We start from the raw sequence: 994137 nt of genomic DNA on the forward strand, positions 1-994137 counted from the left end.
CTTCCTGATCCGTAGTAAAAAGTTCAAGGGGTGGAGCACAGTTGCCAGTTTTGGTAGGAGCCTGCTATAGCAATGATCAAATCTGAAAAAAGGACGCAACTATGATACATTCTTTGGCCTTGGGGCATCTATCACTAACGAATTTTCTCAACACACTTGTATTATTCTTGTGCGTCCATGGTGTGACTGCAGTAAGCGATGCTGGTTTCAAGAATTCACACTGCTTGCATTGTGCTCTAAGTACATAATCTTCCAATTTTAACAATATTTTGAGATTTTGGATATGTTGTTTGTCATCCTTACCAGTAATAATGATGTCATCCAGGTAATACTGATTGCCTCGACAGCCTTGCAACACCTAGTCAATAGTTTTCTGCAGAGTGTAGGTGCAGTTGCTACTCCAAGTATAAGCCTTATTTAGTGATAAAGCATTTTGTGAGTATTCATGGTGAGAAATACTTTGGACTCTTCTTCCATTTCTGTCTGTAGGTAAGCTTCAGCTTCGTGCACTTTGCTGAAGTGTTAACCTCCAGAAAGGTTTGCAAGGATATCCCCCATTCTGGAAAAGGGTATTGATCTACTTTCTGTACTGGGTTGATAATAACCTTAAAATCACCCAAGATCCTGACAGGCCCATTCTTCTTGATGACTGGGACCATTGGCATTGACCATGGGCTCCACTCAACTTTGGAAATGATTCCTTCAGACTCCATGCAATCTAGGTCACTGGCTACTTTATCGTGGATGGTATATGGAACCAGAAAGGCTTTACAAAACTTGCATATGTCATTTGCATTTAACACTATTTTACTCTGTATGATTGAGCTTTCCAATGCCATTCTTGAACACTGCTGTGGCATCATCCAGTATCTTTTTAAATTTGCTTTCAGTTGACCCTATTACAGGGGATGTGGCATGCAAATGGTGAATGGATCTCCAATCAAGTTGTAGTTGTCTCAGCCAATCATGACCCCACAATGCTGGTCATCCTGTTTTTACCACACACAAGCCCAATGTGGCTTGTTGGTTGTTATATTTCACTGTCATGAATGTAATTCCTATAAGAGTTATCTTTTCTCCACTACACGTTCTTGTTGGGTATTTACAGGCTTCAGTTTAGTATCTTTGAAATACCATTCAAACTCATTTTGCAGAATGACTGCCGAAGCAGCTGACCCAGTGTCCATTTCCATTTTAATTAATTTGCCATTCATTTCTGATGTAAGCCATATTGCATGTCTATTGGTAGTTTTCTCATTGTAAATCTCAAAGCTACCCAGTCTTGCGTCACTCTGAATCAGGTTTATTACCATCGGCATGTGACGTGAAATTTGGTAACTCTCATCATTACCAGACTTTTTTTTGTCAACAGCATGCAAATTAGTGTTCTTTTTGAAAATGCAACCTGATTTTTTTCTTTTTCTCTTCCCTATGCAGTCCATTTATTTTTGTTTTCCCAACATGCTCTGCATGTGCCCCACTTTGTTGAATTTTCCGCAAGTTTCAACTTTAAATCTGTGTTGTTCTAGTGTATGTGAGCCCCTGCTACAATGGTAACACAAATTGTATGGACAGGCTGGTTTCTGTTTAGACTTTGCAATTTGTACACACTTACCTTCTTTCCTGAGTACGTCTCAATTGTGTCTCTGTCTGCAGTTTCCATTGAAGCAGTGATTTCAATTGCTCTTTTAAATGTAAGTTGAACTTCAGTTAGGAGCTGTTTTTGAATGCTTTCCTGTAAGATTTCACAAATTAACTAATCTTTCAGTAGATCATTAAACCCATCGTTGAACTGACAATGCTCAGACAACCCTTTAAATTAAGCCACGTATGCTGAATTAGATTCACCTTCCTTTTGATTCCCCTTATGGAACCTAAAGTATTCTGCAATCAACAGTGGTTTTGGTTCTAAAGGTTCCTGCATTACTTCCACAATGTCAACAAAGCTCAGTTTGGATGGTTTGGTTGGAGCATTCAAACTTCAAAGCAAACTGTATGCTTTTCCACCAAATGCTCTCACCAAAACTGGTACTTGTTTCTCATTGGCTATTCCATTTGCTTTAAAATATTGCTCAATCAGCTCAGTACACATATTCCAATTATCTGCTGTGTAATAAATGTGTCAATCTTTCCAATGTAGCCAGTCATTTTTGTTTTTTTTTATGATTATTATCACCCAGTACTCGCTGCTAATGAAATAATTGAATTCTTCCATTTTCTTCCTTTTTTAAACTTAACAATCTCTTTCCCTTCCCAAAGAAGCAGATGCCGCAAAGTTTAAAAAAAAAATTCACCATTTCTCACGATGCTTTTTTTAAACTCAATCATTTTGCTACGCTTCAACAAGTAGGTAGCTGGCTCATGTTCATTTTAAAAATACCTCATCAACGCTCTTACTGTATGTTTTGTAACTTCAAACCATAAATCTAATTGCAAGAAAAAGACAGGAGCCCAGAATAATGAGTCTTAGTTTAGGTTTTTACTTTGAGCGAAGTGCACATGTATGACATGGTGGCATGATAACATATACCATTTGCGTACTTTTACTAATACCCTGCAATAGATTATGTAAACAAAAAGGAAAGCTTAATCAAACAATATACTTACAATAGTACTCAAATATTACTGAAATATGAAATACTCAACATTTTAGATTCTCCAAAATTATCAAGGAGGTTGGTAAAGCTCTTCATGAGTGAAATGTTACTCAATTTAGTTGACTGCTGACACTGATTGGAAATGTGAAGGCAAATAATTTGAGTGAGTAGGAAAAATATTCCTGGTATATTTGGTCCTCTAACTTTACTACATAATTTGCCCTTGGTTCAATTGTAATTTTGAAAGGTAATCTACGATGTTCTGGCGTAGGTCTAGTGATCTGAAGGTCGCTAGTTCGAGCCTCAGCTGAGGCAGCGTTTTGTGTACTTGAGCAAGGCACTTAACCACACATTGCTCTGCGATGACACTGGTGCCAAGCTGTATCGGCCCTAGTGCCCTTCCCTTGGACAACATCGGTGGTGTGGAGAGGGGAGACTTGCTGCATGGGCAACTGCCGGTCTTCCATACAACCTTGCCCAGGCCTGCGCCCTGGAAACCTTCCAAGGTGCAAATCCATGGTCTCACGAAACTAACGGATGCCTATTCCCCCCAGAATTAAATCTTCAGTGCTGGTAGAAAGTACTTTTGGATTTCTATTTGACAAAGGACCACCCCCAGCCCTCCTTCATCTTAACAGCTTGAGCAGTTACCCTCTATTCAATATTCTTGTTTGCTTATTTAGTGCCACATGCAACTATATTTATCTTAAAACCTAGTAAAGGTTTTGAGTAAACCAGGACAATGATGATAATTCTATTTTGTTGAGATAGTTCAACTCCATCATGTTGAAGAGAGTAATTAATGTGCCATGCAGCCAATATCTATTTCATTATCTGAAGAATTATCGGGCTGAATCGGAAAGGTTGGACACAAGCTGATTTGAGATGGTGTGATCCAGGCTCAAGCGCACATTGAAATGACTGACCCCACTATTTGGACGATGATTTAAACGCTGAGAAGGTCAGCACCTTGGGGCAGGCTGGTTCATCTCACTGTTCCGTTCTCCTCTGAATTAAGTGACTGTGGATGGGCTCTCTTTGTGGACTTCAGTTCAGAATGCTATTTGCTTGCGTTTATTGTTTGCACAGTTTGTTTTTTTCTCTCTCTGCACTTTGGGTGTTTGACAGTCTTCATTTTTTAATGTGTTCTTTTTGGGTTTCTTGGTTTTATGGCTGCCTGTAGTAGGCAAATCTCAAGGTTGTATAATGTATACTTTCATAATAAATGTACTTTGAACTTTGAATTATGAAGGAAGTGAATCGTTCTTTACGACTAAAAATAGAAATATTGAAAAGGAAGGGCCAGAGAGGGAATTTCCTGTTCAGCTGCTTCAGTGATTGTAAACTGGCTTCCTTTTTCTTCCATGAATTTCTTGTTGTTCCAAGGCCCATTTAAAATAAAGCACCTATGGTGATTGTTTGGGCATTGGTGCTGTGCAAGAAGTCATTACATAATACAAATCACCCCATACCTTTCAAAGAACTGCGGTGATTTCCATCACGCAATATCTTCCTAAAGCCATTAGAGGAATAAAAATCGACTGGAACTTCTCTTGTGAAACTCCGTGGGTTAATGGGTCATTTTGTAATAATCAAAGTTCAAAATAAATGGAGTGAGGTGTTACTTGAACACAACTTTCTTTCCATTGGACTTTGACAACATCACTGCTTAATATAGCTGCGGCTGATATTTTCATTGCAAAGCTTGTAAAACTTCATGGTTCACAGAAACCAATTGACAACTCCCTCCAAGGAGGCTAAGCAAATTAAAACATGCAAGGAGACCAATGATTAAGAATATAAAGGCTATGGGGTTTTCCATTAGTTGGCTTTTTATTTGCTTATGATTAGTTATACTTCAATGTTCAGAATTATTTGAAATTTACCTTCAAAATTTTCCTCCAAGACCTTGTCCATTGACCCATTGAGCTACACTGGCTGGAGTCAGGGCTTTATGCTTTGGCTCTTGGTAGGGTCATCCATGCTCAACAAGTCAAAGTGTAGAAGACAGACTAAGAGTGGTCTTGCAGGTACAGCAGGTGGTGAAAAAGGCGAATGGTATGCTGGGATTCATAGCAAGAGGATTTGAGTACAGGAGCAGGAAGGTACTGCTGCAGTTGTACAAGGCCTTGGTGAGACCACACCTGGAGTATTGTGTGCAGTTTTGGTCCCCTAATCTGAGGAAAGACATTCTTGCCATAGAGGGAGTACAAAGAAGGTTCAGCAGATTGATTCCTGGGATGGCAGGACTTTCATATGATGAAAGACTGGATCAACTAGGCTTATACTCTCTGGAATTTAGAAGATTGAGGGGGGATCTTATTGAAACGTATAAAATTCTAAAGGGATCGGACAGCCTAGATGTAGGAAGATTGTTCCCGATGTTGGAGAAGTCCAGAACGAGGGGTCACAGTTTGAGGATAAAGCGGAAGCCTTTTAGGACCAAGATGAGGAAAAACTTCTTCACACAGAGAGTGGTGAATCTGTGGAATTCTCTGCCACAGGAAACAGTTGAGGCCAGTTCATTGGCTATATTTAAGAGGGAGTTAGATATGGCCTTTGTGGGGTATGGAGAGAAGGCAGGTACAGGGCTCTGAGTTGGATGATCAGCCATGATCATACTGAATGGCAGTGTAGGCCTGAAGGGCCGAATGGCCTACTCCTGCACCTATTTTCTACGTTTCTATGGTCGGGAGTTCAGCTCAGTGATTACAACCCTGACTGATAAAACAAAATTGTTTTGGAAACAGCAATGAAGGATCATTCTACATCTGAGTGTGACAGAATTCCTGAGTCTCCACCCAGGACTTGCATGACTGACAGTGGTGAAAACTAAGAGAAAGCTACTGACATGATGAAGGAAGTCCTGAACACCATCTGATGGAGAACCTTCAATGCTGCCCTAAATGCCAGCAGAATAATATGTAGTAAGAAGAATTTGATTTTGGTTATGGGTCATATTTTTACATTTTTGCCACTGTATGCTGAATCTTCTGGGATGTGACCTGGAGCAATTGCCCACCATTTTATCCCACTGTCAGATTAATTATTGAGGCCACACAACTCCAAATGACCTTAAGTCCATGCCATAATATTCATTCCACGGGACTGAGAGCATTGACTAAGTCTCAGAAAGTGCAAATGAGGCTTAATGGAGACATAAGACCATGAAACACAGGAACAGAATTAGGCCATTCAGCCCATCGAGTCTGTCCCACCATTCCATCATGGCTGATCCCGGATCCACTCAACCCCATACACCTGCCTTCTTGCCATATCCTTTGCTGCCCTGACCGATCGGGAAACTATCCACTTGTGCCTTAAAAATACCCATGGACTTGGCCTCCACCACAGTCTGTGGCAGAGCATTCCACAGATTCACTACTCTCTGGCTAAAAAAAATTCCTCCTTACCTCTGTTCTAAAAGGTTGCCACTCAATTTTGAGGCTGTGCCCTCTAGTTCTGGACACCCCCACCATAGGAAACATCCTCTCCACATCTACCCTATCTAGTCCTTTCAACATTCAGTAGGTTTCAATGAGATCTCCACACTTTTTCTAAATTCCAAAGAGTACAGGCCCAAAGTTGCCAAACGCTCCTCAGATATAAACCCCTTCATTCCCAGATTTATCCCTATGAACCTCCAATCTGTTCCATGTTTCCAAAAGTCTAAACATGATAAGGCTAAAATCAAAATCCAAAGCATCTATCCTTATTATTTTAATGTAAGTTGTTAGATCACTTCAAACAAATGAGGTCAAACCATATACATCAGCTAAGGGTCAGAAATGAAGTTTATATAATCTCCAGTGCCCCTAGATTCAAGGTGAAATTGAATCACAGACCAGAAAGTCAGCTATGCATGGGTGTAAATTCCATTGACTTACGGACTTTCACACTTTAAAGTATATAAAGTGCTGATCTGGAGCAAACCATTGGAACCCTGTAGATCTGCTGTCTAACTATAATTGTAATCTGCCTAATATTCTCCCTAAGTATTCCCAAAAGCTTTCAAATTGCACCAAACAATGCTGAGTTTATGATTTTCCCTCGTCACTATTGCTGTAGGTGGCTAAAGATATTTGGCTGAGAGGCAGCACAGAACAAAGAAGTAACACACACAAAATAACACAGGAATTCGGCAGGTCAGTCAGCATCTATGGAGAGAAATAAAGAGTCGACATTTCAGGCCAAGGCACTTCATCTGTACTGAAAAGGAAGAGGGAAGAAGCTAGAGTGAGAACATGAGAGAAGAGAAGGGGTAAAAAACCGGAAGCTGACAGCTGAAGTCAGGTGAAGGGGAAGGTGGATGGGAGGAGGAGGTGGGATGAAGTGAGGAGCTGGTGGATGATAGGCGGAAAGAGTAAAGGGCTGAAGAAAAAGGAATCTGATAGGAAAGAAGAGTGAACCATGGGAGACCAAAGAGAAATGGCAGCAAAAGTGGGCGTCAGGTAGGGGAGGAGAAGAGAAGGGATAAATGGATCCAGAATGTGAACTGGATAAGCAGGGAACGGGGAGAAATTATGGAACCTGACAAAATCAATGTTCATCCTGTCAGGTTGGAGGCTACTCAAACGGAATATGAGGTTACTCCTCCAACCTGAGAGTTTTCTCATTGCGGTAGTAGAAGTTCATAATGCAATAAATAAGATGAAGAAAGGAAAAGCAGCAGCTCCTGATGAATTAGTAATAGAACAAATTATCGCCCTTGAAGATTATGGAATTGAAAAACTTACTGATTTAATCAATGACATTTATGAGACTGGAATAATACCAGAAGAGATGAAAAAATCAGTATTTATCACTCTTCCTAAGAAACCTGGAGCAATAGAATGTGAATTACATGGGACCATAAGTTTAATGAGTCATATCACTAAGATACTTCTAAGAATTTTGATGACAAGAGCTAAAAGTAAGATACAAGCTGAAATAGGTAAAGAACAATGTGGTTTTGTGAAAATCAAAGGTACAAGAAACGTAATATTAATGTTAAGGATACTATCAGATGAGCTATTCAAGTGCAAAAAGATTTGTTTGTTTGTTTTATCGACTACACAAAAGCATTTGATAAAGTGAAGCTCAATAAGTTACTCAAAATATTACAGGAAACTCTAGATCTAGATTCGAAAGACCTCCGCCTAATCAGAAATCTGTACTGGGAACAAACTGCCGCTGTAAGAATAGGTGGAGAAGTGAGTCAGTTTATGAAAGTCAAGAGAGGCGTTAGACAAGGGTGTGTTTTCTCCCCTGATTTGCTTAATGTGTACAGTGAAACAATATTACAAAAAATAAGAGACATCTTGGGAATCAAAGTTGGCAGTAAAAACATCAATAATTTTAGGTATGGGGATGACACTGTGTTAACTGCAAGTATGGAGGAAGAACTACAAAACTTAATTGATATAGTTGTTGAAGAAAGTGCAAAAATGGGTCTATCTATCAATTGAAAAAAGACAGAATGTATGGTGACATCCAAAAAGAAGGAGAATTTTACCTGCAGGCTGAGAATAAACGGGGAAGACATAAAACAAGTACAGAACTTTTGCTGTTTAGGAAGTTGGTGACATCAGATGGCAGGTGCGACATGGACATCAAAAGAAGAATAGAGATGGCAAAAGACACCTTTACAAGAATGAAGAGTATACTGACGAATACTAAACTAGGCATGACAACCCGCCTCAGAGCACTGAAATGTTACGTTTATCCAGTTATGTTATATGGCTCAGAATGTTGGACAATATCTAGTAACATGAGGAAACGAATTGAAGCATCAGAGATGTGGATTTTGAGGAGGATGTAAAGAATATCATGGACAAAACGAATATCTAATGAGGATGTCATGAATAGAGCAAACACAAATGAGAAATAACGTATGAGATCATGAAAAGGCAACTTCATTGGACATGTGATTAGGAAAGAGGAGTTAGAATGCACAGTAATTATGGGAAAGATTGAAGGGAAGAAAGTAAGAGGAAGGCAAAGACAAATGATGATGGAGACAGCAGCCAGAGAACTGGAAATGAATACCAATGAATTGATCCACTTGACCCGAACCAGGAGTGTGTGGGCCATGGCAGTCAAAGCTCAAATTGGGCACGGCACCTGATCATGATGATGATGATCAGTAGAGGAGGATAATAGATTTATTTCCATGAGACAAAATTGTGTATTTGCAATATAGATAAACTCTCAAAATTATAAAAATAATATGATTAACATTGCATCTTAAAATACATGGATAAACTAGATCGTAAACCTAAACAGACAATTTATTTTGGAGTTGTTTTCTATTAAATAAACTAACAATGAGTAATTAACATAACAAGCCCTCATCATAAATCAGTAAATAAATGTAACATATTGTTTATTACTTTCATCAATCTGATATAACCCAATGCTATGTTTTCAAATCTGTTGAAAACATTATGTCTTTGATCAGAAGGATTTATTGTCTACATAAAAACTTAAAACAGGAATAACTAAAAATTGTAAATTGTCAACCAGAAGAATAAAGTTTGCATTTCTGCTGGATGATGGACTAAGTACTTGCATGCTTAATGTTTGAAAATCCAACTTGTAGGGAACAGCTCAAAGATCTGGAAACGTTAAACGTGGGACTGAGCACTTCAGAATCAGAATCAGGTTTAACATCACCGGCAAATGTTGTGAAATTTGATGTTATGATGCAGCAGTACAATGCAATACATAATAATAAAACTGAATTAGTATTTTATATATATATAGAAAGAAAGAAACATAGAAAACCTACAGCACATTACAGGCCCCTTGGCCCAAAAAGCTGTGCTGAACATGTCCTCCCCTTTGAAATTACCTAGGGTTACCCATAGCCCTCTATTTTTCTAAGCTTCTTGTACCTATCCAGGAGTCTCTTAAAAGACCCTATTGTTTTCACCTCCACAACTGTCACCGGCAGCCCATTCCACACTCCCACTACTTTCTGCGTAAAAAAAAACGTACCCCTGATGTCCCCTCAGTACCTGCTTCCAAGCACCTTCAAACTGTGCCCTCCTGTGCTAGCCATTTCGGCCCTGGGGAAAAGCCTCTGACTATCCACATGATCAATGCCTCTCGTCATCTTGGACACCTCTATCAGGTCATCTCTCATCCTCCGTCGCTCCAAATAGTTAAATATATATAAATAAAATAGTTAAACTAAATTCTTGGAAATTCAAGGCAACACACACAAAATGCTGGAGTGGAGGAACTCAGCAGGTCAGGCAGCATCCATGGAAGAGAATGAACAGTCAATGTTTTGGGACGAGATACTTCTTCAGGACTCAAGAAGGGTGTCAGCCCAAACCTTTGTCTATTTATTCTTTCTCATGGATGCTGCCTGACCTGCTGAGTTCCTCCAGTGTTTTGTGTGTGCTGTGTTAAATTAAGTAAGTAGTGCAAAAAAGTAATGAGGTAGTGTTCGTGGGTTTGATGCCCATTCAGAAATCTGATGGCAGAGGGAAAGAAACTTAAGTATATTTGTTATAAAAGCTCACTGGGTTGGGCAGCAAAAGTAAAAGGCGATGATAGGTACAAAGCAGATCTAAATAGTGAAAGATTATTTACAGTGTGTGTGTATATATATATAGTCTAATTCAGGCACAGTAAATGCATTTGCATTAATAATGCTCCCTAATGTTTTTAAAGTCTTGAATCAAGACTGCACACAATGAAAGCAATTACAGTTCTCCATAAGGAGGTCAATTTCTAGAAGTAATGTCACAATGATATTTTTTAAAGAACTGTATATGAGAGAGAGAAGTATTGTAGACATTTTATTGCAAAAGCTATTCCATACTCTAACAATAAATGCACTCTTATGCAAACTGACTGGAATTATATTAATCATTTAACTTTTCACTTGAGAATACATTTATATCTCAAGGTTCAATTCTAATGCCTTTACAGATCATGCTAGCCTGAGTGCATTGATTCAATACTGCCTGCGGGGCGACCTTGCTATTAAAGAACTTGGACGCAGCATGATTGTGGTCTAATGGACAACAGGCTTCATCTGCTTGAAGGTGAGGTAACATCAGAACAGAAGCTCTGAGACAGTCTAACTAGAACATGAAAGTAACTCCTTGTAGATATGGAAAATTTGAAATAAAACAAATACTCAACACGTCAGACAGTACTTATGTAGAGACATACCATCACTGTCTGGTATGTGGAGGCTAGAGCACAGGATCAAAGTAAGCAGCAGAGAGTCGTAAAATTAATCAGCTCCATCATGGGCACTAGTCTCTATAGTATCCAAGAAATGAGACCAAAAGACCATAAGATATAGGAGCAGAATTAGGCCAGTTGGCCCATCAAGTCTGAGCCATCATTTCATCATAGCTGATCTAATTCTTCTCCCAGACCTAACCTCCTGCCTTCTCCCCATATCCCTTCATGCCCTGACCAATCAAGAATCTATTGCCCTCTGCCTTAAATATACATAGACATGGCCTCCACAAAGAATTCCACAGATTCAGCACTCTATAACTAACAAAATTCCTTCTCTACGTTCTAAAAGCTTGCCTCTCTATTCAGAAGCTCTATCCTCTGCTCTTAGACTCTCACACCATAGGAAACATCCTCTCCACATCCACTCTATCAAGGTCTTTCACCATTCAATAGGTTTCAATGAGGTCACCACTCACTCGTCTGAATTCTAGCGAATACAGGCTCAGAGCCATCAAATGTTCTTCATATGACAAGACGTTCAATCTTGGAATCATTTTTGTGAACCACCTTTGAGCCCGCTCCAATTTCAGCATATTCTTTCTCAGATAAGGGGCCCAAAACAGCACACAATACACCAGGTGAGGGCTTACCAGTGTTTTATGAAGTCTCAACATCACATCCCTGCTTTTATGTTCTAGTCTTTTTGAAATGAATGCTAACATTGCATTTGTGCTCCTCATCACTGACTCAACCAGCAAATTATCCTCAAGGAAATCCTGCATAGGGACTCACAAGTCCTTTTGCACCTCAGCTTTTTGTATTTTCTTTTCACTTAGAACTTTCATTTCTTCTCCTAAAGTGCGTGACCATACACTTCACCACACCATATTCCGTCTGCTATTTCGTTGCCATTCTCCTAATCTGTCAAGTCCTTCTATAGCTTCTCTACTTCCTCAAAATGACTGCCCCTCCACCTATCTTCATATCATTGACAAACTTTGCAACAAAGTCATCAATTCTATCATTCAAATTATTGACAGATAAAGTAAAAAGAATCGGTTCCAGTACAGACCCCGTGGAACACCACTAGTCACCGGCAGCCAACCAGAAAAAGCTCTCTTTATTCCAGCATTTTGCCTTCTGCCAATATCCACTGCTTTATCCATGCTAGAATCTTTCCAGTAAAACCATGGGCTGTAGCTAGTTAAGAAGCCTTATGTGTAGCACTTTGTCAATGGCCTTCTGAAAATCAAAGTGCACAGCATCAACCGATTCTCCTTTGTCTATCCTGCTTGTTATTTCTTCAAAGTACTTCAACATCTTCAAAGAGTGGTGCCTCAAAAAGGCCATGTCCATCATTAAGGACCCCATCACCCAGGACAAGCTCTGTTCTCATTGCTACCATCAGGGAGGAGATACAGAAGCCTGAAGGCACACACTCAGTGATTCAGGAACAGATTCTTCACCCCCGCGATCCGATTTCTGAATAGACATTGAACCCATGAACACTACCTCACTACTTTTTATTTCTACTTTTTTTGGCTTAACATATTTAATTTAACTACTATATATATATACTGTAATTCACAGTTGTTTCTTCTATATTATCATGTATTGCATTGTATTGCTGCCACATAGTTAACAAATTTTACAACATATGCCGATGGTATTAAACCTGTCTGATTTGAAAGTAATGTTTCAAGCTGATGATCCACTGAATAGTAAGAAAACAGAAAACATTTTAAATTCCAGAGATGGGGTAGAAATGGAGAGAGCAAAGAGAATATCTGCAAAAGGGTAGAGACCAAGGGAGATGAATGACAGAAGTGGCGTTAATTGAGAGAAGGTGGTGGTTTTAATAATGCCCAGAGTAAGCAACTTGTCTTCCAACATGGAGAACTCAATAATTTCAGATAACCAGTTCTTCTGGTTTATGTCATAACTTGCCAGCTCTGTTGAAAGATTATAAAGTTGAAAATTTAACTTAATTGTTATCTCTCCTCAGATATTGCTTGAATTATTGAATATTTCCAACATTTTCCTTTATTTAAAGTGTCAAGTAACTGAAGCATTTTGCAGTTCTGACTTCTGTTTTTATCTGTATCCTCTGTTCATATTTATTTATTACTTCTATTTATGCCTCCAGGCAAACATCTGATGATTGGGCAGCAAAGCAAAAATGAGGTCGATAATAGATCCAGCTATGATCTTACTCAATAGAAGAGAAGACCTCATGAGCTGATTGGTCTTGAACTGCTCCAGTTCCTTATTTCCTCATACCTATAGGTTAACACAAAATGAGGTATCTGATTACTTATTTTGGTCAAGTAGTGAATTGCTCAAAACTCCAAGCTACTGGTTGAAGCTATAAGAGAGAGTTCCTTCATTGATTGGGGTCCACCATTGACATTGCGTGCCAGCTGTCTACATGATATAAAAGCCAGTACATAAGCAAGCCTGGGCAGGACGATATGGAAAGCAAGGCATTGCCCATGTAGCAGGTTCCACCCTCCATGCAGCTGATGAATCCAAAGGAGTGGTAGACACCAATACAGCTTGGCACCAGCAACGTCACAGGAGTTGCCAATCATCGTTGAACTCAATATTGGATCGCCTTCAGGACTCCAGCTTCAGATTTTTCCATAGGGTTTACTACTGAAGCCTTCCCCGTGAGTGAGTATAGCTGCAAGGCAGCGGTGGTTTGAGATCAGAGTTTTCCTTCTCCTAGCTGAGCTGCCGCCCACAGCCAATGAGCCCCATCTGGCCAAAGTAACTGATTTTAAGGTGCCAGTGACCCACCATTGCCCCTTCTCCTGTCATTAGAAATGGTTCTGCCCGAATTAGTAGCTAAGCCACACATGAAGGCCAGGAGCTACACTTGGTTGACAGAGCTGATTTGAGGTACACGCTGTTGGGAGCACTTAATGGTAATGGGAGTTTGTCCCCATTATCACTCCCGGCTACAGCAACCTTCTTCCCTAAATAGTAGTAAAGGGGAAATTTTAGCATGCGTACCCCATACTTCCCAGTTATCACTTCCAGCTGGATCTATGATGCAATAGGAAGGATATTCATAAAATTAAGCATCCCTTTCTTTGTTTATTCTTTAGAAAAGATATATTGGTAGAGTGAACGCATCATTGGGAGCATTTAATGGATAGTGGAAGCTTATCCCCAGGCTATGACAACCTGTGGTTATGAAATGGAAGTGATACAGATACAGCAACATGCACAAAATGCTGGAGGAACTCAGAAGGCCAGGCAGTATCTGGGGAGAAGAGTAAAGAATCAATGTTTCAGGCTGAGACCCTTTAACAGGACTTCGTGTGTGCTTACGAAGGGTCTCAGCCTGAAACATCGACTCTTTACTCTTCTCCATAGATGCTGTCTGACCTGCTGAGTTCCTCCAGCATTTTGTGTGTGTTGCTTTGATTTCCAGAATCTGCAGATTTTCCCTTGTTTGTGATACAGATATAGTTCTATTTAAATGGGTTACTTCTTGAAGGCAAGTACAGAACGATATAAGGGCAGAGCTGACTGTTATTACAATGGCCATGCTTGTTAACAGCAGCTGTCATACCCTTACAACTGGCTGTTAACTCAGTGACTGTATTAAAATATCTACTTGAGGATCACTAGATCTATTGGATAGTGCTTCTTCTCCTGATATTCACAAATACATTCCTTCCTATTCCTTGAATAGGAGACTGAGGAGACTGAGGTCCTTTAACACCTGCCGGACGATGCTGAGCTGTGGTGGCCAGTGCTATCATGTTTGCTGTTGTGTGCTGGGGCAGCAGGCTGAGGGTAGCGGACACCAGCAGAATCAACAAACTCATTCGTAAGGCGAGTGATGTTGTGGGGATGGAACTGGACTCTCTGATGGTGGTGCCTGAAAAGAGGATGCTATCCAAGTTGCATGCCATCTTGGACAATGTCTCCCATCCACTACATAATGTTCTGGGTGGGCACAGGAGTACATTCAGCCAGAGACTCATTCCACCGAGATGCAACACAGAGCGTCATAGGAAGTCATTCCTGCCTGTGGCCATCAAACTTTACAAGTCCTCCCTTGGAGGGTCAGACATCCTGAGCCAATAGGTCCTGGACTTATTTCCTGGCATAATTTACATATTACTATTTAACTATTTATGGTTTTATTACTATTTATTATTTATGGTGCAACTTTAATGAAAACCAATTTCCCCTGGGATCAGTAAAGTATGACTATGACTATGAGCACAAAAAATCAGAACAATGAATGTCAAAGTTTATCTATAGTGCCTTGTATTTGAAGTGACACTCATTTACAAACACATACAATCAAAAACATAGAACATAGAAATCTACAGCACATCACAGGCCCTTCAGCCCACAATGTTGTGCTGACCATGTAACCTACTCTAGAAACTGCCTAGAATTACCCGACCAGATAGCCCTCTATTTTAGCTAGCTCCCTGTACCTTTCTAAGAGTCTCTTAAAAGACATTATTATATCCACCTCCACCACCATTCTCGCAGTGCATTCCACACAACATCCACTCTCTGTGTAAAAACTTCCTCCTGACATCTCCTCTGTACCTACTTCCAAGCACCTTAAAACTGTGCCCTCTCATGTTAGCCATTTCAGCCCTGGGAAAAAGCCTCTGGCTATCCACACAATCAATGCCTCGCATCATCTTATACACCTCTATCAGGTCATCTCTCATCCTCTGTCACTCCAAGGAGAAAAGGCCAAGTTCACTCAACCTATTCTCATAAGGCATGCTCCCCAATACAGGCAACATCCTTGTAAATTTCCTCTGCACTCTCTCTATAGTATCCACATCCTTCCTGTAATGAGATGACCAGAACTGAACACAGTACTCCAAGTAGGGTCTAACTAAGGTCTTACATATCTGTAACTTCATGGCTCTTGAACTCAGTCCCATGGTTGATGAAGGCCAACACACCATATGCCTTCTTAACAACACTGTCAACCTGCGCAGCAGCTTTGAGTGTCTTGTAGATACGGATCCCAAGATCTCGCTGATCCTCCACACTGCCAAGAGTCTTACCATTAATATTAATGTTAATATCTTCAAATTTGACCTACCAAAATGAACCATTTCACACTTATCTGGGTTGAACTCCATGTACCACCTCTCAGCCCAGTTTTGCATCCTATCGATGTCCTGCTATAACCTCTGACAACCCTCCAAGCTATCCACAACAGCCCAAACTTTTGAGTCATCAGCAAACTTACTTACCCACCCTTCTACTTCTTCATCCAGGTTATTTACAAAAATCACGAAGAGGAGGAGCCCCAGAGCAGATCCTTGCGGAACAACACTGGTCACCAACCTCCACGCAGAATACGAACCATCTGCAACCATCCTTTCCCTTCTGAGGGCAAGCCAATTCTGGATCCACAAAGCAAGGTCCCCTTGGATCCCATGCCTCCTTATTCTCTGAGCGAGCCTTGCATGATTTGCACATTGGAGGTAATTACAAAACTTTTAGTAGTTCAGAAAAGATCCTAGTTCCCAACATATAAATTAAATTATTTACAAGAGAATTTGCATTCCAAATGTAACTCTAATCTTCCATTTATCATTTAGAATGTTGCAACTTATATAAATATTCCAAATTATTATGACATCTTTAATAACTGCACTAAATATTACATCCTCCAAAATAGTTCAAATTTATGATCCTTGTGACAAATGGAAATAACCCAGAAATATTAATCAACAACATAAAAAGATCTAGAATTATAAATCTGCCTTGGTTTTTAAATCTTACATTTACTCCATTATATTATCAAAACATTGTTTAAAGCAAGTATTTAGTTTTGCACTACCTTCCATAAGATGTACTCATGTGTCCATTTGGGATTACGTGATGATTCTGCACCATTGCTGTCTCTTCGGATGAGAGTTAAGTGAGATTTTACCTGAGTTCCAGGGAAAGGTTGGATTTATTCCTCGGAGCGTAGGAGAATGAGGGGAGATTTGATAGAGGCATATCAAATTATGAGCAGTGTAGATAGAGTAAATGCAAGCAGTCTTTTTCCACCGATGTTGGGTGAGACTAGAACTAGAGGTCATGGGTTAATGGTGAAAGGTTAAATGTTTAAGAGCAAATTGAGGGGGAGCTTCTTCACTCAGAGGGGTTTGAGATTGTGGAAGTGGTAGATGCGGGTTTGATTTTAACAATTATGGGAGTTTTGGATAAGTACTATGGATGGGAAGGGTGTGGAGGGCTATATTTCAGGTGCATGTCAATATGACTAGGAAAAATAATAGTTTGGCACAGACTAGATGGACTGAAGGGCCTGTTTTTGTTCTGTAATGCTCTATGTTGCTGAAAATTAAGAGATATTTTCTGGGAATAAGATTGCCTGGAACTAGATTCGGGGGGGGTTCCCAACCTTGTTTATACCAAGGAGCCTTACCATTAGCCAAGCGATCGATGGACCCCAGGTTAGGACCCCCTGGAAGGTGGAGAAGAATAATGTAAAACACATTGAAGGACAATAGAGAATCGTGATTCCTGTAATTTAAAAGTCTATATCAGAAAGGCTGGATGAACTACATGTCACTTCTGAACATTATTATGGTTTATTGTGGAGTGCAAATGAACTGTAAGAAGAGAAATCATCACTGGACAGCTCAGCCATGCTTAACTGAATGCAATTTATTTAACTTACAAACCTTTTGCTACATTTAACACTTCCTCCATTAATTTATTAAAGCTTTATACAATGCTAATGCAATTTCCTTTAACTATTTACACAGTGCAACATTTTATTCTGCGGTTCCATTTGCTGCCCTGTCTAAAAACAAGAGATTCTGCAAAAGCTAGAAATCTTGAGCAACACACAAATTGCTGGAGGAACTCAGCAAGTCAGGCAGCATCTGTGGAGGGGAACACACAGCCAATGCAAAGCCCCTCCAACCACTGAGTGCATCTACATGAAATGCTATCGTGGAAAAGCAGTATCCATCATCAGAGATCCCCACCACCCAGGCCATGCTCTTTCCTCGCTGCTGCCATCAGGTAGAAGGTACAAGAGCCTCAGGATTTGCACTACCAGCTTTGAGAACAGTTACTACCCTCAGCCATCAGGCTCTTGAACAAAAGGGGATAACTCCACTCACTTGCCCATTATTGGGATGTTCCCACAACCAATAATCCTACTTTATCTTTTCCTTGTTATCTCATGTTCCCAATATTTATTCCTATTTATTTATATTTGCATTTGTACAGTTTGTTGTCTTCTGCACTTTAGCTGATCTTTCATTGATCCTGATATAGTTACTGAGTATTCCCACAGGAAAATGAATCTCAGGGTTGTATATGTTGACATATATACCCCTTGTTAATAAAATTACTTTGAACTTTGAACTTTTGGGCTGAGGCCCTTCATCAGGACTGAAAAGGAAGTGGGATAAAGCTTGAATGAGAAAGTAAGGAGAAAGGAGGTGTACAAGCTGACAGGTGATAGTGAGAAAAGGTGTGGGCAAGGTGGAAAGGTGGATGGGGAAGGGGGCACGGTGTAAGAAGCTTGGAGATCATGTGGCTGTGTTAGCAAGTCTGGGTGAGCACATGCTTGAATAGCAGCAGAGATTACAGAAGGGGAGCAGTGAGAAAGGGTCTCACACCCAGAATAGCTACCACAACCATGCGTCCTCCTATCTTCTGACGTTATCTGCTTTTCCCTACCCACCAACCTTCTCCGTAACCTGGTGTCACCGATCACCTGCCAGCTTACACTCCTCCTTCTCCCCCTGCTGTTTCTGCCTTCTGCCCCTTTCTTCACCTGTCCAAGTGAAGGCTCTTAGTCTGAAATGTTGACTATGTATTTACCTGCTTAGAAGGTGCCTGATTTGTTGAGTGCCTCCAGCACTTTTTGTGTTGTTTATGGTAATTGTCCTACCTAAGGTAACTACGGACAAGGAGAAAAGTTTCAAAACTAAACCAGTCAACCTAATAATATAAATAGCATTTTATTAAGCCATAGACTATTTTCCAAACAGGGAGCAAATTCTGAAAACAGATGTACAAGGCTCACTTCCAGGTTGTAAGAACATAAAAACATAGGAAATAGGAGCAAGAGAACACCACCTGGCTCATCGGACCTGCTCCACCACTCAATAAGATCATGCTGATCAGGCCATGGATCATCTCCACCTAGGTCAAGTCAATGGTAAGGAAGACAAATGCAATTATAGCATTCATTTTGAAAAGACTAGAATATAAAAGTAAGGATGTAAAGCTGAAGCTTTATAAGGCATAGGTTTGACTGCACTTGGAGTATTGTGAGCAGTTTTGGGCCTCTTATCTCAGAAAAGATGTACTGTCATTGGAGAGTGTCTAGAGCAGGTTCATGAAAATGATCCTAGGAATGGAAAGGTTAATGTTTGAGGAGCATTTTATGGCTCTGGCCTATATGCACTGGGGTATAGAAGAACGAGGGAGGAATCTTATTAAAGCTTGTCAAATATTGTAAGGTCTAGATAGAGTGGATGTGGAGAACATGTTTCTTATAGTGGAGGAGTCCAGAACCAAAGGGTACAGCCTCAGGACACAATTACCTCCCTTTAGGACAGAGATGAAGAGAAATTCCCTTAGCCAGAGAGTAGTGAATCTGTGGAATTCAGTGCTACGGACAGCTGTGGCGACCAAGTAATTGGGTATATTTAAAGCAAAGGTTAATAGGTTATTGATTAATAAGTTTGCCAAAGGTTACATGGAAAAGACAGGTGAATGGGGTTGAGAGGGATAATAAATCAGTCATGATGGAATAGTAAAGCAGACTCAATGGAGTGAATAGCCTAATTTTGTTCCTATGTCTTCTGGTCTAATGATCTTATTACTGTTTTTGATAAAAATGTAGGACAAAGAGGCTGAGTTGATGTGTGGGAATTATAATCTCCATTTGGGATTACTGCATGGCAACGTCCTCTTAATTATGCAGATGACTAATGCAAGATTAAAAATGGCCATTAATTAGAAAAAGCAAAGGATAGGATGACAAAAATAAAACTAAGTGAGAAAAAATGTAGTTTTTAAGGAAAATTCTCTCAACTGCATACAGTCTTCTTAAATCCACACCCCTGATAACAATTGTAAGACACTCATTTTTTTTTTCACTATGATCAAGGTATTTCCTTTCCTTCCATGAGTGACCTCACTCTAATATCACCCCACTTTGGGTGTTGTGGTGGAGATACCTCTCTACCAAAGGAGGTGTAATGCACTCCTTCCCTCCACTAGCCTGCAGGTCACCTTTGGACAAGGTGTAGTACTTGCTTAGCCCCTGATCAGGGTCACATGAAGCCATGGGAGCAGGTGGTGAATGGTCATATGATCAGCTGGTTCATATCACAATTCCTGGTTATGTGACCACTGACACCAGGCAGACAATCTCTGATAATGACTGGGGTTACCCATCTTGTAAAGACACTCTCCAGAAAAAGGCAATGGCAAACAACTTCTGCAGGAATATTTGCCAAGAAAAATCATGGTCATGGAAAAACCATGATCATTCACATCATCACGTACAATGATGATAATAGTGAAGATGATGATATGGACCAGCTTCTCCCCCCACTCACATTTCTCTACTTTTGCCCCTTATGCTCTCTTTAAAATCAGCATGAGACTCAGACTCTCTTCCCTTTGCCCTATCTGCAGTAAAATATGAACTTTGACCAAGTTCTTTCTTGTATGTGTTGTTGTCCCTGAGCATTATGCCATATCTACCCAGAATTCCTTGTACCGACAGCCTTGTCATTAGCAACAATAATACAGAGAAGGAAGCATAATGAGCTTCAAATTCCAACATTAGCACATTTGGTCTCATTCTGCTGAGATATTCCCTGTGCTTAACCCAGCCCTTCTTTACAGTCCCTGCTATTGAAAACTAAATTGTTTTCTGAAAGTTGAAAGTACATTTATTATCAAAGTATATATATATTATACAACCTTGAAATTTGTCTGCTTACAGATAGCCACAAAACAAGAAACCCAAAAAACCCCAATTTAAAAAAAACACACAATTTGCAGACAGAAAGAAAAAAACAGAGATCATGCAGACAATAAATGCAAGCAGCAGCATTCAGAGTGAACATGAGCCCATAGAGCGAAGCCCAGAGCAGCCTGAACAGGATTCAGACTCAGTCTCCGTGCTTTGATGAATGGTCTTAGTCATGAAGTGTTAACTGTTTCATAGTTTCCACAGATAATGCCCGACCTGCTCAGTGTTTCCAGCATTTTCTATATTTATCATAGAAGAATTGAAGTTACAAATAAAAATGGAATTCTTATTCAGTCAATGGAGTTTTATATGTTACTATTGGAACTGTTTATAGCTTAAAAGTTAATAGATATATAATTGGGAAGGTGGAGATCATTTAGAAAGTGCATGAGAACAAGTAATTTGTATTAAGAAGCATTTATTATCTTAAACTTAGCTAATTATTTATCTATTTATTTATTTACTGATTGATTGATAGATTGATTGAATGAGATACAGCGCAGAATAGGCTATGCAACCCAGCAATCCCCTGATTTAATTCTAGCCTAATTACAGGTCAATTTATAATGACTAATTAACCCCCCAACTGATATGTATTTGGACTATGGGAAGAAACCAAAGCACCCAGAGGAAACCCATGCGGTCACGAGTGAACATACCAACTCCTTACAGGCAGCGGTGGGAATTGATGCAGTCATCTGTACTGTAAAGTGTTGTACTAACCACTACCCTACCGTGCTGCCTGTATATTTTGTCAATATACTGTCGGAGCAATGATTATAATAAGAGATGACATTTACCCATTACTGACAGTTTCAGGCTGACAGGATGGTGTTTAAAATTTTAAAATTATTAAGCATTGGGCACTATTCTTTAAGCTGCCTGACACCTAAACTCTGGGAATGCTTCTCTACATCTCTTCACTTTTTCCACACTTTCCTTTACCACTCTCCTTAAATCCTACTGCCTTGTTTACATTTTTGATAATCACTCTTAATAGTTGTAAATACTGCTCAGCAGTCAGTTCTATTTCTGCTTATGTCCCTGTGAAGTGTCTCAGGATGTTTTGTTATGTGGATGGTTCTATATAAAATCAAGTTATTGTTTGTTGTTAGCCATATAAAAAATCTTTAGGGCAGGGATTCCCAGCCTGGGGTTCATGGTCTCCTTTCTTAATGGTTTTGGTCCATGGCATAAAGAGGTCAGGAACCCCTGCTTTAGGAGAAATCAGAGATGTGACGGTCAGACAATTATCCAGCTATTTGGTCTTCATCATCAGATATCACCATTTTCATGCTTTGTATATCCATTGGGCCATGTTATGGTTAGTTTCTTTAACATTTCCATAGATCATTGCCCTTGGTCTCAATACCCAGAGACAGCATTGCAGCTAACAGAACTCATACCTCACAGCAAATTGGGTTCATTCTTCCAATGCTGTCAGTGTAGAGTTTGCAGCTGCATGGATCTCCTCTGGCTACTCTGATTTCTACCCACACCCCAAGGATGTGTAACTTGTGTGAATTTATAAGTTAATTGGCTATCGTAAATTTTCCTTCAGTGTGTGCACGTGTAGTCTAATCGTGGTGGGTTGGGGAGTTGATAGGAATGTGGGGATTATAAAGTGAGTTAGTATAAAAATGGATGCTCGTTGGTCAACGTGGAAACAGTGAGGTGATGCATCTGTTTCTATACCACCCTATGATCCTCTCTACTGGTCCACAAGAACATATCTCAGAGGAAATTTCTCCTTTATTTCCCAAAGCCACTTTCAGTAGAGCTTGAAGCTTACTTAACAATTATACATCAACAAAAAAGAAATGAATTACTTCAAGTAATGAAACATCAGTAAGTCAGTGGACTGGATCTATTATTCAGCAATGAACATGCACTGATAAGTAACTCAGTGCTGAAAGAATTACATGAGCTCCAGTAATCATTAAGTTGTTAGATTTTACAACAGGAAGCCAAGTGTCAGAAATAAAAAGTAGAGGTTATGGACTTTAATAGTGGAATGAGGACAGTCAGGTTGAGTAATTTTTCCACCGGAAAAAAACTAACACTAACTGTTTTTCCCTTTTGGAGAAACCTTTGGAGCAGAGAAAGCCAAAAGCTTGAAGTGAATTTATTATCAAAGTACATACTATATGTCAACATATACGACCCTGAGATCTTGTTTTCTTACAGGCATCCTGAGTAAATCCAAGAAACATAATAGAGTCAATGAAAGACTGCATCCAACAGGAAGGACAAAAACCAGTGTGCAAAAGACAACAAACTGTGCAAATACAAAAAAAAAATACAAATAAATTAATAAATAGATTGATAGCTAGGTAGGTAGATACATACATAAATAGATAGATATAAAAGTCCTTGAAAGTGAGTCTACAGGTTGTGGGAATGGTTCAGTGTTGGAGCCAGTTAAGTGGGTGAAGTTATACCCATTGATGCAAGAGTCTGATGGTTGAGGGGTGATAACTGTTCCTGAACCTGGTGGCGTGGGACCTAAGGATATCTTCTTACTCATGGCAGCAGTGAGAAGAGAGCACAGCATGGGTGGTGGGGGTCCTTGATGATGGAATATGCTTTCCTGTGATAGCACTCCATATAGATGTGCTTAATGGTAGGGAGGGCATTATCTGTGATGGGCTGGGCCATATATACTACTTTTTGTAGGATTTTCTGTTCAAAAGCTTTGGTATTTCCATACCAGGCTATGATGCAACTGGTCAATATAGTCTCCACCACACATCTATAGAAGTTAGTCAAAGTTTTAGATGTCATGCTGAATCTATGCAAACTTCTAAGGAAGTAGAAGCTTTCTTCATAATTGTACTTTAGTACTAGGCCTAGGACAGATCCTCCAAAAGGATAACACCAAGAAACTTAAAGTTGCTGACCCTCTCCACTTCTGATCCCCTGATGAGAACTCTGGTTTCCGCCTCCTGAAGTCAATAATCAGCTCCTTGGTCTTGCTGAGGACAAGGAGCCTCAGCAAGACAAAGTGAGGTTATATAGTGGCACCACTCAGCCAGATTCTCAACCTCCCTCCGATAAAGGCAATGGGAAGAAGAGATATCATAAATACTTTTAGCTTACTCTTCAAGATGGGCTTTCTATCTTCCATAAGAATTTCCATAAAAATTCTCACCGGGTAATAGGGTCATTGTAGGACTGATTACATGTAAGTTCAAAGCCATCTTCTGTCCCATGTTTTGTATTCTTGTGTTTTGTATTCTTGTATTTTGTCTATTCAGATTGCATTTCCTCTTACACTGCTTCCTTTCGTATTGTGGCAAAGGGAGTAAAAATGAAACATAGTTAAAAATGACTGGTTTACATAAATAAAGAATACGATACGACAGGGTCTTTTAAGAGACTCCTGGATAGATACATGGAACTTAAAAAAAAAGAGGGTTATGTGTAACCCTAGGTAATTTCTACGGTAAGGGCATGTTCGGCACAGCTTTGTGGGCCGAAGGACCTGTATTGTGCTGTAGGTTTTCTATGTTTCTATGTTTCTTCTAAAGATAGTAAGTAGCTGTGTTGAATTTAGGACTCAAAATGTTCGAGAAAATTGACACATTTTTGTTACAAAAGGGAGATTTTAGAGATGATTAATCTCTGATCTATAAACAGGATTAAGTATGGCATCAAGGAACCCTTGTAAAACTGAAGATTATTAGGAATTGGATCACTGCATCAGAGTTGTATCTCACCCTAGGACATCTTAAATATCTCTGCTAGGGCCCCTGCAATTTCTGCACTTGTCTCCCACAGGGTCAAAGGGAACACCTTGTCAGGCCCCGGGAATTTATCCACCTTAATTTTCTTCAAGAGAGAAAACTCCTCCTCCTCTGAAATCTGTATACGGTCCATGACCTTACTGTTGCTTTGTTTCACTTCTACAGACTCTGTGCCCATCTCCCAAGTAAATACAATGCAAAAAAAAATGTTTATGATCTCCTCCTTCTCTTTCAACTCCATGGTAGATGGCCACTCTGATATTCCAGACGATGAATTGTGTCCCTTGCTATCCCCTTTCTTTAAACATATCTGTAGAAACCCTTGGGATTCTCTTTCACTTTGTCTGCTAGAGCCCTCCTGATTTCCTTCTTAAATATTCTCTTGCATTTTTTATACACCTCAAGTACCTCATTTGCTCCTACCTGCCTATATGTTCAGTTATATCATAATCCCTCCATAAATAGAGCAGTATGCAACGGGACCTGGCTATACCGATACTGGAAAAAAAAATAAAGAATCCACACGTCAGACAACAACAATGTCCAACAAAAGAGTGAGGATGAGAATATGTTAAACTTCCATGGATGTTGAATGGAGGTGAGGAGGAATTTCTTTAGCCAGAGAGCAGTGAATCTGTGAAATACATTGCCATAGGTGGCTGTGGAGGCCAAGTCACTGGGTATATTTAAGGCAGAGGTTGATAGATTTTTGATTAATCAGAGCATGAAGGGATACGGGAGAAAGGCAGCAGATTGGGGCTGAGAAGGAAATGGATCAGCCATGATGAAAAGTCTGTGCAGACTCGATAGGTCAGATGGCCTAATTCTGCTCCTATACTTTATGGTCTTACGTCTTGAGCTCCAACAATTCTACGTTTAGCACCAAAGTGCCATATTAGACATTCACTCCCTTAATTACCAGAATGCTGTAGCTATGAGAAGTACCCATAATGCTTCTTCAGCAGCCCCTCCCAACCTCTACTCCCGAACATACTAAAACAACTGGGGAATGTGGTATCCAATCCAAATGGAAACCACAGTGACTTAATCAGCTAAGAAGTCAAAGTTGAGTTTATTGTCATATGTTTGTATGTATTTGTATGCACAGGTTCAGTCAAAAAACTTACTTGCAGCAGCCCCATAAGCATAGAGCATCAGCTAATTCTTTGTTGGTTCTAGACCAAAATGCTGAACCTCCACTAAATTTCACCATGAATTGGGATGGGACGTGAATGCTGGATTTGCCAGCAACAATCCTGCCACTGTCCGTAAGGAGTTTGTACGTTCTTCCTGTGACTGCATGGGTTTTCTCCGGGTGCTCTGATTTCCTCTCACAGTCCAAAGACAGGTCTGGTAGGTTAATTGGTCACTGTAAATTGTCCCGTGATTAGGCTAGGGTTAAACTGGTGGGTCGCTGGGTGTCAAAGCTCGAAGGGCCTATTCTGTGCTGCATCTCAGTAAATAAATCACATTGAAGTCTCAAGTGCATAATTTTTTAGAAGATATTTGGTTAAAAAAACAAAATACTATTTTGTTTTCAAGAACAGCAGTGCTTCGTTCTTGAAATGGTCATCCTGATGATGTGGATTCTATGTTGAAAACTAATTTGTGGTTAGAATTGACAGAATTGGTAAGATAAGATTTTCATTTTCTAGGAAAGTCAAGCCAGGGCAGATTTTGCAGCAAAGGAGAGACAGCACTTTATTGAAACTTTATCAATGTATGAATAACCTACATTATTTATTTTAGTACTGCAATTCTATAGAAATGTAAGATTAACATTGAATTATAAAATAAATTTTACATCCTGATCACGTAATTGAGTTCATTTTTGTTTAGAATTGACACAGAAGTAGTAGAGTTTTATCTTCTGGGTAATAGCATTTTTGCCATAAATGACAATTTCAATACATGCTGAAAACAAATAAGGCTTATGCAAGAAAAAGAACTGCCTGTCCTGTTCTAAATTTGTAATTGGTTAGAATTTAATTCTGGCTGATTCTGGTGGAAGACAGAAGGAAGCAATGAGCTTCAGATCTTTATGATTGTAAAGGTCTTTGGCTGCAAGAGGAGACATTACAATATTATTTTAATGCATCCAGAGCAAGGATAATGTAATACATGGGACCATATGTTTGGAACTTGGAAAGGGCAAGTGAAGCCATTGCTGGGAGTAATATTAATTTTGATAGAGAACAGATTAGACATTAGAAAGGACACAATGATCACTGAGCAAATCATCTTAAAACCCAGAGAGTCTCTGAAGAGCAAATTCAGATGTATCAACACTATTCAAGACTTTCAGGAGGTATTATTGAAAATTATTGAAGTGGACAAAAGCAGAATTTGTTCACAACGTCTATGCAGCTCAGATATCAACACTTTTATTTCTACAATTACATTATTTCCATGAATCACACAATAGGTTAACTTTACGGTGAGTTAATAAACCAACTATTTGTCATGGCAGTCCTTATTTTAATTGAGTCGAAGTAACTTGCAGAGCCCGTGAACTAAGTGATCATATTAGGAGAATAAAACGAGAAATAAAGGAGAATAATCCATCAATATTTTGAGAAATTTAAAGGCATGGGTTATTATAAAACAGTCTTACACTTCAGCGCAGTCGCGTCCTTTCCCCTCAATTAAATTGCAGTAGAAATAGATGCTGGTTACTTAATATCAGAAATTTTACAAAATTTGTTTTCATACAAAGAAATGTAACTCAGCCCGTGCTCTGTGAATGAAAACCAGATTGTTTCTAAATCCCAGCCTCTCTGGGTACGTAATGGAAAAATCTCAGTCACTTTCACAGCAACTTGAACCTCTCCCGCAGACTCGTTGTTTAAAAAGTCTTCGGTGTTTTCCGTACTTAACGTGAAAGGATGAACATTAGCCAAATAGATTTATCGATCTAAATACATTAAAGACATTGACCACTGGAGGCAAAGAGGGAAAGGACACAGAGACTGAATGATAGCATTGCTATTTATATGTTTAGAACAGAAAGTTCTAAAAAAAACAGTTAAGTTTTCAAAGGTCAGTTTCCATGTTTGACGTTTTATAAGGCATTATAAGATAACGGATCGCGAGCTGCTCCCGACAATTCAGTTTCTTCTGGTAAGTGGTGATGATTTTGTGAGGTGTTGGATGGGCAGGAACTCGAGCCTCCCTGGAACGCGCGAGCCGGGAGCCCGGGATTCCCAGAGCTCGCGGCCGCCCGTGCCGCCCGGACACCAGCGGCCACCTCGCTAATTCCCAATAATTCAACTTTTTCACGTTGCCTTTCCTCCCGGTCGAGGAAGCGCCTGACAACCAGCCTCACCAATCGGCGCTGCCCTGGCTCCTCACGTGCCGCGGAGTGTGCATCTCCCTACCATTATTTCCAACTGTAATTAAACCTTCCGAATCATTCTAAGTAAATGATACCTCATTCTATACCCTCTATAATCAGATCAACTTTTATTAATGTATTAACTCTTCTGCTTACAACTTCAGTATTTTTCTGCTAAAAAAGCGTATTGCATATATAAATATACATACTGCTTGTGATATGGGTGGTTAGTTGAAGCGCCATTGTGGGTGAGAGTGTTTTTAAATGGTTTTTTTTGGTGCATTTTTCAGTCAGTCAGAGCTGGGGAGCTGTGGTGACAGCAGCTCTCAGTCACACACTCAAACACCCACTCACACACAGGAAGCAGCCGGCACCGTCTTAACGCACACACCAAACAGGTAGGAGCAAGAATGTTATTCTTTCTATTGGCACCTCATATTGAACGTGTTAATCTTGTACTATAGGAACGCTGCTGCTCTTTTTAAAAATCTTTTCAATCTTATTTTGTTGTCTGACCTTGAGGTGGTGATTATGTACTAGGTAGTATCTAACGCTAATGTTGATCCATTTCACCATGTACAGATTTGAGTTAGCGGGGAAGTGTATCCAGCTTGGGGGACTAGGAGGAAAAATGTTCACGGATAACAGATAGCGCTGTAGTGTCCTCTTTTTTTTGTTATTTTGACATTGAAGTAGAAGGCTGGTTATCCGTTCTGTTTATCCGCGGTGGAGAGCAGTTGCATTCAATTTCTTATTCTTTCTTAGCAATTTTGACTTGATTTTGGATGTTTTTTAAAAGTTATTTAAATACCACCTCATCGGTGTTGGGCAACATCATGTAGATTCTATTAAAGACAACTATGCTTACTGTCAGAAAACGTGTGTAATGTAAACGTGACAACCCAATATGATAATCTAAGTTTTGATGTAGTTTTAGGATCCTGATTCAGATCTTTTCAGAAATAAGTAAGACATTGTGTTGATAATAATCAGTTATAGAACTAGTACCATGCAGTTAAACAAAACTTTCCCTGTGGTCAGATTTACATGCAGACCATGTTTCCACATTGTCAACCTTTTAAATAAAAATCGGTTCTGTCTTCTATAAACAAAAATATTTTTTCTTTCAAATGAAGGGGACAGGCGGACTATAGCTTCCAGAATTTATCTGGAAGAATGCAGAGAATAGGTTAATATAATCTTTCTTTAATGTGAGTTGAGCTTCCAATATTCATCAACATTTCATTGTATTTCTCTACACTTGAGACATTCTGGGAAATGTACATATTTTAAAATAAATTGGAAATAATTAGGTCTCTGATAGGGATAGGTGTGAGTTAGACAAATGACCAAACTTATTAATATCTCTTATTTACTGGTAACAAGGGATAATATTAATTACTTGTCCCAGCTGCCCCAACTCCGTTATCAAGAAGCGGTTCTGCTGATCTGGTTTGCTTATTCAATTTACCTCTTGCCCTAAGTGCAAGTTTTACACTTTCTTCCTGCACTTGCAATTTGGAATAGATTCATTTCTTTATAGACTCTATTTCTGTGCATTTACTCACTTTTCTCTTCAGACTTTACTTGTTAACTTTAAATTATTTAACAGTTTTAATAAGCCATTTGGAAAACTGCAATTGCTTGATTCTTAAATGTTTCAAAGTAATATTTGCTTTTCCTTGTTCAATCAATTGATGTAAGATAATGTAACATCCTGCATATTCTACGAAGCAGTATATGGTCACATAATTGGGTATCTCCAACATTTATTGCCTCAGTGCTATAAGGTTGCACTTTTAAATACTAATGACATTGAGAAGTGTTTCTTTTGCCTTTTTATGAATTCAATATGTTAGATTGCAATGTGCCATGTATAAATTAGCAGTGGCTCGAGATATTTGTTTGAATATTTAATTAAATGGAAAAATATCCATGCACATTATGAATGCATCACAATAAAGGATGAATATTTAAATTTGGTCATTGTTTGTGCTGTGCCTCTGATTTTTAAAAACAACATATCAGATCACTAGATCTATGATGTATTCGCCCCACCCCAAGAGTAAAGTTTCACTTTGTAAATAACTAGATGTAACACCTGAGTTCAATGCACCATTTTCTTTTGTGAATAATACAAATCTAGCTTGTATCATACAAATACTAGGTAATGTTTCCAATTCTAAGGGCAAAGTATTTTTGCTAAAGCATAATGGAATTTTATTATGCGTAAAGTGATTGATATTCTGCTCAACCACATGTGCCATCGAGGAAGCGGAGGATTTGCAATCAGAGTTCTGATAATTTTTTTTAATATGCTTATGAAGAAAGAATAGTTTGCCATTTATGAAATTTAAAAATAGAAAATGCTGAAATACTCGACAAGTCAGTAGCATCTGTGTAGAGAGAAACAGAATTAGCATTAAGTCGATAAGCTTTCATCAGAAAGCTTTTATGAAACATTATACAGAGTGTTATCATTATGTAGATTTCCACATAAACTGCAGTGATATTAGTTTCACACTTTGCCACATGATGCTTAGCTTTTGCTGGCTTGCTGTCAAGTAGTAGCAAGTTAGTTGAAGAAATTTGACATCTGGATTAGACTGGACCAATGTCAAATTTTCTCCATTTGGTACTGATGTGACCTTTGATGACTCAGACTTTAAAAGAAAAATGACACAACTAAGTTTTTCTTGGACGTATTTTTGAATTTGGTGAATACAAACACTATGAACATTCAACAATTTATATAGCTTTGCACATCTCAGGTTTTAGGCTAGTTAGTAATTTTTAATTTATTAATATTAGAGCACAGGGGTTCTGAACCTGGGGTCCACGGACCCCTCTGTCAACGGTAAGGCTTCATGGAATAAAGAAGGTTGGGAGCCCCTACTCTGGAGAATTACTGCTAAGCATCATAGCTATATAAAAAAAATTGTATGTACTATGCAATAACCCCAATATTGGCTTCAATATTATTGCATTTCTTGTGAAGAAAAGGCCAAAATTCATCCCTTCTTTTGGCTTTGTCTCAGCTTTACGTGATAGAATAAAATCTCCATCCTCACCCAAATAAGGTCAGGCCAGGAGTAAATCATCTGAAATACTCCTAACCTCTGTAATTTCAACAAGACCTGTAATGAAAATAAATATATCAAGATCCCTGACCTCAAATGATCAAAAGAATCATTGGAAGTTTTGTGTAATTCTGCTTGAAGGGCTAGGTTACTTCAATGCCAAAGTTCCTTTATATGAAAGTTTTGTCTCCTTACGCTGTGTCAGGATGTTTTAATTTTATACACAAGATGAGTTTGAAGTCAAGGGACAGCGCTTGCTATCATTTACCGTTTGTGTTTTAGTGGAAAAATGCTAAGAATGATTACCTAAGCAAATGTGTAGGAAGGAAAGAGTAGTTGGCTATTTGATTATTACTATAATTGGTTCAGCGTAACATTGTGGGCTGAAAAGCCCATTCCTGTGCTGTACTATTCTATGTCCAAAACATTATCGATTTTAGTTATTTATGCTTAAATGATTCATTACAAAATTATATTCTAATGGATATTTTGGTAACCCTGCTGCGATGAGTGATTTGTTTTTGGATGCACAAATAGAATTTCTCACATGTTTGTCAAAGCAACATGGCTATCCCTTGAATTAGGAATTGCTTTTGAAGAATTGTAAAGTGTCCCCATTTCCCATTCAAGCATTCAGTAAGTTGCAGACAATTTTTTATTAAAAATTTAAACATTAAGCTATCCCTGCAATGTAATACCACAGTAATGAACAGAATAAATGATTATAATGTGTTTCAGCTGCCAACCTTTTTCAAATACCAAAATATTTTAAACATTTAATAAGTAGCATTCAATCCTATTACTCTCTACACAAATGAAGTGGCAGATATATTACCACTCCCAATATTAATGCAAATAACTTTGTTATGCACTTGAATGCAGAAGTGATGTCTGAACTTCTGCCTCTGGAATGTGCCAACCTGATCTCACTTGATTTCCATCCATAGTATGAAGACTCTCATAATGCACCAGGAAGAATACAACTTCAGTTTTAATTCTGTTTTAGTAGGTGAAGTTGATTTGATGAAAATGTTTAAAATCTTGTTAATGGTATGAGCAACCAGATGATGGATCAATACCAACTCTCCGAGTGTAAAATAGCATCTAGTAGAGCGAAGCTCTGAACGTAGCATGACAGCTGGAATTGAAATATACTGATCTATAGGTGTACTTAGTATTCTTCTCCATTTGTTTAATGTAATTGAGAATGATAGAGCATAGAACACTCAAGCACAGTTCAGGTCCTTCAGCCTATCATATATGCTGACCACTTCTCACTGAAACCCCTCGAATATTGAAAAGCCTAAATAGACTGGACATGGAGAGGATGTTTCCTATAGTGAGAGGGTCTAAGACTAGAGGGCACAGCCTCAGAATACAAGGATGTCCCTTTAGAACAGAGATGAGAGGAATTTCTTTAGCTAGTGATCGGTGAATCTGTGGAATCTGTTGCCACAGATGGCTGCAGAAGCCAAGTCATTGGGTATATTTAAAGCACAAGCTGATGGGTTCATGAGTAGTTAGGGGGAGAAGGCAGAAGAATAGGTTTGAGAGGAATAATAAATCAGCCACGATGGAAGGGTGGAGCAGACGCATTCAGCTGAATAGCCCAATTCTACTCCTATGTCTTATGGTCTTTTAACCTACTCTTAAGATGAATTTAACCATTTGGGCTATGTAGGAGGAAAGGGTTAGATTCCTACTCATGAATATGAGGATGTGTGTACAATTACCTCCCTGGGTTTGGAAAGTCCAACGTAAGCCAAGACAACAATTTAAAAGAAAATCTGTTTGTCGCTAGCTTGTGATTGAGATCCAAGCAGCTGTTGTGTTTTTAAAATCTAAATATATAATTGGAAGGTGCTTTCTTTTTGGAAGCAGAGCATTCGAGTTATCTTGATTGGAAAATACCAATGCTGACAGCAATAAATATTAATGCTGATTGGGCTGCTGGCAACTTTCGATGCAAAGTTCCTTGCCTTAGACACAAATTTCCCTTAATTGCTGGATCACTTGTAGAGCCATTTGAGGATGCAGTGGCTGGGAATGGAGTTTTTACAAGGCTGCTCAGAAGGCACAAACAATTTTTTTTTGAAAAGTGACACATTTTGACTCTTGCGTTACTGAGAAAAGAAAGTAAATTCATTAGAGTAAATTATCATTACTGTTAATCTCATTGTGATTTAAAAATTAGCACAAGTGATCCTTAAAGTTGTAATGCATAATCTTTTGGATGGCTAACTGTACTAATTTCTACTTGCTATTCATTACACCACTGGCATTTAGGCAGCAGTGAAAGTCCTCCATCTCTGGTGGTGTTCAAGACTTCCTTCATGGCAGTAGCTTTCTTTTTTTTTTCACTACTGTCAGTCATTCAAGTCCCAGGTGGAGGCTCAGGAATACCGTCATTTGACAGTAGAAGGATCCTCCATTGCTGTTTCCACAAGAATTTTGTTTTACCAGTCAGGGTAGTTAGTCCTGAGCTCAACCCCCATGCTTGGAGGACTGGTGGACCACTCTTAGTCTGGCCTCTACTCGTAGAGGTGACTCTACCAAGAGCCAACACATAAAGCTCTGACACCAATCAGCATAGCTCTCTGGCTCTTTGAGACACGTAAGCCTCCAAACCACAACAAGGTTGTGGTCTTCTTGGAGGAATCATGCACTTTTATCACTTGCCTACTTCACAGAATTTGGATATTGGATACAGGCTGACCTGCATTCCTTGTAACAGGACAAGAAAGCCACAATTTAATTAGCATTGGTGTCTTATGATCATCAATAACATGCAAGGTGTAGTCCTAAGCAATAGACCCAGCAATGAGAACACTGCAGTAGCATGCACTTGGGGTTCATATTGAGCAATGTCAATGTCAGTTCTGTAAAGTTAATTTTACAAGTGTGGAGTCTCATTCTGCACTTGGTTAAATGTCTTGATTTAACATTCTGATTTTAACATATTGTGGCTCAGTGCAAATTTTTCAATTATTGTTAGAATTCTGAAGACCATTCTTAGCTTTTGCACATTGCAATTAAGGTCTTTCTGTTGCCTGATGGTTCAGTTGCCAAATTTGTATTGTGTTATTTGGTTGCAGTTTTTGGTTTGATGAGGTATTGACACCACTCCAATTCAATGATAATGTTTAATTTAAGATAAACATTGGACCATTGAATGCAAATTGTAAGATGCAGTGCCAAATGAAGTAGTTCTTTTCATTCCACTTAACGTAATGACCTTGCTTTATTAGGGATAGTCAATATTGCTTTGCGAAGGGTTGGTCTTGCCTTTGAGTTTTTTTTTGAGAAGGTGACAAAACAACTCGATGAGGGTAGATGTATCAATGTAGTGTATATAGATTTTAGTTAGACATGTGGCAAGGCTGTCCACGGTAGGATCACTCAAAGTCAGTAGGCAGAGAAATATGGCTGCGTGGGTTGGAATTGGCTTGCTCAAAGAAGGCAGAGGAAAGAGATGGAAAGCATTCTGTCTGGAAGTCAGTGACTAGTAGTGTTTCACACTGCTCTGGGACCTCTGTTCTTTGTTGCTTTTATAAATGACTTGCATAAGGAAATGCAGGGGTGAGTTATTAAGTTTGCTGAGAACACCAAAGTTGGAAGTGTTGTAGATCACACAGAAGATTGTTGAAGGCTACAACAGGATATAGAGGATGCAAAGTTGAGCAGAGACGTGGTAGATGGAGATCAATCCAGGAGAATGTGAAATGATGGGCATTGGAAGACTGAACGTGAAGGCAGAGTACAAGGTTAATGTCAGGATATCTTAGTAATGTGGAGGCACAGTGAGCTCTTGGGGTCCAAGTCCCTAGGTCCCTCAAGGTTGCCATGGAAGTTAATGGTGTGGTTAAGAAGGGCGATAGTGTGTTGGTCTTCATCAGTGTGGGGCAGAGTTCAAGAGCTGAGAGGTAATATTGCAGCTCAACAAACGCTGGCGAGATCACATTTGGAATATTGTGTTCTGGTCTGATAACTTCATTATAAGAAGGATGAGGAAGTTTTACGGAGGGTGCAGAGGAAATTTACCACAGTGCTAGCTGAATTAGAAAGCATGTCTTATGAGGAAAGTCTGAGTGAGCTAGGGCTTTTCTCTAGGGAGTGATGGAGGATGAGGTGTGACTTGATAGAGTTGTATAAGATTAAGTTATTCATAGATAGTGGATAGTCAACACCTTCTTGCCAGGCAACAATGCCCAACACCAGAGGGCGTCCAGTTAAGATGAGAGGAAGAAAGTTTTGGGGAGATAGCGGAGTAAGGTTTTACATACAGTGATGCATGTTTGACATACACTCCTGGGGGTGGTGGTAGAGACTGGTATATTAGGGACATTTAGTAGACTCTTAGATGGAGACATGAATGTAGGAAAATGGAAGGTTGTGGCTGTGCAGGAGGGAAGGGTTAGATTGATAGTGGAGTAGTTTATACAGGTTGGCACAACATCCCGAGCCAAAGGGCCCATGCTGTGCTGTACTTTTTCAATGATCTTTGTTTTTGTGATATCACACTGGAGGAATATTGTATCATTTCTTAATACATGCATTACTAAATGATAATAAAAGAGGACTGCATGTCCTCATAATCTAATCTAATCTTTGTAATGACCTTTTCTATAAAAGCGATTTGTCATCTGGGGGAAGCCCAATGTATCAAATAACAAGAGAATTGTAAACACGAGAAAGACTGCGGGTGCTGGAGGAACTCGGATCAGGCAGCATCTATGGAAATGTTTTCTGAGACTGAGACCCTCCTTCAGGACCGAGGAAGAAGGGGGAAGACACCAGACTAAAAAGATGGGTGAATGGTAGGAGGTTAGCTAGAAGTTGATAGGTGAAATGAGGTGAGTTGGAAAGATCAAGGTCTGGAGAAGAAGGAATCTGATAAGTGAGGAGAGTGGACCTTAGAAGGAGGAGACACAGGGGGAGGTGATAGGTAGGTGAGAAGAGGTAAGATGCCAGAGTGGGGAATTATAATTTTTAATTTGAGAATGTGCTATTTTAACTTTCAAATGGAAGTTGATTTCTGATGGCTGATACTTTGACAAAATTAGTAGATTGACATAATCACTTGTGAGGCTCATGTTTAACACAGATAAGTAGTGCTACTGTGATGCTTGGGATAATTAGTGTTATGGTTCATCACACTGATGAATCAGTCATAACAATTAATGTGACATCTTTTTACACTGGATTCCGTACAATGGTACGCAAGGCTTATTTACCAAAAAGAAAACTTGATGTCACTACTTTGAAATTGGGGAATCGGACAATTTCTAAAGGAATCAAGGAAATAATGGGCCAATTAAATACATAAATTCTTTCTTCACAAAGGAGAGCAAATAACGTTCCAAAATACTTGGGGAACACAGGGTGCAGTGAGAACAATAGATATCTTCAAGGGGTGGTGCATCAGGAAGCGGGTGTCCATCATCAAGGATCATCACCACCCAGGACATGCCCTCTTCACACTGTTACCATCGGAAAGGAGGTACAGAAGCCTCAAGGCACACACTCAGTGATTCAGAAATAGCTTCTTCTCCTCCGCCATCCGATTTCCAAATGGACATTGAACCCTTGAAGCAACACACATCAAAGTTGCTGGGGAACGCAGCAGGCCAGGCAGCATTCAGGCTGAGACCCTTCGTCAGGACCAGCAACTTTGATGTGTGTTGCTTGAATTTCCAGCATCTGCAGAATTCCTGTTGTTTGCGTTTTTAAACTGAACCCTTGAACACTACCTCACCACTTTTTATTTCTATTATTTTGCACTATTTATATTAACTTAACTATTTAATTGACTTATATACTTAATATAGCTCAGTTTTTCTGTGTATTTATTTAGCACGTATTTCAATGTACTGCTGCAGTAAAGTTAACAAATTTCACAACATATGCTGGTGATACTAATTCTGATTCATCCGGAAATATTTATTTGGAAATTCGGTGACATTGAAAAACAAAAATAAAATCTACAGGGTCTAATAGTTTATGTACCCAGAATACTTTGGAAAGCGGTTTACAACAATAATGAAGGCATTGCTAGGAATTTTACAAAGTTCTATAGGCCCTGGAACTACTCCAGTTGATTGGAGGGTTGCTAATGTAACCATACCATTTAACAAAGAAGATGAAGAGGAAATTTGAATTAGCATGACGTTGGTAGTTGGAAATGATGGAGTCCACTTTCAAAGATGCAGTAGTATAGGATTTGGAAAGTAGCAAGTCGGCTTGGGTTTAAGAATGTGTGATAAATGTTTTGAGAATACAACCAGCATAGATTATGGGAAAGACGCGCAACACGCTGGAGGAACTCAGCAGGACGAAGTCCTGATGAAGGGTCTCGGCCCAAAATGTTGACTGTTAGTTTCCATGGATGCTGCCCAACCTGCTGAGTTCCTCCAGCGTGTTGTGCGTGTTGCTCTGACCCCAGCACCTGCAGAGTATTTTGCATTATAGATGATGGGGAACTAGAAGATGTACATTTGGACTTTGAGAAGGCATTCAGTAATGAATCTGTACTCTCGGACAAGATTTTAAATGCAGAGGTTCCCAACCTTCTTTATGCCATGGAGCCTTGCCATTAACCGAGGGGTCCTGAGACCCTAAGTTGGGAACCTCCGGTTTAATATAATTTCCAGTATACAAATATGAAGGAGAGCAAAATAATTGTTATGATGGATCTGATACAGCACAAAAAAACAATAAAGAGCACAATAATAAAAACACAAATATTAATATATGAGACAGTTTATGTACATTGTATGCCCATACTGTGCTGCTAGGTACAGGAGCATCTGTATGTAAGGCGACCCTGACAGTAAATGACAAAGTAGTTATGGCTGGGAATACGGTAGTGTTGATCGGACTTGCTGTTTGAGGAAATTAAATGTTTTTGAGTCTGGTGCCCTAGTATGAATGCTATGTAACCTCCTTCCTTGATGGGAGTTGGATAAACAGCCAATGAGCAGGATCCTCCTTGATGTTACTGGCCCTTTTCCAACACATTTCTGTATATATGTCCTTGATATCAGATAGGTTAGTGCCGGTGATGTGTTGGGCAGTTTTGACTATCCTTTGTAGAGTCTTCCTTTCTGTTGCAGGGCAGTTTCTGGACCATGCAGTGATGCAGCATGTTAGGATGCTCTCTACTGTACATCTGTAGAAGGACACAAGTACTTTGCATAGTCTAGCTCTCTTCAGCCTCCTCAGAAAGTAGAGGCATTGTTGAGTTTTTCCTGATTGTGTAGGATGTATTCTGGGACCATGAGAGGTTGTGTGAGATGTGCATTCCTAGGAGTTTGAAACTGTTCGCAGTTTCCACTGTTGTACTGCTGATGTAAAGAGGATGTAAAATCAAAACGTGGGATTGGGGGAAAGATGCTGCCTTCGTGAATGAACTGGTTTGAGGATGAGAAACTGAGTATGAATAAATTTGTTGTTTCTGCGTGGTAGGCAGTGATAAGTGAGTTACTACAGGAATCAGTCTCAGGACTCCATCTTCTGCAGGATTGTAGCCTGTGATGATTTTGCAAAGGAACTTCAGTCTGATTTGGACTTGATGAAAATGTATTACATCTGCTATGCATTTACACACAATGCAATAAGTATGAGTAATGCACCTTGGACACAAAACAGAAAGAAAAGAAAAGAGGGAGATGCAACAAAACCTGGGAGATCTTGTGCACTAGGTTGATGAAACTAAGCATGCAGGTGCACTGAAGTCTACTCCGAGAGCAGCAAGTCACCATGGATTTATGAAAGAGACATTATGTATGACAAATTATGCATGAGAAGTCAATGAGCCATGTCTCACCAGGGGATTGGAGGTGGAGAGGGCCCTTAGTATTATCATATCTGAGGATCAGTCCTGGGACCAGGACGTTTGTGCCATCACAAAGGAGGCATGATATTGCCTCCGCTTGTTGTGCAGTTAGAACATAAAACAGTATATGGACCAGCCCTTTGGCCTACAATGTTGTGCTGAACCAAATACATTAGTAATTAAATAGCCAAACTAATCTAATCTCTTCTGCCTGCACGATGTCCATATCCCTCCCATTTTACTCACAATGTAGTAGAGCAACTTTATCCATGGGCATTATAGTCTGGTACATTCTAGGACATTATGAACAGCTAAAAATATTTCATTCGGAGCTCCATCTGATATGCATTTTCAAGGTCACTGTGTTATTTCAAAACTTTTCACTGTTTAACACCCATAAATTATTAAAGTTAGAACAAAACAAATTATAAAGTTAGCCTTGGGATATGAATGGGGAAAAAATTCATACATCCAAAGCAGTCAAATATCTAACAGTCTCTTGTGGAGAACTACAGCTCAGCTTAGCTGTCAGTGTCTGTGTACCATTTTCTTGTGATTATAAACACGAGAGGTTGTGCAGGTGCTGGAAATCCAGGGTAACACACAAAATGCAGGAGGAACTTAGCAGGTCGGGTAGCATCTGTGGAGGTTAATAAACAGTCAGTGATTCGGGCCACACCGTTCAACAGGACTGGAAAGGAAGTGGGGGGGGGAGAGGGGGGGGAGAAGCCAGAATATGAAGGTAGGGTGGAGGGGTAGGAGTGCAAGCTGAAAGGAGATACGTGAAGTGTGAGGGGGCAGATAGGTAGGTGGGGAGAGGGGTTTGAAGCGACAAGCAGGAATGTGATGGGTGAAAAACTTAAAAGGCTGAAGAAGGAGGAATCTGAAAAGACTGGACCACAGGAGAAAAGGGGAGGAGGAGGGGCACCAGAGAGAGAGGTGATAGACAGGTGAAAATAAGAGAAAAGGAGCCAAAATAGGGCATGGAAAAAGAGAAAAATTACCAGAAGTTGGAAAAATCAGAGTTCATGCTGTCAGGTTGGAGGTTACCCAAACAGATTATGAGGTGTTGCTTCTCCAACCCGAGAGTAGCTTCATCATGGCAGTAGAGAACACCGTAGACTGACATGTCGGAAGGGAGATTAGAATGAAAATAGTTGGCCAGTGGGAAGTCCTCCCTATTCCCGATGGAGTGAAGGCACCTGACAAAGCGGTCCCCCAAGTACATCGAGTCTCACCAGTGTAGAGGAAACCACATGAGAAACACGGGATACAGTAGTTGACCCTTTCAGACTTGCAGATGAAGTGTTTTCTTTCCTGGAAGGATTGTTTGGGGACCTGAATGATGAGGGAGAGATCAATGGGTAGGTCTAGCAATGCAGGGATAAATGCAGGAAGGGAGGGACAGGTGAAAAAGGAAATCATGAAGAGAGCGATCGACGCGGGAAGTGGTGGGGAAGTAAAGATGTGTTTGGTGGTAGGATCCCATTGAAGATGGCAGAACTTGTGGTGAATGATGTGCTGGATGCAGAGGCTCATGAGGTGTAGGCAAGGACAAGAGAAACCCCTGTTAAGGCAACGGGAGGATGAGGTGAGGATGGATTTCTTTTATTAGCCCTGTTTTAACCAGTTCTAAGAATGATTCCTTAAATAAGCAATGCAATGTAGTAGAGCGACCATGATATTAAACCATGGAATGCCCCTTATTGAGTGACCATAAGATATAGGAGCAGAACTGGGCAACTCGGCCCAATTAGCCTGCTCTGCTATTCCATCATGACTAATTGATTATCCTTCTCAATCCCATTCACCTGCTTTCCCCCCCCCCCACAACCTTTGATACCCTGACTAACCAAGAACCTATCAACCTCTGCTTTAAATATACCCAATGACTTGTATCCACAGCCATCTGTGGCAAAGAATTCCACAGATTCACCCCCCTCTGGCTAAAGAAGTTCCATCTCATCTCTATGCTTAGCTGGATGTCCCTCTATTCTGAGGCTGTGCGTAGACTCATTCATTATAGGAAACAACCTCCCTACGTGCACCCTGTCTATGCCTTTCAATGTTCAAGAGGTTTCAATAAGATTTTCCCACCACCAATCTTCTAAACTCATGTGAGTACAGACCCAGAACTATCAAACTATTCTCATATGTAATCCATTCATTCTAGGAATCGTTCTTGTGAACCTCCTCTGGACCTCTCCTATGCTAGCATATCTTTTAGACAAGATGAGCAAAACTGCTCACAATACTTCATATGTAGTGCGGCCAATGCCTTATAACTTTTATATTCTAGTGCTATTGAAATGAATGCTAACATTGCACTTGCCTTCCTTACCACTGACTCAACTTGCAAATTAACCTTTAAGAAATCCTGCACAAGGGCTCCCAAGTCCCTTTGCATCTCTGATTTTTGAGTTTTCTCCCCATTTAGAAACTAGTCTATGCATTTATTCCATCTATAAAAGTGCATGACCACACACTTCCCTAGCTATATTCCATCTGCCACTACTTTACTCATTCTCCCAATCTGTCCAAATCCTTCTGCAGAGATCCCTGCTTCCTTAACACTACCAATCCAGCTATCTTTGTATCATTTGTAAACTTGGCCACAAAGCCATCAATCCTGAAATCTAAATTGTTGGTATAGTATGAAAAGAAGCAGTCACAATACTAACCACTGTAGAATATCACCAGTCACCAGCAGCCAACCAGAATTGACCCCATTTATTCTGACTCTTTGCCTCCTGCCAATCAGCCAATCTTCTATCCATGCCAGTATCTTTCCTGTAATACCGTGGGCTTATCTTGTTAAGCAGGCTCTTCTGTGGCACCTTATTAAATGTCTTCCGAAACTTCAAGTAAAGAAAACCACCAACTCTATGTCTATCCTACCTGTTATTTCCTCAAAGAATTCCAACAGATTTGTCGGGCAAGATTTCTCTTTGATAAAACCATGCTGACTTCGGCATACTTTATCATGTGCTTTTAAGTACCCCGAAAACTCATGCTTAATAAATGATTCCCGTCTTCCCAACCACTGAATTCAGGTTAACTGGCCTATAATTTCCTTTCTTCTGCTTCCTACCCTCATTAAAAAGTGGGGTGATGTGCAATTTTCCAGTCCTTGGCATCATTTCAGAATCTTGTGATCCTTGAATGAAGATTACTAATGTCTTCACAACCTCTCCAGCTATCTCTTTCAGAACCCTGGGGTGTAGTCCATCTGGTCCACGTGACTTAACTACCTTCAGACCTTTCAACTTCCCGAGCACCTTATCCTTAGTAATAGCAATTACACTTAAGTCTGCCCCCCCGATACCCTCAAATTTCTGGCATACAGCTAGTGTCTTCCAAAGTGAAAACTGATGCAAAATACTTTTTAAGTTTGTCTGTCATTTCTTTGTTCCCCCTTTCCTACCTCTCCAATGGTCTGATATCCACTCTCTTTTACTCTGAAAAAAACTTCTGAACTTCTCTTATTTTTTTGGCTAGCTTACCTTCATATTTTATCCTTTCTCTCCTTATGGTTTTTAGTTGCCTTCCACTGGTTTTTAGAAGCTTCCCAATTCTCTAACTTCCCATTAATTTTTGCTATATTACATGCCCACGCTTTTGGTTTTATGCTGTTTTTAATTTATCTTATAAGCCATGGTTGCCTTGTTCTTCCTTTAGAATACTTCATCTTTGGAATGTATCGATCCTGTGCCTTCCAAGTTGCCCCCAGAAACTCCAGCCATTGCTGTTCTGCTCTCATCCCTGCTAATACCCCTTCCTATCAGCTCCTCTCTCATGCCTCTGTAATTCCCTTTACTCTACTGAAATACTGATACATCTGACTTTATCTTCTCCCTCTCAATCTGCAGGGTGAATTCTAACGTATTCTGATCTGTCTCCAAAGGGTTCCTTTACCTTTCGCTCCCTAATCAAATCTAATTCAGTACCCAACACTCAATCCAGAATTTCCTTTCCCCCAGTGGGCCCAACCATGAGCTGCTCTGAAAGGGCATCTCACAAGCATTGTAGAAATTCCCTTATTGGGATCCAGCACCAATCTGTTTTTCTCATATTGAAATTCCCCCAAGACTATTGTGACATTGTCCTTATTACTTGCCTTTTCTGTTTCCAGCTCTCATCCTGACTACTGTTCAGGGGCTTGTATATAACTATAAACAGGGTCTTCTTATCCTCAGTTTCTTAACTTTATTCAGAGAGATTCAACATCTTCTAATTCTACGTCAACTTCTCCTAAGGATTTGATATCATTTTTTTTACCATGAGTCACACCACCCTCTCTGGCTACATGTCTGTCCTTACAATACAATGTGTATCCTTGGATGTTAAGCTGCCAACCGTGACCTTCTTTCAGCCATGCTCACAACATCATACCTACCAATTTCTAAGTGCGCTACAAAATCATCGACCTTATTCCATAAACTGAATGCATTCAAATATTAACAACTTCAGTCCTGTGTTCATAGTTATTGATTTTACCCCCATTTTACACTTCAACTGACTGAAATTTTGCCCTATTCTCTGCCTGTTCATCCTCAGTCTCGCGACATCCTGCATCAACTTGTATAGCATCTGCCCTATTCTCACCCCCCCCGTTCCCTTCACCTTGCCAATTTAGTTTAAACTTTTCCCAACAGCTCTTGCAAACTTGCCTTCCTCCTCTGGTTCAAGTGTAGTGCATCCTTTTTGTACAGGTCATTACCTTCCCCAAAAGAGATCCCAATGACCCATAAATCTGAAACCCTGTCCACTGCACCAGTACCCCAGCCACTTATTCATCAGTACCATCATCCTATTCCTGCTCTGAATGGTATATGATACTGGGAGTATTACAGAAATGACTACTTTGAAGGTCCTGTTCTTCATCCTCTTCCCTAACCGCCTATATTCACTGCACAGTACCTCTTTCCCCCTTTCTACCTATACCATTGGTGCCAATGTACACCATGACCTCTGGCTGCTCGCCCTCCCTCTCGAAAAATCTTCTGCAGCCACTCTGAGACATCCTGGACCCTCGTGCCTAGGAGCCAACGCACCATCCTAGCTTCTCTTTTGCAGCCTCAGAATCTTGCTATCCATCCCCCTAACCACTAACACTGCTTTATGGGCTGAGCCTCAAAGATTGCCTCCCAGTCACTGGTCTAGCCACTGCTGCTGTGCCTGATAGGTCATTTCATCTCTTTCCCCGCCACCCCCCCCCCTCCCCCCCCGGCCCTCAAGCAGTATCCAAGAGGTATACTTGTTGCTTAGGGGAATGACCACAGAGTATCCCTGCACTGACTGCTTACTCCCCTTGCTTCTCCTGGTGGTCACCCATCTACTGTCTGAAGCTTGCACTCTGGGTGTGATGAATTCAGTTACAGACTCATCTAAGAAGTTTACAGTCTTCTGATGGTTCTGAGTGCATCCAGCTCCGGCTCCAGTTCCTTGACCTTGTCAGTCAGGAGCTGAAGTTGGATGCACCTCCTGCAGATGTAGTCATTGGGGAGACTATAAGGTACATTGAAATCCCACATCTCACAGGAAGAGTATCCTGCTCTCTGAACTATCATCCTGCTTACACTTGTTATGCTTCTAACTTCTTAAATTTAATTTCTGGTCTCCACCTGTTCTCGCTGAAACCTCCTGAGCTGAAGCCTATCCACTCTAACACCGGCTGCTTGGCTTAAACCTCGCTTCTTTTTATTGGCCTTTGCTATTAACCCAAGTTAATGTAGTGGCATTTACATAATAACTAAATGAATGTGTGCTCTGAGTAATTGTTGTTTCGCCTGCATTTTGGAAAAGCTATTACTCATGTTCATTCGAAATTGTGTAGGAATAGCAGATAATGATACTGGTGCAGATTTAGCACCAGTGCTGTCAGTAAGGAGCCGACGGATAGATCATCATATAATGTTAACACCATCTTCCTAACTCCATCAATTTAGCTGAGCACATAGTCTGCACCATGAGTGCTTTGCAACAGCCAATTTAAAAGAACAATTCACTACTTGTATATTGGTTGCTGATTGATTTCTGCTAAATATTTATTTAGATTCAAAAGTGTGTTTTGGTTCTTGGTTTGTGTGAAGTTTTTAAAGTTTACATATGCAAAAAAAAAGTAGGAACGAGGGTGTAAGTAGGTCATGTGATCCTTTAAGTCACCTCTTGTATTCATCAAGATTTTTCTGGTAATTCCTTGATTCTCTTAATGCCTTCAAGTCTATTGACATTGGCTTTGAATGAACATAGGAACTGAGCCTCCATGGCCATCCATTGCAGAGAATTCCAGAGATTTACAGTATTCCTCTGAGTGAAGGAACCTATCCACATTGGAGTTTAAAAAGACCTTTCTCATTATGGAACTGTGCTCCCTGGTCTTGTACTCCTTTGTCAGGGAAACACTCTCCTTGCATGCCAACTGTTGAGCGCTTGAGAAATTTATTTCTGTGAAATCTTCTCTCGTGCATCTAAAGAATCCTAGTCTTCTCATTCACTTCTCATAGTGCAAACTACCCCCCCCCCCACCACCACCACAAGTTTAAGAAACTTTAATTTTACCGTACTCACTCTAGCAAGTATGTTATTTCTTGGTAAGGAAACCACAACTGTATGCAATACTCAAAGTGCACTTTCATCAAGACCGTGTACAACCACATTTAGACTTTCTTTCTCTGTTCCAATTACCTCATGTAATGACTTATACTTTATTCACACACTTAATTGCTTACTGCATCTGTGTGCTGGCCTTTGATGATTTGTGAACATTCACACTGAGGTACATTGAACATTTCATCATTTAAGAAATTCAGAAGTTATGTGTACCAGAGTGAATTATGTTGGATTTTGCCACGCGTCTGCCATACTCTCATCTATGAACTGAACTTGTCCATGTCCTCTTGAATTAATAGGTATCTAAGAAACAGATCTTCTGCCCAACTCATTGATGCTGATGATCTCTCCCTGAGCTGGTTCTGTTTTGCCTGCTTTTGGTTCCTATTCCTCTAAATCCTTCCTATCCATGTACTGTGTCTGTCAAAATATCTTGCAAATAATAATTCAGTGGGCTATCCTTTGCAATTGTTACCATCTCCAGTAGGATATTCCTTCTCTCCTCTAAGCATTTTGAAAGGACTGTTCACAACTCCCTGGTCTGCTCTTACATCCACACCAACCGCTCCCCCACAAAACTGCAAGCCAAGCAACATCTATCGTTCTTTCTTTCCCACAATCAAGGGCCCAATTTGTCTTTAGAAGTGAAGCAGCAATTTACTTCTACTTCAAATCCAATGTGCCCCATTCACTCTTCACCCTACGTTACAGAAACAAAATTTGTAATTGTTGAATGCTCTGTGGAGCACCCACATTTCGATTGCCTGAGTAACCGAGAACCTCTTGTTGCCTGCTACTTGTGCACCTCACCCCAATTTTAACCTTGCTATTGTCTCCTGCATTGTTAGAATGAGGCTCAGTGAAAGCTGAGGAACAACAGCCTGTCTTCCACCCAGACGTTTTGAAGTCTTCTCGATCCAACATCAAACTCCAACACTTGGCAACTGTCAACCCCCTCCCCCCCCACTTCTGCAAAAGGATAGGGAACTTCCCACCCCACACCACCCCTAATTTTTTTATTTTGCTGTGTGACATCTTTTTTTCTTGTGTTCTGTCTTTTCTTTCAGCCCTAATACATTGATTCAATTAAAAATACTAAGACCATATTAACTTGCACTCATTTGTTCTGAACTACTGTTTGAATGTGCTTTGACTCTGTCCATCAGTATACATTCTTCCAGTTGCCTTTCTGGGAAGGAGTGGCTGCACATCTTTCTATCATGCACCATACCTACAACCCCACTTAGTTTTGTATCATAAACAAACTTGGAAATGCGACATTTGGTTCCCTCGACCAAATTGTTGACCGGTGGTTAAAAAATTGTGTCCCAATCTCTATTCTCCGCTGTACTCCACCAGTCACAGCCTGCCATCTAAAAGAAACCTTTTTTATAATTTGACCTTGCTGCCTCAGCTCAAAGCCTTTCAGAATATTGCATCCAATCCTTTGTTCTCTGACCTTGTTGATGGATTCCTGGGAGGATCTTCTATCAAAGACAACCAAAAATCCAAATGCACTGCATTCCAGCTTAATTGTTCCACATGTCACATATTCAAAGGACTGCAGCAGATAAGTTGACTTGCTTTTCTTTTAATAAGTTGATGTCCAAGTGCTTCAAAATGGAACTTTTTCGATGAGCTTCAACCAGGGCATTATTCTGATTTCTGTACCCTGGTTATCCTTACAGAGAAAAGGTAGGAGAATGTGGTTGAGAAGAATATTAAATCAGTCATAATCAATAATCAGCCGAATAGCCTAATTCTGCTATTTCTTATGGTCTACATGGAATCAGAATCAGGTTTAATATTTTTGGCAAGAAATGGAGCAAAAAAATAGTAGTACTGGATATGGATTCATGGTCCATTCGTGTCTACCCCTCTGGTGGCAGAAGGGAAGACACTGTTCCTGAAGCGTTGAACGCGTATCTTCAGGCTCCTTTTGCCAAATCCTTGATGGTAAGAGCAAGAAGAGTGCATGTCCTTGGTTATAGGATCCTTAAAGATGGATGCAACCTTTTTGGGCATCTCCCTTTGAATATGTTTTCACTGCTGGAGAGGCTCGTGCCCATGATGGAGCTAACTGAGTTTGTAACTTTCTACAGCTTTTATTGATCTTGTGCAGTGGCTCATCGTACCATACAATGATGCAACCAGTTAGAATGCTCTGCACAGTACATCTGTAGAAATGTGCTGGAGTCTTCGAATGCCACCAGTTACCACCCTTGAACCTTCAGGCTTTTGAGACAAAGGAGGTAACTTCACTCAGCTTCACTTGCCCCATCACTGAATTTGTCCCACAACCTATAGACTCACTTTCAAAGACTTTTCATTTCATGTTCTCAATATTTATTACTTATTTGTTTTTTATTATTATTCCTTTTTGTATTTGCACTGTTTGTTGTCTTTTGCACACTGGTTGAATATGGTCTTTCATTGATTCTATTATGGTTATTATTCTATAATTTATTGAGCATGCCCACAAAAAATGAATCTCAGGGTTGTATGTGGCAATATACATGGACCTGGATAATAAATTTACTTTGAGATTCCAAGTCTCCTCAAACTTCTCATGAAATAAAGCCTCTTTCATGCCTTTTTATAATTGGATTAATATATAGCCAAGAATTGATCTTCAGGGATGTTGACACCCAGGAACATGAAACTGCTCACTCTTTCCACTACTGATCCCTTGATGAAGACTTTTCCTTCCTGAAGGCCACAATCAACCATATTGGTTTTGATCCATCCTATTTTTTTTTCCTCAAGGTCACCTGTCCTCTTGTGTATCAATGCAGAACCCAGAAAAGTCCCTATCCAGAAAGTTTTGTGACATCCTTGAAGACAAACAATAAGTAAACATTTGATTTTTCTGCTATCTCTTTATTCCCAAATATAAATTTTCTTGCTGCTGCCTGTACAGGGCCCTCATTTGCCCTTGCTGTTCTTTACTGTGCCTATAAAAGCTTTTCTAATCCATTTTTATGTTTATTTGCTAGTCTCTGCTGGCATTGTCTTGCCTTTCTTAGTTCTCTTTGGCTGAGGTTGTTTAAATCATTCTCAAACCTCACACCTGCTGCTATTTCTGGCAGCTTTAATAGCCCTTTACTTGAATATAACACTGTTTTTAATATTTCTTGTCAGCCCTGCATGAATCACCTGACCTGATGGGTTTTTATGCCTTCAAGAATTTTTGACTTGGAACTTGTGTATAATATCCTTAAATACTCATCATTGCCAATCCACTGTTAAACCTTTTGATGTATTCTTTGATCAACCTCAGCCAACTCCTCTTCTGCTCTCATTGTTTCCTTTCTTCAGCTGTGAGACCCCAGGTTTGTGACCCAACATGACGTATAAATTCAATGTCAATAGCTCTTAAGGTCGCTCTTCTCCAAGGGCCCCTTGATAACACGACTGTAAATTAACCTCTTTACAGCAAATGAGATTGAAAATTAGGCCTTTTATCCTCAACATATTAAACTGAAGGGCAATCCTCAGCACAGTTTTAAGGTGCTTGGAAGTAGGTATAGAGGGGATGACAGGGGTAAGTTGTTGCTGTTGTTTGTTCTTTTTCATGCAGAGAGTGATGAGTATGTAGATTGGGCTACCGGTGACTGTGGTGGAGGCGGATACAATAGGGTCTTCTAAGAGACTCCTGGATAGATACATGGAGCTTAGAAAAGTAGAGGGCTGTGGGTAAAAAAACCCTATGTAATTTCTAAAGTAAGTACATGTTCGGCACAACATTGTGGGCTGAAGGGCCTGTATTGTGCTGTAGGTTTTCTATGTTTCACATAAATGGCTCCTCTGTGAAGGGAGTTAGGAGAATCAAGTTTCTGGGAGCTCACATAATGGGCAACCTCACTTGGTCCCTCAACACCACCTCTTTGGTCAAGAAAGCACAGCACAGCAGCATCCCAAATTCCTGAGGAGACTGAGGCGAGTGAGGCTCCACAACGCCACCCCCCCACCCAAATTTTAAGCAATTTTTACATGATCACCATTGACAATGTCCTGACCAGCTACATTAGTGTCTGGTACGAGAATTGCAAGGTATCTGACCTTAAGACTCTACAACGGATTGGGAGGACTACTCAGAGGAATCACTGGGAACCCTCTTCCACCCACCCAAGAAATTTATCAGGAGCACTGCATACGCAGCCCCTTGGGTTTGTCAAGGACCTCTCCCATTCGTTCAACAATCTTTGGACCCCTACCATCAGGCAGAAAGTACCGTAACATTAGATCAGGGACTGTGAGATGGGAAGCAGCTTCTTTCTCCGGGTTGTGAGACTACTGAACTTCCTGTCACCACCAGGTCTCCATACTTCTGAAGTGCCAGTAGTATTGCTTTCTTTTTAACTTGTATCATAAATGCACCTTAAGCTAACTGTTAATCTTCTGTAATAATTTGTTAATTTATGTGATATTACTACTATATATTAGAGTGAAGTATATGTACTGTGTTGGTCTGGAGGAACATTGTTTCATTAAGTGGTTGAATGATAAACTTGAAAGCATTTCATGAATTCATCTTTGGACATTGGATTTGAGCAGTTTGTATAAAGGGTTAAAGCCTCTCATAATTCCTTGTCATACAGTTTTAATTTCTTCATTTATACCATGCTCAAAATTACAGATACTTTTGGGTGGTCTATAAATAAAATTCCTACAAATGTTTTCTGACTTTTGTTACAACTTAGCTTTATGCAAATTGATTCCAGTTCTACATTAAAATCTGTGAAGACAAGGCCATTTGTTGCCCTACACCGATCTCCTTCCACCCTCAGTGTTACACCACCCCATTTTCTTTCCTCAATGAGAAATGCCCCAGAGTATATCACTGATGCTTTGGACACCATACAGTCAGGTTTCTGTAATGGGACATACATCATCCTTGATTATTTCTATTTGTGTCATTAATTTATTTATCATCATCAAATGCCTGTTACACCACTGGTGTTTAGGCCAGGAATGAAGATCCTCCATCTCTGTCTATCGTTAGCCATCTTCTTTATTGTGTCCCAGATGTGGCTTGGGGTACTCACTTCTGCCTCTGTAGCACAATGCCGTGTTGCAGTAATTCATTTATTTCCCATGTTATTAATGTTCCAGACATTCAGATACAATGTCTTTAAATTTGTCTTTCTTAATTAGACCCTATTTGCTGTTTGACTTTGCTTTTGCATTCTCTTTATTTTGATTGGAAAATTTCTAATTTCCCTTTCCTGCTTTATTTCTCTTTCCAGTTTTCCCCTTTAATTTCCTTTCCTGAATTCGCTACCACCCCTCCTCATGAGCACTGACAAGCTTTTCTTTACTAAGTAACTGATAACATAGAATGGCCCTTCAAACTGTGACGTGCTGATATTTTAACCTGATTTTTTTTTTAAAAAGCTCATTCTCGCAAAGCCCTCTGCTTTTCTTTCATACATGTGCCTATGTAAGGGCATCTGAAATGTCCCTAATGTATCTACCTCTGCCATCACCCTTGGCAGTGCATTCCTTGCACCCAATACTTTTTTTTTATTTAAAAGTACTTCGGATGTCCTGCCTATAATTTCCTCCATTCGCCTTATAATTACTCCCTCTTGTATTCTCCATTTCCACCTGCCGAAAATGTTACTGGCCATCTGTTCTATCTATGCCTCTTGTCATCTTCTGTACCTCTATCAAGTCACCTGTCAACCTTGTCCTCTCCAAAGAAAAGAGTCCTAGCTTGCTAAACCTTTCCTTGTAGGACATGCTCTCCAGTCCTGGCAGCATCCTGGTAAATATTCTCCAAACCCTCCCTAAAGCTTCCACATCCTTCCTATAATGAGGTGACCAGAACTGAATACAATCCTCCAACTGTGGTCTAACTAGAGTTTTATAGAACTGCAATATTACCACACAGTTCTTAAACTCAATTCCCCAAATAATGGCATAACGTATACCTTAAACCCCCCTCCCCCACCCCAATCAGCTTGAGCTATCTATGGATGTGGACCCCAAAATCCCTCTGTTCCATACTGCTAAGAATTCTCTCATTGACCTTGTACTCTGCCTCCAAGTTTGACTTTCTAAGGTGTATCACTTCACACTTTTCCAGAGGGAACTCCATCTACCACCTCTCAGCCCAGAGCTGCATTCTTTACAACATATTCATTGACTTATGAGAGTAAAATCAGGCCTATGAGGTGTTATGTTGTTAAACCATTTTTCCCAGTATGAATCAAATTGTTCCAACTTATGATTAACAGATGCTGTTATCTTCTCCATTTTGTAAATGTCCATTGTAATTTCCATCCATACATTTAAAGATGGACTCTCCTGTGATAACCATTTCCTGGTAAGGGTCTTTTTACCAGCCACCAGCAGTATATTCATTAGATATTTATGTCTTTTCAACCATTCTTGAGGTATATACCCAAAACATACGGTCTTACTTTCTAAGGGTATTTCACATTTAAAGATGTAGAGCAGACATCCCACCCTGCAAAAACTCATTTCAGGGAGGTAGCACCATCAATTTGCGGGAGACTCCTGGAACTTCCAAGAGAGGTGGGATGTCTGCAATAGAGTAGCTCCTTAGCAGCTAGCCAGCTAGTTTAAATAACGTTAGCTACGCTAATGAATGAATGACATCTGTTAAACTCACCTAAACATGTCTTTTACAGTCTTAACACACCGTGGGCAATAGAAAAGTCACTGTTGCAAATAGTGCAGCGAGCAACACTGTCATTATTTTGACCCCTATGAGGCAGGGGTACACTTTAGTGTAGTCTGGGGTGACGTACGTTTTAAATTTTCTTTTTTTGGAAAACTCTGCTACTCTGACTTTTTTTGAAACACTCTCTTTCTCATGTGGCGCTCTCTCCCTTTCGTCGCTCTTGCGCTTCCTTTCTTGCTCTCGCTTACTCTGGTGCTTGCTTTCTTGCGCTCGCGCGCGCTCTCTCGCTCTTTCTCACGTGTTCTCTCACACTCACTCTCAAAAAAATCAATTTCCGGGACATTGTATATAATTTGTGGGCATCAGGGAGCCACTATTAATATGCGGGAGACTCCCAGAACTTCCGGGAGAGGTGGGATGTCTGTGTAAGGCATTCCCAGAAAATATGATAATTGTTTGCATTTTGATTTCCACAATTTCTGCAGCAAACAGGGAGGTTACTATCATAATGGGATTTCTGAGAGGGTGTAATAAAACACCTTATCAAGTTTTTCCACCCGAACTCCCTCCACTTCTGTGAACTGGTACACTTCCATTGATACCTCCATATTATTGTCCAGTCTTCCTCAGATATTATTATCCCTCATTCCTTCTCACATTTTGTTTTAATGTATGAAGTCGAATGTGTGTTAAGATTTGACAAACCCTTATACATGCTTGAAATGATTCTACTACCGTTGTCTGAATTATATGCTTTCCTAAATAGCTCTATCAGACATGTACTTGCCTTGGTTACATTTTTAACCATCCTAATAACATGCTGTCGCATCTGTAAATACTGGTAAAAGTTTTGTTTTTCTAATAAGTGTTTCTCTTTGAGCATTTCAAAACTGAACAGTGTTCCTTCTTTCATTATACAGTATTGCAAATAGCTGTTATTCCTTTAGCTGTTCAGCCCTTAAATCTAGCATCCAGTTTATTTGGCGTAAAATCCGAAGCATATACACACCATTTAAGAATTGCAATGTCTCTCTCTAGTTTATATTCTTTTATAATAGTTTTCCATATTTTAAGAGTCCATTTCACCCACGGGTTATCAATAGTATTTAAGTAACTTTGTAGGTTGTTATCAGCCACAATTGCCTGTATGGGAATGGAAATTGTCCTCTCCTCAATGTTTTTCCATTGAGCGTCATATGATGGGTTGCACCAGCATAGCACAGCTCTCACCTGTGCTGCAAAATAATAACCTCTAAGAGAAGGTAGGCCCCATCCCCCTTTTCCTTGGCTATTTGCAAAGTTTTGAGATGAACCCTGGGCCTTTTACCTCTGGCTTTTTTGACGCTGATCAACAGAAAAAGACTCTAATGCGTCAAAGTGAAAATAAATCACTATAAAGTGATCTAAATTAATTACAAATAGAAAACACTAAATAATTGATTGCATAATTACTCATGCCCTTCAAGTCAGTATTTAGTAGGTGCATGATTCGCAGCAATTACAGCCTTGGGTCTGTGTGGATAGGTCACTATTGCCTTTGCACATCTGGACACTGCAATTTTTCCCCATTCTTCTTTACAAAACTGCTCAAGCTCTGTAAGATCGCATGGGCATCATAAGCGAACAGGCCTTTTGAAATTCAGAAGTTCAGCCACAAATTCTCAGTTGGATTGAGGTCTGGACTCTGACTTAGCCACTCCAGGACATAACGTTGTTTTTAAGCTATTCCTGCATAGCTTTGGCTTTATGCTTGCGATCATTGTCTTACTGGAAAACAAATCTTCTCCAGTTGCCTTGCAGATTGCATCAGGATTTCCTCCAGGATTTCCCTGTATTCTTCTGCATTCATTATACCCTCTACCTTCACAAGCCTTCCAGGGCCTGCTGCGGTGAAGCATCCCCACAGCATGATGCAGCCACCGCCATGCTTCATGGTAGGGATGGTGTATTTTTGATGGGGAGTGTTTGGCTTGAACTAAACATAGCTCAAGTTTGGTTTCATCAGACCATAGAACCTTCTTCCAGCTGATTTCAGAGTCTCCCACATGCCTTCTGGTAAACTCTAGGCAAGATTTCATGTGATTTCTGTCTTTCAACAGTAGCTTTCTCTTTGCCACTCTCCCATAAAGCTGTGACTGCTGAAGCACCTGGGCAACAGTTGCTGTATGTGCAGCCTCTCCCATCTCAGCCTCTGAAGCTTGTAACTCCTCCAGAATTGTCATAAGTCTCTCAGTGGCCTTTTTTGCCAGTACCCTTCTTGCACGGTCACTCGGTTTTTGAGGATGGTTTGCTTTAGGCAGATTTACAGCTGTGCCATATTCTTTCCATTTCTCGATGATTGACTTAACTGTACTCCAAGGGATATTCAGTAACTTGGAAATTTTCTTGTATCCATCTCCTGACTTGTGCTTTTCAATAACCTTCACATGGAGTTGCTTGGAGTGTTCTTTTGTCTTCATGATGTAGTTTTTGCCAGGATACTGACTCACCAGCAGTTGGACTTTCCAGATCCAGTTACATTTTTACTACAATCAGTTGATACAGGTGATCACCATTTCACTAATTATGTGACTTCTGAAAGTAATTGGCTGCAACAGTGATGAATTGGTGTGTCATATTAAAGGGATGAATGCTTGTGCAATCAATTATTTTGTAGTTTATATTTGTAATTAATTTATATCATTTTGTAGAGATCTGATCTCACTTTGACACAAAGGAGTTCTTTCTGTTGATCAGTGTCAAAAAATGCCAAATGAAATCCACTGTGGTTCAATGTTGTAAAACAAAACATGAAAATTTCCAAAGGGGATGAATACTTTTTTTGTAGGCACCATCTACAACCCTAAGATTCATTATCTTGTGAGCATACTTAATAAATCTATAGAATCAATGAAAGACTGCACCAACTTGGGCATTCATCCAGAATGCAGAAGACAACAGACTATGCAAATATAACACCGGTCAGCAACCTCCGTGCAGCATATGCTCTGCGTGTATTATTCTGCAGTAGTCTACCACATTTGCATGACCATTACAAATGAAAGGATGAATGCTCGCCAACAAGAATTCTCCACAACCTTTTAGCTCATGATTCCATGACACATCTCATACCTCTCCATACATGATGGCAATGTGCACATAATGAGTGCTGTCTAATAATACTGACTTGGCATGGACGTGGCAATCACTAGATTCTGGAATGGTTCTGGAGGACAGGAAAATTGCAAATGTCATCCCACTTTATTAGAAGGTTGGGAGGCTGAAGAAAGGACACTACAGGCTGGTTAGCCTGACTTTAGTGGTTGGGAAGATGTTGGAATCCATTATTAAGGGTGAGATTTCCAGGGTACTTGGAGACATGTGGTAAAATAGGCAAAGGTAGCATAGTTTCTTTGGGGGAGATCTTGCCTGGCAAATCTCTTGGAATTCTTTGAGGAAAAAACAGGCAGAATATACAAAGTAGAGTCAGTGGATGTTAATTACTTGCCTTTTCAGAAGCCCTTTGACAAGGTGCCACAATCAAACTGCTTAACAACATGACAGTCCATTGTTTTACAGGAAAGATACTAGCATGGATCGAAGACTATCTTGGCTGACTGGCAGGAGTCAAAGAGTGGGAAAAAGGAGGCCTTTTCTGGTTGGCTGCTGGTGACTCAAAGTGTTCAGGGTGGTTTGGTGTTGGGGCCACATTTTTAATGTTACATGTCAATAATTTGGATGACGGAATTGATAGCTTAGTGGCCAAGTTTGCAGATGAAGATAGCTATAAGGGCAGGTAGTATTGGGGAAGCAGAGTGTCTGCAGTAGGACTTGGATAAATTAGGAGAATGGACAAAGAAGTGGCAGATGTAATGTAGTATAGGGAAGTGCATGGTTATGCACTTTGGTAGAAGGAATAAGGGCATAGCTTATTTTCTGAATGGGGAGAAAATTCAGAAATCAGAGATGCAAAGTGATTTGGGAGTACTTGTGCAGGATTCCCTGAAGGCTGACTTGCTGGCTGAGTCGGTGGTAAGGAAGGTAAATGCAATGTTAACATTCATTTCAAGAGGACTGGAATATAAATGTCTGGATGTAATGCTGAGGCTTTATAAGGTGTTGGTCAGATCACACTTGGAATATTGTGAGCTGTTTTGGGTCCTCTTATCTAAGAAATGATGTGCTGGCATTGTTCAGGGTCTAAAGGTGGTTGGTTCAAAGAATTATTCCAGGAATGAAAGTTTTAACATATGAGGAGCATTTGATTGCTCTGGGCCTGTACTTGCTGGAGCTTAGAAAAATAGGGTTGGGGGGAATCTCATTGAAATCTGTTGAATATTGAAAGGCCTAAATAGGGTGGATAGGAAGATGATGTTTCCTATAGTAGGGGAGTCTAGGACCAGAGGGCACAGCTCATCAGACCTACCGGTGTTGGGAGCTCAGATGTGAATATTTAGAGGGAAGTGTTCTGGGAGTTCCCAGTACGGGACTTCAAATTAGAAAGGGTAGAGTTGGGAGGAGGAGGCTTATGAATGTGAGGCTGAGTTGGTGTAGGGAGCTGGACTTGAACTATTTGGACCATGACGATCTTTCCTTGGGCAGAGGTGGCCTGTACAAGAAGGTTCTATTTTTGAACTGGGGGAGAACTAAGGTCTGTCTGGGAAGATTTTGTATGGCTGTTCAAGAAGGTTTAGACCAGTCTGGTAATGGATTGGTTCCTGAAGTAGTCATGTAACAGATGAGAAAGTTGAAACAAATGTGAAGCTAAAGGTAGCAGGCCTGGCAGGGGCAGGCCAGAGAGTGTGCAAGGTCTTGTAAATGAAACTGCACGTGCTTTGATGCCACAAGCCTTGGAGTTAAAGCATTACATCGATTGGTATATTATTCTTCTTCATCATGTGCCTTGCGCGTTACACGCTTGGGTGATCATGGCTTTCCACATCGAACGATCCCTTGCAGCGTCAGTGATATCTCGCACATTTAGATCTGCTAGCTCTTTCACAGTGTAGATATATTTTCTTCTTTGCCTTCCTCTTCCGCGTTTCCCAGGCATACGGCCTTGTAATGCATTCTATTTCTCCCTTTCTGATGACTTGGCTCAGTAATTTAAGTTTCCTCTCATTTAATGTTCTCATTAAAGATCTTTTTGTATGGGTATGTTGGAGTACTGTCTCTTTAATTACCCAATCTCTCTGTGATATTTTCAGCATTCTTCTAAGAAACCACATTTCTGTTGCTTCTAAGTTTCTTTAGAGTTCTGGCGTTATAGTCCATGTTTTGGATACATACAGCAAGATTGACCAGATGTAACATTTTAGTAGCCTAGGCTACTAAATATATCTAATGGTGCATTAGATTGTGATATTATAACCTTTTGGCAGGAGGCAGAGTGGGAATAAAGGGAACCTTTTCTGGTTGGCTGCCAGTGACTAGTGGTGCTCCACAGGGGTCTGCGTTATATGTCGATGACTTGGATGATGGAATTGATGGTTTTGTTGCCAAGTTTGTAGACAATATGGATATGCGGAGGGGCAGGTAGTTTTGAGGAAGTAGAGAGTCTACAGAAGGACTTGGATTAGGAGAATGGGCAAAAGTGGCTGATGAAATATTGTCAGTAAGTGTATGGCCATGCACTTTGGTAGAAGAAATGAAAGGGTTGACTATTGTGCAGAATTCCCTAAGGGTTAATTTGCAGGTTGAGTCTGGTAAGGAAGGCAAATGTGATGTTAGCATTCATTTCAAGAGGACGAGAATATAAAAGCAAGAATGTAATGCTAAGATTTTAAAACGCACTGGTGAGGCTTCACTTGGAGTATTATGAGCAGTTTTGGGCCCCATCTTGGAAAGAATATGCTAAAACTGGACAGGGTTCAAAGGCAATTCAGAAATGATTCCGGAATTGAAAGGCTTGTCATATAAAGAGCATTTGTTTGATAGCTCTGGGTCTGTACTCACCGGATTTCAGAAGAAATCATTGAAACCCATCAAATGTGGTTGAGGGAGGTGCAGCACTGGCAGCTCCACATTCTAGCATGAATTGCTTTCAGTGTAACAGAGGTGGAGGTAGAAAGGGAAATCAGGTTGCAATGTCCATATAGGTGAGCATCAAAGCAGCACTCAGAGATTATTCCTAGTGGGCGGAGGGTGGTGGGGAGGTAGATCATTCAGTTAGGCTGTAAGGGTAGAACTCAAAAATAAGAAAGGGTGATTATTTAGGGATTCTTACTCTCGGCCCTGAACACAGATGTGGAGATGTAACACAAGCAGATGTGGTGAGGAATGTTCATGGCGTGCTTGTTTTCATTGGCTGAAGCGCTGAGAATGAGTTGGGATGCCATGTTAAATAGGCACTTGGAGTATTGTATGCAACTCTGGTTGCCACATTATAGGTGACGAAGGTGGAGAAGATGCAGAAAAGATGCACAAGTATGTCTCCTCGAGTGGAAAGCTTGAGTTTGAAGGAGAGATTTGATAGGCTGGGTCTGTTTCCTTGAACATGGTGGCTGGGCTGTGACATGATAGAAATATGTAAAATAGAGCTACAGATGGCCAGTGTCTGTTTCCCATAGTAGGATTGTCTAATGCAACAGACCACTAGCAAGAGTTTAAGGTGTGCAAGAGTTTAAGGTGAGAAGGAGGATGTGTAATGAAAATCTGAGCAATACATATTTCACACAAAGAGTAGTTGGAATCAGGAATAAGATGCCAGAGAAAATTGTGAAGCCAGGCACAGGAACAGCATTTAAGAGGTTTTGGACAGTTGCTTGAGTGGCCAATACAGAGAGGGATATGGAACTGACACCTGCAGGTGGGATTAGTATAGACAGGCATGGAAGTCAGCATTGTTACACTGAACTGAAGGGCTCATTTCTTTGCGTCGCAAACTCTGACTCCCTAAACCTTTTGGGTATTGGGTTAAATGTTGGAACCATCTTGCTGATGAGCACTGTGTACTTTGCTTCAGCTGATCAGTCAGAAGTCCACCAGGCTCTGCAATGCTTGGAAGATGCAATAAAATAAGTAAAGGTACAGTATCCTTTGCTCAGGGTTTCAGTATCCTTTAATTTCATGGCTAATCCTAAATGCTTGCCAAATCCTGAAAGACAAAATGTCTAGACTGGGTCGGCAGCAGATGATAAGAGAATCAATACATTTGACCTTGATTCACAAATTGACCCATTGCAAATGTTCATGATAGTGTTGGTGCATGCCAGACATGTTCTTCCTGTGAATGTGTGGGCCTCTTCCCACTTCCCATAGATGTGAACGTTGACACATTAATTGACTCCTGGAAGAGATCCCAAGGGAGGAGAATTGTTAAAAATGAGGGGTGAATAAATCAGATTGGCATATGATTACTGGAGATGTGTAGTTGATGGTCAGCATGGACTCAGTGGGCCATCTCCATGTTGTGTGAAATATATGGGTAATTGAAGTCCTATTTATTAAAGGCAGGAACAAATTAACTCAACCAACCGCTGTTCCATTAGCTTAAAATCAGTCAACATCAAAATGCAGCAAAAGATTTTTGCAACACACATCAAAGTTGCTGGTGAACGCAGCAGGCCAGGCAGCACCTCTAGGAGGAGGAACAGTTGACGTTTCAGGCCGAGGCCCTTCGTCAGGACTAACTGAAAGAAGAGCTAGTAAGAGATTTGAAAGTGGGAGGGGGAGGGGGAGATCCAGAATGATAGGAGAAGACAGGAGGGGGAGGGATGGAGCCAAGAGCTGGACAGGCGATTGGCAAAAAGGATATGAGAGGATCATGGGACAGGTGGCCCAGGGAGAAGGAAAAGGGGGAGGGGGGGAAACCCAGAGGATGGGCAAAGGGGTATAGTGAGAGGGACAGAGGGAGAAAAAGGAGAGAGAGAGAGAGAGAGAAAGAATGTGTGTATATAAATAACAGATGGGGTACGAGGGGGAGGTGGAGCATTAGCGGAAGTTTGAGAAGTCAGTGTTCATGCCATCAGGTTGGAGGCTACCCAGACGGAATATAAGGTGTTGTTCCTCCAAACTGATTGTGGCTTCATCTTTACAGTAGAGGAGGCCATGGATAGACATGTCAGAATGGGAATGGGATGTGGAATTAAAATGTGTGGCCACTGGGAGATCCTGCTTTCTCTGGCGGTCAGAGCGTAGGTGTTCAGCAAAAGAATCTCCCAGTCTGCGTCGGGTCTCGCCAATATATAGAAGGCCACATCGGGAGCACCAGACACAGTATATCACCCCAGTCGACTCATAGGTGAAGTGTCGCCTCACCTGGAAGGACTGTCTGGGGCCCTGAATGTTGGTAAGGGAGGAAGTGTAAGGGCAGGTGTAGCACTTGTTCCGCTTACAAGGATAAGTGCCAGGAAGATTTTTGACAGTTTTGTTGAGTAGCACCTACCTAATATTTTGATTCTGATTTACTTTATTCACCTCATTAATGAACTGTTCCCACAACTGATGGATTCACTTTCAAGGACTCTTCATCTCATGTCTGATATTTATTGCTTATTTATTTATTATTATATTTTGTATTCCTCTTTGTGTGTGTTTTATGTGCCTCCTTCCTGACGGTAGCAATGTGAACAAGGCATGACCTGAATGATGGATGTTACATTTTTTTTTGAGACATCACTCTTTAAAGATGTCCTGGATACTATGGAGGCTGGTGCTCATGATAGATCTGACTAGATTTACAACTCTTTACAGTTTGCTTTGATCCTGTGCGGTATCCCTCCCCCTCCCCCCCCCCCACCCTCCATACCAGACGGTGATACAGCCACTTAGAAAGCTCTCCATGGTACATCTGTCGAAATTTTCGTGTGTTTTTGGTGACATCCCAGATTTTCTTAAGCTCCTAATGAAACATATTCACTGTTGTGCCTTCTTTGCAGCTGCATCAACATATTGGGTCCAGGTTAGATTCTCTGAAATATTTAACACCCAGGAACTTCAAATTGCTCACTCTCTCCATTTCTATGAGGATTGGTTTGTGTTCCCTTGTCTTACTTTTTATGAAGCCCACAATCGGTTCTTTGGTCTAACTGATGTTAAGTGCAAATTTGTTGCTGCAGCACCACTCAACAAGCTGATATTTCTTGCTTCTGTTCACCCTTCCATCACCATATGAAATTCTGCCAACAATCGTTGTATTGTCAGCAAATTCATAGATGATATTTGAGCTGATCCTAGCCACAGAGTCCTGGGAGTAGAGAGAGTAGAGCCATGGGCGAAGCACACATCCCTGTCGTGTGCCAGTGTTCATTGTCAATAAGCAGGAGATGTTGTTTCTGATCCATACACGTTGTGGAAGTCGAGGATCCAGTTGCGGAGGCCCACGTTCTGGAATTTTTCAATTAGAACTGTAGAAATGATTGTGTTAAATGCTGAGCTGTAGTCAATATACAGCATCCTGACATGGGTATTCGTATTGTCCATGTGATCCAAGGTCACACAAAGAGCCAATGAAATCAATGAGTGGTGTTCCTCAGGGGTTAGTGTTGGAACCACTTCTTTTTATGCTGTATATCAATGATTTAGTTGATGGAATAGATGGCTTTGCAGATGATACGAAGATTAGTGGAGGGGCAGGTAGTGTTGAGAAAACAGGTAGGATGCAGAAGGACTTCGACAGATCAGGAGAATAGGCAAGAAAGTAGCAAATGAAATACAGTGTTGGAAACTGCATGGTCATGCACTTTGGTAGAACAAATAAATGCGCAGACTATTTTCTAAGCAGGAAGAAAAATCCAGAAATCTGAGATGCAAAGGGACTTGGGAGTCATTATGTGGAACACCCTAAAAGCTAATTGGCAGGCAGGGTTGGTAGTGAGGAAGGTAAATACAATGTTAGCATTCATTTCAAGAGGTCTAGAATACAAGAGCAGGGATGCGATGCTGAGGCTTTATAAGGCACTGGTGAGGCCTCAGCTTGAGTATTGTGAACAGTTTTGGGCTCCTCATCTAAGATAAGATGTGCTGCCATTTGAGAGGGTTCAGAGAAGGTTCACAAGCATGATCTCAGGAATGAAAGTGTTAGCAGACGAGAAACATTTGATGGGTCTGTATTCACTTTCAAGTGGTGGGAGGGGTCTCATTGAAACCTTTCGAATGTTAAAAGGCCTAAACAGAGTAGATGTGAAAAGGATGTGTCCCATGGTGGGGGAGTCTAGGATAAGAGGGCACAGCCTCAGCATAGAGGGGTGTCCATTTAAAACAGAGATGTGGAGAAACTTCTTTAGCCGGAGGATGGTGAATTTGTGGGATTTAATACCACAGGCAGCTGTGGAGGCCAGGGCGTTGGGTATATTTAAGGCAGAGCTTGATAGGTTCTGGATTGGACATGGCGTTAAATGTTACGGGGAAAAGGCCAGAGAGTGGGGCTGAAGAGGAACAAAAGGATCAACTATGAATGGCAGAGCAGAATAGATGGTCCAAATGGTCTAATTTACTCCTGTCTTATGGTCTTATCACCTCTGCCATAGACCTATTGTGGTGATAGGCAAATTGCAGTGGATCCAGGCCCTTGCTGAGACAGTTAATAATATTAACTAATAATAAGTAATTGTTAATAATATTTCCTCCTTGCTGAGCACCAACACTGGTGCACCTCAGGGGTGTGTGCTTAGCCCATTGATCTACTCTGTCTATGCCCATGACTGTGTGGCTAGGCATAGCTCAAACACCATCTATAAATTTGCTGATGAGGCAACCATTGTTGGTAGAATCTCAAATGGAGATGAGAGGGCGTACAGGAGCAAGCTATGCCAACTAGTGGAGTGGTGTCACAACAACAATCTTCCACTCAACGTCAGTAAGTTAGAAGAGCTGATTATGGACTTCAGGAAGGGTAAGATGAAGAAACACATACCAATCCTCATAGAGGGATCAGAATTGGAAAGAGTGAGCAGTTTCAAGTTCCTGGGTGTCAAGATCTCTGAGGACCTAACCTGGTCCCAACCTATTGATGCAGTTATAAAGAAGGCAAGACAGCAACTATACCTCATTAGGAGTTTGAAGAGATTTGGCATGTCAACAAGTATCCTCAAAAAACCTCTATAGATGTACCGTGGCGAGCATTCTGACAGGCTGCATCACTGTCTGGTATAGAGGGGCTACTGCACAGGACTGAAAGAAGCTGCAGAGGGTTGTAAGTTTAGCTGGCTACATCTTGGGTACTAGCATACAAAGTACCCAGGACATCTTTAGGGAGAGGTGTCTCAGAAAGGCAGCATCCATTATTAAGGACCTCCAGCACCCAGGGCATGGCCTTTTCTCACTGTTACCATCAGGTTGGGGGTACAGAAGCCTGAAGGCACACACTCAGTGATTCAGGAACAGCTTCTTCCCCTCTGCCATCCGATTCCTTTCTTTCTTTTCCAATCTTTTTATTAATTTTAGAATATATAAACAAAACATAGCAATGATACAAATAATAGGAGATAAATTTTTACACTTACAAACAGTAATCGTAAAGTCCAATATTGAAATTTGACAAAGCTCCCAATCATATAAAACTAACAACGGATAATACAAATAAAAAAAACTAAAAAAAATCATGAAAAAGAAAAAAAAAACAAAACCAAAAAAAAAAATCCCATCCCAAAAGAAAGACAAAATTAATCAACTAAACTAAAAGACTTGGGCAAATCTAAGAACTTAAAAATGAAAAAGAAGAAAACCTTAGTGCCAATGACTCCATTCCCCTCCAACAGCAATACAGAGAAATAAAATAAGTTTGGAAATAAAGATATTACATTAAGTGAAAATGCTGAATGAATGGCCTCCAAGTTTTTTCAAACTTGATGGAAGGGTCATAAACTGCACTTCTAATTTTCTCCAAATTCAAACACAGCATAGTTTGTGAAAACCAATGAAATACCTTAGGAGGGTTAATCTCTTTCCAATTCAACAAAATAGACCTTCTAGCCATTAAAGTAAGAAATGCAATCATCCTTCGTGATGAAAAGGTTAAATTATTTAAATCTATCATTGGTAGTCCAAAAATAGCAGTAATTGGATGCAGTTGTAAGTCTATATTTAAAACCGTTGAAATAATATCAAAAATATCTTTCCAATATTTCTGCAACAGGGGACATGACCAAAACATGTGGGTTAGAGAAGCTATCTCGAAATGACATCTGTCACATATTGGATTAAAGTAAGAGTAATAGCAAGATAGTTTATCTTTGGACATATGAGCCCTGTGTACTACTTTGAACTGTATTAACCTATGCTTAGCACACACAGAGGATGAATTCACCAACTGAAGAATTTTTTTCCCATTTTTCAGTCGGTATATTAATCTCAAGTTCTCTTTCCCAGTCAGCTTTAATTTTATTAGAAGCATCAGGACATAAATTCAAAATTATATCATATATGATTGCTACAACGCTTTTCTGAGAGAGATTTAAATCTAAAATTTTTTCCAAAATATCCGTTGGATATGGATGTGGGAAATTAGGGGAAACAGTAATTAAAAAGTTCCTAATCTGTAAATATCTAAAAAAGTGAGATCTGGGTAAGTTATATTTATTAGAAAGTTGATCAAAAGACATAAAACAATTATCCATAAATAAATCGCGAAAAGATATTATACTTTTGATTTTCCAATCAGAGTAAGCTTGATCCATCGTGGAAGGTTGAAAAAGAAAGTTTGACAAGATGGGGCTTGCTAGGATAAATTGATTGAACCCAAAAAATTTTCGGAATTGAAACCATATACGTAAAGTATGCTTAACTATTGGGTTATTCATTTGTTTATATAATTTAAAAGAAGTAAAAGGAAGTGAAGTTCCTAAAACCGAACCCAAGGAAAACCCTTGTAATGAATTAGATTCAAGATTTACTCAATGAGGATTTAAAGATACGTCCAGATCTCGTAACCAAAATTTTAAGTATCGAATATTAATTGCCCAATAATAAAATCTAAAATTCGGGAGGGCAAGCCCCCCCTCCTTTTTAGACTTCTGTAAATACCTTTTACCTAACCTAGGATTTTTATTCTGCCAAATATATGAGGAAATTTTTGAATCTACATTATCAAAAAAAGATTTTGGGATGAAAATTGGAACTGATTGGAATATATACAAAAATTTAGGCAAAATGATCATCTTAATAGCATTAATCCGACCAATCAAAGACAAAGAGATTGGCGACCATTTGGTAAATAGCAGTTTAATCTGATCAATTAAAGGTAAAAAATTAGCTTTAAATAAATCTTTATATTTTTTCGTAATTGTTATCCCTAAATATATAAATGAATCAGTAACCAGCTTAAATGGTAAAAGTCGATAAATAGGTACATGCTTATTTAAAGGGAATAATTCACTCTTATTAAGATTCAATTTGTAACCAGAGAAGTTACTAAATTGAGCTAACAAATCTAAGATAGCAGGAATTGACTTCTCCGGGTTAGAGATGTATAACAGCAAATCATCTGCATATAACTATAACTTATGTATTTCGTTTCCACAGGTAATACCAACAATATTTGGCGAGTTACGAATAGCAATTGCTAAAGGTTCAAGAGCAATATTGAATAGCAAAGGACTAAGAGGGCAACCTTGCCTAGTGCCACGAAAAAGACGAAAAAAGGGAGATCTATAATTATTTGTACAAACCGAGGCTACCGGGGAGTAATATAACAATTTAATCCAAGATATAAATGTCAAATTAAAATTAAATTTCTCAAGAACATTAAATAAATAAGGCCATTTGACTCTGTCAAAAGCTTTCTCAGCATCTAAAGAGATAATACATTCCTGTGTGGTAAATGAGGGGGTATAAACAATATTCATTAACCTCCTAATATTAAAGGATGAATAGCGATTCTTAATAAATCCGGTTTGATCCATAGAAATAATTTGAGGTAACACCTTCTCCAATCTAGTTGCTAGAATTTTTGAAAAAATTTTAGAGTCTACATTCAAAAGAGATATCGGTCTGTATGATGCACAATCAGTAGGATTTTTGTTCTTTTTAAGAATTAAGGAAATATCATCCTGTATCATCGTTCTTTTTCCCAAATTGATTATTTTTTGATTGACTCCCGTTTGATTCCATATGTACTTGATTGTAATTATGACAGTATTGTTATTTCAGATCATGCTCCACTGAAACTTTCCATCAAGTTAATGGACACCTCCTGTACTAGCCGACAATGGCGATTTAACCCTGTTTTGCTTCAAGATCAAGATTTTGTCAAATTTATAAAGGAGCAGATCGATTTCTTTTTTTCAACTAATACTACGGACGAAGTTTCCAATGGAACTGTTTGGGATGCCTTTAAAGCTTATAACCGTGGTCAGATCATTTCCTATTCGGCTAGTTTGAAAAAAACTGTTAACAATGAAATACTTTTGTTGGTTGATAAAATTAAAGAAGTCGATAAAAAAATATGCTATTTCTCCCAGTAAGGAGCTGTACAAACATAGAGTTGAACTCCAATTGGAACATAGCTTATTATTAACATCCTCCATCGAAAATCAATTAATGAGAACTAGAAGTGATTTTTATATTCATAGCGATAAATCGGGTAAATTACTGGCTAACCATTTGAAATTTGATTCAGTTAAACGTCAAATTACTAAGATTCATCCAATTCCTAAATGGACATTGAACCTGTGAACACTGCCTCACTTTTTTAATATATTATTTGTTTTTGCATGATTTTTAATCTATTCAGTATATGTATACTGTAGTTGATTGACACATTTATTATTTTTTTTCTAGATTATGTATTGCATTGTACTGCTGCTGCTAACAAATCTCATGACACATGCGGGTGATAATAAACCTGATTCTGATTCTAATTCTAGGCATAACCATCCTCTCGAAGCACCTCATCTTAGATGCGAGTGCTACCAGGTGATAGTTATTAAGACAGCTCACTCTACTCTTCTTGGGTACTGGTATAATCATTGCCCTTTTTGAAGCAGGTGTGAACTTCTGACTGGAGCACTGGTTCAAGAGCTTGACTGGAGCACTGGGTGATGGGTAATAACTGTTCCTGAACCTGGTGTTGTGGGTCTTGAGGCTTCTATACTTCCTTCCACGATGATTTGTAAGCTTTTCTAATCAAGACATTGGTGTAACCATACCAAGCCATGATGTAACCAGTCAATGTACTCTCCACCTCACGTATATAGAAGTTTGTCAAAGTTTTAGATGGCGTGCTGAATCTTTTCAAACTTTTACAGACGTGGAGGTGCTGCTGTGCTTTGTTTGTAATGGCGCTTATGTAGTGGGCCCAGGACAGATTCTCTAAAATTATAACGCAGAAGAATTTAAAGTTTCTGACCCTCTCAGCCTCTGATACCCTGATGACGACTGGCTCATGGACCTCTAATTTCTTCCTCGTGTAGTAATAATCAGCTCCATGGTCTTGCTGACATTTAGTGAGAGGTCATTGTTGTGGCACCAATCAGCCAGATTTTCAATTTTCCTCCAATGTGCTGACTCATCACCAGCTTTGGTTCAGCCAACAATAGTGGTGTCATAAGCAAAGTTAAATATGGCATTGAAGCTGTGCTTAACCTCACAGTCGTAATTGTAATGTGAGTAGAACAGGGGGTTAAGCACACAACTTTGTGATGTAACCTATGCTGATGGAGATTGAGGAGATATCATAGCCAATCTGAAATGATTGGGGTCTGCATGAGATAGTTTTGAGGGGATGATAGTATTGAATGCTGAGCTATAGTCAATAAAGAACATCCTGATATATGCATTTCACTGTCCAGATGTTCCAAGGTTGAATGAAGAGCCAATGAGGTGGCATCTGTTGTTGACCTGTTGATCCAGTGGACAATTTGGAGTGGATCTAAGTTGCTTCGCCGGCAGGAGGTGATATGTTTCATCACCAACCTCTGAAAACACTTCTTGACTATGGATTTAAATGCTACTAGACGATAGTCATTGAGGCAGGTCACCGCGTTCTTCTTGGGCACCAGTATAATCGAAGACTGTTTGAAGCAGATGGGCGCCTCAGATTGCTGAAGCCAGAGGTCAAAGATCTCAGTAAACACTCTAGCCAGTTGATTAGCACAGGTCTTTAGTACTTGGCCAGGTACCCCATATGGGCAGGATGCTTTTTATGGGTTCACCGCCCCCCCCCCCCCGAAGGCTGCTCACCTGTCAGCCTCAGTGACTGAAATCATAGGATCTTCAGGGGCTGAGCGAGTTTGTGATGGTTCTTCCATGTTTTGATTATCAAAGCGAGCATAGAAGGCATTGAGCTCATCTGGAAGCTTCTGTCACTTGATTTGATTTCATAAAAGCTGATGGTATTGAAGCCCTGCCACAACTGTCAAGTGTCCTTCATTGATTCAAGTTCAGTTGGAATTGCTACTTGGCCCAAGACATGACTTTCCAGAGATGGAAGTCCTTGGCTTTCCTTGTAACATGTAACTTTCTTGGTCGCCAGACTCGACCAATCTTTTCCACGGATGCTGCCCGACCTGCTGAGTTCCTTCAGCATGTTGTGAGTGTTGCTTTGGCCCCAGCATCTGCAGATTATTTTGTGCTTGAATGTCTTTTATCTGGCTGTCACCGAAATATGGATCTCATGGTTCATCCAGGGCATCTCACTGGGGAGAGCTCTAAATGATTATTATCAATTAATCTTATTAACTTGACCAGAACTGTATACCTTGAGAAAAGTTAGTAATTACCTGCAGATTGGACATGGATTTTTTTTTCAATTAAAGGTCAGATATTTGAACCTTTAAGGTATTCAAATTATCTTTGAACAAATGCAATGCCTTGGTCAATGATTATTCCTCATTTAACACTTCTATAGGAATGGTGATTTTTTTTGTTATAATTTTGTATCTGGACGCTTGTGGTATGCAAATTAGTTGCTTTTCATATTGTGAGAGTGACTATCTTTCTTAACTATCAAGGTGCATGGCTGAAAGATCCTATGAGAATGAGAACATTTACCTCATTAATATGAAAAAAAATTCTAGTGCTTAATTCATCATGCTTTAGAAAATTTTTGACCTAGTTATATTAATGAATTGGAGCAGATGGTTTGAAATAAATTCTTGAAATAGTCAAAGTTAAAAGCTTTAGAACCTTGAGTGAATTAAGAATTCATCTTGTGCGGTGTAATATTTTCATGGAGTACAAAGCTATTGAATTATCAATTTATTTTTCTGTGAATTCACAGCTTTTTTTTATGCACACCCTAATCTTGTTTTTAAAGGCCCACACTGATCAATAACAATTTATTTTTAAGATTCTGTTCAAACTCTTGGGAATATACTGAGCTCTAATGTGAATGGTGCTCACTGAGCTGAGTAGTAATATTTAATCTAAATGCCATATTTTTGCAATTGGGTCATATTTTAGCTGAATCCTAATGATGCATTTGGAATGGCATAGGGAATGTTGATTTGTCTTTTGAGTGAGATTTCATGTGTGATCTTTCCAAATAGTGTTTCTCTGACTTTATTGCTGACTTCTCAATTGTCTACCAATGTCGATAGTTTAGAATATCACACTCGATCTAATTTGATATAAATTATTGAAAATAAAGCAAAATGCTGATTGCTGTTATCTTGACATATCAACACTTCAGAGTGCAATCCTTTAGGAAAACATACATAAAGGTCAACTGAAATGTGATTTTTTTTTTTTTTTTTTGGTTTAAGTATCTCCCACTAAAAAATAAATTGGCTTTTCTTGGTTGTCCAAGCTAAATTTCAATTAAATGTGCAGTTTTGAAATCCTTCTCCACCATTTTCTCTTGCCCTGGTATTAGAACTTTGAAACACTAACATGCAGCTTTTGACTTGGGTCCATTTTCTAATGCTAACATCACAAGGAATCTTTTATGAATTTGGGCCTATTTTCCAGTTCATTGGTAACTTGCAGAATGCTAGACAATCTGTAACTCAAGATTCTCTAGATCTGGTGCACTTCGCCTTCAGGGCCAACAGATCTGCAGATGATGCAGTTATCATCGATCCTGACTTCATACTACTGCACCGTGACTCCCCTGATACCTGTGTCAGGATTCTTCTTGTTGATTTCAGTTCAGTCTTCATTACCATCATCTCTGATCTCCTGTAAGAGGAACTCTCCAAACTTAACATAGCTGGTCCCATCTGCAGGTACTGAACATCAAAAACTTCCTGTCTGAGAGGAGGCAGGATGTGAATCTAGGCAAGCACATCTCCACATCCCACTCAGTCAGCACCAGTGTTCCACAAGAGCATGTTTGCTTCCCTCTCCTATTTTCTCAATACATCAATGACAGTGATCCAGCAATAAAACTTATGAACCATTGCGATGCACACCAACTTGAGGAGAAATGATTCTCCTCTCCACCCACTCATCATCAATAAATTTACAGTTAGCACAGTTTCAGCGTTCAGTTTCCTGGACGTCATTATTTCGTAGGACCTCATTGAGCACCATATCTCCTTCATTAACAAAAAGGCTTAGCAGAAGTTTTGCTGCCTGTTGCAGTTGGTAAAATTCCATCCTCTTCAGAAGAGAGTATCATCATATCAACTGTTACTGTTTGCTGCAGCATCTTCTCACAATATACAAAACCTATAGCGAACTATCAGGTCAGCAGAAAAGGTTATTGGCTGCAGTCTACCATTACTACAGTACTTTTATGTGTCCAGGACAAAGAAAAGCTCAGTGAAAAAATCATTATGTACTCTACCCATCCTGCAAAATACCTTTTCCAAAGCATCCTTCTTGAAAGCGCTATAAGGCTATTAAAACAAAAACTTCACACCATCTTAAAAGTTTGTTCCCTCAGGCAGTTAGTCTGATCAACCATTCCAGTTGACCCTCCCCTATTACCCCCATCACTGCACTGCACTGTGGACACTTTAAGTCACTTTTTATAATGCTGTTTGCGTTGCAAATACATGCTGGTATTTATTAATTTATGCATGTTTTATTCCATATCTGTCCTTTAACCACTGACTTTATTAGCTTCTTTTATTTTTAGGTAATTCCTAAATTTTTATATATTATTTATTCTTTGTAATTGTTGCATGTCACACCCTGACCAACACCCCACAGCAAATTGCTAATAAGTGCAAGTATATATGGCGAATAAATTTGATCTGTGGTCCCTGATAAGATCTGAAAGCTCAGTGAGCAATGTATGGGGAAATCTTGTCAGCTCAGTAAGAGAAGGTTGGCTGGAAGAAAGCTATAAAAGGCAAAGTGGAAGGACTCCAGGATCTGAATCACCGGCTACCAATGTATAAATTGTTAGTAGCTTACAGTTTTATTATTTACAACTGAGGATGATAAGAAATGTTTTTTCCTCTCTGTTGTGAAAACTACACAGTATTCGTCACTGCAGTGGTTAAAAGTAAACCAGTTAATAGTTTAAGGCTGTGGACTCAATACTTTTTCTCTTTCTGTAGTAGTATTTCAACAGCCAGTTTGAAAATTAGACCTTAAGACATAGGAGCAGAATTAGTCCACTCAGCTTGTTGTGTCTGCTCTGCCATTTTTATCATTGCTGATTTGTTATCCATCTCAACCCCATTCTCCTGCCTTCTCTCCATAACGTTTGATGCCCTGACTAACCAAAAATCTATCAACCTGTGCTTTAAATACACTCAATAACTTGGTTTCCACGGCTGTCCGTGGCAATAAATTCCACAAATTCACCACCCTCTAGCTAAAGTAATTCCTTCTCATCTCTGTTCTAAATTGATGCCCCTCTATTCTGAGGCTGTGCCTTCTGGTCCTAGGTTCACCCATCATAGGAAACATACTCTCGGTATCCACTCTTTCTAGACCTTTCAGCATTTTAACATGTTTCTGTGAGATTCTCCCCCCCCCCCGCCCCATTCTTCTAAACTTTGGAGAGTACAGGCCCAGAGCCATGAAATGCTTCTCATACAGTAGCCCTTTCATTCTCAGAATCATTCTTGTGAACCTCCTCTGGACCCTTTCCAATGTCAGCACATCTTTTCTTAGAAAACAGGCCCAAAACTGCTCAGTACTCCAAGTGCAGTCTGACCAATGCCTTATAAAGCCTCAGCATCACATCCCTACTCTTATATTCTTGTCTCCTTGAAATAAATCCCAAATTGCATTTGCCTTTCTTACCACCGACTCAACCTGCAAGTTAACCTTCAGGGAATCTTGCACATGGATTCCTTAGTTGCTTTGCAGCTCTGATTTTTGAATTTTCTTCTCATTTAGAAAATAGCTTATGCTTTTGTTCCTTCTACTAAAGTGCATGACCATACACTTCTCTACACTATATTCCCTCTGCCACTTCTTTACCCATTCTCCCAATCTTTCCATGTCCTTTTGCAGATACCCTGCTTCTTCAACACTACCTGCCTCTCCATCTATTCTTGTATCATCAAACTTGGCCACAAAGTAATCAATTCCATCATCAATTCATTGACATATAACTTGAAAAGAAGTGGTCCCAATACCATCTCCTGCAGAACACTATTTGTCACTGGCAGCCAACTAGAATAAACCCCTTTATTCCAACCCTGCCTAATCAAACCATCTTCTACCCAATTCTGCCCTGTAACACCCTTAATACCCTTAAGGAAACCATGCTTACTTTGGCTGCCTTTATCATGCACCCCTAAAGCTTCATTTAGTAATCTTTTCAACCACTGAAGTCAGGCTAATTGGCCTATACTTTTCTTTCTTTTGCCTTGCTCCCTTCTCAAGAATAGTGATTTTGCAATTTTCCGGTCTTCCGAAACCTTGCCAGAATCTGTTGATTTTTGAAAGATCAGTACTAATGCTTCCAGAATCTCTTCAGTGACATCTTCCAGAACTCTGAGGCATAGTTCATATGGTCCAAGTGACTTTGTTTCCCAAGCACCTTCTCCCTAGTAACAGCAACAACACCCAATTCTGCCCTGTAACACTCTCATTTCTGGTATACTGCTAGTGTCTTCCACAGTGAAGACTGACGCAAAATACTTTAAGTTCATTAGCCATTTCTTTGTCCTCCACTATTACCTCTCCAGTGTCATAGAACATAGAAAATCTACAGCACATTACAGGCCTTTCTGCCCACAATGTTGTGTTGACCATGTAACCTACTCTGGAAGCTGCCTAGAATTTCCCTTCCGCATAGCCCTCTATATTTATTGATTTATTTATTTTTGCCAGCAGTCCAATATCTACTCTCGCCTCTACATCTAATAATGTATACACACTGCAATTATGCATACATGTAATAATGAATTTATTATGTAGTATGTAGGCTATTAGCTTCATCAGCTCTTGAGATAGTAAAACATGCAACATGAATTTCGCAAGTTTCTGGTTCATGATAAACTCAAGCTAATGAATACAAAATTAGATTTCAAAATCTCCCATGGATTTCAGTGGGTTGTGTTGTAATTTTACAGATGAAAGAATTTGTACCATTTCTCTCTAACCATATACTTGGCTGGCCAGCGGTGTAGTGACGTTTGCACTAGACCTTGAGTTGAGTGATCACGGGTTCGAATCCAGCTGGCTCCTCGCATGCATTCCATCTGTGCTGGGTTGAGTGTTGAGCTAGCAACTTGGCCTCAGTTTTAAAAAAACAGACAAGTGCTAAAGAAACGGCAGGGTTACCACCCAGTGCGCCACAGGGCGTGGAGAGAAACAACAATCCAACCATATGCAGGAAATATGTGGGAACCTAATGGGCCAATGAAGCATCCAAATAATTTTTCCTTTCTTCAGTGATTTGCCAGGATGAAATAATTTAAAGCATTAACTACAATACAAGGAAACACGAGGACAACCACAAGGTAATTCATCTTGCTATTATAATGGAGGAACTGTTTGAGCAACAACTAGAATATACATGTGGGCAGTTAGATGTAGAAATCCTCACTCTGCTTTCAGTGATTTCCAGTTCCTTCATGGTATAGTGGTGCAGTCTTCACTGATCTCATTATGATGGAACCCATGAAATGAAAGAGCTTGATGTTATACAAAATATCTTTACAGCAAAAAATGAAGTTAATTTTCGAGTGATTGCTTTTTTTGGGGGTTTATTAAGCTGTAATTGCCTCTGGATCACTTCTCTGACTTTGTAAAACAAAGTTTAACGTGGATTGTGCATACGTGGAATAAATGTGTTTTTTTTAAAAAAAAAAGAAAATTGTGTTCTTGAATGTCTACTTTAGTATCTGTGTATGTTCCAAATTCTATTTCACTGAAAGTCTGTTCGTTATGTGCCATGTCGTACAATGTGGGCGATCATGGTCTTTCCATGACCATGATTGTTCTTGTCCATTTTTTTCTACAGAAGTAGTTTGCCATTGTTACCTTCTAGGCAGTGACTTTACAAGATGGGTGACTCCAGCCATTATCTATACTATTCAGAGATTGTCTGCCTAGTGTTAGTAGTTGCATAACCAGGACTTGTGATCACTGAAGGTAACATTTAAAAGTAAGAACTTATTTCCTGATTCGCGTTGAAAATTCTACAATATAATTGGCTGCTCTGCTGTCCTGAAATCATTGCTATTGCTGGAAACCACAAATCCTTGGAGCTGATGTATCAGATAGGAAAATCTTGACTTCATATCCTATTTTAATAATTTCCTTCCTGTTCAGCAGGGAGTACATAACTTTGGTGCTAATCTTAAAATATTTTGGGATAATGCTTGAAGTGGTTGTTAATGTGAAACTAAATATTAGTACTTGGCTAAACCTAAACAGTATATTTATGTTTCTTAAAGTTAATACACTATTTCATTTTCTATATTGGAAGACCTGTTTTAGCTCAAGTCATACAATATTTGTGCAAGATTACCCGTCTGTAATTGAGTGAATAGAACTTTACCTGCCGGACAGTGCACTCCTCAGGATACAGCTGCTGGATTATTAAAGAGGTATTTATTGTTCCCTCATGAGGAATAATAGACTCCTCCTGATTCTATGCTTATTCACTCTACAAATTAGATTTATTTATTTAATTATACAGTGCCCCCTCTGGCCTGTTGAACCACGTTGCACCAGCAGCCCCACACCCCGATTTACCCCTAACCTAATCATGGGGCAATTTTATCATGACTAATTAAGCTACTCGGTATATCTTTGGACTATGAGGAAAGCAGAGCACCTGGGGAGGATATTCCACAGGGAGGACGTACAGAGACTCCTTACAGAACGATGCCGGAATTGAACTCCAGACTCCAGAACTTCCCAAGCTGTAATAGTGTCATGCTAACTGCTATGTTACTCTGATAATGATGTAGCTTCAATTCAGTTTTAGTGCAGTATGCTTATGAAGTGTTAGTTTTATAGGAAAACAGCATTGTACTTGCATCCAAAGCAAGATGCCCTTTCTGAGTATCATGTGTTCACAGTGTACCCATAATCCTACATGCTTTCAAAGGAAATCTTAGAGTCATAGAACACAACACAAAAAGAGGTCCTTTGGCCCATTTAATCCTTGCTGAACTATTAATCTGCCTAGTTCCATCAACCTCTACCTGGACTATTGATTCCATATTCATCCCATCCATGTCCCTCTCCGTTTCTCTTAAATATTGAAATCAACCCCACATTCACCACTACTGCTGGCCACTCATTCTGCACTCTCGCTGGCCTCGGAGTGAAGTTTCCCTTAAACATTTCACCATTCCAATTATTCACTCCTTGGAATCATGCAGAGGGTTTGCTTTCTTTGAGCATACATGTTCAATGTGTGCTTTCTTCTAAAGATCTACAAAAGTTTTTGTGATCAATGGTTAGTAAGAGATGCTAGGAAGTGTTGAATTCTCCATTGTGAAACAATTGAGATTTTGAGTTCTAATAAATCAAGTGACACGCTTGCTCAAGGCAAGCAAAAAAAATGCAAGTGTTAATGACAAATATGTAATCAATTATTGCTCCTTTACATTTGTAGCTTTAAATATTTCTCTAGGTTTGCATGGCTCTGTTTAAATGCTTATACTTCTATTTTTAGTCAACCTTTTGTGGCATTTCAAAATCAACAGAAGAAAGCTGACTTGTTTTCAATTCCAGGTGGAATGTAGGATGGAGTACAATGGAGCTATTGTGGTGAAGCAGAAAGCAAATAATGAAAAGCAGTTTAACAATGGAACAGGGCACAGAGGAAGGGAGAAATAATGTGGGTGATGGATTTGGAAGCAGCACAACTAAATGGTGCTCATTGGCTTCCAAGTCATTTGTACAGGAAGGTTGGGTGGAGATGTTGGCTTCCATCATGGTATAAGAAAGGAAAATGGATAAGGAAATTGTAGGGTTGTAGTGAAAGTGTGTGGTAGTGAAGTTCACATCATAGATGAGTTCACCTGGTCCTCAACATCACAGTCTTATTCAAGGAAGCACAGCAGCATCTGAAGGGATTAAGGCAAGCGAGGCTCTTCCCTCCTCCCCCCACCCCATTCTAACCACCAGCGTACTGTTGAAAATGTCCTGACCAGCTGTATCACAGTCTGGTATGAGAATTGCAAGGCACCTGACCACAAGACCCTGCAATGGATTATGAGGACTACTGAGATAATCATCGAGGTCTCCCTCACCTCATCATCCAGGACATGTACGGAAAAGTGTGGCATTCGCAGAGCCCTCCGCATTGTCAAGGATCTCTTCCATCACTCCCACCCTCTCTTTGGCCTCCTGCCATCAGACAGAGGGTACCACAGTATAAGAATAAGGACTGTTAGTCTGGGTGACAGCTTCTTTCCCCAGGCTGTGAGACTTCTGAGCATCATGAAACCCCTTAGAACATAGCATTTATTACAGTGCCAGTAGCATAAATGTTGTATTTTTAACTAAGTTGGCACTTTATGTCAACTTGTACATATATATAATATTTTTATTACAGTATCTTAATATTGTGTTAATGTTATTTTATGTGATATGTGATTTTCTTTTGTACTGTGTTTTACATCTAGATCTCAGAGGAATATTGTTTTGTTTAGGTGTATACATGTGTGTGGTTGAATGACAATAACCTTGCAGTGGGTCAGTTGAATTGCACTTGCACACTGCTGGCGTAGATTTAATTGGCTGAATAGACGTTTTCTTTCGGCTGCAGAAGTCCATGATTTTGTTTTAAATAAGTGTCATTAATATCAATGTGACTGAATGCTTTAAGGAAAGAAAATGTCATTAGTGGTGCTTTGTCTAAGTGGATTCCCTTGCAGCCAATAACACATCTGCTTAGGTGCCATTCATGAAAATATCTATTATCTGGAAGATATTGCCATAGTTTTCTGAATGTAGCCTTTAACTGAAATCATATTCCAGCTGAGTCACTGGGAATTGGCAGTCGTTTTATAATTCAGATGGGGCTTAGGAACAAAAAATAGGAAATGTTAGATAATTGGAATTGGAGTGGGCCACTTAACCTTTGGTTTATTCTGACATTTAATTATGTTGTGGTTGATTTGCAGGCTGTAAGATTTAATCTGTTTTTTGTAATACTCCTTAAAATAATTGCCAGTTCTTTTAAAGATACTTATTGCTTTTTACACAGCTGGCATTTAGGGCATCAGTGAAGGTCCTCCGTCGCTGCTGATGTTTAGGGTTTCCTTCATCATGTCAGTAGCTTCCCCTCGGGACTTCCGCTACTGACAATCATGCAAGTGCCTGGTGGGGACTCAGGAATACCATCACACTCAGATGTCGAAGGATTCTCCAATGCTGTTTCTGTAACAATTTTGTTTTTACCGGTCAGGGTTGTTGGCCCTGAGCTGAACCCCTGAACCTGGAGGACAGGTAGACCACTCTAAGTCTGACCTCTACCCTTTGACCTGTTTGGCATGGGTGACCCAACCAGGAGCCAAAGCGTAAAGCCTTGACTCTGGGTCTCTGAGACACACAAGCCTCCAAACCATGACAAGGTTGTGGTCCTTTTGGAGGGTCTTTTTTATGATATTTATATTAAATTCAAATCCTGTGGGAGCAAGGAGTAATAATGAAGTATTTCCATACTTTCTTGAGATCCGAAAACTTCACTGTTTGCATTGCTACTTGTCTGTTGACTGAAAGTGAAGTGTCATAGATCGATCAAAAATGACTTTGAATATTTTTGTCTTTCTTTCTGAAGATTATAATTTTTTGATCGTTTGTTCTGCTTTTCTTCCTCCCTTTTTCAAAAGAGACATTACACGGACCAAAGAAAATTGATCGATTTTGCATGTGTAAAATAGGTTCACTCGCATGTTTACTAGCAGATGGAATCTTTTGGAGGAAGTTATTTGGGTTTTACTGGCATCCGGCATGCCTAACTAACATTGGTGGCGGTGTCAAGCTCAAAATTTATATTTGGCAAGATTTTGTACCACATATGACTTTGATAAGAGCTGCTGCAGTTTACTACCAGTAGAAACAGCTTTTGGTGATGCTGAAGGCTCCAAGTAAATGGTATTTAAAAGGTTAGATACAGTCAGACACAAGGTGCTGCGCAGAACAGCCTTTAGTAGAATCACCCAAAATAAGGATCCCATTTACCATGCCAGACAATGATATCAGCAGCATTCACCTTCAAGATTAAATGGGCCGAAATGCTAGGAGTCATTCAAGAGAAGATATTATTTTACATGTATTAGATGGACAATAAGCATTTTTTACAAATGCAGAAAAATATCTAACAAAAGAAGTGGCATTAAAAAAAACACTTCACCTCGGCCCCAGAGGGAGGCAACATCGAACCATCATTTTCTGCAGGAGCGTCAGTTCAGACTTCTTATTACTGATGTTGTAATATACTGCAGATGCTGGAACCTGGAGCAGCATACAAAATGCTGGAGGATCTCAGCAGGTCAGGCAACATCTATGGCAGGAGACAGGCAATGCTTCGGGTCAAGATCCTTCATCCGTGGAGTTTATTCATGAGGTTGTCTTCTCTTGAGCATGCACAACCTGAGAAAACAAGGAGTACTGATAAACATACATATTTGCACAGCTCTCAAAGTCAATGTCAGTGTTACCCTCACTTCCAGTCAGGATCTCGGTAGGCTGCTTCTGCTGAAGTGTCATACCTTTCTCTGCACTGTAGCATTGCTAAAATCAGCAAGGGATCTCAACTGGTGAACCTTTTTGTTTTTTTTTTGTTGATCTGAAACTGGAGTCTTTTTTTTTGAAGGCGCTCATACTTTCAGTCAGTTTTCTAGCTGCTTCCTGATCACACTGTTCTTCAGAAGCCTTTGTGTGCATTTCTGCTCCAGAGAGGACTCTGCCACTCTCTCCCATTTTGCTGGTATTACTAGCTAATAAAAAACAACAGTATAAAGGAAAGAGAGATGAAAGTATTGTGGTGGAATCCTTTCAGGAAGTACAGTATGTGTTGGAGAAGGTGTTGCAAGAAAACGTGCTGCTAGTGTGAGCCACTGACAGGAAGGGCTAGCCCCTAACTCAGCTTGGCTGTGTAGTATGGTGTCCGTGCTCGGCTGGTGGTTGCCCCCTCCCGTCAGTGCTACCATCTGGTGTTTGATCGGTGGAAGACCAGCTGAATTGCAGGCGGGCATTTGTACAATCACCTGCGGACTGCTGAGAACTGCTTGCTCTTGCCAATAACACCCGTGCACCATCAATTTTTATTGTTAGCACGATTTATTTTGTTTTTCTCTCTGCACACTGGGTTTTTGATTGTCTACTTTTGTTTTTAATGGGTTGTATTGGGGTTCTTTGTTTCGTGGCTGCCCGTAAGGAGAGGAATCTCAAGGTTGTATAAAGCGGGGGTCCCCAACCTTTTTTGTACCACGGACCGGTTTAATATTGACATTATTCTTGCGGACCGGCCGACTGGGGGGATGTGTTCAAGTAGGGTTAAACTCACCTCAACATGTCTTTTACAGTTAGGGTTGCCAACTTTCTCACTCTCAAATAAGGCACAAAAGTACCAGTCAAATCCCGGGACACTTTACCCCAGAAAGACTACCATGACCATGAAGCCTTGCGCAGGCATCTGTGTGCGCATGCGTGACTGAGCATGTGATGTGCGCATGTGCGTATGTACTGATTTCACCCCCCCCACAAATCACTTTTGCCTTCATCTTTCTGACTATACTGTACATACATTATTTCTACTTTATATAGGTTGTATATTTGTCATATCATTCCCGCTTTTACTATATGTTAGTGTTATTTTCGGTTTTATGTGTTATTTGGTATGATTTGTTAGGTTATTTTTTGGGTCTGGGAACGCTCAAAAATTTTTCCCATATAAATTAATGGTAATTGCTTCTTCGCTTCACGCCATTTCGGCACGAAAGGTTTCATAGGAACGCTCTACCTTAACAGGGGAAATACGGGACAAACCAATTTAGCCCAATATATGGGATGTCCCGCAAATACGGGACAGTTGGCAACCCTATGTTCAAGTTCAACAGTGCTGACAGGGAATGAGGAAAAGGTGCAGCTGACTCATATCATTTCCTCGCGGCCCGGTAGCACATGCTTTGCGGCCCGGTACCAGTCTGCGGCCCGGTGGTTGGGGACCGCTGGTATAAAGTATACATAATTTGATGATAACCTGAGAATTCAATGTACATTTTATGTCACTCAGGGACTTGGGCTATAATATATTTTTTTGTGTGGCTGTATGTTTACTACTATCTTATATGTGCTATAGGTGCCTTGTGCTGGTTATGGCTGTTGGTACTGTGTTTAGCACCTTGGCCCCAGAGGACCACTGTTTTATTTGGCTGTATTCATGTGTATTCACGTACGTTTGAGTGACAATTAAACTTGAAGGAACCATTAAGCAAGGCAGCATTATGTAAGGAAGTCTACTAGGCTTATGTTAGAACTGATACCAATAACTTGAGCAATCTTTTTTAGAGCTTTCAGAAGTTTGTTAGGGAGATTTTGACTATTTTATTGACCAACCCCCCCCCCCCTCCAAAAAAAAGGCTCAGGTAATTTTTAACATCAATCAGAAAATAGTGATTCTGGTACTATTGTTCAAACTAGAATTTCAATTATTTCATGATATTTTACAGACTTCATAAAAAGCAAATTGCCCAAACTATTTTGAATTACTATGCTAAATGACTATTGTGGGAACTTGTTGTGCAGAAATAGATTGCTTTATTTCCTGCAGTGTGAGAGTGACTGCACTTCAAAAGGACTTCATTATCTACAGTGCTTTGTGATATAGCAGTGAGGTTTTGAAAGTCTGCATATAGCCTTCTCTTCATTTTAAGTTACAATTATGCTGTCACATTAGTAACATTGATAATGTAAATCAGTAGTTGGATTATTTGGCTGAATGATATTTTTGACTCTTGGCAAATAATTATTCAAAGTGGGGGGAAAAGGATCTTTTTAAGATGTTCTTTGTTGAATCAGTTTTTTAACATAGTTGTATCAAATCACAATTCCAATTTCAATATGCACTTTAGTTAAGTCCCTGGAGGGTAGCAGCAGCAAGTCTGAAGTCATATTTGTAGACTTCTTGCATTGTTGCAAAATAATCATTTATAGAAAGCTGCTTATAATGACAATGCCTCAGTCAGACAGAGTGGAGATAATTGTGCAATTACCCTGTCAATCAAGTTTGGTGCCCACACTGTTGTCAGTGACAGATGAATTCTATGCACATAATTTAAATGTAACTGACCCTCGCTCATGCTTTTTTAACTGGAGAACTTGCCAGCTTTTACTGTGAGAAGTTGCTATAGTTTGCTGCTTCCACTCTTTAAACAAACTATTTAAAGATTAACTATTTAACCCTCACTGTAACTGGGGTGTATGATAATCATCTTCCTGCCTGTGTGTGACTGAGTGGGTTCTCTCTCCAGGTCATAGTGCTTGGTCTGTTTTGTGCTTGTCGCAATAAGGACATCAGTTGAGATAAATGAAGTTTTCTCGTCTGTCTTCATGGACCAAATGCTCATCATATTGATGTCAGGAGGGGATTAGTAATCGACGGTGAGACTGAAGAGCTACAACGTTGGATAGAGCGCCTTAAAACCCGGCGAATAAGTGGAGGGACCGAGCAGTGTACCTCCCCTGCACCCCTGGGCCAGGCTCCCAAAGATGGGACATCAACCCGAAGGGAGGACCTGGAAGCCGAGCATCGTGCCTTCCCAGAGAACCCCTGGGGGGACATGGCAGAGTACATAACCCATCTCCCTCATGGTCCGCACTGGGGAGCTCAAGATACCGCAGCCATAGGAGACATCACCGATATGCTGGAGCAAGAGGAAGACCAATAGGCCTCAGTAATTCATGCCACAAGGTCCATCCTGGAGCTCTCCAGGTACAACGGTCCCAGCCACCTGGAACTTTATCTGTCTTAAGTCAAACTTGCTGCGTGGCATAACGGGTGGAGCCCCACTGACATGGTGGTGCACCTGGCCCTAGCCCTGGCGGGTGATGTCCTGCGGGCCCTCATTGACCTAACACCATCTGAGTGGCATGACTGCAAGGCCCTTGTAGTGGCATTTTTGGCCGAGGCCACTGAAGGAAGCAATGAAGGAAGAACTGGACGGCAGGCGGCGCCATGTGGGGGAAAGCCTGGGGGTAATTCGCAGCAGACTTCCGCCACTGTGCACGGCATGGCTACCCCCCAGTTCCCTCTTGCACCCCGGGAAGAGCTTGCCTTTGTAAAGGCGCTAATATGGGAGCACCCTTGGCAGCATGTTCGCCTGACATCACCATCATCGCTGGCTGAGGCGGAGAGTGCAGAAGCAATTTTAGCCCCCACCTCCACCCAAAGGCATTCTAAAACCTCCAGCAGAACCCCTCTGTTGTTGCCTCTCCAGGTAGGCCACTTTGGTGAAGAGCAAGGCTCATACATGGACTGTGTGGTGGAGGGCATCGGTTGCCATGCGTTGGTGGACAAGGGGTTAGCCATCACCATCTTCTGTCCCCAACACGGACCAGCTTTTCCCGAGTGGGTGGACAACGACTGCAGTCCAGCTGGTTATGGTCACCGGTGACTGTGGGATGATGAGATGGAAGAGGTGGCTGTGCTTCAGTGGAGCACGAGATGTGGCTCGCTGGAATCAAGGGCAACCAGTGATGGTGGCGCTTTAGATGGTAGCCAGCGGTGAGGTAAACCTCCCTACCATTGACCAGCAGCTCTGCAGTGAGCAGGCGAGTGATCTGTGCTGGCCCAGGTGAGGGGATGGCTGAACGTGGATGGCGGCTGGTGAAGCAAAAGGTCTCTTCTGGATCCAGAGAACAAAGCCCTGTGCTCTGAGTGGGGCATGCTGGAGATGTGTGGTGGGTTGCTCTTTTGGTGGTGGCCGTTTTCCGACAATGACAGATATCTGCTGTAGCTGCTGGTCCCCTGGGGGAGTTCTGTGCCATTATGCTACGGTCGCTGCATGGATTGGTGGGTCTGGCCATTCCAGGATTGCAAAGACGTTGGGCAAGCTGTGCGATCGCTTCTATCGGCCTGGGTTACAGACAGGACATGGAGCTGTTTGTGCACTGCTGCGATGCTTGCTTATCCCACAAGGGGCAGGCTGCTAGTCTATAAAGCCAATACAGCTGTACCTGATGGGGGCTACAGTATGGGTCTACTGCTCCACCCAGAAGAAGGGTGATTCCCCCAAGCATGGAGGCTATTGGAAGGGGGCGGGAGTGGTGCTCGACCGCATCTCTGATGTGCATACCCAGTGCAGTTGCTTGAGTGGCGTAAGGCAGTTGTGCTGCATAGGGACTGGCTGGCACCATATGAGCCCTTGGTCACCTCCAACCCAGTGAGACTGAAGGAAGGGACATTCTGGGTGTTCTGCCTCTTGCCTCACCAAACAGTGCCTCCCATGGGGGTGGGGGAGGGGGCTACAGACACCCCACAGCATCCCAGGAAGCATCGGCATTGAACACCACTGGGACTTCTACCATTCTTGTCTTAAAATGCTTTTGTGGGATTGTGGTGGGACATTCAAGTTCATTTATGATTACATTTTAGCTTGGGTTATACAGTTATTCATGTGTGTTTGTGGTCACCTTGTCTGTAACCGGCGTGTGTAATGATCTCCTCCCTTGTCCGTGTGTGACTGAGTGGGTTCTCTCCCCGGTTCATAGCGCTCGGCCTGTTTGTTGAAATAAAGACATCAGTTGAGATAAATGAGGTTTTCTCATCTGTCATCGTGGACCGAATGCTTGCCACAACATTATTCCTATTTCCTTATGGCATTAAAGGAAACCTTTCTACCCATCAAGACTATGCTAGTCCCTATTTTGCCTCAACCTACTCTTTACATGGGTCCCGTAAATTCTTCTTTGATTTTCCTACAACCCACCTACACCTGGGGTAATTTATCTCAACAAATTGGTTTACCAACGGATATACTGCAGGTAGTTCTGCTATAATCATGAGACATATCGTACTGTGCAAAAGTCTTCGGTGTGTGTATTTATATACCCCCCCCCCCCCCCAATCCTTGGCACTTCTCCGCCACCGGTTCCACATCTCTACCACAGCACTCCACCCTCAGCATTCCCAACATCCTTTGTTCCAGCCTGATTTAAAATAAACCTGTCTGCTCTACATCCACAGATACAGGAGCTAATGGTATAACAACTAGAGGATGCATTTTTATGACTCTGGTTGAGGAAAAAGAGGGATGTGAGTTAGATGTTTTTACTCAGTTGTAAATGCTGCCTCCAAGAGTGGTAGAAATGCAATTGATAAATGACTTCAGAAAGAAATTGAATAAGGACTTGAGGAAAATAAACTGGTAGATTGAGGGGATGGAGCGGGGAATCAATTGACCTGTTTTACTTGACAGAAAGTAGGCATAGGTTTTGTCTCCTGTGATGTTATGATTCTATGAATCAATATCTGACCCAAAAAAAGATTATTTCCATTCATACAGCCGCCATCTAGAAAATAGTGTGGGTTCATCGTTCATGCCCATCGAAGAAAGAAAGCAGTTTAACGTTGCATCTGAAAGATGGCTCCTTTTCAGTGTGAATGTGCTGACTTGTAAATGATGCTGAGAATAATCACCAGGATGAAGTATAAGGATTTGGATAACACATCAACAGTTTGACCTTGCTTGTGGGCAGCGACTCTACAATACAATTGCATAAAGAATGTACACAGCAAATAGAACTGAATGATTTGCGAGAAGAAAACCATTGAGTGCAGGTTGACTACACTCCGATAATAAGAGAATATATAGGTCTAGAAAATCATTAGCCAGTAATATGATGCACAGAAATAATGGTGTTTGGGGCTCTGTGCCAATATGTCTCTGCCTTGCAGCGTTATTTCCTTCTGTCCCACCTCTTACAGGCACTCGTTTGTCTCAAATCTTTCTCCCATCAATACATGATAACTGCAAATATTTTTGAGTTTTGAATGCCTATAGAAAGTGACAGGTGCTAACTGTCATGATGCCTACAACCCTTAAAGAAGATGACTGCTGAGTCCAAACATCGTTAGAGGTTGTGATGTGGTCAGAGCAGTGCAGGTAGGAGAATGTGTGTACCATTTCACAATCACCAAGTTGCACAGAGACTGCTTGGGTTACACATGACCCAACTTAAGAAATCTGACTTTACATACATACTCCCATATTTTTAAAAGGTATTTTTCAAGGTAATAATAATTATTATACTTGGTATTTGTTGAAGTTCAAGGTAAATTTTATTATCAAAGAAAATATGTTACCATATACAACCCTGAGATTTATTTTCTTGTGGGGATACTTAATAAATCTATAGAATAATAACCATAATAGAATCAACAAAGACCACTGAACTAGTGTGTTCAACCAGAGTGCAGAAGACAACAAACTGTGTAGGAACCGTCACAAACTCCCACATCCATTAATGACTGGATTTTGTATATATTCTATTGCAGTTTAATTTTGGGTAGTGTCAGTGTCATTATTCAACCAAAAGAATTATAGCAAGTGTATATAGAATGATATGATATAGATAACTGTAGAAAACAAGTATTTTTGCACTCAGAGGAAAGATAATGGATAGTTTGTCCCATATAATAATAATAATGAGACCATGGATTTGCGCCTTGGAAGGTTTCCCGGGCGCAGGCCTACGCAAGGTTGTATGGAAGACTGGCAGTTGCCTATGCTGCAAGTCTCCCCTCTCCACGCTACTGATTATGTCCAAGGGAAGGACACTGGGGCCGATACAGCTTGGCACTGGTGTCATCGCAAAGCAATGTATGGTTAAGTGCCTTGCTCAAGGACACAACACGCTGCGTCAGCTGAGGCTGAAACTAGTGACCTTCAGATCACTAGACCGACGCCTTAACCACTTGGCCACGTGCCAACACTTGTCCCGTATATGGGTAAAATTAAGAAAGGCACAATCACTCTATAATTATACTACCAATACTCTAATAGCCACTGGGACATTGAGGAACAAATATAAAGGCAGCTTAAGGAATGACAAAGATAACAGGTTTGTTGTCGTCACTAACTTCAGCTTCCCTAATATAGACTGGGACCTACTTAGTGTAAAAGGTTTAGATGGGGCAGAATTAGTTCGGTGCATCCAGAATGGTTTCTCAAATCAATATGTAGATCATCCAACATGAGGAGGGACCATACTGGACCTGGCGTTGAGTAATGGTGACTGACTTTTTAATTGGAGAACAGTTAGAGAGAGCGATCACAACTCAAATTTTAATAATGCTATAGATAGGGAAAGTACGGACCCTGAGGGAGAGCATTAAATTGGAGGAGGGTAAATTAGGAGAGTATTAGGCAGGAACTAGGGAAAAATACTTGGGGACTGCAGGTTTTGGACACGTCCATAACTAGTATGCAGAGAGCATTGAAGATCAATTGCATAGAATACAGGACAGCTATGCTTCAGTCAGAAGGACACAGATGGCAAGGTAAGAGAACCATGTATGTCAAGAGAGGTGGCGAATGGTCAAGAAGAGTATTGATAATGGCTGGGGTCACCTGTCTTGTGAAGACACAGCCCAGAAGAAGGCAATGGCAAACTGCTTCTGTAGAATTTGCCAAGAACAATCATTGTCAGGGAAAGACTGTGATCACCCATGTAATGCAACACAGCACATATGATGATATTCACTCTCAAAGTACATCAAAAAAGGACATTGCTGTGTTTTATCTCTTTCCTCATTCATCCTGATGCTATTAGAATATTCAATTTGGGCAGGAATGATTGAGAAGATCACACTTGTTCCCAAGATGCAGCATTTTGTCTGTTGTGGCAGCTAAATTTCAGTGACCATTGTGGACTGTGAAGGGATGAATGAATCATGTTGGCTTTCTAGATGCTTAGTATTAACTTGACCAATGATATTTTGGTGGCATTAAAACCTTTGTATTAATGGAGTTATGGTCCCTCTCATTCATGAAGAGCTCTGGGTTTGCTTGTTGAGCATGGAGAACCAGGTGAGGGCTATCTATCACATATTGAACCTTTCTCTATTCAAGAAAAAGATTTTGTGCACAGACCCATCCTGTGCACTGAAAAGAATAACTGAAGTACTATTTACACCGTCTCTAAGTTCACTTCAAGCAACTTTGCACGAGAAAGTGATAGAGTTGTGGCATTTGAGGAATGTGCTTTGAGCAACTTAATTTATGGGGCTCTATCTTTATTCAAAACTGAAAATAAATAGTTATAATTGTAAGCAAACTTTTTTCTTTCTGTGGGATATATTATTTAGGCCTGTGCAAATTGAATGCAATTTTAATTTGAAACGATGGCCTTCACAGCATAAACAAACATCTTGTAATTTTCTTTCTGTGCTTTAGAACAGGTGGTGGTGTAACTGCTAGACTCTCATCGTCTTGGTACCTAGCCCAGTTTGCATGAGTACATTGTTCCAGAAGCTTTCCTATAGAAGTAGTCATCTATAGAATTTAGATATTTGTATATTTTTCTGCTATTTAGAGTGTACTGTAGAATATATAAACATGCCTTGCCTTCAGACGTAGATCATAGAACATTTATAACATGGCAGAAGGTCATTTGGCCTACTATATATGTTTTGGTGAAAAAGCTATCCAATTTAATTCTATTTTTGAGCACCAGTTCTTTATCTCCAAGTGCATATCAAAGCACTTTCAAATGAGAGGATGATTTCTGGCTCTTACAACCCCTCAACAGAAAATGAATATTTTAGTCTTGTCCCTCTACAACTCCCATTACCATTACCACTACCACTTCCACTCTGTGCCATGTAATGATATGGTCTATCCACAAGTATGATTATTCTCGGCAAATTTTTCTACAGAAGTGGCTTGCCGTTGCCTTCTGGGCAGTTTTACAAGACTGATGAGCACAGCCATTATCAATACTCTTCAGAGATTGTCTGCCTGATGTCAGTGGTCACATAACTAGGACTTGTGATTTGCACCAGCTGCTCATACGACCATCCACCACCTGCTCCCATGACTTCGCCTGACCTGAATCAGGGGCTAAACAGGTGCCACACCTTGCCCAAGGGTGACCTGCAGGCTAGCGGAGGGAGGGAGTGCCTGGTTAAGTAGAGACATATCTCCACACTGCCACCTAAGTCCCTCTATCACATGGATCAATTATTGTAAATAGATACTTCCTGGTTATTGACCTACTTGCTAAGGGAAACAAGTGCTTATTATTACTTTATTTTAAACCCTTCATCCTCCAATTAAATCTATCTTTGGCCACCTCTGTTCCCAAAAAAAAAAATCAACCACTCTGGCTCATAACTACAATTTTTTATTCCAGTGAATATTCTTGTAAATGTGGCCTCAATCCTTGCTATACCATCACAACATTAATGTGATGAGCAGAATTGCCTATCTTATGTTGTGTATAATTCAAGCATAATTTGTATGCTCTATTAGTCTATACCTCGTAAGAGGAAAATGTCCCTTTTTCTGTCATTTGTCATTTATCTGCCTGCAGATCCTTTCACTATCTGAATATTTATTGTATATTCCATTTTGTTGCTGCACCTCCCCAGATACATTATCTCACACATTCCACAGATTGAGTTCTACTTGTTAATTTTTTTTGTCTATCTGAATAGGTTGTGTATATTTCTGCCAGTCTGAATCTTTTATCCTCACATGAAACACATGGGCAATTTTAGTATCATCTGCAAAATCCCTTTATTGTTCCCCTGACGTTGTTTGGACGTGGGGTTCTGTCCCTCACTTTGTAATGTATCATTGACTAAGGCGATTGGAACTCCTTTTAGTCTCAAGCGTTTGTAAAAGGACTTCTTGCTGCATAAGCCTGAGTCAGTTTTCAATCCAAAGTGCTACTTGAATCACGTGTTTAGTTTTTGACCAGTGTGCCAGTAGAGTCCATATCAAGCCTTTTTTATGGCCTTGCAGATGTATCAAATGCACTGTCCCCATGATTACTACCTCATCAAAAAAATTCCTCTAGGTTAGTCAGGTGTCCATTTAAAATGGATATGAGGAGGAATTTCTTTAGCTGGAGAGTGGTGAATATGTGGAATTCATTGCCACAGGCAGCAGTGGAGGTCAAGTCATAGGTACAGTATATTTAAGACGGAGGTTGATAGATTCTTGATTAGTAAGGGCATGAAGGATATGTGGAGAAGGCAGGAGATTGGGGCTGAGGGGGAAGTGGATGTGCCATGAAGAAATGGCAGAGCAGACTCAGTGGGCCAAATGGCGTACTTCTCCTATATCTTATGGTAATCTTTTATAACCCAATCCATGCTGTCTGTTTCTGTTTAATCTGTGCTCTTCTAAGTGAAGGTTTATGCTGTGGCTTAACATGGATCCCAATAACTACCCCTCCAGTGAAGATGACCTTGTTGCAATATCTTGATTTATCTTGCCCTCCTTTTTAGACAAGGGTGTGATGCTAACAGTTCTCCAATTCTCTGGCACCACTCCCGTTGCCAAGGAAGTTTGGAAATCATTGACAGAGACTGCAGTTTTCTCCCTTTTAATAATCTGGGATGTTTCTGAAGGATCTCATAATGATATCCATTATCAGAGATGCTAAATCCCTTAATGCTTGCACTATTTTTCCCAAAGTCTTTCACTGATTTGCACTACCTGTAGCCAGTCTGGAATTATGCGGTTTCCTTTTAAATTCTATTTGCCTGTTCATTGAATGTAGTCACATGCTGGTGCAAGTTCCGGATATTCATTGTTTTTTCCTGTACAGTGCTGTGCCTTAGGCACCCTAGCTATAGTAATGTGCCTAAGACATTTGCACAGTACTGTATATGTCAATGTGGAGCGGAGAGCGAGTTTGTGAATCTGGCAGGAGCAAAGGATGTTGGGAATGGGGAGGGTGGAGTGCCATGGGATGAATGTGGGACAAGTGGCAGAGAAGGAGTGTCAGGGGTGGGAGGAAGGGGAAGGTGTTGGCACGGGTGCAGACACACCCAGCTCTGAGACACCAGGCAAGGTCATTCGATTACAAACAATTAGTTTGTTGACCAACACAGTTAACCTCTCTAGTGCTTCCCACTCCCTCTCCTCTCTCTTCCCCATGTCGCAACCATGATTCCCTTCCCCTTCCCCCATTCCCACTCTCCATCCACAATAGAGGCCCATATCAGAAACAGGTTTATCGTCACTCATGTATGTCATGAAATTTGTTTTTTTTTGTGTGTTGCAGCAGTACCATGCAATATATAAAGTTACTGCAGTACTGTTCAAAAGTCCTAGGCACTCTAGCTGTACGTATGTGCCTAAGACATTTACACAGTACTGTTTATGTAAGTGTATATATAATCAACCACTTTCATTGCAGTCTGATGAATGGTCTTGCAGGAAATGTAGCTACAGGGCAGAGCTTTAAAAATATGTTGGCTGTACCAGCACATTGATTCACTGATGTCCTTATCTAATTCCCATTCCCATAACCTAAAACCAGAAAGGAGGGATTGGAATTGATATGATCTTGTTTATTCCAAAGTACTTTGCAGTTAGTGAACTATTTTTGCACTGGCTGGTTTAGTGTGGAAAATGTGCAATAAGATCCCATCCACTATGATCATAGAACCCTGCATTTGTGATATCGATTGAGGAATGAACAGCAGGGAAAATTCTCTGCTCTGATTTGAATAGGTGCTGAGGGCAGACCTATCTCAGTCTAACAGCTCACTTGAAAGCCAGCAGCTTGAACAATGCAGATCCATCTTCATATTGCACTATAATTGTATCCACCTCCAAGTCCAAAAGTACCTTTGCACTGAAACACATAAATGTGCAATAGTATTAATCCCAATTTGTCATTACATGTGACTGCTGAATTGTAAAAATACTGGAATAGGTAGAGAAAATTTTGTGGAGATTGAGATTATTTAAAAAAAAAAGAGGTCCTTCAGACTCAGACTAAAGTAATATTTTGTATAAAATCAAGTGGAATTTCTCAATCTTTTGAGTTTATTAATTTACCTACCCCAGATAAATTCCCAGAAATAGATTTCTGCCCATACAACACATACATTAAATTCACCCATACAACACATTATTAGATTCACCCTTTTTCAACCCTGTATCTCTTTCACCAATCAACTTCCCAGTTCTGCTTCACTCCCTCCTCCCTCCCATTTTCACCTATCACCTTGTGTTTCTTCCTTCCCTCTGCCCACATTCTGACTCTGACGCCTCATTTTTTTTCCTTCCAGTCCTGCTGAAGGATCTCGGCCTGAAACGTTGACTGTACTCTTTTCTTTCCATACATGCTGCCTGGCCTACTGAGTTCCTCCAGCACTTTGTGTGTGTTGCTTGGATTTCCAGTGACCGCAGATTTTCTCTTGTTTGTGATTGGATTTCTACCCATACCTGTATTCTTCAATATGAAGAATAGGGTTCCAATACTCAAGCTCCTTTTAAAACAACTTATATTGTACATTTTTGTACCTTGTGTAATAAAAGCCATTGCAATGATGGATATTCACTTTATATGGCTTGAGAGACTTATTGCTAACCTCAGCCTTCTTGCACAGCAGCATGACTTTTCCAAGGGGTCAGAGCTGTTTGTGATGAAGTTAAAGTTCGAACCAACATTCTTTGCTCAGCTTCTTATTGTAAACAAGAACCAGCCCTCAGTTCTTGATGTAAATTACAAACAGCAATCAGTTTGAAGTTAAAAGCACAGCTTTGGAAGCAGCGTTGTTCACAAAGCACAGGCTGCTGGTGAACCACAGGCCCTAGTTAAGCAAGAGGGATGGTTTGCAAAGTGAAGTGTTTGGGCACAGGAGTACAGTCAGCCGGAGACTCATTCCACCGAGATGCAACATCATAGGAAGTCATTCCTGCCTGTGGCCATCAAACTTTACAACTCCTCCCTTGGAGGGTCAGACACCCTGAGCCAATAGACTGGTCCTGGACTTATTTCCAGGCATAATTTATATATTACTATTTAACTACTTGTGGTTTTATTACTATTTAATTATTGTGCAACTGTAACGAAAACCAATTTCCCCCAGGATCAATAAAGTATGACTATGACTATGAAATGACCAGTCTTGCCTGCATTAGCCAAACGTGAGACAATGGGATTATGCCACCTAGCACATCAAACACAGTCACAGGTATGATCAATTTGTGCATTCAGGGAGCCAACCCTCATAGTATTAACTTTAGGTGTCTGGGATCTCTGTCCCCAGAGGCTTTTAGACCATCTCTGTGAATTACTTTGTACCAGGAAAACTTTGTAAAGCATTGCATGCAAATAATGTCAACTATTAGCAAAGCAGTACAAATATTAGAAAGCATTGGAGATTGTTAGAAATTATGAGGAGAATGATGAAGATGGGGTGTCAGAAGAAAGAACTGCAATTCATTCTGCAACCTTAGATTCCTGCAATAAATGAATCGTTCATTGCAACTTGTTGGTAGATACTTTTAATTCATAAGAATTGTGCCTTTGTTTGGAAATCCTTTGTAGTTTAAATAAATTTTGTAATTCAGACACCTTTTATAAATCAGATATCCTCTAAGTGTTAAATGTGTGTTAAGAGCCATTTGTCTAAGTTTAAAGGACTATCATTAAAAATAAGATAAACTGTATTTAGACTACTTTGTTAGCAGGAAGTATCTCCTCTTTGGTGGGGAGGGTGGTCCCACCACTCAAGCAGTGAGTATTGGCAGCTCTACCTCACCACAGAGACTAGACAGGGAAGTAAGCTGGTCTTTGAAGAATATGTTGATTCAGCATAACCTCTCTCTATAGTGATACCTATAACAGATAGGGCTTAAAATTTAGGGTTTCGTGGATAGTGAATCCAATACCATCACATTGCAATATATAATATATTCTTGACTTTTGCAATTGTTCCTTTGAAAAAGGTGTATTAAGTTGATTGAAACATGATGAAGCTCTTGCTTTAAAAGGCAAACCAACAGAGAAATAAGACTTGAGGTTCACTGTGTTGCTGTTCCTGATGCGTTCTTCTTCCAGCCAGCAGCATCTAAGTTCTGCTTTGCTTTGAATCACACCCTTACAAATTCTGCTCTGAACTGCTGTTATAAGATCTGAGAGGTCAGATGCACCTCATTCTAACAGCTAAACTGAAGTACCACTCCGTCTTAATGTAGGACCCTTGTTGTACCTCACTGTCTGATACTATATCTATATATAATTTAATTAATACCTTAGTTGCATAAACATACTCAAAATGTGCACTAGCGTGGCCATTCCATATATTCTGAGATCCACTTTCTACAGGGAGGAAGAATGTTAGAAGAATGATTTCATGATTTTTGACTTTTTCTTTCCTCCTCCTAACTAGCTCAATAGACCTGTGCCGAGGAGAAACTTGGTCTAGTTTATATTGGAAAATGGTGCAAATGCACAGCCTTTTTTTTTTGTAAATTACAATAATACTTGAGTCTTGCTCAAGTTATGATGTGAGCTGAAAATACTGATTGAGCCTTCCATTCTCAATTTTATCTGAGATACAGTAGCATGGAAACCAAACATATATTTATTACAATTATATTTATTCTCATGTTTGTGTTATATTTATTTTATTTTTTCTTTGTTGTGCTCTTTATGCTTATTGTGTTTTTTTTAATGCTGCATTGGATCTGGAGTAACAATCACTTCATTCTCCTTTCCACTTGTATTTTGAAGAATGACGATGAACAGTCTTGAATCTTTATTTGCAATATATGTTTGCCTGCTCTGCCTGACCAGCGATATAGATGGGAGCCCTAACCCAAGCCTTTGTTTATTTTTCTTAAAAATTTGATCAGACACTCTTGACAATAAGTACTCCCAACAGGAAAATTTGACGATTGAGAAAATGTGGTGTTTAGAAGATGGCTAGCACTTGAACGTAGATTGTTTTTCTTGAAAGGGAAATACACTTTTTAATCCAATCGCTAAAAGTTTTAGTTATGTCTGTCCTTGCAAAATGTTTTTTTTGCAAGGTAGTCAGCATTATGAACAAACTTGTCAACATCAAGCTGAGAAGTAGCAGAGCAGGTTAATGCTTCTATGTCCATCACAGTTTTCAGAAAACCGTAAGTTGATAAAACCTCAAGACAATGGAGAGAAAGAATGACCAAGAAAACAGCTTAGTATATGTCAAGAGCTTAGCTGTATCTTAGGGGACGGATGCAGTCACAGGCCCTCTCTAGAAAGGAAGGGTGCATTCATTGAAACACTATTTGCACAGTTCATGGATCGCCAGAGAGTTTGCAGCACTTCATTAGTTTACGTGCTGCTTCTGTGATGACACTCTGTGTTCATCCAAGTCAGTGGCATTATACTTCCGTCCAACCGGAGTCTCTGGAACTAACTGTGTGGTATCTTCAAGGCTGGTTATTTAGAGTCCTGCTGGTTATGTGCTCCAATATCTCTTTCCCTTTTGGACAGACTTGGATAAGGGGGTTAATTGGGTTATCAATCTTTTGCAGTTTGCGTTTTCACAAATGAAGGGGATAATTATCTGCAATTCTACTGCCAAGGAAGTTTTACACTGAATAGTGAGCGCATACTGTTTCTCAAGTTGACAGCCTTTGTGGATCAGGGCCACCATCTCAGCCAGTGCTTGTCTAAATGCTGGAATGTCACAGTAATCCCTGAATTGTTTCAGTTTACAGTCACTGACCATGAATGTCAGGAGCTTTTAACTGAGCCCCTGCAGTCATCCAACTTCTGTAATACAGCCGCTGGGTAAATTCCTCAGTGAAGCATTAGGAGAAATAAGCGAGAATCAGAATCAGGTTTAATATGACCGGCAAATTTGTTAACTTAGTGGCAGCAGTAAAATGTAATACATGATATTATAGAAAAAAATAAGTGAATTACAGTAAGTATAGATATGTATATTAAATTAAAAATAATGCAAAAACAGAAATAATAAAGTCAGGTAGTATTCATGGGTTCAATATCCGTTTAGGAATTGGACGGCAGAGGGGAAGAAGCTGTTCCTGAATCATTGAGTGTGTGCCTTCAGGCCTCTGTACCTCAATCTTGATGGTTACAATGAGAAGAGGGCAAGTCCTGAGTGATGGGAGTCCTTAATAATGAATGATACCTTCCAGATGCACTGCTCCTTGAAGATGTCTTGGATACTATGGAGGATAGTACCCATAGCATAGATGTTGTGGATCTCCACAAGTTGACAATGAACACATCAGGAGTTTTGATTCATTTTATTTGTACATTTATTTAAAGATACAGCACAGTAAGAACATTTCTGACCCAACGAGCCTGCGACATCCAATTACACCTAATCGACCAATTAATCTACTAACCAGTACATCTTTGGGATGTGGGAGGAAGCCAGAGCACCTGAAGGAAACCCACACGGACAGGGGGAGAATGAACAAACTCCTTGCAGACAGTGGAGAGAAATGAACTTGGGTTGCTGCCGTTGAAAAACGTTACACTAACCGTTACACAAATGTGCCTCATGACCACTATAATTTGGAAATTGTTGAGTGCACTGTTCATCTGATATTTGATCCTGCAGAATTAATATGTATAATAATATTTGTATTTGACTGGATGCCATTACGTTGATGGGTGGATTAACTGGGAGAGATTTTCAAAGGTTCAAAGGTCCAATTTAATGTCAGAGAAATGTATACAATATACATCCTGAAATGCTTTTTCTTCGCAAACAATAAATCATCTTTCTGGAGAAGATTTATTGTAAAACAATCTTGTTCAACTGAAGTGCCGTTCATTGAATTCCTGCCAAAGAACTATGCTGCAGGCAACTGTCAGAGCTGTCCTGCTTCCTCCTCATTATGGGTCTCTCACTTACTGTTTCCATCTACTCCCATTAAAGATTAACTTTATCAGTTACATGTACATCAAAGCAACAAGTGAAATGTGTTGTTTGCCTCTGCGGTCAGCACATTTCAAGATGAGCTAGAGCAAGCTTGCAAGTATCACCATGCTTCTGGCACCAACATAGATTGGGAGGGAAGGGAGGGAGGGACGGAATGTTGACTCAGACCATGAGAGGCCTGTGTCGGGCATTTTCGTGCCTTACAAGGCGCAGATTGGAAGTCTGTGTGGGACGCCACTCCAACATAGATTGCCCTCAACTTAATAACCCTAACTTGTATATCTTGGGAATGTGGGATGACACTGGAACACCCAAGGAAACCCATATTGTCATGGGGAGAACATACAAACTCCTTACAGACAGTGGTGGGAGTTGAACCCCCAATCTTACAGCCAGGTGCTGTAGCAGCATTATGCTAACCACTACACTACAGGGCAGGCCATTATACAGTCAATGAAAATTAACCAGGGGACTGATGGGCAAGGGAAGTTGTACGGGATTCCTGGATGGTGCCTTATCTCCAAATGTGGAGAAATGTTCATCTTATTTAACCCACTAACATCTTATAGAAGCAAGGCAGGCAGGAAGGTTAAATCCTATCAGGAATTCCCTACCACCATTCCAGAACAGGGCTACTCTGTGTGTCATCTGGCCATTCCAGGCAAGTAAGACTCTGTTTACAAGGTCAGTTTTTTACTATGTTGACATTGCTGTCCCCTATTCCACTATCACAATGAGTCCACTCTCAGGTTGGAAGAGCAACATCTCCTATTCCTTCTGCATAACCTCCTCCCTGATGGCATGGATATTGATTTCTCTTAATTCAGTAAGTTTTTCCCCCTTCTCCTTTGTTTCCCAATTCCCGCTCTGGCTCCTCTCGTTTCTTCTCTTCTCCTTACCTGACTATCGCCTCCCCCTGGTGCCCTCCTCCTTCCCGTTCTCCCAAGGTCCACTCTCCTCTCCCATCAGACTCTTTCTTCTTTAGTCCTTTACCTTTTCACATATCACCTTCCAGCTTCTCACTTCAACTACCCTCCCCCATCCACCTGGCTTCACCTATCACCTACTACTAGCTTGTTCTATTTCCCCTTCTCTTCCACCCGCCCCCCACAGCTGCTTATTCTGGCTTCTTTTCCTCCCTTGCTTTCCAGTCCTGATGAAGGGTTTCAGCCCAAAATGTTGATTATTTATTCATTTCCATAGATGCTGCCTGATCTGCTGTGTTCCTCCAGCATTTTGTGTGTGTTGCTTTGGATTTCCAGCATTTGCAAATTCCCCTGTGTTTCTTGTTGTCCTCTTTTGTGTTCTGCCTCCAAGCTGGAAATAATTTTTTTTTTTTTTTTTTTTTGCATTCTTTCGTATTGCCATGAAGAACTATGGAAATTGGTTTATGGGCCCTGTTTATCATTTTTATTTTCAGGAGAGTGTTTTGGCATTCAGCCTACTACTTGTATACCCATGTTGCCTTCCAGCTGTTAAGTTAGTTACTTCTTATGGATAACGTTGGTGCATCTTTATCTGTAAAAGTAGAACTGGGAGTTCAAGTGCTCTTATGTTCCATAAAGGAATTCCATCTAACATTCCTCCCTTCATAGCCATGGCCAGGGAGAATCTTTGACTTTCTTCTGTTCAACACTGCCCCAGTATAATCTGTTACTGACATCACAAGAAGATGACCCTACTTTTATTTTAAACCTGACTTCATAATTTTCAAAACCAATTCTTAAGAAATAAATTACATCTTATTGATCATAGCTTTTTGTTCATAAGAATGGTCTGGAGCCTGAAGGGCCTCTTAAAAGCTTCACATGAAGTGTGAGAATGTAGCTATCTGTAAATAGAGGAGTGAATCTATGAATGTCAATGAATGACTTTCCAACTCTTAGATTCAATTAGCCCAGAAATAGTAAAAAACTGGATGAAAATAGGGAGTGAAATGTTCATCTCACAAGGGTCACATATTATGAAAGCTTTCTTTCATACTCTTTTTTAACTATATAACAATTACAGCACGGAAACAAGCCATCTCGGCCCTTCTAGTCCGTGCTGAACTCTTACCCTATCCTAGTCCCATCGACCTGCACAGCCCATCACCCTCCATTCCTTTCCTGTCCATACATCTATCCAATTTAAATTTAAACAACAATGTATGTTCCAAATAAATTTATTATCAATGTACATATGTATTCTACCTTGAGATTCACTTTGTTGCAGACATTTATGGGTGGAAAATAAGAAATATGATAGAATTGATGAAAAGCAGACAAAGACTGACAAACAACCAATGTGCAAAAGACAAATGGGGCAAAGGGATTGAAGGGCAAGGGAAATTGTACAGGATTCCTGGATGGTGTTTTATCTCCAAATGTTAAGAAATGTTCATCTTATTTAACATCCTATAGGAGCAAGGTAGGCAGGGAGGTTAAATTCTATCAGGAATTCCCTTCTGATAGGGAATAAAAATAATACAAGAGAATATTAGTTGTAACAAGTCCTTGAAAGGGCGTTTGTGGGCTGTGGATCAGTTCAGAGTAGCGGTGATTAAAATTATCCACATCGGTTCAGGCGCCTGATAGTTGTACAGTAATAACTGTTTCTAAACACGGTGGTGTAGGACCTAAGCTTCTATACCTCCTACTTGATGGTAGCAGTGAGTAGGAGGAATGATCTGGATGTCAGCTCATGAACCATACTCGGATTTGTCTCAGTACCGGCTTGGCAGAAGACAAGTGAGCTGGCAACTCCATTTGTGCACCTCAATGGCAGCTTGTCTGCCTGGGTAAACAGGAAATCAGAAGCAGCATTTCTAAAAGGAAGCTCGTATCTCTTGGAGGGGAAGTGCTCGGCAAGCACGACAATTTCCATTTTGAGCAAGGCTGTGAAGGTAGATGCAACAGAACAGCATCCATACTTTCCATCTGTGCTAATGAAACAAATCAATAAAGTAGGCTTATTTTCTACCCATCAGCAAGTAATGCCTCTTTGCTGTCTCGTCAATTCTTGCATTTCTTGGAGTGCCAGTTTGTCACTACTTTCCTCACCACTGCAGAATCGCCCATTTACAGCTTCAGTATGATTCTTTGCACCTGTTACTTTTTGCTTTATCATTTCATTTCCCTCCTAACACATCTAATATTTTTCACACTCCTGCAAAAATAGTCCACACTGACGTGCACCTCCTCAAAGCTTCTTGTTGCTTGAAAACTAATGCACCATCTTCTACTGTGTGGAAGTAGGTGACACATGTTAATTAAAAAGGGAGACCAAGGCTCCATATGCATACTACTCCCATTTAAATTAGACTATTAGACCTTGTGTCAAGAGTCCATCAGTTCAAATACTCAAAGAGATTCAACATACATTTATTATCAAAGTATGTATGCAGTTTATAACCCTGAGATTCGTCTTCCCACAGACAGCAATGAAACAAACACCATAAAACCCGTTCAAAGAAAAACATCAAACACCCAATGCACAAAAAATATATCATGCAAACAGAAACAAAGAGTGAAAAGAAAAAGAACACAGAATATAAAACATCAAGCTCCAGATTCCTTGAAACAGTCCAGGAATGTTCAGTTTAGTTACACTCACAACACGCTGGAGGAACTCAGCAGGTCGGGCAGCATCAGTGGAGAAGATCGGTCGACGTTTCGGGCTGGAACCCTTCATCAGGACTGTAGGGGGAAGGGGCAGAGGCCCTGTAAAGAAGGTGGGGGGGAGGGTGGGAAGGAGAAGGCTGGTAGGTTCCAGGTGAAAAACCAGTAAGGGGAAAGATAAAGGGGTGGGGGAAGGGAGGCAGGGAGGTGATAGGCAGGAAAGGTGAAGAAGGAATAGAGGAAAACACAATGGGTAGTAGAAGGAGGTAGGCAGCTGGAGGAGGGGGCAGAGTGACATAGGGATAGGGGAAGGGAGGGGGAGGGAATTACCAGAAGTTGGAGAATTCTATGTTCATACCCAGAGGCTGGAGACTACCTAGATGATATATGAGGTGTTACTCCTCCAACCTGAGTTTAGCCTCATCATGGCAGTAGAGGAGGCCATGTATGGACATATCTGAATGGGAGTGGGAAACAGAGTTGAAATGGGTGGCTACTGGGCGATCCTGTCTGTTTTGGCGGACGGAGTAACCGGAAGCACAAACTGCAGAGTCCAGTCCACAGACTGTATTGATTAAGCTTTGCACAAGATGCCAGGACTTTAGCGCCAGGAAGTGAGAGGGGGAGAGAGACCGGTCAAACGCAGACAGATGGTACTGAACACTATATTGTATTGCTTCTGAAGAGGCTGAAGTAGTTCTTGTCTGATTCAGTTCTATACTACTCACTTCAATATCAGGAATGACAAAGGGTACTCCTTTCAATAGGTTCAATAAGTACATTTATTGTCAGAGAAATGTATACAATATACATTCAGAAATTTTTTTTCTTCACAAGCGTCCACGAAAACAGAGGAGTGCCCCAAAGAATAAAAGACAGACGTTAGAACCCCAAAGCATCCCCCCCAAGCTCCCCCTCCCACGCACAAACAGCAGCAAGGCAGCGATCCCCACCTCCCCCACCAGCAAAAAAGCATTGGAGCCCTCCACCGAGCACTCAAGCGTGCAGCAAAGCATCAATAAAGACACAGACTTGCAGTACCCCAAAGACTATTTGTTCACCCAGTGATTTGACATACCACAGGCTCTCTCTCTCTCCCTAATAAAGAAAAAAAAGAGGTGTTCCTGTTTAACATTGAGAGGGGAGTCATAACAAACAACTCGCTGATTTATGAAAAAAGTCTGTTTCATCACTTTTTCTGAGCTCTGTGCCCTGAGAATCAGCCCCAGAAAGCCTCAGGTCTCTGAACACACAGCTCCCTAAATTCTGTGTTCTTCTGCAATGCCTCAGTCAGAGGTACTGGCCTTGAATCAGCCTGTCTCCAGAGCCTGAAAATCTGGCACCCTGAAGTCACACTAGTCTTCCAGGTCGCATCCTTGCCTATCAAAAAGTGGCCAGTTGTGAGGCCCTGAGAGCAGGTTCCATTCCCGCAAAGAACCAAAATCAGAGTTTAACTCCAGATCAGGGTCTTCAAAAGAACCTCGAAAAGGAAAAAAAAGAGATATCAAAGATAGAAATAGAGCTGTTTCTGAAGATGCAAGCGAAGGAGTCTCAGTTTAGCACCATCTTAACTTTGCTCCACTGATCAGCTTTTGATTAGTCCTGTCATTAAATGCTGTATCTTTTTCTCCAGATCCTCAAACATTTTAGGGAAGAGTGGGTTTAGAGAGGAAATTCAGGTAAGCTGATTAACCACACTTGGGGTCAAATACACTTTGATTACTTGAGAGGTGAGAAAAGAAGTCTGCACTGGATATTTGGATGAGCAAGGGATATGAATAGGACAAGAGAAAGCAGAAGCCGAGTTTGCATCTTTCTGCAGAAGTAGGAAGCAATGAACTCCAAGATGCAAATACTAGTAAGGTGTAAAATATTTGACAGTGCAAGGCCAACTTTTCAGTGTATTACTCTGTTTGCCAGTGAACTTCTGGGCACTGGCAGGGGATGTGGACAAGTATTGGCTAATGTACAGGACTCAGCAATTTAAGTCTTGGCTCTGATCACTCTGTTGCAAGCTTAGACTACCAACAGTTTCTATTGGGGTAAGTTCACTGTTTGAAAAACTTGATGGAAGCTTGTGAAGTCTGACATCATAACTGCAGATGCAAGAAGTTCTGAGCAGGTCTGGGAGCATCTGTGAAGAGAAGAAAAGATATCGTTAACTCTGTTTCTCTCTCCTCACATCATACCGGACCTGACCATAGCCATTCTATTTTCTAATGTCAGCACTTTGGAATTACACAGGGCAGTTTGAGAGTAATCTCATGACAGTGCCTTGAACTTTCTGGAAAGATAAAGGACAGTCCTCTTCTGCTTATGCTTGCTTAACCAGTGTTTTTTATCTCATGTTCTTGATATTTATTGCTTAAATATCATTATCATTCCTTTCTTTTTGTATTTGCACAGTTTGTCGTCTTCTGCACTCTGATTGAACACCCAAATTGGGCGGTCTTTCATTGATTTTGTTATGGTTGTTGTTCTACAGATTTATTGAGTATGCCCACAAGAAAATGACATATATGTACTTTTTGATGATATATTTACTTTGAACTTTGAAACTTGTTACCACCTTTCTTCTGTAGTCTGAGCAGCCTCTGCTTTCTTTCTTGATATCCCATTGCTGCCTCTGCTTTCCCTCAAGTTCCTTTCTCATGGAGAGTCCGAATAGGACACCTGTAGATAAACATGATGCAGAATCTCTGAAATGTTATAGTCCACACCGATTGGAAACATCACAGCTAATATTCCAAAGCACAATTAATCCCTAGCTAGAAGCCCAACAGTGGCTTAGCAAATGTGTGTGTTTGTTAGAGAAGACCTCACCAAAATGCTTATTGGCTGTTAAAGGGGAAAAAAAGTTCTCGAAGATTTTTCACAGCTTCCTCATGCAAACTTGCAATTTGGTCCTTTTTCAGTAAAAGAAACAAAATTTAGCAGTTGAATCAATGGTGCACTTTTTAATTTAGAATCCGATTTAATATCACCAGCATATGTCGTGAAATATGTTATTATGCAGCAGCACTACATTGTAATACATAATAAAAACTGAATGTATTTATACTGTATATAATATATTAAATAAGAAGTGTATGAAAAGTAGTGAGGTAGTGTTCTTGAGTTCAATGCCAATTCAGAAATCTGATGGCAAAGGGGAAGAAGCTGTTCCTGAATCATTGAGTGAGTGCCTTCACACACCTGCCCCTCCTCTCTGATGGTAGCAATGAGAAGAGGGCATGTTCTGGGTGAAGAGCATGCAGGCTAGTGTTGATGATGGAGCTGACTACATTTACAACTTTCTGCAGCTTATTTCAATCCTGTGCAGTACCACCCCCCCAACCCCACCCCCCCCCAGCAATGCAGCCAGTTAGAATGCTCTCTACAATACATTTATAGAAATTTGTGGGTGTCTTTGGTGATAAACCAAATCTCCTCAAACTCGTAACGAAATGATGATAATTTACTAAATGTTCATGATTCCATCCTTGTTTTGCATCAATTATTAGGAAATATGCAAAACTAGTCTTGACTGATTTTATTTTCCCTTCTTTGTATTTTTATATAATATATAATGGTTTAGATAGCTTCAGGATATGACAAATGGAAAATTATAACCTCTAATCAATATCAGAGTACTCTGTAATACACTGTAATAGTTATGTTTCAATATGCTTTTGAGTTGCATTTTCAATGGTAATTAACATCATGAGCATGAGCCTAAGATAAAGTGTTAATATTGTATGCTCGATGAATGCCAGGATAACTTTCAAACATGCAAAGATCTTGGCTGACATAATCCTTCCGTGACCTGAATAGCTATTCACTAGTAGGTTGTGATGAGTGACAAGATGGTAGTCATCTCTGGATAGTGAATGAAAGCAGTATGGAGAGCACAGCTACTTCATTTTCTGCTGATCTTTGGTGGAATCTTCCTTTGTAAACTGAACATTCTTAGACTGTTTCAAGGACTCTGGTTTGATATTTAATATTCTGTGTGTTTCTTTGCTGAATTTTTTTTCTGCCTTTTGATCGATTTGTTCTTTTGCACGTTGGGTGTTTGATGTTTTCTTGAACAGATTCCATGGTGTTTCTTTATTTTGTGGTTGTCTGCAGGGAGATGAATCTCAGGGTTGTATACTGCATATGTGCATACGTACTTAGATATGTATACTTTGAATCTTTTAAACTGGTTCTAACCTTGTCATGAAATGTATCCATGTCTTCCATATATTTGTAACTGCTTGATCTAGGTATCTAAATCATTGGCAGATGATATTCAAGTAACTTGAATTCCATTATTAATAATTGGTTAATTATTCACAGCAGTTACAAAGTTCTTTCTTAAATTTTAAACTGGTTCCTGTTAAGAAAGTTGTTGGATGTTCAGTTGTGAAGCCATGAATGGTCTGATGCATATGTCATATAAACAATTTTTGTGGAAAGGACAGGCACAAGTGTTTTGTTCCCTGAATTGAGAATTTATTGTTTTTTTTTTGTGTTGGGAATTACTAGGCTATCTTCTTGTTTTGTCTATTTGTGAGTTTAGCTAAAGTTTCATTTGCATTCCGTTCCTGTCAGTAACAGAAAAAAAAATCGCTCTAGATCTGGAGTTCCCAACGTGGGGTCCTCAGACCATATGCTTAATAGTGCTGGTAATGGCATTAAAAAAAATGTTGGGAACCCCTGCTGTAGATTAAAATACTATTCAGAGCAGCTATAAAGTCTTGGGAAATGCCTTTTGTTCACAGACTTTATTTTAATTGTCATTTTAACGATCTGTAACTTCTCCACCTTATTTGTGGAATCAACAGAACTGTGGGGAATACTGTAGAATCTCGGAGGGTTTTTACCAAATAAATGTCAAACTTACAAATTGAATACTTCAGCTGATTTTATTAAGATACGAAAATCTTTTGTTCACAATCTCAAAGAATTTTACCTTTCTCTCAGCTGTTATTTCCATCATAAAATGCAATATAGGCATCTGGGAACAAATATCCAAAATAAGCAGAAAAATGAACCAAAATACTGGCTTATCCATTCTTTTATATGGTATATCAAATGAAAATTTCTAAGCATTTTAAAAGCACTTTTTTTTTCGATGCTTTGAATGGCTTTCCTGTTTCTTAATGCAAATTGGCCAGAAAATGCACTTGAGTGTTTCAAATATCAATAAGTATTAACTTAATATGGATGTATGTGCACCTCCATCCTGTGAGTATATCTTGCTTTGAATAGTTAAAAGTGCCACTACAGAATTCTAATTTAAAAAATGAGTAGAGTATATCCCAATAATTGAAAATAATATTGACTGTAGTAAATTCATTTGAACATGAATATTGTATATAGTTTCTACTATTCCCGTAAAAGATTGTACCATGTTTACTCCAGAGGATTCAGCTTATTGTTCTGGTAAGTGAAGTATATATCAGCCTTACCATAAACACCCCATCTGTTCATGTTGCATTTCAGAGGAAATGAGAGGTGATCTTCCAACTGCTGTCACAGCTCTCTCTACTTTCCATACTGGGGCTTCATTTCACTTATTCAATATAAATAGTGTGTCAACATGAATAAAGCGGATTGATAAAATAGTAGAATGGATTAGTTTACTGCAAAATGTTTGACATGTGAGCGTGAGCTAGCAAGGGGACACAGATTTGTAGTTCATTTAGCTGAATTACTGGGCTTAGCTGCATAATTCCATAGAAAGTCAACATGAGACCATATATGTTCCGAATTGGAGTTGAAATTTGGTGAGCAGCAATAAATAACTTGCTGCAGCCTGGCAAGTCTAGGTTGCTTTTGGCAAACAGCTGTGACAATTTGGATAATTGTAAATTCTTCACTTTCAGATTGGACTAATGAACACCGAGTTGAACTGAATATGGACTCCTGCAGTTTTATTTTCCTTTCATTCGTTCTTACTGCCGTCTGTGAATTTTTTTTCACTTTGAGCGATTTGTATTTTTGCACATGCAGGGGTTTGATGTTCTTGTTGCAATTTGCTCAATTTTGTATTTTATGTGGGCGGGGTGGGTTGATGTCCTTTGTTGAATGGGTTTCATGGTTTTCTTTCTTGTCTGGCTGTCTGTGGGGAAGAGGAATCTCCGGGTTGTAGACTGCATACATATTTTGATAATGTACTTTGAATCCTTTGAGTGTTGATTTTGTGCTATGAAGCTCTGGGATCTGGAAGAGGACCATTTCAGTGCACAAAATCCTCCATGGTGCATTGGAAAAGATTGGTGAATAAGATGAGTTTTCATTGTTCAAGGTGTAGATGAATTATAGTTATCATTAAATAATTAACTATGAGGAATCATACTTTTAATAAGAGTTTTAAAATGGTGCTTGATCCAGTTAAGGAAATTGTGCTTTCTGGTGCTTTATCTAATGGAATAATGAATTTCTGTCTTCCACTTCCTGCACATATATCAAAGGATATAAGAGGAATATTGTGACAATCGTTAAATAAAGGAACTCTAGATGTACTGTGGAGAGCATTCTGACAGGCTGCATCACTGTCTGGTATGGGGGGTGGGGGGGTTCCTACTGCACAGGACCAAAAGAAGCTACAGAAATTTGTAAATTTAGAGAGCTCCATCTTGGGTACTAGCCTACAAAATACCCAGGGCATTTTCAGGGAGCGGTGTCTCAGAAAGGCAGCATCCATTATTAAGAACCTCCAGCATCCAGGGCATGCCCTTTTCTCACTGTTATCATCAGGGAGGAGGTACAAAAGCCTGAAGGCACACACACACTCAGCAATTCAGGAACAGCTTCTTCCCGTCTGCCTTCCGATTCCTAAATGGACATTGAACCTACTTTTCTTTTTTAATATATATTATTTCTGTTTTTTGCAGGATTTTTAGTCTATTCAATATACGCATATATACTGTAATTGATTTATTTATTATTATTATTTTTTTTCCTCCTCCTTCTATGTTACATATTGCATTGAACTGTTGCTGCTAAGTTAACAAATTTCACAACACATGCCGGTGATAATAAACCTGGTTCTGATTCTGTTGTAAATAATCACATGTAACTGAGACTTATTACTAGTTCTAAACTTCCTCCCAGAATTTGAGATTTATTATTTAGGTGACGAATGGTCGAGTTGTTAAAGGTTTCTGCCACAATTCGCTATTTGTGCTTTTCTAAATTTTCTGCATCTGGTTTCCTTGAGCCCTGTTAAAAATGATTACATAAGCTGCAGATGATATTTGAGATTTCTTTTATATGCAATGTATTTTTCCACACTCCAAAGAAAAGATTAGGAATTTAATGACCTTCTGATCCTATGCTCTCCTCTTCTCCTTGTCCAGAAACTTATTAAATTATTGCATTAAATGTTGGACTTTAATGACAAATTCTCAAAATTGGCAGCACAATGTGAATTGATAAAATAGTGGCAGTTTTGAATAATGATTTCAACTGCACTGGTAGGAATACTGTTAAACTTCATTAAATGTACAAATGGCACAAAAACATTTTTGGCATTAGTTTTATTAGATGTCATTAGATATAATTTTCTACTTGTAATGTATTATTAAGTTAACATTAAGCTAACAGTTGCTGTTTTATTTATTTACCGAGCTATTAAAGGATGCATGGATAATTTGAATTGTAGAAATCTGTGATTTCTCAAAACAAAATCTCTGCAAAATTTTGCTGTTTAAAGAGTGTTTTGGAAACTATTTGCAGCTGTTTACAATAGTTTGGGCTACAGCTTACTCTTGTTGTACAGATTATGAAAGGATAATTTTGAATATGGCAGTTTTATCCTCTTAATGAAGCACTATATTTCTTGCAGCTTTCTGCATAACTAGCATCATTGTTTTCCTTAAGTAATTTGCTGCATGAAGTACTTCCAGATATTCCAAAAATGCGATAAGGATTTCCAAGGACTATGTTGCAAAAGCCTCTAATCTTAAATTTCTTAGTTGGTCACAGTAGACTATTTTTAATGCTCTTAATAGGCTTTGTGTTCCTAACTCAACTGCTTCAAGTAATGTTTATTGACTTTTCCCTTCAATATGTTGTTGTTAAGCTCATCACCCCTACTGCAGCATAGGCTGTGACAGGAGCTTGCCAGAGTCCCCTGTCCTGGGCTGGGTCTTTCAGGCTGCCCTTGGGTGTTGCCCATTGAAGATCCTTCTTCCCCCAGGGTTGAGGCCTCTGGAGCCTTTATTGGTGTTTCTGTAGCACTGGGCATTCACAGCATGGGGTTGCTTCCCCTTTCACAGCTGGGCAGAGTTATTTTTCTCAATGTCCATGTTCTATCCCAAAGGCAAATGAGAGGGAGAGGAATAGATGTCCACACAGGCAAAAAAAAATGTAAAAACAACAAAGTTATTGCAATGAATGATTTTTTTTAAACTTCCCTAATTTAGGCTGGGAGTCCAATGGTACCAGGGCCTTAGATGGAGCAGAGTTTGTTAGGTGTATCCAGGAAGGTCATAGCTGCTTCAATCACTAAGACTACTAATGAAGGGTCTTGGCCTAAAACATTGAATATTCACTTCTCTCCATAGACTGACCTGCTGAATTCCTCTAGCATTTTATGTGCGTTTCTCAAGATTTCCAGCATCTACAGAATCTCTTTTTCTCTGAAAATAGTTGAGTTGCAGATGTCAAAGGAAACTAGTCAAATAATACAACAGGATTCAAATAACTTCTAAAATAGGGCAGAGAAGTGGCTGATTGATTTTAATTGAGACAATTATTTATTATGGCATATTGAGAGGACAAAAGCAAGAGAGAACTACTGTCAATGGAAGGCCCTTCTGAGCAGTTTCTTGTACAGAGGGACATTATATTTGGTAACATAAATGTATTTATAAATTTACTTTGAACTTTAAATCTGAATGTCACAACCTTGACTACATTTAATGACGTGGCCCCTTCTCCCTTGGTTAGAAAATGCCAAAAGTTCATTACTCCTGTGTGAGAAGCAATCTCTCCTCAAAAGGTTCAAAGATTCAAAGCTCTCATGGGATATTGATTCCTTTATCAGCTATGTGTTCATGTTATTCAGCAATGCACTGCTTTAAAATTTAGATTAGTTTAAAACAGGGATTCCCAACATGGAGTCCACAGGCTTCATGGTAACCCCTGCTCTAAAACAATGAAATTATGGTAATTACAATTCTGGTTAAAATTTTAACATATCAAATTCAGATCGCCTGTGTAAGATGCGTAAATATTGAAGCACAATCATACCAGTTAAAGCTAACTAAGGAGTTTACTTGCTGCCCATTACAGGCCTGCTGGTGTTTGGGACAGTCATGAAGCTCTTCCATCACTGTTTGTCATACTGTCGCACACAGATCACACAAGGCATCTTCACTGCTGTTTCTGTGACGGTTTGTTTAGCCATTCAGAGTTGTTAGCACTCAGCTGAAGCCCCGAAACTGGAGGACCAGTACACCACTCTTAGTCTAGCCGCTGCCCTTGATCTGTTTGGTATGGGTGACCCTACCAAGAGCCAAAGTAAACATCCCTGACATCAGCCAGCATAACTCTCTGGATCATTCAGGCACGCAAGCCTCAAATGTGACAAGGTTCCTCTTGAATCAACTAAAGAGTTTAGTCCAAGTTAAAGCAAGGTATTGCGTTAATTAATATGAAATAGCTGCTTCATTATACTGACTGGTAGTAGTCATCTAACTATTAGGTTATAACTATGAGGACACGCAGTCCTCTTTTATTGTCATTTGATAATGCATGCATTAGGAAATGATACAATGTTTTTCCAGAATGATATCACAGAAACACATGACAAACCGACTGGAAAAACTGACAAAAACCACATAATTGTAACATATAGTTACAACAGTGCAAAACAATACCGTAATTTGATAAGAACAGACCATGGGCACGGTAAAAAAATCTCAAAGTCTCTCGAAAGTCCCATCATCTCATGCAGACAGTGAACCTCCAGCGCCGCCAACTTGCCGATGCAGCATCCTGGAAGCATCGGACCACAGTCCGACTCCGAGTCCGTCCGAGAACTCCAAGCCTCCAACCAGCTCTCCGATACCGAGCACCGAGCACCATCTCTGCCGAGCACTTCGACCCCGGCCCCAGCAGCAGGCAGTAGGCAAAGCCGAGGATTTGGGGCCTTCCCCTCTGGAGATTCTCGATCGCACAGTAGCAGCGGCAGCGAAGCAGGCATTTCAGAAGTTTCTCCAGGTGTTCCTCCGTGCTTCTCACGTCTGTCTCCATCAAATCCGGATTGTGCACGGCCCCTAATTACACATACGATATTCATTCGGAATGGCTGCCCATCTTCTCCTCCCTCCCCCTCTTTCACCTTTTACACCTTTTAACTATAGTAAAGTCATTACAACTAACTGGCTCATGCAGAATAGAATTTCACACAATTGACCATGTGCAGTCCAGCCAGCCGGCCTCATTCACTCACTCTTCAGAGCTCTACAAATTATTGTCCCTCATTTGACTATTCACCTCTTTACAAACTCTAGTGAATCCCATTTATGTCATCTTTTAATACAGCAGGTTTTAGATCACAGCTATCTTTTTAAAAAATGATTTCCTCAAGTCTTCATCACCTTTTGCCAATCACTTTAAATCTCTTCTCCCTGTCTTTAAACCATACTGTTGAAGGGAACCGCTTCTCTTTATTTAAACCCACCCTGATTTTGTACACCTCCATTAAATGTAGCACAGTCCATAGATGATAGATATGATCTCCACCAGATTTGAAATAAGTACAATCTTTTTCGGAACTTGAATGCTAATGATACGCACAACAAATATTTAGTAGCACTGATGGAAAGGAATGTGACTATCTTACTAAGGCCATAAAATATAGGAGCAGGATTAGGTGATGTGGCCCATTGAGTCTGCTCTGCCATTTCATCATGGCTGATCCACTTTCCCTCTAAGTCACAATCTCCTGCCTTCTCCCTGGATAATTTTGTTAGCTGCCTGTTGAAGATATCTTCTGCTACATCTCAAAGGATGAATTGTGTAGCTGCAGAACATACAGAAACCTTGCTGGTGGGTGCAGGATTTCATCAGTGTGCAAGTGCAGAGAGAATGCCTCTGAACTGGTAAAGGAAGGTGCTGCTTGTAAAAATGGCAGAACAGTGAAGACAACAAATGCTTCATTTACCGGTTAATTCTCCAGTTGAACTTCTGTGAATTGTATGCTGTGTTACGTACCCCGTAACTGGGTTGCCAAACCAGCAGAAATGGATCATTCAGTTGGAGTCTGGATTACTAGAACTAAGAAAGTTTTATTAAAGAAACAAGCAACACAGTAATCGAAAGGATAATAAATGCAACAGTTCAGCAATGATAAACACACATGTGTACAGAATTAAGATAACAGGATCAACCAAGCTCTATCGTTGTCTAGGGGTAAATGACCAATTTCAAAGTGACACAAAGCCCAGTTCAATTTAGTTCAGTTTGCAGTAATCGTTGCCATGGCGTTGGACGATGTGGGGGGAAGGAGAGAGAGAACAAGAACGAATGATCATTCAAAACGGCTTCCACACACAGACCTGCGATATTGCTCACAAGCAGCTTTCGGGCGAGTCCTTTGTGATGTCACCTGAGGTCACCGACTGTGACCCCTCCTCCAGATGCGGTCGATCCTCTGCAGTGAACCTGGCACCCAAGCAAGGGCGGACACACACCGGATTCCCGCTGATCGTACCTTTCCACCCTGTGCGTCTAAGGCTGATCCCGCGATCAGCCGTCCAAGAGCTTCCCACCGACTTGTGAGAGGCGCACCGCTTCCAGGGTCGCGTTACCTCGGGGTGTCGTGTGTGTCTTGCCTTAGCGAACCTGTCCCTTTTTATCCCCCTGCTGGGGTATCTCCTGTCCATCACTTCAAACAGTTCAGGGTTCAAAGGGGGAGCCGCTCTAGACAGCTCTCTCTCCCATCCCTTCATTACACATCTCCAAATGCTGCTCCATTGTCTTCCTTATCTCTCTCTCTCTCCCGAAGACAGGTGGCAGACCAACTGCTGATCACACAGGACAGCTAACATCTATGTGTATTCTTGTCACACTTCCCCCCTTTAAGGATTTTTTACCGGGGGGTAAAAATTACAAACATGAATACATTATTTGATACACACACAAATATACATCTTTATCAGCTATTTGGCTAACACAGCGAGTTTGAAGTTGTCAACACCTTGACAGACAGTCAGCAATCACATTTTCCGTCCCTTTTATATGTGTTATTAATAATCCCTTAGACCAGGCTCCAACTTGGCAAACTTCATAGTGGCCAAAAACACTGATGAATTGCGATCAATGTAACCTCTCATTTGGTTTTGTCCCGGACCACAATAAAAAGGGTCGTCCCATTCCGACTTAGTTTTCTCTCGCAAGGGCTTAGTAGGACGGGGAGGGGTAGTGACCACAGAGTTATTGCAAAACTTCCTACAGTACCCCACCTTCTCCAAGAGGCTTCTGAGGGCCCTCTTGTCTGTCGGGGTTGGGAGGTCAGCGATAGCCTGCACTGTAGCTTGCATCACTGCCAGCTGCCCCTGTGTCACCACAATTCCCAGGTAAGTGACCTTCGTGTGGCTGAAATCATTTTTTTCAAGGTTCACTATCAAGCTGGCTTCAGACAACCGTATTAAATTGCCAATACACACCTCTGTGTTTGTCAGCCCTTTAGTCACTGAATTCATTCTATATGGGTGTTGCTTACTAGGCTGACCTATTGTAACAGACACCACCCAACATCCCAGTTCTTTGCATCGCCTCGGGACAATCAAACACACGGGTGCGAGTCATTTAATTACTTCTCCCAAAGAGTCGCTTTGTTCGGGGTTAAGGGAGAGACCATATCAGCAGACCTGGCCAAAACAATAGCCTTCTCCCATCTGGTCGATATCATACTAATCTTTTCAAAATGGTTTTTTTCTCTTATCAGGGGGCCCCTAGCTTCATTGATTTTCGCGCTAACACCAACTAGGTTTGTTAGCATATCAAAAGCCTGTGACCGTCCCAGTTCGCGTCGGCCATAATCAATAACATCCTTCCCCCTGGGCAGCCGGTAAACCTCTTTCATGGTTCCACCAACTGTTCCCTCCAGTACCACAAAATGTCCACCGGGGGGTACCTCGTGGGCCAGGTTAAAAACCTCATCCCCATAACTCTTTTGCACCACCCCCGCACTCCTCATCTGCGGGCACTGTACTTGATTTCCCTTTCTTCCTTAGCACTTCCTCCTCCGCACAATAGCCTACTAGTTCCCTCGTCAAGTCTGTGTCAGAGAGAGCTGTCTCTGCCAAAACCATCAGCCCCTCGTCTCGCTCCTGCGTCTGCACAAATTCTTTCTTGGCTACTGCAATGTCTGTCCCAGCTCCCTCAGTACCTCTTGTCTCACTACACTCCTTCTTTTCCCTTTCTACCCCCGTCTCGTACAAGACTGGCAGAAACGTCTCAGCTAAATTCACTACCGCGGTCCCGTAATGAACCTGTGAGTCCATGGGCGGGGTCTCAATGCTGGAAGGCTGACCTGTCAATCTCACGACTGGGAACACGATTCCCCTGGCGATGTCATTACCGAGTAAGACTTCCACGCCTTTCACGCCTTTCATCGGTAATTCGGACCTCACCCTGATCGTGACTATTCCCAAGACCAGGTTGCTTTGTAAGTGTACCTGGTGCAAAGGGACTGTCTCTGTCCCTCCCCCAATACTTTTGACCTTGACCTCCCCAGTCTGGGTCTCTGAGCTAAACTCTAATACACTCTTCAGTATTAGTGACTGACACGCTCCCGTGTCTCTCCAGATCCACGCTGGAACTGGTTTTAACCCCTCCTTCACTGACACCAATCCGGCCAAGATAAACCTCTCGCGCCCTTCCTGAACTTTGGCAGACCTGTCCTTCCCTAGCGGTTCGCGTACCAGCTCGATACAGCCAGTCAAAATCGCTGTCTTCCCTTTTCCCGTCTCCTTCTTTGGGGCAAAGCACCTGGATGCAAAGTGTCCGACTTTCCCGCAATTATAACAGACGACCCCAGGGGACTTCCTACCAGACTGCTCCCGGTCTACCTTATCCTTTTCACTAGTCCCCGGCTTACTTACTGACTTTTCTGGCGGACTCTCCCCGCCGTCCTGACGACCCTTCTGGTAGCCTTTACTCGGAGCAAACTTCATTTTATGCGTCAACGCATACTCATCCGCTAACTTAGCGGTTGCGGCTAACGTGGCTGCCTCCTTCTCATCTAGGTAGGGTCTCATACCCTCAGGGACACAACCTTTAAACTGCTCAATCAGGATCAGCTGTAGCAGCCTGTCATAATCCCCCTCTACCCCCTTTGAGGCGCACCAATGCTCACAATATGTCTGCATCTCACGGGCAAACTCCAAATACGTGCGGTCCCACTGCTTCCTCGCATTCCGGAACCTCTGCCGGTATGCCTCCGGGACCAACTCATAAATCCTGAGGATGGCCTCTTTCACCACCTCATACCTCTGGGCATCTTCCGCGGACAAAGCTGAGTAAGCTTCTTGGGCTTTCCCTTTCAGTACACTCTGAAGTAAAGCAGCCCACTTATCCCTTGGCCAGTCCTGACTTATAGCCACTTTTCCGAAATGGAGGAAGTACCAATCCACGTCGGTATTGTCAAATGGGGGAACCAGCCTAACCTCCTGGGTCGCCCGGAACCCTCCACCTTGGTACAGCACGAGCCCCTGCTCGGCCCTTATCTTTAACTTCTCCAGCTCAAATTCCCTTTCCCTCTGTTTTTCTCTCTCTCTTTTCGCTCCCATTGCCTCTCTTTCTCTTCTGTCTCCAACTGTCTCTCCCTCTTTCTCTCTTGCCTTTCTAACTCTTTCTCTTTCTCTTGCCTCTCTAACTCACTCTCCTGCTCTTCTCGCTGTAACTGTCTGTCCCTCTCTTTCTCTTCTCGCTCCAACTGCCGTACCCGGAACTTGTGCTCGAGTCTCAGTTTTTCGAGCTGCACCTGTACCGCGTCTCCAGCAGGTTTTTCAATAGACACCACCCCCAGCTCGCCTTGGGGAAACACACCTTTAGATACATAGTGATCTATGATAGCTCTGTGTATCTCCTCTCTCCTTATTGTCGACTTCCCCTTAGCAAGATTCAACCATTTGGCCACAGCTACCAATTCCGATTTCCTGGCATCCTCTAATGCCTCCAAGGTCGGCGCCTTTATAAATTCCTCAGCCTCCATTTCTGTTGTTTGTCTTTTCTTCCTTTCGGGAATTTTAACCCAATCAATTTACTCCACCCCAAATTTAGCGTTCAAAATCCCGGACAAGCCCCCACTTATGTTACGTACCCCGTAACTGGGTTGCCAAACCAGCAGAAATGGATCACTCCTTTGGAGTCTGGATTACTAGAACTAAGAAAGTTTTATTAAAGAAACAAGCAACACAGTAATCGAAAGGATAATAAATGCAACAGTTCAGCAATGATAAACACACATGTGCACAGAATTAAGATAACAGGATCAACCAAGCTCTATCGTTGTCTAGGGGTAAATGACCAATTTCAAAGTGACACAAAGTCCAGTTCGATTTAGTTCAGTTTGCAGTAATCGTTGCCATGGCGATGGACAATGTGGGGGGAAGGAGAGAGAGAACAAGAACAAATGATCATTCAAAACTGCTTCCACACACAGACCTGTGATATTGCTCACAAGCAGCTTTCGGGCGAGTCCTTTGTGATGTCACCTGAGGTCACTGACTGTGACCCCTCCTCCAGATGCGGTCAATCCTCTGCAGTGAACCTGGCACCCAAGCAAGGGCGGACACACACTGGGTTCCCGCTGATCGTACCTTTCCACCCTGTGCGTCTAAGGCTGATCCCGCGATCAGCCGTCCAAGAGCTTCCCACCGACTTGTGAGAGGCGCACCGCTTCCAGGGTCTCGTTACCTCGGGGTGTCGTGTGTGTCTTGCCTTAGCGAACCTGTCCCTTTTTATCCCCCTGCTGGGGTATCTCCTGTCCATCACTTCAAACAGTTCAGGGTTCAAAGGGGGAGCTGCTCTAGACAGCTCTCTCTCCCGTCCCTTCATTACACATCTCCAAATCGCCTGTCCATCACCTCAAACAGTTCGGGGTTCAAAGGGGGAGCCGCTCTAGACAGCTCTCTCTCCCGTCCCTTCATTACACACCTCCAAATCGCCTGTCCATCACCTCAAACAGTTCGGGGTTCAAAGGGGGAGCCGCTCTAGACAGCTCTCTCTCCCGTCCCTTCATTACACATCTCCAATTGCTGCTCCATTGTCTTCCTTATCTCTCTCTCTCTCCCGAAGACAGGTGGCAGACCAACTGCTGATCACACAGGACAGCTAACATCTATGTGTATTCTTGTCACAGCTGTTAAAATGGAATATTACACAATAACAATAATAAGATGACAGCAGGGCTTATTATGCAGTGCTGATGCTTAAGAATGGAATGTAAATTGTTAACATTAACTCATTTCTGGGACTACCCTGCTTTCTACCTGCAAACTCTGCCATTCAGGAACCATTCTCACAGTTACTCCGGAGTAGAGAGTGTATCAATTGAAAATACTTCAATTATGTATGTCATGAGGATGTTGCGATAAAGGACTTTTACATAGAGCAGACACTCTACCATTCAGACTGGAAGATCCATAATGGCTCTCTCCAAAAAGTAAAAGTGTACTCATTCAATGCTGTGCTTAGGATTGCAAATTCTGTAATTATCTGCTTGGACAGTACAAGACATTTACAGTTATAAATTTATGGAACATTAATTTATTAACTATAAATATTCTCCAAAATATCACATTATAAGGAGCAGTATATATGAACATGTTTATTTAATTTAAGTGCTGCTGTTACTGGATGCACAAATGTTTCACCTCCTCTTGCACTACAAAATATTTATAGATTTTTAACACTTCATCTGTATTGAGAAAGCTTTCCGGCACATAACTAAACACAATTAATCATTTTATTCCTTTCTGTGCCTCAGTTTATGTTCAATGGCAGCAGGTTTTAACTGCCATCTGTTTAGATCTCTGCTCTTCCATTTCGGGGTTCTGTCCCTTTGCAAAGGCCCACTGTGCAGAAAAAAATGTACAAATGCTCTATAAATGCTGAATATGAATATGCCATTGCATGAGTGTAAAAATATTTAATGATTAAATTTTCTTTAAGCTTCAATTTATTTGACTCTATCCACAATGAAGCTGTCATTTGATTTATTCCACACGATTTTGTTTACATTAAATTTTGTGGGATTGGTCTCTGTAGTTCATGTGAAGATGTGTTTCTGGTTTCTGGAGGCTCCTTCTTTTTGTTGCCATTTTGGGCAATTTTGATCGGGGAGGTGTGCAGATAATGAACACTCAGCTGAACTGAATATGCCTCGACTTTGTGTTTTGTATTCTGTGTTTTTTGCTAGTTTTTGTTGCTGTTTGCATTATTTATTTATTTTTGCGCATGATCAGGGTGGTTGATGGTTTTTCTCTGACCAAGTTCCATGTTTTTCTTTGGTTTTCTTTGTTTTGCGACCATCTATTTCTGTCAGGATTGTACATTGCATACATACTTTGATAAGAAATGTACATAGTGTATGTATGAGCCAAAGTAAGTTGCGATGTGTTTCTGATGTCTGGTCGCTCCTTTTTTAAAATTGCTATTTTGTGTGATTTTTTTTATTGGGATGGACTGCTTTCTGCAGCCTAAAGTTAATGAATGACACAGCACTAGATTAAACTGAGCTGAACTGAATATTCCTGGACTGTTGTGATGATTTGTGGTTTAGTGTTTTATATTCTGTTTTTTTTGTTCATTTTTTTTGTCATTTGCGCGGTTTGTTTTTTTTTGGTGCATTAGGTGTTTAATGCTTTTCTCTGAATGGGTTTCACAGTTTTCTTCCTTTGTTTAGTGTCTGTCTGTGGGAAGATGAATCTCGGGGTTGTGTACTGCATACATACTTTGTTAATAAATGCACTTTGAAGTTTGAATTTATTGCAAAGAATATTGGTCTTATTAGATGTTATGCATTCCCCTGAGTGCTGGTGAATTGTTCTTGTGGACATGTTCAATGGTTCCTTTTAATATCAGAGAATGTGTACAGTATACAACCTGAAATACTTACTCTTCACAGACATCTATGAAACAGAAGAAAGCCCTAATGAATTACTGGCAGAAAACTATTAGAACCCTGAAGCTCCCTGTCTCATGCACAAGCAGCAGCAAAGCATCAACCCTCACCCCTCCCTCTTACCCCTTTTATTTCAGTAGGAAGTATTAGCATCCACCACCTACCAAGCAAGCTCCCAAACAGACGATGATGTGCAATCTAAGGTGACATAGTTTATCTTCCAGTCCATGATACCAAAGTTTAATTTCAGCAACTTCTCTATTCATAAGCACAGTCTTACAAACAATGTTAGCTAATTTTATTTGGTGGTGACATGTGTGATCTGTGGTGATTTGCTCTCTGCATTTGAACACTTGCTTCCTTCCTGAGAAGAATAGCCTGTCACTTTTAAACCATTGAATAATCCATTCTATGTGATATGAAATGAGATCCATATCTAACTACTGCCTAGTGCACTTGTAGGGAATATCTGTACCATAACTTATCAAAAGGAAATCCCATGAAATGGCTGGTATGTGAGTTCTTATGCTTACTAAATGTAGCTCTCCTCTGAAACTTTAAGGGAAGTAAAACTGAAAATGGCATGAACTGAAATGGTGTCTGATCTTAGTATACTATTATTTATTATTGAGATGCAGTACTGAGTAGGCATCTAGTAGGTGTGTTGGGCACATGGCCAAGTGGTTAAGGCATTCGTCTAGTGATCTTAAGGTCGCTAGTTCAAGCCTCAGCTGTGGCAACGTGCTTGTGTCCTTGAGCAAGGCACTTAACCACACATTGCTCTAGTGTCTGTGTGAGGAGTGGCGCCCCACACAGACTTCCAACTTGCACCTTGTAAGGCATGAAAATGCCCGACGCAGGCCTCTCATGGTCTGAGTCGATGTTCCCTCCCACGGAGTAGGCCTTTCTGGTTATGCCATCCAGTGATCCCCTGATTTAACTCCTAGCCTCATCACGGTGCAATTTACAATGACCAATTAACCTACTAACCAGTACTCCGAAATCTGGGAGTAAAATGGAGCACCCGGAGGAAACCCACGGTCATGGGGAGAACATACAAACTCTTTACAGGCAGTGACGGAAATTGAACCCGTGTCACCTGTACTGTAACACATTGTGCTAACCACTAGGCTACTAAGCCAACCTAGAATTGATATTGAAATGATTTCTTCCCCCCCCCACTCCATTTTTAAAGCATGTTAAATCATTCCTTAAAATAGGATATATGAAACATTTCAGAAATAAGTCCTTCTCTTCCTAGTTCTCAGTGTGCTTATCACATTTATTGTCAGCCTTATAAATAATAACCTGGAATTTCTACTTCAGATTTTTTCAGTGCAATTTGATCAAAATTAGCTAACCAATACAAAAGTTTGTGGAATTTTGAAAGCGATTAGTAGTAATCTTGGAATGCTACCTTATAAGGATGGGATTTAGACTGTAAAGTTGTGGCTTTGATAATGTACAATGAAATATTTGATAACGGTGGAAAAATGCTAAACTTGAGTCAGTTAAAGTGTCATTGAGAAACTTGATATAATTCACAGCTGAAGAGTCACAAGGTTAATGGCTCTTTGTTTTATCAAGTCCATGCTGACCTCGGTGCAAGGATGTTGATCCCTCTCTGGTTCAAGTGCAACCCATGACTCCTATTTAGATTACCACTCCTCATTAGAGATCCTAACAGTACAAGACCTTGAATCCTTGCCCTATGAACCAGCTCTTTGGTCACAAATTCATCTGGCCTATCATTCTATTTCTGACCTTGCTAGCACAGGCCAGGAGAAATCCAGAGATCACTATCCACGAGATCCTGCTTCTTAACTTCTTAGCAACATCCCTATACTCATTCTGCAGGAGCTCATCCCTTGTTCTACCTTTGTTGTTCACCCTCCCCCTTTTGAGAATTTCCTGCAGCCACTCAGAGACATCCTTGAACGTGGCACTCAGGAAGCAACATACCATCTTAGTATTTCTTCTGCAGCCACAGGACCTCCTGTCTATCCCCCTCACAATTGAATCTCCTGTCACTGTTGTCCTACCTGAATGCACCCTTTTCCTCTGAGCCTCAGAGCCAGTCACAATGACCTAATTACTGCCATTGGCTCCTAGGGGAGCATCCCCTTCAACAATATCCAAAGATTTTTTCTATTAGTGAGGTGAATGACCACAGGGAAACCCTACACTGTGTACTCCCCTTACTTTTTCCTAGCGGACACCCGTCTACCTAAAACCTGAACATTAGGTGTGTCCATGTCAAAAGTCTCATGAGGCTCCCAGCCTCATTGATGGTCCTGAGTGTTTCCAAAACCAGCTCCATTTCCTTGACCCGGTTTATCAGGAGCTGCATCTGTGTGCACTGCCTGTAGATGTAGTCACCAGGGGATCTGTGAGGTTCCCTGACTTCTCACAACTCACAGGAGCTATCCTATAAGTTAACTATCTTGTAACTTTAGATAACTTTTAGTATATGGTAACATACTTTGATACTAAACTTGATTTGAAATATGAATTTTAACTTTAAAGTAAAAATTCCTGTATTGAATTGCAGCTCTTTAGTTGATTTAATATAAATTGATTCCTAGTTCTGGTGTTCATAGGAGAAAACATATCGACTTGGTTTTACTTTGGATCTGACCGTATGACAGGCTATATGCTGATTCATTGTATTTTCATTGAGACTTGGGTCTGTGTCCAATACAAGAGTACTGCTGTAAAGTCTGCGAGTTGGAGTCTGACACTAAATGTAGGATTAATTGACTTTGAAGTGGGCATACAGCCATGGAAATACATTGCTCACAAATTAACATCAAGACGGTAAGGTTGCTTGAGTGAAGAAGTAATCAACCTTCAGTGTTACAGTGTAAGTAATACTTAGGACAAAGGTAAATTAAATAGAGATTAAAAAAAGTAGTGAGATAGTGATTACGGGGTCAATCTCCATTTAGAAATTGGATGGCTGACAGGAAGAGGCTGTTCCTGAATAGGTGACTGAGTGCTGCTGTACCTCTTTCCTGATGGTAGGAATGAGAAGAGGGCATGTCCTGGGTGGTGGAGGTCCTTAAAGTTGGACACTACCTTTATGAGGCATTGCTCCTTGAAGATGATCTGGAAGTTGATGAATCTCAAGATTTTAGTTTGGTTTTGGAATTGGTTTGTTATTGCCACAAGTACCAAGATACAGCGGGAAAAACTTGTCTTGCATATTGTCCTTACAGATCAAATCATTGTGCAGTGCTTTGAGCTAGAAGGTAGTAAAATAATAATGTGGAATAAAGTGTGCAAGCTACTGAGAGAGTGCAGTGCAGGTAAACGATAAAGTGCAAGATCGTAAAGAGGTAGGTTGAGGCCAAGAGTATTTTATTGTATAAGAGGTCCATTCAAGTGTCCTCTAACAGCAGTATAGAAACTGTCCTTGAGCTTGGTGGTATGTGCTTTCAGGCGTTTGTATCTTGTGCCCAGTGGGAGCGAGGAGAACAGAGAACACCCAAGGTGGGTTGCAGTCTTTGATTATGGGCTGCTTTGCTGAAACGGCGAGAAGTATAGACTGAAACCGTAAAGGGGAGGCTGATTCCTGTGATGCGCTGAGCTGTGTCCATAGCTCAAAGATTCAAAATACATTTATTATCAAAGTATGAAGGCAATATACAACCCTGAGATTCGTCTTCCCCACAGACAACCACGAAACAAAGAAAACCATGGAATCGGTTCGAAGGAAAACACTAATTCCCCCATGTGCAAAAAAAAACGAATTGTGCGAACAGCTTAAAAAAAATGAGTGAAGAACACAATATAAAACACAAAATTGAAATATCCAGGTATATTCAGTTCAGCTCAGTGTCTGTTATCTGCAGTCTGTCCCAATTCAAAATCACCTAAAATATCAACAAAAAGACTGCGATCAGAAACACATCATAACATGAATTACAGGGTTCGATCCACAAGCCGTTTTGATTAAACCTTGTACAAGGCCCAGAACTCTGACACCATCCTCTGACAGCATTGAGGGAGAGAGAGAGACCATTCGAATGCAGGGACCTTTCTTTGAGTGCTGTGAGCGAGAAGCTGAGAGAGAGAGATACCATCACATGCACACGCCTTCCTCTGGCAGCAATGGAGAGTCTGGAAGACGACACTGAACCCCCTCTTGCCTTCGACTCTCATTCACATTGATTTTGGTGAGATTGGCGATTAATGGAGTCATTCATGGATTCATGCCTTGTCTGCCAACTTCTTGGCCTCGAGACCACACACTTCACTTGAAGTCTCACAGAGCATCCTTGGAGACAGCAAAAAAGACATAAAAGAAGTAGCTTTGCGAACCATCTGAAGGATATCGCCTTTAGTCGCATTGTTCACTGGTGCAATCTTCTTCTGGTCCTGTTTGGAGCAGTTCTCTTTCTCCCTCGATGCGTTTAGAGGATGATGCTGGAGTTCTTGATCTTGGGCAAGGTTTAATCGATGTGATTTGTGGATTGGACTCTGTAGTTCACATTATAATATGTTTCTGCTTTCTGGTCACTTTTTTTTTGTTACTTATTAAGTACGATTAAATAATTCTGGCTGCAAGTTACCCAGATTTGTGTGAACTGCCCGAGAAGTGTACAGAAGCAGAGGTAATAAAAAGTTTCAAAAGGGAATTGAAGTGGAGGGTTTGCATGGCTATAGGTTGATAACAGGTTTGTGAGGCATATTAGATAACTCTTTTTAAAGTGCTAGTAGAGGCATGTTGGAATAAGTGGCTTCCTTCTGTGCTGCTTCATCCTTCGATGATATAAAACATAATGCAAGATAAGAGCACAAGTAAATAATGAAGTCAGGTGTTACTCTGTTCTGCATAATATAGGTACAGTGTTTTTAAATCAGGGCAATTTCTCAGAGCACATAGGAGCATTTTACAAGAAATAAATACCTTTTTAAGTATTACATTTCCTTCTGGGATTCCCAGTGAACGGTTCTGGTCTAATTTTATATTTTGCTCATACACGTTGCATCCTGTCACTGCAGTGATCCTGAATATAACTCAGAAAGAATGCTGAACAGCCATCTGGCTTAAATCTGGGGTCTGAATCTACGATGAGAATTTCGCTAATTTGTTCAGTGGCAAATAAGTGAGGAGAAACAGAGCTTGTATTTATGAGGTGATTAGAAACGTTGTCCTTTTCCAGAAAGGAGTGAAATATTTCTCAGGAAATCAGGAATGAAATATTTCTTTAAAGCAGATTTTTCATTTTGATACTGATGAGATTGACTCTTAATTGTTAAAATCGTAAAAAGAAGTTCGGGCAGTGAGCATTGACCTGAAGATTGAATTTAGACTCAACAGTGATCTTTAATTTGGTCAGCCTTGAAAAATCTTATTCATAGAGTCCTAGTCGTAGAGCACTATAGTGCAGAAACATGCTTTTTGGCCCATCTAGTCAGTGCCGAACCATTATTCTGCCTAGTTCCATTGACCCGCACTTTATACTTCTCCCATCTGTGTACTTATACAAATTTCTCTAAGGTATTCTAATTGAACCCACATCCACCACTTCTGCTGCCAGCTCATTCCACACTTGCACCACCCTCTTTGTGAATAAGTTTTCCTTTAGGGTTCTCCTTAAATATTTCACCTTTCACCCTTATGACCTCTAGTTCTGGACTCATCCAGCCTCAGTGGGGGGGGGGGGGAGCTTACTTGCATTTACCACATCTATACCCCTCATAATTTTGCATAACTCTGTCAAATCTCCCCTCATTCTCCTGTGCTCCGGGGAATAAAGTACTAACTTAGTCAACCTTTCCCTATACCTCAGTTCCGCAAGTCCCAACAACATCCATGTACATTTTCTATGTACTTTTTTTCAACCTTTCCTGGTAGCCTCCTTGCAAAACTTAGTAAGAATAGTTAGACATGACCTACCACACACAAAGCCATGTCGACTATCCCAAAGCAGTCGCTGTCTATCCAAATACATGTATATCTAGTCCCTTAAAATACCTTTCAATACAGGCTCACTGTCCTATAATTTTCTGACTTATTTTTTGGAGTTTTTCTTGAACAGCTTTAGCTATCCTCCAGACCTCCTCCACCTCACCCATGGCTAAGAACTTTTTAAATACCTCTGTCAGGCACTTGCGATTTCTAAACTAGGCTTGTCAAGCCCTAGGGATTGCCTCAAAGAAAGCACTTCCTCCTCTAATCCATTTATGACTCATAGCCTTACTGCTGTATTGTCTCAGATAAGTAGACTGTCCTCTCCCAAGTAAAATACAGATGCAAAAATCCATTTAATATCTCTTCAATCTCTTTCAGCTCCAGGCATAGAGTAGGTGACCAATCTGATCTGCAAGAGGACTGATTTTTGTCTATTGCTATCTTTTTGCTTTTGATATATCTGTGGAAGCCCTTGGGATTTTTCTTCACCTTGTCTGTGAGAGCAACCTCATGGCTTCTTTAGCTCTCCTGATCTCCCTCTCAAGTGTCCTCTTGCATTTCTTAAACTCACCATGCCTCATTTGTCCCTTGCTGCCTATACCTGCAGTGCACCTCCTTTTTAGATAGATAGATATACTTTATTTATCCCGAGGGAAATTGGGTTTCGTTACAGCCTCACCAACCAAGAATAGAGCATAAATATAGCAATACAAAAACCACAAACAATCAAACAACAATATGCAAACTATGCCAGATGGAAATAAGTCCAGGACCAGCCTATTGGCTCAGGGTGTCTGACCCTGCACGGGAGGAGCTGCAAAGTTCGATGGCCACAGGCAGGAACAACCTCCCATGACGCCCAGTGTTGTATCTTGGTGGAATATGGCTGGAGTCCAACAGCAAAAAGTTCAATATCCGGTCTACAAACACGTTCCTCAATCGTAAAAAGAGGCTTAATATCTCCTAATCTTCTAGGGATGTGTCCAAATTGGAAGTGCTGTCCCATAGACAAGACTAGATGTGGTTGCGCTCAGGAATTTGTACAATACTGACAAAGTGCTTAATTCTTCCATTACAAAATCTGATGCATCCTTTTTCAATAGTGGGATAGACCTGGTATAGTGAAGCAAATAGAATATTGAAAAGGGGGAATATATTGTCATTCCTCCTTCAACACTTTGCTCTAAGTCTGGAACTCTCCACCCAAGAGCATTGTTGGAATGTCCTCGCCATAAGGGCTGCAGTGGTTCCAGACGGTAGCTTCCCATCATCTTCACTCACCTAATTCTGTTTGCACAGTAAAGTTTGGCCTGTTCACCAAAAACCCTCTTCTTGAAAGTTGAATAAATAAGTTGACATTATTTCAAATTATTTTCTCAATTTGCATTGTCTTGTTTTTGAATGCATCTTGACAGCAAAATGTGATACTTAGCTAAGATTTGTTGGAACATTCAATCCTGTTATTATCAGTCACCACACTAATGGCATAATGCAGGCTAGAGTCTCAGCTCTCTGTCTTTCCTTGTCCATCTCAAGATATTTGCAACTAAGTAAATAGTATACTTATTGAGATGTAAATCCTCAAGCAGATTGTTGTAATATCAGAAATGCATAATATATATTGAAATATCAGAAAATGTGTGTATATGATGTAGCTGGCACAGGTAGCATTATTAAATGTAATTGTCATGATTTAAAAAAAAATTTAGAGATGCAGCGTGAAACAGGCCCTTCTGGCCCTTAGAGCTATGCTGCCCATCAATCCCCCAATTTAAACCTAGCCTAATCATGGAGCAATTTATAATGACCAATTAACCCACCAACTGGTACACCATTGGACTATGGGAGGAAACCAGAGCACACAGAGGAAACTCGTGCGGTCGCAGTGAGAACGTTCAAACTCCTCACAGGCAGCAATGGGAATTGAAACCGGGTCATCTGTACTGTCTTCTCTTCTTCGGTTGTCCATCAAAATCCGATGATGACTGTCCACTCCTTTAACGGTGAGATCTTTGACTATATGGTCCTATCCTGGACCCGCAAGCTCTATTGCAGGTGGGACTTATATATATATATATATATATATATGGTGGTGGTTGCGGTGGCAACCATGGCTGCATTTCTCCCTGCTCTCTTCTGGTTGTTCTTTCCATCTCCAGAATATGAACCCCATCCCTACATAACTGTCGCCAAGTGGTACGGTCAGCAGCAACATCCTCCAGGTCCTTGGTTCTGCTCTTGTACTTCCTTAACATCTGATCCTTATAGCACTTTTTCGGCCCTCCAGCTGAGCATCGACCATGATGTAGCTGGCCGTATAACCCTCTGCGGGGTAGCCGACATGGGGCATCCTTATCACGTGCCCCAGCCACTGCAGCTGACGCTGGGTGATCATGGCCTCTGTACTGTAAAGTGTTGTGCTTATCACTACGCTACCATGATGCCCCAGTTCCTATTGATTAAAAATAACATTCAATGGATATAAACCAAGAATCATAATCTGTGCTAAGTAAGAATCAAAAAAATTTCCATAACTTTGTACCACTATTCATCTAATAATAATCCCAGTATCAGTGGAGGAGATTGAAAAATTATGAAAACTGGAATTATATTCATAATTGGAATTATATTGCAAAATAAAGTATAAATGATCAGTGGGATTGAGTCATGTATCAGAAAATGTCTTCCTTTAAGTCTGAAAGTTGAAATAAGTTGAAGGAAAAAAAAGTTCTCTTACGGTAGTTTGATCTTATGGTTTGTGTAACATTGAGAAATATCTGACATATTGCTCCCCTGACGTGGAAGAGTACTATTGTTTCTGCAAAAGTGGCAGAAACTTCTGGTCCTTATTGTTCAGTAATGATGTCATAACTGTGTTATTTGGTTTCTATGGTCTACCTATGTAATAGCTTTTGTTGTCATTATCTATGGTGGAGATTCCAATACTGGGTAGTGATGCACAGGTAATTGCAGAGATTTGCTGGCATGTGCTGAAGCAACAACGAGCTGGTACTTGGAAGAACAAAAATTTAGTTAAATGTACATTGCTTCATTTTATGTTACCAAACCTACTATGTTTTGTATATCATTTTGAAACTGAGTCAATGTGGATGTTGAAACCATGAATGTGACATCCTAAACTGTCATTTAATGATCTCATGGAATAAAAGAGAGCTTATTATGCATTACTCTGTGTAGAATAGAACCTGACTGTGCCAGGGATTGTATAGATCATAAAGATGATTATTCCTGGGTGAAATTTCATGTGTACCTAGTTGACTGAACTCAAATGCTAAAGCTTATGCCTCAACTTTGGAATTTTCTTTATTTTGGAAATTTATCCTTGATCTAGGTTTACTGTGTGGTTAAATGTTACGATTGTGCTAAATCTGGCAGTAAATATGTTAAAACTTCTGGCTATTAGAGTTGGAAAATATCTACAGGGATTTAGAACACTTTAGCGAATTTAAACTGTGCAGGGGCATTGCAATTTAAATGTGTGGTTTTCACTTTTGGTTAGGGGAACTGTTCCTTCAACCAGGAGCTAATACTGAGGTTAAACTTTTAAATACAAGGCCAAACACAGCTTCTATAGGAGTTGAAGCCTGTGATTAGTTGCTGAAGATTGGAGAATTAGAAATGCTGGAGGAAACATCTTGTTCAAGTCAAGTAGGACAACCTGTTAAAGTGGAAAAGGCATTGCATTGGGGCCGTTCAACTCTCTCAACCTTTGAAGTCTAGGCCAGTGATACAAACAAGTGTTACAAACTAGGGTCTTCCTTGGTTGCAGTGGATGATATTGGCGTCTTCTATCTATGCCTTGCCATGCCCTTTGCTCTCCATGGAGCGTTTCAGCACCGCCTCTCTAGCCGTTGGATCTCACTGTAGATTTTATTCTCCCAGTCCACTGGAACTGACTTCGCATGCTGGGACAGGCATATTCGTATCTCACTAGGCTACATGGCCACCAGCTACCCTTACTTGGTTTGGCCCGCCTGAAAAAGCGATGTACAAGGGTGTGGTTACATGCAAGCAGCTACTTGGAGCCACAGGTAGGAGCTGAGTATCCAGTGGGGACCAACGGTGAGTGAGCTGCCCTTCACCAGAGGTGGGACCAGTCTTATCTTATCAAACCAAGGAAACCTTCAGTTGTCTTATAACCATGGAATAGAAGCTATCTTTGAGCCGGGTACCGACGTACTTTCAGGCTTTTGCATCTGCTTGATGCAAAAGGGGAGAAGAGAGAATATCTGGGGTGTGAGGGGTTTTTGTGTTAGCTGCTGAGGTAGTGAGAGTCCGTGGAGGGGAGGCTGATTTCTGTGATGTGTTGTGCTGTGTGCACTACTCTGTGCAGATGTCTCAGGCAGAGCAGTTGCCATACCAAGCTGGGGTGTATCTGGATTGGATGCTTTTGGTAAAAATTGGTAATGATCAGAGGAGATATGCTAAATTTACTTAGCCTCCTGAGAAAGCAGAGGCACTAGTGAGATTTCTTGGCTATGGTAATGGCAATGTTCACTGCTAGGAACTTGAAGCTCTCAACTGTCTTGACCTCTTCACTTAAACTCAGCTGATAATTTCTTACCTCTACTTCATATGATTAGTAAAATCAAATTTTAAAAACGTGGCCAAAATACCTCCCAATTAATCTAGGGGTTTGAAGACTTGGCTGAGCATGAAGTAGAGCTTTTTTATAAAAATAATATTTAATACAGCAATCTGTTTCAATGTATTTTGCAGGAGTATTCTCAAATATAGTTTGATATCAAGTTACATAAGTAGTTAAAATTTCAAGTGCCAACTATTTGGTGCAGGAGATGGAAAGAATGGGTCTGCAGTGGCTTGGGAAGAGTCAGGGACTGAAGGACTTTGTAAGGAGAAAGAATCAAGTCACGGATTTGAAATGAATGAGGATTTTAAAGCTGAGGTGTTTTGTCAGGGTTCAGAGTGGATTGACAAACACAGCTGATGTGTAAGTAGGATTTGGCACATATGATGATAGGTAGCAGAGCTCTGTATGAACAAGTTCTTTTCTTCTTGGGCTCTTAGCTCCCAGTGAAGCTTAGGCCATTGATGACCTCCTGTCTCCATCGTCGACCTCCTGTCTCCATCGTCCTCACAAAGTTGATGGCACGGTGGGAGTTCATCAATGTTTCTGTAATCCATTGAATCCACTGTATAGGGGATTGGCTTATTCAGCTTCCCCTGAGCCCTGTTGGCTGGCCTTACCAGTTTCTGCTTCTTATGACGGAAAAATAGGGTCGGACTTTGAGAGGCCTGTGTGTGATCAAGTTAATAAAGAGCAAAATAAGTGAAACAAGTCGGGAAGTTATTGGAATATCCATGGATGGAGATTCTGATAGTAAATGGCATATTTGGGCAGTATCACGGAAGTGCAAATGGGGGCCTTCTTTCTAATATTGTTCAAAGGAAGAATTTAATATCTCAAGAAAGTAATCTTGTCAGCTTGGCTGAGAAATGGATTTATTAAAAGGAGAAATATTGTGAAGTTTCAAAATTAGTCAGAGAAAATGACTTTATGAGTTAACGTTTCTCTACGTATGCTATGCTTCTGCCAATTACACCACATATAAAATCAATGAACTTGCTAAAGTATTTAAGTAAGCACAGACTCATAGTAGCTTGGAGCTCGTTTATATTTTACTGCATGGTGAGATAGCAGTTGAATTTGTTCAATTAAGTTGTGCATTCTGACGGAAAGCCATGGGTAGAATATCAAGCATGGTCTGACTGATTTGATTATACACATTGAGAAGTGTATGTCTAACATGGCTTTTTTGGACTGCGTTGCACTAATGACCTTAACTATGGTTTAATAAACTTGCATTCTTCGTTACTTTTTCATGAGGTCCCATGATGCAAGTTTGTTCTGGGACAAGAATGATGGCCTGAAGTATTTTCCATTCATTTTTTTTTAAATTGGAAAATTAGTACAGTGCACCAGAATATAATTTTGTTTTGGTGTGATTAATAACCTAACTAAATGAAGAAGATAGCGATTTGAAGGTTGATTTCAAAAGAATGGTCAATGATAGAGAAGCAGACTTATTCCCCTGCTTCATTTTTATATAAAGACAAAATCTATAACAGGTTTAGGGGACCTTGGTTTTTGAGAGATATTGAGGTCCTGGTTAAGAAAATGAAGGAGGTGCATAGCGGGTATAGACAGCCAGGAACAAATGAAGTACTTGAATATAGAACTCTTAAGAGAACTCTATACTATAGTATAGAACTCTATACTATAGAGCAAGAGAACTCTTAAGAAGGAAATCAGGAGGTCTAAAGGAAGACATGAGGTTGCTCTAGCAGATAAGGTGAAGGAGAATCCTAAGGTCTTCTACAGGTATATTAAGAGCAAGAGGATAGCAAGGGACAAAATTGGTCCTTGAGAAGATCTGAGTGGCAGCCTATGTGTGGAGCCAAAAGAGATGGAGGAGAGCTTAAATGGATCTTCCTTTGTATTTACTCAGGAAATTGACACATACAGTAATCTATATATGTGAGGCTATGCAGCAGCGAGGTCATGGACCCTACACAGATTACAGAGGAGGAGATGTTTGCAGTTTTGAGGCGATTAAAATAGATAAATCCCCAGGGGCTAACAAGGTGTCCACTTGGACCCCGTGGGAGGCTACTACAGAAATTGCAGGTGCCCTAGTAGAGATATTTGAAACATCCTTAGCCATGGATGAAGTGTTGGAGGATAGCTAATGATGTTCCATGTTTAATAAAGGCTCTAAAAATAAGCCAGGAAATTACAGGCTGGTAAGTCTGACATCAGCAGTGGGAAAGTTATTGGAAGGTATTCCAAGTGAGTTGACTTATAGATATATTGATTTACAGGGATTGATTAGGGAGAGTCAACATGGCTTTGTGTGTGCTAAGTCTAATCTAACCAATCTTGTAGAATTTTTTTTGAGGAAGTTACTAAGAAAGCTGATGAAGGCAAGGCAGTGGATGTTGTCTATATTGACTTTAACAAGCCCTTTGACAAGGTCCCACAGTGGGAGGTTCAATCTCTTAGCATTCAAGATGAGGTAGCAAACTGGATGATATATTAGGTTTGTGGGAGAAGCCGGATTGATTGTAGGTGGTTGCCTGTCTGGAGGCTTGTGACTAGTGGTGTACAATCGAGATCAGTGGTGGGATGGGTCTGTGTTGTTTGTGAACTATATCAATGATCCAGATATAGGATGATAATGTGGGTAAGCTGTATCAGCAGATTTGCAGATGACACCAAGATGTAGGGTGGATAGTGAGGAAGACTATCAAAGCATGATCTGGACCAGCTGGAAAAATGGGCTGAAAAATGACAGATGGAATTTAATGCAGACAAGTATGAGGTGGTGCACTTTGGGAGGACCAATCAAGGTATGTCTTGCATGCTGAGTGATAGGGCACTGTGGAGTGCAGTAGAACAGAGATATCTTGGATTATAGATTTATAATTCCTTGAATGTGGTGTCATAGGTAGATGGAATCTTAAAAAGTTTTTAGCATACCGGTCTTCAGAAATCAATGTATTGAGTTCAGGAGTTGGGATGTCATGTTGAAATTGTACAAGACATTGGTGGAGTCTAATTTGGAGTATTGTGTGCAGTTATGGTTACCTACCAACAGAAAAGAGGTAACTACAATTGAAAGAGGGCAGAGAAAATTTACAAGGGCATTGTCATGTCTTGAGGGCCCAGGTTATCGAGAAAGGTTGAATAGGTTAGGACTTTATTCCTTAGAATGCAGAAGATTAAGGGGAGATGCAATTCAGGAAAATTAAATTATGAGGGGGATCGATAGGATAAATGCAAGCAGACTTTTTCCCCACTAAGGTTGGGTGAAACTACAACTAGAGGTTATGGGTTAAGAGTGAAATGTGAAATATTTGAAGGGATCATGAAGGTGGTAGGAATGTAGAATGAGCTAGTAGTGTAAGTGGTGGATGCAGGCTCAATTTCAATGTTTAGAGAAATTTGGATAGGTACATGGATGAGAGGGGTATGGAGGGCTATGGTCCAGATGCAGGGTAATGGTTCAGCACATTAGATGGGCTGTAGTATTACATGTGCTGTAGTATTCCATGACTGTTATGTTCTTGTTTTCTGGATTACCTTGAGTTTTGCTTCTAGTGTTTCAATAGTATTTTATAATCATAAGAATTGTTTATCTCACCAAGACCCTAAAAAAAAAAAATTGCATTTTGCCAATCTGGAAGCTTGAGTTTGAAATACATCACTGGGCTTTTATTTAGAGATACCACATTCCATAAATATATCGACCCACAATCTCTGACGGGTCCTGGTTTAAGTCATTTCCTTTTTTGAATATGCATATTCCTCAGAATTTATCTCTATTCCCAGAAAGACTTCTGATAAGTATCAGAGAGCATACTTGATCCAGAATAAACACACGTGATGCCAGAAATTCAGACTAACACATATAAAATGCTGGAGGAACTCAGCAGGTCAGGCAGCATCTATGGAGAGGAATAAACAGTTGACGCTTTGGGCTGAGACCCTTCATCAGAACCCAGAATTGTAGCTTTGTGCTCCAGATAGTGGCTGCATTGAGCTATCAGATCCATGAATGTTATTGTAAGTCAGGTTTCCATTGCTGAACGATATTAACCCACCAGTATAATTGACGTTCAGATGAATCCCATTCTGCCTTGTGCAGGATTGCTGGTAATTCTTTCTGGAGCGCTAACTGTTGAATATTAATGCAGTTGAGTAATAAAGTATCACTGGATCATTTGATGCCTTTAGCCTGTGGGAGTAGAGGGTGCTGGAATATTTACAGAATTTGAAAGAAATATGGGTAGTCAGTGCATTGCATAAATAAAATCTTAGTGTGCTCTTTTGGGAACGCGTCAATTTCCTGTCATCCCAGTTTCCCAAATATTTACCCATTCTTTAGTGTAAGGCAGGATTTGAATGCTGAAGTTTTCTCCTTGAAATGTGAGCTCCAGGCAAAATTTAAATTTGCAGTCCGTTCAATTGAATATTATTTGTTTCCTTGGTGTTTTTCAATCCTACTAAAGGAGACCAGGTTATCTTTTAAATGGATATTTAAATGTATAATTTAACCCACAAGTTGAAGTGAATTTACTTGAAAATAAGGTACAATGTTTTCCATATGACCCTTTAAAAATTAAATACTATCAAGGTAAAAGTTTTGCTTTTGGTTGCCATTTATGCAGTTGGTCAAATAGTTGAAAACTCTCAGAATTGAATTAAGGTTAGTGCGATTGTACCTCAGATCTCACCCATCTTTAGCCAGAGTGTGGTGAATTTGTGGAAATCATTGTCACAGATGGCTGTGAAGGCCACATCATTGGTTATATTTAAAGCAGAAGTTCATAGGTTCTTGATTAGTAAGGGTGTTAAAGATTTAGGCAGGAGAATGGGGTTGAGAGGGAAAATAAGTCAACTATGACCAAATGGTGGAGCAGACTTGATAGACGGAATGGTCTAATACTGCTCCTCTGTCTTATGATCTTTTATGCAAACTACTTGTGACACTTCACCATCAACATTCTTACAGTTTACAAACATGGGAAAGTCTGTTGCTGGAAATCCAAAGCAACACACACAAAATGCCAGAGGAACTCGGTAGGTCAGACAGCATCTATGGAAATGAACAAACAGTTGATGTTTCGTGCCAAGACCCTTCTTCAGGACTGAGAAGAAATGGGGCAGATTCCACAATAAAAAGGTGGGGGAGGGGGAAAGAGGATTGCAGGAAGGTGATAGGTGAATTCAGGTGCATGTGAAAGGTCAAGGGCTGGAGAAGAAGGAATCTGATAAAAGAGGAGAGTGGACCACAGAAGAAGGGGAAAGAGGAGGGGACCCAGGGGAAGTGGCAGGCCGGTGAGAAGAGGTGAAAGATTCAATTTACGGTTTGTTTCAGTTGTTTTTTTTCAGCTTCATTTAGATTTTATTGACTTTGACAGGTCATCATTTGTTTTAATTGTACGTTTGCCATTCTAATTCACACATTTTGTGGACTAGAGAGGGAGTGATGTAGAGAATCTGACCAATTGTCTACTTGTTAACCTTTGTTAGACTTTCACAGATTCAAGAAGCAATGCTTAAAATTTTCTGATTGTTTTTGTCCTGCTTCTTCCTTGTAATAACCATTGTTTTCAAAATGTAGACTGTTTAATTTTGAATGTAATCATTTTATGTTTTTAGAAAAATATATGCATTTTGAACTGACTAGTTTGACTTCTGCATTCCAACCACAACTGGAAATGAACATACTGTGATGCTGGGAATCTGAAATAGAAACACAAATTATTGGAAATAGTCCACAGGTCAGGCAGCACAAGTTAATGTTTCAGGTCAAAAACACTTGGTCAATCATTAGGTGTTGTTCCACGGACCAATTGCAATGCACCATGAGAAGAAAGCTAGAATTAATTTTCTTTGTCATGGCTTAAAAAAAAAATAGTGTAATGGAGAAATCACGGACAAAATTGTCTTCTCAAGCATAATATAATCATAGTACTGTAAAGTTGCAGCGCAAGTCATTGGGGGCGGGGGGGGGGGGTGCTGACCTAATGGTCAAGAGAACAGCTCAAATTCACCATGGAGGATTTGAAGTTTGGTTTATAATTTAGAGTTGGTAACAGCATGACATTTGTCATAATGACTACCAAAGCCATAAGATTATTATGAAAACCCCTCTGGTTTCCTGATTGAAAGGGGAGAGAATCTAGCTCTGATCTGGCCTATAATGTAATTTCCGAACCATACCCTGTGGTTGATTCTTGAATGTCCTAACAAGCTCAAGGTGCAGTTAGGGGTGGGCAATAAATGCCAGCTTTGCTGGTGATGCCCAGATCCTGAAATCAGATTTTCTTTAAAAATTATTGCCTTTTAAACAATTTAAATTTCAACTGCTTTTCATATGTTGAGCAATCATGATTGGGACCACTTATGTACTAAATGGGATACAAAGCTGAATCTATTAATAACTTTTCTGTTATGTATTTAATATTTCAATAATATTTGGATAATCGTGTGTGTATACTTTTATGTTGATTAAGCATTCTTTGTTTAATTATGAGTTGTATGTAAAATACATTAATTGCATAAGTCATCTTGTTACCATGTGATACGTGCGCACTTCGCTTAAAGTAAAGACAAAGTTACACCCATATTTTAGGCTCCTGTGTCTTTTGAATTAGTTTAATATTCTGAAGTTACTAAATGTAATGATTTCTGTAATCATTCACCAAGTACCTGGGTACTACTTGTACATATTAAAGTTATTAATTCTCATGGCGGGTATATTATCCTGATTTCTAACTGTTTCAGCAATGAAATCTGAATGGTGAAAAGTCTTCTATAAATACTGAGCCCCAGGTCAAAGTTAAATTTGTAAAATGCTCAAATAGTATCAGTAAACTGTTTCCCTGCTGTGTTTCAATCAGAATAAAAGAATACTTTAAAAAGGACATTTTCAATTTGATAAACACCTTCCAACCCACAACATGAACTACAGTCTTTTTCAACATTTTACCATGTTAAGTCTTTACAGAAATAGCTGTCTTCCAGCAATTATACCGCATATAAGACAATTTTCTATGACATTAAAAGTTGCATTTTGGTGACATTAAGTGGAATTTAATTACATGCTTTCTCCGAGCTGTTTTCGAAGAGTTCACGACAGTATAAAATTAACCATTAAAGTGTGAAGTTGTCACGCTTAGCTCCAAGCAAATCCGGATCCAGTTTAATGACTGTCAGGCAGTAAGAAGATCTAAATCTGATAAACTCAACCAACAATAGAACAATATTTTAAGTTTCAGTTCACAAACAGCTAAAGGGTAATGATGGTTGTTTCAAAAAAATGTTGCTCATGTTGCTGCTAGCTCCATAATTTTTGTAGAACATGTTCCTTTCAGAACACACATGCATTATTTGTTGTTTGCAAGTGGGGGAAAACAGCATTGATATGTTAATGTTATCTGACTGACTAATTAAAAAAAGAAGAAGCCATCATACATAATGTTTTAAAGGATATGAATCTTTAATAATGCGTGCATACAGTGGCCTGTTCACTCAGCGTCTCCCAATTATGCCCTATGGTGATGTTGTAATCAGTAAAATCAATTATAAGGGACCATGCGTATGAGCCTAAACATAAGAAAGTCTGCAGACTCTGGAAATCCAGAGCAACACCCACAAAGTGCTGAAGGAACTCAGCAGGTCAGATAGGATCTATAGAAAAGAATAAACTGTTAATGTTTTTGTCTGAGACCGTTCATCAGGACCAGGGAGTATCTGCATATGGGCATAACTTTCTTGTAAGTTTTCAATTTGTTGCAAAGATCACATCAAACACAAGTTCAAGTAAGATAGAAAATGCTGGAAATACTGAAGTCAAGAGTGAGAAAGAGGAAAATGAAAAAGAAAGATTTCAGGTGCTGCCTGACCTGAGTGTTTCTGACATTTTTATTTTTGCTTTGGAAAGTACTAGAAATAGCACCCACTCCCCCACCTTCCATAAATATGAAGCAAGTTAAAGAGTGGAGTTTATTTATTTACAGGTTAAGCAATGGTTCAGTTTTATAGCACCACCCACAAAATGCTGAGTGAACTCAGCAAGTCGGCCAGCATCTGTGGAGGGGAATAAACAGCAGACCCTTTCAGTTTTATAATTTTGGCCCTTTGTTTTAATTCTGTCATGGGTATATTTCCTCACTATTTCTGTAATCCCTCCATTCCTACAGTTCTGTAGGATACCTACACCCTTCTAGTTTATCCTGCCAAAAATAGAAATAAAATAAGTAGTGAGGTGGTTTCCATGGGTTCAATGGCCATTCAGAAATCAGGTGACAGAGGGGAAGAAGCTGTTCCTGAATTGTGTGAAGTGTGTGCTTTCAGGCTTCTGTACCTCCTCCCTGATGGCAGCAATGAGAACATGGCATGACTTGGGCAATGGGGCTCCTTAATGATGGATGCCGCTTTTTTGAGGCATTGCTCCTTGAAGATATCCTGGATAATACAGAGGCTAGTGTCCATGATGGAACTGGCTAATTCTATAACCCTTTGCAACTTATTTTGATCTTGTGCAGTAGCAACCCCACCCCCAATACCAGACAGTGATGCAGCCAGTTAGAACGCTGTCCACAATACGTTTGTAGAAATCTACAAGTGTCTTTGGTGACATAGCAAATCTCCTCAAACTCCTAATGGAATATAGCTGTTGTCATGCCCTTTGAAATCCTTTGAGATTTTCCAATTGTAATTCCTCCTCCACTCGCAGCCCTCTCTTCAGCCTCCAGAGCTTTAAATTCTGGAATTCCATTCATGAAATCTCTGCCTTTTATGTCCTTTCATTTTCTAATATTCTTGGCCACCTTCCTCAGTTCCTTCTTGTGCACTTCAGCGTCAAATTTGGCCTGCGTTGACGTGGCTTGGGATATTTTATTCAATTGAACAGTGATTTACAACTGACTAGACTAAACCCTGGCTGACAGCCTCTGGTTCCCAGGCTTTGACAGCCTCTAGTAATGTAGACTAGTATCACCATCTCTGAGATGGGGATGTTCAAGAACACACCCTTCTCTATGCCTATTTCCATTAAACTGCTGGGTAACAACAGGCTTCCAGGCAATTATGGATAAACAGGAGACTGTAGGTGATGGGATCTGAAACAAGCACAAAGTGATGGAAGAACTCAGCAGATTAGAAAGCACCTAAGGAGCGAAATGGGCAGTCGATTTGGTCCAGATGAAGGGTCTCAGTCTGAAACATCAACAGTCCATTTCTCAACATGGATGCAGCATGACCCGTTGAGTTTCTCCAGTGCTCTGTATCATTCAGTCATCTTGCTTCTGCTCTAGGTGACTCAGAATATGCGTATTGGCCACTTTATTAGGTAAACCTATACACCTATTTGTTAATGCAAAGATCTAATCAGCCAAACATGTGGCAGCAACTCAGAGTAGAAAAGGATAAAGACATGGTCCAGAGGTTCATTTGTTGTTCAGACCAAAATTCAAAATGGAGAAGAAATATGATCTAAGTGACTTTGACTGTGGAATGGTTGTTGGTGCTGATGGAGTGGTTTGAGTATCTCAGAAGCTGCTGATCTCCTGGGATTTTCACACACAACATCTCTAGAGTTTACAGAGAATGGTGTGAAAAACAAAAAAAAAACATCTAGTGAGCAGCAGTTCTGTGGGCAAAAATGCCTTTTTTAAAGCGAGAGGTCAGTGGAGAATGGCCAGACTGTTTCAAGCTGACAGGAAGGTGGCAGTAGCTCAACCACGTGTTACCACATTGGTATGCAGAAGAGCATCTCTGCATGCACAGTTTGTAAGAATTTGGCTTTCTCACATTGACTATTAACTACTTTTCTGGAGAAGGGAATAGAATTCAACCTGAAGCATGTGACCTCTCTGGATTGTGAGGGTGGATCAAAACACATTTTTCTTGGTTAAGTGCTGTGTGCTATAAAAATTGCAATATTAAAAAGTTATAGACAATAGGTGCAGGAGTGGGCCATTCGGCCCTTCGAGCCAGCACTGCCATTCACTGTGATCATGGCTGATCATCCACAATCAGTACCCCATTCCTGCCTTTTCCCCATATCCCTTGACTCCAATATCTTTAAGAGCTCTATCTAACTGTTTCTTGAAAGCATCCAGAGAATTGGCCTCCACTGCCTTCTGAGGCAGAGCATTCCACAGATCCACGACTCTCTGGGTGAAAAAGTTTTTCCTCAACTCCATTCTAAATGGCCTACCCCTTATTCTTAAACTGTGCCCTCTGGTTCTGGATTCCCCCAACATAGGGAACATGTTTCCTGCCTCTAGCATGTCGAATCCCTTAATAATCTTATATGTTTCAATCAGATCGTCTGTCATCCTTCTAAGTTCCAGTGTATACAAGAACTTAGACTGAGGCAAAGTTTTTTTTTCATAAAATGGAGGGCACTCAGTGGTGCAGTGAATCTCACCACTGAGACCCTGCGCCAGTGGCTAGGGTTGAATGGTGATTTCACTTGCTGTCTGTGTGGAATTTGCACATTTTCCCTGTCACCATGTGGTCTTCTCCAGTTGCTCCAGTATCCCGTCCACATTCCAATAAGGCCCAGGCTGGTAGGCTAATCAACTACCATAAATTGTCTCTGGTGTGTGAGTGGAAGGTGGTTGCCCAAAACATGGGGAGAATGGAATTTCGATGGAATTATAAAATCGGGTGGTTGGGTCAGTCTCTTGACTGAAGGGTGTGTTTCCAAGTTTTATTATGTGTCACTCCTTTAGTGAAAGGCAAAGGTTTACTAAGTCAACATGGAACCCATCACCATGTGTTTTTTCACACCTTATGGTCTCACTTTATGCAAGTGGCTGTACCTCCACAGGCAAATCTATTAAAGTCCTGAAGTTCACCGATGAGATGACTGGAATCGGTCTCATCTCTAGTAACCTGCTATCAAAGAGAGTTAGGTTGTCTATCTCCTTTTTGTTTTCCCTTCCTTCTCTCTTGGGAATAGGATGGGTGGCATCGTCCTTGGATTCTTTCAATTTGGGATCGGAAGTTTGATGTTTAACCAACAGAAGTTTTTACAACGGAAAACAATCCTGAAATGTGATTGTGATATAGTAGAATAGCTCTAGCATGGATCTTTCTTGTATTGACTGTGACCTTGCACTGGCTACATAAGAATCACTATTTTAGGTGTGTTTTCAAATTGTTAAGACATTGGGAATGAAGTACCATGCAATAAAATCGGTCAGCTTGCTGTATTTGCATTTTGGTATTTGCTGGTCATCAATCAAGTAAGCTTCAGTAAGTGGAATGAAAAACAAGATGATATTTATTGCTCTGACCATCTAGTACAACTTTCCTAAATTGTCATCGTAAACTACCCGTGTTCAGCTATACAAATTTATACAAAATTACAGAAATTGGTGGTGAACCTATGGAATTTGTTGCCACGGGCGGCAGTGGAGGCCAAGTCATTGGGTGTATTTAAGGCAGAGATCGATAGGTACCTGAGTAGCCAGGGCATCAAAGGTTATGGTGAGAAGGCGGGGGAGTGGGACTAAATGGGAGAATGGATCAGCTCATGATAAAATAGCGGAGCAGACTAGATGGGCCAAATGGCTGACTTCTGCTCCTTTGTCTCATGGTCTAAATTCTGATTGCTTCCTGTCTATTTTAAAAGTTTTTTTTTACAGAATTTGTATCGTGTACTATTTTCCTTTATATTACAGTATTTTGCAGTACAAATATTATGTTTTTTTTAATCATCTAAATTTATAATGGATAGCCTCTGACAACCAGCTCCTGGCCTTTACGTGTGGCTTAGCTACTAAGCCTGGTGGAACTGTTTACCAGTCGCTTTGGGCCAATAAGGCTCGTCCGTCATGGTTGCAGCTCATCTATGAGAAAGAAAACTCTGACCTCAAACTTCCACTGCCCTGTGGCTATACCCACTCATGGGGAAGGCTTCGAGAGTAAACCCAGAGGGGAAAAATCTGGAGCTAGAGTCCCTTAGACAGTCCTATGTTCAGTTCAATGCTGACTGGCAACTCTTCTGACCTGTGGTACCAAATTGCATTGGTCTCTTCGGTTCTTTTGGATTCACCAGCTGCATGGGGAAGGGGAGTCTGCTACACGGGTTACAGTTTGCGCTTCACATTGTACTGCCCAGGCTTGTGTATATAGACAGGATACAACATCCATGGTGGACCCAACCAATGAAGGCCAAACAGATTTATAATTTACATTTCTAAAATTTTCATATGCCTTTACAAAACCAAGTGTGATTTTTTTTTTAAAGAAAAGAAATGGTCATTGTAAATCACAAACAAAATGCTGGAGGAACTCAGCAGGCCAGGCAGCATCTATGGAAAATAGTACAGTTGATGTTTCGGGCCGAAACCCTTTGGCAGGACTGGAGTAAAAAAACTGAGGAGTAGATTTAAAAGGTGGGGAGAGGGGAGAGATTAATACCAGGAGATGGGTGAACTGGAGGGGGAGAAATGAAATAAAGAGCTGGGGTTGATTGGTGGAAGAGTCAGAAAGCCATGGAAGAAAGAAAAACAGGGAGTGTGTGGGAGGAGTACTAGAGGGAGGCAATGGGCGGGATAAGGTGAGGGAGGAAAAAGGGATGGGAAATGGTGAACAAGGGTCAGAGGTGGGAAGCATTACTTGAAGTTTGAGAAATCTATGTTCATGCCATCAGGTTGGAGGCTACCCAGACAGAATATAAGGTGTTCTTCCTCCAGCCTAAGTGTGCCCTCATAAAAATAGTGGAGGAGCTCATAGATGGACATATCAGAGTAGGAAAGGGAAGTGGAATTAAAATAGGAGGCAACTGGGATCTCTCAGTGGCAACCCATTTTCATTCCACTTTCCATAATTTTCATATGGTAAATTTATATGTTGCATAGTTTCCTATGGGGAAAAACAGTAATAACACTAAAAGCATTGGAGAGTCAGGTAAACCCTAAAATGTGAGGGGTGGGGTGGGGAAGGTGTTGAATGTAACCAAAGTAGGTTATAATGTGTTTCTGGTTTCTGGTCACTCCTTTTGTCCTGTTGTTGCTATTTTGTGTGGTTTTGATTGGGGCGGACGCTTTGTGTTGCTTCTCTCAGACACAGTGCTAGATTGAACTGAACATGCCTGGACTGTTTGGTGTCTTATATTGCTTGTTAGGGTATATTCTGGAGTTAGGGTATATAGTAAATATCCATTGCTACAACAACCAATCTTCAAATTTTAATGTGGATTGTAGATTGAATTTAAATCTCAGCTCAGAACAATAGTCTTCCCAGATCTACAGACTGTGGTTGATCATCTGAGATATCTGCAGTGTATGAATGCAGCGAGAGGAAGTCAGTGTGAACTAACATTAATTTTGGGTGTCTAGAGTGTGGTTGTGAAGAAGGAGGTGTTTGAAAATTATACGTAATTCAAAGGAAGCATTGTATATACACTGTAACCAAAGAATTGTCCTGCTGTTACCTTTTGATCTTTAGCATATAAAAATGTCATGTAATATTAGGTCAGGCAGGCCTCTTCTTCCAGGAACATCTCAAATATGATACCTGTACACTTGTTTTGCTAGGAATAAAGGCTTCTACATCCATTAGCTTCAGTGCCTCTCTGGTGACTTCATTCACAGTTACAACATGTTTCTGTTTTTGTTTTTGCTGTTTGCATGATTTGTGTTTTTTTTTTTGCACATGGGGGGGTGGGGTTGTGTTTCTCCGAATGGGATCCATGACTTTCTTTATTTTGTGGCTGGCTGTGGGAAGATGAATCTCAGGGCTGTATACTGTGTACATACTTTGACAATAAATGATCTTTGAGTCTTGGAAGTAAGTAGTTAGGAAACAACTTGACCTGATAAGTTTTATGGTCACAGTGAGGAATTACTTACCAGGATGTTTCAAAGCATAGAACTCTTCCTCATCAAATTTACAGAAATTTAATGTGAAGTGGTCAAACTTGTTAATTCTATAACTAAGTAATTATTGGGATTAGAAGGTTCAGTCCAGAAATGATAGGAGATTTTGTCCAAATGTGTGCATGAGCAGAACACTGAGAGAGGATATTCAATGCAAGTATTATGAAAATAACACTCCATCCATAGTGTTGAAATAGCTGAGGATGTGGTTGAGTCTTGGCAGATTTGAGGAATGTTCAACTTAAAAAGCAATTAAAGTCTTTAGAATGTCAAAATACATATTTAGAACAATGAAAAGCAGAAATAACCAACCAACAAAACTCATTTATTCATGTCGTAATCCCAAGGTTTGTTCTAATACTCCAGAGGCCTGATTCAAAACCCATCATGTCTGCAATGGAATTTAACATTGGTAAATAATTTTGAATTAATAGATAATGATTCATAATGTGACTGCAGAACTACTGGATTATTGATTTAAAATGATTCAGAAATGCCCTTCAGGGAAGCAAATCAGCCTATATTTATCTCTTTAGCCTGGGAGTGGTGAATCTGTGGTTGTCATTTCTACAGGCAGCTGTGGAGGTTAAGTTATTGGGTATATTTAAGACAGAGATTGATAGATTCTTGATTAGTCAAGGCATGAAGGAATACGGGGAGATGGCAGGAGATTGGGGCTGAGAGGGAACTCAATTAGCCATGATGAAATGGCCTTTATCTTATGGTCTTGTATTTGACTCCAAAAGCCCTCTGAAGTGTGCAGGAAGGTGGTTAGGTTAGGGCAATAAATTCTACCCTGCGCAGTGATGTCCATATCCCGAAAAATGAGTATCTCCAAAGTGAATATGTTGAAGTATCTCAGGGTATATGTCACTGTGCTCATTAAACCTGGCACCTCACTAGTTTCTGCTGTGTTATGGAGTTGACATTAGCTTCATGAAGAAAGATGCACAAAGGTCTATTAAGAACATAGAAAAAGTTAATTCATAATTTGACTTTTTTTATGAAACTGAAAGAACAACAAAGAAATGAAGGAAGGAATAAAAGTCCTACAAGTTTATACTTCGTGTGGGGGAAAAAAAACTGGATCAAAAAATTAGTTTTCACACATAAAATAAACTTACAGAAGGTTTTCTAAAAGCAAAGGTCTTTCATTAAGAAAAGATTGGATAGTAAAATAGAGCTTTAAAATATGCTCTGAGGATAGATAGGCCAAATGGTCTCATTCATCTTGTGGAATAGCGTACCAAAGGTAGTATCTTGACTGTAGCTTAGCTCATGATTTATGCACCTTTGCTTTTGTACTCTGCTCTGAAGGTGCAATCCTGCTTTCCTAGCAACTTGTCCTCCCACATTTTTTTCTTAAAATGATGAAGTACCAAACTAGTAATTCTTCCTTGCTCTTTTCCTTTTAACTGTTCACGTGGAAATCTTACTGCCTCTCTGTTTAATGAATGATGCATGTTTTCAGGAGGTTTAAACAGAGAAAACAACTTGAAATAGTGGGGGAAAAAAAGAGAAACTATTTTTTAACTTGCCAGACCCCTGCTCATTCTCTGTTGATCAATCTGTACAAGAATTATTTAGAACTAAATCACCTGTCTGATAAGCTGGCTGGTGGTGTAATAATATCAGCACCAAGGCAATGGACCCAGGTTTGAATCCTAGCAACTCAACCTAATTTAAAAAGAAGACCAAAAAAATGCAAAAAGAGCAACAAAGTTGCCACCTGATGCATCACAAAGTACAGAAAGTACAAACAACAACTTGCTTGATGCTATGGCTCTGATAGAGGACAATGTTGTCCAGTGCATGGAAAAGCAACTGTTTTAGTTTTTGGCTTCTAGTTGGTAAATCTGACCTGCTTTTAAAATTTAAAAACTATGTTAGAAAGCTGAAATTAAGAGACCCTCAGAGAAATCTAACTTTTTAGATTGGAGACACTTTATTGGAATGGAGAATGAGAGAAAACAAGTTAGGTTTAACTTGTAGAGGATGGAGAAAGGGTGAAAGGGACAGACGGACTATCTCCAGGAATAAGGGAAGACCTATATTGAAATAAGCTGTGAAGGAGGTTAATATATTTTTGACGGAAATTGGAGAAAACAAACAAAGCAACATATAAAAAGCACTAAAATTCAGGTTAGGGATTTGGGAAATGTCCAGCAGAAAAGGCGGGGTTAGTGGAAAGAGAAAAACTGAAGCAACATTTATAATGGTTAATTTACATTTGATCACTCTAGATAGGAAAAACTATTTATCTGAAATTATTGAATTCATTTTTGAGTATGGAAGGCTGCAGTGTGTCCAAATGGAAGATGGGTATTGTTTCTCAAACCATCTTGGAACTTTATTTGCACAGTTCAAAAAGCTATACACAGGTCAAGGTGGGATGGTCAATTAAATCCAACCTGATGGCATTAATATTATTTTCTCCTTCTGGTTTAGAAAAAAACCACCACCTTCTTTTCCTGTCTCTGACCTTTTTTCTCTTCTCACCCACATATCACTTCCCCCCTGGGTCGACGGCTCCCTCCCTTTCTCCTATAGTCGACTCTCCTCTCCTATCAGAATCCTTCTTCTCCGGCCCTTAACCTTTCCCACCCACCTGACCTCACCTAATCTGTGTTTTTTGTTGCTAGTACAGAGAAGACTACATTATGAATACTTGTTTTGAAGCCACGTGATTTTTTTAATATGTATGATGTCACTCTGGACTGATGTAAAATGTTGAGGCTGTTTTGGTTTGTTCTAAATGGTTTATGTGGCAAATGTCTTCAAAATGGTTAAATGTTGGTAAAATCTATAGTTTGTTCATTGCACTATTGAAATAATTGTTAAACATATTTGCTGTGATGTGCTTGGGCACTGTCATAGATCTCTGCCACACCTTGTGGTTCGCTGTTCCCCTACTTCGTTGGGAAAATCACTCAAGTTTTTGTTTATCCTTCAGCCCACAGCAGAATACAAAGGAACTTGCTAGAATTCCTCCAACAAAGTGCAGTTATTTAAAGACTGTAAGATGGTGGTATTCCAGTGCAGTGTTTTGATCCACAATGTCAACAATTCCTTCCTCCCACAAATGCTGAGTTCCTCCAGCAGATTATCTGTTGCTCTCAGAGACCTCCCTGTAAATTTTCTGCCAGAAACACCTGGTTTCAGTCCTGTGAGGCCTCCATTGCACCTTGGACACAAAATGTTACCACATAAAAGACACCATTTTTTTTCCACTAGCCTATCATGTCTTTCAGCTTCACCAGCCCCTCTCTCAAGGAAGCATGTTCCTCTCTCAGCATTCTCTAGCACAAGGAGTGCTGATCGAAATGTGCATATGTCCATCTCAAGGCTGTTTCCTGAGATTACAGTTGTGGGACTTGCAATGTGTCAATGCAATAATGCACCCTAAAGCTAACACAATATGTTATGACACAAGAAAATGGGGAAAACCTTGTTCTGAGGCATTTTTAAAAGGCACACTTATTCTCTTTTAATACATTTAAAAGCATGAAAACAATTTTTGGCCCAGTGTCCATTTTATTTTCTAATACATTTGTAACATGCCTGTTATTTTTTCATGATTGAATATTAAGATTAAGTTCTTTTAGAAAGTTGGCCGATGGTGCAGTGGCATCCGCACTGGACTCTGAGACTAGTGGTCCCGCGTTCGAATTTGGCTGGTGTGGTAAACCATAATATGTTGTAACTGGGTTAACTGTCTGGACACGCCCCTCTGCTGACTGCCCCTGTAGCTCCTCCCACAGACCCCTGAATAAAGTTGATTTCGCCTTGCCCCTCCCCCTCAGTCCGGGGGCAGACACGCAGCATGGAAGTCGTATTGTACAGCGAATAAAAGCTTTTCAGTATTTACTCTACTTCAGTCTTTTGGAGTTATTGAGGGTGCTTCAGCTGGCTCCTTATATACTTTCTTTCTATCCATGCTGGTTTGAGCATCAAGTTAGCAACTTAGCTATAAAAATAGACAAGGACGCTAAAGAAATGGCAAGGATAAATGCCGACCGATGAGCCACAAGGTGTGGAGAGGATCAGCACTCTAGTAGAAGTTGTTGCAATAATATTTTAATGTTTGAGCTGGTCACAATGTAAGTGTGAAGAGCTCTGGGCAAGCTTCTGTCTGATCCCTTATAGGGATGTGCAAGTAATTTCTTATGCTACTGAAGTTGGGGATTGCCATGCATGGAATACATCTGATTAGATTATTACATATCATGAGCTGAAGAAAATTTTACCGAAGGAAGTGTTGCTTTCAGAATTGAATAGAAGTATAAAAAAGCATTGCCTGGTTTCACAATGTCATCAGAGTCTTTTGTTGTCAAGCTACTTCCTAACTGAACAAAAAAAGTCACAGAAGCACTTATATTAACAAGGAGCACAAACATGAAAGCATTGCAGAGCATTTAAGCTGAATTATTTTTAGAGAGTGCACATGTAATGAGGTTAATCATTTCCATTGAACCCTGCACCCAGTACAGTTTTAATGAAAGCAAATCAATAAGTGACCCTGAGGGCAGTTGTATTCCATCTGTGGGTGACATTTCTTCTTGATTAGGTAATTAGGCTATATTAGTTCTTTGAAGGAAAATATTTTTTGTTTCTAAGAGAAAGCAAGAGTAAGCTTTATTTTCCTGGATACAACTCGAAATAATTTGTTTTTATCTTGACTTTGCCTGCTGCATTTTTATGAGTTCTGGCGAACATGACTGGCGTGAAATTAATAGCTCTGCTGTTTTTCATCCTGTGTCTTGTTTTGACATCTTTCCTTACAGTTTCGCATGTATCTGCCACAGTCACATTTTATTTAGTCAGTAAAAAGGTAAAGTTCCAGCTGTTTCCAGGCCTCTCTGTTTAGGCCCAGTGAGGATCACCTGCCAGCTTGTACTCCTTCCCCTTCCCCACCCCCACCTTCTTATTCTTTCACCTTTCCCACCCACTTGGCTTCACTTCTCACCTTCTCCTCTCCCACCTTTTTAATTTGGCGTTTTCCCCTTTCCTTTCCATCCTGATGAAGGGTCTCAGCCTAAAATGTTGAATGTTTATTCCCTCCACGGATGCTGTCCGACCTGCTGCATTGTGTGTTGCTCTGGATTTCCAGCGTCTGCAGGATCTCTTGTGTTTATGAAGTAGGACGTCCTGTTTATAAAAATATCTTTGTGGGATATGTTGAAGTAAGAATTCGCCTCAATTATTATCATGCTGTTCTGCGGCAAAATCAGAAAAAAGATTCAGAGCAGCCAACATCTGCTGTGATAGGATTTAAGCCAGAAGTATGAACCCTTATACTTCCTTTCATGGATATTTTGACTATCAAGTAAGTAAGTCCAGTGCCCCTGGGATGGGAAGAGACAAAGCATGCAAAAGTTGTATATTTTGGATAGACACTTCAATTACTCAGCTATTAGAATAAAACAGTTGTCAACATAGTGCTGGAAATACTGTAAACTGCCCTTTCAACTTTTTTTGAGTCTTTAAATATTTCCTTTGTCTTGGAAGAAATGAAATTGCAAAGCTTGAAAGGTCCCAGAAGAAATGGCATTTTCAAATTATTTGATATTTTCAGTATCAACTCAGATGAATCTTGGGTTTCAAACAGAGTCCAATCTAATCTGATATGCTCCATTATTCAGTTATATTGGACATTAATAGAAAATTACAATGCAGCTGCTCAGACATTGAGTGGTACGCATTAGCATCCCATCACAGTTGAGTCCAAGAAAAGCGAATAGATTTGTCCAAAACAGTAAAGCTGAGGTGACAGTAACAGTGCGCCATGAAATTGCACGGTAGTTTTATGAATTGTATGGTAGTTTTAAATAGTGAAACATTTGTCAAAAAGGATTAAGACAAGAAAGAACAATTTATCATAAATCTTATATAAATAAACTGAAGATTTATTATACAAGCACCAGGTTTTATAATTAAATATAAAACATGTTTTCAGTAGCACTGTAAAAAAAAATCTTTAATCCAAACCACCTTGAAGAAAAGCCGATTTGAAAATTAACAGTGAAAGAAAATAGCATTGTCACAGGAAAATGTCCAACAACTCAATTCTGTATGAAATTGATATTAAGATGTATTCCAATTTGCCATCCCAGGATATTGATCATTATTAAAGTAGGACACATATTTAAGGTAGGCATAATGAAAATCAACACACACAAAGTGCCGGAAGAACTCAGCAGATCAGGCAGCATCTATGGAAATAAATAAACAGTCCTGAAAAAAGGTCTCGGCCTGAAACATCGACTATTTACTCAATTCCATAGATGCTGCCTGACCTGCTGAGTTCCTCCAACATTTTGTATGTGTTGCTTTGGATTTCTAGCATCTGTAGAATTCGTCAAAATCTTATCTTTTGAGGTTTTTGAAAGGTTGCAATAAGTAGATTTACGAAGAGAACTTAGTAAATAGTTTACAGGGACTATAACTAATGTCCATAATATATAGGAGCAGAATTGGGCCATTTGACCCATCAAGTCTGCTCAGCCATTCAATCCAGGCTGACCCTTTATTTTCCCCCTACTCAGCCCCACTCCACAAATTCACCACTCTCTGGCTAAAGAAAATTCTCCACATCTGTTTTAATAGGTCACCCCTCTATCCTGAGGCTGTGCCCTTTTGTTCTAGACTCCCCCACTATAGGAAATATCCTTTCCACATCCACTCTGAAACCTTCCAAATGTTGAAAGGCCTAGTCAGTTAGATCTCCCCTCATCCTTCTAAATTCCAGAGAGTACAGACCCAGAGCTATAAAACGTTCCTTGTATGATAGCACTTTCATTCCCAGAATCATCCTTGTGAACCTTATCTGAATCCTCTTCAATTACAGCACATTTTTTTCTTAGATGAGGAGCCCAAAACTGTTCACAATATTCAAGGTGAGACGTCACCAGAGCCTTATAAAGCCTCAACATCACATCCCTGCTCTTGTGTTCTAGACCTCTTGAAATGAATGCTAACATTGCATTTGCCTTCCTCACCACTGACTGTACCTGCAAGTTAACCTTTAGGGTGTTCTGCACAAGGACTTTCAAGTCCCTTTGTATCTCAGATTTTTCTTTTATTTTCTCCCCATTTAGAAAATAGTCTGCACATTTATTTCTACTACCAAAGTGCATGACCATGGATTTTCCAACATTGTATTTCATTTGCCACTTTCTTGCCCATTCTCCTAATCTGTTTAAGTTCTTCTACAGCCTTTCTGTTTTGTCAACATTACCTGCCCCTCCACCAGTCTTCGTATCATCTGCAAACTTGGTAACAAAGCCATCTATTCCCTCATCTAAATCATTGACGTACAGCATAAAAAGAAATGGTACCATCACTGACCCCTGTCGAACACCATTAGTCACTGGTAGCCAACCAGAAAAGGATCCTATTATTCCCACTAGCTGCCTCCTAGCAATCAGCTCTCAGCATGCCAGTAACTTTCCTGTAATACTATGGGTTCTTAATTTGGTAGCTTGTCTAAGGCCTTCTGAAAGTCCATATATACAACATTCACTGCATCCCCTTTATCTAACTTACATGTAATCTCCTCAAAAAATTCCAACAGATTAATCAGGCAGGATTTTCCCTTGAGGAAACCATGCTGACTTTGTACTATCTTGTCCTGTGTCACCAAGTACTCCATCACCTCATTCTTAACAATTCATGCCATCATCTTCCCAACCACTGTGGTCAGGCTAACTGGTCTATAATTTCCATTCTGCTGCCTTCATCCTTTCGTAAAGAATGGGGTGACTTTTGCAATTTTCCGGACCTCTGGCACTATGCCAGAGTCCAATGATTTTTGAAAGATCATTGCTAATGCCTCCACAATCTCTACCACTACGTCTTTCAGAACCCTCGGGTGCAGTTCATCTGGTCAGGATGATTTTTGTACCCTTAGATCTTTCAGCTTTTTGAGCACCTTCTCCCTTGCAATAGTAACTGCACTCACTTCTCTTCCCATGCAGCCCCTAACACCTAACACACTGCTAGTGTCTTCCACAGTGAATGAAGACTGATGCAAAGTACTAAATTGGTTCAACTGCCATCTCCTTTTGCCCTATTACTATTTTTCTGACCTCATTTGCCAGCGGTCCTATATCCACTCTCACCTCTCTTTTTATTTTTTACATACTTGAAAAAGCTTTTACTATCCACTTAGATATTGTTTGTTTGCTAGCTTTTTTCATATTTCATCTTTTCCCTCCTAATGATTCTTTTACTTGCTCTCTGTAGGTTTTTAAAGGCTCCCCAATCATCCATCTTCCGGCTAATTTTTGCTTTATTGTATGTCCTCTCTTTTGCTTTTACATTAGGCTTAACTTCCATTGTCAGCCATGGTTGTACTGTTTTGCCATTAGGATACCTCTTCATTTTTGGAATACACCTATCCTGCACCTTCCTCATTTTTCCAAGAAACCCATGCCATTGCTGCTCTGCTGTCATCCCTGCCAGCATCTCCATCCAATTGTCATTGGTAGAGCATAGAACTGGGAGTTGAAACAGAATGGTGGAAGATGCAAGCTGTGAAATTCTGGGTATGTGGTGTAGATGGTAATTCTGAAGTTGAAGAGCAGGAGATTGGGGACCATTGGAGATGGGAATAATGAGACCAGTGGGACTTTGTGTAGTGTGAAATCTAGGCTGTGGTGTTCTGAAGAGTGACAGATGGTGCTGACTGAAACTGGGAGGCAAAACTAAAGGATTGTAGAGACAGATCTTAATCTGATAAAACTAGGGGATGAAGGTTTGATCTGCAGAATGTGAAGGGAATAAGAATAAAAAATATTATAGAACTATGCGTTTCAGAAACAGTTACACATGAAGTGAGAAATCCCTGGCACGAGCTGAACAAATTGTCCTTGACCTTGCTGATCCTGAGCTGAGAAGAGTTCATGGAGACAGTGATTGATGACCAGAAGACCATAAGATATAGGAGCAGAATTAGTCCATTTGGCCCATCAAGTCTGCTCCACTATTTAATCATGTCTGATTCATTTCCCTTTTAACCTTATTCTCCTGCGTTCTACCCATAACCTTTCATGCCCTGATTAATCAAAAACCTATCAAACTCTGCCTTAAATACATCCAGGCACCTGGCCTCCACAACCTTTGTGGTAATGAATTCCACTGATTTACCAGTCTCTGGCTAAAGAAATTCCTCCTCATCTCTGTTATAAGTGGTCGTACCTCTATTTTGAAGCTGTGACCTCTGGTCCTAGACTCCCCACCGAAGGAAACATCTTCCCCCCACTAGAGGAAAACCTCTTCTTCTTCATTCACCATTCCCATTTCCCTCTTTCACCTTATCTCCTTACCAGCCCATCATCTCCCTTGGTGTTCCTCTGTTGTCCCTTTCTTCTATGGCCTCTATCCTCTCCTATCAGATTCCCCCTTCTCCAGCCCTTTATCTCTTTCACCAATCAACTTCCCAGCTCTTTACTTCACCCCTCCCCCTTTCCCGGTTTCACCTAGTACCTACTTCTTCCTCTTCTCCCCCTACCTTCCTACTCTGACTTCTCATTTCTTTTTTCCAGTCTTGATAAAGGGTCTCGGCCCAAAGCATCGACCGTTTACTCTATTCCATAAATGCTGCCTGGCCTGCTGAGTTCCTGCAGCATTTTGTGTGCATTACTGTGATTTCCAGCATCTGCAGATTTTTTTCTTGTAAAGGAAACAACCTCTCCACACCCACTCAATCTAGGCTCTTCAACATATGATAGGTTTCAATGAGATCTCCATCTTTCTTCTAAATTCCAGCAAGCACAGGCCCAGAGGCTTCAATTGCTCCTCATGTGATGACCCTTTTATTCCTGGAATCGTGAACTTTCTCTGAACATTCTCCAATGTCAGCAAAACCTTTCTTAAATAAAGGGCCCAAGGCTACTCTGTACTCCAGCTGAGGCCTCACCAGTGCTTTATACGGGCTCAGCATTATATCCTGACTTTTAGTCTAGCCCTCTTGAAATGAATGCTGACATAGCATTCACCTTCCTCACTACTGATTCAACCTGCAAATTAACCTTTAGGGAATCCTACACGAGGACTCCCAAATCCCTATGCATGTCAGATTTTTCAATTCTCTCCCCGTTCAGAAAATAATCTATGCTGTTATTCCTTCTACCAAAGTGCATGACTATGCACCTTACTACACTATCCACCACCTCTTTGCCCATCCTCCTAGTCTATCCAAGTCCTTCTGCAGCCTTCTTACTTCCTCAAAACTACCTTCTCCTCCAACTGTGTTCATATTGTCCACAAAGCCATCAATTTCATCCAAATTGTTGACATACAATATAAAAAGAAGTGTTCTGAAAACAGACTCCTGTGGAATACCACTAGTCTCAACAGTCAATTCAAAAAATTCCTTTATTCCATCCTTCTGCCTCCTGCCAATCAGCCAGTGCTGTTTTCCATGCTAGTATCTTTCCTGTAATATTCTGGTCTCTTATTTAGCAGCTTCATGTGTGGCACCTTGTCAAAGGTCTTCTGAAAACCAAGAACATAACATCCACCGGTTCTCCTTTGTCTAACCTGCTTGTTATTTCTTCAAAGAATTCCAAAGGTTTACAGGCAAGATGTTCCCTCAAGGAAACCATTCTGACTTTTGCCTATTTTGTCATGTGCCTCCAAGTACTCTGAAACCACTTCCTTAACAATCAACTGCAAGATATTCCCAACCACTGAGGTCAAGCTAACTGGCCTATAATTTCCTTCCTTCTGTCTCCCTCACTAAGTAGTGGTAAAGGAGGAATGTTAGCGTGTGTGCTCCATATTTCCCAGTTATTAATTCCAGCAGGCTCTATGTTGCAATGGGAAGGATGGTCATAAATTAATCATTTCTTTCTTTGTTTATTCTTTCTTTGTGATGGTAGAGTGAGAAGATTTTCACCAGATTTTTATGGAATTGCTCACTCTTCCACACCATGGAATTAATTCACTTGCAATTGTGCTTTGTTCTCTTCATAAACATCATGAATCATCTGCCTTTTACAAAGTTTTTACCTGGTTTCTAATTTGTAACAAAAGGTTGTATTTAGATCATGGTGACTACATTAGAAGACTACACTTGGAGCGATGGAGGATGAGAGATGACCTGATAGAGGTGTATAAGATGATGAGAGGCATTGATCGTGTGGATAGTCAGAGGCTTTTGCCCAGGGCTGAAGTGGTTGCCACAAGAGGACACAGTTTTAAGGTGCTGGGGAGTAGGTACAGAGGAGACGTCTGGGGTAAGTTTTTCACTCAGAGAGTGGTGGGTGTGTGGAATGGGCTGCCGGCAACGGTGGTGGAGGTGGATATGATAGGGTCTTTTAAGAGACTTTTGGATAGGTACATGGAGCTTAGAAAAATAGAGGGCTATAGGTAAGCCTAGTAATTTCTAAGGTAAGGACATGTTCTGCTCAACTTTGTGGGCCGAAGGGCCTGTATTGTGCTGTAGCTTTTCTATGTTTCTAAGAATCACCTTTAGACATCTTGTATAAAAGCTGAAATAACTGTGTAGTGAACAAGTTCAGATACGAACAGTGATTATTCATGAATAGGCATTAAGTTGTGGAGTCGGGGCTAGAGTGAATTAGAGACTAGCTTTATTTGTCATATGTATATTGAAATATAGAATGAAATGTGTCATTTGTGTCAATGTAGTCCAAGAATTGTGCTGAGTTGACCCATAAGTGTCACCATGTATGCCCATAACTCACTGATATTAATTACCCACCATTGATACCTGTATCTTTAAGCATCAGTGTCACAAAAGTCTGAACTTATTCCCTTGACCTGTCCTGCTTTCTAACTCACTGAGAGCATCCTTATGATCCCTCTAATTCAAAGGTTTTGTTTATTTTTACTATGAAGTACATTTATTATCAAAGGATGCCTGCAGTATACAACCCTGAGATTCATCATCACACAGACAACCGTGAAACAAAGAAAACCATGCAACCCGTTCAAACAGAAACATTAACCCTCTCCCCCCAACATGCAAGCAAACGGCAACATGAACATCAAGCCCCAGTGCCAAAAAACAAATTGCACAAATGACAAACAGAAAGAACGAGCGAAAGCACAGAATATGGAAAACAAAATTGTCCATATTCAACTCGGCTCAGTGTTCATTATCTGCAGGCCATCCTAATTCAAAGTCAAATATGCCTAAAATAGCATAGAAAAGGAGCGACTGAAAACTAGTCAGGTGATGCTCATGGTGAACTGTACTTCGATGTTGCCTCTGAGCAATATCCTAATGCTTACTTATTCCTTGGTCATAAATAAGTTAATTAATAGTTAGATGATACTTGCTAATAGCACTGTCTTGTGATGCAACACACATCAAAGTTGCTGGTGAACGCAGCAGGCCAGGCAGCATCTCTAGGAAGAGGTACACTCGACGTTTCGGGCCGAGGTCCTGACGAAGGGTCTCGGCCCGAAATGTCGAGCGTACCTCTTCCTAGAGATGCTGCCTGGCCTGCTGCGTTCACCAGCAACTTTGATGTGTGTTGCTTGAATTTCCAGCATCTGCAGAGTTCCTCGTGTTTACTGTCTTGTGATGCCTCAGTTGTAGGATACTGAAGATATACCTATGGAAAATTATTTGTCAATCTGCATTTTGTTTGGTGAGATTGAAGTGCCTGTATTACGTGATGAAGTGATTACTATAATGTCAATTTCCGATTAATCAGAATCTGTCCAATCAGGACTAAACTCCTCTAGTAAAGTTGGCATCTTTTGGCATCCAGGGAACACATATTTTAGCACAATAATACCTTTCAGAAAATTGGACTGGGCTGTTGTGGACACATTTCACTGTGACAGCTGCTGATTTTTGGCCATCGATGTTTGCAAGGTTCATGTCAGCCGTCAGAGACAAATTTGGATTGTAACTTGCAGTTAACGATCTTTGCTTTCAATTCACACTTCAAAAAAAAACAAGACCTGCAGCAAGATGATATCAGTGTCTGAATTAAAGCATCTTTGCTGCCACACTGGTTTTGAATAGATAGTGCTGCAACTGCTTTTATGTGCTGTGCATTCATCCATCCTGGAAGTGTTGTGAGTATAAATGGTGGATTGATGAGGATGTCAAAGCCAGAGTAGTTTTCAACATCTTGAAGAAAGTGTGGATATCCAGAGTCATATCAAGGAAAACCAAAATCGGAATCTTCAACTCAAAATGCTAAAACAGTGCTCCTATATGACTCTGAAATCTGGAGAACAACGAAGAAGATGTGACAAAAACTGCAGGCTTTCATCATCCAGTGGCTGAGAAGGATCCTAAACATCAGATAGACTGACAAAGTAACCAACCAGACACTGTGGGAAAACACCAACCAAGAATCCATTGAAAGATAAGTGCGCAAGCTGAAACAGAGGTGGATTGGCCATACCTTGAGGAAGCCAACCCACAACATCCCCAGCCAGGCATGAAAATGGGGAAAAGGAAAGGGGGAAAAGCGAGTTATGGAGGTGAGATGTCGAGGCTGAAGTTAGACGATGGGGACACTTCTGGTCCAACTTAGAGAAACTGGCTCAGAACAAAGGACGATGGAGATGGGAGGTCAAGAATGGTCTATGCTCCACTGGAAGCTGAAGGCCCCAAGACAACACAGGCATTGATCAGTGGATCACTGCATGGTGTACCTCATTGCAAGATTTTGCCATCACTGGCTCCTTGGTGCTCCTATACCTTATAATAACTTGAAGGCATTGGTATAGACCGTTGGGCAGCCATGCACACTGCCTTGTGTCTCCAACATTCTCTTTATTTTTGTCTCCATGGCAGCTGTAATGCTTCTATTGTGGCTGCCCAGGTGGAAGCATGCTGGGCTGTGACCCTCCTTCTCGATTATTATGTCATGACACGAGCAAACTCTGCAGAGGGCTGCCACCGGCGTAGAGTGTAGACAGCTTTTAAGGTGAAAGCCTCCTGAAATTATTTCCTCCTTGTATCTTATTAATTTCCTGCTAACTTTGTGGCTTACTTGATGGGAACTACAAGCTACACTCTATTTGTTACGTCCCGTGTCATATGACGTGGGTGACCATGGTCTTTCCATGATTGTTCTTGGCAAATTTTTCAACTCCGAGGTGTTTTGCAATTGCCTCCTTCTGGGCAGTGTCTTTGTAATACGGGTGACACCAGCCATTATCAATACTCTTCAGAGACTGTCTGGCATCAGTGGTTGCATAACCAACACTTGTGATATGCACTGGCTGCTCATATGACTATCCAGCACCTGCTCCCATGGCTTCATGTGACCCTGATTCTGGGGCGGTGAGGGAAGGGATCTAAGCAGGTGCTACAGCTTGCCCAAGGGTGTCCTGCAGGCTAGCAGAGGAAAGGAGCGCCTCACACCTCCTTCGGTAGAGACGTATCTCCACCCCACCACCCAGCGCTCCATTCGCACAAGAAAATCCGTGAATTCCAATGTTAAAAGTGGAACCTGGTGGGACTCTGAAGAAGATTCACAAAGTGGCACTCATTCCAATGCAGTGCAAAGTTTCCAGTCATTTCTGCCGTTAACTCTGTTCCCAAAGATTGTTAGGGGGATGTTAAACTACATGGAGCAAGTATATGGTGACATGTACATACTCTGATAACAAATTTCCTTTGAACTTTGAAGTTTTATTTTAGTGTAAAAATATAATTGTCTATGGGTTTCTGGTAATTGGAGTGATACTAACCCTGGCGGCTGCCATGAGTGTAACATCTAAAATTCAGTGGAATGTAACTGTCTGTGCCTTAGGCTGCCTGTTGTACTGTCAGTGCCCTCTTACCAGTGTTTGGGAAATCTAATCTGACAGAGTAAATTGGGGCAGGCGGAAGTTTGCTTATTAAGTAGAGCTTAGGCTTATTTTCCACAGTGATGCAGCCTTCTAAATATTGTCCACAATGGGGCTTGATAGAACCTTCATCTCCCAGTGAAAGCTTGAGCAAGTTGTTGGTCTGTTGCTATTTCAGAAGGCAGTAGCAGCTGTAGTTATTAAATACAACCAAATAACTTAGCTGGTTAATCGTACTTCAGAACGGGACTTTCCCACTGTAACTTTGAAAAGTTGATCCTGTCATTAACTTATTCATTCTGTCATAATTTAATGAAACATTTTTTTCTTCCTTCCAATATTGAGGTTGATAGATTCTTAATTGGTCAGGGCATGAAGGGATACGGGAGGAAGACATGAAATTGGGGCTGAGAGGGAAAATTGGATCAGCCATGATGAAATAGTGAAACAGATTCAATAGGACAAATGGCCTAATTCTGCTGCTCTCTCTTATGGTCTTGTATTTATTTGATTAACTATTTCCAAACATAAAATATCACTGATTGTGCTCGTTGTATCTTGTATGTAATTGTGAAACCTGTGGAAATGTCTGTGATTTTTTTTTATAGACTAAGGTACTGTGCATTTGAGGAGGAGGGTCTGTGTTTGCTCAGGAATGTTTTCAAAGGAAGGTATTGGAGCAGTTTAAAGAGACATTTGATTTTTTTCCTTCTTACTTTAGAGATCACCATGGAAATTTAAATGTGCAGTTTACTTTATGCCTGATTACTGTGATAGTAATAATGGCCTTCAGATTAATAATACAACAAAGTGTGGGATTGTGCATATGATTGAAAGAAAGCTACGTAAGTGTTTGCCCAAACATAAAGAAGGGAAAGGATGTGAAGTAGTGGAGAGGACAATACAGCCTTTGACAGTGCTAATTACATGGAAAGAGAAAATCCTATACAACATTTTACAGAGAGGTCTTTTTAAGTCTGATTTGCAATACAAAATTAGGGTTCTGGGATGGTCCTGTGACTTTACCAAAGGAGGTGTAAGGTGCACCTTCACTCCGGTAGCCTGCAGGTTACCCTTGGGCAAGATGTAGCACCGCTTAGCCCCTCAGTCAGTGTCATGTGAAGCCATGGGAGCAGGTGGAGGATGGTCGTATGAGCAGCTGGTGCATATTACAAGTCTTGGTTATGTGGCCACTGATGCCAGGCAGTTAGTCTCTGAAGAGGATTGATAATGGTTAACATCATCTGTTTTTTGTAAAGACACTGCCCAGAAAAAGGCAATGGCAGACCACTTCTGTAGAAAAATTTGCCAAGAACAGTCAAAGACCAAGATCACCTATGTTATACAGCACAGCACGTAATGATGATTTGTAATAGAGAATGAATTCATACGTTATGGGCTGTGCCAGGTTTCAGATGCCCAAGACATGCCGCATGATGAGCACACCAAAAAGCTGGTGCAAAGCTTGTCACGACGGCTCCACCAGGAGTTAAGGGCACAAGAAGAAGAAGAAGAAGATACGCACTTACGATATTGTTAAGATTCATTTTGAAGCTTAGTAGAGAATGTGTCCATGAATTCCAGACACTTTTACTCGTGTATTCAGTCACAGACGGAGGCCATTTGGCTCGTAAGATCTGTGGCAGCTTCCGTCTGTTCCATCTCTCCTCTGCAATTTTCTAAATAGCCCTCCAGCTTATTTTCTTTCACATGCTCGTCAACTTCACTTGGCTGCCTTGCTATTTAGCTGCACTGAGGGGTAATTTCTAGCAGACTGTTATCCTACCAGTACATCTTTCGAATATGAATGGAAACCAGAGCATCAGGCAGATACGCACATTGGGTATATTTATGGCAGAGGCTGATAATTTCTTGATTATTCGGAGCATGAAGTGGTACAGGGAGAAGGCAGGAGTTTGGGTCTGAGAGGAAATATGGATCAGACATGATGAAATGGCGGAGAAGACTCGATGGGCCCAAATGGCCCAATTCTGCTCCTATACCTTGTGGTCTTATTATGACAGAGTGAACATGAACACCTCATGTGCAGACAGATTACTGCATTATTATTTTATACCCCTACAAAAGCACACTAGTAGATTTTGGAGCAGGGGTTCTCAACTATTTTTATGGCATGAAACCCTACATTAACCGAATGGTCAATGGACCCTAGTTTTGGAACCCCTGTATCTAGAGTAAATATGATTTTTGAACAAATGAGTAGTTCTGATGAATTTATGATTATACATTTTTATTGAGAAAATTGTACTATTGTTTGTGTTGTGCAGTGAACTTATTATTGTGCTTATGTAGTTTCATCCAAGTTGATGGATATTCTGAACGTATTTGAGTAACATTTGCATTTGGAAGTCACATTACAAGACCTCAAAATAGTTATTAAAACAGAAGAATGGTAATTTCCTAGTGAAATACAATATGCTTTAGGAGCACCCACCTAATGCAGGACATAGTTCAATATCTGGACAACATTAAGTTTGCAGGAGTTTCATGGATTTTTATTATTCACTGCAATTATTCTGAACATGCAGGAGCAAGGGTGGACCTTCTGGCCGTTTTGGCGTGCTGTACTGTTGAACAAGATCCTGATTGAACTTCTCACCTTATTCCCATATTCTTTGATGCCTAAATGATATCAATTTCAGTTTTGAAGATAAAACTGTTCACTAGCACAGGCCTCTGGCATAAACAATCTAGAAGGTTCAAGGCCTCGAATTGAAGAAATTTCACCACCTCAGTCTAAAACGTAAAATGATTCTTTAAGGATGTATCAAAGCACATTCATTCTCAGCCATTGGTGTAGTGGCATCCTCACCAGATTTTGAGGGGAGTGGTCCCACGTTTGAATCTGGCCAGCTCCTTGCACACTTCCCATTCGTGCTGGGCTGGATGTTGAGCTAGCAACTCGGTCTCATAAAAAAAAAACAGACAAAAATGCTGAAGAAATGGCAAGGTTGACACCCAGTGTGCCACAAGGTGTGGAGAGGAACAACAACAAAGCACATTGATGAAGTTAGAGCCATGGAGGTGGTGTTTATGGACTTTAGTTTGTTTATTCATTATTTGCACTCTCCTATGACATGGACGATCATGGTCTTTTCATAACCATGATTGTTCTTGGCAAATTTTTCTACAGACATAGCCTTCTTCTGGGCAGTGTCTTTACAAGATGGGTAACCCCAGCCATTATCAATACTCTTCAGAGATTGTCTGGATGATGTCAGTGGTAACATAACCAGCACGTGTGTTATGTACCAGCTGCTCATATGACCATCCACCATCTGCTCCCATGGCTTCACGTGACCCCGATCGGGGAGGGGGGACTAAGCAAGTGCTACATCTTGCCCAAGGGTGGCGTGCAGGCTAGTGGAGGGAAGGAGCATCTTACACCTCCTTTGTTAGAGGCCTATCTCCACCCTGCCATCCAAGGATTTTAGTAAGGTGTTGATAAGGTCCCCCATGGTGGGCTTATTTTGGAAGTCAAGAGGAGTGGGATCCAGGGAAACTTGGCTGTGTGGATGCAGAAGTGGCTTGCCCACAGAAGGCAAAAGGTGGTCAGTGTAGAGTGTTCTCTTGGAGATCAGTGATCTGGTGCTCCACCAGGATTTGTACTGGGGTCCCTGATCTTTGTGATATTTATAAATGGATCAGAAGGTGGAAGGGTGAGTTTGTAGGTTTGAATATAAAATGAAGGTTGGTGGAGTTGTGGAGAGTGTAGAAGGTTGTTGGGTTGCAGCGGGGCATTGACCGGACGGAGAGCTGTGCTGAGAAGTGGCAGATGGAGTTCAGCCTGGAAAAGTGTGAAATGATTCATTTTGAAAGGTCAAATTTGAAGGCAGAGTACAAAGTCAATGGCAGGATTCTTGGAAGAGGAATATTGGGGTCCACATCTGTATAACCCTCAAATTTGCTGCACAAATTAAGAGGGTTGTTAAGAAGGTGTATAGTGTGTTGGCCTTCATTAGTTGAACTATTAGGTTCAAGAGCCATGAAGTAATGTTGCAGCTCCTTAACACGCTGGTTAGACCTCTCTTGGAAATGACCTCTCATTTTTGGTTTCCTCATTATAGGAAGGATGTAGATGCTTTAGAGAGGGTGCAGAAGAGATGTTCCAGGATGGTGCCTGGACTAGAGAGCTTGTCTTATGAAGGTAGTTTAAAAGAACTAGAGCTTTTTTCTTTGGAATGAAGGAGGTTGAGAGGTGATTGATGAGGGTGCACAATATGGTAAGAGGCATAGATAGAGTGGCTTTTTTCCTGGGGCAGAAACGGCAAATACAAGGGGGGAGGGCATAATTTTAAGATGATTGAAGGTATAGGAGAGATGCCAGGGGTGAGTTCTTTACATAGAGACTGGTAGGTGCATGTTATACCCTGCTAGGGATGGTGGTAGAGGGGGATGCATTTGGGGCATTTAAGAAACTCTTAGATAGCCAAATGGATGATAGATCTCTGCAGAACACCACTGATCACTGGCCTTCAAGCAGAATACTCTCCATCTACTACTACCCTCTGCCTTTTACGTAGCATAGAAAGGTTAGATTGATTATAGAGTAACTTAAAAGGTCAGCACAACATTGTGGGCCAAAGGGCCTGTACTGTGCTGTGATGGCCTATGTTCTTAATTCCAAGTGAGTGATCCCCACTACTGGATTCTTCAGCTGAGGAACATAATCTCCAGTTCCTTATCACATTCTCCGAGAATTATATACGTTTCAGTGAAATTGCCTTTCATTCTGCTGAACAGAGATAAGTCCAATCCTACTCAATCCTTATTCATTGCACAACGCCTTTCAACCCAGAAATTAATTTGTTTCACCATCTGCAAGACTGAAACGAGGACTACATAGATAGACTGGCACTAAGACCACCCCCCCAACCCCCCCCCCCCAGCCATGGTAATTTCATCATGGATTCCCTACTCTTAAACATCAGTCTTATTGTATTAAAGTGTTACCTGCTATATGCGGCATGGTAGCCTAGTGGTTAGTGCAACACTTTACAATACAGGCAACCCAGGTTCAATTCCCACCACTGCCTGTAAGGAGATTAATTGTTCTCCTCATGTGGATTTCCTCCGGGTGCTCCAGTTTCCTCCCAGTTGGTAAATTAATTGATCATTGTACAGTGTCCCGTGATTAGGCTAGGGTTAAAATGGGGGATTGCTGTGCGACGTAGCTGGAAGGAACTGCTCTGTGCTATATCTCAATAAATAAATAAACAAATCCCCGATTTCTTACTGAATTTGCATTAGCTTTCTGTGATTTATATGAAAGACACACAAGACCCCTTAAATACTACACAGCTCACTTTAAAAAAAAAAATGTCTTTTTCAGTTCGCCTGCTGCGTTGGGTTCCTTCACACTCCATAATCTATTTGCCAAAGTCCATTCTACACATTTAATTTGTCTGTATTTACTTGTATCTTGGTGATGACATTTCTAACAGGGTGATTTCTGTCATTGGTATAGATTGCAAGTAAGTGGCACAATCATATAACCCTGACAATTGGTTAACTTGCACAAAATTAAAAATAATCTTTTTTTCCTCTATAGAGTACATTTCTTACACCCATTGCACAATGGGTTAGATTTATTTACTTAGAAGTACAGCCCAGAACTGGGCTCTCCGGCCCAATGAGCCATGCTACCAAGCAACTCACCTATTTAACACAAACCTAATCACAGAACGATTTACAATGACCAACTAACCTACTAACAGTTGCGTCTTTGGACTGTTGGAAGAAACCAGGGCGCCCAGAGGAAACCCACACGGTCAGGGGAAGAATGTACAAACTCTTTTAGGTACCAGTGGAAATTGAACCCAGGTTGTTGGTACTGTATAACATTGTACGCTACTGTGCCGTGCTTCTGAATCTTCCAAACCAAGATAAAACTTAGCTCTTTTAAAAATTAGGCAACAATATTAAGTTAACAATCATATTCCACCATTAGATTCCACCACCTTGATAATAAAATATTATAAAATGATAACATTATTTAGCTTTTCATTAAATATTTTTATGGCTTTACTGTTCCCCCATGTACCATTTATTGGAGTATAAACCGGAAGTATTTTCAGAATTTAGTGATCAACAATGAGTTTTTGCATCTAGAGTTTCAGCTGTTTACTTAAACTGTAGTCAACAAGGCCCTTGACAGCTCCTTTCAAATTTCAAAGTAAGTTTATTATCGAAGTACATATATGCCACCCTAACCAAACCTGAGATTCATTTTCTCATGGGAATTCACAATAAATACACAAAACACAATGAAGGACTGCACCCAATGGGATGGACAAACAACCTATATGCAAAAGACAACTGTCTAACAGCGCAAATACAGAAAGAAAAGAAACAATAAATAATGAAGCAATAAATATCAAAAACATGAGCTAAATCCTTGGAAGTGAGTTCATAGGTTGTGGGAACAGTTCAGTGATGGGGTGAGTGAAGTTGAGTGAAGGTATCCCCACTGCTTCAAGAGCCGGATGGTTGAGGGGTAATGACCATTCTTGAACCTGGTGGTGTGGATCTAATGCTCCTGTACCAACTCTATAATGGCTAAAATCAAAAGAGAGCATGGCGTAGATGGTGGGTGTCCTTGACGATTGATGGTACTTTCCTGCAATGGTGCTACGGGTAGATGTGTTTAATGTTGGGGAAGGCTTTACCTGTGATTGACTGGGCATAATCCACATTTTTTTTTTGTAAGGTTTTCCGTTAGGGCCACAGATGCTTCCATACCAGACTGTTCAAAGATTCAAAGGTCAAATTTAATGTCAGGGAAATGTGTATAATATACATCCTGAAATACTTTTTCTTTGCAAACATCCACGAAAACAGAGAAGTGCCCCAAAGAATGAACGACAATTAAACATGAGAACCCCAAAGTTCCCCCTCCCGCGTGTAAGCGGCAGCAAGCAATGATCCCCCCCTCCCCCCACCAGCAAAAAGAACGCGCATTGATACCATCACTGACCCCAAGCGTGTGCTAAGCAATAGCAAAGACACAGACCAAAAAGTTACCTCCAGAGGCTTTGCATTTCATCTGACATTCGACAAACCACAGGTTCTCTCTCTCCCCGGCAAGGGAGAGGGAGGTGTCCCCTATCTTCACAGCGAACGGGAGACATAGCAGCAACCCGCTGGCTTACAATCTTAAAAGTCTGTTTCATTGCTTTTATCAAGCTCTGTGTTCGAAGATCGCAAAGACCTCAGGTCTTCTGGCCCACAGTGACAGTGGAAGATTTCCCGGCCTCCCCGACAATACACGAGTCTCCTGCCATGACACTGAGCCTCGATCTGCCCGTCTCCAGAGACCTGAGGTCTTAGGCTTTCGAACACGCTTGAGATTCTCAGGCCAAACCCTTGGCATGTCAAATAGCGGCCACTTATGGAACCCCGAGAACGGGTCCCATTTCCGCAAAGAACCAAAGCCTGCGTGTAACTCCAGGTCAGGGTCTTTGAAGGAACTCTGAAAGGGAAAAAATAAAGTTATTAAAGATAGAAATAGGGCTGTTTCCGAAGATGCATGCAAAGGAGTCACCGTTAGGCGCCATCATCTCTATTGACTGGTTGCATTGTGGCACCCAGTCAATATACTCTCCACCATACATCTGTAGAAGTTTGTCAGAGTTTTAGATGAAATGCTGAATCTTTACAAATTTCTATGAAAGTAAAAGTGCTGCTGTGCTTTCTTCATAAAAGTGCTCATGTGCTGGAGCTAGAACAGGTATCCTGAAATGATAACACTGAGTTTCAAGTTGCTGACCCTTTGTGTATTTAATATCTCGATGACGGCTGGCTCATAGACCTCTGGTTTCCTATGCCTAAAGTCAATAATCAGGTCCTAGGTCTTGCTCTGGCATTGAATGAGAGGTGGCTGTTGTGAGACTATTCAGCCAGATTTTCAGACTTCCTCCAATAAAATGATTTGTTACCACCTTTGATTCAACCTTCAACGGTGGTGTCATCAGCAAACTTAAATATGGCATTGGAGTTGTGCTTAGCATCACAACCGTAGGTATAAAGTGAATCGAGGAGGGGGCTAAGCACAATGCCTTGTGGTGCACCCGTGCTGATGGAGATTGTGTAGATGTTGCCAATCTGAGCTGACAGGGTTCTGCAAGTCAGGAAATCCAAAGTTTCAGTTGCACAAGGAGGGATAGTGGCCAAGGTCTTGAAGCTTATTGATTAGTTTTGAGGGAATGATAGTATTGAATACCGAACTGCATTCAATAAAGACCAACCTGATGTATGCAGCTTTGCTGTCCAGATTTTCCAGGTTTGGAGCAGCAGTCTGCCAGGGGACTTCATCTCAGTGGATGTAAGTGCTACTGGATGGTTGTCACTGGTATAATGGAAGCTTGCTTGAAGTAGGTGGGTACCTCTAACTTATTGCTGAGCACTCCAGCCAGTTGATCAGCACAGGTCTTCAGTACTTGGCCAGGTGCACCATCTAGGCTGGATACTTTCCATGGGTTCACCCTCCTGAAGGATGTTCATGTTGGCCTTGGAGACTGAGATCACAGGGTCCTCGGGGGCTGTGGGAGTTTGTGAAAGTTCCTCCATGTTTTGGCAGTCAAAGCAAGCATAAAACACATTGAGCTCATCTGGGAGCGAAGCCACGTTGTTTCCTATGTCATTTTGTAGGAGGTGTTAGCATTTAAGCCCTGCCACAGCTGTTGAGTAATCCTTCAGTAATTCAAGTTTAGTCTGGAATTGCCATTTCGCTGGTGAGATGGCTTTCCAGAGATCGTACCTAGACCTCTTGTATTTTACTTGGTCACCAGATCTGAATGCCACTGATCTGGCCCTCAGCAGATTTCAGATCTCTTGGTTCATCCAGGGCTTCTGGTTGGGGAAGACTCTGAATGATTTTATGGGGACACACTCATCTACGACTGTTTTTATAAAGTCAGTGACAAATGTGGTGTATTCATTCAGATCCACAGATGAGTCCTTAAACTCAGCCTAGTCTACTGACTCCTGCAGCTGCTCCTCTTCCTCCAACAACCACCTCTTTTTTTTGTCCTTGTACCTGGAGCCTTGCTCTTTAGCCTCTGCCTTTGTTTAGGTAGGAGGACAGCCAAGTAGGCATGGAACGGTAGGCCTTCATGATTGCAGTATGGCAGTGGCCAAATGTTTTGGAACCCCTAGTGCTGGAGGTGGTATGTTGATAATTGGGCAGAACTAGTCTGATTGAAGACCCCAACAATGATTTGAAAGGCGTTGGGGTAGGCTGTTTTGCTGATGGCAACACTTAGAACCTCGAGTGCCTGTTTAACATAGGCATTTGTCAGAATGCAACGTGGAATCAGGATCACAGAGAACTCTCTTGATAAGTAGAACGGCTGCCACTTAAATCATTAGGTGTTCCAGGTTGAGGAAACAAGTGTGAGACAAGACCTCTGTGTGTGATCACCATTAAGAGCTTATCGTGAAACACAGAACCCCACCCTTTACCTTCCCCAAATCTGTAGTAGTCCGGTCCATCCTGTGGATCGAGAAGCCCTCGTATGCTCCGGATTCCTCTCACTTTCCAAAGATGTACGAGTTAGTAGGTTAGTTGGTCACATGGATATAATTATATGTGTGGGCTCGTTGGGCTGGAAGGCTCGGTTACTATGCTGCATGTCAAAATAAAAAAAAGAAATTCCCTGCGGCTAGCACCAGAGGTCTTACATAGAACCTGCTGATCACTGGAGCTCGAAAGTAGTGGCAATAACTACTTGGCCGCTCAATTGTCACACCTTGGGTTTTATGATACGTGACCGAATGTGGGAATATTAGCCAAGAGAGAAGTTATTTAACAAAATTCAGTGAAATCAGAACTGATCTGTGACCCTGCTCCAAGCACCTGTTAACAAATATCTTAGATGTAGAGTGGAGAATCAACTAAGCCACAATTGGCAATGATTGAACAGAGGTGAAATTTATTTAACGTAAGAGTTTTTACTCAATTTCACTGGGGAAATGCTTTGAAATATGTTTTAAGCACACTTGCATTTCTACTCATGTATGAAGACACAAGTGCTGGAATTGATTAACAGACTAGATTCTCATTGTAATATTAGCAAATAATGGCTTATTCTTCAGAATCAGAATCAGGTTTGATATCATCGACATATGTCATGACATTTGTTAACTTTGTGGCAGCAGTACAATGCAATAAATGATAAGTTTTTAAAAAGTAATTACATTAAGTATATTCTGTATATATGTATGTGTATATATAATATTATATAACTATGTATGTGTGTGTGTGTATGTATGTGTGTGTATATATATATATATGTGTGTGTGTATATATATGTTAAATTAAGATGAGTACTGCAAAAAAAACACATAATTTTTTTAAAAAGTAGTGAGGCAGTATTCATGGGTTTAACGTCCGTTCAGGAATCAGATGGCAGAGGGGATGAAGCTGTTCCTGAATTATTGAGTGTGTGCCTTCAGGCTCCTGAACCTCCGCCCTGATGGAGAGAATGAGAAGAGAGCATGTCCAGGGTGTTGAGGGTTGTTGATGATTGAAGCCACTTTTCTGAGGCATTGCTCTTTGAAGATGTTTTGGAAGCTATGGAGGATTGTCCAAGGATTTGTCAGCATAATCTATTGATTCTGTTAGTCGTTATCTGTCTGGGAGACTTTTGCACTTTTCCCATGAATCTCGACATATGCTGGGGCAACGGTAGTCTGTCACAGCCCTTAGCAACTCAGCGTTGAATTTAACAATTCCAGATAACCAGCCTTTAGTTTCAATTGGAACCAGCCAGTTTTGAAGAAAGATTATTCTGATGTGATGTTGTTCTTTCTGCCTGATAGGCTTTATTTTAGATTTCCAGCAACTGCTTTCTTTTATTTTACACAGAGTGAGCATTGATTTTTTTTTTCCTTCCATTTGCAGCTCTTCCAGGCAGATCAGTAACAATTAATAAGGATTTTCCATACTCTCCCAGCTTGCATTGCCAGCACTTGGGTCAGTTGGTCTCCCTCATCTTTCACAGACATTTCCATTCATCCTTCCATTCTCCCTCTTCCCTGCAGTTCAAAACATATTTGATTTATACAGTACTGTGCAAAAGTCTTGGGCACATATGCAGTGCTGGGGTAATTTATGTATTGCATTGTACTGCTGTCACAAAAAAAACAGACTTCATGATGTATGTGAGTGATGACTGGAGTTTCTTTGAGGATATAATGAGCACAGTGGATAGAGGGAAACAGATGGATGTTATTTACTTGGATTTCCAGAAGGTGTTCAATAAGGTGTCACGTAAAAGACCTATCGATAAGATAAGGATGCATGGAGTTGGGGGTGATTTATTAGCATGGATAGAGAATTGTTTAAGCAATAGAAAGCAGAGAGTTGGGATACATCAGTGTTTCTCTGGTTGGCAATCGGCGTGAGTTGTGTGCCACAGGGGCCGATGCTGGGCCCACAACTGTTCATGATGTACATTAATGATCTGGAAGAGAGCACCGAGTGTAGTGTATCTAAGTTTAATGATGACACTAAATTGCTTGGAAAAGCAGATTATGCAGAAGATACGGAGAGACTGCAGAGAAATATAGATAGGTTAACTGAGTGGGCAAGGGTCTGGCAGATGGAGTACAATGTTGGCAGATGTGAAGTCATCCACTTTGGAAGGGAAAATAGAAGACCAGATTATTATTTAAAGGGTTAAAGATTGCAGTATGCTGTTGTGTAGAAGGACTTGGGAGTGCTTCTGCATGAATCATAAAAGGGTGGTTGCAAGAAGGCAAATGGAATGTTGGCCTTCATTGCTGGGAGGATGTAATTTAAGAGCCGGGAGGTTATGTTGCAACTGCCCATGGTACTGATGAGGCTGCATCTGGAGTACTGCATGCAGTTCTGGTCCTCTTTCTTGAGGAAGGATATAGTGTCTTTGGAGGTAGTGCAGAGGAGGTTCAGCAGGTTGATTCCAGAGATGAGTGGATTAGTCTATGAGGAGAGTTTGAGTCGCTTGGGACTGTACTTGCTGGAATTCAGAAGGATGAGAGGAGATCGTATAGAAACATATAAGGTTATGAAAGGGATAGATAAGACAGAGGCAGGAAACTTGTTTCCACTGGTAGGTGAGATTAGAACTAGGGGACATAGTCTTAAGATTCGGGGGAGTAAATTTAGGACAGAGATGAGGAGGAACTGCTTTTCTCAGAGAGTGGTGAATCTGTGGAATTCTCTGCCCAATGAAGCAGTGGAGGCTACCTCAGTAAATATATTTAAGACAAGGTTGGATAGATTTTTGCATAGTAAGGGAATTAAAGGTTATGGGGAAAAGGCAGGTAGGTAGAGATGAGTCCATGGTCAGATCAGCCATGATCTTATTGAATGGTGGAGCAGGATCGATGGGCCAGATGGCCTACTCCTGCTCCTACTTCTTACATTCTTATGATAAGCCAGGCACTGATATGGGTCTCTATTGTGGACTGAGAATGGGCAGGGGACAGGGAGAGGGGAATCATGATTAGGAAAAGAGAAAGGGAGATGGGAGGCAGTGGGAAGCACCAGAAAGGCATTCTACAATGATCAATAAACCAGTTGTTCGGAATCAAATGACTTGCTCAGGTGTGTCTGAGCCCGCATCATCCTCCATTCTAGCACACCTCTGCCGTCTGTCCCTTACCACTCCTGTGGCACTCCACTCTCGCCATTCCCAACATGTTTTGCTCCCACCAAATTTATAAACTCACTCTCCTCTTCACATTGACAAACACAGTACTGTGGAAAAGTCTTGGGCACCCTAGCTCTATGTATACATGTGCTTAAGACTTTTGCGCAGAATGGTAACTTTTCCTACTTCTGAAGATTGACTTGATATGTCAACTCACAGATGATGCCTGACCTATTTGAGTATGTCTGGTATTTTATATTTTTATTTTTAAAGTTCTGTTTCTCTTTCAGCTTGGTCAAGGTGCTGAAATTCTGCTTGGTGGCAAGTGAGGGTTCATCATAATTAGTCTGTACTTGCTGAGTTCATTTGGGGATGAGGAAAGAAGGTGGAAGTATCATTCTGTAGCAGGGCAACTGAAAGATGCAGAGCTTACTGGACTGGAATTGTTTTAGTGCAACCAGCACTGCCAAAGCTGCAGTGATAAAATGGCTCCTGACAAGTTTAATTAAATGTCACATTGCAAATAAAAAGGGTGGTAGGGTGGAAACACGTCTCTATCAAAGGAGGTGTAAGGTACTTCTTCCCTCCGCTAACCTACGGATCACCCTTGGACAAGTTGTAGCAGGTGATTAACCCCATGATCAGGGTCACGTGAAGCCATGGGGGCAGGTGGTGGATGGTCGTATGAGCAGCTGGTGCATCCCACAAGTCCAGGTTAAGTGATCACTGACGCCAGGCAGACAATCTCTGAAGAGTACTGATAATGGCTGGGGTCACCATCTTGTAAAGACATTGTCCAGAAAAAGGCAATGGCAAACTACTACTGTAGAAAAATTTGCCAAGAACAATCAGGCTCATGGAAAGGCCATGATTATGCATGACACGCAACGATGATGGTTGCATGTAAGAGCAACCACCTGTTACTTTATTGAAGGGGTAAAAGTTTGGTCTTCATTGCAAGGGATATGGAATGACCAGTAGCATATGTTTTGTTTCCTAGGGTCCGTTTCCACAAAATTAATTTTGTTGATATTTAATGATGTGCTTAATTTTATTGATGTTCCCATGAAGTAAATGGGAAATGTTCAGGCCAAGAAAAATGCAGCTGTTTGCCAAACCAGCAAAAGGATCATAAAATGAAGATTCACCATTTGACTTTTTCAAAGAGCCTGATAGAACATAGAACATTGCACATCAGGAACAGGCCCTTCAGCCTGTTGGGACTGACTAAAACTGTGCCACGTGGAATCTGTACCTGGGAAATGTAAGGATCTTTGTTCACACATCAAACATCCAGGAGAGAAAGAATTAAAGGGATAGAAAGATCAGCTTTATATTTATCACATGTATATTAAAATATGGATGGTGGGGGTGGAGACACATCTCCACCAAAGGATGTGTAAGGCGCTCCTTCCCTCCGCTGGTGTGTAGGTCACCCTTGGGCAAGATGTAGCATCTACTGAGCCAACCCCCCCACCCCCAATCAGGGTCACGTGACACCATGTGAGTAGGTGGTGGATGGTCATTTGAGCCTGGTTATGTGGCCAATGACACCAGGCAGACAGTCTCTGAACAGTATTGATAATAGTTGAAGTCATCTGTTTTGTAAAGACACTACCTAGAAGAAGGCAATGGCAAGCCACTTCTGCAGAAAAAAATTGCCAGGAACAGTCATGGTCATGGAAAGACCATGATTGCCCACATCATATGACATAGCTCATAATGAACAAACTATGTTGAAACATCAGAACATTCGGTGAAATGTGTCATCTGCACCAATGACCAGAATCCCATATGACAGTGTGCTGGTGGCAACCTCCTTATGTCGCCATGCTTCTGCACTAACACACAATTTACTAACTCCGACCCATACTGTACATCATTGAAATGTGGGTGAAAACTGGAGCACTCGGAGGAAGCCCATATGGTCCGGGGGAGAATGTACAGACTCCTTGCGTATGGTGGCAGGAATTGAACCGCAAACAAAATGTTGTGTAAGGCACATGTAAAAGCAAGGGTGTAATGCTGGGGATTTATAAGGCACTGGTGAGGCCTCACTTGGAGTATTGTGAGCAGTTTTGGGCCCCTTATTTAAGAAAGGATGTGCTGATATTGGAGAGGGTTCAGAGGAGGCTCACCATAATGATTCCAGGAATGAAAGACTAATTGTACGAGGAGTGATTGAAGGCACTGGGCCTTTACTCACTGGAATTTAGAAGAATGAGTGGGGATCCTATTGAAATCTGTTAAATGTTGAAAGGCCAAGAAAGAGTGGATGTAGTGAGGATGCTTCCTATGGTGCGAGTGTCTAGGACCAGAGGGTGCTGTCTCAGAATAGAGAGACATCTACTGAGAATGGAGATGCAGAGGAATTTCAGAGGATGCTGAATATGAGGCGTATGTTGCCACAGGTGGCTGTGGAGGCCCTGTCATTGGATGTATTTAAGGCAGAGGTTGATAGGCTCTTGATTAGTCAGGGCATGAAAGATTACAGGGAGAAGGCAGGAGAATGGGGTTGAGACTGAAATGGATTAGCCATATTCAAATAGTGGAGCAGACTCGATGGACTGAATAGCCTAATTCTGCTCCTATGTTTAATGGTCTTTGAGATATGATCCCATTGTAACTAAGTAATTCTACATTTACTGTAAAATGTTTAACTACTCTGTATTTGTGACTATTGAAACCATGTTTAATCACTTGCTGTTATCTTTGTTTTTTAAGATCATAACATCTCAAAGTACTTTTGAGTTGAGAGATTCTCCTGAGTTTCTCCAGAGCCTCTCCAAGTGAGGGATTCTCCAGAACACCTGCTTGTGTGCTGAATAAATTATTTTTACATCTTTTCACAGATCCGTGTGACTCATTTATAGTTTCAACACTTATCAAGAAACCTCCTGTTGGTAATCAAATTTGTATATTAATTCAGCCAAAATATATTGTGGAAATAACATTGAGGATTTTGGCACTTACTAATTTATGCAGAAATCAGACAAAATAACTTCCAACAAGTTTAGCTTGTTAACAAATGAAATTACAGAGCCACTCTGAGATGCATCATTCCTCCATAACTTGTGCAAGTGGTAAGCCATCATCTCCTCGCATTAGAATGAGGGGTGTGTTCACCTCAGTCTGATTACTTCTGCTAATGGCACAATAAAACAAGAACTGAAATGATATTGCAGATTTCATGACCCAAACTTTTTTTTCAGGCAATGAAGTACTTTTGGAGTGCTGACTCTGTGGTAAGTTGGAAATGTGGCAGCTAAAGTGCACAGCAATCTTACACAAGGTATTTGATAGTCATCAGTTAATCATTATTGCAGCGATCCCGCGTGAGAAATAAATATTGGTAATTTCACCAGGATTAAATTATCTTATTTACTGATGAACAATTCTCTAGCACTAAGAATCAACTTTATTTATTGAGATACATCGTGGAGTAGGCCCTTCCAGTGCTTTGAACTGTGCTGCCGAGCAACCCACTGATATAACCCTAGCCTAATCACAGGACAATTTACAATAACTAATCAACCTTCCTACCAATATATTTTTGGACTGTGCGAGAAAACCAGAGCATCCAGAGTTAACTCACACGGCCACAGGCAGCGACGGGAATTGAACCTGGGTCACCAATACTTGCAAGCATTGTGCTAACTACTATGCTACCGTGCCGTCCCAGTGAGGAATCCCATTGCTTCACATTTGAATTTGTTGGGGATGTTGTATCTGAGTAAATAAATAAACTAGCAGGGCTGGGCATAGTTTTCTTGATGGATACTGATGGAGAATTTCAATATAAGATGTTGTAGATTAAAATTGTGCAAGGTATCTGGTGTTTCTTAATAGATCAAATGGTCTTGCAGTAGAGAAGTTGATCTTATAGTTGGTTTTAACATGTAGCTTAAAATATGTATTCAAATCAAAGCACATCAATAAAACTAGCAATTTTAATCAAAGTGAGCTTTGCACAGTTGACAGTGTTATGCACAGTGCAGTAATATAATACTTGCGGCTACTTAGTTAGCAGCTCCTGTCACAGGAACTGTAAGGTAGGCAGTTGTGTAAAATAGAATTTTTAAAAATGTTGTTTGAGCTTATTCCACCAAGAGGATCGCAAACTTGTTCTAGACTTTGGAGGCGTCAATGACCTGGAGAGCTATGTTGGCTGGAGTCGGGGCTTTATGCTAAACAGGTCAAAGTGTAGAGGTCAGACTGAAAGTGGTCCACCAGTCCTCCAGGTTCAGGGGTTCAGTCCAGGAATAACAACCCCCTACTGGTCAAACAAAACTGTTACGGGCACAGCAGTGGAGAATCCTTCTACACCTTAGTGTGATGATATTCCTGCTGGGACTGGCAGATTGACAGCAGTGAAAACAGAGAGGAAGTTACTGACATTATGAAGGAAACCCTGAATACCACCAGAGACAGAGGACCTACATTGATGCCCTAAACGCCAGCAGTGTAATGGGCAGTATGTAAGTTGAGCATAGTGCAGACAGAAGCTTCCCATCTGAATGACCATTGTTGTAACTGCCAATGAGAAACATTGCTGATATTAGAGAAAGGTAAACCTCTACCTTCCAGCTCTGGTATCCCTTAATTAGATAAATTAATTCACTTTGTTTTAAATGATGACCTGACTAAATTAGAGTGACCTATAAATTCACAGTTTATTTATAAGAAGTTAGAGAAGGAGAACTTGACCCATTTTTTTTTAGAATATATTCAGTATTGTGCAAAAGTCTTTGGCACATATATACAGTGGCATGTAAAAGTTTGGGCACCCCTGATCAAAATTTCTGTTACTGTGAATAGTTAAGTGAGTAGAAGATGAACTGATATCCAAAAGTCATAAAGTTAAAGATGAAACATTCTTTTCAATATTTTAAGCAAGATTAGTGCATTATTTTTGTTTTGTACAATTTTAGAGTGGGGTGAAAAAAGGAAAGGAGCACCATAGCACCATGCAAAAGTTTGGGTGCCCCATGAGATTTGAGCTCTCAGATAACTTTTACCAAGGTCTCAGACCTTAATTAGCTTGTTAGGGCTATGGAAAGGTCAGGTGATGCAAATTTCAAAGCTTTATAAATACCCTGACTCCTCAAACTTTGTCCCAACAATCAGCAGCCATGGGCTCCTCTAAGCAGCTGCATAGCATTCTGAAAATTAAAATAATTGTTGCCCACAAAGCAGGAGAAGGCTATAAGAAGATAGCAAAGCATTTTCAGGTAGCCGTTTCCTCAGTTCGTAATGTAATTAAAAAATGTCAATTAACAGGAACAGTGGAGGTCAAGTTGAGGTCTGGAAGACCAAGAAAACTTTCTGAGAGAACTGCTCGTAGGATTGCTAGAAAGGCAAATCAAAACTCCCATTTGACTGCAAAGGAACTTCAGGAAGATTTAGCAGACTCTGGAGTGGTAGTGCACTGTTCTACTGTGCAGCGACACCTGCACAAATATGACCTTCATGGAAGAGTCATCAGAAGAAAACATTTCCTGCATCCTCACCACAAAATTCAGTGTCAGGAGTTTGCAAAGGAACACCTAAACAAGCCTGATGCATTTTGGAAACAAGTCCTGTGGACTGATGAAGTTAAAATAGAACTTGTTGGCCTCAATGAGCAAAGGTATGCTTGGAGAAAAAAAGAGTGCAGAATTTCATGAAAAGAAAACCTCTCCAACTGTTAAGCATGGGGGTGGATCAATCATGCTTTGAGCTTGTGTTGCAGCCAGTGGCATGGGGAACATTTCACTGGTAGAGGGAAGAATGAATTCAACTTAATACCAGCAAATTCTGGAAGCAAACATCACACCATCTGTAAAAAAAAAGCTGAAGATAAAAAGAAGATGGCTCTACAACAGGATAATGATCCTAAACACCTCAAAATCCACAATGGTCTACCTCAAGAGGCGCAAACTGAAGGTTTTGCCATGGCCCTCACAGTCCCCTGACCTAAACATCATCAAAAATCTGTGGATAGACCTCAAAAGAGCAGTGCATGCAAGAGCGCCCAAGAATCTCACAGAACTAGAAGCCTCTTGCAAGGAAGAATGGGCGAAAATCCCCCAAAGAGGAATTGAAAGACTCTTAGCTGACTACAGAAAGCGTTTACATGCTGTGATACTTGCTAAAGGGGGTGTTACTAAGTACTAACCATGCAGGTTGCCCAAATTTTTGCTTTGGGCCCTTTTCCTTTTTTGTTATTTTGAAACTGTAAAAGATGGAAATAAAAAAGTAATCTTGCTTAAAATATTAAAGAAATGTGTCATCTTTAATTTTATGCTGTTACGTACCCCGTAACTGGGTTGCCAAACCAGCAGAAATGGAACACTTGTTGGAGTTTGGATTACTAGGAACTTAATAAAGTTTTATTAAAGAAACAAATAATCCAGTACTCTAATCGTAAGGGTATAAATATAACAGGTTAGCAATGATAATACACACCTATACACAGAACTAGGGTAATAGGAATCAACCAAGCTCTATCGCAGTCTAGGGGTAAAATGATCAGTCTTACAGTGACACAGAGTTCATTTCAGCTTGGTGCAGTTCGCAGTAATCGTTGGAGAGGCGGGGGGGGTGGGGGGGATGCAATTTGGTTCAGGCAGACCTTTGATGTCTTTGCAGTTGGTTTCGGGCAGACCCTTTCTGGTGTCTTCTATCCCGCTGTGGTCACCAGCTGTGACCCCTCCGTTCCGGATACGATTGTTCTTCCACGGTGATCCCGGCACTCAGGCAAGGGCGGACACACACACCAGGTTCCCGCTGATCGTACCTTTATACCCTGTGAGCCTATGGTCGGTTCCCGCAAACCGGACCTCCAAACTCTCACCACTTGTGGGGGCACACCGCTCTTTACAGGGTCTCGTGGTCTCGTGCCTTAGCGAACCTGCTGCTTTATCCCCCTGCTGGGGTATCGCCTGTCCATCAAACTTCAAACAGTTCAGGTTCAAAGCAACCGGTCTGTCAATATTCTGAATTGTGTTTCTTTTCTGTTAATCCCTCTCTCCTGTCTTATTAGCATTTTGAATGTTTCTCCATTGTCTCTCTTATCTCTCTCATTAGCATCAATCGTCCCATAGCTTGGTTTGGCGTCACAATGCCTTTTGGAAATCAGGTTACCTTTTACTCGCTTAGCTATTCACAGTAACAGAAATTTTGACTGGGGTGCCCAAACTTTTGCATGGCACTTGGATATAACTAGGGTGCTTAAGACATTTGCTCACTACTGTATTTGTCAACGTGAAGCAAGAGTGAATTCTAAATCTTGCAGGAGCGAAGGATGTTGGGAATGGTGAGGGTGGAGTGCTGCGGAAGGGGTGTGAGACAGGTGGCATTGAAGTAGTGCTGGGGTGGGGGGGGGGTAGTGAGGGAGGGGTTGTGGCACAGGTGTTGTCCCACCCAGCCCTGAAGCAGCAGGCAAGGCAATTTGATTCCAAACAGTTGGCTTACTGCTCATTTATAGAGTATCTCTCTGGTGCTTCCTGCTCCTTAACCTCTCCCTTGCCATTTTCCTAACCATGATTCTCCTCTCCTTGGCCCCTTCTCACTCTCAATCCACAAAATAGACCCTTTTCAGAATCAGTTTTATTATTACTCACATATGTGATGAAATTTGTTTATTTTTGCAGCAGCAATATAATGCAATACATAAAATTACTATAGTACTGTGCAAAAATCTTGGGTGCCTCGCTATATGTATATGCCTAAGACTTTTGCACGGTATAAATCCATAAACTCAGCTGTACATTAATCATATTGCAGGTGTTAATAATGTCATCAAACCCAAATGAGGTAGGAAGCAAGTACACATTTCTCCTTGTTGGAAGCATGCTACTTGCCAAACTGGCAGATTGCTAGTACCAGGGTGCATGCTGGCAATTATTAATGTGGAAATAATTAATTTGAATTAAGATGCTATGCTATTTATTTTCTGGGACCTGCTCTTAATTTTTGAATGGCCCATCCTGTCCTTGTTTACTCTAATTCAGAGGCAGGAGGAGCAGATATGCTACTTCTAACCTCATGTCAAAGGAAAACTTTGCCATTCACATTTTTAATATACATTTTCCCTCAACCCTGGGCAACTTATAGAACATAGAATAATACAGCACAGTACAGGCCCTTCGGCCCACAATGTTGTGCCGACCCTCAAACCCTGCCTCCCATATAACCCCCACCTTACATTCCTCCATATACCTGTCTAGTAGGCTCTTAAACTTCACTAGTGTATCTGCCTCCACCACTGACTCAGGCAGTGCACCAACCACTCTCTGAGTAAAAAACCTTCCTCTAATATCCCCCTTGAACTTCCCACCCCTTACCTTAAAGCCATGTCCTCTTATATTGAGCAGTGATGCTCTGGGGAAGAGGTGCTGGCTATCCACTCTATCTATTCCTCTTATTATCTTGTACACCTCTATCATGACTCCTCTCATCCATCTTCTCTCTAAAGAGTAAAGCCCTAGCTTCCTTAATCTCTGATCATAATGCATACTCTCTAAACCAGGCAGCATCCTGGTAAATCTCTGTACCCTTTCCAATGCTTCCCCATCCTTCCTATCGTGATGCGACCAGAACTGGACACAGTACTCCAAGTGTGGCCTAACCAGAGTTTTATAGAGCTGCATCAATACATTGCGACTCTTAAACTCTATCCCTCGACTTATGAAAGCTAACACCCCATAAGCTTTAACAACCCTATCCACCTGTGAGGCAACTTTCAGGGATCTGTGGACATGAACCCCGAGATCCCTCTGCTCCTCCACGATACCAAGTATCCTGCCATTTACTTTGTACTCTGCCTTGGAGTTTGTCCTTCCAAAGTGTACCACCTCACACTTCTCCGGGTTGAACTCCATCTGCCACTTCTCAGCCCACTTCTGCATCCTATCAATGTCTCTCTGCAATCTTCGACAATCCTCCACACTATCTACAACACCACCAACCTTTGTGTCGTCTGAAAACTTGCCAATCCACCCTTCTACCCCCACATCCAGGTCGTTAATAAAAATCACGAAAAGTAGAGGTCCCAGAACAGATCCTTGTGGGACACCACTAGTCACAATCCTCCAATCCAAATGTATTCCCTCCACCACGACCCTCTGCCTTCTGCAGGCAAGCCAATTCTGAATCCACCTGGATAAATTTCCCTGGATCCCATGCCTTCTGACTTTCTGAATAAGCCTACCGTGTGGAACCTTGTCAAATGCCTTACTAAAATCCATATAGATCACGTCCACTGCACTACCCTCATCTATATGCCTGGTCACCTCCTCAAAGAACTCTATCAGGCGTGTTAGACACGATCTGCCCTTCATAAAGCCATACTGACTGTCCCTGATCAGACCATGATTCTCTGAATGCCCATAGATCCTATCTCTAAGAATCTTTTCCTACAGCTTTCCCACCACAGACGTAAGGCTGACTGGTCTATAATTACCCAGACTATCCCTACTACCTTTTTTGAACAAGGGGACAACATTCGCCTCCCTCCAATCCTCCGGTACCATTCCCGTGGACAACGAGGACATAAAGATCCTAGCCAGAGGCTCAGCAATCTCTTCTCTCGCCTCGTGGAGCAGCCTGGGGAATATTCCGTCAGGCCCCAGGGACTTATCTGTCCTAATGTATTTTAACAACTCCAACACCTCCTCTCCCTTAATATCAGCATGCTCCAGAACATCAACCTCACTCATATTGTCCTCACCATCATCAAGTTCCCTCTCATTGGTGAATACTGAAGAGAAGTATTCATTGAGGACCTCGCTCACTTCCACAGCCTCCAGGCACATCTTCCACCTTTATCTCTAATCGGTCCTACCTTCACTCCTGTCATCCTTTTTTTCTTCACATAATTGAAGAATGACTTGTGGTTTTCCTTTACTCTACTTCTTCACTTGTACTTATATTAACTACGTCTTAATCTTGAATGGTGTTTAGTGACTCCATGAAACAGTGATTAAGGCCCATATCTATCAGTTTTTAATTATTAGGAAAAGTGCTGTCCTTTTCTGTCTTAACAGATATTAATTTCTAGGTCATGTGCTGTAGGGTGGCAGGGTGGAGATGCGTCTCTACCAAAGCGGGTGTAAGATGCTCCTTCCCTCCGCTAGTCTGCAGGTCACCTTTGGGCAAGGTGTGCCACCTGCTTACTTTCCCCGATCAGGGTCATGTGAAGCTACGGGAGCAGGTGGTGGATGGTCAGTGGAGCAGCTGGTGCATATCACAAGTCCTAGTGACGCCAGGCAGACAGTCTCTGAAGAGTATTGATAATGGCTTCTTGTAAAGGCACTGCTCAGAAGGCGGGAATGCCAAACCACTTCTGTAGAAAATCAGCCAAGAGCGATCATGGTGATGGAATGACCATGATCGCCTACGTCATACAACACGGCACATAATGATCAAACAAATGTGCTGTAGTTTAGTCAATTTAAAGCTGAGCGACTTTTATCATAAAATCAGAAATAAGGTGGCACACACATAAAAGGTAAAAATCCTTGTGTCGTCCATTGAAGGTGAAGAGCATTTTTTAAATTGAGATATGTACAAATTGAGCAAATGAAGGAGATGGTATTACCTTGGCAAATGCTGACTAGTGAGTAATGGCAACTTCTGGTTTTCTCTTTGGACTTTAGTCATGTTGGGTATGAGAAGGTTTGATGACAGAATGATTTATTAGAGAACTGTGTGATATAGGCCTTTTGGTAAAAGTACTCTGAGCACATGTAAACTCACTCACTCACTCTCTCTCTCTCTCTCTCTTGCCGTTGCACTGATTTCCCTAGATATATACATATAACAGATTGGCTTTATGGTACCTTTCGCACTATATATGGTGGAATATTGTATTTCTTGAATAATGGGGATGTGTAGATGTGCAGAACACACACAAAATGCTGGAGGAACTCAGCCGGCCACGGAGCATCAATGGAATAGAGAACAGTTGATGTTTCGGGCCGAGACCCTTCGGAAGGACTGGAGAGAAAAAGGCTGAGGAGTAGGTTTAAAAGGTGGGGGAGGGGAGAGAGGAACACCAGCTGATAGGTGAAACCTGGAGGGGGAGAGATGAAGTAAAGAGCTGGGGAGTTGCTTGGTGAAAGAGACGGAAAGCCATGGAAGAAAGAAAAAGGGGGGAGGGGCAGCAGAGGGAGATGATGGGCGGGCAAGGAGATAAGGTGAGGGAAGAGAAATGGTGAAGGAGGTGGGGAGGCATTACTAGAAGTTTGAGAAATTGATGTTCGTGCCATCAGGTTGGAGGCTATCCAAACGAAATGTGAAGTGTTGTTCCTCCAACCTAAGTGCGGCCTCGTCACAACAGTGGAGGAGGTCGTGGATAGACATATTGGAATCCAAAAGGGAAGTGAAATTAAAATGGGTGGCCACTGGGAGATCCCGCTTGTTCTGCCAGACGGAGCGTAGATGCTCGGCGAAGCGGTCTCAACCCAAAATGTTGACTGTACTTTTGTCCATAGATGCTGCCTGGCCTGCTGAGTTCCTCCAGCATTTTGTGCGTTTTGCTCGGATTTCTAGCATCTGCAGATTTTTCTTGTTTGTAAATGTGTACGTATTGATTGTATATTTTATTTGAGATAGTTACTTCTGTTTACTATGCAATATGATTGCAACTACCTTGTAAGGTGCATCATACCCTGATTCACACGTAGTCTTAAATTAACTTTGTGGGTATTTATGTCCTGGTTGGTCAGGGGGGTGGGGAGGGAAAGGCGAAAGTGGAGAGGAGAGGGAGAGAGATAATTCTTGTAAGTTTGATTTTTTGACACACTGAAAGAACACCCTTGCATAAAAGTGCTAAATGACTCCAGCATTTTTCCTTTGGGTCACAACCCATGTATTGTAACAATTAGAGAAACTGTGTTGGGGAGTGCGTGGCGGGGAAAAAAGTATGAAGAAGTGGGAACAATGGCCTTTGGGTTGTTTTCTCACTTTTCATTCAATGCTCTTCATACATTAGCCTTTCTAATGTGAGCAATTCTGCCTGAGGGACCAAATGCTTCAAATTTCTGTATGTGATACTGAAGGGAGGAGTGGGGCTGGCACTCAAGGTAGTTGGGAAAGCTATACTTTGGCAATATTTGACAGGATACATGAAGGATAGATGTGTTATTGCTTCAGTGTTTGCAGCATCAGTAGCTTCAGCATCAAAATTTACTTTGAAAACTGCAACAATGTATAAGCAGCATACATAGGGCAGCACGGTAGAATAGTGATTAGCACACGCTTTTAATAGTATAGGTGACCTGGGTTCAATTCCTGTGATTAGGCTAGGATTAAAATGGAGGATCGCTGGACAGCACTGTTCAGAAGACTGGAAGGGCCTATTCCGTGCTATAATCTCAATAAATAAATAAATACACTTTTTTTGATCCTCAGTATTGTTATACTCAGGCCAATTCATAATTGAAACTAGGTCACTGAGAATAAAACAATAAATAGTTCTTTATTAAATTACTTGCAGAATTGTTAAAATGGAAACTACATATCATTAAACAGTTATTATCATTCAGTGTATTAAAATAGTTTCAAAGATGGTGTGATTGAGGAATAATTGAATTACTGAATGCTATATTAATGGATGAAATGCAATCTTGCATTCCTTTTTTGACATTAAGGACTGATTTAATCTTGAAGAGCTTTAAAGTTATACAATACAAATTGTGGAAGCTATGTATCTATTTTCTGTCACATGGGTTGTGGCCTGGTAGAAGCAAGTGAGTAGTTACATACTTTCATTTCATTACTTGTTTAGTTTAGTCTAGTCGAAAAGGGGTAAGCAAAGCTATTCAATCGCTCTAAGTACACTTAAATAGGTATAGAACACTAATTTAGTTCAACTACTTAATTACGCTAATTGTGACCACTGACTGCATCATGGCCTGGTATGGAAACACCAATGCCTTTGAATGGAAAACCCTACAAATGGTAGTAGATTCAGTCCAGTACATCCCGGGTAAAGCCCTCCCAACCATTAAGTATATCTGTATGAAACGCTGTTGTAGGAAAGCAGCATCCTTATCGGAGATCCTCACCACCAAGGCCATGCTGATTTCTTGCTACTGCCATCAGATAGAAGGTACTAGAGCCTCAGGACTCTCACCACCAGGTTCAAGAACAGTTACTACCTCTCATTCATCAGGCTCTTGAACAAAGGGTATAACTACACTCAGTTGCCCATCCATTTGAGGTGTTTCCACAACCAATGATCTCACTTTAAGGGCTCTTTATCTTGTTATTTCATGGTCTTATTATTTTTTGCTGCTTATTTATATTTGTATTTGTACAGTTTGTTATCTTCTGCACTCTAATTGATCTTTCATTGATCCTGTTGTGGTTACGATTCTGTAGATTTGTATGCAACAGGAAAATGAATCTTGCAGGAGAATATATGTGGTGACATATATGCACTTCGGTAATAAAATCTACCTTGAACTTTTGAACCAGTTGGGACATTAGTGGAATGCTAACTAGAGAGCTAACTTCGCTTAAGTATGCTGGTTCGACTGCTAACTTTACTACTTTACTAATTTGAGAGTTATATCGCTACTTTAGTTTTCGTTTTTTTTCATTGCTACAAGATCACCTGCCTTTGCTGTTTTCATAATAAATGATCAAATGTTCCTCTTTCAACTTTGGAATTTGTTCTTCTGGAAGCGCATCATACAGTGTTAATCTCCTGGCTTAGTTTCTCAGCTGTTTTGGTTTGTTTTAAAGTTATACGATACAAATATTGGCAGACATTTGTATGTATATCCTTGTAGAGCTAAGTAAAAATGAACTTTTAAAAATAAGTAACCGGCGAATCTCATTGACCAGCATTTCATCTTCGGCCTACTATGTTTTGGAAATTCAACAACTTCACCAGAATCTTTTAAAATATTATGAGAGTACCTGCCACCTTCAGATAATATGTCCAGGATTGTAATCACTCTTTGGGTGAAAATCCTCACATCTGCTCTAAGGCTCTTACTCTTCACCTTAATCTGATCAAAGTGTGCCCAAATATCAGAACTGGCAGAAGTTTTGTCTGTTCAGATACTGTAGCCTACTTATTCACCAATCAATATCATGAACAAGTTCTGGAGGCTGGATTTGGCTTCAGAAAAGAAAATGTAGTGATTGCATAGTAGCAATATAAAGCCTCTTCTCAGTTATCTCTTGCTGGAAGATTAAGCATTTTCCTCATGTAAGCTGTCCCTAAAATAACTGCTGTAATAAATTTGGGAAAACAATTCTGAAATGATAAGAGTTGGTTAGCTCAGTGGAGTTGTGGCTTCCATTAAGTGCAATGTTGAAAATGAAGCATTGCTTGGGAGTCAGATAGACAAACAGATGGCTTAATCAATAGCAAGATACCAATAGGACGTGGCCTCCTTTTAGTTTCTTCTTTTTAAAATGCAGCCATAACCACATCGGAAAACAAATGTTCCAAACTTCAGTTTTTATATACAAGGTACTTTTTATTGTTCTGTTTTCTTGCTCCTTTTTACACTTTGTTTTTCACACCTGTGTGTACTTGTTTAACTCAATTTTCGATTATTGTTTGTGATTCTATGTTTGTTTGGGGCCCTTACATTTGATTGGATGACTGCATGTGTTCCTGAATTCTGGCTCCTCTTTCTTTTTTCCTGTTTGTGAGTGGTTTGAACAGAGCAATCGAAGTTGTCTGGGCCGCTTCGGCAAAGAATGACCCTGTGACCTGCATTGGCAAGTGGTGTGATACTGAAATGAACTAAGCTGAATACTACTGGTTTAATGGTTGATATTCTATGTGATGTTTGCTTGCTTTTTTGCCGTTTGTGCAATTATTCTTTTTTTCTCTGTGCTGGGTGTTTGATGTTTTCTTGAATGGGTTCCAGGGTGTTTCATTGTTTTGTGGCTGCCTGTGGAAGGACGAATCTGAGTTGTATTCTGTGTCAGCATACTTTGATGATAAATGTAGTTTGAATGTTTGAATCTTGAATCTTTAACAGAGGGCAGGCAGAATCCATGGGGAAAGAAAAATAGCTCCTGCTATTTCAACATACACTCATATGCTGTATAAAGTATACCTGTACACCTGCTCATTAATGCAGATATCTATAAACAGCCAATCATGTGGCAGAAAGCATCAGAATAGGGAAGAGGTGTGATCCAAGTAACTGGCTATGGAATGATTGTTGGTGCCAGATGGGGTTGTTTGAGTATCTCAGAAACTGCTGATCTCCTGGGATTTTCACACCAAACAGTCTCGATAGTTTCCAGAGAACATTGTGGAAAACAAAAACATCCAGTGAGCGGTAGTTCTGTGGGTGAAAACACTTTGTTAGAGAAAAGTCAGAGGAGAATGACCAGACTGGTTCAAGCTGACAGGAAGGTGACAGTAACCTAAGTAACCATGCGTTACAACCATGATATGCAGAAGACCATCTGTGAATGCACCACAAGTCGGAATTTGAAGTGGATGGGCTACAGAAGAAGCCCACAAGCGTAAAGAAATACGTATGAGGTACCATCTGTGCCTATTAAAATGGCCACAGAGTGTACAGTGTTAGGACTGATAAATGCAACAGAATCATAGCTGCTAATAACTGTGATATTATAAAACACAGAAATCATTTCCAAAAATCCAACTTGGTCAGTTAGTGAGGTGCAGTATCACAACATATATTGCAAAATGCAGGTGTCTCCGTTTTCTAAATGGAGCGAAAATTCAAGCATCAGAGGTGCAAGGGGACTTGGAAGTCCTCGTACAGGATTTCTTAAAGGTTAATTTGCAGGTTGAGTCAGTGGTGAGGAAGGCAAATGCGAGGTTAGTATTCATTTCAAGAGGATGAGAATATAAAATCAAGGATGTAATGTTGTGGTTTTATAAAGCACTGGTGAGGCTTCACTTGGAGTATTGTGAGCAGTTTTGGGCCCATTATCATAGAAAGGATGTGCTGACACCGGAGAGGGTTCAAAGGAGGTTCACAAAAATGATTCCAGGATTGAACAGCTTATCATATGAGGAGCACTTGATGGCTCTAGAATTCAGAAGAATGAGGGGTGACCCAGTTGGAACCTATTGAATCTTGAAAGGCCCTGGTAGAGTGGATGTGGAGAAGATGCTTCCTATGGTAGGAGAGTCTAGGACCAGAGGACACAGCCTCAGAATAGAGGGGTGTCCTTTTAGAATGGAGATGAGGAGAAATTTCTTTAACTAGAGAGTGGTGAATCTGTGGAATTTGTCACCACATGCGGCTGTGAAGGCCAAATCTTTATGTATATTTAAGGCAGAGGTTGATAGATTCTTCACTGGTCAAGGCAAGAAGGTTTACAGAAAGAAGGTAGGAGAGGGAAAATGGACCTGGGTGTTGGGGGTTCCTGATGATGGACATTGCTTTCCTTTGACAACTTTTCATGTTGATGTTCTCAGTGGTTGGGATGGCTTTACCTGTGATGTGCTGGGCCATATCCACTACTTTTTGTAGGATTTTCTTTCAAAGACAGTGGTTTTGATGTTGTCTATCTTGTTATCAGTATTGCATCAAATAATGTGAAATATTTAAGGTAATTTGGCAAAACTAGCGAACTTGAAATTTAAAAAAATACACCATTGGTGTGCATTTTAGTATACCTTGTTTTCTGTGGGGAATGCTAACAGGAGCATATTGGTTAGCGTAACGCTTTACAGTACCAGCGACCTGGGCTCAATTCCTGCTACTGCCTGTAGGGAACTTAAACGTTCTCCCCACGACTGAGTAGGTTTCTTCCAGGTTCTTTGGTTTCCTCCCACAGTACAAGACGCACTGGTTGGTTGGTTAATTGTGATTGTAAATTGTTCCATGATTAGGCTAGGGTTAAATTGAGGGATTTGTTGGGCGGTGTAGCTCCAGAGGCCGGAAGGGTCTATTCCATGCTGTAGCCTAATAAATAAATTAATTAAACAAGTATATGATCAGTGTATTTTTTTAATCAACAACTTAATTTGTTTTAATTTAATGCTTATCGCACGTCTTTCCAATTTGTTAAGTTTTTCTAAGTAACTAGTTAGGTCCTACTAACTATACTATTATAAAGTATCTACTGGTTTTGCAGTAATTCATATGCTTGAAAACAATCTAATTGCTTATGTTCTACTAACTGAAACTTTGCTGATAGTTTGATAAGAAAACAATTTTGGAAAAGCTGTCAAACCAATCAGCTTAATTCTGATTTGATAAAGTGATTGATTGATGGATTGAAATATAACTCGCCCATATGGTTCAATCAATCAATCAGATGGGATCGAATCAATGTTTAAATTGATTGGTTTGACAACTTCTTCGAAATAGAGCTGCTGAGCAGAAATCATCTCCTTGTCATTTAGGTATGCATTTATTCAGGACCTCGGATGAGATAATGATGTATTCCAGTAAGAATGTTCCATTAGAATACTAAATTTAGTTATAACACCTGTAACAAGACAGTTTCCAATTTCTGCTGACAAGCCACAAATCTACCTGCCATCTACCCAAGGAGTTCCTTTATAATGAGTGATGTGTGTTGCTTTCTGTCCATCAACTCCCATTCCCATCAGCCTGTTAAGCTCTTTAATGGTTCTTAGTGATTGCAAATTATATCTACACTTGTTTTTCCCCAACTTATCTTCTAAATTGAACAAACAGTTTTATTCTTTTGGTTGAATAATTAGCATTTTTAATTCTTGTGAAATCGTTGTTATTTCATTACCATGTGAACATGCCAAATGTACGATTTTCTAAGTATTTTCTAATTAAATCACAAGGGACGGTTGTCTATTCACTAACACAAAACCCATTTCCGCAGTGGAGAAAATGGTTTCCATTTTGCCTGCAGATTTGCTCCATTAACTAAACTATCACAAATGAATTTCTTGGTTTAAAAAAAACTTGCAAAACATATTAAATTTCATCAGTTTAATTTTAAAGAGCTTATTTCAAAATAGATGGGGGAAAGAGAGAAATGCAGTGCTTCTCTTTGCAGTACCAGAGATTAGGTTACTCCTGGGCATCTAGTAGCCCCAAGAAGCAAACTGTCCTAACACTGCTTTGTATAATAATAAGACAGGCCATCTACTTTTTCTTGTAATACGTTTTTTCTATGTTTCAGCAGTCACTTGTCTCATTGGCTGAATAAATGCCCAAGGCAGGAAGAGATGCTGCATAGAAGAGTCATTATATAAAGAATATTTAGATCTATTCACATGGCAGCCCTCTTTTTATTTAACGAGGTAGTGAGATTTCAAAATGAAGACAAAAAAGTCAAATCTTAATGCATTTAAAACATACAAATTATGCTCTTGCTATGTCCTTGCACTCATTGTAAACAATTTAAAACACTTTTTATAATGCTGTTTGCATTGTAAACACATGCTGGCATTTATGTATTTATGCAGATTTTATTCCATATCCATAGTTTAACATCTAACTTTATTACTTGTATAACACTGGACAACAAAGACTTTGCTTCATGAATACATTTGGGTGCATCTTATGGATTTTGGGCTGCTGATCATGAAAACCACCATGAAATTTCCCTATCGTGAATTTTTTTTTAAAATATCTATATTTGTTATTTCAATTCATAATTCAAGTCAGACGAACTGTTGCCAAGTTTAAGGAAGGCACTTTTGTTGGTCCACATAGCATACAGGTCATCAATGACAGGCAATTCGAAGAACTTGCAGTGGGACTGGAGAATATCACAAGGAAGGCATTCAAGGATGTTGTTGAAAATGTACTTGGCAACTACAGAACACCAAACTAAGTGCAGCAGGTTGACAACATGTTTCAAGCATACAGAACCATGAAGTGCAACTTGTCACTAAAGATTCATTTTCTGCAGTCCCATTTAGACTTCTTCCCTGCAAATCTTGGTGCACCTCCAAGATGTGTGCTTAGCCTACTGCTCTATACCAACTGTCTCTATACCCACAACTGTGTGGCTAGGCATAGCTCAAATGCCATCTATAAATTTGCTGATAATACAACCATTGTTGGCAAAATATGAGATGGTGATGACTGGCAAATGGGAGCTGGATGAGTGGTGTTACATCAATAACCTTGCACTCAACCAAAGAGCTGATTGTGGATTTCAGAAAGGGTAACACAAATCAATTCTCATGGAGGGATCAGAAGTGGAGAGAGTGAAAGATTTCAAGTTCCTGTGTATCAATATCTCTGAGGATCTAACCTGATCCCAACATATTGATGCGGTTATAAAGAAGGCAAGGCAGTGGCTATATTTCATCATCAGTTTGAGGAGATTTGTTTTGTCACCCAGAACACTCAAACTTCTACAGATGTACCACAGAGAGCATTCTGACTGGCTGCATCACTGTATGGTACTGGGCGGGGGGTGGGGGTGCTATTACACAGAATTGAAGTAAGCTGCAGAGAGTTGTAAAATGAACTCTATCATGGGTACTAGTCTCGGTAATATCCAAGACACCTTCAACGAGTGGAGCCTCAAAAAAAGCAGCTTCCATTATTAAGGACCCCTATTACTCAGGACATGGCCTCTTCTCATTGCTTCTATTAGGAAAGAGGTACAGAAACCTGAAGGCACATACTCAGTGATTCAGGAACAGCTTCTTTCCCTCTGCCATTTGATTTCTCAATAGACATTGAACCCATGAACACTACTACCTCACTACTTTTTTACATTTGTTTTTTATTACTTATCTTAATTAAACTATTTAATATACATATATACTGTAATTCAGTTTTATATATATTTATCATGTATTGCAGTGTACTGCTGCCTCAAAGTTAACAAATTTCACGACATATGCCGGTGATATTAAACCTGCTTCTGATTATTGTTGGTCACTTAAGCGAGAAGCCTCAGACACTGAGTACAAATGAAAGTCATCAACAAAACGTTTTCAGTTTAGTTGAACTTTCACAAAGTGTCAGCACCATTATGCAGTTAAATGCATCATATTCAATAAAAGTTAATTGCTTGTTTCTCCAAATTCCTACATGATGCAAGTAGTCTGAAATTATATTTGTGTTCAGCTTCAAGCGGTCTATCATAAACAAAATAATTCTGAAGAAGCGTCACTTTCATAAAAATTTGTTGTCTAGTGCAAATCTTTCTTCTTTATAATTGCTAAATCTGTTATTTTTTGTTGCATACCGCGCCAACACAGCACAGCAAATTTCTGATACATGTAAATGTATATGTCAAATAAAGTTGATCTCTGATGTCACTTATCAAAACTCAAGAATGTCTAGCTACTTCTAAGGCTAAGTCATAGTTTTTCACATGGATAGCATTGTATTCATAAGTGTGGACTGTTGTTATGCTGTTGTAGCTCTTGGATGGAGAGGAAGAATTCAGTTGCAGGGTTGAAACTCAGATTAAAATTCTGTAAATGGGAATGGACTGGAGAGAGCTTTTTTGCAATACTGGAGGAGCAGAGTTATAACTTTTACAGAGGAAAAAAAGAGGTTAAGATCTTGCAAACTTTCCTGTAATTTGCCTTTCATCAGTCACTGCTAATGGGAGAAATCAACAGTTGCTTACAAAGGGAAAAAGATAGAAACATGAATGGAGCAGCAGAGCAGATTGCATTTGCATGTCCCTGTATACTGGTACTTCATTCCTTAAGTATTATAAGTAAACAGTGACTCTCCTAAAGAAGAGCCTTGGCCCGAAGTGTTAACTGTCTGTGCACTTCCACCGATGCTGCCTGACCTGCTGAGTTTCTCCAACATTTTGTGTGTGTGTGTGTGTTGCTCTGGATTTCCAGCATCTGCAGATTTCTCGTGTTAGTGATCCTCCTGCCTGCTTTGGCTTGAGCCTTCACATTTCAGAAAGAATCCTCAAAATGGGTGAGCAGTGGGCACCAGTGTTGATACTGGGTGAAAAATTGGAAATTAAGTACAGCAAGTCTTACATACTTACTGCCCTTTATGCCACTGGTGTTCAGGGCAGCTATGAAGGTCCTCCATTTCTGGTGGTGTTCAGGGCTTCCTTCGCCATGTCAGTAGCTTCCTCTCAGTTTTCACTGCTGTCAGACATGCGAGTTCTCGGTGGAGACTCAGGGATACCATCGCACTCAGATGTAGAACGATTATTCATTGCTGTTTCTATAACAATTCTTTTTTGACCTGTTAAGGTTGTTGGTCCTGAGATGAATCCCTGGACCTGGAGGACTGATAGACCATACTTAGTCTGACCTCTACCTTTTGACCTGTTTGGCATGAGTGACCCTACCAAGAGCCAAAGCATAAAGCCCTGACTCCAGCAAGCATAGCTCTCCAGGTCATTGAGGCACACAAGCCTCCAAACCCAACGACACAGTTCTTGTCCTCTTGGAGAAAATACAGGAAGTAGACTTGAACAGTAGCTGACAACAGCCGGTATGAAAAATGAGCTTGATGAAATGTGAAATGTTTTTGCTGACACTGCAGTTAGGTGGAAGCTTTGTTATGTCTTGTTTTGAGATTCATTGCTTTTCTTTTGGTTGCGCTTCAGTGTGTGTCTCTTTACAGCAATTGCATTCTAGGTGACAAGGTACAGTAGGATGACAGCACAATTAACTTTGGTAAGATGGTAGTGTGTTTGATCGCAGTGGCCTCTTCGGGTCCAACCAATGAATGGTGTAATCGTTCATCTTTACGTCTTTCATATGATCGCAAGGGACTGCTGGATATTTTGAACTCCAAGTGCTGCAAGTCTACCTGACTAGCAAGTTGCTCCATAGCAGTGGAACTTCGCAGCATGGGCTTGCTTAGTACCGTGTTGTCCAGGGTTGAAGGCATTCGGTGCAGTGTGTAGTCCAACAAATGGTGAAAATGATTACCTTGGACATTTTTCTTGTGATTGCAAGACCCTGTTGGAAATTGGTAATGTAGGATACTGAAAGTCCAGTTCATTGGTTCACTGGCGAGATGGTAGGGGAGCTGTGTGGCCCTCATCTCAAAACATCGCCTGTGGCTCCCACTCAGCAAGGGAGGCACCAGAGGCGGTGCAGGAGAGAGCAGAGGCATAGCAGAGGTGCTGGAATCTGTGCTGGGTTGGGGTTCATCCCCTCCTGTCGGTGCTGCTCTCTGGTGTTCACTCAGTGGATGATATCAGACCATAAGATATTGGAGCAGAATTAAGCTATTTGACCCATTAAGTCTGCTGCACTATTTGATCAAGGCTGATCTATTTCCCTCCTAGCCCCATTCTCCTGCCTTCTCCCTGTAACCTTTCTCACCCTGATCTATCAAGAATCTGCCAACCTCTGTCTTAAATACTCTCAATGACCTGGCCTCCACAGCCAACTGTGGCAACATATTCCACAGATTCACCACATGGATTGCATTCATCTGGGCCGCTCTAGTGCAATATGAGAAACAGCTGTGTCCTTGTTCTTGCAGAAACATGGCTCTAGGACAAATTCCCATGCACCCTCAACCTTCAGGCCATGCCACTCAGGGACTTGTGCTCATATTATTTTTTTGTGACTATATGCTGTCATACTATATGTGCTGTGTGCTTCATGCTATGTGTGACTGTTCTGTGTTTTGCAGAGGAATGCTGCTTCATTTCGCTGTATACATATCTGTAGTTGAATGACGATTGAACTTGACCTTTGATACAATACTCTACCTATCACAAGTGGGAAATAAAGTTGATGTAAACTCAGAGAAAGGCAAACGTAATTTGTAATGTAAAACTCCTATCACATATATAGTAGACGCTGCTGTAAGGTCATTCCAGGCTAAAATAGTGGATTGGCTTAAATGGATTAAGTCTGAATTATTTTCTACAACCATCAAAGCTACTTGTAAAAATGTAAAGTTAAAGCTTCCGTGAACAGAGACTTACAAGGATGCAAGAATAATGTTCACTTTTTTTTCAAAAATCCTGCACAACTTGTAGCACACAGATTCTCCCAACACAGGTCTTTAATTTTCAGCTTGGACGGCTTCCAATTACTATTATGTTTTATTATAATTATCCTGAATGGCTCTGATCTCTGAGCCACTGGGTTTTATTCTTCTTTGTAAATACTTGAAGAAGATGCCAGGATCTTGCTTGTCTTCGGCCAACGGCTGACCTAGAAACTCATGGGGGTTGCAGGGATGGTGGTGGTGAGGGGGTGTGTAAGTGTGCCAACATCAAAATGGCACACTTTGCATAATATCTAACTTTATTTTGCTACGTCTACAGTAGTGTGCAAAAATCTTTGGCACATATGTATAGCTAGGGTGCCTGAGACTTTTTCACGGTACTGTATTTGTCTACGTGGAGCAGAGATTGAGTTTCTAAATCTGGCTGGAGCAAAGAATTTTGGGAATAGCAGGGGTGGAGTGGTGTAGGAGATGTGGCAGAGAAGGAATGCCAGATGCAGGGGGTGGTGAGGGTGCAGACCCACCCGGTCCTGGGTCACCAAGCAAGATCATTTGAATCCGAACAATTGATTGATTGATTATAACAGGTCCCATTCCCATTCTGATATGTCTATTCACGACCTCCTCTACTGTAAAGATGAAGCCACACTCAGGTTGGAGGAACAACACCTTGTATTCCGTCTGGGTAGCCTCCAACCTGATGGCATGAACATTGACTTCTCTAACTTCCGCTAATGCCCCACCTTCCCCTCGTACCCTATCTGTTACTTATTTATATACACACATTCTTTTTCCCTCTCTCCTTTTTCTCCCTCTGTTCCTCTCACTATACCCCTTGCCTATCCTCTGGGTTCCCCCCCCCTTTTCTTTCTCCCTAGGCCTCCTGCCCCATGATCCTCTCATATCCCTTTTGCCAATCAACTGTCCAGCTCTTGGCTCCATCCCTCCCCCTCCTGTCTTCTCCTATCATTTCGGATCTCCCCCTCCTCCTCCCACTTTCAAATCTCTTACTAGCTCTTTCAGTTAGTCCTGACGAAGGGTCTCAGCCCGAAACGTCGACTGTACCTCTTTCTAGAGATGCTGCCTGGCCTCCTGCATCCACCAGTAACTTTCATGTGTGTTGCTTGAAATTCCAGCATCTGCAGATTTCCTCGTGTTTGCGTTTCTCTGGTGCTTTCTGCTCCCTTCCCTCTCCCTTCCACTTTTTCCAACCATGATTCCCCTCTCTCTACTCCCTTCCCACATTCAACCCACAATAGAGACCCAAATCAGAATATGTGGCATCATGTTGCTCCTGCTCTTCTTACAGTACTGTGCAAAAGTCTTAGGCACGCATACTCCTGTAGTAATTTTATGCATTGCACTGTATCGCTGTTACAAAAAAAAACAAATTTCATGACATGTGAGTGATGATAAACCTGATTCTGATATGGGTCTCTGTTGTGGACTGAGAGTGGGAAGGGGGCAGGGAGAGGAGGATCATGGTTGGGAAAGGGGAGGGAGCAGGAACCACCAGAGAGACATTCTGTAATGATCAATAAACCAATTGTTTGGAATCAATTGCCCTTGCCTGGTGTCTCAGGGTTGAGTGTGTCTGCACCTGTGCCACCCTCCGCCTCTGACACTCCTTTTCCGCCACCTGCCCCACACCCCTCCCACAGCACTCCATCCTCGCCATTCCCAACCTCCTTTGCTCCTGCCAGATTTACAAATTCGCTCTCCACTCCACAGTGACAAATACAGTACTGTGCAAAAATATCAAGCACCCTAGCACTCGCTCTCGCTCTCGCTCTCTCCAACAGCAACACACAGTTCCAGACTGAGTAGCTTTTACACTGAAGTACACCTAACAATCCATGGGCTGCTTCTATGATACTGGGCTTTCCGTTCATACTTCTCCATGACTCATAGACCACTGCCTCATTTGCAGTGTAGGATGGCCCCTAATTACAATTTTTTCTTTGGGACATCCAATAATTCCTTACACCCCCACAAACAAATAACGTAGACAGTTACCTGCCCCCCTCACTTTAGTAATGATTGCAGGTTTTCCTGGTCTCCCATTTCCACAGCACTTGCTCATCATCAGGTCCAACTGCGGCACCTTACTTACCAGACCGTATTTGCAGATTTTTGCACTAGTGCAACAGGTGGTGGTTAGCATATTAAAATAGCAGTCTCTGGCGCTGTAATAGCTTTGCCAGTGACCTGGGTTCAATTCCCACCGTTGTTTGCAAGGAATTTGGATGTTCACCCCATGACTGTGTTCAAAGACTTGCAGGTTAGTAGGTTAATTGGTCACTTGGGTGTCATTGAGTGGAATGGGCTCATGGACCTTTTGCAATGCTATATCTTTAAACATTAATTAATTCAGCTTCCATGGCTGCAGACTCTGCTGAATTTCTAAGAAATGAGTCTCTAACCAAAATGGTTGTTGACTTTAACTATTTTTTTTGAAAAATATTTGACCACAAATTTTATGATTCACATTTCAAGTTCCTCCTTTTATTGAGCAAAGATTATGCGGGGAACTCTCAATGTGCATGCGCGAGATTACAGATCACGCAGTATTTATAGACTCTTGGTCATAAATTTTAGAGCAGTTTCTTTGCTAGTGAATAAATAACTGTAGTTAATGTGTTTATTTATCATTTGGAAAAATGGTGCTTTTTGAAGCATGCAATATCTTTAAAGTTTTTTTAATATGGACTATTGACTATATAGTAGCAAGTTTGAGTATACTGTCTGTCAAGTTAGAACATTCTCTTTTTTTTCTGCTGCTGTTGTGGACTCTCAACATTTCCAATTCCACTAAAATTATTGGATTTGTTTATTAGTCTTGGTTTCTCAGCTCTGTTACCACACTTAATTAGCAAACTCTACTCTGAAGTTCAGTTATATGGTTTTAGTACCACTCCAAGGTTCTGCACAAATCAGTCTTAGCAGTTACTGTTGGAGATGTTCATGTTAAACAGAAAGTGAACTTGTACAGGAGGATGATAATTCTCAACCAAAGTCCTCTGTTGTTTCAAACTAAGTTTGCAATTGACACTACCATAGTGGGCAATATCTCAAATACTGATGAGTACAGGAGGTATATAGAGTCTTGTGACATGGTGTCATGACAAATTTTCAATGTTAGCAAAGCAGAAGATCTTGGTCATTGACTTCAGGAAGGAGGTTGTGCACAAGCTCCTGTTTATATCGGTGGTGCTGTAGTTGAGAGGATAGAGGGTTTCAAGTTCCTAGGAGGACACCACTAATGTCCTGGTCCATCCACATGAACGCCATCGAAAAGAAAGCTCACCAACATCTCCACTTCCTCAGGAGGCTGAAGAAATTTGGCATGTCCTCTTTGACATAAACAATTTTTAGTTAATGTATCATCAGTTTTTGTGAACATAAAGAAACAGAATCTACTCTGCATGCATTGAGGAGGAGGGGCACCGGGGGAGGCATATTGATGTATGGTAACCGCACTGTCCACAACTGCAGAGAACTGTGGACACAACTTTGCACATCATGGAAACCAGCCCATCATAAGCACAAGAGACTCTGCAGATGCTGGAAATCCAGAGCAACACGCAATACGCAACACACACACACACACACACACACACACACACACACACACACACACGCACACAATGCTGGAGGAACTCAGCACGTCAGGCAGCATCTATGGAAATAAACAAATAGTCGATTTTTCGGGTCGAGATACTTTGTCAGGACTGAAAAAGAATTTGGAAGAAGCCAAAGTAAGGCAGGGGGAGGTGAAGCCAGCTGGGTGGTGGAGCAGGGATGAAGGAAGATGCTGGGAACTGATAGGTGGAAACAGTAAAGGGCTGGAGAAGAAGGAATTTGGTAGGACAGGAGAGTGGACCATGGGAGAAAGGGAAGGAGGAGGGGTATCAGGAGAAGTTGGTATTCCGTCCAGGTTGGGTTCATCACCTGGGGTCCATGGACCCCTCAGTTAATGGTCGGGATCCATGGCATAAGAAAGGTTGGGAGCCCTTCTAGGTAGCCTCCAACCAGATGGCATGAACTTCAATTTCTCCAACTTTCCATAATTTTTCCCCTTCTCCTTCTCTATTCTTCAGTTACCAACTCTGCCCCCCCGTAAATACCTCTCTTCTCCTCAACTGCCTATCACCTGATGCCCCTCCTCCTCCCCTTTCTCCCCTTGTCTACTCTCCTGTCCTATCAGATTCCTTCTTTTCCAGCCCTTCACCTTTTCCACCTATCACCTCCCAGCTTCTTACTTCATTGCCACCCGCTTGGCTTCACCTATCACCTTCGAGCTTAAACTACTTCCTCTCCACCCTTCTTTTTATTCTGGCTTCTTCCCCTTCATTTCCAGTCCTGATGAAGGGGCTCGACCCAAACAGTGACTGTTTATTATCTCCGTGGAAACCAGCCTCCTCTCTGTAGACTCTGTCTATACTTAAAGGAAAGCAGGCATCATAATTAAAGGTCCCATCCAACCCAGAATTCTTTTTCCCTATTCCAATGAGGCAGAAGACAGAAAAGCCAGCAAGCAGGTACCAACAGGCTCAAGTCAGCATCTATCACATTGTTCTAAGACTACTGAATGTTTACCTAATAGAATAAGGTGGAATCTTGACCTCACAATCTACCTTGTTGTGACATTGCATCTCCCTGTTCACTTGCATTGTACTTTCTATGTACCATAGCACAATAATTTGCACTCTGCTATTGTTTTACCTTGCACTACCTTAATGGTCTGTTGTAATTTATTGATCTATATGGATGGTATGTGTTATGTTGTGTAACTCCAGAGCATTAAGCTAATTAAACTTCCGAGATGCCGGAGCAAGGGCATCATCCCTAAGTTCGTAAGGTTGTGTTCCATGGTGGTTCCTCCAGAGGCTATACACATTCTATGATGAGCTAGCCAAGCATTAATTAGGGAGCGTATTCGTTACATTCTGGACATCAACACAAACAGACTATGGTCTCTTCACCTGGAATTGTCAGGCCTCTTCTCTCCTAATAATTGGGAGTACATCAACAGGTCCACCGCTGCCCAAGGGGAAGTAGTTTCATGAAGGAACACTGTGAGACAGGTCAGGAAATACAGCAAACTATCTAAACAAAGTGTGGCCATCCCACTGTTGAACCCAGAAAAGACTGACATCAATCAAACTGGGCAAAATGTCATCGATGAGGTGACTAGATTGATCCTTGCCAAACGGCTAAATTTTGCTTCAGTCCCCAAAACTATACATTATCGAGACTACATTGGCAGAGTAGAGCAAGCAATCTGAAAACTACCACCGGTAAGTATAGAGGTCTGCATGGCCCTAAAAGGAGCCATTTTGTTGAAACGAAACATTACAAATGGAGAGTGACGGCCCTCCAGGCATTTTGGTGAAACCCAGCCATAATGATTTTACCAGTGGACAAAGGAAATGCAGTGGTCCTGATGTCCTCTGAGGAATACCACAGGAAAATCCAACAGATTTTGGACAATCCTGCCTACAGAGTTCTATAGCAGGATCCCACAGATTCGATTGTCAGGATGACCTCCGCTTTACTGAAGAAATCCGGACAGCTAACAGACATACGAAAGACACTTCTGCCTTGAGTGCTGGTACCACCAAAACTTTACGGGCTCCCTTAGTTACAGAAGGAGGGATCCCGTCTGCAGCCCAATGTCAGTGGAATAGATTCTCTGACTTACTACCTTGATAAGCATTTAACTGCCATGCTGACTCCCTTTGTTGGGAGCTGTGAGCTTCATATCACAAAGTCGATCAACTTTGTGAAAATGATAACCAACTCCCAGCCGACCCCAGAGGGCAATGTTCAGTTTCGACGTGGTGTCCCTATTCACAAGAGTTCCCATTGAGGACTGCTTGGTCTTCCTGTGGTCAAGGTTTGATAAGGGTACAATTGACCTTTTCGAACACACCCTTACATCAATGTACTTCCTCTATAAGGGGAACTACTATGAACAAATGGACGGCGTGGCCTTGTTGCCAGCTAGTGCTAATTTCTACATGGAGGACTTTGAGGAGAAAGCTCTGAGTTCATCACCCTTGCGCCCCAAATGCTTCTTTAGATACATTGATGACACCTTCATAGTGTGGCCTCATGGACTCCAGGCACTCAAACATTTCCATGACCTTCTGAACAGTATACATCCATACGTTCAATTTTCAATGGAGATGGAGAAGAATGGTTGCCTCCCATTCCTGGTCATTCCAATATGACAGAAACTGGATGGTAGCCTTGGACATGGTGTCTATTAGGAAACCCACTTTCACGGACTTGCACCTCAACAATAGCAGCCACCATCATGCCTCAGACAGCAGAGCAGTTCTTTCTACTTTGATTAACGGTGTGAAAACTATTTTGAACCCAGAGAATCTCCCCAAGGAAATAAGACAGTTAGCACAATGTTCCTGCAGAATGGCTACAAGGTGAAGGAAATCAATCGGGACCTTAAAGGGACTGCAGAAAAACCTGGAAACCTAACAACGAGGAGAAACCCGTTGCAACCACCTGTCTTCCCTATATGTCCATGGTTTCCAGAAGGATTGCCAGGATCCTGAAGAAATACCAGATTAATACCATCTACAAACCTGTAAGGAAGTTCAAAATACAGTTTATGCGGGTCAAAGATGACCTGGAACTCAGGTCAGTAGGCACTTACAGGATTCCCTGTGAATACAGTGCAGTTTATATCAGCCAGATGGTACGCATAGTGCAAACCCACATCAAGGGGCACAGGAGGTGTCTCCATTTGGGTTACCTGGAGAAATTGGTGGTAGCAGAACACTGAATTTATAATGGCTGCAGGATTGATTTTGACAGCACAAAACTACTATGCCGTGTCAATGGCTTTTGGAACCACCTGGTAAAGGGATCCATTGAAATAGAATTGAATTAAATTGAATTGAATTGGTTTTATTACTTATACTTTATTGTCGCCAAACAATTGATACTAGAGTGTACAATCATCGCAGCGATATTTGATTCTGTGCTTTGCGCTCCCTGGAGTACAAATCGATAGTAAATATTAAAAATTTAAGTTATAAATCATAAATAGAAAACAGAAAAGGGAAAATAAGGTAGTGCAAAAAAACCGAGAGGCAGGTCTGGATATTTGGAGGGTACAGCCCAGATCCGGGTCAGGATCCGTTCAGCAGTCTTATCACAGTTGGAAAGAAGCTGTTCCCAAATCTGGCCGTACGAGTCTTCAAGCTCCTGAGCTTTCTCCCGGAGGGAAGAGGGACGAAAAGTGTGTTGGCTGGGTGGGTCGTGTCCTTGATTATCCTGGCAGCACTGCTCCGACAGCGTGCGGTGTAAAGTGAGTCCAAAGACAGAAGATTGGTTTGTGTGATGTGCTGCGCTGTGTTCACGATCTTCTGCAGCTTCTTTCAGTCTTGGACAGGACATATTCATGAGGAGTAAAAATCTTTTATGTTACGTCACTGTCTAAATGTACAATGTGCAATTCATAATAATTTATAATAAATAGTATGTACAACAGGACAATCAATACAACATAGAAATACAATTGTGTCAGCATGAATTAATCAGTCTGATGGCCTGGTAGAAAAGGCTGTTCTGGAGCCTTTTGGTCCTGGGTTTCATGCTGCGGTACCATTTCCCGGATGGTAGCAGCTGAAACAGTTTGTGGTTGGGGTGATTTGGGTCCCCAATGATCCTTTGGGCCCTTTTTACACACCTGTCTTTGTAATAGTGGGAAGCTCACATCTACAGATGCGCTGGGCTGTCTGCACCACTCCCTGCAGAGTCCTGCGATTGAAGGAAGTACTGTTCCCATTGCAGGCAGTGATGCAGCCAGTCAGGATGATCTCAATTGTGCCCCTGTAGTAAGTTCTTAGGATCTGGGGGCCCATACCAAACTTCATCAACCGTCTGAGGTGAAAGAGGTGCTGCTGGGACTTTTTCACCACACAGCCAGTATTTATAGACCATATGAGATCCTCGGTGAAGTTTTTGCTGAGGATCTTAAAGCTGTTCACCCTCTCAACCCCAGATCCATTGATGTCAATAGGGGTTAGCCCATCTTCATTCCTCCTGTAGTCCACAACCAGCTCCTTTGTTTTTGCAACATTAAGGGAGCTGTTGTTTTCTTGACACCACTGTGTCAGGGTGATGACTTCTTCTCTGTAGGCTGCCTGATTATTATTTGAGACTAGCCCAATCAGTGTAGTGTCGTCAGCAAATTTAATTAGCAGATTGGAGTTGTGGGTGGCAACACAGCCATGGGTATACAGAGAATGAAGGAGGGGGCTTAGGATACAGCCCTGAGGGGCACCTGTGTTGAGGGTCAGAGGGGCAGAGGTGAAGAAGCCCACTCTTATCACCTGCCTGTTATCTGATGGGAAGTCCAGGATTCCAGCTACACAAGGCAGGGTGAAGGCCGAGGTCCCTGAGCTTCTTGTCGAGCCTGAAGTGAATTATGGTGTTGAATGCTGAACTGTAGTCCAAGAACAGCATTCTCACATAAGCATCCTTCTTCTCCAGATGTGTCAGGACGGTGTGTAGATCTGCGGCTATTGTATCTTCTGTCGATTGATTGTGTTGGTAGGCAAATTGTAGGGGGTCCTGTGTGGGTAGTAGCATGCTGCAGATGTAGTCCTTGGCCAGCGTCTCAAAGCATTTGCTTATTATTGAGGTATATGCAACAGGACAACAGGCATTCAGACATGTTACCTTGGTCTTTTTATGTACAGGATCAATGGTGGATGTTTTGAAGTAGGAGGACACTCTACATTGGGAGAGGGAGAGGTTAGAAATGTCTGTAAACACTTCTGTCAGACTCTTGGGTACCTGCCCTGGGATGCCGTCCGGTCCTGCAGCCTTGCGACTGTCCACTCATTGGAAACACCTGTGTGCTTCAGCTTCAGAGATGCTTGAAACTTGAAAAGAATTTTAACAAAGTCACAGTACCACAACAGCAAATACAGGCATATTTTTGTCATTACGATTGCAAAATCTAGCATGCAGGTCAATATTGATTAGTCATTGGGAAAAATATGCTATTTGCATGTTATAATGTGCAGTTGTACACTTTGGTGACCTCTTCAATAAGAGCTATAAATAAGGCAGAAAACAAAAATCCAGAAAAGGAATATTTGGCAGCAATCATCTGGAAGTAGAAGTGAAAATATTGTCAATGCAACAACACCATCAAATGAAAAACTGGATCAGTGCATTTCTTTTGCTTTTCTGTTTGTGGAAATTAAAGATTTCATTGAAGTGAGGTGTGTGTCATTGGAGCAACTGCATTTACTTTTTAGTACATGTTTTTACTTAATAGCTGCCAGCTGTTTAAAACATTTAGGACGAATTTTATTTTTATAAAATTCACAATGATTGTCAAGGTGAAAAATATTTGACTGTATTTTCACTTTGTAATTTAATCCACCTCATGGTAAAATTGTTGGAGTGAAGTTCAGTTTGTGCAGTCACAGTTGATGAAGAGTAATCTATGAAATAAAACGTTTGACTGAAGCATTTACTGCGGACATTAATGTATTGTTCTCTCCTTTTATGCCAATCATTGCAATGCATGTCATGAATTAAACTGATTATACTTGGGGAAAATATAGGGATACGGAACTGTCAGTTATTAAAATTTAAGGAGTAGGAATTGAACTACATGCCTAAACTTGGTGAAGTTTATATTTGAAAGTTTCAGGCATGTGCAAGGTTATTAAACTGTTGTCTTAATTAGTTTCTGGTTAAAGATTTTTATGAAGAGATCTGAAACACTTCTGTTAAATCTGTTTCTCTTTCCATCATTGGGCCTTTTTAAAATCTCCAGTATCTTCAGATTTTAGATTTCCAGTATCTTCACTTTTTGACTTTGTTATTTCTGTTGCATAATTATAATAGTTTATTGTAAGAAAATTGTTAAATGAGTTCATTATAGCTCCTCCTTATTAACCTTCCAGAACTTTAGAATATCTAACGAAGTGAAAAATAACAGTCTAAAGCTTACAACATGTTGTGGTGTGGAATGGATTGAGCCACTGGAATTGAGTCGATAATACTCCTCTATTTTGTGAATCACAATCCCTGTAAAGCAAAAGGCTGAAAACCTTAAGGACGAACAATAAATGTGGTTATGTCAATGTTACTGCCATTCAACAATCAAACATTTCAGATGGAAAAATACCAAGCTTATCCATTTCACTCACCTTACAGTATGTCTGCACATAATTAAATCTAATGCAGCCAAACAATGTAACTATAACAGCACTCCACCTATAGCTGCAAATCGTAATTTTTTTAACATCTTATAATTCACCTATTTTCTGTTTAATGGCCAATTCACATCAGAACATAACCATCATATATTACGCAGCAACACACACAAAATACTGGAGGAATTCAGCAGGTTAGGCAGCATTTATGGAAATGAACAAACAGCCAATGTTTTGGGCCGAGATTCTTCATCAGGACTGGAAAGAAGGGGGAAAGATGCCAGAATGAGGTTGTGGGAGAAGGGAAAGGAGAACAAGCTAGGTGGTAGGTGAAGCCAGGTGGGTGGGAGTGGGTGGGCCACTCACAGCTTGGAGGAGCAACACATCATATTCCATCTGGGATGCCATGAACAAAGATTTCTCCAACTTCTGGTAATTGTTTCCCCTCCCCCTTCCCTCTTCTTCAATTCCTCACTCTGGCTGCTTACCTCTTCTCCCCCTGGTGCCCCTCCTCCTTCCCTTTCTCTCATAGTCCACTCTCCTCTCCTCTCAGATTCCTTCTTCACCAGCCCTTTGTCTTCCACCTATGATCTTATCGCGTACCCTTCCCCCTCCCCACAACACCTTATTCTGGCTTTTCCCCTCTTCCTTTCCAGTCCTTAAGAAGGGTCTTGACCGGAAATGTTGACTGTTTATTCTTTGGCGTAGATGCTGCCAAGCCTGCTGAGCTCCTCCAGCATTTTGTGACATTGCTTTGGAATTGCAGCATCTGCAGGATCTCTTGTGTTTAGCCAAGTCTCTTACACAAGATGTGAAACATCTTGTCGCTACACAAGATGTGGAACATCTTGTCGCTACACAAGATGTGGAACATCTTGTCGCTACACACGATGCAAGGCAGTTGTATCTAGTTCTACACTGTATGTCCAGAGACAGTTTTAATATATGTAATCCATGCTAAATATGTAATTTGCTTCAAACTACATTTAATGAAATTTCAATGGTAAAATATACAGCAATTTTTCATGGCCAGTCTTGTTCTGTGGAGTTTCGTCTGCCAAAAGATCAGGTAGTTTCTGAGTCATTCTATAGGTGATGTCATTGAAATAGCTGTCTGCGACATACAATTTTTAAACATGCTAGGTTATTGAAAAATGCATTGCCTCACTATATCAGTCATCACTCATTTTTCACTTTGGCTACTTATTAACATTTTGTTCGTTATGTGCCGTGCCGTATGATGTGGGTGATCATGGTCTTTCTATGAATATGATTGTTCTTGGCAATTTTTTGTGCAGAAGTAGTCTGCCATTGCCTTTTTCTGGGCAGTGTCTTTACAAGATTGGTGACCCCAACCATTATCAATACTCTTCAGAGATTGTCTGCCTGGTGTCAGTGGTCACATAAACAGGACTTGTGATTTGCACCAGCTGCTCATATGACCATCCACCACCTGCTCCCATGACTTCATGCGACCCTGATCAGGGGGAGGGGGTCCAAGCAGGTGTTACACCTTTCCCAAGTCAACCTGCAGGCTAGCGGAGGGAAGGAGTGCCTTGCACCTCCTTTGGTAGAGATATATCTCAGCCTGCTGCAATTAACATATAGCTGTAGTTAAAGCTAGATAAATAAAAAAATAGCCAATTAGTCAACTCTCATACATCTTGTCATGCAGCAAGTGGGTAATATTATTTAGCTCCCCACCCACCAAAAGTCTTGCATTCTCCTAGAAAACTGGTATAATAGAATATAAAGTATTTTGGCAATTTCTCTATGGAACTGCTCAAATCCAGGTTAAGAAGCATTACCAAGCATTTTTGTTCAGTTCAAAGTAAATTTATTATAAAAGTACATATATATCATTATAGATGGCCTTGAGATTCATTTTCTTGCCAGCGTACTCAATAAATCCAATAACCATAATAAAATCAAAGAAAGACCCCACCAACAGAGTGGACAGCCACTGTGCAAAAGACAAGAAACTGTGCAAATACAAAAAGGAAGAAACAAGTAAATAATAAATAAATTAACAAACAAATAAATAAAATGAAATAAAATAAAACAATATTAAGGGCATGAGATGAAGTGTCCTTGAAAGTGAGTTCATTGTGTGTGGGGACATTTCAATGATGTGGCAAGTGAAGTTGAGTGAAGTTATCTCCTCTGATTCAAGAGCCTCATAGTTCAGGTTGTTCTTGAAACTGGTGGTGTGAGCCCTGAGGCTCCTTTACCTTCTTCCGGATGGTAGTAACAAGATGAAAGCATGTCTTAGGTGGTGGGGGTCCCTGATGATGGATGCTACTTTCCTGCGACGAGGTTTCAAGTAGATGTGCTCAATGGTGGGGAGGGCTTTACATGTCATGCATCGGGCAGTATCCATCACTTTTTGTAGGATTTCACACCAGACTGTGATGTAGCCAGTCAATATACTCTCCATCACATATGTATAGAAGTTAGTCAAAGTTGTAGGTGTTATACTTCTGTATACAGCTACATTAATCCCCATTGGGAACTTATCCAGCATCCTTCTGAATGCTTGGAATGAATCTGCAACACGACACAAACCAACATCTTGGTCTAAATGCAAATAGTAACCTCTGAGAAAGCAGAGGGAGGTGTTGGAAATGGACCAAATAAACTTGAGGGCAATGTGGAAGTTGGAGGCAAAGTTGATGAAGTCGATGAGCACAGCACAAGTGCAGGAAGAAGCACAATGAAGTCGTCAGTGTAGCATAGGAAGAGTTTGGGAGCAGTACCGGTGTAGATTTGAAACATGGACTGTCCCAGGAAGCTGACAAAAAGACAGGCATAGCTGGGACCCATGTGAGAATCCATGACAACACCTTTGTTTTGAAGGAAATAGGAGTCCTGAAGGAGAGGTTATTGAAGGTGAGGGCCAGTTCCACCAGACTGGGGACAGTATATCTACTGATATCGTTTATAAACATTGCCTGAGTACTTTGATAATAAAATGACCTTTGAACCTTAAACCCATTGAATCTCACAGCTGCCTGGACTATACCTCTTCCCACCCCGTCACTTATAAAATATACCAGGCCCTCCTTTCAGTTCCTCCATCTCTGCCATATCTGCTCTCAAGAAGTGTCTTTTCATTCCAGAAATACTGAGATGTCCTCCTCCTTCAAAGAAAGGGGCTTCCCTTCCTCCAGATTCAATGCTGCCCTCACCTGCATCTCTTCCATTTCAGTCACATCTCTCCACACCCTATCCTCCTGCCACACCACCAGGGATAGGACTCCTCTTTTCCTCACCTACCACCCCACTAGCCTCCAGATCCGGCGCATAATACTCCATAATACTTCTGCCATCTCCAACAGGATCCTATCACCAAGCACATCATTCTTTCCCTTCTCCACCCCCATCACTTTCAGCTTTCCACAGGGATTCTCCCTATTCGACTCCATTGACCACACATCCTCGTTCCTCTTTCCATTCTGAGCCCCAAGCAGTCCTTCTAGGTGAGGTGACACTTCACCTGTGAGTCTGTTGGGACCATACACTGGTATCCCAGTGTGGGCTCTTATATATCGGTGAGACCCGACGTGGTTTGGGAGACTGCTTCCGTCCGCCAGAAAAAGCAGGATCTCGTGGTAGCCACCCATTTCAATTGTACTTCCCACTACATGTCAGATTTCCATTCCGACATGTGTCCACCTCTACTGCCACGATGAGGCCATGCTCAGGTTGGAGGAGCAACACCTTATATTCTGTCTAGGTAGCTTCCAACCTGATGGCATGAACATCAATTTCTTGAACTCCTAGAGCTTGTCCCCCCTCTCCTCTCCTTCACTATTTCCCATTTCTGTTTCCCTCTCTCACCTTGTCTCCTTACTACCCATCACCTCCCTCTGGTGCTCCTCCCCATTTTCTTTCTCCCATGGCCTTCTGTCCTCTCCTATCAGATTCCTCTTTCTCCAGCCCTGAACCTCTTCCACCAATCAACTTCTCAGCTCTTTACTTCACCTGTTCCCCCCCCCGCACAGTTCCACCTGCCACCTTGGGTTCTTCCTCCCCTCCCCTCACCTTCTAACTCTGACTCCTCATCTTTTTTTCTCCAGTACTGATGAAGGGTCTCACCCCCAAAATGTCTACTGTACTCTTTTTCATAGATGTTGCATGGTCTGTTGAGTTCCTCCAGCATTTTGCGTGTGTTGCAAAAAATAATTTATTGTGTTTATTTGGACATGTAGTATGAATAATCCTCTACAACAGAAGGACATTGACTGTATATAAATCACATGAAAACAGTTTCTGTATCAACTGAATTCTATTTGTAAAAATCAGATAATGTTTGTGTTGATCATTTGTCAAGTTCACAGAGCAGCACTGATAGATCATCTAATAATGCAATATGATGCTCTGTCAGATTCACCGCCAGGTTCATTATTAACATATTGAAAGTTTTCACAACTTCCAGGATACAACCAAGATTAATAGATAGCTCTTAAAGGATCACACCACAACACACACAACTCTTTTCCAGTTGTTGTGGACCATTGTTACTGAATAAGTAGACACGGTAATAATATGCAGGATGTGCACAGATCTCTTTTCTCTACCTCTCTATTCTTTCCTTAGGACCTTCCACCCGTTTACCTACCTATGTCATTGGTATCAATATGTACCACAACTTCCGGCTGTTCATCCTCTCCATTTAGCCCTGGACTCCATCCGAGACATCTCTAACCCTGGCACTTAGAAGGCAACATACCATCTGGCTGTCCCTTTCACAGCCACAGAATCTGTTTCCTGCTACTCTAATTATGGAATCCTCTGACACTACTGCACTTCTCTGAGCCACAGAACTGTTCTCAGTGCCAGAAACCCAGTCACGGTGGCTACGCCCTGGCAGGTTATCTCCCCACAACAGTATCTAAAGCAGTTTACTCTGCACTGGCCGCACTTTCCCTATCCTGACAGTCACCCAGGTACGTGCCTTCTACAACTTAGGCGTGACTGCCTCCCTGTAGTTCCAATCTATCACCTTCTCATTTTCCCATATGAGTTGAAGATATTCCAGCGTTAGCTCTGGTTCCTTAGCACAGTCCCTAACGAGCTCAATGCGCTCCATGCAAATCTAGTTAATGGGAGACTGGAGGTCTCCCAGAGTTCCCACATATCACACAAAAAACATATCACTATTTCCAACCTCATTCTCAGCACACTAGCCCTGTACTATCGAACAAAAGTCTTACTGGAAATCTTATTGTTTACTTACTTAGAACCTCTGCCTGTGCTTGCCCAAGCCTGTTGTGCCAAAGCTTGACCACTCTAACACTTGCCCACTCACACAATGACCACTCCACTTACACCTCACTTACTTTTATGGCCCCATGCTGTTTTCATGCACCAAAAAGAGCTGAAAACACTGAAACTCTTTTAAAATCGCTCACTGTGTCATGAGGAAATGACCTCTCATGATGATTTCAGCCTGCTAAAAATCAGAATTCAACAAAACTGAAAACGAATGTTACACAGAATTATTTGATTTCAGATAATTTTTCTGACAAAATTCTTCAGTGTTTTCATTATTGGTAGCATTACATTTTGCATGGCTCACACGCACTATAATGGTCTCCTTGGCCTCTTCCTCTTTTGTTTCAGTTCACCGATCTTTCATCAGAACTATAAAAAGTTGGAAACCCAGCAGATTTTAAGTTGGAGAGATGTGTGAAGGATGGGGGGGTTGAGAGAACATTGAATGTCTGTGATAGGGTGGAGGCGAAAGGAACTGAATGACACAAGTGGTGGTGGTGCCAAATGAGAGAATGCAAAGATGGCTTGTTAATTGCAGATGATCTGGATGCACAAGATATAAATAGAAGATGAATGAGAACAGAAAGAAAACAAATTTCTGGAACTGTGAGGTACAAAGCACTTCAATTGCAAATCGTGGAAAGAACAGTTATTACCCCTCAACCATAAGGCTCCTCGACCAGAGGGGATAACTTCAGTCACACCATCACTGAACTGGTTCCCACAACCTATTGACTCACTTTCAAGGACCCTTCATCTCATGTTCTTGATATTTATTGTTTGTTTGTTTATTTATTATTAATTATTTAGTTTTTTTCTCATTCTGTATTTCCACACTGGTTTTCTGTCCTTTTGGTGTAGCCTTTCATTGATTTTATTATGGTTCTATTTATTCAGTATGCCCTAAACAAGATGAATCTTAGGGTTGTATATGGTGACATACATGTACTTTGAAAATAAATTTACATTGAACTTTAAACTTGAAAGAAAAGACTTGGAAATACTCTGCAGTCTGGAAATACTCTTCTATCAGATTTCCCCCTCACCAGCCCTGTACCCTATTCACCAATCAACTTCCCAGCTCTTTACTTCACCTCTCTCCCACTCCTGGTTTCACCTATCACCTTTTGTTTTTACCTCCCCTCCCTTCCCCTCACCTTCTTGTGCTGACTCCTCATCTTTTTTCTCCAGTCCTAATGAAGGGTCTCGGCCCGAAACATCGACTGTACTTTTTTTTCCACAGGTGCTGCCTGACCTGCTGAGTTCCTCCAGCATTTTGTGGCTGTTTCTTGTATTTCCAGCATCTGCAGATTTTCTCCTGTTAATGACACATTCTGGCAAACTTTCACCTGAGCTGGCTGTTCCGATATAGAATTAGAAAGTCCGGTTTAAAGTCAACATTGAGACCTGAACAAGACACACAAAAAGTGAAAAGAGCTCAGCAGTTCAGGCTGCTATGGAAATAAATAAACAGTTGACGATTCGGGCTAAGACCCTTCTTCAGGATGGAGGAAGGGGAAAAACACCAGAATTAAAAAGGTGGCGGGGAGGGGAAGAAGGATATATGGAAGGTGACAGGTGAGGCCAGGTGGGTGGGAAAGGTCAAGGGCTCGAGAAGAAGGAAATTCATAGAAGAAGAGAGTAGACCATAGGAGAAAGAGAAGTAGGAGGGGACCAAGGAGGAAGTCCCAAGGTATATAACATGTCTGGACAGGAGATAACATGCTGTAAAAATAAAGATTAATACAGATGCTGGAGATCTGAAACTAAACCAGAAAACGCTGCAGAGACTCAGCAGGTCTTACAGCCTCTGGAAAGAGATACAACCAAAGTATTGGATTTGTGAACCAACTTACGTTGGGCTTGTTGGAATGTGTAAAGGGCAAAAAGCAGCGAGGTCAGGATAGAATTAGGTCATGTACTAAAGAGGCAGCTGGGAGCCCAGAGAGATGTGAACTGAACAGAGGATTTCTGCAATACAGTATAGAGAAGACCACTATAAGAATTAAATGTAATGCACTAAATTGGAAGAAGTTTAAGTGAAATGTTATTTCACAAATACCCCAGCTATTTATTCATCACATACACCTGTTACTATGTTTGATGTGTGATTTGATAAAGTAAGTCTGGTTTGTAGGCTTCCTTGAACTTGTTCACAATGTTGCAGACAACTCCACCAGCACTGTTTGTTTGCAAAGCTGCCTTTTTAACTTTAGACTGATTACTGCTTGTAATTTACATTAAAAACTGAAGACTGGTCTGTGTTTGCAATGAGAAGCTGAGCAAGGAATATTGCTTTAAAAGTTTAGCTTTGTCATAAACAGCTTTGACCCTTTGGAAAGGTCATGCTAATGTGATAGAAAGCTGAGGTCAGCAATAAGTATCCCAGGCCCTAGAAAGTGAATATCCTTCACACATCCTGGTACAATATGAAGACAGAGAGAGACTGAAGGTCAAGATGTGCCTGCTTTGTAAACCAGTGTGTGACCATTGCTACTAAGTCAGATAGTGGTCAGAATATTCAATACTTCTGTGCCAGTTTCACTAGACATGCTGCTGCACAGAAGTTTATGTCTGATAATGTTACTATCCATAAAGACAACCAGTTCAACAGCAAAGGGATATACAAGTCAACTGAATCGGAGAGAGTAGTCAAAACAAACAATTATCCTACCCAGTGTTCCAAAACATGAATTTATTTGCATATTATAATAGGGACAAATTATATAAAAATACTGGAGTATTACTCTTCTGTGTCAGCTGTACAAGTTGGTTGCTAAAGTCAAACCTTATGAGCTTTACAAGCACTCAGGGGCTTGCTAATCACAGAATGGTCACAATAGTGAAATCTTTCAGCCCCTCAAGTCCGCAACTGCTGCTTGCAAGTGCAGTCCACCTGAACCCATTACCCCATCCTCTCCTGCAAATTCTTCCCATTGAAATATTGCTCTAATTCCATCGTGATCGCTGCAATCACATTTTTTCTCCATACCTATCTCTGGTATACCGTGCAGTGGCTGCTCACCACAGAGTAAATGTTTTTGTCTCACCTTTAATTATTTTTTGCCAATTATCTTTACCCTGTTTTCTGGTTCTTGACCTGACTGCCAATGGGGAAGAGTTTATATCCATCTTCTGTTCATGCCAGGCGTTCCCAACTTTTATTTTGCCATGAAGCTTTATCTTTAACCAAGAGGTCTATCGACCTCAAGTTGGGAACCCCTGGGCTATACCCTACATGATTTCAAATGTCTCTTTCAGATCTCTGCACGACCTCTTCTGTTCCACAGAGAGCAACCGAGCTTCTCCAGTCCATTCCCACAGTTGTCTCCTCCCTGGAATGATTGCATTGATTCTCTTCTGCACCCTCTTTAAGGCTCTAACATATTTCTTAATCAGTGGCACCCAGAGTGGGAATGATACTCAACTTGTAGCTGAAACAATGTCTTGTTAAGGCTTAATCAGAAACCTGGATGCCTAATGCTTTTTTTTTAACCATGTTCTCATCCAGCCTGACCATTTGAATAAATTATGCTCTTTTTCCACCAGATCTCTGTGCTTTTACACCCCTTTTATAATTGTGCCCTCAGGGATTTATTGCATCTTCTCAATTTTCCTACCCAAAAGATTTTGCATTTTTCAGCATTAACTTATCAACATCTCTCCAAAATTCACTGTACCTCCAAGTTTTGTGTAAATTGCAAAACTGGAAATCACCTCCAGGCTCCCAAGTCCATAGAGGTCAAACCTCCAGCAATGATGATCACAACTTCTGAGAATGGGAAAGAAGCTCTTTCTTTGAGGATATTGCTTCTTTAGATTTCATTTTTTTTTTAGATTCAAAGTACATTTATTATCAAAGTATGTATGCAGTATATAACCCTGAGATTCATCTTCCCACAGACGGCCACGAAACAGAAAACCCTGAAACCTATTCAAAGAAAAATATCAACCCCCTCCAGTGTGCAAAAACAAAACAAATAGTGCAAACAGCAAAAAAAGAGGAAAAAAACTGAGCAAAATACAAGGAATATAAATCATATAAAATAGCAACAAAAAATGAGTGACAGGAAACTGGAAACACATCACATCAATGTGAACAACCAGAGTCAAGTACACAAACCGCATTGGTTAAACCTTGCTCAAGACCCAGGACTTCAACAAAATCCTCCTGATTTAATCAAATATGTGCTACATCCAGTTAGGGTACTTATTCAACAGAAGACTGTGCTTTTAAAAAAATATTAATGACACACATCTTTTTAGGTCCGAAGTACATTTCTCTCTGATGCCGGCAGTGTTAAATTCTCAATTAATCAGAGGCTTATGATATCATGATGATGTAATCCCCAGACAAGATCAGGATAATTGGGCAATTCATCTGTCAGGCAAGCCTTGTGACCCCATTGTTGTTAGCTGCCGAGGTTCATTTTGTGCACTTAATTCATGCATAAATTGATGAGGTCATCAGAAACAAGCCAAAATTCCTTAGACTTCTTCAGTGGTGCTGGTGTGCTTTCTTGCCTATACATCTATACATTTGGACCAGGACAAATTGTGGCTGATGTTTACACCAAGGAACTTAGACCCATAACCAGAAATCTTCTGCCCCAACTATCTAATAGTCCTGGAGAATCCTTATGATGCCTTTACACAAAAAATATCTCCTGTGCTCACTGCTCTCCATCAACCTGTCCAAGAACTTCTGAACACTTGGAATTAGCTAGAAAGCTGAAAAGCAGGATCTCCAGGGGAGTAATATCCAGATTGCTGCCTATGCCATGTGCCAATAAGGATAAGAATAGGATGATGTGGCAGATGAATATCTGGCTGAGGAATTGGAGCAGGGGACAAAGTATCAGTTTTCTGTATCATTGAGATCTCTTCTGGGAAAGGTGTGACCTGTACATCAAAGGATTGGTTACAGATGAACCGCATGAACATGAACCCAATATTTTTGCGTGCAGGTTTGCTAGTGCTATAGGGAAGGGTTTAACTAATTTGGCAGGGGGATAAGAGCTGGAATTATAGGGCTGAGGATGGGGCAATTGGTATACAACTGGATGTAGTGTGTAGTGAAACTCTGAGGAAGGAAAGGCAGATGATAGGGCAAAATTGAAGTCAGTGGGATGAGTTGAAGTTACTGAAAGAAGATCAGAGTTAGGAGCCTAACATCCAAGGATACAAACAGGAGGAAATCTGCAGATGCTGGAAATTCAAGCAACACACACAAAAAATGCTGGTGAATGCAGCAGGCGAGGCAGCATCTATAGGAAGAGGTACAGTGGACGTTTCAGGCCGAGACCCTTCGTCAGGACTAACTGAAAGAAGAGATAGTAAGAGATTTGAAAGTGGGAGGGTGAGGGGGAGATCGAAATGATAGGAGAAGACAGGAGGGGGAGGGATGGAGCCAAGAGCTGGACAGTTGATTGGCAAAAGGGATACGAGGCTGGAGAAGGGAGAGGATGATGGGATGGGAGGCCTAGGGAGAAGTGAGGGGGGGAGCCCAGAGGATGGGCAAGGAGTTATGGTGAGAGGGACAGAGGGAGAAAAAAAAGGGAAAAGAAAAATAAATAAATAACGGATGGGGTATGAGGGGGAGGTGGGGCATTAACAGAAGTTAGGGAAGTCAACGTTCATGCCATCAGGTTGGAGGCTACCCTGATGGAATATAAGGTGTTGTTCCTCCAACATGAGTGTGGCTTCATCTTGACAGTAGAGGAGGCCATGGATAGACATATCAGAATGAGAATGGGACGTGGAATTAAAATGTGTGGCTACTGGGAGATCCTGCTTTCTCTGGCAGACAGAGTGTAAGTGTTCAGTGAAACGGTCTCCCAGTCTGCGTTGGGTCGGGTCTCGCCAATATATAGACAGCCGCATCGGGAGCACTGAACGCAGTATATCACCCCAGCCGACTCTCGGGTGAAGTGTTGCCTCACATGGAAGGACTGTCTGGGGCCCTGATGGTGGTGAGGGAGGAAGTGTAAGGGTACGTGTAGCACTTGTTCCGCTTACATGAATAAGTGCCGGGAGGGAGATCGGTGGGAAGGGATGGGGAGGACGAATGGACAAGGGAGTCACGTAGGGAGTGATCCCTGCGGAAAGCAGAAACAGAGGGGAGGGAAAGATGTGCTCAGTGGTGGGATCCAGTTGGAGGTGGCGGAAGTTACAGAGAATTATATGTTGGTTATATGTTGGACCCGAAGGCTGGTGGGGTGGTAGGTGAGGACAAGGGGAACACTATTCCTAGTGGGGTGGTGGGGGGATGGGGTGAGAGCAGATGTGCGTGAAATGGGAGAGATGAGTTTGAGAGCAGAGTTGATGGTGGAGGAAGGGAAGCCCCTTTGTCTAAAAAAGGAGGACATCTCCTTCGTCCTGGAATGAAAAGCCTCATCCTGAGAGCAGATGCAGCGGAGATGGAGGAATTGCGAGAAGGGGATGGCATTTTTGCAAGAGACAGGGTGGGAAGAGGAATAGTCCAGGTAGCTGTGAGAGACTGTAGGCTTATAGTAGACGTCAGTAGATAAGCTGTCTTCAGAGATAGTGACAGAAAGATCAAGAAAGGGGATGGAGGTGTTGGAAATGGAGCAGGTAAACTTGAGGGCAGGGTGAAAGTTGGAGGCAAAGTTAATGAAGTCAACGAGCTCAGCATGCATGCAGGCAGCAGTGCCAATGCAGTCGTCGATGTAGCGAAGGAAAAGTGGGGGACAGATACCAGTATAGGCTTGGAACGTGGATTGTTCCGTATAAAGCCGACAAAAAGACAGGCATACACATTGGGTACACCTTGTATCCAAAGTACAGGCTGGTAGGCAGAGAGGGTGGGATTGCTCTGTTGGTGAAAAAAAATGAAATTAAATCCTTAGAGGTGACATAGGTTTGGAAGATGTAGAATCCTTGTGGGTTGAGTTAAGAAACTGCAAGGGTAAAATGACCCTGACACAGGCCTCTGAACAGTAGCCTGGATGTGTGCTGCAAATTACAATAGGCGATAGAAAGGGCATGTAAAAAGGAAATGTTACAATAGGAATGCAGGATTTCAATATACAGCTAGATTGGGAAAATTAGGTTGGTGCTGGATCTCAAGAGAAGGAATTTCTAAAATGCCTATGAGATGGCTGTACTCCAGAAATGGCAATACTGGATTGGGATATATCTTGGGGAACTTAAGGTAATGGAAACCTTAGGATATAGTGATCACAATATGATAGAATTCACCCTGCAGTTTGAGAAGGAGAAGCTAAAATCAGATGTATCAGTATTGGGAATTACGGGGGCATGAGAGAGGAGCTGGTCAAAGTTGATTTGAAGGGGATGCTGGCAGGGATGATGACAGACCAGCAATGGCTGGTGTTTCTTGGGGAAATTCAGAAGGTGCAAGAAAGATACATACCAAAGATGAAGAAGTATTCTAAAGGGAGGATGAAGCAACCGTGGCTGACAATTAAAGTCAAACATAGCATAAGATCAATAGAACATAGAACACAGTATAGTACAGCACATTACAGGCCCTTTGGCCCACAATGTTGTGCTGACCCTCAAACCCTGCCTCCCATATAACCCCCCCCCACCTTAAATTCCTCCATATACCTGTCTAGTAGTCTCTTAAATTTCACTAGTGTATCTGCCTCCACCACTGACTCAGGCAGTGCATTCCACACACCAACCACTCTCTGAGTAAAAAACCTTCCTCTAATATCCCCCTTGAACTTCCCACCCCTTACCTTAAAGCCATGTCCATGTCCTCTTGTATTGAGCAGTGGTGCCCTGGGGAAGAGGTGCTGGCTATCCACTCTATCTATTCCTCTTATTGTCTTGTACACCTCTATCATGTCTCCTCTCATCCTCCTCCTCTCCAAAGTGTAAAGCCCTAGCTCCCTTAATCTCTGATCATAATTCATACTCTCTAAACAGGCAGCATCCTGGTAAATCTTCTCTGTACCCTTTCCAATGCTTCCACATCCTTCCTATAGTGAGGCAACCAGAACTGGACACAGTACTCCAGGTGTGGCCTAACCAGAGTTTTATAGAGCTGCATCATTACCTCGCGACTCTTAAACTCTATCCCTCGACTTATGAAAGCTAACACCCTATCAGCTTTCTTAACTACCCTATCTACCTGTGAGGCAACTTTCAGGGATCTGTGGACATGTACCTGTGCTCCTCTACACTACCAAGTATCCTGCCATTTACTTTGTACTCTGCCTTGGAGTTTGTCCTTCCAAAGTGTACCTCCTCACACTTCTCCGGGTTGAACTCCATCTGCCACTTCTCAGCCCAATTCTGCATCCTATCAATGTCTCTCTGCAATCTTCAACAATCCTCTACGCCATCTACAACACCACCAACCTTTATGTCGTCTGCAAACTTGCCAACCCACCCTTCTACCCCCACAGAGAGTGCATATAATATAGCAAAAATTAGTGGGAAGTCCAAGGATTAGGAAGCTTTTAAAAACAAACAGAAGGGAACTAAAAAGAAGCCATAAAGAGAAAAAACATGAAACGTGCAGTTAAGCTTGCCAACAATATAAAAGAAGATATACAAAAAGTTTTTCTCAGATATACAGCTTAAAGAGTAAAGAGTAAAAAAGAGAAGAGAATGGATACTGGACCGCTGGAAAATGACTTTGGGGGATAGTAATGGGGGAATACAGAAATGGTGGATGAACATAATAAGTACTTTGCATCAGTCTTCACCCTGGAAGACACTAGCAGAATGTTAGAAATGCGAGAGTGTTGGGGTAAAAGTGAGCATCGTTGCTATTACTAGGAGAAGGTGCTTGTGAAGCTAAAATATCTAAGGATATATAAGTCACCTGGACCTGATGGACTACACCTCACATTTCTGAAAGAGGTAGGTGAAGAGATTGTGGAGGCATTAGTAATGATCTTTCAAGAATCATGGGATCCTGGAGGGATTTTGGAGTGATTCTGGAGCACTGGAAAATTGCAAATGTCACCCCACTCTTTAAGAACGGAGGGAGGCAGAAGAGAAGAAATTATAGGCCAGTTAGTCTGACTTCAGTTGTTGGAAAAACGTTGGAGTCAATTATTCAGGATGAGGTTTTGGGGTACTTGGAAGCACATGATCCCAATGCAGGTTGATGGGAGTAGACTGTTTAAATGGCTCCTCACAGACCAGATAGACCTAAGGGCCTGTATCTGTGCTGTATTTTTCAATGACTTTATGATAAAATAAGTCAAATCTTGCCTAAGAACTCTGTGGGATTTCTTTGAGGAAATAGCTGGCAGAACAGAGGAAGGAGAGTCCGTGGATGATGCTTATTTGGATTTTCAGAAGGCCTTTGACAAGGTGCTACACATGAGACTGCTTAACAAGGTAAAGGCCCATGCTCTTACAGGAAAGGTATTAGCATGGATAGAAGATTGGCTGACTGATAGGTGACAAAGAATGGGAATAAAGGGGTCTTTTCTCTTTGGCTGCCGGTGATTAGTGGTGATCTGCAGGGGTTGGTGTTGGGACCACTTCTTTTCACATTATTTGTCAATGATTTGGATGAAGGAATTCAACTCAAGACAAGTCATGTTTATTGTCATTTAACTACATACATGTATATAATGTATATAATCATATAATATATATAGAAACGAGACAATGTTTCTTTGAACCAGGGTGTAAAACACGTAACACTCAATAACTTATGAAGGTAAAGATAAAACCTACAGTTGAATCACACATAAATAATAAACTAAATTATATTAATATTAAAAATTGTAAGATATGGAACAGATTAACCAGGGACATTTTAAATATAATGTGGCCAGGAGTTCAGAAGCCTAATGGCCTGGGGGAAGAAACTGTTTCTTATTGTGACCCTTGTTGTTTTTATGCATTCTAGTCTCCTGCCTGATGGTTGAAAGTCAAAGAGGATGTTGGATGGATGGGTAGGATCCTGAATAATACTAAGGGCCCTGCGTATGCAGCGCTCCTATAAATGTTGCCGAGGAATGGTAGGGAGACCCCTATGATCTTCTCAGCTGTTCTCACAGTGCTTTGTAGGGACTTCAGGTCCGATGCTCGACTGCTCCCATACCAGGTGGAGATGCAACTTGTCAAGATGCTCTGCATGGTGCTCCTGTGAAAGTTAAGATGGGGGTGGAAGCCTTGCTTACTCCAATCTTCTTAAGAAGTGGAGTCTCTGCTGTGCCTTCTTGGTCAGGGGGGGTGATACTAAGGAAAGAGATGAAGTCATCTGTGGTGAGAACTCCCAGGAACTTGATGCACTTAACTCTCTTTGTGGATGAGCCATGTATTCGCAGAGGGGGATGGTTTGTTTGCACTTCCTGAAGTCCACAATGATTTCCTTTGTCTTCTCCATGTTCAGGCTTAGGCTATTCTTCTCACACCAGTCCACCAGCCGCTCCACTTCCTCTCTATACTCCGTCTCGTCATCGTTCTTGATGAGGCCAACCACTGTTGTGTCATCCGCAAACCTGGTGACACGGTTTGAGCTGGATCCTGCGACACAGTCATGCGTCAGCAGTGTGGACAGCGGCGGGCTGAGCACACAGCCCTGGGGAGCGCTATTGCTCAGTGTAATGGGACTAGAGACGTAGCTGCTTACATGGACTGACTATGGCCTTATTGTAAAGAAGTCCGGTATCCAGTTGCAGAGGGAGGTGTTGAGACCCAGCGAGGACAGTTTCCCCACTGAGATGGCTTTGTGGCCAAGTCTTTGGTTGATATGAGGATAGGCGAAGGGGGCAGGTAATACTGAGGAAGTAGGGTATCTACAGAAGGACTTAAACAGATTGGGGTAATGGGCCAAGAAATGGCAGATGGAATACAGTGTTGGGAAGTGCATAGTATTGCACTTTACTGGAAGGAATAAAGGCATGTACTATTTTCTAAATGGGGAGAAAGTTCAAACATTAGAGTGCAAAGGGACCTGGGAGTACTTGTGCAGATTTCTCTAAAAAGCTAACTTGCAGCTTGAGTCAGTGGTATGGAAGGCAAATGCAATATTAGCACTCATTTTGGGAGAACAAGAATACAAAAGTAAAGATGTAATGCTGAAGCTTTATCAGGCATTGGTCAGATCACATTTGTGATATTGTGAGCCGTTTTGGGCCTTTTGTCTAATAAAAGATGTGCTGGCATTTGAGAGGGTTCAGTGGAGATTCATGAGAACAATCTCAGAAATGAAAGGGTTAATATATGAGGAACGTTTGATGGCTCTGGGCCGGTAATCACCCGAGTTTAGAAGAATGAGGAGCTACCTCATTGAAACCTATCAAATATTGAAAGGCTTAGATAGAGCAGATATGGAAAGGATATTTCCTCTTGTAGGATAGTCTAGGACCAAAGAGCACAACCTCAGAAATGAAGAACGCTCATTTAGAAAAGAGATGAGGAAAAATTTCTTTAGCCAGAGGGTGGTGGATCTTCATTGCCACAGACAGCTGTGGAAGCCAGATCACTGAGTATTGTTAAGCAAAGGTTGATAGGTTACGAGGAGAAGGCTGGAGAATGGCATTGAGAGGCATAATATTTCAGCCATAATGGAATGGCAGAGCAGACTCGATGGGCAAGTGGCTTAATTCTGCTCCGATGTCCTATGGTCTTATGATCTTATGATTGTTAGAGTAACAAAATGTGAACTACTAGAGATAAACATTTGAAAGAATGGAGGTTTACAAAAATGTGGAGATATCATCCAATATTATAAATCATAATTCCAAATGGTTCAGCATCAAAGGTGCTTGTTAATTCAAATGTATCATATCATCAAATTCTTTCTAACAAGTGGTCTCATTACATCAAGGCCCTTGTCTGAATTTAAACACTCAAAAATAAAAAAAGTATTGAATAAGTTGATTGAAAATCAATTCTAAACACAGGAAGAGACACAATCTGCCAGTTCTTGGCCTCTTCTAAAGCCGTGGTGAGGCCACATTCAGGTTGGAGGAGCAACACCTTATATTCCATCTGGGTAGCTTTAACCTAATAGGACATCGAAAGGATGCAGAATAGGGCTGAGAAGTGGCAGATGGACTTCAACCCAGATAAGTGTGAAGTGGTTCATTTTGGTAGGTCCAACTTGAAGACAAAATTTAATATAAATGGTAAGACTCTTGGCAGTGTGGAGGATCTGAGAGATCTTGGGGTCCGCGCAGGTTGATAGTGTTGTTAAGAAGGCATATGGTGTGTTGGCATTCATCAACCGTGGGACTGAGTTCAAGAGTAGTTAGGCAATGTTACAGCTATGTAAGACCTTGGTCAGACCCCACTTGGAGTACTGTGTTCAGTTCTGGTCATCTCACTACAGGAAGGATTCTATAGAGAGAGTGCAGAGGAGACTTATAAGGATATTGCCTGGATTGGAAGGCGTACCTTATGAGAATAGGTTGAGTGTACTTGGCCTTTTCTCCTTGGAGCGACGGAGGATGAGAGGTGACCTGATAGATGTATATAAGATGATAAGGAGCATTGATCGTGTGGATAGCCAGAGACTTTTTCCCAGACTGAAATGGCTAACACGAGGGGGCATAATTTTAAGGTGCTTGGAAATAGGTACCGAGGGGATGTCAGGGTAAGTTTTTCACACAGAGAGTGGTGGGTGCATGAAATGCACTGCTGGTGGTAGTGGTGTATGTGGATACAATAGAGTCTTTTAAGAGCCTCTTAGATAGGTACATGGAGCTTAGAAAAATAGAGGGCTATGCGCTAGAGAAGTTCTAGGCAGTCTCTAGAGAAGGTTACATGGTTGGCACAACATTGTGGGCTGAAGGGCCTGTAATGTGCTATAAATTTCTATGTTCTACGTTCTAATAGCATGAATATTGATTTCTCAAACCTCCAGTAATTGCCCCCCTCTTCTTCACCATTCCCCATTCCTGTTCCCTCTCTCACCTTTTCTCCTCACCTGAGCATTATCTCACCCTTCCCTTTCTATGGTCTTTTATCATCTCCTATCAGATTTCTACTCCTCTAGCCCTTTATCTCTTTCACCTATCAATTTCCTAGCTCCTTACTTCACCACCCCCCTCTCAGCTTTATCTATCACCTGTCCCCTTGTACTACTTCCTCCCCTCCCTCCACCTTCTTCGTCTGACTTCTCCTCTTTCTTTCCAGTCCTGATAAAGGGTCTCAGCCCAAAATGTTGACTGTTTGCTCCTTTCCATAGATGCCTGTTGAGTTCCTACAGCATTTTGCGTGTCGTGCTTCGGAATGTATCTAAATTCATATTTGACTTTTGAAATCTGATTTAAAGATTTCCTAAGGTCAATGATTGTAAGAATCACAGTTTTATAAAACTAATTTCAACCAAACATTTTTTTCCTGAAATGATTTCTATCATCAAAAATTATTCAGTTTCAAACATGTTGTATGCTAAACTACCAAAGGTACACACTTGAAGTCAATGGGCTTTTACAAAAATGTGGAGAGCCAATTTTGTGTTGATGATATTCAATGATACTTCCACATTTTTTTAAGAATTATTATTTGAATGGCTGATCAGTTTTGACAAACTTCTTGCAAACTTTGACTTTAGGAAATCTTTAAATTAGCTTTTTAATTTTGAGTATTGTAGTTCAGACGAAGACCCTGATGTAATGAAATCACTTGTTAGTAAGAATTTGATTATATGAAACAGCTGAATTAATGATAATGTCTGATGTTGAATCATTTTTGGATTTATGATATTGGATAATCAGGGAGGCATTATAAGTCTATCACCACCAGGCCTACGCATCATCTCTGAAGCTTCTTTCCTGTAGCTATCCAGTTTTTCAACAAAACTCATTCAGTTGTTGTAAAATGCCGTAGGCCTGTTTCCCTTGTTTGATTGTGAGATAGGTGACAAGGCAGCAGCATGGCCTAGGTTGCAGCAAGGACCAGGCCTGAAGCTGCAGGTTTATCTGCTGCTGCAGTACAGGTGCGGAGACACCGAAGGCAGTGTAGCGTGGTGTCCATGCACATTTGGAGACTGGCCTCTCCCATTGGTGCTGCCCTCCAGTGTTCAACTGATGGAATAACAGGCTGGATTGCCAGGTGTCGTACCACCAATTTGCATGTAACTTAGAATCTTGGACTATACATGTGTTTTCCGAGTTACAATGTGTGTTTACTTTGTCTTGCTATTTTGAATGTATGTTATGCATGTTGGCCCCAGAGGAATGCTGTCTCATTCAACTGTATCCATGTAAGGTTTGAATCATAATTAAATATGATTTGATTTAAGGTGTAATACCCTAACTGTTCCTGCACAACATCTGTTCAATGGTCTTTCCTGCTCCCCTTGATTTGTTGATAATTATGGAGTCTGTTCATTTGTTGAAATTTATTTAAGTTTGATTATTGACATTTGCGCATGTGACCATTCTGCTAATTGTTGATTGCTCATGACAGAGCTGTTGTCTTGTAAACTTTTGGTTGCTATTGTGTTGTCTGTTATGTTATTGTCCTGTGTTTTATGCTTGGCACCGAACCACAATCAATTCTGGTTTGTTTCACACACTGGCAATAATTCTGATTCTGAAATCGCCACATTTTTTTAAAACCCAGATTTCTTCAAATGTTTATCTCTGGTAGTTCAGTATTTGCTGTTCTACCAATCATATTTCAATGAGACTGAAAACAAAGTTCCTCACAAATATTTGATTTTTTAAATAAATTTGATGTCAAAATTCTGAGTGATTTCATTTCTTGGAGCCACTGCATGTTGCCTGGTTGACACATGTTTAAATGATCAGGATTAAGTGGTACCTAATAAATAAGCATAGTTTGTGTGTGTCAGTTTAGCGTAAGTGGAGGCTTTTAATTTAGTAGGGTGCTAATATTCACAGCCTGGTACAATTATATATTTTACCTTTAGTTTTAACCAGCGTACTAAGCTACAGCAACAACAGAAATGGGCATGAACAATCTGAGAAATGAAAAACAATATTCCTATTTTGGCTTGCTTGAATAAAATTTTTATGCATTTATAGTGTGTAGCAATCACAAGTGTCCATTTCTTAGGAAAAGATAGATGATTCAATGTTTGGCACATAAAACCATCAATAAAGTACTTTTACTGGCTCTGTTGATGGGTCTTGGGACTGAAATGTCAGCTATATATTCCCTTCCACAGATGCTGCCTGACTTGATGAATTCCTGCAGCATTTTGTGTGTTGCTTGAAATTTCCATCATATATAGAATCTCTTTCTGTTGTGTATTTAATACTTAAGTAGTATTTGAGCAATCTTGTATATATAGGTTGAATAAGCATTCTTGTTCACTTCAATGATTCATTACATTCAAGATTCAAAGATTCAAAAAAAAACTTTATTGTCATTCTAACCGTACATCAGCTCTGCAGGGCAGAATGAGATAGCGTTCCTCAGGAGCAGTGCAATCATAACATAACAAATGCCACACTAAATAATAAACATAACAATAAATAGTAAAACACAACAGCCACATGTCAGTTAAAATCAGTTATAAGTGTCCAGTGCAAGTTAAAAGTGTCCAAAGCAGAGTCAGGTAGAGCAGCTATTTAGCAGTCTGACTGCCTGTGGGAGGAAGCTGTTTAGTAGCCTTGTGGTTTTAGTTTTGATGCTCTTGTAACATTTGCCTGATGGCAGAAGAACAAACAGTTCATGGAGAGGATGTGAGGGGTCTTTTATGATGTACCATGTCTTCTGGAGGCATCGACTCTGAAAGAGGTCTTGGACAGAAGGTAGGGAGACCCCAATAACCTTCTCTGCTCCCCTAACCACCCTCTGCAAGGCTTTTTTGCGGACAGCACTGCAGCTGGAGTACCAGGTTGTGATGCAAAAGGTCAGCACACTCTCAACCACGCCTCTGTAGAATGTAGTTAAGATGTTAGTGGGGAGTGATGCTTGTTTAAGCTTCCTCAGAAAGTGCAATCTCTGCTGGACCCGTTTCACAATCCCAGTGGTGTTCCTGGACCAGATGAGATTGACCGAGATCTGCACCCCAAGGAACTTGATATTTTCCACTCTTTCCACTGTGGAGCCGCTGATGCTGAGGGGTGTGTGCTCAGGCTGAGTGAGACCGTCTGAAATCAACGATCATCTCCTTGGTTTTGGTGACGTTAAGCATCAAGTTGTTATCCCTGCACCAGCTCTCTAGATGTTTGACCTCCTCCCTGTACATAGTTTCATCATTTTTGCTGTATAGATACATGAATTGATCAGTAATGCTCAATTGACCTAATCAAAAAGGTGAACTATTGAAGTAGTATGAAGTTTGAATTCTGACAGGAAACACAGAGTAGGAATTAATGGATCTTTTCTTTAAGGTACTAGGTGATAGCATCACTTCTGTAGAAAATTTTGCTAAGAACAGTCATGGTCAAGATCTCCTATGTTATACAACACGGCACATGATGATGCTGATGACGAGATGATAATTGGTGGGTTCCGCAGGAAGTGATGCTTGAGGCCCAATGATTTAGAATATTGGGGTGACAAAGTAGCATTGCGATTAGCATATCCCTACTGCAGTGCCAGCAACCTGGATTCAATTTTTGTTGTTGTCTGTAAGGAGTTTGTACATTCTCCCCATGGCTGCATGGCCTTCTCTTGGGTCCTCTAGTTTCCTCCCATATTCAAAGATGTACAGGTAAGTAATTGGTCACATGAGCATAATTGAGTGCTGCGGGTTCGTAGGCCGGAAGGGCCTCTTACCATTTTTCCTCCAAATAAAGGAAAAAAATATATGTTAATAATTTCAAGGAGGGCATTGAATAAAATATTAATATGTTTGCTGGAGTCAAGAAGTGACTTGTGAGGAATACAAAGAAGCCAACTGATAGAAGTTGAGTGGGTAGGGAAGTTGTGGTCAGATGCAGTGTAACATGGACAAATTTGAGTGATCCACTGGTGACAGATTGGGAAATGTTAATGTGTGACTGGATCCAGGGTGTTTGTGAAAACGTGAATGTACACTAAACAATTAATAAGACAAATGATACCGTATGTTGGACTGAGGATCAAGTTTCACAGCTCCCAGCAAACAGGGGAGGTGAGGAAAGATTTCCTTCATATAAAAGGTAGTGGAATTCTTTATACCACATAAAGACCCAGGTACAGTTCTGTGCAAAAGTCTTAGGCACATATATAGGTAGGATGCCTAAGAGTTTTGTAGAGTACTGTATTTGTCAACATGGAGCAGAGAGCAAGTTTGTAAATCCAGCGGGCGCGCAGTTCCATGGTTGGAGTGTGACAGGGAAGGAGTACTAGGGTGCGGGGGGTGGCGTATGTGCAGACACACCCAGCATTGAGACACCAGGCAAGGTTATTTGAGTCAAACAATTGGTGTATTGATCATTACAGAATGTCTCTGTGGTGCTTCTTGCTCTCTCCCATTTCCCTTCCCCTTTTCCCAAACATGATTCCTCCGTCCCTGCTCCCTTCGCACTGTCAGTCTACAGTAGAGACCCACATCAGAATCAGGTTAATCATCACTCACGTATGTCATGAAATTTGTTTATTTTTTTGTGATAGCTGTACAATGTAATGTATAAAATTACTGCAGTGTTGTGCAAAAGTCTGAGCTACATATTTGTGCCTATGACTTTTGCAGAGTACTGTAAGTGAATATGTTTAATAACATCATTATATTTCTCAGCACAAAAGGCAAAGGGGTGAGAGTAAATATATGGTATTGAGATCAGCAATCATTGTTCTGAATGATGGAACAAGTTTACTGAGCCTACTCTCCACTCCTGATTGTTCCTACATTTTTATGTTTTTTTAAAGGTTCAAGGTACGTTTGTTATCAAAGAATGCATAAATTATACAAACTTGTAATTTATTTTTAAGGACTCAGTCATAGAAATTTTCTATTAATGGGTACTGCAGAACATTTCCCATTTGATATACGTTTGGTTCAGAAATTTCATGAATTAATTTCCTCATGGTTACAGTCTGCATGTTACAGGAATTAATTGTCTTGAGTTTGATTTGATTTATGATTTAGCCCTCTGAGTTAGTTCTAAATTCCTGAATTTGGCCTGTATCCCTCCAAGCCTTGCTCCTTGATGTACCTATCCAAGTGCCTATTGAATGATATGATTATACCTGCCTCAACCTCTTCCTCTGCAGCTCATTCTATACATTCACTGCCTTCAGTGTGGAAAAATTTGCCTCCAAATGATATATCATTTTTCAGCATCGAATGCATTAAGTTACTCTATAACTCTCCGGTGTGGAGATCATCATCATCATTATGTGTCATGTTATATGCTGTGGGCGATCATGGTCTTATGACCATGATTGCTCTTGGTAAATTGTTCTACAGAAGTGGTTTGCCATTTCCTTCTGGGTAGTGTCTTTACAAAATGGGTGGTGGCCCCAACCATTTTCAATGCACTTCAGAGATTGCCTCTCTGGTGTCAGTCGTTTCATAACCAGGACATGTGTATGCACCAGTTGTTCATACGCCCATCCACCACCTTCTCCCATGGACTCACGTGGGGAACTAAGCAGGTTCTGCACCTTGTCCAAGGTTTGCTTCAGGCTAACGGAGACAAGGAGTGCCTTTGACAGAGAGGCATCTTCACCCGCCGTTTGGAAAATTCCAAAGATTCTGAATGTCTGAGACAAGAAATACTTCCTCATCTTATATGGTTGACCCCTTATCATGAGATTATGTTCCCTACTGTAGGCAGCTATCCAAGAGAAACGTTGTCACAGCAGAGTTTGTATACTATACTCCTGTAGATCCAATCTATTCATATTTTGTTTGTGGAATACCCCCTTATCCTTGGAATCCAACTGGGGAAAAAAAAACTTTTGTTTAGTGAAAGTTTATAGATTGTTTTCTATAAAGGTGTTTCCACAAGTATTTAGGAAAGGATCTACCTTTTGATGCAATCGTTACCAGGAATTCCTGTAGTTATTTACATTTGTAGCCAAGCTGCAAAGGGAAATATACTTCAAGCATGTATTATGCCTGTGGTGCAATGTTGACTTTTTGATGACCAGTTTTTAATTTTGCATCATATTGTGTATTGCAGATTGAGCACCCCTTATCAGAAATTCCGAACTCTGAATACTTCCAAACTGGTGACGTAATGTCACAAATGGAAAATTCCACAAGCTTCTCAGGTGATGCTCAGGTCTCTGCGTACTGCAGACAGTTATGTGAAGTGATGTCACATACAGAATAAAAAGGTGATAATGAATAATAGAAAAACACTGCATAAAGTGGAAACTGACGATGTCAGTCATGTACTGAAAGAGCGGATTCACCTGCTTCAGAGTGAACGTGCACTGCTGAATGGTATGTTGCTCATGAAACAATCAAAGATCTGATACAACAAAATGAAAAAAAATGACCAAGATGGAGCAAAGAAATTCATTTCGTTTGCCAAGATCAGCGGTGATGAAAATCTAACACACTGAACGGCTGTATCAGTACATATAGAAAAATAGAAAGCCTACAGCACAATACAGACCTCTCGGCCCACAAAGCTGTGCGGTGCACGTCCTTGCCTTAGAAATTACCAAGGGTTACCCATAGCCCTCTATTTTTCTAAGATCCATGTACCTATCCAGGAGTCTCTTAAAACAGTGGTCTCCAACCACCGGGCCGTGGACCGGTACTGGGCCGCAAAGCATGTGCTATCGGCCCGCGAGGAAACAATATGAGTCAACTGCACCTTTCCTCATTCCCTGTCATGCACTGTTGAACTTGAACATAGGATTGCCAACTGTCCCGTATTTGCCGGGACATCCCGTATATTGGGCTAAATTGGTTTGTCCCATACGGGACCGCCCTTCTCCCGTATTTCTCCCGCTAAGGTAGAGCGTTCCTATGAAACCTTTCGTGTCGAAATGGCATAAAGCGAAGAAGCAATTACCATTAATTTATATGGGAAAAATTTTTGAGCGTTCCCAGACCCAAAAAATAACCTACCAAATCATACCAAATAACACATAAAACCTAAAATAAAACTAACATATAGTAAAAGCACGAATGATATGATAAATACACAGCCTATATAAAGTAGAAATAATGTATGTACAGTATAGTTGGAAAGATTAAGCCAAAACCAATTTGTGGAAAAAAAAATCGGCACGTCATGCATGCGCACACAGGTGCCCGCGCAAGGCTTCATGGTCATGGTAGTCTTTCTCGGGGTAAACACAAATGTCCCGGGATTTGACTGCTACTTTTGTCCCTTATTTGGGAGTGAGAAAGTTGGCAACCCTAACTGTAAAAGACATGTTGAGGTGAGTTTAACCCTACTTGAACACCCCCCCCCCCCCCCCCCCACTGGTTGGCCAGTCCACAAGAATATTGTCAATATTAAACCGGTCCGCGGTGCAAAAAAGGTTGGGGACTCCTGTCTTAAAAGACCCTATCATATCCACCTCCACCACCGTCGCCGGCAGCCCATTTCACGCACTCACCACTCTCTGCATAAAAAACTTACCCCTGACACCTCCTCTGTACCTACTTCCAAGCACCTTAAAACTGTGCCCTCTTGTGCTAGCCATTTCAGCCCTGGTAAAAAGCCTCTGATTATCCACACAATCAATGCCTCTCATCATCTTATACACCTCTATCAGGTCACCTGTCATCCTCCACCACTCCAAGGAGAAAAAGCCAAGTTCACTCAACCTTTTCTCATAAGGCACGCTCCCCAATCCAGGCAACATCCTAGTAAATCTCCTCTACACCCTTTTTATGGTTTCCACATCCTTCTGTAGTGAGGCGACCAGAACTGAGCACAGTACTCCAAGTGGGGTCTGACCAGGGTCCTATATTGCTGCATATGTGTGATGAACAAATGAAAGACAAAGACTGCTTACCAGTCACACAGGATGGCTATGCCAAACAGCCACTGACTCTCCACCTGTTTGGCTAAGGTAGTGATAGATTAGTTTTCTGATGATTCAATGTATAGTGTTTATTGTTTTATAAAGTTATTAACATATTATATAAAACTACAGACGTTTGTACCTTCAGGGTATACATGTAAGCTGTATATGTAACGTAAATGGATTTCAGGTTTAGACTTGGGTAATATCCACAAGGTACCTCATTATATCGATGCAAATATTCCAAAATACCCCAAAAATCTGAAATATCTCTGGCTGCAAACATTTTAGATAAGGGGTCCTCAACCTGTACTGAAAAAATTGGTATTCCTCCTTTGACAATCTATGTATACAGATAAATGGTTTCCGTATTGGAGAAATCCAAATATTGAATGATCACAATAAGTTAGTCTTGGCTGATACATTAAGCACTTTCTCTACATCCCTTGATAGTTAAGCAATTAAAAAATTTCTTTCTCAGATTTATAGTTACAGGCATCCGTTAGTCTTGCGAGACCATGGATCTGCACCTGGAAAGTCTTCATTCTCCAGGGCGCAGGCCTGGGCAAGGTTGTATGGAAGACCAGCAATTGCCCATGCTGCAAGTCTCCCCTCTCCCTGACACCAATGTTGTCCAAGGGAAGGGCATTAGGACCCATACAGCTTGGCACCAGTGTCGTCGCAGAGCAATGTGTGATTAAGTGCCTTGCTCAAGGACACAACACATTCCCTCGGCTGGGGCTCGAACTCATGACCTTCAGGTAGCTAGTCCAATGCCTTAACCACTTGGCCACATGCCCAAGTGGTTAAGGCATTGGACTAGCTACCTGAATTATAGTTTTAAAATTATAAAATTATAGTTAATAATTTGCCAAATATTAATTGTTATTTTCAGATGAGAATTCAAAGTTTCTAACTATCTTTGTCTATAAAGTTCCTAACTTTCAAACAACTAACTTACTTACTGGCCGTTATGTTCTGGTGTTTAGGACAGCGATGAAGGTCCTCCTTCTCTGCCTGTCTTTGGCCAAAGGTTTACCGCTTCATCAAGCACCTCTGCTCCACCTGCCAAAACTGTCCATCCTTGGCCATCTTCTCTAATGTGCTCCAGGTGTAGTTCAGGGTCCTCATTTCTACCTCTACAGTACGGCACCAAGTTGTCTTTGGGCTTATGTGTTTCCTCCGCCCTTCAGGGGTCCAATGAAATGATGTCTTGATGATGGATTTGGGCTCTCTTCTCACCACATGCTCAATCCATCTCCAACATTTCTTCATGCAAGGGATGACTAGACTTTCCACTTGGTCATGGGCTCTCCAACCATCAAAATGGTGATTCAGGTATTAGGAAAAGTACATTATTAACTATTTTGATAATTCCTGTTTGTGGATCTTCAAGTCACATTGAACTTCCGTTGCTCCTTGCTATTTAAAAAGCAGTCTACTTTTTTCCTAAAATAGCTGACCTCAAATCTTGCATTGTAATTAAATAAATATGGCTTTACCCATCTCCTCAATCCATTCCTAATTCTTTCTAATTTAATGCCTCCCTCTAGGCAGTGTACAATGTTGCCAGCCTTCATGCTGTTGGTGAACTTGGTCACATGGTTTTCAATCCTATTCATTTATAGATGCAGCTTTGGCCTTAACACAGATCCTTGAAGGACACCGTTTGCACCGTTCTGTTGATTTGCGATCCCATTCAGCATCACCCTGCTTAGTCTTCTGGTCTCCACTCTGATGCTTGTTACACCACTGGATTTAGGGTACTAGTGAAGGCCCTCAATCTCTGGCAGTGTTCAGGGGTTCCTTCAGCGTTTCTGGTTCGTTTCACTGCTGTCAGTCATGCAGTTTCAGGATAGAGACTCAGGAGTACCATCACACTCTGATGTACTTCATGTAGAAGGATTCTTCATTGCTGTTTCCATAACAATTTGGTTTAACTAGTCAGGGTTTTTAGCCCAGAGTTGAACCCCTAGCCTGGAGGACAGGTGGACCACCATTAGTCTGGCCTCTACTCTATGTGTTTAGCATGGGTGACCTACCAAGAGTCAAAGAAAAAAGTCCTGACTCCAGCCAGCATGGCTCTCTGGGTCATTCAGGCATGTAAGCTTCCAAACCCTATGACAAGGTTGTGGTTCTCTTGGAGGTTAGTCTTCTGGAGCTCAGCTAATATTTTAATAAGGGTGGAAAAAATGATCAGCACCCCAAATTTTGAAGTTATCAAAAAGACTCATTGTTTGGGATAATTCTCAAAATCAATTTCTATTTTTGATAATTGGTTTAGTTGGATATATTATGGATCAAACTAATCAGGAGGTATTTGTGCAAAACTAGATTAAGAGAGGAAGATGAGTGTGTGCATGCCTATTTAAAATGGAGACAGAGAGAGCATAATCGTGTTGAAGGAGGTTTCTTCAACCCAATCTGAACTTGCTGAACACCAAAATTTTTGTGTTGTGTAGGATGAATGCAGCAGTAGAGTTTAAGAGTTCACGAAATAAGAAGCGTGTTCATAGGTTGATAAATTCTAAATAGATCACTTTTGTGGATTTGGGAAAATATTGACTTCAGCTTTTCGTCAGATTTGATGAAAACTTGTATTTAAAGCTGTTCTTGTTTTATTTGGACATGGAAGTAATAACGCTGTGAGAAAGTAGTTCTTAAAATCAAAATTCTTTCAAGTTATTCCTCTTTAAAATATCAATTGGTTGAGGGTGGGGCGATTATGTTATCAGGGATTAAGTGAAAGAAACATGTTAATCTGTACAGAAAATTGCTGTGCTGGTATACCATGTCTCAGTTCTAAATCTGTTGTAAAATCTAGATTAGTCTGGAAAACTAATAAACTTTAAAAAGGCTGACACATCTTCAAAAACCACAACCGCTAAAAATCCATCTGTATTAAACCCTATGATGCATGAAAACAGCAATTATGCTAAAAGTACCGTGGGATGAAGTCTTCTAATTTAATTGCATACCCAGCATACTTTCATAGGAAACAAAACATTGTTAAAACTGAGGAAGGAATATTATTATACAAAGTGCAAAGTTGAGTTTCTGGGAGATGAGAGGGGTCTTCTCAGAGGTCAGTGAGTTCCTTGATTTCCCAAAATGTTAGAATTATAATTAAGGTAACCATTACATTCTCCTTTATCTTAATTAGGAAAAATGTATGTCTACATAAGCACAGCAATATTCTCTTCATATTTTAGTAAATATATTTTGTTTTGCTTACCTAATATTTGTATTAGGATCTATTATACTAAAAAACCAAAGAACCTAATATTTTTTTTGATTTTGCTGTTGAGCCGTTTTGGTTTGGTGTAGCTGTGATATAAAGCTTGTTTATACACCCTCACATAAAGCAGTAACACACACAAAAGTTGCTGGTGAACACAGCAGACCAGGCAGCATCTCTACGAAGAGGTGCAGTCGACGTTTCAGGCCGAGACCCTTCGTCAGTTCTAACTGAAGGAAGAGTGAGTAAGGGATTTGAAAGTTAGAGGGGGAGGGGGAGATCCAAAATGATAGGAGAAGACAGGATGGGGGGATGGAGCCAAGAGCTGGACAGGTGATAGGCAAAAGGGATACGAGAGGATCATGGGACAGGAGGTCTGGGAAGAAAGACAAGGGGGGGGGACGACCCAGAGGATGGACAAGGGGTATATTCAGAGGGACAGAGGGAGAAAAAGGAGAGTGAGAGAAAGAATGTGTGCACAAAAATAAGTAACAGATGGGGTACGAGGGGGAGGTGGGGAACCAGCGGAAGTCAGAGAAGTCGATGTTCATGCCAATAGGTTGGAGGCTACCCAGACGGAATATAAGGTGTTGTTCCTCCAGCCTGAGTCATCAATGCACGTTATGTTTCATGATGGTCTTTCCTTCTGTACTTTTGTAAGATGATGACTATAAATCTTTTGAAGTTGAACCCATTTATAGTGGAAACCCTTGTCATAAGGAAAATATTATTCTAATTAATTGTTCATGGAAAGCAAATACCATGAACATTTAGATAATGAATACATGTTTCAAATCTTTTAATGCTTTCATCTGCAAGGGTTTTAATTATTTTTATGTCCTGTTATTTAAGGGAAGTTGTGAAATATTTAATGCTGGGAAACATTCTCACTGTGATCTTGCATTTTTTTAAGCCTTTAACGTAAATAATGCAGTTAAATTCATCTTTGCTTTCAAATCCCTCCATGATATGATGGCTGTCCATTATGTCCAGCTCTAAATTCTCATGGATACAGTATTTCCAATTCTAAACTTTTGACCATCTTCTATTTACATTACAACAAGTGAGGACAAAGGAAGTCAGTGAAAAGAAAGACCATCATCTGCAGAAGTTGTACTGCAAGTCATGTACTAGTTCCTTATTGCTGTGCTTATACTTCAGAGCTCCTTACATAATAGGGTGTCATGGTACATTACTGGTTCAATTCCTTTTGCCGTGTGTAAGGAGTTGGTACGTTCTCCCGATGACCATGTGGATTTCCTCCAGGTGCTCTGGTTTCCACCCACGGTCCAAAGATGAACTGGTTAGTTGGTCGTTGTAAATTGTCCCATGATCAGGCTCCAATTAAATTGGGAGTTGCTGAGTGACGTTGTTTGAAGTGCCGACTCTGCACCGTATCTCAATAAATAAATCATCATTGCAGGAATGCAATCAAATTATACTGGTTCAGGCAGTTCACCACAATCTTAAAAACACTTAGAGATGGCAAATAAATGCTGAAACCAGCACTCTGTGTCTAAAATATCCTTCATCATGCAGCTGCCCAGAGCTTCCCCACTTCTTAAAATTTGCCATCCTACCATGGATAATATTGTGTTGCATAGCTGAGCTTTTATATTGTGCTTATTTGATGGTTTTGTTAAATTCCTTCATGTTTTTTTCAATATTAAAAGAATAATATGAGCATAGTTTGTTATTGTTTGAAACTCATTTCAAAAGTAGGAGTTTGATTGTCCGTATAACTTCCTTATACTCTAATTCTTTTCTCATGTTACTCTGTTAATAGTTTCTGGTCTGCCTCATATTATTACCTGCTTTGCTTTTTTTTAAAAATTTTTTTTTGCTGAAAACAAATAGATTTCTTTTTGGATCTGTTTATTTTGTGGACTAAGTGACAGAGTATCCTGCCGCATGGATTTTGAATAAGTGAATGCTGTAGTTTCATATTCTATGTGTTTTCTGATGCTTTTTGCCGTTTGTACAGTTTGTTCTTTTATCGTGCGTTGGGTGTTAGATGATTTCCTGAATCGGGTTCCATGGTGTTTCTTTGTTTCATGGCTGCCTGGAAGAGGGCAATAAATCTCAGAGCTGTATTCTGTAAACATGCTTTGATAATAAATGTTCTTTGAAACTTTTGACTCTTTATATTTTTGTCTTGATGTCCAAGAATGGCCAATATATGACGAGCAGTCTGACAACCATTGTCATGAACCTTGCAGTGGGAAGTGCCCCTTTCATCTATTTCACCTTCCATCTTTCTGCTGTAAAAGTGTAAATTATGTAAGCCCAGTTTTATTACGTTTCAAGTTCTTGATGACCAAGTGAGCTCCTTCAAATTGGTTTTTATTCAAGCGCATACTAGTGCTGAAGGCACATTGCGTAATTAAATTAAAAGATGTCATCTTCACTTGCATGGCATGTGACAGTACAGTATTGATCTAGTATGTGTTCAGGGCCTAACTTGTGAACAAAATTGTTTCAAAATTTTTTTTATTTTCTTATTTTTTTTGGTGTGTGCATGCATGCGTGCGCGTCTGTGCATGTGCATCTGCGTCCATGTGTGTGCGATGTTGGCAGGATGATGTCTTGCCTTTTACAAGGCGCGGAGCGAGAGAGAGAGAGAGAGAGAGAGAGAGAGAGAGAGAGACCGTGTGGCACGCCACTCCTCACACAGACATTTTGCAGTATTTTTCCCTTTATTTTACAAGGTCGAGTTGCGATCTCGACACAACCCGGCACAGATGGAAAGCGTACCTGGGAGCGGATCCAACTAGGTTCGAACCCGGGAACCTCCGTTCCAGAGTCCAGTACTGATATCATTGCGCCACCAGCCGACCCCTCAAAATATTTTTCAAACTTCAGTTGGGGACTAAGGATAAACCTTTGCAAACAGGTCAGGCAGCATCTAAGGAAATGAATGACCAGTCGATGTTTTGGGCTGAGACCCTTCTTCAGGACTGGAAAGGAAGGGGGAAGATGCCAGAATAAAAAAGTGAGGGGGTGAAGGGGAAGGCTCCTAGCTGAAAGATGATAGGTGAAGCCAAGTGGGTGGGAAAGGTCAAGAGCTGAAGAAGAAGGAACATGATATGAGAGGAGTGTGGACCATAGGAGAAAGGGAAGGAGGAGGGGCACGAGGGGGAGGTGATAGGCAGATGAGAAGAGGTAAAAGGCCAGAGTGCGGAATAGAAGAGGGAAGAGGGAGGGAATTTTTTTAGCGAATGGAGAAATCAATATTCATGCCATCAAGTTCGAGGATACTCAGGCAGAATGTAAGGGGTTGCTCTTCTACCTGAGGGTGGCCTGATCTTGACACAAGAGGAGGCTATGGGCCGACATGTTGGAATGGGAATTGGAATTGGAATTAAAACGTTTGACAACCGGGAAGTTCCAGTTTTGGCGGAAGGAGCAGAGGTGCTCGATGAAGCGGTAAACCTATGACCTTCCTCAAAAATTGAAAGTACACTGGTACACTGGTGTCATCAGAATGAGTGTGGTCATAGTCAGTCACCAGAGAAAGATATCCATATTTAAAAAGTGTAGCTGTAATTTTTATTTAGCATCTCATAGCAAGATTCTGCAGTGGAGGCAATAATAAAAGCAGCGAATGCTGTGAACATGCATTGCCATTTTTAAATCCCATGTTGGTTTTCATTTGTTTTAGAATAAATATACCCCATACTGCTTTGTTTGCATTGATTCTGATGTTTGCAAATTGCACTGATATTGGTGCTCAACGTGAAGAAGATAGGACCTAAGATTAAGCCATGGTATTGACTCATTGTGCTTCAGAAGAGACATCAATTGATTTCTTTTAAATTGTTTAATGTTTTGCTTAAAAAAGTAGAGGATGTAGTTTCAGATAAAGATGTTGAGTATTTGCCCATTGTGAATGGTTTGATACGATTTCTGGTCATCTTGTCATTCACTGAAGCAAAAACAAAGGAGCTAGTTGTGGATTACAGGAGGAATGGAGACACGCTAACCCCTATTGACATCAATGGATCTGGGGTTGAGAGGGTGAACAGCTTTAAGTTCTTTGGTATCTACATCACCGAGGACCTCGCATGGTCTGTACACACCAACTATGTGGTGAAAAAGGCAAAACAGCACCTCCTTCACCCCAGACGGTTGAAGAAGTTTGGTATGGGCCCCAAATCCCAAGAACTTTCTACAGGGGCACAGTTGAGAGCATCTTGACTGACTGTATCATTGCCTGGTATGGGAACTGTACCTCCCTTAATCGCAGGATTCTGCAGAGAGTGGTGCAGACAGCCCAGCACATCTGTAGTTGTGAACTTCCCTTGATTCAGGACATTTACAAAGACAGGTGTGAAAAAAGAGCCTGAAGGATCATTGGGGACCTGAGACACCCCAACCACAAACTGTTCCAGCTGTTACCATTCGGGAAATGGTACCACATCATAAAAGCCTTTTTCCACCAGGCCATCAGACTGATTAAATCACACTGATTTGAGTGTATTTCTATGTTACATTGACTGTTCTATTTATTATAACTTATTATAAATTACTATGATTGCACATTGCACATTTGGATGGAGACATAACATTAAGATTTTTACTCCTCATGTATGTGAAGGATGTAAAAAATAAAGTCAATTCAATTCAATTTAATCAGAATTTGCAAATGTAATGAACATTTGCAATCAAAAAATAGGTGTCTACTTAGAAACAAGAGCCCTGCTGAAGGGTTTTGGCCCAAAACGTCGACTGTACTTTTTTCCACAGATGCTGCCTAGTCTGCTGAGTTCCTCCAGCATTTTGTATGTGTTAGCTGCTCAGTATCATTTTTTTTTATTGAGACACAGCACAGAATAGACCCTTCCAGCCCTTCAAGCCACACTGCCCAGCAATCCCCGATTTAATTCCAGCCTAATCACGGGACAATCTACAATGATCAATTAACCTACCAATCGGTACGTCTTTGGACTGTGGGAGGAAACCGGAACACCTGGAGGAAACTTATGTGGTTACGGGGAGAATGTACAAACACGTTACAGGCAGTGGCGGGAATTGAACAATGGTCACTGGAACTGTAAAGCATCGTGCTAACCATTACCCTATTGTACCATTATAAGATATAGAAGTAGAATATTTCAAACCAAACTATATATTTTTTTAAATGGAAAATGTAATGTAATTAAGATTAAGTGTTCTAACTTATAAAGAGTTAAAATGATTACTCTGTCCTCTTTGCACCTTAGTGTAGGCATTACTCTGACAATGCTATTTGAAATTACTTATATGTACACAATTGTTATTCAGGAATTTATGCGGGGCCAAATTTCTTGCCTTTTATGCTACAGTAATTTGCAAGACAAATCATCAGAGAAACTATGGAGCAGGGGTTCCCAAACTTTTTAATGTCGAGGACCCCTACCATTAACCGAGTGGTCCGTAGACACCAGGTTTGGAACTCCTGCAGTGGAGGAAAGTATTTGGGGTGTTTGAGCTAGGTAGCATATTTTCCTTTCACTGAATCTCTTGAATCTAAGTTAGAGTTGGATTGATAAAAATCTGTCTCTACCCAGAGTGCAGTAGCTTAAAACAGTTTGAAAGTATCCTTCTCAGTTGCCAAGTCTATTTTCACTCGATTTTGTTTTGAGGTTGATGGCGCACAGGTTGGCAAACAAAATTGTTGTTCAAGTACTTTAAGTACTTTACCCTAACCAGCACAATCTGGTTACCACCTTGTGCTGAACCAGATTCATGCATGTTGTGTGTTATACTATGTAGAGAATAACAAACTTTTTGAAGAATGCAATTGTAATATCCAGTTCAGAATATGGGCCTATTCCAGATGTTCCAACTTTGATTACAGGTTTGACTGGAAAACATTCAGTATTAAATGAATGTTGGTATTCAGTTTTTGAAAATCCAGGAATACCCATTAGTTCTTAATTTTTTACAACAGTTAATTTTAAATAACAACTTGAAATTTCTTGGTGTTATTATTTTGGATTTGGATCAAATTGAAGAGGTAGCAATATGTTCAATTACGGCTGTCATCTAGATGCTATTATTTGTGGAGGACCTGCCCTGAGTCCAGCACATAAGTGCAATTACAAAGAAAGCACAACAGCGCCTCCACTTCCTTAGGAGCTTTCAAAGATTCGACATGACGTCTAAAGCGTTGACAAACTTCTATAGACGTGTAGTGGAGAGTATATTGACTGGCTGCATCACAGCCTGATATGGAAACACGAATGCCCTTAAACAGAAAATTCTACAAAAAGTAGAATTAGCCCAGTCCATCATGGATAAAGCTCTCCCCACCATTAAGCACATGTTGTCCAAGGATCATCAGGGACTGCCACCACCCAGGCCATGCTGTCTTCTCCCTGCTGCTATCAGGAAGAAGATACAGAAGCCTCAGGACTCGTACCATCAGGTTCAGGAACAGTTATTACCCCTGAACCATCAGGCTCTTGAACCAAAGGGGTTAACTTCACTCAGTTTCACTCACACCAACACTGAATTGTTCCAACAACCTATGGATTCACTTTCAAGGACTCTTCACCTCATGTTCTCGATATTTATTGCTTGTTTGTTTGTTTATTTATTTATTATTTTTTTTTATTTCCAAAGTTTGTTGTCTTTTGCACATTGGTTGAATGCGCAAGTTGGTGCGGTCTTTGATTCATTCTATTATGGATGAATATGATGATGTAAATGAACTTTTATAATAAATTTACTTTGAACATGGTGGATAATGGGAGTTTTGACTATAGGTTAATAAATGGCATTGGTCACCATCAGGTCATCTAAGAGGGGGCAGTAGAATTGCAAACTTTCTTCTGTACATGGACACCCATTGATGGTTAAATAAACGTGTTGCCCACCCTTATTTATTGGTGCGAGCAAATACAGAATATCCTGCTGCATTCCCAGACCAAAGTCTAAGGCTGTATCTTTGCAAGTTTCACTTCATGTTCAACTCAGACTGAAGTGTTAAATTCGTTGGAATTGAAATTTGTACCAATAAAGAGTTCAAAGATGTGTTATCAATAATGTTGAATCTTACTTAATTGCCACTTACAGTTATCTGTTAAGTTGAAGAATCGCAGCCTTGATTTGTCAGTTACTCCTGTTGTTGCATATAATCAACAATTTCATTTGTTATTTCTTCTCATTTTAGGGATTTTGCCAACAAAGGTTTTGTTCCAATTCCACCTCAAGATTCTAATCTCAAGTTCTACACTTCGCTGGTAATATTTTCCACTCATGTTTTAATATCTTGGTCTTGATTAATTACATATATCTTTGTAGACTAATAGGTCTCAGTTCCTGCCCAAATAAGGTCAAGTGCTGCTTCAGTAATTTAATCGGCTTGGTAATATCTGCCCATGAAGTTTGGAAAAAACTGTTCTGGAAACGTGCCTAGGAGCCTTTTTCCATGATGACTTTAGACAGCTACAGCTGTATTTCTTGTAAATTTGGTATAAGTATCAACAAATACCATTACATGTAAAACAAAGCAAGTGCAGATTTAGCTTGGGCACATAAATAGCCGTGTTACAACAGAACTGGGTTAGTTCTAAGATTGTTATTAGTTTTTCTTTTGCTACTGCTTTGATCTTAAAATCCAAATTTATCCTAAGCCATCTTAAGGTCAGATTCTGATTTAACTCATTCAAGAAGCGTACTGATTTATTTTCTGTTTAAATATAATTTGGTGTATGCTAATTGTTCTGTCATTATTATATTTAATGGACATGAAGCAGCAGGCAAAATTAGTTAATTCACTTTAACCACTAATATCAAAGGTAGATAGGGTCATAAAGGAAGCTTTTGGCACATCGGCTTTCATAAATCAAAGTACTGAGTACAGGAGATAGGATGTCATGTTGAAGTTGTATAAGACATTGGTGAGGGCTAATTTGGAGTATTGTGTGCAGTTTTGGTCACCTTCCTACAGGAAAGATGTAAATAAAGCTGAAAGAGAAGAGGGGAAATTTACAAGGATGTTGCCAGATCTGAAGGACCTGAGTTATATGGAAAGATCGAATAGGGTCAGACTTTATTCCTTGGAATATAGAAGATTGAGGGGAGATTTGATAGAAGTATACAAAGTTATGAGGGGTATAGATTGAGTAAATGCAAGCAGGCTTTTTCTACTGAGGTTGGCTGGAGGTCAAGGGTTAAGGGTGAAAAGCGAAAAGTTTAAGAGGAACATGCGGGAAAACTTCTTCACTTAGAGGGTCGTGAGAGTGTGGAATGAGCTGCCAGTGTAAGTAGTGAATGCAAGCTTGATTTTAACATTTAAGAGAAGTTTGGATAAGTACATGGATGATAGGGGAATACGGGGCTATGGTTCTGGTACAGCTCGATGGGAGTAGGCAGTTGACATGGCTCAGCTTGGACGAGATGGGTCGAAGGGCTTGTGTCTATGACTCTGTGACTAAAAGCATGTTAGTCAGCTAACCTTTATCCTGAAGTCACATTATAGTTATGTAAGAGAATGCTTATTGACCTGGAAGCTAACACACTGGTTATAATATATATATATTATATATATAATTCACGTTTTAATTTAGTGCTAGGTTTGAATATTATAAAAATAGGAATACTATGAATGATTGAGACAATATATAGTTTCACATATCTTTTAACTATGAAATATGTTAACAGGGCCCTTTGATCCCTCAGAGTTTCTGCACAAATTGATAGGGTGGTTAAGAAAGAATTTGGTGTGTTGGCCTTATCAGTCTGCATTCAAGAGCTACAAGGTAATATTGCAGCTTATAAAACTCTGTTGTACCACATTTGGACTATTGTGTTCAGTTCTGGTCCTCTCATTGTAGGCAGAATGTGAAAGCTTCAAAGATGGTGTAGAGGAGATTTACCAGGATGCTTCCCAAGTCACAGAGCATGTCTTATGAAGATAGGTTGAGCGAGCTAGGGCTTTTCTCTTTGGAGTGAAGGAGTATGCGAAGTGACTTGATGGAGTTGTGCAATATGATGAGAGGCATAGATCAAATGGATGGTCAGAGACATTTCCCCCAGGTTGTAAGGACTAATACAAAGGGACATAATATTTAGGTGATTAGAGGAAAGTCAGGGGTAATTTTCACGCAAAGAGTAATGGGTGCTTGGAACACACTGCCAGGGATGGTGGTAGAGACACAAATATTAGGGACATTTAAGATAGATATATTGTTAAAAGAAAAATGGGGACACTATGTAGGAGGGAAGGGTTAGATTGACCTTAGAGTAGGTTACAACGTCAGCACAACATCGTGGGCCAAAGTTCCTGCACAGTGCTGTACTGTTTTATGTTCTGTATGATATCCATGAACCAACTTCCACCTTTGTGACAAAAATTATTTGAAAATTTGTTCTGTGTTTTTTGAAAGGAGACACTATACATATGTTAAACTACAAGAACACTCTTTCTGTGCATTTTCAAAGGAGACACTACACATGTTAAACCACAAGAAAACACAATAAAAACTAGCACAGATGCAATACAGAAAAAAAAACAACTGTCTACAGTAGTAGCAGTATAGAAATCAAAGTAATATTTATCATCCACAAAATAAGGCAATCTTTGCGATGTCAGAGGGGAGCCACAGATCCGAAGGTCTTCTCACAGCCTATTTTCTCTTTCTCTCTCTCTCTCTCCAACACACACACTCTTCCTCTCTCTAACTCACTCTCTCTAACTCTCTATCTCCCTCTAATTCTTTCTCTATCACTCCCTTTCTTTTTCTCTCTTTCTTGCTCTCTCTGATTCGACATACTTGACTCTATCTTCTCACTATCTTCTCAGCATTAGCACGGGCTGCTACCTAGCATAATATAAAACTCTCAACCTCCAGCCCAGATGAATCCATTTCACAACATGTTCCACTATTATGGCTAGACTTGCACTTCCTTGACTTTCTCAAAACATTGCTGGTTCTCTTGTACTTTCTCAAGACAGTCCCACTCCAAGCTAATTGCACTTTGTCTTACAGACTTCCATTTTATTTTAGCATATATTAAGGAAGAATCACATTTAACTCTTTCCTTACACCCCACCCCTTGATTCCTCATTGGTACATATACAAAAATTATACTAAATACAAGTTATCTGGAATTATTATAATATAATTTTTTGAGCAGTGGGATTATAATACAGATTACAAATAAGCAATAAACTAAAACAGACTGCGCTATAACCACAACTAATATTATAATTAGTTCATGTCCACTATTTATTCCTCAGTCCCATGCTTTATCTTGAATAATGCAAACCCAATCATAATTAATCACAGTTAAATCTCATAGATTTGTGTGTTGTATCAGAGGATGTCTTCTATAGTGGATCTTTGTGTGTTATTTCCGCCCATTCAGACAGTGACCTTTACTCAGGGGGAGGTCCACGGTGTTGACAAAATTAATTCCAGGGAGAAAATGGAGTATCTGTTATTATCAGTCTTACGAAGAGTTAAATCATTCTCATTTAGTCAATTTTTCTCTAAGTAAACTAGATGGTCTTTCCCCTGTATTGATGCCATCTCCGTTTGTTACAATCTTACCCCATTGCAAGCCGAAGAATTGGGAGTGTGCATTTATACTTTTCCTCCAACTGTGGGAGCCCTTTCTTTGGTGCCTGTTTCTTCTTTCGGTCCTGGGGTCCCCTTGATCATTGGTGATCCTTGGGTTAATGGTCTGTTGTTCAGATTGTACAAGGCTTAGAATAGCACATTAAGCTACCCGTACAGGGTGTGGGTTGGTGTAAATAACCAGATCAACTGTTTTAAAAGTCCATTCACTCTTTCAGTCAGCCCTGACGCTTGGGATAATAGGGTATATGATACACTTAACGAATGCCTTTTTGCAGCCCAGCCTTTCACAGCTTGTCCCAAGAAATGTGGCCCATTATCCGATTGTATCTCTTGAGTGTCCCCATAATAAATAAATAACTCTGCAATCCCTTCAGTGTCTGATCCTGGTTGGCTTTTGTACTATGGATTGCAATTTACAGACCTGAATAGGTGACAACTATGGTAAATAAATGCAGTGGATTTGGTTGATCGGGGCAGATATTTATTTGGGACAACTCTTAAAGAACAGAAACTAATCAAGAAAATAGCTGAGATTTGCTTCACTTATTTGGGGCACTATCTCACTTAATTGGGACAGGAGACTGTTGCCGAACACTTTTTAACTAGCGTCAGTCATGTGCACTTGTGTGGCCATTAGATATTAAACCATGCGTAGATTGAACACTTTAAATAATGTCAGTTGTGTGTGCTTGTGTTTAAAAGCAGTGAATTTTGTCACTGATTGTTGGCAAGAAATAAGCAGTAACTCTTTTGACTTGGACTTCCTTGACTTCCTCAAAGCTTTGCTGTGGACTAGTTCTCCTGTATTTTCTCAGAACAATCCCACTCCGAGCTAGCCTCATTTTGTCTTACAGAATTCGATTTTATTTTAACATATACCTCGGAGGAAACACATTTAACTCTTTCCTGACAATCTTCCAACATTTTCTTTGCAATTCTTAATGTAATGTATCACCATTTCTTCCTTATTGCTGTGATAAGTCAAATGATATGTTGGATAGAGCAGAATTTAGTTATGGATTACGGAACTGGCCATTAATCAATGGCTTCTTTAACCATCTTACACATTGAAAGGAAACAATCTATTTGTTGGTGCTCCTTGAGGTGGACCATTTAAACTAGGTGCTGGGCAGCTGTCCCTGTTGCTCATTACCTCCTGTCCTTATTGGGCATTAGAGCAAAATATTGCTTTTATCATGTTGGTAAGACTGAGAATTTGGATTGGATATGTCTAAGAGAGTCATCACATGATCACCTGCTCCAAGCTACCTTACCTACACGTTATAATTGAATCTATGCTTGGACCTTGGTTGTATTTTTACTGTTTCCTGCCTTTCTAAGGAGTTCAGAAATTGAACAGGTTCTTCATTAATTGATTAGGAAATGGTCACTCCTTTGCCCAGGGTGTCAGAGCCTTTCACTGTTCTGTTGTTTGGTCAATTTAAACGCCAGCCCAGATAGACTGAAAAGACAGGGTTTTGGGATCTGGGATGAGTGCTGATTTCGCTTGTTCTCTGCAGTGGTCATTCCTCTCTGCATGGCGCTGAGGTTATGAAGACTGCCCTGGCTACTGTGCTCCATGCCTGCTAATATGATGAACTGACAAACAAGGCTTTGGCTGACTTGGGGCTGCTCTGGTGTTCAGATCTGTTGTCTCAGTTTTTGGTTTGGATTGTTGTCATTTGCATGAATTTTTTTCCCCCTTTATCTTGCGTATCAGGTGTTGGTCTTCATTTTAATTTGTTTTTATTTGGGTTCTTTCGGGTTTCTTGCTTTGTAGCTACCTGTGAGCAAACAAATCTCAAAGTTGTACAATTTATACATTGTTTGAGAATAAATGTACTTTGAACTTTGATATTTCATTTTAAATCACCTTTTACTCATCTTACTAATTGAACAACAAATGCGTAAAAATTGTTCAGAGTACCGTTTGTAAATTCAAAATAAATTTGTGGATGCTATGATTTTTTTTCTCTTGGATGCTGCAAATTAATCATAATGCATGGCAATCCTATTTAGAAATTATCCTAGTATTTAAGAACACCAATATTCACAAATTGTGAGCACGTGGCCAAGTGGTTAAGGCATTCGACCAGCGATCAGAAGGTCGTGAGTTCGAGCCCCAGCCGAGGCAGCGTGTTGTGTCTTTCAGCAAGGCACTTAACCACACAGTGCTCTGTGACGACACTGGTGCCAAGCTGTATGGGTCCTAATGCCCTTCCCTTGGACAACATTGGTGTCGTGGAGAGGGGAGACTTGCGGCATGGGCAACTGCCGGTCTTCCACACAACCTTGCCCAGGCCTGTGCCCTGGAGACTTTCCAGGTGCAGATCCATGGTCTTGCAAGACTAACGGATGCCAATAATAATTCACAAATTATGCTCCTCCGGTCAATGAAAACCTCATTGATAGATTTCTCAACAAAACAACATATTCTTAAATGGTTATAGGTTTGTGATTTCTCACAATCTGTGAACGAAGATTACCAGTAGTGTATTTTTTACACTTATAGCTTTATGCATTTATTGACTTCTTGCTTTTACATACCCAATATTCAAAGGATTCAAAGTGCATTTATTATCAAAGTACGTGTGCAGTATACAACACTGGGATTGTCTGCCCCAAGACAACCACGAAAACAAAGAAAACCATGGAACCTATTCAACTCCCCCCCCCACCCATGTGCAAAAAAAAATGGTGCAAAATGTAATAAGAAAGAATGATTGAAAACATAGAATTTAAAACATAAAATCAAAAGATTCAGTTCAGCTTAGTGTTCATTATCTTCAGACCACTGATTTACATATAATACTTCAGTTTGAACTGAAACTGAATGCATCACATTAACTGAGCACGGATACCTTTACATCTCTCTCCAGTCACACAATGTACTGACTTGGAAATAGACAGACTTGTCTTCATCACTGAATGAGAATCCCGGTCACCCTGTCTCACAAGAGAGCCTTCATCATATGGACCGCAATGGTTCTCAAGGTGGCTCATCACCGACTTCACAAAGGCAACTCTGTCAGTAGTTGCATCCTTACAGTGGTGCCCACCACCCACGAATTAACCAAAACAAAAGAAAGGGATTAGAAGTCCAGAGCTCTTCTTTTAAATGGGTGATAAGTTAATGTGTATGCATCAGTCATATTAACACTAGCAAAATATAGTTCTCAGGAGTAGACTTGATATAATCAAGAATTGCAAACTTGAGATCAAGGCTTTTTTTATAGAGCAATAGTTGTTCAAGGCACTTTAAAGGTTGTGGAGGCAAGTGAATAAGGCAAATACTTTTCATGTAGTTATATATTTTATGATCTGATTTATAACTTCAGAGATGTTTAATGAGCTTCATCTCTAGAGCAAGGCAGGCACAGAGAGAAGCATAATGAATTAATTTGAAGAATTTGGTTGTTTCTTTATTGGTTGAAAGCTGTTAAATCATTTGTATTTCTTAGAATAGAAAACTCTAATAAACGATACAATAAAGGCCTCTGTATTAAACAAGGATTCTTGAACTGATCAATTTTTTTTTAGTGCTTCAGAGCGATAGATTCTGAGCTAAATGCACATTAAATATTTATTCAGATACAAGCATACTTGCTTACTTACCACCGTTATGTCATTTAGGGGTGCGATGAAGGTCCTCCATCTCTGTCTGTATAGGACGATTCTTCATTATTGTTTTGTTTTTAGACCAGTCAGGGTTGTTAGCCCTGAGCTGAATCCCCGAACCTGGAGGACCAGTGGACCATTCTTAGTCTGTCCTCTACCCGACCCTACCCAAGAACCAAAGTGCAAGCCTTTGACTGCAGCCTACATAGCTCTCTGGGTTATTGAGGCATGCAATGGGCCAAATGGACTAATTCAGCTTCTATATCTTATGGTCTTCTAGCGTTAGTGGTTGATGCTCAGGGTGGACTCAATGGACTGACGTTCTCTTTCAGTGCTGTAGAACTTCAGAACTGTAATTTACCACGCAGCAAAGAAAAGCCAAGAACTCCTGCACTATGTCACATTGCTCTAACCCATCTCAGCTCAGAAGATGCAAGGTTAAATTCATGATCTCTGACTGATTCCTGGTGATACAGTCTGAGTAACATACTGTACCTGGTCCCAGTGAAGTTCCTATTAGATGAGCAGCTGCCTTTTGTATGAATTGAATCAGACTGAATTGTGTTGGCCTGATGGTTGAAAAAAACAGCGACTGAGGCATTACTAAGAAGAATGGTCACTCGGGCAAAGTCCCAGACAACAGACTGTGCCTTCACCAATGCTTTAAAGGGCTAAAAGAATGGACAGAAAGTTTGTTTAAAAATTGATCAACGTTCAATGTTAAAGCTGTCTTAAATTCTGAACTAACTCAATTTAGGGGTGAGTCATAGAGCCTCTCAGCTTGGTGACTCATTTCTGCTGAAAATAAAGCAGAATTAAATGTTCAGATTTGCCATGAAATGTATAAAAGCCTGTTCTCTGCACATTGCAAATGCAGAAATGTAGCTTGGTACCCTGGCAATCATGTCAAAAGAGAGGAATTATGAAAAATAATTCCACATTTGAGAGTCCACTTGAGTTTATAAATAGAAAATATGGTTCTTGGATGATTTGCATGACAAATTTTGCCTGAACTCTGTACTTGAGACATTTAGGATGTGGTAATTTTAATAATTTTATTATATACAGTTCTTGAATAAACCATTAAATTAACCAATTATTAATCACTGTCTTGACCTGTTAAGTAATTATATATTCCCTGTATAAGTTATCATGGTTAGTACTTAGTTAAAATCATAAGATGATGTATTCAAATCTTGTTTCAAATCTTTTTTAATGTCACTGCTACCCATCTTTATAATATTAATTAGAAAAGAATTCTCATTAATGAATTTTTGTCTTTCTATTTTTTTTAATTCCAGCATTAGCAGTTATCTTAACCCAACAATTATGTGACACTTAACTCCTATCTTCATGAAAATTATGACAAAATTAATTTTACCTCCAATGCAAACAATATGTTAATGAATTCCTTTTAATGTACTGTACTAATTCCAATGTGGCCTTCTTGTCACTGAATGAAGTTGAAGTTTCACTCCAGCTACCTGAGCACATAATGTGTAAGCATTTCAGTACAGTGCTGCGGGAATGTGCCTCTGCAAAAGATGCCAGGTCTTGTATCTGATTTTCAAATTGGGTGAACATTCCTTCATTATGTGCCATGTGGTATGAAGTTGACACCAGAGTTCTTTGGAAAATTAAATTCAGTCCACACAATATCAAAAAAAAAGGGTCTAAAAATATAAAAACAATGCCAGCTTCATACCAAGGAGTCACGATCAAAAATTAGCCGTGTTGCTCATGAAGTTATTCTCTTACAACTTTAATGCTGGTGCGTTCATTTGTTCATTATCTTGGTTGATCATGGCCTATGACCATGATTGTTCTTGGCAAATTTTTCTGCAGAAGTGGTTTGCCATTGCCTTCTTCTGGGCAGCGTCTTTACAAGCCATTATCAATACTCCTTAGAGATTGTCCTGCTTGGCATCTGTGGTTGCATAATCAGGACTTGTGATATGCCCCAGCTGTTCATATGACCATCCATGGCTTCACATGAGCCTGACTGAGGAGCTACGCAGGTGCTACACCTTGCTGAAGGGTCACTTGCAGCATAGCAGAATGAAGGAGTGCCTTAAACCTCCTTTGGTAGAGACGTACTTCCACCCCACTACCTCTGAATGTACAAGATTCAATTATTGAGAAATGGTAGAGCTACCTTCCCTGATCATCATCCCTTCCTTGTAGCTGCATCGATATGTTGTGTCTAGGAAACTGATATACTGGAAAATATATGAGCACACAGGAACATCAGGAATATGAGCTGGAGTACCTGCTTCTTGTGCCTGTTCTAACACTGAATAAGTTCATGGCTGATCTTCTACATTTTAAGAAAAGTTATTCCCTGCTCTATCCTCTAATGACCACAATCCATTTGTCTTGTCTGTAAAGAAATCTGTGACCAAATTTGCAGATTCCCACAGAGTAGAGGATTTTATTTACTTGGATGCAAGTACTTTTTAAGAATGGAGTGTAACATCTGGTATGATTTCTGATATGATTTTTCTACCAGTCAGTGCTGTTAGTGGAGAGGTAAAGTTGCAGTCCTGAAGCATTCTGATTAGACCACACTTGGAATATTTTATATAGTTCTGGCGGTTGCATTATAAGAAGAATGTAGAAGCTTTAGGGTGGATGCAGAAGAGATTTACCAGGATGTTGCCTGGATTAGAAAGCATGTCTTGAGGAAAGGTTGAGTGAGATAGGGTTTTTCTGTTCGGAATGAAGGGGGGTAAGAGGTGACTTGATAGAGGTGTATAAGATGATAAGTGGGTTTGATAGCATGCACACCCAGCAACTTTTTCCTTTTTAATACAAGAAGGTATAACCTTAAGGTGATTGTAGGAAAATATGGGGATATCAGAGATAGTTTTTTATACACAAGGGAGTGATAAGTGCTTAGAAAACACTAGAGGCAGAAACATTAGTGACATTAAAGAGACTCATAGTAGAGCACATGGATGAAAGGAAATTGGAGGACTGTGTATATTGGAAGGGTTAGATTGATGTTGGAGTAGGTATATGCCTGTACTATGCTGTACTGTTCTATATTTGCTTTCCATAAACGACATTTAGCTAGCAGCAAAACTGAAGACTCTGGAACAGAGATTCCCAACCTGGGGTCCATGTCATAAAAAAAGTTGGAAGCGCCTGCTGTAGAGTCACGAAAACCTGCAACTTGTTTATTGTTGTCACCCCAACTCAAATCAAGGCTAATTGAAGGCAGCCACATTTGGGTTGATGTTAGTAATCCTCTGCTTAAGAGGAAAGTTCATCTAATTGACATTGGCTTTTCCCAATTTTTAAAGATTTCTCAAATGTAACGCTAGAGGCTTATAATTGTCGACTAATATGTGAGATTAGTAATTTGCTGCTCTGTTTGAGCTTTCAGGCAACATTGACTGAATGGAAGGGATCTATGGTTTCTGCTTGAGAACGTTTGGCTGAAGATCAAATATTATTTCTTTAAAACTGTTTTGAAGGCCGTTGTTGTATTCCTGTTCATTATATTATTGTGAATCAGCAGAAACAGATGTGAATCAGTTTCTGAATGTATGAAGTGACTAAAGGTTGTTGGAAGGGCAGACAGGCGGCATGTTGGGCTTGTCTGCAAGATTCAAGATTTCACACAGGAAATGACATCATACTACTAAATCAATGGCAGGTATTTTGTTGACTGAAAATTAGACTTGGCAATTGATCTGCACTCCTTGGGTTTGAAAATAAACTGGAATTGAAGAAAGTCTTGAACAAGAATTTTTGATGTCTGGAGAAACTTGAACTGCAATAAAATTAGTCATTAAGGTTAATGGCAATAATATGTCGATAAAAATCTTTTACTTATTTTTAGATGATAAAGGCTTTATTCAGTGAATGTTCAAAATAACAAAGACGTGGGAACTATTTAATTGAATGCAGCTTGTAAATCTATTTTATTTCTTAACAATATTGCTAATGGCTGTGCTATTACATATATTATGCAGTGGGCTTAATTCTGCGTCATCTTTAATTTTATGGAAAAGGGAAGGTCGGAGATGGTCCAGAGATGGTGATACCTGCAATGCAATTTAACATAACTATGTCAAAGACCATCAGCTGCCTCTTTTCAGTACAGTTGCCCCAGTTCTTTGCAGAAAGAAAGTTGTAAACTTTGTTGGATAAAAGCCTCTGTTCTTCCCATCGCTGGCACACTGGCATTGCCTTCTGCATTTCTTCCCGTAGTTGTGAGAGCCCACACTACTGATGCTTGAGCCAAGACGATGCAGGCCTAAGCTGTAGCTGAGCCTTCTCTGTTGAGAACTGCCAGTAATGTACTTTGTAGTACACCCATTGAAGGAGGGCAACTTCCCACCAACAAGTTGAAGTCAGAGGAGGGGTACAGAATTAAAACTACAGGCTTGGAAACCAAAATTGTTGTTAAACCATGAAGTTTTTGCTATTATGGTTGTATTTATAGCTTCCTAGTTATGAAAGGTTTATAATTTTGTATTCTCTTACACACCAATGAAATCTGTAATAGGGCTGATAAAGAAAGCTGTTACGGATGGTTCAGTTTCAAGCATTATTCACTGTAAATGTGTTACATTGAAATAAGCTTGCTTTACTAATGGGTGAAGTAGTAAGATTTCTATCTAAATGGTTTTTGTGCAGAAGGAAAGGGATCTTCAGGGGCACTATGCTTGTGTGAGAACAGTTATGCAGATTTGAAGGTACAAGGATCTGTTGGATTACTGAAAAAGCAATCTCTGCCCTCACATTTAAGGAAATAGCTGGTTAAAGTGTTAATGGTTTACCCCCTTCTGTGCTACTTGTGTTCTCAGCAGTGGAGAAATGTTGTTATGTTTAAGTCATTGAGAAACCTCACAAAATGCCTCCTAATGTGACATTATGAGTGAAGTGCAGTGCATGAAGATACCAGGTAGAATAGAACATCACTATAAAAGTTTCAAAGTATATTTAATATCAGAGTATGTATACAGTATACAACCTGAAATTCGTCCTCTTCACGGAAGTCCACAAAACAAAGAAATCCCAATGAAGGATAGAAAAATCAAAGTCCCAATGTTACCCCTCCCACTTTGCACAATTGTTGAATCTCATCCAGAAAGGTAGCTACTGTCATGATTAAGGAATCTTGACAGGCCCCTTTCCATCCTCGGGCCGCACCCGGAAAACCGGTAGGTTTGGCATCTGACTCTCCACCACATAGGGCTTGGCTGCCCGGCGATCAGCCAGCTTGTGTTTTCCCAGTAATCCCAGATTCCTGATGACGACTCGGTCTCCCGGCAGGAGTTGAGAGAACATTACTTTCCTCCTCTTATTTCCCCGATTCTGCCAGGTGGCCAACTTGTAAGCTCTTTTCATTTCTTTCCTCATATCAGACACATACTTCAAGTAAGGCTTTGGCGACACCTCACCCGCATCAGTCCGGAAGCAAAGGTCGATGGGCAACCTTGCCTCACGCCCAAACATAAGATAATAGAGCGAGTAACCAGTAGCTTTGTTGCGTGTACAGTTGTAACAGTGTACCAGATGCCCAGTATGTCGACTCCAATGATTCTTTTTGCTGATCTCCAGGGTCCCAAGCATGTCTAGTAGCGTGCATTTGAACCTTTCCGGCTGGGGATCGCCCTGTGGATGATAGGGTGTGGTCCTCGATTTCTCAACCCCCAGCATGCCCAGTAACTCATAGATGAGCTTCCTCTCAAAGTCCCGTCCCTGGTCACTATGTATCCACTGAGGAAGGCCATAGTGCACAAAATACTTCTCCCATAGCACTTTCGCCACGGTAGTCACCCTCTGATCCTTGGTAGGAAAAGCTTGAGCATACCTGGTACAGTGGTCCGTGATGACCAAGACATTTGCCGTGTTACTGGCATCGGGTTCTATGGACAGGAAATCCATACACACCAGGTCCAAAGTCCCCACACTCTGCAAGTGGGACAAAGGGGCAGCCTGCCCGGACAGCGTCTTCCGCCGTATGCAACGAATGCAGAACTTGCAGTACTCTTCAACCTCTGTCCTCATTCGGGGCCAGTAAAATGGATCCTTGAGCAATCCATAGGTCTTTTGCACCCCCAGGGTGTCCAGGGTCATCATGGAGGGACTTCAACACAACCTACTGATACTTCTCCGGTAGGACCAGCTGCCAACACCCAGGTCAGTCCGGGGGTGACATTACCCAGTAGAACATTTGGTTCTTCAATCTCAACCGACACCAGTCTCTCAGTAACGGGGACACGGAACCATGCTTAGCCTTCTCCGCCCGTGTCACATCCCCCTCTTCCACTGCATGCCAGACAGCGCCAATGTTTGGGTCATCTCGCTGAGCAGCGACCACTTCCCCAGGGCTTAACCCTGGCAGCTGCGTGGTCTTCAGAGCAGTCATGTCACAGTACACTATGGGCAGAGCATCATGGGATGTTCCCAGTAAGTCCACGGCTCGATCCGGCCTCTCCTTCTCCTCAGCCTGCACGGTGATAGCAAAATGGCACATTGCCTTCATCCCAGATGCAGGAACACTCTCCCACTCCTCGTCCCTCCCCAGCTCCTCATGCCCCCGTCGGGACAGAGCATCCACGTCGACATTCCGGCTCCCCGGCTGGTACTTCGGGCTGAAATCATATGCAAACAAAGCTGCCAGCCACCGATGGCCTGTGGCATCCAGTTTCGCCGAGTTCAAGATGTAAGTGAGCTGGTTGTTATCTGTCCTCACCTCAAACTTGGCCCCGTAGAGATAGTCACTCAGCTTATCCACCACTGCCCACTTCAATGCCAGGAACTCCAACTTGTGAGTGGGATAGTTTCTCTCCGAAGGTGACAAACTCCCAATGACAAACACTACAGGCCTCAGGCCAGCGCCCTGATCCTGATATAGAACGGCCCCTAACTCCTCATGACTGGCGTCAGTGTGTAGCACATAGGGCAATCGGGTGTCTGCAGAAGCCAGCACCAGTGCCTGAATCAGCAGCTCCTCCAGTGACTGGAAAGCCACTTCACATTTGTCATCCTATCTCTGTCCAAAGGGCTCTGACGGGTTCAAAAATTCTCTCACCTCCTGTCCTTTCCTCCCTTTCCCCCTCTGTCCAGGGGAGGGTAGCCACACAGAAGCTGGTTCAAGGGATGACTCACCTTGGCGTCGCCCTTCACGAATCTCCGATAGTACCCACAGAACCCTAGGAACGAGCGCAGAGCACTCACGGTCTGGGGCCTCGGCCAGGTGGTCACTGGTTCGATCTTAGCCGGGTCTGTAGCCACTCCATTCCGCGAGACAATGTGTCCAACATAGCTAACAGACGCCTGGCCGAACTGGAACTTGTCCAGGGAAAGTTTTAACCCTTCCTGCTTCAGCCGGTTGAGCACCTTCATTAGTCTCGCTTCGTGTTCTTCCAAGGTGGATCCAAATACTGAGATCATCCAAATATACTAGCACTTGGAGCAGGTTCATATCTCCCACTGTCTTCTCCATGACCATCTGGAAGGTGGCAGGGGCCCTCGATATGCCATGGGGCATCTGTTCGAACTGGTAAAATCCCAAAAGGCAAATGAAGGCCGCTTTCTCCTTATCAGCCTCACTCATCGGGATCTGGTAACACCCACTCCTCAAATCCAGCATGCTAAACTACTTCGCCCCACTCAGACAGGCCAGCGCATCTTCAACCCGGGGGACCGTGTACTGATCTGGGACCGTGCGCCTGTTCAGTGTTCTATAGTCCACACACATACGAACTTTCCCATTCTTCTTCCGGGCCACTACGATAGGAGACACATAAGGGCTTCGGGACTCCATGATGATCCCAGCCTCCTTCAACTTGCCCAAATGCTGCTGCATGTCTTCCACATCTGCAGGGGCCAGTCGCCATGATCATCCTCTAAACGGAGTACCCTCTATCACTCGTATGGTGTGGCGAGTGCTCCTGGAACAACCCACATCAAACTGGTCAAGGGAAAAAACATCTTTTATCATCAACATCTTCTCCCCCAGCCTCCGCTTCCAACCCTCTGGCACAGGCGATGCCCCAACGTTAAAAGCTTCAGCCGTCAACCTAGGCCTTTTTCCCGACAGCTGTCCTCCAACTGGCCTCGTGGGGGCGCTATGCATCACTGTCACTGGGAACAAATGGACCAGAGGCATTCCTCACTTAAATGTGACCTCCCGTGCCGTAGTGTTCCTGATGATCACCACTAGCCTGCGTGCCTGTACCACCGAGGGTTTCTGCAGCTCGGGTCTCACCAGCATCCCAGCAGGGAATCTCGACTCCCCCTCGAGATCTTACGGTATGGCCACTAAAAGGACTTCGCCCTCAGGTACCCCCGGGAATCTAGGGATCCCCATCACTCTCGCTACTTCATCCAGCCGCACCACCCTGGGCTTCGACTGGGCACACCACACAGTGCCTTGTTCACACGCCGCGTCCAGCCCAGGGCAACCTCACGCTTCCTCAAAAGCAGCTCGAAACACTGGGTGCGCTGACAGGGTCTCCAGAAAGTTTTCACCCACCTTCTCCTTGCAGGCTCCCAGGAGTCCCCGCACAATAGGGGTGTTGGTCCCCACTACAATTGACAAACACCCAGTCTCACCAGGGTCTGGGCACACCAGCACCAGGGCCTCAGACACCCCCACCTCAGCTTCCAGAAACTCCAGTTTCACAGACAAATAGCCATCGTACGGGTAATCATCATCACCGATGTCCCAAATCTCCAGTGTACTGAAAGGTGTCAGGAGTAAATGTGCCAGATACTGATCGTAGAACGACCGGTACAGTAATGTGATCTGCGACCCAGTGTTGAGTATGGCTTTTGCATTTATCCCCTCCAACCATATCGACACGCTGGATCGGGGCCCCACCAATCCGTATGGGATATGGTCTTTTCCTCTCGCGGGTCCCGTGGCACATTGTTGGAACGTATTTTCCCAGAGACTCCAGTCCGTTCCCTCACTGAGTCCCTTCTAAGTTTCCCGACCCCCCCTTCCCGCTGGGACACCCATAGACTCTCCCTCCGAGGGGCTTCCTGCCGTTCACATTCCCGCCTGAAGTGCCCCTCTTCCCCGCAGTTATAGCACACGCCTCGCCTCGCAGGACCCCGGCCTCCGCCTGGTCTCAGTGCCGTCCGTCCCTTCAGGGAGGGGCCTTCTTCGCTAGTCCCCTCCCGCAGAGGGACCCCACCTGCTGAGACCCCCTTATGTGTCTCCCGCGTGGAGCTGACCCCGGTCATTTCACCACAAGGGGCTACTACCGAGGACTGTACCTTGTTAATGGAGCCTTCTTCCGCTTCCAATTCCTTCATCCTTCTCCTCCTTTATCTCTGAGCAACTGAACAAAAGACGGGGGGTGGTGGTGGGGGAATGCGCTCTACAAGACTGCCGGAGGCTCGTGGCGATTGCATCATGTCTCTGCGCACCCCTGACTACCTGGTCGATCCTTATCCGATCCATCTCAGCTGTCGAAATGACCCCTGGCGCCTCAAGCAATTTAGCCTACGCTCTAGTCGGAGAAGGTACTTCCCCTTTCTCCTGACGCAGATTCTGAATCCCCCCTAAAAGCTCCACTGTGCTTCCTGTCAGCCCAAGCGCCTCCTCTAGGGCGAATAGACCTAGAAGCCAAGGGCTGGTTAACTCTCACCCCTTTTACCACCTCAGCTGCCGCCCCTCTCAAACTGTCCCCCAATCTTTGCCGCTTCTCCTCAGAACACTGCCACTCACCTAGCAACTGAGAGGTATGTTCCACCCAGGACTCATAATCCTCTTTCCCGTCGCGGATGGGGGTTCTCCCTGAGAAAATTCTTAACTTCTGTTGCGGTCCCACCGCCTGGTTCACCAAAGAGTTAATGGCTGAGGCCAACTCAGAGCCCTCCCCCTTCCGTGGGGCACGAGAACCAATTACATTCTCCAAAACCGACCACACCCTTCCTTCTTCCTTCAAAAACAATTGGACCCACTCTCTAAAATCTCCGCCTCTAGCTTCGGGCAACTCCTCTGGTGTCTCTTCAAACCCTTCCTCTGTGACAGTGTGCACGCCCCATGGCCCCGCCTCACCGACATCACCGATAGACGGGAGCAGTCCCAATTCCTTGACGTCAGCACCCGTCTGTATCAGCACAAAGGCTGAGTCCCCCGTTTTACCAATCTTTCTGATGACAATCTCAACCTTACCGATAGCTCTGACCATATTCAAACATTGAATTAACACATCGTCCGGGGTAAGTATATCCACCCTACTTAATACATAGGCATGATTAACCGGGACATCCTCGATCACACTTCAAGGTTCAATCTTATTCGCATCCATCTCTTCTAATTTAATCCGGGCGATTTACCCCGTATCTTGACAGAATTCAAATCCCGGACGAGCCCCCACAATGTAACGGACTTTACCCCAACTGACTCCCGTTGCCCAGGGTGAATAGCCGTCGACCCCGCCAAACAGTGCAAATGCTTTGGTGCGGCTACGGTGTGAGGCGCCCAATGATCAGCCGCGACACAAATATGAAACAATGTACCAAGTGCAAGTAAAGAATTATACCTTATAGCAAATTTTGATGATGGGTTAGTAGCAACAACTAAAAGAAAAGGCGCCACATAAGTAACTTATCAGTCTTGTGCACATAATATTTTAATATGTTGGAGCTCACGCCTCTGATTCCATCCACAACGTCCTTCCAGGACTCTGGCCACCCTCCGAACCCCTGAGGTCCGGTGTCCGCCGCCCGGGAACCGCCGTCCGTTCCCCGCACATCCGTCTTCTCTGCTCACCTCCCGAAAAAGCCCGTGCTCCTCAACTCAGCACACATATACAAGTTAACATAACATGACTTTCATTGGCTAGCAAATGAATATAACTTCCACTATCACATTGTATAACCCAGACATTGCAGTTACAGAGAACCCCTTGCTCAGCAGTTAACAGTACGAGAAGCCATTTTGGTAATAAGTGATTAACAGTTAACAGTCCAGCTAATATTACTGAGAACCCTACATGTGGAACAGTGACTTTTTGGTTTGTAATAGCTTTACTGGTTCATATTTCATTTATACATCAGTAATATATAACATTAACTGCAGGCTGTGATGTAATATGGTAATTGTTCAGCACAAATTTGATTAAGGAAAAAGACTTGTTGTTGAGGTTGAGGAATAAAGAAAATCTTGTGGAAATCCAAGCAGGAGTGGAATTTGGTATGTCTCTGCAGTGCATGCTGTAATTTGTCATACAGCATGATTAGTAAATGTTTTTCAGCATGCATGTGGTGATATGGAGGAAAGGAAAATGACTGGAGAATGCAATTAGCAGAAGTATTGAAGAGAGTATACGGTCAAATGTCTTTGAAATTTTGCTGACAATGTCACCTTGCAGGATATTCAGTCATATTGGCCAATGCATCCACATCACAACAGATTTTCTGAATACAATGATGTGCACTTTGGAGCTGGTCCTTTAGGGTTGCATTACCAGACCTGTGTTGCATTACACAGATTACTATGTGTGATGCAGCACAGTGGTGGAACACATGGACGTGGCACAGTCAGGTTAATTCCAATTGGAGCAAGCAGCCAACTCATGCTCAACTCATCAAGTCTGGTTTCTGAAGTCCTTTCTCAGTCTATACCTGGGGTCCACAGGCCCCTCAGTTAATGGTAGGAGTCCATGGCATAAAAAAGGTCGGGAACTCCGGGTGTAAACTGAGCGAATATGCCTTCCAAATAAATAAATAGATTAGATGATAGAGCTGTGTGATAGAGATGGACGATGAATATATACACTCTGAAGAATGTTTTTGGGATAGCCTATAGAGGATGTATTTTTCAGAAGCATTGGCAAATGATTATCACGAACACCCTACTTTCTAATCCCTTAAAATGTATCATTTTACAGTGTAGCAGAATTCAAAACCTTATGTCAAGACAGTGTTATTTTATGCTGCTCCATAAGCAGGCATCTGAAATCTTCATGAATCATTAATGGATAGTGGTTACGTCATAGTGACTGAGTCTGTTGTTATTGACCCCATAAGGGTCATTTCCAAATTGTTCATTTTAGAGATAAGCAGTGAGGGGAATCCCATGTCATGTTCCTTCGCATTAAAGTCAAAGCTGACTTTGTTGACATTTACACAAATACATTTGGGCCCAGGTGAATGGACAGTACTGTGCAATAGACTTTGGCACCCTAGTTAACCAGTATTGTATTTGCCAATGTGGAGTAGAGAGCGAGTTTGTAAACCTGGTGGGAACATAGTATGTTGGGAATGGAGAGGGTGGCGTACCACGGGAGGTGTGTGGGACAGGTGGCAAAGAAGGAGTGCCAGGGACGGTGGGAGGGGTGGTGGTGGCACGGGTTGAAAACACGCCCAGCCCCGAGGCACCAGGCAAGGTCATTTGATTCAAAACAATTAGTTTGTTGATCATTACAAGATGTCTCTCTGGTGATTCCTGCCCCCTCCCCGCTCCCTTCTCCTTTTCCCAACCATGACTGTCCTCTCCCTGCCCCCTTCCCACTCTCAGTCCACAATAGAGACCCATATCAGAATCAGGTTTATCATCACTCACATATGTCATTAAATTTGTTTGTTTTTCTTGCGGCAGCAGTAAAGTGCGATACATAAAATTACTACAGTACTGTGCCAAAAGTCGTAGGTACCCTAGCCATATATATCTGTACCTAAGACTTTTGCATAGTACTGTATGTACTGGATCATAATTATATGTGCTGTGTTTTGCACCTTGATGTGAGAAACAATGCTGTGTTTTCAGGGCTATGCCAGAGATGTTTTGGGCAGAGTCCATACTCTCTAAAACTCTTGCGTTCTTGTGCATTCCAATTGCTATACTAGACTATGATGCAGCCAGTCAGGATACTTTCCACTGCATATGTGTCCAACCCAATGGCATGGATATTGATTTTTCCTTCCAGAGAACAAGTTCCCCCCAATCCTCTATTCCCCACTCTGCCCATTCACATCTTCTCACCCAGTGCCCCTCCTCCTTCCCTTTCTCCTATGGTCCACACTTCTCTCCTATCATATTCTTCCTTCTCTAGCCCTTGACCTTTCCCACCCTCCTGTATTCACCTATCACCTTTTAGCTAACCTCTTTCTCCTCCCCCATTTTTTTAATTCTGCCATATTCCCCCTTCCTTCTCAGTCCTGTTGAAAGGTCTCGGCCCAGACGTTGACTGTTTATTCTTTTCCATAGATGCTGCCTGATCTGCTGAGCTCTTCCAGCATTTGTGTGTGTGTTGCTTTGGATTTCCAGCATCTGCAGACTTAATCATGTTTATTTTAAAAGCCAAGCATAAATAACATTCATGTTCAGCTGCATGATCCTACAGTTTAAAATTCAACTGTAAATACCATTTATATTGTTTCCCCACATAATTCAGATACTTCTGGTGTTTCTCTTCAAGGAATATATCACTTATTCAGAACCTGTGTGATTGGTCACATGATTAACTCCCCCTATCCTGTATTTGACATAGAATATCTAGAATACATATTTGGAATAGACTGCGTAGAGTAATATAAATGAAAAAAATATTCTTTTAAATTTTAGCTGCTAGATCATACAATCCTACTTTATCATAGCCTTGGCTTGATGTTTGAATTCTGTACTCAGCAATTACGGCTCCTGAGAAACTGCAGCACTGGTTCCACATTGGTGTTCAAAATTGGATTACTGATATCTGCTAGAGTTAAGCACCCTAGAGGTGGTTACATAAGTTAACAGACAAAATTAAAACTTGTGAAAAGAGTGATATTTTTGGATAATACTGTTGCAGAGCTAAATGAGACAGGAACATGTGATTGGAAAAAAAAAGTTAATGTAGTGGCAGAATTAATGCACCATTTCTGGACTTAATTTATGAAAATACTGGTTGTAGAGCCTTCTGTGTTCAAGATTCTTGTTGATTCGTATAATATTGAGGAGCATTGAACATAAGAGTACAGGCCTACCTTAGCCCACATTATTAACCAGAAATGTCACTCAGATACTTGCAAATAAGCAGAGTTAAGTGCGACCACAAGAATAGCTTGTGTCTGTAGTGAAAATGCAACTCCATGTGACAACCTTAATTAGTAGTAGAAAATATGTAACCCCTATAAATTACATACCATTGTTTTGCAAGAATATTTTGATTTGGAATTTATCACTATCTTTTTAACAGTGCAGCTTATTATTTTAAAGAAGGATGTAACAGAGGATTATAATATGATGGAGTCTGTTAGCCAGGCAGTGTGTGGCAGATGCTAAGTGGGAAGCAAGATGATCCCTCTTAAGAAGAGTTAGAGTTGAGGCTTGAGTGAAGCAATCTATTCATACTCCTCTCCAAATCACAGGCTCGGAAGAATCATTTGATAACAGCCTTAGTCTGTCCTTTAAGAAACAGCAGGAGGCAGAAAATAAAAGAACAGATTAAAGAAATAATTTGACAGTATATTGAGTGAAAGTCTTTCTCACCACGTCTTATCTGACAATTGTACATCACTCTCTCCTTTCGATGATGGGAGGAGAATTGTAAATGGATTAAAAAAAAACACAAACGTACTTGTCCTACATGTGCACATGCATGCCGTAGTGCTGGTGACATGCGAAAAAAGCTCAACAAAATGAATTCTGAACTTGAGACTGTTGACTTCATTGTTTAATTTACTGAATTAACATTAATTTTGAGGCTCTAGGCAAATACGTGGGTATTCATTAAAGTTATTTGGCAGGAATGGAATGGTGAGTTCTCGTGCACAGGATGTGCATAAGAAGAGAGAAAAATCTAGTGCCAATAGTTGTGGAAAAGTATAATGTTTGGGGGTGGGAACATGTAATTTAGCATGTCAAGGTCTCTGTAAAGTGTAGGATTGTACGATTGTTATGTTTGTTCTTAATAAAGACAAACTTGAGGTACATTTATGTTAGAACATTTTATTACTGAACTACTGCTCAACCCTGTGCAACCATGCAACAAAGATCACCATTGTGGCTTCCGGTTCTGGGTGAACCCCTCACATTTTCTATTGGAAACTGGAGTTCTTTATTATGCACGCATAATAATACATCTTCCCCCTTGAAGGAAAAATAAACACAATATTTGGTGTCCTCATAAACCTGCAAGGAACAATAATCCTTTCCAACAAAGATATCTACATTCTGTAGCTGGTCTCTTTGAATTTTCAAATGTTCAACATTTCAACTTCAATTATAATGAGCAACTGCAGTCCGTGATCCATTCAACAACTTTCAACCAGTCTCTGAGGTGGTTTAATGGTCCTTTATTGTATGCTATTTTTTTCCACAGAGTGTACTGCTTGTATCTGCTGCGTTGGTATTTGTGTCTCTCTGAGAACTCTGATTGACATGTGGCAGAATTTAGTTTTGAAAGTCAGCTTGCAGATGGGTAAATGAACAAAAGTTGTGGCATCTGGGTTTGTGTGCTACGCTTGGAAGGAACAGCACAGGTTGCTAACAAATGTTGATAATATGCAAATTAGATCAGTTCATCATACTCTATATTGCTCCATGGTATTTATTATGTTTATGCTATTCTTTCTTCACCCTAGTACAGAAATAGTAATTTAATAATTTAGTTGTGATGAAATCAGAAAATCCCTGCAGTGAATGCAGGGATACCATTTGGACTAAAATTACTTTAATGCTCATTCAGCATTTAATCCTCTACCTTGAGATGTATAGTTTTATAATGTTATTTTAAAAGATTCAGAATGATAAAGTCACCTTTCCAGGTTCTCTTCAGTGTGTCCTACAGACTATTTCTTGTTCAGGAATTAGGTTACTCAATACCAAAGATTTTACACTGCCAATTTGTTATCTGAATCCAAATAACCCTCAGTTAGTGAAAATAATTAAAATTTAATGAGGAATGAGTAAGGAAGTGGGATTTTCATAGATATTAGCCATGTTGATATTATTGATACTTTATTGCCTTCCTGCTGATTGCTATCACTAAACTTCTTGGAATGCCAAAAAGAAGAGTTCCCCATTGAATGAACCTCCATGAGATCTACCCAAGCATAGAATTTGTATGAACTGTTTAAAATTTGTGAATTCTAACTCATTAAACATAGCCAAGTTATACTTCCTGTTGTAGAATTTGGAAGTTTTATTGGACGTTTGTAGAGATGGGGATTTATCCTTGAATACAATTGTCTCCTGTTGATAAAATTAGACATACATATTTCAAATAAAGGGAGCTGGTATACTTGGTGTTAATTGGTATTAAGCCAGGCCATATCAGTTTTTTTTCAGTTTATAATCCACTGTATGCAAAAGTCTATTAAGATTGAATTTTTAATACATAACTCTTATTACATGGAGACTACTATTCATGCTCAAGCACCAAAGGACCAAGCAGAGTATATATTAATTGCTTTTGAAAAGTTTCTTCCAATGGTTTTCCCCAAGTCACAGACCAGAAACAACCATGATGAAGAATGGCTGGCCTGTTTTAAATTATAATTGATGGCTGGCATTGACTCATATACATTCTTTTTCTTCTTCTCTTTCATTATTTCTTTCTTTAAGATTTGAAAGTTCTGGAAGGGGAGACTCAGGTATACAAAAGCAGTAATGTGCCATTTTTGACACTATGCACTAGTATTACATTGCTGCATTATATAATTGGTATTGATCACATCTCGGTTGAGTAGCATTGCTCTTTGAGCTGGAAGGTTCTTCCGTGGGCAATTTCCACCTAAGAATGTAGGCTGATAATGAAAGTTCTCATTTTTGAGACTTTAAGCCAAGGCCCCATCGATTCTCTTTGGTCAATTATACTAAAACAGCATATGGTCTCAGTGACCAAACATTTTAATTCTCATTCTCACTCCCATTCTGACATATGAGTCCATGGCTGCCTCTTGCATAGTCATAGTCATAGTCATACTTTATTGATCCCGAGGGAAACTGGTTTTTGTTACAGTTGCACCAACCAAGAATAGGGTATAAATATAACAATATAAAACCATAAATAATTAAATAGTAATATGTAAATTATGCCAGGAAATAAGTCCGGGACCAGAAGAGGCCACCCTCAGGGAGGAGAAGCAACACCTTATATTCTGTCTGAGTAGCCATCAACCTGATGACATGAATATCAATTTCAGCTGGAAAACTTTTCCCTCCCCCTCCCCTCCCCTCCCCTTCTCTTCCCCACTCTGGCCTTTCACCTCTTCTCATCTGCCTATCACTTCTCCCTGGATCCCCTACTCCTTCCCTTTCTCTTATGGTCCACTCTTCTCTCCTATCAGGTTCCTTCTTCTTCAGCCCTTGACCTTTCTCACCCACCTGGCTTCATTTATCATCTTCCAACTAGCCGCCTTCCCCTCCCTCTACCTTTTTATTCCGGTGTCTTTCTCCTTTCTTTCCAGTCCTGAATAAGGGTCTGTGTCCAAAATGTTGACTGTTTGTTCCTTTCCATCGATTCTGCCTGACCTTATGAGTTCCTCTGTCATTTTGTGTATGTTGCTTTGAATTTCCAGCATCTGCAGACTTTCTCGTGTTTATGGTCCTGATTATCTTTTGTACAGAAATTGGCTCTTGTGTTTTCTACTTCACAGCTGTGACTTTGCTACTAAAATCCCGTGCTTTGTTGGCTGTAAAACTACTTGGTTCACTTTGGAATATTAGTGAAATGTATTCTTCTTATTTTTACTATCCACAAATTTAAGTTTCCTATAGATCTAAAATTGTATCTCGATCAAGTGAATCCGTACTTTAAGAAAACCACTCTATACTGATCGAAGCATCCACTGATCAGGGTCAACTACGGATGTTGCATCCTAGCTATCTGAATACATAAGCCTGGTCCGTACAATATGGAGAACAAGCTGCTGTCCATGTAGCAGGCTCCCCCTCTCCACACATCTGATGAATCCAAAGGAACGGCAGACACCGACACAGTTTGACACCAGCAATGTGGCAGGGGTTGCCAGTCAGCATTGAACTCAATCTAGCACTGCCTTAGGAACGTCAGCTCCAGATTCTTCCCTCAGTATTTACTCTGGAAGCCTTCCCCAGGAGTGGGTATAGCTGCAAGGCAGCAGAGGTTTGAGATCCGAATCTTTCTTCTCCGAGAGGAGCCGATGAGCCCCATTTGTTCAAAGCGATTGTTTTGAAGGCTCCAGTAACTCAACTTTGCCCCTTCTTCTGTCAGTAGAAACAGCTTCACCTGGCTTAGTAGCTAAGCCACACGTGAAGGCCAGGAGCTAGGCTAAAGTTGTCAAAGGCTATTTGAAAAGCATGCTATTGGGAGCATGTCCCCATTACCATTCCTGGCTATAATAACTTTAAAGAGCTTACTCTGCTCTAGGGCAGTATAACTATGCTTAATAGAAATTGTGCACATTTTCATTCCAATTCATTAATGTCATGTGGACATCAGTGGAAAACACTCACATTTACCACCTATTTTAACAGCCGTTGGGGAGATAATGGGGAATCATCCTTGTGTAATGAAGGTACTTGAAGATAAAATATGTTCCTGTAGTTAGAATCAAGGAATCAAGTTTCACTCAAGGAACAGCAAGTATTTCCGCATTAGTGTGCGACTTGAAAAGGAATTTGATACTGACTGCGTTCTATATTTCTGCAGCCTTTGTCCTTCTCACTGGCGGTTGTGACAAGTAGGAAGATGCTTCTGAAGAAGCTTTTGGTAGCCACAGTGATGATACACACCGTAAATGTTTTAACCCACTCCTGTAAATCTGACAAAAATAAAATTAACTCTGCTTGGTTGCCAGGTTCGTTGTTAAGCTGTTAGATCACTGGTACAAGTTGAGCGCCCCTTATCTGAAATACTTGGGGCTGGGAGTGTTTTGGATTTTAGATTTTTTTTCAATTTTGGAATATTTGCATCTATATAATGAGATAACTTGGGGATGGGAGCAATTCTAAATACAAAACCCATTTACATTAAATGTGCAGCTTACACATATGCCCTGAAGGTAGTTTGATATAATATTTTAATCATTTTGTGCATGAAGCACATTGAATCATCTGAAAGGTAAGCTGTCATACCTCGGCCACCCAGGTGGACAGTCAATGGCTGTTTGGCATAGCCATCATTCCCAACTCTGAATTTATGTGCTACCGGTAAGCAGTCCTTATCTAACACTTGTTCATCACGCATGTACAGTAAAAATTACGTACCATTAATATGAAAATGTAATGTGTTCAGGGTAACAGAAGCAACACAGCAGCATCGGGAGAATAGCTGAATCAGTTGGTGAACAACAATAAACAATGGCAGGCTTTCAGTCTCCACCTACGATGCCGTGATTTGATTAAAAGGTTACTGTACATTGTAATTGTATTTTACTTTTTTTAGGTTTATGTAAGGTATAAAAAACAAAAGATTGAATTTAATTACAGGCAAATGTATGAAAACTGTGAAAAATGTTAACATTTTATTGTTAACGCAGTAATGACATTAGTTATGTCACACTCAAACATGGGGTTATAGGTAGAGATGAAATTCAGATTTCATGCAAAAATACTATGTTTTGTAATTACCGAAAAAAACGTGATAATCTTCATTTACAAAAGAAGATAAATGCATCACTACATCAGGTCTGAGGAACCTGAGGGAGAGGATTCATCATCATTGACATCACTATGACGAGGAACATTAGAACCGGTTGAGGGGCCTGGAAGCGAGTGCTGTCAGGACGAGGAGGCACTGTGCTGGATGACTTTTTAAAACATTTCTTCCAGTGTTGTCTACCTCATTAACAAGTGCTTCTGTTGTAGCAATTTTCCTTTGATTTTATAAATTGACATAATTTCTGTTCTGTTATGAATGCATGCTGCTCTGGTCCTTCAGTTTCTCTGCTAGCTTCATGATCTGCAGATGTTTTTATCACCAAAAACCTTTAAAAAAAATTAATGCCATGCTTTTTCTTAAATTCCTGCAGCTAATCTGCTGAATATTCACAATTGCCTTAGGTTTTCAGTTCATGTGCTAGATCTTTGATTGTTTCATGATCAGCACACTGTTAAGCTGCATACATTCATTCCGGTGCTGATGAATCCACTCCTTCACTACACAACCAAACTCTTCATTTTTTGCTTTATGCAATGTTTTCCTGTTTTTCACTAACTTGTGGTCATTAATTTCAGCACAGAACTTCTATACCTTGTCCTTCTATTTTTTTTCATGTCATAGATGGTCATTCTGACATCATACTCCTCTGTCAGATGCTTCACACTTACACTGATGTCAATTTTTTCCAACAACTTGACCTTCTGTGTTAAAGATATACATAAATGCTTCCTCTTTTTCTTTTCACTATTACCCAAAGGGGTAACTGCAGGCCTTTTTGACATTTTTCAACAATATCTTCACAGCACAGAGCAGAGAAAACATATGGTAATCACTGTGAGTAACACACAAATATCTGGCAATGATGACTGCTGAAAAAAACTGGTGCCAACAGGGCCTTACGCAGGGTGTGTGAGATCACTTCTCAGAACTGTCTGTGGTGCACAGAGACTTGAGCATTGCCTGGGAACCTTCCTGGCGCCTTGTGGAATTTTCCATTTGTGGTGTCATGTAAGCGCTCAACAAGAATCTTGGATTTTGGAAGTTCTTTGGATTTTGGATTTTTAGATAAGAATGCTCAACCTGTATTATCAAAAATAGATTTACCCATCCACTACAATCAGTCTCCAACCTTCCTTCATCACTATCACCATTGTGTGCCGTGTCGTATGACATGGGCGATCATGGTCTTTCCATATCCATAATTTTTCTTGGCAAACTTATCAACAGAAGTGGTTTGCCATTGTGTTCTTCTGGGCAGTGTCTTTACAAGATGATTGAACCCAGCCATTATCAATACTCTTCAGAGGTTGTCTACCTGGTGTCAGTGGCCGCATAACCAGGGCTTGTGACATACACCAGCTGCTCATGCAACCATCCACCACCTGCTCCTATGGCTTCTTGTGACCCTGATTGTGGGGGGGGGGGGGCGCGAAGAAGCATCTGCACTTTGCCCAAGGGTGACCTGCAGGCTAGCAGAGGGAAGGAGTGCCTTACACTTCTTTTGGTAAACCCATACTGCTACTCGAATTTTCCTAAAGTCATCAGTTTTCAATTTTTTTTGAATAATCCTTTATATTTCTTGGCCTTATAACTTAGAATGCAAAACCTCATGTTGTATTTAAATTTTAGGTTTCTTTTAAAAGCTGAATGATATTCGGCCTCTCGCTACATTTGCTAATGCCCCTTCTGTATTTTCTCTGTTCTTGGTCATTATTCTTTTTTCTTGCTGTGTTGCCCATTTTACTGTGAAACTTTACTAGTCTGTGTCCTAAGAGATCATTGATGAAACAGTTTCACAAACTAAATGATCCTTAGGAAGAACATTTAATTTGTCTGGGTACTCTCCAACCTGGTGGTATGAATATCACGTTTTCCTTCCAGTACAAAAATTCCCTCCCACCATCCGTATTCCTCTGACCTTTTACTTCTTCTCATCTGCCTATTACTTCCCACGGATCACCTCCTCCTTCTCTTTCTTTTATGGTCCACTCTTCTTTCCAGACAGATTTCATCCTCTCCAACCCTTTATCTTTCCTACCCACCTGGCTTCACCTATCACCTTCTAGATATCCTTTTCTTCCTCCCCCCCCCCCCCACCTTTTTATCCTGGCCTCTCCCCCCTTCCTTCTCAGTCCTGAAGAGTAGTCTAGGCCTGTAACGTCAACTGTTTATTCCTTTCCATGGATGCTGCTTGACGTGCTGACTTCCTCCAGCATTTTGTGTGTGTGTGTGTGTTTTACTTCAGATTTGTTTGTTGTATTTTTCAACTTTAACTATCAAGACTCCTGACAGGATAGATCCTGTCAGGAAGGAATTTGGTGATAAAGCAGTTTAATACTGACGTTGTATCTACAACTAAATGACCTCATTGCATAAAATTGACCCCTGATTGCTAATAAACAGATATGTAAAGATCAGTATTTTTGTTCTATTCAGTGAGCTAAATGCTTTTCAACTTGATTATATTAATTTGTATTTTAATCCACAGCATATTAATTTCTTGGTGTATATATAAATGTTATTTGCATAATATAAATGATCCATTCTTTTTAAAAGTAATGTGCTCAGATTGACAGCTATATTGTAATTACTAATGTGTAGTTCCACAATGATATATTTGCCACTTAGTGCAGTAACTACAAGTCATGATGACCTGTATTATTTGATTGAACATTGAATGAAAAGAAAATAGATTATAATGAAAGCACGTGCATTCATAGCAAAATAACCTGTAACTAAGTTACATTTATATTAGCAGCGATATACTAATTTTATTTCAAATCATATTGAAATTGAATTTGTTATTTATTATGATTTTATTCAGTACTTTTTTTGCGGCAACAATGGAGTGTGCAGTCATTCGTTCACATGATGAATTACTAAAACCAGAGGAGAGACCTATTGCCTTGAAGGTTCAAGCTGCTTTCAACATTGCTTTCCCGTCAAGAATTCTTGAACTTGTTGAGTTCCAAATTGCTGTCAGCCTTTTTTTTTGGGGAATCTTTGTTTGAGCCTTCATTAGATTTTCATCTTTGCTGCCATATTGAAGTGGCTTGAATCATGACTACTTGTGGCATTGTGTGTTCATGACATTGCTAAGCTGCTCGCTCTCCTTGACCTCACAAACAAGAGAAGGTCTGCAGGTGCTGGAAATCCAAGCAGCACACACAAAATGTTGGAGGAACTCGGCTGGCCAGGCAGCATCTATGGAAAAGAGTACAGTCAATGTTTCTGACTGAAACCATAGATGCTGGCTGGCTTGCTGAGTTCCTTCAGCATTTTGTGTGTGTTGCTGTCTTTGACCTGTTTGGATCATTTCAACATCACCCTCATTTAAATCTTCTTCACCATTAATTATCTGGCCAGGACTGACAGTGTTTGCTTGGATATGCTTTATACTTCTATACGTTAATTTATACTTTATTGTCACCAATCAATTGATACTAGAGCATACAATCATCACAGCGACATTTGATTCTACTCTTCGTGCTGCAGTAAAAGAGAGAAATTTCTGGAATAGTTTCCCTTACCACACTTGCACTGTTACCTCTGTACAAAGAGACACATCTACTGTATTTTTATCTACATTTTGTGTTTACCTGCACTGCCCAAAAATACATTTTCTACTTTAGTGAATTCTGACCCCCAGATCTATTTCATAGCAATGTCTTAACATCTTCACCCTTGCCGAACTACTTGACTGATTTTTCAACAGGATGCAATGTTCTGGTAGAAAATTCAAAATATTTGGAATACTATTCTCATTGTTTTTGTTCCTCTTGGCATCTGCCTGTCATTCTTTGATTCTATCCCCCTCCTGAGGTTCAAGCAAAAACTAAATCAAGCTGTTCTTCTTTCATGGATTTTTTATGAAGCTGAGATGAATATTAAATCAAATATCTATATCATCACTTTTTTCCTTTACACCAAATACTTCTCTGCCTTAGCTTGCCCCATAAAGCTCACTTTCACAGACTTGCTAGTTTTGAACCTGACTATTCTGATGGATTTATGGTCCTCTTCGATTTCTTCTCCTTGGTCATTCATGACTTTGCTGGTCATTCCCTAACTCACTTGTTTAATTGCTAACATACTGCTTCAGCTTAGTTTAATTTTTTTCATGATATTTGAAGTTCTCACTGCATTACTACTGCTGTGTATTCAGTCTCTTCATAGCCTATGAAAAATCTACCCGCTTCACTTCTGCTACCTTGTCGCAAACCAACGGCTGATGCCTTTGTGGTCAGCTCTCAAGGATGAAGTGCTTGAATTTGTTCTTTTATCTTACTTTTGTCCTTTCAAAGTTGTTCCTAAATACAGTACCTTTCTTTCTTTTGGGTCAATTGCCGTAACCTCTTTGTGACTATGTGTCAAATTTTGTTTAATAACACATTTGTTAACTACCTTGGGGCAATTTGTGCTTGAAATAAACTGTCATAAGTGGAAGTTTTTTGTTGGATCAATGGCAGTAGAATTCTGTTTGCAGTAATACTCCTGACTAACTGCTGGATATTGTAAGTGGATTCTGGTTAATTGGGGCATTGTTTAATCAGGGCAGCCACTTATTTGGGTCAACTGCTAAAGAACAAAAACTAATTAAGAAAATGGCTGGGATTCCCTTTGTTTATTTGGGACTCTATGCTGCTTAATTGGGACAGGAGACTGTTGGCGAACAGCTTCTATCTGGCGTCAGTCACATGAACTTATGTAGCTGTTAGATACAACACTGTGTTTGGAGTGAACAGTTTTTAAGTAACATCAGTTGTGTGTACGTGTGTTATGTTCTCCATTTGGGCCAATGGACACAGATTCAAAAAGCACTGATATTTTTTAATGTTTTTTTTTAATTTCAACTTAAAATCAATACCCTGCCAAGATACCATGAAAAGATTTGACACTAACCCAAAAGAAATTAGCCTACTGGACCAAATTAAAAGCCATCCATCTAAAACCACTCATTGTCAGCTGGCAGAGGAAATTTATTGTTGGATTACAACAAGGCTTCATGCAGGAAGGCAATGAAGGAAGTTCATTATCTGCACTAGATGTCTGTGATGATTTTGTTCATTTACAGTCAATCAAAAGAACAAGGCTGTGTACACTGGATGAATTCCTCCATTGATAACTTTTAAGAAATAACAGTTTTCCAGCATGGCAGTACTATTGGTAATGTTCTAATTTGTTCTGTATTTCTTTTAAATGCATACTTTGTTGCTTAGTTAAAGAGTAGCTTGTCTTTTCATATCTCTTTAATTGTTTCCATGAAACTTCGGTTAATTGGGGTCAGACACTTAATTGGGCCAAGATGTACGTATCTGATGTTTCCCAATTAACTGGAATCCACTGTATATAATCTTCATAATGTTTTGTGCAAACCGGACCAGACAATGAATAGAATCAAAAAGTTTATATTTTTCAGTACTATTTTCCGTACGAGTTCCACTTTAGGGAGCGCTGCCAGTACCGATCTTTTCTGATGTGATTATTTTTGTACCGATTTATTCAAACCTAAATCCAGATGTGGAGTTGTACCACTTCAGCTTTTTGCGCGGCATAGATTTATCCAGAAGGTCAGTTTTTAAATTAAATTGTTTAGAAGCGTATTTTTTACAAGAACTAAGAACTGATTCAGAGATGTGGTTCTTATATGGAATTGCTCAGTGAAATGCAGAGGATATGGTTTGAAATGGAATACTGTGTATTTCATTTTTCTGCTTCATTGGACTAGGGTTAAACCTTACCCATTTCTTCAGGAGTTATGTGTTAATATTGCAATGTGAATCTGGAGCAAGACTGGTTAGTGCTGGAAAATGAGTGCCACTTGAACCATTGGAGACACATTCCAACTACATTTCAGATCCCATTAAGCTAGTATCTGCTGAGTTGTTTGCAAGTGGTTAGCAAAAATGGCTATAATGGGCAGTGACAGTAGCTGCAAATGGTGGTGGGGCTCATTGCATAGAGTGCACAGCACTGCAGACGGTGAGAGCACTTCCTAGTGGGAAAGGATTGTATCTGAGATGCTAGTGAATGAGTAGGAAGGGTTTCTATTACCCATAGTGAGGTTGAAAGCCATCTAGATGTGAGACACTGGTGAATGAGAAGAGAATCTACTGTTGGGGGAAATGCCAGGAGTGAAACCCTGGAAATAAGATTTAAGTTTTTTTAAAATGATCTCTGCATGGGAGCTAAGCCACGCTCATCTCCCTTTGCCATCACTCACCCAAACTGCAGTTACAGATGTGTGTGCTACTGAATATAATATGCCCATAATACTTACCTGACTGCAGTCTTTTATCAAGCAGATCTCTGGTATTAAATTCACACATTTCAGACAGCTGCTGCTAAACTGTCCATTGCCCCCTACTTCTTGTTGCTTTTTGGAAAATGCTGATTCTCAGACTATGGCAACCCTATCGATTAAACAACTGCTCTTGTTGAAAGTTTCCTCGCTATTCGTTGGTCATCTCTAATTTTCCTGGAGGATTCTCCAGCTGTGGTTACAGATCAGCAGCAGATGAAAGATGTAAAATAGCTTCCAGATGATAGAAACATAGAAAATAGGTGCAGGAGTAGGCCATTCGGCCCTTTGAGCCTGCACCGCCATTCTATACTGATACAGATTCTCAGGATGTTGCAAGTCCGGTCAATGGCTCCTGGCACTGTTGTTAATCTTTACAAGACCCCTCATGTACTGCCTGCTGTTCCGAACAGAGAGAGAGATACAAGAAGTATGCTCACTTGTTAACCACTGGGACTGCCTTTCCAATGCAGCAGAGCAAATTGGGAGAGGCTATCTATACATGCCCCTCTATGTAGCCTGGAAGGAGCTTGAGACAGACAAGCTCAGGATGACTGGGATCTCAGTAGCCACTGCTAAGGTGGCTGAGGTTCTGGCTGTGATATGTGGCAGATCTCTGTTTCCATCTATCAATCAGGATTGTGAGATACTGCTTTCCATTTGTTTGCACAAAGGAGAATGAACTGCAGAACATCCTTTGTAGAAAGGGTCATTCCAGCCCTGTGTCTGCACCAACCCAATTCCCCTAACAGATTGATATCCTTCACAGACCTTCCATAACTTTCCTTATCATGATTAACACTCAGTGAGATAACCAGTGAAATTTCCATGTCATTTGCCCATGGAATGCAGCAGAAAACTCCTACAAATTGCTAAATGATGCCTTATAACTTCCTGAATATCCCAACGAACTTTTCCAGTTTCAAAGATGATGGATGAAGGTTGAGCACAGAAGTATTTTCCACACAACCCAAACCTCATGACTTTAAACTTTAAGATACAGGAGCAGAGCTAGGCCATTCAGCCCATCAAGTCTGCTGTGCCATTCCATCATGACTAATTTCTCTCCCTCTCAACCCCATTCTCCTGCTTTTTCTCCATAGCCAATCATGCCCTATTAATCTCTGCTTTAAATATACTCAATGACTTGGCTTCCACACCAGTTCGTGGCAATGAATTCCACTGATTCACCACCCTCTGGCTAAAGAAATTCCTCATTACCTTTGTTCTAAAGAGGTGTCCCTCTATTCTGAGACTATGCCCTCTGGTCCCAAAACTTACCCACTATAGGAAACATCCACTTCACATCCACTTTTTTTTCAACATTCGGTAGGTTTCATTGAGATCCTCCCTCATTCTTCTAAGCTCCAGCAAGTACAGGCCCGGAGCCTTGAAAGGCTCCTCGTACATTTATCTGTTCTCATGCTTGTGAACATTCTCTGGACCTTCTCCAATGCCAGCACATCTTTTCTTAGATAAGAGGTCCAAAGCTGCTCACAATATTTCAAGTGCAGTCTGACCAATGCCTTATAAGGCAGCTGGTCCAGATGGAGTACCTGGCCGTGTGCTCAGAGTCTATGCAGGGCTGTTGGCCGGGGTCTTCACGGACATTTTTAATCTGTCCCTGGCCAGGCAGTTATCACCACAAGCTTCAAGAATGCCACCATCGTGCCAGTGCCGAAGCAGTCCACTGCCACGGGCCTGAATGACTTCCGCCCAGTTGCACTCACCCCCATCATTGCAAAGTGCTTTGAGAGACTGGTTCTATCATATCTGAAATCCTGTCTGCCCTCTACCCTGGACCCCCATCAATTTGCCTAACGCACCAACAGGTCAACAGAGGACGCCATCTCCACAGCACTTCACTCTGCCCTGACCCACCTGGACAGCCCCAACTCATACATCAGAATGCTGTTCATTGACTTTAGTTCGGCGTTCAATACTGTGATCCCCTCCAAGCTGATCGCCAAACTTCGCCAGCTTGGTATCAGCTCACTCCTCAGCAATTGGACCTTGGACTTTCTGACTAACAGACACCAATCAGTTAAGTTTGACAACTTCTCCTCCACTCTCACCCTGAACTCCGGCGTGCCTCAAGGCTGTGTGCTGAGCCCTTTTCTGTACTCTCTTTTCACCTATGACTACATTCCTGTACATGGTTCTACGTTTGTAACTCCATAATCAAGTTGGCAGACGACATCACGGTGGTTGGCCTGATCAGAGGGGGTGATGAGACGGCCTACAGGGATGAGGTCCAGCAGCTGGCCACGTGGTGTGCCGACAGCAATCTGGCCCTTAACACCCAAAAGACCAAGGAGATCATTGTGGAGTTCAGGCATGCTAGGAGCCACACTCACGTTCCCATCTATATCAACAGAGCTGTAGTGGAGCATGTATCAAGCTTCAAATTCCTTGGTGTCCACATTTCCAAGGATCTTACCTGGTCCCTGAACTCCTCCATCTTGATCAAAAAGGCGCAATGGTGCCTTTATTTCCTGCAGAGCATCAAGAAAGCTCACGTCTGTCCCAGGATACTGACGGACTTTTACTGCTGTACCATTGAGAGCATACTCACCAACTGCATCTCAGTGTGGTATGGCAGTTGTCCCGTATTGGACTGCAAAGCACTCCAGCATGTGGTGAAAACTGCCCAGTGGATTATCGGCACCCAATTGCCCACCATTGAGAACATCTACCATAAACGCTGCCTGGGCAGGGTGAAAAGCATTATCAAGGATGCATCTCACCCTAACCATGGACTTTTTACTCTCCTCCCACCCGCTAGGCACTACAGGAGCCTCTGCTCCCGCACCAGCAGGCACAGGAAGAGATTCTTCCCTGAGGCTGTGACCCTGCTGAACCTCACATCACAGCGCTAAGCAGTATTGCATCTGTATTGTACTGTCTCAGTACTTTTATATTTGTGTGCTGTAGCACTTACTTTTTATTCGCAGTTATTTTGTAAATAACACTATTCTTTGCATTTCTGGTCAGATGCTAACTGCAGTTCATTAGCTTTGTATCTGTACTCGGCACAATGACAATAAAGTTGAATCTAATCTAAAGCCCCAGCATTGCATCCGTGCTCTTATATTCTAGTGCTCTCGAAATGATGCTAATATTGCATTTGCATTCCTTACCACTAACTCAACCTACGTTAACCTTTAGCGAATCCTGACAAACACTCCCAAGTCCCTTTGTCCCTCAGATTTTTGATTTTTTTTCCCTTTTTAGAATATAGTCTATGCCTCTATTCCTTCTACCAAAGTGCTTGACCGTACACTTCCCTACACTATATTCTATCTACCACTTATTTGCCCATTCTCCCAATCCGTCAAAGTCCTTCTGCAGACTTCCTGCTTCCTCAACACTACCTGACCCTCTGCCTATCTTTGTATTATCCACAAACTTGCCCACAAAGCTATCAGTTCCTTCATCCAAGTCATTGACATAGAACGTAAAAAGAGGAGGTCCTGATACTGGCCCAAATGGAACACCGCTTGTCACCTGCAGCTAACCAGCTCTTTGCCTCCTGCCAGTCAGCCAATGTATCTTTCCTGTATTACCACGGGCTCTTACCTTGCTAAGCAGCCTTATGTTTCGGGATGAGCTTACCATGGGGAACCTGGTTGAACGCCTGACTAAAATCCATATACACTGCATCCACTGCTTTCAGCAATTTGTTTTGTCACATCCTCAAAAAACTCAATAAAACTTGTGAGATATGACCTGCTTCTCTCAAAGCTATCCTGTGTAACCTTATTAAGACCATGCTTCATTAAACGCTTATAAATCCTGTCCTAAAATTCCTCTCCAATAATTTCCACACCACTGCTCTATAATTCCCAGGATTATCCCCTTCATCTTTCTTGAACAACAGAACAATATTTGCCATCCTCCAATCCTCTGGTCATCATCATTATTGGCTGTGGCGTGAGATGTGGTTTGCCATTGCCTTCTTCTGGGCAGTGTCTTTACAAGACCCTAGCCAATATCAATACTCTTCAGAGATTATCTGCATGATGTCAGTAGTTGCAAAGCCAGGTGATATGCATGCACCAGTTGCTCATATGACCATCCACCACTTGCTGCCATGGTTTCACGTGACCCTGATAGGGTTGGGGGTGGGGGGGGAGCTAAGCAGGGTGACCTTCAGGCTAGCGGAGGGAAGGACCAACTTTAACCTCTTTTGGTCGGGACATATCTCCACCCCGCCATCCGCTGGTATCATTCCTATCACAATTAACAACGCCATTTTATTTATTTATTGAGATGCAGCACGGAATGGGACCCATCCAGTCCTTTGAGGTATACCGCCCAGCAACCCCTGATTTCATCTGAGCCTATCACAGGACAATTTACAATGACCAATGAACATACCAACCGGTATGCCTCTGGAATGTGGGAGGAAACCGGAGCACCTGGAGGAAACCCGTACGGCCACAGGGAGAACGTACAAATGCCTTACAAGCAGCGGTGGGAATCGAACCTGGGTCATCTGTATTGTATACACTGTATACACTAAAAAGGTGAAAGGGTAGAGGCCAGACTAAGAGTGGTATTCTAGTCCTCAAGTTTCGGGGGTTCAGCTCAGGGCTAATAGCCCTGACTTGTAAAAAAGAGTGTAAAGGGAACAGCAGTGAAGAAGTCTTTTATATCTGTGTGTGTCTGTATAGCAGACATCCCACCCTGCAAAAACTCATTTCAGGGAGGTAGCTCCATCAATTTGCGGGAGACTTCTGGGAGAGGTGGGATGTCTGCAATAGAGTAGCTCCTTAGCAGCTAGCCAGCTAGTTTAAATAACGTTAGCTATGCTAATGAACAAATGACACCTGTTAAACCTACCTCAACATGTCTTCTACATTTTAACCCACCATGGGCAATAGAAAAGTCACTGTTGCAAACAGTGCAGCGAGCAACACTGTGACTATTTTTGACCCCTATTAGGCAGGGGTACACTTTAGTGGAGTCTGGGGTGATGTACGTTTTATATTTTTTTGGAACACTCTGCCATGGCGCGTTCTCTCTTGCGCTCTCGCTTGCTTTCTCTCTTGCTCTCTCGCGCTCTGTCTCTCTCGCTTGCTTTCTCTCTCGCTTTCTTGCTCGTGCTCTTGCCTTCTCTTTCGTGCTCTCGCTCTCTCTCTCGTGGTCGCTCTCGCGCTCTCTCTTGCTTTCTCTAGCTCACTCTCAAAAAATTGATTTCCGTGATATTGTATATAATTTGTGGGCATCAGGGAGCCACTATTCATTTGCAGGAGACTCCCGGAACTTCCGGAAGAGGTGGGATGTCTGGTATAGACAAACAGAGATGGAGGGCCTACATTGCTGTCCTGAACAGCAGTGGTGTAATGGGCAGAAATTAAATATAATTTCAAATTTGGCCCCTTTGATTTACAAAATATTTTGTTTCTGACTTCAAGACCTTCCTTAAGCCTTGATTCTTTCCTTCAAATCAAGCCTGAGACTCAATAGTGTGCCTGGAGCAGAGCAAAACATCAGGCTGGGGCGCACCTTCCCTTCAGTCTGCTGTTGTCTCTGTGCTGCAGTGTACATGTGGAGAAGTCTGGAGCACAGTGCGGTTTGCTTTGGTTCTCTCAGGACCTGCCAGCTAGCTGTTAAAATAATTTAACAAATTGTTCATGCATTTGGCAGGAGCCACCAGTCACAGGAAGTAAAAAAGAATTATGAATTAAATTGGTATCATAATATCATTAGCATTAAATATGGCATCATCTGGAAGTTTTCCTGAAACTCTTTCTTTGGCTTTATTTATCTTGTTTAATTGCTAACTCTGGATTTACGTTCATGGTGGTATTTCCCATCCGATGACATGTCTTTTTTTGTAATTTATTTTTTTATTGAATTTCATCATCAGACAAACATTTCCATAAGATGTATTTCAGATACTGTACATATATAGCATATAATCATATTTGTCACAAATCTCCACATTATATTTATCTATAATACGTATAGAAATAAGAAGAAAGAAAGAACAATCAAAAGAAGAAAACTATGTACAGAGTAGGGAGTGATTTTTTTTACAACATATTCATTGACTTGTGAGAATAAAATCAGGCCTATGAGGTATAATGTAGTTAAACCATTTTTTTTTCCGGTATGAATAGAATTGTTCCAACTTATGATTAACAGATGCTGTTATCTTCTCCATTTTGTAAATGTCCATTGTAATTTCCATCCATGCATTTAAAGTTGTGCTCTCCTGAGTTAACCATTTCAACATCAGTCTTTTAATGTGGAAAGTTCATAGCAATAGTTTACTCACAAGACATATTAATAGAAGAATGTTTTCTTTTAATAAAATGACCTTGATAATGCAAGTATATGGAATTTTTAATTTGTCTTGCTTGTTAAGATATGGAGCTTGTGTGACTTTCATTTAGAAGTATTGTGTATGTTAATTCTATGTCCTGCTAACTCTACGGAACTAGAATTATACAGAATTGAAACAATCCCTCTGAGTCCTTGACAACTATCAAGCTTCCATTTGCCCTAAATCTACACTGATCCCATTTATATTGTCTCTTTATTGTCAGTTTTATTTTATCAGTTATGTTCACTTAATTTTGCTGACTACAGTTATTCATGTAAAGCCAGGGCATTAAAAAACTCCTAATTAATTGTTATTTCAGAATCTTTAAATAAAATCTGTCTGTTCATATGTTATCAAGTGATTTCTTGTCATTGTGAGCACTGGTAACGAATGAGCCCAGTGGATCATTCTGATATCGGGGATCTACTTTAAATAATCACAGAACATGGAAAACCTGTGGCAGTCACAATTAACTTGACAAGATTAAACAGAAAGCACAAGGGCTTAACAACTGTAGTTAAGAAAACAATTAGTAAATACAGGTCTCGATAAACTGAGAAGCCTAATGGTCTACGGCAAGCCACAGAGGCCCACAGGGGTGATGACATTTCTGTTGACTTTTGTCACATTGAATGCTAGGCACTGTGAATAAAATTGTGAATGTTAGAAGTATCATGGAACTACGTGGTCAGAAATCTGATCCAGATGTCTAAGTAATTCAGTCTTTGAAATTGGTTAGTAAATGCAGAACATTCAAAATCAAATTCAGTCTGGAAAATGCAAAAATTTCCATTATTAACTTTTGTAGATCTTGCACTTCTACCAGGTGAAAGCACATGAACCAAAGCCTTGAAGAAATTCCTGAGCCCAAAAGTACTGTGATCAGCATTTTACTACAAGGATTTCAAATGGTGTCTGAAAACCGCTCTCCAAAAATCATTACAACAGGCAGGCAAGATGTGTCTGAGTTTTGTTCTTATGTTCTTTGATTACGTTTTTTTTTCACCCTATCCCCACTGTAAGACATTGAGTGTTAAAAGTCTTGTAAAATAGTTTTCAATAATATCCACAAAAGGATAAGCTGTTCACACAGACTTCGGTTACACTGATTCTATAAATGGACAATCTTCCTTCAGGTACAATGTCTGTTGAGAGATAAAACAAAATATATGAGTTGTTAATCTTCTAACATTTAATTTCTGTAGTTGTGCCAGTCATTACATTATTTAGTGTTTTTTTTCAGAAATCCACCTAACTTCTGCAGTGATCACTTAAAGTAGTGGTGTCCACATTGTTCTGTGACAGTATGTAATACCAAATAAAACGTTTTAACACTAGATTTTGTTTGTTGAAATAATGGTTAGCTGGTTTGGATAGTTTTACATTGCACATTTATATTACTTGTCAACAATTACGTATAGTACTGTGCAAAAGTCTTAAGCACATATATAGAGTCCTATAGTCTATGACTGTAGAACTATATACATTACTGTGTAAAATTCTAAGGTACATATACTGTATATAGCTAAGGTGTTTAAAACTTTTGCACAGTACTGTATTTGTCAAAGTGGAATAGAGAATGAGTTGGTAAATCTGGTGGGAGCAAAGGATGTTGGGAATGGTGAGAGTGGAGCATGATGAAGGGTGTGAGTGAGGTGACAGAGAAGGAGTGCCAGGGGTGGGGGATGATGCGGGTGCAGACACACCCAGCCCTGAGACTCCAGGCAAGGTCATTTGATTCCAAATAATTGGTTTATCGATCATTACAGAATATTTCTCTGGCGGTTCCCGTCCCTCCCGTCTTCCTGCCTCCTTCCAGTCCACAATAGAGACCCATATCAAAATCAGGTTTATCATCACTCACATATGTAATGAAATTTGTTTTTTTTTTTTGCAGCAGTAGTATACTGCAGTACATAAAATTACTACAGTACTGTGCAAAAGTCTTAGGCACCCAGCTGTTTATATGTGCTGAAGACTTACACATGGTACTGTAACTCTAAACTTTCTGCATTCAATGGTTCTTGGGTATCCAAAAATATAATATACAATTGAAACATGACTTATTTTATTTATGGCTAAATCAAAGTTCATAGTGGATCAAAATTGACAAAAGTTCAAAAATGCTCCAGGTAAACTCAACACTTTTTTTTTTCCAAGTGGAAAAAAAATTTAGTTTTTGGGGTGTTTCCTCTGCCAGATTCTTGGAGTGTCTCCTCTGCCAGATTCAAGATCCAAAATTAAAATGAGGCACCAGTTTCATAACTGATCAGATGGTCTTTTAACTTCATGCCATGTGCCAAATGCACCCAAATTTGCACGTTAAATATTATGAGAATTTTTTCCAGGATCTCCACTTTCTATGTTCCACACAGAAGTATGAAAGAGATCTATAATCACAAAGCTCTTGTCTGCCAGCTCCCTGTCTAACAAATGGACATAAATACAACAAAGTGATGAGAAGAAAAGCGGAAGTGGTATGACTTTGGATCAAGTTACGCTGCACTTAATACTGCCGCAGGGTTGCTTTTCTTTACAAATGTGTAGTGAATTTCAGCTGTGAAGCTGACTCATTCTAATTAAGGTAAATCCCTATTAAATTATGCAGTCTGTTTTGATGACTATTTATTGACCTGAAATTGTGGAATAGTTACATCACAGAAGACAACCATTTGTTCTGTTAAGGCCAAAAGGGGCAGGATGTACAAACAATCTAGCTAAGCTTGCATCTCCACTCTCGGCTGACAGCACTGCAAGCACTTTCCATTAAAATGCTTATCTGGTCCCTATGGAATGTTGCAGTCTGATCTGCCTCTTGTTCATATCTTGAGCTACTCCAACTACTGAGTAAACAGCATTCTACTTGATCGTTTGTCAATTGACTTCATTTTATGTCCCCTTCTCACAATGGGGATAGTTTCTGTCCATCTCCTTTGTCAATATTCTTTTTTTGTCTTACATACTATTTTTCTGCTCTGTTTTGCTCTCTACCTTTTGGTCATCCAATAAAGGTTTAATTTTCTGGCTTTAATTTTCTTACCGTTCTCCCTCATGGGACTGTACCCAGACTGCAGCTGAAACATCTCCACCTTAAAGACCTCCCGTTGTTCAAGTGCAGTTTGCTTGCCAAGTTTGGATTCCAGTCAGATCTTTTCTCATACTATTGAATTGGCCCATCTTCAAATGACTTTTCTCCCCCCTTCGATTACTCTATATCATCTTCCATCATTCAAAATCTTGTGCTATTTTAGTCATTTTATCCTGCGAGGAGAACTGTAGAAAAAAGGAATCTGGGAATACAGGTCCATAATTCATTGAAAGTGGCATCATAGGTAGATAGGGTTGTACAGAAAGCTTTAGGCACGTTGGCCTTCATAAAGTACTGAGTACAGGAGATGGGATACTGAAGATGGTGAGACCTAGTTTGGAGTGTTGTGTGCAGTTTTGGTTATCTACCCACAGGAAAGATGTAAGCACGGTTGAAAGAATACAGAGAAAATTTACTAGGATGCTGCCTGGTCTGGAGGATCTGAGTTATAAGAAAGAATTGGATAAGTTAGGACTGTATTCCTTAGAATGTAGAAGATTGAGAGGAGATTTGATAGAGGTATACAAAATTATGAAGGGTATAGATAGGATAAATGCAAGCAGGCTTTTTCCACTGAGTTTGAGTGGGGCTACAACTAGATTTCATGGGTTAAGGGTGAAAGGTGAAAAGTTTAAGGGGAACATGAGGGGAAACTTCTTCATTCAGAGGGTTGTGAGAGTGTTGAATGAGCTGACAGCGCAAATAGTGTACTTCTCTTAAATTTCAACATTTAAGAGAAATTTGGGTAGATACATGGATGGTAGAAGTATGGAGGATTATGGTCCTGGTGCAGGATGATGGGAATAGGCAATTTAAATGGATTGACATGGATATATGGCCAAAGGGCTTGTTTCTGTGTTGTACTTTACTATGACTCTATATTCCCCTGATATTTGTGATCTGGCTTGGCCTGGGCTCGTTTCCTCATCAAATATGGCAATGCCACTTCCTTGTTGAAACAGAAAAATGATGACCAAGAAAGATTTTTTGAACGCATTCAGAATCTGATCTCCTTCTATGATCTTTATTGTTTTCCTGGTCTAAATTTGGAGAATTTAGTGGCTGGCTTTTGTACATCAATTTCTTTGCAAATTTGATCTATCGATATTGTTCCCATTAATTGGCAGCCCACAGAATAGTCCCAGTAGTGTAATCACAACTTTTGTCTACTTAGAGTTCAGAAATAATAGATTCTATTTTGATGGCTCTGGTGCATTGTCTCTCTCTAGCACTGCAAAATTCTGCTTTAGGCAAGATTACCAGTTCTGTTCCACCATCTTTCCTGAAAACCTTGGTATCAGGAATATTTAGAACCTATTTCTAGGCTCTTTAAAATAGGTCTCTATTATTGCCAAAACAGTGGAATCATAAAAAGGAAGGTCATGAACCTGAAGGGTTAATGTTACTTTGCTCTCTGTAGATGCACCCAGAGTACTTCTAGCATTTTACGAGTGTGTAGCAGATGAATCAGGTTTATTATCATTGACATATGTTGTGAAATTTAAGGATTTGAAAGGAGTCCTTAAATTATGACCTACTGGAAATGAATAAGACATATAGAAAACACAATTGTTGAATTGAACTGAATATAACACGGAATTAGCATCTACTGAGGATTTTAATGCCTACAGCTAATTGTGCAAGCAAAGAAAATTTAACGGCATTTCTTTTTTTCCCCCTCGATAAATGCCTTTGCTTCTGTTGTGTGCCTTTCGGTACCAGTTTATTTCTGGTACAGCAGCAGGCTGACAGCATATCTGTGCCCTTGGTATGACCGTGAGCCCTGGCTATTACACTGCAGAGAACTGAAAAAAATGCATGGCACAGTGCACGGGCAGGCTGATAGCACATCAGTGAGACACCAACAAGAACTTGTTAGTATGCATCATGCTGCTTCACCTGCTGGTATTTAATCATATGCCCCATTGTTGTTTAAGCTGCTCTGCAGCCTTTTGTGTCTGAACCGATTTAAACGTGAATCCATATTGATATCTAAATTTTAAATTGATTGCGTCCTACTTCTGGCTTAGCCAGCTTTTAACCTTACGATGGGCTTTTGAGTAAACCTTCAGAACGATTGTGACGAGCTCACAGCGGCGTATTCATTACCTTGGCATTGCTATTAACTATATTTCAGGGCAACAACAATGACAGCCTATGCTATCTCAATACGGTGTGAACCTGCGATGTTTTAGTGCTACCCGACAGAAATAAAACACATTTGAAAATGTTAGCTCAGCCAGCTGCATAATCCTTCTTGACAGCTGTAGTTTGCATAGAGCCCTGTAGGCAGCATTAACAGAGTGGCAGCCCTGCCAATACAGAAATAAACAGAAGGTAAAAACTGATCAGACAACGCACTGATCAAGGAGAAGCAAACTTCTGCACTGGAAGTGTAAGAGAATGCAGGAGCTTCTGAGATCCTCTGATTCATCACATCACATTAATTTTAGATGTGCTCTAAACATGTAAGGTGATGGATTTTACAGCATTATGCTGTTTTTACCATCACTATTCTTCGGGTCTTAAAGCATAATAAAAGCTGGTGGATAGCAACAATTTCTGCTTAAGTTTAATTTAAATGGGCTTACTTTTCTATTAAAATGGCTTGAAAAAGTTATGTAAAATGTTTATACTCAGTAATTCGAGATTTAAAATTTTTGGTTAAGGTTTGAGGTGAGGTGAGGCCTCTGTCAGTCTGAGCTGACCATGGGTATTGCATCCTAGCTGTCTAGACAACGCAAGCTAGGGCAGTACAATATGGAAGCAGGCTGTTGGCTATGTAGCAGGCTCCCCCCTCCATGAATCTGACAAACCCAAAGGAATGGCGAGACTGATACAGTCTGGCACTAGCAACATTGCAGGAATTGCAAGTAAGTGTTGAACTCTGGGGACTCCAGCTCCGGATTTTTCCCTCGGGGTTTACTCCTGAAGCTTTCTCCATGAGTGAGCATAGCTAAAAGGCATTGTAGGTTTGAGATCAGAGTTTTCCTTCTCCTTGATGAGTTGCCAACCATGGCTGACGAAGCCCGCCTGCCCGAAGCAATTGGTTTTAAGGCGCCACTAATCTGCCTTTTCCCCTTCTCATGTCAGTAGAGATGGCTCTGCCTGATGTAACAGCTAAGCTAAACATACAGGCTAAAAGCTTGATTTGGTTGTCAGAGGCTATTTGAGTCGCATGCCATTGGGAGCATTTAGTAGGTAGTGGGTGCTTGTTTCTATTACCACCCCTGCCGATAATACTCTTAAGGAACCGTAAGATGTGGAATGACACAATTAATATATTATCTGTATTTTACTTGGTGATCCAAAGCTGATAACTTTCTGACCTTTTAATTTATTGACATGAAGTTGGAGTCTGGTCTGTAAGGAGTAGTTGGAAATTGTGGCTTTCACTTGCTGATTCTTTTAGTTAGCTTTTCTGATGAGTAATAAATTCCTACATTGCAGTTTCAATTGCAAATCTGTGTATAGTTCAGTGGAGGAGTGGGAATTTAAATTAAGCTCTTTTTGTGGAGTATGCAAGAAGAATATATATCTTTCTTATACTTCATGGGTTATGTAGGTGGTCTGGTTCTCGTAGTCCACCACACCTCTTAGCTAACATACTTGCCGCAGTTTAGCCAACTTTTCAAATCTTCATATGTCAGGTTCGGGTAAGGAAAGATATTCTAATCTTTCACTCTGAATCAGTGATCAGTAACTCATGCTACGATGCCTGCTTGTGGACATGTTCGCGGATGTGACAGGTCTCTATTAAGATATTTCCTGCAGTCAAAGAGCCTGCTGGCACTCACTGTCTTGGCTTACACATGAGTAGTGATCACAGGCAAGGAGCCAAAAAAAAACACTATTGCTCATGGAATGTACCCCTGTGTTTTCAAGAGAGAGGAAGGCGATACAATTAATTATAGAAAAATAGTTTGAGTTAGAATTGCACTTTTACAGAGTAATTGACACTTAAGTGCTATATTGTACATATTCAGAATCAGGTTTATTATCACTGGTATATGTTGTGAAATCTGTTGTTTTGTGGCAGCAGTGAAACGCATAAAGATTCTATAAATTACAATAAGAATATTTTTAAAGAATTATGCGAAAACAGAGCAAAACAGTGAGGTAGTGTTCATGGGTTCATGGACCATTTAGAAATCTGATGGTGGAGGAGATTAAGCTGTTCCTAAAATGTTAAGTGTGTGTCTTCGATCCTGGGTTCATGTACCATTCAGAAATGTGATGCTAGGATTGGAAAATACTGCAGAAGGTTGCACATGAGTTCAGCCAGCTCCATCATGGAAACCAGCCAACCCAGCAGTGAGCACATCTTCAAAAGTTGATGCCTCAAAAAGGTGGCATCTGTCATTAAGGACCCCCATCACCCAGGACATGCTCTCTTCGTATTATTACTAATAGAGAGGATGGACAAGAGTTTGAAGACACACAGTTAGGAAAGGCTTCCTCCCCTCCACCATCGGATTTCTAAATGGACATTGGAGCAACCCATGAACACTACTTCACTATATTTGCTCCCTTTTTACACTACATTTTTAAACTGTTAACTTTATTATAACAATTTAACTTTATATTTAGCTTATAGTTTTTTTTATGTATTGTACAATATTGCTGCTGCAAAACAATAAATCTCATGACATATGCCAGAGATATTAAGCCTGATTTTGATTCTGATTTTGGCTCTTGTACCTACTGCCTGATGGTAGTAGTTAGAAGAGGGCTTGTCCTAGATAAACAGGGTCTTTAATGGTGAATGCTGCCTTCTTGAAGCATCACTTTTTGAAGATGTCCTCCATGGTGTGGAGGCTAGTGCCTGTGCTGGAGCTGGCTGAGTGTACAACCCTCTGCGGGTTTTCTGATCCTGTGTATTGGAGCCTCCATTTCAGAAGGTGATGCCCCCCCCGTCCAATGCTCTCCACAGTACGTCTGTAGAAATTTGCTAGTCTTTGGTGAGATACAAAATTTCCCCACACCGTGAATGAAATATTGTCACTGGCATGTCTTCTTCATAATTCCATCAATGTGTTGGTCAATAGCTTCTGGTAGCTCATCATTTTTAGTAAGGTCAGCAATTGTCCCAGTTTCAGGCATATCTGACATTTGTCTGAGATAGGATGTGCATCTCATGGAATTAGGTGGTAATAGCTAATAGCATGACCTTTGACTTAGGGGCTATTCATTTCTTTCATAGTAAAACAACGCTTATAGATTTATAGGATTATGGATTCCTTCCTTTTCCCATTGATGTATTGCACCTACTATCTCTCACCCTCTGGTTTTTATTGCTCTGTATTTCTGGATGCCTTTGGAATTAATTCTACATTTTCTGTCCGAGTGATAAGCCCATGCCTCGCAGTGATGGAGTCATTTGCAACATGGGACTCAGTTTAGTGCAGATCATTTTTGAGATTGTTTGGTGATGTTGTGTGGTTAGTATTTCAGCTATATTAGAGTAATCTTATGTTGATTAAGCATTCTTGTTTGTTTAAATAATTCATTACGGGCTATATGTATAAATGCGTTAGTTGCATACGTCATCATGCTAGCACAGGATATGTGCTCTCCTGGCTTAAAGTAAACTTGAAGTTAAACCTGCATTCCTTGACTTCGGTGTTTTCCTTTGAATTAGTTTAATGTTTTGAAGTTACCAAACATAACAAGTGAGAGAACAAACATCTGACTCCTGATGAAGGGTCTTGACCTGAAACGTTGACTGTTTACTCTTTTCCATAGGTGCCACCTGGCCTGCTGAGTTTCTCCAGCATTTTAGGTGAGAGAACAGGCTTGATGATGACATGTTCCCCCCCCCCCCACACCCACCTCACCTACCTGACAGCCTGTTCCATTGATCTTTAATTCTCTACCCAACTCATCTGTGTGTTTGGCCTGCTTCTTGGCACATTAAAGCCCTGAGGATCTAACAACAAAATCAACTATTTCAGATAACCAGCTTTTCCTGTTTGTATTGCAAGTGACCAGTAATATTAACCCTGTTTTCCTTTCACCACAGATGCTGCCTGAACATTATAGTATTCTTTCTTTATATTTCTGATTTCCAGTATTTTGCTTCTCAGAGTTTGCATCTTTCAAATCGAGGATTTTCTTTCCCTCTCCTACAATATTTTAAGTAATTTTTCTTCATTTATACTGCATCTCCAGATGGATGAGTTGCCGTTAACAAACTTTCAATGCTCAAAGTAGATTTATTATCAATGTATAAAACCTTGAGATTCGTCTCCTTTCCTGCAGCCACAAAACAAAGAAACCCAAAGGAATCCATTAAAAAAAGACCGACAAACTTCCAATGTACAGAGAGAGAAAAAAACAAATTGTGCAAACAATAAAGTAAGTAAATAGCATTTCGAATGAAAGTGAGTCCTTAGATACAAAGCCCGGAGCAGCTGGAGCAGGCCACACCCTCAGCTTCAGTTCAGCACATAGTGGAGAAAATGTCACGGAGCCCACACAGAGACAAGGCCGAGGGCAGGCCATAGCCTCAAGCTCAGCGCAGCGAAGAGCAGAGTAAACGTCGCAGAACAGCAACCAGAACTGGCCCGATCCTTAACTCTGGTCCTGGCACTCGGCCTTTTCAATCCACCTGGCCTGGTATTTAAATCGTCCAGACATCAGGATGTGCCTTGCTCTAAGACCTTCACTGTCTTGCAACCGGCCTCATTTTTTTTGTTACTGTCTCTCTTAGATCAATCATTTGTTTTTCTTTCCCACCCACTCACCTTCTTTACAACTTAAAACTTATTTAATATCTAACTTTTCAGTTCTGCTGAAAGGTCATCAACTTTGAACATTAAATTAGCTTCTCCCTCCAGAGATGTTACCAGACTTGACAAGTATTTCTATTATTTTCAGTTTTCATGGTGACTTTCAGGATCTAACTTGTCTCTCTTTGTTTCTGACACAGCTGTAATCTCTGCAAACAGCTGCCCAGGAAATCCATGTAAAAAGAGTTTATCATCCAAATAATTTTGTTTTGGCAGATTTTGTTGTTCCTGTAGGGATCATGGGCATTTTTTTTCGAAGACCATTTAACCACACCAAAAAAAGTAAAATTTAAAGTCTATATAACTGTCCTTTATCTGTGATGGACAATGGCATTTTCACTCCTTTAGACTGTTTGCAAAATAATGAGTCTTAAAAGAAGTTTAAAACTGAATTGAAGTGTAATTAAAATGTTAATGGTCTATTGATTAAGTATATTTCCCTGTAGTCCAAAAGCAATAAGCAAATTATTCATATGTCACATTAATTGATGAACAGCTCAGATCCATTGTATTTAAAATTTATTGGCACTGAGTAGTCAGCCAAGGATATCTGGCTGCAAAGCAACATAAAATTGGGACAGAAATATGAATATGGAAGTTTGAGCACAAGAGATTCTGCAGATGCTGGAAGTCCAGAGTAACACACACAAAATGCTGGGGGAGCTCATTGCCACTGGTGGCTGTAGAGGCCAAGTCATTGGTATATTTAAGGCAGAGGTTGATAATTTCTTGATTAATTAGGCCTTGAAGGGATACGGGAAGGAGGCTGGATATTGGGGCTGAGAGAGAAAATGAATCAGCCACAATGATATGGCAAAGCTGACTTGATGGGCCAAATGGCCTAATTCTGCTCTTTTATCCTATAGTCATTTGGTATTATGGACTGGTTCATGGTACATGGAATATGCCTAAACGTCAGCTAAGGTAAATAAGATGTACCACAGCAAATGTGAATTCATAATTACATGTATATGCATATAATAATTACGATAAAGAAGGAGGCCATTTGACTAACCAAGTCCGTGCTGCCATTCATCACCTCTTACTCCCCTGAGTACTGCAATGGTTTACAGAGATATAGACAGGTATATGGATAGGGAAGATTTAGAGAGATATGGACAAGTGCATAGACAGAAAAGATTAAGAGGGATATGGACAAGTACATGGATAGGGAAGATTCAGGGGGATATGGGCAGATATTTGGATAGGGAAGATTTAGGGAGATATGGAAAAGTACATGGATATGGAACTTTAAGGGGAAAATGGAAAAGTACAAGGATAGGGAAGATTTAGGGAGACATGGGCAAGTATATGCATAGGAAGGATTTATAGCAGGTGTTTCAAACCTGGAGTCCATGGATTCCTCAGTTAATGGTGTTGGTCCATGGTATAAAAAGGTTGGGAACTCATAATTTAGGGGGATAGGGACAAGTACATGGATAGGAAAGATTTATAGCATGAGTTCCCAATCTGGGGTCCATGGACCCCTTGGTTAATGGTAGGGATTCACAGCATTAAAAATGTTAGGAACCCCTGATTTAGAGGGATAAGGACTAATTATAGGCAAATGGTGCTATGGAGCTAGTTTAGATGGACATCATGGATGGCATATACAGGTTGAGCCTAAAGGCCTGTTTGACTCTATGACTCTGTTACTCTGTGACTCAAGTTTATTCTCTCACACCCCCACCAATTTGCTATAGGGGAACATTGTGCATGCCAGCAATGTCTATTGAAAGGTCAAAGTTACGCAGAAAAAGAGATGCGGAGTAGTAAAAATTAGCCGTGATCATATTGAATGGCTGAGTAGTTCTGAAGGACTGAAAGTTTTGTTATATTAATTGATAGAAACCAGATCATCCAGTGGGAGCCGACAAAGCTTGGGGATGAAAGTGCAAACTCCACATAGACAGCTCCGATATCTGGATGGAACCTAGATTTTGGAGATCTGGGGCAGCAGTGCAGACTTATGTACCATTGCATCTTTCCATAACTTTAGACCCATTGGATTTCCATCAGCCTTATTAATGGCATATCCATCTCCTTCAGATTTTAGCTCTTCCTCGAAAACAATGAATTGTGATAGTGAAACAATCAGGCAATTATTTCAATGTCGGAACTTAGTACAAACATTAACTTAAGCTTTAATTTAGCCAAGGATATTTAACTGTAGAGTAGGCACCTGTAGTATTTAATTATATGAACATTTGCACCAAAATCTTCAAGTGTAGACAGGATTGAATCTCCTCCTATCAAGCATTAAGTGCAGACAGGCTGAACTGGATAGGTTGAGAATGGGCGGAACTGAGATGGTGGAGCCTGGGCCTGAGAGTGTATCAAAGTAACAGGGTCCCACTCTGAGAGCAAAGAACAACCTGGGGGTTGAACAATTTAAACGCAGGGCCACATTGAAAAGGTCAGTGTGTCAGGGCCGGAGGCGAGGGACGGGACAGCTCAGCCTGCTGCTCTGCGAGGTTTACTTATCTCTGCGCAGAACTGAGCCTGTGGCCTGCAACTAACGGGTCCTGAATTGGCTGCTGCCTTCGTTTCATTGGACTCACTTTCATGAAATTCAGTTCTGAATGCTATTTGCTTACTTTTATTATTTGCAAGATTTGTCTTTATGTGTTTGATTATAATTTTTTTTAATGGGTTCTATTCAGTTTCGTTGTTTTGTGGCCGCCTGTAAGGAGTTGAATCTCGAAGTTGTATGTTGTATATACATACTTTGAGGATGAATGTACTTTGGACTTTTGGACTTTTGAACTTTGGATTCCAATTGGATTATAAACTCTAACATCCCAGCAGATGAGTATATAGTTACATCGTTTGGTGTTTTGACAAAAATATACAAGTCTGGCATAGAAGACAATTGAACTAAGGTATATTTGCAACCTTATAAAACTAAATGTAATTGAGTTTGAAATTATTCAGAATATACTTGGTTCAAAGGTTTGATACTGGGGTTTGTTGATGGTCCTGATAAACTAACGTTGGACATCCTGATGTCGCCTTTGTATTGGGAAATATCTCAAATACAGGACAAGATAATGGAGTGGACAATGGAATTCACAAAGCAATTCATGAGGTGGGGGTCTAGTGTAAGAATAATCCACAGAATGAAGCATAGTTACTGGTTTTGTTACAGACAAGTTGATAAAGAAGTACAGGCAGACAGTGTGGCTGGGTGTTCTTTCTGCTGTTGAGAATACAAGTTGGTGAAGAATATGGAGGAATGATGCAATTGCATTTTCTGACAAGGGAGGTAATGATAGCAGTTTTAAATAAGAAGGGGCAGTATCCGAGAAAATGGATTTGTTTACAATACAAGTTCTCATGTGAGCCAAAAAAGATAACAGCAGAGGGCTTGGACAGCTCTAAGTTGTTCCTCTCCACAAATTGTGGCACATCAGGCAGCAACCTTGCCGTTTCTTCAGCGTTTTTGTCTGTTTTTGATGAGGCCTAGTTGCTAGCTCGACGCTCAACCCAGCACGGATGGTAAGCATGCAAGGAGCCGGCCAGATTCGAACCTGAACCGTAGCCTCAAAGTGTGGTGCTGATGTCACTACACCATCAACCAGCTATACCAGCTCTAAGCCATGATGTTTACTTCCTTTTTGGATTTTTGCCCAGTTAGTATAAAGGTATTATTGAATCTACTTGAATTCTTTACAGGAATATATTTTTGGGCCATCATAACTTATTGATTGATCTGAGTGGATCAGCCCTCTCTATATGATTTTCAGTGGCAAAAATCAGCTCATGCTCTTGATTAATTTATTTGTGTGCTCCCCGTTTCTAGTGAGTCAATTATCCAGCTAAACCTGGCATTTGTGGAATTTTGCAGTAAAGCTTTCACTCTCTGGCGATTTAATGACCAACACTTCTGTCTCTATGTGGCAAGGTCTGTCTATCTTTCATTCTGGTTTTAACTGAGCTAATTGTTATGTGCCAAGTGGGCACTTGGTCTGAAAACTCCAGGGACCTTTCCGAGGAAGGTATATTTAGAAGACCCTGTGTGCCTAATTAACAGCTGCATGATTCTCTTGAATCATTATTTGTTTGCTTGTATTAGGAACTATGTCTCAATGTTGTTAAACAAATGAATTTTCAATATTTTAAGAAGGCCTTTTTCTAAGTTTATAATGGTTATTTTTTCAGTATGCAGACTTTATACCCTTTGTTTATCATGTTGATTTTAAGTATTGAATTGCTGAGTTGTGCAGTATGGAAGCAAGCTCTTTCTTCCTATGCTGCAACTTTGAGGGGAACTACAGCACTGTGCAAAAGTCTTTGACACGTGTGTGTGTATATATATATATATATATAGAGAGAGAGAGAGAGAGAGAGAGAGAGAGAGCGCAAGGGAGCCTAAGACTTTTGTACAGTACTGTATTTGTCAACATACAGTGGAGAGCGAGTTTGTAAATCTGGTGGGAGCAGAGAATGTTGGGAATGGTGAAGGTGGAGGGGTGTGGGACTGGTGAGAGAGAACGAGTGACAGTGGTGGGGGTGGCACAGGTGCAGCCACACCCACGCCTGAGACACCAGACAAGGTCATTCGATTCCAAGCAATTGGTTTATTGATAACTACAGAATGTCTCTCTGGTGCTTCCCACACCCTCTCCTCTCCCTGCCCCCTTCTCACTGTCAGTCCACAATAGAGACCCATATCAGAATCAGGTTTATCATCACTCACATATGCCATGAAATTTGTTTTTGTTTTGTGGCAGTCATACAGTGCAATACATAAGATTACTACTGTACTGTGCAAGACTCATAGGCTTCCAAATGCGCGCATGCGCGCGTTCTCTCTCTCTCTCTCTCTCTCTTTCTCCCTCCCCACCCCCTCCCCCTCCCCCTCTCCCTCTCTCTCCCCCTGAGACTTAGACTTTTGCATGGTACTGTACGTACTTGTATGCCTAGGTCCCTATATTCTACAACACTGTGTAAGTTCTCCTGCCCTGGAATGACTTTTCAAAGTACAGCTCTTTTCACCTGTCCAGTTAAATTCCAGCTGCCATTTCCCAGTTGCTCTACATTGTGTTTTAATCTGAGATAGCATTCTTTACTGTCACTATACCACCAATTATGGATTCATCCATACACTTTGTAATTATGCCACCAACATTTTCATTCAACTTCTTAATATAAATAACAAACTACAGAGGACCTAGCTTGGATCTCTGGCACTCTACTGACTAGTAGTGGTCATACTACTGACCACTACTTCCAATCTGAAAAACAACTCTTCACTACTGCTCTCTGACTTCCTCCACCAAGGCAATTTTGTATCTAACAGGTTGACTATACTCTGGATCCCATGAGATCAATCCTACCACGTGATCCCTCAAAAGACTTGCTAAAGTCCATGTAGACAGTATCTACTGCTCCGCCCTCATGAGTTCTCTTGGCCTGTTTTCCAAAAAAATTATTCAAATTTCTGAGACATGATTTCTCAACCCAAAGTGATGCTGCCTATCCATAATTAGTCTTTGTTTTTCCAAATACAAGTAAATCAAATCTCTCTGAATCCTAAATGACATTATGTTCATAGATCTTGCAGTCCTTCTTAAGTGGAGACAGAACGAGTATTTCCAGCAAGAAGCTGTGGCTAATGATGAGTTCAATATCCTTGTCAGAGCTCTAAGAATTTCTTCCTGGCATACCACAATGTCTATGGATATATATTTAGTCAGACCCCAGGTATTTATCTACCTTTATGGTCTTTAAGACTGCTAGAACCTCCTCTTTTTTAATGTGGATACTTTTCATGACATTAGTATTCTCTTCCCTGAATTCCTCAGCTTTCGTGACCTGCTCCATCGTAAATACAGATGAGATCTATTTATTTAAAATCTTGGCTGGTGATTACATTGATCCTTAAGGGGATCTGTTCTCTTATTGGTTTCTATTTTGCTCTTTATATGCTTAAATAATCTCTGAGGATTCTCCTTTACCTTGTCTGCCAGACCTTCTCGTGTCCTCTTTTGCCCTCTTCATTTCTCTTGTAACTGTACTCATACAACTCTTGTATTCCTCAAGGGACTGACTGGATCCCATCTGCCTATAACTGACATATGCCTCTCTTTTGCACTGGTCAGGGTTTTCGGTTTGGCTCTATTGTGCTTATAGTATTTTACATTTTATAATATTGTTGACCCTTTGGCATTGTTGGTTACAATGAGATACTAATATTCATGAAAAGGTAATTTACTTCAATTAAGTTGGGATCAGTTTGGGCAAAAGATAGCCAGTTCTAGAGTAATACGCAGAAATTTTCTGGCCAATTGTCAATACTCTTGTTGGGATCTCAGAAGAGAGCTCATTCCTATTATAATATCTCTGGATGAGGCAATTGCTTTAAAGCAGAACTGAGGTAGAATTTTGGACATAGTTTGAAGTGTATGAACGACTAAATCAATGATTGCCAGGAACTTCAGTACATGATATTTTACGGCATAATTTTCATCCACCATGCAGATGGAAAAGTATAAAATTAGCATGAAGTCTCATAACCCTTTTAGTTTACTTTCTAGTGTCACTGAAATTGAACTCTCCACTATGCCTTGCACTGCTAATTCCTGGAGTGAACTTTGGGTAGGAAAAGATTTGTCGGCATCATTTTGACAAATTTGCTTTGCAGTGGAAGTTGGAGGTGATTTTGTTGATGGTTTACTTTGAACAAGCAATGGGTTACTTTGCTTCAAAACTTGTGTTTCCAGCACATGCATTTGATGGCGTGTTATTCAAAAGCTTTTGATGTGATGTTGTAAAGTTTTCACTAAAATCTTGGGATTCATATTTTAGAAACTTATATTGTGCTGCATATTGTTTTGAATTTTTTACCTTACAAATGTGCCACCTTGTGGCTTGGATTTGTAATGATAAAGGTAAGTATTATTTTGGCAATGGGGTATCTAACCTATAAAGTACAGTTGCTGCAGGTTTCTTTTTGCAAAGAAAAAGGCATGTAACAGTTTTATTGTCTTTTAACACTCTACATTTCATGTAATCAAAATCTTTCTCCTTGTTTATGGCGTTTCCATCCCTCATACTTGGCTCTTTTCCAAAAAAAAAAGTATTGTAGGATGGGAGAGTGCCATTAATATGATGCCAAAGTCAACTTTCCCAAAGTATCCAGGATCACAAGGTTGTCTACCCACTTGATGTTATCTTGAGCAGACTTGCCCAGTACAGACTTGCACATGTGAGCCAGACCAAGCGAATTGCTGAGGCTGGGTACGCTGCCAATTCTGGTGAGCTGTTTGGAGAACCTGCTAAGTCATATTCAAACATTAAGCTACCTGTCAAAGTTGTCAGAATATTTAAATACAGTATACAAATAGGAATTAGGAGATAGAGTAGGCTACTCTGCCCCTAGAGCTTACTGAACTGTTTTAATAAAATCATTGGTGAATTGGCTGTAACCTCAACACTCTATATTACTATGGCAACCTTTCACCTCTTTATTTATCAAGAATCTATCTAACTCTGCCTTTAAAATATTAAACAGTCTGGCTTGTATTCTGCTTTGAGGAAGAGCGTTCTGAAGAGTGGCAACCCTCTGAAGGAAATAAAGAGCCACTTTCCTACTTTAACTAGAGGTATCTTTAATTTATAAACAATAATCCCTCATTGTAGATTATCCATAAGAGGAAATATTCTCTCCCCACTCACTCCTACAAAACGCAGTAATTATAAACCAAATAGAAAAACATACACATGTATAAATAATACTATATAGAGCTACACACATAAAAGTTGCTGGTGAACGCAGCAGGCCAGGCTGCACCTCTTCCTAGAGATGCTGCCTGGCCTGCTGCATTCACCAGCAACTTTTATGTGTGTTGCTTGAATTTCCAGCATATGCAGAATTCCTGTTGTTTGCTATATAGAGCTAGGATGCCTAAGACTTTTGCACAGTACTGTTGTAATTTTATGTGTTGCACTATATTGCTGCCCCAAAATGAAACAAATTTCATGACAGATGTGAGTGATGATAAATCTGATTCTGATATGGGGCTCTATTGTGAACTGAGAGTGGGAAGGGGGCAAGAAGAGGGGAAATATGGTTGAGAAAAGGGGTAAGGAGAGGGGAGGGAGCAGGAAGCACCAGAGTAACATTCTATTTCTATAACGATCAATAAACCAATTGTTTGGAATCAAATGACCTTGCCCAGTGACTCAGGACTGGGTGTGTCTGCATCCATGCCAACCCCCTCCCCCCACCCATCCCTGGCACTTCTTTTCTGCCACCTGTCCCAAGCCCCTCCTGCAATGCTCCACCTTTGCCATTCCCAATATCCTTTGCTCCTGCCAGACTTACAAACTTGCTGTCCGCTCCGTTGACAAATACAGTACTGTGCAAAGGTCTTAAGCACCCTAGCAATATATATGATTATTTCAAGCGTACTGTTTGTTTTTAGTTCGATGGAATTCATCAGTTCAATGTCCATTCAGAAATGGGATGGCAGAAGGGAAGAAGCTGTTCTGGAATCATTTAGTGTGTGCCTTCCGACTTCTGTACCTCCTCCCTGCTGGTAACAATGAAAACAGAGCATGGCCTGGGTAATGGGGGTCTTTGTGAGGCACCGCTCCTTGAAAATGTTTTAGATCCTATGGAGGATAGTGCCCGTGATGGAGCTGATTAAGTTTACAACACTCTGCAGCTTATTTCAATCCTGTGCAGTAGCACCCCCCGGCTTCCTCCCCCCGCCCCCAGACCAGATGGTGATGCAGCCAGTTAGAATACTGTCCACGGTACACCTGTAGAAAGTTATGAGCGTCTTTGTTGACGTACCAAATCTCCTCAAACTCCTAATGAAATACAGCCGCTGTCATTCTTTCTTTGTAGCTGCATCAGTATGTGGGTCTAGGATACAAATTCATCAATAATTTGCTTTAAATACTGTATTTCTATTCAAAGCCTCTGAATCCAATAAAGAAGGTTTACTAGAATGTTACCTGGGTTTCAGCACCGAAGTTACAGAGAAAGGTTGAACAAGTTAGGTCTTTATTCTTTGGAGTGTAGAAGGTTGAAGGGGGACTTAATAGAGGTATTTAAAACTATGAGGGGGATAGATAGAGTTGACGTGGATAGGCTTTTTCCATTGAGAGTGGGGGAGATTCAAACAAGAGGACATGAGTTGAGAGTTCGGGGGCAAAAGTTTAGGGGTAACATGAGGGGGAACTTCTTTACTCAGAGAGTGGTAGTTGTGTGGAACGAGCTTCCAGCAGAAGTGGTTGAGGCAGGTTCGATATTGTCATTTAAAGTAAAATTGGATAGCTAAATGGACAGGAAAGGAATGGAGGGTTATGGGCTGAGTGCAGGTCGGTGGGACTAGGTGAGAGTAAGTGTTTGGCACGGACTAGAAAGGCCGAGGTGGCCTGTTTCCATGCTGTAATTGTTATATGGTTATATGGTTAATCACCCTAACACTCTGAAGTAAACAAAATTTGTCCAGGTAAATTTTGAAAACATTAAAATGTAATGCATTTGTTTTAATTACTGTTTATTGGTCCTGGCCAATATTTATCCCTCAACCAATCTCACAAAATCAGTGACATGGTTATTATGTTTGTGGGAATTGCTGTGTCTTTTAGTTCATACATCATCAAAGTGTTTCATTGAACATAGGATGATGTGGGATGTCCTTAAAGGGACATGAAAGGTACCATATACAGTAAATCCAAGTATTTAATGTGGAAAATAGACTACTAAAGGTATCGCAAACATCTTGGCTCCTGATGCCTTTATTTCAGAAATAGCACTCCAGTTGTGAATGGTAAAAGTGACCTTCATTAATATGTTTTAACTTTGATCTTAGAAGCAGATTTATCATGTTGCATTCATGATCTTCTCACATCTCCTGAAATGAAGCTGCAAACAATGGTGGGCTCTGGGCAATTTTTCATTGTGGACTGCTAAGAGGAAGATGACATAGCTTAAGTTGGCTTGGCACATTCTGAGAGATGGCATCTGTCCTGACTGCATTGGTATTTGCTTTCCAGGTAAACTGCACTGCCCTGTCTGCCGAAAAGTTACATTTTTATTGTCTTTTTGGTGATGCTTAATCTTCTATTTGCGTCTTGTTTAACTATTGAAATTGTAGATTTAAGTTCTCAATATATCTCAGATGAGATTAACACTGAGTGAGGTCTGTTTGATCACAAAATCTGATCAAACAAAATATCAAACACGAGGAAATCTGCAGATGCTGGAATTTCAAGCAACACACATAAAATTTGCTGGTGAACGCAGCAGGCCAGGCAGCATCTCTAGGAAGAGATACAGTCAACGTTTCGGGCCGAATAATATCATGTGTTTTGTGCGAACAGATTTAAAATTGTCATCCTTTAGTCTTATTTTTTTCTCTCAAAACCTTCACGTTCTGAAGTTATACCCTGTTGAGGTTTAAACCCAAGGTGGAAGTAAATATTATTTGATAATGCTCCGGTATTGTTGCTAGCTAAGCTTGAATAATGAATGAGTCAGCTAGCTATTTTGGTTAATCAGGAGATGGTTGCAGGTACAATCAATGCCATCTTTGTATTTGTATGAAGAACTACAGTGTGATTTTCATTCTTTGAATACATTTATATTGTGATGCTAGTTACAAAGATATATATTTCAAAAGACAATATTGTTTAAGTGTTATTTTCTGGTTGACTAATTTAGTCTCCATAGCTTTCGATGCTTCGTATAGATCCAGATCTCTCAACCTTCTATTTTGATCTAAGGAAACAAATCATGAGAACCAGCTATTACTCAAAGAGGCTGTGATGCATAGTAGACTTTATCTTAAAAATAAACCAACAGATTAAGATTCAGGATAAATTGTATACTGAATCCTTTCCTCCAAGAGATTGAAAGCATACAAAGTACCAGATTTTCTAACAGGGAAAGCATTTATAAAATTGAATGTCATACAGAAAAGGAAAGCTTGCATTGTGTGGTAAATGCTTTATTTCTTTAAATAGACATAGGTCTTATATGACCTGTGAATCTGTCAATAAGAATGCCACAGCATTAGTAATTGAATCCAGATCGACAGTACAATCAACCAAGAAAATGGTGCTTTTGTAAATCACTCTCCCAGGCTAGAAATCCGAGCTTCCTACATTAATGACACAACTATGCACCTACGTTATTTAAGTGATATTTTACTGGTTGTAAAGAATTAATCTGGGTTCATTGTAAAAATCTGAGTACCATGCACATAAACAGTGGGAAAGAATATTGCGATGTTTATGATTATATAGCCCTCTAAACTGCAGGATTAGTGGCTATGACAGATGTGTATTTTAGCACTTGACAGCAGACTGCGTCAGCAATGAATTATGTAATAACCACGCTCTCAAATCCAGAGGAAAAAATGTAGTTGCATATACAGTGCCTTCAAGAAGTATTCGGCCCCCACAGCTATTTTCACATTTTACTGTCTAAATTTCTGAACTTATAATATATTAAAGTAGAATTTTGAGCTAATTTACAAAATATTGTGCATCATGTCAAATCAAAAGAAAAATTCCAAAACCTGTCAACAATTTATTAAAAATTAAAAACCAAAATTGTGAGGCTGATAAAGTATTAATAATTACTTTACCAACATTCCTCAGGTGAAATACTGTACATTATCGAACCAACCCACCTAATTTGCTGATGTAGAAAATTGAAGGACCACATGTTTTGAATGAATTCCTAAGAGTAAATACTCCCTGTCTCTGTAAGGTCCAACAGTATGGTAGATTTTCAATAGACCAAATCAAAACCAAGATAAAAGGGCATTCAAGTCTGTGAAGTGATCATAGAGAAGCACAAATCTGGGGAAAGATACAAGACCATCTCAAAGACACTGAACATACCTCAGAGCTCAGTGCAGTCTTTCATGAAACCACAGCCACACTGCCTTGGTCAGGCCATCCGTCTAAACTTGGTCGCTGGAGCAGAATAGCATCTGTAAGGGAAGCTGTGATGCCAACATTCACGCTGAGTGAGCTGCAGAAGTCAATGGCTGCAACTGGAGAAAAAATTCATGACTCTACATGCTCTAAGACCTTACACAAAAAGGATATTTATGGATGATTGGCAAGGAAATGGACGAAGGATCGTGTGGACAGTCAGAGGCTTTTTTCCAAGGCCGAAATGGCTAATACAAGAGGACACAGTTTTAAGGTGCTTGGAAGTAGGAGATGTCAGGGGTAAGTTTTTTATGCAGAGAGTGGTGAGTGCATGGAATGGGCTGCCGGTGACGGTGGTGGAGGTGGATACAATGGGTCTTTTAAAAGACTCCTGGATAGGTACATGGAGATTAGGAAAATAGAGGGCTTTGTGTAACTCGAGGTAATTTCTAAAGTAAGTACATGTTCGGCACAACATTATGGGCCAAAGGGTCTGTATTGTGCTGTAGGTTTTCTATGTTTCTATGAAAACGCTCAGGCTAAAAAATAAAGCATATTCTTGCCCGTAAAGACTTTGCAAGCATCAATAGAAGATACTGTAAAGATGTAGAAGAAGGTCTTGAGGTCAGACGAGAATAAAGTGGAAAATTTTAGCCTAAACATGAAGCACTATACTGTGCAGTATTAATAAGTAACAGCAGTAAAATATGGTGGAGGTGTGGGGATGCTTTTTAGTAGCAAGGACTGGAAATCTCATCAAGTCTGAGGGGAAGATGAATGCTGCTAAAAACAGAGAAGTCGTAGATAAAAACCTGCTAGCTTCTGCTAGAAAGCTTAAACTGGGGGTTAAGTTCATCTTTCAGCAGGACAACAATCAAAGCACACTGCCACAGCTACCGTGGAGTGGCTTCAGTTGAATAAAATTGATGTTTTTGAGTGGCCCAGTGACAGTCCTGACCTTTATCTTAAATGAACTTCTCTGGCAAGAACTCAAGATTGTTGTCCACCCCATACCCAACTAACCTGGCGTACTGTAGCCTGAGCAACTTTGCAAGGCAGAATGGGCATATCTTGCTCTATCACAGTATGGAAAGCTAATAGAGACTTATCCAAAAAGACTACTGGCTGTAACAGCTGCAAGAGGTAGTTCAACGAAGTACTGAGCAAAGGGGGATGAATACTTTTAAACTGCTGACATTGCAGTTTCTGAGTTTTTAGTTTTTCATGCTTTACAATTTTCCCTGTTGTTTGGGCTCTACTGTGAAAAAGGAGCATGTGATTCACAAATTAAATTTCTCAGTTAAGTTGATCAAAATCTCTGTTTGTAATACTGAACTTATGTGAATAAAAGGTTGGGGGCTGAATACTTTTACAGGTTACTATATGATGGCAATCTCTTTTAACAATAACATAATCTATTTTGTTCTAATTGTGAAATGCTCCAGTTAAATATGGGTGTATTGTTTCCTTGTAAAAATTATGCCTCCCTTTGGAACTGGGATTTATTATAGAAATTTGCATCTGGTGTTCTTCTTCATGCTTACCTGACAGAATTTGTATACATGGTGGTGAAAGAATTCTTGAAAATATCAGCTTGATTAATTAATAAGTTATACAATATATTAAAGGCATTGGACAAGAGATTTAGGAATGATATATACTAAACCCTTTATTCTAATACATTTCCATTAACAACATGTCTTTTTCTGCAGCAAGCAGAACTTTGCCATGGCCAAATATGTACAATCCCTGTTCCCATTCCCAGTCAGACGTGTCGATCTATGTCCTCCTCTTGGGTCAAGATGAGGCCACCCTTAGAGTAGAGGAGTGATGCGTTATATTCCGTCTAGGTACCCTCCAACCTGATGGCATGAATATCAATTTCTCCTTCCGGTAACAAATTCCCTCCTCCTTCTATTCCTCTATTCCCCACTCTGACCTTTCACTTCTTCTCACCTGCCTATCACCTGGGCCCCCTCCTCTTTCCCTTTCTCCTATCGTCCACTCTCCTCTCCTATCAGATTCTTTCTTCTCCAGCCCTTGAACTTTCTGACCCACCTGGCTTCACCTATCACCTTCCAGCTAGCCTCTTTCTCCACCCCCCACCTTTGTATTCTGGTGTGTTCCCCCTTCCTTCTCAGTCCTGAAGAAGGGTCTCGGCCCAAAACGTTAACTGTTTGCTCTTTTACATGAATGCTGCCTGACCTGCTGAGTTCTACCAGGGTTCCGTGTGTGTTGCTTTTTTTTCTGTTTGAGTTTTTGATTTTCACTGAGTGGCACAAATGGCCCAAATTTAAACACTTTGTCAATACCTCCAGTTGAACTTTGTCTTTTTGTGTGTTTTCCCCCTAGCCGTCAGTCTGTGGTTTTGTATTGCCATGTGCTGTCGTTTGTTTTCATGCCCCATGTGCTCCTGGCCCGCTCCTGCTCTATTACTGTATTACTAAGTCCTCTGCCTCTCACCTGTTTCTCATTATTACCTGTATTGCTGCCACCTGTGTCTCATTGTGCTCCACCTATCATCTGCCTCTCTGTTTATTGCCCAGCGTATTTCAGTCCTGTGCTTTTAGCTCTTTGATGCCGGATTTCTGAACCTTTCCAGCATTCATATATGTACTCTGTCCGTCTGAATATCGACTCTGCCTGTTTCCCGATTCTGGTTTTTGTATCTCTCTGGATGTTTTGATCTCTGCCTGAACTTTGACGCTGACTTTGTTTGCACCTCGGGATTTGTTACTCAATCAATATCACTGTGTGCACAGTACTGGGTCTGCGATTGGATCCACGCTGCAGTGGCCTGACACACTTTTATAGACAGTGAGCAAACAGGTCCTGTGATTCAGTCATGTGTTGTCTAACAGTAAGTTTTGAATACGGAGCTCTCAACTTCCTTATGAAACAAAAATTTACAAGTGGCTGAACACAAAGAGATGGATTTTCATTGGCATTTGTCTATCACATCACACACGTTAGATTCACTATTGTGAAAAACAGCCAGCAGTTCTAATGAATACTGTATTGACGACCTGAGCTGGTTTTAAACTCAAGTGACTGGTTGAAAATATGGTTGTAGGATGGCGAATTACTGCTAAACCAGACAAAGGAGGGAGGGATCACTAAGAAAGTGACATCAGATGGAAGACTTTGAGCCTGGTTTACTATTCCCTAACTCTATCATGCTCATTGTGATAACACCTTGATCAAACTCCGTATGATTGTAACCATTGAGCCCACCTATATGAAACCTTGTCATAGGAATACAGCATCCATCATCAGAGACCATCACCACCCAGGCCAAGCTCTCTTCTCACTGCTGCCGTCAAGTCAAAGGTACAAAAGCCTCACTACTCACAGTACCACGTTCAAGAACAGATACTACCCATCAACCTTCAGGCTCTTGAACAAAAGGGGATAATTACACTCACTTGCCCATCCACTGAAATGTTCCCACAACCAATGATCTCACTTTAAGGACTCTTTTTTAAATTATCTCATATTCTCATTATTTATTGCTATTTATTTATATTTGCATTTGTGCAGTGTGTTGTCTTCTGCATTCTGATATTTCATTGATCCTGTTATAGTTACTATTCTATATGATTTGCTGAGTATGCCTGCAGGAAAGTAAATCTCGGGGTTGTATATGGTGACATATACTGTATGTACTTTGATAATAAAATTTACCTTGAACCTTGAACTTCGATAACTTTGTCTACAATAGTTTTGTTAGTCCTGGATTCCAGCGATTCATGTTTGCAGCAGAATTTCAAGATTTCAAATCTCTTTAATTCTTTTATTCTTCAAACGTTTCTTAGTTTTGCTCCCACAAAAGGCACAACGGTTGAGACTGTGCCTTGAGTCTGTATCTAGACTTCCCAAACAGCAAAAATAGTTCTGTACTATCTTCTCAGTCAATTCCCTTTACTATCTTGGAAACATTTGAACTATTTTATTTCTGAATCTTCCAATTGCACAAAATACAATTATCCCTTAGAACTTAACACTAGAAAGTATAATATCAACAAATCTTCCTGCACTTTCTCTGAAGACCAATACACTCTTTCTGAGGATGTTGCCTTAAGCTGCTTGCAGTAAAACCATGGGCTATAAGACCATAAGATACCGGAGCAGAATTAGGCCATTTGGCCATGGAGTCTGCTCTGCCATAACATTATGGCTGATCCTTCTCCCCGTAATCCTTTATGTCCTGACTAATGAATGATATAGCAACCTCTGCCTTAAGTATACCTAATGACTTAGCCTCCACAGCCACCTGATTCCACAGATTAACCACTCTCTGGCTAAAGAAATTCCTTCTTATCTCCGTTTAAAAGGACATCCCTCTACTCTGAGGCTGTGTCTTCTGGTCTTAAACTTCCATGCCATAGGAAACATCCTCTCCACATCCACTCTATCAAGGCCTTACACCATTTGATAAGTTTCAGTGCGGTCAGACCTCATTCTTCTGAATCCCAGTGGGTAAAGGCCCAGAGCCATCAAACATGCTTCATATGACAAGCCTTTAATTCTTGCCAGTAAGTTCCTGCTATTCCCTTAACTCCAAGGTGACACAAGCTGTCACATAGCTCCAGTGATTTGTGTTCAAACCTGAACTCAGATGCTGTCTGTGTGCATTTCCCAGTGACTATGTGCATTTTCTCTATACGTTCTGCATTCAATGCAGTTCAATTTGAATTTAATTGTCATTCAACCATACATGAATGCTCATGAATACAGCCAAACAAGCCAGTGTTACTCTGGGGTCAAGCCGCAAAACACAGTACCAACAGTGTACACTGCTCAAAGTTGGAAGTAAAATTTAATATCAGTGTACATAGATGTCACCACAGACAACCCTGAGATTCTTTTTCTGCAGGCATACTTAGCAAATCTGTCTATAGAATAGTAACTGTAAACTGTAAACTTCTGGAGCTGTTAACTGTAAAACTGCGCAAATGCAGATATAAATAAATAGCAATAAATAATGAGCATGAAATAACAATATAACAGAGTCCTTAAATGAGTGTAGCTATCTCCTTTTGTTCAAGATTCTGATGGTGGAGGGGTAGTAATGATTCTTGAACCTGGTGGTGCAAGTCCTGAGGCACTTGTACCTTCTACCTGATGGCAGCAGTGAGGAAAGAGCATGGTTTGGGTGGTGAGGATCTTTGATGATGGATGCTGCTGTTCTACAGCAATGCTTCACGTTGATGTGCTCAATGGTTGGGAAAGCTTTACCCATGATGTCCTGGGCTGAATGCACTACCTTTTGTAGGATTTTCCACTCAAAGACATTGGTGTTCCTGTACCAGGCCATAATGCAGCCAGTCAGCGCACTTTCCAGCACACATCTATCGAAGTTTGCAAAGGTATCTGATGACATGCCGAGCCTCCACAGACACCAAAGGAAGTAGAGGTGCTGTCGTGCTTTCTTAGCAATAATATTTATATGATGGGTCGAGGACAGTCCTCTGAGGTAGTGACAACCAGGAATTGAAAGTTACTGACCCTCTCCATCTCTGATCCTCCATTGATTACTGGCTCATGGACCTCTGGTTTTCCACTCCTGAAGTCTACAATCTGGTCCTTGGTCTTATTGACATAGAGTGAGAAGTAATTGTTATCACACCACTCAGCCAAGTTTTCAGTTTCCCTCCTGTATGCTGATTCATCACCCCCTTTGATACAGCCCACAACAGTGATGTTGTCAGCAAACTTGTATCTGGTGTTGGTCCTGTACTTAGCCTCACAGTCATGGGTGTAAAGCAAGTAGAGCAGGGGGCTAACTACACATCTTTGCTGTGTTCCTATGAGGATTGTGAAGGAGATGTTTCACCAATCTGAACTGACTGGGGTCTACAAGTGATGAAATCCAGGTCCAATTGCACAAGGGGGTATTGAGGCCCAGGACCTTGAGTTTACTGATTAGTTTTGAAGGGATGATGGTGTTAAATACGATCCGTTTATCCTTCACTATTTCTTGGCAACAAAATAAGGCAAACTTGTTTAGAAATCTTGCTTCCCCTCTTTGGTTTTTTTCTTGAGTGGTAGTATAGCATGTGCAATTTTCCTATCTAAAAATGGTTGTGGAATTTTGTATTAGTGTATTTAAAATAACCATAATGATACCACATTTCCTTTAAAACCTTGGGATGGGAACCATCAATATTTACATTAGTTTTCATGAATACCTTCTCCTCATTCCACTTCTTTTAATTTTGTATAGTGATGTAAAGTAATTGTTTGATTTATTTTTCTTTAGCAGAATTGGCCCTTCTAGCCCTTCGAGCCACACCACCCTAGCAACCCCACAACCTCGATTAAACCTAACCTAATCACGGGACAATTTACAATCATGTATTAACCTACCCAATACAACTTTGGACTGTGGGAGGAAGCCAGAGCACTCGGGTAAAATCCCTTACATTCCACTGGGAGGGCTTACAGAGACTACTTACAGAACAATGACAGAATTGAACTCCAAACTCCAGAATGCCCTGAGATGTAATACTGTCACACCAACCGCCACCGTGATGCCCTTGTACCTGTTGTGTTTTTATCATTCGAAGTATTACCAGTGTTCTAGCCTCTGTATTTCCAAAAATATTTGTACATTTTTGTCTTGATTTTGATGTCTCTTGCAACCTGCTTTTCATATTCTCTTCATAGTAGCCCTTCCAGTCCGTTTTGTCATCCTTGTTATTCATTGTGTTCTACCTAACCATGAGGATCTGTGCTCTTTCTTCCCTTTTCTATGCTTTGCTTATCAGTAAAATGCAGCCCTTTCCATTTTTAGGTTGGCAGTGATGATGGCTTTGTACTTTAAAGGAAGGGTAAAAACCAGGTTCAGCATTGATAAAATGTTCTCTGACCTGACCAGAGTAGTTGCCAGGTAGTTGGAAGCAAACAACTTTTCCCAGAGGCTATCTCCTTGAAGTACTGTTAATCTTCTCTCTCACCAACTTTTTTCCCACCATAGGTCCTATTCTGTTTGCTGTTGGTCCACAGCCACAAAACCAACCTCTTCCACCATCAATGTTTTCCTCCTTGACTGACCACACCCTTCCCCCTCTAATCCTTTTTATAACCTGTCCATCACCTTGCCCATATTCACTCTGATCAATCAGAATTTTCTGATTCTTATCCTGGTAGATCTTCCACTTCCATATTATAATTCTGCTAATTTATGTAACACCTGCTGTCCTTTCATAAATTCCTATTGAACAGCTCTATGTCCCCCTCTGTTCTGGGACCGCTTTTTTATGTTATATGTCAATGATTTGGATAATAGAAATGATGGCTTTGTGGCCACATTTGCAGACAATACAAAGAAAGGTGCAGGAACAGGTACTGCTGAGGATGCAGAGAGACTGCACAAGGACTTGGACAGAGAGTGGGCAAAGAAGTGACAGATGGAATACAGTGTTGTGAAGTGTATGGTCGTACACTTTGGTAGAAAAAATGTAGACTATTTTTTAAATGGAGAGAAAATTCAAGAATCTGAGGTGCAAAGGGACTTGAGTTTCCTCATGCAGTAAGGTTAAGTTGTAGGTTGAGTCGGTGGTGAGGAAGGCAAATGCGATTTTAGTGTTCATTTTGAGAGGACTAAAATATAAAACCAAATATGTAATATTGAGTCTTTATTAGACACTAGTGAGGCTTCACTTAGAGTATTTCACTTGGATAAGGGATCGAAATAAGGAATTTGACTCCTTGGAACAATCATTTCATTGGAGCTGAGGGTGCGTCATGCGAGTATAACAACCCCATAGTGGTCATAGGCTAGCAGTAATCGTTTTGTTTTTTTGATTGGTATTTGCTGCTACAATATTGAAGGCTGAGGTTGATAGGTTCTTGGTTAGTCAGTGCATGAAGGGTTATGGGGAGATGGCAGGAGATTGGAGCTGAGAGGTAACTGAATCAGCCATGGTGAAATGGTGGAGTAGGCTCGATGGACCAAATGACCTAATTCTGCTCCTATATCTTGTAACCTTATAGTCCAATTCTCTCTACCTCATCCTCCTCTCACTGTCAGTGGCAACTTGCGCAATTAATCTGTACAACCATTCAAAGCTGGTGCTCATTCTTTCTTGAGTTTTATATTTAATCTTGTTGCCTGCTGCATGAGCTCCTTGCACAGAAGCCTTTCAGGGAAAGGACATTGTCTAGACAAAGACTGCAGGGCTTTTCATCATATGTCATTATTAAAATGGTCCATTATGTTGACTAGTTTTACTCATGAAGATTTTGGACGCAGAAAGCTAATCGCTTGAGTCAAGATATACAATATTCATGAATTATTGGAGTTGCAGGGCATTTGTGAGTACAGAAAGGCTTACTTTTGATCTTACGTTCCTAAAATGTCAACAATAGTTGATCTTACATCCTTATTACTTTGTTTACTTTTGATCATTTCTCAGTTATAAGCATAAATAATTCTTGGAGCTATGCTACATGGTGATAAAAATGCACACTTAGTGGCCACCATATGAGGTAAACCTGTACATCTACTCTTTAATGCAAATATCTAATCAGCTGATCAGGTGACTGCAACTCAATGCATAAAAGCATGCAGACAAGGTCAAGAGGTTTTGTTGTTCAGACCAAGCATCAGACTGAGGAAGAAATGTAATCTAAGCGACTTTGACTGTGGAATGAATTTTGGTGCCAGATAGGGTGGTTTGAGTATCTCGGAAACTGTTGATCTCCTGGGATTTTCACGCACAGCAGTCTCAAGAGTTTACAGAGAATAGTGCAATAAACAAAAGAAAAAATCCAGTGAGCAGCAGTTCCCAGGGTGAAAATGTCTTGTTAATGAGTGAGGTCAGAGAAGAATGGCCAGCCTGATTCAAGCTGACAGGAAGGTGACAGTAACTTAAATAACCACGCATTATGGCAGTGGTGTCCAGAAGAACATCTCTGTATGCACAGTACTTTGAACCTTGATGTGGATGGGCTACGACAGCAGAAGACCACATTGGGTTCCACTCCTGTACCTAATAAAGTGGCCACTGAGTGCACCTTTAAGAGGTGCAAGTAAACATAAATTGCAAAGACGTCAGCCAGTTTTGAGGAGTTTGAGTAACCAATTACACTTTACTTAAATTCCTGCCTTTATCTTTGAAATTTATCATTTCAGAATATAGTAAATTATCAGTAAGTTTTTGAAATTTTGTTTTCATCCTCTGATTTTAAAGGGTCTATTTCACCCTGTATGTTATTGGAGGTACATTTTCTTCAGGTAACTGGAAGAGATACAGTACTAATAGCCCCTTTTCTAAAAGTATTGTATCAGCTCAGTTAGGGTATTTCAGACAAGTTTTACTTACTAATTCTGACTTAAGTCTAGTCGAATATGATTACCAAAAGGATAAGCGATTCCTTTGAAAACAGCACAGTTGGCAAGATCTGTATCTGCTCAAGCAATATCTATGAACAACAGAAGAAATTCAAAGATGTCTTAAAAGCCAACATGAAGAAATGTAACATTGACATCAACAATTGGGAAACCAATGCCAAGGACAGGAAACTCTGGCAATTCATCATCCGAGAAGGAACAGCAACTTTCGAAGCCAACAGATGTGCAGAATTAGAAAAGAGAAGAAAATGGAAAGAGAGGCAGCAATAACCAAAGCCTGATCTGCCATCTGGAACTACCTGTCCTGAATGTGGAAGAACTTTCAAAGCCAAGATTGGACTCATAAGCCACTTGAGAGCCCACAAGTAGATCAACAGAACAAAGACCATCATCCTTGACCTCGAGGGGTAGCCACGACGACGACGATCTATGATTGCAGTTTTTATAATTAAAGGTGATAGTTGGGATCAATTTTATCAAAAAGCTGATACTTATAAATGGTGCTGATACAGCATTCTGGTTTTTCTTTGGAACATAGAACATAGAATAGTACAGCACAGTACAGGCCCTTCGGCCCACAATGTTGTGCTGACCCTTAAACTCTGCCTCCCATATAACCCCCCACCTTAAATTCCTCCATATGCCTGTCTAGTAGTCTCTTAAATTTCACTAGTGTATCTGCCTCCACCACTGACTCAGGCAGTGCACTCCACGCACCAATCACTCTCTGAGTAAAAATCCTTCCTCTAATACCCCCTTTGAACTTCCCACCCCTTACCTTAGAGACATGTCCTCTTGTATTGAGCAGTGGTGCCCTGGGGAAGAGGTGCTGGCTATCCACTCTATCTATTCCTCTTAATATCTTGTATACCTCTATCATGTCTCCTCTCATCCTCCTCCTCTCCAAAGAGTAAAGCCCTAGCTCCCTTAATCTCTGATCATAATGCATACTCTCTAAACCAGGCAGAATCTTGGTAAATCCCCTCTGTACCCTTTCCAATGCTTCCATGTCCTTCCTATAGTGAGACGACCAGAACTGGACACAGTACTCCAAATGTGGCCTAACCACAGTTTTATAGAGCTGCATCATTACCTCATGACTCTTAAACTCTATCCTTCGACTTATGAAATCTAACACTCCTTAAGATTTCTTAACTACCCTATCCACCTGTGAGGCAACTTTCAGGGATCTGTGGACATGTACCCCTCAGATCCCTCTGCTCCTCCACACTATCAAGTATCCTGCCATTTACTTTGTACTCTGCCTTGGAGTTTGTCCTTCCAAAATGTACCACCTCACACATCTCCGGGTTGAAGTCCATCTGCCATATAGCCTCCATGGCATCCAGGACATCTTCAAGGAGCAATGCCTCAAAAATGTGGCATCCTTCATTAAGGACCCCATCCACCCAGGTCATGCCCTCTTCTCATTGCTAACATTAGGGAGGAGGTACAGGAGCCTGAAGGCACTCACTCAACAATTCAGGAATAGCTTTTTCCCCTTTGCCGTATGATTTCTGAATGGATAATGAACTTATGAACACTACCTCACTAATATATATATATATATATATATATATATATATATATATATATATATATATAGCCAGCATTTTGTGTGTGTTGGATTTCTAGCATCTGCAGATTTTCTCATATATATTTACTGCAATTCATAGGTTTTATTGTTATGTATTGCATTGTACTGCAGCTACAAAAACAACGAATTCCACAACATATGGCAATGATATTAAATGTAATTCTGAGTTTGATTCTGAGTTGTTTTTCCCAGGCTGTGGATTATAAAACTAGAGGACATGGGTTTAAAGAAAGAGGGAAAACATTTAAAATTATACTGAGTCACAAGTTTTCCATACAGAGGAAGTGGTGCAGGAGCAATTACAAATGTTTAGAAACATTTGAATAGGTTCATTTATAGCAAAAGTTAGAAGGCTGTGAACTAAGTGAGATATGCTTAAGAACAGTCCTTGATTTGCATAGATGTGTTGGGTAGGTGGACCCGTTTCTATGCTGCATAGTTCCACTGCTTGAATCGGTTCTTTTCTAAATGAGTATTTCATGAGAATTTATATAATGTGGGAAAAACAGCAGATTGGGCAATATTTTTGAAGAGAAAAGCTCAGTGAAGGTGTCAAATCATTATCTGTGGACCCACATCTGGGTATTTTCTACATTCTGTTTTAATCTTAGATATCAAACATCAGCATTATATTGATCATTTTATCTTGCACAGGAAATGACTTGTTTATATCATGTTGTACCTTCATTAATGTTGATGTTTGACCATTGCAATGCAAAATAATCATGTTCATTAATAAATCTTCTTTTCCCCATACTTCTCTGAGTTCTGCATGGCACAGATGCTATGTCCAGGCTGAATCTCGAGGTTTTCAATAATATTGGTGTTTTGCTGTTCATTTGGAAAGCACCATCTGCTTAGCCTATTCAGCTACTTTTGTACTTCAGAAATGAACATTAGACGTGCAATTTATTTAGTTCTGTTGAAGGTACATTTATAGTTTTAAAACAGCATAAAACAAATTCTTTGACCTTTTAGTCATGAGGTAATTATATTTTTTTATTGTTCCTTCGCAGCAATTGATAATTGGGTCACAGAAAGATTTCTAATGTTTATTGGTGATTCTGCATGATCTTGGCCATTGAGTCAAGTCAAGTCAAGTTTATTGTTATTAAACTATATATGTGTAGACTGTCAAATGAGACGTTTCTCTGGACCAGGGTATAAAGCACCATAGTACACTAAACACACAAATAACACACAGTAACTTAGGAAAGTAAGGATAAAATCTACAGATGAATTATGCAAAACCAAGCAAACTAAAGTGCATAAATTAAATATTGTAAAGTACAGAGCAGATTAACCAGTGACATTTTGAATGTGATGTGGCAGGGAGTTCAGAAGTCTAATGGCCTGATGGAAGAAACTGCTTCCCATCTTAACCGTTCTTGTTTTTATGCATCAGAGTTTCCTGCCTGATGGTAGAAAGTCAAGGAGGATGCTGGATGGAAGGGTGCACCTTTTTCCCCTATGGAGTAATAAAAGCTGAAAATCAGTGAGCATTTCCTACAAAAATGTGTAGAGATGTGTGATTCTCATATCTGGCATGCAAAGAGTAAGTATGAAAAGAATACAAAAGGTGTAGGGAAGTACTGAGAGCCTGGAACAGTCTGAAGTGCAATAGAATATGAGAATAGTTGGTTATTTTGGAAACTCTAGCAAATGAACAGACAGACATGGGCTGTAGCTGTGAAGGAGCAGGAAAGGATTGGCTTTATGTGGTTGTACTAAGAATACAATCTAATAGACTGTAGCATCATATTGTGTGGTGAAGATATGCTGGATGAGATGGAGTTGTTGAGTTTGTTCTGGGCTAGGCTAGAAGATGTGTCCGTGCACTGCTGTGAATGACAGCTTGAGCCATTGTTACTCAAGGAAAGACAGTCCACTGTGTAGTGCTTCATACGTGAGCAATGAAGTTGATTCTTCTGAAGCTGTCAACACAGGCTGTCTGTCTCTGGAGCAGTTTGTGTTTTTGGATACTCTTCACAGTGTCTAGGAAGAGAGTTTCTCATCCTGCAAGGATCTCCTCCCTCAAGGCTGCTAGGGATAAAACTGGGACGTTGCCTGCAACTTTTATTATAATGAAACAGAATAGTTAATTTCCCTACAACACAAAGCCAATTTCTTCCTACAGAAGATACGGGAAAATGCAAGGAAAATGGGCTGGCTTGGGTAGTCTACCTGGTAAGAGTAGGGCCAAAGAGCTAGATTCCATGCCGTACAACTCTATGACTCCTAGATACGTTATCTTTAAATAAAGAGATGCAAGTTTCCTCTACATGGCTAGAAATTCATTCATAGAGTTGTTCAAAAGAGCCAATTGAAACTGTGCTACTGCAAATTAGGGCAATTTTACATACCTTTCTGGGTTTGTTATTAGTTTTGGTACTTGGGTGTTTAAGAGAGTGGAAGAGCGGACTGGAATAGGCCTTTGCTGCCCACACCCCAAATATCTGCTAAGGCATTCAATAAAATTACAGTCCATCTTTGCTAACCATCATTATGGTTCCAGCATGTAGCAAACTCAAGTAATGTCAATCGTACATTTAGCAAAATTTGTTATCTGCAAGCATTCCTATTAGAAAAATTTGAGTTATTATGACTTGAAGAATGACCAGATTTTACTGATGTCGATTGTTCAAAAGTGAAGCAATCTAAAGGATCAATCACAAATATGTTGCATTGTAGTTGGATAACAGCATATCAGCCTACATGCTGACAACTTACTCTAGACATTGCTCACATTGAAGACTGAGCTTTACTTGGATTGTCACGCTTTATTCTATAAGAAAAACTGACCTATACATGAAGTTTGAACCTACTGTTGGCCAAAAAGGACGACAGTCAGTGAGCAGGAATGGAGGCAGCCATTTTGTCAGACTGTCCTTGTAGCTGCCCTTTTGTGAACTGTTTGATGAACTGATTCATTCTGGAATAACTTAATCAGAGCAATTGAACGTGGACACAATGAGTCTCTGCTAATGATCTGCTAAACCTGAGACCATTCTAGGATAAGAAACTGTCCATTGTGTAAAATGGCAGGTTTGCAGAAGTAATCTTGTCATTTGAGCCCAGTGTCTAGGTGACTTGGTTTAACTGGCTTGAACCAGTCAGAGTTGAGTAGAACAAAAAAAGTTACCTAAGGCATGAAGTTGAATGTGAAGGCCATAGAACAGTACTGCTTGTAGTCCTGGGCTCTATTCGATCGGAATCTGACACATGTCAGTCAGGTGACCTTAAGCCAATGAAATTGAAGCAACAACTCTCCAAAAACCAACCATTGAAGATGTAGAGGACCTCACATTGGACACGTGGAGTTCACAATAGGACGACAAGGAATATCTGACCAGTGTAGACTTCTTTTCCCAGGTGTTACCTTTTCTTTGACTGTTCATGGAGGATCAGGGAAAATTGACCCTCCACGAAACTGTACATACAGGTTCAGTTATGTAAATACAAGTGCTTGTTGGCTGAGACAATAAAGGCACTTGGCAGTAAATATAGATTCTCTCTGTGCCTAACTGATCAGTATTGCTAAGGGGTAATCCCTGTAACACTACCAATGCTCTTGATGATTCAGGTGTACAGCAAAAATATTCAAGGAACCATAGGCTCCCATCGGGACTATGTCACAGGAATTAATGGAGGACTTTCCATCTTATCCATTTAGTGTTCACAGGGAGCTGCTGTCTTTCCTGGACTTGTCTAAAGAGCAATATATACACCAGCTGTGTTTCCACAAGATGGTCATCATTGAGTTCTGCTGCCCTGTGAAACCTCCTGAACAAGCTGACGCAAAGCTTTTGCAGTGAAAGTCAAGATCATTGTCACAATAGCTTCAGGATCAATAATTCTTGTTACAGTTTGCCTCCCACCATTAGGTAGACCCTTCTGAATTTGCCATGAAACAGGGTTTATTGGTGGAAAGATCCTTGAAAGTTCCATAACATCTGGCTGCATACTTTCAAATCACTCATGTACTTAAGCCACTGCAGAACGTCAAATTCAATTTCAAGATCAAGTTCAAGTTTAATTGTCAATCAGCCAGACATGAATACCCAAGAATACAGCCAAATGAAACAGAGTTACTCTGGGGTCAAGGTGCAACACACAGTGCCAACAGTCATACACAACACAAGGCGTATATAAGATGGCAAGCACATTAAGATATCAGTAAAATACAGTCACACAAAAATATTTAGTCAAAGACTCTAATCTCATGACTGTTGCAGCAGTCTGCAAACGGTATTGGGGGTAAGGTATTGATGTGGGTGGAGAATTGGTTAGCAGACAGGAAGCAAAGAGTGGGAATAAACGGGACCTTTTCAGAATGGCAGGCGGTGACTAGTGGGGTACCGCAAGGCTCAGTGCTGGGACCCCAGTTGTTTACAATATATATTAATGACTTGGATGAGGGAATTAAATGCAGCATCTCCAAGTTTGCGGATGACACGAAGCTGGGTGGCAGTGTTAGCTGTGAGGAGGATGCTAAGAGGATGCAGGGTGACTTGGATAGGTTGGGTGAGTGGGAAAATTCATGGCAGATGCAATTTAATGTGGATAAATGTGAAGTTATCCACTTTGGTGGCAAAAATAGGAAAACAGATTATTATCTGAATGGTGGCTGATTAGGAAAAGGGGAGGTGCAACGAGACCTGGGTGTCATTATACACCAGTCATTGAAAGTGGGCATGCAGGTACAGCAGGCGGTGAAAAAGGCGAATGGTATGCTGGCATTTATAGCGAGAGGATTTGAGTACAGGAGCAGGGAGGTACTACTGCGGTTGTACAAGGCCTTGGTGAGACCACACCTGGAGTATTGTGTGCAGTTTTGGTCCCCTAATCTGAGGAAAGACATCCTTGCCATAGAGGGAGTACAAAGAAGGGTCACCAGATTGATTCCTGGGATGGCAGGACTTTCATATGAAGAAAGACTGGATGAACTAGGCTTGTACTCGTTGGAATTTAGAAGATTGAGGGGGGATCTGATTGAAACATATAAAATCCTAAAGGGATTGGACAGGCTAGATGCAGGAAGATTGTTCCCGATGTTGGGGAAGTCCAGAATGAGGGGTCACAGTTTGAGGATAAAGGGGAAGCCTTTTAGGACTGAGATTAGGAAAAACTTCTTCACACAGAGAGTGGTGAATCGGTGGAATTCTCTGCCACAGGAAACAGTTGAGGCCAGTTCATTGGCTATATTTAAGAGGGAGTTAGATATGGCCCTTGTGGCTACGGGGATCAGGGGGTACGGAGGGAAGGCTGGTGCAGGGTTCTGAGTTGGATGATCAGCCATGATCATAATAAATGGCGTTGCAGGCTCGAAGGGCCGAAAGGCCTACTCCTGCACCTATTTTCTATGTTTCTATGTTTCTATGAACACAAATACAGCTTGTCTTTTGCCCAGGGAACAATGGGGGGAGGATGAGCGGCTCAACTCCAGCTTAGATGCCACACCACACTGCCCCTGGCAGAAAACAACGACTTGGACGCCTCTCTCCTGGATGGCTGTAAACAGGTGACACCGCAGCTTCGGGCCTAGTCTTTGCTATGAGCGAGGCCATGCAGCACCCCTGCCATCCGCCAATACATCAGTGAATCAGACTTGTAGTAGGTGGCTATCAGTATGATACATTCACTGACTGTAACAATCACAGGCTGTGCCCTAGACTGCAGGATAAAGTTCTCAATTCAGCTTTCCAGACACCCCACCCTGCAAAAACTCATTTCAGGGAGGTAGCAGCCCTGCCCCCCACGACCCCATATTCCACCCACCCCACCCCCGGTCGACCTCCAAGGGTGTACGTAACACTTTGTTTAGTGATTTTGTCTAATCTGTAAACCAAGTTGGGTATATGCAGAAAATGTGACATTAAAATATGAACATATTATTATATTATTTTATTACAACTTCAAGCAAGTCTACAGGGAGTTTGGCGTCATCACGTAGGACATCAATAGAGTAGCTCCTTAGCAGCTAGCCAGCTAGTTTAAATAACGTTAGCTATGCTAATGAACAAATGACACCTGTTAAACTCACCTCAACATGCCTTTTACATTTTAACCCACCATGGGCAATAGAAAGATCACTGTTGCAAACAGTGCAGCGAGCAACACTCATTATTTTTGAGGTCGACTGTAAAGCCCGCCCATAAAGAAAACTGATAGGTCTACTTAGCATGAAGAGAGACCAATCAGGATGCTCGCCCTCGCTGTCGCTCTCCCTCTCCCTCGCTCTCCCTCTCTCTCTCAAAAAAATCGATTTGTGGGATATTGTGTATAATTTCTGGGCACCAGGGAGCCACTATCAACATGCGGGAGACTCCTGGAACTTCCTGGAGAGGTGGGATGTCTGGCTTTCACTCTCAGAGCTTATGTAGAGCAAGGTATTTAATAAATCAGTATTGCTCTCAGAGTGAAGCCTGGTACAAATGTACTATTTACCACTATCCAGACAGTATTTTCATTGGTGATGCCAAACATCTGCTGTTTCTGGAATAAACCTTATCTGAGAGTGAACACGTTCACTGGATGGAGCCCTCTCCATTTATAAACAGGGCAGAGGATTGGGCACAGATTCATCTCCAGCTGATTGCTGAAGCACAAACAGCAAATGGTGATCATTTTACTTGAGCAAGTTGTGCGCAGAATAGCCACAGGGTCTCGTTTGAACTGGTGCCAAAATCTTTAACTACAGGACTTTTGACACAGTATCATACTTTGATGCGCATATTCATAGCTTCGTATGAACAAAAGCCTCTGCTTCAAACAGATATTACGAACTTTCCCCTGTAAGTCTTCTCTCTGAAATGACTTTTAAATTCCATTCATTTCTAAAACATCATGGCATGAAACATATTCTGCTCTTCTGAAGTATGGCACCTTACAGTGTAATCACAAGCCTGAAGCCGTCAACACATTTCCAAATGAGCCTCAAAGCCCCGGCTTACTGAATCTTCCAATGGAATTGGACACCTCTGTCATACTGTTAGTTTTCTACAAGTACCTTGTTTCTGCAGTAAATCATTGTTGTAAGCCTTCGAACTATCAGTCCACTTTTATTGCTAACATCAAATCATCAAGCAGTAAAGGAGTCTGACAACAGTAAGCTGCTGGTACAAGCATTGATTGCTCTCTGATGCCATACTCCATAAAGCGGTCTGCATCTAGATTGCTTTCATGCAGCTAGGTTCACTGTCTTCTCCCTTCAGTGAACACATCAAGCTTATCCAAAAAAGAGGACAAGTATCACTTGGAGTGCAATTTATATTCTTGCGACACATAATGATAGAGGGCAGGTTACGTCCATTCACACTGTGTGCTTTGCAGTGACGATTGCACAAATGCTCCAGTGCAGTTGTCAGACTAACCATGGTGAGGAAAAAGGAAGGAATTAACGAACAAAAGATATGAACGAAAGCCGAATTAAATGGCTACACTCAGCCTAAATAGAACGATTTTAATGAAACATATTATTTTGTTGCACAGGACAGTTAATAAAACTACCTATCAATATATATACTTGCCATTATTCATCAGAGCTTTGTGAACTTCTAGTTAGGCTTGGAACCCATGGTGCTTTCTCTTTGCCTATCACCTGATGGCTGGAAAACTCTTTATTCAGATGTCCATTCAGGATGCCTATGATAACGTGTGCCCTTACAGAACTGTGCAAAAGTCTGAGGCACATATATATAGCTAGGGTTTCCTAATATGATAGTCATAGTCATAGTCATACTTTATTGATCCCGGGGGAAATTGGTTTTCATTGGAAATGGGTCTCTCTTGTGGACTGAGAGTGGGAAGGGAGAAGGGAGAGGGGAATCATGGTTGGGTAAAGGAGAAGGGAGAGGGCAGAGAGCGGGACGTACCAGAGTGACGTTCTGTAGTGATCAATAATCTAGTTGTTTGGTATCAAATGACCTCACCTGGTTTCTCCGGGTTGGGTGTGCCTGCAGCCACGCCGTCTCCTTCTTTGCCACTTGTCCCAAAATCCTCCCGTGGAGCTCCATCCTCACCATTTCCCAATATTCTTTGCTCCTGCCAGATTTGCAGACTTGTTCACTGCTCCACGTTGACAAATACAGTACTTTACAAAAGCCTAACACCCTAGCTATATATATGTGTACAGCACTGTATATGCTAGATCCACTCTGTAAGATATACAGGGGCATGCAAAAGTTTGGGCACCCTTGGTCAAAATTTCTGTTACTGTGAATAGCTAAGTGAGTAAAAGATGACCTGATTTCCAAAAGGCATAAAGTTAAAGATGACACATTTCTTTAATATTTTAAGCAAGAAAACTTTTTATTTCCATCTCTTACAGTTTCAAAATAACAAAAAAGGAACAGGGTCTGAAGCAAAAGTTTGGGCACCCTGCATGGCAGTACTTAGTAACACCCCCCTTTGGCAAGTACTGTATCACAGCTTCTAAATGCTTTTTGTAGCCAGCTAAGAGTCTTTCAATTCTTGTTTGGGGGATTTTCGCCCATTCTTCCTTGCAAAAGGCTTCTAGTTCTGTGAGATTCTTGGGCCATCTTGCGTGCACTGCTCTTTTGAGGTCTATCCACAGATTCTCGATGATGTTTAGGTCGGGGGACTGTGAGGGTCATGGCAAATCCTTCAGCTTGCGCCTCTTGAGGTAGTCCATTGTGGATTTTGAGGTGTGTTTAGGATCATTATCCTGTTGTAGAAGCCATCCCCTTTTCATCTTCAGCTTTTTTACAGACGGTGTGATGTTTGCTTCCAGAATTTGCTGGTATTTAATTGAATTCATTCTTCTCTCTACCAGTAAATGTTCCCCATGCCGCCGGCTGCAACACAAGCCCAAAGCATGATCGATCCACCCCTGTGCTTAACAGTTGGAGAGGGGTTCTTTTCATGAAATTCTGCACCCCTTTTTCTCCAAACATACCTTTGCTCATTGCAGCCAAAAAGTTCCATTCAAAAGGTTCAAAACAACATCTAAATAAGCCTGATGCATTTTGGAAACAAGCCCTGTGGACTGATGAAGTTAAAATAGAACTTTTTGGCCATAATGAGCAAAGGTATGTTTGAATTCGGTCTCCGTGAAGCCAGGACAGTAGCTCTGTCTCTGCTCCCGCTTAACTGCAGCACACTGGTGCCTAGAATCATTTTCTGCAATCTAATCTTCCCCCTTTGCAATGGACAGAACAAGCCAGTGCTCTGCAGAACAGGAACACTCATACAATTTGGTACTTTTCTACTGTTGAAAGCATTTTCTGCAGCTGGTCTGCAGAGGACTCTTGGGCAGCAGAGTGAAGATCAAACCCTTTTCCCTAAGCATAAAAAAACCCTGAAAGACAAAGAAATAAACTTCAGGTGTCCTTGTGGAAATATGCTGCACCAGACATACTTAATAATTACCGGAAAACATTTGCACACTACTGCAGCCTGCATCTTTCTGTAAATATTTATTTCTGTATGCATTTGAAAGAACTGTTTGTTGCATCTGTCAGAGAAATTAATTTGAGAATAATCCAATGATGAAGGACTGGCTACCTCTACCAGACATGTTTGGATGAGATGGGAAGAGGAATTTCAATTCAGGCTGAAATCGCTCATGGCTATTTAATATTACAGCTTGCCTTAATGCAAGTGTTGAACAGTTATCTACATTACAACCTTGGTAAGAGTTTTAACAATGTAGAAACTATATGTTGCATGAATCCAATCGGGTATGCACACGCAGGTTTAGCTTTTGCTCATTTATAGTATTAACAAATTTACCAATAAACCAACTTATCAATATTTGTAGGACAATAGAATCTGAGTGCAAGTGCTGTAGCGGTGTCTGTTCTAAATATCTCGATTTTAAATTGTGTATATGTAAAAAGGATGGTACTATTATCATGGAAAAAGATGAGATTATGAACAGATGGACTGAGTATATTCAGGAATTGTTTGAAGATGATCGAGGCGAAAAACCAGAAATTAAGAAAAACATTGAAGGTCCAAGTATTTTAAAATCTGAAGTTCGTAATGCAATAAATAAGATGAAGAAAGGAAAGGCAGCAGGTCCTGATGAATTAGTAATAGAACACATTATCGCCCTTGAAGATTATGGAATTGAAAAACTTACTGATTTAATCAATGACATTTATGAGACTAGAATAATACCAGAAGAGATGAAAAAATCAGTATTTATCACTCTTCCTAAGAAACCTGGAGCAATAGAATGTGAATTACATAGAATCATAAGTTTAATGAGTCATAACACCAAGATACTATTAAGAATTTTGATGACAAGAGCTAAAAGTAAGATACAAGCTGAAATAGGTAAAGAACAATGTGGTTTTGTGAAAGACAAAGGAACAAGAAACACAATATTGATGTTAAGGACACTATCAGAACGAGCTATTCAAGTGCAAAAAGATTTGTTTGTTCATTTTATCGACTACACAAAAGCAATTGATAAAGGAAAGCACAATAAGTTATTTGAAATATTACAGAAAACTCTACATCTAGAGTTGAAAGACATCTGCCTAATCAGAAACCTGTACTGGGAACAAACTGCCACTGTAAGAATAGATGGCGAAGTGAGTCAGTTTACGAAAATCAAGAGAGGCGTTAGACGAGGGTGTGTTTTCTCCCCTGATTTGTTTAATGTGTACAATGAAACAATATTACAAAAAAATAAGAGACATCTTGAGAATCAATGTTGGCGGTGAAAACATCAATAATTTCAGATATGCAGATGACACTGTGTTAATTGCAAGTACCGAGGAAGAACTACAAAACTTAATTGATATAGTTGTTGAAGAAAGTGCAAAAATGGGTCTATCTGTCAGTTGCAAAAAGACAGAATGTATGGTGATATCCAAAAAGAAGGAGAATCCTATCTGCAGTCTGAGAATACATGGGAAAGACATAAAACAAGTACAGAACTTTTGCTATTTAGGAAGCTGGGTGACATCAGATGGCAGGCGCGACATAGACATCAAAAGAAGAATAGGGATGGCAAAAGACACCTTTACGAGAATGAAGAGTATACTGACCAATACTAAACTAGGCATGACAACCCGCTTCAGAGCACTGAAATGTTACATTTATCCACTTATGTTATATGGCTCAGAATGTTGAACAATATCTAGTAACATGAGGAAACGAATTGAAGCAGCAGAGATGTGGTTTTTGAGAAGGATGCAAAGAATATCATGGACTAAACAGATATCTAATGAGGATGTCATGAACAGAGCAAGCACAAAAAGAGAAATAATCTATGACATCATGAAAAGGCAATGTAACTTCATTGGACACGTGATTAGGAAAGAGGAGTTGGAATGCACGGTAATTATGGGAAAGATTGAAGGGAAGAAAGCAAGAGGAGGACAAAGACAAATGATGATGGAGACAGCAGCCAGAGAACTAGAAATGAATACCAATGAATCGATCCACTTGACCTGAAACAGGAGTGTGTGGGCCATGGCAGTCAACGCTCAAACTGGGCACGGCACTTGATCATGATGATGATGATGTATGTAAATATATGTGTTAGTATGAAATTCTGGAATGTGTTGGATTGAGAAGGATGTACTGCAAAGTGTAAACCTTGGATTCTGTTGAGGTGTTCCATCCATCAGGGACATTTATCTGGAGCGCTGCATACACAGGGCCCTTAGTATTTTGGAGGATCTCACCTATCCATCCAGCATCCTCTTTGACTTTCTACCATCAGACAGGACGTGCCAATGCATAAAATCAAGAACGGTCAGAATGGTAAACGGTTTCTTCCCTCAGGTCGGTAGGCTTCTGAACCCCATTTGAAATGTCACTGGCTAATCTGTATTGTATCTTACAATATTTAATTTATGCACTTTACATTGTTTGCTTATGTGTAATTCATCTGTAGATCTTAACCTTACTTTCCCAAGTTATTATGTGTTATACGTGTGTTATATGTACTACTGTGCTTTACATGCTTTACACCCTGGTCCGGGAAACATGACAGTATACATGTATATAATTAAATGACAATAAACTTGACTTGACTTGCATGGCCAAATGCTGCTCAGTGAGGTTCTTTTATATGATGGACCCCTACCATTAAATAAAAGGTCTGTGGACCCCAGGCTGGAAACCCCTACTCCAGATTGTTGCTTGCACCCAACCAATATCTGCATTCAATTTCCTGCATGGAAAATAGAGACAGGAATAGGGCATTGTGTCTTTCAGATGTGTCCCTTTGGTCAATATGATCATGACACACAAGCATCAGAATCCCTTTCTTGCTATCATCTCCCAATGTCCTTAATTCCTTTGGTTCACCTCATTTAAAGTGCCTAAATATAAGCTCTCTTGGATATGTAAAGTTACTGATGAGAAGATCCACTTGGGTACATTGAATTAATTTGTGATAAATCTTAGATGTTGTCCGCTTCTTGGGCCAGAGGCTCAATTGTCCTAACCACCCACAAGTCCAGCATTCTCCTTTCCAGAGGTGTCTAGATTCTCACCCAAGATGGGCCCCTCCAGTCTGCCGTACCTGCACAGGGTTTCAACCTGAAGCCTGTCTTCCTCCCACAGATGTGCTCAACCTGCTGAGTTCCTCCAGCAGGTTGTTTGTAGTACCAACGCGTATACCAGACAATCTTTGCCTGCACAGAAAAGCAGTAACGAGAAGTGAATAAGTAGAGTTGACTTTGCGACTAACTTGGATGATTGTATGGAGTGCAGATGGATATCAATATGTTGGTGAAATGACAGGTGGAGTTTAATCCAATAAGTGAGAGGTGATGCATTTTGGCTGCAGTAATGTGGCTGGGATATACGCCATGAATGATACATTCTTGGGGATGATTGAGGGACAGAAGGACCCTGGAATAAATAAAAATCCTTGAAGGTCACATCACTGGGAGCTAACATGGTTAGGAAGGTGCATTGGGGTGCTACATTTCATTTGTCAGAGCTCTGAATACAGAAGTAGGTAGGTTGTGCTCCAACTTTATATAAGTTCAGGCTGACTTTAGATGGTGTAGTTGTTCTGTTCGCTGTAACGCAGGAAAGATATGAAAATGCTGGAGAAGGTGCACAGGAGATTCACTGAGGATGAGGTTTGGGATTGATCAATTATGTTTTGAGGGGAGATTGAAGAAGATAGCTCTATTCTCCCTGGAGTGGGAAAGATTAAATGGGGATGCTATTTAGGTCTATAATATTATGTGAAGTATATATGAGGTAGTCTGTAGGAAACCTTACACCATAATCCGAGTGAGTAAAATGATAGGACATGGATTTAGAATAAGGAATATGGGATCTAGGGGGGAATCTAAGGGGGACCTCCTTCACCCAGAAAGTGATTATATAGGCATCCATTAGTCTCATGAGACCATGGATTTGCGCCTTGGAAGGTTTCCAGGGCGCAGGCCTGGGCAAGGTTGTATGGAAGACTAGAGGTTGCCCATGCTGCAAGTCTCCCCTCACCATGCCACTGATGTTGTCCAAGGGAGGGGCATTAGGACCCATACAGCTTGGGACCGGTGTCGTCACAGAGCATTATGTGGTTAAGTGCCTTGCTCAAGGACACACACGCTACCTCAGCTGAGGCTCGAACTAGCAACCTTCAAATCACTAGACGAACGCCTTAACCATTTGGCCACACGCCAACACCCAGATAGTGATAAGCACCTGGAATATACTGCTAGAGAGAATAGCTGAAGCTAGTGTCAAAATGAGCACTTGATTGGCCTGAGAATAGAAGGCTATGTGGGACAAGTGCTGGGAAATGTGGTTAACATAGGAGGGTGTTGTTTGATGATCATGGATGAGTTGGGCTGAATGGCCTCTTTCCATGCTGTAAGCTCAGTGGTTCTAATCCTGGGGTCCACTGACCCCTCAGTTAGCGGTAGTGGTCCATGGCATAAAAAAGGTTGGGGGCCCCTGCTGTCAGCTTCTAAGACTATTTGAGGAGTGAGCACAGAAGTTTGAATGTAAGGTGTCATCAAGTGTGGGACAAAGTATATCTTCGACTCAAAGTTGATGCCATCCCAGACTAATGACGAGTGTGCATGTTTGATACAGAACAGGAGTGGGAGCACAACAGAGGGCAGGAGCAGTTTGTATCTGTGAGTGAGAGATAACAAGACAACAAAAGCACCAGATAAAGAGTCAGAGGAAGAGATTGTCAGTCAAGGTTTGAGAACTGAAATTGCATTACAGAAACTGAACTTTGCTTCTTTTGTGTTATATAGCCTCCAGCAGCTACACCTTAAATAAAGTGCTTTCTGTTACATTCTATGGATTTCTCTCAAGCTCTGTTATTTCTGTGCAAGTCGTAAGCCTATACAGTGTGATCATCCTCCTCCTTGGCAGCATTTGGTACTCACAGTTCTTGGAAGTGTCCCTATTTCACTTGGATCTTCTATGTTTGTTTAAAAATATTCTGATATGAACACTCTGAACAGAGTATACAGACCCAGCATTCTTAACATTAAAAAAAATCAATTTGCATGCATTAATCTCCATATTCTTCATGTTAATTACTGTGATGTCATCATAAAATTTGGGCATAAGTTTCCAATCCAGCAGCATATGTAACCTAGCACGAAGTCTGTGACAACTTTAGAAGAACCTTTCTCCCAGATATTTTTTTTATTGATTGGTGTTCATTTTGCCCTGGTTGAGCTGCAGTGTTCTTGCCTGCAGCAGAAGATTGTGGTGCGTCCTCTGTTAGCTTGTCTTCACATTCATTTCCATACATCTTCGCTCAAGTGATGATTATTCCTGTCCTAGGAATACTTTTCTCTCAGCCTTCCTTTGTTTGTTCCATTGATTTTTTTTTCTTCAGCAACCTGGCAGTTGCTAGCAATAATATTCTGTGTCAATGATTTATCGGACTCTGGATTGGACTGCAAATAAACCCCCAGCCCTGGTGCATTTCTCTATGTCGAGAGACTCAGGCATGCATCTGTGTATGCTTCTTTTGTCTATTATGGAAGCAAGTTATCTTTTTCTGAATTAAATTGACTTTATTACTTACATCCTTCATATTCATGAGGAGTAAAGATCTTTGCATTACGTCCCTGTCTAAATGTGCAATGCACAATTGATAGTAATTTATAATAAATAGTATATACAACAGGACATTCAGTATAACATAGAAATACAGTTGTGTCAGCATGCATTAAGCAGACTGATGGCCTGGTGGAAAAAGCTGTCCCAGAGCCTGTTGGTCCTGGCTTTTATGCTGCGGTATCATTTCCCAGATGGTAGCAGCTGGAACAGTTTGCAGTAGGGGGTGACTCGGGTCCCCAGTGATCCTTTGGGCCCTTTTTATGCAGCTGTCTCTGTAAATGTCCTGACTAGTGGGAAGTTCACATCTACAAATGCGCTGGGCTGTCCGCACCACCCTCTGCAGAGTCCTGTGATTGAGGGAAGTACAGTTCCCATACCAGGCAGTGATGCAGCCAGTCAGGATGCTCTCAATTGTGCCCCTGTAGAAAGTTCTTAGGATTTGGGGATCCATACCAAACCTCTTCAACCATCTGAGGAGAAAGAGGCACTTTATGCCTTTTTCATCACATAGCCAGTGTGTACAGACCATGTGAGATCCTCGGTGATGTTTATGCCGAGGAATTTAAAGCTGTTCACCCTCTCAAACCCAGATCCATTGAAAGCAATAGGGGCTAGCCTGTCACCGTTCCTTCTATAATCCACAACAAGCTTCTTTGTTTTTGTGACATTGAGGGAGAGGTTGTTTTTTTGACACCACTGTGTCAGGGTGATGACTTCTTCTCTGTAGGCTTCTCTGCAGGCTGCCTGATTATTATTTAAGATTAGGCCAATCAGTGTAGTGTCGTCAGCAAATTTAATTAGCAGATTGGAGCTGTGGGTGGGGACACAGTCATGGGCATACAGAGAGTAAAGGAGAGGGCCTAGGACACAGCCCTGAGGGGCACCTGTGTTGAGGGGCAGAGGTGAGGGAGCCCACTCTTACCACCTGCTGGCAATCTGACAGGAAGTCCAGAATCCAGGTACACAAGGCAGGGTGAAGGCTGAGGTCTCTGAGCTTCTTGTCATTATGGTGTTGAATGCTGAACTGTAGTCCAAGAACAGCATTCTCACATAAGCATCCATCTTCTCCAGATGTGTAAGGATGGCGTGTAGAAGTGGCACTCTTTTTACAGCATTCTTTCCCCTTCTTTTTGTGTGTATATAGTGTGAAGCCAGTATTGTATGAGTGAATTCCCAGACTGTTACAAACTCTGCAAATGCATCTACAGCAAATCATAAACATGAAAAGGTTTGTAGATGCTGGATATCCAAAGCAACACACACAAAATGCTGAGGAACTCAGCAGGTAGGGAGGCATCTATGGAAGTAAATAAACAGTCGACGTTTTGAGCTGAGAGAATAAAAAGTTGGGGCGGAAGGGGATGGAGCATAGGTGAAGCCAGGTGAGTAGGCAAGGTAAAGGACTGGAGACTAAGGAATCTGATAGGAAAGGAGAGTGGACCATAGGAGAAGGGGAAGCAGGAGGAGAACCAGGGGAGGTGGTAGGTCGGTGGGAAGAGGTAAGCATCCAGAGTGGGGAATGGAAGAAGTGTGGAGGGGGAGAGAATTTGTTTTTTAACTGGAACAGGAAATCGATATTCACGCCATCAGGTTGGATGCTACCCAGACGGAATATAACGTGTTGCTCTTCCATCTTGTGGCACAAGAGGAGGCCATGAACCAACATATTGGAGTGGGAATTGGAATCAGAAATGAAATGTTTGGCCACCGGGAAGTTCCACTTTTGGCAGTTGGAGCAGAGGTGCTCGACGAAGTGGTCTCCCAATTTACGCCAGGTCTCACCAATTCGGAGGAGGCCGCATTGGGAGCACCGGATGCAATAGATGACCCCAGCAAATTGGCAGGTGAAGTGTTGCCACTGGAGCACTGAATGGAGGTGAGGGAGGAGCTGAATAGTCACGTGTAGCACCTTGGCTGCTTGCAGGGATAAGTGCTGGGAGGGAGATTAATGGTGAGGGATGAATAGACAAGGGAATCACAGAGGGAGTGATCCCTGTGGTAAGTGGAGAGAGGGAGGAGGTATATTTACTTTTGGTGGTAAGATCCCTTTGGAGATGGCAGAAGTTGTGGAGGATGACGTGTTGGATGTGGAAGCTCATGGGTTGGTAGGTAAGGACAAAAAGAACTCTACCACTGTTAAGGCAGTGAGAAGATGAGGTGAGCGCAGACGTTTGGGAAATGCAGGAGATGCGGGTAAGGGCAACACTAATGGTGAGAGATGGGAAACCCCATTCTTTGAAGAAGGTGGAGGTCCTGGAAGGGAAAGTCATATCCTGGGAAGATGTGTTGGAGATGAATGAACTGAGAAAAGGAAGATCAACATGGACCATCATCCGTTATGACCTAGTCTAAAATATCAAGTCTGACAAACTAGGCCATCAGCATGTAACTGACACTGAATATTTTTTTAATTTTTATTTAGAAATACAGTTCGGTTACAGGCCCTTTCAATGTGTCCGCATGGCCCAGATACACCCTTGTAACCACTTAACCTACTAACCTGTACGTCTTTGGAATGTGATTGAATTGTTGGAAAAAATGACCAAACATTGCCAAATATTTTTTGGCCTCAACGGTGAAGAAATCTGTTGCTATCATTACCCACAATTTATTCAGTAACTACGTATTTAAGAACAGGTTCCACCTGTTACTTTGCCTGCACAGCACACTTTCCTGTAATGTTTTTCATTTTCACATTCATTCCCAAAGATTCCCATGCTCTCTTCAAATGACCATTCTTTTCCAGATATAGCTGGTCCATTGTTTCTCTCCTCAGAGGGCGTGGTAACATTCACTACTCTGTCACCTCAGAGAGGTAGTCTCTCAGAACTGCTCAGCCTATTGAGAAGGTGGAAGAACAGGGCTGGAGTAAGAGGGCATGCTGCTGCTCGTTGTTTGGCTGTCCTCTCATAACAGCTGCAATCTTGCACTGTTGAACCAGCCTTGCCACAGTTTCTTTATCAATGATTTTAAATAAGCACATTCTTCAGTGTATTTACCTGCTCCAATTGAATGTGATCTATCCTGCTGGGAAAAAAATGCAGGACTTAATTGTCATTTATCACCGAAACAGTTCTAGGTTCTTTTGAGCTTGGTGGATTTTCTTCCTCAAAATCATTTGGTTTGCACATGCACAAATGTCTCATAAGTGTGTTGGACAATACTCCATGCCCAAATGACAGAATAAGTTGCATTCATTTCCCAAGAGTAGTAGTGCTATTACTTGAGTATGATGTTCTCCCAAGGGGTTATTCCCTTAATGGAGAATGCCTGAGTGTGGCTCTGTTTAACGTGTGGGGGCTAATGCACGGGCAGCCACAGCATAGTCCTTGAGAGATCAGGGTTAAAGTCCTGTGGCACGGAATATAAAATGACTAGGGACCCTTCAACTGCTGCCTTCTTCCACCATTGTAATGTGTCATGCTTGAGAGGCATGTCATATGAGGAGTGTTTGATGGCTCTGGGCCTCTACCCACTGGAATTCAAAAGAATGGGGGAGCATCTCATTGAAACCTATAGAATGTGGAAAGGCCTGATCGAGTGGATGTGGGGAGGATGTTTCCTGTGGTGGGGGGAGTCTAAGACCAAAGGACACTGCCTCAGAATAGAGGGGCTTCCTTTTAGAACAGAGATGAAGAGGAATTTCTTTAACCAGGGAGTGGTGAATCTGTGGTATTCATTGCCACAAAGGGCAGTGGAGGCCAAGTCATTTGTTATATTTAGGGCAGAGGTTGATTAGTCAGTACATGAAGGGATATGGGGAGAAGGCAGGAGATGGGACGGAAATGGATCAGCCATGATGAAATGGTGGAGCAGATGGGCCAAGTGGCCTAATTCTGCTCCTCTATCTTATGGTCTTTTTATCCTCCACCAACTCCACCTTTGAGGTCTTGGTATGTACTATGTACCTAGGTATTATCAGTTGTCTTTGTCTTTTCAGGTGTCTTTGACTCGGTTGCCTTTCCAAAACCCTTTTCTGGGGCACTTGCTTGTTGAGCCCAGCTTGTGTGGCGGCACCAAAGAGATGACCTGCTGGCTCTGCTGTGCCAGTCTTTTTTTTGATTGGATTCTTTGCTTAGGGATAACCTTTTGACATATGACTTACTTTCTGCATATTTATATTTGAAATCTCCCTACCAAATAAAGCACCTTATTGTGTGTTAAAGTGATCCCACTAAAAAATAATTAAATATTGATTTATTTGTTTGCAATGAAGTGATACATAAAATGATACAATGGCAGTGGAAATAGAGTCTTTCAATATGTTTAAAGCAGAGTTAGATTTATTCATGATAAGAAAGTGGGTTACAAGTTATCACCAGGTGGGAATGTGGTGTCGAGCTTGAAATCAGACCTTCCGTGATTTTGTTCACTGGCAGAGCAGACTGTTGTTTAAGCGACATTTTTCTTACTTCTAATTTGTACAATGCATGATATTAACTTCTGATGCAGAGCTGGCTATGAATAGTGTTGTGTGCAATAGTGTACCCGTATGTACAGTATTGTGCAAACATAAGTATAGCTAGGATACTTAAGACTTTTGCACAGTACTGTATTTGTCAATGTGGAGCAGAGTATGAGGTTGTAAATCTGACGGGAGCAAAGGATGCTGGGAGTGGCGAGGGTGGAGCACCGCAGGAGGGGTGTGGGACAGATGGCAAAGGAGGTGTGCCGGGGCAGGGCGGGGGGTGGCAATTGTCCAGACACACCCAGATCTGAGACACCAGGCAAGGTCATTTGATTCCAAACAGTTGGTTTATTGATCATTACAGAATGTCTTTCTGGTGTTTCCTGCTCCTTCTCCTCACCCTTCCCCTCTTCCCAACCACAATTCCCCTCTCCCTGCCCCACTTCCCACTCTCAGTCCACAATAGAGACCTATATCAGAATCAAGTTTATCATCACCCACAGTTGTCATGAAATTTGTTGTTTTTTGTAGCAGTGGTACCGTGCAATACATAAAATTACTACAGTATTATGTAAAGGTCTTAAGCCTAATTTATACTTCTGCGTTAACTGGACGCCGTAACCTACACAAGTGACTTGTGCGTGTTGTGAGCATTTACACTTGTGCATTGGTGTGTCTGCGTCGCTCTGCAATTCGCGCTGGTCACGTATGTGCACACACCTGCCCATGCAAGGCTTCATGGTCATGGTAGTCTTTCTCGCGGTAAACAAGACGTGAGCGTCTTATTTCGTAAAAGCAAAATGTGTCCTCCATAATTTCGGAGGTCTGTAAAGCTTTATGGAAAGCATTGCAGCCAGAGTTCCTTCCCTGCCCTTCAGTCGCCCAATGGGAAGCTATTGCAGCGTAGGATGACATGCGATGCTACCAAGCGGACCAATCACAGCTGTTGCGTTCTGCGTTGCCGTGACGCGCGGTTCATTTTGGGAGGGGTGCGCGTCACAGTAACGCAGGATCTTGCGTAGGGTTCCGCGTCAGCTTTGCGTAGGGTTTGCAGTGACGCAGTACTTACAGCGACATGTTGACGGAGAAGTATAAATCAGGCTTTAGACATCATATATATATAGGTAGATGTGTGTGTGTATACTTAAGACTTTTGCACAGTACCGTAGATCTTTTTAAAAGAACATAATCAGCATATTGCATATTTAAACATCATGCCTTTCAAGTGGATTATTAAAAATTGTCCTTCAATGATGAGCTTTAGTCCAAGATTTTATTTGTTTGAACAATTTGTTTAAGCCCTGACAAGAGTTCTTGGAAATCTCATTGTTTCTTTATTGTGCTTTACTAATTCTGATAATGAGCAAGTGTGGTATGCCACACTTGTTTTTACCTAAACATAGCAGGACACATAAGCTTTTAACTGAAACAATTTTACACTATAACAAGAATTTGACTGTTAGCAGATTATTATTCATGAAGAGAGTCACAAGAACAAATGCAGGTAGTTATTGCATTTGATGTGCATATGTTGCATGTAATATAAATTTCTGGACAAAATTTGCTCATGAAATCAAATCGTTAGAAAGAAATGACATAGGATCAGAAGATTTAGAATCCTTTGTGTAGAGTTAAGAGCCTGCAAGGGTAAAAAACAATGATTATTGACTCCAGGAGGAGGGAACTGGAAGTCCATGAGCCAGTCCTCTTTGGAGATAGAGGGGGTCAGCAACTATAGTTTCTTTAGTGTTATCATTTCAGAGAATTTATCCTAGGCCCAGCACGTAAGTGCAATTACAAAGAAAGTAGGATAACTCCTCTACTTCCCTAGAAGTTTGCAAAGATTTAGCATGACATCTAAAGCTTTGACAAACATCTATAGATACGCGGTGGCATGTATATTGATGGGTTGCATCACAGTCTGGTATGGAAGCACCAGTGTCCTTGAATGGAAAGTCTTAGACAAAGTAGTGGATACGGCCCAGTCCTTCAGGAGTAAAGCTGTTCCCACCGTTGAGCACATCGTCACAGAGCAGTGTTGCAGGAAAGCAGCATCCATCATCAGGGACCACCACCAGCCAGGCCATGTTCTCTTCTCACTGGTACCGTCAGGAAGAAGGTACAGGAGCCTTAGGATCCACACCACCTGAGTCAGGAACAGTTATTACCCTTCAACCATCAGGCTCTTGAAACAGAAGGAATAACTTCTGTCACCCCATCACTGACCTGTTCCCACAACCTATAGACTCACTTTCAATTACTCTTCATCTCATGTACTCAATATTCATTGCATATTTATTTATTATTTTTCTGTTTTTCTCTTTTGGATTTCCACAGTTTGTTGTTGTCTGCACATTGGTTGTTTGTCCAATGCTGTTGGATGCAGTTTTTCATTGATTTCATTGGATTCTTGGATTTACTGTATATGCCCGCAAGAAAATGAATTTCAGGATTGTATATGTTGACATATATATACTTTGATAATAGATTTACTTTGAATTTTGAACAAGGGAAATCAGAGACAGCATAAAAACAAAAGACAGAGCATATAATACAGCAAAAATTAGTGGAAATGTAGAGGAGTGGGAAGCTTTTAAAAGCCAACACAAGGCAATTAAAAAGGCATAAAGAGACAAAAGATGGAATATGAAGGTAAGCTGGCCAATAATATCAAAGAGGATACCAAAGGCTTTTTTCCTGATATATAAAGAGTAAAATAGAGGCTAGAGTGGATATTGAATCACTGAGAAATGATGCTGGAGAGGTAGTAATGGGAGACAAAGAAATAGCAAACTATCTTAATAAGTATCTTGCATCAGTCGTTACTGTGGAAGACACAAGCAATATGCCAGAAATTCAGGGGGCAGAAGTGATTGTAGTTGTTATCACTGAGGAGAAGGTGCTTGGGAAGCTGAAAGGTCTGAAATTAGATAAGTCACCTGGACCAGATGGACAACATCCACGGGTTCTGAAAGAAGTTGCTGAAGAGATTTGTAGACACTAGTAATAATCTTTCAAGAATCACTAGATTCTGGAATGGTTCCGAAAGACTGAAAATTGCACGTCACTCCACTCCACTCTTTAGGAAGGGAGGGAAGCAAAAGAAAGGAAATTACAGGCCAGTTTGTCTGATTTCAGTGGTTGGGAAGACATTGGAGTTCATTATTAAGGATGAGGTTTTTGGGGTACTTGAAGTGCATGATAAAGTAGGCAAAGTTAGCATGGTTTCCTTCAGAGAAATCTTGCCTAACCATTCTGTTGGGAATCCTTGAGGAAATTCCAGGCAGGATAGACAAAGGTGAGTCAGTGGATGCTGTTTTCTTGGGTTTTCAAAAGGCCTTTGACAAATTGCCGCACATGAGGGCAACATGCTTAACAAGATAAGAGCCCATGGTATGACAGGAAAGATACCTGCGTGTACAGAAGATTGTCCGACTGGCAGGAGGCAAAGTGTTGAAATAAAGGAGGGCTATTCTGGTCTCAGCAGTGGAAAGAGAAACAGAGTTACCTTTTAAGACTTTGCCTTTGTTTCTCTTTCAGAAAATTCTGCATGACCTGCTGAGCACTTGTCACATTCTCTGTTTTATTTTCCTAGTTTTTAGCATCTGCATTTTTAACGTGTAACATTCTGTTTGTACTTCCTGAAAGATAGGGTTCCTCTTGTCCTCACCTATCACCCCACCAGCCTCTGCTTGCAGCACATAATTCTTCGAAATTTCCGCCACCTCCAACGGGATCCCACTACCAAGCACATCTTTCCCTCCCCCCCAATTTCTGCTTTCCGCAGGGATTGCTCCCTATGCAACTCCCTTGTCCATTCTGCCCTCCCTAGTGGTGTCCCTCCTGGCACTTATCTTTGCAAGCAGAACAAGTGCTACACCTCCTCCTTCACTGCCATCCATGGCCCTAAACAGTCCTTCCAAGTGAGACGATGCTTCACTTATGAGTCTGTTGGGGTCATTTACTGTGTTTGGTGCTCCCAGTGTGGCCTCCTGTACATTGGTGAGACCTGACGTAGATTGGGAGACCGCTTTGCTGAGCATCTAAGCTCCATCCACCAGAACAAGCGGGATTTCCCAGTGACCATCCATTTTAATTCTACTTCCCATTCCTATTACAATATGTCCATCCATGGCCTCTTCCACTGTCATTATGAGGCCACACTTAGGTTGGAGGAACAACACCTTATATTCTGTTACTTCTGGTAATGCCCCCCAAACACCGCTCCCCTCCATTTTCCATTTCCCATCCCCTTTTCCCTCTCTCACCAAACAACTTCCCAGCTATTTACTTCAACCTTCCCCCTCCAGGTTTCACCTATCACCTGGTGGTTCTCTCTCCCTCCCCCACCCCCGCAATCAGCCTGGCCTGCTGAGTTCCTCCAGCATCTTGTGTGTGTTGCTTGAATTTCCAGCATCTGCAGATTTTCTCTTGTTTGAGGTTTATAAGATTTTGAGAGGCATAAGGTAAGTAAGCAGACATTATCTTTTTCCCACTAATACCAATGGACATGCATTTAAGGTGAGCGGGGTTAAGTTCAAAGGGGATGTGAGGGGTAAGTTTTTTTTACACAGAGATAGGAACTGATTCTTCAAACAGGTTCTATAAGCATGCCATGCAGTCACCTCACTGCAATGCTTTCATTTAAACAGTGAGCTGAGGCATTTGAATTTTTTTTATGTAAACAGAATGTCAATAAATCAGAATTCACTCTAAACAGTTTCCACTGTCTTGTGGAAAGATGTAATCATGAATTGTTTTCCCTTTTATGAGTAATAAATAGCTCTGTTGAAGCCTATTCTGTTCAAATGCATAATGTCTTTGAAGTACCATTAGTTTATGGATTTCATTTTAATTTAATATTTTTCTACATGTGCTGGGGTAAGTTTTGCAGGTCACCTGCAGTCTGCGGTCACCCAACAGCATTAACCATTCTTCATCAATCTGCCTAAAGGAAGCTAGCTTAATTGAAGATCTCATTGTTATCCATTGTCTGTTTCCAAAGGTTTCAGTCAGTGTTCCCTGGCCTATGATTCAGCATTGTAAACATGATAGTCATTTAGATTTTCTTCCTTCTCCAGTACAGATCCCAGTTGAAATACTTAAACCTTGTCCCTCAAATTGGGAATCAAATTTGTATCTCCATGATGAGTATGCCATAACTTATGAGGTCATCTGGGGATTGTTATAAATTACATAACTTCATGCTCAAAATGACTTGATGATTTCAAAATGACATCTAGTTTTATAAAATGATTATAAAATTATAAGACCATAATACCATTATAAAATTATGATAAAATGCTCAATTCCACTGACCAACATTAGTTCAAGTTTTACTGCTTTCAGAATGTTGAAAATTGTGAATAGCTTTGTTCACTCATTATAGGTTGTTTGGAACAACTGTAAGCTCCTATTCAGATGCTTTATATTGTACATGTCATTCTTTTGATAAAATTGTCATGTCAAGTAGTAGGATTGCAATGCTCAAAAACAATTAATGTAATAACATAATATGTCCATGGTGATAACAAAGGTATAAATAAGTTTGAAATTTCCTTTGTGTCTATTTTAGAACTTATTTGTTCACTGTCAGGTAGATTATAGTTTTAATTTTTTCATGTGAATTTAGGTTTTTCTAAATGGTTAGGAAATAATAGAAAATATTCTAAGAATGGCCATGTTATAGTTCCTGGTCATGATTCTTATTAAAGACTTGGCTCTACATAGATTGCCTGTTTTTGGTTGATGAAACCTCATAAGATTCAGAAAATTTAAAAGGAGGTTGCAAAACAGGGGAAGTAACTTCTTGCATTCTTTTTGAGCTGAGTATCTGTGAGATGAACGCATTTTCAACCTTTGTGAGTGGGCTAATCACTCTCCCTCTCCCTCCCCCCCTCCCCTCCCCTCCCTTCTCACCATTCCCAACATCCTTTTCTCCCTACAGATTTAAAAACTACATTTTTCACTTCTTTTGAGAGGCTGCCATTTCCTTTTGAAGTCCCTTCTGTCAAGAATTTGATTAGGTTCTTCTTTCACAGTTTCCCTAATGTAGTTTACTGTTGTGATTTTTACATGTAATCAAATATTCAGTGTTTGTGAATGTGCGCTAATTGCTTTAGGGCAACAATTGCTGATGGTTTATTATCGTCACATGTATCAAGGAACAGAAGAAAGCTTGTCTTGCATACTGTTTACATATAATGAAAAAGTGCAGTACAGGTAAGTGCAAGATCATAATGAGGTAGGTAGTGAGCCAAGAATCCATGTTATTGTTCAATTGCCTGATAACAGCCAGAGAGAAGCTGTCCTTGAGTCTGGTGGCATTTGATTTCAAGCTTTTATATCCTTTCCCAATGGGAGATGGAAGAAGAGAAAATGTTCGGGGTGGGTGGGATAACAGGTAACACCAATTTCTGTATTGTACATAAATATTTCTTGTAGCTGCATGTTCCTGACTTTATGAGCTCTCAGTGTATGAGTTTCTACTGTTTCGTTAAGCCATTCTGCTATAAATGAACTGTAGTCCTTTTGCGCTTCACACCCTTTGCTTCTTCAGAATTTGACATAGTGAATCAATAATTTCTTCAATAAAAACAGTACAAATAAGCTAGTGCTAAAGTCTCCAGACAAATAATTGCAAACTCCACCATCGGCGTCAGAAACCGGAAAAGGAAATGTGATTGTGTACAATTGTGAAATATACTTAGCATGCCAACGAGGTAGAGGGTGACAACCTTTTGTGCACTAGTAGCAAAAGTTGTGTGTGCAGGCACACCTTAGAGGAAATATCGGCTGACAATTCTCTATAAAGATCTGAAGGTCAGGGAATTTTTAACTGTAGTTTACGGACTCGATGGCCGATATTGATTACAGCATTCAGCACTACTATAGTCACAGGAATGGAAGAATGTCATCAAGTCCACGTCAGAGTTGCTGGTGATGAGGAGTTCTTATCCTGGAGATTCAAGCAGCAATTGTCCCCCAACACCTCCAAATCATTTCACTGCCAAATTGGCATTATTTCCTGTGATATACTTTTGTTTTGGTGGCCCATTTTCCTATGATTCCTGTGGAAAGATCTCTGAGTGTGCTGGCTATGACCAGCATATGGATCTGATCTGTGAGATATATATACAGTAGATTGGGGTTACCAACCTTTTTTATGCCATGGACCCCTACCATTGAGGGGTCTGTAGACCCCAGGTTGGGAACCTCTGCTGTAGATCGGGTTTCAATGCTTTAAAAGAGGAGCAAACCGGAATAACATTTTTTCGAAGCCAGCATATCACAATTTCACTATTGATTCTGTGACATCAGATTTGACATTATGACTTGAGATGCCAATTTAGTTCATTTTCATGTTGAAATATTTTAATATTGCTGTTGAAAAGCAATATTAAAAGTAATCTTTGAAGCTGAGAATGTGACAATCTGTATAATCATTTGATAATCATCTGATACACATTGCATATAGAGCAATTAACATAACTGGCAACAATTGCCCAGATCTTCCAGTAACATAAGGTATTCTGGAGTTGCTGTAGACCCTGAGCAGCTGGAAAGGAAGGCGGAAGACTGCCTGCTGAGTTCCTCCAGCATTTTGTGTATGTTGCACCTGCAGAATTCCTTGTATTTTTGATGCTGAATTGCTGTTTGTAGAATTCTCTCATGTAATTGAATAGTAACATTTTGTACATATCTCCTTAGTACTCTGCAGATTTATATTTGTGCTGGCGCTGTAGTGCAAAATATCCTGCACAAGTAGCAGAACGTTACACCCTCTTTTCCACAAGTGCTTTTCTCACTGGTTAATTGACCAGACCGGTATCTTTCCATTTATCGTTATCTTTGGAACAGCTCCTTTACCTTGATCGAAATTGTTAGGCATTGTCAGGGATACTGCTTTTCTTGCACTACAGTAATTCTGTGCATGTGTGCCTAGTATCATATTAACCCCCATTATGTCATGTACTCAAAAAACTGTTGATCAATATTACTATAGAGTCTAACATTATCTATCAATCAGTTAATGGATAGATATCTTTATTTGGTTGTGGAATATTTGCAGTGAAGACCAGCTAACCACTACACTACTGTGTCACGACAGTGCTAGTTGACTTAAGAACCAAATAGTTGAGGGAAGTACCTGTTCTTGAACCTGATGATGGGTCTTCAGCCTTCTGGACCACTTGCCTGTTTGTATCTGTGAAAAAGCAGCATGAGCTGGATGTTGGGGATCTTTAGAAAGATGCTGCCTTCTTGAGGCAGCGTTACCTGTAGATACCACTGTTTGAGGGGAGGAATGTTCTTCTGATGGATTGGGCAGAGCTCATGACTCTTTGCAGATTTTTTTACATTCCTGACCATTCAAATTGCTTCCTCTCAGGGTACTTTCAACAGTCCATTAGTAAAAGTTTGAGTGTTTGGTGACAATCCAAACCCCAGCTATGACACTATGTTAAGCTGACATGTCACCATAAGTGTTTATCCAGAATGACTCTTTAATTAAGTGGGCACTTTAAATTGTAGTGCAAATGTAGAAAGGCTGAATGCGGGCTGGTTTATTAGCAGCTGAGCCAGATGAGCAGGTTGGAAAATGGGTATTCTGAGCTGGGTTTCTCACAACCAGACAAATGAGCCTACTCGTCAAATAATTAGGTTTCTGAAGAGTATGATGGAATGTACAGCACTCACCAGTCTGCACACAGTCACAGTGGGAAATTCAACATGATCCAGAAGTAAGGAATTGGTATGATAGGTACCAGTGGTGGTATCTACCATCTACCACGAAAGGATTGTTGTTGAATGCACTGCCAACGAGATGTAATGCAGAAACACAGCAGTTGACATAGAATGCAGTCTTCAACTTTGATGACTTCTGTGATTGTGAAAGACTGAAGTAGCAATCAAATGAGAATGCCATCATCTCCAGTTTCTCATCCATGGCACGTCACAACTGGAGGGGAATAAGTTGTACAACAGGAGCTATCCAAGTCTGAGAGAAACGTCTCAGTAAGTTATGAAACAAAAAATTGATGTTTCCTTATTCAGAAATAGTTACCTTTTAATTATATTGTAGAAGTGCCTCAAGTATATTACAGTTAGTTCTTCTTCCTGCAGACTGGAGGATTTGCTGTGGATTCTTCACATTGTCTGTTATCCAGGATAATACTACAACAATCCAAAACCAACAACTGTGCTGGAAACTGGGATTAAAACTGCCAAAATACTCTAAGCATTCAGGAGGCCAGGCAGATCTGTGAAAAGAGACACATAACTAATAAATCGGGTTGATGAACCTTTTCTCCATCTTTGAGTAACTTAGAAATGAAACAATCTTGAAGTTGCAGAGAAGGTGGGGTAGAGGGAAGGGTACAACAAAAGAAGTCTGAAAACCAAAAAAGTTGTAAATACTGGAAGTCCAAAGCAACACACTAAAAAGCAGGAGGAACTCAGCTGGATGCTCAGGCAGCATCCATGGAAATGAATAAGCAGTCAGTGTTTCAGACCGAGACCCTACTTTAGAACTGAGAAGGAAGGGGGAAATTGTCAGAATGAAAAGGTGGGGGAACGTGAAGGAGGCTGGCTGAATGGTGATAGGTGAAGCCAGATGGGTAGGAAAGATAAAAGGCTGGAGAAGATGGAATCTGATAGGAGAGGAGAGTGGACTGTAGGAGGAAGAGAATGAGGAAGGGTACACAAGGGGAAGTGTGGGGAGAGGTAAAATATCAGAGTGAGGAATAGAGGAAGGCGTGAGGGTGATCTTTTTTATGGGAAGGAGAAATCGATGTTCATTCCATCAGTTTGGAGGGTAACCAGATGGAATATAAGGTGTTGCTCCTCCACTTTGAGACTTCATCTTGGAATTCTGTGTTGATGACAGAATGAGATATTGAGTGATACAGATATGGTGCTACTGGTTGTAAGAGGCTAGAAAAGTCATGCAAAGAACAATGGATATACTTGATTAAATATGAGGATATAAATGCAATCTGAATACTGGATGAGGAAAGTTGGGGGTGGGGGGTGGAGTGAGAGAGGTGTGACAGTGCTGAAAGCCATAAATGGCAAGTTTCAAGACTGGAGTGGCTAACGAATTGAATTGAATGTTGAATTCTGAAAGATGCAGTGTGCAAGCTAGAAAATGAGATGTTGATGATAAATTTTGCATTGAGCTGCTCTGAGATAGTGCAGGAGGAGAGAGAATGGGTGAAGAATTGAAGTGATGAGCACTGAAAGTTACACAGTGGTCATATGTTGAGTTTGGTTTCCGCAGTGTAGTGGAGACCACATCAATATGATGGGATAGGGTATGCAGTGTCTCTCACATTACAGCCACTCAGATTATGGAAATACACCAGAGCAGAATTCTCAAAGCACTTGCTAAAAATTGGACAAATTGAATGTAAATTGCTGTCACAGAATTTATGTGAAAATCAAATAAATAAGCATGAAATTACATTTCTTCATGCCTGTGCAGAATACATGGCTTCGGCTTTTTCAAAATCATGATGCATGTTATTTTCTACGAGCATAACCTTTCAAAAGTCCCTGTATTGCGGGAGTTCTCAATATTAAACTGGAAGAAGTGAGGAGCTACGGGTAAAAGGCTGCTTCACCTGACTGGCCGCATATCATCTACAAGGGTTCATCGAACTCTCGGTTGCTTGCCTCTTGAATTTTCCGCACTGCTCCCACTCCAACCAGTTCCAAAGAAGCTCAATGTACGGTCCTCCAAGAGAACCACAACCTTTTTGTAGGGTTTGGAGACATACCTGCATCAATGACCCAGAAAGCAATGTTAGCTGGAGTCAGGGCCTTATGCTTTGACTCTTGATTGGGTCACCCATGCCAAACAGGTCAAAGGGTAGAGGGCAGACTAAGCCCTCTCCACTATCCTATACCCGAGAAACCCTTCTAAACCTTCAGTTTAGCAAGATAAAGATCAACAACACCCTGGCGAAGCTACTGACCGGGCTGGAGACCACCGCGCCAGAACTGCTTCTTAAACTCTGGACCGGACCTGGACCCGACCAACGAGGTGCACCACATTCCCGGAGACCCACGGTCTGCTACCGTGCCGGAGCACCTGGAGAGACAGCCCATTCCGACCAGCACTTCTCCAGAGCAGACAACCACACAGGAGTGATGGCGGAGAACTCAAGGTGCCGCAGACACTTCCCCAGAGCGACCACTGTAAAGCCCTGTTGGTGGACATCCACAGCTGCTGGAAGCGAGGTCTCCGCCGCCGACCTCGGAAATCGAGCCCGAGGCTCAACTAGAGCGGAGGCTTCCGCAACTGTGACTCGGCTTAAGGGCTTGTTTCAGCCAGGAGCCTGGCCATCCGGGAGTAAGTGTCGGCTTCGGGGCCCAACCCAATCGACAGCCCAGGCCCCTGGCAGCTGGAAGGGGCAGCAGAGCCTCCCCTGTTACTCGGCCCCAACCGGAGCGCACGACAACGCGAACCGCCAACATCAAAGAGTTGACAACAACACACTGTATCGGTGGAAACCTGGAAAGATGCATTACTTACCGAGGAAGTGTGGGAAAAGAGCTGGGCTGCTGGTCAGATTGAAGCTGAGGGTGATCCCTATGCCCACCATCCTACTAGCTAATGTGAAAGCCATAGAGAACAAGGTGGATGATCTTAAAGGGAGACTCACCTACTGCAGGGAGATGCAGAACTGCTGTGTATTCTGTTTCACCGAGACCTGGCTCTCCCCTGCCACCCACGACTGTGCCATCCGACCAGAGGGATTTTCGATCCATCGGATGGACCGCACGGCATCTTCGGGCAAGACGAGGGGAGGTGGTGTCTGCCTACTGATCAACACTGGGTGGTGCTCGGACACAGTGGCACTGACAAGCTCCTGCAGCCCGGACCTGGAACACCTGTCGGTGAAGTGTCGTCCCTACCATCTGCCACGGGAATTCACTTTGGTCATACTGACAATGGTCTACATTCCCCCCAGGCAGAGGTAGAGTGTGCTCTGAACATACTGTATGCCAACATCAGTGAACTTGAGACCAGGTATCCGGAGACTTTGCTCATTACAGCTGGGGACTTTAACCAGGCCAACCTCAGAAAGGCGCTACCAAAGTTATACCAACATGTCTCCTGCCCCACTAGAGGCCCGAATATACTTGACCACTGCTACACAGCAGTCAAGGATGCCTACCGTTCCATCCCATGACCTCACCTCGGAAAATCGGACCATCAGGCCGTACTCCTCCTCCCGGCTTACAAACAGAAACTGAAGCGGGAGGTCACGGTGTCATAAGTAGTGTTCCGTTGGACGGAGGAAACAGGTGAGGTCCTTCGTGACTGCTTTGAGTTGGTGGACTGGTTAGTATTCAAGGACTCGGCAGCAAACCTCGATGAGCATGCCTCAGCTGTAACGGACTTTATTTGGAAATGCGCGGAGGACTATGTGTCTCGCAAGACGATCCGGGTATTCCCTAACCAGAAACCTTGGATGAATTATGAGGTCAAGTCCCTTTTAAAGGCTAGAGCTGTGGCTTTTAGGTCCGGGGATACCAGTCGCTACACGGAATCCAGGCATGAACTCCGGAAAGCCATTAAGGGCGCCAAGAGGCAATATCAAGCCAAGTTGGAAGCCCAGGCTAACCAAAGGGATGCCAGTAGACTATGGTAGGGTCTAAATGAGATCACTGGGCAAAAAGAAAAGGCTGGGAATATCAATAACTGTGGCGCTTCTCTTCCTGACGAACTTAACGTATTCTACGCAAGATTCGAACAGAGGAGGAATGTTCCGCTCCCTCTGGATGAACCGGACCTGGTGGCATCGAGATTCATCATCACCGAGAGGACGTTAGAAGGGCCTTCCTGGAGATAAATCCAAGGAAGGCGATGGGCCCAGATGGCGTCCCAGGACAGGTTCTCTGGGCCTGTGCAAGTGAGCTAGCTGGAGTGTTTGCTGACATCTTCAACTGCTCCTTGCTTCAGTCTAAGATCCCCTCGTGTCTTAAGAAGGCAATGATAATCCCAGTGCCAAAGAAGAGCAAGATGGCATGCCTGAATGACTATGGACCTGTGGCTCTGACATCAATTGCTATGAAGTGCTTCAAGAGATTGGTTTTGGCACACATCACCCACAGCCTACCGGTCAACCTCGATGCTTTGCAATTCGCCTATCAGAGCAACAGGTCAACGGCAGATGCCATCTCTCTGGCCCCACATTCCTCATTAGAACACCTGGAGAATAAAGATGCATACGTAAGGCTCCTTTTCATTGACTACAGCTCTGCCTTTAATACCATCGTTGCAAATAAACTGATTCCTAAGCTCCGGAACTTAGGTCTTAGCACTCAAATCTGCAGCTGGATCTTCAACTTCCTCACAGACAGGACCCAGGCTGTAAAAATAGGGAACAAGCTCTCCTCTATAATCACCCTGAGCACTGGTGCCCCACAAGGCTGTGTACTCAGCCCCCTGCTGTACTCACTGTACACCCATAATTGTGTAGCCAGGTTTCCATCAAACTCAATATATAAGTTTGCTGATGACACAACAGTTGTAGGCCGTATCTCGGGTAATGATGAGTTTGAGTACAGAGAGGAAGTTAAGAACCTGGTGGCATGGCGCAAAGAAAATAACCTATCCCTCAATGTTTGCAAGACGATAAAATTGGTTGTTGACTTCAGAAGGAGTAGCGGACCGCACGACCCAATTTACATCGGTGGTGCACAAGTGGAACAGGTCAAAAACTTTAAGTTCCTCAGGGTCAATATTGCAAATGACCTGACTTGGTCCAACCAAGCAGAGTTCACTGCCAAGAAGGCCCACCAGCGCCTTTACTTCCAGAGAAAACTCAAGAAATTTGGCCTGTCCCCTAAAACCCTACTAATTTTTATAGATGCACCGTAGAAAGCATTCTTCTAGGGTGCATCACAATCTGGTATGGAAGTTGTCCTGTCCAAGACCGAAAGAAACTGCAAAAGATCCTGAACACGGCGCAGCACATCACACAAACCAATTTTCCATCCGTGTACTCACTTTACACCGCACGCTGTTGGAGCAGTGCTGCCAGGATAATCAAGGACACGAACCACCCAGCCAACAGACTTTTCGTCCCTCTTCCCTCCAAGAGAAGGTTCAGGAGCTTGAAGACTCATACAGCCAGATTTGGGAACAGCTTCTTTCCAACTGTGATAAGAGTGCTGAACGGATCCTGACCCGGATCTGGGCCATACCCTCCAAATATCCGGACCTGCATCTCAGTTTTTTTTGCACTACCTTACTTCCCATTTTTCTATTTTCTATTTATGATTTTTTATTTAAATTTTTAATATTTACTGATTTTAACTATTTTTAATATCTTTAATATTTAATATTGGTAATCCAGGGAGTGTGAAGTGCAGAATCAAATATCGCTGTGATGGTTGTATGTTCTAGTACCAATTGTCTGGCGACAATAAAGTATAAGGTATAAAAGTATAAAGAGTGGTTCACCAGTCCTCCAGGATTGGGGGTTCAGAACAGGGCTAACAACCTTGACTGGTCAAAGAACAAGTCTTATGGAAACAGCAATGAAAAATCCTTCTATACAGACAGAGATGGAAGACTTTCATTGCTGCCCTAAACGCTAGTAGTGTAACGGGCCGTAAGTTCGAAGTATGGTCACCATATAGCTTAACATCTTCCCTTGTGGCATATTACTGAATTTAGGAGTCAACAATGAATGCAGCAAGCAAAAACCTGCAGATGTTGTAAATCTGAAATTGGAGACAAAATGCTGAGAGCTCTCAGCAGGTCAGGCGGCACTAATAGAGAAACATAAATGTTTTAGTTGATGCCCTGTCTTCAGATCTTGAACTGTTAACTGTTGTGTTTTTTCGTTCTACAGATGGCAGCAGACCTGCTGAGTATTTCCAGCTTTCTTTGTTTATATTGAATTTAACAGTTTCAAATAATCAGTCTTTCAAGTTTTCTATCTGACATTTACAATATTCACTTTTTTTTTCCCTTTCCCCTCCCGGCAATTTCTGAGCTCTTGCATCTTATTTGCATCCCCCACCTGCCCAGCAGACCTTCTGTTGTTCACTGGTCTTTATTCATTCTTTAACTAAACATTGTTTGTCCCACTCCTATCATGGAGGAGTCTACATAGCATCTACTCCAGGACCACCAGACTTAAAAACAGTTACTTTCCCCAAGCAGTAAGGCTGATCAACACCTCTCACCACTAACACACTCCTCCACTACATTATCACTTCTTGTAAGAGTCACCTTATGTAGAGACACTCATGTGCCTTGCATCACTTTGTGGACACACAATCAATGTATGAACGCTATTTATATTTATTGTGTTATTTTTTATTATTGTGTCCTTTACCTAACTGAGTTTTCATTTGTGCTGCATTGGATCTGGAGTGACAATTATATCATTCTCCTCCACACTTGTGCACTGAAAATGACATTAAAAAATCTTGATTCGTGAGTACTTGGGACTGACACACCCGTCACATGTAGTTCTCAATTCTTCCTCATCTCCACCCTAATTACATTTTTTTTCTCTCTGCCTCTCTGTCCTTTCTCTGCAAATTTAAAATTGTTGCATTTCTAACATTTCCCAATTCCAAAGAAAGGTCATGGACCTGAAATGTCAGTTTCTTTTCTTTCTCCATGGATTCTGATGAGCTGCTCAGCTTTTACAGCATTTTCCAGTTTTACTGCCAAGACAATCTTGTCTAGGTACAAAATGCAACATTTGTAAGCCAGAAAAAGAAGTGAGCGGGGGCAGTCGGAACATTCTGTGCGCCATAATTCCTGAAGAAATTTTGGATTATGCATAATTTGGCACTCGACAAGGGCCCATAAAATGAAGTTGGGCTTAAGCGAAGCGGCTGTTGTGGGAGTGGGCCAGTGTTAGAGTGGGGAGCTCAGGTTTTGACTCATAGAGGCTTAAGTGAGGAGAGACAAAGGCTGTGGGTAAGTGTTTTTTGTTCCTTTCTTTCTTATTGCTTCTTTCTTAGAGCAGTGGGGATGCCAGGCACAATAATGGAATTCTCCTTTTGTGGGATGTGGGAAGTCAGGGAGACCTCAAAAGCCCGTGAAGACTACATGTGAAAGAAGAGCATCCCTCTGCAGCTTCTTGCAGACTGTGTTGAGGAGTTGGAGTTCAGATCAGTTGGGAGACTGAGGGGTTGGTAGACAACAGAGTGGACATTCAGGTAAGTTGTTACACCCAAGGTGCAGGAGACAGATAACTGGATGACTATCAGGAAGGGGAAAGAGGATAGGCAGCTAGTGTAGAGTTGCCCTGTGGCTGTTCCACTCAACATCACGTATACCACTTTAGGTAGACAGTGAGGAAGGTTTTCAGAGCCTGCAGAGGGACTTGGACCAGCTGGGAAAATGGGCTGAAAAATGGCAGATGGAGTTTAATACAGACAAGTGTCTGAGGTATTGCACGTTGGAAGGACAAACCAAAGTAGAACATACAGGGTTAATGGTAAGGCACTGAGGAGTGCAGTAGAACAGAGGGATCTGGGAATACAGATACAAAATTCCCTAAAAGTGGCGTCACAGGTAGATAGGGTCGTAAAGAGAGCTTTTGGTACATTGGCCTTTATTAATCAAAGTATTGAGTATAAGAGCTGGAATGTTATGATGAGGTTGTATAAGGCATTGGTGAGGCTGAATCTGGAGTATTGTGTTCAGTTTTGGTCACCAAATTACAGGAAGGATATAATTAAGGTTGAAAGAGTGCAGAGAAGGATTACAAGGATGTTGCCGGGACTTGAGAAACTGAGTTACAGAGAAAGGTTGAATAGGTTAGGACTTTATTCCCTGGAGCGTAGAAGAATGAGGGGAGATTTGATAGAGGTATATAAAATTATGATGTGTATAGATAGAGTGAATGCAAGCAGGCTTTTTCCACTGAGGCAAGGGGATGAAAAAACCAGAGGACATGGGTTAAGGGTGAAGGGGAAAAGTTTAGAGGGAACATTAGTGGGGGCTTCTTCACACAGAGAGTGGTGGGAGTATGGAATGAGCTGCCAGACGAGGTGGTAAATGCGGGTTCTTTTTTAACATTTAAGAATAAATTGGACAGATACATGGATGGGAGGTGTATGGAGGGATATGGTCCGTGTGCAGGTCAGTGGGACTAGGCAGTAAATGGTTCGGCACAGCCAAGAAGGGCCAAAAGACCTGTTTCTGTGCTGTAGTTTTTCTATGGTTTCTACTGTTGGGAGGGATGAGCGAGTGCCACTGAGCCTGGTCCTCTGGCTCAGGAGGGGAGAGGGAAGAAGAGAAATGCAGTCGTGACAGGAGATTATATAGTTAGAGGAGATTCTGTGGACATGAAAGAGACATATCTATGGTATGTTGCCTCCCAGGTTCCAGTGTCAGCGATGTCTCGTATTGGATCCATAGCATTCTCAAGAGAGAGGCTGAGCAGCTGGAAGAGACGGTACATAATAGGTGCTGATGACATAGGTAGGAAAAGGAAGGAGGTCCTGAAGAGAGAATATAGGGAGCTAGGCAGAAAGCTGAAAAGCAGGACTGCCAGGATAGTAATCTCTGGATTGCTGCCTGTGCCATGCACCAGTGAGGATTTGGCAAGTAAATGTGTGGCTGAGGGATTGGTGCAGGCAGCAGTGTTTCAGATTTCTGAATCATTGGGATCTCTTCTGGGAATGGTGTGACCAGAACAAAAAGGACAGATTACAGCCGAACCTGAGCGGGACCAATATCCTTGCGGGCAGGTTTATTAGAGCTGTTGTGGAGAGCTTAAACTAATTTTGGCAGGGGAATGGGAACTGGAGTGATGGGACTTAATGATGGGTTAGCTGGTGTACAAGTAGATGCCGTGTGCAGTGAGGCTGAGGATGGACAGGCAGCAGAGAGGGTAAAATTGCCGTCAGTGGGGTGAGTTGAAGTATAATGTGGTAACAAAACTGAAAAGCATGATGAATACAGGATTTAATTTAAGGCATCCATTAGTCTTGCGAGACCATGGATCTGCGCCTGGAAAGTCTTCACGCTCCAGGGCACAGGCCTGGGCAAGGTTGTATGGAAGACCGGCATAAGGGATAAGACAAAGTCAGATGCAAAGTCAGTATTACAATGGAATAACAGCAATTACAGAGAGAGGAGCTGGTCAGAATTGATTGCAAGAGGGCCCCAGCAGGGACAACAGCAGACTAACAATGACTGGAGTATCTAGGGGCAGTTTGGAAGGTGCAGGATATATACGTCCCAAAGATGAAGAAGTATTCTAAAGGGAGGATGATTCAACCATGGTTGACAAGGGAAGTCAAAAACAGTATTAAAGTGAATAAGAGGGCACATAACAGCAAGGATCAGTTGGAAGTTAGAGGATGGGATTGCTGTTAAAAACCAACAGAAGGCAGCTAAAAAAACATAAGGGGAGAAAAGATGAAATATGAAGCCACACGAGCCAATAATATAAAAGAGGATGTGTATCACTAAAAATAAATGAATTCTGTGTAAGTTATTTTATAAGCTGTAAGTATCTCCTTGATAGGGACGGAGGACCCTCTGTGCAAAAAGTGGGTACTGCCATCTAAACCCGCCAGGGAGGACAAACAGAGAAGTGACCTAGCCTTTGAAGAGTAGATCGCTACAGTATAATCTCCCTTTAGTGAGGGTACCCTGTGGCTATTTATATTCGATCGGGCTTAAGATCATCGTTGGAGTTTAGAACCTTACAGTCGGTAAACCCAGTACCAATGCATTACAACTAAAGCTGCCTCCTTTTCTGAGTTGCCCTAAGTATCACATCAACCTGGATCAACGTCCATCACTTACAACCTCCATCTAAATTCATTTACGCTTCTTTGCAAATATGGATTGGATCGAAAGAGTGCCCTCACCAGTATCAACTTCTTTCTGAAAGCTTGCTGTAGTTTTTTTTAAATGTAAGAATAACAAACTCGCCAAGTGCTTTTGAAACTGTAACCATTGGTAGCTTCCATGGTTTCAAAATTTGTTAGTGAAAGGTAATGGAAGCACTTCTCCCTCCCCGAAAAATGTAATTAAACAAATTTCTTTTGATTTGTTGGAAAATGGAATTGAGAATTCTCATAGGAATTTCCTGCAATCCTAAAGCTTGTTGTGCTCTTAATTTGACTGTTCTCCTGGTCCATAGCCCTTTCCCAGTTATCTTAAATACTACCACTGAGGTTTCTCGAGAAGGAATTCTCAATAATTACTTGTTCAGATTCATTCAAAATCTAATTCAACTTAACATTTATATGACAGCCTTACCAGTTACTGTAAGACACAGTAAACTGATACCTGGTCAAATAACTCAATTATGACTCTAGTCAGAATAAAACAATGACCAGGCAGGACCATCACTTTTGTATTCAATTGAATTGAAAATCCTGACAATTTGATTCAAAAGTTTAAAGTAAATTTATTATCAAAGTACATATATGTCACCATATATAACCCTGAGATTCATTTTCTTTCGGCATACTCAATAAATCCATAATAGAATAATAACCACAATAAAATCAGTGAAAGACTGCACCAACTTGAATGGTCAACCAATGTGAAAAAAACAACAAACTACAAATAGTAGTAAATAAATAAGCCATAAATATGGTAACATGAGATGAAGAATCCTCGAATGTGAGTCCATAGGTTTTGGAAACATTTCACTGATGAGACAAGTGAAGTTGGGTGAAGTTATCCCCTTTGGTTCAGAACCGGATGGTTGAGGGGTAGTAACTATTTCTGAACATGGTTATGTGATTCCCGAGGCTCCTATACCTTCTTCCTGATGGCAGCAGCAAGATGAGAGCATGACCTGGGTGGTGGGGTTCCCTGATGATGGATGTTGCTTTCCTGCGACAATGTTTCAAGTAGATGTGCTCGATAGTGGGGAAGGCTTTACCTGTGATGGACTGTGCCAGGTTCACTATTTTTTGTAGGATTTTCCATTCAGGAGCATTGGAGTGTCCATACCAGGCTATGATGCAGTTAGGCAATATATTCTTCATCACACATCTATAGAAGTTTGTCAAAGTTTTAGGTGCCATGGCGAACCTTTGCAAATTCCTAAGGAAGTAGAGGTGCTGCCATGCTTTCTTCATAATTGCACTTAAGTTCTGGACCCAGAACAGGTGTTCCTAAATGATAACACCATGGAAATTAAATTTGTTGAACCTCTCCACCTCTGATCCTACGATGACTTCTGGATTCCTACTCCTGAAGTCCATAATCAACTCCTTTGTCTTGCTGACATTGAGTGAGAGGTTATTATTCTGGTACCAATCAGCTGGATTTTCCATCTCCTTCCTAAATGCTGATTTGTCACCACCTTTGATTCAGCCAGTGGCAGTGGTGTCATCAGCAAACCTAAATGTGGCACTGAAGTTGTGCTTAGTCACACAGTCATAAGTATAATGTGAGTAGAGTCAGAGGTTAAGCACACAACCTTGCGTTGCACGAGTGCTGAGGGAGATTGTGGAAGAGATGTCGTTGCCAATTCGAATTGACTGGGGTCTAAAGGTGAGGAAATCGAGGATACAATTGCACAAGGAGATATTGAGGCCAAGGTCTTGAGCTTATTGATAAGTTTTCAGGGGATGATGGTATTGAATGTTGAGCTGTAGTTGATAAAGAACAGCCTGATGTATGCATCTTAGCTTATGTTCCAGGGTTGAGTGAAGAGCCAGTGAGATGACACCTGCAATGGACCTGTGGCTCCAGTAGGCAAATTGGTGTGGATCCAAATCGCTTCTCGAACAGGCATTGATATGTTTCATCACCAACCTCTCAAAGCACCTCGTCACTGTGGATGTAAATGCTACTGGGTGATAGTCATTCAGGGAGGTTACTGCATTCTTTTTAGACACCAGTATTTGTGAAGTCTGCATGAATCCCACAGCACTCAGAATTTATGTTGAATGCTTTGGATTATAAAGCTAACTTGCTTTTGACAATGTGATAAATAGTTTAATTTTTCACTGACTTCTTGTTCTGGCATAATTTTTAATAACCTGCAGTTATGTATGTGCAATAATTTTAAATTATTACCAGGAATAATAATGCAAATAACCATCTATAATATCACCGGAAACATAAAATGCAGACGCTAGAATCTGAAACATGCGGAGTAGGCTCTTATGGTGCTTTGAACCACGCCATCCAGCATCCATCTGACAAACACCATTAACCCTAATCTAATCGCAGGTCAATTTATAATGACCAATTAACCTTCCCAGTCCCTCTTTGTACCGTGGGAGTAAAGCAGAGCACCCGGGAAAAACCAACAGATTACACAGGGAGGACATACAGAGACTCCTTACAGTGGCGCTGGGATTGCACTCTGAACAGTGACACCCCAAGCTGTAATAGTGTCACGCTACCTGCTATGCAACTGTGGCACCTTGAAATTGCTGGAAGAACTCAGTGAAGCAGCTTCTGTGGAAAACGAACCAGTTATTTATAATTGATTACTGGATCACTTGTCTTTACTCGGTATCATTAACATGTGTCTGATTTGTTGTTACTGCTAGTAGTAGCTTTATTCCAATTTGGTCAGTAGAACCCAATGTGTGGAGATGAGTCCAGTAAGCACCTGATAGTAGCAGATGCACTTACCATCGTGGCTATGCTAAATTTTCAACCCTCACTGTTTGTCTTGCTTCTTTCTTTTGTGCTTGATAACACTTTTAAATTTTGCCATATCTGTGTGCTCACTTCTCTGCCTGTCTCTCTGCCCCTCTATTTCACCACACCCCCTTCCCTCCCTCACCATCCTTTCCTTTTTTTTAAGCTACAGTACTGTGCAAAAGTCTTTTGCACGTATAAATAGCTAGGGTGCCTAAGACTTTTGCACAGTACTGTAGTAATTTTATGTATTCTACTGTACTCCTGTCACAAAAAAATCCACATATTTCATGACCTACGTGAGTGATGATAAACCTTATTCTGATATGTGTCTTTATTGTAGACTGTGAGTGGGAAGGGGTCAGGGAGAGCGGAATCATGGTTGGGAAAGGGGGAAGGAAGAGGGGAAGGAGCAGGGAGCACCAGAAACATCCTGTAATGAACAAGAAACCCATTGTTTGTTATCAAATGACCTTGCCTGGTGTCTCAGAGTTGGGTATGTCTGCACCTGTGCCATACCCCACTGCCTCTGGTAGTCCTTTTCTGTCACTGTCCCACACCCCTCCCGCAGCACTCCTTCGCCATTTCAAAATCCCTTGCTCCCGCCAGATTTAAAACATCGACAAATAGAGTACTTTTCAAAAGTCTTAGGCATCCTATCTATATATCTTTATATAAAGTATAAAATGTATGTGTGCCAAAGATTTTTGCATAGTATTGTACAACAGCCACATTATTGTCTCTCATGGTAACAATAGGGAAATTAGTTCTTGAGAAGCTGTTGACAGTCTTGTGGGATAGGAATCTCATGAAAAAAACCATTAGCAAGACAGGGGAAGAAATAGGCAGAAACAATGGAGTGGAAGGGAGGGATCAATTAAATGCAATAAAAAATTATGTGACATAGACATTCTGTCTACTGAACATAGAGATGATTAGAATGAAGCAGGAAGGTCACCAGAATTGGTTAAGATTATTTTTGTCTTCTTGAATCAGGAGGTATAATGATACTCTTTGAGGATTGTGAGAAAATTAAACAAAAGGCATTGAAATTTTATGGTGAGCCTTTAATATTATGAGCTAGTTCACTTCTGATTAAGACCTTATTTGTCTGCTATTTGGAATGGACCGGATTGATCAGGCCCAAGCTATTTGAGTGTCCAGGAGATGTGGTAATAAGTATACAAGCACAACAAAGTAACTTAAGCACAAATAAACCACCAACATGCTACATAGCAAGCCACAAAGTTTTTAGGGCTCACAATTCTTAATCACCACTTTACTGTTGCTTTTGTCTGGGGAACTCAGAATTCTGACTCACTCGTGAAACCGCTCCTCAATCTCAGGCGCCGATCGTGATTTTCTGTCTGGATGAAGTCCAAGGAACCAGGGAAAGCACACCAATAAATGCAAGTTTCACAAATGTACAGAGAGACAGACAAACTGTTTGATCTTTTATTCTCATGCCATGAACTCAGCCTGGTTTCTTTCATTCAAACAACACATGTTCATTAACACAGTGTTCACCATATCCTTTTAAATCAACTAGACACTTTAATGGTGTCTGCTCATCCATTAGCTCATAAATGTTTTGGACATGTCATTCTTTGGACTTACAGATTGGCATTAATTTTACATATAAGCAATAAGCCCAAATGCAAAAAAAAGAATCCATCAGGCCAACTTGATGGACACCAATAAAAAATCCATCAGTCTAGCTCTCTAAGTGACCAACAGACATTTAGTGATTAACAGGCATCGTCATGTTAATGGTGCCTGAGACTGAGAAATAATCCAGCTGCATACATTTACAAACCTGAAGTGTTTAACTTTTATGGCCACTCTACATGCTGCAGATTCAGAAAGCGTTAAGCTGTCATCTTGAACTGTTCCGGTGTTCATTCAATGTTTTGCAAATTTAAATACAACATTATGTTATCACAAGGCGGAGCAAGAGTAGAGATCATTTTGAATCTGTTAAGAACAGGAAATGTAAAAAAAAGCTTGGAATACCATTTTAGATCAATGAATGAATATCATGACAGATGGCAGATCAGAGGATAGGAATTAGGAGTCATGGATATTAGACAACAAAAGTGATCATACATTTATAGCGGGATTGAATTTCTCTATCATAGTTTCAAAGATTCAAAGTACATTTATTATCAAAGTATGAATGCAGCGTACAACACTGAAATTTGTCTTCCCACAGACAACCACAAAAGAAAGAAAAACTATGGAACCAGTTCAAAGGAAAATATCAATCCTCAATGCGCAAAAGAAAGCAACCCTGAAAGTCATCGAAAAGTCCTGGCATATTCAATTTAGCTCAGTTCAGTTCAACCTAGCGCTGTGTCTTCCATTAACTTATTATTTCTACTATTTTTTAATGCTTCTTAATTGTACATATGATTTTTTTGTGTTCTATCGCTGAGCAGCAGTGAACCATTTGACTGGCCTATCAGAGTTCTCTTTGGGAACTAGTTGACTTGATCAGCATTTCTGATCTGGCTATTGTTCATGATTGCACTTAATTTAAAAAAAAGTCCACAGATCCAGTCCACCCTGATTAAAATTGCACAAAATAGCAATAAAAATAGTGGATTCCCAGAAACCGGAAATACATTATAATATGAACTGCAGAGTCCAATCCGCAGAGCACATTGATTAAACCTTGCCCAAGATCCAGAGCTCCATCTGGAGTATCAGTATTGGTGAACAGGCTAATCAATATCTAAAAGAAACTTACCTTAGCAAGTATTACACATAAAACAATGGGAAACATCTGGATTATTTAGCTAGGGAGAACTTCTGTCAATATGACCATAGAAATTAATAATATAGAATTAGAAAATCACTGCAGGTAGAAATGGTTGCTCAACTATTTTCAGCAAGCCACTTCAGTATGCACACCCATTCAATTAATGATCTTTTCATGCCTGTGATCAGAGTACACAAAGCAAAAAGGTTAAAACCTCCTTTGATAATATTATGAATACAAGTTTTAGAAATTCACAAAATGCAGTCCCAAAGGGAGTTAAATTTGCTCATACAATATAAATAAGATTTGATAGCTTTCCAAATAGCTTTAGAGATTCTTTAGATGCCATTTTAAATTCCAATAATCTGTTACAAAGTGGAAAATGCTGAACATAGGGGCTGAGCTTTAATGGAAAATTAAAAGCAAAGGGTTAGGTAATAAATTGAACTTAAGTAGTTCTTGTGGAATATGTTGCTTAAATCATTCTAAATTTTAGTTCGTCTTGTTGAGAGGCACTGACCCTTAGTCATCTAAGCTATTACATTTTGTGACAGTTCTATTAAATTGAAAACTTTTTATAATCAAACCTCTGCAGTCCTTTCATTTGTATTCCATGGATCTAGATTAAAGTGTTTTCCCCCAGCATATGAAAGGATGAAGGTTTATAAATTTATGTTTAATGAAGGATTACTACACACTTTTTAAAGATGGTTTAAATTAAAGTTCTACTTGGTATTAAGGCTTTGTGCTGGATATATTTATGTACTTTATTTCCAAAAGTTTAAATTCCACTAATGACTGATTAAGTTTATTGAGTTTGATTTTCCATGTTTAATTTAGAATCAGGTGCCTGCTTATGCATCTTCTGCTTTAGAAGCAATGTCCTTACTTCTGCATAAGTGTTGCAGGGCGTTATTTTAGAATGGTAAAGAAATAAGGCATGCAATGTATTAGGAGTTATTTTGTTTTGTTTTTGGAAAATATGAGAAGAATTGGCTTTCCTTTCAAAAATTAAAATTCTAGCAAGCCAGTCTTTTGTTTTTGGGGAATTATTGTGCTGGTTGCATGGGGTTTGGTGAGTCATTATGTGAACTGCCACATTGAGTCAATATGTGGAGACTATTATAATACTGGAGTCCCCTACAATGGATATTCTCATTCACAAAGACAGAGAATAAAAAGCCGATTCTACAATGCATGCAAATTCAAGTAAAATACTCTCAAGTGGTCACTTAATTAGGTACCTCTGACATTTTTTTCCATTCAAAGATGCCCTTCTGTACATCATTGTTGTAACGCATGGTTATTTCAGTTACAGACACCTTTCTGTCAGCTTGAATCTGTCTGGCTAATATCCTCTGTCCTCTCTTATTAACAAGGCATTTTCACATACGGAACTGCTGCTCACTGGATGTTTTTTGTTTCTCACACCATTCTTTGTAAACGCTAGAGACTGTTGAACATGAAAATCCCAGGAGATCAGCAGTTTCTGAGATCCTTAAGCCACCCCATCTGGCACCAACAATCACTCCACGGTCACAGTCACTCAGATCACCTTCCTTTCCCATTCTGGTGTTCGGTCTGAACAACAACTGAACCTTTTACCATGCCTGCGTGCTTTTATGCATTGAGTTGCTGCCACATAATTGGCTGATTAGATATTTGCATTAACAAGCGGGTGTGCAGGTGCACCTAATGAAGTGACAACTAAGTGTATATTTTAAATGAAGGCCTCAGACTGAAGCATTGACTGTTTATTCCTCATTGTGCCTGACTTGCTGAATTTCTCCTGCATCTTGTGTGTGCTACTTTGGATTTCCAACATCTCCAGAATCCCATGCATTTATGAAATGTCTTTAAATAGGTTCCTTCTTCTTCTGCCACTATGGCCCACTCCTATCTGTGCCAAGATTTGTATTGATGAGAGCCAATGCAATTTGCTGAAGAGTTAACCACTAAATATTTGGGATGGGACACAGCAATGTGACTTCCATGTAATCACACTAAAATAACAAATATAATACAGTATGTCGGCCAATGTTTGTCATTATATTTGGCTGAGTGAAACAATTTTACCTGAAATTCCTACCTTCACTTGTACCACTTATCTAAGTGATTTTCAGGATAACGTCAGGCCTGAAACGTCGACTGTACCTCTTCTTAGAAATGCTGCCTGGCCTGCTGCGTTCACCAGCAACTTTGATGTGTGTTGCTTCAGGATGACGAGCCTGACTTGATCATCTGCCCATTTCTGCTTTACTCTTAAGTTTATTTTTAAGGCCACCTGTGTTTAGTAACTGTTTAACACAATGGAAACTTACCATTTGCTGAAATGCGCAAAGTAGTGGTTTGGTTAGGTGGTGGGATGGAGATACATCTCTACCAAAGGAGCTGTAGGGGTGCTTCTTCCCTCTGCTAGGTCACCTTTGGACAAGGTGTTGCACCTGCTTAGCCCCTGATCAGGGTCATGTGAAGCCATGGGAGCAGGTGTGAATGGCCATATGAGCAGCTGGTGCATATCCCAATCCTGGTTATGTGACCATTGGCACCAAGCAGACCATCTCTGAGGAATATTGATAATGTCTGGGGTCACCTGTCATGTAAAGACACTGCCCAGAAGTGCCCAAACCACTTCTGTTGAAAAAATTGCCAAGAAAAATGATGATCATTAGACCATGATTGCCTACGTCATACGACACAACAGATAATGATAATGATAATGAGTGGCTTGATGGTTCAGGTTTTGTGGTCAATGACAAACCATCTGTATTCAATCCTGAACCACAAACTAGGCATATTCTTATTTAATGTTGATCTGGCTGTTTGAATTGTCCTTGTTCTGAGCAGAAAAAGGCTCAACAAGTAAAATAAATCAATCATGGGATGTCCTAGAACACATCCTACTCATAAAACAATTATAATCTTGACAGCTGGCTAAGCTGTACCCATGGGTTTAAGAATTGAAACTTATTTTTAATGTTAATAAAATTCAATTTGTTAAGTTGTAAATTACCTAATATTTCCTCTCACTGCTTCTTCTTTCCAAATAAATGGAGACATTTTTGCAAATTTCCTAGATGCATTCCCAAGCAGTACTGAGAAATTGCTGCATCTTCATGCCCTATTACTGGTCCATCAAGAAATTGACAGCAGAGATTGAGGCTTAAGCATTTAAGAATGAATATGGAGGTATTCTGAATGTAATGGAAAATACCATTTGCTCTCATGGAACTGTTGGCTTTGTCCTATAAAAACTTGGTTATTATTCACAGACTTTGGAAAGCAATATCAAAGCATTGTTCATTGACATTTTACGCACCTTTTGCATAGTGACCTTATTTCAAGAAAATATTTTGGAACTATGTATTGATTTAAAGTCCTAACATTGAAAGGTCATTCTCTCCATAAACATTTCTGTGGACAATAATGCCAAATTCCTGAAATTTGCCAACAACTTTTGAGCTAAATTATTCACAGCAATGAAGACTGAAGCAACACATTTTTTGTTTGTGTATTAATACAATACCAGAGACAACCAATGTGTGCTCACTACTGTGTCAATGATTATCAGGCACGCCGCTGTAGTGGAGATCTGATGGTAAAATAGGTTCTGCTTCAATCAAAACAAAACCATGGGATGCAATATGTTTGCAGTTGCATGCTCAAGGGAGTTGACAATAAGGAATTGCTGTGGATATCAACAGGAAAAGATTCTAAATTTTTATTCCCTTTTTGCAAAAGTTATTTTTAATTTCAGGTGGTTGCAATAAAAAACTTGATAGATTATTCATACACATTGTATTTATATGTTTATTTATTTATTGAGGTACAGCACAGAATTGGCCCTTCCGGCCCTTCGAGCCACGCAGCCAAGCAATCCCCCGATTTGAATCTGAGCCTAATCATGAGACTATTTACAAAGCCCAATTTACAATACCCTACTAACCGGTACATTAACAATAACTAATTAACCTACCAACCGGTACACCTTTGTACTGTGGGAGGAAACCTGAGCACCCAGAGGAAAACAATGCGATCACGGGGAGAATGTACAATCTGTTTACAGGCAGTGCAAGAACTGAACCAGGGTCACCTGTAAAGCGTTTTGGACCATTTTGGTTTATTTGGACCATGACTTTATGTTGCATTTTATCTTAATTGTTGATATTACAAAGCAATTTTGGGATTGCTATGGGCTCTATCATATATAAGCATAGTAAATGCAAACTGACATTTGCAAATTAGCTGTTGAGAGCAAGTGCTAGAATTGATCAATGTTGATCAATGTTCACTGAGAAACCTCAGTTTCTACCTGAACGCTTTTAAGTATATGGCCCCTTACTTACACAGAGTATCCCTTCACATGAAGGGCATATTCATGAGGAACTTGCACACCAGGAAATACATATTTTTGAGATGAGGCTTGGTACAATCATGAAGAATTGAAGTTTTATTTTATAGCACTGTGTGATGGTGAGCATTCAATAAATGTACTCCTTGCACACTCACATTTACACACACACAAGCATTGTCCTGTCATTCTGCTGCTATTGCACTAAGTGTACAGACCTCAATGTCTTCACCGGTATATTTTCAAATGGGTTCTAAACTCCGGTTGACTTTATGGTGCCTTCCCCACCACACGCAGTGGAATATTTCATTTCTTTAGAAATGAAGATGTGTAAATGTGTATATGTTGTTTGTATTGTCACGATTTCGTAACGTACCAGCAGCAAGAGATGACAAATTGAATCGGGTTTTAATATTAAAACCACTATATTTATTTACATCTACTCAAAAATATAGAAAATTAAATAAACTACTTTCTTAAACAGAAGTTAACAGTGTTAGGCGTCTATAGCTCCCAAACAGTCAAACTTTAGAACCCGTTCTTAACAAATCTTACTCATGCACAGTCTTAAAGTGGCAGTTCGGAGAGTTCAGTAATTCACAAAATAGGTGAGAGCAGAGACTTGTGGATTCACAATGCAGCGACGAGGCAATCATGACGAATTCCAAAGATTCCACGGCTAGCGAACGAAGAAACGGTTACCGAAGATCCCAGCCGAGGAATACTGATACAGCCTCTATCCGTTAATGGAACACACCAATATCCTTTTAACGGATCAATGTTTGTAAGAAACATAGCTTGCAGAGGGTTTGTTTGTACAGGAAACAAAACAAGCACTTTATCTCCAGGCTTGAATGACCTCATTCTGGCTTGTTTATCATACCAACTTTTCATTCTTTCCTGGGCTGATTTGAAATTTTCCTTTGCTAGGTTGCAAACACTTTACAATTTGTCCTTGAACTTCAAAACATAATCTAGCAAATTAACATGCAGGTCATTGTTAACCCACTGTTCCTTTAACAATGCCAAAGGTCCTCGGACCTGGTGACCAAACACAAGTTCAAAGGGACTAAAGCCTAGGGACTCTTGTACTGACGCCCTTACTGCAAATAAAAGCAAATTAACTCCCTCATCCCAGTCCTTCTCATTTTCAATACAGAATGTCTTAATCATGGTTTTGAGGGTAGAATGGAATCTCTGTAAGGCCCCTTGGGATTCTGGATGATACGCAGACAACGTAATCTGTTTGGCTCCCAGTTTATAAACTACCTGCTGGAATAATGCTAACATAAAATTACTCCCTTGATCTGACTGATTTTCTTTAGGCAAACCAAATAAAGTAAAAAAAAAACTTTACGAGAGCCTTTGACACAGTTTTGGCTTTTATATTTCTGAGAGGTATTGCCTCTGCAAATCTAGATGCAAACCTAACTATCAAATACTGATGACCAGCTTTAGTCTTTGGCAATGGGCTAACACAATCTCCACTTCCTCAGTAGCACTCCATCTTTGAAATAAAACCCTACTGGCACTTTATAAATCTCCTCACCTGGGAGAGCTTTTTCTCTTAAAGCTTCAATCTCAGGGTCTCTGCTCTGTTCTGCTATAAACTCCTTCCTAGACAGAGATAAATCTTTATTATCAGATTTAATACCTGATCCTGGTGCAACAATGAAGGCAGAAAAGTCCCTGACAAGTCATTAAAATCTGATTCCCTGTTTGGGCTATGATGAGTAGCCAAATCAGGCTGCACAGTACCATCTGCATTGGCAAGTTTCTTGGCCCTAGCTTGAGTTACTGCACATGAGGGATAAATGTTAGGGTCTATCTTTGAATCATCATTGATTGGCTTAGTTGTCAGCTGCACCACAGGAACAACTTTACCACCTGCTAGGTCATTCCCTAACAACAAAGAAACACCTTCCACCTGTAAACTGGGTCATAGTGCTATTTTAACAAGTCCTGAAACTAACCCTGACTTCAAAATTACCTTATGCAGAGGTACAGGAACAATGCCGCACCCAATACCTTGAATAAGATTTACCTCACCAATGGCAGTCTCCTCACCAAACTTCAGAACATTGTCTAACATAAGTGACTGAGAAGCCACAGTATGTCGAAGAATTTTCACCGGTACCAGGTTTGACCCTTCCATTACTGAAACAAACCCATCTGACGTAAAATGAAGGAATTCTTTCCTAACCTGACCAGGCCTTTGACAGAGCTTCATCAGAATGTTCTGAACCCTGTGGGTTCACAGGTGTTTCAACGTTTTGAACACTGACATCTGGAACTCCCTCCTTTTCCGTCTTCTTTTTCAGAAGGAAACAGTTAGCCATAACATGACCAGGTTTCCTACAATAGTGACAAGTAGGACTAGAGGGCTTCTCCTTCAATTGTTTCCCTTCATCCGTACCTTTGTCACTAGACCCAGATTTGATATCTGGTTTACCCTGACTATCCATGCTACTCTTTTGGAAGATCTTACTTGGGGTAAACTTAAACTTGTGGATTAAGGCAAGCTCATCTGCTAATTTAGCAGACTCTTGCAAAGTGGCGGCATCCTTTTCATCTATATATGCATTTATATCACTATGGATGCACCTTTTAAATTCTTCAATTAAAATTAACTCCTTCAGTTTCTCAAAATTATTATCCACATTTTTAGATGTGTACCATCTTTCAAAACACACATTTCTCATAAGCAAATTCTACATGAGTCTGGTTCACAGATTTCTTCAAATTTCTAAATCTTTGCCTATAGGCTTCTGGAACCAATTCATAGGCTTTAAGTATAGCCCATTTCACGATCTCATAATTAGCTGCATCTTCAATTGATAGGACAGAATAAGCCTGCTGAGCCTTACCCTTAAATACACTCTGTAACAAGAGAGGCCAACTTTCTTTCGGCCACTTTAGGCTCTGAGCCACATTCTCAAAATGCTGAAAGTATTTATCAACCTCAGTTTCATCAAATGGAGGGACCAATTTAACTTCCCGACTGGCAACAAACTTATCACCAGAGTCAAATATTGGACCCCACTGCTGTAACTTCTCTATCCTCTCGAGCTCAAGCCTTTTTTTCTCTGCTTCTTCAGCTTCAAGCTGTTTTTGTCATAACTCAATCTCGAGCTGTTTTCCTCTTAACTCAGCCTCAAGCTGTTGTTGTTTTAACTCAGCCTCAAACTTTAGTTTTTCCAACTTGAACTGGAGCTCAAGATCACTGGATTTACCTTCGGGAAACCTTTCTAACACTACCTCTTCAAACTTCCTCGAAGAAATATAGTGCTCAGCTATTCTCCTCTGAATCTGTACCTTTCTCATATCCCGTTTTACCACAGCAATGGCCAAGAAGTGGTCCTTTCTGGCAACCCCTAATGCCTTTGGGTCTGGCGATGCCAGAAATGCTCCACTATTCATTGCTGCTAGTTTCCCCACACAAGTCAATCAAAAGCATAGTAGCCAATGAGATCGATAATCAATCAATCAATAAGCTCCAATTTTGTTCATATTCCAGACGAGCCCCTAATTTTCTCCTGATTTCATAACCTACCAGCAGCAAGAGATGACAAATTGAGTCGGGTTTTAATATTAAAAACACTATATTTATTTACATCTACACAAAAATATAGAAAATTAAATAAACTACTTTCGTAAACAGAAGTTAACAGTGTTATGTGTCTATAGCTCCTAGTCAAACTTAGAACCTGTTTTTAACAAATCTTACTCATGCACAGTCTTAACGTAGCAGTTCGGACAGTTCAGTAATTCACAAAATAGGTGAGAGGAGAGACTTGTGGATTCACAATGCAGCGACGAGGTTATCACAACAAATTCCAAAGGTTCCACAGCTAGCGAATGAAGGAACGGTTACCGAAGATCCCAGCCGAGGAATACTGTTTCGAAGTCCATGAAGAGCGATATCACAAAGTGACTGTCATGAAATCTATATCCATTGATCATACAAAGGACAGACACATCTCCACAATGCACAGTGTGCCACTGATTAACCCAATCCTTTGGGTATGGGTAAACATTAGATTTTACCCTTCTCGATCGTGAGCTGTTCCCGGATAGCTCGAAGCCTGCGATCTTCACTCTCTCTCTCTTTCCTTCGACTCCCTCTCAGCACTGTCCACATTTCTTTTATACCGTCGACATACGTCATAAGGTAACGCTCACAGAAACAAAATTGTGGACTCCCAGTAAAACAAAACTGGGGACACGTGACGCCCACAGTAAATGAAACTATGGACTCCCAGGAAAACGAAATTGTGGACATGTAACAGTATCCTGTATTTAAGGTGGACACTTCTGTTTATTTGGTAATATAGTTGTAACTACATTGTGGGGTGCATCATATTCTAATTCATACATAGTATTAGGTTAACTTTGTGGGTAATTAAAGATGGTATATCCTGATTTCTAATGAACAGGGGTTCATCACTCTCATAGGAGAGAGAGATAGGAGCTGCCAAGAGTTCACACTGGACAAAAATAGTATGGAGCTATTATTGTGTATTTTGTAAATATTGGCATCTTTCTTTTCACCATTTTTGCTAATTTTTGTAAGTTTGATTTTTGATGCACCTAATAAGCACCCTTGCACTAAAGTGTTAAACGACTCCAGCCATGTGTTTTCCTTTTGGTCATTACGCACTGTTACCTCACTACTCTTTGCAGCATTGGTTTAGTAATACTGTGCATATGATCTTCAGTGAAAATTTCTGGGATAATAGTCAACAAAAACTACCCAGTGACTTGGTAGAGGAGGATACCCGGCCATGAAATCTATGGTCACTGCCAGATTTCAATGTTGTAAAAATTGTCAAATCTCTCTTCAGTTTCTGAATCAAAATTTAGACATACAGGTGGTAATCATTGAGAAGCGGATTAATGTGTTGTGCAAATTTCAGAGTTGATTTTTCTGTATAAAATTGAATCTGAGCCTTAATTCCAGAGGATTCAATGACTTTCAATGAGGCCATCAAAAAGCTTTGTGAAATAATCCAATGTAAATTTGAAGTGCTCAAATGTTTTTTTTTAAATCACACATTTAATTATATATGGGATTTGTATTAGCTAAAGAAAGACTTCCATTTACACCTCTAATGAGTCTAGGACATATACATCTTTATGTGCCGTGTTGTTTGATGTAGGTGATCATGGTCCCATATCCATGGATGTTCTTGGCAAATTTTTCTACAGAAGTGGTTTGCCATTGCCTTCTTCTGGCAGTGTCTTTACAAGAGTGTCCGACTATTATCAATACACTTCAGAGACAGTCTGCCTGGCATCAGTGGTCACATACCCAGACTTGTGATTTGCACCAGCTGCTCATACAACCATCCAACCACCTGCTCCCATGGCTTCTCCTGACCCTGATTGGGAGGCTAAGCAGGTGCCCAAGGGTGATCTGCAGGAGTGTCTTACACCTCCTTTGCTAGAGACGTATCTCCACCCAGCTACCCAATACCATAAGTAGTACAGTCAAAGGGAGCATTGAAGAACAGAGGAACCTTGGTGTGGATTTCCAAAGGTTGAGGATATTAGATGTTGTTAACATGGTTAAGAAGGTATATGGGATACTGGCCTTAACTATTCAGGCATTAAATGCAAGAACAAGAAAATTTTGCCCCAATTTTATAAAAACAGTCAGATATTTATTGGAATACTGTGTCTAGTTCTGGTCACTAGACCGTAGAAATGATGTGATACCACTGGAGAAGATGCAGAGGAAATTCACCTGGGTGATGTAGGGATAGAGCATTTATTTATGAGGCAAGTCTGGGAAAGCTAGGTCTGTTTTCCCTGGATTGGAGGAGGTCAAGAGAGCACAGGACTAAGATATAAAAAATTATGAGGGGTTTTGATTGGAGTAATGTCTTCCCCCTTATTGGAGGTAAATAAAATGAAAAGACACAAATTTAGAATAAAGGGTAGGATTAGAGGGCATCTAAGAGGGGGAATTTTTTTACCCAGAGTGTTGAGCACCTGGAATACATTGCAGGAGAGAATGATGAAAGCAAAGATGCTAACAACATTCACAAGATAACACACACAAAATGTTGGTGGAACTCAGCAGGTCAGGCAGCATCTATGAAAATGAATGAACAGTTGACATTTCGGGCTAAGATGCTTCTTTGGGACTGAGAAGGAATGGGGAAGACACCAAAATAAAAAGGTGTAGGGGAGGTGAAGGAGGATAGCTCAGGGGTGATAGGTGAAGCCAGGTGGGCAGGAAAGGTAAAGGGCTTTAGGGGAAGTAATCGATTGGAGAGGAGAGTGGACTGTAGAAGAAAGGGAAGGAGGAGGGGACCCAAGGGGAGATGATAGGTAGGTGAGCAGAGGTAAGAGGCCAGAGTGGGGAATATAAGAAAAGGGGAGGGAGAGGGAATTTTTTTTTTATTACCAGAAGGAGAGCTTGATATTGATGCCATCAGATTGGAGGCTACACAGATGGAATATGAGGTATTTCTCCTCCACCCTGAGGGTGTCCTTATCATGCACAAAAGGAAGCCATCAACCGACATGTTGGAATGGGAATCGGAATTAAGATGTTTGGTCACCAGTAAGTTCCACTTTTGTTGGATGGAGCGGAGATGCTCGACGAAGTGGTCTTCCAAGTTACTTCGGGTCTCATCAATGTAGAAGAGGCCGCCTTGGGAGCACTGGACAGAATAGACGACGCCAGCAGGTTCGCAGATGAACTGGAAGGATTGTTTGGAACTCTCAATGGATGTGAGGGAGGAGGTGAACGGTCAGGTGTAGCACTTAAGGCCACTTGCAGGCCTGGAGGAAGTTTAGTGAGGAGGGATGAATGGACAAGGGAATCATAGAGGGAGCAATCTCTGCAGAAAGTGGGGGGGGAGAGGAGTTAAAGATGTGTTTGGTGATAGGGTCCCTTTGGAGTTGGCAGAAGTTGTGGAGAATGATATGTTTGATGTGGATGGTGTGGTAGGTAAAGACAAGAGGAAATCTATCACTGTTAAGGTGGTGAAAAGATAGGGTGACCACGGACGTTCGGGAATTGGAGGAGATGTGGGTGAGAGCAGAATCAGTGGTGGAGAAAGGGCAACCTCTTTCTTTGAAGAAGGAGGACATCTCTGATGTTCTGGAAAGGAAAGGCACATTCTGGGAGCAGATGAGTTTGAGACAAAGGAACTGAGAAAAGGGAATACCTTTTTTACAGGAGATGGAGTGGGAAGAGGTATAGTCAAGATAATCGCAGGAATCAATAGGTTCATAAAACACGTCAGCAGACAGTTTGTCTCCAGCGATGGCGACAGAGAGATCAAGAAAGGGAAGGGAGGTGTCAAAAATGGACCAAGTGAAATTAAGGGGAGGGGGTAAATTTGAGACAGAGTTGATGAAATTGATGAGCTCAGCATGGGTGTATGAAGCAGCACCAATGCACTTGTCAATGTAGTGTTGAAAGAGTTGGGGAGCATTACTGGGGAGACCTGGAACATGGACTGTTCGCCGTAGCTAATGAAAAAGCATGCATAGCTGGGACCCATGCAGGTGCCCATGGCTACCTCTTGAGTCTGGAGAAAGTGCAAGGAGGCAGAGGAAAAATTGTTGAGGGCATTCACAATATGTCGAGAGAAGCACTTAAAAATGCAAAGCTTTGAACTGAGTGCTGGAAGATGGGATCAATGTGGATGGGTGCCAACCGATTAGGGTGGACAAGCTGGGTTAAATGGCCTGTTTTCATGCTGTGGTTTTTACAACCCTTTGAAACCTTCAATGGTGCCTTAAAGGCGAGTGTGGAATAGGAGCGAGTGTTCAGCACCATCTACCAGCCTCTTGCTCGTCTGCTGCCATAGAAAAGTGTCTGCGTGTGACACTCTCTCTCTCCTCTCCCTCTCCCTCTCCCTCTTGCCTTCTCTCTCTCCCCCCTTTCTCTCTCCCCCCTTTCTCTCTCCCCCTTTCTCTCTCCCCCCTTTCTCTCTCTCCCCCCTCTCTCTCCCCCTTTCTCTCTCTCCCCCTTTCTCTCTCTCCCCCCTTTCTCTCTCTCACCCCCTTTCTCTCTCTTTCCCTCTCTCTCCGTCTCTCTCCCTCTCCCCCTCTCTCTCCCTCCCCTGTTGGAGTATGGTACCAAAATTCTGGGTCTGCAGTTTGTGGATTGGACTATAGTTCCTGGTCGCTTCTTTTTCGGATGCTATTTTGAGGGACTATGAATCGGGGCCGCCTGCAAATAATGAATGAGCACTGAACTGAATATGGACTCTTTCAATTTTGTGTTTTATGTTCAGTGTTTTCACTCGTTCTTTCTTGTTGTTGTTTGCACAATTTGTTTTTTGCATGTGGTGGTGTTTGATGTTCTTGTTGCTGTTTGCGCGTGGGGGTGGTTTGGTGTTTTTCTTTGAACGGATTCCATGGTTTTCTTTATTTCGTGGCTGTTGGTGGAGAAGATAAATCTCAGGCTTGTATACTGCGTACATACTTTGATAATAAATGTACAGTTGGCCCTCCTTATACGCGAGGGTTTGGTTCCGGGACTCCTGGCGGATACCAAAAAACGCGGATGCTCAAGTCCCTTATTCAAGTGCGGTTGACCTTAGGACCCACGGAACCCTGGACCTTATTTAACCTGTCTCAGTGTGGTGGGCGTTAGGACGTGGCGGCAGAGCTCTGAATCCGCAGTGTTTCTGTTCACAAAAATAATCACAATCGCGATTTAAAACAAAGTGGAAATAATAAAGCGATCAGAAAGAGGTGAAAAGCCATCGGTCATTGGAAAGCTGTTAGGCAACAGTCGGTCAACGATCGGCACAATTTTAAAGGATAAAATGAGAAAGGCCCTGCCTGATTAAAGCTACTATTATTTCTAAGCAACACAGTGGTTTAATTATTGGGTTTTGGGTTTTGGGGTTTGGGGTTTTTGATCCTCCACGTCAACCCAACAGCACGCTGGGGAGCGATCTGTCACTGGATCAAACTCGGGAGCGATCTATCACTGGATCAAACTCGGGAACTTCCATAACCGAGCCCGGTGCTGAAACATACATTTCTTAAGTATTTTATATGCATAGAAAGGTAAAATATATACTATATATACTAAGACAAACGTTTGACTTACTGACGCTAAATAATACCCGATGTACCTGTTCCGACTTACTTAGTAAGAGAACTTCTGTTTTTTTCTGATCCCCATCCACGATAACCTACGCGCATCCTCCCATATACTTTAAATCATCTCTAGATTACACATAATACCTAATACAATGTAAATGCTATGTAAAATAGTTGTTATACTGCATTGTTTAGGGAATAATGACAAGAAAAAAAAGTCTGTACATGTTCGAACAACAAGTGCTGGAAGAGCACTTCAGGGTTTTCTTGATTCGCGGCTGGTTGAATTCGCGCATGCAGAACTCACGGATAAGGAGGGCCGACTGTACTTCGAATCCTTTAGACCCTTAAAGGCAAAATGGAATGTTTGAGAATTGTGAAGTAGAAAATAATATATAATTAAAGTAAAAACATTTTGCTGTTTTATACATATCACAATGAAAACATTTTTACATTTCTAACATCAACTAATCCCTTGAAGTATTGTTTTACAAGTGAATACTGTGTATCAAACAAGGGGTAAAAATATAACATGACCTGCGCTTGTAGCTTGCATTTCAGAATTAGGTTTGTTATCACTGACATACAGTCTGTGGCCACTTTATTAGGTACAGCCGTACACCTTGTTAATACAAAGTAAGGTGACTGTAACTCATAACTACAGTGGTGTGCAGAAGATCATCTCTGAATGCACAACATGTCAAATCCAGAAATGGGTAGGCTACAGCAGCAGGAGACCATGAACAGGCACTTAGTGGCCATTTTATTAGGTACCGGAACCTATTGAAGTGGCTACTGAGTACATGTCATGAAATTGGTTGTTCTACGGCAGCATTACAGTGCATCATACATAAAAAATATTAAATTAATAATCAAATCAAATGGTTCACATTAATATCAGAGAATATGTACAAAAAACAACCTGAAATTCGTACTCTTCACAGATAACCATGAAACAGAGAAAACCCCGAAGAATGAATAACAGAAACATTAGAACCCCAAAGCCCCTCCTCCCCCTCCCATGCACAAGCAGCAGCAGTAGCGTTAACTCTCCCCCTTCCCCTCCTCCAACTTGCACCAGCAAAAGCAATATTAGAAATTAAGAAATATATTAAACAATAGTACAAAAAGGGAGCAAAATAGTGAGATAATGTTCATGGGGTCTATAAATACCATCCTTTTAAAAGAACTTAATCATAAAGAAACAATCTGAAAGGTTGAACAGTCCAAGAGGTTGAATGAACCTGCATTAAATGTTCTTGCTTGGTCATCGTCAGAGTGGTCCAGAAGTTATGGTTGCAATTTTGGCAGAAATAAGACTATCCTCTGCTGTCTTGTGCAGGATCTGGCAGTTCTTCTTAATTTTTCCAAAATTAGGGAGATAGAATTAATTTGAGAACTTCTGTGTGTGTTTTGCACAAGTGCAAACTGACTGAGTTAAGGAGATGGAAAAGGATTAGTTGGATGAAATGCTTTTTTCTTTACCATTTTGAAGAGTGAAAGGCATGGGAGTATTTTTAACACTGGGTGAGAAATGATCCATTTCTTGGTCACCAGTGGAATGTTAACTCAGATTGTGCCCATGATTCAGAGCAGTTTTTGTTGAATCTGAGCGCCACAGGTAGACCTGAAGGGAAGATTGAACTGGAGGAGTTTAGATGGCATTAACCTGCAGTTTTGTGGAAAACCTAGATATTTTCCCTCTCACTAAGATGCTCCATTTTAGCTATGGCCTGAATAGTGCTATGGTTTAAGTGTGGGTATCGACCCTGTTAAATTTGCCATTTTATGTGTGCACATTTTGTATCTGCAAGTGTGCAATTATTTTGAATGCAGACCCTCAACGGTTGCTATTGTCTTGGATGAAACTTTCTGTGACTTTTTTTTTCCCCTGGAATATCTGGGTCACAGACTAGCTGTGATTGAAGATTTGCAGTTGCTACTGTAGCTTCTAGTACTGTTGTAAGCCAGCTGCTTAGAAGTACGCAGGAGAACTTGGTTACACTCCCATCATCTGGGAAATGACTGGCCTACACTTCAATGTTTCCCATGGTAGCACAACAAAGATTGGCTAATGCAGTGATATGGAAAATACAGTTATAAAGTCATGTCCTACTATTCTGCCGTGCTGTAATTGCTCCCTGTTCACAGGCCTATTTTTAACTGGAAATTAGGTTACCTTTACAGCACTTTAACAATGTCGGAGAGGCACCTTTAGTACTGCACTATTAGATGCTTCCATCCAAAAACTGGGTCAATCTGGCCAATGCCTTCAGAATCCGAATCAGAATTGGGTTTAATAGCACCGTCATATGTCATGAAATTTGTTAACTTTGCGGAAGCAGTACAATGCAATACATAATTGCGCAATAGACTTTTTTCCTTAAAATGGATGCTTTTACTTTTTATTTTCTTTACTAACCCTCCATCCAGATTAAGATTTACAAAGTTCAATCATATGGCGTACTATCTGATATTTTGTGGTGCGGATTTGTAACCGGGCAACACATCACACAGCATCCACGCAAACAAGATTTCTCAGTTTGGCAGGGCCAGAAGTTGTTTTCCCCGAGACGAATAAAGAATTTGATAGGAGAGGGGAGTTGTCCATTGGAGGAAGTTCGTCCATCGGATTGTTTGTTGCCAATACAATTTAGAGTCTTTGAGCACTGCAGCACAAAAACAGGCCTTTCAGCCCTTCTAGTCCATGCCAACTGTTTTACTGTTGACTTGCACCTAGACCATAGGCCTTAAAACCCCTCCCATCCATATACTTATCCAAATTTCTCTTAAATATTGCAATTGAAACCGCATCCACCACTTCTGCTGGCAGCTCATTCCACACTTGCTCCACCCTCTGAGTGAAGATGTTACCCCTCAGGTTCCCATTAAATATTTTACCTTTCACATTTAACCTACGACCTCTAATCCTAGTGTAACCCTCAGGCTTGGCCAGCACATGTTTGTCTAGGGAAAACATCTTCTGGCCAGTTAGAATTCTCTCCATGGTACATCTGTAGAAATTTGTCTTATCAATAGATTTATATGTTCGACAGAATATATTTTCTTATTTTTACTGAATTGACCTTAATAAGTTTAAGCAATCAAGTTCACTTTTTATTTGTTTTTACTTACTGAGATACAGTGGGAAATAGGCCCTCCCAGACATTCGGACAATGGCGCCCAGCAATACTCCAATTTAATCCTAGCCTAATCACGGGACAATTTACAATGACCAATTAGTCTACCAACCGGTAGGTCTTTGGAGTATGGGAGGAACCATAGCATCCGGAGGCAACCCACACGATCAGGGGGAGAGAACTTACAAACACCTAGAGGCAGCAGCAGGAATTGAACCCAGGTGGCCTATACCATGAAGTGTTGTGCTAACCACTGCACTACCTGGCCACCCCAGAAGTAACTCAGAAACTAAGTACTTCCTTCCATTCAAACAGCCTGAAATAGGACTTGGAAAGATGTTAATGAGGGAGACCTATTTGGTCGCCGTATATTGCATGTTCAGCATGTTTACCAAAGACAGATCCAGATCTTTATCTATCTGTTTTATTGCTATCCGGGTCATGGGGTTTGGCAAGCTTACCAAAATGTCTCATTTGATGCTTATGTAGTAGTTTGTAGCTGTTAATGCATTTGTTATAAACTGATTTATACCTGAGTGACAAAAATGGAAGCAACAACATTGAATAAATACATTCATTGTGCATGAATTAATTTGATATTCTACCTTCTGCCCAAAATAAGTTGATTTTTTAAAGGGAAATGTAGCTTTAAATGTAATATTAGTAGAACTGCATTTCATTAAACTACTCTCTTCACATGTGAGTTGCAGAAATAATTAGGAGCCATTTAGATTATCTGGAACATTTGTCTCTTCGCCATTTTTTTCTCAAATGTGAAATATTTTTAGTTGACCTATTTTTTTTCCCTCCTCTTCCCATGCGATTGGTGTAAAGTATTACCTTCTGAAGTTGACACCTCATACCAGGAATTTTGCAGGATGTGTTAAAGGAACAAAAAATCTTCTCAACACAATTGGGAACGTTCAGGAAGTTATTTAAATACAAAGCATTTGAAAAACAGCGCACAATATATGTTTCTAATCAGTGAGTTATTTGAAATGAAATGACTTTTTCAGTTGCTGAGATAATGTACAATTATGAAGAATGAGGGTTGAGAGTAGCACTAATTCAAGACTTAACTATGTTTTCTACTACTGAGACTTTGGTATGGTGCCCCAACCTGATACTTGTGAATGGACCATCTGCAGAAACTAAGGGCCATGCAAGTTCCAGCTTTGGTGCCCTACATATAGTACTGTGCAAAGACTTAGGCACATATAGATAGCTAGGGTGCCTAAGACTTTTGCACAATACTGTAATAATTTTATGTATTGCACTGTACTGCTGCCGCAACAAAAACAAATTACATGACATATGTGAGTGATGATAAACCTGATTCTGATATGGGTCTCTATTGTAGACTGAGAGTGGGAAGGGGGCAGGGAGAGGGGAATCATGTTTGGGTAAAGAGCATGGGACATGGGAGGGGGTGGGAAGCACCAGAGAGACATTCTGATTAATATATCAATTGTTTGGAATCAAGTGATCTTACAAGGTGTCTCAGGACTCTGTGTGTCTGCACTATGCCACCCCCCTTCCTGATCCTGACACTCCTTTTCTGCCAGTTGTTCCACACACATGGTACTCCACCTTTGCCATTCCCAACACCCCTTGCTCCTGCCAGATTTGAAAACTTGCTCTCTACTCCGCATTGACAAATACAGTACTGTGCAAAAGTCTTATGCACCCTAGCAAACAGATGTGCCTAAGACTTTTGCACAGGACTGTACATTTTTAAAAATCATTTTGATATATGGTTTTGGCCTTGATTCAAGCTTTTTTCCTCTGGAGACTATTGCTCTGCACAAGAGAGGTTTCTGTAGATATCCCCATGGTGACAATGTTTAGTTAAACAAGTCCAACTTTAGAGGACTTGTACAAGCCTCCCAATAGGTCATGTAGTAAGAACAATTATTAATAACATGAGAGATTTAATCTCCCTTTGAAACATCTAACAAAAGGTCAAATTGTTGAACAATACATAAGAGCAAGAAGCAGAAACATGAGACAAAGACATGTAGTTGATAACAGAATGTAACTTGTAAGTGGTTCTATTTATTGATCTTCCTTAAACTGTTTGTATTGGCATCATCAGGAGGTAGAAGAGGAGAATATAACAGTTACATTTAATGTGGGTAGCATTGAACCCCATGTGATATCTTGCTGTGTATTCATGATGAGACCTGTCTTATCTTTGACCAGATCACTAATTAGCAGTGATTGCTTAAGTAAACAGATAAAATATGCTTTTTTCAAATTGAGATAAAACATGGGGGATGCTTTGCAAAAGAATATACTGGGCAGAAAAACTGTGGCAGTACTCAATAATTTATACAAATAACTTGTGACTGTGCTCCTGTAGCTGATCTGCTGGTAGCATTTTAAACAGGATACGTTGTCTTTGGAGACACATTTGGATAGATTATGGTGCCTGGGCATTCCCCCTTATATTACCTGGTCTCTCAGCCTAACAATAATTTAACATTTTAATTTTGTGCTCTTTGAGATCCCTCACAGTTAATGGCAGCAACTACTGCGCTGTGATTAATCATCCCACCTTCACCAACCTCAGAACCCCTAACAACCAACACCCTACTGATTGAGCTAACCAGCCAAATAATGTGCAGGCTTGCTGCTGGCAAAGTGTGGCAAGGCATCTATTTGCTGTTAGACAATGAGACTAATCCTTCAAATTGCACCAGGCTTCCTGCTAATTTAATGAATGATTAAAATCTACTGTATGTGTACTCAAATGTCAATTGGCAAATTTAGAATTCTATTTGGTAAATTCAATGAAGTGAGTTTGATAACTTTGAATCAATTTCTTCTTCATCCATTCATTGATATCTTTGTCTTTATTTCTCCTAGACTTTACTATTCCTTATACTCTGCAGTCTTAGACTGATACAATATGGCTGCATGTGTCCTAACTCAGACTCATGTTTCAAACTAGAGGGTGTAGGTTTAAGTTAATAAGGGAAATATTTAAATGACATTTGAAGGGAAAGTTTTTCATACAGTCTGGATGGCAGGTTTTTGAACTGAGCTGGTAGAGGAGGTGGCATAGGTGGGAACAATTGAAATATTTAAAAGACATTTGAACAGATTCCATGGATAGGAAAAAAATGAATATGGGCAAACATAAATTAGTGTAGATAAACATCTTGAACAGTGGAGGCAGATTGGGCCATGTGACCTGTTTCCATGTTACGTAAACCCATGAATCCGAAGCAAATACAAGTTAACATTATTTTAAGCACGCAAGTTATTTTCACAATGAAACGTTAGATAAGAGAATATTGCCACAATTTTGTGGGTCAGCAGTGAGTGGGAAGTAGCCTGTACTGTCTTTCATGATATTTGCACTCTCTTTATATGGATTTCCCCAGAGAGAACATCCTTTCTAAAGTTAACCCAACATCACTGCCTTACTCAGAGAAAAGGTGCTGGTGGGAGTATTTGGAAGTGTAAGTTAGTGAATCCAGATCAAATCTTTGGCAGACAGCAAAGCTGTACTGGACAGCTTAGCTGGCTGTCAAATTTCTCAAAAGGGTTACAAATGTTTCTGAATGTCAAAGACATTGAGAAAACAAATAAAAGCTATTAAAATAGATGAATCCCAAAAATAAGGAAAATACAAAATCTCTCATAAAATGAAATTAGTTTTATGAAATATGTATATTTTAACTACATGATTAAGTCATTAACTGATAATTTTGTTTAAATTGATTTGTAGCTCTAACAATTAATAATTCTGTTGGTTATTTGGAATTTGTGTGAAAGAAAATATGCATTTTCCCCCTTTCTTATCATGGTTTCTTTAAAGAGCTCAAACTGTTACTGATATGAAAATAAATTAGTTTGGAACTTCAAGCAATCATCAAAAGATTGCTTATGCATATCCTCAGCCAAATGCTATGTTTCATGATTTGGATCAGAACATCAGATCATTGTCATAAACAAGGTATATCAAATCCTAAAGATTCAACTGTTGCCTCAGTACATCTACTTTGAAAATATTATGTGCTGTATCCGTTATGATACCTTCAAAAGGATGAGGTTTATGGGTAATTCCTAAGCTCCAGAACCTGGGCCTTAGCACTCAGATCTGCAGCTGGATCTTCAACTTCCTCACAGACAGGACCCAGGCTGTAAAAATAGGGGACAAGCTCTCCTCTACAATCACTCTGAGCACCCATGCCCCACAAGGCTGTGTACTCAGCCCCCTGCTGTACTCACTGTACACCCATGATTGTGTAGCCAAGTTTCCATCAAACTCAATATATAAGTTTGCTGATGACACAACAATTGTAGGCCGTATCTTGGGTAATGATGAGTTTGAGTACAGAGGGGAAATTAAGAACCTGGTGGCATGGTGTGAAGACAATAACCTATCCCTCAACATCAGCAAGACGAAGGAATTGGTTGTTGACTTCAGAAGGAGTAGCGGACAGCACGACCCAATTTACATCGGTGGTGCGCAAATGGAACAGGTCAAAAGCTTTAAGTTCCTCGGAGTCAATATCACAAATGACCTGACTTGGTCCAACCAAGCAGAGTTCACTGCCAAGAAAGCCCACCAGCGCCTTTACTTCCTGAGAAAACAAAAGAAATTTGGCCTGACCCCTAAAACGCTCACTAAATTTTATAGATGCACCATAGAAAGCATTTTTCTAGGGTGCATCACAACCTAGTATGGAAGTTGTCCTGTCCAAGACCGAAAGAAGCTGCAGAAGATTGTGAACACGGCGCAGCACATCACACAAACCAATCTTCTGTCCTTGGACTCACTTTGCACCGCAGCTGTCGGAGCAGTACTGCCAGGATAATCAAGGACACGACCCACCCAGCCAACACACTCTTCGTCCCTCTTCCCTCCGGGAGAAGGCTCAGGAGCTTGAAGACTTGTACGGCCAGATTTGGGAACAGCTTCTTTCCAACTGTGATAAGACTGCTGAATGGATCCTGACCGGGATCTGGGCCGTACTCTCCAAATATCCGGACCTACCTCTCGTTTTTTTTTGCACTACCTTACTTTCCATTTTTCTATTTTCTATTTATGATTTATAATTTAAATTTTAATATTTACTAATTTTTACTATTTTTAATATTTAATATTTGTAATCCAGGGAGCGGGAAGCGTAGACTCAAATATCGCTGTGATGATTGTACGTTCTAGTATCAATTGTTTGGCAACAATAAAGTATAAAGTATTTAGAATACTTATTTATTTGCACAAGCCTTATTGAATTGAAGTCATACTTGGAAAGAGAACATAGTCAAGATCTTCACAGTTAAAAGGTGTGTGATAAATGCAGATGGAAACTGGTGATTTACCATGGTACTGTGACTGGGAATCTAAACGGTTGATATGGATAACTGGTTTCGTACTATGAAACAATAATTGACCCACCTGGAATCTTGATCTGTAAATCTGATATCCTGAATTTATGAAAGGAAGATAGTCTTGAGACAATCACTAACTGCCACTTAAGAGGTTCAAATTTTATTTTTGGTCAAGTTATCAGACACTATCCAGTTGTGAAACTCTTCTGAGAGTGAACCAGCATGAACTGTTGAGAAAATGCAGCTGAACATTGAGGAAACTTCATTAAAGACCATCATTTTAAAATTGGCATTTGAATCATTTGGTGTTAGCAATGTCTCAAAAACTGGGTATTTTCCATTATTAAGGTAAGCTGTAAGGAAATGAATCAACTCGTAGCTGAATGATCCATTTTGCCTTCACTGCCAAATTTTTAGTATTCTGAGAATTTTTCTTCTCTCTGTAGTTAGTGATGAGCAAAGTCAATTGCCCATCTCGGAATAAATATGATTGGTCAGCAGTCTATGCAAATTTTCAACATTTTGAAAACAACATTCTTAAAGCAGACTAACATTATAAAAGTGGTGTGTGAAGAAAGAAAGAAAAACATTATATTCCTGTGTTGATTTTCAACTATCAACAATGGAGGATGAAAAATCCAAGCTTACTTCTGATGAAGGAAAGATCTTTGGATTAAGTATGGAGTGATATTCTAATGACTAACGTTAGCTACCACAAGCATTTTATTTAAATTCAAAATAATTTTAACCACTGAGTTCTGTTGTGTTGATGCCATATTAGTCAAAGGACCCTTTGGTATAAAGGATAGTTGCTCACATTACTTTGGAGTTCAGTTTTGTCTCTGGACTAAGTTTGTACTGGAGTCTGAAGCATGGAAGTTCTTATGGAGTGAAAATTGAATATCCATGAGTAGATGGCTGGCAACTTGATACTATTTGGCCTCTTCAATCTCTTTAGCAAGTTGTGTCTGAGGAAAATCTGTCAGTGATTGTCCAAGTCAGCTTTATCTTCTTTTGCAGGTACAGGTTATATCAGGGAAACCTTGCATATTGCTGCATGGATGGCACTCATTGTTGTACTAGCACATCTCCATAAAAGCTGATTCTTATGCAACATTACCATGCTATTAGACTTCATAGCTTTTACTGAGCCTAGTCCACTTGACTGTCCATTGATATAAGGAATTTGGCCTGAAATGTTGACTTCTGTTCATTTCCATAGATGCTGCCTGACTTGCTGAGTTCCTCCAGCATTTTGTGTGTGTCGCTTGAAGTGATCTGGTAAGTACCCATAATAACGAGGACCTCAGTAAGAAAGACATCAGATCATTCACATGACAGTTTTCTTAATAATTGGCTTTGTCCCTTGGATTGAAAAATGGATAGACGGGTGTTTACTTAATGGAAAACCTCCATTCATTCTTCAAGTATACGCTGAAATAATATTCTCTAGTCACATTAATTCTCTGTCCACTTCTGACCTCTCTTGTCCTTAACCTCCTACGCTGTTTCTATGAAGCTCAACATAAGCCAAACAAATCACAATTCATTTTCTGACTAAGCCTCTGGACAATTGTTTTGTAATGATATTTTACAGTATTTTCCTTAAGTGCCTTCAGATACTGCTCCTCCTATCTTCACCTCTTCCAATCCAGCATTTTATTTTTATTTGGCCCATCACTTTCATCCTCTTGTGTCATTTAATCTCTTCTTGCCTTTCACTCCATCAAACACCTTTTATTCTGTTTCTTCCCCCCTCCCCCCAACCCCTGTTTGTGTTATTCAATTCCACCGTGAGTGGAAGTGGTATGGATGGCAGTGTCTGTGTTTGCGGTGATGTAGGTAATTATTAACAGAATTCCAAGTTCTGTTTTAATGTTAAGGTATAAGAATTCAAAGAATCAGGAATCATTCTTGGGATGGTTGTGAATTTATCTGCAATAATTGAACGTCTATGCTACTGGTGCCATGGTACACACTTGGCCGCGCCAGCCTCCGTGGTTTAGGTGCTGCAATTCTCTGGCGTATTAATAGTTGGCGCAGTCCCTTTAAGGATTCTGGCACGCTCCTCTAATTTGTGGCCATGATTTGGCACCAAGATTTGGATATTTAAAGAGCGCCTGAACTCTGGTTCGGTGCTCAATCATCAGCTCATCTTTGGCTTAGTCTGCGATTGCATTTAGGATTTCTGTCTCATTTGGATTCTCGTCCAGTCTCGCCCAGTTCTTGTCTAGCATCTAATTCAGAAACCTGTTCTCGCCTCAGTCTCAAAATCATGTCTCGATTCCAGTCTCGGATACTCCAGCACATGGGTCCTTACCATCCTCGCCTAGCCCTCTCGTCCCAACTGACTAGTCAGGATCAGCATAAGGCTTATTGTTACTGATACATGCCATGAAATATATTGCTTTGCAGCAGCGGCACAATGAAAATTAAAAAAGAAAGTTACAGAAATAAATTAACAGTGCAAAAGAGCAAACAATAAGGTAGTGTACATGGCTCACAGTGTTCTGTTCAGAAAGCTGACGGCAGAAGGGAAGAAGCTTTTTGTAAAATCTTGAATGTGGGTCTTCAGGCTCCTCTACTCCCTCCCTGATGGTCATAATGAGAAGAAGGCATGTCCCAGGTGGTGAGGGTCTTTAAGGATCGATGCTGCCTTCTCTCCTAGATTTGTTACCATTCCTTGAAAATTTTATCTAATTAAGTGGTTGAGACTGATATTTTATCTTGGTCATTGTCAATCTGTCATTCAATTCTCTTTTTACTCACTGTTAAAATAATATAGTTGCTGGCTTAGATGCTGCCTGACCTGCTAAGTTCCTTTAGCATTTTGTGTGTGTTACAGCATCTGCAGAATCTCTTCTGTCGGTGGGTTCCCAATCCAGTCCACAGGGTATTAAGAGTCCCCAATGATATTTTAGACTGAACCCACACATAAACCAGATGATAGAGATGACATGATTTCTGCCATGAAACTTTATGGATCATATTTCTGCTGCACAGTCACCAGCATTCAACAAGACCAATCTAGTTGAAGAATTATCAATGACGACCAAAATTTATCAACTCCTTTAAATTCATCAGATTATTGAAAGTAACTGAATGGAAATAGTTATGACTTGTCTATGGAAAACATTATGCCAATGATAACCTCATGCGGAGGTGAACACTTACCATTTGACAGTGAAAGTTAGCTACTTATGAGACCCCTCAGGGCCGTTCCAGCATAGTGGTTCACATATTTCTGGTATACGAAACAAAACAGAAGAATGAACTTAATACAACAAATCAGCCTTCCATTTGATTCTTCAGCAAAGTTATGGAAGAAATTATAAGTGGTACGGTGGCATAGTGGTTAGCACAATGCTTTACAGCATGGGCGACCCAGGTTCAGTTCCTACTCCTGCCCATGATTGCAAGGGTTTCCTCCAGGTGCTCCGGTTTCCTCCCACAGTCCAAGGACGTATCAGTTGATAGGTTAATTTCTCATTGTAAATTGTGCTGTGATTAGGCTAGGATTGAATTGGGGGATTGCTGGGCGGTGTGGCTTGAAGGGCCAGAGGGGTCTACTCTGCACGGTATGCCAATATATAAATAATTAAGTCTGTTAACAATAATGTTATTAAGTAGCACCTAACTCACCAATAATTTGATCACCAGTGCTCAGTTTTAGTTTCATTAGTAAGACATGGCTCCAGTCCTCATTATTGATTGGCTTACAACACAAATAGGAGGAAAGTGAATAGCCTTGACATCAATGCAGCTAACCAGGAAGGGTGGTACAGAGAAGTGCTGGAATAACTGAAAACCATGAAGAGAAAAGTCCTCACCAGCTGAAATCACCTTGCGTAAAGGAAGGTAGTTGTGATGGTTGGAGTATCTGCAGGACCTCTGTACGGGATTTGGAGACGACAGCATGGTAGGCCGAACAGTCTTCAGATGGTTCAACCTTGATCTTCTGACCCTATACAGTTGAAAGTAAGGTCATTCGTCATGTTCATTCTTGATGCTTCAAGCAACGAAATGGTCTGTGTGTACAAGCAGCAAGACCAGGATCTGGGTTTGGGCTGTCAATTGCCAAGTGATATCTAGGACACAAATGTCAGGCACTGGCCACTCACCCACCACTCTATAGTATTCATCATCATCATTATTAAGTGCCGTGTCATATGACGCAGGCGATCATGGTCTCACCTTCTACAGAACTGTGTGCCATTGCCTTCTTCTGGGCGGTGTCCTTACAAGACGGGTGACCCCAGCCGTTATCAATACTCTTCAGAGATTGTCTGCCTGGCATCACTGGTCGCATAACCAGGAACTGTGACATGCACTAGCTACTCATACAACCCTCCACAACCTGCTCCCATGGCTTCATGTGACTCTGATTCGGCGGGGTGGGGGGTGGGGGTCTAAGCAGGTGCTTGGCCTTGCCCAAGGGTGATCTGTAGGCTAGTGGAGGGAATGAGCACCTTATACCTCCTTTCTTAGAGACGTATCTCCCCCCTCCCAACCAGCTATAGGGTTACCAGTCTCAAAGCCAACATAAGATCCAGCACTAAAGTTACAGTTATAAATACACCAGCTCTAAGCACTATGATTGCAAAACCAGGCCAGATACAGGATAACCTGCAGTAATCCCATGATCCATTGAAACTGTTCCACCTTCCATAAAGTATAAAATAAGGGGTATGAAGGAAAACTCTCCTCCTGCTGGATAACTGCAGTATCAACAAATCTGATGAGATTGAATTCCACATGATCAGCATTCCTACCCCTAGTAAGCTGACCATGATCTTCTTTCCCTCTCTGTGAACTAAGGCTACAGTGTGTGCCATCCACGAGATATCCCTCGCAACTTGCTAAGGCTGTTTCTGTAGAAAGCTCCTTAACATTCATTTGAGGCCATACTAATATTCATTTAGGGACAAAAGCAGACAATAAATGGGGTTATCACTATCTCCAAGTCGCTGTCTAATTCTAAACTAGAAATATAGTATCATTCCTTCATCATAGAATAGGTGACTTGCAACTTTCTTTTCTGCTGAAGAGAATTCATACTGGCCTTATTAATGACACCCACGTTGAATAACTTACTCTTAAAATTAATTCAGTGATGCTAAATTTCTCTCTGGTTGAGAACATAAATAATTGAATCTGGAATAAGAAAATGTGAGATCTGGGATACATTGAAAATTCCGCCACCATAAAGCTACCTTGATCTTTAATCTTTCAGTGAGTCCAGTAGAAGTTGGGTTTAGAAACGAAAGTAAACTGAGTAACGTGTACTTAATTGAAGAGGAAATTAAGCTTAATGACATATTTATTATTTCCCTGGGCTATATTAACAATAAATAAATCAATTTAAATAACATGCAAATCTACCATGATGCCGCGATACAAATTACACTGTGACTAAGTCAAGAACCATAAATGTATTGAATGCCTATTTATTGTTTAAGATTAAACTTAGAGCAGCACATTTAGCGTAATGCTTTACAGTTACCAGTAAAATGGGTTCAACTCCCACAATTGCCTATAAGGAGTTGGTATGTTCTCCCTGTGACTTCATGGATTTCCTCCCATAGTCCAAAGACATACCGGTTGGTAGGTTAATTGGGCATTGTAAATTGTCCTGTGATTAGGGTAGGATTAAATCAGGGGATTGATGTGCAGCGTGGCTCAATGGGCTGGAAGGGCCTATTCTGTGCTGAATCTCGATAAATAAAACAGTTTTATTGAAGTAGGAGTATTGTATTCACCAGGCAAAATAAGCAATAAGTTTTTCAGAAAAAAGTGCATTGCCAACTAAATGATACTACTGTCAAGATCATGTTTCTTTATTCACAATTACCTTATATGTTGACAGGAAAGTTAAATGCCAGACTCAAAAAGTATGAAAATGGTCTTTATTAAAAAATTCTTCATAAAGCAGAGAATTTTACCCCTAGATACTAATAAGTATAATTCAACAGATTCATACTTCATTTTTGCTTTTAAGCTAAGTCTTGCAAGTGTAATTGAGATAACCATATTGCTAAAGCCAAAGGCAATAAAAAGGAGTCTTGCACATACTGCAGAAAATAAATCCAATTAATACAGTATATTAAATGTTTTTGGAAGATTAAGAACAGTGAAGGGTGCTAATAATATATTGAATAATACCCATTCTTGGAATGAGTTCTTTGGAAGCCTCGGGCAACTCAAATTTTCAGATTTTTAAAACTAATTGAATTAATAGTATCACTAAATCTTTAAAGAAAGATTGTGAACTCATTGAAAGATTATTAATCAATTGCAGTACAAGTCACTACTTTTAGGGTATTTGCAAATGAATACAGCTGTTGATTAGAAAACCTCAGAAATGTTCAGGAGCGTCAGTGCATTAAAGACGTTGACTTGCAGCCATGACCTACCGCAACCAATGTGGGAAGGCTAGATGTAGGCAGTTTCTGATTTGATACAGAACATTTTCCACTGGCATCTAAATGGAAGTTAAGTATTAATGCTAACAGAGTGTTTATGCATTGTATATATGATCTTGGTATTGCTGAGCTGCAGTCAACATTCACTGCATAGTTAAAATGTTGGGAGACTTTAGACAGCCATGCACTGTTTTGCCAAATTGAATTCATAAGACTTTATACTTCAATTTACCAGGCAAAGTTAAAGATGTTTAAAATAGTTGCAAATACTATTCTGCAATTGGTGCTTGAATGGATGTAATGATGTTGTAGGAATTATGATATAGCAGCTTTTCTCAATCTTTTCGCCCCAGAGGAACCCTTGAAGTAATTTTCAGGTCTCATCATAGCACAAAAGGAAGCCATCAACTGACATATGGGAATGGGAACTCCTGCTTAAAAATTATTATATCTACAGCTCATGGTACTGTAATAAATATAGAGTATAGGGCTTAGGAATATCTTACAGTGATGGGAAAATACTTTTTTTTTCCTTTTTTTATCTCTTTCTCATTCAAAGATTCAAAGTACATTTATTATCAAAGTATGTAGGTAGAATATAACCCTGAGATTCATCTTCCCGCGGTCAGCCACAAAACAAAGAAACACCAATGGAACCCGTTCAAAGAAAATATTAAACACCCAACGCGCAAGAAAAGAACAAATTGTGCAGAAAGTGAAAAAATGAGCCAAGTACACACAGCATGTTAAACATCAAACCACAGTGTCCTTGAAACAGTCTAGTAATATTCAGTTTAGTTCAGTTCAATTTTGTGTTGTGTCTTTCGTTGCTTGCAGGCTGCAGAGCCAATCCACCAGCTCAAAATCATAGAAACCATAGAAACTGCAGCACAGAAACAGGCTTTTTGGCCCTTCTTGGCTGTGCCGAACCATTTTCTGCCTAGTCCCATTGACCTGCACACGGACCATATCCCTCCATACACCTCCCATCTGTCCAATTTATTCTTAAATGTTAAAAAAAACCCGCATTTACCACCTCGTCTATAGAAACCTCAAGCCTTCCCTTGATTTCAATTTGATTGTGGGTGATTTGTCCTCGGCCACAACTCACCCTCCCATGCTAGATCTTCCTTCTTCTGATCTTATAAAAATATCATGTAAAATAAAACGTTCAAAGGTTTATTTTATTATCAAAGAATTTATGTATAATACAATTCTGCTATTCGCTTCTCCAGATAGACATGATAGCAATAAAAATAGAGTAACCAGAAACACATACATCATAAACTGCGGAGTCCTCTAAAAATGAAGCCAATTCACCAGTTTAATACCACTGCACTATTTTAATTTATTTCTGATTACAGATATTCAAGTATTAAAAATGTATAGGAAAGAAAGATGTTTTCCATGGCTCCTTGATCATATTTTATGTCCTCTTTGCTCTTTTTACATCCACATATAGATTCAGTCATAACATATTTTGCTTTTGCTTTTTCTTTTTTATGATGATCTATACAAGCTCATGTTCAAATGTACTGATCAAGGCACAAATACACAAGAAAACAAAAAATTAGGAGGAGTTATAGGCCTCAAGCCTTCCCTTGATTTCAATTTAATTGTGGGTGATTTGTCCTCGGCCACAACTCACCCTCCCATGCTAGATCTTCCTTCTTCTGATCTTATAAAAATATATTTACCTCTACTTCAGGGGCAGAGATTCACCATACATTCAGTAAAGTTAGAAATAAATCAGTTTTCAGGTATAGAGAGAAGGAGGGAACTAAAACTCAGGTCCATTACAGATTGAAAGGCAAGAAATTACCTTGCATAAGCACTAGTATATTGCAGTTGATTTGCTAGGCATATTGCAGCTCGTAAGTCTCTCTACGGTGCAATGATTTCAGAAAATGTGCATTTATTGAGATTTATTTCACTCTTATTCAGAATACCTTGGACTAACTATTTTTCTTTTCACAATGCACCATTTTCAACCTGTGTTCTATTCTCTGCATTGTTCCATAACACCCTTATCATTTCTTGTGTCACTTAACCTCTCCTGTTGAGCATTTTATAAAATCTTTCTTTTCTATTTCTTATTCCTCCTCCTCCCCCTCTTCCTCCTTTCTTTGTATCTCATGTTTATGTCTGCATTTTCCAATTCTGCTGAAAGCTCATTGACCTGAAGCATTAACTCTAATTCTTTGTCTGATGTGCTCAATATTTTGAAGATATTCTGCTTTGAGATTTTCAGCATCCTGTGTGTTTTGCTTTTCCCACAAAAAAAAGTTCCTAATTGACTAAACAGTGCAGTTATTTGGCTATGGGTGTACCAGAACTAAGTGTTTATTTGTTCATTTACAAGACCTGGTCATCACTGGCAAGTCTAATATTTCTTGTCCACTTCTAACTGCCTTTAAGGAGGTTGGGGACTAGTGACAACGAGTGACTGAAGAAACATTTGCAAGTAAGGATTCAAGTTGCAACATAAATTTCCGACTTTAAACCTAATGCTTCGACTGATATGTCATATGCTTTGTTAACCACTCTATCAACCTGCATAGCCACTAGTTAATAATCTGCAGATGGTGGTATTCCACGTGCAGTTGTTCATTTTGATGATAAGTGTCATGGCCTGGGGAAGAACTGTTGGAGTAGCTTGAGTGAGTAATAATATTGTAGTTTGTAGATTGGACATGCACGATAGCTGATATATACTTCTGAAGAAGAGATTGAGTGTTTAGTTTGGTTGACGGAACAGCAATTAAGCAGGCTGCCCTGTCCTAGTTTGGAGGTTCTTGAAAATAGTTGATGCTACACTCATCCAGGCAAGTGGAAGTTGTTCTCTCTCACTTCTGACATATGCCTTGAGATGGTAGTTAGTCCTAGTGTTATCAATAACTCAGCCACTTGCTACAGGATACCCTGATTCTGATCTGTTATTGTAGCCACAGTTGAGTTGAATTTCTGGTACTGGAACACACCCAATGATTCAGGAACAGCTTCTTCCCCTCTGCTATCAAATTTCTGAATGGACATTGAACTCATGAACACTGTCTCACTACCTTTTATTTTCTCTTTTTGCACTACCTATTTAATTTAACTATATACACCCTATCCTCATTATATGCGAGGGATACTTTCCTCAAAGTTGACGCATAATGTGAAATCACATAATGTGAAATCACATAATGTGAACAATTACTTAAATGGAGAAAATAGGGATGCCTTCCAGAGGGCTTCCTAAATATGTTTTATCTGTAACTTATTCACATTTTTATACCAATACAACATAAAAGCAGTACTACAAGACAACATTTGTATTATATTTGATCAATTTAAGATAATATTCAATGTAATAAATCATCCTCTGGTGTACAGTACTCACCAACAATGGCAGGTGTGTTCGCTCTGGGAGATGAGTGGTTGTTGTGGTGTTGGGCAGCTTTACACAGATAAGGTGGATGGTTGTGGTCGTCAGGATAATATCAAGCACAGCAAGGGGTGAAGGAAGACTCAAAGAACTCTTAGAACTGCCGGCAGCAGAAAGATTATAGTGATTTGCATAAAGTGGTTAGGGTTGTTTGCTTGGCAGCATTTTGTTTTTCAGCATAAATCTGCTTGTAGGGAAGAAGGGTTGACAGCAGGGAACGACTGAAATGCTGACACCGTTCTAAACGTGGGTCTATGTCCATCACCATTTGTGCCAAGTGTTCCGACTTCCACCATTCTCTCACCGTTGGTAAACTCCCGGGATTTTCACAATCGTCTGTTGCTTGCAACATCTGAGAGATAGTTCGCCGTAAAAACAAATACGTACGCCTTGAATGTGGATCACACCAATCGAGTGGTTGAATCAGCGATGTTGTGTTGAAGGGCAGGAAACGCACTGTTATGTTAGGATGAATGCTGTCCAAATGTTTAGGATGGACTGGCGCATTGTCAAGCAACAAAAGAACTTTAAAGGCAAGATTCTGTTCCCGGCAGTAGCATCCCAAAGCTGTGTTACCTTCAGCTGATGCTGCGCTGTTTATAATTTTCAACTTTTTTTCAAGTGTTGAAGCGGTTCTCTGCTGCTTGGCTGACGGCCCAACACATGACATCGGACGCTAAGGAGGCATAATTAAATATTTCAAGCACAAAATCACTGCACCATAGGTAAAACCAACAGAAGTTTAAGATCGCACATCCACACCTTGCTGAGACCAATGCGACAGTGGCAGGAGAGAGATTGTAAGGCGCGCGCACCTGACTTGTATTGGCGGGAAAGCGGTGCCTCTCGTCCCAACGGTGAGACTGTGAGGGGGACGCACCTGACTTGTATTGGCGGGAAAGCGGTGCCCCTCGTCCCAACGGTGAGACTGTGAGGGGCGCGCACCTGACTTGTATTGGCGGGAAAGCGGTGCCCCTCGTCCCAACGGTGAGACTGTGAGGGGCGCGCACCTGACTTGTATTGGCGGGAAAGCGGTGCCCCTCGTCCCAACGGTGAGACTGTGAGGGGCGCGCACCTGACTTGTATTGGCGGGAAAGCGGTGCCCCTCGTCCCAACGGTGAGACTCTGACGGGCGCGCACCTGACTTGTATTGGCGGGAAAGCGGTGCCCCTCGTCCCAACGGTGAGACTCTGACGGGCGCGCACCTGACTTGTATTGGCGGGAAAGCGGTGCCCCTCGTCCCAACGGTGAGACTGTGAGGGGCGCGCACCTGACTTGTACTGGCGGGAAAGCGGTGCCCCTCGTCCCAACGGTGAGACTGTGAGGGGCGCGCACGTGACTTGTACTGGCGGGAAAGCGGTGCCCCTCGTCCCAACAGTGAGACTCTGACGGGCGCGCACGTGACTTGTACTGGCGGGAAAGCGGTGCCTCTCGTCCCAACAGTGAGACTGTGAGGGGTGCGCAAGGCAGTGCTCCTCGCATAACTGTGAATTTTGGACACATATAACAAGACGTTGGTAGAAATAGGTGCCTCGCATAACTGTGAATCTGCATAGTCTGAAGACGCAGATAACGAGAATAGTGTGTGTGTGTGTGTGTGTGTGTGTATACTGTGATTTTCTGTTTTTATTATCACATGTTGCAATATACTGCTGCTACATAACAAGAACTTTCACAATGTAAATTAGTGATATAATTCTGATTATGATAGTAATGCTACTGAATATTAAGACTAAGTGGTTAAACTCTCTGTTGTTTGGCGTGTGCATTGCTTGGCACATTAGTGATTTTAATGTTATGTTGTCTTGGCCTTGCTGTATGCAGGCATAGATTGCTTCATTTGCCAAGGAGTTGTTCTAGCTGAAACAATGTTTAGAACATGTCATTGTATGAATTCTTCTTTGCAATTAGGTAAAATAGAAAGTAGCATTCAGAATAATGACCTAAATTTAATTATTCAGGAAACTAAAGTATTTAGGTGAAACCACTAAGTACTTTAAAGTTTTAGACTGTGATATTTGGTTTCAAAATGAATTTGGAGGGCTGACTTAAATACTGAGACTGAGACCTAACAATAATGAAGGACCAGTGGTTGTTTTCCTTATGGCTACTTGACTCTCCTGTAAAATTAAAATGAGGCGGTTTACTACCACTCTCCTGCACAGTACTCTATTCTACCCATGAGTCTCCTGTGACCTTTTACCCCAGCCTTCAATTTTACATATTTAGATCTTAATGTATCAATGCATCAGGACATTCTTTTCAGAGTATTACACAACGTCAGCTTAATATTTTCTAACATTGTATTTTGAAAAGCTTTTATTGTATTTTTTTTACCAAATTTGAGGTGAAATACAAAATTGAGGTGCAAAATATTAATTTTGAGAAACAAGTATTTTCCCTTTATGTATTGTGCAATGTTGGCATCCTCAATTTTCAGATCAAAAAGGGAATATCTTACTTAGTATCTTCTCAGTTCATAGTTTGCAGAGGAATCTTGCACCACTCTTTTATTACATCTCATCAATTTCTGTATCAGTTTCCATTTCGCACAGAACGCCTTTAAGTAATCTCATAGGTAGATGTTCACATTCTGTATCGATCTAAATATAACCTTCTGCTGGGAGATTCAGCTCTAAGATGGTGGACTGGGAATATCCAAAACAAGCTGTGGTGACTTGTTTATCAAATTGATTAATTTTGGTTTTTACATTTTATATGTTGGACATGGAAATTTTTGACTAAGCGAGCATTTATTTCCCACTGCTTGAACTAGGTGGCTCATGAGGGTATTCCTGAGACCTGTTAAGAGTCAAGCAAGTTACTTAGGTCTGGAAATATATTTGGATTTGTCCAGCAAAAGGATGGTTGATTACTTTCCTAGATGGATACTTAATCCTATCGTTCCTCAAATTTTGATGAATCGGGAAGGCTGGCAGGTATCGCATACAAAAATCAGTCAGCATTATTTAATATTTATGGTTACGTTTATCTTGTTGGCGGTAAAATGTGTAGGTATATATATAGGTGAACCTATAGCCTCATTTTCAAGGACTCTACAAGTCACATTCTCAGTATTATTTATTTACACAATTCATTTTCATTTGCACATTGGTTGTTTATCAATCTTTATTTAGGTATAGTTTTTCATAAATTCTATTTTATATCTTTAATTTTCCTGTAAATGCCTATGAAAACTGAATCTCAAGGTAGTTTACAGTGACATATCCATACTTTGATAATAAATTTACTTTGACTTAGAGGTAAACAGTTGGTGCATGTTCAGTATAATCTTGATAGGCTTTTAGAAGGCATTAGCCATCATCATTATCATTATGTGCTGCATTATATGACATGGCTGACCAAGGTCGCATGACTGTGATTGTTCTTGGCAAATTTTTCTACAGAAGTGGTTTGCCATTGCCTTCTCCTGGGCAGTGTCTTCACAGAACGAGTAACCCCATACTCTTCAGCGATTGTCTGCCTAGTTTCAATGGTTGCATAACGGAGCTTGTGATATGCAACAGCAGCTCATACGACCACCCACAATTGCTCCCATGGCTTCACATGACCCTGATTGGTGGGGGGTGGGGTGGGGTGCTGCACCTCACCCAAGGGTGACCTACGGGCTAGAGGAGGGAAGGAGTGCCTTACACCTCCTTTGGTAGAAATATATCTCCACCCTCCCACCTGAAATTTGCCAGATAATAATGATTTTAGTAAACTTGTTTTAATGAGTGATATTTCATTTATTTGTTACTTACAAATAAGGGAAGCAGAAAAATACAGTGAATGCAAAGCAAAACAAGTATCATTTTAAAAGATAAAAGCAATATGCAACCAAAGTGCATGAGGACTTCATGTTTTTTTCTCAATAATTGTGTAGAAAATATTTATTTTTTCCCTTTGAAGTCACTCGCAATCCCAGTATATATTGCCTATCCCTAATTATCCTTGAGATGGTTGTGGTAAAAAGGATTCTCAAGTCACGTCAGTCGGTGTTGACCAAAGTACTCCCATAGTGCTGTTAAGGAGGGAATTCTTGGTTTTTGACCCAGCAACTGTGAAAGAATGGCAAAATATTCCTAAATCAAAATAGTGTGTGGCTTCACAAAAATTACTGCATGGAAGAAAGTTGACCAGTTTAATAGGATTTGACTAGTTCTATACAAGAGCAGGCCAACTAATTCTGTTCTGGCTGTCTTTCACCTTAGTTCAGCAATGTTACTTTCCTTTCATATTTAGAGGAAAAAATGCACTTTTAGCTCTTGTCCAGTTCCTTTAAGAATGTAATAAATTAATCTTGCTGTCATCCATCAATAGAATATGCATTTCATTTGACAAACAAACTCTTCTCAGGCTTCCAGCCAAGTACAGGTATCAATTTTAACTGATGTTTCAGTGACAAACTCTGCCATCTTCATCACAGATGATGCCTGGGCATGTCTAGTCTTTTGGTATTTATATCCCTGTCTTCCATCCTTCCAGATTGGTTAGTCCTTATCCAGTCAGGTTTCCGCTGTCCCACCTTGTTTACAATCAAATTCCAGTTCTTACTTAGAGCGAGTCCTTTGTTAAAAAATTTTTCCTCCAGTTTTATTTCAATGGCTTCCTTCACCAGGCGGTATCAAAAGCTATTAGTGTGGCACAGTAGTTTTCTGCCGTCGCAGTCAATCCTATGGCCATTGCAAATTTCAGAGAACTACTGTGGATTCCAGGAACAAAAGCAGTGCGTGCGAATCTCATGGCGAGAAGGTTGCTAGTATTTGATTGCTTGTGAGATTGCTCTGCTACCAGAGAGGGGAGAGCCTGCCTCTGTGCTCAGAGAATGCTGCCCAGGGTTTTGCATTTTGTATATGAATATGAATATGAACTCAGTCTTTGGACTATGGACTTTCCATCAGTCTTATAATTTTTTATATTCTGTGTTTTTTGTCCAATCTTTCTTGATTTTTTTGTGTGGGAGAGGGGTATTTTGGGGGTCAATGTACCTGTTCCGTTTTCGCGTCCAAGAGTCTGGTATTTTATAACTGTAATAAAGGGCATGTTGTAGGTGCATTAGAAGTTCAGGAAATGGGAGAAAATTGACACAGTCTAGTGCAGAGGTTCCCAACATGGGTTCCTCAGAATGGTATGGGTCCTTCACATAAAAAGTTTGGGAGTCCATGGTCTAGAATGAAGCATTGGAGAAGAGGTAAGGTTAGGAATGAGGGGGAAAGGGAAGAAAGATCAAGTCAAGTCGCTTTTATTGTCATTTCAACCATAACTGCTGGTACAGTACACAGTAAAAACGAAACAACGTTCCTCCAGGACCATGGTGCTACATGAAACAACACAAAAATACACTAGACTACCTGAAACCACACAAAACTACACTAGACTTCAGGCCTACACGAGACTACATAAAGTGCACAAAACAGTTACAATAATTAATAAACAAGACAAAAGGCAAAGGACAAATTAAAATATAATAATAAATGATGTAAATGTAAACAATGTAAAGAATGTTTTAGCAGGAATTGAGAAAGAAATGAGCAAAAATTGCAAAGGGAGTGGAGTGGTGTTCAGTTGAGTGTGTGTGTTTGTGTGTGTGTGTGTGTGTGTAGTTTGGTGTCAGACGACTGGGAATTGAGGAGTCTAATGGCTTGGGGTAAGAAACTGTTACACAGTCTGGTCGTGAGAGCCCAAATGCTTCAGTACCTTTTGCCAGATGGCAGGAGGGAGAGGAGTTTGTATGAGGGGTGCGTGGGGTCCTTCACAATGCTGTTAGCTTTGCGGATGCAGCATGTGGTGTAAACGTCTGTAATGGCGGGAAGAGAGACACCGATGATCCCTTCAGCTGACCTCACTATCCGCTGAACTGAACATTGATGGCTCCTCCATAGAGATCGTTAAGAGCACCAAATTTCTTGGTGTTCACCTGGCGGAGAATCTCACCTGGTCCCTCAACACCAGCTCCATAGCCAAGAAAGCCCAGCAGCATCTCTACTTTCTGCGAAGGCTGAAAAATGTCCATTTTCCACCCCCCATCCTCACCACATTCTACAGAGGATGTATCAAGAGTATCCTGAGCAGCTGCATTACTGCCTGGTTTGGAAATTGCACCGTCTAGGATCGCAAGACCCCGACACTGGAATTCAAGAGTTATTGAAGTTCAAACAAAGGGGTTTGACTTTCCACAGATACTGCCTGACCTACTGAATGCTTCAGATTTAAAGCATTACAACTTTTGATTTTCTTCTATAAAATAGTCTTACACTTGTGCTCCTGGATGTGGCTATTAATATAACTCAGGGTCCCTTAAGAATTTTTTGCAGCTCTCTCAAGCTGACCTGTCCTCTTCAATGATTTATGCATTTTTACTTCGGATCTTTGTACTCCTGCATCCTTTTTTTCATAGTTGTGCCCTCTAATTTTTATTGCCTCTGTTTATTCATCCAAAATGAGGGACTTTGCATTGAATTTCATCAATCACCAGCTTGTCTATATCCATGTCACATATGGTGTTATCTTCCTCACAATCTTGGACAAATTCAGAAATTGTGCCCTGCTCACTTATTTATTGAGAAAAGCAGTGTCCTCAAAATGGCACCTGGGGAAAACCACTGTACACTTTCCTCCAGACCAAAAGTAAAACTGTTCTCGATTACATCCTGTCATTTAATCCATTTTACACCTGTACTGCTCTTACCCCATTTATTCCATCCTGTTGATGAAATTTTTATGTTTCTCTTTATCAGATGCCTCATATTCAGTATTGTGGGGATGAGGAAGAATTTCTTTAGCCAGAGAGTGGTGAATCTGTGGAATTTGTTGAAATAGGCAGCTGTGGAGGCCAAGTTATTGGGCATATTTAAGGCAGAAGTTGATAGGTTCTTGTTTAATCAGGGCATGAAAGGTTACCTGGAGAAGGCAGGAGAATCGAGCTAAGAGGGAAAATGGATCAGCAATGATAAAATGGTGGAGCAGACTCGATGGGCCAAATAGCCCAATTCTGCTCCTATATCTTAGGGTGTAATGGAGGGTCCATATTAGATTATTAGATTATGAAGACACGCAGTCCTCTTTTATTGTCATTTAGTAATGCATGCATTAAGAAATGATACAATATTTCCTCCGGTGTGATATCACAAAACACAGGACAGACCAAGACTGAAAAAACTAACAAAACCACATAATTATAACATATAGTTACGACAGTGCAACAATACCATAACTTGATGAAGAACAGTCCATGGCACAGTAAAAAGTTCGAAGTCTCTCGAAAGTCCCACATCTCACGCAGATGGGAGAAGGAAGAAAAACTCTCCCTGCCATGCCTGACCACAGTCCGACTCTGAGTCGTCCGAAAACTTTGAGCCTCCGATCAGCCCTCCGACACTGAGTGCCGAGCACCATCTCTATCCAGACGATCTGACCTCAATCTCAGTCGCCAGCAGCAGGCAAAGCAGGGGATTTTGGGGCCTTCCCTCGGAAGATTCTCGATTGCCCAGTAACAGCGGCAGCGAACCTGCGTTTCAGAAATTTCTCCAGACGTTCCTCTGTGCTTTCATGTCTGTCTCCATCAAATCAGAATTGTCCACGGCCCCTATTTAACGGATACGATATCATTTTCACCGGAGGGTTGTGCGCGCGCATGGCGCGCTGCTACCTTCTCCTCCAGCCTCATACCCCCAACAGCTTTGTGTTACATCTTAAAACTCTTTCAATCAAGTTAAACAAACAGAATTTACATTTTGCTTCCATTAATTAATTCATACTTGACTTGTCCAAATGATTGCTAACTCTGACCCTGATTATTTTTGGAATTTTCCTCAGGCTTTCAGTTACTTGCATAAGAACTTATACATGGCGATCTTCCCATGCATCTGATGCTCAATAGTCTTAGGTGATAGAAATTGTGAGTATGGAAGTTACCATAAATACAAAAATTGATCAGAACTGGATTTGCCACATCAAGTGATTTACCTACTGATTCCCGAGAGCCTTCACCCAGCATCAATTAGACACCACATAGGAGTGATTTCATTGGCTTCATTTTTATTCACTATCGTGGTCATTCTGTGCCATGGGTGGTCATGGTCTGATGCTGCCTGACGGGCTCAGTCCCTCCAGCATTTTGTGTGCTTGCTTTGGATTTCCAGCATCTGCAGACTTTATCCGTGACCATGATTTTTCTTGGCAAAGTTTTCTAGAAAAGTGTTTTGCCATTGCCTTCTTCTGGGCACTCTCTTTACAAAACATTATCAATACTCTTCAGACATTGTCTGCCTGGTGTCAGTAGCCATATAACTAGGAATCGTGATATGAACTAGCTGCTTACACAACCATTCACCACCACCTCACGTGACTCTGATTGCAGTTGGAAGGGGTGTTACGCCTTGCCCAAGGGTGCCCCTTAGGCTAGCACAGGGAAAGGATGCCTTACACCTCCTTTTGAAGAGGTGTATCTCCACTCTGCCACCTATCAATTTTGTAAGGCGATCTTATTGAGATCCTAGGAGAAATTCTGCTTTAATGTAGGCAGATTTACTGCCATCTCATTCCTGGAAATAAACTTGATTTCCATGTTTAAATCAATGGCATTATTAGGTCTAAGGTTGCATCAGCGAGCGTTAATTCCATTTACTGGCACTTGGTGAACTCATCATTCTGTTTACAAATGTCTGGTGGAATGGGAATTGACTGGAGTGGATGAGGTAATTTAATATTTTGTCTATCATTGTTACAGGATGGCAGGGTGGAGATAAGTCTCTAGCAAGGGAGGAATAAGGCAGGTTACCCTTGGATAAGGTGCAGCAACTGATTAGCCCCCTGATCAGGGTCACGTGAAGCCATAGGAGCAGGTGATGATAGTCGTATGAGCAGCCGGTGCATATCACAAGTCCTGGTTATGCAACCACTCATGCCAGGCAGACAATCTCTGAAGAAAATTGATAACGTCTAGAGTCACCTGTCTTGCAAAGACACTGCCCAGAAGAAAGCAATGACAAGCCACTTCTGTAGAAAAATTTGCCAAGAACAATATGGTCGTGGAAAGACTGTGATCATGACTGTGAAAGGTTGTATTCTACGCAAGATTCGAACAGAAGGGAAGCGTCCCGCTCCCTCCGGATGAACCGGACCTGGTGGCATCGAGATTCATCGTCACCGAGAAGGACGTTAGAAGGGCCTTCCTGAAGATAAATCCAACTAAGGTGACGGGCCCAGATGGCATCCCAGGACGGGTTCTCTGGGCCTGTGTAAACGAGCTAGCTGGAGTGTTTGCTGACATCTTCAACTGCTCCTTGCTTCAGTCTAAGATCCCCTCGTGTGTTAAGAACGCAACGATAATCCCAGTGCCGAAGAAGAGCAAGGTGGCATGCCTGAATGACTATCAACCTGTGGCTCTGACATCAATTGCTATGAAGTGCTTCAAGAGATTGGGCATGGCACACATCAACCACAGCCTACCGGTCAACCTCGATGCTTTGTAATTCGCCTACCGGAGCAACAGGTCAACGGCAGATGCCATCTCTCTGGCCCTACATTCCTCCTTAGAACACCTGGAGAATAAAGACGCATATGTAAGGCTCCTTTTCATTGACTACAGCTCTGCCTTTAATACCATCGTTGCAAGTAAACTGACTCCTAAGCTCTGGAACCTGGGCCTTAGCACTCAGATCTGCAGCTGGATCTTCAACTTCGTCAGAGACAGGACCCAGGCTGTAAAAATAGGGGACAAGCTCTCCTCTACAATTATTCTGACCACTGGAGCCCCACAAGGCTGTGTACTCAGCCCTCTGCTGTACTCACTGTACACCCATGATTGTGTAGCCAAGTTTCCATCAAACTCAATATATAAGTTTGCTGATGACACAACAATTGTAGGCCGTATCTCGAGTAATGATGAGTTTGAGTACAGAGAGGAAATTAAGAACCTGGTGGCATGATGCGAAGACAATAACCTATCCCTCAACGTCAGCAAGACGAAGGAATTGGTTGTTGACCTCAGAAGGAGTAGCGGACCGCACGACCCAATTTACATCGGTGGTGCGCAAGTGGAACAGGTCAAAAGCTTTAAGTTCCTCGGGGTCAATATGACAAATGACCTGACTTGGTCCAACCAAGCAGAGTTCACTGCCAAGAAGGCCCACCAGCGCCTTTACTTCCTGAGAAAACTCAAGAAATTTGGCCTGTCCCCTAAAACCCTCACTAATTTTTATAGGTGCACCGTAGAAAGCATTCTTCTAGGGTGCATCACAACCTGGTATGGAAGTTGTCCTGTCCAAGACCGAAAGAAGCTGGAGAAGATCGTGAACACGGTGCAGCACATCACACAAACCAAGCTTCCGTCCTTGGACTCACCTTACACCGCACACTGTCGGAGTAGTGCTGCCAGGCTAATCAAGGACACGACCCACCCAGCCAACACACTTTTCATCCCTGTTCCCTCCGAGAGAAGGCTCAGGAGCTTGAAGACTCGTATGGTCAGATTTGGGAACAGCTTCTTTCCAACTGTGATAAGACTGCTGAACGGATCCTGACCCGGATCTGGGCCGTACCCTCCAAATATCCGGACCTGTCTATCGGATTTTTTGCACTACCATACTTTCCATTTTTCTATTTTCTATTTATGATTTATAATTTAAATTTTAATATTTACTAATTTTTACTATTTTTAATATTTAATATTTGTAATCCAGGGAGCGGGAAGCGTAGACTCAAATATCGCTGTGATGATTGTACGTTCTAGTATCAATTGTTTGGCGACAATAAAGTATGAAGTATATCGTTCATATTATATGACACAGTACATAACAAGTGAATGTGCATACCAGTGCTAAAGATGTAAGAGAATATACTCATGAGCAATATGTTTAATTTTTGATTGTGATTTCCTCGTGTTATAGCTGTCATGTGTTTTCATATTCTTAGACCTTTTTTTGATATTTTGTGGAGTCAATTTAATTTTCTTAAGACTGCTAGTGTCAACATCAGGAAAAGGTTGCGATTAGCAATTTTGGCTAAAAATGGATGCAAGTGTTTTATTTGTTATAATTTATTTATTAGTGGTTGTCTCTGCTATCGCTGAGCATAAGAAAGTTAGCAGAGGTATCTCTTAGTGGTTGTTCAATGATCTTCCATGATACTTAACAGGATGTGGCAAATCCACAGAGCTTTATCTGACCTGGTGGTTGTGGGACTGCGCACTTCTCTTCACAGAATACAGCTTGTATTGTTCAAGTTCAAGTTTAATTGTCATTCAACCATGCACGAACACCCACGAAAGCAACCAAACGAAACAGCATTTCTCTGGGGCCAAGGTGCAAAATACAGTATCAACAGTCGCACACAGCACAAGGCACATTACGTAAAGTAAATTTATTATCAAAGTGCATATATGTAACCATATACAACCCGGAGATTCACTGTAAATAAATCAGTAGAATAACAACCATAAGGGAATCAATAACAGGTCGCACATGTAGAACATGTAAGGTAGTAAGCTCATATAAGATGTCAGTGAAACGCAGTCACACAAAAATATAGTCCAACAACCTGAGTCCATGAATGCTAGACCAATCTGCTATCAAACGTAATACAACTTGTCTTCGACTGTACGAACATTGGGAATAGCATTCTGCTCGGACGCTGCGCCACATTGCCTGCTGCGGAGCACACTGACTCCAATGCCTCTCTCCTGGACAGCTGTAAACTGATGGAGAATGGACATGAAAGCACAGAGGAGCATCTGTAGAAATTTCTGAAACGCCTGTCCGCTGCTGTCGTTACTGTGTGATCGGGAATCTTTCAGAGGGTAGGCCTCAAAATCCCCGGCTTTGCCTGCTTTTGGCGACCGAGAAGAAGGTCGAGTCGTTCGGACGGAGATGGCGCTCAGTACTTGGTGTCGGAGAGCTGATCAGTGCTCGAAGTTTTCGGATGTCTCAGAGTCAGATTGTGGTCGGCATGGCAGGGAGAGTTTTTCTTCCTTCTCCCGTCTGCGTGAGATGTGGGACATTTGAGAAACTTTGAACTTTACTGTGCTCACGGACTTCTTCATTAAATGATGGTATTGTTACACTGTTTGTAACTATATGTTATAATTACGTGGTTTTGTCAGTTTTTTCAGTCTTGGTTTGTCCTGTGTTTTGTGATATCACACCGGAGGAAATAATGTATCATTTCTTAATGCATGCATTACTAAATGACAATAAAAGAGGACTACGTGTCTTCATAATCATCATAAACAGGCGACACCAAGGCTTGAGGCCTAATCCTCACTAGGGCTGTGATACCTTAGCCAAGTTAGCAGCTCTTTCTATGGAAGCCTGTTCTGTCTCCTGACATTTGGTTGACACCCTTTCATTTGGTTGTCATGTATGGATGCACTTGTGACAGTGGTTGGTGAGGGGAAGTCCAATCACATTAGGTTGTCCCATCATGTTAGCTTTAACAGCAGATATATTTGTGCAGGACTTGAGTCAACTTAGCCAGTGATGGTGGTGGTGAAGGCCTTCGACGTGTAGCACCCCTGACTGAGATGGTGAATTAGAGAATGAAGTAGGTGGTCACAGACTACACTATGACTTCATTCTCCTTGCTAGCTCCACATCAATTTCAGTTCAAAACCTTTTGCTATTCTTTGATCTTTACTGATCCGCTTGACGACAAGTGGCTAAAATGTGAAAAGATAGAACATGGGTGCTCCACAAAAATTGTAGAAAGCTTCTGAGCCAGTTGCATTTTTCTAATCCAAATTATTGCTTTCAGACAAGGACACTTCAATACAGTGAGTTCCAATGTGGCAGAGATCAAGAGCAAAACATCATATTTTCATGGTGTCTCAATAAATAGTGAATGCATACACAAACCTATGGGGATTAATTTTTTTTAATAATTTGCTGTTATTAAATTTTAGTTAAACACTTATTGGAGAATATGAGAAGCTTCAATTGAGTTAAGATTAATTTATAAATTCAACAGGGGGACATAGATGATTTATAAAACAATTAGAGCAGTCTTCTTTTCAATACATTTTGTGTTCATGATTTTGGTTAAAGGCAACAGTGGGTTATTTAAGCTTCTGTTAATATTTTTGGACAAATTGCAATAGTCAAGTAGCGTTGTGGTCTGACCTCAATGATCATGTTTGATTGCTTGCAAAGATTCATTATAGGATTAGCTATAATAATCTAACATTTGAACATTCTGACTTCACCCGCTCCATCACTGAACTGTTCCCATAATGTACGGACTCACTTTCGAAGGCTCTTCATCTCATGTTCTCAATATTTATTGCTTACTTATTCAATATTATTATTATTATTTCCTTTCTTTTTGTATTTTCATAGTCTTTTGCACACTGATTGTCTGCCCTGTTGGTGCAGCCTTTCATTGATTCTTTTAATGGTTATTGGATTTATTGAGTATGCCCACAAGAAAATGAATCTCAGCGTTGTATATAGTGCCATATAGAGCAGGTACTTCGATAATAAATTTACTTTGAACTTTGAAGCAGCGGGATGAGGTAGGTAAAGCTATGTCGTAGATTTTGCCATGATATTCTATGGCAGTTAGCATGTATGTTATGACCTCTTTCCTTACAGTGGTTTCTTTCTAACTTTGTAGAGTTATTTAGAAAATTATTTATTTAATTAACTATTGACCTACAGCATGGAGTAGGCCCTTCCGCCCCTTCGAGCTATGCTACCCAGCAATCCCACAATTTAATCCTAGCCTAATCACGGGACATTTGGCAATGACTAATTAACCTACCAACTGGTACATCTTTGGACTGTGGGAGGAAACCCGTGCGGTCACGGTCAGAGTGTACAAGCTCCTTACAGGCATCGAGAGTAATTGATCCAGGGTCACTGGTACTGTAAAGCATTGTGCTAACCATGATGGCCATTTTTATTAGAAATAAATTGCTTCGAATTTTTTTTTTCATTATCAGACAAATAATTTATAAATTATCTTCTTAAGAATAAACTAAGGAGAAATGATTTAGAAATTGTATATAGTTACTTACATTCCCCTTGAGAAGAACTCAGGCCACATCAGATTGTAGCCTAAATGCTTTGGGGTGGAAGGGGAAAGAGTGATGCAGACTAATTAAACTTTTAATGAAAAAAATATTTAGAGGCATTAATTTGGTCATCAGGGCCAGAAGCACCGTAAGTACATAGATCATTGTAATGTTTCCTTGGTAGAATGTTTCAGAGATCAGTGGCTAACAGAATGCAATACATTTAAATTCAAAACGGAAGTAGTTTAATGTTGCAAACATGAGAAAATCTGCAGATGCTGGAAATTCAAGCAACACGCACAAAATGCTGGTGGAACACAGCAGGCCAGGCAGCATCTATAGGAAGAATTACAGTCGACATTTTGGGTCGAGACCCTTCGTCAGGACTAACGGAAAAAAGAGATAGTAAGAGATTTGAAAGTGGGAGGGGGAGGGGAGACCCGAAATGATAGGAGAAGACAGGAGGGGGAGGGATGAAGCCAAGAGCTGGGAAGTTGATTGGCAAAAGGGATACAAGGCTGGAGAAGGGAGAGTATCATGGGATGGAAGGCCTTGGAAGAAAGAAAGGGGGAGGGGAGCACTAGAGGAAGATGGAGAACAGGCAAGAAGTTATTGTGAGAGGGAAAGAGAGAATGAATGGATAAATGAATGAATAAATAAATAAATAGGGATGGGGCACGAAGGGGAGGAGGGGCATTAACGGAAGTTAGAGAAATCAATGTTCATGCCATCAGGTTGGAGGCTACCCAGTCGGAATATAAGGTGTTGCTCCTCCAACCTGAGTGTGGCTTCATCTCGACAATAGAGGAGGCCATGGATTGACATATCGGAATGGGAATGGGATGTGGAATTAAAATGTGTGGCCACTGGGAGATCCTGCTTCCTCTGGTGAACAGAGCGTAGGTGTTCAGCGAAGCGGTCTCCCAATCTGCGTCAGGTCTCATCAATAGAAACATAGAAAATAGGTGCAGGAGTAGGCCATTTGGCTCTTCGAGCCTGCACCGCCATTCAGTACGATCATGGCTGATCATCCAACTCAGAACCCTGTATCAACCTTCCCTCCATACCCCCTGATCCCTTTAGCCACAAGGGCCATATCTAACTCCCTCTTAAATATAGCCAATGAACTGGCCTCAACTGTTTCCTGTGGCAGAGAATTCCACAGATTCACCACTCTCTGTGTGAAGAAGTCTTTCCTAATCTTGGTCCTAAAAGGCTTCCCCTTTATCCTCAAACTGTGACCCCTCATTCTGGACTTCCCCAACATCGGGAACAATCTTCCTGCACCTAGCCTGTCCAATCCCTTTAGGATTTTATACGTTTCAATCAGATCCCCCCTCAATCTTCTAAATTCCAACGAGTATAAGCCTAGTTCATCCAGTCTTTCATCATATGAAAGTCCTGCCATCCCAGGAACACCAGACACAGTATATCACGCCAGCAGACTCACAGGTGAAGTGTCGCCTCCCTTGGAAGGACTGTCTGGGGCCCTGAATGGTGGTGAGGGAGGAAGTGTAAGGGCAGGTGTAGCACTTGTTCCGCTTACAAGTATAAGTACCAGGAGGGAGATCGGTGAGAAGGGATGGGGAGGGACGAATGGACAAGGGAGTCACGTAGGGAGTGATCCCTGAGGAAAATAGTTTAATGTTGTCACCTCTCTTGTCTCGTCTTCTAGAGAAAAATGCTGCCAGAGATTTGGGCAAGAGCAGAGTTTCCCGAACTGGGGTTCACGGACACCTTGGTTAATGGTTCGGGTCCATGGCATAAAAAAGGCTAGGAACCTCTGGGCTAGATTCTTGTTAGTCTGATTCTAAAGTTTTTTTCTTTATTGGTCTTACTACTTCAGTTGCCTGGGTGATGCACGAGTTTTCTTTGTCAGATTTTTTCTTCTAATTTTCTTCACCTGTTTCCTCTTTTAGATGAGAAAATAGCAAGGGGTGAGACTTATTAGATGAGTCTTTCTTCCCCTTCCTGTGGGATGCATTCAATATTCAGAATCATTGTAGCCAACAGACCCATCCAAACACTAGGGAGTTCTCCATGAAAGATACATAAAGATGTCAATTGAGATTGCTTATTAGCATGGGATTATGGTAATTTGTGCTAATACCCAGTGTACTGAAATAGTATGGCCAATTTTAACTTGGCCTGCTTGTTAGAACTAAGACAGAAACTAAGTTAAAATTGCTGTGCACCATTTACTGCCCAACTGAAGTTTTTTCCTGGCTCTCTGCTGGAAAGTCTAAGTGCCTGTCTGAGTCTGGTTAGAACTTCAGTTCTTAATATAAATCACAGTTCACGATTGTACACCAGATTTGGATGGGATATTCAAGTTCTGGGCAGTAAGGAGAAAGCCTCAAATATAAGTAAACATTTGTTTTTACACAATCAAGATGAGTTACTGCAGCTTCTGAAAGGACAACATGGGCATCACCATCAACCTCTGCCAACCACACCCTCCCCTCGTAGATTCATTTCACACTACCTCCTTGCCTGTCTACCTTCCCACTATCTAGCCAGACTGGTTTTGTGTTACCTAATGTTGATTGAGCTGAAATCCATTGGCAGTACTGAATTAAGTCAAGTCCTTTGCTACCAGGAGCAAGTGAGCCCATTGCTTACTTAAAATATTCATCAGTGGTTTCCAAGCACACTGAATATTAGAAGTTGGGTTTCTATAACCGGACTAAACTTGTTTCTCTGAGCTTGTTTGTTTCCACATGTGAACGATATTTTACAATATTAGGCCAAAGGAAAAAAATTTACTGCCTCAATTGAGGAAATCTAGGATGAGAAAAACCAATGAAACATGTAGTATAATATATAAGCATGAGAAAATCTGCTGGAAATTCAAAGCAACCCACTCAAAATTCTGGAGGAACTCAGCAGGTCGGTTAGCATCTATGGAAACAAATTGACTCAATGTTTGGGGCTGAGTCCCTTCTTCAGGACTAGAAAGGGCAACAATGCTGCACTTCAGGAAGTACTAATTGTTTTTTTCTACCAATATGTAGAGAAATGGAAGAAGTGTTCAACTTCTGTTGTGTTTGATGGATTAATTTAGTACATAGTGACAAAAGTAGTGAGATAACAATCCTCTCTTGGCCTCTTTGTTGCTATTTTGTATCTCACTTGTAGAAAGAAAGAAGAAATTGCATTTTAACAGTATCTTTCATGAGCTTGGGATGTCCCAAAGTATGGTACTGTAGAAAATATTGCCAGCATTGCTGCAAAGTTCTACAAACAACATAGATGAGGTAATTTGTTGTGGTAATGTTGGTAAAAGGCTAAGGAGACATTGGGAAAAAGCACTTACCTTTCAATCTGAAATTGCCGTGGGATTTTTAATGTACAACATTTGCATATGAGTTTAGTATTTCTTCTAAAAGGTGGCGCCACTGACAGTGCTGGCCTGGGTTAGCCAACCTTGATTTTGGGCTGCAGTCCCTCATGTGGAACTTAATTATAAAATTGGTAAGTAATCAGTAAAAGGAAAATGAATAAAATGATGAAAAAAGTTCAGCTGAACAAACGTAATGCTCTTTATGAAAGAAGTGATGGTTTTGCTTCTCATTACTTTCATCTAATAGGTTATAAAATTAATCTTTATACATTCTACAGATGTCTTTGATAGGTCAAGAGTAAACAGGAACCTTTGGAAAAAAGTTAGGTATGGAAACAGTTCAGTTTACATTATATAAAAATCTTTGATTTGCAAATATATATATTTAAATATAGAAAATTGTGGTAGAGCAGTTAGTAAGGATTTAGTCCTGATCTTGGGTTCTATTTGTGTGGTATTTCGATTTTCTTACCATGACCAGGTGGATTTCTGCTGTTTAACCATTTCCCCAAGGTCTTAAGGATGAGCATCTAGTTAGTTGGCAATTGCAGCATAATATAACCTTTAGCATAGGTGAGAGCCAAAAATATAAAGAGATTTGTTGAGAATAAATTGAAAAGCAACAGGGAAATAAGAAGACTGGTGATGGGATTGCTCAAACTGGTGAATCCGATATCCTGAATGGATGTCTTCTGTTGCTTAGCAAGGAAAATCAAGTTTAAGTTCACGATTATTGTCATCTGACTGTACACATAGACAACCAAACAAAAAAAAAGCTTTCCTGTGGATCACAGTGCACCCACAAAACATATATTACACACAGCATATAAAACAAATATTACCATAAATAAGTTCATAAAACATAATTCAAAATGCATGTAGTGCACAGCATAGGTGAACAGTAAACAGTAGAATAAACAGTAAACAGCTTGCTGTCCTAGTGATGAGATCTCAGTGGTTTCAGGGTATTCATTAGTCTCACAGTCTGAGGGAAGAAGCTGTTACCCAGTCTGGCAGTCCTAGATTTGATGCTCCTGTACCTCCATCCTGATGGCTGAAGAGGAGAATGAATAAAGAGATTGTGGGGTGGGTGGTAGGGATCCTCAACTATGCTTCAGGCCCCTTGTCTACAATGCTCCCACTAAATGTCACAAATAGCAGGGAGGAAGACCCTGGTGATCCTCTTGAGGGTCTTGTGGTTTGATACTTTACAGCTTCCTTATCACATAATGATGCAGCCAGGCAGGACATTTTTGATGGTGCTCCTATAGAAAGTTTTTAGAATGGGAGTAGGGAGCCTTGCATACCTCAGTCTCCTCAGAAAGTGTAGATGCTGCTGCGTCTTCTTGACTAGTGAGAAGATGTTGTGGATCCAGGTTAGATCATCCGTTACATGCGCACCAAGGAACTTTGTGCTCTTCACTCTTTCCATGGCCGAGCAATGGAGAGCGGCCAACCTGGGGCCACAATCATCTCTTTTGTCCTGTTCATATTGGTACTCGGGTTGTTGTTCTCACACCATTTGACAAGCATCTCTACCTCCTCTCTGTATGCTGACTCATCATTGTTGCTGACAAAGCCACTCACTGTCGTACTGTCAGCAAACTTGATGATGCAGTTTGAGCTGAATCTGACAGTGCAGTTGTTAGTCAGCAGCGTGAGCAGCAACAGACTGAGCACACAGCCCTGGGGGTTCACCCGTGCTCGGCGCGATGGAGCTTGAGGTGTTGCTGCCAACTCAAACGGACTGGGGTCTTTCTGTCAAGAAGGTGCTGCAAGTGGAAGCATCTCAATTAGGAGAAACAACTCAGGTGAATAAACTGAAAAATTACAAGAAAAATTTAATTAGCAAAGAGTTGGTGGTTCAAAGCAAGGGGGAATTGTGAAATAAAGGCAAAAGTGTTCTCCATGATCGGCAGGCCAGGCTGCATTTCCAGACAGTGAAGCAAAGATACTGTTACAAATTGCTGATCTTTCCATACCACTTCAAAATACATTGAGTTTTCAGCACTGGAAGAAAATGTAGCATTTCGGAGAAGGTTTACATGAGTAATAACTGGAATGGGTGTCGTGTCTTAAGAGAAAAATTTGGACATTCTAAGGGCTGAGCGGCTTATATCTGCTTCTGATTTATAGCTTTTTATATTGTTATTAATGTTGTTGAAATGTCTCTAATCTGACCTTTCTGACTATTCATCAGAAAGTTAACAATTTAAAATACTACCTCTGTCCCTCTCTGTCTGTCTTGCTCTCTGTCTCTGACTGTCTCTGTCTGTCTCTCTAGCTGTATCACTGTGTCTGTTTGTTTCTTTGTCACTCTTTGTCTCTGTCTCTTGTCTCTCTGTCTGTCTTTCTCTGTCTCTCTGTGTCTGCTTGTCTTTGTCTGCCTGTCTCTCTCTCTCTCCCTCTCCCTGTCTCTGTCTCTATATTGTTATTTTTTGTAAGTTCAAAATATTAAACTGATTCGAAGGAAGACACAGGAGTCCAAAATGAGAGCCCAATACATGTCTAACCTCATGTATTCTTGAAATGCGGGTATGCATGTATCACATGGTAGTGTGGTCATGTAATTCACGTATTTATGCATATAACACTCAATGAATTATCCAAATGAACAAGAATGCTTAATCAAGACTATATATATATATATATATATATGTGTGTGTGTGTGTGTGTGTGTATATACAAGATTACTCAAATATTACTGAAATATTAAATGCACAATAGTTATGTATTTGTTTTACTTTAATGTCGTGTTTCCAGCATGTGTAGTTTATTTCCTTTTGAAAAGGGGATGGGAATATGACAAGATTGAAAAGTAAACGCTGTGCAGGGAAAGTAGTTCCAACAGTGCAAGAAAATGGGAACAGGAAATAAGCTCTGAAATTGCTGAAGTATATGATCAGTCTAAAAGGCTAAGAAATTTCAAATTGAAATCGGAACCTATACTGAACTCCATCGGAACCATGTAGGAAGCAGGGCACAGTAGAATTGTGGTGGTGAATTTTAATGATAGGTCTCTTCTCTTTTGACACCATTTACCCCTGCAGATAAAAGGTGTTGCCAGAGTAATCCATGTCAGCCATGCTGTGGGATTTCTGCTTAATGCTTTGGTGCCATTCTGCACTTGTCCTCCCATCACCTGATGTGGTGATCACTGGATTAGGTGCTGTTTACTGCTTGGTCTTCAGAATCACAATCAGATTTCATATCACTGGCATATGTCATGAGATTTGTTGTTTTGCGGCAGCAGTACATTGCAATACATAATAACAAGAAACAATAAATGTTAGTGAGAGATATATACAAAAATTAAATTAAGTAAGCTGTGCAAGAATATGGATGGCGAGGTGGAGATGCGTTGCTAACAAAGGAGGTGTAAGGTGCTCCTTCCCTCCGCTAGCCCGTAGGTCACCTTTGGGCAAGGTGTAGCATCTGCTTAGCCCTCCCTCCACCAATCAGGGTCAGGTAAAGCCATGGGAGCAGGTGGTGGATGGCTATATGAGCAACTGGTACATATAACAAGTTCTGGTTATGCGACCACTGACGCCACGCAGACAATCTCTGAAGAGTATTGATAATGGCTTATGAAGACACTGCTCAGAACACAATGGTAAACCATTTCTGCAGAAAAATTTGTCAAGAATAATACGGCCCAGGTCAATACAACATAGTGCATAATGATAATGATGAGTGCAAACAGAGAACAATTAAAATAGTGAGGTAGTGTTCCTAGTTTCATTGTCCATTCAGAAATCTGATGGCACTCTACACATGACCCAATCTGGGCTCGTTCTACACCTTCCAATGTTTTTTTCTGAAATCCACAATGCTCAATAAGTGCCCTTGACAGTGTCCATTTCATTTCTCATACTGTTGCTTCCAGCCATGTCCAGAATCACATTGGATTTCCCTGGACCCTTCTCATTTGCTCTCATATGCAGATCGCCCACTCTCTTCATATAATCTTCTGTATCGTGCCACGATCAAAACCATCTATCTGTCCCCTCAGTCTTCAGCATTCTGAAGAAACCTGGTCTTCCAAGAAACTGATCTACTTTCTTGCTATTGTGACAACTTGCTGTGTCAGGGAAGGCAATGCTACAATGCATATTTACTCCCCTGATCACAGTGCTTCCCAGTGAAATAGTTTTGTATCTTTCGCCTCGTTAAGCAATATTTTGTGTTCAAAATGTAGCCTCTTCCATATCAGCTAGATCAAGCACAGAAAGATGACAGATTTGCAGAACACCCCATTCGTTACCATAGACTGGGCTCAAGCTTGAAATGACCAATCACTTTAACTCTCCACCTTGGCGTGTAGCGAATCACTTTACAATGGCAGCAGTCACTGATCTGGGTTCATTTCTGGGTTGCTGCCTATAAGGACTTTGTACATTTTCCCTGTGACCTTGCGGGTTTCCTTCAGCTACTTCAGTTGCCTCCCACGTTTTAGACACATATGGGTTAGGGTTAGTGAGTTGTGGACATGCTATGTAGGTACTGGAAGTGTGATCCTCATTGATCTGATTTGATACAACCGACGCATTACACTTTATGTTAAGACGTACTTATGATGAATAAAGCTAATCCTCTCTGTCCTCTGTTTTTGGAAGAACTTCACCCTAAACGTGAGTGTTTCAAATCAAATTTTGATGGACTGTCATTCAGAATGAACTCTGCCATAGACGGGCCAAGCCTGTTTGCGAAAGAAGGACGGTGAGGCATGCGGCTGGCAACCCTATCCATAAAAACCCAGAGCTGCAGAAGCTCCAGAGACCTCAGTGCAGGGTGAGGAAGGATCTTTGCTTAGAAGATGTATGAAGACGTGTGCTGAAAGAAGAAAATGGAGGGCAAACCAATCTTCAATCGGCCCAGTACAGATGAGTGGCTGTCCATGGTCGATACCTCAGAAGGGGTGATGAGCTTAGGCCAAGCATTCAGAATGAAAATTAAATTTAACATTTCAGATTAAGACCACTACTCCCAAGTAATTATAGACAACATTTTCTGGCAATGATTCTGTTTTGCACGTTTAAATCTTCTTCCACCAATTGAAGCTTCTTCAGAGATTGGAATATCAAGACAGCCAGTGTGGCTGCCGGAGGCCTCTGCACTCGACGTCTATCTATCTCTATCTCTCTCTCTCTTTCTCTCTCTTCCCCTCTCTTTCTCTCTCCCTCCCCCCTCCTCCCCTCTCCCTCCCCCTCCTCTGCTCTCTCCCTCCCTCTCTCTCTCTCAATCTTTCTCTCCCTATCACTCTCTCTTTCTCAATCTCTCGCTCTCTCTCTCTCTCTGGATGAGTCTATTGGTTCTCGAGTTGGGTGAGCTCATATAAACATCACTTCAGACTGTAACATCGAATCAGCGAGCTGTTGCTCTCCCCTCTCATTGTAGGAGGGGGTGACTCCTCTTTCTCCCTTGTTAGTGAGAGAGAAAGAGCCTGTGGCATGTCGAACTGTTGGGTGAACTATGATTTTTGTTGGACTGCAGATCATAGTCTCTCTTTGGGGCCTTTGCTATTGCTTGCTTGGTGGGTGGGGGGGCACTGATGCTTCCTGCTGGAACAAGTGGGTGGAGGGGGACTGGGAAGTGCTGATGCATTGCTGCTGCCTGTGCATGGGAGAGTGTTGGGGGTTCTAATGTTTTTCTGTCATTCATTCTTTGGGGTTTTCTTCTGTTTTTGTGGATGTTTGTGAAGAATAAGAATTGCAGGTTGTATACAGCACACATTCTCTGATATTAAATTGATCCATCGGACCATTTTTTCCCACTTCTACTATTCGGCTTAGCAGCCTTTGTAGTTTAACCTTTCCTGGTCACAGACACCCTCATTTTTCTCTCTGTTACTTTCTCAGTTTGGATGAAAGATTATCAACTAAAATTATTAACACTCATTCCTTACCCACAATTGTTCCTTAAACTGCTCAGTATTTCCAGTGCTCACTTTTTCTGTTTCAGCTTTGCGCTTCTCAGAATCTTTTCCTTACATGTTTCGGGTCTTCTGGAATAATTACTCATGTACTCCTAAGTGCCGCATGTTTAACTATGGAGCAACAGTTTGTTTTATATAAATTGAGTAGGAGTTGATCTTGGAGTGAAAAAGTAATGTGTTCTTTCGGTCAGGCTATGATACTTAATTCCCTTTTTAGAGTTATGCATTTTGTCTTTATTTTAAGAATATATACAATTATAATGGAAGCTGCTTGTGTAAGCACGTCCCATTATAATTATAACCTAGAACAAATATGAATGCAATGGTTCCTTCACTGGTAGGAGGGTATAATTGCATGCATTATCAGTTTATGTAGGTAGCTTCTATCATAAATACAGGTGTAGAAACTTGAAATGGTAAAAAGGCATAACGTGCATACCAAGCAACACACATAAAAGTTGCTGGTAAACGCAGCAGGCCAGGCAGCATCTCTAGGAAGAGGTACAGTCGACGTTTCGGGCCGAGATGGGGTACGAGGGGGAGGTGGGGCATTAGCGGAAGTTAGAGAAGTCAACGTTTATGCCATCAGGTTGGAGGCTACCCAGATGGAATATAAGGTGTTGTTCCTCCAACCTGAGTGTGGCTTCATCTTTACAGTAGAGGAGGCTGTGGATAGACATATCAGAATGGGAATGGGATCTGGAATTAAAATGTGTGTCTACTGGGAGATCCTGCTTTCTCTGGCGGACAGAGCGTAGGTGTTCAGCAAAACGATCTCCCAGTCTGCGTCGGGTCTCGCCAATATATAGAAGGCCACGTCGGGAGCTCCGGACGCAGTATATCACCCCAGCCGACACACAGGTGAAGTGTCGCCTCACCTGGAAGGACTGTCTGGTGCCCTGAATAGTGGTAAGGGAGGAAGTGTAAGGGCATGTGTAGCACTTGTTCCGCTTACAAGGATAAGTGCCAGGAGGGAGATGCATACCAGTCATAATGAGCATAGAGCTGCTCGACAAGACAGCTGCGGCGGGCTTGAATGCCATCGCCTCCAACAAAGTGAAATCAGCAGAGCTTTGCGCCCAGATGAGCTCAATGCCCTCTATACTTGCTTTGACGGTCAAAACATGGAGTAACCATCACGAACTCCCACAGCCCCCAATGATCCTTTGATCTCGGTCTCTGAGACTGACGTGAGAGTGCCCTTCAGCAGGGTAAACCCATGGAAAGCATCCCTCCCAGATGGGGTACCTGGCCGAGTACTAAAGACCTGTGCTGATCAACTGGCTGGAGTGTTCATTGACATTTTTAACCTCTCGCTTCCGCAGTCTGAGGTACCAACCTGCTTCAAGCAGGCTTCAATTATACCAATGCGTGAGAAGAACGGGGTAACCTGCCTCAATGATTATCATCCAAATGCACTTACATCCACAGTAATGAAGTGTTTTGAGAGGTCGGTGATGAAACATATCAGTTCCTGCCTGAGAACTGACTTGGATCTGCTCCAATTTGCCTACCGTCACAACAGGTTCACGGCAGGTGCCATTTCTTTGGCTCTTTACTTAACCTTCAAACATCTGTACAGCAAAGCTCCATACCTGAAGATGTTCGTTATTGACTACAGGTCAGCATTCAGTACCATTATCTAGTCGAAACTAACCGATAAGATTCAAGACCTTGGCCTCAATACCTCATTGTGCAATTGGATCCTTGATTTCTTCTGTTGCAGACCCCAGTCAGTTCAATTGGCAACATCTCCACCACAATCTTCATCAGCACAGGTGCACCACAAGACTGTATGCTTTGCCCCCTGCTTTACTCACTTCACCCCTACGACTGTGTGGCTAAGCACAGCTCCAACTCTTATTTAAGTTTGCTGATGACATCACTCCTGTTGGCTCAGTCAAAGGTGGCGACGAATCAGGATATTAGAGGGAGATTGAAAATCTGGCTAATGGTGCCACAACGACAGCACCTTACTCAGTCTCAGCAAGACCAAGGAGCTGATTATTTATTTCAGGAGGAGGAAACTGGAGGTCCATCGGGGATCAGAGGTGGAGAGAGTCAGCAACTTTAAATTCCTCTATGTGATCATTTCAGACAATTTGTCCTTGTACCAGCATGTAAGTGCAATTATGAAGAAAGTACGGCAACACCTCTACTTCCTTAGGAGTTCGCAAAGTTTCCACGTGACATCTATAACTTTGACAAACATCTACAGATATATGATGGAAGGCATATTGACTGGCTGCATCAAAGCTTGGTATGGAAACACCCATGCCAATTGAACAGAAATTCTGCAAAAAGTATTGGATACAGTCCAGTCCATCATGGGTAAAATCCTACCCACCACCGAGCACATCTACAAGGAGTGTTGTCGCGGGAAAGCAGCATCCCCAGGGATCCTCACCATCCAAGCCATGCTTTCTTCTCATTTTGCCATCAGGAAGAAGATACAGGAGCCACAGGACTCACACCATCAGGTTCAGGAAAGATTATTACTCCTCAACCATCAGACTCTTGAACCAAAGGAGATAACTTCAGCTAACTTCACTTGACCCAGCATTGAAATGTTCCCACAATCAATGGACTCACTTCCAAGAACTCTTCATCTCATGTTCTTGATATTTATTCTGATTTATTAATTATCATTGTTTTTTTGTATTTGCATATTGTTGCCTTGTTGAATGCCCTAGTTGGCGCAGTCTTACATTGATTCTGTTATGGTTATTATTCCATTATGGGTGTAATGAGTATGCTCGCAAGAAAATGAATGTCATGGTTGTATAAGGTGATATATTTGTACGTCGGTATAAGGTTCTACAAATATACTGAATAGATAGGGATCAGAATGGATATTCTGCCAAAGTTCTTCTGGATTATAGATGAGATAGGTCAAAAGAAATCACTTTTACAAAAATAATAAATCAGAGGACTGGGGATATCTGATCCACACAACACCAACACATTTCAAAGGAAAAATGGTGAAAGGCCGGGAGGGAGCCAGCATCTATTGGAACTGTCATGTGTTGCTTCTCTTATCTTTCTTGGTGACAGAGTTTTCGAGCAGTGTTGTTAGAGTGATTTGGGTGAGTAATTGCAGTGTATTTTGCAGTCGTAGAGAGAATGAGTGGGCAGGCTGTTGCATGGAGGGCCATTCAAGTGGGATCCTTTGTCCTGAATGGTAATAAGCTGCACTTATCCAAGCCAGTGGAGAGAATTCCACACCGTGACGATCGCAGCTGTGTGCAGCCATTCGGGAATGGGTATGAATCTTTCAAAACTCTTCAGAAACCATGCGATAGAAAAGGAGCATTAAAACTCAGAGCTTTAGGATGAGCAGCTGCATCCTCTGTAATGGCGAGTTTATTGTAATTTGGCAGAGCACAACATGATGGGATCTGCAGCTGCTTTGTGTCACCAGGTGACAGCAGGATGATTCAGTGCAGTAAGATGAGGTAAATGCAGTACTGCAGATAGCATTCAAAGTGCAGGCAGAATGGACTTGACACTGCATGGGATGGAGTTTAGATTAATATCTCATTTAAGGCAGAGAGTATATTAGGTCCAGTGAAGAAATTCCGGCAGCTTAGCAATCTGTATTTTTGTTCCTTGCTTCCTGTTCGTTCATTCGGTATGTGCCATGTTGTATGACGTGTGCAATCATGGTGCTTCGATAATCACGATGGTTCTTGACAGATTTTTCCTCAGAAGTGGAAGATGTATGACCCCAGCCATTATCAATACTCTTCAGAGATTGTCTGTCTGGCGTCAGTGGTCGCATAACCAAGTCTTGTGATATGCACCGGCTGCTTGTACAACCACCCACTACCTGTTCCCATGACTTCATGTGATCTTGATCAGGAGCTAAACAGATGCAGGCCAACAGAGGCAAGAAGCGCCTTACGCCTCCTTTGGTAGAGATGTATCTCCACCCCATTATCCTTTGCTTCTTGTTTGATCTCTAATATTAATCTCTCAGCCAAAAAACAATTACAACTTTTTCCAACGAATGCATAAAGTTGAGTCAATGTAAACTGCAGCACATTTTATGAAATATGTTTGAAAAGGAAGTTCTATATCAGTGTACTATGGAGTTACAGTACATCAGACATTGGGGCAAGGATTCTCAACACTGGTCCAAGAGCGGAGTGAAACCAATTGGCTGAAATCAGAGTGCCTGAGCAACACCATCATCAATAGCAGCATTGGTCGATGGAGAAAATAGGTGTAGAAATTGAACTGACTCTATTGCATTCAGCCATTTTGGGAAAATACAAAAGATTGCCTTTTATTTCATAATTATACTCAGATGAAGTACAAAACTGAGCCATGGAGTCATAGAAACAGGCCCATCTAGTCCATGCCAAACCATTTAAACTGTCTGCAAACAAGAGACAATCTGTAGATACTGGAAATCCAACACACACAAAATGCTGAAGGAACTCAGCCGGCCAGGCAGCACCTATAGAAAAAAAAGTACAGTAGAATGTTTTGGGCTGAGACCAGTCCTGTTGAACCCTAACCCTAATGCAAAGGGTCTCAGCCCGAGATGTTGACTGTACTTTTATCCATAGAGGCTGTCTGGCCTACTGAATTCCTCCAGCATTTTCTGTGTGTTTCATTTATTCTCCATACTCCCATTGACCTGCACCTGGACCATAGCCCTCCATATCTCTACCGAACATATACGTATCGCTGCCGCTGTTGCTGTGTGGTCTGGAATCTCCGAAGGAGAAGGCCCCGAATCTTCGGCTTTGCTTGTTTCGGCGGCTGGGACAAGGTCAAAGGTGCTCGCGAAACTGTATTGGAGGGGCTGGTCGGAGGCTTGAAGTTTTTGAACGGACAGACTCAGTGTCAACTGTTGTCGGGTGCTTCTAATGCATCGGCAGTTGTTGGTGCCTGGAGGTTTATGGCAGGGAGTTTCTCTCTTTGCCGCCTGCTATCGGGGACTCGGGAGTCAATCGACTCGGGACTTTGAGACTTTTTTTTATCGTGCCCATGGTCTGTTCTTTATCAAATTATGGTATTGCTTTGCACAGCTGTAACTATATGTTATAACTATGTGGTTCTGTCAGTGTTAGTCTTTGGTTTGTCCTGTTTTTCTGTGATATCACTCTGGAGAAACATTGTATCATTTCTTAATGCATGTATGCATTTCTAAATGACAATAAACAAGGACTGAGTGTTCTCATAATCTAATCTAATCCAAACTGCTCTTAAATGTTCAAATTGAGTTCACATGCACCACCTGTGCTGGCAGTTCATTCCACACTCTCACAACCATCTGAGAGAAGAAGTTTCCCCTCATGTTCCCCTTAAACTTTGCACCTTTCATCCTTAACTCATGACCTCTGGTTGTAGTTCTTGCATGTCTCCCATCTCAACTCCTACTAATTTTGTATACCTCTATTAAATCCCCTTATTTGCACGTAAGAACAACTATTTCTTGCTTTTGGGTTCAAAGTGAATCTGAAGAAGGGTCTCAGACCAAAACGTCGACTGTTTATTCATTTCTATAGATGCTGCCTGACTTGCTGAGTTTCACCAGCATTTTGTGTGTGTTGCTTTGGATTTCCAGCATCTGCAGACTTTTTTGTATTTATATTTCAAAGTAAATTTATTATCAAAGTGCGTGTCTATTACCATATACTACCTTGAGATTCATTTCCTTGGAAGCATTTATAGTGGAACAAATAAATACAGTAGAACAGAAATACAATGAAAATGAAAACACACAATGACTGACAAACAACCAATGTGCAAAAGAATACAAATTATGCACAAGTAATGAAAAATAAATAAGTAAATATATAATACTAAGAACATAAGTTGTGCACGCCTTGGAAGTTAGTCCATAGTTTGTGAAATCAGTTCAGATTTGAGGTGAGTGAACTTATCCATGCTGAATTAGTAGCCTGATGTTTGTAGGGTAATAACTGTCCCTGAACATGCTGGTATGGGACCTAAGGCTCTTGTACCTCCTTCTCAATGTTAGCAACAAGGAGAGAGCATGGGCTGGATGGCAGGGGTCCTTGATGATAGATGCTGCTTTCTTGTGGCAGCGCTCTTTGAGATGTGCTTTAGACCGAAATTTAATTTGCACATTTACAAGCTAGTCTGAAAGTTAATTCAGACATTCAAGAGGAAGCTGAGTTGATCCCTGAATTTATAATTCTGTTTACCCATTTTTTTCTGGTAAATGGGAAATGGAAGAGTGAAAGAAAGGGAATGTTGAAATTACCACAAAATTTCCCTGTAAACTTAATCTCTGCTGTTGCTAGTTGATGTTTTTAGGTTTAGACCTTACATTAGGACTTTATTTTTGACTTTCATTCCTAATTCCAGCATCTTCAGTCTCACTTCTGTCTCTACTTTGCTATTTCACTGTTAGAATCATTAAAAATGCATTATGGTATTTTTGATATGTACCATTATAGTCAAAAAAGAAAGCTGCTTGTGAGGGGGTTATATTTATGTATGTGTGAGGTTTAATTTTGCAATTGGAACTTAAATAGCCTTTTATGAATTTTGAAAATAATCACATTAAAAATAACCAACTTGTATAAACTTTGTGGATATTTAAAGTGTCAGTTTATGGCTTTTTTTTTTAGTTTAATATATTAAAAAACTTTGTGATTTTCCCATTCAGTAATGGTACATAGGATAAGGTCATAAAATATAGCAGCAAAGTTAGGCCATTTGGCCCGTTGAGCCTCTCTGCTATTTCATCGTGTCTGATCCATTTTACCTCTCAGTCCCAATCTTCAGGCTTCTCCCTGTATTCCTTCTTGCCTTGACCAATCAAGAATCTATCAACTTGTGCCTTAAATATTTGTAATGACTTGGCCTCCACAGCTGCCTGTGGCAATGAATTGCACAGATTCACTACTCTCTGGCTAAAGAAATTCTTCCTTATCTATGTTCTAAAATTATCTTGTCGTGACACACACATTGGATTTGATCTTGATATCCTAGTGCCTCAGCCTAGAGCTGCTGGCAATGATTCCCCACTCCCACCACCTCAGGATGTCATTTTCACTGACTGAAACATTTTGAAGCCCAGTGGCATGGTCTAAATAGTGACAGGACTCTGGCCAAGCAGTAAAGATATCTGATTTCCCTAAAAACCTTAGTCTATCAGTGTAGATAGATGATAGTTTTTGTTGGCTATCAATAATGTATTATAATTTATAATAGAATTTAAATCCAGAAACTCTAAAGAAGTAAATATTATAAATGATTTTTACAAAGTACAGGTAATAAAATAGAGATAGAACACCCCAAATCACAGAGTAATTATTGTAAAGATATTAAAACAAAATTATTGGGAGAAGAAGGTTTTAGTTTTACCTCCTCCTTTGCCTTTGCTTCCCATCCTTTACAAACCCTATGAGGCTCAGTGGAATTTTAGCCCCTGCACTGGTCTGACAAGGTGTAGTCTCTGAACAGTGTTAACCTCCTTGTAGGGATTCTAGCAATAGTTTAAACAAACAGACCTGGCCTTTCAAGCCCATTAGTATGTGACAGGATGTTCATTGACTGAGTTCAAGCTCAGTGTGATTCTATCGGCAAATTAAAGTGGTTTTCGTCCCATTAATCTGACATATTGACCTATACAAAACTGCAAATTAACATTTTTCCAAGATTTTACAAAGAAACAGAAACATTCTAATGTGGCTTTTTCCACAAGAAATGGAAAACTAATTAATTTTTTACATATAAACTATATGACAAACCATCTTCAATTCCATGGTGAACTGCTGGTATTCATTAGCTAGTTCTGGCCCATTATTTCTCTCTCTCTGCCATCCATCAAGCTTTATGCTTCTCCAGTTCAATACCCTTACATGTCCTTTTTCCTCTTTGCTCCATTATGTTAGGCTGCATCTTCATTTCTCAAGGCTCTGAGCTCCTGATCTTCTTTCCTTCCTCTTCTTTTTCCTATTTCTTACCAACCTTTCTCAGCAAACTTTTGGTTACCTGCTTGTGTGGCTTCTGTTACTGCTTAGTGACGTTTTGCTCGATAATCATTTAAATGAGATATAGAAGTACAAATTATTAATTTTATTTAAATGGCATCAACATGATATATTAACGCTTTGAAATGCAGCGTCATAGTGCCCATTGTGGATTTCAGGTTCGTATCGAAATGAAGAGTAGTGAACAACAGTGGCTTGATTGGGAAAATGCAGAGAATCAGAATCTGGTTTAAAGTTCAAAGTACATATAGAATATACAACCTTGAGACTCATCTCCTTACAGTCAGTCACAAAGCAAAGAAATCTCAAAAGAACCCATTAAAGAAACTAGTTTGAGACCACAGACGCGAAGCCAGGCATCACTGCAGCTGGGGCAGGCAACAACCACTGTTCATCGCAAAGCTGAGTAAATGGTTTGAGACCACAGGCACGAAGCCAGGCATCACTGCAGCTGGCACTGCAGTTCAGACGTCGTAGAGCAGCGTGCAGAACCAGCCCGTCTCTCACCTCTGGCCCCAGTACCCTGACCTTTTCAATTTGCCCCAGCGTTTAAATCATCCAAATTTCAGGCCATTTTTTGCTCTCAGACTACTCTGGGTTCTGAACCCTGCCGCCACACTTCAGCCAGTAATTTAATAATTTAATATCATGGACATATATCCTGAAATTTGCTGCTATGTGGCAGCAGTACATTGCATGGGAATTGCAGTAATAATTATATATATTCAGAGTTAGCTGAATGTGCTGTTAATCCTTGTGTAACACTGACGTGACAGCAACACTATCACAGCTGACCTGAACAATGCTTATATGGGACATGCAGCAAGGATCCATCAATTAGCAGCAGGAAGGGCCATCACCCACATGTTACAGGGATTACAAAGAATATGCAGACCCTTTGTGATTGAGTTACTGTACGATACATATGGTATGGTTTTATTTTTTTAATCAAACCTCAACAAATTTTTTGAAGTCTAAACAAATCAGTTTTGCAGAAGGAATAACTGTTCAATATGGATGTACATGATTTATTGACCATTCTCCCTGGAGTACAGCCTAAACCTACAACAAGGAGAAAGCACGCAGCCAAATCTACATGTCAGAAGAGTGTGGGAGGGACAGTAGGATGAGAAGTAAGAAGGTGACAATTAAGATGCTAATGATGCTTGTAGCGAGTCTACAAGGGATGTTTGCATACATTTTGAGAGGACAAGAATATAAAAGCAAGGATGTAATATTGAGGCTTTATAAAGCACTGGTGAGGCCTCACATGAAGTATTGTGAGCAGATTTGGGCCCCTCACCTGAGAAAGAATGTACTGACTTTGGAGAGAGTTCAAAGGAGGTTCACGAAAATGATTCCAGGATTAAAAGGCTTATCATATGAGGAGCATTTGATGCCTCTGGACCTGTGCTCATTGGAATTAGAAAAATGAGGTGTGACCTCATTGAAACCTATCGAATTTTGAAAGGCGTCAATAAAGTGAATGTGGAGGGGATGTGGAGGCAGACATCCTACCTCTCCCGGAAGTTCCGGGAGTCTCCCACATATTAATAGCGGCTCCCTGATGCCCGCAAATTATATACAATATCTCAGAAATCAATTTTTTTGAGAGCGAGCGAGAGAAAGCAAGAGAGAGGTCGAGAGTGACCACGAGAGAGAGTGAGAACAAGCAAGCGAGCAAGAGCGAAAGTAAGCGAGAGTGTGCGAGCGAGAGAGCAAGCAAGAGAGAAAGCAAGCGAGAGCACTTGAGAGCGCGCAAGCGACCAGGAGAGAGAGAGAGAGAGAGAGCGCGCAATGGTAGAGTGTTCCAAAGAAAATATAAAACGTACGTCACCCCAGACTACACTAAAGTGTACCCCTGCCTAATAGGGGTCAAAATAATGACAGTGTTGCTCGCTGCACTGTTTGCAACAGTGACTTTTCTATTGTCCATGGTGGGTTAAGACTGTAAAAGACATGTTGAGGTGAGTTTAACAGGTGTCATTCATTCATTAGCATAGCTAACGTTATTTAAACTAGCTGGCTGGCTGCTAAGGAGCTACTCTATTGCAGACATCCCACCTCTTCCGGAAGTCTCCTGCAAATTGATGGTGCTACCTCCCTGAAGTGAGTTTTTGCCGGGTGGGATGTCTGCTGTGGTAGAGGAGTCTAAGACCAGAGGACACAGCCTCAAAATAGAGGGTCATCCTTTTAGACCAGAGATGAGAAGGGATTTCTTTAGTCAGAGAGTGATGAATCTGTGGAATTCTTTACACAGGAAGCTGTGGAGGCCAACTCATTATGTATATTTAAGGCAGAGGTTGGTAGATTCTTCATTGGTCAGGGCATGAAGGGATACGGGGAGAGATCGGGACTGAGTGGGGAAATGGATCAGTTGTGATGAAATGGCAGAGCAGACTGGATGGATCAAATGGCCTAATTCTGCTCCTATATTTTATAGAGCCCATACATGGCAGGCAGGCAGGGAAGAAGCGACCAGACTACAGTCCAAATTCTCCATTCCACTATTATTTTCAGATTACCTTCACACTGTTGTCAGCCATCTCAGTATCTGCTTAGCTAAAATTTCATCATTGAAGTTTACAAAAACCACACTTACACATTTGTAACTTATCACACTTGCCTGTCCTGTTCTCCTTTCTCTTCGATAGACCTTTGCTCGTCCTTGTGCTCTTACGCAGTGCTCCTTAAGTGGCTGCAGAAAGTTTGCTGAAACACTCATGTTGATACCCTCTGCAGCTTGCAAATCAGAAAAGATTGTGTGGCATGAAAATGATGTAATGTGTGAAGAAGAATCAGGCCCGAGATGGTGTCTCCTACTGTGCCTCAGCTCTGCTGCTCAGCAGAGGACCTTGCAGTGGTCAAAAGAATTACGATCAGTCATTGCATGGATTACCACAGATATCATTTGTGTATTTGTGTATCGCTATGAAAAAATATCATGTAGGTATATCTATATATACAGTGTCTCTCAAAAGTATTCACCCCCCTCCCCTTGTAAGTTTTCATGTTTTATTGTTTTACAACATTGAATCACAGTAGAATTAATTTGGCATATTTGACTCTGATCAAAAGAATATTTCGTGTCAAAGTGAAAACAGATCTCTACAAAGTGATTTAAATTACAAATATAAAACACAAAATAATTGATTGGGTAAATATTCACCCCCTTCAAATCAGTATTTAGTAGATGCACCTCTAGCAACAATTGTAGCCTTGAGTCTGTGTGGATAGGTCTCTGTATCAGCTTTGCTCATCTGAACACTGCAACTTTTCCCATTCTTCTCTACAAAACTGTTCAAGCTCTGTCAGATTGCATGGGGATCGTGAGTGAACAGCCCTTTTGAAGTCCAGCCACAAATTTTCAATTGTATTGAGGTCTGGACTCTGACTTGGCCACTTCAGGATTGTTGTTTTTAAGCCATTCCTGTGTAGCTTTAGCTTTATGCTTGGGACCATTGTCTTGCTGGAAAATAAATCTTCTCCTAAGTCACAGTTCTCTTGCAGACTGCATCAGGTTTTCTTCCAGGATTTACCTGTATTTTGCTGCATTCATTTTACCCTCTACCTTCACAAGTCTTCCAGGGCCTGCTGCAGTGAAGCATCCCCACAGCATGATGCAGCCACCACCATGCTTCACGGTAGAGATTGTGTTTTTCTGATGAAATGCAGCGTTTGCCTTAGGCTAAACATAGCGTTTAGTCTGATGGCCATAAAGCTCAACTTTGGTTTCATCAGACATTCTTCCAGCTGACTTCAGAGTCTCACTCGTGTCTTCTGGCAAACTCTAGCTGAGATTTCATGTGAGTTTTTTTCAACAGTGGCTTTCTCTTTGCCACTCTCCCATAACGCTGCGACTTGTGAAGCACCTGGGCAACAGTTGTTGTATACACAGTCTCTCCCATCTCAGCCACTGAAGCTTGTAACTCCTCCAGAGTTGTCATAGGTCTCTTTCTGGCCTCCCTCACTGGTCCCCTTCTTGCATGGTCACTCAGTTTTTGAGGACAGAATGCACTAGGGCGATTTACAACTGTGCTATATTCTTTCCATTTCTTGATGATTGACTTCCGTGTACTCCAAGGGATATTCAGTGACTTGGAAATGTTCTTGGATCTATCTCCTGACTTGCGCTTTTTGAAGAGTTGCTTGGAATGTTCTTTTGTCTTCATGGTGTAGTTTTTGCCAGGATACTGATTCACCAGTGATTGGACCTTGCAGATACAGGTGAATTTTTACTACAATCAATTGAAACACCTTGACTGCACACAGGTCTCCAAAAACAGATCTCCATTTAACCAATTATGTCATTTCTAAAACCAATTGGCTGCAACAGTGATGATTTGGCATGTCTTATTAAAGGGGGTGAATACTTATGCAATCAATTATTTTGTATTTTATATTTGTAATTAATTTAGATCACTTTGTAGAGATCGGTTTTCATTTTGACATGGAAGAGTCTTTGTCTGTTGATCAGTGTCAAAAAAGCCAGCTTAGATCCACTGTGATTCAATGTTGTAAAACAGCTCAACATGAAAACTTCCAAGGGGGGGGGGAAGGTTGAATACTTTTTATTGCCTGTGTGTGTGTGGATAGATCGATAGATACACAATGTAAAATGTGTGTATAGGTTGCCCAAGTTATGATAAACAGCTCTGTTTGAAGCTTCTCTATCCCGTAACTGTAGTGGAATTAAACGTAGTAGCAATCCAGTGGTATCCAAGGCCCCAATTTACGACTCATTTTCAGAAACTGCATCAGTATCAGGATGATAATCACCGGCATATGTCGTAAAATTTGTTAACTTTGCGGTAGCAGTGCAATGCAATACATGATAAATATAGAAAAAATGTGAATTACTTTAAATATATACATGTATATTAAATATGAAGTGCAAAAACAGAAAAAAAGGAGTGGTGAGGTAGTGTTCATGGGCTCAGTGTGTTCTTATGGGCGTTCACAATAGGTGCAAAGGAATACAATAGAATCAGTGAAAAACTGCACACAATGATGGTAAAGCCACCAATGTTTGTAATCATTTGTGCAAATGGAGATTATTCTATAAAGCCCTGACTTGAATTACAGATATCAATAGATTCTAGAGAAGACAAACTGTGCAAATACAAAAAGGTTGCAAATAATGAAAAATAAATAATAATGAGAACACGAGTTGTAGAGACCTTGAAAGGTAAGTCCATAGGTTGTGGAATCAGTTCAGTGTACAAGTGAGTGAAGTTATCCACGCTGTGGCAATGTTTAACCCATATCCCTCTAAACCTTTCCTATCCATGTGCCTGTCCACGTGTCTATTAAATATTAAAGAGTTCCTGACAAGTTTACAATTCAGTATTCTTTCTTTCTGAACAGCAAAGAAAGACAGAAAGAATACCATGTCTGTTCAGTTGCCCAATGGTCGGCTGAATAACTGCAGGACCCACTTGTCAGATCAGATGGAGCCAGTGACTATTTGCAGACTTTGCTGCAGTGTTTGTGAGACAATAGCATTTTATTCTTAAAGCTCACGAACAAGTATTCAAAGCTAAATTAAAACAAGGAGGAAAGCTCAAAGTACATTTGCTATCGAAGTATGTATACATTATACAGCCTTGAGATTCGTCTCCTTACATGCAGCCACAAAACAAGAAACCCAAAAAGAACCCATTAAAAAAAGACCAACAAACACCCAGTCTGCAGAGAGAGAGAGAGAGAGAGAGAAAGAAACAAGTTATGGAAACAATAAAGGCAAGCGGCAGCATTCAGAATGAAAGTGGGTCCATAGACACGAAGCCCAGAGCAGTCCCACAGCTTCAGCCTCAGTTCATCACATTGTGGAACAAAACATCATGGAGCCCATAGACCCGAAGGCCAGAACAGGCCCACAGCCTCGGACTCAATGTAGCGAAGAGCGGACCAAATGTCGCGGAGCATCAAGTAGAACTGGCCCGACATTTGCCTCCAGTTCTGTGTGAAAGTGTGAAAGTGCAAACCCACAGGAGGACTGAGTCCTCTGATATTGATTTGGTTGGAAAAGAAAGAAAATGGCAGCTCAGGCTGAAGCAGAGTTCCCAGGCAACCTTTGTGTATGTAAAAAGGTGTGCAGGTCATTCACATCCTACCTCGGGAGGATTCATGGGCATTGTAGTAGTTTTGAACTGAAAATGATGCTGAAGGTATACCGAAGAAATATAACAAAGCAATATTGCTCTTTGAAATCTGTGTGTCAAGGTAGTTACCAAATGTTACATGTATTTCTTTCGTACTTGCCATTCAGAGATTGGTAGAACTCCTCAAATATGAAAGGGGTACCTGTGGTGTTACCTATAGCTAGTGTTAAGCTGTATATTCGGCACACACAGTCACAAGCTGCCAGAAACCTCTAATTATTATACTATAGAATGTTACAGCACTCTTGGTCACACCCCACTCCCCCTCTCCTCCCAATCGACCATCATTCCTAGCTGCATCCCCACCCTGGCAACCAGCTGCTCCAGCAATTTGCAAAACTTGATATAGAAGAATTTTGATTATATGCTCATCATTGCATCTCCCAAAATCAGAAAAGGAGTTCATGCTGGGGACCACCTAAATGCTTTTTTCGTGATCATCTTCAGAAAGAGGGCACACTGTATTAAGGTTATCCCAGAACAGCTTCCCTGCTGTCTGGTACCGAGAACCACATCTCCTCCTCCTGGCCTCGTGTGGATTTTGATTATCTGGAGGCATAATGGACATGATCTTCACTGCAGAACAACACCAAGAGACTTGCAATGGAGGTCTTATAGTGGAAAGTTGCTTCCACTGGTAGGTGAGACTAGAGCTTGGGGACATGGCCTCAATATTTGGGGGAGTAGCTTTAAGACAGAGATGAGGAGGAACTACTTTTCCCAAAGATTGTTGAATCTGTGGAATTCTCTGCCCAATGAAGCAGTGGAGGCTACCTCAGTAAATTTATTTAAGACAAGGTTGGATAGATTTTTGTATAGTAGGGGAATTACCGATTATGGGGAAAAGGCAGGTAGGTGGAGATGAGTTCATGGTCAGATCAGCCATGATCTTATTGAATGGCAGAGCAGGCTTGACGGGCCAGACAGCCTAATCCTGCTCCTATTTCTTATATGTTGCAGGGAGCACCATCAACTAGTATAAATGTCCATTTTTTTCATCTCCAATACTTTAACTCTACCAATGAGACCACTTGTGAAGCATCCTTCTCAAGTTGGTCTGGCTGCAGAAATTTTTTCTCCACCTTGGCATCTGCTTTGTGATGATGTGCAACCCACGATGCTACCCAGCCGGTCCACAGAAGGGCCCAGTGTGGTGTTAAGCAAGGCTGTGTTAGCATTGGGACACTTCCCTCAGTCTCTGTCACCAGGTGCAGCACCTCAGTCCGATATGTTTCCCACTGGCTTGGAATTAATCTAGATGACAAATAGGAAGGTGTTCAGCCTATGTCATCTCCATCTCCAGAATCAAAGTTACTCCAACCTCCATCATCAAACTGCAACTAGTGTATATATAGAAATACTGTTTCAAGTCTTTTGCAGATTTATAGAGTCATACAATGATGGAAATAGGCCCCTTGGCCCAACTAGTCCATGGTGACAAACATTCCCATCTAAGCTAATCCCATTTATCCACATATCCCTTTAAATCTTTCCCTATCCATGTACCTGTCCCAGCGCCTTTTAAATTTTGTTGCTGTACCTACTTCTAATACAATTTTTTTCTGACAGAATGCGCCTCACAATTAGCATTGGCAAAATCAGAGTCCTCAATCAACTTGACCTCACTGCAGAACACCACCTTCTAACACCCTGAAAATATGGCCATCTCCCCTATAACTTAGAATCTCCTTCTCTATCTGTGGTAAACCATGTATATATGTTGTAACTGGGTTAACTGTCTAGACACACCCCTGTGGCTCCTCCCACAGACCCCTGAATAAAGGTGATTTTGTCCTGCTCCTCCCCCTCAGTCCGGGGACAGACACGCAGTGTGCTGGAAGTCATGTTTTACTGCGAATAAAAGCCTTTCAGTATTTACCCTACTTCAGTCTTTTGGAATAATTGAAGGTGCTTCAACTTTATTCGCAGTAGAATATGACTTCCAGCATGCTGCAGGTCTGCCCCCGGACTGAGGGGAAGGAGCAGGGAAAAATCACCTTTATTCAGGGGTCTGTGGGAGGAGCCACAGGGGCAGTCAGCAGAGGGGCGTGTCTGGACAGTTAACCAGTTACAACATATATATACAAAGTATATGGTTTACCACACTATTATGAGAGACACCTAAGATAAAATTCACCATTGCCTTCATAGCTTTAAGCCACTTAAGGAATTTTTTTTTGGAAGATCAAAACCTCAAAACCAGCACAAAGCTCATGATCTTCATGGCACAGTGATTTCTGCTTCTGAGATATTGACTACTAGCAGCAGTCATCTGAGAGTGCAAGATTTATCACTGAGTCTATCTCTACAAAGTCAGCCAAATTCACTGGAAGAATAAATGAACTAGTTTCAGTAACTTCTCTCAGGCCAAAATCCACAGAACTGAGGCCTTAGTTATACTCATTTAGCTTTGTGGGGGAGACCGTGTTGTTTGTATACAGGTTCTCAAAGTGGGCTCTCTGTGTTGAGCCCATCAAGACGTATAGCATTTGAGTAGATGTAGGTTCCAATTGACTGCTTAAGTAGAAGAGAAACACCCAAAGCTCTTTGGAAATATTGTTTTTTCACTGCAGGCTCAGGGACAGTTTTGTACATAGTTTGAGAGGTGAATGATTTACTTATAGTTTGAGCATTAAATTGGACATAAAAACCTTACTTTAGTTTAGTGTGCAATGGAGACAGCAGGCAAGAAAACCAGGGAATTCTGTTCCATGCTAGTCTCAGAAAAGTTGGTAGCTGATAATCAAAGGACAACTCCCACTGTTTTGGTTCAGCAACAGGGACAACATTTTGAGTGGCCAATGTCCAACAGGGTCTTACGATCGCAAGAAAAACATCCAAGACAAATATTCGCTGTTAGACTGCACATGGCCTTCGTGCACTGACTTCAGTGTCTTTCTGTAGCAAGCAACAACACGGTTCACACCACATCCAACGCCTCCAGCTCTGCCACCAACAGGCAACTTGCTGATGGGGTAGACCTGCACTACTCGAAGTCCTCAATGTCCAGAATTGTCTTGCGATCGTAAAAAAAAATGTTTACAAAAGCCAAAAACAACTTTGGTTGGCCCTGCAGAGGCCGCTACATCCGAACACGCTGACATCTTAACGGGTCCAGTTCTCACGGCTCTCCATAAGGAGATTGTACATTCTGCTGTGATCACATGCGTTACCTATAGGTGCTCCAGTTTCCTCCCACTTTGTAAAGAAGTGTAGGTTAGCAGTTTAATGGTCGCATGGGTGTAAGAGGTGCAGATTCATTGGGCTGGAGGGACCTGTTACCATACTGTATCTCTCAATAAAAAAATAAAATCAGAACAAATTTCAAGTTAGAAATCATAAAATCAATCTCTATGTTATATTATAACAGCTTCAAATGATGCAGAATTTACCTTACGTGAAATCTATGTTACAGGGAACTGTAGGGTAAGATAAAGGTCTTTGACTGTGGTTAATATTTACTCTTGATATCATTTAAAATAGAAGATTATCTGGTTATTATTGCATTGGTGATCGTGGGGCTTCAATGTGTGCCTGTTGACGGCTATGTTCCTTCATTACAGCAGTTACAGTAATCAATTAGACTTTAAAAAGTAGTTCATAAACACAAGAGAGTCTGCAGGTGCTGGGAATTTTGAGGAACACAGAAAAAGTGCCATATGAACTCAGCATGTCAGTCAGCATCTATGGAGACGAATTAATAGTCAACATTTCAGGCCAAACACCTTCATCAGGACCGGAAAGAAAGGGGATAGAAGCCAGAATATAATGGTGGAGGAACGGAAAGAGTGCAAACTGGCAGGTGGTAGGTGAGACCAAGTGAGAGAGTAGGGAGGTGGGTGGGTGGGTGGGGAAGGTGTATAACGTGTGAAGCTGGGAGGGGATAAATGGAAGAAGTAAAGGGCCGAAAAAGTGGGAATCTGTTAGGAGAAGACAGTGAACTATGGGAAAAAAGCGGGGGAGGAGGAGGTGAGAAGGAGAGAAGGGGGAGAGGGGAGAGATTACTAGAAGTTAGAAAAATCAATATTCATGCTATCAGATTAGAGGCTACCCAGACAGAATATAAGGTGTTGCTCCTCCAACCCAAATGTGGCCTTATGAGGCAATATTGGAAGTAATGGATCAACATGTCAAAATGTTCAAAAAGTATTACACTGGAGGTAGGATGCTTTGCAGTATCCTGAGGTTTTAACTCTTCATTTCCTCTGGCCTTCTTTCCGTATGCCCACTTTTTTCTAGCCTGTTTCTAAACCCTCTTAGTAAACTAGTGAAAGAGTGCCATGAAGTAGACTACTTGCATCCACCACAAGAGGTGTAAAACCTTGAGAGTAGCATTCTCATCTTCAAGACCAGGAGACATTACAAGGAAGGAGAATAGTGAGTAATAATAGATATAATAGATAAACAAAATTATGAGGGATATAGATAGGGTAAATGCAAGGAAACTTTTTCCACTGAGGTTGGGTGGGACTTCAACCAGATGTCATGGGTTAAAGGTGAAAGGTACAGATATTAAGGGGGGCATGAGGAGAAACTTCTTCACTCAAAGGATCATGAGAGTGTGGAATGAGCTGCCAGCACAAGTGGTGCATACAAGCTCGATTTCAATGTTTAAGAGAAGTTTGGATAGGCACACAGATAGAAGATGTATGGAGGGTTATGGTCCTGGTGCAGGTTGATGGGAATAGGCAGTTTAAATGGCTTTGGCATGGACTAGATGGCCTAAATGGCCTATTTCTGTGTTGTATTTCTCTATCTGATCTGATGAGTAGTTGATGCATTTTCTCTTTTTATTCTATATGTTACCTTCTTTGCACATGCAACCGATGCAGCACAGGTGTTTTATTTTGTATAATGATGTTTTTGGGAAAGTTACAAACATTTAAAAGAGTCTTGGGAAACAGTTTCACTGCTTTATTGGAATCCAAAAATCTCTTAAAATAAATCAAAAAGGCACTCAAAGAGAAATATACTTTCAGTGGCCACTTTATAAGAGGCCATTGAGTGTAAGTTTGGTCTTCTGCTGTTGTAGCCTATCCACTTCAAGGTTCAACTTGTTGTTCATCCAGAGGTGTTCTTCTGCACACCACTACTATAATGTGTGGTTATATGCATTACTGTCGCCTCTTTGTCAGCTTGAACCAGTCTGGCCATTCTCCTCTGACCTCTCTCATTAACAAAGCAAAACTGAAGGTCGCTGGATGCTTTTTGAAGCAGTCCCTGTAAACTCTAGAGACTGTGGTGCATAGAAATCTAGGGAGATCAGCAGTTTCTGAGATCTCAATCCACCCCAATTGGCACCAAGCATTCACAGTCAACGTCACATGTTACCTTAATGTAAAGATTTTTACTCCTCATGTATATGAAAGATGTAAGTAATAAGGTTAATTTAATTCAGTTCAATGTCTTCTCCATCCTGTTGTTTGGTCTGCTCAACAACTGAACCTCTTGACCATATCTGCATACTTTTATATATGAGTTGCTGCCACATGATTGGTTGATTAGATATTTGCATTAATTAGCAGGTCTACAAGAGTACCTAATAAAGTAGTCGCTGGGTGTATGTTGATGGTCAAAAATGAAGATTTTGAGAATATCTCTAATGTTTCATAGTTATTAATGTTTCCACATGACTGAATGTTTTACCATTTCTTGCCCATCCTTATGAATACTTCTGATTTCTTCATGATGAGGCATTGCTGGCAAGGTAAGAATTTATCACTAGTGCCAAATTGCCTTAACAAGAGTGACTGTGGGCTGTCTGAGAGTCAACCACATATGGATTAGACCAGGTTGATGAAGTAAACAAGACAGATGTTTGCCACAGCCCAGTTGATTCAAATTCCACATTATTAACCCACAGCTGCAAGCTTGGGATTTGAATTTGTTCTTCTGGATCATTAGTCTCCCTGTTACCAGTACGTCCGTGTGTCTCTGGTTGTGCAATTTTGTAGCCAGTTTAAAGTTTTTGGGGGTGAACATCACCACGGAGCTTTCTTGGTCCATCTATAGTAGGGAAGGCACAACAGCGACTATACTACCCGAGGTGCCTAAGGAGAACTAATCTGCCTTCCAAAATTGCTGCCTAACTTCTATCAATGTGCGATAGAGAGCATACTGGCATACAGAATGACTGTGGTACTCTAGCTGCAGCAAGACACATCACAAAGCACTCCAATGGGTGACTAGGATGGCTCAGCACATCAATGGGACTCAACTACTGGACTTGGAGAAAATCCACAACTCTCGATTTTTGTAACATCATTGAAGACCCATTCCATCCCAGTCACTGTCTGTTCAATCTCCTGCCATCTAGTAGAAGATACAGAAACGTCTTTGCCAAGACAGTAAAACTGAAAAACAGCTTCTTCCCGAGGGCTGTTATGCAGCTGAATAATGCTACACCCCGGCTTGCCAAAGGTCTTTTGAGTGTTATGATTATGAAGACACGTAGTCCTCTTTTATTGTCATTTAGTAATGCATGCATTAAGAAATGATACATTATTTCCTCTGGTGTGATATCACAAAAGACAGGACAAACCAAGACTGAAAAAACTGACAAAACCACATAATTATAACATATAGTTACAAACAGTGTAACAATACCATACCTTGATGAAGAAGTCCGTGAGCATAGTAAAGTTCAAAGTTTCTCAAATGTCCCACATCTCACACAGACCACAGAAGGAATAAAAACTCTCCCTGCCATGCCGACAACAATCCGACTCTGAGTCATCCAAAAACTTCGAGTTCTGATCAGCTCTCCAACACCGAGTACTGAGCGCCATCTCTGTCCAAACGATTCGACTTCCTTCTCGGTCGCCAAAAGCAGGCAAGGCCGTAGATTTTGAGGCCTACCCTCTGAAAGATTCACGACCACACAGTAACGACAGCAGCGAATGGGCGTTTCAGAAATTTCTCCAGATGTTCCTCTGTGCTTTCACGTCCATCTCCATCAAATCAGAGATGTCCACGGCCCCTATTTAACAAATACGATATCATTTTTCACCGGAGGGCTGCGCACGTGTGGCACGCTGCCATCTTCTCCTCCCGCCGAACTATCAAAGTCACTTGTTACATGTAAATATTAGATTTCTTTTAAATAAGTTGTAAGGCATGCATTGTAAATATCTGACAGGAATAGCACTGCAATCTCATTGTCCTAACCAATGGCAATAAAGTTCTGTTTCATTCTATTCTGTTATGCTTGGGCTTTTAAGTCTCTGTTTATCAAATATTTTAAGTCCAATTGTATTTTATTGCTTATTATCAAGTGACTTGGAATGATTAATTGTATTTCTTCATGCATCACAATTATCTCTCTGTCTACATTGGTTTGTCCTACATTGTGCCAGAGTCTTTGATAGTGCATGATGAATTAGTTCCGGTAGTTGCATTGGCATTCTGAGGAGCAAGTGACAAGAGACAGAGATAACATCAGTCTGCTTTCTGTTAGCTATCTAAGGCATTGAGTTTTCCAGTTACCATCTACTAAGTTTAGACCAGCATACATTTCAGTGATGGTGGATATACGAGGGGTGATTAATAAGTTCGTGGCCTAAGGTAGAAGGAGCCAATTTTAGAAAACCTAGCACATTGATTTTTCAAGATGGTCCCCTCCTACATTTACACACCTAGTCCAGCGGTCGTGGAGCATACAGATCCCTTCTTTGTAGAAGTCGGCGTCTTGGACTTCCAGAAAGCGGTCCACAGCAGGGGTGATTGATAAGTTTGTGGCCTAGGGTAAAAGGAGAAAGAGTTGAACTGCACGTGCATGTAATGAGAGTTGTAACTCATCTCCCTCTACCTTAGACCACGAACTTATCAATCACCCCTGCTGTGGACCACTTTCTGGAGGTCCAAGAAACCAACTTCTACAAAGAAGGGATCCATATGCTCCACGACCACTGGACCAAGTGTGTAGATGTAGGAGGGGACTATGTTGAAAGATAAATTTGCTAGGTTTTCTAAAATTGACTCTTTCTACCTTAGGCCATGAACTTATCAATCACCCCTCGTATATTGCCACCCTCTATTACTGAGAACCAAATCCTACTCAGTGACATTGTGGATCATGCACCTTGGCTTCCTCTTGAGATTGGCATTGTCACAGAAATCAGACTTCGACCATTTTGATTCAAGAGGACTGGCAAGATAGCATGCAGGACCTTGGCTGTTGACTCACTCTCCAGAACTAGTCCAGCTGTTCTCAGTTGGAAGTTCAAAGTAAATTTCTTACTAAAGTACATATACAGCCCTGACATTCATTTCTTGTGGGCATACTCAATAAATGCATCATAGAATAACAACTATAATAGAATCAATGCAAGACCTCCAACTGGGCATTCAAACAAGTTGCAAAGGATGACAAACTGTAAAGATACAAAAATAAAGAAATAATAATAATAAATAAATTAGCAATAAATATTGACAACATGAGATGAAGAGTCCTTGAAAGTGAGTTGATAGGTTGTGGAAATATTTCAGTGATGGAGGCAAATGAGCTTGAGTGAATTTATTCCTTTTGGTTCAAGAGCCTCATGGCTGAGGGGTAATAGGGGTGGGAACGTCGACTCAGACCATGAGGGGCCTGTGTCAGACATTTTCATGAGGTAATAACTGTTCCTGAACCTGGTGGTATGATCTTGAGGCTTTAGGTACCTTCTTCCTAATGGCAGCAGCGAGAAGAGAGCATGAGCTGCACAGATGCAAAACTATAATATATATATGACTCAAAAAGAAAAATTGCCGAGATATGTTAAGTTCATAATAAAAATAGAAAGATCTAATCCTGTAACTACTATCCACGCTTTCTGTTCACAATCATCAACAGAGTTACGGAAGGTGTCTTCGTCAGCACTCTCAAACAACCTGTGTACAACAACCTGCTTACCCATGCTCTTGCAAAGACCACTGCAAACTTCATCACATCCTTAGTCTAAACTTGGACCAAGGAGATGAATTTTGGTTTTGAGACCAGAGTGACTGCCTTTGGTCATTCATGGAGCCAAAAGGTGAATTCCCTTTCTTCATAGATGTACAGTCTGAACGGTTGAGTATTCTGAGAATTTCCTGGGTTGGTCCAATTTCCAACATCTGCCTGTAGACTCTGTGCCCCTCTCTGCTGACCACATCAACAGTACTGAAATTGAGTGAATATCACCAACAGAGGAGATGTCAGGGTTAAGTTTTTTTACGCAGAGAGTGGTGAGTGTGTGGAATGGGCTGCCGGCAACAGTGGTGAAGGCGGATACAATAGGGTCTTTTAAGAGTCCCCTGGATAGGTACATGGAGCTTAGAAAAATAGAGGGCTATGGGTAACCCTAGGTAATTTCTAAAGCTTCGTGTTTACGTAAGTGAAGTGGAGTGAAGTTAACCTCTCTGCTTCAAGAGCCTGATGGTTGAGAGGTAATAACTGTTCCTAAACCTGGTGGTGGGGGTCCTGAGACTCTCGTATTTACTTCCTGATGGCAGCTGCGAGAAGAGAGCGCGTCCTGGGTGGTGGGGGTTCTTGATAATGGGTGCTTCTTTCCTGTGACAGCACTCCACATAGATGTGCTCATTGGTGTGGAGGGCTTTAATCAAAATGAACTGGGCTAGATCCATTACTTCTTGTAGGATGTTCCATTGAAGGACATTGGTGTCTCCATACACATCTACTTACTTCCTTTGTCACCTCTCTCTGTGACATGCCCGGAATTAGATTTGAGGGTTTCTAAACATCAATCAAGTCATTTATAAATATGGTTAGTATTTGCAGGCATGATACAGATCCATTCTGTACACTACCAGCAAAGCCCTGCCAATTAGAATCCACTATACTCTTTTCCCAGTCTCCCGTCACCTAACCTGTTTCTTAAGCATGTTTGCTTTCAGATCATAGATCTCCTACCAGCTATCAACTCTCAAATATCTTATAAAAGTTAATATAAATAATGTACATAGACTTTATGCAGTCCATTACTTTCTCAACTTCTTCAAGAATCCAGTCAGTCTTGTCAGGTATGATCTATCCTGTTCAGGGGATGTTCCCTCTGAAATTGTTCATTAATTCCAGCCTTAACCATGGATTCTAGTTGTTTCCCTGTAATAAATGATATTCTAATTGGTCAATGTTTGCTTGGTTTCTTTTTTCTTAAATAGCAGAATAACATAAATAAATTTTCATTTTAATGGAACAGTTGCCAAATCCAGAAAACTTTGGAAAAATTATAGTTAACCATCTAATGTTGCTTTCATCCACTTCTCCAAATGGAAGCCATCTGGTTCTGGGGATTTGCCTTTGTTTAGCAGCTTTCTTTTTTTTTCTGTTAGTAATTACAACTGTTTTATGAAAATATTGTTAAATTGACCAATAAATAGTAATATTTAACATTGTTTTTGCCTTAATGCTCTGCTCAAGCAAGGCCTTTATTAGCAGTAAGTTGGTACATGATTGCCGTTTTGGTGATGTTGATTGTGTTTTCATCTGCCATGGCTGCTCTATCAACACTACTCCGGAAAATGCAAATGGAAAGAAACTGAGCTCGCGCTTTTAACGGTAGACTATTTTTTCCTTGGAGCGTAGCAGTCTGACGAGTGACCTTATAAAGAGATATAATTTCCTGAGGTACATAGAGAAGTAAAAGAGTCACAGACTTTTTCCCAGGCAAGAGGAGGCCTAAAACTAGAGGGGATAAATTTAAGAAAAGTTTTAAGGAGAAGGGAAGGGCAGACTTTTCACAAAGATGGTGGTAGACATGTGGAATTGGCTTCCAAAAGTACTGGTAGAAGCAAATGTAATTACAACATATAAAAGATATTTGCACAAGTACATACATTGGAAAGATTGAAATATAGAACTTGTGGAGGTAAGCAACTTGGTCAGCATGGATAAGTTGTGCTAAAAGGCCCACTTCCATGCCTCATGACTCTATGGCAGTATGTTGAAAGGGTATATTACCTTTCAGAGTTGTTTTTTCCTTCAAGTACTGTTGCAGAAATATTGTGACTGAGTTAAGTATCCTTGGGTTGATAGATAAGGTATGATCATGATAGTCAGAATGGCAAATTTCAATTCTTTTGCCATTAAAAATAAATGAAGCAGATAAGATCTGTACCAAGTGGATCAGAATCAGATTTAAGAATACAAGACCATTGGGACGGCACGGTAGTGTAGTGGTTAGCACAACGCTTTACAGTACCAGTGACCCGGGTTCAATCTCCTCTGCTGTCTGTAAGGAGTTTGTACATTCTCACTGTGACCGCATGGATTTCCTCCAGGTGCTCCGATTTCCTCCCACAGTCCAACGATGTACTGGTTGATAGTTAATTGGTCATTGTAAATTGTCCTGTGATTAGGCTAGAAATAAATTTGGAGATTCAATAAATAAATAAATAACCACAAAGAGAGGTATAAGAGCAAAATATGGTCCTTTGATCATGCCTGACTTTATTTTTCAATATCATTCTCCCTATACTTCCCATAACCATCAATCCTCTTACTAATGAAAAACTCTGCCTTAAATACAGCCGGTGACTTGACCTCCACAGATCTCTGAGGCAGCAAAATCCACTGATTCACATCCCTCAGGCTGAAGAAATTTCTCATAATATACTTTATACTTTATTGTTGCCAAACAATTGATACTAGAACGTACAATCATCACAGCGATATTTGATTCTGCGCTTCCCGCTCCCTGGATTACAAATCGATAGTAAATATTAAAAATTTAAATTATAAATCATAAATAAAAAATAGAAAAATGGAAAGTAAGGTAGTGCAAAAAAAACGAGAGGTAGGTCCGTTATTTGGAGGGTATGGCCCAGATCCGGGTCAGGATCCGTTCAGCAGTCTTATCACAGTTGGAAAGAAGCTGTTCCCACATCTGGCCATACTAGTCTTCAAGCTCCTGAGCCTTCTCCCGGAGGGAAGAGGTATGAAAATTGTGTTGGCTGGGTGGATCGTGTCCTTGATTATCCTGGCAGCACTGCTCCGACAGTGTGCGGTGTAAATTGAGTCCAAGGACGGAAGATTGGTTTGTGTGATGTGCTGCGCCAAGTTCACGATTTTCTGCAGCTTCTTCCGGTCTTGGACAGGACAACTTCCATACAAGGTTGTGATGCACCCTAGAAGAATGCTTTCTGCGGTGCATCTATAAAAATTAGTGAGGGTTTTAGGGGACAGGCCAAATTTCTTTAGTGTTCTCAGGAAGTAAAGGCACTGGTGGGCCTTCTTGGCAGTGGACTCTGCTTGGTTGGACCAAGTCAGGTCATTTGTGATACTGACCCCGAGGAACTTAAAGCTTTTGACCTGTTCCACTTGTGCACCACCGATGTAAGTTGGGTGGTGTGGTCCGCTACTCCTTCTGAGGTCAACAACCAATTCCTTCGTCTTGCTGACGTTGAGGGATAGGTTATTGTCTTCGCACCATGCCACCAGGTTTGTAATATGGATTACAAAAATGAACTCTATAAGTGGTAATTTTTTTTACTGTTGATTCAAACTACTTTCCCTAGCCTTCACGCATCTCACATTTAGCAGGTTCAGTTTCCTGGCCTGTACTCTGTCCACAGACTGGCTATGAATACAATGTTGTACTGAGCTGAAGCTTATGGGTATCCTGTCATTGAGGGCTCTTGCCCCTTCCACTTTTTGTCAGAGGCATTGGTTAATAATTTTTGTGAATCTTCGCATGTAGTGCTATATTTCACCTCTGACAAACATCCCATGGGAATGAATCTAATTTTCAAAGCTAATAGCAGAATGTTTAATCTATGACTATTCTCCAGAACCAAGTTCACCCAAACCCCAGGAGTCAAGCTGCGGTATGCAGACAATGCTTATGCTTGTCCTTGGTTCGAATGTCAAGACATGGTTGAATTGTTCACTGAAGCATGTGAGGGACTGGGTTTTATTCTTAATAGCTGCAAGACCAAGGACTTCCACTGACCTACTCCCATTGCACCATACTGCCTGTTATAAGGTGAACAAAGTTACCAGAGGGACACTGAAGCTAGTGGATACAGAGCATCAGGCATCATACTGAGAGACTCTTGGAAGAAAAGGCCTCCCAACCCAACATTACATGACATGTTTATATGCTAAAGATCAAAGGTAACGGCAGGACAATTCTACAGTTACAATGTGTCTACAGTGCTTCCTTTGAATTACATATAGTTTTCACACACCTCCTCCTTTGCACCCACACTCCAGACACTGAAAATGAATGTAATCAGCATTGCCTAGTTTGCAATCAACTCCAATCCACCGCTCCAGGAAAACTATTGTTCAGAGCTCCATTTTAAATTCAATCAACATGCCATGTTCATATCTGAAGATTGGTTGCTTGTGAAGTTAATATTTGCTGTATACCCTAACTTCAGAATATGCCCTAACACTGCCTACTAACAATAAAAGTTTTCAGTCAGACACTGGGAAATATGCAAACAACAGGAATTCTGCAGATGCTGGAAATTCAAGCAACATACATCAAAGTTGCTGGTGAACACAGCAGGCCAGGCAGCATCTCTAGGAAGAGATACAGTCGACACTTCAGGCTGAGACCCTTTGTCAGGAGGAAGGGTCTCGGCCTGAAACGTCAACTGTACCTCTTCCTAGATTTGCTGCCTGGCCTGCTGCATTCACCAGCAACTCTGATGTGTGTTACTGGGAAATATGGACAACTTTCCTTGCATTCTATGTACATATTTTATGATTGATTGAAGGAAAGGTTGCCTGAATCTCAAGACTCTCTGAGCTTCCAAGCAACTTGTGGCCTCCTGGGTAGCAGTATTCCTTGTCCTTTCAAACGCTCCCGAGACAGACTGTCTACACTCTGCAAACATTGGAAACATTGCACAATGCTGTCCCTTTTTAATGCTCCAAATTCAAGAGAAGGATTAGTGAACCAAAACTAATGTCCTCTCCAAGCCAACATCTCCAACACTGAGACCCTAATCACTCTCACTTTGCCGAGGTGGTCATACCATGTCACTTCCGTGCTGACATCAGGCTCTCGAAACAACACACTGAGCTCTGTTTTTGAAGGAAGTTATCAGGTGGACAAAGGGAATGAAAAATAAAAGATGTAATCCAAACTCTGTTGAAGAACTGCAACATCTCTGTTAACTCCTTGAAGCCTTTGACTCAAAATGGAGAAAGGGCATTCAGAATGGAACTGAAACCTTAAGGTCATGTATAAGGAGCTCACTGTGTTTCTTTATGAGAGGCGGAAGAAGGCGCTACCTCATAAACTAGCCACCCACCTGCCTTGTCTGATACCTCCTGACCCATTTGTGGAAGAGTCAGTGGTCATGCCAAAAACATGAGAAAATCTGTGGATCCAAAGCAACACATACAAAATGCTGGAGGTATTCAGCAGGCCAGGCAGCATCGATGGAAAAGAATAAACAGTCGATGTTTTAGGTTGAGACCCTTCTTCGGGTCCCCATTCTGACTTCATTTTTCATCTCAGGAACCACAAATCCAGGTTCGAAATAAGTCACCATCAACCCTAAGGTTCAAGCTAGGAAGGGGACAAGGCAAATTAATGTATTACCTTTTGTATGGCATTGAACCGACTGTTGGAAGTTTGGCATTTGTGGCAAATTGCCTGGTTTTCCTGTGTTCCACTATGACTTTCTACTGGGAGACGACTAAAAATCCCTACGGAAATTTGGAGCCCATTTATTTACCTAATTAGGTGACAAATTAACACTTTCAATGCACAAATTTGCATGGAGGTGTCCCTCTTGTAATGCATGCTTTCAAAGCATTCTGTGATTTAAATGCCGTTAAGCATGAAATAATGTATGCTTTTGTCTGAATCCTGCAATTTATACGTTGCTTCATTTTGAAAGTAACTAAATTGGGACATAGTTTATGTGGGAGAAAAAGGTGCAAGGTTTGGAAATAGAGAGATTTTTATGCACAGTTTACCACAGATTCTAGAGATGCTCGATTTAGGAAGAAAGTAGGTGAGTGCAGAGGTGTGTAATTTGTGCAATGCTGCTGATGAAGGTTGATGGTCTGTCCTTGAAGGTTTCTCCCTATTCTGATTAAGTGGCATGTTCCTGGTCGTGTGCCATCTTCCATATTTGTCATTGCCCCACAGGGATAAACTGAAATTTGCTAAATGATGCTGCACAGTTTAAAATTAAAACCATTCTAGTGCACCTCTGCTTGGTGCAGTATCCTGTGCCTCCTGATTTAGCCTTGCTTAGAAGACTCCAGCATTACCAGCTTAAGTGGTTTCTTCACTCGTGGTTTATTAATAACATATTTTCCGAGAAATTCAATTTCCCCTGTTCCTCTGTTGAGATGGTGCAGTCTGCAGTAGGACTCCTGTAATGTAGTCCTACTTATCAACCCCATACAGATGCTGAACCGTGATTAGTCTGCTGTACAATTGAAATCATTTTGGATTTGTGATTATAACACAGCCAAGTAAGTAAGTAGAGCAGATGCATAAAAATCTGAGGCTTTTTAAACTGGCATATAATATCTGACTTGTTAGGATTTTTTGCTTTTCTCAGAGACTGGTGCCTGTGGAAAAAATGGTGTGGATACTATTGCTTGGGGAGAGTGATGCATTATGTTTCTGACTGTGTGCGTTGCTAGATGTAAATTTAATTACAGAAATATTAATTTTGTGTTATCAAAACTCAAATCATATTTTATGAGCTGTCTCTTGCATCCTGCTCATTGGCTGGGGCCAGTTAAAGATTTTCTTTTAATTTCAGTACATTTCTGGTGCAATATTATTATTAATGATTTTTCCATCTTTTAATTATATTCTGAAAGCTTGTGCCTTTTACATAACTGCTGAAAGCCAACTCGAAGAAATCACTGTTATAATGAAGGTTCTTTATCATCCATAGATTTGGTTATTCAGCCTGAAATACCCAGTGCTCACTTCAGGATTTCAGTGTGTTACAAGTGACCCTGATTGTTTGTAGGCAGAAAAACTGGAAGTGATCTATTTATATATTTTTGTAGATGGAATGATCTGATTCCTGGTTTAGCACCTTCAGTACATAAATTCTGATGGGCAGTGTGAATTCTTTCGGCATTGAGGGAGGCTGGCAGGAAAGCTGTCAATTTGTAGTCTGCAGTAGTTCAGTTTATCGTCTGTCCTTGGACTCCTGCTCCATTGGCAGCTAAGTGGTTCTGCACAAGCCTAACCAGTGGCTTTATAGTGCTCTAGATTATGAGATGCTCTGATGTCCTCAGGAAACATGGAGCTATCAGACACACGTGTCTAATGTGTTGCTTTTTATACAAAAGGTAAGCAAGAAAGTGAATAAAACATGTTTTATAGATGTTTCTATTAACAGAAAGCATTTGTTCCTGTGTATATTACTGTCACATTATGGGGGTGGGGGAGGGGTTGGAGAACGAAAACAATTGCTGTGTGGAAGACTTTGTGTTCCTTTTCCCTGTACCTACTTATAATCTATATTTAAGGATTATTGCATGCTTCATGCCTCTTGACTCTTAAAATTAATATGTATTTTTTGGCATCCTCTCATTTTTGTAACTGCAGTGTATGAATTACCACCTGCAGAGGATGAAGTGTACGCTCGTCCTGCAGTACAAGCAATGGCATATTTCTGCATGATGCTTTAAAGACAGCTAACTCAGAAGAGTATCGTACATTATTTTGTATGTTTTGCACTATAAAATTTTATTTTATCAGTTAAATATAAAACCAAGCATTTTTTAAACTGCCCCGACCATTCGTTATAGTTAAGCATCCTTATCCTCCCTTAATGAAATGTCTCCTGTGTACTTAGCTAAGGTGAAAAACAATTATTTTAATCCCAGTGGTGGGAAAGTTTCTGTGCTTCTTACCTTGTTTCGTTTGGAAATTTTCACTTAGTACGGTCTCCTGTGTAGCATGCATTCACTTAGTGTATGGCAATAGTGTGAGATACTGGGCAGGCTTCCATGTAACTAACCTTGTCAACTTTAATGTTGCTTATTAAATGCCACATTTTACGATAATGCATCGTGCATAAACAGATCCATAGTGGCTTGATAAGAGGAATCTTCTTATTGGAGCTGAGTTTAATGTGACAGGCTTCTGCCTTTTTTTGGGAATTTATTTTTCTCTGATATTACCATCAATTAGTGAAATTTTGTGGCTATTTAATAGCCTTTTAATGATCATGTTTTAACACTTTACCATAGAATTTTATTTCTGAAAACCCTTCTTTATTCTTGTTTCCTGAATTTTTCTTCCACCTTCACAGACTTATGCCAATAGTACATACCACTTTCTGAGAGATGAGCGGCTAACCTGGCTCTACACCTCCGTCACTGCCATTCATCAATGGACCACTAGGAGATGCACAAGAGTGGTGTGGCTTGGCTCACTTTCCATTTTTTCCCAACCTTCTGTGGGGAAAGGATTCTCAGAACCTTTCAAATGGTATTCCACTTTGAATAAAATTTACTGCAGGCCAGCATTAACTCATTCAGCGCCAAATACGCCATGTAATCATTCCTGACCAACGTCAAGTGCAACGGAGCACTTCCTAATTAAACACAAAAGATTACTTTTGCATTACTTCTGATGTTTACTTTCCAAGGATCAATGTAAACTTTATGTTTGAAGTTATATACTTAATACCATGTATATAAACTAAATAAGAAAGGACTGGTGGAGTTAATCTCTAAACCATTCCTATATTCTTCTTTATCATAAAACCAGTCAATTCTGGTGTTTCAGATCAGATGTCAACTACATTGTGATTTGCAGCTTATCAAATCTTTACTACACATGCATATTCTGCGGATTGTTTATTTCCTTGCTAGTGTGCATACTCAAGAAGACTCCAAAGTGCATGATAATCCCTGTGGTTTAACAAAGATTTCAAACTTGGCAATAGTAGACTCACTGACCCTTAGCCATATCCTAATGCTGTCTGGCCTACAGCTAATCAATATCATCACTTTTCACCTTCTTTTGAAGGTTATTTCAAAAGAAAATGCTGACATCTGATGAAAAACACATAACTTAATTCATTAACATGAGAAAATCTGCAGATGCTAGAAATGCAAAGCAACACACACAAAATGCTGGAGGAGCTCAGCAGGTCAGACAGCATCTATGGAAAAGAGTAAGCAGTAGAGGTTTCAAGCTGAGATCCTCTTTCAGGATTGAGAGGGCATGGGGAGATGCCTGAATTAAAAGGTGGTAGGAGGAGAAGTCGTCTAGCTGGAAGGTCAAAACCCAAACAAGAGAAAATCTGCAAATGCTGGAAATGCAAGCAACACATGTAAAGTGCTGGAGGAACTCTGCAGGTCAGGCAGCATCTATGGAAAAGAGTACAGTTGATGTTTTGGGTCTCTGCCTGAAACATATCAACTGTACTCCTTTCCATAGATGCTGCCTGGCCTGCTGAGTTCCTTCTGCATTTTGCGTGTTTTGCTAGTTGGAAGGTGATAGGTGAAGCCAAGTGGGTGGGAAAGTTCAAGGCCTGGAGAAGAAAGAATCATGATAGGAGAAGAGAGTGGACAATTGGAGAAAGGCAAGGAAGAAGAGACATAGGGGAAAGTAACAGGCAGATGAGAAGAGGTAAAAGGTCAGAGTAGGGAATGGGGAATGGGTGCGGTGGGGGAATTTGTTCACCAGGAGGAGAAATCGATATTCATACCATCAGGTTGGAGAATACCCAGGTGGAATATAAGGTGTTGTGTGTCCACTCTCAGGGTGGTCTTACCTTGGGACAAGATGAAAGGGAATTAAAATGTTTGACCATTGGGAAGTCCCACTTGTGGTAGTTGATGCGGAGATAACTAACGAAGCGGTCCCCTAATTTGTGATGGGTCGCAACAATATGGAGGAGGCTGCATTGGGAGTATCGGACACAATAGATGACCCCAGCAGATTTAATTCATTAGCATTGGAGAATTCAGTACTTTTTTTTTTCATAACTACCACCTTAGATGTTGGTTGGAAAAGCATTATAATTTCAAGTATCTGTGCAGTTTTGGAGCTAGAGGCACATATTAGGATTATAAACAGAAAGCTATCATCCAAGTTTCAGTGGCTGGGATAAAGCTCCAACAAAAATATCTTATTTGCAATAAGGAAAAGGTGATTTGCTTTGTGATAAAGGATATTAAGATTTGAGTAATGATTCCAGTTGTTAAGTTGAATGCAGATTTGGGCATCAAGTGAAATAATAATTAATTTGAATAGCCCTTGAACCTTTGACAAACTGATAGGCTTTGAAACCATGGAACTTGCATAGATAGTGAGCTATGAACATTGTCTGGTTCAGCTCCTCCATATATTAAGCCCCAGGTTAGTGAACTATGCCAGATGCTCAACATTTTCTGCTTGAGCTCTGAGTGAGATTGATTGGCTGTACAGCAATGTGTTAGTCTTGACCTAAAGTCAAATGACAGTGATAAGCAAGTAAAGGTAGATACGGTATGCAATTTGACTATGTACATTGTCACAAATGAGTGAAGTTTAAAAGATACCACTTTTCCAAATTCCACAACACTCTTCTTGCTCATTCAGTTTGTAAGCTCATTATGTATTTTATAACTCTAGATGTTGTAGGGCATAGATGAACTGTTTTTTCTCTGATCAGTGAAGGTCGATTGGTTGATGCATGGAAAACAGTCTAATCATGATTTGGAGTCTAATTTCACTGAGCTAAAGGAGTTGGTTCCAAGCCTATTCCCATTCCTATATCCATCTGAAATTGCCACAAATTCCTTAAAATAAAATCTTGTCATGGTTGGTTTGTTTCTTGCAGTCTACTGCATGATGATGCAACCAGGCTGCATGTTATGACTGTGGATGGGTCTCTGGAGGTCAAAGTAAAGTGTAATTATGCTTTACTGAAATGTGAACCGGCTTAAAAATATTTGTCAAATAATATGCTTAATCAAGCATTTGTGTCTAGGTTCTGTGTGTTATGGAGCATACAACTGATAGGTTTTAATAACTATTACTAATATACATGGTGTAGTTAACTTTTCATATCAATCCTGATCTTTTGAATTTTGAGGATACTCAGTTATAGATAAAGAATGCATTGTGATCAAGTTTAGAGTAGTCAAGCTCCACAATTGTGTTCTGTTTAACTTGATTTCAGTCCCAAAATCTGCTTGTGGGACTTATATTAGAGAAAAAAATCACTTTTTTACTATATGTTTTATTATGTTTTGTGATGGACAACCATTCTTTTAATATTGATGCAATTTTCAAACAGCCCCGAGATGTGGTTCAGTTGTTGCCATATTGTGGCACGTTTCCAGGTTTTCTTTATGGTACATGAAGAGAACATTTTTAGAAAGGACAACCAGATGTATTTATTGGCGCGTATCAGTTTTGAAATAAACCGAAGAATCTAGCAAGAATGCAATCACTAAATACACACTTGGACAAAACTAAATTTAAAATAAATGTGGGTGGTTTTGCACATAATGGTGGCCTTTTTACAAGCCCACTCATTGTCTACAATAAATATGAAAATTGTTTATAGCTTCTCCATTAGTGCAGAACACAGATTATAATGAATCTATTTATAATGCAGCATTTTATAGCACTTGAAGGCAGTATTACAAAGAGAAATAATGCATTTTAATTCAGATTTCAAACACTACTGTTAAAAATGTCCATTGCACCAAATTCTTGATTGGAAGTGCAACCAGGCATACAGTGTGTACTTAGGTATTCCACGTGACAGGCATCACTGACAAAGCTGCTGATAAACATACTCTCACTTAACGGTTTGAACTTTTATATGAACAGATATTTCAAACCTTTTCAAATCAAAGCAAAACAAGTTTAATTATCATTCAGCCATGCATGGATACAGCCCAATGAAACAGAATTCTTCTGGGGCCAAGGTGCAAAACATACACAGCACATTCAAAATAGAAGGTTAAAAAAAAAGTCACACAAAAAAAAAACATTTGAAAGCATTTGAAACCTAACCAAAATAATCATGAAATGTCGGGTCCAGGGTGAAGGTTCTTGGCCAGAAATGTTGTCTCTATTCCTTTACATAAATGATATGTGACCTGCTGATTTCCTCCCGCATTTTGTATGTTACTCTGGATTTGCAGCATGTGCAGAATCTATTGCGTTTATAAGTAGGGTCAGGTGATCTGATTTGCTTAATGCAGCCAATCTTATTGACTAACTAAATCCCAAACTTGGCTGCCAAAATAACATTGGGGTTACTGTGCAGATTTTCTTTCAGTCATGCAACAACATGTGGTGCGGAAGGGATACTCACAGATTCCAAATTTGTATATCTTGTGGGCTGCTTTACACATTTGTTGTTAACTTCATGAAAATGGCAGCCTGCCCTCAGTCAAGTTCCTGAATTAACACTTTACTTGGCAATTAAACTCTCTGCAGGCAGTTAGGGTTGCGACTTAACAACATAATAACCACTTTGATGATAGATTGATATTCCTCCAATACAGCCTAGCACAGAAAGGGAAAATTTGAAATCATGAAATCTAATTTTGACTGGTGTACATTGTTGTTGGAGATTAACAAAGTTTAAGAACTGCATTGTTCTTTACTTTTGGTTCCCTTTGCTTAATCAAATCTCCACTGCTCTATTTTGTACTTTGCACCTATTTGGACTCTAATTTGTTCTACGTCCTTCTTTTTTCATCCTCATCTATTTTGCTTTGTCCTTAAATTTCATTTTGTTCAGAAACTCCTGATGCTGTCTTTCAAAGAAGTTCAAGATGCCTATTTTCTTTGCGGTGGCATTGTTGGGATGCTCTTCCAGAAACAACAACATCTTGAACTTAGATGACATCTTTCACAGACTTCCCAAGGCAAACCATGTGAGGAAATGTCAGAGTAGGTGACGAGACTGAAAGATTTAAAGAACTAGTTAAGCAGAATGGCAGGAGGCTTAAAGGAGAGAGCTCCAAAACTTGCGGCTGGTGCTGAAGGCGTAACTGCTAAAAGTGGAGCTCATGGATTTAGGGATTCACCAGCAGAATTGGAGATGCACATGGGGACTCGAAGGACTAGTTTCAGAAAAAAATAGGACAATTTTAAAGTCAAAGCACTGGAATTGGTTTATTGTTCTCACAAGTGGTAAGGTACAGTATAAGTTTGTCTTGCATCCTCTTTGTACACGAACATGAGAAAACCTGCAGATGCTGAAAATTCAAAGTAACACTCAAAAAATGCTGGAGGAATTCATCAGGCCAGGCAGCATCTATGGAAAAAAGTAAACAGTCGACGTTTCAGGCCAAGACCCCACAGTATATATACTTCTCGCGCCCAAGGGTCTTGACCTGAAACATCAACTGTTTACTCTTTTTCATAGATGCTGCTTGGCCTGCTGAGTTCCTACAGCATTTTGTGTGTGATACTGTCCGTACTGGTCATTTTGTTACACAGTGCACTATGTAGTACAGGGCAAAACAATAATACAATGCAGAATAAGGTGTCATGGTTACAGAGAAAGTGCAGTGCAAGTAGACAATAAGGTGCAAGATGATAGTGAGGTAGACTATGAGGTCAAGATTCCATCTTGTTGTATTAATGAACTGTTCAATTGCCTTAGGAAAGCTTTCTTTCTGCCATATTACTTAATATGCCTCGGAAAGACTCAAAATACATTTACAATCAAAGTATGTATGCAGTATACAACCCTGAGATTCATCTTCCCCACTGACAGCCATGGAATTAAGAAATCCATGGAACCTGTTCAAAGAGAAAACATCAACCCCCTCCCCCCCCGCCACACACACAAAATACAAATTATTCAAATGGCAACAGAAAACAGAGCGATAAACAGAATATAAAGCACAAAATTGAAAGAGTCTGGGCATATTCAGTTCGGCTTGGTACTCATTATCTGCAGGCTGCCCCAAAATCAGAGAGGTTAGGGCAAGTTACAGATGGGGTGATAGAATCTGGGATGGGCAGGAGTTTGTAATTATGGACTGCAGGAAGAGTTAGGAGCACATTGGACTGGTCAAGTTGAAGGAAAAGGATACGTGAAGGTTTCAGCAGCAGATGAGCTGAGACAGGACTGAAGCCAGGTGAGTGGAAAATGGACATCCTTAATGTGACAGGGTATGCGGTATATAAGTTACAGTCTGATTTAACCTCATGCATTTGTTAGGATGTATAATGGAGCTGGTGATCATGGAATTTGCATCAGATTCTGCTCGTAATGGTATCAGGCTTTCCAATAAATAGCCAAAGGAATATTTCCCTCCTCCAGTATTGAACATGTGAAGCGCAAAGAGTTGACAATCAAGTGTGGCAAAGTCCATTTGATATAAAGCTGGAAGATAAGAAAGTGAAACCACTGGGCAACGGTGTGAGACTCCAGGAAAATCTGGGCCAGTGTTTGGAAACAAGCTGAACTGTTCCTTTGCAGCTTTTCTGACTGACAGATGAAACAACATAAATAGATGATTATGCCACTGTCCTATATAGGTTTTCCATTTTAAAAACTACAACTCTACAGCAGGCTTTAGGTACCCATTTCCTCTTATCATGAACTTGGCCTCATTTCTCCAGCAGTGTGTGGTTCATTTTCATCATAGAGACCTTATTACCATGTCAGTCCCTCTCCCCAAAATGGTTGACTACAAAGGTTAGTGGATCACCTACATAAAGGTGTACTGTGCTAAATATATGGATGCATTTATTTTAAGTGTCAAATGTTCTGCAAGGAATGAGGACACGAATAGAGAGCCTGCAAGTGTGTCTGAATATAATAGACTTTGGGCCTGCCATGTATATCTTTTACCTGCTTATTAAGTAGAATATATTTTTTTGGAATGAAGGCTCATATATATTACTGTAAATCTTTTTGCACCCATTTATTGTCAACATTTTAAGTTGTTTAGCAATCATAATATTTATCTTAGATATGCATTAGCCAAACTTCTTCTGGGAATAAATGACTAGGAATGAAGTGCATTTACAAAACAGAAAGTAATGCAGTAAAAAAAATAGATTCAAAGATTTAGATTACATTTATTTTTAAAGTATATATGCTGTATACAACCCTGAGAATCAACTTCCCCACAGACAGCCATGGGACAAAGAAAACCATGGAACTTGTTCAAAGAAAAGCCTCAAACCACCAGTGTGAAAAAAAACTGCACAAATGGCAAAAGGAACACCGAGCGAGAAACAGAATATAAAACACCAACCCACAAAGTCATCAAAAGAGTCCAAGCATATTCAGTTCAGCTCAGTTCAATTCAATCTCATGTTGTGTTGTTTGTTAATTTCAGGCCGCAAGTCTGTCCCAAACAAAATTGTTCAATATAGCAACAAAAAAAATGGTGGAAATAATTTCCCCGAAAGTATCATCTTGAAGTGAAGTTTTTACACGTCAGTTTGAAAGGCACAGCTTAAAGAAAAGGGATTTGCACACTAACAATATTCATGAAACAAATTACTTTTGAAGGAATTGGTGCATAAAACTGCACACCTCATGAATTGAACTTCTCAGGTGGCTTTGTTGAATGTCATTTGAGGGGGAAAATATCCTTAAATTTATTGACAGTCATGTTCAACTATAGAGTCAGGTTCAAGCCTACAGTAAGTATAAGTGGAAGGGTCACAGTGGTGGGGCAGTCAGGAACCTGTTTTGCAGAGTTTCAGAAAGGTGTCACTAAAAATTTATTGTTAACATCTCGGCTGTGCTGAAGTTGGGCTGGTAATAGAATGCAGTGTGGGCGTTTGGGTGGGAGAGCTATTGCTTAAACAGTTATATCAACAGCACTTTTCATTGCTGTAAAAGGTTTTTATTATCAGACACTTTACAGTATTCTAAATTCCATATTCCATTGGAAATAATTGAAGTGCTTTAAATATGACTTAAAAGCAGTTAACAAAAAGGAACATCCGGTATGTTTTTCACTTAAAATGGAAACAAACTGTTCTTGTTTAGCAATTGCCAATATGCAAAAAGAATTTGTTTTGACTTGTCAGAGAAAAAAATAATTGCAGTAAAACCATATGTAAATCTAGTCCAACACTAATGGGATTAAACAAGTACTGGCCAAAGTCACCAGTTGGTTAGAATTTCATTTACTTTACATGGGTTTTCAAATGGAAATTAGTTTCTTTTTGTTGTAATAATTCTGAAAGTAAAATTAATTCATGTTTCTTCCCACTGACGAATGGGCAAATTAAGAATTGATCAGTCTTGGACAGTTTATCATGATTGGTTTGTCCTCGTTATGAATAAATAGATTCTTTAAAATGTTGTTGACTATCAATGTCTTGAGGATTGAGAAGGTGTTCTACCTTTTATGTAGGCCAGACAATTATATTTTCTTGAATAATTCTAATTAAGTAATCTTCAGTTAATCAGTGTGGATCTTACAGCTGCCCCTCAGCATATTCAGTTTTATCCCATTACCTAGATAATGCTTACTCTTCCAAGTGTTAAAATGCAGGTATTACAAATTACAATATGCCAAGTTTTAAGCAAGAGAGATAACTCCATTTCATTAACTTAAGGCATAGCTTTCTTTGACTTTGCAGCCATATATTTAAAATGCACAGAGAATACTACATGGAAGTCCTAAATTGAGTTTTACTGAAATGGAGGCATCAAAGGACCTTTAGTGAAGTTTCAAATGCAAACATGTCCATTGGGTGTTATATTCATTGAATCACTGCATTATGCTTTAGAAAGCGAAATCACTCTGGTTTTTTACTTACTGCCCGTTAGACCACCGGCATTTAGGGCAGCAGTGAAGGTCCTATATCTGTGGTGGTGTTCAGAGCTTCCTTCATCATGTCAGTAGCTTCTTCTTGGCTTTCACTACTGTCAGTCATGCAAGTTCCAGGTGGAGCCTCGGGAATACTGTCACACTCAGATGTATAAGAATTCCTCATTGCTGTTTCCATTACAATTTTTTTGACCAGTCAGGGTTGTTAGTCCTGAGCTGAACCCCCAAACCTGGGCGACCGGTGGACCACTCAGTTTGTCCTCTACCCTTTGACCTATTTGGCCTGGGTGACCCTACCAAGAGCCAAAGCATAAAGCCCTGACTCCAGCCAGCTTAGCTCTCTGGATCATTGAGGCATGCAAGCCTCCAAACCACGACGGGGTTGTGGTCCTCTTGGAGGACTTTGCTCTTTTAGACTTTATAAAATGCTTTCCAATTATTCCAATTTCCCTAATCTTTTTCTCGATGCCTGTAATTCATTTTGCCTTTACCTTTTTATCTAATTCCTTTCTTTAAAGCAATTACTGGATCTATTTCTAACATCCTCTGGAATAAAGTCATGATTTTGTCAATAATTGAAGAATTTACCTGCAGCCAGCTTGCAGCGAAAAGATTTTCACCGAATATCAGGCAGCAAACGTGGAAGTAAATAGATCTGACCTTTTGAAAAACCAGACTGGATGATGAAGAAATTTTCAAAGTGTAGTTATACAATGAATATTAAGACTGGATTCCTGGTTAGTTCAGAAAAAGGAAACCTGGAATAATATTTTAATTGTTAGCTAACATATTTGAAAATGGTATTGGATATTGGTAACCTACTTTTAGTCTGTCATTAATTCTGATTATATCACCAAGGACATTCAGTAGAATTAGTATATAATCAGTCATTTGGATTTAATTATAACAACTTTCACCCTCTCTGATCCTACATTCATTCAAGTTATTCTCCAAAACTATGCTAAATTAGGATTTAAGATTACATTTCGTAAAGGTAAAAAAAAATCTATAAATAGACTCTGAATGTGGAATCAGGAACAGAACCCCAAAAACAACCAAAGAGGCTCAAAATTTTGTTCTATGGCAGTAATTTATTAAAATCAAATAAAAGTTAGACTTAAATGCAAGAGATTCTGCAGATGCTGGAAATTCAAAGCAACACACACAGAATTCTGGAGGAGCTCAGTAAGTCAGGCAGCATCTATGGAAAAGAGTGACCAGTCGATGGCTGGGGCCAGGAATCTTCTTCAGGACTAGAAAGGAAGGGACCCTACCAAGAGCCAAAGCATAAAGCCGAGGAAGAAGACTTCTTTCTAGTCTTCAGGACTAGGAAGAAAGGAAGACGCCAGAATAAAAAGATGGAGGTCAGAAAGGGGGCTAACTAGAAGGTGATAGGTGAAGCTAGCTGAGTAGAAAAGGTATAGGGCTGGAAATAAAGGAATCTGATAGGAGAGGAGAGTTAGCATTAGGAGAAAGGGAAGGAGGAGAGGACCCAAGGGGAAGTGATAGGTAAGTGAGAAGAGAGACATTTAATTGCACTGTTTGCAGATACAATGTTAAAAACCATTAAGTTTTACTGGAGGTTATATTTGCATTATGTTCCTGTGTATTTGGAGAAGTCAATGGAATTTTCTATTAGTTTAACATTATAATGTACATATTATGGAATTAAAAAGTATTTTAGGAGCTACACTGTTTCAGCCCAACCTACTCAAGAGGTTAAAGTTTAGTTTAATGTTTAATTTACCTGGAGATTCTTAAATGTTTAAAACAATTCAGAACCCAAATTCCTTTCTTTTGCCTCAATGATATTAGGGTAATGCTGGGGCTGTGTAATGAAGAAATTCATTTCAGGTGTGTTGCTGTATCTATCCGTCCTTCCGAGTGAATGTAGAAATGTCACCTTTAGGAATCAGTGGCTTGTAAACTGAGCAAAGCATAAATCATCTTCGCATCTTATCCTGTGGGCCTCTTAATCGACTGTCAAACTTGATTGTTTTTCTTGACTTTATCCTTTGTTTGCTCCTTCCTTCACCCTATGTACTGGTAATGCTCTTAACTGCATCAGTCTCTAATGTGGAAGATCTGCAGGCTTTTTCAGACAATGTATCTCTTCAGGCAGCAATACCGCTGGTAAATAGTGGAACATGAATGCAGCAGAGTTGGAGAAGCTGCCTGCATTCAATCCCAAAGGTAGCATTTTGATTTAGGTACGCCGCTGCAACCTCTGCTATACTGTAACAAAATTTGATTATACAACTCATAAAGCCTGGTCACCATTTTAGAGAAGCATTAATTAGCTAAGAAGATCAAGGATAGATCATAGAACACTACAGGAGAGAAACAGAATCAGAATCAGGTTTATTATCACTGGCATATGTCGTGAAATTTGTTAATTTAGCGGCAGCAGTACAATACAAAACATGATAGTATAGAAAGAAAAAAAATAAGTAAATCAATTACAGTAAATATATATATATATGTATGTATGTATGAGGCAGTGTTCATGGGTTCAATGTCCATTTAGGAATCATATGTCAAAGGGGAAGAAGCTGTTCCTGAATTGCTGAGTGTGTGCCTTCAGGCTTCTGTACCTCCTTCCTGACGGTAACAATGAGAAAAGGGCATACCCTGGGTGATGGGGGTCCTTAGTAATGGATGTCGTCTTTTTGAGGCCCTGCCGCACCGCTCCTTAAAGATGTCTTGGATGCTACGGAGTCTAGTACCCAAGATGGAGCTGATTAATTTTACAACTTTCTGTAGCTCCTTTCGATTCTGTGCCGTAGACTTCCACGCACTCCCCCCCCCATACCAGACAGTGATGTAACCTGCCAGAATGCCCTCCATGGTACATCTATAGAAGTGTTCAGGGTTTTTAAGTGACAAGCCAAATCTCTTCAAACTCCTAATGAAATATAGCTGTTGTCTTGCCTTCTTTATAGCTGCATCGATATGTTGGGACCAGGTTAGATCCTCAGAGATGTTGACACCTAGGAACTTGGAGTTGCTCACTCTCTCCATCTCTGATCCTTCTGAGAGGATTGGTTCATGTTCCGTCGTCTTACTTTTCCTGAAGTCCACAACTGGCTCTTTCGTTTTACTGATATTCAATGCCCTGCATGCCCTATGGCCCATCTAGTCTATGCCGAACCATTAACCTGCCTACTCCCATCAACCTGCAACCAGACCATAGCCCTCCATACCTCTCCCATCCATGTACCTATTCAATTTTCTCTTAAGAATTAAAATCGAACCCCGCATCTAGCACTTGTGCTAGCAGCTTGTTCCACACTCTCACCACCCTGTGAGTGAAGAAGTTCCCCCTCGTGTTCGCCGTCAACATTTCACCTTTCACCCTTACCCCATGACTTCTAGTTCTAGTTTCACCTAATCTCAGTGAAAAAAATGCCTGCTTGCATTGGCTATTTGTGAAGGGAAGTTTTGTAATTTGATTCAAATCTGTTGAGATAATCAAGAGGATTTGTTAAAATACCATCGAAGAGGCAGACTGCATAGATTTTAGCAAAGCTTTTGATAGGACCCCACATGACAGTTTGATCAGAAAAGTAAAAGCCTTTTGGAATTGGAAGTGACAACCTGGATCAAAGTTGGCTTAGTGGCAGGAAGCAAAAAGTACCAGTTGATATGATTTAGTGTAGCTTGCTATGGAGTTCTGCATTTCTCCATGTCCCCTGACTTTATTCTGATCTAATTAATTTGCTGATGGATAGAGCATCACTGGTAATGGCAGCATTTATTGTCTATTCTTTGTGAGGCTAATGTGTGACCAATGCAGTTAACTATCATCTTCCTCCCTAAACTGATAGTAAGTGTCCTTCCCTGTAGTCCATTAGTGAACCAGGGGAAATTTTAATGACAATCCATTTACTGGTGCAAGATTTATTGATGTAGTGGTTAGAGTCATAGATAAGTACAGTCTAGGAACAGGCTGCCCACCTAGTCCATGTTGAACTATTTAAACTGCCTACTCCCATCAACCTGCACCAGGACCATAGCCCTCCATCCCTCCACCATCCATGCATCTATACAAATATATCTTTAACTTTGATATCAGCTCATTCCACACTCTCATGACCCTCTGAATGAAGAAGTTACCCCTCATGTTCCCTTAAACTTTTCACCTTCCTCCCTTAACCCATGACCTGTAGTTGTAGTCCCACCCAACCTCAATGGAAAAAGCTTGCTTGCATTTTTCCTATCTATACCCTTCATAATTTTGTACACCTCTATCAAATTTCTCCTCAATCTTCTAACAACATGAAAACAAACCAAAACTGCTGAGAGACTGAGTACAAGAATTGACACTGTATAATCCACTTCCCTTATCCGCACGTCCATCCCCATGGATCTCCCACCCGGCACTTATCCCTGTAAGCGTAAGTGCTACACCTCCTCTCTTACCACCATTCAGGGCCCCAAGCAGTCCTTCCAGGTGAGGCAACACTTCACTTGCGAATCTGTTGGGGTCATCTATTGCATCCGGTGCTCCCGGTGCGGCCTCCTCTACATCGGTGAAACCCGACGCAGATTGGGGGACCACTTCGTCGAGAACCTCCACTCCGTCCGCCACAACGGACAGGATCTCCCGGTAGCCACCCACTTCAACTCTGCTTCCCATTCCCATTCAGATACGTCCATACATGGCCTCCTCTACTGCCATGATGAGGCTCTCAGGTTGGAGGAGCAACACCTCATATACCGTCTAGGTAGTCTCCAGCCCCTTGGTATGAACATAGAATTCTCCAACTTTCGGTAATTCCCTCCCCCTCCCTTCCTCTATCCCTATTTTACATCACCTCCCTCATAGTTCTGCCTCCTTCCACTACTTCGCATTGTTCTCCTGCCAATCACCTCCCTGCTTCCCCTCCCCCACCCCTTTGTCTTTAAAATTACTGTTTTTTTTCAACTACCAGCATTCTTCAAACCCTCCCCAAAGTTCTTCCTTCAGTTTTGATGAAGGGTTTCGGCCCGAAACGTCGACTAATCTTTTTAATTGATGCTGACTGACCTGCTGAGTTCCTCCAGCGCATTGTGAGTGTTCCTTTGAGTTGATCTCCGATCTTGGCAATTTACTTGCTAGCCTTTTGTCACCATATGAGGAAACATTGATGATGTCTGCTCCTATGCTGATGAAATATTGGCAAGTAAATTGGGAAGACTGTAGAACAACTCAATCCAAACCAGTCATGATTGAATAGTGGAGCAGATTCAATAGGCTGATGTTTTACTCCTATTTTTTTTATAATCTTACGGTTTAAGAGTTTTGCTGACAGCAAAAAAAGAGAATGCATTATAAATGGTGGAATGCTGAGAAGTATTGAGAATTATGCACAAGATTCACAGCTGAAATGGCTCATATAGCTAAGACTGAATTCTTTATTAGATCAGTCTTGTTATACAAAAGTGGGAAGGTTGTACTTGATAAAACAGAAGGAAAGTCACAGAATACCAGGCAGAGTTCCAGTCACCACAGTACTGATTGCACTACAAGGAAAACAGAGAAGGTGTGAGAATGTTGCCAAGATTGCAGAAAGTTAGCCAAAAGGAAATATTATTATATTGTTCTTTATTTTTAAGGATGGAGGTTGTTGAGGGGAAATATAATTGAGTCGTATAAAATAACAGGGAATCTATGTAAAGTGGTAAGGGTCTTGTTTCCCTTAGCAGGAAGGTCAACAACCAGAAAACACAATTTAAAGTAAATACTCTAAGGGTTAGGTTGGAAATTAGGAAAGTTTTTATACCGTGTAGTAGTAGTGGAAACAAGTATTCACTGCCAAAACTACTTTAGCTGCTTAAAATATTTAATTTTCCACTGAACATGTAAGGTACAATGCATAGGCATAGAATTGGAAGGTGGAATTTTGCAAGCATAGGTGAAGTGGACCAAGTAGACTTCGCTTTTTTTGGTGCCTATTTATTTAATTCTGCAGTCTAGTCCAAACTCCTCTATTATGGATTGATTTAAAATGGTACATGTAACTATAATACTTATTTACTGTCCATTATGTGGTTAGAGCAGCACTGCAGTTCTTCCATCTCTATCTATATGGAAGGATTCTTCATTGCTGTTTCTGTAACAATTATTTTTTTGACCAGTCAGGGTTGTTGGCCCTGAGCTGAAGCCTTGAACCTGGAGGAACAGTGGACCACTCTTGGTCTGGCCTCTACCATTTGACATGTTTGGCATGGGTGACCCTACCAAGAGCCAAAGCACAAGGATCTGACTCCAGCCAACATAACTTTCCAGCATGAAGTATGCAAGCCTCCAAACCCTAAGACCAAGTTGTGGTCCTCTTCGAGGAAATATAATATACATTTCAATTATTCCATGTGTATAGTCCTCTATCACAGTTTACAATGGAAACCAAAACCTGAGAATTAAATCAAGAATATATAACATTGAATTTAAAGAAAGTGTGCAATACTTCTTAATATCTGTTTTTTAGCTCATCTTAATTCAACATGTACCGAAAGGCAATGGCATGAGTTTTTCTGCTGGCAACATATCTTGAAAATATAAGCTTGGCAGATAACAACTAGGGACAAAATTACCTCATGAGAAAAGGACATTCTGGTAAAATGATATGATAGTTCCCCGAGAGACAAGTTCCCATTTCCAAGCTCTGAATAGGTAGAGGATCTGAGAAAAGGCAGAACCACCTGTACAAAATAGAAAAATTATTCTCTTGTAATCTCGCTTCTCTGTGGTAATGCTGTGATATCACAATGGAATTAAAATAGATATTCCAATCAGGGGTTCCCAACCTTTTTATGCCATGGACCCCTATCATTATATGAGGGGGTCTGTGGACCCCACGGGTTGGTAACCACAATTCTAACTGGTCTGAGAAGAGAAAACTCTTCATAAAGAAGACAGAAATGGATGAACTGGAACCTCTTTGACTTTCTGGACTTCCTGTTTGAATTTTTCTCACCTTTTCTCATTCCTCTCCCCACATCATTTTAGTGAGATTTTTGGCTCATGGATTTCTACCAGCTACTTTGGGATTCTGTGTAAAGATCTGGAAACTTAACAGAAATTATCCTGAGATATATCTGCAGTTCCATGTGGGCTGATTGACATTTACCAGCAGCAGCTAAGCAGTATATTGATTCTACACAGTTTTCAAAAATTGACAGAAACTTAAAATGCAATGAGTAAAGAAGCAAGGTAATCTTTTTTCATAATTTGTGTTTTGCCAGAAGCTGGTTAGAGTTAATTGTTCTGGAAATGTTTTGAAGGTTTGAGTTTGAGAGAGATAATAAATCAGCCATGATGGAATGGCAGAGAAGACTCAATGGGCCAAATGGCCTAATTCTTCTCTTATGTCTTAAATTCTTAAGAATTTTTTTCATGCACAAAAATTCAGTGCCAAAGCAAGTATGTTGTAGCATTAATTGAGTAGGAAAAATTTAAAAATCTGTTTGAGGACTTTAGGAGCACAAAAATACAGGCTGGGGCCATGTTCTCCTGAGTTGGAGCAGGATTATTAGCATGGGTGGGGTAATGACTTGATGCCCATTTCATTTGTATTTGTATGATGTTGAAGAAACTCTGATTATTCAAAATTAGATCAGTTTCAAAGAAATCCTCTCTGAACCCTAGAAGTATGAAGGGAGGGAGGACTCAAAAACACAGGCTGTTTAGATTTGTAATGAAGGATGTCTGGCCATAGTCATTGCTAAAGTGGCAGTGTCATCTGTTGGTATTGGCCATTTAAATAATCACAGGTTCAAGGAGCTGAATTTTGAAGGTCCAGTGCAATCCACATTGGTGCTAATCCACATTTAGTTCCCGTCAGTAAGAAGGGATTTTTATCTCTGAGGTCAGTTGTCTCCAAATGGAACGCCAGTTATCTGCTGCAATCAGAATAGACAAAGTCGTAGTACTGAAGTTCACCAGGAAGTACACCACCGTATCTTCTAAATTGCGCGCAACAGAGTATCCGATTAAAGACAAGGTGAGGGTAATAAAAATGATGAAGAAAGCCAAGTTAACATCCTCCTGCTTAGGCAAAGGAAAAATTGCAACTGAAACTGGTTTTCTTCAGGGAGACTAGAATGATGGCAACCAGAATATTGAAGGGTATTTTCAAAAAAGCTGTAGAAGTGTAAACATGAAGGAATTCTGCAGATACTGGAAATTCAAAGAAAAACATACAAAATGCTGCAAGACCTCAGCCGGTCAGGCAGCTTCCATGGGAATGAATAAACTATCAACGTTTTGGGCCGAGACCTTTTTCCGGAATGGAAAGGAAGGGAGAAGACATCAGGGTGAAAAGGTGAGGTGAAGGGGAAGAAGAATAACTAGAAAGTACTAGGTGAAGCCAGGTGGGTAGGAAAGGTAAAGGGCTGGAGAGGAAGGAACTCCTTCTTTTCTGCACTTTTCTATGACCCTTTGACTATGAGAGTGGACCATAGGAGAAAGGGAAAGAGGATGAGACCCGGGGGAGGTAATAGACAGGTGAGAGGAGGTAAGAGGCCACAGTGGAGAATAGAAGAAGAGGGGAAGGGGAGGAAAACTTTTTTTTACCAGAAGAAGAAATCAATATTCATGCCATTAGGTTGGAGGCTACTTAGATGGAATATGAACTGTTGCTCCTCCACCCTGAGGGTGACTTCATCATGGCACAAGAGGAGGCCATGGACTGACATGTCGGAATGGGAATGGGAAGGGGAATTAAAATTTTGGGCCACCGGGAAGTTCCACTTTTGGTGGATGGAGCAGAGATGCTCAGTGAAGTGGACCCCCAATTTACGACGGGTCTCACTAATGTATCGGAGGCCGCATCGGGAGCATCAGCTACAATAGACAACCCTCGCGTATTCGCAGAGGAAATGCTGCCTCACCTGGAGGGACTGTTTGGGGCCCTGAATGGAGGTGAGGGAGGAGGTGAATGGGCAGGTGTGACACTTTGACCACTTGCAAGGATAAGTGCCAGGAGGGAGGTGAGTGGGGAGGGATGAATGGACAAAGAAGGAGCAATCTCTGCAGTAAGTAGAGAGTGGGGGTGGGGAGAGATAAAATGTGTTTAGTGGTAGGATCCCTTTGGAGATGGTGGAAGTTGCAGAGAATTGTAAGAAAGTTAGCTTGCAACTCCAGCAGAAGAGCTGCATAATCAGCAATAATTAACAGAATAATGGTAATGCATAGATCCGGCTCAGACCAAGTGATGTTGACAATTGTGTAGATGTGACATGTATCAAGAAGGTTCCATGTGGAGTTTATGAAAAAGTGATGAAGAGAAGGAAACCACCTGATGTAACTATGAAGATACATCCAAACCTGTAGAGACTATGTACTTCTGAAATTTACCTCAGGAATTAATTTAAGGATGTATACCTTAAAATGCTTCTGACTGCACCATTTAATTGCTAATTATAAGGTAAAGCTAAGGATAGTCAAAGTTTAGAGTAAATTCTATTATCAAAGAATATATACATATATCACCATATACTGTACAATGCTAAGTTTCATTTTCCTGTGGGTATACTCAGCAAATCTATAGAATAGTAACTAGAAGAGGATCAATAAAAGATCTACCAGAGTGCAGAAGACAATAAATTGTGCACAATCAAATACAAATAAATAGCAATAAATAATGAGAACATGAGATAAAGAGTCCCCTCCGCTGTTCAATCTGTTTGTGGCTAGTTGGATGAGTACAGATTTGTTTGAGAATTTTACGGCTGGAAGAGACTGCAGAGATTTTGGGGTGTTGATTAACTATGACTCAATTGGTCAGTAAGTGCAGGGACAAAGGGTAGACAGGACATGACATGAGTGAGGATGAAGGCATGGATTAACATAGCCTGTAGGGGTTATATTTTTACTGTCTGTTGTGCTGCTGGCATTTAGGACAGCAGTGAAGGTCCTCCAGCTTTGGCAGTGTTCAGGGCTTCCTTCATCATGTCAGTAGCTTCCTCTCAGTTTTCACTATTATCTTAGTCTGTCCTCTGCACTTTGACCAGTTTGGCATGGGTGATCCTACCAAGAACCAAAACATAAAGCCCTGACTCCAGCCAACATAGCTCTCTGGGTCATTGAGGCATGCAAGCCTCCAAATCACGACAAGGTTGTGGTCCTTTTGGAGGAGCCTGTAGGGACTATGGCATTGATAATGCACAGGTGGAAGAATGTCAATTTTCAGTAATTATTTTTAGAAAAATACATTCTGCTATATCTGTATTGGTTGTTTTTTTGTTAAAAGTCATTGCTGAACATGCAAAGGCTGTGAGCGTTGGCTTTAATTAGAATCTTGATCCTGGCTGTCAGCCACAATTGACCATTGGATCATTGTTACACTTCATAAACTGTAAGTGCCAAGGTTTTGAGTCTGTTTCACTCTGATTTGTTTCCTTTGTCTCTGCTTTGCTGGTACTTGCTGTTCATGTTCTTTATCAACTTTTAAAGTGTCAATACAATTGCTGAGTGACATAAAGGTCACCTTCTAGATAGAACGCATTGTAAGTACTTGCTTCACCTGACCGACCGTTTCCACAAGCATCTAAAAGTGGATGAAGCAGCACTTAAAGCGAGGCATGAATAATAACTTCTGAGTGGATGGCTCTGCTGATTATACTTTACAATTGATTTTAATTGATGATCTAGTGACTGAAAACAGTCTGCTCAAAATGTGCATTTATGCTTAAGCCGGTGCATTAATCTCAGTATTTTAAAATGTAGGCTGTTAAAAAATGGACATGTTGTACATAAAAATTTAAAGCAGCTTTACAAACCCAGTAGTCCTCAAAACAATATTAATTTTGTGATTAAGTCAGGAAATCTATAATGACCAGCCCAGTAACTAAAAAGACACATTCTACCCATATATACCAAAGGAGGGGATATATGAGTTGAGTATGTCTTTTTCTTTACTAGGCTTGGTCATAATAGATTGACTCTTTTAATGGCAAAATCATAGAATCAGAGAAAAGCACAGCAAAGAAACAGGCCCTTTGGCCCATCTAGTCCATACCGAACCATTTAAACTGTCAACTCACATCGACCTGCATCAGGACTATAGCCCTCCATATCCCTACTTATCCGAACTTCTTGTAAAAGTTGAAATTGAGCTTGCATGCACCACGTGTGCTAGCAACTCATTCCACACTCTGATGATCCCCTGAGTGAAGAAGTTTCCCCTCATGTTCCCCTTAAACTTTTCACCTTTCACCCTTAACCCATGACCTCTGGTCCCACCCAACCTCAGTGTAAAAATCCTGCTTGCATTTCCCCTGTCTATACCCCTCATAATTTTGTATACCTCTAGCAAATCTTCTCTCAATTTTCTTCATTCCAAGGAATAAAGTCCTAACCTATTCAATCTTTCCTTATAACTCAGGTCCTCCAGATCTGGCAACATCCTTGTAAATTTCTTCTGTATTCTTTCAGTCTTATTTACATCTTTCCTGCAGGTAGGTGACCAAAGTTGCACACAATACTCCAAATTATGCCCTACTATTGGCTTCATACAGCTTCAACATAACATCCCACCTCCTGTAATCAATACTTTGATTTAAGAAGACCAATATGCCAAAATCAGAATTGTTTTGTGCAGATAAAAACAATCACCTTCTAAACGAATGACATTTCCCTTGTGTGAATGTTACCTGACTAGGGTCTGTACTGTTCTCTGAAAAGTAATGCATCCATTTGGTGCCTTTCCAAAATGCAGTCATGTTTAAAAATCTATGACCAAGGCTAAACAGAAATAACTTAAACACCAAATTTAAGAAAAAGAAATACAGAAATTCATTTTTTAACATGTACCATGAGAAAAGGCTATTCCTTTGTTGGATTTGATTCAACTGTAAAGAATGTACAAGGTTTCTCAGTGAGAGAACAAATTCATTGTGCTATGAAGCAGTGTTTTTATTGTTGACAATTCACTGAAATCAAAGCTTAACAACTCAGCAACTATTTCTTTGTCACTTGCTTGTAATCTTTCAAGAGTTTTCAGTGAACTTAATCAAAAACATGTATTTATTGATCTTCCATGATGTTACTCAAAGACAGAAATTGCTTGCTGTTCTCCTTGTAATTGTGCCTTGGCACATCCCACGCCTCCATCCTTTCCTGTTTATTTTTCCCTCTTTCTGTTAACATATCTGCTTCTCATCCATTTTATGTCAACATTCTCTCTATATTTCATATAATTTAAGCTAAAAAGTAAGAATGCTTCAATAATTTTCATACTTCGTCTTGGCATAGGAGGCCATTCAGCCCATTGAGTCCAGGACACCCCTCAGAGCAATCCAATTAATGATTTCCCTACTTATTCTGCTGAGACTTCTGCTCTCTCGTTCTCCAGCCGCTTAAGTACACTAGGACTACCCTACAGTTACCAGCTACTCCTCAACCAGCACAGCTTTGAGAAGTGCGGTGGGGACCAGAAAACTTGAGGGAAAGCCACATAGTAAGAGGGAGGATTTGCAGACTCCACACAGACAGCACCAGAGGTCAGGATTGAACCCAGGACCGAAAGAAGCTGCAGAGGGTCGTAAATTTAGTCGGCTCCATCTTGGGCACTAGACTACAAAGTATCCAGGCATCTTCAAGGAGTGGTGTCTCAAAAAGGCAGCGTCCATTATTAAGTACCTCCAGCACGTAGGCATGCCCTTTTCTCAGGTAGGAGGTACAGAAGCCTGAAAGCACACAGCAGTTCAGGAATAGCTTCTTCCTGTCTTCCATCTGATTCCTAAATGGACATTGAACCCATGAACACTATCTCACTTTTTAAATATGCATTATTTCTGTTTTTGCATGATTTAAAATCTATTCAATATACATATACTGTAATTGATTTACTTATTTATTTTTCTTCTATACTATATATTATATTGAACTGCTGCTGCTAAGTTAACAAATTTCATGACACATGCCGTGATGATAAACCTGTTTCTGATTTCTGAAGTCTCCGGAGAACTGAGGCAGCAATGCTAACTGCTTCACCACTGTGCTGTTCCAGCAGCAAATTCAGAACTGGCATGGTACTGCAACAGTGACTGCTGCTCATTATGACACGAGAACTAGAAATTAATCCTGTGTTCAGCCTAAAAACAGGAACAAAGTAATAGAGCACTATTCTGAGAAATTAATCAGTTAGTAAAAGTACACATTGCTTAAGGAAAAAATAAGTATGAAACCCCTGCATCATTATATAGTTATAACATTAACTGGCCATTGCTGTCGATTCGGTCCACGGTTGTCTGTGGGGAAGACGAATCTCAGGATTGTATGCTGCATACATACTTTGATAATAAATATACTTTGAATCTTTTGAATCTTTGAATCAATATTATTACATTTGAACAGGGGAAGGACAAGGTAATTCACCTTTCATGATAACTGACTTTTATTCAATATAAAGAGGAAAAGGGGATAAATAAATTAAAGGACCAAAGATTTCAGAATATTTTCATTCTCCCATTCTATTTGTTCAGTGGATTTGCTGCATTCCACCAAAAGGTAAGCAGTGCTTTTGGTTACTGTTCAGCTTCAGCAGGAACAGGGAGACTCATGAACAACGCCTATTCTTTTCACATAATCCTTGGTTGCTTTTTGAGCTTCTATGTTTGGTTTTGTAATCGCGTGTGCTTGTTGATTGAAATCTTCTTCCATTTATTAATTGTTAACCCTAAATTGTTTTGTATGATTGGAAGCTCTGAGCCACACAGTCATTAGTAACAGATGCGGTAACACTCTGGGTGATGTTTGGCACACTTTGATATGAGTTTTTTCTGGTGTACAGGTCATTTTAAATGAAACAGCATGATATAATGTGGAACAATATGGGAAAGTAGAAGTAAAGACTTTTAGGAAATGTATGCGTAAAACTTTTAATAGATCAGCGTTTTATTTTTCAGCAGCATTGTATTTGCTTGGTCTGAAAGTGTGGTCACCATTTTGTTCTGATGTCATAATATATTCCATCACTCTTAATGCTTTCTTTTATCTTTTCTGTTTTTGTACTTTTAAGAAGTAGTGAGATGAAGAAAGATGTTAGCTACTTTTAGAAAGCCATTGTAGGGAAATATGGCTTTCAGAATCTTTTTTATTATCATCCGTATCCCCTGCCTCCGACAATAATTCTAATTGCTTCCTATTTGAAGCACCCATTGTTTTCTCCATTGCTATTCCCACACAGTCTTACCAAAGGTGAGCATCCATTGCTCAAGGCACTCTGAGCCCTGGCTCTGCTTGTGACCTTCCCTGCCTTCTTTCCTATTTAGTTCCCTAAAGGAAATTTTATTTGCTTCCTAAATTCAGTTTATTGATATAACCAGTATTTTGAATGAAAATTAATTATCAATGTTTTTTGGCTGTTTCTCTATCTAGTCATCAAAGCATAGATGTATAAGTAACTGATTTCTGTATTTGTAAAGGGTACAGACATTGATAGATGTATTAAATCTGCATTTCGCTTTTGTTTTTCCCTTTTGCTGATCACTGAGTCCTTTTTTTTAGCTTAAGTCAGTCAGGGCAAATTTAATAAAAGTGTTGAAATGTCTCTTGTTACTTGAGGAAGATCAACTGATTAGAAAGTTCAAAATAAATGTTATAATCAAAATACATAAATGTCACCATATACAACTCTGAGATTCATTTTCTTGCATGCGTACTCAATAAATCTATAGAATAATAACCATAACAGAATCAATGAAAGACTGCCCAACCAAGGCGTTCAATCAGAGTGCAAAAGACAGCAAACTGTGCAAATACAAAAAAGGAAATAATAGTAATAATAATAATAATAATAATAATAAATAAATAAACAATAAGTATCGAGAGCATGAGATGAGCAGTCCTTGAAAATGAGTCCATAGGCTTTGGGAACATTTCAATGATGGGACAAGTGAAGCTGAAGTTATCCCCTTTGGTTCAGGTCCCTGATAGCTGAGGGATAGTAACTGTTCCTGAGCCAGGTGCAGTGAGTCCTAAGGCTCCTGTACCTTTTCCTGATGGCAGTGGTGAGATGAGAGCTTGGCCTGGGTGGTGGCTGTCCCTAAATATGGGTGCTGCTTTCCTACAACTGCATTTCAGTGGGGCAATGGTGCTAAGAGCTGAGGAAACATGTCCATCAGCAGAGCTGACTATTACAGGAAGAGCAGACACACTGCACACGCTCAGTCTATTTAGCACAAAACTAGCCCAAATCTTTACAAAACGCAGAGATATATTAATAAATGACTCAGGCTTTCAGGCTTCAGTGAATGTTTTGAAAGGAATGAAGAACATTCTGTAGGTATGTGCATCTTTAAGATTGAATATGAGCGCAAACTTTGAACATTGCACTTTCTAAAAAAAATCAATAATCCTTTTAAATAATTTATGAAGTCTGGTTCAGGACCGATTAAAGTGTGGATGAAAAGGGGCATGTTGGCAATAGCGTGTTCACAATATTCTCAATACAGACAAGAAACTATATTATGCAACATAATGTGACAATGTTGTATAATATTCCTGGAGATGACACTGTAATAAAAAAATTCACTAGTACCTCTTGTGAGTTTTCAGTAAAGCATGGAAATATATTTTGAATTTTGTATATGATAGATTGATAGAGAAAGTTCTCTTTATCATCTTAAACCGTTCTTGAAAAGTAAAGACCAGGAGACCAAGAGATAAATACTTATTAAATGCAAAGACTGAACATGAATTTCCATCCTCTCGATCTAGCAACATAGCATTGACTTTGGAAAAACCCCACGTGTTATCTTGCCACTCTTTCACAGCATTTGAAATTTTTATGGCATCATGAGATAGAAAGGATTAATATTTTTGTGGATTTTCAAAAGATTGCCATATAGATCCCATAACAACATACAGGTAAGTCTTTCTACCTGTTCCATCAATGTCACTTGCTTGAAAAAAATATGCCATGTGCAATAAAGATAGAAAAGGGAATAGAGGAAATGCATAAATTGTTTTGCAGTTGAGAAGGAAATTATTTTTTAATGAAAATCCAAATGAGGCTTCAGATCTTACAGTTTTGCAATTGCTCTGTGCGTGAGTTTGTTGCTTGTGTTCCAGACCTATACCTCACCTTTTGGTTACCAAACAAGATCTTACAATTTTGAATATGTTTTGAGCATATTACATTCATGGGGGCGGGGACTGAACCTGTAACCCGGTCTTACCATGATCTTCAGTAATGTAAAGCTGTTTCATCTGTGCACTTGTCAAGGAACGTGGGTTGGAGCAAAATAAATTTTTTTAATTGATTTACTCTTTTCGCATAAATTCCATGAGAGTGAATTACATTCTGGATCTTAGTGATTTATGAATTCTCTACGGATGTATTTCTGTAACCTGAATTGTCATTACAAGGGACTTGGCTGTATTTCAGATTTCTCTCATCTGTTGCTTATGCTTGTTGTAGACCTATTTCCAGTTATTCAGTTGCCTATGCATAATTTTCCTGTCAGTCCCACCACTTCTTACTCAGTCCCTCCTCGCCTCCAACCTAATCACAGATCTCTCCTTGTTCTCCTGCTCCAACCCATGATATCAATCCCCGGTAACCCTACCTGGGCTTTCTCTGCAACCTTAGACATAATTAATATCCGTTTTTTTCATTTCTGAGTCATCAACCTAGAGCATGAACTCATTTTGTTTTCCTTGTAGATGCTACCTATCCTACTCAGTATTTCCAACATTATTTGTTTCTATACTTAAAAAATATTTCAGTGTTTTTAGAATGTACTGCCTGGTTATGATTTCTGCTGCTATGCTGTGAGGTACTTAGTTGTAGCAGTCTTCTGTAAATGCAGTGGGTTCTGTTGGTAAGAGTGTGTCGGCTACAGATAAGGAGCCGTGTTGATCGACTTAGGATGTTGTGTCATCCAATCAGGATTGCAGGATGCAAGAGAAGGTTCCAGAGAGCTGGGCAGGAAGAGATTTCTGGATGACAGTAGTCTGGTCTGGGTTCTTCTTGGTGGGAGCTTTTGAATGGGGCATAAGGGAAGATGCTGTAGAATGCCGGTCAATGAGAGTCCCCAATGAGAGCTGAAAGTGCTTTGTGCATATGAATGGCTCCAATGAGGAAGGGCCAATACTTTTGAGAGAACTATTTCATTCAAGATGGTCAATTCAGGCTGTGGCAGGAGCTTTCACATAGACTATGGTCCAATGCGTGAGGAAAGCGATACACTCCTAACTACTCCAGAAATGAGCTCCAACATTTATTGAATAATTAAATTGACTTTATTTCTTGCATCCTTAACATACATGAGGAGTTAAAATCTTTCTGTCACATCTCCATCTGAATGTGCAATGTGCAATTTATAGTAATTTGTAATAAATCGTATGTACAACAGGACAGTCAATATAGCTTAGAAATACAATTGCATCAGCATGAATTAATCAGTCTGATGGCCTGGTGGAAGGAGCTTTCCCAGAGCCTGTTGGTCCTGGCTTTAAAGCTGCGGTACCATTTCCCGGATGGTAGCAGCTAGTACAGTTTGTGGTTGGGGTGACTCAAGTCCCAATAATCCTTTGGACCTGTTTTACACACCTGTCCTTGTAAATATCCCAAATAGTGGGAAGTTCATATCCACAGATGCGCTGGGCTGTCCACACCCCTCGCTGCAGAGTCCTGTGACTGAGGGAAGTACATTTCCCATACCAGGCAGTGATGCAGCCAATTAGCATGCTCTCAATTGTGCCCTTGTAGAAAGTCCTTAGGGCTTGGGGACTCATACCAAACTTCTTCAACTGTCTGAGGTGAAAGAGGCGCTGTTGTGCTTTTATCACCACATAGCCAGTATGTACAGACCACTGAAATCCTCGGTGATGTGTATGCTAAGGAACTTACCGCCGCTTACCCTTTCAACCGCAGACCCATTGATGTCAATAGGGCCTCCATTCCTCCTATAGTCCACAACCAGCTCCTTTGTTTTTGCAACCTCGAAGGAGAGGTTGTTTTCTTGACGCCACTGTGTTACATTGGAATGGTTTAACTGTAACGGGCCCTTTTCTTTTTCTTTTTCTGTAACTGTAAATTTGGTAAATACGTATTTCTTCATCATTTTATGCTGGTGGACGATCTGTTCATTTTCTGGAGAACACTAACTTTGCATGGAGCAGTGTTAACACAGCATTCGCAATAATCATTGTTCCTTAATTGGAACATCCCACCTTTCCTGTTTGGTTGACCCCCAGATCATACCGACCCTAGACGTATGTCGCTTATGGAAGGTGGCCTTCTCACCGCTGAGTCACGTCGTGGCTGTTAGCGGAGTTAGCTAACGAGCCAAGTTTGCATACGAGCCCGGTGAGAGTGTTGCGAGTACTTTTGTTCCATATTATTAATTCAGTAGAACAAAGTGATTAAAGAATCACATCAGTTATCTGGGCAATGGCGAAGTAGAAGCCCAACATTGAAATCTGTTACTTGGCTGCTGCTTCAATCTAATTGGCCTGGCCACTTGGGTAGGTTTGCAGGTTGTTTTCCGTTTCTTCATTCATCATCCTCATTTTGTGCCGTGTTGTATGACGTGGGTGATCATGGTCTGTATCTATGATTGTTCTTGGCAAGTTTTTCTACAGAAGTGGTTTGCCGGTAGTGTCTTTACAAGATGGGTGACCACAGCCATTATCAATACTCTTCAGAGATCGCCTGCCTGGCATCAGTAGTGGCGTAACCAGGACTTGTGATATGCACTATCTGCTCATATGACCACCCACCACCTGGTCCCATGGCTTCACATGACCCTGATCGGGGAGCTAAGTAGGTGCTACACCTTACCCAATAGTGACCTGCAGGCTGGCGGAGGGAAGAAGTGCCTTACACCTCCTTTAGTAGAGACACATCTCCACCCTGCCACCTGGTTTCTCTCCACTAACACAGATAAAAACAATGTTCATCAGCATTTTGTGTCAGATCAAGATTAGGGCCAAGCTTTGATGTCTGTCGAGCTCATGGCTCAGACTTGGCTACTTTTTAGATTCATAGTGTTGGTTATAGAAGCAGCAGGAGTGCAGGAGTAATGGGTACAGGTTAGGGTTTAGGCTCAGAAATTAGAGGTCAGGGCAGTAAATGAAGAATCAGGGGCAGGAGCTCGAGTCCAGTAAGAGCATTCTGCAGTAAAAGGCCAGTGATCCCTGGGGATGGCTGTCAGACTAGCAGGCCCCATAGACAAGGGCTGGGTGACCTCCTCAGTCAGCAAGTCCCCACCAGATCAGCGAGTCCTGACTTTGGAGGTCTATTTGGGCAGGTGAGGTGTCTCATCCCCAGGTTGGCACTCTGCAGTGGAAGACCAGCGATCTCCACAGATGGATGTTGTATTGGCAGTCCCCAGGAATGAGTGCTGGTTTCCCCCAGGTCAGCATGTCCCCCCAGATTGGAGAGTCCTGGCTTTGCCCTGTGTGGGCATGAGGCAGGTGCGCCAGTGACAGCCCCCAGGTCTGGAAGTCCCAGGGTTGGATGTCATCTAAATCCAGAATTTGAGGTCCCTATTTCAAAGTTCAACTGAGTCTTAGAGACAATACTGAAAGTATAAGACCGGAAGTCGAATACCAAATTCAAGGCCCGATAGTTGAATCCAGTGTGGTGTCAGTGCATCCAGACATCGGGAGGCCTGAAGACTATGAGTTCAGGCCTGGGACTGGAGGATGGAGGCCTCTAGGCACCTGTTCTGGGGTTGGAGGGCTGTCTGTATCAGTTGGGGGTGGATGGGAAGGAGCAATGGGGCTTCTTTGCTGCTGTTGTTTTGTCTTGTTACTATTGTTGTGTTGTTCTGCTGAGCATTACGGGCATGCTATGTTGGTGCACTTGTATGGCAACTTGTGGGCTGTCCCCAGCACATGATGCAAGTGGTGAGTTTCACTGTGAGTTTTGAGGTACATGTGATAAATAAATGGATCTGAACCCGGTAATCAGTTTTCCAAGTGCTGGTGCTGACTGGTAACTCTAACATGCTATTGTTTCATTTGTCACAAACCATTTTTTATTTTGGTGCGTGCAGTGCTTGTGTTGTTTTTTAATTGGGGCCCAAATTCAGTTTGCTAGTTGGATAATTAGGTTTTCTCAGTCAGTAAGGCGAGTGCACTGGATATTCCTAAATGGACTTCCATTCATACTCATTATTGGGTCATGAAAACCAGTGCAGCAAGAACATTGATCTTGTTAATCAATGCTGACGCAGATGAATTCTGCAAAAATATATTTGTTACTGCCCATTACGCCATTGGCGTTTAGCGCAGCAACGAAGGCCCTCTATCTCAGGGCTTCCTTCATCACGTCAGTAGCCTCCTCTCGGTTTTCATGACTGTCAAGTTTTCTCCTGCGTGGAGACTCAGGAATACCGTCACACTCAGATTTAAGAACATCCTTTATTGCTGTGTCCAGAACAACTTTGTTTTACCAGTCAGGGTTGTTAACCCTGAGCTGAACTCCTGAACTTGGAGGACTGGTGGACCACTTTTAGTCTGGCCTCTACGCTTTGACCTGTTTGGCATGGCTGACCCTACCAAGAACCAAAGCATAAAGCGCTGATTCCAGCCAAGGTAGCTCTCCAGGTCATTGAAGCACGCAAGCCTCCAAACCACAACAACGTTGTGGTCCTTTTGGGCGTAAAATTGTGCTGTTAGGACAGCAGTAGGAGTGCACCAGGAGCACTGGTCTTAGTAACCAAGGTTAATGTGAATGAATTCTGCAGGAATGTGCTTGTAGGTTAATTGATTACTGTAAACTCATCCTTTCATAGCAATTAGTGACAAAACAAAATCATTGGAATGGAAGACATGGTGGTGGTTTATGGTCATGAGAGAAAAAGTTACAGGAATACAGAGAAATTGAGAGGGAGAAAGGCGATTGATGGATGTCTCTGCTGGGAGTTGGCATGGACCTGCAAGTTGAATCATGTCCTGTGATTACAAGTTATTACTTAAAGATTTATATTCCAATAGGTGCAAATGCCAAGATGGGCAGCTGAGTCAACATCAAACAATTTAAATAATCATCTCAAATCAAAATATGTGAAATTAATCATTTATCTATATTTTCAATTTTATGTTCAGGGTATTAGCTTCACAGAAACAACTTCCATGAGGATGCCAGTGAAGATTACATCCTTCAGAATAAGCAGTGATAGGAAAAGTGGATTTTGATAGATTAAGAAATGTTAGAGCTTAAAGTTCCAGGGATAATCTGTGAAGTTCTGTCAGTGCACCTTCCATTCAAGTGTAGTGGCGATGACATCAATCCAGTTTGATACCTGTTGTAAGGCTTAATCAGAGTAATTCAATATCTATTTAAGATCACTGCATGTATCAAATAAGCATGCATGGTTAACCTCATGCAAATACTGCTTGTTCAAATGCAGTACATGCAAGTGCAGTTTATACTTTTGCTCTCATTCCCTTTGTAACTTGTCAAGATGCCTCCTGCAGATTAGCTCCATAGGTTCTCGCATCTTGTAGGTCAGTTTTAAATTTAGTTAGCAACATGATCTTTTGAAGTCATTCAGTTTTTAAAAAAACTTAAGTATCACAAATTGAGATTGCACAGATCTCAGCTGGAAGTTTGAAAGGTGACCTCTTTTTTGTAATATATTGATCATGTTGTAGACCAGCTCTGCCATTATTGGCATCCAGCTTCCCCAGATCAAAATGAGCACTGCTTGATTGTAGGGTAAAGTTAGTTGCTACTCTATAGAACTATCACTTCGGATTGAAATACTTTTCATTTCTCAATTAAATCATCTTCCAACTGACAGTGCTAATTAGCTAGGTGTGGGACGAATTTGGGTGGCGGTGTCTCTGCTGAAGGAGGTGTAAGGTGCTACAGGTCACCCTTGGGCAAGATGTAGCACCTGCTTAGTGGCACGTGAAGCCGTGGGAGCAGGTGGTGGACTGTTGTATGAGCAGCTGGCGCATATCTCAAGTCCCGGTTATGTGACCACTAACGCCAGGGAGACTGAGGAGTATTGATAATGGCTAGGATCATCTGACTTATAAAGATGCTGCCTAGAAGAAGGCAATGCCAAACCACTTCTGTAGAAAAAAATGGCCAAGAACAGAGATCGTGATCGCCTACATCATACAACATGGCACATGAAGATGATGGCACGAATAGGGAAACTGAAAAGAGATGGCAGGTGGTCACCCTCAATCTCAAATGCATGCAACCCTGCCATCTTAATGTATCTCAATATTGACATGTGGGTGGAGTGGTTGTTCATACCATTGGGCAAAGACCTATATTACACCAAATAAGACATAGATTGTGGCACAGTTGTAATTGCTGAAGTTTGGTATGTTTCACAGAACTAACTCCTACATATGTTGTGGAAGGGAACAAAAGACTCCTATGTGCTCAATGGAGCAAGGTACTTCGGGTCACACAAGTACATTCTGAGCCATGCTCCACATTTCATCTCCGGAATCCACACCCCTACTACTAGCCACGTTCTGCGAATTAATTTGGACTCTTGACGTTTTTAAACTCCTTCCTCATTTTCTGCTGTTGCTTAATAAATGTGCCCTCATTCTGGAACATTGTGTGGCAGTTACTTGCAAGCAAACCAAAGCTTCTCAAAGACTAAACATGGTGGGGGCGGGGGCGGGAGGAGGCGAGGGGTGGTGAGGTGGTTGACATTATCCACAGTAATGAAGTTCTAAGCCAAAGAAAGTATTTTTGATCATTGATCAACAAAACAGCAAAGATGAGCAATCTCACAATGACAAAAAGCTAATGAAACTAAAACTTTCATTGAAACTAAAACTAAAAAAGCTAATGAAACTAATGAAATAGTAAAGTTAGTAGTATTAGGCGTTAGCAATCTTTATGTATTTAAGCATACTTATGTGGTCAACAGATTAAAATCACCCTGTGGCTTACCCTCCTTACTCTATCTGGACCAAACTGACCTAAGACAAAGTGTGAATATGTAATTATATTCTTCACTTCTATCACGCCCCTATGCATGTGACAGATTACCCATAATAAACGTGCAACAGAAAATAGAATGCAGACAGTCAGAAAATCGATATATGGCTCCTGCACATTGAATTAAGAGAAGCATGAAACCTTCCATAGTGATTCTGATGCCATTACTCCCACACTAAAATTAATGTGTTGTACTGTAATAATACAGATATATATATATCGAAGGGTTGTGGAGCTCTGGCCCTAATGTAATACTGTTCTGTGATTTGTATATATTTCCTAAGTTTTCTTCAAAATCAGTGGCTTTTAAGAGGTGCTCCTTTTGAGGATAAAATAGTTTACAAGGGTCGCAGTCTATCTACATGAAGCACGTGAATCTCTTCTGCAGAGAGTGTACCGCCTGTTATATTTTGAGGCTGTTTATGGTGTTAGCTGGCACGGTGATCACTGATAACGGCTGAACCTGGGTGCAGAGGAACAGCAGGCTCCCATGTAGAGACAGAAGCAGGAGTTTTTACATAGGAATTCTAACAGAACATCGATGGCCCAACTGAGCAACACCACGAGACAAATCATTCTCGATACGAGAACTCCACAATGAGCGCTAATCAGGAGTCTGCTCTGAATCAGCACAGAATGCAGAAAACCCGTGCTAGTCACAATTAATTTGACAAAATTAAACAGAAAGCACAAAGGCTTAACAATTCTAGCTAAAACAACAATTAGTAAATATAGGTGCTCAATAAACCTAGAAGAACAAGGCTCTAGGTCTCACTGCAGAGGCCTGCAGGGTTCATGACAGTTAGCTCTCTGTGTTTGTCTATGTGTACTTTAGACTGTTAGGAGTTATTTAAACTAAGACCCTATACTATTTTCAAGGCCCATTGTCTGGTGTACTACTGATACGATGTAATTTCTGTGTATCTCTGTAGGGTGAGCTGGACAAGACTGGGATATACTGCAGAAGTAATGGATCCCCGTCTTCTGCAAAATAATGCAGAGGGTTTTACTGTATGCAGTCGCTGACAGTTCATTGTTCTTAGTAGAATGCTCCCTAACCTTGTGAAGACTGTGAATTCCTTGGCAGAGGTTTCAACATGTGCACATATTGGTAATTGTCATTTGATCCATCTCCCAGATGCTATACTGATCTATTTGTAAGGTAATTTGCCTTGTTTTGTGAGGAAAATTGCTATAAAGAAGCAAGAAAAAATATTGTTTTGGTTATGACCTGCTTTATCAGATAAGATTGAGAATTTAATATTGAAAAACTAATATTCTAATTCTCAGGAGAACTGCATGCAGACTTTCCCTTGGGTTATTTGGACAGGTAGAAATAGAGGTATAACAATAAGATTAGAAAACATGCCATCAATACATCTGCCTTGTTAAAGAGGATTTGGGATTTCTTAATAGTATACTGCTAGATTTCAAGTTCCTCTTTAGTTTACAGAGCCCAGTGACTTTTTCTCTTCTGACAAATGCCTGAGGCATTTTTAGGAAGTTGCATTATTGTGGATTGGCATGGCAGGAGACAATTCTTCGAATGTTCTCCCATTTCCCTTTCAATTCAGCTCATTATTGCTGTTCTTTTTTATTACAGAATGTTTTTTGTTATAAGCCTTCTGAAATGGATGATGTTGAAACTGGGGTTTGCATGTTTTTTTTTAAATTTGTTTATTCAGATACAGCACGGAATAGGCCCTTCCAGTCCTTTGAGCCACACCACTCATTCAACCCATGTATCTCACCCTAGCCTAATTATGGGACAATTTACAATGGCCAATTAACCTATCAACCCATATGTCTTTGGACTGTGGGAGAAAGTTGGTGGAAACCCACGCAGTCATGGGAGAATATGCACTGATATTATGCCCTTATGATAAACCGCCCACCACCCCAAGACCTATATATTTATCAGCCATGTAAATGGTAAAATACGATGTTTAATATGCCACATTATGCCTGATAAACAAACAAGAAAAACCTGTATGCACCTTCAGCATGAACTCAGTCACTCAAGGAACAAAATCTAAAAATATATATCAAGATATTAGAGGAGAATCTTCGTGCTTTTTGCTACAGTTAAAGTCTTTGCAAGGATTATCCTTTACTGTCTTCTCCCAGTGACCTGAGAACGCCCATCAGGATTGCAGTGCAGGTTCTCAAAGATCAAAATTTCAAAGTAAATATCATTATTAAAGAACATCCACATCGCCATTAATAACCATGAGATTCATTTCTTTGTGAGCATAATCATCTATGGGATAATAAGTATATCTGAATCAATGAAAGACTGCCCAACTAGGAGTTTAACCGGAGTGCAGAAGACAATAAACTGTGCAAATACAAAACAAAAGAACAATAATATAAATAAATAAACAATAAATATCGAGAACATGAGATGAACAGTCCATTGGTTGTGAGAACATCTCAGTGATGGGCCAAGTGAATTTGACTGAAGTTATCCCCTCTGGTTCAAGAACCTGATGTTTGAGGGGTAGTAACTGGTCCTGAACCTGGTGGTGTGAGTTCCAGGGCTCTTATACTTTCTTCTGAATAGCAGCGGTGAGAATAGTGCATGTCCTAGGTTGTGGGGGTCCCTGATGATAGATTCTATTCAACAGTAGGCACAATAGACATGGGGATCAGGTAAAAAATCTAAGGGGAGAAGAGTGCCAAATCAACCATTACACATGGCCTTATCTAACATCACAAAATATCTTGACATGGTCAAGTATTTGGAATTGTGAAGTATCTTTCTCTCAGATACAGCTGTCCTCAAAATTCAACCCAAACCTCCCTCTACTCCATCATGACATGCCTGCTGTGATGCTTGCTGTTGCATCCACTATCGATCTGATCCCAGTGTAAGCAGGTCAGTCAAGGTAATGTCGTTACATGAGCCTCCTTGTCAACCTCCCTCATTGGGAGCTAATCCATTTGTCAAGTGAAACATTTGTCGCCTCCACTGCAGAACCAGGGTCACTGGAACGTCAGGGTCACATTGTACACTTGACCCTTCATCATGGTGTGCACTTGCAGGACTGGACCCAAGTACATGGGAACAGCAGGCTGTCTCTGTCACCACAGTCCCTGGCACCAACTCAACCCAGATGCGGAGGAGGGCAGCCTCGGTCACGGGAAGCACTCGCAACGACTCGACCCCGGGAGTGAAGGCCGGGAAATTCCTCATGAAGAGAGGAAACAAGAGGTTAAACATAGGAATACCAAAAGAGCCTCGGAGGAACAACTGAGCGACACTGTGAGGCATTTCATTCTCTCCTACACAATGACTCCACTAAAGTGCTAAATGAGAGTTCTCTTTAAATAATCATAGAATGTGGGAAACACATGTCAGTCACAATTAACTTGCCAAGATTAAACTAAAGAGCTTAACACTAGGGTTTAACAGCTCAAGTAAATACAGGTTCTCGAGAAACCTAGAAGCCCAATGCTCTACAGAAAGTCACAGAGACCCGCAGAGCTCATGACACACTTACATACAAGCACACTTGTTTCCAAACCGTTTTGGATTCCTTTACTGAAGCCAAAGAGAAACTGCAACGAAAAGACGAAAGCTATTCATGAATCTTTCATTGCACACAGCTCTGACTCAGGCAATAATTAAGACAATTAAAAAAATATCAAATATATTTTCGAAGCTACCTCTCAACAATGGCAGACATTGAAAGTTAAATATTGCACTACCTCCAATGAGCCTGTACAGACAACCATGCAAGGAAAAGACTGTTCATTGAACAAGCCACCAAATCTGGCACCAGACTCATGGCCACGTTTGGCACCTCCTTTTCTGTCAACATTGCAGGTACAGACAAGTTATGATAAGCACAGTAAAACACAGGAACATCAACAGCGCCGAATCCTCAAAATTGACTAGCAAGGTAGCAAACTGGTATCACTTTATGAGACTGTGATCACACTTTGCCAGCTGGCATGGCCAAATCACATTGTCTGCATGCCTACAGCAGGCTCTTGAAATAACCACTCTTCTGTGCTTCTACACAACATAATTCCCAGATGTCCACAGCAAATACTTCGGGACTGCCTTCAAAACTTAATTGGAAAAAAATATATGAGAGCTTCAGGGTAGAGCAGTTCAAAAGCGGAGGACACAGGTTTAAAATAAGAGGGGAAAGATTTAAAATGGAGCTGAGAGGCAACATTTTCATACAGAGGATGGTGAGTATCTGGAATGAGTTACCAGAAGAAGTAGTAGAAACAGATACAAATATGACACTTAAAAGGAATTTGGATGGTTACATGGACAGAAAAGGGTGAGAGGGACGTGGGTCAAATACAGGTAATTGAGACCAGCTCAATTCAGCAACTTGGTCATTATGGATGAGCTGGGCTGAATGACCTGCTTTCATGTTGTCTAGCTCTGTGAGTCATTGACTGTTGAGAATAACTAGCCCAACACTGCTCAGGCTGGTGGTGCAGCATCCAGGAAGGTAGCGAATACCTCAATCTCTCCAGGAGCAGATGGAGGTTTACCCCAAATAGCACAATGGCTTGTAGGTTCCTGCTCCCCTTGTGCAAACTCTTATTGATTCCTCCTCACTTCATTAATCACCTTTGAAAACCATAAGAACTGCTTTGGAAACAAATCCTCCTGTACTCTGAGAAACTCCGTAAGAAAGTAGCAGGAGCTCACATCAAGATTATTTAAAAAGTTTACAAAACTATGAGGGGTATAGATAGGGTAAATGCAAGCAGGCTTTTTACACTGAGGTTGGGGGGGACTACACCCAGAGGTCATGGATTAAAGGTGAAAGGTGAGAAATTTAAGGGGAACATGAGGGGAAACTTCTTCACACAGACAGTTGTGAGAGTGTGAAACAAGCAGCCAGTGCAAGTGGTGCATGGGAGCTCGATTTCAGCATTTAAGAGAAGTCTCGATGGGCGCGTGCGTGGAGGGGGCAGGAGGACTATGGTCACTGTGCAGGTTGATGGGTGTAGACAGTTTAAATGATTCACCAAGGACAAAGATGTGCTGAAGGGCCTGTTTCTGTGCTGTACTTTTGTCTAACTCTATGATAACAGCAGAACATACTGCAAATACTCAGCAGGACTGATAGCACCCGTGGAGAGTAGAAAATTTGAATTTTTCAGGTCAGTAAGTTTTCTTGAAGAGACATGAATAGAAGATGAATAAGACTGGAGGGAAATGAATGACACTAGAGAATTGTGGGTAAAGGCTAACACTAAAACAGTGAGATTGCCTTCAGTTTACATCTCCAGCTGCATCAACTTCAACATCTTCTTTTAGCTAGGACTTGCCATGTTCATTCCCTTTGGTCTTCTCTCAGACATTGATGTTTTCTCTGTTCAAGTTTATTGTCACCTGACTGTACGTACATACAATCAAACGAAACAACATTCCTCCAGAGCATGATGTATGCTTTGTTTCACAAAGCATACATCACACACAACACATAAAACAAAATATAATTCAAAATGCATGTAGTGCTTAGCACAGTAAACAGGAACCAATACAGTCAACAGTAAAGAGCTCACTGTCCTAGTGACAGGACCTTAGTGGTTGCAGGGTATTCATTAGTCTCACAGCCTGAGGAAAGAAGCAATGGTCCAGTCTGATGGTCATAGTCCTAAAGCTCCTGCAGCTCCTTCCTTATGGTAGTGCATTAAAGAGATTATGGGATGTGTGGAAGGGATCCTGAACAATGCTTTGGGCCCTTCACATACAACGGCCCTGGTAAATGTTGCAAATAGGGGGTAGGGAGACCCCAGTGATCCTCTCAGTGATTTTTACTGTACTCTGTAGGGTCTTGTGATCCAATGCTTTGCAGGTTGTATAACATACAATGATGCAGCCAGACAGGACACTCGATGGTGCTCCTGTAGAAAGGACAGGGAGCCTTGGATGTCTCAATCTCCTCAGAAAGTGCAGATGCTCCTGTGCCTTCTCAACTAGTGAGGATATGTTGTGGATCCAGGTTAGATAATTCATTATGTGCACACCAAGAAACTGTGTGCTTCACTCTCCTGACAGCAGAGTGGTCGACCTGTGCCTTCCTGAAGTCCACAATCTCAACAACATTGATGAAGGGTCCTGATAAAGCATCTCACCTTGAAAAGTTAACTGCTTATTTCTCTCCATCGGTGCTGCCTGACCTATTGAGTTCCTCCACCATTTTGTGTTTGTTACCTCAGAGCATGGGTTCCCAAACTTTTTTTAATGTCATGGATCCCTACCATTAACCGAGGGGTCTGTGGAACCCAGGTTCGGAACCCTGCCTGAGAATAAATTAGATTTGCAGATTTTCCTGGTTTTGATGAATGTTGTCATGAGGTATTCATTCCGTCTTCACTCCTGAAATGCCAGCTGATTGCTGCGAGCTTTTAGTGCCGTCTACCGATCTCCTACTTGCTGCTGAAAGAGGAAGGTGGCTGTGTGTGACAGTCTCTCTCTCCTTCTCACTCACTGTTCCCGAGGTAAAGTCCTTCCACTTGAGTGAGCTCTCTTTCTCTCTCTCCTTCAATACTGTCAGAGGATGGTGTCGGAGCAGCTTTAATCAACGCGGTTTGTAGATTGGACTCGAATTCACATTATGACGTGTTCTATTTTCTGGTTACTTCCTTTTTGTTGCTATTTTTGAGCGATTTTTGTTTCGGGGTCATCTGCAAATAATGAACACCTGAGCAGAACTGAAATATGCTTTTTGATTTTGTGTTTTATATTCTGTGTTTTTGCTCTTTTTTATTGCTGTTTGCGCAATTTGTCTTTTGTGCATGAGAGGAGGGGGGAAATGCTTTCTTTTTCCCCTTTGAATGGGTTCCATGGTTTTCTTTGTTTAGTAGCTGTCTGTGGGAAGACAAATCTTTTCTTTTTCAATCTTTTTATTAATTTCAAAATATAGAAACAAAACATAGCAATAATACAGATAATATGAGATGTATTGTTACATTTAAAAAAAGAGTAATTGCAAAACCAAATAGTGGAAATTACCAAAACTCCCATACATGTAGAACTGATCACGGATAATATAAAGCAAAAAAAAAAGGAAAAAGACAAAAAAAAGAAAAAAAAAACCATCCCAAAGGGAAAAAAAAACAACTAAACTAAACTAAAAGACTTGGGCAAAACTAACAACTTAAAAATGGAAAAGAAGAAAACCTCAGCGTCGACGCCTCCATTCCCCTCCAGGGAAGACAAATCTCAGGGCTGTATACTACATAGATACTTGATAATAAATGTACTTTGATCTTTGAATCCTTTGGCTACTTAGAGTATTTTCAGATTTTATCTGGGGTTTTTAGCATCTAAATGTGTTGCCCTTTGATTGTTATTTAAAAGGATGATCTTACATGTATTCGGTCCTGCAGTACTTGCTGAAATCAGTTTTGGTATTAGAACGCTCCTGTGCTTTACTGTTGCTTGCAGGATATTTAGTGTGATCTTGTCATGTTTATGGATAAGCTGTTAGTTTAACAATATTTGGCTGCCTGTTTGCCTCTGGACATCTTATAGTTCGCCTTGCCTGTTTACCACTACAAGATTTTGCTGTTGGTGTATTCAATTACTTGGTCCACATTACTGGTTGATTGACAGGCCTGCTGTTGGGATTCATGACGAGGATGTAGCAATGATTGTGGGGTCAAAAAGAAGACACCGTGTAGGGGGAAATACAGATGAATCAGTAGCAACATCCCAGATGCTGTTTGTTTCAGTAGGGAACATTAGCTGCATATTTCAAATCACCATTGTTCAGGAAGTCACCGAGGCCCACTAAGCCAGACGAGCCAACAGTATAATTCCTCGAGTAAATAACAGGCATCTTCACCTGAATAAAAGCCTCGCAAGCTACCAAAGGCCACATTCATTTTATCTGAAGTGATAAACAGGAAATGTAATCAATAGTAATAGTAAATGCCCTTAATAAGATACAAATTTCTATTGCAAACTGGTTACTGGGTAGGCTTCCTAGCTGGAGCAGTGATTTGTTTGTGCTGTTAGTCTTAAGTGTGACTTCTACTCCTTCTGTAAAATCTAAGAATATTCTGGCTATTGAGAAACTAAGGCCATCCCCTCTAGATGTGTCTCACATTTCATCAGTGGAAATGGCAAAGAGTTGCAAATTCTGTAAGGTCTACCATTACAGGAAATACAAACCTTAAATAAGCATAGAAAATAAAAGTTCGAAGTAACTTTTATTATCAAAGTGCATATATGTCACCATATACAACCCTGAGTTTCATTTTCTTGTAGGAATACTCAACAAATCTATAGAATAGTAACTGGATCAGAATCCATGAAAGATTGCCCAACAAGGGCATTCATCGAGAGTACAGAGGACAACAAACTGTGCAAATGGAAAAAGAAGAAACAATAATATAAATAAATAAACAATAAATATCAAGGGCATGAGAAGAGTCCTTGAAAGTGAGTCCATACGTTGTGGGGACATTTCAGTGATGGGATGAGTGAAGTTAAATAAAGTTATCCACTTTTGTTCATGAGCTTGATGGTTGAGGAGTTCAATAATTCAATCTGATATCGGAGAATGTATGTAGTATACAACCTGAAATCCTTACTCTTCACAAACATCCACGAAATGGCAGAAAACCCCCAAAGAATGAAGGGCAGAAAAACGTTAGAACATAGTAACTGTTCCTGAACCTCAATTAGTCAGAGAAAATAAATCAAGTTTCTTAATATTCGAGAAATCAACCTATCCGATGGAAGTTTTTTTGCTCCAGAGATCTTGCCTTACCTGCAGGTTATTGTCCATTATTATTACAGACTTTTGCTTTCTGCAAGAGCTTAGTTTTCTACCATTTGACAGTTCAGCAGCCGTCAATACTTTGCCACCTAGACTTTACTAGAAAAGTTTGTAGTTTGCCCTTAACCAAGTATGTAGAATTGTGGTTGGATATCTGATGCTCTTTAGGTTTGTCATTATGGAACAAGCTTCACCACTGGTGAGCAACAATTGTAGAAGTGGCAGAAATCTTCAGGACTTCCAGCAGCTGGAGCTCTGAGGGGTGAGATCACTGATGAATGAATCAATTAAAACACTACCTATTCCCAATGTATCACGTGTGCCAAAATCCTTATAACCTTTCATACTGTCGCCACTTGCTTTCAATGAACCGAAACTGATAGACTTGGTTAATAATGCTTGTATAATTGTAGTAGAGTTTAGGCTAGTATGGATTTTCATATTTTAAGTCTCATGAGTCATGAGGTGATAAATTCTTGGATATCTCTAGAGAGTAGCATTCTTACCTTGACAACTTCAAATGAAGATTTCCAAGGTGCTAGATTCCTGGCACATGTACGCTCCAATCTTTTCACCTTGCTAATAAAGGTGACATTTAATGGGCATCTTTTCGGGGGGTGGGGGAGTGGTGGAGTTTGGGATTGGAAGGTTATGTGAATACTCTGCCTAGTATCTTCCCTCTCTCATTATGGGCAATGTGAGATCGCTGGGCAATAAAATGGACGAGTTGACGGCGCTAGCCAGGAGTCAGAGAACATTCTGGGAGTGCAGTGTTATGTGTTTTACTGAAACGTGGCTGCACGAGGACATACCCAACCAAAACTTTTCCATGGAGGGCTTCCAGACCGTTCGGGCTGACAGGAAGTGCACTGAGAGCAGTAAGCGTAAAAGAGTTGGGGGCTTGTTGTTCTGGTTAACAACGGATGGTGCAATCCTGGTCATATTACGATTAAGGAACGTGTTTGTAGCCCAGATATTGAATTTTTTGCTGTTGGACTCCAGCTATATTCCACCGAGATACAACACTGAGCATCATGGGAGGTTGTTCCTGCCTGTGGCCATCGAAATTTGCAGCTCCTCCCGTGGAGGGTCAGACACCCTGAGCCAATAGGATGGTCCTGGACTTATTTCCATCTGGCATAGTTTGCATATTGTTGTTTGATTGTTTGTGGTTTTTGTATTGCTATATTTATGCTCTATTCTTGGTTGGTGCAGCTGTAACAAAACCTAATTTCCCTCAGGATCAATAAAGTATGTCTATCTATCTATCTATCTATCTATCTAATACTTGCTTCAAGGCAGCATCTAAGTAGGTGGGGGTGGAGGTGGGAATGGAGGGATGTTGTTTGGAATTGATGTCAGAGATTTTCAATAATGTTTCTTCTTTGGTCAGACACGGAACTAATAAATGCACAGATAGCACTGACTGATGCTTTTGTCATCAAAATGATCAGGCAGCTAAATTATCCTGTTCCTGAGAAAATACTAACTCCCTCTGAAATTGGATTTATGATTAAAAATTGCATAATTTAACTCTGATTTCAAGCTGTTCTGAAGTGTGTTGATTGTATTTGTCTCTGTAAACAGATGGACTACTTCAGGAAGTATATTTCGAATCTAATTATGCTTGCTCAAAGTCTGGTCAAGCCGATGGTTCAGTATTTTCTAATTTGCAAGTTGTTTGTATATTTTATATCCTACCTGAAAGACTTGTATTTTAAATGTACCAGGCTACAATCATTACAACTTGCTGTAAATGTAATATTAGTCTTACCTATTTACTGCCCTTTACGCCACAGCATTCAGGGCAGCAGTGAAGGTCCTCCATCTGTCTGTCCATATAGTTGCACACAATTTAGATTTACTTGTCAAGGTTGTTAGCTCTGAGCTGAACCCCCAAACCTAGAGGACCAGTGGACCATTCTTAGTCTGGCCTCGACCCTTTGGCCTTTTTGGCATGGATGTCTCTACAAGGCCCTGACTCAGACAAGCCAACATAACTCTCTGGGTCATTGACTCACACAAGCCTCCAATCTCTATGATAAGTTTGTGGTCATCTTGGAGGATATTAGTCACAATATGGTCAAACTATAATCAAGTGCTTTGCCTACTTGAGGAAGAATATACCCCATTAGATTTGAAATGAGAATGATTCAAAGGTTCTGCTTCCCCTCAGGACTGTGGCAAATCCATTTATAATGTGAAAGATTGTGCAAGTCAGTGCTAAAACCACCAGGCTGAACATTCTGAAACTGTAAATTTTCACATTTTCTGCATCTGACCAGCTGAATGGAGAATTTGTCAACAGCGACATTACCACAGAGATAGCAAATGTAACATGATGTTATGTTCCCTCAGAAGATTAAATTAATAAGGTTGAATAATTAATGACTCCTGTTCATTGTTAGTCGTACTTGTAATGTTTGGGTCAGTCGGCAAGGTAATGTGGCAATGATTCACCTGTCAATACACTATAAAACTGTTGGCATGCTTGCCAAAACATAAATGATCCAGTTAAATAAGTCCAATATATGCCCAAGGTACCATTAATCACATTTTAATTATCTTGATTAAATTCTGTACATTGTAATGTTAGGCACTTCATGGAATTTCATACTTTATGTATTTTTGAGAAAGAAATTATTCAAGTATCATCTATACAGTATATGCTGACTCTGTGCTGATGATGATGTCTGCTTGTTGTGCCTCTGGTGTTTAGGGCAGCAATGAAGGTCCTCCATCACTGGTGGTGTTCGGGGCTTCCTTTATCATGTCAGTAGATTCCTCACCGTTTTCACTACTGTCCTCATGCAAGTCCTGGGTGGAGACTCAGGAATGCTATCACATTTAGATGGAGAAGGATTCTTCACTGTTGTTTCTGTGACAATTCTGTTTTACCAGTCAGGGTTGTTAGCCCTGAGTTAAACCCCCAAACCTGGTGGACCACACTTAGTCTGCCCTCTACCCTTTGACCTGTTGGGCATTGGTGACACTACCAATAGCCAATGCATAAAGCCCTGATTCCAGCCAACAAATCTCTATGTCATCAAGGCATGCAAACCTTCAAGCAATAACAAGGTTGTGGTCCTCTTGGAGGTGCTGATTCAGTATTATCTTCTATTTACAGTGTCGGAGGGTAGGAAGGCAAATCACTTTCATTAATATTGTTTTCATGCTCCTGGAGCTTACTATACTGCTTTAATAATTAGTTAACAAGCTTGAAGTATTATCATTATTATGATTTGGGAAATGCAACAGCTCTCTTGTATATGGCAAGGTTATGACCAGGTAATATGTTGGGCAGTGTTAATAGCGCAGTGAGATCTTTTATATTCTAGACAAGTTAGATAAGGTATGGTTGACTGTCAAATCTATGGACTAGCAGGTCCACCTGTACAGTATTACCACAGAATTGTCCGTGTGTCAATGAACATCTTAGACAGAGCAGGAACACACCATATGAAACCATTAGAGCATAAGATATAGAAGCAGAATTAGGTCATTTGGTTCATTGAGTCTGCTGCACCATTTCATGATGGCTGATCCATATTTCCTCTCAACCCCAATCTCCTGCCTTCTCCCCATATCCCTTCATGCCCTGATCAATCAAGAATTTATCAACCCCTGCCTTAAATATACATAAAGATTTGGCCTCCACAGCCACCTGTAACAACAAATTCCACAGATTCACTATAACGAATTCCTCCTCACCTCTGTTCTAAAAGGACACCCCTCTATCCCGAAGGTGTGCCTTCTGGTCCTAGGCTCTACTACCATAGGAAACAACCTCTCCACATCCATTCTATCAAGGCATTTCAACATTCGATAGGCTTCTATTAGATCATCCATTCTTTTGAATTCTAGTGAGTACATGGCCAGAGCCATCAAACACGTTTCATATGACAAGGCATTCAATCCTGGAATCATTTTTGTGGAAATCCTTTGAAGTCTCTTCAGTATCAGCACATTCTTTCTAAGATGAGGAGCCTAAAACTGCTCACATTACTCCTAACAGAGGCCTCCCCAGTGCTTTACAAATCCTCCCGGCTCTATAAGAGGCATGAGTGCTAACACTGAATTAAGGTTGGATCCCACCTGATACCTGCTGTTATATTCTCCAGGACTGGAATTTGAGAGGGTGAAAAATGCCACAGGTGAAGATCTAATAGTCAGAAGTCTTCTCCAGTGACATCTTTATTTTGCATTAAATAAAGGCATCCATTAGTCTTGCGAGACGATGGATCTGCGCCTGGAAAGTCTTCACTCTCCAGGGCGCAGGGCGCAGGCCTGGGCAAGGTTGTATGGAAGACAATGTTGTCCAAGGGAAGGGTATTAGGACCCATACAGCTTGGCACCAGTGTCGTCGCAGAGCAATGTGTGATTAAGTGCCTTGCTCAAGGACACAACACATGTTGCCTCGGCTGGGGCTTGAACTCACGACCTTCAGGTTGCTAGTCCAATGCCTTAACCACTTGGCCACGTGCCCACACATTTTGCATTATTTAACCCAGAAAATGGTATGTTATGTTATGAGAAACTACAATGGCATTTTATTTGTAGCATTTGAAGTTACCTTGCAGTCATGCAGACAAACTACGCATCGTCCAGACAAGAACTACAGATGCCACTAGCTCTCTTGGAGTTTGGTGACTTCATTCTCCAAATATTAATACTGTTTCATGACAATTTCAGATACTTGCATGCTCCTAAGTTTCGAAATATCAGTCACACTTTTATCCCAAGCCAACCTCTGGTACTGTAAAGATAGCTAATGAAACAGAGCTATGAATTGTTCAAAATAGACTTACAAAATAGCATTGCAGAATGCATATCTATGATAAACCAACTACACACATTGCTGATCTGCAAGAAGGATGTTGGTTTTACCTTGCCTGCTGTAGCAGTGGGTGGTAAGGCCCTGCGCAGTTGTCAAGACTTTTCACAGCTTAGGTGGCATCAATCTGATGGGGTTAAAGGCAGTGGGAGTGGGGTGAAAAAAGGAATGGAATAGAAAAAGAATTGCCAAAAAATACAACTATAAAAGAGCTGATATGAACTTCAATATACATACTGTAGCTAAGCTGATTGTCCGAACATTGAGTTTTCAATGATTCAAAATGCTATTATATCCAAAAGATACTTAGCTATTTAAATAAAAATTCAAATGTAACAAAAGCAAGTTTTTATCTGGTATTTCTCTGTATTTAGCAGCATTCATCTTCCCACCAACCCTGACCAGATTTCCAGTCCCTGCTGCTGAAAGCATCTCCATAGCATAATGCTACCTCCACCATACTTTCCAGTAGGGATGCTGTTACCCGGCTGGTATGCAGTATTAGATTTACACCCCATGTACTGCTTAGTGCTGAGGCCAAAATGTTGCCCTTTAGTCTCATCCAACCACAAGACCTTCTTCCACATCCTTACGATCACAGCATGTGACTTTCCTTTCCAAGACATCAGAGATGTTGTCCTTCTTCAAGGAGCAGGGTTTCCTTTCCTCCAACAAAGATGCTGCCCTCACCTGCATCTCCTCCAGTTTGTGAACATCTGTACTCACTCCGTGTTAGATTAGATTATTAGATTATGAGGACACTCAGTCCTCGTTTATTGTCATTTAGAAATGCATGCATTAAAAAATGATACAATGTTCCTCCAGAATTATATCACAAGAAAACACAGGACAAACCAAGACTAAAACTGACAAAACCACATAATTATAACATATAGTTACAACAGTGCAAAGCAATACCATAATTTGATAAAGAGCAGACCATGGCCATGGTAAAAAAAAAAAAAGTCTCAAAGTCCCAATAGACTCATCATCCCACACAGGCGGCAGAAGGGAGGAACTCTCCCTGCCATGAACCTCCAAGCGCCGCCAACTTGCCAATGCAGCACCATTGGAAGCACCCGACCGCAACAGACCCTGAGTCCATCTGAAAACTTCAAGCCTCCGACCAGCCCCTCCGACACAGCCTCTCCGAGCACCATCCTCTGCCGAGCGCTTCGACCCCTCCCCAGCCGCCAAGCAACAAGCAAAGCCAGGGACTTGGAGCCTTCCCCTCCAGAGATTCTGGACCACACAGTAGCAGTAGCAGTAGCAGCGAAGCAGGCATTTCAGAAGTTTCACCAGATGTTCCTCCGTGCTCTCACGTCCGTCTCCATCAAATCAGGATTGTGCACGGCACCCTACTTGACAAATAACAGATATCACCACCGGAATGGCTGCTGTGAGCTGCGTGGCGCCGCCATCTTCTCCTCCTGCCTCATGTGAACGTCTGTACTCACTCCATATTCCCACCACCTCAACAGTTCCTTTTGCCCTTATCTGCCACGCCATGAGCCTTCTCATCCAACAACTCATTCTCTGCAACTTCTACCATCTCCGAAGGGATCCTACCGCCAAATATATCTTTACCTCTACCCCTCTCCGCCTTCCACAGGGGTCGCTTCCTCTGTGATTCCATTGTCCATTCGTCCCTCTCTTCTAATCTGCGCCCCAGCATTTACCCCTGCAAGTCGCCAAAGTGCTACATCTGCCCATTCATCTCCTCCCTCACCTCTATCCAGGGCTCCAAACAGAATCTGCCAGGGTCAGCTATTGTATCTGGTGCTCCCGATGAACCTCCTTTATATTGGTGAGACCTGTCATAAGTTGGAGGACCGCTTCACCCTGCACCTCCACACTATTTGTCAAAAGCGGAACTTCCCAGTGGCCAAGCATTTTAATCCATTACCATTCCAACATTTTGGTCCATGGCCTCCTCTTGTGTCACAATGAGGCAAGGTGGAGGAGCAACACCTTATATTCCATCCGAGTAGCCTTCAGTCTGATGGCATGAATATCAATTTCTCCTAAAAGTAAAAAAAAATCTCACCCTTCCCCTCTTTTGTTCCCTCCTCTGGCCTCTGACGTCTTCTCACCTGCCTATCCCCTCTTCCTGGATCCCCTCCTGCTTCCCTTTCTCCTATGGTCCACTCTCATCTCCTATCAGATTCCTTCTTCTACAGCCCTTTTCCTACCCACCTGGCTTCACCTATCACCTTCTGGCAATCATCCTTTTCCTCCCCCCACCTTTTTACTCTGACATCTCCCTATTCTTTTCAAGTCCTGTAGAATTGTCTCAGCCCAAAACATCAACTGTTTATTCTTTTCCAGAGGTGCTGCCTTGACTTGCTGAGTTCCTCCAGCATTTAGTGTATGTATCTCCAAAGTTACACTTTGCAAAGTCTTCATGGGCAAGGATATGCTTTAGTTTAGCCAGTGCTTCTTCCGTAATTCTTCTCTTTTTGTGCAAGGCCCTGGAGATTGTGGAGTCATGAACTTCATCTCCAGATGCAGCCACTGATTGTTGCTGCTCACTCAGCGAGACAGTTGGCATCACTGTAGGCTCTCTTACAAGTACCATTCTTCTCCAGTGACTAAGTTCAAAGGGGCAGCCTGACCTCATATTTTTTCCACTTTTTCATGAGCTCAGAGGTACGTCCAGGCTTTTTGAGACGGTCTTGTACACTCTCCAGATTTGTGCTTCTCTGCTATAATTTCCCTGACTTGGCCTGAATGCTCTTTAGTCTTCATTTTGGTTTGGTCTGTTGAAAATCTACTATACTATTGGACCATACAGGGAGAGAGGGTGTTTATTTTTATAAATTCATCAAAAAACAGTGATCTTCCAATTTTCTACATCAACAAATTGTGTAGATTGGTAAGGTAATACTGTATAATGCACCTGAGGAAAGTTAGCATAGTAATTACAAAGGGGATGAATACTTTTTCAGCCTCACTGTTTGGATTTTAATATTTAGTAAATTATTGACAGGTTTTGAGATGTTTCTTTCAATTTGACATGATGCACAATGTTTTGTGGATTAGCTCAAAAATCCTACCTCAATATATTTTAAATTTCAAAAATGAGACAGTAAGATATGAAAATAGTTGTGGGGGCTGAATACTTTTTTCAAAGCATTGTATGTGAAATGAAATAAGTTGTGCAAAAACAGAGCAAAAAATAATAGTGAGATAATGTACATGGATACATTGTTCATTCAGAAATCTGATGGCAGAAGGAGAGAAGCAGTTCTTCATGCTCTTGTGCGACCTCCTTGATGGTAGCAGTGAAAAGAGAGCATGCCTTGGGAGTTGGGTGTCATTAATGGTAGATGCCACCTTTCTGAGACAACATCTTTTGAAGATGTTCTCGATGCTAAAGAGGCTAGGGCCAAAGATGGAGCTGTGGAGTTGCAACTTTCTGCAGCTTTTTCTGACCTTATGCATTGCCCCTTCGTACCAGATGGTGATGAAACCAGTTGGAACGCTCTCCATGGTACATTTGTCTTTGGTGATATACCAAATCTCTTTTTGTTTTCTTTCTTTTTCATTCTTTTTATTAATTTCATCATCATACACATTACAAAAAATAAGTACCGAGCAATTGGGATTGTATTAATTAATTACAATTATATTATAAAAGTATACAGTCAGGTAACACATAGTTAGTAAACCTCCCAAAATCTCACAGATTAACAATAAAATATATAAAGAGTACACATAAAATTCGAAAATATCGCAAAAAAAACAGATATACCAAATCTCCACGAAGTCCGAATGAAATATAGCTGATGTGTATATTGGTCTTGTTTAAAGGAATTTGTTTTGTATTTCAAAAATCCTGGGTGTATGGGGTGTGAAAGAGAGATCATTTCTGACTCACTGTCAGAAATGCTTATTGTTTTATTGGTTTGTCAAGGAGAACCAAAATTTCTTCAAAATGATTGTATTTTCTTTTCATTTGCCATTGAACTTCCAGTTGGGTGTTCAAATATCTGATATTTTACTAGATAGGAATTGATTGAAGATGGTAGAAAGGAAACCATAGGCGATTTTGTCTGACCTCAGTGGCTGGGAATTTGTTGGAGTTTATTGTTAAGAATGGGGTCTCAGGGTTCTTGGAGGTACGTGATAAATAAGTCAGCATGATTTCCTCAAGAAAAAAATTTACCTGAAAAAGCTGTGGGAATTCTTTGAAGAAATAACAAGGAGGATAGACAATGAGAATTGGTTGATGTTGTGTACTTGGATTTTCAGAGGCCTTTGACAAGGTGCCACACATGAGGCTGCTTAACAAGCTACTAGCCCATTGTATTACAGGAAAGATTCTAGTATGAATAAAACAGTGGCTGATTGGCTGGAGGCAAAGAGTGCGAATAAAGAGAGCCTTTTCTGGCTGGCTGCTGGTGACTAGTGGTGTTCCACAGGGGTCTGTATTGGGATCGATTCTTTTTACATTATACGTCAATGATTTGGATGATAGAAGTCATGGCTTTGATGCAAAGTTTGCAGATGATATGAAGATAGGTGGAGGGGCAGGTACTTTTGAGGAAGTGGAGAGACTACAGGAGGACTTAGACAAATTAGGAGATTGGACAAAGAAATGGCAGACTTGGGAAGTGTATGATAATGCACTTTGGTAGAAGAAATGAAAGGGTTGTCTATTTTGTAAATGGAGAGAAAATACAAAAAAACTGAGGCGCAAAGGAACTTGGAAGTCTTTGTGAAGGATTCCCTAAAGGTTAATATGCAGGTGTAGTCTGTGGTGGGGAAGGCAAATGTGATGTTAACATTCATTTCAAGAGCACTAGAATATAAAAGCAAGGGTGTAATGTTGTGACTTTCTAAAGCTCTGGTGAGGCTTCACTTGAAGTATTGTGAGCAGTTTTGGGCTCCTTATTGTAGAAAGGATGTGCTGAAACTGGAGAGGGTTCAAAGGAGGTTCACGAAAATTATTCAAGGATTGAATGGCTTGTCATATGAAGAGCGCTTTATGGCTCTGGGCCTGTACTCACTAGAATTCAGAAAAATGAGGGGTGACCTAATTGAAACCTATCAAATGACAAAAGGCTTTGATAGAATGGATGTGGAGAGGATGTATCCTAAGGTGGGAGAGTCTAAGACCAGAGGACACAGCCTCAGAATAGAAGGATGTCCTTTTAGAACAGAGATCAAGTGGAATTTCTGTAGCCAGAGAGTGGTGAATCTGTGGAATTCTTTGCCTTGGGCAGCTATGAAAGCCAAGATTTTAATGTATATTTAAGGCAGGGGTTGATGGATTCTTGATTCATCAGGACGTGAAGGGATACGGAGAGAAGGCAGGAGGTTGGGGCTGAGAGGAAAATTGGATCAGTCATGATGGAATGATGGAGCAGACTCGATGGCTAAATGTCCTAATTCGGCTCCTATATCTTATGGTCTGATGATTGATAGATTGATTGAGATACAGCATGGAATAGGCCCTTCCAACCCTTCGAGCCATGCCACCCAGCAACTCTCGACTTAGGCTAACCCTAGGCTAATCATGGGACAACTTACAATGACCAATTAACCTACCAAATGCTACCTTTATTAGACTGTAGGAAGAAACTGGAGCACCCAGAGAAAACGCATGTGGTCACAGGGAGAACGTGCAAACTCCTTACAGACAGTGGTGGGAATTGAAGCTGTTCATAGGTACTGTAAAGCATTGTGCTAACCACTACGTTACCGTGCTACCTCAAATTATGGTTTTATTTCAGTCACATTTCTATTTGCAAATAAAGAAGGGGCTTTGATACTCTAAACTGAGCTTGTACATTCACCAAGGCGTCATTTTAGGCCGCAGACAACATCAGCCATTGTGGAAACCTATTGTTAACATGTAGAAGTCTGAATTATTCAGAATTTCCTTTTGTGGTTAATGTTACTTCCAGATGTAGTTACAGATTTGAATGATATTAACGTAGAAATTCATTGTAATTGTTCTTTCTCCACCAATATTCTTCAGCCAAAAACTGTTTGCATATGGTGGAGCAGTAGAAGTGGATTTGGAGCAATTCTCCTGAAATTTTTTCCCATTTCAATGTGGAGTGATTATTGGTAGCTTTGCTTCACTCTCTGATCCTGTTTCCTCCTTTGTCATCCAATACAGGGTGGATTAGAAATATATTATTAAGCAGGTTATTTCAGCTATTTCTGCAAAGTGTGAAGTGCAAAGAATACCAAATGTCATGTGATTGATGCTACTAGTATCAAGTATAACGTGAGTGTAATTGGGATGGCGGATTCAGGGACAAACTTATAGACCAAACACAGGTTTCCTGCAGATGAATCGCCCATTCTATTTAACTTTGGCCTTCTGTATTTCCCCAAGGTAACTTTTCATGTGTCATCAATGCTTACTGGCGACCATTGTGACTTTTTGGAATTGAACAATTTAAGATAACCAGGCATTCCTGTTTGTGTCCAAATTATCTAATTCTGATGTTAGGTCATCCACCTGGGAGGATTTTTTTCTCTCTCCATCGGTGCCACCTGACCTGCTGATTATTTCAAAAATTCTCTTTGATGTCGAGTTCGAGTGACTGCTCTGTTCTGTTACCTGCAATTAATTTCAGGGGCTTCATCTTCATTTTGCTTTGTTGCTTGTTCACTCCCACTCTTGCCCTTATTTGTTTCCCTTTGTTTGCACCTCCTGCAGACAAACCAACAATGACAATTGAGTATGCACCACACTCTCTGAAATGACACTGAAAATGACCAATGAGCATAGAAACATAGAAACATAGAAAATAGGTGCAGGAGTAGGCCACTTGGCCCTTCGAGCCTGCACCACCATTCAGTATGATCATGGCTGATCATCCAACTCAGAACCCTGCACCAGTCTTCCCTCCGTACCCCCTGATCCCTTTAGCCACAAGGGCCATATCTAGCTCCCTCTTAGGTATAGCCAATGAACTGGCCTCAATTGTTTCCTGTGGCAGAGAATTCCACAGATTCACCACTCTCTGTGTGAAGAAGTTTTTCCTAATCTCGGTCCTAAAGGGCTTCCCCTTTATCCTCAAACTGTCACCCCTCATTCTGGACTTCCCCAACATCGGGAACAATCTTCCTGCATCTAGCCTGTCCAATCCCTTTAGGATTTTATACGTTTCAATCAGATCCTCCCTCAATCTTCTAAATTCCAATGAGTATAAGCCTAGTTCATACAGTCTTTCATCATATGAAAGTCCTGCCATCCCAGGAATCAATCTCTGAAATCCACAACACTCTCTGAAATGACACTGAAAATGACCAATGAGCATCCACGACACTCTCTGAAATGACACTGAAAATGACCAATGAGCATTCACAACTCTCTCTGAAATGACACTGAAAATGACCAATATACATCCAGCACACTCTCTGAAATGACCTTATTAGCGTTTGTGTCTCCTGGAATTTCTGGGTTTTCGCTGTCCAGATGGAAAACTTGATTACTAGAATTGGATGGTTCTGACACAAACTTTGGTATCTGAAATTCCTCAATTCCAAAGAGTCACAATGTTCACCAATTTTCACTTTGTTCTTTCCATTGCTCTGTCTTCTCTGCAACTTCAATGAAAATGAAAACTAAAAAAAAAAATGCAGCTGCTGGAGATCTGAAATAAAAATAGAAATTGCTGGAAACACTTGAAAGTGAATCAGTCCTGTTTGTCTATCCACGGATGCTGCCTGACCTGCATTTGTTTCCTTTTTCCATTTCTAATCAATGAGCATGAACCTGGAATATTAATGACTGTTCTTCATTACTAAGATGCTGCCTGATCTTTTGAGAGTCTAAAATTTCTCTGTACTATATTTTTGCAATTTTCCAGAACCTATAGATTTTCTTTTGCTTTCTGGGTCATAGTAGTTCAGCATCAAGTGTGCTACTTGCATACTTCCTTGTGGAAAAAAGCTGTGCAATCCTATTTGTGAACCATAGCTGAAGTCTTCTGTCCACTTCCATACTTAGTAACACCATTCATAGCTCTAACAAAAACGTTTTACGGGCAAACAGCCAATTGAAAGTGGTACTAGCCAAAGCACCGAATCAATTTTGGTCATCAAACCTACCCAGGCATTTGCTACTGTATGTTCTGCCTTGGACATTATATATAAGACTAAATCCATTAAAAGTATCCAGAAGAAAAGTATTCAAGTAATCTCTTTTTAGTCTAAGTGTCTGTGTTACAGAACACTGGTATCATTAGCAAACTTCAAAAGGATCTTGGAAAGTTTCTGCGCAAGTTACCAAAGCCAAAGAAATAATTCTGCATACTTCAATGTTGTATACCCATGCACTGTAGAGATCAGAATCTTTTATTAAGTTAACATTTGTAACTGCAAGAACAGATTTTACCCCAGACACTTGCCAGCTGATTTATTGTGAATTATCCAAAGGAAAACTAATACAATTAGCTTAATGAGCAAGGTGTGGAGTTTCAAAGGTTGGATAAAACCCCTGAAATTAATAGAGTACATGCAGGGCTGGAACTGTGAAGTCTGGAAATAATACACTGTTTTTTTCTATGAGTGTATAAGATTAGTCACTGATTTTGTTTGGGGTAATATGCTGATGAGAATAGAGCACAAATTTAACAAGTGACTTGGATTGTAATTATATATTCAAATTATATATGCAAATTAGCTAAATCACAAGAATATTAAAATCACTGTGTTCAAATAGAGATGATCTTTGGTGTAAATCCCTGCGGTTGCCTGTAGTAATCATGCTTTTACAATGGAAGTATCCCTTGGTACAGCAAAAAGGAATATATGAAGTCATCTATTCCTAGTCTGATAAATGACATTTAAAAATAACAAAGGAAACTTCTGTATACAATATTTCAGGTAAATAATGCCTGCTATGAAGTTACACAGACAGTTCAGCCTTCAGCAGTAAGAAAACATTTCCAATTAAATACATTCTGTAACTTTTCTCAAGTGTGCTACTGGTGTCTTGGCTTATAAGCAGTCTCAGTGTTGTTGCTATTTCTTTATCCTCCAGTGAAACGTTAGCGAGGTTATGCCAAAAAGCTCAGCTGTCGACCACAATATACTTGGCCATGCGACGTGATGACGTTAAGACTTTCCAGGGTTCCATTCCGCTGTTTGTGAAAAGGAGATTTGCATTAGGCAACTTCTGAAGGTATGCTGGGCTCGATAAGAGGACAAAGCAGCTGCGTGCACCATGGTGACCAGATGGAATGGCCACAGGCTACAGATAAGCTGACAGCATTCCTCCTTCAGACAGTAAATCAAACACCTGCATTTCTGGGTAAAAGATATTTTTTTCTGGCTGGGTGGCAGCAGGGTTGGCAAGGAAAGGACAAATCAAGCTTTGAAGCAGCTCTGCAGGAGAGCGTTTGATTATTTCACTGGAGGAAATGAAGCCGCCAGCTGAGCGTAGTGTGATTTTATGCCTTTCATGGCCATATTAAATTCACTGCTTTCTGCACTTGAGCACGGTGGCAGGATGTCCAAAAATATACTTAAGCATTCTCTTATCCATCTATCAATATTTATTGTTGATTAAGATATGATTTGACATTTGCAATCTGGAAGAATGATAGAACTAAATTCAGAAGTAGCTTTCGAAGGGAAATTAAGAAAATGCTGGAAGGGGGATAATATTCAAATATTTTTGGAGGCCTCCGTTGGTCAGGTTCAACCATGGATGTTGCATCCTAGCTGCCTAGATACTCAAGCCTGGGCAGTACGATATGGAGAGCAAGCTGGTGCCCATGTTGCAAACTCCCCCTTTCCACGCCACTGATGACCCCAAAAGAACAGTAGAGATTGATACAGTTTGGCACCAAAGGCATCAGTGCGGGTAATGCTTCGGCCTTTGGCATCAGAGTCCATCAGTGTTGAGCTCAGTGCAGGGCTGCCTTAGCGACTCCAACTCCGGATTTTTCCCTTGGAGTTTGCTCCCCAATCCTTCATTGTGAGTGGGTGGAACCACAAGGCAGTGGAGGTTTGAGATCAGAGTTTTCTTTCCACCAGGTGAGCTGCCAACCATGGCCGACGAGCCCCATCCATCTGAAGCGACTGGTTTTAAAGTGCCAATAACCCGCCTTTGCCCCTTCTCCTGTCCATCGAAACGGTCCCACCAGGTTGAGTAGTTAAGCCACGCATGAATGCTAGGAGCTGGACTTGCTTATCAGAGGCTATTTGAAGTGCATGCCATTGGAGGTATTTGATAGGTGGTGGGAGCTTGTCCCCATTACCACTCCCGGCTACGACAACCTTAAGGGACCAATGTTCAAGTCTATAGGGAACTTTGGGTTAGCACGGTGGTGTAGTGGTCAGCACAACACTTTACAGTACCAGGAACCTGGGTTCAATTCCTAGCACTGCCTATAAGAAGCTTGTATGTTCTCTCTGTGATTGCATGGGCTTCGTCCAAGCGCTTCAGTTTCCTCTCACAGTCCAAAGACGTACCGGTTGGTAGGCTAATTGGTCATTGTAAATCGTCCTGTGATTAGACAAGGATTAACGTGGGGGTTTGCTGGATGGTGTAGTTCAAAGGACTGGAAAGACCTATCTGCGCTGTATCTCAATCAATAAATAAATAAATAAAATTTGTGTAAAGACAGCACACTTCCTTTTTGGAATGCTTTACACTGCAATAACAATAATGCTGTTGAGAAAGGTATACCAGCTAGATATCTGTTCGACTAGCTTCTGGTTTACCAATGAATTCAAATTTTGGTTAACTGGATTGTGATAGGTACAGGTTACTATGTTGCTTCTTCCACCAGTTTAACATCCCATTGAATCTGTCCGGGAGGCGAAGATATCTTGAGGAGATCAGGATGCAAAGTTTCTGCTTAAAAACTGACAACTTATGTAGAAAGTTAATAATGCCTAGAATTTGAAATTCTGAGGGAGGAATATATCTGGCAGATAGATCATGGGACATACCATATTTATATTGATTTATTTGTATATAATTGCAAAGAAGCTTCAGTGGTGCTAAGCCCAGCAAAATTGTAAGATGAAGCTCGTTAACAGTTATTTTGCCCAAGGTAGATCTAGCTTCTTTAAGGCTGAAGATGAAAAGGAATGCATTAATCCTTTGATCCCAAAGGATCCATGTAGCTCGAAGAAGCAAGGCCCTGGGACTAATGATTTCAGTGTGGGTAATGCTTTGGCCTTTGTAATAGAAGTTTCAAAGAACTTCACACCAAAAATGAGTTGTAAAATTGCTGAGTATTTTTAAGTGTGCAAAGGATGGAACTCTGCAACACCTTCAGGTTTTCATGCAGTGTGATTGGAGGGAGATATCTCCACCAGGGTTGGTAGGTAAGCCACAAGTGAATGCTAGGAGCTGGACTTGGTTATCAGAGACTATTTGAGGTGCATGCCATTGGGAGCATTTAATAGGTGGTGGGAGATATCCATTGCTACATAGTCCTCCCTTCCTTGGGTTGAAAGTAAACTGTCGTATGGAGCTCAGGCAAAATGGAGGTTCATCCCAAATGTTGCGTTGTTGACAATATTTTCTATTATGGATCAATCCAGAGTTTAGGAACTAATGTCTAGAAATTAGATTTAATCCATTTTGTAGTGTGCCAAGTATAACACGTTAATCCCCAGGCAAATACAAATAAATAGCAATAAATAACAAAAACAAGTTGGATAAGTCACCGGGGCCAGATGGGATGTACCCCAGGCTACTGTGGGAGGCGAGGGAGGAGATTGCTGAGCCTCTAGCAATGATCTTTGCATCATCAATGAGGACGGGAGAGGTTCTGGAGAATTGGGGGGTTGCGGATGTTGTTCCCTTATTCAAGAAAGGGAGTAGGGATAGCCCTGGAAATTATAGGCCAGTGAGTCTTACTTCAGTGGTTGGTAAGTTGATGGAGAAGATCCTGAGAGGCAGGATTTATGAACATTTGGGGAGGCATACTATGATTAGGAATAATCAGCATGGCTTTGTTAAAGGCAGGTCATGCCTTACGAGCCTGATTGAATTTTTTTTGAGGACGTGACAAAACACATTGATGAAGGTACAGCTGCAGATGTAGTGTATATGGATTTTAGCAAGGCATTTGATAAGGTACCCCATACAAGGCTTATTGATAAAATAAGGAGGCATGGGATCCAAGGGGACATTGCTTTGTGGATCCAGAACTGGCTTGCCCACAGAAGGCAAAGAGTAGATGTAGACGGGTCATACTCTGCATGGAGGCCGGTGACAAGTGGTGTGCCTCAGGGATCTGTTCTGGGACCCCTATTCTTTGTGAATTTTATAAATGACCTGGATGAGGAGGTGGAGGGATGGGTTAGTAAATTTGCTGATGGCACAAAGGTTGGGGGTGTTGTGGATAGTGTGGAGGGTTGTCAGAGGTTACAGAGGGACATTGGTAGGATGCAAAACTGAGCAGATGGAGTTCAACCCAGATAAGTGTCAGGTGGTTCATTTTGGTAGGTCAAAAATGATGGCAGAATATAGCATTAATGGTAAGACTCTTGGCAGTGTGGAGGATCAAAGGGATCTTGGGATCCGAGTCCATAGGACACTCAAAGCTGCTGTGCAAGTTGACTTGTGGTTAAGAAGACATATGGTGCATTGGCCTTCATCAATCGTGGGACTGAGTTTAAGAGCCGAGAGGTAATGTTGCAGCTATATCAGACCCTAGTCAGACCCCACTTGGAGTACTGTGCTCAGTTCTGGTCACCTCACTACAGGAGGGATGTGGATACCATAGAAAGGGTGCAGAGGACATTTATAAGGATGTTGCCTGGATTGGGGAGCATGCTTCATGGAATAGGTTGAGTGAACTTGGCCTTTTCTCCTTGGGGTGACTGAGGATGCGTGGTGACCTGATAGAGGTGTATAAGATAATGAGAGGCATTGATCATGTGGATAGTCAGAGGCTTTTCCCCAGGGCTGAAATGGCTAGCATGAGAGGGCATAGTTTTAAGGTGCTTGGAAGTAGGTACAGAGAAGATGTTAAGGGTAAATTTTTTACGCAGAGAGTGGTGAGTGCATGGAATGGGCTGCCGGCAGTGGTGGTGGAGGCGGTAATGATAGGGTCTTTTAAGAGACTCCTAGATGGCTACGTGGAACTTAGAAAAATAGAGGGCTATGGGTAAAGCCTCGGTAGTTCTGAGGTAGGGACAGGTTCGGCACAGCTTCGTGTGCCCAAGGGCCTGTGTTGTGCTGTATGTTTTCTATGTTTCTAAAACATGAAATAACAAGACAAAGAGTCCTTAAAGTGAGATCATTGGTGTGGGAACATCTCAACGGATGGGCAAATGAATGTGTGATCCCCTTTTGTTCAATAGCCTGGTGGTTGAGGGGTAGTAGTTATTCTTGAACCTGGTGGTGCGAGTCCTGATGCTCTTGTACCTACTACCTGATGGCAGCAGCGAGAAAAGAGCTTGGCCTGGGTGGTGAGGATCTCTGACGATGAATGCTGCTTTCCTCCAACAGCATTTCATTTAGATGTGCTCAACAGTTGGGAGGGCTTTACCCATGATGTACTGGGCCAAATCCACTACTTTTTGTAAGAATTTCCATTCAAAGGCATTGGTGTTTCCATACCAGGCCTTGATGCAGCCAGTCAATATACTCTTTCCCACACATCTATAGAAGTTTACCAAAGCTTTTGATGTCAGACTGAATCTCTGCAAACTCCTAATACTGTGCCACTCTTATGTTGTACTGCTGCTGCAAAACAACAAATTTCACCATGTTTAAGTCAGTGATCACGAACCTCATTCTGACTGTGAACTGTTGGATTATTTCAGTGCAATGTGCTCTGTTTATTTCATGAGAGTTCAACGATAATTATTGACTTTATCCTGAGTTCCAGTTTATGTCAATAGGGAAAGAAACACATGGTGAGTGACTTACCATGTCATGAGGTGTGCAACTGATGGTAGGACAATGATTTGTATATATTTGAAAAAAGAAACACCAATAGATTCAATGCCTAGGTTTAGTTATTTTTTGGTCATTGTGTGCATTTGTTAGCAACCACCTAACTAACAAGAAGACCTCACAGCTTTGTATCATTTTGACTTCTGCTGCTGGCTTGTATCCACTTTAGAGCGCTTCACAGATTCAAATGATAGACACATTAATCACTGATGATAAATTAATTCTATACAATTTATCACCATAATATTGGTGTGTTCTTGTCTAAGGAGCCAGATTATTAGTGATTCCAGTTGCATAGATGTTTAGGTAATATAGGATAACTTTCAAACTTTGAGCAAATTAGAACACACAATTTGAGATCTTTATCTGGGCTATCCAGTACAAAATAATCCATCAACTTGACACACCACCAGTATTGTAAGTTCTAATTTTTTTTATCATTGCAGGCATTAAGCATTGTTCTTCTGAGTAAAGTTCCCTTTGATTTGCCACCACAATAGGGAATGATTTTGACTATTTGTGAAATGGAGCATAGCTGAATCAAGGCAACAGGGTCTAGGCTCCAGAGCGTATCAAAGAGACTAAACTCGATGTCTGGACTATTTAAATGGCTTGCTGAATTGGAAAGGTCAGGCTGAATCAAGGCGGTGGCATCCAGGCCCCTGACCGCAACAAAGCAACTGAACTGGATGATCGGATGGTGATTTAAGCGCTGGGCTAGATTGAAAATGTCAGTGTGTCAGGGTATCATGGTTGGCGAGGGTTGGGCCAGTTCAGCTCACTGCTCTGCCCCACGCTGAACTAAGGATTCATGGCCAAACTCTCCTTTGTGGACTTCAGTTCAGAAGCTTATTTGCTTGTGTTTACAGTTTGTATGATTTGTTTTTTTTTTCTCTGCACATTGGGCGTTTGGCGATCTTTTTTTAGTGTTTTATTTTCAGGTTTTTTGTTTTGTGGCTGCCTGCCAGGAGATGAATCTCAAGGTTGTATTTAGTATACCTACATACTTTTATAATTAATGTACTTTAAACTCTGAAATAGTTGTCTGCTTATATTTCCCCTGGTTCTTAATTCTGTTCATATTAAGATCAGAATCTAGGCACAACAATTAATCTTAGTGTTTTTAATCCACGAAACCAGCAGGCTACTATATGATCATTTCTGATCAGCAGAGGAAGATTCTTGTGCACTATTCAATCATTTACTTCTTGCCAAGTACAAAGGATGATGTAGGATGGGGTTGAAGTTCCAACAACCTCTCTCTGATTTACAGTGATTCATAAACAGAGGCAAGCAAAGGAAAAGTAGGTGACAATCCTTTGTTTCCATTTTACCCCAGCTCTGTAAGGTGGCTTTTCTAAGTGTTTGCTACTGTCTAGATTCCCTGAAGAGGTTGAAACTGTGTAAAATTCTGTATCGGACCATAACATGCAGGAACAGAATTAGGCCAATTGGTCCATCAAGTCTGATCCCTTTCAACCCCGTTCTCTTCCCTTCTCCCTGCAACCTTTGACCCCTGATTAATCAAAAATCTATCAACCTCTGCTTTAAATATACCTAATGACTTGACCTTCACACCTGTCTGTGGCAATGAATTCCACAGATTCAACACCCTCTAGCTAAAGAATTTCCTCCTCATCTCTGCTCTAAACAGACATCCCTTAGTCCTGAAGTTGCACCTGCTGGCCCGAGACTACGCCACTCTTGGAAACTTCCTCTCCACACCTACTCTATCTGAACCTTTCAATATTCAATGGGTTTTAATTAGATCCCACCCCCACCCATTCTTCTAAACTGCAGCGAGCACAGACCCAGAGCCATCAAATGCTTTTCATTCTTTAACCACTACATTCCCAGAATCAAACTTGTGAAACACCTCTGGACCCTCTCCAATGGCAGCACACCTTTTCTTAGATAAGGACCCAAAACTGTTCATAATACTCCGAGTGCAATTTGACCAATACTTTATAAAACTTCAGCATTACGTCCTCCCTTTTGTATTCTAGTCCTCTTAAAGTTAATGCAAAAGTTGCATTTGCCTTCCTCACCACCAACTCAACTTGCAGGTTAACCTTTTGTGAATCCCTTTGTACCTCTGATTTTTGAATTTTCTCCCCACTTAGAAAAAAGTCTACATCTTTATTCATTCTACTAAAGTGCATAACCATACACTTCCCTATACTGTGTTCCATCTGCTACTTATTTCCCCAATCTCCTAATCTGTCTAATTCCTCCTGAAGACTCCTTGATTCTCAACACTACCTGCTCCTGCACTTATGTTTGCATCATCTTCAAACCTGGCCACAGTGCCATCAATTCCATTATCCAAATTATTGGCATATAATGTGAAAAGAAGTGGTCCCAATACCTTCTAGAGATGCATCCAATGTCTTAAAGTCCTTGTTTTAAATATATCTTTTGTTTTTAACCTTATGAAGCTGAGATGTGCTCTCTGGTTTCTGAATCGGTGGCAAGATGTCTATTTTCTTTCATTTTTGCACATCAGAAGCTCGAAGATCAAGTGAGCACCTGCTGCTATTTCTCTCAATACATATGTTTGTTTTCAGTGACCTTCTGCTTACAATTGATCTTCTCAGCTGCTCTCGCAGTCCTTTATAGGGACTTCCGGTCCGATGCTCGGCTGCTTCCATACTGGATGGAGATGCAGCTTATCATGAGGCCCTGAATAGTGCTCCTGTGAAGCACAGCTAAGATGGAAGATTCTGGGCTAACTTACCCATTTAAACTTTGGCATTGGAGAATGACCTCTTGACACAATGGAATATGATTTTCATATTTTATATGAAATCACAACTTTTCTCATTCTGGTGCTGTTATAAAAGTGTGGAACACCCCGGTTTCCTTGGCTGCTTGAGTCTAGGGAAGACAACCTCTGGCTCCGCCAAACTCACGAGACTGAGGTGCACTCGATCCCACCCCAAACCCCGGTTTGTGTGGATGCTGTGTTATTTGCTACCCTGTTACAAATTAATGCCACTAAATAACCGACAGTACACTGCATATGATTGAAGGAACTATACTTATGAAACTTAACTAAAGGGTTTATGAATGTTAACTAAAGAATAACTAAAAGAAAAGGGCCCATTTAATTAAACAATCAAATGTGCACGAGTTGGAGCTCATCTTGAACTTCTCTGTCACTCACGCGCTGGGCCCTCGGTCAACGTGAACGCACACACCACCTTCCGAACGTCACTCGCAATTCATCTCGAACAGATGGGTCTCCTACTGCATTGTATGCTACGACCGGTTCTCCCCAGTATCTTCTCTCTTCATCTCCTCTCGAACAAAATTTCCAAGCCCAGCCTTAGTGTCCCTCACCAGAGAAACTTCCCCTTAATCCCACCATCCTAATTGGACGGCACACATTTCTCCTTCTCTCTTATCTTCAACAATAACTTAAACATAAGCAGTTCTCACAGAATGGCAGAAAATGAAATACCTACAGTATAATACAAATATGAACCAGGGCATTACAAGTGTAGCTAATTCCTTTGCAGAATGATGATCATTTTGGCCATTCATTTAAACATGATATTCTTCTGCAAGATCTGACGGGGCTGGAATCTCTTTGGAGGATTCTCAACACTTGGTCACGTACACAGCACTGGTGGTTCTGTCACAATAGTATTCACTCCCGTAGCTGAAGATCATGGGTTAAGGGTGAAAGGTGAAAAGTCTAAGGAGAACATGAGGGTGGCACTCTTCTTCACTCAGAAGGTCCTGAGAGTGTGGAATGAGCTGCTGGCACAAGTGGTGCATGCAAGCTCAATTTCAATGTTTGAGAGAAGTTTGGATGGGTACATGGCTGGTGGGGGTTTGGGGGGCTATGGTCTAGGTGCAGGTCAATGGGAGTAGGCAGCTTACATGGTTCAGCATGGACTGCATGGTCTGAAGGTCCTACTTCTGTCCTGTACTTTTCTATGACTCCATGATTCTAACTATCCCAGTGACACGAAGTAAAGCTGGAGTTCTGTGACATTATCAGAACCTGGGAGCACCCAGTAGATCAGGCCAACTTCATATTTCCCTTCACGGAAATTACCTGACCTGAGGATGACTCAAGAATGTTCTGTTTTTGTCTCAGTCCCTTTAGGGCCATACAAAATCCCCTTGAATGCCAAGAACAGAGATGAGATATCCTTTGCTTCAGCAGGTATTAAGGAGTTTGACTAAGCAGACATCGAGGCAGGCTGTAGATAAACACAAGAGATTCTGCAGATGTGGGAAATCCAGAGTAACACACACAAAATGCTGGAAGAACTCAGCAGGTCAGGCAGCATCAATGAAAAGAAGTAAAGGGTCGATGTTTCGGGTCAAGATCCTTAATCAGGCCACTGATAAATATCCTTAAACATGCGATAAATAAATACTTTGTTCTTCTCCAATTACAAGCAATTTAAAAAAAATATATACATGAAACCAGTCCTATGTGAATCTGAATTTAAAAGACAAAGGTATTGCTCCTTTATTAGTAACAGTTTTATTCAAATTGGACAAGGCTAATGGGATTACATTTTATTCCCATGCTTTCTCAGTGTAATGTGGCTCCTTTATGTCTGTGCTTAGAAGTTGGTGCTCTGTGCTCCACTTTCAGATGGGCTCAGTTACCTGTGGTGAGGAGTAGCATGTTACCTTCATGAAATATTTGTAAGAAGCAGTAAGGCTCATTTCAGCCGTTGTAGCTTTAACATTCTGGATAGTGGAATATACTGCATCATCTGATTTATATGCTGGAGTTTATAACTGGATGCACAGTCCAAAATATCCAGGAAGATCATTTCTTAAGTGAATGCTACGTAAATATTTCTTCACTTAGAGTCCAAGGTCGGTATCATCTATATTGTACCTTGGTGATTATTTATGTTGTTTTCTCTCTCCGTCATGATGCTCGGGTTGCAAGGATTAGGGTGCAGACAGTGGTGTTTACGGTACTCCAAGCAGTCACTGCTAGAGAACATTCAGTAATACTTCATTTTTCAGTACCTCAATAAGAATAACTATTCTGCAGTTGACACATTGATAGTGTGTGGAACATGGAATCTGAATCTATAACAAAGCTGTATTTGAAAGTATTTTTGAATTCATTTGGGAATAAATGCATTAACTTTAAGTCTTGTTCAGGGCTGGAGTTATTTGCTTTGTTATTTTAACTTTTATTATCTACTGAGTACAATTGTCTGTTAGATTTCCATCAGCTAAAATTTTAAGACTATATTCAAGAAAATAATTGACAAATGATTAATAGCTATCTAATCTTATTGCATTCAGTGTGTTGGTAAACCTATGTTACCCAACACTGAGGGCGCAGGAGCTTGCTGTATACCATGGATAAAAACAATTCTGGTGATATGTGGATCATTCCATCCTGATAGAAGTAATGTGTTTTGCACAAATCAAAAATAAATCTGTGTAAATCTGATGGTGTAATTCAATGTAACACAGGGAGAGCTGGTGAGGCTTTTGTGCTCACCTCCAGACCAACACAAGGAACGGCATCTTCTCAATTCAAAGAGTGTTGTCAACGGAAACGCACTTGAGGAAATAGTACTTGAGGTCCTGATAATTAACAATGGTGACAGATCAAAATGAAATGATATCTTGGAAGGCACTGTGAAACTTGAGTCTGTTTGGGAGCATACAAAAGTGGCCTGAATGTGTTGTCGCCTATGTATACATCCACCCCATCAAACCTGACCTGCCCATCTACAGCGCACTCAGAATCAGACTTGCTATCACTGATTTATATGACATACAATATGTTGTTTTGCAGCAGCAGTGCAGTGCAAAGATTTAAATTGAGTATAAATTATAAAATTGAATAAATGGTTCAAGAGAAAGCAGGAATAAGAAGTAGTGTTTGTGGGCCATTCAGAAATCTGATGGTGGAGGGGAAGATGCTGTTCCTGTTCATTGAGAGAGAGTCTCTAGGCTCCTGTACTTCCTCCCTGATGGCAGGAATGAGAAGAGAGCATGTCCCGGATGGTGAGAGTCCTTAGTGATGAATACCTTTGTGGATCTCACGTTCTCCTCATCAGTCATCTCAGAGGACAAAGAATTCAAGTCAAAACAAATAATTTCTAATCTCTGGGGACGAAAGGAGAATAAATAATCTTGTGAACATGTCCGTGCATTGTCATTTTGTGTGCGTCAAAGCAGAGGAGTTTGTAGTGAAATACGAAAGGCTGCTACAAATAGCCATGCCATTCAGATTCAGCAGCCTCAGACTACCGACACCACCTACTATTATATTCTCTAGTTAAAGACTCACTCAAAATAAAAGCTTTGTGTTTTCTTTCAACCTGAAACATTTTTGGATTGCATAAAATAAAAGCTGCAAATGCTTAACAACACCTGTGGGAAAAGTACATCAAAAGCCGAGGTTGATGATCTTTCATCAGGTAGAAACATTCAGAGATTTAATAGTTAACAGCAGAAGTATGATGAAGTTGATCTCAGATTGAGGCTGGAAGCCTGTAAACAGTTTAATTTAAGAATGAATACTCTTCCATGAGATTACAATCTTGTTGATTTTTTAACCCCTTGTCAGTATTTTAACTTATATTCAATGCTCATCTTAAAGTATGATTAGAATAGTCAATGGTTTGTCGTTTCCTATTCTCCTGTAGTCTGTGTTTGAGCTCAGCTCCGATTGTCGAGAGGAAGTATGCTCACTTTGTGCACGCTGTTCTGTGAATCATTTTTTGTGAGATGTGCTGCAACAGCTTTCTAGCAGGCTTAAAATGGCCATGATATTTTACCAAGTTACCATGGCTGGTGTGGGAAATAGAAAATTTTGGTGCATTCATCACTTTCTTAATATTTAATACTCTACAACCAGGCAACATCTCAACCAAACCCAAAAATACTCATATTGTCACTGGCTTCAAAATGGAAAGTACTCAGTTGTTCCTCACTTAGCAAAATTGCAAGCATTGTTAAAAAGCATGGAGGTAAAATTAAGCAAATAGGAATTTAAATGGCCTTGATAACAAAGGAAATGGAGAAGTCCTTCCATAACTGATCAGGGCTTTAGGAAGGCACTGCCTGGAATTTTGGTCCCCTTATTTAAGGAAGGGTATACTTACCTTGGAGGTGGTGCAGTGAAAGTTAACTCAGTTGATTAATTTTAGGTTTGGAAAGTTTGAGCAGAATGGTATTGCTGAATAGCCTAAAAAGGCATATATCAAGAGGACTGTGGATGGGCAATAAATTCTGTACTGTAATTTCTAGTGATGCCAGTGGCTCACAAATCAATAGTTGAATGGTCAATTGGTTCACTTTAATATCAACAAATGTATACAGTATGCAACTTGAAATCCTTATTCTTCACAAACCTCTAGGAAACAGAAGAAAAGACTGCGAAGAATGAATGACGGAAAATGTTAGAACCCACATCATTTTTAAATACTTAAGGTGCTTGCTGACATAAGAAGGTTTTTATCACAATACCAGAAAAGCCTTATTATTTTGGCTACTGATTTTGCAGGAATTCACCTTAGGTAACTGGAATTTATTACAATTATCGTAGTGGCTTAGTCTTATTAATCATCTACAAAAGAGAGAAAAAAACTGTAATTTAGCAAATCAGTCTTGTATAGGTAGTTACCTGGCAGATGGTCTGGTTACTGGACTTCATTATATTTTGCTTTCAATTAACTTTAGAGCAAAAAAAGTAGGTCTTAAATTTGTTGGCTAAGCTGCGGACAACATATGCCAGATTGGTAAAGGTCAAAAATAGATGAATATTTTCATTAACGTTTTCCCAGAAATCAATAAGTAGGAGGATTATGGGTTTTTATCTTTTCCCTTAAATCGGTCTCTTAGCTCCTTCAGTTTGAAACATATCCAGCTACAGAGGTCCAGCTTCAGTTGTTAGTAAAATGCATCAAATTGATTTCATAAGTAGATTCTTTCTGTGGATTTATCTTTACATGATCTCTATATTATGGGCAGTCCTATCGCTGACTGCCACTAGAACATATTGTCTATTCTTTACACCCACAATTACGTGGCTAGATACAACTCAGATGGCATCTATGAATTTGCCGACATCACAACTATTGTTGGCAGAATTTCAGATGGCGACGAGGAGGCGTACAGGAGTGAGACCGATCAGCTGCTTGAGTGGTCTTGACCTTGCACTCAACGTCAAGAAGACCAAGGAATTGATTGTGGACTTCAGGAAGGAGAAGTTGAGAGAGCTTATAGCAGTCCTCATAGTGGGATCAGAACTGGAAAAGTTATGCAGTTTCAAATGCCTGGGTGTCAACATCTCTTAGGATCTATCTTGGGCCCAGCATATTGATGCAATTACAAAGAAGGCACCATAGTGCCTGTATTTAGCTAGGAGTTTAAGTAGATTTGGTATGGCACCAAAGTCACTCGCAAATTTCTACGGATGTACCATGGAGAGCATTCTAACTGGTTACATCACTGTTTGGCATAGAGGGGCTACTACAAAGGATCAGGAAAAGCAGCAGTAAGTTGTAAAAAGCTGCCAGCTCCATCATGGGCACTACCCTTCCCAGCATCCAGGACACCTTCAAAAGGCGATGCCTCAAAAAGGCAGCAACCATCATTAAGTACCCCATCACCCGGGGCATGCTCTCTTCTCAATGCTACCATCAAGGAGGAGGTATAGAAGCCCAAAAACACATAATCAACATTTCAGGGACAGTTACTTACCCTCTGCAATCAGATTTCTGAATGGACAATGAACTCATGAACACTACCTCACCAATTTTTCTTCTCTTTTTGCACTACTTATTAATTTAGTTTTCATTTTTTATATATACTTACTGTAATTTATAGTTTTTATTATTATGTCACAAAACAACAAATTTCATGATATACCGTATGCCAGTGATGTTAAACCTGATTCTGATTCTTGGAGGGTCATTGTGAATAATCTTTTAGCTCCTACCAGTCCCCATTTAAGAGCTGTGTTTTTCTAGCAATATTATCAAAATCTTTCATATCTGTAAACTTAGTGCAAACACAGGTGTTTGGTGGACTCACCACACTGGTTGTAGTACGCCATGAATCAAATTCTGTTCTTGGATGGAATATATGTGACAACACATGCCTATAAAAAAAACTGCAGATGCTGCAAATCTGAAATAAAATCAGAAAATACTCAGCATGATAAACAACGTCTGTGCAGAGAGAACCAAAGTGAGGGATTCAGGTTAATAGCTCATCAGAACTAGGAAAAATAAGAATCATACATGTTTTCAGTTGCAGAGAAGTGGGACGTTGGGAAGAAAAAAGGGAATGTCGGTGATAGGGTGGAAGCCAGGATAGAGAGAGGCATAAGGTGGTGGTGCCAGCTGATAGGCGGTAGGGAGGACTTGTTAGTCACAGATGATTTTTCTGGAAGAGATGTAAATTGACAGAGGAAAGATAACAGAGGGGAAGAAATGCTGGAAATATGAAATACAGAACACTACAGTTGCTGAAAACAGAAATAGCCAGCAGGTTAGCCAGCATCAGTGAAGAGACTAAAATTATGTTAATGTTTCAGATTGATTTTGCGTTGGAACTGATGAATTCTGACACAAGCTGATTGTTTTTTTTTTCTCTAAAACAGGAGTCCCAGTTGGAGTCATGGGGCTGTAATGAATTGAATTGAATTGAATTTATTACTTACATTCTTCATATACATGAAGAGTAAAAACCTTTACGTTACATAGCTGTCTAAATGTGCAATGTGCAATTTATAGTAATTTGTAGTAAATAGTATGTACAACAGGACAGTCAATATAACATAGAAATACAGTTCTATCAGCATGAATTAATCAGTTTGATGGCCTGGTGGAAGAAGCTGTCCCGGAGCCTGTTGGTACTGGCTTTTATGCTGCAGTAACCTGTAGAAAGTGCTTAGGATCTGGGGACCCATACCAAACTTCTTCAACCATCTGAGGTGAAAGATGCGCCATTGTGCTTTTTTCGCCACACAGCCTGTATCTACCGACCACGTGAAACCCTCGGTGATGTGTATGCTGAGGAACTTGAAGCTGTTCAGCTTCTCAACCCCAGATCCATTGATGTCAATAGGGGTCACCATTCCTCCTGTAGTCCATAACCAGCTCCTTTGTTTTTATGACATCGACGGAGAGGTTGTTTTCTTGACACCACTGTGCCAGGGTGATGACTTCTTCTCCGTAGGTTGCCTCGTTATTATTTGAGTTAAGGCCAATCAATGTAGTATCATCAGCAAATGTAATTAGCAGGCTGGAGCTGTGGGTGGTGACACAGAGAGTAAAGTAGGGAATGCAGGACACAGCCCTGAGAGGTACCCGTGCTGAGGGTCAGAGGGGCAGAGGTGAGGGTTATGGATTCCTGAGCTTATGTTAGGCTTGCTGTAAATGTGCAAGAGGTCAGAGACAAGAGACTACTGCAAGAGACCAGGGATTACTTTGGCTATGTACCTTTTTCTTGTTCAGTGTAGTGCAGTGCTCAGGATGAGGTTTTCTTGACAGTGTAGAAATCAAAGACATTTTTTGAGCACTTTACAGAGCACTGCTTTGGTAACCTCAAGTTTCTAGTTGGCTGTGATTTCAATTTTTTTTTTCACTCTCACTCTTACCTCTGACTTTGGTCCCTTACACTAGTCCAATGAAGTCCGTTGTAAGTTTATTGTAAAGCATCTCACCCTTTACTCTGGCACGTTATAACCCTCCAGGGTAGTATGGCGACGAAGAAGTTTGTGATGCTTTTCATCTGGATGCTTTGGTTTCTCTGATGACAGACAGGCAGACAAATTCTGAAGAGTATTGATAATGGCTGGGGTCATCCACCTTGTAAAGACACTGCCCAGAAGAAGGCAATGGCAAACACTTCTGTGGAAGAATTTGCCAAGAGATTGTCAACATCATACAACAAGGCACATAATGATGATGATGCTCTGGTTTCCACACGCATCGTAAGATGTGCCATTTGATAAGCCACAAACATCAAAAAATCTGCAGACGCTGGAAATCCAAAGATAAAAACACAAAATGCTGGTGGAACTCAACAGGCCAGGCAGCATCTATGGAAAAGGGTAAACAGTTGACATTTTGTGCCAAGACCCTTCATCAGGACTCGGCCCAAAATGTCAACTGTGTAATCTTCTCCATAGATGCTGCATGGCCTGCTGAGTTCCTCCACCATTTTGCCTATCTGTTTGATAAGTCAGTTGTTTGCTACAAATGATCCTGAGTCTGGATGGATGGAAGGGGAACCAAAGGGGTATCGAGGAACACGTATGATTCCAGGAATGAAAGGGTTAACATATGAGGAGTGTTTGGCAGCTTTGGACCTGTACTCACTGGAAATTAGAAGAATGGGTGGGGATCTCATTGAAATCTACCAAATGTTGAAAGGACTAGATAGGGTGGATGTGTAGAGGATGATTCCTATGGCCTCAGAATTGAGGGGCAACATTTTAGAACAGAGGTAAGGAGGATTTTTTAGCCAAAGAGTGGTGAATCTGTGGAATGCTTTGCCACAGATTGTGGTGAAGGCCAAGAGTCTGTGGGTATATTTAAAGCAGAAGTTGATTGTTTCCTGATTGGTCAGGGTATCAAAGGATATGGCGAGAAGTCAGGTGTATGGGGTTGAATGGGATTCAGGATCGGCTATGATGGAATGGCTGAGCAGACTCGATGGGCTGAATGGCCTAATTCTGCTCCTATGTCTTATGGTCTACATATATGAGAGTAAGTGACAAGGAAGTGAATGGAAGTGGGGGAATGAAATTGATAGGATTGCTTTGAGCCAGCAAAGACTTAATAACCTGAATAGTAACCTACAATGTAAAAAATAGAGGATTCAACATGAATGCAACAATTTCAGTTAACAGCTTTTGCAACTTATGTCAGAATTGACTAGCCCTAATGAAAATCTGCAATATTAACTCTGTTTCTCTATCCACAGTTGCTGGCTAAGTAGCTAGGTATTTGTATTAGTGTATACTACCATGTTCTTTTGATTGACTGTAAATGAACAATATCACCGTAGACATTTAGCGTAGACAATGAACTGCCTTCAGACAATGCTTTTGATGATTACATCCTCCAAATCTTCATTTTCATTATAACGTTCAAGATGATTGTTGATAACTTCAAATTCTTCATAGTTCCTGACTGTTGAAATAGGGACGTCATTTCATTCTTACTCCTGGCCATTTCTGGCATCTTCAAGCCTGAGTGCTTCAAATCACAGTGAGCAAAACAGTTTCAGTTGTCTTACGGCTTATTTCTCGCCAACAACCAGTGACAAAAATCACTGCTCTTTGAATGCAAACATGGGCAACTGACACTATTTGTTCATGCTAAGCACAGTTTAGTGTTTAACAACCACACAAGTGCACATGACTGATGCTAGTTAGAAGCTCTTTGGCTACATTCTCCTGCCCCAATTAAGCTGAATAGTGTCCAAAATAACTACTGGGAATCCCAGCTATTTTCTTGATTTGTTTTTGTTCTTTCAGAGTTTTCCCAAATAATCAACTGCCCAGTTAACCGGATCCATTGTTTTTGAAATTATTTTCAATTTTCCACTAAACTGCAGTGCTTTTTGATAGCTCCACAGTTTTTTTTTCTCTCTAACTCCTGACTTCATTCAGTTCTTTCTATTTATATCTCCTTTGGAAAATGAGTTGCAGTTAACCAGCCTTTGCCACCCTCTCTCAGTTAACTCTGCCAATTCTTGAAGAGAAAAATAATTGTTTGTGCTGTAACTCTGAAATAACAACAAAATGGTGGAAATGCTTAAAACTGTCATTCCTCCGGTCCACTTTTATACCCCGTTTGCGTCCCTCATTCTCTGTTGTTCTCCACCCTGTTGCAGAGATTCCTTTAGCTCTAAACCAGTCCTGTCCCTTCTCTATCACTAAAACCACATCTGCTTGTTAAATTATTGATTCTGATGAAACATCATCAACTTGAATCCAACACACACAAAATGCTGGAAGAGCTCAGCAGGTCAGACAGCATCTATGGAAATGAATAAATAGTCAACTTTTTGGGCTGAGACTCTTCTTCAGGACTGTTTATTAATTTCCATTGATGCTGCCTGACCTGCTGAGTTCCTGCAGTATTTTGTGTGTGTTGCTTTAGACTTCCAGCATCTTCAGACTTTCATGTGATTATGATCAACTTGAAATGTTAACTCTGCTGAGATGCTGTCCAACATATTTGTTCTGTTTTCCCACTGGATGAGGACCCCCAAAATGAGACCCTTTGAAATGAATAACAATACAGAGACAATTAAGTTTGCAGTTTATTGAGAATAGTGGGTGGTGAGTAATTCAGGATGCGCTGGTTTCACAGCTCAGCCACTGTAACAGCACAGTCCAGCTATATAAAACCCCAAACTCTGAGAGTTTGAATTTACACGATACATTTCTGATCAAGACTAAATGAGATAATGTACTTGCAAATTAAATTTGACATTAAAGAGAATATTATGCTTTTCATTATGAGTGTCAGCTGAGCCTATGCAACTTGGTTCTGAGTATGAGTGGAGTTAATTTATCTCCTTGCTATTTGTATCCCTACTGAAATTCAGTACGTGTAATGTAAAATTGCATCTAACAGTCCAGAGTTTGTTACCATGGTGATACTGCCGACAAAGGCAGATTTTAGGTGCTCCCTTATCCTCCAGCAACAAATCTACATCATAATTTTCTGAAAAATTCAGTAAACACACCATTGTAAATGTAATGGTAGATCAAGAGCAATCCGGCCTGTGTCTAATGCTTATTGAATGGGACATGATACAGATTCGAACAACGTAAGCTATGGCTTTGTGACTAGCTGTCTTGTGTCTGAATAAGAAGGGTGTGAGTTCAGTTAATGGTTGGATCTAGCTCTCCAGCTCTGAGGGAATTTGTACTGCTGTAATTGCTGCTTTTTCAACATAATGTTGAATCAAGACCCTGGACTAGAGAGTCATCTGCATTGCTTTTTCTGATGTCAAATGGCATTATTATCCTTTTCTGTTTAAAAGCTCTTAAAATATGTTATTGCTGTTTGAAAATGATACTGCTTGGGTTCACTTGTGTAACATTACTCTTTCAGAAACTCTGGGTGTTACAAGTCAAATTTTTCCATATATTACCAAATCCCTGAACTCAAGCCCATAAAGAATCATCCCACTGTACAAACCGCACTCTTCCAAGTATTGGGGAGTGTTTAGAAAGATTAAGTACATGCTCTGATGATGGATGTTGCGGCACAAAAGAATCTCTGCCTGCTGAATGTAGGAGGCATTGTCCTTATGCAAGGATGTGTCTGGCAAGAAGTTATAACTTTCCTTCAGTATTTCTCTTTTATCATCTAATGAACATGGAATTACTTGACAATTGGTTGGAATTTTTTTCTCACCTTCTGGGCACTAAATTTTGAACAGGAGTCTACTGTCACCAGCCAGTTGTATGTACTTCCTCTCCTCCCCCCACCTTCTTACTCTAACTGCTCCCTTTCCTTTCCAGTCCTGATGAAGGGTCTCGAGCCGAAACATTGACTCTTTACTCTTTACCATTGATGCTGCCTGACCTACTGATTTCCTCCAGCATTTTGTGTGTGTTTTGAATTAGATCTCCAGGATCTGCAGATGTTCTCATGTTTGTAGTTGTATGATCACTGGGATCCCAGTTCTGATCAGTTTATTTGAGGTTTGCTTTCTGGAGAATCATGTGGCATTCTGTCAATTGATGCAGGAGATCTGTGCTTGCCTCTTAAAAAAAAAATGTGGCTGCAGAACCTTCACCATTCAGCTGGTTCCTCTGAAGTGAGACTCTTTTATAGACCCTGTCTGCTTTCAGGTGGGTTTTGAAGATCGCAGGGATAATTTTGAGGGAATGAAGGAGCTTTAACCCAGGAATCCTGACCAATATTTATCCCAACTCAGTATCAGCAACAGCAAACAAGAGAAAATCTGCAGGTGCTGGAACTCTGAGCAACACGCACAAAATGCTGGATGAACTCAGCAGGCCAGGCAGCATCTATGGAAAAAAGTATAGTTGACATTTCAGGTTGGAGCAACAGCAGATTATCTGATCATTTACATCTCCTCATTTGTGGGAGTTAACTGTGCAAGGTTGACTCCCCTGTCTTTCTTACATTGTCCTAACTCCAAAATTATATCTTTGGCTGTGGAGTGCTTTTGGATGTTCGTATGTCATGAACAGCAATGCAATAGATTAAATTTGGCAAGTCTACTGATATGACACTGGGGAGAAATGGTTGAGTTCAAAGAATTTATCAAGAACATTTCCACTGCTGCCTATAAGGAATTTGTACGTTCTCCCCATGGCCGTGTGGGTTTCCTCTGGTAGTCCACAGACATCTCGGTAAGTTAGTTGGTCATTGTAAATTGTCCTGTGATTAGGCTAGGATTAAACTGGAGGATTGCTGGGCACTGTGACTCAAAGGGCCTATTCTGCACCAAAGGTAAATAAGTAAATTCTCCTTTCCAAAAGATATCAGAGGCCTAGATGGGATGAACAGAAAGGAATTGGTTCCCATGCTTGATAACTGGGGTGCACAGATTTAAGATGATTGATAGAAGAATTAGAGACAATTTGATTTTAAATTGGCAAGTTAGTTTATTAATAAATTGGTTTATTATTATTGCATTGGCCAAGGTACAGAGAAAAAATTGTTTTGCATGTGTTCCATACAGATCTCTTCATTACAACAGCATATTGAAGTAATACAGTGGAAAGAATAAGAATGTAGAATAAAGGTTTACTGTTACAGAGAAAAGTGCAGTGCAGCTAGACAATAATGTGGTAGATTGTGAAGTCAGGCATCATTTTATCGTAACTAGGAGACTATTCAATAGCCTTAAAACAGCAGAATAGAAGGTGACCTTGAACTTGGTCGTACATGCTTTCCAGCTTTTGTGTCATTTGTTCGATGGGAGGGGGTGAAGAGGGAACATACGGGATGGGTTGGGATCTTTGACTGCGTTACCGAGACGGTGAGAAGTATAAACAGAGGGGAGATTAGCGTGATGTGCTGAGCTGTGTCCGCAACTTTCAAAGTTCAAAAAATTCAAAGTAAATGTTATTATCAAAGTACATATATGTCACCATATACAATCCAGAGATTCATTTTCCTGTGAGCATACTCAAGAAAAACTTATAAATCTATAGAATTGTAACTATAACAGGATCACTGAAAGATCAGCTAGAATGCAGAAAACAAACTGTGCAAATATGAATATAAATAAATAATAATTAATAATGAGAACATGAGATAATGAGATAAAGAACCCTTGATGTGTGATCTTTGGTTGTAGGAATATTTCAATGATGGGGAAAGTGAGTGTAGTTATCCCCTTTTATTCAAGAGCCTGACAGTTGAGGGGTAGTAACTGCAGTTTCTTATGGTCATGGGGCAGAGCAGTTGCCGTTCCAAGCTATGATGCATCCAGATAAGTTGCATCAATTAAAAAATAAATTAGTGGCCAAAGTACACATGTCAAATTCTTCAGCTTTCTGAGAAAATAGTTGTGCAATTTATTGGTCGTGGTGTCTCGTGACAGAGCTCCCAAAGCATAAGGGAAACTTGCATTTCAAAAATGCGCAAAAATTGTGCATGCCCAATACAAAGAAAGTAAGGTCTTTGAATGTTGCGCATCTTGCAGTCAGATTTGGTCCTGGAGCTGTTAATGGGAACTTTTAATAACTGCAAGTAATTAAATAAGTTAGTAAGTAGTCTACCACTAGGTAGATTTTCCATCTGTAGCTGTAACTGCCAAATTAATATATTTCAAAAGGCCATCTGGTATAATTCTAGCATTACATAAGCTAAAAACTTCCCAAATACAAGCATTAATGAGCTAGATCAGAGGATTTAATCTTGCCTTTTATACAACATATTGGCAAACTAGACTATTGAGTGATTGTGATGGAAGGAGAAGTTTTCATCTCTGTTGATGCTGTTTTACCTGCTGAGTACTTTCAGACATTCTGTTTTTGTTTCTTTTATCAAAGTTACTGACTACGTTAGAGGGATGCCTTTCAATTAATTGTTGGTCAATGTTATGTTTTTTTCCTAAAATATAAATAAGTTGCTTCTCTTCAAATGCCCCTCACTGATATTCAATGTACTAGTCAATTCTCCCGGTGCAGGGTTGTTTTATTTGAAAGTTGCTACTACTGTTGAAAATATGCACTTAAAAATGGCCCTTGAGTTCACACTGGATGAATCCAGGTCCTTGTGTCTGGTAGAGTGAGGAAAGATCACAGAATGAAGTCAATGAGATCATATTGCGCACAACTGAAGATTCTGATCCTCTGCGGAGCCTGGCCTACCCTTATGATTTTAAAGTAATAATCCTTCCAGGCATACTCAATTTCCGTAAGCCACCTTAATGACATTTTTGAGTATACTTTCACTTTAATGAGCTGTAAATTATGTTATGGTTACTCTTCATTGACTATGATGGCAAATATGCTATTCACCAGTTCAACACTGGACCCTACAACTCATGTTCTTAATTTTTATTATTTACTTATTTATTATTATTGTTTTGCTTTGTTTTTCTCTTTTTCGTAATCGCACAATTTGTTTCCTTTTGCACGTTGGTTGTTTGTCTTTGTTTGCAGTTGTTTATTGATTCTATCGTATTTCTTTGTACTTACTGTGAATGCCCGCAAGAAAATGAATTTCAGGGTAATATATGGTGACATGCATATACTTTGATTATAAACTTACTTTGAACATGAGACTCCCTTAATAGATATGTTCTGAGTTGTGTCGGGGAGGACATAACCAAGCAGACAGAGAGAAAATTTTTAAAGATATGCTGAAGGCCTTGTTGAGGAAATGTGATATCCCCACTGCCTCCTGGGAATCTCTGACCTATGAATGTTCAAAGTGGAGAAGGAGCACCTAGGAGGTTATTAAGAACATTAAGTGTGTACATCAGCAACACAGAGTAGCATGTGCACTGATCCGGTGGGCTCTTCTCAACATTATCTTATACTTAATACTTTATTGTTGCCAAACAATTCATACTAGAATGTACAATCATCACAGCGATATTTGATTCTGCGCTTTCCGCTCCCTGGATTACAAATATTAAATATTAAAAATAGTAAAAATTAGTAAATATTAAAAATTTAAATTATAAATCATAAATAGAAAATAGAAAATAGAAAAATGGGAAGTAAGGTAGTGCAAAAAAACCGAGAGGCAGGTCCGGATATTTGGAGGGTACGGCCCAGATCCGGGTCAGGATCCGTTCAGCAGTCTTAACACAGTTGGAAAGAAGCTGTTCCCAAATCTGGCCGTACGAGTCTTCAAGCTCCTGAGCCTTCTCCCAGAGGGAAGAGGGACGAAAAGTGTGTTGGCTGGGTGGGTCGTGTCCTTGATTATCCTGGCAGCACTGCTCTGACAGCGTGTGGTGTGAAGTGAGTCTATCTGCCCTATTTGTGGAAGAATCAGCAGTTCCCACATTGGTCTAGTCAGCTACATCAGAATCCACAAAACCAGAGGGGAAACAAATCATCTGCAATTCTGACAGACTGTGTAAGAAGAAGGATATGATAGGAAGAACGCTCAAATGCCACAATAAAAACAAATTCTAAAAGCATACAATGAATCACCGTATGAGTGTCAATATATACCATGCAGTAGAAAGTGATTGAATATTAATCATCTTTATCTGACTACAAAATTTATTTGATGACTTTTAACTGACAATGTCCCATGCTGTTATGAAAATGACTATTAACTTAAAATATTCAGAAGTTGTCAAAAATGTTGATAATCACTTAGGAAATATAAAAAAATGCACAGTTTGTTTGACATGATTTATTATCTGTGAATTTGAAATCAGAAAAAAATCATTTATTTTCATGAGTCAGAACAATTAATTCTGAAAAACTATTTAAAAATGAAGTGACTCATTTTGATTGTTTCATAAGTACCTGAATGATCTGTTGAAAGGAAGTGAAACCATATTATTAAGTGGTGATGTGCCAGAGCTTGTACAAATTGAGATGGATAGGAAAATTCTATATGTGTGCTCCATATTTGTAACCAATAGTCAGGACAACTGCACTGGATTTCTTATAAAAAAGAACCAAGTAATAATGCAACATTATCCAAAACACAAGTAAAAATGTCAAGAAATATGAAAAAATATCATTAAATTATCTCACATAAGATTACACTTTCGAAAGTATTGCTTCCTCAGAATTAGTTTTTTTTGTGGTTATGATTGACCACTTGAAATTGAAGATAAATATAATTTCAGGCTAACACACACAAAATGCTGGAGGAACTCAGCAGGTCTGTGAAAAAAAGTACAGTTGACTTTTTGGTCCGAGACCCTTCAGCATCACTCAGATTTCAGTCTACCTGTAGGAATTTGAAGAAACAAGAAATTAACTTTTATTGAATATAATCTGTTTAATTGCATAATGGTACTGGCGCTTTGCAATCATTAAACTAAGCTAAAAATTTTTTGTTGATGATTTTCGTTTGTACTCAGTGTCTAAGGCTTTTCACTTAAGTGTCCAACAATAATCAGACAGCATTGATGGATTCCAGTTGCCCTGATTCTGTTTATCCATGACTGCAATGCCCTGGTGGAACCTTTCACCATTCTCATCACTGTTAGCGCCAAGATTTGCAGGGAGGTAGTCTAAATGGGAATGCAGAAAATGAATTTTTAGTGACACATTGCACTTCACGGTTTGTATGCTTGAAGTATGTTGTCAATCAGCTGCACGTAGTTTAGTGCTCTGTAGTTGCCACAAAAATTTCAACAACATCCTTGAATGCCTTCCATGTGATTTTCTTTGATCCTGCTAGAAGTTCTTCAAATTACCTGTCGTCATGACCTGTTTGATTTGTGGACCAACATAAATGCCTTCCTTAATCTTCACATCAATTATTCTGACTTGAATTATGAATTGAAATAACAAATATAGGCGATATAAAAAATAATGCCTGATCAGAAAATTTCATGGTGATTGTCATGATCAGCACCCAAAATCCATAAGGTGCACGCAAAAGTATTCAGGAAGCAAAATCTAGGTATCCAGTGTTATTAATCTTATAATAATTTACTTGGATTACTGAGTTTGTCAACTAAATTAAGAACCAAGTTTTCCTGACCTTCTTATAATATAAGCCAGATTTAGAAATTGGACAAATAGACACAAACAAGTCTGATTTCTCTTTGCAAACAGGATTGGAAAGGTCCACCATAGATGTCTAAACCACATGGGAATATGTCCAGTGATATTCTGGTTCTGAAATTTGCAGGCAACAATTATGGGTAGTGAAAGAATTAATATTTCAGGTTGATGACCTTGCAAGTCTGATAAGAGGTCATCATTGTGAACCTGTCACAGTGTTCGCTGACAGGTGACTGAACCCAGGTGCGGAGGAATAATAAACTCCACATTGATACAGAAATAAGGGTTTAGTTATTGGAACTCCAGCTGAACTTCGGTGGCTTGTCCAAGCAACACTGCAAGACGAATCATTCTCGAAACAAGCAAACCACAATAAGTGCTAATCAGGAGTCCACTTTAAGTAATCACAGTAGTCTGAAAACCCGTGCCAATCAAAATAAACTTGACAAGTTTAAACAGAAAGCACAAGGGTATAACAACTCTAGATAAAAGGACAATTAACAAATACAGAACCTGTCCTTAAACTAGTGAGTTTACTTTGTGTTTCTCTCAACTGATGCTGGCTGACCTGTTGACTGTTTCTGCCATTTTCTTTATTTATTTCAAATTTGAGCATTTGCAGGTTTTTTTTGCTTTTCTAGTAATACTCATTTTTAATTGTGTTGAGAAAGTTTGTTTTTTCAAAAGTTTACTTGAATTGAACTATCATATTGTTGTGCGAGCTTGGCTCAGTGATGAAGTAGAGGCATTGGCAGTATGTTAGCATGGTGTGTGACTTGATGCAGAAGTTGCAGGTGACCGGGATCTCATGCACCAGCTTCTTGTATCCTTGTAGATGGTGGAGGTTTTGTAAGTACTTCTTGCAGTCACAATGTCCCTGGGGTGAAGGGAGTGAATGCTCACAATTGTGGAGGAGGTACGAAGAAGCAAGTTGCTTTATCAAGGATAATATTGTATTGCTTGAGCATTGCTGGAGATGTACTTCTCTGAACTTTTAGGATTAACTTGTTGGCATCAACTTAATTCACCATATTCATTTATGTGCATTGGGAAGTTGCTGTTTTGCGTTGGCCAGGGTGTGGCATGCAACAAAATACACCAGCATTCAACAATTACAAGAATAAAGAATTATATTAAAATTATAAATAATATTTGGCACAGAGATAATGGAAAGGATTTGAAGAGCTGAGGGACCATCCCTCAAAAATATATTATTTTTAAGTTGCTGTGCTTAACCATTTAATTAGTATCATTCTAGTTAAGACAAAATTGAATTATATTTTATTGTAATAAATAAGTAAAACAAAAATTTGGAAAGTAGTTCTGGGAATTCTTGTTGGCATATCTGCCTCTACTTTCTTGCTTTGTTTTTGAGTCCATGGCTCATCATTTGACTTCTGCTAACTCCCAGTCACTAGTTGATTAAGCTGCCCAACCATCTCACCCAAATGTATTGCTTGAAGAACCAAGTTCACTTGCGCTGAGTGTTTAAGCTTCACCTTCTATTTATTTAGCAATACAGCAGCTTTTCTGGTTCTTTGAGCCACGCCGCCCCAGCAACCCCACTGCCCCGATTAACCCTAACCTAATCACAGGACAATTGACAAGGGCTAATTCATCTACCCAGTACACCTTTGAACTATGGGAGGAAACCGGAGCATTTGGGGAAAATCCACACATTCCATGCAGAGAAGCCTTTCAGAATGTCTTCAGAATTGAACTCCAAACTCCAGGACACCCCAAACTGTAATATCTAAACTGTAATAAATAACCAAACTGCTATGCCACCATGGCACTCAGTACTCACATCATCTCTGCGTTTAAATATTTCTGGTCATTTGTCCTAATATTTCTTTCTAAGTTGCAAGTTGTTTCTTGCAGCACTTTGCTTTGACATTCTAACCATGCCCTTATGCTGGGCATGGCAAAGGAACAAGAAGTATCAGTAAAATCACGAAGATATTCACGAGCAATGATTCTAAGCATATAGGAGACAGCAAGGATTGGTGGTTCTGCTATTAAGCTCCAAGTTTGCAAAGGCATTGTTCTAACTGATTGGATATTGCCATTGCAAGGCCTCATATTTTCCTGATGCAGACGAACTTGTTCCTCTTTCAATTTCCTTCTTATTCACCTGCCAGGTTCAGCTAAAGACGCAGTTTCCACTGCTCCTTGAATGAGGTTGATGCTTCATTTTAAATTGAATTAGAAATTTACTGGAAGCATTGTACATGAGCAAACATTAATATTTACAAAGTTTATGCATCAAAATCTAGAGCAGGGATTTCTGAACTTTTTTATGCCATGGACCAATACCTTTAAGCAAGGGGTCAGTGGATCCCAGGTTGGGAACCCCTGATCTAGAGATTAGCGCATTGGATACTTTAAGTAATTTCAATATCTCATGAAAGACTTTGGAGATCAGTGATAATCAATAATGTTGTTTTTATTTTATTGAGATACAGCACAAAATAGGGCCACCGGCCCTTTGAGGTGTGCCACCCAGCAATTCCCCAATTTAATCCTTGCCTAATCACAGGACAATTTTCAATGACCAATTAACCAATCAACTAGTATGTCTTTGTGGGAGGAAACCAGAGCACCCAGAGGAAACACACACAGTCATGGGGAGAATATACAAACTCCTTACATGCAGTGCCGGGACTTGAACCCAGGTCACTATACTATACTGTAAAGTGTTGTACTAACCACTATACTGCCGTGCTGCACTATGTATTATTTTAACTTAAGATAGTGTTTGATATGTAATCGATGAAGTTGAATTTCATTTCACTCTCTGGACAGGTTCAGTAGAGATTGGCAGTGCTAGTTTAGGACTTGCCATTTCATTACACAAGCATATGCAGACTGGCATCTTTGGCTCTGTTCAGTGCAATCAAAGTTGAGTCCAATCTGGCAGCAAATGAGTATTTTTGTTTTGGTGGCAAAGATCTTGAAGAAGGGGAATTACAACGGCCATGCCAATCAGACAGCCCAATCACAGGATAATGTTATTGCAAGGAGGTTGTTTATGTTTCTCCTCAGACATTAAGCTCAGAGTTCAAATGAGCATTGAAGTGACACAAGTTACAAGGAACACCTATTTATGATCATTTTGTTAAACACACTTAGCACCTTAAATGAACATTGTTAGGAAGCAATGTTAGATTTGATTAATGTTTCCAAATATTTACTTAACTTACTGCCCATTGTGCCTCTGGTGTTTAGAGCATCAATGAAGGCTCTCCATCTTTAGTGTTCAGAGCTTCCTTCATCGTGTCAGTAGCTTCCTCTCAGTTTTCACTACTGTCAGTCATGCAAGCCTCAGGTGGAGACTCAGAAATACTGTTACACTCAGATATAGAAGGATTCTTCATTGCTGTTTTTGTAACAATTTTGTGTTATCAGTCTGGGTTGTTAGCCCTGAGCTGAATCCCTAAAGCTGGAGGACTGGTGGACCACTCTTAGTTTGGCCTCTACCCTTTGACCTGTTTGACATGGGTGACCCTACCAAGAGTCAAAGCATGAAGCCCTGACTCCAGCCAACATAGCTCTCTAGGTCATTGATGGATGCAGGCCTCCAAGCCATGACAAAGTTCTGGTCCTCTTTGAGGAATCTTTCCAAATATTCCGGTGTATAATGGAGACTTGATACCTCACACAAACATGGTGAATTTTATCCAGTTTCACTTTGTCTTGGAGAAAAATCTGCAGCTGGAACATTGTAGTGGAAAACATATTAGAATTGGTTCTCTTATTTGAGAATGAGATATCAAGAGCACCATGATTTGTCTTTTGAAGTTGGCAGTATTTATTCTGAGAGCTTATGAATGAAGGCATCCTGCTGGGACTGACAAATGGTTCTTACCAGTTGATGTTGAGATCGACAAATGGATGACATATAACTTAGTTTACATGGTGCAATTCATGCTGCTTTGGACCTTGTGGGTTCAAAAAAACTTGCCATTGTTCTTGTGTAAAAGAAATTGAGTGGAACGATGGATTTTTGTACTGATATGTTCATCAATCTGGATGTGAACTAAAAGCAACTGATAGGAGATGAGGATATTGTTGATTTACTATCTGAACATTACTTAGTGTTGAATGCGTAGCACAACAGCAACAAGTGGCCAAGTTTAACAGGGCAGCGACATTGTTATGGGTAAGCAAATAGTTGCTCCAAAGGGACAACTAAAGCTATTCTGGATCCTGAAGAAAATAAATCAACTGAGGGAACATTGAATTAATTTAGAACAAGATATAGCAGCAAAAATTGATGTAATCAGAACGAAGCAATTGCCACCAGCCTGCAACCCCACTGTGTTGTTATACTTGTGTGACATGCCCACAGAACCAATGATTGCTCCAAAGAGTTGAATTCCCTGTTCCGATCCTTTACTGGCAATTGGTATTCTAGAGCGATCAGCAAAGGTAGGATCTCTGCGGTCCCAAGCCATGAAATAAGCATGAATACATAATTTATTCCCTTTGCTTTTACTGCACCCCCACAAATGTGACTAGTTACCATAACAACCATAATAAATGCACAGCACGGAATACAAAGCAAACAGAGAACAGGTACATGGATCCTACGTGAGGAATTGTTCAACACATAAAATTAGAACTCAAGAGACTCTGCAAATGCTGGAAATCCAGAGCAACACACACACAATGGTGGTGGAACTCCACAGGTCAGGTAGCACCTATGGAGAGGATTAAAAAATCGATGTTTTTGGCTGAGACCCTTCATCAGGACCTGATGAAACTATAAAACTGGAATGTTGTCAACAGCAAAAAGTAAGCTCTGAATAAATGTGATTTGATTGTCCTGCCCCTGTATCTATTCTTACAAGTACATTTTAATTAATTTATTCAGTTATAAATAGCTTACCCTGTAGAATCTAAGTGGCATACATCAGGTGGACAAGGATAGAGAGTAGAGCACCAGACTGTTGAATTTGCACACTGGGTGACGCAGTGGTGTGGCAGGTAGTGCTCCCACCACACAGCTTCAGGTTTAATTCTGACCTGCATGACTGTGAAAGCAGAACAGATGGTAGTAATTCCTGGAACATCAACAGGTATTGCGTTAATAGTTGGAGGCGGCTATCATTCATTTGCTTTGGCGCTGGGTTCAATTGTACCATCTGAATATCTTCAACGCCTTGTAGTCTGCTTGAGAATGAATGAAGAAAATAAAACTACTGGTTTTTGTTTGGATGCATGAGGAAAATCATTATTTAGCTCTTTTTGCTTTTTCAAAGTTCAAAGTACACTTTGTCAAAGTACGTATAAATTATACACATTGTGATTCATCTGCTTATAGGCAGTCACTAAACAAGGAACCAAAAGAACCCTTTTTTAAAAAAAAACTAACACCCAATGCACAGAAAGAGAAATAGAACATAAAACGTGCAAATGATAAAAGCAAACAACAGTATTCAGAATGAAATGGAGCCCATAGGCATAAAGCCTGAAGCAGATTCAGGGACTCAGCCTCAGTGCAGTAGGAAGCAGAGCAAACGTTGCAGTGTAGTGAGCAGAATGGCCCGACCCTCGCCTCTGGTCCCAACACTCTGCCTTTTCAAACCATCTTGGCCCGGCGTTTAAATCATCCAAACTCGGGTTCATTTCCCGCACTACGACCCTGTTGGGCCCTGTCACACTGGTACGCTCCCGGCCTGGGCCACGCCACCATGTGCCATCATGGATTTTTATTTTGACCCTCTATTTATTTATTTATTGAGATACAGCCCTTCTGGTCCTTCAAGCCGTGCCACCCAGCAATCCCGGATTTTAATCCTAGCCTAATCACAGGACAATTTACAATGCTCAATTAATCTACCAACCGGTATATCCTTGGACTGTGGGAGTACCTACAGGAAACCCACGGGAGAACATACAAGATCCTTACAGGAAGTGGCCGGATTGGAACACAGGTCGCTGGTACAGTAAGGAGTTGTGCTTACCACGACACAATCTGAGAACAAGCTGAGCCATACAGCAGAGTCAGTTCCTCCAAATGAACAAATTATTCCCTTCGAGCCATCATTTTTCACTATCGCTCAGCCTTATCTTTGGACATTAAAACTTTTGTATCTTTCAAGTGATGCTAAGTACCAACAGCCCATCTAGCCAGGAGAGCTCTCCATGCCCGGTTATGATCCTGTTCCTTAGGCTATGACTTGCAACTAAAGATGATTAAATCAAAGAATCTAGCCTGGCCAGACTTTCCATCTTCTGAGCTCTGAAAACCAAAGTTAGTCAAAGACCAAAGTTGAACTGCTATGCAAGACTACTTGATAAATATTTCCCTGCTTTTGTGTATCAGTACTAAAGCAGGAAAAGTCTATGTGAATACTTTAAAGGAAAATATAAAATTAATAGTTAGTGAAATTGCCTTTTCTTTTGGAATTTGCAAGAATGTAGATTGAACATTCATTCAATAAAACTCCCGAACCAGAGCTACAGATCTCTCAAGAGAAATAAATCAGGTAAAACAGAGGAGCAAGGCTGGATAATTCCTTTCAGATCACTTTAGGGCAAAGTTAGTCCACAAGACTGGATCAAGAGTGTGTCTACGTCTTGTCTGTTGTTATCTCTGTCACAGCCAGAGGCAAGTCCAGCTCTCTTTCTTGGCAGGATGTAATGAATCAATGCTTGCCTCTCGAGCCATTAATCGGTTTTTTAGAGCTTCTCCTGTTGTCAAAGAAGAAATCCACTTTCCATCTAACCTTACCTAACTGGTAAGAATAATCAAAGCAATCCAGTTGAAATAAATTGTCCTACTAAACAGGGCTGTCCTTTAAGCCCTTTACTATTTGATATTGCCTTGGAACCCTTGGCAATCTCACTTCATGATTCACCCAATATATTGGGCCTTATTCGTGGGTATGAGACGCATAAGGTATCATTATATGCAGATGACCTGTTACTATATATCTCTAACCCAGAGAAATCTATTCCTGCAGTAATATTATTACTTGCTCAGTTTAGTAGTTTTTCTGGTTACAAATTGAACTTCTTCCATTAAATATGCAAGTTCCAATCTATAGACAATCACCACTTACGCAAAACACATCAAAGTTGCTGGTGAACGCAGCAGGCCAGTCAGCATCTCTAGGAAGAGGTACAGTCGACATTTCAGGCCGAGACCCTCCGTCCTGACATTGATTGGTCGAATCAATGCTATTAAGATGAATACTTTACCTAAATTTCTGTATCTATTTCAGGCGGTAGAATCTTCATCTCTAAATCCTTTTTTGATATTATTGATTCTAAAATTTCTTCATATATATGGCAGAATAAAAATCCTGGATTAGGTAAGAAATATTTACAGAAATCAAAAAAGGATGGCGGTTTGGCATTGCCGAACTTTAGATTCTATTATTGGGCAATTAATATTTCGTACCTAATGTTTTGGACACAAGATTTAGATGAAATTCAGTGTCCACGATGGGTGAACCTCGAGTGTGAGTCTGTACAGGGGTTCTCATTGGCTTCTATTTTAGGGGCTTCGCTTCCCTTTGCACTTATTAAACTGAATAAGCAAATGATTAATCTAATAATTAAACATAATATACAAATATGGTTTCAATTTCTTAAATTTTTTGGATTAAATAAATTTATTCGGTCCTATTATATCCAATCTTTTCTTCCAACCATTCAGACCTGTTCAAGCTTTACTTTTATGGAAAGCGAAGGGAATAATATGTTTTCGTGATTTATTCATGGATAATTGTCTCATGTCCTTTGAACAGTTGTCTAATAAATATAATTTGCCTAGATCACATTTTTGCAGATATTTACAGATTAGAGACTTTTTGAAGGTTATTTTACCTACGTTTCTGATATCACATCAAATTGAAATTACAGAATTTTTTTTAGGTTTAAACCCCTTTCAGAAGAGTTTAATAGCAATTGTTTATGATTTAATTATGAAAATACATTTAGGTATGTCTGATGAAATTAAGAATGAATGGGAAGGAGAACTTCAGGTATCTTTTCCCATAGAGAAATGGAAGAAAATTCTCCAACTAGTTAACACTTCTTCCATGTGTGCTGGACACACTTTGATACAATTTAAGGTGGTTCATAGGGCCTGTATGTCTAAGGATAAATTATCTCATTTTTATGGTCAAATAAATCCTGTCTGTGACAGATGTAATTCTGAGTTGCTTCCTTGACGCATATGTTCTGGTCTTGCCCTCTTTTGGAAAATTATTGGAAAGATATTTTTGATATTATTTCAGTACTTTTAGGTATTGATTTACATCTTATTACTGCAATTTTTGGATTACCAACGATAGACTTTATTCATTTATCCCCTTCAGCTTGTCGTTTGATTGTATTTGTTACATTAATAGCCAGAAGATCCATTTTATTTAAATGGAAAGATCCTAATCCCCCGACTACATTTCAGTGGCTTTCCCAAACTATAACATGTTTAAATTTGGAAAAAATTAGGAGTGGTGTCACTGATCCTTCAGTTAAATTTGAAGAAACTTGGAAGCCATTTATTCAACATTTTCATATGATGTAAGTTGACCTTTTCAGAATCCTTTTTAATAACTTTTTGTTTGTGTATAGAGGAGTGGAGTTAATGACAAATAATAATTCTAACCAATGAAATATGGCGGCCCAGTTTCTGTTTTGTTTTGTTTTTTTTTAGTGTAGGGGTAAAAACTGTTTTTTGAATCTTTTTCATGTTCAGTTATTAAGAGATTGGGAGGTTTGAATTAAATATGTTACCCGGAGTCTGTGTGTATACGTTAACCGTTTTTAATGTAATCCCGATCTCTTTGTATCATTATCATTATTATGCTTATCAATTTGAAACTCAGTAAAAAGATTGAAAAAGAAAGGAAGAAATTGTCCATGTGAACACCAACTGATATTTTCAGTAAAACATAAATAACAATTAAACCAATCCTGAGACAACATGTCCGTAAAGTAGGCATGCGCAGCTCTTCAAGTTCATCAGAATAGTTAAAATTAATAATTTAGAGCCAAGAACTAAGATTGTGGCACTAAGATTGTTCTTTTAAAAAAAAAGGCACAAACAGACATGTTTAAAAAGCATTAGTACAGCTTTCTAGAAACTGACAATAACAAGGTTGTGAGCAAATATTTATGAGACGATTTAAAAGTCAGGTTCACAAACTTAAAATTGGGTTGTGGAAAAGATACTCTGAGCAAGATTACGAGTAACCTTAGGAGGTGCCCCTAATGTAATTAGGAAGCCTGATACCAATGGATACTAGTCAATTGAAGTCATGTGATGTAGCTTTGGTTTTTATAAAGGTGGGACACTGAACATACAATATGGGTAGTGCACATAGTCCTTGAAGTTTGGATTTTGATGTCAAGGGAAATGTTATTTATTAAGGGGTGATAGTGAGTGAAGGCAGTAGGAATAGTTCAATGCTAGCATTACTTTGAAAGCATGATGTCAGAGTAAATCATGCATTTAATTGGTGTTTCTGACAAATTATTTGAACAGTTAAGTGTGTTTCCAATGTTAAAAAGGTAAGTGGGGAAAAATTAAATGTTTTTGGTGAGAATGTGGTAAGCTTAAGTACCACATTAATCTGTTCTCTGCACAGTTTTAAAAAGCTCAGAACTGATGGAAGATGATATGATTAAGAGGCATATAACTTACGGCAGCCCAGATAAAATTCTGGCATCTTAGAGCTCCTGAATACCAGTATGGTCCAGGGCAACTCCATTTGCCATAACTGAGAGCTGAGAAGATTTAGCCTTGAATCATTACACTAGAGCTTGTGCTGCCAATACTGTGGCACATTAAGGAGGGGTCACATTACCTGAGTGCTTTGTAGCAAGAGTCAGATGTACCCAATAAGACAAGATGTCAGATTTGATCAGGTGAGTTGTGCCTGTAAGTGAAGCAGGAAAAGGGACAATGTGCAGGAGCCCAGCCTTTGTCTTCATTTGCAGATTGGTTATTTGACAGTCTTTATCTATTTATGTATAGATTTTTGTAAGATTCTTTTGTTTTTTTCTCTTGTAAGTGCCTGTAAGGAAATGAATCTCAAGGTAGTATATGGTACTGTATACATACTTCGACAATTAATTTACTTTGAAGTGTTGAACTTTGAGCTTGAATACCCAGTGGGTTTAAGTTTATTTGCATAGGAGTGTGAGCTGAAGGAGGAATGAGCTAACTGCCGGTGACACTGCGATACAGCATGCCATTCATGTGACGGAAGCAAACTGCAGAGTAGGGCTGATATGTGCATGAGCTGTCAGGAAAACTGATGCTGTTCTCTGCCTCAAAGAACATGAGACCAGAAATCTGTGTTGCCTGCTTGGTGCCAGGATTCAGGATTTCTACTCTCTGCTAGAGAGAGACTTGTTAGGAGGGGAAGAATTTACCACCATTATAAATGGAAGGTACCCAAAGACAAGAGTTCTACGTGATCAACACCAAGAAATTAACAGTAAATAAAGAAGATGACCTGAAAGTTAATTTCTGGATTATTACCACCTTCTCCTTGTGCCCTGAGCTCCCAGCAGAGCGCAGGCCGTTGATGACCTCCTGTCTCCAGCATCCAAAGTATGGTTGGAGTTTATCAATGGTTCTATAATCCACTGTACAGGGGATTGACCTATACAGCTTCAACAGAGCTCTGTGGGCTAGCCATGCCCATTTCCACCTCTCACAATGGGGATGTAGGGTTGGACATTGAGAGGCAGATTATTACCTAAATCCCTGCAAATTGGCATTGGACAAACAAGACGAGAGAAGTGTCTGCATGGTTCAAAGTCTGATATGATTGAAGGAGGCTCCAGAGCATGATCTGTGACCATCAGTACTTCAGCAAAGTGCGTTCTGTTCTTTTAGAGAAGTTTATACTTGAGCTGTTTGAAGGTGAGTGTTTTGCAGGCACATAACAAAAAAAATGAAGGACTTCACAGTGGCTCAGTTAGAACACATGCTATCACAAGTGTCAGTGTCTCTGGTTCATTCCTGACCCCAGTTAATGTCATTATGGAGCGTGCATGTCCTCTGCATTGTTTTCCTCTGCATGTTGTTTCCTCGCATTGCAGACTAGTAGGTAAATTGATCACTATAAATTGTCCCTAATGTGTCAGCAAATGGTAGAGCATGAGAGAGCTCATGAGAATGTGAAGTATGTATTTTTTAAAAAAGGCTCTTGAACAAAAGGGGATAACTTCACTCAACTTCACTTGTTCCATCACTGAAATGTTCCCAGAGCCAATGGGGTTATTGTCAAGGACTCCTCATCTCATGTTCTCAATATTTATTGGTTATTTATTTATTATTATTGCTCTTTTTTTTGTATTTACACAGTTTGTTATCTTTTTCACACTGGTTGAACACCCAAATTGGTGCCAACTTTCATTGATTCTGTTGTGGTTATTATTCTATAGATTTATTGAGCATGCCCGCAGGAAAATGAATCTCATGGTTGTATATGGCGACATATATGTACCTTGATAATTTCTTTTGAACTTTAAATAAGTCATTAATGCTCGGTGCAGACTCAGTGGACTGAGGGGCCTGTTTCTGTGTTGTGTCACTCAATGACTGGAATAATATACTGAGTAGTGGATGCAAGAGATTGATATTGGGAACATGCAGTAAATCAAGGAGTAGCAACATGTCTAAAGAGAGGGGTATTACAATGTGAACTGATTATACTGGAAGGGATAGCGGGTCCAAATAGAGGGGTACAGTACTGTGCAGAAGTCTTCGGCACATATACAGTATATAGCTAGGGTGCCTAAGACTTTAAGTACCTGAACTGTATATTTGCACAGTACTGTATTTGTCAACTTGAAGTGGAGAGTGAGTTTGTAAATCTAGCAGGAGTAAAGGATGTTGGGAATGGTAAGGGTGGATCACTGCAGGAGGGTGTGTGGGAGAGAAGGAGAGGGGTGGTACAGGTGCAGACACACCCTGCCCTGATTCCAAACAATTATGTTTATTGATCATTACAGAATGACTCTCTGGTGCATCCCACTCCCTCCCTTCTCCCTTTCTCTTTTCCCAACTAAGATTCCCCTCTCCCTGCCACCTTCCCATTTTCAGTCCACAATAGAGACCCATATCAGAATCAGGTTTACCACTACTCACGTTATGAAATTTGATTTTTTTTGTGGGATCAGTACAGTTCAATACATAAAATTGCTACAGTATTGCACAAAAGTCTTAGGCAAGGCACCCTAGCTAGTGTGTGTGTGTGTGTGTGTATGTATTACAAATGTATTCTTAAGAACAGAGACCAGATCTGTATGTAATTTATCAGGTTTATCATCACTCACATATGTCATGAAATATTTTTGCTTTTTTGAGGGAGCAGTACAGTGCAATACATAAAATTACTACAGTACTGTGCAAATGTCTTAGGCACCCCAGCTATATATATGTGCCTAAGAATTTTGCATAGTATTACAAATCTAAAGTTAAAACTATAGATTACAAAAGAAGAAAAACCAAAACCATAACATCTGAATGCAGCATTATATTTGAAGCAAAGCTGATGAAAAGAGAACATGAAGAAAATAACAAGAATGATTGTATAGGCATTGTGTAGTTGCAGGACAACATAAATTAGGACCTACCTGAATACTGAAGTGGACATAAAATTAGAGGAAATAGATAAAGGTGGGTGGGTGGAAATATCAATTAATGTTGGTGTTAGAGCAATCGTGAGGGATGACTCAAATAGCAGTAAGCAGAATGTCAAAGTAGTTTACGTGGAAAAAGTAGAGATGATCATCAGATCTGCTCTCATCTTACCAGGCTCAAAGGGCTGAGTGGCCTACTCCAAATTCACATGTTTGGATGACTACTATAGTCAATTATTATGATCAACAGGTTTTCATTTGTGTTACTCAAACTGCACTGTTAAATATATCAAGTAATCATAAGGGGACAGAAAATCCAAATTGCACGGGCTAATAACGGTAGATTTTTCTTGGCAGTGTACAAGTAACTTTAAACAGAAACTCAAAGCTAGTGTAATTTTTTTTTTGGTTTAGAACATAGAACAGTACAACTTGTGAACAGATGCCAATTTGCACCACATATTCACCAGCATGTGGTCTGAATCGCTTAATTCCCAGTCTGTTCCTGTGCCTACCTAAATGCCTCTTAGACATCACTATTGTATCTGCTTCCACTGCCTCTTCTGTCACAATGCTCCAGGCATCTACTGCTCTCTCTGTGTTTTAAAAAAAATAGTCACATCTTTAAAATTTTCCCCGCTCACTTTAAAGCTCTGCCGTTTAGTATTGATAGTTCCATCTTGGAAGAAAGACACTTGTCCCCTATCTATAGCTGTCATAACTTTATAAACATTGATCAGGTCACCTCTTAGCCTCTGATACACAAGTAAAGAAACACACCTCTGTCCAAGCTCTCATTGTAGTAAATATTCTTGAAGCCAGGTGACATCCTTGCAAATCTCTTAGGCCCCATCTGAAAACCCCTAAATTCTTCGTTTAGTGCTATGACTAGAACCGCACAAAATACTCTCCTTGTAGCCTGACTAAAGTTTTATAAAACATCAACACACCTTCCTGATTTTTATCCCAACCAATGAAAGCATGTATGAAACCTTCTTTGCCACCATTTCTACTTATTTCACCACTTTCAGCAAGGTATGGATTCACCCTCAAGATCTCTCTTGTACATAAGTGCTTCTAAAGGTACTGTATTCATTCTTCTTGTATTTAGCCTCCCAAAGTCCAACTCCTTACACTTGTTTGGATTAAACTTCATCTGCCCTTTCTCTATCCCAGGGGTTCCCACCCTGGGGTCCACAGACCCCTTAATTAGTGATATTGGTCCATGGCATAAATAGAGGTTGGGGACCCCTGCTCTATCCTCATTTCCCTCTGGTCTATGTTCTGCTGAATCTTTTGATCAATTTTGTCATTATCTGCAACTGTTACTTATTGTGTCATCTGCAGATTTACTGATCAGTTTGCCTTCATTTTTTTGTTCGTCATTCATACATCACAAACAACGGTTCTCCCACCAGTGATCTTTGTGAAACACCACTGGTCACAGACCCATAGTTTGAATAACACCCTTCCACCACTGCCCTTTGTAGCCAAGAAAGTTTTGATTGTCATCCAGGGATGAATGTGCCTTAAGCTGTTGGATCAGCCTACCTTGAGGGATCTCATCAAAAACTTCATTGAAGTTCTTGAATACAACCTACACTGTCCAATCCTCATCAGTCATGTTCAGTTTCTCCTTAAACAACTCAATAAAGTTTGTAAGATGTGACCACCCATACACAAATTTGTGCTGACTATCCCTAAGGAGTCATGCTACAGCCCAATTGAGCCTAGATTTAAAACTCTGTCCAATATGCTGTTCTTTGTGTGTTGACTGCATAAATTAATGCTATTGATTCAGCATTGTGTGCATCATGAACCCATACTGATGACATACTCTTTTAATATATTTCTTATTGTATGTCTTCCTTATGCTGTTGCGAAATTGTTGTATGGCTCAGTATATATTTGATAGTTGACTGACATAACAAGAACCCTTCATCTTGTTAGCAAGGTTGTCAACCACCATCTTTTTCATTGACCTTTCAGCTAATCTACTGACTACCTTGGTTTCCCTCTAATTTATGTTCTTGTTTTGTTGTGTAAATACCACAGTCATTCCCGTCGATTGCTTTCCTGACAAAAAAAGAACAGCAGAAGTAAGCGACTGTTCTCAACTCTGGCAATTTTCTCTGATACATTTCATGTGATGGAGGGATTTCATTTGACAGAAATTAAAATGTTCTGAAGGAGATAGGATTTCTACTGGCCAAGATGGTGTCGGTAAAAGTTAAATAAATAACTATTGAGGATCCACTGATTGCATTGTAAAATTTGTACATTTAATAGCTGCATCCATCTTGTAGCTTGTTTATTGATTAAAAATGTCAAAGAGAAAAGCAAGTGTGTAAATCTGTAAATTAAGGTTACGTGTTTAAACATAAATTAAATATAGTTGCTCATTAGCGCCAGGATAATAAGACCAACTATTTGAGTCTATCCTTGAGAAATAATTCTGTTTTTTTTGTATTTGTTTGTTGTTTTCCCCTTACTCCTGTCATCCTGCAAACTGTTTCTGGCACTATTGACTTGTTGCTTGAGTAAGGTTTCCCCTGACCTTTGCTAAATGGCTATTATTGATGTGTGTGTCTCCACAGTGAGCACTGACAAGGTATTCAATGTTGATGGAACTACAACCAAGTCTGATTAGGTCCTCTAATATTTGCAGAGAGGTCATTGTTTGTGAGGGGGAAGCATGAGGGTTTACCCTGAAATGTCTAATAGCAGAGGGACATGCATTGAAGGTGGGAGGGGGTAGGTTCAAGGGGTTGTGAGGGGTAAGTTTTTTTTTTTACTCAGAGTGGAGGATGCCTGGAATGTGTTGCCTGGTATGGAGGTAAAGGCAAAATTAGAGGCTTTTAAGAGATGTTGGATCGGCATATAGATGTAAGGAAGATGGAGGGATATGGACATGGTGTAGATAGTTAGGATTAGTATTTGGGCATCCTTGATTTGCATTCTAGCTCGTTTGGCACAACATTGTGGGCTGAATGGCCTGTCCCTATGCTGTACTCATTTCTATGTTCCACGTTCTCTGTCAATGACAGAGATGACAGAGATTGAACTTGCAATCTTCTTTATCTGTTTTGCTTTTTTACTATTGGTTAAGTCCCTATTTACAATCTGAAATCTAAATTGCAAGAAAAGTGAAAATCAGCCTTCAATTTTTATAAGAATGGTCTATGCACAATACAGATTCAAATTTTCAGACCGGAGTTGAGTCTATGTTGGTAAATGCTTCTTGAGTAGCCAAAATGGCAAAGCATTATTAATGCATTATGTTTGTATTTTTAACATGTCAAACTTTGATATTGAATCATTGTCACTGTCTGCTGCACAGTACTTACAATCTATCTGTTTGGGACATGATGTTTGTTATTAAACCAAGCGCCTGCTGATGAGGGAGGCATCCGGGTGGATGCTGATTACTCTTGAGCAATGCAATGGATTACACACACTGTGCTGAGAGAAAAAAAATCAAAAGCTCAAGCCAATATTGGAGCAGTATTAAGTATTCTATACTTCAAGTCAAATAGCTAGTCATAATTTTATTTACTGAACTATTGTCTATTACTTGTCCCTCAAAGCACTTCCTGAGCCCAGTGAATGCTCTATACATTTTAATTCTGATACTATTGACTGGATCGGAGAGACTCCTTACTTTCCGGAGCAAATGCTCTCTGGTAGCACGGCTTCCCATCTTGGGGTCCAGGCACCCGTTGCTTAATGGTACTGGTCCATAGCATAAAAAAGTTTGGGAACCCCTGCTAGTGACATTGATACATCAGTAATTATTTTATTAAATTGATTGTTTTTAAAAAAAATACTTCAAGTACTACATAAGATCAAAATAATTGACAGAGGTGCACTTTCCCTAGAATTTCTTTTCTGTCCCTACTCATAATATCCTTTTTAGAAGTGCATTTAAAATCTGAATTCAGATCTGATGGAAAGATCAAATTACATAAATTTGATAATTGCAGTGCAGTGGCTTGGTTGAAGGAACAGATGTGAAAATATTTTAATTAATAGATGGTTTATCAATAATATTGGTTAAATTTAAGATCAGGATCTTTGTGTGAAAGAGCTGGTATCTTCACAGATATAAGGAGGGGAGGGTGGAAACATTGAATTTTCCTCCATTAAATAGGTTACATCAAATTGATGGTACTATGGCAGGGGTTCCCAACCTTCTTACACCATCAGCCCCTACCATTAAACAAGGGGCCTGTGGGTTCAGGATGGAAACCCTTGTATTAAGTGAAGAAAGATAAGAGAATGTGCAGCAATACACAGCTCAAATTACATCATCAAGTTCGCCGATGACACGACCGTGGTGGGTCTCATCTGTAAGAACGACGAGTCAGCATACAGAGAAGAGGTGCAACGGCTAACGAACTGGTGCAGAGCCAACAACCTGTATCTGAATGTGAGCAAAACGAAAGAGATGGTTGTTGACTTCAAGAGAGCACGGAGCAACCACTCCGCTGAACATCGATGGTTCCTCCGGAGAGATCATTAAGAGCACCAAATTTCTTGGTGTTCACCTGGCGGAGAATCTCACCTGGTCCCTCAACACCAGCTCCATAGCAAAGAAAGCCCAGCAGCTTCTTTCTGTGAAGGCTGAAAAAAGTCCATCTTCCACCCCCATCCCCCACCCCCCCCCATCCTCACCACATTCTGCAGAGAGTATCCTGAGCAGCTGCATTACTGCCTGGTTAGGGAATTGCACCGTCTCGGATTGCAAGACCCTGCAGCGGATAGTGAGGTCAGCTGAAGGGATCATCGGGGTCTCTCTTTCCGCCATTACAGACATTTACACGCTGCATCCGCAAAGCTAACAGCATCATGAAGGACCCCACCCACCCCTCATACAGACTCTTCTCCCTCCTGCCATCTGGCAAAAGGTACCGAAGCATTTGGGCTCTCACAACCAGACTGTGCAACAGTTTCTTCCCCCAAGCTATTAGACTCCTCAATTTCCAGAGTCTAGTCTGAGACCAACCTACACACACACACACACACACACTCGACTGAACACCACTCCACTCCCTTTGCAATATTTGCTCATTTCTTTCTCAATTCCTGCTAAAACATTCTTTACATTTACATTTTCATCATTTATTATTGTAATTTGTCCTTTACAGTGCCTATTGTCTTGTTTATTAATTATTGTACTGTCTTGCACTGTTTTGTGCACTTTATGTAGTCTCGTGTAGGCCTGAAGTCTAATGTAGTTTTGTGTTGTTTCAGGTAGTCTAGTCTAGTTTTGTGTTGTTCCATGTAGCACCATGGTCCTGGAGGAACGTTGTTTCATTATTACTGTGTACTGTACCAGCAATTATGGTTGAAATGACAATAAAAGTGACGACTTGAAAATTAAGTTGTCCACACACATAGTGTACAAAAATTTCAACTTAGAGCAATTCCTTGCCAACATTTACCCCCTCATAGCATTTTATTTTCCAATAGTTCAAACATCAATCTGTTTTCTATAGATAGTTAATGATTTGGTCTCAGCAGGTCTCTGGGATTGGAAGATCCGATCATGGCTCTCTGAGAGAAGGAATTTCTCCTTATTTCTTCCATATGACAGATCCCTTAGTCTTCACAATGCACACTAGAATTCCCTCTTGAGAGAGAAACATTCTCAGCATCTACCTCAACAAACTTTCCTAGAATCTCACATTTTTCAAAAAGATCAGTTTTGTATTGAGCTACAGCATAGAACAGGTATTTCTGGCACTTGGAGCCACACCACTGGTACAGTTTTAGATTATAGGAGGAAACTGGAGCACTTGGAGGAAACCTGTGTGGTCACGGGGAGAATGTACAAACTCACTGGCAGTGGTAGGGTATTGAACCTAGGTTGCTGGTACTGTAAAGTGTTGTGCCAAAGACTACGCCACAGTACCCATAAGTTTTGAGTGTTGGCCCAATTTCCTGACTCTTTCCTCATGGATCAACTGGTTCATCTCTGCAATCAACCCAGTGAACCTTCTCTGAACTGCCTTCAGTGCAAATATCCTGATAACTGTGTTCAAACCTGTCCAAATGGCATTATTGGATTTGCCTCAGCCACTTTTCTGGCAGCTCATTCACATGCTCACCTCACCCCCCCCCCCTGCGTGAATGGCTGCCCCTCAAGTTCATTTAAAGCTGCCTTCAGTGAACTATGTACTTGTACTTCCAGATCTCTCTTTTCCATTACATTCCCTTGTGCTCTGCCATTCACAGTAAAAATCCTGCTTGGTTTGAGTTTCCACAGTGCATCACATTACAATTACCTGTATTGAAATCCATTTGTCACTTGTTTCCCTTATCTTTTGAGCAACAATATTTTCTTTCTCCAGTGAACACTGAGAAGAAATACTTGTTAAACATTCCACTCATCTCCTGCAGCTTGAGACAAAGGTGACCCTGCTGATCTGAGAGGCTACTTTCTCCTGAACTACTCCTTTATTCTTGATATAGCTACAGCATCTCTCGGGTTTTTCCGTAACCTTACCTACCAGATCCAAGTCATCCTTCTCTTTGCCCTCCTGACTTTCCCTGTTAAGTATATTTTTAATCCTTTTACCTTTGTCAAGGAATTTGCTCATCCCTAACTTGCTAAGCCCAATATATGCTTCTCCTTGTGAGTTATAGTCATGGTCAGAGTCATACTTTATTGATCCCGGGGGAGATTGGTTTTCGTTACAGTTGCACTATAAATAATAGTAATAAAACCATAAATAGTTAAATAGTAATATGTAAATTATGCCAGGAAGTAAGTCCAGGACCAGCCTATTGGCTCAGGATGTCAGATCCTCCAAGGGAGGAGTTGCAAAGTTTGATGGCCACAGGCAGGAATGACTTCCTATGACGCTCTGTGTTGCATCTTGGTGGATGAGTCTCTGGCTGGATGTACTCCTGTGCCCAACCAGTACATTATGTAGTGGATGGGAGACATTGTCCAAGATGGCATGCAACTTGGACAGCATCCTCTTTTCAGTCACCACCGTCAGAGAGTCCAGTTCCATCCCCACAACATCACTGGCCTTACGAATGAGTTTGTTGATTCTGTTGGTGTCTGCTAGCCTTGTTCTTGAACAGCATCTACTCATCAGGCAAAGTTCCCTGAAGTTCACTTTGCAACAGCGTTCTGGCCTTTGATTATGCTGGTTGCTGCCAGCATAATCAAAGACTGTACCTAACATGGACTTCATCTCTTCTCCCCTCTTTCATCAGGCAGAAGATACAAAAGCCTGAAAGCATGTACTACCAGGCTCAAGGACAGCTTCTATCCTACTGTCATAAGACTATTAAATGGTTCTTTGGTACAATAAGATGGAGTCTTGACCCAACAATCTATCCCATGACGTTGCACCTGCATTGTACTTTCTTTGTAACTGTTCCACTATTCTGCATTCTTTTATTGTTTCACTTTGTACTACCTCAATGCACAGCGTAATGAATTAATCTGTGTGAACTGTATGCAAGACATGTTTTTCACCGATTCTTGGTATATATGACAATAATGATAATAAACCAAGTCTGCTCCTGGAGTCTTGATATCACACCCTAAGAAGCTTTACGCTTTCTGTTTCCATTCAAACTGGCACAGCCAATTGATCTCTTTTGGATTCTGTCCAATTCACCAAAATTAGCCCTGTTCCAGTTTAGGACCTTAACCTGCAAACTTTTTCTGTCCTTTTCCATCACTAGCTTAAAACTATTAGAATGATGGTAACTAGACCCAAAGTGCTCCCTGACTGCCTCTTCAGTCACATGCCTCGCTCCCCAAAAGGAGGTGCAGTATTGCATTTTGCAATGTAGGGTCCTCTTTCCTGACTCCGGGAAACTTTCCTTGGACACATTTCACAAATTGCACTCTATCCAGGCCCTTAACTCTCTCGGTGCCTTGGTCGATACATTAGAATTTAACGTCTCCCATTAATAAAACACTATTATTACAATCACGAGCTATTGCTCTACACACCGGCTCATCAGGTCCCTGATAACTGTTGGTGGATCTGTAATACAGCCTCAGTAGATTGACCCCCTCCCCTTTGTTTCTAAATTCTAGCCATATGTTTAGTTGTTAGTTAGTTCATCAGTTCTGTCTATATATTACCCCATACCATAAGCATGTGCTTTACGCATTGCCTTTTTAATAAGCACATTGACGATAACTGTTGGAAATCCAAATACGTTGCATCTTTTGGTTCCTTTTATCCATATTGCTCATTGCATCCTCAAGGATCACTGGTAAGTATATCAAACCTGGTTTCCCTTTCAGAAAATCATGTGGACACACCTTAATGAATTATTTTCTAAATGTCCTTCCATTTATTATGGGATTCCAGGATTTTCCCAATCATGGACATGACTCATGGTTTCTTGCTTTCTCTTTCCTTTGATGAACAAGGGATCATATTTTTTTAAGGTTTAAGGTTCAGTTCAATAGTAGAGAATGTATATGGAATACAACCTGGAATTCTTACTCTTCACAGACATCCACAAAACAAGAGCCCCATAGAATGAATGATAGAAACATTTAAGCTCCCCCCCCCCCTTGTAAAATCTGCTGGAATTTTCAGGAAGCAAGACAAAATTTGGAAAAAAATCACAGTAACTGTAGTGACAATCACTTTTAAGACCTTGTGCAAGGCGGTCATTAGGTCCATGAAACTTGCCAGCCTTTGGTCCTTTAGAAGGCTGTCAGCCTGAAATGTCAACTGTTTGTTCATTTCCATAGATTGCTGCCTGACCTGCTGAGTTCCTCCAGCACTTTCGTGTGTTACTTTAGTCCTGTTCTTTCACCTACTATTTTTGACAACTTGTATAATCTTTCTACCTTGAAGACAGATAGAAAATATTTGTTAAAAGTCTGTGCAAATTTCCATTATTAATTTCCCAATTTCCTTCTCGGGTGCAATATTTACTGAAGATACTCTCTTCATTTTACATATTTGCTCTCTAGCTTTAAGTGATTTGCATACCTGAGCAACTATGTCTTTCTGTGCTTCTTTATTAAATGATGGTGAATTTTTCTTCTTTCTCTCAAAAGTATCATATTTTATTGCTTTATGTAGCATCTCAGGGAATCAATTAACCTGTTCACATTCTTGCTCTCCTGAAATCACTAACATTTCCTTTGAGTTAAGCAGCTGGAAATGTAGACGTGATGCTTCCTTTACTTTCTATCATTTAGGCAATATTCCAACACTGACTCTTATGAAGCTCCAAACTTATGCAGCCTATCCCTGCCCTAGATGGTAAAACTCCATTCATAATTTTAAAAATTTAAATAACTAACTTCATTTAAATAATGTGCAGATTTGGTCACCTACCTACAGGAAAGAAATAAATCAGGGTGAAAAAGTACAGAGAAAAGTTACAAGGATGTTGTCGGGTCTGGAGACCTAATTTATAAGGAATGATTGAATAGTGTAAGACGTTATCCCTTGGAACATAGCAGATTGATAGGAGATTTGATAGAGGTAAACAAAACTATGAGGGGTAAAGATAGGGTAAATGCAAGCAGGCTTTTTCTACTAAGGTTGGGTAGAACTGCAACCAGAGGTCAAGGGTTAAGGGTGAAATGTGAAAAGTTTAAGGGGAAAATGAGGGGAAACTACTTCATTCAGAGGATTGTGAGAGGATGGAACGAGCTGCCAGCACAAGTGGTGCAAGCAAGCACAATTTTAATGTTTAAATAGTTTTGATAGGAACATGGATGGTAATGGTATGGAGGGCTATGGTCCCAATGCAGGTTGATGGGAGAAGGCATTTAAAACGGTTCAGCACAGACTAGAAAGGCCGAAGAGCCTGTTTGTACACTGTACTCTGGCTCAATAGCTATGCACATTCATAATGTTGCCTTAAATTCAGCAAGTCCTTTTGACAAGATATGTGTACCTCTTTTTCTGCTGCTAATATACATTATTATTCCCTCAAAGAAAACTATTTAATGTGTCAGATGCAACTTGACTTTTAAAAGTCTTATACACTCTGCTTTATGCTCTATTCTCCATTGTGGCTAGTTCTAAATGATGATAGAGAAGGCCTTTTGAGATGTTAGAGTACATAATATGTCTGTAATAATTCTGTCTGGGCACATCAGAATGATACCTGGGATTGTAATGTTAAATTAAGGACTGTTTGCATAAACATGGCTGATATTGTGAAGAGGAAAGTGAGGGATGATATTATAGTTTATATTATTTAGTTATTTAAAACATTTATAAAATAGTTATTTATAAAAGCAGTTGATTAGCTGACTGCAGGAAAACACTGACAACAAGTTGAGAATTTTAAGGGCATAATCTTAAAATTGGAGCCACACCTGTTAAGGGGCGAAATTAAGAAGATGATTTCTCATCAAGGGTTGCTGAAATCTGGGACTCTCAAAAGGCTATCGATCTTGGACCAATTAGGACTTTCAACAGCGAAGTAGTTTATATTTTTATTAGGGAAATGTATTGAGGGGTACGTAGCAAAGGGAAGTAAATGCTGCTGAGCTACACAGCAGCATGATCTAATTGAATGATAGAATGTTAAATGCACTTACTGGTCTACTCCAGTTTCTGTACTCTTCAGGCCTTGTCAGTAAAGGATCACATTTGTCCGTACTCTGAGGAGTGTTACCAGTCAGACCTATAAGACATTTCAGTTTTGTTGGGACGCTTCCATTAAGACAATAACCTATCTGACTTTCAGTCAAATACTGATAAAACATTGTTTCTCATTTGCCAAATTTGCAGAAGAGGGAGGATATTCTGTTTCTGGTAATAAGTTCTGAGTTGAGATGGTGCATAGCAGAAGAAACTTAATTTCAATGAAGAGATTTTCCTGCTATTCTGTGTTTATATCAGTTCTAATAGGTGTTAACAAACATAACTAGGTTATACTTGTATTAAGAAAAATATAGCTAATAGACTCTGACTGTGATACACTGCAAGTTTACGATTTGCAGAACAACACCGATGCATAAAATTGTTTAACTTCATACAAGAGAAAGCTTAACATAGCTTTTATTTTTGAAGCAAGAGAGGGCCATATATTTGTTCTAAAACCGTTTGTGTAGTATCTAATATTGTGATGTAATACCATAAAGGGTGCAAAAAGCCGAAAAGAGCAAGAACTGGGCCCCTCGCAGGATGGGGGAGGAAGCAGAAAGAACCTCTTGCTGGGTATGGAGCAGGAGAGAGGGGTTGAGCTAGAAGTCAGGAGCAGATGGGCAATAACTTGGCCACACTGCTGACTCACCAACTGGACAGTGCAGTGGTTAAGGGTCAAAACACTCTGTGAAGGTTGGGCACTACTTGACGACATCTGCTCCTGGCCAAAGGCTACAGGTAACTCAAGAGAGCACCCTGGTGTATGACTCAAGACCAATAAAATTCATCATCCCTTCCACCACTCACCATGCAACCAATAGTGAAGCCCCCAAAGCGACCATAATCGAGAGTCATTCCCAACTGTTTGACATCTCACAGGCTCTCCCTCACTAACGAGGCAGCGAGAGGTATCACTCCTGCCACAGCAAGAGGGGAGGCCAACAATTTGCTATTTAGATGTTACAGTCTGCAGTCTCTGTTTAGTTCCCCTGACTCAAGAATCAGCAGCAAACTCTCTCTCACCATCGAGAGAGAAAGCAAATGGTCGAGGGCAGAGACCTCGGACAAATGCAGCTGCTGTCTCAATGTTCTGATCTCCCGCGACACTTCAGTCAGCAACACCGGTGAGGATCGAGTCATCCACAGAGCCGCATCCCAAAAGTGCACGTCTTCCAGGCTGCTGCTGGAGATATCTGAAATTGAGATGTAATACCATCAAATGTGTAACAGACTTCTTTGGCCACTCTCAAGTAGAAGCATCAAATGTGGATTGATAATATAGTGCTTTGAAAATGTGTTCAGCCCCACAACTATTTTCACATTTTATTGTCTCATTTTCTATATTTAAAATATATTGAAGTAGGATTTTTGTGCTAATCTACAAAACATTGTGCATCATGTCAAGGCAAAAGGAAAATTCCAAAGCCTGTCAACAATTTACTCAAAATTAAAAGCCAATATTGAGGCTGAAAAAGTATTCATCTCCTTCGTAATTACTATGCTAACTTTCCTCAAGTGCAGTACTGTATATTACCTTACCAACTCATCCAATTTGTTGATATAAAAAATTGGAGGATCATCTGTTCTCAATTAATTCATAAATTCATATTTCTAAGGTCCAAACATATGGTAGATTTTCAACAGACCAAACCAAAATGAAGACAAAATGAAGAGCATTCAAGGCAAGTCAAGGAAATGATAATGAAGAAGCACAAATCTGGGGAAGGATACAAGACCATCTCAAAGGCACTGAACATACCTCAAAGCTCAGTGCGGTCCATTGTGAAACCCCGGCCACGCTGCCTAGTTCAGCCGTCCCTCTAGGCATAGCTGCTGGAAAAGAATGGTAAGAGAGGCTATTGTGATGACAACAGTCACTCTGCGTGAGCTGCAGAAGTCAACGGATGCAAATGGAAATGAAGTTCATGGCTCAACAATCTCTAAGGCCTTGCACAGAGAGTATTTATGGAAGGGTGGCAAGGAAGAAGCCTTGGCTTAATAGAAATAAAACATATCCTTGCAGTCAAGTCTTTGCAAAGTGTCGCTTAGAACATGCTGTAAAGATGTGGAAGAAGGTCTTGAGGTCAATTGAGACTAAAGTGGAACTTTTTGGCTCAACACCAAGTGGTACGTGTGGTGCAAATCTAACACACGTCAGCCAGGTAACACCGTCCCTGCTGTAGAGTGTGATGGAGGTAGTATCATGCTGTGGGAATGCTTTTGAACAACAGGGCCTGGGAATCTGGTCAGGACTGATGGAAAGGTGAATGCTGCTAAGTACAGAGAGAACCTAGAATAAAAACCTGTTAGCCTCTGCCAGAAATAAACTAGGGAGGAAGTTCATCTTTCAGCAAGACAACGACCCAAAGCAAACTGTCAGGGCAACCATGGAGTGGCTTCAAATGAAAAACATTGATGTCCTTAAGTGTCTCAGTAAAAGCCCTGACCTCAACCTGATCGAAAATCTCTGGCGGGACTTCAAGATTGCTATCCACTGCCTGTTCCCAACTGACCTGGCACAATTTGAGCAATTTTGCAAGGAGCAGTAGGCAAATCTTGCTCCCACACATTGTGCAAAGTTTATAGAAACCAGTCAAAAAAGGCTTCTGGCTGTGATATCTTTGAGAGGTGGTTCTACTAAGTACTGAGCAAAGGGGGATGAACACTTTTGACTGCTGACATTTCAGTTTTCCATGCTTTACAATTTTCTGTCTTTTTGGCTCTACTGTGAGGGAGAAAAGATCATGTGATTCGCAAATAAAAGTACTCAGTTAAATTGATTAAAATCTCTGGTTGTAATGCTTATTTATGTGATCAAAGTATCAGGGGCTGAATCCTTTTCCAGGACAGTGTATATGCACTGCAAGCACAGCTCACCATTTTGTGCTGATTAGGCACAACCCAACTTCTGTTGTGGAGCATAGAAACTCTTCTTAAAAACCACAAAAGCACAGCTCTCTAGATACTGGAAATGTGAAACAAAAATAAGGCGTTATAAAGCACAACAAAACACCAAATAACATTGGTGGAGAGAGGTAAAACAGTCAAAGTTCAAGTTTGTATATTGAGGGTCCAGGACAATATTTAGTTTTCAATGGGCTGTGCTATCACTGCTGAAATATCTATTGGGTTGACTGTAGCGTTGGGTGCAAATCATATGCCTTTTGCATTCTTTTCTTTTCTGTCAAATCACTCTGCCTGCTTATCAACTGCAGAGTTGGTGGATAAGTACCAGTTCCAGATGAGTGACTGCCCAACTGTCTCAGTGTCTTTTGGATAAAAGAAAGTCTGATCACTTCTTTCGCAAACACGGGGAAATCCTGATGAAGGGTCTCGGCCCGAAACGTCAACTGTCCCTCTTCCTGGCCTGCTGCGTTCACCAGCAACTTTTATGTGTGTTGCTGATCATTTCGTTCATAGGTTCATTGCACATTGGGGAAGCTCAAAGTTTTCTCGTGCATCCAGTTCCATAGAAATAAAATCTTGGTATTTGGTTTTAAATAAATAAAGAAAGAAATCAGTAAATCTGGGCAGATTGTCCAGTGGTTTCTTCTAACTATCCTTCATTTATTTCTTCAGAGCAGAATAGGCCCTTCTGGCCTTTTCAGCCATACTTCCCAGCAATCCACTGATGTAATCTTAGTTTATCACAAGGCAAGTTACAATGACCGATTAACTGGACTGTGGGAGGAAACTAGAGTACTCGGAAGAAACCCACGCGGTCATGGGGAGAATGTGCAAACTGCTTACAGGCTGCGGTAAGAATTGAACCTAAGTCGTCTGCATTGTAAAGCACCGTGCTGACCATTATGTTACCATGCCACCCTATCTTTCTCTCCCACACACATGCCTTGAAATACATTGAGATCAAAGCTTCTCTGGAAATATAGCCTTGGAACTAACTTTGAAATACAATGGAAATGAGATTGAATTGTTTTCATTTGGAGAGTTGCTAACTGGATATAGAATGTCAACAGAATTAAAACTGACAAAGAAACAAAGCCACCCTTGCCTTGAAACATTGCAAAAGTTGACTCCTTCCTGAGACGTCCATTGATGTCGTGCAACCACTAGATCAAACTGTAAATGATCATTTCTCCTGCTTTCAAGAAATCATTTGGGCAGAATGACATAAATTGTCCTATTGTTTCATAAGAATAGCTATCATTTTTCCATGGCAAATAAAACTCAGGAGTGCTTTTCTTGTAACCTGAAGAAATAGCTTGCCGAAGCCAATCTCTATCTTTAAAGCCCTGTGTTTGTAAGAAAAATATAATTTATTCAATAAGTAGGTTTTGAGTTGTTTTCTCTTCCATTTATCCATGTTAACTACTTCCTATTGTTCAGACCACATATAAATATTGTGCTGGTAGCTTCATTGCTTCAGAAGAATCCTTTTGCTTCTCCACTTGCTGAGGGTTGTGCAGTTTGTGAATTTGACTAAATATACATCGAGTTTCGAAACTTTTGTATAAATTAGTGGAAGATGAGCATTCTGCTCGGACACTTTGCTTAGTAAGTCCTCCCAATCTCTGACTTACCTTTGGAAATATACTCTGTTATTTTCTCTATGTCAACTCTTTATTATTTAATTTTTATCTGAAAGATAGAATTGACTGTGTTTAATCAAAAACGTCGACTGCAGAAATTATGTTACCTGCATGTTGTTTATTCAGTCCATAGTTGTGCATTTTCCTGGAAAATACGAAATGAGCAAGGGACTTGGAGATATTGCCATTCAACCAGTTTGATAATTAAACAAGTTTCACACACTGTGGTAAAATGGAAATTTCATTACTTATTAAGATACAGAGCAGAATAAGCCTTTCTGGCCCCATGAGCCACACAGCCCAGCAACCTCTGATTTAACCCTAGCCTAGTCACGGGATAATTTACAAGGACCAATTAACCAGCTAACTGGTACACAGTTGAACTGTGTGAGACAACCAGTGCACTGCACATGCATTCCATGGGGAGGACAGATGACATCAGATTTAACTTGGAACTCTGACGCCCCGAGCTGTAATAGCATCGTGCTAACCACTATGCTTCCATGGAGCAAATGTGTGGGAGAGAAGAATCAAGAATAAATGGTGCTTTGCAGTCGTTTATATTTGATGTCTTCAACTGGACAGTGTTTCACAAGTATATTCAAGATGAACTTTTGGATACACAAGAAAATTCAGATGCTAGAATCAGCAGCAATAAATAAGTTGCTGGAAGAACAGGGTCTCAAATATCAACAGTCCTTTGGCCTTCACAAATGCTACTTGACCCACTGAGCTCTTTGTGTAGTTTATTTTTTATTCATGTTCTTGGATATTAGCTTTTTATTTTGACTAACCTATTCTAATATGTACCTCCGAGAAGATAAAAGCTGTGCACTGGGTCCGTCAGTAATGATTTTAAATTTTGTCAACTGAGTCAATGCAAGTTCTCCTGAAGGAAAATCCCGACAGTCACATTCTCCTGAAATTCCATCATGTCCTTGCAATTTTTTCGCTTTCAAGTATTTATCTGCTCGGTTGGGTGCTGGCCCCTCCCATCAGTACTGCTCTCCAGTGTCTGCTCCATAGATGGCCTGCAGCTGATTCAGCATAACATGAGCTGTTTTGCTTTCGTCTGCTGAACCAGCACAGGATGAGAAACTGCTGCATACTTGTTCTTGCGGAAATGAGACTCCGGGAAAACATCCCATGCACCAACAATCTTCAGGCCGTGCTAATCATGGGCTTGTGCTACTATTTTTTGTGGCTGTGTGTGCTATCATAACTATATGTGTTGTGTGCTTTGTGTGACTGTGTGTACTATTTTGCATCTTGGCTCCATAGGAACACAGTTTCATTTAGCTGTATACATTTGTATGGTTGAATGAACTTGATCTTGAACTTCTAATTGAAAAATACCATAGGTATGAATCCTCCACAGTGTCAATAACACCTTGCACTCAAACATGATACTCCAGTTGTCCTTTTTCAATCATTCATTTACTTAGCCAATTGTGAAACCCCCGACAGCTACTTCCTAGGAAGCATTATAATGTAATAAAATTATTTCAACGTGGTGATGCCACTCTGTGAATGACTATGGAGAAACTTCTACAGACTTTTCCTATAACAGCACTGGACTCCAGATACATTTTCTTCAATAGTTTTCTTCACTGTAACCTCGATAACTTAAAAAAATACATTGCAAAGGAAGTAAATGTTTTGTTTTTCCACTTTTAATTTGATCTACTTCCTCAAAAGTGGACATAAAACAGTACAGGAGGAGGCCCTTCAGCCCACAGTGTTAATAGAACATAGAATAGTACAGCACACTACAGGCTCTTTGGCCCACAATGTTGTGCCGACCTTCAAACCCTGCCTCCCATATAAGCCCCCACCTTAGGTTCCTCCATATACCTGTCTAGTAGTCTCTTAAACTTCACTAGTGTATCTGCCTCCACCACTGACTCAGGCAGTGCATTCCACGCACCAACCACTCTCTGAGTAAGAAACCTTCCTCTAATATCCCCCTTGAACTTCCCACCCCTTACCTTAAAGCCATGTCCTCTTGTATTGATCAGTGGTGCCCTGGGGAAGAGGCGCTGGCTATCCACTCTATCTATTCCTCTTCTTATCTTGTACACCTCTATCATGTCTCCTGTCATCCTCCTCCTCTCCAAAGAGTAAAGCCCTAGCTCCCTTAATCTCTGATCATAATGCATACTTTCTAAACCAGGCAGCATCCTGGTAAATCTCCTCTGTACCCTTTCCAATGCTTCCACATCCTTCCTATAGTGAGGTGACCAGAACTGGACACAGTACTTCAAGTGTGGCCTAACCAGAGTTTTATAGAGCTGCATCATTACATCGCGACTCTTAAACTCTATCCCTCGACTTATGAAAGCTAACACCCCATAAGCTTTCTTAACTACCCTATCCACCTGTGAGGCAACTTTCAGGGATCTGTGGACATGTACCCCGAGATCCCTCTGCTCCTCCACACTACCAAGTATCCTGCCATTTACTTCGTACTCTGCCTTGGAGTTTGTCCTTCCAAAGTGTACCACCTCACACTTCTCCGGGTTGAACTCCATCTGCCAGTTCTCAGCCCACTTCTGCATCCTATCAATGTCTCTCTGCAATCTTTGACAATCCTCTACACTATCTACAACACCACCAACCTTTGTGTCGTCTGAAAACTTGCCAACCCACCCTTCTACCCCCACATCGAAGTCGTTAATAAAAATAATGAAAAGTAGAGGTCCCAGAACAGATCCTTGTGGGACACCACTAGTCACAATCCTCCAATCCAAATGTATTCCCTCCACCATGACCCTCTGCCTTCGGCAGGCAAGCCAATTCTGAATCCACCTGGATAAACTTCCCTGGATCCCATGCCTTCTGACTTTCTGAATAAGCCTACCGTGTGGAACCTTGTCAAATGCCTTACTAAAATCCATATAGATCACGTCCACTGCACTACCCTCATCTATATGCCTGGTCACCTCCTCAAAGAACTCTATCAGGCTTGTTAGACACGATCTGCCCTTCGCAAAGCCATGCTGACTGTCCCTGATCAGACCATGATTCTCTAAATACCTATAGATCCTATCTCTAAGAATCTTTTCCAACAGCTTTCCCACCACAGACGTAAGGCTCACTGGTCGGACTATCCCTACTACCTTTTTTGAACAAGGGAACAACATTCGCCTCCCTCCAATCCTCCAGTACCATTCCCGTGGACAACGAAGACATAAAGATCCTAGCCAGAGGCTCAGCAATCTCTTCTCTCGCCTCGTGGAGCAGCCTGGGGAATATTCCGTCAGGCCCCAGGGACTTATCTGTCCTAATGTATTTTAACAACTCCAACACCTCCTCTCCCTTAATATCAGCATGCTCCAGAACATCAACCTCACTCATATTGCCCTCACCATCATCAAGTTCCCTCTCATTGGTGAATACCGAAGAGAAGTATTCATTGAGGACCTCGCTCACTTCCACAGCCTCCAGGCACATCTTCCCACCTTTATCTCTAATTGGTCCTACCTTCACTCCTGTCATCCTTTTTTTCTTCACATAATTGAAGAATGCCTTGGGGTTTTCCTTTACCCTACTCGCCAAGGCCTTCTCATGCCCCCTTCTTGCTCTTCTCAGCCCCTTCTTAAGCTCCTTTCTTGCTTCCCTATATTCCTCAATAGACCCAGCTGATCCTTGCTTCCTAAACCTCATGTATGCTGCCTTCTTCCTCCTGACTAGATTTTCCACCTCACATGTCACCCATGGTTCCTTCACTCTACCATTCTTTATCTTCCTCACCGGGACAAATTTATCCCTTACATCCCGCAAGAGATCTCTAAACATCGACCACATGTCCATAGTACATTTCCCTGCAAGAACATCATCCCAATTCACACCTGCAAGTTCTAGCCTTATAGCCTCATAATTTGCCTTTCCCCAATTAAAAATGTTCCTGTCCTCTTTGATTCTATCCTTTTCCATGATAATTATGAGGGCCAGGGAGCGGTGGTCACTGTCCCCCAGATGCTCACCCACTGAGAGATCTGTGCCCTGACCCAGTTCATTACCTAGTACTAGATCTAGTCTGGCATTCCCCCTGGTTGGCTTGTCCACATACTGTGACAGGAATCCATCCTGGACACACTTTACAAATTCTGCCCCATCTAAACCCTGGAACTAGTCAGGTGCCAATCAATATTAGGGAAGTTAAAGTCATCCATGATAATAACCCTGTTATTTTTGCACCTTTCCAAAATCTGCCTCCCAATCTGCTCCTCTGTATCTCTGCTGCTACCAGGGGCCCTATAGAATACCCCCAGTAGAGTAACTGCTCCCTTCCTGTTCCTGACTTCCACCCATATTGACTCAAAAGAGGATCCTGCTACATTACCCACCCTTTCTGTAGCTGTAATAGTATCCCTGACCAGTAATGCCACCCCTCCTTCCCTTTTTCTGCCCTCTCTATCCCTTTTAAAGCACTGAAATCCAGGAATATTGAGAATCCATTCCTGCCCTGGTGCCAGCCAAGTCTCTGTAATGGCCACTACATCATAATTCCATGTATGTATGTATCCAAGCTCTCAGTTCATCACGTTTGTTCCTGATGCTTCTTTCATTGAGGTACACACATTTCAGCCCTTCTACCTTACTGTCTTTACACCGTTTATTCTGCTTCTCTTTCCTCAAAACCTCTCTGTATGTTAGATCTGGCTTTACTCCATGCACTTCTTTCACTGCTCTATCACTCTGGGTCCCATCCCCCTCGCAAATTAGTTTAAACCCTCCCGAACCATGCTAGCAAACCTACCTGCAAGGATATTGCTCCCCCTCGAGTTCAGGTGCAACCCATCCAATCTGTTGTGCTGAACCAATTAAATTATTAATCAATTGGCCAACTAATCTCTTCTACCTACACAACATTCATGTGCCCGTCTAAACACCTTTTAGAAGTCCCTAATGTATCTGCCTCAAGTATCACCCAGGCACTGCATTCCAGGCACCTACCGCCCACTGAGTTTATATAGGAAAAAAAACATTTCCTTGAAGTGTGCCTTCTGGTATTAGGCATATCAACTCTGGGGAAAAAGATGCTGTCTCTCTACTCTATCTATGCTTCTCATAATCTAATAAGCCTCTATTAGACCTCCCCTCTGCCACTGCAGAGAAAATAAGCCAAGTTTGTCCAACCTCCTGTAATAGCACATGCCCTCTAATCCAGGCAGCGTCCTTCTGCATCCTCTCCAAAGCCTCGACTTCCTCCCTATAACGTGGCAACCAGAACTGTGTGCAATACTCCAAAATTGGCCTAATTAGAGTTTTATAAAGCTGCAACATAACTTCCTGACTTTTGAACTCAGTGCCTCGACTAATAAATGCAAGCATGTCATTATCTTCTCAGCCACCCTATCAACCTGCGTAGGTACTTTCAGGGAGCTATGAACTTGGACCACAAGTTCTTTCTGATCATCAGCACTGTTTAGGGTCTTGGCCTTTACAGAGTGCTGTCTCTTTGCATTTGACCCACCAAGGTGCCACATTTCACATTTGGCTGTGTTAAACTCCATCTGCCTTTCTCTATATTCTTTGCCAGTCACCTGTGTCTTTGTATCATCTATAATGTTACTAACCCTCCCATCTACATTTTCATCAGTGAGATAGACATGTACTTAAACTTCTTAGAGGGAAAGGATATGTGGGAGACTAGGCCAGACATCAAATCAACTTTGTAGGAACCTCCTCTTCTCTGTTAACTTGAACACACAAGCAACCCACTCTGAAGACTCAGGTTACTAAGTTCAATATGTTAACAGACATCCCACCTCTCCCAGAAGTTTCAGGAGTATCCCGCATATTGATAGCTGCTCCCTGATGCCCGGAAATTATACAAAATATCCCGGAAATCGTTTTTTTTTGAGAGGGAGAGGGAGAGTGAGGGAGAGCATCCTGATTGGTCTCTCTTCGTGCTGAGTAGACCTATCAGTTTTCTCTGTGGGCGGGCTTTACAGTCGACCTCAAAAATAATGACAGTGTTGCTTGCTGCACTGTTTGCAACAGTGATTTTTCTATTGCCCATGGTGGGTTAAAATGTAAAAGACATGTTGAGGTGAGTTTAACAGGTGTCATTCGTTCATTAGCCTAGCTAATGTTATTTAAACTAGCTGGCTAGCTGCTAAGGAGATACTTTATTGATGTCCTACGTAATGAGGCCAAACTCCCTATAGACTTGCTTAAAGTTCTAATGGAATAAAAAAAAACAACTCCATGATAATATAATATAAGTACATATTTTAATGACACATTTTCTGCATATACCCAACTTGGTTTACAGATGAGACAAAAATCACTAAACAAAGTATTACATACACCCTTGGAGGTTGACTGTGGTGAGGGGGGGGGGCGGGGGTGCTACTTCCCTGAAATGATTTTTTGCAGGGTGGGATGTCTGTGTTAATAGTTTGTTTATGAGTTTGGAAATAGAATTCAATATTTATAGGCTTTCTTGGAACTTAACCAGTGAAAACAAAGTGAGACCACAGTGGCAAGAGCAAGGGCTGAAAATTTAACATGGAAATTTAAGAATAAGTACTATGTCTCAGGCCTGTGATCTTGAATAATTCTAGAGGAAATCAGAGCATCAGAGACAAACCACAGAGTCAGCGGGAGGACATGCAAACTCCACATGAGGTCAGAATTGAATCTGGGTCATTGAATATGAGACAGCTGCTCCACCAAGTATATACTTCAACATATGCTAACAAGGCTTGAGCATATATTTGAGCCTTTATATACTTATAGTGCTAATATGAAGTGCAGCTCATCATAATTAAGTCTAAAGTTGTTGTTAGCAAATGTTAATATTGATGCAGAATAGGAATTAGAATCAGAAACCTGGCTGACTGAACCCCTTCCATCAAACTAACTTGGACACTGAATCAAATTTTAGAGTCTCCATTCTTGGAACTGCGATCGACTAACTTCGTGCTGTGCCAAGAATCAGTAATACCTCAAATTTATGTGATTTCCATATTGTTGTAAAATATTCATGCAGAAAAATGTTGGAGGAAGAACTTGGCACTAAGTTAAAAAGGTGTTCAAATAGAATGGCTGTGAAGGCCAAGGCATTCAGTATATTTAAAGCAAATGTTGATAGGTTCTTGATCAGTCAGGGTATCAAAGGTTATGGGGAGAAGGCAGGAGAATGGTGTTGAGAAGGATAATAAATCAGCAACATGGAAAGGCAGAGCAGGTTCGAGGGGCCGAATGGCCTGATTCTCCTATGTTTTATGGTCTTTTGGCTGGAAAGTAGCAAATGGTATTCCGTTGTTCGAGAAAGATAATAGGAGGTTGATAGGTTCTTGATTAGTCAAGGTATCAAAGGTTATGGGGAGAAGACAGGAGAATGGGGTTGAGAGGGAAAATAGAGCAGCCATGGTTTTTATCAAAGAGCTAGGTTTAAATGAACATTATAATAGAGGTGAGGCAGCAGTAGAATCACATGAACTTTACAAGTTGCAGTCTCAAAAGTGGAAAGTACTGCCGCCAGTAGCGTGAAAGAAAATTGGGAATACACAAAGTTGAGGAATGCGATATTTTCAGAGATGTGCAGGCTGTGGATAAAATCGTAGAAATAAGAAGGAACCGGGCAGAGATGATTGGAGACCAGGGTGAAGATACAAACTTCAATTATTTAAATCATTGTGGGATGTTAGGTCCAGCAGCACCCCAGAAAGAAATCATACCCTTTGAACCAGGGGTTCCCCACCTGGGTTAATGGTAGGTGTCCATGGCATAAAAATGGTCGGGAACCCCAGCTCTAAACCATTGAATTGGTTCTTACGTATTTGAAATTATAAATTTGGCAGGGTGAATAGCAATTCACTTAATTTTTCATCAGTTTTTAATCTAAATTTTATTTATCTTCACACTATTTATTGTTTTGAATGTTGTTTCCAAATTAATTATTTCATATTTCTCTGTAGACTTTTTAGTCACTTGATCTTGGACCTTTTTGAATGATGAAGGTTCCAACTGGGAGTGCAGTACTAGCTTTATTTCTATGATTATTTCCAATATATAGTTTCACTTCTGTTCTTGGCATTATTTACATACAGATTTGAGCCAGTTGATAAATATATATACGAATTATGAATTTTTATAAGCAACCACTTGGTAAAATGAGATGCATTAATGCTGATGTGATTCATCTTATAAAAGCATATGATTCTGCAACAGAAGGTCATTGGTCTTAGTGCCTCAAATATACAGTTTAGTAATATTAGTTACGGCCTGTTGTGCTGCTGGCATTTAGGGTAACAATGTAGGCCCTCCATCTCCGATGGTGCTCAGGGCTTCCTTCTTCATGTCAGTAGCTTCCTCTCAGTTTTCACTACTGTCCTGGGTGGAGACTCAGGAATACGGTTGCACTCAGATGTAGAACTGTTCCCATAACAGTTTTGTTTTACCAGTCAGGGTTATTAGCCCTAAGCTGAACCCTCAAACCTTGAGGATCAGTGGACAATTCTTAGTCCAGCCTCTACCCTTTGACCTGTTTGGCATGGCTAACCCTACCAAGAGCCAAAGCATAAAGCCTTGACTCCAGTCAACATTGAGACAGGCAAGCCTCCAAACCAGTACAAGGTTGTGGTCCTCTTGGAGGGTACAGTATGTGGTAGAGATGAACTTTGCTTGCTGTTATAACCTTCATGATAAATATATTTGATATAACTTTCCTTATCTTCTGAACTGCAGTTTACATTGAACATGAGTGAAGCAAATTATGATAAATTATTTCGAATCCTAAAACATAAACTTAAAACAGTTAAAATCTTCATGGTGGAATGGACGGAAACTGATTTATATTCTGCACCATGAGAATTCAAATCTAGGCACAGACAGTCAAACAATCTGTAGTCTATTATTGGTGAAAAAGAATACAAAATGTACCTTGCATTGAAATATCACATAATAGTGACATTTCAATTCCAACTTTACTTTCAATAGCACCTGAATGAGTTACAATGTGTACCTCATTTTTATGCTTTTCTCGATGTAATGCATGCCCTTATACCAGTTTTATCAAGGAGCTCCAGGCTTTTTCATTTTCTGTGATGTGTATTCTCAAAGCTAAACATGATCTTCCAGTAGTTATTGTATGCAAATTATAGAGTATTCTTCTTTCTTATGTTATGCAACTATATCTGTCTCTAAATGTGCATAAATTATGTGAAGGACAAATCAAAGTACTCTCAGGGTTTTTACTTAAATTCATGATCAGGTTGTTGGTGACCTCTATGAAGATTGCCATTGGTACTGAAATGGGTTTTATCCTCGGGCTGAAGATAAAATGGATTCCTCAATTTCTTGGTATTTCTTGTCAGTCATTTCAGATAAAGGAAATTTGCTGCAGGATTCTATGTACTAAAGTTATGAAGATAGTTTAACTTTGTTGCCACAGGCGGCTGTGGAGGCCAGGTGACTGGGTGTATTTAAGGCAAAGGTTGATAGGTTCTTGATTAGTCAGGGCATGAAGGTTACCGTGAGAAGGTAGGCGAATGGGGTTGAGAGGAAAGCAGATCAACCATGATCAACCAGACTCAGTGGGGTGAATGGTTTAATTCTGCTCCTATGCCTTATGGTCTTATAACTTACTGCGGAATAGCATCCATTTGCTGTAAAGAGACAGGACACATTAATGACTGCCCCTTAAATGTTCATGTGCAGAGGGATCTTGAAGTCCAAGTCTGTGGCTCAGTGAAACTGACTACATAGGTTGTTAGGGTGATGAAGATGGCATATGCCAAAACATAGCAAGTTTATTCCCCTCCATAAATGCTGCCTTACTTGCTAAGTTCCTCTAACATTTTGTGTGGGTTCAAGATTTCCAGCATCAGCAGAATCTCATGTGTACATGGCATGCTTCCCTTTATTAGCTGAGGATTTAAGTACAAAAATTGGGAATATATTCTGCAGCGTTATAGAACTCTTGTTAGGTTATACTTGGAGTACTGCATGGAATTCTGGCTGTCCTATTTTAGGAAGAATGTTCAGGGTTTGGTGAGGGTGTAGAAGAGTTTTGCCAGGTTGCTGCCTGGATTAGAGGGTATAAGTTGTCAGGAGAAGCTGGACAAACTTAAGTTTTTTTCCCTGGTTTGGCAGAGGCTGAGGAGAATCGAGGTTTATAAAGTCATGAGAGGAGGCAGCTAATATCTTTTCCCCAGTGTTGAAAGTCTAATACCAGAGGATATTCATTTAAGATGAAAGTGGTTAAGTTAAAAGAAGATGTGTGGGATAAGTTTCTTTACTCAGCCAGGGTGGTGGGTGCCTGAAGTATGCTGCGTGGGATGGTGGCAGAGGTAAATACGAGAGAGGCATTCAACAGACTCTTAGATAGGCAAAGGAAATTGCAGGAAATGAAGGAATATGGACATTGTGTCGGCAGATGGGATTAATTTGGTTGGGGATTTGATTATTAATTTAATTAGATAGGCACAATATTGTGGGATGAAGGGCCTTTTGGTGTACTGTTCTATCTTCTATCTACAACTTCAAGTTGGTAGTATCAGGCTATGAGACCTATCGATTACAGTGCCTATAAAAAGTACTCACCCACTTGGAAGTTTTCATGTTTTATTGTTTTACAACATTGAATCACAATGGATTTAATTTGGCTTTTTTGACACTGATCAACTGAAAAAGACTCTTTCATGTCAAAGTGATAACAGATCTCTACCAAGTTAATTACAAATATAAAACACAAAATAATTTTTGGATAAATATTCACACCCTTCAAGTCAGTACTTAGTAGATGCACCTTTGGCAGCAATTACAGCCTTGATTCTGTGTGGTTAGGTCTCAATCAGCTTTTCACATCTGGACACTGCAATTTTTCCCTGTTCTTCTTTACAAAACTGCTCAAGCTCTGTCAGATTGCATGGGATTCATGAGTGAACAGCACTTTTCAAGTCCAGCCACAAATTCTCAATTGGATTCAGGTTTAGACTCTGATGGCCACTCCAGGACATTAACTTTGTTGTTCTTAAGCCATTCCTGTGTAGCTTTGGCTTTATGCTTGAAGTCATTGTCTTGCTAGAAAACAAATCTTCTTCTAAGACACAGATCCCTTGCAGACTGCATCAGGTTTCCCTCCAGAATTTCCCTGTATTTTGCTGTATTCATTTTACCCTCTATCTTCACAAGCCTTCTGGGGCTTGCTGCTGTGAAGCATTCCCACAGCATAATGCAGCCATCACCATGCTTCACAGTACGGATGGTGTCTTTTTGATGATGTGTGGTGTTTGGCTTATACTAAACATAGTGTTTAATCTGATGATCAAAAACCTCCATTTTGGTTTCATCAGACCATAGAACCTTCTTTCAGCTGACTTCAGAGTCTCCAACATGCCTTCTGGCAAACTCTAGCCAAGATTTTATTTGAGTCTTTTTCAGCAGTGGCTTTCTCTTTGCCACTCCCCCATAAAGCTGTGACTGGTGAAGCTCCTGGGCAACAGTTGTATTCAGAGTCTCTCCTGTCTAAGCCACTAAAGCTTATGACTCCTCCAGAGCTGTCATAGGTCTCTTGGTGGCCTCCCTGTCAGTAGTCCCCTTCTTGCACTATCACTTAGGTTTTGAGGACGGCCTGCTCTAGACAGGTTTACAGCTGTGCTATATTCTTTCCATTTCTTCATGATTGACTTAACTGTACTCTGAGGGATATTCAGTGACTCGGAAATTTTCTTGTATCCATCTCCTGACTTGTGCTTTTCAATAACCATTGCACGGACTTGTTTGGGATGTTCCTTTGTCTTCCTGTTGTAGTTTTTGCCAGGATACTGATTCACCAGCAGTTGGACCTTCCAGATGCAGGTGTAGTTTTACTACAATCAATTGAAACACCTTTTCAGCACACAGGTCTCCAAAAGCAGATCTCCGTTTAACTAATTATGAGACTTCTAAAAGCAATTGGCTGCACCAGTGATGATTTGGTGTGTTGTATTCAAGGGGAGTGGATACTTATGTAATCAATTATTGTGTTTTATATTTGCAATTAATTTAGATCACTTTGACACAAAAGAGTCTTTTTCTGTTGATCAGTGTCAAAAAAACAAATTAAATCCATTGTGATTCAATGTTGCAAAACAATAAAACATTGAAACTTCCAAAGGGGGTGAATACTTTTTATAGGCACTGTATGTCTTATTTAAATTGTCCTCTCCTCCCCATCCCCATAAGCCTTTAACAGAGTATTTCTCTAATATGGGAATGAGCAAGTGAAGGTGGACATTAATAAATAGATGGCCATTTTAAATACATTCTGAAAGCTTCAATTCCCACTTTTGACTGTTTCTAACTTTGCTTCTGGTAGGTCATAAGTACAGAGCTGAAGATAAATGTAGTTCAGGCAATGGATCTGGCCAACTTGCTGTAACATGTGATAGCATTCTTTTGTGGTTATATTATTGCTCATTAATCAAAGGTAATGCATTTATTAATAAAGCAATTTGTGGTTAATATACTTTATCTATGGCTTCAGAGTTTACACATACAACAATAACTATTCTACATTCTTTGAAATTTTATCACTCAAAGAAGATAGAGTCCTGTTCTTTGCTCCACTTCAGAACTGCTCCTTCGTACTCTTATGTTCCTTCTCTGTTCTTTTCCTTTTATACCCATTCATATGTTAGAACCAGCTTTAATATCACCGGAATATGTTATGAAATTAGTTGTCTTTGAGGCAGCAGTACAATGCAATACATGATAATAGAGGAAAAAAACCTGAATTACAAATATATATATATATTTGTAATTCAGATATTCAGGTGTCTTTATACTAGAAATATACTGTATACAGAAGTTAAAACTCTTTACATGCTGACAGCTATTAAAATTAGGAGTAAGTTTCCACAAAGTAGTTGTTGAAGTTGAGTCAATGAAAAACTCCTGTGTGTGTATATATACTGTATATAGATATTTATCTTGAATAGTTAAATTAAGTAAGTAGCACAAAAATAGAAATAAAAAAGTAGTGAGGTAGTGTTCCTGGGTTCAATGTCCATTCAGAAATGTCCATTCAGAAGTTTTTCATGACTCATATTCAACAACTACTTGAGGAAATTTATTCCTAATTCTAATAGCTGTCGGCATGTAAAGAGTTGGAACTTCTATTCGCAGTATGCTTCCAGTATAATTGCTAAATTACCACTGAGTTCCACTGATCAGTTGTTGCAGTCTTTTGCAGTTTACCCATTCAAAGCTTTACAGAGTTTGGAAACTTCCGTTAGATCTCTTAACCATTCTAATTTAATTCAACAGAGTCCTAATTATCAAGTATGCTAATAATCTCACTTCATGAGTATTTCATCGAAGAGATTGAGGAATATGTGTCGCCTGTTTCCTGTTTAGATTTGTTCTAAACAGTATACACTGTTCTGTAATTTCCAGGTAGAGATATTAACCTGAAGTGCCTGTTGAAAACTGAGCATTTTAACCCTTCAATATATTTACCTACTCCTGGGACGAATTTCCAGTTTTAAGGCACCCAGCTGAACAGGTGGCACAGATGGTTACTCTGGGCTGCATCGGATTGATCAGATCTTCATGAACAACACACATAGAATGCTGGAGGAACTCAGCAGGTCAGGCAGCATCTATGCAAAAGAGTAAACAGTTGACGATCTGGGCCAAGACCACTACCCAGGACTGAGAAGGAAGGGGGAAGACATCGGAATAAAAAGGTGGGGGGAGGGATGAGGCCACCCTCAGGGTGGAGGAGCAACACCTTCTATTCCGTCTGGGTTACCCTTCCACTGTGATGGCATGAATATTAATTTCTCCTCCCCACCACTTTCCTCTATTCCCCATTCTGACATTTCACTTTTCCTCCCCTGCCTATCACTTGCCCCTAGTGCCTCTCTTCCTTCTTTTAGCTAATCTCTTTTTCACCACCCCCGCCTTTTTATTCTGGCATCTTCCCCCTTCCTTCTCAGTCCTGGAGAGAAGTCTCAGTCTTTTCCATTGATGCTTCCTGACCAGCTGAGTTCATCCAGCGTTCTGTGTGTGTTGGCTTGGATTTCTAGTAACTGCAGACTTTCTTGTGTTTGAGGTCTTCATGATGTCGTCAGGACCCTGTTCACTTTTAACTTGGAGGCTGAACAGCAAATTATAGAAGTTTCCAGTCAATGCACATTGGCAGCAAATAGATTAAACTTCAACAGGCTTCAACAGAGTTATTTTTATTTTCCTTGAATCAAGTGGAACACTCTTAATGCTCACAGCAATAAAATAGCTCCTTCTCCACCACATTCCTGATGAAATGTAGCCTGTGGAATGGTCCCAGCTATTGCACCTGCCCTGGTTAGGTGTCTCACTCTGCTCCGTCCGCCACAACAGACAGGATCTCCCGGTTGCCACCCACTTCAACTCTGCTTCCCATTCCCATTTAGATATGTCCATACATGGCCTCCTCTACTGCCATGATGAGGCTAAGCTCAGGTTGGAGGAGCAACACCTCATATACCGTCTAGGTAGTCTCCAGCCCCTTGGTATGAACATAGAATTCTCCAACTTCCGGTAATTCCCTCCCCCTCCCTTCCCTTATCCCTATTTCACTCTGCCCCCTCCCCCAGCTGCCTATCACCTCCCTCATGGTTCTGCCTCCTACTACTACCCATTGTGTTTTCCCCTATTCTTTCTTCACCTTTCCTGCCTATTCCCTCCCTGCCTCCCCTCCCCCACCCCTTTATCTTTCCCCTAACTGGTTTTGCACCTGGAACCTACCAGCCTTCTCCTGCCCAGCCTCCCCCCACCTTCTTTATAGGGACTCTGCCCTTCCCCCTACAGTCCTGACGAAGGGTTCTGGCCCGAAACGTCGACCGATCTTTTCCACTGATGCCGCCCGACCTGCTAAGTTCCTCCAGCGTGTTGTGAGTGTTGCTGTTTCACTCAATATCTGAGCAATAGTCATTCAACTCTTGCTAACTTTGGACCTGAATAAGTGGAAAATTGATGCAGTTGCATATCTGCCTGGAGATAGTTGGCTTGGAGATGTCAATGGAATGGTGATGAATGGGTCATTTGATTGTTTATGTAGTTAATGTTCCTCATTTTTCTTCAATCAAAAAAAAGCTCTTTCAAGGCAAAGATTGATAGATTTTTGATTGATTAGGACATGAGGGGATATGAGGAGAAGGCAAGAGATTGGGGCTGAGAGAAAAAATGGATCAAATGTTCAAAGGTCAAGTTTAATGTCAGAGAAATGTATACAATATAAATCCTGAAATGCTTTTTCTTCATGATGAAATGGCGGAACAGACTTGATGGGCCAAATGGCCTAATTCTGCTCCGATGTCTTATGGTCTTGTATCTAATTTTCTAGATCCCTCAGATGCTTACTCAATTAAAAATGTTGCAATGTGGAATATATTTCCAATTATTTTTCCAAGACCAGAGCCTTCACACTAATTCAAGTAATACCACATAACCATAGACTCATCTGTAATATTTTTTCAGAATTCCCAAGTTTCCATTTGCGCTGCTTCATAATTTGAAGTTTTCAGAAAGTTGATATTAAGATTGCAATTCTGAGGCTAGTTTAGTAAGTCATTCCACTACTTCTTTCAGAGTAAATGTGAGGAGTCAGCATCATTTTGTCTCAAATGTGAAAGTCCTTTTTTCCCTGCTGAGGAATCTGATCAAATGACTTTTGCATAGTAATTTTTCAACTGGTGTGTTAAAACATTCAAAGTACATTTATTACAAAAGTATATGCGGTATACAACCGAGTTTCATTTTCCCACAGACAGCCACAAAACAAAGAAAACCAGGAAAACCATTCTAACCTACTTCCAAAACACAAAAATATTGCACAAATGGTATGGTAAAAATATGAGCAAAAAACACAGAATATAAAACACCAACTCACAAAGTCATCATTGAAATAGTCAAGGCATATTCAGTTCAGCTCCATTCAGTTCATTTTTCTTGTAAGTTACTTGAGTTAGAGTACTAGATATAAATGGTTGCTCTTTCAAAAACAACCAAAAATTAGGAGATTCCAGCACACATGAACTGCTGGAGGAACTCAGCAGGTCTGGCAGCATCTATGGAGAGGAAATAGAGCTGATGTCTTGGGCTGAGGCCCTATGAATTGGGGATTTCATTTGTCCAAATATATCTATATTATGAGGAAAAGTAAGCTGAAATGGATATGGAAAGTGAATGAGAGGGGAGGGAAGAGAGTAAGTCAAAAATAAAGCCACGGGATTACCATAAATGGCGTGTTGCCTCAGTGGTAAGAAACAAACTTTAGATATTCACTGATTCTACAAGACTCAGTGTGCAATCCTTTGCTTTTTGTGTATTTACTGGTGAGGATAGGATTTTAAATAAGCATGTGACCATGTGTTTGAGCAGGTGTTCCCAACCTTTTTAATGCAATGGACCAAAACCATTAAGCAAGGGGTCCGTGGACCCCAATTTGGAACACCTGCTTCAGAGCTCCAATGTGTCAATTCTTAATGCAGGGTGTGGATGGGAGGAGGCGATGGAAGGCACAATAAGTGCTGGCATTGCTACAACGTCCACTTGAGAAGTAATAAGAATTACAGAAGAGGCTGAGAAGAGGTGTAACTGATATGTGACAAGTTTTGGGGCCTAGACAGAGTAAATACAGCCTTCAGCTATTTTCTTTTGCAGAAGGTGTCAAAAACCAAGGCACGTAGCTGTAAAGTAAATGGCTAGAGGATTAAAGGGAAGACAAGGCAATACTTTTGACTGAAGGCTTTGGAACTCTCTGCCTGAAGGACAGAACCTTTAGCACAGTATAAAAATGTTTGGATAACCTGTAGACCTGCACATTAAGTGTCGGCAGGTAGAATTCAACTGGGTTTTTTTTTGATCAGTTCAAACAAAATGAGCAGATGGCTTCCTTCTATGTCATAAATAACACAGGACAACAAATTTTTTTGGAAAGTGCATACTCAGAAATTTTTTTTGTTTATGGTAAACCTCTTGAAGCTGAACACAAATATAATTTCAGACAATTTGTATCACGTAGGAATTTGGAGAATCACGAAATTATCTTTTATTGAATATAATGTGTTTAATGGTATAACGGCTGATGCTTTGGAATAGTTCAACTAAGCTAAAAAAGTTTTTATGATTTTCATTTGTACTCAGTGTTTGAGGCTTCTCGCTTAAGTGCGCAACAATAATCAGACAGCAGTGATGGATTCCAGTTGCTCTGATACCATTTCTCCATGACCAAAATGTCCTGGTGAAACCTTTCACCATTCTCATCACTGACAGTGCCAAGATTTGCAGGGAGAAAGTGTAAATGGGAATGCAGAAAATGAATCTCTGTGACATGTTGCACTTCATGGTTTTGTATGTTTGAAGCATGTTCTCAACTAAGTGCATGTAGTCTGGTGCTCTGTAGTTGTGAAGAAATTTTTCAGCAACATCCTTGAATGCCTTCCCTGTAATTTTCTCCGGTCCCACTAGAAGTTCTAGTCATTGATGACCTGTTAGATTTGTGGACCAACAAAAATACCTTCCTTAATCTTGGCATCAGTTATTCTGACTTGAATAATGAATTGAAATAACAAATATATTTGATTTCAAAAGAACGGTGCATGATAGGGAAATTTCATGGTAATTTTCATGATCAGCAGCCTAAAATCCATAAGGTATACCCCAAAATATTCAGGAAGTAAAATCATTGTTGTCCAGTGTTACTTGTGATTCTTTCTGTGATTTTTAATTGCCACAAACAAAAGTAGAATCTGAAATGTCAATGAAAGCCAGGACAATGAATTAACTGTAACACACAGTGAATATTGAAATATGAAAAACAATTGAATATATAATATGCTTTGAGTCCCAGAGAAATTATCCAGGAAACTATTGTAGACCATACATATTGGTGCATTTGTACATCTTTCATTTTCAGGGAATCTTGCGATTTGGTTGAATTATGTGTCCTTCAACAATGATAAAATGTTAATAATACTAAACCCCTCCACCCTGTTTCAAATCTCTCACCACAACTGCTGGTTGATGGAAGCTTTTCTCAAAAAGTAATAGAGAAAGTGAATCCAGGATTGAAAAGCTTGTCTTATGAGGACCGGATGATGGCTCTGGGCCTCTACTCACTGGAATTCTGAAGACTGAGGGGTGACCCCTTTGAGAATGTTAAAAGGCCTCAATATAGTGGATGTGGAGAGGGCGTTTCCTTTGGTGGGGGGAATCTAAGAACAGAGGATACAGCCTCAGAATAGAGGGGCATCCTTTTAGAATGGAGATAAGGAGGAACTTTTTTAGCCAGAGGGTGTTGAAGCTGTGGAATTTGTTTCAACAGGTGGCTGTGGAGGCCAGGTCATTGGCTCTGTTTAAGGCAGAGGTTGATAGATTCTTGATTAGTCAGGGATATAGGAAGAAGGACTGAAATTGGGGCTGAGAGGGAAAATGGATCAGCCATGATGAAATGGCAGAGCAGACTCAATGGGCCAAATGGCCTAATTCTGCTCTTATATCTTATGGTTTTATGATTTAAACAAAAGTCATTCTAATGAAAATAGGTGTTATTCAACTGAGCATTTTATATGGCATCGCAATGCACCCAAGAATTTTATGATGCTGGAGATCTGTGGGAGGGCTGTGGAGCAGCTTGCAAAAGACTCTATTAAATGACCTTTTGCAGAGTTGACAAAATGTTCAGTAGTTCTTTTGCCAGATTGGTGATTAGAACAAGGATAGGGCTCTTGAAAGGATGCGGCTTAGAGTGAAAGCATGGGGAGAACATGATCCCTGTGGTACCATCTGGTGCTGCTGCTGTGAGGTGGAAGCTGGGCACCCGGCTGTCCCTATTTCCTTTAGGTGACCTTCTTGAATACAAGACATGCTGACATAAATAATGTAGAATGTAACTTATTCTTCAAGTCTAAATTCGATTGCAATGATATACTTTCTGTAAGCTGTAGTGATACCTTAGCTGTGGAAAATGTGTTTCAAAGGATGTGCCTGTGCTAAAAATATTAAGGTATTGTATTTCCTCAATCTGAAAGGGTATTTAAATCAGAAATTGGTTTGACACTGCATTCAACCCTGGTTAACTTGTTTGCCAGTGCGATTGTATATGAAGCATTTGTATTGAGGCATCTTGATGAAAATTAAATTAGCGACCTTACTGAATGTTTCCATTAAGTAAAACTTTCATGTTAAATCTTCTGCACTTGGAATCAATTGGAGTCTGAGAAATTATTCTTCATCTGATCCTAACGTCCTCTAGTATCATTTTCCTCCAATAATTTATGTCCATTTTAATGTGCATATTCAAATTTGAATGGGGAAAATAAAGAACAATTGTCCCCACGTGTCATTACAGTTGCCATTCAGTGGACACAAGTAGTTGCCATTTCTGAAAATAGCAAGAAAGATTAATTCATTTTGATTCATCAGTGTTGATCCTGCTGTCTAACTCTCGGGCTCAAATTCATATCCCAAAGGAGAACTTCTTTCCAAGAATAGCCTTTGACAGTTTCAGTCAGCAGAGCAGCATGCATAATTAAAGAAAGCAACCCCTACCATCTTGCACTGTGCAATAGTCAATGGAATGAGAAGAGGGTTGAATGCCAGAGAGCAGCAGGGATCAGAGGTGAGAATATTGTCAGGCTTTGAAAATTTCGTACATGCAAAACGGGCAGTTATTGTGTGAAAAAATGTATATTTCATTCCTCAATAACTATCCTTGTCATTGATAAGGACATGGGCAATATTATTGAGTTGATTTTGATTCAGAAATATCGATCTTTTATCCCTATTTCTCCCTATGAGTATTTATAATATCACATGAACAAACAGCATATACTAGAGATGCATCTGAGATCTTGGCATAAAGGCTTCCTGTTTAATATTTATGAGCCATCTAATTTGGCTGGTGCACTCGGTACTGATCAAAGTGAAGAATGCCGCTGCAGGAAAGCTCTGTGCCTGTGACAAACATCAGTGTCCTAGTCTGTCAGGGCTGCTCAAGCAACAAATTGCATTTTGCTAAAGCACGTTCAGCTCTTTACAGCAGTGAGCTGTAACCATCTAATTTTGCAGGGGTTATCTGGATTGAAGAATGTTTACTAATGCTTTCTTCTGACTTTCTTCTTCCCGAAGGTTTACTCAACCAACTGGGTCATGTAGAATCCTGTAACTTAGGACGACCACGATGGGAAATTCTATATGGAGTGGAGCTGGTCTTCAACCTTGCCTGCAGCGATCTATTTGACTATTAATTGGTTTCTGGTCCTTGATGAGATTAAAGTGCAGTTAATCTACGTTAGAAATCTACAGTGCAAAAAGAAACTAAAAACACTGGATATTTCAATTGTCTTGACTCAGCCGAAACTTAGTTTCATTCAGAAGTATTAGCACTGCTATACCTGCCACAAATATTTTTTACAAAGCTGCAAGCAATACCATATGCGCGATGGGTGACATGACGAACAGTGCAGTGGATTTCTATCCAAAGAACCAAAGAAGTGAATCCAACCATGCAGGTGAATTTGGGTGTTCTCTCAATGAACTTCGCTCTCTTATGGAGCTACGTGGATCAGAGGCAGTGCAAAAGATACAAGATACCTATGGTGATGTGAATGGATTCTGTAGACGTTTGAAAACTTCACCAACAGAAGGTAAGGCTATTATGTGATGAATATGAGCACATGCTGGCACTGAGGGAGGTATATTTAATGAAAATATTCATTATCTCAGTTGTTAATACATGGCAAATGCATTCCTTTAGCATGCTCAATGACTTGTGTCTGCAAAATGTCACATTAACCTTTGGAACAATAGATTACTGTATCAACTACATTCTGTATAGAATTTGGTCAATTTGACAGTGTGATTTGCCTCTTTGGGTGAGGATATACAGCACGTGGTAGTAATTTTGCTGTTGTGAATAATAGATTTGATAATTATGTCAAAACACAGTTTTTAAAACAAGATTGCTTTCATTACTTTCCCACTGTATTATTTCAGGCTCCTTGTATAAAATCAGGCATCATTGCTCCTACAGTGATGTTCAAGCAGCAACTAGAAAAAGCCATGGCAGAACAGCCTGTAGTTTTGATCTGACCTTGTGTGCAACTCAACAGTTTACCTCTGTAATACCTTTACCTTTGGATTTCCTGTGTATTAAAATCCCAAGTTAGAAAATTTCTGATAGACATACAAAAGTACAGCACATGAACAGGCTCTTTGACCATCATATCTGTGTCCATTGTGATGCTAAACTTCCATGTCCCTGTACGTGGTCTGTGTCAGAATCTGGTTTAGTTTCACCGGCATATGTCGTGAAATCTGTTGTCTTTGCGGCAGCAGTACTATGCAACATATAACAAAAGAGAAAAAAATGTGAATTACAGTAAATATGTATGCATACTGTGGGAAGTGAGGGAGGAGATTGCTGAGCCTCTGGCAATGATCTTTGGATTATCAATAGGGACGGGAGAAGTACCAGAAGATTGGAGGGTTGCAAACATTGTTCCCTTGTTCAAGAAAGGGAGTAGAGATAGCCCAGGAAATTATAGACCAGTGAGTTTTACTTCAGCGGTGGGCAAGTTGCTGGAGAAGATCCTGAGAGGCAGGATTTATGAGCATTTGGAGAGACATAATCTGATTAGGGATAGTCAGCATGGGTTTGTCAAGGGCAGGTCGTGCCTTACGAACCTGATTAGATTCTTTGAGGATGTAACTAAATACATTGATGAAGGTAGAACAGTGGATGTAGTGTATATGGATTTCAGTAAGGCATTTGATAAGGTACCCCGTGCACAGCTCCTTCAGAAAGTAATGAGGCATGGGATCCAAGGAGACCTTGTTTTGTGGATCCAGAATTGGCTTAACCACGGAGGCAAAAGGTGGTTGTGGATGATTCGTATTCTGCATGGAGGACAGTGACCTGTGGTGTTCCACGGGGATCTGTTCTGGGACCGTTCTTCTTTGTGATTTTTTTATAAATGACCTGAATGAGGAAGTAGAAGGGTGGGTTAGTAAATTTGCTGATGACACAAAAGTTGGGGGTGTTGTGGATAGTCTGGAGGGTTGTCAGAGGTTACAGTGGGACATTGATAGGATGCAGAACTGGGCTGAGAAGTGGCAGATGGACTTCAACCCAGATAAATGTGAAGTGGTTCATTTTGGTAGGTCAAATTTGAAGACAGAATATAATATTAATGGCAAGACTCTTGGCAGTGTGGAGGATCAGTGAGAAATTGGGGTCCGTGTCCAGAGGGCACCCAAAACTGCTGTGCAGGTTGACAATGTTGTTATGAAGGTGCTTGGTGTGTTGGCATTTGTCATCCATGGGATTGAGTTCAAGAGCCGTGAGGTAATGTTACAGCTATATAGGACCCTGATCAGACCCCACAATACAGAGTACCATGTACAGTTCTGGTCACCTCATTACAGGAAGGATGGGAATGCTATAGAGAGAGTGCAGAGGAGGTTTACAAGGATGTTGCCTGGATTGGAGAGCGTGCCTTATGAGAATAGGTTGAGTGTACTTGGCCTTTTCTCCTTGGAGTGACAGAGGGTGAGAAGTGACTTGGTAGAGGTGTATAAGATGATGAGAAGCATTGATCATGTGGATAGCTAGAGGCTTTTTTCCCAGGGTTGAAATGGCTAACACGAGGGGGCATAGTTTTAAGGTGCTTGGAAGTAGGTACAAGGGGCAAGTCAGGGGTAGTTTTTCACACAGAGAGTGGTGGGTGCATGGAATGCACTGCCAGCGAGGGTGGTAGATGTGGATACAACAGGGTCTTTTAAGAGACTCTTAGATAGGTGCATGGAGCTTAGAAAAATAGAGGTCTATGCGGTACGGAAATTCTAGGCAGCTTCTAGAGTAGGTTTCATGGTTGGCACAATATTGTGGTCTGAAGGGCCTGGAGTGTGCTGTATATTTTCTATGTTCTATGTAGTAAGTAGTTAAACTAAATAAGTTGTGCAAAACTAAAACTAAAAGAAAAATAGTGAGATAGTGTTCAAGGGTCCATTCAGAAATCTGATGGCACAGGGAAAGAAGATGTTCCTGAATTGCTGAGTGTGTGCCTTCAGGCTTCTGTACCTCCGTCCTGATGGTAACAATGAGAAGAAGACATGTCCTGGGTGGTGGTGGACCTTAATGATGGATACTGCCTTTCTGAGGCATTGCTCCTTGAAAACGTCCTGGATACTACAGAGGCAGTTTACAACACTCTGCAGCTTATTTCAATCCTGTGCAGTAGCACTTCCCCTCCCGCCAATTCCATGGTGATGCAGCTGGTTAGAATGCTCTCCGTGGACTTCTGTAGAGCTCTGCAAGTGTCTTTGGTGACATAACCAACTTCCTGAAACTCCTGATGAAGTATAACTGCTGTCATGTTTGTAACTGCATTGGTCAGGGTAGATCCTCGGAGACGTTGACACCTAGAAACTTGAAATTGCTCACAATCCATACCCCACCTGTTCATGTGTCTGTTGATATGCCTCTTAAACATTGTTATCATTTCTGCTTCTACCACCACCCCCCCCCCCAAACCTGGCAGCATTTTCCAGGCACACTCAGTGTATGAGAAAAAAAACTTGCCTTGCAAGTACCCTTTAAATTTTCCCTTTCTCACCTTAAACCTATGCCCTCCAAAATTTAACACTTCTTGCAAGGGGAAAAAAAAGCCTCTATCGTCCCTGTCTATGCCTCGTATAATCTTATGTCCATCTATCAGGTTGCTCCTCAGTCTCTGATGTTCCATAGAAAACAATCCTGCAAGTTACTGAGAAAGTGTATTATTTATTTATATTGGATGTAGTTACAATTCAAAGAATTGCGGCATTTTTTACCACACTTGATTGCACTGGGCACTGAATTGAAAATTTCTGCTGAAGGGTCATTGACTTGAAATGTTAACTTTGGCTCTCTCTCCTTTGATTCTGCCTGACCTGTTGAATATTTCCAACTTTTTGCTTCTTTTCCGATTCCCGTTACCTGCAGTACCTCATTTTATTTATTACACTTGTCTTCTGATTACTAAACTGCATCTTCCAGCCAACATAAAATTAAATTCCTGTAATGTCAGCTTTAAGCCATCTTATTTGTTCATGCTTTCTTATAACACCTGCTCTCTCTAGACTACTTTACCTTCTAGAGAGATGAACTTAAATTCAGCTATATCAGCATTGGATCTTTTTTTTTTATCTTTGATCTCCAAAGCCACTTCTTTCCCTCACTTCATGTCCCTGCTTTACCTTCAACCTTACTTTGATTTCAGCCTCACTTGTGCTCCTGGCCTTTTGCTTTACTATTGGAAATATTGACTTAACCCTGTTAGCTCCACCCTCTTGAATTTCTTTCAAAGCCTCCAAATTGCATTCCCTGTTCTGTCATTCTGTCAATTACCTCTTCCACCTTTTCTCAACTTTGTGTTTACTTTCCGTACATCTCCCAGTGCCTAAGAGAACTGTTCTAAAATATTGTTCGTTCGTTATGTGCCATATCATATGACGTGGGCAATCATGGACTTTTCATACAAAGGCTGGTCAGGCGGCATCTATAAAAAAAAGAGTAAACAGCTGATGTTTCGGGCCAAGACCCTTCATCTAATGTAATTTACTTCCAACTGGTTGCCCTTTGGTCTCCAATGCTCCACAGAAAACAATTCTGCAAGTTGATGAGAAAGTGCATTACTTATTTATGTTGTGTGTAGTTACAATTCAAAGCATTAAGGCATTTTGACTGTTAAATCCATTTTCCATAGATGCTGCCTGACCTGCTGAGTTACTCCAGCATTTTGTGTCGGTAGATTTGGAATTGCAGTGACTGCAGACTTCTTCATGTTCACCGTCTTTCCATGACCATGGCAGTTCTTGGCAAATTTTTCTACAGAAGTATTTGGATTGCCTTCTTCTGGGCAGTGTCTTTACAAGATAGGTGACCCCAGCCATTATCAATACTTTTCAGAGGTTGTCTGTCTAGCGTCAGTGGTCGCTTAACCAGGACTTGTGATATGCACCAGCTGCTCATACGACCATCCACCGTTGCTCCCTTGCTTTCATGTGACCCTGATTGGGGGGGCTAAGCAGATGCTACTCCTCGCCCAAGAGTGATCTGCACACTAGTGGAAGGAAGGAGCACCTTATACCTCCTTGGTAGAGATATCTCTCCACCCCGTCACCTATTTTAGATATGTTATCTTTATAAGAGTTATTATATATGCTGATTGAACGTATATCTGTTATAGTTAATGGGTTTGTTGTCCTTAATATATGATGTGCTGTGAGATTCCGTGTTGGAGTCCACATCAGCTTTTGGGTTCTCTAAAATTCACGGCACCATAGTGGATAACATGACACTGTTACAGTTTGGGAGTTCGGAATTCAATTCCGGTGCCATTCTGTAAGGAGGCTCTGCACATCCTCCCCAGAGAATGCACAGGTTTTCTTCAGGTCCTCAAGTTTACTCCTGGAGTCCAAAGACGTACTGAGCAGGTTAATTGGTCATTGTAAATTGGCCGGTGTTAATCGGATTTGTTGGGAGGTTACCGGGGTAGTATGGCTCAAAGGGCCTGAAGGGCCTACACCGCACTTTATTGCTAAATAAATAATTCTGTGGACTCTTTCTTGGATTTTCCTCCTCTTCTCTGAAAGCCTCCACTCCTGATGGTCAATGGTTGACAAGTGCAAACCCTTGTGTAAAGCACTGATAAGACGGAATATCTGAGCTGATCCATCAATCATTTCTATTACAAATTTGGATTTGCTGCTGCATTGTGTTTGGTTAAAACTCACACATGAAACATGTGAAATTTACTGCACTGATCTCTGGATAACAATTCATGGAATAGGACTGGTGCTGCAGTGGTTATGTTACTAGACTAGTGATCCAGAAGTCTGGACTAACTGTTCAGAGACATGAGTTCAAATCCCACAGTGGCAGCTGGGGAATGGAAATTCAATTAATTAGTCTCAGTAATGGTGACCATGAAGCTATCAGATTGTCATTAAAAACCCATCTGGTTTGTTGATGTCCTCTACCCATTCTGGTTTATATACCACTCCAGACTCTTAGCTGAAGCAGCCAGCAAGTTATTCTGTTGTTTCCAAAACTGGTTTGTTAAAGCCGAATAAAATTGAAATCAAATGGAGCTCCGGTAACAGGCCAAGGGACAAGAGATGACATTACAATAGAGGGCTGTATTGGAGGGAAGAATTATATTGATCTTGGAGTAGATTTTAAAAATGGGCACAGCATTGTGAGACAAGGTGTCTATACTGTGTCGTAGGGTTCTGTGTTCTGTGAGTGGAGAAGTGACAAAATAATTTCAGGCAAGTTCATCTCACAAAATTTCCTTTATGTGTATTAGTGCCTCTAGTATCAGAGCTGTCCCAGGGAAGAGTAGAAAGAGGAAAACAACTGATATGTTGTCAGAATAACATGAGAAAATGTTTGGGGTTCTCAGCAGGTTTATGAGCATCTTTGCCGAGGAAAATGAGATTATTATTTTAGGTTGAAGACCTTTTATCAGAGCATTAGCTTGGTTTTCTCTCTCCTCTGATGCCACCTGTCCTTCGAAGTGACCCCAGAATCTTCTGCTTTGTTTTCATATTTCCAGCGCCTGCTTTTCATTTGTTGACAGAACTGCACCTTGCAGCAACGTGCATCTGAAAAGACATTGAACCCATGATACCTCACTCTTTTTTTTATTTCTGGATTTTATTGCACTACTTATTTTTAACTTAGCTATTTAATAGACATATATATACTTGCTGTAATTCAGTTTCTTTCCTTTATTTATTTCTGATGTATTTCATTGTACTGCTGCCGTAATGTTAACGAATTTCACGACATATGCCGATGATGTTAAACCTGATTCTGAATTCCCATCTCAGTTCTTTGAATATTCTGCCTCAGGAGACACAGCATGGTTTTGGCCCTGAGAGTGTTCACCATTGACACTTGGTTCTAGAACCCAAAACACTACAGGGTTCATTACCATTGAGTCACACCACACCTGCTCAGCAGGCTGAATGCTGAAAGGCATAGTTCTTGGACATGGCAGATGGTGGGAACCAACGCAACAATGGAATTTCTTGACTGTGACCTTGCCAGTCGTCCTGCTGCAGATGCAACCAAGATTGAAGAGTTCCTCTTAGAGATGAAGCACGCTGAAGACATCCTTTACTTTAGCATGTGGTTAGTCGTAAGCACAAGAAAGTTTGCAGATGCTGGTAGTGCAAAACAACACAGAAAATGCTGGACGAACCCAGCAGGTCCGCTGGCATCTACAGAAATGAATAAGCAGTCATTGTTTTGGGCCAAGACCCTTCCTCAGGACATGATAATGCTGGAAATCTGATAGAAAAGTCAAAATCAAAGACCTGCAGATGCTAGAAATCCGAAATAAAACTTGAAACTGCTGGATACACTCAGGAGGTCAGGAAGCATCTGTACAATAAAATTTTCCGATAACATTGTGAGTTGAAGAGTCTTAATCAGAGCCTCATCTTTCCATGTTCTCTTTCCTTAGTAATAAACTAATGAAATAAATTGTAATACTCAACTGCACAGCCAGCTGCTTCCCAGTGGTTTGTCATTTTTAATTGGCAAAGGGAATATTTTAAATGTACACAGATTTAAATTTTGAACTCAGAATGGATCATATGTTGCTCAACCTACAGGCCTTGCTCAGCATTGTAGTAAAATAAAATCAGGAAATTCCCTTCTGCCGTGCTTTGCTGTTTCACCATCTTTTCCGTAATGCTAATTCACCCAAAAGCATAAATTCATTAATGTGCTCGAGGGATACTAAGTACCAGTAAGGATATGGTCATGTCTGTTCCAGTGTAAATAAAGTTTTAGCAGTGTGCTGTTTTACACCATTCTCACACAAGGATGGTGTCTCATTCCTTCAAATTTTAACTACTATTGCAGATTTTATTTTAAATCTGCACGTTTTCACGTTAAATTAACTTGTGCTTCATGATTTTGTCTTGTGGTATTTTAGTGAGTTCTTGAATTAAACTGTCTAGGGAGATAAACTGTTATTTTTGTTGAAAGGCCACCACCTAAAATATTAACTTTGCTCTTCTTTCTCTCCACTCTGAGTATTTCCAGGATTTTCAGATTTTATTCAGATTTCCAGCCTCTCCAGATTTTCAGTTTACAATTGCTGTTGTTTTCTCTTCCTATGTAGGTCCCACAACCCTATGGACCTTGCAACACTGGTTTTGAATGAATAATCATTTCACATTCCAGTGTGTTGAAAACAAAATCTGGGCAGCTGTAAACACACTGAACAGTTGGTGACATTATTTCACTACAGGCTATAAAAGTTCAACAAAATGTTATAGACGTTGAAGATGTGTATTGCAATCAGATGAATGGTTAGCAACAGATTAGTGTCTATCACAACTGATACCATATGAAGTAATTATCTCATCTCAACTGTTAAATGAGGATGGCCTCTCATTCATTTTGAGGATGCCTGCAAAAGTTTTACTTAACCCTTCCAGTCTTAAGGGTAAAGAGAGCTTTTTCCAGTTTTCTTTCCACATTTAATCATCAAATCACCACCCAGGCCATGTACTCTTATCTCTGCTGCTATCAGGTAGAAGGTACAAGAGTCTCAGGACTCACACCACCAGTTCAATAACTGTTAGTACACCACAACCATCACACTCTTGAACAAAAGGGGATAACTACACTCATCTACTGTGATGTTCCCACAACCAATGATCACACTTTAAGGACTTTTTATCTTGTTATCTCATGTTCTTGTTATTTATTGCTATTTAATTATATTTTCATTTGTGCAGTTTGTTGTCTTCTGCGCTCAATTGATCTTTCATTGGTTCTGTTATAGTTACTATTCTATGGATTGGCTGAGTATGCCCACAAGAAAATAAATCTCAGGATTGGATATGGTGACATATATATACTTTGATAATAAGATTTAATTTAAACTCCAAACATTTGAAGAATGTACCAAGAAGTTCCATGATCAGTCTTATGTATCTTTTCCCTTTACATTGAACTTCGAATTTTTGAAATCACTTCTTTAAGATTCATTAATTTAGTGTACCCTCTTGAGGAAAGATGGGAAAAAAAAGAAGCCAAAAATAACATAATAGACAAAACACTTCAGTGAAAGTAAGTTTTTGCCTTGGGTTTGGAACAGTTTGGAACAAAAGAACAAAAAAGAAATATCTGGCAATATTGAATTTCTTTTATTGGTGGATGTTGATTCAATGCAAGTCACAGCTCTGTGTGAAGTACTGCACCAATGGTGCTCTGGTCTGTTTTGAAGAAGGAGAAGAGCCAGCTTTGGTGTCCTGATCAATTCGTATCCTGTAACCAATATCACGACGACAGACCACTGAATCATTATCACAGTGCTGTTTGTGGGAGCTTGCTGAGTGTAAATTGGTTGCTACATTTTTTTACATTAAAACAGATTGCTTTCAAAATTATTTAATTGGTTGCCACATATATGGATGGTGTGAGGCTGTGAAAAACAAGTTGTTATTTTTCTCTTTTCATGAAAGTGAAACATGGAGAAGTTGTAATGAAAATAAAATGTAACCTGCAATGAGTGTGGCATTTTGTGCACCACAGTCCCAGGGAAACATAGGATTGCTTGGAGGGAGAGAGAGTGTAAAAGAAGCAATCAAGGGCAGTCAGCACATTTTGTGTGCCATAGTCTTGAGAAGATATTGGATTGCTTTGAGGGAGAGAGAGTGTAAAAGAAGCGAGCAGGGACACTCAGGAAATTTAGCTCACCACAATCCCAAGGAGATATTGGATTTGCATCATTAGGCAGTTGGAAAGGTCCAATAAAAAGGAAGCTAGATTTAAGTGGAGTGGTTGTTGTATCAGTGGCCATTATTGGAGTGGGGAATTGAAGCTTTGTCTCATTGAGGCTTTAGTGAGAAGAGGCTAAGCCTTGGGTAGATTTTTTTTCCCATTCCGTGTTTCTTATTTTCACATTTAGTGCAGTGGGGATGCTCCTCTTGCAAGATGTGGGAAGACGGGGAGACCCCTAGTGCCCCTGACAGTGACACCAGCAGGAAGAGCGTCCAGCTGCAGCTTCTAACAGACCGCGTTAAGGGGTTGGAGCTGGAACTGGATGAACTCTGGATCAGTCAGGAGGCTTCGGAGTTGATAGACAGAACAGATAGGGAGTTAGTTTCACCCAAGGTGCAGGACACAGATAACTGTGTGTCCGGGGGGTGCAGGGGATAGGCAGCCAGTGCAGAGTAACCTGTGGCTGCTACTGGTATACTGCTTTGCATACTGTTGGTGGGAACGGCCTAGCAGAGGAAAGCCACAGCAGACGGGTCTTTGGCACTGACTCTGACTCTGTGACTCAGAAAGCAAATGGGTGGGAGAAGAGACGAGCTGTAGTGATAGGGGATGCGTTGGTTAGGGGATCAGAAAGGAGGCTCTGTGGCTGAGAACGAGGTTCTGGGATTTATTGTTGCCTCCTGGTTACCAGGGTCAGGGGCATCTCTGATAGTGCCCACAGCATTCTTAAGCAGCCGGAGGTTGTGGCCCACATTATACCAATGGTGTGGGGAGGAGAGGTGATGAGCAAAGTGAGTTCAGGGAATTAGGTACTAAGTTAAATGACAGGAGCTGCAGGGTTGTGATCTCAGGATTGGCACCTGTGCCACATACAGATTATACAGATTATACAGTTTAACACGTGGCTAAGGAGTTGCTGTAGGAGGGAGTGCTTCTCTTCCAGGGAAGGTGGGACCTGCACAGAAGGGTTAGTTTGCACCAGAACTGGCGGGGGACTAATATCCTACAGGGAAAGTTTGCTAGTGCAGCATGGTGGGGTTTACACGAGAGTTGGGAACCAGAGTGCCTGAACGGCTCGTGGAGAGGTTGTGGTGAAAGATGTTGTTAAGCCTACGTGGAAAGTCAGGAATCGAAAGGTCAAGCATGGTGGGACTAATGTTCTGCGTGTGTATATTTCGAATCAAGGAATATTGTTGGAAAGGTGGGTGGGCTTGCCACCTGGATCAACATGTGGAATTATGACTTTATAGTCATTAGTGTGACTTGGTTGCAGGAAGCACACAGCTGGTAGCTTAATGATCCCGGGTTTCATTCTTTTCGATGTGAAAAAGCAAGAGGCATTAAACGGGGAAGGGTGGCTTTACTCATCAGGAAAAATGTCACTACTGTAGTCAGTCAGGGCAAACTAGAGAGCCTGTATAGGGAGGCTTTATGGGTGGAACTGAGGAATAAGAAAGGTATGACCACATTAATGGGGCTATATTATAGACCACCCAACAGTTCATGGGATTCTTAGGAGCAAATTTAGAAAGAGATCATAGACTGTTGCAAGAAACACCAGATTATGACAGTAGGTGATCTTAACTTTCTACATATTGAATGGGACTCCCATACTGTTAAAGGGCTGGATGGGAAGGAGTTTGTTAAATGTGTTCAGGAAAGTTTCTTTAATCAGTACATAGCAGTCCCAGCAAGAAAGAATGTGATACTAGATCTTCTGTTGGGGAATGAGACAGGGCAGGTGACAGAAGTTTGTGTACAGGAGCACTGCATCCAGTGGTTGAAAGGCTATTAGTTTCAAGGTAATTATGGAAAAGGATAGATCTGGTCCTTGGATTGAGATTCTTAATTGGAGAAAGGCCAATTTTGATGGTATCAGAAAGAATCTGGCAAGTGTGGATTGAGGCATATTGTTTTGTGGCAAAAAGTATACTTTGTAAGTTGGGAAGCCTTCTGAAGTGAAATCTTGAGAGTACTGTGTTTGTATGTTCCTGTCATAATAAGGGGCAATGATAACAGATTTAGGGAACTTTGGCTTTCACGAGATATTGAGTCCCTGGTTAAGAAAAAGGAGGTGCAGAGTAGGTGTAGGCAGCAGGAACAAATGAGGTACTTGAAGGATATGAGAAGTGCAAGAGAACACTTAAGAAGGAAATCAGGAGGGTTAAAAGAAGACCTAGCAGATAAGTTAAAGGAGAATGCTAAGGGCTTCTGCAGATATATTAAGAGCAAAAGCATAGCAAGAGACAACATTAGTCCTCTGGAAGATCAGTGTGGTAATCTATGCATGGAGCTGAAAGAGATGGACTCTTTGTATCTGTATTTATTCAGGAGACAGACACGGAGTCTGTAGACATGAGGCATCAGCAAAGTCAGATCAGAGGGGAAGGGGTGTTTACAGACTTGAGGCAGATTAGGGTGGATAAATCCCTAGGGCCTGACAATATGTTCTCCTGGACCTTGCGGGGAGGCAAGTGCAAAAATCGCAAGGGCCTAGCAGAGATATTTAAAGCATCCTTGGCCACCTGTGAGGAGCCAGAGGGTTGGAGGATAGCCAATGATGTTCCTTTGTTCAAAAAAGGCTCTATGAGTAAGCCAGGAAGTTATAGGCTGGAGAGCCTGACACCAGTAGTGAGAAAGTTATTAGAAGGTACAATATTCGAAAGGACCGAATATATGAGTGTTTGGATAGACAGAGACTGATTACGGATAGTCAACATGGCCTTTTGCATGGTAGGTTGTGTCTAACCAATCTTAGGGTTTTTCGAGGAAGTTACCAGGAACATTGATGAAGGCAAGCCAGCAGATGTTGTCTGCATGGACTTTAGTAAGGCACTTGACAAGGTTCCGCATAGCAGGTTGGTCAAGAAGGTTCAATCACTTGGCATTCAAGATGAGGTATTAAATTGGATTAGACATCAGCTTTACAGAAGAAGCCAGAGAGTGGTAGTAAATGGTTTCCTCTCTGAGTGGACGCCTGTGACTAATGGTGTGCCTCTGTGATCGGTGTTGGATCCATTGTCGCTTGTTATCTATGTCAGTGTTCTGGATGAAAATGTGGTAAACTGGATCAGCACATTTGCAGTTGATACCAAGACTGGGAGTGTAGTGGACAGCAAGGAAGACTATCAAAGCTTGCAGCAGGATCTGGACCAGCTGGTGAAATGGGCTGAAAAATGGCAGATGGAGTTTAATGCAGACAAGTGTAAGGTGTTGCAGTTTTGGAGGACCAACCAGGGTAAGACGACATGGTGAACAGTAGGGCACTGAGAAGTGTGGTAGAATAGAGGGATCTGTGAATACAGATACATAGTTCATTGAAAGTGGCATCACAGGTAGACAGGGTTGTAAAGAAAACTTTTGGCACATTGGCTTTAATAAATCAAAGTATTGAAGACAGGAGTTGGGATGTTATGTTGAAATTGTATAAGATGTTGATGTGACCAGTTTTGGTCAACTACGTACAGGAAAGATGTAAATATGATTGGAAGATTGCAGAGAAAATTTACAAGAATGTTACTTGGACTTGAGGACCCGAGAATAGGTTAGAACTTTTTTCCTTGAAATGTAGAAGATTAAGGGGAGATTTGATAGAGGTATACAAAATTATGAGGGGTATAGATAGGTTAAATGCAAGCAGGCCTTTTCAACTGAGCTTGGGTGAGAGGTCATGGGCTAAGGGAAGCATGAGGGGAATTATCTTCAGTCGGAGGGTGCAAGGGTATGGAACGAGATGCCAGCACAAGTGGTTGATGTGTAGTCGATTTCAACATGTAAAGTAAATTTGCACAGGTATATGGATGGGGGGGCCTGGGTTGGTATGCAGGGCTGTGGTGCAGGTGCAGGTCAATGGGACTAGGCAGATTATTTAGCATGGACTAGATGGGCTGAAGGGTCTGGTTCGGTGCTGAAGTGTTCTGTGACTCTATGACTCTATGAAAATTAAATTGACTTAACTTTTTCTGAACCAAAAACTATTGAAAAATTAATTCCCATTGCAGATTTTCTTAAAATGTTGGAAGTACAATATATTTGAGCTAATATGTCAATAGAACAGATAATGAGGTTGACACATAGGGATATCTGTCATATCACTGGGCATCATATATCCACTTTATAACAAGCTTAATGCACATTAAAAAGCATTCCCCTCAAAAAAATGATAGCAATTAGATATTTAATTGCTAGAAAACAAGGTGCACAGTTAAGTCAGAATGGTGTTTCTAGATTTCAGTTCCGCATTCAACAATATTGTCCCACAGACCCAGGTGAACAAACTTCTACTCCCCAGTCTAAGTACACCACTGTGCAACTGGGTGTTGGATTTCTGAAACAACAGACTTCAGATAGTTCTGGATGCACAACTGCTCCTTCCTGCCCATCATCCTGAACACAGGGCTGTGTGCTGAGCTCACTGCTGTACACTCTGCTCACACCTGACTGCACGGCCAACTAACTAAGTAATCATATTGTCATGCTCATATTGACAGTGCTCATATTGGCTCCATGTCAACAATAATGAGATGGCCTACAGAGGGGACGTGGAAGAGCTCCTGGCCTGGTGCCAGGCAAATAACCTCTTCCTCAGTGTCAACAAGACAAAGGAGATGGTTATCGACTTCACGAGAACTTGTACCACCCGCACTCCTTTCTGGCGAAATAGCAGTGGAAACTGCAAGCAGTTTCAAACTCCTGGGAATGCACGTCTCGCACAACCTTTCAGTGAGTCCCAGAACACATCTTTCACAATCAAGAAAGTTCAACAATGCCTCTACTTTCTGAGGAGCTTGAAGAGAGCTATACTATGCACATCAATACTCATGACCTTCTAGAGATTCGTAGTAGAGAATATGCTGCATCACTGCATGGTACAGAAACTGCACTGCGGAAGACAGCAAGACTCTGCAGCAAGTAGTCAAAGCTGTCCAGCACATCACTGGTACCAACCTACCCACCATGAAGGACATATATACAGAAAGGTGCCAGAAAAAGGACAGTAATATCATTAAAGATCCCACCCACCTTGTTCATGGACTGCTTGTCCCACTCCTATCAGGAGGAGGCTGCCATGCCAGCACCACCAGACTCAAAAATAGTTACTTTCACAAGCAGTAAGGCTGATCAACACCTCCACTCACTAATCCAACCCACCACCTCTACTTTATCATCTCCTGTCAGTCACTTTCTGTGCAGACGCTCATGTACCTGGTGTCACTTTAAGTACATATAAGTAATCTATTAATATAATGTATCTTATGTATTTACATTTATTGTGTTTTTTTAAAATTATGGCATTCCTTATCTTATTGTGATTCTTTGAGCTGCATTGGATCTGGAGTAACAATTATTTTGTTCTCCTTTGCGCTTGTATACTGGGAATGACATTAAGCAGTCTTGAATCTTGAATATGAAACAGGTTTTTGTTTGAGTACTTATCGATCTCCTGACTTCAATGAAAGTTTATTTGCCAGAGATGTACGGTATCAGTGATAGAACATAGAAATTTACAGCACATTACAGGCCCTTCGGCCCACAATGTTGTGCCGACCGTGTAACCTTCTCTAGAGATGTGAACAGGTTATAGAGAAACTAGAATAAACATTCATTTATGTATGCATATCTCTTCTTAAAGATATTGATTCATTATGTCTAAATAATTTTTGTCAGCAATTAAGAGTTTGCCTTAAGCATATGTCATCTGTTCACAGCAGCAATTTCATTTTCAGTGGCTTTGTAGTTAGTTTTGCCCTTTGCTGTTCGTTATGAATATGCCCAGGTTCTAATGGTATGCATACAGTAACTTTTGACAAGAAATAATGGTCTGAAAGGAAAACTAAAAGTGAAAGGCATTTTTAATCGGTGTTGAATGATTCCAATCCCAGACGTCACTTTAAAATACTAACAAAGTTGTTTTCTTTATTGAACTTTCCATCTTTCTGTATTGTCTTTAGCTGCAAATCTAGGTCTGGAGTAAACATTAACCTAGGCTCAGTTTCTTTTACCTTTTCCGTTAGCAAATTATCCATCACATTTGACTAGAACAAAATCATGATCCGAGGGCTCATTAAAAATACATTTTCCTGTCGGATGAAATGGATTCCAGAATCTTGCATTATTTCCCATGTGCACTTTTCAAAATGTCTGAGAGGCAAGCTAATTTAACATTTTTCTATCACAAAGCTACATCACAAACTGGTATTAAATATCTACAAAATTGAACTCTCTAAAAAATCCCTTCACACTGATTGGGGTAGATGGCACTGACCAAAATTTATTCTTTCAGAAGGTATTTCAAAACCATGTCCCTGATTGGGGGAACACAAGATTTACATTCAGGCAAGCTCATTTTGTAGCTACTACTCAAAAATCAAGTCATAATCTGACTTATAACCAGTCTGAAACTGGTTAGAAAAAGTATTCTATTCCTAACATGGCTAGCTCCTGCCTTATTGATGAAGAACATCTAATTGCTAGTTTTAATCTGACTCTGAATTTAAAACATAAGTAGAAGTTAAAGTATGCAGTCCATAAGATCATGACTGATTTTCTAACTCATTGTCACTTTTCCTACACAAAGCACACATATCGTAATGATTTGAATACCTGAAAATCTATCAATATATTTCTTGAATATACTCAGCAAGAGAGTTCTCTTGGGCGTACAGAATTCTGGACTTCCATTATTCTGTTGATGAAAAAGTTCCATCTTATATCCTTTCTGAGTGGCTAACAGCTAATTGCAAGATAGTGAGCCCTGTCCTTGCTAACGCAGCCAAGGAAAACAAACTCCACATCTATCCTTTCAAGCCTTTGTAAATTTTGAATATCTCATTGAGATCACCTGTCATCTTAAACTTGAGACGGTATAGGCTCAGTCTGTTTGATCTTGTCTTAAATAACAAATGTGCCTTCCTTAGTAATCAGTTAATACCTCTATCACATATACAGACTTCCTTAGAAATTAAGGAGAGAGCTCCATACAATACTCAAATTACAGTCCCAATAAAGCGTTATGGGTTTGTCTCAAATTAGAATTTATTGTGAGGAACACCAATACACACACTGGCTTGTTCAACAGTGATTCACACCTTCCAATACATAGAAAAATGCAGCATAGGTCCAGGCCTATAGGTCACAGTGTCTGTGCTGAAAATGACGACGTTAAGCTACTCTCTTTTGCCTGCATGCGACCTATTTCCTACCATTTCCTGCACGTGCCTATCTAAAAGCCTCTTTGATGCTACTATTGCTCTGTTTGCACTACCACACTTTGTAACACTTAACAGGCATTTATCATGTTCTGTGTAAAAAGAAAACTTGTCCCCTGACATCCCCTTTAACCTTTCTCCTCTCACAATAAAGCTATGCCCTCTTTCTACACTGGGAGTAATATTCTGGTTGTCTGCCCTGTCTATGCTACTTATTATTCAACAACTTACACCAGGATGTTCTTCAAAGGTTACAACTCAACATTCTATACAATCATCCATCAAAACTATTCAATAAACTTCAAGTCCCACGCCTCAATATCTCCTTGTCCAACTGGATCTTCGATTTTCTTCCTTGCAAACCCCAGTCAGTTTGGATTGGCAACAACATCTCCCCCCACAATCTCCTTCAGCACAAGTGTGCCACAAGGCTGTGTGCTTAGCCCCCTGCTCCTGCTTTATACTTATGACTGGCTCCAATGCCACTTCTAAGTTTGCTGACAACACCACTATTGTTGACTGAAACAAGGGTGGTGATGAATCAGCATATAGAAGGGAGATTGAAAATCTGGCCGAATGGTGTCATAACACCAACCCCTTACTCAGTATCAGCAAAACCAAGTAGCTGATTATTGACTTCAGGAGGAGGAAAATGGAGGTCCATGAGCCAGTCCTCATCAGGGAGTCAGAGGTGGAGAGGGTCGGTAACTTTAAATACTTCAGTGTGATTATTTCAGAGGATCTGTCCTGGCTCTAGCCATAACGAAGATAGTATATCAGCGCCTCCACTTTCTCACAAGTTTGCGTGCAAAGATTCGGCATGACATCTAAATCTTTGACAAACCTCTGTAGATCAGTGGTGGAGAGTATATTGACTAGTTAAATCACAGCCTGGTATGGAAACATCAATGACCTTGTTCAAAATGCAAAAAAAGTTCAATGTAAATTTTCAGGCTATTGATTACACAGATGAAAGTATAGTTACAGGCTGTTGATTGCAGAGCCTGTTGTCTAAAGAAAGTATGATTAATCGTGTAGTTAGTAATTTCGTTGCTACCAGTAGTCATTGCTGTGTTTCACCAATGCCATCTTAAACCGGAAATTTATGATAACATGGTGAAGAAGGTGTAAGAGGTGCTTGTTTCATGAGCCAGGGCATAGAATATAAGAGTAGGGATGTCTTGGTATAATTTATAAAAGCATTAGAACAGGTCCTTTCAACCCAATAAGCTATGCTGCCTAGCAACTTACCTATTTAACCCTAGCCTAATCACAGGACAATTTACAATGCCAACTAACCCACTAAGCAGCACTTCTTTAGACCGTGAAGAGAATCTGGAGCACCTGGAGGAAGCCTACGTGCTCACAGAAAAACGTACAAACCTTTTTAGAGAGTGCCAGAATTGAACTCTGAACTTCAACGCCCCAAACTCTCTGTACATGGCAAATGTTTACTGCCAGTCGTCAATACCAGGATCTAAACTGGATTACTAACACTCAGAAAAGTGACACTGGTTATGAGATTCCACATTTTTATTGGATTTTCTATATTGCTCCTCATAATCCTAAACCAATCTAACTCTTTATTTATTAAACATTAAAATCCTGGCATACTCGGGCTACCTTGTATTGGAAAATATGAGTAAATGAATGAGATTAGTAATTACTAATTCACAAATGTATGCTATTTCTTTAACTAATTTCCCTTCCTCTTTCCAATGCTGCACCTACAAATCTGATCAATCATTTTATTTTTAATACTGATTTTATTAAATAATCCAGCTGTACCTAAATGCAGTCACTTAATTTGATTTCAGTATATTGTACTTTACTGGTCATAAATTAGATTGCTGTGTTTGCAGGTTAAAGAGTGTTAACCAAATATTTTTGTTCAAAAATTTATTTTTTTATAAATGATTTTAAAGGGGTTTTTATGATTTTATTTTGTATTTCTTTCTAGTATGGTTTCCTTGCTTCCCTTCCAACTGGGTGCCTAAAATTATGTTTTGTGATTGTGTAAGTAGATGCATTAAATTTGAATTGGTAATGAGGCCTTAAAATGGATGCTATCAATTACTGTGCTAATAGAACTGCAGAGTTCTGTAACGGAGTCCAGAAGGGAGTTTCTCTGGGGTTTTTGTTCCTGATTTAGCATGTTTTCCAAATAAACCTCAGTTTGCTGCTATCATCTAACCACTGTTTGTTGGCTAGTGATAGATTTGGGAGTCACTAGCCTTTGTTGATGGGTGTATAAAGGAAAATGCAAAGGTGGTCGTACTTCAGTCAGTGGACATGGACATTGAAGATGAAGTTTATTTTATTGAGATACAGCACAGAGTAGTCCCTTCCAGCCTTTTGATCCACACTGTTCAGTAATCCCCAGTTTAATCTGAGCCAGATCATGGGACAATTTACAGTGACTAATTAACCTACCAACCAGTACGTCTTTGGATTGTGGGAGGAAACTGGAGCACCCAGAGGAAACCCATGAGGTCATGGGGAGATTATACAGACCTGGGTCACCTGCACTGTAAAGCATTGTGCTAACCACCATGCCGTCATTATGTGAACAAAATGAACTTTGAACAGGAGCAGATTGCTTCGCCTCTTGAGACTGTTCTGTTTAATAGACTCATAGCTGATCTAATTGTAACCTTGAATGGATGACTCTGCATTCTTTATGAGTAACTCCTAGTTCCAGATACTGCCACAGGAGGAAAGGTGGTTTCTATATGGGGACAATTTGTTGGCTCTGGGCCTCTACTCATTGGAATTCAGAAAAATGGTTCCTTATTGGAACCTATCGATGTTGAAAGACCTCAATAGAGTGGATGTGGAGAGGGTGTTCCCTATGGTGGGCGAGTCTAAGACCAGAGGACACAAGCTCAGAAGAGAGGAGTGTCCTTTTAGAACAGAGATGAGGAGGAATGACTTTAGCCAGAGAGTGGCAAATCTGTGGAATTCATTGCCTCAGGCAGTTGTGGAAGCCAAGTCGTTGATTCTATTTAAAGCGGAAGTTGATAGATTCTTGATTAGTCAGAGTATGAAGGGATATGGGAGAAGGCATAAGATTGGGGCTGAGAGAGAAAATGGATCAGCCATGATGAAATGGTGGAGCAGACCAGATGAGCCAAATGGACCTAATTTGCTTATTTCTGCTTTTGTTCTATATTGACCCTGTCAGGATCTTTACATTTGAGTTCTCTCTCACTCTTCTAAACTCCAACAGGTAAAAACCTAGTTTATCCAACCATTCCTCAAGACAACCTAACCTTTCCAAATATTCATCGAGTGAATCTTTTCTGAACTGCTTCTAACGCTTCAACATCCATCATTAAGTGTAGACAGATTTCCAGCTGAAGCATAACTTCTCTCCTTGTGCTTTGAATTACCCAAGCAATAAATGATAGCATTCAGTTAGCTTTCTTAATTAGCTACTGTACTTGTAAATTGACCTTTTGAGAATACGGCACCAGGCCACAGTGTCTGTACTGAAAATGATGCCAAATTAAACAATTCCTTTTTATCTGCATGTGGTCTATTTCCTACCATTCCCTGCATTTTCCTGTGCCTGTCTAAAAGCCTCTTTTATCACCACTATAATTCTGCTTCCGTTGTAAAAAGAAAACTTGCCCCCACACACTTAACCTTTCCCCTATCATTTTAAGCCATGCCCTCTAGTATTCAACTTTCTACACTGGGAGAACAATTCTTGCTGACTACCATGTTGAAGCTGCTGATAATTCTGCAAGCTAAATCAAGATGTTCTTCACTGACTACAGCTTGCCATTCAATACTATCATCCCCTCAAAACTAATCAATAAATGTTAAATCCTAGGCCTCAATATCTCCTTGTACAACTGGATCCCCGATTTCCTCACTTGCAGTACCCAGTCAGTATGAATGGGCAACTACATCTCTGCCACAATCTCCCTCAGCACGGATGCACCACAAGGCTATGTGCTTCGCCTCCTACCCTACTCACTTTATACTTACCATTGTGAAGCTAAGCCAACTCTAGTGTATTATTTACTATAAGTTTACTGATGACACTACTGTCTTTGGCCGAATAAAGGGTGAATCAGCATATAGGAGGGAGACTGAAAATCTGGCTGAGTGTTGCCACAACCATGAGCTCCAAGGAGCTGATTATTGACTTCAGGAGGAGGTATCAAGAAGTCCATGAGCCAGTCCTACCAGAGGATCACAGGTGGAGAGGGTCAGAGACTTTACATTTTAAATTTACCAAGAATTGGCATGTTATCTAAATCTTTGACAAATCTTTATAGATGTGTGGTGGAGAGTATATTGTCCAGATGCAATTTTAAAATTTTCATTGTTTCTGACATATTAGTCCATTTACCAGATGTCTGTCCATCAACTTAACCTGCATGGGGTTCTTTGTAACCTCCTTATGTTCTCTTTCAACTTTCTCTTTGAATCATCAGTAAATTTAGCAATCCTTAATCCAGGTCATTTAAATAGTAGAAGTTGAGGTTGTAGCACTGATTCATTTGCTGCTTATTACATCATGTCAATAATAGAAATCTATCTGTGCCTTCTTGCTTTTCCTCTATTCGCACCGATTATCTCCATGTTATAACCTTTTATTTTCAGCAAAAAATTGATGCATCACTTTATCAAATGCCTTCTGGAAATCTAAGCATCCTTTGGTTCCCTTTATCCACACTGAATGTTACTTCTTCAAGGAACTCAAAACAAATGGTCTAACGTGACTTCCAGTCCTCAAGATAGTGTTGACTTTGCATGAACACCTTAAGTTTTTCTAAATAACCTGCTATAATCTCTTTAATAATGGATTATAACATTTTTGTAATAACTGATAATAGGCAATATGGCTGAAGGTTTCCTGCTTTTTGCTACCCTCCTCCCTCCTCCCACCCACCCCCCCGAATGAAGGAATAACATTTGCTATTTTCCAGTCCAATACAATCTTCATTAAATCTGAGTGTTCTAGAAATTAGAGCAAATGTATCTCACTGGCTACCTCTTCAACATCCTAGGTCAAAGGCCTGAAGACTTCTTTGCTCACAGCTCAAACAATTTGCTCAGTACCATTTTCCAATGAATGGTACTTCCCTGAGTTCTTCCTTTCTTTTCCTAATTCCTGCTTTTGCAGCTATTTCTGGGATGTTATTGGTATCTTCTTCAATGGTGAAAACTGATGCAAAATACCTGCTTAATTCACTTTATTTGTTATTATTAATTCCCCAGACTCCCTTTCTATTGGATTATTGCTTGCTTTATTAAATTGCTCTTCAAGATATGTATCCAAACATTGCTATCTGGCATTTATGGCATGCTTTACCTTTTGCTTCCATTATTTCTTCGTTTCTGTTCTGTCTATCATGTCACTATGATTAGGGGACCTGTACAGCATTTACTTGATAAATTGCTTCCAATTTCTGGTTTCTTAAGCATGCAATCCTTATCTATTGCTTGAAGACTATCTTTTTCCAATCTTCCTGTACTACCTAAATGCCATGTGTCCTTTTAATATTAAGCTCCCAATCTCAGTTATCCTCCAACCAGATCACATTCTTTCTTGCTGACTTAGTCCTGGATTTGTCCTTTCTAATCCTTGTTGTTGCAGTATTTACTGAATTTGTACCTTTCTCAAAGATTCAAAAGATTCAAGATTCAAAGTACATTGATTACCAAAATATATACGCAGCATACAGCTCTGAGATTTCTCTTCCCAGAGACAGCCATGAAACAGAGAAAACCATGGAACCCATTTAAAGAAAAACATCAAACCCCCTCCCACCACATGCAAAAAAAAACAGATCACACAAATGGCAAAAAAAGGGTGAAAACGCGCAATATAAAAATGCAAGATCAAAAGGTTCCAGGCATATTAATTTCAATCTAGTGCTGTGTCATTCGTTATCTGCAGGTCACCCTGATCAAAAACACCAAAAATAGCAACAAAAGAAAAAGAGTGACCGGAAACCAGAAACATATCATAATGTGAACTATAGAGCCCAATCCACAAAAAGCGTCAATTAAACCCTACCCAAGACCCAGGACTCCAGCTCAATCCTCTGGCAGCATCGAGCAAGAGGGAGAAAGAGACCATCACATGCAAATACCTTCCTCCGGCCAGCAGCAAGCGAGAGGCTGAACACCCTCTCCCTTTCTTCTCTCACCTCAATGATTTCCATCTTCCTCAACATTTCATAGGATAGTACAGCACATTACAGGCCCTTCGGCCCACAATGTTGTGCTGACCCTCAAACCCTGCCTCCCATATAACCCCCACCTTAAATTCCTCCATATACCTGTCTAGTAGTCTCTTAAACTTCACTAGCGTATCTGCCTCCACCACTGACTCAGGCAGTGCATTCCACGCACCAACCACTCTCTGAGTAAAAAAACCTTCCTCTAATGTCCCCCTTGAACTTCCCACCCTTTACCTTAAAGCTATGTCCTCTTTCATTGAGCAGTGGTGCCCTGGGGAAGAGGCGCTGGCTATCCACTCTATCCATGCCTCTTAATATCTTGTACACCTCTATCATGTTCCTTCTTTCTGTCTCATCCTCCTTCTTTCCAAAGAGTAAAGCCCCAGCTCCCTTAATCTCTGATCATAATCCATACTCTCTAAACCCGGCATCCTGGTAAATCTCCTCTGTACCCTTTCCAATGCTTCCACATCCTTCCTATAGTGAGGCGACCAGAACTAGACACAGTACTCCAAGTGTGGCCTAATCAGTGTTTTATAGAGCTGCATCATTGCATCACGACTCTTAAACTCTATCCCTCGACTTATGAAAGCTAACACCCCATAAGCTTTCTTAACTTTCTTTCTTGCTTTGTCTCAATTCTTTGATTACATCTTATCAACTTTGGTTCCTTGTCCCTACTGTTCTGTTTAAAATCCTCTCTGTTTCCCCATTCTATGACCTGCTGGAAAACTGGTCCCACCCTAATTCAATCATGTATTTCCCATTCTCCTGATGCCAGTAATTCGTGTAATGGAGTCCACTTTTATTTCAATAGTTTTCGATCCATGAAATCATTTATCAGTTGTTATTTTGCCTTTGAGAAGATGGTGGTGATGAATAAAATCTTGTGGTTTTATTACATCTCTTGTGTTGCATTAAGTCTTAGATTGGTTTGCTCCACCTCTTTGGGGGACAACTGCAGTACTGTGCAAAAATCTTAGGCACATATGTATAGCTAGACTGCCGAAGACTTTTGCACAGTATTGTATTTGTCAACATGGAGCAGAAAGAGAGTTGTAAATCTGATGGGAGCAAAGGATGCTGGGAATGGTGAGTGTGGAGGTGGTAGAAAAGGAGTGCCAGGGGCAGCGGGTGGCGCTGGTGCAGACGCGTCCAATCCTGAGCCACCAGGCAAGGGGTGATTTGATTCCAAACAATCGATCATTTCAGACTGTCTCTCTGTGCTTCTTGCTCCCTCCCTTCTCTGTTCCTCTTTTTCCCAATCCTGATTCCCTTCTCCCTGCCCCTTTCCTACTCTCAGTCCACAATAGTAGCCCATGTCAGAATATCGGAATCAAGTTTACCATCATTCACAGAAGTCATGAAATTTGTTTTTGCAGCAGCAGTGCAGTGCAATACATAAAATTACGACAGTACTGTGGAAAGGTCTTAGGCACTCTATACATATATATATATATATATATATATATATATATACACACACACACACACACACACCCCATTCAAATCAAACAACACCAGTCTTAATCTTAATGAAAGTTGCATCATGTCCTGGTCATTTCTTTTAAGGGACTGTTACAAGACAATTGTTGATTTCTCCTTTTTTTTGGATCTAAAATAACCTGCTTCTTGGTCAGTCCCTCAACATACTGGTCCAAAGATTAACTCCCAGAATTTATCTTCTCTGTTAACACTAACTTGATTTATCCAGTCTCTATATAGGTTAAAGCCCCATTATTACTCAATAAACCCTGTTGTATGCACCTTTATACAGTTAATTTTAAATGCTTAAAACAATCTTCAGCACTGTTTTCTATTCCTGCTGCTGCTAATCTCCATCCTTGCTGATTATAGTTCTATGCCATGGTCCACTGAGCCAAGGTGAGTTTTCCTTGTTCATTTGTCCTTCCCCACTTACCTCCCTTCTGGCACTTATCGCTAGTGTACTGATGCCATCCTTCATTATATGTCCTTCCCATTTCTATTTCCTTTTTACCTGGCCGCCCTCAGTATGAAATAACCTGAAATATAGAGTAACATGTTGGAGGAACTCAGCAGGTCAGACAGCATCTGTGAAATTGGATAGAAAGTCAATGTTTTTGGCCAAGAAGACCCTTCATCAGGACTGGAAAGGAAGGAGGAAGAAGCCATAATAAAAAAAAATAGAGTGTAGAGGAGGTGAACAAGCTTGAAGGAGATGGGCGAACGCAAGTGGGTTGGGGAGGGGAGATTAAGTAAGAAGCTGGGAGATGATAGGTGGAAACCTATGTTGACTCAATAAAAATTAATTTCCTTTTCCTGAACGAGATTGTTTATTAGAACAATCTGATAATTTTGTGGTTACAGTTCATGACTAGATATAATGAATGAATTTAAGTTCTCCAGCTGTCATGATGGAACTTTAGCTCTTCTCTCTGGATCAATAACCCAGAATTCTAGCTGCCGACTCAATCTACATTAAAGTAATTCTATTCTAGTAGTCATTATCCTCCTGTCTTCAGTGGATCAAAAAATGGGAAAGACCACCCGATTGCTATTAGTGTTCAGTAAAACAACCCATTTCACTTCAGTCTGGGTTGTTGGGTTGTTCCGTAGATTCAAGTACCTTCATCTCATGTCCTGTTATCTGCAAAAGTCAAAAAGTGTGAAGGTGTTGTAGTAATTTTGACTTATTTTTTGGAGTAATCATTTTGTTTGTTATGTGCTGTGTCATTATGTCGTGGGTGATCATGGTCTTTCCATGCCCATGATTGCTCTTGGCAAATTTTTCTGCTGAAGTGGTTTGCCATTGCCACCTTCTGGGCAGTGTCTTCACAAAACTGGTGACCCCAGCCATTTTCAATACTCTTCAGGGAATGTCTGCCCGGCATCAGCGATCGTATAACCAGGACTTGTGACTTGCACCAGCTGCTCATGCGACCATCCACCACCTGCTCCCATCGCTTCACTTGACTCTGATCAGGGAGCTAAGCAGGTGCTCTGCGTGGCCCAGGGGTGACCTGCAGGCTAGTGGATGGAAGGAGCACCTTGCACCTCCATTGGTAGAGACATATCTCCACCCCACCAACTAGATAGAGTAGCAAAATTGAGATAATCTGAAATCTTATTTTAGAATCTGTAAAACTGTGTTTTACATAAGATTATTGTACGAAGAGATATCTGCTTCAACCAGTTCAGAAGAGGGACGCATTTGTATTTCAGCAGTTTCATTTATTGCCTTAGGACGTCCCAAAACAATTCAGTTAATGAAGTAATTTACAAATGTAGCATTGTTTTAATATCCAATCTTGCAGACAATTCCTGTGAAAGCAGAAGTAGTAAAACAAAATGATGAGGTTATCTATTTTAAAATATAGAATCATAGAATTGCTCCTGCACATTCAGCAGTCGCAGTCTTAGCTGAAGCACTCCCTTCCATTTGAAAGGTCAAAGTAAATTTGTTGTTAAAGTATATATATGTTATTGTGCACAACCCTGAGATTTGTTTTCTTGCGGTTCTGCTCAATAAATTGATAACAGAATAATAGTCGTAATATAATCAGTGAAAGACTGCACCAGCTTGGGCATTCAACCAGTGTGTGAAATACAATAGACTGTGCATATACAAAAAGAAATAATAGTAATAGTAATAAATAAATAGAATCTGAATCAAGATTAATATCGCCAGCATATGTCATGAAATTTGTTAATTTTGCAGCAGTAGTACAATTCAATGCATATTAATAGATAAAAAAGCTGTTAATGACAGTATATATATAAATAGGTAGTGCAAAATTAAAAATAAAAAAAGTAAGCAATAAATATTGAGAACATGAAATGAAGAATCCTTGAAAGTGAGTCCATAGGTTGTAGGAACATTTCAATGATAGGGCAAATGAAATTGAGTGAATTTATCCGTTTTGGTTCAAGAGCTTGATGGTTGAGGGCAATAACTGTTTCTGAACCTACTGGTGAGAGTCCTAAGGCTCCTGTACATTCTTCCTGATGGCAGCAGTGAGAAGAGAGCATGACTTGGGTGGTGGGGATCCCTGGTGATGGATGCTGCTTTCCTGCAACAACACTTCCATGTAGATGCACTCATTGGAGGGAAGTGCTTTACCCATATCTCCCATTGCTCTGCAAGTTATTCATTCTAATTGGCCTCTTGAACTTCATTTTGATTGATTCTGCTCCCATAATCTTGGAAGATACTGAATTCCATTGCAATTCTAAAACCACTCCAAGTGACCAAATTTTTCTTTGCACCCTCCAAAACAATAAACTAGTGTCCCCAGACCTTCAACCATTATGCTTAGGCTAAATAGAGAGGAACTCCTCTTTGATCATATACACTTCTACAGAATTTCCTCTTAATTTTCTTTGTTTCAAGATGAACAGGCCTAGTTATTCCAGTCTAACTTCACAGCTGAAATCTCTCATCCTTGGAAACTTTCTGGTAATCTTTTAGGCAACTTCTCCAGAACTTTTGCATTTACTCCTCTATGGTCTTTGCTGTTTCTTCATAATCAGAATCTGGTTTAATATCACCAGCATTGTTCGCAAAATTTGTGAACTTTGCAGCAGCAGTACAATGCAATACATAATAACAGAGGAAAAAAACTGAATTACTGTGAGTGTGTGTTTGTGTATATATATAAAATAGTTAAATTAAGTAAGTAATGCAAAAGAAAAATAAATAAGTGACGAGGTAGTGTTCATGGATTCAATGTCTATTCAAAAATTGATGGCAGAGGTGCATCACTGACTGTGTGCCTTCAGGATTCTGTACCTCCTTCCTGACAGTAGCAATCAGAAGAGGGCATGATCTGCGTGATGGGGGTCCTAACTGATGGATGCTGACTTTTAGAGGCACGGCTTTATGGTGGTGAATCTGTAGAATTCTCTGCCCAATGAAGCATTGGAGGCTACCTCAGTAAGTATATTTAAGACAAGGTTGGATGGTAGGGGAATTAAGGGTTACCGGGATAAGGCAGGTAGGTGGAGATGAGTTCGTGGCCAGATCAGCAGTGATCTTATTGAACGGTTCGACAGGCCCGATGGCCTACTCCTGCACCTAGTTCTTATGTTAATGTCTTTGCTGTCAGAGTGGGCTACCCGACATGACTTTTCATTAAATTTCATCTTTTACTCGTTTGCGCATTCAGCCTGCCACTCAATGTGTCATTCGAGTGGATTACCATATTCCTGTGTCTGAGGTGTAGCAATTGTTTCGGATAATATCTGTCTGTCAGTTGTGACATGCTACATATTCAGATGTGAAGAGAGTCTTGTCTTACCATCTCACAGGAAAGAGCACCACTGACAAAGCAGCAATTTTTCAGTTTGACGCCAGGCTGTGTCTTCATCCGCTGACTTTGGATCTCTGCCACAATCTCTGACTCCATGGCAATAATATTATGATGAGACCCTGCATGTCATTTTCAAAGTTCAATGTAAATTTGTTATCAATGTCGCCCTGAGATTCATTTTCCTGCAGGCATTCACAGTAGAACAATGGGATACAACAGAATCAATGAAAAGCTACGCCCAAACTAAAACTGACCATGTGCAAAAGAAGACAAACTGCAAATACAGAAAGAGCAAATAATAATAAATAAATGAGTAATACTGAGAACGTGAGTCTTTGGAAGTGGTTGTGAATAAGTTCAGTGTTGAGGTGAGTGAAGTTATCCATACTGGTTTGGGGGCTTTGGTTGAAGGGTAATAACTTCTCCTGAGCATGGCCGTGTAGGACCTAAGGCTCCTGTACCTCTTTCCTGATGACAGCATGGCCTGGATGATGAATGTTCTAGATGATGGAGCTGCTTGTGGATTTGCTCAGTGCTGGGGAGGGCTTTTCCTGTGGTGGACTAGGCTGTATCCACCACTTTTTATAGGCTTTTCCGCACTTTTATATTGGCATTTCCATACCAAACTGACGGCATTTTGACTGTCACCATAAATAAATAATAATATATTGGAAGAAGGAATTTTTGTCCCTACAAGCTTGGAAAGTTTAGATGACAACTTTTACGAACAAACCTTGTTCTTGGGGATTATTATAGGCATCCGTTAATCTCGTGAGACCACGGATTTGGAAGGTTTTCAGGGCGCAGGCCTGGGCAAGGTTGTATGGAAGACCGACAGTTGCCCATGCTGCAAGTCTCCCCTCTCCACGCCACCGATGTTGTCCAAGGGAAGGGCACTAGGGCCGATACAGCTTGGCACCAGTGTCGTCGCAGAGCAGTGTGTGGTTAAGTGCCTTGCTCAAGGACACAACACGCTGCCTCAGCTGAGCTCGAACTAGCGACCTTCAGATCACTAGACCAATGCCTTAACCACTTGGCCACGTGCCAACACATGTGGGGATTAAATTCATGGTAAAATAGTTGAAATGTAATATCACTGAACCAATGAATGAACAGAGACATCTTAGATTTACAATCCACAGAACCCAAGTTAGCATGATAGGTAAATAAAATGATTAAGTAAGATGTACTCAGGAGAAATTCTGCAGATGCTGGAAATTCAAAGCAACACACATAAAATGCTGGAGGAACTCAGCAGTTCAGGCAACATCTATAGAAAAGAGTAAGTGGTCAACATTTCAGGCCAAGAGCTTTCTTCATGTACCTTCCTCCTTCCTTTCCAGTTGTGAAGAAGGGTCTGAGCCTGAAACATCGATTGCTTATTCATTTTCATAGATGCTGATTAGGTAAAATGCTTGCATGTATTGACCAAGGCTCAGATTATAAAAGGGGGCAGCAATGCTAAGCCTATATAAAATATGAATTTAGCCGTTGTTGTACTGCTCAAAAGCTTGACCGCCAGATTACAGGGACGTGATTGTACCTGAAAGGATTTAAACAAGCCTTCTGACCAATTTGCCTTGACTGAGCAGTGGAAATGAGGAGACAGCTGATTGACCTGTATAAAAAAAAAATGGCCTTGCTTCCTTGCCAAACAAACCAATGAATCCAGCACATGGCATAGGGACATATGGCATAGGGAACTTACTCCCTCAAAGCCAGAAGAGCTTGTCATATTTACCCATTGTAAGTGAAGAGCTTCACAGGGGTATTGCTGAGAACTGGCATTGTTTAAATAACACTACGTTGGCTGGCACGCACACGCTGATTATAATGTTCATTCCCAAGCAAGCTAATTTGGAAGTATTATTCAACTAGTGCCAATCTCTAAATTTTTCCCAGAGCCATGCAAATATTCCCCCAGTTGAAAAGTTATCATAAAATTTGCCTTCATTTGTGCATTTTTATATTATTTTTAATTAAAGATACAGCACATTAACAGGCCCTTCCAGCCCAATGAACTCACACATCCCAAATACACCCATTTGGCAAATTAACCGACTAACCCTTGTGTCTTTGGAAAGTAGGAGGAAACTGGAGCAGTGACCAGTGGTGTGCCTCAGGGATCTGTTCTGGGACCCCTTACTCTTTGGGATTTTTATAAGTGGCGTGGATGAGGAAGTGGAGGGAAGAGTTAGTAAACTTGCTGATGACACAAAGGTTGGGTGTGTTGTGGATAGTGTGGAGGGCTGTCAGAGGTTACAAACCAGTAAGTGGCAGATGGAGTTCAACCCAGATAAGTGTGAGGTGGTTCATTTTGGCAGGTCAAATATGATGGCAGAATATAGTATTAATGATAAGACTCTTGGCAGTGTGGAGAATCAGAGGGATCTTGGGGTCTGAGTCCATAGGACACTCAAAGCTGCTATGCAGGTTGACTCTATGGTTAAGAAGGCATACGGTGCATTGGCCTTCATCAATCATGGGATTGAGTTTAAGAGCCGAGAGGTAATGTTGCAGCTATATAGGACCCTGGTCAGACCCCACTTGGAGTACTTGTGCTCAGTTCTGGTCACCTCACTATGGGAAGGACATAGAAACCATAGAAAGGGTGCAGAGGAGATTTACAAGGATGTTGCCTGGATTGGGGAGCATGCCTTATGAGAATAGGCTGAGTGAACTTGGCCTTTTCTCCTTGGAGTGACGGAGGATGAGAGGTGACTTGATAGAGGTGTACAAGATAATGAGAGACATTGATCGTGTGGATAGTCAGAGACTTTTTTCCAGGGCATAGTTTTAAGGTGCTTGGAAGTAGGTACAGAGGAGATGTCAGAGGTAAATTTTTTACGCAGAGAGTAGTGAGTGCGTGGAATGGGCTGCCAGCAGGCGGAAATGATAGGGTCTTTTAAGAGACTCTTGGATGGCTACATGGAGCTTAGAAAAATAGAAGGCTATGGGAGAAGGCTCAGGAGCTTGAAGACTCGTACGGTCAGATTTGGGAACAGCTTCTTTCCAACTGTGATAAGACTGCTGAACGGATCCTGACCCGGATCTGGGCCGTACCCTCCAAATATCCAGACCTGCATCTAGGTTTTTTTGCACTACCTTACTTTCCATTTTTCTATTTTCTATTTATGATTTATAATTTAAATTTTTAATATTTACTATTGATTTGTAATCCAGGGAGCAGGAAGCACAGAATCAAATATCGCTATGATGATTGTACGTTCTAGTACCAATTGTTTGGCAACAATAAAGTATGAAGTAAAATATAAAGTATAAAGTAAAGCCTAGGTAGTTCTAAGGTATGGACATGTTCGGCACAGCTTTGTGGGCCGAAAGGCATGTACTAGGCTGTATGTTTTCTATGTTTTCACCCAGAGAGAACACCCGCTATCACTGGGACAATGTATAAACTCCTTACAGTCAGCAGCGAGAATTGAAAACACTTTGTTACCATGATATGGAGTGCCAAGCTGACACCGCACTATTCACTCAGCGTGCTCTCACTTGGTCTGGTGCTGTAATAGTGTTATGCTAACGTGCCAAGATCACAGCAACTTAGAAAAGCTTTTCTTGTCCTCCTCCTCAAATTGTTCTGTATATCTGCATTTCCTATTTATTGACCCTCCTGTCATTGGAAATAACTTCTCACAATTAGGAACCTATCTATCACAGCTCCTCAACCAGTTCTGCTTTAAGAACAATCTCGGTTTCTCCAAACTGTGTGCTATGAAGTTAAATATTTGGTAACAAGACATTATCAGTAGATGTCAGGATAAGATTAATTCAAGAAGATTATTATTTAGATCAACAGTAGTCTTTCAGAAAATAAAACCATGGCAGTAAATAATCACACTCCAGATGCAGTAATAATTCCTTTAAGGTTGGCCTACACACATTAATTGAAGTATGTTCCTGTCCTGAGAAGGACATAATGTTCTGAATATATGCCAATACTTAAATCAGCAATTTTTCATAACACTAAAGTTTTGTTTCTCTAACTGGAATTAAAGATATAATCTGCAATATATTTGACTTGAGTATTATTCTTGTGATATCACGTGTCACGTGACAGAGTTCGGACCATGCGCAGAACTGACAGATTGATCGAGAAGCTTGTATGTTAAACTTGGTTGCTATTTGCTGTTAAATAAAAGTTCTAGTTATGTTCTTCCAGAATATGGTTTGCTCTTAGTAACACGCGGTACGTATAAAGAACACTACATGGTGTCAGAAGTTGATCTGGAAGAATAATACATTTCACGAACATGGGAGAAGCGAAGATAATCGGAAAAAAAAAGCGCAAACTTTTTCGCTGTTTGCTAACAGCTTTAAAAATGCAAGTTTTGTAACCTTCGAAAACACTTCAGCTGACTGGGAATGTAGCTGATAACTGGAAAAGATTTAAACAACAATTTGAAATTTATCGGCGATCGGAGCAGAAAATAAATCGGAAAAAATGAGAACTGCCATTCTACTGCACTTGATTGGGGACATCGCGATTGAGGTATATAATCAGTTTGTTTTTGAAGATCGAAATAATTTAAATTTAATAGCGATAATGGAAAAATTCGAAGCATTTTGTTTACCGAAGCACAATGTGACGTATGAATGGTACAAATTCTTTACATGCAAGCAGAAAGCTGGTCGAATGATTGATCAATTTGTTACGGAATTGAGAAACCACAGTAAAACATGTGAGTTTGCAGAGCTGATGGGCTCGCTCATTAAAAACAGAATTGTTTGCGGCATTCTGGATAACGCTCTAAGAGAAAGACTCTTAAGAGAACCAGACGTAAATTTGGAAAAAGCTTTGATTCTCTGCGAAGCTTCAGAAATTGTAAAGTCGCAGGCTAAAGAGCTTTTTATTGAGAACTGCAGCATACACACTGTGAATAATCGCGAACATGTTAGAAAAAATAATGAAGTGACTACGAAACTGACAGAGAACAAGACGTCGTTTGAAAGAAAAAACTTTGTGATCACTGTGGGCAGCAGCACCGACCTAAAATGTGTCCAGCGTATCGGAAACTGTGCGACAACTGTACGCCGTTGCAGAAGTGGAAAGAAAATAAAACAAGTGAAAAAGCAGTGGCAGGAGCGGGATGCTTCAATGCAAGTGATAATGAAAGAAACACTGAGAGAATATGAGATTCAGTTTCATCACCGTCTAGAGCAAAAACGCTCACAGTAGGCACAGTATAAGGAAGCAGTGGAATGTGAATTGACTGATGTAAGGAGACGTTTGTCTGAACTGCACCAAGGAGATGAAGTGAGGATACAAGACAAAATAAACAGATGGACACAGAAAGCTACCGTACTTGAAGAAGTACAACCCAGATCATACATGGTCCAAACAGAAGAAGAAGCAGTGTTAAGAAGAAATTGCAAAGACCTCAAGAAAGAGCCAACTTCGGAGTTTCAATTAACTGATGCAGACCAGGCAAAACATGAAAATAACAACGAAACACAAGAACTGTGAGAACCACTTAGAAGGTCTACTCGTGTTCGTAAACCCCCAGAGAGACTGATAGAGACGTGTTAAATTATGCACTTGTTTTGACTAATGTTGCTAATTGTTTTTCTTTTTAAGGAAAGGAAGATGTGGTGTTATCATGTGTCACGTGATAGAGTTCGGAGCATGCGCAGAACTGACAGAATGATCGAGAAGCTTGTATGTTAAACGTGGTTGCTGTTTGCTGTTAAATAAAAGTTCTAGTTATGCTCTTCCAGAATATGGTTTGTTCTTAGTAACCCACGGTGCGTAAAAAGAACACAACAATTCTGACCTTTTGCTCCTTTCCCAAATCAATATTAAACATTAAAAGTGAAGAGAAACTACGACATGTGTTCTTAATTCAGTTGAAGATAACAAAACAACATGTGTCCAGGGGTCTTGGCCCAAAACGTCGACAGTTTATTCATTTCCTTAAGTGCTGCCTGACCTGCTGAGTTCCACCAGCATTTTGTGTGTGTTATTTATGATCAGTTTTTGCTGTGAACATTTATTTTGAATTCAATAGGTTCAATGGGTGAACTTAAAGTCAAAGAAATGTATACAATGTTATATCCTGAAATTCTTTCTCTTTGTAAACATCCACGAAAACAGCGGAGTGCCCCAAAGAATGAATGACAGAACCCCAAAAGCCCCCCAGCTCCTCCCTCCCACGCACAAGCAGCAGCAAGGCAACAATGCCCCCTCTCCACCAGGAAAAAAGCATGGGCGCCCCCACCGAGCTCTCAAGCGTGCAGCTAAGTTTTAATGAAGACACAGATTTGCAGTACCCCAAAGACTACTCGTTCACCCCATAATTTGACATCCCACAGGCTTTCTCTCTCTCTCTCTCCTTAATAAGGGAAAAAGGGGGGACTCACAAGGGAAAAAGAGGGGACCCGTATCACAGTGAGAGGGGAGGCATAACAAATAACTCGCTGATTTATGATGTTAAAAGTCTGTTGTGTCGCTTTTTCTGAGCTCTGTGCCCAGAGAGCTCAGGTCTCTGGACACACAGCCCACGGCAGCTAACCCTCTGCTCCCGAAGTACCGTGCTCTTTGACAATGCCTCAGTCAGGAGCTCCAGCCTTAATCAGCCCGTCTCCAGAGCCTTGGTAATCCAGCACCCTGAAGGCGCGCTAGTCTTCCAGGCCATGTCCTTGGGATATCAAAATGTGGCCGGACGTGAGGTCATGCTGGCGGGTCCCAGTCCTGCAAAGAACCAAATTCGGAGTGTAACTCCAGGTCAGGGTCTTCAAAAGAACCTTGAAAAGGGAAAAAGAGACATCAAAGATAGAAATAAAGCTGTTTCCGAAGATGCAAGTGAAGGAGTGGCTGTTTTGCGTAATCATCACTTCGCTCCACCCTTCCACACACTTTGAGTCGGAATCAGGTTTAATATCACCAGTATACGTCGTGAAGTTTGCGGCAGCAGTACAATGCAATACGCGATAATAGAAGAAATTGTGGCTGTGTGTGTGGTATATAGTAGTAAGGTGAAGCTGAATAACTTACAACTCTGTGTATCTTACATCGATCCTGTACAGTCACCCCATCCCATACCAGACAATGATGCAGCCAGTCAGAATCCTTTCCACAGTACATCTGTGAAATTTGCAAGCATTTTTGGTGATGTACCAAATCTCCTCAAACCCCTAATGAAATATAGAATTAGTCACCATCAGTTCTGTGCTAATGGATACCCGTAGTAAAGGAAATACTTAGCAATTTAATGACCTGATGCATTTTCTGTGTTGGGTGGCCTCTCACATGGATCTCTTCAATCATAATATGGGACATTGCAGATTGAATCTTAGGCCAAGTGAGTCCACACTATATCTCATAGTAGCAATGTGGTTTAATTATGTGTAGTTTTCATATTTAGGAGTGATTTGCTTTAAATTGCAAAGAAAATATATGTATGTATATATTTATTTATTAATATTCAGAGCAGAATTGACCCTTCTAGCCGTTTGAGCCACGCCACTCAGCAATTCCCTGATTTTAACCCTAGACTAATCATGGGACAATTTACAATGACCAATTAACCTACCAGCCGGTATGTCTTTAGGGTATAGTGGGGAAACCATAGCACCCGGAGGAAACCCATGCAGTCACAGGGAGAACTCCTCATAGGCAGTGGCAGGAATTGAACCTGGGTCAATGATGCTATAAAGCATTATGCTAATCACTATGCATGCTGTGCTGCTTTGTAAAACCTGCTTACACTTTAGTGTTCATATTGTCGGCTGATTCAGTAAAAAGAGTAGAATTGATCTTAAGGGACGGTGGGGGGTGTTGGCGTGGTGAACGGTATTGTTTGTGTCAGCAAGTGCTTTAGCTTTTCGTTTCAGTAATGTCAAAAGCAAGCAATACATTTTGTGATCTGTTGATGGCATTTTGAAGCTAATTTATGCAATTGCTTTCTGTAATCTCGATACATAATTGAAAATTGTTAATTGGTGCTCTTTAATAGGGTATGATTTGTTCATTGGTAGAAAATGAAATGTCCTTCTATTGATATGCCTGACAGTCACTATTTAACACTGTACCATAATTAAGAGTTGCCAGTGCCTCAGTGTGCCGAGTGTTTTCTTCCCCCCTACTTGCCAATTAAAATACAATTCAGTAGAGTGATACTGCAGCTTGCAACGTGCAGCTCTCAGGAAAAATGCATCCACTTAAAGCATTCTGCAATCATTCAATTGCTGCATTTTTCCTCAGTCACTTACAGTATTCCTCACTGCCCTTGAAAAGGTGGTGGTTAAGTTTTCATCTTTCTGATGAAGCTATTCCCAACATATTGTTGGGTAGGGAGTTCCAGGAATCGGACTGCCGAATGAGATGGCTGTGCTTGATAGTACAGATGCTGGAATGCTCGCGTAGTGGTTAGCACAATGCTCTACAGCGACCAGGGTTCAATTCCCGCTGCTGCCTCTATGGAGTTTTTATGCTGTCCCCGTGATTGCGTTGGTTTCCTTCAGGTGCTCTGGTTTCCTCCCACAGTCCAAAGACGTACTGGTTGGAAAGTGAATTGGTCATTGTAAGTTGTCCCGTGATTAGGCAAGGATTAAATCAGTGGATTGCCAGGTGGTGTGGCTCAAAGGACCTACTCCATGCTGTACCTCAGTAAATAAATACTGTTAGAGGAACTCAGCAGGTCAATCAGCATCGATCCTTTTGCCTCCACAGATGCTGCTTGGTTGCTCACTCCTTCCAGCTGGCTGTTCGTTGCTTTAGGTCATGGCATTTCTATGTATCTGCTGCCCTTTTATTTGGTGTTGGAGGTTGTTCTTTTTCCTCCCCCCTTCAATGCCATTATTGTTTGTCCTCCCTGAAGATGTAATGGTGTGATTCTATCACCTCAAATCAGGAAATTTGGTAAACAGTTACAATTAGGGTAAACTGTTAACGTTCAGTTAAACAAATGCCACATTTTTTAGAGACATCAGAACATCTTGAATTCTGGTTAGCTCTTGTGATGGAGGTGTAATTTGGAGACCAATGATAAAGCAGGAAATGTCAGTTGTTCCTGCTCTCAGTGCTACAGGTTAATCTTTGCAGTACATTTTTTGACTGGTGCAGTTATTAACATATCGCTGTGATCAATGCAAGCATTGTAAAAGGCAAGCAGGCTAAAAGTGTACCTCTGATATTCGTAAATTTTCTACTTGCCAACCCTGAGACCTTGGATCATAATTAAAGCCGTGACTAGCAAGGCATCTCATAATTGCAATTCAAGTCTCTTGATTTAGGCAAATCGAATGCCAAATTGTTCATATTATGGAAATTTGGCTCATTGACATTGCTTGTTTTGCCAACGAGCTGCATTATCAGTGCATATCATTCAAAAATGCCTTTTTGTTGCAGACAATAAATAGATCAAACAGAATCTTAAAATCTTCTATTGCCCAGGATTAAGTTAACTAACAGTGACTCATCCAAGGATGACTATGTAATATGATTAAGAATTGAGCAACACACAAAATGCTGGAAGAACTCAGCAGGTCAGGTAGCATTTACAGAGGAAACTAAACAGATGACATTTTGAGCTGTCATGCTTCACCAGGACTAGGCTGATGAAGGGTCTCAGCCTGAAATGGTGACTGTTCATTTCCCTCTATAGATGCTGTATGATTTGCTGAGTCGCTCCAGCATTTTGTGTGTGTCAGTCAAGATTTCCAGCACCTGCAGAATCTTGTGTCATGGTTAAGGATTTGTGGCTTTTGTAATATGGTTGCAAATAAAATTTGTGTGATGCAGGGTGTAACGAAACCCATAGACATGATAGGTAGGTGGTGTTCTCTTTGAGACTACAGTAATTGAATATGGTTTCCACTTTCCCTTTGAAGAAATTTGATGTCCGACAAAGACGGCCTAGTGTTGTAAAAAATCATGTATCCACTCAAGGAATGAGAACTTTAAAGAAAGTAAAAAGTCAATTTTTATATATAAATGTAGTGAAAAATAATTTTTAAAACTATTTTGGAAAGTGTGAATATTTGCTTTTCAGGAGCTTGTTTTTTTTATTCTAAAAATTCTATTAATATCCTAATTTTGAAATGATGGGAATGTCTGTTGAGGAATATATGAAGGAAATGAGCTTGCCTTTATCTGCAGCATGCAGTATTAGACAGAGGTTGTTTGAAGGTCATCACAGAAAAATACAACAGATGTACATAGAAGAACTGGATGTGTTTTGAAAGTGCTACAGAAGGAAGTGATTTGACATTCAAAGGAGCTTTTTAGAAAACATCAATCAGGAACTGCAAGGGAAATATATTTTTTCAGGATAGGTTAATGTACCTTGTTTTGTGAAGTGTGTAAAATTAGAAAACATTAATCCTGCAGTACATTGGAACATTTATCTTCTCCCAAGGGATGAGTTAGTATATACAACTATTATGCCAGCTAGAGCCAGCCCGCTTCTGCTTCCAGGTTAGTTTGTGATGCAATTAGCGTAATTCTTAGTTGCTGCCTTTAATGACCTCTTTCATTTTAATGATTATTGTGCCTGTAAGTTAAATAGTGGGTAAATGAGCAGAGCAACACACTGATTGTATGACGCACTGTATGACACATTTTCCCATAACATTCAGCAGATGTACAAATACATAAGCAAAGGCATTGTACGGTGGAAATGTGAAATAAAGGCTGGCAATTCTGGAAATGAACATCAGTTCAGGTATTCCCTATGTGGCGATGACCTAATTTATCTCTCAGCTTGAAAGTTATTTCTCCTTCTCTAGAGATCTGCACTATTTTCTTGGAGAAACTGGTACATGTGGATAGCCAGCTATTGTACCTCGTGCCATGTAATTATAAGGAAAATTGACTGATCAATCTCTGCCGTATATCTTCCCTGATGACAGTGAAAATGGTTCCTGCACCCTCTGAATCTCAGTATCATTTTGAAACATTTCGTATCTGAAGAATTAAAAACTATGCCTGTTGTTCTGCACCCAATAATGGCAAATCAATCTTTATGACAATAAAGTGCTGTGACCTTCAAAACCGATTTATTTGTTGCAGGAGGAATCTTGATCCATTTTGCTTTTGCAGTCTCTTTGGAAAAACACAGCCAATTAGTCAACAGAACTGAGATTACAATCAAATCAGCCATTATCTTTAATGACAAAGCAAATTTGAGGTGTTGAATGGCCTATCTCACTCCTAATTCATGTGTTTCTACTGTTAGACTTTCCCTACTATAGTGCCATTTTACTCATACTGTATATATTTAGTTTTCTCTGAAATTTAGTTTTGAATCTCTCTTTCAGTTTGTGTGCTCATGGTTTGTGGCAATTAGTAATGGATTTGTATTCCACCTCATCTCATTTCTAGCTCCTATATGAATTATTTTAATGCTTTATTCTCTAGCTCATGGCTCTGATGGTACTGTCAATGGTTTATCTTTATTAACTACAACAAAACCCTTCAAGCTTTCCCTTAAAACTGTCCTAAGAGGAAACGTTCTGGTTTTCCCAATATCTTTTATGTAATTGATCTTTGCATTAAATCTCTGCTTTCCCAATATCTCTTATGTAATTGATCTTTGCATTAAATCTCTGCAGCCTGTTCCAGGCCCTGACAAACGTCAAAATGTGGAGTCAGAACTGGCCATGGTGCTGAAGCTTAGGAATGACCAATATAAAATTTCAGTGTAATTGTACCGTAAAGCAACTATTGTTGTGGAAGTGAAAATTCTCTTCACCTCAGGTCTTTTCCAACACTTTTCAAAGTGTTTTGACTTTCTTTGGGAAACTCTTTACCTTTGGTGGAATTTTGTTTCACCTCTATTTGTCCATTGTTAAACTTCCTCTGATGATACATTAAAGTCAGTAAAACACAAAATTTGTTTATGGTGAGAATTTCAACCCACTGGTCTGAAAAATTGCATTTCTCATTTTCTTTCAGAACTTGAGCTCTATCAACCTCCATTTTCCCCCAGAACTCGTTTTTTTAAGGACATAAAATCAAGCTGTGTTTTTGCTTGCTCTAATGAGATTAGAGAACTTTGTGACCTGAAATGAAACCTCACTCATTTAGCTCAATAACTTTGTCCTTGTTGGTCTAGGTCATGATTCTCTGCAGCTCTGTTGCCTCAGAATCATTCCTGGCTGCTGCTACAGTTGACCTCTGCAACATCTCAGAATCAGAATATGGCATATGTGATGATTCCCTTTGGAGCTGCACATGAAATGTCGCCACTCTCTGGCACCATCTTAGCCATCTAGCAATTTGCTGTGTTAGGGAGGACACAAAATTTCCACATTCAAGAAGATAAGACACCATCGACCTTTCCTTCAGCCATAGGAATAGGCACTTTTATTGAAGACTTCCTCAAACTGGTGCTGCCAGGACTGTACGTATTTTAGCTGGTCCATCAAAGATGATTTGATTTCACACTGGTTTGGTGGTTCTGATGTGGCCAAACTGGAAACCAGATACTCGCACAGAAGTGATGGGGCTGTCCGATGTGACACATTGGTGGGTATATGGCTTCTTTTGTTGCTGACACAAGATCCCTCAGTTTTCTTGCTGCATGACATTGAGGTTCTCACCACAGTCCTGGATAGTCCTTCTCTACTTTCAATGATGATTGGCTGATAAATTGTTGTATTTCTTCAAAGAGGCTTTGAACATATCTTTGAATCTTTCCCTGTCTTCCTGGTAATCCTTTCCCATAAGAGACCTTGGAAAAGAGTTTCTGTTTTGCAGGTCTGGTGTTAGGTAGATTGAGGTAAAGAGCATTTGAAAATCAAGACCTTAGATGTTACCATTTTCTTAGCGAAATATGGAACATTACATACAGATCTGGTCTATGTACTGAAGTATGTGTTAGTAATACAGGGAATGCAAAAAAAAAAGGTTCACTAGATTCATTCAGTGAAGGTGAGATTGTCTTATGAGGAGATATTAAATAGGTGTGCTTTTATTTTCTTGCATTTCTAAGAAAGAGAGGTGATCTTGTATGCCAAGATTCAGCTCTTACTGAAGGGCATTTCAGGAGTGAAGTGCTGGACAGCTGCCTCTTCCTTCAGTTTCTTAAGTTCTTATGAAACCTTCCAGTCTATCTCCCAACATACTGTATCTACCATGGATAGAGCATTGGTTGGTTGGCAGGAGGCAAAGAGTGAGAATAAAGGAAGCCTTTTCTGATAGGCTGCCAGTGACTCGTGGTGTTCCGCAGGGGTCAGTGGTGGGACCCCTTTTCTTTTAACATTGCATGTCGGTGGTTTGGATGATGGAACTGATGCTTCGTGGCCAAGTTTGCGGATGCTACAAAGATAGGTGGAGGTGGCAGGTAGTGTTGAAGAAAAAGGAAGGCTGCAGAAGGGCTTAAACAGATTAGGAGAATGGGCAAAGAAGTGGCAAATGCAATACAGTGCCAGGAAGTGTATGGTCATGCACTTTGGTGGAAGGAATAAGAGCACAGAGAGAAAATTCAAAAATCTGAGGTGCAAAGGGACTTGGCAGTCCTGCTGCAGGATTCCCTAAAGGTTAGCTTGCAGGTTGAGTCGGTGGTGAGGAAGGCAACTGCGATGTTATCGTTCTTTTTGAAAGGACTAAAATAGAAAGGAAGGATGTAATGCTGAGGCTTTATAAGGCACTGGTGAGACCTTGTGCAGAGTTTATTAAATTAGATTAGATTAAATTATGAGGACACTCAGTCCTCGTTTATTGTCAGTTAGAAATGCATGCATTAAAAAATGATACAATGTTCCTCCAGAATGATATCATAGAAACACAGGACAAACCAAAGTAAAACTGACAAAACCACATAATTATAACATATAGTTCCAACAGCAATACCGTAATTTGATAAAGAGCAGACCATGGGCACGGTAAAAAAAAAGTCTCAAAGTCCCGATAGCCCCATCATCTCACACAGATGGTAGAAGGGAGAAACTCTCCCTGCCATGAACTCCAAATGCCACAAACTTGCCAATGCATTGGAAGCACCCGCCCGCAGCTGACTCTGACTCTGTCCGAAAACTTCGAGCCTCCGACACCGAGCACCATCTCTGCTGAGCGCTTCGACCCCGCCCTGGCCGCCAAGCAACAAGCAAAGCCAAGGACTCAGGGCCCTCCCCTCCGGAGATTCTGGATCACACAGTAGCAGCGGCAGCAAAGCAGGCATTTCAGAAGTTTCACCAGATGTTCCTCCGTGCTCTTACATTTGTCTCCATCAAATCAGGATTGTGCACGGCATCCTACTTGACAGATAACAGATATCATTCACCAGAGTGGCCACTGCAAGCTGCGTCGTGCCGCCATCTTCTCCTCCTGCTCATTTAAGAAAGGATGTACTGACATTGGAGATGGTTCAGAGGAAGTTCATGAGAATGATTCCAGGAATGAAAGGCTTATCATATGAGGAGAGATTGATGGCTCTGGAAGTGAGGAGAGTGAGTGATCTCATTGAAACCTATTGAACGTTGAAAGGCCTAGACTAGGTGGATGTGAAGAGGATGTTTCCTGTGTTGAGGGAGCCCAGGACCATACGGCACAGCCTCAGAATAAAGGGACGTTCTATTTAGAACGTAGAGGAGGAAGAATTTCTTTTGCTAAAGGGTAGTGAATCTGTGGAATTTGCTGCCACAGACTTTCGTAAGGCCAGGGCATTGGGTGTATTTAAGGCGGAGGTTGATAGGTTCTTGTTTAGTGGAGGTGTGAAAGGTCATGGGGAGAAGGCAGGAGAATGGCCTTGAGAGGTAAATGGATCAGCTATGGTGAAATGTCAAATAGAGTCAGAGATCTGGATCAGATTTAATATCACTGGCATATGTTGTGAACTTTGTTATGCGGCAAGAGTACATTGCAAAACATAAAAGCTGTAATTTACAGTAACTTTATTTTTTAATTTAAAAGTTAAATTAAATATGTGGTGCAAAAAGAGAAAAAAAAAGTAGTGAGGTAGTGTTCCTATGCCTCCTCCCTGATGATAGCAATGAGAAGAGGGCATGTCCTGGGTGATGGGATATGTAAGTATATGTTAGTAATAGTAGTCCACAGAAGTCTGCATTTTTTGAGGCATCGCTCCATGAAGATGTCCTGGATCCTGGATGCTGGGGAGGCCTGTGCCCATGATGGAGCTGACTGAGTTTTCAACTTTTGCAGCTTATTTTGATCCTGCGCAGTGCTCCCAGCCCCCAGGCGAGACGTTGATGCAGCCAGATAGAATGCACTCCAAGATATTCCTGCAGAAATTTGCGAGTGTCTTTGGTGACATACCAAATCTCCTCAAACTCCTAATGAAATATAGCTGCTATTGTGCTTTCTTTGTAACTGCATCGGTATGTTGGACCCAGGTTAGATCCTTAGAGATGTTGACACCCAGGACTCCTTGGCCATATGTCCAAATTCTGTTCTTATGTCTCATGGTCTTATGATCTGCAGAATATTTGATTCTATGATGCACTCCCACCCCCACCTGCCATCTAACCACATTCTCCCATGTCTGGAAGAGTATTGCCATAACGTATGCCAAAGATCACAGTTGCTGAGCTAAATGCTAATTATTGTGAGAACCTGCAACTCATACGTAGGGATGTCATACTGAACTTCATAATGTCAGTTTCAACCATTGCATTTCAGAGGCTCATCCGTACCTTGCTGAGCCTATCTGAAGAACTTGATCTCTGTGCAACCTTTGCATGCAACATTGGAATAGCTCACATTGTTTTAGCACCATTGAAAGTGAGCAATTTTTAAAATCCTGCTTGCTTGCTTGCTTGCTTGCTTGCTTGCTTATTTATTTATTTATTTATTTGTTTGTTTGTTTGTTTATTTATTTATTTATTTATGCATTCATTCATTCATTCATTCATTCATTCATTCATTCATTCATTCTGGTACAGTGCGTAATAGGCCCTTCCAGCCTTTTCAGCCGCTCTGCACAGCAATCCCTCAATTTAATCCAGCCTAATCACGGGACAATTTACAATGACAAATTAATCTACCAACCGGTATGTTTTTGGACTGTGGGAGGAAACCAGAGCACCCGGAGGAACCCACTTAGTTACGGACAGAACGTTCATACTCTTTAGAGGTAGTGGCAGGAATTCAACCCGGGTCACTGGTACTGTAAAGCATTATGCTAACCACTACACTACTGTGCCATCCCATGGGAGTAAAGCCAAGCAAGTATTCCCTTTTAACATTTTGGTCAATTACCACAATACAAATAATTCATAACAATGAGGCTGCCTTTGTGCTTTGAGAGGAAGGTGTACATGAATTTTTGTCATACACGCACAGCAATTAATTGCCTGATGAAGGGTCTCAGCCCGAAACGTCGACTGTACCCTCTTCCTATAGATGCTGCCTGGCCTCCTGCATTCCACCAGCATTTTGTGTGTGTTCTTGAGTTTCCAGCATCTGCAGATTTCCTCGTGTCAGCAATTAATTAGGCTGGATTTTGCAATTATTTGAGATTTTGCATCCAACATCTGTTGGGCCTTCTAATAGATTTAATTACATTGAAGGCAGCAAACTAGAGAGCATAATCACTAAATTTAAACCTAAGATAACTTGTAGAGACTGTAGATTGGGACTAATGAATGGAACTGAAATAGAAGATGAAATATCATAGGCAAATCTTAAATTTTACTTTTTATTTAAAGCTTTGTTACTTTAAAAACTAATGAAATAATTAACTGAGGGAATTAGAGCTTGTTAAGAAGCAAACAAGAGAAAATCTGCAGATGCTGGAAATCCGAGCAACACACGCATAATGCTGGTGTATCTCAGCAGGCCAGGCAGCATCTATGAAAAATCATACAGTCGACATTTCAGGCTGAGTCCCTTCAACAGGACTGGAGAGAAAAAGCTGAGAAGTAGATTTAAAAAGTGGGGGGAGGGGAGAGTGAACCACGAGGTGATAGGTGAAACCTGGAGGGGGAGGGATGAAGTAAAGTGTTGGGAAGTAGATTGGTGAAAGAGACAGAAGGCCATGGAAGAAAGAACAAGTGGGAAGGAGCACCAGAGGAAGGTGATGGACTTGCAAGGAGATGAAGTGAGGGAAGAAAAAGGGGATGGGAAATGGATAAGGAGGGGTGTGGGGTTGGCAGGGGGCACTACCAGAAGTTTGAGAAATTGATGTTCATGCCATGAGGTTGGAGGCTACCCAAACGGAATATAAGTGTTTTTTCCCTAACCTAAGTGTGGCCTCATAACGACAATGGAGGAGGCCATGGATAGAGATATCAGAATGGGAATGGGAAGTGGATTTAAAACTGGTGGCCACTGGAAGATCCCGCTTGTTCTGGTGCATGGCGCTTAGATGCTTGGTGAAGCGGTCTTCCAAACTATGTTGGGTCTCACCGATGTACAGGACACCACACAGTAAATGGCCCCAACAGGCAAACCGGTGAAGTGTCACCTCACCGGGAAGGACTGTTTAGGGTGCTGGATGGTAGTGATGGAAGAGGACAGAAAACAGAAAGCTGGGAGTGGGGAAGAGAAAGTGAAAGATGTGTTTGATGGTGGGATCCAGTTGGAGATGGCAGAAGTTTCGGAGAATTATGTGCTGGACACAGAGGCTGGGGGGTGCTTGGTGAGGACAAGAGGTATCCTATCCCTGGTAGAGTGGTGGCAGATGGGGTAAGAGCAGACATATGTGAAATGGAAGAGATGTGGTTGGGGGCAACATTGATAGTGGAGGAAGGAAAGCCCCTTTCTTTGGGAAAAGAGGACATATCCTTCATTCGAGAATGAAAAGATAATAACGATAATCCCAGTGCCGGAGATGAGCAAGGTGGCATGCCTGAATGGCTATTGACCTGTGGCTCTGACATCAATTGCTATGAAGTGCTGTGAGAGATTGGTTATGGCAACATCAACCACAGCCTACTGATCAACCTTGACACTTTGCAATTCGCCTACCGGAGCGACAGGTCAACGGCAGATGCCATCCCTCTGGCTCTATGTTCCTCCTTAGAACACCTGGAGAATAAAGATGCATACGTAAGGCTCCTTTTCATTAACTACAGCTCTGCCTTTAATACCATCATTTCAAATAAACTGATTCCTCCAGAACCTGGGCCTTAGCATTCAGGTCTGCAGCTGGATCTTCAACTTCCTCACAGACAGGACCCAGGCTGTAAAAATAGGGGACAAGCTCTCCTCTACAATCACTCTGAGCACCGGTGCCCCACAAGGCTGTGTACTCAGCCCCCTGCTGTACTCACTGTACACCCATGATTGTGTAGCCAAGTTTCCATCAAACTCAATATATAAGTTTGCTGATGACACAACAATTGTAGGCCGTATCTCGGGTAATGACGAGTTTGAGTACAGAGAGGAAATTAAGAACCTGGTGGCATGGTGCAAAGACAATAACCTATCCCTCAACATCAGCAAGATGAAGGGATTGGTTGTTGACTTCAGAAGGAGTAGCAGACCGCACGACCCAATTTAAATCGGTGGTGCGCAAGTGGAACAGGTCAAAAGCTTTAAGTTCCTCAGGGTCAATATCACAAATGACCTGACTTGGTCCAACCAAGCAGAGTTCACTGCCAAGAAGGCCCACCAGCACCTTTACTTCCTGAGAAAACTAAAGAAATTTGGCCTGTCCCCTAAAACCCTCACTAATATTTATAGATGCACCATAGAAAGCATTCTTCTAGGGTGCATCACAACCTGGTATGGAAGTTGTCCTGTCCAAGACCGAAAGAAGCTGCAGAAGATCGTGAACACGGCACAGCACATCACACAAACCAATCTTCCATCTGTGGACTCACTTTACACCACACGCTGTTGGAGCAGTGCTGCCAGGATAATCAAGGACACAACCCACCCAGCCAACACACTTTTCGTCCCTCTTCCCTCTGGGAGAAGGCTCAGGAGCTTGAAGACTCATACGGCCAGATTTGGGAACAGTTTCTTTCCAACTGTGATAAGACTGCTGAACGGATCCTGACCCGGATCTGGGCCGTACCCTCCAAATATCTGGACCTGCCTCTCAGTTTTTTTGCACTACCTTACTTTCCATTTTTCTATTTTCTATTTATGATTTATAATTTAAAGTTTTAATATTTTCTAATTTTTACTATTTTTAATATTTAATATTTGTAATCCAGGGAGCGGGAAGCGCAGAATCAAATATCACTGTGATGATCGTATGTTCTAATATCAATTGTTTGGCGACAATAAAGTATAAAAGTATATAAGTATAAAAGCCTCATCCTGAGAGCAGATGCGGCAGAGATGGAGGACCCATTTTCTTAACAATGCCATTTAAAATAAAGTTACGGAACATCATATAGGGAACCTGCGGTCAGAATAGTTCCAAAGGAGCGGAATTATTTGGCAACTTCATTGATTACATCGTGAAGGCTGCAGCCATGTACCAAACTGTGAATCAGGATTTCACTGTCAATAAGTTATGGATTTACACATTTATCTATGCAAGTAGGCACTCCAGAAGTTGCTGCCAGATCTCCTCCTTGAGAATAGTGAATGTTGATACCCTCCCTACTTTTCACATTGCTAAAACCAGACCAATTAAAAAAAAGTTCGAAGTACATTTTATCAAAGTATGTATACTTTATACATCCTTGAGATTTGTCTCCTTACAGGCAGCCACAAAACGAGGAACTCCGATAGAACCCATTAAAAACAAAAGAAGACCATCAAACGCTCTGTGTGCAAAGAGAGAAAAAAAAACAAATCATGCAAACAATAAAAGCAAGCAAACAGCATTCAGAACTGAAGTTCACTTCACCAGGCATCACTGCAGTTGATATAGCTACCACTAGTTCCAGGCCACAGCCTCAGTTCAGCACAGATTTGAACAAATCCTGTGGTGCAGCAAGCTGAACTGGCTCATCTCTCGCCTCTGACCCCGACCATTTCAAATTTGTCCACTGTTTAAATTGACCAATCCTTTTCAATATTTAAAGTTTTGAAAATTCTAAGATTAACAATTGAGGATTCAGCACAAGTCATGCAACTGATTCACACATTCCTTAGTACATTTTCTCAGACAGATTTAAATCAAGGACACGACCCACCCAGCCAACACACTTTTCATCCCTTTTCCCTCCGGGAGAAGGCTCAGGAGCTTGAAGACTCCTACGGCCAGATTTGGGAACAGCTTCTTTCCAATTATAAGACTGCTGAACGGATCCTGACCCGGATCTGGGCCGTAGCCTCCAAATATCCGGACCTGCATCTCATTTTTTTTGCACTACCTTACTTTCCATTTTTCTATTTTCTATTTATGATTTATAATTTAAATTTTTAATATTTACTATCGATTTGTAATCCAGGGAGCGGGAAGCGCAGAATCAAATATCACTGTGATGATTGTACGTTCTAGTATCAATTGTTTGGCGACAATAAAGTATAAAGTAAGTTGTAACTGTGCCTCAGAGCCTCAGATGATCAAAGCTTTCTATCAGAAACTTTCTACCTCTACTTCCTGTTAAGATGGTACCACCGAAACTATGTGACAGCTTCCTGGGAGTCAAAAAGCTAAGAAATCTGACTAAAGCATCGCTAAAAATACCTTTTCTGAGATAATTTGTGTTAAATTATTGCTGCAAACAGGGAAGGGGCAAGCGATGGCAAGGCAAGTTTGGGAGATGACTCGTAGCAGGTGGAGTTCCAATGACTGTACAGCTGCCCTGGGAGCGAGGCTGGATAGCTCTGGGCACTGTAAGGAGCAGCCGAGGCCCGGGCAGAGGAGAATCGATTTCAATGCTCATACAACTGGCCCAGGTGGAAGGTTGGACCACTCTGGGTGCCGAGCTGACTTGAAGAGCTTGAGAGCAGCTTTGGGATGGCAATGAAATCTGGGCCTGGAGCAAGTCAATGAATGGCGTTGTCTAGGCCCCGAGCCCTTTGCAGCAGCGGTACCTGGGTCCTAATGCAAGATACAATGTGCTGTTTAGGCAATTTAAATGCCAGCCCAGATAGGAGGCGAGAGCCGATTTCACCTGCTCTCCACGATCTTCACTCCTCTCTCCAGGTCGTTGGAGCTTTTCACTGTTCCATTGTTTGGTCAATTTAAATGCCAGCCCAGACAGGGTGTTGGTCGGGACGAGAGCTGATTTCACTCATTCCCCGTGGTGGTCATCTCCATGGCACTGAGGCTATGAAGACTGCCCAGGTTGCTGTGGTCTGCGCCTGTTAATATGATGACCTGACAAGTGAGGCTTTGGGCCTACTCTGGGTAGCTCCAGGGTTCAGATCTGAGGACTCATTTTTGGTTCAGAATCTTGTTGTTCACTTCAGTTGTTTGCATGACTTAATTTTTTTTTCCTTGTCTTGCACATCGAGTCTTGGTCTTTTATTTTTATTTTTATCTTTTTTAAAAATTTAAATTAGGTCCTTTTGGGTTTCTTGTTTTGTGGCCACCTGAGAGCAAGTAAGTCTGAAGGTTGTATAATTTATATATTCTTTGATAATAAATGTACTTGAATGAATGAGAATAAGAAAGTCTTGTATAATATAAACTTAGATAACGCAAACAAACTCTTGAAAAACTATATAAAGTTTTGATGATATTACTAATTACACTGTCATCATGAGAAGCAATGGGAAACATCAGCAAACGATCACAGCAGCCTGATGTGGTAGCATTTTTGGTTTACATGGGTAAATGGTTCTGTGCAATGACACCAAAATTCATCAGCAGTAACTTAGTTGTGAACCGGTGTCATTTGGCCACAGCTGATTACCCATTTTATTCTTCCCTTAAAATACTCCGACTCTTTTGAGGGCAGGGATCTCATTCTGGTGTTGGAGGATGGAAACAGAGTGCGGTGTAGCATAGAAGGGCCTCTGCCCCTTCACTCTTCAGTCCTGACGAAGGGTTCCAGCCTGAAACGTTGACTGATCGTTTCCACGGATGCTGCCCGACCTGCTGGGTTCCTCTGGCATGTTGTGAGTGTTGCTTTAACTCCAGAATCTGCAAAGTATTTTGTGTTTGAGAAATTGAGCCTTCTGTGCGAAGGGACGAATCTGGGCTTGGACTGGAGACTGGCACCTTACTTGTTGGGAGGAGGTGCCTGGAGATTCTGGACCATGTTAGGAAGTAACTATCTGGAGATAAGGGTTGGAGGTGGGTTGAAGGCATCTAGTGGATTAGCTTAGCAAGCTCGTAGGGATTGATACTAATTTGGGTGCCACTATAAATCAGGGGCCTTGGGAAATGACACTGTACATGAGACCACTGACAAATTTGTAAGCCATGACAACAGTTGGGGAGCAGTGTAATGGGATGGGACAGAATGGAAACTGCAGGAATGTTATCATATTTAAAGGGAAATTAGCTACATTAGGTTCCTTTTAGTTGTTAGGTATCACTCAATCTGACAATGCTCTAATACTTTTGATATTGAAAGGTTCTTTGGAAGTCAAGAATGAGGCATAAAACATAGCTTATGGTTGTTTCATTAAGTGCTACAGGAATGGAAAATGAGCAAGAAGCAAAAGCTGAGAGAACGAAGAAAAGATCAAGGAAAAATAAGTTGTGGTCATGCCGTACTCAGACTAGAGATAACAGAAACGCAGGAAATTCTGAAGATAGTGGAAATCCAAAGCAACACACACAAAATGCTGGAGGAATGGATGAGGGAATCACGGATGGAGCGCCCCCTGCAGAAAGCAAGGGGTTGAGGGTGGGTGGAGGTAAAAATGTGTTTGGTGGTAGGATCCCTTTGGAGATGGCGAAAGTTGCAGAGAATGATTTGCTGGACCTGGAGGCTCATGCAGTGGTAGGAAAGGATGAAAGGAACTCTACCTCTGTCAAGGGGGCAGGAAGATGGGGTGAGCATGGATGTTCGGAAATGGAGGAGATGCCCGTGATCAATGGTGTAGGAATAGTAACTTCATTCTTTGGGATAACAAAATTCCAGTGATAACAATTAACCTATAAAACTAGATTCAAGAGACATGACACCTGCTACAGAAAACTAAGACATTCCTCGAAAAATACAGAGGCAAATATACTGTAATCACTGGAGAATTCACTGAACGTATGTGGATGATTATGTAAAATTACAAACAAGCATAGAAAAGTTACGCTACAAGAAAAAAGACAATTACACACTATGATCCAACAGCATGCACCATTAGTTTTGAGTGTTCCTTGAATCAATATCTTTGGAAAGATTCCAAACTTAAATGGGCAATGATGTGATCCCATCCCCAACTAACACAGTCCTCAAAGCAAGGACAGTTTGTTACATAAGGTGGTTAGTTGAATTTCTGGAGTGATATAATTTGACCTGTAATTCATTGCAAATATATTCTACTTTGTAAATGAGCCATTTTCATACTGTACATTTTAACGTATCAAGTTTGCGTTAATTCTTCATATTTCTTTGACAAATAAGCCTTTGTTACATTTATTCATGATTCTGTGTTCCATATACAGCTTCCTTTTCAAATGGCTGTTTGCAGAGACATCCATGGAACAGCAGATCTCAAAGAATGAGTGAAAGTAATATCAAAACCACAAAAGCACCACTTCCCCCTCGCACGCACAAGCATCAGCAGAGGCATTGACTCACTCACACCCCCTCCACCCACATGCACCGGCAGAATCATCACTCCCCCCACGATGCAAGCATTAGCAAAAGTCCCCAATGGTAGCTTGATCTAGAGTCTATCAAAAACTACTGTCCATCCCAGTAGTTCAGTATCTCAGACAGGTTCCCTCTCCCCCAGTGATAAATATTTGGGTTACTTAGTTGCAAGCAGTACAAATTGGTCTGTGCAACTTAGAAATGAAATGGACAGATCACTATCTGGAGTGAATAATTTACTGCATCTTTGAAGATTTAAAACATAAACTGAAGTCTATAATGAGTTATAACTAACAAGTAAAGAACAATGGGACTTTTTTTTCTCAAGAGCAAATGACATTTCAAAAAAGAACTGACAGTGCTATTTAGGCACTTTGAAAAGAATAAATTGGAAATTTAAGTTAGGAGGGGGTAAGAGTAAAGGATAGAAAACTAAAATAATTAGGAAATCTTTCTACTGCCCACAGCAGTGCTGGCATTTTGGGTAGCAATGAAGGTCCTCCATCTCTGGCAGTGTTCAGGGCTTCCTTAATCATGTCGGTAGCTCTGTTTTCACTTCTTTCAGTCACGCGTCCCAGGTGGAGACTCAGGAATACTGTCGCACACAGATGTAGGAGGATTTTCCATTTCTGTTTCCATAACAATTTTGTTTTACCAGTCAGGGTTGTTAGCCCTGAGCTGAACCCCTGAACCTGGAGGATTGGTGGACTACTCTGAGGTTGGCCTCTACTCTTTGACCTGTTTGGCATGGGTGATCCTACCAAGAACCAAAGCATAAAGCCCTGACTCCAGCTGACATGGCTCTCAGGGTGATTGAGGCATGCAAGCCTCCAATCCATGACAAGGTTGTGGTCTTTTTGAAGGACTTTGGGAAATGGGACAGATATAAATGATTAGCTCTTTTTAAACCAAAAAAAAACACAGCTCATTTCCCAAATAGCCTCCTTCAGTGTTATAATCTAGAATGTTGTGATTATTTTTAATGGTCCTCCTTACTGCTCTTTGCAAGCAAGTTATCTCCTGGTTAATATTTACCTCTGTAACAAATCTTCACAGACTTCATGTCCAGCGACACCCCGTACAAAGCCTGTCAAGCAGAGATTTGGTTAGGATTGAAAAACGTCACCGGTAAATGCCGGTTAAATGTAACAAAGTGTGGTAGAGAAAGTGTGATAAATGGAAGTTTAAAAAAAAGATAAAAATGTGTGCTAGGTTAACATTTTAGCTTCTGATAAATACACCCTTCCCAACATAATAACCTGTCTTAATCATAAATGCAAGAGAATCTGCAGATGTTAGAAGCTCAGAGCAATACACACAAGATATTGGAGGAACTCAGTAGGACCTCCGTCGCTAACAAGGTATTTTCACCCAAATCAATGCCAGTTGCTGGATGTTTTTTTTTTGTAAACTCTATAGAGACCGGAGTGTGGAAATATCCCAGGAGATCAGCAGCTTCGAAGATGCTATCTGGTACCAACAATAATTCCAAAAGTCAAAGTCCCTCAGTTCATATTTCTTCCCTAATTTGATGTTTGGTCTGAACAACAACTGAACCTCTTGACCGTGACTGCATGCTTTTAGGCATTGAGTTGCTGCCAGGTGACTAGTTGATTAGATATTTACATTTATGAGCAGATGTGCAGGTGTACCAAAAACATGTCCACTGAACGCAGTTTGTACTTTCTGGATTTGAATGCCTGAGCTCAACAGACAAATTATTTATTTATTTATTTTATTATTTATTGAGATGCAGTGTGGAGCAGACTCTTCCAGCCCTTTGAGCTGCACTGCCCAGCAGACCCCCAATTTAATCCTAGCCTAATCACAGGACAATTTACAATGACCAATTAATCTGCCGACCAGTATGCCTTTGGACTGTGGGGAGGGTGCTGGAGCACCCGAAGGAAATTCACGCATTCATGGGGAGACTGTACAAACTCCTTACAGACAGTGGTGGGAATTGAACCCAGGTTGCTGGTACCGTAACCACTACGCTACCGTGTCACCCCAAACTAAATTAAATTCAACCGTGCCATTTTAACAAAGTTGAACGCTTAATCTATGCAGTTATTATTTTATTATAGCCAGGTTGTGACCAAGCAATTTTCACATCAAAGACACAAGAAGAAACTCTCCTGTAATGATCCCAGTTGGAAGATGCTGCTCTTTCACTGGTATTCCTCAGATGATCAACAAAGACCATCACTTATTGGTCACTGTTCCCTGAGCCCTAGAAACACAGCTGTGGTGACCTGCTGCCTCTGCGTCTGGATCAGCAGGAGCAAATATGCTGAGCTTGTTCTTCTGCTGCGAGGACACCAGTGGTGTCAGTGCGTCATCGAGTTGGCAGGAATAGACACTGTCAGCTTTCCTTTGCAACTTGGATGCATCTACCTGCAGTTGTGAGCTGTGAGATGCTGTTGCAAAAAGGACTCCATGCAAGCATTTTTTTGCTGTGACAACTCCATTTTAGTAGGCTTCAAAAAGGTGGCCCAAGATTTGTCCTCATGCTTAAAATTTATTAAGGAAATGAATAGTCTTTTAATCCTCATGGCAAAGGAGTTGTTGCCCTCCTTGTGGCAATGTTATTACCTATTTAGCTTAACATAACTTCTTCATCCTCTCCATTGAAATTTTCCCACGAGTAGGAGACTTTGCATCTGGACTCCCTGCAGACATCAACTTGGATATGAAGTCTGAAACATTCTGGTTTTTTTTTCCTTCATTACTTTCTCACCTCCAAGTTCCACTTTCCTTGAAAAACCATGAGACAACCTCTGAAAAGCTGATTACTGTTGAAATACTGGGAAACAAGCTAACACTGCAATTTTCAAAAAAATACATTCATCTGCAAATTTGGTTAACAGATTCAGACATTAAGAATTTAGAGATGTAATTGTGACCAATATGATTGATTATCATGTTATAGCCACATCTGATGGAGTGTTATAGATGGAAGATCTATATTTTTTAAACTACATTTTAATGCCTTCTATTTAAAATTCAGAATTCACCAATTTTCATTTGGGGTCCTAATTCTAACTCCTTACTGATATGCTTCAGTAGTATATTTCAATAGCCATTCAAATATGCTCCTGATATTGTTTCTGGTGAACCTTTTTAAAAAAATATGTGCTCAAATGAATCTCCTTAATCACCAAAAATTAAACTTGAGCAGCGAGATCACTTACAGTATTCTTGCACTCGCTACAATGGAGAAAGTGAGTGATCTTGACAGTCCTGTTAGCTTTTCATGACTCATAAGAAATGGGTATCATATGGTGCATTATATTAGAGGGGAAAATATTTGGGTTCAAAACTGTTCAATCACTGAGATTGCTATTGGATATTACATCAGACAAAATCTCTAATCTCAGTTATGAAAGGGTAGGTTTACTGAGTAAACAAATACACAGTACATTGAATTCTTTTGTAGACATCTGCAGGTTTGTTCACGTATCCTCTAACAGATGTTGATCTCATGCATTAATGTATAATTTCCTGTGAACCACCTGATACAGCCTCCGTCTCATTATCTGCAACTGATGTCATCTCCATTACTTTCCAATGGCTCCTTGGTAACTTGGAATACTGACAGATACCTGTGTTAGGCTGTGCAATGCACGATTTGATTGGTCGCCTTGATTTTTGTGCAGATACTGCTTTTCCACAGCTGAATGGTATAATTAAAGCTGATGTTTTTCAAATGAAAATCCAGTATCTTGTGCCTGCTAATAGTGATCTTAATCTTGGCAACATAACCTTGTCAGACTTCATCGTATAATAAAAACATTTATCAAATTAACTTTTTTATACTTTCATCTGAATGTTATAAAATACCCCTGAATATATATTCATTCATCACACCTTAAATTTCAGTAATTGACAATTGACTGTCAATGAAGTTGGATCATATTGTCCAATTATTGGATCATCGGTGCCCTTTATCACTCTCTAGAGAGAAAGAAGCTTATAGATAAAACTGTTCTGTTCAGGGTTTTTCAAGGATATAATGCATCAAAAAAAAAAGAAAATTTAGCCTCATCTTAATTGGAAGAAGATTTTCCCTCTGCATCACATCCAAAATCTTTTGTTAAGTAGCTGAGATAGTTTAATAATTTTACAATCTGGCTAAAGGTAATACTTTCCATCTGTAACACACCTTTTTCAAAAAGTAGACGGTCAAACACCGTTCTATTTTTTTGGAACTGCCTGGTGTGCTTAAGCACTGGGCATTGTCTGTTTGCCTGGAAGCATTGCAGTGAATTAAAAGTTAACGTCTGTGAAAAGTTAGTTTAAAACAATTAATAATACATGTTTCTCTAACACAAATTAGCGAACAATTGAAATTAGGTCAAGCATATAAAGATTCTGCTGTTCATTTTGACATCAAGGCTGCTATTGTCATAAGACAAGTAGATTAGGCACGAGCAGTTGCTAAAAGTGCAACTAAGTGGACAGTGTAAAGGCAGCAAAGTCTGGATGTACCCTGGTCTGGTTTAGGATCCAGGTAACTTGACCATGTTTTTCTGTGAGATAAGCTTATGTAATGTGCAAGATTCAGTTGGTCATGACGAATTTAACCATCGGCAGAAACGTGACACTGATGTGTTTGCTGAGTGATCGATAGTTTCATGTTTCCATCTGTGTTATCTGTGTAAATGAGTTCTGTGTGGAGGCACTGACAGTTAGATTAAAAGGAAAATAAGATCAGTCTTACCATCCAACAGTGTCAGTCCTGAAAGGGATAACTAACTATTGAAAAGAATGAATCAAATCATAAAACTATATTTTTCATTGAACCTACAAGCCCATTCTCCACAAGAGCATCCATTTATCTTAGTAAATTTCACCTTGTCAACTTTTCACCACTAACAAACAACTTCTGGCTACTTGCACCCATTAAAGCTGAAGTTAATAATAAATTCTGATGTTTGTCAACAAGGATAGAAGGCTGCAGTTTGGACTGTGGTGCATTGGGATTGGTCAAGTGTAGGCCTGTACAGATGCTGTCAGGTTCAGTCATGCTAACGGCAAGTCCGGACACAGAGTAAGTCACAGGGAAGGGAACCTTTTTGGATAAATCATCCCTGGAATATATCTTACCACTAAGCAACTGAAGAAACATAAGTAGTAAATCATATCCTGAAGATGAAGTTTGATGTCCTTCATCACTTAGCCTTTTCACAACCACCTGTGGCAATGAATTCCCTAGATTCAGCACTTTCTGGCTAAAGAAATTCCTCCTCATCTCCATTCTAAAAGGATGCCCTTCTGTTCTGAGGCTGTGTCCTCTGGTCTTGGACTTTCCCACCATAGTAAATTTCTAATGGTGTTTTTCCAATGAATAAGTGAGTTGTATAGATTTGAAAATTCCCAGCTTCAGTCCATGCTGCTAAATTACCTTGAGCTGTTGAATAAAGCCATCTAATTGTTACAGAACAATTTGAGGAATAAAAAAATAGATGAATCTAAGTTCTCCTTCTCAACTCCAACTCCTGCTAGAGCTGTATATGACTGTCTGAAGCAAATAGGGAAATAAGATTGAGCATGATGATGTTTCCTTAACCAGCTTTTCATAGCATGTTAACTTCTAATTAATTTTATTGTTTTCAAACAAACCGAAAAACCACAATATTCAAAAGACCCTGCAGAGTCCCAGAATGAGCACCAGCCTCCACATTTTTGACACTCTAGTTTTTAGACCATAAGATATAGGTGCAGAATTAGGCCATTTGGCCCATCAAGTCTACTCTGCTATTTCATCATGGCTGATCCAATTTTCCTCTCAGCCCCCTTTGAAGGAATTGTATTACAGAAAGCACCAGTGCAGCCCCACTTGGAGTATTATGAGCAGTTTTGAGCCCTTTATCTAAGAAATGATGTGTTAACATTAGAAGGCTCAAAGGATTATGGGATTGATAGGCATGTCACATGAGAAGCATTTGATGGCTCTGGAGCTCTAATCACTGGACTTCAGAAGAATGAGGGGTGATCTCATTGGCTTGAAATGTTGAAAAACCTTGAAAGAGTGGTTATGCAGAGGATGTTTCCTATGGTGGGGGAGTCTAAGACTAGAGGGCACAGCCTCAGAATAGAGGAGCATCCTTTTGCAACAGAGTTGAGGAGGGATTTCTTTAGCCAGAGAGTGGTGAATCTGTGGAATTTGTTGCTACAGGTAGCTGTGGAGGCCAAGTCACGGGGTATATTTAAGGCAGAGATTGGTAAGTTCTAGATTAGTCAAGGCATGAAGGTTTGTGGGGAGAAGACAGGAGATTGGGGCTGAGAAAGAAATGTATCAGCCATGATGAAATGGAGGAGCAGACTCAATGGACCAAATGGCCAAATTCTATTCCTATATCTTAATGGTCTAGTATGATTAGCATGATCTTTGGCCATAGGGAAAATGATTAAATAAAAGTCATTCTCTTGGCTGTCATATAGGGGATTGCCAATTGGGCAAAATATGTACCCCAGGAAGGTATCACTGTTACAATATGCTCCCGACCACACCAGCTTTAGATGCTCTGACTCTCTGGAATATAGAGAAGTGGCGTGGTCCCTTTAAAGACTCAAGCCTGCCCCACTAATTGACAGTCATGTTTTGGCACCAGGATTTTAGTATTTAAAGTACTTTGGGTTCTCATCTTGGATATAGTTTAGAATCCTGTCCTTGTTTCAGTCTTGTATTGTGTGTCAATTCTCGTCTCGGATACTCCAGCACTTGGGTCCTAACCATCCTTGCCTAGGTCTCTCATCATAGTCAACTTTTGAGGAGAAACTTAGAAGTGAGAATTTAAAAATGTTAGCCCTTTCCAAGTTTCCATTTCAGTAAGCATCAAATTATTTTTTTTCTTGGAGTCTACTGCAAGTTATTTATTGAAGTTCTTAACTTTGTTCAGATTCTAAATGTAAGCTGCTGCCAGTGTTTTTATTAAACACTGTGTAGACAAAAGAACTGGACATTTGAAATCATTACATAGTATCAAAGACATCATAACAAAAGTTACAATATCTACTGCCACAAATCTCAGATCTTTAAGCTATTTCTCACATTCAGTGGACCACTTGTACGAAAAGATGAACTCTTGGCATTACAACCTACCTCTTTATGATCTTGCAGTTCATCAGTAACTTTTACAATTTATTCTGCGTTATTATTGTTTTACCTTATTCTAAGTTCAATGTGCTATGTAATGATTTGATCTGTATGAAAAGTATGCAAGACAAGCTTTTCAGTGTAACTTGGTATATTTGACAGTAAATATACCAATACTGAAAGGAAATTCTACTGCTTTGAATTTCATTCCTTGTTGGTAACAGTAAGTGGGCAGTACAGCAGCACATGTGCATTATTGTTTCCAAGTTGTTAGAAATCAATGGAGTATACTTTAGAGGTAGAGGCCAACACATTGTCACTGTTGTACAATGTAATTAGTGTTACCAATTTAGGATAACTTTCCAGTGTTGTATATCTGATTTTAGAGGTCTGCCCATATGCACTTAGAGATGTAGGAACAGGGTGGGACACTAACCGTCCAGGCCTGGGGTTCTTCTCTTTTTTGCCACGCTCAGCTTTCTAAACACAGCAGCTGTAAACTTCTAAGCATGAAAGTTAAAGCCCCAACCAATATTCTTTGTTTAGCTTCTTGTCATAAATGGGAGCCAGTCTTTAGTTCTCAATGTAAGTTGCGAGCTATAATCAGTCTGAAGTTAAAAGGACAGTTTTGCAAACAAGCACTATCAATAGAGCATAGACTTGCTACCAACAGCACCTGAGTATATTACTCAAGAGGTACTATGTAAGACAATGGGATTGTGTTAATTGAGCCTGTTTCAGACTAGAAAACACTGGCTGAGTTGTTTAGTTCAAGGCAGCTTACTCACCAGATTGATATTATCACTTAGCACCTAAAATATCTGATTTATTAATAGTTGATGATTTGTCTGCTCAGGTAGTCAGCTTCATGGTATTAATTGTGGGTACCTGGGAACTCTGTCCCCAGGAACTTTTAGACCACATGTGTAAAGAAGGTATCTGAAAAAATATCATTTGCATGTGAAGTCACCTCAGTTGCAAAGAAGCAGCATAAATGTAAGTAGTTGTCACGCTTATTAGGAATAGCCAATGAAAATTATGAAGAATAACAGAAACACATCATGAACTAAAATCCATTCCCTTTCCTTTGACTTCTGTGATGGACAATTTGTTCACCTGCAACTCATCAGTATGCCTTTTTAGCTTAGAGGAGCTATAGTTGTGTTTTGGAAGTTCTTTGTGTTTCAGAAATCATTTATCATTGAGAAATCATTTATAAGATAGAAATCCTTGGAGTTTTAAATGAGTTTTAAGAATTTTGTCTGGATTTAAACACATATCACTAAATGAAATGTTTTTAAGCTACTTTGTTAGCTGGAAATGTCTCCTTGGTAAGCTGAGGGGAGGGGGATCCACCACTCAAATAGTGGGTATTTGCAGATGAACTTGCAATAGAGGATAAACAGGGAAGTGAACTAGTCTTTGAAGGTTGGGTAATTACAGTATAACTTCTGTTTAGTGCAGGTATCCATGGCAATTTTTATTGGACAGGGCTTAAGATTTAGATTTTAAGTTTAAAACTTCGTGTCAGCAAACACAATACTATCACAAGATTTGGGCAGAGGAGAATATGGCAGTTACAATCAGCGTGTATGATATGTGCAAGATATTAAATTCCCTATGGACTCAGAAATATGGGCTGAAATTCCAATGCCATTGATGATTCCCATGATGTTTTCAGATAGAGTCCAACAGAAGATTGCAAGTTTGGCAAAATCTGTTGGTTTGCTTTGCAATTTGAGGGCAGAGTTGTTGTGAGAATCTGTTTCAACATGAATAGTCTATATTTAATTGGGATGAAGTTATACTGCACTGTAAGGACTGTACATAGGGCCCACTGTGGTTTCCAGACTAAATTCAAGATTAGAGTCTCTAAGAAGTAACATTTTGATGCAGCCTTCCCAACTTTCTGGAGAGTGGGCCAATATTTTCCTAACTTTTAATGTTTTTGAATTGCCTTAATATGGCATTCCCTGATGGTTTTTACACCCTGTATGAAGTGCACACTACTTTATTTGTCCTGGAAAATCCCAGATTAATTAAAGCACTCCTGAATACAAAAGATATTTCAATTTTGTTTCAGCAGAAACAAGAACAACTTCCACTTTTCAAGGAATTTCCAAAGATGATCTTTATTCATCATCACTGAGTGGTATCTATGATGTGGGTAATCATGTTCTTTGACTGTGATTGTTCTGGGGGGGGAGGGGTTGCTACACCTTGCCCAAGGGTAACCTACAGGCCACCACGGGGAAGGAGTGCCTTATACCTCCTTTGGTAACTCCATCCTGCTCTGTATTAGACTAATGGAATTGATACTAAACCACAAAATATAGTGATAGAGCAGGTGATGAAAGCCTAGTTCTATCAGCTCTGTCTTAAAGAAGGAAACAAAAGTTATATGTTTTCAAGAGGCATTTCCAGAGCTTAGGACCTTGACTGTTGAAAGTATTTGTGCCACTGTATGAGTGTTTAAATTCAGGAATGATTGAGAAGCCAGAACTAGAAAAATACGGATATATTTTAAGATCTAGAGCTTAAGAACAATATAGAGGCAGAACGGGGTGAAATCATGTGGATTGTGTGGAAAATTTTGAAGTCAATATATTGTTCACCTGAGATTCAGTGCAAGACATCAAAGGTAATAGGTAAACAGTAGTTGATATGGTTTTAGTCATAGGCAGCATAGAATGGATGACCTCAGGTTTTTACAGTATAGAACGAGGGAGGTCATCATGTATTGAAATCTATTGATAACCAAGGCAGGGTTGGAGTTTAGTGATGTGGGTGTTGGCAGAGAAATCACTCACTTTGATTTGTGCTCTGTGTCTGGTAAGATATCTCATTAAGTGAGCCAACTATGGTTCCTCCTTGCTAGACATCAGAGGAGGATGGTGCAATCGACTGTATCAAAAGCTGCAAAATGGTCAAGATGGAGAAAGAAAAATTGTCACAATCATATGGGATGTGAAGTGTAGTTAATATTGATTGGTTTGGGGGTAAGGACACAAACCTTGTCTGAGAGATTCAACCAAGAATGAGTGGATAAGTTATCCAGACTAAAAGGACTTCAGGGATGTTAGAGGGGAAAATGGTTTTGAAGATGAGGCAATAGATTTCATTGAAGGAATAATCAAAGTTTCACACACAAGATGCTGAATGAACTCAGCAGGTCAAGTATCGTCCATAGAAATGAATAAACAGTCAATATTTTGGACCGAGACCTGTGTCCTGAAGATGGGTCTCGACTTGAAACATTGTCTGTTTATTCTTTTCCATAAATGCTGCCTGACTTGCTGAGTTTCTCCAGCATGTTGTGTGTGTTGCTTTGGATTCCAATGTCTGCAGACTTCCTCGTGTTTATAATCAAAGTTTGTTAATTTTTGATGAGCAAGGGGATGACAGGCGTTTGAAAAAATAAGGTGAGTTTTACTCAAAGGCAGTAAACCGTTCTGCAAACAAGGGGTTTGAAAAAGATATGTGTATTGTTAGATGCCCTTGTTTTATCAAAATAGGTTCAAGGGACCAAGAGGCGGTTCTCATGGAAAAAGTATTTATTTTCTATAAGGTCTGATCAGCTATCAAAATATAGGCCAGTTTCTTAGAAGCAATCTTGCTTTAGATCAGGGGGTTCCAAACCTTTTTTAATGCCATAGACCACGACCATTAACTGAGGGTCCATGGACAGCAGAATGGGAACCTCCGCTTTAGTTGCAGCTGACTTTGACCATATTTTGTATTCAGGGAAATACTTTGCTTTCAAGAATTGGAAATTGACAACTTACTTTTTTTTTTTACCTGAAACCTTTTGATTGGTTGGATAAGCTATCCCTTAAAATAACCTCCACCTTTCTGGGTGGGTAGCCATACTGTCAAACCCGTGCAATGGATATTTGAATTCAGTTGCTCCAATTTCTCCATCAATTGTCCCAAATCACTAAGGATGGCAACTCTAGCAGTTTGCTTTCTTTGTATGACCTTTTTCCACTTCTTTGTCCCTTTCCCACCATTCCCTGACTCTTGAAGCAAACACAAATTAACCTTTGTGTACTAATTTTAATTTAAATGCGACATTGAAATCTGGTAAACACGAGGCAGATACTAGAATTTCAAGCAACACACATCAAAGTTGCTGGTGAACGCAGCAGGTCAGGCAGCATCTATAGGAAGAGGTACAGTCAACGTTTCGGCCCGAAACATCGACTGTACCTCTTCCTATAGATTGAAACCTGGTAACATTTTTCATAGTGGCAAATAAGACAATATTCACAGTGTAGCTGAAAGCCTCTTTAGGCCTCTTGTACTTCTTCCTCCACTCCCCCCACCTTCTTACTCTGACTTCTCCTCTTTCTTTCTAATTCTGATGAAGGGTCTTGGCCCGAAACGTCGACTGTTTACTCTTTTCCATAGATGCTGCCTGGCCTGCTGAGTTTCTCCAGCATTTTGTGTGTGAAGCCTCCTTAGGAACTAATTTTCAAGAAATTTTCTTGTATGATTTGTATTTTTCTTATAAATCCAAGCATGAATGAACATTCAAAAATGATTCATGATTCCATTATACTCCCTAGTTAAATTATAAATTATAAAATTCACTCCTTGCTGTTAATTAGTATGTATGTATTCTAACATACACTTGTTTAAATCAGTTACTTTAAAATGTTCTTTTTGAGTTATTAAATATTGTATTTATGCACCAAATTAAAAAGGAATCCCACAATACAGCTGTTGTTTAGCAAGGAACACTGCTGCACTGTTATTATATGTGAAAACTATTTCCTTTATCTCTGTAGGGGTTTTATTTCAATGTATTTATGACTACATTTAAGTCTGAAATCATCCAGCAAAGATTTTTCTTTTAAGTTTCATCTAAACAAGTGTAGAGAAAAAAAACTTTGCCTAGTGAAGTCACAGTCATTCCAGAGGATAGAAATTGGCAACTGCAGATGTTAGTACCCCACTTCAATCTATATACCCTAAGGCATCCGTTTCTAGTTGATTTCTAGTCTGCAGCTTTCAGGTCAAGCCAAGTCAAGTCAAGGTTGTTCTCACTTAACTATATACATGTATACCGTCAAACAAGAGAATTCGCCAAACCAGGGTGTAAAGCACAGTGGTACACGTAATATATATGTAACGCAAATTAACTAAAGAAAGTAAGGATAAAGCTACTGATGAATTATGCATTAATAAGCAAGGTAAAGTGCATAATTTAAAAATTGTAGGGTACAGTGCAGATTAACCGGTGACACTTTGAAAGCAATGCGGCATGGAGTTCAGAACTCTAATGGCCTGAGGGAAGAAACTGTTTCGCATCCTGACCGTTCTTGTTTTTATGCATCAGATTTTCCTGCCTGATCGTAGAAAGTCAAAGAGGATGCTAGATGGATGGGTGGGATCCTTGATAATACTAGGGACCCTGCGCACAGAACACAGACAAACTATTACACCTGGAGATGGAGTGGTCGCTGCGCCTGAATGCAACGCCATCTTCAACTCAGTGCCAACGTGATTCCTGTTTGGCAATCATTATTAAATAACAATCAAGCAATCTGAGTGAAGAAGAACTAACGTATGCCACATTATAATAATAGAGATACAAAAGCAGAGAGACATGGGATTTTTTTTTTTGCTCTGATCTTTGAAACTACCAGGAGAGCTTGATAACGGAGTAAGTAAACTTCATAGTAAATTGAGCTTCTATAAATGGAGGGAGCAGGTCTAAGGAGTATATCAGTAATATCAAACCCATCAGAAAGGAGAAGTGATCATCAGACGGGGTGTTCTATCTTCAGGAATACTATACTTTGGAAAAAACGGGGGGCTTTAGAAAAGGTAGTAAAGGGATTTGCTGAATGATTGTCAGGGGGAGGAAATGCAGATAAACCAGAAAAGCAGTTGTTGTTCTTCAAATAGAGAAGACTGGGTTGTGTTTTGATGGAGGTGCTTAAATTCAAGAAGAGTTCTGAGATGGTAAAATCATTCCCAGTGGCTGAAGGAGCAGTGGTACCATAATTTTTTTTTTTTTAACAATGCTTAAAAAGGAGCTGAGGTTGGTTCAAAGGGGAGTTGTCCCCACCGGTAAAATATAGCAGGGATTTAGTGACGAAGTTAGATCAGTGCAGAAATGAAGTGCCAAAAAAGCTTTCTTTTCTTTTAGATATAAAATTCTGAGAATGCCTTTCTCCATGTTGTTGGAGTCTCTACATAGCCACATTGCGTCACAGAGGCTTGGAATTTGTATTCAGTATCAGACTGCCTTGCAGTGGAAAAACTTTCCTCTTGCTTTCTGTGAGTATAACATGCAGAGTGGAGCTGCATCCCTTTTGGATGGATCCTTGTATTTCACTGGGACCCTCTCTACTGTACAAAGTATCACTTCAAGTCAAGTTTTTTGTCATTTAGCTATGTACATGTATACTGTCAAACCAGACGTTGTTTGTCCAAACCATGGTGTAATGCACAGTAGTATATATAACACACTTAACACATAATAACTTATGAAATTAAGGATGGATTACACACAAATAAACAAACTAAAGTGCATAAATTAAATATTGTAAGGAACAGAACAGATTAACTAGTGACACTTTGAATGCAATGAGGCAGGGAGTTCAGAAGCCTAACAGCCTAAGGAAAGTAACTGATTCCCATCCTGACCGTTCTTGTTTCTATGCAACAGAGTCTCCTGCCTGATGGTAGAAAGTCAAAAGAGGATGCTGGATGGATGGGCGGAATCCTTAATAATATTAAGGGCCCTGAGTACATAGCGCTCCTGATAAATGTCTCTGATGGATGGTAGGCAGACCCCTATGATTCTCTCAGCTGTTCTCACAGTCCTTTGTAGGGACTTCCAGTCCGATACTCAGCTGTTCCCATACCAGATGGAGAGGAGATGCAACTTGTCATGATGCTCTCAATGGTACCTCATAAAATGCAGTTTAGATGGGGGGGCCTCACTTTTCCTCAATCACCTTAGGAAGCAGATAAGCTGTCGTAGCTTCTTGTTCAAAGAGGTGATTTTAAATGACCAGGTAAGGTCATTGCTGATATGAACTCTCAGGAACTTGGTGCACTTGACTTTCTCTATAGAGGAACCATGTATTTGCAGAGGGAATGGTTTATCTGCACCCTGCTGAAGTCCACGATTATTTCCTCAGGTCTCAATTGGTTCCCCAATCAAAATAAAATTGGAAGTTATTTGTCAGCTATATAAAACAATAAATATTTCTTATTTTGGCATTCAGAAATGCAAAAAAAATTAAACTATCAAGAAAAAAAATTAAAGCACTTTAAAAAATTACAATATTTGAAATAGAAACAAAACATTTTAAATGAACCTTTTAGATTTTCATTTTTCCCTCAAAATGAATGGTGAAGTCTGCTGGCTCACACATGGACTTTCTGAACCCTCCAATATTAGGTCACGTACGTGATAGATACCACAAACAGTTGCCTGCAGCCTACAGACTTCTATGCTCACATGAAAATTCTGAAGCTGCAGTTACAAGGATAAGCATTTATATTAATGTTTCCTCACATAACCAGGCCAAGATTTATCAGTTATTTTTAAATGTTATAAATTATTTATTAGGCAAGACTGTTTTTTTCAGAATTTGAATTAATGACACATTTAACTCTAATTTCTATAAAATTAATCTTTAGTTGAAGGATAAACTGCGGATGTCATTTTCAAATCATCTACATTCAAAAACAGAGTCAATATAAAATGCAAGATGAAAATTTCGTAACAGGTCATTGGCTCACTCAGTTATTAAATATTAAACCTATAAATCATTATGGCTTTCATGCTTCACCCACATTTACAAAGAATACATTTAGGAATTTAATTGGCTGAGAGTATATTCTTGCATGCCCTCCTTTTGCAATTACATGAATAATACTGATCTCATCCAGTGGGCTCCATCATGGTAATAGCCTCCTCACAACCAAGGATATTTTCAAGAAGTGATGGCTCAGGAAGGTGGCGTCCATCCTGAAGGACCCTCACCAGATAGATCATGTACAGTACTCTTTTCATTTATGGTATAGGAGTCTGAAGAACACACACTCAATACTTTAGGAACAGCTTCTTCTCCTCGGCCATCAGATCTCTGAATGGTCCAAGAACCCATGAATGCTACTAGGTCACTATTCTGTTCTCTTTTCAGAATCAGGGTTAACATCACCTGCATATGTTGTGAAATCTGTTAACTTTCGGCAGCAGTAAAATGCAGTGAATGATAATATAGAGAGAAAAAAACTGTATTCTATTAAGTGTATATATACCACCCGCCCGCCCCATATCAGGCAGTGATGCAGCCAGATGGAATGCCACCACGGTACATCTGTGGGAATTTACGAGTGTTTTTGGTGACATCCAAAAACCTCCTCAAACTAAGTTTTGCACTATTTATTTACTTATTTATTATAATTTATAGTAATTTGTATATATTGCACACATCTGTCATAATAAATCTGATTCTGATCAATGCAATATTAAATTATGTTGGATTTCATTTGACAGTATTACCTGAGATTATTAGACCTATTCACTATGAAGTGGAAAATAAGTTAATATTTCATTTTCTGAGTACATGCAGCAGTACAGCTGTTTCTTGGTAAAAGTCATAAAGCGTGTCTAGTGTATTCTAGATATATTCAACTGTGAAATTTGTTCATCCCACTGTGTTTGCCGTTGAAATTTAAATTGTCTACTGACTCACCTCAGACTTGCATACCTCAGCCAGGAGACTGAAGAAAGACATGCCATGATGTTGTATGAGAATTTTTGAAGCCCGGTTGTTGCTGTATAATATTGTAATTAGAATGGTGAAAAAAGCTTCACCCAACGAGATGCAACATGGACAATAGTCAAAATGTAATTGCCCTGCTTCCTTCAATACCCCTTTAGCTTGTTCCAGCTACCTGAAGAAGGACCATTGTGAAGGACCCCCACCATACAGGAGATGCCCTCTTCTCCTTCCTACCATCAGAGAGGAGGCATAAAGATATGGTCTTTACCAGTTGGTATACTCAATAGGTGCGCCATCCTCTCTGTTACTTAATTTCAGAATCAAAATCAGCTTAAATATTACTGGCATATGTTGTAAAATTTGTTAACTTTATGGCAGCAGTTCAATGAAATACATGATAAGTAAATATAGAGGAAGGAAAAACAGAATTATATTACATATACACACGTACATAAAACTGTTAAGTTAAAGTAAGTGATGCAAAATAACAAAAATAAAGAAGTAATGAGGTAGTATTCATGAGTTCAATGTCCATTTAGAAATCAGATGACAGAGGAGAAGAAGCTGCTTTTGAAATGCTGAGTGTGTGCCTTCATGCTTCCGTTCCTCCTCGTCAACGGCAACTGTGTGAAGAGGGCATGTCCTGGGTGGTGGGGATCCTTAATGATGGACATCACCTTCCTAAGACACTGCTCCCTGAAGATGTCTTGGATACTATGGAAGCTAGAACCTAAGATAAAACTGACTAATTTTACAAGTTTCTGCAACTTATTTCAATCTTGTGCTGGTGGTGATTCTGGCCATGACCAACCTCTCAAAGCATTTCATCACCATACATATGAGTGTTACTGAATGATAGTTGTTCAGGCAGTTCACACTGCTCTTCTTGGGCACTGGTATAATTGTAGCCCTTTTGAAGCAGTTGGGAACTTCCGACTAACAGTGAGAGGCTGAAGATATCTTTGAATACACCCACCAGTTGTTCGGCAGAGGTTTTCAGAGTCTTCCCAGGTACTCCATTGGCCCTGGTACCTTGCGAGTGTTCACCCTCTTGATGTTGGCCTCTGAGACAGAGATCAATGGGTTATCGGATGCTGCAGGGATCCTCATAGCTGTGGTTTTATTCTCCCATTCAAAGTGAACAAAGAAGGTGTTGAGCACATCTGCTAGTGAACCATTGTTGCAATTCATGATGTTGGATTTTGCTTTGTTGGAAATAATGGCCTGCAGACCCTGCCAGAGTTGATGTGCATCCAATGTCGCCTCTAACCTCTCCTGGAATTGTTTCTTGGCTCTTGAAATAGCCTTCTGCAAGTCTTACCTGACATTTCTTGTGTTCTCTCCCTTTGATTATATCTATTTAATGTAATAACTACGTTCATTTGTTTGAGACCCCAGAACCATTGGAAATAATGCAACACACGCAAAATCCTGGAAGAACTTGGCAGGTCAGGCAGCATCTTCAGAAATGAGTAAATGGTCAATGTTTTGAGCTGAGACCCTTCTTTAGTACTGAAAAGGAAGTGGGAAGATGCCAGAATAAAAACTTAATTTTTGTGTATAAGAGCGTGTTGGGGGGGGGGGGGAGTTGGGCAATTGATGTAATTGTTGCTGATTTTTTCCCCTTGTTAGTTTTTATGTCAGGGAGGGGTTGGGGTAGTTTGGAGTTGCGAGTTTTTGCTTCTTTTTCTTTTATGTGCATGGTGGGGTGTGTGGTTGATGTCTGTTCCTTCAATGACATCCATGGTTTTTCTGTATTTCATGGCTATCTGGAGAAGGTGAACCTCAGAGTTGTATTCTGCATGCGTACTTAGAAAATAAAATGAACCTTCAAACCTTTAATTGGACGTTTCCCACATTCCAATTGTCAAACAGAGTTTCCTATCCATGTAATCATATTCCATCACTTTGCATCAATATATGAGCTACAAATATCTGATTCCATGAGTAGCCAGTTATGATCAGGTTTTTCACATGACAAATTATATACAATAAATTCACGTATTGACTTGAGAGGTTTCATTGTGTCCTTGGTCCAAAATAAATGGAAGTTGGTTGTTGACTCTCCCTCCTCTCCCATATAAGTGATGTATCTTGTCTAAGTTTTGGGATATATGATCTCAATCATGTCATTGGGTGAGATGTTCACAGAGCTGAGGAATTCAAAATGCAAATTCAACTGGCAGAAGTAAGGTATTATAATACATAAAATTAAATTACAGCAGTTATTATTCTGCAAATTACCATGTGGCAGTTTATGTGAAGCAGGTCCTCTTTGTTATAAGTGATGTAAACTGAAGTCATCATATACATGGCATTCTGCTTTCTGTTCACAATGACTAACTGCAAGGATAGCTCTGCCACAATCTATACAAGGCTGTTATTTTCAGCAGATTCTTGTGTTTTTTTTCATTTCCTTGACTCCATATCGCTGCTGGAGAACAATGCTAGATTTGTTGGGTGGAGGTGGGGAGGAGCAACATCTTATATTCTGTCTGGATACCCTCCAACCTGATGGTATGAAAATTGATTTCTCCTTTCAGTGACCAAAATCTGGCCCCCCATTCCCAAGATGACCTTTTATCTTTTCTCACCTGTCTATTATTTCCCCCTGGATCCCCTCCATCTTCCCTTTCTCCTATTGTCCACTCTCCTCTTCTATCAGATTCTTTCTTCTCTAGCCCTTGACCCTTCCCACCCACCTGGCTTCAGCAATCACTTTTCAGCTAGCCTCTTTTCACTCCCCTCCCGTTTAATTCAGATATCTCCCCCTTCCCTCTCAGTCCTGAAGAGGTATCTCAGCTCGAAATGTCAACTGCCTACATTTTTCCATAGATGCTGCAGAGTTCCTCCAGTATTTTGTGTGTGTTGCTAGAATCAATCAGTTCACTTCATGCCCATCTGAGAGAAGCAGGTGAAACGTGTTCAGTTGAAGAAACAATTTTCTATTTCTTTAAACTGGGATCAAGATGCATTAAAATGCATTGAGTTAATTAATAGTGTTGCTCCTTTAATGTGCTGATACAGTTACTCCCTCTAATTAATCCTCCTATGAGTACAGTAATCTTTTTTTTGACACACGTAACTCATTTTTTATTCTTAATCACTGTTTGAGGATGCATACTCTTGTGGATGCATAAAAAATATGTTGCATTATGTCAGCCAATTTATTTTGATTAAACTTCTGTTTCATTTATATTTGATCTAAGAAGATCATTTCTGATTTTGAGTTGTCTTAGCAAGTAAAATAATTAATAAATTAAGATATACAGAAATGGGAGAGGAGTTCTTGTCCATTATATTTGAACATCAGTCTGAGTGTTTTGAGAATTCCAGAACTCATTATTTCAGGTGATGATGCATAACTTGTGTTATTAATTATTCAGAGATGCTGCCCAGTAACAAGCCCTTAAGGCCCAACGAGGCTGCACTACCCAACTGACCACGTGGCCAATTAAGTTGCAGACCAAAACGTCTTTAGAATGTGGGAGGAAACCAGAGCACCCGGAGGAAATCTGCATGTTCATGGGGAGAATGTTAAAACTTCCTTATAGGCAGTGATGGGAATTGAACCTAGGTCAATTGTGTTACACAAACTGCTACGCAATGAAGCATCCTTTTTCCAACCTCTGTGTCAGAGAACCATTTAGGTCATAACACTATAAGATATAGGAACAGAATTAGGCCTTTTGGCCCATCGAGTCTGCTCTGCCATTTCATCATGGCTGATCCATTTCCCTTTCAACCCCATTCTCCTGCCTTCCCCCTGTAACTCTTCATGCCCTGACTAATCAAGAACCTATTTACCTCTGCCTTAAAAATACCCAATTACTTAGCCTCCACAGTTGCCTGTGGCAACAAGTTCCACGGATGCACCACTTTTTGGCTAAAGAAATTCCTCCTCACCTCCGTTCTTAATGGACGTCCCTCTATTCTGAGGCTGTGTCCTCTAGTCTTAATAGGAAACATCCTCCGCCATAGGAAACATCCTCTCCACATCCACTCTATCGAGGCCTTTCAACGTTTGATAGGTTTCAATGTTTGTGCCTTCTGTCGGCTGCCCGATGCTACCACATGCTTATTATGACACACAAATAAGTTACTCGGCCCATCAATTCCATGCCTGCAATAGCAGAGCACTCTTTTTGTCCCTTTCTTCTTCACCACCTTATTCCGCTCTAGTCTGGCAAATTCCTCACTCTTGCACACCCACCAATTTGCCATTTTTACTTAATTTACCACTTGTTTACACACAGGAGGCAATTTATTAAGTAGCATATCTTTGGGATGTGAGAGGAAACTGGATTCCAGTGGGAATCCCACACAATCACAAGAGCATTGAGCAAACTCCACACCGATGTTATCTATGGTGAGAACAAACCCCGGTCTCTGTACTTGTGAGGTAGCAGTGCTAACTACCATGGCATTTCCATATTTGTTCATCTCCGTGTACTTCCTTTTCATCATTTGATGTTCTCAACGGGATGACTTTTTATGCTGTTTCCAACTCGGACTCCACCTTGAAGCCCTGTGCTGGAGAGCAGCCAGTTGGTTCCAAGGTGCATAAAGACATAATGTTGTTACCAATCTCATTCTCCCAGCCTTATTTATGCCATAGACCAATACCATTAAACAAGGGGTCCATAGACCACAGGTTGGGAATCCCTATTCTAGAATTAAATGACAAAGGGGAGAAGGTTAAATATCAATATTCTAACTTAAAATATTAACTTGGAACTTGTATAAAAACAAAACTCACTTAAGTGAAATAATTGAATAACCTTGTCTTCTTAAAGCACTTTGAGGTCAATAAGTGTATCTTTCTAGTCACTACTGTAGGAGAAGTTCCAAAACCATTTGTGGGTGAAACTTTCTCACAAATGGTGGTGAGATCATGAGATATAGTGGTGCTGTTTGAGAGGGAAGTGTCGGTCAGGATATCATGGATAATTTCATTACACCCCCCCTTCAAAGAATGTTATTTCATCATGTATGTCCATTTGAGAGAGCAGAAGGGGCCTCAGTTTAGCTTTCCAGTCAGAAGATGGCATGCTAACATGTAGAATTCCCTTAGTACTGTAGTGAAGTGTTAGCTTTGATCGCTTTTTGAGCTCAAAACTATGGAGTGGCACCCAAACACACAATACTACTGAATGAGTCCTGGCTAAAATACTGTGTGTTAATCTGATGTGCCACTGTTTTTTCAAGTCACTAGAAAGGGCCTACTGTTTATTTCAGAGTGTAGGATAATAAAAGTTTGAAATATTAAGGAGTAATCATTGGTCTTCTGCTGTATACCTCTTTATGACTGACTAAAGAAGGAAAATTCATAGCCTAAATATTTGTCCGCCTTACCAATTTCTTCAAGGGTGAGAAGGGTGAGAAGGTCATTTGGGGACCAGGATTAAATGTATCGGGGTCTCTGTTCAAATATTAATGTTTTTATTTGCTTGATGATGAGTTTTTGTAATAAGGGGACATGATTAATCCATTTCTTCTGCTTCTCTGAGTTAAAATAAACTCTGGATATTTTGAATGGATGGGAAATGTTTGGAGGGATATGAGCCAAACATGGGCAAATGAGTCCAGCCTAGGTCGGTGTCTTGGTTACCATGGATGCAATGGGCCAAAGGGCCTGTTTCCATGCTGTATCATCTTAAATTAGCCAAAATCAGAATTAAGTAGCCAAATCAGACTTTTGAGAAAAATGTGCAATAAACACAGATAACATTGTTTATCCAATCATGGAATTTGTACAGATCCTTTCTTTAAGTTCCCCATAACTATCCATTTATCTTCACTTTTGTTAAACAAATTAATACTTCTCCATGCTTTCTGAGCTGCTTCACTCAAGCTTGCAATCACTCCACTTTGTTATTGACACACTCCATGCTGAATTTTAATCTCCTTCAACATAAATATTGGGGTCTAAGAGCCGAGCTCATAGTTTGAGCAAATCTCACATGAGGTGCATGTTTCCTTATAAAATAGCTAAGAAGTTAATTCTGAACATCATATATAAAACGTCATAGTTCATAAAGTAAGAAATGGCAATAACAACAGTACCTATTAACTGTGTCAGTTTGGTGGAGTATGAATGGATCACTGTTCTTTGAGATTTTCTGTGGCAGTTAGGACTCTGTCTGTCCTTGCTTAATTTTGGTCTTTGACTTAGTAGTTTTCAGGGCTTCCTCCAGTATACCAGTAGCTTCCTCTCGGTTTTCACTACAGTCAGCAATGCAGGTCTCAGCAGGAGACTCAGGAACACCATCACACTCAGATGTAGAAGGATTCTTAATTGCTGTTTCCGTAATAGTTTTGTTTCACCTGTCAGGGTTGTTAGTATTGAGCTGAACCACAGAACCTGGAGGACCACTGGACCACTCTTAGTCTGACCTCTACCCTTTGACCTGTTTGTCATGGGTGACCTACCAAGAGCCAAAGTATAAAGCCCTGACTCCAGGCAACATAGCTTACCAGGTCATTAAGGCAAGCAAGCCTCCAAACTACGACAAGGTTGTGGTCCCCTTGGAGGGCTGTACTTTTTAAGAAATGTTAAATCCAGAGTGATTAACAGTAGTTTATATTGAATTTCATCCAAATATATTTTTCTGCTTGCATTTGCATTTCAACAAACCTATTGGCAATCAATTTTATCATGTGGATATTTTTTCGCAAGTCGTGAGTTCTTAATCAGGATTGGAATGTTGCAGAAAAAAAAATTGCTGAACTCATTTTTATGCTATGGGGGTATTTTAGATTGCTGTCATTCAATACTTCCCAGAGGTGGCTGCTCTGAAATACTTTCCACTGTGCCTAGAGGGAAGAACACTTTAGTCTTAATGGCTCGTCACTCAACTTATTTTCCAATCATGAAATAAGCATTGTGGCCCTGGCAATCACCATTCTATCCAGTTATCTCAAGAACAGAGCAAAGATGCTGTAAAATTCTGATTCCCATTCCCATTCTGACATGCCAGTCCTTGGCCTCCTCTTGTGCCAAGGTGGAGGAGCAACATCTTAAATTCTGTCTGGGTAGCCTCCAACCTGTTGGCATGAATATCAATTTCTCCTTGGGGTGGGATGATAAATTCCCTCTCCCTCTCCTCTTCAACAATTCCCCACTCTGGCCATTTATCTCTTCTCACCTGCCTATCACTTCCCCCTGGATTCCCTCCTCCTTCCCTTTCTCCTTTGGTCACTCTCCACTTCTATCAGATTCCTTCATCTCCAGCTCTTTACCTTTCCTATCCAACTGGCTTCAGCTATCATCTTCCAGCTATTCTTCCCCTCCCCTCTCCTTTTTTTTATTCTAGTATCTTCTCCCTTCCTCCTCAGTCCTGAAGAAGTGTCTCAGCCAGAAAAATGAACTGCTTATTCATTTTCAGAGATACTGCCTGACCTGCTGAGTTCCTCCAACATTTTGTCTGTGTTGCTTTGGATTTCCAGCAATTGAAGACTTTCTTGTGCTTATGATTTGCTGTAAGAAACTGACTCCTGTCTTTATGATCTTCAATTACACTAGATAATATTCATTCATTTGTGCTACAAAACACCATGCATCAAAATAATGTAATCCAAGTGGTTTCCTTCATCCTACAAAAAGTAGTGAATACAGCCCAATCCATCGTGGGGTATTAAGCACATCTACATAAAACGCTGCTGCAGGAAAGTAGCAACCTTCATCAGGGATCTCCACCACCTAGGACGTGGTCCCTTCTTACTGCTGCCATCAGGAAATAGATACAGGAGCCTCAAGACTCTCACAACCAGGTTCAGGAACAGTTATTATCTCTCAACGATCACACCCTTGAACCAAAGGTGATAACTTCAGTCAACTTCACTTTCCCCCTCACTGAAATGTTCCCACAACCAACGGACTCATTGTCAAGAACTCTTCAGCTTATGTTCTCAATATTTGTCGCTTATTCATTTATTATTATTCATTCTTTCTTTTTTTCGTTCGCATAGTTTGTTGTCTTTTGTACACTGGTTGAAGGCCCAAGTTGGTATGGTCTTTCATTGATCTCATTTGGATTTAGAATTTCTATGGATTTATTGAGTATGCCCACAGGAAAATGACCTCAGGGTTATATGTGATGACATATATGTGCTTTGGTAATAAATTCACTTTGAACTTTTAAATTTATTTTACTTGTTATACAGTCCTTTATAAATCATTGGGTCAGATTCTTGTCTTTAATTTGAAAGAAATTTGACTGCCAGTGGCCAAGGGAAAATACAAAACTTGCGTCTGAAGTTCACTGCTGCTATTCTGTTCCTTAACAGATCCCTTTCCCTCCACTTCTGCCAGAGCCTTTTCCTCATTCACTTTTTGGATATGTTATCTGGAAGATGGAACTCGTTCATTTCATTAATTTAATTCCCATTTGCTCCAGCTAAAACTATTGTATTGTCTTCTGTGTGATAGTTAATTCAGGGTAGTAATGATACATGTAATTAGGTCAGGCAAGAGAGTGAAGAATTCAAGTAAAAGTTATCTTTCGGTCCAATCTTTCTCTTACTTATATAGGTCATGTTCTCTGTTATTGCCTACAATGCTGCTCCTTTAACTTCACACTGCAAAACCACCAGAAGTGTATGATCAGTCATGAATGAGGTCTTTGATGGCAACATCCCATTGGTAGCTTGTTTCAAAACTATGTGTACCTTCCCCCAACTCCACAAAATCTGCCGAAGCTGTGAGGGAGACAAGCGCTGGAAAAAAGTCTTGCCACATTGCTAATCTGCCTAGGAGGAGAATTGAACTTGTTTTGTTTCTCCTATAAGATATCCTTTTAAAGGCACACGTGAGAGTTCATTGGAAAATCTTCAGCTGTTTATGCTTCGACCTTGTCTACGTACGTGGCCTATTGTGGCAAACATTTTCTCTAATGGTGTTAAAGCTCGATATAAATGTGACATTTCATGCTACTTGTGAATTATTTAACAGCTGTACTGACAATAAATGATGTTATATATACTCCTGCAAAGTGCCATGGGAGGTTTCACCATAATGAAAGGCTATATATAAATGTAAGTTGTTGCATCAGTCTCTGACTTCAGGAGGTCTGTGGCATCATGAAGTTTGAGTGCCAGTGGCCAATAGTTCAAGCACGAGTTCCTATTTTCTCAGAGGAAACAATTTAAAATTATTTTAAATCACGTTTCTTTGAAATGCCTTGGATAGGAGTTGTACTTGGATCTAATGCATGCTATATTTACATAAAATGATTATCAAGCTGTCTTACAACAGGTAAAGCCTACAATCAGACCTGAAAATAAGGGGCAAAAATGAAAACTGATTAACAACTTTGGAGAATCTCCCCATTAATTGATCCCCAATTAACTGTCCCAGAATAGGAAAACGCAGATTTCAATTTCTTAGTCATACTGCAAAATATAAAGCAGAAAATCTGTTAGTAAAACCTGAGGACTTTAGCCGCAGAAATCTGTTTCCATTTGCCATTGGGTTAGTTGATTTGCTGTTGAATTTGAAGCGTATGAAAAAGTAATTGAGGTCATGCTAGATATTCCCCTACAACCCACTTACCGACACAACCGATCAACAGGTGACACAATAGCCACTGCTCTACATACCGTCCTTACGCATCTGGAGAAGAAGAATGCCTATGTGAGAATGCTGTTCTTGGACTACAGTTCAGCATTCAACACCATAATTCCATCCAGGCTCAACAGGAAGCTCAGAAACCTCTGTCTTGACCTTGCCTTGTGCAGCTGGATCCTGGACTTCCTGTCAGATCACCAGCAGGTGTTAAGAGTGGGTTCCCTCACCTCCACCCCTCTGACTCTCAACACAGGAACCCCTCAGGGCTGCATACTGAGAACCCTCCTTTACTCCCTGTATACCCATGACTGTGTCGCCACCCACAGCTCCAATCTGTTAATTAAATTTGCTGATGACTCCACATTGATTGACCTAATTCTCAAACAATAACGAGGTGGCCTACAGGGAAGAAGTCATCTCTCTGAAACAGTGGTGTCAAGAAAACAACCTCTCCCTCAATGTTGCAAAAACAAAGGAGCTGGTTGTGAACTAGAGGATGAATGGAGACAGACTAAACCCTATTGACATCAATGGATTTGGGGTTGAGAGGGTAAATAGCTTTAAGTTCCTCAGTATTCACATCACCGAGGACCTCAAATGGTCTGTACACACCAGCTGTGTGGTGAAAAAGGCACAACAGCACCTCTTTCACCTCAAATTGTTGAAGTTTGATATGGGCCCCAAATCCTACAAACTTTCTGCAAGGGCATAATTAAGAGCGTCCTGACAGGCTGCATCACTGCCTGGAATGGGAACTGTACCTCCCTTAATCGCAGGACTCTGCAGAGAGTGGTGCGGACAGCCCAGCACATCTGTAATTGTGAACTTCCCATGATTCAGGTCATTTACAAAGGCAGGTTTGCGAAAAGGGCCTGAAGGATCATTGGGGACCTGAGTCACTTCAACCACAATCTATTCCAGCTGTTGCCATCCTGGAAACGGTACCGCAGCATAAAAGCTAGGACCAACAGGCTCTGGGACAGCTTCTTCCACCAGGCCATCAGACTATTTAACTCATGCTCATTTGAGTGCATTTCTATGTTACGTTGACTGTTCTATTTATCATAAATTATTATAAATTTCTACGATTGCACATTACGCACTTAGATGGAGTCGTAACATAAAGATTTTTACTCGAGTGTGAAGGATGTAAGAAATAAAGTCAATTCAATACTAGTATAAGTTTGCCTGCTGCAGAGCTATGAGTCGAATCCTACAATATGTCTTCCAGATGTGACCTTAATTTAGTTGAAAACTCTGTTAGAAGTTCAATTCTATTATGAATTTCTGACCATGGTTGTTTTAGTTTATGTTTTTTGTGGGAGATTATTAAAGAAGATTAGGTCAAGAAAGACCCACCCCAAATGATGCCAAGTTTCAAATGATTTGGAAATGATAATATAAATCTAAATCAGGGTTCCCAACCTTTTTTATGCCCAGCACTCCTACCCTTAACTGAGGGGTCCATCAACCCTAGGTTGGGAACCCCTGATCTAAACGTTCTTAAAATAAAATGGTTTTAAAGAAGTAATTTGTTATTTTTAAAATATGTGAAAGAGTTCTGTTTCAAAGAAATATAGCTACTTTAACTTGGCTAAATAATCCACCATTCCAGAATGCCTAACAAGCATTTTAGGAAATGGATGTAGAAAGGATACTTCCTATTGTGGTGAGTCTAGCACCAGGGAACACAGCCTCAGAACAGAGGGATGCCCCTTTAGAACAGATAACAAGAGGAAATTCTTTAGCCAGAGGATGCTGAGTCTGTGGAATTCATTGCCACAGAGAACTGAGAAGCCCAAGCCAAAGTTCAAAGTAAATTTATTATCTTAGTACATATATGGCACCATATACAATGCTGAGATTCATTTTCTTGTGCATACTCAACAATCTTATAAGAATAATAACCGTAACAGAATTAATGAAAGGATGTCCAACTTGGGTGTCCAACCAAACTGCAGAAGAAAATAATCTGCAAACTTCAAAAAAAAAAAGGAAATAATAATAATAATTAAATAAATAAGCAATAAATAGAGAACATGGGATGAAGAGTCCTTGAGAGTGAAACCATAGGTTGTGGGAACAGTTCAATGGAGTGAACTTATCCCCTTTGGTTCAAGAGCCTGATGGTTGAGGGTAATAAATGTTCCTGATCCTTGTGGTATGAGTCCTGAGACTCATATACAGTACTACCTTCCTGATAGCAGCAGTGAGGAGAGAGCATGTTTTGGGTGGTTGGGGGTCCCTGATGATGAATACTGCTTTCCTGCAACAGCGTTTCATGTAGATGTGGTCGATGGTTGAGAGTTTTTTACCCAAACGTAATGGTCTGGGCCGTATCCATTACGCTTTGTTGGATTCTCCATTCAAGGGCATTGGTGTTTCCATACCAGGCTGTGATGCAGTTAGTCAATATACTCTCCACCACATGTCTGTGGAAGTTTGTCAAAGTTTTAGATGTCATGCCAAATCTCCGCAAAGTCCTGACGAAGTAGAGGCGCTGCCGTGCTTTCTTCATAACTGCTGGGCTCAGAAATAATAACACCAAAGAATTTAAAATTGCCATCCCTCTCCAACTCTGAACATCAGATGAGGACTGACTCATGGACCTCTGGTTTCCTTCTCCTGAAGTCAATAATCCATAGTCTTGCTGGCATTGAGTAAGAGGTTGTTGATATGGCACCACTCAGCCAGATTTTCAATCTCCCTCTTATATGCTGATTCATCGCTACCTTTGATTCAGTCTACGACAGTGGCATTGTCAGAAAACTTGAATGTGGTATTGGAGTTGTGCTTAGTCACACAGTTATAATTGTAAAGTGAGTAGAGCAGGGGGCTAAGCACACAGACGGGTGTGATACTGATGGAGTTGGTGGAAGAGATGTTGCCAATCTAAACTGATTGACGTATGCAAGTGAGGAAAACTAGGATCCAATTGCACAAAGATGTATTGAAGCTAAGGTCTTGTAGTTTATTGATTATGTCTAAAGGGATAATAGTATTAAATGTTGAGATGTAGTCTATAAAGAGCATCCTGATGTATGCATCTTCTCAGTCCAGATGTTCCAGGGTTGAGTGAAGAGCCTATAAGATAGCACCTGTGGTGGGCTTGTTGTTCTAGAGCCAAACTGGAGTGGATCTAAGTTGCTTCTCAATCAGAGGATGATATATTTCATCACCATCCTCTCAAAACACGTTATCACTGTGGATATAGGTGTCAGCCTCAGGGACTGAAATCACAGATTCATTGGGGGATATGGGAGATTGTGATGGTTCCTCCATGTTTTGGTGGTCAAATAGATGATAGAAGGCATTGTGCTCATCTGGAAGCAAAGCCCTGCTGTTGCCTATGTCACCTGATTTAACTTCATCAGAGGTGATATTATTCAAGTTCTGCCATAATTGTCGAGCATCCCTGAACTGGGTCTTTTTAAAGTGGAGATTGATGGGTTCTTGATTGGCAAGGGAATCAAAGGCTACAGGGAGAAGGCAGGAGAATGGAGTTGAGAGGGATAATAAATCAGCCATGATGGAATGGTAGAGCAGACTTGATGGGCCAAATGGCCTAATTCTGCTGCTACATCTTATGGAAATAAATGAACACAGTTTGCAGCACATAAATGAAATGTCCTTTCATGCTTTCAAATAACAAATGCTAATAATGAAATGGAGAGTGATACTTGAGGCACACTCTCCCATGTTAATCACACATGTTATTGTTGTTATACTGGTGCAGTACATGTTGCTTTAAAATATTATTCTGGGAAGACTCTGTAACTCTAGACAATAAATAAGGACTGTGTCCTTTTTAATTGGTGCAAAGATAGCAGTGGTATCGTCTTGCAGAAAATGTATACTGGATTTCATTTCTGAATGGTCTAAAGTTTGTTGCATGATTCAGTTCTATTTGTAGTTCACCAGAGTGTTAAATAATGAATTAGAGTGGGTGATAAATCTTTGTTTTTATCAGTGAAGTTTTAATTAATGATTTATCATGCGAGTTAGTAGGGCATAACTTGTGTATATTTTTGAATTTCACCTTTATCTGTTGCTTTAATTGCAAGAATGCCAACTTACAGTGTATTTATCATTAGACCAGAAAGCTGCTTTTAGGAACTAATTGTACTCTTTACCAGAAGGATATGTGCAACATTGTACATTCATTTTGTTGTAACAGTGATCTGGTTTGAGCTCCACTTTAATGACACTCGGCTTCAATAAAGTGTGAATCCCAGAAGTCGAAGCTCTTTGTGTGATTAATGAGAATTTGCAAAGGACACAGAGTTATTATGTATGTGCTACCTATACTCTGATTCTTGCTGCATTGCAGCTATGGAAAAGATGAATTCAGCTGATAGCTTCTGAGGCTGCAGTGTCCCATTTTTTTTCTGATCTGAAGGTATGACCTAAAGAACATTGTGAAAACATTTCCTTCCTAATACTCTCTTTCTTGGTGGCGGGGGTGAGGGGGGAGGAGAATATTTCATCTATCCTGCTGGAAGCGATCTCTGTAATGCATAGGGGTGCTGCTGCCCTCCACGATTCAGAAACTGGATCCCATGATTGGCATGAATTTGAACTGAAGTCAGCAAGCCCTCACAACTCTGGCTTTCAGAACCCTGCCCATGAAAAGGATAAATAATGAACTGTAGTTAATTTGTAAGTCAACCGTTTTCAAGGTCATTATTCTTTATTCTCTCCTAGTGCGGAGATCTTGATTCAGATACTTTGTCATTCTGAATCAGTGCTGATTTAACAGCACAGTAGCTGAAAAGGATTACTTACAGCAGTGCTGCATATCCCTACCTCCTAGTGGTTGGTTGCAGAGCAGCAGCCAAAATAGATTTGCAGTCAGCTACCTTCCTGCCTTCTGTGCAATCAGGACACTTAAAAGGCAACACGCTGACTAATGTTTCAAAAAAAGGACCTGCCTACCTAATGGCATATTTGAGGGGATGCTACTTTGCTGGTGCCAAGTATTCTTTGTTTTAGATGTCAACCTAAATTTAAAGAAAAATGAGACACTGGAGCGAGAGGAAACTATTTGGCCCCTTGAGCCTGCTCTGCCATCCAAGAAAAACAAAACTGATTTTCTTTCTCGGTGCTGTATCCCTGTAATGTGCTACATTCACTCATTGCCTGAATATTCAGTTATCTATCCATTTGGCTTTATGAAAGAATTCAGTGGCTGATCCGCCGATGTCCTCTGGGGCAGAAAATTCTAAAGCTTCACCAGATCTTGTGTGAACAAATTTATCCTTGTCTTAGTCTCAACTGTCCTACCCTCTGTTCTGACACCTTGGCCACTGGTTCTAGAGTTCTCAGATAGCTAGCAAGACCTGTATGATCTTATTAAACCAGCATGAAAACACAAAAGATTACAACCCTTGTCTACTCAGTCTCTGTAGGCAAAATAGCCATCCCTGGATTTGATTTAATAAATTTTTCCTGCATTCTCTCTATGGCAGCTATATCTTTTCTTTATGTAAAGGGTTCAAAACAATGTACAGCGCTTATTTCTAGGGTCGCCAAGATCTTATATGAATGCTGTGAAGCATCTTTATTTTACGGTCAAATCCTTTCATAATAAAGGTAAACATAACATTCGCCTTTTGGAATTACTTGTACCTGTGAGCTGACTCGTATACATTGACACCAAGGAGCCTTTTGCCTTTGAACATCTCACCATTCAAGAAATATTCTGCTTTACTTGCCAAGTGTCTTTTAAAAATGGGAAGGAAAAGATGGCACTGTTCTGGGAAAGAGTCCTTGAGTAGAATAAGAAGGAGGAGCCTGTAACATCTGGTGATTTAGTGATTCAAAGTTTGATTCGTTGCTGCTCATACTTTTGACTTATTGATCTTACTTTGGTATTTTTGAGCTATTTATTGTCAAATTTTGGTTCAATTATGCATCCTTTTGAAGTGTTATTTAAAGCCCTGTAAATGATTGTACCACTAAACTTTCCTTTTAACTGTCACCAGTAAATCTGATTCATTCCTATTGGTGTCTTTCCAAGAAAGATCTGAAATTCCAAGTTCAAAGTAAATTTCATTATCAAAGTACATAAATGTAACCATATACGACTCTGAGACTTAGTTTCCTGTGGGCATACTCAGCAAAAATACAGAATAGTAACTCTAACAGGATCAATGAAAGATCACCCAGAGTACAGAAGACAACAAACTGCAAATGCAAATATAAATAAATAGAAGTAAGTAACGTGAACATGGGATCATGAGACAGAGTCCTTAAAGTGAGATCATTGATTGTAGGAACATTTCAATAATGGGGCAAGTGAGTGTAGTTATCCCCTTTTATTAAAGAGTCTGATGGTTGAACAGTAGGAACTATTCTGTAACTCAGTGGTGTGAGTCCTGAGGTTCTCGTACCTTCTACCTGATGGCAGTAGCGATAAAATAACAAGGCCAGGGTGGCGGGGATCTTGATGATGGACGCTGCTTTCCCGCGACAACATTTCGTGTAGATGTGCTCAATGTTAGAGAGGGCTTTAGCCGTGGTGGACTTGGCCAAATCCAGTACTTTTGTAGGATTTTCTGTTCAAAGGCATTGGTGTCTCCATACTAGTGCCTTTGAGAATAATTTGGGAATTTGGGAATAATTATTCAAATAAATGTACACTAGGAAATCAGTGCTATTTGAAATGAAATCAGGCCTCCAAACAATGCAGGCCCAGTGAGAAAGGAGTTAGTTTAAAAATGGAGCACAAGTATGGATTGTTGTGTCATGAAAGCAAACTTTATGTATAATACAAACTTGACCAGTTTATATTTATATAACAAAGATTTGCCAGGTTCATTACATTTTCCAGTCCAATAACATATGTGCCATTTTCAGGAACAGAGTGTGCCAAAATCATTTAAACTTTAAATATTATGTGATTTTTGTCTGACCTGAATTTCTAAGCCATATATTTTACTTAAATTTGAATAGAACTGATCTTCAGAGATAGAGTGCAAAATTCATATGCTGTGGTATTGTTCTATTAACCCTTACAATGAGGCGAGAATTTTTTGTTATTCTGTGTGGTATTTTATGTTTTATAACTCCAAACCACACAAAAAAAACTAATTAAAAGAAAAACAAGCGAGCCAAGAGATAATTTGTGTACATAAGTTTCTTGTACTTTTAAATAATGCATTTGTGTATCAAGTGGTGGTGTGAAGATGTATGCCATTTACAAACTTTTACATATAACTTACAATGCATTATGTGGACAACTAAGAATGCTTAATCAAACTATATTGACAATATTATTCAAATATTACTGAAATATTAAATACATAACACTCCTCATTGCTTAGCTATAATGTTCAATTCAGTATCAAATGCATCTTAAGTTGTATACCTATAGTATGCAAAGATCTCAGACACGTAAATAAATTCACTAAAGCGAAGATGCTTTCAAAAATAATGAAATGTAAAGTTTCTAAGTATCAAAAAATTATTATAAAGAACAATAAACAGTAAAAAAATTAAATCATTATTTAGTGTGACCACCCTTTGCCTTTAAAACTGCATCAGTTCTCTTAGGTACACTGTTGTGCAGTTTTACAAGAAAATCAGCTGGTGAGTTAATCCAAACATCTTGGAGAACTTGCCACAGTTCTTCTGCAGAACTTTGGCTGTCTCACTTGCTTCTGTATCTTTTAGTTATCCCAGACAGCCTTGATGATGTTGAGATCTTGCCTCTGTGGAGGCCATATCATCTGTTGCAGAACTCCTTGTACTTTTGACTGAAGATAGTTCTTTATGACACTGGACGTGTGTTTGGGGTCATTGTCCTGCTGCAGAATGAAGTTGCGACCGATCAGATGCCTCCCTAATGGTATTGCATGATGGATGAGTATCTCCTTGTACTTCTCAGCATTGAGGATTCCACTAATTCTGACCGGATCACCAAATCCATTTACATAAATGCAGTCCAAAGCTACAAGGAGCCTGTGCCATGCTTCACTGTTGGCTACAGATACTCTTCAGCTCTTTCACCTCCTGTATGAGCCAAAATGTTTCTAATTTTGTCTCGTCAGTCCAGAGCACTTGCTAAATTCAGCATCCTATTGTTTGTGCTTTTGTGTGGAGGTGAATCTCATGGCTTTGTTGCTGCTTGGGAGGAATAACTGTTTGGCAGCAACTCTTCCATGAAGACAGCTTCCGACAAGACTTTCTCCAGACTGTAGAGGAGTGTATTTAGGTGCTAGTGGTTTCTGTAAATTCAGAGCTGATAGCAGTGCTGGAATTCTTCCGAGTTAGAAGGGATGTCAGTTTGATGTATGTCTCATTTGCTGCACTCAGTTTCCATGGCCAACCACTGTATTTCTGGTCCTCAGTCTTGCCTGGTTCCTTGTGCTTCTTCAGAACAGCTTGGACAGCACATCTTGAAACTCCTGTCTGCCTCAAAATTTCTGCTTGAGAGAGACCTTTCTAATGCAGGATGACCATCTTGTGTCTTGTTGCCATGCTCACTCTTGCCATGGTGTAAGAATTGATGATTTGAAGGTTAAACTGTCACATCTGTTACACCCTCACCTTTTCGTTTGGTTGTCCTTTGCCCAATTTGATTCCATCAGTTTAGTTCACTCAGCTCATTAAGTCATTGATCATTAGCATCCTGTTTATTATCTTTGTTTAATCATGCACTGGGCTATATACCTACAAAGTCATCAAATTTTTATTTAGAAAGTGCTCTGTTACTTAATATTTTACTTTCTTTAACAAAATACAAACATTTCGCTGTAACATTTAATGTCTTGGAAAATGAATGTTTTGAAATCTGAAGTTTTTTCTACTGACTCACTGATGCAGAACACAAAAGATAAATAACTAAAACAAAATTTACATTAAAAATCTAGAGTGCCTAAAACTATTGCACTGTACTGTGTGTGTGTGTGTGTGTGTGTGTGTGTGTGTGTGTGTGTGCATTTATATATATATATTGGATATCTGCAGTACTTTTGAAATGTCACTCAAACTCATTTTGCGGAATGGCTGAGTCAGCTGAACCAATGTCCTATTCTATTTCAACTAATTTGCCGTTCACTTCTGGTTTAGGCCATATTGCTTGTCTATTGTTAGTTTTTATATTGTAAATTTCAAAGCCACTCAGTCCTGTATCACTCTCATCATTAACAGACTTTTGATCAACAGCATGCAGATTAGTGCTCCTCTTGAGAACTGCAGCTTGATTTTTATCTTTTTCTCTTCCCTGTGCAGTCCATTTATTCTTTTCTGCTTGATATGCTGTTTGTATGTGTCCAACTTTGCTGCATTTTCTGCAAGTTTTGCTGTGAAATCTGCATTGATCCAATGTATGTGAGTCCCACTCGCAATGTTAACACTATTTGTTTGGCAAGGCAGGCCTCTGATTAGATGCCTCAATTTTGTTCACACTTATTTTCATTCCTGAATGCAAGTCAATTGCATCTCTGCCTGCTGTTTCCATCGATACAGCGATTTCAGCTGTTCTTTTAAATACAGGTTGTGCTTCAGTTAGGAGCTGTTTTTGAATGCTTTCTTATAAGATTCCACGAACTAAATGATCTCTCAGTGCATCAATAAGCCCATTACCAAACTGACAATGCTTAAAAAACCCTCTTTAATTCAGCCATATATGTTGAAATGGACTCCCTTTCTTTTTGATTCTGCTTATGAAACCTAAAGCATTTTGCAATCAGTAATTGGTTTGATTCTAAATGTTCCAGCATTACTTTCACAATATTAGCAAAACTCATTTTGGCTCATTTGGTTGGATCAGTTAAACTTTGAAGCAAACTGCATGCCTTCAAATCTAATGCATTGAGCAAAACTGGTACTTGTTTTTTATGGGCTATTCAATTTACTTTAAAATACTACTCAGTAGATTCAATATATAAAATCCAGTTATCTGTTGCATAATCAAATGAATCAATCTTTCCGAAGTAGCCAGCTATTTCTGCTTTTTTTTTATGAATACTATCACTCAGTACTCACTGTTCATGAACCCGTGAATGCTTCCATTTTCTGCCTTTTCTTTTAACTTGATCATGTTTCCTTTTGCAAAGAAAACATGCTGCTCCAAAGAAAAAACAATACATGCTATGCTTTTTTTTTTTTACCTTGAACATCTCAAAGCACTTCAACAGGTAGGTAATCACTTCGGGTTTTTTTAAAACTTTCTAATCACCACTATTATGTGTTGCAACTCCAAAGCATAAAATCTAACTAAAAGAAAAACAAGAGAGCCAGAAAATAATTTATGTACATTAAGTTTTTTTACTTAAGCAAAGCACACACGTATCATATGGTGGCGTGATGACGTATGGCATGTATAAATTTTACATATAACCATAATGAATTATTTAAATGAGCAAAAGTGCTTAATTAAATGTGTTTACAATATTACTCAAATGTTACTGAAATATTAAATACACAAGAAAGTACATTGGAAAATTGTCCCCGAAGGCAAAATATATAACAATTGATATGTTTTATTTCTGACTGAACTTCACTTCATTAATTCAAGGTTTGTCAAACCTGCTATTCCTTTTTAAAATCATTGGGATTTGTTTTGTTATGGTTGATTTTATTGATGAGAAACCCTAGTTGTGAATGATTTGCCTATATGAAAATACTGTAAATAACTCTTATTTTTGATTATGAATGTTTTTAATCATCTTTTAGTTTTGTTAAAACCTCTTTCAAAAAATCATATCACAAACAAGAGAAAGTCTGCCAATGCTGAAAATCCGAGCAACACACACAAAATGCTGGAGGAACTCAGCAGGCCAGGCAATGTCGACTGTGCTTTTTTCAATAGATGCTGCCTGGCCTGCTGAGTTCCTCCAGCATTTTGTGTGTGTTGTTCAAAGAATCATAATTTATTTCCTGTCTGTTTACATATATGTATGCACACAATTTGATTTTCTTCAAGACTTTAGGATTGGATGTTCTGCAGGAAGCTTTTAAGTGAATGAAATGTTGTTCCTCTAATTATTAATTATGTCAAACAAATACATTAGTTGCTATCTATTACAGAGCCCCAAGAGACTTAAAAGTAAACCAAGTTTAAATTAGGTTCAATGTACATTTTGGGTGGCAGGGTGGAGATACATCTCTACCAAAGGAGATGTAAGGTGCTCCTTCCCTCCGGCTAGCAGGATGAAGCACCTGCTTATTCCTCCCTCCCCCCCCCCCCACTTCCTCACATGAAGCCATGGGAGCAGGTGGTGGATGGTCATACCAGCAACTGATGCATATCACTCATCCTGGTTATGTGACCTCTGACACCAGGCAGACAATCTCTGAATATTGATAATGGCTGGGGTCACCCCTGTTGTAAAGACACTGCACAGGAGATGGAAATGGCAAATCACTTCTGTGGAAAAATTTACCAAGAACAATCATAGTCATGGAATGACCATGACTGCCTATGTCATACAACTTGGTACGACTTGGTTAAACGGGAGATCTTACCAAATTGATTTACTCACTTGCCTATTTTCAGTAGTAGTATAGATTGAATAATGTCAGATCACAGAGTGAAATTGATTCGTCAACTCATTTGACAGATAAAAATGATACTGTTGGCAAACATCTTTTGTTGCTTTCAACTACTATGGGTTCCTTTACATCACTTATGATTGCTAAATTTTTGTTATTTTTATTTCCCCTACAGGTTTAGCTGGCAATCCTGTAGATCTTGAAAACAGAAAACGGATTTTTGGTAGAAACTTTATACCTCCAAAAAAGCCAAAAACTTTCCTACAGTTAATCTGGGAAGCACTACAAGATGTGACCCTAATCATCCTAGAACTTGCAGCCATTATCTCCTTGGGCCTCTCATTTTATCAACCACCTGGAGAAAGAAGTGAAAGTGAGTAAAGTATTTTACTTAACATTTGCATTCTGGCTAATTATATAATAATATTAATAATTGAATGGAAACGGTGTACCCACAAAATTAGTCGTTGTGACAAAATGTGCAATTAAATTGATGATCCAAAAATTCTCAATCAACTAGTTTAAAGCCATAGCTAATTTAAAAGAAGGGTGACAAACTGGAATTCAGTAAGTGTTTTTGTACTGGTCCTGATCTGGAACAAACCAATACTAGCGAAATGTTGGATGATGTGTCGCTGACTCATTGGCATTTCCTAAAAGTTATTCATCACTGCCAATAGCGTGAGACAGTGATGGAGAAACCTGCTGCCTCTTTCATGCATCTGCTGACCTTTATAACATTAGCCTTTGTGGCCTCAACATCCCTAGTTGCAATACGTCTAATTGGCATGAATTTGATTGTTTCCACTGTAAGTCTGTTTAATATATTTGTGTATAAACCTGTGTTTGAGTGCACAATCTGAGTTATATACGGATGTTTAAATCAGGCTCAAGTAGTAGGCCCATCAGTTCCTTAAGTCTGCTTTGCCATTTCATGTAGTCATGGCTGATATGATTGTACATTCCATTCCATGTTCCCAATAATTCCAATTATCTTTCACAAATGGTTCTGACGCAGGGTCTCAATCTGAAACATCAACGATTCCTCTCCAAACCCACCATGACCTCCCCCTCCCCGCACCACCAACACGGTTCAATATGCTGAGTTCTTCTAGAATTTGATTATTTCTTTGCTCCATTTAAGACCACAAGATACAGGAGTAGAATCAGGCCATTTAGCCATAGTATGACCTGCCTTTTCATCATGGCTGATCCATTTCCCTCTCAGCCTCAATCTCCTGCCCTCTCCCCACATTCCTTCATGCTCTGACTAATTAAGAATCCATCAAACTCTGCCTGAAATCTACACAATAGCTTGGTCTCCACAGTCGTCGTTGGCAATGAATTCTACAGATTCACCACTCTCTGGCTAAAGAAAATCCTCCTCATCTCCATTGTAAATGGGTGTCCCTCTCATCTTAGAATTGCCAACCAGAGGAAACATCCTGTCCACATCCAGTCTATTTCCCAGTATCTGCAGTCTTTTGTGTCTCCAGTAGTCTTTCAGCCCTTTGTTTATCAGGAATATACCTACTTCTGCCTTAAAATATTCAAAGACTCAGCTTCCACCGCCCTTTAACAAAGAGGGTTGTTAAGAAGCATGATCTCTGAGAGAGAAAAACACTGCCTTATTATTTTAAGTGGATGAGCCCTGAATTTTTAATAGTGAATATTTATTCTACATTTATTCTCTCAGGGAAAAAAAAATAGCCCAAAGCTATTATAGCTCAGGGCAGTCAAGAGTTCACAGTTAAATTCTGATGCTCTCTGTGAGGAGTTTGGAAGTTCTCCCTGTGACCGTATGGGTTTCCTCCAGGTGCTGTGGTTTCCTCTCACAGTCCAAAGTCGTACTGATTGGTTGGTCATTTGGTCCTTATGAATTCTGGTATAATTAGACTGGTGTTAGATAGGTGGGATGCCGGGCAGCGCGGCTCATTGAGCTGGCAGGACCTGCTCCGCACTGTGTCTCCAAATAAATCAATAGATAGATAGACAGGTAAATGAGACTGCAAACTAGAGAAAACCTACAGATGCTGGAAATCCGAGCAACGCACCCAAAATGCTGGAGAAACTCAGCAAGCCAGGCAGCATCTATGGAGAAGAGTAAACAGTTGACGTTTCGGGCTGAAACCCTTCAGCAGCAAATAAGACTGCATTTTATTTGTTTATTTATTTATTGAGATATGGTGTGGAATAGGCCCTTCCGGCCCTTCAAGCCACACTGCCCAGTAATCCCCTTATTTGATCCGAGCCTGTTCACAAGACACTTTAAAATGCCCAATTAACCTACCAACCGGTAGGTCTTTGGACTCTGGGAGGAAACGAGAGCACCTGGAGGAAACCCACGTGGTCACGGGGGGAATGTACAAACTCCTTACAGAGAGTGGTGGGTATTAAACCTGGGTCGTCTGTAGTGTAAAGCATTGCGCTAACCACTATGCTACTGAGCTACCCCATCTTTTCTGGTATGAAGTCCATTATCTATGCTACGCTTGTTCCCGTAACTCAGGCAGACCGCTTCTTTCTCGGCCTCTCTCCTCTACCACGTTCAAGAACACAGGTCATATCACCTTTGGACAGCCTCCAGAAGGATCTCCAACATAATGCGCAAAGGAATGTGTAGGTTCTCGCTCAGTCCCTGCAGCAATCTGAATTATTCTCTTGTGTTGAGCGAAGTTCAGAGTTTCATTGGAAGTGAGCGTGCCTGTGACTGTGAATGCCAACCCAGCAAAATTACTCCAAATTAATGCATGGGTACCAAATCTGTTGGTCTTTTAGCTTTTCCGTACATGGCCGAGTTGTCATAATTACAGATTTTCTCCAAAATTGCAGGGAAAGCTTTTTTTCTTTAAAAAGAAACATTCTGGGTCATGGGCGACATTGGCTGGGATGCTTGCCAGACTGTTTCAAGAGTCAGCAGCATTACTGTAGGTGTGGGATCACACACAAGCCAGAATGAGTAAAGATGGTAACTTTTCTCCCAAAGAGGGCAATAACAGGCACATTTTAAAAGCACAATGCTCACTTAGAGCCTGTTTCTCCACTTTCCTTAAATAACCTGCGGTTCTAGCTGTTCACAACATGTAAGTATCAATCAAGCAGTTCACTTCCGTGGCCGTTATGACTGTTTCCAATTGACACAGTACTCCGGTATGTTCAGAGTGAACAGTGAAAGAGATTAAAGGCCAACACTTTTCAATGCTGCTGCTGTCTGCCTATGACCTTTACTGTAGATTCTTTCACATGAAAGGCACCAGGTAGTTTTGTCTTGACAGATACTTCATCATGCTCTACTGCATCATTGCACCATCAAGGTGGACATTTACAGTGCAACTTGACATTTTGCAATAAGTCTGCTTCGGAAGACAAAATGAATTTATATCCAATGAGCAGGGGGACTGACCCAGAATTCAGGGCACGTGTACCTGATTTAGTGTTGCAATAGGGTGGTGGGGTGGGGATGTGTCCTTACCAAAGGAGGTGTAAGGTGCTCCTTTCCTCTGCTAGCCTGCAGGTCACTACTGGGGCCCCTGTTTAGCCACCCCACCCCCGATCAGGGTCACATGAAACCATGGGAGCAGGGGGTGAATTGTCATTTGAGTCGCTGGTGCATATCCCAAGTCCCGGCTATGTGACCCCTGACGCCAGGAACTGTATTGATAATGGATGAGTCACCCATCTTATAAAACCACTGTCCAGTAGACTATGATCGCCTATGTCAGGGGTGGCCAACCTTTTACATTCCATGTGCCAATTTTTTCACGCATGAGTTCAGATGCGCCATACAATTCTTGTACCGCCATTCAATTCTTGTAAAAATATGTTAATTTAGACATATTTAACGTTTTTACATGATATATTGATTTAATATAAAAACAAGATAAATATTACTTACCTTAATTTAACAAATAAATTTTGTCTTCTTTTGATTTCTTCCTTTTTCTTAATCACATATTCTTTCCGTAACTCAGCCCCAATCACTAGCTTCAGTTTTCCTTCTATTTCAGTCTGATGTTGTGTTTTATAGTGTCTATTAATATCATGTCTTCTATTATGTGAGAAAGTGCTTTCACAAACAATGCATAATGGTTTTCCTGACGGACCCGCTATAAATAAGAACTCATTTTCCCTCTGTTCATGGAATTCACACTTACTATCACTTTCTGCTTTTCTTTTGCTCATTTTCTTTTGCACTGTGATGGGTAACTGAATGTAAAAACAAGGCTTAATTTTCGAAAAAGTACGAAACTGCAAATGTTCACAAACAAAGCACAACTCCATAGTGCACGAGTGTCAATTGTAAACTGCCTGGCAAAACCCTGCAACGAACCGCTGGTGCAGACGCCTGGCACCTCAGGATCAAACAAGTATCAGACGTGTATTGAACAGTTATGGAACGACTGCAGAACAAAAGTCCTTCTTTCTTAGTTTGACTCATTGAACATTTTTTTTTAAATTGAAAACAGATTAATGTGAAAGAAGATAACATTCGCCAAAAGATGTGCACAAAATAATAAAATCGCTAAAGATAATTGCTGAGTTTTAGATTTATTCTCAGTAAAATCCATTTCATAGTTTCATAGTCATACTTTATTGATCCCAGGGGGAAAATGGTTTTCGTTACAGTTGCACCATTAATAATAAGTAGTAATAGAACCACAAATAGTTAAATAGTAATATGTAAATTATGCCAGTAAACTATGAAATAAGTCCAGGACCAGCCTATTGGCTCAGGGTGTCTGACCGTCCAAGGGAGGAGTTGTAAAGTTTGATGGCCACAGGCAGGAATGACTTCCTATGACACTCTGTGCTGCATCTTGGAGGAATGAGTCTCTGGCTGAATGTGGACATGTGGACATTTCTAGCTCTAAGCTACTTGAATTCCTGTTATAGATTTTTTTTTCTGCAAATCAGTTTTTTGGTTAATACTTCTTGCATGAGTAGGCTTACTTTTTTATTATTATCACTGGGGTGCAATGCGCCACTTCTAATCATCCAGTGCGCCACTCTTGGCGCATGCACCATAGGTTGGCCATCCCTGGCCTATGTCATACAACACGGCACATAATGATGATCAGTGTTTGAGTTTGATTATGATCTTTGAAGTGCTTCAGCATGGTTTGAGTATGAAAGGTGCTTGAAAAAGCTGTGTGAAAATTCCCAGTGGAGTTTGCCTACTTCATAGTTATGGGAGTTTAAAATGATCAATTGTATGTGGAAAAATATCAGATGTCCTTTGAATGTGTGAAAGAATACAGGGATGTCTGTTCAGTGTATCCAAGTAAGAGGAGGAGAAATGATTTATCAGTACTAAGGGATTAAGTTTGTAATGTGAAAGATTAGAGCTGAGGGCTGTTATGTGAACTTTTATGGGAACTGCAGGCAATAAAAGCCTTTTGCTTTATGTTTGCTTTTGATCAACTTGGTCATCATATGATAGAACAAAAATCAAGTTGTTGGTGCTTCACCACCAAATGGCTTTTCTCAATAACTCTTTGATTGGTCTGGTTATGAGAGAAGAAAGACACTATGATGAAATAGCAGTGACATCTGTTCCTTTCAAACATGTTTAGCTGAGATCAGATTCAATTTTTTTTATATACTGCATTCCTAGATATTACTTTCTGGAAGATATCCATTATATTTTCTATCTACTTTTGCCACTCTCCAGATGTAATCTTTTTTTCATAGGTTTATTCCTCACTGAATGAAATAACGATTTTCAGAGGATAGTTTTTTTTTAACTCATTCTCAAGTGCAGGCAATGTCTTCTGATTCTGTTGTTTAGGACAAAGTGGTTAATCGTATCATGAACTACGATACCTAGATGCTTCAGAATCCTCCAATTATCATTACCCTGATTTTTCAGAGAGAATGTGCTCACTTAATATATGAGGCCTTCAATACCATGATTCCAAACAAACTTAGATCCAGGTTCCAAGATCTAGGATCTGCAACTTCTTGACTATCAAACTGCAATCAACAGAAATAGGCAACAACACTTCTTCCACCCTCAGCACTGGTCCCCCACAATTCTGGATCCTCAGTCCCTTACTGTACCTCTGATTTAGTCATGACTGATGTAATTATCACCAAATTCGGCTCTGACTTCAGTTACAAGTTTGCAGTTGACACCACCTTAGTGAACTGTATATGAAACAATGATGAGACAGAGTATGAGGACGAGATAGGGAGCCTAGTGGCATGGTATGAAGGCAACAACTTCCCTATCAATGTGAACATACCGAATTAGATGGCCATTGACTTCGGCAATTGGCGCCATCAATCTTCAGGCCATGGCCCTCAGAAACTTGTGTTAATATTATATTTGTGTCTGTATGCGTTATTGGACTGTGTGCTACATATGTTGTGTGTCATGTGTGGCTTCTGTTCTGTGTTTTGCACCCTGGCACCAGAGAAATGCTGTTTTGTTTAGCTATAGGCACATGTGTGGTTGAATGAATTTGAGTGAAGTACATGCCCCTGTCTGTATCAGTGGTGTTGAGATGGAGATGGTTGAAAGCTTCACGTTCCTTGGTGTGAATATCACCAACAATACCACCATTGTGGCCAAGAAAGCACTCCAGCACTTCTATTCCACAGAAGACTGAGGAAATTTGACATGCCCCCATTGACTTTTAGATACACCATATAAAGCAGCAGTCCCCAACCACCAGGCCGCGGACTGGTACCAGGCTGCAAAGCATGTGCTACCGGGCTGCGAGGAAACGATATGATTTGACAATATGAGTCAGCTGCACCTTTCCTCACTCCCTGTCACGCACTGTTGAGCTTGAACGCACGCGTCATCCATGTTAGCGCGGGAAGAAGATCAACTCCTCAAGCTTGCAAATGACGGCGGGCTGAAAAGTATGTTTGATATAACATCTCTGCTGGCATTCTAGATCAAAGTCAAGGCTAAATATCTTGAGATAGCCACGAAAGCACTGAAAACGTTACTTCCATTTCCAACATATCTCTGCAATGAATGCAACGAAAACTAAATTGCGGATTAGACTGGACATAAGGAACCCCCTTTGAATAGATAGATAGATTGATAGATAGATAGGTATACTTTATTGATCCCGAGGGAAATTGGGTTTCGTTACAGCCGCACCAACCAAGAATAGAGCATAAATATAGCAACACAAAAACCACAAACAATCAAACAACAAAATGCAAACTATGCCAGATGGAAAATAAGGCCAGGACCAGCCTATTGGCTCAGGGTGTCTGACCCTCCATGGGAGGAGCTGCAAGTTCGATGGCCACAGGCAGGAACAACCTCCCGTGCCGCCCAGTGTTGTATCTCTGTGTATGAGTATCGCTGTCTCCTATCACCCCTCGATGGGACCGTCCTGTTGCAGGGAAGCAAGTCCAGGGCTCCCACTGATTCAGCGATATTGGTGTGTTGCAATATGTTCATACGGGGAAAATATGTGCTATGTGTTTAATATCCAAACGTTACTTAAAATGTTATGATGCCATTGACTTATAAGTGACTTATATAACCATATAACCGTATAACAATTACAGCATGGAAACAGGCCATCTCTGCCCTTCTAGTCCATGCCGAATGCTACTCTATCCTAGTCCCACCGACCTGCACTCAGCCCATAACCCTCTATTCCTTTCCTGTCCAAATACCTATCCAATTTTTCTTTAAATGATAATATCGAACCTGCCTCTACCACTTCTACTGGAAGTTCGTTCAACACTTACTTCAAGTTCCCCTGTCCTCCGCTGATAGTTGACTTATCACTATATTCATGCGAGGAAAATATGCGCTGTGTGTTTAATATTAAATTCGTTAGATAGACCCTTTTAGAAGCGAAATTGAGTGGAGTGTATTAGCCACTTATCACCTATATTCCGGTTGTGATTATCAACCCCCCACCCCAAACAGAATTGTCAAAAATGATTTGTAGGAAAAAATCGGCATGTACAGGCATGCGCAAATCACGCATGTGCACACAGGTGCCCGCGCAAGGCTTCATGGTCATGGTAGTCTTTCTCGGGGTAAATGCAACGTATTTGACTGTTACTCTTGTCTGTTGGCAACCCTACTCCGCCCCCCCCCCCCTCCGGGTCGGCTGGTCCGCAAGAATATTGTCAATATGAAACCAGTCCGTGGTGCACAAAAAAGGTTGGGGACCCCTGATATAAAGCATCTTATCCAGATGCATCACAGCTTGGTATGAAAACTGCCCTGCCTAAATCCCCAAGAAATTGCAGAATTGTGAACACAACCCATTCCATCACACAAACCAGCCTCCTCAACATCAACTCTATTTAAACTTACTGCTGTCTCAGGAAAGTAGACAACATAATCAAGGACCACTCCCCATCATTCTCTCTTCTCCATTCTCCCATCACTCAGAAGGTACAAAGGTTTGAGAGCACATACCACCAGGCTCACGGATAGCTTCTGTTCCACTGGAGCTGCGCTCTTGAATGGATGAGCCATACACTGAAAATAGAGTCAGAGAAAAGTACAGCACAGAAACAGGTCCATCAGTCCATCTAGTCTGTGCCGAACCATTTAGACTGCTTAGTCCCATCGACCTGCACCAGGACCACAACCCTCCATACCCCTACCATCCATGTACCTATCCAAACTCCTCTTAAACATTGAAATCCAGCTCGAGTGCACCACTTGTGCTGGCAGCTCGTTCCACACTCTCACCCCCCCCCCCCCGATGAACTCATGATCTGGAAGATAAACTCTTGATCTCCTAATCTACCCCATCAAGCCCCTGGCACTATATTTGCCTACCTGAACTGAACTTTCATTGTAACTGTAACACCTCTCCATTCTGTTTTTCCTTTTTATTTCATTTTTGTATTTACAGAATGATCTGTCTGGATGGCACTCAGACAAAACCTTTTCACTGTATTTTGGTGCATGTGACAGTGCCACTCATTAAAATCAAATCCCACTAGCCCTTCATTCATTCTTCCATAACCTTGCAATACTTACAATACCCTTTTCTTATGAAATGACAGGAGCAGCAAACAGCATTCTCCATACAATTGCTTCAGAAGACAGCATAACCACACTATTTCAGTTTATTGTTAACCTTTTAAAAAATCCACCATCAGATTGGCTATCTTCACTGCAGCTGAATACAGCTGGACTATTTTTAATTTAACAGGATTACAAATTTCTCAGGTATTCTGCACACATTATTTTCTTTCCATTTATCTAATACTGCAACTAAAGCACTTTGCAATTACTGCCATTAACATTCTATCAGCTGTATCTCCCATTAACGAGTGTTTTCAATCAAAGTTCAAAGTAAATTTATTATCAAAGTACATATTTCTATTTATTATCAATATGCGTATTTGTCTTGGGTAGCAGGGTGTAGGTACGACTCTATCAAGGGAGGTGAAAGGCACTCCTTCCCTCTGCAAGCCTGCAGGTCTGCCTTGGGAAAGGTGTAGCACCTGCTTAGCCCTCTGATAAGGGTGACATGAGGCCATGGGAGCAGGTGGTGGATGGTCAAACAAGCAGCTGGTGCAAGTCACAAGTCCTGGTTATGCGACCACTGACACCAGGCAGACAATCTCTGAAAAGTACTGATATTGGCTGGGGTCACCCGTCTTGTAAAGACACTGCCCAGAAGAAGGCAATGGCAAACCACTTCTATAGAAAAAATTGCCAAGAGCAATCATGGTCATAGAAAGATCATGATCATCTATGTCATATGATGTAGCACATAATGATAACAATGACATATTTGTCACAATATACTACACTGAGATTCATTTTCTTGCGTGCATTCACAATAAATACAAAGAGCACAATAGAATCAATGAAAAACTACACACAACAAAGACTGATGGAGAACCAATGTGCAAAAGACAACAACCTGTGCAAATACCCAAAAGAAATACTAATAATAATAAATAAGCAATAAGTATCAAGAACCTGAGTTGTAGAGTCTTTGAAAGTCAGTCCATAGTTTGTGGAATCCATGCTGTTGTAATTTGTTAACTTTGGATTAAGTGAACATTTAGACAATTAGTCTTGAAGAAGGGTCTCTGCCAGAAACATTGACTGTTTATTCATGTCCATAGATGCTACCTGACCTGCTAAATTCCTCCAGCATTTTGTATGTGTTGATTTGGACCATTATATTTGAACTCCAGATAATTAATGAGGATATTAATGAAAATCAAAATTGTACCCTGCGCATTGAATTGGGAGCATTCACTCACGCTGATGACAATCCTTGTACCACAATTCAAAGTGAGTCAAAATCCAACACAAAATATTTTAGTCTGTGCTCCCTCAGAATTACATTGTCACAAGATTTACCAGAGTGCAGATACAGAATATCCAGTACACACCTAATTCAGTTTTTTAAATTCAAGCACAGCTTTTTTTCGCCCGTTCCTAACTTCCTTGATAAGGCAGTGGTGAACTGTGATTTAAACCCAAGAAGGCAGCGCACCGTAAAGTACTCAAAAGCAAAGGAGGATATGCAAAAAATGCTGGATTTTATTAGTTTTTGAAAAGGATAATGAGGCACAATACATTGTCATCAGCTGCCTTGCACCACATAGAGTTTGGCATTTAAACTCTTCTAAATTCTGCCTATCACAAATCACCTTCTCATTCTTTATATTTCTATTTCCCTCTTTCCATGCCTCTGCACTTCCACAAAAATGCAGAACAAAGAGACAAGAGCAGCAGCTCTCAAGCCTGCTTCATCATTTGATAAGATATAACCGGTTTGATTTCAATCCTAGTATTATATATCCACCTACCCGTGGGAAGTTTTAATCCTCATCCCACCCTCCCCACAGCATTGAGAAGAAAAATTTCACTTTATTTTGTCCTACCTGAGCTATCTTTAAACAGTAACCCCTCATACTCGGTTCTCCCATAAATCAAAACATTTAATTCATATCTATCCTGTTAAGAGCCCTCAAGATTTTATCTATTTTAATCATATCACCTATCACTCTTCTAATCTCTAGCAGATACAAGCATAGCCCATCCAACCTTTCTTCATAAAACGGTTTGTGCAGATGGCATGTAAGGTGTTGCTCAGAGGAGGGCCATGGACCGACATATCGGAACAGGAGTGGGAATCAGAATTAACATCTTTGGCCACTGGGAAGTTTCGCTTTTGGTGGATGGAGCAGAGGTGCTCAACAAAGCGGACCCCAATTTTGCATTGAAATTATCAGTCTTGTAAATCTTCTTTAAACTGTGTAACTACTCCTAACATGGTCCCTCCAGTATTCTGTATAACTGAAGCAAAGCCTCCCTACTTTTCTATTAAAATTCTCTGAACATAAAGAAGAACATTCCATTAAATTTCCTAGTTACCTCATTTCCTAATTACTTGCCAGTCATTTGTAAATCCTCAGAAGTTACTATAGTTATTATCCTTTTTTAAAATGTTCTTGTCATTGTGGACAGTTTCACTTTTTTCTCACAGTTTAGTCAGTTTGCCTGAATTGTATCTCCTTGTCTCTTCACAAGTTATTTTCCTTTCTACCTTTGTGACATTAACAAATTTAGCAAACATGTTTTGATCCACTTGTCCAAGTCATTTATATAAATTGTAGAATGTAGTTGAGGATCCAGTACCAATCTTGTGTCACACCACTCATTATACAGTATCCTGCCAACTTTTCAGAAAACCTTGAATATCCTGAGTTTTTCTCAGCATCCTTCATTTACTTGATGCACTTTATTAACACAACATTTTACTTCTTCAAAGAGCTTCAATAAATCAGTCAAACACAATTTCCTTTCCACAAAGCCGTGTTGATTTTAGTTAAATGCCTTGATATCTCCAGCAGTTTGATTTAACTTCAGTTTCCAGCATCTGAAGGCTCTTGTGTCTTGAATTTCTCAATGGACTGTTGAAATATCTTTAGTAATAGTTTTTAATACTTTCTTCATTACCAAATGTTGAGCTAACTGGCCTGTAGTTTCCCAATTTCTTTGTGTCTTCCTTTTTGAATAGAGAAATTATATTTGTTATTTTGAAGCTTTCCCCAGATCCAGGTATTGGTAGAAAATTAAAAGAAATGCATCAACTACCTCACTTGCATTTTGACGACATTAAGATCCCCAGACCTGGGAATCCTGGGAATTAATGAGTTTGAAGTTCCAACAATTGGCTCAGCACCATTTCCCTGTTTTTCAGAATCGGAATCTCTGATGTCACTGGCATATGTCATGAAATTTGTTGTTTTATGGCAGTAGTGCATTCCAATACATAATGAAAACTGTAAATTACAGTAAATTATATATGTCGTGCAAAAAGAGAAAAAAAAGTAGTGAGGTAGTGTTTATGGGTTCAATGTCCATTCAGAAATCGGATCTCTGAAGGGAAGAAGCTGTTATTCAATCGTTGAGTGTGAGCCTTCAGGCTCCTGTACCTCCTTCCTGATGGTAGCCCTGAGAAGAGGGCATGTCCTGGGTGATGGATACCACCTATTTTAAGGCATTGCTTCTTGAAGGTGTCCTGGATGCTGGGGAGTTTAGTGCCCGTGATGGAGCTGACTGAGTTTACAAGTCTCTGCAACATATTTCGATCCTGTGCATTGCCCATCCATACTAAATGGTGATACAGCTAGTTAGAATGCTTTCCACGGTACATCTGTCAAAATTTATGAGTGCCTTTGGTGACAAACCAAATCTCCTCATGCTCCTAAGGAAATATAGCCACTAATGTGCCTTCTTTGTAACTGTATTGATATGTTGGGCCCAGGATAGATCCTCAGAGAGGTTGACATCCAGGAAATGTTTTATTTCCTTAGTGTCAACATCTCTGAGGTTCTATCTAATGTTTTATTTCTTCCCTCTCTTCCCATTCTAGGTGTTTTTGGATTGTTACTTGTAGACTTTATCCTGAAGACCAACATAAAATTCCTGTTTAAATATTTGCCATCTCATTATTCCCCCGTATTAATTCCCTTGACTCACTTTCTATGGTTCTTTTATATTTCTAGCTTGCAATTCTTATACTCCAGCTTCTTCTTCCTTATTTATTAACCTTCAAATATTTGTTGCTTCTTTCGGTCTGACCATCTGACCTACTATATACTTTTGCGCAGTTCTATGTCTTTTAACGTTGATACTGTCTTTTACTCTTGTACCTAAACATAGATTCAGTTCTCTCCACCAGAATTTTTTCTTTCTTGCTGTAATGTATCTATTTCTGTGTATTCTGAACTGTCAGAATCAGAATTAACATCACCGGCATATGTCGTGAAATTTGTTGTCTTTGTGGCAGCAGTACTATGAAATACAGGATAATAGGACAAAATTATTCTCTTGAATGAACCAACCCATAAACACTACCTCACTATTTTGTTCTCTTTTTACACTATTTATGAAATTTATTTTTATATATATCTTATTGTAATTTATAGTTTTTTAACTGTCTTGCACTGTACTGTTGCAAAACAACCAAATTCATAACGTATGTCAATCATATTAAACCTGATTCTGATTCTGAAATGCTGCTTTACCTAAATTGATTAAACTCTTAAGCAACTGAAACATACAGGAGGCTGCTTAATTACATGAATCTTATTCATTGGCACTGTTCAAGTTTCCAGCAGAAATACACATTAAAGGCACAAAGAACATCAATTACATTTCTCTTTACTTGGGGAAGCCTAGCCAAACTAACTCAGGCCTTTACTGAATAGTAAGTAGGTCAGGAAGAATAATAACTTTCCACTGGCTCAGAGTTTTCCAGGCAGTGCTTAATCATTATTGCCCTATGTGCCACCTGCAACCCTCCATTTTCCCTATCCACTTGCCTCTTTCAAACTAACCAAGAAAATTGCAGGGTCCAAAATTGCCTCCCAACTGCTGTGTCAGTTAGAAGCTGCGAGCACCACTGCCAAATTAGCACCGGATTGTTTGCTAACCCAGTTTAGTTGCTCCCAACTGAACTGCACTGGATGTATTCAACAATATACCTGTACAGAACTTGAGAAATGAAACCTTAATTAGTTATCTGCTAGGAACAAAGGGAGGGGGTGGTTATTTGTCAGAAATTTTTAGAAACATTGATTTGATGCAGTGTATAATAGAGTTGATCAGTATTTGAATGTATCACCAATATCCAGTAATAATGCACTTTGGAATTTAATGACTAGTTTCAATGACAAATGCCAGTTTGCATTTTCTATTAATCACTCACATTACGTGAATGGCTGAGAAATAGATCCCAATAGGGCCATTCTGCATCTAATACACTAAAAATGCTATTGGCATAATTAAATCAGAGTCGGTAGCTTTCCATTCCTTTGTGTTGGTTGGAATGAACAAGCAGAATGCAATTAAAATTAAAAATGATGTGACAGGAATATTTTAAAGTCCAAGTGTTACTATCAACTTGTTTCACACGCTGATTGACTTCAACATTCTTTTGTCTTTTATTCAGTTCATTGTTGTACAATCTGCCACGTACAACTAGTTCCCTAATTCAATGTTGTTACATGGACAAAAACAATGGGGTTTCAGTTTCCTTGCAGTTGCTCTTGCTTGGAAAGACCATTGTTGCAAGTGTGGCAGCTACATACATAAATAATATCATAGAGTCATAGAAAAGTACAGCACAGAAACAGGCAGTTTGCTCCATCTAGTTTGTGCTGAACCTTTTAAACTGCCTGGTCCCATCAATCTACCCATGGACCATAGCCCTGCATTCCCCTCCCCATCCACATACCTACCTAAACTTTTCCTAAAGCGTTGAAATCAAAATCACATCCACCACTTGCGCTGGCGGTTTGTTCCACCCTCTCATGATCTGTTGAGTGAAGGAGTCTCCCCTCATATTCCACTTTAAGGTCTTTCTTAAACCTTCGCAAATCAGGAGCAGCTTGAAGAAGTTTCTCCGCTATTGTGTTGTAAGGAGATAAGTATTAAGAGCAGGAATTAGCCATGTGTCCCCTGAAGCCTGGTTTAAACGTACAGTGGTGTCATGATTGATCTGATCTCAGCCTCAGTTCCATTTGCCAACCCATTCTCCATCATTTTGCTTTCCCTCTTTAGCATCCTGCAGCTCTAGAACACTTCTGCCTGGCCTGTTCTCTGACCAACTTGTTACCTTACCCTGCAGGTCTATTTCTCACTCCCGAAGTTGCCTTCATAGGCAGTCTGGTATCAACATCTTTAGTCCGAGAGATTTGCTGCTGTCTTGAAGTGGCACCTGTTTCCAAGCGCTGACATATGAACTTTCTGTGCTTTTCACAGAAGGTCACCAAAATGCTGTTTATCTTTATGTATAGCTTCTGTGGAGGGGAGAAACGTCTTTACCAAATGAGGTGTAAGGTGCTCCTGCCCTCTGTGAGTCTGCACATCACCCTCCTTACTGTCCCCTCCCCTGATCAGGGTCACGTGAAGCCATGGCAGCAGGTAGTGGATGGTCGTATAAGCAGCTGGTGCGTATCACAAGTCCTGGCTATGAAACCTCTGATGCCAGGCTGACAGCCCTGAAGAGTATTGATAATGGCTAGGGCCACCTGTCTTGTGAAGACACTGCCCAGAAGAAGGCAGTGGGAAACTCCTTCAGTAGAAAAATTTGCCAAGAACAATCATCGTTTTGGAAAGACAGTGATCATCCACTTCATATGTCATGGCATCTAATGATAATGATGGCTTCTGTTAATGTTATCCACTTTCAGTATGGATCACATAAAGAGGTACTATTTTTTCATTTATTGCCTTATTCATTTCTCCAGTGCACCATGCACATAAATCTTTACCAAGTTACTGGCTCAGCTTCACCTGGAAACCAATACACAGATGTGCTTTCAAATCTCTTACTAGCTGTTCCTTCAGTTAGTCCTGACGAAGGGTCTCGGCCCGAAACGTCGACTGTACCTCTTCCTAGAGATGCTACCTGGCCTGCTGCGTTCACCAGCAACTTTGATGGTTGAAGAGTAATAACTGTTTCTGAACCTGATAGTGTGGGACCTAAAGCTCATGCACCTCCATCCCAGTGGCAGCAGTGGGCAGAGAGCATGACCTGGATGGTGGGGTGGCCTTGATGATAGGTGCTTCTTTCCTCGTAGATGTGCTTGCAGAGCAGTTTTTGAACTCCCTTTGTAGCAATCTCATTCAACCCTTGTCTGCCAGTGCCTGCTAGCTGGAAGTTCTTTAATGTCTCCCATCCCAATGGTCCAGAGGCAGAGGATGAAGGCAGTGACTTTCAATCAGATGTCCAAATTTGGTTGCAACAAGGTGCTGATTCACACCACGTGATGCAGACTTTTCCCAGAGATACCTGAGGAGCACACATTTGGTTTGAAACTAGCAACACAGCAGGAAAATAATAGCAGTCTCGCTGAAGCCACGATGATGTTTGGCATGGGAGATCAGAATAAAACCTGCATTTACAGTTGTATTGCAAGCATTGATTCCTAGGATAAACAGAACAAAATTGCTAGTTGCACATCTCATAAGTGATGTTACTGTTGGTGCATAGAAAACATAGTAACAAAATTGTTCACATTATTTCTTGTAGGCAGTAATATGACAATAACTAGATTAGCATTAAGGATATTAAGCATTAGTGCTATTGGCTTCATGTCCCATCCAAAAACTGGTGGCTCCAACAAGTTGGCATGTATTTGGTTCTGCACCAAGGCATTAATATGGACATCATTGACATGGATTTGAAGACCTGATTATAGAGAAAGGTTGACTAAGTTGTAACTTAATATGACAATAACTAGATTAGCTGTCAGTATAGCCAAATTTCATTGAACGTTGCCAATGTATTTCTTTTTAACAGGAAAACTGAATAGTTGCAACTTTTACTTTAACATTTCTTTTGAATGAGGGCCCTTCTGACAGAGTATCTTACAATGATCGTTTTGATCTTATGCTCATGCCTTCTGAGTCGAAATAGAACCCAGAGAGCCGGAGTTGAACTCTTAACCTAATTCAATTATGAGTTTTACTGTTAAGCTACAGTTGACAACTACATATAATATAAGCTTTGTGCTGCATGTTGCTTTGGTAAATCTGACTTGAAGTACAGGGAGGGTTATGGTTGGGTTTGTGAGAATCCGGTTTAATATCACCGGCATATGTCATGAAATTTGTTGTTATACAGCAGCAGTACATTGCAATACATAATAATAAATACTGTGAATTATAGTTAGAAATGTAAATATATAAAAGTTAAATTTAATAAGTAGTGCAATAAAAGTGGTGAAGTCCTGTTCATGGGTTCAATGTTCATTCAGAAATCTGATGGCAGGGCAGGTGAAACTGTTCCTGAATCATTGAGTGTGTGCCTTCAGGTTCCTGTACATCCTCCCTGACGGTAGCAGTGAGAAGAGGGCATGTCCTGGGAGATGGGGGTCCTTAGTGATAGATGTTACCTTTTTGAGGCATTGCTCCGTGAAGATGTCCTGGACGATGGAGAGGCTAGTGCCCATGACGGAGCACGAGGAAGTGGAAAGGGAATGTGAAATATCAGGGTGCTAAGAAAAGGGCGAGAAAACCTAACTTCTATTTTACTAAAAAAATAGAAATGAAATCACTAATAATGACTGGAACAAGAAACTGCAAATATAAGAAATGCAAACAACAGGAATTCTGCAGATGCTGGAAATTCAAGCAACACACATCAAAGTTGCTGGTGAACGCAGCAGGCCAGGCAGCATCTCTGACAAAGGGTCTTGGCCTGAAACATTGACTATACCTCTTCCTAGAGATGCTGCCTCCTAACCACTGGTGTTCCCTCTCTCAAATTTACACACTTGCTGATCTAGTTGGTTACACAATGGGAGTATATTCATGAGGTCCTGGTTGGTCAATGGGAGTGGTGGGGTGAGGGGGGAAGGATATTAACCATTAGTGCTATTGGCTTCATGTTCCATCCAAAAACTGGTGGCTCCAACAAGTTGGCATGTATTTGGTTCTGGACCAAATCATTAATATGGACATCATTGACATGGATTTGAAGACCTGATTATAGAGAAAGGTTGACTGAGTTGTAACATTATTCCCTGCAGTGTAGGAGAATGAGGGGAGATCTTGTAGATGTTATGAGACATATAGATAGGCTAAATACATGCTTGCTTTTTCTCTTGATGTTCGGTGAGACTAGAACTAAAGATCATACACTTAGGGTGAAATTTGAAATATTTAACGATAAACGGAGGGGGAACTTTTCTCAGAGGATGGTGTGAGTGTGGAACAAGATGCCAGTGGAAGTAGCGGATGTGGGTCAATTGCACCATTTAAGTTGGGATAGGTACATGGATGAGAGATGTATGGAAGGCTATGTTCTTGGTGCGGGTAGATAGAACTAGGCAGAAATAGGCATGAGCTGGATGGGATGAAGGGTCTGTTTCTACACTGTAGTGCTTCATGTCTCAACATAAACTGTATGCTAAAATCCATAAGGGTTCAGGTGAAAACCGACAATCTCTTGACTTGGAAGTGAAGAATGACAAATTGATCCAAAACTGACAAGTTATCTCCTCACAATACAAGCACTGCTCACAGGCAAGGGAGAGTTATCTGGAAGGACCACTGTGGCTAATGATGCCATAACCATGAGAGCCAGAAGAGTGAGAGAAGGTTAATGTATAATTTTGCACTAAGATACTACCCAGATCTTATGTCAACTTATTTATTTGCATTTTCATTAAATACAAAGCACAGGAGCAAAATAATCAATCCCTGTTCTGCATAAGCTTCCTCCTATCTCGATTCATATAAGTCTATTCTAATCTTAAGATTTCCCTTAGCATCTATGGTGACCACTTCAGCTTTTGCTGTGGTGGGAAGCTTTGTATGCTATTCTATTTTAGTAAAGATATTGAACACAGCAACACCAATATCAGGTGGTATCTTTTGAATGTATGCCCTGTTGTTTCATGAAGCCAACAGTATATTTATCAATGAGCCAAAGCACTGCTTTGCTGAGTACCTGTACTCTGTCTGCCACGGCCATCTGGGGACCTGAGTTGCAAGCCATTTTAATTCCTCTGCCCATCCTCACACTGACCTCTCTCCCCCTTGGCCTCCTCCAATGCCAGGGGGAAGCCAAAGGCAGACCACAGGTACGGCACAAAATGCTGGAGGAACTCAGCAGGCCAGGCAGCAGCTATAGAAAAGAGTAAACAGATGACGTTTTGGGCCAAGACCCTTCATCTGTCCTATGCTGTTTGAATTTCCAGCATCCGCAGATTTTTTCATGTTTGTGGCAAACTGCAGGTCCACCACATCATAAAAATCCAATGGCATAGACGTTCAATTTTCCAATTTCAGATGATCTGCTCCCTCCTGCCTATTTCTCTCATCTGATCTAAGCAGGTCCTCTGACACATGTCCTTCTTTACTTCAGTTTGTTTTCCTTATGCTCCCAATTCTGGATTCTTAAGGTTTTGGGAATTGTAGCAAAGTGATCCGCCATATTACAGAAGGAAAAAGGATTAAGGAGCAGCCTGCACTGACCTTTCTCATCAGTCTGTTGTTCCATCCAGCCACGGGTACCAGACAAGTCAGAGTCTTGATTGTCCTTTTACCCATGCCATGTCTGTACTCTAGTTTTGTAACAGATGGCATACCTCAGTGAGTTGATCCTTGCTCATCCAAAGCCATGTAAAACCAGCTCCCTCATGATTAGCTTGTTGTCGTGCTGTTAACAGTAATTCAGCTGCTTATCTCATCTCTGATCCACCTTCACGGAGTACTTCAGGGAAACATGGCTTTTCCCCGCCATTTCGGTCACAGCACTGCAGTCCGATGGCTTCACTATTCTCTACAAAGAGAGGACAGCTCAGTCTTTTAATGGTAGTGGAGGTGGAGCATGTGTTGCAATTAACTCATCATGGTGCACAGACCTGGCGGTTCTGTCTCACTCCTGCACTAGCTGTCAAATTTTTATTTGCCAAGGGAGATTTCCGCCATCATCCTGGTAGCTGTGTACACTCCAACTCAGGTCAATGTAAGATAGGTTCTGGAGGAACTGAGCACTGTAATGGGCAGTCACACAACAGTGCACCCGGACGTCATTCTTATTATTGTCGGGATTTTACCTAGGCCAGCTTGAAATTTCTGAACAACGACCACCAACATATCACTTGCAGATCCAGAAGAACCAAGACAAATCATCATGTTATACCACCATTAAGAACACTTACCATCCTATCCCACACCCATACTTTGGAAAGTCTGATCACCTGGCTGTACTCCTACTCCAGGCTTATAGGCAGCAACTGATAACCTCAGTATCAGTGGCGAGGACAAGAAAGGTATGGTCCAAGGAGGTAAAGGAGTGCTAACAGGGCAGCTTTGAGTCAGTGAACTGGACGATGCTCAGGGACTCATCTTTGAATCTGAATGAAAACACCACTGTTGTCAGCGACTTCATCAAGACCTGCATGGATGAGTGTTTGCCTTCGAAAACATACTGGATCTACCCAAACCAGAAACTATGGATGCTCAGGAGAATTGTAGTCTGCTGAAGGCTGGATCTGTGGCATTTAAGACCAGTGATACAGTACAATATAAGAAGTCCAGGTACGACCTACGGAAGGCTATTTTAAGGGAACAAGTGCAATTCCAATTGAAGCTAGAGACAAAACCAGATGCACGTCAGCTCTGGCAGGGTTTACAGGCCATCAATTCCAACAAGTTGAAACCTAATATCATGAATGGCTGTGATGCTTTGCTCCCAGATGAGCTCAATGCTTTTTGTGCGCACTTTGAAAGGGAGGATAAAACTAACACCTGTGCAAATCCCTGCAGCATCTGGTAACCCTGTAAACTCTGTCTCGGAGGCCAACATCAGAATATCTTTCGAGAGGGTAACTCCCTCCCCATAAGGCATCAGGCCCTGAAGGTGTACCTGGTAGGGCAGTGAAAATCTGCACCAACCAACTGATGTGAATCTTCAAGGACCTCTTCAATCTCTCACTGCTGCAGTCGGAGGTTCCCACCTACCTCAAGAGGGTGACAATCCTGCCAATGCTCAAGAAGAGCGGAGCGAGCTGCCTGAGTGACTATCACTCAGAGGCACTCACAGCTGCTGTGATAAAGTGCTTTGAGAGGTTGGTCGTGGCCAGAATCTACAACTGCCTAAGCAAGGACCTGGACCCTCTGCAATTTGCCTGTCTTCACATTAGGTTTAAAGCAACCTCACCGGCTCTCCACTTGGCCCTGGATTACCTGGACAATAGCGATACAACTCCAGTTCTAAACAAGAGAAAAGCTGCAGATGCTGGAAATCTAACCGACAAACACATAATGCTGGAAGAACTCAACAGGCCAGGCCGCATCTATGGAAAAGAAAAGACTAAGGAATTGATTGTGGACTTTGGGGAGAGGAAGTCGAGGGAACACCCACCAATCCTCATTGAGAGATCAGCAGTGGAAAGGGTGATCAGTTTCTAGTTCCTGGGTGTCAACATCTCTGAAGATCTATCCTGGGTCCAACAAATAGATGCAATTACAAAGAAGGCACAACAGTGTCTATATGTCATTAAGAGTTTAGAGGAGATATGTTATGCCACCAAGACTCTACAGGTGCTTGTACTGTGGAGAGCATTCTGACTGGTTGCTTCACTGTCTGGTATGGAGGGGCCACTGCACGGGATTGGGGAAAGCTGCAGAAGGATGTAGAAACAGCCGGCTCCATCATGGGCTCTAGCCTCCCCAGCATCCAGGGCACCTTCAAGAGGTGATGCCTCAAAATGGCGGCATCCTTCATCAAGGACCCTTGTCACACAGGACACGCCCTTTCCTGATTGCTTCCGTCAGAGAGGAGGTACAGGAACCTGAAGACACACACTCAACATTCCAGCTAGAGCTTCTTCCCCTCCACCGTCAAATTTCCAAATGAACAGTACCTCAGTATTTTTCCCTCTCCTTTAGTACTGCTTACTTAATTTAATTTTCTTCTTTATATATAGTTATTGTAATTTGTAGATTTTATTACTACGTACTTCTGCCACAAAAAACAAAGTTCAGTGATATTAACCCTAATTCTGAGGACCTTCTCCAATTCATGAAACATTGAGTGTTTTCTAAATATAGGAAATTTTCTCATTCTGAACAAATTACCTGTTAAGTCTTTGTTCTATACATTGTGCCATGCCATTAATTTTTAAGTGGCTACTTACCTTTATGAAGAAAGTTGAATCATTCTTTCTGACACAGATTAGTACAGTACAGGAACAGGCCGTTCTGCTCATTACACACTTGCACAGATTAAATTCCGTTTCCACAACCTGTGCCAGCTACAATGCAAATCTAAAATAATCCCACCCATCTGCATGCATGTGTGCCATTATTCCCTGCCTGTTCATGTGTCTGTCTGAATGCCTGTTATAGTGGCTGTTGTATCTGCTTCTACCATTTCCTCTGGAAGAACATTCTCGGCACCTATGACACTTTGTTTAAAAAAGAGATGCCTTGTGAATTTCCTTTAAACCTTCCCCCTTGCACCTGAATTCTTTGCCTTGGGGACAAAAGAGTATTATCCTATCTGTGACTCTGATAAATTTATGCTCTGGTCACTATTCAGTCTCTGGTGCTCTAGAGAAAACAATTTGAGTTTGCCCAAACTCTTGTTATAGCCATCAGTCCAGTCAACATCCTAGAGAACAACTTTGGCATCCTGTCCAAAGCTTCCAGCTCCTTCCTATAGTGTGGTCAGAACTGCAGACTACACTCAGTGGCCACTTTTTCAGGACAGGAAGGACAGACATTACGGTGGTCAGAATTTCACATTACACTTAGATGTTTAACGTGTTGTGCATTCTGCACACCACTATTGTAATGCATGTTTATTTGATTTACTATCATCTTCCTATCTCAATGGCTCTCCACGTGGCTTTAGACCACCTAGACAACACAAAAACTTACATCAGGATGCTGTTCATCGACTATAGCTCAGCATTTAATACCATCATTCCCACAATCCTGATTGAGAAGTTGCAGAACCTGGGCCTCTGTACCTCCCTCTGTAATTGGATCTTTGATTTCCTAATCAGAAGACCACAGTCTGTGCAGATTGGTGATAACATATCCTCCTCGCTGACTATCAACACTGGTGCACCTCAGGGGTGTGTGCTTAGCCCACTGCTCTACTCTCTGTATACACATGACTGTGTGGCTAGGCATAGCTCAAATACCATCTATAAATTTGCTGATGATACAACCATTGTTAGAATCTCAGGTGGTGATGAGAGGGCATACAGGAGTGAGATATGCCAACTAGTGGAATGGTGCCGCAGCAACAACCTGGCACTCAATGTCAGTAAGACGAAAGAGCTGATTATGGACTTCAGGAAGGGTAAGATGAGAGAGCACATACCAATCCTCATAGGAGAATCAGAAATGGAGAGAATGAGCAGCTTCAATTTCCTCGGTATCAAGATCTGTGAGGATCTAACCTGGTCTCAACATATCAATGTAGTTATAAAGAAGGCAAGACAGCAGCTATACTTTATTAGGAGCTTGAAGAGATTTGGCATGCCAACAAATACACTTAAAAACTTCTATAGTTGTACTGTGGAGAGCATCCTGACAGGCTGCATCACTGTCTGGTATGGAGGGGCTACAGCACAGGACCGAAAGAAGCTGCAGAAGGTTGTAAATCTGGTCAGCTCCATCTTAGGCACTAGCCTACGAAGTATCCGGGACGTCTTTAGGGAGCAGTGTCTCAGAAAGGCAGCGTCCATTATTAAGGACCTCCAGCACGCAGAACATACCATTTTCTCACTGTTACTGTTGGATAGGAGATACAGAAGCCTGAAGGCACACATTCAGCAACTCAGGAACAGCTTCTTCCCCTCTGCCATCCGATTCCTAAATGGACATTGAAGCTTTGGATACTACCTCAGTTTTTTTTAATATACAGTATTCCTGTTTTTGCACATTTTTAAAAATCTATTAAATATACACAATTGATTTACTTGTTTATTTATTATGTTTTATTTTATTTATTATTATTTTTCTCTCTCTGCTAGATTATGTATTGCATTGAACTACTGCTAATAAGTTAACAAATTTTACATCACATGCCGGTGATAATAAACCTGATTCTGATTTTGATCAACTAGAACCAGTCTGGCCTCTGACCGCTCTCATTTTTGCCAACAGAATTACCACTCGCTGGATTTTTTTTTTTTTTTGATTTTTGCACCATCCTCTGTATACTCTAGTGACTGTTGTGTGTGAAAATCCCAGGAGATCAGCAGTTTCTGAGATAGTCAACCCACCCCATCTGGCACCAACAACCACTGAACGGTCAAAGTACCTTAGATTATATTTTTTCCCCATTCTGGTGTTTGGTCTGACAGCAACTGAACCTGTTGACCATGTCTGCATGCTTGCTGTCTCACGATTGGCTGACAAGATATCAGCATTAATAAGCAGGTGCACCTAGTAAATTTGCCACTGAATTTATATGCCAAATCTGGATTTATGAAAGTTTAATCCAGCTACAGCATGACTTCCCAATTTTGATACTTAACGCCCCAGCCAATGAAGGTAAGAGGTGAGCTACGGACCTGCGCCCCAAGGTTTCTCTGTATATCAATGTTCTTCGGGCCTTTCTTTTTGCTATATACTTCCCTCTCGCATTCAACCTCTCAAAATGCATCACCTCACACCTATCTGGACCAAAGTCTACCTGCCACTGTCAAATGATCTACTTTATATCCCACTGTATCCTTTGACAAACTTACTCCCTTTCCTCAATTCCACATGCCATCTGCAAACTTTACTAATCAGATCACCTACATTTTCATTTTCATCCAAATCATTAACATATATAACAAGCAATTGACATCCCAGCAATATCATTGCTTAACACCACTGATTATGGACCTCCGGTCAAAGAAACATCCCTTGCCACAACTCACTGTCTTCTATCGCCAACGCAATTTTATTTATTGATTGATTGATTGATTGATTGCTTGATAGAGATGCAACACAGAATTGGCCCTTCTGTCCCTTCGAGCCACAGTGCCCAGCAACCCCTGATTATAGGACAATTTACAATGACCAATTAACCTACCAACTGGTACGTCTTTTGGACTGTGGGAGGAAACCAGAGTGGTCATGAGGAGAACATACAAACTCGTTACAGGCAGCGATGGGAATTGAACCCAGATCAGTGGTACTGTAAAGCATTATGCTAATCACTGTGCTACCACATTGCCATAATTATTGAACCCTAAGTTACTGGAAAACATGAGCTCTTTGTGGAGTTCTATATGGAATTGCGTGCTTTCCAAAGAGTGCAGTCTACCAAATCAGTGTGGATCGCATGTGTTTGTATCTTCCGGATCAGCCTTGAGGGACCTTGTTAAGTGATTTGCTCAATCCATTTATGCATTTTCCTACTTTTATCCATCATCCTGAAAAAACAACCTGGTCACCTACCTACAAAAAGGTGTAAATACATTTGAAAGAGTACCAATAAAAATTACCAAGATGTTGCTGGGTCTAGAGGGCCTGAGTTATATGAAAAGATTGAACAAATACTTTATACTTTATTGTCGCCAAACAATTGATACTAGAACATACAATCATCACAGCAATATTTGATTCTGCACTTCCCACTCCCTGGATTACAAATATTAAATATTAAAAATATTTAAAAATAGTAAAAATTAGTAAATATTAAAACTTTAAATTATAAATCATAAATAGAAAATAGAAAAATGGAAAGTAAGGTAGTGCAAAAAAACCGAGAGGCAGGTCTGGATATTTGGAGGGTACAGCCCAGATCCGGGTCAGGATCCGTTCAGCAGTCTTATCACAGTTGGAAAGAAGCTGTTCCCAAATCTGACTATACGAGTCTTCAAGCTCCTGAGCCTTCTCTCGGAGGGAAGAGGGACGAAAAGTGTGTTGGCTGGGTGGGTCGTGTCCTTGATTATCCTGGCAGCACTGCTCCGACAGCGTGCGGTGTAAAGTGAGTCCACGGACCTTGTACCTTGGAATGCAGAAGATTGAGAGGAAGTTTGATAGTGATACACAAAATTATGAGGGGTATCGATATGGTAAATGTAAACAGGCTTCATTGAGGTTGGGTGGTACTACAACCAGAGGTCATGGGTTAAGAGTGAAAGATTAAGGGAAACATGAGGGGAAACCTTTTCACACAGAGGGTTGTGAGAGTATGGAATGAACTCTCATACAAGCTCGATTTCAATATTTAAGAGAAGTCTGGGTAGCTACATGGATGGTAGGGGTATGGAGGGCTATGGTCCCAGTGCAGATCGATGGCAGTACGTAGTTTAAATTATTTGGCATTGGCTAAATGGGACAAAGGGCTCAAATTTGTGCTGTACTTTTCTATGACTCTATAACTCTCAAATTTATGAGACAGGATTTCTTTCATAAATTTTATTTTTGCTTCCATTAATAAGATTAAAATTTCAGAAATTTCATGATCGAAAATATTATTTTCAATCCTTTAAGATCAGATTTGAAAAGGATCATTTTTCAATTCTTATTAATGAAATGCTTTTATTTACTGTATTTCTCCATTTTGGAATTCACAATTAACTACAGAATGAGGCCTTTCTTTCTACTTCTCAGAGTGGAACTGAAGCACAGAGTAATTCATGATGCACTTAGAAAGCAGGATGCAGAGCGAAACATTTCATTTTTAACAAAAAAGCAAAATAGTTATGATGTCTGAAGTCTTAAAGATAAACAGAAAACCATGGAAGAATTCAAGACCTTGGGTGTCAGCTTTGGAGAGCAAACAACATTCTGATGAAAGATCTTGGTCCTCGATATTAATTTGACTTCTTTCAGGCTATTTCATGAGCAATCTAATTTTGTCCCATTATAGACCATTATTTTGGATCTTTGAATGCAACTCTTTAATGAGGTTCTGAGTCCTTGGAAGGAAACAGATTGGTGCAGGTCAAATGGCGCACCACTGCAGATTAGGGCTCTCCAGTTTAACTCAAGCAGCCGAGGTGGTTTGAGATAAAATCAGCCCTATTGGTTTATGTTTTCTATATACCCTGTCTACTACAGGCAAATGCCAGTGCCAATCATTTGCACTAAATTGAATTTATAATCATTCTTATAACACCCAGTAAGAATTTCAAGTAAATTTTATACTGTACGTAACCCTGAGATTCATTTTCCTGCAGGCATACTCAGCAAATCTATAGACAATAACTATGACAGAATCAATGAGAGATGAACAAGAGTGCAGAAGAGAACAAACTGTGCAAATAGGAAATATAAATAAATAGCAATAAGCAATGAGAACATGAGATAATGAGATAGAGAGTCCTTAAAGTGAGATCATTAGTTGTGGGAACATCTCAATGAATGGGCAAGTGAGTGTAGCTATCCCCTTTGTTCAAGAGCCTGTTGGTTGAGGGGTAGTAACTGCTCCTGAACCTGATGGTGAGAGTACTGAGGCTCTTGTACCTTCTGCCTGATGGCAACAGCAAGAAAAGAACATGGCCTGGGTGGTGGGGATCTCTTAATGACGCTGCTTTCCTGCAACAGTATCCCATGTAGATGTGTGCAATGGTTGGAAGGGCTTTACCCATGATGTACTGGGCCGAATCCATGACCTTTTCTGGGACTTTCTGTTCAAAGGCAATGGTGCCTCCATAAAAGGCCATAATGCTCCATAGTTTAATGGTGGAAGAAAGAAGAAAAACAAGCAATAATTCAGTTCTATTGTTCATTATTGATTCAAATCCACAAAAGATTTATTTAACTTCATGCTTTGAATGTGTCCTTCATGAAATGGTGTACTACATTAATTTAATCAATTTTGCATTATTGAGAATGTACTTTTCAATCAAGAATCACCTAAAACTTAATTTTCTATTTAGCTTGTGGTGATGACTGTAATGTATGTTTCTAAAGCCCTTCATTTTAAGAAGCTGCCTAAACATCTTTTTTAAATGTCCTACAAAATGAGCTGCTCTGCTTTCGTGCGCCTGCTGTACGTGCTCTGTGTGACTAATATAGAACTAACTGTCCTTAATGATTGGAAGGCTTCCTTAACTGCTTTCATGTATCTTGGAAGCTTTGGAAGCTTTGTAGTGATCAAGATATTTGCCTGCAACCCCTGTGGTTTAGAGCCAAGCAATGTTTATCACATGACATTACCCATTTGTAATTATAAATTCTGTTCTAGCTGCCAAATGCTTTTTTTAAGGTACGGAAAAAGGTCAGTTATTAAACCACATTTTATCTTTGAATATCAATAAGTGACATATGTTCATTATTAGTTTCATGAAAATGGTTATCTGGATGAAAAATGCCCACCATGCTCACTTTCTAAGCATAATTTCCACTTGTTGGTGTTGTTCCTTTCCTCGCCTTGTGGTGCATCAGGCGTCAACCTTGCTGTTTCTTTAGCATTTGCCTGTTTTTTTATGAGGCTGAGTTGCTAGCTCGACACTCAACCCAGCACAGATGGAATGCATGCAAGGAGGCAACTGGATTCGAACCCAACACCACTTGCCTCAAAGTCCAGTGCGGATGCCACTACACCACCAGCTGGTGATGTATAATTTCCACTGGGCTTCAGAAAACATGATTAATAAGTGATTGCATCTATTTGCATCGCTGTAGTTGAATTGCTTGCACTAAGGAAAAGAATTTTGTCTCTCAGTTTCATGTTGCCATGGTAGAGATCTGTGCAGAGAAGATCAAACCTCCTATTCGTCAGAACCTTCTGGAGCATTCCAGTATGGCTAAATGGCAGACCTAGATAGTGATGAATGACCAAATCCATCCTGAGTGCATCATACATGAAAGGGTGCACTGACTTCAACAGAGCAACAAGAGTGCTCTTCATACCTTTCTCTTACGTTAGATAGGCGTCACATTGGCCATCATAAATTAAAGTACTGAGTACAGGAGTAGGGATGTTGAAGATGTAAAAGACATTGGGGGGCCTCATTTGGAGTACTGTGCGCAGTTCTGATCACGTATCTTCAGGAAAGATAACAGAAGATTGAAGGCGTACAGAGAAAATTTGCAAGCATAGTGCTAGGACTTGAATTACAGGGAAAGGTTGAATAGGTTAGGAATTTTATTTTTTATGTGACCCGCTAAAGGCTGATTTATGCTTTTGCGTACGGGCTACGCCGTAACCTACGCCATAGGCCTGATTTATACTTTTGCTTCGCCCTACGCTGTAGCGAGCATGTGTAGATGTGTCTGTGTTGCTCTGCAATTCACCACCAAAACGCTAGTTGGCGGTGGGGTTTCTATGCCGCTGTGTTGAGTTTCTTCGTGAGAGACATGGACGAGGAAATGCATTTCAAATATTTTTGGATGTCGGCAGGTAGATTTGACGATTTGGTTCATCGTCTCTAACCATTTATTTCGCATCAGTGTACGGACACGGCGGAGAAAAGCAACCGGAAATGCGATGCTACCAAGCGGACCAATCAGAGTTGTTGCGGTCTGTGTCACCGCAACGCGTGAGTTACATTTTTGGGGAGGTGCACGTCACCCTACGGCTTAGGGTACGCGGTACCTACGGCATACATTTGACGCACAAGTATAAATCAGCCTTATCCATTATAGCTTCCGGTTCCAGATGAATCGCCCATATTGCTCACTTGGGACTAAAGTTCTTTATTATGCACACATATAACACATGAAGGACCTGTTTCTGTGCTGTAGTATTTGAAGAGTCTATGACTCTTGCTCAACAGTACCACTTCAGTCGATTTGTGGTGACTGGGATATGCATAACATACTCAGCACTCACTTCCTTTTCTCTCATCAATGCAAACAAACAGTGTTGGTGTCACGCAGCTTACCACCTAGTGAGTCACTGGCGCCTCCCGGTGCTACTTTCTCACAACATGTCCCACACAATTTTTTTTTGTACATTTATTCATCACAGTCACAATTCTGAGCTCTCTTACTTCCCTGCTTCTCCAGCACATGCAGCATATGGACGAACCCCTTACGACTCGTGCGCTGCTTCATTTACATACTCGCATATTCAATATGCTTCACACCCGTAAGTGGCTTCCAGAAGACTCTCATGAGCTCATCCCTTTCCCCAGAATCGATGTCAGCTACTGGAAGCTGGAATGAAACAATCTTTGGAATGATGCACGATTGTGCTTTCCATTGTTCCCAAGCAATAACTCAGGCAACAGGACTCAGCATGGGGTTCCCAGCCTGTCCATGGACCCCTTGCTTAAAGGTGAGGGTATGTCAAGAGAAAGGTTAGATAATGACCCGGTGGTGATGTGCATGCCTGACCAAGCAGCAGTAGAGGGGGACTTCTCTTCCCAGCTTTATTGATCAGGATATAGGGAAACGAACATGAGAGACCCAGTCATGAGAAGAAAATGGCACAACTTATTCAGTCAGCTGTGCGAAGCATAAAAAGGCTTACCTCAGCACATGGCGTAAAGCATGAAGAAGTTTGCTTCAAGCCTGAGGTTTCATGACATCAGGGTTCTGCATTCTGTCTTAGAGAAGGTAATGATGTTCAGAGATAATGTAGGCACCCCATCAAAAGTTGATAGTATCACCAGTCGTAGCAGCTTTGCGACAAGGTTAATCAAGTGCCTGCCTCCCTGTAGATCAGTGCTTGGAATGAGCTTCAATCCATGGGAAATGGCAGTAGAACTAATGCCTATAACGATGATAGCCCTGTGGTTCCTTCTCCAGCAACTCAGCTCAAGTCAACTGAGAACAAAGGATGCTGGAAGCACCGGGCAGGCCAAGGAGTATCCATGAAAACAGAATCAGAGTTAACTTACCAGGCCAAGGATGCACTGAATTGCAAAATAATAAATTTTATGATCAATGTTTGCTACTTAACTGCAAGAATTGCATGAATACAGTGTGTAGCTATTTAAAATGTTAAATAAATTTTGGCTGAAAGCTTGGGCCCAGTCTGTTATCTAAGCATATTTCACCCTAGCAACACACACAAAATACTGGAGGAACTCAGCAGGTCAGGCAGCATCTATGGAAATGAATAAACGGTTGACGTTTCAGACTAAGATCCCTCTTCAGGACTGAAAAGGAAGGGGGAAGATGCCAGAATAAAAAAAGTGGGGGGAGAGAAAGCTGGTCTTTGTTTGACTATCGTTTCTTCTTCAAACCCATACAGTCTCAAGGATGTTTCTTTAGCTATGTGTAATAGACAAAAATATAATTTTTGTCCCATTCCTTTGCTTCCTGTGTCATTCCTCCTCTTTGTCCCTTTCAGGTACATAAATATATTTTGGTGTCATGTAATTTCTACTAGGTAATTTATTTTGCTACTGTTTTAAATCCTTCTGCTTTCAGTCTTTCTTCTTCAGTGCTCCTGTCTGTGCCTTGGTTTTTGAATAAAAGGAAGCTGCATTGAAATTAGTTGTAATGATCCCACAGTTTTATTATGATAAAGATCATATAAATGCAAATGGTTTTTATTGGCATAGAAATCTCTGAGTGAGGATACTTGCACTTTAACAAACAATAGAAACTGTGGTTCTTAATAGTCAGAGATGATGACTTGCTTCCACTCTGATTTTTTGGTGACATATGATTCCAAGTTGCTTGGCTGGGCTGGTAGCTGGTTAGTTTGTGGGGAGATACATCCCTTCCTCAATTTATAAAATTCAAAGTACATTTATTATCCAAACACGAGGAAATCCGCAGATGCTGGAAATTCAAGCAACACACACAAAAAATGCTGGTGAACGCAGCAGGCCAGGCAGCATCTATAGGAAGAGGTACAGTCGACGTTTTGGGCCGAGACCCTTCATCGGGACACCTATTATCCAAAGTATGTACACAGTATACAACCCTGAGATTCATCTTCCCACAGACAGCTACGAAAACAAAGAAACACCATGGAACCTGTTCAAAGAAAACATCAACCACCCACTTGCGAAAAAAAAAGAACAAATTGCACAGATGGCAAAAAACGAGTGAGAAACAGAATATGAATATTAAACCACTGAGTCCTTGAAGTGGTCTGGGAATGTTCAGTTTACATCTGCTCAGTTCAATTTAGCGTTTTGTCTTTCATTCATTGCAAGCCACCGAGCCAGTCCACCCAGAAAAAAATCGCATAAAATAGCAATAAGTAAAGGAGCACCCAGAAACCAGAGACACATCATAACATGAACCTCAGAGTCCAATCCACAAACCATGTTGATCAAACCTTGCCCAAGACCTAACACTCTGGCACCTCCCTCCAGCAGCAGCGAGTGAGAGGGGGAGAGAAAGACCAGTCACACGACACTGAACATCTTCTACTCCCATCTTTGTTGATTTCAATCTTACTTGATGCTTTAGTTGGCAGGTAACAGAGTCGATACAGTGCTTCTGATGCATGAAATTCTCAGCTTTATTCCAAGAGCTCCTTCTCCACTTTAAGCAAGGGAATCCCACGTGTTGGTGGGAATGTTGTACTTTTTCGAAGAGACTTTGAGGCTTGGTAATCCCTACACATTAACAAAAGTTCAGAATAGAGCATTGGTTACAGAAGTCTAGGGTCTGGCATGTAAAAGACATGGAACACAAACAAAATGCTGGAGGAACTCAGCAGGTTTGATATCATCCGTGGAAATAAACAAACAGTCGATGTTTTGGGCCAAGACCCTTCTTCAGGACTGGAAAGGAAGGGGGAAGACACGAGAATACAAAGGGGGAGGGGAAGAAGGATAGCTAGAAGATGATAGGTGAAGCCAGGTGGGGTGGAAGAGGCAAGGGGCTGGAGCTGATTGAATCTGATAACAAAGGAGAGTGGACCACAAAGAGAAAAGGAAGGGTGGGGGGGTACCAGGGGGAGTTAATAGGCAGGTAAGAGGCCAGAGTAGGGAATAGAAGAAGAGGGGAGAAGGAAGGAACTTCTGTACCAGAAGGAGAAATTGGTTAGGTTAGAGGGTAACCAGATGGTGTTGCTCCTCCAACCTGAGAGTGACCTCATCTTGGCATAAGAGGAGGCCATGGGCTGACATGTTGGAATGGGAATAGGAATTGGATTAAAATGTTTGGGAAGTTACACTCTTGGCAGATGTGACCTATCTAACAGAACTGCTGGAGTGTGGCCAAGTCCTCAACAGCACTGGTTCACTTATTCTTTGTGATGGTGGAAGATTTTGTGAGGATGGTTTTAGTGGCATCTCTCCATTGCTTTGAATTGCCTGCTCTAAGCAGGTTAGATCTCTGAACCATGCAGTATGTGAGGGCAAGGATCACCGCGACACCTTAGGAAACATGGACCAATTCTCGTATGTTTGGAACCACCTGCTAAGGAGGAAGATACTGACGAAGGAATTCATCATGGCCTTAAATATGTCAAAATAGCATTAATCGATTGCGGAAAAGTGTATTTTTAGATTAAATAGTTACAAAGAACATTAGGACATAGCCAGAACAATCCCTTCACTTGTCAGAATGAATTCCTATAACATTTTTTTCTACTTAGGGCTAAACAAATAATCGGCAGTGGTAGAAATCAGTAATAATTGTATTCTCTTTTGGAAATTCAAAGACAAGGGCAATTGATTACGTAGTGATACTGTTACTTGTAGATGCAGCAGAGATAATTGTATAGATTTCCCCATCAATCATTGCTTGAAAGTTCCCAACTTCAAGTAATTGGGATTGATTTTATGCACGTAACTCACAAGACGGCCATTCGTTTGTCTGAGCAGCTGTAGTTTTGATTCAAGGGCTCTGTTCTGCTGTTTTCCCCAAAATACATTTATTTGTTGTAAATCTTGCCATAACTCCTACCAGCCTTCAATATGTGGATTGACAAAGTAGCGTTAATACATGTAGAGCTGGTTCAAAGTAAATTTATTATCAAAGTACATATATGTCACCACACACAACCCTGAGGTTCATTTTTTGTGGGCATACTCAATAAATCCATCATAGAGTAATAGCCATAATAGAATCAATGCAAGACTGCACCAATTTGGGCATTCAACCAGTATGCCAAAGACAACAAACTGTGCAAATACAAAAAGAAAGAAAAACTCAGTCTGTGAGTGGTAGCAAAAGTGGATGTGAAAATCAAGAATGGAAGGAATCTTACCGTCATCCATAAACCAATATTTAATTTGCAGGTAAATTTAATCTCAAGCAGTTGTTTTAGCAATTTCAAGTCATATATATAAGGAAACGGAAGCATTTAACTTATGCTGAGAAGGAGAAAGTATTTCATCACTTTTCATTCTTTCTTTCTGTTGGAAGAATATTTTAAAATGCTTGCTCAAACAAAATGACTGGACTTTAATAAGATGCTACGGTGCTGTCTGGTGGGCTACCAGCAGCAAGTGTACAATTAACGCCCTGCCGCCAGCTTTCAGCCTGTTCGAAAAAGTCAGCAATAGAAAGCAAACAGTATTCTTAATATCACAAGCTAATGGATGAGATGGTAGAATTAGAACTCACCCAAACCTAAGACAGAAACTGGAATGAAATCTTTGAAAATTCATGAGGATGTTAATGTAGCACTCCTCTTCTTGCTCTGGTTTAAAATGGACTCAAAGGACCATGAGAGAAATAGGTAAAACAAAGAAAGTAACCTGCAAGTTATTGTTGGTTTCCAACAATATTATTGATTATTTTTCACTCCCAACTGGTTAGCTTTCTGCTTGCTACAGTATATCTGCAGAGGCTAAATAAGAGTGTAAAGGCAGCAGAGAGCCATATCCATCTTGGCATGTTGTAGCTTTCCAGATTCAGAGAAGTATTCTCCTGCTTTGGATATCTTGCTTCTTTCTCTACCCATATTAAAATTGGTCATTACTGACAGTCTATGAATTTTCTCTCCATGGTATAGTGTGTGCTGCGAAGGAAGGACCAACAGCCCGGCTGTTAGCAACACATAATCTGGGCTCAACTAAACTCAAGAATGTTGAAGAGTAGGCTACCTGTCCCCTCGTTCCTACACAGCTTTTCAATATGATCCTGTCTGATCTTCCTCAAGCCTCACAACTCCTCTGTGCCAGATCTCCATACTCCTTCAATCATTCCTTCATTCTCCTGATCTTACATAAGTTTATGCTTCTCTGTTTGAAATTATCCCACTGGTGAAAACACCTCTGCATCTACTCTACTTTTTCTTTCCCCTTGAGAATCTTATTTGTTCTACCCATCCCTGTCTTCTTGTCTCTGCGACTGAAACCTAGCCATTTTCTCCCAAGTTTCAGCCTTCAGAGAACATTTAATATCAGAGTATCTATAGTATACAATCTGAAATTCATCCTCATCACAGACATCCACGACAGAAACCCCATGGAGTGATAGAAACATTGAAGCCCAATGCCCCCCATCACCCCTCCCTTTGCACAAGCAACAATGAAAGCATCGACCTCCCCCATCCCACCCAACGCCAGCAGAAGCACTGAACCCGCACCACCACCACCATGCAGATGGTAGCAAAAGCACCAAAGAGTCCATTGATCCAGAGCTTACTTCTCTCTAGTTACGGTTCTGATGAAGGGTCATTAACCACAAATGTTAATTCTGTTCCTCTTTATATAGATACTGCCTTACCTGCTGAGTGTTCCCAGCATTTTCTCTAGTTTAATTTGAGTTCCAACGTCTGCATCTTACTGATTTTCAAACAACGTTACAGTATATTGGCCCCTAGATTTCTCACAGTGGTGTGGTGTCTGGAGATGAGCCTTCATTTCCTGGAGACCCTGGGAAAGTTGTCAACACAAAGAATGAAACCAATAGTCCAACACAATGGAGGATTATGGGTTGTCACATTAGGTGCTCACCTTAATTTGTACACAGCCTTATTTAGCAGGCATATGAACTAAAGTAAGTGTGACTATTACTTATCAGTTACACTTGCTATTTCATTGGTGCTTCTATTCATCAAATCATAGATCAATACAGAACAGAAACAAGCCCCTCAGCCCATGTAGTTTGTGCCAACTCACAAATCTGTCTAGTCCTATTGACCTCCACCCAGACCATTGCCCTCCATACCCCTCTCAGTTGTACCTATCCAAATTTCTCTTAAATGTCAAAATCCACCCTGCATCCACCACTTGTGCTGGCAACTTGTTCCACACCCACACCATACTCTGAGTGAAGAAGTTCTCCCTCATGTTCCCCTTTAAATATTTCACCTTTCACCCTTAACCCATGACCCCTAGCTGTAGTCTCACACAAGCTCAGTGGAAAAAGCCTGCTCGCTTTTACATTATCTATACCCCTCATAATTTTGTACACCTCCATAAAATCTCCCCTCATTCTTCTATGTTCTAGGGAATAAAGTCTAAACCTATTCAATCTTTCCCTATAGCTCTGGTTCTCAAGTCCCAACAACATCCTTTGAAAACTAATATAGGATTATACTGCTATGTAATCTGAGATTGCGACAGTGAATGAAAATACTCTGCTAATTTCCATTCAATCTTATCAATGAACATCAGAAATGAAAGCAACTGATTGGTAGAATCCTCATAACTGAACAAAGTGAACATTATCTCCAATTAATGAAACTGACCAATCAAAATGGACCTCCAGCGCCGCACCAGTCTTTAGTTTAGCTGGAGCACCCAATACTACTTGTTCTTTTTGTTCTGTTGGTGAATATTTTTCCCATTGATTTACATGGATTATATGAGTGGGCAGGTTCTCCGTCCTGTCCCCAAAACCTCAGGATTTCTATTCTCAAAGAGCTTTTGCAGTTTCAATTCCATCGGAATTGCACAGCTTGTAACAATCAGTTGAATCTGTTACAATTGAAAAAGAACATAGAAAGCAGTTCAGCACAGCACAGGGCTTTTGGCCCATGATCTTGTGCTGACCTTCTAACCTGCCTAAGAGTTAATCTAACTCTTCCTTCCTACGTGCGTCCATTTTCCTCTTATACTCTATGTGTACCTGTCTCAGAGTCTCTTAAATCTCCCTAATGTATCTGCCTCTACCATCATCCCTGGTAGTGTGATCTATGCACATGTTACTCTCAGTATTAAAAAAAGTCTACCCCTGACATCTGCCCTGGACTTTCTTCTATTGACCTTAAAATTATGCCCTCATGTATTAGCCATTGCTGCCCTGGGAAAACGGTGTTGGCTATTCACTCTGTCTGTGCCTCGTATTCACGTCTATCAAGTCACTTCTCATCAAAGTGAGAAGCCTTAGCTCACTCAGCTATTCCGAAGAAATGCTTTCTAGTCCAAGCAACATTCTGGTAAACTTCTTCTTGACCCTCTCTAAAGCTTCCACATCCTTCCTATAATGAGGCCTCTAGAACTGAACAAAATACTCCAAGTGTGATTTCCAGACTTTTATAGAGTTGCAACTTTACCTCGAAGCCCTTGCACTCAATCCACTGGCTGAAGAAGGGCAGTACGCCATATAACCTCCCTGTCAACTTGCGTGGCAACTTAGAGAGATCGAAGGACAAGATTCTTCTGTTCCTCAACACTGCTAAGAATCCTGCTGTTAACTGTATACTCTGCCTTCAAGCCTCACCTTCCAAAGTGTATCAGTTCACACTTATTTGAATTGGAATCAATCTACCACTTCTCAGTCCAGCTCTGCATCCTATTAATGTACTGTTTACATAGAACATAGAAAACCTACAGCACAATACAGGTCCTTCAGCCCACGAAGTTGTGCCAAACATGTCCTTACCTTAGAAATTACTTGGTTACCCATAGCCCTCTATTTTTCTAAGCTCCATGTACCTATCCAAAAGTCTTTTAAAAGGCCCTATCGTATCCACCTCCACCACCGTTGCCAGCAGCCCACTCCACGCACTCACCAATCTCTGCATAAAAAAACTTACCCCTGACATCTCCTCTGTACCTACTCCCAAGCACCTTAAACCTGTGCCCTCTTGTGGCAGCCATTTCAGCCCTGGGAAAAACTGTTGTAACCTATGACAATATTCTACACTGTTCACAATACCACTAACCTTTGGGTCACCTGTAAACTTACTAACCCACTCTTCCACTTCCTCATCACAAAGAGCAAGAGTTCCAGAACAGATCCCTGTGGGACACCACAGGTGACCGACCTTCACGCAGAATACACTCCATTCACGGTGACTCATTGCCTGCTGTGGGCAAGCCAGCTCTGAATCCACGCAGCCAAGTTTCCCTGGATCTCATGGCTTCTGAATGAGCCTACCATGGGGAATCTTGTTGAACACCTTACTGAAATCCATATGCACCACATCCACCGCTCTACCTCATCAAATTGTTTTGTCATGTCCACAAAAAATACAAACAGCATCATGTAGCATGACCTGCCCCTCACAAAGCAATGTTGACTATCCATAATCAGGCAATGCTTCTCCAGATGCTCATAAATCCTGATTATTAAGAAACTTCTCCAATAGTTTGCCCGCTACTGATGTAAGACTCATTGGTCTGTAACTCCTACGATTATCCTTATTATATTTCTTGAACAGAGGAATAACATTTGCCACCCTCCAATCTTCTGGTACTACTTATGTAGCTAGTAAGAGCGCAAAGATCATCACCAAAGGTGCAGCAATCTCCTCCCTCACTTACTATAGTAACCTGGCGTATATCATGTCTGGCACTGGGGACTCGTCTATACAAATGTTTTTCAAAAGTTCCAGCATATTCTCTTTCGACAATTTCCAGTATATTAGCCTATTCTATGCTATCCTCAAACTCAATAAGGTCCCTCTCACGAGTGAATACTGAAGCAACATATTCAATAAGGACCTTCCGAACTCAATATTCCCTCTAATTTGTAATGACCAAAATGTGCAAAAATCTAGTGCTGTGCAATTTTTTACCGAGTTGCAGCAACATGTGCACACTGAATTTTACATTTATTTTACATTGTAACAGCTAGCAAAACACACTCAATAAGAACTTTGATCTTCGCTGAGTTTGCTCATTTTGCTCTCATTCATCGGCACTCTCACAAAACATACATAGCAGGCCCGCAGTGGGTAATGAAGGATTTTCTCCCTGGAGCTTTTACACATCATCCATATGTAATTTTCTTGCTAAATGATGCTTTAAAAAATCAAGTTTCCAAACATATCTCCACTTCTTCCTATTTGCAAATTCCCCAGGAACTTTTGCCTCATGAGAATACATTGAACGCAATGTTGACTCTTTGTGGGTGGAGTTAAGAAATTGCAAGAGTGAAAAAAACCATTATGGGAATCATATATAGGCCTCCAAATAGTAGCCAAGATGTGGGGTTGAGACTGCAAAGGGAGCTGGAAAAGGTAATGACACAATTGTAATGGGGGTCTTCAATATGCAAGGGGATTGGGAAGATCAGGTTGTTGACGGATCGCAAGAGAGGGAGTTTGTTGAATGCCTATGAACTGGCTTTTTGCAGCAGCTTGTGCTTGAACCTACTCAGGGAAAGGCTACCTTAGATTGTATCAACCCAGATCTTATTAGGGAGCTTTACATAAAGGAATCCTTTGAAGGCAGTGATTGTAATATGATTGAATTCATACTGTAATTTCAGAAGGAGAAGCATAACTCACGTTTATCTGTATCGCAATGAAATAAAGGGAATTACAGAGGCATGAGAGAGGAGCTTGCCCAGGTGGATTGGAGGAGGATATTGGCAGGGATGATGGCAGAGCAGAGATGGCTGAAGTTTCCGGGAGTAGTTCACAAGGCACAGGATAGATATGTCCCATGGGGGAAGAAGATCTCAAATGTCAGGGGTAGGCAATTATAGCTGACAAAGGAAGTTTACATAAAAGGCAAGCAAAGGGCTCATAAGGTAGCAGAAGTGAATGTGATGATTGGAAAACTTTTAAAAATCCAACAAAAGGCAACAAAAAAGGTGAAATATGAGGGCAAACTAGTCAATAATATAAAGCAGGATACCAAAAGATTTTTTTTCAGTTATATACAGAGTAAAAGGGAGGTAAGAGTTGATATTGGACTACTGGAAAATAATGCTGGTGAGATAATAATGGGGGAGGGGGCAAATAAATAGCAAATGAATGTAATGGGTACCTTGCATATGTTTTCACTGTGGAAGACACTAGCAGTATGCCAGTCATTCGCGAGTGTCGGGGAGCAGGAGTGAGTGCTGTTGCTATTACAAAGGAAGAAGTGCTCGGTCTGAAAGTGGATGTCACCTGGGCCAGATGGGCTACATCCCAGAGTCCTGAGAGAGATTGCCGAACAGATACAGATGCGTTGGTCATGATCTTTCAAGAATCACTTGATTCTGGCATTGTCCCAGAGAACTGAAAGATTGAAAATGTTACTCCACTCTTTAAGAAGGGAGGAAGGGAAACAAATGGAAATTATAGGCCAGTTAGCATAACTTCAATGGTTGGGAGAGTGTTGGAGTCTATTATTAAAGATGAAGTTTAGAGGTACTTGGAGACTAATGATAAAATAAGTCAAAGTCAACATGGTTTCTGTCAAGAGAAATCTTGCCTGGCAAATCTGTTAGAGTTCTTTGAGGAAGTAACAAGCAGGGTGGACAAAGGAGAGGTAGTGGATGGCATTTAATTGGATTTTCAGAAGGTGTTTGACAAGGTGCCACACATGAGGCTGCTTAACAAGATAAAATCCTATGGTGCTACAGGAAAAATACTGGCATAGATAGTGGAATGGCTGGCAGGCAGGAGGCAGCGAGTGGAAATAAAAGAGGCCTCTTCTGGTTGGCTGCCAGTGACTAGTGGTGTTCTTCAGGAGTCAGTATTGGGATCGCTGCTTTTCACATTGTTTGTCAATGATTTAGATAATGGAATTGATGGCTTTGTGGCAATGTTTGCGGGTGATATGAAGATGGGTGGAGAGGTAGGTAGTGCTGAGGAAGCAATGCGATTGCAGCAGGACTTAGGCATATTGGAAGAATGGGCAAAATAGCGGCAGATGGAATACAGTGTTGGGAAATTAACGATAATGCATTTTGGTAAAAGGAACAATAGTGTGGACTATTATCTAAATGGGGAGAAGGTTCAAACATCAGATGTCAGAGGGACCTAGGAGTCTTCTTGCAAGTCTTCCAGAAGGTTAATTTACAGGTTGATTCTGTGGTAAAGAAAGCAAATACAATGTTGGAATTTATTTCAAGGGTATTAGAATATAAAAGCAAGGAAATAATACTGAGCATTTATAAGATACTAGTCAGACCACACTTAAAGTATTGTCAGCAGTTTTGGGCCCCATATCTCAGAAAGGATGTGTTGTCATTGGAGAAAGTCCAGAGGAGGTTCACAAGGACGAATCTGAGAATGAAGGGGGTTAACATACAAGGAGCATTTGACAGCTTTGGGCCTGTACTCACTGGAATTTAGAAGAATGTGGAGGAATCTCACTGAAACCTACCAAATGTTGAAAAGACTAGAGAGGGTGGATGTGGAGAGGATGTGTCTTATGGTAGGGGTATCCAGAACTAGAGGGCATAGCCTCAAATTTGAGGGGTGATCCTTTAGCACACAGATTAGGATGAATTTTTGTAGCCAGAGAATGGTGATCCTGTGGAATGTTCTGCCGCAGACTGTGGTGGAGGCCAAGTCCATGTATATATTTAAGGTGGGAGTTGATCATTTCCTGATCAGTCAGGGCATCAAACGATATAGCGAGAAGGCCGTATGGGGTTGAGTGGGATCGGAGATCAGCCATGATGGAGTGGTGGAGCAGATTTGATGGGCCTAATTCTGCTCCTACGTTTTATGGTCTTATGCAGGTAACATAATTTTCTGTATTTTACATAGATATGTCTTGTAGCTGCATGCACCTGACTTAATGAGCTTTCAATGTTGCAGTTTCTACTGTTTCATTAAGCCATTCTACTTTAAATAACCGGCAGTTCTTTTGTGTTTCATACCCTTTGCTTCTTCACAATTCGACATGGTGAATCAATAATTTCTTCAATAAAACAGTAATAAATAAACCAGTTCTAAAATCTGCAGACATATCATTGCAAACTCCACCTTGTCAACACGACCCACATCAGAAAGCAGGAAAGGACGTGTGATTGTGTGCGATTGTGAAATATGCTTAACATACCATTGAGGTAGAGGGTGTAAACCTTTTGTGGGCAGTTTAAATTCCCTTGTGCGCTAGTAGCAAAAGATGTGTGCACACGCACAGATGCAGACCTTAGAGGGAACATTGCCCCAACCTCTTCTGAATTCCAGGCACATGCTTCCTCTTTTAACCTGGATCGGTCCTACCCTCACTCCAGTCATCATCCTGTTCTTCATGTATGAGTAGAATGCCTTGGAGCTTCCTTAATTCTACTCGCCAAAGCCTCCTCATGTCCCCGTCTAGAACTCCCAAGTCCCTTCTTAAACTCTTTACTGGCTACCTTGTGTTAGAATGAGTTGTTTTTGATATAATTTTTGTAAGAAATTAGTTGAATTAACGCAAGACTAAAATCATAGTTTTAACTATAATTTCTTTTGAATGACAATATTTATATTTTTAACAATTTGTATCTTTAACAAACTCTTGTATTTTTCACAGCTTGTGGTAGTTCATCCCCACTTACTGGCAAAAAGCAGTACAGCAGATACTAACCGTTTATCACACCTTTTCATTTTTCATTGGCTACAACCTACATGCTATGATTGTGCAAACGTAGACTGGTTTATTCTTATCTAAGGAATTTCTTTTATCTGGTTTATAAAGATGATAGATTTTTCTGAAGTGCTATATTGAATTTGTTGAATCTCTTTAATCTCTCCTTTGCCTTTCATCTCCTCACTTAGTTTCAAGTGTTCTGTATCGTAGTTTAAACTTTAAAATAAATGACCATGAAGAATCAATGAATCGAAGTTTCTTGCTCATTCCTGAACACCCAGAGGTTGAAAATAACCAAGATCCAACACTTGCAATTCTCAAGAAAAGGGTGGATCATGATGACTACTTGAGTAAAGGGAATGGTTTGTTGAAGTTTCTTTGCAATGTTAAATTCATCGGTCAGATTTTCATTATTTAAGTGTGGAACAGATTTGTTTACTCAAGGTTGAATCATTGTCTCACCTGCAGTCTATGCATTTCAATTGAATACAAAATTCTGGGAATATTCAGCTGCTCAGGCAGCATCTGTGAGCAGAAAAGTGAGTTAATGTTTTAGTCATTGACCTCCTCATATCATTGGATTTCCAGGATTTTGCACTGCTGCATCCTGACTGAATGCTGTAGAACAGATGGAGTTATTATTTTCTTAGTAAATGGACAAAATTTCTCTCAGAAAAATATAGTCATAATGGTCAGTGGGCATGATCTTGTCTGAAGTGATTTAGTGCATCTTGATTCTGTTGAGAATCCAAACAAAATGACCAATTACCTTGCCTCAAAAACATCCTCAAGTATTTAATGAGCCTATTGCACAATCTAAATAAGAAAAGGTTGTGAATGTAACTGTGAAGTGTACAGTACTTTTCAGCTGTATCCCAGTGGCAAATGCATCATGCCCTTTTTTACTAATGAGACTCTGGAGGCCTTTGTTAGTTGCATAATGATGTGTTGAGATAACTTCTCTGGGCAGTGGAGTGTACTGTTAAGTGCTTCATCTCCACAATAACATCTGAGGACTGGTTCCTTGTGCTTTGGGAATCAATTCCTATAATCAACTGTGTATGAACAGTTACAGAGTTCCATGAGAAAGAGGCCATGGCTGACCTGATTGTCATTCATGTCAGGTAGAATTTTTCTGTGGTTGAGCAATCGCACCAGGAAACCAGTACACTCTAAGAGAAATTTACAGACCATTGCTGAGCAAGTACTGCCAGGTTTGCTGTTACTCGTGTATTAATTCTTTATCGTCTAATTTATTCTTTTCACTCAGCCTTAACCGAAACTTCCAAATTTTGGAGAAGTTGTAGCACAGCTTTGCCTTGCAAATAATTTTTAATTGATATTTCTCACCTTTCCATGATTTCAATGAGATTGCACCTGAAGTCAAAGAGAAGACTGATACCCCAGGTTGGCTGCTTGACTGCAGGGTTGTTCACTGGGCTTGGAGGTTAGCTCGCAAATATTTTGTCACCATCCAAGGTGACATCGTCAGTTGCTTCTGGAGTATTAATTTCTATTGCAATCAGGGCATACAGTCGCTAATCTGATTACCACACCTTACCAGTGGCATGTTGACATCCTCCTTTAAAAGATCATCCAGGTTTAAAAATATTAAAGCAACACTGATCTCTGCAAGTGATAACATTTGAGTTCTATTCCATCTTTATAAATATTTCTTGATTCTTTCAGCAAGGGTAAAGCTAAATTAAAATAAAAGTTCCAAAATTAATGGTAGTCCGTAATGGCTAAATTTGAAGTTGATCTCTTGGCTTTCAAAGTCATAGAAATGATGGACCGGAGGGTGGTTGTACTCTTATTTACTATAACATTGTGAACCTAATTCTTTATCTTTGCAGTGTGTGGCAGTGCTGCAGGTGGTGTGGAGGATGAAGGGGAATCTGAAGCAGGCTGGATTGAAGGAGCTGCCATCCTGCTCTCTGTTATCTGTGTGGTTTTTGTGACTGCCTTTAATGACTGGAGCAAAGAGAAGCAGTTTCGAGGTTTGCAAAGCCGGATTGAACAAGAACAGAAGTTTGCCGTTGTCAGAGGAGGCCAGGTCAACCAAATCCCAGTGTCTGAAATAGTTACTGGTGATATTGCACAAATTAAATATGGTAAGTCCAAACTGTATGCAAAACTTTATAAAATCGAACACAATCTAGAAAATGTATACTCCTCATCGTGTATCCTCCAAAAGAGACAATTTTTAGTGTTACTTGAACGTTTGTGTTAAAGTCAAAAATACTGTGCATTTTTGGAACTCTGCCCCTTTATAAATTCTGTAACATCTATCTTTGTGCCCACATCAGGGAAGAGAATTGACCTTTTTTTAATTGTCCTGATCCCACATTGGATAAAGAATGCAGTCCAGGATCATTGGATGCTCACCAATCAGTCTATTTATAAACAGTTTCTGAGAGTTAATGAGGACTGTAGAGATTTGTATGGGAAGCTTGTACTTAAACTCCTTTGTTTCTCTTTTTGGTCAACTTTTCAGCTGAAAGATTGGGCAGGCAACAAGATGCTGAACTTCAATAGTGGTCTGTAATTGCCTGAACAGAATGTATACGAGTCCTCTGGTTTTAAAGGCCCCACTTTCCTCCCTCTCCCATTCAAATGTTTATTCAATTTTTGCTCAATTATTTTTTGTTCTGAAGATACACCTCTGGGATTAAATGATCTTTATATTTCTATATTCTTCCCAATGCATGATGTTATAAATAGGTTCCTCTTTTTGACAGTTCTGCACACCCTGATGAAACACACAAAGTGTATATTTCTGATCGAACCAGCCAATTATAATATATGAGAGATAGTTGAATTATTTGATCTGTGATTAATGGTTTCTAATTAATTTTCTAGTTCATTTTATCTTCTATGACATTCACATCTTTCAAGGACTGTGTTTTCATTATATTGCAGTGTGTCAGTTCTAGCTGACAGACCATCTTAACTAGAATTAGCAGTAATAATTCCATTATGAACAGACTATGAAGACACAAAACAAAGCTCCTCATGCAGAAGAAACAAAATGTCAGATTTTTACAGCAGGTTGTAGTGGTTCTGGTATTGCACTGCAATATTGACATTTATACCCCAAATTATCTTAAAAGAGGTGTGACTATCTATAGGAAGAACAAGTTTTCGTTCCTAACACTGCCAGATGAAAATCCATGAAAATCCTAATGACAGAATCTTGTTCCATCATTTTGTGCATAATATATGATTCGGCCGATTTGTTCCTGATCTTTACTTTGTCTTTGGTTACCAGGTGATCTGCTCCCTGCAGATGGAGTGTTAATTCAGGGAAATGACCTTAAAATTGATGAAAGTTCTTTAACTGGAGAATCTGATCATGTCCGCAAATCTGCAGACAAAGATCCCATGCTACTTTCTGGTGAGTTAACTGGGCAGTGGTATCAATACATTCAGTATCTGATGATGAAGAATTAATCGTTAAAAGAAGTAATGGAAAATCATTGTTACAAGAACTAAACCTTGCATCAATGGTGATTTTTGTTCAAGGATCAAAGTAAATTTATTATCAAAGTACATATATGTCACGATATACAGCCCTGAGATTTGTTTGTTGTGTGAGCATTTACAGTAAATACAGAACACAAGAGAACCAGTGAAGGTCCGCAGCCAACAGGACAGATAAACACCAATGTACAAGAGACAACAAACTGTGCAAATACAAAACGAAAGAGAAAAAAATATAATAATAATAAGTAAATAAGTAATAAATATCAAGAACAAGAGATATTTGTTGTTCTTGATATTTATTACTTATTTACTCGAAAGTGAGTCCATAGGTTGTGGGAATAGTTCAGTGATGAAGTGAGTGAAGTTATCCCCTCTGGTTCAACAGCCTGATGGTTAAGCGGTAATAGCTGTTCCTGAACCTGATGGTCTGAGTCCTGGGTCTCCTGTACCTTCTTTCTGACAGCAGTAGCAAGAAGAGAGCATAGTGAGGTCCTTGATGTGATGGATGCTGCTTTCCAGTGACAGTGTTTCATGTAGATGTGCTCAGTGGTTGGGAGGGCTTTCCCCGGGACGCACTGAGCCGTATTCACTACTTTTTGTCGGCTTTTCCATTCAAGGGCATTGGTGTTTCCATACCAGGCTATGGTGCAACGTGTCAATACACTCTCCACTGCACACCTATACAAGTTTGTCAAAGTTTTACATGACATGCTGAATCTTCACAAGCTCCTTAGGAAGTAGAGGCACTGCTGTGCTTTCTTCATAATGTCAGTTACATGTTGGACTCAGAACAGGTCCTCTGAAATGATAACACTGAGAAATTTAAGGTTGTTGCTCTCTCCACCTCTGATCCCGTGATGAAGACTGGCTCATGGACCTCTGGTTTCCTTATCCTGAAGTCAATAATCAGCTCCCAATCATTGATTGGGAGTTTGCTCTTGTGGCACCACACAGTCAGATTTTTAATATCCTTTCTACGTAGTGTCATCAGCAAACTTAAATATGGCCTTGGAGTTGAATGATAGCCATTGAGGCAGGTTACCATCTCCTTCTTAGGCACTGGTAGAATTGAAACCTGCTTGAAGCAGGTGGGTACCTAAGACTGTTGAAGCAAGAGGTTGAAGATAATAGAGAACACTCTAGACAGTTGATCAGCACAGGGTCTTCAGTGCTTGGCCAGGTATCCCATCTGAGTGGATGCTTTTCGTAGCTTCACACTCCAGAAAGATGTTCACACATTGGCCTCTGAGATTGATATCACAGTGTCATCGGTGGACGTGGAAGTTCATGAAGGTCCATTCATATTTTGATGGTCAACGAGACCTCCTCTTTTGTCACCTATATTGCTTTGTTTCACTTTGCGGAAGGCGATAGCATTCAAGCTCTGCCACAGCTGTTGAGCATTCTTCAATGATCCAAATTTGGCCCAGAATTCCCACTTCACATGGCTTTCTAGAGATCGTGCGTGGACCTCTTATATCTTTCTTGGTCACTAGGCCACTGATCTGGCCCTCAGCAGATTGCAGATCTTTTGGTTCATCCAGAGCTTCTGGTTGGGGAAGACAGAATTATTTTGTGGGGACTACTCATTTTTTCTAAGAAGTCCACGACAACGACGGTGTATTTGTTCAGCTCCTCTGACTCCTTGAACATGGCCCAGTCCACTGACGAAGTAATCCCATAGCTGCTCATCAGCTTCCTGTGACCTCCTCTTCGTGGTTCTTACTTCTGAAGTCTTGCTTTTAGCCTCTGCCTGTATGCAGATAGGAGAAAGACAGCCAAATGATCAGATTTCCCAAAATGCAGTCTAAGGATCGAATGTTTGGCATTCCTAATGGTAGTGTAGCAGTGGTCAACTGTCTTGTGATCCCTGATGCTGTTGGTGACATGCTGATGATAATCGGGCAGAAATTTCTTCAAATAAGCCTGACTAAGGTCCCTGACAATGATTTGAAATGTGTTGTGGTAGGCTGTTTCTTGTTTGCTGATGGTGGCTCTTAGAAACTGGAGTCCCTGCTTAACATCGACCTTTGGTGATATGTAAACTGTGGTCAGGATCACGGAGGAGAACTCCCTTTTAAGTAGAATGGTCGGCACTTAAACATTAGATGTTGGGGGAGCAAGAATGTGACAAGACTGTCTGAGCACCCCAAAGAGTTTATCATGAAACATAGAGCCCCACCGTTTGCTTTCTCCTTTTTTTGCAGTCCATCTGGTCTATCGAGAAGCCCTTGGGCCTGATCACCAAATCTGGCATGTTTTGAGTTAACCATGTCTCCATGAAATACAAAATGCAGCAATACCTCATTTCCCTCCGATACAGCAATCTTGCCCTTAGGTCCTCAAACTTGTTCTCCTGCAACTGAGGACTTGCTAACTGGATACTGGGGAGAGGGTGATTCATACCTTGATGTTTTAGTCTCGCTCGGAGTTCTCCCCTCCTCCCTCTTCCAGCCATGGTGATGTACCTTTGCTCGCTTAAAAGTGCAGTACCTACATTATTGAGAGTTAAGTCCGCCAAGTCCTTCAGAAGATCGTGGAATCGCTAGCTCATTGAGATGGTTCAAAAGTACCTTACTTGAAGGGAAATTACAGACTGCAGATTGCAGTGATAGTAGCTCAGAAGAAGTATATTGAGAAGATTTGTAAGCTGCCCACAAGCATCGTTACTTTTCACCAGCACTGTTTTGCTTTGTTAGTATTTTCAGACACCAGACTGGAGGCAAATTGTAGAAAGAAGACTATTTGAATCTGTACTTAAGCCCTGATGTGTGGTTCACCCATTTAGAAAGGCAGAGCATCAGCATGATGAGTTCAGAAGGTGACAGTATCAGTGTAGTAGTGAGGTGGCAGAGTGGATAGGGGCACTGAAGGGCATTAATAGTGAAATAGAGATTTTGATATCATAAGAATTAGGTTATTCCAAAGGGTTTCAAACAACATAGAACAAAAGCTGAAAAAATACTGCAGATTCTGGAAACCTGAAATAAAAGGAAACTACTCAGCAGGTCTGGCAGCATGTACAGAGAGAGAAACATTTATTGGGTGCATCTGAAACCCCTCGTCAAAACTGAGAAAACAAATTAGGCGGCACAGGATGTGGAAGTGTGTTATGGGGGAACAATCCAATTTTTTTTTGTTAGGGGTCACAATAAAAAGTTTTCAGATGATGTAAAAGATGGCCGTGTGTTTGGCCATGAGCATTAAGGCTTTAAATTGTTGGAAAATACAATGGTGGTCAGCTAATAGAACAATATTGATTTCTCCTTCCAGTAATTTTTTTTCCATTCCCCCCTCCTCTCTTCCTCTATTCACCGCTCTGTCCTTTTACCTCTGCTCACCTGCCTATCACTTCCCCCTGGGCCCCTGCCCCTTCCCACTCTCCTCTCCTTTCAGATTCCTTCTTCTCCAAGCCCTTTGCCTTTCCGACCAAACTGGCTTTACCTATCACCTCCCAGCTAGCCTCCTTCCCCTCCCTCCCTACCATTTTATTCTGGCTTCTTCCTCCTTCCTTTCCAGTCCCAATGAAGGCTTCACTCATTTCCGTAGATGCTGTCTGGGCCGCTGAGTTCCTCCAGTATTTTGTGTGTGTTGCTTTGGATTTCCAGCATCTGCAGACTTTCTCGTGTTTATGACTGTTGAGTGGAATTTATTTTGGAGATCTTTGAAATACCACATTTGTGGAGGTACAAATAGGCAAAAGGTGTATAATAATTGAGAGGATATTGAGATGTGCAGGGAACAAAGGGATCTTGGATTGTATGTTCAAGAGAGGTCAATAAAATGGCATTCCTTTTTTAGTATTATGAGAGAGGCATGTCTAATATACACATACAGGTCAAACCTCATTTTGAGTATTGCATATTAGAGAGAAGGTGTAATTGTACTAAAGAGGATATAGAAGAGTTTTCTGTAGAAAATAGAGGTAAGAAAACTTGAGGTAAGATTACATTATTTACTTTATTTACTTTGGTTGTTCACTTTGAAAGAGGGGAATTTTGATCATCAGTCAGACTTATGCTTTGATTAGTGTTGCACTCAGAGCAGGCATGAGATTTCAATGGGGTTTGCCATGATTAGAAGGGGCCTAGATAGAATAATGAGGAAAGTCCTGTTTTCCTTAACAGAGGGGTAAAACCTCTGAGAGTCATTAATTTTAAATTGTTGATGAAAAATATTAAAGGGGAAATGAGGAAAATCCCTTCATCAAGAAAGTCTGGATTCACTCCATAGAACAGTGGTCGAACCCCAAACCTTCCTAACATGTAGGGGATAGGGAAAGGTGCGGTTGGGAAAATAAGGTTGCAAGCATTAAACAAATCAGGGTACCTTTGATTCTAACCAACTTAGTTCTATGCCATTTATAGATTTGAGATTATTGCTTTTGTGAATACAAATGTAATCTATTAAAATGTAGTGAAGTCAAAAGGTAGTGCGAACAACTCATCTGGTGCTGTGAACAAAGAATAGGATTATTTAGAATGACACCCACCGTGTTCTTTTGCATCATTGATGTTTTGTTAAAATGATTCCATTTTGTCACTACAATAATGTACAAGTTAATGGAGAGATGGTTATCAGTTTAATCGTACATTTCATCAGGGTCAGGGCATGAAGGGAATATAGGGGGAAGGCCGGTAGTTGGCACTGAGAGGATAATTGGATCAGTCATGATGAAATGGTGGAGCAGACTCAATGGGCCAAACACCCTAATTCTGCTCCTATATCTTATGGTCTTAAGGTTTTATCGTAAATGTATATTGTTTTAGCATTTTTGTCCGACAGCACATGTACTTCTCCTTAAACCAAAGAGAGTACAACATTTTGCATTGAAATTGTGAAGATCACCAGCGAACTCGAGTGTAGGAGTCACAGAGACTTTGGCAATTAAAATAAAACTAAAGCTTTATTACAGAAATTAACAAGAAAAAAATGAGCAAAAGCTCAGGCAAACTGTAAGAATCTCGATGAGAAATTACTGATGATACACAGAAGAACTCACCCTGAGTTTCACCCGACGAGAAACCATAGTGATCCAATGGAGAGAGATTGGCATATACCCCTCAAATACACTCTGGAACACATTGGATTTGAGGACATTGAAACTAACATGCTAACTAAATTATCCAAAATTGTATAAAAATGATAAATACAAAGAGAGTTTAACAATCCCCATGATCCCAAATGAGACACCTGCAAAACAAAGTGAAAAACCAGAGCCAGTGCAGAGACAAACAATTAGACATAAAAGGTAAGGACAAAGCATACGCACGAGGTGATACTGAGGGAAAAAAAAACAGTCCACATACTAACTGACAAAAAGAAATCTCTTTTTTAAAAATGACCCCTGGTTATGACAGAAACACTTAATAATGAAAGTTAAAGCTACAATACACCAGGCATTCTTTTAAATGATGTTATAAATTGATGAATTTATAAAGTTATTTTCCCAGCAGATCTATATCCATTTATGGTATGTGCTCAGCTGTATGACCTGAACAGAGAGAATCTCTTGTGTCCATTGAATGACATTGATAGGCAAAACTTTTGATTTTTCTGCATATGAATTTTATGGCAGAGTTGAAGGTAATTCCTCAAAATGCAACATGAATAAAAAGTAAGTCAATATATATTCAGAGTCTGACAGAGGGAACATTCCTTCCAAATCATTGAAAAAATTAAATGTGTTTGGAGGTTATTAATTTTATCAGATTTCAATTTTGAAATGGACCGAAAGGAAGGTTTGTAACAGCTATCAGCTGAGAGGCTTTTCGTTTCTTGATTTTAAGCAGTCACCAAGGGGCAAAATGAGCACACAAAGGCCATTCAATCTGTAACACTGCTTGACATCCTTACCTTCAATAAACATTCGACAAGACTATTTTTAGCTCTGTCAGGAGACATGTACTTCATTGACTTCCAGCACGCGAGGACTAATTTACCATGTCAAGGATAATGAAAGACAGCACGTGCTGAAGAAATACGTCACTGCAGTGTGTGTGAAACATACTGAACATTTTGAAATATGTCAAGGTTTTGTCTAGCAGCTTCAGACACAGATTTAGAAATCCGTGTTTGTCACAAACAAAACTGTAGATTTAATGCTAATAATAAAATCCAGCAGCCGTGCTGATTGCAGAGATGTACTGATCTTAATGAGCCTGCAATCTGTCTATGACATGACCAAAAATGGGGATCATAGATTTTTAAACTGGTCTATGTTGAGAATTTGACCTCCCAGAGTTGATGACTGCTATTGCCCCATCTCCTAGAAACTCTGCATATGTTGGCTTAATATCATTGTATGGACCAACAAATCTCATTCCATCAATGAGCAGCAACACCTCTGCCATGATTATTCTCAACACTGGTGCTCCACAAGGTTGTGGCCTCAGTCCCCCTACTTTTCTACCTGTGGACTCATGACTCTGTGGCTTGATTCTGTAAATTTGCTGATGCTACCACTGCAGTGGTCTGTATTGAAATAACAATGAGAATAAGTACAGGAAGGAGATAGAGAGCCTAGTAACATGGTGCTATGATAATTACCTTTTGGTCACAGTTAGCAAAAGAGCTGGTCATTAATTTCATTAAAGGGGGAGGTGGGCAGTGTACATGCTCTTGTTTACATCAATGGCAGTGAGCTTATGAGGGTTGAAAGCCTGGTGTTCCTAGAAGTGAACATCAGCGATAGCCTGTCCTGGTTGAACAATATTGACGCCATGGTCAAGAAAGCCTCTACTTCCTGAGAAAGCTAAAGGAATTTGCCACGTGCAATGTGGAAAGATAACTTATTTGCTGATCGAACATTGTTCTAAAAGTCGCTTTCACCATGCTGATTAATGATGGGCCTCATCAAGATATGTAGCCGCCTTCCCATTGGTTAACTCCCATGCCCTGCAGCACTGGTTTCTGCTGTCAGGTCGCTTGATATGATACCTGTGACTAGTGTATAAAAGTGAATGAAAGTCTTGGACAGATTTATCAAGTGTATTGAATGATTAGTGTTGTAGTTTGGGTGACTTGGGTGAGTGCTTGTTTTGAGTAACATGCGAGTAAAGTGTTTCATTGATTGCTTGTGATCAAACAGTTGCTGTTTGTTACCCGCAATCAATGTCTGCTGTTTCACTTACTGAACAAGCAAATCTGAGTCTGTACAACAGCGTGTGCCCACTGACCCTCACCAATTTTCAACAGTGCAATATAGAATGCGTTCTATCTGGACGATCATGCTTGATATGGCAATTGCTCTGCCCAAGACGAAAGAAACAGCAGAGTTCAGCCAATCACAGAAAACAGCTCAGCCAATCACAGAAAACAACCTCCCCTCCAAGGACTCTGGCACTTTCCAGCTCCTCAGTAAAGCAGTCAGCAGAATCACAGATCCAAACCACCCTGGACATTCTCTCTTCTTTCCTGTCCCGTTGGGTAGAAATAAAAAAAGTCTGAAAGTATATTCCACCAGGCTCGAGGACAGCTTGGACCCTGCTGTTATAATAGTTCCCTCAAACAATAAAATGGACTTCTTACCTCACAATCTACCATTTCATAATCTTGCACCTTATTGTCTATCTTGCACTGTATTCTGCACCTGTTATTGTCTTACCTTGGTTAACTTCAATGCACTGTGTAAATGAGTTGATCTATGTATGAACAGGATATTAATATGCAAGACAAACTCAGTACATGTGACAATAATAAACCAATTCCATTTACATTGTTTTAAGGCAGAATGGAACCTTATTTTGGAGGACTTAATTGAAGTGGGATGGTCTATAAAATGATTCTTATTAAAATTACATTCAAACATGAAGTTGTTCTGTGGCAAGAACAACAATATTTTGATTTAAGATTGTTTTAACTTCAAGTGGAAAAATTAATTGTCATTTGTTTACTAAATCTTAATGTTCATCCTGCTTCAGCTTCCTGGGTAACAACATTTTGGAGGGTCTCTCTTGGACTGAACACATTGATGCAGTCACAAAAAAAAGTACACAGCAACTCTACTTTATTGGAGGTTGGGGGAGGTTTAGTATGTCACTAAGGACTCTTGCAAATTTCTACAGATGTACAGTGCAGGCCCTTCTGTCTGGTTGCAAGACAGCCTGATATAGAGCCTCCAATGCACAGGGTCTCAAGAAGCTGCAGAGGATCCTCAAGAAGATTGCACTCAATATTAAAGACCATCATCATCTGGGACATACACTCTTCACATTACTGCCACTGGGGAGGAGGTACAGGAATCTGAAGGTCCACACTGTCTGTTTAGAGAACAGCTTCTTCCCATCCGGCACCAGAAATCTCAATGATCCATGAGTATTACGTCATTAATCATCTTTGCACCTTTTATTTATTAGATTTTTTTTAGATTAGGTTATGAAGACACGCAGTCCTCTTTTATTGTCATTTAGTAATGCATGCATTAAGAAATGATACAGATGTTCCTCCAGAATGATATCACAGAAACACAAGACAAACCAAGACTCAAAAAACTGACAAAAACCACATAATTGTAACATATAGTTACAACAGTACAAAGCAATACTGTAATTTGATAAAGAACAGACCATGGGCATGGTAAAAAAAAAGTCTCAAAGTTTCTCGAAAGGCCCATCACCTCACGCAGACGGTAGAAGGAAGAAAAACTCTCCCTGCCATGAGCTTCCAGCGCCGCAAACTTGCCGATGCAGCACCCTGGAAGCACCCGACCACAGCCAACTCTTGAGTCCGTCCGAAAACTCTGAGCCTCCGACCGGCCCTCTGACACTGAGCACCGAGCACCATCTCTGCCGAGCACTTCGACCCCGACCTCAGCAACAGGCAATAGGCAAAGCCGAGGATTTGGGGCCTTCCCCTCCGGAGATTCTCAATCGCACAGTAGCAGCGGCAGCGAAGCGGGCATTTCAGATGTTTCTCCAGATGTTCCTCCGTGCTTCTCACGTCTGTTTCCATCAAATCAGGATTGTGCACGGCATCCTACTTACAAATACGATATCATTTCGGAGCGGCTGCGCGCACTGCGTCGCGCCGCCATCTTTCCTCCCCTCCTATTATTGCAACTTATAGTAATTTTATTTCCTACACTGTACTACTGATGCTAAACAATAAATCACATGACATATGTCAGTGATAATAAATTTGATTCTGATTCCAATAGCATGCTAAAACAGTCCAAGTGAATCCATATGCTGTGATTGGTCTGTTATGATTTGCCTCCTGTTTTAATTCTCCTTGTACAAAGTGTTCAGTCACATAATGAAGACCAGTCTTGCAAGGTAGAACATTGAACACCCACTCACTGTTCTTCAATTTGTACCCAGCCTTTGTCATACCTGTCAAGGTATTGATTTCTTGTATTTATTATACATATTTCGGCTTTAGAGTCTTGCAGAAAATAATCTCAGTGCACAATGTGCAGGGTTACCAACTTTAGGATGGTTTAAAAAAAGGACCATCAATTACACTGGACAACAAAGATTTTGCTTCCGGAATACTTTTCTAATGGATTTTGGGCTGCTGATCATGAAAATCACCATGAAATTTCCCTATAATGCACCATTTTATTTTGAAATTGCCTATATTTGTTATTTCAATTCATAATTCAAGTCAATTAAGATTAAGGAAGGCATTTTTGTTGGTCCACAAATCAAACAGGTCATCAGTCATGGGCACATCGAAGAACTTCTAGTGGGACTGGAGAAAATCACATGGAAGGTATTCAAGGATGTTGTTGAAAATTTTCTTGGCAACTGCAGAGCACCAAACTACGTACAGTTGGTTGACAACATGCTTCAAGCATACAAAACCATGAAGTGCAACATGCCACTAAAGATTCATTTCCTGTATTCTCATTTAGACTTCTTTCCTGCAGATCATGGCGGTGTCAGTGACAAGTATGGTGAAAGGTTTCACCAGGACATTGCAGTCATGGAGAAATGGTATCAGAGCAACTGGAATCCATTAGTGCTGGCTGATTATTGTTGAATACTTGAGAAGCCTCAGACACTGAATGCAAATGAAAATCATCAAAACATTTTTAGCTTAGTTGAACTATTGCAAAGCATCAGGACTGTTAAGCAATTAAATGCATTATATTCAATAAAAGTTAATTGCTTGTTTCTCCAAATTCCTACATGATACAAGTAGTCTGAAATTATATTTGTTTTCAGCTTCAAGCGCTCTATCATAAACAAAAAATTTTCTGCGGAAGCAACACTTTCGAAAAAAATTGTTGTCCAGTGTTACATATGCAAAAGGGGAACCAAATTGTTATTAAAATATATACAACAATCCATGTGCACTTTAACCAGTAAGGAGGATTATTTATATAATAGGAATCAATTTTCTGATCATTCAAACGGAAGAATAATAATCGGAGTTTGTCCTTTCAGCCCTGGGACACCGCCAAACTGCACCTGCAATGCCAGTAGTGGAGTTTCTCAATGTCTAGCACTAAAGCCCACCCCCTCCACATTGCTTTACTTCTCTGTAATTCCATCTGAGAATTTTCTTCCTCTCCATGCTGTTGTTGGTAGAACCTCGACTGCCATTGGTTGTCAGCTAAAAGCGGCTCCTCACTGGCGCTGGATTTCATTAACAACCCAAAGTCATGCAGCTCTTCGACCTGAGGGCAACACCAGCATCTGTACAAGAAGAATTGAGGTGTCTAGAAGACAGAGAAGAGGAGAAAGACAGAATTGAAGAGAAGAGGAAGGATGCAGAAAGCAAAGCCAGGAAGTGAGGGAGTAGATGGTATTGTATAACAGGAAGTGAAGAGAGCCCTACCACCATGTCTGATGGACTTTTTTCCCACCTGTTCCCTTCCTCTTACCCTTGTATCTTTTTCTTTATTTGTCTCTTTCTTCTTCTTCTTCTTCTTCTTAAGCCCATCACCCTACTGGAGCTTAGGCCGCCGACAGCAGCTCGCCAGAGTCCTCAGCGCCAAGACGTTCTTTCACGTTGTTTCCAGGTGTAGGCCATCTTCTTGGTGTATCCTTCCTCTCCCAGGAATGAAGCCTTTGGAGCTTCTATTGCCGTTTCTGTAGCTCTGAGTTTTTATGGGATAGGGTTGCTAGCCCCACACCCAACCCTCCTCCTTTTGCAGCTGGGCTTGGAACTCCCCATGGTAGAGTTTTTTCTTCTCTTTGTCTCCCCTCTATTTGCCTCCCTTCCCTCCCTTTGCCCTTGTTCCCTTATCTTTTTACTTTTTCTCCTCTTTCAAAAGTACCGTAATTTATACCACAAGCCAAAGGTGAAGAATTAGCAGTTGAGTGAGGCTGTGAGAAGTTTTCTTTAAGCCCAGACAATAACTAGTTGGCAACATCCACAGTGTTGCATGTTAAAATAGCCTGAGGCTTTTAAAGGTTAACTCAGATTGCAGCTTTAGGAGGTTCTTAAATAGTTTCAAGTACAGTATCAACAGAGATCACTGAAAAGGAAGATATATTGCAATTATACTTATTCATATGGTGGTAGCATAATCATATTAAAAATGTTATGCCAGGTTATGTTGTAACATTCAATTATTAATGAGCAATATAAAGATTATTTTTCTTGCAGATTTCAGTAATTAAATGGCTGAAATCTTGTATTCTTTTTCTTTTTACTTTAAGTTTTTTGATAATTATATTTACCTTTTGCATCAATTTTATTTAGAATTGTATGTGGGTGTCAGGTGTTTGAAAGCTCTTCTATATGTTTGGTTCAACAAGGGTGAACAAGCCTGCATTATTTTAAATATCATGAAGTTTTGAAGTTAAGATTATCATCACAACATTATCTAATTTGTGCGTGACATCTCAAGTATTCAATAAAGCAGGAGTTCCTAACCATTATTATGCCTTGGAGCCTTTTCATTAACTGAGCAGTCAGTGGAACCCAGGTTGGGAACCTTTGCAATAAAGTAACTTTTGGTTGGCATGAGGCCAACTATACACTCAAAATAATCAGCAGGTTTGGTAGTTTCCCTCTGCACCTGACTGGATTGACATTTGTAGTACTTTCCCTTTACATGCATTTTTCAACTTTCAGTCACCAAGCTAGCAAAGAATATGATTGGGAAAACTGAATTGGAAAGCTCTTTAATAAAGACACCTAGTTATTTCCCATTAGAATGAAGGAATATTTATTGTGCCTTATACTGCAAAATGTCTACTTTTTTCTGAGGAAAAAAAATCTAATTTTAGCATTCTCAAAATTTACATGCTCTAGAATTGGCAGAGTCTATGATGTGAACAATAGGGTATCAAGGAGTGCAGTAGAACAAAGGGATCTGGGAATACAGGTCCATAATTCATTGAAAGTAGTGTCACAGGTAGATAGGGTCTTAAAGAAAGCTTTAGGCACATTGCCTTCTTAAATCAAAGTATTGAGTACAGGTGATGTGGAAGTTAAATAAAACATTGGTGAGACTTAATTTGGAGTATTGTGTGCAATTTTAGTCAGCTTCCTACAGGAAAGACGTAAATAAGATTGAAAGAGTACAGAGAAAATTTACAAGGACGTTGCTGTGTCTAGAAGATCTGACTTATAAGGAAAGATGAAATAGATTAGAACTTCATTCCTTGGAATGTCAAAAATTGAGAAGAGATTTGACAGAGGTATACAAAATTATGAGGAATATCGATAAGGTAAATGCAAGCAGGCCTTTTCCACTGAGGTTGGGTGGGCCTACAACCCAGAGGTCATGGGTTAAGGTGAAAGGTGAAAAGTTTAAGGGGAACATGAGGGGAAATTTCTTCACTCAGAGGGTCGTGAGAGTGTGGATCAAGCTGCCAGCCCAAGCGAGCTTGATTTCAACAGTTTAAAAGAGTTTGGATAGTTATATGGATGGTAGGGGTATGGAGGGCAAAGGTCCTGGTACAAGTCGATGGAAGTAGAGGTGAACTGGTTTCAGCATGGACTAGATGGGCCGAAGGGCCTGATTCTGTATACTGAATGTACAGAAGAATTTCCTGCTATTTGTTTTCCTGCACCTAACATGACTCTGATTTCTATCACATAAAGATATTGTCAACAAGTACATGAGAAGAGCAGTGCTGTAAGTTTTCCAACTATTCTGATTTGGAAATATTTCACTATTCAACCATTGGTACTGAATCAAAACCCCAGTGCCCTTTAACATAAGAATACCTTCAGCAGAAAAATTGAACTCAGTTCCAGTTTCCGAATAACAAGCATCTAGTGATATTAGTTCTTGGTTTGACAAAGATGCCCGTATTACACGAGTGAACAGAAATAAACTTCAAATAGAAATAGTTTGTATCTGCTTTGTTTCCTTCAGACATTTTTGTTCAGCAATATTATTTAAAGGTGTGCTCAAGCCCATATTAACAAGAATTGATCTGTTTGGGGCAGCAGGGTAGTGTAGCGATTAGCACAACGCTTTGTATTTCCAATGACCCAGGTTCAATTCCCGCCGCTGTCTGTAAGGAGTTTGCACATTCTCCTGGTGATAGAGTGGGTTTGCTCCACGTGCCCTGAATTCTTCCCACAGTTCACTGGTCATTGTGAATTGTCTCATGATTAGGCTAGGATTAAATTGGGGGATTGCTGAGTGGGGTGGCTCAAAGAGCCGGAACAGCCTATTCCACACTGTGTCTCAATATTAAGTAAAGTAATTAAGTCATTTCTAACAGTGGGTTCACTTTATTTTAAAGGGAGAACTTTTAAACTGATCTTTAGCTGTTGCATTGTGCACTATGTACACAAGGATGTGCTCTATAAATAAAAGTCAAGACAATAATACTTATGAATCAAGTGTATCCCTACTTTCTCTGTGGCCAGCAGAATTGCAATAAAGTTTTTACTTAGCTTGAAATTATCTGCTAATTCATTCTTTTTATTAAATTTGTTGCATTTATTCCCTCTCTTCTCAGGTACCCACGTTATGGAGGGCTCAGGCAAAATGCTGGTTACAGCTGTAGGAGTTAACTCTCAAACTGGCATCATCTTCACACTGTTGGGTGCAGGTGGTGAGGAAGAGGAAAAGAAAGACAAGAAAGGTAACTTTACTGCAGCAGATAATAAATGTGTATCGATCAAACACTTGCAAAATCAGTAATATATGGAATAAATCAAAAGAAAATCAAAGAAGTTTCAATGTGAAGCCCAGATGTGATTCAGCCACATACTCAGGCAGAACTGTGAGTATTGATTTACTGAATAGAAACGCTCGATGAAATTTGTCATAACACTACTGTTTTGATTGGAAACTGAGCAGGTCTCCAGCTGTTTTGCCCAATGTGATTCACTGATTAAAATCTGGAAGGTGTTCAGGAATAAGCCATCATTATGAGGGGGAATATGTGATTAGTAATGTAAAATGTAATGATAATGTCTTTCAGATTGTTTTCCTGTCATTTTTGTCCATTTATTGGAAATTTCATTTCTACATTCGTGTTAATCAGATGGTCAGCATGGTTCTGTTTTATAATCCCTGTGTAGATTAATGTCTTGCTTAAAAATTGTTAAGTCCTTCTGTGTTACCACAAACATTTGAAAAACCCTTGATTGTACTGCAATATCTTTTTCTGCTCCTGCAGATTTCAATACAAAAGCACCCTCCTGTGTGACGCTGCCTTTTTCAGCAGCTGTCACGAAGCCTTTTTGCAGGAGTAAACATGACAAGGGAGCTAGATAAATCATACAGCACCTTCAATGCACATTGATTACAGGATGCTTGGAGCGGACACCGCCATTAAGTGCAGTGTGTGAGGAGACTTTGGTTTGCTGGTGAATTCTCATTTGTCACAATCAGATAAAAAAATCATTGCTTCACCATCAGTCAGGTTTTTACAGGCAGATGTCCTCCCATTTTATCCATCAGTATTTATCCACAGAAATGAGGCCAGAAGGTTTTTGTACTTGAGACAGCTGTTTTAGATTTCTGTACTCCAAGAACCAGAAGCAAATATTAGGCCGGGGATCACTGTGACAGATCATGAGGTTTATGCTGGATATGATGTCTTGACCTTCAAATATTCTTTTACTCAATCAAATAAAGTCAGTGCTGGTGTGTTGAAGGTAGTGGTGAAATTCACTATTGGTGTCTATCTTTGCATGTAGTAAGCTATTTTTGTTTTCCATGGTTTCGCTGTGAGTCTTCAATGACAGAGGGCTGTGTGATACAGTGGGGACAACCTGGTAGATTTACAAATATTGAGAGTTGGATACATCCTCTCATATGGTTTAAAGAACATGTCATTAATGGCTTGGTGTTTAGCATATGAGCACATGCAAGCACAGGCATCTTTACAAAACCACAAGAGGTTCTGCAGATTCTGGAAATCCAGAGCAACACACACAAAATTACGGAGGAACTCAGAAGATCAGGCAGCATCCAAGAAAACGAATAAGCAGTCACAAAATGCTGGAGGACGTCAGCAGGTCAGGCAGCGTCCATGAAAATGAACAAACAGTTACTGTTTCGGGCTGAGACCCTTCTTCAGGACTGGGAAGGAGGAAGGTGCCGGAATAAAAAGGTGGGGGGGAGGGGAAAGAGTCTAGCTGGAAGGTGATAGGTGAAGCCAGGTGGGTGGGAGAAAGGTCAAGGGCTGGAGATGATAGAATCTGATAGGAGAGGAGAATGGACTGTAGGAGAAAGGCAAGGAGTAGGGGACCAAGGAAAAGTAATAGACAGGTGAGAAGAGGCTAGAGTGGGGAACAGAAGCAGCGGGAAGGGATTTTTTTTTAACTGGAATGAGAGAAAAAACATTGCTGCTCCGCCCAAGGCTGGACTCATCTTGGCACAAGAGGAGGCCATGGACCGACATGTCAGAACAGGAATGGGAATTGACTGTTTGTTGATTTCCATGGATACTGCCTGACCTGCTCAATTCCTCCTTGTGTGTGTGTGTTGCTCTGGATTTCCAGCAATGAATACACAGTCAGCATTTTGGACCAAGACTCTTCAACAGGTCAAAGTGCAACTCAGATGACATTGATTCTGGAGTATAATCACAGGACATTGAGCGGTTTCCATTGGTTTTGAAGATTAACTCCAGTCAATTTTAGGATGTCAGGTCCAACACTGTGGCAAGAAAAATTAAGGCAAGTGCCAGGAAAATAGTACAGCAATCTCTTGGTAATGGATTTTCACTGTAAGTTGAATCACAAAATTGTAGAAAAATAACTGAGAGTGACAGGTCCAAAACTAGCTTTATACATTTAAATCACCTTGCTTGAAGTGAGTTTGGAAGTTAGTTTAAAAGGTATGGTGGTCGATAAATGGGGAGAAGGGGGATATTTTTTAAAACTATTATGCAATTCTCAATGAATGTGCAGACTTCTGAGAAACAAAGTTGATACAGGAAAAGTTAAGGCTATTTTTAAATGAAAAGATTTGCAAAGCTGTAGTGTAGATTGACAAATAAATTGACAAAGGGGGAAGATATAGAATATGATTATATATTATTGTGGAATATATAGGCAGTCCCCGTGTAACAAATAGACTCTGTTTTCACTAATGTCCATAAATTGTTTTTACCTGTTAGTTGGAAAACACACAAAAATTACTTGATTGTAGTATTGTCATGAGTGGAATCAAAAGCACAGAAGACTGATGAGAAAGACCAATTACTAAAAGTGGAGAGTGAGGGGAAATTGAATCGGATGTTTGTAGGAATGAACATATGTTAATACATCAGATTTTTGAATTTAATAACATTATGGGAACTCATCATGGAAGGTTAATATTTAATAATATTATGGGAGCTCATTGTTATGGAGGGGTAATATTTAACAATATTATGGAAGCGCATTCTTACAGGCCTCCAAAAGTAGTCAGGACATGGGCTCGCAAACATGAGGAAATCCGCAGATGCTGGAAATTCAAGCAACACACATCAAAGTTGCTGGTGAATGCAGCAGGCCAGGCAGCATCTTTAGGAAGACGAAGGGTCTCGGCCTGAAACGTCGACTGCACCTCTTCCTAGAGATGCTGCCTGGCCTGCTGCGTTCACCAGCAACTTTGACGTGTGTTGCAGGACGTGGGCTACAAGTTACAATGGGATAAGGATATAGAAAACACATGTCAAAAGGCAAATGTTAAGGGAGTAATGGGGGCTTTCAATGTTCAGGTAGAATGGGAAAATCAGGTTGCTACTGGATCCCAGGAGAGAGAATTTATAGAGTGCCTACAAAATGACTTTTTAGAGGAGCTTGTGGTTCAGGCCATTAGGGGAAACACTTTTTTAGGTAGGCTGTGGTGTTATGAACTAGATTTGATTAGGGAGCTTAACGTGAAGGAACTCTCAGGTCCAAAATATGATGGACATCATCCTGCGAAAAGGAACAAGGAAATGGCAGACAAACTAAATAAATATTTTCAAAGTTCAAAGTACATTTATAATCAAGGTGTGTATTTTGCATCCACCTTCACTGTGGAAGATACTGGTAGCATGCCGTAAGTTCGAGAGTAAGTGCAGTTACTATTACTAGGGAGAAGGTGTTTCAGGAGTTAAAAAGTCTGAAAGTGGATAAGTCATCCGGACCAGATGGACCCTACCCCCAGGGTTCTGAAGGAGGTAGCTGGGGAGATTGTGGAGCCATTGGTAATGATCTTGCAAGAATCAATAGATTTTGCCATGAAGCTGGAGGACCAGAAAATTGCAAATGTCACTCTACTCTTCAAGAAGGAAGGGAGGCAGCGGAAAGGAAATTATAGGCCAGATAGCCTGACCTCAGTGGTTGCGAAGATGTTGGAGTCGATTGTTAAGAGTGAGGCCTCAGGGTATTTGAAGGCACGTAATAAAATAGGCCAAAGATGGCATGGTTTCCTTAAGGGAAAAACTTGTCTGACAAATCTGTTGGAATTCTTTGAGGAAATAACAAACAGAAAAATTAACAAAGGGGGAAAATCAAAGGAGAATCGTTGGATGTTGTGTACTTGGATTTTCAGAAGGGTTTGACAAGCTGCTGCATATGAAGCTTCTTAAGAAGACAAGATCCCATGGTGTTACAGGGAAGATAACAGCATGGATAGAGGATTGGCTGACTGGCAAGAGGCAAAGATTGGGATGTCACTGATTTGGATAGTGGAATTGATGGCTTTGTAGGCAAGTTTGTGGATGATATAAAGACAGGTAGAAAGTCAGATGGTGTAAGGAATGCAGGAAGCTGCAGAAGGACTTAAACCAGTTAGGAGGATGCGGAAAGAAGTGACGGATGGAATAAAATGCTGGGGAGTGTATGGTCATGCATTTTGCTAGAAGGAACAAAAGCATAGACTATTTTCTAAACAGGGAGAAAATTCAAAACTCCAAGGTGCAAAGGGACTTGGGAGTCCTTGTGCAGGATTTCCTAAACATTAACATGCATATTGAGTTGGTGGTGAGGAAGCCAAATGCAATGTTAGCATTCATTTTGAGAACACTAAAATATAAAAGCAAGGATATAATGCTGAGGCTTTATATAAGTCACTGGCGAGGCCTCACTTGGAGTATTGTGAGCAGTTTTGGGTCTCTTATCTAAGGAACAATGTGCTGACTTTGGACCAGAGGCACAGACCCAGAATAGAGGGACATCCATTCAGAATAGAGATGAGGAGGAATTTCTTTAGCCAGAGAGCAGTGAATCTGTGGAATCTGTTGCCACAGGCGGCTGTGGAGGCTACACCATTGAATGTATTTAAGGTGGAGGTTGAAGATTACAGGGAGAAGCCAGGAAAATGGGATTGATGGGGAAAATAGACCAGCCATGATGAAATGGTGGAGCAGATTTGATAGGCCGAATCAATTGTCTAATTTTGCTCCTATCTCTTATAGTCTTACAGATATCCATAAGTCAGGGCACCTGGAGGTGCCCTGCATCTGCTTCTACAGATATATGAAAGGGAAAACAGTATAGAACTGGACACTTATTGATAATTGATTGAAGCATGTATTGTTTCCAGGGAGTTTGGCAAAGTACCTGCTGTGATTGTATTTTGTCTGACGAGATATCTTGTGGCTGTAGTATCGATGTAAGGAATGAGGATTTTTTTTTATTTCTCTCTGAAAGATTTGTGCACCCTTGTATATATTCAAGGATGGGATGAAGAGATTATTGTACTGCAAGGGTCACTGGCAATTGGCAGCAAAGTGGAATCAGGCAAAAAGATCAGATCAACCAAAATATTGAACTATTGAGAAGACTCGATTTGTCATTTGGCTCATATCATCTGAAGAGTAGTTTTATTTGTTACATGTACATCAGAACATGAAACATTTAGTGAAATGCCTCATTTGCATCAAGGATGTGCTGGAGGCAGCCGACAAGTGTCTCCATGCTTACTGCATCGACAAAGTATTCCAACAGCCTACTAACCCTAACTTTTACTGTACATCTTTGGAATGTGGGAGGAAACCAAAGAACCTGGAAGAAACCCAGGCGGTCACGGGGAGAACATACTCCTAAATTCATGTTCTCTTTTAAGGAGCTATGCAACATACACAAAGTGCTGGAAGAACTCAGCAGGTCAGGCAGCATCAATGGAAATTAATAGATAGTCAACATTTCGGGCTGAGACCCTTCTTCAGGACTGCCCAATGGATAATGTTGCGTTGTATTTCCAGCATCAGCAGACCTTCACATGTTTATGAGGAGCTATGCAATTAGTCCCAGTCCACTCCCTTTCCCCACAGCCTGCACCCCACACCTCATAGTGCATTCTCTTCTCTCCCCTCACACCACCCTTTCCCTTTTACCCCCTCCCCACACCACCACCACCCCAACTCTTGTGGCTTCTCCTCCTTTCCAAGCTTCTGCTAGTTGTAATGGAGCAAGACATAGATTGCCAGAGACAACAACCCTAGCATGACAGATTGTTACAGAATTTCAGCATTTCTGCTGGTGATTAATTATATAAAATTAGCTCTGTATACTCATTGTCATTATATTTTGTCCTTGAAAAGTATTTCAAAGGATTGTACCCAAACTGTGCAGTTTTTCATTTTACTGTCAACCCGGCATGGTGCTCATTTCATTTAGTAGTTGTCAGGAAGTCTTTATTTGAAGGTTCTCACATTCCTTCCAATGTTCAGACATCCCACCTCTCCTGGAACTTCCGAGAGTCTCCCGCATATTAATAGTGGCTCCCTGATGCCCGCAAATTATATACAATATCACGGAAATCAATTTTTTTGAGAGCGAGTGAGAGAAAAGCAAAAGAGAGCGCGAGAGCGACCACGAGATAGAGAGTGAGAGAGAAAGCAAGCGAGAGCGCGCGAGCGAAGGCAAGCGAGAGAGGGAGAGAGAGCGAGCGAGAGAGAAAGCAAGCGAGAGCTCTTGAGAGCGTGCGAGCAACCATGAGAGAGAGAGAGAGAGAGCACGAGCGAGAAAGAGAGCGAGAGCGCGCCATTGCAGAGAGTTCCAAAAAAATATATAAAACATACGTCACCCCAGACTACACTAAAGTGTACCCCTGACTAATAGGGGTCAAAATAATGACAGTGTTGCTCGCTGCACTGTTTGCAACAATGACTTTTCTATTGCCCATGGTGGGTTAAGACTGTAAAAGACATGTTGAGGTGAGATTAACAGGTGTCATTCGTTCATTAGCATAGCTAACGTTATTTAAACTAGCTGGCCAGCTGCTAAGGAGCTACTCTATTGCAGACATCCCACCTCTCCTGGGAGTCTCCCGCAAATTGATGGTGCTACCTCCCTGAAATGAGTTTTTGCAGGGTGGGATGTTTGAATGTTACGACCCTGCAAATCAAACCCCAATGTGGATCCCTGGATATCAAGCTCATCCTTTGCAGAAGGAACTCACGAGGTCTGTGTTGTTTCTGACACTGCCAGCTGAATGTAGAAAGAGTGAGAGGCATACCCACGCTTGAGTTATTGACCATACCATCAGCAAATTCAAGCACCCTTTCGGGAGCTTGCAACTAATTTGTTCACCTTCAGTGCAGCTCTTTAAGGTTTTAGGGTTTTTGCTGGTTCAAGCTGTTGCTTATTGTACAGTCTTACTGCAAAAGAAGAGTTGTTAAGTGCAGCTGAAAGCACTTTGAAGGGAGTGCTTTAAGTACAGAGTTTCAATGGAAGGTGCCTTGGGAATTGCATGCAATTTTACTTCAAGAGTTTGTTTTCCAACCTGAAGAAACCTCCAAGTGCTGTTTATGCCTTTTGTGGAAAAACCTCATCTTAACCTAAACCATGCCTTGAAATTTTGGAGCAGCCTGTTCATGAAATCAGTGCACTAACTTACGCTGAAAAGAAATGAGTGTACTCGTGACTTTGATTATTGTGTGTGCACGTGTGCACCGTGTGTTCATGAACATTCACAGTTTGCAGTCACTGTGCAATCATAAAACATGCCTTTATGGCCTACTTCCACATCATAAAGAACTGACTTTAGCAAGAACACCTGAGGAGATTTGAGCACTGTGTGTCAGTGCCATCCTCTTGAAATTGAGGCTGCTTTGGCTTTATTGCAACAGATCTGGAGATGTTGCAGGCCACATGACCTCCTTAATCAAACTGTTGAAATTTGCATCTGCAAGGAAACCCAGTTGCTCCAAATCTTCCATGCTGGGTAGAGCAATCCAAAACCAGATCTACTGACCTGTTCTCTTCTCATATTCTGCCATATTCCTCTGCTTCAAAAGGAGGGTCAATTTCTTCTGGACTGATGCAAACTTCCTGAAGTACAGTGTTCTGCAATTTTACCAGAAACCATTGAGTAAAAAAATCTTGTCTTTCTCCTTGATCTCAGATTATTTTAAATTAATGATTTCTGTCATTCATACCCCAATCAGTGACATATTCAGCTGATAAAAATGCATATACAGCCACAAGACATCGGGACAGACATCATAGCTGATTTATAATTCATCTCACCCTCATTCTCCTACCTTCCCGTAACTTTTGACACCCTTACTAATCAAGATCTTATCAACTTCTATGTTAAATATGCCCAACAACTTATCCTCCACAGCCATCTGTGGCAATGAATTCCACAGATTCACCATCCTCTGGCTAGATGAAGTTTTCATCACTGTTTCAATGGGATGTTGTTCTATTCTGATGTTGTGCTGTATAGGAAACATCCTCTCCACGTCCACTCCAACTAGGCCTTTCAATATTCAGTAGGTTTCAGTGAGATCCCCCCTCATTCCTCTAAACTCCAGCAAGTACAGACACAGATCAATCAAATCCTGCTCATATGTTAACCCTTTCAGATACAGTATATAAGTTACTAACATTAAAGCTCCATTAAGCCACTTTAAAAACATAACTGGAAAAATCCATGCATTCACGGTTTTCAAAAATGAATGAGTGCTGGATGGGCACTAGCCTCCTCAGCATCCAGGACACCTTCAAGGAGCGATGCCTCAAAAAGGCGGCATCCATCATTAAAGACCCCCATCACCCTCTTCTCATTTCTACCTTCAGGGAGAAGATACAGGAGCCTGAAGGTGCACACTCAGTGATCTAGGATTAGTTTCTTCCCCTCTGCTGTTAGATTTCTGAATGGACATTGAACCCATGAGCACTGTCTCACTACTTTTTCTTTTTTTCTCTTTTTGTACTAATTTAATTTAATATTTGAAATAAATATACTTACTGTAATTTACAGTTTCTATTAATACATATTGAAATGTACTGCTGCCACATAACAATGTATGCCGGGGATATTAAACTTTATTCTGAAGTTTGCTGGCTTTTGGTGAGATGGATGTATGAATCACAGATGCTCTACGGCAAACGTGAACAAACCCTCGTATAAGACATCCAAATTTTCTTTTAATATTGTGATGGATCCAATGGCAGACATGCCCATTTCTGGGTAATATTTTAGTACCCTGTTGCATAGCTCACCCTCAGCAGAGCATGAGTCACAGGAGTATTGGGATTGTACTGTTGTCGAGATGGACAATTCGCTCTCTGAACTCCCACCAGCTACAACAAGCCCATTGAAATCAATGGGTAGTAACTGCCACTGAGTGGAAGTAAAGACTTGTATTTGTTTTAGTTAACTCCATTTAATTCTTTTTAATCTGTGCTTTCTCTGTTGTACCCTTAAGTTTTTTTTTTAAGAACTTAGATTTTTATTTGCCATAATGTTAGTCAGCAGATATGACAGCTGGTGAGCTGGGGACGAGGCCTAGTCAGTGTTTACACTGTGCTGTTCCTTGCCAGTGTGCTGGGAATTGTGGAAGACAGCATCGCAGCCATGCTGGAATGAACAGCAAGATCCTGAGTACAGATGGCTGCGGAACTGGTAGAGTAGAAGATCTGCTCCATCTTTGATGCATTGATAATCGTGGAGGATTAGTGTTCCAGCCAGCCACCTTGCACACACAACATAAAACACGCAGGTAATAATAACTATTGATGCTGCCCTCACCTGCATCTCCTCCATTTCCAGGACATCCATCTTCCCACCGCCTTAACAGTAACAGAGTTCCTCTGGTCCTTACCTAACAATCCATGAACCTCCGTATTCAGCATATCATTCTCCACAACTTCCACCATCTCCAAAGGGATCCTACCACTAAACACATCTTTACATGCCCCCTCTCTCCACTTTATGCAGGGATCACTCCCTCCGTAATTCCCTTGTCCATTCGTCCCTCCCCTCCTGGCACTTATCCCTGGAAGCGGCCAATGTGCGACACCTGCCCATTCACCTCCTCCCTCACCTCCATTCAGGGCCCCAAACGGTCCTTCCAGGTGAGGCAACACTTCACCTATGAGTCTACTGGGATTGTCTATTGAGCCCAGTGCTCCCGTTGTGGCCTGCTCTTCATTGATGAAACCCTGTTGTAATTTGGAAGACCACTTTGTCGAGCACCTTTGCTCCAGCTGCGAAAAGCGGTACTTCCCAGTGGCCCACATTTTAATTCCAATTCCCATTCACATTCCGACATATCGATCCACCGTCTGTTCTTATGCCACGATGAAGCCACCCTCAGGGTGGAGGAGCAAAACCTTAAATTCCGTTAGGGCACCCTCCAACATGATGGCATGAATATTGATTTCTCCTTCCAATAATAACAATTTTCCATCCTCTTCCCCTCTTCTTCTATTCCTCACTCTGCCTTTCTTACTTCTTCTCACCTACCTGTCACCACCCCCTCGTTCCCCCTCTTCCTTTCCTTTCTCCTATAGTCACTCGTTTCAGCTTCCTCCATTTCCCACACACCTGGCTTCAGCTATCACCTTCTTGCTATCCTTCCCCCACCACCACCACCTTTTAAGTTCTGGTATCTTCCCCCTTCCTTTCAAGTCCTGAAGAAGGGTCTTGGCCCAAAACGTCGACTGTTTGTTCATGTCTATAGATGATGCCTGACCCTTTGAGTTTTTCCAGCATTTTGTGTATGTTGCAATAAGAACCAGATTCTTAAATTGCAAGATCACCCTGGCGACAGAAATGGATGGAATATTTTAATTTTGGTTCTTACTGCAAGATGATTTCAGCATGGGAGAAAAAACAAATTACAGGAATAACATGAAGCCACCTTGAAAATCATCTACAGTCTTGTCTCCCTTTTCAAGGTAAGAAAATACTTCCAGTAGAGAGAATGCAAGATTAATTGGTCATGGCTAGAATCAATTTCTGCCTAAGCAGAGAACTGGGGGCCCCCTGCAATTTGCCTGTCACCATCATCGGTCTACAGAGGTTGCAATCTGATTGACTTTCCACTCTGCCTTGGATCACCTGGAGAATACCAATACCTAAATCAGGCTGCTGCTTATTGATCACAACTCAGTGTTCAACGCAATCATACCCTCAGTACTAATCAACAAGCTCCAAAACCCCCTGGGCCTCTGTACTTCTGTCTGCAACTGGATCCTTGATTTCCTCATTGGGAGACCACAGTCTTCTGTGAAGATTGGAAATGCCATCTCCTCCTCGCTGGCAATCAATACTGGCAAACCTTAGGGATGAGTTTTTAGCCCACTTCCCCACTCTCTCTACACTGGCGACTGCTCAAACACCTTCTATTAATTTGACAAAACAAAACTATTGTTGGTAGAATGCAGATGGTGTTGAGAGACATTCAGGAATGAGATGGATCAGCTGCCGGTGTGGTGTTGCAACAGAAAACTTACACTCAGTGTTATTGAGACCAAGGAATTGATTGTGTACTTCAGAAAGGGGGTATTCACCAGTCTTCACTGAGAGATCAGTAGTGGAAAAGATAAGCAGTTTTAAATTCCTGGATGTCAAAATCTCTGAAGATCTGTCTTGGGCCCAACATATTGATGCAATTCCAAATCAGCACAACAGTGACTATATTTCATTGGGAGTTTCAGAAGACTTGATATGTCACCAAGGACACTTGCAAATTTCTGCAGGTGTATTGTGGAGAACATTCTAACTCACTGTCTGGTCTGTCTGCACAGGATCAGAAAAAGCTGCAAGAAGTTAAAAACTTCACCAGCTCCATCATGGGCACTAGCTTCCCCAGCATCAAGGGCACCCTGAAAAGGCAGTACCCATCATTAAGGACCCCAATCACTCAGGATATTCCCTCTTCTCATTGTTACTATCAGGGAGGAGGTACAGGAGCCTGAAGACACACACTCAATGATTCTGAAACACTTTCTTTCCCTCTGCCATCAGATTCCTGAATGGACCATGAATCCATGAACACTGCCTCACTATTTTCTGTCCCTTTTTGCAATACTTACTTTATATAATTTTCAAAGGTTCATTTATTATCAAAGTATACCACTCTGAAATTCTTCAATTCTGCGGGTAGCCATGAAACCAAGAAAGAAAAGAAAGGCAGCACGATCATCAACCCCTAAGACCTTCCTCCCGTGCAAAAACCTCTTATAGTTTTGGTTTATATATATAATAAAGATACATATCTGAGTCTGAAGCCTCCATTGGTCAGAGCTGACCATGGATATTGCATCCTAGCTGTCTCGATACGCAAGCCTGCGCAGTACGATGTGGAGAGCAAGTTGTTGCCCATGCAGCAAGTTCCCACCCTCCATGCAACTGATGAACCCAAAGGAACGGCAGAGACCAATACAGTTTGGTACCAGCGGCGTCGCAGGATTTCCCAGTCAGCATTGGACTCAATGTAGTATTGCCCTAGGGACTCCAGCACCAGATTTTTCCTCTCTCGGTTGACTCCTGAAGCCTTCCCCACAAGTGGGTATAGCCACAAGGCAGCAGAGGTTTGAGATGAGAGTATTCCTTCTCCTGGATGAGCTGCCAACCACAGCTGACGAGCACCATCTGCCCAAAGCGACTGGTTTTAAGGTGCCAGTAAGCCACCTTTGCCCCTTCTCCCGTCAGTAGAAGTGGTTCAGCCGGGTTTAGTAGCTAAGCCACATGCCAAGGCCAGGAGCTGAACTTGGTTGTCAGAGGCTATTTGAGGCGTACACTATTAGGAGCATTTAATAGGTAGTGGGAGTCTGTCCGCATTACCAACCTCAGCCATAATAACCTTAAGGAAACAAAGATATATATATATATATATATTTATAGTAATTTGTATATTTTTATCATTACATATTGCAATGTACACCCGCTGTAAAACAACAAATTTCACAACATATGCCAGTGATATAAAACCTGATTCTGATTGCTGGGATGAAGGGATTTCCAATGAAAATCTGCAAAATTGCAACAGGTAGCACAGCTGCCTCAGTGTTCCAGTGATCCTGACCTTGAATGCCTTATGGACTTTGCACATTTTCCCTGTCACTGTGTGTATTTTCCCCGAAATCGTCCTGAACACGTGGTATCTGCTATGTTAATTGGCTTCTGTTATTTACCCCCAAGGGCAAAGGTGAAGGAGCTAGCTGGTGAGTTGATGGACATTTGAGGGAGAATAGATTGCAAGGAATTAAATTGGAATTGATGGAATTACTCTTGAGACCCTTCTACATGCTTCTGCATTCCTTCTACATCCAGTGGAAGTTTGAAAAATAAGATAGATTAAGGACTCTGAGCGTGCCATAGATAAATATGAAGTGACATTACTGTATTGTAGAAAATGTGTTCTATGCTCTGAAGAGCAAACGTAAGGAGATTATCGCCTGGTTAGCTTTCGGAACCATACTCAGAATGAGGAATTAGCTATTCAAACTCCGATGAAAAAAAACTTTAATGAGCTGGAAGTGAATCTTTGTAGTTCATTCAAGGCCCTCTGCTGGTCGAGATTGAAGCTGTCAACGTGATATTGCGTCCAAGCTGTCAACGTGATATGCAAGCCAGTATGCATGGACAACAAGCTGTTGCCCATGCACAGGATCTCTCTCCCCCACCCCCCCCCAACTGATGAATCCAAAGGAACGGCAGAAACCGATACAGTTTGGCATTGCAGGTATTTCCAGTCACCGTTAAGCTCAGTGTAGGACTGCCTCAGGGAATCCAGCTCCAGCAGCACGGATTTGAGATCAGAGTCCTTCTTCTCCTAGATGAGCTGCCAACCATGACTGATGAGCTCTCAGGACGAGCTTTTCATTCCAGGACGAAGGAGATGTCCTCCTTTTTTAAGGAAAGGGGCTTCCCTTCCTCCACCATCAACTCTGCTCTCAAACGCATCTCTCCCATTTCACGCACATCTGCTCTCACTCCATCCTCCCGCCACCCCATTAGGAATAGGGTTCCCCTGGTCCTCACCTACCACCCCACCAGCCTCTGGGTCCAACATATAATTCTCCGTAACTTCTGCCACCTCCAATGGGATCCCACCTCTAAGCACATCTTTCCCTCCCTCACCCCCCCACTTTCCACAGGGATCGCTCCCTACGCGACTCCCTTGTCCATTCGTCCCCCCCATCCCTCCCCACCGATCTCCCTCCCGGCACTTACCCTTGTAAGCAGAACAAGTGCTACACATACCCTTACACTTCCTCCCTTACCACCATTCAGGGCCCCAGACAGTCCTTCCAGATGAGGCGACACTTCACCTGTGAGTCAACTGGTGTGATATACTGCGTGTGCTCCTGATGCAGCCTTCCGTATATTGGCAAGATCCGATGCAGACTGGGAGACCATCTCACTGAACACCTATGCTCTGTCCACCAGAGAATGCAGGATCTCCCAGTGGTCACACATTTTAATTCCATGTCCCATTCCCATTCTGATATGTCTATTCTCGGCCTCCTCTACTGTAAAGATGAAGCCACACTCATATTCCGTCTGGGTAGCCTCCAACCTGATGACATGAACATTGACTTCTCTAACTTCTGTTAATGCCCCACCTCCCCCTCATACCCTATCCCTTATTTATTTATTTATCTATCTATCTATCTATTTATTTATTTTATATATATGTGTTCTTTTCCTCCCTCTGTTCCTCTCACTATACTCCTTGCCCATCCCCCAACACATCTGGGCTTCCCCCCTCCCCCTTTCTTTCTCCCTAGGCCTCCCGTCCCATGATCCTCTCATATCCCTTTTGTCAATCAACTGTCCAGCTCTTGGCTCCATCCCTCCCCCTCCTGTCTTCTCCAATCATTTTGGATCTTTCCCCTTCCCCTCCCCCTCCCCCTCCCAAACTAACCATACCTCTTCCTAGAGATGCTACCTGGCCTGCTGCATTCACCAGCAACTTTTATGTGTGTTGCTTGAAATTCCAGCATCTGCAGATTTCTTCGTGTTTGTGTTTTGAGCAGAATTAGGCCATTTGACCCATCGTATCTTCTCCATCACAAGGCTGATCCATTTTCCCTCTTAGCCCCAATCTCCTGCCTTCCCCACATATCCCGTCATGCCCTGATCAATCAAGAATCTATCAACCTCTGCCTTAAATATACATAAATACTTGACCTCCACAGCTGCCTGTGGCAATGAATTCCACAGATTCACCACTCTCCGGCTAAAGAGATTCCCCCTCATCTCTGTTATATAAGGACACCCCTCTATTCTAAGGCTGTGTTCTCTGGTCTTCGACTCTGCCACCATAGGAATCATCCTCTCCACTCTGCCGAGGCTGTTCAATATTCGTTTGGGTTCAATGAGTTCGCCCTTATTTTTCTGAATTCCAGTGAATACAGGGCCAGAGCCATCAAACGTTCTTCATATGATAAGCCGTTCTATCCTGGAATCATTTTTGTGAGCCTCTTTTGAACCCTCTGCACTGTCAGCGCATCCTTGCTAAGATAAGGGACCCAAAACTGCTCACAATACTCTAAGTGAGACCTCACCAGTGCTTCATAAAGCCTCAACATTACATCCTTGCTTTTATATTCTCGTCCTCTTGAAATGAATGCTAACATCACATTACCTTCCTCACCACCAACTCAATCTGCAAATTAACACTTAGGGAATGTTGCACAAGGACTTCCAAGTCCCTTTGCGTCTCAGATTTTTCAATTTTCTCTCCATTTAGAAAGTGCATGACTATACACTTCCTGACACTGTATTTGGGGAATCAAAGGATGAAGTTAGTTTGGAAAAATGATATTGAGGTATAAGTTCAACTGTGATTTAATTGAATGGTGCCACAGACACAATGGATCCCTTCTACTCTTATGTTCTTAACAGTTCGCCTGCTGAAGAAATCCTTGTAAAATTAGATAATAATAAAAGCAGAAATTATTTTGTGCCAAATGTCATATTCCATGGGAGAAAATTATTCTGGGTATTCATTAGGCTTTTGAAAAACAATAAGTAAATGTTCCCAAATACAGGCAGTCAAACGTAAATGGTAATAGATTCTGTAGTTACTAATTAATCATTTGTGACCTTCTAAAAATATATTCCCTTAGTATTAGCCCCAGAGTATTTGGACCTGAATTCAAATTCAACCCAATGTAATTAGCACTGATGGATACAGAACTAACGATACTCGGGCAAGTCTTTCGGTATGGAGATTAGAGAAAGTGAAAGTTGCTACTGTGAAATTCCACAAATATTCAACCTAATAAGGTTATTGTCCCACTGGTACTTGAAGTACATAAAGTATTGTTAATTAAGGGAGAAAAATTCACAGCCTTGGCTTTGATTGTACGGTTACATAACAAGGGTACAGGACCTCCTGACATTGTTTTAACGTCATCTCCCTCATCAACATACACTGATTTTATCCAAAAGATTAAATAGGTTTTTAAAATAGTCATATTTAAGGTCATTGGCAGAGAAAAGTCAGTGAATTATGTGGAATTAAATGTTACTGAAAGTGATGCAAGAGGATTCAATAGTGATTTTCAAACTTGCAGTTAGGGTAGATGAGGATCAGAGTTGGGGCATACAACAAGACAAAGGAAAATCCGCAATTTGCAAAAGTACTGTGGAGAAACAGGAATTATATAAATATACAGCACAGAAATATGTCCTAACTGAAGTCCATGTGAATCACATCTCCTGCTTTGCTTTTATCAGTTTCCTGAGTCACCACCACAACAAAATGCTCAGACAGATACGTGCTTCAGTCACTGCCTTTCCAAGTGGACATACCCTTTACAAACCCATAATGCAGGGCATGTCAATAACACGCTTAATATGGTCCTTAACCACAATAATGTGGTTAAAAGCATTATTTTGTTATGCGTCACAAACTCTTAAAGCAGAACATGTCAATAATGTGGTTGGAAATGAATTGTGGAATTCTTTATCGGCTGAAACAGAGAATAGAAAGGCAGGGAAGTTATTATAGAGCTGCATACAGCGTTAGTTAGATCATAGGAGATCATAGCTGGAGTACCACTTACAATTCTGGTCGCAATGTTACCAAAAATATCTAATTGCATTGAAGATGATGCAGATATTATATATGATTATTAAAAGTGAGTAGAGATTATTCAAAGATTCAAAGTACATTTATTATTAAAGTATGTATGCATTATACAACCCAGAGAATCATAGTCCCCCAGACAGCCACGAAACAAAGAAAGAAAACTATGGAACCCATTCAAAGAAAAACATTAAGCCCCCCCCCCACCCCCCAGTGCAAAAAAACCCACAGATCACACAATCGGCAAAAAAACAAGCATAAAACGCAGAATATAAAACTCCAAAGCAAATAGTTGAAAGAGATGTTCGGCACAGCATTTTGGGCTGAAGAGCCTGTATTGTACTGTAGGTTTTCTGTGTTTCTATGAAACCTTTTCCCCCACAGTTGCTGCTTCACCCACTGAGTTTCTCTGGAAAGTTTGTTTTTCCCTCCAGTTTCCAGCATCTGCAGACTCTTGTCCCTCCTAGATTGGCTGCAGTGTTAAGCTGGAAGAGAGGAAGCTGAGGGGAAGTTCACTTGAGGTCTATGCAGTAAAATTACAATGGCGTTAGCTTAAGTAACAATGAAGTCCTTTCTATTAAAAGTCAAAAAATGTGGGGTGGCAATGATTTAATGTAATTGGCAGAATGATCACAATGGAAATAAGGAAGGATATTTTTCACCTGGAGGGTGATAGGAAACTGGAACTCACTGCCTGAAAGTGCAGAGGAGAGGGCTACCACCAGTACTGTTTTGCAACAACTGTATGTGGATACAGTGCTGTGATGTGCTTGAGTACAGACAAATTTTGGAAGGTCAGGTTAGTCTAGGGAGCTCTTTGTTAACAAATACAGAGAAAAACTGGGCTGAACGGTCTTATTGGTGTTTTACATTTTCGTGAATCAATGTAAACATCAGCTTTTCACCCCCGGAGATACATTGGTCATTCCTCCCTGTAACTGAGTTCAAGAAAGTGCTCACATTATTATTACAAAAGCCTTATTGCATTGTGTTTATTTTATTTACTTATATTCACTCAAATAAAAATAAAATGCCAAGAATTTGACTTTACAGTTTTATCTACCCACAGTTGCATTTTCAGGGAATTATAACATTTGTGCCCTTGAGTTCACAGGCATTCAGTCATTGACACAGTCATGGAGAGAGGTGACAATTTGATGTTTCACTTCTTTACGAAAAGCAGAACATCTCACCACAGTCCAGCTATGTTCACGATTTCGGGCAATGCTTCACCCACACTGATCAGTATGACCGGTTTCTGAATTCTTCCACTGACATTGGCTTCTCATTTCCAAGCATGTTGGATAATGTTTGCTTGTGGATTGAAGTCATGTAGCAGCCTCTTCTGGTGAAGTGAAGGTTTTGGGGATGATAAAAGTTACTATTATTGATCAGTTATTTCAGTAGTCTGAATAACTTACTTACTTACGGCCTGTTACGCTGCTGGTGTTTAGGCAGCAATGAAGGTTCTCCATCTCTGGTGGTTTTCAAGGCTTCCTTCATCGGGTTAGTAACTTCCACTCGGTTTTCACTACTGTCAGACATACAAGTCCCAGGTGGAGACTCAGGAACACCATCGTACACAGATGTACAGTAGAAGGATTCTTCATTCCTGTTTCCATAACAGTTTTGGATTACCAGTCAGAGTTGTTGGCCCTGAGCTGACCCACCCTCCCCCCCGAACCTGGAGGACCGGTGGACCACTCTCAGTCTGGCCTCTACCCTTTGACTCGCTTGGCATAGGTGACCCTACCAAGAGCCAAAGCTCTGACTCCAGCCGACATAGTTCTCCGGGTCATTGAGGCACGCAAGCCTCCAAACCCAATGACAAGGTGGTCCTCTTGGAGGAGTTTGAATAACTGAGAGAGAAAATTATAGGTGGTAGATGTTCTTTGGGGAGTACTTTGGCAGAAATTCTCTTTTCTTCATCTTACTTTACTCAGAAAGATGGCTGGCTCTCCATCCACTCCTTCTACATGGCAAGCCTCTTGCCAAAAGTTGCTTTACTATATATTGGAAATAATACAGTGACACAACCTTTAAATCCTGCACCAAGGTTTGGTCACCCAAAGGAGAGACACTATTCAGAGTTGTTTATGATTTCCACATCACACATGAACAAGGCAGACTTCAGAAGTACGACCGGGCCGACAGAAGAGCGATTTGCCAGAAATATCTTGTTGAATTTAAGCTGTGTACTAATGGTGATAGCTGTCACTGAGAGCTCAGCATGCAATGATTTTTCCTCCCTTTTATCTTAATGGACAGGACACTTATAGGCTACGAGTTGCCACAGTCTCCTAATTATCTCGTTCTTTCTACATTTTTGTCCTGTCATTTTTAAAACGAGTGACTTAAAATCATATGTCCACTGAAAATGTTATGGTGCATCTGCAAGTAAGTGTAATAAAGAAGATCTGGGAAATGTAGAGCAGACTGGGATGAACACACTCTGTATTTGTACACAGCTCCAAAATCTTGTTCCTTGGTTCGTTCCATGAACTGCACAAGCACTTACATTTTACATAAAAGCATCCAGACCCAAGTACCTAAAATGTAAAGCTAGATCTCTGTTGTTACATAGAGTCATAGAACACTAAAGCACAGTACAGGCCCTTTGGCCCATCTAGTCCATGCCAACTATTACTCTGCTGAATCCCATTGACTTGCACGCAAATTTCTTACCCAAATTTCTAAATTTCTCTTAAATGTTGAAATCAAACCTGCATCCACCACTTCTACAGGCAGTTCATTTTACACACTCACCACCCTCTGAATAAAGATGTTCTCTCTCATGTTCCCCTTAAACATTTCATTTTTCACCCTTTACCCATGATCTCCAGTTCAAAACTCACCCAAATACTTGCATTTATCCTATCTTTTTCCCTCATTCTCCAATGCTCTCAGGTATAAAGTCTTAACTTATTTAACCTTTCCCTATAACTCAGGTCCTGCAGTCCCAGCAACAACCTTGTGAATTTTCTCTGCACTCTTTCAATCTTATTGATATCTTTCCAGTTGGTAGATGATCAGAACTGTTCACAATACTGCAAATTAGGCCTCACAAATGTCTTAATGCAACTAATAACATCCCAACTCCATTACCCAATACTTCTGTTTTGGCACATTGGCTTTCATAAATCATAATCTACCACATACAATTTCAAAATGTTAGCATAAGTACACATGTTCTGTTATGGTTTGCATTTTCACCAAATGTGGAAAAGCAAATGATTTCTCATATATGTTTTTTGTAATCTATTAAACAGTTATTTGAGTTATTTCCAGTTTGTTTACATTTTTAATACAGCTATGTCGAGAAAAGGGTAGCATGGTAGTGTAGTGGTTAGCACAATGTCTTACAGTGCCAGAGACCAGGGTTCAATTCTTAGAGATACCTGTAAAGAATTTGAACGTTCTTCCCGTGACCGCGTGGGTTCCTTCCAGGTATTCCGGTTGCCTCCCACAGACCGGAGGTTGGTAGATTACTTTGGTCATTGGAAATTGTCCTGTGATTAGGCTAGGGTTAAATCGGGAGATTGCTGGGTGTCACAACTCGAAGGGCTAGAAAGGCCTATTCTGCACTGTATCTTAATAAATAAATAAATAGATAGATAAATACATACATACATTAATAAAATGTGCACTTTTTGGTGAAATATCATGTCTTTAGTCTATGAATTTATCACGAGGTTCATAATGTGAAGTATAAATCTCTGCAGGTCTCTGTTTGGTCCTGGTATTTAATGTCCAAAATTTAAATAGATCTTTTGTTTACTAGTAACTAAAAAGAATGCTTTCCTTGGAATATTTTGAATGACACTTAAATCCACATAATTTAAACTCATTCCTTTTTAAATCCCAACTGATTTTGATTTAATTTAGCACAAATATTCCAGTTAACTGTTAATTTAAAGGACATCGTACTTAAAAGTGCACATGGTTATTATTGCACCGCCAGTTCTCCCAAGGAAGGACCTTTACACTCAATGCAATTATAGCTAATCATTATAATGAAAACAGAAGAGAAGATCAGAATACGAAACTAGCCCACTAATATTTGCAGAGTAAGAAGGAAAATAAATCTTTCTGGCAGGTCTGCAGGATATAGTTTAGAAAACATAGAAAACCTACAGCACAATACAGGCCCTTCAGCCCACAAATCTGTGCTGAACATGTCCTTACCTTAGAAAATACCAAGGGTTACCCATAGCCCTCTATTTTTCTAAGCTCCATGTACCTATCCAGGAGTCTCTTAAAAGACCTTATCGTATCCACCTCCACCACCGTCACTGGCAGACCAGTTCTATGCACTCACCACTCGCTGCATAAAAAACTTACCCCTGACATCGCCTCTGTACCTACTTCCAAGCACCTTAAAACTGTGCCCTCTCGTGCTGCCATTTCAGCCCTGGGAAAAAGCCTCTGACTATCCACACGATCGATGCCTCTGATTATCTGATACACTTCTATCAGGTCACCTCTCATCCTCCGACGTTTCTCAGCCTCTGTTCTCACAGTTCTTACAGTTAACTGTTTTTGAAGCAGCTGGTGCATTTAGAGCCACATCTAACTCTATAAAGAAATTTATTTATTTATTGAGATGCAGCCAAGAATTGGCCCTTCGAGCCATGCCGCCCAATAATCCCTTACAGGCAGCAGCCCGAATCGAACCCCGGTTGCTGGCACTATAAAGTGTTGTGCTAACCTCTCCACTACCATGTGCTAACTTGTTTTCTAAAGAAATCGTGCTATCCCCCCTACATCCATAGATGCTTCATGGTATGCCGAGTATTTTCGGCATGCAATTTAGATTTCCGGCTTCAGCAGCCACAGGCCCAATTGGGCCAATTCTGAGGTAGACTGGAAGGCATGTGCAGCAAGGTTAGTCAGAGCATGTGACATTGAGGGACCAGGAGTGATATCTGAGACTGCTGCAAATGGAATTGTGAGGCAAGACTGGGCCTTTGGTAAATTGGGATCTGGTCTTAAGGTCATTGAGAGGTGTGGGATTGGGAGAACAGTAGACCATTTCTGGAAGAGGGCTGAGGGGGAGGCGCAAAGGTGGCTGAAGGATGAAAGATAAGTTCCTGACTTTGCTGATTAGTGACCCCAGTCCGGAGCTGTGTTGGGAAGACTAGGTTCTTCCAGAGGACTCATTAATACTTGCCCCGTATCGTTGCAATAACTTGACTCATGTCTACAAAAGTATAAAGTACAGTAAATTTATTATCAAAGCACATATATATCATTATTTACAACCCTGAGATTCATTTCCTTGCAGGCATACTCACCAAACCTATAGAATAGTAACTGTTCTATGTAGTTATAGTTAACAGGAGCATTTAAAGATCAGCCAGAAGGCAGAAGATAAAAGAAGCTGCAAATGCACATATAAATAAATAACAATAAATAATGAGAACATGAGATAATGAGATAAAGAGACCTTAAAGTGAGATGATTGGTTGTTGGAACATCTCAATGGATGAGCAAGTAAGTGTAGTTATCCCCCTTTGTTCAAGAGACTTATGGTTGAGGGGTAATAACCATTCTTGAACCTGGTGGTGTGAGTCCTGAGGCTCTTGTACCTTCTACCTGATGGCAGCAGTGAGAAAAGAGTATGGCCTGGGTGGTGTCAATCTCTGATGATGGATGTTGCTTTCCTTTAACAGTGTTTCATGTAGATATACTCAATGGTTGGGAGGCTTTACCTGTGATGTATTGGATTAAATCCATGACCTTTTGTAGGATCTTCTGTTCAAAGGCATTGGTGTTTCAATACCAGGCCATGATGCCACCAGTCAATACATTCTCCACTACACATCTCACCAAGTGGTAGTACCTGGTCAGATTCCTTGAGTAATTAAAAGTGATCTGGAATTGGCTTTTATCATCTTCCACTCCAGAAAATGGGATGGCATGGTAGCATAGTGGTTAGCATGATACTTTACAGTACAGGCAACCCAGGTTCAATTCTCGCTGCTGCCGGCAAGAAGTTAGCACTTTCTCTTCCAGACTTGTGAGTTTCCTCGATTTCCTCCCACAGTCCAAAGATGTCAGGATGCCGGGCAGCATGGCTCAAAGGGCCAGAGAGGCCTATTCCATGCTATATCTCAATAAAATAAAATAGAATAAAAAATAATGGAATTATTTTAATTACATAACACATTAAAAATTGCACTATCACATGATTTCACTCAAAAGATGAGAGTGCTAAGTGCTTAAATTACTGGTGGTTGAGATGTCCGCTGTTAGTGTAAAATAATCAACGCGTGTTGTGTTCAGCAGCTGAATTGCACTTCAGGAGTGCTGCTGTGCACAGTGTAGGAGTCACTTCACCTACCCTGAGGCTTTTTCTTCTGATGGGTAGGTTAATAGCAGTGTGTAAGTGCTTTATCTCCACAGTGTGTACATCCAGATTTCCAGCAAATGTAAACTTTCTGAAATGCTTTTGCATTCAGCATGTCAAACCATTTCAGTAATCACCATGGTTTGAACTACACTTTCAAATACTAATTACCTTAATAATATGTAGCAAGTCCAGTGATTCAGCAAAAAGTATTTCTTATTATATTTCATTTTGCTAATAACATGTGGGCTTGCATGAACTTTCCCAATATAGAACTGAATTAAATAAAACTTCACCCAATCTGGTGAATATTTAAAGTAATTATGTGCCGTCAAATTATAGCTGTACAAGGGCAGCTGCCCATCTATGAAATTCTGAAATAAAAAATAAATGTTTATATTTACTGCATGCAAGTTAGCAACTTAACTGAGTTCAGGACTGTTAAGTATAACTTGCTTTAAGGCAGGTGACTGCTCTCTACTTCAATTAATGCACCTTCAAGCTCTGGAAAAGGAATAAAATCAACGAAGGAAATTTAAATAAATATCCCAAATTTTAAATTTGCTGTCAGTAGAGCCTGTAATCTCCCCAAGTTTGCTGATTTGAATGAAAATGGATCCTCTTTGTAAAACTTGCTGGGGATAATCAAGGTGAATTTGCGACTGTAACCCAGCTCGAAGTCGTGCAGCATACCAGTTAGGCCGGTGTTGCAGTGCTGGAGGAGAAGCCCTGAAGAAATCTGCCCTTAAACCCCACACCCTGCAGCTTCATGCATCTGAACATATTTGCTATCACGAAGAGAAACAGGCCAATATCTAGATAAGTTACAAGAATGCTTTGGTTTAGTTCTCTCTCATTGCCCCTTGCCTTAATGATTCTGCCTGTGGCATATTGAAGGCTTGTAGAGGATGCAGTGAGCAGATATTCATTTTTACAAACTGATGCCTCATTTTTATTATTCCTTTCAAAAAAATGTGTTGGTCAAGGCTCTGAACAGTTAGGCGGCTCACTGCACCCACTGTGCTCATGTCAGCTTGGGCCTCTGTTTAGGACCAAACTGAAGTGCATTTTAGTTGTCACTGGATGTTTGACTGTTTATTTACTGAGATGCAGCGCAGAACAGGCCCCTTTTGCCGGTCGAGCCTCACTACCCATCAACCCCCGATTTAAACCAATTTAACCCTAATGGGAATATTTACGAGGACCAAGTGGTCTTCCTGTGGGAAGAAACCAGAGCACCTGGAGGAAACAAATGTGGTCACAGGGAGAACGTACAAACTTCTCACAGGCAGCAGTGGGAATTGAACCCGGGACACCTGTACTGTAAAGCATTGTGCTAACCACTACACTACCACGCTGCCCCATTGGTAGACAACAGCTCAAAGAAGGTTGATAAATGAAAGGCAGACTTGAAAGTGCAGAAATGCATCCTTAATGTTGTGATTTGGAATTGCAGAAATACTTGGGTTTGCTTATTTGGAATATGTTTAATAGCACTATTTATCGTCTTTCTGGTTTTAGATTCAACACTGGTTCCAGGTTGTAGGTCCTCTCATTGGTACAGAGATTAAATTCATTGTCCCATTAATTTATATTTGTCTTAAGTGGCTTGTGCTAATAGATCTTGGTGCTCAGATTTAAGATTAACCATTAAAAAAAAATACAAGGCCCAACCGTTTATAAGTCACTGAATATATTGGATTTCAAACTGAATGTGAGGTGCAAAGTGAGGACAGAAACTAGTGTAAATCAAAGTGAATTGTTTAGGTGTTAAATTCTGGATTGCCAGTACTTACAATGTGCTTTTGGACTATTGTCCCTGGTTTTGACAGACCCTCCCAGGGTTAACATCTACAGCATTTAAGTGTGATTTGAACTGGCACAAATGATGCATAATGAAATGATATTCAGTCTGTATTGAGCAGTGAGAGTCATAGTATCAATACATTTGAGACATTGACAATAAAAGTCCAGCCAAATGCTTTGGATGATGTCAATATACTCCAATGATATATTGTGTAGATTATTAGATTTTCCAAATCCCCAGTGTCCCTAATCATTCTGGTAAAAGTATTGTGACTGTAATTGATTTCAGTGTAGTATATACAACCAAACACAGTTTTTTTTTGTTCAGTGGAGTTATCTGTGTATAAAGCTAGCTTGTCGCATTTCTGCATTATTACATAAATTTGAAATGGTTAAAGGGCAGGATTGACTTTATAATAATTTATTCTAAGAATTTTGACAGATCCAATAATTATTTAATATTTGATTATTCCTATGCAATAATTTCTCTGAAGGTGACCTTCTGATGATTGGTCCCACCTCACAACCGTAACCAATAGCTCGGTATTTAGCTTCATCAGTCAACCATTTCATTTCATCCTTGCTAAAAGTGCACTCTTGCCAAAGTTTACTGCTTTTATGTTACATTTCAAAGTAACGAGGTGCGGTACAGTAACATAGTGGTTAGCACAACACTTTACAGTACCGGCAACTCTGAGTTCATTTCCTGCCGCTGTCTATAAGGGGTTTGTACATTCTCCCCGTGACCGCATGTGTTTCCTCTGGGTGCTCCAGTTCCCTCCCACAGTCCAAAGAGATACGGATTAGTAGGTTAATTGGTGGTTGTAAATTGCCCCCTGATTAGACTAGAGTTAAATAAGTGGGTTGCTGAGTGGTGAGGCTTGAAAGGCTAGAAGGGACTATTTTGTGCTATATTCTCAATAAATAAACAAATGTTTGGTTAAGGAAGTTTGATTAAGCATGGATAGTTAGCAGGGAGTAATTATTGTTTTTTTCTCTGAATTCTTTGTAATTGTAATCAGAATTCTTTAATTTCCATCAGTTAGAATCTATTTGATCAGTTTTATAATTATAATAAATTCCAGCTTGCAAAACAAAGTTTCCCACAGTTTCATCTACTGTCTGGAAAATGGCAAGAAGGAAAGTTTCACATTCAAGTTCAAGTGTGACTGTAATTCAACCATGAATACAGCCAAGCAAAACAGTGTTACTGCAGGGCCAAGCTGCAAGACTGTGAACCAACAGTCTCACACAGCACAGGGGACACATAGTACATATAAAATAGTAAGCACATATAAGATAGCAGTAAAGTACAGTCACACAAAAAATTATCATCAAAGTCTCCGAGTCCATGAATGTTGCAGCAGTCTCCAGTCGAGCACAATACAGCTGAGCAAACACTGGGGGTAGTGCCAACTCCAGCATGGATACCATTGCTACAGCATCTCTGATACCCTGGTAAGGTGCCCGACTTCAAAGCCTCCTCCTGAGCAGCTGCAAGCAGGCAAAACTGTGGCTTGAAGCCTAGACCTTGCTACAACTGACGGCACACAGCTCCCCTGCTGTTTGCCAATGAATCAATTAATTGGACCTGCAGTATTCCACACCACCAATGTCCAATGGGATCTTACAATCACAAGAAAAGCCACTAAGATGATCACCTGCTGTTACATTGTACTCCTCCTTTGCGCACTGACATGCCTCTGTCGCAGTCCACAGCAAGTCCAGTTCCTTCAGCTTCTCTACCAACGAGCAACTCTGTAATGAGGTAGACCTGCAGCAGTGTCTTGTGATCGTAAAAATCATGTTTAAAAAAGACAATAACACCATTGGTTGACCCCGTAGAAGACACTGCATCTGAACATGCTGCCATCTAGCCAGAAGGAGAAAATTTGTTCAATACAGATTATATTTCTAAATTTCTCCTCTTTCTGTTATGAAATATATTTTTTTAAAAATATTGGAAATATCCAGTAAGTCAGGTAGTATCTGTGGAGAGAGAAATGGTAAATGTTTCAGATCAATGACGTCTCATCAAAACTGGGAAAAAATTTTAAAGATAATGAAAATCTGATGTTCCAGCAAAAGTCGGGAAGAGCTGAGGGAACAAGGGGAAGATTTACAATTTGGTGGATGCAACAAGTGAGAGCAACTTAATGGCCATGGTACCTGCGAGAGAGATGAACAAGTCTGATGAAAGGCCGTGAATGATTTGTCCAGTGGAAGTATGATTAGAAGATGAATTACATTATGAAATTACCATAACAATTAAAGGAATGCAATAAATTGAATATTAGCAATGTGAGGTAAAAGGATGGATTACTTTTGTACCATGGCTAAATTTACCAATTTTTTCCTGGACACTTGAAGAGTAGTTTACCCTAATTTGTTGGATTCTTTCATATTAATCAGCATTCATTTTTGCAGTGCTGATAAACAACACAGCTGACAGGAATGCAGTGTAATGAGCTGGATGCTCTTTGGAAAGTGTGCAGTTCTGCATAGAATTCCACAAAGATCTCATGCCTTCCAGGAACTCAAGGTCCAAGAACTACGACGGCATGATAGTGCACCAATTAGCAAAACACTTTACAGTACCAGCGACCTGGGTTCAATTACCTCCACTGCCTGTAAGGAGTTTGTATGTTCTCCCTGTGACTGCGTGGATTTCCTCCAGGTGTTCTGGTTTCCTCTCACAATCCAGAACGTACCCGTTGTTAGGTTAATTGGTCATTGTAAATTATCCCCTGATTAGGCTAGTGTTAAATAGGTGGATTGCTTGGTGGTGCAGCTCCAAGGGTGAGAAGGGCCTATTCTGTGCTGTATCTCAATAAATAAATAAATAAATGTTGACGTCCAGGATGTAGAAGCTTCTTGTTTATTTGCCTTGGTAGTAAACCTCTCCTGGGCTCGACCTGGCGCAGAAATATGGTCTCCATCCACTTCAGTGGAGAGGAGGTATGATGGACTCCTGATAACTATAAGGCAATTTGAATATTTTAATTCATTGAGTTTGCTTCAATACTTAAATTAATTTTGATTGCTTTTAAAGGTTTTTGATTAATTTTGAAATGTTATAACAGTTTGATTTTGTTTTCCCAGAAACATTCCATGTTTATTGTCAGTTTTGTCTGCTTGTAATGCCAGGGTATGTGGCTTAGCTGAATGTCAAAGGTCTTTGTTTCCAGCATTCCCATGGATAGGTCATGTTTTGTCCTCTCCACATGCTATGAGTTTTGTATGGAAGTCTTGTATTGAGGGTCAGGATGGGTCCTCTAAGGGGTGTCTTGTCAAGGAATCCTACCAGGTAAGTGTAGAGATAGTGAGTATGGCAGTGCTGAAAATTCTGGACCAATATCCCATATCTTTTCATTGCTTAAAAGATCTTAACTGATGGACGATATTGTAGGCAAACCAGTAAGAAGGAATTCCATGACTTTTCTCCAACGTATAATTTCAGTTTTTGTCTTTGCTCCTGGATCTATAGAGAATATGAAGTAACATCAAGTTTATTGTCACTAAACTATAAACATGTTTCCCATCAGATGAGACATTTCTCTGAACCATGTGTAAAGCACTATACTACATATTACACACTGTAACTATGGAAGTAATGATAAAATCTACCGATGGATTACCCATAAATAAACAAACTAAAGTGCATAATTTAAACACAAAATAATCTGCAGATGCTGGGGTCGAAGCAACACTCACAACACGCTGGAGGAACTCAGCAGGTCGGGCAGCATCCGTGGAAAAAATCGGTCGACGTTTCGGGCTGGAACCCTTCGTCAGGACGAAGGGTTCTAGCTCGAAACATCAACCGATCTTTTCCACAGATGCTGCCTGACCTGCTGAGTTCCTCCAGCATGTTGAAAGTGCATAACTTAAATGTTGTAAGGTACAGATTAACCAGTAACCCCTTGAATGCAATGCAGCAGGGAGTTCAGAAGCCTAATAGTCTGAGGGCAGAAACTGCTTCCCATCACACAGTGTCACAATAAATACACACAGTGACAAAAATACACTGTGGGTTCTAGTATTTTAATAGCAAACTAGTTGAAATTAGGGGAATGATAATTGCATGAAGTAATACGAAGTATTCAACATAGCTTTTGATGAAATAAAATTCTGGAATAAATCGGAATTTACAAAAGGTAAATAGATTTTTTTTCCCCTCATCCTAATGAACATCACGTCCCCACACGATGCCATTATCCCCTTCAAGTGGGTGGAGATAATGTGACATGCTTGTACTCTACATATAACAGGTGAGAGGGAGATGGTAAGCAGGATACTCTGAACACAGTTGATCTTCCTTAAGCTGCTGACAAAATGTCAGATAATATCAAATAGTGAAAGGTGAGCATTAAGGTGGTGGAGAGTACTTTTGGCATTATATGTATTTATATATAAGTTTTGTTTTGTTCAATGTGTCTCTGAGTCATAAAGCATAAACTAAATTGAGTCATACAGCACAAACACCCAATTTTTAAAAAAATTCCAATAGTATTGGACCATTATCGAGAACTCACTGAAACACTTGCTGAAGCATCACTTAGTGCTTTGGATATATTGAGTGCTGAAGAGGACAGAATTAAATGTGCTGCCACCCATTACATTTTTTTATTACCAGTAGTATGGCAAAGTAGCACAGATCAAAAAATACCATTAGCATAATCACAATCTGTGCATCCTGATTTCAGAATTAACACACCACCAATTTCTCTCAATTTAACCTGCAGTTCATTTCAGAAATGACTGATCAGCCTTTTGCCACATAAGTTCAAAGTTCATAGAAGAGTAGAACACAGGAACAGGCCCTTCAGCCCACAGTGTTGTGCTGAACCAGCTAAAAAGCAAATCAAAAACATCCAAATACTAATCCCTCTTACCTACACCACTTCCATATCTCTCCGTCTTTCTTACATCCATATACCTAACTAAATGTCTCTTAAAAACCTCTACCACCAAACCAGGTAACACATTCCATACATCCACCACTCTCTGAGTAAAAAAACTTACCTCTCCCTTCTCCTTTAAAACTACCCCCTCTCACTTTCAATGCATGCCCTCTGGCGTTTAAACATCTCAACCCCGCAAAACAGACACTGCCTGTCTATTCTATCCATGCCTCTCATGATCTTATAAACCTCCTATTAGATCTTCCCTTAGCCTCCACCACTCCAGAGAACTCCAAAGTACATTTATTTTCAAAGTATGTATACATTATATGATCTTGAGGTTTGTCTCCTTACAGGCAGCCACAAAACAAAGAAACCCAAAAGAACCCATTTAAAAAAAGACACAAATACCCAATGTGCAGAGAGAGAAACAAAAAACCTAATTGTGCAAATAATAAAAGTAGACAAATTGCATTCAGAACAAAAGTAAGTCCATAGACATGAAGCCTGGAGCAGGCCACAACATCGGCCTCAGTTCAGTGCAGAGCTGCGGAAGTGTCACGGAACAGTGAGCAGAACCGGCCTGAACCATGCCTATTGAAGATTTCATGCTGAAATTGATAATGTTAGTCCAAAATTTCGTAACTTTTCTGTTTCAGGGAGTAGTTCCTTAAGTCCTCCTCAACAGTCACATTGGCTTTATTTCCTTATGCTCCTGGAACATGGAATATAGAGTTAGTTGCATTATAAACATCCATTTATAAATTGCACTTACTGTGGCAGGTATCTCACAGCACTTCACAGAGATGTCAAATCAAAACTGATGTCAATTCCTTGAATTAGATTCAAGACAATTGAACAAAACTTTAATCAAGGAAGTTTTTTAAAGAAATTTCTTAAGTAAAAAATGAGAAGCAGATAGGTGAGAGCTTCAGAATGGGAATCCAAAGTTTAGAACTTTGACATCATAGATTTGGGCTGTCAGTGATGGATGGTGTTGAGCACTGATTGTACTGGTTGAGGTGTTTGATGTTGCATGTTCACAGAACTTAGCAATTAGCTTGCAGACATTTCATCACCAGTCAAGATGACATCCTCAGTGTGCAGTTGTTGGTTCCCCTCTGGGAGTGCTCGCATTTATATGCTCCGCGCAACCCTCCCCCTTGCTTGCCTCAGTCCCGAAGGTTCTGACGCAAGCAAACACAAAATTGAATTTTTAGAAGCATGATTCTGTTTTAATAACTGTAAACAAACATATTGAAATCAACTCTGTCTACGAACCCCTAAGAGCCAAAGAAACATGAGCCTATAGAGTTCAAAGGTCATTTGAAGGGGTAGCCAATCGGAACTGAGACAAGCAAACCCGGGAGGGTGGGTGGGGGTATGGCTGTATCAATATGAGCACTCTCAGTAGGAAACACCAACAACTACTGTAGGTTGAGAATGTCAACTCGAATGGTGATGAAACGTCTGCAAGCTAATTGCCAAGCTCGGCGAACATCGCAACATCAGAAGTGATGGAATTATTAATTATGGGATTGCATTGCAAGCCAGAATTAGAGGAATGTTGATATCTCAAAGGATTATTGTGCTGAGCATAAAGTGGAAGGTGATAAGGCTGGATGAAAGACTGTAAAAGGATTTGAAAACAGGAATGAAAACACTTAACTGGAAATCATTGTCGGTCAGAAAGAAAGTAATTGGACTTTTTGAAATGTAGGATATGGAAAACAGAGTTTTGGATAACTTGAAGTTTACAAAGAGTAGAACAAGAAAAAAAAAGTAGAAAAAATGGGCTGAAAAATGATAGATGGAATTTAATGCAAATAAGTGTGAGGGTTGCACTTTGGTAGGACCAACCAGGGTAGGTCTACATATATAGAGAATGGTAGGGCACCAAGGAGTATGGTAGAACAAAAGGATCTGGGAATACAGGTCCATAATTCATTGAAAGCAGTGTCACAGGTTGATAAGGTTGTAAAGAAGTCTTTTAGCACATTGGCCTTCATAAATCCAAGTATTGAGTACAGGAGATGGAATGTTCTGTTGAAGTTGTATAAGATATTGGTGGGACCTAATTTGGAGTATTGTGTGCAGTTTTGGTCACCTACCTACAGGAAAGATGTAAGTGAGGTTGAAAGAGTACAGAGAAAATTTACAAGGATGTTGCCGGTTCTAGAGGACCTGAGTTATATGGAAAGATTGAATAGGTTGGGACTTTACTGCTTGGATCATAGAAGACTGGGAGGATATTTGATACAGGTATACAAAATTATGAGGAGTATAGATAAAGTAAATGCAAGCAGGCTTTTCCCACTGAGGTTGGATAGGACTACAACATGATGTCATGCGTTATGGGTGAAAGGTGAAAAGTTTAAGGCGAATTTGAGGGAAAACTTCACTCAGAGGGTTGGGAGAAGCTGGAACGAGCTGCCAGTACAAGTAGTGCATGCGAGTTCGATTTCAACCTTTAAGGGAAGTTTGTGTAGGTACGTGGCTAGTAGGGGCCATGGAGAGCTATGGTCCTGGTGCAGGTTGATGGGACTAGGCAGTTCAAATGGCTCAGGATAGATGAGATGAGCTGAAGACCTGCTTTGTGCTGTTCTTTTCTATGACCCTATGACTGTAAGAGAATGTACCTTGGAGCACAGTTCGTGAATATTTCAGATGTAGCAAAGGTATATATGGGCATTTCGACAACAGATCAGCAAAGGTAGTATGAAAGCAACTAATGCTAACAAGGAGAGAATAGTAACAGTATATAATCTTACTATTTGCTAGCATGCAAGATGTAGGATTTGAATTTATCCCCAGCCTTTCTTGCACTAATGTTAATTCAACGTTGTTGTTTCACAACGAGGTTCTCATATGTAAGCTTTTATGGAGATTTTTCTGCATATATTATCAATGGTGTTCTCACAAGTCATGTAAAATAGCTGAAAGTCATTAATGGTAACATCAGTACACACTTCTCCAACACTGCATGTAGAGGCTGCATATGAGAGTCAGTATGGACCAGGTAACTCCCCAGCTCAATTGATTGTAGCTGCCTAATGCTGACTGTACTGTGATTCTCATTACACCTGATGACTGTTGATACGTTCTCCTCCCTATACACAAAGTTCATTGTCGCTTGCACAAGTACATACATGTACACATGCAATGAAAAATTCACTTGCAGCAGCATCACAGGCACATAGCAAGAAAGGCACAATACTCAAAAGAAAAACATAAATTGTGCACAATTTTTACAGGGAAGAACACATTTAGAACAAAAAAAAAGCCAAATTCCTTTGTAGTGCAAAGTGCTAACTTTATTGCTGTGTGTACTTTATAGTAAATGCCAGTGTATTTGAACTCTACAGTGAAAGATGAAGGATGTTTGGTTCAGAGGGTATTTCATGGTGTGTATGACAAGTCTTGTTCCAAAGTTATATCCTATACACTCTCTTTACCAGGGGTCATAGAAGATCATTAAATTCACACCTGTTGGTACTTTCTGAATTTAAGCATGCAGTTTATTTGAATATCCCTCAAATCTGAGATTATCCCAGTTTAATATAATATTGATGTTCGCAACTGAGAAGTTGAAAAGAGTTTCATTTTCAATTATTTTATTCAACCTCACACAAGTTTTTTCTTTTAGCTAGCACCAGGAGTTTACAAGTAATGGATGAATTTCTGAGGAATTTTCTTTTTAAAATGAAGATTGTTCTGTTTTTGCGTGCACATCTGGGTTTGCTTTTCCACCAACGTAACATTTGCTAATTACAATACAGGTCGAGCAAAAGAAGACGGACGACGATTACCAGGTATTGTACATACTAACTAGCTGTGGGAGTACAGTAATTAGCTTGCACTAATTTTGGAATCAATTACAACAAAGCTGCAGCAAGAAGCCTTGGCTTCCCTTCTCCCTAGTCTAACTGGCTCAGCCATAACTATCTCATGTTTCAACTCTTTCTTCTAACTTAGCTCCTGACCTTGTTGCTTTTTGCTGTCACGGGAAAGCTTGCTAACAGTCTTCTGATGATTATTACACAATGACTAAAGCAGAAAACACCTCTCATGTCTGGGCATATAGTTTTATCACATCTCCTTGTCTCTTAGTGTTCACTAATATTCCTCTAGTTATTTCCAAGTTCTTTATATTATTTAATCCAATCAAGTGATGCTTGTCCTTTTCGTAGAATTATTTGCCTGTGAAATTGTGTTCTTTGTGTATAATGTGAATTTTGACGCTTCATATGTTTTGCTTTGCTCTTACAAAATTATGTGATGCATTTTGAATGGAAGTCATTAATCCATTTCATTTTTTTCTTTTGTTCTATTTTTTTTTTCCTTTTGATCCATTACCACCTAGTAGCATCTCCCCAGCCTCCTCCCCATGCTATTCCCTCCCAGCCCCTGTCTACTTCAGGTGCAGATGGTGCAACAGGTGAAAGTGCCACTGACAGCACAAATGCCAGCTTAGTCAATGGTATGTTGAGAGCACCTGGCTTTTTATTATTTAATTTGGTGGTTTCTCATGCTTCATCGATTCTCAGCCTTATCCTGAAAATGCACAAATGTATTTTCAATGCATGTGTTTAGTTGATATTAGCCTGTAAGGATTGCCACAGTCTCCAGTACCAAGTTCTTTAAAATATTGCAGAATAAAATGTCAAAAAAAGTTGAAGCAGGTCTTTTTGACAAAGGCATGAAACACATTTGAAGCACAACCAAGAGAAGATCTGCAGATGCTGGAAATCCAAGCACACACAAAAAGTGCTGGAGGAAGTCCGCAGACCAGACAGCATCTGTGGAAAAGAGTAAACAGTTGTCGTTTTGGGCTGAAATCCTTCATTGGAACTGGAGAAAGTAAATGAGTGGTCAGAGTGAGAAAGTGGGGAGGGGGCGGGGGTTCTCGGCCCAAAACGTCAACTGCTTACTTTTCTCCATAGATGCTGTCTGGCCTGCTGAGACACATTGAAAGATTTTATTTTATTTGTAGTTTTATTTAAAAATTTGCAATTTTGGGAAGATTTGTCCCAAAAAGATTGAAGCAGGGGCATGTGTAAGAATTTCAACTTGACGGCTTTGGGAGGGATACTTGTAACAGATGCATATTTTGCAAATACAGGCCGAAGTACACACCCGCAATGCGCTTATTGGCGGAGCCTGTGTTAAATGGTTCCCTTTCAGGATATGTAATAATATGCAGAATTCACCACTGGCTGCAGTAGATTAGGTATAACAACAATCAACATTTATGAGACCCCTTTAAAATAATTCAAAGTTTGAAATAAATTTATTATCAGAATACGTGAATGTCACCATATACAATCCTGAGATTTTCTTTGTGGGTATACTCAGTAAATCCAAGAAACATATTAGAATCAATGGAAGACCCCATCAACAGGCATCCGACCAGCGTGCATAAGACAACAAATTGTACAAATACTAAAAGGAAGTACTAAATACTAAATCTCAATAAATAATCAATGAATATGGAGAACGTGAGATGAAGAGTCCTTGAATGTGAGTCCATAGGTTGTAGGAACATTTCAGTACTTTGGCAAGTGAAGTTATCCCATTTTGGTCGTGAGCCCGATGGGTGAGGGGTAATACTGTTCCTGAACCTGGTGGTGTGAGTCCTGAGGCTTCTGTACCTTCACCCCAATGGCAGCAGTGAGAAGAGACCATGATCTAGGCGGTGGGGATCCCTGATGATTGATACTGCTTTCCTGCAACAGTGCTCAATGGTGGAGAGGGCTTTACCTGTGAAGGACTTGGCCCTATCCACTACTTTTTTTTAGGATGATCCATTCAAGGGCGTTGGTGCTTCCATATCAGGCTGTGACACAGTCAGTCAATATAGTCTCCACCACACATCTATAGAAGCTTTTAAAATTTTTAGATGTCATGCCGAGTCTTCACAAACTCCTAAGGAAGTAGAGGTGCTACCATATTTTCTCCATATTTGCACTTAAGTGTCGGGCCCAGGACAAGTTGTCCAACATGATAACACTGAGGAATTTAAAGTAGCTGGTCCTCTACTTCTGATCCTCCAATGAGGTTTGGCTTATGGACCTGTAGTTTCCTTCTCCTGGAATCAATAAATAGTTTGTTGGTCTTGCTGACATTGAATAAGAGGCTTGTTGTTGTGGCACCACTCAGCCAGATTTTCAATCTCCCCCTAATTAAAAGGAACATTAGTAAACCGAATTCTGATATCCAGGTCATAGAACAGATGACCAAAATCTTGATCAAAAAGAAGAATTTGTGAAAGAAATGGTGTCAGAGGTGATTAAGGAGAAAATTCCAGTGTGTATGCACCCAGCAGCTGAAAGAATAGCTGTTCTGATGAAGGAATTATATTGGGTCTGTTTGAGGGGCCAGAATAAGGAAAGTCTAATTACCTCTGAGGACTATCAGGCTCAAAGAAGATTACAGAAATGGAGGGAGGCTAGACAACACAAGGATTGAAAATAAAGATAGACTGTTGCTTAACCAGAAGCACAAATTATTGGAACTTGGTTTGAGCAGCTCGTAGGCATCAGCATTCTGGGTGAGTTCTAGTTTATGGAATGAGTGGTAGGATGGAGATACTTCTCTAGCAAAGGAGGTCTAAGGTGCTCCTTCCCTCTACTACCCTGCAGGTCACCCTTGGGCAAGGTGTAGCATCTGCTTAGCCCCTCAGTCAGGTTCACATGATGCCAGGGGAGAAGGTGGTGGATGCTCGGATGAGCAGTTGGTGCATATCACAAGCCAGGCAGACATTCTCTGAAGAGTATTGATAATGACTGGGGTCGCCCATCTTGTAAACCACTGCCGAGAAGAAGGCAATGGCAAACCACCTCTGTAGAAAAATTTACCAGGACCAATCATGGTCATGGCAAAACCATGACCACCCACATTGTATGACACTGCACTTAACGAATGAGCTAAGCAGGTCGGGTATGATTTTCTGAGGACATAGGTAAAGGTTTCAGCATAAGTGAGACTGAGGCAAGCAGAGCCTAGCGACGTAACTTCAGGCAGAGCTAGGTGGATGTAAAAATCCATGACATTATCAACTAATGATTGAGGTGCAGCAGAGAAGTTAAGAGGTGGGGTGATGTAATAAAGACGAGTACTATAGTCAAATTCAGGAACGTCGATGTTATGTTTTAGATAATATTGCTGAGGGGCGGCTCAAATGTAAAACAGATGAGAAGTTGAAAGATAGGTCCTCCTTGGGTGAATGGAAACCAATGGAAACAACACCTATGTGGGAAGAAAAGATATTGCTCCTTATTCTCTGTATTTGCAGTGAGAAGAGACCATGGGAGAAAAAGAAGGATGTGGGGTAAAAGATATTGCTCCTTATTCCATTACTGGATAAGTAGAAATGGCAACACTCTGGTGCTCTGATGCCATTGATAAGTTCTTAGATGCAAGTTCTTCTGGCAGGTTTTGATAACTCAATTGAAAAAAAAAGATTGCTTGAGGTTAAATTACACCTTAAAGATTGTTTACGGAATAATGACCAGTTAATTATTCTGAGCAAGTGCAGTTTATGGGTCCTTAGGCCCTGAGCTTCCTTGTTGTCTAGATTTAGCCTCAATACAATTGCTCCCTTTGGTACCACAATTGACTCATTTAATTTGGCGATGCCTCCTTTTCATCTAGTCTGAGGGCCTGTGAAAGAGGAGCCATATAATTTACTAAAATAGAATTCTAGGGCTATTAAACAAATTAAGAATAACTGATACTGAGAAAAGTAAAGAACTCTATTTCAGTCTAGGTTGTCATGTCTCAATTTCATATGAAACACCACATTTTATGTTCTACTTGTCCTGAATCCGACTGAAAATTTAGATAAACATCTAAATGGGTGCCATGGTAACATGGTGGTTAACACGGCACTAATACGGCTTGGAGAATTCCAGAGCTTAGAGTTAAATTCTGGTCTTGTTCTGTAAGGTGTCTCTGTATGTCTTCCGCATGAATGCGTGAGTTTTCCTCGAGTGCTGAGGTTTCCTCCCACAGTCCAGAGACAAACTGAGTAGGTTAATCGGTCATTGTAAAATTGCCCCGTGATAATGTAAGGGTTAATTGGGTTTGTCGGGGGTTGCTGAGGTGGTGTGGCTCAAAGGGTTGGAAGGGCCTACTCCGTACTGTATCGCAAATTAAAAATTAAAATTAAAAAACAATGAAGCGGGTAATCCATCCTTGAAGAAGGTTTAACTAAGCTTTTGCATTGCTGGTTTCAATTTGCATTGGAACACATGCGGTTCTGGTTTGGTGCACATATTGGCAATTGCATAGGCCCTCGTTATGCCTGCCTTTTTGTTGGCTACATGAATAGTCCATGTTTCAAGCCTTCTCTGATATTGCTCTCCAATACTCTTCCTGTGCTACACTGAGGACAGGATTAGTGCTGCTTTAGGCACACATGCTGAGCTTGTCAATTCCATTATCTTTGCCCCCAACCTCTGCTCTCCCCTTAAATCCACTTAGTCCATTTCTGACACCTCTCTCCATTTCTCAATCTTTCTCCATCTCTGGAGACAAACTGTCTCCCAATATCTTTTATCAACCTACTGATTCCCACTGTTACCTTGACTATAACTCTTCCCACTCTGTCTCCTATAAAAAAATGCCATTCCCTTTCTCAGTTTCTTTGTCTCATCTGCATTGTTCCCAGGAAGAGGCTTTCCTTTCCAGAACATCAGAGATGTCCGCCTTCTTCAAAGAACGGGGTTTTCGTTTCCTCCACCATCAACGCCGCCGCCATCCTTATCTCCTGCACTTCCCAGACATCTACACTCACTCCATCTTTCTACAGCCTTTGAGAGAGTTTCTCATTCTTACCTATCACCCTTTGAGCTTTCAGTTCCAGAGCATCATTCCCCACAACCTCTGCCATCTTCAATGGGATCCTACCACCAAACACATCTTTACCTCCCCCACCCCCCCCCCCCCGGCCACTTTCTGCTTTCCGCAGAGATCGCTTGCTCCATGATTCCTTTGTCCATCCGTCACTCCCTACTTATCTTCCTCCTAGCGCTTATCCCTCCAAGCAAAGGAATTCTACACCAGCTCATTCATCTCCTCTCTCATCTCCCTTCAGGGCCTTCAAAGTGAGGCAACTCTTCACCTGCAAATCTACTGGTGTCATCTATTGTATCCGGTGCTCTATAAGCAGCCTTCTCTTCATTGGTGAGACCCAATGTAAATTGGGGAATCACTTCGTCAAGCACCTTCACTCGATCCACAAAAAAACAGAATTTCTCCCTGGCCAACCATTTCAATTTCAATCCCTATTCCATTCCGACATCTACCAACTGCCATGATGAGGCCACTCTCAGGTTGGAGGGCAAATCTCATGTTACGTCTGAGTAGCCTCCAGCCTGATGGCGAGAACGTCAATTTTTCTAACTTCCAGTAATTCTTCACCCTTCCCATTCCCTCTTCCCTTCTCCACTCCGGCTCCCCTCTAACCTTTCTCTTCTCCTCACCTGCTTATCACTTCCCCCTGTTACCCCACCTCCTTCCTTTTCTCCCATGGTCAACTCCCCTGTCCTATCAGATTTACCTTTCCTACCTGTCACCTCCCAGCTTCTTACATCATGACCCCTCCTTGACCCTCCTGGCTTTACCTATCAGCTTCAAGTTCACCTTCCTTTCCCTCTCCCCACCTTCTTATATTTCCGATACTTGTCTGATACCTTCCTTTCCTGTCCTGATGAAGTTACTTGGCCTAAAATAATGACTATTTATTCATTTCTATTGATACTGCCTGACCTGCTGGGTTCCTCCAGAATTTTATTCGTTTTACGAGATATTTTTGTGTCATTTCTTGGGGGATTTCATAATTAGACAAGTTAATGACTTTTTGGTAGCTGAGATGATGTCTAGGTCTGAGTTGAGACTGTATGGATGGTTGAATGTTTCACGTAGGTCCAACAATCCTGTTTCTTTATCTGCATCAATTCTAAGGTCACAGTTTAAAATTCATTTAGAAAAGTGTAAATAACATTGAAAGAATACAGATAAAATTTGCAAGGGTTTTGCCGGAACTAGAGGACCTGAGTTATAAGGAAAGATTGAATAGGGTAGGATTATATTCCTTGGAATGTAGAAGATTGAAAGGAGGTGTGATAGAGGTATACAAAATTCATGAAGGGTATAGATAGGGTAAATGCAAGCAGGCTTTTTCCACTGAGGTTAGGTGGGACTACAATCAGAGGTCATGCGTTAAGGGTGAAAGGTGAAAAGTTTAAGGAGAACGTAGGGGGAAACTTCTTCACTTAGAGGGTGGCGAGAGTGTGGAATGGGCTGCCAGTGCGAGTGGTGCATGCAGGCTCAATTTCATTATTTAAGAGAAGTTTAGATAGGTACATGGATGTAGTGGTATAGAGGGCTATGGTCCAAGTGCAAGTCAACAGGAGGAGGCAGTTTAAATGGTTCAGCATGGACTAGATGGGTCGAAGGGCCTGTTTCTTTGCTGTACTTTTTATGACTCTAAAAACAAGTGTAATGTAATCTTCAGTTACAAGAATAGATCAAAGATCTTTGTGGTCACACAAGGATTCATTTAATTATGCGTACCCTACTGTATTCAAAAGGTAATATAAAGCATGAATGTATATTTAAAAATGCAAGATTGTAATAGTGTTGAAGATAATGATTCAGTACTAATGACACTTCTACTCTGTGTTTATGTGTTGCCACCAGTCTGCACCAAGATGCTTATAAATCCTAAACAGGAGAAAATCTGCAGATGCTGGAAATCCAAAGCAACAGACACAAGATGCTGGAGGAACTCAGCAGGTCAGGCAGCATCTATGGAAAAGAGTAAACTGTTGATGTTTCGGGCCGTGACCCTTCTTCTCTCGAAATGTTGACTGTTTACTCTTTTCCATAGATGCTGCCTCATCTGCTGAGATCCCCCAACACTGTGTGCATGTTGTTTGGTTAGAAATCCTACACTACTGTGATACACTAATATGAAATTAATCATTTCCACTTGCCCATAATGATCAGTTTGAGAATAACCCCCTGATCTATTAGCACTAAAATTGGTAATTCTATGAAACGTATATGATAGATTTGAAGACAAGTTAAAATTGTTCTCAATATTAATTACTATTGATAAACTGTATGCTCATCCATTGGCTATTTCTTCACCAAGCATAATTTTTGTTGTTTTGATATCTTCCATTTTCTTTGTGGTACAATTGGAGAAGTTTTACAAATATCTGTGGAGTTCTCATCAAAGTAACCAGATGCAGAGTAAATCCGATATATGTTCACAAGGATAATATTAAAACCCACACTCTATTGGTGTTTATACTGAAAACGTTAATAATAATTCTGCAATGTATAGATGGGCATAATCTGCCATTTCAATTCATTATGGTAAAGATATCAGCACTATTGAAAATCTTTGTATCATTTGGATTTGGTAGTTGTCAGTTTAAACTAGATCAATTTCATGGAAGTTACAAAAGCCAAATCCAACCAGGAAACTCAATCAAAACTTGGGTGGACTTGGTTTCTGTTCCACATACTGGAACGTGCATGGGTTCTTGGAGACACAGTTTCTGCATAAACATAGATTTGGACTTTTTAATCTGCAGTGCGATTCATCAATAAGTTCAACAATAAAGATGAATTGAAATATTCATTCTCCTCATTCATATAATTGGAGGTTAACTTACATACTTACTTTTACCTAACTTATTACCTGCTGGTGTTTAGGGCAGCAATGAACGTCCTCCATCTGTGTCAGTGAGTAGGGCTTCCTTTCGGTTTTCACCTCAGGCAATGGGTAGAGACTCACAAATACTGTCACACTCAGATGTACAGTAGAGGGATTCTTCGTTGCTGCTTTCATAACAATTTTGTTTTACTAGTTAGGGTTGTTAGCCCTGAGCTGAAGCCCAAAACCTGGAGGACCGGTGGACAACTTTTAGGCTGGCCTTTACCTGTTGACCTGTTTGGCATGGCTGATCATACCAAGAGCCAAAGCATAAAGCCCCAACTCCAGGCAGCATAGCTCTGTGGGTCATTGAGGCATGCCAGCCTCCAACCACAACAAAGTTGTGGTCTTTTTTGAGGTTGAGGTTAACCTACAAGACCAAAACTTCATGTTAAGAAGAGGTAGTTGATTCACAGACATATTTGTGAGGAACTCTCTAACAAGTGCACCGTACTTAATTACTCCGGAGAAACGGATATGGATATCCTTTTTTTTTATCTCCTTGACTTATATCTTGAATGAATGCTGCATAAAAATCACTAATTTTGTAACCATTGAAAACTATTAAGGTTTGTCTGTTGTGTCTACCATTTTTTCGTTAATTTTTGGTTGCAATGTAACACTATGTGTTGTCTCTGTTGTGACTCTTCACTGTTTGTTTCTGTTTTGTTTGTTGTACTCTTTCATCATAGGCAAATTGCAGGATGGAAATATGGATAACAGCCAGAATAAAGGTAACGGGTTCTTCTTGACCATCAGACAATCTTACTGTATGTTTCACACTAATATTGATGCACCATCATTAAGATGTTCCAACTTTTTAAAAAGTTTCTTTTAGTCCAGAACAGTTATTGACTAACACCTTACAATTCTTTTCACACAGGGAACTTAACTTCTATTTACATTGGAAATACATCTTCCCTCATCATGATTTTGAAAAGAATTTTCCAATGTTTTAAAATTCTGAAAAAGTTCTCCATTTTCACCATCTACTGTTTCAGCCCATACCCTATTTCATAGAATTCTTTGACCAATACCTTCAATATTGTATTTTGAAATTTTTCATCGATAACGCTTTGCAAAAGCAGACAAACACTTTGGCTTAATTGTTACTTTTTTCAGTTCAGTGCTAGTATAGCGTTGGAGCTGGCCAATGGTGTAGTGGCTTCTGCACCGAACTTCGAGGCGAGTAGTTGCGGATTTGAATACGGCTGGCTTCTTGCAAGCTTTCCATCCATGCTAGGCTAAGTGTCGAGCTACCTACTGGGCCTTGTTAAACAAAAAAACAACAACAATGCCAAAGAAATGGCAAAGTTGCTGCCCAATGCGCCACAAGGCGTGGAAAGGAATAACAGCAACTAGTATAGCATTCTTTATTCCATAATAATAAGTGATCTATTTAATAGCTTTGTTCATAAACAGTATAACCCAATGGCTTACTGATGTAATAAGTGTTCAGTCATGTATTGAAGATTAGTATTTGTCTGGAATTTCAAGTAAAATTTTGGTTTGAAGGAGATGAAAGGAATGTGGGGGGATTAGATCTTTAGATCCAGTAATACTAGCTGTCATGGAGTCTTGATTAGAATGGGTTTACTTGTAAAAGGAACTGAAACTAATTTCCATGACTTAAAAAATGACAGATTTCTGATCTTACCAAGTTGTCAAGATGAAATTCAGTGTGGGAGTCAGTTTCATCCCACAGAGAAAGATGAAACATAGTTAGATTTGACAGCCCACTTCGTCCTCCCATTGCAACAATCAATGATGTGGGCATTAAACCGAGAAGTTCATCCAGATCCTTTACATATTTAATGGGACGCCATAAGAGGGAGCAATTTAAGATAGAAGGAAGAAAAAGCCCAAAAGTGTTTAAAAGAAGGAAATTTGGGTGCGTATAGATTCATCTGTAACAAGAAAGGTTTTGTGGAAAAGCAGTTAAATCTTAGAAAATACTTTAGAAACAATGCCAAATCGCGTCAACTGTTCTGCAGAGTGAGTTCTTCGTTAAAAGCAGGTGTTTTTTTTTTGTTATTAACAGGCCTTGCTCTATGCGCTAAGAGCGGCAGTGCAAAGGACAATTGATCTTTGTGCTAGCTCAATGCAAGGCAAATTTCCAGTATTGTTTAGTACGATTAGTATGAATATGACTAATCCTCTGCACCTTTTAAGGTTACCATAAACAAAACAAAGTACATTTTGGATTAAAATCATTATGGAGATTTTATTTCCCTCCACCCAAGAAAAGTGTAGGGGGTGTTGAGAGATGTGATGGACACTGCCTTGATCCCTTTTTGTTGCCATTTGTCCTGGCAAGCTCTGCCAGAATGCTTGTGCCCATCTTGATTAGTTAATAAACACAAGAAAGTTTGCAGATGCTGGAAATCCAAAGCAGCACACACAAAATGCTGGAGGAACTCAGCAGGCTAGGCAGCATCTATGGAAATGAATAAACAGTCGACATTTTGGATGAGACCTTCCTTCAGGACTGAAAAGGAAGGGGAAAGATGGCAGAATAAAAAGTGGAGGGGTGGGGTAGGAGTATAGCTGGAAGGTGATAGGTGAAGACAGGGGGGTCCTTCCATTTTTTTCTATGGTCCTCTCTTCTCTGCAATCAGATTCCTTCTTCTCCAGGCCTTGATTTCCCCGCCCTCCTGGCTTCACCTATCACCCTCTATCTATCCACATTCCCCCCCCCAACCTTTTTATTCTGGCATCTTCCCCCTTCCTTTCCAGTCGTGATGGAACATCAGCTGTTTAGTCATTTCCATAGAAGCTGCCTGACCTGCGGAGTTCCTCCAACATTTTGTGTGGATTAGGTCATTATGTCCACAATCGAAGATGTGCCTAAGATCTTGATGTCAATGACGGAAAAATAAGACCCACAAGGCCAGGGAGAACCCATTTGCTACTTTGGACTCTGTGTGAATTAAAGTGTCTCCTGCCAGTGAGAGAGCTTCCCCTACAACTCTAGAACTGCCTAAACATAGGCTGTTAACTAATTGGTTTTTGAAATGAAATGGCTTTTTTCCCAGAAAGATTGGGCATCCAATCACATACATCTTTCTACCCCGATAACAAAATTGAACAGTGTGATGTCCTGTGATTGGTTACTCTCTATGGCTTTAAGTCAAAAAGTTCATTTTGGAGACTTGGAAGAAAAAAAATCAATTTGATAGCACAAGAAAGAATTTTTAAAAAAGGATTTTGAAAGCTTGGTAAGACCTACAGCATTTGGGATTAAGGGAGGATCCCAGATGTTGATGTTCAGGTTGTTTTTGATCTTTTATTTTATTTAAATTTAGCCAAGAAGCAAGACGGTGCAGCTGCCATGGAGATGCAGCCTCTGAAGAGTGCGGAAGGAGGCGATGGAGATGACAAAGAGAAGAAGAAGGGGGGCACGCCCAAGAAGGAGAAATCTGTGCTGCAGGGGAAGCTCACCAAGCTGGCAGTGCAGATAGGGAAAGCGGGTGAGCTGTTTGCCAATTCAGGGAACTATTAATTCTGACAAGGTAAAATTGTAAAAACTGCACTGTTAATAGGAGGGAAGGAAGTCTGCATTAATTCAGGGAATCTTCAGACAATATTTCAAATAGCATTTTCTAACAGCTATATAGACTGCTGACGGATTTCAGACTACCAGTGGGTGTGATATCTCTGGTACAGTGTGAACTACTGTGATATAATTCTCGATAAGTTACTTTCTGCAGTCAACAAGCTTCTGAAAATGTGGCTAGTACTTCAACAAACCACCCCCTACCCCAAGTCAGCAGCTCTAAGTACACTTGACTTAGTCTTTTTTTCTGCCTCCATTGAAATCAGATTACCTTTGCAGAAGTGAAATGGAATTTCTGCTCAAAATCATTGCTCTTCAGTCTGTCAGAGAAGTAGCTGGAAAAAGTCAGTATTATATCGTGAATTGATCCTCTTTCACAGGAGAAGCTAGAACAAACTGAAGCGGTTGTCAGTAACGAGACAAATGAAAACAGCTTAGGCTTTATAAAGGAGTAGATCACATAGAAGTATTTAAAGCAAGACACATAACAAATGTTGAAAGGCCTCGATTAAGTAGATGTGGAGAGGATGAGTCCAGGACCAGAGGACACTGCCTCAGAATAGAGGGGCGTTCTTTCAGATTGGAGATCTTGAGGAATTTCTTTAGCCAGAGAGTGGTGAATCGGTGGAATTCATTGCCACTGGTGGCTGTGGAGACCAAGTCATTAGGTATATTTAAGGCAGAGATTGGTAGATTCTTGATTGGCCAAGGCATGAGAGGATACAGGGAGAGGGCAGAAGATTGGGGCTGAGAGGGCAAATGGATCAGCCGTGATAGGCGAAATGGCCTAATTTTGTTCCTATATCTTATGGTCTTATGATTGCAAAGGGAGATATTAAGAGAAACAAGGGTACAGGGATATGGTGGAAAAGTATGAAAATAAGTGTTCAAAATCTAGACCAGCAAAATGCAGAACAGAATAGGAATGCTATTCTTTTATTTCTCACTATATTTGGGCAAACCTTTGCTTACGTTTTGATGATGCGCCTAATGAGGTATCATAAAACCCAATATAATGGAACTTGACAAATTGAGTTGAATTTGAGATGAAAGCCATAGCATTCTAGAGTGAATTCCCCATGCTGCAAGTTTGGTGGCAGATTTACAGCTCCCAAAGGCTTGGTATAAGCTCAATTGAAGTAAATTCTGTAAGGTTAAGTAAAGTCATCCCTTGTACTTGCACCTTCCATTCAGTGAATATGTACTTGATCCCTGAGTTTCTCTTTTGACTCACACTCTTTGGTGTCTTGATATTAAATGAACTAATCTCAACCCTTGTTTTTATTCTCCCAGCATATATTACCTCACACATTGATATAGAATAACATTTGCCACCTGTCTGCACGTTCTGCTAGCTTGTTTTTATGTATTCTTGAAACCTTTTACAGTCCTTCTCACTGTTTGTTAACCCTCCTACTTCGGTGTGTAAACTTCCCTGTTAAGATGTTAAGTATGAAGCCAGCAGCTGCTATAGCACTGTAACAGTTTTTATTGTAATTTTCTTCTAGGACTGGTAATGTCGGCAATCACAGTTATTATTCTTGTGCTATACTTCGCCATCGATACTTTTGTGATTCAAAAGCTGCAGTGGCTGCCTGAATGCACTCCGGTCTATATCCAATTCTTTGTTAAATTCTTCATTATTGGTGTCACTGTTCTTGTCGTGGCTGTCCCAGAGGGTCTCCCACTGGCTGTCACCATCTCCCTTGCCTACTCTGTGAAGGTAAGAATATAGTCATATATACTCTTTCATAGAAATATTTTTTTTATTTTATTGTTTTATTGATAACAGAATAGGCTTATCCTGTAAAGTTTGGAATAATTGTCTTCTGCACAGTAAAAGCTGAGGCGAAATTGTCATAAAAATCCTGCAAATCTGGAGACCCAATGCCAGATGGTTACTGGGACAACGGAACTCAAGAAGATAAACAAATAAAAGGCCACATTCAATCAAGCTGACGAAACATAGCTTTCCATCCAGTTTCTTTTGTGTACCTGGAACATGGAACACAAATGGTCAGGGATTATGCATACACAGTGAAGATATACATTTGCCTTTGGAATATCAATTATCCAATAGGAGTAGAATACAATAAGGCTGATGGGTTTTGCCTGGTCCAGCTGAAGGCAGTTTATTTATCTAACATAGAATAGGCCCTTCCAGCCCTTTAAGATGTGCCACCCAGCAATCTCGCGATTTAATCCTAGCCTAATCACAGAACAATTCACAATAACTAATTAACCTACCAATCGGTATGTCGTTGGACTTTGGGAGGAAACCGGAGCACCCAGAGGAAACCCACACAGGGGAAAACATACAAACTCCTTACAGGCAGAGGTGGGAATTGAACCCGGATTACCTATATTGTAAAGCGCTGTGCTAACCACTGTGCTACCATGCTGCTGTGTTACAGGCCGTTTTCCTCTGAATGGGAATCCATAAGATTTGTCATTTCTAAAGGGGCCTTTTCCTTTACAACTAAATCAACGTTTGTTCAGTAATGCACCCGTGTGAAGTGTATTTGTATTTTGTAAATGTATACAGTAACTTTCTGTTAAAATTTGGGTCATCATCATCATTTGGTGCCGTGTTGTATGATATGGCGATCATGGTCTCCATGACCATGATTGTTCTTGGCAAATTTTTCAGCAGAAGTGGTTTTCCTATGCAGCCTTCTGGGCAGTGACCCCAGGCATTATCAATACCCTTCAGAGATTGCAAGCCTGTCGCATGACCAGGAATTGTGATGCGGGCCAGCTGCTCAAAGACCATTAACACCTCCTGGTCTCATGACCCTTACTGAGGGTGGGGGGGCTAAGCAGGTGCTACACCTTGCCCAAGGGTGACCTGCAGCCTAACAGAGGGAATGAGCAACATACACTTCATTTGGTAGGGATGTATCTCCACCCCACTACCCAGAAACTTGGATCTATGCGTAAAATGATGTCACTGCAATTGGTCAACAATTTTGATTGTGACACATAAGTTAAATGTGCACATCACAGGATCAAAATTTGAATCAAGTAATGAGCTTTCTACCTTAGTATCCCTGTTGAAGACTCTAGAACAGGGATTCCCAAACTGGGTTCCATGGACACCTTGGTTAATGGTAGGGGGCTATGGTGTAAAAATGATTGGAAACGCCTGCTTTTGGGGATACTGTTTGAAAGGGAATTGATACAGTATTTGAAGCATGGGCTGATTTTTACTCAGCTGCTAGCAGAATTTTTCTGGATGAGCTTGGGTAAATTTGAGCCTTGGTCAGTAAATTGGAGTTTTGGCTAACTGCAGGAGCAGGAAAGTTGATGTGAATTTTATATTTTGAGTTCAACAGCTACAAAGGGGAGAAAAGACTGCCGGAGAAGAAAAGGAAGTGAAAGCACATAAATTAGCATTATTGATTTCTCAGAAAAGATTAGCATATCTTTGCTAGAAGGAATATAAATTAATTTTAGTAAATAATTACTTACTGTTTTCTTGTATTTCTTTTGACTAGAAAATGATGAAAGACAACAATCTAGTCAGGCATTTGGATGCCTGTGAAACCATGGGCAACGCAACAGCTATCTGCTCTGACAAAACGGGCACTTTGACCACAAACCGAATGACGGTGGTGCAGGCTTATATTGGTGATGTCCACTATAAAGAAGTCCCTGACCCTGATGCCCTCCCATCAAAATCTCTGGATATGCTTGTAAATGCAATATCTCTCAACAGCGCTTACACTTCCAAGATACTGGTAGGTTCAATCTTCTTGCTCCCACATTAGTAACTGTTCATGACAAGGTTGTTCTGAGTGAAAAGGTCTATTTCCAGCCAGGCTGCATGAATGGACTGGGAAGCTCAGTGTCATGTGAGCTAGATACCTTGTAGAGCAATTTGCACAGGTTTTAATGGTATTAAGAGATAAAGCTGTGGTTATCGTATCTTGTGCTGCCAAAAGGGTTAACAATTCTCTCTTCTGTGCCTTCCCTTGTTCTTATGGGTTGCAAAACATATGACTCATCTGTAGCTCTATTTACAGTAACAACTGAATGCACTGCCAATTCTGAAGAATGCATGCCATATATTAAATCTAATTAATAAAATTGTTCTACTTCCAAAAATTTGTATGACACTCCTATCTCATCACTACCAAGAATGTTCAAGTAATGCCTGATAGGCCACTTGAGAATTGACCGATGTTGTATTATTATTTTTATGTTGTAGAATTACAGTTATTTATAGCAAATAACCAAAATAATTTTGGTCATCATTCAGTTTATGGAGTTCAGTTATTGTTTGTTTGTCTTCATCTTTTGGTATTATAAATTTGTGTTACTAGGTTAGTATCTGTAAATATTTCTGAACTTCTTATCACAAATCATTTGATGGTACTGTCAAAGAGAAGTACATTTTATGGTAGTCTATGAATAGGTAGGATCACTTAATCAACAGCAAGTATGGGCTGTGTTTAGAGCATGCTACAATATACTGTAAATGGTTAGCTTCCATTGATATTGATAGAATCAACTAGTTGACTCATCTTCATGCCTGAAGACTCTTCATGGCATCCTCTTGTAGCCTGGACAAAATTCAGGAAGATTGTTGGATTAGGTCAATCAATCCAACCAGTTTACAACCTCTTCAAGCAAGTAGTTTTAATCAACCATCTCTACATTCAATTAAGAACATTTTTTTTTATCTGCTTATCCTGCCTAATCTTTAGTGTTGACATAATTTCATCCTACCTATGAGTATGGGAATGACCTCCACAGTCATGCAACAGTCTATCAAGTTGTTTTTCTCTTTCTTTCTCTCTCCCCAAACCTGTCTTTAAGTTTGCTGCCAGGCCTATTTTCACACACAAATCTCAAGTGATCTCACTTCAGATCTATACTTTTATAATTTCTGCTGTCTCAGAATCTTCCCACACCGAGTGGGATTTATTGCTTTCACAACAAAGACCAGTGTTTCATATTTTATGGATTGCTTTTGGTAATTTGCTTTTGGTTGTTCTCACATTTTTGAGCTATGTGGCCACCAGTAAGTGGTAACGTAACTGAAACGTGGCTGTGTCATGGTGATGTGTGGGAAGAGCTTTGTGCAGGATGTGGTGCAGCAAAAAAAAAGAGTGCAGCAGAGTTAAAAGAGCAATGATATGAGTGAAAAAAATCGAGTCAATAAGCCAAACCTTACCTTTTATCAAATGTTCAGAAGGTTCAAAGGTTTATTTGTTATAACAGTATGTATGCAGTATACAACTCTGAGACTCGTCTTCTCCGGAGAGCCATGAAACAAAGAAGACCACGGAAGTTGTTCAAAGCTAAACATCTTCCCCCCCCCACTCAAAAAAAAACAAATTTCACAAATGGCAACGTGATCAACCCTCCCCCACACAAAAATAAAATCACGCAAATGGCAACACGATCATCAAACTCCCCCCATCCCACGCGAAAGAATTCCACTCCCCCAATTCCTTCCCCACACAAAAAAATTAACAAAACTAACAAAAAAAGCTAACTATTTAGAAGTATTTTAAGGATTCAGTTGAATTTATGCTGGTGATTCCAAAAGAAACCATCTGTGTTCCCCCATTTTGAACATAAAAAGTCCCAGATTTGCCACAGGGCCTGAGATCCCATGGATTTCAACAGAAAGTACGTCTACAGAAGAGAAGGCAATGGAGAAGGTAAATAATTTATTTTCATATTTGATTTGTTTTAATGGTTTTAATTATTTCTAATTGCCTTTATCTGCTTTTAACTTTTATAAGTAATTTAAGGATTCAATTCAATTAAGCTTAGCTTGGTTCACTACATTTATTAATTTAAAATATTTGAGATTTTGGATGTTTTTGATTATAATGTTCAGCAGTTGAATGCGGCTTAATTGCTTGTAAGAGCTTTTCAGTCAACTGATGATCAGAGGGTTTTGTCAATCACAATTTACCCATTTTTGTTGAAGAAGTGTATATTGGCCCATCTGGTCTATGTCAAACCATTAATTTTCCAAGTCTCATCAGCCTGCACCCAATCCGTAACCCTTCATACCCTTCTCATCCATGTACCTATCTAAAATTTATCTTAAATGTTGAAACCGACCCTGCATCCACCACATGCGCTGGCAGCTTGTTCCACACACTCACCACCCTCTGAATGAAGAGGTTCCTGCTTGTGTTCCCTTAAAATGTTTCATCTTTCACCACTGAACAATGGATTGTACTTGTAAGTCTCACCCAACCCCAGCAGAAAAAGTCTGCTTGCAAGGTCAGCACGGTAGTGTAGTGGTTAGCACAACGCTTTACAGTAGGGGGTGACCTGGGATCTTTTCCCACTGCTGTCTGTCAGGAGTTTGTATGATTTCCCCGTGACCACATGGGTTTCCTCCGGGTGCTCCAGTTTCCTCACATATTCCATAGACCTACCGGTTGGTAGGTTAATTGGTCAAGGTAAATTGTCCCTTGATTTGGCTAGGGTTAAATCGGAGGATGCTGAGTGCTGCGGTTTGAAAGGCTGTGAGAGTCTATTCTGCGCTGTAGCTCAATAAATAAATAAATATATTTACCATATCTATACTCCTCATAAATTTGTCTATCACATCTCCCATGAAGCTTCTATGTTGTGGGAAATAAAATCCTAACCTATTCAACTTTTTTCCTATAACTCAGAAAGCTTTCTTTATAGCTCTATCTACCTGTTAACACCACATTCAATGAATTATGGACCTATATCTCCAGATTCCAGTAGGACACTATCATGTAAGACCTACCCTGGTTGGTCCTCCCAAATTTCAGCACCTCATAGCTGTCTGAATTAAATTCCATTTGCCATTTTTTAGCCCATTTTCGTGCTGGTCCAGATCCCGCTGCTAGCTCTGGTAGTCTTCCTCACTGTCCACAATACCCCCAATACTGGTGTCATCCACAAATTTGTTAATCTACTTTACCACGTTATCATCCAGACAAACAACATGGACCCAACACTGATCCCTTTTGGCACACCACTATTCACAGGCCTCCAGTCAGAGAGGCAACCTTCTACAACCACTCTCTTCTTTCGTGAAGCCAATGTCCAATCCAGTTTATTACCTCATCTTGAATGTTAAGCTACTGAACTTTCTTTACCATCCTCCCTTGTCAAAGGCCTAGCTGAAATCCAAGTAGGCAACATCCACTTCCTTGCCTTCATCAACTCTCCTAGTAACTTCCTCAAAAAACTCCTTGAGATTCACTAGACATGACCTACCATGTACAAAGCCATGTTGATTATCCCTTCTCAGTCCCCACCCGTTCAAATATCTGGTCCCTAAGAATACCTTCCAATAACTTTCCCACTTCTGATATCAGGCTCACTAGCCTATAATTTCCTGGCTTATTCTTAGAAGCTTTCTGAAACAACAGAACAACATTAGTTATTGTCCAATCCTCCGGCACCTCACACATAACTAAGTATAGTTCAAATATCCCTGCTAGGGCCCCTGCAATTTCTGCATTAGCCTCCAACAGGATCCAGAAGAATACCTTGTCCGGCCCTGGGGACTTATCCACCCTGATTTCCCTCAAGACAACAAACACCTCTTCCTCCCTAATCTGTATAGACCTTGCTGCTGTATTGTCCCACATCTGTAGACACTGTGTCCGTCTCCTGAGTAAATATAGATGAAAAAAATCCATTCATGATGTGCATGCAAGCTTGATTTCAATCTTTAAGAGAAGTTTGGATAGCTACATGGATGGTAGGGGTGTGGAGGGTAATGATCCCATTGCAGGTCGATGGAAGTAGGCAGTTGAAATGGTTTGGCATGGACTAGATGGGCCAAAGGGCCTGTTTCTGTGCTGTACGTTTCTATGGCTATAAAATCTGTGCATATTTCAAATATGATTTGGATGTGCATGTTCTCAAAAAGTTGCAAGTGCTGGAAATTTGCAATTTAAAGCAGAGAGTGTTGGAAATATTTAACAGGTCAGGCAACAGCTATAGAGAAACACAAGAGGGTGAATAAAGAAGAGGGAGGGTTGGAGATAGTCTGGAGGCCAAGAGAAAACAAATGGCAGAGATTGGTGTTGACTAGGAGAGGCTGTGATGAGTTTTGCATTCTTGTGGGAGGCGTTCTACATCAAGGGAGAGTGGAAGAGGAAAATGAAAACCCTTCTGGAATTGTTGATCACATCAGGGACTGACAATCAGAAATGTTGGGAATGCTAGGAAGGCCCCGCAGATAAGGTACCATCCGTGAAGAAAGTAAAATTGACCAGGGACTAAAAAATGGAGGAAAAAAAACTGTGGATACTCGGAATCTGAAACAAAAATGGAGAATGCTATGAACATTCAACAGGCCAGGCAGTGTTTGTAGAGAGAAGCAAAGTTAATACCCAAGTTAACAACCTCCCTCAGCAAAAAGTCATTAACAGCAGTAAATTTCTTGGAGCACAGTTGGCCTATTGATGCTGTTCTGATAATTAATTTGTTGGAAACAAAGTGAAGGAACTCGATGCATTGTCACTGAACCCATCAATGGAATAGTTTTCCAATTGGTATCCCTCCTCTAGTCACGGAGGACTGGGTCGTCGGGTCAAACAGAAACAGACTATGCCAGCCATGCCAACCCTTTTTGCTCATTTGCTGCATTAGGTTTTTACCTTGATGGTTTGTGTTTTCAAGTGCCTGTCAAAATATCTTTTAAAGGTAGTGATCATGTACAATCCATCCACCATCTCCGGCTGTGCATTTCAGATGTCAACCACTCTATGAGAAACAAAAACTTTCAGGGGACCAGTTTGTTATTGATCAACAGTGGGTTGGCATGGTAGCATAGTAGTTAGCACAACGCTTTACAGTACCAGTGACCTGGGTTCAATCCCCACCGCTGCCTGTAAGCAGTATGTATGTTCTCCCCATGCCCGCATGTTACCTCTGAGTGCTCCAGTTTCCTCCCATGGTCCAAAGACATACCAGTTGGTATGTTAACTAGTCATTGTAAATTGCCCCGTGATTAGGCTAGGATTAAATTGGGTGATTGCTCAGTGGCGAGGATCGAAGGGCTGGCAGGGCCTAATTTGCGATCTATCTTAATAAATTAAAAAAATAGATTATCTGACCATTAACAAATGTGAGAAAATTCCTGCATATTTTTACAACAGCACTATCCACACTTGAGAATTATTTCGCTGACTAAAAAGTATGTTGTAACACATAAATGCAGTTTTTTTCAGCAGTTGTAAATTTGATCGGTAATAACTAGACAGTGATTTTATTGGGGAAGTTTGTATTGCAAATTACCATCAAACTGTAGAATTGCGGTCACTCAATCAAGTACAATGTTCTCCTCAGGCGTTGTCTATCGGTGGGGCCTCGGGTGGCTGTAGAGGCTGATCCGGGGACCACATATTCTGGTGCCATGTGAGTAAGAGTACATGGTGGCTGTGGCTAGTGGTTGGGTCTTTTGGGGGTGTTCAGTCTGTGCTTTCAGTGTGCGTTTTCTGCTGCACAATGGAAATCATTCTCATGTAGTGCAGCTCCCTATTGAAGAGATTTCCTCCAGGTGTGTTCATTGATTGCAGTGCCCTCCCAGTTTTTAGATGTAATGTTGAATTTCTTCAGGCTGCATTTGATGTTATCTTTAAAGATGTTATCATTACCTTTGCCCACTAAGGGCTCACTGAGTTTCCTTCAACTGCGAGTAAAGGATCTGTTCGGGGAGACATGAGTTAAGCATCTAGATGAAATGACCTACCCATCGGATTTGGTGTTGCTTTACCATGGTGCCGATGCATGAACAGCATCTCCCACCGTCACGCTGGTCTCATCTGATACCTCCCCTACTGTGAATAAAAGTGGCAATGCATCAGAGGTCAAATTGTTCAAAGGCGATAGTAACTATTGAATTGAATGCCAGCTTAGATGTTCCCTGTGGATATTTGGTTGATACAAGCAGTCTGCTGTGGAAAGTGCCCCAGATAAATTAGAAGATTCTTCTCCAAGAGTAATCTTAATCTAGTTTCTTTGTCATGAAGTTGATGGATTCGATTGTGAGCCTTAGACACCCCACTTAACTTCATTTATATTTGACTTCAGAATACAATGGAACGCTACTGTTTGAAGCAAATCTCCAACTTAGATATGATTTTAGGTGTTTGTGCTGAAAGTGTCTACATGTTATTAGATATGGAGGAGCAATTGAGAAGAATGAACATATAGACATAAAACATCAAACGGTACAGGTCCTTCGTCCTACGACGTGGTGCCAACTTTTGTCCAACTCCAAGATCAATCTAACCCTTCCCTCCTAGGCAAAGTTCAAAGTAAATTTATTATCAAAGTACAGATATGTCGCCATATACATCCTTAAGATTCATTTTCTTCTGGACATACTCAATAAATCTATTATAGAATAATAACCATAATAGAATCAATGAAAGACAAGAACAAATTGGGCATGGCTTTTCATTTTTCTTACATTGATGTACCTATCTAACAGTCTCTAAAGTATGTGCCCTTTACACCATCTCTGACAGTATGTTTTCATGCAGTTAACACTGTGTAAAAAACCTACCTCTGTCATCACCCCCCACCATACTTTACTACAATCAACATAAAATTTTGTACTGTCGTATTAGTCATTCCCTTCCTGGTTGTCCACTCTATCTATTTCTCTTTTTTTTTTTGTCTTCTTTATCAAGTTGCCTCTCAACCTCCTTCACTCTCAAGAAAAAAAGCCCTAGCTTGCCCATCCTTTCCTCATAAGACATGTTCTTTAATCCAGACAACATCCTGGCACGTCTCCTGTGTACCTTCTCTCAAGCTTCCACAATTTTCCGTCAATGAGGCAACCCGAACTGAATTCAATACCCCATGTGTGACCTAACTAAAGCTTTATAGAGCTGCAAGATTACTTCATTCACAGATTTTCCCCTCAAGCCAGATTTTCTTCCAAGGTGCTCCGTAGAATCACCTGCTATAATACCTTGCTACATTGTTAAATTTGGTTTGATAATGCATCTTTGGGACTCTTTGGGATACTCTGCTGCACTGAATACAACTTATTAAGCAGAGGATAATATATAGCTTGCCTTATGCACGGTCAGTTATTTTATGATCAAAACATGCTTCTTCAGTGATAGCGTTGTGGTTAGCACAATGCTTTGCAGTACCAGTGACCAGCATTCAATTCCTTCTGCTGTCTGTAAGGAGTTTGCATGCTCTCCCCATGACCGCATAGGTTTCCTCCAGATGCTCCCGTTTCAAAGTCGTACCATTGGCAGGTTAATTTGGCATTGTAAATTGTGCCGTGATTAGGTTGGGTTAAGTTGGGGAATTGCTCGAAGAGTCTATTCCATGCTGTATCTCAATAAATTAATTATTTAGTTAAATTCATGAAGTATCTCTGTACTTAAACAAATTAAATTATCAACATTCTCTCTAACGAAAATAATCTTAGGTAAAATGATCTATTGGAGGTCAAAAGAGTTCCTGCAGAAGTTAGTTATTTTTTTATTTATGAGAGGTAGATGAAAATAGATTTGCCTCTTGGTCACCACGTTCTCCTGGACCAGGTTTCTGAGCAATTTCAGAGAGTAAAGAAACTTTGAAATTTCCTTGTAGGGATCAAAGATGTTTTAAAACATACTGGATTGTTTCTTCTGGGGGATTATAGAACTATTGTTGGATAAGAGAATGCAAGATGAAAAAGCATAGCTGCAACATGACTGAGTAGGACAGGCGTGATGGAACAATTGGTCTTTTTCTGTCTGTCTTTCTCCATAGGACCCCACGTTTGAGTAGGTGAAAACCAACATGTTCCAAATAAAGTGAAATTGCTGTGGTACTTGATGCCGATAATTCTACTTAACAGTTCTTAAAGAATTGCCATAAAACAAAAAACAATGCCACCTGTCAACTTATGGAGATGGAGGTGGGGGTAGAGTTGTGGTAATAGGAAAGTGAGATGGGCCAACATGAGCACCAGAAAACCAGTAACTAGTTGGCAGACTGGTTAATACTGCAATCAGTATCCTTTCCCATTCCATTTCACACCTCCTTCTGTTCATTTTGCAGATATATTCTTTCAATAGTCATCTACAGAATAGAAAGCCAGTCCCGTTTAGCATCTGCAACAATTCCAATATTTTATCAATTAATGACTACACTGCAAAATTTTGCAAGGGGTGGAAATGGTAAATTAAGCGACTTATGTTAAGTTCCAGAGCATTCGAGTCCTCATTTTATATTATCCTCATTATTATTATCCTCGTGCCCCAATTAAGCATATCCCCCCATTAGATAGAACAATTTTCCCTCTCTCCCTCCCCTCCCCCTGCCTTCTCCTCCTTCCCTCTTCCCCATCTCCCCACCCACTTCCCCTACCCCCTTCCACTACCCCCTTCCACTACCCCATCCCCTACCTCTTTCCCCTCCCACTCCCCCTCCCCACTCCTCCCCCTTATTAAAAAGGAACTGATAGTATAATTTTAAGAGGTGGTTATGTGAAGAAAATGATAGACTGAACTTGAAAGAATCATAAAGGAATCGGTTTTGTGAGGAACAGAAGGAATTGAAAATACCAGGGGACCAAAACTGTGTTAATGCCAGGAATGCAATTTAACACCTTTCTCGTCAAAATCACCTGAAGAATATGTTCCTGAAGAGCTTTCAATAGCTGCTTAGTCTCACCTCTATTTCAAAGCAATTTTGTTTGTGTTTTGACTTGGGTTCTGTCAATGGAAATGGATAAATTATACAGCATCCGATAGTCAACAGAACGCAATTTGTCGTCATGCTGCCCCGACCTTGATAATATAGATGTGGCCTGTGTTGAAGTGAATCAATGGCTGAGCATGTGTTGCGTGTGAAGGATTGTGGCGTACCATATGTTGATCTGGAGCATTTTCTACTTCCCCTGACAGGCAGATAGTTGAATTCTGACGGGACAACCATCTGCCTATTTACACAAACTGTATATTTCCTGGGAACTATCATTCTGACCACTTTAATGTACCAGAAGTTACAATCAAAAGTTTTATAAAAACATTGCTTCTAAACTGTTTTAGTATGCATCACTATAGTTAACTGTTTTGAAGCTGAGCAGAGTGGATGCTTTTGTACTTTAACTTCCCTTGATTCTCATGTGGAGATAGTTTACTGAGATCTTTGGAAATTCACATGCATAATGCAGAATGTAATAATATTATTCAAATTAAAATTCATTTTAATTTGGAATGAAATGCCAGTTTTAGAAATTCAACCAGACACAACCCAATGTGAGTAACCATTGCATGAGGATTAGATCCCTCCCTGTGTAATTCCTTTTGAGGCTTTGTAAGGAACTTTGGAATATATTGACCCAAGGTGCCATTACTGGCAATTCCTAGTGTAGCACAAACTTCTTTCCAATATCCAGACATGTCCCATCAATAATCTGATAACCACTAATCCCATCCACATCGCCCAAGTGAGCTCTTTGTGTTTGATATTTTCTCTTCCCGCAGCAGCAACCCACACACACACTTGCTTTCACTCACACCGCACCATCCCTACCATGTCCTGGCATACCAACAGTCTGCTAATTTTCCTGGCCACAAAATTTCTCACCTCTAAGCTGGGCTTCAATAACCTTTCTCTGGCCCATAACCCCTCCACCCACCACCACCAGCACCACCACGGCCACAAATGAACAAGGAAAGAAGGCCAGGGGCCACAGTGAAATTGTACAAGGCCTTAGGCTTTGGTTAAAATGAACATTTATGCAAGGTTCCAACAACCAGATCAGTATTTGTCTCATTACATCTGAAGGGTCAGCAAAGACTCTGGCAAATTTCTACAGATGTAGCTTGGAACTTATTCTAACTGTTAGCATTGCTACCTTCACGTAGGCGTCAATACACAGGATCAAAAGAGATGCAAAAGGTTGTAGACTTAGCCAGACCCATCGTAGCATGAGCCTCCTTACCGTTGAGGACATCGTCAGAATCAGAATCAGGTTTAACATCACCGGCATATTGTAGTGAAGTTGTGTGGCAGCAACACAATGCAATACATGATAAGTATAATATAAAAATTTAATTACAGTATGTATATATATGGATGTTAAATATTTATATTAAATAAGTAGTGCAAAACAGAAATAAAAAGTAGTAAGGTAGTGTTCATGGGTTAAATGTTCATTCAGAAATTGGATGGCAGCGGAGAAGAAGCTGTTCCTGAATCAATGGGCTTCAGGCTCCTGTACCTCCATTCTGATGGCAGCAATGAGAAGAGGGCATGTCCTGGGTGAGTGGGGTCCCTAATGATGGATGTCATCTTCAAAAAACGGTGCCTCCATCCAGGACATGCCACCTTTTAACTTCTTATCTTATCTTATCTTATCTTATCTTTTTCAATCCAGTCCTGCTGTAGGGTCTTGGCCCGAAGCATTGGCTGTAAGCTTGTAGGACATGCCCTTTTTTCATTACTGCCATCGTGGAGGAGGTACAGGAGCATGAATGTTTAGGAACAGCATCCTTGTGTCTGACAATACATGTACAGTACCTCACTATCTTGCTCTCCTAATGCACTATTTTAAAAATAATTAATTTATTATTTATTGGACTCCGGCCATATTCCACCGAGATACAACACTGGGCGTCACGGGAGGTTGCTCCTGCTTGTGGCCATTGAACTTTGCAGCTCCTCCCATGGAGGGTCAGACACCCTGAGCCAATAGGCTGGTCCTGGACTTATTTCCATCTGGCATACATATTATTGTTTAATTGTTTGTGGTTTTTGTATTGCTATATTTATGCTCTGTTCTTGGTTAGTGTGGCTGTAACGAAACCAAATTTCCCTCGGGATCAATAAAGTATATCTATCTATCTATCTATTTATTAAGATACAGCGCAAAATCAACCCTTTTGAGTTGTGCTGCCCAGCAGCCCACCTATTTGACCCTAACCTAATCATGGGACAATTTACGATGACCACTTAACCTGCTAACTGTTCTATGGACTGTGGGGGGAAACCGGAGTACCGGGATGAAGCCCACGCAGTCACGGGGAGAATGTACAAACTCTTTAGAGAAAGCACCAGGAATTGAATCCGGATCACTGGGACTGTAAAGCGTTGTGCTAACCACTACGCTACCAATTGTAAGTTGTAATAATTTTTAATGTTTTTCTCTGTACTGCTGCTGCAGAACAAAAAAATACATGACATATGTTAATGATAATAAACCTGATTCTGATTCTCCATCTTAGCCCACCCGAATGTTGCTTTTTCTTCTCTCGCTCTCTTCTCATTTTAATACATGCCTTGGAAGCTTTGCTGCACCAACTAAACCCAATATAGATATACTATTAGCAAACAAATTAGAGCATTTGATCCGTGAATATACATGATTAGCATCTATTGAAAATGGATGAGCTAATTGCTGGGCTTTAAAGTTAAGCTGCTATTCTTCACTGAGAACTGAAATAGCATCATATGAAAAATGAGCCTCTTATCTAAGTGGATTTCTCTCTGAGTCTATGAATTCATCCATCTTTTTCACTGAGTCTTCTGTTTCTCCTTGTTCATTTGCCGAGCACTGTGGGTATACGATGTTGGCATTGGAATGCGTGGTGACATTTACCAGCTGCCCTCAGCACATCCTTCAGGTGTTGGTTGTTAATGCAAATGATGCATTGTTTGCATACACGTGTGATAAATAAATCTGAATCTTTATCCAATTTATCAATGGAATGCAAATAAATTCTTCGTGTATGTAAGACTGAAGAACTGATTGTAGACTTCAGAGAGGGAAAGATGACGGAACATGCACCAGTCCTCATAGAGGCTCAGAAATGGAAAGAGTGAGCAATTTCAAGTTCTTGAGTGTCAGTATTTCTAAGGATCTAATCTGGACCGAACCTATCATTGCAGCTACAAAGAACGCATGTCAGCAGCTATATTTCATTAGGAGTTTGAGGAGATTTGCTATGTAACCAAAGATACCCGCAAGTTTCTACAGATGTACCGTGAAGAGCATTCTAACTGGCTACATCACCATCTGGTATATGGGGGTTGGGGCCTACTGCATGGGATCGAAATAAGCGGCAGAGAGTTGTAAACTTAGTCAGCTCCATCTTGTGCACTAGCTTCTATAGTATCCAGGACACCTTCAAGGAGTGATGCTTCAAAAAGGCAGCATCCATCATTAAGGACCCCCATCATCCAGGTCATGCCTTGTTCTCATTGCTACCATCAGGGAGGAGGCACAGGAGCCTGAAGGCACCCACTCAATGATTCAGGAACAGCTTCTTCCCCTCTGACATCTGATGTCTGAATGGACGTTGAAGCCATGAACACTATGTCACTAGATTTTTATTTCTATTTTTGCACTATGTATTTAATTTAACTGTATATATCTATATATATTTAAAGTAATTCACATTGTTTCTTAGGTATTGCAATATACTGCTGCCGCAAAGTTTATAAATTTCATGACATATGCCGGTGATATTAAACCTGGTTCTGAAGCTCTTGGAACTTATTTTTCCCTCCTGTTCTCCTTATCCCATACCTTTTTACATTAACAGAAGAACATTTCACTTCTTGGAAGGAGACCATTTAGCCTATTGAATCTGTATTGCTTTGATCCAGGAGCAGTTAGTCTCTATCTCTACCTCATTCTCAGAGGGACTGGAATTTCCTCTTTGAAAGGAACAAATGAGCTAACTTTCACCACCTTTCTCAGAAGTGAATTCCAGCTTCTGATCATTTCTTTTCCCTCTTTCTAGGGGATTCTTTTGCCAACCACCTTCAACCTGTGTTCTCTTGTTCTCAGCTCCTCTTGCAGTGGAAACAATTTTCCTTGTAAAGCTTTTGAAATTTGTTCTGCTTCAGAGTTAGTTGATGAACAGGACAGAAGCAATACTTGCTCAAAAGTGAAGGAATATTTCTTCCTGCCGTTTGGCACTCTGCACATGTTTCATTTCTGTAATACAAAATCAATATTCAATCACTGTTCTGGGGAAAATGTGAATTTAGGCTCTTCAAATTACAATGTTAAAGAATTAATTAAATTAAAGATCAGTCAATGAATAGTTGTTAAGAGTTCTAAATTTGTAACATTGGTAAATCTTATTGCACCAACGCCTATTGATGCATTATCAATGAAATACTGAATATCTCCATCTGAATGGAGACAAGAGGAGAGAACACATTTTCAAAAACATAGCTCATGTAAGTTTTAGTAAGAGATTTAGAAATAAAATAAAAATAGGGCGTATTGCAGAGCTATTCAATTATACTACCACATGTCCCAAGGCATGTTGTATGTTCTGTTGATTTATGAAGGAGAAACACTGTACCATGGAATACAAAATGAATTCTGTGGATGTGAGAGTATAGTTAACCAGACGTATCTTTGAAGATACAAAGTCTCAGTGCACTAAATGGACAAAGTCTGTTAACAATTGCAGGCTAATTGTTGGAAAGCTCTCTATGGATCTAATAATTAGATACTCCTCAAGGTCAGAAATCATGAGTAGAAAATGGCTGACAGTTTCTCTTGAAGTGTAATGCATAAGGGATGACATTGGAATTGTAGAAGAAGCAATTATTTAAATAGGTTTTCAAGTGATCCCCACTATAAACTAAATTTTGGAATTAAGTTGAGTAGTCACAAGTCCTAAATAAAACATTCCAAGGGTGATCTTTCTCTTTTGGTAACTTAGATTTGTCTATTATGGTTCTATAGTCATCTACTCTGTCTGAGTTAGAAGGTTGTGTTCTCAAGTCTCACTCAAGGAACTGAAGCAAAAATTGTTTTAGTGTGGCACTGAGGTAATACTTATTCAAGAGGACCACAAACTTGTCGTAAGATTTAAAGTTTTGCATACCTCAATGACCGAGAAGCTACACTGGCTGGAGTCAGGACCTTGTGCTTTGGCTGTTGGTAGAGCCAGACTAAGAGTGGTCCACTGGTCCTGCAGGTTCGGGGGTTCAGCTCAGGGCTAACAACCTTGACTAGTCAAAAAGCAATTGTTACTGAAACAGCAATGAAGACTCTTTCTATACAGACAGAGATGGAGGACCTTCATTGCTGCCCTAAACGCAGGTGGTGCAACAGGCGATAATTAAGTGAGATGTTACCTTTTTGGGAAATTGCTGTATTAACTTTGGCTGCCATGTTTCCCACATAGTAATTGTTGCATATAATAGTTGCTCATTGACTTCAGGGATTCCTGAGGTTGTGAAATGCACTTCATCAGTAAAAGGTTCCTTCTCAATTTAATCAGAGGGAAAAAAAAAGAGAAAAAGTATTTCTTTTGTTTGTTAAACACAGAAACCAAAATCATCCCTGGGGATTCTTCGGGATTATCAGTCCCGGTTAAAGAATTATTAGAATTCAACAATGGGAAAATAACTTCCATTTTCTGTTTTCCATTTTCCATTTTTCCTTGGGGCAGCCTGGTAGTGTAGTGGTTAGCACAGGTGAGCTTGGTTTAATGCCCGTCACTGTCTGAAAGAAGTTTGTTCATTCTCCCCATGAACACATGGATTTTCTCTAGGTGCTCTAGTTTCCTCCCACAGTCCAAAGATGTACCAGTTGGTACGTTAATTGGTCATCATAAATTATCCCCTGATTAGGCTAGGATTAAATTGGGGATCACAGGTCAACACAGCTCAAAGGGCTAGGAGGGCCTTTTCCACACTATATCTGAATAAAATAAAAAAAGATACTTTCTCTCATCAGTTCCAATCTCTTCTTAACTTACAACTCCAAACAACTTACCACCCAGAAAACAAAGCTGAATTATCATTCTGTTACATAGTAGATATGAATGAATAAATACCTTCCTTGAATCAATTCTTAATTGGCACAAGGTTGGCAATTAAGAATTGATTCAAAGAAGCTATAAATGTATATCTCATGGTTACCTATTTCGTTATTTAAGCTGATTATGGGGCAATGTCAATTTTCAGAGTTCCGTAGACCAGCGGATCAGCACCATATTTTCTATTTCAGAGCTTAAAAATGTTTAGCTAAGCAAACATCTCTTAATCATTTGTCAGGGAATTAGCATCAGTGGAATGGTCAGCAGGTATTGTCGATACCAAGATGCCTATTGCAAAAGGTGGCGGTGAGCTTCATTCTTGAACTGCCGCCTTTGTGGCATGAAGCTACCATCACAATCGTGCTTAAAGGAGAGTTCAAAGATTCTAAGTTGGGACAGGTCATGTATTTTTAAGTTTGACCTGGAGAGGAGCTTGATGCTTTAGTTTTTCAAGAACCTGCTGCCCTTGTCTGTGTCATTAATGAAGGCTGGAAATGGTAGTGAGTTGCTGTAATGCATATTACAAGTAATACATAATGCAGATTCAAAGATTCAAAGTATGTACACAGTATACAACCCTGGAACCAAGGATCCAACCTGTTCAAAGTAAAACAACATATATCAAACCCCTCCCCCGCCCCTTGCTCCCACATGCAAAAAATTTGCATTAAGTGGCAACAAAAAAACAAGTGAAAACATAGAATACAGAACACAAAATCAAAAGGCTCACTTCAGTACTGTCCAGCACAGTGTTTATTTTCTGCAGGCCAAAATGGCCCAAAAGTAGTTACAAAAAAGAACAAGCAGAACTAGAGCTAGAACCTAGAGCACAGTATCATAAACCTGAACTAGAATCCAGATCTACAATCCATGTCAGTTAAACCTTACTCCGGCACCACCCACCAACAGTGTCGAGGGAGCGAGAGAGGGATCAGTCGAGCACGGGGGCTTTCCCTCGAGTGCAGTGCGTGAGAGGGAGTGAGAGACTCTCCATACTTAGGCACCTTCTCCAGAAGCAGCGAGCGAGAAGCTGGTCGAAGGCGCTGAACACTCACTCGTCTTCTGCACCACAATAATATTGCTGTATATGCAAGATGGTGGTTGAGTTGTCAACGTGGTGTCGAACCTCATGAGTACTGTTTCAGCTGCATCCATCCGGAAAGGTAGTAAGGTTCTCATTGCACTCTTGGTAGTGGTGAAGTGACTTGGTGCACAGCAAGAGTTTCGAATGAGTAGGATTCCCCTTAAATACATATCAAATATGCATGAGACATATAAACAATGATTCACCTAATATAATTCTCTTGATTTTCAATTCCAATTACCTGCAAGTAGGGTGACTAAGAATCAGATATTAATTCAGTTGAAAAAGATATTGGCTTCTTTAAGTTGATGTTCTTATAAACTTGTACTACCAACAAGAAGAGTAATTATAAACAAGTTTATAATTTGCAATTCATTCGGTTCTGCATTCTGACATTCTGATTGTGATTGGCAGCTAAAGCGCATTGGAACTTGTAGATTTATGAAATGTTTCGGTATATTCAATTCAGAGTGGAGTTCAAGGTTAGTGGTTTAGAATGCAGTTCAAGGCTATTGCAGGTAAGGATTAACACAAAGTGCTTCAAAATGTATTTACAATGGTCGGCATTCTCAAGAGAAGTTCTGTAATCTTTTCTGAAAGGTGAATTTGAATTAGTTGTGTTTCAATCAAAACTGGAAATATTTGGACTCTTTGACATATAAACTCTATGTTAATGAAATATTAAAAAGCATTTAAACACACTGTTTACTGCTGCACCTGAGAAGGGAAAGCTTTTTGTATATTTCAGAATTTATAATAGACCGAGGGCTTAAAGATTTATTGAAAGCAAAGCAGAGAAGAGAACAACAGTGAGGGACTGCTTTGTTGAGCACCTTCGATCTGCCCACCTTAAGCAGGGCTTCCCAGTGGCCAAACATTTTGATTCTGATTCCCATTCCCATTCCAACATGTCAGTCTATGACTTCCTCTTGTGCCAGGATGAGGCCACCTTCAGGGTGGAGGAGCAACACCTTATATTCCGTCTGGATAGCTACCAACCTGATGGTATGAATATCGATTTCTCCTTCCAGTAAACAAATCCCACCCCACCCCCCGACCTTCCTCTATTTCCCGGTCTGACCTTTTACCTCTACTTACCTTCCTATTATCTTCCTTTGGGTCACCTCCTCCTTCCCTTTCTCCTATGGTTCCGATCTCCTCTCCTATCAGATTCCTTCTTCTCCAGTCCTTGACGTTTCCTACCCACTTGGTTTCACCTACCACCTTCCAGCTGGCCTCTTTCTTCTCCCCCCACCTTTTTATTCTGGTATCTTCCCCCTTTCTTCTCTCCTGAAGAAGAGTCTTGGCTCGAAATGTCGACAATCTATTCATTTCCGTAGATGCTGCCTGACCTGCTGAGATCTTCTAGCATTTTACATGTGTTGCTTACGAGAACAATAGGTTAAGGATATAAGGTAAGCTGGTTAACTATATTTATTTATTTAGCGATATAGCACAGAGTAGACACTTCAAGCCATACCTCCCCAGTGACTCCACACCCTGATTTACCCTAACCTAATCACAGGACAACTTACAATGACCAGTGAACCTACCCGATACACCTTTGGACTGTGGGAAAAAACTGGAGCATCCAGAGGAAACCCACACATTCCACGGGGAGAACGTACAGAGACTCCTTACAGAACAGCGTCAGAATTGATCTCCAAACTCTGGAACGTCCCCTGATCTGTAATACTGTCGCACTAACCGCTATGCTACCTTGGTGCCTATTACAGAAAGGTAGATAATTGGTTGAATAGATTGCAGACATTCTTTGCAGAATGTTAGGTAATAAAAACAAACGTCACTGGAGTGAGGCAGTGAGAAAGTATCAACGAGGCAGAAAATGTGCAAAGCGGCTTTCAAGCACAGATGAACAGAAAATAAACAGGCACGGCCAACAGCGGTTTGGAAGAGGCAGCTAAAGTCTGAAGATGCGCAAGTCTGTTTTCTGCAAGAAGACTGAAAAATACCACAATTTACTCAAAATGAAGTTTGTCTTCTCCCCAACCTCTGTGCACGTGCTCATAAATAGGAAGGTTAGCTGTTTGCAAGAGCAAGTGGAGGTCAGGATCACTCAGCTCAGTGGAATAGAGGTGTTTACCAAAATGCTGACACACCTGCCCTTTGCAGAAGAACATCTCATATTCTAACTGTGTAGCCTCCAACCTGATGGCATAAATATTGATTTCTTCAACTTTTCACCATCTCTCCTTTTGCATTCCCCATTCTGTTCCCTGTCTTACTTCTCTTCTTCTCACCTGCATATCACGGCTCTCCGGTTCCCCTCCTCCTCCCTTTCTTCCTTGTTCCACTCTCCTCTCCTATTAGATTCATCTTCAGCCCTTAACCCCTTCCAACTATCATCTTCCAGCTTCTTTCTTCACCCCATTCACTTTCCACCACATCTGGTCTCACGTATTCACTGTCAGCTTGTGTTTCTTCCCCTCCATCCCGCATCTTCTTATTCTGGCTTCTGTCCATTTCCTTTCCAGTCCAATGAAGGGTCTCAGCCTGAACTATCGACTGTTGTTCCCTTCCATAGATACTGTCTGGTTTGTTGAGTCTTCCAGCATTTTGTGTGTGTTGCCAAAGCAAATTCATTCCGTCTTAGGAATACGCTGTTCATAAGTGAACAAAGAGACCATGATCATGTGAATTATCTAATTTGAATCTGTCTACCCAACTATCTATGATTTCCATCTCAACGTAGAAGACTAATCAACATCACTGTCAACGTAGAAGACTAATCAACATCACTGTTAACCTTTCTATTTGAGGAAAGAATGGTTCATGATGATAGATATGGAATCTGCATCAGAATATCTGAGATCAGATATTTAATAATTATGAAAGGACTTTTTTTCCTTTTTTCTCATCACTTTGTTGTATTTTTACTTGGTTTTATTCAAGATGATTCTGCATTGTCCTGTATTGAGTCTAGTGATAGTGTTGCATTCAGAGCAAGCAAAATATGATGCATCTGAGCAGTGATTAACAAAGCACAGCGTGCAGCGTTATATCACCTGCAGCGCCTTAACTGCAAGATGCTATTCCCTGATGGGACTGCTCCTGCCTCTGGCAAATTTTGGGAATGCTCCATGTGTCCTGTTTAATCCAACAGCTTTATTCTCTCTTGCTCTCTCTACTTTCTCCCTTTGCCCCTGTTTTACCTCATCCCCCGTCTCAGAGTCTGTTTGAAAATTTGAAATATCTAGCTGAGTACTTCTACCCTTTCCTAGCGTCCCTATCCCAGAACTCACTTTGTATACTGCAAGGTCTATAGGACAAAATTGGAACCAATCGCAAGCATGCGAACTTTTTCCTGATTCTGATTAAATGACAGTGCTTAGTTATTTCACTGCAAACAACTCTAAGGTGTAATAGTAACGTAGTGGTTAGCATAATGCTTTATGGTACAGGGAACCCAGGTTCAAGTCCCACCATTGTCCATAAGGAGTTTGTACGTTCTCCCATGACTGTGTGGGTTTCCTCCGAGTGCTTTGATTTCCTCCCACAGTCCAAAGACGTATCGGTTGCTTGATTAATTGGTCATTGTAAATTGTCCCTTGATTAGCTTGGGATTAAATCAAGGATTGCTGGGTGGTATGTGGAAAGGCCTATTCCATGCTGTATCTCAATAAGTAAATAAATAAACTCCCTTCAGCTAGACCAGGCAAAACCCATAACCCCTGTTGCATTCCACTCCCATTGGATATTGGTATTCGAAAGGTGAATGTATATCTTCACTGGAGATATATAATCCCTGACCATTTGTGTTCCACGTACCAGGCATCTGAACAGAGACTTGATGGAAATCTATGTTTTGTTACCTTGATTGATTGTGGCCATTTATTTGTGTATGTTCTTGAATTCTGTTGTCCAGTGACCAGCTAGCATTGGGTCTCCAGATCTGTAGGATTTTTATGACAATTTCTCATCTGCTTCTACTATGGAGGAGATAATTATTCCAAAGTTTGCAAGATAAGCCTTGTAATGTGATACCAATAGTAAATGATAAATGACAAACACCAAAGAGAAAACATTCCTGGATTCTCACGCCAGGATATTGAAAGGGATTAAAGGCTTCAAAACTCACTGTATGCCCCGTGATCCTTTGTTCCTCTTTGCTGTATTGATGTAGGCTGAAGGCAAATTTACAAACTCCAAACGATTAAGTCACATAGGAACCACTTGCTTGAAGTACAAGAAGTTAATTAATGTGAAGAAATTTCCACCTTGCTTCCGAGTGGGGCAAAGCAGTTTGAAAATGTACAAAGATTAAGGGCGCAGTTGGTGGCGAGTGTTTCTTTATTATGTGTCAGTGTAATGAAAGTGATGTTGTTTTACACCACGCAGTTTCTTATTTCTACATTTATGCGAAAGGTGAAGATCTATTTCATCTGAAGGCCCTGGATGCCTTTACCAACATGGCAGGCAGCGTTCTTCTGGGGTCTAATTAGCACTCTGCTGCATGGAATACATTATGTCAACAAATTTTTAGACCATTAATTACTACCAACAGGGAATGGAAACTTGAAAACAAATCTCACAGTGATATTGAAAAGGCAAAATACTGTGCATGCTGGAAATCTGAAACTAAGTGAGAAGCAACACACACAAAATGCTGGAGGAACTCAGCAGCCCAGGCAGCACCTGGTAATTGCCCCCCCCCACCCCACTTCACTATTCCTCCATTCCTGTTTCTCTCTCTCACCTTATCTCCTTACCTGCCCATCACCTCCCTCTGGTGCTCCTCCCCCTTCCCTTTCTTCCATGATCTTCTATCCTCTCCTATCAGGTTCCCCCTTCTCCTGCTCCTTATCTCTTTCACCAAACAACTTTGCAGCTCTTTATTTCACCCATCACCTGCAACCTTGCACTTCTTCCTCCCCACCCCACACATTCTTAGTCTGTCTCCTTCCCCCTCCCCTTCCAGTCCTGGTGAAGGGTCTCGGTGCGAAATGTCAACTATTTACTGTTTTCCATAAATGCTGCCTGACCTGCTGAGTTCCTCCAGCATTGTGCGTGTGTTGCTTTGAATTTCCAGCATCTGCAGCTTTTCTTGTGTTGCAAAAGTGAGAAATGCTAGAAGTGCTCAGGAGATCAAGAAGCATTTCTGGAAAGAGGAATAAAGTTGGCATTTCACATCAAGTACCCCGTTACTGGTATGAAATATGAACTGCACATAAGCAACCCCTTTCAGGTCTTTTGACCATGATGAAACCCTAAAGATGGCATAACCCAGGACCCTATACCTTGTCATGTGCAGATCTAATGCTTAGTTTCACTCTTTCTTTGTATCTAATTTTATCACATCAGTGTTTCGCATTTGTTCGTTCATCATGTGCCGTTTCATATAATGTAAGTTGCCGTCTTCTGTGCGGTGTCTTTACAAGAAGGTGACCCCAGCTGTTATCAATACTCTTAAAAGATTGTCTGCCTGGCATCAGTGGTTGCATAACCAGTACTTCTGACATGCACCAGCTACTCCTACATCCATCCACCTCCTGCCCCCATGGCTTCATGTGATGCTGATCTGGGTGGTGGGGGATGTGGGGTGAACCAGGTGCTACACTTTGCCCAAGGGTGACCTGCAGGCTAGCAGAGAGATGGAGCACCTTACACCTCCTTTGGTAGAGAAGTACCTCCATCCTTTTTTACATTAAATGTTGATAATCTTTCTTGTACATATTTAAAACAATCTTAGCCTAGCGTGTATGGTGCTGAAATGGTACCATGCAAGGGACACATGCATTTTTTTCCTCAGTCAAAGGAAAGCAGTGTGTTAAGAGCCTGTTGCATATTTATTGAAACCCCTGGACCTTTACCCAACAGTCTTAACTGGCATGAAAAACGTGGACTCATCATCTCTCACCATTTCGGGAGCTCGTAATGTGGTGATTCTCAATAGGGAAGCATTCTTACCAGTGTTAAGCTGTTTGGGATACCCAAACCAGGAATAGTCGCAGTGCGACACAAGTTGCATGCATCTATCATCTATGCAGTCTCTGGACTATCGGACACATTGGAGGACACCAGGCAAAGCATCAAAATTGGAGAGACGCATTCCTCACCACTTTCCCTATCCCTCCAAACAACCAACCAATGAAAGACAAAGTACTTTCCAGCCTATGGAGTCATCTAGTTCATAGGTGATGATTCATTTGCTGGCTCTGATGCAATTGTCAACTGCAATTCAGTTAAGGGTTGATCTTTTAGTATGCTAGAGCAGACTTTCACCTTCAAGTGAAAACCTGTTCTCTTAGTTACCTCTCTAAGGGTTTCTTCAATGTATATGTGGACTCTAATTGTACTATCATGATCATCATTTTGAGCTGTGTCATATGCCATGGGTGATCATAGTCTTTGGTCATGATTGTTCTTGGCGAATTTTTCTACAGAAGTGGTTTGCCATTGTCTTCTTCTGAGAAGTGTCTTTCCAAGACAGGTGACCCCAGCCATTATCAATACTATTCAGAGATTATCTGCCTGGCATCAGTGGTTGCATAGCCAAGACTTGTGATCTGCACTAGCTGCTCACACGGCCATCCAACACCTGCTCCCATGGCTTCACATGACCCTGATCAGGGGGTTAAGCAGGTGCAACATTTTGCCCAAGGGTGACTTGCAGGGCAGCGGAGGGAAGGAGTGCCTTACACCTCCTTTGGCAGAGAAATATCTCCACTCTGCTCTACTAAATTGGATAGTAGGGATGCCAAATTATGTGCTATACTTCAATTGCTGTCACGGCTGAATGACCAGTAGCCTCTGTACATGGACACGTCACGCAACCCGAGATCTGTAATTCACATTCTTAATATGCACTGTATGTGCTAATCATGTTTCACTGTTCATTTTGTATTTCAAGAAAACTGTAATAAATATCAGAGGGCATGCATTGAAGGTGAGAGGTGATAGGTTCAAGGGGGATGTAAGGGGTAAATTTTTTACTCAGAGAGTGGTAGATGTCTGACGTGCTGCCTGGTATGGTGGTAGAGGCCAATATATTAGAGGCTTTTAAGAAATGTTTGGAGAGACACATGAATGTAAGGAAGATGGAGGGATACGGACATGTGTAGGTAGGAGGGATTAGTGTTTGAGTGTTTTTGATTTACTTTTTAGCTGGCTCAGCACGACTTTGAGGGCTGGATGGCCTGTTCCTGTGCTGTACTCTTCTATGTTCTATGTTAAAAACAAACGTAATGTTATTGAAGTTCAAGCATTATGCACTCATAACCCATGGCTCTTGGTTAGTTGGCATGGAAGTTCAATTCTGGTAGTTAAGGCAGTATGGTGTATTAGGCGGTTTCCTCATACAACCATTAAACTAATCTCTACTTGCATACAGTAAATCCAATACCAAGTTCTATATCAGTTTACTGGATTGACAGAAGATCAACATTGGCTTCGACCTCTCACTGACTGAGCTACTTGAGTTTACCTGTCCTCTGCTCTTGATATCTTTTCTTACCTGGAATGAGTCTCCAGGTGCAGTCATCTCCCAGGAGGTCTGCCGCCAACCAGAGCAAAGCAGCATCTTTCCAATCAATACCAGCAAGCCCCACCAACAGAAATGCTTTGTGAAGTAGACGAGCTCCATCCCACTTATTACCAGCTGTCAAATACATTGGAGCTTAAATATTTACGAACATTCCTGGCACTTGTGAATATTCCAACAAAATCAAAATTTAATTTAAAAAAATAGAGATTTAAATTGATTTAAATATTTGGAAAACAAAACTGCAAGTATTTAGAAACATTTGGAAATAGTTAAAATCAATTGAGGGCACTTAAATCAAATCAAGCAACAAAAAATTATCTTTTTATGCTTTTATCCAAAATGATTTCTTACCAGTGAAATCAGGGGTTCTACTGGACACGATCCAGCTCTGCAGCCAGATTCTTCATGTTATAGGGCCTTCCACTTTTGCCCAAGTGCCACAAATGCTTGCACCATTACATAGGTAAAAGCCAATAGTTCTTCAAGATCCGGGCTTTTATTGGTGAAGTTGACGAACGAATGAATGTAATTTCAATTCAATTCAATTTAAGTTTAATTGTCATTCAACCATACATGAATACCCATGAATAAAGCTGAACAACGCAGTGTTACTCCGGGGCCAAGGTGCAAAACATAGCACCAACTGTCACGCACAGCACAAAACACGTATAGCACATACAAGGTAACAAGCATGTGTAAGATATCAGCAAAATATAGCCACACAAAAAAATAGTCCAGATCCTGAGTCCATGTATGCCACAGAAATCTGCAGTTGACCACAATATAGCTTATCTTCTCCTGAGCAAACGTTAGAGGCGGGGGTGGGGGCAGCACCAACTCCAGCTTGGATGATGCACCACACTGCCCCCGGTGGAGTGCACTGGCTCCAACATCTATCTCCTGAAGGCTGTAAACAGGCGGCACCACGGCTAGAGGCCTAGTCCATGCTACAACCGATGCCGCGCAGCTTCCCTGCTGTCACCAATAAATCAGTGAATCGGACTTGCAGCATTCCACATTAACAATGTCCAAAAGGGTCTTGCGATCACTAGTGTTCCATTTAACAGTTATTGACTCTAGGATGTCCTGCCTTGTGGTAAAGATCGGAATGATGGTCGGATATTCAAAGTGTCTAGACATTTCCTGAGATTCACAGGCTAGATGGAGCTGGTTAAATTATGCACACAGGGCCACCACTGTCTCATTTCCTATTCCTTACAGTCCGGAGTGGAATCCATGCCAAGAACTCCTCCTTTGCCATAGTAATGAGCAAATAGTTAATGTCCTTCAAGGACAATATTCCTCTGCAGTGCCAGGCTGGGATGTAAGATTATTAGCTTCATTTTTATTTATATAGCACTTTAAACAAATTCCATTTAGTGTCTTAAACAAATTAATTAAATGATAGCACTTGGTTGTTACATCAAATCTGATATAAATCAGCAATTGTCGTAAATGCACAACTCTGATTCTGTTAAGCTGAGAGCATTTCTTCAGCACTTACCCTTTATAAAACTACCAAATTACTGTGGGCTTTCTTTAAGCACAGTCACCAGGGAGTTCCATTCTCTTTTTTAGCTTTTTAACCTGAACGAGACACCAGGCTTCTTTTGGAAATTGAATTTTGGTTAAAAATCTCTAGGGTCTCGCTTAACATTTACCTCAGATGCTCAAGTGAGCTCTTGAAACTGTTTTTATGCTTGTTGGAATGTTTTACAGGTTGCTCATATTTAATTGCCTCATTTCTACCCCAGCTTTTTAATTACATTTCTTTTGAATTTCCCCTATTTCAGATGCGGAAAGTGCTTTCTTTCACAGAATTATAGATATTTTTAAGAAGAGGATTTATGTATAATTTGTATGTTATTCAAAGTTACACTGTAACCCAGACACTGAGTTTAACGAGATTACAGATTGCTTCTCAGGTAAATCTGCCACTTTACATAATAAATAGCTACTCATCTGAGAATGGTCTCAGGTTAGGTGAATTAGGTTAAGCTCCTTGGGTCCACATTCAATTGCTCTGGTAAGATTATCCCCGAGTAAGGATCAGTTCAGAGTCCACAAATTGTGGGGAAGCAAAGACAATTGGATTGTCTACATCCACTCATTGATTCATCCAAATCCACTGTTCTGTAGACTACCTACTCCTCTAACTATGGAATCTCCTATCACTACTGCAATACCCCACTTCTCTTCTGAGCCACAGTGCCAGACTCATTAGCAGAGACCTGGTCCCCCTAGTTGCTCGACCTCCTCAATACCTAAAGCATTATACGTATTATTGAGGAGAATAGCCACAGGAATAATCTGCATTGGCTGCCCATTTCCTTTCCTTCTCCTGCCAGTCACGTGTCTACTGCAACCTTGGCATGACAACCTCTCTGTAGCTCCTTTCACCTCCTCTACTACTACTACTACTACTACGTCGACTCAGGCCTAGGGGGCCAGCGTTGGGCACGATGATGGACTCTCCACTTCTCCCTCTCCCTCATCAGTGTGTTCAGTTCATCTACATTAGCCGTGCCGCTGTCTTCTAGGAGCGTGTTGACCATGGTCTTGGGAGGGCGCCCAGGGTTCATCCTCCCGTGCTTGGGCTCCCACATGATGACTAGGCTGGCAGGTAGCTCGGGGTGGCGTAGACAGTGCCCCACTAGTTGCAGTCTTCTCATCTCGATTTTAGTGGTGAGCATCGGTAGGTCGTCATAGAGCTCAACGTTCGTCATGTGCTGTTGCCAACACACATCAAGAGCCATCCGGAGCATTCGTGTATAGCAACCATCTAGAGACTTTCGCATAGTCTTGGTGAGTGTCCACGTCTTGTATCCGTATGTGAGAATGTACTCTTTATTTTATGTTTAAATTGCACTGTTTGTATCAATTTTTTCTTCTGTATTAATATCTCCTGTAATTTCTAACAGTGTATTAGTGCCTTGATGGTTTACCCTTTGTATACTTATTCAATAAAAAGATTTAAAAAGAAAGAAAAAGAGAATGTACTCTATGACTGCTATGAAAATCCTCTTTTTGAGCCCTCCGGTCAGGTTCGACTTCCAGATTTCCTTCATGTCATTCATAGCCCTCCACGCCAGCGCCTTCCGTATCTTTATGTCCTTCTCCGAACTCATCATTCTTGACCCGAGGTACTTGTAGTCAAAGGCTTTCTTAATGGTATCATTCTTTACGGTCTTGAGAGTACCATCGTCACAGTTAAACCTCCTCAGTTTCCATAAGACCTAAAGGTCATCGAGCTACAGCTCCAGTTCCATAACATATTATGTGATGATCTGCAGCTCAGTGTGTCTGGTGCCGATGTGGTTCTCTGGGAGACTGAAGAACCCAACACAGACCCTGGAGCTATTCTCACTGCTCTAACTACTTACCAACAGATGAAGAATGAAGAATAAGTAACTTACCAGAAACTTACTGCACTGAAGCATGATGAGCGAAAGCCTCCCAACTCTAACACTTGTCCACTCCAACAACGGCCATTCCGTTTCTTTCTTCCTTATTTTTATTTGCTCTTGCTAATGAATCACAATTCGAGTTGAGCCACTAGAGAAAGCCAAAAGCCTTCAACCACTCCTTTTTAAGTCACTCGTCCTGACCTGTGTGTAGCCTCCTCTCTCAATTTGATTGGGCCGCTGGAAAAAGCCAAAATCCTGTGAGCGGTCCCTTTTAAATTTCTCCCCCTACCTGTGTGTAGCCTCCTCTCAATTCTGCCCCCCCCTCAACTTTTCCCTGTGGGTAGCACTTAGTACCTGCAAGGGGAATATCAGCAGAAACAGTCTGCACTTTAAAAGTGTTTGAATGTAGATAACTGACAAGGCTATGGATTTGCTACACTTGGATGGGATTAAGCCTTTTGACTGATGCATACTTGATAGAACAAGTGCATAAGTAAAACAACTTCCTTCTATGTTCTAAATTTTAGATGCTACTACAACGTGGCTCAAATGAGGTATTTTGAACTTGACCTAAAAACACCATGACAAGTAGGAGAAGCCAACATAAGAAATGAATGTGTTTCATTGAGGTCTAAAGAGGTTGTGGTGATTAATGACGTGAATTGCTGGGATGTTAAAAACCTTCCAAGCTATCGCTTTGGCTTTGTAGATTTTGGGAAGCATCCAGATGAGTCACCAAGGCACTTAGCAAAGGGCAACATCAAAGCTGAAAAGAGCATTAGAGAGGAAACAACAATTCAACAGTTCAGGAGATGCCCAGATGGATTTGAAATGCTTGTAATTAGTGGAAGACGAGTTTCAAAGGATGCAGTTTTAAGTTCATTAAAAATCTGGATTCCAATTGTTAAATAACAGGTGTTATCAAGTGCTTAGCAACACACACAAAATGCTGGGGAACCTGTGCAGATCAGGCAGCATCTATAGAAATGGAAAAAACTGTCAACATTTAGGCTCGAGACCCTTCTTCAAGACTGAAATGGAAGGGGGAAGACTTCAGAATAAAAGGTGGGGGGAAAGGCAGCTAGCTGGAAGGTGATGGGTGTAGCCAGGTGGGTGGGAAAGGTCAAGGGCTAGAGAAGAAGGAATCTGATAGGAAAAGAGAGTGGACCATAGGAGAAAGAGAAGAGGAAGGAGCCTGGGGAATAGTAATAGGCAGGTGAGAAGAGGTGAAAAGTCAGAGTGAAGAAATGAAGAATGTGGAGGGGGGTTGGTGGTGGAGGGGAAGAATTTTTTTTTACCAGAAGGGAAAATCGATATTATCTCATCAGTTGAGTGGCTATCCAAACCACCAAATGGAATGTAAGGTGTTGTTCCTCCACCCCGAGGAGACCATGGACTGACACATTAGAAAGGGAATGGAAATCAGAATTAAAATGATTGGCCACCAGGAAGTTATACTTGTGGTGGATGCTTGTCAGATTAAAATCTTTTGTTAGATTGTAAACCGTTGGAAGAGGAAAGAACTATTAGACAGAAATTTATTCATATTACCTTGCACACTGTAAATAAAAATCCTAATAAATAAACAGCTGTTGAGAATAAGGCACATATTTCAGATAACAATTAACAAAGTGCAATTTGCAATGTTTGTCGTGCACGTTAATGAATGCCATATGAATGCGAACAGTTACATTACGTAGTGTTCCAATACATAATGATCGTTGAAGCAAATACAGCTTGTGCTCCCACTATAACTCTGAACATGTAAATTAGTTTGATTCACCCTGCATCATAGGAATTGTTTTTCTCAATCATTGCTTTTTAATCCAATTGTCGTGATTTTTCTATTTTAATTTAATCGAAAGATGTACTCTGGCGCAGCAGCTATCTCTGCACCAAACGTGTTCTACTGCTGTTATTACCTAAATTTCTGTGTTGCAACTATCTTAGTGACAATTTATTTGTCACTATTATTATCCCTTATTAGCCGATTTGCATTGGAAAGTTTTGCTGAAGCCTTTCAGAACATCAGACATGAAAACACTGGTGCATTAGATTTAAAAATAGATTTCCAACATAGAGATAACGCTATTGTTTTGAAGTATGTTTATGCTATTTTCATTTTTTTTTATTTGAGTACTATCTAAGCTTGAATGTCTTAAAACCTCAATTAATGTTGTTGTTACTCTTTGTTTTTTGTCACTTAATAATTTTGCAAATAAAAGAAAGGTTTAAAAAAACATGAGAATATAATCTTGGCACTTACAATGGCCCTCAACTGATTGCGATCTTTTTGTAATGACAGGCCAGAACTCCCTCTTATATATATTGCTTCTATACATTCCTAATAGATCAGGGATTCCCATCTTGGGATCCGCGTTGATTAATGGTATTGGTTGCTAGCACAAAAAATGTTGGGAACCCCTGTTCTTGATAAACAAGTTTCATTATTGAGCATAAATTGAGCTACTTGTATTTCAAAGGATCCCACTCATCCTGGACATCACCTGTTTTCCCCTCTACCGTCTGGGAAGAGATACAGAGCATTAAGGACGAAAATAAAGAGACTCCTTAACAGCTTCTACCCACAAGCAGTGAAATGTATAACACCCCCTTCCCTTCTCCTGCCCTCCTCCTAAGACGGCGGCAGCTAAATGCATCACACTTCCAAGAATGGCAGGTGTGCAATAGTCCTATCCCCCCATCCATATATTATTAATTTTGGACTGCACTCCTGAGGTTTTAGAGTTTATTTTATGTATATATTCTTGTTGTGCTGCAAAACGTTGAGCTGCTAAACTGTGTTTCATTGCTCCACAACAATGACAATAAAGATATTCTTATTCTTATTCTTAAATGGAGGCTATTTAACCCATTTTGTCCATATCAACTACGTTAGCACAATCCTGATAGAATTATGCCCCTGCTTTCTCCCCACAGAACTGCAAATTGTTTCCTTTCATATGCTTATCAAATTCCATTTTGAAAACTGCAATTAAATTTGGCTCCTGTCAAATGACAGAATGTCACTTCAGATTGTGTGAAAAATAATTTCCCTTACGTCACCATTGGTTTCATTATCAGTCACCTTTATTCTATATATTTCTTCATTGTAGATTCCTCTGCCAATTGGGATGGTTTCCTTCTGTTTTCCCTTTTGTAATCTCATTTCCAAAGAGAGTGAATAGCTTCTCCAGTTTATTTACATAATGGAAGTCCCTCATCCCTGGTATTATTTTGTTACATTTCACAGATTGTGTTTTGTACCCTAGAGTCAAAATCATTAATATAAGTCAAAAAAGCCAGTGATGCAGTCTTGAGCCTAGGGGAATGACACTGTGCATTTACTCTGGAAAAACAATCTTTCACTGCTGCTCTCTGAATCCATGGTACGACAGATCTTTTTAGTCCATGTGCTTGAATCTTGGTGCCTCTTTTATGACACCCTTATAAAATGCCTTTGGGAAGCTCATATACATCACATCAAACACACTTCTCTCATCTACTTTAATGAGAGCTTGAAAAAATTTGAGTGAGCTACTTTAATGTGACTTGCCTTTTATATAAAATAAACATGGTGGCTTTTTCTAATCAAGTACTCATGTTCAAGTAACTCCTATTGGTGAGGGCGGGGCCGATTTCACTTGCTCTCCTGTGATGTTCTCTCATCTCTCCATGGCACTGAAGGTGTGAGACTACTGCACCTGCGAGCTTCATGGCAATTTCCCCTGCTAATATCATGAACTGAGACCGAGGCTTTGGGCCTACTCCAGATGCTCCAGAGATTCAGATCTATGGGCTCAATTTAGTTTAGAATGCTGTTGTTATTCTGAATGCTGTTCAGAATAATTGTTTGCATGATTTGTGTTTTTTTTTCTTCATCTGCGCTTGGGGTGTTGGTCTTTCTTTTTTTAAACTGGGATCTTTTGGGTCTCTTGCATTGTGGCTGCCTGTAAGCAGACACATCTCAAGGTAGTATAATTTATACATACTTTGATGAGGGAGAGAGGAAGAGGAGAGCCATCCGCAGTACCACTGATGCGGCAGAGAGGGTCTCAAGATGGCTGTGGCTCAAAAGAGGGGAGCCATGGAGTCATAAGTAACTAGCCATCTGGACACAAACTGGGGTCTGATCAGCCTCGGCTGAGTCACCTGGTGGAGGTTGTATGATGTTGAAACACCCAATGATTCAAGAAACATCACTGAAGATGAGTCCAGAAGCATCAGTAGATGTATGTACACAGTCAATCATTTGTATTTCTGTCCCTCGATATAGTTTCTAGACCTCAGGAATCTGGATTTACTTGGTTTATCCTTGCACTCCTTTTTTTAGATGAGGGCCTAAAAAAAGTTATTTTTTTGGTTCTCGGATTATGATTTACCCAGGTCAAATCTGTTATCATTTTATTGAAGTGAAATTGTGCATTTGGACGCCACAGTAGCGTAATGGTTATCACAACGCTATTACAGCTCAGTGAGTTCCGGAGTTCAGAGGTCAATTCCATCTGTAAGGAGTTTGTATGTTCTCCCTTCGACTGCGTGGGTTTCCTCCGGGTACTCCGGTTTCCTCCCACAGTCCAAAGACCTATCAATTAGTAAGTTAATTGGTCATTGTAAATTGACTCGTGATAAGGCTAGTGCTGAATCACAGGTTGCTTGGGGGGGGGGGAAACAGAAGGGCCTACTTCGCACTGTATTTCTAAATAAATCAATCAATAAATGTCTTGCTTCAGATAACTCACTCTATTTTGATACACTCACTGTATTATCCGAGTAATTTAATTACTTACATATTTGAATATATATGTGTTTCACGTTGATGTTCTGTGTCAAAAATAAAACACCTCTGTTTGTTCATAACTCTACATCAAAATTATCAGCAATACCAAGTTGAAAGGCCAATATATCTTTATTTTTCATTCCAAATCAACTATCTGTATTTAGTATTTTATGCAGGGAACTGTAGAATTAGCAACCAGTCTATCACCTCCAAGTACTGAGCTTGTTCTTCATGCGTGGCTTCACCTGCTGTCACAATCGGTCTCCAGGGATGCCGAGAACACTCTGATTTCCATATCATTTTAGTTTCCTCCTATGTTATGTGGGCGGATGATAACATGAGATCATGATTAATGAACTGCATCACTGCTAGTTTTCTACTTAACCACGTTGATAAAAATGTCAAAAAGCCACACTGCATTACCTTAAAAAAGAATTTAAGATGTTATGTTTTTGTCCAATTAACTTTTTTGTTTGTAGTTTACTGGCAATGAGAATATACTGGCTTTTGGAATACACTGGAAATTTTCTTCTTGACAGTAAGGCAAACGCCAGTCTGTTTGCCAGATATAGCCTGCCAAATAATTCGGTATTCATTCCATAACTGAATTGATGGAAGAATCTTTTGCACTACATGTGGGTCACTGTCGCTGGAATGGTGTGTGCATTGATCCAGCGTAGATGATGACATTGGCCGTAGTAATGTGTTACTGATACCGCTCAGATTCAGCAGTACAATATATTACTGTGGTCTGAAATCAATGCGAGAGATTGTTCATTGGTGATGCAGCACAGTGTCTAAAAGGAGCTCGGGAGCTTTCTTTCTGCAGGCTGAAATCAGGGAAAGAGGTCGTTCGTTGGTGATGCAGCACAAAGTTTATAAAGAGCTCAAGAGTGTTCAGCTTTCTTTCGGAAGGCTGAAATGAGTGTGGTGCCAATAAGAAAGAGAGGAGGTGTAAGCGGAGCGGCCATTGTTGGAGTGGGCCCGTGTTGGAGTTGTCCGGCTTTGGCAAGTACAGATAGAGGTTCCAGTAAGTAAGTAAATGAGAAAGTTTCCAGTGCGTTTGTTTTCTCTGTTAGTACATAGCTAGTGCATTGAGAATGGATCCACAGGTACTGGTATGTTTCTTGTATGAGATGTGGGAAATTTCGGAAACCTCCAGTCTCTTTAATAACTACATCTGTTCTAAGTGCTCAGTGACCTTTGGCTCATACAGGAGAATGAGGAGGTAATAGCTATGAACTACAAGAAGGTAATTTGCCTTTCCTAGTCTGCAGGAGGCAGGTCTCTGGGTGACTGTCAGGAGAGGAAAAAGGAATAATCAGCCAGTGCAGAGGACCCTGTGGTCAATCCCCTCAATAATAAGTATATCCCTTTGGGGGAGCGACTTCCTAAGCTGCAATGACCAGTTCTCTGGAACTGAGTCTGGCTCCATGGCTCAGAAGGGAATGTGGTGGGGGGGGGGGGGGGTGGTGGCGTTGTAGAAAAGGAATGCACTAGTGATAGGTGATTCCATAATTCATCATTATGTGTCGTATCGTATGATGTGGGCAATCATGGCCTTTAGCATGCTTGTTCTTGGCAATGTTTTCTACAGAAGTGGTTTACCTTTGCATTCTGGGCAGTGTCTTTACAAGATGGGTGACTCCAGCCCTTATCAATACTCTCCAAAGATTGTCTGGTGTCAATGGTTACATTGCCAGGACTGGTGTATGCATCAGCTGTTCATATGACCATCCATCACCAATAATTTGCTTCTATGGCTTCACATGACCTTGGACTTGGAGGTAAGGGTGGTGGTGGGGTGCTAAGCAGGGTGACCTGCAGGCTAGTGGAGGGAAGGAACGTATTACACCTCCTTTGGTAGAGATGAGTCTCTACCCGGCCACCAGTTCCATAATCAGAGGAACAGAAAGCAGATTCTGTGGACATGAAAGAGACACCCAGATGGTATGTTGTCTCCCAGGTGCCAGGGTCAGGGATGTCTCAGATCGGGTCCACTACATCTAAAGGGACAGGGTGAACAGCCAGAAGTCATAATGCATATTGGTACCAACGACATAGGTAGGAATAGGGAAGGGTTCCTAAAGAGAGAATTTAAGTAGTTAGGCAGTCTGCTGAAAAGCAGAACCTCCAGGGTACTAATCTCTGAATTGCTGCCTGTGCCATGTGCCGGTGAGAGTAAAAATAGGATGACCTGGCAGATGAACGCCTGGCTGAGGTATTGGTGTAGGGGCAGCCGTTCAGAGTTATGGGCCATTGGGATCTCTTCTAGGAAATGACTGATCTGTACAAGGATGAGTCACATATGAATTTGACAAGGACTGACAACCTTGAGGGCAGGTTTGCTGGAATTTTTGGGGAAGGCTTAAACTAATTAGGCAAGGGGATGTGAACCAGAGTGATAGGGCTGACAATGGGGCAGTTGATGTGCTACTGGATGCGGTGTGTAGTGAGGCTGGGAGGAAGAAAGGCAGATGATAGGGCAAAATTGCAGTAAATGGGATGATAAACTGCAACAGGAGGCCAAAATCAATAAGGGTGATCCATACAGGACTGAAGGGGTTATATTTGAATGCATGCAGTATATAGAACAACGTAGATGATCTTGTGGCACAGTTAGAGATTGACAAGTATGATGTTGTAGGCATCTTTGAGTTGTGGCTGAAAGAAGATTGTAATTGGGAGCTTAACGTCCAAAGATACACATTGTATCCAAAGGATAGGCAGATAGGTAGAGGGGGTAGGAAGGCTCATTGGTTAAATTATGAAATCAAATTGTAAGAAATAAGTGACATTCAGTAGGATCAGAAGATGTAGAATCCTTGTGGGTAGAGTTAAGAAACTGCAAGGGTAAAAAGACTTTGATGGGAGTTATATACAGGCCTTTGAACGGTAGCTAGGATGTGGGCCACAATAGAAAAGGCATGTCAAAAGGGAAACATTGCAATAATCCTGAGGGATTTTTATATGCAGGTAGAATGGGGAAATTCAGTTGGTACTGGATCCCTAGCGAGATGGCTTTTTAGAGCAGCATGTAGTTGAGCTCACCAGGGGAATGGTAATTCTTAATTGGGTAATTCTTAAATGGTTTTCTAAAGGGGAAACATTGCCTAGCAAATCTGTTGGAATTCTTTGAGGAAGTAACAGGCGCGATAGACAAAGGAGAGTCAGTGGATGTTGTTTATTTGGATTTTCAAAAGGCATTTGACAAGAGACCACATTTGAGGCTGCTTAACCTGTTTAGAGCCCATGGTACTACAGGAGAGGTCTAGCAGATTGGCTGACTGGCAGGAGGCAAGAGTGGGAATAAAGGAGGCCTTTTCTGGTTGGCTGCCTACCGAATATTGAAAGGTTTGAATAAATTGGATGTGGAGAGGACGTTTTCTATAATTGGGGAGTCTCGGACTACAAGGCACAGCCTCAGAATTGAGGGACATTCATTTAGGACAGAGATGAGGAAAAATGTCTTTTGCCAAAGGGTGGTGAATCTGTGGAGTTCATTGACACAGGTGGCTATGCAGGCCAACCCATTGGGTATACTTAAGATGGAGATTGACAGGATCTTGAGGTGTCAAAAAAGTACAGAGAGAAGGCAGGCAAATAGAGTTGAGAGGAAAAATAAATCAACCATGATGGAACGCCAGAGCAGATTTGATGGGCTGAATGGCCTAATTCTGCTCCTATGTATTATGGCCTTGTCAAGCTGAAAATAATGCAAGTTCATGATTGCAATGTATTCCTTCAGTGACACTGTGATTTTGTTGATATGGGGAACTCAGCATACTGACTTTTAAATAAGAATTTTCCCCCAAAAAACTCGTCTTGTTTTCATACAAGTTCAGTGACACCTTATGAGAATTATAGAACTACTGTATAGGGAAAAGCCCTTTCAGCTCACCGTGTCCATACAACTGTGATGCCCAACTATGCTCTGCCCATTTTCCTGAACTGAACACCAAGGCCTTGATACTTTTGCTATCAAGGTACCTGTCCAAATGCCTTTTAAACATTGTAATTTATCTATCCCTACCACCTCCTCTGGCAACTTGTTCCAGATTAATAACTGGAGCAATGTACAAAACACTGGAGGAGCTCAGCAGGTCAGGCAGAAAATCATCCTCCGTGTGATAAAACACTCCCTTAGAGCTCCTTTAAAATGTTTCATCTCTCTGTCCTCTAACTTGAGATTTCCCTACCCTGAGGGGAAAAAAGACGCTCTATCCTTTCTATGCTACTCATGATTTTATACATTCCTATTAGGTCACTTCTGATATATTTCTATTAGGTTACCCCTTTGCTTTCTATATTCCACTCAGAATAAAATCAGCCTTTGTCTTCTTATCAGTGCATCCCTCCGTTCAACTTGACATTCAGCTGAATATCTCCTGCATTTTCCCCGTTGCTACCACATCCTTCTGTGAGTTAGCAACAATAATCAGACACTGTACTCCAAATGTAATCCAACCATTACTACAGTATGGCCCTGGCCTATAAAGGCAAGTATACCAAATGCCTTCTTCACTATCCTACCTGCCTGTGCTGCCACTTTCCTGGAGTGTATGCTCTTGCACCCTGAGGGCCCTCTACACATTGACATTCTCAGGCTCCCTGCCAGTTACTCTACATGTCCTACCAGAATTTAATTTTCCACAGTGCATTACATTAAAATAAGTATGATGACTTTCCATGTTTCTATGTTCAAATTCTGGGAGAATCAGAACATAGAATACAGGCCCTTCTAACCTGCTCCAAGATCAATCAAACCCTTCCCTTGCACATAGCCCTCTGTTTTTCTTTCAACCATTTGCCTACATCAGAGACTTGTGAATGTCCTTAATACATCTGCCTCTACCACCACTACTGGCAGGGCATTCTGTGCACGCACCCCTCACTCGCTATACTTTCTTCCAATCACTTTAAAATTATGCCCTCTCATATTAACCATTCCATCCTGTGGAAGATAGTTGTCCACTCCATCTTTGCCTCTTGCCATCTTATACACCCCTCTCACCCTCCTTTGCTCACCTGACCTCACAAGACATGTTCTGTAATCCAGGTAGCATTCAGGTGAATCTCCTCTGCACCCTCTCTAAAGCTTCCACATCCTTCCGATATTGCGGTGGTCAATACTCAGGTATTAACCATGGAGTACTGTGGTCTAACCAGACTTTTGTGGAGCTGCAACATTACCTCATGGTTCTTGAACTCTAACTCCTAATCAATGAAGGCCAATACACCACACACCTCCTTAACCACCCCATCAACTTGCAAGGCAACTTTGAGTGATCTAGGGACGTGGATTCCAAGATTCCTCTGTTCCTTCACACTGCTAAGATCCTGCCATTCACCCTGTGCTCTGCCCTCAAGTTTGGCCTGTCTAGTGAATCACTTCACTTAGATCAGAAAACAATCCAAGTTATATTGAAGAATAACTTGACATTAGGATGCAATCAATAGGATATCAATGCATTGCAATATGATATTGATACTGGAAGCAAGATGCTGTGTATACTTTTCACACCACTGTTGCGGAAGAATTCTCAGTCTTAGATTTATGTCTCTGGTGGAGTACATGGTGGGAAAATAAATAAAACAAAGGAAAATAAATCTCATTTCCATAATGCCTAACAGATGGCTTTGAATAGCATCAAAGGAGGCCTAGGTATACAATTCCAGTATTTGTAGATTGCACACTGTTGGACACCAGAGAACTGAGCAATTAAAGAAATGTTATCGTGTGTATAAAAAAAAGATTAACAAATATTGATACTGAAATGGTTTACAGTGTCTAGGGACGCTGGCTGAATTAGCATGGACACAAAAAAGGAATGGGCTATTCTGACCTTCAAAGTTTTTCATTAGTAAATTGGATAAAGGCTCAGCTGTGTACCCATCGTTATTGTATACTGTATCCTTGATACCAAAGTCTAATGAAAGTACATCAGTCTCACTCCTAATATTTCAGATTAAAACTCAAGTTTAATATCGCTGGCATATGTCGTGAAATTTGTTGTCCTTGTGACAGCAGTACATTGCTATACATCATAACAATAGAAAAAAGTGAATTACAAAAAGTATAAAAGTAAAGGCATCCATTAGTCTAGCGAGACCATGGATCTGCGCCTGCAAAGTCTTCACTCTCCAGGGCGCAGGCCTGGGCAAGGTTGTATGGAAGACCAGCAGTTGCCCATGCTGCAAGTCTCCCCTCTCCACGACACCAATGTTGTCCAAGGGAAGGGCATTAGGACCCATACAGCTTGGCACCAGTGTCATCGCAGAGCAATGTGTGATTAAGTGCCTTGCTCAAGGACACAACACGTTCCCTTGGCTGGGGCTCGAACTCATGACCTTCAGGTCGCTAGTCCAATGCCTTAACCACTTGGCCACAATAAGTATATGTAATAGTTAAACTAGTGCAAAAATAGAAATTAAAAACCAGTGAAGTAGTGTTCATGAGTTCAATGCCCATTCAGAAATCTGATGGCAGAAGGGAAGAAGCTTTTCCTGAAACGTTGAGTGTGTGCCTTCAGGCTCTGTAGATTCAGTGATATGAGGGAAAAAAAATTATAGATTTCCACTGTTCAAACATGTGAAAGAATATTTTCTAAATTACTTTTAAAATGTTCCTCTTTAATTTAAAGAATATACTCTTTCTACAAAGTGTCCTCATTGAAAGAAATAGCTTTCAACAGTGATCTGATTAAATCCTTTAAGCCAGTGGTCCCCAACCTCCGGGCCGCGGACCGATACCGGGCCGTGAAGCATACAGGGGTGCAGTGGTAGCCGGAACGCACCCAGCACATCTTTAAGAAAAAAAGCAGAAATAAACAAGCTAATTAATTAGGTGCCGCCCGGTATGTAAATGTCGGCCCAGATTTTGGCTTTTTTCTTAAAGATGTGATCTTTATCAATTGTGGAAATGATGTTTTAAAACAGAAACATTACTCAACTTTCACATATAAATCTGGCTATTTAGTGAAGAATCACCTGCAAGATTTACAGTGAGACAAGTTTGACTAGTACAATCAAAATGCCCGTGTCATGTTGTTCAGCAGCTCGTTGCCAGAGTTCAGTGAATATCAATATAGCAGTGGAGCCAGAAAAGTAAAGGAACTAATGGTAGAAAACACAAATTGTGTAAGAATTTCTAGTTAAAATAGTGACAAGATTGGTTCCCAACGTTCCAATTATCTAGATATTGCACTAAATCTTTCACATGTGCATCATTCTTTCCAGTGAAAGCTTTAGTTAGACTGTTGGCTGCTATTATGCTTGACTTCCAGAGCTCTTATCTCTTTGCTTCCCTGCCTCTAGTTTTTGTTTTGTAATTTATTTTTAATGAAGTTCATCATCAAGCAAAACTTTCCATAAAATGTATTTCAGATACTGTACATATATATCATATAGTCATATTTGTCACAAATCTCCACATAATATTTATCTGAGGTATACACTTATAGAAAGGAGAGGAAAGAAAGAACAATCGAAAGAAGAAAACTATGTACAGAGTAGGGAGTGATCTTTTCTTTACAACATATTCATTGACTTGTGAGAATAAAATCAGGCCTATGAGGTGTTATGTCATTAAACCATTTTTCTCAGTATGAATCAAATTGTTCCAACTTATGATTAACAGATGCTGTAATCTTCTCCATTTTGTAAATGGCCATTGTAATTTCCATCCATACATTTAAAGTTGGGCTCTCCTGTGATAACCATTTCCTGGTAAGGGTCTTTTTACCAGCCACCAGCAGTATGTTCATTAAATATTTATCTCTTTTCAACCATTCTTGTGGTATATACCCAAAATATATGGTCTTACTTTCTAAGGGTATTTCACATTTAAAGATGTCTTGTAGGGCATTATGTATCCCACTCCAATAGTCTTTGATAACAGGGCATTCCCTGAAAATATGATAATGGTTTGCATTTTGATTTCCATAGTTTCTCCAGCAAACAGGGAGGTTACTATCATAATGGAATTTCTGAGAGCGTGTAATAAAATATCTTAGCAAGTTTTTCCACCCGAACTCCCTCCACTTCTGTGAACTGGTATACTTCCATTGATACCTCCATATTATTGTCCATTCTTCCTCAGATATTATTATCCCTCCTTCCTTCTCCCATTTTGTTTTAATGTATCTCTGCCTCTAGTTATTATGCTTCCTGTTGGAAATTCATTTCAGCAACATTTTCCCAATCATCGTTTTTGGAGTCTGACTCATCCTTTGAAACTAATGTTCTTTATATCAGCAAGGATCTTGATGAGGAAAATCTGAATAAAAAAATCATTATCCTACTGAAGAAATTTTAGTTACAGTACTGTGCAAATCTCTTGGGCATATATGTATGGCTAGGGTACCTAAGACATTTGCACAGTACTGTACTCGTCGATGTGGAGCGGAGAGTGGTAGCAAAGGATGTTGGCAGTGGCGAGTGGAGCACCACGGGAGGATTTTGAGACAGGTGGTAGAGTTGGAGTGTCAGGGGTGGGGGGGTGGCACAGGGTGCAGACACAATCAGCCCTGAGACACCAAGCAAGGTCATTTGACTCCAAACAGTTGGTTTATTGACCATTACAGAAATGTTTCTCTGGTGCTTCCCACTCCCTCCCCTCCCCCTTGCTCTTTTCCCAACTATGATTCCTCTCCCCCTGTCCCCTTCCCACACTCAGTCCACAATAGAAACTTATATCAAAATCAGGTTTATTACTCACATATTATATGTCATGTACTTTGTTGTTTTTTTTGTGACAGCAATGCATAAAATTACTGCAGTACTGTGCAAAAATCTTCAGCTCCCTAGCTAAGTATCTGTCTAAGATTTTTGCTCATTACTGGATGTTGCTAATATTTGTCTTTTGTGTTATGTTTCACCTAACATTTTGGGTTATATCCTTGCTGGAATATTATTTCCAACATCCAGCAAGCTCAAGTGAGTTGGGGTGGACTTGCATAAGTCCAAAGAATTTTATTCGATATAACTTGGAAGTGAGACGAGTGACCCATGATTGTTGATTTCATTGCCAATTAGCAACTGGAAATCAGATGTCAAGCTAGCACTTTAATTAGGCTGAAACATTCTGACAAGTTTGAAAACAGCCAATCGTCTGGATTTATGACTTTGTCAATAATTAATATTCTTAAATGGAATATAATTTCTTAGAGGATTAGCTCATATAGTTTTAGGATCCCTGCTCGAAAACAAGTTACACAGAAAGGTGCTTGACAACAAATGGCCTGTTGAGTTTGACCAGCATCGATTAAGATTTTGATCAAACTGACTATAGGAGCCTTGTATCTGTTTTCTGTTGATATCATGCTTTGTGTTGTGCATTTATTATGGGTAATTTGTCACGTTGGTTGGAGCATGGCAAAGCGAATGAGTATAGTGACATATTCATGCTTTGTCTTAGTTCGTTCATTTTAGTCTAGTTAGAGCCAGGGAGAGAGCTGGGCAATAATTTTTTTTGTTGAGTGCTAAGGTCACTTAGTATCACTACTGCTTAGTACTGCTAACTCTGTTATTTCATTATATTGCAAATTTTAGTTTAGTTAACGTTTAACCTCTATAAGATTGTTTGTCTTTGCTGGTTTCTTAATAAAGTATTGAATATTCTTTTTGTGACTTCGAAACTTTGCTGTTGTGGAAAGTGTGTCACACAGAATGAACCCGCATGCTTGGTCTTAGAGTGGTTTTGATTTGTTTTCAAGTAACCGTTGCGCTGATCTTGGCTTCAGCTTCAGTTCCTTGTCTAATCCCCATAAAATTCCCAGAAAATCCTATAATCTGCTAATCTCAGCCATATATTTTTACATACAGTGACTCCAAAATTCTGTGGGAAGTAGGTGCCAAAGATTTTGTGTCCCTCTGGGAGGATAAAGACCTCTCAGCATCTAACTAATTAATTCTTTCAGAAGTTTGTATGTTTGAACAAAATCACTTCTCCTACTTTCAAATTCCAATCTGTATGTTCCCAATCTGTTCAATCCATTATTAATGATGTAATCGCTTCATCGCACTACTGTATTTTCTTTTTATTTGCTTGAAATGATTGAAACATATTAGACCTGTTTTACTTAGGGTCCTAATGTCATTAGCCACAGGCTCAACCACATGGGTCCTTCACTGGAAAAAAATAGAAAATAAGAATGACTTAAGTTGGCCCCTCTTTTCTCCATAATAACTCCATCCTCAAGGTTCAGAGTAAATTTATTATCAAAGTTCAGACAGGTTGCCATATATACTGTGAGATTCAGTTTCTTGTGGGCATTTACAGGGAAAAAAGAACATAGGACAGTACTACACAGGAATGGGCTCTTTGGCCCACCATGTTGTGTGAACCAATTAATAATCAAAGAGCCAACTAAACGAATCCCTTCTGCCTATGCAATGTCTGTATCCTTCCATTCCCCTCTCATTCATATGTCTAAGTAAAGAAATGCAAGGAAATTTATGAGAAACTATACCTGGACAAACAACCAATGTACAAATGAAGACAAACTGTGCAAATAAAAAATAATTCTGGAAATATGAGTTGTAAAGAATCTTTAAAGAGTTGCATTAAGGAAACTTGTGTGTCTGATAATACTTTTATCACTTAGGGGTAAAGCAGAAAAAAAAAGAACGGAAAAGATTTATCATACTTCAGCTGGACTTCCAGCTGAGCAATTCAATATTGCAGGGAGAATCTGCAGTAAATGCCTCAGTCAAACCTACAGTGATCTGCACTGAGTTGGGCTGAACTGAGCTGGACTAAATATGCCTGGACTCTTATGATGACTTTATTTTATATTCTGGGTTTTTCATTCACTCTTTTCCCCATTTGCACAATTTGTTCTTTTTTTCTTTGCACGTTGGGGGTTTGATGTTTCTCTTTGAATGGGTTCCATGGAATTTTGTTGTTTCATGGCTGTCTGTGAGAAGATGAATCTCAGGGTTGTATACTGCATACACACTTTGATAATAAATGCTCTTTGAATCTTTGATCTATATAGGATTGTCAAATTATTTAATAAGAAAAAAGGATGCACATAAACTGGAAAATAGAAGGAGATTAAGAAGATAATCAGATTTAAAAATACATCAATATTTACATCTCTTTCATTTGCCATCTAAACAGAATGTAGGAGAAGCTGTTGCTTGTAAAATTAATACTAGTTAAATTCCAGCGAAGCAAGGTTGAGTCACTGAAAGCAACAAATCAGCAATATTTATTTTTTTAAATCAGAGGTTAGAAATGCATTCAGTTCTTATAATAAAACACTGCAACTCTTCTGTTGCAATATCTAAAAATAGCCATTAAACTTTCAAGATAACTAATGAGCTAGTGAACTTACAGGTCTGTATAATCATCACACTTACTTATTTAGAGATAAAGAGCAGAATAAGCTTTTCCAGGCTTCGAGCCGCACCACACAGCACTTCTCCTATATAATCCTAACCTAATCAAGGGACAATTTACAATGACCAATTAACATATCAACTGGTACTTCTTTGAACTGTGGGAGGAAACCAGAGCACCCGGTGGAAACCCACACAGTCATGGGGAGATACAGCACAAAAAAGGCCCTTCTGGCCTTTCGACTGTGTCACGTGGCAGCCCCGTCAACCCTCTCAACCCTCAATTTAACCAAGGCACTGACTCTTTTTTCAACATATTTCCAAATACTGGAGGGGATGGTATTTCAAAATTGCTAATTCTTTTTAAATTGCTTACTGACATTTTTAATGTGGGTGTATCAGATCGTTTCTATATTTATTTCTGAGCAAGTTTTCTAACTAATGGGAAATGGGATTTTTGTTGTGGAAGTAGAATGGTATGTAAATGGATACATTATCAATTTCATGCAGATTTGGAGGTTGCAAATTACAATAAGCTGGCCAGAAATGTATTAGCACAAACAGAAAGTGTTTCATATTTTTGTGGAAAATAATAATGTATTTCTTGAATCATATTAAAAGGTAATGGGGAAAGAGATGATCTGCTTTAGAGATGTGTGCAGGAGTTATAATGAGTAAAATGGGGTGGTTTGACATTTTTTTATTTTACCTCCTCCCTCAAAAAGTTTGGAAACCCATTTCAGATGCTGCTTACTTGAATCAGTTCAGTGACCTTGCCAATGATTCTGCTCTGAGAGCAGATTTCAGATTGAATGTTCCTGTGCTTCTGAATCTATCCCATCACTGACTTTGTGTGACAATTTCCAATGCGTGGAAAGATTTCTGCCATCAAGACAGAGACGACCATTGGTTTCAACATGAATGAGATGATGTGAGAAGGCAAATCTCAAAAATGGATGAATTTGTAACACTCCTTCTTCCCAGGATGCTGCTTGCGATCACCGATGACTTGCCTCCACTCTGAAAGGGCTAATGAGGCCAGTGTAGGATCTGTTGCCACTTCCAGAGATAGAACAGCTGGTGGCTGATGCAGGAGGCAGATGGGAGGTTCTTTTGCTGAGGTGGGACCTTGGTACAAACCTGATGTGTGTCTTGAGGCTCTTGTTTTCATCCCAGTACCGCTTTGTGACTGTGGGCCTGAAATTACCAGGAGTCTGTGAGAAAGTTGCATTTTTCACCAAAGCCTGAAGCATGTCTTTGAATTTTTTTCTTTGTCCATCTGGTAATCTCTTTCCATAACAGGGCTCATAGTAGGGTGACTATTCTGGAGTATATTATTAATGATTTCAGTGAGGTGGCCTGCCTAATGTAGCTGATTGAAAGTAAACAGGGCCCAGTATGGGAGATATTTGCCTAGGAGAGGGCACTAACATTGATTCCTTTCTTCAAGAGAGTCAAAGGATTTTATGAATTATGTGTTTCCAATGCCTGGAGATGCTTGCTGTAGCTCGTCTCAGAAGCCTGTAGAAATACAAAGATTACCACTGGACCATGTCACAAAGTAAATGGAAACAAGGTGTCTATATGACTCACTATAGGTATATAAGATTACCTCAAGCCAACTATGGCAGCTTCCATGGGGCTTGACCGCTATTCTCAATTTCCCTGTGAAGCATGCATTTGGGCAGATATTAATGATATTGTCTGAAGAGTTGGAACATGTCCTGTGTTGTCACAGATGCTGTCCAGTGAAGGTGGGAGTGGAGAGGCCAGTGGAAGTTCAGGCACAGGGTAAGAAAGAGTGATGAGGTGGGGAATGTAGATGGAGTGAAACTAGTAGATTGCCAGGAAAGCCTACCTCACCTAATCTGCATCTTACATCTACTAGGATGTTACCTGTGAAAAAGCAGTACATATGGGAACTCTTCTTGCTGCTGGCTGCCCTCTAACTGTACTGTACAAGAATAGAATACTTAACTGAAAAAATAATTTTACTGAGCTTTCTGCATTGATAAGACTACAGGCAGCTTTTTTAACGATATCTTTGTCTTCCATAAGTAATGCAGACCATTCCAGGACACTTCATTTGGTTACCTTGGAGAATTATTTTTTGGGCAAAAATCCTGGCTGGCTGAAACCTGCCAGTATGATGAAAGGTTATGCCGGGAAATCAGATTTAATTAGTAGTTAATTATGTTGGTAGTTGCTATTCAACTAAAGCAGTGCAGCAATGTAGCTGTACGTTTATAACAAGTCACAGAATGTGTTTTAACTGTGTAAACTGTATATTATGTTAATCAGCATGGTGTTTGAAAACTCTACCCAGACTTGATGGGAGATATTAGAGAAACATCACATTTATATAGAGAAGTGTGAGGTTATGAATAATTTATTGATTGTGAAAATTTTATTTTCTTGTAAAGGTGTAACTCTGTAGAAAGCAAGGGAATAGTAACTAGGATGAATCAGGTACATCAGGATAAGCCTAACCAATTTCTACATCAGTAAGGAGCTTATGAACTGAGAGTTTGTTCTTGTGTTTTAATCAATAAAAGTCTGCCCTCTGGCAAAAATAATATTAACAAGATGTGGGCATAATTGACAAGTTCAGTGTTTCAGTCCATCATTTCCTTTAAAAAATATTGATAAAGTGTTCTCGAGAACTGAAACCGTGCTTGTATGAAGGTACACTCTGCTGTTAAGTAGATTTGGTGATGATGAAGGAAGGGCAATGTATTTCCAGGTCATTATGACTTTCAGAGCAGTTGACATTGCACCAAAGGGTGCATTATGATATTCATCACAGCTCTTGCTAGCTTGTGTTGTTTACCGATTTACTCACAAGTAGCCAGTGATGTCCATCTTAGTTTAGAACACAGAACATGACAGCACTTCAGTCCATGATGTTGTGCCAATCTGAGATCAATCTAAATCTTCCTTTCCACATAACCCTCAATTTTTCTGTCATCCATATACCTATCCTAGAATTTCTTAAATGCTGATAATGTATCTGCCTCTACCACCTGGCAGGGCACTTCAGGCACCCACCACTCTCTGTGTAAAAGAACATACACCCCTTCTATATTTTTCCTCCAATAACCTTAAAATTATTGCCACATTGCATTATCCATTAGAAATGGATGAATTTCCATTTATATTATCAAGCTTGTATTAGCATTGTGCACATCCATAATTACCATTTGTTTCTTACCAGTTCAATTACTTGTTCCCATTCTCATTTCTGTAATGGTACCAATCCCTGTTGTAACATAATTTGGCTCAATGTAGCAATCAACTCTTTAGAGCTGCAACCAGTCAGCCAATCAAATATCTTATGACTCCCAAGTGAACCACTTGTGCAGCAAAATAGATATTGACCGATTAGTAAGTCCAGGCGCCTGTTTTAAGCCTGCACCTGTTTTCTTTAAACTTTGGCAATTAGAAGGATTCATAAGGATAATCATCAGAGAGATTAGAATTTGACAAGAGGTTTATTTGACAGCTGTCGTCCCAATTTGAATATCAAGGTGGAGACATGTCAGAAGAAACTGTCACCAAACAACAAAATGACTCAACTAGAAAACTTGGAGATCAATTATGCAAATTTTATACAATTTGTGTTCTCTGGTGTAAGGGTCTTTGCCCCACTGACCCCCCCCCCCATTGCCTAAGGTGAATAGCCATCAACCTTGCAATTGCAGTGCAATTGCTTTGGTGCGGATAAGGTATGAGTCGCCCAATGATCAGCCACGACACAAATATGAAACAATATACAAAGTGCGAGTGAAGAAGTGTACCTTATAGCAAATTTTTGGTATTGGGTTAATAGAAACAACTACAAGAAAAGGCGCCACATAAGTAACTTACCAGTCTTGTGCACATAATATTAAAATATTTTAATATGTTGGAGCTCACGCCTCCAATTCCATCCACAACGTCCTTCCAAGACTCCAGCCACCCTCCAAACCCCCGAGGTCCGGTGTCCGCCGCCCGGGAACTACTGTCCGTTCCTCACACGTCCGTCTTCTCTGCTCGCCTCCCGAAAAAGCCCGCGCTCCTCAACTCAGCACACATATACAAGATAACAGAACATGACTTCCACTGGCTAACAAATGAATACAATTTCCATTATCTCCCTGTATAACCCAAACATTGCAGTTACAGAGAACCTCTTGCTCAGCAGTTAACATTACGAGAAGCCATCTTAATATAACACTTCAGAGAAGCCATTTTGGTAATAAGCGATCAACAGTTAACAGTCCATACTTAATAGTCATAGTCATACTTTATTGATCCTGGGGGAAATTGGTTTTCGTTACAGTTGCACCATAAATAATTAAATTGTAATAAAACCATAAATAATTAAACAGTAATATGTAAATTATGCCAGGAAATAAGTCCAGGACCAGCCTATTGGCTCAGGGTGTCTGACCCTCCAAGGGAGGAGTTGTAAAGTTTGATGGCCACAGGCAGGAATGACTTTTTTTTTGAAAGGATCAACAAATATTCAAGATCATGACAAAATCTGCATACTGTTTTCCAACATTAATTTGAATCTTGTTTCTGCTTCCCCTCAAATGTTAGATCTTGCTGAAGGTCTCATGCTCTCATTATAGTTTTCACATAAAAATATGGTCTCCGAGAGGACCACAACCTTGCTCTAAGGTTTGGAGGCCTGTGTGTCTCAATGACCCAGAGAGACATGCTGGCCGGAGTCAGGGCCTTGTTCTTTGACTTTTGGTAGGGTCACCCATGCCAAGCACGTCAAAGGGTAAAGGCCAGACTAAGAGTGGTCCACCAGTCCTCCAGGTCTGGGGGTTCAGCTCAGGGTTAAGGAAAACTGAGTGGTCAAAAAAAATTGTTATGGAAGCATCAGTGAAGATTCCTTCTATGTGGCCAAGGAGAGACGGAGATGGAGGACCTTCATTGTTGCCCTAAAATCCAGTCGCATAATGGACAATTAATTAATAATAAAAATGTGGAAAACACTTATATAACATTTTAGACGCAGGTGTCATCCTAACCATGTTTTCCTTGATTGAGTTACGGAAATGTTACTGTTTTTGACTCATCTTATTATAATAAATAGGTATACTTATCATTGCATGAAAAGCACAGCGATACTTTTATAAATCATATAATGAGCCTGCTCCTTGAATTTTTGTCATTTTGTGCTTTGACATATTTCAATCTCATTTTACTCTACTTTTGAAGCATTATGCAAAGTAACCCAAAAAGCAAGTTTACAGGATTATCAGGTTTGTACAATTTCTGCTGTACAATGATGTCCAGGTCTGTGCATGGGTGTCGTAGAGTCATAGAACACTACAGCACAGAAAAAGGCCCTTTGATCCACTAATCTGTCTAGTCCCTTCGACCTGCACATGGACCACAGCCCTCCATACCCTTCCCATTTAGGTACCTATTCAAATTTATCTTAAGTGTTGAAATCAAACTGGGGTGCACAATTTGTGTTGGGAGCTCACTCCACATTCTCACCACCCTCTGAGTGAAAATGTTCCCTTTCACTTTTTGCCCTTAACCCATGACCTCCACTCATTGTCTCACCTGACCTCAGTGGAAAAAGCTTGCTTGCATTTACTCTATCTATACCCCTCATAATTTTGTATACCTCTGTCAAATCTCCCTTATTCTTTTATGTTGTAGTGAGTAAAGTCCTAGCCTATTCAGTCTTTCCCTATAACTCAAGTCCTCCAGTCCCAGCAACATCCTTGTAAATTTTCTCTGTACTCTTTCAAGTTTATTAACATATTTCATGTAGGTAGGTGACCAAAACAGCACGCAATACTCCAAATTAGGCCTCATCAACGTCTATACAATACTTTGATTATTTCAGGATACAATAGCAACACTTCTGAAAACTTGCTGCAAGTGGATACTCATGTTTTATACAGTCTGGTTGTTGAGTTTCTGTTTGCTTGGAGGTTGGTTATATTGCTATATGTAGACCTCGTGGACTCATTGTTTATTTCATAGTGTTCATGAAGTTTAGTGTTCTAGTGCTGGAGTGGGACTTGAATCCATGACCTATTCAATCAGTACTTGTGAAAGGGTGTAGCTGATACATGTAGGTTTATGTCACTGTGTGGAAACACCAAATCGGGGCAAAATAGTTATCGTTAGAGTCTGTTGCTGCTATTTAATTTGATAATATAGGAAGATGTCATTGATGATTGCCTCACTAACTTAACCATTGAAACTTAAACTAATGATGTTTTTCTTTGGGCAGCTTCAGTGGTTTTCTTTGTTTCGTGGCTGTCTGGAGAAGACAAATTTCAGAGTTGTATATGGCATACAAACTTAGATAACATACCTTTGAATCTTTAATACAGCGCTAAAATTAAGATGTGCTATTTGGAGAAATCTATCTAAATGGACCAATTTTAAATGTGCAATATCAGAGCAGAAATTCCCCCTCAGTTGCAGGAACTAAGCTCCAACTGAAGTCAATGAAACCACTTTTTTTTAAAGTGCAGCATAGCACACAAGAACACAATATTGCTATTTACTTCAAACAGTCGGTGGTAATTTCAAAATCAGTTTTGTTTGGTTTGGCTGTGGAAATCTAGGATATTTTCCTGATGCTGTTGGTGAGGAGTTTGTACATTCTCCTAGTGACTGTGTGGGCTTCCTCCAGGTGTTCCAACGTCCTCCCACAGTCCAAGGAGTACCATTCGATAGGATATTTGGTCATTGTGAATTATCCTATGATTAGGCTAGGATTAAATCAGGGGTTGCTGAACAGCCTGGCTCGAAGGACCAGAAGGGACTATTCTGCACTGTATCTCAATAAATAAATGAATAATAAAGGACTGAAGACTGGGCCAACTGATTTTCAAGATCAAGATGACTTTTTGTGAAGTAGGAGCTTGAGTGATATGGAGGTGAGTTCGGCAAGTGAATCTGAATTCCAATTGAGTGGTCAAATAGACTTGAGACAGAATAGCCTACACCGTTCCAAGAAGTTAATTTGTTTTGCCAAAGAAAATTTGTCCTTCTCTGCATCAATGGTTATTGTAGTTTAAACAAAGTGAATTTAATCCTCAACAATCACCAGCGGTAAAAGAGAACTGATTCATGATTCATATCAAGTCTAGACTTATCAGGTTTTAGCTCAAAGTTCAAAGTACATTTATCAAAGTACATATACATTTACAACCTTGAGATTCATCTCCTAACAGGCAGCCACAAAACAAAGGAACCCAAAGGAACCCATTCAAAAAAAATGAACACTGTCAAACATCAAATGTGCAGAGAGGGGAAAAAAAACATATCATGCCCATAAAAAAGAACCCATGTATAAAAAAATCTAATACCCAATGTGCAGAGAGAAAAAAAACTCGCAAGCAAATAGCGTTCTGAATGCAGGAGAGTCCCACAGATCCGCACAGAGCTGAGCAAACCTTGTGGAGCAGCGATCTCAACCGATCCATCCCTCGCCACGGGCCCCGACACCCTAACATTTTCAATCTGACCCAACACCTCAATCAACGGCCAAACACCGGATTCGGTTGTCTTTTGGGAAACCAATATCTGTGAAAGACACAAATATTTCATTCAAGTTTCAAATCGTAATTATAGTTTTAGATCTGGTCAGGTGTCATGCAAGCAGCGAAAAATATAGTGGAGAGTAAGTTTCACAAAAGTAAAGCACGCCAATCAACTGAAAATATATCTGACACCTCTGCTCCTGGGAGGATGACTCTTAATTTGTAGCAGCAGGTATGCTTCATAATGCACGTCAATTGTCAATATACCATATGCAGGTTCCACTAATTAAACCACATATTCTAATTTGCGTATTTCTGCTGCAGAGACCAAAGTTATGAATCTGCAGTTCACAGACATTACACAATTCATCAAGGATGGGGAGGTTTCTACATTACAAAATAGTTGCTCCGGCTGCTCCTGGATTCATGTCTCTGGACTCAATTTCATTCTGAGTGCTGTTTGCTTGCCTTTATTGTTTGTACACTTTGTTAATCTTTCTTTCTTTCATACACTCTCTCTCTCTTTCTCTCTCTCTTCCCCTCACTCTCTCCCTCTCTCTCTCCATTTGTCTTCCTCCCTGTCTCTCTCTCCTCCTCCTCCTCTTCTCTCCCCCTTCTCCCCCACCACACACACACATCGGGTGTTTGTTGGATTTTTTTGTGAATGTGTTCTTATTGGTTTCTTGTTTTGTGGCTGCCTGTAAGGAGACAAACCTCAAAGATGTAGAATGTAAATACTTTGATAATAAATGTACTTTGAACTTGTATTTTTAAAAATCAAACTTTTAATATGTCGTAATTACTTACTTGAGCTCTAGTGAAATCCTTATAACATCCCCACCACAATACAGCAACCTTACACAAAATTGTGTTATGACAAATAAATCTTCAAAGCAAATTTATTATCAAGTTACATATATGTATGTTACCAGTACCTATCTTGAGATTCATTTTCTTGCAGGCATTTACAGGGGGATGAAGGAAGAACAATAGAAATTTACGATAAACTATATATAAACAGACAAAGACCAACAAACAACCAATGTGAAAAGGAAGATCAACTGTGCAAATAAAAATGATACTGAGGTCACGAGTTGTAAAGAGTCCTTGAAGATGAGTTTGTAGAGCATAGAATCTGTAGAATCCGTTCAGAGAAGCAGGAATGAAGTTATCCACACCAGTTCAGAAACCTTATGGTCATAAGTAATAACGGTTTCTGAACCTGGTGGTGTGGAGCCTAAGGCTGCTGTTCCTCCTGCCCCATGGTAGTAGTGAGAAGAGAGCATGGCCTGGATGGTGGGGGCGCTTAATACTGGATGCAATTTTCATATGGCAGTGCTCCCTGTAAATATAATCATGGTGAGGAGGGCTAGGGTGCAATTCAACCAATTGTGATATTCTCCACTGTGAATCTATGGAAGCTTGTCAAAGTTTTTAGTTACATACAAACTTCTAAGAAAGCAGAAGTAAAAATATGAACCTTTGGTATTTCTAATGGAAGTATACTGACCAGATGCAAACAAGATGTAGATTATAATTGATTGTGCATTGGGTTAGGAGATGATTTCTGCATTGCTGCTACTGTTCTCGGTGCAAGCAAATAATGATGGAAATGTGCAGTGTGCCAGGCAGCATCTGTGGAGAGGAAAACAGCATTTGTTCAGTTTGATTACCTTTATCACTTCCTTTATTGCTGCTTCTATTTGAGACTTTGATGCCAAATTCATTCCAAAAGTATGCAGTACTAAATGCAATTTTGAAATGCTGTCTTTTAAATTCACCCCAGTGTTCTCTGTTTTCTCTGTTTTAATTCTGATTTTCAGCCACTGCAGTAATTTACTTTTCGTTTGCCTTACTTGCCTTTGTTTTGAACTCACTCCTTCCATGAATTATTGATTAAAATGGATTTGGTTGCTATTTCAGTTGCATCTGTTCTATGTCAAAATGCTGTAAAGTTTCTTTGCAAATATTTTAGGCTTCTGATTAATTTATATCGACACACTGTGGCATTCTATTGCATTATTCTATTTCTAGAAATGCATGTAGAATTTATTCTGGTGATATGACTTTCAAAGGAATTGTTTGAAACGAAAAGAGAGTGCAGGGAGATATATGTTTGGCATAATGGCCTCAGAGGAAAGTGTCAGCATTTCCAGGATTCCCTTGTAGTGAGGAGATTGCAGGGAGAAAGCTGTGGTTCAATTCATGCTGCTTCAACCCCCATCTTACTGTCACATACAAACAGAATGCAAAATGACTGGTCCTGCAGTGCGACTGTCAGGGTGGGTAGAGCCCGAATAGACCAAAGCAGATAATTTGCTTCTCCATGGGCTATTGACTCCAGAGAATGGTAAAATGATGCAAATTTCTTGCAGCAAAGGAGTTTTGCTCAGAATTTAGGAAAAGATCTTGACCTGTTTAAGTTCATATGTATGAAGGGTAGAATCTCACTTAGATTGCTTAGACTCCTGACAGCTACAAAGCAGAGATACAATATTGTGCTAAAGCTGTGGGCACCCTAGGCACAGTACACACAGACACAGACATAAATATGTGTGTGTGTGTGTGTGTGTGTGTGTGTGTGTGTGTGTGTGTGTGTGGCCAAAAGTCTTCGGCACATGTAAAAAAAAAGTGTTCATTTCAAATTAGTAAGGGTTTCAAATGTGAAGCATACATTTCTAATTCTTCAAAACTACTTTTAAACTTTTTAAAGTAATTATTCATAAACCCCAGATACTATGTATGTGTAACGTTGCCATTGTTTTTTTTCTCTGCAAGTTGCAAGGTTCACTTAGGAAGGGTTGGTTTAGTAATGAGACTTGGTAAATGTGTAACGGAGTGTGTTATTCTCTGTTGACAACAGCATCTCCTCCATGATCTCCATCAGCGCAGCTCCAATGCCAATTTAAGTTTCCTGATGGCACCACTGTTGTCAGGCCAAATAAAAGGTGGTGATGAGTCAGCATATAGGAGAGAGATTGAAAATCTGGCCATCTGGTGCCACAACAACATCTTACTCAATATCACAAAGCCAAGGAGCTTATTATTGACTTGAGGAGGAGAAAACTGGAAGCCCATGAACCAGTCCTCATCACAGCACCCAGCAACCCCTGACAACCCTAATTTAACCCTAACAAGGTTAACCCTAACAAGGGACAATTTACAATCACCAGTTAAGCTACCCGGAATGTCTTTGGACTGTGGGAGTAAACTGGAGGACCTGGAGAAAACCCACACATTTCACGGGGAGGAGTCTCCTTTCAGAGGACACTGGAATTGAACTACAAACTCCAACGCCCTGTGCTGGCCACAGACCCTGTATCGAAATGATAGGCCTGGATCCAAGTGACAGTTTAGATATTTGTCTCAATTTGACGTTTCCATGGTAAAATATATTAACACTTGAAAAGGAACAGAATGCTCCTTATATGTCACTGTTTTACAGAAAAGCCATGTCTAAATTCCGTGTTTTCCAAATCTTTTATGAAATAGAAAACTGTATTTGAACACCGGGGTACAGGTGTATATGGGAATTGAGCAAGGAGAGGCCAAGATGGAAAAGAGGATTTGAGGAGCATTAAGGCTTACTCCTGGTTCTCTCAAGTGAGTGGAATTTTTACTCAAGGAATTTAGACACAAAATCTGAGGTAGATTCTCCAGTGCATTATTGAGGGCAGACTACTGCAAAGGGCATTATCTCCTGGTTGAGACATTAATCCTAAATCCCATCTGGTCTCTAATGTCAACGTAAAGAAGAAGAAAGCCATTAACTCTGAGTGGAGTCATCGGGACGCCGTCATGATGGCGTTTTTTTTAGCAGGCTTTCTTATTTTTATGAGGCCAAGTTGCTAGCTTGACGATCAACCCAGCAGGGATGGAAAGTGTGCAAGGGAGCCGGCTGGATTCGAACTCGGGAGCCTTCGCTCCGAAGTCCGGCGCTGATGCCACTATGCCACCAGCCAGCTAATGTCAATGTAAAAGATCTATGATATATTTACATGACAGATGAATTATTTGCAATAACTTGGATATTATTTATCTCTTAGCCTATTAAAGCATATTAACCAATCATTATTCAATGTTCAACTGTGTGCAAATTGCCTACAGTTCTTAAATTATTGCAATAATCACTTTTTTGAGTGCATAATTGGGATCTGAAATTATGAAAAGTGCTACTTGCATTTCCCTTCTAAATATCCTTTGTGAAGCTAACAATTTCAATCAGATTATGGGCATTCAACTGTAAATCAGACTGAGGCGACTAAAAGTCACTATTGATAAGATGGTTGCAATCCGACTTTTATTCCTTCAGTCTGGATTAAAACTGAGGTGCCAGGTGTAAAAGGCCATTTATAATCGTCTTCGTAATCCACCCAAGTAGAAGAAATGGAAAGGTTTGAGTCCCCCTCCACACTATTTTGTTACATGGAATTCTATCGTCCAATAACCTTCTCTATAAAAGAATTCTGACTTCATCTTTCATTATATTTTGTGCAATCACTTCACATTTGTGGCATATTCTTCACAGTTTCACCTATCAATTGAAAGGATACATCACTATTTATCACATCATAAACTTGTTTCCCTACGGATAAGTCTGACATGCAAGATTATGTTGTACATGCTAAACTTCCAGTGGTGTTCCTTTTATCCAGATGAAGAGGCAGGAGATGTAAACCTATTGTACAGTAATACATGGTATTGACAGATGTCAATTTGGAACTGAATCAGTAGATGTCATTTACTCTCATAACTTAGTGGAAGGCACTGAAATCATAACTGAATTATTGACCTGTGCGCGTGTGCGTGTATGTATGTGTATATGTATATATGTATTTTGTACTGTATATACATATGTGCATGTGTGTGTGTGTGTGTGTGTATGTGTGCGTGCATATATATAAAATATGTTTGTGGTGTGTGTATATTCTGTATAAATATACAGTATATATTTTAGATAGCACATTAGTTTATTAGATGCATCAAAAATCAAACTTACAAAAATTTACGAAAATAGTGAAAAGGTATCTGCTAGAAATCACAAACTAGCTCCGTACTTTTTCTTGTCCAGTGCAAACTCCTGGCAGCCCCTATCTATCTCTCTCTCTCTCTCTCTCTCTCTCTCTCCCTCTCTCCCTCTCCCTCTCCCTCTCCCTCTCCCTCTCCCTCTCCCTCTCCCTCTCCCTCTCCCTCTCCCTCTCCCTCTCCCCCTCTCCCTCTCCCTCTCCCCCTCTCCCCCTCTCCCTCTCTCCCTCTCTCCCTCTCTCCCTCTCCCTCTCCCCCTCTCCCCCTCTCCCTCTCCCTCTCCTCCTCTCCCTCTCCCTCTCCCTCTCCCTCTCCCTCTCCCTCTCTGCAATGAACTCCTTTTATAGGCACCAGGACGTGCCATCTTTAATTACCAAAGAAGTTAAAGTAAGACTACACATGTAAAACTACACATGAATCAGAATAAGATGCACCCCACAATGTAGTTACAAAATAAACAGAAGTATCTATCTTAAATACAGTATATTAACAACATATACATGTTTACACATCCCCATTACTAACGAAAGGGAATATTCTGCGGTGTGTGATGGGAAAGGTACTGTAAAGCCGACACGAGTGCAGCAACTAGGTTTAGGACCCATTATGAGAATATACAGGGGTGAAGACATTGAAGTGTGTACACTTAGCACAACGACAGCAGAATGACACAGCAGTGTTTGTGTGCATGTGTGTGAATGCGCGCGTGTAAGGAGTGCATTTATCAAAAACTCTCTGTCACAATATGTTTATATCAACAAACCAATTGCTTGGAACCAAATGACCTTACTGATGTCTCGGGGCTGCTGTGTCTGCACCCACACCATCCCCTGTCCCTGGCACTCCATCTCTGCCACCTGTCCCATGCCCCTCCTGCAGTGCCCCACCTTTGCCATTCCCAGCATCCTTTGCTCCCACCAGATAGACAAATTCACTTTCCACTCCACATTGACAAATACAGTACTATGCAAATGTCTTAGGCACCCTAGCTACAGATATATACCTAAGATGTTTGCACAGCACTGTACGTAATGGGATGGAAGGCACGTCTTCATTTACTGAAACCCCACATATTTGGCTACATCTTCTAGCACCTGTCTGCACATAACAATCCTCTAACACTACCCATTTCTAAAGTAACTTGGATTAATATTCACAATTGTTTTTGACTCACTATTTGTCTTGACACAGTACAGCTGCCAGTCTGAACAATCACACCCTCATCTCCACCGTTGACTATTATTTTCAGGGCAAACCCCTCCGTAATACATATACATATAGGTATTTCATTGAACCATGTAACCATTGTGATTTTGAGGTGAAGAAATCTTTCCTAATCTCTTTTATTGAGCAATTTATCATTAATCCAGCTTGTTCTCACTTCATGGATATAAATTTTCCTGAGTATCAAATATTCATTCAGTTTTTTTCTTTTTATAGAAGTCACCGCCTTTGCCTTCACCCTGTGCTGCAGTTTTTTGCAGCTTCTGCGATCATCAACGGATTAAATGTTCTAATCTCTCTTGTAGTATATTTTAATGGATCAAACCAGTGTTTTATGCCTTTCTCTAATTGTCCTTGATAAGGTTGTGGTTCTCAGTCTGGTGAAGGCGGTGCTGCAGTGCCGTTGGGAAGGGAGTTTTACAATTTAGACCCGATTGCTGTTGACACCGTGATGAAGTTCTTCCACTGTTCAATTTGTTAAAATCATTAGAATCTTCTTTTCACAACGTTGTTGTTGCACACCACCGCTGTGTCAGTGAAGGTACTCTCAGCATTGTGTTTGAGATTTTCTGTTCAGAACATCATTCTGTTGAATCTGTCCTGATGAAGGGGTTCAGCCCAAAATATCTCTCTTTATTCCTCTCCATAGATGCTGCCTGACCTGATGAGTTACTCCGGCAATTTGTGTGTGTGTTACTCTGGTGTTCCAGCATCTGCAGAATCTCTTATGTTTGTGCTTTTTACAGCTTTAATGTTCTTCGGAGCTCTGAGCTATACACAACCTATATTTTATGCATAGGCATGTTTATTATTTACATTTCTCCACTTACGAAATGCAGCAGGCCTTTTAAGAGAATTTTGGCAGGAGAATGGTGTCTGACATACACGAACATCTAGCCTGGTGTAGAATGAAATGGTTATTCACAGGTGTGCACAATGGGTGTTCAACTCTTCATCTTTTTGACTGAAGTAAGTGGGTTTGTCTTGAAGATAATAGAGTCAACGGTGGAGATGAGGGTGTGATTGATCAGATTGGTAGAGGTACTGGGTCAAGACCAATAGTGAGTCAAAAATAATTCTGAGTAATAATACAAGTGATTTGAGAAGCTGGGTAGTGTTAGGGGATTGCTATGGCCAGACAACTGCTAGGAGATGTAGCCAAATATATGAGGTTTCAGTAAATGAGGACGTGCCTTCCACCCCATTATGTACAGTGCTGTGCAGACGTCCTAGGCACATATATATAGCTAGGGTGCCTGAGACTCTTGCAGAGCACTGTATTTGTCAATGTGAGGCAGAGAGCAAGTTTGTAAATCCAGCAGGAGCAAAGCACTGGTGGTAATGGTGAGGTTGGAGTGCCGCAGGGGAGGTGTGGGACAGGTGGCAGAGAAGGAGTGCCAGTGGTGGGGGAGGGTGTGACGCGGCTGCGGACACACCCAGATCTGAGACATCGGGCAAACTCATTTGATTCCAAACAATCAGCTGATTGATCATTACAGAATGTCTTTCTGGTACTTCCCGCTCCCTCCCCTCTCCCTTCTCCGTTCCCCAACCATGAATCCCCTCTTCCCTTCAGTCCACAATAGAGACCCATATCAGAATCAGGTTTACCATCACTCACATATGTCATAAAATCTGTTTGTTTTTTTTGTGGCAATAATACAGTGCAATACATAAAATTATTACAGTACTGTGCAAAAGTTTTAGGCACCCTAGCTAAAATGCCTAAGACTTTTGCACAGTACTATATAGTCCATAAAATGGCTGATTTTTTTTAATGTGAATAATTATATAATTTTATTTCCTACCTCTTAATAATTTTACAAATAGCTTCAGTCGAGTTTTGGAGGAGATAGTAAACACCAGATTGCCACATTGCTGGTGTTCAATTCCTTGAACAAAATAAATTTTGATCTTTGTTTCACTTGTATACGACCTCTTACAATAGCCATTGAGATTGCACAAAGTTTGCAAGGGTTGATAAAGAAAATTCAGTCAAAAGGAACCCCACTGAACCAATTCTGAAGATATAATTGCAAAGAATATTATTTCAGCTGAGAACACAATGTACTTCTTGTCACCTCCACAGTTCAATTCTTCGGCTGCTTAATGGTCAAACCTCAGGCAGTTTCAAAAACAAAATGCAAGTGTAGAACATATAAATTTAAAATTATTCTGGTTTGAGATTAGTTTTTCTGGATGTTGTCAGAGTATTGTAACATTTGCTATTTTTCCCTCCCTTTAGTCTGGCACCATTTCTCTGAAGCTATCTATTCAGAGACACATTCTTTGTTAGAGCAACACACATCAAAGTTGCTGGTGAACACAGCAGGCCAGGCAGCATCTCTAGGAAGAGGTACAGTCGACGTTTCAGGCCGAGACCCTTCATCAGGACTAAATGAAGGAAGAGTTAGTAAGAGATTTGAAAGTGGGAGGGGGAGGGGGAGATCCAAAATGATAGGAGAAGACAGGAGGGGAAGGGATGGAGCCAAGAGCTGGACAGGTGATTGGCAAAGGGGATACAAGAGGATCATGGGACAGGAGGTCCGGGGAGAAAGACAAGGGGGGGGGGGGAGCCCAGAGAATGGGCAAGGGTTATAGTCAGAGGGACAGAGGGAGAAAAAGGAGAGTGAGAGAAAGAATGTGTGTATAAAATTAAATAACAGATGAGGTACGAGGGGGAGGTGGGGCATTAGCGGAAGTTAGAGAAGTCGATGTTCATGCCATCTTTGTTAGAGATTGGCTGCAGTATCCATTATGTTCTCTGATGTCTGGTCTGGGGGTTTTGGTGTGGCCATCTAATCAGTCAAACACTTAGTGGGCTAAGTGATAAGATTAAAACAAAAATGAATCTATATTTCATTTGTCCTGAAGAAGGATCTCAGCCTAAAGCATCAACTATCTATTCATTTCCATAGGTGCTGCCTGACCTACTGAGTTCCTCTGACATTGTCTGTGTGTGTGTGTGTGTGTGTGTGTGTTGCTCTATATTTCATTATTTTGTTCCAGACATCATTCTTCTTCCTCTTCCTACCATTGCACATTTTTCTATTGCTTTAACAACATGGAGTGTGTCTTATCTACCTCCTGAGTACTTATTCAAAATCTGTCGGCTACTTTTGAACCCCTTTAATGGTTTTCAGCAGAAAATAAGCAGAGACAGAAGTATGCCTTTGCATTTAAGTAGTACAAGAAAGGCTTACTAGATTCAATTAACAAATCAGTATGACTTGTAAGATCCTGATATGGATTCTTAGGATATATAGCATGAGGCTGTTTCCTCTAATTCAGGGGTTCTCAACCTGGGGTCCACGGACCTATCGGTTAATAACGGGGTCCATTGCACAAAATAGATTGGGGAGCCCTGCTCTAATTAGTCTCAAAAGGAATGAGGTAAGTACTTGGTCAATCAATACCAATATGTGGAAAATTTTCTTCTCGCTGTGAATTAAAGAACTCTCATACTCTGAAACTGTCATTCTCCATATTCACGGCTACGTTTCTGTATTGTTATAGTAATTAGGAAATACACAATTCAGGAGAAAAAGACATTGTGGTTCAGTGGACCATGATCCAATGAATGGTGGACCATGAGGGGGCAATATAGCTGCCATCTACTCTTCAAAGTTCAAAGCACCATATACCACCCTGAGATTCATTTTCTTGCAGGCATACTCAATAACTCCATAATACAGTAACAACCATAATAGAATCAATGAAAGACCACAATGCTTATATTGAGGCAACGTGGTGCTTTGCTAAATATGGAAGAGCAATAATTACTAGAGGATATCATTTTAACTTATTTCATTTAATTTCAGGAGAAAAATGTTTCAATTTACTGCCAAATTACGGGATACAAAATGTGAATGTAATGTCTATGCTTAAGATTGATAGTGTGGTGCTGGTCAAGTAAAAGACAGACTAGTCAATCGGAATTCCTCTTCCCTGGGGATATTGAGCATTCCTGCTGTCAGGTCTCTTGCCAGCCTTGTCAGATGATGAATTATACATGGCAGTCTGGAGGAAGAGGAAAGAAAGGAAACAAATCAAGTATGACCTCAATACATAGAGAAGAAGAAAATCGAACTCAGGGAAAGATTATATCATAACGACTTGTTTTTTTAATCTTTTGTCAGTGCTGTTAAGATGATAAGACCATAAGACATGGGAGCAGAATTAGTCCATTCAGCCAATTGAGTCTGCTCCACCATTCCTTCATGGCTGATTTGTTATGTCTCTCAATCCCATTTTCCTATCTTCTTCCCATAACCTTTGATGCTTTTACTAATCTAAAAGCTGCACATGAAAATCTGCAGTTGCTGGAAGTCCAAGCAACACACACACACACACACACACACACACACACACACACACACACGCAATGCTAGAGGAACTCAGCAGGCCAGGAAACATCTATGGAAAAGAGTAAACAGTCGAGGTTTCAGGCCGAGACCCTTCATGAGGATTGGAAAAAAAGATGAGAAGTCAGAACAAGAAGGTGAGGGGAGGAAACGGAAAAGTACTAGGTGGTAGGTGATAGGTGAAACCGGGAGGGGGGAGGGATGGCGTAAGGAGCGGGGAAGTTGATAGGTGAAAGAGAAAAAGGGGGAATCTGATAGGAGAGGGTAGAAGCCCACAGAAGAAAGGGAAGGGGGAGGACCATTGCAGGGAGGTGGTGGGCAGTTTCATATTTCCCACTCTCACCCTATCTCCTTACCTGTTCATTTACCTCTGTGCTCCAGCCCTTCATAATCTCCGTTCGTGTTTTATTGGCCCATTATACTAATTATCCTCATATACAGTCTATGTTTTAGCAGGTAATAGGTATTATATATTCAAACAAATGTAAGTACACATGGAAAATTACACTATTTCAAACACTTTATTTGTAATATATACATGGTTTAATGTTCTTGCAACCAACAAAGAAAATGTGCCTAATATTGTTATTTTGGGTATTTAGTGAGATCCTTGCTTCTGATGCGAGTTTTCGAATATCTGGTTGCAACTTGGTTAAAGATAATTGAAGATCACTTCCTCACAACATCAAGACAGTTATGAGATTTTGAGAGCATGTGAAGAGCTTGACTAAAACCACATTTCCCCCCCCCACTCCCTCAGCACACATCATCTAACATATTTTCCCATTCATTTCATTCAGTGTTCCAATTATACTACATACCAAGGTGGTGGGGTGGAGATACGTCTCTACCAAAGGAGGTGTAAGATGTTCCTTCTCTCCCCTAACCTACAGGTCACCCTTGGGCAAGGTGTAGCACCTGCTTAGCCCCCCCCCCAACAGATCAGGGTCACATGAAGCCATGGGAGTAGTTGGTGGATGGTGGTATGATGGTATGAGCAGCTGGTAGTCCTGGTCACTTGACCACTGAGGCCAGTCAGACAATCTCTGAAGAGTATTGATAATGGCTGGGGTCACCCATCTTGTTAAAGCACTGCCCAGAAGAAAGCAATGGCAGACTACTTCTGCATAAAAAATTGCCAAGAACAATCATAGTCATGGAAAGACCATGATCGCCCATGTCATACAACACGGCACATAACGAACAAATGACTGTATAGTAATTTCTCTTTTATTTATGTGTTTTAGTAGCATTTCATTAAAACGGTAAACTTATCATACCCCATTCAGAAAATCCTGTGACCCTTAATTTCTTGTTTTTTGACTTCTGGCCCAAGGAAATCTAACATGGCCCCTGGGGGAGGAGGGGTGGTGTAGAGAGACGTATATGGTCAACATTGAGAATAATGCTTTAAAGCTTTTCACTGTTCTGACCTGTCATGATGGCTTGGTTAACTTCAGTCTCCATTGACAGTGAGTTCAACAAAGATATAGCGTGAGAATAAAGTGTGAGGGTAATGGTGTTGAAGCTGTTTCAGCCCCATTAGATGCTGGAATCTGAAGCTGAATTTCTGCACAAGCTGTCTGTGAAAGGCAGTTATGTTTCATTCGTAACCATTCAGCAGAATTTTGTGTTCTTCTGGCATGTTTTTTTTCTCTGTTGGAGCAACTAATTAAGTTGATAAGTGGTAACCATTACCTTGTATGTTTTTGTTACAATGTGGAGAATCAATCTGAAGAATCTTAGAGACTTGATGCAAAGATTGAAAATTGATTATGTACACCAGCTATCGAACTCTTGAATAACTACACTCAACTTCACTTGCCCCATCATCAAAATGTTCCCACAACCAATAATCTCACTTTCAAGGAGTCTTCATCTCATTATTTCATATTCTCATTTTTTATTGCTATTTATTTATATTTTCATTTGCACAGTTTGTTGTCTTCTGCACTCTGGTTGACCTTGCATTGATCCTGCCACAGATCCTATTCCATAGATTTATCGAGTATACCCAAGGGTTGAATATGGTGACATACATGTAGTTTGATAATAAAACTTACTTTGACCTGTGAACTTTGAATATCTGCAAAAGCAGCTGTTAATCCAAAGAAGAGAAAATCTGCAGGTGCTGGAGATCCAAGTCACACACAAAATGCTGGAGGAACTCAGCAGGCCAGGCAGCCCCTTTTGGAAAGGAGTAGAGCTGACATTTCAAGCTGAGACCCTTCAGCAGGATTGTTAATCCACATGGGCTCCAGTACAGGAAATACGGTGTCTATTTTCTGCCTATGCTACATTAAGTGATCTCACGTTTCATTGGCATAAAACAAGTGAAAGTTCAGTTATTTCTGACGAGAATGTAAAATGGACCGTTTGTGATGTCACATCAATGATTGAAAATATTAAGCTTTGCCTGACTGAATCTCAGGTTGCTACTCAACCGATACAGCAATATCAGAACACAAGAGATTCTGCAGATGCTGAAAATCCAGAGCAACAAATACAAAATGCTGGAAGGACTCAGCAGATCAGCTAGCATCTATAAAGAGGAATAAGTGATGTCCTGGTGTGGAAATCCTCACCTTGAGAACACGGCACAGATGGAGAAACTGGGAGAAAGCATTGCCAAGCAACAGGCTGGGAGAGGTGTAGTCTGAGGTTTGATGGTAAGTATCAGTGGATTGTTTGTCTGCTGAGATGAAGATAGAGAGAAGTCAGAAAGGGAGAGATGGGTCAGAAATTGTCCCCATGTGAATTTGGGAGCTGGGTAGAAGCTGGTGGCAAAGGAGATGAAATTGATAAGTTCTACATGGGTACAAGAAGCAGAATAATTGTAATGGAGAAAGGGTTGGTGAATAGTGTTGGAGTCCCCTATTTCCTCTTCACCCATCTTTGTACCCTTAAGTCTGAGGCACATGTAGTATGTAACTAGGGTGCCTAAGACTTTTGCACAGTACTGAGCGGAGAGCGGATTTGTAAATCTGGCAGGAGCAAAGGATGTTGGGAATGGTGAAGGTGGAGCTCGGCGGGAGCAGTGTGGGACAAATGGCTGAGAAGTGGTATGGTGGCAGACACACTCAGTTCTGAGACACCACACAAGATCATTTGATTCCAAACAATTGATTTATTGATCATTACAGTATGTCTCTCTGGTGCCTCCTACTCCCTCCCCTTTCCCCAGCCATGATTCCCCTCTCCCTGTCCCCTTCACACTCTCAGTCCATGATAGAGGCACATATCAGAATCAGATTTATCATCTCTCACGTCATGATTTTTTTTTGCAGCAGTACAGGGCTGTACATAAAATTACTACAGTGCTGTGCAAAAGTTTTTTGTGCTGAAGGCTTTTGCACAGTGCTGCAGAAATTCGACCATGTTCAATGTCATAAATGTAAACATTTTATATTCTGAAATTCACTCTGCTTTTAGATACTTCAGAAGCAAAGTAGGTAAGCAGCTTCTGTTATATTTCATGTTTAGTGCCATTAACCAGGGTTAAGTATCTGGCATTAATTCTGTGAGTCCTCGGCATGAACTCAATTTTGAAGCAAATATTAAACCAAGCTAATTATGTTCTCTGTTAAAAGCTGCACCCCTTAGTATAACAAATCTGCAGCTGCCCCATGTCCAAATCTTTGGGATCACCAAAATGAGGGAAAGCGAAGACAGTTTGTTTTCTCTATCCTTCGGTCTGGTGGATAGCCGTGTGCCTAATCGATTCTTCATGGGAATGAATTACTGCCTCCTTAATGTGGGGCTAATGGATTTTGTGTATCTCATTTAGTTAACTCCCCTCAGCCAAACTCACTGTTTGGCAAATAGTGAAAAGCTTTCTTTCATAATGGGGAAAAGTATGCAATCATGATCAAACTTAGTAAAACACATTGTCACAAAGCTAATGCAATATGACGAGGCAGAAAACTTGATGTTTGGCATAACTGTCTGGTATGGGGGTGGGGCTTGGCTACTGCACTGCATTGAAATCAGCTGCAGGGAGCTGTAAACTTAGTCAGCTCCATCATGGGCCTGAGCTTCTGCAGTATCTGGGACATTTTCAAGGAGGAATGCCTCAAAAAGGTGGTGTCTATCACTAAGGACCCTATCACCCAGGTCATGCCTTGTTCTCATTGCTATTCTCAGGAAGGAGGTACAGAAGTGTGAAGGCAAATACTCAACAATTCAGGAACAGCTTCTTCCTCTCTGCCATCCACTTTCTGCATGGACATTGAACCCATCAACACAACCTCACTACTTTCTTTATTTCTATTTTTGCACTATTATTTAATTTAACTATTTAATATATTCATACTTACTGTAATTCATAGTTTTTATTATTGTGTACTACACTGTACTGCTACCATGAAGGCAGCAAATTTCACGACATATGCTGGTGATATTAAACCTGATTCTCATTCTGATTCAACCAACACACACACACACAAAATGCTGGAGAAACTCAGCCAGCAGCATCTATGGAAAAGAGTACTGTCGACGTTTCGGGCCGAGACCCTTCAGCAGGACTGGAGAAAAAGAGATGAGGAGTAGAGTGAAAGGGTGGGGGAGGGGAAGGAGAAATAGAAGGTGATAGGTGTAACTGGTAGGGGGACGGGTGATGTAAAGAGCTGGGAAGTTGATTGGTGAAAGAGCTGAAGGATGGGGAATCTAATAGGAGAGGACAGAAGGCCATGGAAGAAAGAAAACTGGGGAGGTGATGGGCAAGCAAGGTGAGAAAAGGAAAAGGCAGATGGGGATCTCTCCCTACGTGGCTCCCTTGTCCATTCGTCCCTCCCCACTGTTCTCCTTCCTGACACTTATCATTGCAAGTGGAACAAATGCTACTCCTGCCCCTACATCTCCTCTCTCACTCAGGGTTTCAAACAGCCTTTCCAGGTGAGGCGACACTTCACATGTGAGTCTGTAAGTGTCATCTACTGTGTCCGGTGCTCCTGGTGTGGCCTCCTGTATATCAGTGAGACCCGACATAGATTGGGAGACCGCTTCGCCGGGCACCTGCACTCTGAATGCCAGAAAAAGCAGGATCGCCCGGTGGCCACCCATTTTAATTCCACTTCCGATATGTCTATCCGTGACCACCTCTACTGTCACAATGAGACCATATTTAGGTTGGAAGACCAGCACCTTATATTCAGTCTGGGTAGCCTCCAACCTGATGGCATGAACTTCTGGTAATGCCCCCCTTCACCATTCCCCATCCCCTTTTCCCTCTCTCACCTTATCTCCTTGCCTGCCCATCGTCTCCCTCTGGTGCTCCTGCCCCCTCTTCTTTCTTCCATGGCCCTCTGTCCTCTCCTATTAGATTCCCCCTTCTCCAACCCTGTATCTTTTTGACCAATCAACTTCCCAACTCTTTTCTTCACCCCTCCCCTCCCAATTTCAGCAGACACATTGTGCTTTTCTCTCCCCTCGCCCCTCTCCCCACCTTTTAACTCTACTCCTCATCTTTTTTTCTCCAGTCCTGCTGAAGGTTCTTGTCCCAAAAGGTCAACTGTACTCTTTTCCATAGATACTGCCTGGCCTGTTGAGTTCCTCCAGCATTTTGTGTGCATTGCTTGGATTCAGAGCATCTGCAGATTTTCTCTTGTTTCTGATTCTGATTCTGGTGTTTTCTGTGCTTGGTCCTTTTGTGATTTGAAACTAGTTTATACTGATTCCTAAGCTCCGGAACCTGTTTCTTAGCACTCAGATCTGCAGCTGGATCTTCGACTTCCTCACAGACAGGACCTAGGCTGTAAAAATAGGGGACAAGCTCTCCTCTACAATCACTCTGAGCACCGGTGCCCCACGAGGCTGTGTACTCAGCCCCCTGCTGTATTCACTGTACACCCATGATAGTGTAGCCAAGTTTGCATCGAACTCAATATATAAGTTTGCTGATGACACCACAATTATAGGCCATATCTCGGGTAATGATGAATATGAGTACAGACAGGAAATTAAGAACCTGTTGGCATGGTGCGAAGACAATAACCTATCCCTCAACGTCAGCAAGACGAAGGAATTGGTTGTTGACTTCAGAAGGAGTAGCGGACTGCACGACTCAATTTACATCAGTGGTGCGCAAGTGGATCAGGTCAAAAGCTTTAAGTTGCTCGGGGTCAATATCACAAATGACCTGACTTGGTCCAACCAAGCAGAGTCCACTGCCAAGAAGGCCCACCAGCACCTTTACTTCCTGAGAAAACTCAAGAAATTTGGCCTGTCCCCTAAAACCCTCACTAATTTTTATAGATGCACCGTAGAAAGCATTCTTCTAGGGTGCATCACAACCTAGTATGGAAGTTGTCCTGTCCAAGATCGGAAGAAGCTGCAGAAGATCGTAAACACGGCGCAGCACATCACACAAACCAATCTTCCATCCTTGTACTCACTTTGCACCGCACACTGTCGGAGCAGTGCTGCCAGGATAATCAAGGACATGACCCACCCAGCCAACACACTTTTCGTCGCTCTTCCCTTCGGGAGAAGACTCAGGAGCTTGAAGACTCGTACGGCCAGATTTGGGAACAGCTTCTTCCCAACTGTGATAAGACTGCTGAATGGATCCTGACCCGGATCTGTGCCGTACCCTCCAAATACCCGGACCTGCCTCTCAGTTTTTTTTTGCACTACCTTACTTTCCATTTTCTATTTTCTATTTATGATTTATAATTTAAATATTTACTATCAATTTGTACTCCAGGGAGCGCGAAGTGCAGAATCAAATATCGCTGTGGTGATTGTATGTTCTAGTATCAATTGTTTGGCGACAATAAAGTATAAAGTACCCTTAATATAATCTAAGATAAAAGCCCTTAAATAAAGTATGAGCAAGATTTAACAATTTGACCTTCAAGCCAACTCTACCATTCAGTCTGATGTTCTGTTTACACCTCATGTTTAGAAATTCAGTTAATAAATAGATGTTACAGTGTGATAATCAGCCGAGAATTGCTTATCAGCATGTGTGATTGAATGCAGTGTTTCATGGAGATAATGTGGCTTTAATCATGATCGAATCGAAGCCATTGTTAATTTGGCTGTTGGTGTGGGAGTCATACAGAGATTCACAGGTCCACCCATGCAGTCATAAAGTTCAATTTATTATTGCATTTTGCATCTGTGCACATCTCCTGCCTCTCTGGATCAATTATCAACCCTTGTTCCTATCTCTCCTAATAACAATAAACTGATTTGAATTTCTTAAAGTGTCCTTAAGATGGCCAAAAGGTCAGGGGTGGGTGACATTTTAAGACTGATATTTTTAATGATTGTGGCCTGCCAATAGCATGCAGAAGTCAAACGTGTTCACATAATTCCCACAAGGCCCTCACAGACTGTAGCTGATGTATGAAGGCAAAAGGGTTCCCCTTGCTAAAGATAACATAGGTGCCTCTTTATGCCATTAGCTTGTTTGGGAAACTGAAATATAATGAGAATCCCAATTGAAATGCTTCAGTTTTCAAGCAAAATTTGATTGTAGAACTTGTCCATATGTTAAAGTTAAATTCAGGTTTGAATGTTTTAGTAAATTGTTGAATATAATCAGATTTGTCAAAAAGAAATTGATGGAATCATTGTGCTGATGTCATCAATTGGTGATGACTCACTCAATTTCTTTACACGTTTACTTCGTTAATTTAATTTGCCTGACTTGGAGATAGCAAATGCTGTATTAAAACCGAATTCTACTTAGTAGCAGAGATTGATTTCCATGTAGCATTTTGTGTACAAAATGTAAATCCTGTCAACAACTGAAAAAGTATTAGTTTTGGGGTAGATGGTGTCATGGCATAATTCAGATGGAGAACTCTAAAAGAGTATCAGTGTGGTTGGTGCTCAACTCTGCACGCCTCAGACTTTATGGATTGATGATCAGGGTCATCGCCAGTGAGATAAATCTGAATGGAAAACAGTAGAAGTACTTGCTGAAGACAAGGATTGAGGTGAAGGATCAAAGATGAAAGAATGCAAAAAAAAGTCGTCAAGATGTGAGTGGGAAGCAGAATCAGGATTAAGTGTAATATCACTGGCTGATGTGGTGATATTTGTTGTTTTGCGGCTGCAGTACAATGCAATATATAGTAAAAACTGTAAATTACACTAAAAAAGTGTATATGTTTCTATACGTCGATATATACATGAGTAGATATAACTCGCCTTTGGGAGACTTCGGCATAGAGTCTTGCAGAAAAGTCGCCTTATACCAAGCGGTTTGTGTCACCATCCTCCTTTATAGTTGTGAAGCTTGGGTGGAGGGAGGGTATCTACATATAGAAATATATACACATATAGAAATATATGTGTGTGTGGGTGTGTGTGTGTAGATATATATAGATGTAGATAGATATATTAAAAAGTTAATTAAACAAGTAGTTCAAAAAGAGAAAAGAAAGTAGTGAGGTAGTATACATGGGTTCAATGTCCATTCAGAAATATGATGGCAATGGGAGAAGGAGCTGTTCCTGAAACACTGAGTGTGTGCCTTCAGGCTCCTGTACTTCCTCCATGATGGTAGCATTGAGAAGAGGGCATGTCCTGGTTGATGGGGTTCTTAATGATAAGTGCCTCCTCTTTGAGGCATCCTTTCTTGAAGATGTCGTGGATCCTGGGGAAGCTGGTGCCCATGATGGGGGTGACTGAGTTTACAACTTTCTGCAGCTATTTTCAATCTTGTGCAGTGGCCCCTCATACCACATGGTGATGCAGCCAGTTACAATGCTCTCAAAGCTATACCTGTAGAAATTTGCAAGTGTTTTTGGTTGCATACTCAATCTCCTAATGAAATATAGCCACTGCCATGCCTTCCTTGTACCTGCTTCAGTATGTTGGGCCCGGTATAGATCTCCAGAGATGTTGACACCCAGAAACCTGAAATTGGTCACCCTTTCAATTTCTGATCCCTGGATGAGCACTGATGTGTTTCTCTTGTGTTACCCTTTCTGAAGCCCACAATCAGCTCGTTGGTCGTACTGACATTGAGATCAAGGTTGTTATTGTCACATCACTCAACCAGCTAATCTGTCTCGCTCTTGTACGCCTTCTCGTCACCATCTGAAATTCTGCCAACAATAGTTGTGTCGTCAGCATATTTGGAGATGGCAAATGAGCTGTGCCTAGCCACATGGTCATGGTTGTAGAGAGAGAAGAGTAGTGGGCTAAGCACACATCCTTGAGGAGGGCCAGTGTTGAGTTTCTGTGAGGTGGCAATGTTATTTCCGATCCGTACAGTCTGTGGTCTTCCGATGAGTGGAACAAGAAGAAGAAATCTAGGGATTCATTCAAAACTTGCTTGGCAAGAGAATAATAGCTGTTATACATCTCAGAGCAGAAAATCAATATAAATTGGTATTTTTAGTCGTTTCTGGAGTTAGATTAGTTGCATGTTTTTATGTACTGTGTGACAAGTACAAAACTAGTTATAGATAACAATCATCAGCATTCTTAGAATCATAGAGTGAAAGAAAATGACAGCACAGAAACAGGTCCTTCAGTCCATTTAGTCCATGCCAAATCTACTTAAACTGCCTACACCCATTGACCTGCACCGGGACCATAGCCCTCCATAGCCCTACCATCCATGTACCTATCCAAACTTCAGTTAATCTTTGAAATCGAGCTCGCAGGCACCACTTGTGCTGGCAGCTCATTCCACACTATCATGGTCCTCTGAGTGAAGAGGTTTTCCCTCATGTGCCCCTTAAACTTTTCAAGTTTCACCCTTAACCCATGATCTCCAGTTGTAGTTCCACCCAACCTCAGTGGAAAAAGCCTGCTTGTATTTACCCTACCTATTCCCCTCATAATTTTGTATACCTCTATCAAATCTCCTCTCAATCTTCAATATTCACAGAAATAAAGTCCCAACCTATTCAATCTTTCCTTATAACGCAGACCCTTCTCGGTAATATCCTTCTAAATTTTCTTTGTACTCTTTCAACCTTATTTACATCTTTACTGTAGGTAGGTGACCAAAACTGCACATGGTACTCCAAATTAGGCCTCGCCAATGTTTTATACAACTTGAACAAAGCATTGCATCTCCTTTACTCAATACTCTGATTCTTGTAATCTCATCTTGTAAGCGACGTGCCCATCCACAGAAGTTGATGGCTACAGAGCAGAGTCATTGGTCAGTAGGTAACAGTAGAGAATAAGTACATGCTGGAGAAACAGCTTGGGTGTTAACTCAAAGGAAAGCCTTAATATGAGCTTGTGGACTTGTTCAAGGGGCAGTCCTTGTGCTATTGTTGGGGAGTGGCTGCAGAAAATGACCAAAGAATTTTCTCCAATAGACCTAAATTCAGATCAGGCATTCTACTTTTTCTTTAGTTGGGAATTAGCAACCACTTAATGGTTTCGCTAGGTGTCCACTAATAATATCACAGTTGTTCAGAAATTGCCATTTTTAAGTTTCCATATTTATTCGAAAATGGCCCCTGTTATGACTGCAGTTAAGTTAACTGTATATCTAGAATCAGTTTGGGAGCATGAATGAAGATTATTTCTCCCATTGGAAATTTCAAATTGCATCGCACATGGACAAATAATGCTGCCATTTTGTTTATTGTGGTCACTTGAATTTCTTATTTCAGAGACCACAACAGGGTGGATGTGACTCACATATTGATTCCTTAAATCATCAGCAACACACACAAAATGCTGGGGAAGCTCAGTAGATCAGGCAGCATATATGCAAGTGAATAGTCGATGTATCGGGCCAAGATACTTCTTCAGGGCTGAGAAGGAAGGGGAAAAGATGCCAGAATAAAAAGGTAGGGGAGGGGAAAGAGGCTAGCTGGACATCGAGTGTTTGCTCATTTCCATAGATGCTGCCTGACCTGCTGAGTTCCTCCGGCATTTTGTATGTGTTGCTTTAGATTTCCAGCATCTGCAGACTTTCTCATGTTTATGATAGGTGAAGCCAGGTGAATGGGAGAGGTCAAGAGAAGGAGAAGAAGGAATCTGATAGGAGAAAGGAGTGGACCATGGAAAAAAGGGAGGAGGAGGGGACTTGGGAACAGTAATAGGCAGGTGAGAAGAAGTACAAGGTCAGAGTGGGTAATAGAGGAAGGTCGGTGGGGAGGGGGGGAATTTGTTTACTAAAAGGTGAAATTGATATCATGCCATCGGGTTGGAGAATATCCAGATGGAATATAAGGTATTGCTCCTCCATCCTGAGGGTGGCCTCGTCTTGGAACAAGAGGAGGCCATGGATCGACACATTGAAACAGGGATGAGAATGGGAGTTAAAATGTTTGGCCACCAGGAAGTCCCACTTGTGACAAGTGGTGCGGAGGTGCTCCACAAAGCAGCCCTCCAGTTTACAACAGGTCTCATCAATGTAGAGAAGTCCACATTTGGGCAATCCAGGCACAGTAGACAATGTCTTCCCATAAGTGAGGAAGGAAGCAGTGAAATTTGTCCTTTTCCATATCTGTAGTGTCTGTTCCTTTTAGCTAAAGTGTTGAGCCTTCAGTTCTGACATCCTCCACACAGAATTAGAAACCTTTGCCAATGTGATGAACTAAAATAGCACAACTAAAGTATTGTAAATAATTAAACTTTAAATGGAAAGTAAGGCTTCTTCCGGGATTTACATCAGCCAATGTATTAATGATTGAAGGAAGTAAAGTCATCTTGCATATCCCATCAGACAGAGAGTGCAGAGTATGTAAAGATGAACTTCCTGACTTGAAAAGTTACTGCTTCAAATAACTTACAAGAAAAAATAATTACCATTGCATTTAATTCTTCTACAGAATTTCTAAGTTTACTTTATACTTGAACATTGCTTCTCTCTGACCCAGGAGTTCCCAACCTTTTTTATGCCATGCGCCAATATGATTAAGTCACGGCTCCGTGGACCCCAGGTTTGGAACCCCTGCTCTGATAAGACAGAATGAAAGTGTTCCTGCAATTTAGAGCATTGTTAATTTTCACCTGTTTTGTGTGTCATTAGGGAAAGGAAAGAGGGTTGATTTTAGGAATGACAGACCAGGGTGGGGGAGTGGGGTGTGGTGGGGAGGTGTAGCAGTTACTGAAAGGAAATTGAAGGGATCATTTCGATATTAAGATAGATATTGGGGCTGAGGAAGGCCATGGTGCTGATTGTTGTTTGAGATGGGTGTAGTGAGGCAGAGGATGAAAAAGAGAACTACAGAAACAGGCAGAAGAAATGCTGATTAAACAAAGATTTGTGTAGTAGCAGCCAAACAAAGCCCATACTGGAGATCTGGAGTTGTCAGTAGTTCTCTTCTGGACACAACATAGGAAATGGCCTTCCCTGTACAGCATAAAAACACTTTTCCCTCATTTTGCTGACCTGATCATCAAACTTACACACATCATGTCCCAGGCCAGTCCTGCATTAAAAGATTTCTGGATAAGATTTATTTCTTGAGTCTTCCAAAAGACACAATGGCTGGATTAAGATTCAGTGATGAACACTGTTGGCTTGTTGCTGACGAACAGATTAATTTAAATTTGCCCCCACAGTGATCCACTCAGTAGAGACTCCCAGGAATCACTGAAAGGAACTCTTCTAGAAGAGGCACATCAAAATGTTCATTACCCACAACTTTCTGAATAGGATCCTTGACAGTCAGCTTCTGAAAGAGCCGGGTATGGCACCTGTAAAAAGCTGCCAGTTAACTTGTTATTGGGAACGGAAGGAGAGCCGTAATGTAGGGATAACAACCTGCTCCTTTCTTTTTTACCTCAAAACATTTAAATTTTATAGAGAAGGCTGTAAATGGAGGTGTGGGAATTGGATTAATTGGGGTTACCTGAAATGAGGGAAGACATCCAAAGGTTAACCTGTGGTCTTGGGTCTTCACATTACTCTGAGGATGTTAACTGAAGGCTGCTTGACAGAGCCACCAGGTGGCTGAAGCATAAACATGTAGCAGCTGCAGTGCTCAAAGTGTCACAAACCCTTGTTCAATGTCGGAATCTCTTAGTTGGCAGAGATCGCAAAAAAAAAATGACATTGGACCTTAAAATAGAATTTGGCGGGACATGCTGGACCTGGTTTGAAGGTTTTCAATGCAGTTCTTCAACACATCAATCTGTCTTCACGTTGTTCAAACTGCTGGTTTTGCGGTTGTGGTTGTTTATTACCTGAAGCAGGTCAGCCAGCAGTACTCTCAGCTGGGTAATAGAATACAAAATCGTTCCTAGGAGGTTAAAAAGTTACAGCACAGATTGTAAGAAATGCTGCCAAAACAGACTTTCGCCCAAGAACTGTAACCTCCTGTACAAAATAATGATTTTTTATTGTATTCATTTGAAAGAGATACCAGCTTTTTCCACATACTTTGTTGCTTTACTGAAGTGCTTCAATAACTGCATGCATTGAATTGTGCTTAATGTGTTATAATTGTTCTGTAAGAAAAAATTTTCACTGCCTGTTGCGCCACTGCATTTAGGGCAGCAGTGAAGGTTCTCTATCTATAATGGTGTTCAGGGCTTCCTTCATCATGTCAGTAGCTTCATCTTGGTTTCCACTTCATGCAAGTCCCCAGTGGAGACAGAGGAATACTGTCGCACTCAGATGCAGAAGGGTTTATTCATATCTGTTTTTGTATCAATTTTGTTTGACCAATCAGGGTTGTTAGCCCTGAGCTGAAGCCATGAACCTGGAGGATCAGTGAACCACTTTTAGTCTGCTCTCTACCCTTTCACCTGTATGGCATGGGTGACCCCTACCAAGAGCCAAAGCATACATCCCTGACTCCAGCCAACTTAACTCTCTGGGAAATTGAGGCACCCAAGCCTCCAAAACATGACAAGGTTGTGGTCCTCTTGGAGATCTGAAAAAATGTGACCTTTAATCAGCAAGAAGTTGAATAATCATTAAGTTGCTAGTTGGGGAAGAATTATTGGTCAAAATACAAAGAAAATAGTAAATTGTGGTGTGGAATTGTTACTGTCCATCTAGATCAGGGGTTCCCAACCTCTTTCTTATGCCTTGGACCAATACCATTAAGCAAGGGGTCAGTGGACCCCTAGTTAGGAACCCCTGATCTAGATAGAACCTTGAAAATGATTGACTTGAAGGGGCCATGTCACCAGAAATCCAGCAGTCTTCCTTTAGAAGGGTGATGTTCTGATGATGTGAATGCCAAAGTTCAAAAGTTTAAATATATTACCAAAATACATATATGTCACCATTTACAACCCTGAGATTTATTTCCTTGTGGGCAATCACAGGAAGTACAAGATACACAAAAGATACAAAGGAAGACCACACCCAACAGGACAAACAAAACAAAACAAAACAAAAAAAATAAATAAGCAATAAATGTCAAGGACATGAGTTGTAGAATCCTCGAAAGTGAGTCCATAAGTTGTGGGAACAGTTCAATGATGGGGCAAGTGAAGTTATCTCCTCTGGTTGAAGAGTCTGATGGTTGAACTGTTCCTGAACCTGGTGGTGTGAGTCCTGAGGCTCCTGTACCTTCTTCCTGATGGCAGCAGTGAGAAGAGAGCATGGCCTGGGTGGTGGAGATCCAGAGTTTAGCTGATAGGTTATGTTTGCTGTATATGAGGGAGGTTTGAAGGTGCAGTGGAGGTATATTTCAGTGATGCAGAACGGTAGGGAAATTACAACCAGAGCTCCACGGATGATCGAAAAGAGAGAATAAAATGGAGTAGGAAAACAAAAATTGTGCCAGGTCATTTATATTGGAGAGTGCCAGGCTAATGACACAAAGTTCAAGAGGCAAAAAGGAGTGGGACCTATCAGAGCAAATGACAGTATCATCATGGGGACAGAGAACACAAAAAAAAGGACTAGATGTGAACTTCATCAAGGATGCAGATGTTATTGGATACCCAGAAAAAGAAGATGCAGCTGAGAGAGTAGTTGGGTGAAAAATTGAAAAGAGGAAGAACAAGAGGGATTAGCTACATTTAAAGTCCATCAGTTACCTGGTCCAGATTATCATTTGAAATAAGGAAGGAAATTACAGATGTCCAGGGCATAAGGTCCTAACGTAGTGAATGTTCAAAGAAAAGTAAAGATTTAACCTACCATCTGCAGACTAGCCTGCTTAACATAGTGGTAGGGAAAAGTCTGAAAATGATAATCAGAAAAAGAACTAGCAATCACTTGGACAAGTGTGGATTGCTTCAAGAAAGGATTTGTTTATGGCAAATCAAGTCTCATTGGTATGGAGTTTTTAGATTGCGCAGTAAGGGAAATGCAGCTCATATGATAAATATGATTTTCCAAAGGTGGTTGATTAATATAATGAGCTTGTTATCAAGAGTGAAGCCTGTGGAGTACAAGAGGCCATAGAAGCATAGATATAAAATTGGTTATGACAGAAGTTGGAGTGCAGTGATAAAAGGTGGAGACTAGTGGAGTTCACCAGGGATTGCTACCAGTACCATTGTTTTTCTTTATGACTTGGAATAGAGTGTGAGGGTATATTTCCAAATTTGCAGCTGTCATGAAGCCTGTAGTCATGGCAACTGTGAGCATGATAGAAATAGTCTGAGGAGACAGTGTGGTGGAATGGGTGAACAAGTGACGACTGTTCCTTCTAAGCTGTGCGGCAGCATGGCCACGCAGTAACTGAAATGCTCCTGTGCACATAGCCTTTGTTGCCACACAGCTGGATTTGGACGTAGCTAGAAAAGGTTTATGAAACGTGAAAGATTTTCTTTGTTGTACTGTAGTTAATTATACCCTTCAATTAATAAATAAAATCAAAAGTATGTGATTTTGCAATTCTCATTCTAAATATTCATGGTATGCATATTACAAAAAAAACATTTAAAATGAAATGCAATGAATTTTTCAGGCCGTGTAAAAGTGACCTGCTCAGAACGATGGCTGGTCCACACAACTTTAAAAAAAAATTAGAGTGATTGTTGTAGATAACATTGTAGAAGTAAGTGAAAAGAATTTTGAGGTAACACACACAAAAAGTGCTAGTGAATGCAGCAGGCCAGGCAGCATCTACAGGAAGAGGTACAGTCGACATTTCTTTCAGTTAGTCCCGACGAAGGGTCTGGGCCTGAAATGTCGACTGTACCTCTTCCTAGAGATGCTGCCTGGCCTGCTGCATTCACCAGCAACTTTTCGTGTGTGGCTTGAATTTCCAACATCTGCAGCATCAACTCAAGTCACTTTTTATTGTCATTTGGACCATAACTGCTGGTATAGTACACAGTAAAAACGAGACAACGTTTTTCGGGACCATGGTGCTACACGTTTCCTCGTGTTTGAGAATTTTGAGGTGTTACATTCTAGTAGGAAGGATGAAAAGAGGCCTTATAAACTAAATGTTAAAAGGGATACCAAAGCAGAGAGAACATGTGTGCAGAGTTCATTAGAAGTAGCAAGGTGGATTGAGAAAATGGTTATCCAAAAATGGTATCCTAGTCTTTATAGAGATATAGTGTGTGACAGTGATGAAATCAGTTCATTAAACACTGTTTAATCACAGTGCTCAAGCAGGCACACTTTGAGAAGGTTGTAAAACTTTGGAAAGGGTTTTGATGATATTTGTCAAAAGGATTCCAGGAATAAAGGACTTTAGTTGTTTGGACACATTGGTGAAGTTGGGGTTGTTCTCTGGGGAGGATTATGAAGAGGTCTGACGGTGGTTTTTAATATTATGTTGGATATTGAATACCACCATTAAGTGCCTGTTCCAGTTGGGAGAGAGTACAGAAAGGAAAAGGATTGGCAAAACACAGGTCATATGTTGAAGGATAGTTTACACAGTGCAAATCAGCAAAGGGAGAGCATGAGACAAAACTGATAACAAGCATAAAAGGAAATCCAAAAATATTCCCTTAGCATGAGTGAACAAGAAAAGGGGTGGCACCAAACAGAGGAAAAGATGTAGGGATAGAGGGCACAGATAAAAAGAATTGGATTTGAACATCCTCGGTCTTCACCAAGGATGCCGATGTTACTGGACAACCAGAGAATGGAGATGTAGCTAAGACACTGGATGGGCTAAAACTTGAAAAGAGGAAGTACTAGAGGGATTAGCTGCACTTAAAGTGGACCAGTTACCTTGTCCAGATAGCGTGTATCATTTGTACTAAGGGAGAAAAGAAAACAAAGGTGTAAAATGACTTGCAAGGTAAAGAGGAGAGGTGTTGGACTGGTTACACTGCTCTGAAATATTGGGTCAGTAAAACTCAATGGTTCCTTGCCTTTTTTCAGTACACAGACAGTGCCGTTAGTTCTTTTTAGGCTGAACATTGGTTGGATATTATTTGTGCCTTTGTTTTATCTGAAACTTTTCTTGAGTGGCCTCCCAGGTGGAAGTGGAAGCTGATCTTGTTTGGAGTTTTCATGTTGAGGGGAAGTGATGCAGACGCTCCAAGATTCTCATTTTGGAAGGGAAGACCTTCAGAGCTGGAAGCAGAGCAAATTCAACAATTTCTGTAGCTGCTACTTAGGACAACTACTTTTGTGGCTGTTATTACCTGTCAATATGTCCTTTTGTCTTTGTGTTGAGCAATATTATATGAATGTCAAAGAAGACTTACATGGCATTCAGGAAGAGCAAAAGTCAAAGTACATTTATTAGGAAAGTATGCATGCAGGATACAATTCTGAGACTCATCATCCCAAAGGTAATCACGAAACAAAGAAACACCATGGAACCCATTCAAGAAAATATCAAGCAAAATAAAAGAGCAAATTGCACAAATGGCAAAAAGCGAGTGAACGTCACATAGAAGATCAAACATCAACGCAGCAGTCCAGTAGCATTCAGTTTAGTTCAGCTCAGCACCACGCTGCTAGCCAAAGCAGTCCACAGGCATACTCTTTGTTGAAGTACCCCGGTCCACATCGATGGCCTCGATCAAATCACTCAATAACAGCAAAAAAAAGGAATAACCAGAATCCAGGAACAGATGCAGCATGAAACTCAAAGACCTCTAAAACAAGTTCACAGACTCGCCAAGTGGATCCCAAGACTCCAGCACTTTTCCACAACAGATAGCGAGTGGGGGAGAAAGTCTGGTCAAACACAGGCAGAAGGCACCGAACACCTGCCCATTCTCTGCTCTCATCCTCGTCAACCTCAACCTTGCTCAACGCCTCAACTGGAGAGAAGCAATGTAGTCGAACATGGGCTCACGCCCAGTATCCAGGCTGCATATTCCACATCAAGCCTCCCCAGCTCCCACCAGATCCCTCAATCAGCCCAAAGACACACCTTCAAAATGTAAATCACAGGTTCTAATCGCTTGCAGTTTAGTAGTAGAATCATATTTGAAAGAAGAAGTAGAAGAATTAGTTTTGTGAACTGTCAGCAGGACACCACCATTGGTTCTGTTGTCCGCAGGTGCCATCTTGAAAAGAGATCAGCGGATATTGAAACGGAAAATAGGATCAGGAACAAACTATTTAGACTCTAAAGTGTTATCCACTATGTTGGCTTATTATCAATATTCAGTAACTTCTCTCAGCTTTCTTCCCCTTTTCCCTCAACCCCGCCAAACCTCAGAACAATATCTAATTCTACCTTGAATATACACTCAGAAACTGTATGCTTGTGCTTTTCTGCTGTAGTTCTTACACGTCAGGGTTCAACATGCTGTGCATTCACTGATGCTCATCTGCACACCACTGTTGTAACACATGGTTATTTGAGTTACTGTCACCTTCCTGTCAGCTTAAACCAATCTGGCCGCTCTCCTCTGACCTTCCTCATTAACAATGCATTTTTTGCCAACAGAAATGCCACTCACTGGATTTTTTTCCCGCTGTTTTTGCACCGTTCTCTGTAAACTCTGGCGATCGTTATGTGTAAGAATCCCAGGAGATCAGCAGGTTCTGAGATACTCAAACCACCCCATCTGACACCAACAATCATTCCACAGTCAGTCACTTTGATCATATTTCTTTCCCATTCTGATGTTTAGCCTGAGCACCAACTGAACCTCTTGACCATGTCTGCATGCTTTTATGCACTAAGCTGCTGCCACATCATGGCTGATTAGATATCTGTGTTAATGAGCAGGCGTAGATGTGTACCTAATAAAGTGGTCACTGAGTGGATTTAATGACTTGGCTTTTGATAATAGTGCATTCAATCAATTCACCACTCTGTAGAAGAAGAAATTTTGCACTGCAGTTTTTAACTTAGTCTTTTCAATGTCTTATCCTTAGACTCCCCAACCATCAGGGACATCTTGCACATAATCAGCCCAGTGTCGACAGAGTTTTGACAATTTCTATGAGATCCCCAAATGTGAAGTAAAAATTCTCTGAGGAGCATAAGCAAAGTGGCAAATATTAGCAGGGATGTAGCAGGGCTGCCTTGTCACCTAGTTCAGGAGAGCCTGTTGTCACCTGTCATGGTTGCTCCAGGGAGTATTGATCACGGAGAGACAGGTGGAAGGTCATGCCTGCATGCTGACTCGCAGGAACACCGCATTTATTTAGTTCGCAAGGTAGTGACTTCCTCCAGGGATCCTGTTAAGTATCTTTAAAGCAGTGAACAAGAATCTATAGTTTGTAAGGAAAGATGTTGGGCTCAATTATTCAGATACGTTCTTAATTAGGGAATACATTTAGATTCCTATCGGATACTTTAGCATGACTGTTTAAAACATGTTTCAGAAAGGCAACATTTTTTTCCTGAATATGCATTTTCTGGACATATAAAATTGTATTTGAAAATATAAATAAACAAGCAATGGAATTGTATTGAGAATGAGAATTTGCTGTCAGCTTTATTACAATTAATTTAATTATGCTACCTCACATTACAGATGCTTCTCCAATACATTATTTATAAAGTGATGAATTTCAAGTTATTTGTTTGAATTGTCAAGAGGCTGGCACTGAATATTAACACAAAGCAATATAACTCTGATGTTGGAAATCTGAAATGAACGAAATGCTCAGCAGCTGGCAAGCATCTTTGGGGAGAGTTAATTCCAACTCATTGCTTTGAACAGATCTGAAAAAAAGTGCAAAGTTTTTAATGATGAGACGGCAAGGAAAAGGGGAAATATACATGCAGTTGATTTCCCGGTTACCACCCGTTTAAACTCTACTTCTCATTCCCATTCCGACTTGTCAGTCCGTGGCCTCCTCTACTGCCATGATGAGGCCACACTCAGGTTGGAGGAGCATCACTTTATATTCCATCTGTGTAGCCTCCAACCTGATGGCATGAAGATCAATTTCTCAGACTTCTGGTAATTGCCTCCCTCCTCTCTCCTTCACCATTCCCCATTCCTGTTTCCCTTTCACAACTTCTCTTCTTACCTGCTTATCGCTTCCCTCTGGTGCTCCTCCCCCTTCCCGTTCTTCCATGGTCTTCTGTCCTTTCCTACCAGATTCCCCCTTGTCCAGCCCTTTATCTCTTTAACCAGTCAACTTCCCAGCTCATTATTTCACTCCCTTTCGCTCTCCTGGTTTCACCTATCACCTCCACCTTGTACTTCTCCCTCCCCTCCTCCCATCTTATTCTGAGTTCTCCCCTTCCTTTCCAGTCCTGATGAAGGGTCTCAGCCTGAAACACCAACAGTTTACTCCTTTCCGTAGATGCTGCCCGACCTGCTGGGTTCCTCTGGCATTTTTTCTGTGTTGTATATGCAGTCTGTGCTGGACTGAAAGGCAGAAGAGACCAAATGGTAAGAGGTACTTCATGGCCAACCAGTAAGGAGAGAGAACGATGGGAGAAGCAATCATCTTCAAGTTGACGTTCAAGTATAATTGTCATTCTACCATGCAATGATACAGCCAAATGCAGCTGCGTTACTCTGGGGCTAAAGTGCAAAACACAGTCACAGACAGCACAAGGCACACATAGCACACATAAGACAGCAAGCACAAAAGACATATCAGTGAAGTACAGTCACACAAAAAATATATATTCCAAGACCCTGAGTCCATGAATATTGCAGCAGTCCACAATCAACCCCAACATAGCTTGTCTTCTGCTAAGCGAACACTAGGGGGCAGCACAGACTCCAGCTTGGATACCACAGCACGCTATCTTTGGTGGAGCGCACCGACTCCAATGCTTTTCTCCTGGTCAGCTGTAACCTGTCGTCACAGCAGCTTGAGGCCTAGTGCTCGCTATGACCAAGGCCGCACAGCTCCCCACCATCTGCCAATATCAGTGAATCAGACTTGCAGCATTCCGTATTAACAGTGTGGGCCTTGTGATCACAAGAAAAGTGACTGAGACAATCACTCACTGTTAGATTGCATGCCTCTTTCGCACATTGACTCCTCCGATGCCTCTCTGATGCAGGCAGCTGTGCGATCCACACCCCAGTCCAGCTTCTTCGGATTCTTTGCCAACAGAAAGCTCGCTGATGGGGTAGTCCAGCCATTCTTGAAGCTCTTAATGTCTAGCAGGGTCTTACAACCACAGAAAATACATTTAAAAAGGGCAATAACACCTTTGTTCGACCCCATAGAAACTGCTGCGATCAAACGTGCTGCCATCTTAACATAAATCCAGATTTATTTCAAAAGGTGCTGTACCCTGGTCAACAACATGAAGGCCTTTAGGGAAGTTCTGTGCACTTGGGAGTCAGTGGCAGCAGGTGAAATAGGAGATGCACCAAATGTGCCATAATAGGAGTCCGATTGGAGGTAGCTCCAGTTATGGGATACCAAACAATGCAGCAAGGCAAGAATAATTTCCATACCATCACAATCAACACATGTACACAGGCACCAACTTTACATGTGTACTATTGCCATCCACACAGGCTCTTTAACAAAGACAGCAGAAATTTCCATCATGATTATAGTGCAAAAATTAAAATTTTGATTTGTTAGTTAGGGCAGAAGTTGCCTTACAAGAATAACAGCATCAGCTGGTGCATGGAAATGTCAGGTTCTCCACCTTGTGTCGTGACTGGAAACGGCCAGTCCAATTTGTACCCGACATGATTTAATCTGGAAATGGTCTCTAGTGCAATTTTCTCAGGGTAAAATCAAAATAGGATTGTGGACCAGAGTAGGAACTGTTTTCCATTTGAGAGGCTGAAGTAATTTCCCTTTTTCAAAATTATTTCTGTTTTGTTTTGTGGGTTTTTTTTCCAGAATTTTTAAGGTTTTTTGTATCTGTAGATATAAATTTATTTTTAAAAATAGTTGTATTTAACCCTTTGCTTCTTTTTTAATCTTTGTTAAAATTGTTCAAATGAAAAGCCATGACAGCTTTGGTTGTAAAAGTGGAGCAGAGAGGTTCCGAAGGAGTTCATTGAGAACTATTTGACTTGTGTTGCCCATGTCAGCTGCTGCAAGGCTACCTTGGCCAGCGAGGTTAACCTTTCAGATCTGAAGACATTAAGTTGAGGTAAATGAGGAATGCAAAGTCTGGTTGGGTGAGCCCGGTTGGAAAAAATTCAGGCCAATGCCATTGATTTATGTGAATCATTCCAGGAATGAAAGAGTTAACATATGAGGAGCTTTTGATGGCTGTACTCACTGAAGTTTAGAGGAATGAGGGAGAATCTTAGTAAAACCTGTCGAATGTTGAAATGCTTGGGCAGAGTGGATGCACAGAGGATGTTTCCAGTCGTTGGAGAGACTGGGACTAGAGGGCACAGCCTCAGAATAGAAGGACATCCCTTTAGGACAGAGATGAGGAAGAATTTCTTTAGCCAGAGCATGGTGAATCTATGGAATTCATTGCCACAGGTGGCTGTGGAAGCCAAGTCATTGGGTATACTGTATTTAATACAAGATAGGATCTTGATTCATATGTTCAAAGGTTGTGGGGAGGAGGCAAGAGAATAGGATTGAGTAGGGGCAGCCCCATAGCATATTGGTTAGCACAATATTTTACAGTATGGGTGACCCAGGTTCAATTCCTACGGCTGCATGTAAGGAGTTTTTATGTTCTCCCCATGACCGCATGGGTTTCCTCTGAGTGCTCCAGTTTCCTCCCACAGTCCAATGAACTTTGAGCTCCAGTTTCCTCCCACACTTTGGACTCCAGAAGATGGAGTATTTTCCTAGTCTTTGGTCTCTGACTTCCTCTCACAGTCCAAAGACCTGCAGGCTGGTAAGTTAATTGGTCATTGTAAATTGTCCTGTGATTAGGCTAGGATTAAATTGGAGGATTGCTGGACGGCATGGCTGAAAGGGCCATAAAGTCCACCTCCCCCTCGTACCCCATCCATTATTTATTTATTTATTTATATACACACATTCTTTTTCTCTCTCTCCTTTTTCTCCCTCTGTCCCTCTCACTATACCCCTTGCCCATCCACTGGGCTTTCCCCCCTCCCCCTTTTCTTTCTCCTTGGGCCTCCTGTCTCATGATCCTCTCATATCCCTTTTGCCAATCAACTGTCCAGCTCTTGCCTCCATCCCTCCCCCTCCTGTCTTCTCCAATCATTTCGGATCTCTCCCTCCCCCTCCCACTTTCTAATCTCTTACTAGCTCTTCCTTCAGTTAGTCCTGACGAAGGGTCTCGGCCCGAAACATCGACTGTACCTCTTCCTGGAGATGCTGCCTGACCTGCTGTGTTCACCAGCAACCTTGATGTGTGTTGCTTGAAATTCCAGCATCTTCAGATTTCCTCGTGTTTAGGTCAATCTTATCTTTATTTACAAAAATGTGATTAACCTATTCAGTACAGGAACAAACTTAATGATCCATTGAGAAAATTCAAAGAATGCTTTCCTCTTTTGCCACTTTTAACAGCTAACTCAGAATCAGAATCAGGTTTAATATCACTGGCATATGTTGTGAAATTTGCTGTTTTGCGGCAGCACTACATTGCAATACCCAGTAATAAAAAAAAAAGTTATAATAAGCATTGTATATATCAAAAATAAATTAAGTAAGTAGTGCAAAAAAAAGGGAAAAAATTCCAAGGAAGCACTCATGGGTTCATTATCCATTCTGAAATATAATGGCAGAGAGGAAGAAGCTGTTCCTGAAATGTTGAGTGTGTATCTTCAGGCTCCTGTACCTCCTCCCTGATGGTAGCAATGAGAAGGGGGCATGTTCTGGGTGATGGGGTTCTTAATGATGGATGCCATCTTTTAGAGGCATCATCTTTTGAAGCTGTTCTGGATTCTGGGCAGGATAGTGTCCGCGATGGAGCTGGCTGAGTTTACAATTTTCGGCAGCATCTTCTGATCCAGTGCAGTGGCCTTTCCAGAGGACGGTGATGCAACTTGTCAGAATGCTCCCCACCGTACATCTTTAGAACTTTGAGTGTCTTTGGTGACGTCCCAATTCTCGTAAAACACCTGATGAAATATATATGTGGGCTTGCTTTCTCTCTCTTCCAGCCTCCAGACAAGGACGTTGGTCTACCCCGCCAGGTTGGTAATAAGACTGAATGTGGGCTGTTGGGACTTATCTTGGACTTGAAGCAAGACTACCAAGCCGTCCGTGATATAACACCAGAAGAGAAGCTCTACAAAGTCTACACCTTCAACTCTGAGAGAAAGTCCATGAGTACTGTAATCAAAATGCCAGATGGAAGTTTCCGGATGTACAGTAAAGGAGCCTCAGAAATTGTCCTAAAGAAGTATGTTAAATAATATAGAACTATGCAAATAAAATGTTTTGCATGATTAATTTGTGTAATTTTTGTAGTAATTGTGTGTTTGTACTACTATTCTGGAAGTCACCATAATTAACCCTGAAAAATGTAGAAGGGTTTCAATATTGACAGCGTAATCTTTTGATGGAATCGATGGCGTTGTCTGAAAATATTGCAGTAATTAGATGTTCCTACTAGCTTTTGAAATTAGACTCCTTCCTTCCATCATGTAAGCACATTGTTAGAGCCTGAAAGAGAAATTTATGGATAACACCAAGATTGGCTGTGTAGTGCACAGTGAGGAAGGCTATCATGGCTTGCAGAGGGATCTGCATCAGCTGGGGAAAGGGGCTGTAAAATGGCAGATGGAATTTAATGCAGACAAGAGCGAGCTGTTGCACTTCAGTTGAATCAATCAGGGTACGTCTTACACAGTGAATGGTGGGGCATTGAGGAGTGTGGTAGAACAAAGGGATCTAGGAATACGGGTCCATAATTCATTGAAAGTGATGCCACAGGTAGATAGGATCATAAAGAAAGCTTCTGGCACATTGACCTTCATAATTAATATATTGAGTACAGGAGATATGATGTTATGTTGAAGTTGTATAAGATATTGGTGAAGCCTAATTTGGAGTATTGTGTGCAGTTTTGGTCACCTACCTACGGGAAAGATGTAAATAAGGTGGAAAGAGTACAGAGAAAATTTGCAAGGATATTACCAGGTTTCGAGGACCTCCGTTATGAGGAATGATTGAACAGGTTTGGACTATATTCCTCAGAACATAGAAGACATTTGATAGAGGTATAGAAAATGGTGTGGGGTATAGATAGGGTAAATGCAAGCAGGTTGAGTGGGACTGCAACCAGAGGTCATGGGTTAGGGTGAAAGGTGAAAAGGTTAAGGGAAACAAGGGATAACATCTTCATTCAGAGGATCATGAGAGCGTGGAATGAGCTGCCAACACAAGTGGTGCATGCGAGCTTGATCTCAACATTTAAGGAATGTTTGGATAGTACATGGATAGTTTGGTTATGTTGGCTATGGTCCCTGTGCAGGTCGATGGGAGTAAGCAGTTTAAATAGTTTTGGCATGGACTAGGTGGGCTGAAGGGCCTGTTTCTGTGCTGTACTTCTCAATGACTCTATGATTCTATTTGGATGGCATCCTGTGGAGGGTCATCTTGAGAGCTATTGTGACGAACCAAGAGTGAAGGCCTGCATTGCTGTTTGTGTTCCAATTCCCATCTGTGCTACCCAGTTCTTTTCACTATGTCTCTGTGGTTTCATTGTTTTCATGTAATACATGTATTGAGTTGACATAGCAACACGTTTCTCTGCTTTAGATGCTCAAACATCCTAAACAGTGCCGGAGAGCCGCGGCCCTTCAGGCCTCGTGACCGTGATGAGATGGTGAAGAAGGTGATCGAGCCCATGGCTTGCGATGGACTGAGAACCATTTGTATTGCCTACCGTGACTTTCCAGGTAGTCCAGAGCCTGACTGGGAAAATGAAAGCAACATTTTATTAGACCTGACATGTATAGCTGTCGTTGGCATTGAGGACCCAGTGAGACCAGAGGTAAGCAAATAAAGTTCTGACTTCCTGCTTGTTTTGCCGGAATATTGAATGCTGAGATCAAGGACATAAAGGTAAGATACAGATTAAGTCAAAGAAACCAAAGACGAAATTCAAGATTGGTTAATGTCATTTCCAGTACACAAGTGTAATGAAGTAGAAGTAATTTTTACTCCAGAACAAATGCAGCACTAAAAAAAACTATAAGATAAAGAAAACAACAATAAGAAAAACAATACTTTATACTTTATTGTCGCCAAACAATTGATACCAGAGCGTACAATCATCACAGCGATATTTGATTCTGTGCTTCACGCTCCCTGGAATACAAATCAATAGTAAATATTAAAAATTTTAATTATAAATCATAAATAGAAAATAGAAAAGGGAAAGTAAGGTAGTGCAAAAAAACTGAGAGGCAGGTCCAGATATTTGGAGGGTACGGCCCAGGTCCGGGTCAGGAATAAATATAAATACATAAGATAGCTTATATGCATTGACTGATTGCATATGCATAAAGTGACGCTGGACACGGGAGTGTCTGTACGTAAGGTGACTGGCAGGAAATGATAAAGTCGTGGTGGGGTGGGGGGGAGTTGTGGTTTGGTTAGTGGGTAGAGGTGTTGATTAGCATTTCTGCTTGGGGAAAGTAACTGGTTCTGAGACTGGTAGTCCTGGCATGGACGCTACATAGCCTTCTACCTGATGGGAGTGGGACAAACAGCCTATGAGCAGGATAGGTGGGATCCTTCATGTTGTTAATGGGCCTTTTCAACCACCTTTCTGTATATATGCCTTTGATGGTGGATGGCCCATATGAATAACAGGATAACATCAATGGACTCGATTTCCAGTTTACATGTTACAATGCTCTACACAGCTGCTATTTATATTTGCTAAACTAAGGCAACAAATAAAAAGTAGAATGCTTTATCCCTACAATACCATGTAAGGAATTCTGAAATAATACTATTCTTCCGTCCATTTCAGAAATGTCTATGGTAGCTGAAGAGCATCCTCTTTAAAGATTCAAATACAGAGTTGTAATTCAGGTTGTGCACAGACCAGTCCATCAGGAATTCAAATCAGCTCAGTTTTTGTTAAAATATTTAACAATAGAAATGCGCTTTAATTTCTACTTTTGCTAGATGTAGTGGCATCTGCACCAGGCTTTGAGGTGAGTGGTTCCGGGTTGAACCCGGCTGGCTCCTTGTATGGTTTCCATTTGCGCTGGGTTGAGTATTGCGCTAGCAGCTCGGCCTCGTAAAAAAACAGACAAAAACGCTAAATAAACAGCAAGGTTGCCTCCAGATGCGCCACAAAGTGCGGAGAGGAACAACAATTTCTAATTTGGTTCCATGCTTATATATTTAGTCAAAGTACAGCACAGTCCATGCTGAGCCATTTAAACTGCCTATTCACCAGGACTATAGCCCTCCATTTCCCCTACCACCCATCTACCTATCCAAACTTTTCTTAAACGTTGAAATCGAGCTCACATGCACCACTTGTGCAGGCAGCTCGTTCCGCACTCTCACCACCCACTGAAGTGAAGAATTTTCTCCTCATATTCCCCTTAAACTTTTCACCTTTCACCCTTTTACCATATTTTTTTCTGCTCAAATGAAAGTAATCAGAACAATTGTTAATGTTTTTTCAAGGATGTGGATGAGCGTACAAAGCATAGAATTATAAATTCGACGAGTACTCAGTGAGTTCACATGACACTCAGATAGTTATATAAAATATAGGAGCTAATATAGCCAGTTAATGTTAGAAACATTTAAAAAAAAGACTACTGGAGGTCTACCTGACAAAGAATTAATCCACTCAGACGTGGTGCAATTTAGCAGAGTGCCAATAGGAATTAAAAAGTAATCAAAATAAAAAGAATCATAGTTTTGAAATTGTTCTTAGCAACAATGGGTTGATTCACCACAGAGATAATAAGAAGTAGGTATATTGGGGCTGCTTAACTCAGATTTCCTCTGTTTCCTCTAGCTTTAGTGGTGTACTTTCATAGGGTATCTACGGAGCCAATGAATAGCCCAGGCAACAACATCGTTCTTCAACCAGTCATAATGAAGAACTCACATGCCTAGAAATTTAACGCAGCTTGGAAGCATTAGTCTGTTGTAATACACACAAAATATTTGCAGGTCAGGCAGCATCTATGGAAATGGATAGTCGACATATCGGGCTGAGACCCTTCTTCAGGATTAAGGAGGAAGGAGGAAAGATGCCAGAATAAAAAGATGGGGGGGGGGTGGAGGGAAAAGAGGCTAGCTGGAAAGTGATACGTGAAGTCAGGTGGGTGGGAAAGGTTAAGGGCTGGAGAAGAAGGAATTCTGATAGGAGAGGAGAATGGACCATGGGAGAAAGGGAAGGATGAGGAAACCCAGGGGAAGTAGTAGGCAGGTAAGAAGAGGTAAAAGGTCAGAGTGGGGAATAGAGAAACGGCGGGGGGGTGGGGGGGAGGGGAGAAATTGTTAACTGGAAGGAGAAATCAAAATTCATGCCATCAGGTTGGAAGCTAGCCAGATGGAAATTAAGGTGTTGCTCCTCCACCCTGAGGGCAGCCTCATCTTGGCACAAGAGGAGCCCGTGGACTGATGCATCAGAATGGATCCATCCTTCAGGAGTGGATCCTGCCTTTGAGATTCGTTCTACTAGGTTGACTTTCAAAAGTCGGCTAGAATGCACTCTGCCATCAGTGGGAGAGGAATTTCAATGCAGTAGGAATTAACCAAAGTAGGAAGTTTAGGCAATAAATATAACTTGGGTTTAAATGTCTACAGGAAGCAAGTTATAGATAGTGAAATACAAATGGGGCTTCTGGAAAGTTTTCAAAGAGGCTGGTTAATAAAAAGTAAAACAAATAGTTCAAATTATTTTAATTTCCAAATTAATTTTTTTCAGCTTTTACAGCTGTGAAAACAATTCATCTTGCTTTTATTTTAATCAATAAAAGTTGACTTTGTATTGGTTGCAACAGCCCCAAGGTTTTCTGATATTTATAATCTGAAGTTGTTGGGCAAGAACCCCGAGTCCCAGACAGCAAAGCTGAGGCCAGGATTTCCATGGTGTTTAATAGCTTTTAAATGTGCCTCATAATTGAAGTAAATGAAGAATAAATATTTTCTAAAAAATGAAGGTCACTAAAATTCCATTGAAACTTATGAATAATCTCAAAGAAAAAATTATCTTATAGGTAACTTCCTTGAAGTGCCTCCTACATCTCTTCTCTTAAAGGTCTAAGAGGAAATGTCCTCGTACGACTGGTTCCAACTTTGGATTCTATGTGCAGTCCAGCAACAGATTCAATGCTATTACTCTGTCAGGATAACTAGTACTGTACCTCTATTTTTCCACACCAAATGTATGGAAGTTTGGGTCTGTCTTCAGTTCCCAAAGCTGAATGCTGGCAGATTAGAGCTGCTGACAGTTATCAAATATGAGCTGATCCAAAGGCCAACTTGACATTGGCGAAATTTTGTCCTCAGCCATTCTACCCCAGTCTAGTGGTCAAATAAGACAAAAATGTGATACAAGAACCTAATCGTTAGGGTTTATTGGAAATGAAAAAAAAGAAAAGACTGATTATTTAAGAGCACTTCTTGCCATTGCAGATCTTCACACAGCCCATACTTGTTTTGTTTCTGAGTTTTGTTGGACCTTCATATCCACATGATTCTCTTATAATTACATTTCTCCACACATCAATACTTTTATGTAGTGTTGTTGTTTCTCTCCACGTTGTTACTTAAGGCAGAAATACACAGTGGCCACTTTATTAGGTACAGGAGTGGAACCCAGTGTGATCTTCTGCTGCTGTAGCCCATCCACTTCAAGGTTCAACAGGTTGTGCATTCAAAGATGCTGTTTTGCACATCACTGCATGGATATTTGAGTTACAGTCAACCTTCTGTCAGCTTGAACCGGTCTGACCAATTTCCTCTGACCTCTCAACAAGAAGGCATTTTGCCCACAGAACTGCCACTCACTGTTTATTTTTTCCCCACTCGATTCTCTGTGAACTCTAGAGACTGTTGTGTATGAAAATCCCAGGAAATACTCAAGCCACCCCATCTGGCACCAACAATCATTCCACAGTCAAAGTCACAATTCTTCCCTATTCTGATGTTTGGTCTGAACAGCAACTGAACCTCTTGACCATGTCGGCATGCTTTTATCCATTGAGTTGCTGCCACCTGATTGGCTGAGTAGATATTGCACTAATGAGCAGGTGTATGGATGTACCTAATTAAGTGGTCACTGAGCGTAAGTATGTATGAGTGAAGCCATGCATCTGCACCTTTTGACTTGTTTTTCTTTACCTCTTGGGCAGATGATATTCTTGTGAGGGACTCTCAGTTATTGCTTATAATGTCAAACAGTTGCTCCTGTGGACAACTAATGGCTAAGCTGAAACTTAACAGTGTAAGTAATGCCTAGGAAACAACGTGGGTGTTTCTTTAGAACAGACTGATTATTTAATTTTTATAATAGTCTTTATGGTTGTTAAGTAGTAGAAAATTGTCCAGCTTTTTTTTACACAAAATTACAGATTTGTAGGAGCTTCACCAGGATGTTGCCTGGATTGGAGGACTTCAGTTATGGAGATAGTTTGACTAGACTGGGCTTGTTTTTCATGGACCAAAGGAGACTGAGAGTGACCTGATAAAGTACAAATATTCTAAGAGGTGTAGACAGTCAAGACTTTTTTTCTATGTGGTTCTGGTTGTAAAGAGTTTTAACAAGGATATGAGGGTTTTTTTAAAACAAAGAGTTGGTTGATACCTGGAGCTCATTGCCAGAGTCATAAAACACTAAAGCGCAGAAACAAGTCCAATAACATGCTGAACTGTAATTCTGCCTAGACTCATCAACCTCCATCTGGACCATAGTTCTTAATACCCCTGTCATCCACGTACCTATCCAAACTTGCCTTAGATGTTACAATTGAACCTGATTGCACTGGCAGCTCATTCTAACTGGCATCAACCTCTGAGTGAAGAATTTATTTTTAAGATTCCTCTTAATTATTTCAACTTCACCCCAAGCCTATGTCTAGCTCTGGTGACACACAACCTCAGTAGGAAAAAAACTATCCATTTACACTATCCATACCCCTCATAATTATGTATACCTCAATAAGATCTCCCATCATTCTCCTACGTTCCAGGGAATAAAATCCTAACCTATTGAACCTTTGCCTCTAACTCAGAGACTTTCCTTCAAGTCCCAGCAGCATCCTTGTAAATTTTTTTATGCACTCTTTCAAGCTTATAAATATCTTTCCTGCAGGTAGGTGAGCAGAACTACACAAAATGCTCCAAATTTTGTCTCATCAATGCCTTGTATACCTTCAGCATAACATCCCAACTTCTGTACTAAATTCTCTGATTTGTGAAGGACAATGTGCCCAAAGCTGTCCTTTCTACTCTGTCTACCTGTGATGCCACTTTTGAGGAATTATGGATCCGCATCCTGGATCCCTTTTCTCTATCGCACGCCTCAGTGCCCGGCCATTTTCTGCATAACCCCTATCCTGGTTTGTCCTGCCAAAGTGCAACATCTCACATTTATCTACAATAAATTCCATCTGCCATTTTTCAGCCAGTTTTTCCAGCAGGTCCAGATCCCACTGCGAGCTTTGATAGACTTTTTCTCCAACCACTACATCCCCAAATCCCCAATCTTGGTGTCATCTGCAAATTTCCAGATCCCAAGGAGGCAGCGTAGTCTCATGCAGTCACTATATTTAAGAGCCATTTAGATTTACACTTAAATAGTGAAGGTAACAAAAAATATGGACCTAGAGTGATCAAGTGGGATTGGTGTGTGAAGGAAAAGGTCAGTGTGGATGAGTTGGTTCAAAGGACCTGGTTCTGTGCTGTACAAATCTGATTCTATGACCCTGCAACTCTAATACATGACCCAGAAGCATTTCTGGAGAGCAGTGTAAATTCCATACCTGTTTACTTTACCTTTTGCACCGCTGTTTACTGGAAATGTGAATTAGTAACAGTGTTGTAAAGGGGGATTCAGCACACTGAGCTTGGAATCTTGTTCTCTATATTCATATCCAATTACATTTAAAGATGAAGAGAAGGGTACAGAACAAATGACAGGGAAGGAAATAAAGGAAATTAGTGCTAAATTAGCTGCAGAAAGGGAAAGACAGCTGATAAAGAGACTGATTTATTTTTATAACATACTAATAATGATAGGTGCTGTGAGCTCCCTTGAACTTCCCCAGCAATTTTCATGCTATTAAAACTGAGATTTGGGAAATTGAGAATATTTATAGTGATGATTAGATAGGTATTTTATGTTACAGTGATGCATGTCAGAGATTAAAAGCAGACACATAATTATTAGAAGGAACTGACTAAATTTAGTTTTAAATACCTGCTGTGTTATTGTTCCTTTGATAGTATTATTTAATCAGACAAATATGTTGGAATAGCCTCTGCTTTTTCTCTTATTATTTTGCCGTTTTGAAAAAAAACACTTCCTGAGGCTAGGTAGTGATAGTTGAAAGTAATCTTAAAGTTGAGAAGGCAGCAAAATGTAAAGCCTGCTGTCATGAGATTCTGCAATTACTACTCATTTATTCATTAGCTTGCGAGCTGTTACTATCCATTTAACCACTGCCCGCATTCTGCATTGAGCATCAAACCAAGAATAACTCTTTTGCTGAAACAGTTCTCATAAGAAAGAATGAAGGTGATCAGTGATGGATCGGATATGCATCTAATGACATGATCAGTGGATCTCAGCATAAATACCTAGGGAGCTGAAAAGGATTTTGCATACAGTCAATGATAGAATCAGAAACAGATTTATTATCATTGACTTAGGCTGTAAAATTTGTTGTTTTGTGGTGGCAAAAGTTGCATAAGTTACAGACGTTAATAGTGCAAAAGAGGAATACGAAGATTGTGTTCATGGGTTCATGGGTCGTACAGTAAACTAATCACCGAAGGGGAAGAAGGAGTTTTTAAAATGTTGAATGGTTCCTGCACCACCTCCCTAACGGTGGTAACCAGAAGAGGGCACGTCACGGATGGAGAGGATCCTCAAGGATAGGTGCTGCCGTCTTGAGGCACCGCCTCTGAAGGTGCCCTGGATGGTGGGGAGAGCTGTGCCCGTGATGGAGTCGACAATGAGTCTAACCTCCAGAACAGCAAAAATTTGATACACTCCGTTTACCTAGAATTATCAACTGCAATCCACGCCTGTTTGCTTGCTTGGACACAGAGGCCCGAGCTGGCTGGCCCTCTGCATTTTGGGCTTCAGAGGTCTACTTTGTGTGAATGCTGGTCTATAGGTGGCACAGTGAATGATCCTGCACCTCAAGGTTCCCCTGTCAGAAGGCAGTGCTGAGCAGTAGTAGAGCTTTAGCTTCTGTCTCAGCCATGATTAATTTTAGAATTTTCCTAAAATCTCATAATCTGAAATGAAGAATTAAAATAGATGTCCTTTTATTTTATTCTTCTAACATTTTAAGACACATGCAAAAATAAAATGTCAAAATATATTAAAATAAAGGTGAGTCATTTATGGAAGGGAACATGCCTTTTAAACTCTGTGTCCCATAAACCTCACTGAATTTAAGAGTTTTGGATTCTGTGCCAACTGATCTGGTGAAGGATATTTGTGGTTACTCTGAATTGTAACACTGGGCAGCCTGCAGAACTGTGCCTCATGCCATTATTGATGGGGCAGACGGACAGGGTGAGTCCTGTATCTGTCAGTCAATCCCACACTTCCACATCTCATAATGTGTATGCTTAAGTCTAGGTCCAGCTTTACATTCATTTACTGAATGCATGAAGTGCCTTTCTCCTGCTTCTAACCAGTACATTGCACACCTCTGGAAATCATACTAGGGGTAGAAATTCATATTTGGTTCTTTGTGCTAAATGTGTGGTGTAGTAGTGGCTACATATAATATTCTGCTTCCAAAATTGAAATCTATGGATCTAAATTTCAGAAACATAGTGCAGACACTACAAGACTGTATATTTAACTCAATTCACTATCCTCTTAATTTAAATTATAACTTTGCAGATCTAGAGAAGGTCTTTATAGGTGCAATATAACAATTAATTTGTCATAATATAACTGCGTTTCATGACTGGGCTGCTGCATGTCTGGTCATTCAACTCAAGGGTGCCACGTAATCTATTAAGCGCAAGGAGCTGAAACTTGCAATTCAATATCCCGAACATGTTTTTACTTCCCACTGAAGAAATATCTTGCCAAAATCTCTCTGTCAGGATTAAGAATCATAGAACAATTATTGCTTCAGGCCAGTTATACTCAATGGGGAAAAGAAGTGTGTAATTGGTAAAACCACAAGTCAGAAAGATGTACTTAGCAATTTCACAAATCCTTGGTCATCCCCAATTAACTTACTTTCGTTTGTTGGAGCGCTAGCACTATTTAAACTCTCCCTACACCCTTCAGGCTAGTGAACTATTTCAAGCGAGAAAATTCTTCCTGCGGATGGTTATTCAAATATTACAGTTTTCAAACTTGATGTAATTCAACTGTTTCACTTCAATAAAGCTCATCTTTAATTTCCCTCAAATACAAGTTTAGCAAATCTCTGTTTCATCCCATTTGTTAAAAATGATAGAAACTTAATCCTAAGGGCGATGGATGTGCAAATAAGGTCTGTACATATTAACTCTATGGAATTGTTGGGTTTAAAAAAATAAACTTTCAATTCATATGAAATGATCTGAGGAAAGTAAAGTCCAAGTCATAAACTCAAAGTTGAATTTCTTGTCAAATGAACCAATGCACAAGTGCAATGAAAAACCTACTTGCAGCAGCATCACGTGTAAATGGCATCAGATACGGGTGGCATGGTAGCGTAGTGGTTAGCACAACGCTTTACAGTACAGGCGACCTGGGTTTAATTCCTGCCGCTGTCTGTAAGGAGTTTAGACATTCTCCCCATGACCACATGGATTAACACTGGGTGCTCTGTTTTCCTCGTACAGTCCAAAAACGTACCGATTGGTAGATTAATTGGTCACTGTAAATTGTCCTGTGATTATACTAGGATTAAATTGAGGGATTTCTGGGCAGCACAGGCTGAAGGGCCAGAAGGGCCTATTCCACACTGTATCTCAATAAATAAAGAAATAAATTAGCAGCATTCACAAGAAAAATGGGAATTAAACATAAATTGTACACTCTTTTTACAGGAACACAATTAGAACCAAAAAAGTCCGTTGTAGTACAAAGTGATCAAAGTGTTGTTTTACTGCAGATTAGGTTGTGCATGTTGGTTTGAGGACCAAATGATACCTGTTCCTGGTAGTGTGGGGCTTCAGGTTTCTGTATCTCTTGCTTTTGAGGGTACCTCTGAGAAGATACCATGGACTGGATGGTGCCTTAATGCCTTACAAGGCGCGAAACGAAAGACTGTGTGGTGCGCCACTCCTCACATAGACAGTAGGTGGCCGTTGACTCACAAGAAGTTCGTCCGCCCTTTGATAGGTTTTGTTTATAGTCCTGCTGGGTGCCTACACACCTTCCTCCCTGGGTAACCGAAGTGCACCAGGGGGTGTGCCAGTTGAGTCGCTGACAACCCAACCTGAGACAGGTAGTACTGGGCTATGTGATACCCGTAGCAAGGCAAGGCCCTGACCTGACCTCCAGGCCTGAGTCAACATAGTAGTAGTAGTAGTAGTAGTAGTAGTAGTAGTAGTAGTATGATGGTGGGGATCTTTGGGCATAGATGTTGCCTTCTTGACACATCACCTTATGGATGTACTACTGATCATAGGGAGGATGTGCCTGTGATGTATTGAGCTAAGTCCACTACTCTCTGCAGCTTCGTATGTTCCGCCACATTCAGATTGCCCTATCAGACCATAATGCAACCAGTCAGGATACTCTCAACAGTGCATCTATGGAAGTTTGTTAGAGTATTCAGTGAGAGGCTGATTCTCTTCATCCTACTATGAAAGTAGGCACAGGAGCAGAATTTGGCCATTTGGTCCATTGAGTCTGTAGTGAAAACTGGTATACCTTCCTGTGGTTGCACTTATATGCTAGACTCGGCACGGGTCATCTTTTATGTTAATGCCCAGGAATGTAAAGCTGCTGACTCGCTCTGCTGCCAGTCCCCCAGCGTACACCAGTACATTGTCCACCTTCCTTCCCCTTCTTGAAGTCCACAATCAGCTCTTTAAGTTTACTGATGTTATATAACCATATAACAATTACAGCACGGAAACAGGCCATCTTGGCCCTTCTAGTCCATGCCGAACTCTAACTCTCACCTAGTCCCACCGACCTGCACTCAGCCCATAACCCTCCATTCCTTTCCTGTCCATATATCTATCCAATTTAACTTTAAATGACAACATCGAACCTGCCTCAACCACTTCTGCTGGAAGCTTGTTCCACACAGCTACCACTCTCTAAGTAAAGAAGTTCCCCTTCATGTTACCCCTAAACTTTTGCTCTTTAACTCTCAACTCATGTCCTCTTGTTTGAATCTCCCCCACTCTCAATGGAAAAAGCCTATCTGCGTCAACTCTATCTACCCCCTCATAATTTTAAATACCTCTATCAAGTCCCCCCTCAACCTTCTACACTCCAAAGAATAAAGACCTAACTTGTTCAACCTTTCTCTGTAACTTAGGAGATGAAACCCAGGCAACGTTTTAGTAAATCTTCTCTGTACTTTCTCTATTTTGTTGACATCATTCCTATAATTCGGTGACCAAAACTGTACACAATACTCCAAATTTGGCTTCAACAATGCCTTGTACAATTTCAACATTACATCCCAACTCCTATACTCAATGCTCTGATTAATAAAGGCCAGCATACCAAAAGCTTTCTTCACCACCCTATCTGCATGAGATTCCACCTTCAGGGAACTATGCACCATTATTCCTAGATCTCTCTGTTCTACTGCATTCTTCAATGCCCTACCATTTACCATGTATGTCCTATTTTGATTAGTCCTACCAAAATGTAGCACCTCACATCTTTCAGCATTAAACTCCATCTGCCATCTTTCAGCCCACTCTTTTAAGCAGGAGGTTGTTGTTGTAGCATCGTTCAACCAGTTGCTGTATCTCACTCCTGTATGTTAACTCATCACCTACCTGTGATTTGTCCAACAACTGTGGTGTCACTGGTGAATTTGTATATGGCATTGGAGCTGTGCTTGATCACACGGACATGTGTGTATGAAGAATAGATCAGGGGGCCAAGCATGCAGCCTTGAAGTGTACCTGTGTCAGTGAGGAGGTGATATCATTATCAGTCCTCATTGAGATAAGCCAATGAGGAATTTGAGGATCCAGTTGCACAGAGAGGTACCAATAAGGATGCGAGAAAGTTCTGCCTGCCTCACTATAGGAAGGATTTTGAGGCATTGGAGAGAGTGCAGAAGAAGTTTACCAGGATGCTGCCTGGCTTAGAGGGCATATGCTATCTGAGAGGCTTGATAAACCTGGGTTGTTTGCTCTGGAGTGACGGAGGCTGAGATGGAAGGATATGGATATTGTGTGGGAAGGAGGGATTAGTTTATGGGTTTTTAAAATTTACTTTTACTTGGTTCAGCACAACATTCTAGGCTGAAGGGCCTGTTCCTGTGCTGGACTGTTCTGTGTTCTATGTTCTAACATTCTATCATCCAGACTTAGCATATCCTGTGCTCCGAGGCCCATCCAACAGTACTCAAAGTTGTAAATGCAAAAGACATAATTGTTAATATTTTTTGCAGAAGAAGTTGTCTAATTCCTTCCTGTTCTTATTTATTACTGTCTTATGGTCCTTTTAGAATATAGGGCGCAGAGAGGAACAACAAGAAAAACAGTTAAGATAGGCAAATAATTTTAAAAAGTGGAAGATCAATTTTAAATTAAAGGTTAATACAATTTGGTTAAAACATATTTGGCAATTGTAAATTAATTCTAAACTTTAATTTGGAAAACACAAATTACTGACATTTGCAAATCCCTTCCATCCAGGTCAGCAAACCCACTTAAATAAATGGGTCTGTGCTAAGTATGAGTTCAGATTTAATGATCATTTTATGCTTAGCATCTGGTCTGTAGTGTGTTCTGTACTCCCATCTGGTATTTGTATGGTGCTGCCCTCTGGTGTTTGCTCAGCGCTGTCTCTGGTGTTGCTCGGTGCTGCTCTCCAATGTTTGCTCGGTGGAAGAACAAACTGGGCGAGGACAATCTACAGTCATGCCAATCAGGGACTTGGGCTATGTTATTTTCTTTGTGACTATGTTTTTCTGAAATTGTAACGATGTGTGCTGTTTAGGCTATATGCAGTGTGTTCTGTGCTGTTGGTAATGAATGCTGCTTTATTTGGCTATATTCATGTCTGGTTGAATGGCAATTAAATTTGAACTTGAGGAGTCAGAGACTAGTTGTGTCGTGGAGAACGGGGCAACAAAGCATGATTTTGTTAATTGTAATGTTTTCACAGTCACAGAGCTGAACAGGTTGGGTTAATCTTAGCCTGAACTGTTGCTGCTAATTAATTTAGTTGTATATGGATACAAAAAGTCCAGGAATAGTTTTGATTTTCAAACCTTCCAGTACAGATTTGAACCTTTGTTAGGATATGTAATGCAAACAATTCTCAAGAACTAAAGAATTGCACACAGTGCTTTTGTTGCAATGGGGAGTTTTACTGCAATTGGCAAGTCCATTCAAAGGGCTTAATTATTCAATTTTGTCTCCATAGCAACTTTTGAAAGGCTTGCCCATATAAAATGGATGTATAATTGGCCACAGGAATTTGGTTGCTTTCTTTAAAGTGGATGGATAGTTGGATATATATTTTGTTCCTTCATCCATTTGGTTTAAATCCTTTGTTTTGCCTCCAAGACTTCTTGCCAATGGATTAATCTGCAAGTTAAAATTGCCGAGCAATGGAATCTCTTTGGATAAACCCATGGAATCAATGCAATGTAGAGGGCAATGATAATATTTTCAAGACAACCAGCATATGCAGATCCACTGTTATTTCTGAAACCTGGCAGATGTTCATCATGACTTTAAAATCCTCTTTTTGTGACTCTTTTTGTGGTTATAACAGTGAAATGCCAGCTGCTACATGTTTGACTTGCCCGTTGTCCCAAGAACTCCAGTTTATTATTAAGGTCACTATTTCCCTAAGGTTCTCAGTTAAAATATCCTTTGGAACTCCAACATGGATTTGTGCCAAATAAAGCAAATATGCTGATGGAAATACATTGAGTTTTGTCGCGGAGGAAGTGTCTACACTTGAGTGCTCCTACGATAACTTACAATAGATAATCTCAATAGATAATGCTTGTTTGGGCATCCTCCCCTCTGACATTAGGGCACCAAAATGCAGTATCTATGCTGTTTCTTGTGTGGCAGGGTAGAGATATGTGTCTACCAAAGGAGGTGTAAGCCGCTCCTTCCCTCTGCTAACCTGCAGATCACCCTTGGCAAGGAGTAGCATCTGCTTAGCCACCACACCCCCCCCCCACCCAGTTAGTGTTACGTGAAGCCATGGGAGCAGGTGATGAATGGTTGAATGAACAGCTGGTGCATATCACAAGTCCTGGTTATGCGACCACTGACCGCAGGCAGACAATCTCTGAAGCGTATTGGTAATGGGTGAGGTCACCTGTCTTGTACAGACACTGCCCAGAAGGAGACAATGGCAAACCACTTCTGTAGAAGAATTTGCCAAGAACAATCATGGTCAAAGACCGTGATCGCCCATGTCATACGACATAGCGCATAGTGATGATGATGATGATGCTATTCCTGGATGTGGCCTTAAGTCAGAGCACAGCTTTTCACACAAATAAAGTAACAGAAAACAATTAACTACACAATTTTGATTGTTGCCCTTCTAAGGATGAAAAAGATTTACATTGCATTTTAAGTTGGTTCTCAGCTTTTATATTTTGCAATGTTTCTCAGCTTTTTTCCTCCTTGAATGCAAATAACACATGGGAAGATGGATTTCTTGTTTTTACATTCCTTCTGATTCCAGAGACTTTTGTAGGCATGTGATAACTAAGCTGTTGCAGATACACTATCTTTGTCTCATCCAGGCACTTTTTGACCTTGATCTTGACTTTGGCTTCATCTAATCAGCAACAATCCCTGTTCCTACATCTCCTGCACCAGGATTCAGTCTCATGTAGTTAAAAACGGGAGCATATTCTCCACTTTCCTTAACAGGACAAGGTAATAACATACTGCAACACACACAACTCAGCAGTCAGGCGGCATCTATGGAAATGAATAAACAGTCAACATTTCGGGTTAAGGTCTGAGAAGGAAGGGGGAAGATGCCAGAATAAAAGAATTGGGGAGATGGGAAAAATTATAAAGGACCCTTAAATGCCGTCTCCAACACTTCAAGTGCTGTTGCGTTGCTAGGTTTTCCACTCAGCACCAGTGGTTACGTCTATCCTGTCTATCTGGCATCATTAGGTTGAATATGATGGTGACACAGTTTCACCTCATGAGCAAAACAACATATTTTCAAGAAGACAGTACTCCATTAAAATGTGTACAGTTTAAAGGCAAGGAAAATATGTAACTCCCTCCAAAAATATTATTTTCAAGAAGAAAACTAAATTATTATATTAATATTCGGAGAAATTATGACATTTTGGATATTTAAATATGATTTTTAAAATATGTGTATTGTTTCTTAAGGGTAAATTCTATTATCTCAGCACTTTTGAATTTTGCATAGAAAAATGCTTGACATACTTAACTGTGCGAGCTTGTAAAATTTGACAGGCTACTCCCCTTTGCTTTCAGCTTTGAAATGACTACATCAGAGTCACATTGCAGATTGCAAACACTAAGCATTGGTAACCACGCCATAAATGCGTGTCACTGACTGGACGTAAACTGCCGACAAAGATCTTAAGAAGTCTGTGGCAACAGCAGCTTCCCTACTGAAATTGATCACTCTGGGGTGCCAAGAATCCCTGGGCTCCAACATCCACAATGCTATTAAGCTGCCTGAGCAGCCAATCACCTTGAGGATGTCTCATAAGGAACAAAGAGAGGACTTTTTAGAAGATTTTCAGTAATGGACAGAGTAAAAAATAACCATTGAATAATACACAAATAATAAAGTTGGAAGCAAATATAATATAAATCTTATATTAGCTACTCCTCAATACCCAGAGCCTGGCTTGACACCAGCCTGTTATACCCTCTACTGTGCCTACTGTCTTGTGTATTATTTATTATTATTGTAGTGCCTGCACTGTTTTGTGTACTTTATGCAGTCCTGGATAGGTCTGTAGTCTAGTGTAGTTTTTGTGTTTTTTCTTACGTAGTTCAGTGTAGTTTTTGTATTGTTTCATGTAGCACCATGGTCCTGAAAAACGTTGTCTCATTTTTACTGTGTTCTGTACCAGTAGTCATGGTTGAAATGACAATAAAAAGTGGCTTGACTTGACTTGAAAGGAACAGAACATAAAAGCAATGATGCAGTGCTGAGTCTTTATAAGCAGTTGTTCAGACATTAGAGTATTATGAGCATTTTTTGGATACCATATCGAAGGAAGGATATGATTGCATTGGAGAGGGTCCATTGGAGGTTTACAAGAATGATCTAGGGAATGTAAGGGTTAACATATGAGGATCATTTGATGATTTGGGCCACATTCACTGATGTTTAGAAGAATGAGGGGAAATTGCATTGAAGCTTACCAAATATTGAATGGCCTAGATAGAGTGAACATGGAGACATAGAGGAAGAATCTAAGACCAGAGGGCACAGCCTCAAAGTAAAAGGATGCCCCTTAAGAACAGGGATGAGGAGGAACTTCTTTAGCCAGAGACTCATCAATCAGTAGAATTTATTGCTACATACGACTGCAGAGGCCAAGTTTTTGGGTATATTTATGCTGGAGGTTGATAGAATCTTGATTAGTAAGGGTGTCAAAAATTACAGGGAGAAGGCAGGGAAATGGGTTTAAGGGGGGGGAGATAAACCTACCGTGATCAAATGGCAAAGCAGACTAGATGGGCTGAATGGCCTAAGTTTGCTCCTATGTCTTATGAAAGCAATGAGAAGCTATTCTTTACTACAATAAAATCTGCATTTTAACATCATTATCAGAGCAGATTGTTGTTTAGGGTCAGAATGGGTGCTAATCTGTAATTATTGTTTCAAATATAATTAAAACCTTGCACCTCTTGCAACAAAGCATGATGCTTTTGAGAATTTCAGTGTGAAAATTGCTCATAAATAATTGCATTGCAAGTCTGTACAATTTGAATGCAGCAATGATAAATGAACAGGCAAAAGATACCTTTTGTCTTTGAGAAGCAGAATACTTATTTGACTAAAGTATGCTTAGAATTTTCAGAACAATTTCTCGGTTTTACATTGAATAAAAAACAAAACAATTCAATACACCTTCATTTTTAAATTGCTTGGTAATAATTTATATGGAGTCAATTTTATTATCTTGCAGCATTTGTGTGTTTTGCTTTTCAAACTGTAATTATCTGCCAGTCTCATTTTTTTTGTATTAGGGTACGAGAATCAGAATTTCTTTAAAAGTCCAAAGTAAAATTTATTATCGAGTACTTACATGTCACCATATACAATCAAGAGATTCTCTTTCCTGTGGTGGGCATACTGAGCAAATCTATGGAATAGTAACTGTCAACAGAAACAATAAAAAATCAAGTAGAGCATAGAAGATGACAAACTGTACAAATGGAAATATAAATAAATACCAATAAATAATGAGAGCATGAAATTACAAGATGAAGAGTCCTTAAAGTGAGATCATTGTTTTGTGGGAACATCTTGTTACGTACACCGTAACTGGGTTGCCAAACCAGCAGAAATGGACCACTTAGTTGGAGTCTGGTTAACAGAAACTAATAAAGTTTTTATTAAAGAAATAAGTAACACAGTACTCTAATCGTAAGGATGTAAATGGAACAGGTTAGCAATGGTAATACACACGTATACACAGAACTAGAGTAATAGGAATCAATCAAGCTCTATCGCAGTCTAGGGGTAAAATTATCAGTCTCAAGTGACGCAGAGTTCAGTTCAGCTTCGTACAGTTCGCAGTAATCGCTGTTGTGCCGTTGGAGAGAGAGAGAGAATGCAAATTTTGATTCAAACAGACCTTTGATGTTCTTCGCAGTTAGCTTTTGGGCGAACCCTTTTATGTCTTCTGTGGTCACTGACTGTGACCCCTCTGTTCCGCATATGACCGTTCTTCCGTGGTGAACCCGGCACCCAGGCAAGGGCGGACACACACACCAGGTTCCCGCCAATCGTCCCTTTTCACCCTGTCAGTCTATGGTCGGTTCCCTCGAACTAGACCTCCAACTCCCACCAACTTGTGGGGGCACACCGCTCTTCCAGGGTCTCGTTATCTTGTGATCTCATGGTGTGTGTCGTGCCTTAGCGAACCTGTTCTTTTTATCCCCCTGCTGGGGTATCGCCTGTCCATCAAACTTCAAACAGTTCAGGTTCAAAGCAATCGGTCTGTCAATATCTGAAATGTGTTCCTTTCTGGTTAATCTCTCTCTTCTCTCTTATTAGCATTTTGAATGTTTCTCCATTGTCTCCCTTATCTCTCTCATCAGCATCAATCTTCTGATAACTTGGTTTTTCGTCACAATCTCAAGGCCAATCATTGCCAGTTTGCCATTGAGAAAATGGTAGCAAGTTTCTGGCTTAAGCCACTGCAATTGATTTGGAGGCATTGTACCAGGCTTACTGTGCAAAGGATTTCTAGAATATTGTCTTACTTCATCAGTGGTCACTTTAATAGGTACAGCAATGGAATCTAGGGTGGTCTGTTGCTGTAGCCCATCCACTTCATGGTTCAATGTGCTGTGCTTTCAGAGATGCTCTTCTGCACACCACTTTTATAGTGCATGGTTACTCAAGTTGCTGTTGCCTTCCTATTAGCTTGAACCAATCTTGCCATACTCCTCTGACCTCTCTCATTAATAAGGCTTTTTTTTTCCCACAGAACTGCCACTCACTGTTTTTTTGATTTTCCGCTTCATTCTCTGCAAACTCTAGAGCAGGGGCTCCCAACCTGGAGTCCAGTTATTTAATTGGTATTGGTCCATGGCATAAAAAGGCTGCAAGCTCCTGTGCGTGAAAATCCAGGAGATCAGCAGTTTCTGAAATACTCAAACCACAACATCTGGCATCAACAATCATTCCTCACTCAAAGTCACTTTGATCACATTTCTTCCCCATTTTGATATGTGGTCTGAACAACAACTGAACCTTGACCATGTCTGCATGCTTTTATGTATTGTGTGGCTGCCACATGGGTAGTAGGGTGGAGATCCATCTCTACTAAAGGAGGTGCAAGGCGATCCTTCCCTCTGCTAGCCTGCAGGTCACCCTTGGGCAAGGTGTAGCACCAGATTAGTCCCCCAATCAGGGTCACAGGTGGTGGACGTTCATATGAGCAGCTGGTGCATACCACAAGTCCTGGTTACGCGACCACTGACGCCAGGCAAACAATCTCTGAAGAGTAGTGATAATGGCTGGGGCCGCCCATCTTTTAAAGACGCTGCCCGGAAGAAGGCAGTGGCAAACCACTTCTGTGGAAAAATTTGCCAAGAGCAATCATGGTGATGGAAAGACCATGAACGCCTCTGTCGTACGACACAGCACGTAATGAGGACGATGATGATGATGATGCTGCTACGTAATTGCCCGATTAGATATTTGCAGTAACAAGCAGGTGTACCTAATAAAGTGCCCCCTGTGTATATGTCCCCAATAGGAAGGTAAACTGGTACTTTGAAATAAATTGATGTTTCTTCTGGGATGAGGTTGTAGTCTATCAAGAAACTGCGAGTGAATGGGCTGCTGGAGTGTGTCCAGTACATAAAAGACATTGCAGCTACAAAGTGCCAGTGCTGTATGAGGTGCCCTAAAGCAAGTCATTCTTGAAACACAGAAGACAGCAGATGCTGCAATCTGGAATTAACATACAGTCTGCTGGAGAAAACCAGCAGGTCAAGCAACATTTACGAGTGGAAAGAAATAGCTGACGTTTTGGGTTGAAGGCCTGCAATCAAGCAAACCTCTTTTATTCCCCCGCCCCCACTGGATTGTATTGACTTTGTATTTGTCAACCAGGAAGACAAAAGTATTCCTTCAAAGTCCTGATTTGGATCCTATAAGTAAATATGCAGGGACAGTGAAAAAGAGAATTCTTTATAAATCTGTCGGGGGAATGCAGAGATTGGATGTGGGATCAGCTCTGGTTCTGCATTATTCAGCTATCACTCTTTCAACTTGCTCTCGTGGGATCTGTCGTATTGTATCTGTCAGCTTGCAGAAGCCGCTTTAAAGAACTGAAAGGCATCACATATTTATAAGTGAATGTTAAAATCATTGCCCAGCTCGTGTCTTTATTAACTAACTGTGTCATTGGAATTTTGGTTGTAACTTCAAAAAATTGACAAAGTCAGGTAAAAACAAAACACTTACATTACTTGAATCCACATACATTATTTGGCAAGAATTTGCTCAAAATAATGCATTATATTAAGCGTGGTTCAATGCAGCCCCTGGGTTTTATTGTCTTTGTTTCTGAAATTTAGACCCTGTTCATTCATTGAAAATGCTCCGGAACAGCATGTAGAAATTATACTGATCTATTGACCCTAGCAAATCTAACATGGTTACTTCCCTTTTCTAGTTTTGTGATAGATTTGAAAGTACATATAAGTCTGGCTATCATTCTACAGTGGTTACTGGGGAGTGCCTTACATCCCTTTTAGTATAAAGGTACAAAAAGTACAAAGTAAATTTATTATCAAAATACATATATGCCACCATATACAACCCTGAGGTTCATTTTCTTGTGGACCTACACAGCAAATCCAGGAACCATAACAGACTCAATGCAAACCTGCTCCCAGCAGGATGGATACGCATCTAATGTACAAAAGACAGCAAACTGTGCAAATACAAAAGAAAAAAAAAGAAATAATAACAATAAAGTAAGCAATAAATATTGAGAACAAGAGATGAAGAGTACTTGAAAGTGAGTCCATAGGTTGTGGGAACAGTTCAGTGATGGGGCAAGTGAATTTAAGTCGGCACAAGAGGTACTGTAGATGCTGGAAATCTAGAGCAATGCACACAATTTCCCCCAGGATCAATAAAGTATGACTATGACTATGACAATGTCAGGCAGCATCTAAGGATGGGAATGGACAGTTGACGTTTCAAGACAAGGCCCTTCATCAGGACTGATGGCTTCTAATCAAGGGTCTTGACACAAAACATTGACTTGTTTATTCCCATCCATAGATGCTGCCCAACCTGCTGAACTCCTCTGGCACATTTTGTGGATTGCAAGTGAATTTAAGTGAAGTTATCGCACAGGTTCAAGAGCCTAATGGTGGTGGGGGGAGGGGAGGGAGGGTAATAACTGTTCCTTAACCTGGTGGTGTGGATTGTGATGCTCCTGTACATTATTACTGATGGTAGCAGTGAGAAGAGAACATGACTTAAGTGGTGGGGGTTCCTGATGATGGATGCTGCTTTCCTGTGGCAGCGATCCCATGGAGATCAAATTACATTTCAAAAGTACTAAGTGCATTTATTATCAAAGTATGTATAGGATAGACAACTTTGAGAAACCCATTAGAACCCATTTCCCAGTGTACAGAGAAAAAAAATGTGCTCAATGCTGGGAACAAAATAATGTGGAATTGCCATTCTTCCTACCCTCAGATGACAATATCTAAAAATTTATCCATTGTCCTTATTAATCAATAGCAATCAATTTAATCATTTTGTTGGATGAGAAACATGATTTGTCAAGGTTTAGGAAAAGTAAGTTTCCAGCACTCAGGATTAATCCTTTAAAAAATGACTGTTTTCATAAAGGCTTAAGGGATTGAGATCTCATTCCTTAAAAGGAAAAGAAGAGATCTCAAGAGCTTTTCCACACCTATACTGTGTGTTGGCTTTACTACCTACCAGATGTTTTCATTTTGTTTGCGAGGTGTTCTTAATGGAAATTTATTTTGCGTTTGCTGTAGAATGTTTGACAGATAGAGACAGAGAATAATCTCCCCTCCCTCCACATTCAATCTATTTGTAGCAGGCTCAGAAGTAAATATTTAACTTTGTCTGTCGTGAAATTTCCAGGATCATTGAAGTTGCCATGTAAAATTGATTTCTACGTACCTCGCATTAATCCATGCTGGATGCCTATTTCATCTCTTCACTAGGTTTGGCAGCAATTCTGGAAAATGGGGCATGTGGTCTTATGTACTTTGCTATATCTGGAATACCATGCAAAATCCAGCAGCTCACTGGAAAATCTGTCAAACAATCTATTTGACCTTGAATTTGTGCCGATTTGGTGCAATGGATTTGTAAATCTATTCACATCACTGTAACTGATGACAGGTAAATTGTCACCTTGGGGCAGCATGGTGGTGTAATGTGCTTTACAGTCCCAGCAACCCAGGTTCAATTCCCACCAGTTCCTTTGTATGTTCATCCCAGAGCGTGGGTTTCCTCCAGATGCTCTGGTTACCTCCCACAGTCCAGGTTGGTAGGTTAATTTATCATTGAAGATTTGTCCCATGATTAAGCTAGGGTTAAACTGCGGGTTGCTGAGCGGAGTGGATCGAAGGGCTGGAAGGGCCCACTCCATACGATATCTCAATAAAATAAAACAAATATAAAGAATGTCTCACTTATTCTCATTTCGGCCACTGGGAGACATTTCTTGCCACAGTGAATTCTGGTGAGGGATGAGGTGCTGATATTTGGCTTGGTTAAGTGACATGTCTGACTCGCTGATCTGATGAGGAGAACAGCATTACACAGGATAGTTCCTTCACTTTGGACAGTTACGAACATAGAAATAAGACTGAAATTAAGTGCTTTATTAAGGAGTTTAATAATGAAAATCCTAGCATGTTAAAAGTTCACCATGATTTTTGACTTTTAAATCGCATCTCGGGCATGTCACCAATGCAGGAGGTGAACTTGATGTTCTGCAACAAAACTCTTCAACAAAAGGCATAAATAATACAAAATAGTCCTGCTCCCTGTCTTCATCAATGATTCATGAAAAATCATTTGACCTAAGATTGATGCTGCCTTGAGTTAGTTGTGCTGAAGTTCAGTATTTTTCTGATTTCAGAGGTATAGGTTGTTCCTATCTCCTCCTCCCCAAAGCTGTTGCAGTCATCACTTAATCACTATATCTTAGAATTAGAAGTGTATCCCCGCACATGAAAAATCAACAGGGCCAATGATCAGACATCCTCATATTTAGCTGCAGATTATGGAGATGCATTGTGATTTACATAATCAATTATTATTGCTGTAGGATTTCCAGAGAAGAACTTGGGTCACAGTTACACCAACACCAGTGTACATTCTATACGATCTATGCACAGTGCATGTTTCTACAACATGCCTCAGTCACAGCAAGGAGAACAGATGGAAGTGATTCAAGGATCTGTTCTGGAAATCTCATGACCTGTGGCCATCCTAAATGGAGAAAAGCATTGAGAACCTGAAGTTCCTTTGTCAGGAGTATGCGGAAGCCTGGCAAAAATGATGGAAGAAGTGGACTAACTACTGTGCTACCCATTTGCTGGTCCATTCAAGCACCTCGTTCCCACCTGTGACAGAGTCTTGGACATAAAAGAGCGTGTCTTTCTGGGACACCGTCTGCCACCCAGTTCATCCTAATTTCCCATCTTCGACCCATATTGCCCCAACTCCACCCCTTCATGTATCTTCTTAATTGAAACTATTGTACCTGCCCCAACCACTTCCTCTGCTGGTTGGTTCCATATACTCACCAGCCTCTGTGTGAAACAGTTTCTGCTTGGGTCCCTTTTAAATGTTTCCCCTCGCATTCTTAATCTAGGCCCCTAGTCTTGATCTCCCCTACCCTGGGGAAAAAAGATTGATACCATCTGCCATACCTATGCTCTACCTCTCATAATTTTAAACATTTCTACATGGTCAGTCCTCATTCTCCCACATTTTAAGGAATAAAGACCTAGCCCGGCCAACCTCTCCTGATAATTCAGCCCCTCTAATCTATGCAACATTCTGATAAATCTTTTTCTGTTTTCTTTTCAGTGTAAGGACTTTCTTTCCAGTTTAACTACATCCTTCTAAAAACAGGGTGGCTGAAACTGTACTTAATATTACAAGTACGGCCTCGTCAGTGACTTATACATTACAGCCTAATGTCCCATTTCCTACACTTAGTGTCTTGACTGATAAAATTCAGTGTGCAAAACATTTTCACTATCATGTTTGCCTGTGACGCCACTTTCAATGAGCTAGGTACTTGCACTCCCAAGACCTTACGTTCTATTACACTCCCTAGCATTCTAGCATTTATGGTACCATTCCTATGTTGATTTGACTTTCCAAAATATATTATACTTATCTGTACTGAACTCCACTTGCTACTCTTCAACCCACTTGCTAACTGATCAAGATCCCCTGTAACCTATGATAACCACTTTACTGTTAACAAAGCCTCCTAAATTTCATGTCATCCACAAACTTACTGATCAAGCCTTATGCATTCCTACATTCACATCTAAGTCAGTTATATAAGTAAGAAATAACATGGGTCCCAACGCTGACCACTATGGCACACTACTGGTCACTGGCTTCTATTCCAAGAAATAACCTTCAACCACTAGGCTCTGCTACCTACTTCTGTGCCAATTTTGAATCCACCTGCATAGCTGTCTCTGGATTCCAGATCAGCCTACCATGCAGGACCCTGTCAAGGGCCTTGCTAAAGTCCAAATAGACAACAATCACTGCTCTTCCCTCATGTCCCTTTTGCCAATCACCTGTCCAGCTCTTGGCTCCATCCCTCCCCCTCCTGTCTTCTCCCATCATTTTGGATCTCCCCCTCCCCCACCCCCTCCCACTTTCAAATCTCTTACTAGCTCTTCCTTCAGTTAGTCCTGACGAAGGGTCTCGGCCCGAAACGTCGACTGTACCTCTTCCTAGAGATGCTGCCTGGCCTGCTGCGTTCACCAGCAACTTTGATGTGTGTTGCTTGAATTTCCAGCATCTGCAGAATTCCTCGTGTTTGCGTTCTTCCCTCATCTATCTCTTTGGTTTCCTTAAACTATTCTGAAAGGTTTGTCAAGCATGACTTTCCACATACAAAGCTATGCTAACTCCTACTAATCAGACTGTCTATCCAAATGCCGGTAGATCCTGTTTCTCAGAATTCTCTTCAGTACCTTCCCCACTACTGTTATCTGGCTGACCAGCCTTTAGTTCCCTGTCTTGTTCTTGCTACCCATTTTGCCACCTTCCAATCTTTGGGAACCTTGCCAGTGGCTAATGGTGAAACAAATATTTCTGCATGGGCCACCGCAATTTCCACTGTAGCTGCTACAGAGGTCTGAGGCTGCACTTTGTCAGGCCCTGGGGATTTATGCATTCTTAATATGCTGTAAGGTTGCAATATTTCTGCTCTGGTAATGTGAATGTTTTCCAAGACATCACCTCTTGTTTCCTTTATCTCTTGAGCAAACATAATTTTCTCCTCAGTGAACACGCAGTTGGTTAAAAGGTGAAAGCAATTGAGCTATTTTGCAAAGTAACAAGATTAATGATATTAAAAGAGTTCAATTTATGACGAGTTAAATTTATTTAATTCTTATTGAATTTTGTTGGCAGGAACTTCCTAAATATCTCTGTCCCTCCAGTTCCACTCTTCTGAATATCCCTAATTTTCACTACTTTTAACCAATTTTAATAATGCGGACAATTTGCCCTTGCTGCCAAAGCCTTCAACACTGCAGTTTCTTCAATAAATTTCTCATCTCTCTGCCTTATTTTTTCTTTCTTTTAACTAAGGTTTTGGTTTTAGTCAATTTAGTTTTTGGATGTTAGTGGACCTTTGTGGTGTCTTGGGAAATATGGACAATGTGTAAATAGAGCTGTAATTTTTTTTGCAAGTTTAAACAATTTGATATCATGGTTCCACTCTGCTGGATTGCACAGATGACTGCAATGTAATACAAGCACACAGAGAGAATCATAGATATATGGTTGGGTTGAGTTGTTCTCTGATCTTGGCAATTTACTTGCAAAAGTTTCATCACCTTACCAGGCAAGATCATCAGTGCACTGTTCATTGTGATGTGTCCTCCAAGTGCTTGGCCTTTATATACTTATCAAAGTATGTGTGCAGTATACAACTCTAAGATTCATCTTCTCCAGATAGCCATGGAACAAACAAAACCTTAGAAGTTGATGAAACTCCATGGTTTTCTCCCCACCCTTTGCACAAAAAAAAGAAACAAAAACTTGCAAACCCAAAACTCCCAAGTCTCACACAATAAAGTTAACAGATCGCTCCCCACGGAAAAGGACTGCAGGAACATCAAACCCCAAGCCCTCTACCCCCTCCTTCGCACAAAAAAATCTTAACATATCACCAACATAGAGAACAGCAACAAGTACAAACCCTAAGCCCCCAACTGCCTCTCCCACACACAAAAACCGTTTGTGTGATGAAACATAAACACGAGGAATTCTGCAGATGCTGGAAATTCAAGCAGCTGCAAGTAAATTGCCAAGATTGGAGAACAGTTCAACCCAACATCAACCATCCAAGACACATCTTCCAAATTATTTTCATCATAGATATATGTTACATCATCACTGGGTTTAAAGAAAAAGTGTAATAAGCAATTGTGCAATTCTGTACCATCCAACTTGTTATGGTAATTATCTATGTGGCTGATAAATATTTTATCTGAAAGATCCAGAGAAATTTAAGTGTTACTACAGTAAAGGCAAAGCATTAAAGAAACTGATAAAAGACAATTGACCTGAAAATTTAGTACTTCTCTTTCCACAGATCATCTTCTGGTTTTATTTCAGATATTCAGATCCAAGCAATCTTTTGACATTAATCTATCCATAGGAATGATAAGCTAGAGAGAACAATTTGAGACAGAAACCCTTTAATGGATCACTTATAAAATCTTGTTATAATGTTATTTCATAATGTGATATAATTTGTTTACAAATGATTATGCAGTTTTCCATTTTGCTAAATAAGAAGAATTGTGTTGAACAACCTTGATTCCTCAAATATATTTTTGTGTAGGTTCCAGATGCCATCAGAAAGTGCCAGCGAGCTGGTATTACTGTACGCATGGTCACAGGCGACAACATTAACACAGCTCGAGCTATCGCTATTAAATGTGGTATCATTAATCCAGGTGAGGACTTCATCTGCTTGGAGGGCAAAGATTTCAACAGGAGGATCCGCAATGAAAAAGGAGAAGTGAGTTACACTTAATATATTAAAGTATGTATAATTTTGTTCAATCACACAGTATAATTCTGGAAGAGCATGCTAGTGCCATCTCCCATTTATAATATTGCCAATATCACCATATTCAGGATTGTCTGAAATATAACAGGAGAGTCAGCTTAACATTACAGAATAACACATACAAATTGCTGGAGGAACTCAGCAGGTCAGGCACATCTATGAAAAGAAATAAACAGTTGACATTTTGGGCCAAGACCCTTCATCAGGGCTGTAAAGGAAGGGGGAGAAAGCCAGAATAAGAAGGTGAAGGGAAGGGAAGATTACCATCTAGAAGATGATAGGGGAATCCGGGTGAGGGGGGAAGTAAGTGAGCAGGGAGGGGGAGTTGGAGAAGTTGGGAGGTGATAGGTAGGAAAAATAAAGGGATGAAGAAGGAGGAATCTGATAGGAGAGGAAAGTGGACCAAGAGAGAAAGGGAAGGGGAAGGAACACCAGGGGGAGGTGATAGGCAGATGAGGGGAAGAGAAGATGTAAGAGGGGAGACAGAATGAGAATGGAAGAAGAGAGAAAGGGGGTGCGATAAATTGCCAGGAGTTGGAGAAAACGATGTTAATGCCATCAAGAGTTGAGGCTGCCATACGGAAAAATGGTTTTAATGCCTTTGCATGATCTACACTGCTAGTGTGTGCAGGGCTAACATGCTGTGTCGATTTAGATCATTAAGATTCGGCAGAGAAATGATAATGTCCAAAGCTATCAAGCTATCGTATTTGTGTATTCCCATTTATACCATTTGTCATATTTTCATTAAGGTAATGAAAAGCATTATGTAATGGGTTAAAGTAAAATAGTTATAATGTATGTTTCTGATATAATTCTAATAGGTATATTCTGTATGTGATGCATTTGGGTGTTTATAAAATGTTTATATAATATATAATCATAGAGTGATGCAGCACAGAATGTGACCATTGATTCTATATAAGTTCTTTCATACAATAATCAAGTTGGCCTCTTAGCCACCCTTTGTCATTGTTAAATACGTAGGTTATGACCACTGAAGAAAATGGCTGGAGTCGCTTAGCACTTTATTAGGTGTGTCAAAAATCAAACATACAAACAATTTGCAAAAATAGTGTAAACTGCCAATATTTACAAAAAGATATCTACCAAAATACACATTATCAGCTCCATACTTTGTCCAGTATGAATTCCTGGTGTTTCTTTCCCTCTCTCTCTCTCTCTCTCTCTCTCTGTCTCTCTCTCTCTCTCTCTCACTCTCCCTCTCTCTCACTCTCTCACTCACTCTCTCTCACTCTCTCTGTCTCTCTCTCTCTCTCTCTCTGTCTCTCTCTCTCTCTCTCTCTCTCTCACTCTCTCTCTCTGTGACTGATCAACCTTTGTGTATTAGGCACTGGGACATACTATCTTTAATTACCCACAAAGTTAAGACATCAATTAGAATATGATGCACCCTACAGTGTAGTTACAATCATAGTATGAAATAAACAGAAGTATCTCCCTTAAATACAGTAAACAAATAATATATACACATTTACACATCCCCATTACTAACGAAATTGAATATTTCGCCAACACGAGCACATCAACCATTATGAGAACACACCGGGGAAGACATTGAAGTATGCACACTCCTTTGGTTCCCTTAACATTTTGCCCATCAGTTATTGGCCATCAGCCATTCAAATACCTGCTTTTAATTAATCTGATGTTTTGAATACTACAATCAAGCCTTCTCCCAGTCTTCGCTGGCTTCAGGAAAACAAGCCAATTTTACACATCACCAGCTATTTTTTTTTCCATTGCCTACAATGGAATTAAATTTATAACCTGTCTAGACACCTTCAATGCTCATAGCACATCCCCTCTCTCCCAGATTCCTCAGTTCTTATTCTCTCTTTTACACTGTACCTTTAGCCTTCACTGTTTCTTGTTCATTCCCTGCCAACATGCATCTCACCATGCATTATTTATTTATTTATGGAGATACACTGGAACCACTCTGCCCAGCCATCTGACAACTTAACCCCAGCCCAATCAGGAGACACTTTACAATGACCAATTAACCTATCAACCAGTACCTCTTTGGACTGTGGGAGGAAACCTACACGATTACAGGGAGAACATACAAACTCCTTTCAGATCATGGTGGGAATTGAACCCAGGTCACTGGTACTGTAAAATACTGTTCAAACCACATTATTGTGCCTCCCCACAGAGATAAATCTTTTCCTTTTTATTAGTCTGAGTTTTAGGCAGTCAGCTCTATGTTCCTCAATGTTTATAACATTCCAGATTTTATATTGAGTGCAAATTTTGGAAATGTAACCTGTATCTCCAAGTCTTTGGGTTGGTTGCTAAAACATGAATCTCCAACTAGAATGTCTGTATATCGCCAACACTGCCCTGTACTTATCTGATACGGATATGTGTCTCACTGGATCCTGGGCCACCTGGTAGAGCAGGGTGAGGCCTGAGCAGAGAATAAGACTTAGACAGTGAAGTGCCGAGATCTGGAATGTTCTGACAAACTTTGACAGGAGGTAGAACTGGGGTCAGAGCTTCCTTCACCTGTCAAAGCAGTTAAGCAATTAAATAGCTATGATTTTGGAAGCGCTGAGAAGCTACTAAAATTTGATAGCAATTGGCGATTGGCTTATTATCATCACATAGAATCATTGAGCATTGCAAGACGGCAGTAGACTCCTTGGTCCATTTAATCCATGCTAACCTGGTTTTCTGCCTATTCCCATCTACCCACACCCAGAGGATAGCCTTCCATACCCCTCTCATCCAAGTGCCTATCCAAATCTCTCTTAAATGTTGCAATTGAACTCATGTAATGGGGTACAGTGAAAATGAACTGAACCTCAGTACAATGGATGTGTACTGAGGTACAGTGCAAAACTTTGCTTTGTATGACATCCATATAGATTGTTTCACCACATCGATACATCAAGGAAGGACAGGGGAAAAGCGAAAACAGAATGCAGAATGTATCTTACAGTTACAGAGAAATGCAATGCATGCAGACAATAAGATGGAAGGTCACAATGAGGTAAATTGTGATATCAAGAGTCTGCCTTACATGGGAAATCTATTCAATAGTCTTATATAGCATAGTGGTTAGTGCAACATTATTACCGTACCAGTGATCATGGATCGGGGTTTGATTCTAGCTGCTTTCAGTAAGGAGTTTGTATGTTCTCTCCATGACCATGTGGGTTTCCTCCGGGTGCTCTGGTTTCCTCCCACATTCCATACGGTTAGGGTTAGTAAGTTGTGGGCAAGGAAGAATGCCAGAAGCGTGGCACACTTGCGGGCTGCCCCAGCACAATTCTCCCTGATTTGATTTGAGACAAGTGACATATTTCATTGTGTTTTTTGATGTACATATGAGAATTAGAACTCATCTTTCATCTGAAAATGTAAACCAATCATTAAACCCTATAATGTAAAGCATTAAAAAAAGTCAAACTAAAATAAAATAAAATAACCTTTTCACAATGTCATGTCTAAGGGTCACCAAAACTCTTTCAAACATAGAGAGAGGTGTGGGTGGTTGTTCGCTGGTCCAATGTCTGGGAAACCCCAAAACTATTGGGCTCTGCCTCAATGTGTTCAGCAATTGGGTACAGTAACAGCTGTGACAAAAGATAATAGACAATAGGTGCAGGAGTAGACCATTTGGCCCTTTGAGCCAGCACCGCCATTCACTGCGATCATGGCTGATCATCCACAATCAGTACCCCATTCCTGCCTTCTCCCCATATCCCTTGACCCCACTGTCTTTAAGAGCTGTATCTAACTCTTTCTTGAAAGCATACAGAGAATTGGCCTCCACTGCCTTCTAAGGCAGAGCATTCCACAGATCCACAACTCTCTAGGTGAAAAAGTTTTTCCTCAACTCCGTTCTAAATGCCTACCTCTTATTCTTAAACTGTGATGGCACCTCAAACCTTGTAAATCCTAGACTAAGTTATTGTAGGTTCACATGAGTCTGGGATTTACTAGAATCAATAAGGCTGAATGCAGAAACTTCCTTTGGGCACACTGGCCACATGATGTGCCTCATTATCATATGTCAGAAATAGTAGTTGTCTTCTTGCATGTATCACTGAATGCCTCCTTCATCCCAGAAGAAAAAACAATGACAGTTCTGACTTTAGATAGTTAAGTAGCAGCCTAATAATTCTATGCTGTACATCTTTGATAGTCTATCGAATATTATTTGAGAATCTATATAAATGACATCCCCCCAAGTTACCTTCTCTGTTAATACATCAAACACTCAATTACATTATTGTTTTTTGTGTGATTATGATGGTGAAATTCTTCCTATTAATAAGAAAGTGAACAAGGGATGCATTCGCCTCATGGTTAATGCAAAATGTTATGAAATATTTCTGCCACTCCATTTTTGAATAATTTTTAAAATTGATTTTAATAATAATAAAAAAGTAATGATAGGTCACCTGCAGATTTTTACTTCTGGTGTTAGTTATTTATTCAACCTTGGGAAGAGCATAATCTACCCACCCCCTAAACTTCTCAACATCCACTTTTCCAGTCGGAGTGTAAAGCAAGAGCTGGGCTGATTTTTCTCTCTCGAATCAAGAGGCTCAGAGCCAATTACGGCAGCACCTCTGCCAACAAGCTGTGATCAGTCAATTAAACACAGGCTGAAGTTTGATCTCTTGGCCAACTGTCTCAGTCAACTGAGCAGAGGGCATAATATGTAAGGCTTTTCACCGTAAATGACAAGGACATCTTGACCTAATTTCTTTTTTTTAATACTTAAGCCAATTCTACTTAGTGTTCTGAAATAAGCTGTAATGGTCAGGCTAATGTTTAAGACTCTTCTAGTCAAAGAAAAAATTTCCATGACAGCACCAAACCAACAAACTGCATAGCAGATTTTAACCTTCTCGTGTGTTATATAAATGACTGAATGCATTTGGTACTTGCAGAATATTGAAGCAACAACCAGCATTGATAAAATGACAGAATTTTTCAGTCAATTGGCTTAGTGTTCTCTGTCACACTTACTTATACTGTTGCTGTCTGCTGCTTTGCACCATACTTTCAATGATGGCTTAACTCTTAGGAGAATCAACCATATTTTAAATTAAAAGGTTCAAAGGTTCATTTATTATCAAAGTATGTCTGCAGCACTCAATTCTGAGATTCATCTTCTCCAGATAGCCACAAAACAAAGAAAAGCTTGGCAGTCGTTGGAAGAAAAATATCAAACCCACCCACCTCCTGCAGAAGAAAAATGGCAACATGATCATCAACCCACAACCGCCCCCCGCCCGCCCACACACACACACACACACACACACACACACACAAAAAAAACTAGCAAAACATACCAATGAGAAAGACTGGGTGCAAATACAGAATATAAAAAATACAAGACTGAAAAAGTCTACAGTTCAGAAACCAATCCATAAACACAGAACCTTGGTAACATCCTCTGACAGCATCGAGGGGGAGAGAGAGAGAGAGAGAGAGATCACTCAAATGCGGAAACCTACACTCCCGAAACAGAGAAAGAACAGGCAAAAGCACAGTATATGAAAACTAAAAGACTGAAAAAGTCCATAGTTCAAACCATAAATTCAGTTATTATATAATAATTGATTTACATGAATAATATATGCTATGCAGCAAATCATTCACCAATCAATAATACACCGCAAAAAAAAAATTAAACTTTTAGAAAATGGAATTTTTTCCCTAGTAGAAGTGTTATATTCCTGTGCCCGTCCCATGCTTTTCAACTTTTGCACAGGAAAGAGGATTTAATGTCAGTTCGGTTCTCATTGGCCATATGGAACCATATGAGTGGGTGGGAATGTTCGAGACAGTTGGCATGTTATCCTGTGGCAAGTAGCCTGAGTGATGTTTGGAATTCCCCCATAGCAGATGAGTTCATTATCTGCAGATTCCTTTTGGGCAAATTTACATTCTTTCCCTCTCTGGAAACCAGATGCTCTCCACAGTATAAAATGTCATTTTACAGGCTTTATGTCTTTGAAGTGGAACACACAAAATGCTGGAGGAACTCAGCAGATTAAGCAGCACCTATGGAAATAAGTAAGCAGTCAACATTTCCCTTCTTCAGGACTGGAAAGGAAGGGGGAAGACGCCAGAACAAAAAGGTGGAGGAGGGGAAGGTGATAGGTGAAGTTAGGTGGGTGGGAAAGGGAAAGGTAAAGGACTGGAGAGGAAGGAGTCTGATAGGAGAGGAGAATGGACCATAGGAGAAAGGGAAGGAGAGGAGTGAGAGGCCAGAGTGGGGAATAGAAGAGGGGAGGGAGGATTTTTTTTACCAGAAGGAGAAATCAATATTCATGCCATCAGGTTGGAGACTATACAGACAGAATACAAAGTGTTGCTCCTCCACCCTGAGGGTGGCCTCATCTTGGCACATGAGGAGGCCATGGACCAACATGTCAGAAAAGGAATGGGAATAGGATTTGAAATGTTTGACCACCAGAAAGTTCCGCCTTTGGTGGATGGAGCGGAGGTGCTTGAAGAAGTGGTGCTCCAAGTTTACAACGTGTCTCTCCAAGGTAGAGGAGGCAGGATCAGGAGCACCAGACATAATAAATGACCCCAGCAGACTCTCAGCTCAAAGGACTGTTTGGGGCCCTGGGATCAATACGTTGGACATTGACGATGCCATCTCTGATTTGATCCAGTAAGAACTGTAACACGTTCAAATTCATTCTTAAAGAAATAAATTTGGGAGATGAAGATGGTGTTCTAAGTAATCCCCTTTGTTAGTTACGAATCCCACCATAACCTATAGCAAATACTAAACCATTTTTGCAATATTTGGTTAACAATTTCCAGGATATGTTCTTTAAATTCTTTAAAGTATGAGGGAGCACAAAGATGCAACTAGTGAAGCTGCATTGTCACAATTCCAGTGACCCAGTTTCAATCCTGACTTGCAGTGCTGTGTATGTGGAGTTTCCAAATTCTCCCTCTGACCATGTGGGCTTCCCCCAACTACTCAGGTATGCTCTAATGTCCCCAAGCTGTGCAGAGTGTAAAGAAGGTAGGATTAGTCTAAGTAGGTCAGTTGATGGTCAGTTCTAAGTGGACCTGTTTCTGTGCTGTATGATCCTATGATGGTCTGGTGACGTTGGCTAGCTGATTGACACTGGTACAGGTTCTATCAGGATTCCCAACCTTTTTTTATGCCATAGACTAATACCATCAAGCAGGTTGGGAACCCCTGTCCCAAGAGATCTGTAATCAGGGTTATAGTAGGTCCTAGAAGGGAAGCTTTTTTTTCTTTCTTCTTCCTATTAATTGTTAGAACATAAACTATAATACAATTCTCTTATTCCATCCAAGTTCTTAGACTGGTTAGTAAGGGTTCAGAGCACATTGCAAGGAAAGCTGACTCTGTTGCTTTGATTCTCAAGTTCAGAAATCCACAGATAATTCAGAGATTATTAACGGTACAGTTTATCTAACCCATAAAGATCATACAATTTACATAATCAAAGTATTTTTTACAAATTTTATTTATGTTATTGGTAAAAGCATTGACCTTGTAACATTATGTCTAGATTTTATTTTGAATTTTATTAATGTTATTGGTAAAAGCATCGACCTTGTAACATTATGTCTACATTATATTTTGAACTTCAAAGCACTTTTAATTATGTTTTGATTTTAAGGTTGAACAAGAACGTATTGACAAAATCTGGCCAAAACTACGTGTACTTGCTCGTTCATCTCCTACTGACAAGCATACTTTAGTAAAAGGTAAGCAATTTGTTTTCAGAAGGCCAAGATTAGGTCTTTTCTCACACTGCCTCAATATTGGTTTTCTCCCACAATGTACTGAGTGACTACATACTCCTGTTACGCCGTTGACATTTAGAGCAGGAATGTAGGTTCTCCATCTACGCAAATCAAACTAGTCTTCTTATGACTCACAGAAAGTATACACATATGTTCAAGAGGACCACAACCTTGTCGTGCCTTAATGACCTGGGGAGCTATGTTGGCTGGAGTCAGCGCTTTATGCTTTGGCTCTTCGTAGAGACACCCATGCCAGACAGGTCAAAGGGTAGAGGGCAGACTAAGTGAGGTCCTCCGGTCCCTCTGGTTCGGGGATTCAGCTCAGGTCTAACAATGGCGACTGGTAAAGCAAAATTGTACCTTGTGAGCCTTTCACTAATCTCCTTACCATGTGTTGTAAATAAGGAAAAGTTGAACTGGTCTATGACTCAAACCTGTTCCATTTGTGCTTCATTCTGAGCAATGTTTGGCAAGCAGTTCTATTAAGTGCATTCAACTATGGACAAATGTTTTTATTCTGGACAGAATTAACCATCCAAAGCTAACAAATAGTATCCAGGTGTTTGAGCATTTAAGGTTAAATCCTGCAGCTGGAGAAGTTAAATTCCAATGATTACATAAATCTGGAATTAGATAATAAACAGTTATCAGTAATGTTTACCATAAAATTGCAGGATTATACTTAAACCAGTTTACAGATGGCTTCAGGATAGGAAATTGTTGCTGTTTCAGGTTAAAATCTGCACCAGATGCACAACAGTTGCTGTAGACTTGAACCCACTTTCCAAATAGAGCTAAGCAAAACATTAGAAACATAGAAATCTAGAAAACCTACAGCATAATACAGACCCTTCGGCCCACAATGCTGTGCCGAACATGTACTTACTTTAGAAATTGCCTAGGGTTACTCGTAGCCCTCGATTTTTCTAATTTTTCTAAGCTCCATGTACCCTGTAATTTAGCTTTGAAAGATATTAGTATTTGAATCACTATCAGAATTGCCAGCATATGTTGTTGAATTTGTTAATTTAGTAGCAGAAGTACAATGCAATACATCATAAAATATAGAAATAAATGACAGTAAATATATATGTATGTTAAAGAGATAAATTAAAAATAGTAGTGCAAAAACAGAAATAATAGTAAAAAAAGGTGAGATGGTGTTCATGGGTTTCATTCAGAAGTCAGATTGCAGAGGGGAAGAAGCTGTTCCTGAAATCACTGAGTGTGTGCCTTCAAGCTTCTGTACCTCCTGCCTGATGGTAACAATCAGAGGAGGTTGAAGGGGGTTCTTAATAACAGATGCCACCTTTCTGAGGCATCACTCCTTTAAGATGTCTTGAATACTACAGAGGCTAGTACCCTTGATGGAGCTGACAAATTTACAACTTTCTGCAGCTTCTTTTGATCCTGTGCAGTAGTTACCACCCCTCCCCCCCATACCAGACATTGATGCAGCCTGTCAGAATGCTCTACACCATACGTCTGTAGAAGTTTTCGAGTGTCTTAGGTGACAAACCAAATCTCCTCAATCTCCAAACGAAATATAGCCACTGCCTTGCTTTCTTTTGGTTGCTGGGACGAGGTTAGATCCTCCGAGTTCTTGACATCCAGGAACTTGAAATTGCTCACTCTCTCCACTTCTCTTCCCTCTGTGAGGATTGGTTTGTGTTCCTTCATCTTACCCTTTCTGACAATAATTATTCATTTTTATTGTGGTTAAGCAAAACATATTTAATGAGCCAGTACAATAAAGCTGTAATTTAGAATGCTATAAAAAATGATGCTGTTAAAGATACTTCTAAATATCTTTAAGAGTGCTAACATGGTGAAATTTTGTTAGTGACTCAAAAAGATGGCCCACTTATTATTTTCTCAAGAGCAGTCGAAATGGGTGACAAATACTGACCTTGTTGGTGACCTGTATCTTTCAAAATGAATAAGGGGAAAACAGCTAAAATTGAACTAGTCTAAAAGTTCAAAAGTTCAAAGTACACTTATTATGAAAGTATGTATACTTTATACAACCTTGAAGTTCGTTTTCCTACGGTCAATTACAAAAACAGAGAAACCCAATAGAACCCAATAAAAGTTTACCAGCCTTTTTTATGCCATGGAGGCCTTACCTTTAACCAGCTTGGGATCCTCTGCTGATTGAGGTTCATTAGAAGAGACCATCAAACTGCCAATGTGCGACAAAAAGAATAAATCATGCAAACAATAAAAAGTAAACAAGTTACACTCAGAACTAAACTCCACGAAGCCAGTTCATCGCTGCAATCATATAAAGAAAAGCCATTTTAATCAGCATGCTCGTTACCGCAATGGTTTAAGCTATTGCAATATGTCACAGAAGTTCAATAAGCACTAAAGATAATTTGTACTTCATGTTGGTTTGGCTACTTTGAGATGAATTGCATTGGAAATATTGTCCATGAATATTCAAAGCTTTTCATCTGGTTCTTTCTTTATCTGAGAATCAGAGACATTAAGGAAAATAAGGAAACAAATTATTTAACTTCTATGATCTAGCACATGCATTAACAGGGAAACTGCTGTCAAGTTACAGGAAAAGATGCATAATGCTCAACAAATGAGGGAGTTAACTGTAAACAGACCATTAATCAATTATTTGGCTTATATATTTTTTTCTTTAACTTCCCTACACCCTTGCTTTCAGTGCTATGGTTTTATTTCCAGTTACGCCGCTGGTGTTTAGGGCAGCAGTGAAACCCTAGAGGTGTTCAGACCTTCCTTCATCATGAACTTCTCAGATTTCACTACAGTCAGTCATGCAAGTCCCGGTTGGAGACTCAGGAATACCATCGCACTCAGATGTAGGAGGATTCTTCTTTGCCGTTCCTGTAACAATTTTCCTTTTCCAGTCCGGTTTGTTAGCCCTGAGCTGTACCCCTGAAACTGGAGGACTGGTGGACCACTTTTTCTCTGGCCTTTACCCGTTGACCTGTTTGGCATGGGTGACCCTACCAAGAGCCAAAGCGTAAAGCCCCGACCTGAGCCAACATAGCTCTCCAGGTCATTGAGGCACGCAAGCCTCCAAACCACGACAAGGCTGTGGTCCTCTTGGAGGTAAATTTGAACATGTGCCATAAGAAGTCTAGTTTGATTTGTGTAGATTATCATATGTTGAATAATGGCACTTTAATTTTATAAATGCATCTTTACTGTCAACCAATGTTCCAGTGAGGCGCTCAGAAGTGCAGACAGAGAACAGTAAATGTGAGACTATGAAGAATACAATGGAAGGGGTGGCTAAATACTTAACTAAGAATGGTTTGGGAGGAGGAGAGGGGAAGAGTGACTGAGATAAGGAGGAGTTGCAAGATATTGGACCTGAACGACAAGAGAAGGTTGTTATGAATGGATGTGTTGGATGTGTGTACAAGCAGTGGCTCTGAAATACAAGAGATTCCGATTTCAAGACTGGTTAATAGAGAGAGTAGGAAGGGCCAAAGACAATTCCTGCCACTGTCTATAACGAATTTGTACATTCTTCCCATGATGGTACGGGTGCTCCAGTTTCCTCCCACAGTCCACAAACATACTGGTTGGTAGGTTAATTGGTCGTTATAAATTGTCCTGTGATTAGGTTAGGGTTAAATCAGGGGACTACTAGATGACGTGTCTCGAAGGACCAGAAGGGCCTATTCTGCACTGTATCTCAATATATAAATAAATAAAATATATAGCTTGGTTGCCTAAGACTTTTGCACAGAACTGTAGTAATTTTATGTATTGCACAGTACTGCTGCCACACCAAAAAAAAACAAACTTCGTGATATATGTGAGTGATGATAAACCTGATTCTGATATAAGTCTCTATTGTAGACTGATAGTGGGAAGGTGGCAGGGAGTGAGGAATCATGTTGAGAAAATGAGAAAGGAGAGATGAAGGGGCAGGAAAAACCAGAGAGACATTCTGTAATGATCAATAAACCAATTGTTTGGAATTAAATTACCTTACTGATGTCTCAGGGCTGGGTGTGTCTGCACCTGTGCCATCCCTGCCCCTGGCATTCCTTCTCTGCTGTCTGTCCCACAAACCTCCCATGGTGTTCTGCCCTTGCCATTCCCAATATCCTCTGCTCCTGCCAGATATACAAACTCACTCTTCGCTCCACGTTGACAAGTGCAGTACTGTGCAAAAGCCTTAGGTACCCGAGCTATATATATTCCAACCCACCTAATACAGCCAATATAAGGCTTCTATTCCCGTTAATTTTGCTATTTTCCATTCTTTATCAATGAGTTGATTCCTTACTGAAGTTTTGCTAAATATATATTTAATGTTTTCTCGTAGCTCACTGTTTTTGTTTCATTTACAAATGGATCAACCGGGCACTACTTGAACAGTGGCTCTCGTTCAAAGGCCTGAGTGATCAGGTTTGGTTCCTGTGTTTCAATGGAAGTGAGATGAGAAGTCATCATTGGAAAAGGAGTATGATGAGGATAGTTGCAAAGGGGAATGTGATAACAGAATGGGAGAGTGCAAAGGGAATGGAAGTCAGAAAAAAAGATCAGGAAGAACAAGGTGGATGGATGAAATTCTGAGAACGGAAGTAGTGGATGCTAACAAATTCATCTGAGGGATTTTGTGCAAGTTTCCCTGCTGTGTCTGGGAATTGGTCTGCATTTCCATTGCTGTGGTTAGTTGTTTAAATTGTGGTCAAGGTAGGTAAACATCCTCATATTTAAACTGTTGAAGGCACAAGGGTCTAGGACTATTATTTAGACTGGAGGAATAGGTGGTACTGCTTAATTCTTTTCCTGGTCAGTTAGTGCTCACAGCCCATGAGCATCTGCTGACTGCCTAGCATATCTTCATTGTTTGGTAGACTGTGACAAGTGAATGGAGCATATGTGAAGGAGCAGGTGTAAAATATTTGTACATAGCATCTCAGCTGACTTGGATTTGTTTCCTTTTTTAATGTGTAAATTGTATAAAATGCAAGTTTCACCTATTTTTAAATGTTTGCATTCATTTCCCTTTGAAGTCCACCCTGTGGTGAAATGAGACCAGGCGCTTTTAGATGTTATTTGCCGCAATGGAGCTTTTTTCTGCCCATTGTAATTCACGGATCTCCAACACACGATCATCTCATGATTGGAATTGAATTAGAAGTCAGCAAACTTCAATCTTCATAACCAACTGGTAATAACATGAGGAGCACATCATGCTGAGAGTAATAAACTTCATGTAATTTAATGTATCTCCCATTGGATGTCATTTTTATAACCAAAATTCCTCCTATGAATGTTCTATTCAAAAACAAGGATCTATGCTTGAATCCAACTTCTGTTAAAACTTTATTTATGGAGACACAGTGTGGAACAGGCCCTTCCAGCCCTTCGAACCGCGCCACCCAGCAACCCTAGCCTGATTGTGGGACAATTTACAATGACCAATTAACCTGCCAACCAGTACATCTTTGGACTATGGGAGGAAACCAGAGCACTCAGAGGAAACCCGTGTGGTCATGGAGAGAACGTACAAACTCCTTACGGGCAGCAGCTGGAATTGAACCTGGGTCGCTGGTACTGTAAAGGATTGTGCTAACCACTGTGCCACCATACCGCCCCGAGGTCATGGGATGCTATCTGGCCCGCTCCACTTTCAAGGAGATTCTGCCTTGTGAGTCCCAGCTTTTCCTTCCTGCTGCTTCTTTCTCATTTCCCATTCCTATTTTCCATGCGGCCCTTTCCCCTATGCCACAGTTCCTTCGTTCCCCCACATCATTGAAGCTATCACTATACAAGTTTGAAAGGCACGACACCTATCTTCCATAGCAAGCAGCAGTGTCCATGAAATGTGTGTCAACAATCATCAAATGCCTGTTACATCGCTGGCATTTAGGGCAGCAAATGAAATGTACATATCAGAGATTCGTAACCTTTAGGTGAAGCCGATCATGGTAGCAATATCTTAAAGCCAGTTAAGTTCCAATTTTTTGCCTTTTTACAACTCTTGATTTATTATGAGGGCAAATTCTGCCATCCCATAAGTGTGTAAAGTCCAATTTCTTGACAATAGAAGGCAAGTTTGTTGACTTCTATAAACTGTCTCTAGTGTAAGTGAATGACAGGAGAAACAGAGGGAGTTAGAGTTATATGTCATGGAAATCTGATAAGTGGGCAGTTATCCTTGTTAATCCCATTTTATAGCACTTGGCTCATTGCCTTTCAGACTTCGGCAGTTCAAGTGATCATCTAAACCAGCCTTCTCAACCTTTTTGCTTTGGAGGAACCTTTGAAATAATTTTCAGGTTTCAGGGAACCCCTGCATAAAAATGATTCTATCAACAGCACAAAGTACGTTAGCGTGATCAGTAACTGTAGATAAAATAATTGGCAATGCTCTTTTGAGTAGAGAATGAATTTTTAGCCAACCTTTCTTGAAAAGATAACAGGTAGTTAAGTTTAGCTTACCTTTCTTGAAATTAATCTCCTTCTCATAAAGTCAGAGCTCTCCAGTTATCAATGGCCTCCCCTATCTCACGTCCCTCCGAACCTGAGAAAGAACTGACCCAAGTAAACACGGTCCTACTGCACATTTGCCATACTGGGCTGAGAGACTTCTAACGAGATTGCTGATGGGGTTGCTCAGTCACCGCCTACCACTGCAAGCACTAGCATTGTGCATGGCGCAAAGTTCAAGAAGCAATGTTTTTTTTAAGTCATGATCTCTCGATATTAACCCCAGTTGAGAAACCATGATCCAGACATTAGTTAAATATTCTTAATATCTCTGCTTTCACCACTCCCTCCAACAGTGAGTTGTCCAGGAACTCTCTACTCCCCGTGTGATTAAAACGGTCTCCCTCGGATTCCCTTTAACTCTCTTACCCCCTGCCCTAAATCAATTGTTTGTAATCACCTCTGATCTTTGAAAGTAGCAGAGCAGCTGCCTCGCTGCAATCTGTTGAAAATCATCCCTCAATCCAAACTTTTGTATGGGAGGTACGATAACATGCTGGTTAGCATAACATTATTAAGTACTAGCAACCCATTAATTCCATTGGTCTCAAAGTTCAAAGTTCTCTGTAAGGGTGTTACAGGTTCTCCTGACTGCATGTGTTTCCTCCGGGTGCTCTAGTTTCCTCCTACAGTACGAAGGTAAACGGGTTAGCAGGTTAATGGGTCACATGGGTGTAAATGGGTGGTAGGGGCTCGCTGGGCCAGAAGCGCCTGTTACTGTGATGTATCTCCAAATGAAAAAATAATGCAGTCAACCATACCAAAACTCTCCTCATAGTTTTTTATATATCTCAATTAAGTGCCCTCTTAATCTCCTTCTCTCTAGAGAAAACAGACCTAGCCTCTCCAATCTCTCCCTATAACTGAGACACTCAATTGCATGTCCTGGGCAAAGATCCTCAATACCTTCTCCAGAAGCACTACATTTTTCCTAGAGCACAGAATACCATGCAGTTCTCCAGCTAAACTCTGACTGGTGTTCGATAAACTGATGAGCATACAAGATTCGAAGATTCAGAGTACATTTATTATCAAAGTATGCGTGCAGTATACCACCCTGAGATTCATCTTCCTGCAGTTAGCCACAAAACAAAGAAACACCATGGAACCCGCTCAAATAAAAACATACACTCATCACGCAAAATAAAGGAACAAACCGCGCAAATGGCAAAAAAAACGAGCGAGAAACACCCAGAATATTAAACATCAAACCTTAAATCCTTGAAACAGTTGAGGAATATTCAATTTAGTTCAGTTCAGTTCAATTTAGCGCTCTGTCATTCTTTGACTGCAGGCCGCAGATCTAGTTTGCGTCAAAGTCCCCCGATCAAAATCGTGCAAAATATTAATGAAAAGAAGTAACTAGAAAGCAGAATCATATAAAATATGAATTGTAGAGTCCTCTAAGGATGGATCCAATTCATAAACTATGCTTATCAAACCTTGACCAAGACCCAAAACTCCTGCACCTTCCTCTGGCAGCAGCGAGTGAGATGGAGAGAGAGACCGGTCAAACGCAGCAACCTTCACTTGCCTTGTTGATTTCAATTTTGTTTGACCCTTTTTTCGGAAAGTCATGAAGCTGATCATGGGTTCGCACACCGCCATTAGGCCACACGCTCCTTTCTCGACCATGCCGAATTCTCTCCGAGACACCACAAGCACCAGGTCGCTCAGTCGGCCCAAAACCACATTATCAAAATGTAAATTACAGGCTCCAATTGCATACAGCTTATTACTGGAAGTGTATTTTAAGAAGTAGTAGTTTCATAAACTGTCCGCTCTCCAGGACATCGCCATTAGTTGTGTTGATCACTGTTGCCATCTTGCAGGATAGGAAAGAGGAAAATAAGTGGTGAAGGGGACAATGCAGATGCTGTAAGAACATGAGCCAAATAACCTCCTCCTGTGCCGCAAGCAAATAGAAAACGAGCTTCCTGGCCCTCAGCTAACCTGGCCTGGTGCTGCTGATCGCTTTGTGGGCTTTGTAAATCAACTCAAGGCTGCACTAGAGGTTCCAGTGCTTTTGAAAAGAGAAAGAGAAAGTCTCTGAGGAATCCCTTTCTGCTGCAACCACAATTTTATAAGGAAGTTGAAAAGATTCTCAAGGCTTCCTGGACTGACAGAATTAAAGCATTTCTGCACTTGCTAACTACTCTTCAGTAATCCCACTGGAGTTTATAGGCGTCTTATGGTTGGATGAAACAATCAAAGGTTTGATTAGCAATAAACAAGGTTCTTTCTTTGGACCAGGCTTCACTGCTTAATGATAAGCTATGACTTGGATATATCTTGTTATGCCACATTGGTTTTTAAAAAGCTGAAATGGTAGGTCATCACGTCGCCTCCAGCAGGTGATCCTTTGCCACTGCAAGCGTACACTGTCTAATTCTGTGCTAACTCCTTACATTTGCACAGACTTTGTAAATGCCTATTGCCCGTCACTTTCCAACTTACAGATATTGCAAAACATTCCTTCTGGGGTTCTAGTATACTTCAAGAAGGCATTAACTTCAAAAATATCAGTTAGAAAGGCAATAGTGTTTATTTTGAAAGGCATTGTTCAATTATATTTGGTCGTGTTTTATTTGTAGCGCAGTCATATGCATGGTTAAACCGTAAGTGATTAGTTCTTCAGTCTGATTTCCTGATGCTTTATTTAATTTTTCTATCCTCCTAACCCCAATCCTAAATCTGTCATGACAATTACTGCATTTGTTCTTCAGAATGACCAATGAATAAACACAAAATGAAATGTTATTTAGGATTAAGAGGTGAAACATCTTTGTCAGTTTGATGTACGTCACAGACCAAATAAAGGAAAAAGTCATAGGCCGAGTTTGTTTTTAATTGTCCAATAATTGACAACGCTCCCTGAATGTATTAGCAGAAGCTTTGAAGCTGAATAAGAGTTTACACAGAACAATATTACCACTGTATGGGGAACATCCAGTAAAGTTATCACAAATGAAATATATTACTACTTTTCCTCATGAATATTTAACATATTTAATATTCAGTGAGTTAAATTTCTTGAAAATGCAAGGTAGGTGTTGATGTTGTGTGATTAGCTCATGTATTTTCAGTACTCAAGCTTCCTGCTTTACAGAATATTTGAATGATTGTAGTGTCCATCCAGAAGTAATCAAGTTATTCATTAATAATAAAAATCAAAAATGTTGGAAATGCTTACCAGGTCAAGCCGCATCTGTGGAGGAAGAAACAGATTTAATGTTTTGGGTGAATGACCTTTCATAAGAAAGGGAAGAGATAATTGTGTTTCTAACTTTTCCTAGTTCCGATGAAAGTTCATTATTCTGAAATGTTAACTTGCTGCTGAGTAATTCCAACATTTTCTGGTTTTATTTCAGATATTAAGGAAGCTGTAGCATATTATTCTTCCACGTGTTTTATTAAATGAACACTGAGATTAGGAGGAACCCGTCTTGTGAGGTTCTAGTCACAGTTAAAGCTGCCCAATAATTTACTGCTGTCATGCTTTGTACAACTGAAGCTTTTCCAGGGAACTAGACACCTGAAAAAGCAGGTATCTAGTTCCTTTTTGTTTTCTGACAGTGGGATGGGATTGATTTCCTTTTGTCAACAAAGCAGCATCTGACTAATCTAACCGAACCTTCATTAAAATCATAGCTAGTGGGTAGTGTGGTGGGTTTAGTGGGTGGAAGTTGTTGACATCTCTCTATTTGCTAGAGACGAACTCTGACACAAAAGGAAACAGTTGTGATTATTAAGAGCCAATTAGTTCAGTCCAAGGCATTTCTGCAGAAGTCCCCAAGGTAAAGAGGTAGATTTAAATAGTTGTGGAAACATAGCAACAGTCAGAGGAAAACTGCTAATGATGACCTGTAGGCAGTTTCTGATATGATTGAATTACATTCAAGAGAATCCCTATCTACTGCTAAAGGTGGGCCTGGAGAAGGGTGTTCACTTGAAGCTCCAAAGTTACGTTGTGAAAATGATGTTGCACAGTAACTGATGTCATGACCTGCTTCCCCTAATTCCCCTGAATTCAATCAATGCCCTCAAACTAGTGCCCTCTCCCTGAACATACTCGGGTGCACTCACATTATAATTTTACATGCATGTTGTGCCTCCCATTCTGGGTGGCTGAAGCCTCTCATAAAATTGAAAGAAACTGGAAAATGTCCATTAAATATTTTAAAACCTGCTCTGAATATTACACTGATTGCAGTTGTTCATATAGAGATATAATGTTTACAGATAAATAGACTGATGATTTCATTATTAATGTTCTTAACAAGCAACGTTACAATTATTTTATTGAGAGTGAAATTATTTGTTTATCTATTGTATAACATTGCTAGTGATGATCGGGCTAGAAATTATTTTGCCACGGGGATCAGAGACAAAATTTACTGTCTAATTGATTTTTCCTCCTTCCTGATTCATCACTATTTTGATTTAAACATTAGCCTGGGTGTTCTACGTTATTAAAAAGAAATGATGTAATTGCTTGAAGATATTGGGACAATAACTGACTAATAAAAACTGACATTATTTTCTGTGAAATTGATACCTCAGGCACTAGAGCTGACAGAAGTAATTAGAGCTGGGCAAGTAGAGGGAGTTTTCCTGTGAGTGGTATGAGTGGGAAGCTCGCTGTCTACTCAGATTAATTCCTTTTAATGAGCTTCAGAGAACTGGCTTTGTTTGTTACAGGTATAATTGACAGCGTGCATGGAGAGCGGAGACAAGTTGTAGCTGTAACTGGTGATGGAACCAATGATGGACCAGCACTGAAGAAAGCAGACGTTGGTTTTGCTATGGTAGGCGATAAAACATTCACATAATACAGATCGTGTTCAATTAGCATTAGCTTTTGTGTGACAGTTGAGGCAATGTTCATATTGCAATGAACACAAACCTCTTTTAATAAATTGTTAATTCTATTAAGCTTGCTCAGGACATAAATAATTCAAAGGAAGGCTGATAAAAGACCATGGCCTCCTCTACTGCTGTGATGAGGCCACTCTCAGGTTGGGGGAGCAATACCTTATATGCCATCTGGGTAGCCTCCGATCTGACAGCATGAGCATCAATTTCTCAAACTTCCAGTAATCGCACCTCCTCCCACTTCACCATTCCCCGTTCCTGTTTCTCACTTTATCTCCTTACCTGCCTGTCACCTCCCACTGGTGCTCGTCCCCCTTCCCTTTCTTCCATGGTCTTCTGTCCTCTCCTCTCAGATTCCTCCTCCTCCAGCCCTTTACCTCTTTCGCCAATCAACTTCCCAGCTCTTTACCTCATGTCCTCCCCCTCTCCCAGTCTCACCTATCACCTGCCACCATGTAGTTCTTCCTCCCCTCCCCCCACCTTCCTACTCCGACCACCCCTTCCTTTCCAGTCCTGACGGAAGGTCTTGACTGTTAACTCTTTTCCATAGGCGCTAGCTGGCCTGTTGAGTTCCTCCAACATTTTCATTGTGTTGCCCTGATAATATAGACTGTTTAATCAAGCTGAAGAATCCTGAATTTATGGAGCATAATTTCTGGAATAAAGTCCAGCCACTTCAGACATGGCTGTCTCATCTTACAGAAGGTCTATAATAGATGAGCCATGATCATTTCCGAAGGCTTTGCTAACTCCTCAAACCAGTTCAAAAGTTCAAAATAGATTTATTATCAAAGTACATATATATCACCACGTACAACCCTGAGGTTTATTTCTTACGGGCGTATTCATTAAATCAGGAATAGAATAACAACTCATCTCCTGTACTTCCAAAGAATCAGTGAAAGCCGCACCAGATTTGGTGTTCAACCAGTGTGCAAAAAACAACAAACTGTGTAAATACAAAAGGAAAGAAAATAATAATAATAATAAATAGATAAATAAGCAGTAAGTATCGATAGTGTGAGATGAAGTGTCTGTGAGAGTGAGTCCATGGGTTGTAGGAACATTTTCGTGACGGGACAAGTGAAGTTGAGTGAAGTTATCTCCTTTGGTTCAAGAGCCTGGTGGTTGAGGGGTAGTAACTGTTCCTGAACCTGGTGGTGTGGGTCCTGAGGCTCCTGTGCCTTGCGTCCGATGGCAGCAGTAGGAAGAGAGCATGGCCTGGCTGGTGGGCGTACCTGATGATGGATGCTGCTTTCCTGTATGAAAGCCTCCACAATTGAGGAATCTCCATCATTTGGGCCTGAATGGATCAGACAGTGCCTGGCACCTGTGGAATTCTCCCCAGCAAGAAAGGAAAGGAAAGGTCACAACCTGAAATGTCGACTGTTTATTCGTTTCCACGGATGCTGCCTGCCTTGCTGAGTCCCTCCAGCATTTTGTGTGCATTGTTGTAGAGGAGGGAAAGATGGATTTCAAAGAGAAAAAACCCTAAAGCTTACTTTATACAAATAAAGTTAGCACTCTCAGCAGAATATACCTGCACACAACTCCCAATGAACTCCCTAGTAAATCTGAGATATCGAGCCAGGTCATTTTAAGGTTAAAGATATGTCTCGGAATTCAAACTTGCTCAGTAATGCTAACCGTGGTATGTAAATTGGGCAATCAATATGTTGTATTCAGTTTCCAAATGTTATTCCAATAGTGGGAAAGAATTTTCTGATTGTACTAAATAGCGCAGTTAACTCTGATGTCTGCACAGCAAATATTTTAATTAAAGTGACTGCTGCCCTTCAAAGTGGAATGAAAAACGTGCATAATTTGAGGCTTACATCTCATTCTAAAAATATAAAATCATAAGGCCATTCTTGTGACTCAGCAAAATAGGGCACCATTTAACCGAGCTGTGCAGACTGGAAAACATCGTTTCTGCTTCCCCCTATTTACTACTCTCCATTCAGGCATTACAATTAATTACAGCTTTGTCAAAGTGAGGAAGAAATAATTGCTTATGATATTCATTTTGTTTTAGTGACATCAATATATCAGGTGTGTAAGGTTGACAGTGGCCACATAATTAATTCATACTCATGAGACTTTCCAATTCTGAACTTGGAAACAAGAGAAATAAATCGCTGCTCCATTTATTAGTCACACTTGCTTTGCAAATGTACACTAATACCTTTTGTAGAATCAATAAATCCATGCACTAATTTTATAATTGCTACCGTGTTTATTGGCCTAATCTTCTCTGGCCCTATATTTAAGCATGAAATTTTCAAAGAATGATACTGCAGTCGAGTTTCCTAGCCTACTTATCAATTGGAAAGATCTAAACACGATCTCAATACACTCAAACTTGTCAGTCATTTCCATTTTTTTCCCTCTCATTTGATGGTTAGCAATCCTCTTTCACACAAGCCGGACTATTGCCCGCTTCTAGCCTAATTGTATATCTGTTTCTCTGCAGTGAAGTTATTAAGGGCATGTTCAAAATGGAAGATGTACTGTGAAAAGCATGAAGTGGTTCTCATTTGATAGGCATATAAATAATATGCATAAAATTTTTCAAAATTGCAACAACACTCCTTTGATAAATAAAAATCTTATGCAGTCATTGATTCACTTAGTATGATATTAGTCACATCACAGCGCATCCGAACAGAGTATCCTCTCCAGCTCCAACTAAAGGGGCGGTACAGTAGCATAGAGGTTAGCACAGTGTATTACCAGCGACCTAGGTTCAAATCCCACCGCTGCCTGTAAGGAATTTGTACATTCTTCCTGTGACCACGTGGAGTTCCTCTGGGTACTCTAGTTTCCTCTCACAGTCCAAAGGTTAGCAGGTTAATTGGTCATAGTAAATTGTCCCATGATTAGGCTAGGATTAAAATTGGGAGATTACTGGGTGGTGCAGCTTAAAGGGCCAATAGGGCCTATTCTGCACTGTATCTCAATAAAATAAAAAATTAAAATAATGGTGTAATTTGTCATCCTTTGCCCCTTTCTTATGATCGCAAGACACTGCTGGATTTTAAGAACATAGCTACTGCATGCCTGCCTCAGTAGCGAGTTGTTGTACAGCAGATGAGCTCCACAGCATGGGCTTTAGTGCACTCCATGTTGTCACCTGCTACAGTCACCCAGGGAGGTGCCATCGGAAGCGGTGCTCAAGAAAGCAAAATGGGACTGGTGTGTGTACGCTTCAGTAATGACAATCCACTGTTCCCCTTTGGTAGAGTTCTTAAAGGTGAAGTATAGGCCCACTTGGAAAATGGTGGCATATATGCCAGAATGCTGTTAATTGACTTCAGCTCGGCGTTTAATACACTCATCTCTCAGAAGCTGGTGGGTAAGCTGACCTCATTTGGTCTCAACACCTCTCTCTGTAGCTGGATACTGGATTTCTTGGCAGAAAGGCCGCAGTCCATCCTTGTTGGCAGAAACACCTCTAGCTCCATCACGCTGAGCACCAGCACTCTCCAGGGCTGTGTGCTCAGCCCAGTGCTGTTCATGCTGTTGACGCAGGACTGTGGTGCTTGATCCAGTTCGAACCGAATCACCAAGTTCGCTGATGAAACACTAGGCGTTGGCCTCATCAACAATGACGATGAAAGAGCATACAGAGAGGAGGTGGAGGGACTGGTAGATAGGTGTGAGCACAACAACTCGAGTCTCGGCGTGGATTAGGCCAAGGAGATGATTGAGGACTTTAGGAAGGTGTAGGCTGATGATTCCTCACTGCACATACACAGCTCCTCCATTCAAGTGAGTTAGGAGCACCAAGTTTCTGGGTGTGTACATAACGGACCTTCTCACCTGGTCCCTCTAAGCTACCTCAGCAGCATCTCCTCTTCCTGAGGAAAGTGAAGCTTGGCGATATGCATGTGTACGGTTGAATGACAATAACCTGAACTTGAATCTGTGGGTCAGGAGGAGAAGTGGCCAATGAGTTCTGTCTCGATGCATTTGTTTGGATATCACTTGTGAATGGATGCAGCGTCTCCTGCTCACCTCCTTTTCCTCCTGCATTTATTTTGATAATACTTCCCGCTGCAAAACTAGTCATTAGGTATTGCTCTTAAAGGGGTAGTGAAAATGCACACAGCGAATTGCGTTGATATTTCATTAGTGGACCAGTGACATAAGCCTATAAATTCTAATATTTAAGAAATTATGTGAATTAAGCCACTTATTTCAAGATTATTTGTTAAAAATGGCCCTAAAGTATGACACATTTTGATTCTACTTTAATGATTAACCAATCCTATGTTTTGCAATTAATTTCTTCAAAATATTGGACTAATAGTAATATTTATTAGTCAGTCATTTTAATCAGTCCTGAAAGTTTGAAGTAAAATTTATTATCATACATGTCACCACATACAACCCTGAGAGTCATTTTCCTGTGGGCATACTCAGCAAATCTATAGAATATTAACTATAACAGGATCAATGAAGGATCAACCAGAGTGCAGAAGACAACAAATTGTGCAAATGCAAATATAAATAGATAACAAAAGCATGAAATAACAAAATAAAGAGTCCTTAATGTGAGATCATTGGTTATGGGAACATCTCAATAGAATGAGCGTAGTTATCCCCTTTTGTTCAAGAGCCTGATGGTTGAGGGGTAGGAACTGTTCTTGAACCTGATGGTGCAAGTCCTGAGGCACCTGTACTTTCTACCTGATGGCAGCAGCAAGGAAAGAGCATGGCCTGGGTGATGAGGATCTTTGATGATGGATGCTGCTTTCCTATGACAGCATTTCATCCAGATGTACTTACTGGTTGCAAATGCTTTACCCGTGATGTACTGATGCCCATCATTTCCCATGGGTGTTCTTTACGAATCAAATTAATGTAGTATAAATTTCAAATTATGCCAGGTCCCTTGTGGAGCACAGACAGAGTTTAATGTCAGTCAGCATGTGACACTGATAATGCCTCTGGAACAATCAGATTAGCAACCCAACTCTCCACAATGCTCACTAGTCTTCCTTCAGGAAGTTAATGCATCACATGGTTGTCTCAGCTGACAATAGTCTATCAGAGGTGAGGTCTGACAACTCCTGAAGGTTGTGTTGACTCCTCAGACCAGTAGTGCTCAGACATGTGTTTGCAGTTCTGACTAATAGAGCGTGGCTGGGAGAATGATCGGGCAGTTCACGGTACCAGGACGTGCTTCCTGAAGGACTTGGAGAAAGAGCTCTCAGCAGGAGCCCATGTCTACCTAGTCATTAGGAAGCAATTACTTCAGCTGAAGCTGCGCAAAGAGTGGTCTGTGAAATGTTTGCACTTCAGTAAATGGATGTTCATTGAAATCCACCACTGCTGGCAGCTTGTGTGTCATGAAATATATCATCAGTGACTGGCCCAGGCACCTTTATGTTTCACCATAGTGGGACTGTACCTCAAGGAAAGAACAGAAGAAAAGTCTCATAACTGTCAAGGTGACCCTGCAAATTAGTTTTTGTGGCAATTGAGGAAGTAGTCATTCGCATCATATAATTTTTTTTAATGGAAGCCCACGCAAAAGCACAGAACCGTTCTTTAGGTTGCTTCCTCCTCCTCGTAATGAACTGTATGATGGAGATGCCTCTAAATGGTGACATCCATCATTAAGGACCCCCATCACCCAAGACATGCCCATTTTTCATTGCTACCATCAGGGAAGATGTACGGAGTCCTGAAGACACACATTCAGTGATTCAGGAATTGCTTCTTCCCCTCTGCCTTCACATTCCTGAATGGGCATTGAATCCATGAACACTACCTCACTACTTTTTATTTCCTATTTTTGCACTACTTATTTAATTTAACTTTATATATACTGTAACTTACAGTTTTCATTATGTATTGCAATGTACTACCGCTACATAACAACAAACTTCACGAAATATGACGGTCTCAGCCTGAGCACACACCCCTCAGCATCAGCGGCTCCACAGTGGAGAGAGTGGAAAACATCGAGTTCCTTGGGGTGCAGATCTCGGACAATCTCACCTGGTCCGGGAACACCACTGGGATTGTGAAATCGGCCCAGCAGAGATTGCACTTTCTGAGGAAGCTTAAACAAGCATTACTCCCCACTAACATCTTAACTACATTCTACAGAGGCGTGGTTGAGAGTGTGCTGACCTTTTGCATCACAACCCAGTTCTCCAGCTGCAGTGCTGTCGACAAAAAAGTCTTGCAGAGGGTGGTTAGGAGAGCAGAGAAGGTTATTGGGGTCTCCCTACCTTCTGTCCAAGACCTCTTTCAGAGTCAATGCCTCCAGAAGACACAGTACATCATTAAAGACCCTTCACACCCTCTCCATGAACTGCTTGTTCTTCTGCCATCAGGCAAATGTTACAGGAGCATCAAAACTAAAACCACAAGGCTACTAAACAGCTTCCTCCCACAGGCAGTCGGACTGCTAAATAGCTGCTCCACCTGACTCTGCTTTGGACACTTTTAACTTGCACTGGACACTTATAACTTGATTTTAACTGACATGTGGCTGTTGTGTTTTACTATTTATTGTTATGTTTATTATTTAGTGTTGCGTTTGTTATGTTATGATTGCACTGCCCCTGAGGAACGCTGTCTCATTCTGCCCTGCGGAGCTGATGTATGGTTAGAATGACAATAAAGTTTTTTTTGAACCTTGAATCTTGAATAAGACCATAAGATATAGGAGCAGAATTAGTCCATTTGGCCCATCGAGTCTGCTCTGCCATTTCATCATGACTGATCCATTTCCCTGTCAGCCCCAATCTCCTGCCTTCTCCCCTTATCCTTGCCTGTGATGTTAATCTGATTCTGATCCTAATTATATCATCAGTGAATCTTCCTTGTTGGAGCTGGTAATATTTGGATCGTTTCACAGTTTGTTTTCCAGTACTGTGTGGCAGAGATTATTGCTGCTGTCTGATCAAAAGAGGGATAAATATATTTCATGCTCCCTTACCAGAGACCAGCCTGCTTTGATGGGATTGTATGTTTCCCCTGGTACTGGGCGTCACTGACTGCATGCATACCACTGCAGTACTGTTGTCAGCTATTTAAACCAAATGGGGTTCCTCTCCCTTCATATGTAATTTGTGCCCACTATTCTTGTAGCATTCACTTTACCATATAACCATATAACAATTACAGCACGGAAACAGGCCATCTCGGCCCTTCTAGTCCGTGCCAAACTCTTACTCTCACCTAGTCCCACTGACCTGCACTCAGCCCATAACCCTCTATTCCTTTCCTAACTGCACTCATTTTTCTTCCCTCACACCCTTCAACATTGAGCACACTGTGAGTGTCTTCCACAGTGAAGATTGATGCAGGAATTCTGATTTAGTTCATCAGCCATCACCTTGTCCCCCATTATTATTTCTCTGGCCCCATTTTCTAGTGGTCTTGTATACACTCTCATTTCTCTTTTATTTTTTGCATATTTGTAAAAGCTTTTATCATCCACTTTGATATTGTTTCCTAGCTTGTGTTCGTATTTCATCTTTTCCTCCTCATGATTCTTTTCGTTGCTCTCTGTAGATTCTTAAAAGCTTCCGAATCCTCTGCCTTACCACTAATTTTTGTTTTGTTGCATGCCCCCTCTTTTGCTTTTACATTAGCTCTGACATCCTTTGTCAGCCATGGTTGTACTATTTTGCTTTTGCATCTGGATTCAAGCCAGTATTAAAATCCAGGGGATGGCTAGTGAATGGCAAGAATCTCGTTGGAAGCACGATCTCCATAGATATTTGCAGGCTGATACTGCTACATGGAATATGATGGAGCAGGTCGTTTGAATGCTGACACAACAAACCTGCAGCCTGGATTTGTGGTGATTTTCAGCATGCTGTGTGAACCTTTGCTGTGTGAAATGACAGCCCTTCCACTACAACACACACAGAATACTGGCAACTCGGCAGGTCAGGCAGCATCTGTGGAAATGAATGGATAGGCGACGTTTCAGGCCAAGATCCTTCTTCAGGACTGAGAAGGAAGAGGGAAGATGCTAGATTAAAGAGGTGGAGGGAGGGAAGGAGGCTAGCTGGAAGGTGATGGGTGAAGCTGGGTGGGTGGGGAAAGGCTGGAGAAGAAAGAATCTGATACGAGAGGAGAGTGGACCATAGAAAAAAGGGAGGGAGGAGGGGACCCAGGGCAAAGTAATGAGAAGAGGTAAAAGGTCAGAGTGGGGAATAGAGGGCAGGGGAGGACAATTTGTTTACTGGAAGGTGAAGTCGATATTCATGCCATCAAGTTGGAGGCTACCCAGGTGGAATAAAAGGTGTTGCTTCCACCAGCTGTATCCCAAAGCAGCTCAGGAGCAGAAGCAGAAGAAGAGAAGGAGGGGGTCGTTGAAGGGAAGCAAAATAATTATTCCATTCTCTGCTCAGCCCCCGTCATCTGTAGAAAAGCTGTCAAAGTGGATTGTAGTGGCTAAAACCTCATTTAGCAGATTACCAACAAAATCTCACCTTGCCTTCCTTCTTGCGTTTGACCGGCTTAATGTGCATATCAATCCAAAAGTTGAAACACAGCACCCACCAGTAAATGTAGAGTCCCCGGCTCTACATTGATTCAGCCTTCTGCATTTTCTTTGTACCTGTCTCCTTGCACATTTGTCCATCCATGTGCTACCTCAGTGGTTACATTTAACTCTGCACAGTGCTGTATTCAGTGGAGGAGATGATAGGTCGCCTTAGAGGATGAATTCAAGATGCAGAGATGTTGCGAGACTGACTTCGGGGCAACACCATCTTGGAATGAACAGCGGTAGTCTGAGCCGGCTGACTCAGTGGCAGCAACAAGGATGATGTTATCATGAAAGGCCTTGACAGACTGGCTGTACAGAAAATGTTTCCTAAGACCAGAGGGCACAGCCTCAGAACAGAGAGGTATCACTTTAGAACAGAGATGAGGTGGAATTTCTTTAGTCAGAATCTGTGGAATTCGTTGCCATGGACAGCTGTGGATATATTGCGAGGCTAATAGATTCTTGATTAGTAAGGTTGTTAAAGGTTACAGGAAAAAGGCAGGAGAAGGGTTGAGAAGGAAAATAAATCAATCATGATGGGATGGTGGAGCAGACTTGAAAGGCCAATTTGTCAAATTCTACCCTTATGTCTTATGGTCTAAGTTTGTGCAACTAATTACATTGACTAGTGCTGTACTGCAGTTAATATACTTGTTTAAGCGACTGTACAATCTACCCCACAGAATTTAAGAGTTTCCAAAAGATCATGGTTGAGGAAATTACAGTAGGTCTTGCCTAGTACTCCTGATTGAACAATTTTGTGACTAGCTTTGTTTAATTGTTCACCCTCATTCAGTCCTCCAGTAGGATGTCAGTTATCCATTAATCTATATGGAATACAACTAAGTAACTCAAATCCTGAAACAATCTCAAGCCAAGTAGCATCATCTGATAAGATTTGAGCACCCTCTAGTGATCGGTATCTAATTGTGACCAAACTTTCAAAATCCTTGATGGCCCATGTTTTATTTGTGTATTTATATTAATATGATAGGATAATGAACTCTTCTTTCTTGGTCATTAAGGTAACATTTGGAAATTGATGATAATGCTTGCATATTTGTTCTTCAGCAATTAGATTGAGTTTATGTTGAGAACAAGGAAGGCCAATGGGGAGTACTAGAGGTAAAGACATGAATCAGAGTCAGAATCAGGTTTAGTATCATCAGCATATGTCATGAAATATAATAGTTAAATTAAATAAGTAGTGCAGAAATAGAAATAAAAAGTTGTGAGATAGTCTTCATGGGTTCATGGCCTGATGGCATGAACATTAACTTCTCTAACTTCTATTAATGCCCCAACTCCCCTTCATATCCCATCCTTTATTTATTTATTTTTTATTATTTTTTATTTTTCTTTCCCCCTTTTTTTTCCTCTCTTTTTTTCTCCCTCTGTCCCTCTCACTATAATACCTTGCCCATCCTCTGGGATTTCCCCTCTCCCCCTTTCTTTCTCCCTCGGCCTCCCGTCCCACGATCTTCTCCCTTCTCCAGCCTTGTATCCCTTTTGCCAATCACTTTCCAGCTCTTAGCTCCATCCCTCCCCCTCCTGTTTTCTCCTATCAATTCAGATCTCCCCCTCCTCCTCCCACTTTCAAATCTCTTGCTATCTCTTCTTTCAATTAGTTCTGATGAAGGGTCTCGGCCCGAAACGTCGACTGTACCTCTTTCTATAGATGCTGCCTGGCCTGCTGCGTTCACCAGCAATTTTTGTGTGTGTTTCATGGGTTCAATGTCTTTTCAGAAATCGGATGGCAGAGGGAAAGAAGCTATTCCTGAATTGTTGAGTGTGTGCCTTCATGTTTCATAGTGCATACCTTGGCTGGACCAAGGAAGGATAGTAAGAGTTCTTGGCTGTTGGACAGGACAGGGGGTGGTATCCTCAGTGGCTGGTCATTTTTCAAACACAAGAGGTTCTGCAGATGCAGGAAATCCAGAGCAACACAAATAAAATTCTAGGGGAACTCGGCAGGTCAGGCAACGTCTATTGGAGGAATAAATAGTCGATGATTTGGGCTGAGACCCTTCTTCAGGACTGGAAAGGAAGAGGAAAGGTCAATGTTTAAAGCCTGGTTTGGCTTCAGCAAAAGCTGCTAGTTGCCTCCTGTCCTGAGATTACCAATATGCATGAAATTATGGCTATATTTATGTTGGATTCATGTGCACCAGGAATAGTGTTGAAACTGTCATGCTTTCTCTGGTTAATCTTTTAAACAAGGTGTGCTTAAAGAATAGGATTTTCCCTTTTTACTTCATTATAGGCTGAAAGAACTACTCTTTGTCAAGTAGTTGCTTTGTTTTAGATTCTTTCCCCTGTAAAGCCTTTCTTGAGGGAAATTGCTACTTTCTAATTTCTAATTCAGATTTGTGAGAAGGAAAATTTTAGAAACAATTATGTCTATGGGAAGAAGATTAAGTGAGATGAAAGTTGTGCCAGCCCGAGGTGAAATATTGACAGGACAAAAATGAACACATAGAACATGTGTAGCAGCAGCTTGATCCATTATGTATAAAGGCACATGGTGTTAATTCTATAGAGGATTTCTGGAGAGACTATAAACAAATCATGAGTAATTTTATGTTCAAAGATTTCCCTGAATAAATCAAAAGCAAGCACTTTTTAAAAAGAAATTGTATAAAAATACGACTGAAATCTTGTAAGGATTGAATGTAAGGAGTAGGAACAGGAGGAGGCTACATTCAAATTGGATTACATCTGATCAGATCTCCCCTGCCTTGACTGTAAATCTTGACACCCCAATAGTCTGATTTCTGTTCATCTCAGCTCTGAATATATTCAGAAATCAAACCCCTATAACTTCCCAAAGATTCATGACTTCTTGTCTCTAACTTAAGTGGACATGTCCTATGCAGAAGCTATACATTTTAGTTTTAGATTCTCCCTTGAGGGGAGATATCCTCCCTCAGAATCTTACATGTCTGTAAAGATCACTTCTCATTCTCCTGAACACCAGTGAGAAGAGTTACAACCCTGTTCAATCTTTTATATTGGACATCAACTCTGTGAACCTTGTCTGATGTGTCTCCAATGCAATTAAATCCCTCAAGGAGACCAACCAATGTGTATTGTACTCCAGCTGTGGTCTCACTAATGTCCTGCATGTTTGTAGAAAGATTTAACTATTTTTATATTATATTCCCTTTGAATAAATGGTAACATTTTTTTATTTACCCAATTACTTCCTGTACCTTAATCTTAACATTCTGTGTTTTAAGATGGAATCGCTTTAGCATCAACATTCTGTGATGTCTATATTAAACAAGATTCTGCTTTTCTGTTCCTCCCCCTGTTATGCACCATTTGCCAAGTTTTTATCCACTCATGTTGTCTGTCAATATTCCTTTGCAGACTCTGTACCTCATCAGAACTTTCTTTACCAGCTATCTTTGGACTGGCAGTGAAAGTGACTGTAATGCACTCTCCCTCCATCCATGTTATAGATACAGATCTTGTTGTGTTCGATAATGGGGGTTAGTGCAGAGCCCACACCTAGAGGCCAGCATGTGGGATATTCAACTGAACTTTATTGATAAAGCTGCTTGTATAACATGTGAACTCCTCCCATGTGGGAGTGGCATAGGAATGCCATTATTAACTACCACAACCGACCTACATATGAATCCCAAAGAAGGGTCTCGGCCCAAAACGCTGACTGTTTATTCATTTCCATAAATGCTGCCTGACCTGTTAAGTTCCTCCAGCAGTTTGTGTGTGTTGCTTTGGATACAGATTGTATGCTTGTTGCTTGTTGCTCAATGATGCTTGTTTCAACTTGCCAACCTGAAAATGAGCAGCCTATCCATGCTCAAGTATTATCACCAAAACATGAGCTCTTAGCTTGTGTAGTGATATTTTATCTGGCACCATCCAAATACACTATAATATCCATGCTGTTACAGTCTTAAAGAAAGCTAATAAATTAGCTCAATTTCCTTGTTGTAAGACCATACTGTCTCTCCTTAATTGCATTATGAATTTTTTAAACATTCTACTACTATTTTACTCATGGGTACTCATGAATCCATTAGAGGTAAACCCCTTCCCACCATTGAGGACATTTACATGAGGCATTGCCGCAGGAAACCATATCCATCACCCACCCAGACCATGCTCTCTTCTCACTGCTGATATCAGAGAGAAGGTACAAGAGCCTCAGGACTCACACCACCAGGGTGACAAACAGTTAATACCCTCGGCCATCAGGCTCTTGAACCAAAGGGGATAATTTCACTCAGCTTCACTTGACCCAGCATTGAAACGTTCCCACAACCTATGGACTCTCTTTCAAGGACTCTTTGTCTCATGTTTTTGATGTTTATTGCTTATTTATTTATTATTTCTTCTTTCTTTTTGTGTTTGCACAGTGGTTGAACACCCAAGTTAGTGCAGTCTTTCATTGATTATTCATCTATTATGGATGTACTGAGTATGCCTGCTAGAAAATGAACCTCAGGGTTGTATGTGGTGACATCTACGTACTTTGATAATAAATATATTTTGATCTTTGAACTTTACTTCATCATTACCTTGTTGCACAGTTCCCATATCTCTTCATTTGCTTAATATCCAAAGTCTACTTACCTACCAGCATTTAGAGCAGCAATGAAGGGCCTCCAGCTCTGGTGGTGTTCTGGGCTTCCTTCATTGTCTCTGTAGCTTCCTCTCAGTCTTCACTACTGTCAGTCATGCAAGACACAGGTAGAGAATGAGGAATTCCTTCGCACACAGATATATATATACTGTTTCTGTAACAATTTTGTTTTTCCAGTCAGGGCTGTTAGTCCTGCATTGAACTCCCCAAACCTGGAGGGTCGGTGGACTACTCTTAGTCTGGATTCTACCTTTTCACCTGACTTTTGGCAAGAGTCAAAGCATAAGGCCCTGACACCAGCCAACATAGCTCTCCTGGTCACTGAGGCACACAGGTCTCATCAAGGTTGTGGCCCTCTTGGATCGTCTATAGTTCTGTCAAATATATTCCGCAACTGAGTATCTACAATAAAGAATTCCAAAGATTCACCACCTTGTCTTTATCAAGAAATATATTCTCATCTCAGGCCTGAATGACCGGCCCTTCAATTTAAGAGCCTTTTGATCCTCAGTTCTGTTCAATCCACTGAAGGGGAAACATCATCTGTGCATACCAGCATCTGTGCTGTCAAACTCTTGTAATAATTTTAATAATTTTGTGTGTTTCATTGAGATTACCTCAATCCAGAGGCATAGAGAGAGAGAGAGAGTGTGTGTGTGTGTGTGTACACATCAACGAAGACTGGTGCACAAGCTGTTTTGTGGTTTGCAGTCACAGTTCTGTGATAACTGAACATCATTCAATTAAGTGCCGGCCACAGTACCTGACCTGACCCTGAGCACTCATGCCATTAGTGCACTGGGAGAGCTTCACAGTATCTACAAATCAAGCATCTGGATGGTCTCTTCATCGCTCACGCATACAGCTACTTGTGCATTGTGTTTTATAGGATTGCCTTATGCTTACGTTGCTTTTTTTATTGTGTTCTCTATGCTTATTGTGTGTTTCTAATCTGCTGCATCAGAGGCAGAGTAACAATTATTTTGTGCTCTTTTCACTTGTATACTGAAGAATGACAATAAACAATCTTGAACTCTTCTGAACTTTAAAGTGTATTGGCTTAGTCTACTTAATCTCCCATTGCTCAAATTCCTGTACCTACAATCAGTTTGTAATACTGTTTGTTGCAATCCTCTATTGCAAGGGTTCCCAACCTATTTTTATGCCATGGACCAATAGCATTAAGAAAGGGATCCGTGGACCTCTGTTTGGGAAACCCCTGCTCTAGTGGAAGTATATCCTTCCTTCAGTAGAGGGGCCAGAATTGTACAAAGTATTCTAGAACCAGAGGCCCAAATTACTGCAGTAAGACATCTTTCCTATTGTACTCAGATCTTCTTGAAGTAAAGGCAATAATTTTTGCTTTTGAAATTGCTGGCTGCATCACTTTCACTGAATTGTGCACAAGGACACCCAGGTCCCTATGAACACCAACATATTTCAGTCTAGTTAAAGATTGGCATGTTATCCTCCTTCCTCTCCCCTCCCCACCTTTTTATTCTGGCATCTTCCCCCTTTCCTTTCTAGTCCAGAAGAAGGGTCTCGGCCTGAAACATTGACTCTCTATTCATTTCCATGGGTGCTGCCTCACCTGCTGAGTTCCTCCAGTATATAGTGTGTATTTCCAGCCTCTGCAGAATTTTTCATGTTTAGAGCATATTAATTGTTAGTTCAAAGCAGTTTTAATAACAATGTGTTAATTATGGAGCATAACTAATTCATTGTACTTGTGTTACTATTCTATTCCCTGGAATCTGTCTTTCAATGATATTTCTGACAGCTGAGATGCTGGTTAACATTTTTCTTGCTGTATTTTAGGGAATTGCAGGCACTGATGTGGCAAAGGAAGCCTCTGACATTATCTTGACTGATGACAACTTCAGCAGCATTGTGAAGGCTGTCATGTGGGGCCGAAATGTTTATGACAGCATCTCCAAGTTCCTGCAGTTCCAGCTCACAGTGAATGTTGTTGCGGTTATTGTGGCCTTTACTGGAGCATGCATCACCCAGGTGAGGGTTTATTTCTGAATACACATTCTCAAAGCTCGAAAGGGCTTGCTTCTTAGGTCAGTGATCAGCAGACAATGCTGTGTTATGTAACTCATCAACAATTACGGGCTATAGAGTCATAGAAAAGTAAGGCACAGAAACTGGCCTTCTGCCTTTCTAGTCTATGTCAAAACCATTTGAACTGCCGACTCCAATCAACCTGCACTGAAACCATCGACCTCCATACCCCTATCATCCATGTACCTATCCGAACTTATCTTAAATGTTGAGATCAAACGCACATCCACCACTTGTGCTAGCAACTGTTCCACACTCTCGCAACCCCCTGAGTGAAGAAGTTACCTGCTCATGTTCCCCTTAAACTTTTCTCCTTTCACTCTTAAAGCACCTGCTTGCATTTACCCTATCTATACCCCTCATAATTTTGTATACCTCTATCAAATTTCCTCTCAATCTTCTCTAGTCTAAAGAGTAAAGTCCTGACTGTTCAATCTTTCTTTATAACTCAGGTCCTCCAGACCCAGCAACATCCTTGTGATTTTTTTCTGTACTCCGTCAACCTTATTTATATCTTTCCTGTAGCTAGGTAACCAAAAATGCACACAATACTCCAAATTAGGCCTCACCAACATCTTATACAACTTCAACATGACATCCCATCTCCTGTACTCAATACATTAATTTATAAAGGCCAATGTGCCAAAAGCATTCTTGATGACCTTGTCTTCAAACCAGTAACAGAGTGGTCTTCATTTAAATATTTTGAATTATTGCCAATATTGAGGCTTTCAATGCCTGAATAAATATACACTGAAGGGCAGTTAGTGCAGAAATATTTCTCTAAGGAGTTCAATGCTGCAAAGTTTGATCTCGATGGTTTGTGAGTAAAATAAAATTAATTTCCAGCATGATGTTCTCGACAACTAAGAACTTTGATCATTCCTCATTCTAAGTTGTAAAATACTGATTTCACCACAGTTAGAAAAAATAAGTACTATTTAACAGGGAGTTTCCAAAAGGAATAGACTGCCTCAAGATATTAAAAGTTGGCACAATAATTATGCATGTGAGCAGTGAGGTGGCCTGTGGCCAATTTTATATTTAAATTATATTCTGAATTTGTACTGGGTGTCTGGAGGTGGGGGGGGGGGCAGCATCTCTGGTGAAAGAGCTTGTTATCCATTCCAGGGCAGATCACTCACCTTTGGTCCCCACCGAACACTCAGCTCTCACCTGTGACTCCAAGTAGCAGTTTGCATGCGACAGCGGCCACAGCCTGTTAAACAGGCGAAACCAGGGGAGGGTAGCCGGCAGCCTGGTACCCCGGTGAGACAGGCACATGCCCGTCCTAGCTTGCGAAGTCGGCTCTGGCGGACAGGGTGAATGAGATTTACAGTGAGATCCAATGATGAGGAAGACGGTTCTGCAATGCTCCATGGAGAGTGAAGGGGGTGAAAAGACACCGAGGACGTCATAGTCATCCACTATAACCGAGGAAGACCCCAGTTTGTGACACTTGTTCGTACCACTGGACCCGGACTGCTGAGGACGAGGGAGTGGAACTGCCCCAACGCAATGTCTTTTCCACTTTCAAAACTCTCCCACATGACTGACAGCCACCAATTCCCCCAGCTGCAGAGAAAAATTTAAGAGGAAACAGGTTTTCAAAGAACACAATAACTTTATACCAAAGAATGTGACAAGAAGATTAATTTTGCTGCTGGGATGACTAATGCTGAGAGATCTTCAGTTTATAATTATCATTAACTCAGTGAGCAGGTAGTCTGTGAACGGAAAGGGAATAAAGTAATGGGAAATATCAAGGGTTAAGTCTAATTGTGGTACATCAGACTACAGGCTATAAACAAAGATTATTCGCTTTCAAGAGCCAAGAGTTCAAATGGTTCAGCTTAATATCAGAGAATGTATTCTGTATACAAGCTGAAATTTGTATTCTTCACAGACATCTGTGAAACAAGAAACCCCATAGAATGAGTGATGGAAACTTCAGAACCCCAAAGACCCCCCCCCCCACCATCGCACAAGAGTGAAGGAGATTGTATGTAATTGAGGTATGAAAGTGAGGATCAGAGTGGCAACGCTGCCTTTAATTTGGGAGTGCTTGCCTTACATTCAGGGAGCTATTCACGCAAAAGCTTTACCTGCAAGGTGACCCATTCGTTTAGTTTCCCTACATGTAATTAGTGACAGCATGGGTATTGCGGTACAAACCAAACCTGAATTAAGATTCTCAATCCTTTTTTCTTATGTATAAGAAAAATGGCTGTGTGGGCCATTGGTGAATCACATATTTTTCATCTTCACTTGTGATTGCCAGTGTATCTCTACCTGTAAAAAAGTGCTCACTTTCTTTCTTCTTTACTGTACCTTAGAAGTTTAGCTAACATCCCACACAGCCACCAACACACAGACCAATTCCTTGAGCCTTTGCTAATTTTGGAGAAAGAGTCCATGTAATTATTAATTGGCACGTTTAGGCGGAAACACAAATGGACTATTTATCGTGGTCTTCATTTAGGTATTTTGAATTACTGCCAATATTGAGGCTTTCAACACCTGAGTAAGTACACACTGACGGTGGCTTTACTGAAGGGCAGTTAGTGCAGAGATATTTCTCTGAGGAATTCAATGCTGCAAATTTTGATTTTGATGTTTTGTGAGTAAAATTAAATTAATTTCCAGCGTGATGTTATGGACAATTAAGAGCTTTGATCATTCCTCATTCGAAGTTGTAAAATGGGGATTTCAGCACAGCTGAACTGTTAAGAATCCAACAATTTTTTCCTCAATTTATTGCTTCTGTTTGAGCTATAAGATAATGAGAAGAACTCTATTTCAGTCAGTAGGCTTGGGAATTTTAATTTAATTCTTCATTCATTTTTCATTATTTAGAAATTACCCCAGGGACTTGCAACAACTGTCACTGCAGTTATTTATATCTTGGGCTCAATGCATTTACCTTTACAGTTCAACTGTGAAGTCTCTTCTGGTTAGATTGCTATATATAAGGCATGAGGTACTGTGACATTGAAAGCAATGACTTTGTAACATTGAAGGTAATTGCCTCTATTCTCATTCATTCAATTTTCCTTTACATTCTGTTGGTGAAGTCAGCTCATCGTTGGGGAAATCAATGCTGTTATCTGCCTATTTTTATAACTGAAGTGCAGTGACCTTCCATATCTATGTCCTAAAGAAGCTGCTTTCATTGTTGGTGCTAACTGTTTGTGTGTTCCCTGAAAGATTATTCAAGCCTGAAGTAGATTTGGACCATTAAAGAACCAGGGATGATAGGATCAGGCAAGAAGGTGAAGTTAATGCCAACAATCAGATCAGCCATTATCTATTGAAAGGGAAGGACAACGTAAGGGGCTGTATGAACAAACAGCTAATCATCCCAGTCTGAATATTCTTATCGGTAGAGCATCTCTCAGAATAATATGGCATTCATTTCCAACCACTGGACTCTGTAAATTGTTTTGGGACAATAGCTGGTTAATCCACTCAGTTACTTTAAGGTGCGTTAAACACAGGGAATGGCAATGAATAATTGTATTGTTTCCAACTGAAAATCTGTGGGAAATTATTTCATTTTCATTGCACAACTTTGATTTTTGTAATAACAATGATTTTGAAAGTTCTTAATTCCATCAGGTCTGTATGTTAATTAATCTTGCCAAAATGTTTTCTTGCTCTCCCTTACGAATGAAACTTTTCTTTGACTTGTATGTTTCCATTGTCACCTCCATGGTAGGAAACTCGCTCAGCTGTGAAACATCTATTCCTGAAGGTTCAAATGCACACTGTTAACCCTTGAGTGGTGGGGTGGAGATACGTCTCTACCAAAGGAGGTGTAACGTGCTCCTTCCCTCCGCTGGCCTGCAGGTCACCATTGGGTAAGGTGTAGCACCTGCTTAGTCCACCCCCCCCCCCAGATCAGTGTCATGTGAAGCCATGGGAGCAGCTGGTGGATGGTCGCATGAGCATCTGGTGCAGATCACAAGCCCTAGTTATGCGACCACTGACGCTAGGCAGACAATCTCTAAAGAGTATTGATAATGACTGGGATCGCCTGTCTTGTAAAGACTCTGCCCAGAAGAAGACAATGGCAAATCACTTCTGTTGTAAGAAATCAGAAGGCGCCAGGCAGCATCTGTCTTGATGAAGGGTGCAGTTTCCACAAGTGTACAGATACTTTAGATGTGATAGGTGTGTGAATAGAAGGTGTTTTTGGTCTTGTCAAGTCTCTTCATAACTAGCCAATAACTTCCTGTCCTTTGAATTCAAAGCATGCTGCAGACCATGGCAACTCCTTGCAAGTTGCTTTCTACAGATCTACTCCTTTGTACTGTTTTAATTCTCAATATTCCCTTGTCCTACCTTCATGCACTGATGTGATGAAATTATCTGTATAAATGGCATACAGATGTAAAGTTTTTCACTGTACATCTGTATGTGTGACAGTAATAAACCAATTTGCCTATCTCTCAGGATAGGTGAATCAATTTACTAATTATGAGACAAAGATCAGCATTCTTTATTGTTGATCACCATCCATTATCCTTTCAGATTATTTCTTATGTCTGTTGACAATGATCAGTATATCTGTATACCTCCTTTGCACCTGTGTGATTGTAGCCTCCAAACTTTTCACCCACTCGAAGATCTCCTAAACCAATGTGCACAGTTTTAACCATTCATTATGGTATGCTCTACCCAAGAGGATAACAAACAAACAACATCCATTCTTTCATCCAACCCAATCAAAAATGGGCTAGAAATATCACCTGGTACTGGTGCTTCTGAGTGGAATCACAATAAAATCCATTAGCCTGGGTTTTCTGCCAAATCACCGTGTGGATTCTGCAGTAGGTTAGATTTGACGCAGGATCCTGGGTCTTTCTTCTAATGAAGAGAGTTCACCATTGCATGCATACACAGAGTAATACTCACCTCTCTCTCTCTCTCTCTCTCTCTCTCTCTCACACACACACACACACACACACACACACACACACACACACACACACACACACACATGTCACCAGCATGCACAAAAACTGAACAGTTGATCTTTGACACATGTCAATGAAGCAGTCATAATGATTCCAACCTTGGAAGTGAAAGTGGGAAAGAGCAAATGAAAAGAAATGGTGTTATTTTTGTGTTTGTTAAAGGACTAAGTCTCATGTGAAACTTCATAAAGTTCTATTGTTTTTTTCTGTAAATGTCTGCAAGAATTTGAATCTCAGGGTTGTATAAGGTAACAAATATGTATTTTGATTATAAATTTACTTTGAACTTAGTTTACATTGATGAAGTACGTGAAGTTGAGTGAAGTTATCCCCTCTGGTTCAAGAACCTGATGGTTGAAGGGTAATAACTGTTTCTGAACCTGATGGTGTGAGTCCTGAGACTCCTGTACCACCTTCCTTATGGCAGTGGTGAGACGAAAGTCTGATCTGGGTGGTGGGTGTCCCTAATGATGGATGCTACTTTCCTGCAATAACGCTTCATGTAAGTGTATTCAGTAATGGGAAATGGGCCATATCCTGTGAAGGAGTGGGCCATATCCATTACTTTGAGTAGTATTTTCCATTCAAGGACATTAGTGCTTCCATACGAGGCTGTGATGCAGCCAATCAATTTATTCTCCACCTGACATCTATAGAAGTTTGTTAAAGTTTTAAATGTCATGCTGAATCTTTGCAATCCCCTAAGGAAGTAGTGGCACTGCTGTACTTTCTTCATAATTGCATTTATGTGCTGGGCCCAAGACAGGTCCACTGAAATGACAGCACTAAGGAATTTAAAGTTGCTGACTCTCTCCACCTCTGATCCCCCAGTGAGAAGTGGCTCACAGGCCTCTGGGTTCCTCCTCCTGAAGTCAATAATCATCTCCTTCAGCAAGGATAATCGTCTTCTTGCTCATCTCCTTGACATTGAGGAAGAGGTTGTTGTGGCACCGCTCAGCCAGATTTTCAGTTTCCCTCCTGTATGCTGATTCGTCATCGCCTTTGATTCGGCTAACGACACTGGTGTCATCGGCAAACATGAATATGGTATTGAAGCAGTGCTTAGCCACATAAGTATAAAACGAGTAGAGCAGGGGGCTAAGCACACAGCCTTGAAGTGCACCTGTGCTGATGGAGATTGTGGAGGAGATGTTGTTGCCAATCCGAACAGACTAGGATCTGCAAGTGAGGAATTCAAGGATCCAATTGCACAAGGATGCATGGAGGAAGGTCTTGAAGATCATTGATTAGTTTTGAGGAGATGATGGTATTGAATGCCAAGCTGTAATCGACGAAGAGCATCCTGATGTATGTATCTTTACTGTCCAGATGTTCCATGTTTGAGTGAAGAGCCAATGAAATGACACCTGCTGTTAACCTGTTGTGCTGGTAGACAAATTGGAGCAGATCCAAGTGACCTCTCAGGCAAGAGTTAATATATTTCGTCCTCTCAAAACACTTCATCACTGAGGATGTGTGTGCTACTGGACAATAGTCATTGAGGCAGGTTACCATGTTCTTCTTAGGACTTTTATAATTGAAGCCTGTTTAAAGCAGGTGGGCACCTCACATTGCTGAAGAGAGAGATTAAAGATCACATTCAATTCAATTCAATTCCAGTTGGTTGATCAGCACAGTTCTTCAGTAGTTGGCTAGGTACCCCATCTGGGCCAGATACTTTTTGTGGGTTCACCCACTCCCCCTTCATGTTGACCTCAGTGACTGAAATCATAGGATCATGAGGAACTGTGTGAGCTCATGATGGTTCCGCTATGTTTTGATAGTCAAAGTGAACAGAGAAGGCATTGAACTCGTCTGGAAGTGAATCCCTTTTGTCACGTACATTGCTTGATTTTACTTTGTGAGAGGTGATAGCATGCAAGCCCTGCCACAGCTGCTGAGCATCCTTCATCAATTCAATTTTAGTCCAGAACTGCCACTTCACCCTGAGATGGCTTTCCAGAGATTGTACCTGGACCATTTGTAATTTTCTTGGTCACCAGACTTGAATGCCTCTGACGAGGCCCTCAGCAGATCGTGGATCTCATGATTCAGCTAGGGCTTCTGGTTGGGGAAAACTGTGAATGACTTGGTGGGGACACCACAACTGGTTTTTATAAAATCCATAACAAGTATGGTGTATTCATCCAGATCCACAGATGAGTCCTTGAACACAGCCCAGTCCAGTAACTCGAAGCAATTCTATAGCTACTGCTCTTCCTCCCAGGACCACTTCTTTGTTGTCCTAATCTTTGGAGCCTTGCTCTTTAGACTTTCCTGTATGCAAGTAGGAGAAGGACAGCCAAGTGATCCACTTTACCAAAATGCAGTCTGGGCATAGAACGGTAGGCATTCCTTATCTTTGTGTAACATTGGTCTGGCGTTTTGGGACTTCTGGTGCTGCGGGTTATATGCTGTTGGTAATTGGACAGGGATTCTTTCAAACAGCCCTGATTGAAATCTCCGATTATGATATGAAATGCATCGGGGTGGACTGTTTCTTGTTTGGTGATAGCATTACGTGGTTTCTTGAGCACCTGATTACAGTTGGCCGATGGTAGTACGTAAACTGCGATCAGGATCATGGAGGAGATCTCCCCTGGTAAACTGAATGGTCGGCATTTGATTGTTAGGTGTTCAAGGTCAGGGGATCACAAGTACGACAAAACCACCACACACATCGAAGCACCACAAAGAGCTGTTGGCTTGATGTTCCAAAGCAGAGTAGAGAACTAGTGAGATTGTGTCTGCTGTAGACCTATTGCAGCAGTAGGTGATTTACAGTGTGTCCAGTTTCTTGTTCAGGCAGGAATTACTTATAGCTGCAACTAACTTCCCAAAACACCTCATTATGGTAGATGTAAGTGCTCCAGTCAAAATTTATTGTGGCAGCTCACCATGTTTTTGGGCACTCATGTGATTGCTGCCTTTTGAAGCAGGTGGAACTTCAGACCACTGCAGTAAGAATTTGAAGATGTCTTTCAACACTCCAGCCGGGAAATGCACACTGTCAGGGCCTCATGACGGGCAAGAGTTCACTCTCTTGAAGGATGTCCTGACATCAGCCTCCAAGACAGACACCGCAGAGTCACTGGATATAGTGGAGATTTACAGAGACGTAGTTTTAGGCTCCATTCAAAGCATGCATGAAAGGTGTTGGGCTCATCGGGGGGTGAAGCATTGCAGATACTTTTGCTGTAGGTTTCACTCTACAGAAAGTAACGGCATTGCAAACCCTCCCGCGGGTGTCAGCAATCCAATTGTGTCTCTCATCTCACACAGAGTTGCCTTTTCGCTCTCATGATGGCCTTCCAACGGTCATATCTGGGCTCATTATAGGATTCTGGATTGTTGATCTTGAACAGCACAGATCAAGCACTCAGCAGATGGCAAATATCCTGGTTCATCCATAGCCTCTGTTTTGGGAAAACCTAACCAGAAACCTCCAAATAAAAGGGGAATCTGGAACTACTCAGCAGGTCATATAGCATCCGAGGAGAGAGAAATATTTCTCTTTTTATTTCAGATTTTCAGCATCTGCTGCCTTTTTCTGTTCAGCAAACTTTCACTCATAATTGAAGATGAAAGTACATCAATGAATAGGAATAGCGATGGCCAATATAGCATGCAAATCTTCTGCAGAAGCTAGCATTATATCCTTCAAGTTAGAAATTGGAATATTTCGAATGATTTTCCTGGAAACAAGTTAACTGTACACCATCTGTATACTGTAAATGAGAATTAGATCTGTCGCAACTCTGGCATTATTCAAATGTGGTCTCAGTGCTATTAATTATTTGTATGCCTGGATATAACTTTGTTTAAAAAGTAATAATATTACATAAATAGAAATCAAAGTACACGTTTGTAGAATATGAATATGTATTTATACAAAAGATGCAAATCTTGAATATTACAATGGTCAGGACAAGAGGTTGGGTACTCACTTTCTGAGTGCCTTTCAGCTCAGTACTGAGTCTAGGGGTGAAGCACAGACAGCCTGGACTGAGGGACCGTATAGACCTTGCATTCAGGTCCTCACCTTTACACCAGTTCATCTCAGCTGTTAACTGAAAAATTGGTGGTTCATGCCCATTCAATGACATGGATTACTGCACAGTTTTGAATACACTGTTACAGAAAAGATGCCATCAAGGTGGAAAGACTGCAAAGAAGATTTACAAGAATGTTGCCCGGTCTTGAGGGCCTGAGTTCGAGGGAGATGTTAGACAGGTTAGGACTTTATTCTGTGGAGCAAAGGAGACAGGTGTGATCTTACAGGGGTGTATACAATTATGAGGTACATAGTTATTTTTCCAGGGTAAGGGAATGAAAAACTAGAGGGTACATATTTAAGATGTGTCAGTTGGTGCAGATATGGTCCAAGTGCAGAGAGAGAGAGACACTGAGGAAGGTCAACAGTTCACTGGCTTCAATGAGAAATGTTGCAGAATTTTACAGGAAAAGGAAGGCAATAAACGCTAGGCCAATAGGGCCATTAACTAAAACACTCAAACTGAAATTTTAATGCCAACCCTGCGGCTGGAATCCAAAAGCTAGATACCAAATGAATACTGCTCCTTCACAGCATCAATGAAACGGTAGCCTTCTTTCCCGGACAAGGACGAGAGTAAGCAGGGAGCATAAACGTTGTTGTACTTTTGGTCAAGTCTCAACAAGACTAGAATGAAAAGAAGGGAGTTAAATTCCACCATAATGAAACACTAATTAGCTGGAATATGCATACTCACGAGCACAAATGTCTTCCACAACCTGCCTGCACAGGCACATAGACCCCCATGGGAGAATCTGTGGTTGTGACAAGATGAGTGGAAACTGAGGGGTTACTTCTTCACCCCAAAAGAGGGGAGTATGTGGAACAAGCTACTAGAGGAAGTTGTTGAGACAGGTATAATGACAACATTTAAAAGATGCTGGAACAGGTATATGAATAGAACAGATTTAGGAAAAGATGGGTCAGACATGGGCAAATGGAACTAGCTGATACGTGCAGCTTGGTTGGTAAGGTCCAACCAAGCTATGATACTTTTTCTGTGCTATGATACTGTATGATTCTCTGTGACCAGCAGTAGTTGATCCATATAATAAAACCGCTTTTATCTAAATGCAGTTACTGAGCTTGCTCATGAATGTGTTATTAAATAGTAAATAGTTTTCTTTCTTCATTTTGCATAATATTAACATCTAGAATTTATATAAATATATACTTTAATGATTTTGATTTTATTATTGCTCACCTGAACTGCTTTTAAAATATCTCTGATCAATACTCAGGGTCTGTGACATAGCATCCGGACAATTCAGGGCATAAGGCTTTAGGCCTGATAACTATTTGTGGCGTATTCGACTTCACAGGATAGTTATAGTGGCCGGGTTTCAAGAACATTCTCTGCGAGGCTACAGCCTGCAAGGAAATACTGGAACACACATGGGTCATGGGCTGGATTGAGGATTCTTGCCTAATAGATCCCATTGTCACCTGGAAACAAAATAATTATCAGAAAGATAATGCTGAATTTAATGTTTGACTAATTTTATATGACTTTTGGATGAGGTTATGAATAGAGATGATGAGGGTGATACAATCGGTGCGATGTACAGTACATGGACTTCCAGAAGGATTTTTGATCCCTGCCCCTACCATCAGATAGGAGGCCCAGTAGCATTAGGACAAAAACTTTTAGGATAGGAAACAGCTTCTTCCCCCAGGGCGTATGACTACTCACATCAAAGTTGCTGGTGAACGCAGCAGGTCAGGCAGCATCTCTAGGAAGAGTTACAGTCGACGTTTCGGGCCGAGACCCTCTCGTTAGTCCTGACAAAGGGTCTTGGCCCGAAACATCGACTGTACCTCGTCCTAGAGATGCTGCCTGGCCTGCTGCATTCACCAGCAACTTTGAGGTGTGTTGCTTGAATATCCAGCATCTGCAGAATTCCTCGTGTGACTACTGAATGCTTTGCCACTACCCAAGTCTCATCACATTGAAGTGCCAGTAGCATTGTACTGCTTATTTTGTAATATGTGTTGTATGTACACCTTATTGTTTGTTAATTTATTTATGATAATATCACTTCATATGCTGTGTGTGTGAACTGTATGTATGTGTTGTGCACCTTGGTCTGGAGAAACGTTGTTTTGTTTGGTGGTATATGCGTGTACAGTTGTATGACAATAAATTGAACATGAATTTGAACTTTGAATAAGGTGCCTCATAACAGCTTTATCAAAAACATTTGGAGTACATTTAAGGGACATTGATAGCAGGGACAGGAAGCTGACTGATTCACAGACAGCAGAGACGTGTGATAACCGGTCGTTTGTTAGACACGAGGAAGGTGAATAATGGCATTGCCTGGGGACTGCTGTTGGGGCCATTGCTTTTCCTAGATCTCTACAAATGACCTGGAGCTGGGAGGGCAAGCCACTGCATCAAACTTGGCATTAATGTGGCCTGTGGAGAGGACAGTGATATAAACACACTGGGAGAATGGGCTGTTGCCTGACAGATGGAAGCTTAATGTGGAGAACTGTGAGGTGTTGCATGATGGGAAGAAGACTGAAGAGAGCAATATACAATAAAGGATGCTGCTTTATAAGGAGGACAGGAGCAGGATACTGTGCAGTATGGATGTACAGTGTTATTGGAAGTATCAGGGCAGGTTACGAAAATGGTTAATAAAATGCACAGAATTCTGTGTTCAATCAATCAATGTGTACAGTATAAACCCGGGGAAGTCATGTTGAATGCTTACTGAATATACAAGTCCCACATCATCTGGAGCACTGTCATCAGTTCTAGACACCTCATTATAACAAAAAGGATGTGAAATCATCAGAGAGAGTCCTGAAAAGATTTAGGAGAATGGTTCTGGGAATGAGGGACCACAATCGCAAGGGCAGATTAGAAGGACTGTTTTCCTTAAGAAGATGAATGAGGGGAGATTTTATTAAAGTATTAAGAAGGATTTAGCAAAACAGAATTGTGGTAAGCTGTTCCCATTTGGAACTTCAAGGTCACAGGTATAAAATGAAGGGAGGAAGATTAAAAGTGAATAATGTTTTTACATGGGATGTGGTTGCAATGTAGAATCTGGCTGCAGATGTGGTGGAGAGAGATTCAAGCTTTTCAGTGAGAATTAGGTAAAGATATGCTGATAGAAAGTTTACAAACTATGGAGAAAAGAGCAGTGGGGTGGCAAGTGTTGTGTATTCAATATTTCAGTAATATTTGAGCAAAATTGTAAATATATAGTCTGATTAAGCTTTCTTTGTTTGTTAACATAATTCATTATGGGTTACATGTAAGAAGTATGTGAATGGCATGCATCATTATTATACCGTGTCATATGTGAGCACCTTTCTAAAAGAAAAGGAAAGAAAAACTGAGTGAACAAAAGATATCCCGGCTCCTTTATCTTTCATTAGGTTAGCTTCTGGAGTTATAAGACAGCGAGGTGCAGTCAGAAGTAGTGAATTGCTTTTATAGAGAGCTGGTGCTAACATGATGGGCCGAATGGCCTTCTCTTGCACTGCAATTATTGTCTGATTCACTGACCCATCATCAGGTTATTATATCTTCAAACAAATCATGTGCCTTTTGTATCATTCTTATATACATTCATTGCAATTGGTAACTCACAGATTTTTTTTAATGGTATAAGGTTCTTGGGATTAGAAGCATAGATTTAGGAATAATCAAGGTAACAAACAGGAAGATGGAATAAGTTGGTCATTTTCATCTGGTACCTGACCATTCATGGACAAGTGCTTGTGCACCAGCCATTTATGTACTGCGTTGCTATCATCAATATAGATGATTGGAGGAAGAGACCGTATGTAATGCATGTAAATCTGTTGATGAAAGACAGTGGCTCTCCCTTTACGTTTTCACATCTGAGCATTTATTTGCCGACTTCCATGCAGTTTTCTAAAAATGAGATATTTGATCATATGCTAAAACCATAATTCATTGGAATTCAGAAGAATGAGGGGTGACCTCATTGAAACCTATCGAATGTTGAAAGGCCTCTGTGGAGTGGATGTGAGGAGGATGTTTCCAAAGGTGGGGGAGTCTAGGACCAGAGCACATGGCCTCAGAATAGAGGGACGTCCATTTAGAACAGAGATGCGATAGGATTTATTTAACCAGAGAGTGGTGAAACTGTGGAATTCATTCCCACAGGTGGCTATGGAGGCCAGGTCATGGAGTATATTTAAGGCAGAGGTTGATATATTCTTAATTAGTCAGGGCATGAAGGGATACAGAGAGTAGGCAGGGGAGTGGGGCTGAGAGGAAAATTGGATCAGCCATGCTGAAATGGCAGAGCAGACTCGATGGGCCAAATGGCCTAATTCTGCTCCTATACCTTATGACCTTACAGTCTTAAATAAAAGCTACTTTGTGCTGTGCATGTACACTACTTATGCCAATTTTAAAAGCAAGAATGGATTTTTATGCCGTAATTTTATTATTCTTTTTCTCCAGGATTCTCCATTGAAGGCTGTGCAGATGTTGTGGGTGAACCTCATCATGGACACTTTCGCCTCCCTGGCCCTCGCCACAGAGCCACCTACAGAAGCACTGCTGATGAGGAAACCATACGGCAGGGACAAACCCCTCATTTCACGAACCATGATGAAAAATATTCTGGGTCATGGGATATACCAACTTGCTGTTATCTTCACTCTACTCTTTGCTGGTATGTAATGCAGTATCTTTCCTGCTAGCAAGGAATCCAATGAGATATTTCAATTTCGTCAGGAAAATTTGGCCCAGATTAACCAATGGCTTTGAAGAAAATGCCCACAGAGTTCCAGCAATCTGTTTCATTTCTGTCGAGTCGTCTATTGGGGATGTCCGGCCTGTCCTTATCCTATTGACAGAGAAGCTGGTCATATTGAAGTTTTGATATAGATACCAAAACAGCAAGATAAAATAGAACTCTCCATTAATTTCTTTTTAAGCATTAGAATAGTGAACATATTAAAACAGAGGCAAAAATGCCGCAACAAAAACTATTAAAACTATATTAAAAAATAGTTTAATTATTTTAAGCAGCATGGATGTTTGAAATAATATTGGTTGGAATGACAATCCACTTCCAGATATTTTAGGATCAGATGATTACTAAACTTTATGGCTTAGCACTTGATTCAACAATTATTATTATTACTGTAATTAATTGCCTGTTACGCTGCTGGTATTTAAGGCAACAATGAAGGCTGTCCATCCCCATCTGTCCTTGGCTTCATTGCTGTGTCTGTAACAATTTTTTTTGACCAGTGGGGTTGTTAGCCCTGAGCTGAACCCCTAGACCTGGAGGCCTGGTGGACCACTCTTGGTCCAGCCTCTACCCTTTGACCCGATTGGCATGAGTGACCCGACCAAGAGCCAAAACACAAGGCCCTGACTCCAGCCAACATAGATGTCCGTTTATTGAGGCACACAAGCCTCCAAACCCTACAGCAAGTCTGTGGTTCTCTTGGAGGTTGATTCAACAGGGGTTTATGTTTTTGATATTCTTTTGCAGTAAGAATTGCCTAGAAACTTGTACCTTATCAATATCACTAAGAAGATGACATAAAAGTGTTGTTACACCTTAATCTGCCTGAGAAATTCATTCCACTCAAAGTTAGTGGAGCAAATCTTGAAAGCAGTGTGCAAAATATTGATGCCTCTTTATCAGAAGCAGGTGTAGGGGAATAATTTCTCAGTAATAATTCCAAAATAGAAAACCGATTAAAACCCTTTCACTGACTCCCTCGTGCTTATATGGCATAACAAGAAATCACAGACCATAGCCTCTGAGTTCTGGAGTTTAATTGTACAAGTGTTCTCTAAAGGCTGTCTTCAGCTTGCTCCATTATAGTGGTAAGCAAAGGCATTTTTCTCATTGTTATTGATTTCTTTGTTACAGAAGTATGTGTTCATTAATGCATAATCTGAGAATTCAAACAAGCTTGTCCCTCTGTTTTATTCACAGAAATGAAAGCATTATTGAATGGTTGTGGATTAATTTTTACTGGTTTGCTTGTGGGGGAGATATAGTATGTCTATAAGATTCAGGATTTATTTCACAGCCAGACTTGCCATATTGAGTGTTTCTCCATTATGTTATGTTTCCGTATGCCCTGCCTGGAAATAAATTCACATAAAATGCAGTTCAGATAACCAAGGTAAATCTTGATAGATACAGTGATGTTTTACATTATTTTTTAAGGGAATATAGCCTTTGAGAAACATAGTTTGACAAATACATTCTATTTGTAGAAACAATGAATCCATTTATCATAATGAAGAAACATTTCACCCTTGCACATAAACAAACCCATTTGAAAATGCTACGTATTGAGCCATAATTTCCTGTCAAAATAATGGAGAACCAAATGATGTCAGTTGCTTATGATACATGTAAGCAACATCAGACAAGGAGAGGTTCACAATCGACGATCTGCAACTTCCTTTCTAAGGTGCTTTGCAAGTCAAAGTCGCCAGTGAATTACATGAATAATGTGAAATTGCTGGCAATATGTGATAGAAACAAATTAACTTGCTTAGTTATATTTTGTTGTTAATGATGTGCTCATTACTGTAAACAAAAACCTTCTGCACATTAACAACAACAAGTACAGTGTCTTATTCCTTCATGTTTTAATAATTTTAATTACTTACTACCCATTACACTGCTGGCATTGAGGGCAGCAATTAAAATCCTCCATCTCTGTCTGTATAGGATTCTTCATTACTGTTTCTATAACAAATGTTTTTTGACTAGTCAGTGTTGTTAGCCCTGACCTAAACCCCTGAACCTGGAGGCTGGTGGACCACTCTTAGTCTGGCCACTACCCTTTCACATGTTTGGCATGGGTGACCCTACCAAGAGCCAAAGCATAAAGCCCTGGCTGCAGCCAGCATAGCTCTCTGGGTCACTGAGGCATGCAAGCCTCCAAACCCTACGACAAGTTTGTGGTGCTCTTGGAGGGTTTTAATTATAAGGGGTTTAAAAATAAGCATAGCTTCAATCAAAATCATCTTCCTCTTTATCTTTCAAGGGATGGTTTCTATAGCATAAAATGATAAATGGTATCAAACAACCTGTAAAGATAATTTTCGAAGTGTGAGTCTAAGTACAACCATTTATAAGGAGATGTACTTCCTAATGACACCATTTACCCTATTAAGTCCATGTGACTTTTAGACCAATTCTATCAATCCCATTCCCTTACTTATTTCTCTGTAATACATTCTCTCTCACTTGCCTGTTAACACCTCACCAATTTTATTACCACCCACCTATACTTGGAGGGGAAACATCGAAGCCAATTAACCCCAACAAACATCATGTCTTTGGGGATAATTATTGTAATGATTAAATAAATAATTATTATTTTTATTTATGCTAATAATCTTTATTCCCTTTGTTCTTAAACAAATATATATCTCCAATGTATATATCTAGTCTTTATTTCACATTCTTCAAATAATTTAGGCTCAGAATCCGAATCAGGTTTAATTTCACTGGCATCTGTTGTGAAATGTGATGTTTTGCGGCAGCAGCACATTGCAATACATAATAATTTTAAAAAACTATAAATTACAATAAGGGATATATATAACAATAAATTAATTAACTAGTGAAAAAGGAGAGCAAAAAAAAATTTTTAAATAGTGAACTAGTGTTCATGGGTTCATTGTCCATTCAGAAATCTGATGGCTGAGGGGAAGAAGCTGTTTCTGATGCGTTGAATGTGTGTTTTCAGGATCCTGTAATCTCTCAGTCAGTGAGAGTACTTCAGTCTCTCACTGCTGCAGTCGGAGGTTCCTACCTGCTTCAAAAGGGTGGCAATCATACTGAGAAGAGCTGAGGTATCTGCCTCAACAGCTATCTCTCAATGTCACTCACATCTACTGTGAGGAAGTGCTTTGAGAGGTTGGGCATGGCTAGAAACAACTCCTGCCTAAACAAGGACCTGGACCTACTGCAATGTGCCTATCACCACAATTGGTCTACAGCGGGTGCAATTTCACTGGCTCTCCACTTGACCTTGGATCACCTAGACAATAGCAATACGTACATCAGGTTGTTGTTTATTGATTGCAACTCAGTATTCAACACAATCATATCTTCAGTTCTAATCAACAAGCTTCAAAACCTGGGTCTCTGTACCTTCCTCTGCAACTAGATTCTTGACTTCCTCATCGAAAGGCCACAGTCAGTGCGGATTGGAAATAAAATATCCTCCTCACTGACAATCAACACTGGTGCACCTCAAGGATGCGTGCTTAGCCTGCTGGTCTACCCTCTCTATACCATGGCTGTGTGGCTAGGGATAGCTCAAATTCCATCTATAAATTTGCCGATGACACAACTATTGTCGTCAGAATTTCAGATGGTGATAAGGGGGCGTAAAGAAGTGAGATAGATCAGCTGGTTGAGTGGTGTCGCAACAACAACCTTGCACACAACATAAGTAAGACCAGGGAATTGACTGTGGACTTCAGGAATGGGAAGTTGAGGGAACACACTCCAGTCCTCATCGAGGGATCAGCAGTGGAAAGGGTTAGCAGCTTCAAGTTCCTGGGTGTCAACATCTCTGAAGATCTATCCTGAGCACAACTTCTTGATGCGATCACAAAGAAGGCACAACAGCCAGTATATTTCATTAAGAGTTTGAGGAGACATGGTATGTCACCAATGGCATTCACAAATTTCTACAGATGTACCATGGAAAGCAGTCTAACTGGTTGCATCACTGTCTAGTACGGAGGGATCACAGCACAGGACTGTAAAAAGCTGCAGGAAGTTGTATACTCAGCCAGCTCTGTCATCGGCACTATCCTCCCCAGCATCGAGGACACCTTCAAAAGGCGATGACTCAAAAAGGAGGCATCCATCATTAATGATCCCCACCATCCAGAACAAGTCCTCTTCTCATTGCTACCAACAAGGCGGATATACAGGAGCCTGAACACACACATTCAAAGTTTCAGGAATAGCTTTTTCCCCTTCGCCATCAGATTTCTGAATGGTCAGTGAACCCATGAACACTATCTCACAATTTATTTCCTCTCTTTTTTGCACTGCTTATTTAATTTAATTTTTAATATATATATACTTATTGTAATTTATATTTTTTATTATTATGTATTGCAATGTACCGCTGCCGCAAAACAACAAATTTCACGACATATGCCAGTGATATTAAACCTGATTCTGATTCTGTACCTCCTCCTGCTGGTAGCAATGAGAAGAGGGCATGTCCTGGGTAAGGTCATGAGATAAGTGGCTGCACCTGGTCTGTCCTGAGAGTCCTGGAGTGGAGCCAACTGGACTAGAAGGTAAGTCATTTCTTCTGAGTGGACCTGAAAGACCTGAAGTGGATTCTGCTAGGCTGTAAGGTAAATTGCTCTTCTCACCAATATTCCTGTCCTGTTATCTATCCAAGTAAAACTCAGCTCTGAATATATGCAGAGGAGATGGACAGCATTGTAATATTTTACAACGTCTTGCAATGTATTCACAATACACTTGCCGTGTTCTTGCAATACTTACGTTAAGCCATTTGATGCCTACTTTGTGCAGTCCCCTGAGTGTGCATTTTCTTGAAAAGTAGAGAATTATCTGCAAGTGTTAAAAACCAAGTATTTTGGTGTGGTGACAAAAATTCAAATTTTTATTGCCGAAAAAGAAACTATTTCATTTATGCACAAAGATTTATGCTGCCTCTCATTAAAATGTAGTTCAATCAATCTGGACAAACACATGTTTTAATAGATAGCTTTATTTATTCTAGGGGAATAAAAAAATGAGTCTATTACTCAGTCAAATTGAAATAAGTAATTGTAAAAATCTTCTTCCATTTCTTTTGATTCTTTCAAAATGTAGTGCTTACTGTTGATATACAGCAAATTATTACACAGTGTTTCTTCAGAGCATAACGGTCCACCATGCTGACTATTATTGAAAATTCAATAAGCATGAGCCAGCCTTTTCATTGTGGAAATTTGATGGTAGGGTGAATGGAAACTTACCTTTCTTTTCATTTGAAAGAAGTCATCAAAAATTATGTGGTTCATTTTCCTTTTATACTTCAAGGTCGTTCATTTAGCAGTTGCCATTGTAATGTGAAGTTCATTCACGTATTTCTTTAATGGAATTCTCTGAAGAAGAGTGGTTCTGAATTATTTGTGACCAAAGTCATTTATAGTGCACCCCGAATACTAAGAAGCACTAGGTTTTGTTGCAGGAGTTTATTTGTCTTCATAGTGGCAGAGACTTGTTCATGGCTGAGAAATCTATGTCAAGAAGATGTGTGAACAATCAAGCCCTAGTAGATATAGGACTGCAACAGGAACCTGCCAGATAATTTCCACAAAGTCTTAATTGGTGAAGATTAAATGCTGAGCTCAATAAACTACCAGGAGAAATTATCAATAGCACAGCCCGGAGTTCAGAGTTTAATGCTGACATCGTCTATAAGGAGTTTGTACATTTTCTCCGTGGCTGTGTGGATTCCTACACATGCTGTGGTTTCCTCCCACAGTCCAAAGACATGCAGGTTAGTCAGTTAATTGGTCGTTGTAAATTGTCCTGTGATTAGGTTAGTGTTAAATAGGTGGGCTGCTGGGCGGCGCAGCTCACTGGGCTCACTGTTACGCACTGTATCTCTGAATAAAATAAAACATATGAATAAATAAATAATAACTCTTTACTTGTTTTCAGGGGAGACGATTTTTAACATTGACAGTGGCAGAAATGCACCACTGCACGCCCCACCATCCGAGCACTACACCATCATTTTTAACACGTTTGTCCTGATGCAACTCTTCAATGAAATCAATGCTCGCAAGATTCATGGAGAGAAGAATGTGTTCGACGGCATTTTCAGAAATCCCATTTTCTGCAGTATCGTCTTCGGCACTTTTGCAGTCCAGGTACGTGAGAAAAGGAATCTTTGTGATTTTAACAAGCTTCCCTTGGTACAAACATAAAACTCCATCGATGTTGGAAGCCTGAAGTAAAAAATAGTAAATGCTATAAACAATGAACAGGTCAGGTGACATCTCTGGAAAGCAATACAAATGAACTTTGTGACAAAATGCTGATCTGAAATTTGATTCTCTGTTTTACTGTGCACTGATGCCACCGTATCTGTTGGGTATATACACCAGTTTTTTTTGTTTTAATTACATTTTTCCATAAGTATATGCAATTGAACTATAGGAGATTGAGGCTGAGAGGGAAATGGATCAGCCATGATGAAATGGCAGAGCAAACTCGATGGGCCAAATGGCCTAATTCTGCTCCTCTGTCTTATTGTCTAAATGCATTACTCTGGTGAGTCACTGAAAGATTCCTGCAACAAGTGCTCTCGTAATCCCAGTGTCTTTGTTTGGATAACTAGCCCTAGTAATTGGACTACTGTGCTGCTATTCAATCTTGCAGCCTGGATAAAATTGCATATCCTTACTCCTCAACTATATCTGTATCTAACCATAATGCTCAGTTAGTATTTTTCTTCTCCTTAAGTTGCAGAGTTTAGGGCTAAAACACCATACCAAACAGACTCTATGCACAGCATTGAGAAGCTAAAGAATTACTACTGGTTCTGAACTTCTGACATTTGTATTTGTTAAGACACTGATAAATTTCAGCTCCAGTTGATACTCAGAAGAGGTCACTTAAAATATAATTTTTAAAAAGTGTGTTTTACTTCAACAAAATGGCATGTGGATCACCAAAATTATCCTGGAAATGAAAGAGTTAACCTGTGAGCAGCATTTGATGGCTTTGGGTCAGTACTTGCTAGAGTTAAGAAGAATGAGGGGGGATCTCTTTAAAAGCTATTGAATAATCAAAGGTCTAGTGAGAGTGGATGAGGAGAGGATGTTTACTATAGTGGAGGAGTCTGGTACCAGAAAGCATAGCCGCAGACTACAAGGATATCCTTTAGAACAGAGATGAGGAGGGGTTTCTTTAGTCAGAGGGTGATAAATCTGAGGAAATCTTTGGCACATCCAGCTATGGAGGGTAAGCCATTGGGTATACTTAAAGCAGAGGTTGATAGGTTCTTGATTAGTTAGGGCATGAAAGGTTACAGAGAGAAGTCAGGAGAATGAGGTTGAGAGTGATAATAAGTCAGCCATGGTAGAATGCTATTGCAGACTCAATGGCCTAATCCTGCTCCAATGTCTTATGGCCTTACGGTTCAGAATATTTCTGAATTCAACTCTTCATGATATTCCAGGTCTAGTCAACAGAGAATCCCTGTGAATGTTTTTAGTTTTCATAAATCAGCCCAAGTTGAAAACCTTTTATATTTAATTTTCTTCCCCTCCTCCAGTTTTCTTTCTAATTTGTTCCTCGGTCAAAATCTGTAATACCTGCTAAAACAGATTAGTGGATCAATAAGCCAAACTGCAGGCGAATGTTCCACATGAATGAACCTGTTCAGTTGACTGTCAGTGACGACCACATGTAAACTTGGCACAATCAATTTAACTTTAGCACCAGCAGGGATGATGCTTTGAAGAAGCAATAAACTTGATTGATTGTTCGCTCCCTTCATTCTTAGGTTCGAGGTTGCTGATACTGATTTCAACAGTCTCACTGCCGTCCCAACAGAGATAAGTTAACCTGAAGCAATACACAAATTGAACTAGGAACACGCTTGTGCTCAACTGTTCAGTAGACTTCAGTGCTGCTTTAGATTTATGACAAATGTCGTCTCTGACCTATTAATTTTTCTATTTGATGTAGATTGTAATTATTCAGTTTGGAGGAAAACCTTTCAGTTGTACCCCTCTGCAAATCGACCAGTGGCTGTGGTGCATTGTTCTGGGAGTGGGAGAATTGCTATGGGGACAGGTAATAATTTATTCTAAGTACATTAAAAATATCTTTAAAATATCTTTGGATTTTTTTCCACTTATTGATTGGAAGTGCCAATGATATTGGTGAGAAATAATATCTAAGGAAATGCTTTCAATATGCTTTCTTAAATAACTATTTTCTGTAGACTGGCTCCAAAGTATGTGGGTGGGAATAACATTTGCAGTATGAACGATCATGTAAGGTTCTCTGGGAACAATAACTTGCAACCAATTCACTACACTAATAAACAAGAGCTCTGTACCAATTCACTATACCCTACCAAACAGGAGGTCTAGACTAATTCAGTACACTAGTAAACTGGACGTCTGGACCAATGATCTAAGTTCAGAAACAATAACTTGACAAAATTAAACTACTTCAATAAAATATTTGGAATTAAAACCAGCAATGATGCTAGATCGTTGGAAAAAAACTCTCTAGTTCACTGCCAGATCTATATGCAATTCCACATCCACAGTAATTTAATTCTATTATGCTGGGAAAGTCCAGACAATTCCAGAAAGTAAGCAACTATATACAGTATATGATGATAATTACTACCCAGTTATAGGTCCTTTACCCTGCCAGTGTCAGTTCAAGTCCTTTTTCTATAACAAAGCAAAATATTGTATCTCAGGGCTCCGGTCTTTCTTCTATAGCTTTCCTTCCACAGAACTTTCACCTTCAGGAAATCCTCTGCAAATTACTGTTTGCCTTTTCTTCAGTATTTCCTATCAGAACCAAGTGCTCATTGGGTGTAAAGGAGAAATCAACCCTTTAGTTCTTCACTGTTACAGAGAGTGGTGTGAATCTTGGGTATTTTCCATCTGAAGTGAAATCAATTGGAAAAAGCACACAGAGTGAGATTAACAACTTGCACCCATTTACCATTTTCCTCCAGGTAATATCCTCCATCCCTACCAATCGATTGAAATTTCTGAAGGAGGCAGGCCATGGAACTCAGAAGGATGACATCCCAGAAGAAGAACTTAATGAAGATGCTGAAGAAATTGATCACGCAGAGAGGGAGCTTCGACGTGGACAGATACTTTGGTTCAGAGGGCTAAACAGGATACAAACTCAGGTATGCTCAATGCCGTGCTGTTCCTGAGACTTCAAACTTCAAGAAAAGAACTACATTGTGCTATTATATTCTTACAAATATGGAGTCACAACTACAATTTTACATTAACATGTCTAGGCATGTTAATTACATTGAGTGCATTACTCCATTGCTAGTTCTTGACTTTGGGTTTCTCTATAATCTCTTTTCAGTGACCAAAATCAGGCACAGTCTTATATCAGGAATCTATCTTTGCTGAGTCTGTGTACAGTAGTTGAGGTTTAAGATGTCCACTCACTTTGCAGAGTGTCAAAACCAGGAATCTATATGGAGACATTTCTGAGGCTTGTGAATGCTCTGTGAATTTCCAAATTTTATCAGGTTTCAAGCCAGCCTGTCAAAAATTAAAAGTCTGCAACTCAAAGGACTTCTTAGCTTCAAGCAGTCCTTTATTTATGTCGTGCGTTAGTAGCCACAATTAACTTGTTCACATCCAAATGATCATATCAGGTTTCAACATTTGATTGTGCATTTGCTGAGTGGGTATCTGGGGTGATGGTTAGTGGTGTGTGGAAAGCTTACATGTCTATATTCAGACCAGCACCAGACTGGTAGAGGAGTTCTCTCTTGTGGACATTGAGTGTATGAACTCTTCTTTTGAATGCTTGGGAATTCAAATTGATGATATCTTGGAGCTCAGCCTCCAAGTTCCCGTGTTATTTGCAAGCTGAAGTTCGAATACTGAGGTTGGGGTGCCCTTGGCTCTGGAATATAATTGCCATTAGTTCCAAGGATTAGTTGAAACCTTGCATTAAATCCTATGCCACAGAGTCTGCCCTCCGGTCATCTTGTTTCCACCTGCCACTGGATCAAGCACAGGGTGAAAATCCTCTGTGTTTCCTAACTGGCGCTAAAGAGGGAAAGGCCTTTGTAGGTTCACCTTTATCATCTCTCCAGAACACACTGAGAAATTAAGTTGTTTTTGAGACAATTTTATCACTTTGACAACAGTTCTAGTTCATCATAAAGTTGCCAATTCCAGCAAGAATCTAAGAAGGCAAACAGCATGTTTGCATTTATTACGAAGGGGGTGGAGTTTAAAAATAGGATGCGTTAAGTTGTATAGCAACAAACACAAAATGCTGGAGGGCTGGAGATGAAGGAATCCGATGGGAGAGGAGAGTGGACCATAAGAGAAAGGGAAGGAGAAGGGTCACTAGGAGGAGGTGACAGGCAGATGAGAAAGGTACGAGTCTAGAGTGAGGAATAGAAGATGAGGTAGGGTGAGGGATTTTCTTTTTAAACTGGAAGGAAAAATCAATATTCATGCCGTGAGGTTTGAGGCTACCCAGACAGAATATAAAGTGTTGCTTCACCACCTTGAGGATGCCCTCATCTTGGCACATAGAAACATAGAAAATAGGTGCAGGAGTAGGCCAACAACAGGAATTCTGCAGATGCTGGAAATTCAAGCAACACACATAAAAGTTGCTGGTGAACGCAGCAGGCCAGGCAGCATCTCTAGGAAGAGGTGAAGAGGTGCAGTCGACGTTCCAGGCCGAGACCCTTTGTCAGGAGTAGGCCATTCGGCCCTTCGAACCTGCACCGCCATTCAGTATGATCACGGCTGATCATCCAACTCAGAACCCTGTACCAGTCTCCCCTCCATACCCCCTGATCCCTTTAGTCACAAGGGCCATATCTAACTCCCTCTTAAATATAGCCAATGAACTGGCCTCAACTGTTTCCTGTGGCAGAGAATTCCACAGATTCACCACTCTCTGTGTAAAGAAGTTTTTCCTAATCTCGGTCCTAAAAGGCTTCCCCTTTATCCTCAAACTGTGACCCCTCGTTCTGGACTTCCCCAACATCGGGAACAATCTCCCTGCATCTAGCCTGTCCAATCCTTTTAGGATTTTATACGTTTCAATAAGATCCCCCCTCAATCTTCTAAATTCCAATGATTATAAGCCTAGTTGATCCAGTCTTTCCTCATATGAAAGTCCTGCCATCCCAGGAATCAATCTGGTGAACCTTCTTTGTACTCCCTCTATGGCAAGAATGTCTTTCCTCAGATTAGGGGACCAAAACTGCACACAATACTCCAGGTGTGGTCTCACCAAGGCCTTGTACAACTGCAGTAGTACCTCCCTGCTTCTGTACTCGAATCCTCTTGCTATAAATGCCAGCATACCATTCGCCTTTTTCACTGCCTGCTGTACCTGCATGCCCACTTTCAATGACTGGTGTATAATGACACCCAGGTCTCGTTGCACCTCCCCTTTTCCTAATCAGCCACCATTCAGATAATAATCTGTTTTCCTGGTTTTGCCACCAAAGCGGATAACCTCACATTTATCCACATTAAATTGCATCTGCCATGAATTTGCCCACTCACCTAACCTATCCAAGTCACCCTGCATCCTCTTAGCATCCTCCTAGCATCCTCCTCACAGCTAACACTGCCGCCCAGCTTCGTGTCATCCGCAAACTTGGAGATGCTGCATTTAATTCCCTCATCTAAGTCATTAATATATATTGTAAACAACTGGAGTCCCAGCACAGAGCCTTGCAATACCCCACTAGTCACTGCCTGCCATTCTGAAGAGGTCCCGTTTATTCCTACTCTTTGCTTCCTGTCTGCCAACCAATTCTCTATCCACATCAATACCTTACCCCCAATACCGTGTGCTTTAAGTTTGCACACTAATCTCCTGTGTGAGACCTTGTCAAAAGCCTTTAGAAAATCCAAATATACCACATCCACTGGTTCTCCCCTATCCACTCTACTAGTTACATCCTCAAAAAATTCTATGAGATTCGTCAGACATGATTTTCCTCTCACAAATCCATGCTGACTTTGTCCGATGATTTCACCGCTTTCCAAATGTGCTGTTATCACATCTTTGATAACTGACTCTAGCATTTTCCCCACCACTGATGTTAGGCTAACCGGTCTATAATTCCTCAGTTTCTCTCTCCCTCCTTTTTTAAAAAGTGGGGTTACATTAGCCACCGATGTTAGGCACAAGAAGAGGCCGTGGATCAACATGTCAGAATGGGATTGGTAATCAGAAGTAAAATGTACAGTGTGTTGGTGAGGCTACATCTGGAAAATTGTAAATAGCTTTGAAACCATGTCCGAGAAAGGACATTGTCACATTGGACACTACTGAAAGGGGATTCACTGGGCTAACTTCTAGGATGAGCAGGTTGTCCTCTGAAAGAAGGCTGCAGTTTGGGCCTGTATTCTTTAGAGTTTAGAGGAATGGGTGTTGACCTTATTCACCGATTTGAATTCCTTGGGGACTTGACAGGGTAGATGTTAAAATGCTTTTGGTAGTGGGAGCCTCATGAATAAGGGTACGTTGCTACAAAATTAGAGGCAGGTGATTTAAAACCGTAAGATGTAGGAGCAGTATTAGGCCATTTGTCCAATCAAGTGTGCTCTGCCATTCAATCATGTCTGACTTATTTTCTTTCACATCCCCATTCTCCTGCCTTCTTCCAGTGACCTTTGACACCCTTACTAATCAAGAACCCATCAACCTCCATTTTAAATATACCCAATGACTTGGCCTCCACAGCTCTCTGCGGCAATGAATTCCACAGGTTCACCATCCTGTGACTAAATAAATTCCTCCACCTCTGTTGTAAAGGGACATTTTTCTACTCTGAAGCTGTATCCTCTGGTTCTAGACACCCCCACTATAGGAAACATCATCTTCACATCCAATCGATCTAGGCCTTTCAATATTCGATACATTTCAATGAGACTCCTCCCTCATTTTTCTAAACTCCCGTGAGTACAGGCCCAGAGTCATCAAATGCTCCTCTACTTTAAAGCTTTCATTCATGAGATAAATCTCATGAACGTCCTTTGGATCCTCTCCATTGCCAGCACGTCCTCTCATATGGGATCCAAAGCTGCCCACAATGCCCCATGTGCAGTGTGACCCAAGCCTTATAAAGCCTCAGTAATACATCCTTGCTTTTAATTTCTAGTCCTCTTGAAATGAATGCTAACATTGCATTTGCCTTCTACCACTGACTCAACCTACAAGTTAACCTTTAGGGATTCCTACACAAGGTCTCCCAAGTCCTTTTGCACCTCAGATTTTTGAATTTTTACCCTATTGTATGGCTTTATCCTTTTGACCAAAGTCCCTGCACTGTATTCCATCTGCAGCTTCTTCTTTTCCCATTCTCCTCATCTGCCCAAATTCTTCTGCAGACTCCCTGGTTTATCAGCACTACCTGTTCCTACACCTATCTTTGTATCGTCCACAAACTTGGTCACAAAGCCATCAATTCCATCATCCATCATAAAACGTGAAAATTAGTGGACCCAACACTACACCTACAGAACGCCACTAGTCACTGGTAGCCAACCAGAAAAGGCCCCCTTTGTTCCTAGTCTTGGCCTTCTGCCAGTCAGCCAATCTTCTATCCATGCTAGTACCTTTCCTATAACAGCATGAGCTCCTTATCTTGTTAAGCAATCACATGTGCGGCACCTTGTCAAAGGCCTTCTGAAAATTCAAGTAAACAACATCCGCTGATTCTCCTTTGTCTATCCTGCCTATTATTTCCTCAAAATTTCCTACAGATTTGTCAGGAAAGATCTCCCCCAAGGAAATTCATGCTGACTTTGGCCTATTTAACTGAGAGTGTACAAGTACCTCAAAACCTCATCCTTAGTAATGGCCTTTAACATTTTGCAGGCTGCCTTAGTCTGTGTTGTTTCACTGTATGTTTCTACATACATCTGATAAATAAATCTGAATCCGAATATCTTGCCAACCACTGAAGTCAAGCTAACTGGCCTATAATTTCCCGTCTTTTGTGCCCCTTCCTTCTTGAGTGGAGTGACATTTACAATTTTGCAGTCCTCCAGAACCATTCCAGAATCCAGTGATTTTATTAAAGGTTACTACTAATACTTCCACAATCTCTTCTGCTACCTCGTTCAGAACTCTGGGGTGTAGTCCATCTGGTCCAGGTGACCGATCTATGTTTAGGCCCTTCAGCTTCCCAAGCACCTTCTCCTTAATAATAGTGATTCTACTCACTTCTGCCCCCTGACACCCTCAAATTTCTGACATGCTGCTGATGTCTTCCACAGCAAAGCCTGACACAAAATATTTATTTATTTCATCTGCCATTTCTTGGTTCCCCATTACTACCTCTCAGTATCATTTTCTAGTGACCTGATGTCTACTTTTCCCTCTATTTTACTCTTTGTATATCTGAAAAATCTTTTGGTACCCTCTTTTATATTATTTGCTAGCTTACCTTCATATTTCAGCTTTTCTGTCCTTATAGCTTTTTTTAGTTACCTTCTGTTGATTTTTTTTAAAACTTCCCAATCCTCTAGTTTCCCATTAAATTTTGCTATACTGTATGCCCTCTCTTTTGCTTTTTATGCTGTTTTGACAAACCTTGTCAGCCACAGTTGCCACATTCTCCCCCTTAGAATGCTTCTTTGCATGAACCAGTCCTGCATCTTCCAAGTCACTCCCATAAACTCCAGCCATTACTGCATTATCATAATTCCTGCTAGTGTCCCTTTCCAATCAACTTTGGCCACCTCCTTTCTCATGGTTCTAGTTCCCTTTACCCAACTATAATAATCATAGATCAACTTTACCATCTCCCACTCAAACTGCAAAGTGATATCTATCATATTATGATCACTGCATCCTAAGGGTTCCTTTACCTTATGCTGCATAATTAAATCTGTTTCATTGCACAACAACCAATCTAGAATTGCTTTTGCTCTAGTGTGCTCAACCACAAGCTCCTCAGAGACTACCTTGTAGGCGTTCTACAAATTCCTTCCCTTGGGATCCAGCACCAACCTGATCTTCCCATTCTATCAATGGAAATTCCCCCATGACCATCATAATATTGTGCTTTTTACACACCTTTTCTATCTCCCATTATAATTTCTGAATCCCTGGAACTCTCAGCCCTTGAAGCTATAAGAGATCAGGTCATTAGCTATATTTAAGTTCTTCTTCATCTTCTTCTTAAACTCGTCACCCCTAGTGGGGCATAGGCTACTGACCCAACAGCAGCTTGCCAGAGTACTCTGTCCTGGGTCAGTATTTGAAATTGTCCTCAGATGTAGTCTATCTTTGAAGATCCTTCTTCACCCAGGGTTGGGGTCTTTAGAAGTTCTGTTGGCATTTCTGTAGCATTGGTTTTTTACAGTATGGGGTGCTAGCCCCATGCCCAGCCCTCCCCCTTTCACAGACAGTCTTGGGATTGTCCATGGTGGAGTTATATTTAAGGTGGAAATAGATAAATATATGAAAAGATGAGAATTTGCAAGTTATGGGGAAACTGGTACAAAAGTGGAAATGAAGACAGCATGGATGTGGAGAAGATGTTTCTTGTAGTGAGAGAGTCTACGACCACCAAAGGGCACAACTCAGAACTGAGGGATGTCCATTGAGGACCTAGGACAGGAGAAATTTCTTTAGCCAGTGAGTGGTGTATCTGTGGAATTCATTGCCACAGGCATCTGTGGAGGCCAAGTCATTGAGTGTATTTAAAGCAGTGGTTGACAGATTTTTGTTAAGTCAGGGTGTGAAAGGTTATGGGGAGAAGGATTGAGAGGGAAATGAATCTGCTATATTCAAATGGTCAAGCAGATTCAATGGGCTGGAATGGCCAAATTCTGCTCCTATGTCCTATGGTCTGATGATCTGCCCTGATCATATTGAATGGTGACATAGACTTGAGGGGCTGATGAACTACCCTTGCTCTTATTTTCTTCTGTTTTTCGGGGCACCCTAATATACTGTTTGCTTGACCTTTGCTTTTTCAGTAAACCTATGACGGATCTCATTCAAATTACTGAAACTCTCCCTTGTCCTTTTTTGTTATTGTTGGTTTTTCTTTCCTCCTTCCTCTTTAAATATAATTATACAATGATCACTATCATCCACAAAATCCTAATACAGCAAAATCCTCATCACTGTCCAAATTTCAAAGTAAATTTATTGTCAATGGAGCACACATGAAATGCTGGAGGAACTCGTAGGTCAGACAACATCAATGTAAGTGAATAAACAAAGTGCATTTATGTCACCATACACACCCCTGAGATTCATTTTCTTGCAGGCATGCACAGCAAATCCAAGAAACACAATAGAGTTAATGAAAGACAGCAAAGTGTGCAAATACAAAATTATAATAATAATAAATAAGCAATAAATATACTTAAAAATCCAAATTTCCTAGCAGTCATATTCCTTGAAGTTTCTACCCTTTTGTGTGAAAATTACTTTGATTACTTCGTAAGTGGGCTGGTTCTAATTTTACAATCATATCCCATATTCTTAAGTCCCTCACGTATTGACTGCATTCTAAACTGGTAGCTTACCATACATTACATCTTACTGTTACACCTTACTCCAAATTGTTTTGTAGTGAGAAGTCCTCAGAGGGTCAAATTGGTAGTTGATAGCAGTGGTGTCTTGGGAGAAAATAAATGCAACCATTTTTGAAAGTTCAACATGTTCAGGTAGTAAAGTGTAAATTAAGTCACGATTAAGTGGTTGAATAGCCTTGAGTGACTGAAAAGTCTCGTTTTCCTTCCCATAATAGTTTTTTGGATAATTGGTACAGCACTATCCCTCAGGACAAGCAATAATTGCCACATTTCATTCGTTGTCATATAAATGTAAATTTTTTTGCCATTGTTTCTTAAGATACTATTGAAACTTGGAGCCTGATTATATTCTCTCAGCTGAGACCCTCCTGCAAATCTTACCACACTATCTTACTAAAATAGCACTAAAGCAGACACAGGAGTTGTGCAGACCACAATTCCCTTGTTGAAGCTGCTTTTGAATCTTTGATGCAATAATATAATTTTCCGTGAAAAGTTTGCACCGATGCAAATTCAAAATAACCATATAACCATATAACAATTACAGCATGGAAACAGGCCACCTTGGCCCTTCTAGTGCATGCCGAATTCTTACTCTCACCTAGTCCCACCGACCTGCACTCAGCCCATAACCCTCCATTCCTTTCCTGTCCATATAGCTATCCAATTTAACTTTAAACGACAACATCGAACCTGCCTCAACTACTTCTACTGGAAGCTAATTCCACACAGCTACCACTCTCTGAGTAAAGAAGTTCCCCCTCTTGTTACCCCTAAACTTTTGCCCTTTAACTCTCAACTCATGTCCTCTTGTTTGAATCTCCCCCACTCTCAATGGAAAAAGCCTATCCACATTAACTCTAGTTTAAGTAACAGTTCTAAAGTTACGATTGTAATTATGGGACTATTTCCTGTCTCTAATGCCCCACTGGAGGTTCCTCATGGACTATAGGAACATGACAGATAGGAACAGGAATGAAAACTAACACCAATATTTAATATGGTTGACCATTTCCCAGGACCTCTTGTTCCATTAGATCAGTTAATTTGAGGCTGGAATATACACTCTCATTGGGTGTCTATAACCTTCTAGGATAGAGAATTCTTGGATTTCTTGTGTCAATGGATTTCTTCACCCTTCAAGGGCTCTAAGAGTATTTGTGTTCAAACAATCCTTTTTAAAATTCTGTGTATTTTATATTGCATTCCAGCAATTGGGGCACATCGGGACCAGTACATGTTGAACCAACTAAACGAGTGCCCCAATTAGCCACAAATTCATGGAAGTAGTTAAAAGGTGAAAAAAGGCAAACTACTGTTTAACTGAGAAACAAATATTGTATTGAAATGAAATACAAAGTAATTTAGAACACTATCAATACTTCCACAGTGCCATAAAACTGTGTATTAGTTCTTAATAGTTATCGATGGAGGAATTCTTCTGCGGTATTATTCTTTTGATTGACCATAAATGGACAAAATCAGCTCAGACTGCTAGCGTAGGGTATGGAATCAGAATCAGGCTTAATATCACTGGTATGTGTCGTGAAATTTGTTAAGTTTACGGCAGCAGTACAATGTAATAAATAATAATAGAGGGAAAAAATGAATTACTGTAAATATATATATATAGTTAAATTAAATAAGTAAAACAAAAAATAGAAATCAAAAGTAGAGGGTTCATTGTCCATTCAGAAATCAGATGGCAGAGGGGAAGAAGCTGTTTCTGAATCCACTGGTTTCAGAATCCTTCAGGCTTCTGTACCTCCTTCCTTTGAGAAGCAATGAGAAGAGGTCACGTCCTGAGTGATGGGGGTCTTTAATGATGGACGCTGCTTCTTGAAAGTGACCCTATATACTATGGAGGCCTTCGTACAATGCCTTAGATGAGCACATCATTCAAATCTTCATTTTCATTGCAACTTTCAAGATTATTGTAGATTCCTTTGTAACTCCTAACTTGTTGATGTAGTGAAATCATTTCACTTTCACGCTCTGCTGTTTCTGGCCTCTCCAAGCCTGAATGCTTGAAACCACGGTGAGGAAAACAGTTTGAAATTGACTTACTGTTTACAGTATGTCTCGCCAACTCTTTTTGACAAAAGTCACTGGTTTTTGAAAACAAACACGCACAACTGATGCTATTTAAAAACTGATTACTCTAAGCACAGAGTGGTGTCAAACAGCCACGCAAGTACACTCGACTGACACTAGTTAGAAATGGGCAACAGTCTGCTGCCCCTGTTAAGCAGCATAGTGTCCCAAATAAATGAAGGGAAATCCAACTATTTTTTCAATTTAGTTTTTGTTCTGTATGAGCTGCCCCAATTAACTGAAGGCCCAATTAACTGGAATCCACTGTATGTATATATATTTAATGTGGATAAATAAGTGTCTTTGTATTAATTTTAAAATTTTCTCCCTTTCTTCCCATTACCCTTTGCCTTGATGATTCATGCTTGAAGCAGTTCTGTAGGTTGTTGTAGTTCTCATAGTTACTATTCATGTGGACTTCCTTTATGAATCTGGAGAAATGACAGAGGTTATTAAACCATTGAGCTGCTCTCTCTTTAGTCTAGTACAATAAAAGGCAAAGTGACCTGGAGTCAGATTATTGGCCTATTTCCCCTCCTTCAGTCTTGGAGTGCCAAGGACACCATTGGCCACTGCTAAATTTAGAATTTCTGTTTACATCAAAATGGATTTGATGAATGTGAATAAGTATGGTATGATGCCATCTTTATGGCATAGTTACTCATGGTTTCCTTCAGCTGAACAATGGGAAAAATCATTTATAGCATATTTGATCTTCACTTTTATGAAGGATTACAGGTGAATGCATATCCAATTTGAAAATCATTTGTTCGTTACCTGAAACATTTTATCTGCCAAGTGAGATATTATACAATATACAATTTAATTTAAATATAAGTGTACAATCAACTTGTTCTTTAATTTATTTAAATTTAAGCTTTATTTTGCTACTAGGAGGAAAATGGTAGGAGGTTGTTGAGTAATCTTCGCTTCCTTTTAAAGTGTCCATTCCACCATGAATTAATAATGAAATGTGGTCTATGTACCAAAATGAGATTTTGCAAGCTGACTTTATACTGAATCACATCTTTCAGCATGATATTTGTCAAGAGGTTGAATGCCTTTTAGTAACTTTTAACAATCAAATACTGTTAGAATTAAATTATAGCTCTGAATGCAATGAAATGAAATATTCCTGGTCGCTTCAGGTAATCTATGTGACAGCTGAAAATATGTCCATGTATGTATTTAATATTGTGCATGAGAATATCAGCTAGTTATATACTATAAGATATTACAATGCTGGTTAACTTTGGATATTTATCGATTGGTAAACATACTTTTCTTTAAATTACCATTTTGGAAAATTGTCTAAGATTTGGGATCTGTGTATTCATGCTTGAGCATTGGAAGCACCCTGACACATTAACCTTGTATCTCTATCTTAAGCAAACTTTCTCATTCTCTCCTCCATTGCAGATCGAAGTAGTCAACACATTCAAGAGTGGCACTTCCTTTCAGGGGGCTCTAAGGCGCCAGTCATCCGTTACCAGCCAAAATCAAGATGTAACCAATATTTCTAGCCCTACTCACGTATCGTTATCTACTCCCAATGCTCTTTCCTCTCCTACCAGCGTTTCTGCTGCTACTGCTGGGCGTGAGTGTGTATTCTTAATGCACAAGATGATCTTTCACATCTCTCCACTTGCTTTTTTACTATTTGATACTAATCGTCTTGTCAGTCTTTTTGTAGAGTTCAATATTATTTATTTACCTCTCAGCGACCTGTTATGTGTCTGAAGTGAATGTGTTTGTTTTCTCTAGAGGACTAGACAACCCTAGGCAAAGGGTCCAGCAGGAGGGAGTGAAAGAAGGTTGTGAGTCTGACCCGAGCCTGCAATGAATGTGAACTGCTTGGGCCTTTGAGTCTAGATATTAGGCTTAAAAATGTGTGTAAACTTTCGAGTATAAGCCCACAGAATGCCAAAAAAATATATACTTTTAATTTACAGTGTGTCATCTGAAATATATGCAGTCTCTTGTTATTTTTTTCCCCTCATGTGGCAACTCAAACCAGGCAAATCAAGAACATAACGATGGGTTTAATTCACTTAAACTATGTTTCCTTCCTTGCAAAATCTTAGACAAAGGCAATGTGGTCTCTCGTGCCAAGGACACTCCTGAGCCTCGCCTCGCCTCACTGAGAAGCAGATGATGAGAAGGCCCTGGAGACTAAGACCACCACAAGAGATTATCATCTAGTCTTGTCCAAAAGTCTCTTGTCAAATTACAGTACATTTTCTTGTTGTTTGTTTTTCTGTTCTGCCACCAAAAAAAAAGATTTTTTTTTAACTCATTTTTGTCCTGCCTGTGCTTTGTGAGTCCTTTTTCTTATATTCTATGTCCAGGGCCACTGCCCAGGTTGTACCATGGTTGCCTGGGCAGTAGTTCCAGTCATTATTTAACATGTTCAGATGATATGACTAAATATGAGTAACGTGGTAACAATTGATCATAAATTCTCACATTTTGAAGTTTCTTTTTCTTTCTAAAATGTTCTTGGCTGTTTCAAAGGGGGATAAAGAAAAGCATGCATGCAATTTGGTACTGCATGTTTCATATTCATAGCCTGGGACAACAATTTCTTCAAATTTCATATTAGTTGCAGTTTCAAGAAAAGCGTTGATAAGATTGATATCATCGCTATTCCATTTGCTGAAAAATAGAACGTGATCTGAGCGCTACCTGAAGCCCAATCTAGAGATAAGCATTTAACCATTTTCTCATTTAAAAATGAGAGAAATCAACATGTATATCTATCTTAATTTTAATGGACAAAACATATTTCTGACCATACTGGTTGCTTGTTATTCCCAATTACGGAATTGGCGAAATAGCACCAATAGAAAATCTAAAGCTTTCAGGACTGTACAGCATGATCGCTTTGCTGTTCTATGAATTCTGTTCCGGATCAACTATTTTCAATACATAAATCTTCACCTAATTAATTCCTCATCTGTTTCAGAATGGAAACCCTATTTATGATAAAGATTCAGTTAGTGAACCTATGCAAATAGTTTGTATATGCAAAAGCAAAGTAGATTATTGGTTGAAGGTATTTGAGTACTGAGAACTAAAGTAATAGAGTGAATATTTTATTTGAAATACTTCCATTGTATTTTTGACTGACTTTTTATTGATGCTGAGATGCATCAGTAATTTATTTTTATTTATTTTATTCAGAGATACAGCACAGTTACAGGCCCTTCCAGCCCAACAAGGCATGCTGCCCAATTAGTCCCATGTGACAAATTAACCCCCTAACCTGTACATCTTTGGGATTTGGGAGGAAACCGGAGCATCTGGAGGAAACCCTCATGGTCACAGGGAGAACATCCGAACTCCTTACAGACAGCAGTGGGAATTGAACCCGGACCGCTGGCGCTGTAAAGCATTATGCTCCCTATGCTACCGTGACACCTCATTTCATTCAGCAATGCTCCTCGTAGACAAAAAATGATATTTTGAGCCAATTATAATTTATCCAGTCAGAGTCATAGTCATAGAACAGTATAGCACAGAAACTGGCTGTTTGGCCCACCTAGTCGATGCCGAACCATTAATTTGCCTAGTCCCATCGATTTGCACCTAGACCACAGCCGTCCATACCCTCACATCCATGTACCTATCCAAATTTCTCTTAAATGTTGAAATCGAACCTGCATCCACCACTTGCACTGCCAGATCATTCCAGATACCCACCACCCTCCGAGTGAAGAAATGAAGAAGTTCCCCTTAAACATTTCACCTTTCACACTTAACCCATGACCTTTAGTTGTAGTCTCACCCAACCTCAGTGGAAAAAGCCTGTTTGCATTTACCCTATTTTGTATACCTCTATCAAATGTCCCCTTAATCTTCTACATTCTGTGGACTTGTATGGCCTGATTTGGGAACAGCTTCTTTCCAACTGTGATAAGACTGCTGAACGGATCCTGACCCAGATCTGGGCCGTACCCTGTAAATATCCGGACCTGCCTCTCAGGTTTTTTTGCACTACCTTACTTCCCGTTTTTCTATTTTCTATTTATGATTTATAATTTAAATGTTTAATATTTACTAATTTTAACTATTTTTTAATATTTTAATAATATTAGTAATATTTAGTAATCCAGGGAGCGTCAATCAAGCGCGGAATTAAATATCGCTGTGATGATTGTACGTTCTAGTACCAATTGTTTGGCGACTATAAAGTATAAAGTAATAAATTCCTAACCTATTCAATATTTCCCTGTAACTCATGTCCTCAAGTCCTGGCAACATCCTTGTAAATTTTTTCCGTACACTTTCAACCTGATTTATATCTTTCCTGTCGGTAGGTGACCAAAACTGCACACAATACTCAAAATTAGGCTTCATCAACATCTTATACAATTTCAACATAACATCCCAACTCCTCTACTCATAACATTGATTTACAAAGGCCAGTGTCCCAAAAAATTCTTTATGACCCTATCTACTTGTGATGCCACTTTTAAGAAATTATGGATCTGTATGCCCAGATCACTGTGTTCTACTACACTTTTCAGTGCCCTCCCACTCATTGTGTAAGATCGACCCTGGATGGTCCTCCTAAACTGCAACATCTCACACCTTGTTTGCATTAAATTCCATTTTCACCCCATTTTTCCAGCTGGTTCAGTTCCCACTGCAAGCATTGATAGTCTTCCTCGCTGTCCACTACATCCCCATTCTTGGTGTCATCCACAAATTTTCTGATCCAGTTTATCATATTATCATCCAGATTGTTAATATAGATGGCAAACAGCAATGGACCCAGCACTAATCCCTGCAGCACCCCACCAGTCACTGGCCTCCAGTCAGAGGCAATCATCTACTACCACTCTCTGACTTCTCCTGCAAAGCCTATGTCTAATCCAATTTACTACCTCATCTTGAATGCCAAGCAACTGAACATTTTTGACCATCCTCCCATGTGGACCTTACAAAGGTCTTCCTAAAGTCCATATAGATAGCATCCACTGTCTTGCCTTCATCAACTTCCTCAAAAACTCTATAAGATTGGTTAAAGTAAAGGCATCCATTAGTCTTGTGAGACCATTGATCTGCGCCTGGAAAGTCTTCACTCTCCAGGGCACAGACCTGGGCAAGGTTGTATGGAAGACCAGCAGTTGCCCATGCTGTAAGTCTCCCATCTCCATGACACCAATGTTGTGTAAGGGAAGGGCATTAGGACCCATACAGCTTGCACCAGTGTCATCGCAGAGCAATGTGTGATTAAGATTGGTTAGACATGGCCTAACATGTACAAAGCTATTTGACTTCTTAATCAGTACCTGTTTATCCAAATACTTAATATATCCAGTCCCTTAGAATACCTTCCAATAACTTTACTGCTATTGTTGTCAGGCTCACTGGCCTATAATTTCCTGGCCTATTCTTAGATCTTTTCTTAAACAGTGGAACAACATTTGCTATCCTCCAATCCTCTGGCCCATCACTGGCAAAGGATACTTTAGATATCTCTGCTAGAGCCCCTGCAATTTCTACACTAGCCTCCCACAAGGTCCAAGGGAATGCTCTCCAGTTTGTCCTGTCTGAGCACTGCCTTGATATTTTCCCTGTCTAGTAATGTCTCCCCTCCAACTCTATCATATCTAAAACAATGGAACCCTGGAACATTGAGCTGCCAGTCCTGCCCCTCTTGCAAGCAAGTTTTACTAATGGCTATAACATCATAATTTCATGTGCTGAACCATGCCCTAAGCTTATCTGACTTTTCTATAATACTGCTTGCATTGAAATATATGGAGCTCAGAACATTAGCCCCACCATGCTCAACCTTTTCATTCCTGATTTCGTATGGATTTTGCATCTTTTTCCACGACCATTCCACTATCTGTTCTGTTCGAGTGGTCTGGTTCCCATCCCCTGCAACTCTAATTTAAACCACCACCCCCATGCAGTACTAGCAAGCCTTCCATGCTAGGGTATTAGTTACCCTCCAGCTCAGGTGCAACCGTTTCTTCTCTACAGGTCTGACCTTCCTTGGAAGACAGCTTAATGATCCAAAAATCTTAAGCCCTCCTTCCTGCACCATCTCCATAGCCGCGTTGAAATAGAAAAGGCGTGTAAAAAGAGCAATATTGCAATAATCATGGGGGGATTTCAATACACAAGTAGATTGGGGAAATCTGGTTGGTACTGGATCCCAAGAGATGGAATTTGTCAAATGCCTACAAGGTAGCTTTTTAGAGCAGCTTGTGGTTGAGCACACTAGGAGACTGGCAATTCTGGATCAGATATTATGTAACAGTACGGATTTGATTAGGAAGCTTAAGGTAAAGGAGCTCTGAGGAGGCAGTAATCATAATATGGTAGAATTCACCCTGTGCTTTAAGAAGGAGAAGATAAAATTGAATGTATCAATATTTAAGTGGAGTAAAGGAAATTACAGAGGCATGAGAAAGGAGCTGGCCAAAATTAATCAGAGGGGGGCACTAGCAGGGATGATGGCAAAACAGCAATGGCTGGTGTTATAGGGGAAAATTCGGAAGGTGCAGGAAAGATACATACCAAAGATGATGAAATATTCTAAAGGGAGGATGAGGCAACCGTAGCTGATAAGGGAAGTCAAAGACAGCATGAAAGCAGAAGTGAGGGTATATAATATAGTGAAAATGAATGGGAAGCTAGAGGATTGGGAGGCTTTTAAGAACCAACTGAAGCCAGCTAAAAAAGCCTTAAAAAGAAAAAAGATGAAATATGAATGTAATCTAGCCAGTAATACAAAAGATGATACAGAAAGTCATTTCTATTATATAAAGAGTAAAAAAAGATATGAGAATGGATATTGGATCTCTGGAAAATGACACTGGAGCAGTAATAATGAGGGACAGAGAAATAGTGGAGGAACTTAATGTGTTTTGTGTTAGTCTTCACTGTGGAAGACACTAGCAGAGTGTCAGAAATGCAAGAGTGTCAGGGGGCTGAAGTGAGTGTCGGTGGCGTTACTAAGGAAAAGGTGCTTGCAAAGCTGAAAAGTCTGAATGTAGATAAGTCATCTGGACCAGATGGACTACACCCAGGTTTTTAAAAGAAGTAGCTGAAGAGATTGTGGAGGCAATGATGTTTAGTAATGACGTTTCAAGAATCATTTGATTCTGGAATGGTTCTGGAAGACTGGAAAAATGCAAATGTCACCCTACTCTTTAAGAAGGGAGGGAGACAGAAGAAAGGAAATTATAGGCCAGTTAGCCTAACTTCAGTAGTTGGAAAGATGTTGGAGTCTATTATTAAGAATGAGGTTTTGGGGTACTTGGAGGCACATGATAAAATAGGCCTGAGTCAGCATGGTTTTCTAAGAGAGGAAATCTTGTTTGACAAATCTGTTGGGATTCTTTGAGGAAATAACGGGCGGGAGAATTGGGTTCAGATGGATAATGAATGAGCTGTGATGAAATAACAGGGCATATTCAGTGAGTCGAATAGTTTATTTTCTGGTCCTCTGTCTCATGGTATTATGGTCTAAACTGTATGATCTTTCTATTTCTGGCCTCACTTCCACATGGCATGGGTAGCAATCCTGGAGATCCTGTTCTTTAACTTAGCACCTAACTCCCTGAACTCACTTTTTAGGACCTTGTCACCACTCTTAACTATGTCCCCTCTTACTGCTGTGGACCACGGCCTCTGGCTGCTCACTCTCCACTTAAGAATGCCATGGACTCCCTACCAGCTGTCGCTGACCCTGGAGCCTGTGAATCCATCTGGGAATCTCATTCTCATTTATAGAACCTCCTATCTGCTCCCCTACCCAATGAATCCCCTGTCACTACAGCTTACTTCTTCTCCCCCTTCCCTTCTGAGCCACAAGCCAGACTCAATGCCAGGGACCTGACAGCCAGACTTTCCTCTGCTAGGTCACCACCCCCAGCGTTATCCAAAGCAGTATACCTGTTGTTGATGGGAATGACCGCAGAACTACTCTGCACTGGTTGCCTATCCCTTTCTCCCTCCTGACCTAGTTACCTGTGTCCTACACCTTGGATGTAACTAGCTACCTGTATGTCCTATCTATCAAATGATCCAGCCTCCCAAATGATCCAGGGTTCATCCAGTTCCAATTCCAACTCCTTATCACAGTCATGAAGACAAATGAAATGTTAAGTTTATAGGTAGCATTTAAACCATGACAGTAACAATTCAATATTTATTAATCCATTGTTAAAGGGAAAACTATTTCTTTTAGATTGGATAAACCAAAAAAATCAATCAAAAACCCCAATTCATGAGGTATTGTTGTACCCCAGTTGATTCAACCATTTTAAGTATTATACACAGATATTTCAAAATGAAAGAGTTGCATTAGTGAAAGAGCCTAACAGGCAGGAAAGTGACCTCCACCATGGGAAGTCAGTAATGATTCCAATTATTCGTTCATTATGTGCTATCTCATATGATGAGGGCAGTTATGGTATTTCCATGACCATGATTGTTCTTGGCAAGTTTTTCTACAGAACTGGTTTGCCATTGCCTTTTTCTGGGCAGTGTCTTTACAAAACGGGCGACCCCAGCCATTATCAATACTCTTCAGAGGTTATCTGCCTGACGTCAATGGTCGCATAACCAGGACTTGTGATACACACCAGCTGCTCATGCGACCATCCACCACCTGCTTCCATGGCTTTACGTGACCCTGATCGGGTCTAAGTAGGTGCTACACTTTGCAGGCTAGTGGAGGGAAGGAACACCTTACACTTCCTTTGGTAGAGACATATCTCAACCCTGCCATCCCAAATGATGCCAATATACAGGCCAAACTGAATCATTTACTTATTGACATATGGCACCTTTGGGCCATTCAAGTTACGCCGCCCAGCAATCCTCCAATTTAATCCTAGCCTAATCACGAGACAATTGACAATGACCAATTACCTACCTACCAGTACATTTTTTGGAATGTGGATGGTAACTGGTGCACCCAGAGGAAAAACCTGCAGTCACGGGGAGAAGTTACAAACTCCTTACAGGCAGCAGTGGAAATTGAACCTGGGTCACAGATACTGTAAGGTGTTTTGAAAACCACTATGCTAACATGCCACCCATTTATGCCTACAGTGTCCCTGTATGGGATGTTTAATCACCTAGATTAAACACAGCAGGAAAGTCACTTATGGCAGGATATATACAGAGACTGATAGTTCAGTGGTGATGTCATGGAAAAAGGTTGATGAGTGTGTTTGCAGTTTGCAACCAAGTAGTTCAGTGAGAGTTAAATGTTAAGATTTATTATAAGAGTGAATAACTGGAGGATAGGGAAATAAAGGGTCGTATGAGATTGGAAGAAAGTATGGTTGTCAAGTTGGAGTCTGAAGTCACCAGTTGCTGTTACCCATCTTATCCAATCTTGTCATGGCCAAGTGTTGTGGCACTGAAATTGTTAGACTGGAATCTGAAATATGCAAACTCTGTTAGCACCACTATATCCATGAAAGAACTGCCAAGCTCAATACTGAAGGGAAAAAGCATTCACCCTTTGAGACACAAGAGATTTTACGGATGCTGGAAATGTTGGGCAACACACACAAAATAGTGGAGGAACACAGTGCTGGATCGAGGGACTAAGCCCGAAATGTCGGCTGTTTATTTCCCTCCACAGGCGCTGCCTGACCTGCTGAGTTCCTCCGGAATGTTGTGTGTGTTGCTCAGCATTAACCTCTGAGAGCAAGTCTCAGTCCAGAGCTTGAAGTAGCAAACTCTAAGCTGGCATTCCACTACAGCATAGTGCAGGAGGTGATGTCTGTCATAAAAGATCCCATGGCACTATCTCAACAAAGAGTTTTCTCTAATTTACTGGCTTATATTTATACCTCACTCAATGCCATTACGACAAATTAGCTGCTCATTGTTAGGATGCTCCTTGTGATTGTGCTATTTTCTGCACTTCTAAAGTGGCAAAGTGCTTCAGAATATCCCAAGGACATGAAGGATTCAAATCTTCCTCAGTTCTCGGGTCAGGGGTATCTTTATCAGTGAAGAAAAATGCAAATGTCAAAGAAGCAGAAATAGTGATAAGCTTATAAATGCAAGAAGCAGATATTAATTGTGGGTAAGAACTGCTGAACCTGGAAGACTTTGAGATACCACGTTCAGTAAAATATACAGTATGTTCTATTGTTACTGTACACCTTTGGGCATTGGTGCAAAAGTTAAAATGTTCAAATGCAGTAACAAAAATAGAGGAGAATTGTGAAATCATGAGAAGACTGTATGGAGAAACTGTGTGTAACAGTGCAGGTGTTAACTGCAGAGTTAAAGTACCCAGATGCAGAAAATCTCCATTACAGTGTAGGTACTCAATACAAAGTTAAAATGCCTGTACTTTATTCAGAGTTAAGATGTTAGTAACACACATCAAAGTTGCTGGTGAACGCAGCAGGCCAGGCAGCATCTCTAGGAAGAGGTACAGTCGACGTTTCGGGCCGAGACCCTTCGTCAGGACTAACTGAAGGAAGAGTTAGTAAGAGATTTGAGAGGGGGAGGGGGAGATCCAAAATGATAGGAGAAGACAGGAGGGGGAGGGATGGAGCCAAGAGCTGGTCAGGTGATTGGCAAAGGGGATATGAGAGGATCTTGGGACAGGAGGCCCGGGCCCTCCCCACCTTGTCTTTCTCCCCGGGCCTCCTGTCCCATGATCCTCTCATATCCCCTTTGCCAATCAACTGTCCAGCCCTTGGCTCCATCCCTCCCCCTCCTGTCTTCTCCTATCATTTTGGATCTCCCCCTCCCCCTCCCACTTTCAAATCTCTTACTAACTCTTCCTTCAGTTAGTCCTGACAAAGGGTCTCGGCCTGAAACGTCAACTGTACCTCTTCCTAGAGATGCTGCCTGGCCTGCTGCGTTCACCAGCAACTTTGATATGTGTTGCTTGGATTTCCAGCATCTGCAGAATCCCTGTTGTTTGCGTTTTAAGATGTTAGTACTGTTAGTAAGCTGCTAAGTAGAAGTAGTGTGATGGACAGGCAGATGTGGACATGGGTGAAAGGGAGAGCATAAAGGAGATGCTTATGACATCTCCATCATGAACGTTCATGACGAATGATGTGTTATCAGTAGCTGAGGACTATGGCACATTCTGATTGTTGTAATTTGTTCTCTCAGTAATTTAAATAGAGCTTAAACTTTAAGTTGCACTTATAAATGCTAGTCAATCAGTTAAATAAACATGGTACTTTTAGTTACAGAAACATAATGAGCAATCTTGTCATAATTAAGATACTTATATTTATTTCATCTTCACCCAACCCCATACAGTTTTGCCAGTTTAAATAGATTCTATACCCTGTGACATGTTAATGGGACTGTATGATTCAACCCTTACACTGAAGTGTGCGTGAAAGGAAAATTAAGTTCGGGTCTGTGTGTATAACAATCCAACCAGAGGTTGTTTCCACACTGTCAAATTAACATGTTACAATATCATCTTGATCTTTTTTGGAACTGACTGAGAAAAGGAAGATTGTTTTGAGAAATCAGAAATGTTTACATTCCGAAACAAAATGGTCCAAAATAAAAACGGCCTAACAGAAACTGGAGAAAATACACTGGGCCTATACTCGAATGTTTACCCCAATGTGCATGGAACAATGCTTGTTAATGTCTCAAATAACCAGGCTTCTGAATATGGCTGTCTCCATACTGTGCCAGACTACTCCATCTACACATAGCCTAATAGTTCTGTGGCATGACTTGTACTCTCTGGTGACTAGCGATGTGCTTCCTGGCTGCTCCATCAACATCAGCAAAACATCATTTTATCTCCCAGTTTTCTGCAGTCAGCTTTCCTCATTCTGTTTAGTGTTCATCTTGTAGTGAGCAATTGCTTTAATTGTGCAACCGTGTAGTCTATGTTTTTATATGTTGGTCATATTGAATATATAAATATATTTATATATGTATTTATATATATATTTCTTAAAAAGTGTAATTAAATCTACTTTTCACTTTTTACCCTTCTACCTACTGCAAGAATATCTCACCTGCATGGATATACATTGCATTAAATTTTTAAGTAACCAAATAATGTAGCTTTTACTAGGTTACACACATTGGATCTTTGCTTATTTAACCAATGCTTTCCATGAGTTTTCCACAGTTGCCTTTTTTTCCAGTTTTATTGCAGTTCTCACCGACCCCACTATGCACGAAACTGAGACACTTGTGTGTGCTTATAAAAATCTAGCGACTGTGGACTTCAAATAACCGCATTGCCTTAAATATTCTGTCCCTCCCCCTTCATTGTTTTCCTACTTTCCCTTCTGTAGCCATCACTGGAAACCCCCCGTTGACCTTTCACCTGTGTTTTTTTTTCTCTTTTACAGATCCGCGTCGTGAAGGCATTCCGTAGCTCTCTCTATGAAGGATTAGAGAAACCGGAATCAAAATCCTCAATTCACAACTTCATGACCCATCCTGAGTTTAGGATAGACGACTCACAGCCGCACATCCCCCTAATCGATGACACGGATATAGAAGAAGACGCTGCCCTTAAGCTAAACTCCAGTCCGCCCTCATCCCCCAACAAGAACAACAATGCTATTGATAGTGGAATAAACCTTACAACTGACACCAGTAAATCAGCTACCTCTTCTAGTCCTGGAAGCCCGCTACATAGCCTGGAAACATCACTTTAGCTGACCATTTCTGTGCAAAAACAGAATCTACAAACAAAAAAAAACCTGCTGGCTGATAAACTGTTCTGATCGTGCTCTTCTATGCTTTACAGCAAGAAGGGAAATTGAAGGAAGGGTGATTTCTTGTTTGGCTGACCCTCCTTAAGATAGAGATCCTGCATGAATGTACATTTCCCAAATTTCACTGGAAGGACCACAGCTGAGTGCATCTAAGGCAACTTATCCAATCCACTGGTCTGTGACTTTTGAAGTGCTTGTGTGGCATGGACTTAATTGTATAGATTAATTTAAGAAAAAAAAAGAAACTTTAACAATTGAATTTGCAAAGCTCAACTTGCACAGTAGAATTGCACCAATTGAACAGAGGAACTTTCTAAGCATTTATGAAATACCTACAGAGTTTATCTTTGTTTCTTGGCATGTTGCCCTGCTTAATTGCTCTTACTTATTTATGTCCTTAAGAGAATGTAATTTGTTTACAAAACCTGTAGATAACTTCCTTAATTATTTGTAGAGTATAAGTTCTGCTGATATGGTACAAGCAGCTTTTCTCGTTGAGTACATCTGTAATATTGAATTCTAGATGTTTCATTACAATTGTGTACTGAATTTGCCTGCTTTTTTGTTAAATATTGTAGATATTGCTAGCAGAAACAAAGAAGCCAAAATATAACAGGGAAATATTGTTCAAAGTGGTACACTAATGTTAATGATTGTGGACTAAAATGCAGCATGGCTTCCTTTATTTCCTAGAATATATCTTTAGTACCTAAAGTCCTCTGGATTTTTTTTCCTTTTTCATATAAATGCTTGAATTTTATTTTGGTCTTTCTCAAACTCGCAAAGGCCAACTTGAAATGTAATTTGATTGAACTGTCTGCTATATATAGACACCTGCTTGTTAAAATAAGATGTTTCAAAATAACTGTAACTATCCAAGCTTGTAATGGGTTTATTAGAGCTGATTGCAAAATAAGTTATATTTGGCTTTGTCTATATGGGCAAAAAAATCAAAGTAGTGTTGAAATCTTGTGATATTGTGTTGATTTATAATTCTTTTCCCTTTGGTGGCTAATTGGATTTTTTTAAATCACAACTTGAAGGCTGTCAAAAATGGCAAAACAATCTGGGTTGCTTTGTTTTTTTTTTAATTTTGTTTTTTAAAAAGAACAATCTTCATAATCGACACTCTGCAAATATGAATGAAACTTTCTGTGAAGTATTTAGATGTGCTTTGCGTGGTTTTATCAAGCTTGTCTTTCTGCAGACATCTACTCAATACATCATACCATCCCAGCAGTATGGTTTAAATCTACTAACTATGCTTTTTTAAGTGGAAGCCATTAAAAGCTTGTCACAAGGGTGAAACCAAAAGCGCTTCAAGATGATAACAGCCCTTTATATTTTTTATCGGGGGATTGGGGCTACATGCCTATCAAGCAGTAAACATAAAACATCTTTTGCATCACGGGCAGAGTAAAAGACTTTGTTTTTAAACTCTTATTTTGATTCTGTGGCTTGCAGAGGTCCATTAAGAAAGACAAAATATTGAAGAACTGTCTGTGCTCTGCTAAAAAGGAACTTGCCTGTAATTCTGAGTTCGGACATTTCTGAATTTGCCAGTAAATCTTGTATATATATATAGCAACACACATATACAATAAGACACACTTAAAGTAAGACATATAAATCTGGGCTTCTGTGGGCATGCATGTGCGGTGTAGCTTCCGTTTAAAATCAAATTAGATGAAATTTCAGCCAGTCACTATCACAGGTCACAAGCTACAAAGACTTTTGTTTCTTTGGCATCTGTTTAGTGAAGGACAGCCTAGAATGAGGAAATTGAAGGATCAATTTATTAAGGTCATTCTGCAATACAAACTTGCTTGCTTCAACATAATGTATTTATCAGCATGAGTTTTGTGAAAATAATAAATAATAAAAAAAAATTGCAGCAGAACAATTGGCAATGGGCCCTGACTGGCCAATGACATGAGTTCATCCATCTGTTTTTATGAATTTTTTACCCAGACAATAATTGTAAATAAAGAACTAAATGTCTATGTTCATTTAATACTATGCAAAAAGGTTATGCTTTATGATTGTTATTCTCATATTCCTTCAAGTGTGTTGCTGGAATGTTTGTGGTTTAAAAAGTCAGTAAACCATGTGATGTAAATTATTTTATAGTTTTGAAAACCATGAACTGGCTCTTGCTGCTAACTGTCAAATGAATAGATTATCTGGTGGCAGGAGCACAAGTGGAAACAAAACAAAAAAAAACAATAAATTCACAGAGCAGCATGAATTATACATGTCTTCACGTCACCATCCTTGCTTTGTGTCTTCTCTTCAAATCTGGGGTGAGTATCACGAACCAGCTTCATTAGCTCCTTGCTGCTGGTAAATGTTAAAATTATTTTAATTTATTGAGATACAGCGCAGAATAGGCCTGTAGAGCCACACTACCCAGCGAACCCCGATTTAATCCTAGCCTAATCTCGGAACAATTTACAATTATAAATTAACCTACAAACTGGTATGTCTTTGGACTGTAAGAGGAAACCCACGCAGTCATAGGGAGAACATACAAACTCTTTACAGGCAGAGGCAGAAGGTGAACCCAGGTCACCTCTACTGTAAAGGCACTGTGCTAACAACTGCGCTACCTACTGTGGCCTTTGTTGATAATCTCTGGAACCTCATGGTTATTCACAGAACAGAAGGGAGCCTTGCCTTCATTGTTCCTTTTCTTATTGCTCAGAAGATAGTTCTCCTCGTGCTGTTTTGAGATTTAAGAGATTACTAGCATATAGTATCAGAATCAGGGTTAATATCACCGGCATATGTCGTGAAATTTGTTAACTTTGCAGCAGCAGTACAATGCAATACATGATAATAGAGAAAAAGCAGTGTAAATATATATGTATAAAATAGTGAATTTAATTAAGTAGTGCTAAAAAAATAAAAAAAGTAGTGAGGTAGTGTTCATGGGTTCAATTTCCATTCAGTAATGGGATGGCAAAGGGGAAGAAACTGTTCCTGAATTGCCATCCTGACGGTAGCAATGAGAAGGGGATGGCTTGGGTGATGGGGTTCATTAATGATGGATGCAGCCTTTTTGAGGCACCGCTCCCTGAAGATGTCCTGGATACTACAGAGGCTAGTACCCATGATGGAAGATGATGGATATTTTTACAGAAACAATTTGATGATGCAATTAAGTGGTATATACTGTACATCACACTTTAATGACTGTGTGTTTAAATCCCCTGATTAGTTTAACCTGGGTTAATAGATCAGATTTTATTGATAATAAACTAACAACTTGGCTAGATACAGAAATTCCCACATTTCCCACAAGCTGAGTTCTTATTTTATTGTGGGGTAGTTTAGCTTAAGAAAATACTTTTATTTATTTAGTGATACAGTAATACAGGAGTAGGCCCCAGTAATACAGGAGTAGGCCCTACCAGCCCTTTGAGCCACGTTACCCCAGGCAACGCCCAACAAAATCGATTAACCCTAACCTAATCACGGGACAATTTACAATGACCAATTAACCTAACTGGTACGTCTTTGGATAGTGGCAGGAAAGTAGAGAACATAGAGAAAACCCACGCATTCCACAGAGGCTCCTTACAGAACACAGCTGGAATTGAACTCCAAACTCCGGAACACCTCGAGCTGTAATAGTGTAACGATAACCACTACACTACCTTGGCCCTGATATTGGCTGGGATGAGATGTCACTCATGGAAACCCTGGAGCATAATAGGCTTGGCTTCCCAATCGGGAGGTTGTCACGATGTAGGTTTAGGAGCAGAATGGGAACTTTTGAGTTCACAGGGATTGTGGGTATGGAGGTTGGGATCATCACCAAACCTGGGGCAATGGTGAGTGGGATAAAATTCCTTATCACCAAGGCAGGAGAATATGCAGTGGTAATGGTGGTTAGGGAGGCAAGTCAAATAGATGCAATTTGAAGCTCCACCTGACCTACAAGTAATAATCTAAATTTTTCAGTGAAACTGCCCTCTTCTGTCTTTATTTATGGGATTCCAGAGTCTGGGAAAGTAAGCAATCCGGGTTCAGTCTGATTAAGTTTGAGGCATGTAGTTTATTTATAACATTCAAACAATGAACCTGTCTGCTGGAAATGGATGGTTACTTGCCTAGGTTTAAAACCAGAGATGGGCCAATTTGGATCAGGTTTGACATTTAAAATTTTTCTTATCCTACCAGACCCAACCCGGAAATATTTGAGGAGTTTAAAATTAACCACTTTATTTTCAAGTTCAAGGTAGGTTGAGAAATAATTTCCATATTCTTACTATCTCCTGACAACATCGAATGAGGTTGCTCTGCCAACCAAGTCCACGCCGGTTCAGGAAGCAATCCCATTCTTCCATTAATTTTCCCTGTGACCTATTCTCCACATATTCCTGTTAGTTCACCTGGGATTATACCACTTGTTTTAGGGACAAGTTACAGTGGCCAATCAACCTACCGACCTGTGTGTCTTTGGAATGTAGCAGGAAACTGCAACACCAAGAGAAAACCCATACAAACTATCCCCTCCTCACACACACTCTGGCTATCAGGATGAACCCAGCTTACAGGTGCTATGAGGTAGTAGTTCTCCCATCTGCACCACTGTGCCATCCACAATTGTAATAATGAGAAATGTTCAAGGTAATTTTGGATAACTCACTCTGAGATACCAGACTGCTTCTTTATAGAAGGCCTTCACAAAAGGTCATGGCTTGAAGCATTTGTTACCAGGTCAAACAAATACTTCCTCCACCAAATAATCTTAGCATGAGGTTTAATCGATCTTCCCAGTTGTGTAGCATTAACATGAAGAAGTGATCCACTGTTGCTAAAAGTTGAGATACCAGGCAACATGCCGAGTAGGAGAGACTCTACTTTATTCCATAGATGCTGCCTGGCCTGCTGAGTTCCTCCAGCATTTTGTGTGTGTTAGTAAGAGAGGGGTACAGTTTCTGACAGGATTTATAATTAGAAATGCTGTGATGGACTTTGCCAGGATGGGGTCGAGGGGAAGGGGTCTGAAGTATAAAATTTGTTCCTGTCAAAATTTGAACAGAATATCTGGCAGCAAAGTTACTTTAATGTTCTAAGCTTCTAAAATCTCATGAGAAAATGGGCACTAAGACTTGGCTCCCTTTTTCCACTACTATAGTAAATGGTTGCTTTCCAATGTAGCAGGAAGCAGAAATGATAGTCCTTTAGCCCAAAGTCCTATAAAACTCGTGGTTTTGTTAAGGAATTAACAAAGGCAGAGCAAAGTAACATCAGAATTACATATGGTCTTGACAGCTTCATCTACCCACAAATTGCTACTTTTTTTGGACAGGATCACAGGCTGCCTAAATCAAAAATCCGGGATCTCTTGTGACAACTTGGAGTTTTATTCCCTGTAGTTTTTTAACTTGTTTTTGCCCACTTAAATGTAGAAATGAGACATTATGAGTATGACAAGTGGCCTCATTTTCAGTAGGCCAATTACCAAGAATTTCCATTGTGTGCATGCCTCCTTTGTGTTTCAATAACTCAACTGTTCATTTTTCAATCAGACTGTCCATAACAGAGTAACTGTCACTTCTATCAGTTGCACTGAGTATATAATTTATGTAGAAATGACATTTGTTTTGTGACCAAACAAACGCGGGTATGCATTATTCATCAGTTATCGCACTGTAATTACAACACAACAGGGCCGACAGCCTACTTTCTATTTCAATGCAATCCTATATTGATGAATCAAGCTATAATATTTTGAGTATTCTGTGCATATCTGCTTATTCACACTTCAAAAAATCAACTTGTACTTCATATTCTATCTTACCCCTTGCTGCTTGAAATCCATTGTCCTGCACTTCAAGAGCTAGCAAAATTAAAAACAGTTGAAAACTTTAAATCTATTTGCGAAAAAATAAACTTCTAATTTTCATTTCACAAAAGTCTATCGATAAATCCACCTTTAACTATCGACCCTATTACGGTGTAAGACTAAACTTGTCTTGATATGCATAAATTTTGTTTGTTTATAATTGTTCCTTTTGTGCCACACAAAAGGTATTGATTATGGAAAATAAACATGGTTAAGAAGGCTTATGGAATGCTTGCTTTTATTGGTCAAGTCACTGAGTTCAAAAGTCAAGAGGTGATGTTACAATTTTATAAAACTTTGGTGAGGCCACATCTGGAGTATTGCATACAGTTCTGGTCGCTCCACTATAGGAAGGATTTTGAGGTTTTGGAGAGGGTGCAGAAGAGTTTTACCAGGATGCTGCCTGGTTTAGAGGGCATGTGATATCACGAGAGGCTGGACAAACTTGGGTTGTTCTCTGAAGCACCAGAGGCAGAGGGGAGATCTGATTGTGGTCTATAAGATTATGAGAGGTATAGATAGAACAGATGGGAGTATTTGTTTCCCAGGTTTGAAATGTCTAAGTCCAGAGGGCATGCATTGAAGGTGAGAGGGGGTAGGTTCAAGAGGGATGTGAAGGGTAAGTTTTTTTACTCAGAGAGTCGTGGATGCCTGGAATATGCTGCCTGGTATGGTGGTAGAGGCAAATACATTAGAGGCTTTTAAGAGATGTTTGGATAGGCACATGGATATAAGGAAGATGGAGGGATATGGACATAGTGTAGGTACAGTAGTTGGGACCTGTGTTTGGGTGTTTTTGATTTGCTTTTTAGCTGGTTTGGCACAACATCTTGGACCAGATGGCCCGTTCCTGTGCTGTACTGTTCTATGTTCTAAAGAACAAATCAATACCAATCAAGTGTCAGTGCCAATGGGCTGGCATGTCTTAAAAGACACTGTATAAAGTTATAATTCAGAAGTGACTATTTTGAGACTGTTGCTTTCATGTAGAGTTCATCATTCTGTTGAAGCATCATTTGAAGAGCTGGGAGTTATTTTCAGATTCCAATCCAAGGAAATTGTCAATTGAGCAGCAGTTGCAATAATTCTGTTGACTCTTCAGTGGGCTGTGCTGGTTCCCTGTGGGAGTAAAGTGATGATTCCTTTGTACACGGTGGAGATGGTCATGCCCTGCTTGCTTCTTCAGCCTTGGAAAGTCAAGATAAAAGATGTAAAAAAAAAATTAAAAATACAATATGGGAATGGGGTTGTCAAGGTTAAGTAGAAAGCTAACTGCAGTTAAGTGATTTGTGTGTACAGATGTTACTTCGTCTTCTTACCTTTTAATTCATTTTCATGTATTTTGGGTGAAATACTTTAATTTTAAGTTTCAAATTTTTCATTCTTGATACTATTTTAATCAATAATAAACAGAATCAAATAATTAAAGTTGTTCTAAGGCCTTTGATCGTGGTGTTGCCAGATGGTTACCATTGTGACCTGGAGGAGGAGCCTCGAGCTCCGCCGCTTGAGGTCCAACTGCAGTTCACAGCCCACTTTGCCTTGAAGTCAACTGGTACCGCAGAGCCGAGGAAGAATACTACAGAAGTTTTACTGGACTTGAGAGGTGGTGAAGTGGGTAGGGAGCCTGGATATTATATCCTGATGATCACTAGGTTGCTGTTGGATCTTGACGTGTAAATTTAGGTGCTTGAGAGCAGCAATGATGGCATTTCAAAGATACTTCTAAAAAAACTGGACGACACACTTTGAGATCTGATGAATAATCTGAACTTTCTTTCTATAAGTATGTATATTCAACTTATATACTAACTTTTTTGAGTCTATATATTATTTTTGTGCAACCTGCTATTTTGAGGGCATTAGAATATTATGTTAAAATAAATAAATCTTCAAAATGGCAGGGCCTTGCATAATTGCAGTTTTCACCTTTCGTCTCAAAGAAGTGAAAATTATCCAAAATGTTTGCTGTGTATAGATTATAAGTAGCTGGCCAGTGGTGTACTGGCATCAACACTGGACTCCAGGTCAAGTGGTCCTGGGTTCAAATCCAGCTGGCTCTTTGCATTCTTTTCATCCATGCTGGGTTGCGCGTCGAGCTAGCAACTCAGCCTCGTAAAAGTCAGACAAAATGCTAAAGAAACAGCAAGTTTGCCACCCGGTGTGCCACATGCCACGGAAAGGTCTGAAAACTTTAGACTATAAGTGCTGAATCAATAGCAATGTACCTTTGTGGGACTACAAGGAAAATATTTCACAAAATAAAATAGCTTTCATTTTCCACTGCTCCAAGATTCTGATCACTGAATTTTAAATAGCTAACCGTTAGTGCTTCAAAAGACAGTTCTGCAGTGTAGCAGGCATCCAATTATAAACAGCTTTTGTCCTTTTGAGCAACCTATCTGCTGCACAACAGCAACTAAAGTGTGTTCCATTATATTTAGTATCTTAAGATCTTAATATCTCAGTTACTGTAATGCAAAATTTTAGGGAATTATTTCAACTCTGAATATAAAACAGTAGTTCTTTCACCACTGCTAGCACATTTTCTATAATAGCAGTTGTTGAGCTATAAAACAAGATGATTAACCAACTGTGATGGTTTGAAAATTGTCATCCAAAACTCTATAAACACATGAGAGATAAATTACCGACAGTATTAAACAAACCCACTACCCATTAATACTCGTAGCGTCAAGGAAGCTCCATTAATAAATGTGGGAGCAACTGATTTCTTTAATTGCTAATTGATTAATAGGAACCTATATAACAGCAACACACACAAAAAATGCTGGTGAATGCAGTAGGCCTGGCAGCATCTATAGGAAGAGGTATAGTCGACGTTTCGGGCCAAGACGCTTCGCCTTTCTCTTCCTATAGATGCTGCCTGGCCTGCTGTGGCATTCACCAGCATTTTCTGTGTGTGTTGCTTGAATTTCCAGCATCTGCAGATTTCCTCGTGTTTACCTATATAACAGGGTCTTGTGCATCCAACCACTACAGGATGGAGTCTATAATCCCAGTGTTGATCACAAGTTGACCCTCCTCCAACCAGTTCCCAGCATTCTGTGTCGATTGTAGCTGATCTATTGGGGCTACCTGTTTTTGATTGCCTATAAGACAATGAAAAGATAGGCCCTGACATATGGAGAAAAAAAAATGACCAGTTTAAACTTGACTGTTACTGATGACCACACCCTGGGTGAGGAAAAGATCCAGACCAAATGAAAAGGAGGTGATTCTGAGTGTATGCAGAGAGCCATCAAATGGTGTAAAAGAAACAAAAGAGGAAATCTGCAGGATGGTAAATGGACTTTGGAATTGTGATGGTGAGAAACTGATGCACCATCAATAACTCCAAAAGACTGGAAGTAGGGTAAATACTGAAAGGCTTTTATTCGCAGTAAAATGTGACCTCCAGCCCGCTGAGTGTCTGCCCCTGGACTGAGGAGGAGGAGCAATGGCGAAATCGCCTTTGGGTCTGTGGGAGGAGCCACAGGGGCAGTCAGCAGAGGGGCGTGTCCAGACAGGTAACCCAGTTACAACATATATATATGGTTTACCACAGAAACTTCCATCATTTCTAAATCATTAGTTCCCAGCATGGAGTCCACAGAACCCTTGGCTAATGGTAGGGGTCCATGGCATAAAAAAGGTTGGGAAGCCCTGTCCTAAATGGAAGACAAAAAAAAAATGATCAGCATGAGGACAAGGAAAGAGGAGGAATTGTTGAAATATTCACAATCTGGATTAATGTTGGTGGTGGTGAGCTGTAGGGCTTTTTTCTATGCTATATGTTTTTGTGACTCACAATGATTCTCTCCTCAATATCACCATATTAGAGAAAACGCCGTAATATCACAGAAGGGCTCCACACAGAAACGGGCTCTTCAGCTCATCCATCCACACCAACCTTTTTACAAGTCTGCACCAATCATATTTGCCTGTACTACAACCATATCCTTCTTTGCCATGTAAGTTTAAGTATCTGTCTTTATGATTAGTAAATGTAGTAATTGTCTTTGATTCCACCACCTCGGTGTGTTTCAGATATCAGCAACTCTCTTTGTAAATCCCGTTGAGCACTCCTTCCTCTCATCTTAAACCTTATACCCTAGTCATAGAAAGAAAGATGGAGACGCAAGAGACTGGAATCTGGAGCAACGCACACAGTGTCGGAGGAGCTCAGCAGGCAGACAGTATGTGTGATAGGAAATGGACAGTCGACCCTCCACATTTTTATACTAGTTATCTCTTTCTTTCTAGCCCAGTAAAAGGCTGTCCAACTAAAATGTCAACTGTCCATTCCCGTCCATAGATGCTGCGTGACCTGCCGAGATTTTTCCAGTGCTTTGTGAGATTTGACAATCTACCTCCATGTCTCTCATACTTCTATTATGTCAGCCCTCACCGTCCTTCGGTCCAGGGAAAACAAGCCCAGCCTATCCAAAACAAAAGTCCTCAAATCCAGCCAATCTCCTCTGCTTCTCCCGGACTGCACTACATTCATGTAGTGTGGCAATTAGAACTGTACTTCATAATCCAAGTGCAGCTTGACCAGTGTTTTACAACATAACCCTAACTCTTATATTCTACACCCCAACCTAGGAGAGTAAATATGTCATATGCCTTCTTCACTCTCCAATCAACCTGTGTTATGCTTTCGGGGAACTATGGAATTGAGTTCTGCCCAACTTTCCAGCTGATCGATATCTGTTGCAGCCTGAGACAACTTTTCTCACCATCCATGTCATCATGTCTTCTGCAAACTTCTGTATTCATATCTAGGTTGTCATCCAGTGAAGAGCACTGATCCCTGTAGGACAACTGTAGATCTCTACCATTCAGAAGCAGGGAATTGTATAAGGAGGATCAAAGAAATGACAGACCGATTAAACTTCGGTTCTATCTTCACAAAGGTGGATACAGATGCCCTTAAGAAATATCAGGGAACCTAGTGTCTAGTGAAAGGGAAGTATTGAAGGAAGTCAACGCCATTAGGGAATTTGTGTTCTCCCACCACCCTGCCAAGGATGGGGTTCCTCTTCTCCTCACCTACCACTATACCAGCCTCTGTGTCAAGCACATAATTCTCTGAAACTTCTGCCACCTCCAATGGAATCCTACCACCAAACTCATCTTTCCCTCCACCCCCACTTTCTGCTTTCTGCAGTGGTTGCTCCCTATGCAACTCTCTTGTCCATTTATCCCTCCCTCGTGGCATTTACCCTTGCAAGCGGAACAAGTGCTACTCCTACCACTACACCTCCTCCCTCACAAGTATTCAGGGCCCTAAATAGTCCTTTCAGATGAGGTGACACTTCACCTGAGAGTGTGTTGGGGTCATATACTGTGTTTGGTGCTCCCAGTGTGGCCTCCTGTATATCGGTGAGACCCAACATACATTGGGAGACCACTTCTCCGAGCATCTATGCTCCATCCACCAGAACAGGTGGGGTCTCCCAGTGGCCACCCATTTTAATTCCACTTCCTATTCCCATTCTGATATGTCCACCCATGGCCTCCTCCACTGTCGTGATGAAGCCACACTTAGGCTGGAGGAACAACACCTTATATTCTGCTTGGGTAGCCTCCAACCTCATGGCATGAACATTGATTTCTCAAATTTCCAGTAATGTCCCCACCTCCTCCCTTCACCATTTCCCATCCCCTTTTCCCTGTTTCACCTTACTTCCTTGCCCACCCATCGCCTCCCTCTGGTGCTCCTCTCACCTCCCCCTCCACATTTTTCTTTCTTCCATGGCCTTCTGTCTCTTTCACCAATCAACTTTCCAGATCTTACTTCATCCCTTTCCAGGTTGCACCTATCACCTGGCGTCTCTCTCTCTCCCCTCCCTCCAGCTTTTCTTTCTTTTTCAATATTTTTATTGATTTCTATATAGAAGAATACAGAGTCCAAGAGAATACATATTCTAAAACAAAAGAAAAAAATATAATAATACCAGATACAGTATATTGAATCACATTAACAAACTCCTTACTCTATATTCATATAGATTAGATTAATTCGTATATTAGAAAATAAACAATTTTATAATAAAAAAGATCTATACCCACTACCAAAGTCGAAGCTGTTTGGGGAAAAAAAAGAGAAAAAAAACTTATCAGATAATAAAATATGCTATTAACCAATTTCTGTACTTTAACAAGGTCAAAGATTATGAAAATAATTTAAAAAACGGCCCCCGCAAATTTTGAAAATCTTGGTTTGATTCAGAAAATGAACAATGAATCTTTTCTAAATTTAGGCGTGCCGTAACATCCTGTAACCACCGAGCATGATTAGGTGGAACAGCATCCTTCCATTTAAACAAAAGTGCCCTCCTAGCCATAAGAGAGATAAAATCCAGAATGTGCAGATCAGATGTCTTCATTCCAACAATACCAAATAGGGCAGTCAAAGGATTAGGCTTAAAATTTACTTTAAAGAGTACAGAAAAAGTTTGGAATACTTTTTATATGGCTATATCTCCCTACTATGATAGGTGTAACAATGGAGAAGCTTCATTTATTCATATGTTTTGGACATGCCCAAGTCTTGGAAAATATTGGAAGCAAGTATTCCACCTTTAAATCTACTCCTCAGCTTTTTTTCTGTGGTCCTGCTGAAGGGTTTTGGCCTGAAACGTCGACTGTACTTTTTCCCCATAGATACTGCCTGGCCTGCTGAGTTCCTCCAGCATTTTATGAGTGTTGCTTGGATTTCCAGCATCTGCAGATTTTCTCTTGTTTGTAATTTGTGTTAGATGAAAGGTTACTAAATCCCTAGGGTCAATAGTACTTAAAGTTGTAACCCTAAAATTAATGGATGCATAGATGGTCACTATCCCATATTCTTTATATTTTGTATCAGTTTCAACTACTTGGAGGGTAGTAAATGTATTCTCATATTTTAAAAAGAAGAGAGAGAAAACAGTGAATTAACTTCAGTGAGGCTGTCTAAAGTGCTGAAGAAAAAGCCATTAATAAATCACATTATTAAGATGCAATAGTGGAGAAATTAAACTTAATGATAGTATCTGTTAAAGTCAACATATATGTACAAGAGAGAAATCATGCTTGATATATTTTCCAGAATATTTTGAGAAGATATGCCTTAGGATGAATAGGAGAGAACCAGCGAATGTGGTATACAGTGCTTGGACCATAAGAATGTTTTCTGTTCGGTCCCTGAAAAGAGGTTAGTGAGCATAATTTCTGCTACTTAGCTACACATTCAGGACAACTTATAGTGGCTAATTACCTATGAATCTTTGGTATGTGAGTGGGAAACGTGCGGTCATAGAAAACTTGCAAATTCCACATAGACAGTACCAGAAGTTAGGACTGAGCCTGGGTCTCTGGAGTTGAGGCAGCAGATCTGCCAGCTGTACCACTGTGCCAGCATATATTCATGGACCTGACTGCTCACTGTGAGGCTATTGAAGTTACAACAGGTCACATCCAAGTCCTACAACCTGGACCTCAGGCATTCATATAAACCTATGCTTTCTGAATGCATGTTCTGATAACTTCCTCACATTTCCCTCCCAGGATTCCAGTGTTGCATTATTCTTTATCAGCTTGTATTACACTTGTTAGTAATTTTCCCCACCGAGTTACATTCCCTCACCCTTGCCTAAAAAGTAGCTGATTAGCATTGTGCAGATTAGCTTTAAACAGGGCAAACCACTCACAGTATAAAAAACATGCTAAAGCATCCAGCCCAACAGTGACATACTGTGCAACACAAACAAAATGCTGGAGGAACTCAACAGGCCAGGCAGCATCTATAGAAAAAAGCACAGTCGACGTTTCAGGCTGAATACTGTAGCTGATTTGTTGCCTGCATTACATTACAATTCGGGGTTCATTGAATTCAGAATCCATGATATTTATTGAAAACTGAAATACGTGCTTGAAAACCTGTCAGAACCTGCAATGTAAATATCTCTATGCTAACCCTTGCATATCAATGTTTTTAAATTTTGTTCCATTATTTATCATTTCTGGAAGATTAAGGGAAGAAGTAAACTTTTTAATTTATTCCAAAAATATGAGCGATTTCAATATTTTCTCTACCCTGTAAATTTAAGGATGAGTTAATTATAATCTGCTGAGTTAATTAATTTGATTTTAGCAGTTGTTATAGTGGGTTAATTTTATTCACATTTTTAAAAATGATTTACAAATCATGATATATATTTAGTGAATGGGAATTATATCTAAACAAATGAATCTGCAAATAATGGAACTAGCTATAGTTCATGAAATTAAAAATCTTTATGATTGATTATTTGTTGATAATGGTTTCTACCCCACTGTTATAAATCTATTGAGTGGTTTCTTAGTACGATAAGATAGAACTCTTGACCTCATGATCTACTTTGTTATGACATTACTCCTTTTTGTCTTCCTGCACGACATGTTTTCTGTAGCTATTGCACTTTATTTTGCATTCTGTTATTTTACTTTATAGCACCTCAATGCACTGTGTAATGATTTGATCTGCATTAACAGTAATTTATTTATTTTATTTATTTAGAGACAGAGTGCAGGAACAGGCCCCTTCATCTTAATAAGCCCACATTGCCTAACTACACCCACATGACAAATGAACCTGCGTGTCTTTGGAATGTGGGAGTAAACTGGAGTCTTCCTTTTGGGCCCTTAGCTCCCAGTGGAGCATAGGCCATGATGACTTCCCATCTCCTTTGTCCAAAGTTGATGGTATTGTTGGAGTTCATTAACATATTTGTAATCCATTGAATCCACTGGCCTATTGAGCTTCACCAGAGTCCTGTTGGCCAGCTTTACCTATTTCCACATCTCATGATGGGGATGTAGGACTGGACTTTGAGAGGCAGTAAACTGGAGTACCCGGAGGAAACCCTCGCGGTCACAGGAGAAGGTAAAAACTCCTGACGGACAGCGGTGGAACTGATTAAACCCTGGTTGCTGGTGCTCTATTGGCATTACACTAACAGTTATGCTACCATCCTGCCCTTATGTAAAACAAGGCAAGCATATCACTGTAGTTCAGTTCATGGGACAATATCCTGAGCAATTGTGTAATAGAAGACTCTCTGATCTACGGGCTGTTTCCAGGGACACACACGGAGATGAACATCAAGTGCTGCTGGCAGATCATCAACTCTATGAAAGATGCCATTTGGTCTGCCTCAAAGTTGTTGGTCTGCCAGCACATTGAGATATCCGTGCAGGAATGCTGGCACATTCCAGGCTGCAGGAATACCTGCTGAGGAATGATCCAAAGCTTGGTGCAGCCACCACAAGTGCTCGGTGGGGAAGGAGCACAGCGTAGGCTCCTTCGGCAACTGGAGAGGGAGGGGCTGGTTTGAGGGAGGAGCTAGTTTGAGGGAGGAAGGCTCTCAATTATTGTTGTAGTATACCAACCCAGGGAGCCACATAGGTGGAAGAAGTGCTATGGATATGTAGGAATGTAACACAACACTACTGAAACCATTGACTTTGATTGCAAAGAATGAAAAGGCATTGCATGGTTTATTCATATAAATATTTATTTTGAATAAAGTTTATTTTGTTAAAAAAATAATAAACCAATTCCAATTCCAAGCATGAGAAAGGGCACATAATGGTAATTGGAGATAAACATGGATCTTATTTGCAGTTGACCCTGCAATCCTGTAAGTTTGTGATTAGAATTTTGGTCCATGCCCTCTTTAAGAAGTTCTTGTGGTAATTAAAATATACTTTTCCAATCAAAAATTTTAAAATTATCCAATAATTACAATTGATCTCCACAGTAAAGAGATAAGTAAGTGAAATAATAAATTTAATTAGCAAATTATGCCATTTGAATTAACAAGAGTATCATGTACATTAATATTGTGTTACAGATAGCATGTATAATCAAAATTTGAGTATGGCTGTAAAATCATTTTGCAGTGAAAGATACTTTGTCAATCATAGCTCATATCATATTAAAAAGTCTATGCTTATAAGTGATGCAACAAAAAGAACAAACAACTGCAAACATATTTATTCCAGTTTTACAGATGATCAGTACACTGTTTGTTCTAATAATTAAATTGCATGTGGAAAATTAATATGGAATTGGCAGAGTAAAATCTAATTGGATTCAAGCATGAAAAATTTAGGAGCCTTAATGCATATAATTGGTTACGTGATATCTATAGATTAGATTAGATTCAACTTTATTGTCATTGTGCCGAGTACAGATACAAAGCCAATGAAATGCAGTTAGCATCTGACCAGAAATGCATAGAATAGTGTTACTTACAAAATAACTGCGAATAAAATGTAAGTGCTACAGCACACAAATATAAAAGTACTGAGACAGTACAATACGGGTGCAATACTGCTTAGCGCTGTGATGAGAGGTTCAGCAGGGTCACAGCCTCAGGGAAGAAGCTTTTCCTGAGCCTGCTGGTGCGGGAGCGGAGGCTCCTGTAGCGCATACCGGATGGGGGGAGAGTTAAAAGTCCATGGTTAGGGTGAGATGCATCCTTGATAATGCTTTCTGCCCTGCCCAGGCAGCGTTTATGGTGTAGACGTTCTCAATAGTGGGCAATTGGATGCCGATAATCCGCTGTGCAGTTTTCACCACATGCTGGAATGCTTTGCGGTCCAATACGGGACAATTGCCATACCACACTGGGATACAGTTGGTGAGTATGCTCTCAATGGTACAACGGTAGAAGTCCGTCAGTGTCCTGGGACAGAGGTGAGCTTTCTTGATGCTCTGCAGAAAATAAAGGCGCTGTTGAGCCTTTTTGATCAGGATGGAGGGACCAGGTGAGATCCTCGGAAATGTGGACACCAAGGAATTTGAAGCTTGATACACGTTCCACTACAGCTCCATTGATGTAGATGGGGACATGAGTGGGGCTCCTAGCATGCCTGAAGTCCACTATGATCTCCTTGGTCTTCTGAGTGTTATATATGTATTATATATAAAAGTTATTTTGTGCAATAGTACAAACATAAATTAATCTTGATAATGAGGGATTGCTCAAAATAGCACTATAGAGGAACGTAAGCCAGCTACCTCCCTGAGATGGCTCCAAATTGTACACAGCACAAGCAAATCTTCTGCTGTTGTAATAAGTAAAAAGGGTTTTGCTTAGCAATTGGTATAAAGGCAACATGTGATTTCAATCCTTAGCCATCAGACATTGTGGAGAGCTACAAACATGGATGAAGAAATTAAAAGCCAGGCAAGGTTGTTAATGACTCTATTATCTACTGAATGACCTGCCTTGATATGACAACATTTGGGCCATTTTAGACCATACAATGAATAACAAGTTTGTTTGTTGTTTAAATGTTTCCTTAAAATGTACTTGCATCTATGATTCCAACATCCATGGAGATAACCTCTAGCAATGCTGAAGATTTTTGTCCAATGCAACATACAAATACAACTGCAGCTGATAGTCATAGAGCAGTAACAGAAGTTCAGATTCTGAAACAGGATCTTAAGCATGAGATTGAGTCTGGTGTGAATTGCTGTTGTGGATCTAACAACGGAAGCCATCCACCATGCATATGCCAATTCAAAACAGCAAAATGTTTCAACCATCAGAAAAAGGAACACATATGCTTAGTAAGTCCAAAGCCAAGATAATCATCCAAAGCAATTCTAACACTGTGATTCATCACTGAAGGGAGATTTTCATAACAAGAGAGGAAATTTCCACAGTATTGAAGTCAAAGTGAACAATAGAGAATTGGCTTTGTTTCTTTTATAACCCTACCATAGCAATAACAGAGAGCAGACTGACTTTGAGGCAAAAGTGTGGTTAAAAGCTCAATCTATTGACACAGCAACAGGCTTCCCAATAGTGGGCAAAGTGACATGTGTATCATTATGTCTGTTATGTTCTGTAACTCCAAAACACAAAATTAATTGAAAGAAAAAGATGGGGGGTCTGAACTGCAAGTTTAACTTGGTGGCACACACAAAATGCTGGAGGAACTCAGCAGGCCAGGCAGCATTTATGGAAAAGAGTAAACAGTCAACATTTTGGGCTGAGACCCTTCAGCAGGACTGGAAAGAAAGAAGACAAGTCAGAGTAAGAAGGTGAGGGAAGGGGAGGAAGAAGAACAAGGTGGTAGGTGACAGGTGAAATTGGGGGAGGGGAAGTAAAGAGTTGGGAGGTTGATTGGTGAAAGAGATAAAGGGCTGGAGAAGGGGGAACCTGATAGGAGAGGGCAGAAAACAGTTCTGGAAACCATATGGTACAAGATGGCTGCGAAGCCAAATTCCCAGGAAGGATACATGGCTTTACAACCACCTTGTGATACATGGCTTCCCGATCCATTTTCTGCCCTCTCCTATCCAGTTCCCCCTTCTTCAGCCCTTTATCTCTAAGAACTGTAATAGTTGGCAAACAGAGAAGATTTAATCCATATTGGTTATACTTTGTTCAATTATCTGCAATAGAAAATTATCTCACAACTTTTATCCAACTTTGACTTCCTTTGACTTTCACTGGCAGTTACCCCTATATTTGTTCAGTTTCTTCTTTTAATATAGCACCGCTTTCACTTCCTTTCAGATGCCCCTGTTAATATCTCAGTCTGTTTCTATCTAGTTAAGATTCTAAGCAGAGGTTCGGGACATTTTTTGACTCTAAAAACACTATTTAAAGGACATGTTTTTTGTATAAACAATTTTCTTTCTTTTTTGTGCTATACTTTCCCAAGCATGTTGAAAAAAATCTCCTTTATCCAATTCCAAGGTTCATACAAGCGTAACATGAGCATCGGTGGTGCATTAGCTGTCTGATTGCCTTCAGAGTAGAAAAAAATTGGGCTGAGATGGGATTTCTTATATTACAGATTGATAGACAGTGGTTGGATTCATGGGTTTTCTGTTTCATTTGTGTGATTTAGTGTCATATATGCCTTTTGTGAAGTGTTTTCCTGCTTCTGAGGTATTCTCTGAGGGCTGGTTGGAGAACCACCCTTGTGTTATTCTGATAAATAACAGCCTCAGTGATATCTCCAGTACATAAGACCATTAGATCATAAGATATAGGAGTAAAATTAGGCCATTTTGCCCATCAAGTCTGCTCCACCATTTCATCACGGCTGATCCATTTTCCCTCTCAGCCCCAGTCTCCTGCCTTCTGCCTGTATCCCTTCATGCCTTACTAATCAAGTATCTATCAGTCTCTGCTTAAATAGACATAAAGACTTGGCCTCCACAGTCATGGGGATTTCAATATGTAAGTTGATTGGGAAAATCAGTTTGGTGTGGATTCCAAGGGAGGGAATTTCTAGAATGCCTACGGAATGACATTTTAGAGCAGCTTGCGGATGGGCTCATATTCTGGATTGGGTGTTGTGCAATGAACTGGAATTGATTAGAGAGCTTAATGTAAAGAAACCCTTAGGAGACAGTGATCAAATTGAGAAGGAGAAGCTAAAGTCAGATGTATAAGTATTACTGTGTAAAGGGAATTATAGAGGCATGAGAAAGGAGCTGACCAAAATGATTGGAAAAGAACACCGGCAGGGATGACACTGAGTAGCAACAGCTGGAATTTCTGGGAGCTATTCAGAAGGCACAGGATAGATAGATAGATACTTTATTGATCCCAAAGGAAATTACAGTTTCTTCAGCATTTGTATGTGTGTTACTGTTTGAGGGTCTGTATATAACTCCCATAAGGGTCTTTTTACCCTTGCAGTTTCTTAGCTCTACCCACAATGCTTCAATACCCTCCGATCCTATGTCATCTCTTTCTAATGATTTGATTTAATGTTTTACCAATGGAACCACACCACCCCCTCTGCCTAGCTGCCTGTCCTTTTGATACAATGTGTATTCTTGAACCTTAAGCTCCCAGCTATAATCTTCTTTCACACACGATTCAGTGATGCCCACTACATCATACATGTCAATCTGTAACTGATCTACAAGTTGACCTACCTTATTCTGAATGCTATGCACAGTCATCCCGATTCGAAGACATCTGGATTGGTGAGCTTCTGATGAGAGACTAGGCCCCTCTTAGGGTTACAATTGGACTGTGAAGGTATTGAGAAACAACAAATTATGTGACAACCTCCTGTATATGAAAGCTGATCCATTTTTGCTGGGTTGATTTTCAATGACACCAAGGCAGCAACTGTGAACCGTCCCTAAAGCTAAGAGATGTTACAGATTTCCTCTCTCAAACACTCTAGTTTTCGGCCTCTTGTCATTCAGATTATTATTAAAATTTACCTTTTCACTTGTCCTAGCCTCTCCTTAATGTGCCTCAATCACAGATGGTGTCTGTTAATTATTGGCCAATGCACTTCGGGATACTTCAATGTAATAAACACTGAGTTATGGCAATTTGTTTTTGCTACAGTACCCAGATAATTTTGCAACGATAAAGGCTGAATCTGAATGATCTAGATTCATAATCACAGGACACTGTATCTGAATTGCACTGCTGAAGCACCATTGAAATTAACAAAGAGGTAGTGCTACATTTTACAGTATAGTTAGACATCACTGGTAGCTAAAGACCTACCTAAATACGAAAAAATTTAGTTAAGTTGTCCTTTGGAATTTTGAAAACTATATTCATTTTCAAAATTGTATCCATAAATATACCACAAGATTTTATTTGCTTTTTTTTAGATTAGATTCTGCTTCTGCTTCCTTTGCTACATGAGGCCTCTGTAGGTCAGGATTATCCATGGATGTTGCTGCCTACGCAAACCAGGGCAGTACAATATGGAGAGCAAGCTGTTGCCCATGTAGCAAGCTCCCGCTCTCCACATAGCTAATGAACCCAAAGGAATGGCAGAGTCTGATACAATTGGGCATCACTAGTGTCACTGGAGTTGCCAGTCAGCGTTGAACGCAACGTAGGACTGCCTTAGGAATTCCAGCTCTGGATTTTTCTCTAAGGGTTTAGTACTGAAGCCTTCCCCATCAGTGTGTACAGCCACAAGGCAGTGGAGGTTTGAGATCAGTTTTTCTTCTCCTAGATGAGCTGACGAGCCTCACCTGCCTGAAGCAACTACTTTTAAGGCACCAGTAACCCACCTTTGCCCTGTCCCCTGTCAGTAGAAATGGTTCCGCCAGGCTTAGTAACTAAGCCACACATGGAGGCCAGGAGCTGGGCTTGGTTGTCAGAGGTGATTTGAGTCACACACCATTGGGAGCATTTAATAGGTAGTGGGATCTTATCCCCACTACCACCTCTAACTATAACAAACTTAAGATTCTTTGCTACATGCAAACACTAAATTAGTAGCTTTAATTTCATAGCAGGCAGAAAAAACAATAACTTTCTCCCCTCTATCTTCATCTCAAGGATGTTATTGTTTATTAAAACTGTTTCATTTCCATTTGATTTTACCCATTCACACAAATGTCTATTTACCTGTTAATCTCCTTTTGTCACTTATCTACCCTTTGACATGATTTTTCAGAACACTTTGGGTGAGCTTGTATTAAACCCAAGGTTTTCATACCCCAACAACATATATTCACCAGATCATCCTTGTTTTTGAGACATCATTTAATTTTAATATGTAGAGTCCTAGAGTCACAGAGAAGTACAACACCGAAACAAGCCCTTTGGCCCATCTAGTCCATGCCAAGCAACACACACAAAATGCTGGAGGAACTCAGCTGGCCAGACAGCATCTAGGAAAAGTGTACAGCCGACATTTTGGGCTGAAACCCTTCAGCATGCCTTCTCCCAGAATGTAGAATATGTTTCCTAGCATGTTCTTTAATGAAAATGATTATGGTGGCAGGAGATTCCGATTTGAAAGGAGTACTTAGATTACATCTTTAGAGAAGTCTGGCTGATTCTCAATGAAGTCTGAAAGATACTTCTGCCTAGTCTGAATTTAGAATTGGCACATGATTGGGATTTGATTGCTGCTGTGAAAAATGGACAGCTTGCGTTGACTGGGGCCAAGTTGTTTGATGCAGTTTATAGCAACTGGCTGCGAACATTTCATTTTGAAGCTTGAAAGACTTATGTAAGAAGGTTTCATTTATCATTTGTTGGGAAATGAGTGAGCAGGGCATCCAATGTACCATAACACTAAACCTGTTGAAGAGAACGCAAAGTGAATCTCTATAAATATATTTATATATATTTACTGCAATGCACAGTTTCATTGTACAGCTGCCACAAAGTTAACTATTTTCACAACATATGCCATTGATATCAAACCCATTCTAAACTTGTCTCCTCAACAAAACAAACCATGGTCCCAAATAGAGCAGAGAGCTCTTCAATTTTGTATGTTGATCCTGATACTCTGATCCGAGAAATTCTCTGACCTCCTGGGTATTTCCAACTTGTTCCATTTTTGTTTCTGATTTCTAGCATCTGCAGATGTTTACTTATTGAACTTTTGATTACAGTCTATGCAAACAAATTATAGATGATGATCAAATGGCTTAAAATCCAATGAGGTGCAAGCATTGACTGATTGATAGGAGGCAGTGAGTGAGAATAAAGGGATCCTTTTCTGGTTGGCTACTAATGGCGAGTGATGTTCAGCTGGTGTTGGTGTTAGGGACCGCTTATTTTTATGCTGTATAGCAATGATTTAGATGATGGAATAGATAGCTTTGTTGCCAAATTTGCAGATTATATGAAGATTGGCGGAGGGGCAGGTAGCGTTGGGGAAACAAGACAGCTGCAGAAGAACAAAGACAGATTAGGAAAATGGGCAAGCAAGTGGCAATTGAAATACAATGTTGGTAAATGCATGGTCATGCACTTCGGTAGAAGAAATAAATGTGCAGAATATTTTCTAAACGGGGAGAAAATCCAAAAATCTGAGGTGCAAAGGGACCTGGGAGTCCTTGTGCAGAAAGAACACCCTAAAGTTTAACTTGTAGGTTGAGTCGGTGGTGAGGAAGGCAAACGCAGTGATAGCATTCATTTCAAGGGGTCTAGGATACAAGCGCAGGGATGTGATGCTGAAGCCTTATAAGGCACTGGTAAGACCTCATCTTGAGTATTATGATCCGTTTTTGGCTCCTTATCTCAGAAAAGATGTGCAGGCACTTGAGAGGGTTCTGAGGAGGTTCACAAGGATGATTCCAGGAATAAAAGGATTATCATATGAGGAACATTTGATGGCTCTGGGCCTGTACTCACTGGACTTTGGAAGAATGAGGAGGATCTCATTAAATTAGTTCGAATGTTGAAAGGACTAGATAGAGTAGATGTGGAAAGGATGTTTCCCATGGTGGGGAAGTCTAGGATAAGAGGACACAGTCACAGGATTGAGTAGCATCTATTTAAAACAGAGGGTGGTGATTTAGTGGAAATTGTTACCGCAAGCAGCTGTAGAGGCCAGGTCGTTGGGTGTATTTAAGGTGGAGATTGATAGGTTCTTGATTGGTCATAGCATCAAATGATACAGGAAGAAGGCTGAGGAAGGGAGGAAAAAAAAGGATCAGTCGTGATTGAATGGCGGAGCAGACTCGATGGGCCAAATGGCCTAATTCTGCTCCTATGTCTTATGGTGTTAATAGCCCTCTCAATTTCTTCAGTGTGCTGTTGTTCCTGCCCCCCCCCAAAGCCATGCTTATTTTTCCTATAGGTTCAGCTATAATCTTTATTTGTTTTTCACTTCATCTAGACTCATTGTTTTTTCTTCTCTTGCTCCATTTCCAATTATGTTCATCTGTTTTGTTTCATGATTACAGGCCATCCATTTTTACTCCCTTTTCCCCACCATCTTTCACTGCTTCTTAAAATAAGTTTATTCCTATGTTTATAGTTCTGATTAAAAATAATCAAACTGAAATAGTTATTCTCTTTCCATCCCTCTAAAACAGCGGTTCCCAGCCTTTCTAATGGCATAACCACTGCCTCACCATAAACAGAGAGGTCCGTGAACCCCTACTATAGAAGCTGCCTCACATGTTAGTACTTCCAGTAGGTGTTTTTTTTCCCCTTCAGATTACAGGGAGATTAATTGTTCACTTATCTCATTGATCAAGATTTAGGGTAAATCTCGGTCCTTAACTCCATTCAGTATGTGTTTCAGCACCAATTTCTGTCCTCAGCAGGTAACCAGCATGAATTGTGGTTTTCAGTCATTTGATCAGCATCTGCCATTTGCTGGTCTTTTATTGGTTGTGTCCCTCCTTTTCTGATCAGTAGTCTTTAACAAGAACACTAATCAATCTTTCAACTTTTAAGTAACTTAAAAGAAATAAATTTACTGTGCTTTCACAGAATTTTCCCATTTTATTTTTAGCATTTTTTGCTCCAGATATCAGACAAGATTTTGGGTCAAGAAGCAGTAGAACATGAGTTTGACATACAGCAACAACAATATGCCATTGAGGCTCCTGTTTATGCTTCATTTGACTGAAGCTCTCTGTAGAGTCTGAAGATAACTGGTCACCTTTTACCGTCTAATGACTTTCTGTCAGATAATGCGTGGAACGCATCTGTTTATTGACTTCTTCTTTGTCTGTGTATGAATACCATTGGATAATAATTTACATGAGGGAAAAAATCATTCGTTTGGATTCCCACAATTTGGATTATGATCCACAAATTTATAATGAATGTTTCAAGGATTCTCAGTAGTCATTTCACCCCACAGATTTTAGCTGTGTGATAAGCAGAGATGCACACAGTCTGAGATAAAAGTCGCTGTCATTCCAACAATGAACTACTTTGTGAGAGTGGAGGAGGTAGGACCAGAGGGCACAGCCTCAGAATACAAGGATGGCCACAGACCATAAGATATAGGGGCAGAATTAAGCCATTTGGCCCATTGAATCTGCTCCGCCATTTCATCATTGGCTGATCCATTTCCCCCTCAGCCCCAATCTCCTACCTTCTCCCAGTAACCCTTCATGTTCTTTAGAACAGATAAGAGAAGGATGGTGAATCCATGGACTTTATTGCCACAGATGGCTGTGGAGGATAAGTTATTGGGATATATTTAAAGTGGAGGTTCATAGGCTCTTGATTAGTAGGGGTGTCAAAAGTTACAGGGAGAAGGCAGGAGAATGGGGTTGAGTGGAAAAGTAAATCAGCCATGAAGAAATGTCAGAGGTGACTCAATGGACAGAATGGCCTCACTCTATTCCTAAATCTTATGGCCTTTATTTCCCTGAACATTATTATTAACTTCATGAACATGATTTTAAATATAAATCTCATAACAGTAATATTTTTGTGTTTTCTGAAACGACCACTGGGCAATTTTTTTCTGCTCATATTTGAAGACAAACCTTAATCATATATTACAGGCATACTTTCCACTTGTGGACAATTTTAATGATAGTTCAATTTATATTATATTCATGTGGCTTGTTCTGCAACTCATTTCCCTATTAGGACGGAACTGTTTGTCTTTAGGTGGGCCCTGACCTTCCTAACTACAATATCATAAAGACTTGACGCATTTATTAGTGAATGAAATATTCCCTTATGTTTGATGTGGCCTCCCGATGTCCTGCATCCCATCATAGCCCGAGCTACCATGAGGATGCTCTAACTTTTTGTATGGACAATTGCCCACATCAGTTTAATGCCAGATTGAGTGCTACCAGCACGGATTCCTGAGCAGAGAATGCCCTCCAAAAGGTCTGAGTTTCAATTTGTCTCCACTAGCTTTTACCCCAGACCAGCCTGTCTTTGGTTTCCTGTCTATGACCCATCCAGAAACACCTTTCTCAACCTCTCTTTCCAGGATGATATCTTTAATTGCATAATCTTCCTCAATCTCAGCATATTACCTCATGTTGAAGAGCTATTGTTCTGATTGAATGCTCTCTTGCAGGTTTGACTGTATCTGTATGGAGTTGACTTTGGGTGAGAGGACTGCTGCCTCCTATGCATTAGAGTCTGACACCAGCCCTAGTTTGCTGCTGCTCTATAGCTCCACCAGATGTGACTGGTATGACAATTTTGCTGCATTGCAGAGATATATCATCACAACAGAACTCATACAGTAAGTACTTTGCCTATATCTAATACTCCCAAGGACAGTGCATTTGTATAGGCAGAATATGCCCTTCCAGCCCTTGGAACTGTGGCATCCAGCAATCCTCCAACTTAATCCTAGCCTAATCACAGGAATCTCCAAGCGGACCAGAACCTTGTTGTGATTTGGAGGCTTGCGTGCCTCAGTGACCTGGACAGCTATGTTGGCTGAAGTCATGGCTTTATTCTATGGCTCTTGGTAAGGCCACCTATGCCAAACAGGTCAAAAGGTAGATGCTAGACTAAGAATGATCCACTGATCCTCAAGGTTCAGGGGTTCAGCTCAGGGATAACAAGCCTGACTGATCATCTCAATGATGACCTAATGGTCACAACGGATCAGGGCATGGGTCTGAGATACTCTGTTTGTCCTGGACTTAAATTTAAATCTGGCCTTTGTTGCACTTTAAGGCACAGTGGCCACCTTTGGTTTTAAGTACAACTGAAAGAGCAATAGATCTGGGAATAGATCTGTTATTGCCAGAATGTTGTCATAGAGTCATAGAAAACTACAGCACAGAACCAGGCCCTTTGGCCCATCTAGTCCGTGCTGAACCATTTAAGCTGTCTAGTCCTACTGACCTACATCCTGAACTTAATGTCAGCCAACCACAGGCCCATGAGTGTTGTTCAGTAAGCTTGGACCTCTGGGTCAGTAGCTTGGTTGGCTACCACACAGGCATAGTCAACCCCAATGTGTATGGAATCGACGGCTGGCCGTGCGAGCCAATCAGCCACAGCATTATTTCTCACCTTGATGTTATTGTATGTCAGTCTTGAACTCTGATATGTAGGCCAAGTGGCATTACTGCTGTGCAAACCAAGGGTCCGATATTTAGGCCATCATGTTCACGAGGGGTTTGTGGTCAACGAATGTTGTGAAATAGCGACTCTCTAGTAGAAAACGAAAGTGGCGGACAGCCATTTAGAGACTGAGAAACCCATGGTCAAACATGCTGTACTTCCTTTCGGGGGGATGGAGCTGCTGGCTGAAGAAAGCAAGTAGCTGCCACGCACCTCTGAGCGGCTGTGCACAGCACACACAGCATAATCTGAAGCATCAGTAATAATGGCTATAGGTGCATTGGGGAATGGGTGTGCCAGTAGGGTCACATTAGAAAGAGCTCGTTTGGTGTCATCAAATGTTCTGCTCATGCCCGCTGACTGGTAAGCACGCGATTAGGGGCATTGGCTTTAACAGCACCATACAAGGGGAGAGCATAAGTTCAGCAGCTCGTGGAATGAAGCAGTGATAGAAATTAACCATATGTAAAAACTCCTGTAGATTTTTAGTAGTGTGGGGCAGTGGGAAATCCATAATAGTGGTGACCTTTGATGGGTGGGGGTTTCGCACCTCCTGTGGAGAATCGATGGTCGAGAAAGTCGATGGTTGACAGCACAGATTGGCATTTAGCAGAATTAATACTCAACCTGTGCTAGCTTATGTGCTCGAAACGTGTGCAGAGATGTGATACGTGTTCTGATTTGGATGCACTGGTGACAAATATGTCATTCAGGTAAACAAAAAGAAAATCTAAGTCTTTTTATACAGAGTCCATCACCTGTTGGAAAGTCTGTGCTGCAATTTTCAGCCCAAACGGCATGCGCAGAAACTCAAAGAGGCCAAACGGGGTTATCACAGCCATTTTGGGAATGTCTTTTGAGCTCACAGACACCTGATGGTACCCCCCAACTAAGTCAACATTAGAAAAAATCAACTTTCCGGCTAAACTTGCAGAAAAATCTTGGATGTGTGAGACTGGGTAACGATCAGGGTGGTGACCTCATTAAGGCATCGGTAATCGCTACATGGGCGGCAACAACCATGTGGAGGGGAAAAGTGCAGGAGCTATTTGAGTTGTGTACAGTGCCAAGCCTTTCCATGTTGGCAAACTTTGTGGTGGCCAGCTTTTCTGGGTCCAGTCTACATGCGTGCGCATGGACTGGTAGGCCAGTGGTGGAATGTGGTGCTCAATCCTCATGTTATGTGACTGCAGTTGAGAATGTGGACTTGGTGGGGTTTGGGAATTCACCTAGCAGTCGAGTGAACTTATATACGGTGGTGCATGTTCTTAACAGAGTTGTTGTGGGGAACTTACTGGGGAAGCAAGGTAGCAACTCGAAGTCCTTGATATTCACAAGCCAGCAGTTCTTAAGATCAACCAAAAGTCCTTGGGCACACAGGAAATCTGAGACAGAGGTCGGGCCACTTTAGCCATGATGAAGTCCCATGTGTAATGTTGCCCAGTGTGTCACCAGTTGTGCCCTGTAAATCTGGATCCTGCTTCCTTTGGCAACCTCCTGTGATGCTTTATTGGTCTTTGCCTTCTCATTAACAGGCAGTGCTGGCAGTACGTTCTCTTGAGCACACATGTCACGCAAGAAGCGTCACCCTGAAAGAGTTTCTGTAATGAACAGTAGATGACCCAGGCAGCTGGAACCCATGGTGTTCACAGACCTCTAATGTCTCAATGCACTGGCACCGTTGAAGTTGCAAGGCGGTCAGCACTTCCTACTGTTCATACCAAAGTGGTAAAAACACAGACCCCGCATTGTCTGTTTTGCAGCCATGGGAGTGTATATGTTGGAGGCCCTACTGACTGAGCTTATTAAGGCAGGGAAAGGAGGGGGAACTATGCACCTTTGCCTGGCTGAGTGTGCACGATCAGCCATTTTAGCAAGCTCCCTATAGTCAGTCACCCATAGTGTATTAGCGAGGGCTATGTGAACTTGTTCAGGTATTTGCTGCATAAAGAGTTCTTTAAAAATAAAACAGGGATGCTGATTTCCCAGGAGAGACAGAATGTGGTCCACTAGTTCTGAAAGCCTAGCATTCCCCAGGCAGGTCAAGGACAGCAACTGTCTGGCACGCTCAGACTCTGACAGTTCAATAATCTGTAATAGGTGAGTCTTCAGCATGTAATATTTATTATATTCAAGTGGGCGTTTAAGCCCATTCACCTCTCTCGCTGTCGTGGACTCCTGAGCAACACTATGTAGTAATATCTGGTGTGGTCCACGGAGATTCTTTGCAGCGCAAATTGGGCCTTAGATGGTAGAAACCAATTGACGGCATTTTTCTCCCAAAGCTCTGGCAGTTTCAAGATGACTGCATTGGTCAACATGTTGAATAACTCTGGAATTGTCCTAGAACATCAGGGTCACCAATGTAGGTTTCTGTGAAAAAATGACAGAGGCATTTTAAGTTTAAGGGAAACCGTAACAACTCACTTTACTGTAAACCAGACACAGAACATAAAGCATGGTAAAAAACTTCACGTCATTATGTCATCACATCAGACTAGCCTTTTAAAGTGAAACCCAACTCAATGTTGGTGGTTGTGAGCTATGCATATGTTTCCACCCTTACATTACCCTACAGCATCATCTTGGACAGTGAATGTTTTAAGATCTGGATTTAACCTGTTAAAAATTGTGGCAGAGTTCATGACGATATGGTCCAATCGTAGACTCAAAGAGCTATGCAGCTTCAAAACACGCCTCCCTGTCCATTTCATCCATGCTGACTAAGTTGCCTACTTGAGCTAATCCCATTTGCTGTGTTTAACCCCTATCCCTGTAAACATCTCCTACCCATGTACCTCTCCAAATATCTTTTAAGTGTTGTTGATATACCTGCCCCATCACTTCCTTTAGCAGCTCATTCCATGCCCATGCCACCTCTGAGTGGAAAAGTTATCCATTCATTAGGTCCCCATTTAAACCTTCCCTTGTCACCTTAAATCTCTGTTCTCCACTTTCAGACAGCCCTACCTTGGAAAAAAGACAGTAATAATTTACTTCATCTGTGCTCTTTGTGATTCAACATACTTCTGTAAGGTCAGCTTCATCCTCTTACACCCTGGAGGAAAAAAAAACACAATATATCCACTCTCTCCTGATAACTCAAGGCCTCTTGTCCCACATACATATTTGTGAATATTTTCTACATCCTTTCCAGCTTAATGACATCCTTCCTAGAACTAGGTGACCAGAAATGCATGCAAAGGCTCCAAATAAGGTTTCAACAATGTCTTGTACAATGGTACCATGATGTAAAATATAAATAAAAATGATCAATTGCCGGTAATGACAAGAATATTGTTTCCATAATGGACTTTGTCACTTTTTGTCCTAATTGTTTTCTTCCTTGTACTGTAAATATTGTATATTTTTATGTTTAATATGTTCTCCTATGAACATTGATTATCAGACTCAGAATCGGGGCTAATATCACCAGCATATGTCGTGAAATTTGTTAACTTTGCGGCAGCAGTATAATGCAATACATAATAATAGAGGGAAAAAAACTGCGGATTACTGTATTATATCTATTGAATAGTTAAATTAAATAAGTAAAGCAAAAGTAATTTTTAAAATGTTGTGAAGTAGTGTTCGTGGGTTCAATATCCATTCAGAAATCTGCCTGCAGAAGGGTAGAAGCTCTTCCTGAATCATTGAGTGTGTGCCTTCAGGCTACTGTACCTCCTTCCTTATGGTAGCAATGAGAAGAGGACACGTCCTGGCCGATGAGGATCCTTAATGATGGACACAGTCTTTTCGAGGCGCTGCTCTGTATCTGATGCTATGTGCCTATAATGCCTCTGCAAGTATCTGCTTGCCCTTTGGCATACCTGTACTTATACACATGATAATAAACACAATATTGAGTTTTAATAAAGTTGAAAACATTGTTATTTTTGTTGAAGAAGTGCAATGCGGAGATCTATTTCCAAATATTTTACTGAAAAAGCATGCTTAGTATAGCAACAAAACCACAGCCAAGATGAGCGAGAACAGGAGCTGTGTATGCTTCCAAAGATCAAGAGTTCTCAGTGAGACCAGAATCACATATCCTGACCGTTGCTAAATCCTGGAAATCCTTCCTTCAAAAACAGGAGCTTCGCCATACAGATTGCAATGATCCAAAATGACGGCTTGTCCTCATCCTCCCAGGATCAGAAAGGGATGTACATCAAACGTTGAAAGGTGTACATTTTGTGAATGAATAATTAGACAATAGACAATTGGTGCAGGAGTAGGCCATTCAGCCCTTCGAGCCAGCACCGCCATTCACTGTGATCATGGCTGATCATCCACTATCAGTATCCAGTTCCTGCCTTATCCCCATAACCTTTCATTCCGCTATCTTTAAGAGCTCTATCCATCTCTTTCTTGAAAGCATCCAGAGACTTGGCCTCCACAGCCTTCTGGGGCAGAGCATTCCATATACCCACCACTCTCTGGATGAAAAAGTTTTTCCTCAACATTCTAAATGGCCTACCCCTAATTCTTAAACTGTGGCCTCTGGTTCTGGACTCACCCATCAGCGGGAACATGCTTCTTGCCTGCAGTGTGTCCAATCCCTTAATAATCTTGTATGTTTCAATAAGATCCCCTCTCAGCCTTCTAAATTCCAGAGTATACAAGCCCAGTCGCTCCAATCTTTCGACATATGACAGTCCCGCCATCCCGGGTATTAACCTTGTGAACCTACGCTGCACTCCCTCAATAGCAAGAATGTCCTTCCTCAAATTTGGAGACCAAAACTGCAGACAGTACTCCAGGTGTGGTCTCACCAGGGCCCTGTACAGCTGCAGAAGGACCTCTTTACTCTTATACTTGTTACGTTCCCCGTAACTGGGTTGCCAAACCAGCAGAAATGGATCACTCAGTTGGAGTCTGGATTACTAGAACTAAGAAAGTTTTATTAAAGAAACAAGCAACACAGTACTCTAATCAAAAGGATAATAAATGCAACAGTTCAGCAATGATAAACACACATGTACACAGAATTAAGATAACAGGGTCAATCAAGCTCTATCGTTGCTAGGGGTAAATGACCAGTTTCAAAGTGACATAAAGTTCAGTTCAATTTAGTTCAGTTCAGTTCGCAGTAATCGCTGCCATGGGAGATGGACAATGGGGGGAAGGAGAGAGAGAGCAAAACGAATGAATATTCAAATGGCTTCTACACAGACCTTCGCAGTCAGCTTTCGGGCGAGCCCTTTGTGATGTCATCTGAGGTCACCGACTGTGACCCCCTCCGTTTCCAGATACGATCGTTTCTCTGCGGTGAACCTGGCACCCAGGCAAGGGTGGGCACACACCAGGTTCCCGCTGATCGTGCCTTTCCACCCTGTGCGTCTATGGCTTAATCTGCAACCAGCCGTCCAAAACTTCCCACCGACTTGTGGGAGATGCACCGCTTCCAGGGTCTCGTTACCTTGGGGTGTCGTGTGTGTGTTGCCTTAACGAACCTGTCCTTTTTTATCCCCCTGCTGGGGTATTGCCTGTCCATCACTTCAAACAGTTCAGAGTTCAAAGGGGGAGCCGATCTTGACAGCTCTCCTTCCGTTACTCTCACCCGTCCCTTCATTAACATCTCCAAATGCTGCTCCATTGTTTTCCTTATTTCTCTTTCTCCTGAAGATAGGTGGCAGACCAACTGCTGATCCCACTGGTGCCAGCCCAGGCCAGCTAACGTCTTAATTTATGTGTATTCTTGTCACATACTCAATGCCCCTTGTTATGAAGGCCAGCATGCCATTAGTTTTTTTCACTGCCTGCTGTACTTGCATGCTTGCTTTCAGTGATTGATGCACAAGATCACCTAGATCTCGTTGTGCTTCTCCTTTTCCTAACTTGACTCCATTTAGATAATAATCTGCCTTCCCATTCTTACCACCAAAGTGGATAACCTCACATTTATCCACATTAAACTGCATCTGCCATGCATCTGCCCACTCACCCAGCCTGTCCAAGTCACCCTGCATTCTCATAACATCCTCCTCACATTTCACACTGCCTCCCAGCTTTGTGTCATCGGCAAATTTTCTAATGTTACTATTAATTCCCTCATCTAAATCATTAATATATATTGTAAACAGCTGCGGTCCCAGCACTGAACCTTGCGGTACCCCACTGGTCACTGCCTGCCATTCCGAAAGGGACCCGTTAATTGCTACTCTTTGTTTTCTGTCAGCCAGCCAATTTTCAATCCATGTCAGTACTCTGCCCCCAATACCATGTGCCCTAATTTTGCCCACTAATCTCCTATGTGGGACTTTATCAAAGGCTTTCTGAAAGTCCAGGTACACTACATCCACTGGCTCTCCCTCGTCCATTTTCATAGTTACATCCTCAAAAAATTCCAGAAGATTAGTCAAGCACGATTTCCCCTTCATAAATCCATGCTGACTCGGACCAATCCTGTTACTACTATCCAGATGTGCTGTAATTTCATCTTTTATAATTGACTTCAGCATCTTTCCCACCACCGACGTCAGGCTAACCGGTCTATAATTCCCTGTTTTCTCTCTTCCCCCCTTCTTGAAGAGAGGGACAACATTAGCCACGCTCCAATCCACAGGAACTGATCCTGAATCTATAGAGCATTGGAAAATGATTACCAATGCGTCCACGATTTCTAAAGCCACTTCCTTAAGTACCCTGGGATGCAGACCATCAGGTCCCGGGGACTTACCAGCCTTCAGACCCAACAGCCTATCCAATACCATTTCCTGCCTAATATAAATTTCCTTCAATTCATCCATTACCCTAGGTCTTTCGGCCACTATTACATCTAGGAGATTGTTTGTGTCTTCCCTAGTGAAGACAGATCCAAAGTACCTGTTCAACTCGTCTGCCATTTCCTTGTTCCCCATAATAAATTCACCCGCTTCTGTCTTCAAGGGCCCAATTTTGGTCTTAACTATTTTTTTCCTTTTCACATACCTAAAGAAGCTTTTACTATCCTCCTTTATATTCTTGGCTAGTTTACCTTCGTACCTCATTTTTTCTCCGCGTATTGCCTTTTTAGTTACCTTCTGTTGCTCTTTAAAAGATTCCCCATCCTCCGGCTTCCCACTCATCTTTGCTATGTTATACTTCTTCTCTTTTATTTTTATGCTGTCCATTACTTCCCTTGACAGCCACGGCCTCCCCTTGCTCCCCTTAGGATCTGTCTTCTTACTTTTTATGGCAGTCCAGCTTAAAGGTGCATTACCGCCACCAATTGGACTGGAGTGGGTGTAGAGAATTGGAGAAAAAAAGCCTTACTTCTTCTCTTTCAAATGAAAGCTATATTACCCCCCAAAAGCCCTGTAGATTGTAAGTAGTGAAAGACAATTCTGTAAATTAAATTTACGTCACGCTTAATTTATGTGATAACTTAAAAGTTTTTAAATGAAAACTATCAACCCCCCAAAGATTGTAATGAAGCCTGCATTTGATTTATTTCAACCTTATATGCTCACAATGTTCAACTGTTCATAATGATGACAAAACCTACACAACCCAGCATGATGTTTTCCAACAAGGCATAAGGAATAATTATGCCCCTTTCTAAGTCATGTCAAAATAATTCCTTCCGTTCGTGTTTTACCCCCATCTCCCAGAAACTCAACAGTTTTATGTATTCTATAAAGATGTCCCTTCTTTATCCGACAAGTCTTGCCAAAACCCCTTAATTCTTAACTCTACCCACTCCTCAGTTTCAGATGTGTTATGTGGTAGGTCTATATCCACTACGGAACTTTTAACAGCTTTCTTAGCTAAACAATCATCCCATGCATTCCTCCCAACACCTCTATGTGCAGGGACCCATAAGAAGCAAACACATAAGACAATACCTGTGCAGGAAATAACGTTTGACGAGCTTCCAACAGTAAATCTGACCTACTGTTAGAATGTCCTGTTTTAAGACTCATTAATGATCCTGTCTGTCTGTCTGTATCTTGTTTTACGGCGGTTGGCATCCAGTTTAATGGTGCATTACCGCCACCCTCTGCTCCAGAATGTGCACTAGACATACATTCTAAATCCCTTCACCCAATCGTGTGCGTGCATGTGCGCGCACACACACACACATATATACAAACCTACACTTCACCCTCCCATCTTTGACCATCCTAGTATCCTATTCCTGTTTATTTGTCATATTCTATAAAAAACCCCTGTACCCCTTAAAAACGCTAAAAATACCCGGACTTGTGCTCTCTCACTCATGCCCAGCAACCCTTTGAATGTGAATTCCTGCATCCCCAACTCCCTTAATTTATTTCTCATCATCTCTCTCTGGATCCCATTCTTC

At 40.6% G+C, this 994137-nt stretch overlaps 1 protein-coding gene across 7 annotated transcripts; it reads left to right on the top strand.

Annotated features, from left to right (window-relative positions):
• The first annotated feature begins 27504 nt into the window (after positions 1-27504).
• Positions 27505-961421, top strand: atp2b2 (ATPase plasma membrane Ca2+ transporting 2). 7 transcript variants are annotated; one of them, XM_072280310.1, is made up of 28 exons: positions 27505-27593; positions 28179-28286; positions 227049-227139; positions 239253-239322; positions 378164-378222; positions 568397-568914; positions 657398-657595; positions 701541-701798; positions 702956-703081; positions 717048-717173; positions 750641-750673; positions 751228-751341; positions 759285-759326; positions 761898-762062; positions 763657-763871; positions 765646-765888; positions 851431-851672; positions 853034-853268; positions 879439-879618; positions 887334-887421; positions 898657-898763; positions 913788-913979; positions 927523-927736; positions 933761-933972; positions 935798-935905; positions 936813-936995; positions 947890-947976; positions 958815-961421. In XM_072280310.1, the coding sequence occupies exons 6-28, from the start codon at positions 568710-568712 to the stop codon at positions 959124-959126; spliced, it is 3885 nt and encodes a 1294-aa protein (XP_072136411.1). In that variant the 5' UTR covers positions 27505-27593; positions 28179-28286; positions 227049-227139; positions 239253-239322; positions 378164-378222; positions 568397-568709; the 3' UTR covers positions 959127-961421. The 7 variants fall into 7 exon arrangements, with proteins under 7 accessions (XP_072136411.1, XP_072136416.1, XP_072136415.1 ...); XM_072280315.1 differs by lacking the exon at positions 227049-227139 and adding an exon at positions 948235-948284 and having other exon boundaries at positions 958815-958866; XM_072280314.1 differs by lacking the exon at positions 227049-227139 and adding an exon at positions 948235-948287 and having other exon boundaries at positions 947890-948067; positions 958815-958840.
• The last annotated feature ends 32716 nt before the right edge of the window (positions 961422-994137 follow it).

This window comes from Mobula birostris, chromosome 16 (assembly GCF_030028105.1).
Source record: "Mobula birostris isolate sMobBir1 chromosome 16, sMobBir1.hap1, whole genome shotgun sequence".
Lineage (NCBI taxonomy): Eukaryota > Metazoa > Chordata > Chondrichthyes > Myliobatiformes > Myliobatidae > Mobula > Mobula birostris.

Excerpts from the sequence above, each read along its gene's own strand:
- atp2b2 (XM_072280310.1), top strand. The coding sequence starts at position 568,710 with ATGGGTGACATGACGAACAGTGCAGTGGATTTCTATCCAAAGAACCAA. Across the intron at positions 750,674-751,227 it reads AGACGGACGACGATTACCAG|CATCTCCCCAGCCTCCTCCC; the intron begins GTATTGTACATA and ends ACCACCTAGTAG. Across the intron at positions 933,973-935,797 it reads TCGGCACTTTTGCAGTCCAG|ATTGTAATTATTCAGTTTGG; the intron begins GTACGTGAGAAA and ends TATTTGATGTAG.